This window comes from Nyctereutes procyonoides, unplaced genomic scaffold (genome assembly GCF_905146905.1).
Source record: "Nyctereutes procyonoides isolate TBG_1078 unplaced genomic scaffold, NYPRO_anot_genome, whole genome shotgun sequence".
NCBI lineage: Eukaryota > Metazoa > Chordata > Mammalia > Carnivora > Canidae > Nyctereutes > Nyctereutes procyonoides.
The window spans coordinates 984,139-1,922,275 of record NW_026575128.1 but is presented as its reverse complement, the minus strand read 5'-3'; the positions used below and the strand labels follow the sequence as shown (position 1 = coordinate 1,922,275).

Below are 938,137 nucleotides of genomic sequence, written 5' to 3'. Positions count from 1 at the left end.
GAATCAAACTTTTTGATTCTAAAGCCCATGTGCTTTAGATTTTTTCATGTCCTTTTCTTGTCTTATTTGCCTCTGTAACCTCAACTCTTAGAATAGGACCGGCCTTTGGTATACATCAATTATGGTTATTGAATGACAGTCCAATTCTATTCAATCAATCAGTGAAGATTTACTGGCGAGAGCAAAGGGCTAGGGGAACTATTGAGGAGAATGTAATTGGGTGGGGATCTAGCTTGCCTTTCCTTGACTTGCAGTGAGCTTCTGGAGACATCAACTTTGAAATAAATACTCTCATTAACCTTGGTGGTGTCTCAGCTCAGCAGGAGAGACTGTGGTAGTCTCTTGACAAGGCCAGCTGGCAGGATAGACTTGTTTAAACCAAATTAGTTTCATATCTTTCTAATAACCCTGCTCTAAGGTCCTAGTTTCACAGGAGAAACAGAACTCAAAAGCAACGATCACACATATGAAAAGGTATATACAGCAGACTGAATGAAATCCCAGGACAGCAGATTGGAGGGGGTGATTAGTTCTGCCTATAAGAATTAAGGAGGGTTTCACCCGGTGAAATGGTGGCATTTGAGCTGGGACTCAAAGGATCAGTGGGTTTATTTGTTGCTTTGTTTTTTTATTTTCCAGGCATAGAAAGAGAAAAACATTCCTGGTGGGAAAGTGCACATAGTTCTCTGATGGAACATACCAGGGGGAGATAGTAAAACCTAAGACAAGAAAGCTTGGTTGGACCAGACAGTCAAAGGGCCTTGAATGTCATGCTAAGAATTTGGATTTATCCTGTAGATATTCCAAGACATTCCAATATCCACTGAGCTAGAATCTTCAAAGTGTCACCTAAATTTTTGTTTGTCTGTTGGCTCCAAAGTCCTAACAATAAGCGGGGAGAGAAGCAGTAGAGTGGAAATTGGCGGGGTGGGGGGTGTCCTAGATTCCAGTCTGATTCTGCCATCTACTTACCGGTGACTCAGTCTCTCTGGGCTTCTGTTTTCTCCTCTGGAAAGTGAAACGGTTATAGGGTATCCCTCAGACCTCTACTGTCTCCCAGATCTGTCTGCCAACTTTACAAGGAAGATCCTTCATGAGTTTCATCTGAGTTCCTGCGGTGGACAGACCTGCTGGCATTCATGGCTTTGTGCAATTCCGCCCACTTGAGCATAGGCAGGATCTGGGACTTGCCGCTAACTGGTAAGAATATAACAGTTAATCCAATATGGATTGGACGGGATATGCATTATTACATAAGTGGTTACCTGGTTACATGACTTAAAATTGTAGGACTCATCTTGCTGGCATCTCTCTCTAAGCCCCTGGCTGGCTTTGAAGAAACAAGCTGCCGTCTATGGGATGCCTATGTTGGGAGGCGTATGTGGCAAGGAGTTGCAGCAACTCTAGTTGCTGAGGGCAGCCTCTGACTCATTGCCAACAAGAAAGTGAAGTGCTCAGTCTTATGGCTGCAAGGAACTGAATTCTGTTAATTGCCCTGAGTACAGAAACAGACCCTTCCCTAGTCGAGCCTCAGATGACACCGGAGCCCTGGCTAACTCCTTGGCTGTCTATTTGTGAGGCTCTAGGCAGAGGGCTCAATTAAGCTACACTGGATTCCTGCTCCACAGAATCTGTGAGATCATAAATGTGTGTTGTTTTAAGCCTCTAAGTTTGTGATAATTTATTACATAGGCGGTAGATTCAGCTTCCTACCCTACTACTTGAAACTCCTGCCCCCAAGCCCTGTGCTCTATTTACAATTTCATGTCACCTCTCTGTGAGTAATCCCATGCCAGTATCTGTGTGCATCTATGTGTGGGAGGCTTTATCTGTCTATATCCACATGTAGGCCATACATTCATATTCAATCACAGATCTTTAGGAAATACTTATTATGTGTGGGACACACACAGAAATAGGCAAGCCCAGAGCCCTCTCTGAGGTGCTCATAGCCTGGAGAGGGAGCCGGTTCCATGGTGCTAGAGCTGGGGAGGGCCCACCCCACAAAGAAGAGGATGCCAAGGAGGTAAATGCGTGTCTAGCATTGTATAAACGAGTCTGCCTTCCCCGGGTTATTTCATTTAAATCTTATAAACCCCTGGGGAGGATGCTAAACCCCAGAGAAGTTGAGGGACTTGCCTTAGATCACACACCTAGGGGAGACCATATCCAGGACTCTAACTTGATCCTTCTGCTTCAAATTATTTGGACCATTGAAACTCAGCTATACGTTTTCTAGATTCTACTAGAACTTTCCAGCAGGCAAACTTACACGGAACTCTCTGGGAGGTGACATAGGTGGAATTTTGCCCAATTCTAGTGTCACTGTATCCCTGAACTCTCTACATCACCTCAGAGACAGGGGAAAGCAGCTAGAAGCAGACTTTCATCCACCCTCAGCTAACACATGGCGAACATTCAAGAATGGAGGCTGAATTGAATATTTTTGTGGGCCTAAACTCTGCCCTCTGTGTCTGAGCACTGTGTAGTATGGCAGTGAGGATGTACAGCTGTGATACTCAAACTCAGGAACCAAGAAAAATTCACCTGAGGAGACCTATTGAAATGCAGATTCCAGAGCCCCACCTGCAGAGCGTCTGATTCAGTGGGGCCCAGGAGACATTTTCATCAAGACCCTCTGATTATTCTGACACAAATAAATCACCAAGCATATGGCTATTAGTGACAAAATCACAGCCACGCCAGGCTGAGGTTCAGTTTGCCTGTACTCTGGCGGGAACTGTTTTCAAACACATCCCCGCTACTGTTCACAATTCCTTTTCCTTATGGGAGGGAGGAAGCCAGGGCTGTGCTAGTGAATGTTTTAACTGGCTCTCTTCAGAAGGAATAAAAACAAACAAGCAAAAACTCTGATTTATAGCATTTGCCAATATCCATGGTGTAAATGCTCATACCACGGCTGGTAGCAAGCTACCAAAGGGACATCGCTGAACACTGAGTTGGGATATGTGGCATGGCCCCTTGCAAGCTAGTAGGAATCAGCTCTGGCAGCTGTTGGAGGAAGCCCCGGTAGGGGAGGGCACTTACTTCCCTGGGCCTCAGTTTCCCCACTTATAAAATGAGAATGCACAAAGGGCTTCTGATCTCTGATAGAGTATGCTTTACTCATTTCTAATTAGTAGGCCTTACCCAGGTCTGTAGGTTTAGAGAAGCCAGATTTAGGGGGTCTGGTGTGCCAGGGCACTCAGGGACAGGGACACGGACTGGTCGCAGTTCTGCTCATCCTTTCATCCTTAGGAGGGCAGAGGAGCTCACAGGCTGGATGGAAGGAGCATGGGCTTCAAACCCTGGCCAAACACTTACCAAGCTTCTATAAGCCTCAGTTTCCCTATCTGTAAACTACAGGAAATAACACTGTACCTACCCCCACAGAATGGCCTTAAGGACTAAATAAGATAAAGTCTGGCACATGGTAAGATTTCCATAAATATAAATCTCTCTCCTTGTCTCTGTTTCTCCCCCTTACCTGTGATGGTTATTTTCCAGATTTTACTAGAGCCTGGTTAGACCAAATAGCCAATTTCATTTATAAGCAAAATAGTGAGTCACCCACGCTGTATGATTTGAGGTGAAGATCCTTCAGACAAAAGCTTAAGATATATATAATGTATATGCATTTGGATATACACACATAGGGTGTGTGTGTGTGTATGTGTGTGTGTGTCCCTCCACTACTCTAACACGGGGGCTGAACTCCCGACACTTAAGTCTTTGTAAATGACTTACAAAGCAAAAGACCACTAGGAACACACCTGTAGTGAAACAAACTTGGGGTCGTTACTTGCTGCGTGAAGGACACGGCACTCCGTGTGGCCACTTGGGCTTTGTCAGGGGGTCTAGGAGGGGCTGGTTGTAAGCAGGAGTTTGCTCTGCGTTGGATGTTGTCCGAAGGCAGAGGGAACCAAGTGAGTAGGCATCTTTTTATCTAAGACACAGAAGAATGGAGAATTAAGTCTATAATTGGTAAAGAAACCACCACCATCCCTTGTGTGCCTGAGAGGGGGACGTTGGTCATTTTTACGATTTTTCACAGTGCTCTTGCTTCTGTCTGCACCAGATGTGGCTATGGAGTGGTATGTTTTTGCCTTGCCATGTCACGATTACAGTGACCTTGTCTGGTGTTGGGATTCTGTGAACTTGTTTATATTCTGCAGGAGAATGCCATGGCCTAGCTGTGAGTGCCAGGCCAGCAGACCCCTTACAGGGCCGCTATTTTCCTTCTCATTTTATTTATTCACAGAACCTTTATTGATGTCTTTTAGGCACCACTGCACCTACCATCTCATTTAAACCTCATAACATAATCCTGTGAGTGACAATTGTCTCCATTTTATAGAAGAGGAAACTGATTCTGCAAGATGAGTGACTTTCTACATTCATCCAGAAAGGAAAAAGAAAGAAAGAAAGAAAGAAAGAAAGAAAGAAAGAAAGAAAGAAAGAAAGAAAAGATAGTCCCTAGGGACTTGAATTCAGAACCTTCTGGCTCCAAGTCCAAGGCTCCTCCAATCAAGCCACTCCCTAAGGAGTGAGGCCCGGAGGAGGCCAAGGACCACCCTGAAAGAGATGGCTGGTCCTGGGAGGACTGATGGGCACTCCAGGTCCCTCATGAAGACGACAGCTCAAAGGGAGTCCTGGGCAGGCCAGTGAGGTGCACAACTGGCTGTTAGGCATGCAGTGGTTTGCTGTAGCTGAAGAGGCAGGCACCTGGGCTGTGTGTCCCACACTTGCCAGTAATTCCCCATGTGACCTGGAGTTCAGTAATTTCCTGGCCTTGGGCACTCAGCTTCTTTGTCTAAAAATGATCTAAGAACTCCTGAGCTCAGGAAATCTATGAATAAATACTGAGTGAATGTGTGAAATGGAGGAAAGAAGGAAGAAAGGAAAGGAAGGAAGAAAGAAGGAGGAAGGGAAGGAAGATGGAAGGGAGGAGGAGGGAAGGAGGAAGGAAGGAAGGAAGGAAGGAAGGAAGGAAGGAAGGAAAGAAGGAGGGAGGGAGGGGAGACTGACCAGAAACAGATTTCCTACAGTCAGTATTCTGTTTTGTTCCCTCTTTCTCCTCTATCTGGCGTGGACGGTTCCAACCTCTGCTGCGGCCCCGTCCTGCGGCCCCCTGTCCAGCCCAGTGGCCCAGCAGCAGCTGCTGATGTGGTGGCTTCTCCTTTCTCCTGGCACCCCACCCCCCTTTCCCGCAGCCCCCTCCAGCTCCGCCCTGGTTCCTGAGCCCAGGGTCCTTCAGATTCAGACCTTAGAGGGGGCGGACTCCTGTCCTGGAGATGACCCAGTCCTACCCCGTCAGGCCCAGAGAGGGGCCACGATGGACCCATGGTCACCTAGCAACTGAGCATGAGCCACGATCAGAGCCCAGGCATCCCAATTCCCAGCTCCACCTGCTTATGTCTGGGGGAAGGCCTGTTTTTATTTGGAGGCTGCCAGTTGTAGTTCATTCGGTATGTTGATCCCACACGTGTTTGTTGACCAGTCTCCTGCGCTGGATTCTGGAGACAGAGAGAAGAATAAAACACCGCCTGTGCCTCTAAGGAATTCTAGTCAAGTAGGGAGGCAAATAAATAGGTAATTACATCATGAGTGCTCTGGGAGCTAAGACAAAATGCTGCCCGAAGATGAGGAGGGAGCTGGAACTGCCAGAAATGGAGAGAAAGTCAGGATGCTTGAATTGGATCTTGAAGAATGGGTAGGAGTTGGCCATGGGGAGAGAGGATGTGAGGCAGGTAGGCCTGGCAGTCCTGGGTGGCCACTTGACCTGTGGGAAGATGTTGGAGCCATTGAAAAGCATGGCAGAAGTCTCCAAGACTCCACCATGGTGGTGGTGACGCAGGAAAAAATGGTCTTGGAATAAGAAAAAACCGTAGGTTCTGGTTTCAGTTCTCCCAGGAAGTTACAGGATGCCTTTAAGCAAATCACTCAGTCTCTTTGTGTCTCAATTACCACCTCTTCTCTCCATGAAGATGTCCATAGACCTCAGCTGTACAGCTGCTCTATCCAATAAGGTGGCCACTAGGCCCAAGGCACTACTTACATTTAAAATCATTAACATTAAATTAATTTAAAATTCAGTTCCACGTTTCAAATACACAAAAGGCCCTGGTGGCTAGTGGCCACCAGATGGGACAGCACAGATACTGAATGTGATCACGTCGGAAAGTTCTATGGGCAGCGCTGTACCAGAGGCCTGTGGTTCTGAGAAGGGAAGAGATATGTCCCATCACAGAGCAGCCTCTCCAGCCTCCCCACTTGCCTGTTCAGAAGGAGATCCCCCAAAAGAGGGTAGAGTGGACACACCATTCTACTGCCCAGCCCCTGGTTCCTGTCACACGATGACCCGGCCCAAGAAGACAGGGGTTCTCTGTCCCTTCGTCAGTACACGCTACATTCTGACTTCACCAGATGGAGACCTCTCACGGCACCTTGCCCATAATAGGGGACTTCATAAATGTTCAGCTAGTCCCCCCTACCCTGCCTCAGTTTCCTCCTGAGGAAACCAAAGTCCAGAGTAGCCTTGTTCAGGATTCAGACCTCCAGATTTCCGAGCTATCTAGAAGGATGGGATTTTGGGTACTTTAATGGTCTTAGGCCATTAATGGTCTCATTTTATCTTAGGCATTTCGGGTTTTATTTAAGTCGTAATCCAAGTGATGCCACTTGTATGTCAATCGTGTGACCTTTAGTGTTGCTTTATCTGGGGCTACAGGTGTGACGGTGCGCTGGAGCTCGCAGGAATCGAACAACGGAAAACGTTGTTTGCGCTGCACAAGACTCGTACAGGATGTGGCTCAATGGCTTAACAAAAAGAATTAAGTAGCAAGTAGAATCCATATTTTGTTAAAAGGACGGGAACTTACCACCTACTCTGTCTGAGAGGGCCTAACAGATAAGTCAGCACCTTGTAAGAGAGGGAGCAAGCGGCCTCATCGTCCTGCCTCCACAGACAAGGGCACAGAGGCTGGGGTACGCGACCTGCCCAAGACCTCACAACTACCAGGTGGTGGAGCTCGGTCTCACACACGCAGTGGCCTCAGCACCCAGAACATTCATCTGGACCAAGAACCCTCTTGACTCTGCAGGTGTTGAATATCAGGACTTGAGGGAGGTTCCAGATCATCTAGTCCAACCCATTTCCTTAATCACATGGATGCTGAAGACCATGGAGGGGGGCATCCTTCTGCCCAAGGTTACTCAGCACGCTTTTCAGGGCAGACTTTAAACCTGAGCGTGGGTCTCCCGACTCCCATTTGGTCTTCCTTTTGCTTCACTACTTGCAAAGAGCCTAATAACTAAAATGACCCCTGAGCATCTTCTGGTTGCCCAACTTGTGCTGGATGCTTTTGTGGGAAAACCAAACCCAAACCTTGGACTGGCAGAGAGAAGCCCTGGCATCAAATCTTACCTCAGTTGCTTACCCAGGGACCTTAAGGGACTCGATTTACATCTCAGCCTCAATTTCTCCAGATAAAGAATAGAGATCTGATTACCGAAGCAGAGTGCTTGGCACAAAGTAATTGCTCAAGAAATAGGAACGGGTTCTGAAGATGCAGGGCCTGCCCTTCAGGGTATGGAGGCAAGAGTCACAACATGCAAGGAGGGATTGGGGGACCTCAGGCTCGCTTGTCAGGTCAGACAATGAATGTTAGGATGATCAGGGGGCGATGGGGGTTGGCTCTGTCTGGCACAGGAGCCTTTAACCTTGAGCTGATGGGTTCTGGAGAAATCCTATGGAAAAGGCTGGCCTGCAGGAAGCAGATAGGACACTAGGTGGCACTGGTGGCCCACCTGGGAACGGGAGAACTCAGCAGGCCGCCCCGGAGCCGGGTGACCAGCGCTTCCATTACGGCTTCAAGGAGCAGAGGGATCCGGGGGTCTACAGAGGGAGGGACCCCGGGTGCTGTGCCCCGGGAAAGGATAAACAGGAATTTCACACTCCCTACCAGCCACTCTGTCAGGTATTAATTATCTCAGTGTTCCACATAAGGCGCTGTGACTCAGAGACATTAATTTTCCCCAAGGGATACTATGAAGAAGTGGATTCGGGATTTGAATCCGGGCCCTCTGCTTGCAAAGCCCACCGTCTTTCCAGGAAAATAGGTTGCTACCAGCCAGTGGAAATCCCTCTATTGAAAGAGGCCACCCAGGATGTTACGGGAGGTAAGACCAGGAATTAGGAGGCAGAATTAAAACCGCCTCCTCTCCTGTGATCTTTCTGCACCAATTCCCAGCCCCTTTCACCTGGGCTGCTGCAATAGCTTCCTAATCTACTTCCCTGCTTCTGTTCTTACACCCCTAACGGTCTGTTCTCTAAGTGATTGTATTAAAATGAGACCACATTATTCCCCAGTTCGAAACCCTCCAATGGCTTCTTATCCCAATTAGAACAAATTCCTTACCAACCCTACAGGCAGTGGCGTGCTGGTAAATGCTTAATAATGGGCTCTCAGGGGTGGGGAGCCCCGATTTGTAGCATTTGCTAATTGTAGAATGCCTTCTCCCTCCAAGGCCAGTTTCAAGCTTCCAGTATGACATCACTGGACAATGAGTGCTCCAGAGCCCGTCTGAGTTGGCTCCAGCACAGTGCTTCACCAAGGCCCCATGTGTAGGAACTGGTCCCAGACTACTTCTCCAGAGGAACTTCTTATCCTACTCCCTCTGTTCCCTCTGCTGGATGCCTGGGTTTCTTAATGTTTCTTGGATATAGCAAGCACACTTCTACCTCAGGGCCTTTGCACTTGCTCTTCTCTGTGTTTGGGATGCTCTTGCCCCAGATCTGTGCGCGACTTGCTGGACTTCATCCAGTTCTCTGCTCAGATGTTGCTGAGAGGCCTTCCCTGAACAACTCACCTAATATATATATATATATGAACCCCTGCCCTCTGTCACTAACTCTGCTTTATGTTTCTGTAAGGGCACCAATCAGTGGTGATAAATGTTAGACTTTTTTATACTTAGTTGTCTAGGTCATTATTGTATTCCCATGCCTAGAACAGGCCAGACTCAAAGAATGCACTCAATAAATATTTATTGGATTAATAAATGAGTAACTGTCTTTCCTCTACATGGAAGGGGACCCACTTGCAGCTTGGGCCAAACCCCACTCAGGCTTAGTGACTAGACATCTGAGACCCCACTAGCATCACAGCGTGGGAGTCTTGAGTCATTGGCATTAAATGTGGTATGGATGAGGCCCCAGAGGCCTGAGGAGAAACCATCAAACCACAAGACAGGGTGATTATGTAGAGAAAAATTAATCTCGCTTACAAAAAGACTACATACTAAAATTCCAAAACACACGAGGAAAGCTAAAGCTGATAATGCCAACAAAATCAGTAACTGGTAGAATGACTCCACTACAGACAAAAACAAGTAAAAGAATTATCTAAAAACAACTTCAAAATCGATGTTGAAGCTCTTCAAATAACATCCACCCATAAAAAGAGAAACAAATTATAATATTAAAGCAGGAAGAAATGAAAACCATTTCTAAACTCTGGGGATGAGAAATACAGTCATGGAAATTAACTGGGGAGACAAAATAAATCTGGCTTGGACACACTAGAAGATAGGATTCATTATTTGGAAGAGAGAATTGGGGATCTCACCTAAGATGCAACAGGGATAAAGGGCAGTGGAGAAGTCGGAGGGGCTCTATGGGCCGCAGAGAGGTTGCAGCCCGGGTTGATGGGTGCCCCTGTTCCCTTGGCTGATCCTTGCACTCACCTGAAGACCGCTCTGTACAGGACCACACCCTTGGCCTTTCCACCTGGGAGCATTGTCTGGCTGCAGGAGCCTGCTCAGCTTGCACAAAGGGTGGGCAGAGTTGCTGGGGCATTGGCCCCAGGAAAGACCCTCAAGCAATAGGGGACATTAACTAATGTTAATGGATAAATGCTTCACCTTCCTTGCCCCTTAGTGGGACAATTATGCAGCCTATTTCACACAATCTCCCATAGCCCCCCCCCCCCAATAGGACCTCAGTGACTCCCAACAGGAACCTGCTCATGTCAAATCCTATATCTCTCCTCTGTCTCATTTCCCCACTTATTCACTGCGCTTCCTGGCCTCATTTCCCAAATAAATGACTTGCATCCCAATCCTTGTCTTGGGATCCATTTTGGGGAAACCCAAACTAAGGACAGGAAAATAACTGTGGCTTACACAAGATACAAATCCATTTCTCGCTCATGGAGTAGTGGCCCAACATTAGGAAGTTTAGGGCAACCTCATAACGTCATGGAGACACCTTCTATCTCAATTCTACTTTAAGGTCTAAGATGACTCCACCAAGCTCCAGCCATCTCGTGCATTTTCCAGATGGCAGGAGGAAGGGCAGGTCAGAGGGTAGCACACACGCCTTTGCTTTAAAGACATTCCAAGGAAGTTCCCTGAGACTCATGCTTTTACCCATTGGGCAGAACCCAGTTATTTATCCATTAAGTAGATAAAAGGAAGAAGTATAGTCATTATTCCAAGTGGCCGTGGGCCTAGTTACAAGTCAGAGATTCTATTTCTAAGGAAAAGGGGGAAAATAGATACTGGGGAACAACTTGCATTGTATGCCCCCAAGCAGTGAAGAAGTTTAGGTCTACAGAATGCCATACAGGAGTTCCAGGAGGGCACGGGGAGTGCAGAAGAAGCAAGATTAAAAAAAATAAGGCTGAGAATTTTCCAGAATTAAAGACAGACACGAGAGCTCAGTGCTGAACGGAGCAAGGAGAAGTAAATTCACACCCAGACGTGCTGTAGTGAACCTACAACATAGCAAGGATAAAGAGAAAGCACGAAAGCCACAGCAAAGACACCTCGGCCTCCTGGGGCCCCTCATCCAGAACCAGGCCTCATGCCGAGGGGTCACACGTCCGGTCACGGAACCTGAGTGGAGCCTGGCCCCGGCCCCACCTGGGGGTCCTTCAGCCCCTCAGCCCCCCAAGGGAGTTGAATTTCTGGCTGCTCCCCCGGCTTCTGCACCCTCATCTCTAGCTTCCATGTTACCTAGCCCCTTGGGTGTCTCTTACATTTCTGGGCCTTAAAAATGTTTATCTTGGATTTGAGCACGACTTTTCCTGTTTTGAATTTATCTTTTTTTTTTCTTTAATCATTGCTCTAAGTTTAATGCATGGAGGTGGGATTCAGAACATGAACGTATAGTACCATCTTGACCAGAGGTCTCTGGATCCTTTGGATCTCCCCAGAGTGGAGACCCTCTGCCTATGAAGAGGACTGTTTCCAGCAGCCAGGCAGGCAGATAGGGGGAACGAAGGAACCTGCCCTTCTGGAAGCTTCTATTTTCTTCTCCAAGGAGACACAGGCTCTGGAGGACAAGAGAGCCCCCCTGAATAAGGCTTCTTTGGGCCTCCTGGCCTCCCAGTCTCCCGGTTCATTGCCCCCTGACTGTCCCAAGTCATTCTGTCACAGGGCTCCCTGCCAACATTCCACCTCAAAGGTCCTCACTGATGCGGGGCTTTAGGTGTTCATGGCCATATTTGAATTTCAACAAGGGACTCACAAAGATGTTTTCATCTTTAAAATGTACAGGAATGGAATTCAAATGGTGGAATGACAGGCTGTGTGTGGGGTCGATTGGCTGGGTCAGAGACATCACACCTGGCTGGCGGGGAGAGCTTTCTGACGACAGGAGCTGTCCAACAAGGCGTGGGCTGCTGTCACTGGAGGAACTCAAGCGGTGGACGGCTGACCTTCCACTGGGCGCCAGGCGGGGCCCTGGATGGAAGGATCTGGAGGCAAGATGGAGGGTTCTGGGAGAAGCAAAAGAAGCAGCTGAAAAGTGTCACTAAGATGTTCTTACTGCTCTGAAGCCAGCCTCGGTCCCCACGCTGATACGTTTCCAAAAGCGTATCCTACGCTGCTACCCTGAGAATGGGGCACCTAGGTCACCTTTTGGGGGTCTGGCCCCTGAATGATAGGGTTGGACTCAAGCACAGGGGTTCTCAGAGTCTCCGCCAGCAGATCTTAGGGTCCAGGCCACGAGGAGCTTCCCCTCTGCTCCCCAGAACTCAGCCCCCTCAGTCTACCCCACGCATGCTCACCCACCTGCGTGACCCGTTCAGAAGAGGTGACCCCACCTGCCAGTGCGGCTGTGCTTCAAAGCCTGTGTTATCTTTCATGTTTCACAGTTACCATAGCAGTCAGATTTATCTTCATCTTTTACAATTCAAAAATACTAATGGAATTACTGGTTTTGTCTGTGTTTTAAAGCCATAGCATCTTTTTCTTTCACTGCTATCCCTTAAAATGTCCTCAAAGGGATAAATGTAATCCCAGAAAGACCTTCTCAGGGAAAAAAATGGGTATTTTCCCCCCAACTTTAGTGGGGTTTATAGCATGACTGGCAGCACAAAAGAGTTTCTATAGCATGATTGGTGTCATACAAGGGGGTCTCCTAAGGGCCCTTTCACTGTCCACCTCTCTTCCGGGTCCCGGCAGGTGAAGGCAGGGTCCCTGCCAGCCATTGCACTTGTCATTGCTGGTGGCTTCTTGGAGGAAGGAATTGTGTGCTTCGTCTTTACAGTGCAGTCCCGTTCTTCCCATTTTACAGATGAGGAATCAGAGCTGAGAGAGGTGAAGTGACTTGCCCAAGGTCACACAGCCAGGAAGAGGCTGAGTGCCCTACTCTCTCTCAACCATATTCTCTCTACATCCTCTAATTGGTCTCTGTTTGGCCTTTTCTCAGAGAGGGTTTCTGCCTTTTTTTTTTAAAATAGTCTCCGTAGAGACTGTCAAATATTGCCAGTGCTGACCGTATTTCAAGTCCTCACCGCAGGGTATTGGGGAAAGTTTTCAAATAGCAATGATTGCACCTGGGAGAAACCGCATTTGCTGCAATCCTGCCACTGTGCAAAGCTTGGGAGGATTTTTGTTCTGCTTACGCAAGAATTTCTATGTGGATTTTTTTTTTTTTTAGGATTGTATTTATTTATTCACGAAAGACACAGAGAGAGAGGCAGAGACACAGGCAGAGGGAGAAGCAGGCTCCATGCAGGGAGCGTGATGCAGGACTCGATCCCAGGACCCCGGGATCAGGACCTGAGCCGAAGGCAGACGCTCAACCACTGAGCCACCCAGGCACCCCTTCTATGTGGATTAGAGCCCTTAGGTCACGACACAGTGTCTTCAATTTTAGCTTTCAGCTGTGTGGCACTTTGCATTTTGAGATACCTTTTCTGATTATCAGTATAATATGCGATCTGTTCTTTGCTAACTTTTGGAGGGTAACTCTTTATTATAAAATAATTATAGATACGTAGGAAGTTGCCAAAAATAGTGCACAGAGGTCACATGACCCTTCCTCCAGGTTCTCCCCCCCAAAAGGGTACCTATCAAATCAAACCCAGGAAATCCGCACTGGTACAATGCGTGGGTACAGTTCTGTGTCATTTTGTCACACGTATAGATTTATGTCACCACCATTGTAACTGAGATACAGAACATCCCATCACCACAAAGTTCCCTCATGCTGCCCTTGACTCTTACATCACGGACTTTCCTCCCACTCTCTCGAAGCCCTGGCCATCGCGAATCTTCTCCGTTCCCGTCATTGTTTTCATGTCTAGAATGTCATATAAATGGAATCCCACAGTCTGTAACCTTTTGAGATTGCCTTTTTTCACTCAGCATAATGCCCTTGCCCTCTGTCTGGGTTGTTGTCTCTATCCACAGCTGGTTCCTTTTTATTGTTAAGTAGTACTCCACAGGGCCGGGGGTGGGTACAGTTTTGTTTTGTTTTTTTTTTTAAGAACTTGGACGTCCAGAAAATATACAAAAAATATAGGGAAAACAATCCCAAGCCCCCAGATTGGAGGGGGGAGTCTCCTGGTCTCCCTCTGGCCCAGGTGAGGACTGGCATAGGGAGAAGACAAAGCCGCGTGGCTGCTCCCTCTCCTCCCCTCCGTGGAACTCCAGCTGGCTGTGAGGACTCTCTCTCTCTGCATCTCTCTTTTCTTTTTTCCCCTCTCTTTCTCCTCACCCCGTGTGTCTCCATCTGCCTCTCTGAGTCAGTCTCTCTCTTTTTCTCAAACCACAAAACATGGCTAAATGCAATTTCCATTGAGTGCAAAATCTTGTGTCTGTGCTTCATTATTCTGTCTGGATTCGTACATGTTTTCAATTGCATAATTCCCCTCCTTCCTCATTTTCTCCCCAAGACTTTCTCCCACATAATATGAGCATTTGGGGGCCAGCTTTTGACAGTTCTGCCTTTGAATGTTGTGAAAAGTGGAGCGAGTGCCTCTTTCAGCCCTGCACCACCAGGGAAGCTTGGTTGGCAAGTTCCCCGGGGCTGCTGCAGTGCTTTGTCCCTTAGGCCAGGCCCGGGTGGCGGGAGTGCCCCTTTACCAGCCCGCAGGAAGGCCAAGGTTGCAGCACCTGCCTTAGAAGAGTCCAAACAACATTCTGACGGCCAACTCCTGACCCTCCACCCCACTGGCGACCACAGCGTCAGGGCCAAAATCCCCTCCCTGGCTACTCAAGAGTCTTAAGCATCTGGACCGACCCTCTTCGTTCGTTTAAGCCTTTGATCCTTTATGACTGGAAAGTATAGTCTTTTGCTCCAATAGCCACTGCAGCTTTGAAATGGAGTGTCTCAGAAATAACCTAGACATCCAAGAAGTGAATAGTTAAATACATCGTGAGACGTCCTATATAGGATCAAACATTAGAAAGTCACTAAAAATCATGGTTTGGTAACTCAACAGTTGAGCATCTGCCTTCAGCTCAGATGGTGATCCCTGGGGTCCTGGGATCGAGTCTCTCATGAGACTCTCCCTGCAGGAAGCCTGCTTCTCCCTCTGCCTGCATCTCTGCCTCTCTGTGTGTGTGTCTCTCGTAAATAAATAAAATCTTTAAAAAAAATCATGGTTTGGAAAGTTCTCAGAATGGGAAAGTATGCACAAGATACCGTTAAAATCCCAATGATGTAAAAATACTTAAGTATGGAAGAATGGCTTAGAGAAAAAGCACCAAAGTGTTAAAGGTTCTTACTTCTGGATCGAGGGATTATAGATGATTTTTCAATTTTCTCTTAATGTTGGCAATAAACACGTTTTATCTTTACAATCAGAAACAAATATGCGTTATTAAAACTAGATGAAGCCTGCTGGATACAAAGTCACTTCCCTAGCCCTCCAGTCAAGTGGTGTTGGAGAGCATCTCCTCCCCATGGGGAGGGCAGACCCTTGTCCAGGCATCTTTCCTGGAGCTTAGGCACCTGCTGCTGGGCCAGGCAGGTGGAGAGCAAGTGCTGGCTGCCCTGTCCCCACCCTCCCCACCACTTGTATTTTTAAATGGACTTTGCAGCAGAGTGGGCAGGTCCTGCCTGGCATCTGCATTTCCACATGGCACTTCTGGAGCCAGGGACTGTCCCACACTCCTGATGCAGTGTCCTCGGTTGTCCTCATGGCCTCCAAGTGGATTAGATGATCCCCTTCACTCAGGGCAGCCATGTAGTCTGGCCTCCTGGGAGCTGGCATAGGCATTGACCTTCCAGACGTATGCATAGAACCCAGAGCTCCCTGGTTCCAGCTTGATGTCCTAGAAAGAGCATGGAGTTCTAGAAGCCTGGACCCTGCCATTAAGTCCTGCCTGAGAGAAGGGAACCTGAGAGAGGACAATCAGTCCCATTTGCAGTAGGAAAGTTACATCTAGTGTCTGGGGACCATTTTCTTGACCCAGGGATTTTTAAGCCAGTTCTAAGTGCAAGCGACAGTCTGTAGTCTGGCTGCTGTGGTAATGACTTAGGGCTGGGCTCTGGGGCCAGCCTGCCTCAGCTCTAATCCCAGCTCCACCACCTTGGGCAAGTTTTCTTCCCCTCTCTGTCCCTCAGGTCCCTCAACTGCAAATCGGGGGTACCTACTTCATAGAATCATGGCAAGGAGTAATGAAGTTGATTCGTGTAGAGTCCTGAGAGCTGAGCAGCGTAGCCCACAGCGAATGTTAGCTATTATTCTTATTATCCCACCATGCGGTCATGGGAATGGGAAAGCAGGATATTCGACATTGGGGCTCTCCCAGAAAAGCCCAGATGTAAGACTCTGTGATGAATGCCAAATGAGGATTACCAATTAAAAGCCCTGCCTCAAATCTGCTCCAGAGTAGGGCGGGGGGTGGTATGAAGAAATACAGGCCTTGGTGTGGGTCTGGGGGGGGTCCTGAGCAGGGGGGAGGCAAGGGGGCACAGCCGGCTGGGCCTCAAAGGGGGCTGGGGGCAGATAAAGGGGCTTGGCCAGGACGACGGGTAGGCAGGCGCCTCTGCCAGCAGAGCAGGGGGGACATACCAGGTGCCTTCAGAGAGGATAGAATTCCAGCTGGGGCCGGTCCCCATGGGGCAGGGACAAAGCCTCTGCTTGGGACACCCGGCCCTTTGCAGCTGCTGTCTCGTCGCAAGGGCCCTGCGGGGTAGATTCACATACAGAGGAGGACATCAGGAGATGGGACCACGACTGGCTGGGGACCCTGAGACTGGGAGGGAGGGAACTGAGATTTGAATCCAAGGTTGCCTACCTTCCCCCTGGGGGTGGTGTGTGTGTTTGCGGGGGAATGAGGCCAGAAGGCTTCGGCTCTCTGGTGGGGGTAAGGAGGGCTGGGGCCTTGCGAGTAGCCTGCTGCAGGGATGGGGAGTGGCTGAGGGAAACCCAGCCCCAGGTGTGGGGAGCCCCCACCTGCTGGGCAGCCACGTGGGGGAAGAGCAAAAAGTAGGTCAGTCACACGGGAGACAGAGCGTGAAATTAATGAGCACCCAGGAGCTGGAGTAGTCACCTTCCAGGAGGGCCCCGGAGGAGGAATGTGATCCCCCGGGAAAGGTAGTGGGGTCTGGGATGGGGGTCTGGGGTGGGTGGGGGAAGGAGGCCTGCCCTAGCACTGCTTTCTCTCCTGGCCCCTCTGCCCTGGGGGAGCTTCGTGGGGCAGGATGGGAAACGATGGCAGAGTTCAAGGGGTAGAGACCTCTTAGGCAGGAGGGGTCTACCCGTAGAAGCCCCGTGAGGGTAGAACCATGACGGCTTCGTTTGCAGCGGGCTGACCTCTGCTGCCTAGGACAGTGTCAGGTAACTGCCCCACCTGAGTGAAGACGTGATTAGAGAGACGGCTTTGCTGTGTACGTTGTGGGTGACCCAAGGAAGGGAGGCCTTTGTTCCTCACTGGCATTCGGGGAGCTTTAACCGAATTTGGTAACATTTGCCAAGTACCCGCCGTATCCTGGGCCCTTCCCTTATGAAGCTCACCATCTAATGGAAAGACAGGTTAGCACGTGATTATAATACCATATGCTAAGCAAGGAAATGGATAGAGACACAGAGAAGAGACAGTTCTGTTGGGGGTGGGCTCTTGGTATGACTTCTTAGGAGAAATGACTCAATAGCTGGGCTTGGAAGTCAAGGACAGGGCTACATTGTGATTTTTGTGGTCTGAACTTGGCCTCTGTGGACCATTCCTTATGCACGTGCACGCACACACACACACACGTGCACACATGCAAATAAATATACATTATTCAAACTAAATGATGCAATTATACACACAGAATTTAAAAGTATATTAAAAACAGAAAATATACATGAAAAAGGATATTTTACAACCGTACTAGTGTAAAGGCAATTAATGTTACATCTTAAAACATATTCTTTGACCTGAAAGTTTATTTTTTTTCTTCTGATTTTAAAATAAATCAAAACAGGGACACCTGGGTGGCTCAGAGGTTGGGCACCTGCCTTTGGTTCAGGTCATGATCCTGGAGTCCCGGGATTGAGTCCCACGTTGGGCTCCCTGCATGGAGCCTGTTTCTCCCTCTGCCTGTGTCTCTGCCTCTCTCTCCCAGTCTGTGTCTCTCATGAATAAATAAATAAATCTTTAAAAATAAAAAAAGGAAATGAAAACATTTTCATGGGTTGCTAGAAGTGTTTTAGGCCCGAAGCACGATGCCTGTTAGGCCTAATGGATAAGCCAGCCCAGGTTAAGAAGAATTGGCTCAGCCAACAGGACAGGGAAAGGCATTCATTCCCAGGTAGAGAAAACAGGATGCGGAAAGACGGGGAGGAGTGAGGGTGCCAGCAGGTTCTAGCAAGAGCATGTGGTCCTGGGAGGTGGAACGGTAGGTGTTTAAAGAGACTGGCAGGCAATGGATAGGAGACTTCAGGTGGAGGTGCCCAGCCTCGAATGCCTTGTTATGTGCATCCCCAGAGGTTCTGGAATAGGAGCCAGAGGTTGCCTGTGAGAAGGTCCAGTTCCTGGACCTCGATTCCAGAGGCTGTGCCAGGAATGGTGCTAGGTGCTTGCTGAAGTCTCTCCCAGCTCCAGGGACTCCCCCATGCTGGCTGGGACTGGGTGTGGGGGGTGGAAGAGAGAGGATCCTAGCTGGCTCCTGGTTTCTTTCCATAGGACAACATGGAGTCCCTTGGGGCTGGAGGGGCTTTCTCCTAGAACTGCTTCTCAAAGGCACTTCTGACCCCTGGCTGGAGGGCATGTAGGGTGGTTCGGTGGGAAGGTGGTGGGCTTTGGTAAAAGACCTGAGCTCAAATCCTGGAGATGCCACCTATGAGCTCTGTGACCCTGGGCCTAATGCTTCACCTGTGAACCTCAGCTCCTTTGTGAATGTGGGATGTAGCTGTTCTTGGCAGGGCTGTTAAGAGGATTAAATGGGATTGCATACAAGGCCAGGACAGGGACCAGATACAGTCTGGAGCAACAGAAATATGCATTTGTTTTACCAGGTTCCAGATATTATATGATGGTGAGCACCAGGGATGTGCCCTTGATCCCTGTAGACATGGTCCTGTTCTCAAGGGGCTCCTTCCTCACCTCCACATCACCTCCAGTCGTCATGTTGGGGCCAGCTTGTTGTTGATTTGGGCCGGATCCTGCCTCGGAGGCGACCCAGACGCTCAAAGCTTGACTGTGGCCAAGGTAAGTGGAGATTCTCCAGGAAGCGTCCTTTCCAGCTGGGAAACTGACTCTAAAGCCTATTGCTGGCTCTGAAACAGGGAAGACGTGGGCAGAGCTGGGGAACTCTGAGCCTGTGAACTGGCTGATTCGAGCCCCCTTCTCCTGGGAACTCCTCCTCACCTCCAAGCCCAGTTCTATCAGCCCTGCCAATGAGAAGGCAGGCGGGCCTGCAGGGTAGAGTCACGGGGACCCAGAGTTTTCTGGCCCTCAGCAGTCAGCAAACAGGAGGCCTTACACATGCCATGGTAGGCACTGGGTGTGCAGAGAAGAACCTGACACTTCTTACCCTTCTGGGAACTCACAGTCTAGAGCAAGCTTTCTTACCTTGGCTCTCTTGACACTTGGGGCTGGATAATTCTCGAGGGAGGAGGCTGTGTATTACAGGATGTGTAGCAGCATCCGTGGCCTCTACCTGCTAGTTGCCAGTAACAGCCCCCCTCCAGTTGTGACAACCGAAGATGTCTCCAGATGTTGCCAAATGTCCCCTGGGAGACAAACTCTCCCCACTAGTTGAGAACTGCTGGCTTAGAGAGGGAAGGAGGCTGACCCATCAGTACAGTGTGCACTGTGGTGAGCATGGGTGCCTCGTGGTCCAGAACCCAAGAGAGGCTTTTGGGAAACTGGATCTGAGTGATGGCAAGGCCTCAGGTTGTACAGAGCTGGGATTCCAGCCCAGGATCCCTGTGCCCTGCTCTAGTGTTTCCCTCCTGGACACCTGACTTCTCTCCAGATCCATCCACTCTCCTGGACTACCGCCGCAGGAGCAGCTTCTGTCTAGAGAGCTAGCCACACTGGTTTGAGCAGTCTGGCTGTCTCTGCCCTGGGGTTGGTCTCATGGCCCTGCCATAGAGCTGGTGCCCAATAAGCTTTCACGCATGTTAAGAAAGGCTCTGCTTGTCCCTTGGGATAGCCCTCTGAAAGCTGGCTGGGTGGCCACTTAAGTACTGTGCTTATGCTAAGAACAATACTTCAACCAAGTACTTCAGTGTAAGCATTTCCAGGTTCTCTGCTCCACAGAAGCTGCTGGAACGTGGGAAGCAGAAAGCTCTGGAGCCTCTGAGCCTGAAGACTGGATCCTCCTGGCTCTGCCTGGCACCAGGGGTGTGACCCAGACACAAGCCCTCCATCCTGCAGGGCTTCTGCTCCCTGACCTTCAGAGTAGGCACGGCCACTGTGCTCTTCACAGTTTCCTGGGGATAATGCTCAACACTTTATAGGAAACCAGTTTTTATAAACAGAAGTCTTATACGTGTTCATTATTTTCTGAGTTTCCAAGAGGCATTGAGGGTTGATGTTCTGATTTTTCTCTTTCTTTCTCTTTCTTTTCAAAATTATTATTTGAATATTTGAATTGTCACCCACACATTTAACAAATATTTATTGAGCCCCGCCTATATGCCAAGAGCTCAGCAGTGAACACATGGAACAGGAGAGAGAATAAATAAGAGAAGTGAGTTACATATAGATAATGTGTTAGATGGTAACAAATGTGAAAGGAGACAAACCCAAATCCTGTGGGTTGGTGGGGGCATGTGTTGAAATTTTAGGCAGGGAAGGGCCCTCTGGAGGCTGACATTTGAGTAAAAACCCAAAGGAGGTGAGGGAGCAGCTTATACCAATGTCATTCCAAACAGAGGAACAGTAAACGACATACCCAGATGTTTAGGGATGGTGAGGAGGCCAGGGTAGGGCGTTGAGGGTGGGCTGGGCAAGTGAGGTTGGCAGGATAGAGGAGGAGCATGGTGAGGGAGGTGAGGGAGGCAGCTCCCAAGTGGCCTCAAGGCCGCCAGAGGGACTTTGGCTCTTACTCTGGGTCAGGAGGCCAGGGTAAGGTTCTGGGTGCAGAGGGTCGGGGTGGCTCTGACTAACTTGCTGAGGCTGGTCATGTGTCCCCTGTTTCTCATACTTGGCTGCTAATCCTTCCAAGAACCCAGCAAAAAAGTCAAACCTGCTTTGCAGGTTGTTCCGAGACTTCTCTCAGGTGGGGGATCAGGATAGCTCAGCTGAGCCCTTGCTAAGGGCCAAGACTTGACCCCTAGTCTATCCCCCAGGTCCTGGTGTTTCCACAGCCGAGAGCAAGGCCCCACTCCGCCCCAAGTGCTTGTCACAACGAACAAAATACATTTCACAGCGATTTAAGATGATTTCTGCCCCACTAGAGGGTGGTTGTTGAAGACTTACTCATCACTTATGTGTTAGCTATCACTCCACCAAGAGATACCCTTGGAACAGGGGGAGGAAGGAAAGGCAGAAAGAGCTTGCTAGAATCTGGAGGCCTGGGCTCTGGTTTGGACCCTGCCACATGGTGGCAGCTTGACCTCCTCAGTGTCCTCATCTTCAGAATCCCTGACCGGCCCTTCTAGAGGCTGTAGTGAGGACCCTGAAGACAAACAAGGGTCAGGAGCGCGCTCTGGTAGAGGAAGGAACCCCCACATCCCTTCCTCCTTCCTACCAAGCTGCAGTGGGGGCCAACTGCCCCTAGGTGGCGCAGTTTTCCCAGGCTGAACCTAGCAGCTGCCTCCCAAGGGGGTCGGAAGATTTGGGGGACGTTGCAGGATACAGATAATACTGGAAACCAAGGAAGTGAGCATCTGAGGTCAAAATCTGAAGCCGATGATCCCTGCTGCTCCTCCACCGGGCGCCACGGGAGTTAGTGGAGCAGGGCACGCATTGCCACTCTGGCCATCAGACTCTGCACCTTAGGGGCCACAGTCCTTGGGGTCATGGGATGAGCGGCCAGGATGTATGCAGGGCAGCATCCATTCTCTTCTGGATGAGGAAGCTGAAGACTGGAGAGGAGGAGGCTTGCCTCATCACCCTTGACTCAGGTGCCCAGCTGGTCCCTCTGCTGACTGAATACAGGACACCTGATGAAAGCATGAAGTGCCACCCCCTTGGGCGGCCATCCTGCCTCTTGAACTTCTTCCCGGGCTGGCCTTCCTTCCTTAGCCTCTGTGGATGTTCTCAGAAGAGGCTGGGAGAGCCGTCTTTTGCTCCTCATATAAAGAATGGGTTTCTGGGCAGTGGAAGAACACAGGCTGAGGGACAGGAGGCTTGGGGGTACCAGCCGCCTTGTCACTACCTTGGGAGCATGTGCCTTTAGCACATGGCTCTTTTCTTCCTGCCTCCTGTGTCCTTATCTGTAAAGTGCAGCGGGAAAGAAAGAGAGGGTTGGGCTGGACATTCTGGGTTGCACTTGAAGCTCTGGGTTGCACTTGAAGCATTGCTTCTGTCCATCAGGAAACAGGTAGGGGAGGGAAGGGCTTTGGTTCTCTCATTTAAAAACAGGGGGAGTGGACTAGATGATGTGTCATTCTGGCTCTGACATCTGCTTGACAAGGATGAGAGGCAGTCACAGAGCCAAAGAAACCCCTCTGGGCTGCCAACACATGACGACCGCCCTGGAAGGTGCAGACCTGCTTCCTACGAAGGCCTCCAGGAGAGGCCCTGCAAAGTGGAACTGCAGGCCCCAGCAAGACTGGCCTCCTTCCGGAGGCTCCCTCCGGAGGAGAAGCTCTTCCTCCCCCTTGTAGAGCTGAAACCCATTGGCACCTCCAAAGGGTGTTCCTTCCTGGGCTTGATTACTAACTGTCTGCCTCCCTGGCCAGACGACCTTGGGATCTTTCCAAAATCAAATCTTCCTTTGGAGGAAGCAAGAGATTGGTCACCACTGAAGAAATTCAGAGATTGACAGCTGGCGAAGATCTGCGGGGGTGGGGGGGGGGGGGGGGTGGGGGGGGGAAGCAGCGCTCACTGTCAGCAGCCTGGTGCTAGGCTCTGCAGAGGCCCCTTCCTGTCTATTAACTCGGTTAATCCCGTCACCCACAGATCAAGTATTAAAATGCCTTGTTTTCAGATGAAGGACCATTGCACAGCTAGTGAACAAAGGAGTTGGGCTTTGACCCAGGTCTCCGAATCCACAGCTCACCCTTGTGCCACTTGAACATCCTACTGCGGGGAGAATAATAGAACATGGATCTGGAAGCCTGGCTCCTGGCTCCAGTCTGGGAGCCAAAGGGTCATGTGATGGCTAACGCTTGACAGCATTTTGTAGTTTCCAAGTGCCGAACTACTTAGTGTCTTGATTGGTTCTCAGATCAGTCCATTGTACAGATGAGGAAACCGAGGCTCACTTGGGTCTACTGACTTGCCCATCTGTGCCCATGCAGTGGCTGGGCTGGCTTTAACCAGATCTTTTGACCCTAGAGCCTGTGCAGCTCACAAATAATTTTTTGACAAGTCAAGCCTTCTTGTCTCTTGGATTCATTTTCCCAGTCTGAAAAATAAGGGGCTGGATTAGATCAGTAGGCAATCGGTAGTTCCAGACCCCTTTATTAAAAAAAAAAAAATCGAGGAACTCATAGAATTTGGCAACTTAAAATTGTGTTGAGTAAGGACACTTAAAACAACATTTTACCTTCAAAAAGCTAGAAGGATATAATCACAGTGTAGCAGGTAGGAAAAAAAATAACAACAGAGAACAGAATTCCTCTTAGGAATTAAGTACGTTGTGTTTAGCATAACACCTTGATGAGCCATTGTATTCATACCTAATAGCTCCCTGGGTCTGGCTGGAGTAGGCCAGAGGGGAAATGGAACTTCTAGAAGAATTCTTTGCAAAAGGATCACTCTGCAGCTGAGGGCTTGGAAGGATGACCAAGCGAGTGACTTGAAGCGAAGAGGCTGAAAGGAGTCTAGACATAGAGCAGCGGTTAGACATGGGGTGTCTGGGTGGCTCAGCGGTTGAGTGTCTGCCTTCGGCTCACGGGATCCAGGATTGAGTCCTGCGGGCCTGCTTCTCCCTCTGTCTGTGTCTCTGCCTCTCTCTGTGTGTCTCTCATGCATAAATAAATAAAATCTTAAAAAAACAAAAAAGAGACCCAGAGACAACAACCCTGCAAGCTCTCAGTGGAAGGCAGAGAATGACCAGAGGACCCTTAGGAGAAGGGTGTCTGGTATGCAGTTCCAACTAGCAGGTGTCTGCTCTCCTGCACCAGTCACCCGGCTGATAGCCTCCCATCCGGTCCAGGGGTCCTTGCTTGGTGTGTGCGGGGTGAGCAAGGAGGGTGGCCCCTCGGTGGGAATGCTTGGGGTCTGAATGCTTGGGGTCTGGCCGTCCCAGCTCCATCATTGGAAGTTACACAAGCTCTCTGAGCTTTAGCTTCCTTCTCTGTGCAATGGAAATAATATTCCCTGCCTGAGAGGCTGATCCGAGGAATAAGTGGGACGGTGAACTTAGCATAGTACTTGGTACTCAAGCCCTCAGTAGTAGCCACTTAGCTGCCTTTTATTATTAACCACGGTTGTTTGGATATTCACAATTTAACTCACTGAGGTTGAGCTTGTGGGAGGTTTTTGTTTGTCATGTTTGGGGAAGGGGGTAACTTTTGCTGCTCTTAGATCCAGCCAGGATTCCGCAGGAGCCTCTTCTGGAAGGAGAGGGAGGTGGGTGGGGTATTAAACTTGACACTGCACGCCTCCCCCCCCCAACCCCCCCCACCCTCCTTGCTTTTTCAAGGCTGAGTGCTGTCTGTGTCTGAGAATCTGCTCCCTTGGAAATGACAGCATCTCCTTCCAGGGCTGAGCCCAGAGGGCAGGGCTCCTGCCAAGGACAAGGCTGAGGTTTGGGGGAGAGGGGGAGAGACAGAGCAAAGGGGGAGTGAGCAGGACAAGATGTGACGAAGAAGGGAAGGCGCTTCCAGGACTGACAAGCAGTCGCAGAGGCAGAGAGAGGATGCATGTTTGCACGCGTGCTGGAATATGTGACCACACGCGTGCATCAGGTCGCAGGTGCGTGTGGTCTGCGTGTGTGGGTGTGACTGTGTATGAATGAGTGTGCACGAGAACCCATCAACCTATGAGCGTATCAGTGCGTGACTGCAGGTGAGTGGTGTGTGTGTGTGTGTGTGTGTGTAAGGAGTTCATGTGCACGCGTGCCTGGGGTCAGTGTGAGCTGGGCTAGTCAGTGGGGTCCACTCTGGGTGAGAGAGGAACCTCAGCTCTGTCCTGTAAGAGCACCTGGGCGGGGGCCCTCATATGTGGGGGGTCTAAAAGGAGGGACCATCTGTAGCTTCCTTTGGGATCCCCTGACTCCCCGCCTCACCCCACTGCCACCAACTGACAGTCTCCCTTCGGAGTCTAGGCCAGCCCCCCCATCGGCCCCCCTGCTGGCGGCTGGCCTCCACACTGGGTGGGGAGCGGGAAGGAAGGGAGGGAGGAGGGGAGGAGTGACCAGCCTCCTAGCCCCAACCCGCCTTGCTGCCAGGGAAACATCCTCCTCCCACCCCCCACCCCCAATCACCGTGATTCCTGCTGTGAGGGAGAGAGGAACCCTCTGTTTCCATGGCAACCTAGCAGCCCTGCTTCTCAGCCTGAGCCCAGGCTCCTCTGAGCCATGGAAGGAGTGGGAAGAAAGCCCCTCCTCGGGCTGTGCAGCCCCCACCCAGCACCTCCCCTCTATCTCCAGACCCCCTTGCTCCTCTGGCGCCCACAGCCCCGCTGGGACGGTGGTGTGCATGCCCCAGCAGCACCCCTGGGGCCTGGGGACCTGTCTTGTCTGCACAGGACCCGAGCTGAGCTGAGCGGGAGCTCTGCAGAGTGACAGGATGGGCTGAATTCCAGTCCTCGCCTGTGAAATGGTACTGATGTCACTACCTTGCAGGGCTCTTGTGAGGAGAAATAAAATAGTGCTTGTGGAAGTGCTTCGTGAAATCAGAGCGCAGGGTCAGGTGTGGGCCGCGTGGTGGGCAGGGCGGCCCAGGCCCTTTGGAGGGGGGCAGCCTCTCCCCTGCAACCCCCCCCCTCCATCCCGGCCTCCCTGCCTCCCTCCCTCCTGCAGAAATGTGTGCTCAGGGCAGCACCCACGGGGCTGCTGGGGCAGGGCACCCTCCGATAGTGCAAAACTGGAAACAACCCCAACGTCCATCAAGAGAGAAGTGGTTAAATAAATCATGGCCCAGCCACGGCTGTGCAGTCTTCAAAAGGGAGTCGGTGCTGACAGGGCACAATCACTGAGACATACTGCTAATTCAAAAACTCAGGTTGAAGGAGAGGTACAGCATGATCCCGTCTACTGGGGTGTGGGCGAGGGTAGGTGTGCAAATGCCTGGAGGGGCCTGAGCGGTCAGGCCAGACTGCTGGCAGGGGCACCCCGCAGAGGAACGAGCCTGGACAAGGGCCAGCGAAGGGGAACTTCGACTTTTCCCTCTATAGCTCTCTGATCTGTTTGGCTTCGCAGCAAACGTAATTTAAAAATTAGGTGTCACTGTTGTTATGGTTGAAGAGGGAAAACACCCTAGAGACACTCCAAGAACGGCACAGGGGAGTGCAGAATGCAGTAAGTGGGAAGCTTGGAGGAGAGAGGGAAAGTCAGGCCGGCTTCCAGGAGGAGGAGGAAGGCGTGGAGGAAGGCCAGCTGGTTCTCAGAGCAAGAGTAGGGCCTGGAATCAGAGCAGAGCTGAGGGCGATCCAGGCACAAGGAGAGGTCGGAGGTGAGGGTGTGGTCAACACTGACCTCAGTTTGGGGCAAAATGTGAAGAATCAGATAGATGTGAGTTTGTGGTTAGTTTCTTTGGGGGCCCAGGGAGAAGCAGGCTGGGTTGCACCTTGGCCTTGGCCAACCCTCCCCCAGCACGATCTGGTCAAGGCCCACACTCACTCGAGGCAGTAGGACATGCGGAGCCAGCAGGAATTCTTAAGCATGGGAAGGAAGGGAAGATTCCCAAAATGACAAAAATCTTCACTGAGGATCCACGTTAGGCCAATCATGAGCTAGGCAGGTCGTTTACCTATTTTTTTCAATCTGCACAGGCACTTCTTGGGGCCAGGATGCCCATTTTTACAGGCGGGGAAACAGAAGTTCAGAGAAATTCATTCATTCAGCAAACACTGATTGAGCGGCTCCCATCTGGACCCCGTTCTGGTTGCTGAGCGAATAGGAAGTCCCTGTCCTCATGGAGCATACAGCCTGGTAGGAGAGGTGGACATGAAAACAAACGTCTGTGATGTGACATCAGGTGACAATGAGTGCTGTGCGGAAAACAAAGCTGAGTGAGCATCGGGGGTGGGAGGTGGGACAGGTTGCTTTGACTTTAAGAAGAGAACTGATGGGAATCCCTGGGTGGCTCAGCAGTTCAGCACCTACCTTCAGCCCAGGGCGTGATCCTGGAGTCCTGGGATCGAGTCCCGCATTGGGCTCCCTGCATAGAGCCTGCTCCTCCCTCTGCCTGTGTCTCTGCCTCTCTCTGTGTCTCCCATGAATAAATAAATAAAATCCTAAAAAAAAAAAAAAAAAAGGAAAAGAACTGAATGAAGCAATTAGAAGAACACCAGAGCAGAGGGAGTAGCTGGTGCAAAGGCCCTGAGGTGGGGGCATGCTCATGGCAATCTAGGTGGTTAAGAAGCAGGTGTGGTTGTGGTGTGGGGGAGCAGGTGTAGTGAGAGAGAGTGGATGAGGTTGGAGGGGACTGAGGGATGTAGGGGTACAGATTGTACAAGACTTTGGAGGTCAAGCAAGGACTACGGATTTAATACTATACATGTTGAGAACTAGAGGGGTTTCTACCAGGAAGGTGACATATCTCAGCTTTATGTCTTAAAAAGATCGCTCTGGCCACTGAGAGTAGATAAGACTGTAGGAGCCTGCGTGTGAGTTCAGGGGTCATTTGGGATGTGAACATATGTGTCCTGGTGAGAAGAGAAAGATGGTTTGGACCATAGCGGCAAATGCAGAGGTGGTAAAAGGAGTCAGATTTGAAATATATTTTAAAAATAGAACCAACGGGTGTTCCTGTTGGCGTAGACGTGAGCGACGAGATAAGGAGGGGTGTAAAGGGTGACTCTAAGACTTGGGCCTGAGCAAGTTTTAGAGCGTTGGTGCCACTTTCTGAGAAGGGGGAGATGGGGGAGGAGCAGGATTGGGGATAATCAGGATGCACTTTAATTTTGAGATCCTGGAGACGGCTACATGGGGATGTCAGGCAGGTAGCTGGATGTATGTGATGGGAGTTCACGGGGGATGTCAGGACTGAAGATATAAATTGGGAAGTTGTCAGCATATAAATGTTTAAAGCCAGGGGACGGGATGAAATCACCCGGAGAGACAGAGAGTGTAGACAGGGAGAAGGGTCCCTGGGTGCATCAGCATTTGCAGGCCTGGAAGAGTGGGGCCTCAGAAGGTTCATTGCATCCCGGGAATCATTCGTGCCCGCCAGCACCCCTGGGGCCGCTCCCCCAGGTCCAAGGTGGGGCCCAGGACTTGCCGGGTGATGCGGCCACTGTACCTGCTGCTGTGGAGACTGCCCCTTGGGGCCCACTGCTTGGTAGAGGGGCAGGAAGCGTTGCCGTGAGACCGTAGATTTTGAAGCCGTGCGGCGCCGATTTCCAACCTTGGCTCTGCCACGATCTTGCTCTGTGATCGTGGGCAGGACGCTGCCCGTTACTCGGGGTTATGGTGAGGGCCAAGCCCATGAGCTTGTTCTCAGCTTCGAGCTTGGGGCCTAGACAAGCGAGGGTTCAGGAAATGTTATCTCTCCCACACACACAGGAAACACCGGGGATCTGTTCATCCACGAGGCTCCGGGAGGTCAGCTGGAACCCGGGGAGAGGCAGCCTGGAGAGCCCGAGGTCGCCCAGGGTGCGCCTGATGTCTGGGCCCCCCGAAAGATGTGCAGTGCACTGCAGGGTCACCTGGACCCGGACTCCGCTGTCCTCCAGGAAGGACCCTCTGCCGTCCAGTCTCTCTCTCCCCTGCCCAGGGCCCTTCCTGCCCTGACCCTTGGAGGGCTTTGTGTCCTCCGGCCTCCAGTGGCCAGTGGCTGCTTCTCCTCACCCTCCGCCCCCACTGGCCCCGGACCTGGGCACTCAGGCTCCCCAGGGAGGGAGCGTGGCCCAGCCTGGAGTCAGGCTGAGGAGGCCAGAGACAGCAGCGAGGGTCGAGGGTCGGGGCCAGCTGGCTCTCCCAGTGCCGGGGAGGTGGGGGGTGGGAGGGTGGGAGGGGTGGGGGTAGGTGGGGGTGGAGGTGGGGGTGGGGGGGCTAGGGCTACGTGGCCAGCGGCCGAGGGCCTGTGAAGGGTGCCAGCCTCACGGTAGTCAGCGTGGGGCCTGGGCTCCCCACCCCCCCCACTTCCCCACCGCTCCCCACCACCCCCAGCAGGCCAGGCCTTCCTCCCTGCTGTCTGCGGGGGCAGCCAGCGGGCCTGGGTGTGCTGAGAGGAGCCTGCCTCCCCATCCCCCATCGCTATTTAATGCCGTTAACAATGGATTCATTAACTGGGATTAATCTCATATACCAGCTCTCTATCCCCTTGGCTATTAATCACTCACTTCATTAACAGGACAGCATTAGCCAACCTGGGAGCGAGACACGGCGCCCATACCAAGTACCTGTGTCTGCACCTTCTCGCCTTCCCTCCTCCCTGGTTCACCTGCTTGGTACCTTTCTGCGTCTGGACCGGTTTCCGTCTCGGTCAAGCAGGATGTATGCATCGCTCTCCCCACGTGTCCCGCAGTGGCCTTGTCTCTGCCCCCCTGATTCATCCAAAGAGGGTCCATTTCTCTCTTTTTCCTCCCAGTCCGAGGCCTCACAGGTCGTCGTGGGGACTCACGGCAGGTTGGCCGAAGGAAGCGTGGGGAGGTACAAACAAGGGGGCGCGGGAGGCTCATTTTTCTTAAACTGCTTTTGCTGTTTACAAAGATAATATCTGCCCACTGTACAAAATCCAAACGACACAAGATAGGGAGAAAGGAGAACATCAAGGTTCCCTGAAATTCCCACCATCTCGAGACAATAACCTTTAGCGTTCGGTGAGCATCCTCTTGGATCTTGAGTGATATATATATAATTTTACCTAAATGGGATCATACGATGCATGCTGTTTTGCAACCTGCTTTTCCACTCAACAATATGTTGTTGAGCTCTTTCCATATCAGCGAATATAAATATACTCATACTTTTTTAATGGTTGCGTAGCATTTCTGCTTCACGGACACAAGACAATTCAGTCAATGGATCTCCTATTGATGGATATTGATACCGTTCCCAGTTTTTCTCTGATACATTTGACATGGGGAGCCACATCCCTGTATATATATCTCTGTGCGCTTGCCTAATTAACTCCTTAAGATTGATTCCCAGGAGTGGAATTTCTAGGACAAAGGGTTTGCACAATTAACATTTTGGTATAATGTGGCATAGCAGAGCCAGATGCCGGTACCAGTTCTGTCGTCATCTAGCAAAGGGACGGTGGGCAAATTACTTAACCTCTCTGGGCTTCGGTTTCCTCATCTGTAAAATGGGGATAATAATAGGATTTATCCTGTGGGATTACTGTTAGGATGATGACGTGCTGGGCACTTAGAACGATGCCTGGTGCACGGTAAGGGCTGTATCTGTTAGCAGCTGCTATGGGGACACGGGCCCGCCAGCCTCTGGAGCCCCGGGACCCGGGCTCATGTCTCCCTGCATCAGTGTGGGAGGTACCCCCTGTCTTTAAACCACTGCCACAGGTGGACACCCTGGTCAGGTTTGGTTTCTTTCTTTTTTAGCTTTTCTCCCTCAATTTTTTTTAAAAAAGATTTTATCTATCTATTTGAGAGAGAGCAAGAGAGCATGATAGAGTGAGGAGCAGAGGAAGAGGGAGAGAAGCAGACTCCCCACTGAGCAGGGAGCCTGATGTGGGGCTTGATCCCAGGACCCTGGGACCATGTCCCGAGCTGAACGCAGACGCCTGACTGACTGAGCCACCCAGGCACCCCTCATTTTTTTTTTATTGTGGTAAAATACATACAACACAAAATTTACCATATTAACCATTTTTAAGTGTATAGTTCTGTGGCGGTTAGTACGTTCTTGCACAACCACCCTCATCATTCAACCCCAGAATGCTTCTCATCCTATAAAACTCAAACTCTGTATCCATTAACCACTAGCTCCCATTCCCCACCCCACCCACCAGGCCCTGCAACCACCATTCTAATTCCTGCCTCTGTGATTTTGACGATTCTCAAGGCCTCATCTCAGCCGAATCATATATTTGTCTTTTTCTCGCTGGCTCTTTGCACTCATCATAATGCCCTACAGGTTCATCCACGTCGTAGCCTGGGCCAGAATTTCTTTCCTTTTAAAGCTGAATAATATCTCATCATATGTATATACCACATTTTGTTTATCTATTTATCTGTCAGGGGACACTGTGTTGCTTTCACATTATTCACATTTGAATAATGCTACCATGAACATATTTTTTTGAGACCTTACTTTCAACTCTTTTGGATATATACCCCAAAATGGAGTTGCTGCATCATATGATGATTCTATTTTTAACTTTCTGAGAGAACAATTCAGTGTTTTCTGCAGTGGCTGCGCCATTTTATGTTTCCTCAACAGTGCACCAGGGGTCCAATTTCTCCATATCCTTGCCAACACTTGTTGTTTTCTGTTTTGTTTTGTTTTGTTTTTAGTAGCCTTTCTAAAGGGTGTGAAGTGGTATCTGATCGTGGTTTTGCATTTTCCTGATGACGAGTGATGAACATCTTTTCATGTGCTTATTGGCCATCTGTATATATTCTTTTTTTAAAAAAAGATTTTATTTATTTATTCATATGAGAGAGAGAGAGAGAGAGAGAGAGAGACACAGGCAGAGGAAGAAGCAGGCTCCTCGCAGGGAGCCCGATGCAGGACTTGATCCCGGGTCTCCAGGATCACACCCTGGGCTGGCGGTGCTAAACCGCTGGGCCACCGGGGCTGCCCCCATCTGTATATATTCTTTGAAGACTTGTCTTTTCAAGTCTTTTGCCCATTTTTAAATCTGGTTGTTTTATTGTTGTTATTGTTGAGCTGTGGGAGTTCTTTATATATTCCAGACATTAACCCCTTATCAGATATAAAATTTGTAAATATTTGTCCTAGTCTGTGGATTGCTTTATTTTTTTTACTCTCTTTATAGTATCTTTTGATGCACAAAATGTCTAAATTTTCATGAAGTCCAATTTCTCTTTTTTTCTTTTTCCACCTGTGCCTTTGGTGTCCTATACAAAAAAATCATTGCCAGATCCAGTGTCGTGAAGTTTTTGCCTTGTGTTTTCTTCTAAGAATTTTATAGTTTTAAGTCTTACATTGAGGTCCTTGATCCACTTTGAGGTAACTTTTGAGGACATAATGGTAAGTAAGGGCCCAACTTCATTCTTTTGCATATAAATATCCAGTTTTCCCAGCACCTTTTATTGAAAAGACTGTCCTTTCCACATTGAGTGGTCTTGACACTTCTGTTAAGAATCGTTGGACTGTCTATATCTGGGCTCTCTTCTATTCCATTGGTCTATATGTCTGTCTCTATGCCCCTACCACACTGTTTTGACTATTGCAGCTTTGAAATAAGTTTTGAAATCAGGAGGTGCAAGTGAGTCCTCTAGCTTTGTTCTTTTTCATGATAGTTTTGGCTTTTCAGGGTCTCTTGAGATTCCAGATGCAGTTTAGGATGGCTTTTCCCTTTCCTGCAAAAAAAAAAAAAATGTCATTGCAATTTTGGTGGGGATTGTACTGACTCTGTAGATTGCTTTGGGTAGAATTGACATTTTAACAAAAGTGAATCTTCCAGTCCATGAACACAGCGTGGGAGAGAGCTCCTTTCCTTACTCGGTTGCCAATGACAGACCCCCTTGTCAGATTTTTTTTATTTATTTGAGAGAGAGAGTACAAGTGTGGGGAGCAGCAGAGGGAGAAGGAGAAGCAGATTCTCCGCTGAGCAGGGAGCCCAGGGCAGGGGGGCAGGGCTTAATCTCAGGACCCTGCGATTATGACCTGAGCCGAAGGCAGATGCTTAACCGACTGAACCACCCAGGTGTCCCTACCCTTGTCAGTTTTTTAAAAAACTTTTGCCCACCTGCTAGGTCACAGCTGATAACATTTTTAAATTTGCATTTCTTTGATCACTATTGAACTGGAACGAATACTCAGTTCTTAATGGGCAATCACATTTCACTTCTGAATTGTCTGATCATGTTCTTTGTCCATTTCTCTACTGGAATATTTATCCTTTTTTTAAAAAAAAAATTGTATTTGCAGGACCTCTTTTACGTATTAGAGAGAATAGTCCTAATGTTTTCTACTTTGTCCTGACTTTCAATCTTATTTATTTTTTGTCTTTCATAAATACTTGATTCTTTTGTGGTCTAGTCTGCCAAGCTTTTCCTTTAGAACTCTTGTATTTTGTGTCATGCTTAGAAAAGCCACCCTTCCTTTAAACAATACAAATATTTACACTTTGCTTTAGTACTTGTGTGGCTTCACTTTTTTACGCTTGATGTTTTCACCCTTTTGAAATTATTTTTTGTGTAAAGACTCCAGCTGTATTGTTTTCCAAATGGTTGGTCAATTATCTCCACAACATTCGATTATTCGATCTTTCCCCCAGTGAGGACAGAGAGGGAAAAAGGGTAAATAAACAAGGTTCCAAGACGGAAAGGGATGCCAGTAGGTCAAAAGAGCAGTTCAGACAGGATTCCCCAGACCACTAGCAGCCAATCCCTGTGGAATCTCTCTTCACTGTGGACTCGCTCACTCTTAATGGGCAGAGGCAGGATGTTACAGGGTTTGAGGCAGACCCTCATTACTATCAGAGCCCTTTCCAGAAAGCTCTACATGTGCAGCCTTATTCCCAGCTCTCAGCAATTAAGGAGAAAATCCGACCTTCTTGTTTTGGGCTTAACAGTAGATTGCCATGTAACGTTGGATCTCTGTTAGACTGTCACCTCCTCCATCACCTCCCACCTTCATCTGCTCCAGCCACCACCCAGATCCTCCACACCACCACATGAACATATAAGGAAGTTGTGCCATCTTACTCATCCACCCTGCCACTGCCCTCCCAGTGAGCATTAGGCCCAGGGATGGCTCAGGAGCTGCCTGTCCTCCGGCAGGCCACAGCCAGGGAATTCTGTGTGTGTGTTTGGAGGTGGGGAAAAGGGACGGCAGAGTGATGGGAGCAGTGGCTTCCAGGTTGCTCAAGCAGTAAGAAGTGTGGGTTCTCACCACTGGGGCTTACAGCCAGGTTCTGGCTGCCGGCATCCTCTTTGCAAATTTGTTTAAGGCAGCTTGGATGTCGACTGTGGTCTGGGTCTGGGCACAGAGAGGAATTTGTCCTGGAGTTCCTGGATAAGTAGGGGATTCTGGAAGATGTTGGGGTGATAGACACATCTTGTGGTCCTCTGTCCTGGGAAACAGAGCCTTATGTGACCTCTATCCCCTGCTCTTAGCCCTAGCTTTATTGACACAGCTTGGATCTGGGGCCAGGAGGACAGGCACAGCCAACCTGGAGCTTAAGGCAGGCATATCGCCAGGCTGGACAGTCATCTTGTGGGCACTGAGGGTGAATTATGGCACCAGGGTCCACGGAGCAGGCACAAATCACGGCTGTCAGGAGCAGGGGAAAGTGACGCCTGCCCTCCTCCCCCAGTAGGATTTATGGGTTCAGGGCCTGGGTCTGGGTTCAAGATGATTGGACTTCACCATGTTTCATTTCCCCAGAACGTTCCTGGTGAAAGGCTTGTCGCCTAGGACCGTGTATGTGTGAGTATGTACGTGTATTTATCATTATGCATGACTTGCTATGATGACGCAGGAGGGTGAGTTTCTTTTCTGCATAGCTCTCTGTGTGCTTCTGATTTTATTTTTGTGCGGCTGGACATGCATGAGTTTTGTAGGAGTGTGAGTTTTGTATCATGTGGCCAAATCAGCTGTTCACGGGGTGAAGATCTTGTGGACCTGGGGCGTCAGTGAATTCCATATGCGTGTCTATTGGGGAATGGGTCGGGGAGCTTGAGTTGGGGTGTCTAGGTAGCCGGTGTGGCTACAACCAAGAATAGGGAATTGAGGGGGAAAGCAGGTTGGGAAGGACAGTTTGGGGTGTGATGAGTCTGAGGTCTTGGTAGAACATCAAAGGGACACATCTAGAAAAGCAGGGACTGGGGCTTAGGGGAGAGCGAAGGACAGGAGGGCCCTGGCTTGGGCTGCCTTCCAAATACGTTCAGATGACAATGCATGATGTGGCTTTGGCTAGAATGAGGCAAACACGGACACACACACACACACACACACACCTGAAGGCTGAAAGGATACGTGCTGTGTTCATCCTAGCTGGACAGCATTCAATAGGAAATTTCCAAGGGTGTTGGAATGGCATAAATTGTGCCCAATAGTGACAGTCAGGGAAAACTTCCTGGCAGAGGTGGATATTCAGTGGAATCAGAAGGAAAAGAGGATGCAGAGGGAAGAGGAATAGTGCTGTGGCATTAGGGCTAGGGGGATAGGGACAGGTTCTAGAACACGAGCGGTGGGGGTAGCCAACAATTCTGATGACAGTGAGCCCCTAGACCAAAGGGGCCATGGTGTCCTCATCACAGCATTTCCAGCACCTTTCCCAGGAGCAGGTGGTCTGTATATTGAGTTGACTTGAGTCAACATCTGAACCACTTTAACTCAAGAGAATCCAGGTAGTTTTCTGAAGGGGAACTTTGAAATTGACACAAGACACTGGGTAGGGACTGATGGGGTGGGGCTGGGATGTTAGCTCCACACGGGGGCTATTCGGCCCTGCTCAACTCCTTCAACCTGGCCGAGCTGCCCCATCACCGACCAGTTTTTAATCCAGATAGGCCTCTATACACTCGCTTCCTCACTGACTTGCCTCCAGAGCTCTTGTTCCTAAACCACCATCTTGCATTCCCCTTCCTTGTTGCTTCTTGATCTTCCCAAGCTCTGACCTTGACTCAGTTTCCTGTTACAGCCTTAGCCAAGCTGTACATGTGGAGCAGCTTCTGTCTGAGCGCTTGCTGAATATGCCAGGGAACCAAAGAGCAGTTCAGCTAGAGAGCACCTGGGACTTGGGAAGGTTGTGTTTATTCTCAGTTATAAGGGCATGGATGCAAAAGGTACAAGTTATGTTTGAGGGATCCAAGGCCCAAGGTGTGGTAAGAGGTCTCAAACAGGCCTGCTGGGGGCTAGAGGGAAAGCGGCCTATGGTGCCAAAACTGGATCATCAACAAGGTGGGTGGTCCTGACAGATAAAAGGGGAGCTGCCACAGGGACCCTGAAAGCCTGGGGTCTGCATAGGTGTATATAGACAGAGGTGGGGGGTGGGGGTAAGGGTGGGGGTGCACGTGGTGGGGGGTGGGTAGGTGCCTGAGACCAGAAGTAATAACAGAAGACCTCTAACTTGGGCAGCCCAGGTGGCTCAGTGGTTTAGCGCCGCCTTCAGCCCAGGGCCTGATCCTGGAGACCCCGGGATCGAGTCCCACGTCGGGCTCCCTGCATGGAGCCTGCTTCTCCCTCTGCCTGTGTCTCTGCCTCTTTCTCTGACTCTGTGTCTCTCATGAATAAATAAATAAAATCTTAAAAAAAAAAAAAAGAAGACCTCAAACTCAGCAGCCTTAGATACTGAGAAAGAATGCATCCTCTCACACAACAGGACCTCCTCCTGCAGAGGGAGGGTAGGCTCCCATGTGGTGGCTCAGTGATGTCATCAAAGACCCAGGTTCTTTCTGTCCTTTGCAGCTTTCTTGAGTGTGTTGATTTTGTCCTCAGAATGGCTCCTCTCATGGTCACCAAAGGGCTGCCCCAGATTCAGCCCCCCTATCCTGACTCCACAGTGTCCAGTGGAAGGAAAAGACCCTCTTCCTCTGGGTGCGTTTGAGTGAGAATCCTTTCCTAGAAGCCCCGGCTTGGGCTCCTCCTTGCATGCCTGTGCCCAAGCTGGTCTCTGGCCGGGGTTGGGGATTGCCAATACTGACTCCTCGTGCCAGTTAGGATTCTCCCTGGGGCTGGGGCTGGGGCTGGGGCTGGGGCTGGGGCTGCTGCTCTGAAGCACAGGTCCAATAGGAAGGAGGACCCCTCAACACAATCAGGCTTCTGTGAGGAATAAGGGGCGGATGTTGGATAGACAACAAATGATCTCAGTTCCACCAGGCCTCCACCAGTGCCGGAGAGATGGGTGCAAGGCAGATGTGCAGGAAGTTTTTGAGGCAGGAGCTCCACACTTTGGAACACCCAATCTAGGAACGAGTTATTTGAGATGAGACCCCGAGTCCAGGTGGACTCAGCAGACAGGTCAAGCTACTAATCACAAACCTATTATCACTGTTTCTGCTCCAACATATCCCATGCCCACTTCAAGAACCAGAATCCCTCCCAAAGTCTACAAAGCCCTACATGATCTAGTCTACTTTTTAAGTTCCGTTTGGAGTTCTTCTCCTTTCCTTTCATATGCTGTGTTCCTTTCTACCTCAGGGTCTATGCACATACTGCTCTCCCTCAACTTTCCCCATTTCATTCACCTTCTTCTTCCCTTCACTCCTCAGTTAGGTCACTCCTCTTCAACATATTCCCATAGTTCTCTACAAATCCCTTTGGTGCCCTTAGGAAACTTGTCTATTTACCCTACTAGATTACAGGCTCCTTATAGTCAAGGAAGGTGTCTCCTCTCTAACCCAGGGCTTGGCACTTAGTAGACATTTGATAAATATTTTTTGAATAAATGAATAAATGAATCCCTACAACTAGGAACAGACATGGACCTACCTTTGGGCCAGGACAATGGGTAGGGGATTGATGAGGACCCTGGTCTACTGGCAGCCCTTGATGGTTTCTAAGCACAGAAATGGCATGTCCACCTTGGGCTCAAGGGCAGTGAGGACACCAATGTGCACAGTGGAGGCAGGACCCTGTGCTCATCATCAACCGGGTACAAGGTTCTAGTTACAGAACCATGTCTTGTGAACTGGCAATGATATTATAGAAACAAGAGGAGTCCCTGGTGCAAAATAAGAATGGTATTTTAAAAAAGATTTTATTTATTTATTTGAGAGAGAGAGAGAGAGCATGAGTGGCAGAGGGCAGGAGCAGAGGGAGAGAAAGAGGCAGACTGTCCCTTGAATGGGGAGCCCAACATGGAGCTCTAGCCCAGGACTCTGAGACCATGATGCCCAACCAACTAAGCCACCCAGGCACCCCTGAGAATGGTAATTTTATTTACCAGCAAGAAGAGTAAATGAGATGAGGCATGTCAAGAACTTAGTCTACTGTCAGTAGGTGCTCAGCAAATAACTAAGCCTTGACTTTGCCCTTACCAACTTCTAATGCTAAATGGTTTCTTGCCCCCGTTCCTCATCCCAAGCCAGTTCTGAATTAGTCCTGGTTCTGTTTCTCATCCCAACAAGGACTCTCTACCAGCATGGCTGCACCAGGGCTGTACTCTCTACCATGCTTAACCTTTCTTTTTTTAAAAAAAAATAAATTTTATTTATTTATTCATTCATGAGAGACACACACACAGAGAGAGAGGCAGAGACACAGGCAGAGGGAGAAACAGGCTCCATGTAGGGAGCCCGACATGGGACTGGATCCCTGGTCCCCAGGATCATGCCCTAGGCTGAAGGTGGCGCTAAACCGCTGAGCCACCGGGGCTGCCCACACTTAACCTTTCTGAGCTTCTGTTTCTTCTCCCAGTTTAACGGGAGTAAGTGCCCCCCTCACCCAGCTGGCATGAGGGTCAAATAAGATAACACATTTTAAAGAGTGCTTTAGAAGCTGTAAAGGACTGTAAGGAATCACTGTTCTTATTATTTCGTTGGAGTTGGGCTCATTCCTGGGCCTGGCATCTGCTCCGACTTTCCCAGTTCCTGTTTCTTGCTCAGTCTCCGTTTTCTTGTAGCCACCCACGTTTCTGGCACTGACAGCATAAGGATATAAGATGACATACAGGGAATGAGAATGTAGAAGAAAAAGGAAGGAACGTGACAACAACCAGCAGCCCTCTCTCTTGTTCCCCTACTTGAGGATGACCCCACCACCTTCCCCAGACCCCAAACCTGGGCATCGTTCATGTTCTGGTTCGCTGTTGCTGTATAACAAACCACTCCAATACTTAGTGACTTAAAATAGCAATGTATTGGGGTGCCTGGGTGGCTCAATCAGTTAAGTGACTAACTCTTGACTTCGGCTCAGGTCATGATCTCAGAGTCGTGGGATCAAGCCCCACATCAGGCTCTGTGCTGGGCATGGAGCCTGCTTAAGATTCTCTCCCCCCATCTCCAAATAATAATTTTTTTAAAAAGAGAGTAGCAATATGTTGTCATCTTCCATGGTTCTGAGCGTTGACTTGGGTAGGTAGTCCCAACTCATGGACTCTGGTAGGGTTGTAGTCAGAGGGCGGCTGCAGCAGGAGTCACCCAAAGGCTTGCCTGGACAAAACATCTGAAATGGCTTCTTTACTAGTGTGTCTGGTGCCTGGATTGGAGCGGCTGAAATAGCTGGGGGCTGGCCGGGCATCTCTCTCTCCATGCAGTCTCTCTGCATGGCTACCTTGGGCTTTCTCATAGTGCAGGGGTTTGGGTGTATTTAGCCATCTTACATGGCAGCTGGCTTCTCCCAGAGTAAGTATTCTAAAGGACCGAGGGGGGAGCTTTATGGCTTCCTCTCATCTAGCCAGAGAAGTCAGGAGGGATCACTTTTGTCACGTTTTGTTGGTTACAGGGCCGGCCCAGATTTGATGTGGAAGGGGAGTGCACAAGGCCCTGGCTGTTGGGAGGCCTGGCTTGTGTGGGAGCTGTCTTTGGAGACTAGCTAGCAAGATCCTAGTCTGGATTGGAACACTTCAATGTGTTCAGAGAAGCCCTCTCAAAGTTCAGAGTTTGGGAGAGACTGGGCAGCAGTGAAACTGCTGAAGCCCCCCAATTTTATTATTTAATATTTATTTATTAGTTAATATTTTGGACTTGCACAAAGAATGTAATGAAAATTAAAAGCTCTGAGGCTCACATCGCCAAAGAAGTGATACAGATGTCAAATAAGCATATGAAAATCCGATCAGCAACGTTAATCATTAGGAAAATGCACAAAAGTCACCTTCAGATATTACTATTCACCTGGCAGGATGGATAAAGTAATAATAATTCAAAAAAAAAAAACCCTGATAGTATCAAACTCTGGCACGAACGAGAAGAACTAGAATTCACACACATTGCTGGTGGGAATGCAAAACGCTACAGACACTTTGGCAGAGAATCTGGCAGTTTCTTATGAAGTTCAGACATTGCTATGAATCCAGCAGCTCCACTCTCAGGTATTTACTCTAGAGAAATAAAAAGATACCTCCACGCAGACCTGTGGAGGTCAATGTTCCTAGAAGATTTCTCCATAACGGCCAGGGAAACACACACACACACACACACACACACACCAAAAAAAAACCCAAACCCAAATATTCATCATTTAGTGATTGAATAAACTAATAGTGGCACATCCATACATTCAGTAATAAAACAGGCTGAATTGCTGATACACACAACGTCATGGATGCATCTCAACAGCATTATGCTGTGGGAAAGGCTATGCACTGGATGATTCCATTATGATAATGTGGAAAAGCAAAGCTATGGTGACAACGCAGATCGGTGCTTGCCAGAGGCTGGCAGGAGGGGAAGGGGTCGAGTCCAAAGGGGCACGAGGGATGCTTTGTGGAATGACAGACGTGATCTGACTTGACTGTGGTGGTGGTGACACCACTGGGTGTGTTTGTCAGAATCTGTCCAACTGTCCCTAAAAAGGGTAGATTTTCCTCAACACACATCACACAATCTTGAGGCTACCAGTTTGGAAAGGGAGAGACTCCTCTTTCTCCTGCATGCCCCCTGGGGTACCAGTCACCGAGCCCTGCTGGGGGCTGTTCTGGTTCCCAGTGCACCTGTGCCCTACACCCCCCCACCTCCCACCTCTGCGCCTCTTCTCTGGGGTCACCCTTCTCCCCACGCATCCCCTGGAGGGCTCTTACTTGCCCTTCAGGCTTCCAGCTAACTCTCAAGTCCTAAAGGGACTTTTCTCCTCCTCTCCCATCTAAATTCAGCATCGCCTTTTACTAGTTCTTCCTTCTTCGGTAGAAAATAAGCTCCACGAGGACAGGGGCGACGTTTTGTTCATCGCTGCATAATTAGCACTTGGTTCATTCCGTGAATTAATAAACATGGGGAAGACGTGCGCATCTCCCTCTAGAGTTCCGTACTGCACGAATGTGGTTTTTTTCCCCCTTTTTTTTTACATGCATGCGTCACTTTTTTCATTTTTGGGTATTTTTAAACTACTTGTTAAGAATTGAAATGATTTGAAAGTACACAGAGTACAAGGTAAAAAGTCTTACACACACAGATTTTAAAAGTAAAAATAAGGTTCCGCCTTGCCCTGTTGGGACACAGAAATCTCACTCATTCTTTTTAATAGCTATGTAATATTCCAGAGCATAGTCATACCATTTTTAACATTATTTAATCATTAATGGCCATTTAGGGATTCCCCCTCCCCCCATGTTTCCATGTTTCCTTATTTAAAAATGCTGCATTATACATAGGCACATATGTGTGAGTATTGCTGAAGGATGGATTTCTAGAAATTTGAGCTGTTGGGAAAGAAGTTATATGTATTTTAGATGTAGAGAATATCTACCCTATTCCAAAAAGATGTATGCAAATTCATACTGTCACCACACTCTGAGAGAGCCCATGTGTCCACACCCTCACCAATTCTGGATAGCATCAACCTTGCCAATTTTCACCACTCAGGCTAAAATGCTATCTCATCATTTAAATTTGCATTGCCTGCATTATTACTGAGGATGTGCATATTTTCATGTGATTATTAGCCATTTGTATCATGTCTTACACTGTGAATTCCTGGTTTATCCTTTGCCCATTTTTATGGGGTCGTATGTGTTTGTCTTAATTGATTTGTAGGAACTCCTTGAGTATGTATGATATGGAAATAATCAGTTCGGAAGTTATAAATAACTTTTGGGGGTGATGGATATGTTAATTCTTGATTGTGGTGATGGTTTCACAGGTGTATACTTATGTCAAAACTCATCAAATTGTACACTTTAAATATGTGCAGTTTATTGTATGTCAATCATACCTCGATAAAGCTGTTTAAAAGAGAAAGTTACACAGTTAGTAATATCTTTGCTCCCACTTGTCCTTTTTCTTTAAATTTCATTTGCTTTTTTGTCATATAGAAGTTTTACTTGTCTACTATTTTCGCTTCTGGAGTTATCTTAGCTGTGTGACTTGGGCAAGCTAACCTTTCTGTGCTTCAGTTTTAATATGTGAAAGGAGGCCAAGAGTACCTAGTACATAGGGTTGTCTATGTTGTGAGGCTTAAATGGATTAACACACATGAAAAGTTCTTAGAATGGTAACCACCACAGGGCATTGCACAATAAATATTAACTATTATCACTGCTTGGGATCTCAAGATCTTTTTTAGGAAAATCTCTATTGCAATATTATAATACTTTCCTTTAATTTCTTCTAATAATTTTATAGTTTTGGATGTTTAGGTCTTTTAATCCACTTAAATGTTACTCTTATAGATGGTGTGAGGCAGGGGTAAAACGATTCTACTTTCCCAGTGGATAGACAATTGTCCTAACACTATTTATGGCATGACCTGTCCTTTGGCACTAATTTGAAATTATCATCTGATCTAAATAGTAAGCTCCCATGTACAAAGACCTCTGTTACTCAATTTTAATTGGGCCCTTTGTGTGGGCACTCTCTCTCTTTCTATCTATATATTGCTAATACTGGTGAAATTAGAATAGCTTCTCTCGGACAACAATCCCATCATAATTCTTGATGATGTCAACATTCAAATAGGTCACTTTCCCTTTACCTTGATCTCTCAGTTCCTTGATTTCTATTATGATCTAGTTTCTCATCCACTCATGGCCATGCTTGTGCCACATACCTAATCATGACAGATAACTATCTGACATCCCCATAACCCAGTCTAAGCAATTCATCTCTCTTTCTAACCTTTCCAGCTCATTCCTCTTGTTCTTCTGCTCCAAAAATTCTTCAGCCCTCAGGGCCTATACAATCTGTTGACCCTTCTATATTCTCACTGACCTTATTCTGCCCCCTGCCCAGTCCAGAGCCCATGGTTCATCTCTGTAAGAACTCCCTCAACTTCCTGTCCCTTACTCACCTGGGCAGCTATTCACTCTGACTTGGTCCCATTCTCCATATGCTCCTGGGTCTGGAAAAATGTGACATGCTGACTGATCTCATTTTAGTTTCATGGCCACTAAACTCAAGTGGACTCTTGGTGTTGCAGGTGAAGGCAAGTATTCTAAACCATTTGTTCTCCTACTCTCATTTAACACTTTCTCATCCCTCCTCAAAAGACCTGAACAGCCACTTCATAAAAGAAAATATCCAAATGGGCATGGAATATATGAAAAGGTACTCAGCCTTATCAGTCATCAAGAGAATGGAAATTAAAAGCTTGGTGGGGCACGATGACACATGCATCAGAATGGCTCACATGGACAAGACCTATGCCGGTGCCAGGTATCGACAAAGATGCAGAACTACTGATTGCCTTGCTGCTGGTGGTGTAGATTGGTACAACCACTTTGGAAAGCTACTGGATAATGTCTACTAAAACTGAAGATAGGCCTACCCTAGTATCCAGCAGTTCCACACCTACTGTATATGCCAAACATAAATGCATATGCTTGTGCACCAAAAGACATGCTCAAGCATATTTATGGTAACATGAAATATAATAGCACAAGCAGTAAACAATCTAAAAGCCTGTCCACAAGAACAGAATGGATAAGAATTTGTGGACTAGCCTTAAAGGGCATCCTGTACGTCAATGAAAAAGAATAGACTGTCACTACAGTCAACATCTCACAAGTGACGTTGAGTCAAAGAAGTCATACTATGATTCTACATATGGGTTTCACAACTAGCAGAATTAATTTATGGTTTAGAATAGTGGCTTCCCTGTGGAGGAAGAAGCAGGTAATGACTGGGCGCAAGGGACCTTCTAGGGCAGTGTTCTCTTTCCTGTTCTAGGTGGGAGTTACCTGGATAAATGAACTTGTGAAAACCTACTGAATGAGCACTGGGTGTTATGCTATATGTTGGCAAATCGAACTCCAATAAAAAATATACTAAATCAATAAAAAAATATACTAAATAAATAAATAAATAAATAAAGGCAAATCAATCAACCAATTAAAATGGAATAAGTACAAAATAGAAATATCTCAAAAGAGGTCATTGAAATGGCCAACAGGTATATGAAAGGTGCTCAACATCACTTGCTAATCATCAGAGAAATGTAAACCAAAGCCACAATGAGATATCACCCTGATATCTGTTAATCTGTTAGAAAGACTATTATGAAATAAAATTTTGAAAAGCAAAAGAAAGAAAGAAAGAAAGAAAGAAAGAAAGAAAGAAAGAAAGAAAATCTACTGAGTTTAAGCTCTTGATTTGTGCACTCCTTTCCATGTATGTTATACTTTAATGGAAAGTTATTACATACGTATGTGTGTGTGTGTACATACGTACGTGTAGGTAAATACATATAAATACATATATTGGTATTCCTCTCTTGACCTGACTTTCATTTTCAGCTGTACACCATTTCTCTTCTTCATTTCACAACAAACTAAAAAAAAGAAAGTTTATCGTTATGATCTCAAAGTTTTTCCATCCTCAACATTCTGCAATTGCTCTTGTTAGCGTCACCAGTGATATTCATATTGCAAAATCCTGTGGTCCATCTCAGACCTCATTGTATTTGATCTGTCAGCTGAATTTGACACGTACAACCCTCCTCGTAGGCACAATGTCTTCAGCTGACTCCTGGGATACCACTCTTCCAGTTCTCTGACCTCTCTGCTCACTCATCTCAGACACCTTTGCCAGCCCCTCTTCTCCCTGTAAGCACTGAGGTGCTCCAGGGTTTAGTTCAAGTATGGTATGAACTCCACTGGTATGCAGACGAGTTTCTCAGTTTTTTTCTTCTATACATTCATGACTCCCAAATTTATCTGCATCCTCCATCTCTCTCCTGAGAGGCCCCATCCAGCCAACTGCCAACTCGATATATTCACTTGGATGTTTAATGGGAGTCTCAAACTTAACATGTCTCCTCGCCTCCCCCATCAATCTGCACCTCCTCACCAAGGGATGGCCTATTCTTCCAAGTGCTCGGGCCCCATATCTTGCAGCAATCATTGATTTCTCTCCTCTCACTTCCCCCAATCTGTCGATAAGCAAATCACTCATCTCCATCACTTTTCATTACCTCCAGAGCTAAGAGTCCGGAGCCAGCTACCTTCATTCCTCATGTGGGGATCCACAAGCCCCCTAACAGGCCTCCTTGTTTCCTTCTTTACCTCTTTCTTTTAGGCAGGCTCTGCCCAGGACAACAGAAACCATTCCATGAAGGAAGATAATACTAGAAACTGGTTATACAGGTGACAAAGAACTGAGAAGGCAAGTAGGACCAGGAAGCAGCCCTGAGATTACCAGCAGCAGGGAGCTGTGACCATCTGGAGACTGTAGGGGCAACAGGAAAAGATGGTGGTCCCCACACCAGGGGCCAGAGGTACCTTGAAAGAAGCTGCAAGCGAGGCAGGCCTGTTTGGCAGGAGCTGGGAACACAGAGCAGAGGTTAGTGATGCCTCCAAAGGGAGGAGGAAGGGGCTGGCTTCTCCCTCCTTCCAGGCCTCTCATCTCCCCCTGAGCCTTCTCATTGACTGGGTCCTCCGGGGAGGCAGCTGACGCAGGATCCCTGGAAGCAGCCTGCAGGGTCACTCCCCTGCAGCAGAGCAGGGGGCAGCGGAAAAATGGGTCTGCGGCAAAGATGCCAAGAACTAGCTCACTCCCGCCCCCATTGTCCATTCACCCCCAGGACAGACCCAGGTCCTGTGGGGCCTAAGGCATATGCAATTTAAGGGACCCTTGTTAGAAAAAGAAAAAATTAAAAGATGAGAAATACTGAATTAGGAATGAAATGAAATATTTAGATGAAAAAATAAATCGTAGCAAATCACAAATTTTTAACAGGCCAATATGTACCACAAACATATGACACCAATCAGAAAAACGAAACAATCTTATTTTGTTTTTTAATCAATTGCCTGCCGTACCTGTACGTTACTTTCTCCCCTATATTTTTTGGCTTCATATCCTTTGTCATACCTTCTCACATGACAAAGGCGTTTTGCAGAAAGAATGCAGAAGTCTTCTTTGCTGCACTTGATTAATTTTTTTAATTAGTAGTTTAAAAAAGCTTCCTCCATTTACACAACTTGTTATGGTAAATTTTTAGAACTGTCAAGTTTGGGGAAGCTCTGTCAAGTTTCTTTTATATGTGAACTGTAAGATTTCTGGGCCTTTCAAATTTTCTTGTGAAGTGACTAATTTTTAAAAATTCTGTCAGCTGACAGCACTCAGTTAAAACTCTCTCATCACAGTCCTGGGCAACCACACAGTGGGTGGTAGGCGGATTCCTAAAAGCATTCTTGCTCCGGGACAGCTGGCGGTAACTTCTAAAAACATAGAAAGAACCGTGAACTGCACAAATATATCCTACTGAACTCAAACGAGGGGTATCGCAGCTCAATTGTCCCCAGCTGGACTCCCCAAAATGCCTGTGGCCATTGATATGGGAGAAAAATCAAGAAAGAGATCAGGGGGTCCTAACCCATTGTGATTACAATATCTGACTTTTGTAAGTTTTTATGAAGTGTGTGACTGCGTGAGTGCACGGCTGGGGTTTGGAAGGGGCCCAGGCAAGTGCAGGCTTCTTTATGATAGAGCTGGTGGTCACCCACAGCCTGCAGAATGGTCCTTATAAAGTATAGGGTGAATTGTGGTCCCCTCTGTTCTAGGTGCTCAGAGGCTCTGTCTCATTTGGCCCAAGAAACCAAATCCTTACAATTGCTTCCAGGGCCCCACCACTCCTCCCTGACCCCATCTGCCGGCCCCTCCCTCTGGGGCTTACTACTCAACACAGCCTGGCTTTTTTGCTCCTACTCCGGTGTTCCTACCACAGGGCCTTTGCTCTGGCTTTCTGTTCTATCCAAAACCCAATTCTCCCAGGCACATGCTTGTTTTACAGCCTCTCTTTCCCTCAGGTTATTATTCGGGTATGACCTTCTATATGCACGACCTATTGCGACTGTAACAAGTGACCACAAACGTACTGGCTTAAAACAACACAGATTTATTATCCTACGCTTCCGCAGATCAGAATTCCAGAACGGGTTGGCAGGGCTGCATTCCTTCTGAAGGCAGACAATCTGTTTGCCTGGCCTTTTCCTGTTTCCAGGGGCCACCCATGTGCTCTGGCTCATGGCTGCATCACTCACCTCTCCTCGGACTCTGAATCTGCCCATAAAGCCCCCTGTGATTCATCAGACCCGCATGGAATCATTTCCTCCCTCAAGACTCTGAACTTCAGCACACCAGCTCAGTCCCTTTTGCCCTATAACCTAACACCTTCACAGGTTCTGGGATTAGGATGCCGATATCTTTAGGGAGAAGGGGCATTCTTCCCCCTACTGTATCTACCTGGTAACACCCTCCCCTAACATCCTTTTATTTTTATTTTTTTAATAATAAATTTATTTTTTATTGGTGTTCAATTTGCCAACATACAGAATAACATCCTTTTAAAATGTTGGCGTAGTGGGCATCTTGTCTTGTCCCTGCCTGGGGGGGGGGGGGAGATGCTTCGTGTGACTCACAGGTATGTGTGATGTTTGCTGCAGTTAGAGACCTGTATCAGTCAAGGCTCTACCATTGAAGTGGGACTGCTAGGAAGTATATAGGAACAGATATATGGCGATTGTAGGGCTTGGCCAGGCAGGTCCCAAATCCACAGGGCAGGCTCTCAGGAAGGGCCGGCTGGAACTCTCAGGCAGGAGCTGAAGCTGTGGCCCACAGGTGGAATTTCTTCTTCTGCAAAGTTCAGTCCTGTTCTTAAAGCCTTTCATCTCATTGAATCAGGGCACACCCAGATTATCTAGGATAATCTTCCTTAACTAAAGTCACCTGATTATGGACTTTAATCATACTACAAAATACGGTCACGGCGACGCCTAGATTAGTGTTTGGCTGCTTAACTGGGGACTGGAGCCTCACCAGGGAGACACATAAAACTGACCAGTGCAGGACTCTTTATCGGGTTAAGGAAGTGTATTACAAATTCTTGTCATTTTATTAGAGATAGTCATTTAGTTTTCTTTCTTTAATGTGTCACTGTAGTGAGTCTAGAAATAAAGATTCATTTGGAATGTTAGCATCTAGGCTGGATTCCTGGGATAAGACCTATTTGCTCATGATTTATTGGTCTTATAATATATGGCTAGATTAAATTTGCTACCATTTTATTTATGAGTTTTGCATCTGTGTAAGTATGATTGGGCCACGTTCTTGCGTGTGTTGTCCTCGTTCGGCATTGGTATGCTGGGGTCAGTGGCTTCGGTTGAAAATGACAGCAACTTCAGGCTTTGCTGATTCAAACAGTGGTTCAGGGAGCTGAAGGGTCTGGAGGGGAGGGTGTACCTGGAGGCATGGTTGCATTCAGGGCTCAGATGCTGTAATCGATGCTCATTTTCTCTCCATCCCCTTTTTTCCCCTCCTGTCTGCTTCCTTCTTGGGCTCCACATGGCAGGCAAGTGGCTGCTCCAGGGTCTATAGCCCAAAAGTCACTGAAAAATCTCTTGCATTTCATTGTTCATGACAGGATCACATGCCTATCCCCCAACCATCGCAGTGGTTGGGAGAGAGCAAAGCTGGTGTGTAGGCCCAGCCTGGAACCTTCCCTAGAAGTATACAGACACGGAGTAGGGTGGAGAGGGTCCCTCTGAGGATAATCGGGGTGCGGTTACTGGAAGGATGAATGAACACCAAGGAGCAAAAACAGCAGATGCTTCTTCGAGTGCTAGCCTAACAGAATGGATTGGGAAGTTTTCCATCTTTGTTTTCTAACCATTTAAATAGCACAAGTTATTTGTTCTTGAAGGTTTGCTATAACTCACTGTTAAATCTGTTCTGGGCCTGATGCTGTTTTTAGAAGTGTCTCTTTGATCATCTAATTTCTTCTACGTATATTAATTAGCATTTTTTAACCTCTTCTTGAGCCATTAAGGGAATAAATAAATTAAAGAAGCAGCATTTGGTTTTATTTACCAAGTCTACATTTGTTTCTCATTTCATTAATTTCTGCTTTTATCTCTATTAATTCCGTATTTTTATAGAGTTCCCCACCCCCCGTGTTCTTTTTCCCAACTGCTTGCATTCAATTCTCTTTCCGATTTTCTTATAAATGTGTTCAAGGCTATACATTTTTCCGTAAATACTGCATTGGCCTTAACAATTGATTTCATTATATGGTGTGCCATTAATTTATAAATAATTTCAATTTTGAGTTTGTCTCTAACCTGAGAGTTACACAGAATAGTGTTTTAAAGTTTCCAAGTTGCTGAGCTTTTATTACATTGTTTTGGTACTCTTTTGTCTTTGATGCTAATTTTTTTTTTTTAACATTGTAGTCAGAAAATGTAGCCTATATGATTTCCGTTTTTTGGAATTAAGATTTTTCTTCTTGCCAACTTTAATGGATAGCCAATTTTTGTGTGTACCACAGATATTAAAAAAGAACATGTAAAAGTTTATTCTCAGTTTGGCAAATTTCTTATATAAATCTCAAATCAAACTTTTAAATTATATTATTCCAATTCTCCTATAGCTTTACTTTTTTTGTTTACCGGATCTATCAGCTTTTGAAGAGGCATGTAAAAATCAAATATCCTTACAAGTTCGACAATTTCTCTTTGTAGTTTTAACTTTTCTTTCTAAATTTCAGTACTCAGTTGTTTAAGTACAAAATTTATTTGATTGTCATAACTTCTTGGTAGGTTGTACCTTTTATAGCTGTTTTATTTTGAATTCTATTAAATCTAATACTAATATTTTATGCTTTTGTTTTGTTTTGTTAGCATATATTCATTTTCATTCTACTTTTAATCTTTTTGTATTGCATTGTTTTAAATGCAATTCTTTAAAATAATTGTATGATGTGTGGATATGTGTGTATATACATTTATGTGTGTTATGTTGTTGAGATTTCTTTCACCCATTCTGAAAGTCTCTGTCATTAAATAAGATAGTTTAGCCCATTCACAATTATTGTGATTTTGGTATGTTTGGATGTCTCCCCACTTTCTGTTTGTTTGATTAAGTTTTCTTATTTCTATTTCTATTTTTTGGAAAGTTATATGTACTATTTCTATTTTTTTGTCCTCTTAATTTTTTATAAACTTATTTAAGTGCTTTTTCATTCAAGTCTCTTAGACCTCCTCCTATCTTTCATATTTTGTTGAAACTTTAGCTCCAGCTATTATTATTTTACTTTATTTTGACACTTTTAAAATAAATCATTTCTTTAAAATTGAAGTTTTATAGATTTGTTTTCATTAATTTTTTAGCTTCTTAGGCATTTACTGGTTTCCTTTCTCTAAAACATTTAAAAATCCACGACATTCTCCTTTTTGAATTCCTTGTCTTTCTGTAGTACATCATTATTTCTTCATAAGGAGTGAATGAATAGTACATTTTCTTTGTTCTTTTATTATCAGAAAATATCTTGGATTTATTTTCATGCTTGATAATTTGGCTGGTATGGAATTTTAGGTTCAAGATAATCCAGAAACTGAGTATTTTGTTTTCATTTTGTGATTTAGAAATGCCACCAGGATGTGTATCTTTTTAGTGTTTTCTGCTTACTACTTGGTGAGTCTTTTTCTAGTTTGAGGACTCAGCTCTTTCTGTAGCTCTAGAAAATATTTTAAAATTACATCTTTAATTATTTCAACACCTCCAGTCTCTGTTATCTTGGTCTAGAAAGTTTATAAGTACTAGGTCATTTATTTTCTCATATTTTGTATGTCTTCATGTTTTCATTCCATTTTCTAGGGGATTTCCTTGATTTTATTTTCATATTTTTAACTTTCTTTTTTTAAAAGATTTTATTTATTTATTCATGAGACACACACAGAGAGAGGCAGAGACACAGGCAGAGGGAGAAGCAGGGTCCATGCAGGGAGCCCAGTGTGGGACTTGATCCCAGGAGCCTGGGATCACGACTTGAGCCACCCAAGCAGCCCATGTTTTTAATTTTCAAGGATAATGTCCTTTTATTTGATTGCTTCTTTTCCATAGAAATATTCTCTATTTAATTTCTTTTTTTTATTTAAATGCAGTTAGCCAACATATAGTACAGCATTAGTTTCAGATGTGGAGTTCAGTTATTTATCAGCTGCATATAACACCCAGTGCTCATCACATCACATGCCCTCCTGAATGCCCATCACCCAGTTACCCTATCCTCCCACCCACTTCCCCTCCAGTGACCCTCAGTTTGTTCCTAGTAATCTTATTTTATAAGAGCAAATTTCTTTTGGATCTCTCTGAAGATGCAACCTAGAATTCTTTTAAAGTTCCTCTCTGTTCCTACATTATCTCTATTTCCTCTAGGATGAATTATTTTGGTTTTTCATCTTGTTCTTTCTCATTCTCTTGGTTTGCTTCAAAGATGATCCAAGATGATCATTTCAGATTTATAAATTTAAAATTAGGTTGACTAATGTATTCAGGACTCTGCTATGAGTTTCTTTCATGGCTGTGTAGGCATGCTCTCAGGACAGACTTTCTCCCGGAAAAGAGGCTGTCTGCAGCTTTGTGTCAATGAAAGAGCAGGAGGGGCTGCTCACTGTAGGAGTCCTGTTAGAAAGAATGAGGGAACCACACATAGGCAGGCTGGGGGACTGTCATGATTACTGAAGCAAGAAAGACTTTATTGTGTGTGTGAAGTACTTTAATATATTTCTTTGCTGAGCAGGACTGCTGCATTGGCTTTTCCTTCTTTTCCCTTTACTACGTCCAGTGCAAACATTTGGTTCTGTTCTCCACTGGTCTCAAAACGTACATAGTCATTTCTCCTGTATCAGTTATTTAGTGCTGCCTAACAAAACACTCCATGACTTAATGTCTTAAAAGAATAATTTGTTATTTCTTGTGATTGTATGGGTTTCCTGGGCTCGTTCTTTTAGTCCATATGGCATTGGTTAGACCACTCATGTTGCATTCAGCAGGCTGCTGGGCTGTGTTGGAAGGCCCAAGAAGGCTTCACTTTCATGTCTGGAGTCTTGGTGCTGGCTGTCTGCTAAAACACCTAGTTTCTCTACCAGGTGGGCTCTGTCTCCACATGGATTTTTATTCCCCTTTCTCCAGAATAGAGTGAACTTCCTTACAGAATGGTGGTGCCATTCCAACAGGGGAGTATTCTAAGCAGACAAGCCCCAGTGATTGCAGTGGGCTTGCTAATGTCCCATAGACCAAAGCAGGTTACATTGCCAAGTCGAAAGCCAATGTGTAGGGAACTCCACAAGGATGTGAATACCAAGAGGCGTGGTTCATGGACACCAATGTGTCAGCTTATCATACCTCCTAAGGTAGATCTTTCATTTTGTTTAGGAGGCAATCCACCAGAAGCAAAAGCCATAGCCAATCATTCTGTATAAACTGAGAGAGAAAGGAGCTGCTGGTTGTTTGTTTACTCAACAGCTCTTTGCCTGTTGCTTGCACTGTTGCTTACCCCCCACTCCCTATGCTAGGAGTCTTCCTAAGGTTCTGTTGGAAAGAACAGCTTACATCTTTTTAGTCATTCCTTCTGTGTTGATTTAACCATGCTAGTTTTTTCTTTCTTTCTTAAGATTTTATTTATTAATTTGAGAGAGAACAAGAGAGTACAAGCAGGGGGAGGGGTAGAGGGAGAGGGTGAAGCAGGCTCCCCAATGAGCAGGGAGCCCAACGTGGACCCTGGGATCACAACCTGAGCTGAAGGCAGCCACTTAACTGACTAGGCCATCAACACACCCCTAACCACTCTGGTTTTCTCCATAAATTGGATTCTATCTGCTTTTTGTCTTCTAGAAGGTCTTCAAATTTTTCTGTTCTACTGGAGGCATAATTTCTCATTTTCTTCAGCAGATATGAATGTGTTCTTTTTATGTGTTTTTCTATTATTTCAGTGAAATTTGATGAAGGGAAGGGTTCATATGTACTTCAAACATTGTCTTGAACTACACAAAAAAGCCAGAGTTGAAAGTATGTTCATTTAATAAAAAGAAAAAGAAAGTAGTGGGATTCTTATCCCGTAGGTGTGCACTCACATGGCGGGAATGTGGAAGAGAAGTGGTGGTTGGACCAGACGATCGTTTTGCTGTTTGCCATTTCTGAGATGGTGCCGGTGCTGGCGCTCTTCTTCCTCAGGAATCCAGGTTGATGAGTTAATGCTGACCGTTTTTGTTCAAGCACCAGCTGAGTCTAGGATGGAGACCTTTGAAACTGGCTTTTTAGATGATCTAGTTCAGACTTCTCACTTTGCAGCTTCAGAAACAAGGCACGGAAAAAAAAATTAAAAAAAAAAAAAGAAACAAGGCACGGAGATGGGAACAAAGGTCATCCTGCAAATCAGCAGCACTACTGGGGTTTGACCCTATACCTCCTGACACCGAATCCCACGATCCTCCCATCATGCGCTTCCCTGCATCTTGCCCCAGTCTGTACCACAACCACGGGGCATCCCTCAGAGAAGCCCAGGGTCTTACTGTGTGCCAGGGCCCCAGGCATACCCCCACCCCAGGATACCCGGAGATGAAGGATTTGAGGCTACGGTTGCCCCAAATGAGACAATGTCTGTCTGGCCCTTCCTCCCAGAAGACAATTATTTGAGCTGGAGATGACAGCCGTGTTTGGATCATAGATTCTCCTTCTCCCTCCAGCGCCCTCTCTCCCCTACTCAGTTATCTATTTACCTATCTATTTACGTGAGCCTTTTTTTTTTCTCCCAATGAATTACGTCTGCAAGGCAGTAAAATGTTATGTATTTGCAAGGCCCATAATCTTTAAAAGCCCAGTGATGCCAGCTCCAGACAGCAGCGAGCTCCCTCCAGTATGTTAATAGATAGTATTAGGGCAATAATGAAAACACTTGAGACAAGTAAGCTCCTATCAAAAGCTGAGTAATAGGGCTTCGCCGAGTGAATCACAATGCAGAAGAGATTAAGACGTCTGCCGTTGTGCAGTGTCTATTCAGACTAACAGCTGCTCCGTTTCTGATTAAAATGGGGTTGGGGAGACCTTTTCGAGCAAGTCCCCTTTTTATCCTGCATTGTCCTCACCCTTTCCACCTCCACCTCCACACGCAGGCACCTTCATTTATACTTAGCCACAGCCATTCACACACACACACACACACACACACACACACACACACAGAATACAGTCACAAACACACATTGCATCACACACAGAGCCACAGCCACACACAGCCATCAACGCTGACACACAGCCACACTGGTGCATCCAAGCATGCAAACACAACCACATCCTCAGGCACAGTTACACAGGCACCCGGGGAACCACTTCTTGCACACTCACAGCCTTGGCCTGTCTCTTACAATAAATTACAATCTGTCACAAATACAGTCTCGTGTATGCCTGAGATCACGACCTGTCACACACATGCTCTTCAGTCACAACCAGATACTCAGAAACAACCTAACCAGAGTAACAGGACCTACACATTCCTGGCGGGTCACATCCACGTACAGTCCTAGCAAGCCCTTCATGTGCAGATTCACACTTGTGATCACAGTTAGTCACATACACGCAGCCTTCACTGACAGACCATCGGGAGCACTCCTACCCACACGCAACCACAGTCAGAGACACGCATGCACGGTCATGTGCTTACCCGTGGCCATAGCCCGGGCATGGAGGAAGGGATGCTTTTCCTCACACACAGACACAGAGCTGGTCTGCATCCCTGCAAACCCTCAGCCACAAGTGTGCATGCAGTACAATTCACAAGAGCATCTGGGCACAGGCACTGCCACAGACATGGCTCTGTACATCCCTCCAGAGAGTGACCCAAGAAGCAGGACTCTACTGCAAGCCCAAGGGATGGCCCCGGAGTTGGTTCAGAGACCTCTTGAGAAAGAAAGTCCTCAGGAGGCAGGCATTGGGCTCTCCATTTTCCAATTGCTGCAATGCTGTCTCACAAAGGGGGAAATGGAGCTGTTTCTGTGGAGTCTCAGAGTGTGGAACTTGACCTTGAGTGGAACTGCAGAAGACTTAGGAAAACTCAGAGCTGTGCCAGGATGAATGGCTACCTTAGGAAGGAGTGAGAGCTCCATCAGAGGAGGTGCCCACATGGAGGCTGGACAGCCCCTGGGCAAGGGTGATGAGGAGGGCCTCCTGCCTTGCACAGCGGTGGACTAGGTGCCAGGAAGGTCCATCCCAATCCCGATTCTGTGACCCATAGTCCTTTGTGTCCTTTCCCCTCAAGTCCGGGCCCATTAATGACTCCCCTTCCTCACTTCAGTCTTCAGACAGGAGAATCCAGGAGTCTTGACTTCCTACTTCTCCCTCTACACGACTTTTCTTCCAAGATCATCTTTAAGATGATGCTTTCAATCTCTTTCTTTAAACCTCTGAGACCCCAACTCTACGCTCAGGGGCAGATGCTGGCATGGTAAGTTAGCAGTTATTCAGAGACTCAACTTCCACTCTGATTCCAAGAGACCTGGCAGGGCCTTTGGAGACTGACCTGGGTGTCTTCTGGATGTAAGGTGCTAGGTCATCAGAGCTGAGCAGCTAGCAGGATGTTTAGGAGGCATTTGATCAGTCCCAGGGCAGGCTTTGGAAGCATCTGAGGACTCCCACCAGACTGGAGCTGGTGTGATAACCCACTGCTCTTCTAGCCTCCTCTCCCTGGGCACCCATCTCCACTATGGGGGGCATCTCATTATATCTTTTCCCCCAAGTGGACCATTCCCTCAGATCTTGTGCTTTTGCCCATGCTAACCCCTCCATGTGCTTTTTGCCCATGCAGACCCCTCCATCTGGCTTCCCCTTGTCCCCAGTGATACCCACATTTGTCCAAAACCCACCCACAAAACCTGCCTGAACCATGTGGCCTCAGAGGCCCTGGGCTAGAATCAATCCTTCCCCCATTCTTCCTCCCACTGTTATTGTTTTTCCCCTATTAGAACAAGTACCATCTGTCTTCTGCTCGAGGGGTGGGGTTCAGCAGAGTGCTCATGCCGCTCAAGGGGTGGGGACAGGAGGGCCCCAGAACTGAGAGGACAGGCCTAGCAGCCAAGAGGGAAACTAGCTCCTCATCAAGTAGAGCCAAGGGCGTAGTTGGGAAAACGACTCTCAGATTCAACTATGGTGTGATTTGGAGCCTGGGGACGGAGTCTGAAGGGGCTGGCTACACTGGGGTCTGTTGGATAAAGTTGTTTAAAGTAGAGGAGTTTGTTATGTGGCCCAGACAGACCTCAAACAAAGGAATAAGGAGTAGAACAGGACTGGCTGGGAGCAGGTTCAGAACAAGGCAGAGGTGTCTGGGATCCTGCCCAGGAGCTCCATGGGAGTCTGCAGCCCCCCTGTAGGAACCTGTATGGATGGCTGCCTTGAAGAGTCAGTTTAAGCAGACCTCAAGGGTCATATCCACAGGGTGATACCCAAAACAAGAGAATTAAGACGTGAGGTCAGAAACCAGAAACTCAAAACCCAGATGGCCCAGAGGAGCCTTTCAGAAGTAAGGAGATCTTCTTTTCATGGGGTCTAATAGAACCTGGGTTCCACCTGCAGTGGGTCTCCTTCCAGTTCCCAGGACCATCCCACCTGGCCTTTTGATGCTTGACCCCAATTATGCTGGCTGGGCTTAGCTGGTATCGTCTCATTTGCTGTTCACGAGGTCAGGTCCCATTCCAGAACCCGTTGGACTTCATGGTTCTATTGATGGAATTTTGGCTTATTCCCTGTTTATTCATCCAACAAACATTCCCTCTACATTGCCATTGGCCACTCCTGGGTCTTCATCTCCCTGGAGCTGACGCCAATGATCACATACTCCTTCTAAGACACTTTCTTCATTCATCTTCTTGGGCACCATCCTGGTTTGGCTTTTCCCTCCCCTTCCTGACCTCCCCTGCTCTGTCTCCAGTGTTGGTTTCCCCCATCTCCCCAGCTTCTTCGTGTTGCAGTGCTCGGGGCTTCATCCTTATACCTCTTCTTTTCGCCCAACCTCATTTCCCAAGAGACCTCCTCCAAGCTCCAGGCATTAGATGCCACTTACTTGCTGACCACTCTCAAGTCTCAAATCTTTTTTTTTCCTTTTTAAGATTTTATTTATTTATTCACGAGACACACAGAGAGAGGCAGAGACACAGGTAGAGGGAGAAGCAGGCTCCCTGCGGGAAGCCCGATGTGGGACTCAATCCCAGGACCCCAGGATCATGACCTGAGCCAAAGGCAGATGCTGAACCACTGAGCCACCCAGGTGTCCCCCAAGCCTCAAATCCTTGGTCAGAATCTTTGCCCTGAACTCCAGATAGGCGTATCCACCTGCTTGCTCAACATTTCCACTGGGATGTCAGTTATGGCTTTAAACAAACTCCTGATTATCACCTCCACCCTTCTGCCCCCGTCGTCTACTCAAACTTGGTCCATGGGGAAGATCTCCACCAGTGGTAACTCTTCCAGTTGCTCAGCCCCAAGATTTTGGAATCACCCTTCAACTCCTGCTCAGACTAGGTAGAGCCACCCTCATGTCTTGCCCAGATCACTGCAGTGACCTCACACTGGTCTCCCTGCTTCTACCCTTGCCCCTACCCAAGGCTTCAGCCCCTTGCTTGGTTCTTACCTACCCTTCTCCCGACGTGCCAACCGTCAAGTGATGGCCTCCATCCCTCCACACCTCTCACTCTCCCTCTCCCTTGTGTCATCCCCGACCCTCTGTTTCCAAGAACCTGGCTCCTGTTCCAACTTCCAGATGTGATGTCATCTGAGAAGCAACAGAGCTGGCGCCTGTGATCCCCCTCCATCACCTCAAGCCCCATATTCTTTGCGCCCATGCTTTGGGGTCCAAAGCAAAGAAGACCAGGCTCCAATCCAGTTCCTTCACCAATGCCTTGGACCTAAGAGCACAGAAAGAGGTCACTGAGAGGTTGGAACATCTTTAATCCTCACTGTAACTTCCAGAGGCAGGAATACTTTCCCCTTCCTCCAGGGGAGGGCCAGGAGAGGTGAGAACTCACTTGACCGCAGCTCCACCGCTAGTCAAGATTCAGGCCTATCAGTCTTCTGACCCCAGTGCTCCTGCTGCTTCTGCTCCTGTGGGTCCTCAGAGGTTGAGTCCCCATCCTCCCTTCCCTCTGTCGCCCGCCCCACATCCCATTCGTAGAAGGGAGCACTGAAATGCAGAAGTGGGAGCACTATTCCCAAGATCGCAGGTGCAGAGGCTGGGCTGGAAGTAGCCCCAGCCCACGCAGAGGCAGGAAGGGCACGCACCCCAAGGCCAGGCCCTCCTCCCCTGTGGCTCAGCCTCCTCCCCTGCGGCTCAGTCCAGAGCCCTAACTCTCACAAGCAATGCTGGCTCCCTTCTCGGGGAGGGGAAGGCAGCTGTGGCAGTTGTGGCGGGTGGAGAGAAATTTCCCCTTTCTGTAGATTGGATCAGTCACTCTCAGAATTGATGGCAACGGCTTCATCACGAAGATCTAATGCTTTAATTATGTTGTGACATGACCTGACACGGGGGTGGCATTTGATGGATTCTCTGGTGTCATCAGCATGGCCCTGACATAGGAAAGTAGCAGAAGGCGGGGGGTGGGGGAAGAGGAAGGGCTCCCAGTGGGAGATGAGTCCTCTTAGGTCCCTCCACCTTTCCCTGCTTGTCTTCCAGGGCAGCGCCAGCAGCGATGGGAGAGGAGGGCAGCAGCTTCTGTGGGGGTGAGGGTTGGTATGCCCTTCAGGGATGGCCTGGGTCCTGGGAGGGGGCCCGGTGTGAGTGCGTGCGTGTGTGCACACAGGTGAGCATGTGCCTAGATGCACAGGGATGTGTCTGAGCAGGTGAGGAGACTCGGGTCCAGGCTGTAGAAGCAACAGCTGAGTGGCTGTGTGGCCTGTAAAGAAGCTCTAGGAGGTGGAGGCTGTGGGGAGGCAGGGGGTAGGTAGATCCGTGGGTCCTGGAGCTGTCAGGAAGCAGAAGGAGCAGGTGCCAAGGGGGACCCGGGGAGGGGATCTCCTGGGAGGCGGGCTTAGCTCAGCTCAGGCTGCCCTGGGAGGCGGTGGGCAGCTCGTACCTGCCAAGGCCTCCAGGGCTGAACAGGGGGCACCCCTTCCCCTGGTGCGCCCACTGCATGACTAAGGGCCTTTGGGGCCCCGAGGCCCTGTATCGGTGGGCAAGCCACTGAGTGGGTTTCTCTCCTTGCTCTCCCCACCCTCTGCTCCCCCCACCGAGACGGCTGCAGGCTCAGGGCTTTGCGGTGCCCTGGAGGTGGCCAGTGAGACCAAGAAGCAAGCTCTCAGCCCAGAGTTCTCTGGTGCTCTCCCTGTCCTGCTCTTGCGGCCCGTCCTTCCTCTCCAAGCTGGGCAGTACCACGCCCCAGTGAGGGGAAGAGGGTGGGCTGCCCTTGCCGGACCCTCCTGGGGCCAGGGGCTGGGCCAGGCCCTCCTCGCAGCCTCACAGGGTCCTCGAGCCCACTGTGACCAGGTTGTCCCCGCCTCACAGGAGAGGACATGGAAGCTCAGAGAAGTCTACCTGCCTGGGAAGGAGGAGGGAGTGCATTGGTGTGGCTTTAGCAGATGCTTGTTACGTGACCTGTGTGGCCCACTTGGAGAAGAAGCTGCAGATCCAAATTGCAAGCTCTGTCCTCAAGAAGCACAACGGCTGCCCACACCTCCCTCTCCTTCAGAGGGCCCTGCTCTTTCCACAGCCTTTGCTCTGCCCTTGCTGGGGGCCTGGGGGTGGCAGCCGGGAGCGGGGGAGAAAGGCTAGAGCAGGTGTCTGGGGCCCAGTGCAGGGTGCCTTAGTCACCAGCCCTGGTTTGGGAAAAGCAGAGAACAAGAAGTATGGGACTGGAGGGGCCTTTCGAGCTCACTTCAATATTATGCTCCCCATCCTACCCCGCCCCTTTCCTTCATGGTGCAGAAGGAGAAACCGAGGCCTTGAGAGAAGAGACAGGCCCAGGAGTCAAGATTGTGAACATGGGCTCCTGGGTCAATGCCTGACCGTGTCTGCACCCAGTGGGGGACCTACTGCCAGGACCGGCCATGAAAGGCTTCAGGGGGAGTCTTGAGCTTCTTCTAGAAAGGTGTGTTGAAGAAAGGCTGACAGCAGAGGAGATTCCCAAAGCCTGAGAGGATTTTTGCATCCTGGAGAAAGCTCTGGAAGTCCATGCCCAGCCCTAAACCCACCCATCCCAGCCTCTGCGAAGGATGCAGAAGGCCTGACTAGCTCAGTCTGAGGTGGGCTGGGCTGTGTCTCAGAGATGTCTAGGTGGAGAAAAGGTAGGAGCTATGGTTTGGCTGTTCTCTAAAATCCCGGATGCCCCGGATGCTCTGAAATGATGCTTGAGGAAGATGTAAGAACAGAAGGACCTCACAGGTGTGAGTGGAGCCGCAGTGCATGTGTCTCGGCAGGGACAAAAGCAGGTACTCGCGCATGCTGCCCAGAACCTGCTGTCGGGGGGTCGTGGTAAGACTCCTCAGGAGCCCTGCAAATGTGGAATCCGGGATCTGCACAGGGGAGGGCTGACTAACAGGAGCTGGGTCAGAGGGAAGGCACGTGTTCTCCCAGAGGGGTCCGTGTCTGGATGTCACTGGTACTCTAGTGTGGCTGTGGTGCCACCAAATGTCTTGGTGCGGCCTGCTAGGTGACCACTACCCAGGGCTTAGTTATGGTCTGTGCGAAGGTGTGACCAGGTGCAGCCATATCCGGCCAGGCCGGGGTGGACACCTGTTCCTGTCTGAGCATCAGGTGGGTGCAGGTGTGTGTGCTAGCCTGGGTGTGTACTTGGATGCAGCTGTGTGTTTAGTGGACGTAGCTCTGGGCATGGCCATGGCCCCTAACAGAGCTCTGTGCCCCCTCGGAGCCACATTTGTGGGGGATTATGTGGCCCCATTTGACTGTCTCTGGGGTAACCTTGGCCCTATGGTCTGGGGCTCTGAGCTGCCGGGGCTCTGTACCTAAGCAGCTCCTCCAAAACAAGGGGCACCCTCTGTCTTCCTAAACCATCATCATCAGTTTGTTTCCAGTGTGCGGGCAGGTAGTCTGGGACCTGGCACCAAGACCCCCTGGGCAGGCCCAGATACTCTGCCTCTAGGTCCCTGGGCACTCCCAGGGCTTCTCTCAGATGGAGGGAAGGGCAAAGATGTCACTAAAACCCTCCCTACTAGGTCTCATGCAGGGGGGCTTCATGAAGCATCTCCTCCAATGGCCTCACTGGACAAATGGAGACACTGAAATTCAGACAGGAAGTCACCTGCTCCAGATCAAAGCCCAGGGGTATATTCCAACCCTGAGAAAAAGCAAATGATACCAAATGTGCAAACTACATTTGACGGTTTCCAACACAGGCCTTAAAAGTGCCCATTTGACAGCTGGGTATTCAGAGGAGGTATTGGAGCTGCCCTGGCCTGGAACTCTGGTCCTGACTCCATCACTCGCCTGATATGTGACCTTGGATCCTTCCACCCTTCTCTGAGCCTTTTCTCACCTGTAAACCGAGAGAACTGATGTGTTTCCTTTTTAAGTGCCCTGTTCCAGCGTGGACCTTCTCAGTCCTAGACATGGGAGGTCAGTACAATGTGTGTGTGGGGGGGGTGTGTGTGCACCTGTTGGGTGATCATTATTTCAGGGCTTAATTATGGCTGAGTATGAAGCAAAGCCCAAGGGGACAGTTGTGAACTTGGGGTCACACAGTGAATTGCTGGCAGTATTAGGAGGATAGGAAGCCAGGCCTCCTGATTCCTCACCAGTGCCCCCCCATGCCACCCCAGAGCTGCTCTCACCCTCTCTCTGGGTCTTGTAGGTACCAGGGACTTACTGATACAACCCCACGGGCCTCCCTGAAGCTATCTTGCCACTTCCTGAAGGCCTGTGCCTCCCATGTCCATGCCAGGCAGGTATCACAGCTTGTTCTCTCCATTCCCTTACTTAGTCCCAGCAGGAGCCCATTTTACAGATGAGAAAACTGAGGCTCCAAGGAGTTAAGAGATAATAATTGCTCGTATTTTTTGAGCCTTCCTTGGCTTCTTTGGCAAGACCCTGAGCTGGGCACCCACAGCAATGAGCGGAGGGGGACAGTCCAGCCTCCAAAATATCCCCCCGGAATAGCGCCGAGACCTGCATGGGATCTGCCAACCTGATTTAGACAGCAATTTGCATACAATTTACCCAGAAAGCTGCACTGTGAAAAATATAATTACTTTTTTAATATTCTTGCTCTGATGTGAATGCTTACCGCCCGGTAATGAATTACTTGCTTAATGAAGATAAACCTGAATTGGAGATGCACTTTGGAGAGCCGCTGGGGCAGCCGACTTGAAGCCATCATTTGCAGCTGTTAATCTCTGAAATTGATGCCCTCGTTGGTAGGATCATAAATCGAGGGCAAAATCTATGAGTTCCAGCGTCTCCACTAACTTACTCTGTGACACTGGTGGAGTCATTTCGCGTCTCTGTGTCTCAGTTTCCTCATCTGTAACAACGGTATGGGGGTAAGATCGAACCGTAGAAACGGAGGGATGGAATGGACCCTCATTCAGGAACGATTGAGCATCTGCGGTGCGTCAGGTGAGAGGCAGAGGAAAGTCGTTTTTCTCCAAGACACATATAGACGGAGGGACTTGTGAACCAAAACTATGTAGCGTAGCCACGTCTTTGCTCCCAGGGGCTATACCTGGATCCTTTCTCCTAAATGGACTCTAAGCTGCCTCGTGGCTGCTGTGATGGAGGAGACCAACCAGGCTGGAGTCAGATCCTCGTAGGAGAAACCAAACCTGTGGCCAGGTGTGGACACTGGAAACTATTCTTGAACCTGATGCTGGCCATTTTCAGGGACCAATCAGAACAGAGGCCAAGACTCTTCAAGCCCTCTTCCCAGCATTTTCTCAACACATACGCCAGGTCAGGACTGGAGATTCCAGGACGACAAGTCACCAGTTTAGTAAATATGTATTTATCACCCTCTATGACAAGGTATACACAGGCTCTAGGGACACAACTGTGAATAAGACCAACAAGGGGATTCCTGGGTGGCTCCACAGTTTGGCTCCTGGAGCATGGTCCTGGAGTCCCAGGATCGAGTCCCGCATCGGGCTCCCTGCATGGAGCTGCTTCTCCCTCTGCCTGTGTCTCTGCCTCTCTCTCTCTCTGTGTGTGTCTGTCATGAATAAATAAATAAAATCTTAAAAAAAAAAAAAAGATCCTGCCACAAAGATCTGGAATTCTAGAGAAGTGTGGCAACCATCTAGAAATAATGAGTCAACTAAACAATAATGTCAGAGAGTGATAAATGCTATAAAATTTTTTAGTGGATAATAGGATATAGAGCAATTGAGATGATTTTGACTCTTTAGACAAAAAGACCTTGTAAGAAAGGTGGTACTTGGGCTAAAATCCAAATGACATTAAGAAATCATCCTTGTGGGTCGCCTGGCTGGCTCAGTCCAAGGAGTGTGAAACTCTTGATTTCAGGGTTGTGACTTCGAGCCCCACATTGGGTGCAGGGATTACTTTAAACAAACAAACAAATACAATTGGAAAGAAAGAAATCCTTCTTGTAAACATCAGGAATGTGGTTCCAGGTAAGATCTGAAAAGTAGGCAGGAGCCAAATCACAAAAAGCCTTATACGTTATGGAGGAGACTTTGGATTTTATTCTTAGTGCAAGGAGCAGCCATTGGATATGTTCATAAGGGAAATGATATGATTTATTGACATTTTAATAGATCACTCTGTAAGAAAAAATAGAAAATCTGGATAGCTCTATATCTATTAAAGAAATTGAATTTATAATATAAAAATTTCCCACCCAGATGGTTTCGCTGGTAAATTCTATCAAATATTTAAGAAATAAATAATACTAATTGTACACAAACTCTTTCAGAAACTAGAAGGAAAAGGAACATACCCTGATTCTTCTACTGTTATTTATTTTTGTACAACTATCCCAAAATGTAGTGGCTTAAAACAATAATCTATTATTTTGATAAGTCATGATTTAGGCCACAGTGGGGTTGGCTTACCTGTGCTCTGTAATATCCGGGGCCTCAGCTGGGCTGGGGTGACTCAAATGCCTGGGGGCTTTAACAATTGGAAGCCGGCTGAGCAATCTTTCTCTCCCTCTCCACATGGCCTCTTGGTTGTTGTAGGTTCCCTCACAACACAGTGGCCTCATTTCCTGCATGCCAGATTGGGGCTCTAAGTGTGAGCAGTCCAAGAGGCCTGGGAAGAAGCTCAAAGCTTCTTACGATCTAGCTTTGGAAGGCACATCTGTTGGTCAAATAAGTCATTAAGGCAGCACAAATTCAAAAAGAAGCAAATGAGACTCTACTTCTCAATGGAAAGTAGCAAAGAATTTGTGGCTGTCTTTAATCTAACACACCTCTGAGGCCAAAACCTGACAAAGACATTACAAGAGAAGGAAATTATAGTTTAATATCACTAATAAACAAAGATGTCAAACTCCTTAAGATAATATTATCAAATCAAGTGCAACAACATATAAAAAAGTGAAAAAAAACATCATTACCAAGTATGGTTTATTCTAGAAATGCAAATTTTAACATTAAAAAAACAATCATTTTAATTAATCACATTAACAGAATCAAGAAAAATAATAACATAATCTGAATAGATGCAGTAAAGGTACATTTGAAAAATCCAACACCTATTTATGATTTTTTTTAAAAAATGCCTCAGCAAACTAGGAACAGAAGGGATAGAGGACATCTGTGATGGACCTACAGTTAATACTATACTTACTAGCTGAAAAAGAATGAATGTTTTTCTCCACTTCAGGAATAAGGCAAAGATACTTGCTTTCATCTCTTCTATTCAACATTGTACTGGAAATCCTAGCCAGTGCAATAAGGCAAGAAAAGAAATAAAAACTGGGAAGGAAGAAGTAAAACTGCTTTTATTTGTGGACCTTAAGGAATCCTTAAAACAGCCACCAAACTAATGAGAGAATTTGACACATTTGCTGGATATAAGGAAATTAATTGTATTTCTGTATATTAACAGTAAGCAATTGGAAAATGGAAATTTTGAAAACTTTATAATAGCATAAAAAGCGCAAAACACTTAAAAATATTTAGGAAAAAAAGCAAAAATCTTTCTACTTAATAATATAAATCAGGGATCCCTGGGTGGCGCAGTGGTTTGGCGCCTGCCTTAGGCCCAGGGCGCGATCCTGAAGACCCGGGATCAAATCCCACATTGGGCTCCCGGTGCATGGAGCCTGCTTCTCCCTCAGCCTGTGTCTCTGCCTCTCTCTCTCTCTCTCTGTGTGACTATCATAAATAAATAAAAAAATTAAAAAAATATATAAATCAGTGTTGAAAATGAATGGACTGATAGACTATGTTTATAGATTGGAAAACTCAAGATTGTTAAGATGTCTGTTGTACCTAAATTGATCTTTAGATTCAAAGCAATCACAATCAAAGCCCATAAAGGTTTTTTTGTGTGTTGTTGCTGTTACAATAGCAAGATCATTCTAAAACTTATGGGAATATTCAAAGGAATTAAATAGCCAAGATAATTTTGAAAAATAACCAAGTTTAAGGACTCACCCTAGCTGATCTAAAGAAATACTTTATTTTTAAAAATATTTTATTTATTTATTTATTTATTTATTTATTTATTTATTTATTTATTTATGAGAGACACAGAGAGAGAGAGGCACAGACACAGGCAGAGGGAGAAGCAGGCTCCATGCAGGGAGCCCGATGCGGGACTTGATCCCGGGACCCCAGGATCACACCCTGAGCCAATGTCAGGCACTAAACTGCCAAGTCACCCAGGGGTCCCCTAAAGAAGTACTTTAAACGCAGTCCTTTAAAGGAACAGAAGAGACTGGATGGTGTGTTCTCTCTGCACCCACTTTTGGTTATTGGTGTGAACCAGATGAGAAAAGATGGGAAATCAGACTCTGGTGAGAATAAAGGAGATGGAGAGAAATGAAAATTTGAGTGATAGTTTGGAGATCAAGGCAGTGATATTTGTAGATGATTAGAGGTGAGGGGTGACAGGGAAGAACCAAATGTGATTTTTGACTTGAGCAACTGGGAACTATTGGCGTGACTCAATGAGATGGGAAAATTGGTGGAGAAATGGATTAGGAGAAGTGTCAAGTCTCTGTTCCATACGTATTAAGTCTAAGAGACCCAGGAGGCCCCTATGGCTCTTAAATATGTAGGTTTAGATTCCGAGGAAGAGATCGAGGACTTGAAGTACAAATTCTGGAGTCACCATAGAGATGATACACAAAGCCATGGGACTGGATGAGATCACCTAGCCTAGGGAAGTAGATAGGAGGAAGAGGAGGGAGGGCCAAAGGTTATTGCCTGGAGCACTCTCACCTGTAGAGGGAAGAAAAGCAGTAGGGCGAAGTGGGAGGGGAGTAACTCACACTCCTGGTGTCTTCCATGTGCCAGGCGCTGTCTTGGGACCTTCACGTGCACAGTCTCAGGACATTGTGAAGTGGGTATCACTGTTCATGAGGCTCGGATTGATGAAGTGACTTGCCCCAGTCATGACCAGGGAGCCGAGAGCCTGGATTTTCAGCCGGACCCAGCTTGGCATTTCTTTCCAAAACCCCATGCTGCTACCTTCTGCCAATGCCCCCAGCAGGGGGTGTAGGACTGGGGGCAGCACTTCATTGTTTCTCATCTGTAGATACTCACCTTTCAGGGTTATGAGGATAAAATGAGATAATCTGTGTTAAGCACCTGGTTGCACTTGACCGAGTAGTGCCCTTGATAACCAACCTTGACTGTGGAGTCCCCGGGGCAGCGAGGCCACTGCTGGGGGAGGCTGTGGGGGGCTCGACAGGGTTCCTGGAGGACATGCAGCGAGAGCCCAGACCTCTGCGATTCCAAACACTGGTCTGTGATGAAGTTTCCAGTGGCTCATGGGTGAAATGAGAAACAGGACCCTGCAGTGGGGTTTACGTAGCCAGATGCGTTCAACATAAAGGATGACCCCTCCTCCTGAGACTGTGTCCTCCCCACGTTGTGGGTATCACAGCATTCTTCTTATGAAGCAGTGGTGGAGACAGGCTGGCAGTGATGTTTTAGATATCCTTACTAACGAAGTGAAAACTTGGCAACCTTCCGTCATTCTCCAAACTGCCTTTTGAAGTTTTTAACTGGTTAATGAAATTTGAAAAAAAAAAAAAAATGAGAATCTCAGGGATCCCTGGGTGGCTCAGCAGTTTAGCGCCTGCCTTTGGCCCAGGGCATGATCCTGGAGACCCGGGATCGAGTCCCGCATCGGGCTCCCTGCATGGAGCCTGCTTCTCCCTCTTCCTGTGTCTCCTGCCTCTCTCTCTCTCTCTATCATGAATGAATGAATGAATGAATGAATAAATAAATAAATAAGTAAATAAATAAATAAATAAATAAATAAATCTAGTTCATTAAAAAAAAACAAACGAGAATCTCTGACAGCTGGGAGTGCAGAGGGCCTTCTTGGCGGGGGGGGGGGGGCGTGCAAGCACAAAGGTGCAGGGAAAAGTGCAGTGTGCTCTGGAACCGCAGACAAGCAGCAAGAGTAGCTGGGGGGGCGGACACACCTGAACAAGGAACCAGGAGGCCAAGTCCTGGGATCGGGATGGGGTGGTCGTCCTGCTGAAATTCCTACCCTCGGCCCTTCAGGTGTCCTGGTGACAGCAGAAGTCCCTCCTGCCTGAGACCGCTCCCCAGGGCATCCCAGGGCCCTGCCCAGGAGGGGGGATGGGGGTGTGCATGCATCCAGGGCACGTGGGCAGGAATCCTAGGTGGAGAAAGGAGGCCTGGAAGAGGGGAGCATTAAGGACTGAAGGGTCCCGGCCTAATGAGCCTTGAGGAGACTCGCAGGGCAGAGAGGGAAACCGGGGAGGGCAGCGGGGAGAGAAAAGGAAGAAGCCCAGGACCATCCGGGAGGGCAGCGTCCGCACATCTGGGCACCAATGTGTATGTGCGCGTGTGTCCCTGAGATCGTGTGTGTCTCCGTGCTTGCACACTTGCACCCTACATAGTGTGAGCCTATTTCTTGCACACAACACTTGCAGGTGGAGCTGGGGGAGGGCAAATTCTTGACCCAGTGCCCTCTCCTCTCCTATAGAGACCGGGCTAGAGGCCTGGTCATGACCATGCGTGGGCCCATGGGTCAGGAGTGGCCCTTCCTGAGCCCTGCTCCCAGCCTGGTCCAGTCCGTTTGCTTCTCTGCAACCTCGTCTGTCCCCCCACCTCAGTGTCTCCCTCAGGGACAGTGGTCGTGGGCTCCAGACTGCTCACCTGTGAGCCAATGGAGGTGGCCCTGGCTGCCCTTCTCGTGGTAGCCACTACCCTCCCTTCCCCCTCCCCCTCCTCTCCTCCTCCTCCTCCTCTCTCCCCCATCCTCCCTCCCCTCTCCCTCCTCTCTCCTGCCTCAGGGCCCTCCTCCAGGCTTCTCCAGAGTCAGGCCTCTGCGGAGGAGCTGGGTCAGGGGGAGCCAGCTTCCCCCGTGGTGCCTTGCAGGGGTCACTTGGCCTCTGGGCCCAGGTCCAGGAACCTGCCAGGGGGAGTTCAGCACAGGAAAAAGTGGGTAGGGTGAGAGGGGGTGTCTGAGGGCACCCTGAGAGCCCCCGTCCATGTGTCTGTGTGAGGTGAGGGATGGCAGGTGCATCTGTGAGCAAATGGCATGTCCACCGGCAGTGCTGACATGAGATGTGTGCAAGACAGACGGTGTGTGAAAGTGCCCCGGGGGGGCGGGTGCGAGTACAAGCTCACATTTATCAAGCGCCCACTGTGAGCCAGACAGGACTCTAAGTGCTCCGCTCAGATTATCTCATTTAATAAGTGTGACAGCTTGTGAGAGGGTGGGGGGGGGGTGGCTGGCCGGGAGCACTCCCACACCGCACCCCAGGGCCCCAGCACCCCAGCAGGGCCGCCTCAGGCACCTCGGAACTGGGCCTGGGTGGGGGAGTGACCTCTCAGCCCCTCCCGCATGGACACTGGCAGAGGAGGGAAGAGGCCACTCCCCGGGGTCCAGCCCCGCTCCCTGCCCTGCTGGGCCCCCCAATCCCCACTCTCACTCCCACCCCCCGGGGAGGGCCTGACTCCCTCCTGGGACAAGACTTCTCTCCCACCCTATTAGCACGGGGCCCAACTCAGCAGGGGCTTAACTGCATGTTCTTTAGCAGACAGTGAGGTGGACCCTGGGAAGGTCCCTACGTTGGTCCGGCCTGGCCCTCGCTCTGTAGATGTCACATGAGGGAAGGAGAACCCCCTGGGTCAGAAGCCAGGCCCCAGAAATGAGGGAGCCATGGCTGAAGCTGTCTGAGCTGAGGCCAAGGGCTAACGGGGAGCCCGCACCCCATCCGAGGCCTCAGGGGCCCACTCCAGATGCCCGTTTGCTGCTGGGGTTTAGGTAAGAGAAGGTGCTTGCAGGTGAGGACTGCGGTCACTTGGCACCCAGGTGGTAACCCTGCGGGGACGCAGGGCAAGAACGCCAGGGATTTCTAGAGGAAAAGTGACAAGGAAGGAGGAGGGATGGAGGAGGAAGGGAAGAGGGAGGGAAACCATGCAGGTAATGGAGTGTCCCTGCCCCCTGCATCAACCACCCCATGGGGGCAGGGCAGTTACTCAGAGGTGAGTTAGAGCCGGTTCAAAGGACCCCAAGCAGGGAGGGCTTCCGGGAGGAAGGAGGAAGCAGGTGAGCTCCAAAGCACAGTAGGGAGGAGCTCTGGGAAGGGCCAGCAAGCATGTCTGGAGGTCAGATGCAACCAAAAGAGCCAGCAACTCCCACCCCTTCCCTGGGGTTGTGATGATTGTGCTTTCCAGAAAAATACTAATATTTGCTATCGTTTGTTGGGTTATTTTCAGAGAAATACATTATTATTCCTGCGCGAGGAGATCTAGGTTTAAAAAGGCAAAGGAAGGCCTTTGCCCGAGGCCACATGGAGAAGCAGCGCTGGGATTTGAACTCAGGTTTTGGCTTCAAGACTCAGGTACTGACCGGCTCCTGGCTACTGCTGCCCGAGTCCCAGGCCCGCCCCTGCCGGGTCCCTGAAGCTGTGGACCAGGCCGTGCCCAGCCCTCGGGCTCAGAGCCTCATTGTCACCCCTCCAGCACCACCTCCAGCAGGTGTCAGATTCGGAGTACGCTTCCTCCTCAGGTCCGGAGTCAGGCAGGCCTGGCTTCAGTCGTGCTCCCTCACTTGGCAGCTGTGTGGTCTTGGGGAAGTCACTCAACCACTCTGTGCCTCAGTTTCCTTTACTGAGGGAATGAAGGTGGCCCTGAGAGGATTGTGGTGAGACTCTAAGCGGTGAAAGCACCACGTTTGGCAGAACAGGGAACAGGAACTATTTTTATTTCTGCTCAACCACATGCTGTGCTGATACCCCAACCGGTCACTCCTGCCTCATACCTTGCAGAGGAGCAAAAGGCAGACTGGCCAGAAATTCCAGAACACCGAGCTCCCTGCACCTGTCGCTCTCTAGGGCTGCCAGAGCCAAGGCCACAGGCCGGGGGGCTTAAACAATGGGAGTTTATTTCTTTACAGTTCTGGAGGCCTGGAAGGCCGAGATCAATAAATCGTGCTGGCAGATTTGGTTTCTCTGAGGCCTGTCCCCTCAGTACGCTCCCTGTCTCTCTCAGGGTGGGGGTGGGGGTGGTGGTGTCCAAATTCCTTCTTCTTACAGAGGAACCAGTCAGATTGGCTGAGCTCCTCCCATAGGACCTCCTCCAACCTTACTAACCTCTTCAGATGCCCTGTCTCCAAATAAGGCCACTTTCCAAGGGGTCGGGGCTTAGAGGTCTCACATACAAATTTCACAGGGGACACAAGTCACCTAATAATAATACTGCCTTCCTTCCCTGGGTGTTGGCTCATGTTTCTCTCTGCCTGGAACACTGTCCACCTTCTCTCCTCCCCCTCCCCAGCGCCACCACCCCAAGAAGCCTTCCTGGCTAGACTGCTGCCTCTGCTGGTCTCCCACAGCACACCGTGCCTACCCATACTATGTCATGCACCATGTCATGCTCTCGAAGAATTGTCTTTTCTTTTTTTTAGAAAAAAAATTTGTTTATTTTATTTATTTATTTATTTATTTATTTATTTATTTATTTATTTATGTAGAGAGGGACTTGGGGGAGGGGGTGAGGGAGAAGAAGAGAGAATCTCAAGCAGACTCCCCACTGAACATGAAACCTGATACAAGGCTTGATCTCATGACCATGAGACCATGACCGGAGTGGAAATCAAGAGTCGGTCGCTCAACTGACTGCGCCACCTAGGCGCCCCTAAGACTCGACTTCTCATATTTCCGGTCTCCCCTGCTCACGTAGCCTGTTGTTTTGATCTGCACACCATCCCTTGTCCCTCTGATAGTAACATATTCCTCACAGTGAAGAAAGAACGGTCCACTCTACCTCCCCACCCTTATGACCTCATTTAACCTTTTACCTCCTCGCAGGGCCCATCTCCAAATACATCACACGGGGAGTTAGGGCTTCAAGGTATGAATGGGCGTGAGGGAGACACAAACATTCAGTCTGTGATGGTCGGTGAGAATGTGGAGAAATTGGGCCTCTCCTAGGTTGGTGGTGGGAATGCAAAATGGGGCATCAGATCGTGGTTCCCACTTCTTGCCACCAGGATGAGCATATGACTCCAATGGGAGTCCTTCCTGGGGCTTTTCATCCATGAGTGCTGGGTGAGAAGACTCTTCTGTTTCCTCGGGGAATCCAGAATGATGTAAGTCTGGAGCTTCGTGTGGCCTTGCCTCCCTCAACTCCCACTGTGAAGGGCCTCCATTCTGCAGGGGCAGAGGGAGGCTTAGGTCCAGAGAAAACACCTACTATGGGCCAGATTCTTTACTGAAATTTTTGACTTTTCATATTTCAATTTCTAGTGTTTTGGATAGGTAACCCAGTTAAATCGTGCAAAAATCAAAATAATGTATAAAGGGTGCCTGGGTGGCTCCGTGGGTTAAGCATCTGCCTTCGGCTCAGAACATGATCCTGGAGTCCCGGGACCAAGCCCTGCATTAGGCTCCCTGCTCAGCGGGGAGTCTGCTTCTCCTTCTCTCACTGCCTCTCTGCCTCTTCTCTCTCCTCTGCTCATGCTTTCTCTCTCAGATAAATAATAAATAAAATCTTAACATATTATATATAAAGCACACAATAAGAAGGCTCAGTTTTATACCTGCTCCTGTCAAGCCCATTACCCACCTCTCACCACATGGATAATCACTTTGTTTGTTTTAGAGAAGGAGAGATGGAGGGAGGGGCAGAGAGAGAGAGAGAGAGAGAGAGAGAGAGAAATTTCAGCAGGCGCTGCACTGGGCAGGGCCTGAGGTCGGGCTTCATCTCACAACCCTGAGATCATGACCTGAGATGAAATCAAGAGTCAGACGTTTAACTGACTAAGCCACCCAGGTGCCCCTGGATAATCACTTTAAAATATTTCCTGTGGATCCTTCCAATGGTTCTTTATGGCAATATAAGCAAATAACAATAATATATATATATTATTATTCCCCCCTTTCTTAAAAAAAATACTATACACACACACAATATTATATAGTGTTATAATAGATATAGTTCTATGCCTTGTCTATTTTCCTTTAACAATATATTTCTGGTGTACTTTCCATAAAATGCCCTGGCTTTTGTCTTTCTTTTTTTACAGCTACCTAATATTCCAATGTGGTCATGAACTACCCAGTTCGTATTGACATACCCTGGGCTTATTTCCTTTTTTTTTCCCCCTAGGCTTATTTCCAATCTGTTGCACTAAATAGGCTTTGTATGTATCATTTTATGTGAGTACAAGAGTATGCGTAGGCTTAATAATAAAATGATAATCGAAAAAACTGGGCAAAATAGTTGAATAAAAGGTATACAAATGGCTGATGAACATGAAAAGATACTCACTGTCATCAGCTATTAGGGAAATGCAAATCCAAAGCATATGGAGATACCACTTCACAGCCACCAGGATGGCTATAATCAAAAAGACAGACAATAAGAAGTGTCCGTGTCTTAGTCTGCTCAGGTTACTATAACAAAAATACCATAGATGGGTTGGTTTCAACAATGGAAATTTATTTCTCATAGTCTGAATGCTGAGAAATAAGTTTCTGGTGTTGAAACCTACCCGTCTATGGTCTAAGATCAAGGTGTTGGCCAATTTAGTTTCTCGTGAGACTTCTCTTTCTGGCTTGTAGGTGGCTTCCCCGTCACCGTGTACTCAATGGTTTTGTGCAAGTGCAGAGAGCTCTGAGGTCTCTTCTTCCTAGGAGGGCAGTGATCAGATTAGAGCTCCACCCTTATGACTTCATTTAACCTTTCACCTCCTCACAGGGCCATCTCCAAATATAGTCACACTGGGGGTGAGGGCTTCAACATAGGAATTTGGGAGGCACAAGAACGTTCAGTCCACAACAGTTGGTAAGAACGTGGAGAAATTGGAACTCTCCTACCTTGTCGGTGGGAATGCAAAATAGTGCAACCACTTTGGAAAACAGTTTGGAAGTTAATTCAAAATGCTAAACATGAAACTATCATTTGACCCAGAAATTCTGTTCCTAGGTACACACCCAAGAGAAATGAAAACATACGTTCACACAAAAACTGGCAAGTGTGTGTTCAGAGCAGTATTATTCATAATAGCATTATTCAAAATATCTTTTTGATTTTTCTATCAAAAAGAAACAATCTACATGTCCCTCAATTGATGAATGGGTAAACATGTAGTACGTCCATATAATGGAATATTATTCAGCCATAAAAGCAATGAAGTACTGGTCCATGCTACAATATACATGAAACTTGGAAGTATTATGCTACGTGAAGGAAGCCAGTCACAAAGGATCACATATTATATGAATTCCATTTAAACAAAATTTCCAGAAAAGGCAAATCTGTGGAGACAGAAATTAGATTCATTGATTTCTGGGGCTGAAGGAGTTGGTAGGAAAGGAGAGGGACTGCTAATAGATTTGGAGTTTCTTTTGGGGAAAATGGAAATCTTTTAAAATAGATTGTACCATTCTGTGAATAAACTGAAGTCATTATATTTTACAGGTTAAATGGGTGAATTGTGCAGCATCAGAATTATATCTCAATAGAACTGTTGGCATAATAGAGCCTTAGGACTGCAACTGTTGTGCAAAGGGTAAATGCATTTAAAATTTGATAAATATTGACATATTTGGCTATGGCAAATATAACATATTTGAAAAATATGACATATTTCTCACATTTTTCACTCCTGCTAGTGATATATGAAGCATATCTTCATATATATAGGCAGGTACTATATACCTGCAAGGCAGGTACTATTATCTCTATTTTTTACAGAAAACTGAGGCATGGGGGCCCCTGGGTGGCTCAGTTGGTTAAGCATCTGCCTTTGGCTTAGTTCATGATCCTGGGGTCCTGGGATTGAGCCCCAAATCAGGCTTCCGGTTCAGTGGGGAGCCTGCTTCTCCCTCTCCTGTTCCACCTGCTCGTGCTCTCTCTGTGTGTGTCAAATAACTAACTAAAATCTTAAAAAAAAAAGAAAGAAAGAAAGAAAACAGGCATGGACAGTCCAATATCACAGAATAAATAATATCCAAGATGCAACTGAAATCAGGACTGTCAGGCTCCAAAGCTCGCGCTTTGCTGCATCCTATTCATCTGGTATTTTTCCAACTATTGGAAAAATAGATCATTTGATCTATTAAAAAAGATCTTTTGATCTTCTTAAAAAAAGATCTTCTTAAAAGAAGATCATTTGATCTTCTAAAAACAGCAACAGGAAATTTGTTGCATTGATTTTCCCTCTTATTTTTCTGTTTTCTATGTCATTGGTTTATACTTTCATCTTTGTTATGTCTTCTTTTCTGCTGACTTGGGCTTAATTTACTCTTCTTTCTCTAGTTCTTAAGGTAGAAGCTAATGACACTGATTTGAGACCTTTCTTCCTTTCTTTTATTTTTTTTTCTTTCTTCCTTTCTAATTTATTTATTTAGCCCTATAAATTTTTTCCTAAGTATGTTTTTAGTGTCATTCCACAAACTCTGATATATCGTATTTTCATTTTCATTCAGTTCAAGATACTTTTTAACATTCTTTAGAATTTCTTCTTTAACCAATGGGATATTTAGGAGTATCTTAATGAGTTTCCAAATTATTTAGGGGATTGTCTAGATATCTTTTTATTATTGATTTTGAATTTAATTTCATTATACTCAGAGGACATACTTTATCTAATACTACGTTTATTAAAACTTGTTTTATGGTCTTGGTAAATGTTTTATGTGGATATTAATAATGTGTACTCCGCTGTTATTGGGTGAGGTGTTTTATAAATGTCAATTAGGCCAAGTTGGTTGATAGTGTTTAAGTCTACCATATTCTTGCTGATTTTTCTGCCTGCTTGTTCTATCTACTATTAAGAAAGGGATATTGAAATATCCCCAACTATAATTGTGGATTTTCTCATGTATCCTTGCAATTTTATCAGTTTTTGATAGTATTTAAATTTATATTTAAAGTGGGTTTCTTGTAGGCAACGTGTAGTCAGATCTTGCCTTGGATAAACAATCTGACAATCTTGGCCTTCAAATTGTGGTTTTTAGACCATTTACGGTTAATGTGATATTAATATGAATGAGTTTAAATCTACCTTCTTGCTATTTGTTTTTTCTTTGTTCCATGTGCTCTTTGCTCCCTTTTTCCTATTTTTCTGATTGGGTTTTTTCCAATTTCATTTTATCTCCTTTATTATTTTAATTAGCTATATATATTTTTTAGTGGTTACTTCGGGGTTTATAGTATACATCTCTAATTTAACCCCATCTGTCTTCATGTAATATTATACTATTTCATGTATGGAATAAGAATCTTACAATAAATTAAATGCTTTCATTTCCCCTTCCCCCAGCCTTTACACTGTTGTTGTCACACATTTTACTTCTATGTGTGTTATGAACCCAGAATACTTGTTATCTTTTTATTTGCTTTAACCAATAAATTATCTTTTAAATATATTTTGTGCCACATGGTATGTTCTGATGAGAGATGAAATGATTACTCAGAGTCCAGTACCTTAGAACAAAGAGAGGCCCGAAGGGGCTACACCATCAAGCATCACCAAGCAGTGCAGGTGCTGAGGTGAAGCCGAGTCTGGGTTGGTTCTTGGTTTCATTATCATAGAATGTAAAGTATGCGGAAACAAGGAAGGAAAAACAACTCAAGAAACCGATCTTGAGAGGGCCAGCAGGGAACTGCGTACATGACTATCCGCATGGGTCTTGGATGAGCATTAACTAGGGGGCTGCGGGGATGGGAGATCTGACCTCAGCAGGCCTGACTATCCAACATCATTGCTGTTTTCAGCACGTACTGTTTTCAGTAGGGACTGATGGCAGGAATAATTGGGTTTTGCCACACTCATAAAGCTGTTGCCATTTATGTGTGTCTTTGTTCTTGTTTCTTTTCTCTGCTCAGGTCCTGCTCTCCCACAATTTTTAAATAAGAAAAAAAGTATTCAATATTTTTCCACATAACTGTGGAAGGAGCCTCGGTGTCCATTGAAAGATGAATGGATAAAGAAGATGTGGTTTATGTATACAATGGAATATTCCTCAGCCATTAGAAATGACAAATACCCACCATTTGCTTCAACGTGGATGGAACTAGAGGGTATTATGCTGAGTGAAGTAAGTCAATCGGAGAAGGACAAACATTGTATGTTCTCATTCATTTGGGGAATATAAATAATAGTGAAAGGGAATGTAAGGGAAGGGAGAAGAAATGTGTGGGAAATATCAGAAAGGGAGACAGAACATAAAGACTCCTAACTCTGGGAAATGAACTAGGGTGGTGGAAGGGGAGGAGGGCGGGGGGTGGGGGTGAATGGGTGACGGGCACTGAGGGGGACACTTGACGGGATGAGCACTGGGTGTTATTCTGTATGTTGGTAAATTGAACACCAATAAAAAATTAATTTATTAAAAAATATTTTTCCACATAGTTACCATTTGTTTGTGTGTAGATCCAGATTGCTATCTGGTATAATTTTCCTTCTGTCTCAAGGACTTTTGTAGCATTTCTTATAGTGCAAGTTTTTAAAAAGATTTTTTTAAATTTATTTGACAGAGAGAGAGAGAGAGAGAGGGAGAGAGCACAAGCAGGGGGGAGAGGCAGAAGGAGAGGGAGAGGCAAGTTCCCTGTTGAGCAGGGAGCCTGACATGGGACTCTGTCCTAGGATTCTGGGTTCATGACCTGAGCCGAAGACAGGTGCTTAACTGACTGAGCCTCCTAGGTTCCCCTCTTATAGTGCAGTTTTGGTAGTGATTAGTTACTTTAGCTTTTTAAAAAAAATTATCTTGGAAGAGGTCTTTATTTCACCCTGTTTTGAAATATATTTTCAGTGGGTATAGAATTCTAGATTGATGGGGGTTTTTTGTCTTATTTTTTATAGTCTGTACTTTAAAGGTGTTGTTCCACTGTCTTCTGACTTGAATTGTTTCTGATGAGAAGCCTGCTGTAATTCTTACTTTATTTCTTTGTATGTCATGTGTCTCTTATTCTCTGGCTGTTTTTCTGATTTTTTCTCTATTACTGGTTTTAAGCAATTTTGTTATTATGAGCTTATAATAATAAACTTGCCTTGGTGAAGTTTTATTCATGTTTCTTGTGCTTGATGTTCTTTGAGATTTTTGAACCCCTGGTTTAATTTTTGTCAAGTTTGGAAATTTTTGGCTATTTCTTCAAATATTTCTGCTCCCCTCAAATGTAATTGGATTTTGAGGACTCCAGTTACATATATATTAGGCCTCTTAGAGTTGTCCCACAGCTCATTGATGATCTGTCCATATTTTTTAAAAAAAGTTTACTATTTCATTTGAGATCTTTCTATTGCTATGTCTTCAAATTTATGAATCCTTTCTCTTTTTTTGAATCCTTTCTTCTGTATCATCAAATCCATCGTTAATCCCATTCAGTGTATTTTTCATCTCAGATGCTGTATTTTTTCATCTCTAGAAGTTAAATTTGGCCTCCCCCTTCCCCATTCTCCACTTAACATGATCAGTCTTTACGTTAGCTTCTTGAGCATATAGAATATAGCTATATTGTTTTAATATTCTTATATACTAAGCCTATCGTCTGTGTTATTTTGGGGTCTGTTTCTATTGATGAACTTTTCTCCTTATCATCAGAGTTTTATTTTCCTGCTTTTTTTTCATGCACGTTGGTTTTTGGTTGGATTCCAGACATTGTGAACTTTACCATGTGTGCTGATCATTTTAATATTCCTATAAATATTCTTGAGCTTTGTACTAGGATGCAGTCGAGGTACTTGAAAAAGAGTTTGATTCTGTTGAGATTTGCTTTTCAACTTTATTAGGCAGGACCGTGACCTTTTTTCCCCACTGCTGAAGCAATACCCTTCTAAGGAATCAATTTGATGCCCCATGGCTTATGAGGTTTTTCACTCTGATTGGCAGGGATGCAAAGCATTCTAGGTCTTATGTGTGCTTTGCAGATTGTCTCCTCTGCTCCTTTGGGATGTTCTTCCCTCAAACCCAGATAGTTTCCTCACATACAAGTGCTGTTCAATATTCAGTTGAAGGCTTGAGGTGAACTCTCTGTAGATCTTTGAAGCTCTCTCTCTGTAAGGCTCTCTTCTCTGCAGTGCTCTGCCCTGTGAACTCTAGTTGCTTTGGCCTCCCTAGACTCCCTGCTCCGTGTTCTCTATGCAGAGAGGCAGCTGGGACCCTGCTCCCTGTGCTGCAGCCTGGAAACTCTCCCCAGGCAGAAGCTAGCAATCAGAGGGCTCACCTCATTAGTTTCTCCTCTCTCAGGGGTTGCTATTTTGTGCTGCCTGATGTTCAATGTCTGAAAACTGTTGTTTCGTGTATTTTATGTGGGTTTTCAGTTGCTCAGAACAGAGGGCAAATTGACTCCCTGTTATTTTCCTCTTCCCAGAAGCCTTATAGCTGCATTTTTGTATTTAATCATAATTATAATCTTATATATTAGGAATGATTATCCCCATTTTAGAGATGAGGAAGATTGAGGCTTAAAGAGTGAGTTACAGTAGCATTGGAAGGCAGAAGAATGTAACAGATTAAAAAGATGGATTGTGTAGCCAGACCTCTGGGTTTGACTCTCAGATTCCCCATTCATTAGCTGTGTGACCTTGGACAAATTGTTTAACCTCTCTGTGCCTCAGTTTCCTCACCTGTACAAATGGAATAAGAAGAAGAAGAACAGCTGATGGGATTATGAGAATTAAATGACTTACTATGTAACTGGCATGCAGTCACTGTGTAAGTATTAGTTGTTATTATCAAGGTAGAGTAGTTAGACCCAGAGCTGAGTGGCGGGCAAACTCATTTGGGATTCCAGCTCCATCATGAACTTCTTACCAAGTTACACAAGATACACTGCGTGTATCAGTCAAGGTTCAGCTAGAGACACGGAACAACTAGGAGATTCTGACCAGAACTGTGCAGGAAAGGGAATTCTGGGAAATGTAGTGCAGTGGAACCGAGGTGCCAACATCACGGAGCCATCACACCACATCAATTATCTGCTCTGGGAATGTAGTTCCTCATCTGTGAGAAGGGATAATAATACCCTTCATTGGATGAAATAATACCCATGAAGCACTTGGCATGCTGTCTAGCACAGGGTCCAAGAGATGGTTCTTACTGCCCAGGGTCCCGCTGCTAATAATGGCCGGAGGCATGATCTGTCCCCGAAATCTGTTGCTCTGTCCCCCCTTCACCATGCAGCCTCCCCATGCAGGGCCTGGAAGTATGGAAATGAGTAAGCTGGTTCCTCCCCCCAGTGGAGGGGTAAGCCAGGGGCACCAACAAGTGTAAGAGAGGACCAGAGAAGGAAAGCAGTTGCCGTTCATGGCAGCGTCTACAGGCCTGGCTGGACCCTCTATGGGGAGAGGCAGAGGAAGGGGCCCAGGATACACCCCTACTGGGTGCCAGGCGCTGCGCAGGACCATCCCGTTGAATCCTCACAACCGAAGCATGAGCTACATGTGCTTCTTCTCCCTGTGATACAGACAAGGGGACTGAGACCCAGAGAATTTAAGTCACTCGCTCTGGGTCACAGAGTGACCCCATGACAGACCCCCGCACCCCAGTCCCAGGAGATGGCTAGAACGGTGGAGGGAGCGGCATGGAGGGGTCATCCCCGGGGGTGGCGGCGGCCCCCCCAGCTGGCAGGCAGCCGGGGCTGGCTCTGAGCCCCCGGGCCCGGCCCCTGCGCCTGTGTCTGCCCGTGGGCGGCAGGCGCGCTCGTGGCTGCAGTGCCGGTGGCGGTGGCGGTGGTGGCGGTGGTGGCAGCGGCGGGCGGCAGCAGGGAGACAGTCACACCTCGCTGTTTTGTAAACTGTTTCTCACAGCTTGTTTGTTCCGGGTTAGGGCTGGAGCGGCACCGTATGGAAGTGTGACTCATTGTTTAATGTGGCAGCTCATTAGCAGAGCTTGTTGCTGCCTCTGATTTGTCTGCTCCCGCTAATTGGAGAGCCCAGTGGGGCCCTGGCTTCCCGGGAAGAACAAGCCAGTCCCCAGGGCTCCAGCTGGCCCTTGCCCCTCCGGCTCCCCGAGGAGGCCACCCCACGCCTGTGGCCACTGGTATCAGCCCGGCTGGGTTCAAATCCCAGCCCGTCCTGGCTGTGGAGCCTTGGACAAGGCTCCTCGTCCACTCTGCCTTTCCGAGCCTCAGTTTCCCCGCCCAGCCCACAGAGGAAATAGTAGAGACCTCATCAGAGTGGGTGGGAGGAAGAGTAGTAATGTGTCTCAAGTCCCCTGGTGTACAATAGATGCTCAGTAAGTGGGTATTGTAGTGTGGTTATGAGGCTGGAACCCAAGGGAACCCCTCTGTCCTGACCCCCCTGGGGCAGCCACCCAGCCCAAAGGAGGTCCCTAGGCTCCGGGAGTGAGGACACGCTCCCCTGCAGATAATCTAACAACACTTCTTCCTTCCCGGCCACCCCTTCTAAGGCGGATCTGGCTCCGTCCAACTTCTGCGCCCCCAGAGGGGACAGACAGAGCGGGCCTGCCCTTGAGTGGGCACCTGCCTCCCCGGAGCTCTCCCTCAGGCCACCCAGAACGCGTCTGCTCCCTGGCCTCTGGGGCTGGACTGCCCCCTTGCTCTTTGGAGACAGTGACCATGCCTCTCTCCAGGTGGAACCAGTCTGTGTCCTTTGCAGGTCCCTTCCGTGACATAGTTTGTGGGGTCAGCGGATGCAGCTCAGGTGGCCTGTGATGGCAGTGGTGCCCCTGGAATTGTGCAAGGCGATGGCCTGCCTCCGAGTCCCCTCCCTACTGTCCCCTCTCTCTCTAGATATGCTCCTCCCTGCCCTACCCCCTACATCTGAGACCTGCCCTAATAGCAGTATAATGCCAGCCCTGTGTGTGTTTACATTGCCTTTTATTCACAAAAACAGAAAAGCAGGCAACATTAACTTAAGGCTATATTGTCTTTGACCCGATATATCTGAAATAGGATCATTTCAACACATAATATAAAAATCATTAATCAGTAACCCTAAACTTTTTTTTTTCATACAATATCTTGGCCAGGGGGACGTACTCCTAGACTCCAGCTCTACTAATGTGGTCGGAATTGGCTTGGGTGTTGCGGCTGACACATCACTCTGATTCAGGAGGAAAGAGGAATCCAGGCCTGGGAGTTAGGGCATCTGGGAGGTCCGGGCCCCAGTGTGGGTTCTGTGACCAGCTCAGTCTGTATGTGACCGTGGATAAGTCACTGCTCTTCTCCAGACTCCAGATTCCTCATTTGACAAATATGAGGAACTCGCTGACGTGCTCCTTATATGTGCTCGTATGTATTTCTCAGGAAAGCCCCACAATGTGGGTTTTCTTGTCTCTGTTTACCAAGTGGGGAAATGGGAGCTCAGGGAGATGTGACCTCTTCCTCCCGTTAGGGGCTGTGGATTCACCCAGCTGCTGGGCTGGTTGCGTCTGCCTCGCTGCCACCATGGATACCACTGGGGCTGTATCGGGCAGGCAGCCCTCAGTCCTGTCCCCTTCCTTATTGTGATTCCTCCCCTAAGGACCAGACAAAGGGCAGGTGATGGCACCATATGCAGGTGTATACAGCGTGTGAGGGTAAAGATCTGCTGGAAGACAACGCCTCCATCTGCTCAGGTATCTGCTGACTCTCCATAGCTGTCCTGCCACAGCGGGGGCCTGAGGTCAGGTCCTGGCCCTTCCCTGTTTGTTTCTTTTCTTTTTTTTTTTTAAATTTTTTATTTATTTATGATAGTCACAGAGAGAGAGAGAGAGAGAGAGAGAGAGAGAAAGAGAGGCAAAGACATAGGCAGAGGGAGAAGCAGGCTCCATGCACCGGGAGCCCGATGTTGGACTTGATCCCGGGTCTCCAGGATCGCGCCCTGGGCCAAAGGCAGGCGCCAAACCGCTGTGCCACCCAGGGATCCCCCCCTGTTTGTTTCTGTTCCACCAGGATGTATCAGAGTAAAACCCAGACATCATCTCACTCAAGGCTCCCTCCTTCCATCTGCTTCTTCCCCTCTTTCTTGAGTCCAGCTGACTCCTCCTTCCTGACCACAGCCTTGTCTTCCGATTCCAGAGCCGTCACCTGTCACCTATGTGACTTCAAGTGAATCACCTTACTGGACAGACTCTTTTCACTTCCACCTCTGAGATAGGCAAGAATCTCCCTTCTTCACAAGGTTGATGAGAGAGGCAACCAAGTCAACATATGTGAACGTGCCTCGCTGGGTACTTTACATAAATGTTAGTTGTGACTGAATATTGACTTGTCATTTTAAGAGCGACTTAGCTGTACTCTTCCAAACTGGACCTTGCAGGCTCTACTCTACAGTGCTCTGCACAGCTTTGTTCCCTTTCCCTAGCCAGTCAGCCTTCTTCGCCTGGCAGGAAGGTTCCCCACCGTCCTCTGAGTGGAGTGATCACCCACAGATGACCACTCTCTTTGGTGAGAGCATGGGATGATGGAGATGGGGGGGTCTTGGTGGTCATACCTGGGGCACCTCATCACCAAGACCAACCATCTTCAAAAATAAGACAGATGTGACTTTTTTTTTTTTAAGTAGACTTCATGCCCAGCTTGCATCCCAACTCTGCACTCAAACCCACAACCATGAGATCAAGACCTGAGCCAAGATACAAGAGTCAGACGCTTAACCAACTGAGCTGCCCAGGAGCCCCAAGATGTGACTTCTGTTGTGAAACTTTCTAACATATATTGCACCCTTCCCTGTGTCCCCCAAAAGAGGATAATTGATGTGAATGTAAGTTTTTCTTGATTCAGGATGATCATCACAGGGAGATGTTTTTCTATTACAATAGGAGTAAGAGCACCCACTCCCATTGAGCGTTCTCTGCACACCAATCCCTTGCAATGGCACCATCCAGTTCTTACATGACCCCGATGTAGAGGTTGGATATCACGGCTTCTCACGGGGGGAAGAAGCTGAGGCCCAGAGCTGTGTAGACACTTGGCAGGGCATCCCTGCAGAGGGACCCAGTCCTACCCCACTTCCTGAGCGTGGCCTCTCAATGGCCTTCAGGCTCTTCTTCTAGGACTCCTGACTGACTAGGAGTCCTTACGTGAGCCTTAGAGGTTGGCCTTGCTGGGGGCTGGGGGCATATACCGGGGGCCTTGCTGCTGCCTTGCTTGTGGGCCCCGCTGGGCTGAGAAAGGCAATACTGTGGCACAGGCTTCAAGCCTTTCCTTGACCTGGCTGAGCCACCTGCACTGTCCCCCAGTTCCTGCTTCTGTCACATGCTCTTCTCTTGGCTTTCACGAACCCCTGTTTCTTTCTCAGCTCTTGGGCTGTTTTTCCCAGATTCCTTTGCAGTTGACCTGGCTCTGCTCCCCTTCATGTGCCGGCACCCTTCAGCACCCACTTTAGCTCTCTGCTTTCCCCACATCTTGCTCCACATCACCCCCAGGGTCTTAGCTGGGGCTAACACCATGGCTTCACTGTCTCTGTGCTGCGGATTCCCAGATTCACAGGTCCTGTGCAGCCCTCTTCCCAGAGCGCCAGGATGTACACGGGATGCATGTCTTCCCTGGCACCTCCAACTCTGCATCCCAGACCGAGTCCATCCCCCTACCTGAGGCTCCCACCTCCTTCCGTGACCCCCTCTCGACTCTCCCAGCCTTTATGATAATATGGCTGCTATTTCTCAAGGGCTTGTAGAGACTCATGCTAAGTGCTTCCATGGCTCTCACTTGCTCTTAACCCAGGAAGTTGCGAGTATTTTATCATCATCCCCCTTTCCCAGATGCAGATGAGATCTGGAGAAGGTAGCAGAAGTTCCTGGCACATAGTGGGCACTTGACAAGGGCTGGTTCATTCTTCTGGCGTCTGGTTTTTCAACAGTCTAAACTCCTAGATGAAACCAGCTGAGCTCACGCCAAGCCAAGGCTCACAGCGGTCGTGGCCACCTGGACATCCGCAGGGGTCCAGCCCGTTCGGTGACGCCAGCTTGGCAAACTGGACACCCAGGCTGGTTCCTTGTCCTGAGGTATCCCATCCCTGGCTCCCTCCTGCTGAGCTCCTTGCCCCAAGAGGCAGCTGCTGTGCAAAGAGAGTCATCCAGGAAGCTGTCCCCTCCCCAGGTAAAGCCACAGGACACGTGATGGCAGCGTTTCTAGGTGTGTCTGCAGGTGGTGATCCGTGAGGGGTCTCCTCTATCTGCCGAGGCATTTGCCTTTCCAGAACTGTCCCACCATGGCGAGGGGGCATGAGGCCGGGTACTGGCCCCCTGCATGTCGGTTGTCCTTGTTACAGTTATAATAATGATTCCTGTCATCACCATCATCATCCCCACAATAGCCCGTGAAGCAGGTACTAGCAGCGCCCCTATGTAGCTAACATAGTTGGGGCCCCGGAGCTGAAGTGACCTGCCCAAGTCCACACAGCTAGGCCAGGACCCACGCTGGGCCTGCGGGACTTGGTGTGTGTCTTCTATGTGTGGTTTCAAGGTGATTGTTCCCATTAGGAGAGGAAGGCTAAATTCTTCTCGAAATAACCTGTAAGATGTAGGGATCCCCCTAGAAAAAGGCTGAAGTTTGGGCCCAGGGAGTATTTACTCAAAGTCCTGGGTGAGGCACATGCACCTGTATTGTTTCAGTTGTGGCTCCCACCGACCTTGTGAGGAAGGCGGGGGTGTCCTCCGATCCCAGACACGGAAACAGGGATTCCACCAAAGCAGTACCTGGGTTTGCTCCACGTCACCCGGGTCACAGGCCATGGTGCTCTGGGATGGAAAGGCGAGCCTCTGAGACTCCAAGCCCAGTGCTCCATTCCCCATGAGACGGTGGCCAGGAACAGGTGCTGGGGAAGAAGCAGGAGGGAGCCTTGGGTGACCAGGCACAACAATCCATTTTTCTGGGCAGGGAGGGAATCTGAGGCTACAGAAGCGTCGTACTTTGTTTGGAGTTCCATGGCCCGGCATTCTGCTCACCCTGCCTAGCTCTGCACCACTCGCTCCGTGGTGTGCTTGCCGGGACCACACGCCTTCCCCTCTGCACAGCCTCCCAGCCACAGCCTAAGGCCCTAACCTAGGAACCCCTGGTCCCTGTCTCTCAGGGTGGAAGGACTCAAGGCCTTCTGTCTTATCACCCCTGATTGTGCCAGCCACTGCACTAAGCACACTTTACATGCCTTACTTTGTTCAATCCTCGTAACAAGCCTGAGAGGCAGGAGCCATGATCATCCCCATTTTAACGATGAAGGCTCGGAGCCCCATACAGGTCGCGTGATTAGAAGCGAGGAAGCTGGACACTGGAATTTACATCAGGGACTGACTCTGGACCTGAGTTTCCAACTACTACCCTGGGTTGCGTAGACTTCCCCCTCTGAGGGGTACCAGGCCGTGAGCCCCGAGCACCAGACTCCCTACCTCCAGCTCCTCTCGCCCTCATTCTTAACTCCCTCCTCTTCGTAAAGCCATCACCACCCTACCCAGCACCATGGGTCTGGTCTCGCTCTCACTCTTTGGCCATTTCTGTACTTTGTCACAATTCTCACAATTGCCCTCAGGGTAGGCAGCGTGGTCTCCATTTCCCGGAGGATTTGAGTCTCTAGGGTGCCACAGGGTGGGCAGCAAGGTCCAAAAGCAGACCCATGTCCTCTCTACTCACCACACCCTTCCCACCTGGAGGTCTCGAGGGAGCCCAGAAAATCCCCCACTTAGAATCATGATGCCCAAATTCTGGCTACCCACTCTACCCCTACCTGGGCGCCTCATACCATCCAAGGGACTCAGCTCCCATTTCGGCAACGGGCTTGGTGATTTCTAAGTCTCCTCCTAGATCTGAGAGCACGGGGTCCTGTCCTCATGGCTCTGCCTCGAGTTCCACGGCGGGGGGGAACAGGGCCGAGCCCTGGCAGGAGACCAGCCTCCTGACCTCATGGCCAATACCCAGGCAGCTGGGGCCACCCCTGTGTCTCCAGCCTCAACCCTCCTCAGTGGAGGCCAACTCACCTAACTGTGGTTCCTCTGCGTTCCTGGAACCTTCCCCAAGGTCCTCCCCATCAGCCTCCCACCATCTGCACTCATCAAACCTGTCTCTTCGGAGGCAATGGAGGCAAAGTGATGAGGCTGCTGGAGCCACTAAGCCAAGTCACTGGGCTTTGCCGCTGGACTCTTTTTGGGGTACTGATCCATTAAAGTATGTACCCAAGGACAGGAATTCTAACAACTCTCTTCTTTCTTCTTTCATTATTCTTAATTTGTTGAAAAAAAAAATCCAACAATACAAAACGATATAAAGGAAGACAGAAGTCTCTCGCTAACCCCCCCACATCACTCTTGATTGATCTAACTGTTCTTGGGACACCAGGGTGGCTCAGTGGTGAAGCATCTGCCTTTGGCCCAGGGCAGGATCCTGGAGACCTGGGATCAAGTCCCACGTTGGGCTCCCTGCATGGAGCCTGCTTCTCCCTCTGCCTGTGTCTCTGTCTCCCTCTCTGTGTCTCTCATGAATAAATAAATAAAATCTTATTTTTTTTTTACTTTTTTTAAAAAGATTTATTTATTTATGATAGACAGAGAGAGAGAGAGAGAGGCAGAGACACAGGCAGAGGGAGGAGCAGGCTCCATGCCTGGAACCCGATGCGGGACTTGATCCTGGGACTCCAGGATCTCGTCCTGGGCCAAAGGCAGGTGCCAAACCGCTGAGCCACCCAGGGATCCCAAATAAATAAAATCTTAAAAAAAAAAAAGAAGAACTAACTGTTCTTAACAGTTTGGGACAATCCTTCGTGTATGTATATATAACTTTCCGTATATGTACGTATATACATATTCAGTGTGTAGTATTGACAGAAAGGGAATAATATTACACAGGGCCGGGCATGGAGTCGGTGCCTACTACTTTTCTGTGACTTTGTCTTTCCCTTAATGCTACATCACGGCCAGCTTCCTGTGTTAGCACAAGGAGGTCTATTTTTTTTTTTTTTTAGTATTTATTTATTTATTAAAGTTGTTTTTCTTGGGGTGCCTGGGTGGCTCAGTTGGTGAAGCATCTGCCTTGGACTCACGTCATGATCTCAGGGTCCTGGGATGGAGCCCCATGGGGAGCCTGCTCCCCCCTCTCCCTCTGCCACTCCCCCTGCTTGTGCTCTCTCTCTCTCTTTCTCTGTGTCAAATAAATAAATAAAATATTTTTTAAGTTGTTTTTCTTCGTTTTGTTTTTTAGTAATCTCTGTACCCCATGTGGGGTGTGAACCCACGACCCAGAGATCAAGTATTGAACGCTCTTCCCACTGAGCCAGCCAGGCGCCCCAGGTCCATTTATTTGTCAAGAGCTTCATAGTCGTCCTCTGTGTGGTTGTGTCCTCACATAATGGCCTCCAGATGGCCTCCAGTGTTTTCCTGCTACGACGGCACTGTCACTTCTGGGACGCCTAGCTCGTGCCTGTCACTGCAGCAGGCCCATTACATACGCATTTTTACAGACACATTTTTATGGTACGTCATTCTCATTCTTGTATACCTTGCCTGGCATCTACTAGGTGCTCGAGAAACTATCAGAAGACCTCCCCTGCCTGCTGCGAACCCCCTCAGGTCCTGTGCTGGGCCCCAGAAATGAGCAAGACTCAGACTCGGTGCCAGGGGACCTCACAGACTAGCAGCCAGACGTGGAGAGAAGGACAGAAGAGGAAGGACTGGTGTCCCTGCAGGTTTGGGCGGCAGGGGCAGGAGGCAGGGACGCTCTTGGAGGAGGGGACAGCTGAGCCTGGGAAGGGGTGTGGCAGGTATGCAGGGCCCTGCCTTGGTTCTGTCTACCTTCCATGGGACTGGCTTCCTGCATCTGTGCTTCTCGCCTTCATCACCACTCATGCTTCATCTGCTTCCGAAAAATAAAAAAAAAAAAAAGGATTGAGATGGATTCTGATTTTTATAAAATCATATACATAATAACAATAGGACCACTGAGTGAGGAAAAGGAGTAAGAGTTTTGTAATAAACCGGGAGAATGACCCTCATCCTAGACTGAGGCTAGTTCCTGCGATGGAACACAAAGCGGACCTCTCCGTTCCCCGCGGCCAGAAAGGGCCACAGCCGTTGCACTCTGGGGACAAAGGCCCATCCAGTCCCACCCGCAGAGTCATGTCCCCTCCACCCCACACTTGACCCCTGGTTTATTCCCTGTGCTTATGGCTCCCTTGGGTTCTGGGCAGGTATTTGGAATGGATCGTTAATTCTGACCCGTTCACATGACTGAGCGGAATGGATGAGCTGTGCATCCCACAGCCCCGGAGCACCTACTATGTGCCACTCCTTGATGACCACTTCACTCCGAGACACAGATGGAGAAGAAGCTTAGGCTCAGAGGAGTTAGGGGAAAGGTGGGCCAGGCTGTCCCTGGGACCCCATCTCCTGACCCCAGCGCCCCCTCATTACCAGCTCAGCAGGAGGGAGCCGGGGATGGGAACCAGCCTGGGCGTCCAGTTTGCCAAGCTGGCGTCACCGAACGGGCTGGACCCCTGCGGATGTCCGGGTGGCCACGACCGTTGTGCGCCTTGGCTTGGCGTGAGCTCAGCTGGTTTCATCTAGGAGTTTAGACTGTTGAAAAACCAGACGCCAGAAGAATGAACCAGCCCTTGTCAAGTGCCCACTATGTGCCAGGAACTTCTGCTACCTTCTCCAGATCTCATCTGCATCTGGGAAAGGGGGTAAAATACTGGCAGCCTCCTGGGTAGATTAAGGATCAAGTGAGAGCCATGGAAGCACTTGGCATAGAGCTAGCTAAGTGTATCGATAAGTATTCTTGTTATTATGTTTGTCATTAAGATGATCAACCTCACAACAGTCCCGTGAGGTAGGGATTGCCAATGCTGTCTTATGACTGAGAAACTGAGGCTCCGGGAAGGGAAGTGCCCAAGGTCACAGAGCTGGAGCAGGAAGCCTGTTGGGCTCAATTTCCGTGCTGTCTCCACGCTGAGAGATGAGCCCAGGAGGTAAAATAAAGGCCCAGGACAGCCATGCGGAAGGCAGCCAGGCTTGGGTGAGTGCTTAACGGTGTCAGGCCCCACTTGGGTGAGGGGGCCTCCAAAGGGCAGCTGCAGGGAGAGCTCTGGCACGGGTGGCTGGCCTGAGCCCAGCAACTGGAGCTGCCGTCACTGTGGTGGGGCCATGCCTGGGCCACACACAGTCCCCAGAGGAGCAGTAGAGAAGCGGCTGCAAAGTAGGCTGGGCCCACGTCCCAGGGCACTTGAAAGGGCCCGGCCACCTAAAAAGGGGCCATCTCTTGACATTGGGGTGCTGAGAGCTTAGGAGGGTGGGATGGTGTCATTTGCATGGACCGCATTTTTGGCCTGTCCTCACTTAGTCTGGCCTAGCTATTAAACTGCAAGGATTGAAATTGGAGTTTAAGGTGTGGGCTGAGCAGGTTTCACAAAACGTGGAGGGGAGAGGAGGGCACGCCCCACCCCTGCTCTCCAGTCAGCTGCACTTGGCTGGTGCGCTCCGTGTCTTCCCCACCCCACCCTTGCTTGGCCTCACCCACCTGTGCAGGCAGCACCCAGGTGTGATAAAGCAGTTGCAGTGTGAAGGCACCGGCTTTGGGGTCAGAAAACCCTGGAGCTCAGTGACTTGGGGAAGTTAGTTGACTTCTGTGAGCCTCTGCTGCCCCCTCTAAAGTAACGCCAACCTCTCACAGTCAGTTAAGGATCATGGAGGACCATGGAATCATCTAGCATAAGGGCTGCACTTAGGAGCCACTCCATGAGTATTATTATTGTATTTATTATTGTCATCGTTCTCACCGCAGCCCTGTGAGCCTTCCTCAGCAGATCCTGCCTCAGTTTCCTTGGCAGATGCCTTGTTTCCTCACCTGCAGAATGGGACTATGTTGAGATTCTGAGGGTGCCTTTGGGGATGGAACAAGCGCCGGTGCAGGACAGGCCCCCCATCACGGAGAGCCTCCTCACCCCTCCCCAGATGCTCCAATGGTCCTCATTGGCCAGAAGCCCACTGCCCCTCCTACCCCAGGCCCTCAGGCTGTGGGGTCCTGAGACCAAGAGCAGACACGGGCAGGCGAAGCTGTGAGCCTTGGAGAAAGCACGCCCTGAGAAATTCCTTGGAGGCTGTACCACTCCTTCTCCCCACCTTCTCTTCCTTCATTGTCCTGCCTGCTCTGGGGTTAGGTGTGGAGATCTCCATTTTGCACATGGGGAAACTGAGGTTGGTGACCAGTCCCAGGTCACAGAGCATGTCCTTGATGGGGCTGGTATTGGCTGCCTCCCTCACCAGTACTGGGGCTGGGACTGCCGAGGGGAGAAGCAGCAACCCCTGGGCGTTGGGTCCTCACAGATCCAGGCTCACCAGCTCGGGATAGCCTGCTGCCTCTGGGGCCTGCTGGGCCGTAGGGTGGGGAGCGCTGGGGGTGGGGGACTGGAAGAGGCAGCCTTCTCCTAGACACCTCACTCAATTTGCAGGACTCCTTCCCCTAAGAGTCATGGCTCTGGAATTCCAAACAACTTTAGTATTTTGCAAGGAGGTCTCAGGGCTCTGTGAACGTCAGCCTCAGACTGAATCTTCGAGATCATCTGCTCCAAGCCTCCCATCCATTTGCCTAATCAGCAGACGGAGCCCCTGAGGAATGGAGAAGTGACTTAGCTGAGAGCAGGGCCAGTGGCAGAAGCTTGCCGCCCAACATTCTGAGAGCGTCACTGGATCGGGGAGATGACAGGCCGGGGTCAGGACATTCCAGAGGAGAGGTCACATGGGCAGGACAGGGCAGGACAGGACCGGGCAGGGCCGGGCTGGGCAGGGCACAAGGCCACAGTGAGACGCTAGGTATTCCTCTGCTGGGCTCTGCTGTCAAGTCCTCACTGTGTCATTTCCTTTGCACATCTCTGGGAGGTCAGGGCTGTTGTCCTCACTTCACAGGCTAAGAAACAAGACGCAGAGAAGTCCAAAGTCAAACAGCTTCTTAGTGAAGGAGGCAGAACTCAAACCTGGTGCCGCCTGTCTCCAACTCCTACGGCTTTTCCATTACGCCTCTGTACTAGGTTGAAACACGCCCCCCAGGGCACCCCCTAAAAAGTCATTCTCTTTTTAGAGCCTCAAAAATGTGACCTGCTTTAAAAACAAAGGCGTTGCCAATGCAGTTCGTTAAGATTAGGTCATAGTGGAGAAGGGTGGACCCTCAATCCAGGGTGGCTGGCTTTAGGACAAGAGAGGTGCCGAGAGAGTGCCCCACGGAGACCTGGGGAAGAGACAGGCGAGAGCTCCACTTGGAGAAGGAGGCAGACACTGGAGCGATGTGTCCACAAGGCCAGGAACCCCAGGCTGGCGGGTGATGACCTGAAATGGGAAGAGGTGACCAGGGATTTTCCTCTAGAGCCTTCAGAGAGCTTGGCCCTGCCGACACCTTGATTTCAGACCGTCCTTTGAAGCCCCAGAGGTGCTCTGTTGCAGCAGCCCCCTGCAAACACATATGCCTCCTTCCTGTTGTGCAGAAAGAGGGGTGACGTACAGGCCTCACGGCCCCCGGGCGTGGTTTTGTTGAGATGTTAAGAATATCAGGCCAAACGTATGGTGGAGAAGGACGGAGAGGGGCATGCGTCGGTCTGACCTGTGCTCTGGGCCAGGCGCCTTACCCATGTGATCCCGCCCGGCCTGGGGGTCAGTGCAGCTGCCCCGTGAGGGTGGTTGGGAGAACAAAACGGGCTCACTCTGTCATTCAGCAAACGTGCTGAAGGTCCCTGGGTGGGCCCTTACTCTAGGTCCTAGGGACACAGCAGTGACCAGGACGGGCAAAGATCTTGCTCCCAAGGAGGCAGATTCTTCTGGATCATGGCTGCAGGTGCCCTGCAGGGGCTGACCGGAAGCGCCCCGGGAAACGTACAGGGGTATGAATGGGATGGTGTGCAGGGTTGGCCTGGAGAGCCGCTGCGGCAGGGCCCCCGGGCCCAGGGGAACGCCTGGGCACCCAGCAGTCCCTATCTGCGCTGCTTGCCCAGAGCCAGCAGAACTCTCTGCCCCGGGCAGGGACTGTGGAGGCAGCTCAAAGGAGGCTTGGGTCGTCAGGAGGGCCCCCCTCCTTGCCGCTCGGTCCCCCTCCGCCACCACACAGCCTCAGCTCAGCCCCACCCACTCCCTGACACTGTCCCTGGGCCAGGCCTGAGCCTGCTCTGGAGGCTCTCCCAGCTGTCCTGATGTCCCCTCTGGCTTCTGCAGACGCTCCCCATTTCCACCCCTGGAGGCCTCGTCTGGGCACCAGCCCCTCCCCTCCAGAGGCGTCCCCAGACATCACTCCTGTGCTATTCTTTTTTCCTGACAACTGTGGCATCAAATGTCAACCAGGCTCTGCTCAGCACCAGAAGGTGTGGGCAGGGGGGCTGGTTCTTGATAACTGTGTGGTTTAGGGGAGGGTCCTCTTGAGCCCCTGCTCCCCCCCTTCCCCGTGAGGGGTTAGGAATGGCTGGCCCTGGTCTGGCTCTGCTCCCAGATCACTGTGCTGCCTCCTCAGTCCTCGGTTTGTCTGAGCCACGAAGGGGAGGCAGGCTTCTCTGCCCTCACCTGGTGGTATGAGAATCAGGGGACACAGGCAGTACCCTGTAGGGCTCAGAGAGCACTGGGCAAGTGGCAGTGGACTCCCCCGAGAGCTGACTTCCTTCTAGGTGAGCTCTGGAAGAGGGTTCTTGGGGTGCGGAGTGGCTATGCCCAGCAAACCTTAGAGAAGCCAGTCTTCCTGTCCTCACTTGCCCCGAGTGAGCTGGGACAGCTGGCACCAAGCACTGGGGACGCGGGCTCTGGAGGGCCCTGACAGCTCAGCAGTGGCAGCGCGGAGGTGGCAGTGGCCGCGGTGGCAGGGGCTATTCTGAGAGTTGGGCCGGGCTGGGGAGCTGACACGGGAGGAGGGGAGAGCCCAGGAGAGGACAGTCCTGTGAGGGTGAGGGGAGTGTCCCTAGGGCCCGGCGAGGGGGTGTCCGCCAAGGGCCGTGTCCGCATTCATGGCAGGGAGAGCTGTGTAACGTGCACTGGTCACGGGGAGGGGACAGGACCACTGGGGTAGCGAGGCACGCACTGGGATTGCTTGGGTGTCCAGGTATGAGCTTTGTGATCCAAATTCGAGTTGAGTGGGTAAAGCCCGCAACTGTAGGTGCACGAGCCAGCGAGTTGTGCGGGCATTGGAATGCGAGCGTGTTCGAGTGCATGGGAAGGTGTGAGCAGAAGCAAACGAGCGAGCCTGTGTGTAGAACGGGGAGGCACGCAAGGGTAAGCAAGTGGGGGCTTGTTTGTGCAGGAATGAACGTGGGAGAGGTGAGGAGGGCATACAGGGGAGAGCAAGCATGGGGGAGGGGGGCGGGGTGTGAGAGACCCCGGGGCCAAGGGAACCCTCGGGAGGGTGTGCTTTGGGGACACAAGTCAAGGGACGTAGGCAGGTGCATGTGTGTGTGAGCGAACCAGTGTGCACTGGTGGAGGCCAGTATGTGCGTGGTGAGAGCAGGGGGGACGGTGTGAAGCGGAGCAAGGAGGAAGGGAAGATGTGTAGGAGCCCCAGTAACCTTAATAAAAACAGCTAGCATTTACTGAGCACTTACTCTGAGCCTGGTGCTGGCATTTGTGATCTTGTTGAATTTTTTACATATCCTACGAAGTTAGTGCTGTGATGATATTCATTTGTAGATCAGGAAACAGTGGCTTTGCACAGCTAAGTACCTCGCCCATACTCTTCATCACTGTGTTATCCTGCCTCGTAATGAATGTGTGAGCAGGGGCCAAGTAGTGAGTAAAGAATGAGCGTCTGTATTTGTGGTAGGTGTGAGTTTGAGTGTGTGTGTGGGAGGCTGAGTGTGCCACACGTGGGTCCCAGAGGAGAGTCCCAGCAGCAGCTGTGGACACTGGGCGGGGCAGGGGCCCGAGCAGAGCCTGAGTCAGCCTCCACGGCATTGCTGCCAATCTGACTTCCCAGCCCTGCAGTGGCAGCCTGTGCCAGGGCCCCCAGCTAAGGGATCCTCCCAGCTCTGGTATGGCCCCCAGCAGGCCCCCGTCTCACACAGCGGGCTGGGCCAACGCTGGAGACTGGCAAGAGGCCTGCGTGGCCCCCAGGGTACCCCGGGGGGCTGCCCCCAGTGTGGGCTCCCCAGGCAGGCAGGGCATAGGAGAAAGTGTGGGAGGGGGTCCAGCAGTGATTTCAGGCCCCTCGTGACTCTAAACAGAACCACCTGGAGGGTGTGTGTGTGTGTGTGTGTGTGTGTGTGTGTGTGCAGAGTGGGGGCAGCCAACAGTTCCCATGCCCACCCCTGCCTTCGGGATGTGACTCAGGCAGATGCCATGCCAGGCATTTGCAAGCTGGGCCTACTTCCACGGGGGGTGGGGGGAGAGCAAGGAGGGGCCCCTCCAGCCCTGCCCCCACCATCACCCTTGGCCCTACTCCTCAAGGCTTAAGCTGGAAGGAAGGAATTTTTGAGAGCTGGCTGTCTCCCGTGGTGGAGTCTGGCCCCCGAATGCCCAGAGAAAGAGGTAAGCGGCGGCCTCCAGGCTGGTCTCCAGCCTCTCCAGATGCAGTACCACCCTGGCTGGAGAGCCTGGGATCCTGGTCCTGGCCCCTTACCTCCCACTCTAGGCTTCTGTATCCTGGCGGGCAAAAGAGAAATGATATACTTAAGGGCTGTAAGGTGTTGCTGGCAGAGCCACAAGTGGAGGGGGGTGGGCAAGCAGGTAACAGAGCTAGTGGTGGGAGCTGGGGCTAGAGAAGGTGTCAGGATGAACTGACGCTTGAGCTGAGCTTAGAGGAATGGGACCATCTCCGATGAGGGCGCTGAGGAGGGGAAAGGGTGTCCCAGGCGGGGGAGGGGGGGGCAGAGGCTGGCAGGTGGAGCGGTGGCTGGAAACGTAGCCCAGGACCCTGTGGGATGATGATCCAGTCAACCTCGGACTCCTCCGCTAGCCTGTGCAGTGGGGACCTCATCTGTGTCTGTCACCTGCCACTCTGGCCGGAGTGGCCCGAACAGTGCCTGGTGCATTAAAGGTGCTCAATAAATAAAAGTCTGTTAAATCAATGAGAAGTTTCTCCCCAAACAGGATGAACTTTGGGGCAAGTATGTGTTCAACAGCCCCCGCAGGAGCCTCCCAGAGGCTACGAAACAGCGGTTTGTGAACTGCGATCCGGGTGCATCACCGGGGAACTTGGAGAAACGCAAAGTCTCGAGCCCCGACGCAGGCCTATGGGCTGGGGCCCAGCAGTGTTTTAACGAGCTTTCCAGGGTGAGGGTGATTCTGCTGATTCTGCTGCAGGTCAAACTTTGAGAAGCGGGGCTCTTAAACTCCGTGCGCGGGTCCCCTAAGAAAGAGCCCGTGACGACGCCGTGTGCAGATGCGGAAGCTGCAACTGCGGCCCGGTGTGGCCCCAAACTCAGGTATTCTGGATCCCCCTCCCCTGTCCCCAGCGCAGCCCAGGGCACAAAGGACAGCTCCATCCGGCGCCCGATCGGGTTTCCAAGACTGGAAACGCGGGGTCGGGAGCCGGGGGGGCGGGGCACTCCCCGCGGGAGTAGGAGGCGGAGCCAAGCGCCCCGAGCCCCGCCCCTTCCCCGTTGCCCGGGAAACCCCGGGTTGTAACAATAACCCGCTGACGCGCCGCCGGGAGGGATCCCGCCGAGCCCGTGGGCGGGGCGGCTCGGCCGCGGACCAACGAGAGGGCTCGGGCCCCGCCCCCGCGCGCCCCCCCGGCGCCGAGCGGGGGGCGGGGTCGCTCCCGCCGCGGCTCCCCGGCTCCGTAGGCGGCGCTGTCGCGTGCGGGGGCCGCGGCGGGGTCGCCCCGAGCCGGCAGCCCCGCGCCCCCACCCCCGGGCCGCGGGCGGGGCGCCCGGGCGGGCGGAGGGCCGGGGCGGCGGGCGGGCACGCCCCGCCCCCTCCCGCGCCGGGCCCGCCCCCTCCCGGCCCCCGCCCGTCCCGAGGTGCAGCCGGCGCTGAGCGCGGCGGGCGCGGGAGCTGGCGCTGGAGCCGGAGCGGCGGCGGCGTTCGCGGGGCGGCGGCGGCGGCGGCGGCGGCGGCGGCGGCGGCGGCGCGGGCTCCGGCATGGTGCAATCCGGCCTCGTCCCGGGAGAGCGGGGCCCGCGCGCGGGGCGGGCGCCGGGGGGGCGGCGGCAGCGACGGTGGCGGTGGTGGCTGCAGGCGCAAGCAGGCGGCAGGTGCTAGGAGCGGAGCGGGGCGAGCTGTGTGCCCGCCGGGCCCCGGGGCCGCCGCTGCCTCGCCGCGCGCACCCTCCCCTCGCCTCGGGCTTCCCAGCGCGCGCAGCGCCCCGTCTCGGCGTCCCGGCCCATGGCGCCCCGCGGCTGAGCCGGCGCCGCCAGGGACCCCTCCCGCGGGCCTCCCCGGGGCGCGCCGCTCCCGGAGCCGCCCGCCCTCCGCGGAGTCTCCCTCCCCTCCTCGCCCGAGCCGGGCGGGACCATGGCTGCGAAGCTGCGAGCGCATCAGGTGGACGTGGACCCGGACTTCGCGCCGCAGAGCCGGCCGCGCTCGTGCACCTGGCCGCTGCCGCAGCCCGACCTGGCGGGCGCCGAGGACGGAGCGCTGGGCGCGGGGGGCGCGGGGGGCGCGGGGGGCGCCGAGGGCGCCGAGGACTGCGGGCCGGAGCGCAGGGCGACGGCCCCGGCCATGGCCCCGGCGGCGCCGCTGGGCGCGGAGGTCGGGCCGCTGCGGAAAGCCAAGAGCTCGCGGCGGAACGCGTGGGGGAACCTGTCCTACGCCGACCTCATCACCAAAGCCATCGAGAGCGCCCCGGACAAGCGACTCACGCTCTCGCAGATCTACGACTGGATGGTCCGCTACGTGCCCTACTTCAAGGATAAAGGCGACAGCAACAGCTCGGCCGGCTGGAAGGTGGGAGCGTCCGGCCGGGGAGGGGGGCCGGGGCGCCGCCGGGGCCTCCGGGGGCGCCGAGGGGAGGGAGGCCCTGGGGCACCCCTCGGGGTCACGGAGTGTGCGCCGGGGAGGAAGGGGCCGGCCGGCCGGCGGGCGGGCGGGGGCGCGCTGCGAGCAGCCGTGTGCGTGCCCTGGGTGCAGGGCGGGAGGTCTGGCGAGGTGACCGGGGACCGCCACTTTGAGGCCCAGCCCCCCAGGGACGCCGCCACCCCGTGCGTGGCTGCAGAGCAGAGGAACCCATTCCCAGGCCTCTGATGTGTGGGGGCCCCCACTTAAGCCCCCCGCGAGTTTGCTTTGTGCGTTACTCTTGTTTTACCCTCTCCGCCAGGGCACCCTCCTTAAAGAGCTGGAATAATGGCCTGGGGCCAGTGTCTGCTTTCTCCCCAGATCTCTCCCACTGCCCTCCCTGGAGCTGGCCCCAGGGTAAGGACTGAGCCCCCAGCCCCCGCAGCTCTGCCTGTGGTGCCAAGAGTTCACCCCAGGGCACCAGCCAGCCTGGGGTGGGGAACCGGTCAGGTGACCTGGAATCTGAGTTCTCCGTGGGGCAGCTGCTGTCTCCCCCCTGCCTGGATCAGCACGGTGGGTGGGTGATGACCCCTGCTGGTGTGAGGGCAGGGTGCTGAGGGCTGGGGACCTGTCCCTGCCCACCCCAGGCTGGCTTCCTGAGCCCAGATGCATTGGCGGGGGGGAGGGGAGGGGAGGGGCAGGGGCAGGGGCACCCTAGGGAGGCCTCAGTGCCATCCAGTGGAAAGGGGGGAGCCATCTTGGGAGAGTGCAAGGGCCTGACTGGATTGTGGCCTCCAGACCCTCCTCTGGCCATCTTGTTGGGGGAGTGGGGATAGTCGATGCCTTTGCAGGAGAAGGAGGAGGAGGTTTGGGGGGGGTGCTGTGCCTTGGGCCTGTGAGCTGGTAGGCTTCCTATGGGGGGGGGTCTCTGCGAGGGAGGCAGGCCTGGAGGGGGGGGGGTCTGTGCCTGGTAGTGGCTGCGGCCAGGGTCAGAGGAAGGTGTGCCTGGGAGGAGGCGAGCCTTGTGACCGAGCTCGGTCGCCCGGGGGCTGCGTTGTAGGGGCCACGGTGCTCCGCCAGGTCCCGTGGCTCTCAGGCTTCATGCTGGCATATTCTGTGTCTCTCTCTGGCCACCATGGGGTGGAGGCACAGGTTGGAGGCGGCCCCATGAGTTTCCTCCCACATCCTCTCTCCAGCCTCCTTGGGCTCAGCCCCCACGAGAACACTTACTCCTCCTAAGTGGGTACTGCCCTTGGGATTTGGTGCCCCCCTGCTTCCCTGTCCCCAAGCACTGTCCCACCTTTCAGTTGCTCTTGTCCTCAGGAGCACAGAGTTCCGATGCCTCTTCCAGGAAGCCTTCCTTGGCCCTCTTGAGCTGGCTAAGGACTTCCCTCTTCCCTGGCCCTCTCCCTGCCTGTCATAAGGCTCAGTCTTTTGTGTCCTGTTACATTTCCCCTCCCCACCCACCCGTCAGAAGACAGTGGCAGTGGCGGAGCAATCTCTGTGCCCACAGCACCCAGCATAGAGCCTGGCACTAAGGAGCCGTGGTGCCTGTCTGGTGAGAGTGTGGAGAAACGGGTGGCTGGTGCAGAGGATGCCGAGGCTGGGGAGGGTGCCGTGGGCCAGAGTAATCCAGGGAGGGCTTCCTGCAGGAGGTGGAGCCCCACCTGAGCTTGAGGGATCAGGAATGGTGGGGGGAGGATGGCAGGAGGAGACATGAGCTGGAGTTCACTGAGGGTCTCAGGGCCAAGGCAGGGCTTCCAGGGGCTGCTGGGTGGCAGGTGCCAGGCACCTTCAGGCGTCGGTGCCAGGTGTCTCCTTAACACTCTCAGCAGTCCCCGAGGTGGCTGTCACTGTCACCATTTACAGAGCTGGGCGCTGAGGGGCAGAGTGGAGGAGTGAACTGCCCAAGGTCACACAGTCAGTGGATGGGAAGGCTGGACTCCAGTCCAGGTGTGTCTCCTTCCGAGGCCCCACGGAGCCTCTGCCATAGTGTCCTGCTGGCACTGGGTGTGGGAGGGGGACACAGATGGCTTTAGAACGGGCTGGGGGGTGCAGATCTAAATCCTAGAAGGTGGCTGGGAATGTGCTGGGAGATAATTTGGTCCCTTGAGTTCATTTCTGGGACGATGAGACTGAGGCCCCGAAGGGGAGGGAACTTCTCAGGTTGTTGGTGAGCGGCAGGTGCTGGACGATGGCCCAGGTCTCCTGCCTGCGTGTTGGCAGTGCTTCCCACGGCCCCACGCTGCTGGGGACACACTGGTTCTCCCTGCACCTGGCTCAAGAAGGAAGACGCCCTGGTGGGCTGGGGCATGGGAGAGGGAGCCTGAGGCTCCTGACCGGGCCCTGGGCCGAGACCACCCAGGCACTGGATGAGGGCTGTTGGAGGGGGGCCCTGGCCTTCCCCATCTCATGTGGTCAGTGGCTGTCCTCCTTCTACCCCACCCCCCATCCTTTTTCTCCTCTCATTCCTACCTCCCCCTCCCCCCCCCCCCCCCCCCCCCCGCCCACGCCACCCCACTGTATTCCCATTCAGCATTCAGTCCCTCTGGGGAACCTGGTGGAGGGACCATCCCCAACTCCCAGCCAGCCTGTGCTTTAGCAGAGGCTGTGGTACAGCTCAGGTGCCAGGGCGGGGGCTGGGGCCCATTGTTCCTTCCTCCCTCCCCTCCCCCACACAAGTGTTGCACCCAAATCCCTGGGGCTTAGCAAACCCTGTGTCAGATGGAGGGTGGAGGACCAAAGGGGAAAGCATGGGGCCTGCCTTCAGGATGCATCAGGGCTCCACACCCAGGCTGTGTATTCTACAGGCGGGAAGGGCGGGAGGTGGGGGCCGGGGGGGGCAAGGAAGGCGGGTTACCCCCCCCCCCCCCCGGGAGCCCGGGCAAACGCTCACAGAGAAGGTGGCACTTGATCTGGGCTGTCTTCGCTGGGGGGTAGAATTTGGGAGAAAGTCTCTCAAGGGATATTGACTGCAGACGCAAAGGCAAGGAGGTAGAGGGCTGGGCGGCCAGGCCGGAAGCAGCAGCTTCAAGGGACGGCAGGGAGGTGGCATGGGGAGGGCAGAGCCGGCCGGGCCCCGGAAGGGCCCGTGTGCTTGGCTTTTGCCCTGTGGTCCCACTCGTGACCTGGGGAGGTAGAGGTGCGGTGGGTAGGATGGCCGCAGGTGCAGGGCCCCCAAGAGGCTGCAGCCTGCAGAGAGGCCCGCCAAGGGCGTGGGGGGGGGGCGCTCCACCAAAGGGGCTGGCGGTGCTTCCCTCAGGACACAGGGTCTCCAGGCCCCGGGTGAGGGCTTGGACAGGAGACTTGTCCTCACTCGCCAGTGTCCTCAAAGTGCATCCAGGTGGAGCCTCCCGGCTCCTCCCTGAGGCTCCAGCCCCACCTTCCCTAGCACAGGACTCCTCCAGGAAGCCTTCCGGGCTGCTCTGGGTCCTGGTGCTCCTTCCACTTAGCGCCCCTGGAGTTGTTCTGTCTGCTTTTGTGTTTCCTGGCTGCCAGCTCCCCTGAGAGCTCCCAGGCCAGGCCTGGACACCTCCCATTCCTGTCCCCAGGCCTGATGGGGGAGGAGCACAGTGGATGGGGACTTCCCTTCTCCCTCCGGGCCTGGAGCTGCCCTGCGGTTGGGGGATGGGGTGGGGAGGGCTGGTGCTACCCCCATGTGGCCCGGGCTGGCCGGTGGGTCTTAGGTAGGGTGGAGGGGGGCCCCCGGGCCCCCCCCATCCATAGGCCAGGAGGAGGGTCCTGTTACAGGCAGGAGGAGCAGTGGCTGCCGGTGCAGAGGGCTCCCCCTTCCCTCCTCCCTCCAGCTTGCTCCAGCAGGGCTCCCTCCTCCTCCTTTGTCCTCCGGGGATCCCCAGCCCCAAGGGCTGGTGGGGGTGCGGGAGGAGGCGGTGTGAGCCCCGGTTGGGGGGTGTCCTCACCCCCCGCACTGCACGAGCGGGGGGCTGGCAGCTGCCCGCCTCCTGGGCACGAGCCCGTGCCAGCCGCTCCTGGCACAGTTGCTGGCACGCCCGGCAGACTCCCACGGCCACCTGCTCACACCCACCCACGAGCGCTGGCGCGCTGCGGGCCCTTCCGGCTTCCCGGGCCTCCCGGCGCCCCTCCCCCTCCCCCTCCCCTTCCCCGCAGCCCGCTCGGGAGCCCCCACCCCGTCCCCTGCTCCCCGGGGCGCCCCCCCCACCCCGGGCCCCCTCGCTGCAGCCAGGCCGGCCCCCTCCCTGCGCAACTTGGGGGGCTCGGGAGTCTGGGCCGCGGAAGAGGCCCCTGGGGTAGCTGCGGGAGAAGGAGGGCCCGGAGGCAGACAGACAGACGGACAGACAGGGTGAGGGCCCCGCCTGCCACCTGGCGCCGCTCCAGCGGGACGATGGCGGGCAGCGCCGTGCCAGGCGGTAATTGCAGACAGACTAATTTAAAGAGATGAGACGGTTATTTTTAACTCGTGTTAAGGTAATGAACGGCGCGGGGGGGGGTTTGCGGGTTCGAAAGTTCAGCGCCCCCCAACCCCCACTTTCTGCGGGTTGGGGCCCCCCTCTCTGCACACCCGGAGGTCTCCAGCTCCAGGACCCCCTGGAGTTGGGGGCCTCTGCCAGGGACCCGGAGGGCTGAGAGGGTCAGGAGAGGGGCGCCCCCTGGCCCCCCGCAGATCCCTTCACATCTTGGCCACCAGCTCTCTGGGGGGTGTAGGAGCATCCCTGTCCCCCGGTTGGAGAAGTGACTCGCCCCGAGGTCCCATCCCTAGGAAGGGTCTGGCCTGGGAACTGAACACCTTTCTGACCCCTTGACTCCCACTGTTTCCGCACCACCGGGGCTGGAGGAGAGGGCTTGTGTTTGGATTTTGAGAGGGCACAGGCCTGTTCCTGGCAGCCCAGGGTCTTGTCTTTGAGTGGCAGCTGGTGGTGGCCGCAACACGGGATCTCGGGGGGCCGTGGAAGCCTCTCTGTCCCCGTCGTCTGAGGGGCAAAGGGGTGTGGGTACAAGCTTCTGGGGTATGGACCTACTGGGTATATAGCAGGGTGAGCCCCCTCCTCACCTCACTGCCTCCCTTACCTGGTGGGAGGCTCACCAGCAGCCCCTCCCAATTTGCAGCCTAGAAGCCTGCCTCCCAGCTTGGGGGTGGGTACCTGGGAAACAGGTTACATACTGCCCCCTCCCTTTCCACCTGCGGATCAGGCTTTGGAGGGCTCTACGGTGGGGAGTCATGGGACCATGCATGACCTTCCGGGCCCAGTTCCCGGCTCACACACCCCTGGTGACTGAGTGCTGCTGCGGCAGGAGTGCCCTTTCTATTAGGCCTCAAAGTTGTGAGCACTTCCTTCCTTCTCCCTGGCAGCGGCCCAGCTCCCCGGGGCATCGCTTCTGTCCCGGTGTATTAGTTCAGGGTTTGGGTCAGCCAGAGGGGTGGGATCCGGAGCGGTGGAGGGGTGCACAGAGCACCCACAGAGCGCCCATCAGGGTTCTGATCCAGTGTGTGAGCTGGAGCAAGGCTCTCTCCCATTCTGATCCTCGAGGTCCTCATCAGCACCCAAAGGGCCTTCGCGGGATCCCTGGTTCTTTCAGGCCTCAGGCTGACAAGCCCTCTGGTTCGAGGAGCCATGGGGGGTCGGTTAGTTGGGACCTAGGCACGAAGTACTGATAGGACTTCTCAGGAGTGCGGGCCTGTGAATACAGGTGTGGATGGACCAGAACTTGGGTCCTGCTTGGGGAGGCCTACCCTGACCCTGGCAATACCCTGGTGCAAACATACTTTGGACACAATGAAGGGTGTGCTCTTGGCAGTCTCTGGGGTGGGCCCCCAGAGCAGACAGATGGGGGTGCAGGGTGTTGGGTGGGCATTGACTAAGGCTCTGGGGCCTGGGTAGGGCGCTCAGGGGGACAGCTGGATCTGGAGTGCCCCCCCTTCCTCCTGGCACCCTGGTTACCATGGAAACCAACTCCTGTTTGGGAGGGTTTGGCTGTTTGCTGCCTCTCCCCACCCCCCAACCCATATGTGGAGGTGGGAGGGGGGCCAGGTGGCGTGTGGGGGAGGGGCCTCCCACACCCTCCCCCCTCCCCCCCGCCCTCACTCTTTGCAGAGAAACCTTTCTGGTCTGGGGGGCGGGTGCCTGTTGTGGGAAGGGGAACAGGAATTAAGAGAATTAACGTCTGGGTGCTAGGCTGTTGGGCACTTCACATGTGTACGTTCTTGTTTTACATCCTCCCTGGACCCTGCCAGGTATGTGTTAATAGCCCCATTTTTCAGTTAAGGAAATGGAGGCCAAGAAAGGTGAAGTCACTTGGCCGGGGCAGCATGGCTGGGACGAGGCTGAGGCTGGATTTAGACACCGACCGGTCTTTCCCATGTTTCTCCCAGCACTGTGCAGTCTCAGCCCCAAGCACCCCAGCCCGCCTGCCCCAAGGATCCCTCATGCTCCAGAACCCTCTGGGGCTCCTCAGTTCCCCCTGGGAGCCAGCCGAGCTTGAACTGCCCTCCTTCCTGCTTTCCCTGCTGCCTGTAACCTCAGGACCCCCTCGCACCACCACCTTTCCACCCCATACCCCCTGCCGTTGACAGATGCTCATCAAGGTGGCTCCTGACTCCTGGACTGAGCCCTTGGGCCACCCGTCAGAAACTAGGCTGGGGAGACTGAATACAGGCCCACCTCCCAGGTGATTCTGGAACCTACTACATCTCTCTGAGAATTCCTGCCTTAAATCCTTCGTTGTTGGCAAACCTGGTTGATGCTCAGAGTCACCTAGAAGCTTTTAAATAATACAGGTTTCCAGTTTCCATATCAGATCCTCTGAGGGTCTGATTTTAATAGGACTGTGTACCGATGGACCAGATTCTGAGCCAATGACTCAGATGGCAGTGTCCCGGGCTCCTGTGTGTCCCTCCCTTCTGCTCCCAGTGTAGACCAGCTTCTTCTCTAAGCAGGCTGTCCAGGTGGAGCCCCTCCCCTCCCTCTCACTCTTTTTTGGGCCCTCCAGAGAATTGAGGGCCAAGGGACGGACTCCCCAGCCCCAACACCTTCACCCTCCTGTCTTAGGTATGAACACAGCTGGAGGGGCTAGCGCCAGCAGCCAGGGCTGATGCCCCCTGCCACTGGGAGCCTGTGGCTGCAGGAGGACGCGTGCTGGTGTAAATACTCAGTGAGCCTCTGGACCAGGAAGGGCCTGCAAGTCACAGCCCCTGTTCTCTGATGTGCACAGTGTGGCGTGTACAGTGTGTGTACAGTGTTGTGCTGTCCCAACAGGGCCCCCTCCAGGGACCTTAGCATGACACTCAAGCGCTTGGCCCCCTGGTCCCAGCCGATCACTCCACTCCTTGCTCTTCTGACCCTCGAATTAGCCACCCTGAACTGTTCTAGCTCAGGATTCAGCCGCCACGTGCCGTTACACACATGCTTTCATCGAACTCTCGCGGCACCCTGTGAGGCTGCTACTGTGATTCCCTTGTTTTAGGAAGAAATAAGGCTGGAGAAAGTGGCTTTCGTTGTATCCTGCTGTAAGTGACAGAAATAAAACTCCCCGGGCTACTCCTCCCTAGCCCAGTGTTCAGGCCAAGCCAATCCAAGCTCTCTCTCTCTCTCTCACACACACACACACACACACCCCTCACCCCCTCTACACCATGTCCCCCCCACCCCATCCCACCATCCCCATCATTGTCTCTCTCTGCTCCCTCTTAGAATGTGGCCCTGAGGCTTCCAGCCTGGGGGATGCTCCAGGGGTACCTGGCTCAGACCGGCATGCCCGGGTGCTATGCCGTGGTGTTCTGTGGTGTACTCCTCTCTCTTCTGCACCCCCCTCTGCAGGCCCAAGGCTGATGACAACTTCCCCCATGCACTTCAATCCAGGCTTACACCTGTTAACCCCCCACTGCGGTGCTGCTCAGAGGAACCAGTCTGGCTCCCTGACCTCTCGAGTGACCCACAGGTCAAGCGGGGGAGATAAGATGAGGCCTTGTGAATTTGATTCGGGATAAAGATTGCTCAGGGTCACGAGGGGAGGCCAAATAATGAGCTCTGGGTATGTGGAGGTGGGGAGGGGAACCAGACAAAGGAGGTCAGAGCCTCAGGACTCTTTAGGAGCCCCTTGGGGTCTGGTTCTGTTGGTCAGAGCACAGCAGGACCTGAGGCTGGGGCCAGAGGGGAATAATGGTCTTGAATATCCAGCCAGGGGAGTGGCACTCCTAGCTGGGGAATGACAGAGGCAGACAGATCATTCAGGCCTGGTGTGGACAAGGGGGAAAGAGTGGCTTTGGGCACCCAGATGCTGGGGACCAGGGGAGAAGGTGGGTCTGAGGGGGTAGGGGCCCAAAGAGTCCAAGAAGCAGGCCTGAGGTGCCCTGCGGGAACCTTTGGTACCTGGGGGATCTCAGAGGTGAGACGGTGGTGTGGTGAGGAGTCCTGGAGGCAGCAGGGAGGAGCAAACCTAGCTCTGCTGCTCACCGTCTACGTGGCCTTCGGCCACTGAGCCTGTCTTCTCCTCTACAAAATGGGATAATAATAGTTCTCATGCCCAGGCTTTGTTGTGAGAGTAACAGGAGAGATCCGTGTAATAAGGTCCCCAAGAAATCCTAGCAGACACCCTTAGGGCTATACGTTGCTCTGGGAAAGGAAAGGAATCCCTTCCCCTTTGCGGTGTAGGGTGGGGATCCTGGGTCCTGATCCTTGAGAGACACAGGTGTGTGTGTGTGTGTGTGTGTGTGTGTGTGTGTGTGTGTGTGTGTGTGTGTTGGGGGAGGGTGTCCTTCCTCTGATGCTTCCCTTACCCTCCCCAAGGTGGCGGCTCTTCAGGATGTCCAAGCTTCCACCTGCCTCTAGCTTGGCCCACTGTTTTCTGGCCTCCAGAGCCTTCCTTGTGGCCTTGGGAGGCCAGCAGGCAGGTTTAAGACTCACTATTTTCACAGATGAAGGCAGTGGTTTGCTCAAGGTCACCCTTGAACTCAGGGCCACCTGCCCCTGGACGCGGGCGTCTCTTTGCCCACGAGGAGGCTGTGTGACCTTGGACATGGCCCTTCCCTCTCTGGCTCTGAGTCCCATCTAGAGATCCGAATTCCCCTCCCCCAACACTCTGGGAAGCAGTGTTGCCTCCTCCACCCCGTCTGTCCCCTCCCCCTGTCCTCTGCTGGCCTTGCCGGCTCTGTAACCTGAGCTGGGGCTGTGGGGGAGGGGGGCTTGCCCTCTGCCAGAGGCACCTGCCAGCTGAGCAGATGTGAGGGGATGGAGGCCCCCCTCCCCCCAGGGGATCTCAGGCTGTTAGCGCAGCTAGGCTGGGGCTTGGGCATGCAGGGCTCCGCACACCCAGCCCTGGCCTCTGGCCTCTACACCCAGAGCTTACCCTGAGCACTTGTTCATTTTTCAGTGGACGTTCACGCTCCAACATGTCCTGCAAGGACCTCTCAGTATCCAGAGACAGATGGCAGATGAGGGCTGGTGCCCCGGTCTGGGTGGGCTGCCTTGGGCTCCTGGAGCCCCTTGGCATGGGGATAGAGGGCCAAGGGCAGCCCCTGGGGGTGAGGCCAGTGTCTGTGCGGGTGGCCATGCCCCCGGGAGAGCAGATGGTTCTCTTGGCGCTGTGCCCACTCTTCCTCTTTCCCCCAGGACCCAGCCTACAGGGCTGGGGCACAGCTGCTGGGCCCTCCCCAGAGCTGGGCCCAAGGCAGGGCTGGGTGAGGTCACCGCAGCTGCTCCCAGGGCCTGGGGCAGGGGTGTTAGGGAGGTGCTGCATGCGGAGGGAAGGACGGGGTTCACACTGAGGAGAGATAGGGAGAGGCCAGAATGGCTTTGCATTTAGGGATCCCCTTTAATCTTGGATGAGGGAGGAAAGAATCTTTGGAGGACTCCATGAGCCAGGGTGGACAGCCTCACCCCCCTCCCACCCCCTCGAGCTGCTTTCCGGCCTGGCTCCTCCTCAGAGGCATCTCCGGGTGGGAGGCAGAGGAAAGGCCTTGGGTGTGACTCCCTTTCCCCACCACTAACTTACATCATGCAGCCTGGGGCAGCTCCATCTGTCTCCTGGACCCTCAGTTTCCCAGCAGTGAAATAGGCACACTAAGCCAACTCAGAGGATTGTTAAAAAGACGGTAAGATTTGAAGTGTCGTCGTGCCAGCGCGGCGCATAGCACGTAGGGAGTGTTCAGTAAATGGTAGTTGGTACCTTTCCTTTACTGAATTCTCCTCGGGAGCCTGGAAGTGCTGAGGAGCAGCAGGGAGGTGGCGGAGGCAGCAGGATCGGGAGCCCGAGGCAGGAGGCGAGGCCCAGAGCTTTGGCCTGAGGTTTTGGGGACCAGGAACGGCACCAGGCCCACGTGGCTTAGGGCTTCCCGGAGCCCCAGCCTGTGCTCCAAGGGCTGCCCCGCCGAGTTCAAGTGTGGAGGCCCACTCGTACCCAGTGTCGCACCCAGTGTCATACCCAGTGTCGCACCCGGTGTCGCGCTGGGTCGTGGTTATGTTCCTGCAGCAGCGCTGAGGTGGGAGCCACCACCTTTGGGACTTGGAGAGGGAAGTAGAGAGACATCACAGAGTTTGCCTTGGTGGAGCAGCAGGAACGGGTCAAGCAGAGAAGTGGGGGGCAGCGGGAGCAGAGTGCTGAAGGCAGGCAGTGTAAGACCCCCCGGGTGGCTGGAGCCCGGGGAGGGGGCTGAAGGGCATGGGGCTGATGAGGCCGTAGAGCCTCAGGGCTCCTCTGTGTCAGTCTGGAGTTGGACCCGAGCCCCCAGGAGACGAGGAGCCGTGGGGTTTGAGTAGAGGTGAGCTTCGACTTCTGCCGCTGCTTTGCCTGTACCCAGCCGAGGTGTGCGGGCTCTGCTATCTCTGGGGTGGCGGTGGGGGATGTTAGGGCCTGTCCTTGACCTCATGCTTTGCTTTGGACATTTGGTTCCTCTTGGCCCCTGGCTGCCTGCTTCTGTTCCACTGCTGACCCCAAGCCCAGTCACCTATGGACACCTGTTGCCCTGATGCCCCTGCCTGCCCTTCTGCTCCTCCTCCACTACACACACTGGTGCCAAGGATTTGCACATGGCCTCAGGCCTCTCCAGGTCACCCCCTTCTGCCAGGAAGCCTGCCTGGACTGAGCATCCCAGCTTTAGCCCAGGTGGCAGAGCAAGGGACCCTCAGAGTGTCTGTCTGGCCAGCCTGGGACTCCAGAGTGGGTGTGGGGTACAGGGTGGGACAGGGGCTGCTCCCAGGGCTCTGAGTCAGGGAGAGGATGAGATTCGTGACATGCAGGATCCCATCTGGGTCCCAGCCCTCCCCATGAATATTGTTACCCTCTTTTACAGGGGAGGCCCAAGGTCACATGAATGAAGTTGGGATTCCAGCCCAGCTCTCAACCTTTCTTCATGCAGGGAGAGAGGAACAGAGGGAGGGAGAGGGCAAACAGGAGCCATGGAGGAGATCAGAGAACTTGCATAGGCCCAGGGGTGGTCTCTGACCAGGGATCATCACCACCCTTGGGTAGGCAAGGTCAGCTTCCTAGGGGAGGGGCTGAGCCAAACCTCAGATAATGATGGAACCTGGAGAGGTTCCCATACCCAGCTCTGGGCTTGGATGGGTGCAAGTCCTAGGACTGAACTGGGAAGGTCCTGGGATTCCCCGGATGTCAGGAAGGCCAGGAGGTAGCATAGGACTCGTGGTGGGTGGGGGACACAAGACTTGGGTCTCCTGTCTCTGCTGAAAGCCAGGAAGCTTGGGCTTGAGAACCAAGGCAAGGATGGCTGCTGAGGTGGGCGGGATTGGGTCCCCTGCCACCCAGGTGGAGCGGGTGGGGAGAGCCCTGGCTTTGGAACCCGACAGCTTGGAGACCCCGACCTGCCTCCAGGACTTCCCAGCTTCATCACCTGGGTAGTCCTTCTACCCTCCCAAGCCCACTTCCCCACTTTGTCAAATAGCAGCGCCGCTTTGCAGGGTGGTTATCGGGACTGAAAGAAGAAATGTGTCTGAAGGACCCAGCCGGGGCCTGGCGTGTGGTAGGTGGTGCCCTTCTCCTGCCTTGGTATTTGAAGCCCGTGCCCGCGGTGTGCTAGAGCTGGCAGCCTTGGCTCGGAAGAGCCGGTCCTGCACACTTCTTCCCAGTTCTGTACTCGGTGACGTCATGCTGGCAGCTAAAAATTGGCTGCGATGGGAGTATCCATGCCGCAGAAATCAGCAAAAGCTACAGATCAAATCAGGTGGGATCTTTTCCCTCCTGGAGAGCTGGAGGAAATCAGTCCTGTGGGCCCTTCTGAGCCTTAGAGGGGACAGAATGGAAAGTGGAGTAATGGTGGGGCACTGGCTGGGCTGAACGACCTAGGACTCGGGGTCCCTGGGCCCTTGCAGGACTAGAACTCGGGGTCCCTGGGCCCTTGCGGGGGCAGGCGAAGATCAGATACAGTCTTAGCGCCAGGCAGCCCTCTGTAGGCAGGGGAAAGGAGCGGTGAGACCACTCTTCTCTCTAGGTCTTCCCTCCCCGCCTCCCCCCTGCACCCCCCCCTCAGCCCCTGGGACTCTGGCGGGCTCTGGCCTGGAGGAGGGCGAGCTATCAGGGAATGGAGCTGTGCGAGGAGGAGAAATGAGGTTGTAGTGGAAGATAAACGAGGTTGTACTGTCAGGGAATGAGGTGGTACTTGGAGGCAAGGTGAGGCTGCATTATTAGATAGATGAGGTTGTCCTGTCAGGGGATGAAGAGTACTTGTAGGAGAGATGACGTCCTGCCGGACCGGCCGGGTTACACCGTCAGAGAACACAGCCCACCACCGGCAGAAGGCGAGACTCCGACTTGGAGGATAAATGAGGGTGTCCTGCTGGATAGATGAGGGGGCCCGTCAGGTGAATGGAGTGCTGTTAGCAAATGAGGTTGTACTTGCTGGATAAATGGGACTGGGGTGCTGGATAAATGGGGTTGTGCTGTCAGATGAATGCATTACTGCTCGTGGGCGAAGGGTGTCCTGGGAATAAATGAGAGCGTCCTGCTGGATAGATGAGCTGCCACCACCAAATGGATCAGACCCTGTCCGTGAGGGAGGCACCGTCAGCAAGGAGGAGGTGGCTGTCTCCCCGCCGGGGCTCCCCCCTGGCCCCGGCGGGACAGGCTCTCTCGGAAACCTTGGCCCCAGCGAGCCCTGGATCGCCCAAGCCTATCTGGGCAGCGGGAGGAGCCGGGCGGGGTGCGCAGGTGTGCAGGTGCACGTTCCCCCCGTGAGGCCTTGCTCACCTCTCACGGAACCCCGGAGCCTCCTCTGCGCTGCCGTCTGTGGATCGGGCTGCTCCCCACTTCCTTCCACCCCATGCCCGGCTCTCATTCTGTGTTCGCTTCTCTCAGCCCAGTGTGGGGAAGCTAGTCGGCCTAGTTTTCTTTAATTGTCCCTGCAACCCAGTCTCACCCCCCTTCTCTCTCTGTTTCAGTCAATCAGTGAACATTTATTAGATGCCTCGTGTGTATCGAACACCTGGGGTACAGTCAAAAGTGGACAAAAATCCCTCACAAAACTATCTAAATAAAATTACATATTTATATATAACTTCTATATTAATTTCTTTATATATATATATATATATATATATATATATATATATATATATATATATACAAATGATCTATTAATTAAGAAAGTGATCATTGCTTTAGAAAAGTGGAGAGCAAGTAAGGGGGCCAAGAAATGGCAGGGAGGAGGAGAAAATGGTGAGAGCGGTCGGGTTGGGTAAAAGATCCCATCTGAACACAGCCTGGAGAGTGATGAGAGATTGATTGGGTATCTGGGTGAACAGTGTTCCCCTGAGGCAGAGGCCCCAGGGTGGGACCGCGCCCAGCAGGTTCAAGGAACTAGAGGGAGGAATCAAGCAGATCAAACGGGACAGCGTTAGGGGAGGAGTCTGAGAGGTCGTGGAGGGGCTTGTGGGTTAGGGCAAGGCCTGCCTTCTTTACTCTGAGATAGGGGGCATCAGAGGGGTCCGGCAAGACTAGACACGATCCAAGTTATTTAAAGGGCCACTCTGCTGGGTGGTGGAGGGCTGTGGGGACCAAGAGTGGAAGCAGGTAGCTGTTTGAGGAAATAGAGGTTCAAAGCATCCCGCCCCAGAGTTGAGCTGCTCATGGGGTACTGGAGCCAAAACCGGAATCCAGATCCAACCCAGAGCCCATGCACTTTACCCTGCACCAGCCTCCTCTCCCCCGGTGGCTGAGCCCCAGGGGCCCAGCCTCCCTAGCCCCAGGTTCTGAGCGAGAGCGGGGTGGGCACGGATGTCCTCTGCTGTGCCTTCCCTCTGCTCCGTGATGGCCCCCCTCCCAAATCAGCGAGGTCCATCCCCCCCCTGCTGTTAACCTGCTCCAGGCCTTCGGGGAGGTGTGGGAGGTGTGAGGCTCCAGAAGCCAGGCCCAGCTCTGGGCACAGGGGAGCCCGGGCATGCCGGGGCTGTGGCTGTGGTGGCGGGTTGCTAGGCGACTCTAAGAGGGAGCCCTGGTTACTGCTGCCTGGCAGAGGCGGCTCCCTCCTCTGCCTCCCTCACCTCCTCCGTGGCCTCTGGCCTCCCAGGAGGCCTCGTGGGTGAGTTGTGATCTGTGCTTGCCACTGGGTCTTGGCTGGGAGCTCTGATTGGTACCAGGTGGCTGGGCCCCAAGGAGCCTGACTGGGCTGCAGGACCAGGGCTTCCCCTCAGGGGCCACAGCCCTGGTGCACACCTGGTGCTCAGCCTGGGCTCCGCAAGGGGCCTAGGTCTTTATCCAGCTCTGGGCTCCCTCCCTGGGTGATGGCAGCCTTCTAGGCCTTGACTGCCCATCCATCTGGCCTGCAGCCTTCCTCCACGGGGGCCTGGTTTCCTGTGAGAGCGCCAGGGGTGCCGAGCCAGCCCAGCTCCAGGCACCCCGCCCCTGCTCCCTGATGGCTTGAGTGTGACACTCCATTTTGCATTAGATTCCATTTGTGAACAGACTTCCACTACCTAAAAAAAAAAAAAAAAAAAAAAAGTTTGGGGGTCTGGATGGCTCAGTCCGTTAAGCTTCTACCTTTGTTTGGCTCAGGTCATGATTCCAGGGTCCTGGGATTGAGCCTGGGCAGGAGGCATCCGGCTCCCTACTCAGTGGGGAGTCTGCTTGTCCTTCTCTTTCTCTGCCCCTCCCTGACCCCCCCAAGTCATGCTCTCTCCCTCTCTCTCTCTCAAATAAAAATCTTTACACTTGATCTTACCCAAAAGGCCGAGAAGCAATCAAATAAAAATCTTAAAAAAAAAAAGTTTGAAAACCTGTGGACTGAATGAGTCCACAGAACTTTCAGTGTCATGTTTGAAAAGGTCACAGAGTACAGTTGGCACATCTCATCAGTGTCCAGGTGAGGAAACAGGCTCAGGTGAGGCTTGGTGGGGTGAGAAGAGCACCACACCAGGGGTCCGGTGGCCCGTGCTCAAATCCCTGCTCTGCTTCCAGGTCCTGGGCAACCTTGGGGGAGTCCTTTCTTCTCTCTGAGTGACCTGCCGTGGTTCCAGGCTGGGGCTCCAGCTCCCAGGGGTACCCGACCAGGCAGGAACACAGTGGGGAAGAGTGCAAACCCTCATAGGTCCAGAGCATGCACTCTTGGTACAAATCATCTAAAACAGTATTTGTATATTCAGAAAGCTTAGATGCGCTAAGAAGTACAATGCGAAATCCCCCTGAATGCTAAAAATGAAGCCCAAGACTTAATAGGAAATTTTGACCTTGCACCATGCCCCTGGTCTTCTCATGCTGCCAACTTCTAGGGATAGTTTACATGGAAAGTTTGAGAAGCACTAGGGTACTGGCTTCCTAAGATTCTTTGGAAATTCCCGGACTCGTTTCTCTCTCCTGTGGCGGTATGTGACGTCCTGTAGACTTGGGTGAGAATCACCTGAAATCAGTACCTGGCCCTGCCATTTGAACTGTGGGACTGGCAGCTTGCTTAACCTCTCTGAGCCTTACTCTCCTCATCTTGAGATGGGGATCCCAATCCCTGACTTGTATGGAGTTTGATAGAATGCGGGAGATAAAGTACTTCTAACACCTAGGGCCGAACAAGCAGGTACTGAGTGGGTGCTGGCACTTGGCGATGTCCTTCCCTCTCTCTCCCCCCCCTCGCCCCCGCGCCCCCCAGCACTCAGAACCAGGCTGGCACATAGTGACACTGATGAAGAGGTGTTGCCTGCCCGACCTCCAGCGGGAGAAGCTGGGAGGTGGAGCCTCTGTGAAGCCAGACAGTCCCATGAGGAGAACGGAGGCCCCCAAGGCCTCTGAACACAGGTGTGCAGGAGGGGCTAGGGAGCCAGGTGCAAGGGCAGGAGTGGGAAGGGGGTATCCACTGGAGGGAGCACCACTCCCCGGGGCTTCCTCTCCCCCTCTTCACAGGGTCCCAGGAGAAGCCAGGCAGGGCAATGCTGGGAGGGGCCTTGGAGCTGTCACCTCCCAAGACCAGAAAGTGCCAGCGATAGGGAGGGAGGGAGTGGTGCCTGAAGAATCAGGTCCCAGGAGCTGGGAGCGTGAGTGGGGAAGGAGCCCTCCTTCTGGAGACTTGGTGGAAGGAGGCAGGAGGGAGGGCCCTCACTGGTCAGTGGTTTATGGGGCTTGGTGGACAAACAGGTTAAGAATAGGTCCGAGAGCTGGGTGGATCTGGAGTGGTACCTGGCATCGCTGCCTGTGGGACCCTGGGCGAATTACATCATGCCTCTGGGCCTCTGTTCCCCGGTACAGTGAGATGGGGTGATGCCAGCTTCCCAGACTTGCTGGTGCCTAGCACAGTTATACTCAGGTCACGACATTAAGGAGGTAGAGACAGAGCAGGTCTGCTGGGTGATCTAACAGTGTGGTCTTCTGGCCAGAGTGAGGCCTTTAACCGGTGTTTATGAGCACCTGGTGCATCCACCTAACAGGTGCCCACACACATCACCCCAGGCAGTGATCTAACAGCCTTCTGAGGCGGTTACTGAATGGTGCCCATTTTGGTCAGCGTCGTTCACTGAGGCACAGGCTCACGGAGGTGGAGTCAATGGCCATGGTCACATAGCTGGGTGGCTGCAAAGAGCCAGGCATCCCGCCCAGCCCTTCCGATAGCCCAGCCCATGCTCCTTCCACAGCAGTGCCTGAGTCGGGAGGTCAAGGCCCCCAGGCGGCAGGCCCCAGAGGTGGGGCAGGGCAGGTGCAGCCCCCAAGTCCTCCTTGAGGTGCTTGTGGGGAGCCAGGTCGCAGGAGCTATGGCCCCCACCCCCCTGTTCCCCCAACCCCGCCTTCTTGCAAAAGCAGGCTTCGACAGGGGGAGCATTAGAGACTGGAGCAGCAGAAATTTAGAAAGCGTGGACAGGACTGGGAGAGGTGGGGCCCAGGGAGGGACAAGCAGAAGGGGCCCTGCGTGTAGCCCTGGGCAAGCCGCTTCACCCCTCTGAGCCTTAGTCTTCTGGTTGTAAATGGGGGTTATGCCACCTGATGGGGACTTTGTGAAGCTTCTATCAGAAGGAGGCTTTGGGGGCAAAGCTCCTTCGCTTCAGGTGGTTGGCGGGAGCGCAGGCTGGGAGCTGGGCCGGCCTGAAGGTGGGCACTGAGCAGAGGTGGGGCCTGAGGTCCCCATGGCTGATGGATGTGCTTGGAGGGGCTTGCTGGGAATCTAGGCTTCTATAGTTCTGACAGGCGCTCACAAGACTTGGGGGAAATTTCAGAAGAGTTTCGGGCCTGTCCCCACCTTGGGGACCCCCAGCCTTTTCTGCTTTCCCTGGCCAGGCCCTCCCAGCAAAGGGTTAACAGTCTTCTCTACCTGCAGTTGCATTTTAAAGACACGAAATTAAAGCAGGTAATTTATTCTCCCCACACACGAAAGAGCAATTAGTTCTAAACAGGGCTTAATCAGTCACCGCGAGATTGATTTCTGGAGCCCTGGGTTTTCGGGCTCCTGGCGCCATGCCAGGCTGGGGAGGGAGGGGGGCAGACAAATGAGCCGCGGCGGCAGGAGCCCTTACATAATCTGCTGGGGGGCCCTGGCAGCCTGGCTAGCCCCAGGCGGGGCTGGGCTGGGGAGAGGGGGCCCTGCTGCAGCTCCTGGGGAGTAGCCCTCCGGTTGTGCCACGCCTTCTGGGGACAGGCCAGGCCCAAAGCTGCAGCCCCACCCTCTGGGCCACACGCGCGCGAGTGTGTGTGTGTGTGTGTGTGTGTTGGGGAAGAGTGGAGCGGTGCGTGCTGGGGTAGAAGGTGGGTATTCCCGTCCAACCTTTACTTACACCTGTCTTCCCCCTCTTCACCCCATTCACCCTCCATCACGTTTCTTCCCATTGCCCCTTCTCCTTCCTCTTCTCTCTCTTTTTTTCCTCTGTTTTCTGCCCCTCGTCCTTCCATCGCTTCCTCCTCTTTTCCTCCTGGCCTCCTCGCCCCCCCCCCTTGTCTCTGGCCACAGAACTCCATCCGGCACAACCTGTCGCTGCACACCCGGTTCATCCGCGTGCAGAACGAGGGCACGGGCAAGAGCTCCTGGTGGATGCTGAACCCCGAGGGCGGAAAGACGGGCAAGACCCCGCGCCGGCGGGCCGTGTCCATGGACAACGGGGCCAAGTTCCTGCGCATCAAGGGCAAGGCGAGCAAGAAGAAGCAGCTGCAGGCGCCCGAGAGGAGCCCCGAGGACAGCCCCCCGGGCGCGCCGGCCCCGGGGCCCGTGCCCGCCGCCGCCAAGTGGGCCACCAGCCCGGCCTCGCACGCCAGCGACGACTACGAGGCGTGGGCGGACTTCCGCGGCGGCGGGAGGCCCCTGCTCGGGGAGGCGGCCGAGCTGGAGGACGACGAGGCCCTGGAGGCCCTGGCGCCGTCGTCGCCGCTCATGTACCCGAGCCCGGCGAGCGCGCTGTCGCCCGCGCTGGGGGCGCGCTGCCCCGGGGAGCTGCCGCGCCTGGCCGAGCTGGGGGGCGCGCTGGGGCTGCACGGCGGGGGCGGCGGCGGGGGCGGCGGCGGCGGGGGCGGCGGCGCGGGGCTGCCCGAGGCCCTGCTGGACGGCGCGCAGGACGCGTACGGGCCGCGGGCCCGGGCCGGGACGCCCGCCTACTTCGGCGGCTGCAAGGGCGGCGCCTACGGGGGCGCGGGCGGGGGCGCGGGCGCGGCCTTCGGGCCGCCGGCGCTGGGCGCGCTGCGCCGCCTGCCCATGCAGACCATCCAGGAGAACAAGCAGGCCAGCTTCGCGCCCGCCGCCGCGCCCTTCCGCCCGGGGGCGCTGCCCGCGCTGCTGCCGCCGCCGCCCGCGCCCAGGCCCGGCCCCGTGCTCGGCGCGCCCGGGGAGCTGGCGCTGGCGGGCGCGGCCGCCTACCCCGGCCCCGGCAAGGGCGCCGCCCCGTACGCGCCGCCGGCGCCCTCGCGCAGTGCCTTAGCCCACCCCATCAGCCTTATGACGCTGCCCGGCGAGGCGGGCGCCGCGGGCCTGGCGCCCCCGAGCCACGCCGCCGCCTTCGGGGCCCCGCCCGCCGGCCTCCTGCTGGACGCGCTGCCCGGGCCGTACGCGGCGGCCGCCGCCGGGCCGCTGGGGGCCGCGCCCGACCGCTTCCCGGCCGACCTGGACCTCGACATGTTCAGCGGGAGCCTCGAGTGCGACGTCGAGTCCATCATCCTCAACGACTTCATGGACAGCGACGAGATGGACTTCAACTTCGACTCGGCCCTGCCCCCGCCGCCGCCCGGCCTGGCGGGGGCCCCGCCCCCCAACCAGAGCTGGGTGCCGGGCTGAGCGGCCTCCGCGCCCCCCGGGCGCCCCCCCCCCGCCCCGCCCCGGCGAGGGCTCGTCTTCCCGTCCTGACCCCCTGGGCCCCACCCCGACCTCGGCCCCGCGGGAGGACCCTGGGGGGGGCGGCGCTGGAGGAGGGCGCTGGGGCACCTGCCGCTCCCGCCCGCTCCTGAGACCCGGGCCCCGCGGGGCCCCGCGGGCTTGGGGCCGGTGGCGGTGGCGGTGGGGACGAGCCAGGTGGGCGCCGACCAGGAGGGGCGGCACGGGGCTGGGGGCGCCTCCGAGCCCCCAGGCTTCATCTGCGGGCCCTCGCCGCGGCCCACCGCCCGCCCATCCCCAGCTGACCCCTTCCCGCCCTCCCAGCCTCACCCACCCGGAGCCAGGAACCGCCTCACCGCCCCCGTCCCTGGAAGCACTCACACCTACCTGTTGGCTGTTCACCCCCAGCTGTTTCCCTTCAGCCCTTAAACCACCCTTAGGGGCCCCACTCCCAGGGCTCACCCCCCCCAGCCCCGCAGGCCCCAGCTACCCCTCTCCTCTCAGGTTGGAGGCAATCCCCCTGCCCATCCCCGCCCCCCCCACCCCCCAGTACTGGTCTCAGCCTCTCCAGCAGGCCTCAGCTCCGGATCCCCCCCAGCGACACCCCTGTCTCCGCCCCAGTCCTGCCTCCTCCCCCGTATTTATAAGTGTCCGGTCGGGGCGGGCTGTGGGCGCGGCGTCCCCGGCGCATGTCGTAGGCAGTGTACCGTGGCCGTGCCGTCAGCGTGTGCGTGTGCGTGTGTGCCGTGTCGAGGCCGTGTAGAGTGCATTGTACAGCATATTTTCATGAATAAAATTGTTTTAAATATTTCCCGCGCCTTGGGCTGGGGGCCGGGGGGGCCGGTGGTTGGCAGAGGAGGGGCATTGGCAGGGAAGCGGGGTGGGAGGGTGGGTGTTCCCTGGGCCTGAGCCCCTCTTGTGGCTTTTGTGTCTGAGTATACGTCAGCGTTCCCTGATGCCTGTCTGCTCAACACACGCTGGTTAAGCGCCCACCGAGTTCTGGCCGCTGGCGATGTGCCTGTGTGGAGCTCTGCACCTGTTTCTGGGAACATATGCATGCAGGAAGTTTCTGGTTTGGGGGAAATTCTGTCCTGAATACATAAGCCTCAGGTTGGGAGAGGAGGCACAGATACTCACTGGGAACCCGCTAGCGGCAGGGCCTGCGTTAGGTGTGAGTTTTGTTCCCGCGGTACAGATGAGAAAACAGGGTCAGAGACAGAAAATGGCTTGGGAAGGTGGGATGGTGGTGGTGGTAAGGGAAGGGAGGCCTCCGAAGGCACACAGACTTCTCTTTGACTCCATTCCCTGCCATTTGCTAGCTCTGTGACCATGGGCAAGTTTTCAAGCTCTTCACTTTCCTGGTCTAGACCACAGGATAGTAGCGCCCATTGCATGGACCTCTGCTGAGGAGTAACTGAACAGAAGTGTGCAAAGTGCTCACCCCTGCACTCATGCATTCATTCATTCATTCATTCATTCATCCAGGATAGGTTTAGTGGGCACCTTTAAGTGCCAAGGTCTTGTACCAAGCATGGGGCTGCCAGAGAGAACATCAGAGGCACGATCTCTGCCTCAAGGAACTTAGAGGCTCGAGGGGGACACAGGTGAGTAAACCGGTGATGATGGATCAGAGCTGTCACGGAGGAGACAGGCTGCTGTGGGAATGAATGACATGCCGCGCCCATTCCAGGCTCCAGGAGTCAGGGAAGGTACCTGGAGGGGGTGCTGTCTTAGCTCTGAAGGGTGAGTTGGGTTTGGGAAGGGGAGGGATTCAGACAGAGAGGGAATGGCATGTTGAGAGGCTCAGGGTGGAGATCCTGTGGGTTCCAAGAACCAAAAGCAGTTTAGTGTGGCCAGAGCAAAGAGCTGGAGAGATTACTGATGACAGGGAGGCAAATGGGCCGGAAGCAGGAGAGGGTCAGCGGCCAGGCCAGAGGTGTCGGTGGTGACTCAAACCAGCAGGGGTTGGGGAGGGCGGTGGGGCAGGAGGGGAAAGGATGAGTTCCCATAGATTTTGGATACAGAATCACTGGGACTGCTTTGGGGTTAGACATAGGGTGAGGGACAGGGAAGAATGAAGTGATGCCTTGTTTCTAGTTGGGCGCCTGGATGGACAGGGCCATTCCCTGAGAAGGGAGGAGAACATCGAGGCAGGAGGAGCCCTGGGGACAATGGGACGGGACTCTCAGCCTCAGACAGGCTCCATTTGAGTTAGATTTTATGGAACCCTTGGGATTTCGGAGGGATGCTCAGCGGTATGTCTACTGTGTGGATGGCAGTCCCTGGCACTCGGCAGCGCGGTGGCCTGGAGAAGCCCAGCCAGATCACGCAGTCAGAAGCCCTGGAGAGGGAAGTTCAAGAATTCGGGGCACAGAGGTTGTCATGGAGGTGTTAGGAGTGGCTTAGGGAGCGTGCTGAGTGGGAAGAGCAGGGCGACCTGGGTCTGCTCCGGTGAACACCTAAGAACACGTTGGCACAGGAAGAGGAACCCACTGGCTGAGAAGGAGCAGCCGAAGGGTGAGGAGGAGGAAAACCAGAACACTGAGCTCTAAAGAGTTTGTGAAAAGAACGCGGTCCTAGAAGTAACACCTAGTGCTTTTACCTTTCGGAGCCTCCCTTTCTTGGGCTGGAAGTTGGGGGCAGTAGCACCTGTCTCAGATCTGTTTTGGGGAGTGAACGGGATCGGAATTATTCTCGGAGGTCACACTTCTGGCAAGGGGCGGAGCCGAGGTTCTTGCCCAGACTGTGTACCTCCAATGCCCAGGCTCTCCCGTGGGCCCCGCTGCCTCTGGGGACGTGGCTGTGAGCAGGGCAGCAAAGGAGTCCGGAGCCAGCAGGACCCACACAGGTCCTGGGCTCAGCGGTGGGAGGGAGGACCTCACTGTGGGGTGTGGTAGCTGTCCGTGCTGGGCGGGGAGCATATAGAGGCTGATGGACTATCCCCTGGGACAGATGCCCCAGCTCCACCCCACAGCCAGACTCCAGGACAGCCCAGCTGGGTCTGGGCTCCATATGGGCTGCAAAGCTGCCCCCACCCTGAGCTGATGGAGGGTGGGCTGTCGGCATGCGTGTGCAGGTCTGTGTGTGTCCATGTAGCCCCATATGCATCTGTCTGTGTGGGCCCGTGTGCATGAGCACTGGGAAGGGGGCCTGCTGGATGATGGTTGGGGTCTCCCTGTCTGTGCACATGCCTGAATGAGCATGTGTGTGTGTGTGTGTGTGTGTGTTGGGAATAACAGCGTATCCACCTCCGAGTATGCCCACATGTGCGCCCAGGGCTGGGGAGTCTGTGCCTGTGTGAGTTGTGTGCACTGCATGCTTCCTCTCTGGGTGTGTCTGCTGTCTTGGCGCACACCTCTCTCTGGGTGCACCAGAGCTGGTGTTCCCCTGCCAGGAGCGGCTGCTGGGCCGTTCTGCGGGGGGAGGGGGGGCAGGGAAGCAGAGGGACACTCCCAGCCCTGGGACCGGGCCAGGCTCCGAGCGGGGAGCAGTGAGACCACCTCAGCGCAGAGACAGCTCTGCTAGGCTCAGGCCAGTGGTAGTTCCAGAGACGGCGTCTGTCTCGCTGGACCCCATCAGGAGAAAGGGGACAACACCCCTACAGCTGGGGGGCTGCAGCTGGCCCTTCCCTGCCAGCCTTGGAGCCCAGCAGACGCGCCCCCCTCCATGCCCACTCCCTGGGAGGCGGCTGACACATGATTTATTCATAAAAAGCCATTATTTGTGCCAAAGAACCGAGCCGCTGCTTTTTAAGTGGTGATAATGCTCTGGGCCTCCTTGCCTCTCCGCCCCCCACCTCCTGTCTCTCTCCTCCTCTCTCACCTTCTTGGGACTTCCCATCCTCTCTCCCCGCTTCCCTCAGCTCCCTTCCTATCCCTTTATTGTTCTGCTCAACTCTGCTCCCAGTTCTTCCTTCTGCCTCCACCCCACTCACCTGCTCCACAATCAGGGGAGCCGGGCAGGGCTAAGGAGCCTCAGAACCAGTTGTCCCAGGTTGGGGGAGCCGGCCTGGAGCCCAGGGCTCCCCTCCCTCCACCTGAGCCTTCACCTCTTCAGGACTAGGGCAAGGTGGGGAGGAGAGAGAGCAGGCTGGGATAGTTCAGAGGCTGTCCCAGCCAGCTCCCCCATGCTAAAGGCTGAGTCGCCCCAGCCCCCCCCCCAAGAAACCTTCGGTCTAAAAGGCAGTGCACTTGCTGTGCCAATGCAGATTCTTGGCAAACTCCGGAGGCCCTGTCCCCCTCCCCCACTAAGTGCCACCTATAGAAATTCTGGAGCCACCACCTTTCGGGGGGTGCCAGGAGACGCTGGCATCAAGGGAGGCACTTGGGGTCCCGTCGCAGAGTACCCTCTGTCCAGACAGGAGGCAGCAGGATGAGTATCACAGATGTGAGCGTGGATGCAGACACATGCAAGTTTCTTGGAAGCAGACATCACAGATCCACGTGTGTGCGTGTGTGTGTGTGTGTGTGTGTGTGTGGTGCCCCCATACTCGCACGTGCACACGCACAGGCATGCACACAGCTACGCACCTACTCATGCAGATGGAGAGTCATTCCTCCCCTGAGCACCTGCAGCGGGGGCTGGAAACTCTTTCCCCATTCAGGTACCTGTTTGCTCATTCATTTGTTCGTTCATTCATTCATTCACCCTTTAAACCTTACCACTCTTTAAATGAAGGCCTGGGCACTGGGGTGGCCGAGATGAACAGGATCGGGCCATAGGGAGGGGCACGGGGCAGAGAGGGGAGTGCAGGCCCCTCCAGCAGCCCGGGGCTGGGGGTTAGGCGCCCAGCAGGCAAGGGGTTAAGTCATTTGGCATCCAGAGCTGGAGCCATTAGGCCTCCTAATTATGAAATTATCGAGGTCCTCAGGTGACTGCTAATTTCACACACACTGTTCCTCTCACGGCTAATGAACGCCCGCAGAACCCACGCCTTGTCTTTCCTGCTGAACGGTGACCTGCAGTTAATGAGCTCAGGAAGGCAGACAGGCCGCCGGCTGGGTGGGTGGGGTGCCAGGCCTGAGGAGGGGGCCTAGGAGGGCCTCGGGCCCAGCCCAGCGGGGCGTCGCAGAGCTGGCTAGGCTGGGAGGGCTCCAGAAGCAGGGAGAGGTGCAGATGGGGGGGGGGCTTCGGGTCACAGGGTCCTGGCAGGAGCCTGTTGCAGCAGGGGGGGGGCAGAGGGGGTAGGAAAAATGGAAAGCAGATGATGGGAGAGAGGACTGGCCCGGCCTGGGTGGGTGGGTGGGGGGACCAGGGCAGGAGAAATGGAACGTAAATGCTGGGTCGGGGAGGAGAGCATTTCTGCAGGGTCCAGGCCTTAGGAGTTTGAGGGCTGGGAGTCACATCAGCAGAGCTTAAGGGGTGGGGATTGGTGGCGGTGGGGGGCACAGTCATCATTCGCGATGCTGGAGATAGACGGTGAGGACCCTGGGGGCTGGCAGTGCTAATGGCGAGGTGGCGACGCTGCTGGTGATGATTTCGAAAGTTTTGATTTTTTTTTTTTAAATTAAAAAAGGAACATAAAATACCACCTGCGAAATAGGAAGAAAAAAAAAGTGACGCGGGCAGCTTGCAGTCCTAAGCAAGGACCGTTCAGGAACTCAGGCCTCTTCCCCCTGGGGACACCACGGGCCCTTCAGGCTCCAAAGCAGGTGGGTTGGAAGGGCCCTGTGACCTGCCCGCCGGGGGGTGCCCCGCCCGGGTTCCCCGGCCAGGTCAGTGCCAACCGAGCAGCGCAAATGAGGAGAGCAAGCGAGGTGACCCGGGGTGGTCTGGATCCACCTGTTGTAGCTTTTTCCTGGCCCGTGGCTTTGAGCAAGCCCCTTTCTCTGGGCCTCACTTTCTCGGGGAGTAAATGACAGGGTTGGACTGAGGCTGTGTGTACAGAAGGGGTCAGGTGGGGCTCCCCAGAGTTGTCCTCAGCCTGAGCCCCAGCAGGGACCCTCTCCCGAGGGCAGGCAGCCCAGGCCCGGGGACAGGTGAGGAATCCCCTCTGTACGTGCATATTTATGCTCGAGGTGCACCAAGATGTGCATTGCTCTGGCCTCTTGAAGCTGCTCCCCCTCCCTCAGGAATAAGAGGGACATCCTGGCTTCCCACGGCCCTGACAGGTCCTGACAGCGGGTTCCCGCGCTGCCACCGACTCCCTCCCGTCTACTGCATCGAGGTTTCCCACCTGTCAAAGGTAGGTAATAGAAGTGTGAACTCACTTTGGATGTGACAAAGATCTCGGAGGTTGTTGCTGCTACTCTGTGACCCGGGCCTGGCCAGGTCTCCCCTCAGGTGGCCACAGGGTCTCTTCCAGGCAGCGAGCTCCATGCTGGGGCGGGTGTGGGGTGCGGGGAGTGTGTGCACCAGGGGTGTTCCCAGGGAGGAGCGAAGGATCGGGAGGGTGGGAAGGGCCTCTCTGTCTGCACATAGGCACACACCCCTGCATCTCGCACGTTCCTGCTCGCCCTTTGAGTGTATTTTCCCATTTGCCCCGCACGACAGCAGTATGAGGTCAATGCTTTTATCGCCTCCATTTTACTGATGAGAAAACTGATGGTTGGAGCAGTTAAGTGATTATCCCAAAGTCACAGAGCTAGAAAGGGCAGCGCCAGGCCTCAAACCCAGGCCTGTGGTCCCTTCACTGCTGTGTCGCACCTTGCCTCCACAGATCAGACACAAACGCCCAAGTGCATGCATGTCACCTGCACATCTAGAGCCCACCCAGGGGGTCCATCTCCACCCCATTCCTGCACGCACACCAACACACATAACTGCCCATGTCAGGCCTCCTCCGGGCTTAGGCGTACAGACCGGCACACCCACAGCTGGGATGAGACACATATATGGACTTTATTGGTAGATTTGCAAAAATTCACCTGTCCGTGCCTGCCTGCAAAGAGATGTGCACATGCAAACATGCAAAGCACATGAATGCATGCATAAACACACACAAGCTCTGTCGCATATGCATGCAGACACACCCGCCCAGGAAGGTGTGCCCGCACACCGATGCACGCCCCCGTGTGCACACTTGGTGGTATTTACCCGTGCACACGCACCGACGTACAAACACACGGGTACGCAATAAATATCCTCAAGGGAACGCTTATACAGACACGTGGGCCCGTGCAGACGTGTCCTCCACGTACGAAACAGGGCACGCGGGTCCTCTCACATGTGCACACAGGAACAGAAGCACAGGCCGGGCACTCCGGTGCAGCGAGGTGAGCAGCCTCCCGTACCGCGGGTGTGATGGACGGACCCACGTCCTAAGTGACTATCAAAGTGTCGTGGTGTGTGAGGCGCAAACACCAATTAGTGGGGCCTTTGAAAGCATCAGCTCGTTAGAGGGGAAGCAGAAGAGGCTGGAATTGGCATAAAACACGGAGCTATTTAACTACCGTGGGGTGGGGGGGGGTGAGCCGTGGAAAGGCCTTTGGGCAGAGCTCCCCCTCCACTCTGTACTTGTTAGTGGAGAAGGACCCTCACGAGGGGCCTTGGCAGGCGGCTCTGACGCTCCTTGAAAGCGGGGGGTGGGGGGCAGCCTCCTGCCAGTGCTGGGCTGGCACGGAGTGCGCGGGGGCTGCGCCAACTGGCGATCAATTTCATGCACATCGTAAACCTAAGTGCTTTCTGGAAAGTCGGGCAGATTGCACATAAAGTCCCCCTTCTGTCCCTAGCACACGGGTGGGCGGGTGAGGCAGAGGCTCACCCTGGTAGAGGGACCTCTGCTATGCTGCGGGGTTGGTGGGGGGCTGTGTAACCTGGTTCCTGGTAGGAGGTCTCCCTGGGGACGCGGGGACTTCCCCCCGGAAGGCTGGCACTTCTGGGGGCAGCTGGATATGGGGACGGGGCCTGGGCTCTGGGCCGGGCCACACTCTGCTACCTCCCTCCTGGCTGAACGACTTTGGGCCATCAGCTTCCCCGGCCCTCGGTGTTGTCATCTGTAAAGTGGGTTGATGTAAGAATTGGATGAGTCCCTGGCTGTGGCATGATGTGTCACCGAGCTGAGGAGCCTATGAGCCGAGCCCAAGTGAGGTCACATTTGCACTTATTGTGAGGCCCAAGGGATTCAGGCTCTGAGTCCCCATGTGCTCACGGCAGGGGCTCAGACTCCTCCTCGTTGTCCCCACCGTTTCTGGGAGGCTCCGGAGGTGGGGTCTCCCAGGGACCCACACACCTGTCTTTCATGAGAGAGGCCTACCTCTTATTCCGCCCTGGTTCTGCCCAAAAGTCCTGTTGATGCCCATCTGCCCGCCTTAAACATGTTGAGGGAATCCTCCCCACGTCCCTCCCGCCATGCGGTGTCAACGCCAGACCAGGGGGGTGTCCTCCGGATGTGCTCCAAGTCCCCTTGGATGCCAGAGCAGTTCTGGCTCTGCATCAAAGCCAAGGTGGCGGGTGGGGGTGGGAGTGGGGGGTGGAAGGGGTGAAGGGGTGAGGGGGTGAAGGGCAGAGGTGGCCGTGTTCTGTTCTGCCCTGTGCTTCTGTCCCCTGCGCCCCAAAGAGCCGTGCGTGTGCATATCACCTCTCAGACACTCTCACAAAATCGGCCTCTTTGGCCTCTGCCCTCACCCTAATCCCGGAAGCTCCGCTCTAGGCCGGGCGTGGGGCTGGGGATGGGCCCACACTGCCCTCCTCCCACAGCCCCTATGGGTAGCACAGGGCCGAGGGGCAATTCTGAGGCCAGACTGCTCAGATTCAAATTCTGGCTTTGCCGTTTCTAAGCCGCATGATGTTGGGTAACGTACCTACCTATCTCTGCCTCAGTTTCTCATCTGTAAAATGGAGTTGATGACATTTACCTCCTAGGGCTGGTGTGAAAGATAAACGAATAAATGTAAGTGAGGTGCCTGGAGCGATACCCAGCGTATGTGCAGCACAATGTGAATGTTTCCTGATATCATTTTGATCATATTATGATAGTATAGCCATCATTCTGCTTTCTCCTGTGCCTTTTCTAGACACTCCTCCCTTCTTCCTCTTGTAGCAACAGAGGCAGTCTCCATATGTATCAGTGGGTTCAAAACAGAACTGACAGCGGAACTATGACAGGTTACTACAGCTCACAACTCCGGGGGGTGACGTCCAATTCCAAGTGTTGCCAGTGCCCCAGTTGTTCAGTACCCAACCTGAGCAACTGAACATAACATACAGGGATCCCTGCTGTCTTAGTCTGCTCAGGCTGCTATGACAAAATACGATAGACGAGGTGGCTTAACCAACACTCATTTCTCACAGATCTGAAGGTTAGGAGGCCTAAGATCAAAGTGCTGGTAGATTTGGCTCCCGGTGAGACCCCTCCCGGCTCACACATGGCCACTGTCTCACTGTTTCCTTCCATGGCAGAAAAGAGCGGGAGAGGGAGCTCTGTTTCTTCCTCACACCGTGAGGGCACTGATCCCATCACGGGGGCTCCATCCTATGACCTCATCTAATCCTAAGGCCCCCAGAGGCCCCCCACCTCCAAACACCAACCCACTGGAGCCAAAGTATGGATTTGGGGTTGACAAAAACGTCTCTGTCCCAACCCCTGCCCCACCAGGCCGTCTCACACAGTCAGGCACTTCACAGTGGGCCTGGTGGTACGCAGGAGGCGCTCAGGAACTGACGGTGGACCCCCCTGCAGTAATCAACCCTCACGGTCACCCGGTGAGGAGCAGATGGTGGCCTCCGGACTAGGGATGGAGAAACTGAGCCTAGAGAGGCCTGCCTCGTCAGGCTGGGAGAGGCCAGGCCGTGGTGACCGGCAGCCCTGGAATCTCAGTGGGTGAGATTCCCAACCCAACAGAGGCCTCTTGTTGGCTGCTGCTAAGTGCGCTGCAGGTCCTGGCATCTCTCACGGCTGTCGTCCTCACCGGGTGACTCAGCTCGGCACTGCTTTCATCTGGAGGATCCATCATTTTGAAGAAAGGCTTTCTTGGTGGCCACAGCGGCTAGCAGGTCAGGCATGAGCTCTTGGCCAGGGAGTGACCCTTTCACCTCTGTCCCCAGCTCACTGGCCGGGAGCAGTCCTGGGACCCACTTACAGTCAGGAGCCCGGGAGACGCAGGAGGCCGGGTGTGCGGGAGGAGAAGGGCTCAGGTGGTTCCTTGTGTCCAGGCGTGGACCAGGCAAGAAGGGCCCAGGAGCTTCGGGCAGGAGGACATCCGGCCAGCCGGGGCAGATGGGGCAGAGAGGAGAGGCTTCCTTGGAGGGGGCTGGAGGCTTTGAGGAAGAGAGGCAAGGCGGGGTGGGAAGGCAAAGAGGGGAAAGAGGACGTGTGCCATGTGGGCCCAGAGAACGAGCAGACGCCTGCAGGTAGGAGAGCAGAAGATGCCTCTGGGGAAAAAGAAGAACATTCTGGCTTGAGCAGGTCTGTCTCGGGAGGGTGACGAAGCAAAGGGTGGCCTTTCAGGCCTTAGAGAGAGAAATATTTGGGAGGCAGAGCTGATGAATCAGGAGCCCATCACCAGCCCCTGTGTGGGTGTGGGGGGAGAAGGCGATACTGGTTTGACTTCCAGTTTTTTGGCTTGGGAAACTGGGAGGTGAAGGTGCCATTGTCATCGAGTCAGAGACCCCGAGAGAAGGAGTCTGGTGTGGGGTCGGAGAGAAAGCTTGGTTAGGGCCATGTGGGGTTTGAGATGGGCACCCCCTCCAGGGAGGGGGTCAGGAGGCAGGGGACGGTTGGGTTCTGAGCTCAGGAGGAGCTGGGCCTGAGTGAAGGGCAGAGGGGTAGGCACACAGACGGCATCACGGGAAGGGCAAAAGAAGGGGGGCCCAGACAGAGTTCTGGGGAGCAGCCTTGAAAGTGAGGCCAGAGGAGGAGTCCAAGGAGGTGCAAGCCGGAGGGATGGGGGCAAAGCCAGGAGATGTCGTGGGAGCAGGGGAGAGCCAAGAAGAGAGGAGCTGTTTGTCGTGTCTGACGTCGTCCCGGCGTCCAGATGAGGAATGACCAGGGGACTTAGTGACAAGACGGTGGCTGGTGACCTTGGCAGGGATTGTTGCTGGGGCATGATGGGTAGAGAAGCCAGATTGGAGTGGTCAAGTGTGGACAACTGTCTCAGAAGCTTCCCTGGAGGGTAAGGAGAGAGACAGCCTGTCAAGGGAGGCTATTCCTGAAAAAGTATTTTATTACTATTATTTTTCTTTTAAGAAGGGAGAGATTTTTTTTTTTAAAGATTTTATTTCTGGGCAGCCCGGGTGGCTCAGTGGTTTAGCACTGCCTTTGGCCCAGGGCACGATCCTGGAGACCCAGGATCAAGTCCCACGCTGGGCTCCCTGCATGGAGCCTGCTTCTACCTCTGCCTGTGTGTCTCTGCCTCTCTCTCTCTCTCTCTCTCTCTCTCTCTCTCTCTGTGTGTCTCTCATGAATAAATAAATAAAATCTTAAAAAAAATAAAGATTTTATTTCTTTATTTGAGAGAATGAGAGGGCACAAGCAGGGGGAGGGCCAGAGGAAGAGGGAGAAGCAGGCTCCCCCCTGAGCAGGGTGGGCAGGGGAGGGGGCTCGATCCCAGGACCCTGGGATCATGACCTGACCCAAAGGCTGTGCTTCACCACTGAGCCACCCTGGCAACAAGGGAGAGATTTGAGTATGTTGATAGCTGAGGGGAAGGAGCTGGTAGGGAGGAAGATGTTGGATTCAGGGGGCTCCTTGAGGAGTTGGGGGCGGTGGGAGGAATCCAGGGCTGGGCTGGGAGATGGGGATTCACCTGGAAGGTCTGCTGTGAGGAAGCCGTGGAGAATCACAGAGGCTCCGGGGAGGCCGGGGAGGCCGGGGAGGGGGAGGGGGTGTGGTGGGGGGGGGGAGGGGGGATGATGCGGGTGTAAGACACCGGGAAAGTGGGTGCAGAGACAGGAAGCTGAAAATAGCAGTGAGAGGTAAGAGACGCACACACAAAGGTAATCAGAGAAATAAAGAGAAGAGAAGAAGAGCGCCAGGGAGGGGAGGATAAAAGGCTGAGCTGAGGCTCAGGAGAGGCCCCTCAGGAGGGACTGGAGGGCAGGCAGGGCGGGGAGGGCCTGTGGAAGGGGTGTGCGCTCTTCTCAGGCCCCCTGGGCCAGCCCAGAGTTCAGACCCTCTCCCAGGACCTACTGGGGCCCAATCCAGAAATCCACCTGACCGGAGCCCCCCAGAGCCAGGGCCCTTGCTTCCATGGTGGGGGTGGAGGTGGGGGTGTAGGGGGGTGGGGGACCTGCCAAGCCTTTCCTCTGTCACGGGAGCACCGGAGCACCGGCCAGGCCCCTCGGTGCTGCGGATCCTGGGCAGAGGGGGGCCGGGTCTTCACAGAAGGCGGTGCGGTCCGGGCCTCTGGCCCCCCAACAGGCATTGGGCCCCACATATGGTACTGTCAGGCCCGGAGGGAGAGGACAGTGGCCGCCAGCCCCCTGCCTTTCACCCCTCATGGCCCCAGGCCCAGGTCCAGGGGGCCTAGGCCACCCTGACATTCACCTAATTGTCTTCCCGCTTTGATGAGTGGCTCCGCAGAGGCGCCGCCACGGATCAAATTAAATGTGAGCCAAGCAGGCAGCCCCGCTGATGAGATGGGAAATACCACATTTACATAGCCCCACACCGCCGGGGACCCAGGGCCGGGGGACCCAGGGCAGGGGGAACGCAGGGCTGGGGGACCCAGGGCCGGAGACAGAGATCCAGGGACCCAGGCAGAGACAGAGGGAGTCAGAGACACAGAGACAGAGAGACGGGGAACAAGAAAGAGAGGGGCAGGGAGGTGGGGGAAGGTGCGCAGAGGCACCATATCCAGGGTCCAGGTCGCTGTCGCTGAACTGAGCCAAGGGCAGTGGGGGAGGGGAGAGAGCGACCCAGGTGGACCCCGCCAGGCCCAGCCCGCCGGCCCCAGAGGTCAGAAGGTGGCCTGGCGCCCACGATGCAGCTGAGGCCCCCTCGGCCTGCTCCCAGCTGGGTCCCCGGGCAGCTCCTCTGTTCCACCCAGACCTCACAGCTGGGCTGCAGCTGCCTCTCCCTCAGCACAGCCGGGCGGTGGGTGTGGCTGTGAGCTTCCCCTCAGTTCACTTGGGGACATTCTGGCGGCCCCGGAAGGGTGTGTGTGTGTGTGTGTGTGTGTGTGTGTGATGTGTGTGCAAAAGGGACAGAGAGAACGCGACCACGTGTGGCACCTGCATGGGATGTCCTGTGCCAGAGGGGCTGGCCGTCACCAGGCCTGACGCTCGGGGACGGCAGTGGATGGGTCCTCCCTCCCACCTGAAGGGCTGGGGTGGCCTGGAGGCTGCCACCAGCGGACTCGAGCCCGTGTGCAGGGCGCACGGTGGGGCCCCGGGGTTCCCGTCAGAGCCATCGCGCCACCAGCCCCTCCGGGCCCCAGCAGCCTGTCCAGGGTGCCAAGCATTGTGACAGCCTCAGAGCGACTCCGGGGGGAAGGCTGCTGCCATTCTTTCCTCTTTATAGAGAAGCAAACTGAAGTTTGGGGGGAGAGGTGTGCCAGCCGGAGGGGACACAGCCCGGACATGAGCCCAGGACTGTCCCCGGCCGCCCTCCTCTGCCTGGTGTTCTGCTGGTGGCTCCGGGTGTCCGGGGCTCCCGACGAAGGCACGGAGTCCTGCGGTTAGTCGGGGCTGGAAAGAACTCACTCATCCCTTCCTTCCGTTTTCTAAATGGGTTCCTTCCAGAAACACCCCCCTCGGCTCCCCCTTCGACCTCCCAGGCCTGGGCTGGACACAGTATCGTACTGCCACCGTTGGCGGCGGTCGCCGGGCACGAGCCACGTGTGTCACTGAACCCTCACTTGGAGCCCAGGCAGGAGGCACCATCGTCAGCCTCGTGTGACAGCTGTGGAAACTGAGGCTCACTCGGATCCGGGAGAGGCGTCTCGTTGAGAGTCCAGGTGGGGCCAGTCCCCCCTCCCTCTGTCGCTGACCCAGTCCCAGCCATCCGGGGAGGCGGAGGGACGCGGAGGGACGCGGAGGGACGGGCCTTGCGCACACACTCATGTGCTCACTCATGTGTGTGGGCTCACATGTCCCTGCAGGCGTGTGTGAGCTCGGGGCTGGGCCCCGGCGGGACGCCCCACCCTGGGCTAGAGTCTGGGGTTTCTTCTTTACCCCCTTGACTCCTCACGATGACTCTGCTCCCTGGGAATGGTTTTACCCTCATTTTGGGGTGAGCACTCAGTCTCAAAAATGAGAAGTGACAGCAAGTTAGCTCCAAGGCTAGTTCTGGGACCCAAGCGCCCAGATTCCCGGCTCTTTCGGGGGCCCCCTCGAGGCTCAACAAGCTTCCCCCCCACCCCCTTGGGAACTCCTACTGGGGTGGGGGGCCCTGCCCAGGGAAGCTGGCCCCCGGAAGTGCCTGTTGGCTCCACCGAAAAGCCCTTCCCCCTCGCCCATGGGGGCCAGGGCGGCTTTTACTGGGGAAATAATTAGAAATCTAATTCTTATTTCTCCCTCTCCGCTAATTGTCTGTGGACAATTTGATTGTAACAGTCGTCACTGAAGCAGAAAAACCACCTTATTTCTGCCAGACATCCTCCCTGCAATTAACACCAGCAACTGCCTGGCTCCCCTCTCACCTGCAGAGCCCCAGGGCCCCAGGGGCCCTCACCTCTCTGCCTCCCAGCTCTGGTGAGGGCACATCTGGGGGCCAGGCCTGACCGCAAGGGGGACGGGGCAGGTGCAGGTGCCCCAGGAAGCACCTACAGGACAAGGTGTGGTGGGGGGAGGGGGGTGGAGAGAATACGAATACGAATGCTTGGGCATTTGGGGGAAAGAAGAAGGGGCCAGATGGAGACCCCCGTTCCAGGGTCCAGGGAGCTGCAGGGGGCACTGGGGTCAGTACAACACAGACCCAAGGCAGAGAGAGATGGGGGACAAGGGAACGCCCGGTGGGGGTCAGGCCGAGGAAGCAGCAGCCAGCCTCCCCCACCCCCCGCCCCCAGCCCAGACTATCTCTCTGCCAAGGCAGGGGACACACCTCCGAGACAAAACCAGACAGTGTTTTTAGGAGCGGGCTGCTGAGGGCTCCCCAGAGAGCCAGCATCCGTGGGTGGGATGTGGCTGATGAAGAAAGGAAGGTGGTGGAGGAGGGGATGGGGCATGGGTGGGGAGGGGGCTGGGAAAGGTGAAGAATCCTGAAACTAGATGAGCAAGCAGATGGGGACAGACTGGACTGGTGGGACGGGACTGAGCGTGGCACAGACACAGTGCGGGGCTGACCTGTTGCCCACGGCTCTTCCACCAGCGGCCCACCCACCCCTCCCTGGCAGCGCAGCCCTCAGGGGGTCAGACAGGCGCCAGTCCTGCTGCGGTCTCCCTCCAGATCATATCTCTGGAGCCTCCCACCCCGTCCCCCTCTCTCTCCTCGGGGCCAGGCCAATGGCAGTGGGTGGCGGTGGGTGGCGGTGGGAGCCCTGATCCCATACAAGCAGAGGCCCTACCTTGGGGTGCAGGCCGAAGAGCTCACAGTGGCCCCTTGTGCCATGGAAGCTGGCAGGGAGGGACTCCGGACTGGTGGCACTAACCTGCTTCTGGGTGCACGTCCGTCCCAGGGCATCCACCCCTGGGGTAGGAGGGTGCTCCGTGTAGGGGCAGGGGGTGGCAGCCCCGTGCTGACGCCTAGGGAACCCTGAGCAGCCTCCCCCAAGGGAGGGAACCCCTGCCTGCCCCCCGGGGCTCTGGCCTGGCCCTGCTCCCTTAGCTAGGCCAGAGGGCAAGTGCCAGGGACGGAGGGGCGGCCTGCCCCCCGCTTGGGTGGGAGGGAGGGGGGAGCCCAGCCCAGAGCCGCCTCCACCTCCTCTTCCCTCTGCGGGTTCTCAGCCCTCCCCTCTCCCCTCCCAGGCTTGTCAGGGGAGGATGTGGGGGGGCGCCGGGGGCTCCTGTCAGTCTCGAGCTGGAGAGCTCCCCGAGCTTCATTAACATGCAAATTAGCAAGTTCTGACTGGCTATGGCAGCAACGGGCAGCCACCCTCCCAGCCTCCCGCCCCTGTGTGTGTGTGTGTGTGTGTGTGTGTGTGTGTGTGTGCAGAGAGATCTGCAGCAGGGTCTGGAAGGGGGGAGAGCAGCTCTCCAGGCCCTGGACTCACAGCAGTACATGTGTGCATCACACACACTTCTATCCACACACCTACACAAAGACACATAACACCCATAGCGCACAAATATGATCAGTGTATACAAGTGCACGCCAGGCGGACCGGCACTCCGGGTCACAGCCCGTCAGCCACATTTTACAGCCTAGGGACACCCATGGACAATCAATCACCGACACCCAACTTTCCCCACAGTGGGTCACACCGCAAGCTGTCCTAGGCAGGCACACCTGGCTCCAGCTCCCCGCTCCTTCCAGACTATGCATAGTCCCACCCGGGGACTAAGCCCATAGCCACACTGTCCCCCCCAACCCCCCCCTCCACACACACACACAGCCACAGGCACAGCTTGGCCGTCACCCCAGGTCACACCCAGGCCAGGTGCAGTGGGAGGCAGGTAGGAGGCCGCACCCTGCCTGGACGCCCGGGCCACCCCCACTGGCATTGACAGAGACCCGCCCCAGTCTCCTGGCCCTGCCCTCATGCTTGCCTTTCCCAGGCCTTCGTCCCCTCTGCCTGGACCCCTCACCCCAGTCTCCTTCATTCCACCCACTTGCACCCCCATCCTGCCCCAGCAGCCTGCCCTTGGCCTGCCCTTTGTGGGGCTGGGCTTCCCCGGGAGTGGCCCTGGTCACACTGCACTGTGACTGGCCTGCTCACCCCGACCCACCCGTGCCGTTTCTGCAACAGGCTGGAGCAGGAGCCGGCAGGGCTAATAATGCGAACGGCTAATACCCGGTACTTGCTGTGTGCTGGGCCACACACAGCGACCCCATGGTGGGGGGCCTGTTATTACCAACCCCCTTGTTAGATGAGGAAACCGGGGCGCAGAGTGATTAAGGAGTCTGGTGGCGATCGTCCTGCCTCTAAGTGACAAGCCAAGCTGGCACCTGAACTCTGCGTGTCTGGCACTGGACAGCCCTGCATGGGCTCTTCCCCAGGACCACTCGGAGGGTGGGGGGCAGTCAGCTGCAGTGGGAAGACAGAAGTAGGGGAGGGGAAGAGCCGTGGGAGGAGTTTCTGAGCCCTGAGGAATAGAAGGGGGCTCAACTTCTAAGGGGGGGCCTTGCTTGCTTACACCTGTCATGGAAGTTGGGGCCGTGAGGACCCAGGGCGTCAAGGGTGGGGGGATAACCAGGAAGGGCACTCCCCCTGCCATTATAGGGAGGGGGTGCCTGAGGCCAGAGAGGTCCCAAGTCAAACTGACCCCCATGTCTTTAAGACCCGCTGTGTGCCAAGCCCTCACCTGACTGATCCCCTTTATTCTTCAGGCTCGCCCACTTTCTAGCTTCATCTGACAGGTCAGAAAAGTGAGGCTTAGTGTATCTCCTCACGGTGGGGGGCAGTGGGGTGGACACCTGTGGTTTGGTCTGTGGGGAACCATGCTGCCCCTGCTTCTGGGATGGGAGGTGCCATTTCTTAGGGTCCCACCCTTCTGTGCAAGGTTGATGGGGGGGGGTGGTCAGTGACAGACACGTGATTCAAAGTGAGCCAATCTGGTGCCCTCACTTGAGAGTTTTGACCTTGGGGCCTGTGGTCCAGGCTTTGGAGTTTGCAGCAGGGCGGACCCCCTTGTGCAATGAGAGGAGGGAAGCTGCAAGTGCACTGAAGGGAAGGGAGGAGGTGTGGCCACCACCTCCTGGAATGGGGCCAGTCGGTGTGCCCTCAGTGTGCCCTCAGCTCACTGGGCGGCCGCCAGTTGGTTCCACCTTGTCCGAGTCTCCCTTCCACCCCTCACTACCCCTCTGCTCGTCTAGCACCCACCATCATCACCCAGGGGGCTCCTGGGGACTGGAGCCAGGCACGAAGTGGCTGTGCCCCTTGGAGGGCCCAGCGGAGGGCTGGGGCAAGGCTCAGGGCACAGGACTGCCTCACTCCTGCCGACAGTTTGTGGCTGAGTGGCTGCCTGGGGTCACTGAGGGGTCCTCACCCCCACACTGCCCGAAGCCAGGGCCCCGGTCCCGTGTTCGCTGTGCCCCCAAAACCGTGTCTGGCACACAGAAGGCCTCCGCTGTCTATTTGTGAAATGAATGAATAGCTGGGTCAATTGACATATGTCTCGGGCCTTGGCTGGGCACAGACTTCATTCACCAGTGCGGGGCTCCGCAGGTGGTCCTCCCTGCTGACCAGCCAGTCCCCTCCGGTCTCTTTTGCCGCCCCCCTTCCCAGGCTTTGAGTCTTTCATCTAGTCCAGGGGAGTGGGGCTGGAGGAAAGCAGCAGCCAGTTGTTTTTGGTCTTAACTTAGAAGAGTATCTTTTGAATGTAAAAGCTGAGACTATACACCTTTGTTTCTTGCTTCTGGTGCAGGAGCCACCCCAGTGTCACTCCATATGGTGAGGCAGGCTCTGAGGGCCACCCCAACCCCCTGTGGTGGAATGTGGTGGCTCAGGACTGAAGCTCACTGTGGGGGCCGGGAGGAAAGACCCTCGGAGAACAAGTTGAGACCTTTGGTGAGAGTGGGTGGGGGAAAGAGTGGCCTATTTTTTTAAAATTTATTTATTCATGAGAGATACACAGAGAGAGGCAGAGACAGAGGCAGAGGGAGAAGCAGGCCCCATGCAGGGAGCCCGACTACGTGGCACTCCATCCCACGTCTCCAGGTAGTGCTAAACCGCTGAGCCACCAGGCTGCCCAAGAGTGGCCTATCGATTAATCATGCAAAATGTCATCAGGTCCCCTCAGCTGTTGAGCTGGGCCTCAAACCCAGGGCTCCCTGCAACCCAGGCCTTCACAGCCCCCAGTGTGGCTTTCTGAACTCCTCATAGAGATTTTCTGGCACTGGCCATTTGCTTCTGAAGTTGGAGTTGTCGGGACTCACTGAATGTGGCCTGGTGAATCCTGTCTTGACCCACGTGGGCCCCAGGTGGGGCTTGCCAGGGAACCACCCTCCCAGTTTGAAGGCCACTGGGAGGCCTGGGGCTTCTGTTCAGGGCCTTTTGGTCCAGAAAAGGGCCTCAGGTCCCTGGAGAGAGAGAGGGGCCCAGCGCCCCTGAGGATCCTTTGAGACTGTCCCCAAATTCTGCCGAGGTGGAACAGAGGTGTCCACGTCTCTGGCTCCGGTTCCTCAGCTTGGCAGCTGCCACCGGCATTTGGCACAGACGAGGCAGGAGCTCGGCATCCAGCTGGGGGCTCCGGGGGGCCTAGCGTTGGTGGGCAAGCCAGGGCGGCCCTGCCCAGCCCCGGAAGCAAAGGGTTAACCGGCTGGGGAAGGCGGGAGCAGCAGTCATTTGGCTAAGGAGCCTTGTTAATTGATTCCCTCATTCCCATTTGTTCCTGCTAAAGAGAGACAGATGAGAGCGAGCCCGCCAGGCCCGTCTTGGCACCCGGCAGCTTGGCTGGGCACAGCTGTGCTCCTGGCGCTGGTGTCTCGGTGGGGGGAGGGCCGGTCACCGCCGAGGTGAGGAGGTGGGGCGCTCCCGGCCGGCCCGGCGCCCTCCTCTGCGCACCCCTGGACTGCAGAGATGATCGCCCAGTGCTTTCCAGAGGACAGAGCTTTCCTTTCGCCTTGTGACACCTCTTTGATCTTTTTGGCCTGCGCTGTCGCCACCCGTGGTCTGGGAGCTCAGTAGCTGAAATCAGAGGCCGCCTCTCAGCACGGGCTCACCGTGGGCTCCTGCCAGCCGGGGGCCCAGGCGAGGTTTCTGCCTGGAAGAGGCTCCGCTCTGATCCATCCAGTTGAGTTCTGCGGCTTTGTGAGGCAGGCTGAAGCCTGTGTCACAGAACTGGCAGCCTTGTTGGGGCTGCAGGCCCCATCTGTGTCCCCTGGTCCTGACCCGTCTCAGACTCAACATTTTATCTGAGCCTGCCCCACTGTAATCTCAGCCACGCTCCCTGGTGCCTATTAGATTGGGCTGCTTGGGATCCCTGGATGGCTCAGTGGTTTAGCGCCTGCCTTTGGCCCAGGGCGTGATTCTGGAGTCCCGGGATCAAGTCCCGCGACGGGCTCCCCGAGGGGAGCCTGCTTCTCCCTCTGCCTGTGTCTCTGCCCACCCCCCTCTCTCTGTGTCTATCATGAATAAATAAATAAAATCTTAAAAAAAAAAAGATTGGGCTGCTTGGGGTGTGCCAGATGAGGGCCCTGCGAGCATCCCCTGAGAGGATGGCGCTTGGACCCCAATGCAATGGAGTATGGAGACCTCTGAGTTCCAGTCCTGGCTCTTCGGCTTCCTCGTGGCCTCATTTGGACAAGATCAGTCTCAAGGTTCTCAGGTACAAATGGCAGTTATATCAGTATCTACCGCCGTGGGTGGTAAAAGTGGCCACAACCCTCCCCTCCTTTCCGAGCCCCCATGGCAATATAACTCTGCAGCTTCTCACATCCCTTTAAATCTGGGCTGGTCCTGAGACTTTGGCCAAAAGAATGTGCTGGAAGTGCCAGCGTGGCTTCTGAGCCCAAGCCTCAAGAGGCCTTGCACGCTTTCACTTGTTCCCTTGGCACCCTGCCCAACTGCTGTGTGAAAAAACCTGGGCTCTCCTGCTGGATGAAGAGAGACACATGGCTCAGTCACCCCTGTCACCCAGATGACAGCCGGGCAACTCCCAGAAGCGGAACCATCAAACTGACAGGGAGCTGACCGCACACGCATGAGTCCAGCCAAGGCCAGAGTAATGGCCTGGCTGCATTTCCAAACCGTGAATTCGTGAGCTTCATAAGCAGTGGTTGTTTTCAGCCCTAAATGGGAGGTTGGGTGGGTTTCCTTATTACGCAGCAAAAGCTAACTGGTACACTATCTCGAATCATTGCTGTGTGGATAAAACTGAGCTAACGGGGCAGCCGGGGTGGCTCAGCGGTTTAGCGCTGCCTTCAGCCCAGGGCCTGATCCTGGAGACCAGGTATGGAGTCTCACATCAGGCTCCCTGCATGGGGCTTGCTTCTCCCTCTGCCTATGTCTCTCCCTCTCTCTGTCTGTCTCTCATGAATAAATAAATAAAATCTTTTAAAAAATTAAAAAAAAAACTGAGCTAACGTATGTCAAATGCGTGGTGGAACGCTCAGCACGTCGGGTGATCAGAAAGTAGAGCTTTTATTATTGTGGCTGGGGGTGCGGTGGCAGGAGTCATGGACCAGGAAGCAGAGCCTTTTGCATTTCATACTATTCTCTCATAGACACTCAAGTTAAGGGAGCCCTCCTGGACCTACCCCTCTCCCCCCTTTTAAAAAGATTTTATTTATTCACGAGAGACACACAGAGAGAGGCAGAGACACAGGCAGAGGGAGAAGCAGGCTCCGTGCAGGGAGCCCGATGTGGGACTCGATCCCCAGAGCCTAGGATCACACCCTAGGCCGAAGGTAGATGCTCAACCACTGAGCCACCCGGGCGCCCCGACCTACCCCTTCCACCCACCTCCTCTGTACTCGAAATGGAAAGAACACATAACAGTATTGAGGGTTTGCCCGTCTTGCGCTCCAGGTGCCCGAGCAGCTGTCGGACATGCATTATCTCATCGAATCTTCGATAGACCTCACAACAGAGGCACTCCCATTTGTGCATTATTTCTATTTACACACTCACCAGTTTATCTTTTTTTTTTAAAAAAATATTTTATTTATTTACTCCTGAGAGACACAGAGTGGGGGAGAGAGAGAGAGAGAGACGCAGAGACACAGGCAGAGGGAGAAGCAGGCTCCACGCATGGAGCCTGACATGGGACTCGATCCCGGGTCTCCAGGATCAGGCCCTGGGCTGAAGGCACTAAACCACTGAGCCACCGGGGCCACCCCACATTCACCAGTTTAAATCCACGCAAACTGAGGCTTGGAGATGTGAAATCTAATAAATCTAATTTACGAGGGTGGGGTGGGGCGCACAGCCTGTGAGTGGCTTGAGAGAAATCAATTGACCACCCTCCACTTTTGTCTGCTCAGCCAGTTCAGCTCCCATCTGCTGGCCCTTTCTGGGCAGCCCTGGTGTCTGGGGGGATAAAAAGATCTTTCTGGGACCTTCGCCAGATTTAACGGTTAGGCTCAGGTAGCCGCTCATCCGGCTGCTGCAGGAGCGTGGACGCTGCTCCCCTGGCCTCTCTCACGTGTGGACAGATGCTGTCGGAAGCCTATCCTTTTCCCTGTCCGGATAATGCTTTGTTATCCTCTGTTCTCAGTGGGTGGCTTTTAGGGCCACAGGCTCCCCACCTCCCCCCACCCCCACTGCCCTCCTGGGCCTCCTAATGACTGCTCCATTTTCTAAACTTTGGCCAAGTTTTCTTTGTTCTCACAGTTGCTTTCCATCTCTCTGGTCAGGAATTCAGCAGACGTTCACACCACGGAAGAGATACTGGGAGCCTATTGGCCCAGCACCTTCCCCCTCTCTGGGGAGTCACAGCCCCTACCCGGCCCCACCAGCCCCGCACCCAGAGTGGGGGGGCCTCCTGGTTCTTGCAGGAACCATCCTCTGGCTGTGGCGTAGGACTCAAGTCTCGCCAGGTAAAGTTCTCCAACTTTTTCAACTGCAAGTGAAAGAGTTAGTCCTTGGAAGTTACAGGATGTAAAAATGGAAACGATGATAGTGTGTATTTTCCATATTTTATTTGTCGTATTTTAAACAACATTGCTTTCATATGGGAATGCTTTTTAGAATAGTGATTTTTTATTTTTTTAAAATATTTTATTTATTTATTTATTCATGAGAGAGAGAGAGGCAGAGACACAGGCAGAGGGAGAAGCAGGCTCCATGCAGGGAGCCCAATGTGGGACTTGATCCCGGGACCCCAGGATCACACCCTGGGCTGAAGGCAGGCATTAAACCGCTGAGCCACCCAGGGATCCCCAGAATAGTGATTTTTAAAAAGATTTTATTTATTTATTCATGAGAGACACAGAGAGGGAGGCAGAGACACAGGCAGACGGAGAAGCAGGCTCCTCGCAAGGAGCCCAATGTGGGACTCCATCTCAGGACCCTGGGATCACACCCTGAGCCAAAGGCAGACGCTCAACGGCTGAGCCACTCAGGCGACCCATTTTTTTTTTTTTATTATAGGTGCTTTTATTTTATTTTTTTTTTCTCTATAGGTGCTTTTAGAGTAATCTTTTCCCTCCTCACAAACTTCATAATCACGTTTCTTCCTATTTTAGGTAAAAGGTAGCTAAGCGGGTCCTATCGAAGAGAAGAAAAATTAAAAATAAAGCTTGATTCTTTCTTTTCTTTTTTTTTTTAAATCATCAAAGATCCAGTGTTTCCTGCCTTGGGGAAGAAGTGGCTCTTGTGGCTGATGGAGTGGATGAGCTGGCCCTGGGACAAGCGGAGAGCAGAGCAGATCCACTGCTCCAGGCCATTCCTGTGGGTTAATTCCTTGGATTCCTCAAGCCACTAAATCCTTCTTTGTGCTTTTGGGAGTTGGAGTTACGTTTCTGTTACTTAAAAAGCTTAAAAAGCGAGAGTTCTGACTTGGGCTTCTGGCCGCACAGCCCCTCGAAACGCCTCTTCCAGGCCCTGGGGGACGGGGGAAGGGGAGGCGGCGTGGCCTGAGGGTTGCTCTGTTTCAAGTGTGATTTCTTCCCTGGAGGAATAACCGGTGCCATGGACTTAAGTCTCATCTTCGTAGGTGACTCACAAGTGAATGGGTTTTCCCGAGTTTCAAAATTGGCATCACCAATCCCCTATATGCCAGACCCGAGACCCAGACGTTACCTTTCTTTCTTCCCTTTCCCTTAACCCCCCTATCTAGACCATGAAAGGGTTCTCACAGTTCTCGCTCCCCGAATGGTACCAAATCTTTTTTTTTTTTAAGATTTTATTTATTTATTCATGAGAGATATATAGAGAGAGGCAGAGACACAGGCAGAGGGAGAAGCAGGCTCCTCACAGGGAGCTCGATGTGGGACTCGATCCCAGGACCCCAGGATCACACTCTGAGCTGAAGGCAGATGCTCAACCTCTGAGCCACCCCGGTGCCCCAAAGATCCCAAATCTGACCCCTTCTCGCCATCACCATGGCTACATCCGGGGTCGCAGCATCCTTCTTTCTGCTCTGGATCTCTGCGACTGACTACCTGAGCTGGCCCCAGAAGGCCATTCTCTACGTGGCAGCAAAAACATTCTTAGCATGTGCATGGTTATCAAATCCCATGGCTTCTGTAAAGCTCCCTGGCTTTCCATTGCTCATTGCATTTGGAATAAAATCACCGGCTCACCCGTACCTGTTTGCCCTGCTGCTGCCACAGTGGTCCTGTCCTGCTGACTCGCCTCGGGATGCTTGCTCTGTGGCTCCCGGGACCTGGAGCTCTCAGGGTCACTTAAGAGCCCAGCTCTTTCTCAGCTGAGATGTCACTTCAGTCCATCCCGATCACCTTCCTAAAATCAGCCCTTGGCCAGGTACTCTCCATCCCCGTCCCTTGCTTGTGTTCTTCACAGGACCGTGGCAACCTGAGACATTTTGTTCCTCTGCATCTCTCTCTCTCTTTTTTTTTTTAAGATTTTATTTATTTATTCATGAGAGACACAGAGAGAGGCAGAGACAGGCAGAGGGAGAAGCAGGCCCCCTGCAGGGAGCCTGACACGGGACTCGATCCAGGGTCTCCAGGATCAGGCCCTGGGCTGAAGGTGGCACTAAACTGCTAGGCCCCCCGGGCTGCCCTCCTCTGAATCTTTATTTGGGGTCTGCCTCTCCCTAGGATGTCAGCTCAGAGGGGGCAGGAAATGCGCCCGCCTCTTGCCTGCTTGTGTCCCTGGGATCTAACATAGTGCTTGGTGCACAGATGGGTTTGGTGAGTATTAACTAAATGAGCGAAAAGTTGAATCCAGTGAGGGCGGCGGTATCAGCCCATTCTACAGAGCAGCAAGCTGGGGCTGGCGCGGAGCCAGGGAGTGGCAGGATGGGGGCTGAAGGCCAAGTCTGTGAGGATGGAGGCTTCGAGCTTTCCCAAACAGCCAACATTTGTGTCATGATTGAATTTACAAAGCAAGCCCATGCTGATTATTTTCATTTGATCTTTACAACCCAGTCCATTCTCTCAATTTGATAAACGAGAGGATGGGGGCTTGGAGATGGGCTCACGGCTGGTCCAAGGAGCGTTACCTGCAGTAGGGACCCCCAGGGTTTCCCCGGGCTCGGGCCCCTACACGCGCCACGACCGGCCGGACCCAGCCTGAGCGCCCCCTGCCCACGGGGGCACCACCTCCCTCCGCCCTTGTGCAGGCTGCCCGCCTGTGTCTGTCACATCAAGTTCAAGTGATTCATGTGGCAGCAGCTCCTGGTCTGCCTGTCGGCACGTCAGCTAGTCCTGGTTACCATGACAACAGGATGCAAGGCACCAGGGCATCAGTGGGCTGTGGCTCCTGGAGGGGCAGTGCCACGGGCAAGGAGGGGCCTTGCTTCCTCCTCCTGGGGGGGAGCTTGGCAAGGGCTGCAGCCTCCGGGGGCTGGGCGGCCCCTCCCTGCCTCTGTGCCTTGGCATTTCCTTCCTGCCATCTGTGCTGGGAGCTGGGGGAGGGGCTAGAGTGCCATCCCCGGTAGGAGGGGTCTGGGAGCAGATGGGCGGGAGGAACAGCCCTTCCCATCTGGGCTCTACCTCCACCACCCCCAGGTTCCAAAGACTCTTTTCCAGGGTGCCCTCCTGAGCCCCGCAGGCCACCGCCGTCTGCTCAGCAACACCGTGGCCTTCCCTCCTCTCCTGGGCCCAGATGCCAAATTCAAGACCCAGTTCAGCCAGAAAAATTGGTCTCAGGGCTTGGAGGAGAACCCCGGGGCCTGGTTGCAAGGGAGGGGTCCTGAGGGACCTGGCTGGCTTTGTGCCAGCACCTGGCTAGGCCCTCACCTCAACCACTCTTCCCACGGCCCCTGTGAGCTTCCTATTATGCCCATCTTACAGAGAGGAGAACTGAGGTTCAGAAACGTGAGGCGACTTGCCACAAATGGGCCAGCTGGAAAGTGGGAGCCCCAGGCTTCAAACCTAGATCCTTCTGGCTCCCAGCCTGGCTCTTGCAGGAACCCCTGCTGCAGCCTCTGAGTGGGCGTGGCAGGATCTCCCCTGCCCCAGCTCTCCAGCAGGCAGAGAGGTGATGGCTGGCCCTGAGCCGGTGGAGGGAGCACCAACAGGTGAGTTGTTGCCTGGCTCTGGGGCCTGGCTCTGCGGGCCGGCCCCCTCGGGGCCACAGTCCCTGTGTCCGAGGCCCTACAGAATGGCTGGAGTAAAGGCGCTGCTCTACGGCAGACCCACGGAGAGGGATGGGGCCCAGACTGGGATTGGTGACAAGGAGGGGGATGTGGCCAAAGGACTCAGACCTCGTTGGAGGAGCAGGGGCTGGCTTTCCATATGGGACATGCTGACTCAGAATGCCTCTGAGGGTCACTGGCACCAAGAACCCCCATGTTCTAGATAGAAATGTTCATTTCTTCAGGCCTTACAAGGTTGGTGACCTCCAGCTGCTTCTGGGACCCATGGTCCCCACCTCTGTGCTGCACAAAGGAAGGAGAGAGAATGATGTGGGCGAGGCAGGGGGAGATGGGCCCTAAGGATTCCTTTGCAGGGATGAGGGGTGCCCCCCTACTCTCACCTTAGTTGGGTGAAGGGGTGATGCTTCAGGAGAAACATATGAACAAGTTGACATGCGTCCCCTAGGATTTGGGGGGGGCACAGTGGCCAAGGGCTGACCCTGGCTTGAAAAGAGTCTAGAGTGACTCAGAACCATCCGTGGTAGTGGAGGAGAGTCCAGCGAGCCCGGTTTCTCCTGTGAGTCTGAGTGGCCATAGCAGGGCACACGGCACAAAGGGTCTGCCTGCCAAGAGTAGGTGACCTCTTGGAGTCTGAGTAGGGTGAAGCCCGAGAAATGAGCTGGGGACCGTCATGAGATTCAGCTGCGGGCACCAGCTAGTTGAAGGTTGCCAGCGAGGGGGGACTCCAAAGACCCACGAGAAATCTCTGCGGAGAGGACCTGTAAGCCCTACTCCCCCTGGAGGACCGGGCCTCCCTTCCTTAGGTTTCTTAGCCTGGGTCAGGCTTGAGCTAGGAAACGTAAGGAAGAAATGTTTAGATTGAATGAGAAATTGAAGTTTTGATGCTAGGTTAGATTGGAAATTTTAACTCCTAAAAATGAGACCAGTAGTGCCCGAGAGGATCCAGAAAAATTAATGGGATATTCTCCAGATACGGTCCAGGGTCACGGAAATACCAGAGCAAGCTCTGGAAAAGAATGTCAGTAGTGCTGAGAAAGAATTAAGCTTCCGCTTTAAGCCGGAGCAGCCCGGCCATTCCAGTCAACTGGATGGACCTTGGATTTTTCTTCGGAGGTGGGGGTGGCATCTGCCTTCCAAGGCCTCCTCCTTCCTCCCGCCAACACAGCCCTCCACTGCTGGCCTGGCCTCAACAGACCCTGGGAGGGATACCCTGAGGTTGTCTCTTCCCAGTCCCTATCCCGGTAGGGTTCCTTGCTCCTGTCAGCCCGGCCCCCAGAGCAAGAACCCGCTGCTCATTCCTCCCCTCTCCCTGCCCACCCTAGAGCCCATTTTGGCTCCTTAGAACGGAGTTCACCATTGTACCTGGGGCGGGGCTGGGTCCCTATCCTCAAGTGGACCAATATATCCGCTGGTCCGATAGCCGCTGTTACAGATAGAGAAACTGAGGCCTGGGAAAGCAGGTGAACATGCCGCAGGCCATACAGCAATCCTTGACAGAGTCAGCTTTAGAATCTAGGAGTCAGCTCCCTAGTTCTGGGCGCAGTGGAGCACCCAGGGTTCCCAGGGACAGGTGGCTCGCCAGGGCCATGCCAGGTCCCGCTTGCCACCCCTCTCTGGCCTGCAAACCAGAAGGATCAGAGAGGATGGAAGGCTAGAAAGGTTCATTTCCAGAGGATCACAGGCCCAGTTCAGACTGGCAGAGACGTCAACACCTGCTCATCCCCCCCCCACCCAGCCCTGAGGTTGTGTGGGCCACCAGACCCTCAGGGAGCTAGGGTCAGAGCGGCTTCTGCATCAGCCGTGCCTCCTGCGCAGTGCTGAGACTCAGCAGGTGGGTGGGACAGGACAGGTTCTGGAGTCCGACCCGAGTTCAAGTCCCGTCTCCATTGATTACTAGTTGTGCATCCTTGGGCAAATCACAGGACTTCTCTGCACCTCATCCTCTCATTTGTGAAAAGGGAATAAGGCACGGACACTCGGTACGAGGACAATGAGCTAATGCATCCAAGGCACGCATCCAGTGTCTGGCCTGCCAGGCTGCTTCCTGGGCCCGCGGCGCCCTGGTACCTCCGGCTTCCCCCTTGAACAGTACGGTGAAGGCCAGGACAGCAGTCTCCCCTGCTCCCCTGCTCCCCCGCTCACCCTGCGAGGAGCCCCGGGGTCACTCCATCCATGTTTCCACTCCCTGTCCTCCCTCTGTCCCACCATTTCCATCCTTTTCATCCCCCTCCTCCCTTTTTTAGAAATGACATAATTAGAGGGATTTAATGTTCTGCTGCTGAAATCTTCATTTTCTTGGGTAATTTCCACTATTTCATCAAGGAATAATTAATTGCATTGTCTTTAATCAATTGTTTTACAAATCCAGCAGCGGGAGGAACTCCCCCACCATCTCCGCAGCTGCTTTCCCCTCCTGGGTGAGGTGCCAGCTCCTGCCAGAGAGAGGGAGCTTGGCAGCCAGAGCTAGGGTGGGGGGCGACTGTAGGGGAGGGACCAGCAGTCTCCTCAGCCCCAGGGGAAGGGGGACTGGAGAGCGCAGGCGGCTAGGAATCCACCTGGTGGCCAAGCAGGGAGCACCCACCTGCAGGGGGCCGGCTCAGGGAGAGGCTGTGCTCACCTGGGAGTTCAGGTGCCCTGCAGCCTAGACAGGTGGGGAGGACTGGTCCCACTTAGCAGAGGCCGAAGCCCAGAGGAGGAGAGGGGGGCTCTGGGGCTTTAGAGAGGGGTGATCCGGAAATGAAGTCTCAGGGAGGGGTCTGGTGGTGACAGGGAGGAGGACAGGAGTGCAGGGGAGGGACCTCCCTGGCAGTGACAGCTGGTGCTTCTGTGGTGCCTACGGAATGCCAGGTGCTGTTCTAAGTACCTCGTCATCATAGTAACCCTGAGAGCTAGGCCCTCTTATTACCCCTAGCTGGGGCTCCGAGAGGTCAAGCGATTTGCCCAAGGTCATATGGCCAGTAGGAGGTACAGTTGGGCCTTGGCCTCAGACATTCTGGCTCTAGGGACTGCAAGTGTTGATTCACTTGCCCACAGCCACCCTGTGAAAATGTCCCGTCTCACTCGGGAGAGGCCAAGCCCTGCCGTGGCCAACAGTGTCCATATGGTCCCCTTCTCTCCCCCTACTCTGCCTCTGGCTCATTGCTCCAGCCCACTGGTCTTGCTGCCCCAGGGCATTTGCTCCTCCCTCCTGAGCATGTGCTCTCCCTCCAGGATTGCTCTCAGGCTTCACCCCTCCTCAGAAGGCCTTCCCCTTTCTCTCTTACCCACTCACTCCATCTCCTTGCAAACACTGTATTTTTCTTCACGATGCTTACCCAGGAATCTATCCATGGCGGGCATCAGTGCTTTCCACCAAGGACTCCCCATTTCCATCATCTGGGTCAGAGGCGGGCCTGTACATCCCTGCCCCTGAGAGAAGATGAACGTAGCCATGCGACTTGCTGGTGGGAAGTGAAATAGGACAAAACTGTCATGTATCACCCCCAGGGCTGCGGCTGGGGGCTTTGTACGTACTGCACTCTTGGCCACGTTCTCCGCTGTGAAAGTTGGAGAGGGCGCCTCCTTCAGCCTGGGCCCCTGATGAGGAGAGCACGGAGCAGAGCCCCTTGGAGGGACCTCCAAGAACATACGGTATGGGTGAGAAAGAATTCTTAGTGGCTTTAAGCCGCCGGTGGTGACAGGACCTTGCCTATTGTGGTTGACGTCTCTTTGGATACATCATTGCTCTTCTATGGGTCTCTGTCCCTAGAGTGTCAGCATCATGGGAACAAGGGCTTCGTGTCACATTCACTGCCCCTATTCCCAGCTCCTAGGACATTACCTAGGATCACGTAGTAGGTGATCACTAAGTATTTGATGAATGAACTAAGATCATGTTCCTTTAGAACTCACTAAGCTCCTACACGCGCGCACACACATTTATCTCACCGTAGCCCCACGATGTAGTCAGAATCCCCATTTTACAGATTCTGGAAATGACACCTGGAGAGGTTGGTTGAGTTGCCTCTTGACACGCAGCCCATTAGTACTGGAGCCGGGACTAGAACCCACGTCTTTTGTTCACTTCCCCATCCAGTCCCCTGACCATTTGCTCCTAGGATAAAGCAGCCAGAGCTATCGCCGTCCCCAGGCTGTGGGAAGGGGGATTTCCTTCAGGTGGAGCCCACGGTTCCAGGTTCTGCTTCTTCCTCCTCCCCCATGGAGTTAACCTGGCCACTGGGGGAGTCACCTGCAGGATCTCTCTGTGACAAGGACATTTCAGCCAGCCAGAGCCATCCCAGGCTTTTCAGTGTCTTATCTCTCGGTAACCGTCGTCGTATCTGGAGCACGGCAGAGACAGGAGGGCATCGCAAAGCACCTGCACGGAGCTCCCGCCACGCTCTCTGGGGCCAAGGGGCTCCCAGGTCTCCGTCAGGGATGGGAGCTCTTCCTTTCCGCGTGGCTCCACCAAGCTTGGCAACCTGATTTTCCCGCCTCCGGTGGATCTGGTGTAGCAAATTAGAGGGGTAAGGTAGGGAATGGGTACACTGCCATGTAACATGCTGGGAAGGGAAGATATGAAAACGTGCAAAACTCCAAGGGCACAGACTTTGGGGTCATTTATTGCAGGGTGAGGGCTGTAAGTCGTCCTATAAAGTGGGAAGGTCACCATCCTGCAGCGCAGACATTAATTAATGTTTATCACACAAGCTGCTTGATGTGGGCAAGTTGCATGATCTCTCCAGACCTGAGGTTCCTCATCTACTGATGATCTCCAAGGTTCTTGCTGAAAAACTCTGCACCTGCACGGGCACAAATCATACAGCCCCTCAAGCAAGGTTCGGTCAGGCCCCATTTACCATTTTATTTTTTTTTAATTTATTTATTCATGAGAGACAGAGAGAGAGAGGGGCAGAGACACAGGCAGAGGGAGAAGCAGGCTCCCTGCGGGGAGCCCAATACAGGACTCGACTCCTGGACCCTGGGATCATGACCTGAGCCAAAGGCAGACACTCAACCACTGAGCCACCCAGGCACCCCCCACTTACCATTTTAAAAGACAGAGAGGTCCGTAACACCTTGTAGAGATATTTCCATCCAAAGTGGGTGTTAGGGGATCCCTGGGGGGCTCAGCGGTTTAGCACCTGCCTTTGGCCCAGGGCGTGATCCTGAAGACCCGCGATCGAGTCCCATATCAGGCTCCTGGCGGGGAGCCTGCTTCTCCCTCCGCCTGTGTCGCTGCCTCTCTTTCTCTCTCTCCCTCTCTCTCTCTGTGTTTCTCATGAATAAATAAATAAAATCTTTAAAAAAAATAAAAAACAAAAGCCTTAAATGGCAGCCTAAGGAGTTTGGACCTTATCCTGTGAGCAGCAGGGAAGCCAGAGAAGGTTACAGGGCAGGTGAGCAGCATGGTCGGATGGACATCTTAGAAGGTCTCCCCTTCCAGCAGCCAGTGTGGGGTGTGGAGGGGAGGCAGGCGCCAAAAGGTGGGGGCAAAGGGTGGGGGCCAGGAAGGCCTGGGGGTGGGGGTGGGAGGCTGCAGAACAGAGAGGGGATGGCCCAAGCGGGGACAGGGCCAGCAGGGGAGGGTTCCGGGTCCCCGGAAGGCGCTGGAGAGAAAATGGACCGGTTCTGGTTCTGCCAGTGACTGGGTGCTGGGGAGGAGGGTGGCGTGGAGGCCCACCCACGTGTCTATCTTTGGCTCTGAAGGCTGCAGGGTGGCCACGGCTCAGGGTGGAAGGGGGCACGTGGGGGGATCATGATGAGCTCCTCGCTGAATCTGGTTGAACTCGACTTTGGGGTTGAGCTCGACTTTGGAGACTTAAGCTTCAGGGGATCAGGAATCGGGACTGGCTTTGCTGGGTGGTTCTGGCCCAGGGTTCCTGTGCTGCCAAGATCTCGGCCAGGGCTGGGGTTGCTTGCAGGCTCACCCGGTGCTGAAGGGTCTGCTTCTAAGGTGACTTTGCTCACACACCTGGCTAGTGGGTGCTGGTTGTTGGCAGGAAGCCCCAGGGCCTCTCCATCGGGCTGTCTGTGTCTCACACCAACTCCCGGGGGTGGGGGTGGGGAGCGCCGGGATTCAGGAACACACAGGGCAGAAGCCTCATTGTCTTTCTGTGACCTGGCTTCAGGAGCCAGGTCATCTCCGTGACCTCCTATGGTTTACACACATCGGGCCTCTTCAATCATTGCAAAGGGGGTGGGGGGCGCCTGGCTGGCTCAGTCAGTAGGGCATGCGACTCTCCATCTCAGGGTTTTGAGTTCAAGTCTCACATTTCGGGTAGCATTCACTTGAAAAAAATAACTTTTAAAAAATGTCATGTCCATGCCAGGACATGACACCTGGGAGCTCTTGGAAGCTGGCTAGCAGAGAGAGAGAGGCCACCCTTTTCCACTCCCTTGTTCTGTGGGGGAGAAAGTGGAGGCAGACACAGGCAGGGACTTGCCCAGGACCACACAGCAAGTTTGGGCGAGGGCCTGGGCTGGAAGCCTCGTCTACATAGGCCCAGTGTCCCCTGGGAGGCCTGAGGTGGGCAGAGAGGCCCTCAAGAGGCAGGTGCCAGGCACCCAGCACCAGCAGGGGGTGGGGAGAGGAGGCTGAAGGACTGGCCAACCTCTCCAAGAGCTGGCTGGAGGGGGGAACCTCCCTCCTCAACCTCCCCTGGAGCGGGAGCCATAAAGCAGGGCTGCTCCTGCCGGACCTGGGCAGGCTCTCCCCACCTCCTACCCCACCCCCACCCTGCTCCATTCATGCAGGTGTGTGGGGGGGGCACGTGTGCTTGTTCCTCCCTCTACCTTTCATTTATTCAGCCAACAAAGATTTGTCAAAACCCTGCCATGCGCCTGGCATTTCTATGACCCACGTTGAACATACGTGGCCATATGGGTTCCCCTGACCTTGTGCGTGAAGCTTATGGTCTAGTGGGGGAGACAGATGTAAAGCAAATAAAGACATAAAGGGAGTTATTCATACAGATTGTGAAACCTGTCTTGGAGGAGATTAGCAGGACACCTAGTTTGAATGAGGTTGTCAGGAAAGATTCTCCGAGGAAGGGACATTTAGGTCTAGAACAAGGGGTCAAGGCAGGCAAAGAGTCTAAGGTGTGGGGACCAAAGCCTGCCAGGAGGGGAAACTGTGGGCATGCTGAGAATTCAGGGGGCCTGAGTGCCACCCGTGAGGAGAAGGGAGAGGGTGCGGAGGGGGTGAGAGGGCAGGGCAGGCGGGGCTGGCGGTCCGGGCTCTCCCTGTGACCGCAACCGCGAGATGGCTGTGGTTGCTGTGTGACAAACGAGCCAGTGTGGCTCTGGAGATGCAAAACGTGGGGACTGGCAGGAAGGCTGGACTGTCACCAAGGTGGTCCTGAGCAGGACCCGTGGCCCCAGAAGACGGACAGGCCAAGCTGTGGAGGAGGGAGGCAAGGCCACCTGCCAGGAGGCTCCAGGGGGGTGCGGAGGCCAGAGCAAGGAGGGCAGCCTGCTGGGGGCCCTTGGGGACCTGAGAGCTAAACAGAGCTCCGGCAGGGAGGAGACCCCCCCTGGAGGCCAGAGCCCGGGGTTTCAGGGGCTCCCTGGGGGAGTGCCTCCGGGTGGCCTTGCCGGGGGAGCACGGTGAGCTGGGCGGGTTCTGTCCCTCACCTGCTCAAGAGGACTCGTCACTCTGTCCAGGAGGCGAGCCCATCCCCGTGGGATTGTGGTGACAATCCCCCTCCCTCCAGGACACAGCTGAGATCAGAAGGATCATGGGTAAGAAAGGGTCTTATTGACTGAGAAACATCCCTCTCAACCCCCAGTGAGGATTTGGGGTTCGTTGTTCGCAAGGAAGCCGGTAAGGGCTGGCCTGGGCGCCCGTGCCCCCAGGCCAGCTGAGTGTGGGCAGGGGGTGCTTCCGCGGGGGGTTGTGGGGTTAAGTGGGAGCTAAGAGGATTAGAGGGTCCTCGTGAGCAGCACAGAGTGATCAGTGGCGGAGACACACACACACACACACACACACACACACACACACACACACACACGGCTGCTCCCGGCCCAGGCTGTCTGGGTAGAAAGGAAGCAGACAGTGCCAGAGGCTGAAGAAGGGGAGCAGAGAGGGGAGGAGGCAAGGAGTCAGGGGGAGGGGCTCAGAAGAGCCAGGGAGACCCACCTGCTGCACCCCTACCTTAGTGCATGCAGGCGCGCGCACACACACACACACACACACACACAGTGCACATAGCACATGTGGGTGTACCCGTGCACACACATGCACTGTGCGTGCACACGGACACAAAGCACATACGGTGTGCACATGAGCATGCACACACACGTGAGTGCACAGCACGCACAGAGGAGTGTATACACTACACACGTGCGTGCACACGTGACATAAGCACACAGCGTGTGCACACAGATACACATGAGCACACATGCACATGGAGACGTACTCAAGTCCCCCCAGTCATGCCCTCCCGTGGTCCCCCACAGTCAGTACCTCATGCACAGGCTCCCCCGAAGGCCCACAGGCCTCCCTCTGTCCCACCTCAGTCACACAGACAGCCTGTGACTTGCAGTGTCGCATAGCTCGACAGAGCCGGGGCCAGGATTTGAACTCCTTTTAGTGTGTGCGTGTGCTTCTAAAGGGTGCAGGGAGACCAAGTAGTGGGGGCGGATCTAGGAGCCCCTCAAGGGCCATGCCCCTGCACTCCGGGAGGGGGAGGATGGGTGACAGACCGCACACCCTCTGGGGAACTGCCCAGACACACTTCCCGGGTGCCCCCTGCCCCATCCTGCCTGATGTCCCCTCTGGTTTTCCTTTTAACTCCCTGGGCCCATCTCCTGAGGCCCAGGCAGGGTGCTTCTGGCCCGGTGCACCTGGAAAATTATCCAGAAGGCTCTGGCCAGCCTGACTCTGTGCCGAGTGTCCACAGGCCAGATAAAGGGGGGTGGAAAGGGGCTGGCGCCTGTGGAGGGGTGGCTGCTGGGTGCCTGTGGGATGCCGGCCTCTTTCATCTCATCACATTTTAAAGGTCAGGGGGCGGTCAGGGTTCAAGGGGCCAGGGTGGGAGAGGGCGAGCCCCCAATCTGCGCACTGTCTCTGGCTGCCCCCGCCGAGGCCCGAGGCCACGAGAAGGCTACGCATGAGCGGCCGGGGGTAAGGCTTCGGGCTGGCGGTCTCGGGCATGGCCAGGGTCCTTGCACCCAGAGGATCCAGGGGATGCCAGGCCTTAGCTGGGAGTCCGGTTGGTTCTTAGATCTCCCCCCAGAGGCAGCTCCGGGGCAGGCTGGGAAGGGCTGGCACGCTGGCAGGCTCTGGAGCTCCCTGGAGCTGCCCCCTGCAGCCTGCCCGGGGCCCCCAGGCTGGCCAGCACCGCAGCCAGGGGTTCGCGGGGAGGGGAGCACCAGCCTGCGAGAAGGCGGGTGAGTCAAAGCTGCGAGGCCCGAGCCGCGGCCTCTCAGGCTGGGCCTCCACTCGGGCTTCACGCCTCCTCACGCGTGCTGCCCAGGCCAAGCCGGAGCATGGCGAGGGCACCAGCGAGCAGCACCAGCCCTCCGCCCTCCACCTCCCCGGGGCCAGTCTGGTTACTGACACTGAGGCTGGACGTGAAGAGCTGGGCTCTGGAAGAGCCTTATGTGGGTCCCCACACCAGTGTCCCCATGCCTGGGGTGGGAGCTGGGGCCAAGGCACAGCTCTGGGCCTCCCTTTCTTCAGCTGTAAAATGGGGATAATGCTCATACCTGCTCCTGGGCCCTTGTGAGGGTTCAGTGGGTTTGCTAAAGTGCTAAGAACAGGGCCTGAGAAGTAAGTCGCTCTGGCCTGAGGCCCCAGGGCCAAATCTGGCTTGGCCTGTGACCCCGGGCTTCTGCCTCAGGTGTCTGTGGGCCTGGGAGGGCTGAGGGCAGCCCTTCCGAGAGGCTGCTGTGCATCCGAGGGGTGCTTGCTCAGCAGCCTCAAAGTGGGGCCGGGCCAGGGCCCCCTGGGAGGCGCTCCCAGCTGCAGCTCCTGCGGGCACAGGCTTCCAAGCAGCCTCCCATCCCTTCTCTGTGACCCCTTTAGGGCTCCAGCACAGGACTTGCCCAAGGGCGCACAGCTGGTAAAAGGCCGGGTGGATCCTGGGAGCTCCGTGCTCCTCACATGGGTCCCCACCCGCTGGGGCAGGAGCCCTGGCCTACAGTAGGTGCTCACCGGGCGCGAGTTCCCTGTCTTCATTGCCTCTCACTCCCCCGGGGGCCCACAGGAGGCCGTGCAGAAACCAGGGCTAGGGGCTGGCGGGAGCTGGGGGGACCCGGGGGGATCCGGACCTGAGCCCCCAGGTGACCCCCAGGTGAGCCCCCCGGTGAGCCCCAAGCCCTGCCCAGGAGAGGCTCGGGAGATAGGCTGGGGCCCTGGGTGGATCTCCTAGCAACCTGGCCCTGGAGGGGGCCCCTGCCCATCTGCCTTAGGCACCCCAGGGAGCCCCGCTCAACCACCACCCCCAGGAGGGGCCGTCTGGCTGGCAAGCCTGCTGGGTGGAGGGGGTATGGGGGGGCTTGGGGGGCACCAGGGGGGCAAAGCTGCTGTAGGGTGGCCTTGGGGGGTGGGCTGCCCTTCTCCCCAGCTCTTTGTATGTTTGTACCCAGGTCTCCCTGTCTCCCTCCAGGTGTCCCTGTCACCTGCACCAGGCTCTTGGGGAGCAGTCTCCCTTCTCCCTCCACCTCCATCCTCCCTCTGTGCCTGTGCCCCACCTGCCTCCCTCCCTCCCTCCCTCCACTTTCCCTCCCTCCCTTCCTCCACTCTCCCTCCCTCCCTCCCTCCTCCTCCCTTCTCTCTCCCTCTCTCCCATGCACTTTCTCCCTGCCTTTGTCTCCTCCAAATGTCTCTCCCACATCTCCATCCCTCCCAGGCCCCCCATCTTGCTGTCCCCCACGTTTGTTTTGTCTCCCTGTCTCTCTCCATGCAGCCCACCGCTCTCTCCACCGGACCCCTCTCCCTGAGGTCTCCCCTCCAACGCACATACGCTTCTTCCCCAGCCATCTCTGGCCAAGGAGTGTCAGACATGGGCACCAGCTGGGGGTGTGTGTGCTAGCTCCCCAGACTTGGTTGAGAGGAGGGTCACCCCATGGGATGTTTAATGGGATGTGCAGGAAGGTCCATCTGAGCAAGGAGGCCAGACTTCACCTCATGGCCGGGACCCGGCCTCTCCCGCTCTCCGGCCTCAGCTTTCCCTTCTGTGAAATGGGTCTAAGGGCGCTGGTGGGAAGGTCTAGATGCTTTTGGATTCTTGTTGGTCCCAGCCTGCGATAGACACCGACCGAATATCAGACCAAGGTGGTGGGGAGCGTCTCGTGGAGAAGGACGCATGGCTATGGGGCCTCTGCCCTGGCACCCCAAGCCGCTGGCCTCTGGCTGGCGTTGCCTTCCTCTCCCCAGCTCCTGCCCCAGGGGAGCAGCCCCGGAGGGCACCGCACACCTGGGCAGCTTTGGCTGCGTCGTGGCGCCCTCTGGTGGCAGCAGGTAGACACTTGCTGCCGCCGTCACAGCCGGCTTAGCCGTCTTCCAGATGCTTCTGTGCACTATCTGCCTTTATCCTCTCCCTGCCCTGGGATTCGGGATTCGCTCCATCTTGCAGATGAGAAAGTGGAGATGAGCGTTTCGAAGCCAGGCAGTGTGACCGCGGGCTTGACCACCTCACTCGGAACCCTGCCTCTGAAGGGTCTGCAGCCGATGCCTAAAATTCCACCATCGGTGATGACTTCGTTCTTTGGGGTCACCTTTTTTAAAAAAATTCTTTTTAAATATTTTCTTTATTTGAGAGAGAGACAGCAAGGGGAGGGACAGAGGGAGAGGGAGCAGCAGACGCCCCAGCTGAGCAGCGAGCCCGACACCCCATTGCCCGGGCTCGAACCCAGGATCCCGGGGTCAGGACCTGAGCCGTGGGCAGACACCTAACTGGCTGAGCCACCCAGGCGCCCCTCTTCGGGCTACTTACTTGCCTGACAAATGTCTATGTATACCTCCCATGGGCAGTGCCCTGCGGGAAGCGTCAGGGCCAGAGGCGCCCATAGAATCCACGGAGTCTGACTACACCATTTCTCAGATGGGAAAACAGGCCCAGAGAGGGACAGTGACCGTCCCCAGGCCACACGGGTGAGTGTGTGTTTGTGGGCGAGCTGGCCTTCCATGCTCAGTTCAGTGCTCAGCCACCACGTGGGCTGAGGCAGCGTGCAACAGGCAGAGAAGACAGGGCAGCCTTTGGGGACAAACAAGTCCCCAGTGGGTGAGCCCGGAGGCCCTGCAGAGGAAGGGGCAGCTCCCGGACCCCAGGTGAGTCTCGAATTCCCGGAGCCAGTGTCCGGGGGTAGGAGACAGGTGTCGGAGCATGGATACGGGCCTGGTGGGGGCGGGTGGGGTGCTTGCACCTGCGGGCCCGTGTGGCAGGTGTCCTGCGGGTCAGCCCCCAGAGCCAGCCAGGGGCCCGGCCTGGTCAGGGCGGTGGCTGTAGTGGGGGCGCCACCCCAGCCTTCTCGGCTTGCTCCTGCCAGCTTCCCTGGGCTCCCGCTCTGCCTGTGCCCCGTGTTGCCAGGGGACCCTGAGAGCCAGCCGGCTGAGCACAATTGAAGGGGCCCCTGACACATCGTCTGTGGCAGTGGGGTGGGGGCTTGCCCGGAGCTCCCCGGGTGAGGGACATCCCGGTGCCAACAGGGCGGTGGGCACCCACAGTGCACATGGCGAGCGGAGCCTTGAGCTGCACACCTAGAAAAAGCCAACTTTTCGTAAACTTCAGAACGAGAAGACAGAAATTAGACTTCTGCCCTGGATGTGGGAAGGCTGGAAGGGCCTGGATGGAGAATTCTATGGGGGGGTTGTGAATGCTGGGACCCCGCTCTGGGCAGGCAGCCTGGGCAGGGGGTGAAGCTTCAATGATTTTGGGAAGCTCAGGGATCCCCTGCCCTCCCCCACCCCCCAGAAGTTAGAGGGGGCAGGAAGCCCACGGAGAGCATGGAGCGAGGACACTGGTTAAATCTACCCAGGTCCCCATCCCCTCGTCTGCTAGGGGTGCAAGGGAGCCCCCACACCTATGTGCTCACAGGCTCCGCAGGTGACCCTGACTCTGACAGGCTGCAGACCAGTACTGGGAGCTCACAGCCTGAGGGACTCTCCAGCCCTCGGCGTCTGTGATTCTAGACCCTGAGATTCCCTGGGTAGGAAGGTCCTTCGGGCTGTGGCTCAGGCCTCGTGTCGCCTGGAGAAGCTGAGTCCCAGCGATGGCCTCACAGGCACCCCCCAGCCAGAGCCCTAACCTCACTGCATCTGGCCTGCCAGGCCAGGTTCCTGGGGCCAGAGAGGCTGACTTGGTCAGGCGACAGGAACTCCCAGCCTCAGGGGCCTCCGGGACCGATGGGTGAGGCCCAAGGGTGGGTGCCCGGGGCCTGCCAGCCGTAGGGGACCTCACCCAGCCTGCAGGGGCCCGGGTCTCAGAGGTCATCTTGGGCCATCAGGCACTCAGGGCTTAGGCCCACCTGCTGCCCCTGTGGCCCAGGGGGGTGTTGGTGGCCACCAGGGGAGGGGGCGGCAGCCTGGCTCCGGCCTAGTGATGGAGGCTCTGTTGAGCGCCATCCCTGAAGCCCTGCCTACGGGCCTCAAGAGGACGTCAGTGGCACAGGCTGAGCCACCAAGGTCACCCCTGGTGGGAGAAGAGTGAGAGTGAGGGCACCCACCCCTAGCCTGGGCGCCGCCCCCACTCACTCCTCCTGGGGCAACTGCCTGCCCCTGGCCTCCCCCCCCCCCCCCGGGCTCCTGAGCTCTGTGAGCCTGGACACGATGGTAAACCTCTCTGAGTCTCAGCTTACTTACCTGCAAAGGTGGATGGATCCCATCTCACGAAAGGGGGGTGAAGGCCTTCAGACCATCTACCGTGGGTTGAGCACCTCCTCTGTGCCAGGCCCAGCGCGAGGGCTTTATCGTCTTTATTGTCATCGGCCCTAACATACAGACAGGGCGCTGAGGCTCGGGGGGGGAGGCCTGGTCCTGGTTGTCCAGCTGCAAGTGTAGAGCTGGGCTCTGGGGCTCCGAGAGGTGTGCTCTGCCAGGCAGCAGCGCCCGGAGCAGGGCCGTGGGCAGGGGGGTGGGCGAGGCTGGGACCTGTGTATGGAAGTTAAGATCCCGGGTTTGGGAGTCAGGCCTCGGTTTCCTCATCTGTAGGAAGAGGCCAGCGACAAGCATCCCTAGGGGGCGTGGTGAGTGGCGACAGACTAGGTAAGAGGGACAGAGTGTGGGGCTGAATCTGGCCTTGCACACACTCCCCTGCCCAAAGCAGGGAGGACTCTGGGGTTGAGGTAGAGCATGACTCCGCCTTGTGGAGACCCTCATGCAGCAAATATGGGGGACGTCAACCCTAAATTGGTGTGAATTTTTCCTGCAGTCGCTATTACAGATCCTGAGATCTGTGCCCGAGGGATGCCAATGGCTGCACACATCACTGAAGTCCCCACCCAAGGCCTTGAACTTAGTCTCCTAAGTGCATAGTAACCCCACGCCCCCCCCCCCACAGCTGCGGGGCCGGGGTGGGGGTGCAGCTCAGCCCGAATCACACCGAGGTCCTGCCCCTCCGAGGTCCTGCCCCTCCTCACCCCACCGGCTTTCCCTCCCCAGGGCCTCTGGCTCCCCACTCCTCAGGGGCCTGCATTAGCCCTGCAGAGCGCACCCACCTCGGCTGCCATTATGTGGTTGGGGGAGATTCCCACCCGCAGGTTCTAATTCACCCTAATTGACCCTGCAGGGAACCTTTCACACTCCTGGGCTTTTACAGCTTCTTGGAGTTTTATTTTGGCTTTTTGAAAAATTGTGCCTTTATGCCAAACATGCAGGATTATAAATGCATGCCGTTCTGATTAAGTGCAGGAAGGCCAGCACGCTGCGTGGCCGAGGCCCTGGACGCCCCCCAACACCCCCGCCTTGTACAGGAGGCTGCCGTGGTGACACAGCAGCTCCCCTTTCCGGGGCCACTTACTGAGCGCCAACGGTGGGTGGGAGGAAATACCCGGGTGGTGAGGACAGTGTCCTGGGGCGGGGGGGCGGGGGGTGGATGGCTGAGAGTGCAGAGGGCCGGGAGGGCTGTTGCTGATCAGGGACCCCAGAACTGGGAATAGCAGGTGGCAGACAGCCAGACCCCTCGGGTGGGGGTGGAGGCGGTGACAGCGACGGGCCCGGGAGCCTCGGGGAGGGAGAGTTGGGATCCAAAGTGGTCTTGGGGCCACTTACCCAACCTGTGGCACCTTCCCGCCCCCCCCAGGCCCCCCAGGCCCCCTTTGTGCCCCACCCAGGGGATGCTGGTGCAGGGAAGTGGCTGTCTTGGTTCAAGTCCCGCCTCCAGCAACTCATGAGGTGCCCCAGGGAGGCCAGGATCGCAGGACAGGGGCGGGAGGAGCCCTGGGGCCCCCACTAGGGGCAAAGGCTCCTCTCAGATCCGCAAGGTGTCTGGCCACCTCGGCTGCACCACCCCGCTCTGCCTCAGGGCCTTTGCACACGCGGGTTCCCCTCAGGGTGGCCACTGCTCCTTCCTTCTCCTCTGCCTTTTCCTTCGAGACTCAGCTCAGGAGTCACCTCCCTTCTTCTGAATTATTATTGTGAATTGATGCCGCCCAGGGAAGGGCCGGGTCTCTGTGGTAGAGGGGGGGCCTACGAGATGCCAGGACCGGAGTTCATCCCTGTCCTGAGGGCTTGAGTGCTGGCCACCCCCAAGGGGGTGGATTCTAGCACTTTCTGCAAAACTCTGCCAGCAGCCGGAGTTAGGGGAAATAACCTGCTCCGTGCTGTGTGACCCAGGCAAATCCCTGAACCTCTGGGCCATTCTGTGAAGTCCCTTACAAAGACTAACACCTCGGTCATTTAATTTATTCATGTGCTTCTTCAGCAAACTTTTGCTGGGCCGGGGCTGTGTGGCCGTTGGATGAAAAGCACGGGTAAAGGCCTTGCCTGGGGGGGACACAGGGACCCCCCCCCCAGGATCCAGCTCCCGCTGGGAGGTCCCCTGGGGCAGCACCACACCCCAGGCCGCACTGCTCCGGCGGGTGAAGCGCGGGCGCCCTCCTGTGGCTCCAGCACACCCCGCACCGCCCCTCCCCGGGACCGAATCTGGGGGGGGGTCCACGTGCAGGGGACCCTGGGAGCTCCCTCCCCTCGTCCTGCAACCCTGGGAGCCCCCTCCCCTTGCCCCAGAGCCCTGGGAGCCCCCTCGCCTCACCCCGAGTCCCTCAAGCCCCACCTCGCCCCAAGTCCCTCAATCAAGACCCCCCCCCACTTGCCTTGCAGAGGAGGCACCCGAGGCCCTTAGAGCACTGTGACTTGACCCAGGCCACCCTGCAAGTTGAGGGTGGCCCTGGCCTCTGGCCTCAAGTCCTCACTTTGGGAGCCTTGGAGGGGGTTGGGGAGACAGAGGTGGAGGATGCGAGGTGCCCCTCCCTGCCCTCTGTCTGCTGCCACCCTCCTGGCAGGACACTCTAGGGTCACGGGGCCCAGCAGGTCCGCTAGCTCCTGGGGAGGCCCTGGAAATTAAGGATCGATGCAGGTGGGTGTTTGGGGGCACCGGGGGCCCCCAGGCACAAGGCAGCTGGCAGCCTGTGACTGCACCCCCCATTTAGGTGCCCCAGTCTCGGCCTGGGGTGGGGGGTGCTGGGCTGCCCGCTGTAGGCCCGAGGGTCTTAGGCCCGGGGGCTGTGTGATCCTGGCAGGAGGCACACTCTCTGGGCATCTTGGAAAACAGGTCCTGACCTTTCTTGTTAGGCTCAGGCTCAGTTGGGCTACGCTCAGGGGGTGTGGACAAAGCTCCCAGGTGAAGATGGCCCGACCCAGGGGCTCCCTTCTGCCCCTTAGCCAACCTGGGTCGTAGATGGCAAAGAGGGTGCCATGCGTCTGTGTGTGCTTCTCCATGTGACCGTGTCCATCTCAAGGGATCCATATTTTTCCATCCATCCATCCATCCATCCATCCATCCATCCATCCATCAGACATAACTGGAATCTGTCCCAGGCCCTGGTCCTGCTCAGGGGAAGAGATGCTCACAGGTAGAGAGGCCAGATGTAGAGGGGCACCGGGTGCTGCTGGGGTCCTTGGAGCCTGGAGGACGGAGCAGCCACAAGGTCGGAGAGGCTGGGGGCATCTCAGGTGGGTGGTGAGGCCGGTGGGGGTTAGCCAGGCCACCTGGGCTCCTGCTACAGCCCCACCCCGTGCTTCATTAGTCCTCGGGGTGAAGCAGCCTTGTTTCCGGGTGAGGAAAGAGCTCCGAGAGGTGGCTTGAAATGTCCTAGACCACAGTCCCCGAACGGCCCACCTGGGAGTCAGACCCCCGTCCAGCTGGTCCAGAACTTGTGTTTTAAGTTGCTCTGCAACTCAGGCCTCCGTGAGGGGGGCAGGCAGTCCTGGTAGCCTCAGGGCCAGGCTATGAGGGCAGTGGAAGCCGGGGACTTGGTCAGATTGGGGTTCTGGGGAGAGCCCCTTGACAGCCGATGGGGCTTTGAGTGTGTGTGTGTGTGTGTGTGTGTGCGTGTGCATGTGGTGGCGGCGGCAGGGGTGTGCAGGGCAGGGAAACCGGTGACAAGGATTAGCAGCAATCCAGAGGGGTGATGTTGGTGGCCTGGAATCCGTGCGACGGGGGGCACGAGGCAGAGATGGGAGGATGCAGGAAGGGCTCAGATAGGACCTGCTGGGAGACTGGACGTGAGTGGGGAGCAGGAGGGGTGAGGGCCCGGTTTGGGAACTGGGTGACGGTGGGGGTGTTCTCGGGGCTGGGACAGAGGAGCAGACGGGGGTGGGGTGAGCTCGGCCTCGGACCGACGCGGGGGTAGAGCTCCTGCTCACCGGGTGTCCTGTGGGCCTCTCTGAGCTGTCACAGACACGCATGCACACACACACGCGCACACACGTCTTCCCCCAGGGTCCCAGGCCAGCACCCAGCCCGGCACTGACGGAGAACAGTCTGGAGGCCGGTGTGCGTCTGCCCAGGCCCAGATCAGCTCCAGGCCTGGGCTCCCAGCGTCCCTGTGGGCTGTGGGGGAGAGGGTTCTAGACGCCATCCTACCAGACACTTGGCTCGGGCCAGGCTCCCTGAGGGGCCGGGGTGTCTGGCGCTGGGCCTGGTGGTCTGAACCTCCTGGAGGCGATGGGTGCCCACCTCCCCTAGACCTCGTGCCACCCGCTTTCTCCTTCTGGCCTTTGGCTCAGGTCCTTTCCGGCAGCCGAAAGCCCCTCCTGCTGCTAACCTGAGCCCCTCTGGCTGTTGGGTCCTCAGTTTCTCCCCCTGTGAGACCCTTGCCGGCTTTTCCGGAGGCTGAGCACCCTCCCCGCCACTTTCCAAGTGGGTGTCCCTTGCGAGTACCGCAGAGCCGGTCCCATCTGCAGCTGGGCTGCCCCTGTGAGCCTCAGTTTCCTCAGCTGTCCAATGGGGTCAGATCGCTGGGACCTGCAGAGCCGTGGCCGGGCAGGTCCCTAGAACGGGGAGAGGGCACATTCCTCAGAGTGTGTGTGCAGGGGGGGCGTCGTGAAGGGCCCCTCCCTGCAGTGTGGGGGGCCGCTCCTCAGGAGGCTGTGGGCCCCTCCCTGGCTGCCTGCCAGCGGCTTTTCCAGGCTAATTAAGTTATTTTGGAGAGACTGTGGAGGGCAGACTCCCGAGCGACTGGCCGTGGGCTGTGATAGGTGCCAGGCCCCAGCCCCCGCCCAGCGCCCGCAGCCCTGGAAGCTCCAGGGGGCCGGGCCTCTCCCTCGGCACCAGGCTGCGGGCTGCCTTGGCCGGGCACCTGCTGGTAGGTCCCTACCCTGGTCGGGAAGGGGCAGGGGTCACGGCTTGGGGTCACGGCTGAGACTCCCCAGTGCGGACCCCGGGCCTCTCCCAGGCCACCCCAGCTCTCCGCGCAGGGGGCGGTGGGGAGGGGACACGGGTGACTTTTCCCACATTCCTGCGAATCTGGAACAGCAGTGGGAGCGCTGGGGCCCCGCCTGCCGGAGCCGGCTCCGCTGGGGAAGGATGTGCGCCTGGAGTCTTGCTCCTGGTTACGCTGCCAGACCCACCAGCAAGCAGGGGAGGGGGGGCGCCCCTCAATGCCCCCTGTGTGCTGCAGCCCCTGCGAGCCACGTCCCAGGTCTGACGGGCCGGTGCTTGGAGGAACAGCTTCCGTGGCTTCTCTGGGCCTCGGCTTCCTCATCTGCAGATGGGTGGCGAGGATCCCACTTGGGAGGGTGCCGTGAGGCCTCACTGGGGGGCTGCCGGGCCGGGCGGTGCGGTGAGTAGCACCACCCAGCTGCCGGTGTCCCACAGCTTCGGGCGTGCCCACCTGCTTGGACCTCACCTGGGGTCTCCCCGTGGCCCCTGGCTGCGAGTGGGGGCGCTCTAGGCCCTGCCTGGGCTCGGGGCGGGGGTACTGGTGGCCGCAGGAGGTGAGGCAGGAGCCGGCCAATGCCGCATGTGCCCCCCGTGAGGGGATCCCCAGGCAGTGCCACCTGCTGCGACTGTGATGGAGGAGGCCTCCCCTGCAGGTCTCTAGCTCCGGGTGGGGGCCGCGCGGCCACGACCAAGGGGGAGGTCGGTGGTGGGCCTCTCAGGGCTCAGAAAGGCACAGGTGCTCACAGCGCCCCGGCAGCACCCTCCTGAGCACAGCCCTGCCTTCCCACCCTGCTCCTCAGAGGCTCCTGCCTGCACCTGTCACAGGGCCCCCCCCACCCCTAAACACTCTCGCTGCACACGGCTTTGCAATCATGCACACGAGCACTCACGTAGGCACAGTGCATACGTACACACACACTTGCACATCCCTGGCAGCCCTGTGCGCGCACACACGTGCACGCACACACCCCACCGTCCCCCAGGAGAGCACTCGTAGCACAGCAGAGACCCGGGCATCTGAGCCGGCCTGCTCCCGGGGCCAGGGCAGGGGGCACGAGGGGCCGGCGGTGCTCTGCTCTACCTTGACCCTGGGTGGGCACCGCACGCGGGCACACAGCTGGGTCCCCCACCTGCTCTTCCCTCCCCAGGGGCCCCCAAGTCTCTCACCCTCACAGCCTGCCTAGGGGCCCTTGGGAAGCAGCAAATGTGTGGGCTGTGTGACCTCTGGCAAGTGACCGCCTCTCTGAGCCCCTCTCACTTGTCAAGCGTGAGTCGCAGTCGTATCCCCCCAGGGGGAAAGTAAGAAAGGAGGTTGTGGGTGAAGCATGTAGTGGGTGCTTACTGAATGTGGGCGCACCTCTGCCTCCCTCTGCAGGGAGAAGCTCAAGCCCAGGGAGGCACCAGGACGCCGCTTGCCCACAGCGACAAGGCACAGCAGGCACACAGTAGGTGGTCAGCACGCATCCTTTCGCTTCCGTTCCTCCTCGGGACGCAAACCCAGGACTCCTGACTCTCTGTCCAGTGCTCCTGGGCCAACTCTGTGCTGCAATGAGGAAGCTCCTACTGTATACAGGATGCAGCCCCTGGCTTGGCGCGTGGACAGATGCCAGCCTCCCCCTGCCTTTGTCCCTTTAGGCCCCAGCCTCCTCTGACCCCTCACTCCGCACCCCCCCCAATGGGTACACCTGCAAACACCCCAGGAGGCAGTTCTCCAAACCCTTCAAAGAGCCCCTCTCATTTGCGGTGGGTTAGTGCCCATTCGATGGATGGGTCATCTGAGACTGAGGGTCAGTGACTTACTCGGAGTCATTTCACACCCCTGACTTCCCTTCGACTGGACTCCCCCACTCATCACCCCCCACAACCTTGCTCTCCAAGGACGGGGGCCACCGCATGAAGTCTCCTGACATCCAGCTGCGTCCCCCTCCTGTGGGACCTGCGTCCCAGGCTGGCACGTTCACGCCTCCCCACTGCGGCCTCTGCTCACCCACCTGCTCCCTGGGGGGGTCACACACGTCTCTCTGCTTCTAGCTCCCTCCTTCCCCCAAGCACATGGCAGTGACTCCTCTGGCTCAGGGTGGGGTCTCGGGGAACCCGGCCAGCTTCCCTTCACCCCTCCACCCTCTGCTCGCAGCACTCCCAACCCCGATCACAGACCACGTGTTCCCGCCTCTAGGCCCGTGCTGCCTGCGTGGCAGCCACGAGCCACGCCTGGTGCTTTAAATCTCATTAAAATGAAATAAAGCTAGAAATTCCACCTTCGGTGTGTGCTGGCTGTGGCACCGGACAGTGCGCATGTAGAGCTTCCTCGTCGGGTAAGGTTCCTGGTCCTGCCCTTCTTTCTGCCTGGTTCCCCCGAGACCCTGATGTCAGTCCTTCCTCCCTGCCCTCGAGGCGCTTCCACCCGTGAAGCCCTCCTCCCCGTATAGCCACAAGTCTCCCTCCCCCCCCCTCTGCTGACCTCACCATTTCTCTGTCCTCCCCACTCTGTTCACGCACCTGGGGACATACCTGCGCGAGAGCAGTGCCCACGGCAGACTCAGCCACCCCCGCACCCAGCTCAGGGCTGGTCGCAGAGGCACCCGTGACTGCCCACTTCCACTAAGTGGCTGAATGAAGGTCTACACATCGATACAACCCGAACCACCCTTTCAAGCCATCTGCACCCCCCCACTTGCATGCCTCCTGCCACGGGAGGCTCACTCCCTTATGAAGGCTCCACTTCATCTTCAGATGGCTCTACTGGTCCAGAACTCTGCCCTGATGGTAAAGAAGGAGCCGCCTCTCTGCAGCTGCCCCTGGAGGGGCCATCTCGGTCCCCCTGAGCCGCACAGAATAGATCTGCTGTCCTTCCCCTTCGAGGAATGCAGAGTGCAACATCCATTCCTTGAAACCCCCGCTGCTCCAGGCTGAGGATGGGGAGGGGGCTCCACCCACCTGCCTGGGTTGCCATAGCTCCGCCCCGCTTGTTGTTCCCCTGGGGTATCCTGTTCCACCCCACTCTCTGCTATTTGCCCCCAGGCCCCAGGGCGCCTTCTCAGCCCTCAGATATCCACACAACGGTCTCCGGTCTCGGCTTCAGCTGCACCCAGCCGCCCTGCCCTATTCAGTCAAGCCCCCTCAGCCCGCTGGACTCCTTAACTCGTAGTCTTTATTCCCAAATCCCCCTGGAACGCAGGCCCTTGGGTGAAGGACTCCATCCTCCACCCTGGAGGCTCTCCTGGGGCCTGGTCCTCAGGAGGCTCAATGACAGGGTCCTGTCCCGTCACCGCAGCACTGTGCCTGGCCTCTGGGGTGGCATGTGACTCCGGGTCTGGCCTCTGAGATGGAAGGAAATAAGCAGGGCAGTGGAGACAGATCCACCAGAGCCCAGACCCAGTTCCCAGGGTCCCCCAGAATTGAGGCTCTTTCTTGCACTCTCATGAGGATAGACTCTCCGTCATCCATGGTGCCCACCAGGGGCTGCCGGGACCAGGACATTCGCAGACCATGAGCATCACCTGTGTGCCCAGTGAGCTCCCAGCATTTCTAACAACTCCCGGGTGGGGGCATGATCGGAGCCCCCACTATACTGATAAGGAGCCTGCAGTTCAGAGAAGCCAGTGTCCAGACACACAGCTGGGAAAGGTGAGTCTGGCCTGATGTCAGTGCTCTGCGAGCCCAGATCCTGGGCGTGAGAACTGGACGGGTTCTGGGGAAGTTGGAGCTAGTTGTGTAGAGCCGGCCCCCTTGAGAGGCAGCTCTAGAGAGAAAGGCTTTGGCTTCCTGGAGGAAGAGGCTCTCTCACCCAGAGCTGCCCCCGAGGCCTAATCCAAAGGTGGCGAGCTCCCCGCTGGGAGGATGCCAACGACATTCAGAGGAAAGCAGTTCTCACCTTCTGGCAGGAATCGGGGTCAGTCTCATTCACCCCCGAAGAAATGAACAATCAGAGAAGTCGAGGAAGCCTTTCAAGGACCCCACGGGATATGCCTGTCACGACGGTTCTAGTGTCCCGGCTGCTTGCCGAGCCGCGGCCACCGCTGGGCTAAGGGCCATTTGGACGTCATTTCACACAATGTTTACAGCCCCCGGGGACAGCAGGTGCCATGACCATCTCCATTCTCCAGGGGAGGAAGCCGACTCAGAGAGGTGAAGTCACTTGCCCAGAGTCACCCAGGTAGTCGGTAACAGAGACAGCACGACACTGCGAGAGACCTCCAGCCGGTGGGCTGCTGCTTTGTGGATGAGACAAACGTGAATCTCCGTATTCTCAGGGGCACCGGTCCTCCTTCCAGGGCCACCGAAGGGCCACTCGCATCCTGTAGGCCGTGAGCGGAAGAGGGTGTCTCCCCAGGGCTATCCTCTGGCCATTTTGAGGACAGAGAATGTGCTGGGCTCCTAGGCCAAGGGCACGGACTCCGGCTCCCGGACACCAAGAATCCGTCTGTAGGATGGGCCTGGGGATGCAGACCTTCCACACTTTTGTGCTCTCTGACCGGCCACCTGCTCCAACACTCATCCCAGGTTGCTGTTCCAGACTCTGGGGAAAGTTCTGGCACACACCTGCGCAGCACGGCTTGTTCAGGAGAGCAGTGCCTGCGAACAGCCTGAAGGGAGCCAGGGGCCGCCTCTGGGCAGAGGACAGACTCAGAACAGGGACACGTGCAGGAGGTCTTACCTGAGCCAAGGGGACAGCACCCCCCAGGGACAAAAGGAAGTCACCGGAATGCCAAGCGGGCTCGTGGTGAGACGGGCAGTGTGGTTTTGCTCCTGTGCGCTTTCTGCTTGTTGTATTTTCCAGACTGATTTAATGAGTGCTTATTGTCTAGCGGGCGGCGGGGGATATGTTCTCACAGAGACCTTCCCTTCGTACAACTAGATTGCTTCTGGACGCCAGATCCAGGGAGGGCACAGATGCCCAGATCCAGGGAGGGCCCCGGTGCCCAGGTCCAGGGAGGGCCCCAGGTGCCCAGGTCCAGGAGGGGCCCAGGTTCCCAGGTCCAGGGAGGGCCCAGATGCCCAGGTCCAGGGAGGGCCCCAGGTGCCCAGATCCAGGGAGGGCATGGATGCCCAGGTCCAGGAGGGCACAGGTTCCCCCGCTGCCAGGGCCCACCAGGCAGTGAGGTCCAGTCCCTTCCCTGAGGAACCCTGGGAGCCTTGGTTAAACATGAGGTGCCAGTCTTGCCCGAAACCCATTCCTATGATCCCTGCTGTCTTAGCTCGCAATGGCCGGGAGGCGTCTTGGCCATTCCCTCCACCTGTGACTCTTCCTCGTTCCCTCCAAAGCGCACAACCCTCCTCCATGGCCCTGCATTCCCCTCGCAGGGTCTCCCTTGTGGGCCGGGGGCGGGGGGCCATGGATGCGGCGTCCTAGCTGGCTGAGGTCCATGCTCGTGTGCAGACGATACAGTCTGTTTGATGGCCTGGCTGCGGGATTTATAATTTGGGCACCCCCAGGTCCGGGGTTCCCTTCTGAGTCAGGCAGGGCCTCCACCATCCCCTCCAGCCAGGAGAACCCAGAAGTGCCAGAGGCCCAGGCAGGAGTGCAGAGCAGGCCAGGGCAGGCCCCCAACCCCTGACCCCGGCCTGCTCCTGGGTCTCTAGTGCCCCCAGGTGCAGACTCCTCAGCTGGGCTGTGTGCTCCACGGTCCTGCGGGAGATCTTCAGGGAAAACCCGGTGCACCAGGAGGGCATCTGAGCTGGGCCCCTGCAGCCCCAACCCCAGAGGGGACCATGCTTCCAAGAAGCTGGAGCACTCTTCAGTGGGCTAATCCTGGGGTTCCCTGTGGAGGAGAGCTTGGGGATGGGTTTCTGGCATACAGTAGGTGGAGATGAGAAGCGAAGAAGGGCACAGAAGACCCTGTTCCTACACTTAGGTAACTCCTGCCCCCATTTTAAGGAGGGGGGAGACTGAGGTTTGAGGTAAGAGACTTATCCAAGGCCATCTAGTCTCAGCAGAGCCAGGATTATTACCCAAGATATTAGGCTTCCCATGGAAGGGGCCAGGACCCCCAGAATGGCCCCTCACCACTGAGAGCTCCCTGTGAACTGTTCTTACTGACTCGTTTAGTCTCAGATGGGCCCATTGCGCAGTAGGAACAGTCAATTCGTTCTCAGTGGTCTGTGCTCTAAAAAAAAGCATAGAATCAGATAGACCTGGCTTATGCTGTGTGACCCTGGGCAAGTCGCTTAACCTCTCTGAGTCTTTCCTTTGCTGGGTACTAACAGTTGGTAGCAGGGGAGCTTTTGTCACGAAAAAGAAAGGGGAATCATATAACAAATTATTAAAAGTATTCCTGGCATTCTCCTAACCGGCCGAGGAGGTCCGTTGTGTGAGGGTAGGAAAGACCCGGGGTCTCCGGGTACCAAGTCGCAAATTCCGGATGTGAACCCAAGTGTTATATGAGCTCCAGAATCTCTGAGAGCAGAGGCCTTTGCGGGGGAGACAGCGTGACAGCGGGGGCTGGCCTGGCTCGGCCACCAGCGCACGCCCGGACCTCGGGCCCTCCATAGCCTGCGCTTGCTGAGTCACAGTTGACCTTACCTGTGGCCGTCATGGGGCCTTGCCAGGCTGAGCACTGGAATGGGCCCTGGGAGGAGCGCAACCAGTGTTACCTCGGGACAGGCCGCACCTGGGCCCGGCAGGAGGTGTCCCCTGCCCGAGCATGGAGGGCAGGACAAGTGTGTGCCTGACGCACAGCCCGACAGGTGGCAGGTGCTTGAAACATCTGCTGGGCAAGTGAAGCAAACCTGGCAAGTGACTGAGGTCCCAGCCCCATCCCTGCTGCTTTTTTGGGCTCCTTGTCTCTGCAGCCCTTCTCTCCCTGGGCCGGGAGAAGGCTCCACGCTGGCCTCCGTTGAGGGGCTGCCCAAGGAAGGTGAAGGACCCCGGGCCAGTGGCTCCAGGGCGTGGGGACATCTGCCAAGCTGGTCCTTATGTCTGAACACGTTCTTTGTTCCTTGTAAGGACTTTGTCCGTTTATTGAGCATTTACTACTCGCCAAGTGCCCTGCCCCACCTGCATTCTCTCATTTATGCCCCGCGACGTCAACACCATGGAGGAAGTGCCATGAGCATCTTCATTTTTATAGTGTGAAGATCAGAAGAGAAAAGCCTTGGCCAAGGTCACACAGGGCGTAACAAGCAGGGCTCCAATGAGTCTGTCCCTGTGGACCGTGAAGCCTGCGTGCTTATTCCTGACACCGTCCCGGGTCTCCTGTGTCCGGGTTGTGTCTCAACCACCAGGTCTGACAGGCAGGTGCCTCCCCCATCCCCTCGCTCCCTGTGCCTGGGTCCTGTTTTAGCCTAGGTAGCCTCCAGACCTATGTCAGGGCGACCCACTCCCTCCAGGTCACCCGGCTTGATTTCTTCTGCGCCAGCACCCCCTTGCTGGCCATGACCGCTGTCACTGGGTCCCTGTCCCCAGCACCCTCCCGCCCCCAGCCCCCAGTTGGGCCCTCCCAGCCCTGCCGCCTCCCTGCCTCCCCTTGGCTTGCGCACAGCCAGACCTTCCCGCTGCACCTGCAAGTCCAAGGAGTCACAGGACAGCGCGGGCCCTCTCCTGAGCTTGGCGTCCTCAAGCTGGGGTCGCAGGGGTCCCTGTTCCCTCCCTACCTGACGAGGCTGCCGCTCCTGCTTGGACTGCCTCCAGTGGGCCCGACTGAAGAAGTGAGGAGACAGGGGCAGGAGGTTCCCGTAAGCCTTGGCTTACCTCCCATAAGCCTCCACTGCCTGGGCCCCGGGGCCCCGGGTGCACTGAGGGGGTGATAGGGAGGGAGATGGGGCATCAGGTGGCCTCTGAGCCCAGGGCCTCTTCTTGGCTGCCCCAACCAGCCACTCAGTGAGCCCCCCCGAGCTCTTGGAAAGCGTGAGCTGGAGTCAGCTATGCCTGGGCCCTTTTTGCAGGCTGCCACTAACTCGCCTTGTGACTGTCCTCTCTCCGCACCTCTTTTCCTCAACTGCAGCCGGGGTGGGGGCAGTAGCACCTCTTCTTGGATGTAGGGGGCCCAGAGGAGGGCTTAGCACAAAGCTGGTGTCTGTACGTGTCTGTGCAGTGCGTGGAGGGCTGGCTCAGCGGCCATGGCTGCGAGGGGCCGGAGCCCTGCAGGTCCCCAGGCGGTCCTCCTCGCCCTCATCTCCTCTGCAGGGTACCCCTGCGGGGCTGGGTCCCACCAAGTGCCCATCTGATCGATGCAGACCCTCTCCCTGCAGCCCCCTCTGCATGCACGTGTGGGTGGCTCTGTTTCTGGGGGCCAAGCTCAAGCCAGGGAGGCTTCCTGGAGGCAGCCTGAAGTGGGAAGAGCTCAGGGAGGGCAGATAGGGTTCCAACCCTGGTCCCGCCAAGGCCTCACGGTGGAACTCCAGGGAAGCTGTCTTCCCCGCCAGAGCCCTGGTTTCCTCATCTGGAAGATGAGAGCGGTGACACCTGCCATCCAAGGGAGCTGCAGGGAAGGGGTGGCTCACGCCAGGCGCCCGAGGCCCGACCCAGCCCAGAGGCTGCCTCGCTTCTGGGTCTCCACTCCTCTGAGCTGCCGCTGTCTCTCACCAGCCCCTGGAGCTCAGCCTCTTCCGCACGGGGGAGCCCCCCTCTCTGCAGCGGCCCTGTCCCCCTGCCCGGCCCCTGCAAACCAGAATCCTGGACCCGGACTCCTCCCTCACCCTCACCCCTCTTCCCCAGCCTGTCCTTGCTGCCCTCTCGCGGCCCCCCTACCCTACCCCGGCTCCGGAGCACCCCCCCCCCAGTAGCTCCCACTTTCCCAGGCTCCCATCCCACCCTTTCCCCTTGCACAGCTGAAGAGCCTGCAGTGGCTTCTCCGGTGCTTTTAGGATAAGGGTCAAGTGTCCAGCTGGAGGCTCTGCATTGTCTGGGCCTCCCCGGCCCTCCCTGCTGGACCTCGGCTGCTCTGCGCTCCCTCTGAGCTCCAGCCACCCTGGGCAACCTCCTCTGGCCTTGGCACGTGCCATTCCCCCTTTTTGGAAAGCTCTTCCCTGGCCCACCATCGCCCTCCCGCCGCCCAGATCACAGCCCAGACGCGGAGATGCCTGCCCCGGGCCCCGGGTGGGCTTAAATGCCTCTGCTTCAAGCTCTCACCAGCCTGCGGCCTCTTCTTTGGGCCTTTTCTTGGTTTAACACTGAGCATACGTCTGGGTGACCCTGGGCAGAGCCCTCCGCCCCAACAGCCCGCCAGCCCCCTGCGGGCAGGGCTGGGTCTGTGTCTGCTTTGCCACGGCCCCCTGGTCCCCACTACAGAACCCAGAATGAAGCAGATGCTGGATAAACACGACAGTGGATCCTTGAACCCTCTGTGGCTCTTGGTCCACGCCCCAGGTTTTGGACATCGGCTGTCACTGAGTTCAGTGTGCTGGGGAGAGACTTACATGGGAAAGGAGGGGAACTGAGTGGGAAAAATCAGAGGGAGACAAACCATGAGAGGCTCCTGACTCTGGGAAACACCAGAGGGGCGCGGAAGGGGAGGAGGCTGGGCGGAGGGGGTAACTGGGTGACGGGCACTGAGGGGATGAGCACTGGGAGGCACACTCTATGTTGGCAAATTGAATGGCTCAGCGGTTTAGCGCCGCCTTCAGCCCAGGGCCTGATCCTGGAGACCCAGGATCGAGTCCCACATCGGGCTCCCTGCATGGAGCCTGCTTCTCTGCCTGTGTCTCTGCCTCTCTCTCTCTCTCTCTCTCTCTCTCTCTCTGTCTCTCATGAATAAACAAAATCTTTAAAAAATGTAAAAATGTAAAAAAAAAAGGAAGAGACTTAGGTACTTAGCCCAAGAATTAAGAATCTCAAGCTCTAGGCCTGGTTCTGCTGTGTAGCACGGGGCAGATGGTTGTCCTCTCAGTGTTTCCTTCCCCCAAACCCGAAGAGGCTGTGTTCACAGAGGCCGGATGGTACCTTCCTACGGGGCTGGTCCAGGAGGAGCCGGATGGGGGAGCGGGATGGGGGAGGAGGAGCCCAGCAGGAAGGCATTCCAGGTGGGAGGGAGCCGGCCCTGAATCACAGGTGGGGCTGGACAGAGGGTGGGGGTGGGGCCAGGGCGCCAGGAGGGAGCAGAAAGGAGAGGAGGAAAAGGCAGCGTGGGGAGCAGGGACTGATCCCGCCCCTCAAAGTCGTCTGGGGCCCCCACCGAGTAGGGTCTTTGGTCCCTTCCATGAGAGCTGGGGTCCAGCTGCCTGACCCTAATTGCGCCTCCGCCTGGGGTTTGGGTGGGTGCGTTTCCTGGTCCCCGGAGCTGTCCTGTTAACAGTCCTGCCTCCCTGGAACCTCTGGCATCCTCAGCGGCGAGTCCCCTGGGGGATTCGGAGGCTCCTGCCTGCCGCCCTCCAGGCCGGGGCGATGGCATCACCGCTCAGGAACGTGGTGCCCGGACCCCCCCTGTTCCCAGCAGCCCTATCTAGTCTGGGATCTTGTGTCTGGCTCTGCCATCTCCTGCCCTGTGCCTCCCTGCCCTACCCCACCCCGGCCACCCTTGGCCCCACACACTGCCCCCTGCCCCCCAGCTGGCTCCTCAGGCTGTTCGGGTCTAAAGGGCCGGGACTAGAGCTGAGGTTTGGGTGGGTGCTGGGCTCTGGGCTGGGGGATGGGCTGAGAGGCCGGGGTGCATGTGCAGGATGCAGCGGCTGTTTGCAGAGCTAAGAGTCAGATGAGCTGGAACTCGCTGCCAGAAAGAACTAGGATCCTCCAAGCAGTGGAGTCTGGGGAGTAGGGAGTGAGGGTCTCCCCTTGAACACTCTCCCTGCCCAGGAGGCCCAGCTTCCAGGCAAAGACTGAGGCAGGTAAGACCAGCCAAGAAGGGGGCACTGTCCCCCTTCCTTCCCACACTTGAGCCACCTGGGCCTCCATTTGGTTTCTGCATGATCCCCTTGCCTCAGGGCCTTTGCACTTGCTGTTCTCTCTACCTATTTACCCTGCTCTTTGAATGACTGGGTTCTTCGTTTCAGATTTGAGCTCACACCCCATTTCCTCAGAGAGACCTTCACCGACCACCCCACCCCGGTCATTCTGCACCATGAGACCCGGTTTTATTCTTTACAGCACCCGTGGGGGTCTGAAATGATTGCCCTCACTTCGTTAGCTGTTTCTTATTTGTCTCCCCCACAGATTACAAATTCTATGAGAGCAGAGACTGTGTGTGCCATGTCTTCCCAGGCTCTAGCCTAGTATCTGGCACACGGTCTGTGCTCAATAAATATTGGGGCCCTCATGTCCTGGGCCTTAAATTCAAGGCAATTTGCCTTTTTTTTTTTTTTTTTTCCAAATCTCAGCTTTTCCCTGAGAAAATGACTTCAATGCCCAGCCCACGTGGACAGGGAGGAGGCTCCCCTGGGCTCCCCCATGGTGTGCGAGCATCATGATGACGAGCCTCTCGCCAAGTCTGTGTGCAGATCCCCCGCCAGGGAGTTTCTTACCTGCTGCGCCAGGCTGTCCTGTTATTAGACGGTCGCCATCAGAAGCTCTTTCTTCATTGGTGAGTGGCCCCCTCTTTTGTAAGCGTGTCTCCCGACTGCCATCTCTGCAGAGTCACAGCCCCCTGAGATGGGGACCCGTGGAGAGGAGCAGGGGGTCATGGGAGCTGAGTGGACACCCGGCGGCTGGTAACGGTGGTGACCGGCCCAGCAGGGAAGGCGCTCCCTGCCCGGGCAGGCCCGCTCCCCTGACCACCTCACTCCTGCTCAGCTTCTCTGTAGGAAGAGAAGCTTACCTGCCTCTCCGCTCTGCCCCTGGGTGGTCATAGCACAGTCAGCGCTGAGACCCTTGTGCAGGTGCCGCGGTGGCGCTGGGGGCTCACAGGTGACACTGAGTGACTTCCCCTGAGTTGGACCCGGAAGGAGAGGGAGGACACTGAACACACAGAGTTGGGAGAGAGAAAGAGAAAGCAGAGACAAACAGAGAGAGAGGAGAGTGCTGTATTTATTGCACTAAAGATTAGTTCAGGTCATCGGAGTGTATGTAACTCAGGGGACACGGCAATGAAAACCGGGTCTCATGGTGCAGAATGACCGGGGTGGCGTGGTCAGGGAAGACCTTTCTGAGGAAATGGGGTGTGAGCTCAAATCTGAAACGAAGAACCCAGTCATTCAAAGAGCAGGGTAAATAGGTAGAGGGAACAGCAAGTGCAAAGGCCCTGAGCCAGGGGGATTACGCAGAAACCAAATGGAGGCCCAGGTGGCTCAAGTGTGGGAAGGAAGGGGGACAGCGCCCCCTTCTTGGCTGGTCTTACCTGCATTACTAGTAATGGCGATAGTTACTGTTTACTGGGTGTACACTCTACACACAATGCTTTCTGTGTCTCCATCTTAATTTTACAGGAGGGGAAACTGAGGCCCAGAGAAGGGAAAGAGCTGCCCGGGTCACAAGCCTGTTGGGGCCCCTGTGTGCCCGGCTCCCGTGAGGGCTAGACCCTCCTCTGTGGCCGTCAGGCATGAGGCCGAGAGTCTGATGGCAGGCTCTGCTGTCCCTGTCATTGAGCACAAGCAGACACAAGAGCCTCGTTTTTGGAGGACGCTTAGCAGAGGCATTTGAGAGACCCCAACATCTGTCCTGGGAGGAACCTCATGATCACTGGCCATGCCCTCCCTCCCAGAGAGGAGAGGGCTGAGCTGGCACCAGAGTCCAGTCTCCTGGCTGCCCCCCATGCTGCCTCCATACCCCAGGGCCTTACACCCACTGTCTCACTGAAGCCTCACCACAGCCCCTCACCGCAGGGGACAGTGGCACCCCGGTCACAGACACAGAAACCAAGGTCTTTAGCCAGGCGCTGGCCCAGCAAGAAAGACAGTGGGATGGAACGGAGGTCTCTCTGGCTTCAAAGCACCAGCACTTAGATGTACACAGCGCTTAGAGTTTACACAGCCCTTTCTTTCTTTCTTTCTTTCTTTCTTTCTTTCTTTCTTTCTTTCTTTCTTTCTTTCTTCTTTCTTTCTTTCTTTCTTTCTTTCTTTCTTTCTTTCTTTCTCTTTCTTTCTTTCTTTCTTTCTTTCTTTCTTTCTTCTTTCTTTCCTTTCTTCTCTCTCTCTCTCTCTCTCTCTTTCTCTTTCTTTCTTTCTTTCTTTCTCTCTCTCTCTCTCTCTTTCTTTCTTTCTTTCTCTCTCTCTCTTTCTCTTTCTCTTTCTTTCTTTCTTTCAAGATTTTTTCCATTTATTCATGAGAGACACAGGTAGAAGGAGGAGCAGGCTCCATGCAGGGAACCCGATGCGGGACTCGATCCCAGGACTCCGGGATCACGCCCTGAGCCAAAGGCAGGTGCTCAACCACTGAGCCACCCACGCGTCCCTACAAAGCCCTCCTTAATCCCTTAGCTCGTTCATTCTTCCATTCAACAAATATTTGTCGGGCCCAGAGCATATAGTTCCTCCACTGTTTCAGGGTACTAGGGAAACAGCACTGAGCAGCTCGATGAAGTCCTGACAGCACAGAGCTTGTGGTCAGCTGGCGGAGCAGAGCCCGTTGGTGCCACTCACACATTCACGTCTCCTGACACGTTGGGCTAGGTCCTATCCGGGAAGGGGAGGGCGCCATGGGAGCGCCACACCCCAGTGAGGCCGGAAGAATGGATATTGTCTGGAAAACCGGATGATGAACCTGAGCCCCACTCGGAGGATTTCAGTGACTCGCTCAAGGTCACACAGCTGGCTGAAGTCAGGTGGGGCTACAGCCGGGGAAGGTCACGTCTAACTCAGAGCTGGTGCCATTACCCTGCAACAGCCGTAAGAGCGCTACTCACCGGACTTCCCTTGCCTCGTCCCTGCACACACATCCACACATGCACAGATGGGCTTCATGGCAGAGTGACCCAAGGCACAGGGTCAGCAAGGGCTGCTGTGGTGGACCAGGAAGGCTGGTGGCAGTAGCACGGGAGCAGGTCCCGAGCCTGTCATCCTGCGATAGGGGCTCGCCTGTGTCTCCCTGGCCCCCGGCTCATCCTCTGGCTTCCATACAAAGTCTATGAACTGCTGGATGCCTGTCCGATAAATTTATTTTCAGCATGAGTCAACCAGAGTTTATTTCTGTTGTTTGCAAACCAGAACCCTGATGAGTACAGCTATCGGTGCCATAATTGGGGTGCAGGCAGAGACCCTGAGGGAATCTCGGGAATCTGGGATTGGTTACTGCCCTAGTTAGGGCTGAAGGCAGGGAAATAACAGCTAGTGTTAAGGGGTGGGGTCTGGAAGCTCATGGACTCCAGTGCTGAAACAGCTAATTAAAGTGTCCCTTGGGTTATTGAAAATGAAGTACCCACTGAAGCCAAGATGTTAGAGGCCTGCCATAGAGCCGCATGAAGGGCAGGAGGGATTCAAGGACTGGGGGCTGGAATGTCTGCTCTTAATGGCACTGGATAGCTTAAAGAAAGAAAATAATGAACAGAAATCCCTAGAGCCTTAGTGCAAGGCATGGACAAAACTCAGGAACTCTCTGACTGGAGAAAAAGGACTTCATCTCTCACCGACGCAGGGCTGAAACAACCCAACGCCAGATGCCGGATCCGTTCTGGTGGGTTGCTGAATTAGAGTATTTGTTGAATTCTCAACCTTCGCAGGGTTCTTACACACAATTTAAGGAATTCGCCCAGAGAAGCAGAATGCGGATGACAGACGCAGGCCCCCAAGCCCCGCTGGAGCGTACCCTGTTGGCCAAACTGGCCCTGCTCCCCTCCTAGACGGGGCTGCCCTGCTTTCGCTAAATTCTCCTTGCCTAAGAGTGCTATCTCATGAAGGGAAACCAGCATTTCTCAATGTCCCTCCAGGCTGATGGCTAGATCAGATTCCAGCAGGTTCCTGGGGACCAATTATAAAGTCAAACCTTGGAGGAGAAAGTTTATTCATTGACAGAATTACAAGACTCTGCTAATGTATCTTGGCAAAATTCTAGGGAATATGTGTGGGGGTGAATTCTCGAAAGGAGTATCATTTTAAATCTGGAGGAATTTCTCGATGTTGATGAACCTGTCTGAGCTCTGGATTCAATGCTCTGGTTTGAGGGGCTGAAAGAATTTTCTTGATGTGAAAATTCAGAAGAAAGGAGAGTCCTCGCATCTCAAACTCTGGCCCCTACGAGAGCGCAGAAGAGACTCCTTTCCCCAAGACCTTGGAAAAGAATCTCCAATGGGGGGAAGTGCCAACCTCTTTGAGAAACCCTTCAGTGGCTGCTCTGTGGGCTAGGAATGCTGGTGGAAGTTGCCATGGTTAAGTGGACCCTTGATTTTCATGGAAATAGGAAGATCCTGGTGTGACAGAGACCATGGGTGGCACTCAAAGGTCAGAGGTTGGGTGGACAAGGTGACCATTATAAGGACCAGAGCCTCATGGTAATCAGAAAGGTCTGAACTTAAAGTTGTTGTTGCTTTTTTAACGTGGTTAATGATCATGCATTTAAGGCTGAAAGAGATGGGGAGCCCACTATGGTCCGTATTGATTCATACAATAAAAAAGATGTATATCCCATGGATGGAAAATGACTTGAGCCATTATAATAAAAAATTTTCAGAGCCTAACCCAGTCAATATATAAAACCAGAGTCTGTTGAACAGAGTGCCCCCCCCACCCCCGAGGAAATACTCGGCAATAATAATAAAGGTAATAATAGTTTAATTCCTTAAAGCTTCTCTTGTCCTTCCCCAAAGCAATCTATGGCCATATTTCAGGGTAGCAGAGTACTGGCAAAGATCCTAGATCTTTCAGGAGTTATAGACACTGGCCCTAAACTAATGCTAATTCCTAAAGACTCAGATTACCCCTGAGACTTGCTGATTAGGGCCTGGGTTTATTGCTCTAATGGATTATCTAATGGGTTATCTGATGATAAACGGAATGTTGATTTGAGACTGCCCCTTGGCAGACAGCAGTTCTATCTATGGCTGCTTACCCATGCTCGAAGTGTATCGTTAGAATAGATAACCTCACAATTGGCAGATCTACTACACTGGCTCCCTGACCATGGAGCATGGACAGGCCAAGCGAAAGTTACCATAGGTTCCCAAACCACATCAAAAGAGTAAGTCAGAGCAATAATACTTCTTTGGTGAAATCACACAGATTAAAGCTACTGTCAGTGAAAGACGCAGGGGTAGTGATGCCATTTACCCTCCTAGTTTGCATAAGGTGGATGAATCTTAAAAAATGCCTAAGATGGATGAGTCTTAAAAAAATCAAAATGGATTATTATAATTAATCAGGTGGTGATTCCAATTACAGTTCCACGACGTTCCAAATGTGGTCCCTGACTGGAACAAATGAACGCAAATCTGATATTGAGAGATTTTCCCTCTCTGTCTTTGTTATGGGGACAGGAGAAGTACTTTGATTTCTCGTGGCAGGGACAGCATCTTGCCTTAGTGCAAGCGGTCTGACTTTATGTCTAATCAACACATTAGTTCACAGTTAGTTCACACTTCATCCTTCTGCAGGGTACCCCACTAGTCTAGCACGTTGGTGATACTGTACTGATAGGACCAAGAGATCATAACATGGCAAGTATCTTGGAATACAGTTGTGTCTTGGAGGGTGGGAGGGGGGAAGAACTGCCTGAGAAAAAAATAAATGGAACCCAGCTAAGCTGCTGGGAAAATTGTAATCTGGGAAATTCAGAATATCCACTTCAAAACGAAGGCTAGGTTGTGAAACTTTGCGTCCCTGATGGTTAAGAAAGAGGCACATCATCTGGTGGGCTACTTTGAATTTTAGAGGCAGCACGTACTGCATTTGTGTATACTACTACTTCAAGCCATTCCCTGAGTGATCAAAAAAGCTTCTGGCTATAAATGGGGTCAGAGATGGTTAAGACTTCTAGCCAAGTCCTTCTGATACATTTGATTCAGTGGTGCTTGAAGTGTCTGTGGCTGACTGCAATGCTCTGTGGAGTCTTTGGCAAGACCAGATAGGAGAATCACAGTTAATGGGAGACTCTTCATTTTTGGAGTGAGGCCATGCCTTCTCTGGCAAATAACGATCCACCTTTTGAGAAACAGCTCTTGGCTTGCCCCTTGGCGTGGAGGCTAAACACCTGACCGTAAACTATGAAGCAATCGTCAGTCCAAAAAACCCTGCCGTGTCATCTGGTCCACCTAGCCATTAAATTGCTCCTTCATTGGGGCATTGATATAAATGGGGGAATGGTATAAATGGGTCTGGACCCGAGCAGGTCCTGAAAACACTAGTACATTGCATAAGCTGGGGGCTCCACCTTGCAGCACGCTGTCTTTCTCGGCCTGCACTTCTATTCTCATAGGAATTCCCTATGGCAGCTTATTGAGGAGAAAACGTTCTGAACTTGTTAACACATGGCTCTGCATGGTCTGCTGGCACCAGCTGGAAGTGGGATGCTGCGATATTACAGCCTGTTTAGAGGTGTCCCAGAAGGACAGAAGAGGGAGATCCTTCTAGGGCAGCACTTTGGTCTATCTCTTGGACCGGAAGAACAGAAGACCTACGTTCTACAATGATTCATGGTAAGTGGTAATGATTCTTCCAGATGGACTGGGACCTGGAGGAGAGAAGGCTGAAGGATCAGTGAAAGGGGAGCTTGGGAAAGAGGCAGGTGATTGGACTCTCGGAATGGGCCCGGCACCATACGCATATTTATGTCCTCTGAGGACAACTCACCAGAGGTTCCTGAAGACCCTGGAAGGGAGGGCCTTCATAAGCAGGTGGACAAGATGATCTCCTTGTGGTGCCAGTTAGTCTCTTTCCCTGGTCACCCCAGTGCTTGCTCAATGGGTTCAGTGACAAAAGCCATGGATGTCACCTGGTGGTGGTAGACAACATTGAATTTCTTTCTTCATGGGAGGGAACAGCAATTTTCCGTCATTGGAATAGCCATTTATTCTGGATTCAGATTTGCTTTCCCTGCCTGCCATAATTCTACCAGCAGCACCATCTGCAGACCCACTGAACACCTCATCCACTGTATGGTATCCCATACATCATCACTATGGACCAAGGACTTCATTTTATAGAGAGGAGTAAGTCAATGGACCAAAGCTAATTGGATCCATTGCCCAGAAGCAGATGGACCTATAGAATTATGGGATGATCTAATGAAAATTTAGGTCTAGAGCCAAATGGAATTAAAAAAGATGATGATGCCAGGGGGTCATGCTATAGGATGCCATATACACTCTTAACCAGCCATCTCTACATGGTGTTATTTCTCTGAAAGCCAGAATGCATGGCTTTCCAGGACCAAGGAACAGAGCAGGGGTGGCATGGCTCATAGTTCCACCTAATGACCTTCGCCCCAAACTTGAGGTTTAAAACTGTTAGTACCCCCCAAAAAAGGAATGCTTCCAGTAGAGGATGTAAGAATATTCGCACTCGAGTGGGAGTTGAGAATGCCAGCTGGCCATCGGAAACTCCTTATGTCACTGGGCAAACAAGCAGAAAAGGGAATTATGGTTTGATTGGGGTTAATGATTCTATCACAAGGAAATTAGCTTTCTGATACTCAGGGGCAGCAGGGGTGGAAATTATCCTAGGCTAAAAGTTGACTGAAGTCAACTTTTTGTCCCAGGCTAAAAGGCCAACCCTGGGTGGCCTTTCAAGGTCTTAGCTCCATGGGAATGACTGTTGGGGTGACCTTACTGGGTCCTCCCAAGGCAGGAGGAAACCGACACACACCAAGTAGTGGCTAATGCTGAGAAGTAGAGGGAAATGTGGAGTGTTTGTCTATATTTCCCCTTTCCCCTTCTTGTCGTATATGTGCTAATATATTTTTAATTTACTGGTTCCTCATCTCTAACGCACCTGCAGTTGTCTGGAGAATCTTGTTAAAATGCAGATTCTGAATGAGGAGATCCAGGTGGAGGCCCGAGACTCTGCATTTCTAAGCAGCCTTTCCTGACCTCTTTATATAAAGTGATTCTTCCCAAGTCACCATCTTTGTCATCATCTTGCTTTTTTCCCCTGAGCGGCAGTGATCGTTACCGGAGGTTATTTATTCATTTATTTGCACACTCATTTGCTACCTGTCTCTTAACGCTGTGCGAATCGCATGAAGAAAGAGACCTCGAATTTCTTGTTCGTCTCTGTATTCACAGCCCAGAGGACGACGTGTGGCACATGTTAGGCGCTCCACCAACGAACCTAACTCAGGCACACTCCCAGGTGTACCTCGAAGCATGCACGCGTGCACACACACAAGGATGTAAGTAGGCGCATACAAGGTGTAATTAGAGTGGGAACACACAGGCAAGCGGATGTAGAGATTCTCGTGCAATACGTGACCCACGTGTGTGTGCATGCAGACACAAGCGCATGACACAAATGCACATGCACACACATTTCCTCCAGGAAACTCAGGCAGTCGGCAGAATGACAGGTGTCACCCGGTAGTCCCGCAGCGCTTCAGGCTAAAGCTCTTTCCCGCCACTTTCCTGTCCCCTCCAGGCGGTCAGTGTCACCCCAACCAGGGCAGAGAAAGAGCTTGGAGCTTGGATCCCCTCGCCTTAACTGGGAGGGTCCCTGCTGGTCTCCCTCCCTGCTGCCTGGATATGTTGGTGCATATCCATCAGTGCCCTGGGGACAGAGTAGGTGCTCCCTCCCTGCTGCCTGGAAGGCAGTGTCTCTGGCTCCTCTCCCCGGGGCTGGCCAGGCACGATGCGTGTGCCCAGTGGGTTGCCAGCCTGCCGAGGGGAAACCTGTCACCAGAGAGAGGCAGGGCCTCGTCCACTGTCACGCAGAGACGTTCCAAGGCCAGAATCGTAGCTGCTCCGAACCTGTGGGTTCTCCCTATGACTCAGGGCCCCGGTGCCTGCCCCTGCGTGCCCCGTCCCAGGCCCCTCTGGAGAAAGGGCTTGTAGGGCTGCCCAGGCCCCAATCTATTCGGTTTGCAATTATCTGGCCAGGAAGCCCAGAACCTGCTGTGAGCAAGTTTCGGCAGACAAACCCATGTCTCTGCCTAGAGATCGCTGCTCCTGATAATTCCCCAGGAAACCCTGCAACCTCACCTCCTCCTTGGAGCCCCCTTACCTGCTTTGCTTGGAGTCCCTGAGCAGCCGTGACTCAGGCCTGACAGGCCTCTTGTACCTATGGCCGGAGTCCTCTCTGCACCTTCCTAGGGAGGATTAGGGAAGGGTCGTCAGGGCCTGCTTGTACCTCCAGGGGGCGGGGAGCTCACCACCTCCCAAGGGTCCCCGTTGCCCTGACCATGGAGGGTCCTGCTTTCAGGTGACTCCCTCCCCACCTGTCCCTGTTGTTCCAGGACAGCCCTTTGGAATTCCAAGACAGGGCCTGTCCGTCCCTGAATCTTCCCATTTCCCTGTGAACGGGACTTTCACTTCATCCAAAGATGAATGAATTCCAAAGTGAATGCTTCCAAGTTCCCATTATTCATCCAACAATTTTTGATCTGACCAGTAGCGCCTGGCCTCCTACTATTGGGCCTCTGGCGAGCATAGCACATAGTGTGCTGCCTCGTGGGGCCTATGCTCTCCTGACACAGACAGACCATGGGGGATTTTAAAATACGAATGAAAAAATGATGTTGTGATCATTATGATTATATTCTAAGAAAGAAACAATGTCCTGGTGTGTAGGAAATGGTGAGGGGGACCCCACGGTATGTCCTGCGGCTCAGAGGCCTCTGATAAAGGGGACCTTGCGGCTGCGGTCAGAAGGATAAAGAAGAGCTGCTCTGAGAAGAGCTGACCTTGTGTAGCCTCAGGCCTCTGCTCTCCTCTCTTGCAGCCCCCAAAAGAGAAATTTCTGGTTCTGGGTCCAGCCCTTACCAGCCGGGCGAATGTGCACACGGCTTGGACATCTTGGAGGCTCCGTGTCCTCCTCCTATATTTATGTGCCCAGTTATGCCTACTCAGAGGGCTGCTAGAAGGAACCTACGAGATAGTTTAAATTCCCTGCTGTGACCAGAATCACCCACCTCCCCGGTTTGGAGAGATTATTCACAAGTTTCTTAATTTTCTGGCTAATTGCTCAAATTCCTGCTTGTACAACTTAGCAGGAGTCTTGTATCTCCTGATTGAAGCCTTTGCTTGCCCTTCTCTGTCCAAATGAACCCACAAATTGTCCCTGTCCAAAGAGGGGACTCCTGAGACACCTGGGTGGCTCAGTGGTTGAGCGTCTGTCTTTGGCCCAGGGGTCCTGGGATCAAATCTCGCATCAGGCTCCCTGCAAGGAGCCTGCTTCTCCCTCTGCCTGTGTCTCTGCATCTCTCTGTGGCTCTCATGAATAAATAAAAACAAAATCTACCCCCCCCCCCCGAAATCAACCAACCAAACAAAAAACAATCAAAAAGAGGGAACTTCTGCTTCCAAGGCCAGGGAGAAGCCAGTTCCCATCAGGCCGCTGGTGTTATGGCTTCGGTGGCTACCACCTGGGGCCGCTGTCAAAGATGCGTCCTGCCAGCCTCATGGACCCATGTCCCCCTTGTGATGGAGCCTGTGATTCTGTGATCACCACAGACTGGCCCCAGGGTTGTAGCTTTCTTAGGCTCACATCCACACGCTCAGCCGTTGGCCCCAAAGCAAGCCACCTGCCAGGTGAGGAAGGGCTTCTAGCCTCGGCCTCATGGGAACCCAGCACCAGCCGTCCTACCAGTCCCCCACACCCTGTGGCGACCAGGTCATCATTTCAGGCGCTCCCCTTACTCATGGAGAGTGGGGCTGGTCCTGGGGGTCTTTCCTGGGCCGTGGGTTATCCCCATCTTTTGGATGTAACACTGAACGCGGAGGATTCCTGGGCTCTATGCGGACTTGCCCACCAGCGTCTCTGACACCAGATCCGCAAGGGGATCTGGAGCGGGAGATCCCTTTGTCAGGCCCCAGGGAGCCCTGCCCCACCCTCTCCAGGACGCGCCCGGACACCCCCACCCCTGGCTCTGTGTTTGAAGAGCTTCCTCTACCCTGGCCGGCGACACTTGCCTGTTCAAGGGGCACGTGTGTGTGTACTTCCACAGACAACTAGGGGCACAACCCGAGGGAACTGCCTCTTCCCAGGTGCCCTGGTACCGACGCATCCCCCCCACTTCATCCTCCCAAACCAGCCGGTGCAGAAGGTGCTGCTGTGAGGATCGAAGGGAACGGTGTATGGTTTGGGCCAAGAAGAGAGTGGCTGCCTAAGGAAGGACAGGTGCTGTTATTACAGGTGCTGAGTCCAGTCTGGGTTTCCCTTCAGCAATGAAAACACATCTTAGGCCCCTCCCTCACTTAAAGATTGCTTGGGACCTGCCTTCTGGACCCAGTGCAGCCCTCTCCACGGCATGAGGAAAGAGCTGCCTCAGCACCTCCCTGAGCCGAGGTTCAGAGGCCCTGGCCCCTGCCCCCTGCCCAGTGCTCGCCTGGACCTTTCCAGATGGACCAGCCAGGTCTTCTGCAGCATCAGGGAGAAGGAAGGGCAGCAGGGAAGGTGCACCTAGGGGGAGAAGCAGGCGTTCCATCTGGCAGGCAGGTGGGCTGCCAGATTGCCGAGCCCAGCAGAGGAAGGGGGAGAGGAGGTACCTTGCCGACCTGGCATTAAGGTCCCCATCTCTGCAAGGTCCAGGCGGTGTCCAGGGCACACCGAGCCACAGCCCCGCCTCTCAGATGGACGGCAAGTGAAGGCCATGCTGTACCTTCCAGCCATGGCGTCAGCGGCGGGCAGGGCTACTCCCCCCTTAACTATAGGGGGCTCACCCATGAACACATGGGCTCCTGATAACTAGTCCGATGTTGGCATGGACAGCCCTGCACATGCTCCTTTAAGAACCCCAAATCTGAGCTCCTTGCATCCAGGTGGGGAACCTCTGAATCCAGGGGGTAGGTGAGCAAAGTCCTCTTGGGTCTCTGAAAGGCGTCCTGAGCAGCCGTAGAGACAAAACAAGTGCTTCCTGTGTGTTCTAGCAGAGCTGGGCCACCCCTGTGGGCTGCAGGGCCCTCTCCTCCCAAATGACCTTTGAACTCCCTTCCAGATCTGACATCGGATGACATCGATGTATAGTAATAATAACAGCCAAGCTTTTTTTTTTAATATGTGGTTTTCTTTCTTTCTTTTTTTTAAGATTCTATTTATTTATTCATGAGAGACACACACAGAGAGAGAGAGAGAGAGGCAGAGACACAGGCAGAGGGAGAAGCAGGCTCCAAGCAGGGAGCCCAGCGTGGGACTTGATCCTGGGTCTCCAGGATAATGTCCTGGGCTGAAGGCAGGTGCTAAACCACTGAGCCACCCCGGCTGCCCAACAGCCAAGCTTTTGAGTACTTATCTAATTAAATCATCCTGAGCTGGTACTAACATCATCCCTCCTTTACAGATAAAGAAACTGAACCTTAGAGTAAGTAAATAGCCCAAGGTCACTCACGGGTTAGGGGCAAAGCCTGGATTCAAACCCGGGACTCTCCGAGTGCAGAGGTCGACACACTTAACCCATCTGCTAAGCCATCTAGGTCTGCCTTTTGGGTAGTGTCACATTATCTAGCCAGTGCTCCTTTATCACTGGTCTTTTGCTGATGAGGGTTGCCCCATCCCTGGTTCTTGTTTTGTGCTTTGTGGCTTTAAGAAACCTTTTGTTTTTTTCTCTTCCTGCTGTAGTTTCTGAAGAAACTGGCCAAGCTGGCTCAGAACCGCCAGCCAAAAGAACTCCACGTAAGTCAAGCAGGCTCTTGCCTAAGAAAGCAGATGTGTGTGTGGAGGGGAGGGCCCACGGAGTAATTAGGGCGATATCTCCAAGGGGGAAGCATGCCTTCTTCTTGGGGGAAGATGGTGGGCCCATCTGTCAACAAGGCCGCCTTGACTCTTCTCTCTGGGCTGGGCACCGTGGGGGGTACAGGATGTCAGGAGCTCAGCGAGCCCTCCCAGGTCTGAATGCTCTGACATGAAGACACCCCAGCTCTTCTTCCCCCCTGCCTCGCTCCCCCTCCTCCTCCACGCCCTGGAGCTCAAATTGTGTTAGGAGAGATAAGATTTATACACACCAAAGTGAAGTAATAATAAGATGGTTTGTGCCAAGTGTGTGGTCTATCTACTCATTAATAAGCATTTATTGAGTCTTCTTGGGACCAGGCACTGGGCCGAGCAAGGAGGATACATAGAAGAAAGGGACCCAGCCTCCCTTCTTAGCACAGCACCAGTGGGGAGGACAGGGTCCTTAACCACCCATGGCCACAACAGAGGCAAGAAGCGCAGGGCCTCATGGTAGCACACAGTAGGTGCCAAGCTAAATCCTTGGGCTCAACCTTTCCTGTTGAGTTCCTAATAGGGACCAGTTCCTATTACTGGTCCCATTTCATGGGTGAGAGAACAGAGGCTTAGCAAAGGTCAGCAATTTGTCCAAGGTCCTGAAGCTTGTAAGAGAAGGAGGCAGGACATGAGTCCAGGAAGCGTGGCTTGAAGGGCCAGGTCTCCTTGTGCTGGACTCCAGGCTGCTGGGCCCCGTGCATGGGGGAGAGCTGAGAGTGAAGCCCGGGCTGGATCGTGAGGGGCCCCGAGTGCCTCATGGTTTCATCCCGGAGTGAGTGAGGGACACCTCCCAAGCCAGAGGGCCATGGGCTGTGTGGTCAGGGAACAAAAGCATCCTGGGGATGGAAAGCGTCACTGGGGATGGTGGGCTTGAGCTGGCCATTGTGGGACCTGGGGGAAATAGTGGGAGCAAGGCGAGGAGGGGAAGAGAAGGCTCCCCGGCATGGGTGGGGAAGGTACCTGTGCAGGGTTAAGGACAGTGAGCATTGGGAAGGCGAGTCCTTGAATTCCAGACTCGCATTTATCTCTGGGGTCATCAGCGCTGACTGTGTAGACAGGGATGGCCCAGGCAGGTGGGGCTCCGGGATGCTCTGTGCCAGGCACAGTGTGGCTGTAGGATGAGCAAGACATACATGGCCCCTGGCCTCATGGAATTTTCAGGGCAGGAGCCGAGACAGACATGAATCAAGCAACCACAGGCACCTATGGGTGAGTGCAAACAACCTGGCGGCGGATGAACCCCAGGGGCCCCGGGCGGGATTGTGGGCTGGTGGGAAATGTGAGAAGCAGCCCTTGGCCTGATCTCTTGGGGATGGGTCAACGGGAGACGGAAAAGCATTCTGGGAAGAGAAGACAGCAAGGGCAAAGCCTCGGAGGGAAGGAGAAGTGTGGTGAATTGAAGGAAAGCAAAAGGGCCAGGGAGGCTGGTGCTCAGAGAGCTGGGGGGTGGACGGCCCAGGGTGCCACATCTTCGGGGGTGTCACTGGAGAACAGTTGGGAGATGGTGATCAATGTTAAGCAGGCAAATGACACAAACAGATGTGTGTTCTAGAAGGATCCCTCTGGCTGCTGTAAGGAAAGCGCCTCACCGGGGCAGAGGTGGGGAGCCCTGGGTTTAGGTGGCAGTAACTGGATCAGGAGCTCTGGATAAAGTGCACAGGCATTTGGAAGGTGGACTCTACAAGGCCTGGTGACCGTGTGTGGGGTGAGCCAGGGAAGGGTCAGGGACTCCCGGGTCTTCTGCTTGAACAACAGGGTGGGCAATGGGGCTGTTTATGGTCATGGGGTCTTGGGAGGGGAGGCAGGTTTGAGGGATGGAGTCATGAGATGGTTCTGAGGTGCGAGGTTCGAGTTGCCCTGGGGTTGCCCAGTGGAGGCATTTGGGTGCCCAGGCCCAGAGCTCAGGTGACAGGTGCGGGCTGGGATGTGGTCCTGGGACTCATTGACTAGAGCTGGCAGTTCAATCCATGGGAGCACCAAGGGAGAGAGCTCAGAAAGAAGAGGGGCCTCAAGACAGAACAGCAATGCTTGGGATGAGGAGGCACCGACAAAGGGATTGAGAAGTTGTTGGCAGAGCAGAGGGGGGTGAGGGGAGAGAAGGGCGACAGCCAGCCCCCAGCAGTGCGTGGTTGGCTGGGGCACTGGTGTGGGAAGGTCAGGCAGGTGGAGGACCACACAGAGCCTGCTGGGTTTGGGGAACGGAGTCACCGGTGCCTTGAGCAGAAGCAGTCTGTGTGGAGGGTAGAGGGGCGAGGGGCAGCCCCATGGGGTGGGGAGCAGGGGTGGAGCCAAGAAGCGGTGCCCCGGAGATAGCAGGTCACCACCAGGACAGGGGCCGCAGCAGAAGAGGGCAGAAGAAGGTTGGCTTTGTCTGCTTGGTGGTTGGTTTTTAGGATGGGAGGAGCTGGGGAGGTTTGAGGGCTGGGGGGAGGAAGGCTCTGGTTTCCTTCACAGAGTAGACCCTCGAGGCTAAGAACGGCAACAACAGCATCCAGAAGGGCCCTGGGAGAAATGGAATTAGGTTTTAGCTGAGTCGCAAAAAGGCAAGCCAGCAATTGCCCTATGGCTCTGCCAGGGAAGGTCAGAGAAAGGCCTCCCCGGGGACGGAGAGGGGAAGGAAGTGAGGGGGAGAAAAAGCAGCTGGAGAAGTGAGCTTTGCCCGGGAAGGGGGGGGCATTCTCTAGAGGCACCCACGAGCACTAAACTGGGGAAAGTTAAAAGTGTGGACAAGTAATAAAGATCCTTATATGCGGCTGAGGCTTTCTCCGGGTACTTTGAGATCATGTTTAAGGTTCAGTGTTTGAACTCGACTCGTAGCAGCAGCAGCTTGTAGCGGAAGGGTTCCGGCTGGGGAAACAGGGCCTGGCTTCCCGTCCAGCCCTGCCACCGACTGGCTGTGGGGCCCCGGGACTCGGTCTCCCATATTTAAGTCGAGCTGGTGGTGCCTCTGATATTTTCACGTGGAGGGCTTTGAGGGCCTCGCTACCTGCGGGTGGCTTGGTGCTCGATACGTTTAGGGCATCAAATGCTAACGGCACTGATCGTGGGAGTCTTGGCTGAGGTGTATTTCATCTGTGGGATCGGCACTGCTGAGGGCTCTGGAGCCTGTGGAGGGATCATTGTGCCCATTTTATGGATGAGAAAACCGAAGCTCACTTGTCCCGGGTCGTACGTCTCGAAAGTGGTGGGGTTGGAATTCCCCTCTGCCACGGCTCCTCTGACGTGGGAGCAAGCACACAGGCCGCTTGTTCTTCCGAGGAAAGCACGCCCACGAGCTGGGGTCCCCCCTTCGGCCATAAGGCCGTGCAAGGGGCAAGGGCCAAACGAGGCCTAATAGGCCAGATCTGGAATTGGGGTGAGCAGGCCACGTGGAGGCAGCATCCCAAGACTGAGGGTCATTGTTGGGGCGCAGGGGGCGGTAGTGGGGACCGAGGCCAGAGACCTGATCATGGAGATGCTGAGGCCAAGTCAAGGGTCCGAGCTGGAGCCTGTAGACATGGGGAGCCATGGAAGGAGCAGGATCCACACGAGACAGGTGGGGACGAAGCTGGGGTCCAGCAGGGAAGGAGGGCGAGCAATAATCCCGAGGGGACTTGCGGGATCTGAGTGGGGAGAGAGCAGAAGAGCTGGCCGCTCGGGGCCCAGGGCTGGCGGCCCACTCCCGGGAGGGGTGGGGAGTCTGAGCCCAGTGCTGAGGTGGTTGCAACACGTCTGAGGGTGTTTTCTCTGTGGGATTTTGTTGTCTGTGTATAAACCGATCTCCCGCCTTTGGCTGCAGCTGGGCGTTTGCGAAAGCCCTAACCCGCAGCTGGCCTGGCCTCACTGCGCCCCTCGTCCCGCTGCCCTCGGGTGCCCTGATGGGTCACCGGCCTCCCCTCCGCGTGTTGCTGAGCCTCGGCTCTGAGGCCCTGCGGTCCCTGCCCCACGTCGGGGCCTGGGTTCAGCCTCCGGGCACCTCCCGTGCGCCCCCCACGTTACAGCACTGCCGGCCCGGCCACCGCCCTCACCCACCCCGCAGTCAGAGCATCACTGGGGCCCGCCCCGCGCCCCACCCTTCTACTGCTTTTCTTCCCAAGCACTTTACCTCTGTTACGGGACCTCCTCCTCCAGCTGAGCCGGGTCTCCGGGTGGTTGGAAAGCGGGAAACGGGCCCAGAGCTCCTGCGGCCACCACTCGGGGCCGAGGGACCCTGCAGCATCCGGCTGGACAGAGGCCTGAGCCGCCGTCGTCCTTGACCTCGAGCACACCCCTCCCCTCGTCGGGCTGGCAGGGGTCAGGGCAGGCCGGTGCGGCCCACACCCCCTCAACTCTGAGAGCCTCTCCTGGGGTGCACAGCCCTGGCCCCCCGCGTGGCCAGCCTGTGCTGGGGCTGGGGCCACCGTGGCAGGCGTCCTCGGGGCCGGTGTGGCCGGTCCCCAGGCCCCAACAGGCAGCGTCCAAAAGGCCACGCGGGCTAGCGAGGGGCCTTGCGTCTATGGCAGGCCCACGTCCCACCCCCCATCACCCCACCTGGGGTTTGCTCTCTCGCGGGCTCCTGACCCTTCCTGCTGTCCTCATGCACATCGCTCGGCTTGCCCTCCTCTGCTGCCTCTTCTCAGAGGCTCAGGATCTCCTCTGAGGGCGGCCGAGGCACTGTCCATGACCCAGGGTGTGGAAGGAGCCAGAACACCTCTCTGAGGTAAGCCCCAGGCCACGAGCCGTGGGCTGTGCTGGTGGACCGGCGCAGGGCCCCCGGCTCACCCCTGCTGACCTTGCCCACGGGCCTCCCGTCCTCCGGGGTGTGTCCTCAGCACCCTCAGGCCCAGACCCACGTTGTGCCCCCAGCCCAGCCTGTGACAAGGACAGGCCGGCAGTGCCCCAGGTTAGGGGTGCACAGGATTCCCTGCTTCAGAGACCAGAGGAGTGGGAAATATCTTCAGCACCTTTCCCCCATTTGATAGGACAAAACTGAGGCCTAGAGAGGCCAGGGCCATGTTCTGAATGATTCACCCGCGGTTTCTGGGTCAGTTGGGGGCAGCGTGGGGGGCTGTGCTCCCAGACCACTGGGTCGAACCCCAGTTCCCTGCTCCTCAGCTGTGGGGCTTTGAAGGGTTGGCTTCCTTCCTTTCTTGCGGAACAGAGCTACCCTTTCCTCCCCTGGGGTGGCTGTGGACAGGCCTGCACACCACGAGGGCCTGCACCGCCACTGGCTGTGTGTCCTCAGCAAGTCCCTCATCCTCTGAACTTCGAGGCCTTGTCCAGGGGTGAGGCAGGCAGCACCCTCATCACAGGGTTGGGGTGGGGGTTAGGGTGTGTACCAGAGCTGCCTGGTTTCTAACGTGAGCAGGGCTCTGCCGCGGGCCCTCAGTTGGCTTCCAATTACCCGCCATATTGCAAGCACGGTTGCCTGAGTATCTCTTGGCTCTCAAGGATTACTTCCTACCGGTAAAGGCCTGGGGACCCATTGTTGTTTGGGTCAAGGTGCAAAGACATGCAAGTGCGTAGCTTTTTGTGATGAGCGGAGTTCTGGAGTCAGATGGACCTGCGTGTGGATCCCCACTGGGTCGTTTCCCAGCATGCAGCCTTGGGCGAGTGACCTCCCGTCTCTCGGCCTCAGGTCTCCTATCTGTAAATCTGTAACATTACCTGTCTCAAGGGATTGCTGCCCGACAGGAAGGAAGTGCCCAGAAACCCTATCTTTTACTACACTACCGACTTGTTCGGATCACCCTTCTTCCATTGACCAAGGGGAAAACTCAAGCCGAGGAAGGAGAATGGCTGCATGACCAAGGTCACACGGTCTGTACAGTTGGTGGCTTGGACGTGTTTGGGACCTGTCCCAGCCCCTCCTCTGGGAGGGGGCCCACGCCAGGGCTGGAACGAGAAGGGGCAGGAGCAGTGGTGACCTGAGTCCTTATGCGGGTCGCAGGCCTTGGGAACAGGAGGACAGGAGGGAGGCATTGGATACAAGTTCCAGATGGCTCCCTGTGCCCTAAGTGATGCCTGCTGACCCTTGGCTATCTTGCTGTCCACCTCCTGCTTTTGCTGCGCACTCACTCCGCCCGGAGTGCTCTTCCCAGCCAAGCTGCCTTGGGCCGCCCGGCCCCTGTCTCTGTCATAAGACTGTGATGGCCGGGAGGCTCCTGCCTCTCCGTCTCCCTGGGGCAGAGCGTTCCTCAAGGAACGATGATGGAGTAGAATGAACATGGGCATCTCAGAGCTGGTCTGGCCCAACTTCATGTTTTTTTTTAATGGAGAAATGGAAGCCCCAGAGGGAGATGAGCTTTGCCCCAGGCCCCACAAGGTGTCCATCACTCTGTGTCCTACAGGCCTCCTGGGTGCTCCGCACAGGCCGAGGGCTTGGCCAAGAGGTAGGTGTGGCGGACGGAACAGAGGTTTGGGGATCAAAAGACTCCAGTTGACACCCCCTCTCTGTTCCTGCCTCGCTGCACCTTGGGAGGCCCACCTGCCCCCCGAGGCTGGTGGCCGGAGGGATCGGAGACACTGTGCCCATGACACGTACCAGTGCGCTGGTGGTGACGGCCCGGCGGGGAGGGGCTGCGAGGGGACAGGAGCCTGGGTCAGGTGTGGAGGCGGGCAGGCCCCAGCTCCTCCACTCACTGGCTGTGTGGCCTGCGACAAGTCCCCTCTCCTCCCGGCACCTCAGGTCCTCCTCTGCTGCCTCCTCAGAGAGACCTTCCCTGACCCTTGGTCCCATGGGCCCCTCCCCAATCTACCTCCCACCTGCACCCTCGGATAAGCTGAGGCGCTGAGCTCGGCAGTTGCAGGTCCCTTGCAGTTACCTTGTTCTTTCCTTCTCTGTTGTCTCTCTCCCCTCCCTGGGTGTCAAGGACCTTGTCCTGTTTGGTTCCTCGCTGTTGCTCCCGGCTCGAGCTCAGTGCTGGCGCATAGTAGGCACTCAATAAATATTTGGTGAATTGGGGGGGGGACAGGTAAGTGAATGCAACGGAGTCAATCATTCCAACCCCAAGTGTGTTCGGAGGTGAAAGGACACTAGAGGCGACATGCTTCCGGCCCGCAGCGGTGGGTCTTCCCCAGCAGGGAGGGAGGGAGCCGCTGTGGCCATCCCGAAGGTGGACTCTGCAAAGGCCTCCCAGGGAGCCCGGCCCCTGGCGGGGGGCAGGCAGCTCAGCCCCCCTTTCCCGGCTGGAGCTCGGCCCTGTAATTGTTCCCGGCTCCTTGGCAGCCACGGCCGCCGGCTAATGAGTTTGCACCCGACTGGCCCCTGGGCCGGGCCGCACAGCCCAGGCCTGCCTGCCCATCTGCAGGCAGACAAAGGCCCTCTGTCCTTGGGCTCTGCCTCCTGCCCGCCCACCGCCTCCCCGACACACCGAGGCCCCGGCTGCCAAGCGGCCCTCCTGTAGCGGAGGAGCCCGGGACCCTGGCGTGGAGCACAGCGGAAGGAGCATTTGTCCTGGAGGGTGGGGCCCTGGCACCAGCTCTGTCCCAACTCCTGCGTGACATGGAAGACCATGAGATGTCAAGACAGGGAGCATGGCCTCTGGGGCCAGCCTGCCCGGGTGGGCGCCCTGCCTCCAGCACCCACCTCCTCAGTCCCCGAAGCAGGAATAGGTCCCATGAACCTATAGGGGGTGGGTCCCAGGTGCAGCTCCTGGCGCATGTGAGGAGCGACTGTCATTATTGGGGACCCCCCTATTGACCCAGCATCCTCAGCCCTCTCAGGCTCGCTTAGCCTTGGCATGACTGACGATTAGAACTGGGACGTTCTTTGTTGCAGAAGGCCATCTGGTGCCCCGTAGGATGTTTGTTCAGCAGCTTCCCCGGCTTCCGCTGGCCCAGTGTCGAGGTTCCCTGTCAAACACTGAAATTCTGTGATGTGCCTTGGGATCCCCAGAACCTCCCCCATGCTGGGAACCATTGCGATACAACCCTGACTTAGGAACACCAGCTTGGAAGTCTTACTCCGCCCCCGGCCCCGGTCCAAAAAAAAACCAAACCCCTCCACAGTCTGGGATCCCCTAAGTGCCTCGTGCTGCTGGTGGGGAGTCTCAGGGCTGGGAGGGGGATGGCTACTTGTTCATGGAGAGAAACCACCAGCCACATCGTGCAAAACCTGCAGCAGGCCCGAGCCCCGAGCACCTGGAAACTCCTTGGTGTTGGCTGTGGCCTCTCCCCCACCCTCCTTCTGGATCTGCTATGTCCCCATCCCAAGCTGGGCTCCAGCTTGTCCAGAGCTCCTGTCCTGCCAGGCCCACCCCTTGGTCTTCCCCAGTGCTCTCCGGCCTCCAGACGTTCTGCCTTCGTTGGCGCTGTCCCTCCGGCCTCGAGTGCCCTTTCTGGACCCTTCCTTGTCCCTCCAGGGGCAGCTCCGAGGTCCCTCCCCTGGAGGCTCTCCCAAATCCCTCCGTCAGGCTCTGCTCCGCTCCAGGCTCCAGAGCCAGCTCTGAGCTCACCACTCTGCAGGAACACATGTCTGCCCAGCATGGCATTGGGTTTATTTATGAGGCTGTCTGTCTGCCCCCGGTCCCAGGAGCCCCAGGGCAGGGCCCTGTCTGATTCATGGCCCAGCCAGGGTCTGGCCAGCATCAGGGAGCGTGTGCTAAGCAGCACTGACGTGAGCTGGCTCAGGGAGGAGGCATCGTGAGGTCTGGTTGGCACAGAGCTCAGGCCCAGGGGTGGTGGGGACTTTCTGATGCCAGGGCCTCCGGAGAAGGCTGGAAACCGCCTGGGCTCACTCTCCTTCACCATTCCCTCCCCTCCTTCCCGCAGTCCCTGACTCATTCACCCCATAACTCCTTGTCTCGTTCATTCATGCATGTGCCTGCTTCTTCAAGCACTCATTCACTAACGGGGGCTCACCCATTCACTTCTTCACCCTCTGTCGTATGAGCAACCTCTCCCGAGCTCTGTGCTATACCCGGTCCTGCTCTCTGGGGAACTGCGGACACCCTGCCCAGCTCGGGAGACCGTGCACTCAGGAGGAGTGGTGGGGCCGGGGTGTCCAAGGGGCCCCAGGGTGCCCCCAAACCCGCTCGTCCTCTCTATGGCTCACTCCTTCTCAAATAAATGAATAAAATGAAAGAGGCAGAGGGAGAGGGAGAGGGAGAAGCAGGGAGCCCGATGTGGGGCTCGATGTGGGGCTCGATCCCAGGACCTCAGAGTCATGACCTGAGCTGAAGGCAGACGCTTAACCGACGGAGCCACCCAGGGCCCCCTCAACGTAAAATCTTTAAAAGAAATGCCAAGGGAGGCTGGGAGGTGGGACTTAGAGTTTTGGGGAGGGGGAGAGGCAAGGTGACAGAGCAAGGGACGAGGTCCTCTCTGTAGCAGTCGGGAACTGGGAACCGTGTGCAAGGTGACTGGTGAGGGAGAGGGAGGGACGAGAACTGCACCCAACCGCCACCCTCCATCCAGATACTGAACCTGTGCACACAGTCAGTGCCTGCTGGATGCAGGCAGCGCCCCCGGGGCTGGGGACACAAGGACCACACAGACACCCTGCCCTCAAAGAGCTTACACTGCAGCGTGGGGAAGGCAGGCAACCGAAAAGCAAGGCAATATGTGCTTCCAAGAGCCCGGACCAGGGGCCTGAGCCTCTGGTGAGGGTGTCCCCACAGATCCCAGCTGGGAACCCGAGCCACCTGTCGAGGTCAGGGACTGACTTCACTTCTGCATCACAGCCCAGCCGGGCTTCTCGGGGTGTTGCTTGGTCCAGATGCACCCCCTGCATAATTGGCAGCTGAGCCTTAACAGGCACCTAAGGGAACTCTGGGTGCCTTGGATTACTTTAAATCATCAGGATTTTAATTTATAGATGTAATTTATCCTTACTCTAAGATTCAAACATCACAGTAACCCCAACCTAGAAGGGGAGGTCCCCTTCCCTCAAATCCCCATCCCTAGAGACGACCACTGTTAACAGTTTAGGGGGTCCTCCCCCAGATTTTTGTGCGAATGTCCGTGTAATGTGGATAATTCCTTTGAAATCCAATCATGTGTATTTTTTGCCTCATACTTCCCTTTGTGACATTCTCCTGCTATTCAGCCGGAGGCATCCATTCCCCTCAGGGAGGGTTAAATACAATAGTCAGGCAAAATGGAACAAAGAACAATGCTTAGTTAGCTTTCAACTCCCCAAAATAGGATCTCAATAGTCTTTGGTGAGTGACAGGTTGGTTAGGGTGCTTTGGGCTGCAGATAACAGGAAGTGCAACACAAATGGCTTCAACAATGAGATGTACCAGCTCAGGCAGCCAGACTCCAGAGACTGGGTGTGCTTCAGGTCTGGCTTAATCCAGCAGCTCTGAACCATCTCTCTGCAGTCCCTTGGCTGGGCTTTCCTCTATCTGATGGCTTCATCCATGGGCTGGCGTCCCTCAAAAAGCCAAATGGCTAGGCTACCCATTCATCACCATGATCCTTAGGGAAAGGGACAGCATGTCTCTTCTGCTAGATCCTTCTTAAGAGCAAGGATGCACCTCTCTCAGAAGCTCCCAGAAGTCTCCCCTTGCATCGTGGCTAGAGTCACATACTGATGCCTACGGCTGGGGGGTGGACCCCTGCACTGGTACTTAGGCCTTAGGGTTTCTGGACCATCTCCCTGGCAAATGGGATGGGATTCCATGACACCGGTTAGAACCATCCCTGGAGCCGAGGTTGGGGGGATAGCACAAAGGTCATGAGAAGGCAAGATGGGTTTCAGAACGAAAACGGATGGTTTCAAGAAGAGGAGCAGGGAAATAGAAGATGGGCAGAGGATCACCACCATCGACTATGAGAGAGAAAGCAGATTTCTCCACTCCTATGTCCCTTCTGCAGACATCAAGAGTCAGTCTTGGCGGACTCGCGTGCAGTCCTGTGCAGGCACAGGTAGAGAGATGTAGGGAAATTCCTGTCCAGCTTGAGAGGAAGTGGGCAGTGTTTCCACTTTGCAGAAGAGCCACTAGAGAGTCAGAAAAGCAGATTTGGGGGAGGCAAGAGTGAGCTGAAGAGCTGCCCGAGGGATCCAGGGCCCCAGCTTTCTCTCTGAGCCCCAGCCTGGCGAGGGGCTGTGGCGAAGCTAGAAGCCTCAGACGGAGGCCTCTGACACTTCGAGAACTCCAGAACTCTGCTGGAGCTGTCATGAAGGATGTTTGGTCCACACCCACAGTGGAACAGAAAGGGCAGTAAGGCGTGGATATTAGTTTCTTGGACAAATGACCATAAACTTGGTGTCTTAAAACAATAGAAATTTATTCTTTGATAGTTCTGGAGGCCAGATGTCTGAAATCATGGTAGCAGTAGGGCTCTATCTAGTCGGTTCCTTGCCTCTTCCAGCTTCAGGTGGCTGCCGGCATTCCTGTGGCTGGGTCACCCCAGTCCCTGCCTCTGCCTTCAACAGCTTTTTCTTTTCTCTGTTTCTGTGAGACTTCTTTCTGTGTCAAATCGCCCTCTAACTTTTTTTTTTAATAAAGTCACATGTCATTGGATTTAGGGCCAACCAGATAATCCAGGGTGATCTTATCTTGAGATCCTTAATTGTGTCTGCAAAGATCTTTTCTTCCTCCTTCCCTTCCTTTTCTTTTCTTTTCTTTTCTTTCTTTCTTTTTTCTTTCTTTCCGGGTGTTATTGTAATATGTTGGCAAATTGAACACCAACAAAAAATAAATTTACAAAAAAATTTTTTCTTTTTTCTTTCTTTCTTTCTTTCTTTTTTCTTTCTTTCTTTCTTTCTTTCTTTCTTTCTTTCTTTCTTTCTTCTTTCTTTCTTTCTTTCTTTCTTTCTTTCTTTCTTTCTTTCTTTCTTTCTTTCTTTCTTTCTTTCTTCTTTCTTTCCCTTGGTCAAATCACACTCACAAGCTTTGAGGGTTAGGATGTGGACATGTCTTTCTGGGGGCCAGCATTTTGCCCACTACAATGTGTTCACACAGAGAGAAGACCGTGGATAGTGCCTCCCCACCTTGCCATGATGCTCATCTCCTGTGTGGTGCAGAAGGGATGCCCCAACTTCCCAGCACCCTGATAAAGGGAGGACGCAGAAGGCCACTGAGAGCTCTGGCCAGTCACTTGCCAGTCAGGACCCTGGACAGGGATGCAATGACCCTCCACTTCCAGCCAGACCTCAAGGGATTCACTGTTATGGATCTTGGTCAGCCTCGCTTCTCTGGAGCTTCCAAACCAATCCTTGCCCAAGTCAGAATGACCCTGGTTCCACCGGCTGCATAGGTAAGGGGACAGAAACTGAGGCTCGGAACCATCAGAACGAGACACTCCAACAGAGGGGGGGGGGGTGACATGAGGCCAAGAGAGGCCTTTCCCTGATGCTGTGAGTACACCGAAGCTTCCAGCCCTCAGACCCCACCTTAGGAGGGAGACCCTATGTGATGAGGAGATAGCTCTGACAGGGAGCTCAATTTTGCAGCGACTGAATCCCCCAAAGAGAATGAGTTACCTTTAATTGCGAACAGTTTATTTTTCTTTTTTCTCCACCTCTAAGTATATCCATTATAAGCCTCCTGCAAATGATGGGATTGCCAGTTTTTTTAATGTGCATATGCTACACATCTTGTTCTGCAAATTGCTTTTTTTAAATACTACTTTATTGAAGTACAGTTGTGCAAATTGCTTTTAATACCTCATACATTTTAGACATATTTCTATGACAGTCTATTTCAGAACTACCTGACTTCTTTCTAAATCTACACACTATCATTTATTTAACCAGACCCCTACGGGTGGCCATTCGGGTGGTTTGTTGAATTTATTGGAATTAACAAGTGAACCAGTTGAGCAATGTGCAGCAATGCCCCTTCATGTTGGGGTTGCAAAAATGGCAATATTTTCTTCCCTTTCTCCAAAAGCAGTGTAGCTCTGACCCTCACATTTCAGCAGATGAAAGAGTAATGACATGGCCCCAGGACCCGTTGGTCAGAAAAGTGCACCACAGCCATGGCCACCTTCCAGAGCACTCTGGGAAGTCAGGTGCAAGGCAGCTTGCCAAGACACGTCCCTTCCAGTGTGAGTAACACTCTGAACTCTTGAACATAACCTGCTGGCAGCATTTGCTCTACCTTGTTAGTCAATTGTCATTTCTCAAAGAAGGGCAGCAGGACACGGATCTTTGCCTCATTGCAACATTCTAATTGCAACGGCCTTTAAAAAAAACACACACGCACAAAACCTAACAACAACAGCAACAAACTCCCTGCATATCTCTGTGTATTCCTGGGATATAAAGGTGCAGAAAGGGCTTGGCTGTTTTCTCACCTGGTGTTTTAATCAGAACCCTTTAGACTCCAAGTGACAGAAACCCTGATGAAATGTAAGCAGAGCAGGAAATGTGTTGTCTCATGCAAATGACAAGTCTGAGGAACTTCAGACATGCTGCATCCAGGTGTTTAATTGATGCCATTAAGACTATCTCTCCATCTCTCAGGCTTGCCCGCCTTTGTTTTTTTCCAGGCAGATTTTCGCTATGTGATGCAAGATGTCCACCAGCTGCTACTGCCTCATCTTTATAGTTCATGGCCTCAGAAGAGAGAGTTTCCAGAGAGTTCTGGCAAAAGTCTCAGGGAAGACTCCTATTGGCCTGGCTTGGATCATGAGTTTATCCTCGAGCCAAGTGCCGTGCCTGCGGGGTGGATGCTCTGGTTGGCCAGGCCCGGTTCTGGAGCTGCCCTGCCTGGGCCTGTGGGGAGAGCACCCCGCCTGAGCCACACGGACGGGGTAGGATTAATGGGGGGAGACGGTGTCTGCCAAAAGCAGTCTGGCCTGACAGACAGGTGTCCCCAACGCCTGGCCTTCATCAGGGTTGCACCTCCGTCTGTAGAGAAGATGCTTGCTATTTGAATACAGAATTGGCTACGGCTGGACTACAAACTGATAGCCACGCAGGGCGGTTGGGCCCTGCTCGGGCCTGTGTGAGGCTCCTACCGTCTAGTCACCCTCAGGCTAAGGTGGTGGCGAGTGGGCGGTTGCCATCCAAGCCTGCACCCGGGGCCCAGGCTTTCCCCGACTGTTGTGCAGTGCAAACAAACAGCCCTGACCTGGGAGGAGACCCCAGTGGAGCAGCCCTTTCCCAGTGCAGGTGGCTTGAGATTAAATACTAAGTGGCCCTTGTCAGCATTTCGGGATGCCCTCAACGTCCTTTTTTCGGGCCATCCTTGCACAGCCCCCGACTCCCCTAATTCCCATATAGTGGCCTGGGCCTCTACCGCCCTGGGAAAAGCGTAGTTCCTTTGTCCTCACTCTCTGGCCAGGTCCCAGGCCTGGCTTGCAGCCTCTCTGCTGAGAGTGGCGTCTCTTGGCTACGGGGGGCATGCTTGCGATTTGGGGGTGCTTGCTGTGCTGAGGGCTGGATCAGAGAGAGTCAGAGGACAGGGGTGTGCTGGAAGGCAGCATTTGGGGACGATCTTATCCCAGATTGGGTTTCTGGGCAGATAGGCAGAGAGATGGGGAGTCTGTCCTTCCCAAAGCCTCCAAGGAGGCAACCCTCCCATCTGACCTGCGTGGTGGGGCCTCTGCTGGAGCCCACCTCGATCTCACCTGCCTTCCCTTCCCTCATGGCCCCAGGCTGGACAATACTGTTCCTTCCTCTGGGCCTTTGTCTATGCTGTTCCCCCTCCTGGCATGCCCTCTCCTGCCCACCGATCAGTAGGCATCCTTCGAAATCCCACTCACTCAAGTAGCCACTGCACACAAGTGGGAATTTGACCTACGGCCGTTCCTAGTATGTGAAGATGCGTCGCAGCATGTGCTCCTTCCAGCAGCCAGCGCCGCTGGCTCGAGCCGCAGGGCTTCTGTGCAGCCTGGAGAGGCTGTGCTGTACAAGCTCCAGAGAGTCAACGTCCTCCCACACCCGAACCAGCCCTCAGCCAATGACCTACTGGCCCAGCGCCCTCGCTCCCTGAGTGGGATAACTCCGAGGTGTGGTTTACACAGTTTCCCAGAGTCTCCCTGCGGGATGAAAGTCCAGGTGCCCTGGGTGGTAGCTTGCTTGTTGACATACACTTCAGTGGCCTCCTCCTTGGCCTCTCTGGCTTCTGAACTCCCACATGAGTTTTCTAGCATCATCCGCCAGTATGGGATAAAGTATGGCACTAAATTGTGCCCCCCAGCTCCCCCTGTAACTGTATTTGGAGACAAGGCCTCTAGGGAGATAATTAAGGTTAAGTGAGGCCATAAGAGTGAGACCATAAGGACGCCTGGGGGGCTCAGTGGTTGAGCGCCTGCCTTCGGCTCAGGGCTTGATCCTGGGGTCCCGGGATCGAGTCCCACGTCGGGCTCCCTGCATGGAGCCTGCTTCTCCCTCTGCCTGTGTCTCTGCCTCTCTCTCTCTGTATCTCTCATGAATAAATAAATAAAATCTTTAAAAAAATAAAAAGAGTGAGGTCACAATATGATAGAATTGGTATCTCCTTATAAGAAGAGGAAGAGACACAGCAGAGATCTCTTTCCACGCACGCAGAGAAGAGGCCATGTGAGGACACAGCACAAGGGCTCCTGTAAGACAGAAAGAGAGGCCTTGCCAGAAATGCACCCTGATGGCCCCTCGATCCTGAGCTTCTAGCTTCCAGAACCGAGAGAAAATAAATGTTCCTTGGGCCACACGGTGTGTGATGTTCTATTATGGCAACCCGAGGAGAGGCATACATTTGCCAGCTAACCAACTTGCTCGAATCCGTGTCTCAGGCTCGACTCCCAGGGAAAGCAAACTCAGGCATGTGATCCACTTCATCAGGTATTGGGGAAATGCAAAATAAAACCACAGTGTGACACCATTCCATGGCTGTAGGAATGACTAAAAGGGGAACATTTGGCCCTACCAGAGAACGTGAAGCAGTCACGTAACAGCTGATGGAAGCGTGAAGTGGTAAACCATTTTGGGACACTGTCTGCTGGAATCCGAGAAAGCTAAAAGACGTGGGTATCCCATGACTCAGCAATCCCACACCTGGGTGCCCCAGAAATTCTGCTACCCCAGCAGAAACACATACAGATGTTCACCAGAAGTGAGGTGCCAAAGGGCTCAAAGCCACACTATTTGTAATGGTTTGCAAACTGGAAACTGCCCACCTTCCACCAACGGTCGAATGAATAAACAAATGGGGTCGAGTCACGCAACGGGATACTACAGAGCACTGAAAAAGGAGAAATTTTGTCACACGTGACAGCACTGATGAATGTCAGAAACCCAACGTCGTCCAAAAGAGGTCAAGTGCAGAAGTACCTTCTGTCATATTTAACTTACATGAAGTTCAAGAGCATAACATTCACACAGAAAAGTGTTCAAGTCACAGATGCACCACTACATGAATAATTCGGTGAACTTTTTTTAGGGTATACACCTATTAGTGGAATTATTTTGCTTTCATTTCTTCTGCTGCCCTGACTCACTTAGGGTAACCAAAGAGGCCTCTGATTTCCCCTGCTGGCTGAAGTCACAGGGCCTCAGTTTCCCTCTGTGGCTGGAGCATGCTTGCCTCCCCCAGGTGCCATGAGGCTCTAAGAGCTTCTCCAGGGAGTAGGATCAGGTCATGGGCCCTTGGACCTACTGGCCCAGCTCCTGGCATTCCTGAGGCCAAAGGTATCCCAGGGGAGGGCGGATGCTGCGGGCCTAGCCTTAGCAGCTCCACCGGCCAGGTGCAGGAATAGGGCAGTGGGTGAGCGTCAGGTCAGGGCTGGGTCAGGGCCGGGTCAGACAGCGGAAGCTGGAATGGACAGGGCACAGCCCAGGCCTGGTGGCTGCCAGGTAGAGGGGCAAGCAGATCCCAGACCGTTCTGTGCACCCCTGAGCAGGGCCTGGACCTCCTTAGTGCCTGCCTCCTCTTCTCTGGGCCTCTCTTCCCTCTTGTGTCAGCTTCTGCTCAGAGTTGCCTCCTCGGCAGCTCAAGGATGAAAGGAGATTGAAGACGCTTCCCTAGGGCCCCTGGGACATTGTCGGCCCATTTCACAGCCGCAGAAGCTGAGGCTCCGAGAGGTTAGAGGGCTTCTCTGAGTCACACAGGATTTGAGCCCAAGTCTGTTTTTTTTTTAAATTAATACATATTTTAAAGAGTTCTTGGTTTTCTTCTTTTAATATTTATTTACTTATTCGTGAGAGACACAGGGGGAGGGCGGGGGCAGAGGCATAGGCAGAGGGAGAAAGAAGCAGGCTCCTCGCAGGAGCCCGACGCAGGACTCAATCCTGGATCCCAGGATCACGACCTGAGCCGAAGGCAGACACCCAACCGCTGAGCACCCCAGGCATCCCTGTTTGGTTTTAAAGCCTGTACTTTCCTGACCTGATGTGGCTGCCTGCCTGGGGGGCTGACATGGTGTGATCTGGGGGGCCTACACCCCCAAAGTCAGGCTACGCCTCGCCCAGGGCTTGAGTTTCCATCGTTAGAACGGGATTCCTCTGGGTAAAGCAATTCTGAAAGCTCGTAGGGATGAGGGGTGAGACTTGCCGCATCTAATGGTTCGAGTGTAAACAATTGCCTGGCAAGATGGGAGACCAGGGTCCCCCGAAGTGGTGCGCTATGATCCCCTCTCTCACTTCCTCGCTCCCACCATTTGATGACCGGAAAGCTGAGCCCCAGGGAGGGCACTGGGTTGTTGGGACTCACACCCAGGGCCTAGCCACCCCCAGCCAAGGGGGCTGAATGGGAAAGGGCTGGTTGGGGGCCCTGGGGCTTTTCACAGGGGCCACCCCGAGGCCTACAGTCCTGGGTGTCCGAGGTGTGCTTCCACGGATGGGTAGAAGGACTGGGTGCTATCTCAGGCCCCGAGATTAGTCAGTCTCTGAGCTCACACACACACCCTCTGTCCCCCAGAACACACGGAGCCCCACGCCCCCACCTGACACTGCACACAGCCCTGACCTGCCGCTGGGCTGGGCTCCTGCCTGCTGGGCCTCCTCAGATCGCCTGGGACCTCCCCTGAGCTGCTGTGGACCCACACAAGCCTCACGGCCTCTGAGACAGGAGCCCCTTGGGGGGCAGGCCCTCTGGCCGCCCAGCCCCTCACAGCCGCACAGCTCCTGCCCCTCTGTTCTGGGCCGGGGACTCGGGGCAGACCCGAACTAGGATTTGAGGGCCTAGAGTTGACTTGCAAGGTGATTCTGGGAAGCCATTAAGGGTGCAGGAAATGGGAACAGGGAGGGAAGCCAACATATGGGCAAGTTACCAAGCAGCATTTGGGGCTGGGGCTCAGCCCCCGTGGGACCTCCAGCAGTGGGTGGAGAGCCAGGCTCAGAGTTGTCCCCCCTGAGGCACCAGGGAGTGGGGGGCAGCTGTCCACCGACCCTGTTCTTGCTCAGAGCCTGCTCCTGAGGGCGTGAGCTGCGGGCACCTTGGGCACCCCCCCCACCCTGCCCCCGGGGACCCACAGATGCTTTGTCAAGCCTGTGGACAGGCGGGGAAGGAGCTTGCAGGGGAGAGAAGGGACGTGGGTGGAAAGAGCCCCAAGGTCCCAGGGTCAGGAGGGCCTGAGTCCCAGCACTGTGGCTGCTGCTGAGTCATCTCTGAGGGTCAGTCGTTGCATCTATGAAATGGGAATAAAAACACTGCTTACCTCCCAGGTGTGTGGTGGGGAATCCAATGCGATAAGCTCTGTAAGTGGCCGGGAGTGGTGCTGGCACCGGGTGGGGAGTGATAAACGATGCTTTTTCATCCCTCCTCCAGGGCAAAGATCAGATGACTCACCCGCGGTGCCCGGCACCAGGACCTGCCGCCGCGTGCAGGAAACACTGCTACTCCTAGCACCTGTCCTCTCCCTCCCCTTTGCTCTTTATCTTCTATTTTTGAAGTCAAATAGTGACTGTTATCTAAGCCATGCCGTGTTGGGGTAGGCTCTGGGGACCCAGGAATGCCCTGAGCCTGTCCTTGCCCTGGGAGTTCACAGTCCAGTCGGCGAGACACAATATGTGGCCAGGAGGTGACCTGGGTGGGGGCTTTGACAGGGAGGTAGAAGTTTGTGGGTCAGGCCAGAGGTGAGGAGGGACTGCAGGCAGAGGGTGGAGCCAGAGGTGCTGGGGTGGAGGCGCAGAGATTGTTCTAGGGCCAGGAGGGAGGTGAACCAAGAAAGGCAGGCAGGTACAGCGGCTTGTAATTCGAGGTACCCTTGGTTACAGAGGAGGACATGGGGGCCGAGGGGGCTGTGTCAGAGCAGGGGCTGGCCAGGGTCCCCACCCCCACCTGAACCACAGCTGGAGGCCCCTGGGTCCGGGAAGCTGAGCTTTCTGGTGTGGGATGGGGATGGAGCTCAGGGCTGGCCAGCCTTGGAACCTGAGGCAGGGGCCTCTGTTGTGTGCACTTCCCCAGCCCGGCTAGCCCAGACCCCGCAACAGCTCCCTGGAGATTGGGGGTGAGAAACCCTCCACTTCCATGCTTTTTGTTCAAATTCTGTATTTACATCTCTGATATATCTATGTTTGTTCTTAAAATCAATACAGCTTATAATGACTTACTAGTGAGGGGGGCCGGGAGGTCCCGGCAAGGTGGGGTGGGTCCCAGAGGAGTCCCGTTTCCACACCTAGTTATGCCCACACGCGTACTGAGATACGCCTAGATCCACACTCATGTGTGCACACTCAGGCACACACTCAGTCAACACTTATGGATACTTCATGCGTGCGTTCTTACACGTACCCAGATATAGACACATGCACCTGGGTGTGTGCTTATGTCACTCTGGCGCCCACATACCCATGACCTATCCTTGTGGATTTGTACCCACATCATGCAGGCGCACTCACATCCTCCCTCAGGCACGCAGATGTAGCACACATGTGCACCGACTTAGACACTCAGGGGCACTCGTAGTCACGTAGACTTGTCCATGTCAGCATGCACGGGAATGTGTGCACGTGTGAATCGTGCACAAATACCTGTCTTGTGAGACACAAACCCGAGTGCCTGTAGATATGCAGCAGTACGGCCAGCTCTGCACACGAGAGGACATTTCACACGCAGATGCACCCTCGTGGGCATGTGCTCAGGCACGGTCTTGTAGTAGCTGGGCGGGACTCCACTGTGCCAGGCTCGCAACATGCTGCTTCAAAGTCACAAGGAGGGAGCCTTGGGGGCCTGGCCCTGAGGGGGTGTGGGCAGCTCCCCTCCTCTGCTCTCCCTGCCGGTCCCTTGTCTCCCGGCTGCCACCTCCCAGGAGCTCTCCTTCCACCTTGGAGGTAATCGATGCACATGGCCAGCGTGGAGCCTCTGCAGGGAGCAGATTCTGCACCTCCTCCCTGGGAGGCACCTGAGAGCTGGGAGCCTGGTGCCCAGAAGGGTCAGTGGCCCGCCTGGGTCCGCACAGCAAGGCCTGATAGAGGCCAGAGCAGGACCCAGTCTTTTCAAAGAGACCACTTTGGCTCACAGTCTGAGAGCGAACTAGGGTGCCCCAGGCTCCCCCTCTTCAAAAGACCCTGCAGGTTCAGGTGCCTGAAGTCTCCAATTGCACAGATTTTCTGGTGAAGATGTCCCCGGAGTATGTCTCCAAGGTACACTTACCAGGGGACAGTGGGGTCAGCAGAGGAAGGAGCCTGGCTAGCCTCCGCTCCACCCCCAAGCTCCCTGGGGTACCAGCTGGGACTTACAGGGGGACAGGCTTACAGCCAAATGCGATCCTAGATACCAGCCCTGGGAGATGCTGACGGGCCCTCTGTATCCGCTGGGAGGGGTGGGCCATCAGGGCACCACCAGGCCCCTCACCCTCCTCAACCCAGGGGGCGAGAGGCATGGCTCTTGGATGTCAGATTCCGGGTGAAGAAGCGGTTTCTGCATCAGAGTCGTCAGTGCTGGAAGGGATGTTAGGGAAGGGACGCTCGTGCCCGGCGAGTGCATCGTTCTTGGCACAATACTTCAAATGTGCATGTCCTTTGACCCGTCTATTTCCATGTCTAAAAATCTGTTCTTCGTGGACAAATCATATAAATAAGCTGTTCACTGCAGCATGTTTATAAAAATGATAAATGGAGGCCGCCCAAAGGTGTCAGCAGGTGAATGGTTAAACAGACAGCAGTCTGTCTGGCTGTCCCAGGGGCCACCGTGGAGCTGTGAAAATTAAGACTGGGATGGATCCATGTGTGGTCTGGAAAGATGCCTCTGGAGTGAGGAAGGCAGGCTGTGGAATGGGGAGACTTAGGTCTCCGCTCGTTATTTTAAATACATCTAAGGGCAGCCCGGGTGGCTCAGCGGTTTAGAGCTGCCTTCGGCCCAGGGCGTGATCCCGGAGACCCGGGATCGAGTCCCGCGTCGGGCTCCCTGCATGGAGCCTGCTTCTCCCTCTGCCTGGGTCTCTGCCTCTCTCTCTCTCTCATGAATAAATAAATAAAATCTTAAAAAAATACTTCTAAGAAGGTAGATATAAAGTCTGTATCTGAATCCGTAGGAAAAGGCTTCATACCTCATTCTCAGAGTGGTTACCTTGGGGTAAGAATCAGGGAGGAGACTTACTTCTTTTTTTTTTAATAAATTTATTTTTTATTGGTGTTCAATTTGCCAACATACAGAATAACACCCAGTGCTCATCCCGTCAAGTGCCCACCTCAGTGCCCGTCACCCAGTCACCCCTGCCCCCCACCCACCTCCCCTTCCACCACCCCTAGTTTGTTTCCCAGAGTTAGGGGAGACTTGCTTCTTATTCTAAATGCTCCCCTATTCTCATTCTCTCTCTCTCTGTGTATATGTGTCTATAGCCACCAGCTGTTATCTATGTATTGTCTTACTTTGTAACGAAAAAAATATAAAAGAAAGCATTAAGGTTTCTTGTCCTGTGACTTAATAGGAGGAAGCCTGGCAGAGTCAGAGACCCACCCAAGGTCACCTATGGCCTTGGCTGTACTTGTGACCTTGACCTCCTTCCTGTGCTGCCCAGGGGCTGGGGAACCATGGCTTCCGAGGTGGGGATGGGTGGAGAAACGGGTTCGGGGCTACAGATCAGAGATGCTCAGCAGGGAGCAGGCCCCCTCGGGCGAGAAGAGATGTCCCGATTCCTAAAAGAAACATCTGTGTGCCAAGATGGCAATTCTTTATCCCTGGGTGTTCTGATGTCCCCCCTGTTCTAGCTTGGGGCCTTGCTTGGCAGCCCCTGGCTCTGCTGCCTTCAGAAACACTGCTGAGAAATGCCACCCTTTGCTAAAGGCCCAGGGGGTGCCACGTCCAGTACAGTTTACAGTGGGCACCGACCTACACTATCTTATTTGCCTGAGGAGGCGACATTGCCCAATGGCCAAAGCCATCGCCTATGGACTCAGACTCCTGAGACAAAGCACAACCCCCCCCCCCCACCGGGTTCTGCTCACTTGCTAAGTGACCTGGGAAGGGACACTCCGTTGTCTCTTTGTCTATGAGGACATATTAGTGCCTCCCCATAGGGGTCATGAAGGCTAAACAGGGCTTAGGCCAAAAAGTGGAAGCAACCCAAATGTCCATCAGAGAATGAACAGATAAACCCAAAGTAATACATTCCCTACGACATGGAAAGGAATGAAGTACGGACATGCGCCAGGCCATGGATGAGCCTTGAAAACCTAGTGCTAAGTGAAAGAAGACACAAAAGGCCACGTAGTGTTTGATTTCATTTATATGAGATGTCCAGAGTAGGAGAAGTCGTAGGGACAGAGAGTAGATCAATCATTTCCAGAAGCTGCCCCCCCCCGGGATGTAGGGAATGACTGCCAAAGGCTATTCCTTTGTGGGGTGATAAAAATGTTCTGGAACTAGATGGTGGTGATGGGTTGTATAACTTTGTGAATATACTAAAACCCAGTGAAGTATACCCTTTAAAAGAGTGAATTTTATGGTGTGTGAATTATGCCTCAATAAAAAAATATGTAGCAAAAAAAGAATTAGGAATGAATATCAAATTTATGTACGAACGTGGCACACAGGACTATTTTATTGGTGGGAGATTGGACAAACCTAAATGCACACCTATGAGTTGGCAAATATGTTATGGTACAGCCTTATGATGATATATCATGTAGTTAGGAATAAAGTCTTATTTTGGAAAAAGATTTTTTTTTTAAGCTTCTATCCATTCATTTGAGGGAGAGACAGAGACAGAGACAGAGAGAGAGCATGAGCAGGGGGGAGGAGGCAGAGGGAGAGGCAGACTTCCGGCGGAACAGGGAGCCTGATGTGGGCCTCGATCCCTGGACCTTGGGATCATGACCTGAGCCGAAGGCAGATGCTTACCTGAGCCACCCAGGCACCCCTGGAAAAAATTTTAAAATTAAATAAAACATTTAGGATGGTGCCTGACACACGGAATGCTGTTGGTGTGGGCTGTTACTCAGGTTCCCCAGGACAAGCCTATGCAGCCGCCCCCTCCTCCCTGCCTGGCAGCTGGGGAAGCAGGGGCTCGGAGGAGGGATGCGACATGGCCACACCGCCCTCCTTCTGCTCTGCTTCAGGCCAGTGTGGGTGCCTGTTCCACCTCTGCCACTTTTTAGCCACAAGGCCCTGGTCCAGCCCCTCCCTGACCCCTTCGAACCCCCCTTGGCCTCAGTGTCTCCCCTGTGTTGGGGCATAGGGTCACTGGGAGGGGTCTCAGGGTGCGGGCCCAGCTGGCGGTGCTGTGACAGGGCCTCTGGGACAGGCCCAGGCGGCAGACCTGGCACCAAATGGCTGGAGACTCTAGGGGAGCAGGATCACTTCTGCGCCCCCCCCACCTGCCTGGAGTAGTGAGCCGCGCATCCCTGGGGGTCACTGGTGGGCATGGGAGGAGGAGCCCCATGGGAAACCTGTGGAGGAGTCACCTGAAGCAGAGGCCAGGGGCACGGCCTCGCCTGCTCGAGGTTCTTACTGCATTTTCTATCCTGGGGCCCTTCGGAGGCAGCTGTCCTTGGGAACAGAATCCTACCTCCCTGGGCCTGGTTTCCCCTGCTGAGCCGCCCAGCGTGGTGGCTATGACAACGCGCTCTGGGGACCCTGACTGCCTTAGTCCAAATCCCAGTTTCCCTGCTTATGCTTTCTGAATGCATGATCCGGGCAGGAAAGTTTACTCTCCCAGCCTCCGTGAGCTCGTCAGCAGGCTGCAGATAACAGCCCCCACTTCACGGGGCCTCGTGATGCGTAGACGAGAGTGCTTGCAACATGCTTAGCTCAGGGGCTGCCCCCCCCCCCCCCCCCGTGAGCCCTGGAGGCCTGTTGGCTACTACCACGGTATTTTTAGCTGGGAAGGGGTCGGAGGACACGTGTGTGCCCGGAGGCAAGGGGCTAGCCCCCTGAGCCCCTGGCTCCCGCCTCCCTGCCTGCTGTCCCCCTCACTCTCTCCAGCACTGAGTGATCGACAGGCCGGGCCAGTGGCGGCCTGGCAGGCCTGTCCTGGCAGCTGCTCCCACAAGGCGAGGCCCTCTGAGCTTCGGAGAATTAATTAGGCCACATTCCTCTTCCAGGGCTCCTGGGGCGGGCCTGCACACGGCCCCCTTCCGAGCTGCTGAGGGCTCTTGGCTCAGGTCCCTGGCAGGCCGAGGCGAGGCCCATCCTCTGCTCTCCCCTGAGAGGGGCTGGGAGGGCCCCGGTGAGCGGCATCAGTGGCTAGGGAGGGGACAACGACAAGCCAGCAGCCCCAGGCCCGCTCCTGCCCTGGCTTTCCCCTGCTTAGCCCCCTTCTCTGGTTCCCATCACTCAAACTCAGATTCCTGGCCTTGGATGCCATTCCCCGCCTGGCCCCTGCTGCGCAGGCTGGCTGCCTCTCTCCAGATTCTTCCAAGCTCTGGTCAGACGTACCTCACATCGCCCCCCTAGCGGCGATGCCCTTTCCCTCACTCCAGCTTGTGCAAATCCTAGCCTTTCTCCAAACTCTCCCGACCACCGCACCAGCTGGAAGGGCAATCTGGAACATGTCCCACCTCCTGTCGCTTCACTTTGCCTTGACTGTCTTCCCTGCCAGCCTGGGAGACCCTTGAGTGGAGCGAGTGTGGGTTGATTCAAAGGCATGAAGCGCGAGTGGAGAGCCTTTCAGGCCCGGAAATATACTCCTGGGAGACACTGTCCGAGGCCGTGACGGGGGAGTCACAGCTGCTGCAGCCCTGCGTGGAGCCCCTTCTCCCACGCCAGGTGCTCCGGCTTGACCTGGGGCTCAGGAGGGCCCTGCCCATTGCTGTCTCCCCGTCTCCAGCCTTCCCCGGGCTCCCTTCTTCTCTGGCTCCCTGAAAGGGGCTGAGAATAGCTCCCTTCCCCACTGGGCCTATACCTCTGCTGGCTCATCTGCCTAGAACACTTTTTTTTTTTAAGATTTTATTTATTTATTTATGAGACACAGAGACAGAGAGAGAGAGAGGCAGAGACACAGGCAGAGGGAGACGCAGCCTTCGTGCAGGGAGTCCAACGTGGGACTCGATCCCGGGTCTCCAGGATCAGGCCTGGGCCGAAGGCGTTGAGCCACCCAGGCTGCCCTGCCTGGAACACTCTTGTCTACTCTCCTCCTTCACTTGATTGATTCCCTTGAGCTTGGCCTAGCTGTCACCTCTTTCGGGAAGCCACCCCGGGCTCCCCCACCCCGTGGACTCCATCACCGAGCTGATGTCCTATCAGAGAGGCAGGTCTTAATCCCGGCTCGGCCACACACACTAGCTGTGTGACTTTGAGCGAGTGACTCAACCTCACAGTTACCTCTTCTACTGCAATGGGAACACTAATGCTAGAACCTGCTGCAGGGGCTGCTTTGCTGAATCATGTGCAAAGAGCGCTTAATGCATGCTCTGTAAGTGCTAGCTGATTATTATTATTATTATTATTATTATCTTAATATTTAGCAGGGTTTTTCTGGAGGGTGAGAACCTTGGCCTGTGAGGCCAGGAGCTGTGTCTGTCTTGCTCACTAGAGTCTCCTGAGAGGTGATTATTCATAAGCAGATGACTCTTCTGACCTGTGCGGGGAGGGCAGCCCGAGGACCCGCCGGGCCTGGCTGTGTAGTCCTGGATGGGGGACCACGCTCCCATCCGTCTGCCTTGGCTTCCATCTGTACATGCAACCTGAGCAAATCTGGGTCATCCTGTGCCCCCTTCTGGCCTAACCCTGCCTGGTCTTCCAGCCCAAAGGAACATAAATTTGACTCAAAGCCTTGACAAAACCAGTTAAGTATTTATGGCAAAGGCAGAAAGAGGCAGGAAAAGGGGAGATTTCTGTCCTACGAACTCCAGACAAGCTTCCTAAAGGGCTGACATCTTGGCTTCCTGGGGTTTGCTTTGACTTGGCAGCTGCTCCCCTCAGATCTTCCCCTGCTCCTTCCCTACGTGGTCCCCCTTCTGGCCTATTTCTGGGGCCCCAGCTAGCTGCGGTGTGGTCCAGTAGCAGGCGCAGACTTGGGGCACACGCGACCCCTCGGCCTTGCAAACTTCTCATCCTATGGAGACAGAGGTGACCCAGGAAGGCCAGAGGGGCCCCCCTAAAGGGCAGGGTCCAAGCCGGAGGTCCCTGTTTCCCGGGAATAAGGATCCAAGAGACTGCACCGTCACCCTCCTGGGCCTCCTCCCCTCCCTTTAATCATCTCCATGACTTAATTGTTTAGGTCTCTGATCTCTGAACTCTGGCCAGGGCCACAGGGGCCTGTGCCAAGGGCACTGAATGCCTGCTTCCCTGGGCCTCTGACACACCCTCAGCCAGGATCTCGTCCTCCCTCCGCCAGGCCTCCATCACACCTGCTATCCTGGGGTTGCCCTACTCAGCTGCCCACCCCACTGGCCACTGGTTATTGATTTGGGGCGTCCCAGGGGGCAGGGCCGTCTTGCATGCAATGCTGGGCTGCCAGGGAGTGAGACTCCCCTGGCATCAGGCTCTGCTGAGATTTGAGAGGTGGGCCCCACCCCTGGGCCCCCTAACCCCAGCCCTCACCCCCCAGGATGCACTGTGGCCTGCTGAGGGCCGAGGGTGAGCTTGCTTCCCTGTTTACTCTTGCTTCTGGTGGCATAGTTCCAAAGCCCAGCTCTGACCAGGTCCCCTGCGACTCACAGACCCTCTGCGGCCCGTGAGAGAAGGCCCAGCCTCCTGGCCTTGGCCTCGAGGTCTCTCTGGCATCATCTGCTGTGTTTCCCTTCCCATGCTCCAGCTGCACAGGGTCCTCCCTGGGGCGTCCTTTGTCACTCCCGCTGCCACGCCTTCACCCTCCCTCTTCCCTCTGCCTGGAATTCCCTCTCAAATTTCTTCCTAACTCATCTTTGGAGGCTACGGGAGCAGCCCCTTTTGTCCAGAGTCTTTTTCTGACCTTTCCTCTTTACCCCGGCTGCCCTGCCGCAGGTCCAGCGATGGGGCCGTTCTGCTCATCACAGGATCCCTCTTGGTGGCCTGACGAGCAGCCTCTGCCTCTTATCAGGCCCAGGGCCGAGCCCAGCAGTCTGTTGCGAGTTCATACCTGCCCTACAAGCTGGAGACTATTGTTTCCCATTGTGTAGATTAAAAGAAACTGAGGCCCAGAAAGAGAAAGACATGAATCCAGGTCATGTGGCAGTGGTGATCCATGCATTCAGTCCATAATATTTATTAAATACATCCATATATACATACATATCTACTCTAGACTCTGGGTTCAAATCCTGATGCCACCACTTACTGTGTGGCCTTGGGCGAGTAAATTGCCTTCCCTGTGCACTTAATTTCCTCATCTATAAAACAGAGGTAATAAAACTCCCTCTGTCACAGGGTGGCTGATTGAGGTGGAGAAAATGAGTTGACATCGCTGAAGTGCCAGTAGACAGCAGGGTTTCCCCATGTGTGGCATGACATTCTTCGGTGAGGGGGTCAGGGCTGGCTTCATGGACAAGGCAGGATTAGAGCAGTGTGTAAATAATTATTTTTCAATGCCAGCTCAGGCCGCCTGCCACTCCCAGCACAGGGAGGCCAGGGGCAAAGGGGACAGCTTGTCGCGGGAGGATTTGGCAGAAATGGAGGCTGTGGGTGCAGGCAGCTGCCGACAGGGGTGACTGCGACTTGCCGGCTATCCCTGGAACTCAGGGGGTCTGCTTCTTGGGCCTTGGCAGGATTGGGCGACCCAGTCCCGGAGCCCTGGGCTTCTTCGGCCAAAGCTTACTTCTGGTTCATTCGCAAGGTCCAGGGCAAGGGACGAGCCGGGGCCAGGTGGCAGCTCCACAAAGCACCCGTCACTGGCCCCTAGGGCTGCACACAGTTGTGGGATCCATCTGGCCCCAGCCCTCACTGGACAGATGGACTGTGGGCCTCACGGACAGTTCCCGGGCTGCTGGCGTAGAAGCAGGTCTTGACTCCTTCCAGACATGCTCTTGGGAAGGCCTGGCCATAGGTGACTGGCCTGATGGGGACACAGGTCCTGGAATCCCGGGTGTCAAAGCTGCAAATGGCTGTCCAGGTACACGACAGGCAAAAGCCTAGAGAGGCTGGGTCAGCAGCTAGAGGTGCCCAGCAGGGGCCCAGGGGTGGGACACAGGGCTCCGGCCACCTGCCCCGGACCCTTGCTCTCTCCTTCCTGTGTCCCCCTAACTTCCAAGCAGCCCCGCTCCTGAGAGGTGTCTCCTCCCTCTGCTTCAGCCAAGACACCATACCAGCAGCGCACCATTTCACTGTTTATTACAAACACAAGTTTGCAGGTAAATAACTGAGTCTAAAAAAAATACATTAAAATAAATAACTGGGATTCTCAAAGTTCTTAGAGCAAATAAGTTATATACAGACAGAGCAGGCCCTTCTCACCCGGAGTGTCCCCAGGGCAGGAGGGTAGGAGGACTCTGGGGAGGGGACAGACGGGGGCCACCCGGGACCCCAGGGCCGTCCGGGCCCCAGGGCCGGCTTCGGTCTGCGTGTCCACCACTGCTCGTCGATCCTGGTTTGTAGCCAACAGACAGGAAACCTCTCCGGATGTGGCCTCCAGGTGAGCACACTCCTCATGCGGTTCCTTCCAGCGGGGCGGTGGGGCTGGGGCCGGCCGGGGAGCCCATTCTGCAGCCTGGGGGCTGAAGGTTTTCCTGGGCAGCATGAGGTCGCCCTGCAGGGAGGCCAGAGCTTGTGCCACCCCGGCGGGCAGGGTTCCTGGCCCGGGGCTGCTCCTCTGCTCGCGGCTCCACACAGGTTCCTTGCCAGCGGTCCCTGGCAACCGGCGCTATCTCTTCCTCCACCTTGGGTGTGTGGGCCTCAGCTGCCTCCCTGCCTCCTGGGGTCGCCTAGGAAAGCGGATCTTGGCGGCAGAAATGTTCCTGGAATCCAGAAGGGTCAATTCAGCATCCCGGGAGAGGCAGGCTGCCCAAGAGCTCCCTAGGAGAGGCCGAGCTATAGGACCTGGCCTCCTTGACCATAGCCACCCTGGGCCCAGGGGGCAGCTGCAGCTGATCCCACAAACACAGTCTGCACTGCATGGATGGGCCTCACCAGGCCCAGAAGCTTCTCTGCCCACAGGGACTTTGGAGAAGCTGATGCTTGACATCGAATGCTGCCGGAATGACCAGAGTGTCTCCCGTGACCTGCCTTCCCACCTCCACACCTTTGCTCCTGCCGTTCCTTCTAGGCTCTTTACCTCCCCTCACCCAAATTCCATTGACTAAAATTCCCATTCTTCACAGTCCAGCTCCAGGTGGCTCAGCCCAGACGAATATGGGGTCCCAGTTGCTCTCTGAACTGGGATGAGACCCTGGCGGGGACTCCAGCATCACCCAAGTGGCCTCGTCCTGGCTCCAAGTGCTCTAGCCTGGAGCTAGGAGGCTGGCTTCTGTTCCTAGCCATGGGACCCGAGGCAAGTGTGGGAATCTCTCTGAGCCCCTTTCTTAGTCTGCAAAATAAACGCAGGCCTAGCTGGCGTGACGATGAGGACAAGTCAGCAGAGCAAGCTCTTCGCCCATCATGAGGTGCCATATACTTAAAAGTCTTAATCTTGACTTTTTCTCATCCTCAGATAGTTCCTAAGTATATACTGGGTCTTCCCTAGCCCCACCATCCTGCCCTGTCTCCTGTGTTTCAGTCTCTCCCCAGACAGGGGAGTCCCTGGGGGCTGCAGCTGGTTTGTAGCCAACAGACAGGAAACCTCTCAGGAGGTCAGCTCTGAGGAGCCTCGGGGAGGGAGGTCTGAATGGTTAACACCTCCAGACTTCCCACAGGGTGCCAGGCCGTGCTTGAGGCGCTCCACATGCATCAGCTCATCCAACCTCACGACCCTCCCAGAGATGGACTGCGCTGATGGGCCTGGTTCAAATTGGACCCCGAAGCACAGAGAAGTTAAGTGACAAGTCCGAGGTCACAAAGGCTTGTTTGTGGCAGATCTGGGGTTCACACAGGACAGCCCTGGCTTAGAAGCTGCCCCTTTAGCCACTTGGCTGCACAACCATGATGTGGGCTCTCTAATCTCAAGCCAGTTTGGTTGGACAAACGTTCATGGGCATGTCCTGTATGCCAAGCCTCGAGCTGAGTCATGCTGAGGCTGCCGGGAAGGGGATCCTATCTGGGCCAGGGAGGAGGGGACAGGATAGACAGCTGACCCCTCTGGACCTAGCACGTAGGAGATGCTCACAACCGACGGCCTTCCACAGTCACAATCCCAATCTCTGGAGCCAGCCGGATGCCTGCCACCGACAGCTGTGATCTCGGGCAAGTGCCTTTACCTCTCTGAGCCTCAGTCCCTGTGGCTGCCCAGTAAGGACCCAGTCCGGCCTCGTATAGAGACTGAGGGCAATGTGCAAGGCATACAGCAGGTGCTCAGTCAGTGCAAGCACCGCTTACCGCAGCTGCCGGAGGAGCTCTCCTGCGGATTTCCACGTCTTGCCAGCCTGGAACACGTCTGCGGGGGACCTGCTGCCTGGGACAACCACAGCTTCGGCCCTGAATGAACAGTATTAGGACCCAAGTGAGGGGCTGCCCAGGGCGCTGAGAACACCTGGCTGTGGGCCCAGTGCCCCCTCCTGCCCCAAGCAGATCCATTTCCACCCCTGTGCACCTGGCATCCTTCCTTTCCCAGGCGGGGTGGGAGCTGAGGAAAACTGAGCTGCCGGGAATGCGTTCTTAGCCTCAGTAAGACGCAGCTGGGTGCCCGGCCTTCCCAGAATCCAGCCACCTGCAGCTGAGCATGGCCCTTTGCAGGGGAAACTGAGGCAGGGGTAAAGCCACCGCCTGAGTCTCAGAGGAGGAGTTTCGCATAAACCATCACCACGGGAATGGCAGGTTTGGGACTGGCAGGCCAGTTTCTGCTTTCCCCGAATGCTCCGAGTGGCCAAGCGAAGGAACAAAGTCTCCCACCTGCTCCTTTTACAGATGGGAAACTGAGACCCAGAGAGTTAAGATATTTGGCCGAACTCCCCCCCACACACACACCCTCCCACCCCCAACAGCTCTGTGACAACCTTGGGATAGTGCCACAGCCTCCTAACCCCAGATGTTACTTCTCCACCAGAAAGCTCCGAAGCCCTGCGTGTCATGGTCAGAAGCCACAGCCCAGTGCGCTTGGTCAGACCCAGGCTGAAGGCCCAGCTCTCCCTCTGACCTGCTGGGCGGCCCCACAGGACAAGTCCTATCCCCTCTCTGGGCCTTGGCTACTTCAGCTGTCACCTGGGGAGACTCCCTCCTTCCCAGGAGTGAGGGTGGCATGTTCTCAGAAGCCCCCAGAGCTGGAAAGTGGGAGGCACTCGGGGTGACTGGTTCCCCACAGAAACGGTCACTGCCCGTGGGCCCCAGGCAGCCTGTGGGCCCCCAGGAGACTTGCCCGCCCCCACCGTTAGCCACTCTGCTCCTCCGCTGGTCTTCCAGACACCCTGCTTCCCCGGCCCCTGCAGGCTGGGTGCCCACTTACCAGGGCCGTCGATGGCAGAAGGTGGCACAGGCGGGGTCCCCGCCACTGGAGCATTCGCAGCGCTTTGGCAGGGAGCGGCGCCGGCGTCTTGGCGGGTTTCCCAGGCCGTAAGGAGCTGTCTGTCTGTGGGCAGGCAGCCAGCAAGGTAGTGGTGTAGGGTGGAGGGAGAGGAGGGGAGAGGGAGAGGGAGAGAGGATTAGATAAACTACGACCACTGGCAAGCAGACACTGTCCACGGCGCACGCTGGAATGGCCACCCATGCCGCCAGGGTGGAAGCAAAGGGTTACTAGCCCCTGACCTCCAGAAGCCCCAGCACAGGCTCCTCCCTGGGTGCCAGGTGGTCCTGCACAAGGGCCCTCCCCCTTCTGGGCCTCTGCTTGCTCCCACACCCCCGGCCCCCGCTCTGTCAGACTCCCAGAGTGGAGAAGGAGGGGGCGGACCCGTGCTCCCTCCCTAAGTCAGGAAGTGGGGAGTCCTCCCAGCTCCTCCCCTCCCTCCCAGACAGGAACTTGAGCTGATGGACAGAGCCAGGCTGGTCCCCCTGGAGGAGGGGAGGAAATGCCATCTCACAGAAGTAAACATACAGGCTCCCGGCTAAGCTGCCCTCACCTGGTCACCCCTTGCCTGGAGGGGTGATAAATGTGTCTTGGAGCTTTGACTTAAAAAATGGTGTGTGCAAGTGCCTGTGTGTGTGTGCGCGCGCGCGTGTGTGAGATCAGGTGGGATTGATTTCAGACTCAAAATCTGGCCAAGGCAGGCTGGGGGCCGGGCAGGGGCCTGTGGCCGGTTAGACCAGCACCTTCGGGTGCCAGAGCTAATTTTAGACAATGTGGTTGAAGTTGTAATGACTCCAGGTAGACCCAGCACGCAGGGACTGGCAGGGTTCCCGCCCTGAGCGAGTGTTTGGATGCGGATTAGCTCCACACACGCTTACGTGCAGGGCTTCTCTTGCCTTTTGCAATTTGGGGAAGGGAGGAAAAAAAAAACACACACAAACACAGAGAAACTTCAACTTGAAGTATGCAGTGGCCCGGAGGCAGTGCGGGTGCAGACAGAACCGACGGCACTGGGCTCCCACCCTCACCCTGCCAGGTGACACGGGGCAGGCTTCTCATCTTGTCACTGGGGACGACAGCGGTGCCTGGCTCGTGGGGAGGATGGGGGATGCGTGAGCCGATAACCTGCAAGCAGGGCTTGGCGTAGAGCCTGGCACAGTCAAGACATGGGTGCTGTCATTAATCGTATTATTCTTGGAAGATCATGCAGAGGCAGCATGGAGAGTGGGTGTGAGCTCTGGCATCCAGGGGCCTGGGATGAAGCCTCCACCTACTGCTCGCTTACTCCTTCCTGTGCGATCCTGGGGGACGCCCCCAGCCTCTCCCGGCCTCAGTACCCTGATCTGGAAAATGGGGCCGACACCAGGCTGTCGTGAGAGTTCTCAGGAGCCGGCCCGGGGTTACCGAGGCAGCCCCCACGTGGGAGTAGGGACAACACCCAGCCGCTCTTCATATCAGCTCAGCGATCCCGACTGGAGGGCCAGGGAGAGCTGTGCTAGCTACAGGTTCCCCACCCCCTGCCCCGCCTCTAGCAGCCCGCCTGGGTCCCCGCGGGAGCTCACCCCGGAGTGTTCACCCAGATGATGTCCAGGTGGCAGAAGTAGACGCACTCCTTGTCGAGCCAGGAGCTGCAGGAGCAACGCCGAGGCCGCAGGTGGGAGCCTCGGGCCCGGGCTGAGGGTGCTGGATGCTCCGGGGCAGCGGCCACCTGGCCCTTGCCTGCGTGCGCAAAGGGGGACAGAGGCGGAGAGGTGGGTCGGGGTGCCTGGCACCGCAGGCAGAGGGGGACCCGCGGGGCTCCTCCTCTTGCATAATCGAGGAAGTTGGCATCGTTCCGGCCCCCGAGCTCCGGGCCAGCCTGGGGAAGCCCCAGCAGCCGCGCGGGGAAGGGCCTCCGGACCTGCAGAGCTCCTCGCAGCCGCCCCCGCTGCGGGCGCCCCCCCAGCAGCCCCCCGGCGGACCTGCGAGGACCGAGCCCTGGGGAGGGAGACCCCCCCAAGCAGACCTGGGGGTGGGGAGCCGCTGTAGCAGGTGAGGCTAGGGCAGCTCACCTTCGTGCAGAGCCAGGAGCAGGGCCAGCGCCACGGAGCACCAGGCAGAGGGCAGGGCGACCATAGCGGCGGGGCCAGGGCTGGGCCGAGGACGGAGCGGGCCTGTTTGCCGGCGTCCTGCTGCCAAGCCGAGCCCACAGCTCACTGCCTCAGTGCCCTGGCCGCTTCTTATAACCCCAGCCGCGGCCCCGCCCCTGCCCGCCGGCCCTGCCCGCCAGGACGCCGCCTCCTCCCGGGGTGCCGCCCGCCCCAGCCTCCCCGTGGCGGGGACAGGGGAGGGTGGAGGCGGGAGGGGAGGCCCCGCTCCGCCCTCTGTGCCTGGAGCACCTCCTGGAGTACCGGAGCTCCCCTGCGGCCCCGGGGGCCCCTCCCAGCTCTGCTGGCCTTCCTCCAGTCATCCCCAGGGCGCCCCGTCCCCCTTCCCCACTCTCCGTGTGCACGGCTGCTCCACGGGGCGTGCCCGGGGCTAAGAGTGGGAAGAGGGGGATCCATGAGCAAAACCCTTCCTTTCCTTGGGGGGACACCTGGTCATCCCGCCTGCCCACTGCCACCCAGGCTGAGGACGCCCCTTCTCTGCTGTGTGGGAGGGGAATGGGGGTGCTCAAGGCTGTGTGGCTTGGGCAAATCAGAGCCGTCTCTGGGCCTGCCTCCCTCCGTGAAGGACACAGCTCACCCCTGACCTCGGACGGGCCTGGAGTTGCCCCCATCCCCAGGGCGTTGGGACAGGAGCTCTGGTCCCTTCCAGAACCTATGGCCTTCGTGGGAACCACACAAAGCACCGCTCGAAAGGTCTCCCGCCTTGGACGTGACAGGGTGCTTGGCTCACCTGCAGCCACTGTCTTCAGGAAAGGCGAGGCAATGTTGGGGGGGGGTGCACCCCGGGGGCCGGCATTCTTCTCCTGCCTCCTGCCAGCTCAGAAGCCGGGCTTTTCTGGGCACAGTGTGGGGTTGCACCGGTGCTGAGCTAAGCAGCCTGCACAACCGGCAGTCGCCCTCTGTTCCTGCCCAGGCCTGGATCAGAGTCCACCTCCCACGACGTCTTCGGGGACCCTGTCTCCGGGTACACCTGGAAAGCCCTCTCATTTCTTGGAACTCCCAGAGCCTGGCTCTCCAGCCTGCCTGACTCATGACGCCGGGCTTATCTCCCCTGCAATCTCGAGGCCCAGAACTCCAGAGAGCGCCAGGCCTGGAGCCTGCCCCGCACACAGTAGGCGCCCTCTGAGTGCACGCTCGCAGAGGGAGGAGGGACTGCATGAACACACGCCTGGCTCTGAACTGTGGAGATCAGGTCCCCCAGGAACCTGGCTGTTCAACTGTCAGCTCCTGTGTTCAGCAGCGATTTTGTCATCGGACGTTTCCCAAGGGGGAAACATGACCACGGAGACGGGCAAGCTTGCTCCTTCCTAGGGCGTGACTAGAGCGTGCATGTGTGTGTGTGTGCATGTGAGCATGTGCGTGTGCGTGTGTGCCATCCCGGGACAGAAGGGCAGCCTTCTCTTCCTTCCCCGGGGCTGGGTCGGGCTGCAGTGGAAGCAGGAACAAACACGTCTGAGCACCTACTGTGTGCTCAGAGCATTTTCAGCCGCTCTGTCGTGGTCCTGGGATGCAAGGCAGCTGTCACAGTACGGGGATTGGCACCACTACTGCCTGGGACGCTCAGAGAGGAGCCTGGCCTGGCCAAGGTCACACAGCTGTTAGATGCCCCCGAGCTGGCACTGGGACTCGGATCTCCGTCCCTCCTGCAAAAAAACAAAACAAAACAAAAAACCCAAAAACCAAAAAACCCAGACTCCCCACGTAGTGCTCACTGCCCTCCCCCGAGAGGCACCTCTCTAAGAATTTAGAAGAGTATTTCTGGAATGAGGTGAGCAATACCCCTAGTCATTTCTATTAGCCTCGCAGAGAATATAAATACGGAATGAAGCAGGGTCAGGGTGGGGGAAGGGGCGGAGAGAGAATTCAAACTACTGAACCATGAAGAGAAGAGAGAAGAACAAGCAGGTCAGCCGGGAGCAGGAGGGGGTCCGGGTGGGGAGGAACCCAAACAGGGAGGCAGATAAAGACAGGTAGGGAGAGAGGGAGGACAAGGAAGCAGAGCCCAGCGCCAGAGAAAGAACTCGGATTTGAGAAAGTAAAAGAGAAAGACCATTTGGAAGGAGAGCGAAGGTTCTACTGCGTCTAATCTTTACACAAATGCAAAGTGCTGCTGAGGACAATAGGGAACCAGAGGCTCTGAGTCTGGGAAACATAATAGAAGAATTAAACAGACCAGGAGACAGGATCCCTCTCTGGTGTGAAAAGAGGATGACGACAGGGCAGGGGCCGCTGCCCGGGCCCCGCAGGGTCAGTGTGGGGAGCCGTGCCCGGCTCCAGTGTCCCTCCTTCCCCGCGCGCCACAAACAGGGCTCCTGTGAAATGGAGAGGCCTGGGCCCGGAACCTGAGCGAGCCCAGGTCCTAGGGGGTGAGAGCCTTCCCGGAACACGGCTACCCCACTGGCAACAGTTGGTTTCCAGGTAGAGAAAATTAAGCTGATTTAAAAAAAAAAAAAAGCCAGCCCCGGCCCCACAGCTCCCCAGCCGGGCCCTGACCGGCTGCCCCTCCTGGCTGGCCTGGCGACATGGCCCCGACCCTACTGTTCTGGCTCCCATCGAAGGCCCCCGCCAGCTGCCCCAACCCGACCTGGCCCTGTTACCAGCCTGGGCTGCTAAAGGCTGCAGGGATTCATCGAAATAGCCCCCCACTGTCGGGATGTGGAGGGAGTTGTTTGGCACACATGATGTGCTCCACTCACGGTTGGCCCCGGCCCGACCCAAGGAGAGGTTTGTGGGGAGGGCAGGTTGGCCGAAGAGTGAGGTTGAGGCATATTCTGGGTGGGACATGGCACCAGAAACTGCCCTCCAGAGGCTGCCCTCCAGCCTCTGCTCCCATTTGCCGGATGGGATAACCAAGGTCCAAGAGGAGGAGCAACTTGCTCAAGACGGTGATGGGGCCAGACATGTCCTCTTGGCTATTGATCCAGCCCCACTCTTTCCAGTACACCCAGGAAGCGGCCAGGGGTCCAAGGTGAGCCCCTGGGTCTGTGTGGGAAGGGCCACCAGGAAAGACCCGGTGGCAGGAAGGCCAGGGCACTGGCACGGGGCTGGGCCGTCTTCCCTGCTCCCTCTCCACCCTCTGCACCAAGAGTAAATATCTTAGGCCGTCCAGCAGCCGAAGCCGCAGTGTGGGACTGAGAGCGCACAGCAGGGATGATTAAATGTCCAACCCGGCAGCCAGGGGCGGGAGCAGCGGCCTGGTCTGGTTGCAGGACCAACCAGCTCCGGCCCAGCTCGGCTGTGCACACTGTGTGGCCTTGGACAAGTCCTGCCCCTTCCCCGGCTTCCCCGAAAAGCTCGTGAGCTTTCGCACTGACGGAGCGGGGTGCTCTCGGCTCTGACGGCCTATGGCATTCCGAACCAACCTGACCAGAGTTTAGAGCTCCCCGGGCAGCCCTGCAACCTCTTGCTCTCAGCCTGGGACCTTCTGCAACCTCACTTCTGGAAAACCGGTTGCTTCCCTGTTGCCGCCACCCTGGCCCCGCTAGGTTTCAGAAAGTTCTGTTTGCAGCCCCAGTGGAAGGGACACAGCGTCTTGGGTGCAAGCACATACCGTGCAGGCGGCTTAGCGGAGCGAGCAGCTGGGAAGATGGGGCTGGCCAGGGGGTGATGTCTGGAGTCTGCAGGGCATGAGGGGTTGGGGAGGGTTTGGCCCTGGAGCCAGTCCGGGCTGGGGATTTAGGGACTGAGGAGGTTCAGACATTCCCATCATCATCTGTCCCCAAGGCTGCAGGTCGGGGCTGCCCCCGTCCAGGCCTGGGGCCACTCAGCCTCATGGCCTCTTTCTGGTGGGTGGTCTGGGCCTCCTGCCATCAGCCACAGCTCACCCTGAGCCAGCAGGGCCTGCCACCACCCACACCATCGTCCCCACGCTGGGTCTCCGCAAGGGCAGGCTCAGCGCTGCAGGACCAGCTCCCCCGGTGTCCATGGCTTCCCTGGGAGGACAACCCATTGCCAGTTCTCCTCCTCCCTCTGCCTCAGCCCATTTGGAGAGATTTATATCTCCCATATAAACTGTGCTTTTAAAGGAATAATTCATGTGCCCTGCTTGTTATTAATCAGGCCAGGGTCAGCGAGGCCCACGGAACTGCTGGAATTTCAGCCGAAAGTATATTTTGTTCAGTCAAGGCACCCTTGTCGAGAGGCTGTGTAAGTCCTGCTGGACTTGCCAAAATAAGGAAACCAACTCAGGACTCAGCAGCATCCAGGATGGAAATCTCTGGATGCAAAGCTTTTGAGTTACCTCCCAAGTGCTAAGGGCCCAGCCCCCCCGACCCCCGCAGCCTTTCAGGTGTGGGGCAAACACACACGTACTGAATATGTAATGTATTCTTAGCATCGTGCTAACCGATTCACAGGCCTCAGCTCCGTTAACGGACACGATATACCTAAGAGGTGGGACTGTAATTAGTCCCTATTTGAGGAAATCGTATAAAAGCCTCACTACTGGCCCAATGTCTGACGGCTGGCAAGTGGCAGAGCCAAGATTACAGAGTGGGGCTGTGTGACTTCCAAGCCCTAACCCTGAACTCTGTGTGCCCTCGGTGCACTTTCCTGGCTCTGCAGCCCACAGGGGGCTCTCCCTCAGCAACTCTCCTCCAGGGGTTGTCCTCCCTGATGAGGCAGGGAACCCTACGCAGGCTGGGAGAGTGGGGTCCCTGAGAGCCGAAGGAGCCTCCCACCTGTGTCCACTGTGGGGGGGGGCTCACCCCATAGTAAAAACACAGCACCCAGCCCATGTGTACAAGGTCGGTGTCCGAGGCCTCGTCACAGCTGTTAGGTAGACACGGACGGTCCATTCTTATTTCACAGGATACCCACAATAGACCCAGGAGGCAAGCTCGGCTCGTAATTCTCACTTTACAGATGAGGTCTTTCCAGATAAGATTCTCATTTTATAGATAAGTGAATAACTTACTCAGGGTCACACACTGAATAAAAGGCAAGGTTGGAGCTTTGGCTCAACAACCTATAACATGTATATCCAATGCTCCTTTCACCCATCCATCCACTCATCCATCCATCCACTCACCCATCCATCATCTAACCTTTCACCTTCCTTCTATCCATACGTCTACACAACCAGTCTCCCATTCATCCACCTCTTGTGTAAGAGATGTGGTTAGAGAGATTAGAAGGGTCAAACCTTGAGAAGCTTGGAATAGCACATACCTGTCCTGAAACTATCTGGTTATTTCCTGGGGAGTGGTGTGTCTCCTCACTGAGCCCATGAGCTCACCGAGACGTGGTCTTCCCTGAAATCACCAACCCCAGGGCTTACCACAGGCCAGGGCACTGTTGGTTTATGATGCCCGACACTACAGTGAAATGCAACAAGATGGCCTTGCCCCACCAGACAAAGCCTGGCTTTGCACACACATCTTCCTGATGAGGGAGATCTAGGCCCCTTTCCCTGCCCGGTACCATCTTCAAAATCTTCCAATGATGAAGACTTGAGATAATATGTAGGAAAAAAAAATCAGACAAGCATCCAAAGACGGAAGGGCTCTTGGCCTATACCTAGATGAGGAAGCCAAGGTCCGGGTAGAGGAGCAGCCCGCCAGAGGTCACCCTGCCAGGCCTGGATGAGGAAACCCAGAATGCCTGGACTCTTTCCTGAGACCTATGCTCTTGTACTTGGAGGGGCTAGAGCCCCCACCTTCTCCCCCATCCCACTGCTACCACCAGCCAGGACATGCAGCTGGTGGTTTTTCAGAGTCACACCCACTCTGTTGCCTAGAACCCAGGTTTTCCAAGGCGCACCCAGTGCCCCACCAGGAGGACGCCTTTCCCCTCAGGGAAGGGGTGAGCCACCAGGAGGTCGGGCCACCAGAAATACAGTACGTGGTTCTAGAATTAAGCGTCAGCTAAAAATAAGTGCCTGGTGCCTATATCATCAGGGTAGCTTGGTGCCCAGCAGGCAGGCAAAGCTTGGGTTCCCCCTGTGATTCCAGGCTGAAATTCCTGAGCAGAGGTGTGCCCGGGATACTTCCTTGCCTGAAGGCCTTGGCTTCCCTGCCCAGCTCCTGGGAATCCTGAGCCATGAATGACCCAGGAGAGGCATAGCTGGGCTCTGGCAGGAAAGAGGGCGGTCAGGAGCTGAAGCCTCTGCCTGGGGCTGGCTCCGGGTGTGGGGGTGAGTCAGGAGCCAGCCCACCCCTGGAACCTCTGTGGCTTGGCAGATCGAGCTGTCAACTTCAAAGCCCTGTGACTCAGGCTTGAACCCCCTTCCTCTCCGCCCCCCACTCCGCCCCCAGACCCCTATGGACAAGTGCTCAGCGCTGTGCCAGGATATGGGTAGTGTAGGGCAGGGGCTCCGTGGTTTGCAGCTGGTTCTCTTGCTCACTGGCCATGTGACCCAGGGCACACCACAGTTTCACCTTCTGGAGTGTCAGAGGCCGCATCCGTCAAAGGCATCCAAAAAGGAAAATCCTACCCCACAGCTACTGGGAGGCTTTGTGGCAGAGCCAATGGCAGGTCTAGCCCGTTGCCGGGCACAGGAGGGCTCTGAGCCAGCCTCCATCCTCCCTTTTGTCCCCCTGGCCTGTTAGGTGCATGTGGGCTTCTCAGTATAGACCTGCTCCTAAGGAGGAGCGGTGTGTGTGTGTGTGTGTGTGTGTGCGCGCGCGCGCGCGCGTGCTGGGTACTAGACATTGCATGATCTGCATGCCATGGGCGAGCTCCCCCATGAGTTGCCCCTCTGTTACTCCAGGTCACATAGTCCCTCCAAGAGCACTTGGCCACCTGGCTCGCTCCACTCACTCACCTCTGCTTTGGCACACCATACAACGCCACGCCAGACAAGGAGTGTTTGCACACCTGGGCCAATGCTGCCTTATGAAAACAGGCTGCTGCTGGAAGCCTGCAGCCGGGACCCAGCCTGGTGTCAGGGTGCAGCCACTCGCCAAGCCCACATGCCCACCCTGGCATCCGGCCTGCTTGGGGTCTGACCCTGAACTATCTCCATCCCGTCAACGCTGACCTGGGTGCCCAAAGCTTTAGCCCACCAGACCACAGGGCTTGTCATTCCCTGGATACACCACAGACTTTCATGCCTCCTGGCCCTCTGTGCAGGCTGGGCCTCTGGCCTCTTTCCATTCTTACCTGACTTATGCTGGCCACCCTTAAAGCTCACCGCGAATGTCACCTCCTCCAGGAAGCCTTCTGAATTCCATCCAACATAGGAGAGCTAACCATCGCTGAATGCCCGTGTGGTTCTCATTTACAGCTTTGCTAGGCTCCGTAGTCTCTGGCGAGGCCTTACCTCTTGTCTCCGAGGCTGCGCTCAGGGCTCTGCCTCTGGGGTCAGGCCGAGCCGGGTTTGCATCAGAGGCCCACCTCTCATTACCTGTGCCCCCCTTCCCTCTTTCTCGGAGCCCGTCTCCTCCTCTATAAATGGGCATCATCACAGCATGGTGGCTGTGGGAAGGGTTAGGTGAGAAAGGGCCCCACCGGTGGTTGCTGTGGATCACACCTAATCCCAGAGCAGAGTCAAGCTCTAGCTCTCACACAATCTTCACAACATAACCCTCTGAGCGGTGCCAGTGCTTCGATCTTCAGATGAGACCTCACACTCCGGGAGCGTGGGTAGCTTGCCCTGCTACGGTCAGGGGTTCAAGCCCAGGTCTGCGGACCCCGGGGCTGGTGACATTTCTCTTCCCTCTGCTCTTCTCTGCCCACGCGACCTCCCCGGCCTCTGTCCCCTTGTCCAGACCAGATACTCAGTAAGGACTTGTTGAATCCGAAGTGGGGGAGTCAGGGATGTCTCTCCTGGGCCCACTCTTCCTCCACTGGCCTCAGCCCAGGCTCTCTGGGTCCCCATGTGGGAACCCTAGCTTGGGGAGCTGCCTTTTGAGCATCATGGGACAAGACAAAGACAAAGGCCTCTTGGGTTGATGCGGCCTAGCCCAGCGTTTCCTATAGGATGTTCCAAGGAAAGATGCAGGTAGCCGGTGGGACTCCATTGCCAAAGGAGTTTGGGAAACTGGGTTTCCAGCAGGGCTCCCGAGAGCTTCCAGTGGGCAGATGAGCTCCGTGACTCCCCCAGGGGCTGTCTCTGACCCTGGCAGGTGAGGGTGTCCTGGGTCCAGGGAGGTGTCTGGGGAGGGGGGCACGTAGGAGTGGCAGGCTCGGGTGGCTGGGTGGCTGGGTGGCTGGGTGGCTGCAGGCAATCCCCTTCTTCTGGCTGAATGAGGTGCTCCCTGAGTACCCGGGGGCTGTAGAGCGTGTAGACTTCTTCAGAGAGCTTTCTGGAACCCTCCTTGGGAATTATGGTGCCCAGCCTGCAAAGGGTACTCTGGAGCTTCAGCGTCCGGGGAGCCCTTCCCTGGAGTAACATCGGGGACCGTGTACTCTCCATCTCCCCATCATTCACCCTGAAACCAGCCTGGGCTTATTAAGTGGCTGGCACTTTAATTAAAATCATCGCCACCGTTTGCCCCTGTAGGCATTTACCCACATCTGGTTCCAGGGGTCAGACCACGCACAGACCTTTTGCGCGTGTTGGCACAGTTATCACCACAGCAGGGGATATTCTCTTCATTACTCCCATTTTACAGATGAAGAGACTGAGGCTCAGAGCTGTGAGGAAGTGGTTCGCACGAGGTCACACAGCCATTTAAATTGAGGCGTGCCTGCCTCAGGCCCGCACCCTGAAGGGCTACACTGGTATATGCGATGCCATACAGAATCCTCATGGGATTGCAGCTGATTATCAGCACCCTCCTTTTCCAGATAGGGAACCTGAGGTATCTGGTCCAAGGTCACCCATTCTAGCACAGAAGGAGCCGAGATCTGAACCCAGGTCAGCCTGACCCTTGGTCTGAGCTCCGATGCTCAATTCCAGATTTTCCTATCAGTCCCCAAAAGCTGGTCCTGGGGGTGAGCCTTGGGGTCTGAGCCTGAGGGCAGTGGGAAGAGTCCCCCATCGGTCAGCCTGGCTGTTTGGGTGTCAGCAGTGGGAACTCTGGGAGCTTGGAGGGGGGAGGAGGAGGCTGTTTATGCAGTAAGCCGCGTGCTGGGTGGTTGAGGTGAGCGGTGACTCAGGGTGGGAGGCCCCGAGTGGGCGGGCAGGGAGCGGGGGCAGCCCAGGCCAGGCCAGGCCATTGCTGGGGTCCCCTGGAGGAAGAGGTCTGGGTATGGCAGGGCTGAGTCACGGCAGCGAGATGGGACAGGGAGCTGGGATGGCCAATGACCTCACGCTTTCATGTGAGCCTGGCAAGGAGCCTCGGGCCCAGGCAGGCCTGGTGGGCCCACCCTGGCAGGCTGGGCACACACCCTCTCTGGCCACCCATTGCCAGGGGGTGTCTGTGAGGCCAGAGGGTCTCTGCAGGCTCCCTGAGGCCTGGTGCTGGCAGAGCCCTGAAACCCCAACAGATTGGGGAGGTAGCTGGTGGAGGGCACACAACAGGCAGGGGGTTGGGGGACAGCTTCTCCCTCTACGTCTTCTGCTGCATGACCTGGGCCAAGCCATCCCGGGTCTCTGAGCTTTAACCACCTCCTCTGTCCCACGGATTCAGGTGAGGACCTCAGAAGCTGATTCTGGTCCAAGCCCTGGCACGCAGCTGGTGTCCTAGGGGTGGAGAGAGGGAGGCTGCTGCCACCAGCCATGAACCCATAGAAAATGGGGGGCTCGAGCAAATGGGCTCTGACTGTGCTGGTTGACGCCCACACCAGTGTCCCGGCGGTTGGCTGTGTGGCTTGGGGTGAAGGCCTTCTGAGCTCTGCGCCTCAGTTTCCCTAAGTGTCACATAAAAATAATAGCCGCAGGCTCTCAGAAGGATGATGTCACAGGGTTGCTGGAATCTCCTAATAGCCCCTCAGGGCGGATACTGAGGAGCAAGAGAGCAGGACCTTCTCCCCAGGGGCCCAGAAGCGGTGAGGGAGTCCCTCTGCCCCCAACCATGCCCCCATGGAAGGCATGCCGGGGAGGTTTGTGAAGTCACTGCCTGTCCCCCCACCCCAGGCGCTCCCCAAGGCTGGTCCAGAGAGGGTGAGGGGTGCCAAGGTCACACGGAAGCCAGCTGAATAGATCTATCATTCAGGGGCAGGGGGCCTTTATCTCCCCAGATAAGAGGCCCCGGAATGGCCTCGGGTTTGGGCGAGTCCGGTGGGGAGGGGGGGCCGGAGCCCGGCTGGCTCGGGCTGACCGCTGCTCCCGGTGCCTTCTCCGCCTGAGTCAGCCCGGGGCCGGGGCTGCCGCTGAGTTCATCGGCTGCCCGCCGCCCAGGCTCGGCACCCAGGCCCGGGGCGCAAGGCAGGTCCGTCATAATGACCCGGTGATGATGACAGCCGTGCGGGGAGCTGTGCCCATGCTCCAAGCACTCTCTCCACTTTCCTTCAAACGATCTTCCCAGCGGGCCTAGGAGGCCGGTGGGACAGGCCTGCATGGGCTGCCCAGGGTCACGCAGCCCGGGCCAGAAGAGAAGGGTCCCCAGGGCCCAGGGCCGTGCCTTCCGCTGCCCTGCAGCAAGCTTGCTGAGCCTGTTCTGTGTCAGCCCCGGGCTGGGTCTTTGGGTCTCTGGCCCAAATGAGATCTGGGGAGACCCCGTACCTGCCTGGGAGGGGGACCTAGGAGCGTGGAGGCCCTGGGATAAAGGCTCTGGGCCTAAGGACCAGAGTGCCCTGTGCCCAGCTCAGGGCTGCTCGAAAAGGAAGGATAGACACGGTGCCCAAGGACCCCGGAGGAGTGAGTGCTGCCTCTGCCTGCAGGGTCAGGAGAGCTGGTGAAGCGTCAGGAGAGCTTTCCAGCAGAAGACACGGGAACGGGGCTCTGAAGGCGGATAAAGCATTCCAGGTAGTTGGGGAAGCCGCGTGGGTGCAGGCTGGTGGGCCTGAAAAGGCCCGGCTTGTCCTAAAGGAGCTGCAGCGAACAGTGGGAGGGACCCGGTGATGGGACAGCAGTTTGGAGGCCTGTCCACAGGCCTTGAAGGTCCGGCCAGGAGCTGACCTTCCTCTGGGGTCAAAGTGGAGTCAGCTCACATCTGTGCCGTGGAAGTCCACGCCGTGGGACCCCAACCAGTGCCGGCTGGGGTTGGAATTTCCTTCCAGGGCCTTCTGTGACTCTCAGATGAGCCCCAGGTGGGTGACACTTTAGCCTGGGAAGAGCAAGGCAGGCCACCTGCTGGCCATCTCAGTCCCGTAAACTCAGGGCAGGCCTCCGACCGGGGCACCTCACAGTTACACAGAGCCCCACCTGCCCTGACATCAGACTGCAATGGGGGAAAGAGGCCAGGCTGGCAGAGCCAGGGGGCAAGGACCCTCCCGCCACCTCAATATTTTCTCAAGGGGCGGCTCAGTGCTCTCCAGCCTCCTGGTTGCCCTTTGGAGGCTCACGCCAGCCTGGCCTTGCCTGGCAGGTGGCCACGGGCTTAGCTTGGCTCCTGTCTGTACTCTGGTGTTGGCACCGCGGAGGAGCACCTGGGACAATCCAACCGGCCTCGTCGCCCCCAGTCACACTGGGCTCCCCACTTGTCATTTTCCGGACCGCCCCCGGAGGGCGCCCTTCGGCAGGCATCCACTTTGCAGGTGAGGGACCTGAGGGTTAGTGAAGTGAGGCGGGGCCTGGCTGCAACACCTAGAGGGGCGGGAGATGGGGGGGGCAGGGACGACACCCCCCCACTCCACCCACCGTGGCCCAGACGCTGCTCTGCCTACTTCAGCCTATGGGGAGGGGGGAATCATTGCAGACCCCAACCTGGGTTCGAATCCCAGCCCTGCCACTCACTAGTAGGGGACCTCACGCCAATCAGTGCCCGTGCCTCAGTTTCCCTATTTGTAAAATGGTGCTGATCCTACACGTTTCTCGTCGGGTTGGTGTAAGAATTCGTTGAGCCAGCTCATACCGGAGCGCTTACGACCGTGCCCTGCGCATGCATCCCCATTTGGCAGACGGGGAAACTGAGGCTCAGAGACAGGCAGTGCTCGCGGGGCGGCTGCACCCCCTCCCAGCCGCACGCGGTGCCCCCCCCCCCCCGCCTGACCCGCGGGCATCCCCGCCGCCCGGTCGCTGCCCCCTCTCTTGCCTGTTTTGGGAAATCCTGGGGGGGGTCCCCGCCCCGCGCTCCCGCCCCGCGCTCCCCGCCGCGCAGCGCTCGGCCCGCCCTCGCTCGCGACCAATTTTGGGCAAAGCGGCGGCGGCGGCGCTACGTGCGGGCGGTGAGTCAGCGCGCAGGAATGCGCAGGACGCTTTGTTCCCGCTGCTCTGGGCCGAACGTGCTGGGACCGGGGCGCGGCGGGGCCTGACATCACCGCGGGCAGCGCCCCACGTGCGCCCCCCGCCGCGCCGGCTGTGCGCGCGCCTCCGGGACTCGGGGACACCCCACGGGGCCCGGCCTACGGGGGTCCTGGCAGCCCGCGCCCCCTGCGTGGGTCCCAGGGAAACAGCACCTGCACGGTGGGGGGTGCCCAGAAGGAGGAAGGCCTGTGCTCTGGAAGCGCCGCGGTGGCGCCTCGAGGGCGCAGAGAGCTGCCCTCGGACCCTGCGGGAGCCCGCGCTCTTGCCCACATGGCGCGGGGCACCCACGAGCCCTCCAAGCCCTGCCTGTGTGTTTCCCGGAGTCACTCCCTGCCCCCCCGGCCGTGTCTGGGCCTGGGAAGCCCAAGAGTGGGGTGACATTGTCTTGCTCTTCTCCGGAGTCCCGTGCTGGGTAATGTGTCAAGCCTGGGAGTGCAAGGGCCTCGAGGTCATTGGGAACCACGCGTGGTGAACGGTGAGACCTTTTGCGTGCAAGCCTCCGCCTGGATCTTTCTAGACGTGGTGCCGTCTAATGATGAGAACCACCCTGAGTGGTGGGCACTGATGCTGCTGCTGCTGGCGGAGATTGAGGCTCAGAGAGGAGGAGTCATCGGCCTGGACCACACTCTGGTCCCCGGGGGAGCGAGTGGGAGCCAGTGGGAGCCTGGCGCAGTGAGGCGGGGCCCCTTCTTCAAGGGGATGGGCCCTCCTCCTGGGCTGGAGGGGCAGGCTGGGCACCCCAGGCTGCCGAGGGCTGCGGCCGTGACCAGGCCCGAGGCTCTACTTCAGGCTCTCCTCAGGAGCAGCGCTGGTGGCTGGAGTTAGAATCCTTCCTGCCCTGGATGGCTTTGGGCTTGTCACCGGCCTGCTGGGTCCTACCCTGACCCCACTGGCATTTTAGCTTCCCTAGGAGCTGAGTGGCCAAGCCTGTGGGTAGAGCCTGCAGGGGGGCACGCAGGGTGGCCAGTCTAGCGGGGGTTCTCTGGATGGGATTTTGGTCATGTACTCCCTCCTTCCCCCTTCCTTCCTCCACAGGCTCCTACACACCAGGGCGGAGTGCATGTTGTCCCCCCCGGGGCTGGAACATGGGGGACCCAGTTGGCTTGGGGACCTTTCCCAGGGGTCTGCGGGCATCAGCTCTGGTCTCAGGGACTCTGCAACTGGGTAGGACCTCACTGGGGTCCTCACCAGCCCCTGTCCCTGCTCAGTCTGTTCTGGAATTTGTTGGCTTCTGTTCCACTGAGGCCATGTGTTCTTTATGGGGGAGATAGGGGATGACCTCCCCCACCCCGGGGCCAACAATGCAGAGGCCTTGTCCCCATCTTAGTGCCTGCCCTCTCTGGGTACACCAGCATGGTGTACTGGTCCACCACCCAGCCTCAGCTAGTCCCCCATGCTGGGTGCTGGCAAAAGAGGCCGAAGCCCCCAGGTGGCCCTGTCCCCCCCCCCCGGCCCCCGCTCAGCAGGTAGCACAGCTGTGACCTGGAGAAGGGAGATGTGGTGAGGGTCTTGGCAGGCCTTGGTGCCACCTGGGGCCAGGGATCCCTGCATCTGGGTCAGTACTTCTTATGCTGCCCACCGTGTTTGGGCCTCACCTGCAGACCTGTTCACCTGCTGCGTGAAATGTGCCCGGTGGCGGAGGCCACACACGTGCACCGTGCTGGGCTGGGACCTGGGTAGGTCCCACCTGGGTAGGTCACGGCGCCTCGGATTCCGCATCTGTAAATGGAAACAGGGCCTGTTTTGCGAACACTCGGAGACTTGGTAGACACAAGTGCCTCCGCACACAGTGGCTGCTGGGTCAACGTGAGCCCTACCCAAGGAGTTCTGGTGCCTTCCACATGGTGTCCATCACCTCCCTTGAGTTGAGTCAGTGACTACACTTCTCCTGTAGATCTCTGTGGTCATAGGTCCCCTTGGGGCCCCCGTGAGGAAAACCTCCTGGTGTAGCCCCTCACAGCTCAGACCAGCCACTGCAACCCGGGGAGTGACGGGGCCCTGCCACACAGCAGGGCTGGGTGGGGAGCACCTGCTTGCCATGTCGAGGGGAGGACGATGGTATGTGAGACCCCTTGGCCTGTAGGTCCCAGAGACTCCGAGGACACTGGGGGGCAGGAGAGATGGGAGTGAGCAGATATCTGCACATGCGCCCCCACCCCAGCACAGTTCCTGGCACCCGAGGGCCCCGCCTCAGCCTGGCATGCCTGCCTGGATTCCTGCCCGTGTGGTTTCCCCTGGGCCTCTCCCTCACGTCCGCTGGCAGAGTATCCCCAGCTGTCTGCATTCCTCTGCTGTGAAGACGGCCACCTTAGGGCCGGGCCTGGCTGGGACACCCCTGAGTGTGAGAGCGTGCGTGCTGGGGAGGATGGGCAGGGACGCACCTGCAGGCACCTGCTTCTCTGTGCCCATACATGGGTGTGCATATGTGTGCACGGCTGTGCCCTGGGAGCCCATGCGTTCACGGACGTGTGTGTGTGCAGGTGCGCACGGGGGAGAGCACGGACACCCGTGCGGACGCTCATGAGTGCATGAAGGGTGCAGGAGGGAACTTAAGGATCCCTGGGGGTCCCGCAGGCCTGTGGGCAGGGGCCCGTGCACAGTGTCAGAGGTGGTGCGTGTTTCCCATACCTGAGCGCCCTTGCATGCGTGAGGGTCATGTAGCTAGGTACCCCTTCTCTCAGGCTGGGCAGGTGGCCTGGAGGCAGCTGGGGGACGCAAGAGAAAGGGGGTTGGGATGGATCAGGTGTGGAGAGCCCATTTGCCTGGCTGAGCTCCACGTTTCCCACACATTTCCCTAGGTAAGCCTCCCACCAATCCCGGGGCGGACGGAGCAGGATTTGAGGCCTGGAGGGGGCCGCACACGGGCCCAGATTCACCCCTCGTCTGCCTGACTCTAGAAGCTGCAGGCAGGGCCGGGAGGGAGGGGGCTGCTGCAGGGGCCACAGCACAGCAGAGGCCTAGGCGCTGTACAGCCCTGGCCTTGGCAGGCAGGAGCCTCGGAGCCACCCTCCAGGGCCCCTGTGTCACAGCCCCCACCTGCCTCTGTGGGGTGATCGTAGCAAACCTGCATGGAGCAGTTGCTCTGCGCCGAGGCCTGGTGTAAGTGCTTTGCATCTAAACCTCCCTGACACTCCAGAAGGCTGGTGCCGTTATTGGGCTATTACTATTATTACACCGCATGTACACAATATTAACATTTAATAAATATAAATTTATTTATACATTTATACCACTTTATAAATATAGTAGATCATAATATATAATAATAGCTATTCTTATTATTCTCATTTTAGAGGCGAGGAAACTGAGGCACAAATATGTTAAGTAACTTGACCGAAGTCCCACCGCTGACAAATGGACAGCCGGGATTTGAGCCCATGCAGTCTGGCTCCAGTATCCGAGCGCCCACATCCCGCTCAGGCCCGCACCAGGCCCCTTCCTGCTGGCTGGTGTCCAGCTCCATCGGATGTGCAGGCCCAAGGCAATTGAGGGCTGGGTGTGCCAGGCCCCTGTCTCTCAGCTGGGGAGACTGGGGAGACTGAGTCCGGGTGGATGTAGTGCCTGGGCCCGAAAAGATGACCTCGAATGCCAGGTGCGGGCCTAGCTTTGCCTGCTCCTGACCTGCTGGGGGACTTGAGGCAAGCGCCCTGCTCTCTCTGGGCCTCGGTTTCTGTCCCGCCCCCAGAGAGCAGGTAGGAAGGGCTGTCCCAGAGTTTCCAGGTGGGGAGTCCTGGGAGGAGGCGCGGCAGGCCTGGCAGCAGGCATGGAGTGGGCAGGCAGGTAAAGGTGAGACTGGTCCAGGGCTGAAGTCAAGGTGTGGAGCCGGTTTTCCCAGGCCGTGTCTGAGTAATCCTGTGTCTATATTTATCTCCTCCTTTCTTGGGTGAGCAAACAGAGCCCAATGCCAGCCTGGCCCGCCCCCCCCCATGCCAGCACGTTTCCCTCACCTGCCGGGTGGCCCTGGAGAGTACCACAGTCTTGGCTCTAAGCTCACCTTGGTCCATGTAGGACACATGGGGATGCTCAAACCCGGTGGCTTCCATGAGGAATCTAGTTGCCAGTGGTGGTCAAGGAGGCCCCACCCGGGCGTCTGAACATCTGGGCGGCCACAGCCATGGCCTGGGGAACGGTAGTGCCTCCCGGGTCTGGAAAACCCTGTCCCACACAGGATCAAAAGGTCCCCTTGTCTCAGAAAGTCATCTTCATCCCTCCATATGCACTTTGGTCCAAGTGGTAGCCCCTGTCCCTCCAAGATCTGAAATTCCCAGAGGAGGAACTCTATGTATCCAGTGATTTAGAGTCAGACTGCTCTGGGGTTGAACCCTGGCACCCTGACCTTGGACAAAGGACCTCTCTGTGACTCAGTTTTCTCATTTGCCAAATGGGGCCAAGACGTTGTATTTGCCAGGGATCTCGTGAGCATTAGGTTGAAGCCACTAGGGGCTGACGGATGGGCTGAGCTCTGCTGGGTGAGGGGGATGGCTTCCTGTCCCTACCTGCTTCCACCCTCCCAGGCCCAGACCCATCGCAGTGACCGGGAGCCACACAAGGTCCACAAGGGGACGTACAGGTACGTGACTCTCACAACATGCACACACCATCGGACACCCCCACTTCTGAGAGGCTTACACTCAGGATAGATTAGGTAACTTAGGGCCTGGACCCTGGGAAGACCCTGGAAAGAACCAGATACTAACTTTGCTGAGATGCTTCCCAGACAGGGAAGGCCAGTCAGGCCAAAGGGTTGACGGGGACAGAAGGGCATCTTGTCCAGAGATGGCTCAGCCTGGGCCAGGTCGGACTCCATCCTCCTGACCCCAGCTGGGATCCCTACTGCCAGCTAGGCCCTTGCCCCACTCCTGGCCTCTGCCCTCATGGTGCCACCTTCCTGACCCTGGGGAGCCCTGGGCCTGGTGCACGTGCACCCTAGCCTTGCCTACTCCCAGGCTGGATTAGACGGAGTCCGAGGACGTGCTGGGCTGGCAGGCTCGCGGGCGGGGCGGGTGCCGGCGCTGGGGCTGCCCTATGCTGGCTTGAGACTGGGCCGCAGCAAGGCCTTGTATGGCTCTGGCAGGGTAGCTCAGCTGGCGGCACCCATTGGCTGGGCTGGCACTCCCAGCCCGGGCTGCCGGGGCCCCAAACCACGGTAACCAGAGCCGCCGGGAGCTGATGGATTAGCGTGGCCACCTGCCCACTGGCCTGCCTGCCACCGGGGCTGCTCTTTTCCTTTCCTAAAAAGGCAGAGCTGGGCAGGAGAGCCAGGCAGGTGAACCTGGGCCTGGGGTAGAGGAGGGGTGGGCAGGGTGGGCAGGCTGTGCAGGTGGCTGTGCTGAGGGTTCGGGAATCCTAGCCCTGGCCCCGGGCCAAGCCCTCCTTGGCTCTGGACGTCAATTTTCTCATGAATAAAAGGGTCTCCCTAAAGCAGCCGAGGCTTTGATGGGATCAGGGGAAATGTGTGCGAGGGTCCCCCAAACCCAACCCAGATTCGAGGGCTGCTCAGTAGCAAAGAGGCGGATCCCCCTTCCATAGGAAGCCAACCACTTCCTGAATATAAGGGCCTGGTTTTCAATCCTGGCTCTGCCGCTGGCCACTATGACCTCGGAAGGCAGCAGCACCTGTCCGAGCCCCAGTCTTCCTCCTCTATGAATGGGATGGGGTACGAGCCCTCCACCTTGTGATGAGCCCATGGGGTCAGCCCCCACCTGCTCTTTCTCAGCTGCCCTCTGTCCTCCCCTGACCCTACTTCTTCCTGGTTCTCTGCATTCATGCCCATCTCAGGCTGGCCTGCCTTCTGAAGCTGTCCGGCCTGCAGTGGCCTGGCCCCAGGGGTCTCCAGGTCCTGAGCCCAGAGACCATCCAGGCTTTGGGGTGAGGGCAGGATCAGCCCAACCCTGGATGGGGAGCCAGGCACAGCTTGGCTAAGACCTCCATGGCCACAGACGGCAGCCTAAGCCCTCCTGAGGCTCTGGGTCAGGTCTTACTAGATCAGCGGCCCTGCCATGGGCCAGGGTGTGATTTGGGGCTCGACCCTTCATGTGGGGAATGGGGGCGTGGGCCCCATCCTGCCTTACTTCAAAAGGGAACGTGCTTTGTGACCTCTAGAGAGCAGCTGTAGGAGGCCTGGTGGCAGGGTGGGCGAGGGCAGGTGGCCGGTCCTGCAGAGAATTCGCATGCAGTGTTCATGCTCTGGAGGATGGGAAGCCAGACCTGGGCACCTGCCGGTTGATCCCGGGGCCTGTGGCCTCAGGCACGGGGAAGCCAAGTGATTACCAGGTGGCACTGCTGACAAGCCGGGAAGCTGCTGGGAAGAAGCCCCAGCCTGGGTGGGCCTGCCTGGTCCCACTGCTTCCTGGGCGGAGGAGGGGAGCTGTCTGAGACCCAGGGCTCCCCTCGGGTCACAGATCAGGTTGGAGAGAAGGAAGGAACCTGGACTTCCATGAGGAGCTGCCTCTGACTAGCGGTGCACCTGCGGCAGGTAGGGGTCCTTTCTCCTCTAAAAACGGGGACAGTAACTCGTCCCCAGAATGCTGGGTTGTCGGAAGGACTACAAATCAGGTTTGCAAAATGCTAGGCACATGCTAATGCCGTTCTTTCTTTGGGGCTGTTTGGGACTTTTCCCAGTCGCCTAGGTTGAGGCCCAGGGTCTTCACAAGGACTCGCTCTCACGCACACCCCCACGATTCTAATGCCAGCTGCCATCTTCACTCTCTGGGGTCTCTTTTATTTTTTTTTTTTTAATTTTTTTTTTAAATTTTTTTATTTATTTATGATAGTCACAGAGAGAGAGAGAGAGAGAGAGAGAGAGAGAGAGAGAGGCAGAGACACAGGCAGAGGGAGAAGCAGGCTCCATGCACCGGGAGCCCGATGTGGGATTCGATCCCGGGTCTCCAGGATCGCGCCCTGGGCCAAAGGCAGGCGCCAAACCGCTGCTCCACCCAGGGATCCCTCTGGGGTCTCTTTTAGACCTTTGTTTTTTTCATCACCTGGAAAAATCCAGCATCTTTGAGGCCGATGTCATCAGGCCCTGCCCTGCCCTGCCCCATGCCAGCCCCGACAGCTGCTCATCTCCTGGGCACTTCTGATTCCGGGAAGTCCTAGCTGTGTGACCGTCATGAGGGCTGCTTCCAGGTAATCTTGGTCTCTTCCCTTAGGCCTGGCCGCGTGACTTGCTTTGGCCACTGAAATGTGAGGGGAGGGAGGCTTGTTTCCAGCTGGACACATTTATGGGCAAGGGAACGCAGTGCTCTTTTCATCTGCCTCTGAGGTCATGGGGTCGTGGAGATGCCCTCCATCAGCCTGGGTCTCTAAGTGTGTGTGTGGGGGGTCAGTAGCATTCCCCTGCTGACCCCCACTGAGAGTGTGGCCAAGGGAAAAAATAAGCTTTTGCTGAGTCAGCCCCTGAGTTTCAGGGGTGCTTGTCTCTCCCTCTCCTGACTGCTACTTACTCCCTGATCTCCCCCCGAGCCCTGCAGTGACCAGAGGTGACCTCCACACTTTGGCCAGTCGTCTCCTGGCCTGTTCCTCTGCAGCGGCCTCCTCCCTCCCTGCGCCTCAGCAGCCACGTCAGAGGCTGACCGTCCTCTGCCCACATGGCTCGCCTCTGAAATAATGAGCTGGGACAGCTCACAGCCTTTTCTGTCTTCGTCCAGATGCCCTGTCCCTTGACCACTGGCCTCTCTCTGTATCAGCCACCCATCTGCTTCCCTGCCCTGGCAAACTCACCTCTTTGTTTGCCAATACTCTCACTTCCTGCACCCCACTGTCCCTCTGTCCCTGGGCTGGACATCAGCCTGGCTGCCCGCACTGCACCACGGCTGCTGAGCGCCTCGGGAGAAACCATGCAGTGCAGCACCCCGGGCCTCAGCGGGCCTGGTCCCCCGGCCAGCTTTCTCCTCCCCACCTCCGAGGTCGTTCACCCCTTCTCAAGTCTGTAATCTTTAGGTGGCTTCACTTCATTCTCTGCAGGGCCGCCCCCAACTTCCTCTCCCCCAGCAGACACACTGATGTCCCCTGCACCTCTTCACAGGGTCACAGTGCAGGGCGGTGGGTGGGGGACAGATGTCGGCTTCGTTCTTACCATCTCCTTCCCATCAGCACCCCCCTACCCCGCCCTCTGCAGCACTTGCAAGTCTTCCCTGGGCTGCATGCCCCCTGGAGCCCCAATCTCCCCTGGGAAAGTGTCGCATCTGTCATCCCTGCTTCCTGTCCGTTATTCGACACGCAGCAGTACCTGCAAAGGGCTCGCTATGCACCGGGCCCCGTACTAGGCCAGGCTTTCCCTAAGTCCGCAGTGATCCCCTCAGTGCTGAAACAGCTTCTTAGCTTCTCAGTGCTGAACTTCCGGGCTGCTCCTTCTCATGGCTTCTTCTTCCTCCTCTGACTCTTAGGTGTTTTCCAAGAAAGGTCTCCAGGACGACTCAGACCCAGTCTGGATGAGAGCTTTTGTTCTCTCCTGTCACAGCAATTATGGCCACGTGATTGGGTCATTAATGACGTCACCAGGAGATAATGTACACGCAATGATGTCATGAGGAGCCAATGTACGTGCAGTGACATCACAAGGAGGTAATATACACACAATGATGTCATGGGAGGCAATTTGCAGGCAATGATGTCACGAGGAGGTAATGTACGTGCAGTGACATCACAAGGAGGTAATATACACACAATGATGTCATGGGAGGCAATTTGCAGGCAATGACATCATGAAGAGGCAATGTATAGGCAATGACATCACAAGGAGGCAATTTACAGGCAATAACGTCACGAGGAGGTAATGTACATGCAATGACGTGTTAGAATGTAAGCTCTTCGAGGGTGGGACTGTCTGGTCACTGCTGTATCCAACCTTCACCCCTCACTGGCACTCAGCAAATTATGATGGAATGCAAAAGGTGGGGGGATCCATGCCTGCCTTTTCTCCCTGGTGTCCCCAGCAGCCCCCACAGCCACCTGCTCAGAGATGTTTGAAGGCTTACTATGTTCGAGGCTCCATTAGCCACCCTGAGTACGCCACCTCACTTAATCCCCACAACCACCCTCCACATTACGGTTGGGCAATGGAGGAGGCCCAGAGAGGTTGTGTACTTTGCCCAAGGTCACACGGGCAGTGAGAGGCTGTGTCATGGTCCGATTCCAGGTCTTACTCTGTAGTGAGTTGGATGATGGCCCTCCAAAGTGCAGCCCGTGTCCCAGTCCCCAGAACCAGAGCGTGACGTTAAGTTGGGAAAAGGATCTTTGCAGATGTATTCGTGAAGGATCAGGAGATAAGATCACCTTGGATTAGGGTAGGCCCCAAATCCCATGACCAGTGTCTTTAGAAGAGAAGGCTGAGGGGTGGGGGGACCTACAGAGAAGGCGGGAAGAAGAGATCTGGTGACATGGCTACACACCAAGGCACACCAAGGCTCGCTTGCAACCACAGAAGCTGGGAGAGAGGCGTGGGGACAGACTCTCCCTCAGAGCCTCCAGAAGGAGCCAACCTTGCCAACACCCAGACTCCAGACTTCTGGTATCCAGAACTGTGACAGAATAGATTTCTTTGTTTCTAGCCACCTATTCTGCAGTAAGTTGTTACGGCAGCCCCGGGAAACCCAGACCGCAGACCACACCGTGCGCTCTCTGGTGCTCCTCGCCAGGCCCGGAAGCGAGGGGCACAAGGGTCACCCGCTGTGTCCTGCTGGCCTGGTCACCTGCCTCCCCTGGGCCTGATGTCTCTGTAGTGAAAGCAGCACTCGATACACCGAGTGTCCCTCCAACCCTGACATTCTACAGCGTTCAAGAAAAACCACGAGCCAGGCGACAGGGCTATGTTGGGATTTTCAAATTTATTCCAACGTGCTGTGTCTTTTTTTTAAAAAATATCCTCAGGCTGAACACCCAGCCAGAGCTGTAATAAAGGCAATTATTATACTTGTAAAAACCTCTCATTCACAGTACAGATGTAATTTACAACAAAGGTCACACACATCAATACTGAGCATTTTTTTCCTTTTGTATATCAGACTCTGTGCTTTAGACCTGCATGGATTTTTTGTTTTGTTTTGTTTCTTTTTCACTGATATATACCATACCGACATTGCAAGATGCAAGTGTAGAAACTGGAGTTTAAATAAAATTACAGGCAAAACTACCCCATCCCAGTGTGGCTGCTGTACATATCTACAGGACGATTTTTGGAATGTATTGCCATTTAAGAACATAGAAATTCTCTACAGACGATTTCACATACGGAATACATACACCTTTTAGAAAAAAAAGGCAAATATTTATCTTACAGAGAGCGTATATCTTACATTTGCCTACACGTTTCTTTTCTCTCTTCTCTCTCTCTCTCTCTCTCTCTCTCTCTTTCTTTTTTAACACTAGGCTTAGTAAAGTGATCATAAGTGCCGAAGCGGTTTTCTAATGGAAAGCAGACTGGAGCCACAACACGGAAGCAGAATTTGTAGGACAGGCCTTCGGGAACTTTCTTCCCCTGGTCAATGCTGCAGATCTGTCTCCAAGGCAGGACTTTTCCTTTCAGGAGGATTTTTTTTTTTTTTTTCTTTCTGGAGAAAGGACTAGAGAGCATGTTCAGCTCAGATATATTGCTGGTTCCTATTCAGAAGTGCAGGGTGAGAATGAAATGGGGCTACAGGAATTGGGGAGTTGATTCTTTCAGACTTTTTCCGAAAGAGGGAAGCAGAGGGACCTCTGGGTTTGCAAGTTGGAGGTGATGGGAAAGGGAATGAGGGGCAGCTTGTTGCTGTCAGGGTCCTGGAGGGTGTCCGTGGGTGGGCAGAGTGTAAGCCCTGGCTGGGGGTCTGGGGCTGAGCCTGGGGAATGGTGACTTGGAGAAGAACGGGGTCAGTATCCAGAACCCCCACGAGTGTGCTGACAGTGAGGGCATCCTGGAGGGCCGGCCTGGGGGCTAAGTGTCTCAGGATCCCCAACAGAAGGCGAGGGCTGGCTGTGAGCCCTCTGTAATCTGGCTTCTGCCACACTGCCAACACCCAAGGACCCGAGTGAGCCTGGGCTGAGGAGCCACCGGCCCGCACACTTCGACGGAGCACCAGCAGGTGTCTATGGCGAAACCCAGCACCGTTTCGGCCCTGTCCCCCTTAACAGGGACAGTAGCGAGCATCACAAACTGCAAAGGTGGGAGTGGTTGAGAGTGGGACGGGGGCTCCGGGAGGGCATGCAGTGAAGTCCTTTCCGCATTATGGAGAGGTGTGTGTGGGCTGGGGCCCTGTGGTCGGGGGAGCAGGGGGAGAGTCTGGCAAAAGGGGTTAGCACTGGGCCCAGGGACATACGTCCCAGGCTGGTGGCATCGATTCCATGCCTCTGGGGATCGGTGTGGAGCAACAGCCCTTTGGCCAGATTCTATTTGTGCATCGTGTCCTTGTCATTGAGAAATGGGTCTCTGGTGACTCCCGGTGCCTGTCCTCTCTGCCCGTGCCTGTGGGCCGGAGTGGCTGCGAGGACTGTCCCCTGCTGGCCACGTTGTCCATGACTGGGTCTCCCAGGAAGGAAAGCTCAATGGCCAGGCTCTTCAACAGGGAAATGACACGGAGGAGAGTTGGGGGGGGGGGTGTGCATGGCTGGGGGGAGGGGCGTGGCCACCCCCAAAGGTTGGGGCTGGGCTCGGCTAGCAGAAACCCCTCCTGGGCTGGAAGATCTTGCCCAAGAGAGTTTCAAACCTGGGCTGGAGCGATGCCCTTTATCCAGCTCCCAGGCTCCAGTGTTACAAGTGTCCACTGGTAGGGCTGAGAGGTGAGGGTGAGGGAAGCCGGGGCCGGAACCGGGGCTGGGCACCTTCCCACTTCCTGTGAGGCCCAAACAGTCAAGGCTGGGCTTGCTGGCCTTGTCCCAGGGCACACAGGAGCCCAGGACTCCGGGCCGGGCAGCTGAGAACTCCGGCTAACCTCACCCCCAGCACCCTGGAGCCCAGCACATCCCCAGGGAGGCCCTTCCCTATTGTCTGGTTTGTGTCTTAGCTGAACCTGGGGCTGGCCCATCTGCTCAGCAGAGGCCAGGCAGGGAAAGGCCCTGAACTGGCACAGGAGGGAATTAGGGCCTCAACCGGTGTCCTGTCTACACGGCTCGGGAGGCCCCAGGCACAGGATTCACATGGCCTGGCTGAGGACTGGGGATGGTCAGGGAGTCTCTGCTCTGTAAGGTGGCTTCAGCACCTGGCCCCGGTGGGCCATGGTCCCTGTGCTTTCTCCTCCTTGTAGAAACTAAAGAAAATAAATTCTAGAAGGTTGGGAGAAAACTCGCCTCTCCCAGGGCAGGGCAAACATGAGTTCTACATTTCAACTTGGGATTTTAATTTCTGGTCATATTATTTTTCTTACAAAGCAGGTTTTTGCCTCAGGGGGTCCAGGGCAGCTTCTTGAGGGAGAGGATGGGGATGAGGAAGGAGACACTGGCTAGTACTGATTACTTGGGAGAATTATTCAATTGACTCAGGGACAATTCTTCTAGGTCAAGAGAATCTGAGGAGGCTGGGAGATTCCAAACACCATCCTCTCTTTTTACGCGCGCGCCTGTGTGTGTGTGTGTGTGTGTGTGTGTGTGTGTGTGTGTGTAATTTTTAAAAGAGATTTAAGCCAACACAACAAACAGGCCTGGGCACTTCCCACCAGTCATGGTTTTGGGTACTTCCTGGGGGTAGTGGAGGCCTGACGGTGCGTGGGGTGGGGATGGCGGTGGGGGGCGGGTTTCCCATCTCGCCAAAAAGAGGCCCAGAAACAGGTCCCTATAAATGTTTGGGGCTCAGCCCTGGAAAAGCCCCGCCATGGAAGAAATAGGGCCCTTTGAACCCCAGGGACCAAACATACAATGAAACCCAAGCCCCAGCCTCAGGAACGGTGAGGCAGTGCACCTTGGATCTTGACCCCTATGGGTTGGGCCCTGTCACTTCGGCCTCGTGGGTAGTTTCTAGAACAAGGGAGGCAGCCTGTTAGCTCAGCCCTGAAGCCAGGCCTTCGTCAGGTGCTCAGGAACCAGGAGGTGGACATTCAGGGCTCCTTTCGCAGCTGAGGGGCTAGGGGTGGGGGGTGGAGGGGAGCGGTTGAGGGTGGGGAGTTGAGGGAGTTTGTCAGGATACGAGGATGGGCCCACAGCTCACACCACCTGGGTATCAGGGAGCCCGGGGGGACCAGCAAGCTCCTACCTTCTCTCGCCTCCTCCTATTTGTGTTGAAATCCTAGAAAAGGTGGCATTTTCTTTTCCTCGGGGGAAAAAAGCAAGCTGGGGTTTTCTGGGCCTGCCCGTGGAGGCTGAGTGGGGTCCCCCTGCCCGTGTCCCTCTGCCTCGGGCCGCTGGCCCTTCTCCCGGCAGCGAGGGTGGCCACTGGCTGGGGTGGAATAAAGCGGCAATAAATAGGAACCATAAACACCTGTACATAGGAGGGCTTGCTTTTACATTTAATTATATGTTTTTCAAAGCTTCTTGCTTTTGCTTTTTTCTCCTTCAGTGCATCCCCCTGTCCCTCAGCCAATGGTTACCTCTGGCCAGCCTTGGGGGAATGGAGGGGGCGGGTGGCCGGCAGACCGCAGTGGCCCAGGGTGAGGCCCCACCTACACTCTTTCTCACAAAAGCACAAAATATTCACAGCCTCAAACTCCTCATGGGTTGTTGTTGGTTGTGTGTGTGTGTGTGTGTTTTAATGTGTGCGTGTGTTTTGTTTCTTTTCAAGCAACAAAGGGTATAGAAAAAGGCACAGGTAACTGCATACGTGGGAAGATAGAACAGGTGGGGGCGGAGCAGAAGCTTCTTGGACAGACGGACAGATGGGAGACGGAGCCCATGAGAGCGAGATGACTTCAAGGAGGCGGCCTGGAAACGTCTGCCGTTGCCGAACACCAGAAGCCAGATGCTGAAGCAGCCGGAGAGAGGCTAAGCGCTCGGGGGGCCCCTGTCCTCTGGCTGGCGTGGAAGTGCCCCGGGCCCCCCACTTCCTGAGGGCTCGGGGGAGCCCCGACTGGTCCTGGGCTCCCCGGACAGGTGCCTCCTCCGGCCCGGGAAGCGAGTGGAGGCCTCGGCCAGGCAGCCCACGGAGCTGCTGCGGTCCAGGGCCGGGGCGCAGGCTGCGGGGGGGGCGGGCTCCCCGCAGGGGCTCCAGGGCTCGGGCCTGCGGGCAGGGGGCGGCCGGGCCTCGGGCGGGGCGCAGGGGCTGGGCTGTGCGGGCACCTGGGCGGCGCGGGGCTCCCGGTCAGGGGGCCGGCCCGGGCCCCCGCTCGTCCTCCCCGGGTCCTCGGGGCGCTCCCTGCCCTCCAGCTCCGACGACAGCGTGAACTTGGATACCTTAGCCACGGGGGACACGGAGGCCGGCGAGCTCTCGGAGGGACTCCAGCGGCCTCGCTCCTGGGCCTCCCGGGCCCCCGTCAGGTCGCTGCCGCCGCCCGAGAAGCCGCCGACCCAGGCGCCCGGCCGGGCCTGCACCATCTGGATCCCGCCGATGGGGATCAGGGGGCACGGGGCCCGGGGCAGGTGCTGGGAGTGCAGGGGGAGGTGGCTGAAGATGTTCTCCTCTGTCCGCGCTGGGGTGTGGCCGTGGAAGTCGTGGGGGGCCGAGAAGGGTCGGGAGGAGGGCGGGGGAGCGGGGCCGGGCGAGCAGGAGGGACTCCGGGGTGCGGCCTTCTGCTGGGGTCAGAAAACAAGACGGGGTCAGGCGAGGGCTCCGCGCTGGCTCCTGGACACCCCCGAGGCCTAGACATGAGGCGGGGGCTGGCCCGGCAAGTCCTGGGGGGGCTGGGGTGGGGGCTGAGCTCCGACTCCCTGCCCGGGGTGCTGCCCTGTGCTGGTGCACTGAGGCAGGCAGCCCACGAGGCCCTCGGTCCTCGCCCCGCACCCCCCCACGTGCCTGTGTGCCGTGGGCCTCCCCCGCTATCTTGGTTCTGCTGCCTCTCCTGTTCCTAGACTCGGGCCTGACCCTGTTCTCCCCTTGGATGTGAGCTCCCGTTCTAGGCTCTTTACCTCCTCCCACCACCAGGAATTTTCATGTGACCCCAAAATTAAAAACCAAGATTCCCAGTCCGTGCCCCAGCAGGAGCTTGAGGAGCTTGAGTCTCTGAGTGACATCATCTGTCCTGCTGGTAGTGGATGGGCGGGGGGGGGGGGGGGGTTGGTTCGTGACAATACGGTGACAGGGGAGGCACTGGGAGGTAAAGGTAGGTTGACAGTGATGGTGCAGCATGGTGGTGGTGGGGACAGGATGCTACTGGGCTGCTGATGTGGCGACACCGGGGCAGCTGACCGGTGGTGGCAGGGGCTTGCTAGTGCAGTGACGGTGGACATGGCGTGGAGGACGGGGCAGGGACGGTTCTGGTGGTTTGGCAGGGAAGGTGTTGGAGGTGGTATCTCTGAGGCCGCTGGTGACAGTGGTGCTGGAGGTGTGGGGCTGGGGGCCTGGGAGGGGAAGGGCGCGAGCATTTAGGCCTGCATCCAAGGCCAGCCCCAGTGTCCACGCTCCGCTGCTTCTGAGTCTGTACTGGCTGCCTCCAGGGCACCCCGCCTGGTGCCTGGCACTGGGTGCACCCCACAAACACTTGCTATGTTATCAGCAATCGCCGGGCTGGCCGGGCTGTGAAGCTACAGGTCTGACACCTCGGGGACGAGTGCACGGTGTCCCCCCCATCAGGAGCACCCCGGCCTCTCAGGGGCAGGAACTCACCCACGTGGAGGCGCAGGTCTCGGGGCTTCTGCCGAGAAGCTTGTGAGGTAGAGGCGCGGGCGGGTGGAGAGCCCGCGGGGCCGGCCCCGAGCCTGGGCCGCGTTCGCCTGCTGAGGGGCTGCCCGGCCCAGCCCAGGCCCACTTCCCCGGCAGCGCTGACCGTGGCGGTGACTCGGCCTGGCCCGGGGACCGTCTCCTGGTGGGGGAGTGTCTGGGGGGGCCTGGGTCTGGGGCCCCCTTGTGTTCAGGGGGCGGATGCGCTCGGGAGGGCAGTTCCCTCCCCAGGGGGCGGGGGGTGAGAGGAGAGAGCTCGAGTCTTGGAGACCCACAGGGGAGAGGGCCCGTCCGGGGGCCCGGCGGGCTTGGGGCTGAGGCCTGTGGCTCTCGGGCCGGTGAGTGTCGCTGGGGAGACGAGTCGCTTTTGGTTAGTGAGTGTTTGTGGGTCGGTGGTGGGCGGCTGCCTGCTTCTCTGCTGGGGGACCACGGCCTTCTCGGGGACACAGCCTTGGCGCTCGGGGCTGAGCCTGTGTCCTTCTCCATGGGGCCCGAGGGGGCTGGTCCCAGCGGGGGGAGGCACAGTGCGCTTTGGCTGGACGTGGAGCAGCTGCCGGCTGCCAGGCGCTCGGCGTCCAGGACCGAGCTGCCCCGTGTGGCCTGGCTGCCGGAGGTGGCATCTGGGGGCTGAGGGCCCGGACTTGGTGAGGAGTCTGCCGGCAGCGAGGCCGGTGGGCCGGGCGGGGGTGCCTCCGAGGCCGGTCCCGATGGCTCGTCCTGGCTCTCCTCTTCGTCCTCATCCTCGTCTTCGTCCAGGTCCGAGTCCGAGTCCGAGTCCTCCAGGTCCGAAAACTGGTGCTCCGCCACCGCCTCCGAGCCCTCTCGCCCTTCTGAGTCCTGGAACAGGTCATCACTGGTTCCTGAGAGGTGGACACAGGAGACCCTGGGGTCACTGCCGGCCCCGACCCCGCCACCCTCTGCGCCCCTGTCCTTGTTTGCAGGCTGGGCCTGAGAGTGGGCTGAGAGGATGGGGGCCGTGACAGGTGCGGGAACATTTGGTAAATAATCACGGTAAGCAAGAGGGGCCTTGCGTCTACCCCGGGCCAGGGTCAGTTCTAGGACCTTCGTGTTGTTAATGCATCTAGTCCTCAAGTGATCCCGTGAGGTCGCCACTGTTCTTATCTTCACGTTACAGACCAGGGAACCAAGGTAAGCAAGATTAAGTAGCTTGCTCGGGAAAGATAAGTGGTAGGGCTGGGATTGAACCCCAGCAAACGAGACAGGCCTTTTTTCTTAGTTCGTCTTCCCTTCCCTTCACTAGGATTTCAGTGCTGGCTCCCCCAGGAGCCCAGGAAGTCACCTTGCTGTGCTGCCCCCCCACTTTGTCAGACGAGCGAGTGTGTGATAGTCTCACCTCCTTCACGGGGTGCACTGGGAGGAGGAAATGCACACCTGGCACAGAGAAATGGCTCAAGTAACTATGGCCACTCCGTACGTTCAAGAAGAAATCTATCCTATTCTGGGACGCAGCAGCCATGCAGGCCGGTCCAGCGGCACTGGCTGTGGTCAGTCTAAACATGCATCTGCCATCGTGGCCAGGCTGCTGCCGGCTGGTGCAAGAGCATCTGGCAGGTGGCAGGTCCTGGTCTCTGAGGGGCGGGGTGGGGGGAGGACTAAGGTGGCCTTAGATTGCAGAGCAGTGTCCTGGCCCAGCTGCTCCTGTCCAGAGGACGTGCTCCCCTTGCAGAGCTCCTGCTGCTCCCAGCCAGCGCGGAGTAGGGCTCTGCAGCACCTCCCGGTCTGGCTTCTGGCGGGGGCAGCCCCAAGCATCTGGGCAACTTTTAACCTGACAGCAGTCTAGTTTGGGCACCCCTGAAAATGGGCGGCAATCAGGACTCTTGAGAGAGCCCTGCTAACGTCTGGCCCACCGATCAGGCTCCTGAGGATTTGGGTCCTGCCGGCCCCTCTCTGGGCTCATCACCCAGCACTTCCCTCGGACACACCAGCACCCATTCCACCGCCAACCAAGAGAGCTAGACACACGAGCTGACTCGGACGGCGGGTGCAGCCGGGCTTCCAAACTCCACCAGGCCCAGCAGCCCTGGGGCTGGAGAGCCTAAGCCTTCATGCTTCCACATAGCTCAGCAGGCAGCCGTGAGATGCATGAAGTGGACAACAGTGGGTCAAAAACCATGGGGTGGAACTGGGGTTGGCAGGTGAAGGGTGGGCCAAAGGACCAAGGGGCCAAGGTCTCCTGGCAGCTGGGAGCACAGGGGAAGGCAGGAGGGATGTGGGGGTGAATATGCAAAACACACAGCGCCCAGGCTTTGCCTTAGACCTATTTCAGACCCAGCAGGTCACCGGGCCTCACCCCTCATTTACATATGGGGAAATCCAGGCCCAGAGGGGGCAAGGGCTTCCTCTCCAAGATCACCAGGGAGTAGTGGCTGAGTCAGGACTCAGGTTTACAACTCTTGCGTTATTACACTGCCAGCATAAAAATGATGTTATATGCCAAGAAGCAGGAAATGGTCTGGGTTTGGATCCCAGCATTATTACCCTTCTTTGCTTTTTCTCTCCTTCAGTTTTCTCATCTGTAAAATGGGGGTAAGAGCAATAAAAGCCACTTCCTGAAGCTGTTAGGAGGATCGTGAGGGTCTGACACCTAGTTAGGCCCCAGTAACACTTAGCAAGTATCTCAAGTGCCCCAGCACCGTTGCAAGCATCTCACAGTTGACGGTCAGAGGGGTAGTACTACCGGTGAGGGAGTCAAGACAGCCCTCCTAAACAGCCTCTTTAGGGATGAGGACGCAGAGGCCCAGAGTGGCCTGCCCTAGGCTCCCAGGGCAGGGCTGATGGGAGCCAAGGGGCTCCTGCCTGAACAGGGTGCTCCAGGCCCCCCACAGCTGGGCTCCTGCCTTGCCGGGGCGGCCCATTCCCCACGCCCCTCAAGGCGCTGCTGGTCCACTGCTGGGATCACCGCCCAGGTCCACCCACCAAGGGACTGAGGAGACGCAGAAGGAAGCCTGCGACGGCGCCGAGGGGGCTGGACACACGGTGGCGCTGCTGCCCAACCTCCTCAACCTCCTCGCTGCCGCAGGGGCCTGGCCACCGGGAGGCAGTCGTTCCCAGGCCAGGCGTGTCCCCAGCGCCACTTGGTGTCTAGCAGACTCGCTCCTCCTCCCTGAATCTTCCTCATCATCACGGGAAGTGGCAATTCCGTCCTTCCAGTGTCTTAGGCCATAAACCTGGGCCTCATCCTTGGCTCCTTTTTTCCCTCACGCCATCATCTATCCTTATCACCACCCCCACCCCGCCCCGTGTGGTAGCCAAACCTGTGGGCTCCAGCTACAGAACGTTCCCAGGGCCCTACGGCTTCTCCCCACCTCCACCCCATCTGGGCCAACATGCCCTGGGCCTGATAACTGCCTCCGGCTGCACCCCTTCTCCACTGTCCTGCACCCCTTCTCCACCGTCCTCCGCACACAGTCACTGAGAGTTGCGGGACATCACTCCAGGGCCCTGCCAAGCCCACCCCTTGACCTTCATGGCTTCTGTTCCCTGAGCTCATCTCCCCCCACTCTGGTCCTCGGGAGCTCTGTACCTTCTGCTCCCTCTGCAGGGAGAGCCCTTCTCCAGACCCCATCTGGCTTCCCGGCTTTCCCTTCCCATTCTCTGCTCACACCTCGCAGACTGAACCTCCGCCCCTACCCTATCCCACATTTGTTCATTGCCCTGCTCCCTTGCAGGATGTAAGCTTCCAGGGGACAGGAACTATGTTTTATTCACTGTGGAATCTCCAGCATCTAGAAGAGGGCCTGGAATAGGGCTGGTGCTCAGTAATTATTTCTAGAAGAAATGCACCACTCATCTCCGCAGACGAGGTGGGTATGGTTATCCTTTTATGTTTCATTGGGAAAAAGAGATTGAGAGAGGGGCAGGGAGCAGCCCAGGGTCCCTCAGCAGGTCCTCAGTGTGGGGTGAGCCACCTCTTGACTCTGACCCAGGGAGGGCTCTGGGCTCGGGTTCGGGCTCCAGGTGCCACAGGTCCAGCCCACCAGGCACCGGGGTGGTGTGTGGCCAGCATTTCTGTGTGACCTTGAGCAACTGCCTTTACCTGTCTGAGCTTTACTTTCCTCAACTTAAAATGGGCAACACAAGTTTCTGGCCCTAGTTATGAGGACGTGGTGAGACAACGAGTGTGAATGGCCTAAGGGACACTAACCCCACATTCTCATCTTGGGGGAACAGCCCCAACTTCTTTGTGTTGAGTGCAGTAAAGGGGATTTATTCCACCTAAAAGGAAATGTGTTTTAATTCTTTTGTAAGACTGCAAATAGATCCTGAAATCAGAAAAACGCAGACGCACACACACACATACACCTTTCTTTGTCACACTCTAAATCCTGATTCTGATTTTAGGAATCTGGTCAAAGGGTTGCTGGGTACAAGGGGAATGCCTCTGGCTGCCCTGACCTCCCTTTGCTGGGGTGGCTGGCTGGATGGGGGGGACACTGCCTATGCACCTGCCAGAGTCCCTCTGGCCTCCTCCCTGGATGCTGCAGCTGGCCGGGGCCTTTGACTCACCTTCTGCTCTGCTGGGCTGTCTCAGGAGTAGGCTCTCATGCGCCTTTTGCTGATGGAGGGCTTTGGCCAGGGTGCGGTGCTGGGATGTGGGATGAGATCGGCAGGTGGCAAGGGGCTGTCAGGTCTGACTCTGGCTCTCTTGAAAGCCTCCCAAATTCTAAAAAGTGTCATGCTCCTGCCCAGAGTATGTAGGTGTGAGAGTGTGGGTGTGGAGTGTGTAAGAGAACATCCCTCGCAGCATCACCATGAGGATTTAGGAGACAACTCACAGCGTGTGTTTAGAACACGCCTGACCCGTAGTGGGTGATCAGTCAATGTTGACTCCAATTACTCCTGTGTTAGTTTATTCAGCACAGATTCACTGAGCACCTGCAAGGTGCCAGGCACCCCACCTCCCTGGTAGACGGTAATGCGAACTCTCTGGCTGCACAGCACGTACTGTAAGTGTATGGAGGGGAGGGGGCCATCTCTCTGTGAATTTAACCTTTATCTCCCAGTAGGTGGGAGAACTGGCAGGAAGGGCTTGGGAGGGGGAGAGGAGGTGGGGGGGACACGGAAGGGGAGGCAGGGCGAGGGGGACAGGTGCAGGAGCGGGGCAGAGGAAGAGGGGGAGATGGTGAGGAGGGAAGAGTGGGAGGGGGGCGTTGGCGGTTCCTTACCTTCTTCGGCCTCCAGCTCCTCCAGCACCCCTGTCTCTTGGCACTTTTTGCTGTGAGCCTTCGACTTCATGTGCTTAGTCAGATTCCCTAGAAAGAAACGAGAAGAGACTCAGGCGGGGCCGCAGGGCGGGGGGGCCTGGGCACGCCCGGGGCTCGCAGAGGCAATGGGCTTCGAAGACCAGTCAGGGCCCTGCCAGCTGCTGCTGCTGCAGAGGGGCTGGGCATTCAGGACGGTACTCAGGAGCTGGGGGAGGAGGTTGGGGGGTGGGTGGGGGAGGGCAGAGGGTATAATGAGGAAGTGAGATGCTGGTTAAAAAAACAAACAAAAAAAGAAATTAAAAAGACAACTCATGTGCAATAGGTTTCTCCTGCATTTGATTTAACTCCGGGGCCCAGTTGCCAGGGACGCTCATGGAGCAGGATTTGTGGCCTTCTCAGATGCTGGGATGCCCAGAGGGCTCCTGTTCACCGATGCGGTGGGTGGGTACTGACGATGCCCTTCCAGGTGAGGCCATGTGTGGGGCAGCCCAGTGGGTTTGGGAAGAGGAACCAGGACAAAGTTACTGTTAGAAATGGAGAAGGGGCTGAAGGATTAGGGAAGTCTGCCGGACAGGGAGCTGCGAGCCTTCCTTAGAGAAGTCACGTCCTGGGCCTCAGTATCCCCCAGGTCACCATGCGGTGCAGACACAGGTAGGGTATGCGCAGGGAGGGCTGGGCAAAGGCTCCGCCCACTCCATCCCTGCCCCTGCCCTAAGCGGCCATCCCAGCCCCACGGCTCATGAGTAGGGGCAGCAGGTCTTCGCAATCGGGGGGGAAAAGGTAACGATGCCTTTAGTCTCTCCCATGCGTGCACAGCATGTCCCAGGCCGGGAGCCTCTATGGGCAGGAACACTCTGGGAAGGGGAGGCAGAGACCCCAGCTTGCCCCAGGAGGATGCAGGCCAGGTGCCTCAGGATGCTCCTTCCGGCTCAGCGGCCACCTCCAAGTTGTGATGTTCTCACTGTGGCCCTGCAGGTTGCTACACTTCCACATGATCGTTCACATAATAATCCTCAGTGCCCCGAGTTAGGTGCTCTGTCTCACTGAGCGTGGTCCTCGGCAAGTCTGAGTAGATGGACGGAAGAGGGAAGAATGGACACTTGAGCAGATATATAGAGAGACTGGTGGGTGAATGGATGGATGGATGGACTGATGGGTAGATGGGTAGGGGGGTAAGGGCAAAAATGGGGTGACAGTATAACAGGGAGAATAGGGACAGATGGATGGGACACTGGATGGTTAGATAAGCAGACGGATAGACAGAGGCTGGAGGAGATGGTTAGATGAAAACAGTAAATGGCAGGCTAGTTGGAAAACGGGCTAATACACAGATGGGGAGCTGGAGAGGAGGAGAGAGACAGGGGCGACTGGGGCAGCGGCCGGTTGGGTTGCACATCAACTTGCAGCGGGGCAGACTGGGCAGGTGGATGGAAGGACGGGATGGTGGGAGGACAGATGTGAGAAGAGGAGGAACAGGACGAGAAAATAAATGGAAAGGGAGATGGCCAGGAAGACCACCAGTAGATGGGAGAAATGGATAGATGGGTGGATAGATGATGGGTGGATGGTGGGCAAGTAGGAGAGAGCCCGTGGGTGCACCAAAGGGTGCTTCCCAATCATTCTGAGAATTTTAAGGAATTTGCAGGGTTTTGCTGAGAGGGTGATGGGAACCTTAACCTGGGATTCCCTGAGGTACACAGGTCAAGGGCAGCAGGGGTGGAAGGTGACTTGTTTCTTTCCTCTTCCTTCTCTTTGCTCCTAGTCTGTGACTATATCCTATAACTCAGATTTTCCTATCACCAGACAGAAACCTGGATCTTTTGCTGGCCCAAGGGAAAGCAGAGCCATACCTGAGGCCAGAGGGTCCCCAAAGGTCCCTACCTAATATTGGGGGCTTCTGCCCTCATTGCCATGAGCCAGTAGAGCTTGAGTGGGACGTCAAGGGGTGGGACAGACCGCTGGGGCCTTCCATGGGCCAGACAGATCAACGGTCCCCTGAGGTTCTGGGATCAGCCGACTGTCCCCTGAGCCCCTGACCACAGAGGACTGTGAACACCGCTCATTCTGGCTTTGACATTATTTGTTGTATGTGTCCTGCCAGGAAGGTTTAGGTCCCTTTTCAACCAAGTTAGGTGCCGAGCACACAGTAGGTGCACAATAACCACACATGGGCAACGCTGTCCTCATCGCAGAAGCAAAGCGTTGGAAGGAGCCTCACAGACCCTGTAATCCAAGCGCCACCAGGCCCGGGGTGGCGGGTGTGTGGGGTTCTTGCTTCTGCTCTAACTCTGGGCCCTGGAGCTGGTGATGCCATTAGATCCGATTACTGACTGTCTCAGCTGCTGGGCACGGGCGGGCTCCCGTTGACCAGCACGCTGAACCAGCCAAGGCCCCTTATTAGCACAGAGCCCCATTGAGACCCAGGTTTTGGGGCTCCAGGGGTCTTGCTCGCTCCACGCTTGCCTGCAGAATGCACCCAGGCTGCTCTAGGAGCTCGCTGGCTTCGGGTTTGGGTTTGGCCTCTGCTGCCTGCTAGCTGTGTGCTCTGGGGCGAGTTTCTTAACCTTCTGAGCCCCAATTTCTGCAACTCTGAAGTGATACCTACCTCTCGGGGGCACTGGGAGAAGCTGAGGAGGGAGCGCAGGCGAGTGGCAGCCTGGCAGAGAGCGGATGCTCACCACATTGGGATGTTCCTCCTTCCCCTGCTGGGACCCCACCCTCAGCCCCGTGACCACCACTCGTCACCGAGTGCCGAGACCCTGCCACGCGCCGATGTGCTGGGTGTGGAGGACAGAGGCATGGCTTCCCCTCCGGTGTGGGCTCGGGGGCTCCCAGGAGAAGGCGCCCGTGGGCCCTGGAGGCTGCAGGGGGGCACTCAGGGTGTCTGAGGGGCTCTGCTGGGACAGGCCGGGTGGCTCTCAGGAGGCCAGGCTGGCTGAGCCGCCCTGGGGCCTATGGGGTACCCTCCCTGGCTTGCCCTCCCCGGGCCTCTTCTGTGAATCGAGGGAGGGGGACCAAAGGGCGCAGGCATCTCTTTCGGCTCAGAAGCCACTTCTCTGGCAAGGGACAGAGGCTCGGAGGCCTGCGGGGCAGCCGGCAGCTTCTCACAGCCTTGCCGGCCCCCACCCGAAGCCCCACAGTCCTGGGATGCAGGAGGAAAGGCAGGCGGATGGAAGAGGAGGAGTGTCTGGAGGAGAGGTGGGGCCTCTGCTGAGAGCACCGGCCCAGGACTCTGCCTCGGTTTCCCCGGCCAGCCGCCCTCTTCCCGCCCGCCCCTGCAGGCCCTGCCACCTGAGGCCTGCCCGCTGCTCTCGTCGCTGACCCCGCGGCAACCAGTGCAGGGGCCCCTACGCGGCACAGCCACCCCGCTGGCCTCTGGGGACCATCTGGGAAGAGGAAAGAGGACCCCCCAGACCGCTCGCCACAGGGCCGTCCTGGCGGCCTTCCCTGCAAGGCCCCCGAGATGCCTCGGCTAGCGCCCCGGGGCCCCAGCTGTGCCACAATGTCTAACACGGAGACGGAGACACAGACGAGCAGACAGAGACGGACAGGAAGGGCTCCCCGGGCCTGGGCGCAGTCAGGGGGTGCAGATGGAGGGTCCTGAGGACCGCCAGGCCCAGCCTGAGCCCCAGCGGGAGAGGGCAGGGCAGGGATGAGGAGGCGCCGGAGGTTCCTGAGGGACGGCTGAAGGCCCACCCCTCCGGGAAGACGCGGGCACCCCGAGAAACAGGAGCCTCAGTGTCCCGCTGCTTCCCTCATGCCCAGCGTGCAAGCCTCTTCTGCTGCCACTTGCTGCCACCCACCCCCGACCGGCCCCTCTCCGCAGTCACAAAGGTCCAGGTTCCATCATTTCAGATTCGCTCACTGCTTCGGCTTTGAAGATGTTGTCTTCTGGAAGCTTCTATGAGCTTTTGAAGGGAGCTCAGCACGCTCCTTGATCACTGGCTGGGAACAGGCTGCTGGGCCTGGCCTCGGGGCAGGGTGGGCAGGCCTGCACAGCCGGGACTCAGTCCCTCTGCTCCCGTAATGCCCTCTGGGCACCCCCCCGGGGCTCCATGCGGGCTCAGAGACACCCCAGAGGCACTGCGGGCAGGCCTGGCGTGGCTTCCATGAAACAATGACAAGAGCTCTGGAAACGAGGCGTTCCTTCCTGGGACCAGGCCCTTTCTCGCCAGAAAGACAAGGGGAACTGAATAGGGCCCCCTCTTTGGAGAGGATGCTCTGGCTGGGAACTTAGCCAGATGGGTTTTTCTAGTCTCCCCAAGATGGTTCTCTGTGTGCCGGGCACGGGTGTGCTCCAGATGGCCCTGGGCTGGGACGTACTCTCAGGACTGGGCTCCTCACGCTGAGAGCAGAACGGGGTGGTATCCTGATGCCGCCTGGAAACAGGGACAGCGGTTGTGACCCGCTCTGGAGGCCCCCCGATCGGCCACCTGATTTAGCCAGTCCTTCCAGGGAAAGGGAGATCTGCTCACAGCGAGGGAGGTGATGGGGGAGATGCCCTGATGGATGGAGGGGTCCTGGGTTCTAGGTACAGCTCGAGCACTAACAGTCACTTGGCTTTGGGGGACCCACTTTCTTTACCTTCAAGGATGTTGGACAAGAGGTTTTTTCTTTTTCTCTCTCTCTCTTTTTTTTTTTTTTTTACTCTGTTATTTAAGACATAAGTCAATCATTCCCATCTCTCTTCTTCCATAAAGTTCCGCTGGCCAGAGGGAGTGGGGTTGTAGGGGACAGAGTAGGGACGGGGCCCACATCTGGGGCCAAGGCAGAGCCCTGGGGCTGGATGCACCTGTGACACAGGGGGCTGAGCTCCAGGCCTGTCTGTCCTCTTTGGGGATCCTCCAGAACACTGTTTATGAGATGCCAAGAGAGAAGAAGCGCCTCTATGCTACCCAAAACCTAGGTGGGAAAGGACCAGCGAGAACGATGGCCAGAGGACAGAGGAGGGCAGGGGTCGGTGAACGGGGTTAGGACGGCCGAGATGGAACTTGGTCAGACAGGGGCCGGAAGCCCAGGGGACATGGTAAACTGCCCCCCAGACCCGGTACAGAGAGCACGGAGGTGGGGTGGGGGGGCAAGAGGAGGAGAAAGTGAGGAAGGCTGGCGAACTCCACAGGGTTCGGCCCAGCCTCTCTGGCTGGGAGCAGCTTCCCCACCAGAAGGAAGGTCAACAAGAGGCAAAACCGAACCTGCTCTCAGGCTCTGTCCGCGGAAACAGCACATGGCCCCAGCGGGGTCCAGCGTGGAGGCCCCCCACTTGCTCAAAGGAGAAGGCGGGACCCTCACGTCCAAACCCTGACCGAAGAACCTGCAGAGCACAAGAGGCTGAAGCTGTCAGGGGCGCTGAGAGCCCCGAGCCTTCCTCTGCTTCACCTCCGTCCCCCTGTCCCTCCGCTCAGCTACCAGGAAGCAATGCGCGAGTGCCCACGTCCTCCCCACCCGGCCTGCAGGAGCAGTCCACGCAGTGTGCAGGGAGCAGCGTGCTCCAAGTCTCACGGACTCGGCCCCACTTGCTCACACGGGGGGCCTGCAGCAGGCCAGGCCACGCCAGCCCCTACCGGCTGCCCTTCCTCCTCGCTCAGGTGGCCGCCAGAGCCTGTGCTGCCCCTGCCTTGGGGCCGGACTGTCGGGGCTGCCAGCCTGGGCAGGGCGGGGGGCAAGCGGGCTGTGCCGAGAGCTGCAGAGGAGCCGGGTGGGCAGGAACATGGTCTGAGTGGTGAGGCGGGTGGAGGCAGGGCGAGTCTGCCATGAGGAGTGACCATGCGAGTGTGCCGAGTGGCTCGGAGTGGAATGGATTTCCAAACGCAAGAGTGGTGGTGACAGGTGCGGATGCTGGAGCTCACCAGATCAGTGGGCAAGGGGCCGAGGAGACATGCAGAAGGACGGGGTGGAGGAGAGAAAAATCAAAACTGGGAACGGTGTGCAAGAGCGCCTCCGGGCGGCGGGGCAGGCGCGCAGGTGGAGGAGCTGTGTGGGATCCAAGAGGACAGGCTGGGCAGCCAGGGGGTGCCACTGCCCAGTCTGGAGGCGCTGCTCTGCCACTGGGGAGCCCAGGCCGTGGGGGTGGCCCAGGCCCCAGGCGGAGAGGTCCGGGCCCCTGCGCTCTGTGCTAGGGCTCCCAGAGGGGAGCTCCCTACGGTGGGCAGGGGCAGCGCCCCAGCTGACTGTCTCTTACCTTTGGTTTTAAAAGCAAAGTGACAGTGCTTGCACACATAGGGCCGGACGTCAGTGTGGGTGCGGATGTGTTTCTTCAGCATGCTGGGCTTCTTGCAGCGAATTCCACACTCCTCACAAACATATTTCCCTCGGCCGCGGCCTCGCACATATACATACTCTTCGTTTGATTTGTACCTATGAGCAACAGGCGTCATGGTAAAGGAAAAAAAGGAGGAGAAGAGGCTGGTTCCCACCTCAGAAGATGCACAGGCTTCCTGGCCGCATCCAGCCCTTGGTGTGTTGGGCGAGGAGGACGCGACCCAGAGAGAACCACGTGGGGCAGGGGTGGGGGAGTCGCCCTGGGGATCCACCAGGGACCCCTTGCACCTGCCCTGCCCTCGACCAGGCACGGCTGCCCCCTCTCTTCCATCCGGCCGCAGCAGACCCCGCGCCTCCTGCCGGGAAGTGAAGCCATGCAGGGCCTGGGCTCCAGAGCCAGCCTGTCCCCACACAGGACAGCCACGCTGGGCCACCAGAGCAGCAACGCGAGTGAGAGAAGGGAATGACCACGCTCTAGCGGCTACCATTTGCCAGATGCTCACTCTGCGCCGGGCACTTTACACAAATTAAATTATGATTCTGAGCACGAGTCCTTAAGAGCCAGCCTGAGGCTCAAACTCCCGCAGCCAGAAAGATCTAGAACTAAGATCCATCCGAACCTGCCTGCTCCAAAGCCTGTCCACCTCCCGGGAAGGGTAACGATCGCTAAAACGGTCGGCTAGGAAGCCACCTGGACACTGCTGGGGGAGGTCTGAGGTACAGCCATCATTTCCCTGTTCTCAGAGTCAGAAACCAGGAGCCCTGTGCTCTCTCCCCGACTGCATCTCCGGATGAGCCGTGAAGCCCTGGGGACCCAGGTTCTAGCCACCTTGCTCCCAGGGATCACCTGGGCTCAGAGCACCAGGGCCAAGACCTTTCCTAGGGTAGCCAGCCCACCTGCCGGGCATCAGGGCCACCAATGCTCTTGGACCCGAACCAGAAGGCTGTGATTTCCACCTAGAAGGAAGCCCACGAGCCTCACTCCATACGATCCTTATCAAAATGCCTTGTTGGCCTAATGCCATAGATGCGCACGTCTCCCCCCTGAAAAGTCTATGATGGGGCCAGGGAGGGGTTCCTGGTATGGTTCCAGGGGAAGTGCCTTCTGACTCACGAGGCCAGGGGCATCTGAGGGCACGGGTGCCTCAGGGGCGGTGTGGCCTCTCGGCCAGCTGAGCGTGCCCCCAACACCCAGCAGGAGGCCTGCCTGTACCCCACACTCATGCTGTACAACATGTCCCAGCCCAGGTGCCTGGCACTCAAACTCGGAGCAGGTGCAGAGGGGCAGGGAGGTGGCTGGGAGCAGGTGGGACAGCAGCTGGGGCTCAGTCCTACTCTGCATGGCCATCAGCTTATGGCTGAGAGGATGTCACAGGATGACTTGAAAGAGGGGACTCTAAGAGAGGGGGCCAGCTGGTGGTGACAGAGTGATCACATCACACACTCACACACACACCACCTCCCCACTCTTACACTCAAGCACACACTCACACCCGTATACACACACTCATACACGCACGTTCTCTCACACATGGGGCTGCTGTCCACAAGTCCCTACGGGTCCTGGTTTTTGTCACCTCAGTTTTGGCCTCGTGTTGTCTAAAACCACCTTTCTTCTCCTTAAGAGGCCCCGACCGGCCAGTTGCAGGCACCCTGTTCTCAGGTTAGGAGCCAACTTCCACCTGAACCGGGGCAAAGTGACATCTTGTGTTCAAGGGGAGGAAGTGAAGGCTGTGGGGCTGGTAGGAAGAAGTGACTCTTGTCGCGCTTATGAAGAGCACCCTATGGGCAAACTGGGGATGTCTGTCTCCCGGTGACAGGAGTTCACCCTCATGCAGCGGGACTCCTGGACCCAAACCAGCGACCCACACCCGGATGTTAATTCCTGTGTCCCTCTGTGGCCCCCAGGACCCACTCTGAGATGGAGCACCCTTTTCCCAGCCAGAGAAGAAAGAAGCGAGAATGCCTTGGTCTCTTCTTTGCACAAGGCTCGGCCTCCACCTGGACAGGGGCCTCCACTCGGCCCTGCTCGGCGGGTCCGTTGACACTCCCTCCCCTCCAACTTCCAATGACAAAGGTATCCCTCAGCATTCCTTCCCCTTCCCTCCACCCCGCTGGGGTGGCCACTGCGAGCGAGGCCCACCGCCACTCTGACCGCCCCTGTATTTGGGCTCCACCCTATGCTCAAGCCAACTCAGAGTCAGGTGCTAGAGTCGGTCTCCTGGGGCTGCTCTCAGATCCCTCATTTCCTCCTCCATAGCAAGCTCAGATGACAAGTGGTCTTCCCAGGCTCACACTTATGTGCAGAAAACACAGAAAAAACATTTGAACCTTCAAGGGTTGTGCCTTGAGTTGGGTGTCTTGACCATGGAAGGTGTGTGGAACCTGCCAGGGAGCACAAGGCTTGGGAGGGCGGTGAGAGATGGAGGCAGGATACTCCAGGCAGGGACCAGGAGCAAAGGCAAGAGGTGTTAAGAGGCTGGACGGATTTGGTGGGTGAAAGCAGATGAGGTGGGATGGGCAGCTCGGACTGGATCACCATCCCCATCAGCCTTCGATGCGTGCTAAGAAGTTTAGACTTGGTCAAAGTTGTCCTAAAGATAAAGTCTCAGAGAGAAGATGCTTCCCTGGCACCATGGGGGAATGGTCTGGAGGATGAGAGACCTGGGGTCCCTGCCAGAGGTGCGTGTTCTAGGACAGGCGGTCGTCTGGACGGGGCGGGGGTCACAAGGAGGCAGAAACAAAGACCAACGTTTTCAAGTTGGCTGGCTCAAGCGATTCCATCTGTGGGCTTGGAGGGAAGCGATGCAGGCCCCTAGGGCTTTGCTGAGTGTGAGATGCCTGAGAGGAAGCCGTGAAGAGATGCCCAGGACACGGCCAGAAGTCCTCGGGACTCACGATGGGACAGGCGGATTTGTGAGGAGGAAGGCGACCGCCCAGGAGAGGATTGAAAACAAGAAGGGGGCAGTGTGAGGGTGACCAGAAAGCCGGCCCCAACACCTACCCCTGAGCAGCGACTTCCTGGGAGCTCAGGAGGTTTGGAAGCAGAGAGAACGGGGCTGGGGTGGGCAGCAGCCAGCTGGTCCCACGTCATGGAGGACGCTGGCTCCTGGGGGGCCCCAGGACTTGAAGAGAGAGCAGTCCTGGTGGAGCAGCCCAGAGCCTGTGAGTCCTTTGCCCCTTGAAGGCCGAGACTGGGATTCATACAGCTCGACGGCTTTGTGGTCCCCAAAGGGCCCAGCCCAAGGACAGGCATGGGCCAGCCGTCCAGTGTGGGCTGGGTCGTCCTCCTGCGTGGGGCCATCCCCCCCACACCGGCTCAGGATCAGCCTCTCCTTCCCCAGCAGCTCCACAGCCTCTGCCTTCTGAAACATTCCGCCATCACGGGCCACACGCTCAGTTCAAGCTTGTCACCAGTCAACCAGCCAACCTCAAAGGCTCGCTGGACCCCAACCCACTCCAGCTCCTGCTCACTCTGCTTCCTTTCTCAGCCCAAGCCAGGAAAGGGCAGCCCACACCTGCTGTCCATGCCTCCTTACCACCCCCACTCCTGAGCCCCTCAACTCAGCTTCCCTGGCCATCTGTCCTTGCCAAGGTCACACGTTGCTAAATCCAAAGGACGGCTGTCTTTTCCTGTCTGCCCTCTAGCCCACCTTCCAGGGGCTCTTGCTTGGCTTGGTGACCCTTCTCTGCAGGCTCCTTCCTTGCCCCTGTCCCATGCTGTCAGTCCCCAGGCCCCAGCCTGTGCTCTCCTCCCCTCACCCCTCCCAGTCCTGACCTTCCACCTGGATGCCAATGGGTCTCCTATTCTCTCCAGGTCTGACCTCCCTGCTGAACCTCCAAATGCCCCCTCGGTACCCCTCCTGGTGGTTCTCAGGCACCTCACAGCCCGCACGCCCAGAACCACGTTTCCGGTCCCCCCTACAGTACCACATCCCCCTGGGTACCCGTCTCCATAAATGGAACACGCCGGGGCTTCCTCCTAGTGCCTCCACTGCCGTCCCTCTCCGTGCTCAGCCCGTCGCCATGGCCTGTCCATGCTGTCCCCCCACCACCCAAGTGTGGCCAAGGAGGCAGCCGGGGCCACCATCCTCCCTGTAGCCTTTCTTCACAGAACAGCCAGAGGGAGCGATCCCTACCACATGCAGCCAGGCTGCTCCTCCCAGCCTGGGGGCAATGCTCCCTCACCCCCTGCAGGATAAGGCCCTGTCTCTGCACTCGGGGGACAGGATGGCACAGAGGCCAAGGACCCCACCCGGCCCAGCGACCTCTCCAGGGCCTCACCCCCTGTGCCAAACATCCCTGGGGGCCTCAGAGTTCCTTCCTCCAGCCTTCCAGCCTCCCCAGCACCACCCCCCTCCCCCTGACCAGCTCCTCTGCTCCTTCAGGGCTTCGCTGCAAGGTCCCTTCCCTTGGATCCCTGAGCCCACCGAGCCTGGGGTCCCACGTGCTCCCCTTCACAGCACTAAGTTGTATGTGCGGTGACAGTCTTCTCAACCAGCGGAGTCCCCATTATCTCCACGAAGGAGGGGCCAGGTGGGCCTCAGCTGTTGGTATATCCCCAGGGCCTAGCACAGTGCCTGCCACCCAGCAAGCGCTCACGCTCCTCGGCTGCACAGAGACAAACCGAGGCCTTCTTTCCGGGTCTGCTATAATCTGACTCTCGGCCTGGACATCCCAACATGACGCTGTGGCCTCCCCCTGGGCATGGCACAGAGCCAGGCCCTCCTAGCCAGGAGGGACTGGCCGGCCGAACGCTCCCCACTCCCTGGTAGGAACTATTTGGCTCGTAGGTCAGCATGAGACCTGGGGCCCAGTTCTGGCTCCTGCTTGACCTTGCTCGGTGACCTTGGGTAAGTGACTTCCTGTCCCTTGCAAACAGTTGTTGCCCCGAGGCACAGCAAGCACCATCACATGCCTGACCTCCACCGGTCTGCCCATCCCCCTTTTACCACCATCCTCATTTTACAGAAAAGAGAACTAAGGCCCGAGGAGTTTGAGTGACGTGGCCAAGACCAGCCAGGCAGCGATCTTTCCACCCAGCTTCCCATCCCTGCACAGACTTGCTGCACAAATACTTTCAGATGATGTGGACCAAGGTTTCCTTAGCACTTTCCTTCTCCAGGATTCCCAGGGGCCTGTAACACTGCAGACAAACAAGAACAGCATCATTCTCCACCCAGCCCTTCCTGAAAGGGCCGCCAGCTCTGGGTGGGACCCGCAGGTGTTGACAGCTACAGAAAAATGCCCTGCAGAAAGCCAGAGCAGGAAACCAGAAAACCATGGTGGGGCCCCTAGGGGCACAGTGCTGCCTCCCAGGTCTGCTGGCTCCTCCCTATCCCCCCCAGGCTACTCTCCCCGGGGGAGAAGTGACCGACCCCCTCTCAGTTCTGAGGCCACAAGACAGTCCCCACTGGCAGGCTGGGGTGCTGCTGACTCACACTCCCAGAACAGGGAGCCATTGCTCTGAGCCCCATCACCTGCCTGCCTTCTGCTGCCCTGACAAGCCAGAGGTGTCAGCCAGTCTGGGAAATGTTTAGTTTTGTTCTTAAAGAAAAAATAGAAAAAATGTTTCTGTGGATTCCGGAATGTCTTAGAGGGACCTTGAGACCCGGCAGCCCGACGACCCGAGGCCCAGACTCAGGTTGGCCATGCAGCAAGGGGGCAGGCTGGTCTGACCCTGGCCGCAGCTCCAGGGGTCCCAGCCCCCTGCCTGGATGCGGCTTTCGGTTCTGCGGCCTCAGGTGGAGCCAAGAGCAAGGCTGCCAGGAGGGGTGCGGAGCCCCCAGAATCCTCCAGGTCTGTTTTTTTTTTTTCTAAGATTTTATTTATTTATTCATGAGAGACAGAGAGAGAGACAGAGAGAGAGAAAGAGAGAGGCAGAGACCCAGGCAGAGGGAGAAGCAGGCTCCATGCACCGGGAGCCCGACGTGGGACTCGATCCCGGGTCTCCAGGATCCCACCCTGGGCTGAAGGCAGGCACGAAACCGCTGAGCCACCTGGGCTGCCCTGTTTTTGTTCTTATGCTGCAGCAGTTAAGATTCGAGGACTCAAAGGAAAAGAGGAAGAGTCTCAAGCAACCCCTTCCTCGATCGAGGGGGTCTTCTAATACTCCCCTGATACAGAAGAAAACCGAAACAGAGAGGTCGGCTGGCTCGCCAACGTTACAAGACAACTACGAAGTGGTGAAGCAGAACCCGGAGCCCGGTCCTGACCCCAGGGGTCCCACATCTGACATCAGCCGCTTCTCCTCCAGTCCTGCAACCCGGGGATGCCGAGCCGCCGGACGGTGAGCAATCAGCACGTGACACCTTGGGTTGTGGTTCTAGACTCTTCAGAGGCCTCTCTGAAGCCCACAGCTTCCACCAAACACGGTGGAACATGGTGTGCACGGCGCCCCCCGCTCCGCTCCAGACGCCGGAAGAGGGAAGGGGTCGAGAATAGATGGCATTTCAGTCATGGTGATGGGGGACTTGTCCTTGGCTCCACGTCTGACAAAGATTCAGCAGTGAAGCTGCTCTGTGAAGTAGTGAGCTCCCTGTCACTGGCACTGTGACACCCTCAGAGGCCAGAGGAGCAGGCTGGGAGAGCCTGCAGCAGGAGGAAATTCCTGGTCCCCGCACAGGGACAGAAGGGGGATGGCTGGCCCACTCCTGTGACAGTGCTGTAAAATGGACACATTTATCCATTAAGTGGTTCAGATTTAGTCCCACAAAAAGAAATAGATATACCCATTCCTGGCTAAACGGAGGCCCAGGGTGCTCTATGGGGAGGGTGCCAACACGACGCAAGTGGAAGAGGCATGGGGGGGGCACTGAGGTAGGCGGGGAGGACACAGTCCCTCTCTAAAGGGACAGTGGCTACACCTTTCCAGCCCGTGTTGCATGATGTCAGATCTTCCAGGTTTTCAAGAAAACCACAAATACAGATTTTCAAAAAACTGACAATATTAGTCTACTCTTCCATAGCCCTTCCTGGGTGCTGAGCACCATTTTTATTTTTATTTTTATTAGTATTTTTTTTTATGGAGTTCAATTTGCCAACATACAGCATAACACCTGGTACTCATCCTGTCAGGTGCCCCCCTCAGACCGAGCACTATTTTAAATGCTTCCTACGCATTCCCTCATTTAAACCTCATGGCAGGGGCTCTCTAATCATCCTTATTTACACATGAGAAAATAGAGTCCCAGAGAGGTTGAGTAACCTGCTCAAGGCCACACAGCCAGTAAGTCAACAGAGCCAGAATTTGATCCCAGGCCACATGTTATAAAGTTCAGGTGCTTAGAGGCCAAGCCGTTCTGACTAACACTTGAAATCCCTGTTTTAAAAGACACACTTCAAGGCAAATAAAATAGGAGAGGCAGATCCAGCCCAGAGCTAAACTTCTGGCTCAAAGGAACTTCCCCAAGGTCATGAAGCCAGTAGGGGCCTGTCTGACCTTCAAGCCCATGACTTTTCTCTCCACCAAGCTGCATTTTTCTCTTTAATGAGGGGGTAAACTCTGTGGCCTCCCAGTTACCTCCTTAATCAGAGCTCCTATGAGGCTATTCTGCAGATATGTTACTGACTTTTCCCTATACTATTAATATTTTATCATTAAATTCTCAGCAATCCTCCAAATTTGCATATAATCATGCCAAGCAAGAGGAAGATGTGATCGGAGAGGCACACACTGTCGCTCTGAGTTCCACTTTTGCAGGAAGCCTGTGTCCCTGGAAGTGAGGTTAGAGCCAGTTCCCAGAGGTCACAGTTCCCTGGAAGGTCCAGCCACAACGAGCCCATCATCTTGTCCGCAGCGGGCCATTGCTCTCCCAGTGAAACCCAAAGGGAAAGGATGTGGGAAGAGGGGCAAGTGCCAGGTGGCACAGCCTACTGAGCTGTGTATCTGTTACAAATGCTCAGCTGCCAAGAGGTAGGGGACACACCCTTCGGTGAAAAATAAACAAGGGAGGCTGAGCTGTGGGCCATGGGATGGGGCTAGTGGGGGGGGGGCATTCCTACAGGGTTCTGGGTACATCCTAGATTGTCCTTTTGCAGGGTTCTGCAGAGAGGACATGACATCACAACATCTGGGGTGGGGGGCACTTAGTGCGAGGTCCAGGGACAGGCCTGCTGGGCCAGGAATTCCACAGCACGTCTGTAATACAAGCGCAGGTGCAGAGCCCACCTGCGGGGTGTCTATTTTAAGCAGTACTCCGTGTATTTACTCAACAATACCTGAGCCTGGTATTGATGGCCTGGTCTGAGCCCGAGGCTGGGCCAGGACCAGAAATACAAAGCTAAATAAGACTTTGTCCTTGGTCTCAAGTGTGAATAACAGGTACTTACAAGATCATAAAATAAAGACAAACAGCAACCCAGACAATGCGTAAAGTGCTATGGATGATCAGAGGAGGACCAGCGGGGTGGGTCTTAGGTGGTTTTCTCAGACGAAACGCTTTTCATCTGCTGACTATACGGAGTACAAGCCAGGGCAGAGGCAAGAGGAAAGAAGATGCAGATTCCAGAGGCAGGAGGGAAACAGGTCAAAGACCCTTCTTTTCCACCTTCTAGAAGGACGCGCACCACTAGAGCAAGTCCTTGTCCATTTTGCCGGCTTGCATTTGTGCCTTTGGGCCGTTGCCCTGGTTTTGCCGGAATGATTTTCCATTTTAGGGGCACATCAGCAGACAGCACCAGGTGCCCAGGAGACAGCAGCAGCTCCGGGCACTGACTGGGCACACCTCTAAGAACAGGAGGTGCCTTTTATTCTAAGGACATCGGTACCATTAGTGGAGATGCTGTGGAGTGAACCACCAAGCGCAGACACCCAGAACCACGGAGGAGGCACCACGCCTGGGCTGATGCCAGCTGGGGTCAAAAGAATGCAGCCAAAGGCCCTGTTTCCGACCAGACAGGGAGATTAGGGAGAGAGGCAGGAAGCCAGAAGCCGGGCCTCTCGCGTTCAGAGAAGTGAAACTGCCAAAGAGGCGCGCACTCCCTAGACGTGCACATTATGTGGAGCTGCTCCAGCTTTCAGCAGGCCCTGACCCGCAGGGTTCTAGAACAATGGCTTTCAAACCATGCCCGGGACTCCGGAGGTGGGGAGGCTGAGGAGCAGTGGGGTTCTGCATCCCCTCCTCCCCCACCACATCGGGCTGTTTTTCAGAGTAGGCATCTGTGTAAACTGAACCCTGTAGCAAAGGGTTCTGTGAATTTGAAAACAATTGGAACATTACTGTTAAGGAACATCCAAGCTTGGGAGGACCTTAAAACCCCTGACTTCCAGGGAGGAGAGGCCTTGTGCATCTTCTGACGTGGTCATCGTCAGGTGGATCCCATTCTGCACCCTCCCGGGCATGCACACGCCTGGGCACCTGGGGTCTCATGGTTTCTGGGCAGCACCTCCCACCTCTGGGCAGCTCTTCTCTGAAGTTGAAGGGGTCAACCTGTGCTCCCACCTGTGGTCTGAGCTCTGGCTCCTGCCACTCTTCTTCCACGGGTCAGTCTCCTAAAAGGTGGCACTGCACTCAAGACTGCTTCCCTCCAGGCTTATCACTTCCAAGCCCCAGCTACTCCACTCAGGATGGATGCCGGATGCCTCCCTGGACTGTGCCAGGCCCCTCCAGGTTGTCCTTAGTAAGACCAAATGGCTCACGGCACCCAGGGCCCTCTGGTGGGGCTGGACGCAGCCCAACTGAAGCCAGGCTGTGGTCTCTTAGTCTTTCCAGCCTCACTTCCTTGTTCTCCAGACAGGAAGTAGGTCCAGAATGGGGACAGGACCAGATCCTGGAGATTGAATACCTGCCTTATTCTTTACCAAAGAGCACCAGAATAAAGTCAGCCAGGGTCAGAAGGGTAATCTTTTATCACAGAAAAAGAAAGGGCTGTCATTTGTTGAGCGCTCACTCTGTGATAGGCGCCTTTTCCAGGAATTCTGCTGTGGAAGCCACGGCACAATTCTGTATGACCAGTGGCAGGAACTGCGGTGGGAAGGTCGTGTTGAGGCTGGCTTGGAAAGGTCTCAGATGCCAGCACAAAGGCTGGGACTGTGTCTCGCGGGCGTGGGGAGCTGCGTTCTGGAAGCACACGCTGGGGCTGTAGGCTGCTGCAGCTAGGAGGGACACCGACCAAGGCCGTCTTACCGTAGCAGCTGCTGAACTACGTGTATACACTAAGTGTCCCACCAATGCCTGTGAGCCAGCGGCGATGAACTGCCGTGCCACCGTGATCTGTGCAGCGTCAGTGTTTCAGGCAGCGCAGAGATACATATGCATCGAGGTGCAAATAAGATAAAAAGCGGTGATGTGTATTCAAATGTCACCATGACTGCAAGGCCTCATCCTAGTCCTGTCCCTGGTAATAGCTTTCCTAGGGGCAGAGAAGTGCAGCAGTCAAGAGGATCGGGCTTAGGAGCCAGAATTGCCAAGGCCGAAACCAGGCTCTGATCCTAATTAGCTGTGTAACTGTGGGCAGGTTATATAACCTCTCTGTGCCTCAGTTTCTTCATCTGTAAAGCCGAGGTCATGTCCTGTTTCTTGACCTGTAGAGAACTGAGCATAGTTACATGGGTGTATTCCCTGCGGAAGTGCTCGTGGCCTGTGTACTTGTGACTTGGGTTGCTTTTTGTATGTATGATAGGTTTCCATTTAAACATTTCTGAACAATAATATTACGCACTCACAGAGTTACTGTGAGGTGAACTTCGTTAATACAAGTTACATGCTTAGAGCAGCATGTACCAAGGGCTCGGTCAGTACTTGCCCCGTCTCTCTAGCCCTTGGCCTTGATAGCACTCATTACAGTTGAATTTATTCTTCCACAATGGAAGGAAAACCAAAAGGCCCCATTGTCCATAGACTGCGAAGCCTGGAGATGAGAAGCTGCTCACCCAGATGAGAAAGGAAGCCAATGGCTTGGTGCTAGGACGCCAGTAGAACCGTCCATCGGTGACCACACATGGACCAGCTGATAGAGCCATAAGCAGTTATGCCAGACCCCTGCCATCGCCATCTCCTCTTCCTTCCTCGCCATGGCCAGTTTTGCAAAGGAATCCAAAACACGCTGACGGGGATGCTGGTGCCCTGGGAAGCCCCCCAAGACCACCGCCAAGGTGATGGTGGTGAGAGACAAGTTCAAGTGTTGAACGGAACAGCTGGCTTGGAATGTGAAGCATTCCAGCATCCGAACTTTGATGTTGACTAATACAGGGCACGCGATCTGTGTGACGGGGAGCTTGACCAGTCTCAGACCCCAGTGGTCCACCCACGGGAGACTACTTTTGAAATGGAAATCAGTAGGACAAGGATCAAGGTCCAGATAAAGAGAATGCAGCGTCCGTCCATCCGGCCTAGGAGCCTCAGTGAAGTCAACCAAACTATACTAGGGTAATACAGGTGCAAAACGGGCAACCGCTTTCAAAGGAATTCCAAGCTTCAGAATACAGGGATTTGCTTATTTGCATTTGAAAACCGCAAACCTGTGACTCCCCTAGTACATGGGACCAGACAGGCTTTGACTGTACATGCAGCCTTTCTCCAATGCTTCACCTTAACCCTGTGGCCATTCAACACTGCGGCCTAATTAGTGTCCTCACTAGGGGAGTGTGAGGAGGACGGGGTAGTGGCACAGCTATGAGCAGGATGGTCCTGTCACAGACAATCTGCATCTCATCTTCCCTTCAGTTAAAATTTCCAATGCTTTGGACAGTCCTTAGCATGATAGAAGAGACACTGCATAGAGGTGGGGAGGGTGGGACACGTGGTAATCCAGAGCTCATCCATTATGATCAGCCTGGGAACTACTGCCACTGGCTCAGGTGGCCTTCAAAAATGCTGTTTCTATGAAACCTCATCAGACCCTAAAAAGCGCATGGACCAGTTAGTAGAGGACACTACATCTGTCCCCAGCGCAGTGAAGCTGAGCATGACCAGGTGCTGGATGTGAGAAAGCAGACCCAGGGTACGAAATAAGGCGGAGGCTGCGACGGACTCGGTTCTTTTGAAATCCTCAAATGTACATGAAAGGGATGTAGAAGCTTCTTAACCCCCCGGAGAAGTTTCTCACTGGCTGAGCTCTGCACCTCAGACAAAGCTGTGGCCATGCTCCCTTCTCCTGACAGCTCACAGCCTTCCTCTCCTGGAGCCGGGACCCCCCAGTCTCACCCTGGCTCTGCAAGCCTCAACAGATCCCAGCTTCTGACACAGCCTCACCTTCCGGTGGGGAAGCCTTAGGTCACCCTTGTGGTTGAGGTGAAGGGGAAGGCCTCCAGTCTGACGGAGTCGCCGAGGATGGCTTTGTCTGTGGCTACTGGACTCAACACAACTCTTGAGTCATTTCCTGCATCGGATGGGCCACAACAGCTACAATAATACAGACCGAGTATCTGTGATCCTTTAGCACCAACAAGACACCTGCCTCATTCCGGGGGCTCATTTATTCCTTCCTAGAGATCAGGGAGGTGTAGCATGTTGTGCCTCTTTTCAGATATGGCGGTGGAGGTTCAGAGAGGTAACATGACTTGCCCGAGGTTGCACAACCAGTGAGCAGCAGAGGGAGAGCATCCAACCCTCAACGCTCCTCTCTGGCTCCCACACCCTTCTAGTTCTCAGGGCTGGAGGAGATGCTGCTGATGGGGCGGCCGTTCTCCAGAGCGTGGAAGGATGGAGGGAATGGGGAGAGATGTCCAGCCCTCACCATGAGCCCTAGGGGAGCAGCACCAACAGCAGCATCTCTGTGCATAAGCATTTGCAGGGGGTCCCCTCGGGGCCTGGCCCTGGGCACATGGAGGGGCAGCCACAGAGTCTCACCCCGAGCTTGCCATGCAGGTGACCGAGAGTTAGAGGACGCAGAAAGTAGGGCGCCCCAGTGCGGGGGGCTGTGCGGGAAAGAACGCAGATTTGGAGCGAATAGGGCTGGCTTTGAATCCTGGCTATGCTCCTCCCACCTGAGCTGTAGGTAAGTCCCTTTGCTGCTCTGAGCCTTGACCCCCTCATCTGCAGAATGGTCATGGGTGTGCATGTGTGTACGTATATAAACACACCTTAGTGGGTAGTGATAAGGGTTAGGGATTATGTGTGTGAAGTGCTTAGTGCTCAGTTCCGTACGGGGGCACGGCAGGCCGTCAACAGACAGGGGCCCCTGTTACGGCAGGGGAAGGGTGGGCAACAGGGCAGGTGACTGGGACAGGGCACCGCGCGCTGAACCTCAACCGGTGGCCACCAGAGCTTAAGTCAGCTACCTGGGGTCCGTCCTGAGTGTGCACAGTGAGGGCTGCTGGGGACCAGGCGGCTGGAGCTGAAGCCACCTCTCCGTGGGAGAACCTGGCTGAGGAACGGTAAATCCCAGGCACGAAAAAGCAACGAGTGTTCTTCTCAGCAGGCCAGGAGACGACAGAGAAGAGTTCCAGCGACAGAACAGGAGCTCTCAAGAGGGTCTAGCGATACTCCCAGAATAGATACACCAGACAGGTCTTAAGTAAGGAGACCCCAGGCATATGAGGGCCTGGGCCTCACCCAAGCTCGCATAGACACTGCCAACAGAGCCAGGACCGCAATGGACCAGAGACTCCGGCCTCCCGAGGCAGGGCCAATGGGACTGGGTGTGCCCTCGTCACAGATGACCGGTCGCTCCCCACACGCTTCCCTGCACTAGGCCCGGTGCCCAGTAGAGAACTGAGTCAACACACAGTGTCTCCAGAAAGCCCCGGGCAGCCGTCCAGCAGCACTGGCCTGGCCTGGACCAAGTGTCACTTACGCCTGCTATTTACGGCCCGGGGTGCTTTTCAGAGTGACCCTGTGGCCAGAACTAAGTCCAGAGGAGATGCAGAGTCACCTCGGAATGGTTGAAAGAGAGTAGATCCCGCTAACGATTCCTGCAGACCCAGATTTCACAAGAGCCTGCGAACTAGGGGTAGCAGGGACAGCGAGACGGAGCTCAGAGAGGCATGGGGACCTGCCCTCGGCCACACAGCAACTCGGTGGCACCATGTCACACCAAAGGTCATCCTTACTGTGCCCGATGCCTACACAGATATAAACTCACAGGTTTAAACCATACATGGAGTTCATTTAAGGGATTGCCCCTGCCTGTGGGCTTTAAGGCTGGCCATCAGGGGAAACGTCCTTTGTCTGGCGCAAGCAGGAGATAGAAACGTTGAGCGAAGGTAAGATAACAGGTCCTGGGGGTTCGGAGGGGGAGACGGGATGTGGCAGGGGGAGGTCAGGGAGGCGCTGTGGGGGGGAGGTACTCGACCTGGGCTCGGGAGGACAGCTGTGAGGACGTGGAGATGCAGCCGGGGGGAGGGCCTCCAAGCGGAGGGAACAGCACGAGGGAACAGGCACAGAGGCTGAGATGCAGGGGCCACACAGAGGCCGGGGACGGGGACCGGAGACTGAGGAGGTGGTGCTTGGGAGGGGACTGGGGCGCCGGCAGAGACTTTCTGAGCCAGGCTTTAGGGCCAACGGTGTGGTCGAGTCACATAAATACCAAGCTTTGGGGATTTAAAAACAGCTCCGAATGCACCATGCGCTTACAACCCACGTAAGTCCCATTTGCTTGTCCCCACTCTCCTCTCACAAAAATGAGGTGAATGAAAAGGCACAGGCCCCAGCCACGACCCTCACCTGGGCCAGGATCCCGGCCCCTGCCCGCAGCCCCACCCGTCCTGTCCTGTCCTGTCCTGTCCTGTCACCTCCAACTCGCGGCCACTACCGGCCTCATTCCACCCTCGCCCGAGCCCTGTTCCTGCAGCCCCAGGCCTCTGCCTCTGCCCCTTGGTTCCTCTGAAACAATTCTCCCTCCGCCGCCCCTCCCCTCACACCTTTGCCAACTGCCGCTAGTCCTCAGAGGTGCTTCCAGAGCGCTGCCCAGGCCTCCCGCTCAACGGCTGCCAGCGCTGGGCCGTCCGTCCAGGGGTCCTGCAAGCTGACACTCGGTGCGTGCATGTGTGGTCACATGCTCAGTCCTAGGACAGCCCTTGAGGGGTCACGAGGACTCTCCAGGGGACACAGGGAGGCACAGAGAGGTTAATGCCCAGCAGGTGACGGAGCCAGGACTCAAACTCGAGGCCCTGCTCCCCGAGACCTCCCAATCCTGCCTTTGCCCTGCCCAGGGATGCTCCCCTTGGCAAACAGGATGCTGCAGAGCTTTGGGGGAATGGGGTGGGGGTGTTTCCTTATTTAATCTTATTATCTGTTTATTTAATCCTCACCTCAGCCCAGGATGCAGCCTGTCACCCTCTGGATGAGGAACCACTGGCGCAGATGGCCTAACAGCTTGCCCCAAATCACATGGCCCATCAGGGCCCAGCCAAGGCCACCCCCAGGTCTCCCGCGCTCTGGAGGCAGTGATTTCCCCCGAAATCATAGAACGGCCCAGAGCGGAGGGTCCAAGCTCCAGCCAGGGTGCTGCCTCCCTCCCACTATTGCCACTGCCTGACCCACCGGAAGGGCTCTTCCGTGGCCGTGGTAAAGGCCAGCGGCGACGCTCCTGGGGGCTGGTCCTAAGGCCCCACAGCTCGGGCTCGGGCATCCGAGCTGGGATACAGGCCTCCTGACCACCTGCTTCTGGGCCCACCCCACCGCAGCTTCATCCTAGGGACTCACAGTCACGGACCCGCAGGCCTCACGTGTTGCTTACATTTTTCCAACACACGTTAAAATAAGACGTGACGGTTGAAAGAAGGAGCATTTGTCCTGGTGCCACCTAAAATCCCCCGGACGGTTCCCATCAGGGTCTGCAGGGGCCTCTTGCCCAGGCAGCCGTGAACACAAAGAACCTGCTAGGAAGGAGCCGACACTGGCAGGAGCCAGGTGCCCAGGCGTCCAGGGAGGGGACGTGGCGGGTGAGCAGTTCCTGGAAGGATGGGAGCAGCGCTCCGAGTGTGGTGCGCTTGCACCACGATTCTTCGGAGGGAGAGCGACAGTGTGGCCTCCGTGCAGCCGGCAGCTGGGTGTGGAGAGCGTGCCCGGGGCCCCGTGGCGGACGGCCTGGCCTGTCTATAGAACTGCCAGGACCCCGACTGCTTCCTTGGGCCTCCCTGCAGAGACCAGCGCGTGACCCCCATCCCATCACCGTGCTGGGGATGCAGGGGACCGTCAGGACCCCAGAGAGAGCCTTGCTACACTCACAGCAGCCCCTCCCCTGCCCCGGGTGAGGGCTGACCTTCAGAGACCCTTTAGAGGAGGGGGCAGGTGAAGGGCCCTACAAAGGGGAAGGGAGGGATCCCAGATCAGTGTGGGGACACCCAAGGGTGCTTGCTCTGCTCCTCCCCGCAGCAGCCAGACCCCGGACGTCCTGCTGGAGTCTGGGCAGGGCATGTCCCTCTGCCTGGCGGGGGCCGCAGCTGGGCCCTAGTCCTGCCTCCGCTGCCTCCTTCCATCCCTGGTGGGAGCTCCTGGGGCGCTGCTCAGCCTGTGGCTGGCTCCTCAGGGAACACTGGGCTCCCCAGGTCCCAGACCCGTTCAGGCCACCGTGTCCTGCTGGGCCCCGAGGGGGCTCCCTCATCACGGCTGATCACAGAGGAGGATGCCAGTCTGCAGCTGCCTTCCTCACTGGAAGGGCCTGCCACTCCCTGCGACGCTGGAAACCCAGAGTCCACACAATGCCACTGCCAGTGGGTTACGAACCTCAGGAAAATCTTGGTTCCTGGAGTCTGCTCCCGAGCTCGCAAGCTAAGCAGTCCCAGAACCTTCCGAGAGACGGATCTGAGGCGGCCCAGCTGCTAGATCTGCTGACGTTTTGAAAGTCTGGCTTCCTCCTCTTTGTGAGGGGATGGCTCTCCTTCCTTCTGAATCAGCCTGCGGCCCGCCTGGCCCCACTGGGTGAACACGCTTTTCTGCTGACCCCTAGACACCCTGCTCTAGGCCGAGGGGCACAGGCTGCGGACAAGCCTCCCTGGCCCTCTGGACCCTGCCAGCTGCCTCCACTCATTGCCACCGTCCCTGGGGAGGTGCCCTCCCTGCTCCTGGCTCCAGTCCCCGGAAGCCTGGCCCGGGCCCTGGCTGGCCGCCTCCTGGCCCCAGTCTGCTGGCTGCACTTGCCAAAGGGTCATAAGGCCTCGCTCACAGCCTGGCTTCTCCCTGGCTGCCTTAGGCTCATTTTGGCTCCTGTGTCCTGCCCGGTCTGTTGCCACCATGTTCCTGGGAACCTGCCTGCCTGGCACACCCACCCCCTGCTGCCCTGCTCTGGCCCGATCTGTCTCCTGCTGGCTGCTGCACCCCAGGACACACTTCCCTCAACCCTCCTGCCAGCTGGGCTGTCCCTCTTTGGTCTGTAAGCCACCCACGGTGACAGATGACACCTGTCTACAGCACAGGTCCAAAATTCTGCCTGGAGTTGGGGCCCCATTGGTCTGATGCCTTTAGCTCCCCCTCTTGGCCTTGGTTGACTCCACACGTCCAGGAATCTGCCGGACAGCCCCTTTCAACCCTTTCCTTGATTTCTGGCTTCCTCAGTCTCCTTTTTTCTGAGCCAAAATGGTTCTCTTCCTTTATGCTTTTATTCTGAAACTATTGAAAACACACAAAAAAGTTAGAAGTATCATGAGAAAAACCACTTTCTCCCCAAAGCAGTGGAGAGCAAACTGCCAAGTCCCATCCTCCCTGAGTTCTTTAGTGCACGTTTCCTCCATCTAAGGCCATGCCGCTGGGCCTCACCAGCCTGGTCAGGCTCCGTCTCTCCAGCCACGGCCTATCCCCTTGGGTGGCGGGCAATGCCATCCTCAACCTGTGTGGGTCAGGCTCCCTCTCCCAACCAGGCCACCCTCTGTTCTCTCTAGAACCAAACGAATCTTCTGGGATTGATCATCTCTCTTCATGGGAGCTGAAGGCACTGCAGATTTCCAACTCAGTAGCACACAAGAACTGCCTCCCCGCCATCAGTGCAGTGACAGCAAGATGGCCCCCATCCTCCTACACATGGACCACAACATCCTTCCTCCCTTCCTCCCTTCCTCCCATTGGCTCCTTTGGAGTGGGGCTCAACAGGACGGCCTCTGCCACTAACATGCTGTATTAATGTCTCCCTGGGCCATAGTTTCCTCATTGGCAAAGTGAGGAATCTGGGTGAAATGATTTCTGGGGGCTCTTCCATAATATGAAACATAGTAGACTTTCACCGAGTACTTATTACACACCAAGCACTGGACATTCTTTTACATGGAGCATCTTTTTTTTTTTTTTTACATGGAGCATCTTAATCCTCATGCAAACCCTTTCAGATGGAATTATTGTTATCATTTTCATCTTATAGATGGGGAAACCGAGGCACAGAGGCATTACCTAGCTTACTTAACATCAGAAGGACACCCTGATAGAACCAGGATTCCCACGCAGGGCATTCGGCTTCCGTACATTTTACCACAAAGTGCTTGCAGGAGGCAGAAGGTACCAGGAATTTACCCTTTACCTGAAGAGGCAGTCGTATAAAGTAAATATTGATAAATTCACGGCAGACTGAGAGGCCAACTTACCGGGTGCGAGGCACTGTGCCAGGTACTTACAAACATTGTTTCCCTTTACTCTTAATAACTGATAAATAGGGACTATTACGATTCTCACTTTTCCAGCTGAGGGGGCTGAGCCGTGGAGAGGTTAGGTCTTTCCAACCAGTGGCAGAGCCAGGATTTGAACCCGGGTCTAGCCGGTGCCAAAGCCGTGCTGTTGCCTCCGTGGTCTACTGCCGACCTGAGATGGGTGCTCTGCGCAGAGCATGGGGAGTGAAGGATGCCCCCCATTCCCTCTGATTGGCAGTGAGCTCAGGAGGAGGGTGCCAAGCTTCGGGCAAGAGTTTCCCAACAGCCTCCAGAGTGGAGAAAGGCATCCCAGGAGCACCACAGACTGAAGTAGGCAAACGTCGGGCAGCAGCGTGTGGCTGGCAGGAGCCATCAGTGTCTCCTGGGGCTGGGCCTCCACCCCGAGGACAGCAAGGGGCCGTTGACGCTGGAGGGGGAGACCCTGCAGCTGGAACCCTGCTCCAAGAGACTCCAGACCATGGAGAAAGAGCAACTCCCTTCCCATTGTTCTAAGCTGTGGGGCCAGAGAACCCTGGAGATTTAGCCTCTCTTTTGCCCTCCTCGTCCCTTTACCCATGTGTGCCCAGGCAAGCAATACCCAGCACCCAGCTCTGGGCTCCAAAAGAAATTCTTCCTGACAGATGTCTCGTCTCAGGCTGGGGCGTACAGCCAGAGGCCCCTGTCCAGGAAGGGGCACCCCGCAGATGAGCTGGGATTCGACTCTCTGACAGCTCGAAAAGGCCAGACTCCCCTCAGGAAGAGACTAGGGTTCGCAGTAGCCGGCACAGCTCCCTGGGCCAGGCCTCTCCCTGAAGACTGTATCTGAGCAACAGCTACTCTCAGCATCGAGTGCGGAGCTCAATGAGCTCATCCTCTGACAAGAGCTGGAAAGATCTTACACGTCGCATCATGACAGCCAGAGATCGTTCACCCAGGCCAGGTGGCAGTCATTCGTTCTACGGATAAGAACTGAGGTTTGAAAGAGCAAAGGCACCGAGCAGGATCTCAGAGCCAGTGACCGCAGAGCCAGCACTCGAACCCCAGCCCGACTCCAAGACTCAAGCCCCCTCCCACATCGTCCAACTAATTACCAATGAGGAAGCTGCGATCCAGAGAGGTGGACAGACTGACCCCAACGTGCCATGGCTGGGCTCACACCGTGTTACCTCCTTCCTGTAGGGACCTCGTTTCCAACAGCGCCCAAAGGTGGAAAAGGTAAGTCTCCTGTGATTTGCAGCGAATAAAATCCAGGTGGGCCTATGCTCAACCCGAGTCACACACTCCATCTCCCCCACAGCCATTGTGTCATTTAAAAATTTTTTTCAAAAAATAAAAAAATAAATAAAATAAAAATTTTTTTCATTTTTACCATCTGGATCGACCAGACACAGAACTGGAGCAGACCTCCCACCCTCACCCTTCTGCTGTGCGGTCCACACACGGCCCGGCTAGCAAAGACACCCTGGCTTATGGGCCTCAGCGGCTCTACCCACTGGGCAGAGAGAGGACCTCAGCCTGGGGAAGATCAGAGTCATGCTGGGGGAGAGGAAGGCGGGAAGGAAGAGAGGAAGATGGGAGGGAGGAAAGAACAACAAAGAAGGAAGAAAGAAGGAAGGAAGGGGCGCCTTTGTCGAGCACTTCCTGGGTGCCAGGCCGGCGGGGAGCAGCCCGCACTATCTGGCCATTCATTTCTCATAAGCAGCCTGTGAGGCAGATGCTCCTGACCCTATTTTTAGGGACTGGCTCGTAACTGCTGGAGGTGGGGCTTGAATCTGATTCTGTCTCAGTCCAGAGCCCAAAGACTCTCTAGACTTCCTGGAAGTGGCACTTTGCCCCGTGCTCCTCTGACTCCTGGAAGTTGAGGGAGGTGCCAGAGGGGCTCCTGGGGCCTACAGGGGAGCCTGAGAGGGTGGTTTTCCCTGGGATTCTTCAGAAGAATGAGTTCCATGGCTAAGACATTTTTAAAAACAACCCTACTAGGAGTCTGATATTAAAGAGGTGGGGAAAGCATTCTTTCCTTTCTGCTTTTCTGTCTCCCCCACCACTCCCCACACCCGCTTTGCCTCCTCTCTCTCTTTGCCCTTTTCTCTTTCTCTCTCTCTCTTTTTCCTTTGGCATAATAAACCCACAAAGAACAGAAAGATAGGAGAGGACGCTGCCAATAAGCTTGCAGAAGCTGGACAGAAATGAATGGGTGGAAAAGACTATGTAGACTCAAGAAAACAGAATCCTGCATTGACAGTGGGGAATACGAGAACCGTCCCCACTTCCACCATAGGCTCCGTCAAGGAAGCTAGAGACAGGGTGAAGGGAATCAAGGGAAGGACGACTGCTAACTATTCATTCAGGGACAGCAATGAAGACTGACAGGAACTGGTGATTGATTGATTGATTGATTGATTGTAAACTCTACTCCAAACATGGGACTCGAACTCACAAGCCTGAGATCAAGAGCCAGGCACCCCCAGGATGACTGCTTTTATTTTCACTTATTCTTAACTTTTTAAATTTTAAGGTAATGTCTACATCCAACACGGGGCTTGAACTCAAAACACCGAGATCAAGAGTCACATACTCCACCAGCTGAGCCTGCCAAGCTCCCCCCAGATGATTGCTTTTAGACCCCCCATCCCTTCCTCAACTCCAGCAGCCAGGAGACTACCCCTCCTCTGCCCCAGAGAAAGTCTGGAAGTTTCTCGGCAAGGGATGAAATGGGAGGCCTTTGAGGAAGGCATCAGGCAAGCTGAGGGCAGGCAGGGGCACCCTAAGGAAATGAGGGTTGAAGCGGATGCATAACTGGGTGCCAGCGCTCCTCGCCCCTCCCCCTCCCACCTTTTCCCTTTCTGTGGCTCCCAAAATTGAAACCCTACACCCTTCTGTCAAGAAACTGGAGTCTTCATAGGGGTTCTGGATGAGCAGAAAGACCTGGAGACACTGCCACGGCAGGGACCTCAGAGGAAGGACACGCACCATCGATGCGTCTCTATCACACCAGGAGCTGCCAATCACCTGTGGGCCTCCCACTCTTAAACAAGTGAAGACACCAGAGGTCAGCAGACACCTGAGAAAAGGGACCAATCAAGGATCCAAGGGAGATAGAAACCAGGTAGAAAAGAAAACTAAAACCAAAAGTGACCTCTGAGAGCTAAGAGAGGGTGCTGGGATCTACCAGATAAGAGCAGGATACTGTTAAAAAGAAACATCCAGGAGAAGAAAGGAGCTCTTGAAAATTAAAGACTGGATGGCAGAGAAAGGAACAAAACAGCTGGAAGACAAAATGGGAAGAAGTACGCAGAAGGTAGAGCAAAAGGACGACAAGATGGGAAACGTGACAGAGAGGCCGGAAAATCGGAGAAGCAAGCCGAGAGGTCCAAGGCCTGGAACACAGGACGTCCAGAGGGAAGGGAGACACGTCGCCAAGGAAGCACTGGGAGACCATCTCCTAGAGCCCGAGTCCCCGTGTCATCAGACTGGAAGAGGCACTGCCAGGGGCGGAGAATCCTGCACCAGGAGCCACGCCAGGGACATCCCACAGCTCTGACAGGGAGGGGACGATCCAGAGACTGTCGCAGAGAACGCAATCGGAGCCAGCTCGGACTGGGAGCTCTTTTTTTTAAGATTTTATTTATTCATGAGAGACACACAGAGAGAGGCTGAGACACAGGCAGAGGGAGAAGCAGGCTCCATACAGGGAGCCCGACGTGGGACTCGATCCCGGGACTCTGGGATCACACCCTGGGCTGAAGGCAGGTGCTAAACAACTGAACCACCCACGGGTCCCCAGATTTGGAACTCTTCATAGCAACAAGGCAACTGGACAGCGCCTTTAGGACTCCGAAGGTTCTGGAAACATGATTTCCAACCTGGAGTTCTGCACTTCAGCAACCAAGAAACAGAAGAAAGACATCCCATCACTTCAGGTCAAGGGCTAAAACACTTCGCCCAGCAGAGACCCCTTCTCTCCGGAAGACCATTCTGAAGGATGGTCTCTGGGAAAATGAGGAAGCAAATGAAGAAAAGGAAGAAGATTATAAGTTTGCAGAGAGAGGACATCCAATAGGGGAGGAAGAGAATCCCCGGGCGTAGAGGGTGAAGGGAGGCCTTGGGGTGGCAGCTGGGCACCGGGCCGAGGGAGCCGCTGTGTGACCTGGGGAGGGGCCTGTGTCAGCACACAGAGTTCCAATAGGAGCCTGGGTAGCCAAGGGTCTGGAACGGCTTCGGGTGAGGTCAGAATTTGAGGGTTGAATCAACCCTCAAAATAAGTGAACACACACACATCCATTTTTATGCACAGAAAAGATAGAAAAGTCGTACAGGAAAGAAATAGGAACCACAAGTCATTATATGACTTGGCTGTGAAGTATGTGAGCGCCACTCTGATGAGAGGACAGGGACCCGGGGACCCGGGGGGCATGTGGGGTGGCTCTCGGCCCACTAGTTCAATGCCTACGGTGGTAGCCGCCAGGCCCACCTGTCAGAGGTAGAAGGGTAAACAGAGAGGAAGGGTGCTGCTCTTTCCCATAACACAATTTACAGAAATATTTCATTCTTTAAACTCTGCGCCTGTGCGACTTCGATAAAATTACAGCCAGAAAGAATGAGAGAGGGTGTGCACCTGCCACCGTGTCCCTGAGAAGCCTCGGCTCCCACAGAAGAGATGGGGAGAAGCCAGCATCATCCGAGGCGCTGGGCCAGATCCCCCGGGACAGGAGCAGCCTGGACCCGGGCAGACACGGTCCAGGCCTCGCAGGTGCAGAGTCCTCAGCTCTGAGGAGCCGCAGTGCGTTGGGGTGAGGATCCCACTTCCCACATCCCTCTCCCCCTCAGGCTGAGCTCCGTGCCTCCTCAGATCCCCTGCTGGAACCTGGGGTTGGGGGTGGGGGGTGCAGCGGCTGCTTGAGAAATGGATTCTCCTTTAAATTTTAATAGGATGCATTTAGGTCTTCTCTGACAGTGCTCCGGGCCCCGGGGACTGGCCCCAGCCCACTCAGACACTCAGTCTGCCCCATGATCAATATGGCTTTTCTCTTTTCCATTTTGCTTTCATGCTGGTTTTTTTTTTTTTTTTTTTTTTTCCTGTCCGTGACTTGGGTTTCGTAGTGACATGATCGGCTCTCTCTAATGCCTGGAGTGAGTGTTCCCTGGGAAGCCCTGTGAGGACTTAGGAGAAAGACGCCAGGCCAGTACCTGAGCGTCGACCTCCCTCGGAGCCATAGCCAGGCACACCTCGGAGATACCCCAGGTTCACTTCTAGACCTTGCAATAAAGCAAGACAGACGGATTTTGGGGTTTCCAAATGTTGACCCTACGCAGTGCGGAGTCTAGTAAGTGCGTAATAGCGTTAGGTCTGGAAGGTGCACAGACCTTAGTTTACAAACACTGTATTGCTACAGAAACGCAAACCATCATCTGAGCTTTCAGTGACTCATCATCCTTCTCATCAGTGCTGGTGGCTGCTGGCCAGTCAGGGTGGTGGGGGCTGAAGGCTGCGCTGTGGCGATTTCGTAAAAGAAGACAGTAATGAAGGTTGCTGCCTCCATGGACTCTTCCTTTCATGATTTCCCCGTAGCACGTGACACTTTGACAGCAAGTCACCCACAGGAGGACTTCTTCCCAAATCGGAGTCAGTCCTCCCAGACTCTGCTGCTGCTTTATCAACTCGGTGCATGGAATGTCCTAAATTCTTCGCTGTCATTGCCACAATCTTCACGGCATCCTCCCCGGGGGAGGAGATCCGATCTCAGGAAACCACTTTCTTTGTCCACCCATAGCAGCAGCTCCTCGCCCGTTCAGGTTTGGTCACGAGACCGCAGCGACTCAGCCACAACTTCAGGCTCCCCTTGTCATTCTAGTTCTCTTGCTCTTTCCACCTCGTCTGCAGCTACGTCCTCCACTCAAGTCGTGAACCTCTAACGTCTAAAAAAACGACTCTCCACAAGTGAAACGAGGTGTGCCCGTATTTTTCTTGGAGGGGATAATCTTCACAAAGGAATAGCCTTCCCGGGAACCTCAGCGGTTTCCTGGGAACAGAAATTTCCCACCCTTGTTTTCAGAATAGCCATTCTGATTGTTGGCCAAGACCCAGAGCCGGGATTGGGTCCCTCCCTGCTCCCCAGCCCAACCATCAATCCTGCTCCCACGCCAGCCAGCATCTTCCCTCCTGCTGCCCCAGAGGAAGTGTCCCCTTCTCAACACTGCTTTGGCCCCACCTGCTCGAACCTTCTCCTGCACCCTGCCCCTTGCCAGAAGTCATGCCTCGAAGCACCAGGACTCCTCGTTTTAAACACTCACCTTCCACTCTTTCTAGTCCCTCCTCCCATTTTCTCTGCTTCCCTCCACAGCCAACCTCTTGGGATGGAGGTTTCCCTACTCCTGATGCCTCCACTCTTCATCTCAGCCCATGCCACTGGGATTCGGCCCTGACCCAAACAGCTCCCATCAAGGCCACCAGAGACCCCCCCCCCGGGTGGCCACCTCCCAGGGACACTGCCTGTCCTCACCTTCCCGGGCCTCTGAGCAGCACTCAGCACAGCTGACCACCCCCTCCTTAAACACCGTCTCCTCTTGGCTTCTAGGACCTCTTACTCTGCTGGGTGTCCTGCTCCTCTGGCTTTTCCTTCTCAAACTCATTGCACCTTTGTCTTGATCAGCCTCCAACTGCTGGTGGATCCCGGGCTGGGTCCTGGATGTCTTTTCCTTTTCTCTCATTCTATCTCCCCAGGGGACCTTCTTAGGGGACCCACTCCCTAAGTAGCATCCATGCATTGACAAACACATATCCCAGTGTGTGTTTCCAGCTCGGGCCTGGCCTCTGAATGCCAGGCTCACCTGTCGGGACTGCCAAACACCCCCCTGAACACCCGGATGTGTGACTGGCGTCTCGAAATTACCATGTCTACCAAGTCTTGATCTCCCTCCCCCAAACCTCCTTCTCACTCCTCAGCCCTCCCTGCGCATCTCAGTCAATGATACCACCATCCATCCACTGTCCCTCGAGCCGGAGCAGGGTGGTCTTTTTTGATTCCAAGCTTCTCTTTCTCACCCTCCATACTCAATGCACCGGAATGCCTACAGCCACATTCCCCATCGCAGCCACTGGATGTCTCACGTGGACTCTGCAGTAGCCTGCCCTTCTGTGCCCCACTCCTACCCCCTCCCAAAGTCCAGGTCACATTCCTTAGGAGAGATGGGGCAACAGGATTTGGGGAGGAGGAGAAAGAGAACAAAGCCCAGTGTGGGCACATGTGATGAGGCTCGACATTTGACTCCCCAGCCCTCTGGGGCCACACTCAGAGCTGCCCATCCACACTTATTATTTGAGAGAGAAGTCTGAGAATGAGGAGAGTCTAGGAAGAAGGCAGGGCCCCAGCAGCCTGGACTCATCTGGGCCCCCCAGGGTCCCCCAGGGCCACTTCTCTCCAGCCCCTAAGACACAGGGGGTCTGCTCAGCCTGGGAGCTGGCATCCAAGAGCCAGCCCTTTTTGGCATCACATGTTTCATCTTGACCTTTAATGGTTGCAGGACAGGTGAGCAAGCAAATGACCTTGGCTGCCCACCCCAGACGCTGGCCCCATCACTGACACCATCTGACTTTCCCTGCCCCGGATCAAGCCTGACTCCAGGTGCCCAGACCGGTTCAGCCCTGACTCTTGTCCTTGCTCCTTCCTGAGACCCAGAGCCTTGATCCTACTCACAGGTTCAAAGAGCTGCTGAGACCACCAGTGAGCTGCACTCTCACCTACAGTCTCCTGACCAGGCTGGAGGGAGATTCCTTCATTTAATAAACATGCTCTAGCACTGCCGTATGTGCCAGGCAACTTTCTCAGCGTCAGGGATACGGCAATGACCAAAATACAATTCTTGCCTTCTCACAGAGCTTGCATTCTGGTGGAGGAAATAGAAACAAACTAGTAGATACATGGAAAAAAAAAAATAAAACAGGGAAGGGGAATAAGAAATGCCAGAAAAGGGTACAAGTGGGTAGGTAGTCTGGGGAGGCTTCACTGAAGGGTAACTAAAAGAAGTGAGGGAGCCATGAGACTCCTGGGAAAAGTGCTCCAGGCACAGGGCACAGCAAGTGCAAAGGCCCTGAGGCAGAAGCATGTCCGACAAACAACCAAAGAGGCCACTAGCTGTAGGTGAGAGAGCAGGGGTAGAGTGGCAGCCAGTGGCCAAGGAGGAGCTGAGGCCAGCACACACAGGCCACTCGAGGGCTGTGGAGGGTGCAGGACAGCAGTGACAGGGTCTGTTGACATTAAACAGGAAACAAGATCCCTATGGTTGCTGGGTTGAGAACACAGTGTGGTGGGTAAGGGGGGAAGCAGGCGATTATAGGAGGACACTGTAATAATCCAGGTGAGAAATGGCAGTGGCTTGACCCAGGAGGTGAGGGAAACAAATAGGAAGATTCTGGATATGGTTTCAAAGGCTGAGTTGACAAGATTCACTAATGGACACGAGACACAGCAGTCTGGGGCTGAACATCTGGAAAAATACGGTTGCCTGTGCAGAATCTGAACAAGTGACTTTGCTTCTCTCTTTCAAAAGACACTCCTTCCACCTCTGGTCACTTACACGACTTCCAGAAGGACATTCAGCAAGTGTGCAGTGACGGACATAGTTTCTCTACCCATACACCACAACCTGCACATTACCAACTCTGGAGTGGTATGCATTTTTCATTACATTGTGGATTTTTAGAGTGGTTTACTGGATGAGATTTTGCTTACACCTATCCCCAAAGCTCCAACTTATCACTATTTATTTGATTCATAATTTAATCAATTTGTTCCTCAACACATATTACAGAGATAACAAATATTATTATTTTTTTAGAGATAAAAAATATTGCCAAAGACATAATTCAACATCGTCCTTAATCTGGAGTTCACAGGACGTTGGGGCTAGGCAAGGCAGAAATTCGGAACTTTAGGATGAAAAATAATGATACACTTGTAGGCCCCAAAGTCCAAGAAGAAATGGGTTTCTGAAAAATTACTGAGAAAGAGGATCACCTTTAATTTTTTTTAAATGAAAACATATTCTCTCCAAGCGACTATTTCATAAGCACACACACACATGCACACACACACACACAAGCTTTAAAAAATAGGAGTGCACCATAAAATGTGTTGTGTACGCCGCATGATCTCTCAGACTTGAATAAAATAAATTCAGCTATTAGAAATGAAAATACATGAGATAGAAAAGCACATCTGTTCAAAATAAAACTCCCTCAAACGGAGCAACATTGAATTAAGTCGACTTTTAAAATGGATTCTTTGACAATTGTACCAAGAACCCAATGAGTAACCGTGGTTCTCAGCATCTGCGTGTGTTGTTCTAAGGATGAGTTCACTGAGCGCAGTGGGCATTACACAGATGGCCGGAGACCTGACACGACGCCCTGGCGAGAGGTCCAGCTGGACATACGAGTCTGGGAGTCATCAGCCTTCAGACAATATATCGAGTCACCTTGGGAGTTTAGAGAGAGAAAAGGGGTGTCCTGGAGACCAAGCCCTAGGAACCCTAATGTTTAGAAATAAGGAGATGATGGGAAATCACCAAAGACGATGAGAAAGCACCACTGGCAAAGGAAGAAGACCAACAAAGATGGTGCTCTGGAAACCAAAGGGTTACAAGGAAGGGGGAAGGAGGAGGGATCCACTGTGTCGAATGCTGCCAGCAGGTTAGGGAGGAGCAGAAGTGAGAACTGACCACAGAATTCTACAGGGTGGACGGCACCATTGAGCTTGATAAGAGTAGTTCTGAGGCGTGAGGAGCCCAAAGGCCCACCTGGAATGGACTCGGAGAGAATGGGAGGAAAGACAGGAAGGTGAGCGAGGGTAGTTAACAGCTTCCAGAGTTTTTCCTTAAAGGGCAGCAGAAAAATCTGGAGATGTAGGCCCTTCAATCAAAGGAGTGTTTTTAGGGTGGGAAACTTTGAATTTGGATATGCTGAACTGAATGGGCCAGGAGGGGGGTAACGGCAACAGTGATGGGTTGGGGTACACTGGGTAGGTGAGGATGGACGGGACCCAGCACCGTCCGACAGGAGCCCAGCTGCTTTTAGCTCAGCAGCTGAGTGATGCAGTTGGCAGGGTCTGGGACAGAGTCCTGCTGAAAGCCTGAAGGGCTCAGGGGGCAGCCCTGGGGAACCCCGTGTCCATGAGTCACCCGATGGACCTCACGGGCCCACCCATAGCGGAGCTGCTGTTCCCCTGCCCTGGATTCCAGTTCCGAGCTGAGGCTGGGCTCCCCTCTAAACACTGCCCCCTCCCCCAATCCCTTGCTCCCTGCCCACGGCCAGCTGTCTGCATCCCCACCCTGGCTGGGCCTGGCCTCCCTGGCTCTTGTGTCTGAGCTCATCATTCCCTGCAGACCTGAGCACCAACCTCCCCAACCCTCAAGGCTCGAATGACCACTTTCCGCAGCCGGGTGGTTCTTACTCATTCCAGTCTCTCCTTCTTCCACACCAGCCCTTGGGGCTAAGCTCCCAGCTTTCCTTGCAACAAGTGAACTTGAGTTAGGACAATATAGGCATTACCCTCAATGAACAATATAACTTTGTATGTGTGAAAACAACATTCCCTAACAAAGGAGCCCTTCTAAAACAACCAAGGCAAATGCATAGGTGCTGGGTGAGAGCGCCAACACATTCCTGATGGGCACTCCCAGAGCCCGGCTGGAAAATGCAGGCTTTGTTTGGGTGTGGAAGTGATGGGGAATGAAGGGAGGGGGCTGTGTGCCAGGAAATGAATGCAATAAATGGGGACTGATGCAGAGTGTGCACAAAGCAAGGGCCCAGGACCCAAGTCAAGAGGGGTCCTGGAATGAACTTTAGGGCCAATGTTATTCCAGAAGTAACACGGAGAACTAGGGAGTGTGGGGGCAGCTGGGAGGTTAGTTAAAAGAGAGGGTTGAGTACCGCCTCTGAAGGCCGGAGAGGACTTGGCAGTGGGCAGAGCTCAGCCGGGCACAGAGGGTGACGTACAGCAGGGGCAGGTCAGACTGCAGGTCCAGGAAGATCAGCCTGTGTTTTAACTGGATTCTGGGGCTCAGGCCACCATAGGAGGCCCTGGGGCTGAAGAACCACAATTAAAGACACTCAATGGCTCCCACATGGGAGTCTGGAGAGAGGGAGACCAGAGACAGGGCACAGGGAGTAAGGGAGATCACACCCGAGCCATGAACCACTTCGTGTGGACACCAGAATTTGTGGGCTCACTGGAAGGTGGGGATCAGGAGCAAAGGCACCCAAAATGATGCTAAGGTTTTGAGCGTGAAGGTCTGGGTACACCATCTGCGGTCTGGACATAGAAGAAGATTCTGTTGGCCGCTTGGTTAGCACGATGCTGAAATCGAGGGGACCAGGAAGCCTCAGAAGCAAGGGGATATAGATGGAGACCCAGATTTAGCGTTGCTGGCTCAGGGACAAGGTTTGAAGAAGAGAGAGGTGATGTTGATGAGAGAGAACTCTCAAGGCCAAAAGAAATCAGTCCGACTGACCAGGTACGTGTGTCACCATTACATCCAGCGACCGAGCTACTGTCCCTCTCCACCTGCCCCAGTGTCACCCATCTTTGCAGGCCGAGCCCCACCTTGTCCGGGAAGCCCCTTGTGGCTGTCCAGCCCCAGAGGTCCTCACCCGCTGGGAGCATCTCAACACTAGCAGCCCAACCTCAGCACCGGGCCTCTGACGCCACGTGAACCAATCTCCAAGCACCTTGAGGGCAGACCTGCGGCTTACCCCCTTGACTCTTGGTGTCTTCTGGCACAGAGCACCCAGAAGGCATTGAATAAATGGCTCCTGCTTGATGGATTGATTACTTGATTGATTGCTGGGTTGGAGGTCAGGACGAAAGGTAGGGAGACTAGTGAGTAGCTTGACTAGTGACAAAAAGACTCACGAGCGTGGGGCTCATGGCATCTACTGCTTGTGTCTGGCTTCTCGATTTATGGCTATGAATGAGATCTACATGGATCAACAAGGGGACATCTCAACAATACTGTTGAGTAAAAACAAGTTGCAGACATATGTTAAATCCACCAGAATAGTCAGCGCTGTCTACAAAATATCTCTGCCCTCCGCCCATGTGCACCTCTCAACCCAAATATCTGGCCCCCCATGTGCACAGTAGGACCAGTAGGCCTGCAGTCCTCCACTCTCACTGGGGTTGGGTGAGGCTGCAGGGCTTGCCCTGGCCAGTATAATGGAAGTAGAAACTTCTGGGTGGAAGCTATATGAGCCGTTGCACAACTGACAAATTTTCATCTTTCTCAGTCTCTGTCGCCTTAGATCTCTTAGTGACTCCTAGGAACAGGAGCCGACTGCAGACCCTTGTCAAACATGTCCTGGAGTGCTATGCCTGCTTGCTGTGTTAAAAAAAGAAGAAAGAAAAAAGGAGTAAATGAGTCTAAGACAAAGAGGCCTCAGATGGGTGTGCTTGAAGGGCATATTCAGTTTCTGGGTGGGGGATACCCTCAGCGGTTTGAGGGGGATAAGGGGTTTCGTGGTTGGTTGACTGGATGGTCGCATCCTTGGCCCCATCCATGAAAGGCTGGCGGTGCCTCTAGTTACGTGACAACCAAACACAATTCTCCTCCAAGTTTCCAAGCACTCCTGGTGACAGATACCAGCCCCCAGGTAACCACAACTAGAGAGGGGTCATCAAAAGCAGGGGTGGGAGGTGCAGCAGGAGCCCAGATGGGACAGCTGGGCTGCAGGAGAAGAGAATCTGATGGGTGACATTACATGGCCCTGAAGTATTCCAACTGGCCGTGGCAAGCAGAGATTCTGGAACAGAGCAGGTGGGACTGACTAAGCGGCAACCTGGGCGGGACAGTGGGGCGGGAGGTGTGTGTGTGTGTGTGTGTGTGTGTGTGTGTGTGTGTGTATGTGCGTGTGCACAACGCCCAGGCTGTAGGAAGAGAAGGGGACTCAGGTGTAACCTTTGGCATTGCAGCTGAAGGCAGACCATGAGGCAGAGCTTCTAGCAGGTGCCTGGAGCTGTGAACTCTCTGGGGGGGGGGGGCGGGTAGAGGCTCCTGCCAGCTGCCCTGCCCCCGCTCAGGCCTCCCAGGGAAACCAGGGCAGCAGAGGGCCGCCTGGAGGACCCGATCTCAGTCTGCAGGCAGCGGCTTCTCAGGGAAGAAGCAAACCTCTTCCTGCACACCAGCTATCTCTCAGCAGCCCCTCGGGGCCTCACAGACAGTTCTGGAAGCACGAGGAGAAGACGCAAGTCGCCGTGACCAGACGCATCAATCCTTGGACGAAGTCTTAGGGGGCCTCTTACGTAGCCAGTGATGTGAGAACACGGAGACACAAGAGGGCGCTCCGTTCAAATAGCAGGAGACAAACTGGTCCTTCTCCAGTTGGAAAGAGGGTTCTATTTTGAAAAACCTTTGGTCTAGTGGTTCTCAATGGAGCCGCTACTGGAACTCCCCTGTAGGGGATGCTTCTCCCCTAGACGGTGGTATCCCCACCATTGCATTTTTTTTTGCCATTCTGACTCCCTCCCACGTCACTGTGACAACCCAACTCCCCAAGTTTTGTTGCCAAACGCCCCTGCTCCTGAGAGCCCAAGCTCCTCACTGCCCCCAGAAGATGCCCTCTGGTGGCTCTGGGGAGCTTGGCCGCCTCTGCTGTCCCCAACTAACAGAGGAATTCGGCACCTCCCGCTTTGACCTTGTGAGTCAGGCACCCGCAGGCGCTGGAGGATGGCAGGCCCCCCCAGTGACACCCCATGTTGGCTGGTGCTCACGAGGACTATCCTCCGCAGGAGGGAGGTTTCCCCTCGTGCTATCGCCCCTTGGGACTGGGTAGGACGAGGGCTGCATTGATCACACTGGGGACACAGACACAGGACCCTGAGACAGACACCACAGGCTCTGCTTACAGACACCCACATCCCAGGGAGCAAACACGTGGTCACACAGAACACAGCTTGCACAAAACTTCCACAAAGCAAGTCCGAAACAAGGCACCCTGCTGAAGCCCAGAGGGCCCCCCAGAGTGAGGTGTCAGATGTTCAGATCATTAGGTTTCCAAAGATAAGCGCCAACGGTAAAAATCCAGGGATGATATTCCAAATAGTTACCGACCAACGAGCCTGGGACCGGTGTAGACTGCTGGAGTGGGCAGCACATTCATCATGAGCCCTGCAGACAGCCTGAGGGCAGGGCCCGAGTCCCCTGTGGGCCACCAGGTACGTCCATGCAGCCGCTTGGGCAGGACAGAGGTGATTCTTTGGGAAACGTGCACCAAGGTAGGTGGCAGTCCGGACAGGACCGAGGGGGCACACTATCCGCCCCAATGCAGCGACTAGAAACCCGCGGCCAACGTCTGAGGCAAGGAGAGGCTGAAGAAAGACCCAGACTGCTGCAGGCCTCAGCTTCCCATCCCCCGCCAGGGAGCCCGGTGCTCCGAACACAGATGGCCTGCGAGTCCCACGAAGGTGGCATCTGCCGGAAAGCACCTGCGGGCCCTGCCCGGGGAGGCGCTGCCCACCTCGGCGCAGACGGAACCGGCTCTCACTCCACAGGAAGCAGAAGCAAACATTGCAAACCAAACATGATTCTTACCCTCCTTCGAAGATTTTGATCCTCGCTGGCTCCCCTCTTTTGGAGGCAGGAGCGTCCTCCTCCGGCTTGCCTCGCTTCTCTTCTTCCTTCTGCACTCTAGCTAGATCTTTCTGGCCTTCCGAGGAAACCAGCGAAGGGAGGTGAACCTGGCCCACCGCAGGAACAACAAAATCACTGCTGTTAAACGGAAGCAATGGGACGGCGCCCTTGATGGCACTGCACGCTTACTCTCCGCTGTGCCTGGCTCACGTACTCTTCCCTCTACCCTGTGAAGAGGGGCTAGAAGCTGCGGTTTGCGGAAGGAAGGAAACGGACCCCCGGACAGGTGAAGACCCTCCTGCAAGGTCACCTGGTTAGCTGGTGTCGAACGGGGGCTCCCACCAGGACTTTCTCCTGGGAGGACCAGGCCTTCCCACAAAAGCTTGGTTTGCTTTCCCTTTCACACTAGCCTAGAACCTTCTGGGGACAGGTCCTCATCTTGGGTGTCCTTGGTCACACCAGCACCCAAAGCAGAGCCTGCCTCAGAGAAGCTAGTGTGAGTGATGTTGCACACATAAATGAAGACTCCACCCCGGAGATTAACTGCTCCAATTCTGTCTTATAGATCAAGAAATCAAGGTCACTCTGCAAGTGAAGGGCACTGCTGGGAGCAGAGTGCGGGTCTCCTGAGGGCCCTGACCAAGGCTGTGCGTCTCACTGATGGCCACGCACCTGGACGGGGGTGTGCAGGCTCTGGCCGGTAGTCTAAGGGAACCCATGCTCTACAGAGCTATGGGCCTCAGTGGTGAGAGCTGGCTCAGGAGAGCTAGCTCATGCTGCCATCTAGACCCTCTGATGGCAGCAGCAAGTGGGCCCACCTTGAATAGGGAGCTGTGATGCAGGGCTGGGGGCTGGGGCCAACAGTGCCCAGAGTGAGATTCTCATCCTACTTCATACCACTGCCAATTAAGGTCACGTTTACAGCCAGTGGGAGAAAGCAACCATGTCTCCCGGTGCAGAGATAATCTAAACCACCTGTTCCTGTGCCAGCCGTCATGCCTGTCCCTATGCAGGTGGGTTGGGCTGAGCAGAAAGGTAGCTGGTTGGGAATCAGGGGATCTGATTCTTAGCACCACATAGGCCACTACTGCATGCTGAGCCACCCTTGTGTGGATTGTTTCTCTCTCTGGGATTAGTTCATCTCTGAGGGGATTTAGATCATCTTGAAGATACATTCCAGGGCCAACATCTATGACTCAGTGCCCTCCCACCCCACTCACACAGTTTCTTCAGAATTGGAGATGAGGAGTGCAAACCAAGTGAGGCCACGGATTGCTGCCTTGGCAGGAGGCAATGGACTTTGTGCAATGCCCATGGATTTCCAGAGCATGCTGTTTTTACTATCTCATCTGGGCCATCTGTGGAATGACCAAGGGGCCTTCCATAGGCTGATGGATGACTTCTCTCTCACCACCAGTTGTGATGTCTGGGCGAAGCTAGATGAGGCTGGTTTGGGCAGCAACACACTACTCTATCAGGAAACGCTGTTGGAACTGAGCGGGGGGCGGGGTGGGGGACCAGGAATCCATGTTGGCTTTTAAAGACAATAATACGATTGTCTTTGAACTGTAAAAATGATTATTGAGTGCCAGCGTGCCAAGCACTATTCTAAACACACTTTGTATATTTTAACTCAGTTATCTTCACAGCCCTGTGAGCTATTTTTAATATCTCTAGTTTATAGATGAGGAAACCAAGGCACAGATGGAAGAGGTAACTGGCCCAAGGTCACACTGCTAGTAAGTGAGGTAGTGGGATTCAAATCGGGGTAATTTGGCACTGGAGTCCTGGTTTTCAATCTGTTTGCAGTATGTGGTTGTCAAAAATGATCCCCAAGGAGAAAAAAAAGCAGGAGAAATTGAGGAATGGAATGTGGCTTCAAAGTGATGTTTGTAATAAGCTTCGGTTTCTTCAGGCCTTATATATATTTTTAAAGATTTTATTTATTTATTCATAGACACACACACACACACACACACAGAGAGAGAGAGAGAGAGAGAGAGAGAGGGGCAGAGACACAGGCAGAGGGAGAAGCAGGCTCCATGCAACAAGCCTGATGTGGGACTCGATCCCGGGTCTCCAGGATCACACCCCGGGCTGCAGGCAGCGCTAAACCGCTGCGCCACCAGGGCTGCCCTCTGCAGGCCTTATATACGGGAAAAAACTACCTGTGACCCAACTCAATCCTGATAGAGTGGCCTAGAACTACATGAAGACAGTTTGGAAGATTTTTAAAATGCTAAGATAGCCTAAAGGGCCTTTTCAGAGCTACTAACAAACAATGGAAGCAAGATGACAAACTCAGTAAAGAACTTTTTAAAGGCACTGCCCAAAGATGGGTTGTGTTGTACCAAGAGGTAGTGAGCTGGAGATATGCAAGCAGAGGCCAGAGATAGAGGCATGTATGTGGGAAGGCATAAAGCCATGGGCCATGCAGTTACATTAAGGCACTGGATTGGTGCACTTCTGGTAGGAAACAGGCCAGTGAATCGAATGAATTATTCCAAGGAAAAGTTTGTAGTTTCAGCTCATTTTATGAAAGCAGTATTTTATTTTATTTTGAAAGCAGTATTTTAAACAAAAGATTCCCCAACTCGATTAAGCTAAATTAACTCTTCCTTTTTTTAAAATGGCCTTTTAGTGTATAGTCATTAAAACAGAGAGGCAGTCCAGATCATTTGAAAGGGCTTCAAGGCGAGGTCTAGGTTTGAATCCGGGCTCTGCCATTTATTAACTGTGCACCCGTGTACAGGCTACCTAACATCTCTGTGAATTGGCCTTCTCCTCCATAAAATGGTGATATAGTACCCTTTCAAGGTGGTTGTGAGGATGAAAGTAAAGTTCCACATTACTTGGCCCACAGCAGGGGCACAAGAAGTCATAAGTGTGAATATAATTACAACAGCATCTTGGGCATAGTTGTCGTCAGTAGGACACAATGGAGAGCACATTGGTCATGATGTTTACAGCAAAAGTGGACATCTCGTCTAGGGATGCCTGTAGACTGACAAGGATATTCAGAGAACATATCTGGGAAACGATCCTGTGAAGAGTCAGCTGAGCTAAGGACAAATTCTGAGCACAAAAGGCACTTGGTGATAAAAGGGAGGAAACGAATATAGGAGGTGCCCCTGAACACAGCTTTGTTCATGTATCTGGGATATGAATTTAGTTTAGTGGATTTATGCCTGATTTGATCAAAGTGTCTGGTCTGAAAACACATTGTTGAACATTTTAAAATCTGCAGTCACTTTTACGGTTTTCTTTCCTCAAATAATTGCAAGAAGAAAAATCAATCATCTGGAGTCAGACAGGTCTAAGTTCAAATTCTGGGTGTGCCCATTACCTGCTGTGTGACCTTGACATCTCTCACCCTCTGACCCTTGGGTCTCTCCTCTATAAATGGGAGATGGTACTGCTGCCTCGCAGGTAGGGACAAGCACTTAATGGATTTGGCACAGTACTTGGCACACTGAGGCTACTCAAGCAACAAGCTCAACTCTTACTCCACAAACACCAAGTCGGCATAACATCGCATGACCTGGATGCCCAGGCCAGCCTTCTCAGGGTACGGGGGTGTCATGTACCTGAAGCAAAGCTGGAATGATCAAATTTCAAACTTCCTGAACTTGCAGGGGTCAGTTACTCTATGGCTCCTGGAGGCCTCAGGTCAGAGGCCCTGGAGGGTGCATGTGACAAGCCCTCACTCAGGGCCAGGTGCTCCCACACAGCACAGATGGGTCAGGCTGTGAGTGCTCTTACCCCTACTGGTGATGAAGAACATGGTGGTCGAGCTCTGTGGGCTGTCCCACTCATAGGAGGGAAAGAGTGGGTATTTTGGGAGCTTCTTGTGTCACATTCTAGAAATTCGGGTACGAGAAGATTTTGAGTGGTACCAGAGAATGGAAATAGCAGGTGTGGAGAATAAGAAAAGCAAGAAAAGGCTAACAGAACTTGTGGGGTGGCATAAAATTTTGAAATTGCTGCAGGCTTTCCTATCAGCCAAATTTTCCTACTCAGTCTTTTGGAGAGGTTTTTTTTTTTTTTCATGGCTCAGATGGCATCTTTGATTTTATGATAGCAGCTAAAGGGGATGCAGGATCACCTCAAAGCTCACTTTACTGAGATGTATCTAGTCTAGTGATGTGAGGAACACACTGACAAAGAAACCCAATAAATACATTTTTCCTTCTGAGGTGGCCAGTCACAGTGGACGGAGAGGAAATCTGCCCAGTCATCTGGCTCTAGTTACATAAACGGACCCTGAGGGGGACGTGGCCTTAAAAGCTCAGCAGAGGCTTGCCAACTCAGCGGGAAAAACAAGGCTGACTTACCTCTGTCATGCGGGGCTTGCGGGAGCTGGATGGCACAAGCCTTCCTGTCTCAGGATGCGGAGCTGTGGCCATGGTGTATGTTTCTTTGCTCACCTTCTGCTTAGACCTCAGGAGGGACAAAGCAGCTTTAGTGGAAACCCCTGGAAGGTTGGGGTTGTACAAACTTATGCACCAACCAGCGTAAACAGAGGACCTCCTATCTGCATGCTGGATGTGATTTGGCTTAATGTAGTTTAAATAGCACCAACTGACATTAGTGGTCGTGTGAAGGCTGGGGAACTGCAGTACCTTCTTTGAGTCCGTACCTTCTTGCGGCTTGGCTGGTCTTGGGGACGTTTCTGACAGAGGCAGCGAGCTGGAAGGTGCCAGTGGAGGGAGGTCAGGTTGTTCCTTGGAATCTTCTTTCTTCACACTCAATGGGGGCAGCCCTCTCCGGTGAGGCTTACCAGATGGCTGGGCGTATTCCTTCAAAGCCTCTGAGCCTGGGGCCGTCACATGGGGCAGTGAGGAATGAGGAAGGGGAGTCATTTCCTTGGGGTCCGATGGATCTGAGGATAGGCTGGACACCGTTTCCAGCTCCCTCCTGCCCTGGCCCTGGCTGCCCAAGTGGGATTTCTCTGGCCTCTTGCCATCCTCCGTGCTGGTCAGCACCACGCTGCACGGCTTTACCAGCTCAAGCTTTTCATCTGCCTTGGAAGCCTCCTCTTCCTTCACCCTTTTTTGCTGCTGGGTCTCCATGGTGAGTTCAAGGCTGCCAGCTGGTGAAAGGACGCGTTTGCTCCCCCCCACTGTTGAAGAGCTCCCCTCCAGGCTCAAGACACTCTCTGATGACAGGGAAGTGCCTTTTCTTTCAGGAAATGTCACAGGCACTCTCAAGTATGGAGTCGGGAAACCTCTGTTCTGCTCTTCACTTACCCTGGCCAATCCAGGCCCAACCTCGTACACATCTGTCCCACACACAGTCGTCCCTTTGCATGGGGGCTCCTCGTACTTAGGAAGAGTCACAGTTGCTGAGCTGCCTTGGGACTGGGTGACCAGGATCTGGGAGAGGGTGGTGTACATGGCACTCCCATAGGATGGCATGTTGGTCTGAATGCGGACGGGCACAACCAGGGACACCATGGTGTCTGGACAGGCAGGCAGGGTCAGCGGAGGGGCTGAGGTGGGTGCCGAGCAGCTGGCTGGGGGAGCCACGGGGGGAAGCGGGACGTCACTGCTGTACTCTGTGCTGGGGGAGAGGCCGGTGGTTCCTGTTCCCAGTGGGGCCAGGCTGGTTTTGGTCTGGGGCAGATGGCTTTCCACATCGCCAGGGAGCGGAAGCGGGAACTGGGATTGCAGAGGCAGGAAAAATCCAGAAGAGAGTGCCGACGAGGCAGGGTACGGCACAGGGAGAAACGAAGGGGGCTGCCGAAAGGGGATGCTGGCTGGGTGAGGCATGAGCTGGGGGAGGTGGAGCTGGCCTGGGTGCAGAACAGTAGGCTGGAGAGGAAGTGGCGGGGCTTGAAATAGGGTAGGGGGAAGCGGGGGCATGGAGTACGGTGCAGAGAGGAGGCTGGGCATGGCTTGGGTGGAGAAGAATTCTGAAGACTGTCCTGGCTCATGCTGCAAGAGGTGCTGGAAGGAGAAAAGAGAGACGGGCGGGGGCAGGTACGGCTTCTCGTGCAAGGGGAGCTGGGCGATGGGGTGATGGAACACCTGCAGGGCTTCTGTGTAGGGTGGAGTGGACCCCAGCGGGGGTCTGTCCTGCACCTGGCTCTTGCCTCCCGGGTGCCCGCTGTGCGAGGTGGCCACTGAGGAAATCTGGGGCAACGAGCTCTTGGTGGAAGGCTTACTGCATGAGGGCTTTGGTTCCTCGCTCTCCTGTCTTCCCTTGGGGGTGCCCTCCGGCTCAGTCTCCGGAGGCCTGCTCAGAGAGGCCTGTCTCACCAAAAAGCACTTCCTTCTCTCTGGCAGGGCGGCCGGGGTGGCCGGGGCTGCTGGAGCCACCGGGGCTGGCCCAGAAGGGCCTGTCAAGGACAAGCTGCCATAGTCGAATGATTTGCTGCGTGTCTCAGTCATATGGGCAGAATGGGAAATGTTGGGGCTCTGCTCTGAGGCTGACCTCCGCATCTCTCGGGCGTGTGGGTGGTGGCTGGGGACGGTCAGCATGTGGGTGCCCAAGGGTTTGGGGCGTGGGTCGGACGAGAGCCCGGGGGCCTCAGCTTTTCCGTGGTCATCCCTCTCGAAGGAGGCGGAGCGGCTGGACCCGCTCAGAGAGACACTGCTCTCCTGGCTGGGGCTGCGAGACAGGGGTGCGGAGGACTCAAAGCTGGACTCCCCCGATGACTGGGCCATCTCCGCCAGGCGCAGCCTCTTCTTCTTGGGTGGCAGCTTCTCGGCCGGGAGCTGGGCAAGTGTCTGGCTGCGCTGGGGCCACTGGAATTCCTCCGTCTTCTCAGGTTCCTTAGGGGGCGGCTCGGGCTCCGTGTCTGGCTGGTCGGGCTCCTCGGTCACCAGGATCTCGGGGACCTGAATGTTGGGCTGGCGGACCAGCCTGGGCTGCAGGGAGTGGGCTGAGCGTCCATGCGGGGCAGGCGGGGGAGAGGAGAATGGGGCTGGGGGCTTGTCTTCCCCTTCCAAGCCACTGGGCTGCTCCAGAGAGTCGGACTTCTCGAAGGAGCTGGTGTGCTGGATGACAGAAATTTCTTTGGATATGGTTCTCCTCTCCTTCCCTGATTCTAGACCAGACCCTGGCTTGGGAGTCCTTGGCTGGAAGCCCGTGGGTCCCTCCAGGGAGGGCACTGACTTACTCGGTTCTGCTGGTGACTTGGTGGACTCCAGGGGAAGGTTCCGAACAGCCTCGGACGGTCCGGGGCCGCCAAACTGACTTTTCGTGGACTCAAAGGCAGGTGGCTCCTCCTCGTCCCCAAGGCTCTTCTCTTTCCTCCTCTTCCTCAGCGGAGTGAGCTCCAATGTGGTCCCCAGTTTATAATGCATCATCTGGGGCCAGGGCTCGTGCTCGGCCTGACTCTTTTCGGCTTCTGGGGACGCGTGAGCACCCGCAGGGACGGGCTTCGTGATCTGAAGCTCCGAGCAGTAGTACTTCCTATGGGCCTCGTAGTTGTCCCTTTTCTTGTACCGAGCACCACATATGTTACATTCATAGATCACCCCTTTCGTTTTCAGACCCTTCTTGGTCTTTTTGGTGAGTTCGCTTTCCTTGGTTTCTGGCTCGTCTGAGGCTTTGGAGGCCGCGTCTTTGCTACTGGACCCCGGCTCCTCGGAACTGTACTCCCCTCCCAAAGGTAGTTCGATGGCCGGCTGGCGCTTGAGCATCCGGGGGTGGGAGGTAAACACGTGACTACTGCGGCTCAGGGCTTCAGAGTCGGTGATGTGGTCGTCGAAGGAGTAGCTACCTCGGAAGGTGTGGTGAGGGGTACTGAGGGTGCAGGTGGCAGAAGGCATTGAGTGGCTTCTCAGCAGAGGCACAGGGGGGGTGGTGCTGGGCGGGTGCTGGAGGCTCAGCAGTGATTGTTCGGGCTTGCTTGTCTTGTCGCCGTGGGACGACAGGGGCTCCCGGTAGAGGCTGGATTTGGGGGACTCCATGCTGCTGCGCCTGGACAGCGAGCTCCTCCTCGGCTTCACGCTGTCGATCTCGCTGGTGTCCACCACGGCCTCGTTGATGGTGATGAGCTTGGTGATGTGCTCGATGACCTGCGTCCGGGGCACAGACAAAGGCACCAGGCTGGGCTTGTCTTCGGAGGACAGGGGCAGGAGGGGCTGGGTGGAGGTGGCCGTCAGCATGGCCGTCCGCTGCCCGATCCGCCCGCACTTGCCAAAGATGATCTCGGCGTAGGACCTGGCATTCGTGTTCGGGGGGCTGACCTGCTGCTCGGCGCTCTCAGAGCGGGAGAAATACCCAGATTCTGTGCTCCCTTTGCTGCCTGGGCTCAGAAACGCCTGCTCGTCCATCACCTTCTTCCTCTCACTCAGGCGGAGGGCCAGCTTCTGCTTTATGGTGTGGGTGTCTTCGGGTTTCTGGCTCAGGGGGTGTTCGGATGAGGGTTCCGTGAACGGAGCAGGGTCCTCGAGCGACGGGGCCGAGCTGGACTGGGACAGGGAGCAGCGATCGTGGCTGGAGCCCTGGCTCCCGGAGCTGTACAATCCGCTGGACAGGAGCGGGTGCTTGGGCCTGGGGGAGAGCTCTGCGGGGTGGGTGGACGTGGTGCCTGTTTCGTCCTCCGAATCTGTGCTTTCCCCCTCGGTGGGCTCCTCGAACTCCTCCCCGGGGATCCTCTCCATCTCCAGCCCCGGGGGGTACATCTCGCCACCCACTCCCGAGGCCAGGCCGGCCTTGATGCGGTGGGCATGGGACTTCCTGTGCTTGTACAGGTTACTCTTGGTCTTGAATGAGAAGCCACAGGGGCCGCAGGGGTAGGGCCGCTCGCCCGTGTGCGAGCGGATATGCTTCTGGAGCACGCTGGGCTTGGCGCAGGGCCGGCTGCAGTACTGACATATGTACTTGCCTGGCTTCTGCGGTTTCCTCTCCTTCTTGTGCACCTCTTCTGGGGGCTTCAGGGACACCTGGGAGGGACGGGGCACGAAGACTTTGGGGATGCCAGGCAGGTCCTCGGGGGGGATGATGGAAGCATGGGAGGGGAGGAGCTGGCTTGGCGGATGGAGCCCAGGGGTCACGAAGGAGCTTGAGGGTCCGGGTCTCATGGGGTCGACCAGCTGCCACGTGGACCCCTCCAGGAGATGCTCCGGTTTGCCAGGCGACATGAATGCTGGTGTCAGAGGGTGCTGCGGAAGCTGGGAGATGGGGACGGAGGTGTCAATGGAGGACCTCTTGGAGGGCTTCTGCTGCTGGCCGGTTTTCTCCTGAGAGCCTTCCCTAAGAACCGACGGGGGGCCCGGGAAGGGCTGCGGGGCTAGGAGCTCTTGGAGGGGGCCCTCTTGGGTGGCGGCCGTGCTGCCACCTGGGTACGGGGTGCTGGACGCAATGCTGGCCTGCACGGCCTCTCCTTTGGTCAGCCGCTTCCGGGGACTTCCCTCAGCCTTCTTGGTGCCCTTGACACTTTGTTCAGGATCCATGACCTCCACAGAGACTTCAGATGCTATTCAGGGAGGGTTGGGGCAGGCTGCATTTATGAATAATCCAAGTGTCCCAAGGAGGCGTCTGGCTTTGGCCACATTGGTCAAGAGTTACGGAAACCAAACCCAAGATGGGCTTTGGGAGGTGGTTTTTTTTTTTTTTTTTTTTTTTGCAAGTGTCACTGGCTGCGAGTGGACTCAGAGCAGGTCATCGGGGCCCAAACTATTCACATTGGTGAGGCATGGCCCTCTACTTTGAAGACAGAAAACACACCGGCACTTTCTGCCTGAATGTCTGTCGTGGAAACGTCATGAAGGACGTTGATGTCGCCATCATACTGTTTCAGTTGGCAGTGGCAAGTGGCCACCCACGAGTCCCCTGTGTGCTATGCGAACGGTCGGAGGCTAGAGACATCTGTATGCACGGCCCAATCATCCCCGGTCCCGGCTCTCGAGAAGCCACGCTGGAGCCTCGGGCAGCTCTGTCGGGTCCCTTCTCCCCTTTGGTCCCGGGATGGAGAACAGCGGCCGCTGAGGGAAATTCACGCTCTTCTACTTGATGAAAGCACACACGCGCACACACACACACACACACACACACACACACACAAGAGAAGAGAGAGTTACTGCGATTTGTCCATGACCCGTGCAACTCAGTCTCTGTGACACACAGTGATGTCCCTGAAAGATTAACCAGGGAGACTCAACCCAAAGTCACAGCCCCCCACTCTCTGCACCTGATCATGGCCTGAACCTCCCTCACCTGCATTCACAGGGGTGTTGGGTGCCCAGAGTGCCACCTGCGGTTCTGAGGACTGTGGCTGTGTGGGGTGGTAGGAGTGGAAGGGGAGGGAAGGCTCTGGGAACTGCAGGACACTTGGGGATGGGAGACCTCAGCTCTGCCCTGAGGCAGGTCAGCTCCCGAAGGCTCGGTTGCCCAATCCATACAATGGGGTAACATCAAGTCCTGCCTCAACTGTGCCTTGGGGCTTCAATGGAGTCCAGCAGGACAATGGCCATGGATGTCACTGGACAGATGTGGGCTCGTCCTACAGCTGGTGCAGGAGGAGGTGCGGAGGTGTTATTCAGGGATGAGCTTTCCAAGGGATAGATTATTTTCAGGTGACTCTTCTTCTTTCTCTGACCCTGGGCTCTGAAGGTAGCCATGAGGGGCACCATTCATGGTTTTATCCTCCTTGCTAACCCAAGCCCATGTTTCATGGAAAAGCTAAAATCACCACCCCAGCCTGTGCAAACTCACAGTCTAACACAGCCGTAGCTACTCTGCCAAACAAGAGCTGGGAGGATCATTCTGGAAGGTTCCTCCAGCTTTTCCTGGCAGCCAAGGAGGAGAGGGAGATGTGGTCCATCACAGAGCCCTTAGAGCCAGAGAGGAGGAAATATCTAAGTTCTTTTCAGGAAGCAAAGTCTTGCTTGCAGAGAACCTTTTCATGTGGCACTTCACACGGGGCAGTCAATGGTGCACGAGGTCACCCACGTCTTCAAATGACAGCCCTCCAGCAAATGCAGCGACTGACTTTTGTCGACAGAAGGTCAGAACTCGGCTATTCTTTGAGCAAGTCAAAGGCCTCCTTTAACGCAGGCAGAGAAGGCATCCTCACAAAGCAGGCCAAGGGTGGGGAAGGCTAAGGAATCTCATTCCCCATATTCCTGTCCGTAGGGTGGATACCAGATCATATCATCCGAACCGGGGCACTTTTGAGGGTGAAAGAGGCAGTACTAATAATTATGGAAGAGCAAAAGGAATAAACCAGGGCTGTCCCAGGCAAGCTGGAACAAATGGTTTCCTTACAATGAATATTTACCTTGTGACCCAAACCAGGCACAAGTGCTGTCTCTGGGCATCTGGTGAAAACTTTTCATCTTTGCTCTGGGAACTGAAATTACACCCCGGCCTCCTAGGGGATTCTTAGAGATGGAGTGTCTCATCTAATCCCCTCACTTGACAGATGAGGAGGTTGAGGCTAGAAGGATGATGTGATTTTCCCTCAAACTTCCACTGTGATGGTGGCAGGGTCAGACCACCCACTGCGTCCCAACCCCTGGCCAGGGCGCATCTCCTGCCTCAATGAAGAGATGTCCTCTAGGACTTCTGTGGCTCAATGGGTGCTGCAGTCTGCAGCTCCATGTTCTACCAAAGCACTGGCTTGGCCCCAAGGGGCATGGCCGTATCCCTGGAAAGCATCTGCAGGTGTCTAGAGGCGTGACAGCAAAGGAGGCCTTTCAACTTACATTCTAGACTTGCTGTGGCTTCTGGACAGGAGAAATGGGGGTCCCAGCTAAGGTTGAGGAGACCATGATGGTGGCATCACCCCCAGGCCTTGCTAAGCTAAGGTGGGACAAGGCAGGGGTCATTCGCAGTGCAGGGAGAGAACTGTTCTCTGGGCTGGTCCAGAACTTCTGGTGGGGGCCCTTGGGTGCCATGTATGAATAATAAGGGGTTTACTGTACTTACAATTTCTATTGACCCTTTCATTCAAGGATCTCAAAGCACCCCCCAAATACTAGCTAGTGGTAAGCTCTGCTCCTTCCAATGGACGGATGGGACCCTGAGACATGACTGAATCTGAGTAGGGGTCAGTTGGCCAACCCTACGTTGTTGGGTCCTGTGGTTGTCCCTTTACCCAGCCACAGGCTCTCCAGGGGCAGGTGGGGAAGCACCCAGTGGCTGAGGTTTGGAGCAGTTCACAGACCAGGAAGGAGGGGTGGGGTGGATGAGGAAGACAGGTAACTGTTGTGTCATCAGGTGACTCACTGGGCCAGCACCACGTGCCTAGGGTCAGCATCTGGCCTTCCCCTCCGTGGGCTGGGCCTGGTGCTTTTATAGGGAGGGCCCTCCTTCCTGAACCCTCTGAGGGAGGAGCAACCAGGATCCGTCCACACCATGGAGTCAGTGAGGCCTGTGAGCCGGAAGGCCCACGCCCTCGTTCTGCACAGAAGGCACCTGAGCCATGGCGGGCAATGACTAGTCCAGGGCCATACTCGTCCTCAGATTCCTGGGACAGTACTCTCTTCTGTCCTGCTCTACACCTCGTGACTGGGCCGAGGTTCTTAATACAAGAGGCAGCCAGAACTGTGGGTGCAGACATGGGGCAAACCTATGAGAACAATGAAGGCCTCAGCCTCGGAATGGATTGCGGTGCACACTGGTATAAATGCTTTCTTACTTTTTAACTCCTTTAGAAGGACGATTTCTAATCACTGTGACCAAGTGACACCCAGAGAGTGGTTTTTTTCTACCTTCTGTGCTTCTGAGGGTACGGGTATGATTTTCATATAAACTTGAAGTCACGGAGGACAAAGCTGCTTCTCCAGAAACTTGGTAAGGGCACCTGTAAAAGTCGCCAGGGACATGAGGTCAGAGGTAGAGGGTCTCCCTGACAGGGCCCAGGAGCCGGACCAACGGGGGCCTGAGCCTCAGGCCAGAGGGAGGACGGACACCATCTGCTGATGGTGGGAGAATGACCCCAGGCTCCATGTTGTGTGCCACTCAGGCCACAGCCTTCAGAAGCTCTGGCTTAGAAACCAGCTTAGAACAACAAGGAGAAACTGAGCTTCAAGAGCCAGTTGGTTAACACATCAGACAACTCAGCTTCTACTTCTGGAAGCTTCATAGGTCTAGCTGTCAGGATAGCCCAACAGGGAAGGGGGCAGGGTGCTGGGGCCAGAGACCCACAGAGTGTTAGAGTACCCTCTGCATGCTCGTGTGAGTGTAACAACAGGATCAATTCCTAGAAGGAGAGATACTTGGCTAAAGGGAAGGCACCTTGAAGCTTCTGATGGGTCTTGACAAAGAGCTCTCCAAGAAGCACCAATCTGCAGACCCCCCGGTTACGTGTGAGGACTATTTCTCCACACTCCTTCCTACCTAGAATATAACCGATCTCTTTCATATTTACTAAAATAAGAGGCAAAATGGCTGAATTAGTTTCCACCTGCCACTGTCACAAGCTGTCACAGACAGGGGCTTAAAACAACACAACTTACCATTGTACAGTTCTAGAGGTCAGAAACCCGAAGTGGGTCCCACTAGGCTAAAAGCAAGGTAGGGCTAGGTCCCCAACCTTCTTTCAGGAGCCTCTAGGGAAGAATCTATTTTCTTGTCTTTTCCTACTTTTAATTAATTATTTATTTTTTTATAAATTTATTTTTTTATTGGTGTTCAATTTGCCAACATACAGAATAACACCCAGTGCTCATGCCGTCAAGTGCCCCCCTCAGTGCCCGTCACCCAGTCACCCCCACCCCCTGCCCTCCTCCCCTTCCACCACCCCTAGTTCGTTTCCCAGAGTTAGGAGTCTTTATGTTCTGTCTCCCTTTCTGATATTTCCTACCCATTTCTTCTCCCTTCCCCTCTATTCCCTTTCACTATTATTTATATTCCCGAAATGAATGGGACCATATAATGTTTGTCCTCCTCCGATTGACTTATTTCACTCAGCATAATACCCTCCAGTTTTTTCTACTTTTTAGAGGCTGCCGGCCTCCTTGGCACATGGCCCCCTCCTTCTTCAAAACCAATGGCCAGCCACATCCTTCTCACATTGAATCATGAACACCGACTGCCCTGCCTCCCTTTTTCTCTTGTAAGGACTCTTGTAATGACATTGGGCCCACCTGGATAATCCAGGATCATCTCCTACCACCAGATTCTTAATTCAACCACATATGCAAAATTCAGTTTCCCACAAGAGGCAACGTACTCACAGGTTCCAGGGATTAAGACGTGTAGGGGCCATTATTCTGCACAGTGATATCTTATTTTTTATTAAATCTGTGTTTCTTGATCTCTAGGGAGGCTTATAACTCTGGAACAACTATTAATCCATTATTTCATTCAGGGAATTATGTTTCATATCCTTTGTTTATGTTTCTAGTAAATTATATTTTTCTTATTGGTTTCTTGTTGGTTTTCTTTTGATTTTGGGCATATTAATCCTTTTTGTATAATCTTTACCTTTTCTAACAGAAAAATTTTGTTTTTCTGAACAGAAAAACTTTGTTTTTATGTGGTCAAATGCATCATCAGTCTTTCCCTTTTGGACTTTTAGATTTCATGTCCAAGATAATTTTCTAGAATGTCACCCAATTTCTCCTAGTTCCTTTATGAATTAATTTTTTCCCTTCCTCCCTCTGCTCCTCCACCCCTTTGTTCATCCATTCTTTACTTCCTCCATCCTTCCCTCTCCTGCTTCTTTCCTTTCCATTGGATCTTGGCTCCATTTGGCATTTATTTTTGTGTAAGGAATGAAGTAGGGATAAAGCTTAATTTTTTCCAATGCACTTATCCAGTTTTCCTAACATCATTATTGAGACCACCTCCACTCTCCTGAAATGCCCTGGGACATTTTCTGAAAGCAAAGGCTCTAGCCCCATTCCAGATCCACCAAAAAAGAATCACTGAGGCAAGGGCCACAGGAGCCATATTTTTTACAAATTTCTCCATGTAAATCTAACATATAATTTTCTTTTCCACAGCCTGGCATTTGGGAAAACTTATGAAACTCTTTTAAGTGCTTTCTCTAACTAATCACCTTGTCCCTAGGTTCCCAACATTTCCCATCCCACCCACCATCCATTGTGGAAAGAGAAATCTCTTCAATTGTGAACCTCACCCAGCCTCTCCCTCTGTCAAGAACGCTCAGGAGCGCCCCACTGCAGGGAGATTCAGCCAATGACATTTCAGCTCTCATAACAAGCCCTGCCCAGCCTTCCCAGCTTCCTCTCTCCACTCTGCACTTTCACCATGCATTGCCCTCTAACTGGCATGCTCTTGACCTCTCTCTGTTTACACACTGCTGTTGCCAAGGGAACAAGCAGCGAAAGGAATCTGAAGACTGATCCCACAGAGGAGTTAGGGAATGCTTTGCAGAAAGAAGGTGTGTTTGAGCTAGGCCTTGAAAGATGGGGAAAATACTGATGGTGAGATTTGGAAGGAAGGGATTCTAGTCTAGGTGGGAGGTACAGCATATGCAGAGCACAGGAGGCTGGAATGTGGCCACAGGGAATGAGTTTGTGGCCTCTACCCTAGCCAAGGCTTTGGGGCTCCTGAGCCCAGAGTGTCTGGGCAAGGATCCCACACTGTGCTGGGGTGAGTTCAGGGCACAGGCAGGAGCTTCTGCACATTCCCTCCTAGGCCCTAGAATAACAAAGCAAAACAAAACAAAAGAAAAAGCCCCAAACTGTGAAGGATCAGTTGTACCACACATCTTCTAACTGAGCTGGGTTCGTATTGCCCCTTGGAAAGCAGGTGGAAGGCAGAGTCTATCCCATGAGATACTCAGGGGCAGACTGCTGGCTGGATAATGTTTTCAGGGCAACTAGACCCACACACGGTCTGGCCTGGATTCACTCATGGAAAATAGGCACTACCAGGGTCTGCTGGATTACCTGTGCCAAGATGAAGTTTTCCACTAATCCAATGGGTCAAATAGGGGTGTTTCCTTAAGAAGCTCAACATGTCAGGTCTGTGGCTTAACCAATTCATCAGCATCTTCCCAGCAAACCTATGTCTCCCTGGACTGGACAGAGACTGGGATTTATCTTCACATTTCCAGTCCCTGGCACTGGACCCAGTGCTAAGTAAAATATTGAAAATATTTTCAAAATACTTAAATGAGCACCTATCATGTCCCCAAACTATACTAAAGATTAACATGTTGATTCTCACACAGGTTCCCTTTTTGTAGAGGAGAAAACCAAGGCTCAGTGAAGTGACGCCAATTGCTTCAGATGACACAAGAAAGGGCAGAGGTAGAATTTGAACCCCAAGAGCAGATTGCCACCTAACAAACCCCCAAGAGCACTGACCTTGATCACAAAGGCCCAGGTGGATTTTCTCTTCCTTCCCAGTACCCCAGATCCTCCAGGAAGTCTTCCTGGTTAACTACAGCCACCTCCACTTGCACCAAATTCTCCTCCCTACGTGTAAATCCCTTTTCATGACCCTACTAACCTCAGGACTGAGTTTCTTGATAAATGTTTCCCTCCCTGCAGTGAGTAGTAGATTATTCACTGTCTGGGAGGTTCCCAAGTCATTTCCCTTGGATGACTGTGGTCTCTGCATTTCTAGTTTTCCTTCTCCTCCTTCCTAACCCCAAGACCCAGACAGGGCTCGGAATTTCTGCACAGTGGTCAAAAATCCAAGTTTCTTCATAACAAAGGGGAAACTAGACAATCCTGGGTGAGTTACACCAGGCTGGTGTTTGTCTTCCTGTCAGAGAGCACAGGGACAAAGGTGGAATTGACACTGCAGGGCAGACCAGGTCTCCAGCAACAGCCCCAAGGAATGCAGGAACCTGTTTCACAGTCAAGATCAAGAAATAATGCAGACAGAACTGTACTCTGCCAAACCCATGGAAGCCCAGACTTGGTCCTGAGTACATGTGGTTGTGACAGCTCAGGCAAAGAAAGTCCTAACCTATGTCTTTTGTCTAGATTGACAACCTAACTCTTAACACGTGCTGGAGCTGTTCCTAGTGTTCTATACAACAGCTGTCAGGCTGGCACTACCTTCATCCTCATGTTGTGGATGAGGAAGTTGGGGCACAGAATCACGAAGCTGGTAATGGCACAGCCACAACCTGCAGTAGAGACCCTTAAGGCAGTAGAATCCTGGCAGACAGAACTCAGGTTCGAGTCACAGTCCTAACACTTGGGGAATTAAACCCCATTCCTAGTAGTTGGGCTGGCCTTATTAAGAGCTTTGTTGCCCCCCTCCATGTAGAAAAGTACAATTTTTAAGTCTTGTTTCCATTGAGATTGAAAATGAACTGCAGTCAGGGACTGTGGTCTCGCCTCAGCAAGGGCTTGGTGAACCCCAGATGCTTGTAGTTGATTAATTTACTAAGTTCTCCATTGTTATAAATCTAGTTATCAAAAAAAATCTAGTTATCTATTCACCTATCTCATCATTTATATATATCCACCTTGTTTAGTCAAGATTAAAGGAGGCTTCTGGATGTTCAGAACTGGTGAGCTTCTGAATTTAACTCAACCTGCTTATCTAAGTGGTTCAGGAAGTACTTGCAGGTCAAAAGGCTTAGGGAAGAACAAAGTCTGAAGTGAGCTGGGCCAGGGTGGGTATAGTTGTTGGCCATTTCATTCTTCCAGTCTCTCATCAACACTGCCTAAGAAAGACCCACACATTTGATGCCATGGCCTGTTCTCTTGGTTTCCAGCAGGTCTCTAGCTGTTCCTTTGATGGCTTTTGTTTTTATGCAAATGACTGTGGTATAAAAGGCACACCTAGGGCAGCCCGAGTGGCTCAGGGGTTTAGCGCCTCCTTCAGCCCAGGGCCTGATCCTGGGGACCCAGGATTGAATCCCATGTCAGGCTCCCTGCATGGAGCCTGCTTCTCCCTCTGCCTGTGTCTCTGCCTCTCTCTCTCTGTCTCTCATGAATAAATAAATAAAATCTTTCAAAAAAAAAAAAAAAAGACACACCGATCTACAAACCTCCTGGGTAGCTAAGGTTCTTAGGTCTACTAAAAAGGGCAATATACACAATATACTATAACACACACACACACACATTATAGAATAAACCACATAAAGAAGAATGACTAGGGCGACTGGGTGACATTATATAGTTTGTTCCAAAGTTGGACAATGACAAAAGTAGGTATTACCTGTGGTCTCCACCATTCTTGCCCATGTGGCAGGATGCATAGAAGTATACTGGTAATGAGATGGCAGTTATAATGATTACTTGACAACTCATTTGTTCATTTATTCACTCAGTCTGCAAGCATTACATGGGCCTTTTCAATGCCAGGCCAGTAATGTGAAAACAGATATAAATTATAGCTCTTACTATAAAGCTACAGTAATCAAGACAGTGTGGCACCAAAAAAAAAAAAAAATCATCAATGGAAACAACAGACTAATGAAACAGATCCCCTCATACAAAATTACCTGATTTGTAACTAAGGTGCTATTGTACTTGGTGAAGGAAATGATAATCTTTTCAATAAATGGTGCTAAAGCAACTGAGTATCCATGTGGATAAAAAATAAACCTTGGGCCCTACCCCTACCACATACACAAATTAATGTGAAGCCTGGATGCAAAAGATTAAATAACAAAGCTTATAGAAGAAAATATGAATTTGGGGCCAGCAAAGATTTCTTACACAGTTTACAAAACGCACAATCACATCATCATAAAGGAAAGGACTGATAAACTGGGCTTCATTAAAATGGAAAACTTTCTAAAGATTGGCAAAATCTTCAAAGCCAGACACACAACTTCTGTTCATCAGAAGATACCAACAATAGAATAAAAATACAAGCCACAGACTGGGAGAAGATATTTGTGATACATATTCAACAAAGGACTCATCCAAAATATAGAAAAGTCCTAAAAATGAATGCAAAAAGGCAGACAACCCAATTGAAAATGGCCCAAATTAACTCAAAATGGATCAAAGATCTAAGATAAAAGCTAAAACTGTAAAACTCTTAGAAGGAAACATAGAGGGAAAACTTCATGGTATTGGATTTAGTGATGATTTCCTGGATATGCCACTAAAAGCACAGGCACCCAAAGCAAAAATAGATAAACTGGACTTAATCAAAATTTAAAACTTCTGTGCACCACAGAACATAATCAACAGAATAAAAAGGCAACCTACAGAATGGGAGAGACCATTTGCAAATCATATATATGAGAAGGGGTTAATATCCAGAATATGTAAATAACTCCTACAACTCAAAAACAAAAACCAAACAACCAGATTAAAAAATGAACAAAGGAGACATACAAATGGCCAACAAGCATGTGAAAAGATGTTCAATATCACCGATCATTAGGGAAATGCAAATCAAAACCATGAGATATCACTTCACAGACACTGGGATGCCTATTATTTTTATAAAACCCCAGAAAAAATATATACAACTATTTATATATAATATATAATATAATACATTATATATATATATAAATAGCAACAGTAACAAGTGTTGGCGAAAATGTGGAAAAATTAGAACCATTGTGCACTGCTGATGGGAATGCAAAATAGTAAAGCCTCTGTAAAACAGTGTGGTGATTCCTCAAAAAAATTAAAAATTGAATTACCATATGATCTAGAAATGCTACTTCTGGGTATAAACTCCAAAAAATTGAAACCAGAGTCTCAAAGAGACACCTGTCCACTCATGTTCATAGTGGCATTATTCATAACACGCGAAAATTGGAAGTAACCCAAGTATCCATCAATGGATGAATGGACAAACAAAATGTGGTGTATACATGCAATGGAATATTAGCCTGTCTGCCTTAAAATGGAAGGAAATTCTGACACAGTCTACAACACAGATGAACCTTGAAAATATTATACTAAGTGAAATAAGTCAGCCACAAAAAACCAAATACTGTATGATTCCACTTACGTGAGATACCTACAACAGTCAAGCTCACAAAGATAGAAAGAATGGTGGCTGACAGGGGCTGAGGGGCGGGGAGGGTTAAAAACTGTTGCTTAATGAGTATAGGGTTTCAGTTTTGCAAGCTGGAGATGCATTCACATTGCACAACAATGCGAAAATACTTAACACTACTGAACATCAAAACAGTTAAGATGGTAAATTTTATATGTATTTTACCATAATTTTTTTAAAAATGGCAAAATATTCGAAGAGGTATTTTAAATAACGGATTGCCTAAATGATCCATAAATGTATGAAAAGGTGTCAGCACCATTTCCCATTAGGGAAATATAAATTAAATCTACCACCCATTCACCAGAATGACTAACGTGAAACAAACAAAATGTTACCAATATTGGCAAGGACGTAGAGCAACTGGAACTCTTCTTGTACACTGTTGGTGGGAAGGTAAATAGACACAACCTTGGGACAACTAACTGGCAAAAATCTTCCGAGCCGAACACACACCTACCCTATGACCCCCAAATTCAACTTCTAAGAAGACATCTCACGTAAGTGCACACATCTGTCTGTCACAAAACACAAACAAGAACGTTCACATTAGCCTTATCCAGGATAGCAAAAAAACTGAAAGAAACCTAAATGCCAACAACGAATAGAACAGATAAATAAATTGCTATATATTCATACAAGAATTATTACATAATAATAAAAAAGTACAAGTACTGCTATAGAAAGAATATGGATGGATCTGACAGCTATAATAATAAGCAAGGAATTCAGACACAATAGACTATATACTGTATAATCCCACTTAACTGAAGTTTAAGAATAGGCAAGACTAATTTTATGGTATTAGACATTAGAATAATGGGGATGCCTGGGTGGCTCAGTGGTTGAGCATCTGCCTTTGGCTCAGGGTGTGATCCTGGAGTCCCAGGATCGAGTCCCACATCGGGCTCCCTGCATGGAGCCTGCTTCTCCCTCTTCCTGTGTCTCTGCCTCTCTCTGTGTGTGTTTCTCATGAATAAATAAAATAAAATAAAATAAAATAAAATAAAATAAAATAAAATAAAATAAATTGGAATAGTGAATAGCATTGGTGGGGCAGGTGGATATTGACTAGAAGATTATGATAGAAAACGTTCTATATATGGATCTGGTTACATATGTGTCACATATTTGTATATATGTAAAAACTCTGTGCTGTATACTTATGATATGTGTACGTAACTGTATGTATGTTACGTCTCAATTTAAAAAAAAGACATAGGGGATCCCTGGGTGGCGCAGCGGTTTGGCGCCTGCCTTTGGCCCAGGGCGTGATCCTGGAGACCTGGGATTGAGTCCCACGTCGGGCTCCCGGTGCATGGAGCCTGCTTCTCCCTTTGCCTCTCTCTCTCTCTCTCTCTCTCTCTCTCTCTCTCTCTCTCTTTCTCTCTCTCTCTGTGTGACTATCATAAATAAATAAAAATTAGTAAAAATAAAAATAAAAAAAGACATAGTCTTTGCACTTGAAAGATACAAAGCCTTTAAGGAAAGAGACACAAACAAAACCAGGTAATAAGGTATAGTAGACACCATGATGGCGATAGGTTCTGAGTACAGGTTGGCGGGGGAGAGACAGATCATGAGGGTAGGCTATAGAGAAGGTACACTGGGCTCTGAAGGACAAAGGGATTTCATCAGGCAGGAAAGGGAATTAGCGTGGGGAAAGACAGGATGATGCTAGGGTAACCCTGAGTGTGGGAGGTGGTGGCCAGTCCAGCATTAGAAGATCAGGTAGGTGTACAGTGCACAGTAGGGGGGAGAAGCAGCCAAGGACATGAATTGAACAGGCTTCTGATATGTATATTTCAATGAGTTCCCCATAAACATTCGTTGAATGAATGAATGAATGAATGAGCCTTCCCACAGTCATGACACATCAGATGCCTGGAGTTGCAGAGCAGGTGTGTTGGTGTGGCAGCAAGTACTGATGAGATGCAGTGCTGGTGTGGTTGTGGAGTCCCTTTCTTCTAAAGTTATTAATTTCTCCAAAGTCTGATGTCTTCCAGGCCCCAGATTTTAAAACCATCCTCACTCAGTTATGGGACTGACCCTCTGCTCTGAAACCTGAGTAATTTTCTGTATTGCCCTCTCCCCACCTTCCTTCCAACCATCTTGCCATTTTTGATAGTTACATATTGGTTGTCGTGGCAGTTGCCTCTGACATCTTCAAATAATATACTTTAATTGCTGTTTCCTTGTCCATCAACTTTAGACACTATCCACTTTCTGTTATGAACAATGAAGAAATGTGCACATACTCTTCTTTCCACCTCCTTTCTTCCATCCACCTTCAAATTTTTGTGAGTTATATATTATTACTCCTACATTTCCTAAGTTTCATAACACATTTCTAGTCTATAGACTTAGGTTGATTTTTAAAACTGAAGCTAATCAACAATATGCTTGTGAAGATCTCACTCCCTGGGGAACCACTTAGCATGAATAGACTTGAGAAAAAGAAATTTAATTCCATAGGACTGAATCTTCATCACAAGAAAAGTCTACCATAATTTAAGAGCCAACACATATTCCTATAAAGTATTTATGGCTTCCTTCACTTCTTGAATCCCACATCATCACCTTTTTGGATTCCATTTTTGATTGACAGAAATAACTCCAGGAGGTTTTCATTATTGTTCCTGTTTTTTTTTTTCTCAGAAAAATATAGACGACTGAGTAATAAACTTCCTGAGCTCTTACAAACAAACAAAAATCTTTATTTTGATTTCAAAATCAGGATAGAATTTTTAGTTCGAAATCAATGTCTTCCACACTTTTGAGAGCACTGCTCCACTGTCCTTGGGCATCTTGTTTAACTGATGAGAAATGCTGATGTAAGATTTTATTCTCTCTGGAAGCATTTTGTTTTTCACCATTGTTCTGACATTTCAGCAAGATGGGTCTACATGTTCTTTCCACTAATTCCTATCCCGAATTCAGTGTGCTGTTTTAATTTTAAACTCTCTCTGTGTTTCTTCAACTTGGAAAATTTCTCTTGTTATATCTTTGACTATTTCTACCCCTCCCTCTCCCTCGGCCATTGTCTGTGGTCTCTGCTTCTAGATTTCCTCTTTGATGGATTCTGAACCTCCTAGATATGGCCTCTGTGGATCTGAATTCTTTCTCCTTGATGTTTTGCTCTGCATTCTTGGATATTAGTTTTAACTTCTAGATCACCAACTTGGTCTTCATCCATATCAATTATGTCATTCAGTTCACCCACTGATTTTTTTTCAGGAGTTATATTTTAAATTTTCAATAATTGTTTCCTTTTCTCTGGTTCCTCCTTTGTAGCCACTGGTTCCTCCTTTATAGCCACTGGTTCCTTTCTAGTAAATGAAATATAATCTCAATTATTGCCAAAGATACTAATGATTATTGATTCTAGGGTTCTCTTATATTTGAACTATTTCTCTTGGAGTGAGCTCTCCTTTTTTCTTTTTCTTTTTCTTTTATTTTCATTTCAGGCCTTCTCTTTCTGCTATTGGCTCTCTTCTAACATCTGATCCTATTTGTGAATGTAGGACTGCATTGTGAATTTGGTATATGTGCTAGGATATAGGTTCCAGTTCCTGCTACAAGGACCCAACTGAAGAGTGGCTTAGACAAGACAGGGGTTTGCTTCCATCTCATGTAACAGTCTAAGTGGCCATGGGTTGATATGTGGCTTCCCAGTGTGGGTATCTTTGAACTTGCTCTTCTTCCACCCACGGCATTTGGCTGCCATTATCCACCATCGTGTCCACACTCTGGTCAGCAGGAAAGGGAAAAAGGGGATGGCAAGACTGGAAATTGTACATGTTATTTCAGGTCACACTACCAAAGCCTTGGTAACATAGTCTCTAGCTGGGTGGCCATGTACCCTGATCAAATATCCTTCACCACAGAAGGAGAGGAAGAGGCTATTGATGAAATAATTAACTGCATAGGGCTTCTTGTGAAGTTTCTGGTCTCTTTCCTGACAGGTTTGTCCTTGAATATGAGGGTAGAATCATGAGCCCATCCTACTGGGGGAAAGGCGCTCTATATAAGAGGGAAGAGGATTATGATGGCAAGTCTAGCAATCACTGAAAGAAGGGGTTGACTTTGCAGTGGGCATGGAGGTAGACTTCACTGGAGGCAGGGTGCCTATGTCCCCTGTGTGCTCCCTGCCCCCACACCAGGTTGGTAGGGAGTCTGGATTCTTTCAGCTGGGCTTCTGTTAGACCCTGGCCCCATCACTTTCCTTAGAGAGTATCTCTTGGGCTTGGCCTACCACTGGCCACCTGCCTCCACACATAGAAAGTGAGAGGGGTTGAGCTGTACTTGCTCTTCTAAAAAGTTTTTTAAGGGACTCTTCAACTCTGGCAGCCCATTCCTATTCTTCATTTTGTTGGCTTCTGGCTTGAACAACGCTTGGCTTTTCTGGAGTAAAAAAAATATCACTCAGTCCTCTGGGGTCTTATCTGTAGTATCTTCTGCTCTGATTTCTCTGTTTATGCAATCTTGTGGGTTTCTTATCTTCCTAAGAGCTATCAACATTTTGGTCCATGAATGGCATTCTATCTTGTTTTCTAATATTAAGATGTCCTCCTCTCAAAAATGGCTTTATCTTCTGATAATTCCAGGATCTGGAGCTGGACACTTGTGTGCTGGTGGTTAGGAAACTATGCATTGTGGTTCACTGAGTCACCGATGCCTTTTCCAGGATCCTGTTGCATTAGGAGGAATGTCGGTCCATCAGCTTAGAACCCCACAGTGTCCACCTCCATAGAGAATGCACTTGATGGTCCCAACACCGAGGCAGCAAAGCCTACCTACTTCCACGAAGGGCAGGAACAGCTCGTCCTGCTTGCCTGGGCAGCCTGTGGTCCACCAGGCAGTAGTAGTCAGTGACTGGACTGCCAAAGAGGCCTGAAAGCCATGATATGGGCACCTGGCTTGCTGGTTTTGTCCTCTTTCAGCTTCTGGGAAGAGCCTTTGGAGGTAGCTGATCACCAACCCTCTGTACCTTGCCATCCGCAGAGCTGAGAGTCATGTAGTTGTCTGCATCAACTGTTGGGAGGAAGGGGCTCCATCCCATTCCCTGGGGGCTTCCCAGAGGCTGTCTCTGGTTCATAACAGCTCTCCTTCCTAAGACCCCTTGGCCTTCTTCCCACATAGTACAGGCTCCATCACATGGTTCCGAAGGTCTCTTGAGGGGCTCCTGCTTGCATCTCCAGACTCATCTCACCCCTTCTTCCATCCTGTGTGTTCTCACCACAGGGAGCTGTAGACTTCTCGGAATGCCCATGGTTCCCACTGCCCAAAATGCTCTGTCCTTCCTAGACATGTGGCAAACTCCTCAGTGTCCTTCAAACCCACTTGCGATGGTCAATATTATGTGCCTACTTGGCTGGGCAATGGTACCTAGACCTTTGGTCAAACATTATTTGGGATGCCTCCAGATAGGTATTTTGTAGATGAGATTAACATATATAAAAAAAAAACCCACAGAAGACTTTGAGTAAAGCAAACGCTTTCCAGAATAGGGGTGAACCCCATTCAACAAGTGGAAGGCCTGAGTAGAACAAAGACTGACCTCCCCTGAGCAGGAAGGAGTTTTGCCAGCAGATGTACAGCCTTTGGACTTGAACTGTGATTCCCCTGGGTCTGCAGCCTGCCGGCCCACCCTGCAGATTTGGGACTTGTTAAGCTTCTATAGTCGTGTGAGTCAATTCCTTAAAATAAATCTAACTATATGTATTTACATCCTGTTGGTTCTGCTTCTCCGGAGAGCCCTGAGTGTACACCACCCCAGACATCCAGTCCTTCAGCTAGCTTTGGGTGCCCCTCTAACATTCAAATATCTCTGTATGTCTCACACTGTGTTGTAATTTGTTTACAGGCTTTCCTCCTCCAGAGAGACAGGCTTTTAGGCCAAGGAGCCTCCCATTCACCATGAAATCCCTCGCACCTAGCGCAGCATTAGACACACAGATAAATGGTGCTTCATAACTAATGCTTGCCCAAGGGTAGGCGAATTACTGAGAACAAGAGAAGACTAAAGCAGGTGGTCTGGGGTGGGGGGTGGTTCTCACTGGCTAGAGGGAGCCAGGTCAAACTTTTGAAAGGGATCCTGTAAGGTGGGCCAGAGGGGGACAAGATAACTAGTTCCCAGAAATCAGACTCATAGAGCTGTTTGGAAATACAAGTTAGCAAAGGGCTGTTCAATCTAGGGGAGGACCCCAAGGGTCAGCCTGTCACCAGTACAGCTTCTTGGGCTCCACCCAGGAGCTCAGTTTAATTCAATACCTAGTGGATCCCGGCCACAGTTTGTTGTCAGGAATTCTCACTTTGGGTCTTCCTTTTTTGATGACACCTAAGCTCCAGAAACACTTGAGGAATGCACTGTCTGTGACCTTGAAGGGAGCAGTTTTCTGTGTTTTTGGACTTGTCGACTGTTCTCCAAATCTCTCTAGTTCAGTCTTCATCAAGCAAGAAGATGTCGTCAAGTCTAATTTTTCTGATGCTGAATTGAAAAAAAAAAAAAAAAAGGCTCTTTGCAATCCACACAGATCCTTTTCTCCATCTCAACTGAAACCAGACCAGGTGATTTTGAAACTCCCACCCTGGCAGAAGGCATGGCCTTGGGGGGATGCAGGGCGAGAGGTGGACCCTTTTTATTTCCCAGAGCTCCAAGCACAGGTCTCTGGTTGCCCAGTGCACTGTGAGCAAATAAGGGAGTGAACAGACAAATGTTAAACTGGACGGGTTATAACACATCCTAAGTTCTTCCTTGCAGAACTAGGACCAACTGCCTTTAATTCAGGAAAAAGGAAAAGAGTCAGAGGAAAAGATAAGCTACAGACAGACAAAGGGACTGGCAGTTTAAGAAAGATGAATCACATCTTGTGACAAGAGGACAAACTGAGAATCAACTAGGATAATTATGGGGCGTAGTGGGGGTGGGGGGCTAGCATTACTGAGTGTTACGTGCCAAGTGCTCCACTGAGTACCTGAAATGCATCGAGCCCCCAAAGCAGCCCCATGAGGCAGGGAGTATCTTTAAGTCCATTTTACAGATGAGGCAAGTCAGGTGAAGAAAATCACATGACCTGCCCAGGGGCACTCATTCAATACAGGGTTGGGCTGGGAGTCAAGGCTGGCAGGTGGCTCCGGAGTATGGGCTCCTAACCACCTCCCCTTATAACCTCCACCTGTGGCACTGGCAGCATGTGGTCAAGGAAACAAGGAAAAACGTGAATTTGGCTGAAGGTATAGGGGATGGAGCCAGGTCTAGGGACCTAGACACTTGGCTCTGCCCCTACCCTCTGTGCCTCTGAGGCTACTCATCCCTGATCTGTGTTGCCTGCTTCCATATTTGAAAAAAAAAAAAAACAAAGGGGTATTGACCTTAGTTGGGTTCTGGGGACTTTATCCACCCTGGTACTCTGCATGCTCTCTGCTGGGCCTACCAGTTGCCCCAAGGCCCAATCACCCCAGAAGGCCTCGTACTAGCCTGGTATAGATTCCCATTCCTTGCCATTCCTGGAGGACTTCGTCTTGCCCTCCTACTTGGTTGTGATGTTCATTCTCCATGCCCCACACCTCCCCAGCCTCCCAATCTCTCCCTTCCCCTTCACCCAGAGTACACCACCCTTTCTGCCTCCTGGCCTTAGCGCTGACAGTATAGTGTCCTGAACTCAAGAACAAGGAGGGGTTCATTGACATGAAAAATGAATTCACCAGAGCCTAGAATCACCCAAGTGCCTCCCTCCAGAATCCAACAATTCCAGGCCCTGCCCCCACCTTTCATCTTTACACCTGAGAAGATGGGCAGAGACCACGGAGCCCTGGTGTCTTTTTCCTTTCCAGAACCTCAGAAGACCCAATAGCGTTTCTTGTTTATCCTGCAGAAGTGGGGCAGCCTCTACCAGTTACAGGCCAGCACTAGTCTGACGGGGTTAATGCAGCAGGACACGGCCTTGGAGGCTCGGGGGCATCTAGAAGGGGGGCTGAGGTGGCCTGGGGAGGGAGTAGTGGAAGGCAGCCAGGACTGCTGGGTGTTGAGTCATGTCCCCGAAGTGCCAGCCCTGCTTACTCACCTGTAGGGACTGCCCACTCCCTTCCCAGAACTCCCAATCCCTCTAACACAGGACAGTCCTCTTCAAACAGGTTTCCCAGTAAGTTTGACCCCAGTGAGTGTTTCTCTTTCCCAAACAGGATCACAGCCCTGCCCTCCTACACTGGGCATACACAACTCCCCTCTCCTGTGGCCCCTTCTCGATTGCTTACTACATGCGGGGGGCTGGGCTCGAGTGGATTTATATCGTGTCCCCTCACTGAGCTAAGAGTCTCATGCGTCATATCTTTAGCGACAGATTTTAGAAGCAGAGACTGTGTTTAATCACCTTTATGTCCATTGCGCCCACCCCACAGGGACACACAGGTGCTTGTGAATGAACCAACGAATGAACGAATGAATGAATGAATGAATGAGTAGAATTATAATTGTGGGGAAAATTCTAGCCAGTGAGTAGTTCACAGAAATTATCTTAATTCCTTTCTGGTGAAAAGGGGTATTTTCATCTCTGAAACTGGAGAGTAGATCAATCTGTTAATGAACAGAATTTTCTAAATGTTGAGTGTTGCTCTCATAAACATAACTTTTGCAACCTGCTGTATTACATGGTGTCTAGTATAATTCACATACTACAAATTACACCCTTTTAAATGTACCATGATGTGGGTTTTAGGGTATTCATAAGATTGTGCAACTATCATCACTATCTAATTCCAGAACATTTCATCACTCCAAAAAGAAACCCTGTACCCACTAGCCACATTCCTCTCCCTGCTGCCCCCTGCCCTGGTCTCTGGCAACCATTAATTTATCTATCTCTAGGAATTTGCCTATTCTGGACATTTTATATAAATGGAATCATACAATCTTTGATCTTCGGTATCTGGCTCCTTTCACTTAGCCTAATGTTTTTAGTCATTCGTTTTAACATTATCACTATTTCATGGTGTTTCTCAGCACTCTGGGCCTCAGGGGTTCTAAGACCATAATGCCTATGTGACATGCAGGTCAAAAGTAGCCACCGTGAGCCTCAGGATGGCATGGGGTCTGGTAGCGGATGTATGGGACCAGGTGGTGTGGGAGTTGGATGGTTGTCACAGCACAGTCTGGGGCTGGCAACAGAACCAGTGGTTAGGAACCAGTCAGGCAGGGGGAATGTTCCTTGGGGGTAGGGTGGGACCCCCTCTGGTGTACTCAGGGGAGCCCAAGGGAATAGCTGCCTGCAAATCCCACTCTCTGGTGGGGAGGGCAATGTGTCAATGCCACCAGTCCTGGGCCTGCTATTCTGAGTTTGAAGGGAGAGTCCCATTTCTAAGATGGCCTCAGAGCTCAACGGCAGGTGTGGGTCCCCAGGGCTTGTCGGTTCAGATCTTGAGGTGCAGAATGGACAGTGGCCATCCTAACTGCTTTACCACCCTCTCTAACCTGGGCATTCTTTTAGCTGGGAAGTCAGTCCTGGCAGGAAATCCCAATAGGCTGGGTGGAGCCAAGAACACTTTGGTAGTTTGTCCATGAACTGATGACTTAATTAACCGTTAATTCCCTTTTTGTGTTTTTGTTTGTTTGCAATCTTAACTTGCTTTATTCCACAGGACATCTGATGTGGTTTACGAAAACAAAATAGGCGCGTGAATTAAAAATGATGAATCAATGCAGGGAAAATGGAAGATACAAGGTCTAGATCAGAGGGATAGAAGAACATGGATAAGTAGAGTAGAAGACCCCACAGAGTGGCTGTGTCTGGGCCCCAGACTCGGGGTGCAGCTTCCTGGCAGTAAGAAGAAAGGACAACACAGCTGTTCATTCTCAGTGTCATGATGGTAAAAACACCAGTTGCTCAGAAAAAACTCGGCTCTTCTTGGTGCTAAGATCTGAAGGGAATTTGTCTCATGCTGTTTTCAACAGGGAGCCATCCATGAAGTTATTCCTCCAGAACTACTTGGGCTCCCATGGGCCAGGACTGGGCTGGGTCACCTGGCATCTAAGATGCCAGGTGGGCCCCACCCTTTACATCATTAGCTCTTGTTTGGGAAACACTGTGCCTCTTGGTGACCATCATTTCAAGTTTTGCCAGAAACAATTGCCATCTGTTCTATTATTTATGTGATATTTTCATTTACATTGACTTGAATTTTGACTTGTTAAAACACAGGCTCCCCCTAAGCAATAGGGATCACAGGTATAACTCCAGGATTTTAATGAACTAACAGAATTACTCTGAACATAGAGAATTTCACCCTTGTTCCCTGAAAATCGCCTCATGTTCTACTTGTGGTCTGTGTCCTGCACTTGAGAAATACACCCCCACTCCTCACTCTTGATACCCTGGGGCACACCTCCCTTCATGGACAGCAACGCTCTCCCTCACACCCTCCACCTGATGGAGTGATGGAGACGGTCCATGTGCCAGCCCTGGTTTAGGATGTCTCATCAAACTCTAGCAAGGGATAGATGAAGATGCTCAGGGATCAGGCAGCAGAAGGGACTTGTCTCAAGTCACAAGACCAATGACAGTGTTGGTGTCAGGAGCCTCCCGGTCCTGCCTTCACTACTGCTCCCATGGATGGGCAAACAATTACATAAACTGATGACTGGGACTCCCTGAAGGAGGCTGGCTAATAGAGGGATGGGATCTCACTTGACTCCATGGCAACCCCCGTGAGGGTAGGAAACATTTCTATTTTTTTTTCACCAGGATAAATCCAGCACCCAGAACTCACCCTGCCATACAGCAGGTGCTCAGAAAACACGAGTGGGCCGTTACTGCCAGGTTCAGGATGACGATCACTTGTGGAGGGAGGGAGGGCCCTGGATTGTGCACTGGCTTCCAACTGTATCTGCTCAAGTCTTTTTCAAGCGGGCGGCAGATTTTCTGCTGTTGGCTACGCTATTGCCTATTTTGTTATTACTATTTGGTTGAAATATTTTTAAAAATTTAAATATATTTGTTAAATACAGGAATGAATCTAGTATCACTTTAATAAGTGTGTGTGTGTGTGTGTGTGTGTTTTCTCTGCTCATGTAACACTTGAGCTGCAGCTCAAGTGGCTTTAACCAAAGTGGAAGAAATGACTCAGATTTCCACGGAGACCCTTGCGGATCTCCCCAGCTGGTTGCCTCTCCTTCCACTTCCAAAGCCTATCCTGCTTGGGCGGTGAACCTGAGCATGAATGAGGCCAACCAAGGCAGAGGTTGCATCGCAAACCTGGCCATGGTGTCACTGGTATGGCTCACACAAACCCAAGTGATCTGAGAAGACACCTGGAGAACCCTCAGGGCTCCATGGATGAGGGCCCCATCGGGGCAACGACTGTTTCTGTAAAACCAAGCCACCAACCAGCATCTTTCTCCCCTGGCTGCAAAAGGACGAGTCTTGGCATATATATATTTTGTGAACAATGGACTATTTTGGGGGTCAAATGCCAGACAAGGACATACTTTGAGATTGCCAAAGTGGACCCGCAAAGTCTCAGAGTGTGGAGGTTGGAAGGGACTTTCTAGGGCATTGGGACTAGCCCCCATACAAGCTGCAAGCCTCCCTTAGGGGCTGCTCTAAGGAGACCACTCATGACCGGAGGCAACAGTAATTGTCCTTTTTTTTTTTTTTGTCCTGTTTGTTTGTTTGTAAAAATGGAATCACCCTGTGCATATTTCCCTGCATCTAGCTTTTCTCATGGACAATCTTTCTAGGTCAAAGGCCAACATTTTTTGAGTACTTAGTATACACCAGGCACAGTTATAAGCACCTCACATGCATCAACCCTATAGGGCAAGCACTATTATAATCCCTACTCTGCCGAAGAGGAGACTGATGGTCAGAGGGGTCGTGTAACAGTCTGTAAGTAGTGGGATCCAGATTCGAACCCTGGCAATCTGTCTCTAGACCCTGGGTTCCCAGTCACTACTCTTTACTACCTTCCTAAATAGATTCAGGGTCTGTCTCATTCTTTTTAATAGCTGTATGACAGGCCACGGTTTGGATATAACACCTTCAGACTTCCCTACAATTCACTTTTCATATGTTTTTTCTGATTTTTTTTTTTTGCCAGTGGGATTTCGTAATAAACATCCTCTGTACACATATCTTTATAGATGGTGCTATTGTTCCAGAGGCCGGGTTCCCAGAAATGGGACCACAGGTCAAAGGGTATGTGTGTTTTGTATGGGAACAGTTATGGGGCCTATTGTTTGCTGCATCTTCCTAAGAACGAGCCATGTGATTTTCACTCACTGGTTTTGACTCTGTCCTGAAGACACACCTCGGACCTCTCGTCTCCAGGACAATCCCTGGGATGGTTGAGGACAGTCTTCTCTTCCCTCGTTTCCTCAAACGTTCCTGATAACACGGTTGTGTGTCCCCTGTGGCTGATCCAGACACTTCTTTAAGTCGAGTGCCCTCTGGGGTGACCTCGTCCCCCTTGAAGGACACGTGGAGAGGGCCAGAATCTTTTCTGATGTCAGTGGTGCAGGGGTCCAAGCAGGTAGGGCTCTGAGTCCTTATCTTCAGCTCCCTGCCAGCCACATGCATGCCTTGCTGAGAAAAAGACCAACCACCCAACAGATGCGACCCCCACCCAACAGACTGGAGCTCATTCTTCGATTGGGGCAATCACTGATGACTTGAGAGCCGGACAGACCTTCAAGCATCTTCTAGCTCAATGCCTTATTTTACAAACCGAGCCCTGGAGGGCCACGACCAGGCCAGGTTCACACATGGGGTGTGGGAGCCGGGAGCAGGGTCACCGGGGGGTGCTTTGCTCCAGCTCCCTCGGCCTGCTGGTCCCTAGGAACCGTTTTACTAGAAAGGCACAGTGTAAATATTTTGCTAAGGAGCCAAGAGGGGAAACTTACCCAGGCTGAGCGGCCCTGTGCTGGGCGCTGGCCATGGACACAATGCTCAATGAGGGCCATTATCTGGGAAGGGAGGGCTGTTTGTTCCGCTTCGGGACGGTGCCAGAGCCCGGAGCCACCAGGCTTGCCACTCCGGCTGCCACACAGAAGAGTCTCCTTGCACTCAGCAGACTCTGTGGTTATGCAATGCTGGGCCGGAAGGTTAACTCTCCCCAGACGAGAGCCAGGCCTTGCTTCTTCCTGCCTGAGTGTGGCCATCCAGAAACGCTCACCATCGAGGGCCTCCGTGTTTGCAAAAAACGCTCGGGCCCTGAAACTGCTGGTTTCTTCCAAAGGGCGTCTCGAATCCATCTGGCACCTTCCTACCGAGGCCCGGGGCCCTGGCCACTGCCCCTCAGGCACCGCTCACGGGCCCCAGGGCCTGTCCCAGTAGCCGGCACCCCTGTCACCCTCCCTCCTCCGCCAGGGGTGCTGGTGGAGCCCCCCTCGTCCTCAAGCACACGTTCTTCCCCATGTCCACAAAGCCTCCGCTGACCACCCCAGCCGTCGATCCCAGAGCTCAGGGACTTAGTTTTCAAAACAAAGGAGATCTTGGATGTCATCTATCCAAATGCTCCATTTTCCAGATGAGGAAACCGAGGCTGAGGGGGGCTGACGGGCCTGAGCGCAGACGGAGTGGGCCGGAGTGCCATGTCAGCAGGGTGCTCCTGCCCGGACTCCCTCACACCTCACATCCCATCTGTCAGCAGCTCACATTGGCTCGGCCTTCAGACCGTTCCCAGAACACGACCACTTCCCACCGCCTCTGCCGCCGGCCTGGTCTGCGACACCATCACCTCCAGATGGCGACAGGCCTCCCGTCTGCACTGGCCTCCCACAGCGCGCTGTCCACACACAGCCACAGTGGGCCTCTCCTCCTAGGCCTCCTCCTCCTGCTTCTCCCTCTGCCTGTGTCTTTGCCTCTCCCTCTGTGTCTCTCATGAATAAATAAATAAAATCTTTTAAAAAGATAATATCTGCATACTTATTTTACAGATAACATAAGATAAATAGTCTGTGGCAAGGTAACTATGCAGGTGCCTATTTCCTCTACTACAATGCAACTCTAAGAGGTAGGATGCTGCTCTTTGTCACCTAGAAGGGTATGTGGCACCTTCTATTTAGGCATGGCTGATTTTTTTTAAAGGTTTTAAGAGGAGAGAGAGGCACACACAGAGGCAGAGACACAGGCAGAGGGAGAAGCAGGCTCCATGCAGGGAGCCCGACGGGCGACTTGATCCCGGGTCTCCAGGATCACGCCCTGGGCTGAAGGTGGCGCTAAACTGCTGAGCCACCCAGGCTGCCTGGCATGGCTGATTTTTAAGGAAGGTCCCCCTCTAAGGATGGATGACAGTGATGGTGCTCCTCACATCACTGTGCCATTGTGCACGTGAGTTAGTAGTGGGCACAGGGGACAGGTTTGGTGGCACAGGCAGGATCGACGGAAGGACAAGCTCTGAAAGCTCCAGAGAGGCCAAGAGGCTGTATGTTTAGGACATGATGGGGAGACACCAGACCCCGGCGCCAGTGCTTCCTGCCGAACGGCCAATTCCCAGAGGCAGCCACAGAGAGGTGCCACTGAGGCACGCCTCGCCCCTCCCTGTTTTCAGGTATCTTGAACCTACAAGTCCAAAAATCTCTCTATCACTTTAAAAGTTCTCCAGTGGGAGCCTCACAGGCCCTGCCAGGCCGGGGGGACCTCAGCTGAGCAGCTCTGCACAGAGCTTTATTCCCAGTAATAAATATCTGCTGAGTGAATCAAGAGAGAGACGGAAGGGAAGGGGAAGAGGCTAAGACAGACCCAGGAGAGGAGACGAAGGCTCAGAGCAACACAACGATCGCAAGGCAGCCTGCCAGCCAGAGCCCCAGCAGAGACAGAATGGCCTGTCCGGACAGGTGGGACAGGCAGCTGCGGCTCCCACTTGCTCTCCCACACCTGCAGCTACGCTGGTCGGAAGCACAAATCTCAAGCAAACAGAAACTTGTGATTTCAGTTTTATTTTGATTGACCTTTTTATTTACCCGTGGCACAATTTCTTTGAGGTTGGCTGGTTTTATCCTAAAGAAGGGCCCCAACTACGTTCCCGGGTGACTAGCTGTTGACACCTCTTTTTCTCAGCCGGCCCCAGCCCATCCTGACTCTGCTCTCCACACACTTCTCAGGCTCTTTCACTTGAGCCTTCTCTTCTAGAGGCCTGTGTGCATCCCTCAGGCTCTGGTCCTTAATCCCCTGCATGTGTCTCTCGCATTTTCCCACCTTGTCTGATGAGCAGCTTCGGCAGCTGCACATGTCACCTGCCCTGTCCCTGGAACTCCCCAGGCCTGCATTTCCAGTGGTGACGGCTCGGCTTGGACAACCCGCTGGCTTCTTAAATTCCATATGCTTACCACCCACCTCATGGCTTCCCCTCTTGCTCTCCCCTACACTTCTGGGCTTGCAGCATCAGAAGCATCCCAGAACCCCACTCTTCTGCCCCCATATCAGCCATTCACCCGTCCACCCCACCCACTCTCTCACTGGTTCAACACTTAAGACCATGCACCCTGCATACCAGGCTGTCCTGGGGTCGGGGGACCTTCACCATGCCTGTCCCTCTTCCCTCCGTGGAACCTCCAGGACCACCCCAGGCCCTGAAATTGTGAGAAGAAGCCTATTCCAAACTAGCCAGTCCCGCATCTGCAAGTGAGTCACAGAGTGATATTGGCCAAGTCACTTGCCACGTTCTGAGCTTGGGTGTCCTTATCTGCTCTTGGAAAAGATCATCGGTTCCTGCTTCTCTCCCTAGCCTGGCGCTGACATCCCCAGGTGGTGTCAATCTAAGGAACGCTTATGATCATCGCCTTCAACCAGACTGCGGACTTCTTCCTCCTCCAGACCATGGCCTTAACCCCCTTCACCCTCCCAGGCCCCAGAGATTGGGCTGTAGACTCTGCATGTTAAAGAAACATCCCAGGCGATTCTGTAGTAGGAGACGGGTGGTTGGTGAACCACACCTGGAGAAATTCTGGTTCACGAGACAGAGTTCAAACTCCCTCTCCATCCCCCCAGCCCCCCGAGCAGACCCCACCCTGCTTTCCGGGCACAGGTCCCAGTCTCTCGCGGGACGGCTCTCCGAGGTCACCAAGCTGGTCCATCCACTCATTGGCCTGAACCCAGAATCCTTCTCTTGCCATTTCCCCAGCACGGAAAACCTTCTTGACCTCCCTCCCTCTGGAAGTCTCTTTCCTCACCCTGCGAGGTCCAACTTAAATGACTTCTCCTTCCTCCATGAAGGTCAGAAGCACCTCGTCATGGGGACCCCGGTGGACACATTCACTGTCAGTTCCCTCCTGAGATGCTGGCTGGCTTCTCACCAGCTCACATCTGAGCTTCCTATCCAGACTGTGAGCTCCCTGAGGGCAGCCGGCCTGCCTTACAGACCTCCGTGTTCACTAGCAACGCCTACTGAGCATCTACAAGCGCTTAAACACACACCCAGCGGCACACAAAGGAGGAAGGGCAGGATTCCTGCGTAGGGGTCCCTCTGCAAAGCAAAGACAGAGGACACTTGCAGACCTGCCTGGAGTAGACATGCAGAGGGGGTACCACAGGGTCCCAGAGCAGAGGTTCCTAACGTCATGGGGGTGGAGGGGGGTGATGAGGGGGGAGGCCTGGAGAAGGAGACTCCAGAAGGAAGGGACTCAGGGGAAAGGATTAAAGTGGGAGGAACCCCTTTGGCCCCGCAGGTGGGGAGGAGGAGGAGGGAGAGGCAGAGGGATGGAGAACAGGGAGTGGGCTGGGCCCGGGAAGCTGAGCGGAGGCGACGGGCCACCCTGCAGGTCAGGGGTTGGCAGATCCAGCCCGCTGCCTGTTTGTGTACATCACATTTTACAGCCACACGCATCCCTTTACACACCTCGGTAGAGGTGAGCAGGTGCAAGAGAGACCGTGGGGCTCGCAAAGCTTAAAATAGTTACTATGTGGCCGTTTCGAGGAAAAAAAAAAGGTGATGCTGCTCCCTGCCAGGCATGTGGGAAGATGCTGGTGGATTTTAGGCAGGGGACAGCACGGTCAGATTTGTGTTTTCTAATCACTCGGGGACAATGTAGGGATGGGCTGGAGTTAGACAACCAGTGGGAAGGGAGGGGAAGGAAGCTGGGAGGTTAGTATACAGGCGTCCAGGTGGGGGGTGGGCAGGACCCCCCCGCTGCTGTTTATCAAGAGATCGGTAAAGAGTCCCTGTGTGCCTGCCCTGGGCTGAGGCCTCCTCTCCCCTGCACAGCCACCCAGCTAGTGTGGTTCTCGCCAGGTCACAGAGAAGGCACAGAGAGGTGAAGCCACTTGCCCAAGGCCACACAGCAGGGACGCAGCGGAGCCAGGACGCACACCCAGCGCCAAGCCCGAGGTCTTCGGGGTCAAGTGTGTCTGCTTGTTGACAGAGCCCTTGGAGCTTCCCTGAGAATTCACAGAACATAAGTCCGCTGCAGGAGAAAATCTTCTCCCAGGCGAGTCAGGCAGGAAGTGGGAGGCAGGAGCATGGCTATTTTGGAAAAGCGACACGAGAAACCACGAAACTTCCTACCTGTCCCGTTTTGCTCCCATCTGTCTTCAGAAACAAGGCTGCCCCTCTCTCAGATACGAAGGTGTCTCTCCCCACCCGGTGGCTCTGCCGCTGGTGGTCGGAGAGAGCACTAAGCTTAGCACACGTTCGCTATTTTTAAAGGACTATATAAACAAACAGGGCTATGTAAATAAGAAAAAAAATGAGGTCATCTTTTTAAAATCTAAAAATGTTCTTCTCCTATGGGGTGAGCAGCAAAACCTCAGAAAGAACTGGCACTTTTTTATCCCTGAGAAGCCGTCTCCGGCCCACGGTCTCCCAAGACACCAGGCCTGCCCCTCCCTTCCTCACACCCACCGGGGGAGGCAGGCAGCCTGCAAGTCGGGGCTCCTGGGTTTTATTCCTGCCTCTGTGGGCTTCGCCTTGGATGCCCAAACCTACTGCCCAACCCTGGCCACCATCTCCCGCGGGCATCGGTCCCCATCCCAGGCACCTATAAGACCCTTCTCCCACACAGACCTGCTTGGCATGCCAACCCACCTGCTCCCTCTACCCTGGCCCACACCTGGATCTGCTGAGCGGCTGCAAGGGGCTCTGCACACTGCTTAGAAGCCATCTGTGTCCTCCCCACTCCATCTCCCTCGGCCCCATGTCTCGGATTTACTCTCCCCACATTTTTCCAGACCTCTTCTTCCAAAGCTGATGGCCAGAAGTCATTAGAGCGGTCCTGGGAGCTGCATCTAGGTCATCAACAATCCTTAGGAGACACCCTTGTTTCAGCAGGAGCCCAGGAGGCTTCACGGTTTCCCAAGAACTTCTTCTACCACTGACCCCCCCTGTGACCCTCTCCTGCCATCAACAGCATCACTCCAGGGACGCCTGGGTGGCTCAGTGGTTGAGCATCTGCCTTTGGCTCAGGTTGTGATCTCGGGGTCCTGGGATTGAGCCTCACATTGGGCTCCCCACAGGGAGCCTGCTTCTCCCTCTGCCTGTGTCTCTACCCCTCTCTCTGTGTCTCTCATTAAAAAAAAAAAAATTTAAAAAAAGCAAAAAATTAGCATCACTCCATCCCCATCCTCCACGACTTGCCCCTCTGCCTTTCAGCCCCAGCATCCCTGGCTCTGTAAAGCACAGAAATGAGAACCACCAATATTTGCTGACGGGGTGCCTTTCAAATCATGTTCCACAGAGGTATTCCAGAGTTTCTTCAAATGTCACTCGAGAGATTTATTTCAAAAATATAGTATGACTCTTTTTACCTAAAACTGGCATGGAAATTGGGCCTGCACATTCAAACACATTCTATGGCACATCTCAGTGACACACCAACGACACACAATAGACGTGGCCACCTTAACCTGGTTTGTGCAGAACTCAGACTTAAGCCTGGGTAGATCTTGAACTTCAGTGTTAAAATATATCTTCGGGACACCAGGTGGCTCAGCGGGTGAGCATCTGCCTTCAGCTCAGGTGTGATCCCACGGTCCCAGGATCAAGTCCCACATCGGGCTCCCTCTGCCTCTCCCTCTGCCTGTGTCTCTGCCCCCCCCCCATAAATAAATAAAGAAAATCTTTAAAAAAATAAAAATAAAAAATAAAATATATCTTCAACTGGAAATATCAGAGCTCTTTACTGGGCATCTTTATGTTGTTGCTTCCCAAATTCAGGACTACATACGCTTCCATAAAACCACACAAACAAGTACACTCTAAAACTTCCCACGATCTGAGAACATAGTATGTGGATTATCCCAAAAACGTCATCACTGATTGTGGGCTTCCTGTCTGAGTGTGTTGTAATAAGAAGGGATTCAAGCAGCGTCTTGATAGTGTCAGGGATGCAAACCAGAAGTCCCTTCTGCTCCTTCCCCAAAGTACATATAAAACTGAATGGAAAATCATTCCGGGTTGAAGGTAAGTTGTTAGAAGTCTGTTGCCATTCACGTCACTGGATAGATATGATCGAGGGTTTTCTTAATACTGCACAACCAACCCAAAGCAAAAATAAAAAAGCAATAGTAGATGCTATAGTTGGTAAGCGATAAAATGATTATCTAGCACAGAAGCCAGCAAAATCTATAGAGGACCAAATACTAAATATCTTCGGCTTTGTGGGAGAGGATGTCTGTCATAATTAACTCCACCCTTGCAGTAGGACAGCAGCCATAAATAATGTATAAATGGATAGCATGACCGTGTCCCAATAAAATTTTATTTACAAAAACCAGGCAAAGGCCTGGATTAGACCCGTGGGCAGTAGTTTGTCAATCTCTGACCTAGACTCTGAGGTCTCAGTGTGGTTATCGATGGGCTTTCGTTATGAGATGTCAAAATTTTGAATTGAAATGAGAAATGTTTATTAATAAACTACCACTGGAATCTGTTTCATATTATTGGTGTCCTATGCAGGATCTGACTTTTAAAAACGGCTTCTAAGGCCACAGAAGTTTGCAGACAACTGGCAGAGACCTTTGCTGCTGAGAAAATGCTTTAGTGCCTGTTTTCAAATTAGGCTCATCCTGATTTATTCAGAAATCACTGAACTCTGGAGAGAGCCCCAGTCCAGGTCATTAGTAACAGGGGTGGGGTGTGGGGGGGCCTGACCCTACATCTCCCTGCCCTCAAATAATCTCAAACATAGCCATTCCCAACTCACAGGGTGCGAATGGGCCTCCCCAGCAAAGGAGAGTCTGCAGAGTCCCCGAAGGCCCACAGGCAGCTGGCTCCTACCTGGGCACACCCACCTGCCCAGGTCCAAGCCCTCTACCTTCCTCAGGTGTCATATATAACAGCCTCCTCCATGGTGGCTGGGGTGGGGGGGGCTGTGCCAGCAGTGGGGCCATGAGCACCTGGACACTCCAGAAGCCCTGAGTCAGCACCCCATTAATCACAGAGGCTTTTATTCCCCAGGGAGAGCACAGGAAGGGGCGGGGACCAGATCTCTTGCTGGAACTGACGGCTCATTTCCTTCTAGGCCAGTCCCATCCTTTATGGATTCTTCTACACAGCTGGCACAGCCCACATGGACAAGAAGAGAATTTAGCAGTGAAGGAGGAGAGGGCACATGCCAGGTCTGGAGAGGATCCCCCCCTGCACCCTCCCTCATGGTCCTCTCGTATCTCTCCTTGCATCCCTTCGAGGTTTCTGTTTCCAGCTCAGTTCCAGGATTTCTGCACACCTAGCTGAATAAACCCAGTTACTGCCCTGAGGCCGCTGGTGGAGGAGACCCACACAGGCAGAAGGAAACAAGCGTTAAACGGAGGCATGAGATGCCCCAGGATGCCAGGGAAAGGGACCCATTCATTATGGTGCTGATTCCTACTAAAATGGGGATATTCCCGGGAAAGTCTCATTCTTGAAGCTGTTGCTGCTTTTCTTCAGGAACCATCCTGGTGGAGAAGACAGGGCCAGGCCAATTTTGCAGCCAGAGGCTCTTCTCCTGCTTGCGGTGTGACCGTCTTTAAGTTGCTGAGCCTCTCTGTCCTCAGTTTCCTTATCTCTACATGAAGGGTGATAGAACCAAGACTCCTGGGGTCTGTGCGGCACTCAGGTTCGTCTATAAAGTGCCAGGCCCCGTGTGCAGTGTTGGTCGCTTTACTTCACTCTGATGCTTGGGGACCAGATGGCAGCGCATGGCAGACATGGCACAGTGCAGCAGCCAGGAAGGCAGAGAGGTGGCCAACCTGCCCGCATGGGTCAGGAGGGCTGCCTCGTGTATGGGGAGCCCTTACTATGTGTCCAGCAACATTTAGGGGCCTTCCCTGAATCTGCACAGTGACCTGTGAGGTAGGTACCATGACTTTCCCATTTTACAAGCGAGAAAGATGAGGCAAGGTGACCAAGCAACTTGCCTCCTCAACAGTGAATGCCTCACAAAACCGGTAAGTACTAGAGCTGGGATTTGAACTCCGAAAGATCCAGAGTCTCCAATAGGAAGCACTGCATCAAACCTCTTCTCTCAGAAGGAGGCACAAATGCTCAATCCTTCTCCCTCAGAGTCCAGGTCCAGAGTCCAGCTGCGCTGGAAAACCCTGGTCACGGCCTGTGTCTCACACACCCACGTCTGACCTGTGGGCAGAGGCCCGGGCCCAGCCACTCCATGGTTCAGGTGGCCACAGGGATGCCATCTTTGAGGGCTGCCGAGGCCCCATCCTCTTCTCTGTAAGTGAGAGAGCACTTGGAGGAAGGGGATGGGGCACCACTCTCGGCACTCAGGCTGGCATGCCCCCCTGGCACTGGAAGCCCACAAACTCAAACACAGGGTGAGCATCACCAGAGTCCCACGGAAGAGGCCCTGGAGCACCCAAACATTGGCTGGATCTGAATCAAAATGTAGATTCCTATAGCCCGGATCCCAAGAGTCTGATTCAGGGAACATGGGTGGGCCAGGGTATCTACTTTTTTTTTTTTTTAAACCAGGCACCCCCCACAACCTACTTAGGTGATTCTAATATACCCCCAAAGCCGGACAAAACCTCCATATTTCCAGCCCGAAGAGCTCTAACACCACACACCTTGCCTGAACCTAACCTGGAACCACAGCACATACCTGAAGGGCTAAATATATACACACAGATACCTATACCGATGCTAGGCCCCTCCCCGGGCTAACTGGATCAGCATCTCTGCAGGCCGGGCCCTGCTACTGGAATTCTTAAAAACTTTCTGGATGATTCTAATGTGTAGCCAGGGCTGAGAACTCAACATCCTTTCAATTCTTCAGCACAGGGAGGGCCCTGAAGAGATGCAGCTCAGTCTTCAACAGCCACTGTGCTCCTCTGAGTAGGGAGGGGGTGGCCAGGAGTTCCTGAGGCAAGAGCCATCGCAGGGGCAGGTGGAGAGGGGAGCAGAGAAACTGGTGGAGCTCTGGCGTGTGGGGAGGCTGTGATCCTTTGAGAGGAGTTGTTGCCAGGGACAGAATGGAAACTGAGGAATTGGGAAGACAACTGCATTTTGGGGGAGATGAGGTGGGGGGCAGGGAAAGAGTGGTGGCCCTTAAGGTCTCTACTCCTGGTCAAGGAAGTCCTGAGGACTTCCGGTTTCCACAGAGGTTCAAGGAAGGCAATAGTAATAGTAATAATGATGATGATGATGATGATGATACACTTGAAAGAGGAAGAAGAGTCACAAGCTCATGCAAGAAAGACCAAAATGGTGCCCCCAGCAAGCAAACTCAACGATGGCCCGTTTCTCACCTGTGCTGAAGACACCACTTTCGATGACCAAAACTAAAACACTGTTCTCTTTGGAAAACAGCGTTCATGTCCACTTCTGCTGCGTGGCCTTCCTCTCACGCTCTGCTCTTCCCTCCGGAAGGGAGAGCCTTCCTGGCCAGTATTTCTTGAAGCTCCACCATGAACTAGTTAGAGGCTGCTGGGTTCGTGCCTTGAATCCTGCAGGGGACGATCGGAAAGCACAGTCAAGGGGTTTGCTTGGTCCACTTCTTCAGACACAGAACGATCTCTGCCTGGTGCCAGGAGGCCCAGGTCCCCAAGCTGCTTGCCTGGGGCTGGGTCCCCATGTGCCCTGGGGAGACAGTGCAGTGTGGTGGCCCAGGTGCCCCGTTGTACCTTGCACCTAACTTCTCAGAGCCCCTATTTCTCCACCAGAAGTAAGTAGAATTCCAAGGTCTCCCATCCCCCTGGAGCACACACGCTGCCTGAGCCCCAGGACTGTGAATATGATGGACTCCACTCTTGTGATTAGCTTATGTTACAGGGCACGGCTGATCTCAAAATAGATTGCTCCACGGGCTTGACCTAACCAAGAAAGTCCTTTAAAAGCAGAATTTTTCTCTGGCTGGTGGCAGAGGAGAAAGTCATGGAGATTAGAATGAGGAGAATTTGACTCTCAAGTCTGCTGCCTTGAAGATGGAGGGAGAGGTGGAAATGATTGAGGACTGCCTTTAGGGGATGAGAGCAGCCCCCTACCCCACTGACAACCAGCAGGAAAACAGGACCTGAGTCCTATAACCAACGGATCGTGCCTGGATTCCAACAACAAGCAAAGGAGGCTGGAAATGCAGAGCCTTCCCCAGAGCCTCAGGACAAGAGCTCAGGCCGCAGGTACCTTGATTTCATCTCTGAGCAGAAAATCCAGCCTTTCTATAACCAGACTTCTGACCCCCAGAACCATGAGCTAACAAATGAGTGCCACTCAGTTTGAGATGCTTTGTTACATGGCAGGGGGTGGGGGACAAATACAACAGCACAAGTGATTTAGATTCAGGCCTGGGTGAAAATTAAATCCAACGATGAGACCTAAGAGCATACTGTACTCCCCAACCCACTAACCAAAAGAGCACATTCAAGGCCAAAGGAGGTCTGGTTCAGGGCAGGGGCTCAACAGTGATTCCAGGTCAGCGGATGAATGGAGTGAGCACCAGTTTTTATTAATCAGCTTGCTAAGAACGGCAAGTACCTCCCAGGGGTTTTAATGATTCGGCTACACCGGTGGCTAGCTCTGCTCTGGGCGTTCCTTGGGCCACAGAGTGCCCGGGGATCTCGGTCTGGAGCAGCCTGCACACAGGCCTGGGGTACTATCACCTTCCCTGTCTTGGGCACCGTGCTGTTGTACTGGCACAGCCTTGGAAGAGTCTGTGTTCTGGCAACTACACCCTTCTGCTGATTGCCACGGAGCGTGCAGGTAACCAAAGCCACTGTGCGGTCCCCTCGCTGCTTCAGAGTCCAGCCACACCACACCCCAGGGCAGCATCACACCACCACACAGTGGCCTCCATCTATCATTTCATGATGCTGTTGTCCAAACCACCCAAGCTGGTCACCACTCCTCGGTTTTTATCGGCCCCAGATCTGACCCCAGGCCCTTTGGCAGATCTCAGTTATTAATACAAACAGCTGTGCTCCAACCCTCCCAGTGTGGAAACACTGATTTCTTAGAATACGCTATCCTATGAACACAGTCCACAATTCCCCACCTCTGAGCCTTGGCTCAAATGCTGCTGCCCTCCCCGTCACAAGCGTGCCTACCTGGCCAAATCCTGCCCATCTTCCCTCAAAAGGCTCAGCCTGCCCCCCGAAAACCAGACATAAGTCCTGCCTCCCCAGAATACCCCAAGCACATTTGTTGTGCCTCTTAAGATAAATAACAGAGCCCACTGCACAGAGACTCTCGGAGTCTTGCAGGCCTTGACTGCACACACCTGGTCAGGGCCAGCCTGACCCACTCCCCACCCGAGGGACTGGGACAGGGTCTCTCACACAGTTGGTATAGAATAATTCTCTGTAGAACTTAACTGGGTGGCTCATTCATTGAACAGATACGCATTCAACAGCTATTTGGGGTCAAGCCCAACGGTAACTGCTTGGCATGCAGTAAAGATTCAGTCTCTGCCTTCAAGGGGATCACAGTTGTGGGGGGCGAGGAAGGAAGGAATGCAGGAACACAGAGAGTCACCGGTTCAAAGTTACTACACCTTGAAGGTGTAAAGAAAAGAGTGGTCCAAATGACAGCGTCTGGGGTCCCTGGGTGGCTCAATGGTTGAGCGTCTGCCTTCCACTCAGGGAGTGATCCCGGGGTCCTGGGATTGAATCCCACATTGAGCTCCCTGCAGGGAGCCTGCTTCTCCCTCTGCCTGTGTCTCTGCCTCCCTCTCTGTGTCACTCATGAATAAATAAATAAAATCTTTAAAAAAATGACAGTGTCCGAATGGATGAGAGAGAAAGAAATAGCATTTATTTTTTAAGATTTTATTCATTCATTCATGAGAGACACAGAGATAGAGAGAAGCAGAGACACAGGCAGAAGGAGAAGCAGGCTCCATGCAGGGAGCCCGATGTGGGACTTGATCCCGGGACTCCAGGATCAGGCCCTGGGTTGAAGGCAGGCACTAAACTGCTGAGCCACCCAGGGATCCCAAGAGACAGTGTTTCAAACGGTAAGAAGTGTTCACAGACAGGAGAGCCCACACTGGCCGAATGTTCGACACGTTGCATGCTGTCCATGTGGCTGGGGATGAGGGGCAGTGAGAGCTCACGAGGTGAGAGCTGGGCAGGGGGAGAAGCTGGCATATGGAACAGTCTGGACTTGATCTTGCGGTGGAGTGAGGTCACTGAATCATTCTCATCAGTGAGGTAATGCGGTCAGGACCAGAAGGTGTGACTGGAGGGGGGAAGATGGGATCAAGTGGAGGAAGCGAGCCACTGCGCTCCCACCCACCAGTGGGGCCGGAACCACTCGAGCACCACTCCTGGCCTCTGGCAGCAGGTGGGGGAGCTGGGCAGACACACCTGCATCCGGGTCACCAGGAAATGTCACACACACCTGAGGTGCTACATGGCAAACGGAGCCCATGAGCTCACCTCTTCCCCCCTAAACACCAGTGAAATAAAAAGAGAAATGTGCAAGTGAGAACAGCTCCACGGTAGCACCAGCTGGCCAGCAAGTCTGAGGGAAAGCAGACAAGGAGGAATGACAGAAAAGTCAAATCAAAGCTACGCCAGCCTCGCCCACCAGGGGCAGGGGAAGGCCCACCTGCCAAATCCCCAGGGGATCCTGTCGGAGACAGTGGGAGCTGCGCCAGGGCCGGCTGGCTGGAATTTCTGAAAACCAAGGATAATGAGTGAAATTTTTTGGGTTTCCAAAGAGACTAGAGCAGGAAGGAGAGGCGAACAAATACCACCTGCCCTACCCCTTCCTGTCTTCATTAGCATGACTCTTCTTCCAGGAGACGCTAGCCCTGACAGGTGGCTTGATTGCTCATGACAGAAACTCCTGAAGGATCCTTCAGCTCTTCCATCAACAGTGTGTGCCTGAAGATTCTTTGAGTCCCTTGCCTTGCCTCAAAATTCCCCCTATTTCCCTCGGTCCCAGACTGCTGTATTGTTTTCTTTGCATCATCCTGATGAAGCCCCACATCGGTGTATCCATTTCATTTTATTTTATTAAAGATTTTATTTATTTACTCAAGAGAGAGGCAGAGACACAGGCAGAGGGAGAAGCAGGCTCAGGCAGGGAGCCCAGTTTGGGACTCGATCCCAGGACCCTGGGATCATGACCTGAGCCGAAGGCAGATGCTCAACCACTGAGCCACCCAGTCATCTCTGGTGTATCTATTTTATAGGAGACTTTCAATCCTCAGCAAATCCCGACCTTGCCTGCCTTCTCTGGAGATGCCAAAGCTCCATGGGGGTGCTGTTACTCCTTAGCCAGGTGAGCAGCTTTGTCTCTGCCTGTCCCCAAATCCTGAGAATCAAATTGACATTGGACTTGACATCCCCACCATTAATTGCCAGAGGGCAACAGAGACTGCGGAGCTCTGAAAAAAATGGGTTAAAAGATTCGTTACTCCGTCCCCTCTCAAAGCCAAAGAGAGAAGTACTAAAAATAGTCTGCTACCCACTTATCTTTTCTTAAAACAATTACTCAAGGAATTTACTACAACAAAATAAAAACTGTATCAGAATAAGTAATTTGAGAAAGGGCAAGACTGGGTACACAAGAAACACTGATGAATAATAAAGTAGAAAAATGTACAGTCAGATCTAAGCCCATGTGGATAACAATGGTCTCATCTCATTGGGAATCAGATACCATTTAATTCTGGACGTTAAGAGAGAAGCATGGGTTTTAGGTTTTTAATTTAAGGGTAACCATTTCTAGAAAAAAAATGAGATGCGGACCTTTTTTTTAATTTTAATTTTTATTTATTTATGATAGTCACAGAGAGAGAGAGAGAGAGAGAGAGAGAGAGAGAGAGAGAGAGAGAGAGAGGCAGAGACACAGGCAGAGGGAGAAGCAGGCTCCATGCCGGGAGCCCGACGCGGGACTCGATCCCGGGACTCCAGGATCGCACCCTGGGCCAAAGGCAGGTGCCAAACCGCTGAGCCACCCAGGGATCCCTGAGATGCGGACCTTTTAATCACTATGTGTGAGAGGGAGGAACAAACAAAAAGTTCCATGAATTAATTCAATTAATTAAGCATCAGGAAAGGGACAGCTAGACAGGAGAGGAAAAAGTATCTTAACCCGAAGACATAAAATAAGCCCAAACATATCAATAAATGTAAGAATGTGACTAAATTAAATTACTCTATTTTAAGATAAGACATTAGGTTGAGTGAAAAAAAAAACAACAAAAATCCAGCCATATGCTGTTTGGAAGTGATACACTTAGAACAAATTGACAAAAGTTGAACTCAAAAGAAATGGCAAGGAGACATAACAAGCAAAATGGTAATGAAAACAATGTAGGAAAGTTAATATTAAAATCAGAAAGGGACACCTGGGTGGCTCAGCAGTTGAGCGTCTGCCTTTGGCTCAGGGCGTGATCCCGGGATCTGGGATCAAGTTCCACGTCGGGCTCCCTGCATGGAGCCTGCTTCTCCCTCTGCCTGTGTCTCTGCTTCTCACTCTCATTGTCTCTCATGAATAAATAAATAAAATCTTTTTTAAAAAATCAGACAAAATGCAAAAATGTTAAATAGGATAAAAAGGGGCATTTTCGATGGCTAACAGATCTGCTTCTCCAAGAAGACACAAGAATCATGAACCTTGCCTTCGCCCTGAACTACAGAACCATAAAATACATAAAATAATATAGTTTTTTTGTGTTTTTTATTGGAGTTCGATTTGCCAACATATAGTATAACACCCAGTGCTCATCCCGTCAAGTGCCCCCCTCAGTGCCCATCACCCAGTTTTAGAACCACAAGAAGACAAATGCAGAACAGTATAGATCTTGAACACATTACTCTTAGTCTGATGGTATAAATAACTGCCAAAGAAAGGAATGGAAGATTTGAAGATACAGTTCATGAGCTTAACTTCATCTATATGCAAGAAGCAGAGAAAACATATTTTTCTCGAATGTCCTCGTACTAGACTAAAAGAAAATCTCAAATTCCTTTTTTTTTTTAAATCTCAAATTCCAACATGTATACCACAGTCTCCGTTCCCAACGCAACAGAATTAGAAATCAACAAACGGCAAAATATATATAATATAAAAAAATGTAAACTACGCACATGGCAATTTAAAAACGCTTTTCTAAATAACTGGAGTCAAAGAGGCACAAGATTACAATTGCAGCATATTTATAAACGTGCAACACCGAGAACCCTGCTTTTAAAAAGCTGGGGAACGTAACCGAACAGCATTAGGGGGGAGATTCAGACTTTAAATGCTTTGATGATAAAATAAGAAAGCTCAAAACCAATCGATGAAGCATCTAACCCAAGAAAGTGAGAAAGGGGTAAAATAGGCAAAACGATCCATCAGTACGAGAACGAGAAGCGTGCAGCAACCACCACAAGAGACATGGTTCTCCGAGACCAACGACAGGGATAAATCAACCGCTGGCTAATCTGAGCGGCAGCCAAGAGCGAGATGACACCACCAAGAAGGGCGACGGCAACACGTATCTGAACACTTTTAAAAATCGAGAGAAATTAATACGTCACTTGATGTCAGTGAACTTGAAAACTGATCATTTTCTAGAAAATTATAAATTGTAAAAGTGAAGAAAGGGGAGAAAACCTGACATCACAGGAATGTTAGGAGAGACAGAAGCATCTGTCAAAGGTGGAATGACAGTGGAGGAGGGATGCATCCCTTAAATGAGAAAGCTGGGACAACTGGCTGCCTCTCCCTTCAACAAGCAATGGCGAAGTGTCCACGACGACGTGGTGGCCGCTGTTCCGGGCCCTGGAGATCCAGCGGCGAACAAAGCAGAAAAGGCCTTTCTGGAGTTGAGGCTGTTGCCAGGGAAGACAGTCCCTAAAACTTCAACAGGTCAAATCAACGGTATGACAACAAAATGGGATGATTCCAAGTGAGGGAGGGTGGAGGATCCTATTTTAAATAGGGTACGGGCACCATACCCACACACATGTATTTGGATTAAAGAAATAAAACACAGCAGTGAATCCACAAAATACCAGAAGTATTACGGTATTTGTGTGACGTAGTGTCGGAAAATGACTTTCAGAGCCTGAACTGGACCCCAGCGTCCTTAAAGGAGGAGATGAATGCAACTACATAAAAATATTAAGCACCATATATAGCAAAAGGCCCCAGCAACAGTTACAAAGCAAATAACAGCCTACCTATAAATATTTGTAACATACCAAAAAAAAAGATTAATATTTATGATAAGTACTCACTAAATAATACGAGAGGCTAATAAAAAGATAATAAAGCACTGGGCATGGAGCCTGCTTAAGATTCTCTCTCTCCCTCTTCTTTTGCCCCTCTTCCCACCCCTCTCTAAAAAAAAGAAGAAAAATGGAAATGCCCACTAAAGATCTGCAAAGATGCTTGGCCTCACTAATAATTAAAGGGCTTTATAGGGATCCCTGGGTTTAGCTATATAGGGATCCTCAGTGATTTAGCACCTGCCTTCGGCCCAGGGCTTGATCCTGGAGTCCCCAGATTGAGTCCCGCATCGGGCTCCCTGCATGGAGCCTGCTTCTCCCTCTGCCTGTGTGTCTCTCATGAATAAACAAATAAATCTTTTTTTTTTTAAGGGGTATATAAGTTAAAGTCCATATCGACTCTCCATTTGGTTGGCAAAGGGGGAAACGACTGCCACCATCAGTGCTGGCGAGAAGTGGCCAAAATTTGTCAACCCAGCAGCTAGCTTCCCAAGCGCGCACACAAATGCACGTCATCTTACACAAACGTGCACACAGACACACGCGTGTGTGTGATCACCGCAGCATTTTTACCAGTGAACGCAGAAACCTGAATACCCATCACCAGGGAAGTGATTTAAGAAGTAAGTGATGGTCACTCCACCCAATGGAATAGTAGTGGGACAATAACTTTTTTCTTGATTAAAAATAATCAGACACTCCTACCCATAACAGAGATTCTTCATGGCTTTACCTGTGTGTTGAAGGTGGGGTTCAGCCCTTCTCCCCCCAACAGCCTGTGGGATGGAAGGCAGGACCGGGACCCCGTTTTTTCACACGAGGTTTAGCAAGGCTAAGAGACCCGACAAGAGGTGGACTCCGGGGTGTCTGACCCAGGAACCTCCACTCTTAGCTACCGCACAAGCTTCCTGTCAGTGTGTGGAAGGGTGTGAGAAACGGGGAAGGGCAGCGTCACAGACACACACCCGTCTGCGTAGCTGTGAGTGCTGTGGGCGGGACTGGGGAGTGATGGGCTTTGGAGCACACGTTTTCTTCCTTACCCGTTCCTATTTTCTTTCTTATATTTCTTCCTTACGTTTCTATATGTTCATTAAAAAAAAAAACAAGCATGTTATCACTTCTAGGATTTAAAGATTGTAATTTTAAAATGATTTCAGAATGTCTTCTTTTTAGAAAAGAGCTGAACAGGGAAGCCCTATTAGGGCAAGAGGTGCAGGCCCCACCCAAAACGTCAGGGAGGGAGGGAGGGCTGTCCTCCCCACTCCCCACCCTCCCTGAGGAACCAAAGCAGCGCAGCACGGCCTCTGCTGGCAGGTGGAAGGCGCCCCACATCCGGTGTGGGCACTGAGGTTGGCATCGCTGTAGGGGAAGTTCAGCGGTGAAAGAGTTAAAGAAAACCCCCAGATGCCTGCAGGGGCCAGCCACCCTGCCGCAAGAGAGGAGGGCTGGCGAGGCAGCCAGGGGGCTAGGACTCCAGGACTGGACCTCACACCCTGACCCCAGGGAAGGCCCTGGCTGCCCTCCGGACATCCCACCTGTCCCTCCACCATGAGCGGGACATCTGCAGATGGGGCTGGCACGTGGCTACGCGGAGTTTGATGTGCTTGGGGTGGGGAACTGTGGGACCAATCTTTCTATTTTTATTTTCATTTCTGCTATCCTGTTCTGAGGGTCAATAAGAAAACAGGCACATCCAGGACCCCGGGACACACATGGCAGGATCACCCGGAATAATCTTGGTGGGTCATGCTGTCTACTTAGCAACTGGGAGGGGGGACGAGGATAACCGCTGGCATGCCTCATGTACCCGACCCCATAGAGCATGCGCAGTGCAGAGTATTGTCCCAGACATCAGCAGGCCCTGGCTTCAGACCCTGGTTTTACCCATTACTAGCTGTGTGGCCTCAGCTGAATTACTTAACTTCTCTGAGCTTCACTTTCTTCGTTGAGTAAAAAAGGAAAAACATCACCCTTCCTTGGGTTTGTGGTGCAGATCAGATGAGACAACACATATGAGATGTGGCACAGCCTTGGCGTACTTGGGGCACTCAACCAATACCCACGCCCTTCTCGTTACGGTGGGAAAACTTGCCCTTCTTCAGCCCATCTCTCCGCCTGTAGCTCCTGTTTGAGGACTGTCTCTGCAAGGTTCCCTGCCACCTTCCCCGTGGCCAGGCTTGGGGCTCTCACTTTCCTGGGGTGCTCACCTTGGCTCCTTCCTGGCTCCTGGTTGCGTTCCCCAGACCAGAGGCTGCTCCCTCCCGTGGAGTAGTGAGGTGGCCCAGACAAGGGAAGAGGGCGAGGAGAAAGGCAGGGGCTCTCAGAGCCTTTGACATAGATAAGACGTACTCTGAGAATACTTGGGGAATGTTTTCCAGTAAAAAAAAGCAGGGTTTTTAAAAATAGAGGATGACAGGACGCCTGGGTTGAGCATCTGCCTTCGGTCCAGGGCGTGATCCCGGGGTCCCAGGATCGAGTCCCACATTGGGCTCCCTGCATGGAGCCTGCTTCTCCCTCTGCCTGTTTCTCTGCCCCCCCCATCTCTCCCTGTCTCTCATGAATAAATAAATTAAATTTTTAAAAAGTGTTTAAAAAAATAGAGGACGGGGATGCATTTCCATTTGTACTGAGGATAGAGAAAGAGGAACGTCAAGTGCAGGATAACAGATTCTGTTTCATGATAGGCAGGCATATGGGGGCCCATTGCCTGTATTGGGGCCTGATATTCCGTTTTCAGGCACTCAGGGAAGGGCAGGTAGAGTCCCGGAGACCAGAGAGGCAGGAAGATGCGAGCTGCCAGGGCCCAGGCGCAGGGCACAGGAGTTGTTTCCTGCCATACCGGGCCACGCCTCGGGGGGGGGGGGCCCTCTTGCACTGGAAGTCCCCTCGCTGGTACAGTAGAAAGCCCACTGGACTGGCTCACGCGTGGGGTCCCGCTGCATCCAGCAGAGTGACCCTCTGCAAGGTACTCCCTGTCCCTGTGCTAGGCCGCAAGGTGCCAAGGCGAAGAGGCCTGGCCCCTGCCTCAGGTGTCATGGATCGGGTGGGGAAGGTGGGCCAGAAAATCAGTGATCATGGCTCTTTCTCCCAAAGAACCCCGAACTTGGGTGGCTTCCTCCCCAAAAAGGCTCATAATTACCTTCCCCTGTTTGTAGAGACAGAAGGGAGGGGTCAGGAAGGAAACCAACGTTTGTTGAGAGCCTGCCGTGCGCCCAAGCTGCCCCTGCACTCCCACTGTCGCACTGATGCCACAGGCAGGCTCCCCTCTCCACCGTGCGACAGCCCAGGGTGCGGAGTTTTAGAAACCAGAGAGATATGGGTGGGCAGCCTTGCACAGTAGGACAGCCCCAGGCTTTGGGTGCAGACAAAACCGGGCACCCCCGATCTCTGCCACCGCGTGGCCTCAGGTGGCACTTAACCCTTCGGGTCTTAGTTTCCCCATCACTAAAACGGACCGTGTGAGACTTCAAGGATACGGAGCTGACTTTCCAGAACATGACCTCTTCTGGTTATTTCTGATCAGTTTAGCTTACTTACACTTATGAGGATTTTGTTTGCTAAAAGAAGTTTCCAGATCCCATCACAGGAGGCACACAGAGAAATGAGCAGGTGGCGATCCCGGGAGACCCCCACGGAAAGCGGAACCTCAACCGCCAGGCCACCTTCGGGAGGAGGTTAGTGATCGAGGCCCGCTGGGAGGAAGGAAGCAGGGTGTGTGTGTTTGGAGGGACAATTGCCTTGTGTCCCCACAGTGACTGCCTCCCTAGCCAAGAGGGGAAGCCTGGTGACCCAGGACCCCCCAGGGGCCCAGCCAAGCTTCTGGTCCCAACCTGCCCCCGCACCTGCCCACTGCCGGCCCTCCCCCACCGCCCCCAGGTCGAGGGCTCAGTCAGGCAGAAGAGGTGGTGCCAAAGGAAACTGTTTGCTACAGAGCTCTCTGGGTCTGCTCTGCTCTTCTTCCTTTTTTTGGACCCTGCGGCTGATTGAGTGGGTACCTTTTTCCATAGAGAGTTTCCACTCCATCAGTTATCGACATCGCCACCACGTCTATGTAGGTTGTCAGGGCTGGTGAACCGGATCAGGCCCGTGGGGCCCTTCACCATTTACTGGTGTGGGGGGGAGTTGGAGGGCCTGGATCGGCCCTCAGAGCCACTATAGTGGGGTGAACGGCGGGTGGGAGGGACGGCCCCTCCCCTGGCAGGGCCACCTCTCGTCTGCTCCGTCCCTTTGCGAAGACATTTCCACGGTGGGATTTAAGGGCACGAGCTCCTGGGTTTGAATCCTTCCCCTACCTCTGCTTCCCAGGGTCAGATCTCTGGGCCTCGGTGAACCAGTCTGTAAAATGGAACTAAAAGGAGCACCTACCTGGCTGGATGGTGGGGAGCCTCAACCAGGTAACGCACTTAGAAGGCTTAGAAGAGTGCCCGGCCTACAGCCTCAAGAAGTGTCAATAGCGTGGGTGCGGTTCTTTCTCATGGCACCCTTGCTAAGACCCAGTGCCCGTCTCCCGATCTGGGCCGAGACGTAACAGGGTCTGAGCTGCCCTCCTAAGCTCACCCTCTCTATAAGGCCCACGAAACCACCCTGATATCCAGCTCTCTCCCTGCCCTCTCCTGTCCCAAATCCTCCGGTGGTTCCTGCTGGAGAGTACAGGCTACACTTGGGATCAGCTTCACAAAAATGCCAAGACGCCCCTGACGTCAACGTTCCCATACCAAACCCTGCCCCTGGAGCCACAACGTCTGCTCCGAGTGTTCATGTTCCCCTTCCAAGCACATCTCTGTCCCTAATGCTTTTCTCCATTCCCCCGTGGCCTAATCCAACCACATCCGCCCGTGTGAGCCCAGCTCACATGCCACCTCCTCCACGAAGCCCTCCCTGACCTACCCTCTCGGGCCAGAAACGATCTCTTATTTACAGCATTTGGTCTCTTTATTGTGGCATTTACCTCCTCTACCCCTGCGTGTGCAATAAAATACACACACATTCTTGTCGGCATCACAGACAAACCACACGAGCTTTGAGGACAGGACTGGGATGTGTGTGATTCATCTCTGTATCACTCACAAAGCCTTGAACATAATTGGTGACAATAAATGAGTGAATAAACACTGAGTTATCTCAATTTACTACCCCTGGGTAACAGGGGAAAATATCTGTAGGTGGGTTGGTGAAGATGAATCAACATCCCGACAGCATCCACATACTTTTTTTTGGTTCGTCTTGAGGGAACCAGCAGATGGGGGTGTCATCCAGGCACTAGGACCACAAGGGGCTCACAGCCCCACCCTAACCCGGTCTCCAATGCTGAGTCCCAGGCCAGCAGCCCCAAGCCTGGGGTCAGATTCTAAGCCTCAGCACGGAGGTCTTGAAGGTCAGCCAAGCACCCTAAAGTCCAGGGGCCATCATGACCCTCTCCCTCACCCCCCACATCCCATGTGCCACCGGGTTCTCAGAGAACTGGCTCCTGAAGCGCCTCCAGTCTGTCAGCTCCTCTCCACCGCACTGGCCCAGGGCCACCCTCCACGCGGTGCGGGGTGGTATCTCTGCATCACAGAAGAGGCACACGCCACGGTGCCCCCTGACCATTCCTGAGGCCTGCTGACTGCTGTCAGGAATCCAGATCCCTCTGGAAGGGGTCAGAGCCTCTTCCCCACAGGAACGACCATGAGCACCCAGCCTCCCCCTTCCCCTGCCATGCTCTCCCACCCCTGGCCTCTCAGCCATCTGAAAACACCTGAGCCTCCTCCCCAGCCTTTGAACCCTTGTTTGCATCATCCCCACTCTCAGGAGGGTCCCCCCACCCTTAAGAGGGCCCTCCCCCTCCCCTTCTCCACAAGGAGGCTCCCACCCATCCCCTGAAGGTTTGGCTCTGGCGAAGCCTCCTTCTGCACCAGCCCCACTGCTGTCTGGGAACCTTCTAGAAGCCCCGTCTCTCATGCTCTGGCTCTCCATCTGGGGCTCTGCTGCAACACACCAACCATGCCGCCCCGTGCAGGCTGCCCTCCCCCGTCTGCCGCCCCGCAGACAGCAGGCTCAAGGGCAGGAAGAGCGTGAGGACCAAGCACACCTGCACCGGCCTGCCCCCTCCTCCGCGTTGCCCCTGACATCACCACACCCAGAAGCTCACCTTCCAGGACCAGCCACAGGTGATGCTGCCAACCTGGCAGGTCCACGGCCCACCTGAACGACCCCGGGGACCTCCCCGGGGAATCTGCCATCTCTCTGTGCTGCGGCCCCCGGGCCCCTAGCAGCCCTCCCCTTGCCTTGGTCTCTCTCCGGGACTCCACGTCCCCTTCTGTCAAACCAAAGACCGAACATGCCCATCTCTACAGAACCCCTTCTGTTCTACCTCCCTGCTGAGGAGTTGGTATCATTTACCAGCCCGAATAACTCTCCCCAATCAAAGGAAAACAAACAGAGAGAACCAGGCCTCCTCCTCTGCTCCTCCAGAAAGCCCAGATGCATCTCTAGCTCTGCAAATATGCTAGGTGCCCTATGGATCCTCGATGGGAGGCTCTCCGTAGGAGGCAACGTCTATGTCCTCGTGAGCCCAGGATGTAAAACACTGATGCATATCTGTGCTCTTTCTTTCTTTCTTTCTTTCTTTCTTTCTTTCTTTCTTTCTTTCTTTCTTTTTTTTTTCAATTTTCACAACTGGGTGAGATCGGCCTTTCTCACTTTCATTTCACAGATGCAGTGAGGCTCGGGGAGGGGAGCGGCCCCCAGGTCATCACCCCACAGCTGCCTGGGGCCTCACCCGACAGACAGGCAGGGACTTCGACAAAACAACAGCACACGCCTCCCTCTATGCTGTTCCGTGAGCTTTCTTCGCGCAGGCAGAAACACCCCGAGAGGTGAGGGCACAAAGCCCCACAGTGAGCTGCTGGCCGGGAGACGCCTAGGTCCCAGGAGCCAGGCTCCTTCCAGGCCCAACATTCCAGACAGTAGGCAATGCTGAGAACCCGACATTGTCTCAGCCGAGAGGCCTGGATTCCGGCGCCCTTTGCCATCGCAGGCGCCCAATCCAGGACAACAGAAACTGCACCCGTGACACAGGGCAATGCCTTGCTCTTCCTGCTGGTCTCCCAGGCCCTTCTGGCTCCCTCCTCTAGCACCCCCAGTGAGGGCTGACTGCATGTGAGAGACAGAGGGTAAGGATTTAGGGCTGTGATTCTGGGCCCTTCTTCTGGGTCTGGCTCTCTCACTTGTTACCCATGGCCTTGCGCCATTCCTTTGAGGACATACGGGTCCCGACTTCCAAATTATACTACAAATGCTTAAATGGGGGCTCGCTTAAGGCCCTCTGCATGGACTCGCTCAGTGTATAACCCGCACGACCGTGCACAGCCCGTGACGTCTCACCATCCCCGCACAGCACTCATCGCCACTGTAATTAAGGAGCTAATGCATGATTACTCACTCTCTCCTTAAAGAATATAAGTTCTCAGGGAAGAACCAGGCCATTTTTCTCATTCCCAAGCCGTAGCCCAGCCCCTAGCATAGTATTAACCAGAATAGGCACTCAAGAAATACGTGCTGGCATGATAAACTCATTGAGCCACTCACTCAGGCATTGACTTGGAGGAGGAAGGGACTCGCCTGGGCTGAAGGTGACAGGCGGGCTGTGCCGGTCCCAGCTCTGCCCCGAGCTTCCCCCGTGCCCTTGAGCAAAGCATTTCCACTCTCCAGCCCACTTCCCTCATCTATCACATGGACTACGGGGTCACACCTTCTGTGCCACATTCGTGTGATGCTAAGGAGCGTACCGCCTTGACTCTGGTCCTGGGCACCTCACCGGCCTCACCCACGTCCCGACCCTGGTGTCCCATGGTTTCTCTAGGTTTTGTCCACATCCAGGCATATGGGAGGGGCCCAGGAAAGCAAGGAGAGAAGGACTCCCAGGCAGCGGGTGGCATATGCCCCAGTTGGGAGAGTACTTGGTGGGGATCCCTGGGTGGCTCAGCAGTTGAGTGCTGCCTTTGGCCCAGGGCCTGATCCTGGGGTCCAGGGATCGAGTCCCACGTCGGGCTCCCTGCATGGAGCCTGCTTCTCCCTCTGCCTGTGTCTCTGTGTGTCTCTCATGAATAAATAAATAAAACCTTTTTTTAAAAAAAGGTCACTCCTGGGCCACATGTTGGGGACAAGAAAAATGACACCGACAGTGACCTGACCCAGGACCACGGTGTGCTCAAGGGCCTTCACGTCAATCTTGCTCACCTCCAGCCTTGGCATGAGGAAGGAGGGAAGTGATCTCCCCGAGGTCAGAGTTAGCCAGTGCTGCAGCCAGGACTGACCCTGAGCGTCCTGTGGGCAAGTCTAGACCCTCGACACAGCATGGCTCCTCCCAGCCTGGGCACAACCGGTTCCAACCAGCAGAATCCACTCAGCCTTCTGGGCTGTGGCAATTCCCTGGGGTGTGGCTGGTGGGTGGGTGGGTGTCTGGGTGTGTGGGGAGGGGCAGCAGCACGCTGTTGGTTAAAATCCAGACAACACAAGTCACCAGAGTGACAGGTTCCCTAGGGGTGGCACCAGGCGTCAGAGGAAGAAGTTATATAGAAGGGACAGGACAGGGGGGCTTGAGGACCTGAGGGCTGATGGAGGGGATGGGGCTGGCATCATGGGCTGGGGAGACAACATCTGCACGGTGTGGTTGCAGGGGACCCTGCACAGGGGTCTAAAGAGCTGCACGCCCCCTGAGGGGAAGTCACTTCCCCACCCAGACAGCGAGCTGGCCGGCGGGCACCTGTGATCAGACCCTGGGGAAACAGAGGAGCACGTTCCCCTCTGAGGAACTCCCACCAGTCCAGCCTCAGTCTCCCCCGTGTATGACCTGCTGTCATGCCAGCAAACTGCCACCAAACTCAGTGGCTTCAAAGAACACCAATCTATTATCTTAGAGTCTGGAGGTCAGAAATCCATGGGTTTCACCGGGCTACATCCAAGGGGCTCACAGGGCTCCGTTTCTTCTGGAAGCCCTTGTGTGTTGATGTTTCCAGGTTCTGGAAGCTGCCTGAATGCCTTGGTTGCTGGCCCCCTCCATCTTCAGGGCCAGCCCTGGCTGGCGGAGCCTTCCTCACATCTGACATGGATTCTCCTCTTCCTCTTCCACATGTAAAGGGCCTGGTGACAGCACATCATCCAGGAGCATCCCCCTATTCTACAGTCAGCTGGTGTGCAGCCATCCTCCTCTCTGCTGCCTTCATTCCTCTTCGTCATGCAAAGTAACTTAGTGACAGGTTCTGGGATTCAGGACGTGGACACCTTTTGGAGGCCTTGATTCCGCCTATCATGCTGCACGGACGGAACTCATCTCCCCCAAATTTAGCTGCAGGAGACAGAAGCGCAGGCAGAGAGAGGGAGGGAAAGACGAGAGGAGGTGGTGTGTGCGGGGGGGGGGGGGGGGGGGATGCAGGGCAGGCCTACACGCACTCACATCCTACCAGCAGCTGCCGTGGCAGCTTCCTGGTCGCCTGCTTGGTGCACATTGCCCTTAGAAAACTCGTCATGTTTCCACACCGAACCAGGCATGTGCAGTTTCCACAGTGACTGCAGGAGCAGAGCCAGAAATAACCTCGCTGAGGTGGAAAACATCCCTTCCTTGGTGCTCCACTGGCTCTCAGACACTCACTCTCCCTTGTCGCTGTGGTCCTGCAGGCGCAAGAGGCCCTTCCAGGGTTTGGTGGCCACTTGGGGGGATGGGCGCAGTGTGGACTCGCCCCCAGGGATCTGAGTGCGCCCTGAGGCTGGGTTGGCACCCTCGCCTCCTCATGCGCCCTGGAGAGCTGTCTCCCCACCTTCTTGGGCTCACCACCTCTGAGCTGGAGGGCCCTACAGCATTGCAGCCCTTCCTTCTCTGACGTCTGGCCACCAAACTCTGGGATGCGCTGGGCACGCCCTTGGCCCCAACACACGTGCTGCTCAGCCCTTGCCTCTCCTCGGGCTTCCAGGATGTGACTGGATCCTGCCTGGGATGCGGGCCCAAACAGGGAAGCGACCACTCTCACCAGCCCAGGTGGTCCCCTGCTCTGCCGTTGGGGGAAGGGTGGCAAGCCCACCCGCCTTTTACATGTCTGCCCTGGGAGACCCATAAGGGAGCTGGCTCCAAACTCTATCACCTCCCAAGGTTCCCCTCTCCCTCTAGGGAGGTTTCCTCTAAGAACAAGATCTCATCCCCTGTGGGGGCTAAAAGATGTGCTGAAGTATAGAGGAGGCCGACAAATACCTAGGCCGCGCTGTCCACACGACACGTATGACATGGTGTCCTTGGGACCCTGGGAAATACTCGCCATGGCCTTCTCATGTTTTACCCAGAGAGGTAAACAAGAGTGAGCACAACTTCTATGTGCTGGGTCGTGGGCTGAGCATTTTGCATTCACTTAGTTCACTGGCTCCTCACCTGGACTCAACCCTTATCAGTCCCATTTTACGGAGAAGCGGAGACTCCAAGAAAGCAAACAACTTGCTCAAGGTCACACAGCCAGACAGTGCTAGAGCCCAGACTGGACCCCCATGTCCCAGATCCCAAAGCTGAGGCTACTATAGCTACTGTGTCACTTTGGGGGGTGGGGGAGGGGGTTGGGGGGTGGAGGGAGGAGGCTCACACTAAATGCTAAATGCTGTGTTTCCAAATTGCCTCCTAAAAAAGCCCAGAGCCATGCAAGTGCCTTCAGTTTTGTGTCTTTGTATATACTACGATTCCTTGTAAGATTTTGAGCGAAAAAGAAGTGAGGAGAGGGGGAGGTTCCACTATTTAAAAGGTTCGGCAGTCACCAACCCCATCCTTGCGCTGGGGACAAGGCCAAGACCCAGAAGCAGACGTGTCTTGCTCAAAGGCAAGGCCTTCGCTGCCGAAGCTAGAGAGCTTTGCTTGTTTCTCCTGCTCCTTGAAGGAGCCTCCGCTTATTCTCCATTCAAGCCCTCCGCACCGCTTGGCACAGAATTTAGAATCAGACGTGGTGTGGGTCCTGGCTTGCTTTCGCCATGCTGAATGCCGGGCGGCCTGGCAGTGAGGGCAGCAGAGTCTCCGTTTCCTCGCCTGTACCGTAGGGCCCGTGTGGGTTAGGCGAGAGCAGGCACAGACAGGCCGTGTGTCAGGCCTGAGCCGTGTGTCATGATCGTGAGTCCTGAGCGCGGTGACAGGGTGAGGGAAAGAGCCCTATACTTAGAATCAAAAGCCTCTAGCAAAGCCCCAGCTTTGATACTCACCACTACGTGCCTTCAGCCACCCACTTGACTGCTGGGAGTCTTACTCTTGGAGATAAAATTGTCTCCATGAGGGATCGGGATGAATTTGAAATGAAGAAAGGCAGGGAAATGCTGGAGGCTCAAGCAGCCCCTGGATGAGGGAATCCCAGCCTCCACCCTACACACCATCTGACTCCATAGCTGAGGGGCAGGGCCTAGGAATCCTGCATTTTCCCAAGCCCCTCTTCCCCCACCATCACACTATCCCAGGTAGTCAACGGACCACACGGAGAAATCACTCCAGAAAGCCCTCAATATGTGTTTGTTCAACAGAAGAGACGAATCTTTGAACATCTGTTGAGCTGCACATGGCTGCTGGAAGGCATGGGCTGGAGGAAATAAGCAATTTTCTCCAAATACACTTCCTGTGAAGTCCAAATGATGGGAATTGGGTTGGGGCTTCTAGGAAGGGGAGGATGATGCAAGCCCTCCCCTCCCCGAGGAGCAGAACCCATGAGCTCTTCCTGCCCAACGACGACTACGGGGAGACACCTGGCGGGAGGGTCAGTGCCCAGCAGCTCGGGGTCAAACCCAGGGAGGGATATTCCAGGGAGCCCCCTGGGGGACCCGTTCCAAACCCTGCTCCCTTCAGCATCTTCACGCCGACAGGAAAGAAAGAAAGAGCTGAAAAATGCTCATTAAATCTGCATCTGGCACTCAATTTGGCAGGGTTGCCAAAATTCTGTAAGACTTAGAATTAAATTAGCAAATTGGAAGTAAAGTGATTTTAAGCAGACATGATGGCATTCATGAGGGCCAGGTGGAAGCCAGTGGGGGGAAGGGACCCAGGAAAGCCCACATGCCCGGGGGTGGGAAGGCCTGGCCGCGGACGGACACTGGAGAGAACCAAAGTGGTGAGCGGACCTGACCCAAGCAAGAAGATTCGCCCTCAGAATGAGCAGGTGCCAAAGGTGGCCCCATGCTGCAAGGTGAGGAGGGGCACCTGCAGGGAGACAGGAGGTGTGGGGGCCAAGAAGAGAGACCCCGGGGGACTGCTGGAAAGGAGACAGGGTGGGCTCCCCAGCCCGGGCTCTCCTGGAGGGCAGGCACTCAGTGTGGCAGCAGGGCTGTAACCACTTATGAGCTTGTGGTCGGGGGGGGGGGGGGGACTCAGGGATGGATGGGGGGTCGGGGGGTGCCACGGGGTCTAGGCAGGAAGGGAGAAGGGACATGTACTAAGCTCAGGCACAGTATTGCATGTTCGTCAAGCATCACCTCTCAATGATCCTGTACTGCAGACATTAGCCTTTGCTCTTCTTTCTCTCTCTCTTTTTTCTTCTGGGCTTCCTTTTTTGTGTTCTTTGTTGAACAATTAAAATTTTTTTAAAATTTCTAAAATTTTAAATTAAATTTTTAAAATTAAAAATGTTTTAAATTAAATTTTTTAAATTAAAATTTTTTTTTTAATTTAAAAAAAATTTTTTAAACCCCACAGACGTATTTAATGTAAACTACTTAATGCAAAAAGGGGACAAACGCCCCTTGTGCTGCCCAGATGAAGCGACCACTCACACGGCTTCCCTGATATATGTTCCCACTCTGCTTCCACGAGCACAGAAATGTATTTCAACGTGCAGACACACACAGAATTATTTCACCTTCTCTGTATAAGAATGGGACTGCATTTAATACATCACACAGAAACCTTTTCCTGGTTAAGAGCACGTTGGAAATGTCTCCCCGGGTTGGGACTTAGATGTTCACTTCTTTCTTTTTAAGTGGCCACGACATAGTCCACGGTACAAAGTCGCCGTAGCCTTTCTAAGCATCGCCACTGCTGGACGTTGAGGTCATTTCCAGTTTGTCCAAAAGGCAAGCAAGGCCGAAGGGCACGTCCTCGTAGGTAACACAGCTTTGTGCGTCTGCATTTTCCTACAGCTGGGGAATTGCCGGACTGAAGCAGGCACAGGACCAATGCTCTAACTACCATTAGAGGCATTTATCATTTTCATTGATACCAATTTAGACTCGCAAGTTCCCTTTGACCCTTGCCAGCACCACGTCTCTATCTGTTTTCTCACTGTTGCCATCTGTACGCCTTCTAATTTATAATCTTTTGGGTGTTGGTGGCTAGAGCATTGGTCCTGTGTTTAATGGCCTTTCGGAGAACTACCTGTTTATATCTTTTGCACACTTTTGAAAACTTGCCTTTTTTTTTTTTAAGGTGATGGATTGCTCATTAAGAGTGATGACGAAAAAAAAAAAAAAAAGGAGTGATGACGACTAACAGGTAGCTTTCTGAGTACCAGGAACTGCTCTAGGTTCCCCACAAGCTCACAGCATTGACTCAAAACCCTAAGACAGAGGTGACAGCATCAGCCCACATTTACAGCCAAAGGAAGAGAGGCTTCCTCCTCCTTTGGAGTCCATATGGAGTCCATAGACTCCATATGACGTCTCTGGTCACACATTTCAGATGCAGGACAGGCCAGAGTCTGAGAGATGAGCTGAACCAACCATGCCATCCTCAAATGAGATGTTTGCAAAGCTTCCCACCCCCCACCCCCGCTCTACCCCATCTAAGGCATCGAGAAAGAAACCTTCCCCCGCCCCCCCCCCCCCCGGCTTAAATTTTCCCTCTTTCTGTTATTTCTCCTTGATTGTATTTGTGGAGTCTTTTAAGAGCGTATTGTTCTCATAATACCAGGTTAGGAAACTGAAGTTCAGTTTCTGACAGAGGCAATCACAAAATGGAATTGGACCCTGCAGGTTAGACGGGACACGGCCATCCTCAGGGATATGCCTGGAGGAGCCTGAGTAGGCTTTGGTGGGGGCAGGATTGGTGTGTGGGGACAGGAGTCAGGGAACACGGCAGCTGAGGCCTAGCAGTTAGGGCTTGACAAGGCAGGCAGGTGGTCTACGGGACCCTCCCCTGTGGGCCACATGGACCTGGGAAAGGCTGGGACCCAGGAGTGCTGTGAAGATCAGCCTCACTGGAAATCATCATCGAATCAAAGGGTGTCCTCACCTCCCCGGGCATGTCCACTGACGGGCACACGGACCCTAACAATGCCCTCCTTTTGGTGTGAAAAACACACCTGGGTACGTGCAAGCGCAGATCCTATTTGCAAAAAGCCATACTCGACAAACACCCGATTTGGGTCTTTAGTGGCATTTTTTTAATGTGGTTCTTTTTCAGCTCCCCAAAGAGCCATGTCACAAGTGGGTTTCTGGGTTAGAGACCCACCACATGGGCTCGGTTACCCTCATCTCAGTGACATTACTGCTGTCTCCCATGAACACAGCACACGGCGGGGCGGGGGGTGGGGTGGGAGGAAGGATCATTTGCATGCCATTTGCCACTTTTCTTCTGAGAAGAAAGAAATTAAGTTAACAAAATCGGAAAAATGTGTGAAACTGACATGCTGAAACTAATATGCAGAACCAACTTTTAGAGCTACAGTTTAACATTCGTGTTGTTTTTTTCAGCTTTGACCTCAGATAACTTTAGCATTTCCCCACATTTTCGCGTGGAACTCCAGTCCCGCCACTCCTTTGACATATACACACATTCCCGACGCATACCCTCGTGTGTGTGTGTATCCCAGGTCTTAACACGTACATCCACATGAGACATATATGAGTTCTCTGATCCACCAAGCATGCAAAACCGCACATAATACCTATCTACCTCCACACATGTGCACCCCATTCTCCTACACACACTTTTTTGGAGATTTCCAATGCACATCTTCCCTGATAAAGACCCCCAACTCCTACAGGATATGGCCCTTTTGGTACATGGCTGTAGCACATTTATTTCCTCCCTGCAACACATCTTTCCATCTCTCTGCCCCGTGTTCTCTGGCACATACCTTGGGAAGTGCTAGACTTCTTTATTTCACAAGATCAGAGCCAAGTGAAATAAAAGGGCCCATCTTGGGGGCCCCTGGGTGGCTCAGCGGTTGAGCGTCTGTCTTTGGATCAGGGTGTGATCCCAAGATCCTGGGATCGAGCCTGCTTCTCCTTCTGCCTATGTCTCTGCCTCTCTCTGTGTGTGTCTCTCATGAATACATAAATAAAATCTAAAAAAAAAAAAAAAAAAAAGGAGCCCATCTTGGAGGGCCAACCTGCTCTCATAAACATTAAATGCTTTCTAACAGACTCGTGATGATGGTTTCCTATCTGCCTGAACATCTCTGGCTCCTCCTCTATTTCAGGGTAACACCAAATGCTCACATGCCAAGGCGACATGTGGAGTGACTTGAGCCTTCTGGAAACCCCGAGGAGACCATGTGGCCCAGGCAGGCGAAGTTATGTCGCTCTGCAGTTGCGCGGTGAGCCTGGACCAGTCACCTGCTCTGGGCTCAGAGGTTCTCAGCCAGGGGGGCCACCGGAGACCCACCTGAACTAGCTCACTTGTTTTGTGAATGGGGAATCCCAGCCAGAAGGGAGCAAACCTCAGAATCCCTTGGCCCCAGGCTCTTTCCTTCAATCCAGAAGACACCCTTCCCTGGCCGTAAATGTTTTCCACCCTAAAAGGAAACCAGATTCGCAATAATAGGCCCTTCCCGTTCTCTGATTCTGTTCTCACTACCTGGCACCACTTCTTCCCAGCCATTACTCACTACGATTCATACAGTCACATGATACAGCTCTACAGATAAAACTAGGTTTCCATCTGTCTGCTATAGCATCAAGTGAAAATGAGCCGGTGAACTTTCATCACGTGTAAAGGGCACACTTGGTAGAGCCTAAAATATAGGTCATACTGTGTAGTAGAAACTCATTTGGGGGCAGTCTCCAGCGGAGATGCCTCCAAGAGAACATTCCTCCTCCACTATGATGCCACACCTCGGGTTATACTTTCGCCTCTTCTCGCACAGGTCACTCTAGGTAGCACACCTGGGGTACGAATAACAGCAGGGACTCAATTACTTAATGACCTTTGAGGTTTTTCCTCAACAACCTTGAGGAGGCCAGCTAGCCGGAACATATGTGGATTTATTCATTTATTTTTGCTTTGGAATAATGTCATATTGACAGAAGAGTTGCAAAGATAGGGGAGAGTTCGCATATACCCTTCACCCACTGTTCTTTAATGTTGACATCTTACAGAACCGAGGCACATCTGTCAAAGCGCAGACCGTGCTATCAGCACACCACCATTAACTAAACTAGAGGCTTTATTCAGCTTTCACCAGCTCTTCCACTGATGTCCATTTTCTGTTCCAGGATCCAACCCAGGATCCCATACTGCATTTTAGCCATCTACGTCTTCTCCGTCTCTGGATTTATTTAGTTTGCAAGAAACAGTGTCCCCTACTGCATGCAAGGTGGGATGCTGAGTGCCAAGCTGCCCTGTAAGGAGACCCACGGCGTCTGATGGGCAGTGGAGTCCGGGTTTGGGTGTCCACTCTACCCCTCACTTGGAATATGGTCCTGGGTTTATCACTTCATATACAAGAGTCTTCCGAGGCCCCATCTGCAACACGGAAGTGATTCCTTCTACCTTGAAGGAAGGCATTCTGAGGCAGTCTATGCGGACAGGCATTTCGAAGGCCTAAAGCCCAATTCACTGAGAGCCCCAGCCGGCTCACTGTTATTATTAGCGTTGCTATAACGACAATCACAAATTAAATTCGGTATCCTGTATCTAAAGGGGGATAGCTCTGAGTCTGAGCTGCCTGGCTGAGCTGACCACCTGAGCTTCAAAGAAGATCTTTCCATAAGGCCCCCACGTATACCACCGAGAAACAAAATTCTTCTTTAATTAGTCTGTTCAGTTCCACATTTCCTGCGTGGCTTTGCTCACGTGTCACCTTCTCAGTGATAATTTCCCTGAGCCTCCTACAAAGAGAGTCCCCTGATCCCTCTCCCTGGCATTCTCTGGCTTCTAACCCTACCTTGTTTTCCTCTATGGCACTTACCCCATTTGGCATTATTACACATTTATGTGCTCCTTTGTTCACTGTATGCCTCCCTCTGCTGGTTTATAAGCTCCAGGAGAGCACTGGCTGCTATCTGTTTTGGCCACTGCTGTATCTTTGGGCCTAGAACAGTGCCTGATACTTGGAAAGTGTTCAACAGATATTTGGTACATGAACAACTGGATGCTCAGTTTTACGCTGCATCTCTTGCATCCATCCTGATAACCTGAAAACAAACTCTTCTCATCCAAATGTACCATTTCGTTCAAATAAGAGAAAAGCCACTTGGGAAGCAGATGGCTTTGAGGCTTCTAAGCCTTCTTTAAAAAAAGGTGGGGGGGATAATGCCTTTCTTTTTAACTTAATTTAATGCCATTAATACCCCTCACTTGCCTCCTGTCCCATGAGCAGCTCTGGCAGTTAGAACCCACAGTCTCCTCCTCATCCAGAGTCAGTCTGCTGGCTTTTCTGCACAATCAGTTCCAGCAGAGCCCAGGCTGGAAAAAGTTGGTGAGATCCTCACACCCAGCCAACCTACTCCATTACTGCGGCCACTCAGCACTTGTACATCAAAGGCCTGCAGACCTCTCAGAGCAGGAAGAAAGCCAGGGGATCCTGCAGACTGGCCTTGGGGAGGACACTGAGGTCCAGAGAAGGGAGACGGAACTGGCAAATGACACACGGTGGCCTAGCGGCGGGTCCCGGACAGAACCCAGGATTGCCGGCTCTGCCCCCTGGTTCCCGATTCTTCTTGGGCTGGACCCACTCTCCCATGCCCAGTTTCACCAAGGAGCATGCACTTATTTCCTTGAGTTCCTATCTGGCTGTCTGCCCACCTGTGCCCAATCTTGGGTACCTGATGAGTTTGGGTGGCAATGGGTAGAGGTGAATCTTCAAAAGCAGCAACACAGAGGACAGTAGAGCCAAATGGAGAGGAAATGGGGGTCACATTTGTTGAGAGCCAGATACTCTTTCATCATTTCACCTAACACTCATAGTGCCCTGCAACAAAGGTGTCATAAACACATTATACAGCGAGGGAAAGGAAACAGAGGAGTTTAAAAATACAGCAAATCACACAAGTGCGTAGCAGAGCCAGTGGCAGAGTGGAGTTCCTCCTGGTTCCCAAGCCTTTGCGCTCTCCCCAGCGGTTCTAGTAGAGACCCTCACACTTAGCACTCCAGAGACAGGTAGGTCCTTAAAACAACAGACTATTCTTCTGGAAAAGTAGCCAGAATAATCCCGTTCTGGAGATGTGGAAAACGGTATCTAGAGAGGAAATGCAACTTGTCTGTGGCCACATGGCTAGTGAGCGGTGGGATCCACCAGGCTCCGAGATTCTTGAGGAAGCAGCCTCTCTCCTAGTGCTCTGCCCAGAGCTGAGCCCACAGAAGGACACAATCCACTGGTGGTGAACAAACGCGTGAATGATAGAGTAGGTTAGAAGTGCACCTCCTGCATCTCCCACAAGCCAGGTGTTTCCCCCCAGCTGCCCCGTACACCGGCGTCGGGAATGGGAGGTCCCGCTGATGTGGGGGGAGCACAAACCTCACTCCCCCTCTCTGAGCCAATGGATCTGTCAGAGGCATGGAAAGTGCTGCTGTCCCTTGGTCCCCACTCGGCCCTCAGCTCTCCCCCAGAGCTGGAGCTCTGCAATGCAGAGGAGCGGAAAGAGGGCCTAGCCGGGGATGCTTCAGCCCAAGGACTGGTGTTTACGACCTGGAGTGTACCCTCTTTTCAAAAGTCTGCTGTTTGGAGCAAACTGGCCCATTTTTTTATTGAGCCCTGTGATAGCCAACTCACAAATACTGTAGCTGTTTTATCATTATCATGCATGTTTTATATTAACCACCGACACTACTGGTTGCTGTGCACCTGCTACATGCCAGACACACACATCTCCTAAGATGCCTGACGCAGGTGGATTCCTATCCTCCATGTGCCCACCCTGTAGGTGTTAGTGTTCTCATATTACAGACTAGAAGCTGAGGCTTAGAAGAGGTAAAGGGACTTGGCTGAAGAACATGCCAGGTAGGAGGAGACACAGACTTGGGTCTGTCACCCTCCCACCATGCAGCTGGTGTGGGCCTGGGACAGGGAGGTTAGAGTCACAGCTAAGGACGTAGGAACTAGAGGCTGTGCCTGCCAGACTTCCGGGGCATTCAGCTGGCTGGGCTCCTCATCCCCAGGCTGACCTTCGAGCACCAGGGCGCTTCTCCACATGCCCACATGCCATCCTGAGATGCTCTGAATCATTTGGGGTGGGACCTGGAAGTCTTCCTTTAAAAACTGTCAGGTGACAGCAAAGGATGCCCTTGGTGAAGAACCATGTTCTCAGTCCTTGGGGGGCGGCGGGGGGTGAGCGGAGCATTTTCTCACATCTGTACCCTCTTCCAGAGGGTTCCAAAAGGTTTCTTATGAAATCCAAAGAGTTTCATGGTTTACAAAGAGTAGCGCAGAAGCTGAGACCTTACAATTCTCGGATTTTCAAGAGAGCGACAATAATTCTGATCATCCACAAGTGAGGTGTAAAGGTGTGTCTTTATTCACCATGACAACTGCTCCCAAACAGTGTGCTGTTTATGAAAAGGACTTTGGAGCCCAAAGTCCTGAATTTGAGTCTTAGGTCTGCCCTTTACTAGCTGTGCAACTCTAGGCAAATGCATTCAACAAAATAGTCATGCAGCCATCAGCTCTGGGCCGGGAAGAGTGAAGATTCAAGTGGACCAGAAAAGCCACCACAATCTCTCTTAGCTCGCAGTTCCCCATCTGTAAAAATGGGAACCAACAGGTACTAAGTGCCTATGACAACATGTGAGGCCCTGGACCCGCTGGTTCTCTCTTCACTCTCCCAAGGGCCTCAGGAGGCAGGGTCTCCTATATTCTGCTTTGCAGCAGAGGAAGCAGGGATTCAGGGGCCGGGTCAGCGGCTTGAATGAACCTGCAGTGGCCGTGTGGCGGTGACAGAGCTTTCTCCCCACCCTAGCACACCCCCCTCGGCTGGCCCTCCCCCCCTTGGCAGATTAGCCCACAGAGTGCGCGGGATAATAGGAGAGAGTGCTCTGCAGCCGATCAGGAACTGCACAGATGTATGACATCATGGTTATTAATAATGGAAGCGGCGCAACTAATTCACGATCCCTCCAGATGGACCACCTGAATTGTTGTGAACCTCCTGCAAACAGAGCATCAAATTTTATCACGGTAGAGCTGGCAGGGGCCTTAGGAGTCCAACCCTTTCCTCATTTATAGGGGTTAGGGGTAGACAAGAAGGGAGGGCAGCTCCCCGAGAGCCCAGAGGCAGCCCTGCCCCCATAGCCCAGGACTCGCCAAGTTTGGCTTTAGTGATGGAGCCACCGAAATCAGGCACCAGCCACCACCCTCTCCAAGGGGTGTCGGTAAGGGACACAGCATGAGCTGCAAGTGCGGCCTCCCCATGGGCCCTGAGCCCAGCTCCTTCATGCTGCAGGGCCTTGAACCTGCTGTTCTTCTGCTCCGAATACTTCTTCCCCAAATCTCTGCATGGCTGTCACCTTTTCATCATTCAGATCTTGGCATAAATGTCAACTCCTCACCAGCGGACTCCCTGGGCCCCATCTTTAGCTTCACCCATTGCTCCCTAACCATCACACTTCCATGGTGTGTGTCACTGTTTAGCCTTCTCTTGTCCATTACTATTCATTCTCTCCCCCCCACCCCCCCCCGCCGGAATGTGGGCTCCAGGAACAGAGGATTCAGAGGTTTTCCGTGCTGTAATCCCTAGAAAGGTGCCTGAGACCCAGCAGGCACTTAGCAAACATGCTCATGAGTCCCCCCAGGATGTTGGTCTGGGTCACAGCCACCCTAGCAGCCAGCAGTCCCTTGCCCGCTCCCTCATTCAATAAATGCTTATTGAATCCCCTCCTCGGTGCCAGGCATTCTGCTAGGAGCTGGGGATTCCAATCAAACAAATGACACAAAATCCTTGCCCTAACAGAGCTGTGATGGTTGATTAAAACAAACAAGACAGAAGCCAGAGCTGTCAGTCATGTCACATGTGACCAAACGATAGCTGACCAGAAAAAAGAGAAAAAAGGTGGGGGGATCAGTATGGCAAAGATGGGAGAAATGAAACAACTCTGGGGAAATGCAAACATCAGATGGGCTCTGCAAGGGCTTCCTATATGCTCAGTACTCCTCCCGGGGAGCTGGTGCCAGGCACTCCCACCAGCTCTGGGGAGGTGGGGACCAGGGGACATGCCCATTGCTACGGGTGCCTCTGAGCTGCAGCCTGGAGCACCACAGGATGGATGTGTGTGAAAGTGTGTATAAGGGTGGAGGTGTGTGTGTACAGAAGCAGGTGAGTGAGAGTGTGCATATGGAGGAGCATGTGTGTAGGTGTGGGATATGAGTGTGAATGAGCACACCGGGTCGAGTGTGAGCACATTTGTGCACAGGGAGAGAGGGATTTGTGTTTATAAATTGATATGTGAGTGTGTAGGAGTGTGTGTGTGTATGTGTGTGTGTGTGTCTACGAGGTCTCTGCTTCCATGACTCTTTACCGAAGGTTCTACACCTTTACACACTAAAGTCCCCAAAACAAATGACACACAGTAGCGACCCAATGACCATTTGACTCATTCAACAATAAATCTTTTAAATCTTTATGTTTGTCAAGTACATCCTGCAGAGTGTCCACACAAAGCAACAAAACTGGCTCCAGAAGAGAATGATCAACTTCTGGATATAACTGAAGGGGGGTGAGAGCACTGGATGAGGAGTCTGGGTTCTGGTCCCTGTTTTACCACTATCTTGGGATGCTGTTTAAGTTGTGTGACCTCAGAGGGGCCACTGAACTTCTCTGAGCTTCTATCTGCTCTTCATTCAAGAAGGCAATTACAACTTAGCTCTCGAAGTTTGGTTGCAGGTCTACAGCACCACAGCATCACCGCTGGTAGCCCCAGAAGCACTGTTTCCTAGGACAGGAAGCACGTGGAACTTGAAAGGGCTCTGGGGTCAACAGGGGAAATGCTGGCCTTGACGATGTCAACCAGGTTCTTTTATTGCAGTACTTCTCAGAACCTTTAATTTGCCAATATGTATGATAATTGGCCAGCGGGGTGACCAAGAGCTTGCAGAATCTGCCAGACTTGTTAGAACACAGAAACCTTTACTCACCACACAGCTTTCAGAACTAATGCTCCACAGAACATGCTTTGGGGGCTCTGATAGCAGGCACACAGGACACTTATTAGAGCCCCCTTTCTTGCAGATGACTGAACAGAAATGGCACTCCATCTCCCTAAATCACAGAGCAGAGCCATGGCAAATGCCAGCCCAGAATCATCCAAACCATGGCAAGCGGCATGTGCACAGGGCTTTTAGATCTACGAAACATTTTTATTTACATGATCTCAGTTCTCCCCGACAATATTCACGTGTGGACCTTCCTACCCCTCCCCATTTTGCAAACGATAAAATGCAGCTGAAAGAAATGAAAGAACCTGCCCAGAGCCACTAAGTGATGGGCTCAGAACTTGACTTGACCTGTTTGCACTGTGTCCTTGATCAAAAACCATCAATGAAGACATTATGGGTTTTTTTTTTTTTTTTTTTTTTTTTTTTTTTTTTTTTAATAGATAAGCCATTGTAGCCACTGAGCGGAGCCCCCTGCAAGATGCAGCGGCTGACCCCACCTGCACCTGTTCTGCAGCCGCCGCCGCCGCCGCCGGCACCTGGGCACCCTGCACTGGCGGCGAGAGGGGAGGGGAGGGTGCTCAGAGAGATGCCCGGGGAGCAGGAGCTGCCCTGGAAACACCCCGGCTGTGAGGCTGGGAGTAGCTCCCTGCCAGTCACCACACCCTCCCCACCATGCCAGGGACACCCCCGCCCCCCCGGCTGTACCCCTTGTGCCAGGTGCCATCTGCAGGGTGAAGGGAGCGGGGGGGGGGAGCCAGAGCTACGTTGTTTAACTCACTCCCCAGGAGCCCGGGAGCCCCCGGCTGAAAGTGCCACCGCCTCCGGGGAGGGCGGCCGGGCTGCCCAAGCCCCTCCGCAGGCCCCCTCCCCGGGCGCCGGGTCCCCCGGGAGCGCCTGGCCCGAGAGGCGAGGGGGGTGAGGGGCTGCCCCGGGCTGGGGGGGCTGTGCCAGGCGCGGGTGTGCGAGGGACGCGGGAGCGCGGGAACGCCTGTGTCACCCAGGGCGGTCGGGGAAGTAGCGTCCGGGAGGCGCAGGCGGGAGCGCGTGCGTGCAGCCGCGCTCGGAGGAGTCCCCGCGGTCCCCGAGGCGCCCGCCCCGCGCCCAGCCCCGTGCCAGCGGCGCCCGGGGAGGGTGCCCGGGGAGGGTGCCCGGGGATGCGCCCGGGGACGCGCCCGGGGAGGGGGCTCGCTGCTTACCTGCCGGGCGGGGGCCGCCCTCCGCTGCTCCGGGCTGGGCTGCGCGGGGCTGCGCCCGGCCTCCGCGGCTCGGCAGCGCCCGCTCGCTCGGCTCCGCCCGGCTCGGCTCCGCCCGGCGGTGCCCCGGGCGCTCGCAGGCGGCCCACGCGGCGCGGGGTGGGCGCGGGGCGGGCTGGCGGGCGGGCGCGGCTCCGGGCCGCCCCGCGGCCGCTTGGAAGCTCCTTATTTGGGCAGTGATGTCAGGGGAAGTCGCAGCGCCCGGACCACCCACTTCTTTCCATTCACTCCCCAGAGTTTCCTGCCGCCCGGCCCGGGGGACCCCGGCGCCCGCCCTCGGGGCGCCCCGCCGCCCGGTGCCGCGCCGCTCGGGGTCCCGCGGGGCCGGGGGGGGGGGGTCTGCGCGGGGAATCCCCGGCCCGCGGCGGCCGCGGGGTCTGCGGACCGGCCGTGCCCTCGGGCGCCGCCCCTCCCTCCGCGCCCGCCCCGGCCCGCGCTGTCATTTCCTCCCGGGCCCTCCGGGGAGGGCGGCCAGGGAAGCCCCGGCGGCCGCCGCCACCCCGCGGACCCTCGGCCGCACCCCGCCCGGCGGGCGCCCATCGCCGTCCCCGAGGTGCGCGCTCCCCGCCCGGCGCCCCGGGGCCGCCCGCTGCCCTCCCGAGGCGGGAACAGGCGCGCGGGGCGCGGGGCGGGGCGCGGGGCGCGGGGCGGGGCGCGCGGGGCTCCAGCCCTGCGGAGCGGGTGCGGGGCACCCCGGGCTCCCCGACCCTGACTTTGCCCTCAGTCACTCGGATCCAGGCTCTGGCCAGCCCCACTCGGCCCCCCCACCCCCCAGGGAGCACACTGGCTGGAGGAGGGGGGCGCCTGGACACCCCTCGGGAGCCGCGTTTGCCGCAAGCGCCCCCTGAGGCTCAGCCGAGTCAGGTGATCTGCCCGCGGCGCCCGCCGACCCCTGGTCTGGCTGCCTCTAGCCAAGCTGCTGCCGGCCAGGAACAGCCTCAGGAGGGCCCGGGGACTGGGGCCAAAGCCAGGACTACAGCAGGGCGACCTCAGTGCCCAGGGTGCCACCTGAGGGAGGCATCCTCAGGTCCCGACAGCTCAAGGACCCACAAGGTGACGGGCCATTACCCTGACCAGGGAGGCCTGCAAGAAGGCCCCAGGAGGCCCTGCCCATCAAAGGCAGTGGGTTCCCCCTGCCCAGAGGCCACCTGGGTCCAGGGGACCTAGTGACCCCGGGGCATTTCTGTGCCTTCTGCATACAACAGCACCCAGCAGAGGTTCCACCCTCCTTCCAAAGGCAGCTTGAGCAAGCAGACCCCTTCCAGATGACCAGCTTCAGTGGAGGGAGCCCCGACTCCCAAAGGGGCACCACACTCCTAGGTTCTGGCAGGGGTGGGGGAGCTGGGGGGCAGTGGGGAAGCCATAGCTCCAGGGCTCGCAGGGCGAGAAGGGAGGGGGGATGGCTGCTGGACACAGTCACATGCACAACTGCACACCTGCCGGCCAGTCGCCAAGCCTCCCAGCTGTTCGGTGTGCGCCACCACCCCAGTGTTCCCCATCTTCCATCAGCTCCCAGAGCCTGATCTCAGCTGTAATTGGGTTCTCCCCTCTTCCCACAGGGAAGGACCGCACTCCCCAACCTGGAATGTAAGACCCAGCAGCTCAGCGCGCCGTGACTTGCCCAGTGCCCCCCGCTCTCCAACCTTGCACCAGTTTTCAGTCCTTGGGGTCTGCACAGACTTTCCTTCTGCCCGAGATGCGGTCTCCCCTCCTCCTGCTGCCCTTCACATTCTGAACCGAGTCTGCGCTCCATACAGGTCCCTCCCTCCTCCCCTGATTAGGGCAACAGGGACACGGTGCCCCCTGGGTCAGGTCCCTGTCCATCACTCCACTCCCACCCAGTCTCCACTGTCCTGCTTTTCACTCCTGCATTTCTGGTGGGAACAACTCCAGGTGGGAGAAAGTGGATGTCCTGTCATGATTCATATGCCCCGAGGGGTGACTTTTCGTCACTTGTGCAAAGGCTCAGATGACAGCCTTGCTCCTGCGCCTTGATGAGCGCCCTCCCCCGGCTCTGAGGAGTGGCCCTGCCCCACTGGAACCTCCCAGTGGATTCAGTCACCTTCCTGTGCGGCCACAGGCAGCTCAATGCTTCCTGCCTCTAGAGATGCACCCATCTCCCCGAACAGCAGTCCGCTGGGAGCGCTCTCTCCTCTCTCCAGCTTGGGAACAACAAAGAACTTCCATCTTGGTTCTTCTGTCCTGCCAAGACTGACAAGTTTACAAATGTTTGTTAAGTGAATGAAAGGTCTTCGGGGGCAGATTGAAAGACAAAAATATGAGAAGGGGCAGGATGATCCAACAAAGAATTGTGGCTGAGGTGCAGGGGTGCAGGCTAGGGGCTGGGGTAGAGGGTGGGCTTCGCAGCCAGACTGGACTGGCTGCTCTGGAGGCTGAGCCAGGGTGCCATCAATAGAGTGGCTGCCCTGCTGGAGCTCTTTCCTTGGATTGCTCCTTTGTTCCAACTTTCTGTGGCTTGGGATTTGTCTTCCCCCTCCAGACTCATTCCTGTGCAGCCCCATCCAGGCAGCCTGGGATGTCCCTACCCCAGTCCCCCAACATGCCGTCCTGAGCTGGCCTTAGCAAGGTGGAGAAGGGAGGCAGGAAGGTGTCATGTAAGGAGCACTTTCACGGTGCCAGACATAGTCACACTGGCTCCATCCATCTGTGGCCATTCTCCAGCCTGGAAATCCTCATCCAGCTTCTCCCACAACTAAAGCCCCCTACCCCCACCTGGAGACTCAGCTCCCACCCCAGTTCTGGTAAATTCTCACCAGAGACCAGAAGGTGTTCAGGCCTCTAGCCACAGGGCTCAGGATGCAGGATGGGGGCACACAGCCCTGCTTCAAAGCTAGCAACTGAGCCCAACTCCTCTCTGTGAGCCACCACACCTCCCCTGGGGCCTGGGGCACCTTTCCCATCCTGTAGCTGGATGAATCCCAGGTTAGAAGGCAGGTGGTACCAGGTGCCAGTTTCTTCCAATCAGCCTATCCCCAGCATCTAACTGGGCCAGGTCTTGAGAAATTTCCAGAGCTTGGCCCTGGGGGCCTTCTCACATTCCTTCATTCCTCACACATGAATCAGGCCCCTTCCCTGTTATGGGAACATACGACTCACAAACCTGTGCTGTAGGTGCTCCATCCAAGGATGGAGACTGGCGGGTAGATGGATCGTCCCCATAAGAACTTGCTAAATGCTACATTGCTATTTGCCAAGCCGGGGCCGAGGTGGGGGGCACACAAGGTGGGAGATAAGATTCATTCCACGTCTGGGGCTATAATTCAGGGAGGCTGTGGCCCAGGTATCCCAGGTTAGATCGCTGACTGCTTGTTTCCATGGAAGTGCTACACACACACACACACACACACACACACACACACACACACCCTGGGCTTGGTTCTGCTGTAAAGTCAACATCACTCTGTAGAGACTTCACAAGCTAGAAGAGATTATAGCAGAGGGCAGGCTTGGCATCTGATCTGTCATCCAGGAGGCTGTCTCTCTGCGAAAGGCCGTTTCCAGCTCCTAACAACCAAATTACAGACACGGTTTGAGAGCACCTGTCATTGCTAAGGAGCCGGGGACTGCCATGGTGTTCTTGGGAAAGCTTTCCAAGTGGGGTTGAGCAATCCGCCCTGTGGGCCCTCCAGGTGACTGATGCTTAAGTCTTATACCTACTTACCAGCCATCCCCTCTCCGACACCCTGTCCCCTGTGGCTACACTCTTCTGGACTCGGATGCTTTGAGTCATTCTACTGTTTGTGTGTGCACAGTGTGCACAGGCGGCGGGTGCTCTCTCCATAGATCAGTTGTACACACGAAACATCAGTCCTCACTTCTCACGGAGGCAGCCATCTCTCCTAGTAAAGAGACCTACGGACTCTTACAGTTTACAAAGATCACCCCCTGGGGTCCCAGGCTGAGGTCCCAGCCTCCACCTCTCTCCCCAGCCTGGGGGCTGTGTTTCCAGCTTCCTGCCTCAGTGGGGGCACTCACGTCGTCCCTGACCTGATGCTGTGGGTAACAGAGGGGTCCTCAGAGCTACGCGGACCTGGGTTCAGATCCCGGCCCTATGCTTCCTCTGTGACCTTGGGCATAGTACATATGTCACTGACCTTGACTTCTTCATCTCAAAGGGCTGCAGTAAAGCTTTGAAAAGCGACTGCGGTAGAGCCCTTGATGGAGTATCCAGCACCCAGTAGGTGCTCAATACACAACAGTAATAGTTATTCTGTTTGCACACTGTGACCTAGAATCCTGCTCCTCCCATACTGTTTGCCTTCACCAACAGGGGCACCCAGCACCCCAAGATGGAAGCCAGAATCCCTTCCCCATGCCTACTGTCCACGCCAGGTCACCACCATCTCCCGGTTACGGCAGCCTTCTCCCTGGTGCCCTGCCCACCCCTCCCACCAGTCCACTCTCCACACAGGTGGAACTCCCTAGGACAAAGTCAGGTGGGTCCCTGCCCAGCCGAACTACCCTGTGTATTAATGCCTTTTATAACCGCACCTCAGTTTGCCTGTCCCAGCCTCCCGCCCTCTGTACCATCCCTGTCTGCCCTCTGCTCCCACCATACAGAATTGCTCATTGCTTCTGAACCTGCCAAGTGCATTTTGCACATGCAGTTCCCTGTGCTATTCCCGTCACTCCTATCTGCTTGGCTGGCTCCCATTCAGCCTTCCAGGTCAGCTCAGAGGCCACTTCCCTTACGGAGGCCTCTCTGTTCTCCAGGTGGCAGTGGCTACTTCCCTCTCAGTGAACCTCCAGCACTTGGTACACACTGTCTGGCACGTGCCCCATGACATGCAGTCATCTTGTTGCTCTCTCTGTCGCCCCTTTTATGTTCTGCAGCTCTGTCCCCAACCACATTTTACTCAGGGCCAGGAATGTCACGGGTATTCAGGGCAGGCCAAGGACCCCTCTGGCCATCCTATCCAGTAAATGACTATAGAGGGCAGCCACCCTCAAGCCCACCGACTTCGTGTTCCCCAAATGACAAAAGCATCCTCTTTTCCTACACTTCAGACTGACTCTTTGGCCCAGCCTGAGCCCTGCGTCTGCCTCATTCTGGCTTTTCACCAGCATTTCGGGGGACTCCGTGGGGCCCAGGTGGGGAGGGCGGGGCCCTTGGTTCCAGGAAATCAGATTAGTCAAGTCACACACTCTCCTGGCAGCTATGAGAACAGGTTTTCCCCAAGCCAAGGGACTGACTTGCAAGATGATCAATAACAATAAATATTTACTCTGCACATGGCTTTGCACTTGCCAACGGGAGGTGCCGCAGTAGTGCATCAACTTCTAAGGCCTGGATAGAGACAGTCTGGGTGCAGGTCCTGACTCTGACGCTGACTAGCCACTGAACCCCGCTTAGCCTCAGTTTTCACAGCTATAAAATGGGAGGAGAACAGCTCTCAGGGAAGGATTGCAAAGATGAAATGGGAGCTGATGAAATTACAGGAGAAAATACATTTTAAGTATCAAGAGCAGAGGCTGGCAGTAGACGCTCAGTGAAGGAAGCCCCCCTTCCACTCAGGCTCTTTGGGGGATACTTTGATGCATAAAACTTAGTCTTTGGCAGTAGCTCATAAAGTTGGGGGAGAGAATTTCATCATAGCCCCATAAACACAAAGACAAGGTAAACAGTAACCGGTAAGACAAGAGAGAGTTTTGGGAGCAGCGAGGGGGAGAGGGGAATTCTGGGACGGCCTGAAAGCCCTCTCCCCTTGTGTGACTTGTATCCAACAGTGACTGCGGCCGCCCCTGAGGCCAGCCTGGTGCAAGGGGTAGCGGGGCGGGCAGTGGGCAGTCAGGAAGAGATCCCAAAGCCGGACCGGTGAGGCACGATGGAGCCTGTGCCCCTCACAGTCTGGTTCCAGAGAGGATCCGAACCCTTGGGAGATAACTACAATAACACACAGCACAGAACGTACCACAAGGGGACATGAATGTGGGACGGGGTGGAAGGCCTTTTAAAGCCTCCATCATCCAACACCAACAAAGAAATCTGGAAATGGTCTTGCTTCAGCCCTCGGAAGCAAGGCTCACTACTTTAGGTTCACTACCCCCCGCCCCCCTCCCCCACAGCCTTTCTGACCTCCCAGGGCCCTAGGTGAGGCCTCCAACCTCCATCCTTCAGCCTTGATGTCCTCCTGCAGGGTGGGCCCGGCCTGAGTGATGGCCACCAAGTTCCCTACACACAGTATGAATTTTCACGTTCCACGCCTTTGCTCATGCTGCACCCTCTACCTTCTGTGCTCTCGCGTCTCCTCTTCCTGCACCCACCCTTCCCTTCAGCTCCCCTATTAACTCTCCTTGACTATGTCGTGAACTCACCCTGCAAGCTCTCCTTCAAATGCCTTGTTTTTCTTACTTTTTCCCATCCAACCCACCCTCTCAGTAGAATTAAAAGCTCCCTTTCCAATGTTCCTTGCTTTGCATACATCACTAGAGCCCTTAGCATGGTATAGTAGGGTATCCGTGTCTGATGCCCCCACTAGGTTGGGAGAGCACCGAGGCTCTGTGCCTGGCACCTAGTAGTTGCTCCACATCCAGGGCACCTGGAAGGCCTTCTCCAGTATTTCCCACAGCTGAGGAGTATAGCAGCCTCTGTCACTCTGCCTAGAATTGCAGATAAAGTCCCCAGTGATCCCTTCAGAGCTCCAGGCACTTAACATTGTCATGCTCCCTCCATCCTGGAAACCTGCCCCCAAGCCTTCCTGCTGATTTCCAACCTGCCCCTCAACCCTACCCTGAATCTGATGAGACGAGAATCCCGGCTATGTCCTGGGGCACCTGGTGGGCACCACTTAGAGAGGGCTGGGTCAGAGGAGCTAGGGATAAGTGGCCGTGTCCTCTAGGGTGGTGGGCTGAAAGAGCCCCAGGGACCTGGGGAGGGAAAGGGGCACATGGATTCAGTAGCTGGCTCTGAGCTTGGAGGTGAAGGATCAACAGCAGTCTGGGGGTGGGGAGGAGGGTGTGATGGTTAATTTTATGTGTCAGATTGGCTGGGGCACAGGAGGCTCAGATATTTGGCCACACATTTTTCTGGGTGTGTCTCTGAGGGTATTTCTGGATGAGATTAGCATTCAAATCTGTAGACTGAGTCAAGCAGTGATGGGCCTCACCCAATCCATAGAAGACCTGAATAGAACAAAAAGGCAAAGTAAGAGGTAACTCCTTAGCCTGACAATGCTGAGACACTGGTTTTCTCCCAGCCTTTGGTCTCAGACTGAAACACCAACTGTCTTTGAGTTGCAAGGCCGCTGGCTTCCAGCCTGGAACTTGTACCATTGGCTCCACTGGTTCTCAGCCCTTTTTCCCACTGGTTCTGTTCCTCTAGAGAACCCTGCCTCGTTACAGACAACTGGCGTACAAATTCCATGGACCTCAGGAGGGGCCCACAGTCCTTATTCGGAGGCCTACTGGTGCAGCGGCTCTCCAGAATGGGTAGGCATTCCCCATCTCCTGGCATCTGGAGTTGGCCGCACTCACCTGGAGAAGCTCACTGCAGATAGACGCTACCTGTCACCCCTCCATGGGCCCCCAGCACCCAACAGGTGCTCAGTAATGCTGACTGAACAAATAAATACCGCATACTTATCTGGGTAGCCCTTTATAGTATGGGGCACAATCTCAGCCTCATTTCCAAGGCTCTGAGATAGGCAGGACAGGGCCAGCAGCCCCGGTGCCACATGAGCAGGTGGTCCAAAGAGGACCTAGAGCCAGTCCTGACAGCAGGGACCCTCCTCTGGAAGGGCTGAGGAAGGATGCCGCCCTGGGTCCAGGGGCCTCTGCCTTGCCCAAATCCATACATTCTCACATGAACGTTCAGTGAGCACCTACTACAGGCCAGGTCCTGTTCTGGGGACTTGGAGTAAGTACATTAGTGAACAAAATGGACAAGAACGCCTGCTCCCCTGGACCTTACACTCTAGAGGGAAAAGACACACAATAAACCAGACATGGAATAAATAAGTGAATTATATAACATGTCAGCCGGAAGTATATGCTTGCAGAAAGCACAGAAAGAACAGAAGAGGGAAATCAGGAACCAGGGGTGGGAGGCAGGTCACAAATTTAAACAGGGGAGTTAGAGGAAGCTGTGTGGAGAAGGTGGCACTTGAGCGATGGCTTGGAGCAGGTGAAGTACTGAGTCGTGCAGCTACTGCGGTGGGGGGACCTTCACAGGCAAAAGGAACAGTCATAGCAAAGGCCCTGGGGTGAGACTGCTTGGGGCATTTTAATTACTCAGGGCCTCACCGGCCATTGTGAGCAGTGCAGCCCAGGAGAACTAAATGAAGGTGAGGGCCGTGGGCCTGGCCCCCGCAGCAGGCCTCCGAGGCATGCCCTCCCTCTTCTCGGAGAGCAGGCCCCAGCTTGGGCAAGCGACGAGAAGGGCAGAGGATCCCCGGCGCAGGAGAGGGCAGCAGACAGAGAAGAGGCAGCGAGAGATTTTCCTTGATTACCACCCTCCTCAGCTTCTGCTGGACACCCCGAAACTCCCACCTGTATCATTCCCGGGGACCAGCCTCCTTGCTGCCTGACTTCGGAGGTGGGCTGCACACCTGCTGGGGTGCTCGCTGCTGGGGATGATGCTGGACGGGTTGTTTAACCTTCCACGGGAAGCCTTCAATGCCGACAGACCCAGCTCTTGAGGGCTGGGTGGAGGCGGGAGTTGGGTGGGGTGGGGGCTCTCGGGGGATTTGCAGGAATGAATCAGAGAAGGAGCTGGAAAGCGCTACAGGTAGACCGTGGAGGAGGGCGGGCACCTCGGCTGGGCCTCTGCGGGGAGGCAAGGGCCCCCTCTGCCTCTGCCACACAATGGCAGGTGTAAGAAGCAGATCCGTTCCGCAGCCTAGATGAAGTTGCAGTCAGCAGCCTAATTTTAGACTGGGCATCTGCTCTTCCGTCCCAGAGACTCGGCTCTGTCTGGGATTCACTCCGTCTGCAACTGCCAGAGAAACCAATCCTGTTCCACGGGTGCAGGCCCTGGCGGTACCCACAACAGAGCTGGCCCCGGGGCCCCCGCCACGGGGAGGCCCCTAGGAGCTGGGCTACAGCAGGACGTCTGCCTCCTCCTCACGGGGCTCCTGTCTCACATCCAACGGCCGTGGGTTCCTGGCGGTGCCAGCTTTGGTTTCCATTCTGCTTCCCCCAAAGCTGGGGGAGCAAATGTGGGTCTGCCTCCACCAGCACGGGAGGGCCCATTGGATGGGAATGGCTCTTGGCCATCCCCGCGCGCCCAGCTCTCAGCACGGTCCTGAAGATCACCCCAGAGGAGTAGAGCCCAGGAGGACCAGGCCTAGGAAGGCACCCAGGAAGGCTCTGCTGTCCCCAAGTCTCCCCAGTGCAGGTGACTTTTGAGTTGGACTTTGAAGGCTGGGTAGGTGTTTATTAGTGGGAAGGGCCACTGGCGTGGAGGAAACCTGAAAGAACAAAAGCCCGCAAGAGCTCTGGATGTTTGGGAATGCCTGAAGGCAAGCGGGGGAGGAGGTGCAAGGGGGCGAGCCACCTGTGTGTCAGGGTTGTTGGGCCCTAACTCTGAGCCAGACTTGGGCTTATGCCCCCAGTGGGAGAGCCTGTGAGGGGCTTTGGAGCGCACTCCCCCTATGGGTAAGTATGGGGGCTCCCAGGTACAAAATCCAGGCCCCTCAAATCCGGGGGAACCATCTTCCTTGTCCCCTTCGTCCGTGTCCCATCTGGCCCCGTGGGGCCCGCCTCCACTTCCCTGGCACACGCAGGGCAGTACCAACCACAGGGCCCCCTCCCAGACCCCCACCTGAGCGCCGGGCCACGCGTCTCCTGACGTCACACCCACCCTCCTGGCCACTGGGGTCACTGCTCCATCCTTGCCTCAGTTCCCAGTCCAACGGGCAGGATCCTTCAGTACTCTGGACTCAACCTTTCCAGCTGGTGCCGCCATCTCAAGAGCCCTTGAGAATGACCCCATGGTCCACCTTGGCCTCCTCTTCCTCCCTCGGCACCGCCTGTGGTGACCAGGAAGGTTCCCGCTTGTGGAAGGCGAGCTCTTGGGGTTATGGGCTTTCTGCATCCCCTTGCTTGGGTCCTCCAGCGCCCCTTTGCGATGTTTATCATTTATCCCTTTCTACAGGTGACGGATCAGGAGTTTGCTGAGGTTAACTGGAGGCTGGTCACCCAGCCAGGAAGTGGTGGAGCTGGGGGATGGACCCCCATCTGTCTGTCTTTCTTCCTCTCCCCCCACCCCTGAGGGCGGGGCCTGAATAGCTGGTCCAGAGCAGAGGCAGGTGGTCAAGCCCTCTGGCCAGTTTTGGTGGGTCGGGGAGACCTGGAGGGCGAGAGAGCCCTCACCCGGGATCCCTACCTTGAAGCCCTTGAGAAAGAAGGAGTTAAAAGCTTATGTAAAGAGATTTGCAAATAGATCCTACAAAACAACATTTGGATGATTTAAGTGTTAAGGAATCAGAACCATATGGATTAAATGTCCCTGACGTTACGTATGGTTTTAAAAATTAGAAGGAAATGTACTGGGAACACATACACGTATAAAATATGTAAGGCCAGACCGCATTTCTAGCTTTGTGGACATGGAGTTATTTGAAAAACACGACACAGCATTCACCCAGCTTCTCCCAGGCTGGCCCCCCTTTCCCCTCCCCTCCCCAGGCCCTGTCTTCTCCCCACACCAAACAGGGCTCAGCTCCCTCCCCAGGGACCCAGCCTGAGAAAGAGACTTCCCAGAACAGCAGGCCTGATGCTCTAACCACAGGACCACTGGAGCCAAACAGCTGGGTCGGGAATGGCTGGGGTTCCCCCGGAGGCCAGACGGGGTGGTGGTCGCAGGTGGAGGGAGCCACTGGGAATGTCCCAGAGGCCTGGAAGGGCTCTAAGAGGAGACGCTGAGACACTGTGGGGAGGCAGGCGTTCCAGGTGTAGTGCTTTCGGTTCCTAATTGCTTCTGTACCTCGCTCAATTCTTCCGGCAACCGTGGTGGGAAAGAGTCATCACCCCCACTTCACAGGAGGGGAAACCGAGGTTCAGGGCGGGGGGGCCTGGGAGCCCTGGATGGCTAGCAGACAAGGCACCAGACCACAGCCTGGGCTCCCTGTCACTCACTCACCTGGGGCTGCTCACACTGTACCTCCGTGCTTTGAAGCAAACCAAAACTGTGAGCCCACATCCAGTTTAACTGAGCATTAAAAAAAAAAAAAAAAAAAGGCTGGGTTAGCTCCTCAAAGCTGGTGTATCTGGCACAGTGTTTTTGAGGACTCCCTACATCCCAGTAAATCGGGTTTGGTCACGACTGCAAATTGCATGTGGCGCTGGGTCGGAGGGGAGGGTATATAGTGGTTGGTTCTGGAAAAGGTAAACTATCAGAAGCCGCCTGGTCAAATCCTGGCGCGGAGGAGAGGAGACAGGAACATGGGGGGGGGGCAGGGGCATGGCACCTCCCCGACCCTCACCTGGCCCCTGCAGAAGGTGGCTTTGCTTCTCCTCTGCAGAGAAGGACACCCAGGGGTGGGCAGCAGATGCAACATCCCCACGGGCACACGGCTGCATCCCGATCCAGGCCCCTCCGACACCGGGACCCCCCAGACGTTCCCCAAAGCTGGCCCTGGCTTAAGCAGAAGCAGGCCCTCTAGGAGCACTGAAGGCCCCCCAGGTATAGGCCCAGCTCGGCATCAGGGGGGCGGCCACCGTGTCTGTCCCCTGCGGCCAGTGCAGGGTCAGACGTGGGTTCAACGATCGGTAAACAGATGGGCTGGTGGAGGAAGGGGGCACCCCGCCCCCGAGCTCCGTTCCTCACGCAGGACACAAGGATGCAGGACACAAGGGGAGGCCTTGAGGCTGACGCGTCTGAGGGGAACATGCTCACATCCCGTGCAGACTCCGGGGAGGCTGAGTTTGAGGCCGGGGTATCCCAAGGACACGGAACTCCCAGGGCAGGAAAGGAAAACCGGTATCAGGCGGGGGGGGGGGGGGGGTGCAGAGAGGGCGGGAACCTCCTCCCTGAGCTGGACCCACGCCCCCTCCAAAAGGTGGCAGCAGATCCGATGCTGACCGGCTTCTCGAGACAGCCTCTTGACGTCCTGCAGTCGGGGCCGGGGTAGAGACCTGCCCCTGGGCCCAGCCCCAGCCCCGCCGAGCAGTGCCCTCGCCCGCGGCCTCCCTCAGGGTCGGACCGCCCGGAGCTTGGCACGGGGGCCCCCCGGCGCCCCTGCTCCCTCATGAGCACCCCAAGTGATCCCTAGTCTCGGCTTTCGTCCACGTGCCCATGAGCCTCAGGCTGTCCCACTTAAGTCTTCTCAATGGCTTCCTTCTGCTCTTGAGACAGAGACCTTGAGTGGTCCCCATGGCCACAGTGCCCCCCGCACCGCGCCCCATCTCATGTCCACACCACTCCACCTGGGGCACAAGGGTATACTTTCAGCCTTCTTTGCCCCAGGGCCTTTGCACACGCCGTGTCCTTTGCTGGGAATTCTTTTTCTGGACAACTCCTCCTTTTCTAGTTAACTCCTCTCCAAACTTTCATTTCATTTTGCATGTCGCCTCCTCAAGGAAGCTCTCCCTGGCCCCTGGTTAAACCTGAACACACTCTGCATACTCTCTGTACACCTGTATACACTGTCTCTGCACACTGTACACTCACTGCACATTCTCTGTACACACTCTGTATACCCTCTTATACCTGTATACACTCTCTGTATATGCTCTGTACACCTGTACACACTCTCCCTGTACACTCTCCAAATACCTGTACACTCCCTCTGCACACTCTCTGTATGCCCGTGCACTCTGTATACATGTGCATATACTCTCTTTGCATATATATGTACGTACTCTGCATACTTTCTGTATACCTGTGCATACAGTCTCTGCATACCTGTGTACACTCTCTGCATGCTGTGCACACTCCCTCTGCACACTCTCTGTATACCTGCGGACACTGTCTCTATACCACATACTTCATCTTTAGGGCCCCCAAAGTATCAACATTTGTAAGTTCTTTTCATTTGTGTGCTGTTTTTGTCTGAGGACTAGCTTCCTCACTGAAATAGAAACCCCATGATTAGGGTGACCTGTATGTCTCCCTCACCACTGAATCCCCAGATCCTGCCGCAGTGGCTGCTGGCCCCCAGGCTTTTCTCTGCACTCCCCAGGATACCTGGAGTGAGGCAGAAGATGGCTGGGGGGGTCACTGTGATCTCAATCTCTTCCCCCACCAGGGTGAGGTGGAAAAACACGGGACTCAGACTCCAGGCTCAGGTGTCTCTGGAATTCATTGTAAGAGCATGACAAGGTCACATAATGCTGCTGAGCCTCAGTTTCTGAATCTGTAAGATTGAAAGGATGTGCCAATATAGAATGACTTACATTTTGTTTTATTATAGACCAGACTATTTCTTCTAGTCCTAGAGTCTGGGCAGAACTGCTTTCTATCTATCCAGGATCCTCTCTTCCCTTTCTTCTGGTAAGAGTTCCTTGGGGACTGTCTTCCCCAGCTCCAATCATGATTATGGCACAGGTTTCCATCATAGGACCCCCTTTAACCTGCCTGTGGCCGCCTGTTTGGCCAAGCACTGTAGTCCACTGGGCCAGGAGCCATCATGGGACCTATGATGGGCTCATCGGAGAACCTCCCTGGGCTTCTGCTCACTTTAACAGCTGAAAGGAAAGGTTGCTTTACTAGCCGGGATGGTGAAGGCCAGGAGCCATCAGGGGCCCATGACCTTTCTCCACTCCCTACAGCTACTGTGTCACATTGTATGGCAGAAAAAGCCCAAAAGAGCCCAGGGGCTCTTTTGCCTGTATCTGTTCTGTCCCAGTCTTGTGAGACCAAGGTCAACAAGAAAGTGTAAAAATAAAACACGTACGGAAAGTAAGAGTCTGATGACTTGATGACATTGTATCACTTCCTGGATTTAGCCATGCCTGAAGTCCACCCACTCATCCATCCCAGTAAAACGAGGCCATAAGACAAAGCTCAATCGCTCCTCCTCGCCCTCACCCTCTCTTTTCTCAAACCAGATAGAATTCAGTTTCTGTCCCCTGATTTGAAGGAATGCTGTCCACTCCATCCAGGTCCAAAGTTATCCCATAGTACTACATAGACAATCTCTTGGAAGGGAGTAGTAAGAAAAACAAGCATCCATGGGGATCCCTCCTTACTCAAACATGCCTCACGGTGTGTCCTGCTAATCCTCGTGACAAGAGTAGCCAATGATAGAGAAAGACATTGGAGTGATGGAAGATAAGGAACACTACGGTAGGGTGTTAATGACCTGGGTTCGAATCCAGGCTCGGCCATACACTAGCTGTGTGATGTTGAGCTGGTTTCTTAGCTTCTCTGGGCTTACCCTCCTCTATAAAATGGGCTGGCGATGTCTACCTCAAAGGTTGCCATGAGGAATCATGAGACGAACCAAGCAAAAGAGCCTAGACTGCTGTTCCGGGCTACGAAAGCCTTGATAATCATCTGCTGAGCCTGTCAGATCTAGAAGTCCTTTCTAGATAGTCTATAGGTCTTATTTCTAAGAATGGGTGCTGCCCATGGGTACAAAAGGAGAGAAATGTGTGAGAACCTCTGGGCACGTGACATTGGCTATTGGTTCCAGGTCAGCAGTGACGTGAGGTTGGCTGATGGGTTCGCTTCCCCACATGTTGGCAGTCAGGTGCGTCCCCAGGGATGGGAGCTCCATCTGAGTGGTGACAGGTCACCGAGCGAGGAGCCTGTTTAGGGTTCCCAGAAGGGCCTAAGACGCTTCTACTCTCCCCTAGACTGTGATGAAAGGATGGGCCAGGACTCCCCAAAGGCTGAACTTGACCCGAGTCCCCGTCTAATGGGTTCTCGGCTTCGCCGGGGTGAGGGCAGGGTGTGCCCCTCTGCGCTGGCCGGCCTGGGAAGTCGGACAGACTATGTTGCCTTCCAAAGAGCAATTCTGAAAACTGCTACTCAGAATAAATATTTTGGTTGCATTTTGCGATGTGGCTGTGGGGGAGATTTCCATTGAGTGTGGTTTGCAAGGCGATTCTCCTCTGTTGTTTACTCCCTGCGATCCCCACAGCCTGTTCCTGGCAGGCATCTGTGTCTGCTGCACTCCTGGGCCACTGGGACCTGGATGCTCTGCTCTGGAGAGGCTGGGCCGGCGGCCCTTCATGGGGGCCTGATGGTGACGATGCATTAGGCAGCTGGCCACCGGAGCCCTCACTCCCCAGCTCAACGTTGCCCTCCTTCGCCAGTCCCCGCCAAGCCTGGCACTCTCTTAGGAACCTCATTCCCACCAACTAGGGGAAACTGTAATTAGCTGAGCTGCTCTAGGCCAGGGGCTTGGAATTCCTGTGGGCCTAGAGATGTGGCCTTGTCCATTTCCTCTTCCCAGGGTGGCCCCCTGCTCCTGCTCCTTTCCACCCACTCACCTCTCCCTGAAGCCACAACCACACAGCAGGCCCTGTGCAGTTGGAGCCAGACCACTGTCTCCCACCCATCCGCACCCCCCCCCACCCCATCCATGCACCCTCTGGAGAGAAACCCTAGCCCCAGGGGCCTGAGCATAGCATGTCTCTTGGTTACAGTGACTGTGACTGCTGCCCCACCCCTTCGAGGCCAGGTTCCGAGGGCTGCCAAGTCTCTGGATGCCAGGCTTTGTGCTTGCTCAGATTGTGACAACCCGCCAGCCAAGAGCCCATCCTTAATCTCAAAGATGAGGTAGGTAGAGGTGGGGGCATCACGCTTCCGAGCCAGCTCGCCCGAGAGCCTTCCCTGCTCCCAGCTCCCCACTGCTATGGCCAGATTTCCAGGGAAATATGGATTCATACGATCAGGGTCTGGCAATCAAGACAGAGAAAGGATCGGAAGGAGTGGTGTTTCCAGGCATGGGGGCAGGTGTTTGCAGCGTGGGACCCGTGGCCCAGGGAGGAGACGGCCTGCCAGGGATGGACCACAGGGATCCTGGCCAGGGGACCTCACATTGTGCCTGAGCATCTGGAATGTTAAAGACCCTTGTCGTGGAGGGGGGCCTCGTGGTGGTGTGATTATTGTTCTTTCTTCTATTTTTTTCACCTCCCCAAAGCCACCCCCCCACTCGCTGGACATGCATCCGATTCTGGTGGGTTAGGACCCACCAGTTACCATGATGAGGGCCTTCCGGGACCCCGCCCCACTTTGTGGAATGAGGGAACAGAAGCTTCTGGAGGCCAAGGTCCATGCCCAGGGTCACGGAGCAGGGTGAGGCAGAGCCTGATTTGGACTCATTTGTCAGGACCCAAGTCCCACACTCCTTCCATAGCACCACGACTGCTGCTGAACACAGAAAGTGCCCAGGGGCTTTCGCCTGGGAGCTACCTGTTGTGGAAGCAGCCAGTCTGTCCCCACGCTGTGGTCCAGAGACCAGCTGCACGCATTTGGGAAGGGGCCAAGGAGGACAGTCTGCACCCTAAGACGGAAGGGAACTGACCACCCAGAGGCAGTGACGTGCGGCTGTGGTTCCACCGCTGTTGGGCAGACCAGGTGAGCCAGTCCTTACCCCCAGCTCCACTCAGCTCCGCGCTCTGGGCTCAGCACCCGAGGGTTTAGCCCTGCTCATCACTGAGCTCAACTTGCACAGGCCTGGGAGGATGTGGGAAACCCAGGTCCATCTAGGGCTAGAATCAATCTCACCATAAACCACATGCAGTATGGGTGCCCTGGGCTTGCCCAGGCTCACCCACCATGATGTTATTGTAGTGCCCTAGGGGGGTCAGGGCATCTCTCTGGGGGTTTGACCTGAGGCCGGTCTTGCTGTCCTCATCAGAACTTCAGGCCCAGCTCACTTCACTGAGAGTCTGGTGCATGCCTGATTTCACAGCCACTCTCTGCACGGGCTGGGCCCTATGCCTCACACGCACGGCTACTATGTCTGGACCATGCCACGAAGGAAGATGGGCCAGGACCACTGAGCCGCCCCCCCCCCCGCCCCATCTAAGAGACACTGGCTGTCACAGGCAGGCCACACACAGAGGTCCCGACAGCCACAGCTAGGACACCGCGCTAGCCATTTCTCTGGGGGCCAGCTGGGGGGCAGGCCTGAGGCTGGGCCACTTCTCTCAGGCCAAGCTGCTGAGACCCCCAGGGAGTCACTCCACAAAGGGGTCACTCTGGCCTTGGCTGCATATACTCAGATTCCCTCCCGCCAAGCTCCACCTCCAGCAGGGTGTCACTCGAAGTGCCAGGACAGTGGGGAGGGCTGGTGGCACTAAGCTACACGCAGGCATGCAATTTCCAGGTTCCCAGCCCAGTCACAGAGCCCAGCGCGGCCTGGCTCCCCATACAGACACAACGCTATAGTCCATCCGCTTCTCCTTGAGCTAACTGCTGGGCCGTCTCTGTCCCAACCTGGGCAAAGGGGTGTCTTCTCTGCTGGTGTTGCAGCCACCACTAACCTCCTGCCCAGAAATGGCTCCGTGCCACCCTGTTCCCATGTGGGCTACTTACCCCAGGCAGGGCGCCCCAAACCTTTTAAAACAGCACGTGGAGTGTCAAGTCAAAGAGGACAAACTCCTCGTGGAAGTTCACCTCTTACGGAAATAATCATAACTACCCATTAGCCAGCATTTAACGAATGCTTCACGTTTCAGGTGTAGGTAATCCTCACAATAAAATCCAAGGCGTGGTGCAAATATTACCCCCATTTCACAGATGAGGAAAACAAGGCTCAAGGTCTGACTCTCTCAGAAGCCCTGCTCATCCCCCAGAAGCTGAGAACTGTCGTGTGTCTTGTCAATGGGCTTCCAGGGCTGTTTTTTGGGGGCCCAGGGACAATTCACAGCTGAACTAAAATGTCCTGTGCTGTGTCCCCAGCTGGCAGCACAAAAGTGCTGAGCACGGCTTCAGGGCCCCTGCCTGGCTGACTCTGGGGTCGGTTTAGGGGCCACGGGACACAAGGCCCCCCGTGCTGTAATCTTCCACGGACACAGTGGGCCCGGCGCACGTCCTCTGCGCCAGCGCCGTGTGGAGCTGGCCTGTCCCCATCCACCCAGCCCCAGACACCTCCCTCACGGAGGTCCTGGCTGGTGGGACCCGAGGGAGGGAGGAGCCAGGAGGCCTTGGGTCCCCTTGCACGTGGATCCACTGCCACAGCTTGGGGACCATGGTGCTGGCTCCTCCTGATGCGGACTGGCTGCTCCGGCTCCGATGTTCCTTCTGCCTGCAAATTGGTTCATTTACAAATCTGCTCCCGGCTCACCTCTGGGAATGGAGCACGGCTCAGACACATCTGTCCTCCCTCTGAGGCTCTCCCAGATGACACTTCCTGTCTATTACATAATCAAGGAAGCCCAGCCCCCAGCACCCAGGACTTTAATTGGAGAGCTCTCTCCCAAGGGCCTTGGGGACCTGGCTATGTCGGCCGAGGCCCTTTTACCTCTCGGCCCCTCTGGTCTCTCTGCCTTTCACACACAGACACGCCCCGGCACACATATTTGCACACCCCAGCCCAGTGGGGCAGCCGAGGACACATCTTCTGTTCACGCCATTGGCCATGTCCAGGGGCTTACATGCTTTGTGCTCACTGTGAATTATGCTGCCCTGGGGTCTGCCCCCACCAGGATGTCCCTCCGGGCACCACCACAGCTGGCTTAGGGCTGCCTCTTTCAGGCTCCCAGAGCCCTCTGTGTTTACCATGCTGCTGGGGATGCGTCTGGCTGCTTAACTGGGCTAGGACCCCTCCAAGGAAAGGGCTGCGTCCGATTGCCCCCTGTGCCTTCAGCACCCAGCTCGGCTGGCCCTGAGTGGACACTGGGAGGGCTCATGAAACGGGCCAGTGAATTAAAGGAAAGATTTTTTTTAATTTTTTTTATTTATTTATGATAGTCACAGAGAGAGAGAGAGAGGCAGAGACACAGGCAGAGAGAGAAGCAGGCTCCATGCACCGGGAGCCCGATGTGGGATTCGATCCCGGGTCTTCAGGATCGCGCCCTGGGCCAAAGGCAGGCGCCAAACCGCTGCGCCACCCAGGGATCCCTAAAGGAAAGATCTTAGTGAAAGCCCTGTGGTTGGTGACCTGGGCAGGTCTGCAAAGGCAGCCTTATGTGCAGATTAACCAGAAACACCACAAAAAGTCAGCTCCTGAAAGACCGAGAAATGAATCCAATGTTCAGAGGGGAAACTGAAACCCAGCTGGGGACAAGTGGCAGAGCCAGGGACTCAACCGAGCTTGCACAGGCCTCTCTCTGTTCTCTTGCTGCCCCTGAACCTTGGTAACCCACTCTGGGGTATTCTTTTCCCCAGAAATGAATCCATCACCTTCTGAGCCTTGGGCCCAGCCTGAGACAAATGCCACCAAGACCCAGTCCTGGTGCTCAAGGAGCCGTGCAGACATGTACCCCGAGAGCTGTAAGGTGGGGTGACAAGTCACAGACGTGACACCCAGGGCGATGGAAGAGGTCAGAGGAGGCATCTTGGAAGAAGTGATATCAAATGGGGTCTCTGAGGAGAGCCGGTGAGAAGGATGAAGCTGGAGGGGGCGAGGGGGTGAGACGAGAGGAAGTGGTAGTCCCATTAAAGGACACAGAAATGTGGAGCAATCCAGCAAGATGGGGCATTGCCCAGGCCCAGCGGTGAGGCTGAAGCCCGGAGGACAGGAGGGGACCCGCACTTTGAGGCTGGCCTGGGAGGCCCCGGCCACGCCAGGATGAGCTTGAGAGCCATGCTAACCCCACGGGACTCCCGCTCGTGGGTAAAGAACCTTATAGTTGGAGTCCATGCCCCTTCCTCTGTCCTCCCACCGTCCCCAGAGCGGCAGGACACTCAGACAGATGCCATACCCGATCTCTCACCTACCAAGGCAGTCGGTAGAGGAGTTACACGCCCTTCCCGGCTCCTCCTAGCCACAGATGTCCTTATATCCTAGAGCTGGGGCTGTGATATGTTAGGAACTGACACTTGCACAAACCGAGTCCACGTTGACGTCAGGACATGCTGTCCCGAGGGAGAAGTCTTGTAAACAGCTTTGGAACTCTGGATAGCCAAGGCAGCTTCTCCTGGGCCTGGTGCGCGGAAGGGCTCATGCACGCCCAGGGCTGCAGCTGGACGCTGCAGGGAGCTGAGAGAGGCCCGTGTTGGCTGGGCGTTTGCCCACAAGACTGTATGTACCTGCGCTGAGAATCCTGGAGCATCTACTCGGACCCTTGCCGGGGCCCAGGACACAGTAAAAAGTCAGAAACAGGAATCACAGGAGGCTGGCAGAGGACAGAGCCAACTTAGAAGAACTGTAGGGCCTGGAGTCAGGCCCCTTGTGACCATCATCATCATCCCAGAATTTGGAGGCCCTGCCCTGTGCTGCCCTCCTGGTCCCACCACCTGGTGGTGACACTCGCGGCTCACGGAGAGGCCCAGCAAGTTGTGGGGATGCGGGGGTGCTTCTGCGGGGCCCCGGGCCCATTAAATCCCTAACTGATGACCAGCTGAGAGGTCCTCTGTCCTAGACTGTCTTCTAGGAGGTGCTTCCCTCTGCTAAGGCCCTCTGACTGACCTCGGAGATCTCGCCAGGCCTCTTGTATGACAGATGTGGAAACTGAGCCCCAGCAAGGGGAAGTGGTTGGTGGAGGGTCACGCGGCGAGGGGAGGGGGAGGGGGAGGGAGGACCCAGGGCTCCTCACTCTCCACCTCACCACCCCCACTTCCTGGAGGTGACTCAGCGAGACAGTCGCACAGGAAGGAAGTGGGAAGGGAAACCCAGCCCGCTGGATTCCAGGTCACCACTTTGCTCGTCCAAAGCCACCAACCACCTTGGCCATGTGGCTCTGCCTCATGCCCGTGACCTTGCAGCCCTTCCTTCCCAAAGCCCCAGCTGCTGACCGTTTCCTCCAGGGTCAAGCTCCCTCGGCCTGTCCAGCGTCTCCAGGGACTCCCTGCCGCACCATCCCCTGGTGCTTCCCTCCTGCTGGGTCAGGGGGTCACCTCCACAAGCTTGGTGAGGGGCCAAGCCCGTGTGGGCCAAAGGTTCCTAAAAGAAACGAGACGAGGCACGAACCGGCAGCGTCGTGTTTAATGACCGGGACTCTCGAGCCAGTGTTCAGTTTCCCTCACCGGCTGGCAGGGGAGCTTTGGTGAACTCGGTGTCTTTGTAAGTCCATAAAATGAGGTGAGAGGACCCAGTCTGTGGGCTGCATGGAGAATGGGATGGAATAATTCACGGAAAGCCCGCCACAAACTGAGCTGTGCATGGCTCTAGCCCTTGCTTGCTTCGCTGGGTGGACGTACAGAGCTCACCTCATTTAATTCTTATGACAAACCCGCAGAGGAGATATAATTATTCTCATTTAACTGGCGAGACGCCCAAAGCTCAGGGAGGCGAGGGCACACAGCCTGTGGCTGGGAGAGGCAGGCTCTGCACCTGGTCCAACCTGATGGCGAAGCCCAGGCCATTTCCCACCAGTTCTTGCTGCTGGGTGGTCCTCTGCCCGTGTCTGTGCGGGCAGGGCTCCTGTCCCCTCCACCTGCGTTCCAGAACTGTCCCTGCCACTTCCTGGGAGGGAGGCTTGGAGTCTCTGTGCCTCTCTGGTCCCATCCACACACTGGAGAATGCCCCCGCCCCCGGCCTTCCTGGGAGCAGAACGAAGGGGGTGAGGGGTGCACTGCAGCTCTGCAAACGGGACTGTGCTGTCTGGAAGCCAGGCGCTGCCAGGTGTTGCTCCTGTGACCCCAACGACTATGGATCGTGATCTGTGCAGCCAGATGTGGGGGTCAAGCCCCAAGCAGCGTCTCCCTCAGCCACCACAGGAAATGTCACAGGCCCCGTTAGCCTGGGGCTTTCCATATGCTGAGCACAAGCCTCTGAGAGTGAGGAGAGAGGGGCTGTAGGTACGAGGCTCTGCTTCACTGGCCTGGAAGTTCCTCAAGGGGCAGGACCCGCTCCCAGCACCTGGGGATGGTTGTGCGCCCCCGACTCCAGCCCTGGGGCCTCCTGCTGGGTCACCAAGCAGGCCAGCTGCCTCCCCTCCTCCCAGCACCAGCACCACCACCTCGGAGACCCTGACTCCCCAGGAAGAAGAGACCATTCCCCCTTCGGGAGCCCGTGTCCCCACCTCAACCACAGAATATCACCATATCATCGTCCCCAAATCTCTCTTGAAGCCTTGTCGGAATAGGGTGAGGGTTTGCATAAATGAATACACTTCAACTTAACTGTTTTCCATCTGTTTCTCTCGCTGGACAGTAAGTTCCCTAAAGATACATGCTGTGTGTATCCATCTTCATAATTCTCAGTGACCGGACCACCTGTGGGGGGCGGTGGTTGTAGCGCATTTCTCTCCCCATCCCGTCTCACCAACTTCTCACACCCCTAGCGTGTGTTACAATTGTGTGTAACAGTGAAGGACAGGGGCAGAGGACCACCCGATGGATTCTACTCCGGACAAAGGACCCGGCTGATGTATGTTGGGGCTATCGGATGCATTCTGGGCTTCCGTCTGGGTTCCGGCCTCTATTTTCAAAGAGCAAAGTCCTCATTTCTGTTATCTCTTCCAGAAAAGTGAGCGGCTGTTTAAGATACTTTGTGGGGTGGCACCGAGGACTAGGAATCCATCAAAAGCTCCATGAGCTTATCTTCTTTTCACCTTTACTTTGCTTCTGATGAGTGCATGCGGCTCACACTTCCAGGACATATCAAACACCATGTGACCCGGACATGGCTGGACCATGTACACACCCAGCCTGTTGCCTGGTGCAAGGAGCCTTGGTAAAGGCAGCGTCAAAGGCTTGTAGGACAGGGATGTGCAAACAAAAAACAGCAGAAGGGGGCAGCCTGGGTGGCTCAGTGGTTTAGCGCCTGCCTTCAGCCCAGGGCCTGATCCTGGAGTCCGGGGATCTAGTCCCACGTCGGGCTCCCTGCATGGAGCCTGCTTCTCCCTCTGCCTGTGTCTCTGCCTCTGTGTGTGTGTGTGTGTATGTGTGTGTGTGTGTCTCATGAATAAGTAAATAAAATCTTTTTAAAAACCCAAAACACGGGCAGCCCGGGTGGCTCAGTGGTTTAAGCACCTGACTTCAGCCCAGGGCCTGATCCTGGAGTCCGGGGATCGAGTCCCACATCGGGTTTCCTGCATGGAGCCTGCTTCTCCCTCTGCCTCTCTTTCTGTTTCTCATGAATAAATAAATAAAATCTTAAAAAAAAAAAAAAAAAGACAGCGGAAGGGATGCCTGGGTGGCTCAGTTAAGCAACTGCCTTTAGCTAGGGTCCAGACTCTAGGGTCCTGGGATCGGGCCCTACGTCAGCCGGGAGTCTCCTCCTCCTTCTCCTTCTACCCCACCCCTACTCTCTCTCTCTCTCTCTCTCTCTCTCTCTCTCTCGCTTGCTCGCTCTCTCATAAATAAATAAAATCTTAAAAAAAAAAAAAGACAGCTGGAGTATCTGAGCCCCTAGAACCCAGGAAGTGGTTCTAGCTGCTGAGTCTCTGGTTCTCATCTGAGAAAGGGAGAATAAAACTTGCCCTGCAGAGTTACTACAGGATCGGCAGATTAGAGTTTGTTACAACAGCCAACTCAGAGCATGAAGAGAGGCGATTCATTCATTCCACAAATATTAATTTAGCACCAACCGTGGGCCAAGCATGGTCTCAGGCACCGGGAACAGTACTTGACAATATCATGTTACATGGTGATCAAGAAGAGCAAAGCAGGAGATGGCGTAGTGGCAGGAGGAGGTTTTGCCATTTTAAATAGGGCCCAGAGAAGGTTTTCATCAAGGAGGAGGCATTTAAAGGAAGGCCTGAAGGAAGTAAGAGAGGGAACTATGTTTACTATATTTTTCCTCACAGGGGAAAAGCACATGCAAAGGCCCTGAGGCCAGAGTTTGAGGAACAGTATGAAGGCCAGAGGATGGGGGATAGATAAGACGTCATTGGCAGCCACTTCACGGGGGCTGTGAAGGCATTTATAAGACCTCTGGCTTTTACTCAGACACAGAGAGCCACTGGAGGCTTTCCAGATAGGGTCTGACACAACCTGACTTTTATTACACTGATCAATAAGCTTCAGCTTCTCCTTCCCTTCAAAGCCTTTATTCAATACCCAGGCCTCTGCACCTCCAGCTCAGATGCTTTCTCCTTCCTCAGCTTTTTTCCAGCTTTCTAATTCTATCCAAACCAGAAGGGCCTCCTCACGTTCTGTCAAGTACAGGCTGGAAAGAGGCCTTGCAGAGAGACCGTGGTCGGGAGGGGAGACAAACAGAGAGGAGCCTTAGGTGGAGGATCCTGGCCTCCCCCGATGCCCAGAAGGCCTCGGCGTCCAGCTCGGCTGCCGGGTGCACACATGCTAGGTGTACGGCAATGCCCGGGACCCCGGCAGCATCCCCAGTCATGCTTCGTCATCTGGGACAGCTCGACCAGAAGCAGAGATTTCACCCAGCTTGCTTGCCTATCAAAAGGCAAAGCCGTTCGTTTTCAAATAAAACAATTCTTGGGGCACCTGTGTGGCTCCGCAGTTGAGCATCTGCCTTTGGCCTGGGGCGTGATCCTGGGTCCTGGGATCGAGTCCCACATCAGGCCCCCTGCATGGAGCCTGCTTCTCCCTCTGCCTGTGTCTCTGCCTCTCTCTCTGTGTGTCTCATGAATATAAGAATAAATGAATAAATAAATCTTTAAAAAAATGAATAAAACCATTCCTATCCCCATCAGTGGTTCATAACCACTCTAGGGGGTCATCGGGCCCTTTGAGAATCTGTTAAAAGCCATGCACTGCCTCTCCAGATGATGAACACAGGAGATGCATTCATTCTCTTATAATTTCAGGGATATCACGGATCCCTGAACGTTCAGCGAAGAAGCCGTCACCTGTGCCACAACTTCCTGGTCTGTTGTTCCAACTGAAGGAATGAATGAGCGAGCGAACAAATGAATGAACGGAGGGTAAAGAAGCCGCATGCGGGTAGGGGAATGGCAGGGGATGGACAGGACAGCCAGAGACCACCACCTCTGGGCACCAGGCCGCTTGCCGATCATTCCTGAAGCCTTCGCGGAAGCCCCCCAGGAGCAACGCGTGGCCCCGCTGGCCCAGTGTCCTGGGCAGAGCCGGAGCTCCCCTCCTTGAGCTCCATGGGTGCCTCTCACCCAAACCCTCTGGGTGCCCAGCCTCCTGGAAGGCATCATGCACTTTCCTGCCTGTCTCAGGGTGCCCTGAACAACACCAAACAGAACCTTTCCTGGGTGACCACGGGGCGACCGCGGGAGTGTAGGCCCAGCCGTGTAGAAGCAAGCCGGCTCTTCCACGGACACGGGGCTGAGCGGCCGCTCCCGGGTCATCCCCCTGGCTCTCGGCCCTGCTGGGACCCAGGCTTGGGTCACTTCCTTGTCCCATGGCTCATCACCACATCTTTCACTGGGAAGCTTTTTTTTTTTTTTTTTTTTTACCCAATCTCATTTTCTTCCAATCGTTGTTCAACGTTGCGATGCAGGGAGACCTGCAGAGGTGACCGGGGGGTTTGGGGCTTCTGACCACACGCGAAGTGATAGAGCAGAGTCCCCACAGCCCCAGGGACCTGGCTGCTCGGCCTCTGCTGCCCCTTCTCAGCATGTCACCTCCTCCTTGGTGCCACGCTCCAGCCACCTGGGCTGGGCCTTCCCCGGGCCGACCCCTCCTTCCTCCTCTGCACCTCTGGTGTGTGCAGAGCCTGCCACCAGGAACAGGGGCCACCCTGCTTGTCCTACAAGGAAGCTCCCACGGCTCTGCCCACATCTCACCCCACACCTCACCAGACCCGCTTCCTTCCTCGGCGAATCCCGTGTCCTCACCTCAACGGTGCCACCTACTATGTTATATTCCCAGCTTCTCCTCTGAACCTTATTTTTGGGGTGAGGGGTGGGCGGAAACAGTCAAAGCTTGGATAAATACACACAGAATTGTTTATGTACATGTCCATCTCCTGACCTGTGGCTTATTTACCTTTATTTCCCCAGCAAGCAGCACCGGGTACCCTGATGCTCCAGTACACCCTTCTTAATAAATATTGCCTTTGTGGAGCTGTTCTCTTTTCACCCCTATGGCTGGATTATGTGTTGTAACCTCAACCCGCTGAGGTCGGGTCCCACCTCTCCCCACCCGGCCTCCACCTCCAACCTGCTGGAACCTGTTCGAATCGTGCATAAAGCAGGAGGAAATGGGCAGCGAGGAGCTCTCTCCTGAGGCCGCGACCTGACTTCCCTCATGGACTCCTCTCACCTCCTACCCAGGCTTCGAGTTACCCTGCTGCCCCCCATGCGGCTGAGCTTTCTGGGAGTCGGGTTGGTGAGGTCACTGGATGGGAAAAGTCCTCTAGGGAGTTGTCATAGTAACCATGACTTTCAATTTCATGCAAGAGAGTCCCTGAGAAGAAAACACCGAGGGGTGGGGGAGGAGGGGTCGGAATCCGTCAAAGGCCTCCCAACATTGTCCTCTCGTACCCTTTTCTTTGCTTCTTACTGGTTTACATGCTCAAGGTAGATGCCATTATGTGTGGGCATCTGAGTAGAAGCTGCTTAAAATAGCCACTCGACTATTTCAGGGAGCAGTTGAATATGCATGAAGCTATTTTAGAAAAGATGTCCGTGGCCCAGCCAATCCAAACCCCATCCTTTCCCTTGGAAATGCCAAAAGAAGCTGAATGGGACCTTTCTTAGTCTTTCCCACTGGGGTGGGGGTTTTTCAGAAGCCACAGAAACGACACCGTAGCTAATGTTGGCCTCGCAGCCCTGTCAGCGCTGGCTCTTGAGTCTGTGGTCACAGAGGCTCCTGGTCACACAGCTCAGGCCTCCAGAACCCTCCAGAGCCTTGGCGGCCTTTAACGACAACCACATTACAACTCAGCTTGCCTAGATCTTTGTGGGGAGGGTCTTGGGCATTTCCATCTGCTTGTTTACCTGTTCACTCAACACACTCGTAGGGATAGATGAAATGCACGAGTATACTAGGTACGGGGCGCCCAAAGATCTCCGGGACAAGTTCACAAGAGACTGGTAGATGGTTGGGTGAGTAGAGATAAGGGCCATATAGGTCAAAAATAGATGAGCGGCTGGGAGAAGGAGCCCTCGCTTCTTCCTGATGGCTTGAGAAAGATGATGTGTGAGCTGAGCCTTAGGGGATGGGCAGATGGCCCACTAGTGTGAGAAGGCACAGCAGGCTCGAGGACAGGGAGATGGCTGGGTGTGTCTGCTGGTGGAATGCTCCAGTGGGAGGGAGGGCATGCCTGTAAGGAGCTGAGAAAGGAAAGGGAGCCAGACTGTGAAGTGCTGGCCAGTGTCACCTTCTCTAAGCCCTCAGGCTGGGCTGGGAAGGCCTCCCCCTCCATGAACCCGCAATGCCTGATGTGCCCCCATCACTGCCCACAATCTAGACTGGAGGTCTCTTGGGACAAGGACCTGGTCAGAGGCTCCGGGGGATCTCTGCAACCCAGCACCAGTCAGAATTCTGGTTGAAAATACGGCTTCTGGAGCCAGACTGCCTGGGTCCCAATCTAGACTCTGCCTCTTATGAAGTGAGATCTTGGGCAAGTTAACGGACCTCTCTTTGCCTCCATTTTTACACCTGCAAAGTGAAGATATTTGTAGCACCTGCCCCTTCTGGTGAGAAGTACACGATTAATAGACGTAAAGGGCTTAGAAGTGTGTGTGGCCCGTCAGAAGCAATAGATAAAAGTAATAGCTGTGTTCGTTATCCTAACAATTCTGGCTTTTGTCTTGACAGTGGAATACCACTGATGACAATGTTTCCCCCCCCCAAAAAAATAGAAAAAGAAAAAGAAAACTTACTGCTTTGACAGATACTCATACATGGCCACTATCTAAAGTTTTAAGCACAAGGAAGAAGGGGGAAAATGCTGGCCCTCGGATAACAACCACATTTCTAGATACGGTCAAACCTCATTATTCACAGAGTCTGTATCTGCAAATTCACCTACGTGCTAAAACTTACTTGTAACCCCCAAAATCAATGTTCAGGGTACTTCATGGTCATTTGCAGACCTGAGCAGGACGGTGAAAAACATGAGCCACCCTACACGCATCTTTCTAGCTGAGGTCGAGAAACACAATGCCACCTCCTCATTTCAGCTCTCCTATGTCAACGACTGTCCCTTTAACAATCTCTTCAGTGTCAATTTTTTTTTCATTTTTATGCTTTTTGTCAGTGATTTTGCTGTGACGTGCCTTCCAGAGAAAGTACGTGTGTTAGATAAGCCGCCTTCAGGTATGAGTTACATTACTGATGGCCACGAACTCAACGTTAATGAACCAACAATATCTATTACATGAGGTGTTTTTGACAGAAACACACGTAAAATAACATTATACATTGATCCATTGATAAGAATGTTGTGACCTGAGGCTCGCAGGAACCGAATACTGTATTCCCCGTAGGAACAACGGCTCAGTGTTCACTAATTCAGGGTTTGTGGGCACCTCATAGAACATTAACTACTGGGAATGACAGGAATCGACGGTGCTTTTCTAGATACACAGATGCATACTTTTATGCTTCTTGGAACACATCCTCCATATGCTTTTGATAACTTTTTAAAAACAAAAGTCACGCATGAATATGTCAAAGGTACCTGTCTATGTCCATAAATACAGGTCTCCAGACAGCTGCCTCTCTGTGAGCATTTCTTCAATTATTAACCAGTAGTTCCCTACTGATGGCCAATTTGGTCATTTCCTGTTACTCACTGTTATAAGCAACACTATGATGAACATCCTCATTGGCAGTAATAAAGTAGCTAATGTTGACCTTACCGGGGGCGCAGCCTTCATTTTAAGTTTTATAAGTATTATCTTGGATGAGGTGCACTACAAGCCTATGGTGGTGATGTCATGATGATCCCACTTTACAGAAGAGGGCTCTGGTGCTCAGGGAGGTTAAGTAACTCCTCCAGGCTTAAAGTTAGGTCTCTCTGACCTCTGATGCTTCACTCTTAACCATCGTGCTCTGGCTGTCTTCCTCCATATGCCATTGCAGGCACTTTTTTTTTTTTTGCAGGCACTTTTTTTAAAAAAATTATTATTATTTTTTTATAAATTTATTTTTTATTGGTGTTCAATTTGACAACACATAGAATAACACCCAGTGCTCATCCCATCAAGTGCCTCCCTCAGTGCAGGCACTTTTTGATGGTTTCCTTGGAACTCCTGTTCAGAAGTGGACTGCCAAGGGGAAGGTATATACATTTGAAAATGTGGGTACACACTGTTAAATCCACCACCCACCCCAGAAAACGTATATCAATTCACAGCCCATGAGGAGTGCCCAAGTATCCCTGGGACCCCCTTCCTCATCTCTCCAAGGATTCTTACTCTTTGAAATAGGCCCCCAGAAGTACATCTCAATTCTTTAATGTGCTTTGACTCCTGGGGACTACACTTTTCCTATGCTTACTATACCCTGTATTTTGTCTCATGCAAATTGCCTATTTGCAAGGTGCCTGCCTGTTTTTCTACTGACGATCTGCCTTCACTTAATTTATGAGCTCTTCCGATACTGGTGGTAGTAACCTTGTACCCATCATATGTATCTTGAGACATTTCCCTTAATTGGTTATCACCCTTTGACCTCGATTATTGTGGTTTTGATTCACGGAGTCTTTAATTATTTCCTTCCATTACTTCTGGATTTGTTTTACAGTTCAGGACGCACTCTCCATCTCAATACAATACAGAAATTCCCTCACTGTTTTTCTTCTAATAGCTTTATGGCTTCATACCTTTTTTTTTTTTTCTAATCACCCAGAAATTTATTTTCGCACCAGGACTGAGGTATGGATCCAGCTTTGTTTTGTTTCTCTTCTGCAAGTAGCTTGCAGGTTGTCTTGAGAGTTTGTTAGGAATCTTCTCGCTTTTTTGTCTCTAATGCTAAGTGCTGCGCTCACGGCTACTTCTAGGTGTTCGGTTCTGTCCATTGAGCCAAAGGCTTACTCTTTTACCAACACTGACTTTTTTCTTTTTCTTTTTCTTTTTTTTTAATTATGATAACACTGACTTTTTTCTAAGCTATTCAGTCATGTTTTTTTTTTTCCAGAGGTATTTTCTAATAATTTTATGAAATAAAATTTTGGGGATTTTATTTAATTTACAGACCAATCCACAGTACTTTCTTAAGTTTATTCTTGGGTCTTTTATGCTTCTATTTCTTTTGCTGCCACAATCTTCAATGGAAACGTTTCTAACCAGCCCTGCAGGAAATGACCACTCCCTCACCCAACACTGTGCCTTTCCTATGTCACTTGTCACCCCAAATTACAATGGTCAGTTACACGCTGGGCTCTCTAAAGGCAGGGTCCCCATGCCACCTATTAGCACATCCCTTGCCCACATATGGCATGTGGTCGGGGCCATGGAGATATCTGTAGGATGAATGAATAAACCAACAGACAAATGAATGAAAGACACTTTTCTAGAAAGCTAAAAGGAAAGTGAAAGGACTCTATTACAAAAACTCGCTTGTCCACAGACTTCCATCAGAAAACAAGAGGGGCTTTTCTTCCTCTTTCTTGTCTTTGGCTAAACCCCGAAGACCATGTCAGAATCAAAGAAATGGTCACAGCTAGCCCACGGTGCCACATGCAGCCCTTCACACCACTTCTCCCTGAGGCCACCACCATTGCCGAGCAGCCTGGGCACTTTTCAGGGGAGGCTCTCGAGCTCTTGAGAGCCCTCCAGAAGAAGGAATGCAGGCATTCATGGTGTGCTTGCTGTTCTGCTACACTTTTTGAAAAGCACTTTCCTATAAAATACAACAACCCTGAAAGGCTGCTATCACCAGCCTCATTTTGCAGAAGGAGAGACTCAAGTCCATTGAAGTGGAGCCCAGAACTCCTAAGTGGTAGGACTAGCTGGAGCTGAGGCCTTGGGACTCAGGACGGCCCTGCCTCTCCCATAACCACATCTAGAGCACCCAGATCTGGGGGGCTGAGGGCCCATGGCCCAGAGAAGAGTGCCATGGCCCAGAGAAGAAGAGGGCCATGGCCAGAGAAGATGCTCAGAGAGCAAAGGTCCTGCCCTGATGAAGCCAGCATAGTCCCTAGAATACTTTTCTTCCCCCAGAGCAGCATGTGATGCCTGTGGATCATTCCTGAAGAGCATCAGACTTGGTCAAAGAGCCACTGTCCAGGCTGAGGACCACATGACACAGGCTGTATTGTTGCCAGGGGACGGGGGAGTGGAGGGATGGGGGAGGTAGAGGATCTGCCACGGGGACAGTGGTTGGTCTCCAGCACACATCTGGGGACACCCTTCTGTCTTCTTCTCCCCAGCCTGCACAGGGCTGGGGCTATGTGGCCCTGCAGGTCCCCCTGGGAGCCCAGCCAACAGCCACTTCCTTATTGGGCTGGCAGGTGCTGGGCAGGCCTCGGCTCATTTCTAAGCCTGGATAAAGATCCGGTTTCTCATGAAAGCCTGTGTGTTGGGGGCCAATACATTTACTGGGCTTGACAGGTTGGCCCAGTGCAGACCCCAGGGACATGCAGATGAGCAGCTTGTGGGTTTCCTGCCCAGGGAGCTCCATTCTGGCCGGGAACCAGATCATAAGGAAAATTTCCCAACTCTACCCAGGTGCCCCGAGAGAGATATCTAAGTGCTGCAGGAGCCCAGATTCAGGGGGTCCAGCGGGGAGCAACCAGTGGAGGTGGGGTGTCAGGCGAAGGCATGGGGGCCAAAGAGAGACATCCTGCATTTTGAAGCAAGAGTCTTCCATGATCAGATCTGTGCCGTGGAAACAGATACAGACCAGCTAGGTATGGGTATTTTCAATAAACAGGTATGACTTTTAAGGCGAAAAACGAAAAGATCTCATTGCGATAAACAACACCAAACCTAAGGAAATACGGAGCAGATGGATATGGACTTCGTTGAGCGGCTCACCTAGATGGTGTGGATGAGTGGAAAGAGCCCCAGACTTGGAACAGGGGAGACCCACACTCATGCTCAAGTCTCTGCCACAGACTTGCTGGGTGACCTTGAGCGAATGACCTCCTCATCCCAACCGCAGCTCCCTTGCCTGTAACAGGGAGCACTGGCACCCAAGACCCACATCATCAGGGTCAAACAGGATGTCAAAGGACACTGTACATTTGTTCATACTTGATAAAGTTACAGCATCAAGGTGAGGCTCCAGAAGGCTCTACCTACACACCCAGGGCCATTTCAGACACGCTGCTGCCCTGCTGCAAACACACCACCCAGCAATTTCTCGGGAAGTCTCTCAGCTGTTCCAGCTCAAATCAAAGCCCGTCCTATAAAAACACGGCCCCGTCCACAGAAGCAATCACCCATGGGTTTGGTGGGCCACCTGCCCGCCAGGTCCAGCCTGCTGGGCCATGAACATCAACAAGGCCCCTTCCTGGTGGGAGAAGGAACAGGGAGCCGGCTTGTTCTCCGAGAGCAGAGGACTGGCTGGGGACAGGGAACATTTTAAGGTGGGACGCTCCTTCCTGCACCGTTGGCAGCTGTCTACATAAGGCGTCCATTATGTGCAGGCCCCCAGGCCAGCAGGCCTAAGAGGCTAAGCTAAAATTAGTGTAGAATGTGCCCCCGCCAGAGACACAGAACATCCGAGGGTCAGATGCCTCCAGCGGGCCGCCGGGTGGGGTTGGGGGGGCCCCGGCCCAGATCAGCTGTGGCAGCTGCCGCCTGCGGCTCCTTCGCTCGGCTCGGGGGTGCAGCCCTGCCCAGGGACCTGCTCCAGCAGCTCGGCTTGAGTTAAAAAATAGAACAGACTAGAATCCCAAATAGATTTTTAAGAAATCTGTGCATAGAACACATGCGCGAGAGGAGTTCACTAAACCCCTAAGAGGCCGCATCTCAGTCTTCAACGTGAAATAGCAGGTGCATTTTTTTTTTCCTCTTATACTTTCCAAAATGTTCTCGAACTTTCCAAAACGTTCTCGATAAACTACCCATTACTATGCATTACTCTCGTAACCAGAAGAAAGCATGAGAAAAGACACGATAAGTAGTGTATTCACGCTAGATGTAACTTAATATATATTTTAAATTTATAAAAAATAATTACATGGTCTAGGCCCAAGGCAGATAGTGTCTGTGTGTGTGTAAATGTGTTTATGTATCTAGTCGACTGGTGTTTGGCAACTTGGAAGCCTAGGATGTCAGAGCTAGCCGGATGTCTTCCCGTCTTCATTTTACATTTTACGGAGGACCAAGGCCCTTGGCAACAGGGCAGGAAGCTGAGAAACTTCATGGAGTCCGGTCCTGTATAGGAGTTATGCCCCCACCTTGCCCCCCTCTAATTCTGCAGTTGTTTCTATCCCCGCTTTATGGAGCTGGACACTGGGGTACAGAGAAGCAAACTCATCACCCGAGGGTGCCCAGCTAGGAAGCCAGAGAGCACGGTCCCAAGCCTGGGTTTCCATTCGAGGCCCCCAGAGCTTGAAGAAAGGGGTCTTTGAAAATCACCTGCTCTTTGAAATCTTAGTGCGGAAGCAACTTCTTACAGGAACAAGTTTTGAGCTGTCTCTCCTGGGCCCCTCTTGGGTGGTGTATGCCTCCCCTGCCTGGGGGTGTGTGGGGGGCAGCTTGGGGTCCTGTCCCCGGGAGCCCTGGAGTCTGGGTGACAGAGAGTGGTGCAGGGACATGAAGAGCACAGCGCCTGCCCTTCCCCGATGTGGGTCGGGGCGGGCGGGGAGGCTTCAGGGGAAGGTGCCAGGTCTTCTGGGCAGGGACGGTCGGCCAGGGAGGCTGCCATTCAAATTCTCTTGTATCTGGCCCCGTGCTCCAGACCTGGCAGTGACTGGAGGCAGCCCCAGCTGGGACCCGAGGCCCTTGCTCTAGCTGCAACCTCTGCCCGCAGTGCCTGTCCCCAACCCCGTTTTCCACCCCATCTCTCCCAGGGCCATTTCATCCGTGCGTTTGTGCGTTCTTGTCAGTGAGCACGTTTTTACGGAGTACCTACTATGTGCTGGAGGACAGCAGAGTCCCAGGCCTGTCGGCGCCTGGAGTTCTCAGAGAGGGCTTAGTGTTTAGGCTGCCCTGGGTCATTCCAGCATGGACTCTGAGACCAGCCCGCTGGGATTCAGCCCGGCTAGGCTACTTCCCAGCTGTGAGTGCTTGGGACACTTACTCAGCCTCTCTGTGCATGAGTCATCCTCATCCGTACAAGAGGATAATAACAGCGCCTGCTTTGTGGACTTGAGCAAGTCAAGTGTAAAGCCGTATAAAGCTCTAAGAACAGTGCCGGGCATGTAGTAAGGGCTAAGTAATTGTTAATTATCAGAACTGTTTTTATTCACTACCATCTGGCTAAGATTCCCTCCTTAGCATGCCCCCTGCTCCTGCCCTCTGGCTTCCCCTCCCCTGTGGTCCCATAGCTCTTTGAATGCCCCCCATGAGAGCATCAGTAGCTATGTAGCGTGGGCTTATGCAGGCTGCTCCACCTCCCTCTCTGCACTTGGGGCAGGGACCAAGTGTCACTCATCTCTGACCTGCTCCCAGCGCAGACGCAGCAACAGCATCCCCAGGACCCCTTCAGAGTTGTAGGTAACGTACGCCCTCAACGCTAGCCAAGGAGAGCCTCAGAAGCTCCTCGCTGCTGGGCACTGGGGTTGCATATCTGGCCTTCTTGTGGAGCTTGTTGATGCTAATATTAAACCGTGGAGACTGGCCCTGGATGTGACCCGCCGGAGCTGACAAGGGGGCAGGGTGCTAGGCTCCCATGAATGCTTCTCTGTGACGGGGAGCTCTGTAGGGCAGGTGATCATAAACACCAACACCGATGCCCCACCCCACCGAGATGTTTCCTATGGGCTCTGTGTGGCACACACTGGTCCCTCTGCCTGGAACCCCCTCCGTCCCTTCCCATCTCCTGATCCCTCTGGCCGACTCACATGCCCCTCCTCCACAGTGCTTTCCCTTTCTTACAGTGAAGGAAGAAGGGGACCATCTTATCCCTGTCTGGATCCCCAGTGTCCACCAGAGCCTGGAACGGAAGGGGTGTCAGGGAAGTTCTGCTGCATGAACTTTTTAAAGGAAAATCACGTTAACTGACCTGCCTGCCTGTTAAGGCACAGGTGCTACCGCTTATGTCACCTTTTGAGCCCCAAATCCCCAGGCCTGTCTATGTCCCCCTGCCTGTAAGACCCGCTCCATTGCAGGCATGTGAGCTGATGGAGAAACATGGGATGGATGCAGAGTGGACAGGGAGCCAGACTTTCACCTGCTTGGGCAGGAGGTTTTGGAACCACCTGAGGCAGTAGGTGTTTCAGAGATGCAGATCCTGAGGCTCAGACCGGTCACACCGCTCCCCGAGGGGGTGACATGGCAGGGCTGGAATCCAGCACTGCTGGGCCCCAGAGCCTACTCTTTCTACTCTCCCAGGGGATGACAGATGTGAGAGCATTCTGAGTTCTGCCAAGAGAGGAAACTGTAAAAGTACAAAATTGTGCAGTATTACCCACCACACAGAAAATGACTCTGGGGCAGGGCCACCTGTTATTCATGGACAGCAGAGGGCTGGAAAGGGCCTAAATAACAGCATTGGGTCCTTAAAGGGGTGAGGTGGGGGGGCGGCGTGGTCTTCAGGGATGGGGGCGGGGGGCAGGGAGAGCTAGTGGGGGGGCTAGGGCGTTCCAATGGCAATCCCAGCAGCCCCCGACCAGAGAGGCCTCCACCACGGGACCGGGGGCTGATGCCCTGCATGGGGAGACCTGAAGGGCCCCAGCGGGACCCCAGGCACTTCAGCAAGGGGTGACCTGCCCTGGCCCCCATTGGTCGGGTTTAGTGAGTTCTAACAGAGCACCTCCTCTTAGCTCAGCCTCTCCCTGGGGCCCAGAGGCCTCTCCTGGACCCACGGAGCCGAATTACCTCCTTTCCTTGATCATACAGGGCCCAACCCAAGCCCCTTGGCATAGCAGCCAAAAGCCGACCCCCTCCTGCCCTGTGCCTACATCTCAGCCGCTGCTCCTTTGCACTTGCTGTCTCCTCAGCCCACAATGCCCTTCTTCCAGTTTTTTTTTTAACCTGGTGAACTTCTGTTCATCCTTCAAAGCCCAGTTCAAGTGTTACCTTCAAATGGTCTTATGTAAACCACCCCTACCACCAAACCCAGACAGAATGGAACCCTCCTGCCTTTCCTGGGTTCCCCACACTGTCACTATTTGCACAGCATCTCCCCCTTAGGATGCAACACTTTTTGAGGCTGGTGACGCGCCTTATTCATCTCTGGCTCTCAGTACCCTGCCGGCCTCGTCTTCCAAGCAGCCGTCCCAGCCTGCCCTGCAGTTCTGCCCATGAGCTTTGGCCCTGTCCTCACCCCTGTTCCGTCCAGGTCTGAGTGTGAGTTCCAGCAGAGTGTGCTAGACGGGACACGGGTCCCGCCCCCATATGCATACATGCACGCACACAGCACACACACAGCCCAGCCCAGGTTTTCTGTGGCTGCGAGGTCCAGAGAGCAATCAAGCAGGGAAGTGGTGGACAGCTACAGTGGCATCTCCACTGCCTCTCTCTGCCACCCCATGGCCTTGGTTGGGGCCTAGAGCAGCTGGCTTATGGCCTGCCCAGTTCACTGAGTCTCATTCTCTCATTTTTCAGACAGAGAATGGAGACCCACAAAGGGAGGTGCTTCCTTGAGATTTTTCTGAGCCATAAAGGCAGACCTGGGGTCAGAACCGGTTCCCCGGCTTTCATCCCAGGATACGTTCCCACCACCATATGCTGCCATTTGCAGAAATGCCAGCTGCGGGACTCTGGACATTTGGTAGCTTTTTGCCTACGTCTCCGTAGAGTGTGGGGCTCCATCCTCCTGCCAAGGCTGAAGTCATTCCCACCTATCTCCTGGCCACAAGCACAGCCCAGCGGCGTTTGGGCTGTGCTGAAATTGCTGTGTCCTGGGGTGCAGGGGAGAGATGGAGGGAGCTTACCTGCCAAAAGCCAGCCGTGGTCTCATGGTGGAGATGTGTCAGAGATTTCTAAGAGCTTGGAGGACTGTGTTGGAGGGAGGCCTGTGGGAAGTAGAGAAAGTGAGAATATTATTCTACTACCATCTGTCAGCTTACACTTGAGTTGGAAAAATGCATCCAAAAATGGTGAGCACAGCCCTGCTGAGAATGGCCTCAGAGCCAAGTTCCAGTCACCTCCACTCCTCCAACATGGTCAGCACAGGGTCAAGGTCAGACTCCCCCAGGGACGCAGCCTGGCCTGATGACCCCACTCACAGAGCTGCAAGTCCAGCCAGCAGCCCTGCATTCTGTTTCTGCTCTCAGGCTAAGAAAGTCTCACTTTCAAGCACTCCTTGGGGGAAACATCCCCTCACGGGCTCCCTGAACACTGTTCGTTGTAATTCACTCATTCTTGCTTTCATTATTCATTCATTCATGTGAGAATCTGATAGCCATTTGGGAAAGCTATTAGATGCTGGTGTCAGCTCTTATATAGAGAGAGCCACTGAGAATGACAGCTCAGGTCTTAGACATGCAGGACAAATGCCACAGGCTCCCAATCCCCTTCCTAGTGGATTTCCTCCCTCCTCTGAGGGATCTCTGTGCCAGACAGCAGGCAAAGCATTCTGCACGTGCCATGTAGGGCGGCATGATGCTTCCCACCATTTTCAGCACTAGGACTCCTTTTTCTATGAAAACATTTCTCAAAACTCCCCGTAACTATTCACTTAGCATCTTTTCACTGGGCAAAAAAAAAAAAAAAAAAAAAAAAAAAAAAAAAGAAGAATACAAAAGCCACAATGAACATAATGCTTTATAATTAACTTGTATGTTAGTCATCACAGCATTACCACGTGTATTTAAATAATGGTTACACATGCTCATTCAAGACATGGTATTTATGCCTTCTGGGTTTAAGGTGTTATGCCTTCTGGGTTTAAGGTGTTGATCCTTTAAGAATCCATACAGTCAATATCTGTTCAACAGATATTCATGGAACACCTCTGAGATGGCTGGACCCATGGCCCATAGGTTAAGGACCCTAGTATGGCAGAGAGTGATGGCTCTACAATGAGGCATGCTCAAGTTTGAGTCCAGCTGACTGGATGTCTGCCTGTGGGCAACCCAATCAGCCTTTCTCCAGCTCAGAGTCCTCATGAGTAAAATAGAGATGAGATCCTGACACTGTAAAGTTGTTATGAGGATGAAATGCAACAGTAGAAAGCAACCGGGTCAGGGCCTGGTGTAAAGCAGAAGCTCAATAACTGGACACCAGAGGATTATCATCATTGTTGCCATCATCCTCATCTCCATAATTCCCATCGCCACTACTGCCACCATCATCATAAATATGGCCATCACTACCATCAATAGCAACAGCAGCACCATCACATCATTACCATCATCACCATCATCATAAATATCATTACACAGCATCATCATCATCATCACCATCACCATCACCATCATCATCACCATCATCATCACCATCACGATCATCACCATCATCATCATCATAAGTTTCGTCACCATTACCACTAACAGCACCCATCACCATCTCACCATCATCACCGCCACCATCATCATCATAAATATCATCATTACCATCTACAGCAGCAGCAACACCACCATGATCACCACCACCATGATCACCACCACCATGATCACCACCTCATCATCATCACTACCATCATCATAAATGCCATCATCATTACCATCAACCATAGCAGTATCATCATCACCGTCACCACCATCACCATCACTATCATCATCATAAATATCATCATTACCATCAATAGCAGCAGCATCACCACCACCATGATCATCACCACCATGATCATCACTACCATCATCATCATCATCATAAATGCCATCTTCATTACCATCAACCATAGCAGTATCATCATCACCATCACCACCATCATCACTATCACCATCATCATCATAAATATCATCATCATTACCATCTACAGCAGCAGCAAACCATCGTCATCATCATAACCATCACCGCCACATAAATATCATTGTTACCATCAACAGCAGCAGCATCACCATCACCACCAACCACCACCACCGTCATCCTTCTTCCTTCTCCTTCTGATCCCTGAGAGGCTTGTCCTTGCCCCTTTAGTAGGATACACAGTGGTTTCTATATTATAATAGATTACTTGCATTCACATCTTTCTCGGGTTCATGCCCACCTCTATAACCTGAGTTGTGTGGACTTACATGTAAAGTGGGACAGTAATTTCAGCAAATTCATGGAACTGTTATAGTGATTAGATGAAATAATGTATATAAAAACCCAGCACAATATCCAGCATGTGGTCATTGCTTGATAATTGTTGGTCATCATTGCTTGTGGTGGTATTAGTAGTAGTAGTTAATAGGATTATCATTTCTCTTCCTAGCCTGTGAGTGCCTGAGGGCAGAGACCATTCCAAATCCATCTTGGTCTCCCCATAGAGTCTAGCACAAGGTCTGTCTCCCAACAGATATTAATAAGTGTTTGCTAAAGGCTCACAAAAAATCAGACACAAAAGAACTCAAGGGACAGGAGCCTGGGACATGGCCAAGGACAGAGGCCTGATGGGATCCTTAAAAACTTCAACAGATCTCCTGAAGAGAGCCATCTGTCACCCAAGCCAATCTGTAAGCCTGTCAGGAACATATCATTCATTCATTCATTCATTCATCAAACTGATCACATTTTCACTGTGGTCTAATGACAAATCCTTGCCTGGTGCTTTTCTTTTTCTTTTTCTTTTCTTTTTTTTTCTATTATGAAATCTTGTTTCCATCTGCCATGTCATCTAATCTTCAGAAAAGTACTTGGAAGCATGTAGAATTGATATTAACAATTAAGAAATGGAGGCTCGGAGAGGTGACAAAACTTGCCAAAGGCACATGGCAGTCAAAGCCATGGTGGGGAGTGGGACAAGGTCCCTCTCATGACCTTGACTTCTCCCCAGTGGCCGTGGGATGTCAAGTACTTTACACACCCAGGATCATTTATTCTCATTATCCAGTACACTTCTTGACAAGTAAAACTGAATTAAATTATTTTGGAGCTATCATGCCTGCTGGAAAAGAAGGACTCTAAGTTCGATGAAGGCAGGAAGTACAAGAGCCACAACAGTATGGGGGCAGTCACACATTTTGATGCTGACCCCAGACTGCCTAGGTTCCAATCTTGCCTCTGACACTCATTAGCTGTGCGATCTTGAACAAATTACTCAACCTCTCTGTACTTCAGTTTCTTCGTCTGTCAAGAAAGGTAAGAGCTATCTATGAGTTCTTGTGAGTATTAAATGAGCTAATCCAGGCACAGTGTCTAGAGTAGTACCTGTACATAGTAAGGACTGGCTATAATTATTGTTCATGATGCATCCCTGTACCTAGAACAAGGCTTGGCACATGGAAGATCCCCAATAACCGTTTGTTGGACCATTGAACGGATGAAATACTCCCTGGAAAGAAGTCAAGTGCGGATGAGCGAGTCAAAAGAGTAGCTGGAGCTCTGACCCCAAGGCATCTAGGGTGCCCCAGTTCCTGGGTCACAGCCAAATCCAGGAGGAAGGAGATTGGTTGTTCTAAGACTCAAAAGCCCTTCTACTTCTCCAAGAGGTTTTATGCCCAATGAAGGGCAGTAAATATGAATGGTGCTAAAGAACATGGGCTCTCGAGTCAGATAATTAAATTCAAGTTCTCACTTGTCACCCTGTCACTCACTAGTTATGTGCTTACCTCCCTGTACCTGCCTCAGTTTCCTTATCTGTAAAGTGGGGATACTCATACCTATCCTGAAGGGATGCTGGGTGGATGAAATGTCATATGGAGGAGGTAAAGCCTCCTGTACCTGGTCCCAGTCCATAGTGACAGTGATAAAGAGCCTCACAAGGTCAACAGCAGGTAACTGTGACGGGGCTCTTCCTAGGGACTGTCCTGTGCCAGGTGTTGCTTCCACCACACTCTCCTCCATGTGGGCTTTGGATGCCTCTGCCGGGAGATGGCTTGTCAGAGCAGCCTGGGCTCCACTCTTGAGGCCAAAACACTGCTGCAAAAAGGCACATTCTCTACTTGGCCCCAGTGCAGGTGGGCCCTGCAGAGGCGAGACAGCTGCTTGGGAAGTGGCCCCCTGGGAAGGGTGGTCTCCAGAGAACCCTCTTGGAGAGTCCCTCCTAATGCAACAGTGCCAGCAACCCACAGCCGGCGTGCAGCTGCCTCCAAGGCAGTCCCCGTTCCCATGGGGGCTGCAAAGCCTCGTGCTCAGTTTCCTCTGGCCAAGACCCGAGGCTGGCAGCGCATCCTGTTTATGGAAAGGAACAAACATTTACTGAATCAGAAACTTTCCATTCCTTGTTTCATTCACCCTTGCAGCAGCCTGCGGGTGGGCACCCTGGTCTCTCCATGTGGCAGCTGTAGCTCTAGCCACCCCATGGCTCAGTTTCCTCATCTGTGAACACTACATAAATATCTCTATCTATTAAACCCATTCCGCAGCAAAGGAAGCAGAGGCATAGAAGGGGAGATGCACCATCCAGGATCGTGCAACCAAGTGACAAAGCTGGAGCTGTTTGGCTTCAAAGCTCCATTCATTCATTCACCCAACGATTACATCTCGAAGGCCCACCATGTGGTAGGCACTGGAGCCATACTCTCCCTCTTTTTAAAAATACATTCATATAACCTATGAATATAGGTTCATATAACATATTCATATAACCATCACTCCTAAGACCCAACCGTCAAGTCGATTCCACGTTAGCCAAGACACCCGCAGCCCTTCCTACGTGCCCGGCACCGTGCAAGGTTCTGCTATTGAGGATCATGTGGAATTCTCATGACAACCCTGCGCAGTTGACTGTTTTAACCCCTTGACAGATGACAACATGAGCAATTCAGGGAGGCAAAGAACCTGCCCACACTCACAAACGTGGAGCCTGAGGGAAGCCTGAATCATCTGCCCTGCAAATCCACTCTCTTTCCTTCCCAGCATGTTACTCCTTTCTCTCCCAACCCCCACCTGGCCCACAGGCTCTGCAAGCTCCTGTCCTCATGTCCCTCCCCTGTACAGAAGGGCAGCTATCAGCCCTATTGGCCAGTGCCACCCACACTGGGCCTTCTGTGCCTACCTGGTGTCCCCTGGTTGCTTATATCTTGCCTACTTCAAAAAAAATGAGTAAGCTTAAAGAATAAAAGTATAGACTAGGGCTATATATCAGATGAAAGCAGAGTCCACTTGCAAAGGGGCAGGGCCGGGTGGAAGTAAGCGCCTTGAAGGATGATGCCCGATGCACACAGGGTTTAGGGAAACGGGCACTTTCACATCATTGCTGGTAGTGGAAGTCAGCAGAGTTGTTTTGGGAAGCGATTTCACAGCTTGCACCAAGAGCTCTGCCTCACAAACATCCATAGTTTGGGGCAGAGTCATCCCAGCTTCCAGGAGTATAGTCTAAGGAAAAAAAAATTTCTGCAAATTCCTCGTAGCCTCATATCTGAGACCGAAACACTGACTACTGGAAGCAAACCTAAGTGCTGACACGTGAAAATGGCTAACAGTCTCTGAAAACCAGAGTACATCTATAGTGGAGGCTAAATCCCATCGGCAGCCTGTTTTATAAATAAAGTTTTATTGGAACATGACCACACCCACTCAGGCACACGATGCCCATGGCTGCCTTTGTGCCACAGTGATGGAATGGAAGAGTGGGGACCAAAATACTATGGCTCAAAACCCTCGAATATTTACTCTCCAGGCCTCTACAGAACGAGCTTGCTGACCTCTGATCTCCTTGGTGGAATATTATGCATCCTTTAAGAAGATGACGTGAGGTTGAGAAAAGCAAGCTACAAAGTTTTCTAGACTGGCTGATTTCCCTTACATAAAAAGAAAAAAAAAACCAGTAACCCTGCAAACAAAATCACAGGAAACTGTACATAAACAGAACAATAACAAGAACATAAGAAGTAGAAAGAAATAGATGAAACTATTTACGGGGTGTTTTGTTTTTTAGTAGATTCACAATGATTAAAAAAATTTTTTTTTTGCTTCCTTGTACTTGTTTTTATTTTTTAATTCTTATGAAATATGCAAATACTATATAATGGAAAAATATACACATGTTTTGAAAAGACAGCTGCCTGGCTGAGGATCTTAGCTCTGGGCATCCTCGTAGCCAAGCAGAGTCAAACAAGCAGGGTTCTATTATCATTAGTAGGACGGTGCCAGGGGACGAGGAAGGTCAAACTCTCCCAGGCCAGATTTCTGCAAGGGCTTGGTGACCACCGTCTTTGTTTCAAGACAGCCAAGCAAAAACAGTGAACAACTTTCTCTATTTTTTTTACCAATATGCTTAACTGTTTCCTGCATACATGGCTATTCCTGGTTATTGGCCCTCAAATGGTGCCCAAGAGAGAACATTAAGCTATGGTTCTGTAGAGGAACCTGTCCCAGGGGCCCCAGTGATAGGAATTTGCATGCAAGAAACCTCGTGGAATCTTGTGGAAGAAAAGCATCCACGTCTCCAATGGACCCATGAGTTTTTGACAGACAGTCTTAAGAGAATAAAACTGACATTGAAGACTATGATGAGAAACAGAGAAAGACGAGGTGCTCTGGCAGCAACTGAGTGGTGCAGCCTCTGAAGGGGTTCTGCAGAGCTTCCAGGGCTTTCTGAAGCCCAGCTGGCAAACAGCTCCATTGGACCCATCTGCCTGGGGACCTGTCTCTGGTCTTTCACCAGGTTGAGGGCACTGACAAGAGCAGCAGAAAGGATGTTCTGCACTCACACAAGGCAGAGCCATATGCTCCAGAGACACACCTCTGAGGACAAAGACAAGGTTTCAAGATCAAAAAGTGGACCTTGGGGATCCCTGGGTGGCTCAGCAGTTTGGCACCTGCCTTTGGCCCAGGGTGCGATCCTGGAGTCCCAGGATCGAGTCCTGCATCGGGCTCCTGGCATGGAGCCTGCTTCTCCCTCTGCCTGTGTCTCTGCCTCTCTCTCTCTCTGTGTCTATCATAAATAAATAAATCTTAAAAAAAAAAGTGGACCTCATGATCATGCTTGCATGGCCTTCCATGGCCCTGGGTGACGTAAGGAAGGGCTTGACCTCTCCAGGACTGCAGTTCTAGCACAGTCTGAAGGCTCTGACAGGTGGTAGGTTGAAGTCCAAGGTGAAGAGGGTCTCTGGTGGGGACAAATGTGTGAACTAAGGTCCTATCCCATTTCTAGTCGAAGCAGGAAGAAAAGAGGCCTGCTAGCCATGGGGTGTGGAACACTGTAGGGAAGTGACTGAAACAGGGGCTCCAGATCAGATTTGAATCCTGCTGTGTCACTTCCTGGCTGTGCCCATGGGAAAGTCGATTCTTTCCAGGCCTCAGTTTCTGTTACCTGCTGCCCAAAGCATCCTGATACCCAGCCAGAGTTCCAGACATGGGAACGTGTGCCCCAACAGCAGGCGGGGGCTGCAGCATCAAGGGCCAGTGGCAGGAGGAAGCCCGGAGAGGGGAGCACCCGGGGGTGGGGGGCAAGCCTGCGAGGCAGCCCAGCAGGGCCGTTCATGGTGGGACACAGGCAGCTTCTAGCAGTGGCAAGCTTTAAAGCTCAAAGAATGGCAGAGGCAATGTGTTTAAGTCAAGAACACAGCCAGCAGCTTGAGGATCATGGGAAACAGAATCTAGCCCGAAGTGGGGTCTGGGTGGAATGGTAATAGCCAGTCGGGATCTCAGGGTCTGGGGTTCACGTGCAGCTCTGACCCTTGTAGAGAACTGGAGTCTAAGGCAGGGAAACAGGCAGAAAGAAGCAAACCAGTTCCGCAGAGTCACCAACACAGTGGGGTTTAAGGGAGGCTACAGCTCAGCAGGCAGTACCCCCACACACACACCCCCACCCCCCATTGACTGCCAGCAACCACGGGAATGCCAGATGCACAGTTCAAGGCAACCAGGCCAACTCCAGCCCCTGCCAGGCCTGGGCACGGATGAGCTTCTGACCACTGTGGCTCGGATGCTGGACAGCTGCACTGGAGGGACAGTGCCCGGAGCAGGGCAGGGCAGTCGGGGGCTAGCAGGCTTAGGTCAGGAAGCAATCTCCATCCGGAGTTGGGAGACCTCCAGCAAGATTTCCAGCTTCTGCTAATTTGAGTCCCATGGTGTGCAAATGACCCTAGTGCCTCAGAGAGACAGCCCTGCTTGAGACTAAAGGGACAGCAGCTGGACCAACGCTCCTCCCTCCATCCCACTCTTCATACATCAGTCAGGGAGGGTCAGGTTCCTCCTGCTACATTCACACCTGTTCAGAGTACCCATAAGCCCTTGCCTGACACTGAACATGCCCCAGAAATAATCCCTAGGGGTCATTTTCGGGGTTGGCAAGATCCTAAAAGGTCATCTAAGGTACCATTCTCATGTGATCAAAAGGGAAACAGGCATGGAGATGGGCAGGGGCGTGCCCCCCACCCTGCTGTGACCCTGGGCAGTCAGCATCATCTCTGAGGTCACACCACCTCTGACATTCCCTGGTTCTGCTTCAACAGGATGAACGTGCAAAATTGTAAATTGATGTTTCCGAGTCACACAGAATGGTGCTAGTCCTAAGCCCCCAGTGAGGGTCTGGCTCTCCTCGCCCTCATGTCTCCTCTTCCAACAGCTGGTCCCCTACCACTTGTTCTCGAACCAACTCTTCTCCCTCTTATGGTCATCACAAGCGTCTCAGGAATCTCTGGTTCAGACTTGCCTGCTCTAATATTGTGCCTGTTTCCGGAAACTGTGTCACTCTCCTGTTCCCAAGGCCTAGCACCCGCCTTACTGCTAGCTGTGGTCCAGTGCCCAGCTGTACCCCACAGCCCACGCCCTGGCCCCCCGAGCTGGGCCTGTGCAGCACGGTGGGGATAGGATGGTGGCCAACGGCAGCTTATGAAGCAGGTGCTTCCTGCTGGGTGAGACTTTTGTATGAATTCCTTGATCAAATCCCCAAAGAGGGCTATGTCAGGCAGCGACTATCACTACTCCCATTTTACAGATAAGGGAGGTCAAGGCCAGCTTGCCAGAGGTCACTGGCTAAGAAGTGGCAGTGCCGGGGTGTCCCCCTGACAGTCAGCTGGTTGGCTGGACTCTGTTTCCCTGGGCTTTGCTGCAGGCCTGGACTGGATTCCTCCCACTGCCACCCTCTGGCCTTGAGTGCCCACTCTGCTCTGTGGCCATGGTCGGTTCACCTCCTGGCCTATCTCTCTCTCTAGCTCTTCAGGCTTCTGCTACATCGTCCTCCAGGGAGGATGCGAGATTTAATGGCCCTAGAAGAACAAGCGGGGTGTAGGGGGGTGGACAAGAAGAAGCCAGAAATCAAGCCTGGTTATCTGCAAACATAGACCCCATAATAGCACCCATGAAGCTCGCTCCCTGTCTCACTCACCCACTGGGAGTCACTGGGCTGCAGCTTTAGGGGCTGGCGGCTGCCGACCATCACACCCACCCTCTGGGGGAAGCTGAGAAAGTTTGATGGTCCTGTGTTCGGATCCCAGCTCTGTCCCTCACAAATTCTACGAACTTGAGGCAGTTCCAGGTGAAGGGTAACTCTCCTGGCCTCTGACTCCCAGGCTGTGAAATGGGGCCGATGACACCCACGGTGGGTGGCCTTCATGAGGACATACGGAACACCCAGGTCACGTGCCTGGGCCCCAGTGAAGACTGGTTCCCATCCACACCTTTCCCTCCTTGTGTCCTGCACCGTGACCAGGGCGATGGCCTCTCAGGGCTGAGAAGCCTGAGCCGTCCCCACGATGCCCAGCATGTGGTTGGCAGGGACGCGAGCACACTCAGCACGCTGGAGATAAATACAGGGTCCAGGCACCTGACTCTAAACAATGGACTATTCTGAGGTTTTAATTGCTCATCAAGGGGAAGGCAGGCTCTGGGCAGTGATCAGCCCTGGAGAGTCAGGACAAGCACTGGGGCGGCAAACACACCAAGCTGCGGGTGCGGAAACGCCAGCAAACAGGTTCCAGATCCCAGAATGTTACCCAGGGCGGCTGCTTAACAAGGCTCTAGGGTGACCACACTTGGAGTGGACAAGTGGGGAAACTGAGGCTCAGGGCAGCGAGCGCTTTGACTCAAGGCTTTGACAAACGCTCATCAAGCACCTTCTCCAGGCTGGGCTCCGTGCTCAGCCTCAGGGATCTCACAGCGTGTGGGGACACAGATGGCACCCACGCAATCACGGGGCCTGGTGACAACTGCCAGAAGGAGCCAGGCCGGGGCTGCGGGAGCACGAAGGCACGCCACACGAATCACATGGGTCCTGAATCCACTCCTTCATTCGTTCACTCACCGATGTGCTCTGTGCTCGCGTGTGCCAGGCACGGCCTCGGTGCCATCGACGCAGCCCTCAGTAAGTTCCAGTCTCAGGGCGGAGGGAGGTGGTCACAGATGAATGAAGAGACATGTGACAAAACACAGGGGCGTGTGACGCTCTAGAAAAATACAGCAGCACAAGGGGACAGCAGGCACCTGCCGCCGACCGACGTTTTAGGTAGATGGGCAGGGGGATGCCAACGATGGCCAACTAATGTTAGCACATGAGGTGGGCAGGGCGACGGATGTTCTAGGCTCCAGTAAAGAGGGGAACCAAGGCCCAAGATGACCCACCTGGGGGGTCACAGAAAACCCGCAGCAGAGTCGGGAACCGCCCTGGGGCTCTTGCCTGGTAGGTTAGAGCCGATTCCCTGCACGGCATGACACTCCTCTGCGCCCCCCGAGCCTCCCCTTCCGCTCATCCTCCCCGGCTGGGTGGGGGCCGGAGCCAGGCCCTGCAGCTGCTCCCCGGGCCCTGCAGGTGCCGCAGGCCCCCCGCCCTCGCCGCCTCCCACGGACGTCGCTGGGGCCTGTGGTCCCCCCTTCTGAGCTCTGCGGCCTTGACGAGCATCTGTCAAGACTGGATGTGGTGCGGCTGCCACGGATCCACAAGAGGATTAAGCCAAGGAGGGTGCGAGAGGCCCCCGAGGGTCTGCGGCCCACGGCAGGCACCTCCCCTCCCCACGTCGTCCCCCCGCCTGGGTGCCAGCCCAGAGCATCACTCCCTCCCCTGGGTGCCTGGGCTCCGACGGCACCCGTGTCCTCTCGCGGCAACGGCCACTAGGCCCTGGATGAGGCTGCCAGCCCCCAGGGAGCCAGCCCTGGACGAGGAGAGTCCCCCCCAACCAGCGCTCCATGAACGTGCCCCTTCCTGCTCCCAGCCCGGAAAAGCTAAGCCTTGAAAAATCAGGCAAAACTGCAGGTTCCAAGTCAGCTTCTTTAACAGCCTAATGACCCCGACAAGTTAATTTTTTTTTTTTTTTGTAAATGAGGATAATAACCAGTGCCTAAGGTTCTTGCAAAATTATATGGTGATTTTAATATCATTGTTTCCGTGAAACAATCACAGGTTGAGGTGAGAGTATTCAATTTGTAACCTGGTTCTACGATCCTTCCCACAATGTCCTGCCCCACCGTGCCCTCCTCTCAGCGAACCTGCCGCTGACAGGGAGCTCACTACCTGCTGAGCAGCCATCCCATGTTTTGACTGCTTCTGAGCAGTTAGGAGCTGTCTGTGGCTCCAAGACCTGCCATGCTGAGCTCTGGGATGGAGAGAGTGGGTGGTGAGCCAGCCGGGGGCGGGGAGGGTCTGGGGAGAGGTGCAGGAGGGCGGAAGGGGGGTGCAGCTGAGAGGAGCGCCAGGGAGCACTCCGGATGGAGCCCCTCACGGGCTGTCAGCACCCCCTTCCCAGAGAAGCTCCCGCTCCAGGTGTGAGCTGTGCTGTAGCCCAGCCCTTCCAGAAGGCATCCTGCCTGGGCTGCCTCCTGCCCGGGGCTGCTCAGCGGTGGGACCACGGGGGCCTGGGTTCTCAAGGCCTGATGTATGATTAATGACTCTGATGAGCTCACCAGCCCGTGGAGGGAGGGCAATCCGAGGGGAGGCCAGAGGAAGGCTGGTTATGGATTTTAACCCTCTGATGTTACTGGCTGGGAATTTAACATCAATAATTCAAGGCAGTGGGGAGGAGGGGTTGAGAAAAAGGAGGAAGAGAGAGGGAGGTAAGGAAGGAGGGAGAGGCGCCGGGAGGGTGGGGGAGGGACAGAAGCACAGACAGGTTCGGGGAGTGCTCCCCATGTGCTACTTCTGCCTCCCTCGGCTCCTCCAAGCCCCTCTGCCATCTGCACAGCATCACCCCCATGAACAGCCACCCGTTACCGGGTTCAGAAACTGAGTCTCAGAGAAGAAAAGCCAGGGTTTCAGGGTGGTGGGGCAGGGCAGGGTGGGGCGGGAACAGACCCAGGCCCAGAGATTCCAGAAGCCAGGTTCGTCCTACTGCGCCCTGACTCTGGAGTGCAGCCAGGCCAGGGAACACGGAGGGTCCCGCCAGCGTCAGGACACCCAGCCTGGGCTCACACGCCAGGCCCCACGTGTGGCCAGCTGAGGTTGTGGGGCTTTGCCCGTGGGAGAGAAACCAGCCATTGGCCTTCTGGACAGCACCAGAACTTTGTTGCTGGAGCTGAAAAAATTAACTGCTATATTTAAAAGCATTGTTCCGTTGCTAAGGCAACAGAGGGCCTAAGAATAATATAAAAAGAAGATGATATGCCAGGTTGTCACTGGCAACCCAATTTTAAGGGTGTGTGTATGTGTTTTAAAAGAAGTGGGGGGGGTGAGGTTCAGACTGTCTTCCCCACTCCCTCTGGTACCATCTGCCCCAGGGACATATCCAAGATGTAGCCAGGCCTGGGATCTCACCGGGCTGCCCGGGTAGGGCGGACGGGCTGGCACGTCCTGGCCCCGAGCCTAAAGATAAAGGTGGCTCCCTCCTCTCCCTCCCTGTGGTCCCCTCCGGGCAGCCCCCCACTCCCCTCAGCTGTGGAACCCCAGCCAGGGGCACGTCTCCAACACACGGCCCCAAAATAACTTCTTCTTCCCGACCTGGGAGCTTGCAGCCAGCCTGGCAGGCTCCCCGGGGACCACCAGGGAACACAGATGGTTGGGAGACAAGAGCAGGAGGCGGATTTATTGATCTACAGCCTGGGTGTCAGGGCTGGGAGGTGGCTTGGGGCAGACATGGGCACAGGGTGGCCCGGGCTCTCGGAGAGGTCCTGGAGAGAAGCACAAGGTCTGACCTCAGTCTGGAGCCTGGGTCCCCGGGGCTCGGAGGGGACCCACCAGCAGGCCCCATGAGGGACGAGAAGGTGGATGGGGACCGTGGCCCCTTGGACACCAGCCGGCCACTTGTCGGGGCCGGGATGGAAGCTCTCGTGGGACACACAGAACTGGACAGCAACAACAGACAAACAGAGCCCCCCCCCCCCAGGGCAGCTCATGGACAGTCATGTTTCGGGAAGAGCTTTGTCATTGTCTTGTCATTGTTACCTTTGTCACAGTCAAACAACATGGAAGAAAGCTGTGAAATCAGCCCAACTGGGGGCCCAGGCCAGCTGTGCCACACGCTGCTGTGTGACCTCGAGCAAGGCCCTTAGCATCTCTGGGCCTGGTCCTATCATGGTGGTGGAAAGACAATGACTTTTTTTTTTTTTTTTTTTTTTACGGAGTGTGGCTTGGCCTTGATAAACTAATGTGTAATGTTCTCCACAGACGGCACCATCCACCAGGAGGAAGTTTTACCTTAGCATGTCTCTGTGTCAGGCCACCCCTGAAGGTCACAGAAGCACCTGGGGACTTTGCGAAGGAGAAATTAGCATAGCAGAAGGGAGAGTGGCCAGAGGAGATGTTTGAGTGGAGGTAATCTGGGAAGGCTTCTTTGAGGAGGTGACATTCTAAGAGGCTGACATTTCTGGGCAAATAAGTGAGGGAGGACACGCAGCTGGGGACCCAGAGTGGCCAAATGTTCTCGGGGGGGGGGGGTTGGGAATTCCAAAGGAAGAAGAAGATCTAATAGAATGAGGATGGGAGGGAGAGACATTCCAGGCAGAGGGAATGATGAAAGCAAAGGCAGGGAGGCGGGAAAGCCCAGGGAGGGTCTGAGAGCAGCGGTCAGGCTCGCCGGGCCAGAACCTCCAAGGAGGGGTCACTGCAGAAGGGAAGTGACCAGATCTGTGTCTCAGAAAGAGCTCTGTGGGTTCGCGAGCAGGAGGCAGGGCGGCCCATGGGGACGCTGGTGCAGGCGTGCAGGCCGGAAAGGAACCCGGGCTAAGGCGTGGCGAGGTTTTATGGTTCGTCAGGTGCATGCATGCCCATTACCTCCCTGGATGGACAGACGGTACTGCCCAACCCCAGCTCTCTCCCACTCTTGCTTCCAGGGCCTCCCAGAGGCAAGAGGTACCTCCCCTGTATAGATCGCCCACCCTCTAGAAGTGGTGGGTCCAGGAGAGCTGCAGGGGCAGCGACGGGTTGGTCTCACGGGGGGGTGTGGTCGTGGAGGGCTTCCTGGGAGAGGAGCAGCAGAGGGCACTTTGGGAAGACAGGTGCAGCACGAGTAGAGCCTGGTGGGGGACTGGTCGTAGTGCCCTGGGGACACAGCTCCTGGGCCCTGCCGCAGGGAGGCCCCATCGGAGAGGTGGAAGGGGGCAGTTTGGTGACCTGGGCAGGGCTGGGTCATGGAGAGCCTGGCGCTGCAGGCTGAGCGGCTGCAACTCCTGCGGGCAGTGAAGGCCTGTGGGGTACCAGGAGGGGCCAGGAGGGTGGGAGATGCGAGCTAGGCAGCTTGAGGAAGCCGAGTGGGGTCGGACACCAGCACCTCGCTCCTCTGCCCTCCTTTCCCCGCTGAGTGCTGGCACCAGACCTCCAGCGGCACGTCACGGAGAATGGGGATGTTCACTCAACCACTATTCTTATTTCAACAGAAGACACCAGCCCCCCCACCCCCAACACCAAGCCTCAGCCTTCCTGTTTCCCATTGCAGGGACAGCTAGGTGCCTGGGCTTCCTTTCCCATGAGGGAGGTACCCAGAGTGTGTTTGGGAGAGGGTCTGGGCCTCACGGAGTTCAGGCAGGGTCAGCACAGGGGTAGAGAGTGGCCCCAACGAGGCTCAGCATCTGGGGGACCAGAACCTGGGTAGAGGCTGCTGGGTCGGGGCCGCTCCATGAAGCTTGGCCCTTGCCGTTTCTCCTCCTTCGACAAATATTTATGGAGCATCTATTATGTGTCAGGCACTGTTCCAGGGGCATTGAACCAAACAAAGGTCCCTGGAATCTTGGAGCTTCAATTCTACTGGGGAAATAGTCAACAGTCAACAAATAAGCATCACGAGGTAGTAATGAGTCCTGTGAAAGAGCAACTTGGGGCAGCCCGGGTGGCTCAGCGGTTTAGCGCTGCCTTCGGCCCAGGGCATGATCCTGGAGACCCGGGATCGAGGCCCACGTCAGGCTCCCTGCATGGAGCCTGCTTCTCCCTCTGCCTGGGTCTCTGCCTCTCTCTGTGTGTCTCTTATGAATAAATAAATAAAATCTTTAAAAAAAAAAAAAAAAAGAACCACTTAAGGGGAGGGAAAGTGGCCAGAGGTGTTCGAGTGAAGGCGGGCCGGGAAGGCCTCCCTAAGGAGGTGGGATCCTAAGGGGGTGACATTTCAGCAGAGGCCTGAATGAAGCCAGGCAGCCATGGAAAGAGTATTTTAGGGGAAGAGGATTTCGGGCGGGAGAAATGGTACATGCAAACACTTGAGGCAGGAATGAATTTGGTGTGTTTCTCGGACTCCTCATCCAGGGCTCTTGGGGGGAAAAACAGACTCAGAGAGGTCAGGCATCTTGCCCAGAGTCATACTGTTGATTAGCGGCCAAGCAGGGTGAGGGGACAAGTTTGCTGCCTGTTGGTCCCATGGGCTCCAGCTGGAGTGTGGGTGCTGGCCACCAACTGTCGGCGAGAGGGCTCTGTGGGGTAAGACGGTCACTCAGTCAACAGACACTAACCGAGCACCTACCACCTGCCAGGCGCTGGCTGTGCGGGGCCCCGACATACAGCAGGGGACACACGACGGAAGCCTGGGCCATCGTGGAGCTGACGTCCCAATCACGGCTGCAGAACAGCCCAGAATCCGGGGGTCCCAGAATGAACGTGACCGCGTCGGAGCCTCAGAGGATTCAGAATCACTCAGGCACAGGTTCGCGGCCCGGGGCAGCTGGCAGGGCCCTTCTGCAGCACTTGGTCCATTTTAAAGACAGAGGGATTGAGGCCTGGTGTGCTGAAGGCCCCACGCGTGGCAGCCAGTGGCAGAGCCAGGACCTCACGCCCCCTCCAGGCTCCCAGCCGAGTGGGAGGCGTGTGGGCGATGGAGATGATGAGCAAGCGCTTGGGAGCCAGACAGACTGGCTGCGTGCCCGCGCCTCACGCCGGCTGTGGTGTGGAGTGCTCGTGAACCTCAGCTTCCTCATCTGAAAAATGGGACTAAGATGGCATCTGTCTCCAAAGTTCCTGTGAAAAATTACGAAAACATATGTACAGGGCTAGGCGTGGTAAATGCCCCAACTGCTCGCACTTTTTATTATAATTGTTAGTGAAACTTCAAGGACACTAGTATCTCTTTTTGAAGGTGACAGAGATGGGACTCTGGGGGGTTCTGAACAGCTGACGGGCCCCAGCTGGCAGGCTGAGTATCCCACAGAGGGTCTGCCCGGGTGTTAGCTGATGGAGAATGAGGGTCGTTTCACTCCCGCCTCGAAACAGAAACAGCATGTGTGCGGCCTGCCCTGTATCCTCGCCATTCCTCCCTCCCCTTCTTTCCTTTTTTTTTTTTTTTTAAGATTTTATTTATTTATTCATGAGAGACACACAGAGAGAGGCAGAGACACAGGCAGAGGGAGAAGCAGGCTCCACGCAGGGAGCCCAAGGCGGGACTCGATCCCAGGACCCTGGGGTCACGCCCTGAGCTGAAGGCAGGTGCTCAACCACTGAGCCACCCAGGCGACCCTCTCTCCTTTTTTCCACCCTCTTCTCTGTCTCTGTCTCTCTCTCACACACACAGAGGTACATGCTGCAATTAAGACCGCAAGACTTTAACCCACCGCAGGAAGTGGGAGCCAAGACCAAAGGGAAGCAGAGAAGTTTCTAGAAGAGTCTAGCTTGGAGTGGAGGCACATGTTTTAACCCACCCTCTTGGTGGGGCTGAGACTAACCCTGATAGGGGTTGGGCCGGTTCTGACATCAGGAGGCTAAGGGCCTGTGGTCAGGAGGGGCTGGTAAGAAATACAGCATTGATATGGCAGGAGCCCAGGGCCCAATGGCCAGAGCGGGGGCTCAGCGTGTGTGCCACAGCAGCCATGCACGGCAGGTGTGCAAAAGGCCCTCCAGAGGACTTTTGAGAGGAGGAGGAGGGAGAGGAGGGTTTCATTTGAGCTTCGAAGGACGAGGAGGATTTGGCCAAATGGACTTCGTTGCTCAGTACAAGAACAGCACTGCAGGCAGAAAACTAAACAAAGCACAAAAGCACACAGGTTGGGGCTTCTAGGGTGGAGAGCAACAGCAAGCTTCCAGCGGCCATGTGGGCTTCTTCTAAGTTGGAAGTGAGAAGGGAGGAAACAATAATTCTTCCATTCATGCAAATAACTCACTCACCTAAAAAGAGCCGGGGCAGCAGGACATCGTCCCTTCCTGCAACTGAATTGTCCTGTCTCCCAGACTGAGTGTGGCCCTGACGTCGGGGGGGAGACAGCTCCAGAACAGATATTCCTGACCAGCAGGTGGTCACTGGCTGTGCCCAACTGCTCAAGAGACCCAGGGCCCACCTCCCCGTGCCCATCAAGAAGCCCCAGGCTCCTCCAAAAGCCTCACATTTCCTGGGACACCCGTCCTGCTGGGGCAAAAGCCACGGTATCGGGTGGATGATGCAGTGACCGGGCTCAGGACAGGGACACAGCCAGAGCAGTTCCTCAGCCTCCCCTCAACCACGTGGCACCCCTGGTGGGATGATGGGCCGTGTGCACCACGGCGGGGAACCGAACCTCGGAACAGTGCGGTGCCTGGCCTGAGTCCTACACCTGGTTAAGTGGCAGAGCCAGGGTCTGGAACCAGGACGGTGGAGCTCCCTTCCATCGGGGAGGCTGTCTCTCACCCCTAAGTCACACAGGCCAAGAATGGAAGCCCAGATGGGGAGCGAGATCTGGTCCTACGAGGACTCAGACTGGAGGGTCACGGGGGCCCGGCCACACCTGCTACTCCAGGGGCCCAGCCTCTTGGAGACAGCAGGCTCTGGCTTTCCTTTCAGCCAAGGGTCCTTTCCAAGCCACCTTGGCCCTTCCTACGGCTCCCCTGCCCAGCCTTAAACATCCTCTCAGGCCTCCATCTGGGTCCCAGATATCGAACCATCCCCAGGGCAGCCAGGGAACCCCATGATCGGTACACTGAACCAGATGTGCTCACAACAGCACCTCCAAGCCGGCCCCGGGGCTGCTCTCAGGCCCCAGAGTGCGACTCTTGAAGAGACTAAGGGAGAAAAATGCTACCCCTTTCTCCACTTCCGGCAGTTGTGGGGCACACCCCACAAACAGAACGGCTCCTTCACAGGTTGATTCTGTTTGGACACCCCTGGAATAGCTCTGGGTTCCACTAGAGAAATGCGCTCATCTGGTCCTGGCTCCCCCGCCTCAGACACTAAATATCCCGCATCATCATCCCACCTTTTCCAACCCTATTATGTACAATTCCTAGGCAAGGTGTTGAAGGAGCTACAGGTAAAACAGGTAGGACCAGAGCCAGGCTCTGATGATCAAGAAGCAGAGAAACTGGAATCCTTGGGCACTGTTGGAGGGGATGTAAAATAGCACAGCCACTGGGGGAAACAGGATGGTAGATCATCGAAAAATTAAAAATAGAATCGCCATATGATCCAACAATTTCCCTTCTGGGTATTTATCCAAAAAAAAAAAAAAGAAATTAGAATCTTGAAGAGCTATCAGCACTCCCCTACCCCTGCAGCATTATTTACAATCCAAGATGGGCATACAACCCAAGTGTTCACTGCCGGGTGTGCGCAGAGAGAAAATGCCGCGTGTACGTACAAGTGGGATATTATTTCGCCTTAAAAAGGAAGGAAATCCTGCAGTATGCAGCAGCACGGGTGAACCTGGGAGACATTATGCTAAGTGAACGAAGCCAGTTGCAGAAGGGCAAATCTTGTTTGATTCCACCTAGATGGGGTAGGAAAAGAGTCAAGTTCACAGAGACAGAGAGTTGGGCTTCCAGGGGCTGGCGGAAGAGAGAATTGGGGAGGGTGCCGTTCAGCAGGTATGAAGTTTCAGGTACACGAGATGAAAAAGGTCTAGGGCTCCGCTGTACATCACGCCTGTAGTTAACAGACACTGTATCGCCCGCTTATGATTTTGTTGAAAGGGTACACTGCGTGCTAAATGTCATCACAATGATAAAAAAAAAATTAAAGCTCATAAGCTAGACCAAGAAATGGAGATGGGGCCCAGGTTAACTAATAATGCTAATAGCGAACATTTATAGGACTCCTATCCCGAGGTTTTGCGTATATCAATTCATTGAACACCGGCGACGATACTATGGAGGGTGTCCCATAATCATCTCCACCTGACAGAGGGGTAAACTGAGGTACAGAGAGGTTGAGTGACTTGCCCACCATGACTGCAATCGCTCTGCTCCTGAGGACAGAGCTGGAACTGCAATCCAGGCAGAGATTCATATGAATTTCCCATAGACGCCAGGGCTGGCCCTGATGGAACCATAAGATTGGCAAAATAAATTTGACCCACTCTTTCTTGCCCCCCCATCCCTCCCTCCCTCCCTCCCTCCCTCCCTCCTCCTCCTCTCCTCTCCTCTCTCCTTCCTTTCACTTTCAACAGCTATTCAGCAAGAATTCATTGTATGCAACAGCTGGGATATGACACATATGACAGGACAGCCCCTATCTTGCAGCCCAGAATAGGGGACAGAGATGAGCAAAAAGACAATTGCAGAGTGACAAGTCCCGGAGTGGGGGTGAGTCCACGGCGCAGAAGCACATTGGACGGACGGCTCAGGTGCGGAGGGGCAGTCAGGGAAGGCTTCCCAGAAGCGGCATCTAAACTGCACCCTGAGTACCGAGGAGGAATCAGTGTCACACGTATGTGTGCGTGTGCATGTGTGTGCGCGCGTGTGTGTACATGCCTATGCCTGCCAGCTACGGGGAGGCAGGTTAGGCCCAGAGCTTTCTAGGAAGAGGAAAGCACGTTTGCAAAGGCCCGGGGGCACAGAACTGCACCACAGTCCAGGACGCTGTGGCACAGACGTGCACGGGGTGGGGGCAGGAGAAGGAGCTGGGCGCGATCCCCAGGCCCCTTGCAAGCCACTCTGAAAGGAACTTGGCATTTAACACTGGAGGCCACAGGGAGCTATTAACGGATTTTATGCAAAGGATGATGTGACCTGATTTGTGTTTTTGAAAGCTCCCCCTGGTGCACCGTGGAGAAGAGACTGGAGGGGCGCATGGTGGGGGCCAAATCCAGCTACAGGCTTTGAGTAAGACAGTTACTGGCAGCGAGGTGGCGGGGGTGGGGGGGACACCTGACTTGATTGCTTGGCGGGGTGGTGTGGGGGGAGGGAGGCAGGTCCTAGAGGAAGCCTGGGCCTGGGGCATCCCAGTCCTTCCCGAGCCCCTCTTCTCTCCACACCATCTCCATCCTCATCCCACTGTCACAACTGGGAGCCACGGAATTTGGGGGCAGGGGTCGGGGTGGGTGACTCCATGAAATACTCTACTTCTGGCTCCATCCCATGACCTGGGAGCCATTTTACCAGCAGAAAATGTGTCCCCACCATAAAATCATAACCCACATGCATGCACATCCACCCCACAAAAAAAGATGCTGTGCGGCTCAGCAGAACTGGCCAATTCTGATCATTCCTGTCACTATTTGTTTCACCGTCCACGTGCACTCAGCAGCAGGCAAGCAGTACCGGGGCCAGGAGCTAAAGAAAGGCCAATGGGAGAAAAATGTAAAAGTGAGAAAATTCCTAAGTAATAATTTTGTTCTTGACTACAAACTGGGGGGAGGGAGGTATCAATATAGTTCAGCAGTGGAATGGAAAGCAGCACAGGTTTCAGACGAGGGGTGAAGCGCTCCTGAAGGTTTCTCCTGGTCGAGGCTGGAGAGCCATCTGATTAGCTTATTCATGCTAAAGAGTGAACGGCAACAGGGTACCCCGACCCCCCCCTAGAGCTGCTAGCAGCTTGGCTCGAGGAATGGAGGGCAAGGAGCTTTCCCCCACTGCCTCCCAATGTCATCGTCCGCCTGGACACCCAGAGAGCACAGCCTGGAGTGTCTCCAGGGATCACCACAGCCTCGGGGCTGCCTAAACGTGGCTCATCTTCTGCAAGTTTGCAGGGGCAAGCATCAGGTCGTGTCTCGGGATGAGCCTTCACGATCCCTCCTACCACCATCCATGTCACCTTCCAAAGCCACTCTAAATAAGCAAACCAGTTAAGTTCAGAAATCCACCGGCAAGGTGGCTCGAAAACAACGGGAAGTTATTTCCCACACTTCTGGATGCTGGGAAGCCCAAGATCCCAGATCCCAAGGCATCTGTGGTTTCAGTGTCTGGTGAGGATCTGCTTCCTCGTTCACAGACGGATCTTCTTGCTGTGTCCTCACATGGTGGAAGGGACCAGGGAACTCTCTGGATCTTTTCCAAGGGTGCTGATCCCAATCCCTCACCACCTAATTGTCTCCCAAAGGCCCCGCCTCCCGATACCATCACATTTGTGAGCTTCCAACATGTGCATCTGGGGGGCACACGCAGTCAGTCTGTAGCCCAAGCACAGAACCTAAGTAAAAAGTGTGCTGACTCTGCAAAGGCAGCTTTAAGATGAGTCTCCGGTACGCTCACCCCTGCCACAGTGCTGCCCGTGAACCCCTCCGAGAGCAGCTGGTGAGACTGGGTACCCCCGAGAGAAGAGGCCGCCTTCACATGTGACGCCTAGTACCGAACCAGCGCAGGATGGGCTTTGTTTCACAAGGCACTACTGCTGCCAAAGCACGTGGGTAAAAATGCTTATCCAAGAACACCATTCCGCAGATGGAAAAACTGAGGACCAGTGAAGAGACGCGGCTCAGATCACACACTCAAGAGGTTCCTGAACATCTGGCCACACCACCCTCCCAGATCCTTTGACACACACAACGGAGACTGGAAGCATCCAGCTCTGAGCTGATGTCAGTCTGGGAGCAGGTAATTGTGAAGGGGGCGGAGCCTCCGTAGTGAGGTGTGATGATGCTAAGGTGCAAGTCTGGTGCCCTGTAAAGAACTGGAGGTCTAAGCCCCAGCCCCAGCTCGCACACGCGCACACACACACACACACGCGCGCGCCCTGCACAAACTGGGGCAAGTCACTCATCATCCCTGGTTTCGGTCAGCAAATCTACACGGGCAACAAAGGCTGGGTTACGTGGGATCACTTCAAAGTCCGTCTCTGGTTTAACAAATCCCTGTCTTTGATTATGCGTATGTCCAGTGAGCGAGGAGGGGAAAGTAGAAATAACTATTTTTATCATATCTGCGAGATATATTTTTCATGCCTGGTGATTATTTGGTTTTGTTTTATTCTGCTTTTAAAATATAGCCGCTGCAGAGACAAGGGGGATGGTGTTGCATTTGTGAGTCATTGGTCTGCACTGAGGTCACCCGCTGGGTCTCGTCTGAGGCCTCAAGTTCCATCTCAGCCGGGACGGCACTGCCCCCAGGCCTGGGTCAGGCTAGGGCAGGAGTCAGGTGGGGGCCAGTAGAAGCCAGTGAAGGACTCCAGGAGGGTCCCCACACCCGGACAAGCAAGAGGACGGCCATCTCCCCCCTGCAGCTTCGAAATGACAGTCTTCAAGCCTTTGCCACCAACAATCCCGCATCCACCCAGTGAAAGGGTGGGCTGGCCGTTTGTTGCAGGAGGAAACAGGTTCAGAGCGATCAAGCCACTTGTCCAAAGTCCCTTGGCAAGTGGATGAGAAAGGCAGAACCCACACCCAGGACTTGATATTTTTCTACCCAATTTGTAAGAAACAGACCACTCTAGGCAGGATGCACCCCCATCCAGAGGCACCTCCAGGCTATGAGTAGCATCCCCCGACTAAGACCATTTCAGGAGGGCCAGAAATGCAGCTGTGCCTCTGACCTGGCCCCACCTGGGCCACAAGCCTCCCCCAGTTACAGAACAAAGGGATGATGGTTCCTTACAAGGAAAAGCTGTGGAGAGGCAAGAGCGCAAAGCCCTCTTTTCCTGATGAATTCTGCTCCAGCTGGGGAGGGACAGGGCTTGCAGGGCTGTTGTGGGACCGCCGGAGGCAGCAGCAAAGGGATCACTGAGACTCCCCTAGAACCACCCAGAGCCCAACTATTACCTGCTGCTGATGGTCCTGCTTCCTCCCAAACAGGATGCTTGGTGGCCTGGACCAAAGATCCGTAGGATCCGTAAATCAAGCTATTAAGCCAGTGTCTGTATGGAAACTGCACAGGGAGCCAGGGTCCTCCATCCTCTGTCCCTTCTCCCCACCGGTCCCCAAAAGACACCACCAGAGATCCAGGCGAGGCTCAGCCACTCCGGGAAGCAGGTGTATGTCCCCGTGTTGCCGGTGAGGAGCTAGTGACTCAGAGGCAAAGCAACCCGTCCCAGGGCCAATTTAAGACCCAGGTGCTATTGCTTTTGGAGGCCTCACCCACATCATACAAGACACATCTCATTCTGCATGTTTTCTTTGGCTGACAAAAAAAAAAAGAAAAGAAAAAAAGAAAAGAAAGAAAAGAAAAGAAAAGAAAGAAAGAAAAAACAACACTGATTTTTAAAAATAATTTTGCTTTTGAAATTATTTGCAGGCAGTAACTAATAAGATTAACGATCAGCTCTGCCTTCTTAGCAATCATCTATAATCAGGCACCTTGGCAAAGGCGAGGCACAGCCGCGAAAGAGAGGGCTGTTTTTATAAAACCAAAACCAAACAATTAATCATGTTTGAATACATTAACTAAACATTCATTCTGATCAGTCGTTATCATATCTTGGGACCCCAACTTTTTTTTTTTTTCATGTCTCAAATGATTTTGTAAGCCCTGGAGGAGCACAGAGGCCCATGATGCTATCTGGGTAAATCGGGTGCCAGTGGGGAGCTGGGATGTGAGCACAGGCGTCATCCCAAAACCAGGTTCTTGGGCAGCCCGGGTGGCTCAGCGGTTTAGCGCTGCCTTCAGCCCAGAGCATGATCCTGGAGACCCGGGATCGAATCCCACGTCGGGCTCCCGGTGCATGGAGCCTGCTTCTCCCTCTGTCTGTGTCTCTGCCTCTCTCTCTCCTCTCTGTGTGTCTCTCATAAATAATAAATAAATAAAACCTTTGGAAAAAAAAAAAAAAACAGGTTCTTTCCTGACCTGGGAGCTGCACCCAGGGGTCAAGGCTCCTCCTCTAGGTTATAGGAGGGAAACTGCCAGGTGGACACCAGCAGACTACGTGGCGCAGAGAGGGGCTATGAATGATGTCCTCTGAGTGGCAGCTAGGAATTGTAGGGGGTGGGCAGTGGGGGGAATGGGTGAAGGGAGTCAAAAGGTACAAAACTCCAGTTAAAAAATAAGTAGGACCTAAAATCAATCAATCAGTCAGTCCTGGGGGTGTAAATGTACAGCCCGGTGACCATAGTTGACAGTACGGTATTGTATATTTGAAAGCCACTGAGAGACTAGACCCTAAAAGTTCTCATCACCAAAAAAAATTTTTTAAACTAGGTGTAATGACAGATGCTATCTAGACTTATTGCAGTCAGTGGTCATTTCACAACATATATAAATACTGAATCATTATGGTGTACATCTAAAATTAATACAATGTTATGTCGATTATTATTAATTTTTAAAGATTTTATTAATTTATTCATGAGAGACACAGAGAGAGAGGCAGAGACAGACAGAGGGAGAAGCAGGCTCCATGCAGGGAGCCCGATGCCAGACTCGACCCCGGGACTCCGGGATCACAACCTGAGCCGAGGGCAGATGCTCAACCCCTGAGCCACCCAGGCGCCCCATACATAGACTATTTTTTTTAAAAAAGAACCTTATTTAAATAAGATTGTAAATTAATAATCATTTTAATCATTATTTTATTTAGATTTAAATCTTTAATTAAAAAGAATCGTGGATGTTTGGTATTGAACAAGCAGAGTGGTGGGAGGTGAGGTCACTGGGCACTCACAGTACGCCGGCATGTTACACATCTGCTCATGGGAGCCCCAGAGTTACCCAATTTGGGGCCTAGAGGGCACAAGGTCACCTCAGGCAGCAAGAGGTGGCGTCAGCAGGTGAAGTGGGAAGTCGGGCCTTGGAGTCCAAGGTCCTAACCACTGTGGAGCAGCGCGTCTCTCACGGCGCAGAGGGATCCTGGCGGCCCGGAGTGGCCGAGCAGCAATACTCCAACATCTGGAACAACGCAGGGGAGCAGAGCGGTCCCTCTGCGGGTGGCCCCAGGGGGGGAGGTGGCAGCGAAGGCAGGCAGTCTCAGCTCACCAGAGGGAAGAACCCTGCACCGAGCAGAGCTGGCCGCCGGTGCCTGGGCCGCCCTGGGGAGCACAGCGGGCGGTGGGTGTGCAAGGCGGAGGCCGGGCGCCGGGCACGCTGGCCGGGATTCCCGCTCTGGCCGGGGAGCTGTGTGAACGTGGAAGGCACCAGTGGTGATGCTCTCTTCCTTCCTCAGGCCTAGCCCGTGCAGGCCTCGGTGGCTCGGGAGCAATTCCTGCCTCTGGCCAGATGTGGGTCCAGACGGGCTGGAGGGGGGCAGATGACCACAGATGTAGGAGGCTGAACTGAGAGGCATTTCCTGGCGACACAGAACTGGTATTTATTGAGTTTTTCTAAATACTAGTTATTTGAGCTTTACATGTGTCATCTCATTTTCTCCTCACATCCTCTGGGGTTGGTGTTCTTACTCTCATTGCACAGATGAGGAGCCTGAGGCCCAGAGCAGCTCAGCTGAGAGCCTGGGGATGGGTAACCGCTGCCTGGCCTCTCGGGGCAATCTGAGAGCCACCTTCCCTGTCATGCTGTGGGGGAAGGGACGGGGTGACGGCCTCTCCCCATCCCTGACACCCCCAGCCGGGACTCCGAGGCTTAGACAGCCCGGCCCCTGGGGATCTCAAGGTTGTAGGAGGGAAATGGGGGCACAGAAAGGACAGGCGGGGGTGCGATGGGGGAGACAGTGAGAGATGGAAATGAAAGTGACCTTGAAAAAAAGGAACAAGGGAAGAAAAGCAGAAACTAAAACAAGTGACAAAGAAAACGAGAGTATCCAGAGGAAGTGGCCAAGGGGCGCGGCGCCACCAAAGGAATCCCCCGCAGCCTGGTATTTCCTTTCTTCTCAGAGACTGGGGGTGGGGGACCAGCTGACCATCTGCGCCACTCGTTGCCATTCGTCACTTCTCGTCACTTCGGGGCCAGAGGCAGCCGAGTGGCTTTGGTTTGGGAGGCTTCCTCCTGTGGCCCAGGGAAGGAGCGCGACACAGAGCTCGGAGCCCGGGACCGGAGGCTGGCATGACACCTACCTGCCGGGTGCCTCGGCCACCTTGACTAGATCTCCCTGGGCCTCAGTTTCCAATTTCCGCCCTACAAGATGGGTCTAACCATCCCGAGCCCACAGTACCAGTGGGAGGACCTCCTGGGAAGCCCTCGCCCGTGCCGGGGGGAAGCAGGCAGGAAGTGAAGGGTAGTGCCCAGAGCTGCAGGACGCACCCTGGACAGGCCTGGGGGTGCACACCTGGCAGGAGGTTCCAGTCTCATCACTTAAAACATTTATCTGAGGCTTAGTGGTCCTTAATCCCTCTGTGCCCAGTTGGCCCAAGGCTGAAGAAGTTTCGGTCTTATTTTTAATTACAGGCTTTGCAGACAGATTCCCAGCTCCTTATCCCACCTCTCCCACCTGGTGGCTGCGTTACCTCGGGCAAGTGCCCTGACCCCTCTGAGCACCCTTCTTCATCTGTAAAGCAAGAATGAGAGGCATGCCTGCCCTCTCAGTTGTGAGGGTTCAGGGGGACTGTGTGCACAAAACGCCCCATCCAGGGCCAGGCGCACACATCCACCGGCCTCAGCCCAGGCAGCACCCAGCCTGACAGGGAGCTGGACGCAGCAATGGTCTGAGCGGCACTGTACCAGCAGGGAGCACAAGGGACCGGGGCAGGGATGTGGGACTGGCTCTGCCACCGTGTCAGACCGGGCGGAGAGGACAAGGCATGAAGCACAATCCCAAGGGAACAGCAGGAGCAAAGGCACAGAGGCAGGGAGGAGGGGGATGAGTTCGGGCACTGGGGGATAGAGGAGGCCAGACTTGTCCTTATAGGTTGAGGAGCATTCTGATCCACATGGTCACACTGGCCCTGGAAGTGACATGGGCATGTCACCGGGGATGCTCCGTCAACCTCTGGCTGCAGGGCTGGCTCCCTTGGCCAACTTGCTCGGGCCGTGACCGCCTCCAGATGGGCTCCAGGAACTCCCCCGGGGGATGGGCATGTGAACTGGCCTGGCCTGGGACCCACAGCTGGAGTGAGGCAGCTGCAGTGGTGAAGGTGTCACAAGGCACAGGCTGGGGGCACAAGGAGGGGAAGGAGGGGGTTTCTCCACCATGTGTTTGCTCGGAGCTCGGCCTCGTTTGCATAGAGGGCAGCTGCTGCTCCTGCACATCACCTGCCTCCGCGTGGCTGCAGACCAGTCAGTCCCAGCCACCTCCCACACTGACTGGGGGTTACCCAGGCTGCCACAGCCACTTGGCCCCCACTAGGCCATCCAGGGGCAAGCAGAAGTCAGGCCACTGGCGCCATCACCGCAGGGCTCCTGCTCACTTGCCCAAGCATCAGGATCTCCATCTGCAAAATGGAGACACTACCCACACCCACCTCCCAGGAGCTTGTGGGGATGAAATGAGACCCCGGACGGGATGCACTTTGCAGCAAATCCACTGAGGTGATCCATCACTGGCAGCGCCTCTCCTTTCCTTGCTAATTGGTCCACTACAGGGGCCAGGGCAGACCCAGGCCTGCTTTATCCTGCGCTCTGGCTCTATGACTTGAGACAACTCACTCCTTTCTCTATATATCAGCTCACTCATCTGCAAAATGGGGAAGAAATCGAGTGAGTGTGTGTCCTTTGGGGGAAAAAAAGGCAGTTGGCAACACTCATCCGCACTACCGTCATCCACACCCTTTTACCTCTAGGTACCATGGGCTTCCCAGGACTCTGAACCCCCTTCCCAAACCTGCTGTTAGAAAAGGACCTGAGTTATTGAAAGCCAGCCCTTGACACAAGGGTTTGTAACAAAAAAAAAAAAAAAAAAGAAGAAGAAGAAGAAGAAGAAGAAGAAGAAGAAGAAGAAGAAAAGAAAAAAGAAAAGAAAAGGACCTGAATGGGGCACAGGGTGGCTCAGTCAGTTAAGTTCTGCCATTGGATCCCGGGATCCTGGGATGGAGCCCCACATTGGGCTCCCTACTCTGCAGGGAGTCTGCTTCTCCCTCAGGCCCTTCCCTCACTGTGCGCTCTCTTTCTCTCTCAAATAAATAAATAAAATCTTTTTTAAAAAAGACGACCTGAAATAAGTCATTTATCTTTTAGTCTGAATGAGCCCCCACTGACTTTAGAGCTGGAATGTTCTCTACGAGGTTCAGATCGCTTCCCTCCCAACTCCCTACCCATATTACAGAAAGAAAAAGCAAGAAGAAGAGCAGGAGACGAAGGGGTCCTGATGAGGCCATTAGCTCATAAGTAGCAGGGCTGGGCTTGAGATCAGGGCCTCCTGAATTACTTATGGTCATTGGGGCCTCACAGCCACTGTCCCATTCCTCTGATTATTTCAACTTAACCCAATGTCAGCCGGCCCAGTATTTGGTCCTGCGTTGAAAGGTGCAAAGTTCTAGAGTCCAGGAAGGGGAAGACGTGTGCCTGCATTTCCCATGTAATCTTACATTCCGTGAGTTTCTCTCATTTCTCTCATCCACTACCTCTCTTGAGCCTCACTAGCCTGGGGAGGGAGGCAGGGAGGCAGAAGGCAGAGATTACTGTGCCTGTTTTCCAGATGAGGACAGTAAGGCCAAGAGAGGACAAGTGACGAGGCCCGGCTCCCACACTCAATCGGAGCTGAGCATTTTTAACCCGAGGCAACGCAGCTGGGGGCTTTCATCTGACTTTCTCACGGGAGCGGGAGACGAAGAAGACCCTCATCTGCCCAGAATTCTCCTCTGTCCCCTTGGGGAGGCCTGTCTAAGCTGACAAGACTCAGTTCAAGGGAGTTCTCAGTGGGTGGGTGGTGGTGGTTGCAGCACCGCCTGGGCCCCACCTCGCCCTGACCTTGAACAGGCTGCTACCCTCCTCCAGCTCTGGCCGCCTGCTCAGCGGAGGTGAGGAGTAGATGAGCTGACCCCTCACCTCCTCTCCACCCCCACCCCAATGTGCCAGGCCTGCCCAGCCCAGCGTCCCTGGGGCCGGCGCTGCCAGGTGCCCTCTGCCGCATGTGCGCGGTACCCGGGGAGCCAGCAACCCCATCAGTGCTGACTCCCGGGGCAGACCTTAGGGGGACATCACCGAGCCACCAGAGGGCTACTCCGACTGCTGCAAACTAATGCACGGGGGACGCCGGGGTGTAATACATCTGAGCACTTCTCTCATGCTCTCTGTGCGTTAATAATGCATGGGGAGCCGGCGCACGGCCCATCACAGGCCTGAGGTCAGGTGGCATTAGGAGGCCTCTAATGGGCCTGATGATCTGGGGAAGGCTCCCAATGGGATGTGGGCAGCGTGGCGGGAAGCCAGGATTCCGGGCACTTAGACCCTACAGTGGGAGGCTGGGGGCGGGGGGCAAGAGGACAGCTTCCACAGACCGGAGCCCCGTTCAGGGGATCGTATGGGGCGAGCTGAGGCCTCCTGCAGGGGGCTGGTGTGTCTGTGAGGAGGAGCAAGGGCCAAGCCCCTGCGGACAGGTCATAAAGTGGGGGAGTCTTAGAAATGCAGGGCTGAGGGGAGGCCGATCAGAATCTCGCCCCCTGGGGCCATGCAGCCGGTGCCCGCACACCCCTAGGGCCAGGATACTACGACCCCTTAGAATGACACACAGCCTGTCTCTACGCAGGTGGGACACTGGGGAGCAGATGCGGCTGTAGCAGCGGCCCAGGGAGGAGAGCCACTGAGCGTGGGGGGAGGAAGCCGGGGAAAGAAGCTGATGTGGGAGACGAGGGTGCTGAGGGTCCCCTTTGTCCTCCAGCAGCTCCAGGCCGCCCACCTGGCCAGCTCTCCCATCTCCCACGGGGGCAAAACCCCGCCCAGGCCCCGGGAGCCCCCGGGAGCCCCCGGGAGCCAGCTCCAGCGTCCCCCCTGTGGTCCTCGTCCCCCCGCACCGGGCGCAGCTGACCCGCAGAACCGATCGGATGGCCGGGAACAGCCGTGTGCCCTCCGAGGCCCCGTCCTAGACATGCGCTTCCCCCTTGCTCTCTCCTGGACCACTGTCCCTCAGGGGAGCCAACTGCCACACCACGAGGATGCTCGAGCGGCCCGGGGAGATGCCCAGCTCAGGAGGAATCGAGGGCCCGGCCCACACTGGCACGCCAGGCCTCGGGGGCGCCGCCGCAGATGTGGGGCCCGGGCCCCGGGGCGGAAGGGAGCCGAGCAAAGCAGCCTTGCATGCGGTAGGTAAGGAAAGGCCACACTGGGAATCGGGGACCGCGTGGCTTTGTCCTCACGCACGCCCTGGCCCCTGCCTGAGCCCTGCGTCTCCACAAGCCACTCACTGCTCACCATTTGCCCCCGCTGAGATGCTTGTCTGGCTGAACAATTCTCTCCGGCAGCTCTGCCCACGTGCCATCATCACACGGCACCGGGGACACGGAGCGCCACCCCCGGGCCTAGCCCCCCTGCTCAGGCCTGGCTGCCCCTCCACACGACTCCCAGCACGGCAAGCTACCCAGTCCAGAGAGCCCCTGCTGGGACGAGACGGGGCCTGGGGCGGGCAGGAGGGCACAGGGCACCCGGGGCCCAGCCCCCACAGGAGGCAAGAGCACCCCCGGCCCGCCTGGCCCCCAGGGTCACCGCAGGCTGCCCCGGGCCTGGTGCAGAGCGTGTGTGCAAGACATGTTCGCAGAATAAATGAACTGGCAGAGGCGAAGCTCCATCCTGCAGACCCAAAGCCATTCGGGGCATTCTGGGAGATCACGCAGAGGAAATGTGGCAATGAATTTTCATGTGGGTCCCGGATAATCCCAGTCTTTTCTGTCATCGCCCCCAGGGACTACTCGTATCTTCCTGGCTGCACCGGGCACCGGGCCACACGGAGCTGGGCTGAGACACTGTGGTGCGGGCGGGGCTGAGGACGAGGACACAAGCGAGGGACGGCCAAGGGCTGGGATGTCCTTGGATTCCGAAAACCCCAGTGTTGACAACTGCCCAACGCCCAAGTACTAAGTGGTAATTACTATAAAAAGCCAAGAGCCTGACAGTGAGGAGTGGCGATTCTGTCCCAGGCCTTCCTTCCTCTGTGTCCCCCACAGACATCATAGGCCTCGCTGTCTGTGGGCGGCGCCCTCAGTGGCCATCCAGCCCTCTCAGTACCCAAGAGGAAACTGAGGCCCAGCGGGGGGCAGAGGTTCCCAAAGGTCAGCGAGAGTTGGTGTGGAGTGAGCACTGGAAGCCGGAGTTCCCATCTGCTCTTCCTTCAAGTCTCAGCTAATGTGGATCGTGCTAGGACTCGGGGACCCCTCCTCGGCCCCTGCGCTGGGGACAGGCCTGTGCCCAGAGAGTCTGGGCACCCTGGGGCACCAGCGATGCCTGCGGAGATAAAGGTGCAGCAGCACAGTGCCAGCGGGAGGATGGGTGGCAAGGGTTGAGGCAGGCCTCCCTGGTTCCTCACTTTGTCCCCTGATGTCCTCTTGACCTCCTACGCCCCCTCCAGGGTCTTGGCCCTTGCAGGCCACTGCCCCGTTCCCTGCCCCCAGTCTCCTCCTGATGCCCCCTCCATCCTGCCCCCGGCCCTCTCTCCATCAGCTTAGCAGGGCCTAGGGCTCTCAGGGCCTGCAGGACTTACCCCACAGCACCCCCCGGTCACACTCCGGCCCTGGCCCCGTGCTTCCCTGCCTCGCAGCTGGCTGAGCCACGCTGCCACCTGCTCCGAGCTATCTTCTTCACGTCCCAGCCCTGCCACAGCTGCCGCGTCACCCCTTATTCCCTTTATAGACGGGGAGCAGAGGCTGTGGCTGCCAGGCCCGCTGGGTCTCCGTGGCTCACCCGTGTTGCCCGCGGGAGAGGGGGGACAGCGCCTTTGGCCGCAGAGACCGTGGCGTCAGAATCGAGGCCCCATCACACGTGCTTGCTGGTGGCCCTGGCCAGCCGGCGAACCTCTCCAGGCTTTAGTCGGAGCACTGACCCCTCCTTCACAGGCAGGACTGACGAGCTGCCTGGCGTGTGCAGGGCACAACACTTGGCCCAGAGAAGGTGCAGGACAAACGTTCACTCGGTGGACATACCAAGAGCGGGTTCTTGGCAGAGGTTCCCGGCCGTCCCCCCCTGTGCTCGGGGCCCACGCTGGTGTGGAACAGGGACACAAGCGACGGCCACCAAACACTCCAATGACTGACCACCTCTTGCCACAGCAGGGTGCTCAGGAGTGGAGTAAGGGCCACGTCTGGGACCCGGAAAGGCTCCTTGGGCTGGTGGGGGGAGGGCACCCTGGGGAACGAGCCAGAAACCAAGGGACCGGGCAGGAGGCAGCAGCATCCTTTCGCAGAAGAAGAGAGCAGGCCCGGCGCGTGGTGGGCAGGGGGCTGGGCAGCAGGGAGCCTAGTGAGAGACACAGAAGTGGTGGCGTCTGGTCCCCCCAGACTGGGAGGAGCATGGAGAATGCGGAGAAGAACAGAGGGTACCAGCCACTGACGAGGTGCCTGCTGCTGCCACAGGTGAGATGCAGAGACCAAGCCACTCGAGGGCCGTGGACAATAAAGATGATAAAATGATGCAACTGGTCGTTGGAGCGTTGAGGGGGTGTCTACAGGGCATTGGGGGCAAGTCACTGTGGGTGCAGCATTTGTGACACCGAATGCATCCTTACCCATCCCTTACCAAGATGCTGCCCCGGTGCCACTCAGAAATCAGCCAGCACCGGGACCCCTTCCTTGCACCCTCGGTGCCCCAGCACCCCTAAACCTCCAAGAACCCTTTGCAGAAAGAGCTACCGCTATCTCCGTGTCACAGGTCGGAAGCCTGAGGCCCAGAGGGTGACGCCACCTTGCCCAAGAAGTTATCGACAAAGCAGAAACAGGAGTCAGCGGCAAGTCACCTCCACGGGCCAGCTGGCGCACGGGGCGGCCCTCCTACCTACAGGCACCTGGTGTCGCCCTGTGTGATGCGTAAATGCCCGCCGTGAGGCAGCGAGGATGAAGGTGAGGAAGAGGGCAGAGCCCATGGGGCTGGGGCTGAAGATTTGGTTCTCCAATTTGTTTCATCCATTTGGCCACGTGGGGAGGAGGGGGCGGGGGTCCCCTCGCCCCGGGGACGCCGGCGGGGGGGGGGGTGTCCCGAGATGCCGAGCCGGGTCCCACGGGCCAGCCTCATCGGGCTCCCTGGCTGCCCTCGAGTGGGAGCTTGCAGCCCCACTCACACCCCTGCCCGCACCAAGCAACCTGCCACGGCTCTGGCCTCCTCCTACCAGGGGCTGGCAGCCTGGGGCTCTCTCTCCAAACCCATCATTTGGAAGCCAGGCGTTGCCAGAGGACTGAACCCAGCTCCCCTCCTCCGACACTAGGCGAGCTCCGTGACAGGCGGATGGAGGAAGTCTGTGTGCTCCCCGCCACCCACCTGCCATCCAAATTCACCGCCAGACAAAGCCTTCTCTTTGTCTGGGCGCCTCCCTCCCTCCCTGCCATTCAAGCGCTGAGAGATTTCATTTCCAGTAAGTGGAGGCTAGAGAGAGAAGCAAGCAAGCCGCGGGGGGGGGGGGGGGTGCATAGAAGGAGGGGGCGCGGGTGGGGAGAAGGCAAGAGCACTGAATCAGGGCCAAGACTTAGCCCCATTGTCCAAGTGACAACTCATTAAAACAATGATTTGTCGGCTGTGCGGGGGAGACAGCTGCCTCTGAAGAGCCACCTTTCCCGTTCAATGAGGCAGCATCCGCAGCCGGTGCCCGCCCAGGGTGTCTGGGAGGCCCTGGTTTTCACAACAGCCCGGCTGCTCCCACTTAAGGGGGCACACTGGGTGTTCCAGAACTCTGGTGCCGCCAGGCTCAGAAGCAAGCAGTGGTCAGGCTTAGGGCCTCCGCCGCAGCCGTTTCAGGGAACCAAATGAGAGTCTGCTCTCCATCTGCAGCTGGGTGCCCCCCCTTCCCCCCCTCCGTGGTGTCCCCAGAGCCTCTCCCTCTTGTGCAACCTCAGAGGGTGCGTCTCCTGTGGATGAGATTACAGGCTGAGCTCTTCTGGCAAACAGCAGAGGCTCGGAACCCCCTAGAAGGGGAGGACGGGCCAAGCAAGGGTAGGATCCTGGGGATGGCAAGGCTCCCTGGCTTCAGGACGAGGGAGGCGGGCCCACTGCTCACCAACTCCTTCTCTGCCAGAGAAACAGGCTATCCAGGGGACGCCGTGTAGTTTCTGAGGCCTGGAGAAAATCCGTTTCTCCGGACCCCGGCTTTCTCCAGGCTGAACCGCACGCCACCCTTGCACGCCCCAGACACACTGGCAGCATTTACTATGGGCAGAGGCAGGACTTGGGCCCAGGGCGTGGGTTTTTGGCTCCCTTCCAGCAAACATTCATTGACTCTGCTGGATGCCCAGAGGGTAAGACGCAGAGAAGACCACACGTGTGGCCTCAGCGACTCGGAGTCTGAAGGGAGGAACAAACAGAAAGCAACGGCCCTGTGCAGGATTAGGGTGCTGGATGGGCCCGTCAGAAAGGTGGGGCCTTGGAGGAGGCGCCCACGGAGCAGAGGGAGTCTGGCTCCTTCAACAGGACACTCTACAGAGAAGTGGTGTGGTGGCTGAGGCCCTCTGTCCCCAGGGCTGACTCCCCCAGGCTCCAGCCCCAGAGCAAGGCCGCCTCCGCCCTTTCCTTTATCCACTGGGAAACGTGGCCCCTGGTTCTCACTCACCAGTGCGGGGCGGGGGGGGGGGCACCTAGGAAGACAGACTCTGGGTCTGTTTGAAGCCTGGCTGAGCCACTAAAGGCCAGGTGGCCTCTCACGCAAGCTGCTTGACGTGCTCAGCCCAGTTTCCTCATCTGTGAAGTGGGGTGAGCTGCAACGCCTGGAGGGTAGCCTGGAGTACACTGTCTGCGTGGGGCACCGGGGGCCCAGGACGGGGCCTTGGCCTACACTCCTGCCATCTTCACTGCCTGCGAGGAGCCCACAGCCTCATTTTTCTTGGGTGATTCCAGTATCTTTCATATCTCAGATGAGACCCTGATCTCTGCCATGAAGGGTCCCTGACTGTCCGAGCCTGGCACCTCTGTGTCCCCAGATGGCCTGTGACCTAGCCTGTGTTGGACCTGATGTCTCAGGCTACAGCGGGCCCACTGAGTCATCTGTTGTTGTCTCACTAGCCTCTGAGTACCGTAAAAATCTCTTGTTTACAGCAACTCACTTGCTTTAGCATCTTTGGCTTGCAGATGAAGAAACAGAGGCTCAGGGAAGATAAATGACTTGCCAAGGTCACATGGCCAATTAAACAGAAAGTGGGGTGTGGAATTGAGCCCAGCATTTCTGTGTAACAACTGCATTTTATTTTTTTATTTTTATTTATTTTTTTTTTTAACAACTGCATTTTAATAAGGGCTGACCGACCACGCCTTAACTCAAAGCCTCAGTGACCATGAGGACCTCAGGCTGGAAACAATACTGGGGAGGGAGATATTTTTGGAAAAGGAGCCTTTTATTGCAAAATGGATTACAGATTTTTGTGGCTCTGGGGTCCTAAGATACAGCAGGTATCTTTTATCTGTCCTGGCACGTCCCTCCTGCCACTGGGCCCCATGCTGGGAATCTCTCCTACCCCTGCTCTCTTCTGTGTCACCGTAATCCTGTGATGAAGGCTCCAGGTCCACACCCGTGTCCATAAAGAACCAGAAAGCTCAGGCATGTGATTTGCCCAGGGCCACAGCTGGTAATACAGAGACTCAAATTTAGCCCTGGCCAGCTGTTGGGAGAGCAGGGGTCCTCTTCCACCTTGCTCTGGCCCTGGCCTGCGTCATCGGCTGCCAATGGAAGGATGACCAATTTGGAGCAGGCCTGGCCCCAGGCCTTTGCCCCAGCAAGGAAGGCAGGTGTAGGGCGGGAGGAGGGCCTTCCAACACTGTCACGGTGTCCCCAGAGGCACACAAACGCACTGTGTGACCTCGCAGACCTCGGCCACGCATCAGGTACACAGAATTCACAGCCCTCAGGAATCATTCATGCCCCAGGTTTCAGCCCAGGTGGGGACCTTTGGCATTGCACCTGGGATACACAGCACATCTCAGAGCATCACGTCGACTGGGAGACTTTAGGGGAGAAAAAAAAATTTTTTTAAAGTTTAAAACAAACACTGATAAAAATCATGGAGCAGAATATAAAATGCCATGAGAATGTTTAAGGAAAAACAAAACTCCCAAGAAATTCATTTACTCTTTTCTGGGGAAATGCTTGAGAAATACTGAGCTAGCCTCCCCCTCTCACAAAGCAGAGGGAGAAACCGGAGCCTGAGACATCAGGTGACTGGCTCAAGGTCACACAGCCTGGCACTTGGCTCAGAAGAGAAGCACCAAAAAGCCCAGACTGAGAGCAGCCTGGGTCAGAGGATCCTGGGTTCCAGGGAAAGTTTGCCGCCCATGCACCGTCCTGCCCGGGGTTGGTCAACTCACTTCCCTAGGACTCAGTTTCCTTACTAATAAAATGGGGCAGCCCCGTCTTGGCAGAATGTGAGCTGATGCTGCAAGCGCCGCAGGCACATCACCCTGCGTCTGTCCTGACGCACAGCCAGCCCCCCTGCCCCTCCGGCCCCAGAAACAGTGTCAAGAGACCTGTGAGCGGAAAACCTGCGCGTCGGCACCCGCACACCCGAGACGGTGGATTCCAGCATCTTGTCTCCGTTTGTAGTGGACCGTGGTGTCACTAAACCACAGCATTTCACACGGTTCCCCAAACACACCGTCCCTATGATGATATGGGGCTTGGAATCATCTCCAAGCACCAGAAGCCCAAATTCCCTCGACGGCCCACTGCTCCTTAGAGAGGAAACGGGGACGACTGCAAACAGAGCCCAAATAGCTGCCCCATGGGGCGCTAGCCAAGGAGCCCCCCTGCCGCTGCAGCCAGCCGGGGCTTTCCGGGCAGCCCAGAGCAGGATTTCGACATCTGGAGCTGGAGATCACATGCCCGGAGCAGCCGGCGGCAAGTGGGGCGCCCCGGCAAGCCAGGCAGTTTCGGAGAAGCACTTGGAGCCGGGGGAGCACTTTGGCAGGAGCCAAGTGAGGTCAGAGAGTCTCTGTTGTCCTGGGGGGGGGTGGCCCAGAGAGGGAGGCCCAGTCCCCACAGACCATTCGGAGGCAACCGCATGACAGTGCTGTCCTAGTGACTGTCCCCTGAACTCTGGGTACGGGAGCTCTTCAGATGAGAATGGTGAGGCCCAGGAGGGTGAGTAACAAGTCCTCAGTAGTCACCCACCTCACAGGAGACTTGGGGCTCCCCCCACCCCAATCTGCCTCTCTTGGAAGGAAGTCTGGGCTTCTTTATACCTTCCCCGACTCTACCCAACTGCCCCCAAATCCACCTATGTACATGGCTCCTCTCAACCACAGGCTCCTAGTCTTGTCAGAGGTGCTCACAGATGACCCCGGAGAGGCAGACAGGCTAGTCCTGCCCACTCTGCAGATGGGAAAACCCGAGAAGGTTATCACAGACCATGGGACTTGCTTAAGGCCAAGGTCAAGTCCAGGCTCTCTCATCCATCTCCCCAGGTTCCTTCAGAAGAGGGGGCCCTGGCCATGACGCAGTGGCAGAGACAGGTGTTCCCACAGACCGTGGCTCGAATGCTTCCAGAGTGTTCTCCCAGCCACCCAGCCTCCAGCCATCAACAGCCCTTCCCCACCCAAACCACGGTGTGAGCCTATCCTCATTCTAGAGATGACAAAGGGGGACCAGGGAATTGGCATAACCTGCCTAAGGTCATGCAGCTAAGAAGTGGCAGGTCCATGACTCACTGAGGTCCTCCGCCTCCCCGGGGCTCTGTCCATCGAACCATATGGCCACCCAGTAGACGGGATGAAGACACGGGCACCGGGATGCTGCAGCCCCACGGCCCTGAGCCCTTGCGTCCGAGGCCATCCAGAAAGCAGCCACCGCAAGGGCTACAGGGACAGGCAGCCAGGGATCAGAGGGGTGCACTTGGTGGGACAGGCCTTGGGGCGCTCAGTAAGGTTCTGGAACGGCACCACCCGCTTCTCTCTCAGGTCCCGATAGGGTGAGCCCAGGACGGTATCCTTGGGTGAGAGACGTGGTGGAGAAGAGTCAGAAAACGAACACGCACAGAGAGCCTGGCTCCGAGGGAAGTGTTCTTATTCATTTGTTGGTTTTACAAGGATGAATGCACACCCCCTCGTCACACGGGCCTGGGCTGGGAGCGCTCGCATCTCCTCCGTCATTGAGTCCTACAGCCAACACTTGGGAAGCCCACGCCCTGTGCCCCACACCCAAGACGCCGAGGAGGCGGAGAGGCAGGGGACCCGGGACCTGAGCACTGCACAAGGAGGCCACAGTCCCGGGCAGCAGTCCTGGCTGTGCCATTTGTTTCCAGCTGGGTGACCAGCTAACCCTTGTGGCCACATGGGGCCCTGGTCCCCACCTCTCTGAAGCATCTGGTGGGTCCACTTTGAGGCCCCTCTGAGATGCCACCTGGCATGATTGTGGTGTGACTTGAAGTAGCACCCCTGCTGAGGCGGCCAGGTCCCCGGGGAAGCAGAAAGGGGTGGGAGCAGCAGGCGAAGGCTCTGTCCCCCTGTGCCTGCCTGGCCGGAGGCTGGCTCTTTGCTCTGCTCTCATCAGACTCACCCAGGGAGGGGACGAGGGGGTAGGGAGGAGCCAATTCCCAGGCACCTACCCCTGGCCCCGGCCACACCTATTCACATATGGTTTCCTGTCTAATTCCTAAGATAACCCCGTGATATAAAAACTGAGGCTTGGAGAGGGCAGGTGGCCCGGCCCAGATCACACGCTGGGACACGAGGAGCTGCTGCAGCAGGGACGAAGGTCTGTTTGCCTGTAAAGAAAGCGAGGGAGCCATCTCTTCTCTCTCCTTCCTTGCTGCCCCCCCTCCCCGCAGCATCCTCCCCCTCCACCTCCCCACAGCTAAAATGTGGTAGACAGAAGTGGAGGAGAAGGGGAACAGACCTGTTTCCCCACCCCTGCATTCCCCAGCAGATCCCAGGTCCCGAGCTACCTTTCCACACCACACCCTCAACCCACCCTCACGCTCCTCTCCGTTCTCAGTGACTAACAGGCCCCGCTGCTGACCACGCCGCCCTCCCTGGGCTCCCCACTGGAAACAAACCCGGGCTCCTTTCTCTTTAGTCCTCACTCCCGTCTCTTTGACCTGGGGACTCTTGCCAAACCCTTTGTCGTACCTCAAGATAACCCACAACTTATGTGAGTCACACTGAGGGTACAGCCACTCAGAACTGCATTCCAGTGGGGGTGGGGGGGGGCCCAGAGAAATGACAGTCCTGGTTTTGATTTTTTTGCTCGACCACCAACTGCACTGCTCTGCCTCCTTGACTTGTGCAGGGCTAGTTTGAAAACTAAAAGTCATAATGTCTGTTGAAGGGCAGACTCATAGTAGGTGCCCAACTATCTAGGATGTACTGTGAAGACTGAGCGTCAGGGCACTTGTGTACAGTAGTAGGCCAAGAAAAATGACAGAAAATCCCCTCCTTATTCTTGACTCGATTTGAGTACAGATGAACAAGTGCTTCCTGGAATTGATCTTGACTGGTAATTTAGCCCTTAAGTCTACACCATTTTAGTTTGGTCCCGGAATATGTCTGGCCTCTGCAACCAGAAGTTCCATGTGGGGCTGGCACCAAATCCTATCTGTCCATCCATCCATCCATCCATCCATCCATCCATCCATCCACCTACCCATCCATCCATCCACCTACCCATCCATCCATCCACCTACCCATCCATCCATCCATCTACCAATCCACCCATCCACCCATCCATCTACCCATCCATCCATCCATCCATCCATCCATCCATCCATCCACCCATCCATCCACCTATCCATCCATTCATCCATCCATCCACCCATCCATCTACCCATCCATCCATCCATCCATCCATCCACCTACCCATCCATCCAACCATCCATCCATCTACCAATCCACCCATCCACCCAACCATCCACCCATCCACCCATCTATCCATCCATCCACTCATCCAATGTTTGAATATCTACTGTATGCCAAACAAGTGAGGATCTAAATGTCGGTTTCAAAGTTCCACATACCCTACTGCTGTCAGCTCAGACCCACACCACAGGCAACTAACAGTTACTTTTCCACTGGTTGGACATGAGAGAGAAAAAGGGCTGCCTTCCTTCCCAGAGTCTGGCTTGCTTGACTTTGCCTTTCCTCTGTTGCATGCTAGTGGCTTTCACAACATCATGGCGGAGGGTTTCACTAAAGTCCACTTCACTTATGTGCACACACACGTACTGCCCTCCCCGTTTTAATATTGCGTACAGACTGCTTGTGTGCCAAACACCAGGGGCTGGGGGGAGGGTGCCCTGCAGTTGATTCTTGTTACGCTCTCTTTTCTCCCTGTTGGGTCAGTAGGATGTTTTACGCAGAGGAAACATTTCCTCCCTCTATCATATCATCTTGATTTATTTTCAGCACAGCATCTCTCGCTGCCTAGAGTTTCCAGTTAACTGTGTTTGCCTGAGAGGCTGCAGGGTAGAAGAGTGAAGAGTGCAGTCCCTGAAGCCAGGCTCCTGGGGTTCAAATCCATCAGTCCGACTGTGCGACCTTGAAGAAGTTGCCCAACACCTCTGTGGCTCACCTTCACTATCTGTAAAATGGGGATGAGGAGCAGAGCCAATTTCATGAGTTGTTGTGAGGATTAAATCAGATCATGGCATGTTTCTAATGGGGAGGGCAGTGCCGCAGCCTGATGGGACATTTTTGACTGTGAGTGGGTATTTGAGGGTGTTCTGGTGCCTGGAAGAGGCCACGGGGAAGGGTGCCACGACCGTAGGGTGCAGGAACCAGAGATACTACATCTTGCAACATGCTATCCATCCTGCACGGCAGAGAAGTGCCCCTGAAAATGCACCCCTAAGCCGGTTCTCTGCATGGAAAGGGCCATATCATGGCCTGGCACATGGGCAGTGTCCACCATATATGAACTGTGATTTGTTTGCCGTCCCGGCATGTAAGCTCCACAAGAGCAGGGAGGGACCAAGCCTGTCTTGTTCAGCGCTGCCAAGTCTCCAGCACCTAGGACAGGGCCCAACACGTGGCAGGCACTGGATGAACGGACCAGAGAGTGAATCAATGCTATGCGTTCAGTCCATGATTGGTGAGGAGGCATTTGGTAAAAACACCAATTGCAATTACAACCAGTGTTTCCTGAGCAGCTCCATACCAAGGATAAGGGGAGATGCTGCAAGCACAGCTGCCCCTCTCTGCAGGTCCCGCTCCGTCCTTCCTGAGCCCGATGGAGACGACCCCTGGGGGCTCATAGCTGTCCTTCACTGGTGAACACTATCTGTTCACAAAGGCTTTTCTCTGCTCCCTTACCACAATGTGGGGAGGGTCCTCCTCCTGTCTCGTTCTGTTCCTGGAAACACGGGGTTCGGGCCCTCAGCAGGGCCTGGCAGATATCGGAGTGCATTCCACACCTTTCTTTGCATGGATGCAGTCAGGCATCTTCATGTTTATTGAGGACACACCTGATCAAGCGGAGTGTTTGGGAAATGAAAAGGGAAACAGGTGAAGGGAGGGACTTCCTGAATGCTCCAAGCAAGAATGAATTAACCAGAATACTCTATTCCGACTCTTAGCCAATGTTTTCCCCTCCTTGGTTTCCTCTCCTCCGTGGTAACACAGAATCCTTCTGGCTCAGAGCTTTGAAATTATGTCACTAAACCTTTGCTAAGTGCCTACAGCATGCAGGGGAAGAATAAATCCAATCAGGTCCCTGATGCTGGAGGCTCCAGTCTTTGGGGAGATAGCCATATACCAAGTAAGACCATGATCCGGGGGTGCTGGCCAGAAGGGCAGGATGTAGAAACTTTAGGAGATTATGTCAAATGTAGCTGAGTTACCGACACTCTTCAGAAGCTGTTTTGAGGGTTAAATCCCCAGTAGGAGCTTATGGTCTTGAATTTAGCTGGGTCTTCCTGTTTGTTTGATTTTTTTTTTAATTTGTTTTCCTGCAAATTCTGTTCCATAGGTGGTACTGGTCAGGAAGATTCTGGTTAAGCCTGGTTTCATAGGGTGTGTTCCTTCGAGAAACAAGGAGAAGTAGAGTTTACCTTCTAACACATACATATCTAACCTGTCAGGTGTTGCCAAGTGCTTGAAGCCAAGCTTTGTTTGAGGATAATGGGGTAAAAGGCAGGGTGCAGGGGGGAGAGGGGTCTCTCCAATCAGGTGCCATGCGAGCAGAGGCCTAAAGGAAGGAGCCTGCAGGGTGGCTCTCAGAAGAGCTTCAACATCAGCCAGAGATGCGTAAATCATGATTCTGGAAAGTGCTGGGTTCTGGACAAAAGCTAGGGCCCCAGCACCACCAAAAGAGGAAGATGGTTCCTTTTCCTTAGTTTCTCCTGTCTGTGGACTTCCAGCCCGAATGACCCACACACAGTGATTTGATCCTCTCACAACCTCATGAGTAAAAAATAACCTCCCATAAGTCTGACTTATGTCTGGCATGAGGCCATTCAGTCCCTCTCCATACTCCCTCCACTGGGGAGGTAAAGCACAGGGCGATGCCATCCTCTGGATATCATTGTGGTAAAGTTCTTGAACTTTTCCACTAAGGCAGCCCCAAGGGGGAGGACACTGAAAGGTCTCCCTCAGGGAGGTCCAGGGACATCACCCAAAGCCGTCCCCACAAGCCGTCCCCACAAGTCCCCCTAAGGGGGACTAAAGCCCCCCTTAGTCTCCTGTTGTATCTTTAAAACCCATGCACATGTAAAATTCTGCTCCGCGATCTCTGCATGTATCCATCCATGGGATAAAATAGACATGTGTTCAATTCTTCAGCTGAAAGACGAGTCAAACCTATGCTGTGATGCCCTAGGCCTCTGGCACTCTACATGGACATGGGCACCACATTCGAGAAGCAAAGGAAACCCCTGGCCCAGGGTTCCAATCTACAACTAGCTGTGGACAGGCCACGTGTCTTTCCTCAAACACAGGGAGGGGCCCCTGTGGTTCTTGGTCCCACCATGCTGGGCGGCTCAGGTCTCTGAAGACACTAGTGAAGGGCAGGACGATGCGGGTAGCTAAAAGCCAGAACTGGGCTGGGTGTGCAGGCATGGGGATGTGGGAAGAATGTTCTAGCCAGAGGCTCTCCCCTCTTCACTGGAAAGAATACAACAAACTCCCCGAGAAGGAGGATGTGGCAACGCAGGCCTCCACGCCAGAGTTTTAATAAGTGCCAGTAGCTTCCAGGGTCTCAGGTGCCTAGTACAGTGCCTGGCACATAATAATCCTCAATCACAATTTGTTGAAGGCATAAAAGAATGAATGGTGAATAAACGGATGGATAAGTCACCAAGAACTACTGAGAGCTCCCTTCCCTCCGCCTAGATGATTCTAAGGCCCTTTCTGGCCCTAAGTAGCATATTTGAGGTGGCTACACCACCCATTCTGTTCCCATTCTAAATAAATAACTTGATGTACTGCCTTCTGGCTCCATGGTTTCTCTCTGTGGCGAATGCAGTAAAAAGAGCCATAGATTATAAACCACTAATTGTATTTAGACAAAAATTATCTCCCATAAAAACAACAGTAATAATGAGTACCAAATGCCTGGGCCTCTACTAATCACCTCACATCCATTATCCATTTACTTCTCACGCCAACTTTCCATCAACCCTGTGTTCAGATTAGAAACCAAGGACTTCTCATGGTGACATATTTGCTGAGGAAATGGGCCCCGGATAGTGGCTCTGAAGTCCTCATTCTGTTCTCTGCTTGGCAGTGGGAGGCAAGGGCAATGGGACTCGCTCCCCTACCCATCCCGACCTCCCCGTCACACTCCTCCCAATAAAAAGAGTCGAAGGGACTTAGTGTGATTTATGACCATGTACATGGTGGTAGGTCCCAAATGGTCTGCGGTGGCTCCTGACTCAGGGCATCTGTCCCTAGGTTGCTGTGACTCACGAATGGTCTGTTGTGGGGAGCCACATCCCCTGGGGGGTGATGGCACTTAGCTAAGCCAAGTCAGCCGGGTCGGCAACAGACGCTGTCTGTGCCCTGCACACCCACCCATCCTCTTGTCATAGCAGGCCAGCCTGACCGCCAGAGCCAGCACTGCGTCTAAGCCCCTGGAGCTTATGGTCTGAGTACAGAGACAGCCAGAGGTGCCTGGGAATCATGTGTCCCCACCCACGGACCAATCCTAAAGAACATTATTCATACCCTGCCTCCATCACAGACACCCAGACCAGGAAATGAGAAAGTCAGGCAGGGCCAGCACGCAGGGGCCAGGGGAGCCATGGGTCAAGGAGCATGTTAAATACTAAATTACACCTTGACTCTACAAAATAGGCACTATGACTCCCATTTTACAGATGAGGAAACTGAGGACTGTGGCTATAACAAGATGTGAGCTCAGGTCTGTCTGATTTAAAGGCCCAGCACTGGCCATGGAAGAAGAGAAGGGAAAGAAATAAGAGAAGTAGCTCAACTGTGATGTGCAGACCACAGGGTTAGGAAGAGGAGAGAGGGTGGAGATGACAGATGAGGAAGCTCCTCTCTCCATCCTGAGCTGCCAGGCCTGCTCATGAGAACCAGGGCCAAAGAGGGGGGTGGGGGGCAGGCCAGCAAGACTTCTGATCCTAAGAACGTGCTGGGCCAACCAGATCCAGAGGCGTGCCCCCACCCCAGACCTGGGCCCACCAGTCTTCACCATGCATCACATGGGTGCCGGTGCCCAGGACCTAGTCTGGCAGCTGCCTACCTCCAAGGCTACTGGCAACCCCCACCCACATTTCCGGCAGGGGGATGAGGAAGGCATTGATTTTTTTTTCTGATTATTAAGATAGTAGCTATTGTGAATATTTCAGAATGTATAAAAAGAAAGTAAAAATGACTTATAACCCCACCCCAGAAATTTCCATTGCTCACACTTGTTGTCCTTCCTGGTAGACCCTTTTCTATGCACATACATAATTTGGTTTCATATTAAATGTCTATTAGATGTGCAGTATTTTTCATTTATCCATATATTATCAGAGGCTTTTCAAGTCTTTGGATGTCCACATATGTCACCACCTTTAATAGCCACATGGTATTGCATTCTGTAGATTGAACACATTTTATATAAACCGTCCCTTACTGATAGACCAGTTGGGTATACAGTAAACAATGCTGGAGTGAACATCTTTAAAGAGGCATCTTTCCTTTTTTTTTTTTTTTAAGATTTACTTATTTATTTTAAAGATAGAGACTGTGAGCAGAGACAGGGTCACAGGGAGAGAAAGAATCCTCAAGCAGACGTCTCACTAAATGGAGAACTGACATGGGCCTCGATCCCAAGACCCTGAGATCATGACTTGAGCTGAAATCAAGAGCCAGCCACCTAACCAACTGAGCCACCCAGGTGCCCCTAAGATGACATCTTTCTAAGGGCCAACTAATATCATGAACCAAGAGTCTTAGAAAGGTACCATTTCCTCTGACCCAGAGGTTCCACCCCAAAGCATTCGTTCATCTTAAGGCAGTAATCAGATTAAAAAAAAAAAAAGAAAAGAAAAGGCCACTGGTGAGGAGGACACAGAGGAGGGGCAGGACCCGGAGGACCAAGCATGTTATCAACACAAAGACTAAGGCAGCAATGGAAAGACATTCCATTGTTGAGGTTGGGGTCAGGGCAGGAGCATGTAAATGTTACTTATCTTTTTGTCCTGAGTGCCTGGCACGGAGTTGGCACTTAACAAATGCAGAATGAAAGGTGAGATTGGTCTCAAATGCAAGGTGGGAATCTGGTTAGAAGTCAGAATCTTTGCAAAAGCTGGCTGGAGGCTAAGACCCCAGCATACTGGTCTTGGATTCCTCTGGGTGAGGCCAAGGGGCCTTCAGTGTCAGGGAGAGCAAATGAAGGTACCAGGGCCAGGTAGGTGGCCAGAAGGCCTGGTTTTATGGAAAAACAACACACCAGAGCTGAACGTATCCTTGCTTTGTCCCTGATCATGACCATCCCCCCTTCTCTCTGTCTCATTTCCTTCAGCTGTTGAATGGGAAACGGTGGTCCACACGCTGCAAAAACCCATCAGGAAGGTAACATTTGAATATAGACTTTAAAGAGACACCAGCAGGAGAAGCAGCCCCACAGCAACTGTGAGAAAGGTAGTTAACATTCACTGAGCATTTGTTACCGGCCAGGTCCTATCCTAAGTGCTTCAGTTATGTTCACCTTCATACTGGCTCTATGGCATTGATGCCATCACAATCACGACCATATGACAGAGATGAGAAGCTGAGAGATCATGCAGCTGGCCCCACAGCTGGTCTGCTACATTGTTGGGGTCCAGTAGCCTCCTACTGAACCAGGGCTCCTGATCCAAACGCCACATGGCCTCTGCCCCAACTGCTGGGTCCTTTGAGCTGTTTGTTTAGCCTCTCTGAGACTTGCGTTTCCTAAGCTGTAAAATGGAGATACTGACTGTCAAGCAATCTCTATAGCCTGATGCACACAGGGGCATCTGAGAGCATGGTGCCTAGCCCCGCAACCCAGCTCAGAGCACGGCAGTTCTTCTCTGGGCAGAGAACCAGAGGCAGGAGCAATCAATGAGGGCTGATGCTGCTTGCAAGGTGATGTGCCCTCAGCCAACACACACGCTTGCCCTTCTCTTCCCTCCTCAGGCCGCCGGCAGAATGAGGAGTCTCCTCCTACCTTCCTGCCTTCCAGCAAGTTCTGGACAGGGACTATCCCCCACTGGAAAGGTGTGGGTGTAAAGAGAGGTTTGTTGAAATATGTGACTTCCCATTCCACCCTTCCAGTCATGGTGGGTCATCCATGGATGGCCATTCACCCAACCCCCGTCTGAGCCCTTCTCTCTTCCACCTGGTATGTTTCAGCAAAGGTGAAAACCCGTAAAAGGATTCCCACCCAAGGGTTTCAGGTTTCTGCTGGGCTCCAGGGGCTTTCTATGAAACCTTATGACACACATGTGTGTCTGTGTGTGTGTGAGAGAGAGACAGAGACAGAGATAAATGGGAATAATTTTGGAAAGAGCAGCTGTAGCTGTCAATCCAATGCTACGATGCAGTGATTTCCCCCATGGAACGTCATTATAGAAGTCAGTTGCGTGCTCTCTGGGATGGGATGGCCCGCATGGAACACAGCTCCCCTCTGTCCCACACAGCCGTAGCCCACTTTAGCTACGTGACCTTGGACAAGGCATTTCATCTCTCCGGCTCCTGTTCCCCATCTACGAAATGAAGAAGTTTGTGAGTGGCTTTCAGCCTGTGCCCATGGAGCTCCAGAGGGCAGGAAAGAGTGGTGGTTTGGGACGGGGCAAGGGCGACATTCCTGTCCAACCAGAGTAGCCTTGGCTCTCATAGAGCCTCCAAGAGGTGTTATTTGAGTCAATGTCTCTGCAGCTTAAAGCCAAAATTAAACCGAAGTCCTGGCACAACTGAATGATCCAGTCCTTTCTAGCTTGGAGCCTGGGGTCTGTCCTGAACCAAGCTGCTCTGGCTTGTCTTTAATCCTTAGAGGTGGTAAAGCCTTCTGGTTAAGTACCAGGTGTCTGGGTGGATACTGGCTCTGCCACTTACTAAGCACCATGACCTTAAGTATGTTGCCTAAAGTCTGCTTTGCCATCTATAAACTACACACACCTACCTCATCAGATCATTGCAATCACTGGACAAACTGATACAAGAAATATCAAGCGTTGGTGTGGATGTGGCTAAAGGGAGCCCTAGTGCACTATAGGTGGGAATGTAAGTTGGGGCAGCCACTATGGAAAACAGTATGGAGGTCCCCCAAAAAACTAAAAATAGAATTTTCATATGATCTAGCAATTCTACTCTTGTGTGTTTATCTGCAAAAAAATGAAAACACTAGCTCAAAAAGATAGACGCATCCTGATGCTTGGTGCAGGATTATTTACAAAAATCAAGACATGGAACCAACCTAAGTGTCCATCAGTGGATGAATGGATAAAGACGTGTGGTATGGTTATATGGTGAAATATTATTTAGCCATTTAAAAAGAAGGAAATTTTGCTATTTCAATGAAACGGGTGAACCTTGAGGGCATTGTGATAAGTAAAATCTGACTGAGAAAGACAAATACCATATGATCTCACTTATACGTGGAATCTAAACAAAACACAAAAACTGAACTCAGATACAGAGATCAGAGGCAGGGGATGGACAGAATGGGTGGGGGTGGTCAAAAGGTAGAAACTTCTAGTTATAAAATAAATAAATCCTGGGAGTGTGATGTATGGCATGGGGACTATAGTTACTAAGACCAGGTTGCGTATTTGAAAGTTGCGAAGAGAATAGATCTCATAGATCCCCACAGATCTCATCATAAGAAAAGAAATGTGTAGCCATATGCAGTGACGAATGTTAACTAGACTCACTGTGGTGATCACTTCACCATGCACACAAATAGTGAATCATTACGTGGCATACCCCAAACTAACATAATGCTATATGTCAATTATATCTCAATGAAAAATAAACCAATAAATCTAAGTCATCTTGCTAGACACACAGAAAGTGCTTATAAATGTGAGCAACCATTTTCTGCCTCAGATTCAAGCACGAGGCCTCAAATGTGGAAGCCAATCGATAAATGGCAGTTGAATAAATGAGGGGGTGAAGAAACAAATTTCCAGAGACCAAAATTCCATGAATTGACTCTTTAAGTGAGCACCACTCACAATACTAGTCCGGTGCTTTGTAAGCTTAAATTTGCACACGAGTCACCTGGGAACCTTATTATAAGCAGAATCTGATTCAGCAGGTCTCAGAGGGCGCTGGGCCTCAGCATTCCCAGGTTCCCAGATGAGGCCCCAGTGCTAACAGGGCTGCGGCCACTCTGAGGTGCAAGCCTTGGGTCCATTGGCAGTCAGTCTTTCGAGTGCAGGCTTTCTGTCTGTCTGCAGTTCACAATTTGCTCAGTACCCAAGGTAGACTGGGCTATTTATCAGCTGCCGGGCTCCCAAGCCCAGAGCACTGTTGGCTGAGTTCTCAGGAACTGGTATGGAGTTAGTGAGAAACCCTGAGCTTATGTCTAGGCTCTACCCCGAGATGATGGTGGGCAAGTCCCTCAGCCTCTCTGGGGCTCAGCATCTTCATTTTTAAAGTGAGTCCAGCAACACCCTCCATGGCGGCTCTCAGAACAGCTGAAGGGGTCAAAAAGTGACAACCGATGGGACTGTCCAGGGGTGAGGGGCTATGATTACCTGGAGGGGGATGGCTTCATTTCCAAGTTCTCTGTACCCCCTGAAGTTTTCTTCAGAGAGAAACAGACAAGCACTGTTGTTTGCATAATGGCATGTAAGGGGACAGGAGAGGAAGTAAGGTGGCTAAATTTAGCAGGTGCTTACGCCCCCTCACCCAAGGCTCAGCCCACGCATTTCACCATGAGTAGGTGCCTTTCTATATTTAACTGCAGCCTGCACCTTCCACTAGAGTTCTGACCCTGAAAACCCCAGGAGGATGTGGTGAGGAGAGAAGGGAAGTTCACAAAATGTGATCAGGGGCTGACATCACATGAGGTACCATCTGCGCCTTCAGGTGTGGGCTCTTCCTGGAAGACTCAGAAAGGTTCTTCAGCTTCTCGCCCTTTCTTCCTCTGGGAGTAGAAGACTCATCTGGCCAGAGTGTGCCCTTTGGAATGACAGCCCTGACTGCAGAGGGGGTCAGGGACCCCTGGGAAGTCCAGCAGAAGTCACAAAAGTCAGGGAATGACAAAGGCCCTTCATGCGCCAGGCACTGTGCTAAGCCCCTTCCCACAGGTCACCTGGTTCAACTCATACAACAGCATGGCTCCATGACTTCCTACTCAGGCTACAGGTGGAGGGGGGTGCTGGAAGCCTGACAGTGGAGAACCCAGGCTGGTTGCCAGGTCCCTGCCCTGAGCCCACACTATACCCATCTTGTCCCTGTATGTCCTGTACAAGAGGCTGTCAGGAGCCCAGGAGTTCAAGTCTCACCCGCAGCATCAGTCAAGGGTGTGATCTTGAGTTAGTCACTCCTCTTCCTGGGGCCTCAATTCCTTGCCTGTAAAACAAACCTACTGGTCTGGATTGGTCTCATTCCCGAATGTCTGCTTGATGACATCAGAAGGCCAGAATCTGAGGGCCAGAGGAAGTGAGAGCAAAACCTGGGATAATTCTCCAACTTTCAAGCCATGGGGTGACCTCTACCCTTTGCTTCTGTGCTAGTCAGCACACATGAGTCTGATGCAGGCCCCAGGGGGGCGGGAAGGGGGCGCTCACTGCTCCTCATTCTTCTGGGGAACTTTCATGGAAGGCCTCTGTGCCAAGCAGTTCAACACACCCTAAAGGGATTAAGATAAAATGTGGCCCCACACCAGAGTCCACCTCCAAATAGGGGTGCAAACCCCAGGAAAAGATTGCATAGTGTTGTTATGGGGTCCAGTGCAGTAAGGGAGCCCCCACAGGGCACAGAGGCTTGGGCCTGACCCAGGCTAAAGGGGTTGGAGGAAAGGACCAGTAGGAAAAAGACAAAATAAACATCCATAATCTAGGCCAGCAGTTCTCAAAGTATGGTTCCCACATCAGCATCATCTGGTAACTTGTTAAAAATGCAAATTTGGGGGCCCCACCATCCCAGACATACTGAATCAGCAGTGCATGCACAAGCCCTGCAGGTGATCCTGAGACTCTCTGAGTTTGAGAGCCATCGGCTTAGGGGGGACCTTTGGAAGATAGCAAAACCTTGAACTCTTGGCTCCCTGGGTCCTACTCAGAGCTTGGCCAGGAAAAGTAACAATTCAGGAAAGTAGTCTAAAAAATCTGTCCCCCATTCTCTCCACCAGACAACCTAACTGCCCCCTTTACAGGAGGTTGCATTAGACTTCTGGAAAGCTCTGTGTCCGGACATCTTGCCATGTCACTGTTGGTTACATATCTGGGCTCTGCCTGGGGCTGTTATGGAGGATGGTGACAAGAAACAAGCATAGGAAGACTGTGTCTGGGCTGCTATAGAACGATTGGTTTTGATCCAGTTACATAAAGCTCCTTCTATAAAACTCACATGGAGTACACAGTGGCAAGTAACGTCTTGGCCAAGGCTTTCTAAAAATGACAACACCCATAGTGTTGGTGAGTGTGTGGGGAAAAGACACACTCACACGTTTCTGGTAAGCATGGAAATTGATACTGCCTTTCTGGAGAAATAACTGCCAAAAGCTTTTAAAAATGTACATCCCCTGACCCAGCAATTCAAATTTAGAAATTAATCCTAAGGAAACATTCATAACTGTGCTTAAGCATTTCACTTCAAGGATAGTCACGTTAGTATTGTTTGGTACAAAAACTGGAAATAACCTAAATGTTTAAAATAAAGAGTTGATTGCAAGGTGGTCACTCATTCATTCATTCATTCATTCATCAGCTATTTACTGAGCACTCCACTATATGCCCGGCAGTGTATCAATCCTGGTGACAGAACAATAGGAACAAAATCTTTGTCCTTCTAGGAAGGAAGGCAATCAATTAACAAAAAGGCAAGTATAATACACACAATGTGTCAGTGGCTGATGGGCACCATGAGGAAACAGGGCAGTGAAGGCAATGCTGGGGCGGGTGCTCCAATTTGGGACAAGAGGTGAGGGAGCCAGCTGTCTGGATGTCTGGGGACCCACTGCTGGCAGAGGGAACTTTCATCAGACTGATGGAAACAGCAAAAGAGACCAAGGTCGTGTCACTTTCTGGATGTGTTTGAGGAAGGGCAGGGATGCCACATGGCTAAAGCAGAGACTGTGGGGACGTGGGCCTGAGGACAGTAGAGGCCACTTAGCAACTCTGGCTTTGACTCTGGGTGAGAAGGGAGGATTTGGAGCATAGAAGAGACTCTGACTTGTGTGTCAGACAACCCTCTGGCTTCGGGCTTGAGAACAGATCCCAGGGGACCAGCATGGAAGCCAAGACTCCGTTAGAAGGCTACTGTGATAATCCACGCGAGAGACAGCAGCATGCGAACCAGCGCACAGTGACAATGGAGGTGACGCGTAGTCAACTTCTGAATGTGTTTTGAAGGTACATCTGGGCTTTCCTGTGGAGGGATGTCTGCCTGGAGATGAACACGTGTGGCTGGCTGAACAGATGATCTCATCTCTAGAAGCTGAGAACAAGAACCAGCAAGGAAGAGGGTGTGCAATGTGTGCAGTGTGGTTGGTGGAGGAACAGGAGTCATCATTGGATGCCACACAGACCTGTCTGCTGTCTCTGTTGGACATTTCTGAAATCTGAAACCTGAAGCTTCATGTCACCTACCCAACTTTTATACCTATCATCTGAGAGCCCTGGCTGCCTGCCTGCCTAGATTTTAAGGCAACCAAAGGATGCCTTAATTTAGGCAATTCAGAATAAGGATGTGATATAACTTTTCAGTTATCAGATAGGCAAAGATTTAACAAGAATGATAAGAGCCAGTGCTGGTGTGGGAGTGTGGAAACAGCACTCCCCTACACTGCTAGCGGAAGTGTACGTTAGTCCCACCTTTGGGGGGCACTTGGGTAACATATCATCAAAGGCCTCTCAAAAGTTCTTGCCAAAGGAGCTAGAACAGCTAAGTTGATGTTGAAAAGGAAAAACAAAGTGAGAGTAGCCACGCTAACTGATTTTGAGGCTGATTATATAATTAGAGTAATTAAAACTTGGGAGTATTGGCAGAAGGATACATACGTACGTTACTGGAACAGAACAGCAGACCCAGTCGTGGCTCTGCACAAGAAAAGACCTGACAAAAGAGCAAAACCAATTCCACAAAGTAAAGATCGTCTTTTCGACAAGTCAGGATGGAATAACTGACTACCCACAGGCAAAAGCAACGAGGCTCTGCCCAAACCATATATAGTACTTCATATGGGATTTAGCTCCAAATGGGTCAGAGATTTACACATAAAATGTAAGACCATAAACTTTTAGAAATAACATGGAAGAAAATATTCTAGACCCTGAGCTCAGCGAAAAGTTCCCAGACATGACATCAAAAGTATCATCCAGAAAAGAAAAAAAATCAATAAATGGGACCTCATCACAGTGAGAACCTTTTCCTCTGCAAAAGACCCTAAGATGGGATGAAAAGACTAGCTATAGCCTGGGAGGAAATATTTGCAAACTACCTTATCTGACAAACCATTAGTATCAAGAATATATAAAGACCTCTCAAAACGGAACAGTGAAAACGGTAATCCAATTAGAAAATGGGCAAAAGACATGAACAAACACTTCACCAATGAGGATATGCAGAAGAAAAATAAGCACATCGAGAAGTATTCAGTCTCATTAGCCACTAGCCAGATGCAAAGTAAAACAATACATCAAAATCATGACAGGGGTATTAAAAACAACTAAAGTTAAAAGTAGTGACAATATCAAATGCTGGCAAGGATGTAGAGAAACTGGTCTTTCATATATGGCTGGTGGGAATGTAAAATGGTCACACACACTCTAAAAGGCAGTTGGGCAGCTTCTTAAAAACCTGAATGCACACTTAGCATATGATCCAACAAAAGATACAAACTTTGACCCACATACCCACATACCTGTTAGGATTCACAGCAGGCTAACCAGTAAAAACAAAACAAAACAAAAAAAAAAAACAGTACTACTCTTCAAAAGGTGAACAGTTAAACCATGGTTACATAAAATACCATTCAGCAATTTTAAAAAAGGAATAGACTATCAATGCCCACAACCACCTGGATGGATCTCAAGGGTAATATGCTGAGTAAAAACATTCACAAAAGTCATATAATGTATAATTCGGTTTATGTAACATTCTCAAAATGACTGAATTGTAGAGATGGAGAACAGATTGGTGGTTGCCAGCAATTGGAAATGTTTGGAGGGGAGGATGCCTATGACTAGGAAGAGTTAGCCAGACGGAGATCTTTGGGGTGATGGAATAGCTCTGTATCTTAATTTGGGTGGCTGTTCCATGAATCTACACGTCCGACAAAATGACATAGAACCATAGGCACACGTTGTAATAATGTCAATTCCTGGTTACGTAAGATGCAACCATTGGGGAAAACTGGATGCAGGGTATGTGGGACCTCTAGATACTATCTTTGCACCTTCCAATGAACCTGTATTTATATTTCAAAATCCTTAAAAAAAGAAATAGGAACTATCCTAAAAACAGAAAAGGAAGCACATGTCCTTTGACTTCAAAACTCTACTTTTACGGATTTATCCTAATTTACCTTTATCCTAAGGTAATATCAAAAAGGCATCAAAGACCACTGGATAAAGATGCTCATCTCAACCTCGTTTATAACAGTGAAAAATCAGACCAAAAACACTTTGTGCCAGAGTTGGTTAAACAGATTATTATAAACATGCCCAATGGAATAGCACCCAACCTTTAAAATCATGATGTAGATCTACATTCATTGATTTGGAGAGACGTTCACAATATATTATTATTAAGAGGAAAAGACTGCTTAAAAGAAGAACATGGTTTTTGAGGGTTTTTCCCCCCAAAGTTTATGCAACTTTATCAGGTTCAATCTCCATAAGGGCAGGGATTTTTGTCTGCATCATGAACTTCAGGGTTCCTAGCTCCCAGGAAAGCACATGACAGAGAGTAGGCACTCAATAATATTTGTTGAATAAACACATAACACACACATATTTGCACAGGAAAAAGTCTAGAGAGTTCTAAAACATGATATTAGTAAAGGTTATCTTGAGTGTAGAGGGATTTGGGTTAATTAGTCACATTCCCTTCAGCTGATTAGTATTTTCTACTCTTTAGTGATGATAATTATGTGTCATTCATAGAATCTATTTTTTTAAAAGGCAACAGTCACAAACAAAGTGTAGGATGTTTTGTGGTGCCCTCCAGTCCGAACTGGACAAATCTGGAGTCGATATGGTTGGGTCATGCCCAACCAAGGCTGTCTACCCCAGAATGGACAGGTTTTGTGAGGTCCCTCCCAGGCTCCCAAGGACTCAGGTTCCCAGACTTTGGTCTGAGGGACACCATGTTGAAAAGAACTCTTGCAAGAGATCTGGGCAACAGTGAGGCCCCAAAAGAACCAGAGAGTTGACGGGCTGACATTCAGAGCAGAAGCAGTGCTGGATGTGGGGTCCACGGGGAACGGGAGGGCACATATCAACCCTGGGGTCAACCCCGGGGCAAAATCTGCCCTAGACTCAAGCTGAGGGCAGGTGCAGGATGGAAATCTGCAAGCGCGTCTCTATCCACCAGAGTCTCACGTGTGGCTTTCAACACTGCAGTGGGCTAGAGCTCACAGCTCCTACAGACCGGTCTGAAGAGAGGCCACATCACAATTTCCAGGAAGCTTCGTAAAATATAGGGTTCCTGACCTCAGCCCAGGGAACCTGAATCTCTGGGGATGAGGCCCAGGGATGCGTCATTTCACAAAACTTCCGGAGCGATGGTGTTGTATGGAAAAGTTGGGAAACTCCACGCTGGAGGCAGAAATCCAAAACAGTATCATGCTGGACGAACAAATTAGTTGTTTTGCCGTTTGTGATGAAGTGATGTAAGACCTGATGATTACTGCTTTGTGAGAAGCCTTTTCTGCAGAGTTCAGGGAATTTTAAGGACGTTCCTAGAATCTTAGACACATCTCCTTTAAGAGAACCAGGGGAATGGTCCCCGATGCTTCTCATTAGAGTACTGTGACCCTCTGCTTTACCAAAAAGAAGTCATTTTCCCAGGGACCCCTCATCCCTGTGTATTTATTGTGGTACAGTACGTGTGACATAAAAGTTTTAACCATTTCAGTGTATAATTCAGTGCTGTTAAGTACATTCACAGTATCTTGCAACCATCGCCACTGTGTAGTTCCAGAACTTTTTCATCACCCCCAAATGGAAACGCTGTAATCATTAGCAGTAACTCCCTATCTTCCCCTTCCCCCCAGCCCCTGGCATCCAGCATCTGCTTTCTATCTCCATGGATCTATCTATTCTGGGTGTTCTGTGTAACTGGAATCATACAACCCAGGATCCTGTGTCTTTCTGGCTTCTTCCACTCAGCATGTCTTCAAGGTTCATCCATGCTGTCGATTGGGAAGAATTTCACCCCTTTGGTGGCTGAATAATGTGCCATTGGATGGATATGTCACATTTTGTTTATCTGCTCATCTGCTGATGGATATTTTGGGGTGTTTCCACCTTTTGGCTACTGTAAATAGTGCTGCTATGAACACTGGTGCGCAAGCTTTGGCTTGAACACCCGCTTTTCAATCTTGGGGGTATACACCCAGGAGGTCACACAGTAACTCCAGGTTGAACTTACGCAGGATCCTCCAAACTTTTCCACCGTCCCTCACTCTTATGAGGCACTCGTCATCCCAGCCTGTGCCCTGGTATCTTGGGAGATTATGCCCGAGTTAAGAGATCTGGGGGTCAGGAGACTTGGTCACAGGTGTGACTGTGACCCCTCCAAGCTGTGAGGCCATGCTTTGGTCACCCACAGCATAGTACCTTGGCTTCCTTGTAAGGATCTCAAAGGGTGTCCTGAATCTTGAGCCAGACATTAACCGAGACTAAGGATGAGAGTAGCAGAGCAGTGGGGGGGGGGGGGAGGGGTCAGGGCGCGGCCGGGCCCCATAACTCAGTGATCACAAACTCTGGGCAGTTACAAAGCCTCTCGGAGCTTCAGTCTCATCATCTATGCAATGGGGCGATTACGAGCACCTGTCCCAGGGGACCACTATATTACATCAGTCAATCAGTCACTGCAAAGCCATGGTGACTTAGCTACTGCCATGAAATGCTGCTGCCTCTTAGCAATCCTGGTGGCAAGGGGCACGTGCTTGCTTACAGCTTGCACCCCGTTCATGCTGCCCCTCCTCACTTTCTCTGCTTCTCTCTCTAGGCTTCTCTGATGAGACCCTTCTCTCTCATATGGACAGGTCGATGCACGACTGACCTCTGGATTAATCCTTCCTCTGCGCTCCATGCCCCTTTATGCAAACTTTATTACCTTCGACTTGAGTATAGCCTCCAGCTTTTTTTGTGTGTGTGTGTGCATCTTCTCCAGGGCCTATTATACAGTAGATACTCAATAAATGCTTGTTGACTGAATAAATGAAAGAATGAATTTCTTTTCCACCGGGGCACTGGCCCTGGAGCTGATCGTGGCATAGGGACCTGGGCCTTTGGGGTCCCTTCGCATCACTGGAGCAGGAATATGCTGAAATCCTACCACAATACCTCTCCCCAGCCCTGCAATCTGGCAAGCAGTAGTCAGAGGCCATGTCAGGATCCAGGAGCAAGCCGAGCAGAGCAGTGACAAGGCCCAGCCACCTGGTCCCTCCAACCTTCCTCGGCACTCTTGTGTTTCAGAAGGTGGTGAGAGCAGACACGGGTCCTCCTGCGCTGGCCTTCAACCCTGCCCCATCTGTGCCCTGCTTCATCTCTCCCCTCAAGCGCAGGCCATGTTCTCCTTTGAAAATCAAAGATGCCCCGGGACAAAGTGTGTGTGGCCAGACATGGAGGCACCGGGGCTACCACTCTGGTTGTGCAGGTGATCGGGACCCTTGGCAAAAACACTTCTGGTGAAGGGATCCTAACAGAGAGGGGTCCTGCCTGGTATGTGTATGCACACGTGCATGTGCGTGAGTGTGTGTGTGTGTGCACGTGTGTGGTGGAAGCTGCCCCTCTCTCCCAGAGCCCAGCCAGCTCAATCGTGCAGAAGCAGCCTAGTCTGGGCAGCAGGGGCTGCACGCCTGCCGATGGTGACAGGGTGCCTGAGAATGTGAACGCTGACACGCTAACTAGAGACCAAGTTCAAGGGGAGTTCACACATCAACGGTGCCACAGTCACCTTGGGCACCTTCCCTTGGGCTTCAGCTTCCTGCCCATCAAATCCCCTGGGAGTCAGGGGCCCTCTCTTCACACTTCTTTATCATCTCTGCTCTGAGCTGCCACTGGGGACTGAGATGCATGCTCAGGGGATGCACTGCTGACAGCTTGCCCCATCCCGAGGCGTCTGTTCCCCAAGGACACGGCCTGGAACCCTGGCGCAGCCGTCCTGCCCAGCTGCCGCTCCCCTCCTGCTTGGGGCTCCGGGAATCTGTCCCCCAACCGCCACACTCAATCTGGCTTGCTGGGCCCCTTCCAGGCAGCGCTCCTCCTCTCCCACACCTGCTCAGCCCTGTCACCTGCCTCCATTGCCAGCTGGGTGCCCCACCCCACAATCAGCCCCAGTTCTGTGTCCCCTGCAGCCTGAGCACCCTTCACTCGTTAGACCCGTGGTCTCCCAAGTGAGGCACACGTGACCGTTCTCACGGGAACAGGAATAAACACCAGAGCTGCTATTCTCATTGTTTTCATCACATCCTTCTCTAGTTCCTAGTTTTAACATGTTTTAGTGTGCACAAGATACATTAGCGCGGCAGTTCAATTCATAAGTAAATAAAAAATGTAAATGCTGGTGTGTGTTGTCAAAAACACTTTTCTAGAGGTGTATGAAACCAATAAAGTTTGGAAACCACTCTAGGGGAGGTAAGACACATAGAGTGATAAATGTAATTCTATGTTGGGTGACAAATGCCAAGATAAAGATGAAGGTTCAATGCAGCCCAAGATCAGAAAGCATGTGATTATCACCAAGAGAAGGAGGGAGGAGAGTCAGGGACGTCTCCCTAGAAGGGGTGGCTTTGGGGCTGAGCGTTGAAGGACAGGATGTAGCCTGTGACCCCGGGAGGGGAGGACTAAAAGGGCCAAGGTGCCGGGGCTGGGAAGCCCAGGGCAGGCACCAGGCCCGGGGACCCCAGGTCGGGCTTACATGCTGGAAGAGCAGTAGGGGATGAGATGGGAAGGGCGAGCTGGGAGCAGATGATAGAGAAGGAGCTCTGAACATGCAAGGGACATTCAGGGAATGCACAGGAGAAAGGGAAAACAAAGTGAGCAAGCTCCTTGGAGGAGGGAAGAGGAGCAGCCCACCTGGGTTTGGGAATCTGAACATGGGAGGGGAGTGTGAGACTGGTTGGGCAACTGGCTGGCCAGTTGGGAAGATCCAAGGTGACCGTCACATCCAGCTCAGGAACACCAGAGAGGCTACGTCACCTGAAAGCTATAGCTGACGGAAAGGCAGGGACAAGCTGAGGACAGGAGGGGCAAGGGAGGCTCACCCTTCACTGCCCAGCCCCCTAGGGGGGGCAGCAGGAGGGGCCCCGGGAAAGGGAATGCCATTGTCTAGAACAAAGATCTGAAGCTTAGAGGGTCTGGGTTGCTGGGTTAGTGGTTTGTAGAAAAAGATGAATTCTCCAAGGGCTAAAGCTTTTGGTTGGAACCTTTTTGATGGAAATAGGTCTCCATGTTCATTCTACTACTATTTTTGCATGCCTTCTATGGGAAAAGCATCATGCCAGACACTGGCGACCTAGGGAGGGAAGAAAATTCTGTCCCTGTCCTCAGGGGTCTCCGGTCCAACAGGGAGACAGCACCATGGAGAAGGTTTTGACAATCTGTCAGCTGAGGGCTCCAACGGGAGCCCAGAAGAGGCTTCACAGAGGTGACCTTTTACACTTGCCCCTGGCTCAGTAGATAGGAGTGTCCCGAGAGCAAAGCCAACCTCTCTTCATGACTCAAGGTCATCGTAATAATCAGCTTTTAGCCATCATCGCGGCGTGGGTGGCATGGAACAGTGACTAGCTTGGCATGGGCGCTGGGTGCCTGTGACCTTGCATTTTTGGAGAAGGCACGGCATCCATTGTGTCACCCTCTGCCAAGCCAGCCAACCTCAGAATGTGCAGCACGTGGCTTTTGGATTTTGCAACCCTTCCCACTCTTATCTTTCAGGCTTCTTGCATGTCCTTTCATGTATTTCTGGATTTGGGGAGCTCCCATAAATTTGTAGGGAGAAGGGTTCCAGCCTTTGGAGTGCTAGAAAAGCCTAACTGAGCAGTCTGACTAACTTTAATTAATTCTTTCCCTCCCTGGTCCTGTCAGCCTTGTTCCTTTTTCCGCCTTCCTCCTCCCCCCAACTATTTATAAACCCTTCTTCCCCCAGTCTACAACCCTGTTCCTTTCTCACTCTTAGTTCTCCTTTGTAAGGTCTTCCCCAGGGAGGGAGGTTCCCCACCATCCAGCCCCAGACTCATCTCCTGTTGCTTAACCATGACACGTCCTGAGACTGAGCCCTGTGGAAATGGCACAAGCCTTCCAGTCAGCCAGATGTCAGTTAGTGCTTGGCTCCTACACCTACTAGCTGAGTATTTCTGGGAAGGTCTCTCCGAGCCTTGTACTCTTACGAGCAATATGGTTCGCCACCATATTCTTTGCTGGCAGGTTGACCTTTAGTTGATTCATTTTATAATCTGTGTCACAAATAATATGTTGGTAAAATTGGAGCAAGAAGCAAACTCTAATCAGACTCTTAGCTCTAGACCAGAGCAAGCCTCTTGCTGGACACTCTGTGCACAATTATGACCCCACACCTTCCCAGTCCCCTTGTCCACCTTCCCCATGGCATTTACCATGCATGACAAGCTATACATCAATCTCATTGTTTTCTGTGTACTGTCTCAGTCTATCCCCCTAGAATGTAAGCTCCATGAGGGCAGGGATTTGTCTGTTTTGTTCCCCGCTACAGACTCAGAACCTTGGACAGTTCTTTACACATCACAGACACTCAGAAAGCATTTACTGGTGACTGAATAAATGAATGACCACCATAGGGTTACTTGGAAAGCCAGTGAGATAATACTTGTAAAATGCCTGTTACAAAGCCTGGTATGTAGTAGGTGCTAAATAATGGCAATCCCCTTCCTCCTTCCCATCCCTTTGCTTTTCTCCATTTGTTTGGCAGTGAAGGCTTCATGACATGGCATTTCCTTTGGGGGAGTGCCTTTGCCTAGACAATATACTTTGCTCCTTCTCTCTTCCCAAGTGTCCCTCTGAGCCTGCACAGCCCACATTGGCTGAGATACACCTTTTGGACTGGTGACAGTTTGCTCCTGCCCTCACCTCTAGCTGGGCTTGGTCTGGTGTATGTCAGGAATCCAAGAATAACCAAGAGCACAGATTCTCAGCTGGCAACATTTTTGATCATCCGGCCTTAACTTTTCCATTCTCGGTGGCATCTCTTCCCATTAGATTGCATTTGTCAGGTGAAGAACACGAAATTTTAGGCTGAGTTTGCTCAGGATTCATTGTTACCTTATTCTTCTTAGCCTAGAGTTTATCCTTTCATCTCATTTGGAGTAGAAAATAGCAAACATCATTCACTCTCACTTTAAAGATGGAGAAACTGAGGTTAAAAAAAAAAAAACTTGCCTCCCAAGCTTGGCTCTGAGCCATGCTGCTCCTTGTTCCCTCAGGCTAACTTGTAAACTCTCATGCAAACCTCCCATGGAAACCAATCAGGCGCTTCTACCAATTTGCAAATTTGCAGAATTATAAACCATTGGTGCTGGAATTGATCTTAACACGCAAAGCATCCAGCTCCTTGGATGTACTAACCCTTGTTAGCCAGCTTCCCTTCTTGCAAAGTGAAAGCTGCCTTCTTGGGGATGAGAGGAACTCCTTTGGGGGGCCAGGAGGAAACCCACCAGTCCAGAAGAAGGAACTGCCTTTGTCTCATCCACACTGAAGAGTTGCTGCTTCTGGGAGTTGGCAGAGAGGAAGCTGCAGGGTTTTGACCTAGGCTATTCCAAATGTAACTTCAATAGTTCACTAGAAGTCTAAAACCTGCCCTGTTGGCTTTTCTGGGCCCAACCAGAAAGGTTCCAGTGAAATCTGATCTCTGAGCTCAGGGCTTCTCCTCAGGGCCTTGGGCCAGCGGCATGCTCAGGCATCCAGCTGGTCTCCCCACAGACTCCTCGTTGCAGCCGTTACAGGAAAGAACGGCCTTGTGATGTTCGGAAGTCCCATTGACCTCATGTCCATTCTGCTGCGGAAGCACTTGGCCAAGGTGTTGCAATGCCAAGTCCTTTCTGACCAGTCTCTCTCACCATCACGGCCCTGGGAGGCTGAAAAATCACACACTAAATGGTTCTTTCTTGCAGCAACAATCATTTCTTCCACAACTGACTTTCAGGGACCTCTGGCCCTGAAACAACAGAGTATCCAAAGCCGGCCACAGGAATCAGCCTTTGCACATGGAAAGCAGGATCCACTTCCCAAAGCATTTCACATGCCTCAGCCTATCTGGTCAACCCTATGAGGGGGCAGTGACTTGGGGTTACCATCAAATTGAGCAAGGTGCCACACAGCAGACAGTCAAAAAGCAACTTCATTTTTGTCTGCCCCTGGCCCATTAAGCCTGTGCTGAAGAGCTGGTTCTCCTCTGCCCTTTGGAAGAATTCAGTGCACATCCCATGACCATCCTGGTTCCTGGTTGCTCTCAGGTAATTAAAAGTTTCTAAGAACCTTGGAGAAATGGCTGAATCTAGCACTGGGGTGCAGAAAGTTACAAGTTGAGCCTAGAGCATCTTGCACTACCAGAAAGTAAGAAAGCGTTTTAAAAAGAAAGGAAGAAGGAAGGATGGAAGGAAAGGAAGGAGGGAGGGAAGGACGGGGGCATGTCAGAAGAACTCAAAAGCCAACCAGAAAAAGCTCCCAATGACCAAAAGTGGGACCGTGTGAGGAACAAAACAAATAACAGTAGTATTGTATCATAATGCAAGGAATAAAATAAACCCACAAGTCCCTACTAATACAAATAACTTACTGAATAAAGAAATCAATGGAGGGAAGGGATAACTCTTTCAGAAGAATTCCAAACAGCAAATAGGCAAGCGAGGAGAGTACAAAATCACTATCAGACACCACAGTAACAGTTGCTACAAGCAATATCCGCTGGTGCGTGCTGAAACTGGGGGGTAAAACTTCAAGGACAAACAGGATATTTGCATAGCCTCAAAGTATCTCTCCCCAAATTGTAATTATTGTGATTTAAAAATTTTTTTAAAGATTTTATTTATTATTTATTTGAGAGAGAGAGTCATTGGGGGAAGGGAGAGGGAGAAGCAGACTCCCCACTGAACAGCGAGCCCATTGCGGGGTCCAATCCCAGGACCCCAAGATCATAACCTAGTCAAAGGCAGACGCTTCACTGACTGAGCCACCCAGGCACCCCTATTGTGGTGATTTTAACAAGAGTTCCACAAAGTCCCTGCTATTCCTCCCTCCCGGAGGGGGGCTTAGTGTCCTCCCCTCCCAGCACGTGGGCCGGATGTGACTGGCTCCTAACTCACAGTGTATGGAAAGGGGAAGACAGTAACTGCACCGTGGGGACAGCTGGCAGGCACCACCTGACCGAGGGATCAGAGCAATAAGCTATGCTGAGATGTGCACCCCCGAAATGATGCAATGAGAGGGGGACAGCACCTCTACAGTATTTTCCCCTAAAATTCACATTCTCAGTCTAGTGCCAAGAAGACTTCGGACAAACCCCAAGTGAGAAACATCCTACAATATACCAGATGGACATGCTTCCAAAGTGTTGGGGTCACAAAGAACAAGAAAAGCCTGAGAAAGTGTCACGGAATGGAGGCACCCAGGAAGGCACGACAAGTAAACGCAGTCTGGGACCCTGGACAGGACACTGGCATGAGGAAAGGATGTTGGTGGGAAGAATAAGAAGAAGAAGAGAAGCCAAAACACATGGTCTGTGTGCCAATGTTCATTTCTTAGGTTTGACGAACGTGCCACGGTTGGGCAGGATGCTAACATCGGGGGAGTCTGGGTGTGGGGTGACCAGAACTCTCTAGAGCACGCGCTGTCAATGAGATGTTACCCCCAAGGGGCAAGAGTTGGTAGTTGGGTGGAAAAAAGTTGTAGCTATGATGATGGTTCGTGGCCGTGGGACATAAATACAGACATAGCATATCTGTGGTATTAAGATTTCGGGGAGGGGGGATCAGTGATACAAACGAAAAGCCTAAAAAGGCTCCTGACATGGGGGTGGGGCAATAATGAAAAAGGAGGTTGAGAAATGCTGTTCTATAGGGGGCCCAGCCCTGTGCAGCACTTCTGTCAATAATGCAAGAGTATTTTTTTAAAGATGTTATTTATTTATTCATGAGACACACACACACACACACAGAGAGAGAGAGAGAGAGAGAGAGGGAGAGGGAGGCAGAGGGAGAAGCAGGCCCCATGCAGGGAGCCCCATGTGGGACTCATCCCAGGTCTCCAGGATCACACCCTGGGCTGAAGGTGGCACTACACCACTGAGCCACCCAGGCTGCCCAATGCAGAAGTATTTAAATAAAACAATAAAATCCTCTGGTCACTTGTCTTCATAAAATAGTTTCACTTAAGTAATTAGTAAGGCCAGCCTGGCATAATAATAATAGGGGGGGAAAGTTAAGCTTTAACCAAATTAGAGCATTTCCCCCTTTGCAGCTGGGGCTGGCACCGGCCCTGCGAGAGCATTTTGGGTGTCATCTTGTCTCCTTGCTGTCCAAGTGTCTACCCATCCCTGCTGGACTGTCCCTGGCTCCTTCATGGTTTGGGGGGGGTGTGACTGGACAAGGGAAGGGGCAGGAGAGGTTGTGTCTGTCTGATGTTCTTGGGGGCTCATGGTGTCTTTCTCTGAGCTTGGCAGACATTCAAGCTGATTCTTCCTGTCTTGGGCCAGTTTGGGTTCTTCAGAGACCCCCACCGGTCACTGGGGGACTCTTGCCAATGCTCCCTGCATGAGTGATGCCATCTCAGGCAGGTCATGTGACCTCACAGTTCTCAGTGCCCCCGCCTCCAGACTGCGCTCTTGGGGGAAGGTATTAAAAATTGCCCGGGCGTGTGGCATTCCCTCTCTGCCAGTATCTCTCCACCCCTGGGCACGAACAAGAAAACATTTAGCCCCAGTTGCTAAATGGCATCCTCTTGCTTCTAATTACAAGGGCAATCCCGCTGGCAGGAGGCGAGAGAGGCGATGGAACCGGGTCTGCACGGCTGGTTGGGCCCTAAAGCTCCGCACCACTCCACCTCCTTCTGTGACAGCGGCTAAGCCAGCGCAACAGGGCTTTCTGTTACTTGCAGCCAAACGCATCAGAGCTCTCAAATCCAAGCCCCTCATGTGGGGATGGGGGGAGTTGAAAGGGAGGAAACAAATGAAGGACAGAAAATAAAGGAAATGAAGAAGAGCCACGAAGATGACAGCCATCAGAAGAGACAGAGAAGGAGGGTAGGAGCAACAGCAGCAAACCAGTACCGAGATCAGTGACAACGGAGTCCAAATAAGATTTCATCGTTCTCACGACATACAAGCACTGCTCTGAACAGTGCAGCGCATCTATCCACTCCTCTTATTTGTCCCACAGATCAACCCATTTTAGGAAGTTTCTAGGAAACATGTTCACGGAATTAGAGGGTGATAGAACTGGGACCCAAACTCAGGCCAAGATATGACCAGGTTTGGATGTGGATTCAGGAAACAGCTACCAGTAAGCCAGACACTGGGCAGGGGGCTTTCTTCCCATCACCCCATTATCTCTGTATGCCAGCTCTGTAGGATGGAGGCCATTTCCTGCATCCCATGGATACAGAAACGGGCACATAGGGGTTTTGTAACTTGCAAAGTGACCAGTAGCACTAAGTCTAGAACTCATGTTTTGGGATTTCTACTTTAATACTCTTTCTGCTTGGCAACTCTGCCTTTTTCAACTGCAGGAATAAGGGAAAAAATATCACACAGGACCGATACGTAGCTGGGATACACTGAAATGACTATATGGGTCGCTAAGATGCTGAACTACCTCTGTGCCAGTCGGTACCCAGCCACGGCCCTGGGCATCCTCAAATGCCACCCTGCCTCCTCCTGTCCAGACACCCCTAGCAATCCAGCACCTAAAGAGGGACCTGGGGCCTCCAGAGTGCTGCTCTGGTGCCACGGCCTGCATCGGCCTTGGCCAATTGTCCAACTCTTAGAACGCAGTCTCTAACGAACATGTTTCTTTAGTGCTTCCTCCTTCCTAAATACTCATGTGGCCATTACCTCTGACAAGCACAGATGAGAAAGTGAGGCCCCGAGAAGACTGCACGGCTAGTTAAGATCTGCACCGGGCCTGAGCCTAAGCCCTCGGACTTTCATTCAGTTCCTCCCACTGTATATGGCCTTTAATCACTCAAATAGAAAATGTTATATGTTGGCAACTGGAACTCCAACTTAAAAAATACCAAATAAAATAAAGAACTGTATTTATGTAATAATGCTAATTATATGGAAATGAAAACCTACTACATATGTAGGTATGTGTGCAAGTATGTGTATCCATATACACATGTACTATATTTTATATAAATATACATTTATGCACATATTGCACATTACAATAAACTCAATTGCTTAGTAGAAAAAGAAAAGAAAAGAAAAAAAGAAAGAAAGAAAGAAAGAAGATTTTACACCATGCAGTGCTAAGATCTTTAAGGCAGGTTAAATTAGAGAAGATTACAGAGCAAGGATGAGCATTCACAAAAGAGACTTGCTAGTTAAAAACAAATTTGACGCTATTTGCAAAGATTCAGTAGATCTGAGATTTAACCAAAAGATCCATGAACGTATTAGATGTGTGGTGGATTGAATTCCTCGCTATTTACTCTCTCCTTGCAGTTGGGTTCAACAGCCCTACTCCGTGTCATGTCACCTGCCTGAGTGTCCTGGGATCACATGTTTCTGCCTTGTTGTCTTTAGGCTTGGTCTTGGGATGCTTTCTCAATGAGATGCGTGGGGATGACGTTTGCCACGTCTGAGCAGAAGTTCTTTTTGATTGTCAGGTCCACCTCGGCCTCTCTTGAGCCTGCCCTCCGCAGCAAGAAAACAGCGTGTTCTAGATTCCACTGCTCCTTCAGCTCGGGGCCCAGAATAACAAGACATGTGGAAGCCTTTAGGGCTCAGAGATGCCATGGTCCTCATGTAAAAGGAGCATGAAATAAATGTTTAATCTCATAAGTCATTAGTACATTGGGTTATTTGTCCCTCCAGCATAAGGGGACTGATACACTGGGAGCAAATGATGCTTTGAAAATTTTAAGAATAAAAATGAATTAGGTTTTAGGTATTTTAAAGGTCTGCTACTTTTTTTAAGCTTTTATTTATTTATTAAGACAGACAGAAGGGGGGGCAGAGACACAGGCAGAGGGAGAAGCAGGCTCCACGCAGGGAACCCGACGTGGGACTCGATCCCGGATCTTCAGGATCACACCCCAGGCTGCAGGCGGCACCAAACCACTGCGCCACCGGGGCTGCCCAGGTCTGCTACTTCTATGTAAATATCTTTTTTGAGACAGAACCTGGGTACCGAATGAGCATGTACTTAGTAGATATTTGGATTTTTCAGAAATACTTTGACACAAACTTTTCAAAAAGGCTTGCAATCAATAACCCATGGACTGTATGTATAATGGAACTCCCAGGGTTTCTGGATAGGTTATTCAGAAATGGAAAAAAAAATCACATCTTGCCCAATACAAGGAGCTACTTCAGAGGATGATTAAATAATGCATTTAAAGGATGGACTCTCAGGGCAGCCCTGGTGGTTCAGCGGTTTAGTGCCACCTTCGGCCCAGGGCGTGATCCTGGGGTCCCGGGATCGAGTCCCACATTGGGCTCCCTGCATGGAGCCTGCTTCTCCTTCTGCCTCTCTGTCTGTCTCTCTGCCTCTCTCTCTCTCTCTCTCTGGTCTCTCATGAATAAATAAATAAAATCTTTTAAAAAAAATAAAGCATGGACTCTTAGGAGCATCACATCCAACTCAGATCTTAAGTGGATTTTCACTTAAGATTTCACAACTACTATTTTTGGTCCTAGAATATCTGAATCAAATTCTGTTTTGGGGATTGAAGCATGAAAACTTTGAAACAAACTTGCTCATATACTCATTCCATTTCTCTCTTTCTACTCTTCTACCCATCCACCCACCCATCCATCCACTCATCTATTCATCCATCCACCCATCCATGTACCTATCTATCCACCCATCCATCCATCCACTCATCTATTTGTCCATCCATCCATCTATCCATCATCCATCCATCCATCCATCCTTCATGTTCTTGATACACGTCTCTCTTTTGACAAACGTCAAGTCTCCCTTTTAGTAGTCATTATGGGAGAAGAAATTACTGTGGAGCATGTAAACTTGAATCAAAATAGATTTCCTTAAGAGGAGCTTCAGACATACTGGCTTCAGAATCTAAAATGAAAGACTCAGTTTACCCAAACAACTCTGGTATCTTCCAGATCACCTCATGGCTCTAGGAGGATGGTAGGTAGGAGTGGTTTCGATACTTGAGTTTCCGACATGGAGACTCTATGATTTTATGGATTCACTGTGTGGCAAAATAAGCCACGTTGCTCCTGACATTAAGCCACCAGAAGGGTCAGCAGGTTACTCTGGCGGATAACCCGATGTCCCAGGGCTCTGCTTGCTCAGCTATGGAGAGTTCCTGGAACTGTCCCAGAAGTTAAATCTGGACACAGTCATATGCCTCTGCACCCAATTTCTATGTGTTCACTGTCAGTGATGAATAGATCACAGAAGATCTAGCGCAAGGGGAAATCTACAAATGTTTGGGCTTCCTGCCACTGAAATAACAATAATGATAAAAGAATGAGCTCCTTGGCATTTAAACAAAGCCCTCAGTCAGAATGTGGACAAAAGGAAAGAGGCTGCTTGCTCAGGCCCTGCCCATGTAGTCCACAAAAGAAAATCTAATGGACTCCAGAGTTTTACAAAAGCAAGAAACCTGTTCTCTTGGTTGAGAACCAGGAGGGGCCCCAGAACACCGGCCATGTATCCTTGGAGAAATATGAGCGAGCCTTTTCTTGGAAGAGGTTGTGAGCTCAGTAGCACAGACATCTCCTGAGCACAACCTAGTGTCAAGCACCGCCAGGCCATGTCCACACTTGAGCCCGTCTTTAGGTCAATGGCATACGGTGTGGGTGTGTGAGCGTGTGACCATGCTCCAGGGGACATGGTCAGCCTGACCTGGCACCTGAGGGAGCCTCCTTCCACTGCCGGCCCTGGGGACCCTGGGTCTGTCTGTGGGTCACTCTGCCCGTCTGTTGACAAGAGGTGGCCCTGTCCTTAAGCGGGTGAAGATGACCTTGCCGATGAGGCTGTGATGCACTTCGGGGGGTGGGGGTGCTGGCTCTTAGGTGAGCCCTCTGCTTCACCCAGATCCCATTGCTTGGTGACAGTCTTCAGGGTTGGGGCATGAGGTTGTGGCTACCGGCTGCTTCCAGTAAGGAGCGTGTTCCCTTCTTCATTTGGGGACTCTTGCTTGTTAAGAGGGCTTCAGAGAAGGGAGTTCTGGGAACACGCACCCACTGCTGCCTTTCTGGAAACCCCTTTGGCCTCCTTAAAGACTCAAGGAATGGGAATGCCTGGGTGGCTCAACGGTTAAGCACCTGCCTTTGGCTCAAGTCATGATCCTGGAGTCCCCGCATCGGGCTCCCTGCATGGAGCCTGCTTCTCCCTCTGCCTGTGTCTCTGCCTCTCTCTCTGTGTCTCTTGTGAATAAATAAAGTCTTTAAAAAAAAAAAATAAAGGGAGATCCCTGGATGGTTCAGCGGTTTAGTGCCTGCCTTTGGCCCAAGGCACGATCCTAGAGTCCCGGGATCGAGTCCCACATCGGGCTCCCTGCATGGAGCCTGTTTCTCCCTCCTCCTGTGTCTCTGCCTCTCTCTATATATATCTATCATAAATAAATAAATAAATAAATCTTTTTAAAAAACAAGACTCGGGGAATACCTGAGTATTGCACCCCCCCTCCTTTCTTGCACCCTTGACTGTGTGCGGCACATACACTAGGTGGCCGGCAGAGAACTAAGTCTTCGTCTGAGCTCCCAGGCAATTGTGAGGAAGAGAGGCCAGGAGGAAGGTGACCTGCCCAAGGCCACACAGGCATGGTGTGGCAGCACTGGGGCCAGTCGGGACACGGGCTCCTGGTTCGGGCTCTGGGTCCCCAGGCGGCGCCTGGAGTGAGCGGAGGGCTGTGGGAGCCGAGAGGCCCCAGAACACCCCGGAACACAGCCCTGGGTGCTGGTGGCCTGCCAGCGTCGGCGCGGAGGCCCACCCAGGGCTCTCCCCGTGGCTCTCCTTGGCCGGCAAGCAGGAAGCTCTGAGCCTGGGCTGTGGCCCAGAGGAAAGGAAAGGGGCTTCTCTGTGTTTCTGACTGACCCCGTGACCATCCAGGAACAAAGCAGGGCCTCTTGCTACCTCCTGCCACCAGCCTCCACCCAGCTGTTCTGGCCGCGCGGCCCCATCTCCCCGGCCTGTCTGCGGGAACACTGGGCGTCTGTCAGCCTCCAGGACCGCGGCTGTGTGCCCGGGGCTCCAGGCCGCGCGGGGTGGGCCGTGGAGCCTCGGGCCCTCCTGCAGATCCCAAACCCATCAGCCCTTGAAGCCAAATCCATGCTCCCCGATATTTATCTAGGATGAGGCCTAACACCCCACCGGGGAGGTGTGCTCCCTCCCTCGATCTGATCGAGTGAGTTCAAACAAGAGATTATAGTTCTGACGCATGCCCTTGCTGGCCGTGCGGGGGACACAGCTCCAGGCTAAAGGTCAAGGTAGGTCATTGGCTAGACCTCACGGTGGCTCGGTGTCATCATGTGCCACACGGGAACAGGTGCGATTCACCATAAGCGCTGATGTCTGCTGGGGGCCCCTTGAGATCAGGCACTGTCCCGTGTACTGCATGCGTTGCGTGGGTGACCCTCATGACAGACCCCTGCCGGGGCTGGGCCCGAAAACATGCGGGGACAATGGGCGTGGAATCACCAGGAAGGGCATAACATGCAGCGGGTACAGACATCCGACAAGCCCAGTCATCCAACAGGTGGCTCTGGATCGGCCACCTGCGCCCGTCACTGTGCACAACTGACAAAATCCCTGTCCACCCGGAACTTCCATTCTAGTACATTCAGCAAGGGTGCAAAGACCGCAGGTGACGCTGTTAGTCAGGCGCTGACACAATAGTTGACTTTTCCCCACCGTCAGTAACCAGGGCAGGTAGAGGAGACAAGCCAAGGGAGGTGCTTGTCATTCCTGGGAGTTGGGGTGAACTGGGTCTGCTCTGTCCCGCCTCCCACCCTGGGCCCCTGGAGTGCCCCTTCTCAGCCCTACAGACAGGGGGACTCGCTTCCCTGGCCCAGTGGTCCGGGCACTCAGGGTGGTGCTGGGGACACGCAGACCTCAGAAGCAGAGACCCGGACATCCCCACCCTGCCCCAGGAGCACACCCTGCCCTCTGATGAGGGTACCTGAAATGACAATGAATCTCTGAATATGCAGTGGGGACCCTGTAGTCCCCAGCTATGGGCTCAGCCCTGCCCCAGGCAGCCAGCCAATCACACTGGTGGGGGAAGGGCCGGTCAGTGTGATGGATGGTCCTGCCCTGACACTGGATCTCTGTTCTAGGGCCTGGGCTCTTGCCTCCTCATTCATTCATTCATTCATTCATGCATTCATTCATTCACTTGTACAAGCAACGCTGATTGAGCAGGAGAGGACTACGAGACAGGCACTGTCCTAGGGGCTGGGTATGTACCCCAGAGAGTAAAACAGGCCACATCCCTGCTCTTACAGACTTTATATTCTAGTGGAGGAGACATGTTAATACATATGCCAACTGCTGGTAAGTGGTAAGAAGAAAAGCAAAATAGGGCAAGGGGATGGGACCTGACAGGGGTGCTATGTTAAATAGGGTGGTAGGGAGAGCTATTGGAGAAGGAGACAACTGAGCAGACAGGGGAAGGAAGGGTGAGAGAGCCAAGCCAGGTGTAGGTCAGCGGGAAGAGCATCACAGGCAGACGGAATAGACTATGCATATAGCCGTGAGGCACGAGTATGCTGGATGTGTAGGAGGGATGGTGAGGAGGACGTCCCAGTCAGTCATCTCTGTTGCCTGGACAAGCCTTGTGACTCAGTTTCTTCAACTGGAAAATGGAAGTCTGGGGGCTGTAGTGAGAGCAAATGCATGACGCATGCAAAGTGCATAGGGAACGATGCTCAGCAAACATTAGTGGGAAAATACGAAGGCATCAGAAGTCCTTTCTCCTACCCTTCTCGCCAGGTAAAGGCGGCCAGGGATGGGTGTGAGCTGCACGGGGAGAGAGTAAAAGGGCACAGGCTTTGAGTCAGACAGATGCGGATTTGAGCCCCAGCTGGGCGCTCTCACACAAATGAGCTACCCTTTCTAAACCTCACTTTCCTCACCTTCATACAGAGATGGTGTCCATCTCTCACTGGGTTTGGGAAAGAGTCGATGAAATGATGTAAGGGGACCCAGAGGTGGCGCAGGAGAAGCAGTTTCCCTGACGAGTGGGATCAGCCCTTCCGTGGAGCCGGGGATGAGGTTTGAGATGGATGATCAGGACCAGAGGGAGCACACGGGAGAGACAAGAAGACCCAGACGCAGAGGCCCAGGGTCTCGGAGGAGGGGCCGAAGGAGAGGGCAACCAGAGAGGCCCACCCCACGGCACCGCTGACACAGCTGGGGCTCTCCCAGGACCTGGAGTGGCACTCGGGTAAAGGGGCCTGGCCAGGTCACCACGGGCCAGCTGGGGGGCCTCTGCCAAAGCGGGTACCAGGTGCCGGTGCCAAGGGGGGACCACCAGCCCTTGAGCATGCCGGGGAGGAGAGTAAGGGCACCTATGGAGGAATCCCGCAAGCCAGACCTGAGCCAGGTCGAGGCCGAGCAGGTGAGGGGCAGGAGGCAGGGACAGTACTGCGACTGGCTCTGAGGCTGCTCCACATCTGTCTTTACAGTGGCTGTGGTCCTGTGGTCAGGGGCCACCTCCTGATCCTCCTGAACAGGGCAGGTCCCTTTGACACCCCAGCAGGAAGCTCCGGAGCAAGACGGGGGAGCCCTTCCTCCCCCACATGGAGCTCAAACCAGAGCAGAGACTCAAAGCAGACACAGAAAGGGCCTGGAGGCCCCACCTAACCCCAGGGAGGCTGATCGACTGTGTCTGGGGCGCCAGCAGTGGGAGCAGCCCAGATCAGCAACCAGGGCAGTCCCACAAACGTGCATGGAGTGGAGGGGGCCTTCCGAGTGAGAAGGGGCCCAGTGGTGAGCCAGGCGAGGAAGGCCGCGTGGGGCTGATGCAGGAGGCAGGAGCAGCAGCGCGCTCCCCAGAGACGCCCCAGCCAAGCGTCTCAGAAAGAAAAGTTTGCCGGCTGGCTTGGCTCCACCAACATCTGAATGAAGAGCAAGGACAAAACTGAGAATTTTAATTACAAGTTCTTGCTTCCCATTGTTCGTGATTTGGTTAACGTCTCTGGATCTCCCAGTGGTGACTGAGAATAAAAATCTCCTAAAGTGACGCAGGGCAGGAGAGAAAATTTCCTTCGGTTTTACAGCCAACCTGTGGAAGGAGAGGAGCTGGCTGTGTGCCTTTGGGTAGACTGAGCCCCTCTCTGAGCTTCTCTTCCTCTTTCTGTTCAAATCAGGCCTTTGAAGCAGACCGTCTAAGGGCCCTGAGAGCTGGTGAGTCTGCGCCACCAGGCAGGGAAAGTACTATCAGGAAAGTTACTCTGCGACACTGTCCAAGTTAGAAACCCCAGGAAATATAAGGGAAGGGAGAAGAAGTGTGTGGGAAATATCAGAAAGGGAGACAGAACGTAAAGACTCCTGACTCTGGGAAACGAACTAGGGGTGGTGGAAGGGGAGGAGGGTGGGGGGCGGGGGTGACTGGGTGACGGGCACTGAGGGGGGCACTTGACGGGATGAGCACTGGGTGTTATTCTGTAAGTTGGCAAATTGAACACCAATAAAAAATAAATTTATTATCAAAAAAAAAAAAAGAAACACCAAGGACGCTTGTAATTCCTCCCTCCGGCTCACTCCACACTAAACCAGAAATGCCTTTAAAAAAAAAAAAAGAAAGAAAGAAAAAGAAAGGCTTATTTATTTATTTTAGACAGACAGACAGAGAGAGAGAGAGCACAAGGACACACACACACACACATATATGTGTGAGCAGGGGCACGGGGGAGGGGGGGAGGACCCTGGAGCAGACTCCCTGCTGAGCGCAGAGCCCAACGCGGGGCTCCATCCCAGGACCCTGAGATCACAACCTGAGCCGAAATCAAGAGTCGGCTGCTTAACCCATGGAGACACCCAGGTGGCCCTCCCTTTTTTTTTTTTTTAAGATTTTATGTATTTATTTATGAGAGACACAGAGAGAGAGGCAGAGACACAGGCAGAGGGAGAAGCAGGCTCCCTGCGGGGCTCGATCCCAGGAGGCCGGGATCACAACCTGAGCCGAAGGCAGACACTCAACCCCTCTGAGCCACCCAGGTGTCCCAGTAAATGGCATTTCTTAATGATCTCCTTACCCCGCTCAATAAATGGTGGTTGGAACGACATGAACCTGCCAAATCCAAATGGTCCCTCCGTCTGTCTTCTCTACCCTCCTAAAGAGCTCTGGAAGCTGCTGCCTCTTTTCCACACAACGGGCTCAGTTCATAGGCGTGTCCCACTAGGACCACGGAGGCCATCGCCTCTCCAGCCTCCCCTGTCTTGCCTCCAGCCTGCTAGTGTCACCCTCACTCTGAGACCGTCGCCCCCACCCCCACCCCCAGGGTGAGCTTTTCCACCTTGCAAGGGCTCCTTAAAACCCCTGTGTGCTCCCCAGGGTCAGTGGGCTAGAGAAGTGGTGCCAGCCCTAAGGCCGGGCCCTGCTCCTACCCGACCTGCCTCTGCTGCACCCCAACACTCCTCCTCGCCTGAAGCCAGGCCCCGGCACTGGCATGTTTGGAGGGGGGAACTGAGATGCTCTGGCCTCTGAGTATGGCACGTGCTGTTCCTTTTGCTGCAACGTCCATCTGTCCCTTGTCATCCATCAGAGGTCGGCTCTGTTGTCCCTTCCTGATGCTTTCAGGCCTCCTGTGCTGGTATCTCGGGGTGGGGGGAGCTATGTACCTCCTCTGGTCCACGGTGACCTGTATTGTAGGCTCTTGCTGGGCCAGAATTTTCCAACCCAGACCTCCCGGCACCAAGCCAAATCTTTGGGGCTACAGCTGGCTCCGAGTCAGCGTTAGCCCCACCACCACCTCCCCCACTCCCCAGCCGGGGTCCTACATCTTTTCCTGGGAACCAGGTAGAGAATCAGCCCCTGGACAGAACCCCAGGAGTAAAAGTGAAGCCTCAGCCGAGGAGGCTGCCGGGGACGAGGCGCGGGTCAGGTGTGGGTGTGGGGAGCAGCCCGGGGGGGTGTGGGGAGGGGGCAGGGGAACAGGCCAGCAGAAAGGGCTCACGCTCCAGGTTCATTCCCCCCCAAGTGAGCCACACTTCGGAAGTCTCGCATCAAAGAGAGGAATCACACACTGACTCAAAGGGAGGAGGTTGCAGGGTCGTAAATCATCCGAATGGTTTCTGTTTGTCAGAGTGCTACAATAGATACCATCTCCGTGCCACTTAACGAAGGGAGGGCAGGAAGGAGGGAAGCTGGGCGACACCCGCGGAGGGGCTCGCAGAGCCTTGGCGAGGGGATGGGGTGCTCTCGGGACGCTCCCCAGTCACGGGGGTACTCTCCTCTTCAATGCAAAAAAAAAAAAAAGAAAAGGACCACCAAGATCATCTTTCCCCCCCACCTCCCGAAAGCGCTGAGTCATGAGGGTGACAGCAGAAGGATAGTTAGAGCTGCAGAAAGGGCTTCAAGGTCATCCGCCTCACCCCTCGTGGGTAAGAGTAGCAGGCTGCCTTGCTGGAGAGGACATCTGTGCGTGTTTTTCAGAACGAAGAGGCCAGAAAGTCACCCACAGCCCACAGAGGGCAGAGTCCCTCAGAAAGGGAAAACATAAGGCCCCTCAGGGCTGATGAAAGGCACTGTCCTTGCAACGGGAGTCAGGGCGGGTGACCGAGGTCAGAACTGTGGCAGGAGGTTCTTTCTGAAAGAGGCGTGGGGCTGGGCAAGTAGCCCGTTCCCGGGGAAGGATATAGAATCTGATCCTTTGGGCTTCCAGAGCTTCAAAGTGAAGCTGCCTGGCCCTGCGGGGACCACGCAGAAAGGAGGGGATTCTGGGTCTGCAGGGAGGCAGATGGACACGGACCAAACCAGGCTGAGTTAGTCCAGGAAACCTGCTGCCTCTGGAGGGGGCCCTGTTTGCCGAGAGCATCTTTCCTGGGACAGCCCAGGCCCTGCCTACCCTGCCCTCCTGCCCCCGGGGTGCTCCTGGGGAAGGGGGGCTCCAGGCTCAGGGCTGTGTCCCCGGGGTGCTCCTGGGAGAGGTGGGCTCCAGGCTCAGGGCTGTGCCCCCGGGGTGCTCCTGGGAGAGGTGGGCTCCAGGCTCAGGGCTGTGTCCCCGGGGTGCTCCTGGGAGAGGTGGGCTCTAGGCTCAGGGCTGTGCCCCCGGGGTGCTCCTGGGGGAGGTGGGCTCCAGGCTCAGGGCTGTGCCCCCGGGGTGCTCCTGGGGGAGGTGAGCTCCAGGCTCAGGGCTGTGCCCCCGGGTGTCCCTGGGGGAGGTGGGCTCCAGGCTCAGGGCTGTGCCCCCGGGTGTCCCTGGGGGAGGTGGGCTCCAGGCTCAGGGCTGTGCCCCCCGGGGTGCTCCTGGGGGAGGTGGGCTCCAGGCTCAGGGCTGTGCCCCCGGGGTGCTCCTGGGAGAGGTGGGCTCCAGGCTCAGGGCTGTGTCCCCGGGGTGCTTCTGGGAGAGGTGGGCTCTAGGCTCAGGGCTGTGCCCCCGGGGTGCTCCTGGGGGAGGTGGGCTCCAGGCTCAGGGCTGTGCCCCCGGGGTGCTCCTGGGGGAGGTGGGCTCCAGGCTCAGGGCTGTGCCCCCGGGTGTCCCTGGGGGAGGTGGGCTCCAGGCTCAGGGCTGTGCCCCCGGGTGTCCCTGGGGGAGGTGGGCTCCAGGCTCAGGGCTGTGCCCCCCGGGGTGCTCCTGGGGGAGGTGGGCTCCAGGCTCAGGGCTGTGCCCCCGGGGTGCTCCTGGGGGAGGTGGGCTCCAGGCTCAGGGCTGTGCCCCCGGGTGTCCCTGGGGGAGGTGGGCTCCAGGCTCAGGGCCATGCCTGGCTGGGAGATGGGAGGCAGCAGCCACCTGCGGCTGCTGAAATGTGGCTCGTCCACCTTGAGATATGCTGTAAGGGTGAAATACACTGGATTTTGAAGACACAGTGTGAAAAAAAATCACATCTGCTATCAACTTTTTTATATCGATTACATGTTGAAAATACAACATTTTGGATATGTCGTGTTATGGAAAACGTATCATTACTATTCATTTCAATTGTTTCTTCTCATCTTTTTTTAAATGTGACTACCCAGAAAATTTTGAAGACACACATGATTCACATTTGTGGTTCGCATCATATTTCTATGGGAAGGCGCTGCTCAGGGGGGGAAGCCCTGCACTGGGAACAGGAAAAGCCTTTGCTCCTGACTTATGTGCCCTTACGTCTACGGGTGGGGGTATGGAGAGTATGGGGGGGAGGCTTCCACTCACACATTCCGGGATGTTCTGAGGGACGGCAGCAAAAACCCCAGACGGAGAGGGGAAGGGTCAGGCCCGCTGGTTACATAAATAACAGGACGGGGAGACCTGAGTGTTTCTACAACTTGCTCAAGCCAGTGAATAAGATCTTGGCTTAGACTCAAGCCTCATGAATTCTAGCCTGATCTTCCGAGCATCACATCCCAGCAAAACCCTCTTTTGAAACTGTGAGTCATTTTAGTGAGAGAGCCACAAAATAGGGTCCTGGTTAGAGCGTAAGTTTTTACGATTTCTTTTTCTAGCAGGTGATTTAGTGATCCCCATTTAATAATCTCAAAATCCTGTAGCCCAGACGAAACTGGGCCTTGATGCCTGTCCCGATGTGGTGACACATCCAAAGAAACCCAAATGGAGTTTCCCCTGAGTTTTGAGAAACACTATGAATTCTCGAGTAAGGTCTCCCGAGGAGGCAGCCAAGGAGACGACCTGGCACGCGCCAGAGCCGAGCTTCCTTACTACCCTTGGCCATAATTCTCTCTCTAACACGTGTTGTGCGAGGCCAGCTGTTCCCATCCTCCTCCTTTCCCCTTTCTCAAACCTGCCCTGCCACCCACCTTCAGACTCCTCTCCCCCCTGGCCAAGCTCTTCTCAGCCCATCTCCCTGTGGCTGCCTTCCCTTCCCCCCATCCCTCCAGAACCTTCTGATAAGATCACTTCAGCTCCTCTCCCTGCCTTCCGTCCTCCCGTCTGCCCACCCAGGTGGTCAGACCAACCCGAGAAGCCCGAAACTGACTGCGTGGGTAAGGAGTAGGGGAAGGGAGCATCTACACCCAGACTTTCACAGTCTTCGAGCACCGAAGTCCGCTGCTAGGAATCTAGAATACATCAGTAGAGCAAGAGACCAGAGATTTACCTACACAGATGTTTTATCAGAGCACTGTTTGCAACAGCAGATAAATTGGACACAACCTAAACATCCAACCGACAAGGATTGATGATGAAATAAATCATGATGCTATAAAATGGAATGTGGGCAAGGAACAAAAATTTCTGTTTCTGGAAATACTTATTAATGGGGGAAATTGCCCATGATAACATTAAGGGAAACAACAAGGAAAACAGAACACAAAGCTGTACACAGACTATGATGCCAATGTTGTTCCAAGTTGCATATGTACATAGAAAAGTGCTTCTCTGATGTCCCCACTCCAGGCTTTTTCCAGCCTCCTTGCATCACTAAGAACCCAGGAGAAGGCACCTAGTGAGCACAAAGTCACGGAACTTTCTCAAGGTGCCTCCTCCTTTTCTGTGGCCTGCGATGAGGAGAGGACACAGCATGGAATCTGGCCCAGCTCAGTCCCCAACTCCCTGGGGCTGCAGCCGCCGGCACATCCAGGAGGAGCCGAGAGCACCTGGGCCCATGCCAAAAGGCATGGCCTCTGTCACACGTGCCAGGGACTCAACACAGGGAGGCCATCGAGACCCGGGCTGGCACACAAGAGCGTCCCTTGCAAGAAAGGGAACACGCACAGTAGAAAGAGAAGGCGCCTGTGGGGCGGGTGACCTGAGCTGAAGGGCAAGCTCAGGTAGGGGATGTAGGCTCGGGCAAGCTCCTGTCCCTGGTGCCCAGGGTGCCCCCCTGGGAGATTAGGTTACTACCACCCACCTCATTCGAGGGGAGGGAGAGGCAGAGAGAAAAGCAGGCAGCAGGGAGAGGCAGCAGAGCGTGCAGGCTCTGGGCCCGCCTGCCTGGGCGGGAATCCCGGCTCCTCATCTAGAAACCAGGGTTAATCACTTGGGTCACATGCTCAACAAGTTGTTGAGAGGATTCAAGGAGTCAGCACAAGTGAAATACGTGAAAAATGCCGGGCACATGCTAGGCACTGGGGCAGCGTGAACTTCCTCTGTCCCAGCTACCTCTCTGGAACACCTTCCTTCCTCCATCATCTGCCCAGCGCCCGGGGCTGCTCATCCCATCCTCATCTGCTTCCTGCGACCTGCTGTTCCTCCAGACCAGGAGCCTGCACAGCGACTCACAGGGTGAGTCTCGTCCGCCACCCGCTTTTGTAAATAAAGTTTCATTGGCACACGGATCCGCACAGTCATTTCTGCACTATTCGTGGCTGCTTTGGCTTTACGCTGAGTGGCCGTGACACAGACCGTACGATCCACGCGGCCTAAAATATTTGCTATCTGGTCCTCTTAACAGGAAAAGGTCTCTGACTTCTGCTCTAGACCAACACTGTCCCGTAAGATAGAATACGAGCAGTATTTATAATTTTCTAGTAGCCTTGTTAAAAAAAAAAAAAAACAGGAAAAAGAAAAACACGGTGAGCTTAATTTATAGTAAAGTAGCTCATTTAACTCCATATAGCCAAAATACCATCATTGCATTGAGCAACAAATATCAAAAAAAAATTTTGAGTGAGTTACTGGAAACGATGCCAGCAACCGCCACCTGCACGATGATACTCCGGTAGTAGTGTCTTAGGGGATGCAAGGTTAAGGTGAGCTGCAGTAGGAACTAAGCCATAAAGTGGGGTTCCTGGGAAAACGTTCCATAGTGCTTTCGTTTTTAAATCCACCTTTAAATGAAAATTGCAAATCCAGTTTCTCTGTCACACTGGTTACATTTCAAGTGACCACCACATTGGACGGTGCAGACCTAGGCCATCACCCCGTCCCTACATATACTATGCCATTTCTCCTACACACACACACACACACACACACACACACACAGGGCAGGCCACCTTGTGGCTTCTTTCACATGCAAGGTGATTTTCAAGCTGGGAGAGAAGAATTTTTGGTGAGGAGCGGGGCAGAGGTAGTGAGGGAAACAAGGAAAGAGAGGGGGTGGCAGATGTCCCTAGGACACTGATGGTTCTGAGCCCCAGCAGAGAGAGAGAGAGAGCAGAGATAGATGCTCAAGGGACCATTCAAGAAGCGGTTCAAGAGACTTTGGGCCCAAGCGAAGCTGATCTGGGGCTCCAGTGACAAAGTGCCAGCCATCTCTGTTCAGAGTCCAGACTCTCCTGTGTGTGAGTCCTGGGGGGCTCGGGACCATCTAGACACAGTCTCCAGTCCCCGGAGGGGTGGAGGCAGGAACAGGGCCTCGCCAAGCAGCTTCTGAGACAGCAGATGTGCACAAGCAGGAGCCAGAGCAGGAAGGGAGGGAGGCGACTGCAGCTGGCATGTGGGGCTGGATACCGGGGACCCCTTGGAGGATTCCTCGAAGTCACCAGGAGACAGTTTGGGCTTCATCGAGATGAGCACAGACCCAGACGGGGCCCCAGACAGGCTAAGTGGCCGCCCAAGGCTGCCCAGCCAGTAACCCCTAACCGAAGGTCAGGAGCCAGCACCCTGTCGGGGAGGAGGGGAGAGAGAGAGGCCCAGGCAAGAAGGGACAGGGCTGTTCCCCTTCCCAGGAGGGAACGAAGCACAGTGGATCCTCTGTTCTGATGTGTCCCAGGCCCTGCCAAGTCCATTTGTCACAGGGAAGTGCAGGTGAGTCTGCAGGTGGCCCGGGATGCGGTCCAGGTAATTAGTGCCCTGGGCACGAGTTTCTCGATCCTGTGTCCCATGCCCAGGAGGGAAATCTGCGGAAGCCGGGAAGGGTGCAACCAGCCTGCTAGAGGTGAACGCTGAATGGAGTAAGGAAAACTCTAAACAGGTGTCTGTAAACTCGCCCTTGGACAAGAGGGCACGCCGGCCAGCGGCCCTTCCTCCCTCCCGGCCTTCTTCCCTCTCACGCAGCCCCCCACGTCCCCTCCCAACCTCCCAACTCCCAGGTCTCCTGCTCGCTGTCCCTCCAGGTACTCGGTGAGCCAGCCCCAGCCTGGTGGCCCCTGCAGGCGCCCTCCCCAAAAACCCCAGGGTGCCACACCTGCGGCCGTGAAGCCAGTCGTGGAACTGCGGCACCTTGGACGGGGACTTGCCCCGACCTTCCCAAAGCTGGCGGATCGTAAGTCTACTTCTAGGTGGACCTAGCTGTGTGATCTTGGGTGTGTTACTGAACCACTATGTGCCTCGATTTCCCCATCTGCAAAAACGGGGACAGCCAGGTACCTACCACGTGAGGCTACTGGGAAGGCGGAGGAGCCCACACCTGCACGCAGCTCAGGGAAGTGCTCAGCTCGACGGCTGTTCTGTTCGACATCGACATCGTTGTTAGGAACACAAATGGGAGTCTTTTATTTGGAGCTACCGGTTTATTTTAACGCGAGTCAGAGAAAGTCAGGGCAAATCAAATCCGTGACCTCTGTGGAGGTTATTGCTTATGTCAAAGCGGAGTTAAACAAAACAAAACAAACCTGACGTGAATATATTTAGAAGAATGTAAATAAGCTTCAGGACGAAGGATGGGCCAGCGTGGCAGGCGCTGTGAAGGTGGAGCCCACAGGCTGGAAACACGGATCCAGTCCCAACCCTCTGGGTCACTGGGGAGGGAACTCTGAACAGGACACAAAGGGCTGGCCCATGGGCCACCTGCGCAGTTAGCAGGGCTGGGAGCAGACCACCCAGGGCTCACAGCCCCAGCCTGCAGTCTCCCCTCCTGTCAGGCTGCCTCATGGGAGACTCAGGGCTTCATTTGAATAAGTACATTTAAAAGATGTTAGGAACCTGGGTGGCTCAGCCATTGAGCATCCGCTTCGGCCCAGGGTGTGATCCTGGGGTCCTGGGATCGAGTCCCGCATCAGGCTCCCCGGAGGGAGCCTGCTTCTCCCTCTGCCTGTGTCTCTGCCTCTCTCTCTGTGTCTCTCATGAATAAATAAATAAAATTAAAAAAAAATAAAAGGTCTTAGGAACACTTGACTTGTCATTGGACAGTTTGACATATGACACCCGGGTCAAATCCGAGGTAACATAAGGCCAATAATTTTTTTTTTTAAATCCCTTGGAATGAAAACAAGCCTTCGGTGAAACAGGGTCAGGTGCTGTCTTCTGCCTCCAGTGTCAGACATGACTGGTGGAACTGGTTTCACTGGATCTGCACTTCCTAGCTGTGTGACTGGGGACATGTAGCCTAACCTCTCTGTGCTTCTGTCTTCCGATCTGCAAAATGAGATACGAAGTATGTGGAAGTACTCTGTAAAAGGAGTTTCCTTTTTTTTTTCCCCTCCTCCAAAAAGCAAGACCGAGCTCCCTTGTGGGAAACCGGCACCCACCGGACATGGAAAAATCCGTATTTGGGAAGCCTGGCTACAAAATCTTCGGGACTCCCTGTTTCTTACCATGGCACGTCTCCAGGCCCCTCCGCACCAAGGCAGCTTCATCCCCCTGGTCCCCACGCCCACCCCAGGGTGCCGCATGCTCCCTCCCTACCCCGCCAACGAGATGCACCCATGCCAACCCCAGCGCTCCCAGCCCACGGTCTCGGTCAGCAGCATTCAGACGCATCTGCCAAAAACCCGTATCTGATGGACTTACTGCCTGAACGTCTGCATGAGTCACTCTTCCCTGCAGAACGCAATCCAAACTCCATGTGTTCCAGTCCCTAGGGTCCAGCCCCATCCTCCCTCCCAGAACCCAGCCCAACCCCCTCCCCATCACCCAGCCAGGTATCCGTGCACATGCACACACACACACACACACACATACACACACAGGCTACACTTGAGCCACTCAGATCCACTCTCTGTTCCCCCAACAGCCCATGGTCCTTCCTAGCCGCTCACCTTTGCACCTGCTGCTTTTCCCTGGAACGCCCTAGTCCCTTTCTGTGACAGAAAAAATCCCTTTTGACCTTTGAAAGAAAGCCTTGCTGAAATGAGGCATTTTGTTTTGTAAGCTTTGTAAGCTCCCACCTCCCCTCTTTCCTTGCAGCTAGGGAGCTGTGCCTTGGCCCATGAGACGTAGGTGCAAATCCCTGGGGTGGAACCACCAAGGAGGCTCTTTGAAAGAGGCACAGAGGGCTGCATGCCCTTCTGCCTTTCTCTTGTCCCTTTACGTAAAACAGATGTGATGGCTGGCACCCTAGTAGCTATCTTGGAACATGAGGTGACTTTGAGGTGACTTTGCCATGCCCTGTGGATGGAGGGACTGGAGGGGAGGAGTTTGGGATATTGCTTATATGGTGGGAATCACCATTTACCAAGTCTAGGCTGGCTACTTTGGGTTCTCTATGACGAAAGAAAATAAATCCTTATGAGTCTAAGCCACTGTATATTTTATTTTATTATTTTATTTTATTTATTTTATTTCATTTTATGCCACTGTTATTCTAATTTGTTGTTATATGCAGAAAATCGAATGCTGTCCAACACAGCAGACATACAAGCCATCTCCTAATTTGTCTCCTGCTCATCTCCCCCCACACACATTTCCCTTCCCCACTCCCAAACCCTGCCTCCAAACCTGCTTATTTATTTTCAATTTCCTCAAGCATCATGCTTTTCTCAGACATCACACCCTCTGTCCTCTCCTCAGCGCCGCTCCGCAGACTGCCTGGGAATACCTCTCTGCTTTCCAGACCCTGCTCGAAAGACACCTCCTCCAGGAAGCCTTTCCAGACACACTCTCCACTCCCCTCACCAGGAAAAAGTGACCATTCTTCGGTACTGTGTGCTCCCAAATATCTACAAGGGCACTTCCATCATGTCATCATTTACTTGTCCGCCTGCACCTCCTAGGTCCTGGGTGGCTGGAGGCAGGAGCCATGTCATTCATCTCGGTCTCTGGCATCTGGGCATAAAAGTTGTCCAGGGAACCTCCCCTGAGACAGCTTCATCTCCCATGTCCTTGGGAAAGGATGAGGGTTCCCGCAAAGCAACGGGGCTGCTCTTGGGCACACTATCTCCTCAATACATGTCCCAGGAAATGTCTTCTGAGTGCATGAATGAATGTGCAATCCCACCTCCCTTCCAGCCTCCCTAGTGCTCATGGAAACCTTCTCTAGGGCTGTAACTTCCGCCCACCATGGCCCTGCCTGTGGCCACCTACCCCTCCCCAGCTCCCTTCCAGGCTGTAGGAGCAGGTGCTCACGCCCCAAGACAGGAGGCTCATAAGAAGCAAAGAGGAAAACACCCAGCCGCTGCCGTCCTGAAACCTATCCTTCTGGTGGCCACCAAGTGCCGAGAGCAGGGAAACAGCTGTTGCAAGGACACCAGGGAGCTGGGGGGAGGTGGGCAGCCTTGCAGAAGTCAGGCCTAGGTCTTCCCTTCCACCATAACTCTGATGTAGAGAGAGGACAGCTTCCAGGTGATTCAGATGTACACCACGGCAGCTCAGCTCCAGCTCCGTGCAGGTGCCGAAGACAGCCGGACGGACAACGGAAGAGTGGACTAGCAGGAGAACTAGCAGCACCATTCCAGGAAGTGCCAGGTAGCCTGAGTGCATTTACTGCCACCCCCAGCACGCTGCGGTGACAGAGTGTGTCCCTAGAGGACAGGGAGATGACCCGCAGGAGAGGAGAAGGTTCAGGGACTCTGCATTCTGTTCTTCCGGACGTGGATGGCCACCATATATGGCAGGATGGCTGGACAATCCCCCGAGGTTACAGGGAGGAGAATCTCAGTTCAACCTAAGGAAGAACTTCCCCAGCCTCAGTACTGGCCCACACAGGAGTGGGCGGCCCGCACGGCTCCTGCCCTGTGTGCCATGAAGCCAGCGGGCATACTCCGAATCACGGGCCACCACAGAGAGCTCGGGTTCTGGGAACGTGGGCCCTGTCACCCCCCTCCCCGGGCCTTCCTAGCACATCCGTGCAGTCTGTTCCCAGGAATGCTCATCCCTCCTGACACCTTGACCAGTTTTCTGGGCTTCCTCTGCTTCATCTAGGAGGCTCTCTATTTGCAGAGTAACCCTACTCATGGATTGAGTCTGAGGCTCAGATAGCTCTTTATTTTATTTTTTTTTTATTTTTTAAAGATTTTATTTATTTATTCATGAGAGACACAGAGAGAGAGGCAGAGACACAGGCAGAGGGAGAAGCAGGCTCCATGCAGGGAGTCCAACTTGGGACTCGATCCTGGGACCCCAGGATCACACCCTGGGCTGAAGGCAGGTGCTAAAAGGCTGGGCCACCGGGGCTGCCCTGCTCGGTCGGTTCTGAAGGTCCTTTCCTTAAATGTGGCCACTGCCCTGGCCCTTCCCGTCTCTGCCCGTGGCTTGGTCTCAGTGTCCCATGACTGATCTCCGCAGGTCATGCACAGAGAGGCAGAGAAGCTGCCCCCTGGAGAGGCCACTAGAGCAGGTGGGAGGACGATGCGCTGTGCATCTCCCATCAGTGAAAAGCATATATTCACTCATTTATTCTCAAAACATATAATGGACACCAACTACGTGCTAGGCCCAGGTCTGGGAATAAAGCCATGAGAAAAATTAACGTGATCAAATAAATCCATGGAAGACTGAGCTACTGAAGCGGGAAGACTTCTGTCCCGTAGGACTCAGAACCTTTCCTATGGTAACAGGGGCACTGTGACCACCCCCCCCCCAAGAGGGGCTCAGCATGCAGGCCCTTTGAGGCGCAAAAAAATTTGAAAACATAGAAAACTGCAACGAAGAAAATAGAAACCACTGGTAATCCCACCCCTCAGAAATTGCTCTTACAAGCATTTTGATATTTTTAAATATTTTTACACACACGTAATATACTTTTCCCCTAAATTTCTATCATCCTGCATATGCCTTCTTTTCTCACTTATCATATCATGACTATCTTCCCATTTGTTCAACGGTATTATACGATACCATTTTTACTTGCTACATTGGCAGGTCACTGTCTATGCATCGGAATGTACAGGACCAATTCCCACCTTCTTGTATGTTTGGATTGTTTTACTGTTGCAAACAATGGTGTGGAGAGCATCTTTCTAGGCAATTCTATCCATCTCAGTGATTATTTTAGTAGCATAAATTCCCGAGAGGCGAAATTAACAGGTAAACAAGCACAATTATTACCTATAAACCTCCATACTGCTTCCAGGATATTTGTAGGAACGTTTACTTTTAAAAGGGGTTGTTAAAAAAATAATAATAAAATAAAATAAAAGGGGTTGTTTAGAGTGTTTGAGTCCCCATGCCCGGCACAACTGTACGAGTATTAGGACTTATAGCCAAAAGCTTGGCAAGTTGACGGGTCAAAATGGCATCTCAGTATTGTGACTTGCCCCTTTTTTATGGTTAGGCAAGCTGAACCTTTCCCACGTTCACTGGGGTTTTGTATTTCTTTGGCGCATTGCCTATTTGCAAAATCTTACTTTGGAATAATTTTACATTCACAGGAAAATGGCAAAAATAGTATAGAGAGTTCCCGTAGACCCTTTGCCCAGCTTCCATCCACGTCACCATCTCCCCTAACCAGGGTACGTTTGCCAAAACTAAAACGATGAACTATTAACTGACATCTAGACTTCGTTTGGCTTTCACTGGTTCTTCCACTAGCGTCCTTCTTCAGTTCCGGGATCTAAACCAGGATCCCACATCGCACTTGGCTGTCACGTCTCCTCCCTAACCTCTAATCTGTGAGTCTTCATTCATCCTTTGCTTCTCACCCACGATATTTTTGGAGAGTACAGGTTGAGTCTGTTGCAGGCTGTCTCTCAATTTGGGTCTGTCTGATGTTTTCTCATGATTAGTCTTGGGTGATAGGCTTTCGGGAAGAACACCACAGGGCTGAAGTGCTCTTCCCCTTGCCCTATTTCTGGGGTCACATGAGAGCACCATGCGTAAGAACTGGTGATGTCAACTTTGATCACTTAGGATGGTTTCTGCTAGGTTAACTATGACGATGCTGTTCTTCCCACCGCCCTCTCCACTTCTGAAGCATGTCACTGAGTCTAGCTGCCCTCCGCCCCACCGCCCCATCCCCATCAAGCGAAGGAGATTTAAGCTCCATCTGCTGGGTGCAGCACACATGAGATGCAATTCTGTAAAGGAGATCTGAGCCTTCTTCCATATTTACTCACTCATTCGATTATTCATGATAAATGTATTCATGCATCCTTTGGATTATAATCCCAAACAATCATGATGTACTTTTGCTGCTTTCATGATTCCGGCTTTGGCCAATCCAATTTTTGGCCCTTGTGTCCTTGTGTCCTTTAGGCAAATCTTGATCTTCTGCTTTGTGTTTGTTTCTGTTCTGAAGCACTTCCCTACCTTCTGGAACTACATACAAGGTGTTTCAGGCTCATTTTGTATATTCCCTGCCCAGCCCCAGAATCAGCCATTTCTCCAAGCAGTTCTGGTTCCTTTTACTGGAAAATGGTGCTTGGAAACTACAATCTGACACTGGGTGCGCTCATTTCTACCAGAGTGTCACTGCTGGTGGGTACGGCTAGGAAATCCATGTGTGCATCCTCACCCTCGTGTAAACACCCATCTGTACGCACGTCCGCACCTCTCTGTAAGTATATTGGAAATACAGCCCAGTCCTGCCACTAAGCTTGCCTCCTGATAGATTCTTTCCCCGGAAAATTAAATCAGCTGATGTAGTCGATGATGTACAGAAAGCGCTCCCCAGTGCTGGCCGAGTGAGTGAATGCCGGCTGAGGACGGAGGGCCAGCACGCGCCGGGACCCTTCTCCGGCTCAAATATACACACCACAACTTACTAGCCTGGCCCTTACCAGGTCTCTCCTCCACACTTTCTATATTTTCTAAATTTTCTAAAATAAACATGTTATTGCATCATTAATAAAATGAAACGAGTTTTTAAAACAGCAGTATGTACTGTATACACTCCTCCCTAAAATTAGCAAGTACTTCATAGGCTCACACGGAGGCCCCGTGTGGATCAAAACACACGCACACTGCAAGTTTTTGGCATAAAGTAGGTACCTAATAGGTGTTGGCCTCCATCCTCCTACTTTTCTCTCTGATCCTTCCAGAAGCTATGTTGTGGAATTGATGGGGGGGGGGGGAGTCTTCCTCTCCGTTTCTCTCCCCTAGTGGGAGCCGGGGTGGCCATGACAAAAAAGTCATCATCAAATGAGACCCTTCTTTGTCACCCAGAGTCCTCCCTACCTAGGCTCCTCCTGAGGTGGAGGTGTCTTTGCCGGAACATTCTTGAGGAACACGGGGCACCCAGTACCAAAGCCCACACCTGGGCAAGGCTGTCCCCAAGAGCGGGAGGCCCCAGCTGAGGCTCCAGACTCCTCTGCTCATTTCTAACCAGAGCTTGGCTGCAGTCACTCCCCAGAACTTTCAGGACCGGCTCGTGAAGCCCACAGGTGACAGGCTTTGCAGCTTCACGGCGAGCAGAGCCAAACACCCTCTCTCCAGGCCCCAAGTCTCCATCTCAGCGGCCCCAGCCTACACTCTGTGTTTCTATCCAAGATGAATTCCTCTGGGAGACTTTCCCCTTTCCCTTCTAGGAGCAGAAAGAGAGAGAAGTTTTCATTGAGACATTTCATTTCATTTAAAAGAATTAAAGAGAACCAGTGAGGAGGAGGGGGATTATTTTGCCCTTCTAGAACTAAGAGTGCAAGCATGTTCAATCATGGCAGCAAAAGTCACATTCTGGAAAAACTGATTATTTTCAGCAAAAGCCAAAGGGAACTAAGGGCTCTGGAAATACTGAGTTTATTTTTTAAAAATTAGCATTTTGTCAGAGAGCTTACTTGCTATACAAGCTACATTCCTTTCTAGTGTCTTTACAACCAAGCCCCTCTCTTTGGAGTATGCCCTTTTCACAAGTATCAAAGTGCTTTATTCTTGGAATACCCTGTAGGGCTGGCTAGGTTATGTCTGCTCTGGGGTTGGTATGGGGAAAATCCTCCCTTTCTAGCCCATGGACAGAGAGCACTGGGCATTTCTCACCTGGAGCATCATTTCACCTACCCAATTGGTCTACTTCCTTGTTTTCTTACTGCAGAACTTCTCAGAGCCTTTAATGTCCTGATGATCTTCCAAGAGACAACTATATGATGATAGATAGATGATAGATACATAGATGGATAGATTATAGATTTCCCAAACTTATGTGGTCATGGAATCCTTTACTTAAAAGACATCTATCAACATCTCCCAGGCCACTGGGTTCCGGGAACCCAGTTTGGAAAACACTGATTTATAAGCTCTTATATATATATTTATTTTTTATTGGTGTTCAATTTGCCAACATATAGGATAACACCCAGTGCTCATCCCATCAAGTGCCCCCCTCAGTGCCCATCACCCAGTCACCCCCACCCCCCGCCCACCTCCCTTTCTACCACCCCTAGTTTGTTTCCCAGAGTTAGGAGTCTCTCATGTTCTGTCTCCCTTTCTGATATTTCCCACTCATTTTTTCTCCAGCTCTAACCCCAACTCCTCAGATGCACTCAGGGCCTTCCATTGTCTGGTATATGGCTCCCTTTCCAGGCTCATTTTCTGCTTCTCTCCTTCCCTTTCTTCTCCTGCCACTCATATTTGAACTTCTTGCAGGCCCCTAAACAAAATTGTCTTATTTCCCAATTAATACATTTCTTCTTTTTAAAAAAAATTAGCAAGGATTTGTTTCTATTGTTTATGAATCAAAACAATACTAATTTCTACACCTAAAACAAAATTCCTACTTTCTACACCCAAAACCTAAAACAGAAAATGCTTTAGAACATTTCTGACTCAGGACACCTGGGTGGCTCAGCGGTTTGTTTAGCATCTGCCTTGGGCCCAGGGTGTTATCCTGGAGACCCAGGATCGAGTTCTGCATCGGGCTCTCTGCATGGAGCCTGCTTCTCCCTCTGCCTCTCTCTCTGTGTCTCTCATGAATAAATAAAATCTTAAAACAACAACAACCACCACCAAAAGAACATTTCTGGCTCAAGAAACACAGGTTGAAAATGAAAAAAAAAAAATCAGATCTGTTTTCATAGGGGGATTAATGCTCAGAAAACTCCAGGAAAAAAAATCAGCAAGATCTGAGTGGTGTCTGAGGCTTTGCACGCACATTGGGACTTGGATGCTAAGAAAGACCTTTGTGAAATTCAAGGACTGTGTCCCCCCCTGAGATGTTCACGTTAATCAAGAAGGTGGGTGTCCACAGTCCTTGGAAGCAGCCATCAGCAGCCCCACTCTGCAAACAGCCTCTCCCAGAGCTTTGGTCTGGTTGGGACCAGGGCGCCAATCCCTAAACCCCTTGACCGTGCCCTGGGCAGGATACTTCCTCAGAAGCCATTTCACAAAGGTCTCCAAAAAGAGTATTTTATCCTCCAAAGCAAATGAAGAAGGGGGTAGTGGGTCATTTCTAAAGAGGCCTAAGCCCTTTGCAGTGTGACTTTGTCATTCCTTTCATCAAGGCGTGGGGTCCACCTCCCCTCCCCTTGAATCTGGCTGCCTTTCATTTTTGCTTTAGCCCAAAGGATGTGGCAAATGTGATGCCGTGCCAGAGCTGGCCCAGGCCTTGGGAGACCCGGCAGCTTCACCTTCACGCTCTCGGGACCCAGAGAAGGCTGTGCTGTGCCCTAGCTGGGTCGGGCCTACTGGAGAATCACCAGGATCCAGAGCTGAGGCGTGGGACCCCGCTCCCCTGGGGCTCCCAGCTCAGCCTAAGCTCAGAGCAGCTACAGGAGCGAGCCCAGCCACACCACACACGCAAAGAGCCACCCAGACAGAACTAGGAGGAAGAGGGGCACCTGGATGGCTCAGTTGGCTAAGTGTCTGCCTCTGGCTCAGGTCGTGATCCCAGAGTCCCGGGATTGAGCCCCAGGTGGGGCTCTCTGCTCAGTGGGGAGCCTGCCCCTCCCTCCCCCTTGTGCTCACTCTCTTTCTAATAAAAAAATAAAATAAAATATTTTAGAAATTAAAAAAAAAGAAAAAATATCACTGGTTATCACTGGTTGAAGCTACTAAGTTTTGGGGTAGTTTACTATGCAGCAGCAGGAGGCAAAAACAGACGGAAAGGCTCAGAGCTAAGGCAGGAGGCCCAGTGTGGCCAGGGAAGGGGGAGAAGATGCCAAAGCAGGGCCAGAGCCCCCTTCACAAAATCTGCAAAGTATCGAGGAATCAGGAACCCAGGTGACGAGGAGGCTCCTGCGTGGGGAGCTCACAGGCCCAGGGTGACAGGGCGGGCCTGGGTGGGGGCACCTTCCCTGCCCCTCCCGCTGTGCTCCTGCCGGGACCCAGCCCGAGACCAGGGAAGGAATGGGCACCTGCCTAACCTCCGCCACCCGTCCTTCTACGCAGGCAGGCCCCGGTGGGCGGGACAGACTATAACTCATGCTGTGTTCATGCACAAGGGGCTACAAGGAACACGTCGAGTTAAATCAATCACAAGTGGCAGGATGAAGGCGGCTCAGAAGACAAGCAGAAGCCAAGGCCCAGTAGAGACTGGAGGGAGGAGGCAGATCTTGGCGGAGGGCCATCTGATCCGAGGGCGGGAGGCCTCAGCAGGAAGGGGGGCAGGAAATGGGAAGGAGGCAACAAGGGACGGGACACTCAGAGAGCAAAAGCCCCCCCACCCCCCACCCCTCCCCAGGTCCCTCGGGGCTTGCCATCTAGGCTCAGGGCTTTTCCTATCCCTCTCCCCGACCCTGTGCCCAGCCCTGGGTTGGCTTGCTCTGGGAAATTAATCCTTTGAGAAGACCTACTAAGACCCGAGGGTGCCCCCAGGTCATGGTTTGGGCCTTGGGAATTTAAGGACTCCTGCAAGAAATTAGTAACAACTTTTAGTATCTGTTGATTGAGAAAATCCACGTGGGAAAATAGATTTGGGGGGGGGGAGGGGCTCAGAGGTTGAGCGTCTGCCTTCCACCCAGGGCATGATCCCAGGTCCCAGGATCAAGTCCCATGTCGGGCTCCCTGCATGGAGCCTGCTTCTCCCTCTGCCTGTGTCTCTGCCTCTCTGTGTCTCTCAAGAATAAATAAATAAAATCTTAAAAAAAAAAAAGGAAAAAAATAAACTTTGGTCCTCCTTACCATGAGGCCCACAGGGGTAGCCCACTAATAAATGAGACCGACTCTTCAGAAAGGCCTTCACAGTCTGAACCCCAAACGACTTTGGCGGAGGTGAGAGTGGGGTTGTAGGTTCTAGAATGGTGTGGGAAGGAGAGCAAGGAAGGGGTGGGGAGGTCACAGAGCTCTGTGACCCAGAGGCCACCACCAGGCAGGGGGACCGAGAGAGGCCTCACGGCTGGCTGGGCCAGCTGGGCCAGGCCAGGGGTTCTGACTCTGTCCTTGGCCTCACAGGCCTCATCTCCCTGCCAGTTCAGAAGGCACCCAAGGCCGTCTGGAAAGCCAGGAGCCCAGAAACCACTAGTTACCTAACTTTTTGGTCCTGCTGCTAACTAGCTGTGTGAGCTTCTGAAGCCCTTTTGCCTCTTGAAGCCTCGATAAGGAGCTAGTGGGGGGAGGGGAGGGGACGAGGAGCGGCGAGAAGCATCATCAAAGCCCCAAGGTCCTGGGGCGAGTGACTCTAGGGGACAGTTTCCGAGCCTCGGGCTCCTCCTCTGTGAAATGGGAGCACTCTGCAACAAACGAGGTGACAGTTGTGAAAGTGGCAGCCACACAGCAAGTGCCAATTACCCTTAGCTCTCCTCTCTTCTCACCCTTCCAGCAACAGGTGGCTCTTCCTCCCGAGTCCCGCCTTCCTACCGAGCCTCTAATTGGACCCTTGGGGACGACGCATCCCCTCTCTGCGAAGGGTGGGGGGGGGGGCTGGCCTTCCCGGAGTGGCCCTGCAGAAGCAAGTGTTCCTCGAACATGCAGGCACCCTGGGAGGCGGCTGGCAGGGCGCCCCTGCTCCTTGCCCGGTGCTCCCGGGTTCCTCTCTGGCCCCTGCACAGCAGAGAGCTGGCCCGAGGCACAACAACAGGCCTCAGCTGGCGAGGCCACCTCCCTTCAGGCCGGGCACAGACAGCGACAACCACCCATTTTGCAACAAACAGGAAACCAGTTTACCAGCCTCAAAAATAGAACAGACAAAAACCCCAAAATATGAGGCTCTGACATTGGGCAGCTCAGGTTTCTCACATTGCTTCCTGACAGCCTGCAGAGTATGAGGGGTTTTTTGGTTGTTGTTTTTTTTTTTTTGGTTTTTTGTTTGTGTGTGTGTGTGTGTGTGTGTGTGTGCTGTTGTTGTTTTTGTTTTCTTTTCTGAATTTCACCCGAGAACATGTCTTGCAAGTGTTTACAAAAGTGATCAGCCTCTGGGGGCCAGGGCCAGGAGGCAGTGCGGCCAATGAGGCTCCTGGGGCTCCCGAGGGTCCGCCTTCTCAGTCTCCCACCAGCTACAAACGGCCACAGAAGCCCTGACCTCTGTCTCACCTCAACTCTCAACAGGTCTCCCACACCCCAGCGTCTCCCTCCTCGTGGATCCCCACCCTGCACAGCGCCAGTCGCCCCGACTGCTTCCACAGGAGCCCAGAAGCCCCCGTGGGTCACCCTCATCCAAGGGCCCTGCTGCAGACATTTCCCGCACTGAACCCCTGATACAGACTGGGAGCTGGGCTCATGCTGTTCCCTCTGCCAAGAACACTGTTCCCTGCCTGGCTTAATGGCCAACATGTTCATCCCCTGCATCAGCTTTATTTGAGTTTCTTCCCCTTATTTGCCTTATGCCTCATGTCTTCCTTTGCTTTCTCTCACCTTCATGCAGAACCTGTAAACCATTTCAAATCTTTAATGGAGTCCAGTGGGGTGTACGTGAAGAGTAGAGCAGACGACTCTCACTCAAGTCTGCAAAACCTACTCTGAACGTGCCCACCTGTCTCTCCCGGAGCCTCCGTGGGGGCGGCCTTTCCCTCCCCGGTGGTCCCACAGGCCGGTGCCCACTGCCCTGGAGGAGCACTTACCCACAACACCGTACTTGGCGTGTTTTCATGGTTCTTTCCACCATCACGTTACAAAGTTCTTGGGTGAAGCCAAAGAGCCCACCCTCTGCCGAGATTCGTACCCACTGCCCCACACACATCAGCCTGTTTCATCCTCAAGACAGACACACCTACCAGGTAAGGATGACTCTGCCCATTTTACAGCTGAACAAACTAAGGGTTAGCAACATTAGATGCTTATCCAAGGTCATGGGCCATTAAGTAGCAGGACCGACACCAAAGCCTCGGGTCCTAACCTACCCTTGGCCTCGTTTCCCTAAGATGACCCAACATATGAGAAAGAGTTTTTTTATGTGAAAGAGACAGAGAGAAAAGGAGAAAGGGGGAAGAAAGTTAGGTTTCCTTAGATTATTAAATAATGTACTGTGGACGTCAGACTCATCCACACCATTTGAAGCATTTATCATATGGCTTGATTTATAAAAATCCATTCTCCACAACTGTCTTAAAAAGTTGACATGCATTTAACCGGGGTTCTCTCATGCTTACCCTCCCCTTAGAGAATTTAACTAATCACTTAGAGCGCTCCCGTTCTCCCCCCACCACACACACACACACACACACACACACACACACACACACATTTTTAAATCTTGGGAAGTGGTTACAGCATAAAATGCAACAGAAGACAAGAGCTAATTCTGCAAGAAGCTTCCAGAACAAAGTGAACCCAACTTTCCAATTTCCTGGTGAGCAAGTGCACATGAACCATGAGGCCATTCATCCCCCAGCCCTGTAACGCCCAGACCACGAAACTACATGAAAGGATTTTAAATATTTAATGTTCCATTTGGGAACCTAACTGGTCTGATGCCTTTAAATTAAAATGCCTTCTGGACACACACCAGTGCATTTCCATTCAACGAGGGAGGCAGAAAGACAGAGGGCCACCTGGGTCTGGGACCAAGTGATCTTGGGCAAGTCTGGGCCACTCCCCCGTGCCTCAGTTTACCCCCTGTGTACCTAGGGGATGACTCTAGGATGGCAGTGAGGACAGGCTGGTCCAGGACAATGCTCATTCAATCACCACATTCCAAGCAAGAGCCAAGCCCCCCTTTCTAGACCTTGTGCTCCCTCACTTTAAAATGAAAGCAAGAGTTGAGGAGATAAGGGAAGAAGGCATAAGATGTTAGTAGAAGGGAAGGAAAATGTTTTCTTTCTTTCTTTCTTTCTTTCTTTCTTTCTTTCTTTCTTTCTTTCTTTCTTCTTTCTTTCCTTTTGTTTTTTTTTTCTTTTCTTTCCTTTTATTTTTTATAGGAAAAGGTTTTCTGAGCCACTTTTCCATAGAGCAACAGAGATCATCCTGTCAGAGGGTCTGGTTTCCCTCTCGGGGGGCTGTGTTCTGGGAGTGTGTGTGTGTGTGTGTCCCCTCTGCAGCATTGCACATTCCCTGCACCGACCTGCTATGCCTAATGCACCCCAGGGCTCCCCCCTGGGTGTGATATGTGTGGCTGAGATTGGTGTTTGTTGGATGAGTAAACGAGGGCAGGAGCAGCAGCTATCTCAGAGCTGGTGAAAATGAGCCTGTGGGAGTCCAAGACCCTGGCCCCTCATGGCCGTGGGCAGACCCACGGAGCAATTCCAGCTCAGCCGTCCACCAGCCACATCACCCGGGTAACTGGCTTATTGCCAGCGAGCTCCCATTTTTCCATCTCAAGTTTGAGCACGAGACATGTGTCTGGAAGGCACAGCACCTGGCCTAGGGTCTGGCACGGGACAGTCACGCGACAGATTCCATCCTGTGTCTCCCTGTCCCTGCCTCTGTCCGCAGGCCCCTGGCCCGTGCTGCTTCTCCCCTTCCCAGGGATGGAGAGGATGCTTCTCCCACCTGCTCACTCCGGCTTCCCAGATTTGGTGTGGCAGCTGGGCTTCAGCTGTGGCTGTTAACAGGACTCTCCACACGCACCCTCCTGGCACCATGTCCCAGACTCCTTAGCCCCACGCCCACCTTGTCCCTCTTCCTTGCTGGCTGCGGACTCACTTAGATGAATACGGATCTAAGTACCTAGCTCACTCTCGGCCTCACCTCCCGGTGGTCCAGAAGCCCCTGGCCAAACCCCAGAGAGCTTCTCGACCAGACCCTGCCTACCCCTCCAGCTGCTTCTTCCAGAGGCTGGCCCATCTGTCTTCCCCGTCCCTGCGTCGGCCTGTGGCGCTGACCCAGCCCCCTAGCACGCTTGTCCACACTGCCTCCCTCGGGCTGCCTGGTGAACGATGGCTCACCACTCAAGAGTCAGCCCAAATGGGCATCCTTGTGCTAACCACCCCCACGTACTCTTGAGTCCATAGCCACTGCCTGGTCCACCAGAGCACCGGACACGTCCATCTCCAGCAGCAGGACGGCATCATACGGCCAATGCGGCTCCGTTCACCTGCCTGCCCCCACTGCCCTGGGCTTCCTCCAGGCAGAAATTCAGACTTATCCTCATCTGGGCCCCCTAGTTCCTAGCATAAGGCTTGGCACACGGTAGATATTCCTAAGATACCAGTCCTCTCCGTCCTCCTTGCCTGATAAGGCCTCTGGAGCCTGCCCTCTGCCTCCATTCCTGAAGGTTCTAGGGCCTCCGGCTGCTTTCCTCTGTTCTCTGGGCCAACACCTGTACTGTCCCACCAGGGCTCCTTTCAGCCTAGACCAGCTGCATCCCCCAGAGCTGCCCCCTCACGTCTCCTCTCCCCTTGTTGGCAGCAATGGTGCCATAACCTCGGGACACTCAGCCAAGGGTGACCAAGTTGACCACATAGAGGGGAACAGATGATCCAAAGATCTTGGCATTGTCTTTTGCTCTGCTCCCTACACCCCCTGAGAGAATGTCATGGTAACTGACTGCGTTGGGGGCCCACAGATTGGGAGTGGGTCCCCACTATGCCACTCACATTCTTTCAGACCTTGGGCACACAACTCTACCTCTGCGAACCCCTCTCCTTGTAATGGGGTGAGAGCAGCACGTGTCTCTGAAGGTCATGGTGAGAGGGCGAAGGGCCCATCCCTTGCCTGCACGGAGCCAGGGGCCAGCGAGGGTGGTTTCTGTCACAGTGGCCTTATGACTAAATGCTGGGCTGGAAGAACCACCTATGTGCTTTCCTTCCACGGCACTTCAGTGAAGGTGGCAGCTGGGAAGAGACTCACTCAGACACCAGGGGGCGGGGGGCTGGGGAGGGCATCTCAGGAGGACTTCAGTTAGCTGGGGGACTCCCAGCCTCACTGCCTTTCCTGCTTTTCCAAAGAAAGGTCAACCCAATAGGACCCAGATGTGACGTGCGCACCACCTCCACCCTCACCCCCACCTACCCACACACACCCTACAGCCCTCAGGAGGGTAGGGTGACTCATCCTCAGGTCATTCAGTCACTGAGCCAGCAGCTGGGGCTGCCGGGGGCCTAATTTCCTCTCTTCCTCTAGACTTATCCCACCCCCACGTCCCTCCCACTCTCGACCCCTGCCCCTTTCCTGTGCTCTGATGTGGGAGGGAGAGTGCCATTGATACATTTCCAAATTAAAAGTAGAGCACATTTAGTCTCTCCTGCGGCAGAGTAAGGCTGAGCCAAGCAGCGGGCCCTGGGCCCAGCCCCAGAAACTTCTCCCATGCTGCTTTGAGCCCAATTTACTCCTGCTCCGCGGCTCATCCTGAGGGGCCCTCCCCACTATCAGACAGCCCTGTGCTAGAGCACGGAGATAGGAAATGAGGAGGGGAGATGGGAGAAAGGGAGATTCAGACAGACGTTGACTCTCATCATGCGTTAGGCCTTGTGGTAGATCCTGGGAACCCAAAGGACAGGAGAGGAAGGGCACTCAGAACCTAGCACATGTGACCTCTCTGGAGTGCCAGACCTCATGCCAGGTCAAGGAGACGGAGGAGAGAAGAGAGGGCAGAAGGGAACACTGTGACCTGCATAGAGACTCACTCTCTGATGGGCCAGGTATACAGTCTCCACACAGCACTGCCAGATGGATGTGCCCATTTGTAAGGACAAGAAGTAAGGGGAGGCTATTTCCCCAGGGTTTCACCTCTAGAGAGCTGGGAGCCAGAATGCACACCCAGATCTGCCTGTCTCCCATATGGCAGATGATGGAGACACACAAGAAGCCAAATCACTGGGGCACCGGGTGAAAATGGCCAATGTTACCAGGCAAAAGATGCTCTGGGAAGTCAAGAGACAGTCTGACCTGGGGGTGCTGAGGGCCAGGAAGGATTTAGTGATGGTCATGATGCTTGGCCTGTATCTCAAATGGTGAGTGTGTGGGAATAGGTCAGGAGGTCAAGAGAGCAAAGAGGAAAGGCACAGAGGTGTCCAGCACTGGGGGAGTGGGGTGGGGGCAGAGGGCATGAGTCAGGAGGCTCCAGCCGAGGTTGGAATTGTGGAGGAGGCACCCAATGGCCCCTGCTACCTTTCCGGATAACTTAGGTCTCAGAAGTCATTCTGTTCCCAGAAAAGTAGTCATAACCCCATAAATACCAGACACTAAGACATTGTCCTAAGCACTCAATAAACATTAACCTGTTTAATCCTCACAGCAACCCTAGAAGGTAAGTCCTCTGATTATCCCCATTTATACACGAGGAAACTGGCCCAAAGAGGTTAAGTAACTTGTCCAAGGCACACAGCAATGTAAGTGCTGGGGCTGGATCCAAACCTGGCAGCCGGGCTCCGGGGGGAATGCTCCACCGACCGCTCCACTCTGCTGTCTCTGCAGACCTGCCTTCCTCCCCCTAAAAGGTCCATCTCTGCTCACCTCACCCACCAGACTGCAGGCACCTCCAAGCAGGCACTGGGCCTTATCCTCCCCCTGGGCGTCCGCCTGCCACACCTCACCAAGTAAAAGGACTTGACTGGCACATGAAGACCTGAAGGGAAAAGTCCTAGTCGCTATCCAGTTTGGGCTGGGAACCAACAATTTGTTGACTTAATCAGGCCAATGCAGAAAGGTGTTGTCATGGCGGTGAGGATTCTATTCCAGGCGGCCGGGCTGTAATTAAATGTCCTGACCCGCACACCTCCAATTACTGCACAAGAGCTGGTTTCCCGGGCCTGTTAACCAGCAATTATAGAACCTTCCACTGAAATTCCAAATCACTTAGTAAAGGTCACTTCCTTTATTTATTTTTCGGATTTGGGAGTAGAAGTGGGGTGGAATATTGCCCAAAGTACAAATGACATCCACTATTTAAAATAGATGTATTCAAATAGCCAACCTGGAGCAAGCAACACCATCCTCAGTCCTTATAAATTGTTACAAGGGCTCCCACCTATGGATTACCTCCGTGTGTGCCAGGCACCAATACAGGTGCTTTAAACGTGTTATGCAATTTGATCCTTATAATAATAAGCCTGAGGAGCAGGTATTATTATTTCCGTTTTATAAAGGAACAAGCTGAGAACCAGAGTAGTTAAGTGACCTGTCCAGGGTCAGGTCACACAGTACACCTAGAACATTCAGGATGTATAGCCAAGTCTCTCTGGGTTCTTCCTGTCAAACTAAGTGGTCTCAAGCCAAGAAACGTAGTTTGAGAACTGGAACAGGGCTTGCTACATGCCGTGCAAGGAGTACTGAAAAGTCCCCACATATTCCTTTTCCCTGGCCTATCCCTGAAGGCCCAGTTGAGGAATGGGTCTCTTCCAGTCTCTGGGATGATCATCACATCAGAATAATAATCCTTCACCATCGATGACTGAGGCAGCTTTTTATGTTGACAAGAGAGACATGAACAGCATGAGGACGGTAGGACCTTGGAACAGAATTGGCTGGTGCCAAAGGCAGGCCACACGCCACCACTGGCCCCATGATGCTCATGGCAGACATCACGAATCACTCGGGACCCTCTTTCCCACAGAATCCAGTACAGCCTCAGGCTCCTTCTCAACACAGCTGACTCCTCCAATGGATTGAACCGGCCCAGGAGATGGAAATGATTTCCTCTCTCGGTCTTTGACATACGGTGACCATATTTCCTACATGCAAATCAAATCACACCCGAGTCCACCCCTGGCTGGGGCCTTTCCTAAACCTACCAATTATTTTTTTTAAATGCCCTGTTCCAGAAGAGACATAGCCAAACCATATGCCCCATGTGATGGGAGAGAACAGCGTACACGCACACACCAGATGCATGTGGGTGCATCTCCCCAAAGTGCAGTCAGTCAGGTTTTACACCAAACTTCATCAGGCTCTGCTGTTCAGGGCCAAAAGCCAACCACAAACATTTCAAATCCTGGGCTCACCCTATGTCTCCTAGAGAGCCCCCTGGCAACCCAAAAGTGCTGGATGGATTGGGTCATCGGAGAAATCCGCACATCCGTGAGGCCGAAACAGCACAACTGCCGCTCAGCTTGTCCCAATTTTTTGCTTCTGCCTTCGGGCAGCAACAACCCCTTCAATTTCTTATCTCAAACAACCAAGTCACCTCCACGAGAAGACAAATGTCACCAACCACCGTTAAGGCAGCAACACTCCACAGGCTGCCCAGTGGTAGGGCCTGGCTGACCCTCAAGCGGCGCAATGATCTCTCCTGGGTGTGGGGAAGAGTGCATCCAGGCAGAGGGCAGATGTCCCGTCTCCATCCCGGGCTCTTGCTCCCCATCTGCCACCACCACCTCCCTGGGCCTCCGGCTCAAAGAAGCACCAGCCCTTGCAAGGTTGCCCACAGCAGATGGGGGCTGGCACCTGCTGGTCCCAGAGCCGCCTCGGCTACTTGGAACCCCCTGGGAGCTCTCCAAGGTACTGACCCTCATTCCCCGCTGGGCCCCTAAAAAAGTGAGGTGGTGAGCAGGGCTTATTCAGAGGTTAAATATAGGACTACAATCCTTAAAAGAGGAATCGAGTCAGAATACATTAAGCTTCATTGTACTATTTGTGTCTCATAGAAACATACCTATATCTATATTCCTATCACTTAGAGAAGTGGCTTTCTGACTTTTTACCCCTCATTTATAATGGGGGTGCTTTTGAGAAGCCAGGAGACCTAGGTGGCGCATGGGCCATGAGTTTGTCTACGATGGCCCTGAACCTTTGATTTTACCAGGTTCTCACTTGCTTGGATCTCGCCTGTTCTGCATCTTGACCTCGGGTACGTCCCAACCCCTCCCCAGCAGGTCCAGACTCCTAGGATGCTCCCTGTCAGTCTCTACAGGGCAATCCAACTGTTTGTTGACCGGTCTATGTCTCCCACTTATCTCAGTCTTCCAATGACTGGATCCTTTTTATGCCTGCTGCAATGTGTGGCCCTCAGGGGCCTCAGTTAGTCTTTACTGCCTACTGGATACATAATAAATAATCCCCTGGCTACAATCCCATCTCTTAAACCCTTGGCCTGACCTGCTCTCTATGGCCCATTCTGCTGGCCGGCAAGCTGGGGTCTCCTCCGGATGCTGGGGTGGGGGGAAGTGGCTAGTGGCCTGTGCCAGTCTCCAGAACAGATATCACTGGAAACTTCAAGATCCATGTCTACTGTTTGCTTGCTCACTTGTTTGCTGTATTTCCTAGAGGAAACAAGTCTGGTGGTGACTCTGGGTTACATTTGCCACCTCACCCCATCAAAACACAACAGTAACAAAGAATGTTTGTTTTGTTTTTGTTTTTGTTTTTTTGTACACTATTTTGCACTATTCTAAGCATTTTACTTGCATTTGTCTGTAACACAGGTGCTGGCATTGTCCCCTTTTTACAGACAACATAGCAGACACAGAGCCATTATGTGACTCCCCAAGGTCACCTGTCTGGTCAGTGAAGACCCCAGGCCACACACCCAGGCTGGGCCCCTCCAGAGACATTGCCGTTAACCACTGTGTGATGCCGTTTCCTGCTGAACTCACAGTGTCTTCAGGGGGTGAGGAATAGCAAAACATCAGGAGAATGTTGATGCTTCAGGAAGAAACAGGAAGGTGAGGCATAAAACTAGGAAAAGGGTGAGTTCTTTTATTTAGGGCCTCAATAGATTCCACAAAGAGCAGCAATACTCACAAAAATAGCAGCTATCCCTGCTGTCATTGTAAGGACAGGTCCTACCTCCCAAAGAATCACATAATTCAGAGCTAGAAAAATCGCCTTATTTTAAAGATGAGCAAGCAGAGGCCTCGAGAAGCCCCCAAGTGCCCAAGTTATAAACAAGAGTGCCCAGAGGCACCTGCTTAAAAAGACAGATAGGCACTTGGTCAAATATTTTGTACAAGGGTATAAAGAACCCCCAAGATGATATTTTACTAAACAGAACAACTGTGGTCATTCAATATCTGCTGCCCTGAGACAGACCCAGTAGCACGCAGCCACCCGGGTACGCGAGGTGCCTAATCACAGCGAGCTGTCCTCAAGGGGGAGCCAGAGTCAGTCCTTGTCTTGCTTCACACCCACAAACACAACACAAGCGTACAACTCTATCTTGGCTTGAGATGCACAGACGTCTAACAGGATGCCATAGATTTGGAACAGAGGATAAGGCCAGCTGGGGAAATGGCTGAGTTCTAGATACTGCTCAGCAGCTTTCGAGCACCCCCTCTGCAACAGCTAGGTTACCTCTGTGTCATGCTCCCAAATGCACACACCATTTTACCAATGACAGCGACAAGTCTGTCCTGGGAAGGGAAACTAGCAAATACTGAGATTGTGGGGGAGGACCTGGGGGTCCCGGGCCCAGAGAAGCGAGACCACGGCTGCTGAGAACCCCACCACTCAGTTTCTCCATCTGTAAAGTGAGAAGCACCCCCCCCCCAGCCCCCGCCCCAAGACAGATGAGACACAGCCGTGAAGGTTCTCTGTCCTACAGATGCTGCCTGTTAGGATGGGCCAGGGCTCCACTCCACCTGGCTCAGAGCACAGCAATTTTCTGGACCTGGGTGAACCCAGCCGGGCCCCACGAGCCTGTGCTCTTGAGGCCTCGGAGGCCTCTTAGGGCAAGCAGGAGTCCTGGCTGTCTCCAGGTTCTCGTGCAATGCCTTTGTTGCAGAGATTAGCACTTTGCCGTCCCAGATCCCCAGGCCGAAGTCATCTGGGTCCCCATCTAGCACTCTTTCCACTTGGCCTGCAACCTCTACCAGCAGACGGCGCCACTGCCATCAGACACGCCATGTCTCTCTGGTGACCCAGAGGCAGCACTGGCATGACAGCCTCCAAACAGTGACACACACATCTGCCAAGCAATTATCACCAGCTGTTCTTCCTCCCACACACACTGGGTAAGACCCAGTGACATAAGGGAGACTGAGAGACTATGAGACCACATGCTGTTTTCCGGTTGTCTCTTCCTGGCTCTTTCTCTCTCCAGGACCACAGTTGAGCAGACACTGCTGTGGAAATCTACCACCGGCCAAAGGGACTGTATCTTAGAGCCCAAGAGTAGAAGCCTTAGAGTCAGGGAGCCAGCAAACAGGAAGGGCTACCAGAGGTCATTGAGTGACTAGGTGCCCTCTGACCCTGTGTATGATGCTCAGTTGTTCAAAATGTAATTCTAACACATACAAGAGATTGTTAAAACAGGAGAGCTGAGGCATCCCAGCCATGCCCCACAACCCCTTTCCTTTAATTCCAGATCAGAGAAGCGGGACCTGAATGCTGGGTCCTTCCCAGTCAGTCCCTCCCACAAAAGTCCCTCCATGACACTATGTGCCTCACAGACTCAGCACACCTCGTCACGGAGGCAGCAGATTCCTCCCCAACCATTCAGCCTGGCGGCCTGGTCCTCCCCACTTATGGGCCGCCTTCCTGCAATTTCCCACAGTGAAAGCCCCCCGCTGACCCCTGCACAGCCCAGCCCCCAAGAAGGAAGCTCGACCTCCTTGACCTTGGGCGCTATTAATTCTGCTATCTGAAGGAAATCACCAGAAGACACTTTAATAGGAAGATCCAAGAAGACAGGGGCTTTTTTGGGTCATGGATGAAATTCAAGCCCCAGGACGTCATGTCTGTGAGGCTTGTGGAAAGCTGGCTTCTGACCACAGAGGTTGGAGAAGGGTGTATGTCCCTCAGCCAGCGCTCAGCAGACATTTATCTGCATGACCTCTGAGCCTGCGCTGGCAGGGCTGGAGCCGCCTAGAGAGTAGCGGGGTCACAGGCTGGCCATCCCCACTCCCTCCCCATCCCACATCAAGCCAGTGATTGTTTCACGCGTACTGCATCCATCACCTCAGTTAGTCTTCACAGCTCTTAGGGCAGTTAGTGCTCTTCACTTCGCAGACGAGGAAACACAGGCCCAAAACGATCCAGGGAGATGCCCAAAGTCACACAGCCGAGAGGATGCAGAACCAGAACTTGGACGCAGGCCTTGCTTCTCCAAGGCCTGTACCTGCCCCCTGCATTAAAGCCACTGAGCTTATATAACCTGGGTGGAAACTTTTCCAAACTCTATTTCAGAATCAAGACTTGGCCTAAAATACGCTAGGCTCAATCCCCGGTGCCTCCCACAGCATGCTAATCTTGTAATTATTACTCACTTATGATCACTCTCCATGGTGCTCTCAACCAAAAGCTTTATTATGCATTAATATGTTTTAGTTCCACAAATATTTATGTTTCAATTCCACTGGTATTTATAGGAACCAAAGAAGTTAGTTTCCCTCTTTAAGTGGAGAATTGCTTCTTATTTCAGTAAATCCATTTATTCAATTGCCCACTGACTAACACATTTATTGAGTGTATATTGTATACACAGCCCTGTTGTAGGGTCTGGGGATACAACAGTGGTCATGACAGATAAGGCCCCAACGAAGACGGAGCTTACATTTTTAGTAGAGGAGACAGACAGTGAAGTAGTAAATAAATAAGATAATTTCAGGTAATAAGTGTTATAAAGAAAATAGAACAGGTGACTAACTGCTGGAGCACTGAGAGGCAACATGTGAACTGATACCTGATAAGTCAGAAGGAGCCAGTCATGTGAAAATCAGGCGGAAGAAACAGCAAGTGCAAAGGCCCTGAGGTGGCAATGATCTTGGCTAGCATCAACGAGACTTCAAGAGCTCCATGAATATAGCGGAAGACGAGATGGGCTGATTCACACAAGACCTCCCAGGCCAAGCAGAGAGGTTTGGGTGTTATTTGAGTTATATGTCAAACGTGCCCCAGAACTGAGGACTCAAATCGCCTGCAGAATTAAACCACTACACCCCACACATTGTTGATGTAACTAGCCTCCTTTTGGTTCCCAGAGTGAGTACCCAAGAACCTTGAAGCACCCCAGACTAACTGAGGTGGTCTCAGAGGCAGAGCCAGAATTCGCAAGTAGAAGGTGGCAGACCGAGCATCTGAACCAAGATCAGCCTGATTCCACAATCCTGAGTCTTTCTCCACTCCAGCCTCTCAGGAGCTCCCATGTAAAGCTCAGGCACAGAACCTACATAAAGGTAGCAAGGAAGAAAGATGAATCCCAACATTTAGTAGAAAGCATAGTCTTGGGCAGTGCTTCCCTTGTGCGCAACCGTGGTTGGGTACCTGGAAGAGAGTCCCAGGAGGAGACCACTCAAACCTACTGAGACAGGAAGCCCGGCATTTCTCTTATTTCAGAACAAATCCAGAAGACAAATTTTAAAACAGCTAATAGCATCTGTACAGCACCTGTTGGCAAGTCACAATCTGTGGTTTCACATGCGGGTCTCATCGCCCCATGAGAAGGATGCGAGAGAATTCCCTTTAAAAACAAATATTTTACTTATTTATTTGAGACAGAGAGAGACAGAGAGTACAGTGAAAGAGTGAGAGGGAGAAGCAGACTCTCCACTGAGCAGGGAGCCCGATGCAGGACTTGATCCCAGGACCCCGGGAACATGCCCTGAGCCGAAGGGAGATGCTCAACCACTGAGCCACCCAGGCGTCCCCCAACTTGTTTCATCTTGAGGTGCTGCTGCCGACCTGGAAAGTCCACCCCCAACCTTTGGGTCAAGTGCCAGCTCCTCCAGCAGGTCTGCCCTGAACATCTCCATCTCCTTGGAGGCCTAATTAATCATCACGCTCACCAGACATACACCGCATGTATCCGATGGCTTATTATGTCCACCCCCTTCACGCTGTGAACATATTGAGGCCAAGGATTATGTTGAGCTGCTGGTGCCCATCACAGCACTGAACACAGAGTCGACGTTTGTGGAATGCCTGTCGATGAGTCTGCTGCTGGCCGAGGAAGGTTTTCCAGGCGATGCTGATGAACGGCCAAGCTGAGACCCACGTCCAGGTGTCAGACCACATTTCAGCCGTGAGAAGTACCCCCCCGTACCAGGAGGTCTGGACAGAGGCGATGGAGACATGAAAGAGACCGTGGAGGAAGTGATGCTAGAGAGAGGAGGCTGGATCAGAGGAACAGTAAAGAAGCTCAGAGCAACGAGGAGGCAAGGATGGGCAGGGAGGGGCGGGATTTGGAGAAAAGAGGGCAGACCTGAATCAGAGGTGAATTACGGTTCCACGGGAAAGGAGGACACGGCCTGCTGGGATGTGAGGCCGAGCAGGGGACATGGGGAGTCTGGGAAAGCTCTGCATATTCAGCTTGTCCTGTCCATGTGACCCTACACCACCGAGAGGACCTGTGGTTCGAGGCTGCATTTAGACATATGCTTAGTACTTGATAATGACAGCCAGGAAGGTGCCGGTTATGCTAAGGCAGGCAAAGACCATGAAGAGCTCCCAGCAGGGGCAGAAAGGCCTTTTTAAAACCATGCAACCTCGGGCCACTCTCTTGCACCATACACAAAGATCAACTCAAAATGGATGAAAGATCTAAATGTGAGACAAGATTCCATCAAAATCCTAGAGGAGAACACAGGCAACGCCCTTTTTGAACTCGGCCACAGTAACTTCTTGCAAGATACATCCACGAAGGCAAAAGAAACAAAAGCGAAAATGAACTATTGGGACTTCATCAAGATAAGAAGCTTTTGCACAGCAAAGGATACAGTCAACAAAACTAAAGACAACCTACACAATGGGAGAAGATATTTGCAAATGACGTATCAGATAAAGGGCTAGTTTCCAAGATCTATAAAGAACTTATTCAACTCAACAGCAAAGAAACAAACAATCCAATCATGAAATGGGCAAAAGACATGAAGAGAAATCTCACAGAGGAAGACATAGACATGGCCAACATGCACATGAGAACATGCTCTGCATCACTTGCCATCAGGGAAATACAAATCAAAACCACCATGAGATACCACCTCACACCAGTGAGAATGGGGAAAATTAACAAGGCAGGAAATCACAAATGTTGGAGAGGATGCAGAGAAAAGGGCACCCTCTTACACTGTTGGTGGGAATGCGAACTGGTGCAGCCACTCTGGAAAACTGTGTGGAGGTTCCTCAAAGAATTAAAAATAGATCTGCCCTATGACCCAGCAATTGCACTGTTAGGGATTTACCCCGAAGATTCAGATGCAATGAAACACCGGGACACCTGCACCCCGATGTTTCTAGCAGCCATGTCCACAGTAGCCAAACTGTGGAAGGAGCCTTGGAGTCCATCGAAAGATGAATGGATAAAGAAGATGTAGCTTATGTATACAATGGAATATTCCTCAGCCATTAGAAACGACAAATACCCACCATTTGCTTCGACGTGCATGGAACTGGAGGGTATTATGCTGAGTGAAGTAAGTCAATCGGAAAAGGACAAACATTATATGGTCTCATTCATTTGGGGAATATAAAAAATAGTGAAAGGGAATAAAGGGGAAAGGAGAGAAAATGAGTGAAAATATCAGAAAGGGAGACAGAACATGAGAGACTCCTAACTCTGGGAAACGAACAAGGGGTGGTGGAAGGGGATGTGGGCGGGGGGTGGGGGTGACTGGGTGGCGGGCACTGAGGGGGGTACTTGATGGGATGAGCACTGGGTGTTATGCGATATGTTGGCAAATTGAACATCAATAAAAAAAATGGGGAAAAAAAACCCATGCAACCTCATCTTTTAAACATCAACAGGGCTTCTGCAGCATTAGTGGCATTCTGGGAGGAACTACCACCTTCCTTTCTAGACACCCAAATGCCACCTTGGTGGCCAAGTGTAGAAATGTTCTCTCTGGGGAGAGCAGTGTGGGGGAGAGGGCTTTGGAAAGTACAGACTCTGGAGGGAGACAGATCTGGCTTCCAAGCCTGACTCTGCTCTCCTAAGCTGAGTGACTATAGGCCAGCTCTTCCGTCCAAGGAAGGATACCAGGGCAAAGTTGCAGACACATGGAGGGACCAGGAGAAGGTATCTGTGATGTCTAAATTCTACATAAGGTAAATTTCTAGAATATACAGGAACTCCTGAGAACCCATTAGAAAAAAAGGCAAGAAATTCAATAGAAAAAAATGGCAAAGCATAGGAGACCATAGGGGAAACCCACAGAAAGGGAAATCCAAATGGACAACAGTGTTTTAAGAGGCCTCCAAACCTATAAATAAGAAAAAATGCCCAAATAAATGCAATACTATTAAGCTGTTATGTTGTCAATATTGGTAATATCTGTGTTGGTTAAGTATAGAGGGTAATGGGAATCTTCAAGCCCTCTTGGAAGGCGTGCAAATAGGTGCAGCCATTCTGGAAAACAACCTGGCATCAGGATTTAGTTAAAATAAAAAGATGTTTATCTTCCCTGTGACCCAGAAAGTCTATCCTCAGCGATAAATCTCAGAGAGATGTCCACCGGGTTGTGTAAGGGACCACTTGTGAACACATTCTGAAGTCCTGTTTCTTGTGACCAGGGACTGAAAGCAATGCCAGCGTCCAAGACTAGGGGAAAGGCTGAGGTTTCGGCCAGACTCGGTGCACCACTCAATACCTCCACCCACTAGGAGCCAAGATGTATCACAGCCCGGAGCTACCCTGACACGGAACACCGAGTGAAAACAGCCGGGGGTGGGTGACATGCTTATCACCTTCCATGGGAGGACACAGGTGTTCACATGTCATGCCCTCGCTGATGCACTCTGGGGAGTTAATAAATCTTGGTTCTTTTTCCTCGTGTCCTTCCAGCTCCATCCCTCTTTCTATACCTTTCCCTGACTGTCCCACGGGGGCATTTTAGAGCATCCAGGGAGTTTCCCACGGTCCCCAGGGTAGTTTCAATCTTCCTTTCCAAAGGTAATGGAGATGGTTTACATGATTCTGGGGCAAGCTGAAGTCTGGAGAAAGAGTTTTAAGCATCAGTGTCAGTGAAACCTTGGCCTGAAACCCCAGTGTCTGGTGAAGGAGGGAGCGTGGAGCCAAGGAGCCGGATGCTCTTATTATTATTTCCATCGTACCGAAAGGACCAGAAGCAGAGAATCTAAGTAACTCGCCTCGGGGCACTCACTAATAAATTGGAAAACTGGTCTTAAAACTCAGGCCGTTTGAATCCAGAGCCCACGCTCTTTTTTGTTTATTTGCACATTTTATTGCACGTGCATGTGTATGCATGTGAGGGGCTCTTTCAAACATACAGAAATGTACACAGAGGAAGAAAAAAGAATACATTGTGCCCATCACCCGCTCTATCCAGCCCTTTGCCATTTAACCACAAAGCAGTTTCATTGTCAATAATGTTTATTTGTTCCCTTTGTCTTTTTTTTTTTTTTTCTTGCTGTGTCTTGCCAAAGGATTCTCTGTCTCTTCTGTGTTCTGGGCTAGTGGGTCTTTTCTATTGGTTGTTTATTTCCTATTTCATTAATTCAGTCTTTAGCGTTTCCTTCTCCTTTCTTTGAGTCTACTCTTTGGTTCTTTTTCTTACTTTTGCCTTGGATTCTTCTTTTCCAGTTTAAGCTCTTCCAGTTTAAGCTCCATTTGCTGCTCGACATTTTCCTCTGAGTTGTTCTAAGCCATCAAGATTTCTCCTTTGAGTCATTATTTAAGAAGGTTTGTTTTTTTTTTTTTTTTGATGATTTTATTTATTTAACGAAGAGGGAAAGAAAGAGGGAGCACAAGCAGGAGGAGAAGCAGAGGGAGAGGGAGAAGCAGGCTTTCCACCGATCAGGGGCTCCTGGGATCATGACCTGAGCTGAAGGCAGACACAATTGAATGAGCCACCCAGGTGTCCCAAAGCTTTTTTTTTTTTTTTTTTCCTAATTTCTACCTTATGGATGGATTGGTTGGTTATCTTTCAATTACTGATTTCTGTTTTAATTGCTTTGTGGTCAGAAATAGACAGGATACTGTTTTTCTTTCTGTGGTTAGAGATGGATATTGGTTACTTTTATTAGTTGAGATATGCTACATTATCAGGTTTTACAAATGTTCATGGTCATGCGATTGTTAGAGGAAGGCTTTGCATAAATGCTTTATTTTTTATTTTAATTTTTATTATTATTATTTTTTTTTTGCATAAATGCTTTACATCACTGGTCAGCCAATGGTCTATAAAGGCCAGATGGTAAATTTTTGCAACTTTACAGATACAGTCTGACACAGCTATTCAATGCTACCTTTGCAGCACAAAAGCAGCCATAGACTATACTAAATAAATTAATATGTCTGTGTTCCAATAAAACTTTATTTACAGGAAGAGGCTGTGGGTTAGAAACAGCCCACGGCTCATAGTTTGCCGATTTGTACCTTAGATTAAACTTGTTAATTGTGCTGTTAAAATAGTCTATATCCTGAATTTTTTTTTGTTCATCAGTTGTCGAGAGAGTTATGTTTCTCCCTTTATAATAATAGACCTGTCCATTTCTCCTTGTCATTTTGCCAATCTTTGCTTTATGTATTTTGGAGTTCTGTTATTAGGTAAAAATTAGTTCCAAAGTATTACGGCTTCATGAACCCTTTTTTAAAAATCCTTAATGTTCTTTGTTAACAGGCTGTTTTCTGATAATAAAGTTATGTCAGCTTTCTTTTGTTAGTATTTGCCTGGCAAAAAGCCATCTATTAAAATGCAAATGTTTGCAATATTTATTTTATATTTACTTATCCCCTCAATCTTCTATTCTTTTTTTTTTTTTTTTTTTTTTTTTTAGGTAACAGTCCTGTGGTCACTTAAGACACAACATAAAATATCAATTTAAAAATGTCTACTTCTAGATATTAATCCATTAAAATGTTAGCTCCACAAGGGAAGATATTCTTACGCTTTTTGTTCACTGCTAAATCCCCAATGTGGAGCGATGCATGGCATAGAACAGACACTCAAAACATCCTTATCGCGTGAATGAACACTTGACCCTTCAAGGTAAGACATCTTCTGTCCCTAAAGAGGCAGGATGTGAGTGGTGTCTCTCCTCCCCAGCTAGGGCCTGTGGCAGGTGCAACTTGAGGTGAGGGAAGGGAGGTATGGTGAGCTGCTTTTTCCTTTCACCCTTTGGTCCCTAGTTTATTGAGCAGAGCTTTGAGCTCTTCTGAGGGAGGTAGAGTACAGAGGGAGGAGAAGCAAGGACAGTAAAGAACTTTCTGGGCTACTGGCTAATTCTACTGGCTTTGCATTCTCTGGGCCAAGCAGAAGTTATGGTTGATTCTAGCCTCAGAGAATTCCCCAGTGGACTCCTCTGGCTGCATATCTCTTAAGGTGAAGACAGCATCCTATCTTTCTAGCTGCCTCACTCTTTAGCTCCAGGCCTCCAGAGGTCCAAATCACAGAGAATTGTCCTATCTTCCCAGGCAAGTGCACGATATTAAGGCTCCCATGTGACCCTGTCTGCATGATCCCCATCTGGTCCACGGAAACCAGTCATGTATTCTTTGCCCTGCTGCAGGGGGAATGTAGCTACTTCCCAAATGCAATCTTGTACTCTCTCTTCCCTGCCAAAGGCCACTTTAGCATCTCAGTCCCATGCCAAACATCAGAGCAGATGCTGGAAACAAAATCAGGCTTTCTGATCAGTCCAGTTGCAGAGTTCCCCCCATACACCACAGCACTGTTCACACTTAGGGGGAATTAAGAAGGTAGGCACCCTCACCTCTCCTTCCTGAGGGGACCTGACTTCAGGGACTCTCCCAAAGTCCTACCACAAAATCCTTTCTTCAAAATCCTCACCCGGATCCCTTTTTAACATACTGGATATTGCTGATGAGTCTGAGTCATGTAAGAAAATGGAGTCATGGTCAAATATTTCCTATGGAAGTTCTGCATTTTGATCGAGCACCTATTTTGAAAGTAGTGTATAATTACCTCTAGGTGCCCCTGTCAAAGCTTCCACTTAACAACTTGTTTTAGTTGTACATCCTAATGCTTCCCTTTGTGGTTTACAGTTAAAATTTCTAAACACACACAAAGTCTGAAGTTAGCTCTATTCATCTGCTGAATCTTACAGAACTTTAGAATGTTTAAATGTCCCTGAAAAGCTGTTTGCCTTAAAATTATTATTGTTCAATATTTTAGTTCTAGCTGGCTTTTATACCCTCTAATTTGTGGTTATTGTTGTTTTAAAAAGTGAATGCTTATTTCTATGAATTCACATGTTTACCAGTTTCTGCACCCAATGTTATTCTCTTTTCCTCCCACCTAGATTCAGCTTCTATCTTCCCAAGGTTTATTCTGTAGTAGGTCTTCTGTTATCCTAATCTTGAATGATAGGTTAGCAAGGTATAATATTCTCCCCTAGTTCTTTTCTCTCAGAAATTGAAGTATCATTCCATGGGAGTGGTGGGATGGGGCTTCCATTGTTATTGTGTTATCTAAATCAAATCATTTTTTCTTTTGTAGAGGATGTGTTCTTCTCCAGTTATTTTGCAATCTCGTTTTGTCACTGGTGTTCTACAGCTCCACCACAATATGCACAGGATAGTATTAGTTTCATTTTTCCTGCTGAGAAATCATTGTGATTCCTTTAGCTACAGATTTACATCTTCAGTTACTAAAAGTTCTCACCATTATTCATTTGTTTATTGCTTCTTCTCCATTCTCACTAATCTCTCCTTTTAGAATTCTTCTGAGACATACTTTGGACTTTCTCCCCTCCTTCATAACTTTCATATTTTCATCTCTCTGTGCTACATTTTGAAAATGTGGTTATTCCCTGGGTCCCCCTTCTAGTTTCCTAATACATTTTTCTTCTGTGTCATATGAGATGCTTAACCCATCTACTGATGTTTAAAATCAGTAACTATACCCAGATGTAAAAGCACTAACTAAGCTTCTGGTATAGCTGAGTAAGTCCCTGTTAGACTGACTCTCCTTTAGATAGCAATTATATATTCAAAACAACAACAAACAGTGACCCAAAAGCATTGGAGAGTGAAAACCCAAAAGAGACAAAGTCTGGAGGGGAATTGACCCTGTCAGGGGTAAGTTTTACACTTTTGTAGCTTTTAGACTCATGGCAGGCCATACCACCTTGGAGGTGGCTAAAACACCCATACTGGCAATAATAGGAAGTGATTGGAGGATCCAAGAAAAGAGAGATCCAGAAATGTAGTCTCAAATTAAAATTTCCACCCAAATCTCTGGATCCATTAACCATGCATGTGCATATTAGACTCTGAGAAGTCTTGGCAAGGACAAAGAAATAGACTGACTTTTAAATTGTTAGCCAAGAGTTTGAGTTTTCAACTTGGATCCAACCAAGTTAATTGCCTGCTAAAATAAGTGAGCAAACAAATAAAGTCAACAGGCTTTTTGGAAGAATATATAAGAATCCAGAGTCTGTATTACAAAACATTAGCAACGTCCAGGATTCTTCACATACTTGTCCAAAATTGCTTGATACAGGGAAAGAGGAAAACATGATCTATTTACCAGAAAAAAAGATAATCAACAGAGATCAACACCAAGATAACCCAGATATTAAATTTAGCAGACAAGAATTTTAAAGCCATTGTCATCACTACACTTAATGATGTAAAAGAAAATATACTTACAATGAATGTGAAAATAGGAAACACCACCAGAGAAACACGAATTATAAAAGAAAGACCAAAAGAAAATTCTAAAACTATAAAATACAATACCTGCAATAAAAATTTGCTGGACAAGTTTGAAAGCATAATGGAGATGACAGAAGAAAGAGACAGTGAACTCAAAGACAGATCAATAGACATTGTCCAAAATTCAGAACAGAGAGAAAAAAGATTTTTTTAAAAAAATGTTATTTATTTATTTGAGAGAGAGTGTGTGTGTGCATGGGGGTGGAGAGACAAAGGGAGAGAGAGAGAATCTCAAGCAGACACTGTACTGAGCAGGAAGCCCAATGCAGAGCTCGATCCCAGAACCCTGAAATCATGACCTGAGCCAAAATGCTCAACCAAAAAGAGTTGGACGCTCAACGACTGAGCCACCCACATGCCCTGAGAAAAAAGATTTTTAAGAATGAAAAGAAACTCAGGAATAGAGGGACAATTCAAAAAGATTTAGCATACACAGTTGGGAGTCCAGGAAGGAGAGGAGAGAGAAAAATGGGGGTAGAAAAAACATTTGAAGAAATCATGGCTCCAATTTTCCCAAATTTTGTAAAAGACATAAATTATAGATTCAGGAATCTCCGTGACCTTCAGACAAATATGTAGAAAACGCTGCCTAGATATCTCACAGAACAACTACTGGAAACTAAAGATAGAAAATCTTGAAAATAGTCAAAGAACATTGACACCTCACATACAGAGCATCAAATTTCAAGTAACTGCTCATTAGAAAAAAAAATGTAATGGCAGCCAGAAGACAGTGGAACAATATCCTTAAAGTGCTGAAAGGAAAAAAATTAAATCCAGAACTCTATATTGAGTGAAAATATTCTTCAAGAATGAAGATGACCCAAAATCATTATGCTAAGTAAAAGAATTCAGACATGAGACCACATACTATATGGGCCCATTGAAATAAAATGTCCAAAAAAAGATAAATGTATAGAGGAAGAAAGTAGACTAGGGGTTGTCCGGGGCTGGAGGCAAGAACAGAGATTGACTGCAGATGGACAAGAGGGTTGTTATGGGCGGGGGGGGGGGGGGGATGAAATGTCCCCTGACCTGGAGATGTGGCTAGTGGCCCCCAAATCCCTCCCACAGTGGTTCTCAGAGCATACTTTTCATTTCCCATAATAACACTCAGTGGTTATCGTAATTCTGTGCTTAATATCAGTCTTCTCCAGTAATCGTGAATTTTATCAAGATAGGCTTTATTTCTAAATTGTGTTTCTTGGTATCCCTAGTCCCTAGCACAGGGCCTGAAAATGAAATCAGAGCTCAAATAAAAGTCTGTTGAATGGAATGTAACTTCTCATTCCCTGCTGGTGAGCCCTTTCTGCAAACTGATTTCAGATACATTTTCCTATAACATGTGTTTTAGTAATTTTTCTCTTTCATTTGTTCCATTGTCTATACGAAAATCACAAACAATAGTACTTTGCATTTTGCCTCCTCTCTACAACTATTTTGTTCGCACATTTTGCCCTTCGCCCTTTCCTTCTTTCTTTTATGCAATTTTGCCAAGCCAGGTCACTAATTTTTTGCAGTGATGGTTCTACTTGCTATTTCCAAAGTTCTGCAGTGGTACTATTATCATCAACTTCCTGCCTTAATTGTGCCAGTTCTCTATTTACCTCCCTGTTGACTGTCTCTTATTTTTCCTCTTGTTTCATAAAGTCCATTTCTTGTGATTTCCACAAGAGCGATTGGCTAAGACAATCCTTTTCTGTTTATTGGAGTGAACTTTCTTCCAAAACGAGCTCTTCCTTCATCATTCTTTCTGCCATGTTCTATTTCTTCCTTTTAGAGAAGACAAAGATGAGGAAGCAGAATTTTTGCTTAGGTCTCATTTTTCTCCTTGGTTCCTTACCTTTGGTTCATCTCATTTCTGTCTGGGCCTGTTATTCTCCAAATGATATTGGTAGATTCACCTTAGGCTCCGCTTTCCTATTTCCAGGGCACTGGTTGATTCCTCTCCTTGGAACAGGAACTAGAGAGATGAGTGCCATGATTTGCTTAGTCCTTTGGTTGCCTAAGGAAGATGGAGAAGAGGAGGGTGGGGTTGGGCCTCAGGCAGTCTCAGTCCACACCACTGCCTCTGGGCACTCACTCACTTTAACTCTGTTCCTAGTTCCATACCAGGGCATTCCCTTGGGTCAGGTGCACCTCCAGCCTCTGGGAGGAGCTGGCTTCAAGTACACAGGCCATTCTGATGGGAAAGTCCCCCTATTGCCACCTAACAAGTGATTCCAAAATGGAGTGGCTTCAAATAACCACCATTTTACTGCTCCCAGTTTTGTGGGTCAGAGATCCGTGTAGGGCTCAGTAACTGGGCAGCTTGACTGGCGATGAAGGGCCCGAGATGGCCTCCCTCAGTCTGTTGGCCTAGGTTCTCCTCCATGTGGCCTCTCACTTTCTTCACGTGGTCTTTTGTCCTCCACGGTTTCTCTCTCCAGCAAGATCGCCTAGATTTCTTTGCGTTGCATTTGGGTTCTGAGGGAACAAAAGTGGAAGCTCCCAGGTCTCCAAAGGTCCAGGGCTGGAGCTGACCAGTGTCACTGTCACCACATCATATTGAACAAAGCGAGTCACAAGTCATAAGGCCAATCAGATTCAAGGGACCCGCTTCTGGGTGGGAGGAGCAGTGGGTGTATCGAGGGGTGGGAGGAATTGTTGACAGCCATCTAGAAGCACTACCACTGTCCTTCTTTGTTCTGCTTGTATTCCATGCTAATTCCTGAGAGATCGTGCCCCATCCTTTTCATGGGGACAAAGAAAGAATAGCTGAGCAGTTAGAGGTTCGTGTGGCCTCCATCTCTGGAGCTAGTACTTACCAGGAGAGGGAGGGGAGGAGCTCCGAGGAGGCTGCTCTGCATCTCTCCCAGTCCAACGACACCCCTGAAGTCTCCAGACTGGGGCGTATCCGTGTGGTTCCTCAAAACTCCCTGCAGTCTCTTTCTACCACACAATACATCTTTATCCAAAAAAAAGGGGAGCTCTCCATCAACCCCAAACATCTGCCTGCCGTTTGGTCTGTGTTGCTCTGAATCTGGAAGAGACCTACTAATGCCTGTAGGATGTGGCTAAGACCTGTCCCTACTTTAAGCATCCAGGTCCTATTCTTTGGCATTTTTACTTCCTTTTGATGATTTTGTACAGTTCTACTCTCCCCAATCCTAAGGACCGAACTGTGTCTCCCAAAATTCATATGTTGAAACCCTAACCCGTCTTTGGTTAGAGTAACCTGACCAAGGTCACACCGCGAGCGACAGATTGGAGCCCAGTGGGCCTGGCGGCAAGGCCCATGCTCTACGTCCCGTGCTGCGAGGCCTCTGGTTCCTTCCTTCTTGATTTGTAGTTTCAGAGAGGAGGCACCATCCCGGACTCCTTCGCAGCTGGTGGCTGGGTGCTCCTGGCTCTGCCCTCCACCCCATTCAACACCCTCCTTAGGCACCAGCCACCCCAGAGTGGTGACCTCGGGGTGGGGTGGGGGGGACAGACAGAAGAGGAATTCTGCATCAGTTGCACATTCCTTCCCAGGCTTTGGGGAGGGCAACAAAGAAACCCAATGAACACCCAGTGTGTAGGTGGGTGGGGAGACAGCAGCTTTTGTCTGTCCTTCTGGTGTCCCTGGGAGTACACACAACTCTGCCTCTAGGCCCTGGTCATTCCCCAAGGGCGCTGGGACACCAGCAAACTCCTGCCAGTAGCTCAAAGGCACTGAGACAAAATATTTTAAAAATCCATTTATTTCTCTCTTGGCACATAAAAGTCTGGTTACTTGCTATTTCCAAGGAGGCAACAGAAGCAAAGAAGCTGGTTTGTGGACTCAAGTAACAGATTTAATCTGCACAGGACTTTTCAGCGTTCAGAGCACGTTTATACCAATCTAGCTTTGTCTTCACGTCAGGCCTAAGCAACTAGAAAGATATTTTTGGTGTCTGGGCTATGCTGTTTGTGACAAGCTAGTCCTTCCCACGAACACAAGGAACATTAACTCACATGAATAAGAATCAGAGTTAACCTTTGGTAGTGATCACCGATTCCAAGCCCTGTTCTAAATGTCCTTTATATGCAATAACTACATTCACCTCTCACTACATTTGACCTTGACCTCCAGAGACCCTTGGTCCCATAAACAGCTCCACCTCCCCACAGTCCTGAGTGACAAGCCATCCTGTGAATGACATGCACCCAAAATTGTGCAGTGCGTGACCTGTACAATCAGACATGGCAGCCCTGCTTGGCTAAGCCATCATTACTTCCTTGTGCTGGTATAGGACTTACTTGAGGTCTTCTCTCTCCCAAATGGGGCTGCCCCTTTCTTTTCCAGAATCTGTGAGCTCACTGCATATGTCATCACTCATTAATCAACATTTTGTAAAAGGTTTACTTCTCTTTCCTACAGTTGCTTCCCCAGGTCACTGTCACAGAGGTGAGGGACTGAGAACTGTCCTGCTGCTGGGGGAAGCTGTGTGAGGGATGGAGGCATTCTAGGAGCTGGGAGATTCTAAACAGGGTGCGTGGGCTTGGATTGGTAGTGGCAGTAACTCAGGGTTTTAAATATGTGTGCTTGGGTGTGAGGTGCCCGAGGCTTTTAAGGATCAGGTAATGACAATGTGGTTTATCTCATAAAACAATTAGGCTGAACAACAGAAACAATAAAGGAAGAAGGGCACCAGACACTAGGTCAGGGGCTTTACTCCATGTACACAACCCCATTCAACACTAAGAACACTGCCAAGTTCAAACTAATATCTACATTTTACAGGAGAGGAAATGTAACCTCACTCAGACATCGTCCCTCTTTCCAAAACCCAGCTCGGGGGGTGTAAACTGATACATCCTTTCTGTTTAGCAATAAATGTCAGGACCCAGTAACATATTCCTAGGAATTTAACCCAATGAAATGATCAGGCCGGAAGAATGTGTAGACGGACGTTCGACATTGCTAATCGATATTCTTCATTATAATTAAGACTAGCAAAAACTGGGAAGACCTTAAATGATCACGGGGGAAATGAATACATAAGTTATGATGGATCCAAATGATAGAACATCATGCAGCTAATAATCAGGTTCTGATTCCTCAGTCTTCTGATGACAGAAGACTGATTACAGAATAACTGTAAATAACTGTAAATTATTAAATAGGAAAATGCTCGTGAAAGGTCCGAGAAAAATAAGAGAATACAAAATTACATGTATAGTAAAAACCATTTGTGAGAATATGTGTATATACACACAGAAAAAAAAGACGAAGGAAATATATCAAAACATTAGCAGGATATTGATTTAATGTATGGTTACATTATACACATTAAAACATTAAAGTCACCAGGTGGTGGGATAATGGGTGATTTCCTTTTCTTCTATATACTTTGGTGTCCTTTTCGAATATTCTATAATGAACACATATTACTTTAATGGGAAGAAGCGTCGGTGACTCTGAAATCTGTTCACAGCAGCAGAGTTGATGACCAGTGCTGCCGAGCCTCCACGCACCTGGCACCAGCGGCCCGTATCACCCCATTCCTTCTTCGGTGGAGAACTTGAGACCTCCGTACCACAGGAGAAAGTGGAGCTCAGAGAGGTGTGGTTTCTTCCCAGGTCACACGGAACCCACATGTGTCTGCCTCCAAGGTCCCAGCTCTTTCCTCTTCCTGAAGCCACTCCCTACCTGGGCCAACAGCTGCCCAGAGAAGGTGGTGACCAGGCTGCCCCAAAGCTCTGGGCACTGCTGACACAAGGATCAGGGATTTCTTCCTGAAACAGTCAAGGGACCTGGGCCTGGATGGAGGGAGAGGTGCCTTCTGGTTGTGCCACAAATCCACGCTACATTCTCTTCTTCCTCTGATCGCCAAGAGAATCTGCTCAATGTCCCCAGTGGCAACACTTAAAACCTCAAAACACTTCATTTTTGTTCCCGCATCAGTTTCCACCCTTCACACTATTGGTTGACTTTGTGACACCTCTTCCCAGATGCTACTTGCCAGCTTTGCCAATTCACCATCACCTACAAACTACTGCCCCTCTTATGCCTCCTTCTAGATGAGCTAGCTGACTTTACATCATTTCTGGGGACTATAGAGGCTTCAGGTAAGACCTTCGAGGTGCTACTGGCAACAGGTGGGCAGGGGACAGTGAGCACTGGGCCAGGCCAGGCCTACACCCTCCCTCCCCTGCCCCTTTCAACCACAGCAGCTCTTTTCATCTTTGGGTTAATACCAGGCTCTGTTTGAAGAAGAGACCCAAGTGATTGGAGGCCACAGATCTAGATCATTAATAAACACATTAAACACTCCAGTAAATAAACTATTCCTGTAGAACCAAGCCACAGTGTAGAACATGAGGATGGCTCTTTTTAAGGCTGAACTTACATCTCATTGATTCTAATTCACTGGGCCATTTCAGCAGGGCCTGCTTTTTCTAGAGGCTTACTGAGAGAGAGTGTAGGGGGACAGGAAGGGAGACAGAGGTGCTGGAGGGGGAGGGACAGGGGGGAAAGAGAGGAAAAGAGGGAGAAGGTGGGCAGGGGAGGCACCGGCCTAGGACCCCTAAGACACCTCTGTGGCTCCTTCAAACATTGGCATCAAAGAACACCTTTGAGAAGTATCTGTGATTTTACATCTTGTTTGCCAACAAGCCAAGACTCTGGTCTCTCCACCTTTGCAAGTGTTACTTCCTTGGCCCTAAAAGCCCTTCCTGTACTTGTACAACCAGCAAACTCCCCAAGTGTCACCCGCGATCCCGCAACTCCCTCTGGGAGCCACAGGCAGTACCGGCGCTCCTGAGATAATGCCCAGCTCCCTGTGCAAACCCCAGTGGAAGCGGTCACAGTCATGAGTAGCTGGATGCCCCCTCCTTGTCCTTTCCCATCCCGAGCTGAATGCTACCTGAGGACATGAGACCCCCTTGTCACCTCTGCACTCCGGTCCCAACTCTGGGCCTGACATTGACTGTAAGTCCTTTTCACGGAGTCAGGTAGCCCTGGGTTTAAGGCTGGACTCCATCACTCAAGCTGCAGGACCTTGGAAAGTTACTTAACCCCCTCCAGAGCCTCACATAAAATGGGTATAATGCCACCCCTCCAAGAGTGGTTGAAAAAACTGGCTGTCCTCCTCCCTCCTTGCCTTTGTCTCCACAATACCCATAACTATCTGAAAAATTATACATTAACTTGTTTCTTTATTGCCTGCCTTCCCTCACAAGAATGTAAGCTCCCTTTTTAACTCTTTGAGGAACCTCAAAGAGGGGGCACTTGATGGGATGAGCACTGGGTGTTATGCTATATGTTGGCAAATTGAACTCCAGTTTAAAAAAAAAAAAAAGAATGCAAGCTCTCCAAACGCGAGAGGTCATGGGACAAGGACTGCCACCTGGTACACTCTCCGTAAATATCGTGGCATGAATGAATTGACTGAATAGATATGTGGACAGCCCCTCAAGCAGCGCCTGACCCAGTGGCTGTATTCACAAAGGACAGAGAGTTCTAGCCAGTGACCCTGGGCCTCCCCCACAGAGGCTGTCATCAAAAGACTGAGGAGGAAGTCAGCAGAACAATTAAAAGTGACCCACGTGAAAGTGGACCCTTGTATACTGTTGGAAGGGTTGTGAATTGGTGCAGCCACCATGCATGGGAGTCCCTACCATATGACCCAGTAATCCCACTTCTGGGTATTTACCCAAAAGGATTGGAGAGGACCTTGAAGAAACATCAACACTCTGTGCTTACTGCAGTATTATTCATAATGGCCAAGATGTGGAAACAACTGAAGTGTCCATCCATAGATGAACTGATAAAAAAAAATCTGATAAATACATACAATGGAATATTATTCAACTGTAAAAAAAAAAAAAGGGAAGTCTTGCCAAATGCAACAATGTGGATGAACCTTGAGAATATTGTGCTAAGAGAAATAAACCAGTCATGGATGGGCAACTACTGCATGATTTTACCATTCGAGCTATCTGAAATAGTCCAATTCATTGAGTCAAAGAGATTCATCATCAAAGAATGGTAGTTTCCAGGGGCTGAGTGTGAGGAAGGGAAATGGGGAGTTGCTGTTCAATGGGCACAAATCTTCAGTTAAGGAAGATGAATAAGGCCTGCTATACATTTTGCCTACAGTTAACAATACATATCGTACACTGAAAAAATTGTTAAAAGGGTAGATCTTAGGGTGCCTGGGTGGTGCAGTTGGTTCAGCATCTGACTCTTGGTTTCAGCTCAGGTCGTGATCTCAGGGTCGTAAGACGAGCCCCATATCACAGCTCCACACTCAGTGTGGAGTCTGCTTGAGACTCAGTTTCCCTCTCCCTCCGCCCCTTCTGCTCATTCTCTCTCTCTCTCTCTCTCTCTCTCTCTCTCTCTCTCTCTCGTAAAGAAATAAATCTTTTTTTTTAAGGGTAGATCTCATGCCATGTTCTTACTAAAATAAAATAAAATAAAATAATAAAATAAAATAAAATAAAATAAAATAAAATAAAATAAAATAAAATAAGTGATCCTCATGAGTAGCATTCTTCAGTCTCACAATTTCCTCAACTACCATCACCTGGCCAATTCCTGCATCTACTGGGCTATGTGTGGCCTCATAGCAGTTGTGTTAACCAGAGAAGCAGGGGGAAGATGGGCAGCCCTTACCAGAAGATGGATCTGGCACATCCCAACCATCTTGCAAGACTGATCAGGCCTGGAGAGACAAAGGTCCAGGGCTATAAAGCTGGTGAGAAATAATGGGAAGGGGATGGAGCAACACAAAGGGGGCAATCCCTACCCAAAATTCATGCTGTGCACACAATACACTACTTGAGATCACAGGTTCCCTTTTCATAAAGTTCTTTCTACATCACAAAATATGTCTAAATCCAGACCTCAAATCCAGCTGTGTATTATAGGAAATAATGATTTTAATTCTTTCAAGCGCACCCTGGACTCGGGCATGTTTTGGAGCTCAGAGGGTCCTCTGGAGGTCATGACATTGGGTAGTCATTATCAGCATCTCCTCTAGACTTCAAGCGCCAATTCCTAACCACATCATGGGTTTAACCTCCTTATTTACTTTTTGAAACAATCCAAATGGCATTGCTGGATTTGATTTGATGGACTTTTGTTTTTCAATTATTTCCGAAGGGTGACCCCTCCTTAAACAATGAAGACTGATCCTTCTTGGGGAACTCTAGGAATGGACCAAATGTCTCTCTGAAGACATTTCTGAGATATATTAAGGCAATGGTTCTCCACCTTGGCCAGCATTGGAACCCACTGGGAGGACTGAAAACAAAATACAGACTCAGATCTCACTCTCAGAGATTCTGGTGTGAGAAGTCTAAAGTGTAGCCTGATGGGGATATTTTTGCTGCCCAGGTGATTCTACTGTCCCTCTAAGGTGGAGCACCCCTGCTAACTGCTGATGGAATCACTGGGACCATAAACACATGCAGTGGGCACCGCACTCCAGTAGTGGTAGGTGCGTACATGAACATGGTCAATTTTGTAAATCTGCAAAGGCTTCATTGTATAGTTGAAGAACTTGATGCTGACCAAGAACACATGGCTTGCCCAAGATCTTAGAGCTCAAAGTACCAACTCAAGCTCCTTTAATGAGATTTGTTGAGCATCATGTGGCCTCGTCAACCTAATTACCCACCCAGAATCTCTCCCACTGTGCCAGAGCTTGTATCTAGTGCAGCCCTTCAATCTCGTCTGTGGGTATGTTTTCCTCTGGCATACATGGTCTTTTATAAAATTCTGAGTTAGTTGGCGAAGAATTAGAAACTTTACATTAAAGACCTGTATTTCTGGCTAATGCTGTGCGACACTCCCACAGGCAGGGCTCACCTGAAGTTGGCTCAGCCCATGCCCTCCCTTGGACCTGTAGGCTCTCTAGGGGCCACCCCTTCCCAACTGCATGGGTTGTTGACTTGGCCTGCCTGGCCATGTCACACCTGTTTTTGTGACCCCTGCGTTACACCATGAATAGAAGTAAAGTCTTACTAAATGGGAATGCCATCTATCAGGCTTGCAGGAAACACCAGTCTTTGCTTTTATCTAAAGAAACTGGAGTCAGATACATAATTACAGAAATCCAAATGATAATGACAGAACAAAAATATCACGTTGACGCAGTGTTTTATCACTCTCAAATGTTTTCATGCACTTTAATCCAAAGGCTTTTCTTCTCTGTTCCTACTCTAACCCTGCTGCTTGTCCCAGGTCCTGAACATGACCTGGATATAAGTCCAGATCAGTGGCCAGAGGCCAATCCAAACAGAAAACTCTGAGCACAGGAAGCCATTTTTCCTATTGCTTTCCAAAATGATCCTTATAGATGCAGGATTAAGAGGAAAAATGTGATCCCAACATGTAATAAAACTACAAAGGGACAATGCAATCTAGTATATTTGGAATAGATAGAAACTATGAAATATATTTTATACATTCAACAAAGGTCAGAAGGAAATCTGGGGGGTCTGCCTAATTTTAGTTTTATTAATTGGCTTACTTTTTTAAGTGTTGCCTTTATATTCCTAATTTTTAAAAAATTACTCAAGAATCCTTAAATTTCTTGCAATTTCCTCATCTATAAAATGAAGTGACAATAATATACATCTTACCGAGAAGTCAGGAGGACCGAGAGAGCCAATTTACATGTGGGGCTCAGAGCAGCACCCGGCACAGCGTAAGGAACTCAACAAATATTTGCTATATTTATTATTATTCAGTTGTACAGGGCTATTTATCTCTCCCTTCCCTCCTTCCTTCTCCCGAAAGAAGCTAATCAAATGGGTTTATGAAATCCCCGTGACCTCTGTCCATTAAATAAGGATGAACTTATTCAGATGTGACACATTACATAAAGCTCTCGTTGACGGATTTGAATGTTTAAGTGACTGCAGGATCTATTACAGAAGTATTTTTGTGCAATTCACGGATTGGAAGAGCTACATGGAGATACTTAACTGTCTCTCTGTCAACTTTTCTCTCTACCCAAAGACCTGTAAAGTCCAGGATGGGAACTGTGCCCAACTCGTTACTGCCCCTTTGGCCCCTTAGTTTGGAAGGCAGTTAAACATCATCAACAAATGTGATAAATAAATGAATATTCAGACATAGGAAAAATAAATCAAGATAAAGATGTCCTCCTATCTCCTTCAGTGGTACCTACCAGCAAAAATTCTTTGGTGTCCTAGTGACAGGCTGTGGTGGATGCTCTGATGCTGCCCAGAATGCGGCCCTCATTGTCCCAGCTGCTGGGAATGTTGCTGGCTCACAGTTGGATCCCTCCCTAGCACTGCCTTCAACAAAGGGCACTTACCCAAACTGCATTACCAAAAGGAGCCACACACGCTCCCTAAAAGCAGCCTGCACCAATGAGTGATCAGTGGCATGGAGACAAAGGACTGGCCCCTTTGCCTCCATGTGGGACAACGCCCTCCCCGGCAAGCCCCCTGCACACAGGTCTCCACTCCAGGGGACACCTAGAGGAACCTGACCTGTGATAGGTCGTGCCAGGATTAAGAACCACCACGTAGGAACAGGTTGGCTCCTCCTGAGAGTTTCTCATCCTCATACCTGCACAACTCACCCCTCGTTTTATTCAGAGTTCACCTCAAATGCATCTCAGAGAGGACTTCTCTGACAGTCCCAATGCCTCCCCGTACAAAACAATTGCTAGCATGTTACCCCCACTGGACCTCCTTCGGTGCAGTCATCAACATCTGAAATTGTCTTGTTCTTTGCTTCCTTACCTGTTCGTGGTCTTTCCCCCCACCCCCCTCCTACCAGGATGTAAGCTCCAGGGAACAGATACATGCTACGCTGCTCACTGCCTATATGCCCAGCTTCTAAGCATCACCCTACACAATGCAAGCCCGTAAGGAATATTCTTAAGGGGAAAGCACTGGGCTGAGGGTGGGAAGCCCTCATCTTGCTCTGTTTCTGCTACTGACCACCTGTGTGACCTCAGGCAAGTCCCTTGACCTTTCTGAGCCTCCCTTTTCTCATCTGCAGAATGAGGTGGCCAGTGTGGTGACTGCTAGGGGTTTTGACATCCCTAGCATGCTATCATTTTACATGGTTGGGCAGCTCAGAGCTAGTCTATCAACTACATGGGTATCATAGAATTTCTAGGCTGGAAAGGAGCTTCTTGGAGCATTTTGCAGCGTCTGACGGGTATGGACATTCAGATGCCGATTTCATGGTTATGTGAGTGCTAGAAAAACTTTGTATCTAGGGATTTGTTTAGCATGGGGGGTCAGCCAAGCCTTAGGGCACTATGAAATAACCATTCTTCTCTGTCCATAAATACTATGCCATGTGTTAAGCCTCTTTCTCAAGTCCTATGAGGTCATGATAAAACCAAACACTGGTTGGGGCCGCCCAAGTGGCCCATGGGACTTGCCTGACCTGAGCAAGCCCTCAAGGAACGTTGACAACTTTTAATGCAAACAACAGCCATTTTGAGGTATTATGCGCCTTGGGGTTGTAGAGTGAAGCCTGGAGAGATGACACAAGGTACCATGGAGTCAAAGAGCTGACAAGCGGTAGAGGCAGAGTTTGAAGGAACAGGTCCAAAGCTTGGCCACACAGCTATGACACTATGCGGCCACCCAACAGTTATATGCTCCTGTTTAGAGCTTGCGGACAAGTCATTATTTGACTCTCAACTAGAAGCGATGTGCCTGACCCGCAGCCAAGCTTCTCAAACTATATTGTGCGTACACCTGAGCCATCTTCTTAAAATGCAGATTCTGATTCCGAAGATCCAGGGTCGGGCCTGAGATCTGCATTTCTAATGTTTTCATGTGCTGCCGGCCCCTGGATTAGGCTTTGAGAGGCAAAGGTACAGGGGAAGGAACTCCTGCTAAAAGTCATGACCAGCCTCTGGTCTAACCCTGGCGAACCCTGGTGACGAAGCCACAGCCAGGTTCCTTCTCACCTCTCTGGACGCGGTGTCTTTTCCATAATATGGAGATGGCCCCACCTTTATACCCACCGCCTAGGATGATCATGGTGGTTAAATCACAGGGTGTGTGTGAAAGTACCTCATTAACCAGAAAACTCATTAGGGAGGGGGCAGGAATTTGCTCGTCCACTGGTCTGGGGCCCTCCAGGGTAGGGGTAAGGGTCTTGCAGGGGTCTCCAGTGCCTTGCCTAGCACATAGCAGGTAACTAGTTAGGTGTTCAAAGTTCCAAGCACTTCAAATATTATTTGCTTTAATCTTCAAAGCAATCTCTGCTTCCCATTTTACAGATAAGGAAACTGAGACATTACCTACCACACCCCAGACCACCCAAGCAGTAAATGCTGGGACCTGGATTCAAACCAAGATCTGTCTGGTTTGCACCCTTTATCCGCATTGTTCCTCCAGCTGACAGGCCTGGACACAGGTTGTGCTTCTGTGCCTGTCACATGGACGCTGGGCGTCCAACCCCTCTTTTGAATAAATGGGGCCTCTGAACTGTGGGCTCCGGTCTGGGGATGGATCCTACAAATGCAAGCTGAGGCTTGTCATTTCAGGGGCAGGAGGAAGTGCAGAAACAATAATCCGGCTCAAATAAACTCTTCGAGTGTTCTGCAATGAGAACCAAGGTCAGGGGCATCCTTTCAGGGGCCCCAAAGCCAGCAAGCATCCAGACTGTCAAAAGGAGCGTGTTAACCATCCTGGAATGAAAATTAAAAACTTAATACCTAAAAAATAAATAAAGTTAGTTGATTTCCTTCCAAAAGAAGGAAAAAAAGAAACAAATGAAGAGCAATGGTTCCCAAGGTGGGGTCCAGCAGGGTCTCCAGAGGGCCCTGCGGACCACGATGCTTTGTCCTCGACACGGCTTTACAGCTGCAGCCGCCGGCTTCCCACGCGGTGCAGGGCCACCTGCGGAGGCTGGTGTGTGGGGTCTTCTGTCCACGGACCAATTCCATTTGAGGCCCAATGGCTCAGACAAGGGAAGACGAAGGAAAGAAACTGAAGTGAGAGCATGGCATCATCTCTAGCTTAGACAGCGGGAGGTGAGGCCTAGAGGGGCTCAGGAGTTTTGTCCGAAGCACAGAGGTACGAATGAATGGGAGAGGCAAGGCTTGAACCCAGGGCCACCTGACTCTGAAATCTGCACCCTTCCCTCCACCTCTCGTATTCGTAATCACCACTCCTGCAAAGAGAGACAGGACCCTGCGCCGCAGGAACGAGCGGAGAGGTGCTCCGGAGCCTCTGCTGAGCATGGCTGGTGTCAAGCATCACAGTGGACACGAGCACCTCACCTGAGGCCACAGCAGAGAGGGGCCTCCCCTTCACGAGCCCTGCTGCGGGTGGCATCCAGCTCATCTGGACACTCCTGGACACAAGCCGGCCATGGGGGAAAGCCAAGCCCTGATGAACTCTCATAGGAGGCTGCCCCTGAGGAGATGCAGCCCGGCGCCCCCAGCATGGGAGCCTCAGCTTGTGGACCAGCAGGGCCCCCCGGATGGGGAGGCAACGGCAGGAGAGGGGAGCGGTGCTGTGACCCCAGAAAGGACCTCCCTCTCCAGGGTCTGCTCTCCTGTGTGTCACAGCGCAGCCAGGAGGCTCCAGCTGAGCCACAGAATGAGAAGGGCCCAGAGCTGGAAGGGCCTCCTGGGACCAGCTGGCCCCGCTCCCTCTGGGCCTGTGGCTGGACCTCGCGTACCATGCCCTCATTCGACTCTCCTCACAGCTGGGCTGGAGAAGCACGAAGACATGGAGAACAGGCTGGCTTGTGGCTGCACAGGCACCCCCATGGGGATTTTAGGTACTATCAGAACCTCCCCTTCCACCCAGAGCCAATCGCCCCCTGTTCCGTTCTCCGCAGACACAGGGACACCTTCGCTGAGACCGCCACTGTCCTGCTCCCCGGAGACAGCCTCCTGTCCAGCTGACACTTGTCTTTCTAGATGACATGACTTTTATGTGCAGGAGCATCCCTGAACCAGTGAGTCCACGAACCCTGGTGCCTGCCGTGACCGTGGGGGCCACGGCCAGGCCTCAGTACCTGAGTTTCCACAGCCTTCTAGCCATGACGAGGTCAACAACAGATGCACAAGCCAGAGACAGTGACCTTCAGGAGAGACATGAAGGACTCCAGCTGCCTGAGCCTGGGCCGGGCCTGAGGCCTCTGCCCCACGGACACGCCCTGTGGAGGACCAGCCAATCTGGGCAAAGTCTCCTTGCTGGGAGCTGGACGCGTGAGCTCCACAGAGCAGAACGCAAGGCCAGGGTGGCTTCTGGAGAACAAAAACAGCTGGGCCAGGCCCACGGACAAGTCACCAGTGTCCAGAGATGCCCTGGCCTTGAGGGCTGCCTGTGGCCCCCAGATGGTGAGGGACACACTGCAGTTCTCCTTGCGGTGCAAGGGGCAGCTGCCAGGGTGGTTTCTGGAACTTTCTCACAAAGCTGATGTGCTGATATCAACAACACAATCTGAGCACGTTCTTTGCTTCCCGAAGCCAGAATGAGCCTAAGACCCCAGGTGAGTGAAAACGGCAGCAGAAACTCCCGTGCCACCCAAGTTCCTGGGTCCCAGCCAATCCGCACGTATCCCCAGTGTCACAAGGACCCAGAACAGTATGACCAGTGCCCTGTGGTAAGACATGACCGACAAACGTAAGGGCCACCCTGGCTTTTGTTCTTTCTGCCAACCTATGTTCTGACTACCGCTGGCTCTACTTCCAGAGTCTCCCAAGTGCAACAACCTTTCCATCTCCACCACCAAAGTCCTAGCCACCATTTTGCCTGGACTGCTGCAATAACACAGCATGCCCTCTACATTTCCACTCTTGCCCCTCTGAAGTTCATCTCCCACACAGAAGATTATGTCCCTCCCCCACTTAGAACTTTCCATGGGCTTCTCAATACCAACTCCTTAGCAAAGCCTCCAAGAGCCTATAGGATCTGGCCCTTGGCCATCTCTCCCGCCTCCCCTCTGCCCCTCTACTCCAACCCCACTCCTCACATGCGATGGCTTTCATGTTGCCTCAAACACAAGAAGCTCATTCTGTCTCAGAGACTTTGGGGATTTTTTTAAGATTTTATTTATTTATTCATGAGAGAGACACAGAGAGAGAGGCAGAGGCACAGGCAGAGGGAGAAGCAGGCTCCATGCAGGGAGCCCGACGTGGGACTCGATCCCGGGTCTCCAGGATCACGCCCTGGGCTGAAGGCAGGTGCTCAACCGCTGAGCCACCCGGAGGCCCCGTCTCAAAGACTCTGTACCTGCTCTTCCTACACAGCTCTCTCCTCCTCGTCATTCAGGGCTTCCTCAAATGTCACCTCCTCAGAGAAGCCTCCCCTGACCACTCCAGCAAAAGCAGCCCTGCTCAGCCCCTCTGTCCCACTTTGAGCTTTGGTCTTCTCCATAGCACCCGTCAGCATCCAACATGCCCCCTTCACCTTCTTGTCCCGTGTTTATTGTCTGGCTCCCACTGTACAGCACAAGAATTCGGGATAGGCAAGTGGTTTTCTTCCCCGTGTCCCCAGCCCTGGAAGGATGCCTGGTACCCAGCATACCTTGCTGCCTGCCCGACCAGCATCTATCACACATCACCCCCTCTGGGGATCCTGACTGGCCTCTGTTCTCTCTGTCTCTCGTACTGTCGTCCAGCACAGTGGCTCCCAGGCAGGGGCGGCCTTGAGGCCTCTGCATGAACGTCCCTGGAGCGGACGTGATATACCTGGGCTGCAGGGGACAATGCTCGAATACTCCATGCGGAGCATGAAAGGAACCAAATTCCACCTCTTTGACTCAAATGACCCCCAACTCCCCCTTTCTTCGTTCCCCCCCCTAGGGTTTATGTACATATATAGTGTATATATATATATATGTATACACTTTAATAAAGTGTAAATATGTGTTAATAAATTAATTAATAGGGATCCCTGGGTGGCGCAGCGGTTTGGCGCCTGCCTTTGGCCCAGGGCGCGATCCTGGAGACCCGGGATCGAATCTCACGTCGGGCTCCCAGTGCATGGGGCCTGCTTCTCCCTCTGCCTGTGTCTCTGCCTCTCTCTCTCTCTCCGTGTGACTATCATAAATAAATTTTTTTTAAAAATTAATTAATTAATTAATTAATATATAAATATATAATAAAATATAAATAAATATATATTTACACTTTATTAAATGTGTTGGGATCATGGTAGGTTAACACAGAGTTGTACGAAATAATACAGAGAGACCCCATGAACCTTCCTCTCGGTTTCCCCCAGTGATAACATCCCACAAAACTATGTTATAATGTGAGAGCATCGAACCCCGGCGTTGGCATCGATACAGAACATTTGCATGAGCACAAGGAGCCCTCCCGGTGCCCTGGACCGGCCACCCTGCCCTCCCTAACACTGACAACCGCAAGCTCTTCTCCCTTTCCACAATTCGGTCCTTTTGCCCCTTGCTTTCCTTCCACACTTTCAAACCCCACAGCGTGGCCATCAGGTGCTTGCTTCCCTCGCATCTGCTTGCGCTCGGCCTCCACGCTGGCCTCCCCTTCCCTGTGGAGGCGCATCATCTGATCATTGCCCTGTCACTTCATGACACTCTGATTTTTTTAGGCCCTTCTGATTCATGCAGGGTATTTACATTTATTCCCCGCTTCCTAAGGGGGTGGCGTCTCCCTGTGCAAAGAGCATGGGCTTGGACTCTTGTCTCACTTCTCTGGGCCTCAGTTTTCTCGTCTATAGAAGGGGTCAGTAAGCCCCAGCCCAAGCCGAGGAGATTAAGTGACACAGTGAGGTGACTCTTCCTGGGTACCTGGCACAGGGTGGGTATTTGATGCACACCAGCAGGGAGGGGGAACCGTGCATAACTTAGGATCACCTATAAACCTCGGCCAGTGTGCAAAATAAAAATAGCAACAAACAAAACACCATTTCCTAGTGGGATTAAAGTCAGAAAGGGCATCTGATCCTAGAACAGAAATCCCACAGTTTGCTCGTAACAGCTGATAACCGAATCAAACTATTGTCTGTCAAAAAAAGGCGTCAGGGATTTGGGGAGGGCTCAGGAAATCTGCCAATCAGTGGCATTCATCACACAACTGGCTGCGTGCCCTTGTCAGATTTCTCTACCTTTCTGGACCTCTTCCTCTCGGTCAGAGGGGAGGCAGCCCTGGCCTGTGGTTTCCTCACCCTGTGCTCCGTTTGTGTGGATGCCCTTGGGTGAGGACGGGCGCTGACTCAGCCCTAACTCATGGGCACCCCCTGGAGGTGCGAGGACCCCAAGTGGCTTGCAGCATGGCTCACTTCGCGAAGCACAGTTAGTTAACAGCAGAGGATTTCATGTGACATCCTTCTCCTGGTCAAGGAGGGAAAATGGAGCAACGGTCGACCTTGCTCAGGTTTGTAAACACCTGATAACCACCCTGGATGCAAATGAACGGGCTCAAACTCTGAAAATATTCACATCCCCTCTTCTCTTAATCCAGTGTCCGGAGGGTGTGGGACTACATTGGCCAATATGGTAGCCACTTGTCACACCTGAGTATTGAAACTGAATTTCAATCCAATTTAAAATCTAGTTCCACCGTGGCACTAACCACATTTCAGGTGGCTAGTGTAGTGGGCAGCACGGCTCCAGGACATTTCCAGCATCACAGAAAGTTCGACTGGACTGTGCCGCCCAGAACTGTCTGGGACACCTGAGCCCAGCTCTCTCCACACCTCCTTCCGAGAATCAGCTCCCCATGCTCCCCATATCTTCTTCACTTGTTCCCAAAGGGCCCAGGCTGGAGTGAATCATGACCCCCTGCCAACTTGGGTGTCCATCCAGACCTCAGACTATGACCTTATTGGAAATAGGATCATTGCACAGGTAATTAGTTAAGATGAGGCCATCCTGGATTAGGGTGGCCCCCAAGTCCAACATGATTGGTGTCCTTTAAGACAAGAAGAAGACACAAAGACTCACTTATGGAGAATACCATATAATGACAGAGGCAGAGATCGGGATGACACATCTACGTGCCAAGGAACACTAGGCTTTGCCAGCAACCGCCAGCAGCTAGGAAGAGGCAAGGATGGGTTCTTAGTGCCTTTGATGGAAGCATGGCCCTACTGACACCTTGGCCTTGGGCTTTCGGCCTCCAGAACTGGAGCAGAATAACTTGTCATTTTAAGCCACCCAGTTCATGGCAATTTGTTAAAGCAGTTCTAGAAGACAAATATAGGGCCCCACCTGGAGACCCCCACATTCTCATACAACCCCCTCTCTCCCTCCCTCCCAGGCATCTCAAAAAGTAAACCCCTAGACATGACACCCAAGAGCCAATCAGATCCCCGGCCGTGCCAGCCAGCCAGTCACTGGACGAGGTAACAGTGAGGAGGCCTGGCATGGGAGGGGTGCTTGCACACTCGGCTGGTGGGGCTGCCCAGGAAGGAGTGGGAGGCCTGCAGGGAGCCTGCAAATCCCACACTTTCTCTCTCTTCAATTCTAAAACAATATCAGAAGCTTCCCAGAAAGCAACAAGCCCCAGGCGATCCAGTCAGTAGTTAAACAGTGGAGCCTGATAGCTTACTTTATTAACTAGCTAAATCAAAGGGCTGTTATAGTCTCCGTCCGGTAATAAAATGCAGGAAGGAGCTGAATCACCCACCTATTAGGGTGGTGCTGGTGCAGTGAATGGTCGTGGCCTGGCTGGGCCCAGGCTGGACCACAACAAAGCCAGCCGGCCTGTCCACCTACAGACCCTACCACCTCTTCCGCCCATCCGGGCTCCACACAGCCCACCTGCCCATAGCCACCTGCCAGTGGATGACGGCTGCATCAGAACCTGTTTGTGGTGGCTTGCTTTTTAAGTACGCCCAGAATTATCCCTCTCACATACAGTCCTACTCAACTCCAGGATCCCGCCACAACGTCAAACAAAAACAAATAAACCAAACCAGTCAGAAATCCAAGGTTTACTAAACCAGTTCTTTAAGGAAGCGGCCAGCATCGAGTTTTTATAGTGTATCCTCAACACGTGCAAAGCCCCTAGAACCAAACGCTGCACAGCACCGATAAACCCCGTCCAGAGCCAGCATCATCATCCCACCACACAGAGCCAGGAAACACCCTATTTTTTTGACATTTACCCCACTTTCTTGGGGCTGTTCTTCTAGGTACTGTCTCTTCTGCTGCTTTAAAATGGGAAAGAAGGGGCACCTGGGTGGCTCAGTGGTTGAGGACCTGCCTTCAGCCCAGGGTCCCAGGATCGAGTCCCACATCGGGCTCCCCCAGGGAGCCTGCTTCTCCCTCTGCCTATGTCTCTGCCTCTATGTGCCTTTCATGAATAAATAAATGAAAATCTTCAAAATGGGAAAGAAGAACACTGCTGTGGCAAGACAGGCCTAAAACTGCTGCCTTCCCTCATGCAGCTTCCCGGCAGAGCCACTTAGCACAGCTTAGCTAGCGCTCTGAGCCTCAGTTTCTTCCCATGCAAATGACGACTCCAGTGGGAGCTTTCTCCTCCACCTGCGAGGTGAGTCTCTAAAGGGCTTGAGAGTTTGGTGCATCATAAACTCTCCATTAATGTTCCTCGTTAATGTAGCTTGTTGATGAATTAGGCGCCTAGCACATAGTAAGTACTCAATAAATAATAATCACGGTTATCATTTCTGGAGGGACATCTAGCAAACCAGGCTCCAAATGCAATAAAAACTTTTTATAAAAAGCTCATTAGAACAGATTCAACTCTGCAGCCGCCCAAAGTACCTCCCTCAGCACGCTCCCAGGATACCCAGAAACGACTGAGCCCCCATCTCCCACCACAGCTACAAGCAAGGCCCCACAGAGATCCATAAAGCCGCCTGGAGCCAGGGTTGGCAGGTGCTTAGGGGCTGAGCCATCGCTAGCCCCTCCTGCAGGCCACCTGACTTCTTACTGCACCAGGACAGGGGCTGTGGGTCCAGGAGCTCGACTCCATCCCCCTCTGTTCCTCTGCCCCCACCCCCAGGATGTAATCCCATGCTCCCCAGGCTCAAACCCACTGAGCATCCCGAAGAGGGAACTCGCACAGGTTCATTCCCCTTCCCAGGAGAAAAGAGAGCAGGGAGAAATGGGCAGGGCATTTTCTTGTCTCCTGGGGAGATGCTGAAGTTCCTCTGTGTTTGCTTCTCAGGTGTGCCGATCCCACCTGGAGCCCTGCCCTTCTTGCCAGCATCAGGAAGGCACGAAGGCCAGCGGCCTCTTCTTTGCCTGTGATTAGATCTCTCTGGAATCGGTCCACCTGGCGTGGGCCAGGGGGACCTCAGATCCCGTCTCTGCAGCTTTCCAGAACCGGGCTTCGCTGTGCCACCCAGTTTTGTTTCGCATGAAGGGTTTTCTGACACTCAAAAGCGATCAAGCCTGGAAGTCCTTGCTACGAGGGCAGGACTGAATGCATGCAGGATGCGTGCCTTCAGCTGCAACGTCAGTCCTCCCTTCTCCCCTACAAAGCACCTCTACTTCCTCCCGGAGCAAAGATCTGGTGAAACACTAAGAGTGGGCACACACAGTACACAGCAAATCCCAAATTTCGTGGCATATGTGCCTTTCCAGATGACTGCATGGATACACTCCATAACACATTGTTAAAGTGATAATTAGCGATAGACTTGTTATGAATATTCCAAATAAAATTTCTCTCCCCAACAGTTGATGGAGACAAAGGGCATCACATGAGATGTAGAAAGTAATAGAAGGGGGTTTTGTATACAGTATGCATCTATTAAAAGGGGATTGGGACGATCACGTCACTCAGAAGTCGAGCTCAGCAAATTAAGCCTCTCAGAATCCATTTTCGGCTGCAGGTGCCCGAGGATGGCTACGTCCCCCTCCGTGCTGAGGGGACACAACGCCCCCAACAGAAAACCTAAGCAACAGAACTCCGGGAAGGGGAGAAGCCTCCAGGCCTCCAGGGCCCTGCTGAGTGAAGGATGCTAGAGATGGGTGGGTGAGGACGAACCAGGGGCAACGCTGAGCAATGGGCCAGCCTGTCGCTACCACCAAGGTGCCTCGCACTGAGAGTTAAAGAGAAAAAGCCTTTTACTGTATTTAGCGGTTGGCTCCTCCAGGGACTTGCTCAAGGCCCCAGCTCTGCCCCCACAACCTCATACGCGCAATCTGATTTTTAAATTCACAGTGATTTTGCTCCACGTGGAGCACCGGTGATGCCAATGGCCCGCTCCCCCTCCTCCCCACTGCCTAGCTCACCAGGGCAGACGAAAGACTCCAGACACATGCACGGATGGAGGCAACGAGGGGAGGGACACACTGAGGCAAAAAAAAAAAAAAAAGAACAAAGGAAGGAGCCCCAGATGCCAGCACCGACCGCCCTGTCCACACAGGCTGGTGGCTCGGGGACAGGGAGGAAACCAGCCCTTCAAGAGCTCAAAGGAACCAGGGAGAGGAATGCAATTAGCAGTGCGGCCGTGTCTCCTCTGCTACCATCAGGGACCGGGGACTCACTCAGATGGAATATTCTATTTTAAGGGCCAAGCTGAGCTCCTAGTCCAAGAGGGAAAATCAGGTGGCGGCAGTATCAGCATGTGCGCAGTCGTGTGCAGGGAGAATCGCCCCTGCCCCCCTCGCAGGGCTCCTCGACATCCCCCGACACCACTTCTTATCTTGGCTGGTGACACAGTCCGAGAACAGCCCTAAAGCCACCTGAGTACACACACCCCCCCTTCAATTTCTAAGTAAGGAAACCGAGGACCAGAGAGGATGAATAATGTGCCCAATACAAAAGGCCAGAACTCAAAGGGGGCAGGACTGGTTTCAGATTGAGGACCCCTTGAGCTCCTCAATCTTGCTTTTTGCTATTACAGCCATGCTACCTCTCCACCCCACAGACACGGCTTTCCTAAGTTGGGCTAAATGAATATCCAAACCACAGAATCATCCTTGGAAGGAGCAAAATAAAACATTAGGGTCAAAATTCAGAGAAAGGAAAAACACTATAATGTTAGTGTAGAATAATCTCAACGCAACATCATCCCCCACACCAGCTTCTTCAGGCCCCAAGGGAAGCCAGCCTTAGTGAAGGGGTCACCAGGAGTAGCCCAAGCGGCGGTGAGGGGCAGAGGGGTGGCCGCTGGCGGCCTTCAGGCCTCACACTTCTGCCACAGGGCCTTTGCACTGCCTTCTTCCTCTGCGGATGCTCCTTCCCCAGATATCCACAGGGTGCGCTCTCTCATCCCCTCCAAGTCTTTCCTCATATGCCCCCTTCTCAATGAAGCCTACCCTGGCCACTCACTTTAAAATTATTTCCTGAAACTCCCTATCTCCTATATTCTACCTCCTTGTTTCCATAGTACTTACCACATTCTAACAGACTATAGTTTACTTATTACTATTATGTTTATGTTTATGTTCATGGTCTACCACCTTCTATTTTTAAATAATATCCATGACGACAAGGAATTTTAACGTGGTTCGCTCCTGAGTCTCCAGGGTCTGGAACAGTAACCTGGCACATAGTAGATGCTCACTAAATACTGCTTGGAGACATGAATGGACGGTAGCTCTCTTCCTTTGTTTCTCATCCTCCCTGCACTACCTCCGCTAGCAACAACCACCTACTCCCCTTCACGCATGCTTGCACACGCACACCCACACACACCATTCTGCCCTTTTGTCTCTTCTCTATCTGTACCCCAGGCCTGCCGCTAACATCAAGGATAGTTTAGGCTAAACTTAGAACATTCAGTAATAATACTGCCAAGATCTCCATTAAAAATTCATATTTTACATACATACATGGCTTTATACGTATGAAAAACTCTAGAAGGGCTCACAAGAAGCTGATGCCACTGGGTATCTCCAGGGAACTAGAAGGCTGAGCCGTAGAGACTTCCAGTCTCTACGCTTTCGTACTATTTAAATTTGGAACAAAGTGAGTATAATTAAACATTAAACGCATTTAATTAAAAATAAAAATTGGGGAAAAAAAACCCTCCCATATGCCTCTGCTCTTGTCCTCAACACCATCTTAATACAGATTTTTCTGGGTGAAGGTCTATAATGCTACCAGCTCTGGGGTAGGATGCTGAAATGGGAGGATAGTTCTCCTTTTTCTCTGGTTCCCATATTTTCTTAAACGAGATCGTTACTTTCATAATGAAATATTTGAAAACGTTTCCATCAAGCAGAAGGACATGAATTAATGCAAGTTTCCCTACATACATAAAACATTGAGATTTTGTTTAAGTCATGAATCCCTTTACCTTTAATTTTGTTTCCTCCCATTTGGATTTCAGACTTAACAGATTTCAGAATACGTCGGGTAAGCGGTGCCAGGGTCTCCGGAGGCACACAGACAATGCCTTCAAGGAGGTGCTATCCAGTGAGGATGACCACAAGCACGTGTCACCGCCTAAAGGACACACTCAAAGATGACAGCTGTCATGAATGGGCCAGTGGATCAGGTGTGGTTTCATGTTTTTTCCTTTGAGACTTTTGGATTGTTCCAGATTTTTCTGCCCTGAGGTATACAATCAAGTTTCTCCTCTTACTATGCTATGGCGTATAAGTGTGTGTGATTAGTCATTGGCCTCTCTAGGTGCTGGATCTTCCAGAGGATGGAGCCCCTGTTTCATTCACCCTTGCCTTCTCACCCTCAGCTTGGCGCCTTGCAACAGTGACTGCTGCATAAATGGGTCAGGAAGGAATGACTACTTCGCAGCATCCAGTGAGGAACCATGAGATATACCCCAATACGAAACCCGGAGAGACGCCACTCCCTCATCCGTCATCTGCTTAGCTTAGCTGTCATTCATGGGTATGCTCTGTTGTGGCCAAGGGAAAGGAGGCCAGAGCTACCCAAGGGTGGATATATAAAGTCATCAAAGAAAGGACACATGCAGCTTTCCCAGTGGCCCAGGCCCTAATGCGCTTAGGTGCCAAGCAATTAATGCAGGCTCCATACTCCAAGGTCTTTGTAACCTTCATCAATTGTCCTTTGATCTCCTTCTTGGGATTTACCTTAAGGAAATAATTGTATGAAAATTAACTAGAACCATGTTCATTATTATTAATGCTGCCTAAAACAGAGGAAAATCGGAAACCACCTAAACTTCAAGCCATATGAAATTAGGTAAATAAATGATGGTCTCCATAATTGAATACTTTAACATTACCATTGCTATAGACTCCTGTAATTCATGGCAAAAACAAAAGCCATGAGACGTGTATTCTTTGAGTTGTATCTGCTTGGCTTTGTTCCCTCATACTAAATGACTTAGCGCCCTCATATTTTGAAAATTACTCTATATTTCTGGTCTCAGTTGTCTCTTCTGTAATTAAAGGCATTACTTAATCATTAAAAAAAAAGCTTGATCTAGAAAGCTAATGCTCATAAGGCGTTAAATGACAATGTATGTTATCAAAGGACATACGTGGCATCGTGACATTGCAGTTGCATTTATATATATAATTATACGCATGAGTGTATGTATATCTGTATACACACACGTATGTGCAGGCATGTGTGTGGCATCACATCTATGCAAAGCTCTTCGACAGAATCGCCATGGCTGTCTCTGGGGTAAGCGGGATTTGGGGCTCGTATTTTTTCTTTCTTTTTTGTCTACATGTCTGATGTTTTTATAATAAGGACGTGCTGCTTTTCAATAAAAAAACAAAACAAAACAAAAAAACACCCAACGTTACTTTTAACTGAATAAAGACAAGAACACTGTCCTGGAGAAGGTGAGAGTAAGAGCGTGAGGCTGGAAGAGGAACGGCTGAGGTGAAGGCATGGCCTCCTCGAAAGCTACCAGGGATGGAGCCCTGTCCCCATCTCCCCTCAAACTTACAAAGACATTGGTTCCACCAGACCAGACTTTCTTTCACACATTGGGCCACAGCATATCCACTACAGACACGGTCCTCACCAGGAGAGGCAGGGCCCCCCTGATGGGTGGGTCTCCCCTGGGACAGGATGGGGTGGGGCGGGGAGGACAGGGCAGCAAAGCACCAAGGAGCCTACCAGGAGGCATGCTGACCAGGCCAGAAGAGGACCCCCGCTCACATATGACACAAGTGTGCCATCAACTTGGCAACTTCTGAGAAACAGCAACGTTTAGAGGTGCTTCTAGCCTAAAATGAGCCAGTTTCGGGTGAGACAGTTTAATCCAGGACTCAGAGAGAAACAAAGTTCACACTTCCTCCTGGAGAAGGTCACCCAGGACTACCAGAGCTGAAACGAGAGCAACCTGCTTAGAAAGGCAGAGGTGAGATCTTCACGGTCCATGAGGAATGGCATCCGGGCACGATGGGACCCAGCGGGGCCTTCTTCTCACAACATTTGTTGGCAAAACTGGCTGTAATTCGGGAGATGGTTTTCTCAGGGCTATTCTGAAAATTGTGGACCCCCGCTGCTTCTTCGGCCTCTGTGGCCTCCGTTCCAGCTTTGGCCATTGCAAAGTGAGAGCGAGCCGCTGTGCGTCCTCCCCGCGCTGGCCCTGGGTGGACTGCTCGGGAACTGCTGGGGGTGGCTCGTGGTCACGGCTGGCATCTGTGAACAGGGAGAGCACTTATCACGATTGGACTCTACCATTCTCCTGCTGTCATCATGTCAACAACGGACAGAAACGAGGCAAGCAGGACGGAGTGGACAGCGGGCGGGACACAGCAGGGGCTTGGGCAGGGGTTAACAAGGGAGGTGGGGCCGAGAGAATGCCAGGAAGGACCAGGGACGAGCAGAGATTAAAGAGTTCGGGAAGGGGGCAGGAGGCGTGAGCAGAGAGGCCAGGCCAGCTTGGGCTGAAGCACTTATGTTCCTCGCCGTGCCCTTGTCACCTCCTGCGTGGCCCATCTGCCTCCCAGCCTTCGCCATCCCAGCCCCACCTCCCGACCCCCACCTACTACTAACCCTCCTCTAAGCCCTGCCAGAGAAACAGACTTACTTCTCCCCTTCTTGGGCCTGCACGCCTCCAGCGCCGGCTCTCCTCGGGGCTCCTGGGGGTGTGGGAGCGTTCCCTTCCGGCGTCCGCTTCCTCGGCCTCCGGCCCGGCGGCTCACTCTGTGCTTCCAGAATCTCCTTTCTTCCCATTCTTCAGGAAGGTGCCAGGATGTTTATGTCCCTCGACTGGACAAGATCCAGCAGGAGTGGGCAACGCAGAGCCAAATCCGAGACACCAGACTGAGAGGGACAGGAAGGGGAAACACGGGACAGTCCTGGGTGATTTGGACCATCTGGTCACCTCATCCTAGATTTATAAGTGGACATTTAGGCAAGAGACCAAACTGGATCCGAAGTCTAAGTTCACCATACAGCACGGTCACCAGATTACTTTTCATTTGGGACCCAAGACCTTTCGGCACCACTGATCTTCACGAACACAGGTGCACGCAGATCTACCTGCCCAACACGTCTACCATCAGGACAGCTCCGTATTCTCAAAAAGTGTGAACGCTAATCATAATCAACAACCTGCTCTGATCAAGCCAGACTCCGCGGAAGCGCATGCAGGGGTGCCCTCACTCGAGGCTTCCTCTAGGATGAGCACACCCCCTTGCTAAGGCTCTCCTCCAAGCTGCTCCCCTGGGGTAGTGGCTGGGGACATGATGCCAACCCAAAGATCCCAGCACGGGCCGGGAGCTTTCCTTCTGCTTTACGGCCACAGGAGTGCTCACCGAGCCAAGCTGGATAAACATCTTACAAATAGAACCATTTCTTGTGACCACAAGAATGACTGAAATATAAGAGCCCATCACTGGTAGTCCCCGAATCCTAAAGCACCTACTCTACACCAGTGGTTCCCAAACTTCAGTGTGTAGAAAGTCTTCCAGATGAAACACAGATTTTCTTGGTGACATCCCCAAGGTTTCTGGGGTAGAGGCTGTGAATTTGCATTTCTAACAAGTTCCCAGGTGCTGCTGCTAGTGCCCGTCTGGAGACTATAGTTTGGGAACAGCTGGTCTACGCCAAGAGAGGTTCATAGTAGCACCTATCATGTTAAGGATCCGCTACCATTACGAATGACTCACTTTCACTTAGCATTCAAACCTCACCCACAGCAGAGGCTCAGAAAAGGCTACAACACAAAGAAAACTCACTGCTGATCATCAGTGCAGGCATCTGAAGGCATTAACAGAAAAAGAATAAGAAGCCCCCTAGAATCCATCTGATGATCTAACCCGCTCACTTCATGCAGTCTCACCAAGTTTAGGGAGGTTGACTCGTTCCAAGAGACCATGAAACACAGATAATCAATAGCAGAACCCGGACTAGAAACCTCAACAGCACTATTTCAGATCATGCATATGGGATCTTACAAAACCTCCTGACTTTTGCCATTACGAGAGTCACAAGGGTCAGGAGTTTCTGCAATTGGTGGTGAATTTAGGCTTTTTCTTCCTGTCTGTCCTTCACGCCAGAGCACTCATCCTATGCCACGGTCAGTTCTTAGCAAGCCTGTGATGGAAGCCGTTCCTGATTCTCCAAGTTCAACTGTGAATCTGCTGCCTAGAAGTCAGAACTGGTTTTCTTGCAGAAATCCCATTCCGCGTATGTAGGGTCCCAGGGTAAGTCCTCCCACCAGGCACAGTGTCGCCGGACCACAGTGATGACCGTCCACGAAATCAAACACCATCGTGCATATTATTTCCTTAAAATCTCCTTCTGGGTTTCCACTTGGTCCTCTGCCCTTCCCGGTCCCTCTTCCTGGAAAACTGCTGTCTCCACTTTTCTCGTGTCAGGCTCCTTCTGTCACCCACACCTTAGCTTGGGTGTGTCCTCCTCAAGAGTCTCTCGTGAGCACCAACCCAAGCAGATCCCACTCCCCACGTATGCCGGTGACTTTCTATCCCATCACCCTTCTGCATTTTCTGTACAGCCCCCAACACCACCTGAAACATTTTGTTTCATCATTGCCTTGCTTATCACCACCTGGCATTAGGATGTGAGCTCCAAGAGGACAGGACTTAGCCTGTCTTGTTCACCACTGTGACTCCTGCATCTAGCACAGTGCCTAGCACGTAGCAGGCTCTCTACACACACCTGGTGGACGAAGAAATGAGTGTACAGAGGAATCAAACAGAGCATCTTCTTCCAACGTGGCTCCCAAAGTTGAAATTTGAGACTTTGCTTCGAATTTCTCACCCTCCCAACAGTAGGAGTTGGACTCCTTGTGCTTTAACACGATGTGGAAAGAGGAAATGAAGCCTTAGGCTGGCGTCCTCAATGACAGGAGAGAGCAGACAGGAAGTTCCAGGGATTGGGGGTACTGCTGAATCTGTCCCCAGCTCTGGTGCCCTTTCACACAGAGAGGGTGCTGTTGGGTCGGGTCTACCTGGTTGCAGGGTGCGAGAGGCAAACCCTACAGTGAGATGACGAGACGTTTTAGAGTCAAGATTTGGTTTCAAACCCTAGACAAGTCATTTAAGTCTCTCTGAGCCTCAGTTTCCTCATCTGTAAAATGGGGATGGCAAAATGCTCCAGGCTCAGGGTACTTGGTAAAAGACTATAACTTGCTATTGAATTATTAGTAATCAGACCATGCAGTCTCTGGAGGGATCCAAATCTGCAAAATTTCTCAGGGTGTGCATCTCCACCCAGTCCTGCGTGGCCACCTCTCTTAGTTCTACCCGCTGAGGGCAACTCCCAGGCTGCTGTGCGGAGGCCCCCAGGCCCGTGACTGCGGCCCTGGAGCCCTGGCACGGGCCACTTGGAGCTGCCCGCGGTGTCGCAGCCAGAGCGACAGCCACAGATGGTGCGGGCAGAAGGAGGCCCAGGAGAAGACCACTGTGGGAAGCCGCAGAAGAGCACGGGGAAAACCGTCAGTGGAACTGAACCAGGGCAAGTGGCAGAAAACTGGCTGACGTCCCTCAACTTCTGGCCAAAATTCTCTGGATAACCCAGAGTCCCAGAGATGGGGACTTCAGAGAAGCCAAATTTCCGTCTCATCACCAGGCTCTGGCTTCTTGAGGTCCCAGCAGGGGCTGGGGGTAGGGGTGCACTCCTTCCTTTCCCGAAGGTCTCCTCACCACCCCAGCAGCAATCAGGTTCCCATTAATCAAATTTTAATGCTCCAGGCAAAGAGGCCCTTGGCCATAGGGTGCCTTGACATTACAGATGTCACCTCCTCTGATCCAGTCACTCCAGTCTCCACTGGGCACTGTCTCTACTCTTCATTAAGTGATAACCGTAATGGCAAATCTGCGTGCAAAGAGTAACCCCTCATCCCTTTTACAAGAGTTCGATTCAGTCGGGTAACTGGCTACTAACCACATACAAGTGGGCATAGGCTTTACGCAGCGGCCCATTTGGGGAAAGACAAGCACAGCAGCCAGTTCCCACCCTTGAGAGTCTGGCGGGGGCGGGGGCACAGAATTCATCACAACCACCGACAAGTCCTTGGTCCTGCCAGACACACAGGGTGCGGTATGTGGGGACCAAGGTTAGGGGCTGCACTAAGGTCGCCTTCAGTAGCTAAGTTCTCTTCTGGTTCCTCAATGCTGCACCCATCAGGGTGTCTGGGTCACAGGCAAGTGCTTTCATTTCTGGCAGTGTTATGATGTGATGGGTGCTGGTAGCTGCTTGAATCTGAAAAGCGTCAGGGGCTACGTCATGCATCAAGGGGCTTCACGAATGGAAGGATATCAAGGTGCAGAAAGGGCAAGAAAGGAGTTCCTGGGATGAAAGGGATGGAGGCTGGTAGTGTTTGAGGTACGGATGAACTCTCCAGGGAGAATCATCCAGAAGCTACAAGATCCCTCCCCCACCCCCGCCGCAACCCCTCAGCTCTGGGTTGGCTGACGATGCCAGTTGGGGAGATACCAGCCTATAAAAAATAATGAAAGCGTGAGCGTGCCAGGGAGAGGACCAGGGGAATTCATGTGCTGAGGACTGCTGGCTTTCAAGGAATGCAGAGAGAAAGATGCTAGGAGAGGGAGGAGGACCACGGAGACTTCTTCAGCCTGTCCACTCACTGCGTTTGTGTTGAGGGCCACCCATTGCCCTCTGAGGGTGGACACAGACCCGCTTTATCCTCCCCATCTCCTTCTGTCCTCCCACTCTCCCTGGGTTCTGGGTTAGGGTGGGGAGGGACAGCAGGACTCTGCTATTCAAGGTAAATCCTGGCAGACAGGTCTGGGACTTGCTCACGGGCCCACCCTGCCATCGGGGCAGACACTGGAGGAGGGGCCTCCACCAGCTGGAAGTGGGTGTGAAGGGCCCCATGGTCTCTGGTTTGGGGTTGGGCAGAGCTGGCCATGCAGCATCCCACCGAAGAGAGAAGAGACTCACTCCCAACCCGTTCAGGTTTGCTCACCGTGTCCCACTGCACTCTCCTGCCCGTTCACCGCTCTGAGCTCCTACATGAGCTCTTTGTCTGGGGTGCCCTTCCCAGCTTCATCTTGGCATTTCTCACTGCCTTCTCAACACCTGGTTCCAAACACCCCCATCAACACCTGACTCTTTTCAATATCAATCTTCTCCTCCTCGTGCTCCCAAAGTATACTGCTCTCATAGCAGTCTCCTTAGGGACTAACATCACCTGTCTGTCTCTCCCACTGGACCATAAAATCCCTCAGATTAGGGTCTGCACCAGGGGTCACCGATTCAAACGCACATAGGATCACACAGGTCACATAAATGGGTGAAACAGCTCATGTACAGGACCTAGATGGTAGCTGTCTTGGTGGTGATCAGACAATTGGGAGCCTCGGGATCTGTGCTGAATCAGATGGGCTGGCCTTACCCAAAGGAGGCAGCTGCCCTTATGGAAAATACTACCACGTGGAAATGTGAGCCCATACTGCCAGAACTTCAGATTTGGGGTGGGGGAGGAGAAGCCTGGTATCAGCATTCTCATGTGCAATCACCCCATCGTCATGTGTCAGCAGCAAATTCAAATTTAAGACACCACGCTGCGAGCCAAATCAAATGCATCTGCAGGCCAGACTGGCTCAAGTGCCACCAGTTTGTAGTCTCTGGATTTATTTCTGCATCGTAGATACTCAGCAAATGCTTGCTGGTTGAAAAGCAACTGAACGAGTGAATGAATGAAGAGAAAAGAAGGAGCAGATGGGTGAGAGAGGGAAAGCAGGATGGTGCCCAAGCGTCAAGATGCCAAGTGGCAGGTCGGGCAGCTCACAGTGACCCCACTGCCAAGCTGTCAGCGTGAACATCATATCATGGTGGTCTTGCTTGCTGGCTGAGCGGGGATGAAAACCTGGGGGCCTCGTGAACTCCGAGCCGGCAGCCAGCTTCTCGGAAGGCACTCTACGAAAGAAGCTCTTGCTGCAGCCCAAACACAGACGCCGAAAACCAGCTGATGTGCACACACTCGCGTGAACGAGGCGTGCGAAAGTGGAGGCGCAGCGTGCCACGGATTCCACATTCCCAGCAAGGCCCACCTTCTGCTGCATGTTACAGACGTGTTGAGGGAGGAAAGAAAGGATGGTTTTGCAATTTGGGGGTGCAGGGGGAAAAGAAAGGAATCATCCAGCCAGAACTCTTTGTTTCTGGCCAGAAACACTCTCTCTCTCTCTCTCTCTCTCTCTCTCTCTCTCTCTCTCTGCTGCCTCGTTGAGTGCTCTGAAGCTTCAGGGAAGGCACAAGCAAGCCTGGCGCGGACCCTTGGCCTCCAGGAACACTATGAGGAGGGAGTAGTGTGCAAGCAGCCTGTGTGGAATGCCTGGGGTTGCAAAAGAAAAGTTATTTCAGGTTCAACTGAGTTATAATTTATTTTTTCTAACTGATCATTACTGCTGCCGGCTCTATAAATAACCACCTAGGGAGTCTGCTTTTCTGCTCCCAAATCCTCAAAAAGCATTGCCAGGTTCTCTGTGGTTTCTGGCCTGCCAAGCACACAGCACATTTCTCTTCTGTGCAGCCCTTCAGGGAATCCTTCTGCAGTGCATGCCAAGGAGTCTGCTGTGCTCTGCCTTCCCCATCCAATTCCTCTCCCTCAGACAGGCCACCCGCCCCTCCTCCCCCACTCCACAAGAGGCCTCACTCCCAGGACACAGGAGGTTCCCAGGCCAAGGTCCTGGCTTCTCTCTGTTTACTCTGCTTCAACCCAACTGCAACCCTCAGTGCTCCGAAGACAAGAGTTATTTGTAGAGCAGAAATCCAGCTGCAGCATCGTTCCAGCTCGAGCCCAGAAGGGAAAGGAGGGTTCCATCCAGCCTGATAGTATCGCCAGCAAAATGTCGAGGGTCAAGACAAGCCCAGGAAGGATGGCTGTGGTCTACGTGAAATCAATTTCAATGACTTAAAGAAGAATTTGTCGGAGCATGACTCCGTTTAATCAAGTACATAAAAGAGAAAGCATGTCTTGATGGTATTCTGATGGATGTATGCTTACGTGCTTTCTGACCACATGGAGTTTTCTCTCTAAACAGAGGACTTCGGGAGGGTCTGACATTGGGAAAGACCCACCAGGCGCCAAGAGCTGGGCCTTTCACGCTCATTGCTCTGTTTCATCTTCACAACATCACGGCCCTGAAGCAGGTCTGCCCATTCTGTAGATGAGGGAGCCAAGAAAAGGGACTTGCTCAAAGTCATGCAGAAAGAGGCAAGAAGGAGACTCAAGCCAAAATTCACCAGACTCTAGAGTCCAAGTTCTTCCACTGCAATGCCTTATGGCCTCTCTAGCTAGAAGACCGAGTCTAAAGACATGTTTATTTTTCTATTTTTCAGATTAATTTTGCAGCTCAGAAAGCAAGGGCAAGTTGGATATTTAACCACAGGTCATAAATAGTCCGATTTGAACTCTTCAGAAATTAACCTCTCTAACCAGTCAACTGTGAAATCTGAAGCGCTCTCTCTTTCACCATTTATTAAGAAAATTCCCATAAAGGCTACGGTCACTTACATGGCTTTAATGGCCTAAAAATAAAACCTTGTAAAAAAAATTAAAAAAAATAAAACCTTGTGTATTTCTGGATAGTTTTAAAAACAATAATTAGTAATATTAACAAAACAGTAAGAAACAGATGTTAAGTTTTCACAATTTTTCAACCCCCTAAAGCAGGTTAGATAACCCTCTATATGCTTCGATGGCATTCTGTGCTCACTCTGTCGAGAGCATTTATGATACCACATGGGAATGGCCTATTTCCTCATATGTCTTTCCTCCTAGGCCAATGGTCCCCCAAGTTTTTTGGTAATGTGCCCTAGCAGCAAACATTTGAGTATATCTGCATATGGGTTATATTTATTTGTAAATTATATTCATACTTCATTCAACGATTTATGAAATTATTCATAAAAATAGAAAGAATGATATATGCATGTGTGCCTACCTATGTATCTATGTGTCCATCTGTCTGTCATTATTTTCTTCCTTCCCCACAGTGGATCATCTCACCTTCCATGGCTTCCAATATGCATGTCTCACTTTAGAGACCACCATTCTAGGGGAGGTGCTCATCACACCTTTACTGATTCATTTTCCCCATCTCCAGTAGCACCCATTAGGTGCTGGGGATGGTGTTAGGTACTGGGGATAGCAGAGCGAACAAAAGGACAAGGAACACATTTTCCATGGAGCCTACAATCTAGCAGGTGAAACAACGTCAAATAATACCAGATAGTGAAAACTGCACAAAGAAAAAAAAAACAAGGTGATGTGATAGAAGTGATGAAGAATGCCTACAAGGTGACGAGACAAGCCACCCTAGACAGGGAGCTCAGTGAAGGCCTCTCTGAGCTGCATGATGAGGAGGCCACCATGCACAGATCTAATGGGAGAGAGAGAATGTCAAGTGCAAAGGCCCTGAAGCAAGGAGGGCCTCTGTGGCTGGACTTTAATGAGTTAGGAGGAGAAGCTGGAAAAGAAAGAAGCTTAGGCTAGGGAGTCCCTGCCAGAGGTGAATCCAGGCCCCACTGCCTATGGACTGGGTGACCTTGAGGATTAAACCACATGCTGCCCAGGGTTACAAAAGGAACCATGTAAAGGACTACATATATGAGATATCAATCTCATTTGGAAGGATGCCTAGCATACAGCTGGCATCAATAAGTGGCAGCCCTTGATGGCTGTTCACTTGTTTCTCACTGGTCTCCCCCCTGGCACACAAGTTCTATACCAGCTAGGCCTGGCCAGTTTTCGACCTTGCTGATCTAGAACAGCTGTCACCATGCCTGGCTTATTGGAAGAGCTCAATGAAAATTTGGTAAATGAATGAGATGGGTAAAGGCTACAGAAAATCCGAGTTTGGCTAAATATAAAAAAAAATAGATTCTTTTTAAGCAAAATGTTTCCAGTTACCAAATTAATGCCATGTATCTTCGGGTCTTTGGTATTTTAAACAGAAATGGGAGAGTACCCACATTCCACTTAGTATAGATTTTCTGCTTCACGTGTCTGTTACGAGAGGAAGCAGGGCGCACGCGTTAAGGATGTATGGGCTCTGGAGAGAGCGACCACCCTGGTGGACATCCTGCCACCACTAGTAGCCATCCAGATCATCTTGCTGAAGTTACCTGCCTTCTTCACAGCTGTTATTTTATCTGTAAAATTGCCAAAATAACAGGCCTACTTCGTAGTGGTATCGTGAGGCTTAAGTGAGTTAATGAATACAAAATGCCCAAGAAATGCTTAGGATGTGGCACTACTGACTTAACCAAGCCCCAATTGTTAGAGACTTGGCTACTCCTCAGGTCTTATTAGAAGCATCACCACTAGGCGCATCCTTACAGCCAAACCCCAGCCCCACAAACAGGATTATTTTCCTTTAGAGAAAGCACTAGAAAGGGCGTTGCCAAATCGAAGGATGTGCGGATTTTAAGGCTTTTAACACATACCAAGTGTTGACCCATTTCCTTAAATCTTCGTCTACACCGAGAACAAACCTTTGAGAAAATCTTTGCCAATTTGTTAGGGGAAAGAACATCTCATTGTTTTAACTTGCCTTTCTTTAATTACCAGGGATATTGAACAGTTTTTCATTTGTATTGCCTCTCCTGTGAACTGCCCTTTCTTATTTAAAAAAGGAAGTCCCTTTTAGTAATTAGAAGCAGCAACACAGACAGCTTGAAGCAAAACCCCCACTGCTGAGAAAGGTCAAACAGGGCTCGATGGACACATGTTGTGGAACTGGGCATCTTTTTACCTTGTGGAAAGTGGATTTATGTGAGCTCTGAGGTTCTTTCTAACACTGGGATTATTTAACTCTGGTCCAGACCAGCAAAGGAAGCAAGCAAATCTGATAGAAAAGAAGGCCTGCAGATCAACAGCTGGTCTCTGGGGACCCACCACATCAGTGACCTCCATGTTTTCCCAAGATGAAATTCGTATCTCGACATCCCTCCTGAGCCTCTGCATAAGGACACCTGGGTTGTTTAAGAAAGAGAAGTCAAAGGCTAGGCCTCTAGTAGATAATTCTAGTAGATGAGAGCAGGGAATTCCTTAAGTCTTCCCTTGACAAGATGAGAAACTTTTGGAGGGGGCCACAGACTAAAAATCCTGTTACACCAACACCTTCCCACTCAAAGACAATGTAGCACAAAGACTTACAAGGTGTGGCCAGCAGCCTGTTTACGCAGCCACATTTGTAGGACTTTCTTCCTTGCTCTGCATTCAGCTTTGGTACCGTCACTGGACAGGGAACGTTCCCCTCACCCCACTCATCCACAAGTATTCACACTGCAGTTTTCTCCCGAGCTGGTCGAAAGCCTGTGAGGACTTGGAGAATGCCCACTGTGCACTACTGTGTTCGTGTAAGCAGACACCTGGCTTCAGACTTGCTGGCTGTCCGCTCTTACGGAGCTGTGCTTGGATTAGAAATCGGTCTGAATGTATCCGCATCCTTAGGCAGAATGCTGCAGTGTCGTCAGAGGACCTTCTACATTTTCACTGAGGGTTCTTTTCCCCCCTCCCTAAAATCTGCCCTGCTTTGGCGGTCACAGCTGAAGCTTCTTGCAGGGTTTGGCCCTGCAGGCATAACGGCAGTGGCAAACACAACGCTCACATCTCTTAAATTACTAGTCTGGGGAAGAAGTCACATGTGGGGTGAGAACCTGGCAGATTTTCCCGTGGGCACACCTTCAACATACAAACCTGAAGCAGCAGAACAGTAAAGCCGGCAGCCAAAATAAAGCCCAAAGCAGAACATCCTCCAGGAGGGAGGCGGAATCAGATTGAGGCAGAGCCAGGACTAGGTTCTTGGCAACACGAGTGAAACTCCAAACTAAGAGGGAAGGGAGTCCTTACTGCCAGCCCCCAGGCCCACCCCTCGGATGGGGAGTGGGTGTGGGGAGGCCTCCGAGCCCTGGAGCTCGGCATGCGACCCTCAATCGAGGACTGATTGGCTCCTGATGTCAAACAAAAGTCTCTCTCCATCCTCGTCTGGGGATCCTGCTGCAGCCTAGTGTAGAGTCACTCTGAACCTTGCTTGAGCACTACACCTCCCTCCTTCCAAAAGAACCTGTGAGCATGCTGCACCGGGCCAAGAGCTGGGGCGGATCAATGCCAAACCTCGTTGCTCCCACCGAGGGCTCGTGATTCAGCCGAGGAGATGAGAGTCACATTAGCAGCTGGCAATACAGGACATCAGGAGACCGCAGCCCGAGCCACTAGAAGCCCCAGAGGGCAGCTGGCATAGTCAGGGGGAGACAAGCCCGCCTTGATAGGAAAAGGGGTTGTGTCCAATGCTGCAGGGCAGGGAAAGTTTGGGCAGGTGGAGAAGAAGGGAGCTGGCAGGCGGGGGCAGGGGAGACTGTGACAGCAGCCTCGGAGGCTCTGAGGGCAGCCCACGCTGCCTGCGCTGTCGGCCCCCCGGGGTGGGGGGTGCTATAAGGGAGGCAGAGATGAAGAGAATTTGATAGGGAGGAAGGAGGCCAGATTTCAGAGAGGTGTGATCCCACACAGAGAAGTCTGGGCTTTATCCAATAAGCAGTAGGGAGCAGTTGGAGTGGAGACGTGTGAACAGCAGATTAGCATAATTAAAGGAGAATCTTAAAGACTTGAGCTTTTTGTGGGGACACCACGTAGGCTAGAGGTGACAAGAACATTAGACAGCTTCTATAATGGCCCAGGCTGGCAGCGGCCAGGTGTTGGCCATAGGAAAGAAAGACACCGGAAAGATGCCGTGGAGCAAAGGTCTAAGGGGCACGGGGAGGGATGCAGTAAGAGAGCTTATGGATGAATCTGGCAATGCACAGCTCGGTGGCTGGTGGCGGGAGGTGGAGGTGGCTTTGTCAAGCGTAAAGAGGCAGGCTGGAGCTGAGGGGGTAAGGAATGTTCAGACAGTTTTGCAAGAACCTGAAAGGGCCCAAACATCCAAAAGGCGGGGCATCAACTAGGAACAGGAGGCCACGGACGAGGCCCCGTAATTCCGTGAAAGGGAATTACAGACACAGCTGAACTTCTAGCCAGCGGTGCCAAAACAGCTGGCCGTCCAAACAGCCAGTCGGTCCCCACCTCTTCCGCTCTTGATTCTCCCCTGCCAGTCTGACAGACCCCAGGTTGCCATCAGCCATAGAGAACAGGAACAGGGACACTCAGGAGCCCAGGTTTCAAATTCTCTCTTCTGCTGAAGCACAGAAGGACTTAGTGATTCTCACGCTTAAGCACATGCTCATAGCTTGGTGCTCAAGTACTGAGTCATTTCTTTCCCCTTCCCCTCCCTTGTCCCTCATCCTCTCCTATCCCCTCCTCCTCCCAGCAGCTCCTCCTCCTCCTCCTCCACCCCCTTAACCCCTGCCAACATCCCGGCCTGCATTTTCTCCATCACATTACTGTGCAACTCTCCACATTTCCTCTTCCCTCCAGGCCTGCCTCCTACCTCTTTAGAAATGCTGGGAGTCCAAGGAGGTGACCTACAGATGCATGGGGACAGAGGACCACAGATTTCAACAAAGACAGGCAGCTAGTTGTGAAAGGAGCACTGAAGGCTAGTCAGGAGCCTTGGATTTTCAGAGTCAGGCAAGGGAATCAGATAGAGATCCTTAGAGACAAGGGGTCTCATGATTCCCCAGCTTTGCTGACGTAGACACAAGTGTTCTCACTCCACAGATACAGATGGCAGATAAGCAGTTCCCTTTCAGAGAGGTAACCCCAAGTGCATGCTCACAGCTGCAGTTACTCTGAATGACAGTGGGAGGGAGGGAAGGAAACAATGAGTGCAAAAAAAAAAAAAAAAGGCAAATGCTTAAGGTGGAATGGACTTGAACAGTGTGAAACACACACCTCCTCCAGTTCCTGGAAGACAAAGATGAGTCAAACAGAAGCTTAATTTCAGAGGCATTCCTCCTCCACTTGTCACACACATTCCCAGACACAGAATCATCCGTCCCTGTGTCACCCAGCATCTAGAGCTACCAGCCACCGCCTCCTTGTAAGTTAAGCTGCAGGCTCAGCTCTGCTCCAGCAAGGGAGCTGAAGGCAAATGGGGCCATGTAGGGATGCTTCCAGTGACCTGAGGGCAGGAGAGTGTAGGGGAAAGGCAGAGAAGGTCGGTATCATGGGGCTCTAATGCAGTAGCTGAAGATCACCCGACCCGCACAGCCCGGAATCTGCAGTTATTTCTAGTTTCCTAGACAACCCTGTCTAAAACAGGTAGAAATCTGAAGTCCATCTCGAAGAATAACACAGGCCCTGGGAATGGGACAAAAGAGGAGAGGCAAGGGGTCAATGCCGTGTGCCACTTCAGGGAACGGGGCCAGCAGGAGACACGAAGGTCTTCTTAATGGGAGCCGAAATCCCATCAAGCTCTGCGCTTCCCATAATCTCGCATTTGTGGCCAAGAGAATGACTCTAATTCTGGGTCACTGGATGGGGATGTGGGTTATACAGCTGCAAGAATTTGTCAAAACGGATCCATGCATTTCCCTGTATATAAATTAGATGCCAGTAATTCTGGCTCTCCCAATCAATCGATTGTGGGATCTTGGACGAGTCCCTGGGCATTTGGTAGCCCAGGGTTCCCTGTCTGCCAAGCTGAAACCAGAATTTACAATTGTAAGGGCTGATTGTGGTTGGAAATGGGCAGTACGTCCAGGTTAAGAAGGGCCATGATCGAAGCGAAGAAGAATTTCTGAACGGGATTAGCTGTCTGCAGAAACCGCCCCCCCTCAAATCATCCATCCTGGAAAAACAAAATTTTGGAAAGAAGTGAAGATGCCATCCTCTACATCACAGTGGAAAATAACTGTTCCCTTTGCAGTACTGCCTGCCCTGTCAAGTCCCCCGAGCTCTTCCGCCTGAGATCCCCCAGTGGCCTCAAGATGGGGGCATGCAGCTTTCTTTCCTTCCTTCCAAACTCCCCTCGCATCTTTGGCATCAGGGTCCTGCAGCAGGAGCAGGACTCCTCTCAGAGGGGCGGGTGAGGGGAGAAATGGTTCACACAGAGGGCCTGCCGTGTGCAGACAGCTGGATGGCTGCAAAGACTCAGAGGCCCACAGTCATCACCCCCAGCCCATTTCTTATGGATGAGAAAAAAATGAAGATCCAGAAAAGTGGTGGAACTTCTCACTATTTCTGAAGCTCCCCCACTCCCACCCCCAAAAGAACAATGAAGCTGCCCATGCCTATCTCTAGGCTGGTCCTCTCGCACTGAAGCGCACCTGCTTGTTCTACAGAAGGCCTCTGATGGGTGACTTTGGGACAGAAGGACTGGATCTACCACAACCAGGCCCCGAAGCATACCTGGTAATTGGTCTGGCTCACCTGCTTCTCTTCTCAGAGGGGCCCTGAGCCATGGGGAGGACCTCCGGTTAGACAGAACGGAGCGACTGCCGCTGCCAGGACAGAAGGGAACTCACAGAAGATGTCTTGATGGCAGCTACCCAGTGACACAGCTGAGTGGTGGCTGGCCCAGGGAAAAACTCTGGATAAGGAAGACTCTCAAAGGAACATCAGATCCAGACTGCAAATTGCTTTAGCAGCTAAAACAGGCATAAAGATTGAACGACTCGCTCTAATCCAAGGGGTTTATGCTTCGGCACTGGCTGCCTCTGGCTCTCACCCTTGACCCAGCCTATTCATCAGTATTTTGATAAGCAGATTCCCTTCACAGAGCTACTTAATCTGGGTTTCCAGAGAAGTCTTGCAGAGATTAATGAGAGCACTGCACTTCCTGCCGGTGTTTGAGGCTGGAGCAGTTCAACTGCAAAAGTGAAGGGACCTGTCATAAGGCGTACCAACTTTCGCATCACTGGCCTTGACCCCACTAGGGGTTAACTCAGGTATCTTTTCCATTTTGATACTCGGATCTCTCTCTCTCTCTCTCTCTCTCTCTCTCTCTCTTTTTAAATCCACTTTCTCCTCAGTATCCAGGAAATTTAAAGCCCTTGCCTATATCCTCCTTGATGCCAGCTTTTAGTCAGAGCCTGAACAGCATCTGGAGCTAAACACAGATTAGGGGCACAGGGCTAGGAATTACAGGCACAGACAGGAGGCCTGGCACTGCCAAGGGGCACCACCAGTGAGCCAGACCTGCATGCAGCACTCCTGTTAAATGCCCTCTGCCTATAAGCCTTTAGGTGGTGGTGGGAGGGGAGGCTGGGGACTGGGCTCTCCAATCCTGAGGCTCATGGAGGCACAACCAGCACCTGCCACCCGGCCCCTGCCCTCAGAGGATGCTCCACAGAGTTGCCACCTCCCTCACTGCAGGGATGAGCTCTGGTCTCAGCCTTGTCTTCTCTTCCAACTGTTGTTAAAGAGGGGCAGCTCTGCATGTTGCCGCCCCTGTTAGGAATGACCTGGGCGGGGGGGGGGGGGGGGGCAACCCGGGTGGCTCAGCGGTTTGGTGCGGCCTTCAGCCCAGGGCGTGATCCTGGGGTCCCACATTGGGCTCCCTGCATGCAGCCTGCTTCTCCCTCTCCCTGTGTCTCTGCCTCTCTCTGTGTGTCTCTTATGAACAAATAAATAAATAAATCTTAAAAAAAAAAAAAAAAGGAATGACCTGGGGAAACTGTTTGCATTATACCCTGGAGAGATGGGAATTATCTTATAGCAAAGTAAGACATGACCAGGGCACTTGGGATTTGAATTCAGTTTGTCAATTATTGGTTAGGAGTAAAATCAGGTTTAGTTAGTTGGTAGGACCCGTACATTTGCTGTAAGAAAAAGCCACAAGAATTAAAATGTACAGCAATGGCAAGAAGGAGGATGAGCAGTGGCAGCAGTTTCATCTATGGCTAGTACCCAGGTTAACACCATCTGTCTCTTACAGGTAGTTCAGGATTTGGAAACAAAACAAAACAAAAAACAATCTAAAAACCAAAAAACATAACATGGAGCTTCGAGTTCCCAAACAGGCCCAAAGGGGTTGACCAGTCAACTAACAAGGCTCTTATGATGGAAAAGAATCGGAGCCCCTCCGTCCCTTATCTCCCCTCCTGTGACTGCAACTGGTGTCCTAGCCCTGGCTGTCCAAGGACAGAGAGGGATAACCACCCCACCGAGCTGAAGTTCACCACTGGAGGCAGATCCCGGCTGACATTCTAGGAATCTTCAGTGCCCTTGACACAGGCAGTTCTCAAAGTGTGGGGTGCAGGGGCCCTCAGTATGTGGGCTCAGCACTGGGGGATGGACATGTCTGTAGGGTGGGGGCCGGGCCCAACCCCTCTGCCCCACTGCTCCCAGAGCCTGGGTCTTCACTTAGCCCCAGGGATGGGGACAGAGTGGAAACCCCTGGTGCCACCACACTGGCAAAAGTAGATGCCAAGGCCCTTGTCCTTCAGCCAGAGCTGGGAGCCAAAGAGGTCAGGCTGACCTGCAGCTCGGAGTCAACCCCAGGCTGGCCACTGCCTGGCCTGCCTCCTGGCCTCCCTCTGGAGCCAACCTACTCTCCGTGGCAGGCTACTTGCCAAGGATTCACAGTGAACTTGGCTGCTCCCTGTGGGATTTCCTGGATCTGGACCCAGAACCGGCCTGGCGAGCCTGGACCAGAAGGTCAAACATGTTTGACAAGGTGACCCCTGCCCGCTACCTCTTCACCTCTTCCTTCTTGCCCTCCTCCTTGGCTACCCTCCCTTCTCCAACTCAGTCTTCTCCTGGATCAGTTTCTCTCTGACCTTGGCTGATCTCTGGCATACTGGGTGTTTTTCCAAGGAGCACAGCTGGCCCATCAGGCCTTCAGAGGACATGAGGCTAGTCTGTTCCCCCAGCAAACCACCCCGTTCAGTCAGCAGTGTCAGAGCACGGTCCCTGAGACGCTAAGGCTGTTCACAGGTCACTGAAGAGCTAGACAAGACTCTCAATGTCCCAACTCACCATACACAGCCTGCCTTAAACCCAGACTCTGTTTCAAGGGTGCTCGATGCCAGGGCACCCATAACAGAAAGGGCAACCTCTGAGTATTTCAGGCACAACAGGCAAAACCATCATCTTTGAAGTGTATAAAATCCATGATTCTCTCATCCTCCAGGACCCTCCCCCTGGGCACCATGATGGGGAGCCAGGGCAGGCCCTTCCAATCATCCAGGCAGTAACTGGCTACGGAGGACCGTCCCTCCTAGACAGGGGTGCTCGGCAGGGACTCCAGGAAGTGTGCTGTCCCCCACCAGGTATCCACCTGGGGCACAATCTTCCAGAGAGTGGCACGAAGTGGGGTGGATGGGGTGGCCTCGTCTTGGTCCCAGTTTCTCTAAGCCATCATCTGCCTACTGCAAGCTTTCCCTATAAAGAGCCAGAGAGGAACTATTTTAGGCTCTGGAAGGTCACATATGTCTCTGTTGTATATTCTATTTTGCTTTGACCTTTTATTTTTTCTCTTTTACAAACATTTGGAAACATAAGAACCATTCTTAACTTGAAGGGTTGGGCAAAAACAGGTGGCAGGCAGATCTGGCTCACAGGCTGGCTGCAGTTTCAGACTCTCCAGCATAAAGAAAGAAACTGCAGCATTTTTTATTGCCCCCCACCCACCCAAGCAGCCCCTTGCCACCTCCCTCCCTGCCCTGACTCCTTCATAGCCTCCCCCAGGCCCAAGGACTGCCCCTGACAGGCTCTAGCTGCACTCAGCCCCAGGGCAGGGCCCTGCTTCCCTTGGGATGGCCCATCTACACCATGCATTTCATTTCTTTCAGCGTGTATGCGCATGGTGAGCCATTCTGTCTTCCTTGTGCCTAACGTGAAATGCCCAAGGTCCAGATGGCCCCACTCCCACCATGACGTCTCACCTGACCGTACTCATGCAGCCATACCACCCATGTCCCCGCGAGGGGCACACCAATTGGTCAGTGGCCTACCTTGGGTTCCTCCCACCCTGTCACCTATGCAGTACAGGGCAGGCCGACCAAGGCCATGGCAAATCCCATCAGTCTCACCTCGAAGCACAGCCAGGACCCAGTCACCTCCCACCCCTCCACTGCTGTCACCCAGGCCACACGTCTCCGTGGACCGCTGCCACAGCCCCTCATCAAGCCTCCCTGCTTCCATCTCTGCCTTCTCCCTCTCCTTTGCCCAAAGGCCCCAGAGGCTGCCCAGCGCATACAAAGTGGAAGCCAATGTCTCTAAACAGTAAAACAAATCCAGCATCAAGATGCTTCCTTTGGCCCAGTAAACCCCACCCCCCGCCCCCAGGGTCTGCGCTGGCCACTTGCCAGGCTCGCCTCCCACCTCTCTGTCCTGGCTGATGCTCTATCTCTAGCCACACTGGCCTCTTTCCTTTGCCCAGCTCTCTTTGTCCCCTTAGCCCTGATCACCAATAGTTGATGCGATTTTTCATGGGTTCTTTTTTTTCTTTTGGTCTTGTTTTTGGTTTTTCTCACTAGAATATAATAAGCTCCATCAGATGGTGGTTTGACTTCTCCAATGTTCAGCACAGAGTAAGTGCCCTGCAGATGCACAGATATCTAGAATACGCAGGGAGAGGGTCCCCTGCTGACTGGTAAGAGATGGCAGCATTGCAGGGACAGGCTGTCCATTGGCACTGGGATACCTTTATGCAAAGAAACATCTCGCTCTTAAGCCCCCTCGGGTGGCTAGATGGACTAGCAAACAATGAAAAAAGATATACCCCTGAAGCCAACAGTCTCAAGTTGTTTATACTCAACCCTAAAGCATCCTCAGATTTCAGCCAAACTAACCAATTATCGATGGGGAGGTGGGGGGCGGGGGGAAAGGGATTGCTCTAAAGGTTTAGACCATCCCTGCTCATGGCTCTTTGGCGCTCACCCCAAGCCCCTCCACAGGCACAGAGGGAGGGAAAGAGGGAAAAAGCTTGGTCTTCAGCAGTAGGTCTGGGTTTCAAATCCTAGTGCTGCCTTTACAAGCAGACTGATTCTGGGCACGGTACCAAGTGCTCTACACTTCAGCTTCCTCGTCTGTCAAATGGAGATGCTAATACTTATTTTCTAAGGTTAATGAAAGGCCTATGTGAATTATTAAAAAAAAAAAAAAGAAAAAGAAAAACAGCTCTCAGCCTAATGACTCCATAAACACTAACATCTCACCTTTAGTAAAGAGGAAGCTAAAATTCAGAATATCAGGTGACTTGCCTGAGGCCCGAGGGCTTGCTCCACAGACAGATGGGGCTCAAACCGGTGGTGTACGTTTTTCCTAGCATCCAGCCTCCCGTCTGTTTACATTCCACACGTTCCACGCTGCTTACGTCGGGAGGATGGAAGCAAGTGTTGGCCCTCCATCAACCTGCTTGTTGAAGACCTTGGAACAGGGCCTTCTGGCTTCACTACATGACATCACATTGGGGGGGGGGGGTGACATCTCAACATTGAGAAATCTGATTGTCCCAAGGGATCAAAAAGCTAAAAGAACTCAGCTGCCCCAGTTGCTAATTGTCCCTAAGTTATACAAATGGAAGGGGACTGCTTCCCTTTTTCCAACAGAGGAAGAGAAACCACCCTCAGTATGAGTGGGGTGAGCCAGGGAACCCCAAGACCAGCATCCCCCACGCAAACAGCAGAACCCAACCCAAGCATCCCCGAGATCCAATGCCAAAGCACAAAAGCCACATTCAACCCAAAAGCTTCCACAGAAGGGATCAGTCTTTCATGCACAAGTAATGTTCTTTATGCAGCTCATGCATTCAGTAATCCTATCCAAGGAGCAAGTTTTTGTACAAAGTGCTCTCTCCATTAGCTTTCATCATCAAGTCGAAAATGTGTTCCTCCTGGAGGAAAAAAAAAAAAACAGACCTCAGACATTATAAAAATGTAAATTATTAAGGAACAAACCTTTTAGGTGACACATTTAGAGGACAAATAACGAGGAGACAGCCCAAACAGTGTCTAAACAGATTTGAAAAGAAACAGAATGCGAATGTGTGTGGCCGCAAGAGGAAAAAGCTTCTCTCGGAATGTGAGTCCAAGTCAAGGACTTGAGGTCATTGGTGGCCCAAACTCAGAGCCCCTGCTGCTCGGAGAAGGGGGGTGCTGCAGTCCTGATGATCACTGGCCATCCTGCCACCCTCACCTGGCTGAGCCTGCTCTCACCTCAGACCTCAGCCAAAATGTCCCTTCTTCAAAGAATGACTGGGCCGGCCTGCCTGCCTTCCTTCCTTCCTTCCTTCTCTGACTCATTCACTCAACAATGATTACTGAGCTCCCACAATGGGTCAATGTCTCCTTATTACTGTCTATTTTCACTTTTTAACTAAATATTTACATGTACAAGACTCTGAGTTACTTTCCCTCTCCCTCCTGAGTTCCATAAAGACAGAGATCATATCTGATTCATTTGTTCGTTCATCCCCAGCACCCGACACAGTCCCTGGGACACCTCAGGTGTTCTGTAAGTATCTGCCGAACGGATGTACAAACGTGTCAGTCAAAGCATTTAAAAACTCCACTCACATTCCAAAATTTCAAAATATACCCTGCTGTCTACCTCACACAGCTGTAATATGATGTCACAATCAACAAGACTTCTAAATTTCATAAAGGAGACTTATTGGGCAGCTGGGTGGCTCAGTGGTTGAGCATCTGCCTTTGGCTCAGGTTGTGATCCCAGGGTCCTGGGATCGAGTCCCACATCGGGCTCACCACAGGGAGCCTGCTTCTCCCTCTGCCTGTGTCTCTGCCTCTCATGAATAAATAAATAAAATATTTTTAAAACAATTAAAATAGGGACATGTGGGTGGCTCAGCGGTTAAGCATTTGCCTTTGGCTCAGGTTGTGATCTTGGAGTCCTGGGATCAAGTCCCACATCAGGCTCCCTGCATGGAGCCTGCTTCTCCCTCTGCCTGTGTCTCTGCCTCTCTCTCCGTGTCTCTCATGAGTAAATAAATAAAATCTTTAAAAAATAAACATAAAGGAGGTTTATTAATTCATTTATAAATTTATTAGTAAAGGAAAACACTAAGATGTCAGGCAAAAAGCCAAAAGTTCCTTTCCCCAGAGGCAGCTCTATTGTACAGATAGAGAACAGGCCTGTGGGTGTGTTCTCCTGGGATCGGCAGAAGGGGTAAAGAGTACTGGTTAAGAGCCAGGCGGACGAAGACAGATTGCCTGGCTTAGGGTCTTGACCCCACCAGGAGTCAGTGCGAGCTGTGCGACTCTGGGCAAGCTACTTAACCTCTCTGTCCTCCAGTTTTCAAAGCTGCAAACTGGGAATAATAAGAATAGTAACTAGGGGAGGTGGCTGGGGCAGAGGGGAGGGGATGGGGGAAACAGGGACAGAGATTAAGGATGCATCTGTCACAATGAGCACCGGGTGATGCACGGAAGTGGAATCACTATATCATAATATTACACTGGATGTTAACTGGGATAGGAATAAAAACTTGAAAAAAAAGAATATTAACTTCAGATGATCGCATGTATAATTAAATGAGTTTGTACATATGAACAACTCAGAACAGGGCCTTGCACACGCTCAGGATGATTTGCCCACCTCAAGTATCTGTACGTGTGTTGCCGTACGTGTGTCAGCACTCCCATAACCGAATTCCACAGACTGGAGGCTTACACAGCAGACACTGATTTTCTCACAGTTCTAGAGGCTGCCACTCCGATATCGAGGTGCAGGCAGGTTCGGTTTCTCCTGAGACCTCCCTCCTCGGCTTTGCAGATGGCCACAGCTCACGGCGTCTGTCCTCACATGGCCTTTCCTCTGTGCATGCGTCCCGGGTACTGCCTCCCTTTCTCACAAACACACCAACCCTCTGGCATGAGGGCTCCACCTTTATGACCTCATTTGACTTCGGCTACCTCTTCCAAGGCCCAACCTCTGCATCCAGCCACAGTGGAGGGTAGGGTACCAACCTCCGCCTTGGAGGTGGAGGAGGGACAAGGATGCTTTAACCACAAAGGAGTGACGGTTACCTTACCCACCTGCAATTAAGAGCTGGACCAAATGACCCGTTGAGGCTTCCCTGGGCCTAGAGTCTAAGATTTGATTTCACACATCCCACGGTGCCCAATGTGGTGACAAGCACACATTTAAAGCCTAGAAAATGCTCACTTGATTACTCTATAAGAAATAAGGCCGAGCAAAGTGTCTACATTCCAAAGTCTACACATCTTACTGTTCAGCATAGGTACCAAGCCCCAGGAGAACAGATGGCAAAGTGAGGAGTCGCTTGATGACACGGAAAGTGACAATTACCGCTGAGACCCCCTCACATTAAGTGGACAATGAAAAAGTGGACGCAGAGTCCTCCCGATAACGAATCAGATGATGAATGCGCTTACCCGGAGGCCAGGGGCAGGCCGATCTGCAAATGCCCAGAGAGCGGGGCCAATGCACTGTCTCTGCGACCCGCTATTCCAGAGCGTGTATTTGTATCTGACAACGAAATCAATAAAATGATGGTCTTATCAACAACTTCGCAGAGAGCCTTCAGCGGGCTGCTGGTAACAGACAAGGGGACTACTTCAAGGAGCCCAGAACCCTCTACGGCAAATAAGCCAAAAACTGGCAAATCGAGGAGTCCAGGCTGTCCACAAGCAAATCCCTCTGTGCTACCTTTTTTAGAGAAAATTTTTATGTTCCATTTATTAGGTTCCTCCATAAAAATCGACTTTCCTGAGGTGTAAGTTATATGTATTAACACGCACACATTTCAGAGGAACAGTTGGGTATTGTATATACCCAGGTAACCATTACCCCCGAATCAAGACAGAAATTTCTATAACGCCAGAATGTTCCCTCATACCTCCTCCTCCTGGTGCATCCCTGGTCCTATATCCCCCGACCCTATCACAGGGCAGTAGGTTAGTCTTGACGATTCTAGGATTTCATATAAGCATGCAGTGTGCACTTCTACATCTGGCTTCTCTCCACGTAACACGCAGAGAACTCACACCCACCCACCACTGCCTGTATCCGCCACATGCTCCTTTTTATTATTACTGAGTTGTATTCCGGAATGCAAGTGGGCCGCAAGTCGTTTATACGTGCCCTAGTTGATGGGTACTTGGGTTTGCATTCATTCCAGTTTGGGACTATTACAAATAAAGCTGTTGTGAATATCCGTGTACCCACCAATCTTTTTGCCAGTATAAATGTTCATTTCTCTCGGTAAACTTTTAGAAGTAAATTTGCTGCATCATGTGCATGTATGTTTAGCTTCGTAAGAAAATACCAAACTTATCCTAGGTAATAGAAGTCATCAATATAGACTCCCTCTCAAAGTGCTTATTAGAGAGATTTTTAAAATAAGAAAGGAGGGCAGCCCAGGTGGCTCAGTGGTTTAGCACCTGCCTTCGGCCCAGGGCATGATCCTGGAGTCCCGGGATCGAGTCCCACATCGGGCTCCCCGCATGGAGCCTGCTCCTCCCTCTGCCTGTGTCTCTGCCTCTCTCTCTGTGTCTCTCATGAATAAATAAATAAAATCTTTAAAAAGAAAATAAGAAAGGAAAGCAGAGTAGGGAAGGAGGCACATGTATCCAGAAACACGTTGGGGCTGCTTTGCTGAGGGAGCCAGCAGGTGCTCCCCGGCCCAGGGTCCTATCAGGACAGGTCCAGCTGGCTACCTCCCCTGTGTCCACGTCACCCGGGGAAAAGGTCACCTTTGTCCCACCTCAGAGGACGTGTGTCCTCCCCTCAGTGGTACTCTGCTCACTCTGTCTTTGGGTGCAATGCTGATTGGCCCATCACCCGCAGACTTCTCTAGAAGAGCCTAGACTTGGAGGGGCCTCAGATCCAGGGGACGCGTATCCAGCTGCCTAGGAACTCATTACCAGGCTCCACTGCTATGGCAGCATCAGGGCCATGGAGCCCTTCCCTTGGCCTATGGGGTGGGGGGGCATCTCCCTCTCTCCCCTCTGAGAAGAGCCAGGCAAGGCTCATGGTAGAGACTCCAGCACACCCCTCTGCCTGTCGGGGGGGGGGGGCAGGGGCGTGGGCCACACGTTAGCCAGCCCTGCCCAGAACTCAGCACCTCTCCTCAGAACATGGTGGGGGGGTCCTCACATCCTGTCCTCACCTAGGCCGCGAAACGCCTCATGCGATGTTGTGTTATAAAAACACTACCAGGATGACAAAAACGGGTATGTTTACAGCCACACACCTACATTGTTTCAGGGCTGTTCATTCTTTTATACAAGATAACTTCCTAAGACATCAAATTGAAATTTTATGAATTTCGATTTTCTGTATTCTCACTGACATATATTTCACAAGGGCCTTATCTTGTTTTCTGAAAGGCAATAAACTCCCCTGAAAATCCTTCCAGAATTCCCCATCACCTTCAGAACGGAAGAAGGGAGGGGAAGAGGACAAAGAGAAGGGGGACTGTGATTTCTCAAAGACAGGGAATCTCAGGGCTCAGAAGCCTTAACAGGGGTTCAGGAGTCTGGTGCCAAGCGATAAGAGACCAAACTGTGGGGTGCACAGGAAACGAGGAGTCCTCAGAACACGGGGAAACTTCCCAGAGCTTCCAGCCCCAAGCCTTTGGTGGGCCTCACCCCGGGGTCGGGAACCCCATCCCCTCCTCCCCGCCCCTCCACACCTGCCCGGACAGCGATCACCCTATGACCCAGCGCTGCCAGCCTGAGCTCGTGGTGACTCAGGGGACAGCCGACTTTCCTTGGCTTCCCTGAAACCATCCTTTCTTGCCTGCAAGAACGATCTGGAATATAGGTACTATGCCTCAAAGTTTCCTTATCACAGATATGAGCAGATCACACAAGTCTATTTGTATTTTTTTTTTTATTCTCATCCAACTGGGTTTTTAAAGGGTAGTCAAGAGAGGGAAGAGGGAACATATTTATTTGCTGGGATTTCACTTGGGATGTTCATCTGGAGGGGAGAATAAAGGCCTGAAGATTGCCCACCCGTTCCCTTCCACTTAGAGGGTTCGGCCGCTGTTGGGCTTGGCCGGCGAGAACACACGTCCGTCCGTCCGTCCGTCCATAAAGAGAAGAGCATGCCCCTTGCTCCCCGGGGTGCGTCTGCGAGCCGGGCCTCCTCCGCTGCACGCAGGGCAACGCACACCCGAGATGGGGCGCCCCGGCCGCGATCGCTCCCCTGGGCCTCTGTCTCGGCATCCAGGCAGTGGCAAGGAGGCCAGCGTTCTAGAAGACTCGGTCAGGGCCCTCCAGAGGATCCTCTAAGGAAACCAGCTGCAAGGAATCGCAGAGGCCATTCCCTCCAACTGCTGATTTTACCCATGAAAACTCAGAGCCCCGGACGGATTCAGTCAGTGGTTCCCAAATGTGGGTCCACGGGAACAGGAAACTCCTGACCCTCTTCCCCAGCCACCTTTTCCTCTGTCTCTGTCTGTCTCTGTCTCTGTCTCTCTCTGTCTGTCTCTCTGTCTCTCTCTGTCTCTCTCTCTCAGCCTTTCCACCTCCACCCAGCTGCTCACACCCAGATCTGGGGATCGCCCTGGTGCAGCCCACTGTGTCCTGTTCCCCACCACATCTGCCCCCCACCCCCTGCACCACCCTCTGCGCAGCAGCTGACCTGGAAGGCCCACATCAATGGGCACCCTGTGTGCCGTGTCCAGCCAGCAGGGCAGCAGGGCAGCAGATCACAGGAGCGAGGAGGGAGGTGGAGAGGTCAGGGATTTGTGCCCCAGCCCCAGCTCCCCGCCTCCCCGCAGGGGAAAGAGCCTGAATACCAGCCCGGCTTGACCCTCAATGGAGGTTCCCCCTCCCTTCATGGGTTTCATAACGTCCTCCCACCCTCAGCTCCACTGCCCTGAGCCCCAGCTCCACCCCTGCCTGTGTAAACGGCCCCTCCCGAGTTGTCCTAATATGAGATTGACTTTCCTGTTCTGACCCTGACTGGGGTAAGCACTGACTCCTGCTACCACTGCCCATCCGCGTCCCCGTCTACCTGCATCCTACCCTCAGCCCCTCTGGTCCCCCCACAGTTGCAAAAGCATCCAGACTGGGCCCTGGCTTTCCTTCTGGCCCCTTCTCATCTGCTCTCCCTGGCTGCAGACAGAGCTAGGCCATGAAATGTAAATCCCATCACGTCACGCCTCTGCTTAAGACCGTGCAATGGTTTCCACTGCACCCCAGTAAAATCAGAGCTCCTTTTCCAGGAACCTCCATACCATCCTCAGAGTGGCTGCCCCAGCTGGCCTTCCCACCAACAGTGCACAAGGGCTCCCCTTTCTCCACATCCTCACCGACACCTGCTGTTTCCAGCATTGTTGACTTTAACCATTTTGAACATGTGAGGTGGGATCTCCTTGTGGTTTTGATTTGCATTCCCCGGATGATGAGTGATGTTGAGCCTTTGTTCGTGTGTCTGTTGGCCATCTGTAGGTCTTCTTTGGAAAAACGTTTCTTCATGTCTTCTGCCCATTTTTTAATTGGATTATTCATTTTGGGGGTGTTGAGCTTTTTAAGTTCTTTATGTATTTTGGATGCTAACCCTTTATCAGATATGTCATGTGCAAATATCTTCTCTCATTCCGTAGGTTGCCCTTTAGTTCTGTCGACTGTTTCGTTTGCTGTGCAGAAGCTTTTTATCTTTTTTTTTTCTTTTAGAAGCTTTTTATCGGGATCCCTGGGTGGCGCAGCGGTTTGGCGCCTGCCTCTGGCCCAGGGCGCGATCCTGGAGACCCGGGATCGAATCCCACGTCGGGCTCCCGGTGCATGGAGCCTGCTTCTCCCTCTGCCTATGTTTCTGCCTCTCTCTCTCTCTCTGTGTGACTATCATAAATAAATTAAAAAAAAATTAAAAAAAAAAGAAGCTTTTTATCTTGATGAAGTCCCAATAGTTTATCTTTGCTTTTGTTTCCCTGGCCTCAGGAGACATATCTAGAAAAATGCCGCTACTGCCAAAGTCAAAGAAGCGATTGCCTGTGCTCTCTTCTAGGATGTTTATGGTTTCAGGTCTCACATTTAGATCTTCCATCCATTTTGAAATTATTTCTGGGTCTGGTATAAGAAAGTGGTCCAGGGATGCCCGGGTGGCTCAGCAGTTTAGCGCCTGCCTTCAGCCCAGGGCATAATCCTGGAGTCCCGGGATTGAGTCCCACAAGGGGCTCCCTACAGGGAGCCTGCTTCTCTCTACCTATGTCTGCCCCACCCCCATCTCTCATAAATAAATAAATAAAATCTTTAAGAAAAAAAAAAGTGGTCCAGCTTCATTCTTCTGCATATTGCCGCCCAGTTTTCCCACATGTTAAATCACTACATTATACACCTGAAACTAATATTACACTGTCGATCAACTGGAATTTACATAAAGACTTTTTTATTTTTTATTTATTTATTTATTTTTTTTTTTACATAAAAACTTTAAAGAATCAAAACTCCTAACCTGGCTCTTGAGAGGGCACCAGAGCTGGGCTGTTCTTTGTAGCCCCCTCTTGGGCCCTGAGCTAGCTGGGGCAGCCACCTGGCCCCCTGCCTTCCTCCTGCCCCCCACCCTTCCTAGTCCTGTGCTGACCTCATGCGCACTGGCTGGTTCCTTTGCATCCCCCCCCAACATACACACACACACACACACACACACACACACACACACACACCCGCTGTCTCCTGGCCTCCTGGGAGAGGCCTTCCTGAGCAGCGCACCTGCTCCCTCCCATTTTTATTCTCTACCCCTGAGCTGAGCTCATATCCTTAACAAATTTGCTATTATACAATTTTGTGTTTGCTTTTTTAAATTATCGTCTCCCCCACTGGAATGCCAGTTCCAACCTAAGTGGGAACTCGGTCTATTTTGTAAACCTGTCCCTCAGCACAGGAGGCACGCTCAAGGCACATTTGCCAAATGAATGACTAGGTGTTTGTTCAAATAACGTTGACAACTTTCCTTTCTCAGGAAGGACCATTCTTTAATCTGAAATTGTGTCCTTCTTCCTTTGTTGGGGGGCGGGTATTCATATTCTCCTTCCTTTCATGAAATTACAGTAAGAGTAAATGGGAGCTGCCAAAATTTTTAGACGGCAACCTTTGGCAGCTCTCCAAACTGTTTTTGAAACTTTGAGTCTATGACAGATATCCCTCGATGCAGCACTTGTTTCCAGGGTCACAGTGTGGAGCCCAAGGGAAACGAACTGAGTCACGGAGCAGGGGCAGGCTCTGTGGTCAGACGGGAGTTCCAGCCCCAGCTCCGCTGCTTGGTAGCTGTGAAACTCCCAGCAAATGACTTAACCGCTGTGCCTCAGTTTCCCTATCTGTAAAATAAGGATAATGCCAGGTTCTACATCAGGGGGGTTTTGTGAGAACTAAATGAACGAATACTGTTAGGTTCTTGGAACAGGGTGCAGCACACATGTTACGCTGAACAAAGGTTAGGGTTCTTACTCCTGTTAGTCCTACCAAACCCAGGTCTCCTAAATCCCTGCCCAGGACTCCTTTCTCTTTCAAATGTTATCTCCCAGCATCACCTGGTCACCCCTCCCCCCAAACTTCACTTTGAAGAGTTTCAGCACTTGAAAACTCTCCCCCTCCAGCCAACAGCATTTCCTCATAGCCAGGCACCCACCCTGATAAAAGGGATTCATGCTGGATACAAATGTTAGGAAAATATGTCCTTTCCTGATTCTCAACCAACTCTGATTGGGGGGGTGGGGGTTGTTATCAGATGGTGCTGTGGAGCCTGGAAAATCCTGCAGGTCTAAGGCTCTCCTGGGCTGGAGCCTCTCTGCTCTGTCCTGCAAGGCGCTCAACACCCTCACCCCAGCTCTGCCTTCCTCCTCTGCAGAGAAGATAAGGGGGAAGGTCAGAGACAGGTTCATTTGGTCCTAATGAGCCAAGTGCACACACCGTGCTTGCTTCCTAATGCTTCCTGTCCTTCTTTTTTGGGTTAATAATAATTCACTCAGGAGTCTGCCGTAACTTAGGTTCCAGGTAGACTTCCCCCTTCCCCAATGCAGCCAAAACCCCAAGCCCCCACCCAGAAGACAGTGGGGTTAACACCTCAGGGACTCTGATGGGGGGAGCTCCTTCCTGGGGGCGTTCATGTGGCCAACAGAGCAACTGACCCCTCAGGCTGCTCCTGAGGCAGGACAGGCTTTGAAGTCGTGGTATTTCTGTTGGGCCTTGGACAAAGACACCATTCTTCCTCACAGCCCTTCACACCCTGATTCAAGCAATTGTAACTGAACCCTAGTTCCCTTCAACAGAAGCCTTTCCGAAGATGCAGACATTGGACGTATGAACAAATTCTAGCATTTTACTTGGAAAGCCAATTCCACTAAATTCCGTGCTCTAACCCAAGTGGGTGTCACCTTTCTGAGGCTAGAACCATTCTCCCCACACCAGCAACATCATACACCCACACCCCAAAACACCAAGGGATATGGGTCATATAGCACATGGTCCATGTGAAAGGCGATTCATGTTACATTACAGTATTCATTTATTTTTATTTTTTTGCACTTCCTTACGCATTGTGAGATGCACCAGGCTCATCTTAACTTTTTTTCTGCCCCAGCCTTAGAGAGTCTTGGACTGGAGGATGGTATTAGGCAACCTGGTTTTTGTAACTATCGCTTTGACCTGTTTATTCCATTTAGTAGATGACAATGATTGATCCAGCCATTCTGAATTTTACATTTAGGAATAATGATTTTTTGTGTTAATAAATCATTTTGCAAATTTTCCCTGGGAAAATAAAGTGGATTTTTCTGGGGAGTAGAGTAAGTTTCCAGGAGAAGAATTAATAGGGAAGGCTGGCTCAGTGGTCAAGCGTGCATCTCTTGATCTCAGGGTTGTGGATTTGAGCCCCACGTTGGGTGTAGAGATTACATAAAAATAAAATCTTTTGGGACACCTGCGTGGCTCAGTGGTTGAGCCCTCGTGATCCCGAGGTCCTGGGATCGAGTCCTGCATCGGGCTCCCCACAGGGAGCCTGCTTCTCCCCCTGCCTGTGTCTCTGCCTCTCTCTCTCTCACTGTCTCATGAATAAATAAATAAGATCTTTAAAAAATAATAACAGTATTAAGTTGATGTTAATAAGGCTAAGAATGAAAGATGGCGAAATATTCAAAGAAATTCTTATCTTTCTGATGTTGCTCACTATCTAGAACCCAGAAACCAAAGCCAATGCATTTTCTGACTCTAGGGTCTACAAAATTATCTGATTCCTAAACTGGTCCTGGAGTCTATTCACAAATAAAGAGCTCTGCTCTAGATGTAGAGAAAGGATGAAAGCATACATTAAAGACAAGAAGCAAAACTAGATTCAGGAACATTCTTGCATTTGAGGTTTAAAGAAATATACATACATATATAATTTTACAATTCCCACAAAGCCTAATTTCATTTGTAAAGAACACCAGGGAATCCTAGCAAGTTTCCGTGGAACCGTCCAGCTAAGAGTGGTTTTTAATTAACGGCACATCTAGAAATCCATAAATAGCAATTAAGTACCCCCGAGTTAGCCGGCCCTGTGGAGGATTCAGGTCTCTGCAGCCACAGCTCAGGCAATCTGGAAGGCTTCCTCTAAGACCCACGAGGACCCTGCCCCTCCCTACCGATTTTAAGGATGCCCTATTCTGCAGGGCCTCCTCTTCACCCTCTGCAAAACGGTCCTGCTGTGCTTCAATGGAACCAAACCCCTTAAGGCTCAGAAGGAAATAATTTCACAGGGAAAAGGGGTGAGACTATCTCTTAACAATCACTTCATTAGCATCAATCTGGATGTGTGATATTTGGTCATTTTGTGTTCGTTTACAGCCACTTTCACAAGTGATAGCATTTAAATTGATGTTGGGGAGAGGGTGGGAAAGGAAACCAACACACACGCGCGCGCGCGCGCGCACACACACACACACACACACACACACACATCACAGGACCCAAGTTCACCAAGCAGAGGTGAAAGCAGAACTGGTCTAAGCTGGATACAAAAAAAGACTTGCTCTCCCCCCTCCTTCCCTCTCTCCCTTCCTTCCTCTTTCCTTCCTTCCCTCCATCTCCTCCTTGCCCTACCTTCCCTATTCCATCAACAAAGCCAAGTGCCCGCAGGAACACCTCACACTCTCACCTTGCGTCAAAGAACAAGGGGTGGTTTGTGAGAGAAAGCAAGGACGTGGCCCTGCCAAGCTTGGGCCTGTCTCCTTCAGCACCTGCCCAATTTTAATTTTAACTTTTTTAAGATTTTGTTTATTTATTCATGAGAGACACACAGAGAGAGGCAGAGACATAGGCAGAGGGAGAAGCAGGCTCCATGCAGGGAGCCCAATATGGGACTTGATCCCAGGACCCCAGGATCATGACCTGAGCAAAGGCAGATGCTCAACTGCTGAGCCACCCAGGTGTTCCCACTTGCTCAATTTTAAAATTTTACTTCCTAAGTTACCCAGATCTGTAATCCACGAATACAGGCATCTAAGCATTTCTTGAGCCTTTCCTGGAAACCTGGAGATGCAAAAGGCCCAGCCCGTTTGCCCTCACGTTCTCAAGGAGAAGGCAGCCCAGTGGGACAGAAAGCGTTCCTGGACTCCCCTGGGATCCCAGCTGGCCCACACGACATGTGCCTCGTGTCTGGAGCCGCCTAGAGGAGCCCCCCCTCCCAGCACAGTCACCCCCACACCAAGGGCTGCCTCTCCTAAGAGAACAGGATGTGCGACTCGCCACAGGAATCCCAAGCATCCCTTCCCATCACTGGGGCAGATCTCAAGGAAGACACTCCAGCCCTGCAAGACTTGGCCTCCCCTCCACACGTCACACATGCAGATCCCAACTTTCCAAGTTGGGATTACCCTGTTTGTTTCAAGCCGCCTTCTCTTCCCCTCTTCCCAAAGATACCATGAGCTTCTTGAGCGAAGTAGAATGAAACCAGTTCTGCGTTGACATGTTCTGGAACATTCCACAGCACCTCTGAGTCTCAGGATCACAGCATTTCAGGCCAACTTCCCCTGGTTCCTGGAACCCCAATACCCGGCCCCCTCCCCAGGCTCCCCAGCCTCCCTACACCTGCTCCAATTCTGGTTTCCTTCACCTGGGAAAGTATATACCCGACTTCACATACTTCAGACCCAGGGGCACCGCACTATGAAACCTCTGCTTCTATTTCTTGTACTTGAGGAACATCTGAGCTTTTCATTCATTTTGCAGAAAAGTGAGGGAACTTCGTGGCCCAGGAAGTGACTCGATAAAGGTAAAAGGCAAAGCTAACTCCAGCAGTAAACTGCCCTGCAGCTCTGATTGTACACCGGGTACAGTTTCAAACGCTTTATACCAAACCCCACCACAGCTCTAGGCTGTAGGTATTATTACCCTCATTTTACAGATAATAAAAGTGAGGCCCGAAGAGGCCCATTAAACTTGCCCAGGGTCGTGACATGAATAAGTGGTAGGGCCGGGGTTTGAACCTAAGTCCTCGGACTCAGTGGAACTGCCCACCAGGAGGGGGACGCTCTCAGCAGGACAACTGAGGCACCTCTGTGCCCCCTTCAATGCAGCACTCACTCTGCGGACCCCCACAAGCCCTGCAGATACACCACACGTGTATAGCCACGTTCAAGCCCATGTTCACCTGTCACCTTCAGAAAGAAGGTTTGCGGGGACAAGGAGAAGGAGGGGGAGAGGAGACTTCTGCCCTTGAGAGATTCTATTTTAATTTCTAAAAAAAAAAGAGAGAGAGAGAGAAGAGACTAAACCCTGGATTTCAAGATCAGTTTTCAAGGTCTCCAGACATGAGGAAGTCATCTGAACGGGTAGGCATGACAGGAGTCTGACCTCTGTGCGGCCTCCTAGCTCTCATGGTGCTGGTTGCGGGGTTGCCAGCAAACAGGACAGTGGTGTCCCAGGAGCCAAAATCTCCGTCATCTTGGATCAGGTATTGGTACCAACAGGCTTAATCGGGTTGTGTAAGCAGATTCTCTAGTGCTAACACAGTGGCATTCACCTAATTTTATTGATAACCAAATTAAAACATAAAAGGTCATTACTTCTAGACGTTCCAATGTAAAACTCAAGAACTTCCTTTGTGATCCTGGACTAACTTCCCAGAAACACTGAATCACAGCATCCCACGATTTCAGGTCCTCAAACTCAAGGCCCTTTGCAGTAGAGAGCTGACTGCAGCAAGGGCCCTGCCAGGGAGGGGCCGGCCCCTAAGGTGGTGACCACGATGCAGGTGGAGAGGCCAACGGCAGCTCGTGCACCATCTACTACGGGTCAGGGACCCTGTGGGGTGCTCTGCATGCTCCATCTTATCTAATCTCCACACCTGCTGTGACAGGTCGGGGCCATCTCAACACCCACTTTAATGAAGAGGAATCCGGTGAGAGAGGCCAAGTACCCGGGTCAAGGCATCCCGGTTCAGATCCGATATGAACCTGGGCCACTCTGATTCCACAACTTCACACTCTTCACCCAGTGCCTGTCTCTTCTTACAAACAAATCTTACAGAAAGCTCTAGAAACAAGGTGTGCTGATCACTCAAAATTCCTGGTAAGTACATATGCAGTCATTTCCAAATCCTCATCTGAAAATTGTCCTAATGTTTGTGGTCCTCTTTCCTGTCTTAGTAAGTATAGTTTACTAAATATGTCCTAGCTATGTGCCATGCCCATGAGGTCTGATCGTACAGTATTTCAGATATAGATACAGAAATTGAAGATGACCGTATTAATACAGAAAAGCCCACTGTGTCTGTGTATACATAGCATATTTAAGATATATGTAATATATTATATATAACATACATAGGTGACATGTCTTCTTTATAATTTACATTACAATTTAATCTTTTATATATTTATATCCTATTTATACTGTAATATTTATATTCTTACAATTTATATTACATCTTATTTTTTATAATTTACATATTTTTTAATACTCCACTTTCAGAACACACCCTGGTTAGGGGTATTTAAAAAATAAGAGCTGAGAAAATTTATTATTTGTCTTTTTCTTGTACAGCGTCAGTTAAACTATTTTGGTTGACAGGTAGACATTTCACTGGAGTGAACCAGACCCGTTACGGCCCACCCACGATGTATTTAGAGAGATGTATAAGGGATATGCTAAGAAACAGGAAGAGGAGCAAATGAAAACTTAAAAGCAAGAAAACTGAGCACAGACACTAAAATGACTAGCCCCTAACCCTAAGGAAAGTCCAGTTTCCCATAAGGGGCACTCAATATATTTTTACCTTGTGGCTCAATGTTTTTGCAGACATGTTAAATCATAAAAATCCAAGAAACCAGATCTCACCCCCAAACCACACAATATATTTTAAGGAATATGTCCCTTTTCTAAGAAACTGCTTGACTTGCAGGAAGTGGCAAAGTGGCAGGTGTGTTCCCATGATCGGCCAAAGAAACCAAATAAACGTCCCACTGGGCAAACCTGTTTCTCTCAGATAAACAGCTGCCTGCTGCACTAAGGAGGAAAAAGGAACCAAAGGACTGTCCCTATGCTTGGCTGGCACTTCTGTTTTTCTGTTCAATTTGAAAAGGAAGATGGCAGTCCACACCTATACACACTACTCTGTATGTAGCCGGGCCAACCCCAGGCCCTATATGGGCTGGAGGTTTCTAAGCCCCAGCTCTGGACAGAGGCCTCGGCAGATCTGTCTTCCAGGTAGGCACAGAAAAGGATGGCTGAACTAAGAGCTTTGGGAGAAGCAGATTTCACATAAAAAAGAGATCATTATGCAGTTGGCTGTATGATGCAATAGGTAGGCTCAGGAGTGGGGGGTGGGGTGTCCATCTTTACTTGCTCCCAAGGCTCACCGTACCTTCCCTCTCACATCACTCATCACACTGTAAATAACCACCTGCCCGTCTGTATCCCCAGTAGACTGGGAGCTCCTGAAGTCAGGGACTAAGGGACTAACCACCCCGGGCACATCATGAGCACCCAACACAGGAGAATTGTTGTTGCCACCACATGTGCTCAAGAAAAATCCATTGAATGAATGGAAGAGTGGAAAGAATGGAAAAATATGACTTTCACTTGGAAAGTCTCTTGCTAAATGCTTGGCGTTAGAGTTCAGTGGCTGGGATAGGATCCACTCACTATATTACAGCTTTGGTTTGTTGTGTTGTAAGCAGGGCTAAAGAGGAGATTAAAATATATATATATATATATATATATGTATATATATATAGATCTCAAAAGGAGCAAGACTGAACTGTCTGCTGGACATTCCAGATTAAAATGAGGGACCATCTAGGAGAAGAGAGCCAGCTGGCTGCTTAGGGAGCATGAAGGTTAAAGCAAAGTCCTAATGGACAGAGTCTGAGGGACATAATCCGAGGACTCACAGACGCAGGCTGGCTACAATGGGGCTGGAAGGAAGCAGTGGGTCAGGCTGGGCCAGTTCCTTGGAGGTCCCAGCAGTAAACATCCTCCAGGAAAACTGTGCCTTGCAGGGAAGAAGCTGCTGTGAAAACGACCTAGGCAGCAATCAAACTGCAGTGCTGTGAGCCGGGGTGTCCTTCCCCTCAGCTAAGGTCTCTCAGGCTGCCTTCTCCGAAGCGGCAGAGGAGTGAGAAGCGGTCAAGGACTGCTCTCGACCTCCTGCCATGGACCACCTCATTTGCCACGAAATGTGTATGAGTCTGGTGACATCGTTTGCGTTACCCAAAACTGTACCTGAGAGCTCTAACTCAACCTATAATCACACAATGGTAAGAAGTAGAACCAGAACTTGAATTTGGGGCCCAAAGACCCAGAACTCTGGCCCCACAGGACCCAGCCCGCCCTCCTGTGCCTGTCCCAGGCAGCCTGGTGGGCCAGAGAATCTGACAGCAAGCTGCTGTTGGCACAGCTTGATCTTCTGAGAGCTTTGCGGGTTACTTCGCACAACTCACTGCCTGCTGGCTTCACCCTGCCTCTCCCCGACCTCTGTCCCAGAGCCACCTCCATCTGGAGACATCTTGTCAGAGCCTCACCTTGCCCTGCCGGATGTTCATCTCACCTGCCTCCTTCATGCTAGACCTATCTCTCCTGCCACTCCTGTTAGCCCAGCTCCAGACAAAGAAAGAGTCCCCAGGCCAGTGTTCCCAAGAAGGTGGTCAACGAGACGTGTGTGCAAACCAGCAGATTCCAGGCCCCACCCCAGATCCACAGGGTCAGGATCTCTGGAGTGGGGCCCAGGAGCCTACAGTTTTAACAAGTTCCCTGCATGATCATTATGCCAGCTAATCTCCCAGGGAGACAGGGGCTCCCAAACCCCTCCCTATGAACACCACCATCCCTCCCCCAGCTCCAAAATGGAAAGAGCCCATACTTAAGAAAGAAAATTTGGGAGGGGGTTTAAAAGAATTAAGAATTAAGAAAAAAACTTTTTTTTTCTTAAGAAAAGAATTTAAAGAATTTTTTTAAAAATTAAGTGACCTGCGGTTTTACCAAGTAGAGAGAAACACTGTTCACATTTTGGATTAATTCCTTCCAGTATTTTTCTATGAACACAGACACAGATACAGTTTTTCTGTTTTTTTAAAAAAAATGGTATTATGCCAGACTGTTTAGAGGCCTGCTTCTCCCGCTCGGCTGAGCATGAACACATGCAACCCTGCCGTCTGGAAGGATGCACGGGCGTGCCTGCAGCGCCATCGACGGACAGTTCTCTGTGGCCATACTGACCACGCGTGGGGCTAAGGCCAAGTGGTGCCGATGTAGAAGGGTGGGGAACTGAAATCGGGACACCGAGGGTTTGAAAACTTGTGTCTCTGCTGACACTACCCATCTCCCCACCCTCAGAAGGTTACTACCTGGAGGTCTCGATTCCAACCTGGCCCATAGTTCTCAATCCTAAAAGGTTAGGAATGGAAGGAATTGTAAAAGTGACCAGGGCCAGTGCCCCTACTTGTAAATGACAAAAGCAGAGTTGAGACAGATTTGGCCTTTGCTGGAGTTTCAAGGTGTTTCCACAGCAGGCCCAGAGCCCTTGGGGTTTGTGGTCTGTGCCCCAACTCTGCTCACCGGGCCCCCGGCCCCCAGCGACCTGCTGTGTTTGAAAGAAGGCAGCAGCCACATAGGACAGGCCCAGGCAGGGCCCAGGGACTCAGGACACATGCTCCAAATCCCAGGGATCACTCACCACCATCACCATCACAGCTCTTGGCCCAACAACCCATTTTCAGATCCAGGGCATCTCAGTCTGGCTGTGGAATTTGGGGGGGGAGGTGTCCAAAGGCATCGCTCCCCTACACTCCCCACAGAGCAGCCTCTGTTAGGGGGGAAGCCTTGAAGCAGCTGAGAACCGTGTTCCAGTTTTACACCACCCAAGAATCAACTCTGGCCTTAATGTAATTCAGTCCCCCTGAATCAGAGCATGGGAAAGAGTCGTGAGCAGCAGGACTGGGTGGAGGAAAATTTAACAAATGCTGTCCAGAGTCTTCCCACTCCTGAGAGCGGGGTTTCAGTTTCTGGCTTTCGGCTCCCCTTTCTGACCTGCGGAGGGAGCCTCCCTTGGGGCTCCTCAGCCGCCTGGGACACACTGCAAGGTCAGAGCAGGCCACTGGACGTGAGCAGATGGCTGGCAAACATAAATTCTATCACTGATCTGTTCATTCATTTGTTCATTCTTTTAAAAAAAATTATTTAGAGAGAGAGAGAGAGAGAGAGAGAGAAACAGTGGGTGGGGGTGGGGGGCAAAGGGAGAGAGAATCTCAAGCAGATTCTATGGAGTCTGACTCGGGGCTCGATCCCAGGACCCTGAGATCATGACCTGAGCCAAAATTAAGAATCCAGTGCTAGAAAGAAAGAAAAGAAGGAAAAGAAAGAAAGGAAAAGAAAAAAAGAAAGAAAAGACAAGACAAGAGAAGAGAGAAGAGAAGAGAAGAGAAGAGAAGAGAAGAGAAGAGAAGAGAAGAGAAGAGAAGAGAAGAGAAGAGAAGAGAAGAGAAGAGAAGAGAAGAGAAGAGAAGAGAAGAGAAGAGAAGAGAAGAGAATCCGGGGCTCACCCAACCAAGCCACCCAGGCATCCCTTATTATTCCCATTTTACAGATGAAGATCCTGAGGTTCCAAGCAAAGAACAGGTGAAGACTGACCATGAAACTAATGAAGAAAGCTTCAAGGCCTTTGCATGGGTCCCTTTCGAGGCTCTAGCAATGTATTTACAGAATCATATAATTTTGGGGGGGGGGGATGTACAAAATCAAGCTATTTTAGTTGCAATTGGTTAGAAACAGTGTCTCTTTCCACTCTTCCATCTCTTCTTGTTGCATCTCCCTTTGTGTCAAATGCACTTAGAGTCGCTACAGGCATTTGGGGAGCCAGCTAAGGGGAAGCTGACTTGCAGATAAATTTAGTTTAGGTGTAGTGAGATCTCTCTGTATGGCTCTGGCCCCTTCCATCCAGAGCACGACTATTGCTCGCTGCCTCCTCAGCTATCCCCCCGGCTTCCAGGAACAAGCCTACCGCCCACTGGGCCAGCTCACTGTCATTGAGACTCAAAGGTGCAACATCTGGCACCTCAGATATGTGGGCAGAGGAGGAAAAACAAGGTTTAAAATACCCGGAGCCAGAAGCTCGTCTTTGAACATTTCTTCCAGTCACGAGCCATGTGGAATTGTAGGAGGGTCATTTCGTTCACAATAATAGCTACTCCAAAAGGGAAGTTTTCTCCCGTCAGAAATGCATTTGATGAAACATTGAACACAGCCCCACCAATCCTCTTCCCCTTTTTGGATGGGAATTATGCAAAATAGAAGATTCCTGCACAGCAGGACCCAAACCTGTAGCCATACAGCAAAAAGTGGATGTCTGTTGATGAAGTCATATTTTATGCATTGCGACTATCAATAATAAAAAACAAGTTTCGTCAACCATGCTAGGAGAAAAACTAAATGATCTTTTCAATCTCCCTTTACAAAAAGTACAAAGTCATTATCATATGAAGAGGTGATCAAAGAGTATTCAGCCAAAGGATGCGAAGGGAAAGAAGTATAGAGGTTTGGTAGGCAAATAATTCATAAAAAAAACATGTGGTGGTTTTTCTGGATTTTGTGAAGTTTGTGATACATGTCGGGCTTTTAAAACTTATGTTGGATGTGATTTCTTTTATCATTCTAAGTAAATTTTCACAATTGGACCTCATTCTGTATTTGTGATTTTATATATATATTTTTTTCTCTTAAACAGGTGCCCAAAATTTGCATAAGCTTCAAGCCCTACCAAAATCTCCATCCATCCCTGAAGGTGAAATAGTGCTCCAGCCAGGAAGTAGCAGACCCCAGACTGCAAGACTTGGCGCCCTGAGTTCAGGATTCCCTGCAACTCACCCCACGTGCACCCGGTCATTGGGCGCTCTGGGTTGGAACACAGAAGGGTGAAGGGTCATAAATTAGCCACAGGCTCTATCACCACAGCCAATGCATTAATTTGTCTTCTACCTCACCTGGGTAGGCAGGCAAGAGGCATTTTGAGGACCTGACACTGACAAAACTTGACCCTATTAATAATCAAGTGCCCAGATTAAGGACAGATCATCCCACATCCCCACACAACGTAACTGACCCTGATTTGATGCTTCCAGGTGGCATATTCCCTAGACTTGCCCTGTCTAACGAGGCAGGCACTAGCCGTATGTGGCTATTTATACTCAATTTAAATGACACAGAATTGGGATCCCTGGGTGGCGCAGCGGTTTGGCGCCTGCCTTTGGCCCAGGGCGCGATCCTGGAGACCCGGGATCGAATCCCACGTCTGGCTCCCTGTGCATGGAGCCTGCTTCTCCCTCTGCCTGTGTCTCTGCCTCTCTCTCCCTCTCTGTGTGACTATCATAAATAAATAAAAAATTTAAAAAAAATGACACAGAATTAAAAAAAATGCAGTTCCTTATTTGCACTAGTGACATTTCAAGTATGCAACAGCCTCGTGTGGCTGGTGGTTACTGCCCCGGACAGTGCAAATATAGAATGTTTCCATCATCCCCAGAAGTTCTATTGCTCAGCTCAACTGGTTTAAATATTCATTAATAAGTCATATCTACGCTCTTCTCCCCCAAACAGGGCATTTTCAGGTGAATATGGCAGACATGTGAGGACGGGAGGAGAAGTAGCAGAAAGACAGGCCTGTCCAGAAAGAAAAGCAAAGTGGAGCATCGTGGTGACACAGAAGAGCCAAGGGAACACCAAAGAGGAAGTACAACCCCAGCTGGCTGACGTGGGGAGCCTCAGAGAAAACAAGGACATTGTTAGACACATAAGCCAAGGAAATGATTCAAATCACACCCGAGGGGGGTGCCTGGGTAGCTCAGTCAGTTAGGCATCCGACTTGATTTCGGCTCAGGTTGCAATCTCAGGGTCCTGGGATGGGCTCTGCACTCAACAAGGAGTCTGCTTAAGGACTCCCTCTCTTCCTCTGCTCCCACCCCAAATAAATAAATCTTTAAAAAAAAATCACATCCAGGAAAGAATAAGGAGTAGAAATATTAGCTCCAGAATCCTGATTATTTGTGTCTTTACACACTTTCTCTCTCTCTCTCTCTCTCTCTCTCCTCTCTCTCTCTCTCTCTCTCTCTAACATGTGCTTTGCTTGGGAGCCTTAGTCACAGCTGTGCACAGCAGGGTGTCTACAGACACCAAGTGCAGAGTTCCCGCTGCATCATGCCTCTCCCTCCACTGCCACCCCACTCCCCAAAGTGCCACTGCCAAGTCCAGACCCTGCAGAGATGTCAAGGGTGGCACCCCCCTTCTCTGGGGGGGGGGCTGAAGGGACCCTTGGCCTCCGCTCTCCTTCTGGCTTCAGGAATAGATCATATCCCCAACCTCCCATGTTCTGAGATTAAAGGGTAGAGTGGACGTTTCTAGCTCCTTTCAGGGGCTGCCAAGGGCACACGTTCCATGAGTCCTAGAAGAAGAAGGCCCGGCAGAGTGAGAGACCCACGTTTCTCCTACATTTTGGTACCCAAAGGTGGGAAGGTGGGGAGCCCCAGAGAAAGGAGGGTACAGAAGTGCACAGCCCACAGCCACTCTCACATGGAGCTCCAGGAGGAAGAAAGGACTATGACGATGGGGACCCTGCTGACACTGCAGCGCCCTCCACATTCATTACTCCCATCTCACCCTCCTAAGAACCCTGACCTACACTCACTACTAACAAAGTAACAGCCCTAGTAGAGATAAGCGACTTGCCCAGCATTAACTGCTAATAATAACACTGCCCGATCCATTCACCACCCCCTCGAACAACTCCTAGGAGACAGCCTGCGGAGCTGGCAAGAGCCCAGGTTCTGGAGCAGCCTCGCTGGGCTTGAATCCTGGCTCTGCCAATTACTAGCTCTGTGCCTCGGGCCATGTTACTCAGGCACTCCATGCCTCAGTTTCCTTGTCTGTAAAATGGGGATAATAAGAGTGCACCTACCCATGGGTCACTGTGTGCATTAAATACATTTATACACGTGAAGTACTCAGAACTGAGCCTGGAGTGTGGCAAGCATTCTGTGTTGACTGCCTTGTTCCAGGCACCGGGTCCATAAAGAAAACTAAACCCAGCCCCTGCCTTCAAGAAACTTCCAGCTTAATGGGAGAACAGAAAAGTGAACAAGTTGTAGAGCATGCTTGGGGCACACAGGGGGGACCCTGAAGCCAGAAAGGGCCTGGGCAAGTGACAACTAATGTCTTGAAGAACCATAGGACAGGCACTGCTATGGGCCCCTTAAAAATATATATATTTATTTTGAGAGAGAGGAAAAGAGCAGGGAGAGGAGCAGAGGGAGAGAATCTCCAGCCGACTCTGTGCTGAGAGTGGAGCTTGATGGGGGCTCCCTCTCACGACCCTGAGATCATGACTCCAGCCGAAATCAAGAGTCAGATGCTTAACTGACTGAGCCACCCAGGGAACCCCATATAGACCCTTAATGAGTTTCTCATTTAATCTTTGGCCATCTTACAAATGGGGAGCCTGAGGTTCAGAGAATTGAAGGAACACCACCCCCTCACCCATCACCTGACTGGTAAGTGATAGAGCCAGACTTCAAGCCCTCATGTGCCTGATTCCAGCATCCTGACTCCAAGTCCGAGCAAGGTGTGTGCTGGCCAGGCACCTGCCTGGAACACAACCCTCTAAGAGGCTGTAGACCAGCTCAGGGGAATGAGAAATGTAAGGCAGTTAACTCTGGTCTCTGTACAAGGTTCCTTACATAACCCTGCAAAAAGTCAATGGGCCTGACCTGGGCCCAAGAGGATAGTGCCCTCACCTGGAAATAAATACCTGGCGCAGGCACCACTCGTGGGCCTCCCCATATAAATGATCAGATAATCTGTAAAGAAGAGGTCTGGATCGTTAGCCTGCCTGGGAGGCCTACTGCTTCCCGGCAGTCCCGCTCTCACCACATGGGAGCCCTGAAGTGAGCAGGCAAGCTGGGCTGACCTGTACGCTGTCTTGACCCAGGGGCCCCAGGGGCCCCGGACTGCCACCGCCATCTGATTGCACTGAAGCTCTCAGCTGGAGGGAGTACCTCTGCCTTAGACACAACCTGGTCCTTTCTGGGGACCTTGTCTGCTGTCGGATTTATGTGTCCAAACTTGCTGGTCTTCCCCTTCGACCCCGGGGTTAGAGGGGCAAGCGTTCCAGTAGAGGTGCGGGATCACAGACAAGACCATGGGAACAGTAGGCAGATCACACAAAAGCCCCAAACCTACCTCCCCACCTTGGGTCTCACATTTATTTTTACTTGCAGAAGACAGCTGGTATCCAAATGGAGGGATTCGGAGATTTCATTTAACTTGGCCAAAAACACAAACTCATTTCCCCTCAGTGTGCTTCCCCACCGTAAGGCGGTGGCATCGGGGCAGTGGCAGGGATGACAGCATGCATTACTGCACCGAGGGCCATGCTCACTGAGGGGTCACCCCCTCCTGCTCTGGGTATCCAGTCGACTTGGGCCCGCTGGACCAGGACCTCCCCGGGCATCGCTGGATCCCTGGCACAGTGCCCGGCTAGCATCCATAAATAGTAGCTGAACAAATGAGGCTTCCTCACTGCACGGTCCCAAGTCCTTGGCAATCCCCTTCCTCTCTCTGTTCTGAGTGGCCATTCGGGCTGCTTTAGGGCCCAAGCTCACTTGAGACGCAGCCCTCAGAGGGGACCAGGGCTCAACTGTGTTCACTGAGGAGCTGTCTTCCACCACATACCCTACAAACCCGTCTTCCCGCATCCTGACTTTACAGTTTATAAAAAGCCAAGGCCTTCCAACGAAAAGAAGGGAGAGTTGAACTCACGAAAGAGAAATTCTGCGAGGGATTTTCACGTGAATGGCACCTTCAGACCTGTTCGCACTGGAGAACTGTCTGTTCCGCAGCCTCAATTCAACATGAGGCCAAATACCACCTTTCCGTTGGACAGGAATCGAGCATGTTGGGAAAAGAGCTTGCACCAGAACGTGGGAGGAGCAAGATCTGGACCAGAACCAAACATCTGGGACACCCAAGCGGTAAGCACTGATTTAAAACCATTAACCGGGCAGCCCGGGTGGCTGAGCAGTTAGCGTCGCCTTCAGCCCAGGGCGTGATCCTGGAGACCCTGGATCGAGTCCCACGTTGGGCTCCCTGCATGGAGTCTGCTTCTCCCTCTGCCTGTGTCTCTCATGAATAAATAAATAAAATCTTAATAAAATAAAATAAAATAAAATAAAATAAAAATAAAATAAAATAAAAACCATTGACCTACAAAAAACAATTATCTGCATAGGACCCTCTTTACATTGGCCCAAACACTACAGCTTTACCTTAGAGAAAAGAAAACTATCCTCTGCCCGCTACCTCCCCTACCCCCCCCAACCCCCATCCAGAGCAACAGGTGCTGCTAACTCAGTTTTCTGACCACCTGGGCAGACACCGAGTGGCTGGCCAGCATAGTTCCTGCAAAGGGAGCGTGCCTCAGCTCGGCTGGATGCTCTACTCACATCCCACATCTGCCCAACACTGAGGCACAGCCCGTCACAGTCAGGAGGCAGCCTCTGCACCGCTGAAAGCACAGGAAAGTCCACAAGGTGAACACCAGCCCGGGAAATAGGCCCATGAGAGAGGAGGTGCTCGGTGAGGCGGCACCGTGACACAGCAGCCACGGGCATGAGTCGTCCTGGTGTCTGCGGACGGTGTCTGTCTCCCTCTCCTCTGCTCTGGGACCTTCACGACCCACCTCCAGTGAAAGCCAGCAGCTGTGCTTCCAGGGAAAGCCAGCCCCGTGGGTCTGGCTGCAACACCACCAGCGCTGCCTGCTGCGGCCAGAAACTCTGAGCAGCCCAGGTTGGGCCTACCTCCCTGATGGGCTCCCTCGTGCCTCCCCAGAGGAGGAAAAGAAAAGATGTCACAACTGTGGCTGAGCAGCCGCCGGCCTGGGCCCTGATGCAGAGACTTCTCGGCTGCTGCGTGTGTAGACAGCAGCCACCCGGGGCCCAGCCTTCTCCGAGGGCTGGTCTATAAAGAAGAAAGGTGATAACTGGAAATTGAGCTTTTTGCCTTAGAACTGAAAAATGAGCCCGTTTGTTACACCCTCCCAGGAGGAGTCCTTGCAGCCCAGTGGTTCTCGACCAGGAGTGGTTTTGCACCCAGGGGCCATCTGGGGATGTCTGGAGATGTTTGGGTTGCCATAACTGGAGCTGGGCTGTCGCTCCCAGCACCTAGTGGGCACAGGCCAGAGATGCTGCTACACACCCTACAAGGCACAGGACGCCCCCCACAACAGAGAATCATCTGGCCCAAGATGCCAGCAGTGGCCAATGTTGAGAAACCTCACTCCAGAGAGCACTGGGTTCAAATCCCAACCTACTACCTACTAGCTCAGGGGCCTCATACAAGTGACTTACTCCTCAGAGCCACACATACCTTGCACATCTTTAACAAAACTGACATAGCAGCTCCTAAGTGCCAGGCACTATTCAAATCACTGTGTACTGGGACACCTGGGTGGCTCAGCGGTTGGGCATCTACCTTCGGCTCAGGTCATGATCCTGGGGGTCCTGGGATCAAGTCCCACATCAGGTTCCATGCAAGGAGCCTGCTTCTACCTCTCCCTGTGTCTCTACCTCTCTCTGTGTGTCTCTCATGAATTAATAAATAAAATCTTTTTTTAAAAAATACCTAACTTAGCCCCTGCTATAAAGGTGTGCAGCGAATGTGGCTTCTTGGCCTTCATTTGGCATTAACCCTACATTATCTGCACAAACCTTGAACCCTGAGATGAAGGATCATGCCACCAGCTTTTTCTCTTTCCCCTCCAACACCCAGAAAATGGCAAATGTTCAAACACCTCCATTCTCAAAACATGCGACAATACCAAGACATTCAGAAATTTAAAATTATCAGGGTTTTTGCTGAAATTGGACAACACAGAAGCTTAGAAGTTGAATCCCAGTAGAAAAAGGGCTCGGAAGAGTCTCTCTAGGGTTTGGTCTTGGAGAGATACTTTGTTGGGCCCAACCTCTGGGACAGCACATTTGAGGGTGACGCCCAAACTCTTCAGGTAAGGTGGTTCCTTGAATGACCTACTTCTTCTGTGCTGGGGGGAGGACAGGGAGGCCAAAAAAAGGGGCAGAGAGAGAGAGGGAAGGAGGTGCAGGGAGGAGGACAGAAGCCTAAGTGCTCACTCCCTTGGGTAACCAATGACATCTTTGTCTTACAGCCTCAGCCTCTCTACGTAGTAACGCAGCCCTGGTCATTCCTAAAACATTGGTTTCACCTGTCTTGTTTATTTGTCGCTCAATGTCTGGGTACAAAACTTGGAACCCAAGTTCTTCCCGCATCAATATCAAACTAAGTCCAGCTCTTTCTATCCACCTAAGAAAGAAAAACTTAGTTTCCAGTAAACAACCGTTCCTGGGCACAAAGCCAAGACGACAGAAGGGGAGGCCTGTCCTTCCCAGCCATTCTTTCTCGGAGGTGGGATGGGGTGAGAGAGAGGAAGGAAGTCATCTGGGGTCCAACCCCAGAAGAAGTGCCAACGCCACACGGTGAAAAAGCATTGTCCTAGAGCAGGCTTGACTTCGCGCTCTCCCACAGCCCAGGAGGAAGGGCCCAGAACTCCTGTCTGCAGAGCTTCTGCGCCTCCAGCCCACATCCCTGCCCTGGCTCAGAGGAGGGCTCTCTCAGGGCCTCGGGACTGAGCTGCATCTTCAGGTCAGCCTGCCCGCAGGTGATGGGCCACACACACGCATGTGTGGCACACATGTGCACATGCACACACCCACAGCCTTGCACGCTGGAGAGACAACGGGAGATAGAAAGGTTTCCTCTCTCAGAATTTGAGGGCAGGGGAGCACAGGGCCGCATCTAAGCCAGACTTTCTGAAAGCAACAACGTCTCTACAGGTAGGAAGAGAGACAAATCAAGCTTCCTTCCAGCTGAAGCAAACAGAGGCTTTATTTTCTCACTGGAGTGTTGTAAGAATTGATTGTTTGGGGGAAATAACATAAAATCTAAGCGCTCTGGTTCCCAGGCTAGAAGACAGAGCAGATCTATTCATTCAGCAAGCATTAAAAACCCACTGCTTAATTAATACACCAACCACTCCACCGGCTCTTTGCAAAGAGGAAGTGCAGCGCCTGCACTCCCATGGGCTGGCATCCTTGCCACAGAGGCACCGACCAGATGCTGAAGGGGAAACGCACAGCTACCACCATTGTGCACGTTCCCTTGTAGCCTCAATGAGCCAATACAAATAAAACTGTTAAAAATCAAACATCTGCTGTGATGTCTCGAATTATATCAATACGTTTCTCTTGGAACAAGGTGTTATGTCAAGGGAAAATATCCATTTTACTGATTGTAAAAAAAAAAGGAGGGGGGGACCCTGGCACCACCAGGAAATGGCTTCAACCAGAAATTTGGTTTCCCATATAACGTGGTTTCCGTGTTGGTCAGGAGCTTTCAGCACCCTCTTGTCTGTTCCATGGACCCCACAGAAGAGTGGGGTGTGCCCCGAAAACTACTGATGTTGACACTGCTCCTGAGGACCTCCATGTGGAAGAAAACGTTTGTCACATGCCTATTACACATCATTTCCTCTTCCATGAGCTCACCATCCACTGTAGGGTCTGATGCTTAATGCGAATGAGCACAATTATGGTGGCATCACAGCCCTCCAATCACGACGCCCTCCCAAGGGCTCTCTCAAGTCAGTTTCTACCAAAATCCCATTTTTACAATGAAGAAATGGGCTCCCTGACAATAAGATTCCCAAGGTCACATAAGTGGTGGGTCTAGGATTCAAATCCAGCCCGACTTTTCTCCAAATCTACATTCTAGTCTCTGCACCGACCGCTTGCAGGCCCTAGTCTCCTCCCCTATCGGCAGGACCTTGGCACTCTGGTGAGGCCAGACCTTGTCAGGAGTGTTTGGGGGTTAGATTTGAATTCCAAAGGCCTCTCCTAAAGCGAAGTGTTTGGAAGCACAGGCCTCGTGAGGGAAAAACAGAACCAGATCACAAAGCTCGCTTTGCGCCAGGCCAAACACCGCCACCTGCTTCAGGACCAGCTGCCCACGTTCAGGGCTTCCCCACCAGCAGTTCAGGATGTGGACTGCCTTTGTCTCTTTGGTATCCTTAAAGTTAAAGTTAAAGTTTCCTAACCTTTAAAATGGGTACAATCCTGCCTGTCCTTTAGGACTACTATGAGTTCACGTGATTAGAATCCTAATGCATCTAACAAGCACCTGGCACATGGTGGTCAGTAAGCCAGGGTTCCTGCTACTATTTCTCGGTGGACTCCAGGAGTTACTCCTAGACCCAGGGAAGAGGAGGAAAACAGTCTTCCTCTGTGGGAAAAATTATCTCATCATCAGTATTTTTAAAAAATTTCTCATCCATGGTGACAGTAAAAAGCAGACAGACTTTTCACTGGTTTTATTATTGCATTTAAATTCTCTATAGACAATGGACCCCCTTCTTGCCTGCACCTGTGTTAGACATCACCCACTCCCTCCTCCCTACCCCCAGCATGCCACAGCCTCCTTGATCTCTACCAAATTTCCCAAAAGAGAGGGAAAAGAGAGATGGCAGTGGTCTCTCCCACCATCTCACCCCACCCCATCCCCATCGTGACTGCAACACTTCAAGGAAAAAGCAAGGAGCTCCTTCACAAACAACGTGGGCCTGGCCACAGACGCTTTCCAGGGAAAAGGAGATGCGCAAGCAAAGCTCATACCTGGGAAAGAACATGCTGTTCAGGAGCGGGGGAGGGGGAGGGCGAGTGGCAGAGAAGAGGCAGGGAGGTGAACAGGCTGTGTTAAGACGGTTCAGTTCTTTCATTCAGCCTCTGACATGATCGGGGCCAGCACAAAGAATAGCCTGGAAGGGTCAAGGCAGGTGTGTAGGGGAGCAGCACCTGGACAAGAGGAGTGGAAGTGAGAATGGACAAGTGGGCGCACTCAGAACCATGTCCTTGGGAAGAGGAATGGATGGCCCTTGGTGATAGAAAGCTCAGGTGTGATGGGCAATGGGAAGGAGGGAGGGTAAAGTCTATTTTCTGGCTTAAGCACCTGGGGGGGACAGGGGTGCCCCTTACTGAGACAGAGGATATCTGAAGAGGAGAGACTCAAAGGCAGGAGGCAGCGGCTGGGTGAGGGGGGTGGGGGGTGAGCAGACACTGAGCCAAGCTGTACCTGTGTGTGTTAAGTCATCCAGGTGGAGATGCTGAGAAGATGGTTGAATTGAAAGTCAGGTGTTCCAAAGAGTGGTCCAGACGGGATGCATGAAACTGAAACCGTGGAGATGAAGTGTGCCCCCTGGGGAGAGGCCCCAGGAAGAAGAGTTTTCGGGGGGGGGGGTACTCCCACTCTTAATGGCCAATCAGGGGGTGGAGGAAAGGTGGCCACACAGGACCAGTCAGAAAAGGAGGAAGAAAATCAGCAGAGGGTCATGCCTCTGAAGCCAAGAGAAGAAAAGAAGATTTTTAGAGTTTTAATTAAACTTCATAAAATGCTACTTGGAGGGCAAGGAATATGTAGCCTGAATGAGGTCATCCACACCGAGAGCCGCAGGTCACAGGTGTTCTCACTAGGAGCAGGTGTGGCTGGGAACCAACACGCGAGGCCTGAAGAGTAAGCGGGAGGTGCGACGTGGGCCTGGATCTCGCTGGCTGCCCCCAAGCCTGTCCTCTGGCACATCTCCCGGCATATGTCCTGCCCAGCCGTCACCTCAACGTACGATCACCCTGCTTATTCATCTGTTTGCTGATTTACTGTCTTCCTCCCTCCCTGGCAGTGTAAGGGCCACCAGGGCAAGCACCTCGCCTCCGCGATGCACACGGTACGTCCCGTACTCAGCAGAACTCGCCTGGCACAGAACAGAGACTCAAGAAATACCTGTCGAATACTGAGCGAATGAAACAGAATCAGAGGGTAGAAACAAGCTGGGTTACTATGGGGGGGGGGCGCAGGGAAGGGGCTGGGCTGCCAGCAGAAGCTATGGATGGGGATGTGCCGGGGGTGAGAATGGATGCCCCAAGAAGAGAGAACGTTGGGGCAGGTGTGGGACGCTGGCACAAAAGCTTAAAAGAGAGACTGAGGGGGTATTTTCTGTTTGTTTTTTTTTAAGATTTTATTTATTTATTCATGAGAGACACAGAGAGAGAGAGGGGCAGAGACACAGGCAGACAGAGAAGCAGGCTCCACGCAGGGAGCCGACATGGGACTGGATCCCGGGTCTCCAGGATCACACCTCGGGCTGAAGGTGGCGCTAAACTGCTGAGCCACCCAGGCTGCCCAATATTTTCTGGTTTAAATGACATCCAACCCACCTGTCCAGAACTTAGGGCACACGCCCCCAAAGCAAGCCCTGAGACAGGGATCCCAGGGCAGGGGATTCATCAAAGAAATGTCCCCAGGAAGTGGGGAAAGGAATGGGGAGAGCCCTACAGAGAAGGGGAGAGGCCAGGCTGGGGTCTGAACCCAGGTGAAGTCCCAGCCTCTGCCCTGATCCCAGGAGACTTCTGGAGTATACATTGTGCCTCATCCAGAGTTTGGCATCTCCTCCCCACAGCAAGGCAGCTGAGCTTTCATAGTCCCGCACCGGTTAATACTGGCCACCGATGCTCCAGCTCGCTTGGCAGGAGGACAGTGCTTTGGAGAAGGGGATAGAGGCAAAAGCCACAGAAGCTGTGGGGGACCCAGAGATGCACAGAACCTGTCAACGGGATCCAACGGTGTCTGGGCAGAGCGCCAATGATGTTTGCCACTCAATCGGGACAGAGTTTTGAGCGGATTGTCCTGGAAGAGCCCAACATACAAACGACTTCATTCCCGGGGCCTGGATGGTGGAGGGACCGTTACTATTTAGAATCCTTTCTGTTCTGGAAAAGAATCCTTCAAAGGCAGATCTGCTCCTAAAGTGCACAAAAGTGTTCCTCTCGGAAAACCGATATGGGTGAGAATTTAGGGCAGCTACTAATACTGAATGCAATGCGCACCTCTGAAAAGGTACTTGGAGTATTTAGAAATACTTACAAGTCAAGAAGTAGAAAAATGGAGTAACCTGTACTACGCTCCTGGAACACGCTCACGATGATCACAGTCTTGGGATATAGTGGACTCTTCCGAAACAAAATCAATTTAAATAAAATAGAATCCATCAACCAGCTAATATTTGCTGAATACCTGCTATGAATCCAGCTCTGTGCCAGAGACGGTGAGATGGAGAGATGCCCCTGTGCTAAAAGTTAATCTATCACCAGATGACAGTCCTGGAACAATTAAAACACAAGGCAAAATAGGATCCCTGGGAGGCAGTTTAGTTTGATGGATTAAGAGTGAGCCCCAGACTCCGACCACCTGGGATTGTGCCCATTTTTGCCACCGGACTCTCAGTGCTTCACATTCCCCGTCTGAAAAATGGAATAATAATAATAGCACTTACTGCACAGGACTCCTGTGAGGATAAAAGGAGTTAATTTGTGTCAGGCCCTTAGAGCAGTGCCTGGTGCATACAGCAAGCACCGAGCTCCTGGGAGTCCCATTGCTGCAGTTATTATGGGAGGCAGGGGATGGCAAAGATCACTACTCACCGACCTTGTCTCCCCCATCCTGCCCTGCTCAGGAAGGACCAAGACCCCATGTCTGGCTATGGAGTCACACTAGGAAAAAATTTTTAAAACTTAAAAAATAAAATAAAATAAAAACAAGAAAATCCACCCTTGCTTTCTTGGATCCAGATGTGACCAACCAAGGATGGACCAAGAGTTGCGGGCAGATGGCATGTTGCTCTCCCGAGTGGGCCAGGAGCCGAGGCCAGTGACTTTCTGTCCTGGAAACCTTTCAGGCTCAGAGCACGCATGTGCTCAGTCTCTAAAGAGTGTTGGGTCAGCAAGGAAGCACTAGGAAAGCCATCAGCATCTTTGTGTCCCTGTGGACCATTTCCTGCCCAGCACCAGGGGCAGATGCTGACACCTTTCGGATCAGCACACAGAATGGGGCGCCCTGTCCAAGCGCTGCCGTCAAGCAGGCCTGCGGTCCTATCCTCCACCTCCACTCACAGATGTATGACCTTGAGCCAGTGACTTTGACCTCTGAAGGCTCAATTCTTTTTGTCTCGAAAATAGTTCCTGGTCTTGGTTATATGTTAAAATCGCTGGAGCAGTGTTTAGAATTCCAGGTGCCCAGGACTCACCCCAGACCAATAAAATCAGAGCACCCCAAGGTGGGAACCACTGCTCTAAGAGCACATGGCTGCTATCTTCTAACTCACTGGAGTGCATTAACTGAGATTAACCACGGAAACCGGGGGAGGGGAGGGTTGTTGTGTTTTTCTTTTAAAAAAAAAAAGATTTTTATTTATGTATTCATGAGAAACACAGAGAAAGAGAGGCAGAGACACAGGCAGAGGGAGAAGCAGGCTCCATGCAGGGAGCCTGACGCGGAACTCGATCCCATGACCCCAGGATCACATCTGGGCTGAAGGTAGGCGCTAAACCACTGAGCCACCCAGGGATTTCCCCCCATGGAAACCGTTTAATGCCATGCTTTACCCAGAGTGCCCAGAGTGGTCACCACCTTGTCTTGCTCAGAGCTCCCAGCCTCCCCACAGACCCACAGAACACTGTACTTTGGATGCATTATTCTCGCTTTGGCAAATATCAAAGATCAATCCCACATTCTGATTTCTCTAGTTCTTTTCATCATCCTGGCCCAGAATCATCTTATTCTTGGAGAGAAAAAGGTCACACCCACAGAGTGTTTCCTGGAATGTAGGGCTGTTAGGCTAAGTCCTCGTTTCCAATTATGTACTCAGTGGGCCCCATATCCCTCACTCCACTAAGAGAGTCACCCCCCAAGGAGAGCTTCAGTTGTTACCTTGCAGAGGTGACAGGGTCAGGGATGGGCATCCACAACCCTGGCTACGATCAAGGCCCTGACAGTTACATCCTTGATGGAACTATAGGAAAATCTACCTGGGCCTGTGCCCCCCTTGCCATATCTCTAATCAACCTAGGCCTTCAAGCCCTGTGATATGTGAAGATTCACGCAAACCAGGGTGTGAGGACCCCAGAGTGTGGGAGCGACCTTTCCAGGCCTTGCTTCCTCTATGATTGATGTGTGTGGACCCAGAACTGAGGGAAGGATCTGGGACAAAGCAAACAAGTGGGATTCCCTTGCAACTTGCAGTTATGGGTTTCAAAGCATAATAACCACACAAGAGAGCCAAGACAGAATTTTAATTTAAGAATTAAAAGGAAGCAGCTAGAGCCCAAGTGAGAAGAGCTGATAGAGACAAGAGGGGAAAAAAAAGTGTTGTCTGCCCAGTGTGAAGGCAGTGCCTGTTACCCCATGGGAGCTCCAGTGTGGGGGTGCCAGGCAACACAGCAGTCGATGGGAACTGCTCTGGTCCCATCATGAGCCGCTAAGAAGAGCTCTGACCATGTGTGTTCCAGACCCTGATATCCCTACCCGGCAACAGCATAGTATTTATCATGGGTTAAGCATATCTATTATCAAGATTTCACAACCTCATTCAGTAGGTACTCTTTTTATCCCCATTTTGCAGATAAAGAAACTGAGGCACCTGGAAGTTAAGGAGCTTGTCCATAGTCACACAGTTAGCATGTGACAGAGTTGGAATATGAATTCTGGGAGTCTGGCTCCAATGCCAGTGCTCTCTATCCCTGTGCCGTGTTGTCTCTAGCCTAGCGAGGGTATCAAGCAGGTGGACAAACAGAACGCAATGTCTGAGGGATACACTAGGTGCTGGTACCAGTGGTGGTGTCCACATCCCTTCATTATTTCCATGCTCATCCATAAGAAGGGAAATAGAAGGCACCCCCGGGGGACAGGCTGATAGGCCCACAGAGAGATAAAATGGCCTTTCCAATTGCTGGAGCGACAAATAAGAAAAGAAACTTGACTAAGTATTTACCCAAGAGGAAGGAAAAGATAGGTACCCACAAGAGCCCATATGTGGATGTGCATGGTAGCTTTATTTATGGCAGCCCGAAACAGAAAAGAACCCAAATGTCTATCAACAGGTGAGCGGATACACTACATCCAAGTGAGGGAATGTACCGGGGCCATGTGGGAATGAGCTGTTGATGCTCACGACACAAGGGAGTCGCCAAAGCACTGTCCTGAGTAAAAGAAGTTCAGGAGCCATAAAAGCCCTTGTTTTAAGATTCCATCTATACGGAGTTCTGGAAGAGGCAGGACTCTGGCTTCAGGAAACCGAGCGGTGATGGACTGGGAAGGGAAGGGGGTGGAAGGAAAGATTCGACTACAAAGAGGCACAAGGGAACTTCTGGGGGATGATGGAAATGTCCTGTATCTTGAGAGTGGTGTGGCTACATGGGTGGAGATGTTTGTCAAGACTCACTGAACTGTATACTTACAGGGGTGAATTTTGTTATACGTCCATTGTGCACAATTTCAAAAAGAGACTTGATGTCATACAGTCCCACCTGGGAGGTTCTGGGCTCAGGAGTGAGTTATATACATTCTGCTTCCTTTGCTTCTTTCTTTTTTTTTTTTTTCCTTTTCTTTCTCTCCCTCTTTCCTTCCCCCTTTCCTTTTTTCCTCCCATCCTTCCCTCCTTCCTTGCTCCCTCCTACCTTCCTTTCTCCCTCCCTCTTTCCATCCCTCTCTCCACTCTCTCCTGAAAGTCTACTCTCTCCCTGTCCTTGCCAAGCTAGTGGCAGGCCCCTGAGCCCCAAGCATTTCCAGCACTGCCATTACAAATTAGTGGAAATGCTCAGACATCCAGGGAGACTGATTCTCAGCCTACTTCAGAGGGGCAGATGTTCAGCAAAACTGGCCAGTGACCCACAGAGAAGGCTGGCAAGCCCATGAGGCTCTCTCATTGGGCTCCTCTGTGGCTTCTGCCTCCCAGATACAAAGTATGCATGTATTAGATTAAAAAGAGGAAACATCTTTCCAAGAATCACTTGGCCTTGGGAAGAAGGGCGGTCATTTGTCCAAGAAAAATATCATTCACCCTTGAATTGTTCTCTCCAAACCCTTTGGCAATGGGGTGAGGGGCTGCAGCAGGGGAGAAAAGAGGTGGAGAGAACAAGGAAAGCAACTGCCACACTGCTCTGGGGTAGCAGCAAGAGGAGCCCCTATCATCATAAACCCTGGAAAGGATGGAGAGAGAGAGGAAGCCTTCACCCAACTACTTTCTGCCTGGCTCTCTAACACCTGGGGCGTCCCTGCCCTAGCCGGATGAGAGGTGAGCAGAGAAGTTAACAGGGCAGGCAGGCAGTAGGAATGGGGACAGAACAGGAGACTGGCACGGTTCCCTTCACTGGGCCTGCAGGGGGCCCGTGGCAGCCGGAATGTCCATCTGCTATGCCCCACCACTAGTAGGCTCACAGGAAGGGAAGGGGACAATGACAACCCAGCAGCCCCTCACTCAGAAATACACCAGGAAGTGAGCAGCAGGGCCCACCTGCCCAGGAGTAAACCACATGAGACTCACCAGTCAGGACTCTCTTGGACAAACCCCTCCTAGCAACAGCGAGTTATAAAGTCCCTTGGCCAAAAAGAATGCAAGTTGAGTTCAGCCAAGCGCAACCCAGCCACATGGGCAGTGGGAGGGTCTGGGGATGCCAGCTGTCCCCATGTCCTGCTTGCTGAAAGTTGAGAGAGCCAGTCTTAGAGAACTGGATACTTGCACTCCTTTATTTTTACCCCCAAAAGAGAGTTGGTCCCTAGGTGGGAAGGCCTATCATTCAATAACAAAGAATGAAGAGATAACGGTAACATGAAGGTGGGACTCTGGACCAAAACAGGGAAAAACAAAACAAAACCAAAAAACCAGCTATCCACAAGAGAAAAGAATTAGCAATTCTGAGAATTTAGCCTTTAGTGAGCAGAAAAGCAAAAAGACTATCTCTAATCCTAATTACCTCTTATTCCAGGTTTGGGAAAAAAAAGCTACATCCAGAAGAAATGCCTTGTCAAAACAGGACAGCCAATGTGTGGAGCTGAAGATCAGCTAAAAATCCATCAGTTGTCCCAATTTACCAAAAAAGAAGAATTAACCCCCTAGCAGTGGATGAACTCCATTTAAAGACTAAGCTGTTGAGGCCACCTCAGTGGCTCAGTGGTTGAGCATCTGCCTTCGACTCAGGTTGTGATCTGGGGGTCCTGGGATTGAGTCTCACATCAGTCTCCCCAGAGGGAGCCTGCTTCTCCCTCTTCCTATGTCTCTTGCCTCTCTCTGTGTGTCTCTCATGAATAAATAAATAAAATCTTTAAAAACGTTAAAAAAAAACAAAGGCTAAACTGTTAACCACTCAATGTCACTCATTTCTATTCTGGTAAGACTCTTACTGACAGGTTTAAAACATACATATTCCAACCATTAGCACCAGTTAGTCTTCTATCTTAGCCTGGAAGAAACCTGTGCGAGTTACATTGCTAAGAACAACCATGAATGAACTGTATGAAATATAAATATGTATAAATATATATAAATATGTATGTTCATTCAAACTGAATGAACCATGGAATGGACCAACCATTGAAATAAATGTGTATAAATACATATATCCTGTCAGTAGACTCAGCATAGTCTTTCATGTTTAACAAGTATTAAGGCTTATTGTGGTATTGAAGAAAACTATGTAGACTTTTACTTATAAGCCCCGTGGACTAGATATGTAGGCAATTCTGCTGAAAACAACAAAGAAAACTGGATACTAAAGAAAAACATTCTGAATGACTACTGAGCTCGGGAGTTTATAAGATATATTCAAGTGAAAAGCAAGTAAAAGCTAGAACTCAGAATGGGAGCCAAGCCCTAAAGCCAGTTTGAGGATACCTGCCAAACAAAGTGACCTTGAGGTTCATCTTTTGTGGCCTGAGGAGACAGGCTGAGAATTTCCCATAAATGATACTCTCACATGGATTATAGAAGTCTAAAGTACGAAGTTTAAGAAATTAAAAGAAATATGCACCCAGGTGCATCTTTGTGAAAATACTGAACACCAAAGACAAAAAAAATGAACATCCAAAAGTAGTCAGAGAAAAAAGAAAGATTATTCTCATAGGAAACACAAGACTGATGGCAGATTTCAAAGATGATGGTGGAAAACAGTAGATGTTTGAATACTATTTTCATTGTATTGGAGAGAAAATAACTGTCAACCTAGAATTCTACCCTGAAAAGAGAGCTCTCAAAAACAAGGGAAAATTTATTGTATTTTCTAGCAAAGAACAACAGAGAGCTTGTCACCAGCAGACCCTCACATAAGAAAATTCTAAAGAATGTGTTTCAGACACCTCAGATAATATTAAACAAAGCAAAATAGGTAGAGCTCTATTAATATCAGTCAGAATAGACTTTAAGCCTAAAAGAATCACTAAAGATACAAATACCACCCCATTATAAAAGATCCAGTTCACCAGAAAGATAAAACAATTCTAAACTTGTAGGTACATATCAACAAAGACCCAAAATATATAAAACAAAAAACTGGCAGAACCATAAAAAGAAAGAAAAATCCACAATCACAGTGGGAGATTATAATGCACTTCCCTCAATGATCAAACAAAAATCAGTGATGACAGAAAAGATTTGAACAGTACAGTTAAGAAGCTTCACCCAATAGAGTTACACCGAACACTATATTTAACAATGACAGAATCCATTCAACACTGTGAAAACTGACCACATACTAACTCTCACACAATAAACCTCAACAAATGTAAATACAAAAGGTTGAGTAAAAAAAAATTTTTAAGATTTTATTTATTCATGAGAGACACACACAGAGAGAGAGAGAAGCAGAGACACAGGCAGAGGGAGAAGCAGGCTCCATGCACTGGGAGCCCGACGCGGGACTCGATCCCGGGACTCCAGGATCACGCCCTGGGCCAAAGGCAGGCGCTAAACCGCTGAGCCACCCAAGGATCCCTTGAGTAAAATTTATAAACAACATTTACCAACCATGATACAATTAAGTTAGAAATCAGTATCAAAAAGGTAATAACAAAGAAAAACAAAGAGAGATCTGGACATGAAGAAACACAGGTACACATAACTTATGAGTCAAAGAATAAATAACAGTGGAAATCTTAAAATACTTAGAACCAAATGACACAAAAATATTACATATCAAAAAATGTGCAATGAAGTTAAAATGGAAATACACAACCTGTAATGTTCATAATAGGAAAAAGGTCAAACATTCAACTTAAGAAGTTCAGAAAGAACAACAGGCCAGATCTAAATAAGTTAAAGAGAGAAGATAATAAAAATTAATGTAGAAATTAACAGACTAGAAAACAAAATAAATGACAGGTTCACAAAGTTAATAACTGGTTCTTTAAAAGATTGATAAGACAGACAAAATTCTGAAAAGGGTATTCAACAAAGGTTCATAGAAGGCACAACAGTATTATAAATGAAAAGGAGATATTATCGCCATAAATGCTACAGAGCTTAAAAGCATACAAAAGCATATCATAAATAACTTTATGGCAAAAATTTTGAAAACTCAGACAAATGGATAAATTCTTTTTTAAAAATCTAACTTACAAAGACAGTTCCAGAAAAAAAAAAATTAAACCTGAAAATAGGCCAATAACTCCTGAATAAACTGAATCAGAGGTTAATAATCTTGAGGGAAAAAAGAATCCCAGCCCCACATAACTCGTTTTGAGAAGAGATAAGGAGAAAACATTCTACAGCTCACACTTCACAAGTCTAGCAGAACTGGATACAAAAGCCTGACAAGGATAATATGAGAAATGAAAATCACAGTCCAATACACTCATGAAGGAACACACATGCACAACTCTTAAACAAAATAAAAGTAAAACAGGGATCCCTGGGTGGCGCAGCAGTTTAGCGCCTGCCTTTGGCCCAGGGTGCGATCCTGGAGACCCGGGATCGAATCCCACGTCGGGCTGCCGGTGCATGGAGCCTGCTTCTCCCTCTGCCTGTGTCTCTGCCTCTCTCTCTCTCTCTCTCTCTCTCTCTGACTATCATAAATAAATAAAAATTAAAAAAAGATTTAAAAAAATAAAAAATAAAAAAAATAAAAGTAAAACAAATCTAGCAACACATAACAAAATGAATCCATCATGACCAAATCAGGTTTATTCTAGGAAAACAAAATTAATTTTACATTAGAAAATAGTTGACCAGACATTAACAAATTAAAGGAAGAAAAAAATTACATAAATTCTCTCCAAAAATACAAGAAAAGTATTTTATAAATATCCATTTATGAATTTAAAAAAAAACTTTGCAAACTATTGAAGAATGGTAATTCCTTATCCTGATAAAGAATATCAAATCCATAGAGAAAATCATTCTCAAGGGAAAATAACTAAATATGAAAGGCAAAACTAAAACTTTTAAAAGGCAATACAACAGACTATGACTTTGCTGTAGGGAAAGCATCATTAAAAGGACACAAAAAGTTCGGTTTTAAAAGAAAGATAGATAAAATTTTATTATGTTAAAATTCAGAATTTCCGCCACTCTAAAAATACTAAAAAAGGATCCAGCAATATTCCACAAATTAGAACGTATTTTCAACACTAAGAAATAGTTTCCAGCATACATAAATAACCTCTACAAATAAATAAGAAAAACACAAACTATCCAATTTTTAAATAAATAGACAAGAGATCTGAAAAGGCACCTCTCTCTCTCTCTCTCTCTCTCTCTCTCTCTCACACACACACACACACACACACACAGAAGGTCAACAAGCATATGAAGAGATGCTGAAACTCTTTAGTAATCAAATGTATATAAATTAAAAGCAGGTATGATACTATTATACACCCACAAGACTGGCAAAAATTTCTGACAATATCCAACAATACATAAAGTACTAGCAAGGATACTGAGCAAAAGGAACAATTATACACTGCAGCTGGGTATAGAAACTGGCCAAACACAATGGAAATTAGCTTTTTTCTTCTTTTTTTTTACTGAGGTGAGATTCACATAACACAATGGAAATTGATTTTTTTTAAATTGATTTTGAACCAGTCTAGTAGCCCTGAAAATGTCCACAGTCTCTGACCTGTAATTCTACTCCTATATATGTTCCCTAAGAAAACCTACATACGTGTTCACCCGAGGGGACAGCGGTGGCTTGAACAAGAATATTCCCAGCAGCAATATTTAAAATAGCAAAAAAAAAAAACTGGAAATAACTTTAGTGTTTCTAGTAGAACATCACAGTTCAGCAAAGTGAAAAAATTTCAGCTACACTCAACAGCACGAACAAATCCAAGAATGAAACATTGAACAACTAGTCACCACAGTCAGACAGAAGGGATTCTCAGCATAGTGGGCCCAAGGCTCCCTTGCCATGCCAGGTGTGATCCCTTCGAAGGTGAAGGGACTTGAAGAGGGGTCAGGAGAGCACCCGGGGAGGGGGTGGGGGGTTGCAGAGGGATGGCCAGGTCATTGGCAACTTACCACCAACAGATTTGGAAATATCCCACTTGTTTGCCAACCAGTACAGCGTTCTGGCCTGCATGGGCTAACGGGAACATGAGAACAAGGAATACCAAGAGTACGATTCCATTTATATAAAGTTCACAGACATACACAGCTAGACGTGCTGTTTAGAGACGTGAAACAGAAGAGGGTAAGACAATAAAGAAAAGCGTGGGGGAAAAGAGAAATGTCCAGAAAATGGTGATCCCAAAAGTAAAGAGATGGGACAGGATGGATAGGGGTACCGTTCTTCACAGGTAAGAGTAACATTTCTTGTAAGAGGACTGGTAAGTAACTTTACACCATTATATACAGTTTGTAAGCGTTGTTTTGAATTTAGGCTATTTTATTAATGTTATTTAAAAAGAAGTTCATAAAAAAATAATAAAAATAAAAAGAAGTTCATAGAGAAACATTTAATAAGACACTCTTAAAACAAATTGCTGTTTCTAGTTGCTTGGCAAAGAAGATCTCCTCAGTTGTAATCGGCAGAGCTCTTAAACTCACTTAAAATTCTAGGAGCTTCCACCCAAATCACTCCAGAAACATCCTTGCAAGAACCTCTCAGGTAAGGTGCAGCAAGGCCCGGCCTCCAGAGTCCATTTGCTCTGACTCTTTTATTTAATGTAATCACAATCACAATGCTGGCTGTTTTTTAAATCTCCTGGAATCTTCTCAAATTTTGAAATCTTTTAAAATGAGGGCATGGAACAAACGACTAGGTCCTGTCTCTCTTGCCTAGATTTCGGTGGTGATGCTCTCATTTTTAAGTCCTTTACCATATGCTTCAGCTGTGTGATGCCCCAATTCTCTTCACAGAGATTTGCTGCCAGTCAGGGGAAGTCTCTAAGAGTGTATTAAGTATATATTGAGCACCAGGGAGTGCAGGGAGGTTGCACACGTGTGATTTTTTTTTTTTTTTTTTTTTAGCAACTCCAGCCATGCCTGGTGTTGGCAGCTTCAACTTTCACTTTTTCAGCTATTATTGAACAACCCCTGATGGCAATCTTCCTCCTCCCGAAGCACACGTGTTAACGATGCATCATAAAGCTACAGGGCAAGAGCAAGTCTCTTAGCTAGAGAGGGAGCCTCGTCAAAGCTCCCGGCCAGGGAAACAGAAACCCTCTGGAAGTGAGAGAAACTTTATTTCCTTGAGGGCACATTGAAAAGGCCCTCATCATCGGTGGGCTGTGAATAATCATGGGGACCACTCCTCTCCGGCCAGAAATCTGATTCAGAAGCAAATCGAGAGCCTATGCAAATACTTCTGCATTTGCAAATCTGGGGATTTGCCAACAGGTTGAGATCTATCCAAAGAAAACGTCAAGGGAAAAAAAAAAAAAGTCAAGGGTCTGCTGTATTGACTCTTGATGGAGAGGGTTTTCAGAATTCTTCCTCTATCAAAACTAAATCAGTTCCTTTTTATCAGGGCTCCTCTGATCTCAAGATAGCTTCAGCCTCTAATGCCAAGCCTGAAACTCCCATGAATGGCTGAACAGACTCACATTGGTGACAGAGGGTCAGCAGAGGGTGTCATGTATTTATGACACTACTTTTATTTTTCTTCGTGGCTATTATTTGCTTACCAGGCACGCACACATTCCTCACTTTTTTTAAAAGATGGCCCTGAACCCCAATCCAAGGACCCATGTGCGTTCAGAGAGTTTCCAAGATGCCTGAGACAAACTTCCCTGTGCTTCTACCCTGACTTCCCTCCCCAGATCTGAGGGGCGTTCTCAGTTCATCTCCACTGCATCTCTGTGCAGATATAAAGCCCCACTCTTGGCCTTTTTCTCACAAGAATGCCAGTCACACCTGATATTTTGTAACACTTAGTAATGAGGGCAAGTATCACCTCACTACTACCATGCATGGCTTTCATCAACAAGCTGGATCTATGGCCCAAGCACATATTCCCAAGTGTAACCCCTGAGTGGGGTTCTGTCACGCCCCCCCCTCACATTACTTCCTCTGCCTTCCAAGCCCCCTGATTTTGGAGAACACCCTTTTCTCTACCTTATTACATCAGTAACCCTTTGGCTTATACATATGGAACTTCTGGACAGTTCTGAACACTTCTGATCATATTCAATGGCCTGTTATTGACAGCTATTGTTGTCGTTTTTTTTTAGTGAGTTCAAAAATGTCTTCAAATGATCTACCGAAACGATGAATTTATGTGCATCTAGAAATTGAGCAAATACTCTTCTGCTACTTTAAATTAGTGTCTTCACATTTCTGATATATGCGTCAGATTCAAAAATACTCTTTAAGAAGTGTCAGCATTCAATTCACTGTCCTCTGCTTTTGTTTTCGCTATCTGCATTTGGTTTTGGAATAAATTGTTAACTAAGAACACCGGCACTGGGTCAGGCAAAGTGTAGCACTGCTGGGGTAACTCAGATACCCTTCCAGTTTCGAGCACGGTGTCGGAATTGCATAAACACCACAGTGCAGCATGAGAGTGTTGCCATGACAGCCTGGATTCATTTTTCTGATTAGCTTTTCAACAGCACACTAGTAGTGGGGAGTCCACATTGCCCACCCCGACGTTAGAGACACACGCCACTAGGGTTGTCCTCTCCTGCTTCGTCTTTTCTATCATGGGGTCTCTTCCAATTAATTCCAGCACTAAAGTCACCAAGCAGGAAGGCTCTTAAGTGTGTCTCCGGTCACAAGAAGACAGGCTGAGGTTCCTGTGTTTCCCTCTTAGTATCTTCTGTAGCATCAAATGTTAGAACATAAGCAGTACTAATACCAGCGTGATAGTTCTCTGCTAAATTTCAGCAAAAGGTCAGAAAATTCTTAATTAATTTCAACCGGAGTACTTTACAGTTATAATTTTGATCAGAAAGCCCCTGGTTGTCACGAAACTTCAAGGATTCTGTTATCCTTCACAAATGCACTTTTTCCTTTAAACATCATGCTAAAAAAAGAAAAAAAAAAATCCTTTGAGGGACACCTGGGTGGCTCAGCGATTGGGCGTCTGCCTGCAGCCCAGGGCGTGATCCCAGAGTGCCGGGATTGAGTCCCACATCAGGCTCCCTGCAAGGAGCCTGCTTCTCCCCCTGCCTGGGTCTCTGCCCCTCTCTGTGTGTGTGTGTCTCTCATGAATAAATAAATAAAATCTTTTTAAAAAAATCCTTTGGGGTTTACTGCAAAATCTCATGCCTTCTTACATTGGACACACAAAATGTCATTCAAACTGTTCTTGATGGGGGATCCCTGGGTGGCGCAGGGGTTTGGCGCCTGCCTTTGGCCCAGCGTGCGATCCTGGAGACCCGGGATTGAATCCCATGTCGGGCTCCCGGTGCATGGAGCCTGCCTGTGTCTCTGCCACTCTCTCTCTCTCTCTCTCTCTCTCTCTCTCTGTCTCTCTCTGTGACTATCATAAATAAATAATAATTTTTAAAAAAACTGTTCTTGATGCATAAAGGTCACCAATAAGCATCAGTTACTTGGCTACAAAACAGAGTTCTGAGGACCTATCAAAATACATAAAATTTCACTGTATTGCTTACATTAAGTACTTTTATTAGATGCCCTAAAACTCTATGCTTTTAATTCCCGTGCCTTTTAAATTTCATTTAATCTGTTTTCTTTTTCCCGTTTCTTACATTACTAGTACTTCTTACTGGCACTTACCAAAAAGAACTTTGATAACCCCTGTACAGTACTATGTCAATCTCTTCCAATCTGTTAGGGGTACTTGGCAAATTAAAACCAAGCCCCTTAGAGCTTTACATAAACGAAGACGCCTGAAAGAAAGTATGAAATGTTCTGCAGTGGTCGAAATACACGAACTGTAGCTCATGGACCTTAGGACATCTCTCTTGGTTTATACCACGAAGGTCCCAATGGGGTAAGTGAGATTGCGTAAATGTGAGCTTCAGATCCTTGGGGTGTTATCCTCATGCCGGCTAGCTACAGAGCCCATGTTCACGTCATTTTCTGCTCAAGACATTTCGGTGGGCTCGGTAAGGCTATGCTCATGATACCTACTTCACAGATGAAACACAACATCGGTCAACATGTGGCCAAGCCTGGCCTGAAACACCAGCTGCCTCTTCACCCAGCCAGTGTGCCCTGCCCTGCCTTCCCTGTGCGTCTGTAGCTTTGCAAACATGCTGTGATCCCACCAGAAATGGAACGAAGGACAGCATGTCAGGATCTCCCGGGTGGACAGTGTGGAGACAGAAAGAACCTGAGAGACATCAGGAACTCACAGAGCAGGAAGTGAGAGACAAGTTTAAGGCCATCCAGTTGTCACACAGCTTTCCCCACATCATCTCCCCGTCAAGCTGGGGCCTGGAACCTGCCAGGACTTCAGACTAAATGCATCTTCTACTTGCTGGTCCCTTTGACACACTCAACGCCTCAAAGGCCCACTTGGCAAGGACCCTGAAGGCAGCACACCCTTCTCCACTCCGAGGAGGGTGGCTGCCTCTGAAACACAATCGGCGGAGACAAGCCAACAACGGTGCCAGCTGAACACATCTTGCTCTGCTGCACTGTGTACACTTTAGTAGCTGGCTCTTAAAGGAGACCCACCAGGGTGCTGGGGGGAGAAGAAAACAATTTTAGCCTGAAGAGGCCAGACTTTCCCATCAAATTTAACAAGTCTACCCAGTGGCCCTGGACTGAGGTGCTAAGGGGTGTGATAAAGGAGCCCCATGTGACAATCCTGTGTCTTCTGGGTGCCTTCACCAAACAGAATGGGGAGGAAGAATGGAGAGTAAAGTGTCATATACACCTTCCTCTCCTGCCTGCAGATGCTGCTGCAGGACGGCTCCTCTCCTACTTCCCCCTCCCACCCCCCCAAAAAAAACCCCACAACATTTTAATGCAAGAATGCCCAAGGTCTCCGGCCTCTGCAAAAGTCATCACAGTTTTAAAGAGCAAATGCCAAACATCTCAGCTGGCCTCAGGTTTTCTCAGGCCCCACAGGGCAGCCTAACCCCAGAGCAAAACTGAAACCTTAGCAGGGCAGGAGCTCTTCCCCTCCGGGAGGCATGACAAACAGCTGGGACCTAAAGCAAGTGAGCCTGGGCGTCACCCTGTACTCGGGACCACCCCCCCCCTTCAGTTAGGATCCTAGGGGCTCCGCGGGAGTGGTTCACACCTTGTACAGGGTTCAACAGGGGTGGGAGGACCGAAGGGAAAATTCAGACAAGCAATGACTAGCGGAAAGGGCTGTGGGAGGGTCTTCAGATCAACAGCAACCCCAAGTCCATCCCAGAGAGTACACACGTGCTCTCTGCCCCTGTTTTTCACAGAAGTCGCTCCAATCCTTCCACGTCTCCCCACACTCTCCCTGCCCCCCTCCCCCAGCAGACACAGAGTTACATAAAAACATCTTAAACACGGGACCCAGCTCCCTGGTCCGGGGAGGACCCGGGGACCATGGGGCGCCGCTGGGGCGCACGGGCTGATCATTCGTGGGGGTTACATAATCACCCAGACGAGCGCTGGAGAAGGTTCCATGGAGACCGGCCCAGCGCACACCCCATTCTCCGCCACCCCAAGGCCCAGAGCGCGAGCCCGTTTTACCCCCACCGACGCGCGCGCACACGACGTGGCTCAGGCGGCGGCGGGGAGCGGGGAGCGGGGAGCGGGGAGCGGGGAGCGGGAGCCGGGGCGCACCTGGCTGCTGCTGCCAGAAACCCAAAGACCGCTGCACCCCGCCCCCAAAGTTCAAGGGCGGGCCGAGCCACGGAAGTTGCCGCACCGAGCGAGGGGGCCGGCTGCCAGGACGGCCAGGCCTCGCGGCCACCTGCGTCCCGTCCCGGCCCGGCCCCGCGCTGCCTACGGACCGGTGCCAGGTGGCTCCACCAGGGTCTCTAATGTGAAGAGACGGTAACGAGTGGGGCCCGGCGTGGAGAGCGAGTGCGGGCGGGGGCGGGGGACGGCTCCCCAGCGCGGCGGGAGTTGGGTCTCCGTGCGGTTCTGTCGCGGCGGAGGCAGCGCGCGGTGCCGCTTCAGGGACGCGCGGGGGGTGGGGGCCCGGGGGAGGGCGGGGGCCGCCCGCGGGCAGCAAGGGGCGTCCCGGGGCGCTCCAGGCGCTCGAGGCCCCCGCCCCCGGCCCCGCGGAGCAGCCGCTCAGCCCCCGGACGCGCTGCCCGAGAAAGGCAACGACAAGATGGAAACGCGGCGCGCCGCTCGCCGTGGCGGCCGCAGGCAAAAAAGCACAATCAATGAGCCCAGGCGCCAGGGATCCATCCGCCGCGCAGAAACCCCGAGTCCCCTACCTTCGGCCTCGGGATGCCGCGCTGGTCCCGCGTCCTCGGACCCACGGATCCAGCAGCCCCTTCCTCATGGAATATTCCGGCCAGTCGGGGCTTGGGGCGTTTCTTCCATGAACACCTGTTTCAAGTAAGGGGTAGAGACCTCATTGAGAGAACTGTGCTCACAAAACAACGCGTGCGTGCATCTGTCCACCCAGGCATGCACGCGTGTCTGCGCACACACACATGCACGCGGAGTGTTCACGGACATTGGAGCCCCAAACTAGGCGGCCGGATAATGGGGGAGTCGGCTGCTTGTGAGCATGCTCGCGCCGGGAACAGATCCACCCTCTGTTATTCCTCTGAATAAATATAAATCACGATCAGAAACCCAAACAGTAGCATCCCTCTTGGATCCCTGCTGCTGAAAGGCACGGAATAAATTCAGCCCGCAGACACAGAATCTAATCAGCAGCTGTTTGCTGAAGCCGGAGCCAGCCCCTGCCTCGCTCGCCTTTGCCACTGTGAGTCCAGACCTCCTTTGAAAGGGGTTTTAACCTTTTAAAGACACAGTGCACCGATTATCACTTCTGAATAGCTACTCCTCCGAGCGAGCGCAGGCAGCTTAGTCCCACGCCTACAGCCACAGGGCCGGCTGTGAAATCCTGACAGAGTGGTCGTGATTTCATTTATCTGTGGCTTTTTAACAACAACAACAACAACTATATATATATATATATATATATATATATATATATATATATATATATAGAGAGAGAGAGAGAGAGAGAGAGAGAGAGAGAGAATGCAAATGCAAGGTGTAAAGCTAGAGACACACATCTATTGCAGTGATGGGCTTCTCAGTGACTAATCAGCATGTTATGTAAACGCTATGATCCTTCACTTCTGAACACACATATTCACAGGGTCAGACAATGCAGGGAGACGACTGTCAGCACAGAGGGCGCCCCTCGCAAGCCCCAACTGCTGTCATAGGACCAGGAAGCCTGCCAAAGGGGCTGGAGGAAGTGTGGGCTTTGCCACCTTAACAGTTAACCCCAGGGTGCTCTTTCCAAATCTTGCCCCACGGCTTCAGGTGCCATGTCCTCAAACTAAAGAATCATGCTGGCACTATTTCAAGAGTATAATGTAATCTAGGACCAGATCTTATTCCAAGACATTTTCTTCCTCCAACCAGAGTCTAGGAATCAAAACTACCACCGGAACCTTTAGAGTCTCTAAGATTCAGACTTAGGCCCTTCTTCAAAATTGTGTTAACGACACTTTTTTTCTTTTTCTGGGCAAGGCTGAGCATCGAGGTAGCAAAATGCAGTGGGGGAGGGGGAGATAACCCCTAGCCCAAATTTTAAAAAAAAATTATTCATTAAGTATTTCAGCCACCCAGGTGGTATTTGTTCCAGTTTTGTTTTAGCTTTTAAAGAGGTAAAAAAATAAAAATAGAAATTAAAAAAAATAAAGAGGTTAGCACCGAAAAGGAACCAAAACTCCTAACCTCACTTATGCCTGAAAGGAAGGAAACTGCTCCTTATAGTTTCTTTTTCACCCTGGGAGCCCCAGAGCTCCAGAATGGCACTGGCTGCTTCTCTCTCTGGTTCCCACCCAGCAGCAGCAGCAGCAGCAGCCAGCAGCTTACCTGAAGAGCAACCCTGGTGTTCCTACAGCCACTCCCTGGGGCATGTCCCTCTAGCCCTAGTATCAGAGCCCATTCCTTCCTTTGGCAAACCACTAAAACCAATGAGCTGTCCCCTCCCACCTCATGGCAGGCACTGCCTATGCTGAGCTCTCCCAGCCACACACACACTCTCTTCTCTCCTCTCTTCCAGGGCTCCTTAGCAGAAAATTATCATATTTCATGTGTCATCGCTCTAGCTAGCTGGGCCCGTCACCGATTGGCTGGGCACTGGCAGCCGGAAATGTCACCAGCCACACAGGTTGCAACTGGCTCTCCCACGGCCACCAGCGACCTGAGCCCAGGAGGCAATGTGACAAGGCTCAGACCTACCACAGGGGGGCCGGCACTCCTCTCCCTGGCCTGGCCCGGTGCCCTCTCCCAGCTTCTCTATGTACCCAGCCCTGGGGGGAGGGGACTGCCAGGGGATGTGGATGGAATCTCCAGCAGTGCTGGGAGCCAGGGCTGCCTCCAGCTGCTGGGAGAGGGAGCTGCTCAAATTCCTGTTCTTCCCAGCATGTTGGGGAAGAAACTGAAGATTTCTCCACTCGGTTTTAAAGATTTGGAAAAAGTGTTCCCGACAAAAACAGTCTCTCACATTTAAAAAAAAAAAAATACAATGATCAGTAGGGCTGGGGTGAAGACAAGATTTTTTTTTTTTAAGATTTTATTTTTTTACCCTTGGGAGTTTATCTGCTGCCGTTCTTCATTCCACATCCAACATCACATGCACCAAGGTGTCATAATCATGATATCCCAAGGCTGTCAGGGAACCCAGGAGGTGGCTCAGTCCATCCTCTTCCCTTGCACAGAACAGCCCTGACCCTCCAGAAAACAACCAGAGAAGGAAGGAAGGAAGCATCTTCACTTGGCTTGGCAATGCCTCGTGATACCCCACAAGTTTTTAAGAGTTAAATGGTCTTCGCAGTGACCAACTCGCATCACCGTGGCTGTAATGTAAGCTTGGTCCCTCTTGTCCTGTCTTCAGCAGGTTTAATGTGTCTTGCCAATTGTCTCACCTTATTTTGTTCTCCTTGACCAAATTAAACCCTACCTCTCTGGACCTTTTTGTGAAAGTTGATTCTCAAACCTTTAATTATGCTGCTTTATTCTTTAGTCTTTAAAGAAAAGCCTCCTAGAGCTAGGCCGAAAGGTCATTTGGTCCAGAAACCAAATGATGCTCCCCTCTATTTCCACTCTGGGGCTTTTTGTCTCTGGGATAATAAATTGGACACATACATTTATTCCCACTCCTCTGGGAAAAAAATTATATAACCAATATATGAGTGGCAGTGCTGGGAGCCAGAGAAAGATGCCATCAATAAGGCCAGCATTTTGGAGAATATGAGGAAGATGTAAAGGAGATGGAATGTGGGTTAGCAAGAGCTGATTAGTGCTGAAAAAAGTCACGGTTCTGCATAGACCTCCTAAGAAGAAAGTGCACAGGTTTCCAGAAAAAAGTCCGGGAAAATCCCAAGCTCAGAGGATCAGAGAATCAACGAGGGTCATGGGCATTGGTTCAGAAGCAAATTACAGGACACTGGGAACTAAGCTGATTCTGTCCACACAGAACGGCAGTCAGTTCACAGCATCTTTGGAAAATGGGAAGTTTGTCCCTAATATGGGTAGAAGTCAAAGGCTGGATTGGGGCAAGACCCCAGCTCATTAGGGAATGAGGAGGAGGAGGAGGAGGTTATTTAAGTCATCCGATGAGAGACAAGATGTAACAGAGAGATCCCAAACATCCAAAGTTAGCCTGACAGGAGTTCCAGAAAGAGACAACATTGTTTATGAAGGAGAAAGCAATAATCAAAGAAGAAAAAGAAGAGGGATGTCTGGGTGGCTCAGTGGTTGGGCACCTGCCTTCAGCCCAGGTTGTGATCCCAGGATCCAGGATCAAGTCCCGCATCGGGCTCCCTGCAGTGAGCCTGCTTCTCCCTCTGCCTGTGTCTCTGCCTCTGTGTGTGTGTGTGTGTGTGTGTGTGTGTGTGTCTCATGAATAAATAAATAAATCTTTTTAAAAAAAGACTATTTCTTTGAGTTGAAGAAAGACTTTAGGCCTTAGAGCATATAAGTGTGAGTGCTATGCAGGGATATGCCTGAAAGAATACACAGTTCTAGGGCCCCTGGGTGGTTCAGTCGGTTGAGCATCTGCCTTCAGCTCGGGTCATGATCCTAGGGTTCTAGGATCGAGTCCCACATCGGGGTCCCTCAGAGAGGAGCCTGCTTCTCCCTCTCCTACCTGTTCATACTCTCTTGCTTGCTATCTCTGTCTGTCTCTCTCTCTCTCTGTGTCTCTCAAATAAATAAAAAAAATCTTTTTAAAAAATACACAATTCTAGATGTAGGCCAATACTCCAAGAACAAAGAGAAACAACTACAAGCTTCCTGATAAGGGATAAAAATCAGGCTGCTTAAAAGAAAAGAAAATCAGACTGATATCATATTTCTCATCTTCAATGTTCTGCTAGAAGACAGTGGCACGATTTTTCAGACTTCTAAGAGAGTATTATTGTAACTCAAGAATTCTCTCAGCTGCCAAACTACAATTTCTCTCATATGTGATGACAAAAGAAAGACATGTTCAAAGACACAAACTATATCACCCCAATACCCTTTACTACATTTTTAAAAAATTACTTGAAGGTCTATTCTGGCCAAGAAAAAAAAATAAGCCAGAATAATGGACTCAAGAAAGGAGAAGATATGTTATATAAGAAATGTAATGAGGAATAAAGTCAATAAAAGGTATGGTTACATATAAAAACAATTAATAATGCAGTTCTAAAGTTTAATTGCTAGAAGTTTTGAAATATGAGGCAGAAAGAGAGATATTTGGAATTAAACATTCATATGATCTCAACAACAACAACAAAAGGAAAATCTCAATAGAGATGAGTAAGTAAAATCACTAGAATAAAAAATAGGAGGAGAAGATCATTATGGGAGGCAATTAGAATTCCATCTCTCTTCCCTCTTCCCACAGCCATATTAAAATGATAATAAGGAAGTTTTTTCAAGTCGAAATACACAATAATACAGAAAACAGGAGAAGAGCCATTAGTCAAGAAAATTGAAAAAGAAGGGATCCTTGGGTGGCTCAGCGGTTTAGCGTGGCCTTCGGCCCAGGGCGTGGTCCTGGAGTCCCTGGATGGAGTCCCGCATCGGGCTCCCTGCATGGAGCCTGCTTATCCCTCTGCCTGTGTCTCTGCCCCTCTCTCTCTCTCTCTCTCTGTGTGTCTCCCACGAATAAATAAAATCTTAAAAAAAAAAAGAAAAGAAAATTGAAAAATAAGAATTGGGGTGGGGGGACTCATTTTACCAACTATAAATATACACTCTAATGATATAGTAAATAAAACAGTATATAGTGCAGATCTGGAAACCTACAAAATGGATTAATAGAAATGAATAAAGTCAAGTAACAGATTCAAGTGTAACATTTGCTGAAAACTGCATTTTAAATCAATAGGGCAAAGAACATATTACCCAATAAATGTCAGACTGTGCCTATTTAAAAAAAATATTACTTTTCAATCATACCTTATACAAAATATATTCTATCTTCACAAAAAAAAACACAAGAAAAAGTAGATGTTATGACTGATCAATAAATCATAGAGTGTTATAAAGTTGGGTTTTGTTTTCCTAATAGTGTTAAGAAAATAATGTAGCTATCCACTCTCTGCTTAACTACCATATGGTAGGGCCCCAAGGATATCTATACTTCTTCATCTCTGGAAAACCTGACTATTATCTTACATGGCAAAAAAAAGTGTGGTTAATTTAAGGATTTTGAGACAGGGAGATTATCCGGAATTATCAGGGAGGGCCCTAAGTGTAATCAAAGTATCCTTGTAAGAGGGAGGCAGAGGGCAGAGAGGAGGAGGCAATGTGAGCAGAGAGGCTAAGACTGGAGCGATGTGGCCACCAGCCAAGGAAACTGGGAAGCCACCATAAACCCAGAAGAGGCAAGGGACAGAGTCTTCTCCTAGAGGCTCTGGAAGGAGCATAGCCCTTCTGATCTCTTGAGTTTAGCCAGTGAAACTGATTTCAGATTTCTGGCCTCCAGAACACTAAGCAAATAAATACCTTGTGTTAAGCTACCAAGTTTGTGGTCATCTGGTACAGTGGCCATAAGAAACCAATACGGGCACCATGATGAGACAGAGTACTTCCTATGGGATCTATAGTGATTAGGGCCTGCAAGAACATTCACTCTGTGTCTGGTGCTGCTAAATTATATACATACCTAATTTCATTTAATTTGCATGGGAGAGTTGTAGTTACCATGACCCTAGCACTTAGTAGCACGCATGCCCGGGCAAGTTATCAAACCTTCTAATGCTGCTGTATATCACCTGGAAGGTCAAGGTAAGAATGACACCTACCTGATGTGATTGTTGAAAACAAAGTACAATCATCTAAGTAAAGTGCTCAGTACAGTGCCTGGTGATAGGATCTCCATAAATAGTCCTTTATGCTGGGCTACAGCCCGTCTCTAGTAATCCTCTCCCTGATTCTAGTTCTTCCCTTTGGATACACACTACCTAACATTCAAATCTCTGAAGACAATGCCATCAAGAATGTGAGCTTCTCCAAACTAAAAGTAACCAATTCCTTCAATAACCACTCCTGAAAATTCATCCAGAGTCCGCTTCCATCCTGATCACCAACCCTAAACATGTTCTGTACATCTTAGGGTTTGGTCCCAGACTCATCACCATCATTGTTTTGGAATAGGAGTTGGCAAACAATAGCCCTTCGTGCAGGCTTTTTGTTTATAATCTGTGAGCTAAGAATGGTTTTAACATGCTGAATGGATTATTAAAAAAAAAAAAAAAGCAGGGGCGCCTGAGTGGTTCAGTCAGTTGAGCATCTGCCTTTAAGTTCTGGTCATGATCCCAGGGTCCTGGGATCGCCCAGCAACGACAATAATGATAATGAGCGGAGAGCCTGCTTCTCCCTCTCCCTCTGTCCCTCCCCTCGCTTGTGCTCTCTCTCTTTCTCAAATAAATAAAATCTTAGAAAAAAAAAATAAAAAACAATTTGCAACCATACATGACCTGCAGCGTCTAAAATATTTACTATTTGGCTCTTTTTAGAAAAAGTTTGCCAACTCCAGTTCTAGAAGATACTATACTTCTATCAACACAATGTAACATTGCCCAAGGCTTTTTTTTTTGACAAACAGATTGCATTATTGTATCATATGATTTAATTATAAGACTCCAAATTGTTAGTATCCATTCTCCTCTCCTTACCTAGCAATAGTGTTTTAGCTAGGTCCATGGCTACTAGTTAAAGACTATGTTTCCTACCCTTGCCTTGTAGGAAGGTATGGCCAGGAGGCTAGGTTCTAGCCAGTGGGATATAAGCAGAGGTAAACTGTAAAATTTCCTACTCCTGCTCTTAAAGGGAAGGATCGTGCCCTCTCTTCTCTCTTGCCTTTCCCAGTGACTGGAAACTTGAACCTGATAGCCTTGTGTACAAAGGGTAGCAGAGCAACAAGAGAGAAGGAGCCTGGGTTTCTGGTCCTGTCATCATTCCACCCTATACTGCTTATTCTCAGTTTATCAGAGACAAATACACTTTTCATTTATTTATACCATTGTTATTTTAGGTCTATGATAGCAACTGAGTCTGTGCCCTAACCAATACAACTATCAATTTCATCTCCCAGGTATTTTTCACATTTGTGGCTGCCAACCACACATCTCTCCCATTCTGCACTCATGCAGTTCATTTTCTAGGCCCCATCACAAGACCTTACATTTAGCTCCATTATATTTCATAGCGTGAGAATCAGTCCATCATTTTACCCTGACATCTGGGACCCAATTCCATCATCCCAAGTACCTTCCATCCTTTCTCATCTCACATCACTCTTCAAAAGGCACTTTAGTTGTAGCACCCTAAAGCCAGTGCTCATCAACACCTGATCAAGATTAAGAATGTTGTAAGGAAAAGGAGAGTGACCTCAGTTCATGGGGAAAGAAATAACAGATTAAGCTAAATTCAAATGAAGGAGGAAAAGAAGAAGATGGAGATAAGCAGTTATGAAGCGCTTACTACATTCCAGGCACTCTGTTGGGAATTCCTCCATTATTATGTCATTTGTTAAATATCCCATTCACTCATTCATTCATTCATTTTGAAAGTTGTAATTTCGGGACGCCTGGGTGGCTCAGCGGTTAAGTACCTGCCTTTGGCCCAAGGCGTGATCCCTCAGTCCCGGGATCGAGTCCCACATCAGGCTCCCTGCATGGAGCCTGCTTCTCCCTCTGCCCGTGTCTCTGTCTCTCTCTGTGTCTCTATGAATGAATAAATAAAACCTTTAAAAAAAAAAAGAAAGTTGTAATTTTAATTTTCTGAAGTGGTAACTACAAACACCTCCTGCTGGGGCAGAAAACCACAGCTCATTCAAATCCCTCTTAGCCTGAGTCCATGTGCACACCCACCCTCCTTTGGCTACCAGCATTCCTTGCCAGGTTCACAGCCAAAGATGAAAATACTCCAAGCACTTGTCTAAGAATTGTCCAATGTAGAACACTAGACAGTATTTCCATAAACCTCTACTACACTGGGTCATCTTGAGACAGAAAAGAAGTTCATGTTGGCCCTCTGTAGAACTGCACAGCAGGACGGAGCAGGTGGCTTCTGAGTGGTGTCAGACCATCTGGGTTCAGATGAACCAGCTCAACTGACTGAACCACTCAGGCGCCCCGTGGACCTTGAGTCAATTGTCTAATCCTTTCTTGCTTAATTTCCTTATTTGAAAATTAGGGTTATATTAGCCTTACCACAACCATCTAAGCTAGATTTCCCACCTAGCTTGCAGATGATGAATGTGAGGCTTTTGTTCTTTGTCTGAGGGCAGACACAGTGACCATCAGATGAGGATTCAACCCTAGGTTCATTTGATTCCCACCTCATGCTCTTTCCTCTTCCAAAAATAAAGAAGGAAGATATGATGATGAAGGCAGAAAATAAGTTACCGTATCATGCCAAAAATGGTGATCTGCCCACCAGAGAGGTAAGGTCAGATGACTCTTCATGTGAAGCCTAAGATGACAGTGAAATGAAGTTAATGGTGGTTTTCTTTCAAATTCCTTAGAGAAGATGTCACTGGTTAGAGTGGAACAATACCCCAGGATGGCTCAAGTCCTTCTTTCCACATGCTTCAGCTTGTCTGGAGGCCTTGGTGGGGTGGTTTCCAATGCCAGAAAAAAACCAGCCAAGGCCAAGATGTATCCCCCTTCTTGCTTTTGCTTACCTAAAAGTAAATAATTTGGTATCTAAAGTCACACACACACACGTACACACAAGCACACACACTCACAATAAAACCTTGGAGGACTTAAACCTTAATATGTGAGGAAGTCCATGGCAGGGACCCATGGCAGATGTTAAGTATCACCAGGAAATACACAGATTCTCCAGCAGGAGTGTTTTTATGACTGGAAATTTTTTTTAAAGTATATTAAGATAAATTAAGAAAATATGTGAGCTAAAGTTCCTGGCAGCCTGAGGATCCTGTTTGTGACTGTATATCAAGATTCCTGTAGACTTTTGGAAAAATATAGGTTCTCCCAAGTTTCTACAGGGGGGTCTTGGTAAATGTACATCTTTAAAGTTCCATAGGTAATTCCAAAAATCCTAGTGAAGAATTACTGCTGGCTTCTGCTATAGAAATCTATGGTCTTGGGACTCCTAGGTGGCTCAGTGGTTGAGCATCTGCCTTTGGCTCAGGTCATGATCCTGGGGTCCTGGGATTGAGTCCCACATCAGGCTCCCCACAGGGAGCCTGCTTCTCCCTCTGCCTGTGTCTCTGCCTCTCTCTGTGTGTCTCTCATGAATAAATAATTAAAATATTTAAAAAAAAGAAAGAAAGAAAGAAAGAAAGCTATGGTCTTATCAAATTTTGCCAAGTCCAGATACCAATAGAATAAATGTGATATAGAGACATTCTAACAGATGAAGGAGTCTAAAAATCACATCCATAGACTCAGTCTATTAACAGTATTACATAAATACCATTGGCTAAAGTCAGGATAAGAAATGGAGTTGGAAGGTATAGGGACAAGGGCTTTCTGATATGCCAGAAAGTTGGAGGCAGAGACTGCTCAGATAACCAGCTCCTGAAGTCTGATTCTACATTTTCTCCCAGATGATGATATGGCCTTGCCAGATTGAGTTTGAATTCAAGAACCAGGAGAACCCAATGATGATAAGAATTCTCTTCTAAGGAAGCATTAAACCATGTGATTGGAGAAGTTCCTCCTGTGTTGGAAGCTTCTGGAGCAAAAGGAGTATGATGTAGCACAAAACAAGCTTCTCAGACCTTGTAAAATCTTACATTGGGTAGCCAGTGACATGGCGGTCATGTGTCCTAAATGGAGACTCTGGGTGCCTACCAGTTCCTGTACGGACCAGCCACATGAATCCCACTCCATATGACCACCTGGCTTCTGGGCAGTTTGCAGATCCATGCTAAATAAACTCCATGTGTGTTTGATGTTTGGGAAGGGGGAAGTTTCCCTTCTGGCAACTCACAGCCCACCCAAAAATGCTGCAAGGATAAACATGGGGAAGTCATAATAAAAAGCAGATTTAAGGCCACAAATCCAGAGAGGAATCTTAAAAAATGATAGGAGCAGGATCAGAAATCTCAGTCAGACTGGAAAAGGGCTCTGACTAGTAAAGATCATGAATAAACACCACAAATTATATGTAATTTATTACATTCACCTGGGATCAAAAACTCACATGCCTTTGGGGACCATACAAATAACATAAGAGTATGAAACCGCATGGTATATGCAGAAGAGAGCTATAGCGATCATGCTTCCTTGCAAATCTAATAAACAAACAAACAAACAAACAAAAGCTGTGTTGGCTAGAAACAGTTTAAATCAGAAGATGAACTGCCAATTTGTACCCCCTGGCCCCAGTGATTAATCCATAAGAGTAGAGGAAAAAAACTTTCATCCTTTCTTAGATAAAGATAATTAACTTTAAAAAAGTATTTTAAAGTCATCATCACCTCCAAGACCTAGTTGAGACAGGATAAAAAGCCAAAGTAAGATCTAGAAAGAGTTAAGGAATGCCTCTAAAAAGAGGATGTCTTCAGATAAATTGGTCAGATGGTCCCATCAGTAATTCTCAGGCTGGAGTTCCAAGAGCACAGTGAATCACAGGGGGCCGAGGTAGTGTGCAGGATGCTCTTCTAAACAAGTCTCATTTACAGTCTAAGGGTGTCCATACTACTCCCTGATAGTACAAAAGAGCTTTTATTTCTTTCCTTGGAGCTATTTTATCAAAAGTTCTCCCAATTTTTTGTTTTCTTTTTATTTTTAAATAATTTTAGACTAATAAAAGGGTTGTAAAGATTACACAAAGAACTCCCACATATCTTTCACCCAGCTTTCCCTGAGGGTAATTAATATCTCATATAACCATAGTACAATTATCAAAACCAGGAAACTGACATTGGTACAATGCTATTAACTATAAATTTTCCTCTAATTTTGTCAGTTTTTCCACTAATGTTCTTTTTCCGTTCTAGGTTTCAATCCAGGATTGCACATTGCATTGAGTTGTCTTTTCTCTTGGGTCTCCTCTGATCTGTGGCTATTCCTCAGTCTTTCCTTGTTTTTTATGCCCTTGACACTTTAACAGAGCATTGGTCAGGTATTTTGTAGACTGTCCCTTAATTTGGGTTTGACTGATATTCCCTCGTGATTAGAATGGAATTATAGTTTTCGGCAACAATACCACAGAAATGATGTGCCTTCATACATCCAATCAGGGCGGGGGTCATAAGGTCAGTATGTGTGGTGATATGAACCTTGATCCCTTGGTTAAGGTAATGTCTTCGAGATTTCTCCACTATAAAGCTACTATTTTTCCCTTTGCAGTTGACAAAAATTGGAGGAGAATACTTTGAATCCATGCAAATGTCTGTTTCTCTTCAGACTTTCACTCACTAATTTTAGGATTCATTATGTGAACTGTCAGCAATTATGGCTGTGGTATTCCAATGGTGACTTTCTATTTCCCTTATTCTCTACATTTGTTAACTGGAATTCTTCTATGAGAAGAATTATCCTTTCTCCCTATTAAATAACCAGATTATTCTACTTTGGTTTTTACCAGTATGAACTCATGGATATTTATTTTGTTTTTTGAGTTATAGCCTAATATATTGGGTTGTTGTTGTTGCTATTGTTGTTTGGCTAAAATTGCTCCAGCTTTGACCATTGAGACCTCTTTCACCAGAGCTCCTGTATTTCACATAATCCTGTTGTTTTAGTTGTTGTTTTGTTGTTGTTGTTGATTAGCACTTCCTTATTTGTGGCACCACAGATGCTCCAGGATCATCTTGTATTTCCCCTTCTCAGTCTCAAAGTCTCTGGTTCCTGTAATTGGCTTTTTGAAACTGAGATCTGGGCACTGAATGTACTCATTACTACTAGGGTGCAGTTTCTAGGCAATCCCAGTGGTTGGTCCGTCTGGCTGGAGGTTTATTAATTTCATTGATCTTTTCAAAGAACCAGCTTTTGGTTTGATACTTCCTTTTTTTTAAATTTTTTTAAAGATTTTATTTATTTGTTCATAGAGACAGAGAGAGGCAGAGACACAGGCAGAGGGAGAAGCAGGCATCATACAGAGAGCCCGACATGGGACTCGATCCAGGGTCTCCAGGATCAGGCCCTGGGCTGCAGGCGGTGCTAAACCGCTGCACCACTGGGGCTGCCCCTGGTTTGATACTTCCGAATTGCTTTTCTGTTTCTAATTCATTGACTTTTGCTCTTATTTTAATTATTTCCTTCCTTCTGTTTTTTTAGTTTTAATTTACTCTTCTTTCTCTAGTTATTTTTAAGGTTGATGCTTCTATTAGTGGCTGGAGACCTTTCTTCTTTTCTTTTTTTTAAGATTTTATTTATTTATTCATGAGAGACACAGAGAGAGGCAGAGACACAGGCAGAGAGAGAAGTAGGCTTCCTGCAGGGAGCCTGATGCAGGACTCGATCCCAGTACCCTGGGATCACAACCTGAGCCAAAGGCAGACACTTAACCTTCAATTTTCCCCCTGAGCACTGCTTTGGCTGCATCTCACAAATTTGACATGTTGCTTCCTTTTCATTCAGTTAAAAATATTTTCAAATTCTTTCTCTTTGACATATAGGTTATTTAGATGTATGTTGTATATTTTCCATATATTTGGGAGTTTTCTGGGTATATTTCTGTACTGATTTCTGGTTTAATCCCATTGTGGTTCATAAACATACTCTGTATAATTTGTATTCTTTTAAAGTTAGGATTTGTTTTATGGCAAAAATATAGCATCTTGTGGTGAATGTTTCACATGCACTACAGAAGGATATGTTGTAAAGAGGAGTATTCTATAAATATAAATTAGGTGAAGTTGGTTGACATCATTGTTCAGGTCATTATATTCTTAACATTCTTCCTACTTAACACTTATAGAGAAAAAAACATTGATGTTTTCAACTCTAATTATGAAGTTGTCTATTTCACTTTTTAATACTAACAGTTTTTGCATTATGTATTTCAGAACGTGGTTGTTAAGTACACACCTACTTGGGATTGTTACTTCTTGGAGAATTGAGCTTTTTATAATTATTTAATCACTCTTTATCCCTGAGAAAGCCTTTGCTCTAAAGTCTATTTTGTCTGATATTAATATAAAGACTCCAGTTTTATTTTGATTAGTGTTTGCATAGGTATCTTTTTCTATCCTCTTACTTTTAACCCATCTATCTTTATATCTGAAGTGGGTTTTGTATAGTTTGGTCTCGCTTTTTTTTAATCCAATCTGACAATCTCTATCTTTTAATTGGTGTGGTTAGACCATTCACATTTAATGTGGTTATTGAGATGACTGAATTAAAATCTACTATCTTGCTAGCTGTTTTCATATTTGTTCCATCTTTTCTTTCTTTTTTTTTTAATTTTTATTTATTTATGATAGTCACACACAGAGAGAGAGAGGCAGAGACACAGGCAGAGGGAGAAGCAGGCTCCATGCACCGGGAGCCCGACGTGGGACTCGATCCCGGGTCTCCAGGATCGCGCCCTGGGCCAAAGGCAGGCGCCAAACCGCTGCGCCACCCAGGGATCCCTCATCTTTTCTTTCTTTTTTAAATTTAATTTGTTGTTGTTGTTAACCTGGTTTGGGAATGGAGAGAAGGAAGCTCTGTTGTTCTGATTAAGCCTCAGTCTTAGACAAGCACTGCATCACTGAGTCCTGGAGGTGTAGTCTTCTCAGTAATTTTACCCCACCTCTGGGTTACTTCTGAATCTAGTACATGTACCTTCATTTCCCTAGGACTTAAGAGTTTTTTCCTGTTCCCTTTCTCTAGGTATAGTAGGATTTCACCAGTATCCTAAGGATGATAGTGCTCATCCTTACACACATACTACACAAATTAAGGCTTTTATTCATAGGGAAAAAAGGGTCCTAGTGGAATTTCTTACCCCTCCCACAGCAACTTCTGTTCTTCTTCAGCAATGTACCACAAGGGAGACTTTCTGCAGTCTCTCCCAACCATTTCTGTGAGCTCATGGTGGGTTCATGGAGAAATGCCTGCCAGAAGGAATGGATTTTATTTGTGGACCCTAGTTTCACCCTCTTTTGCTAGTGTGCACTCAGCCAGACTCCACCTATTCATCAATCACCCTGGCTGAATTTTTACAGGTGTCTAGCTGCCTCCTGCCCAGGTAAGTAAGTGCTTATGTCTCATTTCTCCCTGCAGATCCTGTCTCTTCCTATATTCTGACACTGCTAGTTTCCCAAGAACCTCAGTACTCCAGTGGGCTCAAGAAAAGTTGTGAATTTGCTGTTTGTCAAGACTTCTTTCACTGTAAGTTCAGGAGTAATTCTCTTTCAAGCTCTCTACATCTGTGAGTAGAAACCAGAACCCTACTTCTTTTAATGTGGCACTTATGCATCTTTTGCAATAGCAATCAGGAGAAGATATGGCAGGTGGTCAGAATAATCATTGCCTTCTTGGAAATTTCTCTAAGGGCCTTAGCAATGACAGATGTCCCAGAAACACCTCTATCTGTTGTTTTTTGAGAAATATAAGATATGGGGGAAAGTCCCAAAGGAGTTTAAGTAAAATATAAATGATGTACACCAATTTGTCATAAAGTAGAAGGTGGAACCTATATGAACTATCAGTCAGCTATAATCCAGGACAATTGTCTGCCTGAAAGTACCTACCAGTCTGCAATTGCCTGGCAAAGGATATGATGCTACACAGCAAACATTATGGCTAGCTAAGAATAAATTAACTCTAGAGAATTTCTAGCCCATTTAAGTCAATTTCAGAATTTTCATACATGTCACTATTTAGTGAGAAATACAACAGGTGACTGACTACTCAAAATTAGGCCAATGAGAAAAATGTCATACTTATGTTTTACTATTTATGATGTTTTTTCCAAAGGTAAGTCTTGCCATTAACCAGTAACTACTTCATTTATCATCATCATCATCATCATCATCAATAATGAAAATGGAACAATACCATTTAGTGATGGCTTACTACAAGCCAGAGACAATACAAATATTTTCTCATTTTTTTTTTTTATTCATGATAGGCACACACAGTGAGAGAGAGAGGCAGAGACATAGGCAGAGGGAGAGGGAGAAGCAGGCTCCATGCACCGGGAGCCTGATGTGGGATTCGATCCCAGGTCTCCAGGATTGCGCCCTGGGCCAAAGGCAGGCGCTAAACCACTGCGCCACCCAGGGATCCCTATTTTCTCATTTCATCAGATAAAAACTCAGTGAGAAAACTGGGACTCAGAGGGATTACAAAACTTGTCCAATATACAGAGCTAGTATGTGGTACAACCAGAATTAAACCCCAGGTTAGACTACTAAGATCTTACTTTTAACTGCTGACCTTGAATGCCCCAGAATAATGTTAATTAAGATTTGTGTTGCCCATTGAGTATTTCCTTCTGTCATTTACAATGCTGGAAGAGGTCCACCCTTGCATAAGAACACAAAAGCATCAGAAATGCCTTATTGGCTAACACCAGTTGTCTGACCAGAAAGACATTTGGTTTCAGAATGGTAACAAGAGACCATTTGTTGAGAGAGCATGACAACTGACCTTTATGAGGTTGGTTTGAAAAAAGGGTATAACTGCCCTCCATATTTTCTGAATTTCTCCCTCTCTCTCTGTATACATATATGTGTACATACCAAATATTCTTTTCTTCCTTAAAACACTACATTATGATGCTGTCATCCAGTAATTTATTTGTAGTCTGCCTGAAATTACATATGTAATTTGTACATATATATCACAATTCTTAAGAATAGGGAACTCAAATTCAAATACAAATAAACGATAAAATTTTTTCAACTTAAAATTAATTTAAAAATAAAAATAAATAATAAAGAACTCTGTAACGTATCTACTATCTCTGATAAAGAGACTCATAACATGACCTTCTAAGCTTATCTTAAATATATGGTGTTTAGTCACTACTAAATCTACAGGTGGGAGAGACAAGCTACACTCAAGCATAGTTCACCTTACCTAAACAACTGTGTAAAATAAGATAGCAAAAGCAGGGCACCCCGGGTGGCTCAGCGGTTTAGCGCCTGCCTTCGGCCCAAGGTGTGATCCTGGAGTCCTGGGATCGAGTCCCACATTCAGGCTTCCTGGATGGAGCCTGTTTCTCCCTCTGCCTGTGTCTCTGCCTCTTTCTCTGTGTCTCTCCTGAATAAATAAATAAAATATCAAAAGAAAAAAAAAAAGAACGGATAGCTTTAAAAAAAAAAAAAAAGACAGCAAAAACAATAAGAAGCAATGGCAATGCCAGCAAGTAAAGATTGCCACAAAGAGCAAAGGGCAGTAGTCATCTGGAGAAATTCAGTTCAAGGGTGAATGTAAAGCACCCTTGAAATCACCCCCAAGATGGAGTACCACCCCAGGTGACCCTGCCAGGATCTCAAATTTTAACCCAAAGCAGTAACTAGCGCTTCCCTACCTTTTCCAAGTCAAGATATACATAGAAAATGATTCCATTTACATGAGACACTGGGGAAGATAGAGGCAATTACCTGACCCAGGGGCCTCTGTCACCCCAAGCCCCTCCTGGCTTCCATAAGAGGTGGATCATATTTCCACACACCTGAAATCCATTCACAACACACCAGTGAGTGGCTGCCCACCAGGTGGAAAACTGCAATAGCCTGTGTCCAAAAGTAGTTCAATTATGTTTGATTTACTCTACTTAAGAAGTTGGGAAAATATGCAATACATCAGAGCAATATGTTCATCAGAAGTGGTTAATGTTAAAACATTTTGATGGTTAAAGGGTAAGCTTCAGTTATTAGAAAAATTAACTCTTGGAATGCCTTGCTTCCTGAGGATACAGAAATACAAAACGTGAATGCTCTGCAATTCATTGGGCTTCAAAGTTTCCATCAAATTGCCCAATTACTCTTAAGATATTGTTTTAAACTCTGAATTAACCTTATCAATATACATAATGCTTTAAATCCACGACTTTCTCAGCCAAAGCAAAACATTTGGTTACCTTAGTATTATACTATCCCCCCCCATTTGTTCTTAACCAATTTTTAAAAGACCTTTATTTATTTCCTTGAGAGAGATAGAGAAAGAACACGAGTGGGGGGGTGGGAGAGGCAGAGGGAGAGGGAGAAGCAAACTCCCTGCTGAGCAGGGAGCTGGACATGGGGCTCAATTCCAGGACCCCAAGGTCATAACCTGAGCCAAAAGCAGATGCTTAACTGACTGAGCTACCAGGCCCCTGGTACTAACCATTTTAGAACAAGAAAACCTTAGTTACCTATCCTCTTCTTTAAAAACAAAAATAAAAATAAAACAGTACATGCTAGTATCGAGAAACTAAAACCTGAAATATATAAAACAGAAAAAGAAAAGTAGTTCTCTTTGCAACCCTAGGAATCTCATTTCTTAGAAATAATTTCTACTAACAATCAGCTTTTCAGTCCTCCATATAGGGAGGACAGACTCCCCAAACACTATTACCCAAAACTAGGTAACTGAATACCAAGTGACCAAAATAACAAATATCTATCCCATACATGGAGGTCAGGTGAGGTTTACCCCTTTCCTGCACTCCTGAGTTACAGCATATGATTTGGGCCTAAATCATGGAGTAAATCACTTTCTTCCTAGTCACAATGCTAATTCAACATAGTCACCTGATTTTTTAAAGCACCAGTGAGATGCAAAGAAGCTTCCAAAGAAGCTTCTGGAAGGTCAGCCTTCCAGAAGACAATCTGGTTCACTCTCAAGTGTATTGAAATTGAGAGGATCTAAGGCCTTGACAGCATTGTCCAAGATGGTAGCCACTAACCACATGTAGCTGTTGAGTATTTGAAATGTGACTAGTACAAATTGAGACACGATGTAAAATTCACCCCGGATTCCAAAACTTAAGAAAAAGGAATGTAAAATATCTCACTCAAAATTTCTGTACTGATTACATGTTGAAGTGATGATGCATGTGTCTCATATCCTACCTCTACTGGACAGCACTGGTCTAGAACATTTGAACATTTGAAACCTTGATAAAGCCAGACCTGATTTTAGCCCTACCCGTGGATTTTTCAGGTATCTGAACTAATAAATGCCTATTTTACTAAAACAAATTCTGACTGGGCTTCCTAGGACCTGCACCTGAAAGTCCTAATTAACATAATGTATAGTCAAATGTAGAATGATACTACATATTCAAGATACTACTCTTTTCACTGAACAACAGATCATGGGCATTTATCCATGAAGATACCCTTAAAAGTAGTGAGGCCAGATCTGCACAAAGAATTCCATATGTGGACAAATCACATACTTCTTTTCTGTTTATACTGCTGTGTCCAGGATATGGCACCAGCTTGCTTTCAGGACCTCTGGTATCAACACTCTTTTTTGTCTCAAGCCTTTGTACACACTTACTTCTGCTGGAAATTTGTCTTCTCTTTGCATTTGTCTGATCCCTCACATCACAACTTAAATGCCACATCCTCAAAGCTGAGTTCTCTTATTACTCAGTTTAGAGTAGGTATTCCTATTATTGCCTCTCATAGCACCTCATCTACTCTATATGTGTGAACCAAAATATATCATTGATCCTTGAACAACATGAGGCTGTGGGCACCAACCCTCTGAGAAGTTGAAAATCCATGTTTAACTTCTGACTCCCCAGAAACTTAACTACTTAATAGCTTACTGTTGAATGGAAGCCTTACCAATAACACAGTGGATTAGCACCTATTTTGTAGGTTATATGTACTACATATTTATTCTTATTATAAAATAAGCTAGAGATAAGAAAATCATTAGAAACAGAAAATACCTTTACAGTACTATGCTGTATTTGTCCAGAAAAAAAAACACATATAAGTGGACCCACACAGTTCAAATTCATGTTTTTAAGGGTCAACTTTATATCAATTTCTCTAGACGTCTGTTTAATGTCTATCTTACTCCTTCCCACTACACTATAAACAGCATTAGTGTAGACCATGGGTATGTGGTTCAGCCTTTTATTCTCAGCATGTGGCATAGTACCCTACATAAGTGCTCCATAACATCTGCTGAATGCCAAGAATGAATGTAAAAGGGGACAAGAGAAAGAGGAAGGCCCAGAAGGTGAAGTAGTGTGGTAAGGGAACCCAGATAATCCATGTAACCAAGCCACAGAAAGGGGTTGGTTAATGCTGTTTATCAGAACCATAAGGAAAGTAAGGGTGAGAACTGACAAATGAACAGCAGGTCTTGAAGGATTTGAAAGTCAGTGGTTCCCTGGATTTTCCCCTAGGCATAAAATAAATGATCAGAGACACAAATGGTGAAGTCCACAGTTCAAGAATTCCTGAACTTCACACAATAAACACTCTGCCTCAGATTTTGTTTTCTGTTAGTGACAACATGGTTCTTAGACTCATTCTTATAACCTTAACACAATAATATGGGAGGACCTGGGCTCTGACTCTGCTCTAAGACAAGATCACACTCTTGACTTCTACTTTATAGAACTTCTCATGAACCTGGTTCGCCCCAGTTATAAGCCAGCCAGCCTTTGTGGACTCCTTCAAAGCAAAGAATAGCTGTTATTTCCTTATATACATTCTTATTCTCACATGGGGTCTACCATGCTGGCTTTACTCTTTTTACTTTATACTTTGAGGAAGGAAATTTTATGACTGAAACTCTTTAGGACTGATATATATAGTCTCTTAATTATTCCTCTGGATGTGAAGCCTCTCTTTAAATGAGAATGTCTCTCTGTTTTGGTTAAATGTGATACATATGGGGCGCCTGGGTAGCTCAACCACTTAAGTGTCTGACTTCAGCTCAGGACATGATCCCAGGGTCCTGAGATCAAGCCATGAGTCAGGCTCCCTGCTCAGCAGGGGAGTCTGCTTTTCGCTCTCCCTCTGCCCCTCCCCCGTTCGTGCTCTCTCTCTTGCTCACACTCTCTCTCAAATAAACAAATAAAGTCTTTTAAAAAATAAATGTGGTACATCTTTTTAGCTCATTAATTTTATCACGGAGACGTTGATAGATATAAAAGAATTCATACTGTGTTTATTATGATATAAAGAACAAAATAAAAAATGACATCCTTGAACCAAGCTCCAACTTAAGATCTAGAATATTATCCTTGAAGCCTTCTGTGTGGCCCTCTCTGGTTTCATGGCTTGTTTATTTTTTTATTTTTATTTATTTTTTTTAAAGAATGCAAACCACTTGATTAGTGAACTCCAGCAACCTGGGTTTAGAGGGGCGTGAACCTTAGAGGAACTGTGGTGCTGTCCACCGGGCAGGTGCTGACGAGTCTTGAGAAAGGTGGACAGCCTCTCTCTCTCTCTCTCTCTCTCTCTCTCTCACTCACTCTCTAAATTGTCAACATTTCCTCTCTTTCTCTTAGAAGGACTGGGGAAGATTACCTATACAGAAAGCCAGAAAGCAGGTACAGAGCCCTGAAATTCTGTCTCCTGCCTTTTCTAACAGATGGTTTCCATTAGGGCTTACTAGGTATTTTTCCTTAACAGAATCAGGCATGCACTGGAAAAGCAAACATTGGGATCATAGAACTGGCAACCACTGATGTATTATAGAAATACAGAAATTTGATAGCTGGAAAATACCTCAGTGATAATTAAATCCAATCTCCTTGTTTTAGAGCTCAGAAAACCATGGCATAGTATTTATACAAGATCATTCGGCTAAATACATGCTTCAGTCTCCAAATCATTATTTTTGTTTCCTATTATTCAATTCCCATTATTGATAGATTTTCATTATTGATAATTAAATCACACTATTGATCATATTTTACTTTAGTCTGAAGCACCTGGCCTGACCTAGAGTATTAATTAGTATTTTCATTTAGCAATATTAACAAAAATGATTTTTGAGCCACACATAAAAAGAAAATACATTTTCATCTCAATAAAAAACACTATTTTATTCATAACAGCATTTCTGCTTTCAATCAAGTCATTAAATAATCTATCACACTTTTCTGATACCCTGAGATTCTTTGCCTCTTATTTCTACTTCTAATAAAGTATATAATTGAGCTGAATCTTTAAAAATATAAATGCTTCAGCATAATTCTAAATGGTGGAAGTGATACTCATTAAGTTCTCTGTCATATCAGCAACCCATAGGTTGCTACTATTCAATTGGTTAACCAAAAACCCTGAATGCCCATTATTAGGTGACCAATACTGTTGGTATTGGTCAGAAATGTGTCTTATTCAAGATAAAAAAGAGTTTTCAATTTTATATTTTCAAGAATACTTGTATTTGTTTGCTTGTTTATTTTATTCAATTGATTATATTTCTGTTATTCTCAGAGCACTTTGCTACGTACCGTTGGGAATAAAGCAGATGCAGACCCATCCCTTAGAGAATATACAATGAAGAAATAAAGGAAAATGTTTGTATAAACAACTACAATATATGACCTATGAGAGTGATCACGAACTCAAATGTCCACAGAGGCCAGGCAGATGATATCATGCATGAAACAAGGTGAGTGTTAGGCAACAGGAAATGCAAAGCTATAAAACAAATGGTCCCTCTAAAAGAATTTTATTCTTTGTTTTAAGAGAAAGGATGGACAAAGAGAAGTTAGAAGCTGTGAGAAGGGCAGGGAGAAAAAAGTAAAAGAGAAAACACAAGAGAGGAGAGCATGAAGAACGAGGAGAAAGCAAGAAGGGATAAAGATACAGTAGAGAGAAAGGGAATAAGAGGAGATGGTGAAAAGGGAGGAGGGAGAGGAAGGAGAAAGGAAGATAAGAGAAGGCTGGAGAGAGAAGAAAAAGGAGAGAGGAGAAAGAGGGAGAAAGGTTGGGGGCGGAGGAGAAAGATGAGGAAGGGGAGAGTACAGAGGGAGGGAAGAAGAGGAAGGGGAAGGGAGGGGAGAGAAGGGGAAAGTACCAGGACTGAGCCTTGAGGAACTCCAGGACTTCCACACTGAGAGGTCAGGTAGAGACCAGGGTGATAAAAGAAAACCCAGGAGAGCACAGTGTCCCAAGACTCACAAGGAGTAAATGTTTCAAGATAGAGAAGATGGTCAACAGTGTCAAATTTTGCTGAAACTATCTATTGGATTTGACAAAACTGAGGTCACTGACTGGTAGCCTCAACAAGAGCAGTTTCAGCAGTGTAGTGGAGTCAGAGGCCAGGCTGCAGTATACTGAAAAGTGGATGGAAGGCAGAGAAAGAGACATTGCTTGAAGACAACCCTTTCAATAAGTTTTACTCTGAAGGAAACAAAGAAATTGGACAGTAGTAAGAGTGGGGGAAAAAAAAGAGTGGAACAAGCAGTCATGGAAGAGGTGGTTTTTTTGAAAGGCAGTTGGTACCAACAAATGCCAATAAGCACATAAAAAGATGTTCAACATCACTAATCATAAGGGAAATTGAAATCAAAACTACATTGAAATACCACCTTTAGGATAGCTGCTATTTAAAAAAAAACAGAAAGTAAATTTTGGCAAATATGTGGAGAAATTGAGACTCTTGTGCACTGTTAGTGCACTGTGGGAAACAGTATTGTGGTTCTTCAAAAAATTAAAAATACAATTATCATCTGATCTAGTCATTTCACTTCTGGGGATACACCCAAAAGAATTGAAAGCAGGGTCTCAAAGAGCTGTCTGTACACTCGTTCTTCGCAGCATTATTTACAATAGCCAAAACACAGAAGCAACCCAAGTGCCCACTGATGAATGAATAAGCAAAATATGGTATATACATACAATAAAATACTATTCATCCTTAAAAACTTAGGACACTGACATATGCCACAACATGGATGAACCTAGAGCACTTTATGATAAGTGAAAAATACAAATACTATACAATTCCACTTATATGAGATATTTAAAGTAGTCAACACATAGAGACATAAAGTAGGATGGCAGTTGCCAGGGACGGGAGGGAAGGGGGAATGGTGAGTTATTGTTTAATGGGTATGAGTTTCAGTTTTACCAAATGAAAAGACTTACGGAGATGGATGGTGGTGATGGTTGTACAACATTATAAATGTATACTGTATACTTAAAGGTAGTTATGATCAATTACATGTTATGTATATTTTGTCACAATTTAAAAATTGAAAAAAAATCCACCGATATCAATTCAAGTTTGTCTACTAAAGGGAATGATCCATTGATTGTGTTAAAGAAAGATGGCCAAAGGAGTCAAATCCTAGAGGAGGGGAATGGGATACACAAGAAGAGCAGTCTCTGATTGAAGGAGGGACACTTCTGCTATCACACTGCAGAGAGGTAGGAAAAGATGGATGTACCAGCATGGTGATAAATTTGGTGGTGAAAATGTGAGGGAATTATCATCACCTGGATTTTTTTTCTACATATAATGTAAGGGAGGATGTCATCTGAGAATAAGGAAGGAGGGTAAGAGATTTGCAGAGAAGAGAGAAGGGAGACAATAAGCAAAATATGTCAGTCTAAAAAGGACAAATACGGTATGATTACACTATATGAGATTCCTAAAGAGAGTCAAATTCATAGAAACAGAAAGTAAAATGGTAGTTTCCAGGGGCCAAAGGTAGGGAGGAGTAGGGAGTTATTGTTTAGTGGGTACAGAGTTACAGTTCTCCAAGATGAGAAAAGTTCTGCAGATGGATGGTAGTGATGGTTGTATAACAATGTGAACGTGCTTACTGCCACTGAACTGTAATCTTAAAAATGGTAGAAATGGGTTGCCTGGGTGGCTCAGTCAGTTAAGTGTCTGACTTTTGGTTTCAGCTCAGATCATGATCTTATGGGTCATGGGACTGAGCCCCACATTGGGCTCTGCACTCAGCAGGGAGTCTGCTTAAAGATTCTGTCCCTCTGTCCCTTCCCCAACTCTCTCTTCTCTCTCTCTCTCTCTCTCTCTCAAATAAATAAGTCTTGGGGCATCTGGGTGACTCCGTTGGTTAAGCATCTGCCTTCTGCTCACATCATGATCCCAGGGTTCTGGGATCAAGCCTCACATTGGGCTCCCTGATCAGCAGGGAGTCTGCTTTTCCCTCTCTTTCTCTGCTACTCCCCCTACTAGTGCTCTCTTGTGCTCTCTCTCTCACAATAAATAAAATCTTTTAAAAATTAAATAAGAAATGCATCTTTAAAAAATGGTTAAGATGGCAAATTTTATGTTATGTATATTTTACTACAATTTGAAAAAAAATTAAGCAAAAAAATTAGCCATAGGAATATCTTTTAATGCTGGATGTTTTAATATCTTTTATTAATATGAACACAGTTTTAACCAGGGCTATCTTCTCCAAGGCCATTAGGGATCACTTAGGAAAGAGAGATTTGACTTTTTGCTTAAAATATGGTACTGCACTCTCCCCAAAAGAGTATTTCTAACAAAAACTGTCTACCCTAGGATTACTTTGTCCCTTGGGGTTTGTATAACCAGGAGTTACACATAGCAGATTAATTTAAAAGATTTTTCTAAGATTCTGATGGTTGTTTCTAATCAGAGCTTTGTATGGGCACTGATCCATAATATCTGCTTTTATGCTTCTGACCAAAATGCCCCTGAGTGGAAAGTTCTATCCTTCCCCTCCATTCCCACAGGAAAAATTGCTGCACTGTGAGCTACTACTGAGGTTGAGAAGCCACTTGGGAAGGATTTACCTTCCCAAGGTAAAACTCTGCATCTTGTCCAACATTAATACAAGATGTAAATAACAGGAGAAACTGTGCAGGAAGGAGAGGAGAGAGAGTATATGGGAACTCTCTGTACTCTTGACTGATCTGCTATAAACCTAAAACTGCTAAAAATAATAATAAAGTCTATTAATTAAAAAATTAAAACTCTGCATCTTAAATTCTTTGAGTTGTTGGTGTAGCAATCAGTCTTATTGTTCTATTTGTATTGATTTACTTGTTTATTGTAAGTATAAATGATGCTTTCTTATTAAGGAAATATAGTCTCATTTAAGCATGCAATAAATCTGGCCAGAAATTTAAGTATATTTTGTGAGCTAGTCACCATTCCAACCATACTTGAACATTGGGGAAGGAAAAAGGAAACATCATTAGATGCAATCTGTATGTATTATAAGCCCCTAGTTTCTGCTCCTGGTTACATGGAAAACCCCACATTTTTAACACATGGCTTTCCTTCTCTTGTACCACTGAGACAAGCACACATAGACACACTAAGGCCCTTGTCCATAAAAACAGTTAAATATTGGAAAAAGGAGGAGATTTTTTGAAACGTTCTTCTCAACATTACTTAAAATGGAAATAACAAGCTTGTACCTCAAGCTATGATGGAGTAGCTGGTATCAGACTAATTCTGCTGCTAAAAACATCTACAAAAGCTGGCCAAAACAATATACACATACACATACATACACACACACACACACACACACACACATACACACACATACTCACCAGCTGCTTGATGACATTGGAGAACAACCGAAACAACTTGAGGAACTAAGATCCCAAAGAACATAAGTGTTTTCTGAAGCAAGCCCTCTGGCAGGATCACATTTTCCCCTGGGGACATTTATTGATATACAATGCAGAGCCAAATAGTAATCAGCAGTCTCAGTGGGCTGGAGATATAAAAACTGAGATTCAAGGACCACTAGGAGGAGGGGTTCACTAAACACCAGGCTTTCAACTGAGACTCTGGAAGATACATGACCTGTGATTAAGAAGAAACTAGAAACAGGATTCAGAAACAGGGGTGCCTGGGTGGCACAGTTGGTTAAGTGTCTGACTTTTGTTTGTTTGTTTGTTTGTTTTTAATAAATTAATTTTTATTGGTGTTCAATTTACCAACATACAGAATAACACCCAGTGCTCATCCCGTCAAGTGTCCCCCTCAGTGCCCGTCACCCATTCACCCCCACCCCCCACCCTCCTCCCCCTCCACCACCCCTAGTTTGTTTCCCAGAGTTAGGAGTCTTTATGTTCTGTCTCCCTTTCTGATATTTCTCACACATTTCTTCTCCCTTCCCTTATATTCCTTTCACTATTATTTATATTCCCCAAATAAATGAGAACATACACTGTTTGTCCTTCTCCGATTGACTTACTTCACTCAGCATAATACCCTCCAGGTCCATCCACGTTGAAGCAAATGGTGGGTATTTGTCGTTTCTAATGGCTGAGGAATACTCCATTGTATACATAAACCACATCTTCTTTATCCATTCATCTTTCGATGGGCACCGAGGCTCCTTCCACAGTTTGGCTATTGTGGACATGGCTGCTAGAAACATCGGGGTGCAGGTGTCCCGGCGTTTCATTGCATCTGAATCTTTGGGGTAAATCCCTAACAGTGCAATTGCTGGGTCATAGGGCAGGTCTATTTTTAACTCTTTGAGGAACCTCCACACAGTTTTCCAGAGTGGCTGCACCAGGTCACATTCCCACCAACAGTGTAAGAGGGTTCCCTTTTCTCCGCATCCTCTCCAACATTTGTTGTTTCCTGCCTTGTTAATTTTCTCCATTCTCACTGGTGTGAAGTGTCTGACTTTTGGTTCCAGCTCAGGTCATGATCTCATGGTCATGGGATCAGGCCCCAAATCAGGCTCTACACTCAGCTGGGAGTCTGCTTGGGATTTTCTCTCTCCCTCTGCCCCTCCCTGCTTCTCAAAAAAAACAAATATATCTTTAAATTAACAAAGAAAGAACAAACTAGAAATAGATCTGCCTAACCTGGATCAAAGTGATCTCTCCTTGCTCTATCTGGGAAAGTTAAATCCTCTCTGAAGGGAAATATCATCCATATGAGCCCATATGAGCCCATATTATAGAGGCTCTCTAATTTTTCAAATATAATGTTCAGCATTTAATGGAAAATGCCAAACAGTCCAGAAAACAGAACCAAATAATAGAAAACCAAGAGAAAAACAGACAGTAGAAACAGATCCACAAATGATCTGGAGTTAACACACATGGACTTTCAACTTAACAGCTGACAAAATACTTAAACCAACAACACTTCACAAGAAAAGAAGAATAACTAAGTGGCCAAGAAGTATATGAAAAAAACTCCAAGTCATTAATCATCAGAAATGCAGGGATGCCTGGGTGGCTCAGTGGTTGAGCGTCTGCCTTTGGCTCAGGGAGTGATCCTGGGATCCAGGATCAAGTCCCTCATCAGGCTCCCTACAAGGAGACTGCTTCTCCCTCTGCCTGTGTCTCTGCCTCTTTCTCTGTGTTTCTCATGAATAAATAAATAAAATATTTATTTTAAAAAGGAATGAAAATTAAAGCCACAATGAGGTAACACTACAAATCTTCCAGAATGGTTAAAAAAATTAAAATATTAAATGTTGGTAAAGAGATAGAACAATTTGTACTTTATAAATTGCTGGTATAAATGTAAATAGATGCAAACATGTTGGAAAACTATTTTGTGTAAATTACAAAAATTAAACATACATATACCTTATGACTCTGTAGTTCCACTCCAGGGTATGTACATAATGAAAACGAACATTTATGTCAGCCAAAAGATAAAAGCCAAGAAGATTCATAAAAATTGTATTTATAACAGCGCAAATTATAAGTAGCCCAAATGTCCATTAACAATGGTATATCCCAAGGTAGCATATTCATCCAATAATATGAAACAATGAACAAGAACAAACTTCATCCACATGACCCATAATCATAAAGGTCATAAACATAATACTGGGGGAAGAAAAGAAAGAAAAAGAGAGAACATGCTGAATGATTCTACTTATGTAATGATAAAAACTAAGTAAAAGTAGCCTATGGCAATAGAGCAGATAATGATCAAGGGAGGCACAAGTCAGACTTCTGATGTGCTGCTAATGTTCTATTCTAGTTCTGAGTGGAGATTAGAAAAGTGTGTTCATTTTGCGAAAATTCTACAAACTCTATACTTAAGATTTGTGCATTTTGGTGTATATGTGATATACTCAAATAAAAAGTAACCAAAACATGGAGTCAGAAATACATGTTAGTTTGGGCAACTAAACATTCCCTGTCAGTGGAGGCAGAGGGAACCTGAACTGGAAGGTTCCGAAGACAGCTTTTACCTGTGACGCACTGGTCCTTGCACCGAGCAGCAGCTGACCTTCAGGGCTGTCTCCCCACTCTCTCATTAGCCCATCCACCTTCTACAACCAATGTGGATTTTACAGCAAGTGATTACAGTTGTTTTATCAATTTAATCCCCAAGTCAACACATCCAAGATCAAACTCTTCACCATCTCTTGCTTCTCCCTTCAGGCATTTCTTCCCGGGTTCCCTATCAGAGGTAAGAGGATGCTCAGCTTCCTGCTGCTTAAGGTGAGACCTCACCCCTGAGCCACCACTGTGTAGCTAGTGCCTGGAGCTTCCATCTCAGAACTCTTCAAGTCCAAGCCCTCTTCTCCAGCCACGTTGCTTTCATTTGTCCTCTTTTACTCACTCATTCGTTCTTGCATTAATCTAATGTGTATTTGTGCAGTGGTTAGTGCCTGCTAGGTCCTATGAGAGGGGCTGAGGAGGGTGGAGGCAATTCAGATAGGGTCTCTGACAACCAAAGCCCTAGACTTTCACCTCCAAGTGCTTCCTATGCAGATGAGACTTCTTGCACTGTCTCACCAAGTTTCCCTCCCCACTTTGCTCCCCATTCCACCCTGTCACCAACTCACAACTCCTTTCTCCAACACACATGCCCTTTACACTTAATCTAAGCAAGCAAGACAAGCTCATTAAAGGAAATTTTGGAAACGATGTAAAATAATAAAAATAGACCCTATCATTCATATTCTTAACACTCAAAGATTTTTAATCACATGACTATTTTCTTTATCATTTTTAAATGATGGCTGTCTTTTTAGTGTACAAGTCTGATCACTACCCTCTCTTCCCAGGAGGAACCGAATTAGTCTGCTGCCTGTGAGACAGTGGTCACGGGCTGCAGATGTCAGGTGTCCTGTGGCATCCCGTCTCTGCTTGCACCATTCCCTATGCCTACAGTGCTCTTCCTTCACCTCTCCAGCCTCAAAAACTCCCACTCACCTGCCGTGGCCAGTTTCAAACTTTACTTCTGCTAGGCCATACTCTGACACCTGTCACAAGGTACTGTGGTTGTGGGGAAGGTAGCAGAGCTGTCAAGAATATTGACCCTGGAATGAAAGCACCTGGGTTCAAGTCAGATCTGTGACTCACTAGCCGTGTGACTTGGGCCACTTATTTCACCTGTCTTTGCCTCATTCTCATGTGTAATAGGGGGGAAAATGCTAGAATTCCCCACATAATATTTGTGTGAAGATTAAATAAGATGACCCTATCAAAGGTCAAAGAATCTAGCACAATGCCAGGCACATAGTAAGTTCGGGGAACGTGTGGCTTATTATGATTGTCAGATGTCTGTCTCTTCCCCCTGGACTCTGCACGTCCCCCAGGACAGATTCCTTTTTTTATCTGTGTACCCCTGACCCCATGCTCAGTTTAAAGTGCTTTATGAATGTTTGAAGGATGAATGAATGACCTGCCAAGTCTTGACATGTTCTCTTGCTATACATATACCTTCATAGTGAGAAATCAAAAAAAGGACGAGGAAGATGGGGAGAAAGAGAAGAATAAAGGAGATATAAGAGAAGGAGGAGGAAGGAAGAGGAAGCAGAGGAGGAAGAAGAAGAAAATAGTAATGGACTGCCATTGTTAATAATGGTTATTTGACACTTGTGTGCCCAGAAAACAGGCATCAATCACAGCACCCCAGCCTGCGATGGCCTCTCCTGCTGCTGACGCTTTGGAGTCCAGGAAGATGTTGGTCCTTACACTTGATGCAAAGTTCAACATTACATTTGGGCTCCTGGGACAACTGATTTGTCATCTGCTCTGTGCAAGGGCCACTGCTCAGAGACAGTCCCAGACAGGTCCCTGATAGAGCACCCCCAAGTAGACCCCCGAAGGTGACCTTAGGAGACAAGGACTGTACAGGGCCAACCCAGGTCATCTGAGGAGGAAGATAGGCATCGTCTCATCCTCAAATTCTCCAGGACAGATGTAGCCCTGCATGAGTGGAGTATTTCAAGGTTCCCTTGTAGCCGAGGCATCTTGGCAAAACCTGTCTACTGACTCTAGATATACTGGCTTCTACTTCTATTCTAGAGTCAGTGATAAATCCCCAAGAACTCATTAGTGGTTCCTAGCACACATAAAAGTACAGAAAGCCTTTGTTTTGCTGATTAGGGAAGCTACATAAATTTTTAACTGATTATTAAGAAATAAATGCCAACCTTTGCAGAAAAACACATTTTTCTCTGTCTCTGAATACGAAGGAGGCCTCTGGGGCCTTCACCTCGGGAAAGGCCTGGTGGTTTCACCCCAGCCGTGGGGGCCAGCTCCACCCCCACAGCTGTTTCCAAGGGCAGTTCACTCATCAGCAGAGGCCCCAAGTCTCGGAGTGGAGGATCATGGCCCTAGTGAGTCAAATCCCACACAGAGAACACACGCCTTCCTAGTGGCTGGCAGCATCACGGGCCTGCAGATTTTTGCAAAGTGATTAAATCATGAACTGGGAAATCAGGCCTGAGTTTGAATTCCAGCTGCAGCACTTACTAGCTATGTGGCCAAGGGCAAGTTGCTCATTCCTCTAAATCAGACTTTCCTCATTTGTGAAGTGGGAATAATAATAGCATCTACCCTTCAGGGCTGTGGGGGGCCATTAAATACCCAAAGGGTAAAAAACGGAAAATGTGCAGATAATGCACAAAAAGGAGTCAGGATAGTACTTGGTACACAAGTCATGCTCAGTCTGTGATAGCTTATTATTACCATTATTTAGGGATCACTTTCTCTGCTTCCCGATTTTGTTCTGCAGCATTTCCACTGAGAGAAAGTCAAAGCTGAGGCTGAGGATGCTGCACAAAATTTAGAATAACAGCTAACCTTTAGGATGTTGCAGGCACTGTATGGGTGGTATTTACGGATTTTATCCAGTTAATCCTCTCAACATACGTACACTACCATGAACCTCGTTTTAGAGAGGGGTGTACAAGGCCCAAAGAAGTAAAACAACTTACCTTGGGGAAGGGGTGAGGAAGAAAAGAAATAGCCTGGTGGGCTGGGGAGCAAGGGGCGGTGGGGGCAGGGGGAGACAGGGGAGGGGAGGAGGGGGTCTTGGAAAAACTGAGGAGGAAAGGACAGGAAAGAGTAGGCGTCTCTGTGGGTTATGAATTGGTTCCCTCTAATGTTCTCTCAGAGACAAAAGTTACAATTGGAATTCCTTTTTAATTAGTAGCTCCATTGTTGTTAGGAGACCACCGAAGTTCACAGGGCACAGGAGGGAAGCGTTTTCACCAGAATTGGAAGCCGGTCTGCCCCAACAGCAGAAACTCCTGTGAAAGCCCAGGTGAAGGCCCTCTCGGCAGAAAGCATGGCGGCCTGCACCACAGGGCACATCTCTAGTGAGGGGAAGAGCTAACTGAGGCCTGCAGAGATCCAGCTCCTCTTAACCACAGTGATCCACCCCCAGGTTCCTCCCAGGGCACAGCTCCTTCTCGCTCTTTCCCTTTTTTCCCTCTCTTTAATAATGAACGTGTGACTCAGAGGTTTAATGAGTTACCAGGAGAAGTTAACCAGAAGGGAAGCCCATTGAGTAAGCGCATAATTAAAACTGTGAATGGACAGAGGAATACAATCACTGTGGGGGGGGGGGGGAGCACACAGGAATGACTCAGGGCTCCGGGTGCTTAGGAAAGGGCCTCTGGGACTTAAATTATTTCTGGAGGTGATCTGGAACTTGAAGGAAAATTCTGGAATCCTTTCACAGTCAGAAGAGGTAGGCTGCCTGGACCTCTCCCTCTCCCTCCCTGAGTGATCTAGACTGGTGGCCAGGACTCACTCCCAGCAGAAGCTGAACAACAGCTAAGGCTGAAGTCATCAAGGGACTCATTACCCTTCCAATGCTAACACCACAAGGCTTTAATGTCAATAACCTCCCTGGTGGAGATAAATCTCCTGCAGATTATAACAGGAGAAGGTGAAAAAAAGGTAGCATCACGCTGGATTTTCACTCTTTAGCCCAAACCCAGGAAATATTTTGCTTGGCTGGGGAGAGGCAGTAAGGAAGACAAGCGTGTGCGGCCTTCAGGGGAGGAAGGCTGGGCTGTTATGGTTCACAGAAGTCCACACGCCAACTGCAGCCGATTACCCATTTGTGTGTGGTCAGAATTAGAAATGAAACCGTCCAGGGGGCTGTGAGTTCTTAGGAGAAATGCAGGCTGATCCTAATCAAGAAATACAATACTCCCTGGGTCGGGATCTCTGTAAAACAACAGCAAGAGTAAGGACACTCTGCCAATGATTCCATTCTGGGAGTTTCCATAAGTACAGCCACTCCGGGTCAGCCATGCTAATGGACCAGCGGTACAAATTTATGCCAAATATCAACTGTCTTGTTTCCATACAAGTGTGCTTTCTGCTTCGAGAGGGCCAAGGCTATCTTATCTCTACCCTCAGAATACAGAGGCAATTGCTTTGGCAACGTGGAGAGACACGAACAACCCCGAAGTATTTCCGCCAATGGAAGCAGAAAGAGGTGTGGGCCCAAACATTATGTATGGAGTTTGAATTCATTTTCGGGTTTTGTTGACTATAGGAATATATAATATGTAGGTTTTGAACAGCACTGGAAAAAATCATGGAAGTGACGATATGAACCATGAAGAAGAGGGAACTGAAGCTGCTTCTGCTTTGGGGTCTTATTCACAGACATAAATTTTCCCAACTCCTTTCTCCACGCTCCAGGCTGATGAGGAGTGAATCACTTGGGTGGCCTAAGCAGTCTTACAAGCGGTGGAGAAGGCACCTAAAACTTTCTTCTAGTCAAAACTGTATGCTTAATTTTATAAAAGAAACACACACACGTACAACTTAAAAGGAAAATTCATATACGAAATTAATGATATTAGCGTAAAAGAATTCAATGATTTATTTTTCATCTTTACTCAACAAAACGAGAATTATTTATGTTTTTTACCATACTTGCTAAAAATCTACCTCCCACTAATCTGTAAGCCACTATAAACAAAAGTTCAAAGAACCACCCTGTGCCCGAAGAAGACTTAGTTTTGCCAGGATAATCTTTATGCAAATGAGTAGAAGTACATTTTGTCAAATAAAGTGGAATACAATCTAAAATTGTGACTATGTTAGTCCTGACCCAGTCCCCCAACACTGCTAAATACGTAGGTATGAGTTTCTCATCACGAGTTGTCAATAAATAGAAACAAATTCAGCCTTAGTCAGAGACAGCCGAACAGAGTGTGGGCTCTGGGGCCAAGCCACTTAGGTTCAGGTCCTGGCTCCCACATATAGAGCTTAGGCAAGTGAATTAACTTCTCGAGCTAACTGCGTCCTTGATGTCCCACTCAACGCAAAGGCATCTGGGAGAGCTCCATCATCCAAGGACAAATTGGGCAGAGGAGAGCAAAAGTTCAAAATGCAATGATCCCTATTGTCCAGGTTGGACACAAAAAGAAAACTTAGAACTCCAGTGGAGGAGGATGACTTCAGAAGGGTTTGTTCATGGTCCAGATCTATTCTTAGCTAAGGAATAAGATGAATACCTAAAAGGTTATAATGCAATGCAAAAGCCTTCCAGATTTTGCCAGCTGAGTGTGAATCACTCCCTGAGTCAGGACAGGACAACACACCGGCTCCTGTCCTTGAACGGTACGTTACCTGAGTCAGAGCCTATTTTGAAAAGCTAAAACCGATCTACATCTGGCATTTCAAGGGCAAGCCAATTCCCCCACATGCAATCGACCACAGGTGGATTTTTCTTCTATTCATAGATATCCTAGAAATAGGTCTGCAAACACAGAGGAGGCAACACGGTGCCACGGGAATGGCAGGTACAAACTCCACAACCACCACTTACTAGCTCTGAGCCCTTGAAAAAAATGTTAACCCCTGTGAACTTAACATCTCTCGTCTGGAGAATGGGTGGCATAGAAGGCTGCTGGCTTCGAGGGGGGCTCAGAGCAAGAATGCAGCTGGTTCATAAACGGAGCAGCCTAAATGGCAGGATGGAAGCCCCACAAGCTCTCGCATTCCACAGCTTCTCCAGCCTCTGCACCTGCTGGGCATTCAAGCTGCCGGCCCCAAAGGCCACTACTGAGCCCCTGGTACTTAGAGGAGACCGGCGAGCTAGCTGGGCATGAGTTGATTCCCTTCCACCGTATAAAGGGCAGTGTTTCATCTCGATTAGGACTGACAAATATTTTGGGTGTAGATCTGTCTGTCTTGCCTGTGGGCCTCGGCCACCAGGACTCACAAAGTCTTCGCTTGGCTGCTACTGCTGAAATTCCAATCAATTCACTTTGGACTAAGAAATCCATTTTGCAGCAAAGAAGGTGCACATGGGCAAGGACCGTGCAATCCACTGGTCCTACGACTTAGCAGACCACTCAGAAGCTGCTGGTTTCACCTTCAGACCAGGGCGTGATCCTGGAGACCGGGGATCGAGTCCCACATCGGGCTCCCTGCATGGAGCCTGCTTCTTCCTCTGCCTGTGTCTCTGCCTCCCCCCCACATCCCCCCCCCCCGTGTCTCTCACGAATAAATAAATAAAATCTAAAAAAAAAAAAGGAAGAAGAAGCTGCTGGCTTGACAAAACATTGCAAGGACCTTTTGAAAGCACGGCTAGGGAGTGAGTGTGGACAGAACACCTCGCACAGGTGCAATGCAGTCCTCTGAGTAGCAGCATAGACTCCTGATGTAAAATCGAGAGCTTTATATGAGGCTCATTCCCAATAAATAGAATACATAGGTCTGGGAACAAGCCGGCAGGGGGCCTGGGAGTGGCCTCACTCACTATTAATCCCAGTGTCACTGGAGAAATTTGTGTTTCTTACACTTGATACCTTAGGCTCTGTAGGTCTAGAGATGCTTCCAACTTAGGGCATAGATTTTGCTAAAATTAAAGATGTAGCTGCTGCCTGCCTAGTTACTGTAAGTTCCTCATCCTCATAGCAAGCAAAGAAGTAGAGCTGGTCTTCTGGGCAGGTGGGTTTGACCATGACCATCATGGGGAAGTGGGGGGTCCTGCCATATAACAGGCAGGAAAGAATACAGATGACATGTCACTGATTTGACAGGTGATCCTCTGGGGTGTGTCTTGGTATTTCAGTGCCCAGTTTTAACTGTAAATTGGCAAATGCAACAACCACAGCCTGGTAAGGACGTGGTAACCGGGGACGCAGACCCCTCAGGAATGCAAGTCTGACTCAGTCCTAACAGAAGTGAGAGCCAAGGAAGGAGATTCTAGAAACAGCAGCCAACAAGGGACATGATGAGTAGCAGTTATGGCCTCGGAACCAGCTGTAACAGTGGGACTGTAGTTTGTCCCATTAACACTGAAATCCTGACCAAGAAGAATCCTAAAGAAATTGTGGGAGGATGGAGGAAGTTTAAAGCAAGAAATAAGTGGATCTGAGAAGTACAGGGGGTGAACTGCAGCAGATGTTATTGGCATTCCACTCAGGTCCCCATTAACCGGGCAGGTGTACCCATCCTCCTCTTAACTGCTGCAGGTGTTGGCTGCTGTGGCTCACACCTGCACTCCTCTCTGGAGGATTCTTCTTAGCCTCCTAAGAGAGCAGTCTTATCTAGAGATGTGTCTCCACCTCCCCCCAGGGATACCTGTAACCTGCTAATGCAGGGGGATAAAAGGTCAACCCCCTTGCCTCCAGGCAAGAAAACCTTTGTGGTACAATCCCCCCTGTCCAGTTCCTTATGGGATTAAGTGGTCTTAATCTGCTCAGGCTGCTATAACAAAACACCATAGACCACACAGCCTATAAACAACAGAAGTTTATTGCTCCCAGTTCTGAAGTTTGAGAGCAGGGTGCCAGCATGGTTGAGTTCTGATGAGAGCTGTCTTCTGAGTCACAGAGGGCTGTCTTCTTGGACCCTTGCATGGTGAGAACGACTGCAGATCTCTCGGGCCTCTTTTATAAGGCCATTCGCATTCATGAGGGCTCCACCCTGATGATTTAATTACCTCCCAAAGGCCTCACCTCCTAATAGAATCACATTAAGGGTTAGAATTTCAAGGTACGAATTTTGAAGGGGAAACAAACATTCACTGGGTAACACTGGCTGAAGCCAGACTTCCAAGACCACATCTTTACCTAGTTTCTCCCTGTCCTGTGTTGTTGTTCTTACTCCATTAGGGGTTTTCCATAAAAGCAGTTCCTCAATGAATATTTTGCATATACTCACATCCGGGCCATGTTTCTAAATACCCAACTTAATCCACTTACCCAGGATACATTTTTATGCATCCACTGTGTTTACAACCCCATATAATATGCTAAAGGTATGAGAGCTTGAGTTTTTGTTCAGCAAATATCCACTCTCCTCCCCTTCCACTGTGAGCAGAAAATCCTTCCATGCCTCACTGCAACCAACTGTATTTTTCAAAAAGGGCTACCACACTATTTCCCATCCCTCATGCACTTCTCTCGAAGTGACCTTAACACCCCTCTCATACAGTGTTGGGATCTGTGTCTCTTCCCTTGAAAGTGGCTTTTGCGACTGCTTCAATCAAAAGAGTGGGAAAGTGATGCTATGTGATTTCCAAAGCTGGTCATAAAAGACAATGTAGCTTCCACTTGGTTCTCTGAAACAACTATACTAGAGTTCTCCACCACCTTGTATGCTGACAACCCTAGAGCCACCATGCTGAGTGAAAGCCCAAACCAGCCCACACAGAGTGACCACTGGAGAAGTGAGAGAACAGTGGGGAAGCCTGGAAACACTGGTCAGCCTCCTGCGATGCCAGCTCCAGTCCTCACCTGACTGTAACTTCACAAAAGACCTGATGCGATGCACGACTGCCCATCTGAGCCCTTCCTGAGCACCTGACCCAGAGAAACCGTGAAAGACCATAAAATAATTGTTATTGTTTTAAGCCACTAAGTTTCAGGAAAATTTTTGCCATGGCAATGGTAACCAGGACCTCTACTGTGATGTTGAGCTTTGCCAATGGAATTTGTATCCTGTACGTTTGCCATCATCATGAGAAGAGCACGTCTTAGGTATAAGCACACCACTCATGCAGGAAAAGTAAAAGACGTGTGTAGCAAGAAAACCTGCGGCCAGCCCAGATCAGCAAACCTTCGCCAAACTGACTTTCAAGATGCATGAATGAGAAATAAATGCTTATAGCTGCATGTCACCAAGATTTTGTGGGATTTTTGTTGTTGTTGTTGTTGTTATGTAGCATTATGGCAATAAGTGACCCAAGAGGAAAGATGAAAGCATTCCCTGTGCCCGAAGATAGGATATTTCATAATTTGTAATTAAGGAGGCTTTATGATTATTATCAATAAAAATAATGAAAATAGCAGCATTATCCAATAACATCTTTATCCTGAAATTTTAATATTCTTCTCTCTTCTTTCTTAAGCCCAATTAGTGATACTGTTCCTTTTTCTGAGGCCCTAAAGACATATGACAAATGACCTCATGGGCTTTAATTAATCAGCCTCTACAAAATGAAATGCTGTCACGTGCCTTGCATGACTCAAAAAGAAGACAATGGATAGATAGAAAATCTTCCCAGCAATTCTCAGCTAGAATGAGAAGCACCAGAAGCCAAGAATTAGTTTATAAGTCCCTTGAGATAAGAGATCGAGAAATCTTATCAAAAAGGGAATGCGTAGTAATCCATCCAAGCAGTGTATTAGGGTTATAAGTAAAAAGGCATCAAGAGATCCATTTAAGCCAGGAATACAGAAAATAAACTTTAATCCAAAAGAATAAAAACAATAGATATTTACCCACAGACACTCAGGACCACAGTGAGAAGCCATGAAAAAGACAGAGGAGCCAAGGCCCAGTTCTCCAGATCCAATCAAACTTCAAGGCCAGGCCTTATTGAGGGTTGCTCTTGGCCAAAAGGGCTGGGCTTTCCTGGGTCCAACGATCCAAAAGAATGTTTGAAAATAATTAACAGTATATGAGGAATAATTATTACCTAGTGCCTTTTAAAATTTGATTGGGAAAGGAAATTTCATACCAAACTACTCAATGAATCATCTTTTGATTTTAATGTTAATCTCACAAAACACTTGTCATTTGTGAAAACTGTCCTTACTAAGTACCCCCTGGGGCTTCACTAGACACTGAGTATATGAAAGTTATGCATCTTTCTCTGGGCCATAAGGTATTCCAGTATCCCAAATGGGATACTGGAATTCTTATTTAACTTTGAATGGCATTAGGGAGACTGATGAGTCTATATTCAAACTTATTTCATCACACTAACCAGACTGGCAAAGGTATTAAGAATATCAAAGCGTCTTAGAAAGACAACATTAAAAATCTCCTAAGAGAGGGGCACCTGGGTGGCTCAATGGTTGAGCATCTTCCTTTGGCTCCTGTAGTGATCCCGGAGTCCTCCTCTGCAGGGAGCCTGCTTCTCCCTCTGCCTAGGTCTCTGCCTCTCTCTGTGTGTCTCTCATAAATAAATAAAATCTTTTTTTTTTTTAAAGTCTACTCAGAGAAATATGAACTTGAGTTTGGTCTAACTCAAGTATTTTATTACTACCACCCTAGACATTGAAGCACACAAAACCCATTGTTGCAGGGTTTCCTAACAACAGCACAGTTGACATGTTGAGTCAGACAGCTCTTCATTGTGGGCACCTGTCCTGAGCACTACTAGATGTTTATTTAGCAGCATTCCTGGCATGTACCATCAAGATGCCAGGAAAATCCTGCCACCACCACCTCAGTTGTCATAACCAAAAACATCTCCAAACATTGCCAAATGTTCCCTGGGTGGCAAAATCACTCTTAGTTGACAACCATGCACTAACGCAGTCTAGTCTTAAAGGGCCAGCTCCTGAAGGATGAAAGAGAAACAAAGTCTTTGAGAAACAAAAGTCAATGTGACAAGGTTATATTACATCAAGGGTTCTCAGATTTTCCTTCTATCTGGTAGATTCAAGTTCATCAGCATGGCACTGCCATAAACATATTCAGATTCTGACATAATATGACTATAGGTTAAATGCAAAACTCCACCAGTTTATTCTGACCCAAGAAAGAATACTGAAGTGCACATGAGTGAAAATTATGGATTATTGTTACGGACTGAATGGTGGTCTCCTCTCCCCACCTAAAAAGAAAGATATGGTGAAGGCCTAACCTCTGGTACCTCATAATGCGACCTTATTTGGAAATAAAATCTTTGGGAATTTCATCAAGTTGAGATAAGATCATCAAGGTGGAGACTAATCCAATATGGCTGACATCTTTATAAAAAGAAGACATTGGGGGCACCTGGGTGGCTCAACTGGTTAAGTATCCAACTCTTTATTTCAGGTCAGGTCATAATCTCAGGGTCCTGAGATAGAGCCCTATGTCAGGTTCCACAGTGGGCATGGAACCTCTTAAGATTCTCTCTCTCCCTCTCACTCTGCCCCTCCCCTCCCCCCACTTGCATATTCTCTTGCTCTCTCTCACTCTTAAAAATTTTTTTTTAAAAAGGAGACATCTGGACATAGAGACATGCACCGAGGGAGGGCTGTGGGAAGATTGGAATGGTGCCTACCACAAGCCAAGTTAACATCTGGAACTACTAGAGGCTGAAAAAGGCAAGGTGTCCTCTTCTACAGACTTTAGAGGGAACATGGTCCTCTGGACTACTTGATTTTGAACTGTTAGCCCCCAGAACTATGAGACAATACATTTCTGTTGTTCTAGGCCACCTGGTTTGTGGTCCTTTACTACAGCAGCCCTAGGCAATTAATACAGATTTAATCTAGGAAAAATTACTAAATTTATTTTATTTTTAAAAACTAGTAAGTTCCAGGGCACCTACGTGGCTCAGTCAGTTAAGCATCCGACTCTTGGTTTTGACTCAGGTCGTGATCTCAGGGTCGTGAGAGTAAGCCCTGCATAGGGCTCTGTGTTGGGCATGGAGATTGCTTAAGATTTTCCCTCTCTCCTCCCTCTGCCTCTACCCTACTTCCCCAGTCAAGCTCGCTCTCTTTCTCTCTCTCTCCCACCCTCCCTCCCTCTCTCTCTCTCAAAAAAAAAAAAAAAAAAGAGAGAGACACCAACAAACTACCGAGTTCCATACAAAAATCTGCATACAGATGTTTATAGCTTTATTCATAACTGCCAAAACTTATGGAAGTCATCAAAATGTCCTTCAGTAAGTAAATGGATAAACTGTGGGACATCCAGACAACAGAATGCAATCAATTATTAAAAAGAAATGAAATAAAGGTTGCGGACAGGGAGGTGGGTGGGAGGATAGGGTAACTGGGTGACAGGCACTAAGGAGGGCACTTGATTGGATGAGCACTGGGTGTTCTACTATACGTTGGCAAATTGAATTTAAATAAAAAAATAAAAGGAAATAAATAAGAAATGAAATAAAAAGAAATGTTACAAAAAGACATAGAAGAACATTAAATGCATATTACTCGGTGAAAGAAGCCAATCTATAAAGGCCATACACTGTATGATTCCAACATTCTGGAAAAGGCAAAACTATGGAGACATCAAGAAGATCAGTGGTCACCTGGAGCGGAGAGAGGGGAGATGAACAGGTGGGGCACACAGGATTTTCAGAGCAGTGAAAATACTCTGTATGATACGATAATGATGAGTAGGTCATTGTACATTTGTCCAAACCCACAGAACTACAACACCGAGCGTGAGCCCAAAGGTAAACTACTGTAGTTTGGATGATTAAAACGTGTCAGTGTAGGTCCATCCTTGGTCACAAATGTACCACTCTAGTGAGGGATACTGATAATGGGGACAGGCATATATGGGAAATCTCCATACCTTCCTCTCAATTTTGTTGTAAACCTAAAAGTGCTCTTTAAAAAAAAAAAATAGTAATCTGAAAACATCCACATTCTACTAACTTGTAGTAAATTACCTATAATGTGATCACAACTGATCCAAGGCACCAATGAGTCACAACACAACAGTGAAAACTGCCACAGCACAGGATATTCCACATTGGATCTCTGAAAAATTAGAGGTAGAACTTATAAAAGTTATTCATTTGGACCACATTAATTCGGAATCAATAAAAATGTATATATATAAAGGTAGTCCAACTACAAATGGCTCATCACTTCCCACAGGGCGAAATCCAAAACCCTTAAGCAGAGCACAGAAGCCCTTTACAACCTGGTCACAGCCCTTCTCCCAGGCTCATCTTTGCCAAATCCTATCACACCTGTCCTGTTCCATGTGGAGCTGATCCAAGGCCTCCCAGGGATACGGAGAAAATGATCATGTTTGAGGCTTCACCAGGGTAAAGAGACAAAGATCAACAAATTGGCAAACCTGCACCTATTCAAGGCACCCCAGGACACCACAGCACCCTACTCCATTGGGAAGTTCTGCTCTAATTCACTATGATCCTTCCTGCCTTTGTTTTCACACCACAAAGCCCTGCCTCTCCAGTTCACCACTCCTCCACCTCCCAAGCTGCTATTTATCCTTCAAAACCCAGCTCACTCACCATGTCATCTGTGATTTCGTTCCCATCTCTCCTCTGCTATCGCGCTGCACTCAGTACAGCCCTGTGTCGTGGCCCTTGCCATCATGCTGGATTGCCATTGCAGCAGCTCCACCCACAATGCGATCTTCCCGCTTGGGGGGGGGGGGTGGTCCAGGGACTACTAGCGACAAAATAAGTCTACACTGATTCAACAGATATTTATCGGCCTCCTATTAGAGATAAAGCACTGGACCAGTTGTAAGAATCCAAGGGTGACCAAGGACAAGGGAGGGTCTTTGGCCTCCTGGAGCTCACAGGCCAGTGGGATTAATGGACATTCAACCACCACTCACACAATTCATTATTTAATTACAATGGTAGCACATGTCTCAAGAGAAAAGTACAGGCATCAATGAATGCATATAATAAGTGGATCTGATCTATTTTGAGAGTCAGGGAAAACTGCCTTCAAGGGATGACACATAACAGATAAGCCCTGAGATATACATGGGAATCAACTAAGTGAAGGGTTAAATGTGTGGGAAAGGAGCATTCCATGTTCCAAACCAAGTTCCAAACCAAGCATTCTGGTCTGACATCACATCCAAAGGATCTGTCATCCAGGGAGACCCTAAGTAAATGTTTATTGAATTAAATTATTTTTAAGTTTTGAGTACCTTAACCACTTAGTTCCTAAATGAATTCCTCCAAATAACAATAATTTAGAAATCCTTTTCAATAATTCAAATATATTTATTGAAACATAATTATATGCAAGTATCTAAGCACTCAAGACAAAAAGACAAACAAGACTTTCCCAGGTGAAGGAGACAGAAGAAAGTGTTGTGTTTTTTTTTTAAAGATTTTATTCATTTATTCATAAGAGACACACAGAGAAAGGCAGAGACACAGGCAGAGGGAGAAGCAGGCTCCATGCAGGGAGCCCGATGTGGGACTCTATCCCGAGACTCCAGGATCAGGCCCTGAAAGGTGGCGCTAAACCACTAGGCCACCCAGGGATCCCCCAGAAGAAAGTGTTATAAGCAAAGTAGAGACCCCAGGAAAATCATGGAGGCTAGAGAGCCCACAGTGTGGTCTGGAAAGAATGTGGAACTTAGTTCAAAAGAAGCAAGAGGCCTTAGTAAGGGATAAAGAGATTGGGGTATTTGTTATCAATTGCTGAATCGGAAATTATCCCCAAAGCTGAGAGGTTACAACAACACACATTTATTATGTTACAGGCTCTGTGGGTCAGGAATCTAGGCAAGGCTTATTAGCTGAGTCTTCTTCACTAGTTTCAGGGTCTCTCACAGACTGCAATCAAGGTATCTCCTGGGGTCATAGTCATCTCAAGGCTCAACTGAGACAGGAACTGCTTCCAAGATCATCCGCTGGTTTTCAGCACTCATAGGATTCATTTCCTCATGGACTGTTGGACTGAAAGACTCAGTTCCCTGCTGGCTGTTGGCTAGAGGCCACACTCAGTTCCTTGCCATGTGGGCCTCTGTAGTATGGCAGCTGGCTTCCTCAAAGGCTAAGAGAGAGAGAGAGAGAGAGAGAGAGAGAGAGAGAGGAGAGAGAGAGAGTTTGCAGGCAAAACAGAAGCCATAGTCTTTTGTAACCTAATAATGGAAGGGATATCCCATCACTTTTGCCCTATTCTATTCATTGGAAACGAGTCATTAGGTCCAGCCCATGCATAAGGAATAAGAGGGAGTGAAGGTCATTGGGGGTCATCTTAGAAGTATGTCGAACACAGAGCCATACTGTGTAGGGTCTTAAATGCAGTGAAGGGAACTTGTATTTTACCAGGTCGTAGGATGTCAGTGAAAGTTTAGGGGCACAGAAGTGACATGACCAGAGATTCTCCACAGGAAGATCATTTCCATAGATTACACAATGCTGTGGACGATGGATTGGAAGCAGAGAGTGTGACTGGAGTTGGGGAAACCAACTAGGAGGCCAACACTCTAGATAGTGAAGGCCTAAAGCACTACCTACCTTTAACATACATCATATGTTATAAATACAAAAACCTCGTGAGCTAATCAAGTCACCTACTGTCAACTGTCCCCATTTCATAGGTAAGGAAATTAAGGGTTTGAGGTTAAACAACTTGTTAACCAATATTGAAAAGAAGACCAGAATGCAAAGGAAGAGTCTGTTAATGCTTGGCAACTGTCAGGCTGTGGGGCAGGGTTGGGGTGCAGAGGGAGAAGAAAAAGAAGGGCTTGTCAAAGCTTCAAGTTTTCCAACAAGGATAAATAGGAAGAATGTGGTTCACCAAAATCAAAAGGCAGGAAGCAGCATCGGTATGGACACAGGAAGAAGGATAATGGAACTTGGGAGTCTGTAGCACTAAGGAAACAACCAGGTTGAGAAAGGTGCATCCCTTGGAAATGCCAATCTGGAGTTGGGGTGTGAGGGGGAATGTCCACATGGGAATGTCAACTGAAGCCATGGGAGTACACAGAATTTCTAGAAAAGAGAGAAAGAAGAGAGGGCAAGAGACAAAGTCACAGGACCTCCTACTTCTAGAGAAGTAAGAGTAGGAAGGACAGGAAGCAAAAGTGGGGAGATTAAGAAGAGAATCAAGAAGCCCCAGTTTCAGGAAACCCTGAAAAAGAAGACTCCAAGGGAAAAGTGGGCCACCAGAACGAAATGCTGTTGTGAGCCTGGAAGACAGTGACAAAGGAGGTCACTGAGAAAGTCATCCATGCCACCTGAAGGAACTTCCACAGAAGAGGGTGGAAACTAGATCACGGCTCAGGAATGAAGGCATATGAGGTGTGGACAGACCAAAAATGAGTGTCTTCAGGCAAATGGGCAGCAAAGGCAAGAGTGGCGTAGGGTAGCGGCTGGAGAAGGGGACAGAGGACAGCCCTGAGCAAGGCTACAGCAGGGGATGAGGATGGGGATGGGGCACTGGAAGAAAGTCCAAGTGAAAAGAAAGGATGATGCCCATTTGTAGTGTGAGATTCCCACGGGCTCAGGCAAACATAAACCTATTGACAGGATTTTAAACTAGAAGGAACAGAAACCATTGGGATTTCCTATTCCCGACTCCTCAGTTACTGCCACCTGCTCCTCTAAGTCCATCCCATGAGCGCTGGCTCCACTTCATCCCTCCTCTTCCCTTCCTTTTCTAAACCCCCTCTAGGCCAGCTTGCACGCTCCATTTCAGGGTGCTGTCACACCTGAGCCCACCCCACCCCACCTCACCCCTACACGTCCTGTACCCTCTGGCCATTCTGAACCTTGTTCTTTCTTCAAGGATATGATGCTCTCCCCTCTGGCCCTTGGGGTGTCCTGTATGCTGTGTTCTCTGCTTGGAATACTCTTCTCACACCCCCTCTTAACATGACCAGCTCCTTATTCTTCAGATTTCAGCCGAGACGTGATTTCCTCCAGGAAGCCCTCGTGGCACCCATGTAATCCCATAGGACCATAAACTCTATACTGTAATCGCCTCCTTTCTCGTTGCCCTTCTACAGGATTGGCAGTCCTTCGAGAGCAGAGGCCATGCCTGTGTTATTTACCATGGCCTCAGTACTAGACACTCGGTATCACCGCCCTAAAGGGACAGTGGAAGCCCTAGGACATCTGTCATTATCTCCACACAGCCTGCCAAACAGGATTGAGGCCCACCTTCCCACCACTGCTGATGGCTCTCGGCTGACTCCACTTCTAGGCACTGCTCTGGACTGCAAGGGCTGCCTCCACCACATTCCCGGGGGCAGTCCTGGTGCCCACTGACTAGTAGATACAGGGGGATAAAGGCCCGTCCCCTTATCTCTACTCTGAGAGGCCATCCTGGTCCCCGAGCCTCCCGTGGGATCAGCCGCAGCCTCAGTTGGGACTCCATCCCAGCTCAGATTCCCCCTCCACCCAGTCCTGCCTCCCTCATTCTCCCACTGCGGTGGATCCAGAGAACATTTCTTTTTCTTTTTTTTAAAGATAATATTTATTTATTCATGAGAGACACAGGCAGAGGGAGAAGCAGGCTCCCTGTAAGGAGCCCAATGTGAGACTCGATCCCAGGACCCCGGGATCACAACCTGAGCCAAAGGCAGATGCTCAACCGCTGAGACACCCAGGCGTCCCCCAGAAAACATTCCTAAATAAGCTTTATGCCTGCGAATCTCCCTGAGACAAGTGGATAAACAGAAATGAATTTTGGCCGAACCACTCCCCAACACAAGTCTCCCACTACAGTATTTCTAGGCCTCTCCGGTGGCACATACTGGGCCACAGGCAGACACCGACTGAATGAATCAATGTGGTCGTTTGGTCCTTGAATTCTTCTGGTGACCCTCCCCACACCCCTGGTGAGTGATTCCCATGACTATATTTCTTTGGAAGTGAGAAAAATCAATTTAAAGAATTTTCATCATTTTTCCAGCTGGTCCATTACAACGCGTCCATCCGAGCCAGCATAAGTGAACTCCGCGGCTAGCTACTGCTAGAAGGGAAAGCGGATTGCCAGGGCTTGTTTTCCCACAATGTGTCTTTAGACCAAGTGAGTCCAAACTGGAGGCCAAGAGTCCCCAAGCAGCGAGCATGCACACCAGGACCTGCTGCCAACACAGACGCTCTGTGATGCCAAATGTCCAGTGAGAATCATGCTTCGGCAAGAACTGACCTGTTGGAAGTGGATGAACCCACAAGACCGTGTTCGGAGAGGAAGGGGCCCTACTGCAGGCTTCCAAAGTGGCAAAGGGTTCAGAGTCCATCAGAAGCCCAGGAGGACCTGGCCAGCCCTCACCAGAGGGTGACCTGTCCTCCTGCTGGAATCAGCAGGTGCCACCCTCGGAATTCTAGGTCAAGAGCAGTGAATTCAGCCACCTGGTTGATCCTCTCTTTGAGCTGCCTTCTAGGTCAGCCATGCTCACTCACCTCCGTATCAATAATGCTCTCGCCTCTACCCCTGTGATCGCAGCTATGACCCATGGAGAGAAATGGAAAAGGAAGGGGAAGGTCATGTTTTGTGTGTGTCCAGACCAAGTGGTGACTGAAAGCACACCTTTCATCTGAGGATCTCTGAACGTTTACAGCATAATTCATTCATGCCCACCACTCCCCTCTAAGGCACGACTGTTCACCCTCCCCAGATGGAGAAACCTAAGGCCCAAGAAGGCAAGTCACTGGCTTCAGTGAAGCCACCGGATGCCAGAAACCCAACTGGGCAATCCCACCTGGCAGGGCCTGCCGGTTCCAGAATGCTACCCCCAAACCAGGCAGCCAAAGGCCCGCTAAACCTCTGGTTTGTTCTCGTTCTAAGAATTCTCACCTGTGCATGTTACTACCCCTTTCCTTGCATCCTCCCACAAATGCCATTTCCACCTCTTGCTCTCTTGCAGGTAAGCAAGGTCATCAAAATGTACGGGGAAAGTATTTGTTTACAAGCATTTCTTAGAAACTCCAATTCAGACTATATCTTAAGTTATTTCTCACCGTAATGCAAAACTACTGGTAGGGACAGAGGCTTACTTAAGACGTAATTAGTAAAATTAAGATGAGATTATGCCGGCAGAGGGTGGGCCCCGGAGCCCGTATGACTGGTGTCCCTACAAAAGGGGGAAATCTGAACACAGATGGTCGCACAGGGACAAGGCCACGTGAAGACAGGAGCTTGTTGCCACAGCCAAGGAACTGCCGGAAGTAGGAGGGAGGCCTAGTGCCTTTGGAGGAGGCATTGACCCTACAAACTCCTCGACTTTGGACTTCTGACCCCAGAACCGAGAGCAAACTCCTCGACTTTGGACTTCTGACCCCAGAACCGAGAGACAAGGTCTTGTCGTCCTTGTTCTAAGCTGAGCCACCCACATTGTGGCGCTCTGTTACAGCAGCCCTAGCAAACGAATAGCGCCCAAGTTCATGGCTTCCAAACCCTTATTGCTCACAGCCCATCTGCTCACAACCACAGGGGACAGGGGATAGGGGAGCTGAGCAGTGGGAAGAAGGAGATGGGCACAGGGTGTGTTAAACTAGGCAGCATGAGGGGGGAGAGGGGAGAGGGAGAGAGCACGAAAATGAGACAGGGAGCTCAGGGCAGGACCAGGCAGGGACAGAGTGAGAAGGAGCCCCTCCCAGGGGACTCCACAAGGCAGAGGCTACAGCTGGGTCTTCCCAGCTTTGTGTGAGCTGCCACCTACTGTGACCACCCAGTGGGGGAACACAGCCACCCCAGGACAGGGATGTGACTCCCCGCCAAGCCACCATCCCTTGGGCTGCCTTCCCGCCTTCCTCTCTCAGCCTCAGGTGGTCCCTGCCTGCCAGCAGGGGGAGGAAGCAGGCGCAGGCCAGGCGGTGAGCACAGCTCTCCTGCAGCTCCCAGGCTGAGCAGGAACAGAGGAGTCAGACCAGGCAGTTCAGGACACCAAGTGATACCCAACCCACTCATCATACCATGTGCAAATAAAAGACAGGTCTCTGGGGTCATGTATTTGTTAAGAACCTACAATGTCCAGAGACTGCATCGTGGGGGGGATCAGATGCTGTCAGTCTCAAAGCATAAGGGACAAATTCCATAATTCCTCCCACCAGTGAGGGAAAACAGCGGGACACCCTGCTGTGCCTGTCCCATTGTCTGCTTCCTCCAGCAATCCGGCTTTCCTGACCCCATTCTGGGCCGGACATCTCACGCAGATGCTTTAGCTCTAGAGTCAAATTTTAGAAGCATGGGAAGATTTGGGGTTATGAGCAACATGTAACTGAGGGATAATCGCACTCAGTAGCACACCAGGGACTCAAGAAAAAAAAAAAACACCTCATTGTACCATCAGTAGAAATGGCTCTGTAGTAAAGGAGATGAACAGCTCCTTCTCAACACTGTGTCTGATGCATTTCTCCTAAGAAGACCTACACATGGCCAACAAGCACATGAAAAATGCTCTGCATCACTCGCCTTCAGGAAAATACAAATCAAAACCACCATGAGATACCACCTCACACCAGTGAGAATGGGGAAAATTAACAAGGCAGGAAACCACAAATGTTGGAGAGGATGTGGAGGAAGGAGAACCCTTCTGCACTGTTGGTGGGAATGTGAACTGGTGCAGCCACTCTGGAAAACTGTGTGGAGGTTCCTCAAAGAGTTAAAAATAGACCTGCCCTACAACCCAGCATTTGCACTGCTGGGGATTTACCCCAAAGATACGGATGCAGTGAAACAAAGAGGCACCTGCACCCCAATGTTCACAGCAGCAATGTCCACAATAGCCAAGCTGTGGAAGGAGCCAAGATGTCCTTCGACAGATGATGGATAAAGAAGATGTGGTCTCTGTATACAATGGGATATGGCTCAGCCATCAGAAGAGACAGAAGAGATGAATCCCCACCATTTGCTTCGACGTGGATGAAACTGGAGGGTATTATGCTGAGTGAAATAAGTCAATTGGAGAAGGACAATCATCATATGGTTTTGCTCACATGTAGAATATAAGAAAAAGTAAAGGATTATAAGGGAAAGGAGAGGAACTGAGTGGGAAAAACTAGAGAGGGAGACAAACCATGAGACTCCTGACTCTGGGAAACAGACAAAAGGTTGTGGAAGGGGAGGCAGGCAGGGGGGTTGGGGTGACTGGGTGGCAGGCACTGAGGAGGGCACTTGAGGGATGAGCACTGGGTGTTATACTATATGTTGGCAAATTGAATTTAAATTAAAAAAAATTAATTAAAAAAAACTGGTGATATTTTAATTCCATTTTTTTTTCCCATTACGACTCATGCTATGTCTTGACTCAGCCTTTCAGTAAGGCACAAAGGAGTCTATTAGATGGGGGGTTCTCAACCTTTATGGCATCCCAAGCTGAGAAATATGACCCGCCCCCCTCCCCGGTCAGCAGCCAGGATACATCCCAGTGGTGTTATGGGCTAAACTGTATTCCCCCAAAACTCATATGCTGATGTCCTAGCCCTTAATGTGATTGTATTAGAAGACAGTGCTTTGAAAGAGATACCTAAGGTTAAATGAAGTCACAGGGACCGGGGCCCTAATCCAATAGGAGCGACATCCCTAGAAGAAATGGGTAGGGAATATCAGAAAGGGAGACAGAACATGAAGACTCCTAACTCTGGGAAACGAACTAGGGGTGGTGGAAGGGGAGGAGGGCGGGGGTGGGGGTGAATGGGTGACGGGCACTGAGGGGGGCACTTGACGGGATGAGCACTGGGTGTTATTCTGTATGTTGGCAAATTGAACACCAATAAAAAATAAATTTATTATTAAAAAAAAAAAGATGACGAACAGACACCGGGGATGCATGTGTGCAGAGGGAAGGCCGCGTGACGACACAGCCAGAAGGTGGCTGACTGCAAGCCGAGGAGACTGGCCTCAGGAGAGTCCAAACTTACTAGCACCTTGCTCTTAGAGGAAGCTTTCAGCTTCCAGAGCTGAAAGAAAATACACTTGTTGTTTATGCCACCCAGTCTGTGATACTTGACTGTGGCAGCCCTAGCAAATGAACAGAAATGCTAAGTCTCAGCTTTTACGCAGTCAGCAAATATTTATTGAGCACCTACTCTGTGCCAGGCACTCTCTGGTCACCCAGAATAGATCAATAAATAAAAGGTACAAAACCATGGGGAGGGGAGGCGGGGAGCCCTCACAAAATTTTAGAAGCATGGGACACTGGCCCCTGTGCCCTCCCCAGCAGTTCCTCCCTCCTATGTCTGCGGCTCTCAAAGTGGCACCAGGAACTTGTTAGAAATGCACATTCTCAGGCCCCACCCTGACCTCCTGGATCATAAATTCAGGGAGTACATAAATAAATAAAATCTTTCTTCTTTTTTTTGTTAATAAAATTTTTCTTTAAAAAAAAAGAAAAAGAGAAGAAAAGAAAAAGAAAGGGGCACCTGGGTGGCTCAGTGGTTGAGTGTCTGCCTTCGGCTCAAGGCATGATCCCAGGGTCCTGCCCATCACAGGATCCAGATACTGAAGGCCAGACTGCATGCTCTTCTTCAGACCCTCACTGTCTCCTTTTCTCTTCCAATTACTCTCCCTCTCTTTCTTTTTTTTTTTTTTTTTAGGCCCAGTCAGATCTCACCTGGCCTAACCAGGCTCAGTTCACCCTTCTACAGCTTAGCAGTATCTGCATTTTGACAGGCAGACAGACGCTCAACCACTGAACCATCAGGTGCCCCACTTCCCTTCTTTACAGGGAAAAAGTATCTACTATATAGAAAAAAAAAAAAAAACTTTTAGGGAAACCTGGGTGGCTCAGTGGTTTAGCACCACCTTCAGCCCAGGGTATGACCCCGGGGTCCCGGGATCGAGTCCCACGTCGGGCTCCCTGCCTAGAGCCTGCTTCTCCTTCTGCCTGTGTCTCTGCCTCTCTCTGTCTCTCATGAATAAATAAAATCTTTTTTAAAAAAGAGTATTTAAAAAAAATGTTTAAAAATCCACTACTAGTTAGGGAAGCAGGAGTCTGAGTGTTGTCAAATGAGATTTTCTATAACCATTTTAGACTTGCCTCTGGGAGCAGGAACACCTGAATGAATGGAGCTTTGGACCCACAAAGGCACAATCCCTGGGAAAGGAAGAGGCAGAGGGGTGGGACTCTCAGGACGTGCCTGCCCTAAGCCCACCGTTAACAGACAAGGGGACGTATTGGCGAGGACATGGAGAAACAGCAGCCGTCATACACCGCAGATGGTAAGGTAAATCGGAGCAACCACCTGGGGAAAGCATGCAGGAAAACAGACAAATATAAATGGGGGAAACAAGTGGGCAGTTTCTTAAAGAGTTAAAAATAATCTTATCATATGACCCTGCAATTCCCCCTCCTAAGTATCTACTCAAGAGAAATGAAAACACTTGTCCCGCAAATGTCCACAGCAGCATTATTCATAATAGCCCGAAGGTGGACACAGCCCAGATGTCCACCAATGTGTGAATGGATAAACAAAATGAGCGCTACCTACCCACAGCCCGGAATACTATTCAGCAAGTAACGGGAACCAACTATGGATCACCTGCTACCAAATGGATGGATTTCAAAAACTATGCGAGGTGAAAGCAGCCAGATGCCAAAGGTCACATATGGTATGATTCCATCTACACGAATGCCAAGAAAATGCAGCTCTGTAGAGACAGAACGTAGATTAGTGGTCATCTGGGGCTGGGGGTACCCCAGATCTTTCTGGGGGACGGAAATATTCTACAGCTGACTGCGGTGATAGCTGCACAGCTCTCAAGTCATCATACTGCACGTTCAATCTTGTTGAAGTTTATGATTCGCAAATTACACTCCAGTGAAGCTGTTTTTCAAAGTGGGGGTGCTGTGAACCAAAGGACTTAAGGTGCACAGGCACAAGCTGTCTGATTTGGTACAACCAATAAGGCTTCCTGACCCTAACACACAGGTGGGCCCCGGGGAGAAGACCAAATGCTCGCATTGTTTTCTTCTTGGATAAATGCCCTGAAAAACCACCCCGGGGGACAGATCCACTGGAGCAGAAGTTGCACCCCTGAGCAAATACTCCCCGAGGACCGCAAGGCAGAGACAGGCCTGCGGTGGCCCAGCCAGGGGCAGAGAACTTGAGATCGCGCTAGGGTGAGGTGTGCCCATGGGCCCAGGGGGTATGGGCACATGGCTGAGCGAGTGGGAAGGGGAGCCCAGGAGAAAGCACACTTGGGGCCACTGCCCTGCACGAGAGGGGCCTGGGTGGCTCGCAAGGTGCGGGTGGGCTCTCATGAGGCTGCCCCAGAACTGCCGAAAAGGGATCTGCTGCCTAAAAGATAAGGAGGGACAGGCAGGTGTTTCTGACATGTGTCATTAAAAATAAAGAAATGGGGGATCCCTGGGTGGTTCAGCGGTTTGGCGCCTGCCTTCAGCCCAGGGCATGATCCTGGAGTCCTGGGATCGAGTCCCACATCAGGCTCCCTGCATGGAGCCTGCTTCTCCCTCTGCCTGTGTCTCTGCCTCTCTCTCTCTCTCTCTCTCTCTCTCTCTGTCTCTGTCTCTCTCTCTCTGTCTCTCTTGAATGAATAAATAAAATCTTTAAAAAAATAAAGAAAATAAAGAAATGCTTTCTTCTTGAAAACAAGGATGAGGGCATGAAAGGATGAGGGGGTAGCAGTATCCTGACCCCGCCTATGAGTACCCCTATCCGTACGCTGAAGGATATGCTACTTTCAAAGTGGATTTCTTCACGATGGCATTTGATAGGTTTTCCTGGTTTGCTTCCTTTTCATTTAACAACAAACATACGGTATTGAAACTGGTGCCGTACCTGTCATTCAAGCAAAGGGACCAGGAAGGTCAGGATCTACTTGAGCGACAGCCACTTCTAGAGTTTCAGGAATGGACATACAAAAAGGAATTCGAAGATAACAAGATTCTTCTTACACTTTGCTTTTCTCCTACCTTACAAACAAAACAGCTAACAGCATTGATGGAGCAAAGTCCTCAACCTACCGTGGCGCTCAAAGTCTCTAGAAAACATGAAAGCCACCCTTGCTTATTTTAATAAACAAGCTACAGCCAGGGTAAAAATCAACATGGTTTTGATAAATCTGACGATTCTCATCCTTTAACAAGAGGAATTTACTTAACACTGCAGGTTTTATCTCGCATGACCTGCCCATCATGAGCCTGGGAAACCATAATTTATGTATCCAGTAAATGCAAAATTGATTAACAGGTCAGTATAAATGTCAGTTTGGGGGGTTCAATACATGTAGTTCCACCAGGGTCAGTTCTTGCCCAGTACGATTTAACATTTTCATTAATTACTTGCTCACAGAATAGGTGAGAGAATTAGTAGTGTATCATTAAAACTGCCAATTCAGAAAAAAAATAAAGTACAAACAAGTCTTGACAAACTGGAAGATGGAGAGAAACCATTTGGTATTTTCAGGGCTCTGCTTGGTTCAAAACAGGTGCTCAGTAAATGCTGGCTGGACCAAATAAATGGCAACAAGACAGAAGCTCAGCATATGTGATTCCCTGAAGAAGGAAAAGGTACCCATCAGCAAGTTTTCACTGATGTCTCCTATGAATTTTAAATGAATCTAAAATTTCTTGTAACAACATAGCCAAAACTCACCTAAAGCAAGATCAACATATCAATAATGCACATGAATCTAATTTAGCTGGCAAGAGCCAATGTTATAGAGGAAAAGCACAGTAGTTTAAACCATAGTACATGCTTTGCGATTCTTTTCCTTAATTACAGTCAGACAGAGAGAGAGAGTATTGGCGGATAATTCCCCTCACCCCCTCCCCTGCCCCAGTTGTGAATGAGAAGGTAGGAAAAGTATAGGAGAATAAGCACCAAACAGTAACATTCTTAGCAGAGAACAGCAACAGCAAACAAAGGTGCAGCTGGTGAAGAAAGACAGTCACACCTAAGCCAGCCCCTGGAGCCACAGGTTCTACACTCGAAAGTGGCTGGCTTACCCCCAGGCAGGACAGGACAGGACACCAAAGCCAGAAGGACTTCTTAGGACAGCAGACCCATCTTCCTCTGAGCAGCCAAGTAGCTCCTACAGGTTTTGTTTAGCTGCATTTTGAAGTAGAAAGAAAAAGAAAAGGAAAGAAAGTTTCCTGCTGATGGCTATCCTACTGAAAGCCTCAGTCCATGGCCCACCTTCTAGAAGGACTTAACAAAAGTACAGACTCTCAAAAAAAAAAAAAAAAAAAAAGTACAGACTCTTACGCACAAAGGGGAGGATTCAAGGGTAGCCAGATAAAGAAGTAGAGGAATCAAGAAAATTCTTTCTAATGCTCTTTTTATCAAATAATAGTCCTAGATGAGAAGTGTCCTTGGTTAAACAAAAAAAAAAAAAAAAAAAAGCAAGCAGACAACAAATAAGGACTCTTCAACAACGAGAAGGAAAAAATGCGCAGAAGAATTCAAACAGTTCTGTTCTCTTTGGGAAACTTAAAAAAATATCTATCACCTGTATGGAAAAGAAAAACAAAGAGATCGAAGTTGTCTGATCAAAGTCGATATAACAGAGCCAAGGGAGAAATGAGGAGAAAAGCAACACCAACTCAGAACTTGAAACCACCTGAGCAAAGTCCAGAAGCAAAATTAACATTCCAGAAAACATAAGCTATGATGGTAAGGAGTCCTGACTTAAGAGGAGAAGGAGAAGTCATCTAGGAGGCCAAAGGGAAGGATAAAGAGAAAGCATGGAGGACAGAGGGCAGAGAAGCTGAACGGGTACATTCACTTCTAACAGAAAGACCTGGTTTTGCTAATGGGTAGCTATTAGGTGGAAAGTCCACTGCAAGCCACAGGACAGAGAGCGCCAGGATAACAGAGACCCTATGCACCTGGCAGAAGGAAAAAAAAATCCTCTCTGGAGCAAAGCATGTTCATCTTGGGCCTCAAAGAATTCCCCACAAATTACAAAAAATAAATAAATAAATAAAAATACCCATGCATCCTAGGAAACAGCATGAGCAGAAGCAGACAAGATGTGCAGCATTAAAATTATGAAATGCAAATCATACAACAATCATGCTGACTTTGTTGAAAGAAATAAAGTACCAGCCTGACAATATTTGCCAGGAACAAGAATTTGAAAATAACATCAAAGATTTGAAAAAAAAATCACCAAAAAAAACCCCCCAGAATTAAAAAAAAAAAAAAAAAGCATAAGAGATCAGTAGCTATGTTTAACGACAGATTAGATATTGTTGAAGAGAGAATTAGTGAAAAGGTCCAAAGACATTACCCAAGATATTGCAAAGAAAGACAATACTAGGGAAAAAAATACAAAAGAGAAATTAAGATTCAGAGAAGATGACGTCTAACATACATTTATTCAGCCCCAGAACAAAAAGAGAATGGGACAGAAGTGATATTTTGTGCCTATGTGTATGTGTGATGATTTCTATTTTTTTTTAAGTTTTTAGTTTGATGCCAGTTAGTTAACACAGTGTTATATTAGTTTCGGGTGTACAGTATAGTGATTCAACACTTCCATACAACACCCAGTGCTCATCACAAGTGCACCCCTAACTCCCCATCACTGAGAGCTTTCCAGATGCCAATCGCAGATTCAAAAAGCCCAGTGAAACCCAATCACAAGAGAAAAGAAACCCACCTCCAGACACATTGTGCAGTAAAATTTCATAAAATTAAGACAAGGAAACATCTCGCAAGCAGCCGGGTGGGGGACAGAGGCTACAGATTACCTTCAAAGACTGGCAGCTGTCTTCCCAAAGGCAACAGTGAAAGCCAAAGACAATGGAATATCTTCACTGTAATAAAACAACTGCCAATCTAGAATTATAGTCTCCATGAAAACATCTTTTTTAAATGGGAGCAAAATAAAATCATTTTCAAACAAAAAACAGAGAATTTGCTATCAGGAGATACTCATTAAAAGCGAATCTAAAAGAATGTTCTTTGGGCAAAAGAAAGGTAATCCCAGATGAAAAATCTGAGATGCAAGAAAGAAAAAGAGCAGAGAAAGTAACCAACAGGTGAACAGAACCAAATTAACATGATTTGTATAAAACAGAAAAAATGCCTTGTGAGTTATTTTTTTATAAAGAAGGAATAAAATGCATGACAACAATAATTCATAACCTGGAGGAAGGTAAACAGAGTGAAAGTGTTCTGAGGTCACTGTACCATTAGGAGGGTAAAAATATTTATTAATTTTAGACTTTGATGAATAAACTATGCATGTTGTTATCTTCCAGAGTAACCACAAAAAGAACATAAATAGAATGTATAAATTCAGAACTAGGAAAGGGGAAATGATGGCAAGAGATAAATGCAAACAAGGCAAGAAAGGAAAGAAAACACAGACACCAGCAGAATGAATAACAAGCCCTAATAGGGATGCCTGGGTGGCTCAGCAGTTGAGTGTCTGCCTTCTGCCCACGACATGATCCTGGAGTCCAGGATCAAGTCCCACATCAGGCTCCTCACAGGGAGCCTGCTCTTCCTTCTGCCTATGTCTCTGTCTCCCTCTGTGTGTCTCTCATGAATAAATCAATAAAATCTTAAAAAAAAAAAAACCAAGCCCTAATAGGCAATGTAAACCCAAAGAGCTCAGAAGTTAACATTAAACATGAACTAAATATTTCAGCTAAAAGTCTGATCTTTGGACTTAATAGAAAACTCCATTCAGGGCAGTCCAGGTTGGCTCAGCGGTTTAGCACCGCCTTCAGCCCAGGGTGTGATCCTGGAGACCCGGATCGAGTCCCATGTCGGGCTCCCTGCATGGAGCCTACTTCTCCCTCTGCCTGTGTCTCTGCCTCTCTCTCTCTCTCTCTCTCTCTCTCTCTCTCTCTCTCTCTTATAAATAAATAAAATCTTTAAAAAAAAACCTCCATCCTGCTGTATGTATATGCAATTGGCAGAAGACCCGTGTAAAACAGAAAGCTACAGAAAACTGGGAAAGGTACATAACGCAAATGCCAAAAGAAAGTTGACAGAGGTGTCAGAACTGGACACAAATCTCTAACATGCATACTATATACACACTTACCTATATATCCTACAAAATATTTTCATTTTCATGAGTGCATCAAAGGTGCTAGTAAGGAGGGAGGTGAGCTCAAGGAAAGATGAAGAGAGACTACCATGGGAGAGAGGAGAGCATGTTCCCATGCTCAGGAGAATGATCCAGCAGGAGAAGTAAAACTAGGGATGCAGGATGGAAAGGACCTGATGTTCTGGAGCGGGTCAGAACATGGCCAGAGGTTGTCCGCAGTCGGGCAGGAAGGCGTGGCTGGGTGCTATGGGTGCTGGTGCCCTAAGATGTGGCGGTGAGAGGCTTCTCTTCTGACCACTTGCATGCTCTCAAAAAAAAAAAAAATAGGAAACAGGGTCATCATGGAGAATGAGGGCAGAGGGGTTCTGTGGAAATGTTCAAAGGGACAGGACTTGAGAAATGAGCACCGATGTAGGAGCTCCGTCACCGTTGGCCACGTGAGTGAATGAATGGTGAGTAAATGGGGCACACCTGCCAGGCAGCACAAGGGTCCACCTGAGCTTCGTGGTCATACATTTAAAGTGGCTCCATGTTCTTCTCCAGCCTTGTCCTTTGGGGCATATGGCCACACAGGAACAAGCCTGGGGACAAACCAACAAGCTGGGGATGGTAAAGGAGAAGAATCTTGTTAACCTGCTAAACCCACCCTCTCTTGGCTTCCTTACCCTCTTGACCTCTTGTGCGTGAACAGGAAACATCTTCATATTTTCAAAAGCTGGTGTCCAGGGTGTCCCCTGCTTGCTGCCAGGATCATCCTAACTGATGCCATGTGACTGAGTATCCCACCCCCTCAGTCTCAGCAAAAAGGCCTCACATCTGGGACACAAGGTCCATAATCGAACCACCTGAGGGTTCAGACTTCTTGGATTCATGTTTCTCCTTCAGCCCCATCACAGCATCAGGGCAACCCAGCATGTAACATTCACCTCTGACCACAGACCAACCCACGCTGGCATTCAGACAATAAATGAGATATTTTGCCTTGGTTCCCATATCCAGACCTCCTTCACCCCCAACACATCACCCCAAACTTACTGGTATAAATGAGAGCCATTTTATTAAACTCATGGATTCTGTGGGTCAGGAATTTGGGCAGAGGGCAACAGAGATAGCTTGTCTCTGGCCACTATGTCTGGGGTCTCTCCTGGAAAGATTCAAACTGCTGGGGGTAACCTGAAAGGCCGCAGGCTAGGACCATACGGAGATATCTTCACTTATAATCTGATGCCCGGGTTGGGATGACCCAAGGACTGGCCCCTCGCAGCTGCTGACCAGAGCACTCACACCTGGCTTCTCCATGCAGCTTGGGTTGCTCAGAGTGGCATGTCCTGCAAGGGAGCGTCAGGGCAGAGGATGTTCCAGGAGAAATCAGGCCTTCCTAGCCTTATGTATTAGATTCCCCCTGCTGCTATAACAAGTACCACAAACATAGTGCTTTCAAACAATACAAATTCATTATTTTACAGTGTGGAGGTCAGAAGCCCCAAACGGGTTTCCCTAGGCTAAAATTGAGGTGTTAGCAGGGTCACATTTCTTCTGGAGCCTCTAAAAGAGAATTTGTTCCCTTACCTTTTCCAATTTCTAGAGGCCACCCGCATTCCTTGGCCATGGCCCCTTCCCCCATCCTCGAAGCCAGCAGCACAGCATCTTCAAATCTCTTTTTTACTCTAACACCCTTGCCTACTTCCTATAAGGACCCTTGTGGTTCCACTGGGCCCACTGGATAATCTTTCCATCTCAAAATCCTTAACTTAATCACACCAGCAAAGTCCATTTTGCCATGGAAGGTAACATACTCACAGATTCTAGAGATTAGGATGTGGCCATCTATAGAGAAGTGAGGGGAGGACGTTATTCCACCTGCTATACTGTGAAAGTCATACAACATCACTTCCACCCCACACTATTGGCCAAAACAATCACGGCCAGCCCCGAGTCCAGAGGAAGGGGCACAGACCAATCTCCCAATGGAAGGAGTGTCAATGAATTTGTGATCATGTTGTTAAAACTGTCCCACCACCATCGCTGCATGGCTGCTATTCAGGGAGGGGCTCCACTCCCACTTTTGACTCAGCAGCACGCAGACACAAAGAGACAGTCTGATGATTCCACAGGCATGATTAAAGGCAAAAGATACATGGTGAAATCACATTTTTCTTGCCAATTTAAATTATGTCACATAGGGCACCTGGGAGGCTCAGTTGGTTAAGTGTCTGACTCTTGGATTTCAGCTCAGGTCATCATCTTAGGGTCATGAGATCAAGCCTTGCGTCAGGCTCCACACTCAGCACGGAGCCTGCTTAAGATTCTCTCTCTCTCCCTCTCCCTCCACCCTTCCCCCCACTCTCCAAAATAAATAAATAAAGTTGTATGAAATAATACGTCCTCTCACTAGGCACAGCTGAGTCAAGCAAATCCTACCTCTTACTTAGTTCTTGGGAAAAAGTAGACATGAACCGTATAAGTTTTGAATCATGTGAGTATTTCAGGAATGCATCCTTGCATAAACTGCGACCACCCTATACCTGGTTGAATTTTGTAAGGATCCAAAATACAACACAACACAAGGAAAGAAAGCAGGCAAGATGTGAAAATCACATTCAACTTTTAGCATAAGGATTAAAGAATCACCAGATGATTAACTTCCCTCAAAATACGAGTTTCCCATGCTGTTGGCATTGAAGGAATGTTTCTTCTGTTGAAATCAGGCATTATTAGTAAACAGCAGTTGTAAGAACTCGAAGTGGCTAAATTGTAGGCTTCGCTGGAAACAGGCCTGAATAGAACATATTAGCATAAATTGTATTTTTTATGGTTAAGCTGCAGTGTTAAATATCAAACTGTGCTAAACAATTGCTCTCCATACGGCAGCTCAATCGAACTACCTGTTATATCAGTTTAGTAAATTGTCAAAACTGGAGAAGTCAGCAATTTCAATAGATGTGTTGGTAAAATATCCCAAGGTCTCTGGCTTCACATCAATGAACAAAACCAGCCCTAGAGAATTAAGAGCTTGTCTGTTAAAAAGACAAGGAGTAGCAAGGGGGTAAATATAAGATTAATATCAAAAAGTAAAGCCAATCTATTGTAAAAAATGAACACTTCACATTTCATGTGAAAAAGAGTCTGTCTTCGGTCTTGATTTGCTCTGAATTAAGTTTTACATCAAACCATTTTTGTCTTACTGTCGTGCATTCGGGCAACTGGACATTGAATTTTGCCCAATTAAACTGACCATTGTTATTTGTTTCCACCCACCTCTGATCCTGGATATCTGGCACATTTTATTAAGTGGGGAAGGGGGTGGGGGCTTAAGCAATGTATACCCATACAATGTCATGGTTTTTGCTCAATTTTATATATTCTTTGAGAATACTGAGCATTTCAGACAGGCCTCTTTCTTCTATCTTCAATGGATGTTTGACACCACCAGCATATATTTAATATCCTGAGGGTTTGGGGATGGCTTAGTTCTGTCAAATGTAAAATTAAACATGTACACTAGACAGTTGTTGGATGCCCAAGCTAATTGTTGAAAATCTGACCATAAAATCTGAGTTGAGATCTGATTATTCAAAACTTAACCATTCGAAATCATGTGAAATGCTCAAGCATTAGTTAACAAATGGTCTGCTCGCCTCTTCGATGGTACAAGAAGATTGCTAGAGATAAAACTAGCTGGCTTAGCACTTCCCTCATCTGATTCTGCTACTTCTATTTTGAGCCCATCTATATAACCGGGAATCACTTTGTTTGTTTGTTTGTTTTAAAGATTTTATTTAAAATCACAAGCTTAGTGTGTATAGACCAATTCAGGTAAAGCTGGATCTAGGTGCTCAAAGGATGTGTTTGTTCCTGTCTCTGCTTCTCTTTCTCTAGTCTACTCATATCTGCTTCTCTTTGAATGTCAGCTTCATTCTTTCCTACAGTAGACAGATTCTTCTCATATCACGAGAAGACAGCTTCTGGTAGTCCCAGGCCAACATCCTTGCAACTCGCCAACATAAGTGAAGAATGCAGTTGTCCCCACAGGATCTAGTAGAAAACCCTCCAGGTAGCATCTCTGTGGTCTGGATTGGGTAAATGCCCATCTGTAAATCAACCACTGTGACTGGAAGGATGTAGTAGTCCTAGGGTTGGCCTGGCATTGGTCACAGGTCCACCTGAGGGCACAAGGTGGTACCAGTCACCACAACAGATAAACAGCAGCACCAAGACCACATGGAGAACAGCTTCCTGCAGGAAGAGGAGGAGGATGGGAGATTATGGTAACCATCACCATTTATCTTTCAGATATTTGGCGGGGGGGGGGGGGTCTTCTACACAGTGGGGATCCATTATCACAATTCTCCAGTCACCTGGGAAGGCCTGCAAGTGGATGACAATTCTCCTACAACACACACTGATGATAACTACACTAAAGACATTTAACTTAGCACCTAAAAGACCCTCTTGATGGTCAAAAGTCTTCACCAAATTCTATTTTGAATTCCCAGGACAGACAACCAGAAAATCCAATCACTCCCCCAACCACACACCCCAGAATAAGAGCCACCTAGTTCAGCTCTCGGGGCTTATGTCAGCATATCTGAAATCTGGCCATTGAAATCAAATTGTCTGCAGAGCAACCATTCATACAGCACTTAGGATTTGCCGGGTACTGTTCTAAGTACATCACATATAGTAATACTCGCAACAACCCCACGAGGCAGCACTTATTCTTATTTCTCCTATGGATGAGAAAGCCAAAGCACAGAGAGGTCACAACCCAGGTGGTCCAGCTCCAGAGCCATGCTCCTAGCCCCAAAGTTAGTGCCTCCACTCAAGATAGATCATAGTGTAAAAATGGAGAACAACAAAACAGGAAAAAAATTGACAGTGATGAACACCACACTGAAACAAAGTAATCTGCAAGAGAACACCAGAAAAAGCAGATATAACAACATAATCTAGACACTGAATGATCGGCTCAGAGGCACGTACCTGTCAGTATAGCCTCAACACTGGCGGGACACCAGAACACACTGGCTAACTAGGCTATGAGTGACCTAGTTTAACTAATCCAGGCTAAGGGCTCCTCACATGCTCATAGTAGGAAAACATCCTCTCCATCCTGAAGATGGTGGGCGCACAAAGGCATGGTGTCTGGGGATAACCCTTATACCCAGGACCTGATGCAGCATCAGCAATGGTGTTTCTTGAATTTTCAGGCAACTCTGGCTCCCTGTTCTTAGGAGACTCACAAAGTTTGAAAGACTAGGTTCAGTGATCAAGTATTTACTGAGCACCTTCTAGGTGGGTGGCTAGGCCCTGAAGACTTTCCCAACCAGACAGACACGACTCAGTGCTCATGGCTTGTCCACCCAGCCCTGGCTTGTCCCATACTCTGGTGGAAGTCAACCAGAATTTTTTACATCTTTTACAAGCAGATCTGGTATCTAGACGGTAAGCACCCCTACAGGCATATTGGTTGGTAAAATATGTTCAGTAAATAGCCACAGACTAAGTCTCCTGACTGTAGGTCATTGGACCTGTGACCAATGCCCACCTTGCCCTGGCCCCTCTCCTAGGACCCCTGGAATGTCCCCACATCCATCAGCTGGAGGGATAAGGCAGGTGCAGGAGGGGTCTCCAGGACCCCACATGGCCTGCATCTGTTCTGATGCTGGTTGCCTGTGCCCCTCTTCATATGCACTAAAAGCAGCCAAATTGTAAAAAGTGTCTTCCCTCTCTAAACAAGCTTTAGCCTCGCACTTTTCTGGTTGATTGCCAGTTCTCTTTAGAAACAGTAGGTCTTTATTTTATAAAAAAGGAAAAGCATCCGACACACAATGTGACAATCAGCAACTGTCTGAGCACTAACCGTTGACGCAGAGGACATCTTGCCAAGATGGGACCAAATTACCTTCTCCTCCCCTGCCACCCACTGCAGGGCCTTTCAACAGGCACCTTCAGAATAGAGGCCTCAGTGAGACAGACCCAGAGGGCCGGGCAGCCACGGTAACCAGAGGGACCTCTTGCAGGCCCAGGCTCCTGCTGGCTGTCACTTGGGAAGGAGTGGCAAATAACCACCATCAGAGTGTCACCCATCCACTCACATGACAGCCTTCCTCACTGGGAAATCTCTCTACCTGCCCAGGGGCTAGGAGAGATTAAGACTGGCTCAGATGTGCAAAAGCAGGCTCAGAGCAGCCGAGTTGCCTGTTAACACTGTGTTCTCAACTCCTGAGAATCACCCAAGGGTGCCTTTGTTTTTTTTTTAAGATTTTACTTATTTATTTGAGAGAGAGAGAGTGAGAGTGCACAAGCAGAGGGAGCTGCAGAGGGAGAGGGAGAAACAGGCTCCCCACTGAGCAGAGAGCCTCATGTGGGCCTCCATTCCAGGACCCACCTGGCTCGAAGGCAAATGCTTAACCAGTCAAGCTACCCAGGTGCCTCCCCCACCCACCAACAAGTGCTTTTAAATATAGATGCCAGGCCCTAGCCAGGCACCAGCAGTGCTGACCACTGATCCCATGGGGCCTGCCATGGTGTAGGGGGCTCCAGGTCTGTGAACCGCCTTCATGGACCAGTCAGACTGGAAGGTTCCACTTTCCTATATACAATCTATAGTCCAGAAGGAGAATGTCTGGATGTCATTCTGGCTCCAGGCATCCACCCACCCTGCCATGTGCTTCTACAGCAGACTGAGCCATGAGTGGTGTCCCGCTTCTGCCTAGGGCAAGGCCCAGAGGGTAAACTGTTCTAGCATTTTGCCTACACATGATAGCTAGACAGTGAGAACAAGGAAGACCTTGATTCAGACCCTCACATGAGGTTACAAATTTTAACAGTATCATTCATTATTGCCTTCCAGGGATTTCTGGGGTATTTTCTCACTGCTAATTTTTTTTTTCTTAAATATTAGTGACCTATGTAGAAATTACAATTTCAAAGCTGGCTTTTCAAAGATAACATACAAAAATACAATGAAAATGATTCCCTTTTGCCTTCTGAGCCCCTCTGCAAAGTACCCTGCCCTTAATTCAGCAAAGGGGTCCTGTCCATACACACTAATGTCAATGGGGCCACAGGGAGGGCAGGGATGACCAAAGACAAATTGCTTTAGGAAGCAAGTCCTTCAGGCACTCCTTCCTGGCACAGATCCTGAAATCTTGCGCCTCCCAGGTGGCTGCTCAGACTGGCAGGGAACCAAGCCTTCAAGCCCCAGAACCTCTAAATGTCTCCTTTCTAAAGAAGGATCACATTTCCTGCTCTGCTGACAAGGAAACTAAGGTGTGGGGAGGTGAAGGGACCAATTCAATGGGCAAATGTCTTTTTAGGGCAAAAAAAAAAATGTCACTTTCATCATCTCAAGGGTACAGTAAAGAGAAAAACCTCAGACATGCCTTTGGAGAGACATAAACTTGAGATACCAGTGACATGAAGCTGCCTGCTGTTAAACGTGTAGTTTTTTTTTTTCTTCTCACAAATCCTGCCACCAAAAAGGGATCAAGTCAATACAGATGTCGCGGGCTAGGTACTAACCCCTGGCAGAATGATGAGACACGTCGTGTTGGAGGCCCCTGCACACCGCCCCTCCTGGCAAGCCGCCCTCACAGACAGGAGGGCCGCCAGGTGAGGAGACAGGAGAGGAAAGCAAACCACAGCAGCACACCAGGGGCCTCAGGAAGAAATGAGGAGCACACTAGTTCAAGACAAGCAGAGCCCAATGGGCATTCCAGGCCTAAAAATGTAGCAAAGATATAAAGGGGTCTTGGGAGTTCTGATTCTCTTTTATTTTTTTGATATTTTTTTACTTTTTTTAAGGTTTTATTTATTTATTCATGAGAGACACACACAGAGAGAGAGAGAGAGAGAGAGAGAGGCAGAGACACAGACAGACAGAGAAGCAGGCTCCATGCAGGGAGCCCGACATGGGACTCCATCCCAGGTCTCCAGGATCACACCCTGGGCTGAAGGTGGCGTTGCGCTAAATTGCTGAGCCACCCGGGCTGCCCTCTAATTCTCTTTTAAAACTAAAATGGAAGCCCTTCCAATTAAAAAGTACAGATTTAAGTTTGTACATACAGCGGTTTGGAAACAAGGAAGCGGAGGAAGCTTTACTTGTATTACTTTTGCAATCCCAGTGTCTTTTCGAACCCTTAAGTATGTGACTTGGGCCAGCCACAGCCTCTTTGGGTGTCAATTTCTCATTAGTCAAAATGGGGCTAGAATGGTAAAAAGGTAAAGGGTTGGCCCAGATGGCCACTCGAGCCTCACAACATTCGACTGTATAAACTCCTGAGGAAGAGAAGTTATCTATGTTAAAGATACATTCCGAAACTAGTTGTCACTAAATTGTATCTAAAATGCACCACTGACTTCCCATCAGAGAAATCCTATTGTCGGGGCGCCTAGGTGGCTCAGTTGGTTAAGCAGCTGCCTTCAGCTTAGGTCATGATCCCAGTGTCCTGGGGTCCGGCTGCCTGCTCAGTGGGGAGCCTGCTCCTCCCTCCCACTTGTGCTCTCTCTCACTTTCTCTATCTCTCTCTCTCAAATAAATAAAATCTTTATTTAAAAAAAAGGGGGAGAGAGAGAAATCTCATTGTCTATGGAGCAGCAGTTCTCCAATAATGGTAATCAAAGAAGCGGCAACAGCATCACCTGGGAACTTGTTAGGAAGGCAAAATTCTCGAGCCCCAACCCAGATCTAGTGACTCAGAAACTCTGGGGGTGGGCACCGGCAATCTGGGTTCCCTGATGCACTGCCATAGTGACTCATTTCATAAACAAAATAGCTTCTAATGTATTTGTTCCAAATATCAGAAATCTCTGCATGCATGACTCTCCCGGGGTTCTAGAGCCCTGACTTCAAACGGTCAGTGTCTCCAGGAGAGAGGAAGGGAACCCTCCTCGCTGTCCTGGCCACCCTCTCCTTAGGGCCCTTGCCCTGACCTTCCATTCCTATCCCATTCAGGACCCAGCGCCAACGTCACCCTCTGAATGAGGCTTACCCTTTGCCCATGGTTCTTCTTACCCTGCTCTATTTTTCCCAAGGTTCTTATCTCCTACAATTTCCTTATTAATATATGGGGTTTCCCTGTGTGTCTCCCTGTAGGAGGAAGTATAAGGTGCCTGACAGTGAGCTGCTTTGCCTGTTAAGAGAGCCCGAAATAGCGCCCAGCACATAGTAGGCACTCGTATGTATTTGTTGAATGAATTAAAGGAATCAGACAAACTCCAGCACCAACGTCTGGGAGCAGGGGGTACAGCCTTCCTTTATCCTGTAAAGACGCCAACGAGGGCCTCCCTTGATGGACTCGAGAAGCTTCCATCTCCCACGGAAGGCCAGTGGACAACTGATCTAGCATGTACCTCGCCTAAACACCCCATGTCAGAGGCAGCCCAGGTGGCTCAGCCATTTAGCACCACCTTCAGCCCGGGGCGTGATCCTGGAGACCGGGATCGAGTCCCACATCGGGCTCCCTGCATGGAGCCTGCTTCTCCCTCTGCCTGTGTCTCTGCCTCTCTCTCTATCTCTGTGTGTCTCTCATGAATAAATAAAATCTTAAAAAAAAAAAAGACCCCATGTCGGTGCCCACAGCATAGGCTTCTGAAGATACGTGAGCGGCTGATAATGTTTTGCAACCAACACCAAGGAAAGAGAGCGTTGGTAGAACCACTCTAGGAACCAGCAGTGAAAGTGCCGAGCGTGGAAATCTTAGCCATCAATCGAATGTTCCACTCATCTGACAATATCTTTTCCTAAATAAACCCTAGGGGCGCCTGGGGGGCTCAGTCGGTTAAGCGTCTGCCTTCCACTCAGGTCATGATCTCAGGGTCCTGGGATTGAGCCCCACATTAGGCTCCCTGCAGTTGTGGAGGGGGTCTAGTTCTCCCTGTCCCTCCACTCCCCCTGCTTGTGCTCTTTCTCTCTTTCTCTCTCTCTCTCTCTCTGTCAAATAAATAAAATCCTTAAAAAATAAAAAAATAAAATGAAGTTAAGACTATAATTAAATTGCACAACCATCAGAGTCAACTCAGATTCAATGCTTCCACATCAAGTTTAAAGTGGGAAATGTGAAACTGCCAAATGCCTGTGATCTTTCAACAGGAATGATCTGGAAGGAGGCCGTCCAGTCTTTCATAACTAGCTTCTTTTTATGATATTCCTGGGAATTTCCAGTTTTAAATATTCTTTTTCTATAAAATGGCTCAAAGAGAGCTTTAAGGTCACCACAAGGTATGTGAAAGCTCGTCACTAGAAAAGATGATGTGCACAGTAGTTTCTGCCGAATCTGAGTTTTTCTGAGTAGTAAGTACACTTATAAAATATAGTGGCGTGGAGTCCATCAAGTATCCAACCTACATGGACATAGGTTCAGGCACCCCGCTCCTCACCATCCCCACAACAGAGAGAAGACAGATTTTTAGAGCCTGAGCCCCGGATGCTCCCTTTCCAAAAGCTTGTGCCCTCACAGGGTCATGAGGTAGGGATGTGAATCCCTGTTCCTCCTCCCAGCTCAGGTAGCACAGTTCTCTCCAAGTGTAATGCACTTCGTCACCTTGAGTGGGATTCCGGAGATTAATATACTTTGATTTGGTATGGTGTGGTACGGTGTGTGGTGAGGTGTGGTGTGAGGTGTGGCGGTGTCACGTGTGGAGAGGTGGTGTGTGCCATGGTGCGATGTGTAAGGTGGTATGGTGTAGTGTGTGATGTGGTGTGGTGTGGTATGGTGTATATGCTGTACAGTGTGTGGTGAAATGTGGTATGTGGTGAGGTATGATGTGATCTATGGTGTGGTATTGTGTGTGGAGAGGTGGTGCGTGGTGTGGTGTGGTGCGGCATGTAGTGTGGTATAGTGTGTGCTGAGTTGTGATGCGATATGTGGTATGGTGTGGTATATGGAGAAGTGGTGTGTGGTGTGGTGTGATACATGGTGTAATGTGTGGTGTGGTATGCTGTGATGTGTGTGTGGTGTGGTATGTGGCGAGATGTGGTGTGTATAGTGTGGTGTGGGGTGTATGGTGTGGTGTGGCGTGATATATGGTGTGTATGGTGTGGTGTGTGGCGTGGTGTGGTATATAACATGTGGTGTGGTATGTGGTATGACGTGTGGTGTGGTGTGTGGTATGTGGTATGCTGTGATGTGTGGTATGGTGTGATGTGTGGTGTGTAATGAGGCATGATATGAGGTGTGGTGTGGTCTGTGGTGTGGTGTGGTTTGGTAGAGTGTGGCTCATAAACACAATCCAAGAGCGTCTTTGAGTGCCTAGTCAAAAAACAGCACTTGTGTGGAGAAAAGGCAGTTTTATTGAAAAGCTTGAGAGAAAGCACAATCTCCAGCCCTGCAGGTAAATAGAGTATTTGATGGGCAATTCCAGGACTTTCTATGTGATACTGACCTTCTACCATCTCTGAAACTTCACCCTCACACAGTGGCAAGTCTCCTTACAGAGGAGCAACATCGTAGTGACCAGGATGCTTCCCGTGAGAGCAGAGGCCCGGGGGTGCCAGGAGAGCGGGAGCCAGTGGGCGTTGCTTACCAGACACTACACAGCACTGCCACACATTCCAGGGCTCTCAACTTTTCTAGTGCTGATGGCTACCAGAAGGCAGCCTCCTCCACAAGACGCCAGTACCTGTACTCTACTAAAATGTTTATTGTAAAAGCAATATGTGCACTTTAAAAAAAAAGGTAGCAAGAAAGAGTAGAAAATGCAAAGCAGAAAAGTATTTTTCCCACTCCAGACTCCACTGTAGCCCAGAGTTTCTAAAAAGAAGAAAGGGAAGACCATATGCCAGTTCCTAAAAGTTCTCAACTCTACAGTACAAGTAATGGAATCCACTCTCTTCTCGAAGATATTCTTGACTTTGATTGCTACTAGTTGCTTTCTAGATCTGCTTCCAGTTGTTACACTAGGATTTCTTTTCATTGCCCTACTGGGTTATTATGGTTTCTGGATCCAATTTTCTCATCATTTCTTGGTTTATTGTTTGGCTAGGAAATAGGCTCCAGTAATTGTTCTTTTTTTGGAGAGACTACGTGGAAGGCAAGTTTCCTGAGTCCCTACACATATGAAAATATTTCCTTGACTCTCACATTTAATTATTCATGTGGCTGGTAGAGCAGACACTGCTACATGTCATAACATTCATCTGCTCCCACCTCATTATGGGATCTTGTTTGGTGCAGGTATTTTTTCCTCTCCACATGTCCACACAGGCTAATTCCTGACCTGTCTAGATCAATACGGTCACCCTATTAACTTTCCAATGATTGGCTGAGGAATAAACATGTTATAAAAATGTTAGTGAACAAAACATGAAGAAAAGCAGGTTAGCTTCTGAATAAGAGACATTCTTGTCTTTCCTCTGGAGATTGTTGTTTCTGGATGTGGTGCCTGGAACTACAGTGGATACCTTGTCACCAGAGAAGAACCAGCCTGAGTACAAAGCCAAAATGCTGAGGATGATGCTGCAGAATGGCAGAAGAATCAGGAAAGGGTTTTTTTTTTTTTTTTGTCATTTTTCATTATTAAACCAGTGAATTCACCAACCCTTGAGATGCCCTACCTCTGAATTTCATACAATGTGAGATAATACATTTCCTTCTTATATGAGCCATTTGAGGTTGGCTTTCTGTTCCTTTCCATCAAGAGCACCCTAATTAATACAGGGTATTAATAGGCAGGGTATAGAATTCTTGGTTCATTGTCCTTTAGAACTTTGAAAGCATTATTCCATTGTCTGCTAGCATCTAATGTCGATTACTGAAGTGACGTGAATCTATTCCCCCATTTCCTTGTGAATAATCTGATTTTACCTCTTGCTGAGAGCTCTCATAGTATCTATCTTCATTTCCAGAATAGCAGGACTCCATAAGAGCTTACTTAGTTTGGGTCTTTTCTCACTTACTCTGCTTAACACACAATGGACTCCTTTTAATTCAAGAATTTGAAGCTTTGCCCCAGAGAAAGTTTATTCTATTTCTTTGATGATTTCCTTTGTATCTATTATACAGATACTGGACCTTCTCAAACCATTTTTATTGTCTTTTTACATATCTCTTATATACTATCTTCTTGTACTAGGTTCAGAAAGATTTCTTTCAACTTCACCTTCCTGTGTGATCATTTGTAATTTATCAGTGTCCTTTCTGTCCTCCCAACATCTTACATCATTTTTTTAAATTTCAACAATCATATTTTTTAATTTCTGGAGAACTTCTTTCTTCTAAAACTACATCTTTTTCATAGCAATGTGTCATTCTTTTGGTCAGGTGAAAATCTCTGAATTGCTTTTAATATTTCCAGAACCTTTCAGGTGACTTCTTGTTTGTTTACCTTGGTCTTTGTCTTTCATAATGTTGATTTCTCTCGGATGTCAGGTTCCCCTTAGTTGACCATTTATGTTTATTGATGAAGGACTTCATAGAAAGGATAGGCAGCTCAGTGCAAGTTTCCTTTGCAGTTAAGGAGGTCTATCTGCTCTGAATATGGAGGCAGGCTGTAGCATTTGTGGGAGAGATCCTTCTCTTTGAAATACCTGGGTGGAAAGCAGGCAAATGGATTTGGAACTCCCACCACTGTCAAGCAAAAGGGGGGGCACTTAAAAGTATTTTCCTCCTAGTCTGAGATTGCTTTCCTTTTCACCCTCTGGCTCAACTCCTAGGATTTCCATTTTACCCACTGGGCCTGCTTCAAATATTATTCTGTCTTGCTCTAACTTCACACCCTGAGCTTTCCTTCAGCAAATCTTTCAGAAGTTCACAAAAAACAATTCTTAGAATTCAAACTGCTCTATACACATCTAAGAAAGGAAGGAGTTACTTAATCCAAAATGTCCTGAGGACATCTTTCCACTGAACAACCCAGACTGCTGCCTTGGAGCTCACTTTGATCCTCTATATGTACCAATCCCAAGCTTAGAGCCTCTCTGAAGAAAGTTTCCCTCCTTGGAACCACCCCCCATTTGAGTTCTAGGCCATGGTTTCCTATTAAACATATTTCCAATTATATATTGAACTTGAAATAATAAAATTCAAGCCCATCTAATCTCCATCTTCCAAAAAGTTGATGAAATCTCTTGTCTACCCATAGCACTCCTTGTTTTCAGAGCTGTCATGGATTCGTTGTTTTCTACGTATCTTCAACTCTCATTTCAGTGGTTTCTAGGAAGGTTCAAGGAAGAATTCTTGAACCAGAATTCTTAATACATTTCTATTAACACAAACCTACTTTTAATTTCCATTTTTTGACAACATGAGGGGTTTTGGAGTGTCTGGGAATTCCCTGAAATTCAATGCCAAATTCGATATGTATGTGCATCCACATGCATATTTCTACAGAAACATAGTTTTCATCACATGCTCAAGTGGTCTGTAACCCAAAGCAGGTTAGGAAACTAAGGGGAAATGGATAAGACAAACAACTGAATATTCTTGGTGCAAGTGAAATCCATATAACATGGGGGGAGGGAAGTGGGCAACAGCTTAGAAGTAAAAAATTGGTGTACTAAGTAAAAAAAAAAAAGAAAAGAAAAACTGAATCAAGACAAAGGTACAAAGTCAGATTCATTTTTCTCATATTAACTTTAACCAGAATTAATTTCTGTCCTGACAGCCCCTGCCCCTAATTCCCTCCAAAGCCAGAAATTCAATCTTGGTTATTTCCAGGTAAACACAGTCACTTCTGACTGAAAGCAATAATTTCAAGTTAAAAATTGGTGAATTCAAAAATATCACACTACTATCATCCCTCTTGCCAAGGTTCTGTCAAACATGGCTCGGGCATTTGGGCACCTGGTGCCTACCCTGGCTTCTATCGCACTGCCCTTGTCCCACTCAATCTTTGGTCATTGGTCTCTACCCCCACCAAATCCTTCACTGAGGTCCTTGGTTCTCATTCTGGCCTTCAAGCATCAGATCTAGAAGGGTCATCTGCATCCTTTCAATCTCATCCACACACTCCTTTGGGTTCACTGGTTCACTCATTTTCAAAGTCTTCTCCCACTTTTCTTTTTTACTTCAAACCTAACTTGAAGACCAGGAGTTTGGGACACTATGCTGTGCTGCTCTCTAATGTCAATCTTAAACATGTCACCCTGACCTTTTGCACTTTTGCTGGTGCTGCACCATGATGACACAAAGAACTTCTCTACAAGGCTTCACCTGTGAAACAGCAGAAATAAGAGTGAGGTAATGATGCTGCTCTTGGATTCACCTCACCCCACCTGCAAGGATCAGCCCATGGCATAAAGATAGGACACTGGATCTCTTTCCATGAATCCATGGCCATAGAAGCTGCAGCACATCTCCTCTGGTTGTTCCGCATTCCTGCTTTATACCATGTTCAGTTGGTTTGCAGAACAAGATACTTTTGTTCCTCATCTACACTGCCATATTTATTGATTGATAGACATTTCCTTACGCATAGATATCTCTTAAATTGGAGTGTACCTTAAAACTCATAACATCTTAGATTTAAGGAAACATGATATTTCCAATCTGTGGTTTATGGCATAACCTTATCCTTTGTCTATTAGTTTACTAAGGCTGCTGTAAACTTTAAAAAACCCAGAAATTTATTGCCTACACGTCTGGAGGCGGAAGTTCTAGATCAAGGTATTGGCAAGGTCAGTTCCTTCTGAAGGCTTAGCAGAGGATCTATTCCTGGCCCCTCTTCTTGCACTATAGATCATGTAACCTTTCCCTTATGCATAGCTGTGTCCATTTTTCTTCTCTTTTACAAGGACGCCAGGCACACTGGACTAGACCCCATCCTAAAGACCTCATTTTAAGTTGACTACCTCTGTACTCCCTACCTCCAAACAAGGTCACATTCTCAGGTTTTGGGGATTTTCAACATACAAATCATGGGGAAAACACACTTCAACTCAGAGCACATTGATTCCTTCCAAAAGATTTACATTTGATGTTCATTAACCAACTTTGACAAGTCAGAAAGCTTGCTGGTCTCTGCTATGCACACACACACATACACACACACATACACATACACACACACAATCTCGATTGAATGTAAAATCTCGATAGAAACCCTGTTTTATTATCTTTACATTTCTGCTATTAACAATCCAAATGCTCCTCAGGCAATGAATTAATAGCAATAAGTAGGAGGACTGGGGAACTTTAAGGGATGGGAAGGAAAGAAATCTCTATGAATATTTCAAAGTTTTTTCCAACTTCATTAAATCAGCCCAAGGTGCTAAATTCACTGGGTCAAACTTGCAGCCATCTGCCACTTCCAGGGAATGCTTGATAGGCTTCTCAAAATTCTCCACTGAAGTACAGCAGAGCAGCAGAAAGACACCCCGGGAATTCTGAAGACATAACCCAAAGCAGCTTACTAGAAGCATGAAATTTTTATACCTCCTGTTTAATCTTTAAATGCCATGTGAATTTTATTCTTCAGCCCATATGTGGCAGCATTTTTGATGAGGAAGAAAAACTCAAAATGACTTTCCCCCAAAGTTCCAAGTCACATCCAGGAAGATGTGCCCAGTTTGTCCTATGATTTCATGTGCCCCTGGCATAACGCCCCACGTTTGAGAAGCACAGCTTTCACTGGAGGAAACAGGAAGTTCCACAGATAAAGGGGTTTTGTTTGTTTCCAGTAGAGAAAGATCTTCATTCTGGCACTGCCAGGAAACCGGTCCTTTTCCACCCAAAGGACAGCATTTCCTGAAGAGCAGATACATGTTCCTTCCCAGCTGGTGGAGAGTCCGCGAGGTGAAAAGAAAAAGGCATGCCACAAAGTTAACAATGGAGCCGTACTTGAGCAAGGATGTGCACATCACAGGAAAGAAAAAGGCCAGGGGCAAGTGGGGTCAGAGTTCAGGGAGAAGAAGAAAAACCAACAGCCAATGGCATAGAGCAAAGAAGTTAGCAGAGTGTGCAAAGCAGGAGCAGGAAGGCAGGAAGAGAAAGGGGGACAGAGGAGATGAGCACATTAGGATTTGTGGCAAAGATCAGCAAAGTCTGAAATAATGGGGAGACAGCAGAGCACAAATAAAACTGGGCCACAGAAAGGACCTACATCCTGAGCTTCACAGAATCCCTCAAGCAGCTCCAAAGAAACTTCCTCTCAAACAGCCCAGTGCTGTCCTCTCATTTTGTCCTCTCCTTGCCACTAGCTTGTTGTCTTGTGATGTCCACTGAAGCAAAGTTTCTGGCACCAATGGAGCTAAAGTTGCCAGGTGGTTTCCAGAACTAACTCCAAATTCTATGAACCACTGATAAACATAGGTCTGAAAATCACTTAACCCACCCTTGAATTAATGCAAGTCAGTGACAAGCATCTTCCCCTCACCCCCAAATTTAATGAGCTGAAAAACAATTCCTTGGGGTGCCCTGTTGGCTGAGTCATCAGAGCACACAACTCTTGATCTCTGTGCCATGAGTTGGAGCCCCATGGTGGGCACAGAGATTATGTTTAAAACAAACAAACAAACAAACAAACAAACAAATATGGTTCCTTGTTGGTTTTCATTTGCATCTCTTGGATTGTTGGGCATCAACTCTGAGGGCGCTGTATAGCCTTGTCCAGAAAGGTCCCTCTCTGCTGCTTTCATCCTTCCCTACTCTGCTCCCATACAGCTGCAAGGGCACCCACAGCTGTGGCTGCTGGACCTGCTGGTCCCCAAGGGCCCATGGCGACCCCCACCTGCCCCACCCCGAGCAGCCAAACAGGGGGGAAGGTAAGATGCCTCCTGCAGATCATACTTCAGGAAATCCCTGGGCTCCTGCCATCACACCAAGCCCCACGGCACCACAATCAGGGCAAAGAAATAAAAGCGAACCTCCTAAAAAAAATTTTTAATTAAAAAAAAAAATTTGGGGATCCCTGGGTGGCGCAGCGGTTTGGCGCCTGCCTTTGGCCCAGGGCGCGATCCTGGAGACCCGGGATCAAGTCCCACGTCGGGCTCCCGGTGCTTGGAGCCTGCTTCTCCCTCTGCCTGTGTCTCTGCCTCTCCCTCTCTCTCTGTATGACTATTGTAAATAAAAAAATAAAAAATAAAAAATAAAAAAAAATTTGAAAAAGCGAACCTCCTTTCCTGATTGTAATGGAGACAATCCTCAGTTCTCAAACTCAGGTGTGCAAAGCATGTGCCTTCATTGCTCTCTAATTGGCTAATATTTATTTAAACCCTCCATGTGGCAATTGCACCCAATTCCAAGTCTCTCCCCAGCCTCACCTCCACAGGGTTAGATCTAAATTCCTGGGCTTTACTCAGTGAGCGCCAAGGAGCCAGAGGCAGAGGGGCACCTGGTCCCCCAAGCGCCCCCATCCCCCCGGCCCCTGTCCACACCTCCTCTCTCCCCTTGGATCCCTGACTGGTCCACTCTGAGGACCGCAGGGCCCTCTCAAGCATAGGCCTCCTCAGCCTTCTCTAAGCCAACCTCCAAGGCCCTTGCACCTCCCAGGAGCACGTTCCCTGCCCCCTGCTGCTCAAGGACTCTGGGAAATGCTGGGGGTAGGGGGTGGGGGGCTTCTCTGCCTCCACAGAGGAAGAAGCCACCTCTGCATGGATGCTCCAGGCATTGGGAAGCAGGGTCACACCACAGTCCTGGGCTTTGCCTAAATACAGGAGCACAGCCTTCCTCCGATATCTGGATCCCCAGACTCATGAGGATTTATGGGTTTATGTGGTCACAGCCCCTGGGGATGCAGCCTAGACACAGGTGCAGCCAGCCTTGTCAGGGGCCACTGACCTGTGCCTGTCGCCCTCCTCCCATTCCCCCTCCAAGGGCACTATTACCGCCCTGGGAAAGGGGCAGGGAGATTGAGGGGGGCTAGAAAAGCCTTCTCTTGCTCAGCAGGCATCCTTCTAAATCTACTGTCTATGCACTGAGCCCTTTGGTGCCCCCCTCAGGACTGGGCTTTGGAAAATCAAAAGCCAGGCATTGATTTCTGGAATCTGCGATGGCACTTGTCTACCCCCAAGGCAACAAACGTGGAATGCCCTGGCTGCCTAGGCAGGGGGGTGTGCCATAAGTAAATGGAACCAGAGGGCCGAAAACCCAGTGAGCAACTGGAAACGGTGTCCTGCCACGCTGCCCATCGTCCTCCAGCTGCCTCATGGCTATGGTGATGTTGGCTTTCCTGTTGTGCTTTGTCCCTTTGGAACTGTCCCCTTCCAAAGCCCTTAGTGAAAACATCAAATGATCACATGCTGTAATTGCTGCTTGCCCAGGGACTGGAGGAAAGAGCAAAAGGGGCTTTGGGCACATAGGGGTGAAACCACATGAAAAGTCCAAGACAGCAGCCAGTAGAATGTGATAGGAAGTACCGGGCAAGCATTCCATTTGTGTTGAAAAAAAAAACTTTGTATCTGGATGTACATACATGAGCAAAATGTACAGGAAAAAAATAGTGGGTGGGTGGGGGGGCACCTGGGTGGCCCAGTGGTTAAGCATCTGCCTTCAGCTGAGGTCGTGACCCCGGAGTCCTGGGATCAAGTCCCACGTCGGGCTCCCCACAGGGAGCCTGCTTCTCCCTCTGCCTGTGTCTCTGCCTCTCTCTGTGTGTCTTTCATGAATAAATAAATAAAATCTTAAAAAAAAAAAAGGAAAGAAAGAAAGAAAAAGAAAGAAAGAAAGAACCGTGGGAGAGCAGTGAAGCAGGGAGAACTTCCCCCTTTTTCCCTCTATGCCCTATATTGTTTCAATTATTTCCAAAGTGAACGTATCTGTGTTCTATAGAAAAATGAAAGGTAGGGTGCCTGTGGAAAGAACCAGCAGATACAGGGAAATAGGCAAGAAGGATGGGAAAAAATGCCTTCGTTAGGGGTTTCATCCATGTCATGAAGCTGGTAAAATACAGACAGAATTTCATAGTCCTTATTAGTTATCTTTCAATTAATAAAGCAACACAAACTTGTAGGAAATTTGGAAAATGCAATGAAATATAAAAATGAAAATCATGAGTAATCTCATCCCCCGGAGACAGCCAGTGTTGACACTCTGGTCTACTTTCTACCAAACTTAACACATGTCCCATGAATATTTTCACTTATATGGGATCATTCTGTGCAAGAAATTTCATTTTGCTTTTGTGTAATTTTTGACACTTTTTTCTGCCTGCAAGAGTAATATGCCCATTGTTGTAAAAAAAAAAATTCAGACACCTCATGAAAGGGTATTTCTCATAATATCCATGGTTAATAGTTTGGTGTATATTTTCCAATAAAATGTATATTTCTTTAAAGGAGATAATAAATGCTCATCAACTTACTCTTTTTATTCAGCAGTCTCTCCTAGCCATCTGATTTTTTTCACTTGATACAGAGCAATATCATCCTTTCTATGGGACAGAGAATATTTTATTATATAGATCATACCTATCATACCTTTTAACTAGTGCTATATTAATAGACACTTAAGATATTTCCAGTTTTATCACAAAAACTCCTTTAATGAATATTTGATCCTGATATATATAATTTCACACACTTATACAAATATTTTCTGAGATAAAATTCCTGGAAATTGATTGTGAGGTCAAATAGGATGTATGTTTTAAATTTTAAAGGACATTGCCAAACACCTCTAAAAATGCTGTAGAAATAGTTCCAACAACAGGGTATGAGAGTACTCTTCTAAAAAACGTTAGCAACACCTGGTATTATCCAGTTTTTAATATTTGATGACATGACTGGCAGACATAATATGTTATTTTACAAATATTTCCCTTAGCTTGACATTTACCTTCGGTTTAATTATAATTTTAATTGTGCCTTTTGAATGAATTTTTCGTTTCATGCAGTACAATTTAGGGTACACCAAGACTTTCAAAATGTTGACCCATATCTAATTGTGGAACTTTCATCTTATATTTAAATATTGAATCTAGCTGTAACTTGTTTGGGTTTAAGAACAGAAGTAAAGATCCAATATTGGATCTTTAAAATTGGATCCAATCCAATTTTTTTAAATCAAAAATTTAATGAAGCATAAGATACATACAGAGAAGTGCACAGAGCATAAATGTCCAGGTCGCTGAATTTTCAAAAGTAAATTTCATGCGTTCCATGCACCACACCCCTGCATGCCACACCCTGAGCTACATCGTCCAGTGCAGAAAACTGAACATAACCCATATCCAAGAAACCCCGTAAATTTCCCCTTCCAGTCATTACCTCCCCTAGGCAAGCACTATCTTGATTTATATCACCAAAAAGTAATTCTGTCTGTTTTGGTATCTGGTTTCTTTTTTTCTCTGCATCATGTTGTAAAATTCATCCATGTCTCCGTATGTAGTTATGGATAACTTATTCTTACACAGGAATAAGAATTCATACAATGGAATGTATGAATACACTATGATTTATTTATCCATTCTACTGCCTTTGGACATTTGGGTTATTTCTACTTTGAGGCTATTAATAACATAATAGGAGTGCCATGAACATTCTTAAATGACTGTTTATAACCATATATACACATCTCTCGGGTACATACTGAGGCGTGTAATTTGGAGTATGGGGTATGTGTGTTCAGCTTCAGTAGATATTACCAGTTTTCCAAAGTAGTTGTACACTCCCACCAATAATATATGAGTCCAACTCTTCATGTTCTTGTCAATACTTGATTTTACCTTTTTCATTTTGTCCATTCGAATACGTATGTAGAGATACTTATTGTGGCTTTAATTTGCATTTCTCTGAGAACAAATGAAGTTGAGTACCTTTTTTTTTTAATATTTTATTTATTTATTAGAGACAGAGAGAGAGAGGCAGAGACACAGGCAGAGGGAGAAGCAGGCTCCACACAGGGAGCCTGACATGGGACTCGATCCCGGGTCTCCAGGATCACGCCCTGGGCTGAAGGCGGCGCTAAACCATTATGCCATTGGGGCTGCCCAGTTGAGTACCTTTTAATGTACTAATTGACCATATGAAAATCCTCTGTGCGAGCTGTTTACTTACTTACTTTGTCCTTTTTTATCTATTTTTGTACTGAGCTACTTGCTTTTCTCTTACTGGTTTTTAGTTCTTTACAACATTTCTGCCCTATGGATTGCCCTTTCACTTTCTTCACAGTGTCTTTTGATGATCAGAAGTTTTTTTGTTTTGTTTTGTTATGTGTTTTTTTAAAGATTTTATTTATTTATTCATGAGAGACACACACACAGAGAGGCAGAGACACAGGTAGAGGGAGAAGCAGGCTCCGTGCAGGGAGCCCGATGTGGGACTCGATCCCGGGTCTCCAGGATCACACCCGGGCCAAAGGCGGCACTAAACCGCTGAGCCACCCATGCTGCCCCTGATCATTAATTTTTTATTTCAATCTTATCTAGTTTATCAATATTTCCCTCTATAGTTAGTGCTTTTGTGTCTTCTTTAAAAGATGTTTGTTATCCCAAGGTTACAGAGATATTCTCTTATGTTTCCTCCTAAGACTTTTATTGTCCTACCTGTCATAGTTAGATCTACAATGCAGCTGGAATTAATTTTGTGAATGGTTTGAAGAAGAGATCAAGATTTGCTTTTTCCATATGGACATTAAATTGAACCAGCACCACTTATTGAAAAGACACTCTTTCTCTTCTACATTTCAGGATTACCTTTGTTGCAAATCAGGTGATCATATAAGGATCTCTTCCTAAATTTCCTAATATGTTCCATTGGGCCCTTTGTGTATTCTGGCACAAATACCACAGTTTTAATTACTGTAGCTTTATAATAAGTCTAGATGTCTTGGGCAGCCCGGGTGGCTCAGCGGTTTAGCACTGCCTTCAGTCCAGGGCCTGATCCTGGGGTCCCGGGATCGAGTCCCAGGTCGGGCTCCCTTCATGGAGCCTGCTTCTCCCTCTGCCTGTTTCCTCTGCCTCTCTCTCTCTCTGTGTGCCTCTCATGAGTAAATAAAGGAAATCTTAAAAAAAAAAATGTCTAGATGTCTGGTAGTGGAAGTTCTCTCAGCTTTGTTCTTATTCCTCATGATTGTCTTAGCTAATTTTGCTTCTTTTCCTTTCCATACAAATTTCACAGTTCAGATAATGTCCCTTTAAGTCTTTTATAATTTTGAATGGTTTACACAAATTTGGGGGAACTGACATCTTTACCACATTGAGTCATCCAGTCTATGAACATAGTATATCTCCCCATCTACTAAAATCTTATTTAATTTCTCTCAATATATATTCTTATTTTCAGTGTAGAGATATTGTACATCTCTATTATATTTATACCTATAAATTTGGTGTTTTTGAGGCTATTGTAAATGGTATCATTTTTAAAATTTTGTTTACTATTCTTTGTTACTAGTATACAGAAATACAACCAATTTTTATATATTGATCTTGTATCCATCAGCCTTGCTAAATTTTCTTATTAATTCCAAGAGTTTATCTAAAGATTCTTTTGGGTTTTCTGGATACACAATCATGTTACATCCGAATTGTGACAATTTTATTACTTTCTCTGCCCTTGCTGCCATGGCTAGAAGTTCTAATGCAATAATAAATAGAAGTCATGATAGCAGACATCCCAGAGAGAAAGAAGGCTTTCAACATTCCACCATTAAGTATGATGTTTACTTTAAGTTATTTGTAGGCACTCATTATCAGATAAGGAATTTCCCTTGCTAAGACTTATTCTTTTTATCATGAATCAATGCTGAATTTTATCTAATCTTTTTCCGCATTTATTGAGATTACTGTATGTATTTTCTCCTTATTCTGTTATTATGAATTATCCTCATTTTCAAATATTAAACTACTTGTAAATTCCTGAAACCTGTCCCATTGGTTATGGCATATTATCCTTTTTATACATTATTGAATTCATTTTGATCATATTTTGTTTAGGATTTCTGTATCAATGTCCATGAGAGGGTTCAGTCTTTAATTTCCTTTTCTTGTGATGTTTTCATCAGGTTTTGATACAAAGATTTTTCTTAAGAATGAGTGAGCACATGTTACATTTTTTTTTTCTATTCTCTGGGGAAATGTGTAAGATTGATGTTATTACTTCATTTAAACATTGGGAAGACTTTACCAGAAAGACCATATAGGCCTACAGAGCCTCTTTGGTTGGTTGGTTGGTTGGTTGGTTGGTTGGTAGTAATGTCTTTAATAACGAATTCAATTCTTTAATAGATCTAGCTCCATTCAGATTTTCAATTTCTTCTTGTGCTGGTTTTGATATGTCAGGCTTTAAAGAAATTTGTTTTTTCATCTAAATTGTCAAATATGTTCACATAAAATTGTTCATAACATCCCCTTATTAATAATCTATTTCAAGGGTGTCTGTCTGGCTCAGTTGGCAGAGCATGCATCTCTCGATCTCAAGATCATGAGTTCAAGCCCCATGTTGGTCATGGAGCCTACTTAAGAAAATAGTAATAACAATCTATTTTATCCTTAAATGCCTAACCACTTTCTCAAAACCACTTGTTAAATAATATGTCTCTTAGAAACTATGATATGCCACCTCTATCATTCATGAGTTTCATTTAATAAGCCATTCAAAAATATGTATCAGCTCAAATCATGACCCAGACATTATTCCAGTGCTGGGAATAAGCATTAAATAAGAGAACATTCCTACTATACAAAGTTTAAACTTAGTGAAGAAAACAGACAACAAACAAGATCATGACAAGTATTCTGAGGAACAGAGCAGGATAAGGTTGTGAGGAGGGGGAAGGCAAGGACTATTTACATGCAAGAATCAGAGGAGGTCTCTTTGAAGAGGTTATATCTGTCATAGACCTGAATGACGTGATGGAATGAGCCATAACAAGATCAGAAGGAAGAACGGCAAAGGCCCTATGGTAGTAATGTACTTGGGAAGGTCCAGAAAGAGCAAAGAGGCCAGTGTAACCGTAGCAGAGTAAGTGAGAGAGAAAGAAGCATAAGATAAATTTAGAAACCTAGGTAGGAGCCAGATTGTACACAGTCCTATAGACTCTGATAATGATTTGGGGTATTCTAAATGTAATGAGAAAACACTGGTTTTAAGCAGGCATGTAACGTGATATCTTTTATGTTTTAAAAGACTTCTCTAGGGGCGCCTAGGTGGCTCCATCAGTGAAAGATCCAGCTTTTAATTTCAGCCCAGATCATGACCTCAGGATTGTGAGATCCAGCCCCACACTGAGCTCCAGCACTGGGTGTAGAACATGCCTTAGATTATCTCTCTCCCTCCCCTTCTGCCCCTCTAAAAAAGGAGGAGGGAAAAAATTTATATAAAATTTATAAAATTTTATATAAATATACTTTATGTATAAAATTTAATTTTATTAAATTTTCTTAAAAGACTCCTCTAACCATGAGTGTAGAATAGAATGAGGGAGGCTATTGTAATAATCCAAGCAAAGGATGGTCATGACTTGGATGATGGTGGGAACAGCAGAGGCCAGGCTAAGTGCTCAGATCCAGTCTACGTTTTGAAGGCAGAGGCGACAGGACTTCCTATTGGCCTAAACGTGGGAGTTATAGGAAAGAGAAGATTCAAGGATAACTTCAAGGTTTTGGGTCTGAACAACTGGGTAGATGGCGATGCCCTTTTACAAGCCTGAGAATAAAGGAAAAGGTTCGGAATAAGGAGTTCAAAATCAGGACTCTGGTATAAGACATGTTAAGTTTCAGATCTTGTCAAATGCTCCAGTATAGAATCAAAGTGGGCAAATGAATACATGGGTCTAAACTTCAGAAGAATGATGAAAACCGGAGATATAAATTTAGGAGTCATGTACAAATAGATATTTGATACCACAAAACAGGATAAATTCATCTAAGAATGGAGAAGAGTCCAAGGCCTGAGCCTGCAATACTCCCAACTTTAAAAACTGAGAAGAGAAAAAAAAAAAAACTGGAAAGAGAGAATCTGCAGCAAAGATGACTGAGGAGCATCCAATCCAATGAGGTGAAATCTCCATATGTGTGTGTTTCTGAATTTAATACTCTTCTTTCCTGATCTTTCTGTCAATCCTTGTATCAGTTTTGAGTCCTTCAATTCCAACAAACAATCCAACTCCAATAAGCTTAGGCCATGAAAGAAAAACCGGGGATGGCTCTAATAGTGTCACTTGGATGCAGCTTCTCTGCTATGCTTTCCAACATGGTGGCTTTGTAGTTGGTTTCATGTAATAATGACAAGGCGGGGGTCCCACAACAAGAGGAGGGGTCACAATAGCAATCTGGAACCACCTCAAACCAAATTCATGGCGGCAATTCTGTAAAATCAAGGTGGTAAAAAAAAAAAAAAAAAACAGTCCTCAAAATCTATGCAAAGGCTGGCCAGTGATCACAACCCACCTCTTCCTTTTTGTCTTGCTCTTCTTTTTGTCTTGGGAAACCTCTGCTATCTCTAAGTAAAACCACTTAAGATGGTTTTACTTCTGGTTCACCTTTACCCTGAGTAGTTCCAGCTTTATATGGAAATAGTCTCCTATGAGACTCTCCACCTTGGGCAAGCTACAGACTTTGACTTCTAACCTCCTTGCCCTGCGAGGCTGCCAAAACCAAAGCCCTATTTTATTAGAATCAACAAACATTCTCAGGGCAAAAGTGACTGAAGCCTTCTAGTGACCTGCACATCCCTCTCGGTTCCCATCAGACCATAGATTTCCACTTGATTGCCCCTTTTTCTCTTCTCAGTTCTTTAGTGCTTTTAAGGAAATTTAATTTTTTCTAATTTAAAAAATATACCCAAATATTTTAATAGTTTTCAGTGGGAACTTTGGTCCACATAACCCTGCCTACCATTATCAGAAAAAAAAAAAAAAGGCTACCATTTCCTTCTTTGTTACCATTGAAGGAGTTATTTTCCTTGGCAGTTACAGTATTTGCATGAGGTTCCTCTAGCCAGGGGAGGGGAGGACAACCATGATACTCTTACAAATGAGCTATTTTTTTTTGCAATCCAAAGGCTGTCTTCCTCCCTGCCTCCCACAGAGACAGAACAGTCCCCATAAACATGGTAGCTCACGGGTGTGGTTCTCCAGGTAACCCCATTTCTTTGGCTTCTTTGACAAACTAGGAAGGTATATTCCTTCAGCTGCACACCCAGTTCCCAACAGTTGTTACAAGCAAGGGATATAGCTTTTTCACATCAGGTTGCACTTTTTACCTTAAAGAGCATGATTATCTAGAACTTTCTGATATCTGTAGCTACAGGGCTCTCTCACCATCTCCATGCTGCTTCTCTTCATTTCCTCCCACATGGCTTCCACCTGACCTCATCAATTCAGGATATTCTTTTTTTTTTTTTTTTAATTTTTATTTACTTAGGATAGTCACACAGAGAGAGAGAGAGAGAGGCAGAGACACAGGCAGAGGGAGAAGCAGGCTCCATGCACCGGGAGCCCGATGTGGGATTCGATCCCGGGTCTCCAGGATCGCGCCCTGGGCCAAAGGCAGGCGCCAAACCGCTGCGCCACCCAGGGATCCCAATTCAGGATATTCTTCACACACATTTTGAAGCCTATGGATTAAATTTCTCTCCTAATTTTGCCAAAAGTAGAATAGTTTGCAAGGTTTTCATTATTATTTTTTCACCTTCCTTTGTTGCTTTTGAATGTTTTTCAGGAAAAGAAGGGGAAATGCCAACTAACACAGCAATGTTTTTATTCAAAGGTTGGACTCATCTTGACTCCTCTCTTTCTCTCACATCTAATACCAAATATGTCCTCGAGTCCGGTCAATTCTACCGTCAAAATATATTCAGAACTTGTCCACTTCTCACCACCTCCACCTCCACCATTGTATTTTATCTGGACTATCGCACTGCCTCCTAATTAGTTGTCCTGGATTCACCTTAGCTGCCTTAGTGTCTATTGTCTATACAGTATTTACATTTTTCAAGACAGAAGCCAGATCATGCCACCTGTGCTCAAAAATCTTCCAATGGCTTCCTATCTCAGTAGAATAAAATCAGTCTTTAATAGAGATATGAGGCCCTACATTCTCTCCCAGTATGCATTGCATTCCAGACACAATATACGCTCCTTGCTGTTCTTCAAATAAGTCAAGCATACTCCTACCTCAGGGCCTTTGCACTTGCTGAACGCTCCGCAGGGAACGCAGCACCCCCGGGTCTCCTCGTGGCTTACACCTCTCCTCATTCACATCTCTGCTCAAATATCACTGCATCAAGAGGCCTTCCTTGAACAACCTCTCTACCATAACAGCATTACCTCCAACATCCACTCTGTTTCCCTACTCAGTTTATATTTCTTCCTTGCACTTATCCCCACCTTATATACTTTACGTTATTTCCTTTTTTGTTCAGAGTTGTTTTTTCCCCACACCCAAATATAAGCTCTATGAGAACAAGGCCATTGTCTGGTTTTATTCACTGATCTATCACAAGAATCTAGAATGGTGCCTGGCCCTATAGCAAACACTCAATAAATACCACTGAGTGAATGCAGTGGCTACAGAGGAACCCACTGCAACAAGGATAGGGAAAGTAGAGACCAGGCAACTCCGCCGCCCTCTCTGCTGCCAGGCGCTCTCTCACCTGCCTGCCATCCAGCCTCTTTGCTCACTCATCTCTTTCTGCTGTCACTGCTGTCAGCCCGAATCTAGAAGTCCTTCCTGCCTGAGGATCCTCAGCTCAACCGATTCAGTGTCCAAATCCCAGATATCTAATTGGTCCCCCTTAGTCCAAGAACCCATCCAGAATCCAATTAGCCATTGCTGGGGGGCAGAAGGAGAGGGTGGATGTGTCTGTTCACATGCCAAGTAGAGCCACCCTCTCTAGGCACCCTGCAAAGGGGAAAAATTGCTGGGGATCATTAATTTACATACAGAACAAGCCTCCACTAAAGCATCCCTGCCACCAGCAGAGAACATGTGCCTAACTTCCGTAAGGGTGCCTCTAACTCAAATGCCCTCCGAGTCCTGGCGAGCAACACAAATGAGTGAAGAGGGCAGGGTGGCAAGACGGCAAGCTGGGAGCAGCCGCTGTTCCTGACTATTGCCAGGGAGGAATGCAGGCCTGGTGGTGCCCCGTCTTCTGAGGGTTCCCGAGAAGCCAAGAAATTGGGGAATCTCAGTGTGAAATCTCCTACTACTTTCTAAAAAGTAGAAAAACTGTCTAAAACTGACAAATTAATTGTCTAAAACTGACAATTAATCCAGTTTTTAAAAAATAAAACACTGTGCAGACCAAATAAAACACATCTGCTGACCAAATCTGGCTCAGGGCTACCAGTGTGTGATTCTGTTTTATACAGTCAGCTCAAAAATAGGACACAAGTAATTTATCACACTCAAAAGCAATGTTTCCCAGGGGGGTTCAGAGTGAGGATTTCATTAGCTGGAGTAACCAGGCCTCTCAGCCCCCTTCACAGCACCTGCCCCGGCCTCTCCACCAACCCTCCTACAAACTCCCACCAACTTCTCACTGGGAGAGACAGGGTTTAGTGGAAACCACTCAGGCTTCAGAATCAAGCAAACCTGGATTCAAAGCCAGGGCTACCTCCTGACATTCCTTAACCTTGTCTGGCCTCAGTTTCTTCCTCTGCAAAGTGGGAATACTAAGTCCCACGTGGCAGGGTCCTAAGGAACAGAGTTAATGTAAGCAAAGTGCCTGCAACCTAACAGAGGCACAGAGTAAATGACCCCTGGTAACAGATAAGGAGCTGCTTTCCCCACAGAAAGGTGTGATACCTGAAAATCCACAACTGCAGGTACAGGATATTCATAATAAACTGATGCCACCTAAACTTCTATGTGGAATAAAAAAATGTATTTAGCAAAGCAAATAAGGATGGGAAATACAGCCCTTCAGGACTCCAGAAGCTCACACTAAAGTAGCTGCTTGTGAACCTCGTCCAGAGTATCTACATTTACAGAAGCCAGCACTAAATAAAATTCGTAGACATCAATTATCTGATTATCCAAGAACTCTCTCAACTTTTAAAGTCATTCTTTGTATGCATATTTCAACACAACACCCAAGTGAAGTAAACACAGGCCACTTCTCCAACGGCCTAAAAAGATTTTTTTTTAATATTTTTTTAATTTTTTATTTATTTATGATAGTCACAGAGAGAGAGAGAGAGGCAGAGACACAGGCAGAGGGAGAAGCAGGCTCCATGCACCGGGAGCCCGATGTGGGATTCGATCCCGGGTCTCCAGGATCGCGCCCTGGGCCAAAGGCAGGCGCCAAACCACTGCGCCACCCAGGGATTCCCAGATTTTTTTTAATTAAAAAATTAAAACTTTAATTCTATAGCTCTGGGAGACACAACTTAGAAAAGAAAGCCCTGTTTGCAAAGGGTAAACCTTAATGCCATCCCCATCTGGTGTGGACTGCCAGTGACTACACTGGGACAGCCCTCCATCTACCAACAAACACGGGGAAGCAGCCACTGCAAACAAGGATCTGCACCCACTGGCAATCCTGCCTCCTTCTCCCACCCCTACCCTGCCCTGTGCTTTCCAGGGAGGGGGCAGGCAGTGGAGACCACCCCCTGCCCCAGGCCAGAACCAGATGCCCACACAGAACACTTGACTTCATACCACACAGCACCCAGCAAGTGAGTCATGAAAGAAGGGGTCATCCTACGAGGAAGTGCCCTCCAGGAACCGAGGGGAGCCTCAACTGCGAAATCCAGAAATATTTCTACCAGCAGAGACTCAAAGCAGGCTTGTCCACCCATGAGGCTTAAAAAGAAACTTGTCCCTAATCGCCTGTACTCTCCCCGCAAGAGGAGCTGAGCTCCTCCACCCCAGATGCACCCAGGCCTATTCCTAGGTCCTGGGCCTTTGGGCTCTCAAAATCCTACATGTCCAGGATCCGCTGTACTCCAGGGAGACCCAAGCACCGGAAAATCACTTCCCTCCTTCACTGCCAAGCCTCTCCTAGGAGGCAGGTGATCAGGAATTACGTAAGCCATTTTCTAGATTAAAAAAAAAAAAAAAAAAAGGTGGGGGGGTTGGGAGTCTAAGACGGGTGGAGTAAAATTGAAGCTCTGCCAGGGGCTGACAATCCTTGAGGCCGGGCATCGGGTGAACAGGGGTCCATTATACTCTTTTCTCCATTTGCATCTATGTTTAAAATGTACCATAATAAACAAGTTGTTAAAGGGGTGTGGCGAGAGGACACTAGTTACAACCTGAAAACAAAACCAAGTGTCCTTTGCTCTCCACCCTGTGTTTGAACACAGAAAAATCTGGGAAGTCCTCAGCCTCTCAGATCCACAGGCCGGAGGGTTCATGCACTCCCAGGGCAGAGACAGCAACTTCTAAAGCACCACACATCACACTCGCTGTCCTCAACAAAATCACCTTTGAAAAACTCCCTAGAACTTTTCAAAATGATTCTGGCACGACCCAGCTTCCCTTCTTGGCCTGCAAACCTTCTGCCTCCAGAACTCACCCCTACAGCCTCATCCCACTACAAGGGCCTCTACTTCCTGTTCCAAACTAGTGTGTTGAGCAATCTAGCTATTGAAATAGCTCCTGGGTGGCAGACAAATGCCTGTGTTCCAGCAGCTCGTTTAGCTGATTCTCCTTCCTGGGGGCCAGAAGCCAGGGTACCATTATCACTTTCAGGAAGTCAAGGAACACTTCGTATGACCGTCTTCTTCTTCTTCTTCTTTTCCTGTAACTTCAACTTGCTCCTCATAAGAAATTGTTTTTATGATCTAAAGTGGATTTTGTCAATCTCAACCCTGTTGAGATTGGCATTTGGGGTTACTAATTCCCGGTCTGGGGAAGGGGTGGGCGTCCTGTGCATTGTAGGATGCTCAGCAGAATCCCTAGCCCCCACCCACTAAATGCCAGGAGCTCATACCCCAGTTGTGACAACCCAGAATGTCCCAGACATTGCCCCCACGTTCCCTAGGAAGCAAAACTGCCCCTGTTTGAGAATCACGGGTTTAAAAGATATTGAAAACCCAAGACCAATTATTGTCCTGGGGAAAAAAAATTGAGGTTATACAATTTATTTCCACAGGCACTATTAGATAATATATTTCAACATATAAATTGGTAAATATGAATATTCAAGACATGCTGCACCCTAAGCCGGAAACACATAAATTAACAAGAGAAAATTCAACTTATAATACTCCTGACTACTTTTCCTGTCTTTGTGGTTTCCTGCGTAAATCTTGGTTCCTCCAAATTATTCTGTTTGCCTGTCAACATGGTAATCATTTCACCCAGGCCTCCTCTGAAGTGCCCCATCATCTGCGTTAGAAGGAAAAATTTTTAATGACCCTGAGCACTCCCCAAGGTGGGCTGGCTCTCCAGCACTTATTTTACAGGTGTCATGGGAAAACAGAATCCCCCCAAAGAAGGTTTCCTAACGAAATGACAAAGAAAGCATCACCAACAGGTCAGGTACAACTCCAGATGACACCAGATTCCCACCGTGACCAAGGAGCACCAGACACCACTGGCGGGGCCCAAGGAGTCTGCAACCCCCACAGGGACTCCAACCCCCCACAGGGAAATACTGTTACATTTCTCCATTAGGCAGAGGGAGTTTCCCACTGTATTTAAATGGGACACTCCCTTCTAGAGAAGAAAGAAAATCTGTTTCCAGTCTACAGGGGCCTTCCCATTAAGCTCCAGTCTATTATCCAGCTTTGGGGAACAAAGGTAGCTGTCTCCCCTGCCCACCCCATCACACTCCCCAGCTCCATTCGGGGGTTCTCCAATGCCCCCACCCCACCCCAGGGAGACACTGACTTGTTCTTCCCCTCTGACGCTTGTGGACAGTCAAGCACTGGGAGGGAGAGGGGGTGGATTCTGTCTTTTGGGGTCCATTCCTCTGTTACCCCAAGTCACTGCCTGTCTCAGTCTGGACCACCCCAATCCTAGATTCTGACCAAGGCCTCCTACCTGTCTCCCTGGTTTCACACTTCCCCTCTAATCCAGGTTTTACGCCAATGATGATCCATCAAGAGCACAAGCCAGAAGGGCCCAGAATCCTTCTGTGGGTTCCCATTCCCTGTCACTGGATACAATTCCAACTTCTTTGGTGCACAGATTTGTGAAGCCCATCCAATGTCTGACCCACAAGGTGTCCGAGTAGGAGCAGAATGAGCACTGAGTGGGAGGGATTTACCCACTGGATTTATGGGCAGATGGAAGGAGAAAAGAGAGGAGGGAGGAGGGTGTCAAACTCAATGACCCTAAAGTTCCCTTTCAATCCTGACTTCTTGTGATTCTGAGAACTCCTGGGTCCACCACTCAGAGCCTCCCATCATCGGACCCCAAGCCTCCTGCAAAGTAATGCCACACTGTCCCCCACAAATGCCCCTCACACAGGACGGGACCTGGTTACCCCACTTCTACAGGATGACTTCTTTCCTGGTCGGCTTTCATTCTCCTCATTACAAAAGGAATGATGCTGGTGGCAACAGAATGAAATAACAGAGGAGTATTTAAGATGAAATCTCTCAACCATTACACTCCCATAATAGCCCCTGGCAGCCTAGAGTGCTGGGTATGCCCCTGTTCCTTCCCCATCACACACACACACACACACACACACACACACACACACACACTCGTTTGAAACTTGATCTTACACAGTGCCTTAGGGAGGAGGACATTTAATTCTGAGGTGCACTCACTCATCTCTCCAGCACCCCATGAGGTTAAGTCTAGTTAGTTCATCTGCTTCTACTGCTGCTGTTCCACCAATGAGGGAATACAAGGCAGGAGAGTGTACATCCTGCTGGAAATCACACATGAGCTGCAGCAGAGTTAAGACCACAGCAAGAAAAAAAAAAAGAAGACAAAAAAATAAAAATAAATAAAAATAAAAAAGACCACAAGAACCCATAACCCAGTGTCTGTTACTGCGCCATAAAGCACTCTTCACCCACGCTACAGAATGCAATGTCCTACAGACAGAAGGCAGAGATAAATACCTGTTGAAAGAATAATCTACGGAGGCAGGATAGCACAGTGGTTGGTTAAGTACTTGGACTCTGAACTCGGGCTGTCTAGGTTAGACTCCAGCTGTCATCTACCCCACTGTGCCACCTGAGTCCATCAACAGGACCTCAATTTCAGCATCTGAAACATGAGGTCATGACAGTACTTCCCTTACAAGGTCACTGTGAGAACGGGAAAGCACCCAAAACAGTGTCTGGTACGTGTGCTCATAAAATCACCATCAACAGCTCTCACAGAAGCCCCGAAACACAATAAATATCACCCTTCTTAAAATGTAGGCCGGCAAATCAAAACCACATCTTGTTAGCTCCATACCTTGTCCCAAAAGAAATCAGCATCGGGGAGAAACTCAGATGATACAACTCGAAAAAATATCTAAGTGACCCAGTGACTGCAACCACTACTCCAGGGAGGAATGACCTCAGAGATCAGTAACACCTACTGCACTGAAGAATTAAAAAAAAAAAAAAAAAAAAAAAAAAACCTTAACAGCCTTTAACAGCCATTATCCAAGTAAAGTGGGCTGCAAATCTGTTGGAGAACTGTTTTTGCCGTGATAATATTTCTGGTACCTTGCTGCTTCTATACTAAACGTACTGGTGTTGCAGAACTGGCATGCTAATAGAATGATCATTGTAGGAACACTATTAACATGAATTAGACATTATTAAAGATTCAACGCTAGGACAGTGCCTCATTACAGAAGTTTCGGGCTGTATTGCTTAATGGGCAGATAAAAGTGCTAATTCTTAAGCCCACTCGTGGAGGATGTCCCCAGGCAGGTGTGGAAACCACAGGGAGCAAGAGGTCTAGGGACTAAAGGAGGAGCCGCCTTGCCAACCCCGGTGGACACAGTCCTATACGGGGAAGATGGGGACGGGACAGGAAGAGCCAAGGTTCCCTGCACAGGAGGGGTCACCTGGTGAAGCAGACAAGTATCCAAACTTGCCTGAGTCTCAGGTTGGTTGGTTTCCCCCTGAGCCACTGCCTCGGCAACACTTCTGAAACCTCTTTTCCTGCGTGAAGACGATCGGGGACCCTCAACACACGGCGTGAGCGAGGAGAGGCACAGGAAAGAGACCCCTTCCCGGGCAACCAGAGGACCTGAGCAGCTCTCCCGGCTGCACCTCGGCCCAGAGCATGCCCCTGCCAGCAGCCTCAAGCTCTCAGGGCGGGGGGGGGGGGGGGGGGGGGCGGCTCTTGCAGAGTTGCTAGACCCGAGGCATTAGCCACGCGCTTCAGGATCTGTTTTGCAAAGCACCTGGCCAGGTATCAACTGTCGGGGAAACGCCAAGTCCGTTCGCCTACCTGGTCTGAATGTCAATGCTAAATTAGGAAAGGGAGCAGCGCCGAGCGGGAGGGGAGGCTGAGCCGCCCGGGCCGCTGCAGCCCCGGGGCCAGGCGCCGACCGCCAGGCGCACCGACCCGCGCGCCCCGCTGCAGCCCCGGGGCCGGGCTCCCGGCAGGACTGCGGGGAGGGCGACCCGGGCCGCAGCCACCCCGGGGAACGGCGACGCCGCGCGCCGGGCGCATCCTCGCGGCCCGGCCTCGGTCTCCGCGCAGCCCCGGGGGGATGTGCACGGACGCCGGCCGCAGAGTGAAACTTTGCCGGCCCCCGCTTGGCGCTGGGCGTCTGCCTCCGCCCGCGGGCGCGTCGCGGGGACAGGTGGGGACCCCGCCCGCCGCCCCTGCGATGGTGTAACCGGCCCGGGGGTAGCCGCACGCCCCCGCCCCGGCCCCCGCCCCCGCCCCACGCCCGGCTGCGGAGCGCGGCCCCGGCACCCGCTGCAGCGCGCAGCCCGGGCCGCGGGGGGGGGGGGGGGGGGCGTCGGACCGCCCCCCGGGACCGCCCCCGGGCGGCCGGGGAGCCGCGGCGCTGACACGGCCCGGAGGGGGCGCCCGCGCGGCGGGCCGAGCGGAGGAGGGGGCGCCGGGGCTCGGCAGGCGGCCGGCCTTACCTGCGCCCGGGCCGGCACGGCGGGACGCGGCTCGGGATGCCGGGGCGGCGGGCGGCGGGCGGCAGCGCGGGCGGCCACCGGGCCACGGCGGGGTCGGAACCGCGGCGGCGGCTGCGGCGGCGGCGGCGGCGGCGGCGGGCGCGGGACTGACAGCCCCAGGCCCCGCCCCCGGGCCCGGGCCCCGCCCCCTCCGCGGCCGCGCGGCTGGCCCCGCCCCCTCCGCCCTCCGCCGGGGTCAGGCTCGGTCCACCAGCCGGGAGGGCGGGGGCGCTCGCTTCCGATTGGCCCGAGGGACGCCCGCCCCGCCCACTCCCCGCCCCCTCCGCGGCCGGGAGCGGCGCATGCGCGGTGCTGGCGGGCTAGGTCCCCCGCGGCGGGAGCCGGGCGTCCTCGCGGGTCCGGGGCGGCTGGGAGCCCCGGGTGGCCCGGGGAGCCGGGAGTCAGGCCCACACTACGTGGTGCATGGTCCTCAGTCACCTGGAAACGAATCGACGGGAGGCAACCAGACCGGAGTGGGCCAGGCCCCACCCAGAGGAGCCCCCAAGATGTGACCTGCTGCGGAAAACCAGCCCCCAGCCCGGATGCACGTGCGACGAGTCCCAGGGGTGCTTTCTCCGCGCCGCGTTCGCCCCTGGGCAGCGGGAGGGATGTGCGTGCAGGGGGTCCAGTAGTGGAGAAGCGAGGTTAGGGCGTTAGGGTTGGCGAGTGATGCTGAAGGCGGTGGCCTTCCCCAGCACCTACCTCCTCCCCCCGCCTCCCCCCCGCGCCCCTCTGCGCCGATTCCTGCGCCCTCGGCCTGTAAACCAGACCGAGCCTCTCCCAGCCAGAATGGAGACCCAGCAATTTCCACTCCTGAGTATGTACTCCAGGAAATTGGAAACGCATCTATGCAAGACCTTGTACACAGGTGCCTATTCGTAATGGCCCAAAGTGGAGACGATTAGAAGGTCCATCATTTGATGAAAGGATACACTATGGCTTTTCCATACGGTGGAACATTACTGGGCCGTAAGAAGGAATGGGGTAATAGGGATGAAATTTTGGAAACTACATGAGGAAAGGCAGATATGAATGACCCCATAGCATAGGAGTTCCATTTTTATGACATGTCTGGGATCAGCACATCTACAGAAAGTAGATGAATGGTCGCCAGGGGCTGGGAGTAAGAGAAAATGGGGAGTGACTGCTAATGGGCATGGGGTTTCTTTCTGGAGTGATGAAAATGTTCTGGAACTAGAGACGAGTGATGATTGTACGACTTTTGTGAATACACCAAAACCACTGAATAATAAACTTTAGAAGAGTGGATTGTATGGCATGTGAATTATCTCTCTCTCTCCCTCTCTTTTTTAATCAACCTACGAAACACATGAAAACAAAGATCCACTAACTCCCTTGAGGCTATACGCTTTCCAGCAACTTCGCGTTTTCTCAGCCCTTCTTATCCAGGATTCTTGCAACATGTTTTCACCCCTCCCTCCTCATCTCCCATTTATATATTCGTTCCCTAGAATGTGGCTTCTGCTGGTACCAGAGCTGAAATCTCTTCTCTCCTTGGATCCTGAAGCTTTCTATGACCCTGAAAATTCCTGGTTTTCCTCTTCCTCTCCATTCTTTTGAGCTTTCCTATTTTAATTTTTTTTCCTATTTTAATATTGATGTTTCCTGTGGCTTCTTCCAAAATCTTTCCTAGGTTCTATTGTCCATGTCTATGAGTTCTGTTATGCTTCAGATTCCAGCATCCACCTGATGTGCCACGGGTTTCTCAAATGTAGTGTGTCCTAAGCAATTTGTCATCTTCTGTCCCCCTGCTCTAACTTCTCTCCAGGAGGGATATCTATTGCTGCATGCTGGGACCTGGGAGTTATCCTTGATGCTTCCTTCCTTCTGCTTCTAGACTCAGCCACCAATTTTTATCCCATAAGTATTCTTAAATCCCACAATCTTTCTCTATTGGTGGTACTACCCCAGCCCTAATCTACACTCCCATCATCTTTTGCCTTCTAATTCCCTTCATCTTTTGTCCCCTTCTGTCCCCTTCAAATCCAGCTTCCAAACAGCTGAGAAGGGGACACCCATTGCTTTAGCTGACATAGCTGGCATTCCTCTTTCTCATGATGGCAACACCCAGATCTTGCTTTGGGAAGCCACCCTCCCCCATGAGATATAGGCTTGGTGAGACTGTCCATCAAGATGCTGACCTTACGGGATCCCTGGATGGCTCAGCGATTTAGTGCCTGCCTTTGGCCCAGGGTGTGATCCTGGAGTCCCGGGATCCAGTCCCACGTCGGGCTCCCTGTGGGGAGCCTGCTTCTCCTTCTGCCTGTGTCTCTGCCTCTGTGTATGTGTGTGTGTCTCATGAATAAGTAGGTAAATAAAATCCTTAAAAAAAAAAAAAAAGATGCTGACCTTACTTGACCCAGGTTCAGTGTGCCCTCGAGCTGAAGCAATGAGACAGTCTCCAACAGAAATTTGAATCCCAGGCAGAGCCACATAAAAACAGAAAGTGGTTGGACCTGATTGTTCCCAACCAAGGAGACTCCCAGTCAATTCCTGCTACCTGTGCCCTGGGAGCTCCATTCAGAGCCTGGGTGCTGCAGTTTTTCCTTCCCGAATGACCCTATCTCTCTCCAGAGTATTCCTGCTTCGGAAATTAAGCAGAGTTGCCTGCAACCCTAGAACCTATTCGATAAAGAAATATGTCTAAGACACCAACCATGTCTTTACCTACTACAACTGTTTCGAAGCATCCCATCACCCATTGGAGAGCCTCCAAGCTGAGTCCCAGCTCCCACCTGCCTGTCCCATGCCTTTCCTCCCCACTGTCTGCCTTGTCTCCCCACTTTCTGCCCTTCTGAATTACTTGGGCATTCATGGCAAGGTCACACTAAGGTTTCACGCCTCTGTGTTCAGGAGTCCCCTCTGTGTAGAGTGCCCTTCCCTGTTCTCCCCAGCTAACTCCAACCATCGCTTAAGGACTTCTCCTGAAAACCCTTCCTGGCTCTCCCTGCTACCAACATTCTGTCCTCCTCTGTGTTCTTAAAGCACCCTGTTTTTCCACCTGTTACCACACTTACTGTTGTGGTATCTTACTTATCCATTTAATTATCTGCCTCTCCCACTAAACTTGGAGTTCCTCGGGGGCTTCCTTCCTATATCGTTAGAGCTTAACACCTGGCACATGGCAGGTGCTCAGAACCTTCCGTTCTTCTTCTTTGCTTGTATAATTACTGAATAAGAGAAAGAGATCTCACTGAGGAACATTAACAGGTCTTTTCCCCCAGAAGGATAAGAAGCAGAAATTCAGGCCTAAGGCATCTCATACAGGTCGTCCGAAACTGTATTCCAATTCCAAAAAATGTTCCAGAAGATGGCTAAACCCTCAGTAATACTGAGAGGCACTTATTTAAATGATGTGGCTCTCATCTTTAAAATCTACTCAATGTCTCCTGAAAACCTTCGTGGCTTAATGAGATGCAAAATTAAGTAACTCAGACAATTGTACTCATTATTGTGACTACCTGGCGAGGTATGTTTTTGTCTTTGCTTATAATCATAGCCACAGAATAAACTGCATGTAACAAGCAAACCCATAGTTTCATTTGGATGTCTATTGTGTAGCACGTACTACCTCCAGTGAACTTATGTAGCCAACCATATGCAAATGCTGAGGAGAGCTGGGTTCTAGTCCCACTCTGGCCATGACCAGTTGCTTGACCTTGGATGAGTCCCTGCCCTTGGATCCTTGCAGTCAGCCTCCCCAGTACCCACTCCTTTTTTGCACCATCATCTGAACCACAACATTTCTTTGGAAACTCAGTTTTATTCCACTCTAACCCAAGTTGTCTTTCTTTTTTTTTTTTTTTTATTTATTTATGATAGTCACAGAGAGAGAGAGGCAGAGACACAGGCAGAGGGAGAAGCAGGCTCCATGCACCGGAAGCCCGATGTGGGATTCGATCCCGGGTCTCCAGGATCGCGCCCTGGGCCAAAGGCAGGCGCCAAACCGCTGCACCACCCAGGGATCCCCCCAAGTTGTCTTTCTTAACCTGACTCCAAACTTTAGGAATTAGGCCTAGTTGGCTTAAAGCCATCATTCTATCGCATCTCTTTGGTTACAGAAATCGGTTCAAAGGAAGACATGGAGCCCAGTCAAGACAATGAGATCCAAGAAAACATTTTCTAGGACTTCTGACAAAGATTGCTGTCCCTGCCATAGCTCTTGTCAATGCTATAAAGTCTAGATTTAATACAGGTGCATGTGACCACAAGAATAGAGACCAGATTGCCAGACATTGTGTGAATCCTGAGGAAGGCAGAATGGGAAAATAGAAAATAAAACAGAACCCTGGTTACATCGCTGAGCAGTGAGCGACCAGATCAAGCCACACCTGAAACTGTTACTCCATACTTTCCAGTTACATGAGCCAATAAATTCCCTTCATGGTTAGAGTTTAGTTTTCTGTGTATAACATGTGTAGTCCTAATAATAATAACACTTCACAACCTACAAAACAAATGAAAATAAGCCTCTATCTTCTCATAAATAAAATAAAGATAATATGAATAATCTTTAAGAATCCTGCCAGCTTTCACACCCTATAAGTCTCTGAAGGGTAAATGTATTCATAAAAATGTGAGTGCATTATCATTTGCTAGTAAGCACCAAGGAAAATAAGACTCTCCAACATAACCCAACAAAAGATAGCTGAAACTAGAAATATAAACAGAAATCCTTAATATTTGCCTCTATCAGGAGTTACCCAGATTTCTACCCGCCCCCCTCATACTTCAGCCACTTGTTTCTAGGCTCTGAAAATAGTGAGAGAGGGAAGGGTGGTCTGGGAAGGAAGCATGTAAGCAAGCTCTGCTTTAGAAGACTGGATTCTTAGGATGGTGCCTGTGGCCTAGACTCTTTGTTCAGATTCTGATCTCTTCTACTGAACCCTTTGACCTGAGCCCCACTCCTCTGCACCTTCTCTCTCTCCTGGGATCTGATTTCTGATTCATACATTTTACTTGCTGGCAACCCCACTACCGCCCCCCACTCCCCACCTCACGTCTGCATTCCCAGCACTGACCAACTTCAATCAGTTGGAAGTGATGATGTATTATTAGCCAACAACTCTGGAGCACGGGTTCGTTTATCCATAGCAACAAGGCCTAGAGGAAGGAGACGGGGATGGTTACTTAGTAAGGAGAGTCACTTAATAAAAGAGATTAAGCACCTGTAGAAGCCTGAAGGGTCGAACAAACTGTCCGTTTTACTGCACGAGCAATTATGTGCAAAGGCTTCACGCAGGGATACGCAGCCCATTTAGAATAACGTATCTGGACATGCAGTTGTTACCAACATCCTGATGTGAAAAGGCACTGCCTGGGTCCCCGTCCGATATTGCACTGGGACACCAGGCGCTGGGAACATCAGGAAGAGGTGATGTGGACAGAACCGGCGCTGCTTTCCTGGAAATAGAAGTTAAAAACATGCTGCTGATTAAGTTTGTTCTTTGTTCTGGCTTCGCGAAATTCATGGGAAAAGACAGATCTTCAGCACAGCTTTGATTGATTCATTTAACATTTTATGACCAGATAACCTTTGCATACAGAGATGATGAAGACAATGTTCCTATTCTTCAAGAGCTCAGGACCCAGGGAGGAAACGGACACTGGATCAGTCAGGTCACAGCAGGAAACAGAGCTCGCCCCATATGGCTCAAGTGAAGACCTCAGTGAAAGGACTGTTTGGGGTGGGGGGGAGGCACCCAGATCCCAACAACAGCAGGAAACCATTACCAACCCTGAGAACGAAGAACAAGCAGAGGAAACAGGAGAGTGGGAATGTGGAGGAGAGGCTGCCTAGCAGGAGCTGTACAGTCGGGCAGAGATCCTGCCAGAGGAATGGCTTCAGAACAGAGCCAGAAGGGAAGAGGCAACTTGAACTCTTGCCTGCCTCTCATCCTCTAATCTGCAAGTGCCTGTCATCGGTTGACCTGAGCAGAAAACCCGCCAGCAAGGAAGGGGTTCCAGATGATGTCGTCCAGAGGGCACAGCTTCCCGGGGAAAGAATAGAGCTGAGAAGCGTGGAGAATGAATCCAGCAGCATCAACAGAGAATCGGTCCACTACACCCCATTGGGCCATCCAGCCTCTAGTTTCGCCCTTCAATTGAGTGATGAAAATCTCATCTCAAACACAAGGAGAAATGTGTCATAAGGCACTCTAGTATTACTGGTGACGTCATTTCAAGTGTCCTCCCTGGTGGGAGGTTAGCTACCTGGGTATTCTTCATTCAAGTAATAGGAAAGGGGTGGTGGGGGGGAATCAATTATGGGAAAAAAGAAGAATCCAGGGCAGCCCCAGTGGCTCAGTGGTTTAGCACCGCCTTCGGCCCAGGGCCTGATCCTGGAGACCCAGGATTGAGTCCCATGTCAGGCTCCCTGCATGGAGCCTGCTTCTCCCTCTGCCTGTGTCCCTGCCTCTCTTTCTGTGTTTCTCATGAATAAATAAATAAAATCTTAAAAAAAAAAAAGAATCCATAAAATACGTATGGCTGCTAGTTCCCCTTCTGTAGCCTGTCGTGGGGCCAAAGCTGATAACCACGGCTTCCTTCTTTCATTATCTAGTTTGTGTTTACCTTACCCTCTACAGCACCTCCACAGGTGGGGAGCACCTCCCACGTCTTCACATCAGGATAATTGAACCCTTACTCATCCTCTCTGTGTTGGGTTGCCAAGTCTTCCTCTGAACCTCATTATTAGAATGGAGGTTCTAAGTGGCTCCATGAATCCCCTGGTTCTGAAGACTCGGTAGTGCTGAGTGCTGAGTCTTCTCAGCACTACTGCACTGCAGCAACCCCATTTCTCTCTGACAGCCAGGACAGTGACCCCCTTCTCTTCCTGTCATTCAATGGCATGAGGAGTCCCAAAATGGACAGGGATGAGCTCAGCTTCCATTTCATCAAAACTATGGCCATGTTTCTCTGGGGGGGCGGAGAGGGGAGAGAACATTCTTCTTCAGGAATATCAACACCCCAAATCTGTCAGGCCCAAGATCATAGAGATGGACACAACACAGCATTAAGCCAAGTACTCATTGCAATAATTAGAAGGACCCCTCCCAAGGTTACCTTTGGTTCCTACCCACGTATTCTCACTATGGAGACATCATCAGATATTGACAGCCGGGGGCAGGGCGGGGGTGCCTGGGTGGCTCAGCGGTTTGGTGCCTGCCTTCAGCCCAGGGTGTGATCCTGGAAGCCCAGGGTCGAGTCCCACATCAGGCTCCCTGCATAGAGCCTGCTTCTCCCTCTGCCTGTGTCTCTGCCTCTGTCTCTCATGAATAAATAAATAAAATCTTAAAAAAAAAAAAGTTATTGACAGCTGGATGAGAGCACTATGCTCTGTCCCACGGGTGAGCTCAGGCCTCGCATGGTGTTGTAGCCCAGCTGGCCTACTGAGCCTTCATCGTAGACCTCTCAGAAGCCCCGTTGAACATCACAGAGACAATGTCTTTAGCCCTGGATGACAACACAGAGCAGAGCTTCCAGTAGATTTCAGAATTGTTATATATGAGAGAAATGCACACCTGTATTCTTTAAGCCATTCTCTAATGGGATCTCTTTGATTGTAAACATTACCCAAAGACCGCAATTGTGGCTCTTAGCACAACCATAAGTGATGCTCTGTCCAGTGAGGTTGCCGAGAGGGGGGTTGGGGTGGAGAACAGAGAGAGAAGAGAGCCTCTAGCCCTATCACTGGGGCTCAAAGATACCTATTTACTGCACCTGCCCCAGTGGACAAACCTGTGCCTCCGAAACCCACCCTGTATTTCAGTTGCAGGGACTGCTCTTGCTCAGGTGTTCTCCCTCGACGATGGATGGGAGAGTGGGGGAAGAGGGAACGCTCAGGCTGGTAGGACTGTTTGAACCTGCTTTGACCCACTCCCTGCCCCCATCGAGGCCATCACTGCCCTGCCATATGTCATCATCCCAGCCAGCATTGACGTAGCCCTGCTGTTTCTTTGCCTTGAAGAGATGAACCAGCCTAGGGAAAGAGAAAGACTTCGACTCAACTCAGCAGCTTTCGCCTGGCCTTACCCCCCAACCTCCTACCCAGCCCTCTTCTGTTCTGTGTCATCGTTCATCGTACAGAGACAGACAGCTATGCTCTGTCTCCCCAAAGGATTCTCACGATCTCTGTGATGGGTCCCGAGATGCATGGACTTTCCTCTCCCTTCTGTGGCTTCGTCAGGGAAGGGTTGAGTGGCCAGTGATGATTCCCCGTTACGTGCTGAGATGAGGTTTTGGAGGGAGGGAGGAGACAGAGAACCTGTAGCAGGATGAGGCGGAGGATTAATAGGAAGGCGGTTACCTAGCATATGATCCCATTTATATGACATTTCCAGAATAAGCCAATCTATAGAGACAGAATGCAGACTGATGGTTTCCAGGGACTCAGGGGAAGAAGGATGAGGAATGCCTGCTTAATGAGTAGGAGGTTTCCTTTCGGGGTGATGAAAATGTCCTGGAACTAGCTGCTGGTGATGGTTGCACACGCCTGTGAACGTACCCAATGCCACCAGATTGTATATTTTAAAAATGACTAAAATGGTGACTCTCATGTTATGAGAATTTTATCACAATAATAATAATTTTTAAAAAAGCCAGGTCATTGGGTTTTATGTTCATAGGAGACAAGATGCTCAAGGTGTCCAGCATGAGTCTGGCTGTGACCGAAGTAAACGAAGCTCTAGGAGAATCACGTGACCTTGAACTCCTTCTCGGAGCATCTGTTTCGTTCAGCCTGGGGAAGTGATGGGGTGAACAGGAGCAGGGAGAGAGCAGGCCAAGTGGAGGATGCTAGCTCCAGAGAAGGAGAAGGGCAGGCGTCTGGGCCACACATCTTTCCTGGATTTTTTTTTTTTTTTTTTGAGAACATGAATTTTCTGTTGTTTTTGTTCATTTGTTTGTGATTACTCAGCATTCGATCACCTTCTTATTGGGAGAATTCCAAGTGAGGGGGTGTCCTCCTTTGTAAACCTTGGTGATGAGGAGGGGCCTTCCTCCCAGGACTGAGTGTGGGAAGGCCAGAGGCTCTCCCCCGGCCCCACACCCCCAGCATCTGGCTCAGCTAGCAAAGTACTCCTTCTGGGACTTCGAGTCACAGAGAGTGATGCCAAGACAGAGGCAGCCAGAGAGTGCTCGGGAGAGTAGAGGCCCAGGATGAGTGTCCACTGGCGACAACAGAGGGTGGAGTGTGGGGCTTTGGCCTTGGTGCCTGGGAGCAGCTGCACCTGGCAGCATCTTCGCCACACTGACCCTGAGGGGTGACCTTGGCTGTGGCAGCCGTTGGGCCTCTTGCTCTGATCATCTTCTGAGCCCGATTGCCAGCCTCCCTTTGGGTCACAAGCTACCTGACAACCTCCCAATAAACTCATTGACTGTTCGAGCTACCCAGGACTTCTTTCTGTTGCTTATAACTAGAGCCCCTGGCACATTGATGCAGCCTCACCCTTCCTTCAAAACGGAAAACATGGTGCCTTCCTACTTAAGGCTGATGGCTCCTTGCAAAACTGAAGTGCTGTCTGCACCTTGATTCTTGTGTGTGTGTGTGTGTGTGTGTGTGTGTGTGTGTCACTTTAAACATTACAGATGTGAAAACAAACTGCATGTCCATGGACCGACCTACTGTAACTATGGTGACGGGCAGAAAGAGCACTGTTCTAGCAATTAGAAGACCGGGCCACGCTAGTTGTGCAACCTTGGGCAAGTCAGTGTCCTCTCCATTCCGGCTGAGATGAACTGTGAGCCCCTTCCCACCACTTAAGGTTCTGGGATTCGGGAAATGCAAAGGAAATCATTGATGTCAGCACTGAGCCTAGGAAAACCAGCTGTCCTCCCTCACAGAGAGGCTCCTTCTGATTCTGTCATGCCACTAAGACGACTTCAATTGTCTTTACTTCATCTATTAAATAATGCACAGCCTTGTAGACAAGCAACAAACGGTAATATCAGCATCCTCTCCCCTTGGGGTGGGCCATCTGCAATAACACTACTAATGAGAGCTCCTGCGTGGCGAGCACTTACTGCATTCCAGACCCTGCTCTGAGTGTTGCACATACTAGTTCATTGAATCCCAGTAAACAACCCCATGAAGTTCTACTGTTATCCCCTGTTACAAAGGACGAAGCAGAAGCACAGAGAGGTTAAGTAACTTGCCTAAGGTCACATAGCTAGTAGGGGACAGAGCCAGTATTCCATGGAGCACTCGTGTCTCCCGTCTACTCCCCCGAGCAAGGCAGTAGCAATGTAATTTCCCAGTGAGGATGATGGGATTGTGGTGCGATTCATGCTATTAAATAGCTGGAACAGTCCGCTCCTTGCCACCACAAAGGCTGCATTTAATCTTCACCAACCCAGAAAGGTGAGTGTCTATCACGTTTTAACACTTCCGTGGAGGATCTAACAAGGGCATCCCACTCCTCTCCTGAGGGCTGGTTCCACCGTTTCATGGGATCCCATTTCTCCAGAAAGTCCTGCCGTGCATCCTCTTTCACATAGGAGAGCTTGCAACTCTAACCCTTATTTTGGGAGCAGTGGGGAAGATGTCGAAAAAATATGGTCAGTGAGTCACCTGGGTGGCTCAGTCAGTTAAGTGCCTGCCTTCGGTTCAGGTCATGATCTCAGGGTCCTGGGATCAAGTCCTACATCCGGCTCCCTGCCCAGTGGGGAAGCTGCTTCTCCCTCTCCCTCTGCTCTTCACTCTTTCTCTCTCTCCCCCTCACTCTCTCTCAAATAAATAAATGAATAATCTTAAAAAAAAATACAGTCAATATTTCTTCTGCGATGGTCCTTTGTGTCAAGTGCCTGGACCACCAAGACTTCACTCTACATGGTCTTGGGCAAATGATTACCACTTCTGAATAGTCTCCTCTGCGACATCCATTTGTTCAGAAACCAATGGTGGCACCTGTTCTGTGGCAAACACAGAGCTGAGTCCTGGAAACAGGGAGGGTTGGAGGGGTGGCTGGGTGGATATGTGTTGGCCGGTGGTTCTCAGCCTGGTTAGGGGTCACCTGACGGAGCTTTTCAAAATAAATGCTCATGTCCACTGAATGCTGATATCCATGTAGAGGCTGGAGCAGCAGGTGGATCCGGGGGGGATGTGTCTCCAAAAAGTCTCTCCCATACATATCTCATCTTTTTAACCTCACCTCCCACCCACCACTGCCCAACCCCTCATCCCAAGTGCACTTATTCTTTCAGAGCCATTGAAATTAGTGATTTCTGAGACTACTTGGAGCTCAAAGTAAAATTCTGGGGTTCATTCATTAATATATTTCTCAATTCCACATTTATTGAAATTAGTGATTTCTGAGACTACTTGGAGCTCAAAGTAAAATTCTGGGGTTCATTCATTAATATATTTCTCAATTCCACATTTATGGAGTGCCTCCTCTGTGCCAAGACTGGAGATCCAGGGTGATAAGACAGGTAGACAGTCCCTGCCCCTCGAAGCTCTCGATCTGGTTTGGGGAGGCCAACAAGCAAACCACCAGTACCTATGTTACCATGGAGGGCCTGGGATGCAAGGGGGCATTTTATAAATTGAATGTCCCTTGGTGACAGTTCAACTTTCTCTTCCCCAGAAAAAAGTGATTCCTTCGCTTTTTTTTTCTTTCAAAGTTCCTATTTCCTAGTGAACTAATACAGCAGGATAAGAAACACCTGACAAGTTCTAACCCTAAAGCATCTACCTTCCTTCTGGTTTCAAATGCGAAGCACATTCTCCACGGCACCTGATACCAGTCACAAACCCTGCATGCTAAGGCCATGTTAATGAGGAACTTGGTTCAGGCATCAGCCGTAGAACATTAATATTCATGGTTAATATTTGTAAAAACCTTCATTTCAATCTTTTGTTTCTGTTGTGGGCACGGGGAGGGGGGAGTCTTAAAATGGCCAGAAATTCCCAATTCCTATTTATTCTATCTAGGCCTTTTCTTTTTGGCTTCCATTATTTCATCAGGGTTGGCAAGGAAAGTTGGTTCTGCTCCTGTCCAAGTGTTAAATGGATACTCATGTGTCTCTTTGCCACACTGGTATAATTAATTTTATTGCAAATAGGATTTTTCTTTCTTCCCCTTTGCATGCAAATGTGCTCCCCTTTCAGTGTTTGCATAATAGCAGTAATTCTTTCATTTGTACAAAAGGACATGCATTATTTTGGCAGATAGATGGAGCTTTGATGGAGAGATTATTACATTTCCAAAAGCAAAGAGAATAAATCAGAATTTAGCCAGACGCTGACTAAACACCCCCTTCCCCCAACTGCACTGATCACGGGCCAAGTGGCTAACACGCTGTGCTTTCCTCCTGGAGAATAAACCTTGCAGAACAGTAGGATCTTGCTGGCAACTCTCTATTCTTTGCCCTTCTCTGCCCTGCTCTGTGCACTCTCTCAACTGGGCTCCCTTGCTGTCTGGCTTCTGCTTGGGTTTGGCCAATGGGAGTCAGCAGCGTGGAATGGAGGTGAGAGTAGAGGCAGGCTGGGGTATTTACTTCCCTGCTCCCTCCCTGTTTGCCAAGGCTCAGAGGGTGGCTGTACTCCTCCTAGGCCACAGCTCCTCTATGGTCACCTTTTTCTGCAATTCCAGCTCCCACTGGCCTCTGGGAACCCCCTTCCTTCCTTTTGCGACTCCAGGCTAGGCCCTGCGAGCTTCGCTACCTGCTGTGGGCTAATCCTGCCCACATCGATATAAATAGGCCTTTATATTCAGCCTTTCTGAGTGTGCCTTTGCCTTCCAACACACTGACAGAACCACCATATTCCTAGGACGTCATTTGGTTCACTAGATACCTCCCCACACACACACGCGCGCGTGCACACACACGCACACGCTCCATAGCCCTGGGAAAGTGATAAGGAAACCCAAAACCACTGAAGTATAGAGGCGCCTTTATGTCTGTACAGAGTTTTTAGAAATTCCACCAAGCAGAAGAGGAGTTTTCCCTAGGCATGGCTAGTCTCATGGAAGTCATGGAGAGATTTTGCCTTAGTCACCTTCTTCTGGTCACCGCCTCCTGATTTCCCTTGAGGAGCCATCTCTTCCCTGCTATTGGTACATGTGGTTTAGGGAGGGCCATTCTCTCCCTCAGCTGTGAGGAAGCGTGAGACCCAACGCTGCCACTCAGGACACCACGTCCCCCAAACCACAGTGTTGGTTCAGGGATAAGCATGTGATATAAGCCAGGCCAATAAAAACCACTTGGGTAAAATTCTCAGACTTTGGCTAGGGCAGCTAGGAAAAAGGTGCTTTCCTTCCTCTGATGTTGCAGAGGACATAACCTGAAGTTTTGGTGCCCATCTGCCTTGAGGTACAGAGCCTGCTTGAGAAGTGATCAATCACGGTGGAAGCAGAGCTAAGAGAGGAAGAGGGAAAATCTGGGCTCCAATCATCTCACTTGAGCCCTGAACCAAGCCTTGTGTTGCCTTTGCACTTACGTGAGCAAATGTTCGTTTGTTACATTTACTTAAGCTGGGTTCCTGTCGCTTGCACCTTAAGCTTGTTCCAGTGCACAGAAGATGGAAGCTCCGTATAAACTATCATGGACTGGGGAGGGGGCAGACAGAGAAGAAAAAAGAATTTACTATTTCTGGAGCATCTGTTGTGTGATCCAGAATAGAGCACATATAAATGTAGGTTAATTTATTTAATCCTCAAAATAACTTTGCGCAGCTATGTTGAGGAACTTGCCAATTGCTACACAATTAGCAAATGGCAGGGTTAAGTTCAAACCAAGGACAGAAGGACAGCCTGCTTGCAAAGCTATATTTGTTCCACTATAATGTGCTGCCATCGTGATGCTCTTCTTCATCTTCCTCCTATCATCATCATCATCCTCATCCTCATTTTCTTCTTCTTCAGGAAGCTCAGTGAGGAACTAGACCACCAGATCAGGAAGCCGAGATTCTTGGTCTCCTGAAAACACAGACCCTGAAGCATATATATGCATCTATACAAATAACTAGGACATGAAGGAGAGAGTGATCAGTGCCAGTAAAGAGGAGCAGACATCATATTGAGAGGGATTACTTCCATTTGAGGCATTGGAAGAGTTCAGACCCAGATGGCGGAAGGGAATCCAAACATAAGGTAAGAGTCTGAGCAAAGACATCAAAATTAGGAATGCCAGACCACAGAGAGATTCAGTTTGCACATTTACAAACTTCTGTCGTTCTCCAAGGTTCTTTCCTTGGCTGCCTTCTCAATTTTCTTTTTCATTTTGTTTTAATGTAGTATGTTAGGAACATTTAACATGAGATTTACCCTCTTAAGTTTTTTTTTTTCTCCCTCTTAAGTTTTTAAGTGCACAATCAGTATTGCTGACTATGGGTACAATGTTGTACAGCAGGTCTCTAGGGCTGATTGATCTTGCTTAACTGGAACTTTATGTTCATTGATTAATGACTCCCCATATCCCCCTCCCCCGCCCAGCCCCTGGCAACCCCACTCCACTCTTTGATTCTATGAGTGAGCGGATTTGACTATTCTAGATACCTCACGTAAGGGGAATCATGCAGTAGTTGTTTTTCTGTGGACTGGTTTATTGCACTTGGCAGGATGTCCTCAAGGTTCATCCATGTTGTTACACGTTGCAGAATTTCCTGCTTTCTAAAGGCTGAATGGTATTTCATTGAATGCATGTGTGTATGACCGCATGTGTGCATGCATGTATATATATGTATGTATATAGGATGTATCACATTTTCCTTATCCATTCATCTGTCAGTGCACATTTTTTTTAAGATTTTATTTATTTATTCATGAGAGACACAGGGAGAGAGAGAGAGAGAGGCAGAGACACAGGCAGAGGGAGAAGCAGGCTCCATGCAGGGAGCCCGATGTGGGACTTGATCCCGGGGTCCCAGGATCATGCCCTGGGCCAAAGGCAGGCGCTAAACCGTTGAGCCACCCAGGGATCCCCTGTCAGTGTACATTTAGGTTCTTTCCACATCTTGGCCATTGAGAATCATGTTGCAATGAACACGGGCATGCTAATATCTCTGAGATTCTGATTTTTGTTTTGATAAATATCCAGAAGTGGTATTGCTGGATCATATAATGATTCTACGTTTAATTTTTTGAGGAATTTGTGTAGTGTTTTCCATAGCAGTTGCACCATCTTACAATCCCACCAGTAGTACACAAGGGTACCAAGTCCTCAACATACCCACCAACACTTGCTGTCTTTTTTTAATACGATAGCCATCCTGACATGTGTGAAGTGACTTCTTACGTGGTTTTGATGGTTTTGATTTACATTTCCCTGGTGACTAGTGATCTGCATTTTTTTCAAAAAAGAAACAACCAACAGTGTGAAAAGGTAACCTACAGAACAAGAGAAAATATTTGAAGATCGAAGAACCAGTAAGGGGCTAATTTCCAAAGTATATAAAGAACTCCTACAATTAGGTAGCAAAAACAATAACTTGATTTTTAAAACGGACCGAGGACTCGGATGGACATTTCTCCAAAAACAACATACAAATGCCAACAGGTATTTGAAAGCATAGTCTGTCTCTATTTCTCTCTTGATGTTCTTCCTTGGCAATAACAAGACCAGAACATGGATACCTCCAGTCTCCTGCTTACCATGGTGCCTGGTACAGTCCTTCTCCACTTGATGGCAGGGTGAGGCGAACTCCTCCGTCCTCCAGTACAAATATACCTATTCTTCAAAGGAGTTCACCTGGAAGACACAAGCAACAGTGAACTGGTAACCATGCTAGCTGGTGTGAAAGGTGAACCTACAAGCCTTTGAATGTGTCCTTGAAGCCCTAGCATGTCAAGGGTCCTATCCACCTTCCAAAGAAAAAGGTGTCATGTGTTCCAACATTGACACTTGTTCTAAATATGGTGTGAATTCAGCCCTAGAGACACTGCTTTTTCTCTGTTCAGCAGAAATCCTGCTTTGACCTCTCCTTTCTCCTACGGTTTGTCTCATTACTCTGTGAACAAGTGACAAGCTTTCGCACATGCCTCAATGCCTTGTTTTAGCACCCTTCCATCCCACATCCATTAACGAAAGGTGTTGCACTGATGTGAAACCAGGCAGACAGACCAACCCCCTACACCCACCGTCAGTGAGTCTGCTAAGTAAAACACACGAACACACAGTGCACTATTTTTAAAAGCAAGTTAAATCAGGTGCCTTTAAAGTTGAGTCCTCTGGGATTGTATTGAGTCCCTAAGTTCTTGGTTTTGTGATCCCAAAGGACCAAGCAGGTTAGCTTTAATTGTTTAACTAGGCCACTTAAGCCACTGAGCCCTTGTCTAATAGGACAATATTTATAGGCATTGCATCATTGCAGAGTTGAACTGTTCTTCTCAGCTTGAGATCATCCTTCAGTTTGTTGGGATTTTTTTTTTTAACTCAGGAGGGAAGAAATGAACTGTGATTTCATTAATAGAAACTACTGATAAAAACAGAAGAGTGGAAAGATGTCTAGATGCTAACTTGTGAGTGGTGAGAAAAGCAGATTCTCTCCTGGCAAGTTTTGACGGTGATATGGAAAATTTGAAGGTGATATTTTGACCAGTGGAGGCTGGGGCAAATTTTATTAAAATGACTAGTCTGGAAAACTCAATTTCACCAAATTTTCTTCATTGCTGTGGTTTGATATAACTTTATTGTTCTGTGGTAGAGGAGACTGATGTGTTCATCGTTTGGACCACACATGATACGTTGTAATTGAGTTTATTTTGCTATTATTTTTTTCAGATGAGCTTTCTAGCTCTGTCCTAACTTCATGGTTTGGTTGTTTTATCTATCAAGGCTAATTGACACATATACTCATGATTTAATCATGAAGATAACAATGCTTAACATTTATTGGGCACTTACCATGTGCCAGGTGCTGCATGTAAATACATCAGATGTATTATGTCTTTTTTTTAATTTTTATTTATTCATGATAGTCACAGAGAGAGAGAGAGGCAGAGACACAGGCAGAGGGAGAAGCAGGCTCCATGCACCGGGAGCCTGATGTGGGATTCGATCCCGGGTCTCCAGGATCGCGCCCTGGGCCAAAGGCAGGCGCCAAACCACTGCGCCACCCAGGGATCCCTGTATTATGTCTTTTGATCCTCAAGCAATCCTCTTTGTTTCTATTATTATCAACACATCAAAGATGAGGGAAATGATGCTTAAAAGGTGTGTACACTGCCCAGAGTCACACAACTAGTAATCAGTGGCTTCTGGGACTTTAAGCCAAGACTGAGGGATTCCCAGGGATTCCCAATCCTCTTAGCCACTACAGCAGGCTGACTTCTATCAACAAATCAATTGTGCACTTTTTTCATCCAGTCTTACAGTTGAATCATAGAATTTTTGAGTTGGCTTTGCTGGGGGCGGTACCATGCTTACATGAAGAGCACAAAAATCCCCATCAAAAACAACAGATCTTGGGGATGCCTGGGTGGCTTAGTGGTTGAGCATCTGCCTTCGGATCAAGGTGTGATCCCAGGGTCCCCGAATCGAGCCCCACATCAGGCTCCCTGTGCGGACCCTGCTTCTCCCTCTGCCTATGCCTCTGCCTCTCTCTCCATGTTTCTCATGAATAAATAAAATCTCTTTTAAAAAAAGACCAACAGAATTTTTTAAGTTGCCTTATTTTCATTAAAACCATAAAAACTCTTATAAATTTTGGGAATATCTTATAATAAACAAAAGTAAAAGTATTTAATAAAAATAGTATTTTCAATGTGTAATTATATGGCTATATATGCATGTGTATTATATGGCTATAATATGTAGCATTCAGAAACTAAAATTAAATGGATGTTTGAACAAAGTGGATATTTGTAAAGTCTATCTTTACAAGGTAGACTGGACTTCCAATCAAGAGGAAGCACTAAAGATGAATGCTTTGATCCACCCCCTTTGCTCCAAACACATGCAATGATTGATAAAATATAAGAAGTGCAGGAAAAAAGATAAACATCTCCACTGAGCAGAGCTGGCAGTGAATTACAAAGTGGTGAGTAGGTTTGAAGGCACAAGTCTGTTATGTTCCAAGTCTGCAAGTACATAGCGGCAGCTCAAATTTTGGCTTCTACCGCATAATGGGAACTAACAGTGCTTCCCGCGCAACAGCGGAACAGAGCTATGCTCACTGCTCGAAGCCAGAGGCTAGATTGGGCTCCTCCTTCTAAAGGAGTCTGTTAAGAAAAAGCAATTATCAACTTACTTCCTGAGACTACAATTTTATAGAGGATTCTTGGCTTAGAAAAGTGGGCTGTAGATACAACTTCCTGGCCAGGAACTGAGCCAGCCACCTGCTGCCCCATGACTGGATCTGTGATAGCCCCAACATCACTGCAGAGCAAATTCCACCTGGTGCTGTACTGGGGACATGCAGGAGGGTCAGATGGAGGCAACTGTAAATCTCAAAACCGCTAGACAAACAGGATGAGAGAAACACACAAACATTCTCTCTCTCTCAGACACACATTCAAAATGTGACTGTCATAGCAAATGAAGAAATCTAATACCAAAGAAGGAAGCCTGCAGAACCATCAAAATCATTCACTGAAACATGAAATGTCTAGAGATAAAATTACTTTTATGCAACAGTCTGACAAAAGCTTTAAGATAAGTATGTCTAAAAAATAAAATAAAATAAGTATGTCTAAAATGTTCAAAGCCATAAGCCAAGGTAATACATTCAATAGTAAGGAGTAAGAAATCTGAAGCACACAAGAGACATGAATGAAATAAATCCAAGCAGGCATTAAGAAACCACAAACATGTATTTGTGGAACTAAAAGAATGTGGTTACCAAAATTAAAAAAAAAATTCAAAAGAAAAGAGAAACTCTAGGTTAGATCCAGAGGGTACTGAATTGAGAAATAGCTGCGAACCACACCCACACAGAACTTCGTCCTGAGTGACAACAAGCTGATTTTTTATTATAGTAGTTAACAGATATGAACGATGCCTTGAGAGGCTCCGCCCTATATCTGAGAGATGTTCCAGGAGAAGAGGATGGAGAGAATGAGGGAAAGGTAATATTTGAAGAGATTGGACCTGAGAATTTTCATAACTGCAAAAGACATGTGTCCTTTGATGGGAAGGACACTCTGTGGACAGGGCATGACACATGACAGTGAAAGTGCAGATCACTGTTGCTAAGAAGAAAACCCTAAAAGCTACCAAAGAGAAAAGACCCCCCCCCAAAAAAATACCCAGAAGAAACCAAGAGGTTGACAGTGATTTATTTTCAGTAACAATTGTGGCCACAAGACAATACAGTTAACATCCTTAATATGCTAAAAGAAATTAGCTGTCAGCCTAAAATTTTATATGCAGCTAAATTATTATTTAAGACTAGAGACAAAAAAAAAGATGCTTCAAAAACATGAAGACTAAATGAGTCCTCCCACAGACAGCTCCACATCTACATACTTAGTGAAGGATGAATTTCAGTCAAAAGAAATGTGAAACTACAGCAGAAGTTGAAGATAGAAAGAACAATGAAATAACAGTGAGAAAAAATTCACAAAATATGTTTTTATGCCTAATTAAATATCGAATGTGCAAACACTATGGCTAGAAGGATAGAAATGCCAAAGAACAATGTGTTTGTTAGAATATTTTTTATTCAAATAATATATGTTAAAATTTTAGGAAAATTAAAAGATTAACAATCAACAGAGGAAAAATAAAAGGAACATTTAAAAATCAATTTGCCAACCTAATAAATAATCAAAAAGGAACAGAGAGGGGGTGAGGAGGAACACAAGGAAAATGCCAATAAAGAGAAAATACAAATAAGTTAAAGTATATCAGAAATCACCATAAATCCAACTGCACTAAATTCATTTAGTACAAAACAGAGGTCAACATATAGGATTGTATGAATTGAAAAAAAGAGATGGAAAAACTTATATATGTCTATCTCCAAATAAAGCTAGTAAGATGATGTTAATCTACTGCACAAAGTTAATGGGAATTAGGGGGGATTGCATAACAATAACAAGCAATCTACCAGGAAGATAGAAAAATTGTCAATTTACATGCATCTAAAACGTAGTTTCCAAATACATAAAGCAAAACAGACAGAATTACAGGGAAACGGACAAATCCATAATCAGAGTTCAAAATTTTTGAAACACTTCTATCAAACACACGTAGATCAAGCAGGCAAAAAATTAGTAAGACTATATATAGTAAATATGAAGAACAAAATGTAAAACCATGGTATAATATAGAATTTTCCAAATGTTTTTTATGTGGTCCCTTTAAGAAATATATTTTATAGCAAAACCTAGTATACAAATGGACACATACACAGAAAGATGATAGATGACAGATAAATAATTCTATAAACCATGTTCATCTTTAATACAAGTGATACATTCTGATACAATTTATTTCGTTCCATTCTATTTCATTTGTTAAAAAACGTGAGTTGCAACCAACTAAATTGATTTCACAACCCAAGAATGGATTGTGACCTTTAATTTACAAAACACAGATCTTATAAATATATTCAGCTGTACCTCCAACAAGTAACAAACCTTCTTTTCAAGTAAATAGTATCTACAATGGTGAGTCCACAGAAGCATACAAGCTGGAACAAGCAAGGATATTTGCTGTAAACACTTCTATTCTACATTGTACTGGAGATTAAAGTCAATTCACGATGGGGGGGGAAGGAATCAAGAGGATATGAATTTGAAAGATTGAGTAAGACAAATTGCAGCTGATTTTATTATCTGGTAGAAAACATAAGAGAATCTACAAACTTAGTAGTAATAAGAGAGGTCAACAAGGTTAACACAAGGATAACACAACAAGGTTAACACAAGAATAACAAACATTAATAATTTAATGCCCAGGGGCACCCAGGTGGCTCAGTCGGGTAAGCATCCAACTCTTGATTTTGGCTCAGGTCATGATCTCAGGGTCAGGAGACAGAGCCCCGCAATAGGGCTCCATGCTCAGTTGGGAGTCTGCTTAAGATTCTTTCCCCCTCTCTCTCTCCCTCTGGCCCTCCCCCTACTCTCTCTCTCTCTAAAATAAACAAATCTTTAAAAAAATAATTTTCTTAAATACCAGTAATGATCAATTATTAAATGTAATAGACAAAAGTTACCATTCATAATAGCAACAAAAACATAAATCACCAAGGAATGAATCTGGTGAAAGATGTGCATGGCCTTATAAAGAACACTATAAAATATTGTAAAAGATATAAAGGAAGACCAGAATAAATGGAGAGGCATACCATGTTTAAGGATGATGACGATTTCATATGGTGAAGGTGGCAGTTCTCTCTAAAATACTCTGATATTGAATATAATTCCAATCAAAATCACAACAGAAATATATCTACCCTGAAATTCATTTGGCAGAGTAAGAAGATCTGAGTAACTCAGATAATTTTGAAAAAGAAGAAGGTTGGGGAGCTTCTCTACCAGAAAGCTAGATTTATCTGAAGCCATAACAACTAAGACAAGTGGAATTGGCTCAAGAATGCACAGCCATATCAATGGAGCCAGAGAGAATGTAGGAACAGACTGGCACACATATGAAAACCACCTAGGGCAGAGGCAGCACTGTAATCAATGCAGAAAGGAAGGGTTGTTTGAGAATTTACACTGTGACACATCCAAAAGAAAAAATTAAGATGTAATCATCCATTCACATTCTATAAGATAAATTCCAGGTAAAGATTTAAAATTAAAACTTTAAAATTTCAGGGTCACCTGGGTGGCTCAGTGGCTGAGCATCTGCCTTTGGCTCAGGTTGTGATCCCAGGGTCCTGGGATCAAGTCCTGCAACAAGATCCTCGCAGAGAGCCTGCTTCTCCCACTGCCTATGTCTCTGCCTCTCTCTGTGTCTCTCATGAATAAATAAAAAATAAAATCTTTTTTTTAAAAGAACTTTAAATTTTCAAAAAATATATAGAATACATTTAAGGTTGTGAGGAAAGAAGTATTTAAAACAAGATTTCTTAAATGAGAAGCAAAAAGGACCAACCATAATGTGAAAGACTGGTATATTTGTCATTAAAATTAACTGTTGGGGGATCGCGGGGTGGCTCAGTGGTTTAGCACCTGCCTTCGGCCCAGGGTGTGATCCTGCAGTCCCGGGATCGAGTCCCACATCGGGCTCCCTGCATGGAGCCTGCTTCTCCCTCTGTCTGTGTCTCTGCCTCTGTGTGTGTGTGTGTGTCTCTCATGAATAAATAAAATCTTTAAAAAAAATAAAATCAAATTAAATTAACTTATCTCCAACAAAAGTGATCTTGAGTTAAAGATGCAAGATGAAATGAACTATTTGTGATGTGTACAATTGACAAAGGATATGTGTCCAAAAATCACATAGAATGTCTACAGTTTGATAACAAAATAACAAACAATACAATGAGAAAGTGAGAAAAGGGCCTAACAGAAAATTCAGAGAAGAGCAAACTTGAGTGGACCATAATGGATGAAAAAACTGGGAAACAGAAAGTTGCAAATTATGTAACATTTATAACACCAGATTGTGAAAATCAAAAATTTTATTGGCAATAAATATAAGTAGAAGGGGATTAAGAGTTATAAACTTCCAACTATAAAATAACTAAGTCATGGAGATGAAAAGTACAGTATAGGGAATCTAGTCCATTAATCTAGTCCATTAAAACTGTAATGACATTATGCGGTGATAGATGGTGGCTGCATGATGGTGGTGAGCATGGAGTAATGCATACAATTGTCAAATCACTATGTTGTACACCTGAAATTACTAGAACATTGTATGTCAACGATACTTCAATTAAAAAAAATTGTTAAGGGGCGCCTGGGTGGCTCAGTCAGTTAAACATCTGCCATTGGCTCAGGTCATGAGCCTGAGGTCCTGGGATTGAACCCTCAGCAGGGAGTCTGCTTCTCCCTTCCCTTCTGCCTGCTGCTCCCCCTGTTTGTGCTCTCTCTGCGTATCTCATAAATAAATAAAATCTTTTTAAAAATAAATTTAAAAATTGTTAACACTGATAAGTGGGAACTACTTATAGCTAGCTACAAGAACTGAACTCCCACCTACCATTTATGGAAGTGTAAACTGGTACAACCACTTTGGAGAATAATCTGACCTTATCTTGTAGAAGCTACTCTGCAACCCAGTGGTTTCACTCCTAGGTGCGTACTGCAGAGCAACTCACACATGTGTGTAAGCAGACAAGAATGTCCATTGCACGTCGGGCTCCCTGCTTGGAGCCTGCTTCTCCCTCTGCCTGGGTCTCTGCCTCTCTCTCTCTCTCTCTCTCTCTCTCATGAATAAATAAAGAAAATCTTTTTTTTTAAGAAATCTTATTTCTTTTTTTTTTAAGATTTTATTTATTTATCCATGAGAGAGACAGAGACAGAGAGAGAGAGAGAGGCAGAGGGAAAAGCAGGCTCCATGCAGGAAGCCTGACATGGGACTCGATCCCAGGTATCCAAGATCACACCTTGGGCCGAAGGTGGCGCTAAACCTCTGAGCTACCCGGGCTGCCCTAAATAAAGAAAATCTTAAAAAAAAAAAAGAATGTCAATTGCAGATAAAGATGTGACATATATATATATACATATAATAAAAATATATCTAATGTATAATACATATGATGTAACATATGTAATATATACTATTATATAACACACATAATGGAATATGCTCAGCCATAAAAAAGAACGAACTCTTGCCATTTGCAATGACATGCATGGCTCTAGAGAGTGTACTGCTTAGCGAAATTAGTCAGAGAAAGACAAATACCATATGATTTCACACATATGTGGGACTTAAGAAACAAAGCAAATGAACGAAGAGAAAAGGAGACAAACCAAAAACACTCTTAACTATAGAGAATAAGGTGATGGTTACCAGAGGATAGAGGAGCAGGCGGTTGGGGGTGACAGGGATTAAGAGCACACTTGTTGGGCAGCCCCGGTGGCTTAGTGGTTTAGCACAGGCTTAAGCCCAGGGTGTGATCCTGGAGGCTCAGGATCGAGTCCCACGTCGGCTCCCTCTGCTTCTCCCTCTGCCTGTGTCTCTGCCTCTCTTTCTCTGTATCTCATGAATAAATTAAAAAAAAAAAAAGAGTACACTTGCCATGATGAGCACGGGGTGTTGTATGAAACTGTCAAATCACTATGTTGTATACCTGAAACTACTATAACACTGTATGTTAACTATGCTGGAATTAAAATAATAATAGTAATAATAATAATAATAACCCCAATTTAAAAAAAGAATGTTCACTGCAGCATTGTAATGAAAGCATAAAATGGAAAGAACCTAAATGGCCATAAATAGAAGAAAGGACAAATGAATTGTGGCATGCTTCTTCAGTGGACGACTCCATAACAGGCAAATAGATCAACGAAAGCTACCTATGTCCATAAATATTAAGACATGACACTGAATCCAGAAGCAAGTTGCATAATAATATGCTTGGGACAATAATAGTGGCAATAAGTTTGGAAACTTGAAAATTATGCCATCCGTAATTTGCATACACACAAATGTAGTAATTATATTAAAACAGGCACAGGAATGATAAAACCAAAATAGTTGATTATCTCTGGGCAAGGAAAAGGAGAAATGGGATAAGGACAAGTTCTCAGTGGCTTCAGCTCAATCTTTAAATTTTTTTGTCATAAGAGAAAAAAGGGAAATACGAGGTCTTTCCAGAGCTGAGTGCAGGGTACACAGGTGTTTGCTGTCACTCTCCATGTTTTTCTGCATTTCATCACAATTTCTTCAGCACAGAGGAGCCTGGGTGGCTCAGTTGGTGAAGCATCTGCCTTCAGCCTCAGGTCATGATCCCAAGGTCCTGGGGTCAAACCCTACATCAGGCTTCCTGCTCAGCAGGGAGTCTGCTTCTCCCTCTTCCTCTGCCCCTCCACTCCACTTATGTTCTCTCTCCCTCAAATAAATAAATAAAATCTTTTTTTAAATGATCTTAGCTAGATCTTCTATAGAAGATCTATAGCTTCTATTTTTTTAAGATTTTATTTATTTATTCATGACAGACAGAGAAAGAGAGAGGCAGAGACACAGGCAGAGGGAGAAGCAGGCTCCATGCAGGGAGCCCGATGTGGGACTCGATCCCAGGACTCCAGGATCATGCCCTGAGTCTGAGCCGAAGGCAAATGCTCAACTGCTGAGCCACTCAAGTGTCCCAATAAATAAAATCTTTAAGAAAAAAAATAATTTCTTCAGCACAGTTAACCCCATCCTCTTCCACTTTCTGTTTATTTGTGGATTATGATACCATGTGATTGAATTACTTCTGTATTAATAAATTGAAAGACCTAAACAAAACAAGCAAAATCTTTCTTGTATTATTGGTTCTCAAATATTCTTTGTCTTCAATAGATGCTTTTGCTTTGAAAACCTGTATGGTTGCCTCATTTATGTCACTCCAGTCCAGATAATTCTCACTAGTTCATAAGGGTGAATTTGTAATCTCATCAGAAATCTATATTTTTAGATGGTTCTCTTTAAAAAAAAAAAGTATAGGGGCACCTGGGTGGTTCAGTCCATTCAGCATCCAACCCTCAATTTTAGCTCTGGTCATGGTCTCAGGGTCATGAGATCGAGTCCTGTGTCCTGACAAGCTCAGCATGGAGTCTGCTTGTCCCTCTCCCTCTGCTCCATCACTCTCTCGTGCTCTCTCTGTGTCTCTCAAATAAATAAATAAATGAATGAATAAATGAATGAATGAATGAATGAGTGAATAAATAAATAAATAAAATCTTAAAAAAAAAAGTACAGAAGTAGGTAAAAGATTTCCAGGAAAGATGGAAGAGTAGGAGGACCCTAGGCTCTCCTTGTCCCTTGGAAACAACTAGAGAACACTCACATCAGTGTAAATAATCCAGCAAACAACCCGAAGACTGGCGGGATAAACCCCATGACTAAATGTGGAGACGAAGCCACATCGAAGAGGGTCTGACCACTTACTGAGCTCTTCATAGATACTAATTGGCAAAACAGAGTATAGAAGTAATGTGTAACACAATCATAGAAAATTTGGGAAATAGCAATCGCTTAAAATTCTCCTCTCCCCAAAATGCTATTTACTCAACTATTCTATCCTCTCATGTTTGTGTATGGGTCAGTGCAGTTGTAACCAATTTGCACACTTAACTCTGTAGCCTGTGTTGTTTTGTTAAGTCAGTATTGCCCTGTGGTCTCCTTGATCTTCCTATTTTTTTTAAGATTATATTTATTTATTCATGAAAGACACACAGAGAGAGGCGGAGACACAGGCAGAGAGAGAGGCAGGCTCCTTGCAGGGAGCCCGATGTGGGACTTGATCCTGGGACCCTGGGGTCATGACCTGAGCCAAAGGCAGATGCTCAACCGCTGAGCCCCCCTGGTGCCCCCTCCCTGCTCTTCCTCATCTTTCTTATGTCTCTTTACTGTCTGTGTAATAGTCCAGCCCACCTTTCTACAATTATTTAATCTTTCTTCTATTATTGGACAGTGAGGTTTCTTTTTTTTTCATGAAGTTTGTTTTTATTTATTTTTATTCTTTTTTTTAATTTTTTTTATTGGAGTTCAATTTGCCAACTGGGTGTTATAGCATAACACCCAGTGCTCATCCCGCCAAGTGCCCCCTTCAGTGCCTGTCACCCAGTCACCCCAACCCCCCGCCCACCTCCCCTTCCACTACCCCTAGTTCATTTCCCAGAGTTAGGTGTCTCTCATGTTTTGTCACCCTCGACAGTGAGGTTTCTGTCAATCCACATTTATAGAAATAAAAATCCAAGACAAAAACTTCGTGAAAATATATTTTTTGTATTTTGAATGATTGGAGAGCTAGGATATCTACTTTCGGAACACGAATCTTTCCATGAATTGCTTCCCCAAACTGACCTTGCTGTTCCTTGCCCCCAGCGGTGTTTGACAGCACTGAGTGCCTCACTGTGGCTCTGGACTCCAAAGTTGCAATTCTGTAGCAATAATCACCAAATCCTACTTTTTTTCTAAAAGATTGTCTTTACAATCTTCATGACTGTTGCAAGAAGACAGTTGACACGTCCCCGTTCTGCACTGCTTATAAAACTTTCTAAAAGATGACCTGAGACTATAGCATCAGGAATATAGTCAATAGGGACACCTGGGGGGCTCAGCAGTTGAGCACCTGCCTTCAGCCCAGGTTGTGATCCCAGGGTCCCAGGATCAAGTCCCACATCAGACTTCCTGCAGGGAACTTGCTTCTCCCTCTGCCTGTGTCTCTGCCTCTCTCTGTGTGTATCTCTCATGAATAAATAAATAAATAAAATCTTTTAAAAAAAGGAATATAGTCGATAATATGGTAATAGTGTTGAATGGTGACGGATGGTGACCACACATCATGGTGAGCACTGAGTGATGTACAGAATTGTTCTATCAATACGCCATACACCTGAAACTAATATAATGCCAGCTGTGCTTTAATAAAGATAATAAAATAATAAATAAAATGATAAGCTGAGACAATGGCTTGTCAAATATATAATTTGTATATAATTAGAAATAACTTGTGCCAGTCCTACCCTTGAATTTGCACATCTTAAAACTCTGTTCAAAAATGGGGAGGGTAGGGCAAGGAGAAACATGTTATTTTTTTAATCTAAATTATTATAAATAAACTTCTTGAAAGTTGAGTTTTTAAAAACTCTGTGCTGGGGGGGGTCTGTATCTTTCCTTAAGTACAAGAAGAACATATTGAGAGATGCCAAAATATGAAAAATTAAATATAAATAAAGATATTGAAAGCTCAATCTGTTCTCAGGGTGATTAATTAAATGGTATTTAATTTAAAATCACAGCACATTTTGTTTTTTCTACCAAAGCAGGTTAATTGGGGCATATTTTGGAAGTAATTAAGTGGTGGTAAAACTTGCAGGGACATATGTACAAGGATGTTCTTTGCAGCACTGTGGAGGCAAAAAAATCTCAAAACAGAATGAAAGGCTGTCACTGGGAACTGGTTAAAGAAGTGTTGTCACATGCATGTTATGGAATGTGATGCAGAAAATAAAATGGAGCCTTCGTGTCTGCCCACATCATTGGAGAGATTTCCAGGCAGTATTACTAAGTGGGGGAAGCAAGATCTAGAGATTATATCACGGGACACCTGGGTGGTTCAGTGGTTGAGCGTCTGCCTTCCGCTCAGGTTGTGATCAGGGTCCTGGGATCAAGTCCCACATCGGGCTCCCCACAGGGAGCCTGCTTCTCCCTCTGCCTATGTCTCTGCCTCTCTCTGTGTGTCTCTCATAAATAAATAAAGTCTTTAAAAAAAATAAAGATTACATCATAAAAACAAAAATAGTATGTGGGTATGTACAACTGTATAGGATCATGTCATTAACATAGGGTATCTGTGCATAGGAGGGAGGAGGAAAGAGGGAAGAAGGAACAAGAAAAGAAAGACTCCTTTCCTACAGACAAAGGTGAGCAAGCATTTACGTGAAACTGTGAATGAGCAGTAAAAGAAGCAAGAAGAAGAAATGCCACTCAAACAAGTGTGAGCAGCTCAGTTCAAAACTTCCCCAGAGTGACTCCCGGCCTTACGTCCCTTACCGGCCGCTCCTGTTGGAGACTGACATCAAATTCCACTTTCTAGCCTCTTTCTCTCCTTGTACCTAAGATGGTACAGCAGACAGCACAGAGTTCTTCTTAAAGATACATAAATAAAAATAAAACCTTACAGGATAAAGGTAGACACGCGGTATGTAGGAGTCAAGAGCTCACTAAAAACAAAACAAAACAAAAAAAACAAAAAACAAACAAACAAACAAAAGAGCTCACTAAAGCAGAAGCAACAGGATAGAGACCGATCTTAAGGAACAGGGACTGACGAGTGGCAAGTGCAAACTCTGCAGAGTAAGCCAACAGGCTGGAGGCCAACGGAAGAGCAGATGCTGCAGCTTCAGTTTGGAAGCTGCCTGGAGATAGAGTTGCTTCTTCCTTGGGGGACCTCAGTCCTTTTCTCTAAAGGCCTTCAATTGATTGGAGGCCACATCACGGAGGGTCGCCTGCTTCACTCAAAGTCTACTGAGTGTTAATCTCTTTGAGTCTTAAGTAGACTCAAAGTCTACTTAAATGTTAATCTCACCTAGAAAATGTTCACAGAAAAAAAAAAAAAAAAAGAAAGAAAGAAAGAAAGAAAGAAAGAAAGAAAGAAAGAAAAAAGAAAGAAAAGAAAAAAGAAAAGAAAATGTTCACAGTACATCCAGACTGGTAGCGGACCAAACACCCGGATACCATGGGTAAGTAGGCAAGTTGACATACAAAATGAACCATCACGCTGACCAAACTTTCAGAAACATCAAGACCGTTTTCCTTACAATTTTCAAGTGAACTCCATGAGATGATCACACTTTCTCTCAAGTTACATTAGAAGATATAATCAGAGCACAAACAGTATTCAAGGTTCTTAAGGTCTGGCTTGGATCCTAATTTCCTTCACCGACTTGGCTGTGTGTGTGTGTGTGTGTGTGTGTGTGTGTGTGTGTGTACACTTGACAGTGTGTCTATTAGCAAATTTCCTGAGCATACGGGCTGGACTTACCTATGCTAAAAGCTACCTGCGTGTGCCTTTTTGTAGGGTTAGTCCCATTTCTCTAACTTACTCTCCAAGCCATTCTCTTCTCTCTCTTCAATGGCTCGGAAGTCCTCTGCTGTGGACTCAAGACTCAGTTCAGATATCCTTGCTTCCCAGAAACTGTCCCATAACCACTACCACCACCCCTCCGAGTCACATCCTTCAGCCCAAGTCTGATGTGGTGCCCCTCTGTGGTTCCCACAGTTCCCTTCCACCCTCCCCTACGCACACCCTTCTGTCCTGGCACCTGTCACACTGCATGCTAATAGCCTGTCTGTGCATCTGTTTTAGCCCCAATTGACTGTGTTCCTTTTTTAAATTTTTTTTATTTGTTTATGATAGTTACAGAGAGAGAGAGAGAGAGAGAGGCAGAGACATAGGCAGAGGGAGAAGCAGGCTCCATGCACCGGGAGCCCGACGTGGGATTCGATCCCGGTCTCCAGGATCGCGCCCCGGGCCAAAGGCAGGCGCCAAACCGCTGCGCCACCCAGGGATCCCTGACTGTGTTCCTTGATGGCAGGGATGATATTTTATCCATTATTGCATTCCCATGCTGCAGCAGTATTTATTAGAAGAATTAATAATTAAATTTTGCTTTCCTTAAGAAGTTATTCAAAGAACCTTGCCCAGCCCCTCCAGGCCACTACTGCTGAAGGCAGTTTCATCTTGCACTTTGAGGGATTGAAACAACCTCCTTTAAAGGCTGTCCAAGCATCTTGAAAAAAAAAAGAAAGAAAAGATTTATTTATTTATTTATTTATTTATTTATTTATTTATTTGAAAGCATGAGAGAGTACAAGCAGGGGGAGGGGAAGAGGCAATGGTAGAAGCAGGCTCCCCACTGAGCAGGAAGGCCCAACCCCACCCCACGCCCACCCCTGTGGGGCTCATCCCAGAACCCTGGGACCAGGACCTGAACCAAAGGCAGATGCTTAACCGATGAGCCCCCACCCACCTCTCCACCCCCACTCCACACACCTGTCCAAGCACTTTAAAGGTACAGCTGCCACCAATGCTATTCACACATCGTGAGTGTTTAGAAAGTGGTATAAGGACTGGGCAGTCTTCCAAGGGAGGATCCTGCTGTGCTATTTTGATGTCACTGAGGCAGACCTTGAGGAGGCCTTCAATGCTTTCATAAAATTACCACCTAAAATAAGCATTTTAGGGATGATTGGCCCAGCTCCTAATAACCCCTCCCCTTCTTCTTGGAACTGCCTCTGATCCCCCCAGAGCAGGCTGCCAGCAACCCCATTTGGACCGTTTGATGGCCTAAGATTGGACCTACGAGATCACCTGTCCCTGGGGCCCTCAGGTTCCCTCTGCCTGGCACAGAGGACCCCAGCGAATCAGTCCCTGCCTTAGCTACAAGTCAGAAGCCACGTTCTCTCCCATGAATGGAAGAGATAGAGAACATTTGTCACCAGTGATAAAGACCAAACCAGAGGTGAGGGATGGAGGGAAAGGTTTCCATCCTTCCCGAAACCACAGAGGGGCACATTCTACGTTCCCACTCTGGAGGGCCAGGAGACACCCCTAAGTCTTTACAGCAAAGTCCCCCTGCCCAGGTCATGTTTACACAACTGGATTTCTGTTCCTCACAACCAAAAGAGTGCCACTGACTTTTCCAGCCCGTGCAGAGCAAGAGCAGAAGGTTGCAGGCATCTTGACTTAACTGGACAAAATCGCTGGTTATACAACCAACCTCACTCTTTCTCTCCAGAGAAACTGAACAGGGAAGGGAAAAGAGGGCATGACTTGCCAGTCATGGAGCCTCTTTGGTATCTCAGCTTTGCTGTACAAGCCTGACATATATCCCTGTAAACCGCCTCATGCTTCAGTTTTCCCCACCCGTGCAACAAAAATAATGTTTGCTGAACCTTCTCCCCAGAAGAGATATGAGGCTTAAGTAATAAATGTTTGCTCTGCATGTTGAATTTCTCAGATAAAAAAAAAAAAAGACATGTGATATTCAGTATTACTTGGAAGTCTATCATCCAGGGAAATATATTTTCTAGCAATACCTTTCCTACGCACTCGGAAGGCTCGGCTGCATATTTTACCTAAATATTAAAGCGAAATCTGGGCCTATCTGTGTGACCCCTTGACCTACAATTCCCCCACTTGAGAAATCGAGATTTGACACTTGGAACAAGTTCTGAATCGCCCACTGTCATATCAGAGAGGGAGAAAAAAAGGAATTAAAACCATTTACATAGTTTCCACAGCCTTTGGTTTGGACTGAACCATAGAATTCCTCTTCAACAAATCCTAGTTTCAGTTTCCCTTCTTCTTCCAGGAAGAACAGGAAAGAAATAAGAGCCTCTGCTTTAAGAGAAGTTTAAGAGAAGTCCTGTAGTTTCACTACCTACAAGTGTTAACTGGGAGAAGGCTTCAAAGGGCTGGCGGTGAGAAAGCCCATCAGAAGCAAGAGTTCCCATGAAGCTACTGAGACTAGTATTTCAAGGCCCCTCAGGCAGGTAAATCCTTGTGTCCACTGGAGGTGCTGAGAGTGATGGAGGGTTCCAGAAGGAGAGGGGAATCCAGGTGGTAATCAGAAACAATGAACAGGCATTTCTGGTTGGTGGCTGAAAGAACTCCCAGAAGAAAGGGTCCTAGAGCTTCTAGACCTAGCAATTAGCTGTGATTTCCCTTTTTTTCCTTCTAAGAAAACGCATTAGTACCTAACTTTATATTCATAGTCATTTTTCTGAAAACAGGCACCCTGGATTGCACAATCTTGAGACCCACAAATCCTGGACATGCACTGATATTAGGACAGGATGTAAATGACGTTGAAAAGTCCTTCCTCCACCCTCCCCTCCCCTGCCCTGGCTTTTAACTCCCAGGCCTTGCCAAGGTCAAGCTCAACCCTGCCTCTTCAGCTATACCCCACCATCCTTTCCAACTCCCTCCTCAAAACCAATCCAAGGGGTGCTGGCTCAGTCGGTGGAGAGAGGGACTCCTTATCTCAGAATCGTGAGTTCAAGTCCTACATTGGGTGTAGAGATTACTTTACAAAAACAAACAAACACAGGGGGACCCGAGTGGCTCAGTCACTGAGTAACCAACTCTTGGTTTCAGCTCAGGTCATAATCTCAGGGTCATGAAATGGAGCCTCAAGGCCGGCTCCATGCTCAGTGGGGTGTCTGCTGGAGATTCTCTCTCTCTCTCTCTCTCTCTCTCTGCCCCTCCCCACTCTAAACAAACAAACAGAAAACAACCACCACAATCTGGCCTGTCTGGTTCTCTTAGGACCATGTTGCCCCACTCGCATCTTTCTGAAATAACAAATTAGTTGTCTAACAGACTAGAGCTCTACCAAGGGATCACAGCCTGAAAATGGGTTGGAATCATGGGTTACACTGAAGATACAGAATCTTAACCCAAATGAATGAACTTCAGTTGAAATAAATTTAAAAACAAAATTTTGTCGTTTATTTCATATTACAGATGTAGCGTATTTAATTGAGAAATTTTAGAAAATACAGAGAAGCCTAAAGAAGATTATAAATATCATCCTGTAAAAAAGCAAAACACAACACCAGTAATCCCATCACCCCTTACTAATCTCCCTAAACATGTTCTTCTGGACTGTTCATTTCTAAGCATATATACATAAACTATGAGTTCTACAAACCTGAAATCAGAATAATGTTTTGAAACCTAGTTTTTTCACTTAATAATATACTGTGAACATTTTTCCCTATCATTAAATATTGGTTTATAGGCTCATTTTAAATGGCTGAATAACACTAAGTTTTGGGATAATCCATATAAAATGGGCAAATTCCTAGAAAAACACAAACTACCAAAATCAACTTAAAAAGAAACAATATATCTGAGTAATTGTGTAACAAGTACTTAACAAGTAAAGATATGAAATTAGTAATAATATATTTTTTTCAAGTAAAGATATGAAATTAGTAATAATATATTTTTTAAAAAAGACAACTTCCCACAGAGAAAAGCACAGCCCCCAAAATAATTTACTGGTTAAATCCACCAAACATTTAAATACTTAATGCCATTCCTTCTCAAACTCTTTCAAAAAATTGAAGAGGAGGGAACACTTCCTAACTCATTCGATGAAGTGAGCATGACTCTGATACCAAAGCCAAAACATGAAAAAAAAAAAAAAAAGGAAGTTACAGACTGTTGCTACTTATGACTATGCAAAATCCTCGACACAAATTAGCAGATCCACTCCAACAACATTAAAAGGATTATTAACCGGGACCAAGAGGGTTTTATCCCAAGAAGGCAAGGATGGTGCAACCTAAGAAAATTAATCAATGTAACACATTGCATTAATAAAACAAAGAGGAAAAAACCCACACAATCATCTCAATTGACACAGAAAGGGCATTTGACAAAATCCAATGTTCTTTATGGTAAAAACTCTCAGAACGCAATAGATAGATAGACAATAGATAGATAGATAGACTATTACCAAGTATTGCCAAAGATGGGAATAAGCCAGAACCTTCATATCCTCCTGGTGGGTGTGTAAATTGGTATACTCACTTTAGAAAACTTTTCAGGGGCATCTAGTAAAGGTGGGTATATGCCTGTGCTGAGACCTGATAATTCCATTGCTAGGTATATACAATAGAAAATGAACATACGTGTACCCGAAAGATGGGCACAAGAACGTCTCTAGCATTTATTTGTCATAGCACCAGACTGGAAAAAATACGTTTATTGGTAGAATGGAAAAAATAAAGGGTGGTGAAGCCCTGCAGTGAGCTAACATACAGCAATGAAACCGAGCCGGCTGCAAGCGGCCGCAGCCGTGGATCTCAGAGATGCAGTGCTGAGCAAAGGAAGTCAGAGACACAAAAAATACGTTCTGCATGATTCCATTTGTTGGCATTTCAAAACCAGGGAGAGCTACCTATGCTTGGAAAGCAGCATAGTGGTTACCTTCGGGGGGATTAGTGGCTCCCGGGAGAAACAGGGGGTCCGGAGTGCTCATTCTGGTCTGTTTCTTGTCCTGGATGGTAGCCACGCTGGGGCACCCACCTTGCAATTGTAACTGAGCCATGCATTTATGATTTGTGCTTTCATGCGATGTGCTTGGCAAATAAAGGGAGGTATATTTAACTGCGATGGCATCTACAGCCCTAGTCGCTCCCAGCGGTGCGGCCCTGGTATCCGCTGGCATGCATTCTCAGGCCTGGAGAAACCCACCGGCCACTCCTCAAAATTTACAGAGAACCTAATACACCCTGGGCTTTAGCTCCTGTTCCTGAATCTACTGCCACCCAGCATGCCCCAGTGCCCACCTGCCAAGGCAGAGAAGGGGCTTGAGTGCCCGCACACCTTTCCTTTCCTTGGCCCCAAAGCACTCTGAATGCATACCCTCCTTCCTCTCAAAACCTGCCTCCTCCAATCCAAAAACCACACATGATTTCCCCCAAACCATCTGAACGTTTGGCCCTCATGCCTGAGAAAGCTTCCCACCCCATTAATAAGGAGAGGTTATCACAAAACCCACACCCCGTCCCCTAAAGAGAATCATCCTCTCCTTGAATCCCATCTTGGCAACTTCCTGGCCGGGGTTAGTGGCCTTGGGTAAGTCATTTAACCTTCCTGAGGTTAAGGATTAAAAAATAATACCTGCTTTTCGGGTTTGCTTCAAGGATAAGAGATAAGGTATCAACAGTGAACACAAAGATTTGCGCTTTGCTCGATAATTTCATTTTTGCTTAAAAAAGAAAAACACAGCAGAAACAAGAAAGCACACTGTCTCTAAGCCCCGGCCTTATCCTGGGTTTAGGTGTTAACTCCTTACTGGTAAAGTAAGGAAGCTGTGCCAGAGCTCAGGCCAGAAACCAGAATGTAGAAAGGGAATGGAGGCACCATCTGGCCTGTCTCCTGAACAAAGCAAGACCCCCCCACAGGGACCACCTGTTTCCATTCTGCTCATCCCCAGAAACCCACCCCTTCACGATGCAGCCCAATCGGCATTATTAATACTTAGAATTCATTTGGCAGATATTGATGGACTGGTATGTGGTCTATGCCAGACATTGTGTCATGGGGTTGAAGGTGCGGTGATGAGCAAGACAAAAGCCAACCCTACACGCTTGACACTTGGGACCTAGCGGGGTAGAGAGTTCTCACTTTTAGAAAGTTCGTTACATAACACTGTGTTGAACAAAGCAGGACTCATGGCCCAAAGCAACTGTATTCTTGTCTTCCACTGTCTCTTCAGGTTCTGGTCACTCTTGGGTAACACAGGATCACCTGTCCAGTCAGGAGGGCATCCAGTTATCAACACTTCCAAATCCATTCAACACCACTTGCTCCCCCTCTGCCCAGCTTAGGTCCCTGGTGGAAAGCCCCAGACAGGCTTCTTTCCTCTTTCTCCGCCCCCCACTTGCTAGCTGCTAGTACTGACTCCTCCTCCCCCCAAGATCTGCAGTGAGTGGGAAGGGAGGAGGTTAAGAAGAGACAGGAAAGTTCTTATTTGATGGGCAACTGTGCAAGCGGCCTCTGGGCTCTCTGGAGTAGCCAAGGGTTTACAGTTGACCCTTCCTCTTATGAGTGTTTCTGTCATTTCTTCCGGGATGGCCCCGACCCACCAAGGTGGGGCTAGCAGCTGCCATTCTCTTGGTCAAGCACCCCTGGTGTGTCTGTTCCTCCAGCAGCCCTATCAGATGGGACGTTATCACCACTCCATCTGCGGCCACTTGCACACGTGGCCCCAAGCTGGTGTGTATAAAACACTCAGCCGGGATCCCTGGGTGGCGCAGTGGTTTGGCGCCTGCCTTTGGCCCAGGGCGCGATCCTGGAGACCCGGGATCGAATCCCTCATCGGGCTCCCGGTGCATGGAGCCTGCTTCTCCCTCTGCCTATGTCTCCGCCTCTCTCTCTCTCTCTCTCTCTCTCTCTCGCTCTCTCTCTCTCTCGCTCTCTCTGTGACTATCATAAAAAAAATAAAAAATAAAAAAAAGCACTCAGCCATCCTTGGCCCTGAGCACCTCTCTCGTCCCATTGGGCCACCTACCCCTCCTCCTTCCCCGAAGACTTCTCCAATGGGAATCAGACCCCAGCTGACCACCCTCCCCAGACTGCAAGGGCATAAGTTAACTACCAGAATTGCCCTTTTCTCTTGATTTAAGGAAAATGGGGAATCGCCCCTCCCCACATAGCAGCACACGGAGGCGGAGGGGTAGTGGGAGCTTTCTTCACACCCTGGTCAACAAGGAGGTGCACTGATTACAGAGAATTTCAAAATCACAATAAAACCAACCAAAGGTTGGTCTGATTTTTATCACCAACATGATTTGGCAACGCTACACAATACTTGTAAATACTTCTCCCCACTGGGGCAGACCACTCCCCATACACCTCTTGGTACACCGCTACCCCCGCTTCTCCCTTTGGTGTTGGTGTTGGGGGGCCCCTTATGGCACACCTGCAGCTCTCCCTAAAAGCCCTCTCCACCGGTGGTTGCAGTCTGGCCTTTCAGTACACTTGACATGGGCGAGGGCATAAGAGTCATCAAGCCCGTTTTATTATATCACCTTTGATAATGAGCATCTGGGACGAACCCCTCACCATGAAACGTATTTTGGTGCATCCCTTTAAATTTCCAATTTACCAGGCTGTCACCCTCACATCAAGCTGGAATCCCCCCTCCTGCCTCTCCTACTCCCCTCCTGGAGGTAATGACCTCTTAGGGGCAGGAACATTCCGGGGGAGTTAAGAGGCAAATTACCTGGCTCAGAGTTTGGCACATGGCAGGTGCCCCCACCCCCACCCCCACCTGCTCCCAGGGACTCAGAGGAACCTGGCAAAGGGGTGTCTTCCTCACCTATGCTCTGGTTTCCCCCAAGCAGAGTTCCCCCCCCTCCTCCATCCATCTGGGCCAAGCACATGCTTCAACTGTCTCCTCTACCTGGAGGCTACATGGTTAACCTTGGCCACACCCTTCTTCAATAAAGCCTTTAATTGAATCATTAAACTCCACCCTAGGGCAGCCCGGGTGACTCAGCGGTTTAGCGCCCCCTTCAGCCCAGGGCGTGATCCTGGAGACCCGGGATCGAGCTCCATGTCGGGCTCCCTGCATGGAGCCTGCTTCTCCCTCTGCCTGTGTCTCTGCCTCCCTCTCTCTCTCTCTGTGTGTGTGTGTCTCTCATGAATAAATAAATAAAATCTTTAAAATAAAATAAAAAATAAACTCCACCCTATGTAAGGAAACAGAACCAGAGAGACCAGGTGACTTCCCAGAGCAGCAGAGCTTGTGCGGTGGAACGAGGCATGGAGGGGAGCTCTCCTGCCCCCCTGCTCACTGCCCATCTTGTGTCATCAAGCTGCCACCAGATAAGCATGCCTGTAGTGTCTTGGCAAAAAAGACTGTGCATTTGCCTTCTGCCTTTGTGCTCCCTGAAATCCTAACACACTTCAGCAAAATGATCCGCAGCAAAGTCCTTAGGTTCTAGGATGGAGGGCGTTCAAATAGCACACATTTCAATTCTGGTTTGATTGTATGTTGTTCTATGCTTACATAGAATAAAGAATGTGTGCGAATTCAGAGAAAATATGACAAAGACTTGACTGTGGGCAAATTGAGATTATGTGACATTGCATCAGAAGTGTGGCAGCGAGGGATGCCTGGGTGGCTCAATGGCCAAGTGCCTGCCTTTGGCTCAGGTCCTGATCCCAGGATCCAGGATTGAGTCCCCAGCATGGAGCCTACTTCTCCTTCTGCCTCTGCCTCTCTCTCTCTCAATGTCTCTCATGAATAAATAAAATAAAATCTTTTAAAAAAAATAATAAGTGTGGAAGCGAGTATAGACATTGCGGAGAAAAACTTTCAGAAATCAGATGTACCCAGGGGTGAACTGGTAAGCATTTAACAGATGGAGGGTGAGGAGGAGCAAAGGAGATCTGGCTCACGGCACTTGCTGCTTTCTGTGGTGTAAATACTGCCACCGTGGCCGATTCCTTGGCAGTTGTGACATCACAGGAGGTGGAGCTACGGAAAGACGTACACCCACGGCTCCACCACCAGGCCTGAGCCAGCTCCAGCCCAGCACTGGGTGTAGCACTGGTACCTCTGTGACTGTTCTTAGTCACTTATTCTTTCTTCTACCAAGAGTAAGCCAGGCATTGTGCTAAATATTGGAGATAAATGGGAGGGGAAAAGAGACCTGGTCTTCATCCTCTTGCAGATCAGTCTAGTGGTGAGATAGACATTCAATCAGAAAACCATGAAAAAAATGTAAAGTTGTAACTCTGAGAAGTGTTAAGGGGAGTTTATGGTGCTAGGAGGTCCTGGAGCAGGAGGACAGACAGCGTCAGCTTGCCTGGGGCAGTGATCGCTGCACTGAGATCTGAAGGAAGCTTTGGAGCATCATCATGCAGAGGGAGGAGAGAAGTGATCAAGCCAGAGGCTGGAACATGTGCAAAGGCCCTGTGGTAAGAACAAAGTTGTCTGGCACATGATAATGTATAGACATAACACCTGCACCCCGATGTTTCTAGCAGCCATGTCCACAATAGCCAGACTGTGGAAGGAGCCTTGGTGTCCATCGAAAGATGAATGGATAAAGAAGATGTGGTCTATGTATACAATGGAATATTCCTCAGCCATTAGAAATGACAAATACCCACCATTTGCTTCAACGTGGATGGACCTGGAGGGTATTATGCTGAGTGAAGTAAGTCAATCGGAGAAGGACAACAGTGTATGTTCTCATTCATTTGGGGAATATGAATAATAGTGAAAGGGAATATAAGGGAAGGGAGAAGAAATGTGTGGGAAATATCAGAAAGGGAGACAGAACATAAAGACTCCTAACTCTGGGAAACGAACTAGGGGTGGTGGAAGGGGAGGAGGACGGGGGGTGGGGGTGAATGGGTGACGGGCACTGAGGGGGACACTTGACGGGATGAGCACTGGGTGTTATTCTGTATGTTGGTAAATTGAACACCAATAAAAATTAATTTATTAAAAAAAAAGACATAACCACCTTGGTCCTTTTCTTTTCCATATCTCCTTACCTGGAAAGGTTTCAAAAACCCATCAGAGGCATCCTGGTTGCTGCAAAGATGATTAGGATTTTTATATCAAGAATGCAAAGACAAATATTTAATGCTCTATTTTTCAACTTCTTAAAATAAGTTTCTGTGTTGAGCCCCCAGTAAGAAACAACAGTTCTGGGAGCCAACTTTTTAAAATTTTTTTTCAAGAGTTGGGTTTTACTGAGAGAAAAAAAAAAAAAAGAGTCTCTCTTGAGACTTCAAAAGGAAAGGATGCAGAACTCAAACCTTAGCTGTGGGATGGAGAGAGGAGAGAAGAGATCGTCCACAGCTTCCCTGGGCACTGAGGCGGGGAGGGGAGCTGGAGGGGGAGCCCTCCTCCATAGATGACACTAGTGGGTCCTGGGCAAGGGCAAGGCAAGTGGGAGGCACGCTCTTAGACTGCCATCGAGCCAGCCCTGGGCCACACAAACAGTGCCATCACCACTCTCTGGAAAGGAACTTCCCCAGCCAGCTCCTGAAGGTCGCCCATGATGTACAGAAGTAGGACAGTCTTCTGGATCCCAAAGTTATGCTGAGGGTCATTGGAGCTGCCCCTTGGTCAACAACCCAGGTCATGCATAATCTCCAAACAGAAGGTGGTGTTCCTGGGATCCCTGGGTGGCGCAGCGGTTTGGCGCCTGCCTTTGGCCCAGGGCGCGATCCTGGAGACCCGGGATCGAATCCCACGTCGGGTTCCCGGTGCATGGAGCCTGCTTCTTCCTCTGCCTATGTCTCTGCCTTTCTCTCTCTCCCTCTCTGTGACTATCATAAATAAATAAAAAAAAAATTTTTTAAAAAAAAGAAGGTGGTGTTCCTGACTCACCAAGGGGTCTGGGGGACGAAGAGAAAGCAGGACCCTTTGCTGCACTGAGATGGGACTGGGAAGCAGTAAAACCTGCCCGGTGCACCCATCTGAGAAACAGAAATGTGGAACATGTGGCGGGATGTGGTGCACATTTAGGGTGGAGGGGCTGAGGCCACACCAGAGGGCCTTGTACACCTTGCTGAGGAAGGTGTCCTTAGAGACAGCGACAGGCCACTGGAGGGTCTCACCCAGGGGACAGCTGTGAGTTACCATGTGAGAAGAATCTAGAACTGGGATTCATTCTGCTGCCCACTAGATGATGGGCCGAGTTGGTGGTGTTTCTATCATCATTCTCTCTCCAGTGCTCTGTCCATGACCCCAGACTGATCCTGGGGTCCTGATTCTCTTCCCCCTGGAAAGAAATGATACTGAAACACATTGCTGGTGAGAAGGTGAGGAAATGGGCTCTGTCTATGTGTTGGTGAGGTCAGAAAATTGGGACCATACCTTGGAGGGCGGTTTAGAGAAATGTCCCAAAGATACAACCTAAATGTCCATTAGGAGGGGGTTAGTTACACAAAGCATATGGCACACGGGACATATTATGCCACAGTTAGAATGAAGTTGTACCATTTATTGACATGAAGAGATTCCCAGAAGATACCAGAAAGGGCAAACAGCAGGGTAGCAAATGATATACGTGGTGTGACTCGTGTCTGTGTGGGTCCGTGTGTGTCTAAAGCAAGAACTTGGGGGGGGGGTAATTTTAAGCCGATGGCGGTGGCTTTCTTTATTTTTTTATTTTATTTTTTTAAAGATTTATTTATTTATTTATTTTTTATTTATTTATTTATTTATTTATAATAGGCAGAGAGAGAGAGAGGCAGAGACACAGGAGGAGGGAGAAGCAGGCTTCATGCCAGGAGCCCGACGTGGGATTCGATCCCAGGTCTCCAGGATCATGCCCTGGGCCAAAGGCAGGCGCTAAACCACTGAAGGGACACTATGGGGAACTATCTTTAGAAGGGACGTTATGGGGAACTATCACTTTGGATGGAATACATTTCTGGCCTCCCTGGTAGTGTATTCTTGCGCTTAAAGGGATGAAAAGCAATAAACGTTAAGGCTGTTGTGGAAGTTGGAAGACAGAGAAGCCCTGCCAGATGGTGGAGAGGCTGCTGAGGACGGTGACCCCAGGGATGGGATCGCTGGGTTCGCTCTCTGCTCAGACCCTGGACAAGTCTTCCCTCCTCTCCAGGCCTCGGTTCTCTCGTCTGTACAAGCCTGGAAGTGAGTGTGAGACTCCTGGGAAAAGCTCAGGTCTGCATTCGAATTCTGACTCTTTCACATCTAGCGGATGACTTTGGCAGTGACCTCCTTTGAACTTTGTTTTTCCCATATGTCAAAGGGGAACCCCCCCCTCCTCCCCCAAACACCCACCTCCCCAAGCACCCACCTCAGAGGTGCTCAAGAAGACCACCGAAGGCCTGGCCCCAACCTGGAGCAGTCTGGGTGCTTTTGCAAACCTGGTTTCCTTGTCCTGCCCTCAGCCCACCTCTGAAGCTCAGTGATGCACACCACTGAGCCGTCTTGCCTCAAAGCACTGCCTCGGTCAACCCACCTCCCCACTGTGAGAAAGCTTGGACTTGCCACCATGTACCCAAGCTATGGCAATTTTTTTTTATGCCACTATGTGCCCGGCTTCAAGAATTCAAAAGAAATGCTAATTTTGTGATTCTTCTCTTAAAACAATTTGCAATCTATGCAGGACTGGAGAAGACAGGAAGAAGTCTTATTTCATCAACTTAAAAGTGTTTCTTTTTAACCTTTTTTAAATCTCACAAAATGTGATCCTTTTCTACTATTCAAGGTCTTGTCAAAAAGGAACACTATACCAAATGCTAAGAAACAGCTTTTAAAACTCTGGTTTTAACCAATTAATTGAAAATAATTTTATTTTAGGGCACCTGGGTGGCTCAGTCGGTTAAGCGCCTGCCTTCAGCTCAGGTCATGATGCCGGGGTCCTGGGACCGGGGGGAACCTGCTTCTCCTCTCCCCTCACTCCCTGCCTGTGCTTTTTCTCACTCAAATAAATAAATAAAATATTTTAAAAATTATATTTCAAAGATTTCTTGCCTGTCACAAAAGCTAACTAAGCTCAGTGAACTTCATTCATTTGTGCATTCAGTGAGTATTCTGAGTGCCTGCTATGTGCCTTGGTTTTGGAGATGATTATTTTTTTTGAGATGATTACTTTTAAAACATACAGGGATTTTGAAAATCTTGACCCTTGTGGAGCTTACATCCTAACAAGGATGGGCGTTGAGAGACATGGAAAAAAAAACAAATAATGCAGTAAAGGAAGACAGAAAGCATCCAGAAATGGAGTTCTAATTTTAAATACAGAGCTTAGGTAAAGCCTCACTGAGACCAAAACACAGCAAATGTACAAGAGCAAGTCGTGTGGGATAGTAAGTGCAAAGGCCCTGAGGTGGGAGTGAGCCTGGCATATTGAAGAAACAGCCACGAAGCACGCCAAGGCAGACGAGCAGAGGCTCAGGGAAGGGAGCGGAGTGATGAGTCAGAGGGCCAAGTCCCGAGAAGGAGCACCTCCAACACAGTCAAGAGCAGCAAGGAGGCCAGAGGCCATTGGAGGTGCTTTCCCTGGCCAGCAGCCAGCCCCTCACACCCTCCCAGGGGAAAGGAAAGAGGGGCAACGGTATCTACGGTGATCACAGAGGGAGGCTGGAGCTGCCCTTGGGCTCGGGCACCGGGAAGCGCGGAATGGAGACACACTCCTGGTCTTGGATGCTTCTGTCAAGCATCTGAGCATATGCTAGAGGCAGCCCAGCCTACTGAGAACACCTCTAAGGGCCTCCATGTAGCCACGTACCCAGGGGCCTGTTCTAGAAGTCTCTGTAGATGCAAGTGATGACTGCGAAGACTCAGGTGGCAGCTCACGATGCAGGATGAAGTGTGGACTTGGCCTTCCCCATATGATGGCAACCACCCAAACCATCAGCACGGCACCTTTTTTTTAAGTAGCAAAAAGAATAAAGCCACCATGTGATTCTCTTAAAAAAGAGAGAGAGAGAGAGAGAGAGAGAGAGAGAGAGAAAGGAAGGAAGGAAGGAGGGAGGAGGGAGGGAGGGAGGGAGGAAAGAAGGAAGAAAAAAGAAAGGAAGGGAGGAAGGAAGGAAGGAAGGAAGGAAGGAGGAAGGGAGGAAGGAAGGAAGGAAGGAAGGAAGGAAGGAAGGAAGGAAGGAAGGAAGGAAGGAAGAAAAAAGAAAGGAAGGGAGGAAGGAAGGAAGGAAGGAAGGAAGGAAGGAAGGAAGGAAGGAAGGGTGGGGTGCGGTCGGGCAGGGGATGAGGTCGGAGGGCAGCTGCTGGGGCGCAGGGCTGCAGAGGCCCCAAGGCCGGAGCAGAGGCCGTGAGGTCTGACTTGGGTCCCCCCAGACCCCACGCCCCTGGCCTAGGGAGCAAGGCTGGACGGAGGCTCACCCGGGAACCCGCCTGGGCCGTGAGGGGAGATCATGGGCTGGGGGGCTGGGGGTGCAGAGGGGCGGCCACGTCCAGGTGTGTGAAGGTAGAGACCATAGGATTGACCGAGGCACTGGGTGTGCAGCGTGGCTCGAGGGGACGGCCGAGCACCCACTCAGGTGGGGCAGGAGCATGAGCTCACTGGGGACTGGAGTTTACATCTGCGATGTCTAACAGCCAGCCCCGTGGAAACGTCTCGAAGGAAGCTGGACCCCTAAGGCAGAGTCCACAAGACAGACCCGGACGAGAGGCCAGAGCGTGTGCGGAAGGCATGTCAAACCTCACTGGGTGCGACCAGCAAGCAAGCGGGGAGGAAAGCAAAGCTCCAAGCCTGGGCCCTGGAACACCTCAGTGTTTAGAGGCTGGGAGCTGCAGAGGGCCCGAGAGGGAGGCTGCGGTGGGGGTGGGGGCCAAGTGTCCTGGACGGCAGGGGGAGAAGCACAGCCGAGAAGGGAGGGGGGTGCTTTAGCAACAACCGCCAAAGGGTCAAGCAGGGCAGTACTGAGCATTGACCTTTGCTGGGCAGAGGGGAGGTCACTGCCAACTTCGACCTCAGTGAGAGTAGTGCCCCTCGGGGCAAAAGCCTGATCAGAGAGGGTTTGAGAGCTCAGGGGAGAAAAGGGAGTAGAGACAACATCCTACTCTTTTTTTTCTTTAAGATTTTCTTTATGTGTTTATTTATTTGAGAGAAAGAGCGAGCAGCAGTGGGGGCAGGGCCCAAGGGAGAGAGGATCTCAAGCTGACTCACTTCCAAGTGTGGAGCCCTAGGCGGGGCTCAATCTCACAACCCTGAGATCATGACCTGAGCTGAAACCAAGAGTCAGATGCTTAACCAGGTGCCCCGACAACATCCTAGTCTTTATGGACTTCTACAATGGGGAGCAGAGAAGGGACACCTGCCCCTGTGGTCTGCTGGCCCCTGGGAATGATGCAGTGGGAAGAGGGGATGGATGCTGGACACAGGGGGATAAACCTAGGAGCCAGAAGTGGATGGGGAGGCTGGGCTCCATCCCCGCTGCAGAGCAAGCCTGAACGCCCAGAATGGGGAGCGAGGGAGAGAGCAGAGGCCAGAGCTGCAGGTGCTGGCGGGTGCTGGCGGCAGTGCAGGATGTCCCCAGAAGTTTCTTCTGGCGGTTTGTTTTCTCTGACAGTGGGTTTACCTACCAGTGCCGGGGCTGGAGGACAGAAGAAGAAGCATGGACAAGGAGCAGAGAAGTCACCAATCATCTCACTAACTGAAAACAGGAGGCTTAAGAAATGGTCCGAATTTGCCATTTCCAGTTTGCAAAAAAGAAGGGCCGAGTTGGATGCTCTTGGTGTGTGTGAACCCTGGTGTATGGTCCCGGGTGAGTCAAACAAGAGGGGCCCTAAGTATGATCCTTGTGGGTGGAGGGAGGATCTGAGTTGATGCTCTGAGTACCCAGAATTCAGATATGTCGTGAGAAATCAATAATAATGCCAAGCACTCTACATTAACCAGGTCATTTAATCCTAACAAAAACCCATTAAGACATAGCTATTTTTATCATTATCACCAAGCTCAGAATCATTAGCTGTAGGTCACATAGATTTAAGTGGTGAGGCTGGGATGCAACCTGCCATCTGTCTGGCTCCAGAGTCCTCGCTCCTGAGTGTGCCTCCGGCCTGTTAGTGGGGAACCGCACAGGGAGCAGGTGTCTTGGGACCAGCAATGGAGTCTTCGGCAGAATTTACGGGTAGGATGAGCCCCATGTGGACAAATCCGGGAGATCCACCCAGGTACACTTACCAAGGCTACGCAGAGGGATCGAAGGACACCAGCTTCTTAAGAACACTGGACCTTCCTGAAGACATTTACAGTCCAGGGATAGAACTGGTCCAGGCGGGAAGTCACCGAGCCCCATCCTAGGGTGAGGCCCATCTGTATTTAGAAACGTAAAACGGGGATCCCTGGGTGGCGCAGCAGGTTAGCGCCTGCCTTTGGCCCAGGGTGTGATCCTGGAGACCCGGGATTGAATCCCACATCGGGCTCCCGGTGCATGCAGCCTGCTTCTCCTTCTGCCTGTGTCTCTGCCTCTCTCTCTCTCTCTCTCTCTGTGTGTGTGTGTGACTATCATAAATAAATAAAAATTTAAAAAAAAGAAACATAAAACGTAAGGAGCCAGGATAGGAGAATCCAAAGGAAGAAATGTGTCCAGGAGCTTTTGAGAGAAACACTCCCTACTCCTTGAACTTTGCTTAATATCCAACTTATTGATCCATAATTCTGCAGAGCACTTAGTATAGTTTACTACATTAGCATTCCTCACACAGGACTTGCACAAGATACAAATCACAACAGATGGATTTGTCAAAATGAAGATTCCACAAACACGAAAAATCTGATTACTGACCCATTTCATCTTTCTTCTTTTGAAGATTGTAGCTCTCATATCAGATTTTCTTAAAGATCTTAAACCCCTCAAATTTAGCATGTGCATAATCTGCTTTATGCTGTTGTATTGAAATGCATTTTAAAATACCAAATTTAAATTTCATAATTAAATTTAAATTTTAATCATGTGCCCCTTTTTCTGGGGTTCCCTCCAATGACTATAAAAATGTTGCCAGGTATAGTATCTATACCTGCTTTGTCCAATATACTGGTCAGTAGCTGCATATGGTATTTAAATTTAAATTAATTTAATTTAAAATTCAGTTCTCATTAGCCACATGTCAAGTGTTCAGTCAGCAATGTAGCTGGTGGCTAGTATGTGGGGGGCATTGGTGTAGAATATTTCCACCACTGCAGATATTTCACTCGGATACAGCTGATCTATACCTTCTTTGGGTTGTAGTTATTGTTTATTAGACTCAAACGAAGAAACAAATACTGCCTCAGAAAGCTAAATTTGCACAATCTGGGGTGTCAAACTATTAGCTCTTGCTTGAAATAGGAGGCCTGGCTGCACGGCCCAAGGAGATTCAAACCCAAGTCCTCAGTCATTGGCCTGGGCTTCTTTCAGAATAAAATTTCACTCATTACATCAGTGGGAATTGATTTCATGAAAAATTCAGATTTGTGACATTTCCTCTTTCCCAGATGTGATGCACTCCTCAAGTTTGACAAATTCAGAATTACCTAATTAATTGATTATCATTGTGATCTATTGACCTAGTCTGTTAGGATTATTGAAATTTTTAAGTGGGCCTTGTCAGATTCTCATTATAATTAGCAAGAACATCTAAATGAGAGAGTCTGTCTGCGTAATCATTTCTCCTCTTTGGGAAACTTGGCCGATTTATCAGCCTAGAACTCTCTTCAGCCCTAACTGGAAATGACCGCTGATGCAGACTAATTGCTGACCCCTCATCAACTTGGTTCTTTTGATTGACCCATGATTGCAAACATTCCTTCGTGTCCTTGGTACCTTTCTGATTTTTTTCCAGGATTTTTGGCTCATTTGCATGTTTGTGTTCATTCGTTCTTGCTTACATAGATTAAAACACTAAATGTGTTGGTTTAATAGCCCAACATGTATTTAAAAAGCACCAAAAACTCTAAATATTAAGATCCCTATGCTCATTTAAAAGAATGAAAATTAAGCATATTTGATTACACCCATCCCTTCTGTTGTACTACAACTACTTTCTTGTACATTTTATATTAATTTTTCTCTTTTGAGTGTCATTAGGATCTTGCGGACTTCCAGGTACCGAATTTTTTCCAAATACAGTCATAATTACTTGTATTCTCTGTGCTCAGATTGTCACAACTTGTTGAGTAGGAGCCTCTGTAAGTCCTTTCAGAAATTATCCTTGCTTCTGGAAAACAATACAATTTTCCAGAATCACTCTGATCTTTCCCACTTAAGTGGAGAATGATGTTCATTTATCAAAATCTGGACCTAGGTTGAGATTTCTTTTGTCTGTCTGTTTTACTGAGGTATGATAAACATATACCAGCATGTCAGTGTCAGGTATGTGACATAATGACTGGGTATTTGGATATATGGCCAGATGATCACAATAAGTCTGGATCATACCCACCATTGCACATAGTTACAATTTTTTTCCTTAGGATGAGCACGTCTAAAATCTACTCTCTCAGCAGCTTTCAGCTATGCAAAACCATATTTCATGGCCCCTTGCTTCTGCTACTGGTGGGTCACTTTTAGTAACAGGGCTTGAAAGATATTTCTTTCTAAGGTCATAAATTCACATTGATTTTCTTTTCGGCATTCAACTTTGTGCACCCCTCTCCTATGGCCAGCATGTTTCATTTACCACTAAGACTTACTAATATAACTGGGGTGCCTGGGTGGCTCAGTCAGGTAAGTGTCTGCCTTCCACTTGGGTCATGATCTCGGGTCCCAGGATAGAGCCATAAGTCAGACTTCCTATTCAGTGGGTAATCTGCTTCTTCCTCTCCCTTTGCGCCTCCCCTGTCCCTCCTCTCTCTCTCTCTCTCTCCCTCTCTCTCCCTCTCTCTCTCTCTCTGTTTCTCTTTCTTTCTCTCTCATTCACTCTCTCTCTCCAATAAATAAAATCTTAAAAAAAAAGACTTACTAACATAACTGAATGAAACAAATTTAAACAGTCTCCTAGGTCACTTCTCACACAAAGAATATCTGATGTAATTTTTAGAAGAATTAAATTCTCTCATCCAACAATTCTGTTTCTATTATAGCAGGCTAGGTTATTAGACTGTCCTCCTGACTCCAAACAAAAACAAAAACAAAAACAAAACAAAAACAAAACAAAACAAAAAAACAGAAGTAATGTGTAAAATATTTCTAAAAATTTCCTTAAAGTATTATAGAGCCAGCAAGAAAACTGAGGAATTAGCAGGCCAAAACCAGAGCAAATGCAGGCACCCAGGAAAGTAATTAAGTCCCTCAAAGACTTTTTCAAATCCTGGCAAACTCCAACTTTGGTTTTGACGGCTTTGCAGGCAAGAGCTCAGAAACCAAAGCATATCTGGGGCAGGGTAATCTGATCCTCTTACATACCTGGCGAGACTCTCAAAGGACTACATCCTCAAGGTAAGACTGAGCCAAAGGAAACTGCCCTTGAAGGACCTAAATAGATGTTTCTCCAAAGAAGACCTGCAGATGGCCAACAGACACGTGAGAAGTTACTCAACGTCACTTATCATCAGGGAAATGCAAATCAAAACCTCAATGAGATATCACCTCACACCTGTCAGAATGACTTAAATAAAAAACACCAGAAACAAGTGTTGGTGAGGATGTGGAGAAAGGGGAACCCTCGTGCACTGTTAGTGGGAATGCAAGCTGGTGCTGCCATTCTGGAGAACAGTGTGGAGGTTCTTCAAAAAAATAAAAATAAAAAAATAAAAAATAAATAAAATAAAAAATAAAAATAGAACTACCATGTGATTCAGTAATTCCACTACTGGGTATTTGCGCAAAGAAAATGAAAACGCTAATTCAAAAAAATATATATATAATATATATATTATATAAAAATATAATAAGATACCCCTATCTTATTACAGCATTTTTACAATAACTAAGATATGGAAGGAGCCTAAGTTTCCATCCATAGATGAATGAATGAGGAAGATGTAGCATATATAGGACAGAATATTACTCAGCCGTAAAAAAGGGCAAGATCTTGCCATTTGCAACAACATGGATGGACCTAGAAAATATAATCTTAAGTGAAATAAGTCAGACAGAGAAAGATAACTATCAAATGATCTCACTCATATGTGGAATTTAAGAAACAAAACAACAAAGACGACAAAGCAGATTCTTAGATACAGAGAACAAACTGATGGTTACCAGATGGGAGGTGGGAGGATGAGTGAAATAGGAGATGGGGATTAAGAGTACACTTATCATGGGGCACCTGGGTGGCTCAGTTGGTTAAGCATCCAACTCTTGGTTTCAGCTCAGGTTATGATCTCAGGGTCCTGGGATCGAGGCCCACACTGGGCTCTGTGCTCAGTGCAGAGTCTGCTAGGATTCTCTCCCTCCCCCTCTGCTCCTCCTCCTGCTCACATTCTTTCTCTCTCTCTAAAATGAATAAATATAAATATATATATATATATAAATAAAATAAAATGAATAAATAAAATACACTTTAAAAAATAATTTAAAAAAGACTACACTTACTATGATGAGCACTGAGTAATGATCAGAATTGTAGAATCACTATATTTTACAACTAAAACTAATATAACACTGTACATTAACTATACTGGGGTTAAAAAAAAAAGGTAAACTGCCCTCATGTACTGGAAGCCCTTATTCATACCACCTAAGTGGTCCAATAAAAAAACAAGCCATACATTTAATTAAAGTAGTTCCAGACTGATAATAACCCTACACACTTGAAAGAAACACAAAACTCTTTGAAGAAAGACATCCTAGGCCAGATGTTAGCAAACTATAGCCCACAGGCCAATCTGAGCCGCAGCCTGTTTTTGTAAGACCCACAAGCTAACATTGTTTTCACATGTTTAAGGGTTGTCACAAGGAGAAGGAGGAGGAGGAGGAAGAGAAGGAAAAGGAGTGACAGAGACAGTATATGGCCTGCAAAGCCTAAAATAAATCTACTGTTCTTTACAGAAAAAAGTTTGCCAATCTCTGTCTGTGGCTTGGACATTGAGGAGTATATAATCACAGAAAAACAAGAGCACACACATAAAAAAATCAGTGAGTAAAACCAGCAGACACCACAGACGTCAGAACAAAACCCACAAATTAGAAAAAAACAAAACCCACAAATATTTCTGGAATTGAAGTGATCGGAAAACTCTTAAGAATTTTTGCCTCGTTCTATTGCTGAAGCAAATGCAGCGCTAGCTCCGATTGGAGGAAGGGGAAATCCTTCACCTGTAGGGAGGGCTGCAGACTCACAGCACAGAGGGGATGGATATAGGGAAGAACAGGACCTGGGTCCATTGTCTTCTTTTTTCTTTTTCAGTGTATTAAAACATACATAACAACATATGGGGCACCTGGGTGGCTCAGTCAGTTAAGCATCTGCCTTCAGCTCTGGTCATGATCTCAGGGTTCTGGGAGGGACCCCGTGTCGGGCTTCCTGCTCATTGGGGAGTCTACTTCTCTCTCTCCCTCCGCTCCTCCCCCAGCTCATTCTCTTTCTCTCCCTCAAATAAGTAAATAAAATCTTTTTTAAAAAAACCACATATAAATAAAATTTACCATCTTAACCATTTCTAACTGTATAGTTCAGTGGTATTGAATATATTCATATTGTTGTGGAACCATTGCTACCATCTGCCTCCATAACTCACTTCATTTTGTGAATCAGAAACCCTACGCCTGTTAAACAACACGTCCCCATTCTTCCGTCCTGCTGCCCCTGGCAACCACCCTTCTACCTTCTGTCTTTACTCTTTAGATGACTCTGAGCACCTCGTGTAAGTGATCATAAGGCGTTTGTCTTTTTGTGACTGCCTTATTTCACTCAGAAAAATGTCTTCGAGGTTCATCCCCATTGTAGCATGTTAGAGTTTCCTTCCTTTTTAAGGCTGAATAGTGTCCCACTTTAGGTACGTACCCCGTTTTGCTTATTTGTGGGTCAGTCGACGGACAGTTGGATTGCTTCCACATTTTAGCTACTGTGAGTAAAGCCGCTGGAACGTGGCTGTAGAAATATTGCCTTGAGATTTTGCTTTCAATTATTTGGGGTTTATCCCCAGAAGTAGAATTGCTGGGTCATATAGTATTTCTATTTTTAATTTTTTGAGCAGCCTCCATATGGTTTTCCATAGTAACCATATGCACCACTGTACATTCAAGACTGGACCCAGTTTTGCAATCAATCTACCACAGGGTGACTTATCTGAGTAATGTCTGTCTCCCCAAGGCGACTCTAAAGCCCTAGAAGGGTGGGAATTATGTTTTGTTTGCTCCCTATTTTATCCTCAGTGCCTAGCACAAAAGCCTCATATATAATACTTAAAAAATAGTACGCATTTACTTAGCACTGCATTTACTTAAAAACCATTTTCTTTTCTTTTAAAAAATTTTTCAGATTTATTTTTATTTATTTGAGAGAGGAGGGAGGCAGAAGGAGAGGGAGAGAGAGTCTCAAGCAGACTCTATGCGGAGCGCAGAGCTCAACAACCCCGAGGTCACACACAACCTGCATGGAAACCAAGGGTTGAATGCTTAACCGGCTGTGCCACCCAGGCGCCCCTCAAAAACTATTTTATTTGTGTCTGATCATTTTTATATATAAACTTCTGTATTTCTATTGTCTTTTTTTTTTTTTCTGACGGATGCCAGTCATGGCATCACGTTTACTCCACAATATGCCTGGTTTACTTTGATGCGAATGGTGGATGCTGCATTAGGAAAGTTGTTTGTAGGTGTAACCTGAGGCTTCAGATGATGATACCTTCCCCTGAAGAAGATGTATGTTTGCTGTTGCGGGGTGCCCAGCGGAGGGGCAGTTGGAGGGATGGGGACACCCGCAATCCAGGACCATCTTAATCCAGTTGCAAGAATTGAGATTTTCCAGGCCACCAAGGCGGTTTGAAGCTGGGCTGTGGCCTGGACAAGAGCTGGCTAAGCTCTCAATACAACAGACTATTTTTTGGTCCAGCTTGTCTCATTGTCTTTAGCGAGAAGATTGACCCTCTTTGACTAGAGGTGGAAATTCACCCTCAGTACGTGTTTGTTCACTGAGACATGAGATAAATCAAATGGTCTCCATTCTTGGCCTTTTTGAAATAATACTTAATATTATGGGAGGAACGAAAACATTGCAGTTTTCAGAGATGCCTGTGGCTGTTTTTGCATGGTAGGGGTGGCAGCAAAATTCATCTATGGGAGAGATTCTCGCTCTCCTGTTTGGGAAATGCTTTAATGAGCCCCTTGAGTATGCAGAGGTGAGGCGAAGAAATTAGTCTGGAAAGGGAGGTCAAAACAGTGAGGAGATACCTGCGTTGCCAGAAAATGTGCAGTGTTCCTGGGGTGCTGGGGTTATAATGATGCCAACCACATTTTTGCTTTCTTGGGTGGGAGGAAATGAGGACTTGGGGCCCCAAGACTTGGGGCAAAGAGGATCTGGGTTTAGCAGACTCTGCAATGGGAAGAGCTTCGACCCCCTGAGAGGACACAATGAATCCTGTGCTGTGATTCCTCTGCGTTGTATGTAGGTCTTTGTCTTTGCTCCTTTGTTAGTTCTGCAGCCTGGTGTCTGTGGTACTAAAGGGAGCTAACCAGTCCACACTGGGGCAGCCTGGGGAAGTAGGGGGAGGAAGGGTGCTGCCTGTTGATGGAGGCAGGGAATCCACACTGCAGCAGCCCAGAGAAGCAGCTCAGAGCCAGCAGCTGCAAATGGCACCCAAGCTATAGGCCTCAGTCTCTGACATCTCCTGTCACCCCCCCCCCCCGAGCCACTTGTTCCCCTAAGCTTGGCCATATTATTCCTCAAAAAGCTCTTAAGTGTTTCCCCTCCTCGCAGCCCACGGCTCCTGCCCTTCAGGTGTCACCGGGTCCAACCTGAACACCTGCAGCCACCTTAAGCCAACCCGCAGGTTCTTCTGCTCTAGGTCATCATCACAGACGCCAAGGGGATTTTTTCCAAAGCCCAGCTCTGGCTGCAAGCTCTCTTCCGCAGGATCCTTCTCTGCTACAGGGTAAAGTCTCAGCGCTGGCAAAAGGCAGACAACGCTCTCCGCCATCCAGCCCCGACACATGTGCCCATCTCATCTCCACGGCTTCCCTCCACCCCATGCCATGTGCGTGGGGCACATGGTGACAGTGTAGTGGGGAAGAGCACGAACACCAGAGCCAGCCTGCCGGGGTTGGAATCCCAGTCCGCCACTAATCAACTCTGATCATAGGCAAGTGGTCATAGGCAATCTCATCTGGGTAGAAGGATGAAGGGGGCCAGAGTACCCGAAATCAAAGAGCAGTGCCCGATGTTGGTGCTACATCAATGTTTGCTAGTATTATTACCATTTCTGCTATTTCTGGACAGTCCCACTTCCTATTTCTCCACACTTTCCCCTTCCAGAGACTTCTACCCCAATGTCCTTCCTATATCATGTGCCCGACAAATTCCTTTTCAACTTTCAAGGCTCCTGTCACCTCCTCCATGAAGCTATCTCTGATCTTTCATGTCCCCATCCATTTTCCCAAGAGCCCTTGGCATTCACTTCCCATCTGAGGTCAGAGATCCCTGTTCACATTTCTGTCTCCCTATAAGCAAGCAGGCCCCCATCTTATCCCTGTCTCCCCAGTCCTTGGCACACAGTAGATGTGCAATAAGTATTTCCTGAATGAACCTCCGTCTCCCATCCTAGACTACAGGGTCCCCCAAAATGGGACCACATCTCAATCACCTCTGTGCTCTGTTCTTAACTGAGCATGTTGATTTTTTTCTACCATCCACTGTCCTCACTCTTCAGCCAACCCTGCGAGAGTCCCAGATCTCTGGTCAGTCTCTGAAGAATTCTGATCTCAGACATTGGTTCTTGCCTGGTGAATGCTGGAAAGATCAGTATTTGACCTGTCGTCTACTCTTGCTATGTGCCAACCCTCACGCTCTTTTGTCAACAATTTATAGCCATGGGTAGAGAATTTAGAGAGTGTTTGGAAGATTGACACAAAAAACAAATGGACAGCTTTTCTTGTGGCCCCAGTGCCCGCAGAATGCCAATATGCATATGATTTATTGAAATAGGTCCTGGGTTAGCAAGAGTCTGGAGAACTTGATGGGGGCATGGAAATGGTCTTTGGAAACAAAATGTTTCGTTGCAAAGGAAAACATCCAGTTAACTAAAAGATAAAGCAAAGCAGCATGCCAACTTTATGACCTTGAATATTTATGTCACTAAACCTCGGAGTAAAGATACTATGTATGATTTCCAAAGGATGGTCAAGAATGTCCATTTCTAACATAGTCTGGGTCCTTTGGAAACTGAGGGAAGAGATTAATTCAGCAGACATTAGAAATAATTATCTTGTCCTGCCAAATGGCCCAACTCTGACACTACAGTCAACCCCTAGTAGTGAGCTTGTGGAATGCACGCTAGCACGCTCGCTCTCCAGAACACGGCCTATTCCTGGTGACCAGAATCGATCTGTTTCCTATTGTCAAAGATTCTGGCTGTTAAAACCAAGAGCTCAGTGTTTCCAATGTCTCTTACCTGCACAGGAACGGGAGAGGAGAGATTCAGGGTGTTTTGAAAAGTCATTTGAAAAGTCATCAGAGGGGCACCTGGGGGCTCAGGTCACGATCTCTGGGTCCTGGGGCCAGATCCTACGTCGGGCTCCCTGCTCTGCAGGGAGTCTGCTTCTCCCTCTCCCTTGGACCCTCCTCCTTGATTGTGCTCTCTCTCTCTCTCTGCCTCAAATAAAGAAATAACACCTTTGGGGAAAAAAAGAAAAAGAAAAGTCATTAGAGAGAAACAGGCACCGTGAGTAAGGGATAACCCACGGGTGCTGAGGGAACACGGTACGTTAGAGTGGCTGTTCCATTTCTAGGTCTTGTCCCTGCTATAGACACTCCTGTCTGAGGGACACTCCAGCCCCATGGTGGGCTCTCAGTAAACCAAATTACGAGACCCCAGGACTTGACCCAGAACACCAGGGTATTTGTCTCCTGTGGACACTCCTCTTTCCAATCACTAGCCTGGCTGCTCCCAGGTCCTGGAACACAGGCTTCTTGGAATAGAAGGTGACTCATGGAAAGGCTGGCCTCAGTCTGAATTGGGGAAGTATTTCAGGACCCATCACATTTTAGCAGGTCAGTGTTAGGCACCTCCGGCTAAACCTGGTCATCTTTCTTTATCTATTGAGCAGGGCCACCCAGTGATGCCTCCACTCCCTTGGTCTTCAAGTGTCCTCCACCCACGTACGTAAAGAACAAGGAAGTCCAGGAAGGGAAGCTGGGTGCTGAGGGGCAAGAGTGGCAGGGGCATCTTGCCATCATAGCCTTTTCCTTTTTACCTTGAATTTTGTGCCACTTGAATATATAACATATTCAAAGAATAATAAAATTATAAAAAGAGTACCCATACCCTTGGCCTTATGAGCAGTTAGTTTTTGGAAAGAGAACTATGCCCCAAGCCAGACACTTGTTGATTTTTGCCAGAGTCCAGGAGAGAGATACAACAGCCATCTCAGGATGGCCAGTTGCAGGGGCCACGCAAGCCTGGGGCCGCTGTGGGGAGCTCCTGCAGGAGAAGGAAGCTGACACCAAGGGGCAGAGCACCGAGGGGTGGCCTTGTAGCAATGCTGGAGCTCCTTAATCCCCGCTCCCTCACACTTTTCAGTGACATGAAACTTTTCTGCCTTAAAAATAAATTTAAAAAAAATTAAAAAATAAATTAAAAGAATCTGTTTTACAAGATACTGAAGAACTTCTGAGCTGGTTTAGAGGGTTGTCGACACAACCATTTGAGAGAGTCAATATGAAGGAAACAGCATGGCAGGGTGGTTAGGAGTTTTGGGACTCAGAGACTTCTGGAAATGAATCTGGCCTGATCACTTACCAGAAACAGAATTTAACTGGAACCTCCATTTTCTGGTTTTTATTTTTGTTTTTTATTTTTATTACAGTTTGGGGCTGGTATTGGTACCTCTCCACTGGAATGTGAGCTGCCTGGGGACAGACCGTTGTTTCCCTCACTTGCTGCTGTATCTCGGGGCCTGGACAACGCCTGCTACAGGTAGGTGTTCATTCCATAGCTTTCCAATCAATGATAAACACCTCACAGGGCTGTTCTCAAGATGAAACAAGAAAACACAGGCCAAGTGTTTCGCAGAGCATCTGGCCCTCGCCGAACACGAACTAAATGTTGTCTTTTACCATTATTGATTTGGGTAAAAACTTCTTGAGAGAATTGTCTTTTCCTTTTTCATTTTTTAACTTGTAACTGAAGTATGACAGGCATGCACAAAAGCACAACAATATTTGAATTATTTGACCACACCCCCAGCCCATCTCTCTTCGTCCAAGGACCCTTCCTCCAGATGATCCCCCCTACAACATATTGTTTCTGTCCATACATGCCAGGGGTCATCCTCAAGCTAATTGGGTCAGTTACTTGAAGGCCAGTTGGCTTCACCTCTTCCACTTAGGAAGTGACAGGGGAAAGTCTTCATTCCCTGCAGATACCAGCCACGGCTTACTGAAGAGTCCGGTAATGGGCATCTGTCAACGTAGACGCTTAAATGTCAAGAATGCATCTTCGCTCTAGGGCCCTCTGTGGTTTCTGAGTGCTGCCTCAAATGCGGCCCCTCAGCTAATGGTTTTGTCTTCTGCCCTTGTAAATGGGGATCCTGCCATCCTGGTGACAGTGCCAAGAGCTATTAGACGATAAAATACCAAACAGATAGGGATAAACTAAGGGGTGGTCTTTGCAGATAGTCATTCATTCATTGCACACCACTTCGGTGAGTGGTATCACTGAGTTCTGTGAAAAAGGATAAAGCCACAAACAAGTTACAGTGCCTGCTTGATAGGATAAAGGTCTGCTAGGCTTGTAAGTATATATCGGGGGAGCTAACTTCATGGAATGAGGAAGGCAGATCGGGCAAGGCCTTCCTGAAATGTCAAAGATGTCCAGAGACCAGAGTGTGTGGGACCAGGTGAGGCCCACCTTTCCAAGGGGTCTCCCCCAGCCACCTGCCTCCTCTGTCTCTAAGCCACCCTGGAGCCATGCCATGAAAATGCGAAAGAGTGCCTTGAAGTTTCCCGAGATACGTGCCCACGGACGTTTGGGAGTTCGGACTCGGAAGGTGAAGCCCAGACATTCACATCTAAAGCCCATCCTGGCTCACCTGCCTCAGCTCTAGAACATTCCCCAATCTTGTGTGGCCAAACTTCCCTGGAGATAGATTCTTGTCCCTCCTGCTGTGTGGGAAGTCTTCCAAGCTGTTGGATCTTGATAGGAAAGAGTCAGCTTTAGATGTTCCAGGAAAATGCCTCCTGTCTCCAAAGTCGGCCTTTCTAGACTAGGCTGACAAACGCATTTCCATAAAGGGCCAGATGGTAAATCTTCTAGGCTCTGCGGGCCATAGAGTCCCCAGTCCCGATGACACGACTCAACTCTGCTGTGGCAGTGCAAAAGCAGCATACACAATTTTTTAAAAATTTTTTTTATTTATTTATGATAGTCACACACACACACAGAGAGAGAGAGAGAGAGAGAGAGAGAGAGAGAGAGAGGAGAGAGGGGCAGAGACACAGGCAGAGGGAGAAGCAGGCTCCATGCACTGGGAGCCCGATGTGGGATTCGATCCCGGGTCTCCAGGATCGCGCCCTGGGCCAAAGGCAGGCGCCAAACTGCTGCGCCACCCAGGGATCCCAGCATACACAATTTGTAGGCAAATGAGCATAGCCGTGTTCCAATAAAACTTTATTACGAAACCAGCCACCAGATTTGACCCGCGTGCCATCGTTTGCTCTTATTCTAGACCATTGTCTTTCCGTGGATTTAGAAAGGCTAGTTTGGAACTTAGGGCGAGCAATGATTTCTTTGCTTTAGGTAGTAGCCTCTTTCCTCTTTCCTGGGCAATGAGCTTGGTCTCCTAGCCCAGTCTTAAGGGCTGTGAGAGAACGAAAAGTAAATTGCTAAGAAGGGAAAATCTATCAGGAGGTTCTTCAAAGCATTATCCTGCGATACAGTAAAGCCTTAACCAAAAGTATTTATAGCATAAGAATGAAATCCCATCTGACTTTATTCATTGTTATAAAAGCCTGGACAGCTTGGAACTAATCTCCCCGCTTCTGTTCTTGCCTCCTTTCAACTCATTCTCCACTCTCTTGCCCAAGTGTCTTTTAAAAACACAAATCTGATCATGTCATTCTGCTGCTTCAAGCCTTACAATGGCTCCCCGTTGCTCTTGGGACAAAGGCTCCACAGGACAATAAGTTCCTACCAGCATCCATTCTCCCCTTCTTCCTTGCCACCAGAGCCTGGCTGGCCCCAGGGCATGCATGGGTCGTGGCTGGTCCCACCCAGCACCTCAGTCCTATACCAGGATCGCTGTGGGTTATGCTGACGACACTGTTTTGACGCACAGACTCAAGAAGGGGGCTGCTGGGCACTTTAGGGAAAGTTCTTCTCTGATAAGAGAGAATATGTAAAAGAAAGCTGTTTTCTCCTGCTCTCAGAACACTCCCAACACCAGACCCATGGGCTTCTCTGCATCAAGCAATTCTCAGTGGGCATTGAGATGGGCATCCTACAATTTAACTCAAATCTGACACTTCCTAAAAAAAAAAAAAAAAATCTGACACTTCCTGCCTGGAGTTAGTGCAGACACCACAGGTTAGGAGCTCAGTCTCACAAGACTGCCCCCCACTCAGGCTCACTTGCAAGTCTCGGGTTGTCACCTGTTCTTTTGACTGACCAGCTATAAATGGAGAGTTCTAGAATCCCTCCTTGGGTGTGATGACTTGCTAGAATGGCTCACAGAATGCAGGGAAGCATTTATCCGTGTTTGCTGACCTATTCTGAAGAATATTACAATGGATACAGGAGATCAGCCAGCCCAAGAGACGCATAGGACAAGGTGTGGGGAGGGGGCACCAGTTTCCATTTGCTGTCCAGCCACACCGCCCTCCCTGCACCTCACCTGTTCCCCAGCCCAGGTGCTCTCTGAACTCCATAGGTCAGGGATTTTTATGGGTCCCTCAACACGTAGGCATAACCAATTATTAACTCAATCAGCAGCCCCTCGTCCCTCCCCGGAGGTTAGGGGTAGAACTGAAAATTCCCAGCTTCTAATCGGGCTTGATCTTTCTGGTGGCCAGCCCGCCTCCTGGTGCTATCTAGGGGCCCCCAGCCACCAGTCATCTCATTAGCATACAACAAGACACTCTTATCACCCCCAGAGATTCCGAGAATATTAGAAGCTCTTGTGTCAGGACCCAGGGTCAAAGACCTAGCACCCCTACCCCTCAGGAAATTCCAAGAGATTTAGGGAGTCTGTGACTGGGAGCAGAGACAAAGATAAAGATATTTATTGTATCACAGCATGCAAAGAGGCTTTTTCGCAGCCCCTTGCCTTCTGGTTGGGAAACTGTCATACAGGGAGGGCTATGCCTGGAGCTGCCCCAGCACACTGGATCATACAACCCCCCCACCCAGGCTATCCTTTAGATAGCATGAAGTTGATCCAGAATCCCTTGGGACCCCAAAGGCTTCAGCTCCCAAGGTCTATCCCAAGGAGAGCAGAGTTCCTAAGCAAGCCTAGACCAAATTTAGTCCTTGGTTGTATAGGAAGCAAGAAGATGAATGGACAAGTCCAGGTCTCCCTGGGTCGAGGCTGACAGGAGCCCCTCTTCCCTTGCCACTAGCACATCCAGCATGAACTTTATCCTCCCAGGAGACGAGTTTAATGGAGAGTTGCCCAAAACTGTCCACTTATGGCAAGTCAGGCTCACGGCTAAGCACTGCTAGGAAACTTCTGCTTGAATTAGCATGCAGAGCTGCAGAGGCACTGGGTTTTATTTACCCAGCTCAGTACCCAGATAGATTTTCAAGATTTTGAGCTCTTATGTATACATGCCATGCCACCAAAGTTGCTATAAACCCTTGAGCAATTTGCAACATATCCTAGACCGGTCTTGGCTCCCAGGGGTCACCCTCTGAGGAGGTACTGCTGGGTTCTTGGAATGTGGTCAAAGAACTTAACAATGAAGGAATTTTCCAAATATGTGCATGGAGTGGTGAAAGCTGTGCCTTCTCCCTGCCTTGGCCCAGTAGCCTGGGGCGCTACAGTGGGCAAGAGCCAAGGGAAACTCATTTTTCTTCTCCTTCCTGCTGGGGTGGCACCTCCTTCCTTATTCAGACTGGCTTTAAAAGGAAGCAGTGTCGGGAGGAACTGTAAGGAATCCCGCTCTGGGAGAGAACTTGGGATCACGGTCTTTGGTGGAGTTCTCTCCCTGTGTCCCGTGACTGCCCCCAACTCCTTCCTTTACGTTCTCCATGGAACAGAAGACAAAAATCCCAAAGGGGCTGGGACTTCCTCTTGGGAGAAGAAAAAATTTAATAGAAAAGAGAAACACATAAAAATATACTGCAGATTTGTATTACGCTCAGAATGAGGAAAGCCAAGACCTCTATGGTCGAGGGGTCCCCTGTCAGAAAGTTAATATCGAATGACAGCAAGCAGGTACGGTGGCCCGCCCACCCTGTTCCTTACTTTCTCCATCTAATAATCCATTTAAACATCCCAACAACCTTATGAAGTAAATGTTACCACTGTCATCCCCATCTTACAGATGTGGAAACTGAGGCACTTGGGGTTTAAGTCACTTGCCCAAGACTACAGAGGTAGCAAGCAATGGAGCTCAGATTTAGAGCAGCACTCTGATTCCAGAACCCTCTGCGACCTCTTAGGAGAGGAGATAAAACAGCAAACATAGAGTGTGTATTTAAAATGCAAATCCAAAAAAATAAAAATAAATAAATAAATTAAATTAAATGCAAATCAGGGGCACCTGGGTGGCTCAGCCGTTGAGCATCAGCCTTTGGCTGAGGGCGTGACCCCGGGGTCCTGGGATCGAGTCCCTCGTGGGGCTCCTTGCATGGAGCCTGCTTCACCCTCTGCCTGTGTCTCTGCCTTTCTCTCTCTCTCTCTGTCTCACATAAATAAATAAACAAAATCTTAAAAAAAAAAAGTAAAAAGGAGCCAGTGAAATTAATTTGAATAACAGCTTATTTTAACATGTCTCTAAAAGATCATTTCCACATGTAGGCAATATGAAAATTATCAATGAGATGTTTTGTATTATTTTTATCCTACTAAGTCTTCAAAATGCAGCCTGTGCTTTACACACACAGGACATCTCTGTCACACAAGCCGTGTTTCTTTTTTTTTTTTTTTTTTATTTACTTATGATAGTCACAGAGAGAGAGAGGCAGAGACACAGGCAGAGGGAGAAGCAGGCTCCACGCACCGGGAGCCCGATGTGGGACCCGATCCCGGGTCCCCAGGATTGCGCCCCGGGCCAAAGACAGGCGCCAAACCGCTGCGCCACCCAGGGATCCCACAAGCCGTGTTTCAAGTGCTCAATAGGCTCACGTGGCTCGCGGCTGCCGTACTGGACGTGAGGCCTAGTCCAGCCTCCTGCCCCCAGGGAGGTCCAGTGTGGCCATTTCGGGTGATGCAATTGAGGTCCAAAGTGGTTAGTCTGGTGGCTCTCAACCAGGGTGCTCTCTCCCCCAGGGGACATTTGGCAATGCCTGGGGACAGTTTTGCTTGTCATGACTTTGGAGGGGGCATTTAGGAAGGTGCTAAAAGTGCTACACTGCGCAGCACAGCCCCTGACGCGAGGTTGGCAGGGGTGCGCAGGGTTAGAGAAAGGACTCTGAGACTCACGCACACTCATTGCGTGCTCATTGTTCCCTCCTGCCTTCCGAGCCTGATCTTCTGCTGTCTATACCATGGGCTGTTCCACCTGGAGACTCACAACTCAGCTCCTGCTGAGCCCTCCTTTCTCCATCAGTCCAGCGGGGACTTCCGAGGACTGGCAAGCCGGGGCAGGGGGAAATGGCACAGCTGCCCCCGGAGGAGGGTAGGGAGCCAAGTAGCATCTGCCTTGGGTCTGTATCCTACACACACACATACCCCCCAAGAGGCTGGGGGTGGGATCCAGTGGTGATTTCCATTGCAAACCATTTCTGAGCATCATTAAAAATCTTCACTTGAGTTGGTGCAAGGGAGGCAGGAGCACCAGACCGTGAACAGACGCATTGTCTCAGCCGAGTCCGCCCTCCCAGCAGCCAGGCTGCCATACACCCGAGCCAGCCCCACATCCCCGAGGAGCTGGGAGATGAGAGCACGCGGAGCCAAGGCCCGGGGCCTGCCCCCCAGGACGCCCCTTCCCTGGCCGGCCGACCACCAGCCTCCCCGAAGCCCACCGATCCCTCACCTTCCCCCAGTGCCTGGCAGGGGCTTTGGGGAAACACTCCAGGGAACTCCCTTTCTGGAAAAGCCAGGACAACATATCTGAAAAACGGAAAGCCTCTCAGATCCCGAGAACACAAAGTGGACGTGCCTCGTCCAGGGCCTGGCCTCTATTGGAGACACAAGGTTTTTTTTTTTAAGATTTATTTTATTTATTTATGATAGACATAGAGAGAGAGAGAGAGGCAGAGACACAGGAGGAGGGAGAAGCAGGCTCCATGCAGGGAGCCCGACGCGGGACTCGATCCCGGGACTCCAGGATTGCACCATGGGCCAAAGGCAGGCACTAAACCACTGAGCCACCCAGGGATGGGATCCCCTGGAGATGCAAGTTTTAAAAATGGTTTTATGAACTAGGGGTGGTGGAAGGGGAGGTGGGCGGGGGGTGGGGGTGACTGGGTGACGGGCACTGAGGGGGGCACTTGATGGGATGAGCACTGGGTGTTATTCTATATGTTGGCAAATTGAACACCAATAAAAAATAAATTAAAAAAATAAAAAATAAAAAGTCGTTTTAATAAGCAGTAGTAAGCTAGAGGGAGCCAGCGCTGAACCACTCAGGGCCTCCAAGACTCTCAAACCCTCCACTCTTCACATGTGAATCTCATTTTTCCAGTTTTATTGAGGTATAACAGACAAAGCCAAAGATATCTGAAGCCTACGACTGGGTAAGTTTTGAGAAACGTATACACCTGTGAAGCCCCTGCCACGCCAGGTGGTAAACCTGCCCTAAAATGTCCCCATGTCCCCTTCTCTCCTTGCCCCTCGTCCCCCGGCCACCTGCTTCCCGTCCATTGGGGTTTGTTCGCATTTCCTATAATTGCATATATTTTATTTTTTATTTATTTATTTTTAAGATTTTATTTATTCATGAGAGACACACAGAGAGAGGCAGAGACATAGCAGAGGGAGAAGCAGGCGTCATGCAGGGGGCCCGATGTGGGACTCGATCCCGGGTCTCCAGGATCAGGCCCTGGGCTGAAGGCAGCGCTAAACTGCTGAGCCACCCGGGCTGCCATGCGTATATTTTAAATACCAGACGTTGCTCCCCCTTCACTGGTGGGCTGCCACGAAGAAAGCTGCTGTCGGCGTCCGGGTGCAAGTCCCCCCACGGGTGGATATGCGCTCAGCATCCTGTGTCTTCAAAAGACACTGTAAAGAGAATGACAAGGTTTCCCGTGGATAAACACGAGGAGCATCAGCCTGCTGACGGCTGGGATCACAAGGCAGCTGTAAGTTTGCCAGCCTGCCTTTCCCAGAAGGTTCCAGTGCTTGGCGTGGCGGGCAGCAGTGTGGGAGGGCTGAGTCCTCCGGAGCCTCGCCAGCACCTGTTGCGCTCAGTCTTTCGCATCACTTTGGCCCGTTTTTAAAAATCGAGTTAGTGGAACGCTTGGGTGGCTCAGTGGTTCAGCATCTGCCTTTGGCTGGATCCCCAGGATCGAGTCCCACGTCAGGCTTCCTGCATGGAGCCTGCTTCTCCCTCTGCCTGTGTCTCTGCCTCTGTGTCTCCCATGAATAAATAAAATTACAAATAAAATAAAATAAAATCGAGTTAGTTGGGGGGGGGCAGTGAGTTCTTTGTTTTCTTCGTTGTTGCCTGTTGAGAGTTGTTTATATAATCTGGATTCAAATCTTGTCTACATATGGAACTGGCAAATTTTTTCTCCCAGCCCGGTGCTCGCCTTTTCATTCTCTTAACAGTGTCTTTTGAAGGACAAGAGTTCTTTATGTTTAATTCCAAAAAAAAAAAGAAAAAAGACTCACCTTATTGTGAAGCGGTTTCATAGATGTTGGGGGACCCATTAGGACTGCTTTGTGGAATGTGGAGACTAAGCTCTCGTTGCAAGCCAAAGGACTCCCCTGATGAGCAGCCTGCAGCCACATGGGGTCCCTGAGAGGTTTCTGGGAATGACCTTTCTGTGCCTCTATTTTCTCATCTGCAAAATGAAGATGATAATACCCACATCTGATGGGAGCGGCTGTGGGCTGATGCGGGAATTAAATTAGCTAATATCTGTCGAGCTCTTACAACAGCGTGCAGCACGTCATAAGGGCTGGGTGCCTGGTCCTGGCATCATCACTCCACACTGAGGACGTCCATGCAGGCCAAATACACCGTCGTGGGGCAAAGTACCTGGACAATTGTTGTTGTGATAAACATTTATTTCTATGACGGTCCTGGGCTAAAAACTTTACTAATTTACCCACTGAAACAACCAAAAAGAGGAGGTACAATTACTAACCCCACTTTACATCTGAGGAAACTGAGATCCAGTGTGTTCGGGGAGTGGCTGAGCTAGAATTCAAATTTAGGTCTGTTTGGCCCCAAATCCATGCTATTTACTGCCAGTCCACACTTGCTTTCTTCCCCAAAAGGACTCCCTGCCACTGAGTAGAGGGGACCATTTCTAACACACAGGGGGTTTCTTCTTCTTCTTCTTTTTTTTTTTTTAAGATTTTATTTATTTATTCATGAGAGACACAGAGAGAGAGGCAGAGACACAGGCAGAGGGAGAAGCAGGCTCCATGCAGGGAGCCCAATACGGGACTCGATCCCAAGACCCCGGGGATCACACCCTGAGCCGAAGGCAGACGCTCAGCAGCTGAGCCACCCAGGCGTCCCACCATGGGGGTCTTCTGCACCTGGTCCTGCTTGTCCACCTGTCCTGGTGGGAGACCACAGGCCTGCCCAGGACCTTGTTGAGAGTTGACCCCCCCTCTAGACGCCACTCTCCGCTAGGACCAGAAATGGCACCGCTTCAAGGGCCGCTTGCATACAAGTGAGACATAGACTCACAGGCTCTTAAGAACAGAAATGAAGTTTCAGGGTCACTCAGTTCAGCCTTTTGCTAACACCAAACTCCCGGGATCACCCTTGGCCCCGCTCGGGGTGGGAGGGAGCAGAGGGAGTCGTGTCTCACCAGGCAGCTTTCCGCTTCTCCAGTGCTGGTTGTTGGACACCCTTCCCACCTCCCTGCGGCTTCCTGACACACAAGGGCCATCAGCAAACGTTTTGGAAACAATGGGCTGGGGACCCCTGGGTGGCTCAGTGGTTGAGCGTCTGCCTTTCACTCAGGGCATGATCCTGGAGTCCTGAGATCGAGTCCCGCATCGGGCTCCCTGCATGGAGCCTACTTCTCCCTCTGCCTGGGTCTCTGCCTTTCTCTGTGTGTGTCTCTCATGAATAAATAAATAAATAAATAAATAAATAAATAAATAAATAAATAAAATCTTAAAAAAAAAAAAAGGAAATAATGGGCTGCCATGGTGCAGGTCTTCCAAGGAGCGTCTGCCAAGCCATTGCAGCAGGACACCTGTGACCCACCGGGAGGCCCCACGCCTGTTCCCGCGTCAGGGATCCTGAATGTTCCAGCTCCTGGCTCTACCACCCTGGGCGCATAATCTCTCAGAGCCTCAGTTTCTGCAGCTCTGGGGGGGAGGCCTGCCTCCCACAGGGGGTGGTGGGGACTGAAGGAGTGAATGTAGGTAGAACACTGCCAGCCGTAGGCCCAAGGGAAGCGCTCGGTCGGTGGCTGCTGAGTGTTGATGTAGGAAGCTCACAACCTCCCAGTTTGCTGCCAAGTCTTGTCCCAAATCACGGTAGAAAGAAGAGGGACAAGTGAGAGATACATGGGCACCCAGAACACGATGGATTTTTGAAGAACAGGTGGGGACAAAGAGCAATGAATGGTGCCCGTTGGAACGCACCCCCTTGGGTGTTCAGCGATGCTCAAAGGCCCAAGTCACTGCCAGTCCCTGCACCACTTCTTCAGGAGCCCCTGGGGGTAGCAACTAATAAAGGAAAGAAGTTGGGGACCACTCTGGGGTGCCATTTGGGGTCCAAAGAAGATGCAGAAGAAATACCCTGAAATTTGCTTTCTCCGATGACTGACTGTTTCCAGCCCAGACTGAGCAACGGAAACGTGATGGAATCCGCGGGATGGGCGCCCAGTTGGGAGTTGAATAGCTGTTCAATATCTACATTCTGATCTTTTTCTTCTCAATATTCTTTCCATGGCTTTTCTGGATTCGCTCCCTCAAAAGGCACTCACTGCCTTTCGTTCGGAACCACTGCCTTCCCGTAATTCGCCAAAATGACAAACACAGAGGGAAAGGGGAGAGGCCATCTCTCGGGGTTCCACAGCCCCTTTAGGAAAACGAGGAGCTGTTCCATGCAAACCTGCAAAGAGGGTGCATTGGGGAGTCAAAGGAAGGGGGGCACTGTTCAGAAAGGGGGGGGGATGGCCTGTAAATGCCACTGGAGCAAAACTGGAAGAGTCCATGTTGCCCAGGCTGCTGCTGGCATTGCTGTAAACAAGTTGAAGGCAAGGTTCTTGCCAAGAGAGCTCATGTCTACACTGTGTTAAGCAGTCTCCCCACGAACCGAGTCGGCTTCCTGCAAGGCCTGAAGGAAAACCCTCAGAAGAAGGCTGTTCAACCGACGCCAGCCTCTCCACGCAGGGAAGCACGCCTGTGAGAGCCACTGCAAAGGAGCCCGAGTTTGTGGAGTAACAGGTGCAAAGAAAAGGAAGGAGGCGGAGGAGGGCAGTGAACGTACTTTGTGTGGTGTCACAGCGACGGATGTACGTCATTCTACGGTTGTCCAAACCCACAGAATATTCCACACCAAGGACGAATCCTAAGATAAGCTATGACTTTAACTTCGGGTGGCCAGAGGATGGGGTCACTGGGTGACGGGCACTGAGGGGGGATCGTGATGGGATGGGCACTGGGTGTTCCACTGTATGCTGGCAAATTGAATTTAAATGTAAAAAAAAGGGATCCCTGGGTGGCGCAGCGGTTTGGCGCCTGCCTTTGGCCCAGGGCACGATCCTGGAGACCCGGGATCGAATCCCACGTCGGGCTCCCGGTGCATAGAGCCTGCTTCTCCCTCTGCCTGTGTCTCTGCCTCTCTCTCTCTCTCTGTGACTATCATAAATAAATAAAATAAAATAAAAAGTTAAAAAAAATTTAAATGTAAGAAAAAATAATTTTTAAAAACTTTAACTTTGGGTGCTTATGATGTGTCATTATGAGTTCATCCTTGGTTTAAAAAAAAAAAGAAACTGTGCCCCAGTGTGAGTGGTATTGGTAACGGGAGGGACAGAGGTACGTGGGGAACCTCTCGGTTTTGTCGTGAACCTACAACTGCTCTTTAAAAAGCATCTGTACGTTTTTAAAGACCTCTGGGATGTTTTTTAGAAAGGCATTTATTTAAAAAAAAAAAAGGCATTTATTGAGCACATTCTTTCTGCCAGCAGTGGGTTAGGCACTGTGCCAGCACTTGGGAGGTACAAAAACGAATCGAATACAGTCCCTGACTTTGAATCACCGTTGCTTATGGTTTCATGACTTGCGCCATATGTGAGGCTCCGCAGAGGTGCTGGTGAATTCCTCAGAGCAATCCTATGAGAAGGGTACTCTCCTAATCCCCATTTTACAGATCAGGAAACTGAGGCAGCGAGGCGTTCGGAAGCCTGTTGGTGATGTCACAGTCGGTAAGGAGCGGAGCCAGGACTTGGACCCAGGCAAACCGGCAGCACAGCCCATCTGCCCCGCTGAATGACCCCCGGAGAGCTCAGCTGGGGAATAAGGTTGAGGGAAGTGGACATACACCTGGGTAATATGTGGAGACCAGGGCCCCTAATATGTCCTCATAAGCCAGAGTTGTCCTTTAAAAAAAAGAAAAAAACTTGGTGACCCTAATCTAGAGAATGTCACCTACATCATGCATATTTACTTTTTTTTCAAGTTTTAATTTATTTATTCATGAGACACACAGAGAGAGGCAGAGACACAGGTAGAGGGAGAAGCAGGCTCCATGCAGGGAGCCTGACACGGGACTCGATCCCAGGACCCCAGGATCAGGCCTTGGGCCAAAGGCAGCACTCAACCACTGAGCCACCCAGGTGCCCCTCGTGTCACCCATTTATTCAAGAAATATTCAGTAAGCATGTGCAACGTGTCAGGTACGTGCCCGTCGGAGGCCTGAGCAAACCACACAGGGCTCCCGCCTCGCGATGGAGAAGACACACCCAGGTGGGCTTGCAAAGGCACCGAGTGCCATGAGGATGCGCAGAGGCTTGGGACCACCTTCAGGGAGACCAGCCTCCTCAGAGAATAGGGACAAGCATGCCAGGAGGAGGCGCATAGTAGCCGAGAGTTATGCTCAGTCGGGAGGGGGGTGTTCTAAGCAGAGGAGAGAACATAAGATAAGGTCGTAATGTGAGAGACTGTCTGTCTGGAGCGTCGAGCTCCTGGGAGAAAGCCAGTACAGCTAGTGTAGAAGGAGAGAGCAGAGACGGGCTTGGTGGAGCTGGAGAGGCAGTCGGCGGCCAGATTTTTCTGGATCCTTCATCCTGAAGCAATGGGGAAGCCACAGAACTAGTGGGGCCTTTTAATCGGGGCAAGGCAAACTGCTTATCACAAGTCAGCCCCAGGGGCACCCGGGTGGCTCAGTGGTTGAACATCTGGCATGATCCCAGGGCCCCAGGATCGAGTCCCGCATCGGGCTCCCCGCATGGAGCCTGCTTCTCCCTCTGCCTCTTTCTCTCTGTGTCTCTCATGAATAAATAAACCTTTAAAAAAAAAAAAAACAAGTCAACCCCAAAATATATGACAGGAGTTTCTCACTCACACCACAGGCCAAGGCTAGATTCATTCCTAGTTGGCAGACTGCTGCATCCGTTACCTGTCATCGCCATGCCACAAAACAAACAGCCACAGACCCTCAGTGCCACACACACAACAGTAAACGCTTATGGCCCCGACATCTGGAGTCTGATGGGCCTAGATCGCTCTGCTCATCTGGCTGGGCTCATCCCACGTCAGGCATTGCTGGTGGAAGGCTGGCCTAGACTGGCCTTGGCTGCACAACTGGGGGACGAGGCTCAGTCCGTGCGAGCAGAGGCTGGGCTGTGCTGCCGACAGCCTGGGCCCAGGTCCCGGCTCTCCTCCTCACTGACTGCGACGCCCCCAACCAGCTTCCTAGGCTCATCTCTTCCCCTGTAGCAACTAGGCAGGAGTGTTCATGTGCAGGTGGCACAGGTGCAAGCAAACACACAGAAGCCTGAGCGATTTCATGAGGCTGGGGCTTGGATCGTTGCCTCGTTTGCCTGATTCCACCGATGTGAGAAAAATACTCCACCTTCACGGGAGGAACTGTGCATTCACATCACAGTAAGACAGACGCGCAGAGGAGAGAGAAGAGGAACTCTCTGATGCACTCTACGACGGCCCGTCCCGATCGTGTCCGTTGAAGGACCCTGGCCCCTTCCGTATTGTGACTCTGCCATCTTCCAGAGCCTTGTCATCATCGGCAACTGGTCAGCGAGAAGAGGAAAACGGGGATGGGGGTGGGAGGCCTGCTGCCTTGAACAACAAGCGGCCCCTATCACTTCCTCACACATCCCAGTGATGAGGGCTGGTTCTGTGACCAAGCCTAGCTGCGTGACCCCAGCTCGACAGGTGCTCTCCCGCCGTGGATGCGTAGTCCAGGAGGGGAGAGGGAATGGCAGCAGACAACCAGCCGTCTCTGACCCAGCCAGTGACTCACCGTCGTGCTACCCTAAATTCCTACGGGAATGGGAATGGGAGTAACAAAGTCCTGTATCCTCGCACTGTCCCAGGTAGAGGTGAAGACAAACCCACATCATCAAGCCAGATGTTTCAGGGGGCTCAGGGAGCAGTGTACGCACCAGGGCTCAGCCGGGCCTAGATGCTAGTCTCTGCAGACCTTAATGCAGCCGACAGAGAGCTAGGGACCAGACAGGGGACATTGTCCCTGGGCTACCCTCCTGAAGTTCATCCAAGCTGCCGGTGGGGCTTCTGGGAGGGGGTCCCCCTCCCTCCACACAGATGTCTTCCCCGACAAAGAGGATGCCACGTGACTGCTTGGGACACCCAGCCACCATCCAGTGCGACAGGCTCAAGCACAGGGCCGGAAGGAATCCCAGCACCCCCTGCCTGCCCCCTCTCCGAACCATGGCCCAGGAACACGCGCCTCTGGAAAGCAGTGGGTCGGCTCGTCAAGCCTCTCTCCAGAAAGCCGAGACATGCCTCGAATGCCAATGATCCCCCACACCCGAGAGGAGGGGAACGCAATTACAGCAAATTCTGCTTACGGCTCAGATTCAATATTTGGAAGGGATGATCGTGAAATAAGAGATTGCCTGATTTCTCTCCCAAGCCCGTGAATGGTTCATTAGCTCCTATTTGACATTTGATGGTTGAGTCTGATTGGCTTTATTGTGGAGTTGGACTTCAAGAAGTCCCCAAGACAGAGCAATCAAGTTTCACAATGATCCCCAACTGCAAATTTTGAAACATAGATGGCAGCTGCGCCTTGGACATCGATCCCATGAATGCTGCGGGGACTTTGCATCCCGTCCCCACTTAATGAGACGCCGTCCTGCTTGCCAAAGCTGGGCCCTGACTCAGCACTTAGGATTTCCTCCGCGCTTCAGCCCGGGGACCGCAAACAAAGAACCCCTAGACTCGGGCATCAGGAGGGACCAGTGCGTCCCAGCCTAGGCCACCTAGGCACGGGCGTCTGAGGAATGTGAAACTGAGCCTGTGGCCCTGGAGGGGACGCCGTCTAACTGGGGAGATGGGTCCCTTGCACTAAGAACAGGATCATAAAGGCTCCACGGTGGGGGCACAGGGGCTGCAGGGCAGGACAGGGGCAGGACAGGAGGGTAGGGGGGCCGTGGTCTGGGCTGGTGCCCTGGCAGGTGGGACAGGGCAGGGGGTACCCCGGGCATGAGATGCAAGCAAGGGGCTGGGGGAGCCTGACAGCTCCCCGACTCCACTTCCACACTGGAGGCAGGGGTGCCTCCTCGGGGCTCCTGCCTCTGCTCCCTGATTCTGACGCGTGGCCTTGTCCCCCTCTGTCCCGATGGACCGGGTGCCCTTTGCAGGCAGGGACTGTCTCACGCATTTCCAGACCCTGGCTTGTGCCTATTCAGTGTTCGTGGGTGTCCCGTGTCTGGTCCCTATCTCCCTGTCGACTGCAGAGCGGCGCCCAACCGCATTGTACACCCGCCCTGGGTGTGACTGTTACGTTGCCGGTGGTGTCATTACGTCCACCGACATCCAGGTCTCTTCAAAGCGACCAGAATTCCAAGAGTCCGGGGACTTCTGCAGCGAGGCAGTGCTCACAGGGGGCATGAGAGGTCGCGTTCCTCCCTCGATGGCTCCCTTTAAGCCCTAGGAGGGACAGGGAGCAGGAGGGGGACACTCACACAGACACAAAAATACACGCATGCACATGCGCCTGTGCACCGCTCGCACATGCCGGCTCACCCTCCCGCCGTGTGCACATGCCTACACATGCTTGTACACACACACTCATATACACCCATGCTCTCACCTCTAAAGATACAGACACATGAAGCACCCACATACCAACACACTATTCTCATATATGCAAGCGCACACACGCTCACATCACTCTCACCCACGCACGCAGATGCACACAAACCCACTCACATGTATGCACACACACATGTTCCCATACACATGCTTACAGGCATGTGGGTGTGTACACACATGCTCACACACACACACACACACACACACACACACACACCCCTTGCCACGCCTGCCTTTGACCTCAGGGGAAGCAAGTCAGAAATGCCAGCAGAAGTCAGGGTCGCAGGCACACACCACCTCCTCCTCCCAGAGCAGCTCTGGTCTCTGGAAGCCTACACGTGTCCTCCTCTGTTTCTCCTGCCGCCTCAGCTGCCCCTTGGCTGCCCCCAAGACCCAATTTCAGTGCCAGGCCCCCCCACCCCCATGGCCTGAACTTCCCCTTCTTCTCCTCCCCATTTCAACCTTCTCATTCACCTCAGCATCCGCTATCTGGAGAGCTCAGGCCCTGGGCATCAGCCAGCTAGCAGGAACTTTTCCGGAACAACCTCACACATTTTTCCCTTCTGGTACCTCCAAGGAGTATCACCAACGGTGACCCTCATGATCACGCTGGTGGGACCACCTCCCACCCAGGCGTAGACGTGGAGACAGAGGCTCCGGACTGTGGCTCAAATCAGGGACAGTAAATGAGCTCACCCACAACTCTTCAAGCACTGCCTCAGAAGGATGGAGTCTGAAGATTAAGGGCAATTTGGCTTTCTCTGCCTGCAGTGTCAGCTGCCCAACACCAGGGGGCAACCCTGATCCGCTTATTGGTGTTTAAACCCTTCTTCCTCAAGCCGGAGAGAATATGAACAAACCAGAAAGGGGGTGGAGGGAATAGAGGAGATATGAGGAGGGGGGTGGGGATGTGAGGCTGTGTGGGTGTCTGTGCGTAGGTGGGGTGGGGGAGTGGTGTGAGTGCGTGTGGGTGTGTGGGAGTGTGGGTATGTATGTGTGGGTGTGCGCATGGGTGTGGGTAGGTGGGAGGCCCTGGGGTGGGGCAGTGGGTGTGTGGGGGAGTGTGGGCCTGTATGTCTGGGTGTGGGAGGGCGGGGCGTGTATGTGGGGAGCCGGGGGCAGGGGGTTATGTGGGTGGAGGCTGGGCGTGGAGAGCACCATCAGTAGGATATGGCTAGGCTGGGAGGAGCCAAAGGGGAAGACAGAGATTGAATGAGATTCAGTGTGGTTGCTAATATTGGGGTACATATGTGGCTCTAAGTTTCCTGTTGGCCATAGCACACACAGAACCACCGCCCAGGTCACCCACTTCTCCAGAGACAGGCCAAAATTTCATTTGGGGGGCTGCTGGGAAATCCACCACACCTTGGTTCATACAGCTCCCGGTTCGGGGTCTTTGAGATCAACTCTGCCCACCCGTTGGACCCAGTATGCTGATCCTTCTTTAAATTTGTCATCTTCCGGGGAGCCCGGGTGGCTCAGTGGTTTAAGCACCACCTTTGGCCTAGGGTGTGACCCTGGAGACCCTGGATCGAGTCCCGCATCAGGCTCCCTGCATGGGGCCTGCTTCTCCCTCTGCCTGTGTCCCTGCTTCTCTCTGTGTGTCTCTCATGAATAAATAAATAAAATCTTTAAAAATAAATAATAAATTTGTCCTCTTTCCATTTTAGCCTTTAACTTTAAAGTGATAGCTAAAAACGCTAGCTCTAGAGCCATAGCGCACCCCACCAGGTCCACTCCCTGTCCTCCTTTCCCCATCCCACTCTGTTCAGCTTTACATCTGTTCCTTTCCCAGGATAGATCTTCTCAAGGTCACCAGCCACTTCCACGTTGCCAAACCCAGGAGCAGTTCTTGTCTTCATCTCGCCAGAGCTAACTACAGCCTTTGACCCAGAGAATCATGCGCTGGTTCCTGAAACTTCCTTCATTTGGCTTTGAAGACACAACACTCAGACTGGTCTCTAGGAGTGCTCCTTCTCCGTCTGCTTTGCTGGCTCCTGCCTCTGTGCCTTACCTCCCAATGTTGCAGTGCCCTATTACGGTTCTGTCGTGGGACCTCTCCTCTTTCCCAGACGCTCCCTCAATCCAGGGTCAGAGCTCACTGTATCATATACTCCTTGATGACGACAAGATATATGTCTGTGGCCCTCATCTTTACAGATGTCAAACAGGCATCTCAACACGTCCAATCAGAGCTCCTGATACCCTCACTAGACCTGCTCGCTTCTGTTCCCCATCTCGATGGCAGCACCACTTGACTTGGGACAAACTTAGAGTTGTTTTTGACTCCTCTCTTCATTCACCCCTGACATCCAAGGTAACAGAAAATAATCCTGTGGTTCCAACCTCAAAGAATGTCTAGATCCAACACCTGCTCACATCTTAATCCCAACTCCTCATCCAAGCAACCAGCATGGCTCGGTGCGCAGTGACTTTGTCCATTGTGTTGGTTGCTGTATCTCTTGTGCCTAGAATGGCGCTTGTCACATGGTAGGCCATCAGTAAGTATTTGTTGATTAAGTTTTTTTTGAAGATTTTATTTATTTATTCATGAGAGACACAGAGAAAGAGAGAGGCAGAGACACAGGCAGAGGGAGAAGCAGGCTCCATGCAGGGAGCCACATGTGGGACTCGATCCTGGGTCTCCAGGATCACGCCCTGGGCCAAAGGTGGTGCTAAACCACTGAGCCACTGGGGCTGCCCTATTTGATTAAGTTATTGGATGCCTTAGAGTTTGCTATGCCCTGAAGACACCGAAATGATCGTGTTTCCTGATAAACCAATCATTTCACAACGATGAGAATAATAATAACATTATTATTATTATAACATTATTATTATTATTAAATATATTATAATAATAACAATTCAGCATTTTCTGAATACACAGCATGGGCCAGGCCCCTTACATGTGTCAGGAAGGTGCTAGATGCGAGGAATGAGAGAAGTAGGAAACTGTCCAAGGCCAAACATCTCATGGTTCCTGGAGTAGGTACTTCAAACACGTTCATTTATTCAACTCATCAGCTCTTGGTTGGGCACCAGCTATTTGGCAGATATTGTTTTGGGAGAAGAAGATAGACAAATTTCTTACTCTAACAGAGCTTATAATCTAGTAGGGAGGGAACACAAGAGACAAAATGGACATGTAGGACCAGTGCTACAAGAAAGCAAGGAAACAAGGGGTGATGGGGGAAGCTCTCTAAGGTAGGATGGCCAGGAAAGAGATCTTTGGCGGGATCCCTGGGTGGCTCAGTGGTTTAGCACCTGCCTTCAGCCCAGGGCGTGATCCTGGAGACCTGGGATTGAGTCCCACGTTGGGCTCCCTGCATGGAGCCTGCTTCTCCCTCTGCCTGTGTCTCTGCCTCTCTCTCTCTCTCTCTCTCTCTCTCTCTCTCTTTCTGGGTCTCTCATGAATAGATAAATAAATTAAAAACATTTTTTTAAAAGAAAGAGCTCTTTGGGAAAATGGCATTTGAGCAGATACCTGGAATGAAGTGACAGATGAGCCATACAAATATGTGGGAAAAGAGCAAAGACCTCAAAATAAGCAACCTTTGGGATGTTTGGGTGGCAGCAAGGAAGCTAGTGTGGCCAGAACCCGGAAAGTAAAGGGCAGACTCTTTGGAGATTAGGTCAAAATCTTTGGAGGGGTGCCAAAGGGACCTTGAAGGACAGTGGAAGGCTTTGGCTTTACCCTAAGTAAAGTGGGAAGCTGTTAGCAGACTAGAGCAGAGGAAGGATATAGTCTGGCTTAGGCTGTGATAGGATCACTCTGGCTGATGTGTGGAGAAGGGCCTGGACAGGGGACAAGAGTGGACACAGAGAGATGAGGCTCAAAGTTTCTCTTGGCCAGGCAATGGCACCCCGTTGTTTAGTCTGGATGTTGCCATGAAGGTAGCTTTTCAGATGTGATTGACATTTACAATCAGCAGACTTTGGGTGAATCATGGGGATGGGCTTCATCCAGTTGGGTGAAGGCCTTAAGAGCAAAGACTGAGGTTTCCCAAGAAGGAGAAATCTGCCCAAAGATTGCAACATAGAGACCCTCTCTGCGTTTGCCACCTGCTGGCCTGTCCTTACCGGTCTCCGACTCAAGACTCCAACATCAACATCTGAAGTTCCAGACCAGCGGTCTGCAGTCTGCCCCACAGACTTCAGGCTTGCCAGCCCCACAATTAAATAAGCCAGTTTATTAAAATAAATCTAGATAGACAGACATAGATTAGATGATTGATAGCTAGATGATTGGCAGGTAGGTAGAAAGAAGGAAGAAAGGAAGGATGAGATATGAATCATATATACATAAAATAGGATAGGATATATATATATATATATATATGTATGTATGTATTCGATGTTGGTTCTGTTTCTCTGGAAAATCCTAATACACTATTGTAATAATTTGTGAGACTAATGATTAGTGATGAGAACTCGGACCTATAGGTAGCAGTGAAAATGATGAGTCATGGTTAGAGTCTAGAAATATTTTTAAGGTAGAGCCAATTGGATTTGCTGATGAATTGAATTTGGCAAATTAAAAAAAAAAAAGGCATCAAGGTTGACTCTCAGATTTTTGGCCTAAGCAACTGGGTGACTGGTAGTACCATTGACTGTAATGGGAGATACTGGGCTGGTGAATGGAGGAGTCTGGACCTGAGGAGACAGGTCAGGTTAAGGGGAGAATCGAGAACCAGTGGGCACTGAAGTCCCTGAGATGGAAAAAGATCTCTGGTGACCAGACCCAGGACTGAGCCCTGGAGGCCCTGGAGCATTCTGAAGTCTAGAGTTCAAAGAGGGAAGGAACAACCAACAAAGGAGCCTCAGGAGATGAGCCAATGAGATCGGGGAGCGTGGGTCCCAGAAGGCAAGTGGAGAAGATGCTTTGTTCCCAGAGAGACAGAGTGGTCAGCTGTGACAAATACTGCTAGGGAGGTGGTCCATTTAGGGGCAGGGAGGGTCACAGGTTCTGGGACACCAGCGGTGCGGGGGGAACCCAGTTTGGAGAGAGGAGCGCCCGAACACACACACACAGGTGAACTGTCACTCTGCCGTGGCGTTTGAAGCTTCTACACAGAGACCAGAGTCACTTCCCATGTCCCTGAAGAAGGAAGTGCCCTGAGAAATGTCAGGGGACCCCAGCTGAACGGGGGTGGCAGCATGGGTTTACGTCTGTGCCAGTTAGTTTTGATGGATGGTGGGTCATTCAGAGAGCGATTGGGAGGAGCTGGGCTGAAATATGAATTTGAGTCATGTTAGACAGGGAAGTCACAACTTGTTCCCAGGAAAAGAGTAACACATGGCTTCCTGGCTGGAAGAGCTGGAAGGGCCTCCAGATTTGTTCCTCACCCTTCCTGTGGGGCGAGTGGGGCTGAGCTCGCTCTGGTTGAAAGAGTGAGGATTTGGGAGCCAAAGATCAGAACTGATCCAGCTGTGGGTTCAGAGATGGGGCCTGTCACGGAGGAGAGGCAGAGGCACCACCACTGACTACGTGGCCGCCGTGGACCAGACGCCAGCTGGAAAGGGGTCAGCTTGGGGCCAGGGAGAGTCACAGGTGCCCCTGGGATGGGACTGGCCAGTCTCTCCTCACAACAGCCACTATGACAATGTTCATTATTTCCTCTACTTACTGATGAAACAGAAGCTCAGAGAAGCTGAGTAAGGAACCCAAAGTCACATGGTTGAGAAGCACTGAGATCTTCTTGCCTCCAGGGCCCATGTTCCTTTTTCTAGAACCCAGTCAGCTGAGCAGATGCAAGAATTCCAGAGATAAAGCCTGCTGCCCCCTCGTATGCACATAGCACTTGACCTTTTCAGGCCTTGGGTTTCTCATCCGGAAAATGGGAGACAATATAGGGTTAGATGGAATGACGCGCACAAACCAGCCCTGAGCCTGGCTCTTGGTGAATGTTCCCAAAATGAAAGCTATTATTGTTACTGATGAGTATTTTCAGTTTACAAATGAAAAACCCATGTAAGAGTCCATTGGTTCCTTCACATCCTAAAGAGTAAAGGCTGAAGTCTGGACCCCCAGCAAGACACAGGAGAGGCCAGAGCTCACCCAAGCCCTTTTCCATCCCAACCTAAGATACGGAAAAGGGGGAGATGGGCATGTCAGGCCGCTGGAATGCCCCAGCAAAAGCATGGGCAAAGAGGGCATCAGGGCGTGTGACAACATCACATTTTAGCGACAAATTGGAGACTGAGCCTTAAATAGTGGGCCTAGCTGAGCCACCTGGGCTTCAATCCGATGTCACACAGCATGCCCCCTGTCCGGCAGAGGTGAGCCCAGGCTCCAGCTCTGTTTACAGCTGCCTGGTGGCAGTGGTGAAACGCCCTTGTGGACTCTGCCCTCTTCTCTCCGACTAACTGACGCTCGGCCCCAAGGGGTAGGGGGGTTAAGGAGTGGCGGGAGCTCCTATTACCCAGGAACTAAAGTGGGCCCGGCCCCACCATCCCCACAGTGACCTCATTATGGGAGATGCTGTCATTGTGCCCATTTGATGGAAGAGCAAAACAGGCTCCATGAGAGTTGGTGTGACTTGTCCAGACTCACACAGCGGCGGCGGGACCAGGATTTGAGCCTCGGTCCATCTGTCCCCAAGGCTGGCATGCTTTCCTCTTCCTCCAAGCCGACAGCCTGCTGGGTTAGGTGACTGGCAGGTGAGATGGGGCAAACACAGCCTGAGGGTACCCAAGCACCATTTGGAAGTGGCAGAGAGGCAGGCTGAAGGCCTGGATAGGGCCCCGTCAGAAGGATGAGCTTTAAACTGGGAGGCGGAGGAGGAGACACAAGGGTCCAGAAACACAGAGAGCCCTGAGGTCAGCCCTGTGTCTGCCCACCGTGCCCCGGACCAGCCTGTCTGTCTACATCCTTCAGCCAGAGAAAGGACAGGGGCCGGCCTGAGTGAAACAGGGGCCAACACTTGGGTCCCGGCACTGCCACCGACTAGCCTGGTGACCGGGGCCAAGTTTCTTTACTTCTTGAGCCTCACTTTCCCTGTCTGAATGGTCTCTCCATCATCCCACTTGAATGGGTGTATTATGGAGCTAAGGGCAGTGGCGTGTCCAAGGCCCTCCCACAGAGCACCCCCGACAGGTGCCTGCCACACAGTGTCCCATCCCTAGGTGCGCTGGGCCTCCCTGCCCTTATCACCCCCAGCCCCTTTCCTGGGAATGGGCTCCTGGCTTGTCAGAAAGACAGTCAGCTATCAACCCCACCCCGGCTGGCCAGTTAATGAGTGACCAGGGCACTGGAGCCCGGCCTATAAAGAGCTCCTCACCAGGAAGGCAGATGGGAGCCCGTGGACGGTGGCTGTGGGATACAGACAGAGCAAGATGCGCAGCAGGATGGTGTCAGGGCTCCTGTCCCGGGTGGCTGTGGTCCACCTGCTGCTGCTGCTGCTGCTGCAGGACACACAGTCAGTCTACATTCAGGTGAGTCCCTCTGGCCACTGAGCCCTTTGCCTGAAGTGAGAGGCTGGGGTGGAGAGGGGATGCTAGGAAATTCATGGGCTACGGGGGAGCCCAGGGCTCACCCCAACACCGAATCACCCCAGGGACCAAGACAGCGGGTGGGTGGGGGCGGCCAGAGTGCCGATGGTGATGACGATGGTGATGATAGTGATAATAAACCACCGCTAGTCAGCATTGCTCTCTCAGAAGGCAGGTCCTGGTCAGAGGTCAGAAGGTGGAACAAGATGCAGTCCCTGCCCTTGAGGAGCCCGAAGGAGAGGGGTCTCCCCACAGCTCTCTATATTCACCCCATGTACGGGTGGATGGGGGATAGTCACCAGAAAGTTTCCCTGGCGGGTAACCGAGCTGACGTTGCAGGATGAGCAGGAGAGCCAGCCTCCGAGGACGTGGGCTGCTCCAGGCAGAGGGCACAGCGTGTACCGAGGCTCCTTCCAAGACGATGTGAAGCTGGAAGGAGTCACGGAAGCGGGGCCTGCCTGCAGGGTGGCAGGATGCCCCTGGGCAGCGAGGATGGGGAAGTCTGTGGCCCTGGGTGTCCGTCCCATTCCTGACTCTGGGTGAAGCCTCCCTGTGGGGGGTGGAGGAGAGTCAGCTTCCCCTGCAGCCCCGGCCTGGGAACCGGCCAGCTTGGGGTTGGGCATTTTGTCATGTCAGTTCAGGGGGGATCACCCAGTTACTGAGTGTAGACCGACTGTGTGCCCTGCAGCAGCAGCAGCAGGAGGACCACAGCCATCCCGGGCAGGAGCCCTGGCACCCAGTTACCCAGTGGCGATCATCCAGTGTGGCCTGGGTGCCAGGCGCTAGGGAGGCGTCATTTGTCAGATGAGACTCAGAGTGTGGGACATACAGGTGCCAGCTGGGAAGAGCTGGGATGTGAACCGGGGTTCCACGGGTCTCCAAAGCCCATACCTTGACCCACTCTCCGCAGCGTCGCTGCGACCTCGTTTACAGGCGGGGGCCTGTGGTGCGCTGGGGTGCGAGGTGCCAGGCACCAGCTCCCACCTGTCCTTTGAGTGTGGCCTGGACCCTCCGTAAGAAGAGGGAAGGCTCTGTGGGGTGCGCGGCGTCCTGGCCCGGGTCTGGATGCCATCTCATCTCCTCCCCCCTCCGGCCCCCTAGCACCAAGGCTTCCAGGTCCAGCTGGAATCAGTGAAGAGGTTGAGTGACCTGCAGGGGACGTGGGTGCCCAGCCCCCGCCTCCAGACCCAGAACCTCGTGCCCCCCGAGTGTCACCACCCGGCCCTGCCAACGGACCTCCAGCCCATCTGCACGACCAGGGAAGCTGCCAGCATCTTCAAGGCCTTGAGTGAGTATCCCCACCCCTACCAGCGTCCTGGCCCTCGCTCTCTGTCCTCCCCGCACTCCAGCTCCTCCACTTCTCGTGCTCTCTAGTAAGGCCCCAGGGGACAGGAGGGTCACGAAGCTCAGCCCGTGGCCTGCCCTGTTTGGGCACCGCACCCCACCCCAGCCCCCAGCGCCCCAGACCCTTGGTGGTCCTGGCGGACTTCCCAGATGGGAGGGAAGGGGACGCCGGACAACGGACCTGTAAGCAGGGACTACACTACAGTGGGGGGCAGGGGGGCACGGAGTCTGGGAGGCTCCCAAGAGGAGGTGACATCTGAGCTGAAACATGAGGGAGGGAGCAGAGCCGGCCAGCGAATGTGGCCACTGACTGAGCACCCCCAGGTGCCTCCTCTCCTCACCACCCGTCAGCTGATACCGTCCATAGAACCCTCGGGAAAACTCGGGCCTGCCCGCCCCAGGAAGGAGAGGCCCGGGACCTGAACCCCTGCCTGTTGAGAAGACGCCTCCCCTCAGGCCCCCCTTCCTGACGGCTCCTCTCTCCCGCCCAGAGGCCATCGCCAGCGACGACTGTGAGCTGTGCGTGAACGTTGCCTGCACCGGCTGCCTCTGAGGGGGCCGCTGCCCCGAGCACCCCGTGGCCCCGGGGCTCCCGGGGTCATCGTCACCCAGCCGAGGCCCGAGCTGCCGGATGCGGAGCCGTGGGACACGTGGCTGGAGGGGCGTCTGGCCCCTGAGGAGGCCCTGCTGCCCAATAAAGATCCCCCACCTACCTACGCCCCGAGTCTGGCATCTGTTTGTCCGCCCGGCGGCCGTGGGCACAGCTGCCTGGGAGGCCCAGGTGCCTGGGAGAAAGGTTGATCCCCTCAGGCTGCCGGGAGTTTCCCAGGCTATTTCCTAGAGGAGGGGGGAGCTGGGCATGGAATGAGCCCCCCCAAATCCCAGGGCGCAGGGAGGGCGGGGAGCTGCCCCGGGGGTGGGGCCGCAGGGCTGGGTGGGTGCAGGGAAGAACCGGCCGCGCCCTCTCCCCAGGGTGGGTGCCTGCTGCCTCTGCCCTGGGGCTCCCGGGGGCCTGGGCCTTCACCCTTTACCTTCATCAGCTCCCCCTTCTCAGGCCCCCCAGGACCGTCTGTCCAGCTCCAGATGGGAGCCCCCGCCCCCCAGCCTGGAGGCCCGAGCATCATAATAGAGCCGCGTCTAGGGAGCATTGGCTACAGCTGAGGCACTGTTCTAAACTCACAGAGTCCTGGAAACAGGCTGGTGAAGTGGGACTAGTTACTAGTTACTAGTTACTAGTAACTAGTTACATTAGAAGTGTTGTTAATAGGGCAGCCCCCCGGGGGGGGGGCCTCAGCGGCTTAGCACCGCCTTCAGCCCAGGGCCTGATCCTGGAGTCTGGGGACCCAGTCCCACGTCAGGCTCCCCGCATGGGGCCTGCTTCTCCCTCTGCCTGTGTCTCTGCCTCTGTCTCTCTCCTCTGTGTATTCTCATGAATAAGTAAATAAAATCTTAAAAAAAGAAGTGTTGCTAATAAGCACTCCACAAACAAACAAGGAGACCCAGGGAGAGCGAGAGGACGGACTAGACCAGGACCACGGGCTCAGCCACAGCAGGCTTCCTCCCAGGCAGGGCCCCCCACGCTCCGAACCACCAGCCCCATGGAGGACACCTAGCAGAGGGGGCTCCGGGTTCTCGAAGCTGCGGCCAGCTCCTGGGCCTGTCCGCGGGGTGGGCTCGTCCACAGCCCCTGTCCCGGGCAGCCAGAGAAGAGAGCCAGGCGCAAAGGGGCTGTGCTCCCCGAACTCAGCTCACCAGGGCCAAGGCCATAGTGAACCCCCCCAGGCCAGCTGCCCCCCTACAACTGCCCAGCTCTGCTGGTGAGCCCTGCAGCCTCCCCCTCCCACAGGCCACAAGCCCCAGAGCTCTAGATCCTTCCTCTCCCTCACCCCACAGGCAAGGCTGGCTGAGGCCTTTGCAGTCCCTCCTGCGTCTCTCAGGCCCAACATGCCGGACAAAGACCGCAGCGCTGCTCTGACGGGGGCCCCTTACCCTGCTGTGGCTCCCCAGTGCCCCTCTCTCAAGTAGAAACTGAGCCCATGCACCATTGAGCCCCAGCTCCCACTGCCCCCTTCAGCTGCGCTGGGTCTCCACCTGCCTGGGGAGGAGGCGGTGAAGGGAACTGCCTCTGACCAGCACCTGCTCGGTGCCAGACTCAGGGTGAGCAGGGGCACAGGACCCATAAGAGCAGCACCAGCAGAGCACCCGCTACGGGGCCCCAGGAGCTTCTCCTGTTTTACCTTGGCTCAATCCTGCAAAGTGGGGATTCTTGTCATCCCTGTTTTACAGACGAGGAGGCTGAGGACTGGCTGCAGCCGGTGACAGGCTGTGCGGAGCCAGGATCCACACCCAGACTCCAGCCCCAGAGTGCGAGCAGTAAAGGACCCTGCCCCACCTGCGTCTCCCCAAACCCCCTGCAGCCCAGGGCGCTGCTGGGCTCTGTCAGGATCCCCATTGTCAGATGAAACCAAGTGGCACAGAGGGCTTCACAACTTGTGAGTGACATGGCCACGTGCAAACCCAGCCCTGTGTGCCTCCCGGGACCACCCTGTCCAGACCGGACCCCCCAGGGCCTCAGGCCTTCCCGCCTCTGTGTCTGCACCTACTCCACCTTCCAGAAAGCCCTCTGCCTCCTGCCCTCCAGACTGGCTTGTGATGTCCATGCCAGGCCCACAGCAATGGTGCAAAGGCCGGCCTCCCCTCCCACCTGCAAAGCCTCCCTGACCTGACCCTAAAGAGCCTCACCCGGCACTTCCCTGCCACCCAACTCCCTGAGGAATGCCTCTTTCCCGGTCCCCCTAACTTTGCTCACAGGCAGCCCTCTTAACGGCCTCGGCTTGAGCCTGGTTCCCAGCTTTGTTGGTTTTCACCATTTATTGAACTCCGTTCAGCCCCGGCCTGACCTCCTCCCGCACAGCATCCCCTATCGCGGGTTACCCCACCCCTCCGCGGGGCAGGTGCTATTGAACTCCCGAGTTTGGGGGGGGGGGCGGGGAGACTGAGGCACAGAGAGGGCAAGTGGCTTTCCCAGCACCGCACGGGATGCGGGAGCACTGAGGCTGGCCTGCGGAGCTGCAGCTTTCCCCGCGTGGGTGAGGGCCTCCCGCACCCACGGGCCCCGTTTCCCCACGACAGGCTTGCCCAGGCCCCGAAGCCCCCGTAGGGCAGAGGGCAGAGGCCTGCGGGGCCACGGCGGGTCAGGGTGCCCTCCCAGCACCCCGGACAGGGCGGGAGCGAGAAGACCCCTCCTGGGAGGGGAGGGGCATGTGATGAGGCCAAGGGAGCCCAGCCTTGGGGCCTCGGGAGGGGCTGACCTGCTGACCTGGGCGGGGGGCGGGCAGCCCTGGGACATGCAAAAGTGAAGCCGAGGTCTGCAGGCTGGGGGCCTCTGGGCCTGCGCGGGGTGGCAGCCCCCTCCCGGGGCGGGGTGCAGGGGCCTCCCGGGGCAGGGCAGGCACCCACCACGCCGGCGCCCAGCCCACCGGCGGAGGAGGAAGGAAGCGACACCAGGAGGACTCTGGGAACTGGTTTATTGGCGGCGGGTTGGAGGGATCCTCGGGGGACACCGGCAGCTCCTCGGATGGGCCAGGGCCCGGGGTCCCCAGGGCGCCCCAGGGCGCTCCCCCGGGCCCGGTGCTCCGAGCCGGCCGTCCTAGCACCCGGCGCAGGCGGCGAAGGCACAGATCTCGCACGACCTCGGGTCCTGGGCGATGGACGCTGCGCAGGAGACACGCGGCGCCGAGGGGGTCAGAGCCCCGCTCCCCCCGCGCCGGGGCCTGGACGGCCGCCGCCGGGACCCCTCCCGCCCCGCGGAGCGCTGAGGCCGCGCAGTGCCGGCCAATCACCGGGCGCAGCGAGGAGCGCAAAAGTAAGCTCCGCCAATCACAACCCGGACGGACTCCGGCAGGTCCGTCGGGCCCGCCAATCAGAGCACGCCTCCGCTCAGGGCGGCCAATCAGGGAGCTCCGCCCCGCCCCCTGCCCGGGGCTCACCCAGCCTGCCGAGGATCTCCGGGGCGTTGGGCTCCTTGCAGAGCGGCCTGAGCTCTTCGGGAAACTTCCGGTGGCTGCAGGCTGTGGGGAGCGCGGGGCCGCCACGCTTGCTGCTGCTCCGCATGCTGCGCTCCTGGAGCTCCCCGAGGGCCTTGAGCTTCTTCACTGACTCCAGAGGGAAGGAGAAGTCTCCGTCCTGAGAGACACGTGTCGGCGCGTGGGGCCGGGCTGCAGCCTGCCAGCCTGCCCCAGGGCTCCGCACCCTGCCCGACGACGCCCAACACCCAGGCCGCTGCTCTGGCCGAGAACGGGGCTGGGGAGTAAGGGCTAGAATGGGTTCTAGCTCCTTCACCTCCCAGCCGTGTGCCGAGGGAGGGCCTTCTCTGAGGCTCAGTTTTCCTCCTCCGAAAAATGGGACTGAGCATCCCCATTTTCCCAGGGTGACCATCAGGCTTCACGTGAGCAGCCTGGCTCGTGGCAGCCGCTCAAGAAATTGGCTAATCACGCCCCCCCCCCTTCTTTCCTAAATGGTTATTCCTCCTCTCTCCTCCAAGTGTGAAAGGGGAAAGGGGTGTGGACGGGACAGGTTCCTGAGAAAGAGCCACACTTGAGACATACCCTCTGCTCCATCCCCAAGGGGACAGGCCCTGGGCCTGGGCGCAGAGAGCCATCAGGGCCCAGGGAGGGACAGAGGATGTACCTGCACGGTGACTCCCTCTGCCAGGACAGCCCAGGCCCCAAGGAGGCACAGTGCAGAGAGCAGGAAGGTGTTCATGGCAGCAGTGGCCAAGAGGGAGGAGCAGTTGGTTCTGGATGCCAGAGGGAAACAGTGGGGCTTTTAACGAGGGCTGGGTTACTGAGTAACCTGGGAGCCTCGTCAGCACCTCATCGGCTTTCCCATCAACTGGGGCCTGATCAGATAAGGCTAAGACAGCCTTGCAGATAAGAGATCAGTCCCTGAGGCCGACAGAGTCCCAGCCCCGCCCTGGGCTCCCACTTTTCCCCACAGCCAGGCGAGGTCCCACACTCGTTTGCCAAGCACACACACTCACTGACCCCCGCTCCCGGGGTCCAGGCCCCGCACTGGGTAGGCCTGCACTGGGGTGGGCCTGCAGCCCCAGGCCAGCCCTTAAGGAGGGAGAGGGGTCCACACAGTGGCGATGCAGGGTGATCAGGTGAGAGGGGGGTGGTGGTGGGTGCGGGAGCCGCCTCATCCAGCCCAGGGCTTGGGAAGTTCAGGATGATTTCCCAAAGGAGGTTGTGTCAGCACTGAGTTCTGGAGAGTGGGTGGCATTTTCTTAGAAAAGGGGCGGGGGATAGGCCATTTCTTGCAGAGGATGCTCCACGTAGGACACCCAGGAGGGAAACAGGTCTGGAATATTCAGGAAAATGTGAGTAGTTCAGCCTTGGGAGGAGAGGGGGTTACAAGAGGGTTTCACATGATGAGAGATGAGCTGTAGGCCAAGGTAGGTACCAGGTTGGGCCACTATGACTTCGAGGAAGGGCTCAGCTCTGCTGTCCCGTGGGCCTGGGTTCAAGTCCTACCTGCTGCATGATTTTTTTTAGATTTTATTTATTTAGGGATGCCTGGGTGGCTCAGCGGTTGGGCGGCTGCCTTCGGCTCAGGTCGTGATCCCAGAATCCAGGATCGAGTCCCGCATGAGACTCCTGCAAACAGAAACAGCCTTCAGGACTCGATCCCGGGACTCTGGGATCACACCCAGAGCGGAAGGCAGATGCTCAACCACTGAGCCACCCAGGCGTCCCCCGTAGCATGATTTTAATGTGTGTGCACTTGGGCAAATTGTTTCTCCTCTCTGAGCCCCCGCACCCCTTGGGGGTATTAGTCAATTATTATTAGTCAATAATACTAATAACACCTACCTTGTGGCCTTATTCTGAAGATCAGATGATGTAAAAATGCTTCACTCAGTCCCTGGCACACAGAAAGCACTCAGTAAACGGTCATCCCGTTATTATTATTTTTATCACTAGCAGCAGCAGCTCCTGGCTGATGACCACCTGCCCATCTGAGCCACAGCCTGTCCTCATCCTGTGCTGACCCTGCCGGCCCGTCAGCCTCAGATTGTCCTAGAAAGAACTCTTCCCTCTCCCTCCCGATACCCTTGCCCCTGCTCCCCTAACCTCCCCTGTTTCTGTCTTCCGACTACCCGTCCCATGTGTGCTCCCCCTTCTGCTCCCCTTCTTCCCCTACTAGAGCAGCGTAATCCCCCAACCCTGACCTTTCTTACCAGGCTCACCTCGCCCACCCTTCCTGAACATGCCTCCCTGCCTTTGAACAGGCGGTCTTATCTGCCTGGAAGGCCTTTCCACCCTCGTTCACTAGGTGAACTCCTACTCAAACTTTAAGGCCCAGGCCAAATAACCCCCACTGCATGCCCAGCTAAATAACATGTCTTCGTTCCCGAAGAACCAGATACATTCCCCCACTGGGGATCTTGTTGCGTAGGATTACCCAGCTGTGTATTTCTGCCCCTCTAGACTCTGACCCTCGGGCTCAGTGTGTGTTCCTTGTGTTTGTTGTGAGCAAGGTCCCCAGGATACAGAAGAAGGAAATCCCTGGGAGCTCCAGTGTCCTGAAGGGCAAACAAACCAGGCCAGAAGCCTGGCCAGCTTGAAGGAGGGGGACGGGGCAGGGTGGAGGGAGTCAGTACTGAAGAAGGGGCTGGAGGAGCGGAGGCTGATAAATGGGGTCGCATCCAAGGGAGGGGCAGGAAACACCTGCTCTATCTGCCCTCCTAGGCCAGTGCTCAGAGCGAGGGGGCACTCCCCCCCCCCCGCGTGTGTGTGTGCGTGCACCCTGAAGTGGGGGGCGGGGGTGCAGCCACGTGGTGGCCTCTGCTAGCCGAGCGCTGGGTGGGGGCACGCAGCAGGGGAGGGGGGAATGGCATGGGCTCTGTTAGGGTTATGGATGGGGCCCGGTGGAAGGTGAGACTAGACACTGCCACAAGGGTGGAGTTTGCTGTCATTGGGGTGGACGTGAACCCTATGTAGAGATCTGGGGGACAGCCGAGGTTGGCCCTGGGACTGAGCTGGGGTGGCTGGAGTCCAGCCGGGTTAGGGTGAGAGGTGGGGAGGGTCAGCCTGAGGTCCTGGGCCGGGGTTGGGGCTCGGCCGGGGCAGCATGGAAGAGCAGTTAGTGGGAGGCGTTCAAATCAGGACTCCAAGTGGGGTTTGAGTCCAGGGCAGAGGAGCCGAGGGCCAGTGGGTGTCGGGGTTCGGTTTGGAATTGGGGAGCTGCTGGGGTTGGGTTGATGTCGGGATTGCAGGCGCTGTGGAGGCTGGTCAGGGTCAGGTTTGGGGTCAGGGTTGGGTCGGTGTGGGGCTCAGGCGAACTGAAACATAACTGACATTAAGGATGGGGCTTGGCGGCTGCTGAGGGCTGGAAGGGGCCTGCCCGGGCTTCCAGTCCCTCCCCTCCCCGGAGACAGAGGGGCTGAGGGGGCTTGGGCTCCTAACGCCTGCCCCCGCAGCCCCCGAGCCAGGCCTACCTGGAGCCAGGCCTACCTGGAGCTGGAGCCTGGGGGAGGGGTTGGGGAGTGACGTGGTTCACGCTGTGGGAAAGAGGAAACGGCTCCTAGGACTCGCACCTTTGGGCCCTGCCCTACTAACTCCACCTCCGAGGTCGGCCTGGGAAATGGGAACCAGCTCCCCTTCCCGTACCAGCCCCGGCCCAGGTGTGAGTTTGGGCGGCCTCCCCGCGCTCCTGGGTGCTGGATCTTGGGGCCCTTCCAGAACTCCGTGTCCACACCTGAGCCCCGAGGCATTGGCCCAGCACCTCCACACCCCTCTTCATTCCCTGTGGGCAGCAGGTGGGGTGGGGGTGCTGGGCCTCCCACATCCACGGCCACCTCTTCCGGCAAACTCGCTCCTCTGTAGCCTTGCAGGCGGGGCCGCCTCCGGCCCGGCCGCCCCAGACCTTCAGGAGAAAGCGCAGGCTCCCTGGCCTGGCCTGGCCTTCAAGGCCCTTCAGGGTCAGGCCGCTCACTCCTTCACCAGGATCCCCGGAAGCGCCCCGAGGAGCGGCCCGGGGAAGGAGGGCCCCCCTGTTGTCGGTGACAGTCCCAGCCCCTCCAGGGAACGGCTGCGTGACCTTTCCCACACTCCGTCTCTACTGTCTGAAAAATGTAGACAAGGAGTGGCTCTCCGGCCATCAGGGAGCGTCCCCTCCGGCCCCAGCGCCAGCAGGGTGGCTGGAGACCACCCCGCCTCCTCTGGCTGCAGCACCTCCCAACCTCTGTCTCCCCACTTGCCTCTGAGCTCCTGAAAGCAGAGCCCCGGGGGCTCACGGTGGGCACGACCCCAACTCCGGGCCTGGCACCTGCAGTAGGTGCTGCTGGTCCATCGCAGGTGGCCCAGTGGCCCGGGCCCAGCTCGGCTTCCTGGCGGGCCAGAGGCCCCGAGTGACCGCAGGACAAAAGGCCCAGGACGGAGCCCACGCAGGCACGAGTCTAGAGACTTCCATGCTGATCTGCGTGACCTTGAAGAGGGAGGGTGCGGCTCACAGGTCACAGCCTCCCCATCCTACTTGTAAACACGTCCTGGAGGGTGTGTGACATGCTCTGGTTCCTCCAAGAGCCCAGAACTGTCCGGGGAAGACTTGCAAGCTAGCTGGGGATCTGTGAGGAGTAACTGCGAGCTCCATTTTATCGATGGCTAAACGGAAGCTCACAGAAGCCAGGACTTTCCCAACGGCGCATGCGCGGGCGCCGGGTACGGTTGTCCTGGTAGCACACGGCGCGGGGCGCCCAGACAGCAGAGAGGTGGCTGGCTACCCGGGCCTCGGGGAAGACACAACTTTCCCCATTCATGGCCGGGTGCACTTGGCAGTAGCTGAAAATCCCAGAGCAGAACCAGGTCTCATCTCACGGGACGCCTGGGGGGCTCAGCGGTTGAGCGCCTGCCTTCCGCTCGGGGCGTGACCCCGGGGTCCTGGGATCGAGGCCCGCATCGGGCTCTCCCCGGGGAGCCTGCTTCTCCCTCAGCCTGTGGCTCTGCCTCTCTCTGTCTCTCATAAATAAATGAATAAAATCCTTAAAAAAAAAAAAAAAGAAGCAGCAGCAGCAGCCAGTTCTCACGAACTCCAAAGACACATTTCCTCGGTCCACACCTCCTACATCTCCTCCCGGCCCCAGCGCCGCATCTTGAAGGGAAGGAAGAAGACGGGAGCAGCTGCTGAGTCGCACCCCATGAAGTAGCTCCGTGGTGCCCACTTTACAGAAGAGGAAACAGGTTCTCGGAGGAGAGGGCCCAGCGCTACCCAGAAGAGGATGGAGTTGGACCTCGAAGGCCACTGGCCTGACCCGTCGGGGCTGGGCTGGCGGCCGGTGGGCGGGCTTTCCCCTGCGGCCCGGGGCAGGTGGCCAGAGCTCCCTCCGGCAGCCCTAGGCGCTCCGGGCCTTGGCCTCACCCCAGAGGCCCCAGGCCCGGGGAGGCCGCGGCGGGACGCCCACCGGGAGCGGCCAGAAGGTCCGCTGGGGCCAGGTCTGAGGATGCCTGCTGGATGCGGGGCGCCGACGGGGCCTCGAGTGGGGCCTCGATGGAGGGACACGGTCTGGACCCACAGGGATGGGGGCCAAGGCCGCAGGTGCACCGGTGGGGGGGGGGGCTCCCCGGGGGGCGGGCCAGGTAGAGGCAGATATGGGACCGGCTGAGAGCAGCAGGGAGAAGTGGCCAGGGGCCGGGCCAGATGAGAAGGGGGAGGAATTCCTTGGTGTCCACGCAGGCCCGACCCCGACGGGGGCCCGGAAGCCCACTGTCTCCCAGGCAAGTGACCCCAGGTTGTGGGCCCCTGGGGTGGGGGGGCCCAGAAGGCTCGGGAAGGGGAGGGAGGCTGAGTTGGAGCCGGAGCCACCTGCCCGCACACAGCCAGCTGCAGGCCCCTAGTCCTGGCAGGGACGGTTCCCACAGGAGGGCTGGGAGGCGCCCTGGGGCGGCAGGAAGTTGCTGCTCCGACCTTTGGGGGCCCTCTGGGGGCCAGGGCAGAGAGGGGCATCGCCCCGCCCTGTGACGTCAGCCCAGGCCGGCTCGGGGCCGGGTGGGGCGGGCGTGGTGGCCCCACGGAGGCCAAGGGCACTGGGCGGGTCGTCCGGCCTCACTCGCTGGCTGTGACCTGCTGGCTGTGACCCGGGCAGGGGCCCTCACGCCTCTCCACGGCACTGTTGGCGATGAACGGGACAATGACGCGACCTGCAGGGCAGCGGGGGCTTAGGTCAGATAACCCACGGGCACCCGCACCGGGCAGGGGCCTGGCGAGTGACGGCAAGGGTCACTCTACGAGAGGGGGGTGTGCGGGTCACCAAGGCCTGCTGAGGCGATGCGGGGCTGGGGCCTCCGGGGGAGGTGGGCGGCCTTGGGAGCTCGGAGGGGTTGGGGTCGGTGTTGGTGGGGTGACCTCTGCCATCCTGCCCTGGGAAGGGGGGGCAGCGGCTCAGAGGCAGCTCCGGAGCGGGCCCCGTCGGGAGGCTTACTGACGACACCCAGGGGGCTCCTTGGCTCCCCCTAGCATGCTCTGATTGGAGAGAAGATTCTGGGGCCTGGCCGCTGGGCTCCCTAAGGCCCGGTGGGGAAGGCCCTTCAGAAACTGGAAAGGCACACAGCTGGCGGCCGCGCGCCCTCTGCCGGCCTCTGCCGCTCATTGCAGCCTCGCTGCTCTGCAGAGTGACCAGGGCGGGCGGGCGGGCTGGGCGGCCTCCGTTTGAAATCCCAGCTCTGCTGTGGCTCCTGCTATCATCATCACCACCATCACCACCCCCACCGCCACCGCCACCGCCGCCACCGCCGCCACCGCCACCACCACCACCATCACCATCATTCCTACTACTTACAAGCTGGGAGGATCACTGGGCAAGTGTACGGCTCAGATTCTTCATTTACAACCGGAGCTTGAGAATACCATCTACCACGTAGCTGTTTTGAAGAGTAAATACGACCTACAAGGCGCAGCTGGGAGAAGTAATATTCATAGAGGGTAGCTGTGTTCTGTACTTCTGGGGTCAGCGTCACGTAGGGGCGCTGCTCTGAGTGGGAGGCTGGAGAGGGCCCTGCGGCCGCTGCCCGCCAGGTGTGTGCTCTGCACGTGCCGACTAGTCACCATCAATGGGAGGGAGACACACAGGGAGGTCGGTTCAGAATCACTCTTGAAAACCCTTTAGGAAGGAACCACGCTGGGGACAAAGACCCCGTGTCTCAATAAGGCCAACACGGCCAGTTTTTCCAAATGTGGGTTACAGTCTGCCTTTGAAGTAGCTGACTTGCAGCCAAAGGCCATGTTATGTAGAACACGGGTGTCTTCATCCACTGGGGTCGCCCAGTGACACAGGTGCTCACGCACACGGCACAGGGTGGCAGCCCCCAGTGACATCCGGCCTCAGGTGGCTATTCAGTACCTCCGTCCTCCCTCTTTGGCCACGTGTGTACGACTGCCCCGGAGGGCTCTTCTGAATGCACGCCGGATGCAGCTGTGATGTGCCCGCCTCTCTTCTGTAAAACGGTACAGTGACAGTACTGCAGCAAGGTTCCTGCGCAGGTCAAGTAAGACAACGTGTGAAGGAATTTTAAATTCCCGTTAAATGTATGACGCTCTCTACGACTCCCTTTCCCCAAATCTTCCCCTAGACATGTGACTGAACAAGTCACTTCCCTCTCTGGGTCTGTGTTCTCTACAGGAAGATGCAGGGGCTGTATGAGAGGATTTCAAAGAGCCCTTTTGGCCCGAAGCCCTCGAGATAGTCATGATTCTAGGCAGTTTAGATGCAGTTGACCCTTCGACAGCCCTTCAGAGGCACTGCTAATGACCAAAATTTACCTGTAATGTGTGTGTGTGTGGGGGGGACAGTTCCTCACTGCAAGAGACACACGTGCTGGTGGGTAGGCATTACCTCTGGCTTTGGGAAAATTTCCTTTTGGAAGGCAATAGGGTAAAAATGAAATGAGCTTTGGAGTCAGGCCCAGACTGAATCATCCCAGATCCTCTATTAGCTATTACAACTCAGGCAAGTTAACCTTTCTGAGCCTCAGTTTCCCCAACTGTAAAGTTGCAACAAATAGCTTTTTCTGGCAGTGATGTATGGGTTCAGTTAGAAATAGCAAGAGGCCCTGGGCAGGATTATGGGATTGGTAGGAAACCCTCCTCTGCTTGAGTTAGGCAGGGTGAAGCTTCAGGTCCACTTCCACCAGTACCGTTGATCTGCCCAGGAGTTAGCCTCTGAACCTGTTTCCATGTCAATCAAGTGGGGAACTCACCACTTATCTCATATGATTGCCCTGCTCATATGAGAGGTATGCTCTCATTATGGTGATGAGACCATAATGGTAAAAATGGTAATTTTTGGCAATGGTAAAAAAATTTTTACCAGCAAACCGTCCCTTCTTCAGCTTCCATTCCCCCCATGGTAGTCTAGCATCCATGCCTGGCTCAGAGCAGTGGTATAAATGGAAAAACCTTCTCCTGTCTGTTCAGGACCCTCTGAGGACTCAACTCCAGTAGCCCATGCTAGGCTGAGGCCTTCCTGGACCGCTGCCTCAGCCCTCAGCATAACCTAACTCCTCACCACCAGAATCTTGCCTTGCCAGGGCGCACCTTTGGAGCAGCTTCCCCGGGCCGTTCCCCTGGGCTGGTGTCCGTTGCCTGTCCCGGGTTAAGTCTGCACCCACTAAAGGCAGGAGTCATGGCCCTGCTGTCACGGGAAGGGTTGACAGAGTGTGTGTGCTCAGCCAATGTTAAGCTCCACTTTCACCTTTGGGTGGTAGCCCTCTGGGAAGGCACATCTGGGGGCAGGAACGGGGTCAAGGACATGGGGAGTAGGGGAATTTCTTGAAAGTAAGAGGATGGTGTAAAAGAATCAAGTGACCCGGATTCAAATCCAGCTCATATCACTTCCAATAAAGGATCTGGGTAAGCCACTGTACTTCTGAGTCAGAACCATCCTGGGAGATGAGGAGAACAGTATCTACTTAGCACAGCACTTGGCACATGCTGAGTGCTTTTTCATGGCCCAGGTACTGTTTGAAATGTTGAAATGCATTAATTTAATCCCACTACAACTCTAGAAGAAAGGTATTACTATCCCCTCATTTTGAAGGCATTCCAAATGAGGAAAATGAGGCTCAGAAAAACTAAGTCAGTCCCCCAAATTCACAGAGCTAGTGAGATATTCCTAAAGGCAGCAACGCATGGGACACAATCTCTAAGGCCGTAAGGACTGTCTGCAAGTTTCTGCATCGGGACTGGCTCCAGTCTTGCTCCCTCGATTATAGCTAATGACACAGGCCAACTGGTGTTGTGAATAGAGTTAACATAATATATTTATTTTAAGTGCCATTCATGCATATCAGTTCTGGCAGCCAACAATCCTAATGACACTTGGGGTATTTCTTTACAGCACTAAACAGTTACAAAGAATGGGTGCCGTTCATCATAGAGGCAAAATATGAAATCGTGCAATAGCAAAACTGTAGAAACATTAAAACACTGACTGTCCAACAGCAGTACAGAGAGCAGATTGTGTTTGCACAAAAAGCCAATGCATTTTCATCACATATATACAATATAGATATGTACACATCACCCTCTGAATGAACAATATCAAAATACTCTATTCCATTTGAAATAATCCCCGGATTGATTCCCTCCCACTTCAAAGGACATCTGAGAGACATGTATTTACAAGAACACACATGAATACATTTACATTTCAAAAACTGCCACAAATGCCAGTCGGATTATTCTCCTGGACAGAGTACCCCCCCCATTTGATTATATGCATTTATTATACTTTTCCCCAAAAGTCTTCAGTCAATTTAAGCCCAAGACAGAACTTGCTCTGTATTAACAACTACCAACTGAAACAGCCACTAGAGGGGATGCTCTGCACCTCACCAGGTGGCTCTGGCTGGCTGGAGCCCGCTGCAAAGGCCTGTCCTGGGCTCCTGGGCCACCTGAATCACAAGAGTGCAATGGGACTGAGTGGAGGCTCTGCCTCCAGGGCCATTTGTATTAAGTTTAAATTCTCATAAAAATATTGATCACTGCAAATCAGTAAATGATTGCCAAATGGGAAATTAGCTTCACAGAATTTGTAAAACCTTCATCAGTGGTTTCTACTCAAATCATTCAATGTAAGACTGCATTCTAATACCCAAATTGTTTAAAGTGCACATTGCTACCCAAGCAATTTAAAGTTTCAAGACAGCTATTTTGGTATCTAGAAAACAGTGACTTGAGCAGACTACTGAACCCCCCCCACCCCATTTTTTCAAGTTTTTTTTCTCTGCAGGCTGCTATCTCATCTGGCCTCTAATCCATGTAAGAGGGGCCTGTTGGTGGTCTTGCCAGAATCCTCCGATTTTCACTGATCCAAGGGGCTGGAACTGAGCTTCCATTTTCATGCCAAGCAGGGTCCAAACAACAGGAACATAAAGCCCTTCCTTTTTCCCCAACCTCACCAGCCTTTACTATGGCTGGCTTCCCAGTGATTCATTAAAGGCAACACTCCATTAAAAAAAAAAAAAAATACCCACACACACGTTGACAAACACTCTCACATACACACATACAAAAACAAAGATGTCTGTTTCGTTCAAGTAGAGAACACTCAACCACATTATCACTAAGGCTAATTAAAGTGATTTAAGCATGGCTGATAAAGAGACTAGAGATGCTAAAAAGCAACCAGTGAGCAGTTATTACTCCTTGATTTGATGGAACGTATCATTCCATTATAAATGAAAGAAATTCTGCCTTTTTTTATGGTCTAAAAAACCAATTCAAAACCTACTCATTTAAAAAAAAATCTCATTTCTGTTACTTTTATAAAACTGATTATAAAACTAAGACAATCCATGCAAAGTAACTATGATACAATATGAAACAAAACAAAAAACTAATAAAAACCCCAATGAGGCACACTGCATTTCAAAGAAAGTAACCCAATGTCATGCATACACAGACACACGGGACAAGAGAAACAGCAGACCACTTAAGGGTTTCTGCACTGAAGACTGAGGCAAATAAAATCTGTGTGTGGCTCTATCCTCCTTTCAGTGCTTCCTAAACAGAAAATGAGGAAACTTGCATTATACACAGTGCCCTGCTGTTCTATTGCCCAAATGAACTCTGATTTGAATTCCAGAAAAATCTATTTAGCTAATATGTCTCAATCAGCAGGAATGCTAAGATAGAGAAATATACTCACATGGTAAAATGAGCGATGATAAAGAGAATGACACAATCTGATTGTCTTGTCTGTAAACTCTTAAGAAAAACAATTCTGTGCTTTCAGACACCACACTTCTCCTTAATGAACCCAATATGAGCTGAGCATTCACAGAAGGTAGCAATAAATATTAAAATAACACTTTTGAAATAATAAATACATGGGTGACTATGGAGGCAATGATTTTGTTAAAGAGCCAAGCAATGCTCAGCTGCTAACTGATCAAATACATTTTAGAACTGTTCTAATGCAGATTTAAGAAAACAGACATTGACAAGGTACAACATAAACTCTGTAATCCCCCAACCATCAAAACAAATTTGGTCAGTTCTTTATGCTGCTCAGGAACAACATGCCCCTCTGGATTGTTTGGAGAGTATCAAACTCTGGGTTCTTTGACTTGCTGAGTTCAACTCAATACCCACATCTCTGAAAAAAGATTAAATAAGGGGAATTGGGTTTTGAAAAAATCTATTTCCTTTCAGTTGCCTACATCAGTTAAAAGCATCCTGCAGAAAATAGCCTAATGAGGAAATAAAAACTCACAGTAACTTTCTTTTCAAGACGTAATAATCCAATTAGAAAAATTGAAGCCTTTCAGTAATTTTTGTACATATATTTACACATATGTATCTATAAACTGCTTGCAGCAAAATAGGCTCTGTCTGAAAAATCAGTCTGGCACTTGTGGTCAACATCAAACTGACACAAATATGCAAAAGCTGTTCAAATCACACAACAGTTAGGAGCTACATAGGGCAGCTGGCAGGGAGACAAACATGTAGTACTTGTTTGGGTCAGATAAAAGCAGTAAGTTATCCAGCCAAAATCTTTTTGATTGTCTTCAAAAGAAATTTTGATAACATCGGTAAAGTGATTAACAACTTTGTTTTCTCAACTGGATTCTCTTAAACCTTTCCCTTCACTGCACAGAAAGGTGACGCTGGGGTCTGGTGCCTTGCAGAAACAAGCTCTACACAATTGAATCCCAATCAAAGTCATCCTGGATGTCATCTGGAGGCAGAGAACGTCGCATCTGGAAGGCTTGGGAAGGCATCATGTGCTGCTGGTTCATGGCTCCGTGATGGCCTGCAAGGAAGGAGGCAACGTTAGTAGTGACTTGGGTAGAGATAAAAGGAATTAATGAATGTCAGCTGAGCGCTTCTTTTGTGCCAGGCACTTGGTGCACATTAACTCCCTAGTCCACTCAGAAGCTCTCACTGAGGTGGCTCTTATGATCATTTTATAGATAGCAAGGCTTGGATTTAAAAGAATGGAACAAGTTACCCAAGGTCATACAACTAGGAAGGCGAATAGATTTGAACTTTGTTCACTTGACCTCCAAATACATATGCCTGTTTGGTTACTCCAGGAGGTAGCAAGGAGGGCATAAAAAGAATACTAGAGTGTCCAAATGCTGATACAACCCTCTCTCTTAGTCTGTCCTGCATCAATATATGTTCCAGTAACATGAACCGGCTCCCATGAGAATGGTAAAAGGGGAATGATGTCAGCATACCAGTGATGTCACACTGGGTCATCCTGAATTCTCAGCAAGTTAACTTTTGTGCCACCAAGTAACAGTGGGTGAACATAGAGGATATCAACACAGCTGAATCCAAGAAGCCATGGTGGACCAGAGTGAAGAAATAGAATGCCCACCCTCTCCACACTCAGTCTTCTTAGATTAGTGTGGCTGTGTGCAGCTTGTCCTCTCCCAATTTTGGTGCATTCTGCCCTTGTCTCCACAGCTTTGTCAAGCCCGATTCCAAGCCAGACTTTTTCTCTTAAGTGATAATTTCTATTTACTTGCAGAATTCATTATTTTATTAGGAATTAAACATATGCTGTTAGTGTTGTGGAATTTTTACTGGATTGTTGCAGTTTTTGTTTGATTTTGCTTGATCTGATTACAAAGTTTCAAGCAGTCTGCTGCTAATCTTATTTTACTTATAAGCCCTGTATATTTTAATGCACCATTTTATAAAATGTTAAGGCTTTCAATATATCACAGTGTAGCAGAAATGCCTGTATTTATTTTTTGACTTACTAATTTCTTACTATGTGCCAGGCACTAATTTAAGTGATTTATGTATAATCCTCGTTTAATTCTCTTAACAACCCTAGGAGTTAGACAGTGTTATGAGCTCCCTTTTAACAGACCAGGAGGTTGAACTAGGAGGATTAGGCAGCTACCAAGCAGCAAAGCATCAGAACACAAACTCTGGGAAACTAGTTCCAGAGTCTTAACTACAGTATCATGCCACCTACAGGTTCCTGGTGAGCGCTGAGGAGAGAGAACACTTATTCCTGCACATTCATCAAAGTACAGGTCACTTGGCCCCAACTCCTCCTTCACTACTGCCTGGCACACGCTTGTTGGGGGTTTTATTTTTTTAGGTGAGGGGGTTTTAAATTCACACCTGCACATGACCTTTCTGTTCCTCAAGCAGCCTAAGTGGAGAAAACAATGAACTCTAAATCCAATTATCAAGACTCGAGTCCTGGTTTGTTCCTTTAGCAAAACTGGTGGCTCTGGGTAAGTTATCTCCACTCCTGAGCCTGAATTTCCTCATCTAGATCCTCCTTAAGCTCCCTTCCACCTCTACCCGCATGCCTGCCTTTGCTGCCCTGATAAATGTAACTTATCCAGCATTCAGGAACCCAGGGGGACACTTATGAACTAGTGACTCTTGCAACTTACCTCCTCTGTAAGAGACATCCTTAGAAACTAGAGCTGGGGGGGGGGGGGAGGATATGAGGAGAATGAATGGAGCAGAATATACAGGAGCTAATCAAACAAGTTCTTGAAGCCTGTTCAAGTCCTGTCGAAGTCAAAAAGTCTCAAAGATGCCTAAGACCCCAGGACAAGCCCTATGCCCCTGGACCTCTTTAGAAAGGCAAGACAATTATTAAAATCATAACATCAAAGAGACTTCAGGTCATATGGTCCAAATACCAAATGTCACTTAATTCCCCTCACCCAGCACTAAAACCAAGTAACTGTGCACTGTCACCCCATCCTCCCTTACCAGGGAGTTCACTCCCTCCTGAACAGCCTCACACTGGGACAGCTAAGGTCTTTTTTCATACTACACTCTGAGTACCAAGTGCAACACAACGCACCCCAAATTACCTGCAATTGTCGTTCCTGGAGTGCTGAGTGCCTGTGGGATGTGAGGGTAGCCAGGGGGCGGCATCACTGAAGGAGGGAGATTTTGCCTGGAGTCTATGTACAAATTTCCTAATCAGATTGAAAGGCAGAATGAAGGAAAACAGACTTACATAAATAAAACAAGTCAAGCATTAAGATCTTAATAAAATTGTTACCTAAAACTAAACTAAGCAGGTAAGGCAAGGAAGAAGAAAGAAAAATTACTTCTTTCAGATGCTAATACCAAAGGTGGTGCCAGGCTGAGTGTTAGTACACTAATGCTAATTATGGCATTGCCTCTTTGTGTCTGAAAGCCTGCAGGCAAGTCATCTCTACTGCTGCTGTTACACTTCATAATAGTTCAAAAGCATTTTCACATCTACGTTATCATCTGAATCTGAGGCTTCCATTCAGTCCAAAATGAGGGCAAGACAGGGCATATCCCCATTTTATGGATGAGGCAACTGAGGCACAGAAAGAAAGACTAAGCTGACATGCCCAAAGGCACATCAGTTTGACAGGGCTAGCGTGAGCATCCAGTTCTCCTGGATCATGGGCTCTAAGAACCACTGTCCCTCTCTCTTCCTTACTTTTTCACTTGCAAAGAAGACCTATATGTGTGCCCTAGCTGATTAACAAAATGAATGAGTAGAGGCACAGAGTGACAGGAAAGGCTTGCACAAGTTTAAAAGAGCTACATCAAGTAAAGCTGATGAAAAATGTATTATTTAGAAGTGTGAAGGTGGGAAACAGAGATCTCATTTGAATGGCATTTCTGAAGGCTCTTAATATATTTTTGTCGACAGGAGCCATTAAGTGTAACAGCTCTAAAATGTCATTTATGCTGCATCCTAATGCAAAGTAGAAAGGGAAGGGAGCAAATATCATATGCTACCCCCAGCCCCCCATTACTCCTGGGGAAGAAGAACCATAACACTGGCTCACACTGTATGGAACATCTGGAATTCTGGAAAGGCTATTTCTCCCTTAGGTATTCTACTGTGTCTAGAATTACATATTACAACTGCATTCTAGCAATGCTGTAATCAAACTAGAAAACAGCAACCATTTCCCAGAGGCAAGTAAAAAGATACTCAAGGTAGGAACACTCTATTTGGCTGCTCACAAGTTTTTACCTGTCAGTGGAATTTCAGACTGTCCAGGCTTAAAATAGCCTCTGAGACAGCCTAATTCAGGCCTCCCTCTATTCATGCAGATGAGGACATTAAGACCTACAGAGAAAATGCGACAGAACCAGGAACAGAAAACCCTGCACTTCTGAATTCTAGCCACTGCCTCCCAAGATGACATGCCTTTTTATAGTAAAGTTTACAGTCAGAACTAAGCTCTTTGATCAATTTACGTAAGATTTAGGAAGAAAAGAGAGAAAAGTTATACTAAATTGTAGCTCTAGTATATTCTTAGAGGAAAAATAAAAAATAAAAAAATTTTAAAAATCTTAAAAACAAAAACAAAAACAAAAGTAACCTATGATATCTCAGTCTAGAAAGAATCCAGAAGAGGTGCTTGGCCACACGCACACGGGACAGCAGATGGTTAGTGCTTTTTCCATGACCACAAATTCCAAGTTCCAAAACCAAAAGGTACACTGGAACTTACTTAAAAATTTAGGTCAAAAAATTGAAGAAAAGCATTACAATTCCAGAAAGGGGAAGCCACTGGCTAACATATACCATGGCCCTTGAAATAATCTTCTCTTAAGACTGACCCACACATCCTTCTATCGGTCTTCCTAGAACTTCCTGATCTGCTGGAGGCAATAATCTGTAAGCAACATAGGTACCCACCCCCCACCATTAGCATTTTAAGGCTGGCTGAGATGATCTGAGATGATCGGCAGAGAACATGGCAGCACTTAGAAGAACTAACTTCATTATTTTGGTTGAACAGGGAAAGAAAAGAGGAAAGGAAAAACAACCAAGGGACAAAGGACAGAAGGGACAGTACACCTCTGGGATTTAATACAAGTTGGAAAAGTGAAAGTATCCTGAAAGGGAAAACTATAGGTTTGAAACCTATCAGATGATCAAAAGAAGATAAGCCATCTCTGTACAAGAAGAGATAAAAAGATGAAATGGAAGAAAGCAAATCAGTGAAAATATACGGCAAGTTATACAGATCTTGATATTTAAAAACAAATATAGGGAGGATTCTGAGAAGACAGTAGAGTAGGTAGCACCAGGAACCTCTCTTCCAACCTAGACAAAGCTACACTGGTAGACTTTGTCCAGTACAACAGAAAACCCTAGAGCCTTTGGAACTTTGGAACCCTGGAAGTCTGCTGACAGTTTACAATTTGTAGAGGATGGCTTAGAGGATAAATTGCAGTTCGTTTTGGTCAATTTCAACTCTTAGCCCAACAGCCATCACCTATCCATCCATCTCTACTGCATGGTAGGCAGCTGTGTACATGTTCCTGGAACAACTAACACAGCTTACAGGAGGAGCCAATGTGGGCTAAAAGGCCATTGTGCTTCAACTACTGGGGACCTGTGCTCTGATCACAGAGATGCAGACACAAAGGAGGGTGGCCACTGTTGCACCTTCCACCAATGCTGCAAGCTTGTCCCCTCCAACTGAACTGATTTCCAGAGGCTTTAAAGGGGAGCTACTGCCTCCTCTCCCCCTTCTTTTATTTTTCCTTTTTACCCTTCCAGGAGGCAGAGAGTAAAAGCTAGGACACTGAAAAACAACTGCATATACTGAGAAAATTAAAAAGTGACCACCTATGCCAAGAAAAAAAGCAGACTCAGAGAAGACCTGAGAAGACGTTAGAGCAAACCTTAGCACAAGGATACCTTGCAGCCATCAAGAAAACAAAAACTGGAGACAAAATAATTAAAAAACAGCAAACCCCAGGGAAGGGATAGAATTTGGTTTCTATAGGTACCACTTTATTAGATTCAAGTGTCTAGTTTTCTTTTCTTTTTTTTTTTTTTTAAAGATTTTATTTCTTTATTCATGAGAGACACAGAGAGACAGACACAGGCGGAGGGAGAAGCAGGCTCCATGCAGGGAGCCTGAGGTGGGATTCGATCCCGGGCCCCAGGATCATGCCCTGGGCCAAAGGGGGCGCTAAACTGCTGAACCACTGCGGCTGCCCAAGTATCTAGTTTTCAACAACAAACTCACAAAGCATACAAGTAAACAGAAAAGTATGCCCTATTCGAAGCAAAAACAAATCAACAGAAAAAGATCTTGAAAAAGATCTGATGGCAGATCCACTACACAAAGACTTTAAAACAAGTGTCTTTAAGATGCTCAAAGACTAAAGGAGATGTAGAAAAAGTCATCATTACAATGCATGAATAAACTGAAAATATCAATAAATAGAAAACCTAAAAAGAAATAAGAAAGAAATTCTAGAACTGAAAAATACAATAATTGAAATGGGAAAGAAAAAAAAAACAGGATTCAAAGGAAAATATGAACAGGCAGAAGATAGAATCAGTGAACTTGAAGATACGACAATGAAAATTATCAAGACTAAGTAATAGAAAAAAATTAAACAAGAGACTAAGGGACCTGTGGGACACTATCAAGCAGATCAACTATGCATTGTGGGAGTCCCAGAAGGAGGGATGGGACACAAAGAATATCTGAAAAACTAATGGCTGAAAACTTCCCAGATTTGATGGAAGAAGAATGGCAATATCCAAGAAGCTCAATAAACTCTAAATAAGATGAAGTCAAGGGACCCACACCAAGGAACACAGTGTAATCAAATTTTCAAAGCCAAAGATAAAGAGCCAATCTTGAAAGGAACAAGAGAGAAGTGACTTGTCACACACAAGGGAACCTCAGTAAGATTACCAACAGATTTCTCATGAAAAACAAGGAGTTGGAAGGCAGTGGGACAATCTAGTCAAAGTGCTGAAAGAAAGTGTCAACCAAGAACTGCTATACCCAACAAAATTTTCCTTTTCAAAAGTGAGAGAGAAATTAAGACAGTTGCAGATAAAAGCTAAAGGAGTATGTTACCATTAGATCTACCCTCCCAAGAAATGCTCAAGGGAGTCCAATAGAGTGAAATAAAATAGACAGTAATTCAAAGCTGTATGGAGAAATAACTCAATAAAGGTAAACACACAAGCAATCCAAAGAGCTAGTATTACTGTAGCAACAATTTAGAACTCCACATTTTCTTTTGTACATGACTGAAGAGACTAATATATTTTCTAAAAGTGGTTAGTCTGGGCAGACCGGGTGGCTCAGTGGTTTAGCGCCACCTTCAGCCCAGGACGTGATCCTGGAGACCCGGGATCAAGTCCCACATCGGGCTCCCTGCATGGAGCCTGCTCTTCCCTCTGCCTGTGTCTCTGCCTGCCTTGCTCTCTCTCAAATAAATAAAATCTTTAATAAATAAATAAATAAAAGTGGTTACTCTAGAAAGTAGTATTATTAAAACTTTCATTTGTTAACTCCACATGTTTTTTATATAATTTAAGAGACTAATGGATTTAAAGGAATTATTAATACAGGTTTTGGGGCACACTATGTAAAATATGTGACTTTGTGACATCAACAACCAAAAGGGATGGAGATGGAGCTAATAAAGGAGCTGAGTTTTTTATGTTATAAAAGTTACACTGATATAAATTCGAATTAGAGTGTTATGACTTTAGGATGGTAAACCCAATCCCCATGGTAACTACAAAGAGCTATATACAATAAACACAAAAGGAATACGAAAAAATTCAAACATTTCACTACAAAAAATAAGCAAAACACAGAGGACTACAGTAGTGCAAAAATTAAGGGACAAGAAAGACTATACACACACACACACACACACACACACAGAGCAAAATGACAAATCACTCCTTATTGGTAACTATTTTAAACATAAATGGGTTAAATTCTCCAATCAAGAGAAATTGGCAGAATGAGTAAGAATAAGAGCCTCATTTTAGGACCAAAGACACAAATAGAATGAAAAGTGAAAGGATGGAAAAGGCAACCAAAAGGAAGTAGAGACTAATATCAGACAAAATAAGACTTTTTTTTTTTTAAGACTTTGTTTATTCATTTGAGAGAGACAGAGTGAGTGAGAGAGAGCACAAGTCAGGGGGAAAGGCAGAGGCAGAAGGAGAAGCAGACTCCCCACCAAGCCTGATGTGGGGCTCGATCCCAGGACTTTATGACCTGAGCCGAAGGCAGACACTTAACCAAATGAGCTACCAGGAGCCCCCGAAATAGGCTTTAAATCAAAAAGGTGACAAAGAAGGACATTATGTATCAATGAAAGGTTCAGTACAGAAAAATTATAAACACTTACACACCTAATAACAGACTGCAGCAAAACAAATGAAACAAAAACTGACAAAACTGAAAGAAGAAATTAACTACTCTACAATGATAACTGGTGATATAAATACCCCACACTCAAATGAAAGAACAACCAGAGAGAAGAAAATAAGGAAACAGAGGACGTAACACAATGAACCAACTAGATCTAACAAGTACAGAACATTCTACCCAACAATATGCACATTCTTCTCAAGTGCACATGGGACATATCCCAGGATAGACTATATGTCAGGCTGCAAATTAGGTCTCAGTAGTTTATAAATGATAGATATACTAAGCATCTTCTCTGACAAGAGGATGAATAGCAAAAGTAGTGAAGGGGGAAAATTGTAACTACAAACACATTAAAAAACAAGAAAGATCTCAATCAACAACCTAACTTTACAACTTAAGGACCTACAGAAAGAAGAACAGAATAAACCCAAAGCTAGCAGAAAGGAGGAAATAATAAAGATTAGAACAGAGATAAATGAAACAGTAACTAAAATTAGATATGAAAGTGGGGACACTACAACTGATTATAAAAAGAACAGGATCCAGAAAAGGGGGAAGGAAATAGCATCATTTGCTATTGTATACCAGCATACTGGATAACCTAGAAGAAATGAACAAATTCCTAGAAACATAAAAACCACCAAGACTAAATTACAACAAAATAGAAAATCTGAATACACCTAAAACTAGTAACACTGAATCAGTAATCAAAAATATCCCAATAAAGAAAAAAGCCCAGGACCTGACGGCTTTGCTGGTGAATTGTACCAAACATTTAAATAACACCAATCCTTCTCAAACTTCAAACTTTTCCCCAAAGCTGAAAGACAGAGAGCACTTCCTAACTCACCCTATAAGGCCAAAATTAGCCTGATACCAAAGTGAGACAAAGACATCTATAAGGAAACCACAGACTAATATCCCTTATGAACACTGATCCAAAAATCGTAAACAAAGTACTAGCAAAATTAATTCAATAGCATATTAAAAGGAAAACATGATGACCAAGTGAGATTTATTCCTGGAATAGAAAAGGATAGTTCAACATATGAAAAGTGATCAATGTAATATGCTGCATTAACAGAATGAAAGGGAAAAAACCTACATGCTCATCTCAACTGATATAGAAAAAGTAACTGACAAAAGTCATCACCCTTTCATAATAAACACTTAACAAACTAAGAATAGAATAAAACTAGTTAAACATAATAAAAGCCATCTATGAATATCCCATGGCAAACATCATGTTCAAAGGTCAAAGACTTGAAAGCTTACTTCTAAGATCATGAACAAAGCAAGGATGTCCACTTCTAGTCAACATACTACTAGAAGTTCTAGCCAGAGCAACTAGGCAAGAAAGAAATAAAAGGCATCCAAATCGGAAAGGAAAATGTTTATCTCTGTTCACAAATATGATCTTATATGTAGAAACCTCCAAAGATCTTATATGTAGAAACTATCCAAAAATAAATTGAGCATAGTAGGACAAAGTCAACATGCAAAAATCAGTTCCATTTTTACACAATGAACAACCTGAAAAGGAAATTTTCAGAACAATTCCATCTACAATGGCAATAAAAAATACTTAGGAATTAATCACAGAGGTGAAAGACTTGTACAATTAAAACTACAACAGTAGGGGCACCCGAGTGGCTCAGTGGTTGAGCGTCTCTGCCTTTGGCTCAGGGCATGATCCCAGGTCCTGAGATCAAGTTCCGCATCTGGCTCCCCACAGGGAGCCTGTTTCTCCCTCTGCCTGTGTCTCTGCCTCACTGTGTCTCTCATGAATAAATAAATAAAATCTTAAAAAAAAAAAACCCTACAAAAATATCATTGAAAGAAATTTAAGACGACATAAGTAAACGGAAACACTTTTCATGTTCATGGACTGGAAAACAATATTGTTGAGATGTCAATGCTATCCAAAGCTATCTATAGAGTCAATGTAACCCATATCAAAAACTCCGTTTTTTCTTTTTTTTTTTGACAAAAACATAAAATCCCATCCTAAAACATTATAGGGAATTTCAAGAGACACTGAATAGCCAAAACTATCTTGAACAAAAATAAAAAAGCAGGGGGACTCATACTTTCGGATTTTAAAACCTGCTACAAAAATATAGTTGAAAACAGTGTGGTTATGGCACAAAGGCAAATATACTACAAACACCGGAATCAAACAGAGAACCCAGGAATGAACTAATGATCAATTGCATATATGGTCAAATTATTTTTTAAAAGGGTGTCAAGACCATTCTATGGGGGAAAGGACCATCTTTTCAGCAAATGGTGCTGGGAAAACTGGATATCCATATGCAAAAGCACGAAATTGGATCTGAATCTAATGTCATATGCAAAAAATAACTCAAGATGGGTCAAAGACTTACATTTAAGACCTAAACCATAAAATTCTTAGACAAAAACATAGGGCAAGAGCTTCATGACACTGGATTTGGTGATGATTTCTTATATAAGATATCAAACTCATAGACAACAAAAGAAAAAAAAGATGAGTTGGACTTCCTGAAAAATTTTAAAATTGTGCATTGAAAGACACTATCAACACAGTAAAAAAGAAAACAAAATAATGAAAGAAAATATTCATGGGACACGTGGGTGGCTCAGTGGTTGAGCATCTGCCTTCGGCTCAGGGCATGATCCTGGAGTTACGGAATCGAGTCCCACATTGGGCTTCCTGCATGGAGCCTGCTTTTCCTCCCTCTGCCTATGTTTCTGCCTCTCTCTATATATATCTCTTGCAAATAAATAAATAAAATCTTTTAAAAAAAATAATCACAAATCATGCATTTGATAAAGGGTTAATTCTCTATTCCAAAAGAATAGAGAATTCCTAAAACTCAGCAATAAACCAAACCAGATTTTAAAATGGGCAAAGGACCTGAACAGATACTTCTCCAAAGAAGATACAAAAATGGCCAATAAGCAGATAAAAAGATATTCAATAATCATCAAGGAATGCAAACCAAAACTACAATGAGATACCATCTCACACCCAGTAAAATAGCTACTATTTTTTTAAAAAGAGATTAAAAAAAATAACAAATGTTGGCAAGGATGTAGAAAAGCTGGAACCCTTGTCCACTGTTAGGAGGGTGTAAAATGGTATAGCCCCCATAAAAAACAGTATGGTGGTTCCTCAAAGAATGAAATAATTACCATATGATCCAGCAATTCCATTTCTGAGTATATACCCAAAAGAACTGAAAGCAGGGCCTTGAAATAATATTGGTACACTCCTGTTCATAGCAATATTATTCACAATAGCTAAAATATGAAAGCATCCCAAGTGTTCGACAAGTGAACAAATGTGGTATATACATACAATGGACTAGTAATCCAGCCATAAAAAAGGAAGGAAATCCTAATATATGCCACAACATGGATGAAGAAATGCTAAGTGAAATAAGTCAGTCACAAAAAGATAAATACTATAGGATTTCATTTACCTTAGATACTTAGAAATAGTAAAAAATCAGAAACAGAAAGAATGGTGGCTGCCAGGGGCTTGGTGGAGGGTCAGAGGGACAGGGGTTAAAATGGGGGCCTGTATTATTTAATGAGTACAGAATATGCACTTTACAAGATGAAAATTTATGGAGATGGATTGTGATGCCAACTGCACACTATGAGTATATTTAATGCCACTGAACTATACACTTAAGGATGATTGGGATGGTGATTTTATGTTATATTTTACAATAAAAATTTTTTTTCAAAGAGTATTTATACATCCAAAAGATACCAAATAGGAAGTGACAAAAAGAGAGGGGAGAGGGAGGGAGAAAGAGAAGGAGAAAGGAGATAAATGAGCCATCAAAAAATACAGTTTAGTTGTCAGGCACATTGGAGGGCACTCAACAAGTTCAGGTAATATTAAGTACCTTGTATATGCCAAACACTGAATGAGGCTCATGGGTGGATGTAATTTACGAAATGAATGAGCCACAAAAATCAGTCACTGAGAGTTTCAAGTTAGGTAAACTATTCAAATGGAAGAAGCAAAGATGATGGAAGATTTCTATCAAAAGACACAGAGAGCTGCCTAGGTACCTTCGTCAGTTCAATGCCCGACTCTTGATTTCGGCTCAGGGCATGATCTCAGGGTTGTGGGATCGAGGCCCAGATTGGGCTCCATGCTCAGCAGAGAGTCTGCTTCAGATTCTCCCTCTTCTTCTGCTCCCACCCCCCACCCCCAAATGCACTCTTGCTTTCTCTAGAATAAATCTTAAAAAAAAAAGACACAGAAATAAAGATTTCACATGAAAAGAAAGCTATAGCATGGCTGGGGATCTTGAGAATATGGAAAGACCAAGTATGTGAAATAAGCTAGGATAATGGTTGAAGAAAGCCACAGGATAGAAAAGAGACTTAAAAATGCATCAAAAGTAAAACCAAAATAATGAACAGAAAAGAAGTCAACTTGGAGATAAAAGGTTGCAAGAAAATAAACAAAGAAAGCACTTGAATATTAAACATCTACAGAATGAAAAGGTGCTGCAATTAGAGTAAAATAGATGGCTACAAGGGTAAAGAGAAAAAGAAGAAAGTTAGGTGAAAAACACAAAGCATGAATTTCAAGTACAGAGTAAAACACCGAGACAATTTACCATTACTGTACTCTTTACTTGAAGCTTTGAATTTTAATCTTAACATTCTTAGAAGATATATAAAATAAGACATGCTGATTTTCATTGCAAGTCTCCACAAGTTTAATAGATATAACTTCATGACTATGTTCTTATAAAATTGTATATAAAACACTTAATTCTTGTTTGAACTTAAAAGGTTAAAGATCACAGTCAACTGTAAACAATAATCATATAGATCATGACAAAAGTCACCTTATCTCAACTTTTTAAACATATCTTTAATATATAAATTATTTTATTTCATTGCATTTCTTAGAAATGAAAAGATGTAAACGGATCACTATCACACTAACAACATACCAAGCTGTCTCACTAAATTTCACACAAATGAGAAAGACAATCAGGAAGATAATTAAACCCATACCTGTTCCAATGTGTTGGGAAGGTTTTGTTGGATGCATGGCACCGTGACAGACATTTTGCTGAACATTACTTTGTGAGTGGATAAGGCCAGTTTGTGTAAAGAATTGATTAAGAGAAGAACAGAGATCAGCAAATTGAACCTGATCCAAAGACCAGTTCTTGAGATCTGCCTGTCTCATACTCTCCATCAAACCTATGAGAAAAGTATTAGAAATAGCACAGTTTGTTCTGCAAGCATTGCAAGGAATATAACAAGACACAATTTTTTTTTTCCAGCCCTCAAAATTTCCACTGGTAATGATTGTGCAATGAAGAATGACATTTAAAAATTATTCAAAGCTTAATTACTTCTAAATGTGGCCAAACTTCTTTCAGAACTCTTACCTCTGATCCTCTGCTACATCTACTGACTGACTTAATCATGAATTTTGCAGTGTTGTTTTTTAAGCATACTATCAACTGCAAAAGAAACACTATATAAGGAGATACTTTACTACAAAGAACCATCCCTATGAGAGTAAACAGTATCATGTATTTTTGGTTCTATGTCAGAAAGAACCCATACTTACCTTGGAACTGTGAAAGGTCTACATCTGACCAATTAACACTGCTGGCAATTCGACAACTTTCTTTTAGCATGTCAAGTGTTGCATACCAGTCATTTGAAACACCTGTAAAAATAATATTGACAATACTACATAAATCTTGGGTAGTGAAAGTCTGAAGTATATGGTAGGGGGAAGACAATGAGCTGGGCTTATTCCATCCAGTTTTATGAATGATTCACATCCATCATATCATGTGTTGATGTCCTATGTTGGGGCAATTGTCTCTGTGAAACAGGCAGAGGAGTCTTATTTCTCTTTATTTTATAAATAAAAAGAAACTGAACCAAGAGAGGTGGCATAACTTAGCAAGGTTACTATGATGAATCTAAACCTTGAACCTGGTGCTTCTAAGCCCCAGTCTGACAGCTTACAAACTGCCCTATCACCTTATAATGTCAAACTTGATTACTGCTCTTTACATTTGTACAGTACAAATGAATGATAGGCAGGGCAAGTCGGGAAAATCAATATATCCTCCCTCCTTACTATATGAAGTCCATTTTCCTGTCTTGTTATGACATTAAGAAATATGTTCTTTGTAACTCAGAGGCAAGTTCACATTTAGAAGTAACACACAGTATCTTAAAGCACTGACTTAAGAGAGGCGAATTAGATTGTACACCAAGAGGACAAATTTCTTATAAGGCAACCCTGACAGAGAGAAATGCCTTAGCACAGTCTTCCTGGCAAAGTAGCAAAGAAAGGACTGAGACATCTGTAAGAAATGTTGATGAATCCAAACCAAGGCTAGTCAGGAATAGTATCCTCTGATTGTAGTATCATCAGCAGGGTTAAGACTCCACAGTCTATATGTCAGCAAAGTGGTCACCACTCCGGGGCACGGGGCTAGAGCTGCACTCAGTGAACAGTGCTGAGTAGATGAAGAAAATCCTCCATTTAGTCACTGCATCAGAAATTATTCTGTTATCAGAATCACCACTGGATGGATAAAGGTAAGAACTAATAAAAAGGATTTTTTGCTACATCACAGATAACTCTGTATCAACTACTGGTTATTTGGTTTACAAAATAACCAATTATGGATTTTTTTTTCAAATAAACAATGAACCAGAGACAACATGACTCTGCCCCCAGGCAACTCATAACTAGAACTTTGTTGGGGAAAAATAAGTAATGCCACATTCAAGTCTATGAGACTTTCATGTCCATGACCTATTATAAATGCTAACTTGGCAACACAAAGCAATCTCAGCAAGACCCACTCAGTAAATGTTTACTGATTTAGTCCTTTTGGAATTACTGGTGTTATAGTCTTTGAAGTCCTGATAGGCCAAGATATAAATTCCAATTCTAATGCTATTAGCTCTGATCTTAAGGCAAGCTGTTAAACTTCTTTGAGTTACACTTTTCTTATCTATTAAATGTGGTAATTTATAGTTGCTTTGAGAGGACAATAGGAGATAATGTATCTGAATTGCCTATCACACAATGGGAACTCAAACAACTGTTAGTTTCTTCCATTCCTTCCCTATTAAAGACAATTCCTAACTCCTCCAGGTGAAAGGCTATTTTCCTTCTCTGGCAAGCTACCTCTGGTAAAGCAACAGGCCACTAAGAACACATGATGGATTGTTTTCAGTGGTAATAGTACTTTTTTCTCCCCTGGCAATCAGTAGACTTAATAGAAGCCATGACCAGAGCATTACAGACTTCTACTGACACCAAATCTCTACAATCATTAGTCAATCCTTAAAATCATATTAAGAACAAACTTAACTTTTTGAAGAGTGTACTGACATTAAAAAGGGAGGCAGTAGTATAATTGAAATAAATCAGAAAAAGCCAAGTATCATATGATCTCATTTACATGTAGAATCTGAAAACACAACAAAAGAAACAGCTCCATTTTTAAATACATAGAACATGTGGATGGGGGGTGGGGGGGATGAGCAAAATGGGTGAAATGGAGTGGAACGTACAGGATTCCAGCGACGGAATGAGTAAGTCATAGATGTGGAAGGTACAGCAAAAGAAATAAAGTCAGTGGTATTTTAATAGTATTGTATGGTGACAGATAGTAGCTACACTTGTGAACACAGCATAACATACAGAGTTGCCGAATCACTATGCTGTACATCTGAAACTAACCTAACATTGTGCATTAACTATACTTCAGTAAAAAAAAAAAAAAAATTTTAAGTCAACAATAGTGACTAACACTAAGAAAAGAGGGCACTACTTATACTTTTCTCTATGCATAGACCTATAATAATTTCAAGACGTTTTTGGGGACTCATCATTATCAAGAATTATACCCAATTTTCAACTTTATTCTAGAACCTTCTTAGAATTATTATTTTTCTCCCTTAGAATTATTAACTGGGAAAACAAAATAAATTATGAAAAGGAATTTACTAAATTTGAAGTACCCTGATACGCATTTTTTGAACCTTATATGATTTTCCTCAAAATATTATTTTCCACTTTGTAAAAAAAAAAAAAAAAAAAGGGCAACAGTTTCAGAAAAACTTAAGCTTTATAGCAAAGTCAGAATATAAGAGACAGTGTGCCCTATCTAAAGATCATTTCCCTGACAGTTTAATTGCCTGAAATAATGATCGATTTTTAATTGTTAAGAAGTAGCACTACCTAGCATATAGAAATTGTTCCTCCAAGATAAAAATCTCATCAGTGATTTGGTTGCTAAATGGATAGCCAGGCAAGCTATGGGAAGGATCTGTACTCTGTACAACTCCAAAGGGCCCCATTCACCTTGTAGTCTATGTCGGGGGCATCCCTGGGAGTTCTGCAGTGCAGATGCGTGGGCTGTGAGCAATGTGAATTCAGCATCTCACCAGAAACCATCAAGACCTATCTTAGGAGCAATAGAATTTTTAAAAACCAGGATATGAAGAATATTTTCTTCCTTTGCAATCTCTCTCTCTAAAATGAAATACTTGGCAGCAATAAGCAAAGAAAGGAAGAGTGGGAACATTCTCTGAATACTTAAAGGCAAGGTACCAGCAGAGGCATTTCCTATTTGTATTCTCAATGCAATCCTCATAACACTGTATACCATGGTATTTTAGTTCCATTTTTATAGATGAGGAAATAATGAGACTAAAAGAAGTAATGCACGAAAGGTCATAAGAGTCATAATGAGAATTTAGATATAAGTTTTTTCTGACATAACCTATATACTTTCTTCTATACCACACCGAATCATACTAGATTGCAGATAGACTGTGTATCCCATTCTTTGAAATGCTCACTAAAACACTGGTTTTCCAGAAGGACAAATGAGAGTCTAAACCAAAACCTACAAGGGTTGGTGAGTTTGCCTATGTTGTCACGGTAAATTTTAATCAAGAAAATCTCCAGATCAATGTAAGGATTGAATGAGTTACAACTATAGGGTTACAACAAGGAAGCACAAAAGAAGACAGATGAGAAGGGTTTCAGGAGTAAATATACATAAGCCTCAGATAACAAAGAACAGACATGAGTCAGGAGACACCAACTTACCAGAATTACAGGATACCTGTTGTGGGGTTGGGGGTGCCTGATGTGTTAACGTCTGATGCTGATGGTTCGGATGGTGCTGTATGTGTTGATGTGGAGAGGGGTGCTGGGGGTGAGGGGGCTGGAGCTGGCTGTGCTGCTGCGGGTGCGATGCTGGGTGCTGGGGACGCTGTGGATGCTGTGGTAAACCATGCGGTCGATGGGACGGATGTGGAGACGGCTGTGTGTGCATCTGGGAGTGGGGCAGTGAGACTTGTGCAACCGAATTACTGCCCGTGGTGCTGAGGCCACCGCCATGATTGTTGGACAGGCTGCTTTGGTTGCTGTGTGGGTGAGAGCTCACTGTGCTGCTAGGAGAGTGCTGATACGAACACGAGGTGTGGGACTGCTGGGAAGATTCAGAAGGGATGGTCATCAAACCTAGACATAGTGAGAGAAAGCAAGAACATTCTGAGTCAGACTTCAGTTACATTTTATGGCAGACATTTACAAAATTATTTACAGAGCAAAGGTATACATATCAGGAAGCAATGCTGGCTCAGCTTAAGAAGTGTCGACACTCTCCCCTCTTTCTCCCTCTCAGAAAGAAGAGGAAAAAGAAAAAGAAATAGAAAAAAAAAAAAGAAAGAAGAGATAGAAAAGAAAGGAAGAAAGCAAAGGCAGTATGTGAACTGAAATCTTGAAAGACTAAGTAAATTTGGGGGGAAAGTGGGAAAGGTGTTGGGTCACATTCAGGATAGTTCTCTACAGGCGTGAAGACCAAGAATTTGAGAGAGGTAGAGGAGAGAAATAAGGCTCAGTTATTTCTGAACTCTTTCTTAGACAACTCCAAAAACTTTTAAGTCAAAGGTGGCCAGAATTCTTAAGACTAAGCAAAACAAAACAGCCATCTTCAGTGCTTTTTCATTCAGCTCATGGAATATTCTTTAGACCATACAGTTTAGGAGTTAAGAATGCATAATTTATAACACCAGAAAGTAAGGATTAAAGTCTTTGTACTGCCATCTGCACACCTGGTAATGCTGGAAAGTTATTAACCTCTGCAAGTCACAATTACCTTAATTATAGATGGGTATGGATATATCTATTTCACAGAATTATTGTGAGGATTAAATGCCATGGTGCAAGTGGAAGGTGAGGATTAGTTCAGTAAATGTTAGCTGTTAGGATGATACTGATGATTAGGCCAGAAGAGACTAATGTTAAAAATGTACTTTTGGTTTGCAGGTGGACACTCATTTTAATAAATCTTATTAGAATATTTGATCCAACATAACTAGGCTATTTTCAAATCCCAAAGGATGTCACATACAATGTTTTACTGAATCAAAACACAATGGATTTTATTAAATGAAAAAGAAAATCCTATAGCACAGTTATCATTAATAAAAGAATCAAATCTTTTAAATGAAAATATTATTCTCACATTGCCCATTAACAGTAAAGTTATATTGAAGTATACTGTAAGATAATCTTAACTAATAAGTTAAGGTTTTATACGTAGAAGAGTTAATAAAAGTTCTTGTCTTGGCCCTGGAAAACTATCATTTGAAGGGAATTTATAGGGTTCTTACAAGTCAGATGAAAGAAAGCAGTTATTTCATTATCCATGTCTAATAAAGTCCTAGCATTGTAAAAAGGAACTCAGAAATGACCTAAACCAACATTTTCAATACCAATTTTTTCTTTTTTTAAAGTTGGCTCCATGCTGGACATGGAGCCAATACAGGGCCTGCATTCATAACCCTGAGAATTAAGGCCTGAGCCAAAATAAGAGTCACATAACTCACTGACTGAGCCATTCAGCTACCCCTCCAAACTGTTTTTAAAATAAAATTTAAGGATGTTGTATAAAATAGTGACCCACAGCTTACCACTAATCAGTATGTTCACTTGTAAGTGCCATACATGAAATTGCAAATCTGGTGCTACCACATACCACCAGCTATCTCTGTGCTAATAACAGTAAAGACAGGAAAAGCACATCTATTCCTGTGGTGCAACATTTACCACTCAAACACTTCACATGCTAGACATCACTAATTAACCATGGCAGTCTTTCCAGGCTAACTAATCTAACCATGGTACAGATGCAGTGTCAGAATTCTTCAACATGCGCTATTCCAGGATACCACTAGTAAGTGAAGTAAGTGTATGCATTTTTGTGCTATTATACAAATATATACAGGATATAGTAAAGGCACAAAGAATATTCAATTGTGACTATGATGATACTGTTCATGATTCAAGAAATTTAACAGCTGCTATGTGAAAATAATTCTTAACATTTTTCAATAAAAATATACTTTACAAAGTAGTATTTTAAAAACTCCACTTGAAATTAATAGGTTATGTATGTCAATTATACATTAGTAAAACAAAAACCCCCATCCCCAAGAAAACAAACTCACCTTGCTGACTAAGTGACTGCTCAAAAACTGACTTATAAAGGCTCCGAAATGAGGCACTGAGATCTTCAAAATTATATTCTGAGAAAAGTAGTTGTTTGTCTCGTTCTGGAAGGTTGTACTGTGGTTGCTGTTGAGGAGTTAATGACTGAGAGACTGGTTCTGGATGGTTTGTCACCTAACATTAAAAGAAAATACTACTAATTTAGTAGCTCTATATATCAGAATTGGTCCGTTACATAAAATAAATAACTGAAAATATCAGAATAGATTCTAGAATCAAAAGGAAATAATGTCCCTATCTTTGACTTTCCCATCCTCTGTTAAGCTGGGTATACATGACAAGGGTATATACAAGGACAAGACCACAAAATCGTTACCCTGGATTTTGAAGATCCACAGAAACCTAATCCAACCCCCACATTTCAGAGAAGAAAGGAAAGAGTTCAAAGAATTTAAATGACCTTCCCAACACCATACAACTAAATAATAGGCTAGGCCTGGAACCCTTCCAGCTTCTGTACAATCTATATCTTCATTTCTACTGAAGCAATTTCATCTCAAACTCTACTATGATATTACTAACATTTTCATTCATTTATTCAAGTAATCTTTAGTATTTAAGCTCAAATACTGTTACTACTGTGAGTCAGGTAGTATGGTGCTGCCCAAAGCAGTAAGGAGCTTCAACACACCTTTCATTTCTAGAGAAAAACATTTTTTAAATGAAATTAAAGGGAAATGAAAAATGTAACAGGTAAAGAGAAATGTAACATATAAAGAAGATTCTAAGAAAAACAATATAGCATGGCTTTGAGCTATGCAAAGAAAAAAAAAACCATCATTAACAACTAAAAAATAAGAATTATCACCAAAGGCAGCACAACTAAAAATAAAAAACGATCAGCTATATCTCTTAAAGATTTTATCAAGGGGTGGTAAACTGCCTTTTTTGTTTGTTTGTTTTAGTGCTTTGAGAAATTAAAATCTGAACAGTCACTGTAAATTTATGCAGCCATTCAAAATGATGCTCATAAGAAGTCTGCAATAACAGAAAAAATATGAATTTTGTGTAGGGGAATGACTCCACCACTGGCATTCTGGTGACCTTACACGTCTCCACAGAGGCGACTGGAAGCAACGCTCAAATGGCAGGATGACCTAAGCCTTGGTGATTATCCTGGAACACGGAATGTGAGTGGTCTTATGAGGAGCGAATTCCTATTAAGGACAGTTTCTCATCTGCCTCCCTATTTCCAGTGAGGCAGGGGACTTTCTACTTTACTTCTTAGGTACAGCTGTGAGTCATACAACTGCTTAGCGGCAGTTTGGAATCCGTTCCTCCTTTACAGGGACCCACCACTTGTGGAGTTTGTCATCTGGTTCCTCCAGTTTGGTGTCATCTTGTGGGATGTGGGGAGACGGCACCATAAAAATCTGGTTTATACATAAGTAGTAACACTGTCTCTGTGCACTTGGGCTCACTATGTCCTCACTGGATCAATCTATAAACATGTGGCAAGCCCAACCAGCAGCTGGCACTGTCCTGTTGCTTACAGAGCGTTTGATGACTACTTGATGTCTTTGTTAAAGGAAAATGCACAGTATATGATGCCTAGCTTTGCACAGGAAAGTTTAACCTTCCTATGTGTACTGGCATAATAGACCTGTTCTTTCTTGTGTCACTTCGTTCTACAAATATAATTTTTTCCTTTCATTATATTTTGTAATACTGGACACTCTTGGTGTCAAGATTCTCCACATTTATATTATTTAAAAAACATTTTAAAAATTATTAAATCTTTGCTTAGTTTGCTTCAATGCTCCAACTAGTCCTCTGATATTATGATTTCATCATTACTGACTGTTTTAATTTAGTTTACCTTCTGATCAGCAATGTTTTTCAGGAAGGGCACATGAAAGCAAAGGTAGGAAGCTTTTTAAGCTCTGCATATCAAAGAATATCTCTCTTCATATATGAATGCAAATTTGGCTGGACATAATATTTATAAATCCAAACCTATTCCCTCAAAATTCTACGTAAAGTATTATTCCATTATCCTCCGGTACTTAGCATCATAGAAGCATGATTTGTTTCCCTGAATGTATCTAACTTATATCTGAGTATTTATATGGGTGATAATTTTTGAAATTTTAAAATTTATCATGATGTGTCCAGGGACAGGTTTTCCTCCATTAACTTTTCCTACAACTCAGTAACCCTTTTATAACTCTATTTCTTCTGAAAACTGCTTCTGCGCCAACTATTCTAGCTAGCTTCTTCTTCAGGGACACCTATAATTCTCAATTCTCCAGATCTATTATCTTCCTGTACATAACTGTTATTCCTTTACCTGTAACTTCTACATTCTGAATACTTTCAGAATGTAGAATATTTTAGTATTTTTTTCCTCCAGAGCACTGATAACAGTTTTGCTGAGCCACCTTTTCTTTTCATACATTCAATGTGAATTTTAATTCTCCCCTCTCATTTTTTGGTTTCCCTTGTGTTACTTTCTTATTTAAGGTTCCCGTCCCCTATAATCTTTGTCCTGTGTAAGGTTTTATCTATTTACTCATCCGGGAACAGGGAGTGAACTGGTGAGATCAAACTGAAACCAATGAACAATGCAGTGTATGGCTCCTGAGCTCTGTTCTATCTTCTAGGGAGGACAGTTGCCAGATGATTTGAAAAGAGGTATCAGATAACACAAGGGTCATGTTCTTATAATAGGTAACAAAATCAGCACACACAGATCCCTTTATAGTATAGCTTTGTTTTCCAGACCAAAATTAAAAATATACGGCTGGTTAACAATGGAGTACCAAGTTGTCCTAGCCTCTGAAGTTTGTAGAATTCCCTTCTCACATCTACAACTGGAAAACATGGTAATATAAACATTCTCTAATTTCTTTTACCAAGGACTATGAAGTATCATCAAATATAGCTTTGTTAGACTAAAGTACAACTTTTCTCCTATTCCAATTACTTTTCCCAGAACACTGTGTTTCACTCACAGAACAGATAAAGTAGACCAAAATGATAAAACAAAAACATAATATAACCACATATTTGTATCTAATCTGGTAAAATATAAGTACAATTAAAATATTATCAAGGTAGGAATCTACTTTACTTATCCAAGCTAAATAAACTGATTAGCGAAAAATACACACATCTTCACTTTTTCATTTATACTTCAATGACATTTGGCTTATTTTTAAGCACTAAAGGAGTTCTCAGCAAAGAAGTCATTAACTTCACCAACACTTACCGGTGTATAACTATGCACACTGCCAACACTGTTCAAATTAACAGATGCCAAACTCTGGTCTGAGAGACTGTTGTTAAGGCTACTGCGTGGGCTATCACTACCATCCTGATCGGTGTTGTACAAAGTTACCTAGAAAAGAAAAACATTTGCGTAAGTAGTTCTCACTGTATAGAGTTCTTTCTAAGCAACTCCACAAAAAAAACCCAACTAGGATGGTATATGGCAAGAAGACAAAACGTTAGTGGTCTTTCCTTTGGTGCTTACCTACTGCAACTCCATGCCCTTCACTGCTAATGCCACGTTCACCATGAAATAATTACTCTCAAACTGAAAAATATCTTATCCAGAAGCACGTAAACTCAATATACCACCAGGTGTAATTAGTTCATCAACATTTAATGAAGGGATTAAAGGTTTTCACTGTTAAATATTTCTACAATGTACAAACTTATTTTTACTCAGGTGTTAAGCAGAACTGTTATTCTCTTTTATTAAAATATTTAGGCATCGAGGGATGCCTGGGTGGCTCAGTGGTTGAGCATCTGCCTTCAGCTCAGGGTGTGGTCCCAGGGTCCTGGGATGGAGTCCTGCATCAGGCTCCATGCAGAGAGCCTGCTTCTCCCTCTGCCTTGTCTCTACCCCTCTTTGTGTCTTATGAATAAATACAATCTTAAAAAAAAAAAAAGGCATTGACAAAAGAACACAAAAAAGGCATTTTTAAGAATCATAGGCATTATAGTTATATTACTGAAAACTGGACACTCAACTGTCCAACATACCTGCAAAACCATAGATAGATAATAATAATGTGGCTCCATCGGCTAAGCATCTGACTTGGTTTTGGCTCAGCTCATGATCTCAGGGTTGTGGGATTGAGCACCATGTCAGGCTCCATACTCAGTGCAGAGTCTACTTGAGATTCTCTCTCTTCCTCTCCCTTTGCCCCTCCCCCCCTCATGCTCCCACTCTAAAATAAACCTTAAAAAAAAATTCTAACATACATATCAGATGCCAAGAACTATAAATCAAACTGTTAACAATGGTTAACCAGAAGCAGGCTGGGCATTCCTGAAGACTTTTATCAGTATTAACATTAGAATCTTAAATTAGAAACAAACAAAAGTTTAGAACAGATAGCCTATTTATCCTTCAAGGTTCTATTCAGATGGTACAACCAACTTTCCTTTCTATGTTCCTATTTCCGTGGGTACAATATATTTAGCTTTATGGTATAACTAATTTTTATCCACTACTAGACTGTTAGCTCCTTGAGTCCCCAGTAAGTAATCATAACCAACACAGTGCTTTCTATTCAGTATACAATAAATAAATATTTACTGACTTAACCAACACCATTGGTTATCACCGTTTGTGCTACAAATGGAGTCACATTTGCCAAAAGAGACCAACTATGTAGAAAACTAGGCATGTATCCCGCTATACTGAAGGCAAAACCAAACTGTCCCCCATTCACATCAGCTAGAATAACATGCCTACAAACTAATTAGGGAAAAGAATATTTAAAAAAAAAAATCAAGCTTATGGGCTCCTAGCTCAAAAAATTACAAGCACCCTATGGTAATTTTCTTAGCCACTCACACTCTCTCCTATCCATGCTTAGTTATCTACCACTCAAGTAAGAAATCTTGGACAAAATCTTAATAGCTTATTTTTTATCTGCAAAGAGGATAAACATCTTTATTAAAATTTAACATGTACATAATAAAGTGCACAAATGACTAATTTATTACAAAATGGGCATACTTGTACAATCACCATCTAGAACAAAGCATGGAACAGTTCTCAAACTTCGATTCCAGAACATTTTTGCAGTCTTAAAAATTGAAGTCAAGGAGCTTTTGTTTGTGCTGTTACATCTATTAATAATTGGCATATTATATACCCCCCAAAATAATAACTGGCACATTATATATTAAAACATATTTTTAATTTATTAATTAAAAATAACAATTATAAATCCAACTAAATGTTAACATGAGAAATATTTTCTGGGGTGCCTGGGTGACTCACAGTCAGTTGAGCTTTGGCTCAGATCATGGTCCCAGAGTCCTGGGATCAAGCCCCACATCAGACTCCCTGCTCAGTGGGGAATCTGGTTCCCTCTGTCCCCGTGGTCGTGTTTTCTCTCTCTCTCTCAAATAAATAAATAAATAAATAAATAAATAAATAAATAAATAAATAAAATCTTACAAAAAAAGAGAAAAGAAAGAAATATTTTCTCTCAAACAATATTAGAGTTTCCTTGTTTTACATTTTTTGTAAATCTCAATGCCTGGCTTTTAACAGGACCAGCTAGATTCTCTTATCCACTTTGTATTCCATTTGCTGCAATGAGCTGTTTAGGTGGAACTATACAAAGAAAAACCAGTATCACACATATATATATTTGGAAAAGGAAAGAATATTTTAACAGGCTTTCAGATTATTGTGAATGGTCTTCACCAAAATATGCCAAGTCACAATTTTTTAAAGATTAGTTACAATGTGGATCTGAAAACGCATCAATTTTTCCTACTGTTACATTAAAATCATCTGTTCTACATTGTACTTTGAATGGATCATTCATCCAAGCATGATTTTATAACATTATGCACTGGCCATTTGGAAAATACTGGTTCACCAAGTTATATAGATCTTCCGAATCCTGACATGTTTCATTATACAACATTAAAACAACACACTTGCTAACATGACCAGTGATTTCTTTAAAAAAAGAAGTCTTTAAAGTCTGCTATCAGACTCATTATGATGGATAAAAGTTTTCTAAACTTCCATTTTTTGCTTAAAAGCTCAAATTTTATCATTGCCAAAGGATACTGTCAATTATTTTCCTTGAGGCAACAAATTCACTTTGTTTATTATCAAAAAAAATCTGCCAAATACCGGAATCTGAATAATCAGTGTCTATTATTCTTTCACATACAATGATCCATGAACAAAAGCAGCTAGCTCCACATTCGACTCAAACAACCACACAAGAAGGTTGCTCTTCCTTGAAGCAACCACTGTACTTCAGCATGTGTTTTATGAATACTTTCCACTTCATCATACAGAATATTAAGACATGTACTCAAAGGTCACAACTTAAACTATTTTTCCTGCTTCACCAAGGAAATCACTGTTAAACTAGTAACTTGTTTAAATCATTTATTAATTCTAAGAGTTTATCTGTAGATTCTTTTGAATTTCCCATATAAACAATCATGTCATCTGTGAATGACAGCTTTGTTCCTGCTTTTTCAAAGTTTATTTAATATTTGTTTCAGGGGCAGCCTGGGTGGCTCAGCGGTTTAGTGCCGCCTTCAGCCCAGGGCATGATCCTGGAGACCCGGGATCGAGTCCCACATCGGGCTCCCCACATGGAGCCTGCTTCTTCCTCTGCCTGTGTCTCTGCCTTTCTCTCTCTCTCGGTGTCTCTCATAAATAAACAAATTTTTAAAAAAAGTATTTGTTTCATAACACTTCCCTTCTCCTCTACCTGCCTGAATACTATTGTCCTATATTTTACTTCTACATGTTTTACACCCACAATGTAATTTTTGTATTTTTGCTTTAAATAGTTTATTGTCTTTTATGAAGAGATTTTAAATTAAAAACAAACAAACAAAAAAACACCCAAAGCTTTATATTTACCCACAGTTACCATTTCTGGTCCTTAATTCCTTTCTGTAGATCCAGATTTCTTAGTTGTTAGCCCAGCATACTAATATTCTATATACTTTCTAGTCTTTTCATATGTTTTATTTTGTCTAACTTTTGTTGCTCTAATCTTCAATAATCTTTCCTTCTACAATGTCTAATCTGTTGTTAATTCCATCCAGTTCATTTTTCAAATCAGACATAATTTTTATCTCCAAGAAGTCTGATTTGGATTTAAAAAAAATATATCTTCCAAATGTCTATACACATGTTCAACCTACTATTTTACTCTTCCATGGAACACAATTATTTATAATAACTGGGCTTTTTCCAGCTTTACGAGATATAATTAACATATAAGTTTAAGGTATACAATGTGTTCGTTTGATACACTTATATTCTGCAAAATAAATACCACCATAGCTTTAACACCTCCATCACCTCACATAATTGCCATTTCCTTTTTATGATGAGAACATTTAAGATCTACTCACCCATTCATTCATTGATAGGTTATTTCTAGATCTTGGTTTGTAATTGTTTGCTGTTTTATACTAATTCTATCATCTGTGTTATTCCTGGGTCAGTTTTGATGTTCTCATTATATATTTTTTTAACTGCTTTTTTGCCAGCCTGGTAATTCTTTATTGGATGCCAGAACACTGGGAATTTTACATTGCTTAGCACTGGATATTTCTGTGTTCCTATAGACATTCTTGAGCTTTTTTTTTTTTTTTTTAAGGCGTAAATTTATTTGACAGAGCATAAGCAGAGTGTAGTGGCTGAGGGAAAGGGAGAAGCAGACTCCATGCTGAGCAGGGAGCCCAGTGTGGGGCTTGATCTGATCATGACCTGGGCCGAAGGCAGATGCTTAAGCAACTGAGATACCCAGTCACCCCACATTCTTGACCTTTATTCTGGAACACAGTTAAACTATCTGACCACAGGAATAAAGTATTGATACATGCTATAATACGGCTGAACCTGGAAAATGTGTTTAGTGAAAGAAGATGTAACAAATTATGTAAATTATTCCATTTATATGAAATATCCAGATTAGGCAAATTCACAAAGTTAGAAAGTAAATTAATAGTCACAGGAAATGGAGAGAAAAGGAAATCAATAATGGTAATGGGTACAGGCTTCTCTTTCTGGGGTGATGAAAATGTTCTGGAATTATATGCTGGTTAATGGTTGCACACCCTGGTGAATATACCCAAAACCACTAATTATAAACTTTAAAAGGGTATTTTTTAAAATGGTCTCTAAATTACATCTAAAAAATTAAAATCAAAATTTAAAAGTAGAATTACCTAAAAACAGATCTTTCTGGGTTTTGCTTTGAAGGTACATAGATAGGACCAGAGCAGCATTTTAATCTAGGGCTAATTTTATGCTACTACTGAAGCAAAATCTTTGAATACTTTACTTAATGACCTGTGAATTATGAAGCATTTCACTCCTGTGTGAACAGTCACTATACCTGGCCCTATAGGAGTAGCAGTAATTTTCCCCACTAATACTTGCAGGTGATTCTTTCTCTAGTCTTCCTTACTCTTGCACTGATAAATACCCAAATGAAGAATCGGATGGCACCCTCAGTCTATCACTGCAATTTTCTTTTGGTACAGCTTTCTCCTCTCTAATATCCTCCTGCCCTGGGAACTTTAGCCACCTTGGGGATGCCATGATCTCCCAGCTCCACTTGTTCCACTCAGGGAAACCTCTGAGCCTTGGAAACTTTGTCCGGACAGGAAGCTAGGACAATTTTAGGGTTGACCTTGTTTGTTTACAATTTCTCACAGATCACTGTCCTATGGCCCAATCTCTTAAAATCCACTGCTTCATATACTTTGTCAGTTGTTTCAAGTAGTGGAGTAAATTTAGGCCCTTGTTATTCCACTTTGGCCAGAAACTTTATTAATCTTTACAAAGAACCAACTTCTTGTTTGTTGACTTATTTTTTATTATCTTTGTCTTCCTCAGATTTGTTTTGCTCTTTAACTAGATGCTTAAATCATTAGTATTCAATCTTTCTTCTCTTCTGGTACACAAATTTAAGGCTAATACTTTTGATTGCATTCCTTCCACAGGGTTTCATATTTCTGTTGGTCATCAAAGTATTCACTAATTTCTATTAGGATTCTTTCTTTGTCCTTGGGTTATTTATAAACTATACTGCTTAATTTTGTAAACTTTGGAGTATTTTCTGATCATCTATTTGCTATTATTTCTACCTTAATTACACGCTGCTGAAAAATATGCACTATAAGGTGTTGGTCTTCTGAAACTTGCTGAGACTGCTTTTGCGTTCTAGCATAAATCAGTATTACATGATCAATTTTGGTATATATTCTATGTGCACAAAAAAATGTATATTCTGGGGGCAGTAGCTGAGTGTCTGACTCTCGGTTTTGGCTAAGGTCATGATCTCAGGATTGTAAGATCAAGCCAAGTCAGGCTCCACCCTCAGCACAGAGTATGCTTGAGACTCTCTCTCCTCTGTCCCTCCCCTCCACACTTTCTTGCTCTTTCTCTAAAATAAATAAATTTAAGAAAAAGTATATTCTGCAATTGTTAAGTGTAAAATTGTGTGTGTGTGTGTGTGTGTGTGTGTGTGTGTGTGACTCACCAAATGAGTCAAACTTCCTAATTTCCTGGTTCAAATCTTCTATATCTTTAGTGGAATTTGTTTATGTTTTAATTTTGATCTGCTTCTTCTACGAGTTATAGAGACATATGTTAAAATCTTCCTCTTTGGTCAATGACTTATCCATTTCTCCTTTTAGTTTTGTCAGCTTTTGAGGCATATATAAATTTAGTATTCATATTGAAATGATCCTTTTTCATAATAAAGTATCTTTGTTTTCAGGAGTGTATCTTGTCCTTTAAAAGATGTATCTCGGGCAGCCCCGGTGGCTCAGTGGTTTAGTGCCGCCTTCAGCCCAGGGCGTGATCCTGGAGACCTGGGATCGAGTCCCACATCGGGCTCCCTGCATGGAGCCTGCTTCTCCCTCTGCCTGTGTCTCTGCCTCTCTCACTCTCTATCTTTCATGAATAAATAAATCTTTAAAAAAAAAAAAAAGATGTATCTCTTGCAGGGCACCTGGGTAGCTCTGTCAGTTAAGTGTCTAACTCTTGGTTTCCACTCAAGTCGTGTTCCAGGTTTGTGAGACTGAGACCCATGTCAGGCTCTGTGCCCAGTGTGGAGTCTGCCTGAAATTCTTTCCAGCTCCCTCTCCCAACTCACACTCTCTTTCTAAAATAAATAAATAAAATCTTGCTCGTGCGCTCTCTCTCTCTCTCTCTCTATATATATATATATATATATAAACACATACAAACACACACATATATATATACAGTGTGCCAATCTTTGAATTTTAAGTGGAATATTTCATACATTTACATTTATTTCCTAACATAATTCAATCTAAATACATATTTATTTTCCTGTTTTCTTATCTCTTCTTTGTTCTTTTCTTTCTTGTCTCCTTTTGGATTTATTATTTTCCTTATATTCTCTGACTATTCTTGTAGCAAACAATAACATGACGAATATCTGAGTATTGTTAGAAATTCACATTTTCAGGGGTACCTGGCTGGATTAAGTGGTAAAGCATGTGACTCCTGATCTCAGGGTTGTGAATTCTAGCCCCATGTTGGATGCATAGACTACTTAAGAAAATAAAATCTTTGGGGCACCTGGATGGCTTCGTTAGTGGAACATAATCTCAGGGTTGGGAGTTCAAGCCCCATACAGGGTGTGGAGATTACTTTAAATAAAATCTTAAAAAAAAAAAAAAAAAACGAAATAAATTCAAATTTTCAGACTCCAATCCAATGTACTAAACCAAAAATTCTCAGGTGAGGCTCAACAATCTGGGTTTTAACAAGCCCTCCTAGTTATTGTGACATATGTTGATGAACCACTGCCCTAAATATTACAACATGCTCTTGCCTTAATACTTTTACTACTTCCCATGCAATGCAAAGACTTTAACTGTAAATACAGTTGATCCTTAACAACATGGATGTAAACCACATGGGTCCATGTATATACAGAATGTTTTCAATAAATATAGTACAGAGGAACCTGGGTGGCTCAGATGGTTAAGTGCCTGAGTCTTAATTTCAGTTCAGGTCATGATCTCAAGGTTGGACATGCTTAAGACTCTTTCTCAAAAAAAAAAAAAAAAAAAAAAAACTCTTTCTCCCTCTCCCCCTGCTCCTCCCTGCCTTAAAAATATATATAAAATAAACAGCACAATTACTGGGGCACCTGGCTGGCTCAGTAGGTAGACCACGTGACTCTTGATCTTGGGGTTGTGAGTTCAAGCCACATGTTGAGTGAAGACTTTGATTTAAAAATATAAATAAATAGGGGTACCTGTGTGGCTCAGTCAGTTGAGTATCTGACTTTGGCTTGGGTCATGATTGGGATCCTGGAGTTGGGATCCTGGTGCTGTCTCTCTCTCAAATGAATAAATTAAAATCTTTAAAAATAAATAAATAAATAAACAGGACAGTACTGCAAAAATGTTTTTCTCTTAAGATTTTCTTAACACTTTCTTTAGCTTTATTGTAAGAATAACAGTATATAACATACAAAACAGGTATTAATCAACTATTTTGTTATTAGTAAGGCTTCTGGTCAACAGTAGGCTATTTATTAGTTAAGTTTTGGGGAAGTCAAAAGCTTTATGAAGATGTTCAACTGTGCAGGAGGTGTGGGGGGGGGGGCCCTGGCATCCTTCAACTCTACACTGTTCAAGGGTTGATCATATATTTCTTCCTGCCTTACCTGAATACTGTCATGTATTTTAACTTCTACAGTTATTTTAGACTCAAAGGTATTGTACTATGTAACAGAACTGCTATTGTAAACAGTCAATACATACTTAGCTTTATAAACAGACATACTTTTTTGGTGTCCTTCATTCTTTCAGCACAGGATAATTTCCATCTATCTGAAAAATTAATTCCCTTTAGCTGTTTAATACTAGTGTACTAATAATGTTATTTTCTCTGATTTTGTTTTTGTAAAAATCTATTTAACCTTAATTTTTCACAGAAATTTTAATTGTAGAAACTTGGGTTAGCAGTATTTTCTTTCAGCACTATACAGATTTCATTCTCATGTCTGGTGTTTAATCATTTCTATTCAGAAATCAGTGCCTGGCTTACTGTTGTTTGAAGTTGCCTGGTTTGCCTCTAATTTTAAGACTTTTTTTAATCTCTGTTTTTCAGCAACTTGATTTTCTTTGATAAGCTTTTCTTTTGATTAATCCTTCTTTAGGTTCTCAGAAGTTCTAGAATCTGTACTGTGTTATCTTTCATCAGTTTAAAAATTTTAATATATTGTTTCTTCATTCCTTTTTCCTCTCCATTGAACCTAATAACAAGTTTGTTAGACCTTTTCCCCTCTCTCCTACTGATCTCTTAAGCTTTCCTGTATTTACATTGCTTTTCTTTGTGTTTCAATCTACATATTTTCTACTGACAGCTCTTCCAGTTTACTATTCTCTCCTCTGGTGTACCTAATCTGATTAGACCCATGTATCAAATTCTTAATTTCAATTATTATCGTTTTCAGTTCTAGAGTTTCCTCTTGATTCTTCCATACAGATTCCAATTCGCTGATAAATTTTCCATGATTCAACTATTTTCTTACAGTTATTTCAAAATCAGTATCTAGTAGATCACTTGTAATATGTTTATACTGTCTTTCCTTACCCATTCCCTTGTTATTTATTTGGTCCTGTTTTCTATTATGTCTACAATTTTTTACTGAAAGGGAAATCTTACTTATGAAAATTTGTAACAACTCAGGATGATGTTATTTTTCCATAAAGGATTTAGTTTTCTTTTGGCAAGTTGAAAAATATTAGCCACCACCCTAGTAACAATTTGAAGCTGGTCTGTTTTGGTTTACTCTTACTCACAGAAGCCTTCTGAGGTACTGACTTGAAAGCCTGGAGGGTTTACCATAGATCCCCTCCTCCTTGAAGATCATGAACAATAATTTTGTTCCCTCCTTCTGAGACTGTTTAAATCTGAGTAGTGAAAAATCCACTTCATTTTTCTATGCCTGAGCCCAAATACATGAGTTAGAATTAGTAAATGCCTTAAGTCAATATTACTTGCAAGAAGCTGAACTCACTACTGAGATTCATGAGGATCTTAGTCCTCGAGTCATGGCTGTTTGATAGCTTCAAACTCCAGTTTTCATCTTCCTAGCCCAATGACTGGTCTAGGTGTCTGCTTTCTGTTCAGCCTCTATGCCATGCATTGAGAACTGAGAAATGTCTCAAGGGAAATATGCATGGCTTATCTCAATGTATTTCCCTTTTTCCTGGGATCTTCGCCCCTGAAGTCCTGGCTTTTCTGTTCTCCAGTGTCTTTCCACTCTTTTTTATTGGTAGTGGGGATGGTGGTATTTTATGTAGATAGAAAGTAGGATTAATCTAATCTAATAGTAGCTATTCCATCATATCTAGAAGCAGAAGTCTAAAAACTCCACCTCCTTTGACCCCCATATTATTTCATAATGAAGTCCGAGCTTTACTATTTCCTGATTGTTTCCTAATAACCACACTATCTACGTTTAGGCCTCATTATCTCCTACCTGTACTACTGCAAAGAATAGTATTGGATATTTCTGATTCTAACCCATGTGCTCCACCAGAAATTCTCAAGTTTAGTTGGCACCATTAGGGATGATTTCTTAAAGTACAGATATCTAAACCCTATCCGTAAGTATAAAATAAATGAGTTGGCAGGCCTTCAGTAAAACCTTAGAATTACCACCAGCCCCACCAAACACACACATACACACGCCTTCCCAAAGTGATTCTGATAGAATCATTCCATGAATTGGTATTTGGAAAAAATCAATACTCTATACCTCAGCTGCCAATTTCCTTTCTGAATTGTAAATCCGATCAGCCACTAAGATGATAATCTGCTTGTATTGGTTTATTATACTTCTACAAATAAAAAGAATCTATGTATACTGTATCAGTATAGTTATGTATATACATAGGTGTATGTTTATGTGTGTGCATGATAAAGTGGAAGAGATAAACCAAAAACCAGTGTAAGTAAGGGGGAAAGGAAGGGAGGGTAAAAGCAAGGTATGAAAGTGAGAAGGAGCATGACTGTGAGACATATATGGCTTCAAGATGCTCATGGTTTAGTAAGGGAGGAAATACATGCATAAAACTTAGCTACTTCATGAACCTCCCAGAGACTTTTTAGGTTTTAAAAGATGAGCCTAAGAAATTACTTTGTAAGGAAGAGATATTTGTATCCCACTAGGTATATAATGACTTGCATGAAATTTTGAAGTTCTGACTCTTGCTTCAAAAGGACAGGGAAGGAGAGGGGAGAGGAGGGGAGGAAAGGAGAAGGAAGGAGAGGGAAAGGGAGAAAGAGAAAAAAAGAGAAGGAAAGGAAGGAAGGAAAAAACTGCAGACTACTACATACCCTCTCTGGATATGCACCTACACTTGAATGAGTATCATGAAACAGGTTGACCACCATTCAAAGAACTCTATGAGTTTGTCTAAATTATTCATTTTACTGGATTCTGTTAACTCCTTGGGAATCTGAAAATCTTTTCTTCAAGCACATATTTAGAGGGGTAATTAACGGTTTTTGAAACAAATTGATTCAACAAATTACTGACTAAAAAATTCTATCAATAGGAACTGGCAGTGGCAAGAATTTAAATTAAATAGAGCTTCACAATAAGCATCCTCCAACTTCTTTAGAGAAGTATTTTCTTCTAACTGCGTATACCTCAAAACATTGTGGATTCAAGCTTTCAAGCTCCCATGTATAGGATAGCCAAATTTGTAACATCTTTAAACACAATCATACAGAACTCTATTGTTGTTATAAAAGCAAATTAAATGTATTATTCAATGACATTTCAAAAATGTTTAAAAAAAACAGAATTACTTTGTTAGTCACAGTGTTGATTGCCAGAGTTGGAGAGGCACTTCCCGAAATAATACACTCCATTCCCAAAGAATCTGAATCTATGCTATATGGAGTTGAGGCCTAAAATACAAGAACAAAATAAATAATCATTAGCTTATATATTCAGCAACTTTAACACAATTTGAAGGTATTTCATCAAATTCTCCAACATCCAGTTTTGTGCTGTTTCTGAAAACATGAATTTAAATCCTTACTGAAATCTCCTGTACTATATTTTAATATGGTACTGACTTGATATCACAAAGTCCATTGGTTTGGCTACTTTGAACCAGCTCTTTTAACTGACTGTAGAACAGCTGAGCAAAAATCCTAAACTTCTGTATTAGAGATTGCTAGAGGTCATCTAATATCCATTTTCCGTCTTCTCCCTTTTAGTAATAAAACCCTATTGCCTTATGGCGGCTCTGCTACTACCACCTTTCCAGGCCTCATTTGCAACCAGTTGTGGCCATGTGACTAAGGTGTATAAGTGGCCAGGTAACTAACTTGTGTAAAGCAGATGTGAGCAACAGTGATATGTGCAACTTCTGTCTACCTTTTTGAAGAACCTGCTTGTCTTCCACTCTGCCTTTCCCTCTTATATCCCTCTTATGTCCCAGCCTTATATATGTAGGCTGGGACACAGACATGGGGTGGTAAACTTGCTTAATCAAAAAGCCAAGGGTAATACCCTAGGAAACATCGAAAAGATGAGAAGAAACAAAAACATCTGAATGAACTTGTAGAACACAGCTGGTTGGTTATCTGTCTAATCTATAAGTTCTAATTATGTGAAAGAAATAAATCTCTGATTTAAGGTTCTCAGTTGCTTAATTGTTCTTCCTTTATCTGTTAGTGCAATAGAACAGATCTGAGTAACACAACTTCATACACATTGTTTATAGAGCTAACATGGAGGTCAAAATTCTACATTTAGAATCCAGGATATAAATGGTGATAACATCTTTTTTTCGTAAGAGATGATTTATGGCTTTGGTGAGTACTCAAGAGTGTTCAACTTCAATGCCAAAGCTGAAGAAGGATAGACATAAACAATTTGTGGCTATGATGCTAGTTCCATGTATATTCCTCTTCTGCTCCCGCCCCCAAAAAAAGCCATATATGGTCCCAAGTGAGGATGCATTTCTAAAACACCACACTGAATGAAAAAGAGGGCAGTTTCACCAAGACATATTTCTAAGATTAATCTACTTATCACTTAATCCCTCATCATGAATTTTTTTCTTCAGACAACTTACAAAAGGTAGGGACACGCAGTTTGATTGAAATGAAAAAAAGAAAAGGCAAGCCCCCGACCCCACCCCACGCGAAGATAGAATCTAGCATTTTTGTGCTGGGTACATGGGTACACATTGAGAGTGAGGCAAAAGTGGCAAAGGGCTTCAGAAATACAAGTGAAGAAGTACAAAGATGATTTTGTCTATGCCTCAATCTAGTGCCAGTCAACTTAGCTAAACCTGAATTAACATATAAGATTACTTTAAAACACTGTATCTCATGTTCCTCTAACTTAACTGAGTCATCTCCAATCCAACTATTGGTTCACTATTTCTCACTCCTCCCCACTGGTAGGAAGAAGCAAGCATGTGTCTGTATGATGGCATGCAAATTATTCAACCTTTATGCTCTTTCACCCATCTATAAAAAGGAGGATTATGTCATTTCCTTCAGAAGTCTGTTAAGAGCATTAATGAAATAATTTATGCAAAGCTCTCAGCATGATACCTGAAACACAGTAAGGGCCAGCCTGTTGACTACCAGAACATATCTGCTATTGATGCTGAGGATCGTTGAAACGCGATATTTAATAGTGATTAATGAGAAAAGGGACAGATTTGCTATGAGACACTGTTTTCCTACAAAGCTAGATTCATAGCTTCAGCTATTATAAATCAGATGGTAAATTTTAAAAATCTTTTAATTAAATATTTATGGACACTTCAGTCTGGTTCAATCAGGAGAATAAACAACACTCTCTTTACAACATGCTTTGATATGCTCAATAGTGTGGTGTATATTTTTACTTACAGGCACACTGACAATTAACAGTCTGATTAATAAAGCCAGGGGATCTAGGTATCCCAAAATGTATCTTGATAACTGTTGTTATTGCAGCCAAAACTCAAATTCTGGACAAAGAAAGTATCAATGAGTCTAATCTGGGGGAACCAGTCAGTTTATGAAAGATCCTTTCTGGCGTTTTCTCTTACTCCCTGTCAAAATCAAAATCTTACCCATTCAAGTTCTACTTCCAGTATGGTGGTGTGATATCCCACAGAACAACCTTCTGCTGGTAACAACTACAAACTGGGGGGGTGAGGGAAGGAGGCACAGAGCATAAGATGACAACAAGCAGAGGATTCCAAGAAGTAAATATATTAGGCAGATATAGAAAGAAGTCAAAACTTGGAGACACTAGCCTCAGTTTCCTGGTTTCTTGCAGCTTTGCCCCAAGGCTGGGCAGTAGATGTGGAGGTAGGTAGCTAAAGTTGTCTTTCTGTCAGGTGGAACTAGGGAAAAGAACCCAGGTAAACACTGCCAGATATCAAAGAGAGAACAGAATCTGAACAGGGTAGAATGTCAAAAGGGATACTCTAATACTATGTATGAAACACCACACAAGTCACAAAAGGCTGACCTGTGACTATGCAAATGCAGACTAGAATAAAGCAGACAGACTTACAGAATCAGATCGAAATTGGAACCACTGTCCATAGAAAAGAGAACGTAACAGTTTGAGACTAACATGGTTAACCACCAGCTAAAACAGAAATACCAATATTCTATGGAAGATTGTAACAGAATCCAGAATCTATAAAACATTATTACTTATAATGTCCAAGATACAATCCAAAATTACAAGACATACAAGCAACAGGAAAAGACAACCCACTGTCAAGAGAAGAGATGATCTATGGTAGCCTACCACAAGAAGACTGAGATATTGAAATTATGAGACACAGACTTTAGAGTAGCTAATTCTAATCATGCTCAATGAGATAAAGTAAAAAACAAAAACGAAGCACACTTGAATGAAAACATAATAAAGCAAATCTTAGTGGAGAAAATAAAAATATAAAAAGGAACAGAATCAAAATTTACAAAAGAAAACTACATTATCTGTATTTTGACAGAGGATAGGCTTAATATTAGAATGGAGATAAAACAGTAAAGAATCTGTGAACTCAAAGGCAGAGCAACAAAAATTAAAGGACAAAAAGAAAAAAGATTGATTAAAAAAATTAGAGCATCAGAAAGCTATAGGATAATCTCAATGGTGTAACATACTTAGAGATCAGGAAGGAGAGGAAAGAGAAAAAAATATGCAAGGATTGATGACTGAACACTTCAGAAATTCATTTAAAGACAAATGTATATATTTGAGAATCTCATAGTAAACCTCCATAAGACCTATTTTTTAAAAAAAATCCCACTTGGATATATATCATGATTGAACTACTGAAAATTAAACACAGAAAGCAGCAAAAGAAAAATCGTGTATCACATATAGAAGAACACTGATTGGAAATGATCAGATTTCTCATTAAAATGATGGAGGTCAGGGCACTTGGGTGGCTCAGTCAGTTAAGTGGCTGGCTATTTCAGCTCAGGTCATTATCTCAGAGTCCTAGGAAGGAGCCCCAAGTTGGGCTCAGCACTCAGTAGGGAGTATGCTTGTGGATTTCCTCTCCCACTGCCCCTTGCCCTGCTCATTCTCTCTCAAATAAATCTTTTTTTATTTAAAAATGATGGAGATCATTAGAAAGTAAACATCTTTAAAGTACTGAAAGAAAAAACCTTTCAATCTAGACTGTATATCATAGGAAAATATTCTTTAGGAAAGAAGGCACAAGAAAGACATTTTCAGAAAAACAAAAACTAAGAGAATCTGGTGCCAAGAGACCTGCATATATTGCAAGATAGTTCATTAGGCTAAAGGTAAATTACAGCATAGGGAAATGTGAACCTTGAGAAAAGCTTGTTTTCCTCTTAGGTTTTAAAAACAGTATGATTATTTAAGGCAAAATTTGTAACACTGTCTTACAAGACTTCCAATATATGCAGATGTCATACATATTACAACTAGAAGGAATGATGAGAAAAGGGGCAAAAAGGACCCATGTGGTTGGAAGAGATTTCTGCATTTTATATGAAATGGTAAATTATTATGTCTGAGTAGACTACAAAAGGTTAGGAACATATACTGGAATTCAAATATATAAGTCCCAATCTATAGCTAAAAAGCCAATAGATAAATTTAAATAGAAACCTAAAATACATCTAAGTAATCTAAAAGAAGGCAGGAAAGGGGGAAAGAAAGGAACTAAAAACATAGAGGTCAAACAGAAAACAAAATGAAGACCTAAATCTAACAATATCAATAATTACATTTAAGTTAATAATCTAAACCTCCACTAAAAAGATTATCAAAGATACTAAAAAAGAATCTGCTAACTGCAGCCTACAATAGTCACAACTTCAAACATACAGACACAGAGGAGATGAAAGTAATACATGAAAAAATATATACACTGTAAACAGTAAACATAAGGATAAAATGACTATATTAATAGCAGATAAAACAGACTTTATGACAGAGTATATCAAACGATTAAAAAACATTTGAGAGGGATGCCTGGGTGGCTCAGCAGTTGAGCGCGCCTGCCTTTGGTTCAGGGTGTGGTGCAGGGGTCCTGGGATGGATTCCCACTTAGGTCTTCCTGCATGGAGCCTGCTTCTCCCTCTGCCTATGTCTCTGCCTCTCTCTCTCTCTCTGTGTTCTCTCATGAATAAGTAAAATAAAATAAAATGTAAATGTGACTAATAAAAGAGCTTCAAATTACATGAAGCAAAAACCAATTAAAATCAGTAAGAAAAACACTGGCATGCATTAGCAAAATGCCTTGATCTAATTGATATTAGAGAACACTATATCCAACTGTAGAATACATATTCTTTTCAAGTGCACACAGATATTTCATTATAACACATGCTGAGCCACAAAATAAGTCTTAATAAATATGTAAAAGCTGAAATGAAAAAAAAAAACTTTATTATAAAGCAGTAAGATATCTAGGAATATACAAATATTTGGAATACTTGGAAATAACACAGTTATATAAGTAATTCATGAGTCAGGTAAGACTCACCAGAGAATTTTTTTAAATACTTTGAACTAAATGATAAAAAAAGATGCCATATACCAAAATTTGTGAGATGCAATTAAAGCAATCTTAAAGGTAAACCTAAGCTGGACACAGCTAGAAATATCAGTAAATAGAAGGACGTAAATGATAAAAATAAATACAGAAATAAAATAGAAAACAGACAACAACAAAATTTAACAAAGACAAAATCTGGTTCTTTGAAAAGACTAACAAAATTGAGAAACACTGAGCTATCCTGGAAAAAAAAGAGAAAATACATATCCTCAAATTCAGGAATGAAAGAAGAGTTATTACTACAGATTCTATATTAAAATAAAATATCATAAACCACTTTATACCAACAAATTCAACAACTTAGATAAAAGGAACAAATGCCTTTAAGAATGTAACTTACCAAAAGCGGCATTAAAAAGAAAAATATTAATAGTCTCATATCAAATAAATTAAACATCAAAAACCTACCCACAAGAAACCCTGCAGGGCCAGATGGTTTCCACTAACGAATTTTCTCCAATATTCAAGAAAGATATACCAATCTACAGAAACTTTTTTTTAGAAAATAAAGAAAGAATATTCCCAATATAAGGCCAATATAATCCTAACATCAAAACCTGAAAGACATTACAAAAGAAAATTATAAATCCAAATCCTTCATGAACACAGATGCAAAATTCTTTAACAACGTAGAGAAAACTGAACCCAACAATATATGAAAGGAATAATATATCATGACTCAGTAGGCTTTATCCAAGGAACACAAGGTTTAACACATCCAAAATGCAACCAGTGTAGCAAAATGAAGAAAAGCCGTATGATCTATACCATTTCAATTCGTATAGAAAAAATCTGATGAAATCCTACACCCATTCATGATTAAAAACTCTCTGAAACTAGGCTTACTGGAGACCTTCCTCAATTTAATAAAGGGTATCTACAAAATCCCAACAGATATGTCACACATGGGGGTGAAATACTGAACACTTTCCCCAAAAAAATTGAAATAAGGAAAGGATGCCCACTTTCATCACTTCTATTCAACACTGTACTGGAGGTTCTAGTCACTATAATAAGGTGGGAAGGAACAAGAGTAAGAAGAAGGACAGGAAACTGTTTAAGTGGAAAATCCCAAGGCACTATAAAAATAACTACTAAAACTATCAAGGTCATAGGATGCAAAGTTAATATATAAAAATTAATTTTATGGGCAGTCTGTGTGGCTCAGCGGGTTAGCGCCACCTTCAGCCCAGGGCGTGATCCTGGAGACCAGGGATTGAGTCCAACATCCGGCTCCCTGCATGGAGCCTGCTTCTCCCTCTGCCTGTGTCTCTGCCTCCCTCCCTCCCTCTCTCTCTCTCTCTCTGCCTCTCATTAAAAAAATGAACAAAATATTTTTTAAAAATTAATTTTATATACTAGCAGCAAGCAACTGGAAAACTGATTCTAAAAAAATATATAGCTTTCAAAACCAAAATATTCAGGATTAAATCTAACTGGAAATATCCAGGTCCCCTACACTGAAAAATTAAAAAACATTCCTGATAGAGAACTAATGAATGAAGAAACAGAACACTTGGATAATTAATATCCTTAAGATTTCAATTCCCAGGGTACCCCTACCCCACGCCCGCCACCATCAGGACTGCCTGGCAAGGAAAATGGAAGAAGGCATGAATGACAAAGAGGAATGAGGAAATTTTTGGTGGTGACTAAAATGTTCTTTTGACACTGGTGATAATTTCGCATGTGCAAATTCCTTAAACTATAAACTTTATTTGATGAATTGTATATAAACAATCTCTCAATAGTATTGTAAAATAGCAGAAAACTACATCCTACCCATTCATCCAAATGAACTAATGAAAACACTTCTAGCCTATAATCTCTAACTGGACAGGATTTCTTGGCTTTATAACCCCCAGGAACTTTTATTCACACCTACCTTTTAGAGGCAACATGTAGTTCCTCCCACATGATGTATACTCAGTACATGTTTACCCAATTGAAATAAAAAAAATTTTTTTTCAGTTCTAGGAGTTCTAAAAGTAGGAATGTAGATTGCATTCCTTCTGCTCACTTATACCTTTAACCGAATCCCCCCTTACTTAGACTCAGGCTCAGAGATAAAAGGCACACAGAAGTGGATCACCTAACCAACAAAACCACTCTAACAATGACAGAAACTAAGTCACAAAATGACAACAATCTCAGATATGCAGCAAATGTAGAATATCCTGCCTAGAAGAATGTCCTCTTTTCTATTTATCCATCCATCTTCCAGTCATCTTTTTTTTTTAAGATTTTATTTATTCATGAGAGGCAGAGAGAGGCAGAGACATAGGCAGAAGGAGAAGCAGGCTTCCCGTGGGGAGCCCAACGCGGGACTCAATCCCAGGACCCCGAGACCTGAGCCAAAGGCAGACATTCAACCACTGAGCCACCCAGGTGTCCCATTCCAGTCATCTTTTTGATTAAACTTGTAATCGCCTTTGAACTGTCACACACAATTTAAGAATAAGTAATGTGTATGCCCCCATCTTTGTTCCAATAAAAGCTAGATAATTGCAGACTGTATGGTTTTTTTTCCCCCAGAGGCCAACACGTTTAAGATAGTGAGTTTATAGAATACTTCTATATATCTGGCCTTTACTCCCTCAAGTAATTTCCGCAACAATGCATTGTAAGATTTTAGCAGAACTATCCACAGCAATTTCCTCCTTGTCTTCCTGCTTCTACCACTGTTCTCCTAGAGCAGCTAACAGTGTTCATGTTACAATGTAAGTCACATTATATCACTACTTTGCTTATAGCTCTCCAGTGGCTTTCTACCCTACCCCTCCCTTGGCCTAAAACCCAACTCTTTACAAAGGCATACAAGGCCCTGCAACAATCTTCCTCCTACTCCCATTTATTTCTTTGATGTCAAGTTCTACTACTCTTCCCTCTTCCACAAGCAAGAATAGCCACAGTGACGATCTCGTTGTTTCTCAAGATTCCAGGTATGTTTCTACCTTGGAGTCTCTGCACTTGTGGGATTTCCAGGGCCCAAAGAGCTTATCGGCTCTGACAGCTGACAAGCTTGTCATTTACATTTATATATAAAGAAACTATGGCCAGAAAAATTAAACCTCTAAATTATAATACAGTAACTTTAAAACTAGGTTTCCTAACCTTCTAGCTAAGTTCTATTTCCCCTAAATCTTGTAATCCATGACTTTGTAACATGACTTGATTTTACTTATAATTTTATTATGTTTTTACACAGAACAACTCTGGATGATTAAATGCTGCCAAAATGTAACACAATCTATGGGGGGTGGGGGGTGGGAGGGGGATGTTTTTGTCTTTAGAATGTCTATTTCCTACCACTGGCAGCACCCCAGGGGCATTATCTCCTATTTAGAACTCTCAAAGCACCTTACCAGTGCCAAACATACAACAGAAATACAGTAAACATGTGCCCTCGTTATCCATAAGGAAGTTACATACAACCATTTCAGCTTCTTCTATGACATTAAGTTTGCCCACTTATTTTAAACCCTGAATGAGGCACTCAGGCAAACACTAACCAGTGACCAGGAAGAGTCTCTTTCAATTACAAGAAACAACATACTCAAAAAAATGTACCCTCAGTCTACTAATTTAACAGTTGTGCCCAAATACACCTTGAAGAGACAAAAGATTTTTAAAAGATTTTTTGGATTAGATCCAATTTAAGAAATAAGTCAAAGGCTGTGAAAATAAAAGAGGCTGTGAAAAACAAAAGTGCACATAGATCTGAAAACACACACATATATTCAACCAATAGAAAAGAAGACATGTAGCAACCACATTCTCCTCTGTGTTCATCTCTAGCCTGTTTACTACAAACACCTATACCTCTCTACCTGAGCATATTTTTTCCAATTGGGGAACATGATTTGGCTTTGTGCAGGGCAGGCCAGAAGTACAAAAAAGGTAATGTCTCTAGTAACATCATCACTCAATGAAGGGGAAGAGCTGACAGCTCACTGTCCAGAACTCCCAGTGTTTCCCAGTTGGACTGACCTCTAAGTGTTCACGGTGATAACTGACTTGCTAATCACCCCACCTTCCTATTATCACCCCTCAAACTACCTGTACTGAATTCCTTGTCTACTCACAGTAGAACTCAAATCTTGACAGGGATCTTCTTTTCTCAAAAGGAATGTCTCCTGGGAGAGACAGGAAATCTTCCTTTAGCACAACAGTCCTCAAATTTTTTTATCTCAGGACTCCTTTGCACTATTACAAGTTACTGAAGTTCCCAAAGAGCTTTTATTTATGTGACTTATACCCATTTGTACTTACCTATTAGAAATTTAAACTGAAACAAAATTTATTAATTTATTTAAAACAGTGATACACTGCGTGTTAACATAAATATTTTGTATGAAAAATATAGTGAGAAAATAAAAAACTTAGAAAAATGGCATTACCTTACATTTTTAAACAAGCTGCTTTAATGCTTTGGTTAACAGAAGTCTTCTGCATTCAATCTATTACAAAATCACAGGTCATATAGCCTCTGAAAAATTCTAAGTAAAAAAAGCAAAGAGCATCTAATATTATGAACACAGCTTTGACCCCCTGGGTCCCCTGAATGTGCCTCACACAGCTTTAGTATAACAGATTCCTATAAGCAAAGAATAATACTACAAAATGACCAAGACACATGATTTAAATTTGAGGAGGGGGGAAGGCAATCAAAGAATGAACAGAGAATATGTTTCTGTGATTATCAACATGATAAGAGATGAACTATACTCATCTGAAGCACTCATTCTCTCTCTCTCTCTCTCTCTTTTTTTTTTTTTTAAACAAAGAACTGCTTAGAACAGGAGTTCCCGGGATCCCTGGGTGGCGCAGTGGTTTGGCGCCTGCCTTTGGCCCAGGGCGCGATCCTGGAGACCCGGGATAGAATCCCACATCGGGCTCCCGGTGCATGGAGCCTGCTTCTCCCTCTGCCTGTGTCTCTGCCTCTCTCTCTCTCTCTGTGACTATCATAAATAAATAAAAATTAAAAAAAAAAAAAAAAGAACAGGAGTTCCCTTTTCTGTTCCTTAACATTCAGTTCCCTTGGAACAGTATCAGTTTTCCAGTCTTCAAGAAAATCTCCATAGGTAATATCCAGCTAATTCTGCTTTTTCTACCCTAAAGCAGCTTCTAGTAGGCAGGGCACTTTTCATCAATATATCCATTGGTTGAACAGAATAAGCAAAACCAAATTAAAAAAACAAAATAAATGCAAATGCTTAAAGAGAATATTTGTTAATCAATATAAAAACTAATAGGACAGGAAAAAATGAAAGATATTACTATCGTTGGACTCTATGCTCCAGCCATACAGACTAGCCAGTTCCTTAAAACTCTGGGCACTTTTTTTATTGAAGTTATTTATTGGGGGGTGCGGGGGAGGGGCACAAAGAGGGAGGGAGGGAGGGGTATAAGCTGATTCCACCCTGGGCAGAAGGCGGGTCTTGATCTCAGGAATCATGAGATCATGACCTGAGATGAAACTAAGAGTTGGATGCTCAACTGCCTGAGCTACCCAGGTGCCCCTTTGAGCACTTTTTTTTTTTAAACAACTAGGCTTGTACATGTAATTCCCCTTGCTCTTTCACATTGCCAATCACCCTCATCTGCCTTATTTCTGTCCATTTACCAGGCCTCATGGAAACACCAGTTCTCTGCTTTATAGGTCCAAAGTTCTCAAGACCCTTATCTTTTATAGTGACCACACAATTTATCATCTAAATGCAATTCTGAGAATGAATAGGGAACTATTAATTATGCTGAGACAAGCAATATTATGAATTATCAGTTTAGATTTCCTGCTTAACTAAGAGTTTCAAAGGAAAGTCTGTCTTGCTTACCACTATTCCCCCAACACTTAGCTCTATGCTTACAATGTAAAAGGTGTGCTCTCTCAATAAATGGCAAAAATAATGCAAATTAATTTATTTTTAAACATTTTTTATTCATTTATTCATGACAGACAGAGAGAGGGGGAGAGAGGCAGAGACACAGGCAGAAGGAGAAGCAGGCTCCATGCTGGGAGCCTGACACGGGACTCAATCCCCGGACTCCAGGATCACGCTGGGCCAAAGGCAGGTAATGAGCCACCCAGGGATCCCCAATGCAAATAAATTTAAAAGAGGAAAACCTCATCCAGATAAAATGAATTGCTCTGTTCCCTCGCAAACCTGATACTATTCCACCCCTATATCTTATCTTCTTTGATCATGGGTCTCTTATCTCCCTATCTGCACCCTCTCCAATCAGAATATAAACTTCAGGAATGCAGAAAATGTCTGTTTTGTTAAATAATGTTTCTCCAGCACCTAAATACAGTGCCTGGTCAGAGCAGACACTCAACACTCAAGAACTGTGTGCTAGTGAATGCTCCTTTACCCTGCCTTGCTGCAATCTCCACCTGAAAACCAAGCCACGTAAGAAGCCATCCCAGAGAGTCCCAATAAAAAAAAATGTCTCCTTCCTCTGCATATAGCAATGTGTTGTATTTTCTCCTAATATTTTTTATACATACTTTGTTCTTGTGCTAGAATTGTGTCTTATCATGTCTCATTGTTCTTGGGATACCACATAACATTTTAGCACAATGCCTGACACACAGTATCTAGAAAACAAAGTTGTATCAAATGAAACTGGTAAAAAGGCAGCATTTCACTCAATTATGAATACCTAGTAAGAGACTGGATACTATGCTGCTCTTCTAGAGAACTTACTAATTCATGCATATATCCCTAGCCCAGACCATTGTCATTTTACAATGATATCTACTCAGCATTGAAGGGGTTCAGAACAAGCCATCTCAGAACAAGCCATTTCAGAATGTGGATTATTTTGAGTTGAAGGCAAACCAGACCTCAGAGACTCAGGAAAAACTTTTTTACTTCCTCCTCCTTAACTGCCCAAAAGAAATTAGAAAGGGGCCTGTATCAGGAAGAAAGTCACTACCACAGATAAGTTTTCAGACTTATCTGCATGACAGGGCAAACATTTATTTACTAAACATTTGCTCTTCTCCCATCTTCCTGTGAATTGCCTTCTTCTGTGAAGGCCCACACCCCTATGTCTTTCCGTAACTCAGGATGGTTTATAAACCTCAAATGCCTGGCTGCCCGGAGTCTCATATCTTTGTGGGACTCCCATAAGTACTTATGTAATTAAGTTTGTTTTTCTATAAGGAAGAGGGGGGCCAGGAACCTAGAAGGGCAGTGGAAAAAACAGCATCTTCCTCTTACAAAGAGTATTTTATAAAGAGATATATCTTTCTTAAGTGTTTTGATTGATTTCTCAACACTACAGGCTATCAAATCAAAGTAACTTCCTTAATCCCAAGGCTTTAGGCTTTCTACTCCTTATCTAAATGTCCACACCCTAGCCTAAACTTTACATGATAGTTAAAAAGGTTCTCAATTATGCCCACCTGCACTTCTTGCCCATCAATCATGCACACTGTTTTCTCCAAGTGGAACAACATCCTTTACTATTTCTATGCAAAAAAAGTTACATGCTAAGCTTCAATCCTCTTCCCAGAGGCCTTTCCAGGGCAGCACTATCTATTTTGAGTCACTTCAGCTATCCTTGCCTGGTCTAATAGATTTATTAGTTAATACTTGTTCGTCACTTATAATCATATTTAAGCCCCTAATCGTATATGTGTGTCTCTGTATGTATGTACATAATATAAATTTTATATATACGTACGTTAAAGGTGGGGATTCTCTTTTAAAATCATGGACCATTAGCTCACAAGACATGCATATATAAAAAGAAATCTGAAATTTGATTCACTGTTGTAGTCTTCAACATAGCAAACACTAACGCCAGGAAAGGACAGTTGTAAACAGCATAAACTCTAAAGGCAGACTACCCAGGTTCATAATCCTGGCCTTGGTACTTACTGGCCTTAGTATCTTTTGATAACTTACTTAATATCCATACCTATCAGTTTCATTATTTGAAGTTACTATAAAAATTACAAGAGTTAGGGCAGCCCAGGTGGCTCAAGAGGTTTAGCGCCGCCTTCAGCCCAGGGTGTGATCCTGGAGACCTGGGGTTGAGTCCCAGGTCAGGCTCCCTGCATGGAGCCTGCTTCTTCCTCTGCCTATGTCTCTGCCTCTCTTTCTTTGTGTCTCTCATGAATAAATAAATAAAATATTTTTTAAAAAATTACAAGAGTTAATATATTTAAAATTCTTTAAAAAGCATCTGGGGGGTGTCTGGGTGATTCAGTCGGTTAAGTGTCTGATTTTGGCTCAGGTCACGATCTCAGAGCCCTGGGATCAAGTCCCGGGTTCAAATCCATGTCAGGGTCTATGCTCAGCAGGGAGTCTGCTTGTCCCTCTGCCCACTCATGTGCGTACGTACTCTCTAATAAATAAAATCTTTAAAAAAATAAAAAGCATCTGGCACATAAACTCAATATAATTATCTATTATTTTACAATGTTGTCTTAGCACAGGTTGCTAGAAAAAATAACTATAAGCTTGGTGGCTTATCAACAACTGAACTGTATTTCTCACAGTTCCAGAAGCAGAAAATTCAAGATCATGGTGCCAACACGGTCAGGTTCTGGTGAGAGCCCTGTTAGTAGGTATCCTCGCTGGTTTCTCACATGGTGCAAAGAAAGCTAGCTAGCTTTGTGGTCCATTTTTATAAAGCCACTAATCCCATTCATGAAGGCTACATCCTTCTGACCTAATCCCAAAGGGCCCACCTCCAAATACTATCACAATAAAATTAAGGTTTCAAACATGAATTCTGGGGGAACACAAACATTCAGTTCAAAGCTTTTGAGACTTCCATCTTATTTTATAAATGGAAGTACCGAAACTCAAAAACAAAACAAAACAAAACAAAAACCAATTTGCCAAAAGTCACAAGAACAAGTAAACTATAAAGCCAGAAGAGAAACAAAGGACTCCTTCTAAAGGAGTCTATTCATGTCACCAAACTAAATTTTATTCAATAATATTTTTAAGGTCTCTAGGTCCATTTTAAGGTAAAGAAAAAGTGGCAAGAAGTTAGAAGAAAAAAAAAAAGAAAAAAAAGGAAAAAAAAAGAAGAAGAAAAAGGAAAATGAGAGACATTTATATATGAAAGGATTAAGAAAAAAAGAAAGGAATCATGTAATGATTAAGACAGAACATGGGCTTATGTTCATGTAAATGGAAGGGACAAGGAGGTGGTCCAGAGAACTGAATTACAAATACTAGGTTGGAGATAACTATCATTCTTTATTTTTCATTTAGGACATAAAGATATGGTTACTTGCATTTTTAAAAATCCTTTCTCTTTAGCAGTTTAGAAGGCCAATTCTGTCCCACTAAAAGCTCATCTCTCTTCAAAAATGTGTAAAATATTTTGATTTTTCACATAGAATTCTGAGAAAAATATTTCAGAAACTTAATAAACTTTCAATGATGTCAACATACTTACCATCTGCATTTTTAAAACTTTTAAAAGTTTGTGGGTGTCTGACTGGTTAAGAGAGCTTGTAACTCTTGATCTCAGGGTTGTGAGTCTGAGCAGCACGCTGGGTACAGAAATTACTTAAAACAATAAAAATAGGGGTACCTGTGTGGCTCAGCTAATTAAATGTCTGACTCTTGATTTCAGCTCAGGTCATAATCTCAGAGTCCTGAATCAAGCGCCCTCAGGCTCACACCTGCCTAAGATTAAGGACCCTGCTTAAGATTCTCTCTCTGCCTCTCCCTCCTTGCTCACTTGCTCTTTCTAAAACAAACACAATTTTTTTTTAAGTTTCAACTTATGGGGTGTCTGGGTGACTCGGTTAAGCGTCTGACTTTGGCTCAGGTCATGATCCCAGGATCTGACAGAGTCCTACATCAGGCTCTCGGCTCAGTGGGGAGTCTGCTTCTCCCTCTACTCCTCCCCCCACCCCGCCTGGCTTGTGATGGCTCTTACACACTCTCTCAAATAAAATCTTTTTTTAAAAAGTTTCAATTGATGGCTCATGTTTAGTTTTTAAGAAGACTTTAAACTTATAAATATATTCAGAACCATCATTATTTGACTATCATATGCATTTCCTTAGATAAATCCCAATGGTCATTTAAAATACAATCTCTGTTCTAATAAAACTACTACCTTCCTTCAACTCCCCCCCCAAAAAAAACCCTCTAAATGAAAAATACAAACGTAACTAGTTTGTCAGAGCAAGAAATGATATTTTGTAAAAAGACTGCCTTTCAGAATATTTATTAAACAATATCTGTCTGCCTGATTATATGTAGTTTGTTTACAGCTAGAATCTTTCAATATAGTTCCTCTCCTACAGTAGCAACCAATACAGAGCTCAGGCCAAAATAATTATCGATAGTACTAACCAAAAGACTGGCTATCTTATGAGACTACACTACAAAGGTAAGTTGTTGAAACTTTTACATGCTTTTCAATTCAAAATGAGGATAAAAAGATAAACAGTAGAAAATACAGGTCCAAAATATACATTCAAGAATACATGCTTTGTATATAAAACATACTTCTGAAATCTGAATCCTTTATTTCTATGAATTTCCACTGGAAAACGGGTAATTAGGTCTTCGGGGAAAAAAAATTACTCTCAAAAGTAAAGAGTGGTTGCTCTAAGAACTATGAAACAAGGTAATAATATTCAGAGTTGATATCCAAAGGAATGCACAGTTGTCAATCCGCCTACCAATTCAAATTTCCAAAAATAATTCAAGTTCCAGGAACTTCAAAAGAAGAGAACAAATGGGAGAAGACCATGATTCCTCAGCTTTCCAAGATATACATGCTGTTGATGCCGTGGGTTGACAACGTGGATAGTTCTCCTCTTCCTTCAAATTCTTGCAATAGATGCTAAATGTTTTCTACCCCATGTCCTCACACAATTAAAGTCCACGTGCTAAGTCTCTTTTAAAAGGCAGAATTTGGAGGACAGGAATTAAGGTTCATTCCTTCTCAAACCATTACATACATGGTTCATCAACATCTCAGTCTTAAAACTTACCAGAAGACCATCTCACCAATACTAAACTTTAATTTCTTAAACTGGTATGTATAAAACCAAAAACCATTCTGGCCTAAGAGTTCACCTCTAATTCAATATAGATTAGTAGTGGAATACTGAATTCCCACCACCGGCTCCATAAATCTGCCTTACCAAATATCCCACGGCTGCTATACTTCACGAGCTTACCTGATCCCAACTTACACCCAGCGTAAGGTCCTTATCTTTGAGATTGGGAAGTTCTCTCTACCAGGAGTGGGGCTAAAACAAATTTATCTGACCAATTATTACCCAGTTTCCTTCATCTTATTCCCTTTGCCCCGATTTATTCTGCAAACATTACGATCTTATTATGAGCTGTGAAAAATACTAACACCGGAGATACAAATACATTTTCTCTGCTCTTAAGGGATCACAGTCCAGTGAAGGAGACAAATATAGAGACAAATAATTTCTACAAAGTGTGGGAAATTCTATTAAAAAAAACTGTAAAAATTCTACAAGAACACAAAGAAGTGAGGAAAAGTTTCACAAGATAGTTAACATCTGAAATGAGTCTTAAGGAATAGTAAGGTAGAATGGTGCATATATGTGTTTTAGTTGAGATGATGAAAATACAGATTGGTGAAAGCTGAAAGGTAAAGTTAATATCTGATGACAGCCAAACTGGACTAAAAGTATATTGCAACAAATAACTTAGGATATCAACTAGAGCTCCTTTTCTCTTCCACTCTTACAAATTAATTTTAACCACAAATTTACAAGAATGATCTTATACAAACAACCACCACAAATTTACAAGAATGATCTTATACAAACAACACATACAAACAGGATTTGGTACACAAAATTACTACTACATGGTTGGAAGCAGGAAAAAGCATTTTGAAGACAATCAGGAAAATTCAATATAATCAGACTGATTGCCTGCAGTGAAAGGCAGTAACTTTGTTACATAAAACCAGTCTACAATGTTGTAGATACGGAGGAAAGGACACCAAATTAAAATTCAAGAGACCTGGATTCAAGTCTCACATTAGCTGTGCCCTAATTACAAAACAAACTTTTTATGTAATTCCTAAACTGCCTACCTCAGTCAAGGGGCTGTTAAAAGCAAATAAAATGAGTCTGAAAGTGCTTTCAAACAACAGAAATGCTATACAAATAACATATTACCTTCATTAAGGTTGTACTTGTTATACTGGAAATGAATTTAAAAACCTGTATTACTGACATAAACCCTACCATACTAAATTTGTGATGAAGAGCTTTTTACCCGTTCTACAGATCGTGCTCTCTTCTTTGGCCGAGTAGGCAGCGCATCTTCCTTCGGATTGGTGTCTATTGCCCAGTAGGACCCCTAAAGGTAAAGACAGAAATCACATTAACAGTATATTACAGCAACCCCATACCATTAAAAATGGATTTTTATAATCCTCTGCTCCAAAAGCAAACATTCTGCAGATACAACAGTGGAAAAGTAGCATAAGAAGATAAACTAGCTTCGAGAAAAGTAAAGTTTATATGAAGAAAAAAAAGTCCATTTACAACTAGATTATTACAGGAGAAAAAAATCGTAATCTGAAGTATCAAGGTCTGAGAACTTCTGGCACAGCCAAAGTGCAGTGCAATGAACACACTTTTAAAATATATTCGATTCTTAATTGGACACAAATATGGTAACTACAACATATGACATTCAAGTCTAATAGAGTTTTATGTATAAAGAGACTACACTCTGGGACCTCACAAATCCAAATGGTAAGTTAAACAACTTACAAGGACAAACTGCCTGAACACATTTTATATAATAAATGCATCCTGGGAAGCAATGGTCTGTACATAAATCTTTTATTGCTTATTCTATGACAACTTTTTAAATATTTATCCTCTCTTAGAAACAACTTCTTAGACTACTCATTTGAAAATACATATTTAGCACCGTGTTCTAGGCACTCAGAAACTGTGATTCCTTTAAAAAAATATTTGAAAAGTATACCATTTGCACATTATTTTTTTTAAAGATTTTATTTTATTTATGAGAGAGGGGGGGGGGGGGCAGGCACAGAGACACAGGCAGAGGGAGAAGCAGGCTCCATACAGGGAGCCTGATGTAGGACTTGATCCTGGGACTCCAGGGTCATGTCCTGGGCCGAAGGCAGGCACCAAACCGCTGAGCCACCCAGGGATCCCAGCATTTGCACATTATTATACAGATGAAGAAACCAAAGCTCAAAAAAAGAAATGGTCTGTTCAACCAAGGGTATTGAGAACCAGGACCAGAATCAAGGTCTTAACTTCCTTTCTTGCTCAGTTACTTGTTTACACACACACACAAACACACACACACTCACTCTTGAGGGAGGAGGGCAAGGAATGAAGGAGAGAGTAAGAAAAGGAAAGAAGGGAGAGATGCATTTCAGCTTCCCAGGCTCCTTTTACAGGCAGTATTTGACAATGAGGGGAAATAAAGCGCTCATCTACCAATCCTCAAACTTTGTGCCCAATATCAATTAGCTGCTTAGAGTTTTTTAAGCATACCATGTCCTTTCACACAGCTCTGCCTGCCCTACATGCTGATCTCACGGCCTATAATATCTACCCTACCACTGACAACCTCACATTATACCTTCAAAATTTAGCTCAGATCTTATCTAAAGGAATCCTTCCTCTGATCCTCCTACTATCCTTAAAAACTCATGACTCTCTCCCTCTGTAAGATCTCCATACCATTTAGACAACTGATTGCAATTAACATTTATAAACTTATTTATAGGTTTATATCCTTTCCGGGCTGAGTTCCTGATGGTGGAAACTCATTTCTATGTCTACTGTGCCAGGCACAATGTCAGACAATAGTAAGTACTCAATAAACAGCTGAAATGGGAAGAAAAAAATGTGAACAAACTGTGTCAACAATTTTAAGAGTACAGGGCATCATACCATGCCTTCCCAGATCCTAGTGTAAGCTGGTACCTGAACTTAGCACTCATTTCATCACCCAGCCATTACCAGAAGATTTCTTCCATATCTTTTCAAAGTAGTCACTGCAGTTTCAGCTAATGAGTCTACCAGACCTGACATAAGCCTGCTAACAACCATGTAATAAAATGTACATGTTACAGAAATTAAGCACCAAAAATGAAAACAATTTTAAGTTCAGCTAGCAAGTTTCCAAATAAACAAAGGAGGAAAAAAGTTTTATACTCAGTTGTTACATAAGTTGATAAATAAACAGGAAGAAAAATAACCAATGCTCATCGGACAATAGTTTAAAATCCACTATTCATGGAAATGACAAATTTCCAGTGTTTAGTATTGTTTTTCATGGGATTTATGTATTAACCTGGGGAAACCACTCAGTGTTCATACACCAGACTGACTTATTGTTAAACATTTTAATAAAACCATAAAAAAGTATACTTCCACACAAAATATGATTGGCTATAATTTATCACAAATATATCAAGAGGGCAGCCCCGGTGGCACAGCGGTTTCGCGCCGCCTGCAGCTCAGGGCGTGATCCTGGAGACCCGGGATCGAGTCCCACATCAGGCTCCCTGCATGGAGCCTGCTCTTCCCTCTGCCTGTGTCTCTGCCTCTCTCTCTAGCTGTGTCTCTATGAATAAATAAAATCTTAAAAAATATATATATATCAAGAAAAAATTGTTCATAATCTGAACTATTCAGGATATACTAAAAAACCCTAAATGCCCAAATGCAAACACAAACAGTTGAAATTATCCACAAAAGAAACTGTACAATCTGGACACCTGCTTAGCTCAGTCGGTTGAGGTTTGCATTAAATTTGCATTAAATAACCTCAACATCTCCCTTCACAGATCAAAACCACAAGATACCACTTCACACCCATTAGAAGGCCTATTAGGAAAAAAAGACAAAAAACAGAAAACAGCAAGTGTTGGCAAGGATGTGGACACCCTGGACCCCTTACACATCACTAACGGAATGTAAAATGGTGCAGCCACAGTGGAAAATAAGTGGCAGCTCATCAAAAAATTAGTATGATCCATCAAGTCTACTTCTAGGTAGATACCTAAAAGAACCAGAAGGACCTGAACAGATATTTGTATCCTCATGTTCATAGTAGCAGTATTCATAATACCTAAAATGTAAAGCAATTCAAAGGTCCATCAATAGATGGATAAATAAAATGTGATATATATTTTTTTTTCAATGGGAAATTATTCAGTCTTTAAAAGGAAGGAAATTCTGGGGCACCTGAGTGTCTCAATAGGGAAAGCGCCCAACTCTTGGTTTCAGCTCAAGTCATGATTTCATGTGTTGTGAGGTCAAGCCCCATGTGGAGCTCTGCACTCAGAGAGGAGTCTGCTTGAAGATTCTCCCCCTCTGCCTCTCCTAATTGACTCTAAATCCTTTGATTCTCTAAAATAAGTCTTTTAAATAAATAAAAAGAAAGTCTGATATATGTATGCTGTAACATGAGTGAACGATGAAGACATCATGCAAGCTAAGTGAAGTCAATCACAAAGAGAGAAATATTGTATAATTTCACTTAAAATAGACAAAGTCACAGACACAGACAGTAGAATGGTGGCTGCCATAAGGTGGGGGATGAGAAGATGAGGAATTACCACTTAATGGTTATAGTTTCAGTTTGGAAAGATGAAAATGTTTTAGAGATGGATGGTGGTGATGATTGTACAACAATGGTAGTGTATTTAATTCCACTGTACTATATATACTTAAAAAATAGTTAAAATGGGGCAGCCCTGGTTGCGCAGCAGTTTAGCGCCGCCTGCAGCCCAGGGCGTGATCCGGGAGACCCTGGATCGAGTCCCACGTCAGGCTCTCGGCATGGAGCCTGCTTGTCCCTCTGCCTGTGTCTCTGCCTCTCTGTCTCTATGAATAAATAAATAAAATCTTTAAAAAAAAAAAAAAGGTTAAAATGGTAAATTTTATGTTCTGCCAAGCCACACAAAGGTTACCTTTGTTCTTCCTTATTAAATATTTCTCACAGAAACTGAACTGCCCAGATACAGGCTATCAACAAACACATTCCACTCAATTTCTTCTCAGAGTAAGGCCTGCACTCAGCAAGTTGCACTCTAGACCCATATATGACAAGAAGGAAACAACAGTTTTTTCATGTGGTTTTATTTTTAAAAACGACTTCAATGGAGCATGTATTCTTTTAAATAAAGCACACCTATTTTAAGTATACAGTTCAAGGAGTTCTGGCAAATGTACACATTCATGCAACACCAAAACCAAGATGCAGAACATTCCCATCACCCTAAAAGGCACCTTTGTGTGGCTTGGCGAGCAATTCTCTTTCCTTTGCCCCCACCTCCATCCCATACAACCACTGACCTGTTTTCTAATATTATAAATTAGTTTTGCCTTTTCTAAAATTTCACATAAATGAAATTAGCCTGTCAAACTGTTTTCAATGCCCACTAGCAATATATGAGGTCAGCTGCTCTATGTCCTTGCCCACACTTGGCATTTTAAGTCTTTTACAATTATAACCTATCTAGTGAATATTATAATTGTACCTCACTGATTTTCATGTTATTTCCCTAATAAACGATAGTAGGCAGCATCTTTGCATGTGCTTGCCATCCATTTTTCATCCAAATTTTGCCCATATTTTATTTGGGTTTTAAGACTGGATTATTTGCATTATAAGAGTTTTTAAAATGCTTTTTGATTAACAAAAGATATAATATATTCTATCTAATATTTTTTCCCAGTCCGTGGTTGTCTCCTCGTTTTTGAAATAGCATCATCTGAGGAACAAAAATCTCAAGTTCGAAAGTACAATTTATCGGGGCACCTGGGTGGCTCAGCCTTTGGCTCAGGTCCCGATCCCAGGGTCCAGGGATCGAATCCCACATCAGGCTCCCTGTAGGGAGCCTGCTTCTCCCTCTGCTTATCTCTCTGCCTCCCTGTGTCTCTCACGAATAAATAAATAAAATCTTAAAAATAAAGAAGTCCAATTTATCAATTTTCATTTTGTGGTTTGCACTGTTTCTTTTTTTTTTTTTTTAATTTTTATTTATTTACGATAGTCACAGAGAGACAGAGAGAGAGGCAGAGACACAGGCAGAGGGAGAAGCAGGCTCCATGCACCGGGAGCCCGACGTGGGATTCGATCCAGGGTCTCCAAGATCGCGCCCTGGGCCAAAGGCAGGCGCTAAACCGCTGTGCCACCCAGGGATCCCTGATTGTTTCTTTTAAAAAAATATACTTGGTTACTAAAACATACAAATATTTGCACCCATGTCTTTTTTTTTTTTAAAAAAAAAATAAAGGTTATCTATTTGAAAGAGTTAGCAAGAGAGCACTGAAGCAGTGGCAGAGGGAATGGGAGCAGCAGACTTCCCCGCTGAGCAGAGAGCCTGGAGTAAGGTTCGATCTCAGGACCCTGGGATCATGACCTGAGTGGAAGGCAGATGTCCAACCGACTGAGCCACCCAGGCACCCCTATTTTCACCCATGTTTTCATCTACATGTTTCATAAGATAATTTTAACCTTTATGTTAAGGTCTCTGATCCACTGAGGGTTAACTCTGTATGAGGCAAGGATCAATATAAAGTTTCCTTCCACCCACACCACTCCTTGGAAAGACTACATCCTTTTCCCACTGAATTACATTGGCACCTCTATCAAAAATCAGCTGAATACATACATGGGTCTATTTCTGAATTCTATCCTGTTCCACTGATCTACATGTCTATCCTTATACCAATACCTCTGTGTCTTAATTATTGTAGCTGTACAAAAAATCTTGAAATCTGGCACTACAAGTCCTAAAGTTTCCATTTTTCCAAAATTGTTTTTGCCTATTCTAGGTCCTTTGCATTTCCACATAACTATGAGAACCAGTTTGTCAGTTTAAAAAAAAAAAAATTCCATTAGGATTTTTATTGGGATTGCATAAACTCTATAAACCAATGGGGGAAGACTGACATCTAACAAGTCCTCTATTCCACAAACTCATAAACATGTTATAGCTCTCCATTTACCTAGGTTTTCTTTTATTCCTCTTGATAATGTTTTACAGGGTTTAGTGAACAGGTCTGCATTTATTTTGTTAAAATGTATCCCTAAAGTATTTCATGATTTTACAGGCTACTATAAACCGAATTGCTTTTGTTAACTTGCCGTTGTTCCTTGGTAATCTAAAAAAATTATATTGACCTTGTATCTTGTGACTTTGCTAAATTCACTTATTAGTTCTAGCAGTTTTTCCATAGCTTCTTTAGGATTTTCTACATATGCAATAATGTTGCTTGCAAATAAAGACACTTTCACTTAGTATTTTACAATTTGGATGTCTTTTTCTTGCCTTACTCCACTGGCTTGGACTTTTTTAAGATTTTATTTATTTATTTATTTATTCATGAGAGACACAGAGAGAGAGACAGAGAGGCAGAAACACAGGCAGAGGGAGAAGCAGGCTCCATGCAGGGAGCCCGATGTGGGACTCGATCCCAGGTCTCCAGGATCACGCCCTGGGCTGAAGGCAGGCACTAAACTGTTGAAGCCACCCAGGCTGCCCACTGGCTCGGACTTCTAATAGAATGTTGCATAACAGTGAACGCAAACATCCTTGTTTGTTCTCAATCTCAGAAGGAAAGCATTCAGTTTCTTATCATTAAATATGATATAAATTGTAAATTTTTGATAGATGCCTTCTTAATCAAATTAAGGAAATTCCTTTTTATTCCTAGTTTGCTGAATGAGTCTCAAAATTTTTTTTCTACATTTGAGATACAATTTTTCTGTTTTCTTCTACTATGTAGTGAGTTATATGTATTAACTGGCTTTCTAATTTTAACCTGCAACACATCCCTGGGACAAATTCCACTTGATCATGACATATTCTCCTTTTTATGTATCAATGAATTTAATTCGCTAATATTTTGTGAAGATTTTGGGTCTGTGTTCACAAAGGATATTGGTCTGTAGTTTTATTTCTTTGCCTGACTTTGGTATCACAGTAATGTTAAACTCGTGAAATGAGTTGTAAACTGCTCCTTCACTCACTATTTTTTTTAAAGTTTCTGGAAGATTGGCATTGGTTTTTCCTTAAATATTTTAGCTTCTGGTTTCATTGCTTTTATTTGTTCATTTTCCATTTTCTTGATTTCTAATTTTCCTGTTTCCTTCCACTTACTTTTCGAATTTGCTCTTATTTTTCTACCTTTTTAAGGTAAACTTGCGTAACTGATTTCACACCCTCCTGATTTTTCTAATTTAAAGCTATAAACTTCTTCCTTAACACTGCACTGGCTGCATGTCACAATTTTTTTTTTATTCTGCTCTCATTATCATTCGTTCAAAATACTTCTAACATTCTTATAATTTTTTTCTTTAACCCAGAGGTACTTTAGAAATGTACCATTTCATTTCTAGACATTTGCGGTTTTTTAAACATATTTTTGTTACAGATTTCTAATTTAATTCTACCAGTCAGAAAACATACTCCAAAATTTCACCCCTTAGTAATCTACTAAAACTTGTTTTCTGGCCCAGCCTATGGTCTATCTTGGTGAATACTTACTGTGCCTTTGAAAAGAATATACTGCCTTTTTTTTTCAAGATTTTTATTTATTCATGGGGGGGGGAGGGGAGGGAGGGAGGGAGGGAGGGAGAGAGAGAGAGAGAGAGAGAGAGGCAGAGACACAGGCAGAGGGAGAAGCAGGCTCCCCACAGGGATCCCGATGTGGGATTCTAACCTGAGGCCCCAGGATCATGCCCTGGGCAGAAGACAGGTGTTAAACAGCTGAGCCACCCAGGCTTCCTTCCCTATAATCTGCTTTTGATGAATATAGTATTTAGAGCCTTAAATACTTGTCTAATTGTTCTATTATTTGCTGAGAGAAAGATGTTAAAATATCGTCCTATAATTGTGGATTTGTCTGTTTCTCTTTTTAGTTCTGTTTTTTTGTTTTCTCTTTTTAGTTCTGACAGGTTTTTTTTGTTTTTGTTTTGTTTTTGGAAGCTCTAGCTTGTTGTTTTATCCAAGATATTATCTTTAAGTAATCTCCAACCAGTGCAGCAGGGCTTGAACTCACAACCTAGAGAGTAAGAGCCCATGCTCCATCGATGGACCCAGCCAGGAGCCCCAAGCAGCTGTTTTTTGGGGCACACACATTTATAATTCTTATATATTCCTGATGCAGAGGTCTTATTTTCTGCTACCTATATAATATGCTGTTAGGGTCACTCAATGACTTATCCATTTAGTTATAGTTCTTTTCAGCTCTACATTCTCATTGGTTCTTTTCATAGTTTCCATCTCTGTAATGAAATTCCCTATCTGTTCACTCATTCATTATTTGAATATACATTATTTTTATTCTTTCAACATGTTTATAGTATCTGTTTTGAAATTTGTGTCTACTAAATCCATATTCTGGGCCACTTGTTTACCTGATTCAGGAGCTGAGATAACTCCCAACACTTTCTGGTGCCATACTGACACCAATCTCTTTCATATCCTACCCTTTTAGGCTTTCTATGAATTTTTCCCTGAATAATCAATGCATCATGCTGGATTCCAACATAAGTACTACAATATTTAGAAGGTCATATGATATCCTGAAGAGAACATCTATCAATCCACATACGTGGATTTAAACCCCAGATATGGTTCAAGAATTTTGAACAAGATGGCAAACCTTTGATCTACTTTTATCTATTTCATAGAGTTATCATGACAATTAGCCCAAAGTATATACTAGGAAAACTAGTTATTACTATTTAACTATGAACAAGAAGTGTCCATGGGACAGAGAGGTTAGGTCATTTTAGAAATAACTTCTAGGATAAATAACAAGGAGAGTGGGAAACAAATTTATGAGATTTTTTTTTTAATTTATTTATTTACTATGGTCACATACAGAGAGAGAGAGAAGAGGCAGAGACACAGGCAGAGGGGAGAAGCAGGCTTCACGCACCCGGAGCCCGACGTGGGACTTGATCCCGGGTCTCCAGGATCGCGCTCTGAGCCAAAGGCAGACACTTAACCACTGGGCAACCCAGGTGTCCCTAAATCCAGATTTTCTGTAACATATAATACTATATTTATTATATCCAAGTTTTTCTGGTTTTGGAAATATATATACCAAAATACTCCTGAATATAACTAATTGTTCATCAACTGTCGTGCATAAAACTAAAACATCTACCCAAAAATACTCATTCCAAATTTCCAATCTCTATATATACGCTCTACTTTTTATTACTTCTGGTTCTTTAACTTATATTTTACTATCAAAAGGCAATACTGATTTCAGATTTCAAATATATTGAATAGATTTAACATATTATTACTTCTGGTTGTTCTTATATTTTCAAAATGCAGTACTTTTGAGATTTTTGATGGCCCAGGATTTTGGTGAAGGATAGCCATCTGTCCCGAAATTACAAAAAGCATTCTCATATTTGGTTTATAAACACCAAAAAGATTGAGGACTCTAACATTTTTTCCTGTATCATAGATTTCCTCCCAAGCACTTTTGTATACACATCTGACTTTAGGATTTGTCCTCTTACGAATTATCGAGTTTTGGTGCAGAAATATCATAAAAGATGAAAAATCTGTCACATTGCTTTATAGAAAAAAAACAGGATGATTTTGATTCTAGTCACAAAATACAACATGAAGATTTTCCTGTTGAATGACTAAAGGGATGAGAATATTACATTGTTTTTGTCCTCAGAAATCTATCAATAACTCAGTATCTTTTGAGAGTTTGGGAAGATATATCTAAGATATTATTAGATGGTGATTATAAACATGACAATTAGAGTCTGAAGTGTTGCTCTCTTTGTATTCATTTTTTTCATTCTACAGATAAAAATAAACCATCCTCCTTTGTCAATTTTCATCTTTGTCCTTACAGGCAGAAAAAAAAACCCCTAACTCTCACAATATATATTCAATGAAAGTTAAAAGGGGGAAAAATAAACTTAAAATGGCACCTATAGACTTTTATTATACATTCTTGAAAGTGTTTGGGCAACTCAATAAGAAAACTGAAGTATAACTGATGATTTCATTATTACATCATCCTTCTAGGTCATTCAATCATTCTTTTGTATTCTTCTGATTTTAATGTTTGGGCATATGGATAAAAACTGATGGGCAATGATGAAATAATAAAGGTGATGGAACCATTTCAAGATTTAGGAAAATTAAGATCAATAAAATTCTACAGAGACACCTGGGTAGCTGAGTGGTTGAGCGCCTGCCTTCAGCCCAGGGCATGATCCCAGTCCTGGGACAGAGTCCCCCATCGGGCTCCTCACAGGGACCCTGTTTTTCCCTCTGCCCATGTTTCTGCCTCTCTGTCTCTCATGAATAAATAAATAAAATCATAAATAAATAAATAAATAAATCTATGATGCATGTTATATTTATAAAAGAATCACATGGTAATTGCAAGATAGCATAAGTTCTATTCTTTAGAACCTAAAAAAAGGTTTTATTTGCAAGAGAGAGCACAAATGTGGGGGCGGGGTGGTGGTGGTGGGCAGAGGGAGGGAGAGAAGCAGATCCCCTACTGAGCAGGGAGCCTGAAGTGGGGCTGGATCCCAGAACCCCAGGATCATGACTTGAGCTGAGGGCAGATGCCCAATGGACTGAGCCACCCAGATGCCCCTCTTTTTAAAAAATACATAAATTTCCTATTTGTTCTTCAGAAGATTTCTAAGAAAGAATAAAAGTCATAAAATAATCATCTTTACAAATTAAAATTGCTCAAAACAGATACCTGAAAACTGAATTGGGTCCAATGGACCCTGATGATATACAAAGAGTTAAATATATATGAAACATTTACTCCTCTAGTATTTGATCACATATAGTTTTGCACTAATCAGTTAGTACTTTTTCTCATCTCCTACAATTTCTAAGGTAGAAGCATAAAAATATTTGCCAAATCTTACATTTTAAGGGCTGAAAAGGACCTATTACAACTATTACAACTTTCATTTGATTGCCAAAGAGACTTGTGCCTACAAAGGTTAAATGATTCTAAAAATTTATCTTTTCTTTTTTAAAAAAGACTTTATTTGAGAGAGAGCACACGCTTGTGCACACACACACAAGCAAGGGGAGGGAGACAGAAAAGCAGATTCCCACTGAGCTCAAAGCCTGACCTGGGGTTTGATCTTCTCACAACCCTGAAATCATAACCCGAGCTGAAATCAAGAGTGGATGCTCAGTGTACTGAGCCACCACCGGGGTGCCCCTCATCTTTTTTCATTTAACATTTGTTTTATTCCTACTTTGCACAAGAAAAAACAGATTAATAATAACAGTCAAAATATATTTAGTGAAGCTTAATATCAGAAAGTAAATGTAAGAACAAGCCATACCTGTACAAAACCTAAATATTTATCTAATCCACTACTGGGAAAATGACACATGCTGAATCACCCAAACTGGATAAACTTCTCCAACTATGGGCAGATATCAGAAAGGTAAACAACCTTTCTGTTAATGACAGTTCATGAAGGGTTGATCATGTGCTAGTCACAATGCTAGCACTAGGAATATAATACAGAGAAAGTCTCAGTCCTCAACTGTGGTGAAAGGGACAGAAAAGATACCTGGGTAATTAACTCTCACCACTTTCATGTCCCTGTTCAAAAGTCACTTTCTCAATAGGCTTAGCTTGCTTATTACTCTCTTGAAAATGGCAATCCACACTGAATCCACTTTATCCTACATATTTTTCTACAGCATTTTTTAAAAGATTTTATTTACTTATTTGAGGGGGAGAATAAGAGAGAGCATGAGCACAGAGGGAGAAGCAGACTCCCTATTGAGCAGAGAGAATGATGGAGGATTCAAACCCAGGACCCTGAAATGACCTAAGCAGATGCTTAACCAACTGAGCCAGCCAGGTGCCCATCTACAGCACCTTTATTATCTAACATTCTGTATCATTCTATATAATTTATGTATTTGTTTATTGTTACTCTCCCATAAGGCTGTAAGTTCCTCATGGGCATGGATTTTTTGTCTGTTCTGTTTCCTTATGTATTCAAAATACCTAAAATAATGACTAGCACACAGCAGGCAAATAAATAATCAGCAAGTGCTAAATGAGACAACTGAGCTAAATCTCAGGATGATCAAAAGCTCAAATGTGGAAGAAGGAAAAGGGAATAAAAACAATTTTAGAGGAAAGAGCTCAATTAGCATTTTTAACCTGGCATTCATGAACTCTCAGTCTATGCACAGGATTCAGGGACTACATGAAACTGGGTAAGGAGAAAACTCGGCATTTTCTTCCACTATGAATGTAAGAAACAAACAACAATATTAGAAATACCTAAAAATCAGTTTAATTCCTGTCACATTAATAGTTTCTATTTCAAAATGTCAGTCATTACTACTCATTACTCATTTCTACTTGTTATTTAATGCTATATTCCAAAAATAACAATGTGCTACCACATTCAATTTCATTATTTAATGTTTCTAAGGGAGCATATAGATTACTGTATCATAATGTTATAATATTTTTATAACTATTTTAATGTAACTGTTTATCTTTTCAATCCCGTATTCTAGTTTAAGCATTTAAAAATACTCTGAGAGGGGGTTCCAAGGCTTCAAAAGAACTGCCAAATGAAGCCATGGAATAAACTGTACAGAGAATCCTGGTACTAAAGTCAAAGATCTATGAGAGAGAATAAGAAAGAATCTGTACATTTGACTAGGTTAAAATAATTATTAAGACATGGTAAGAGAGGAGTCCAGACAGCTGAATTCTTTTTTTAATTTTTCTTTTGCTCCATTTGAATACTATTTATTTCCTTCAATATTTATGTGGCATGTTGATTTTAAGTTTTCTTGTAATTACTAATTCATAAACACCAAAAATTCATTTAAAATGTATTATATTAACCCATCCAAAATTCTAAGTCTTAATAGTCTTTAAAGTACTTACTTTTTAAATTCTCCATAAGCTGTCACAACAGGCAACACTAAAAAGTTATGCTAATATACAATTTATACTCACTCTTTTATATAGTGAAAGCTTTACACAGTAAAGACTAGCCAACAACTTCAAGAAATCTTTATCTCTAGGGGCACCTGGGTGGCTCAGTGGTTAAGTGTCTGCCTTTGGCTCAGGTTGTGATCCTGGGGTCCTGGGATTGAGTCCCACATCAGGCTCCCCATAGGGAGCCTGCTTCTCCCTCTGCCTGTGTCTCTGCCTCTCTCTCTGTCTCTCATGAATAAATAAATAAAATCTTTAAAAAAAATCTTTATCTCTAAATCTAATATACTGTATGAAATTCTGTTTATAAGTGATTTTCCTACCAGAAATTTTACCAGACCAGAAATTTTAATGGTAGTGATCTTATTCATCCTTAGATCTCCAGAGCCAAACAATAACTAGCAAAAGCTGTAACTTAGTAAGTGACTGCCAAACTTAACTCCAAAAAATGTCTTATTTATAAAATAATTAAAACATTCAGAACATCCCAGAGCTAAACAGGGCTTATTACATTCTGTAGCTCTACTTTTATATATAGCCAGCATTTTACTCAAGTTAAGAGGAATAAAAGATGCTCACAGACTGAAAGATTTAATATTGTTAAGATGGCAATATGCCCCAAAGTGATCTCTAATTCAACACAATCCGTATCAAAATTGCAGTCAGTTTATTTGCAGAAACTGACAAGCTGATCCAAAAATAAATAGGTATGTGACCCAAAACAGGCAAAACAATCTTGGGGAAAAAAAACAAAGTTGGGAAGATTCATATCTCCTAATTTTAAGACTTACTATGAAACTATAGTAATTTGAATTAAGAGTCTAGGAAAAAAAATAAATGTATTTTATGGTCAAATGGTTTTCCACAGAATGAGATAAAACAACAGGGAAAGAATAGTCTTTTCAACAAATGGTCCTGGGAACACTGGGTATCAACATGCAAAAGCATGAATTTGGGCCTCTTACCATCATGCATAAAAATTATTCCAAAATGGATCAGAGATCTAAATGTAAGGGCTAAAACTATAAAACTCTGGGGAAAGAAGTGCAAATCCTCATGATTTTGGATTAATGACTTCTTAGATATGACACCAAAAGTATAAGCAACCAAAGAAAAATTGATAAATTTATCAACAGACACTATCAAGAAAGTGAAAACACAGCCTGCACAATGGAAGGAAATCCACAAAACATATAATACAGGATTTGTATCTAAAATATATAATGAACATGTAAAATTCACTAATAAAAAGACATCCTGTTTTAAAAATAGCCAAAGGACCTAAAGAGACATTTCTCCAAAAGAGATATACAAATAGCAAATACACATATGAAAAAACAAGCATTATCATGTCCCATTATAGAGCAATGAAAATCAAACTTGTCACAGAATGAGATACCACTTCACACCCACTGGGATGGCTATAATTAAAAAGATGTAATAAAAAGGGTTGGTAAGGGTATGAAAAAACTAGAAGCCTCATAATTGTGAGAATAATTGTGAGAATATAAAATAGTGTAGCTCCTGTGGAAAATTTTATATGGCAGTTCCTCAAAAGATTAAACATATGATCTCAGCAATTCCACTCCTACAAAAATGAAAATATTATACAAAAGCTTGTACAAAACTGATCACAACAGAATTCTCATAATAGCCAAAATAGAAACAACCCAAATGTCCATCAAATGAACAGATAAACAATTGTGATATATCCATACGGTGGAGTATCATTCAGTCACAAAAAATGGATGAAATACTGATACATGCTACAACATAGGTGGCCCTGAAAAACTTAGGCTGACTGAAAGACGACACAAAAGGCCACAAATTACATGACTCCATTTATACAAAATGTCCAAAATAAATCCATAGAAATGGAGAATGAAGTGGGAATGACTATTAATGATGACAAGGTTTCTTTTGGGGTAATAAAGTAAAAATGTCCTGAAATTAGATAGTGGTGATGGTCCCACAACTTTGCAAATATGCTAAAAACCACTGAATCATATGATGTTTTTAAAGGGTGAATTTTATGGTATGTGAATTTTAAAAGTACTTTAATTAAGGAAAACAGGAGTCATGGAGCTCTGATTTAATACAGTGGTATGCCCAACACAGTCAAATGCCACTTTTCACAAAACAAAGTCAGTGGTATTGCCCAAAAAGAACTCAACTCCCTTGATTTGTAGCTGTTTCCTGGCTTTCCTTTGGACCATGTCAATCTTTGATAAATATTCTAAACAGTCATTAATGTCAGAAAAAGCCAAGTAGTTCATCCACTTTAAGAATTCCAGATTCTCTTGGATTCAAAGTATAAGTGAATTAGTGTAAAATGGAATAGTCTTGACCCTGCCTTCCTGACCAAAAGAGTAAAAAAGATGCAAAGTGACAATTTCTAAACATCTAAAAACCAGCCTTAATTGAAAATAACTAAAGAATTAATGTATAATTAGAAAAGTTTCCTTAAGAAGAACCCAACACTGGGGGAACTGAGTGATTCAGTCAGCTAAATGTCCAACTCTTAATTTTTGGCTCAGGTCAATCTCAGGGCTGTGTGATTAAGCCCCACTACTAGGCTCTGCATCAGTGGAGAATCTGCTTGAGATTCTTTCCCTCTGCCCCTCCCCCTGCTCAAATACACTCTCAATCTCTCTTTGTAAAAGTAAGTAAATCTTTAAAAAAAAAAAAAAAAAACCACAAAACCAGCTACTACTTAACTAGGAAAAGACAAACATCATTCTTACAATAAATGTTTAAGCATCTGTTATGTACAGATACTATGCTAGGTGCTATGGGGATATGAAGATGTCAAAGACCCAATCTTTATTTTTTTTAAGTTTTATTTAAAGCAATCTCCACACCCAATGTGGGGCTTGAACTCATAAGCCTGAAATCAAAAGTCACATGCTCCTCCAACTGAGCCAGCCAGATGCCCCTCAAAAATCCAATCCTGGTCAACAAAAAAACACAACAGATTAGAACAGGTCAAAACACAGATGCCTACATCATTTAAGAACTATAAAAGTTGTATGCTCAAAAGGCTATGGTAATAAAAAGAAAAGACGTGAAAACAGGGAAAAAGCAAGAAAAAAAAAGGTGAAACAGAGAAAAAGAACTGTTACTGTCTTTCAGAGTAATGCTGACATTTGAACTGACCACCAAAGGATGAATAAGACGGAAAGAAAGACTATCTTAAATAGTCTAAGATACAATATTTGAGATATGAAGATATCCTCAAAAATAAGAAGATATAAAACTGCGTCATAAATGCAAGAAAAATAATGCAGTACAACTTAAATATACAGTTTAGGGCATGAAGCTGCGGGCCAGAAATGAAAATGTGGCAAGAGAGACAGGTTTGGGGTTCTGTTTATCATACCTAAAGGCAACACTAAAGTAGATCGAGCAAAGGGAAAGAGAAATTAGAGGAAAGAGACCAGTTAGAGATGACAAGTAATCTAACTTGTCTTAATTAAAATCAACTTATTTCTTAAAAATCTCATTTCTTCTAATAACTTTGTTTTAAATGTAAAAACGCAGGATCTCAAAACATCAGTGATGATATAAGGAATCAGATGAAAGAGTGAATTAGGTTTGGGGCACCTGGGTGGCTCAGTCAGTTGAGCATTTGCCTTTGGCTCAGGTCATGATCCCAGGGTCCTTAGCAGGGAGCCTGCTTCTCCCTCTCACTTCTCCTCTCCCCATCCCACTCGTTCTCATGCTCTCTTTCTCATGCTCACATTCTCTCAATAAATAAATAAAATCTTAAAAAAAAAAAAAATGAAGGGCACCTGGGTGGCTCAGTGGTTGAGCATCTGCCTTTGGCTCAGGTCCTGATCCCAGGGTCCTGGGTTCGAGTTCCGTGCATCAGGCTTCCTGAGGGGAACCTGCTTCTCCCTCTGCCTATGTGCCTGCCTCTGTGTGTCTCTCATCAATAAATAAATGAAATTTTTAAAACATTAAAAATTAAAATTAAATAATGTTCATGAGCTTCCAAAACCTTATATGGATCAGGGACAATACTATATACCTTATTATACATCCTAACGTTCCAGCATCAGAGCACTTTGTTGAACTCATTTCACCAATTATCTCTTAATATACAGAAAAAAAGACCAATGGAAATTCTACAAATAAAATATCCAATAGATGGAATAAAAAGTTCATCTCATGTGCTTAATGACAAGACAGAGAGAAAGAGAAATCCTGGAGACAGATCAGTAAAAATTACCTAATATGAAGGAAAAAGAAAAAAAAAAAAGACAAGAGAAAATAAAGCCTCAATGACCTGTGAAACAATGTCAAACAGTCTGTATATTTTAAATGGACACTAAAAAGAGAGAAAATGAAGCCCTAATGTGTTTTTAAAAGAACTAAAGACCAAAATATCCCAAATTTGGATGAAAGCCTCTTCTGTAGATTCTAGATTAGCAAATCCCAAGCAGAATGATTAGGAAAACTACACTGAGGTACAAACACCTTCAATCTAAAAATTGAGAGAAAAATCTTGGAAACCAAAAGAGACAAGGATTAAGAGGCACATTACAGTAGTCCTCCTAATCTACTAGATATACATTCTAAGACCCCACAGTGGATGCCTGAAACTGTGAGTAGTATCAAACCCTATACATACTACTTTTTCCCTATATACACATACCTTTGATAAAGCTTAATTTAAAAGGCATGGGGTGCCTGGGTGGCTCAGTCATTAAGCATCTGGTTTTGGCTCATATCATGATTACAGGGTTCCTGGATCAAGCCCTGCATCGAGCTCCCTGCTCAGTGAGGAGTCTGTTTCTCCCTCTCCCTCCGACTCATGCTTGCTCCTCCTCTCCCTCTCCCAAATAAATAAAATCTTAAAAAAAAGAAAAAAATTATGTTTAATAAGAGTTAATGACTAATAATAAAACAGAACAATTGTAACATACTATAAAAAATTATACGAATGTGGTCTCTCTCAAAATATCTTATTTTACTCACCCTTCTTCCTGTAATGATGTGAGATAATAAAAACGCTTGTGAGATCATAAAATGCCTATGTGATGAAATGAAGTGAGGTAAATGACGTAAGCATTGTGACACAATATGAGGTTATTATGACTGACCTTCTGACAGTATGTTAGAAGGAGGATCATCTGCTTTGCAACCACAGTTGACCACTGGTAACTGAAACTGCTGAAAATAAATCCACAGATAAGACAGGTTCTACTCTAAGGCGGGGGGGAGACACAACAGGACACACCACCACATATAAATGACAGCTGACTTTTCACCAGAAATAATGGAGGCCAAGGAAAAGAACATCTTCAAAATTCTGAAAGGTAGGGAAAACCCTGCAAACTCAAGATTCCACATCCAGAAAAAGTACTCAAGAGGAGGAAATAAAGACCTTTTCAGATAAATAAGAGCCAACAAAATTTGTTGCCTGCAGACCTACACTGTAAGAAATGCCAAAGAAAACATCCTTAAGGGGCTAAAGGATCAGTCTGAAATTAGGATTTATAGAAAAGGAAGGTACACTGGAAGGTAAATAATTAGGAAAACACTTTCTCCAACATAATTTCCTTAAAACACAACTGTCTAAAGCAAATAAAACAATCCTAAAGTGAGATTTGTGATACAAGTAGAAGATATGACAACAGCACAAAGAAAGGGATGCACAGATAAATAAAACTGTACTGTTGTAAGATTACTGGATTTGTGAAATGGGTGGGAAAAGGTAAGCAGTAGAAAGTATGAAATATGAAGTGAAAAGGTGGTATATTACTTCTAAATAAACTTTTAAGTTAATATTACATATTAAGCTCTAGCATGACTACTAAAAAATAAAAGGAGCACAGCTAAGAAGTCAAAAGAGAAAAAAGAAGAGAGTACTTTAAACTATTTGAGGGGGACACCTGGGTGGCTCAGCGGTTCAGTGTCTGCCTTTGGCCAGGGTGTGATCCTGGAGACCCAGGATCCAGTCCCATGTCAGGCTCCCTGCATGGAGCCTGCTTCTTTCTCTGCCTACGTCTCTGCTTATGTCTCTGCTTCTCTGTGTCTCTCGTGAATAAATAAAAATCTTTATTAAATAAACAAACAAACAATTTGAGGGATGCCTGGGTGGCTCAGAGGTTGAGCGTCTGCCTTTGGCTCAGGGTGTAATCCTAGAGTCCCGGGATCAAGTACCACATCAGGCTCCCTGCGTGAACCTGTTTCTCCCTCTGCCTGTGTCTCTGCCTCTTTCTCTGTGTCTCTCATGAATAAATTAAAAATAATAAACTATTTGATTAATCCCAAAACTTGCAGAAATGAAGCAACAAAGAAACAAAAAAAAACAAATTGTAATCATATGATCATTTTAAATATGGACTAAGCACCCTAAGAAGGCAGAAACTGTTAGATTGAATTTAAAAAGCATGAGCCAATGGCTATATACTGTTTATAAAATACAAGAGCATATATAGACTAAAAGCAAAATACTAGAAGATATATGCTGTGAAGCTACTTAAGAAAGCTGTAGTGGCTATATTAGAAGAAAAAAGTAAGTTTTAAAGAATATTTTAAGAGTATTTCATAAATATAAAAACAGGAAAATTAAACATCACACACAAATATTAATTTTATTTAAGTTTTTTTTATTTATATTTATTCATGAGAGAGAGGCAGAGACAGAGGCAGAGACAGAGGCAGAGACAGAGGCAGAGGGAGACGCAGGTTCCACGCAGGGAGCCCGACGTGGGACTCAATCCCGGGTCTCTAGGATCACACCTGGGCCAAAGGTGGTGCTAAACCGCTGAGCCACCTAGGCTGCCCCAAATATTGATTTTAAATGAGTCACAGACCTAAATGTGAAATTTAAAACTATAAAATCTGTGGCACCTGGCTGGCTCAGTCAGTAGATCATGCAACTCTTGATCTTAGGGTCCAGAGTTCAAGTCCCAAAATGGACACAGAGATTACTTTAAAATATTTTTTTAAATAATAAATAAAATTGGGATCCCTGGGTGGCGCAGCGGTTTGGCGCCTGCCTTTGGCCCAGGGCGCGATCCTGGAGACCCGGGATCGAATCCCACGTCAGGCTCCCGGTGCATGGAGCCTGCTTGTCCCTCTGCCTGTGTCTCTGCCTCTCTCTCTCTCTCTCTCTCTGTATGACTATCGTAAATAAATAAATAAATAAATAAATAAATAAATAAATAAATAAATAAATAAATAATAATTAATTAATAAAATTATAAGATCTACAGAAGAAATCATTGGAGAAACATCATTATGACCTTGGTTGATTTCCTGGACAGGACACAAAAGTCACTAATCATTAAACTAAAAATTGGTAAATTAGACTTCATCAAAATCCAAAATGTCTACTCTTTTTAAGACACCATTTTATCAAAACCACAATGAGATACCACCTCACAACAGTCAGAATGGCTAAAATTAACAACTCAGGAAACAATAGATGTTGGTGAGGATACGGAGAAAGGGGAACCTTCTTACACTGATGGGAATGCAAACTGGTCCAGTCACTCTGGAAGACAGAATGGAGGTTCCTCAAAAAGTTAAAATAGAACTACTCTACAACCCAGCAACTGCACTACTAGATATTTACCCAAAGGATATAAACAGTGATTTGATGGGGTACATGCAGCCCAATGTTTATAGCAGCAATGTCCACAAGAGCCAAAATATGGAAAGAGCCCAGATGTCCAACAACAGATGCATGGATAAAGATAATGTGTGATATATATATAAAATATGTATATTACCTATATGTTACATTTATATATTACATATATTATATATATGTATACTGGAATATTAATCAGCCATCAGAAAGAATGAAATCTTGCCACTTGCAATGACGTGGATGGAACTAAAGGGTATTTTGCTAAGCAAATTAAGTCAGAGAAAGACAAATACCATATGATTTCACTCATCTGTAGAATGTAAGAAACAAAACAGATGAACTAAGGGAAAGAAAGAAAATTAAAATAAGATGAAACCTGACAAGGAGACAAACCATAACAGACGCTGAACTCTAGGAAACAAACGGAGTGTTGCTGGAGGGAAAGGATAATTGGGGGATGGGCACTAAGGAGGGCCTGTGAATAATGAGCACCCACTGGCTGTTACATGCAACTGATGAATCACTAAATTCTACTTCTGAAACTAAAAAAAAAACAAAACAAAACAGAATACCTATTAATAGAAATCATTACATTCAGCAACAAAGATATAAAAATATGAAAGACACTATTATAATAAGAAAAAGGCAAACTGGTCTGAAAAAAATATTTATATAGAATAAATCTAGGAAAAAACATATCCAGAATATATTTTTGAAAAACCTACAGAGTGCATGGATGGCTTGGTCAGTTTAAATGTCAGACTTTTTGACTTTGGCTCAGGTCATGATCTCAGGGTCATGAGATCGAGCCACATAGGTTCCACATTGAATGTTGAGCCTGCTTAAGATTCTCTCCCTCTCCCTCAACCTCTCTCTCTCTCTCTCTCTCTCTCTCTCTCACTCTCAAAAAAAGAAAAAAAAAAGCCTGTTGGGTTCATTAAAATAAAAAAAAATTACAACTCAATGACAACCAAATTTTAAAAAGAAAAAAAGGCCAAAAGACTTTAAAAGAACCCCCAGAAAAGAGAATATACTACATATGACCAGTAAGTACATGGAAGATGCTCAATGTGGAAAATTCTATATTAAAACACAATGAGATACCACTCGATGTCCACTAAAATGACTTAGTCAAAGATAGATACATGATACCACCTGCTGACCAGGATGTAGAGCAACTGGAATTCTCATGCACTGCTATTGGAAATTTAAAATACACAACTACTCTGGGAAAAGATTTGGCAGTTTCTTATAAAGTTAATCTCCCACCTACCCTTTGACACAGTAAACACTATGTTAGAGAAATGAAGGATATATGTATGAGAATTTCTTAGTAGCTTGTTCCTAATAGTCCCAAAATGAAAACAACCCAAACGTCCGCCAACAGATCAATGAATAAATGGAATACTACTTAGCAATAATAAAAAACAAACAACTGACATGTGCAATAGCATCACAGACATCCTGCTGAAAGAAGTCAGACATAAACAGAGGGTACAGGTAATCCAAGAACATGCTTGGGGGCACTAACAGCCCCCCACCTCTGGTTAAAAATCCACATGTTACCTTTGAGTCCCGCACACCTTAACTACTAATAGCCTACTGTTGACCAGAAGCCTGACTGATTAACAATTAACACATACTTTCTTTTATATGTATTATTCACTGTATTCTTACAATAGAGTAAGCTAGAGGAAAAAAGTGCTTAAAAAATTATAAAATACATTTAAAGTACTGTATTTATCGAAAAATTCCATGTATAAGTGCACCTGTGCAGTAGAAACCTTGTATTCAAGGGTCAATTGTATGCTGAATGATTCCATTTATGTGAAGTTACATCATGTGAGTTTTACACAAACTAACCTACTATGGAAAACTCTACTGTGGACTTAAATATCACAATCTGAAACTGGGGTTTGTTGTAAAGATTGAGATAATACCTATAAAATAACTTCCTAATCTGTAATGCAGTATACAAATGTAGACATTAATTCATATCAACAATTCTGGTACAGCACACTAATGTTCTCCTGAAGGAGAGACTCCAACAGCCTACCTAGTGTGCAAAACCCCAAAGATCACAAATTAGAACTGTATAGCTTTGGGGGTGCCTGGGTAGCTCAGCGGTTGAGCATCTGCCTTTGGCTCAGGGCGTGATCCCAGGGGTCCAGGCTGGAGTCCCACATCGGACTCCTTTCAGGGAGCCTGCTGCTCCCCCTGCCTGTGTCTCGGCCTCTCTATGTGTGTGTCACTCATGAATAAATAAAATCTTTAAAAAAAAAAAAAAAAGAACTGTACAGCTTTGAACACACCTTCTAAAAACAAATCAACTGCCAACTTCGAGATATCCTAAAATATGGTGCCTCTATCTGGCTTATCTGGCTCTGTTAGAAGAGCATGCAACTCCTGATCTTGGGGTCATGAATTCAAGCCCCATGTTGGGTGTTGAGATTACTGAAGAATAATACTAACAATTAAAAAAAATTATATATATCCATCCTAAAACAAAGATTAATTTTAGAGGGGGGAAAAATAGCACCCAACTGATTTTAGAGGGGGAAGAAAGTGGCACCCAATTAAAAACCAGGTAGGAATCCTAAACTGAAGTGATCAAACAATAGTGATAATTCATCAATTTCAGGAAAATTAAGGTAATCAAAATCTAGAAAATGCATCAGAAATTAAAATGTGCCAAAGACCAACAATGGACTTAAATACCTTTAACTTCATCATTACAAAATATTTATCACTTAAAATAACGTATAATTATCCTAATAATTTATTTCTGATTGAAATTTTATGTCAATAAGAAGTACCCTGCTCTATCACACATTAATTTGACCTTTCTTTAACAGCCTTCAGATTAAAAACAGCCTAATAAAAATGCCATTATCTGGTACACTTTGCTAACTCAGTTGCTGGAGCATGTGATTTTTTTTAAAGATTTTATTCATTCATTCATTCATGAAAGACACATAGAGGGAGACAGAGAGAGGCAGAGACACAGGCAGAATGAGAAGCAGGCTCCATGCAGGGAGCCCGGCCTGGGACTCGATCCCGGGTCTCCTGGATCATGTGGGCTAACGGTGGCATTAAACCGCTGAGCTACCCAGGCTGCCCAAGCATGAGTTTTTTAATCTCAGGGTTGTAATTCGAGCCCCACGTTGGGTACACATACTACTTAAAAAAAAAATCTCTAAAAAATAAAGCCATTATCTGATTAAATATAAATAGAAGTTGTTACTATTTATTTCATATTCCTGGGGAAAGTAGTCCCTATCATAAATTACTAACCATTCCAAATGGCTAAATCTGTGAATTTTATGTTTTTGGTTTCAACTAACCCTATTGACAAGTTACACTTTCACTGATAAAGTGAATCACCAGAGACTATTCTGTGTTCATCCTTAACTCTCAATGCCCATCATCAGGGCCTCTGACACATACTGAATCCCTTCTGTCCCTGACTTTTTCTTTGGCTTCATACCATGTCTCAATGTTTTATTTTTCTTCCAGTTTAAATTTGCCAATCCTGTTTTAAAAGTCTGTTTTCCCTCCAACATCTTAAGATGCTGGTAAATGCCCAGAGCTCCATGGTACAGCATTTGCATGTACTATATAGAGTAAACATACTTCCCAATTTTTGTCTTGATTTACACCTATTGCCTAAGCATAATTAAGAAACACCCCCTTTCATTCTTAGAAGTTTCTAGTTTGGACTAGAAGTTAAATAGTCACTCTACTCAGACCACAAAAATAGACTGAAAATAGTCAAATATACTCAAAGGCAGGCAGCTTGGTTGGCTAGCTGGCTGAATGAATGTTTGGACAAAAACTATCTTAATGATAGCTCAGGTCCTTGGAACATTTTTCTTGAACAAATACAGGCTTTTATTACTTTTACTTTTAAATATATTGATTACCAAATTAAGCTAAGTGGTTTTTTTGTTTTTTGTTTTTGTATATAAGCTAAGTGTTATTCAGGAAAGAAGACTGTTAAGGAATTTACTCATCATCACTGGATTAAAAATAATACATAATAAACATATTGATTATAGTAAACAGTTCCTTAAATGTTAAAGATACTTAAAAACAGTATGTCCGATTAAGTGATCAATAGTTGGTCGTATCTTGTTTTTAAATCACCATTGCCTTAGCTTAGTCCTTTTAGAAATTTTTTTTAAGTTGGAGAAAAATAAAGTTTTAATGTATCACAACTGATTTCCAAGAGACAGAATTCTCACCTATGTTTAACATAACCCACAAAGCAGTTTAGTATGGCTACTATGTTATTAGGTTAGGTTAATTCAACACTGTCTTGTACCGTAGTATTTTGTCAAACTAATTATTGACCCAAAGACCAAAAGAATTTGATAGCCAAATGAAATTATAACTGACAACAATCCACATATTCTTCAAATGGTGATTAAATGTGGTAAATCCATACAACAGAATATATAAAACAAAAACAATGAACTGCTAAAACAACAACATAGATAGAATCTCAAATACATTATACTAACTGAAAGAAGCCGCCAAAAGGCCACCCACTGTATGAGTCCCACTTACATGAACTTCTGGAAAAAGCAAAAATATAGATTGAAAACAGATCGGTAGTGGCCTGGGGGTGGAGGAAGAGGCTGACTACCAACGGATAATAATGTTCCATATCTTGGGGATCCCGGGGTGGCTCAGTGGTTGAGTGCCTGCCTTCAGCCCAGGGCATGATCCTGGAGTCTCGGGATCGAGTCCCACATCCAGCTCCCTGCATGGAGCCTGCTTCTCCCTCTGCCTGTGTCTCTGCTCTCTCTCTCTCTCTCTCTCTCTCAATAATGAATAAATAAAATCTTTAAAAAATATATGTTCCATATCTTGATCACAGTGTTGGTTACACTGTATGCTTTTGTCAAAACAACTAGAATCAGGGGATCCCTGGGTGGCTCAGCGGTTTAGTGCCTGCCTTTGGTCCAGGGCGCGATCCTGGAGTCCCAGGATTGAGTCCCGCGTCAGGCTCCCGGCATGAAGCCTGCTTCTCCCTCCTCCTGTGTCTCTGCCTCTCTCTCTCTCTCTCTCTCTCTGTCATAAATAAATAAATCTTAAAAAAAAAATAGAATGATAACACCAGTGAATTTTACCATATATAGTTTTTTAAATTAATTTGTTGACAAGGCACGCCTGGGTGGCTCAGCGGTTCAAGCGTCTGCCTTCAGCTCAGGGCATGATATCGGTCACAGGATCGAGTCCCACGTCGGGCTCCCTGTGAGCATCCTGCTTCTCCCTCTGCCTGTGTCTCTGCCTCTGTCTCTCATGGATAAATAAATAAAATAAAAATCTTTTTTTTAATTAATTTTTATTGGTATTCAATTTACCAACATACAGAACACCCAGTGCTCATCCCGTCAAGTGTCCCCCTCAGTGCCCGTCACCCATTCACCCCCACCCCCCGCCCTCCTCCCCTTCCGCCACCCCTAGTTCATTTCCCAGAGTTAGAAGTCTTTAATAAAATAAAAATCTTAAAAAAAATTGTTGACAAAATATATATATATATATATATATATATATATTATTTTTTTTTTACAAAATACTTTTTTTAAAAGTAGTTTAGAGATGGGGAAAAAAATAGAGGAGGCCAACAAGAACAAACTGTGACTTCCCTTAAAAGATAATGGAGAATATGGCATGTGGAAATAAAAGGCCACTCTAACTCAACTGCCATTCCTGAGTATATTGTTAGGGCTCTGTGCAACACATTTATTTCTGCAATGTTCTCTCTGAATAGGATCCTCATCTCATTCAACTCAGTCTTTCAAATCTCTTCAAATGCCAGTGCTTATTTACTTTTAGGCTTTCTAACCTTGCTTTGTCTACTGAACTGTCTCACATTCAAAATCCACCTTTGCCTTAACATGTATTCCCTGGTACTCAGCCTTTTCTTCACTCTTAGATCTCATGTGAGTACAGTGGCCCCCTCTTTAACCCCAGTTTCACATCCTGCAGTTGTCACAAACTATGGTCCTTCTAACATATCATCAGGTCAAGAGTAGCCTAATGAGCCATCACAATCCTCAATCACTCACCTCACTTCATCTCATCACACAGGTACTTTATCATCTCATATCATCATAAGTGGGAATAGAGTATAATGTATTTCGGGGGGATGACATTCACATTTTTCCTACAGAATAACATTAACACTGTTCTATTTTATACTAAGTTATTATCTCTTACACTATGCCTAACTTCTGAATTAAATTTTATCATAGGTACATATGTATAGGAAAAAGACATGCGTAGGGTTTGGTACTTTCCAAGGTTTTGGGCATCCACTGGGGTTCTTGCAATGTATCCTCTGCAGATAAGGGCAGACTACTGTACTTACATTAATTCCCTTAATTCCTGATTCTATCTCAACTTTATTCTCACTGGTCCCTTAGCTCAATTTGATCATGTCCTCTTCTCAGCCTTCGAGTGGGGCTCTTACCTACCAGGAATTAAAGCCACAAAGGTTATTAATCTGATCTATCCCTAAAGTGCTTCAGAAGTGGCAAACTCTAAAATATCCCTGGGAACCCTACCAGTGTTTTTTCAATCAAATAAATAACATGTCCTTATTTTTGTCTAACCAAACTCTTGCTTTTATCGTTAAATCCCACTTCCTATTTGGTTTTATACAAAGAAGTCAAATTCTTCACAAAAATCATGCATCTACTTTAAGACTAGTATTAAAATTACACTCTTATCTTCTTTCCTCAGAGTAAATACCACATACCTGTGATTTCTACAACACTGTTAATCACTTAATGTTATATCTTACATACTTTCAAACCTCTCTAGTTCTTCTACATCTTTTAACAAATCAAGTGACCAAAATAGGATACTTATGAATAAGAAATAATTTATAAATAAATGCAACACAATACTAACATGGCCAAAAAAGAAAACTCTTTGTAAAAAAGAGATCAGTCAACTATGCTATGGTCCCCATACTATGACAGTGGACAAGAATAGAAAAAAATTAGTCTCAGAATTTCAGAAAGTTCTCTAGCAGTTGTTTCCTCACAAACCACTCTGATTTTCACAGCCACCAAGCCTTTATGACATTCCTATTTCCAGGCAAGAAAAGCATGCCCCACCCTGCCCTTAAAAGCTCTTCTTAGCATGAATCCACTAAAGTTAGTCTCTCTCAGAACAGGCAGGTGGCCCTCATAGTGTCTTCTTAGCTACTACCTCAGTTTTTTGTGTTTTTTTTTTTTAATTTTTATTTATTTATGATAGTCACAGAGAGAGAGAGAGGCAGAGACACAGGCAGAGGGAGAAGCAGGCTCCATGCCGGGAGCCCGACATGGGATTCGATCCCGAGTCTCCAGGATCGCGCCCTGGGCCAAAGGCAGGCGCTAAACCGCTGCGCCACCCAGGGATCCCTACTACCTCAGTTCTATTAGAACTCATTGCCACTAACTATACAACTGTTGAAACCACTTCCTGTAATCTTTTATTTCCTTTAAAATCAAAGATTCATTTTTCTGAGCTGGAGAAGAGGAAAAAAGGTTGAGAAAAGATGAAGGCAGAAAGCAAAGAAAGAGATAGGATTTGTTTTCCCATAATGTGAAAACATTTACCTTCCTTTAAGATAATTAAGAGGCATGTGTAAGTAAAAGGCAGGATAAGAAGACTTTAAAGACAATTAGATCATAAAACAAACAAAATAAAACTAATAAAAATAAAAAAGATAAAAATAATTTAAAATGGAGATGGACTATAAGATGCAGAAACAGGATTGTAATGAAGATAAAAAAAATAGACATCTGTCTTAAAACAGGCAGCAGAGTTACTGGTGCAAAACATAATTTCATTTTGTGTTTCTTTTTTAAAGAAAGCAATATTGTGGCTATTTGAAATTAGTTTCAGGGAACATAAGAAGACTGATTTCAGCCCATTAATGTATATGGGAGAGATTCAAATATTAAGGGATTTCACGGCAAAGACTTCTAGAAAATGAAGGATTGAGTCAGGAATAAATAGCCATATAAAAACATCTGTAATTCAACAATACTCTTCTAGGTTTAGGCTGGCCTTCATATTTCTCTGGTGATACACTGAACAGGAAGCTATACAGATAAAAATACAAGAAGAAGATACTGGATGTGCTACTTCTACCTCTACCTCTTGGACCCTTATGAGTCATGGCAGCTACTAGTAAAATCCTAAGGGGTTAAAGTCCACCCCATACCCAAGATCAAAAACTACTCCCACCCCACCTTGGCTCAATGGTTTCTCCCACTGTGGTGAGGGTGGTTTTGGAAAAGCTCCTCAAATGCCAGGCAACACTGTAATACAAAAAGAAAAAACAATTCATAAGTACCAAAACTTAACTAGCATTTTGGCCTCCCTCTTAAGGAAGATTGGTGTAGTAGAAAAAGCTTTAGTCTAGGAACCAAGGAAACCAAGGGTATTCTGCTTGTGCAGCCTTCATTCTAAGATGTTTGTTACATTCCAGGTAGGGGAGGACACCAAAACTCCCACCTGCTAAAGGTTAGTAAACTAGTGGAATGTAAATCAGAAGCTGCGGATGGTCATCATTGCCATTAACTGGGCTGATAAAAGCAGCCATGGGAGAAGCCGGTAGAACTAAGGGACTTTAGTAGACTAAAGTGACACAATTTAAGAACCAGGCTCCAGTTCCTCCTATATAAATTTTCTCCCTTAGTTGGTCTGTAATGGGTTTCTGTGACTACAGGTAAGTCTGGCCAATACACTTGAGTTCTAATTCCACACTGAATCTGGACAAGTCATTCCTCATATATTAGCCTTAGCCTTAGTTTCCTTTTCTATGAAATGGGTTAGATCTGAGGTTTTTCAAAAATGTTTTTTAGGCAATAGTATTTTAAAATAAAAAATCGTATTTTGGTACCAAAAATTAAAATGACTTTATTCCTATAAACGCATTTTATTAAGATCCAATTGACATGTACTTCTGATCAAAGAAAGAACAATGGATATTTAAATCTCACCTTGAGACTGAAAATAAAAATGTCTTTATTAATATAATGTACTTTATAAGATTAAATGTATGATATTCACTGCTATGACCAAAATTAATTATAGCAATGACGTGCTTTGATTAAAACAAGACTTTAAAACTGGAAACTAATGGGAAAGGTTGAAATTTGTTAAATTCTCAGGATTCTGAGAAAACATGTTTTCCACATACGCCTTATCCCATGATACTATTTAATTAAAGGTGGAGAAAGTTTTAGGTTCTGCACAAAAGAAAATCTGACAGCACAAGTTCTTTTTAAATAGATCGCCAATTGGTTAAGACTTAGTACATAACATAGTAAAGCAATCAGGTGTATTGGGCTTTTTTAATGATTTAAACGTCATGTAAAAATTATATCTGAACCAACTATTTATAGTATTAAATCAGTGCTCTCAAAGAACTCTACTAAAATAATCTCTAAACTCTTGTAGGAACATTTTCAGTCAGATTCATATATACTCACTGCCCATCAGAAATTGTAATGAAGCAAATATAACATTTCTTTTTTTATAATAAGCCTGCTTTAAAGAAAAGAAACACAACCTTAGAGAATTATAAACACAGCAAATAACGGAGTCAAATAAGACTATAATAATAATCTATTCGATCTTACTGAGAACCAACTTGATGGGGCACATCACAGAAGGTACTATAAAATACACATTAAGAGTACATTCTTTATAGTAGAAATGATTAACTTTTTATCTCTAACCTCTAGAAGTTATCTATCTAGCAGAGGATATCATTCATTCATTCATTCAACAAGAGTGTCTCATCCGTGACACCAGCCACTGTGCAAGCAAGTGGAGCTAAAAAGTATGTGTGTGTGTGTGTGTGTGTGTATCCACACACACACACACACACACACGATCCCTACCCTCTTAAAGTTTAGACTTCAACCTAAGGACAGCAGATAATCCATGAAGATTTTAAATAAAGAAAATAAAAATTAAACAAAGAAAATATAACAGGATAACATTTTTGAAAGATAGCATTGGCTACTATGTAAAAGTTACTATAAAGAAGTAGTAAACCCAAGGATAGACTGACTGGTTAGGAGCTACTACAGTGATGACCAAGTAACAGAAAATCAAGAGGGAATCACAGACTCAGATGAAGTATACAGAAACAAAAAAGCTTCAGAGAAGAAATGCTGTAGCTCATCAACCTTAAAAGACCCAAAGAGTAGGCCACACAAGTAGAGATAGGGAGTTTGTGTCGTAGGAGATAATCATACGAAAAGCATGTTTGGGAAACTTCAAGCAGTTCCTCACAGTCAGTTTGAATATGAATCATAGCTAGAAAGGTAGATCAAGGAAAAGCATAAAGGGTATTTAATAACACAAGGAAACATCTCCAAGACACTGACCGGGCAGTACTTTTAAGTAGGGGTGGTAACATAGCCAGGTTTACATTTTAGAAAGACTCTTCCAGGGATAGTTAACTTAAAAAGACTGTTTGGCTGGTTAGACTTTTTAACCAGCCAAACAATAGTGCATTTACCAATAGATAAATACACTGTCTCAAAATCATCTAATAATGCATCCTGACAACCAAATTATGGCCCAAGAAAGTACTCTGAGCTTTAGAAACCAAGTAACTAGTACCAAGTTCAGGTCACACTGCAGTTGATATGGCTATTAAAACCAAAAAGAAGGGAAGTCCCTGTAGATAAAATACTAGAAGTATAATGGTGGCAGGAGATAAATAGAATGAAAAGGAAAAAAACATCAACTAAGAAATTAGGGAAACAGAGAATTTTATTTCAGGGTAAGAATTATTGGCACTTCTGTCAAGATCTACCAAATATACCTCTTATAAGCAAAAAATAATGAATTGTGGTTCCTGACAAGCAATTCAAAAACCAAATAGACACTACTTAAAATAAACAAAACTAGATTAGAAGCAGCAACCTATTACAGAGGACCAGCTCTACACTAGAAGTTACTTCCCACTGCTTAAAGAGAAAGCTCTCTCTGCCTGGTTGGTCCTTGAAGATTACGAACTAAATGGGGATGAAGTAGGGTAAAGTGAAGGAGCATCAGGAAGGTTCCTGACCAATGAATTAGACAGGTTCTTCAGTGCTCTCATTCCAATTCTCTTTCTCTATGTGTAACAGATTATTACTCAGATACAAACATGACAACAGATAAATAATGAAGAATCCAATTATTTTATCTTAAGATAATGAATCCTACCTTTCCGGGATCATCCTTTGATCGAGGCACTTTAAGGAAACACTTGTTCAGTGACAAATTATGTCGTATGGAATTCTGAAATTAAAGAAAAGCCACAGGGTCATTGGAATCCAAGAGACAAAATCTACTCTTAAAAACAGAATCAGAAGCCTAAATACCTCTGTGCACTAGAATACAATTCCAAGCTTCAAATGTAAACCTTTCCAATTTTTAAATTAGTGCTGCAAAGTAACTACTGGGAAAGACAGCTTCTAGTAAACTTTATAAAACTCCAAATGATGTATCCCATTTTATTTTTTATTTTTTTTAATTTTTTTTAATTTTTATTTATTTATGATAGTCACAGAGAGAGAGAGAGAGAGAGAGAGAGAGAGAGAGGCAGAGACACAGGCAGAGGGAGAAGCAGGCTCCATGCACCGGGAGCCCGACGTGGGATTTGATCCCAGGTCTCCAGGACCGCGCCCTGGGCCAAAGGCAGGCGTCAAACCGCTGCACCACCCAGGGATCCCTATGTATCCCATTTTAAACGTTTATTAAGACCTTTTAGGAAGATCTAATCATAGGAAGATGTGCCTATGATTAATGTTAAATATTAAATACGAAATATAAAATTGTATATTACATCATGACTATGACTTTTTTTTTTTAAGATTTTATTTATTCATGAGAGACTGAGAGAGAGAGAGGCGCAGAGACACAGGCAGAGGGAGAAGCAGGCTCCATGCAGGGAGCCTGATGTGGGACTCGATCCTGGGTCTCCAGGATCACGGCCTGGGCTGAAGGCAGCGCTAAACTGCTGAGCCACCCGGGCTGCCCCGTGACTATGACTTTACCTGTGGTATTCATTCATTCATTCATTTTTTTTTAAAAGTAGGCTCCATGCCCAACATGCAGCTAGAACCATGACCCTGAAATCAAGAGCTGCATGTTCTACCAACTGAGCCAATCAGGCAACCCCCATTCACTCATTCTTAGAATTACCCAGAATTGCAAAATGCTAAGTTATTCTACCTGAATTATAGGAGATAATTTTTTTCTTTCCTGCAATGTTCAAATAAGCTATAATGCACAAGTATTATCATTTTTCTAATGAGTCAAAAAAATGTTTAAGCAAAAACAATTCCACTGTTCCATTACAAGAATGTATAGAAGCTAATTAGGTTCTTACTTCAATTTGTAAGAAAAAACATAAAACAGGGTAGCCCTGGTGGCATAGCAGTTTAGCGCTGTCTACAGCCCAGGGTGTGATCCTGGAGCCCCGGGATCGAGTCCCACGTCAGGCTCCCTGCATGAAGCCTGCTTCTCCCTCTGCCTATGTCTCTTGCCTCTCTGTGTATCTCTCATGAATAAATAAATAAAATCTTAAAAAAAAAAATAAATAAAACAGTGGCTAGAGGGCTAGCAAGAACATCTAGCTTCGTCGATGCAGCAAGAAAGAATAACTATCTTGGATGGCAAGAAAATGCACTCAGCGACCTGAAGAATCTGTGAAACAGAAAATCTTCTCTTGAATAAGGACTGTGTCACATTTTTTACAAAAAATACCCAAAGGCCATTTCTTTTTAATACAATGTTCCAAAATCCATTCCATAATTTCTGTGCCAACATGGTCAGGTATTTGGTAGAGAGGGGGCTCCAAAAGCATTTAGCCAATTTTAGGGGAGCATTTAGGGCATATTTTAAACATAAAATCCAGAACTCTAACAACAATGCCTATATGAAAACTTTCCTCTCAGGACACCTGAGTGGCTCAGTGGTTGAGCACATACCTTCAGCTCAGGTTGTGATACCAGGATCCTGGGATTGAGTCCCACATCGGGCTTCCCATAGGGAGTCTGCTTCTCCCTCTGCTATGTCTCTGCCTCTCTCTCTGTGTCTCTCATGAATAAATAAAATCTTTAAAAAAGAGAGAAAAACTTTCCCCTCGTAGAGGAATATCAGGATTACCAAAGTCTTTTAAAAATGACCACCGAATATAAATTCAAGCCTATCTTATTACCAAACATCAATTTCAAACTTAAGAATGGGAGTTCCACCTCTGCTTGGGATATAAACAGCTACAGAGAGTAATGATGGCTCCCAAACAATGAAAAAACGTTTAATGGTAAAGCCAAAAAACAAAACCAAAAAAAATCCTATTTTTGAGGCACATTAGAGAGATGAAGCTGCAAGGCAGCACAACAAATTAAATTCCTAAGAAGGACAAGCCCATTCAAGGAGAAAGCAGACAAACTGTCTCATCTTTTGGCAGAGTATGGGAGAAAGAAGTGGCCACCATCCAAGCATCCAAGAAACTAGCTAAAATTTGTAAGATAAAGCATAGGCTGGTGTGTCAGTTTATTTTTTTTTTCAAGATTTTATTTATTTATTCATGAGACACACAGAGAGAGGCAGAGACACAGGAAGAGGGAGAAACAGGTTCCCCAAAATGAGCCTGATGTGGAACTTGACCCCAGAACCCAGGATTACTCCCTGAGCCAAATACAGAGACTCAACCGCTGAGCCACCCAGGCGTCCCCGATGTGTCAGTTTAAAGTAGCAAGGGCCCCAACCATAAGGGAAGTTCCTACTCACTCTTAAAGCTCTTTCCCCATGAGCCTTTATCACATGTTCACAAGAAAGAATGGGAATAAGAAAGGAGAACAAAGAACGTTTCCCTTGTAGTTCATAAGCAGGAAGGAGGTAATAGACAGTTGTAGTGGGAAATAAGGCCATACCACCTTCAAGAGATCTCACAAAGCAACTTTAACTGTGAGGCAGGAGCAGCAAAACTCACCGACAGGACTCTGGCAAAGATGATTCTGAGGGAAGAATGGAAATGAAAACCCTCTCCAAGCAAAGATCTACTGATGGCTGGGAAGGAAGAGTAGAAAGCAAACCCCCTTTACCTCTGGGAAAACTGTCAGAAAGTACCTTGGACCCGGACCCTACATTAAAACAAACTACAGATACCCTAGTATGGCTCACGGGAAGAAACACTGAAAGGCCATACCTCAAGTCCAAGGGCCTAAGTATGACTGAGGCTGAATCAAGAAAACAGAGGGACACCTGGTTCGTTCAGTGGGTAGAGCATGTGACTCTTGATCTTGGAGTCATAGTAGGGGCCTCAAGTTGGGCATAGTTATTTTAAAAAGGAAAGGAAAAGGAAAAGGAGGAAGGAAAGAAAGCAGAGAAAACTCAAAGGCCCTATCCCAAGCCCAGCAGTGACTAACAAGTGAGAACAGCCTATTGGCAGAGGACAGGCAGGAACATGGAGAGATCCGCAATTGTAGCAAGGTAGGCAGAGACAACAAAAATCTAAAGAGAAAACAGGAAAATTGAGAAAATTCTATAGTACCCAGGCACCTCATTCCAAGCACAGGTAATAAAAGCCTATTGCTACAGCAATGTAAAGTCTGTGGTATACTGAAGGTAAAGATACCAACAACAAAACCCAAATCCAACTCAATTATTGACAAATTGATTCAACTCCCAAAACAAGTGGCCTGGGGAGAAAGACACTTGTCCATCTACAGGTATAAACATTATTTACCTTGGGTTGCCTGGGTGGCTTGGCTGATTAAGCTTTGACTCTTGATTCTGGCTCAGGTCATGATCTCAGAGTCATGAAATCCACGCTGGGTGTGGAGCCTGCTTAAGATCCCCTCTCTCCCTTCTTCCTCTGCCTCTCTCCTCAGCCCCCACCAACCACACTGGCTTGCTCTCGATACCATTTATCTCAATCTTGACCATTCTTCTATACATATTATCTGGCACTCAGTCAAATTGCAAGACATGTAAGAAATGCAAGGGAAGAAACTCCACTGTCAAGACATAAAACTATCAACAATATTCAAATGAAAGGTGTTAGAACTATCAGACTAGAACTTTAAAATAACTAACTGATATGTTCAAGGACCAAGTAGAAAAGGTGGTAACTTGCATAAAGAGATAGGGAATTTCAAGGACGCCTGGGTGGCTCAGCGGTTGAGCACATGCCTTTGGCCCAAGGCATGATCCTGAGTCCCAGGATTGAGTCCCACATCATGTTTCCTGCATGGAGCCTGCCTCTCTCTCTGTGTGTCTCTCATGAATAAATAAAATCTTTTAAAAAAAAAAAAAAAGAGATATGGGTAATTTCAACAGAGATGTGGAAACTGTAAGAGTGAAATGTAAATAATAAAATTAAAGGACATAATCAAAGATAAAGAACTCCCTAGATAGATTCATCAGCAGACTGGACACAACCAGGGAAAAGCTCAGATATTTGAGGCTAGATCAACAGAAATTATCCAAATTGACACACATGTGTACAAACTTTAAACACACACACACACAAGATCGTTCAAAAACTGTGGAACAATATATGTAATGGGAGTCCCAAAGGAGGAAAAAAAAAGTATGGAGAAGAAAAATGTGAAGAACAGCCAAGACTCTTCTGAAAATAATTCAAGACATCAAATCACAGATGCAGAATTTCAGAGAATGCCAAACGGAAGAAATTAAAAATTCACACACCTATTTTCATTAGAGGTCAAAATGGTGAAAATCAAAATGAAGAGAATATTGTGAAGGCAGCAAGAGGGGGAAAATTATGTACAGAGGAATAAAGATAAAAATTATAACATCTCAAAACTGTGCAAAGTTTTTGAGACATCTCAAAAACTGTGCAAATTAGAAGGCAACAGAGTGACATCTCCAAAATACTAAAAGAAAAAAAAAAACCTATTCTGTATGCACTGAAAATGTCTCTCAAAAATGAAGACAAGATAAAGACTTTGAGAAAAGCAAAAGCTAAAAGATTTTATTTTTTATAGTGCCAGTTGGCTGGTAATGCTATATGGAAGTTCTTCAGGCAAAAATGTAACAAATAGGAACTTGGATCTACAAAAAGAAATAAGAGTTCCAGGGGTACCTGGATGGCTCAGTTTGTTAAGCAGCTGCCTTTGGCTCTCAGGTCATGATCCCAGGGTCCTAGAATCAAGTGCCATATTAGGCTCCCTGCTCACCCAGGAGACTGCTTCTCCCTCTCCCTCTGCCACTCCCTCTGCTTGTGTGCTCTCCCATGTGCACTGTCAAATCAATAAAATCTTAAAAAAAAAAAAGTTCCAGAAATTGTAAAAATGAAGGTAAATTTTAAAAACACTTTTCTTGGGATCCCTGGGTGGCGCAGCGGTTTGGCGGCTGCCTTTGGCCCAGGGCGCGATCCTGGAGACCCGGGATCAAATCCCACGTCGGGCTCCCGGTGCATGGGGCCTGCTTCTCCCTCTGCCTGTGTCTCTGCCTCTCTCTCTCTCTCTGTGACTATCATAAATAAATAAAATTTAAAAAAAAAAAAAAAAAAAACACTTTTCTTATTTATAACACTTTAAAAATATTAACTATCCAAGGACTCCTGGATGGCTCATCGGTTTAGCATCTGCCTTCGGCTCAGGGTGTGGTCCCGAAGTCCCAGGATGGAGTCCTACATTGGGCTCCCTGCAGGGAGTCCTTTTCTCCCTCTCTGCCCGTCTCTCATAAATAAATAAAATCTTTAAAAAATAATAAATAAAATAGAACTATCTCGAGAAAATATAACAAATATGAAGTTTATAATATAAAAGTAAATAAAATGTATAACAATAGCACAAAGGATGGGTCAAAAGAATTAGAAATATAAGGTTTATAATGTTCTTACACTATACATAAAATGGTATAGTTGAAGGCAAACCTTCATAAAGATGCATATAGTAAAACTAGAACAGTCACTAAAATTTAGAAGGGGTATAACTGATAATAGCAGAAATAAAATGGAATCATAAAAAATAGCCCAAATCTAAAAAAAGACAAGAAAAAAAAAAGGAATTAATTTAAACAAACTGGAGTTCATCTAGCCACCTTAAAAGTTTAAGATGGGGGTGAAAAAATTTTTCTAAATGGCCTCAGGGGAAGGACACATCTCTACTTAGGGCTTCCTCCTCTACAAAAAGCTAAGATGTATGTTGGAAATCATCAAGACTCCCCCCCAAGTCCTTTTTTCATTTCTACATTTGCTGCCTACGTAAATCTCATCTACAGCCATGTCTTCAATGACCATCTGTGATGATCTATCTGGACCTCCAAACTACACCTGTCTCCTGAGTTCCTAACATATATTTTCAACAATCTACCAGACATCTCCAGAAACACCTTAAACTCAGTATGATTAAAATTAAACTCAATCTTTATCCCCACTGTGATCTTCCATTTTTCTCTTCTTAAAGACAGTTAGTTATTCACATAACAGCTCTAATCAGAAAGCATTAAGATGGGCACTTAGATGGATCAGCTGGTTAAGCATCTGCCTTCAAGCTCAGGTCATGATCTGAGTCCCACATCAGACTCCCTGTTCAGTGGGAAGTCTGCTTCTCCCTCTGCCCCTCCCCTCAGCTCATGTTCATTCTCTCTCAAAAATAAAATCTTTGAAAAAAATTTTAAAAGAAAGCTTTAGGGATCCCTGGGTGGCGCAGCGGTTTAGCGCCTGCCTTTGGCCCGGGGCGCGATCCTGGAGACCCTGGATCGAATCCCACGTCGGGTTCCCGGTGCATGGAGCCTGCTTCTCCCTCTGCCTGTGTCTCTGCCTCTCTCTCTCTATCTGTGTGACTGTCATAAATAAATAAAAAATTTAAAAAAAATTATAAAAAAAATAAATAAATAAAAATAAAAGAAAGCTTTAAGACATATTTAAAATTAAAACCCTTCTCTCTTCTTCACCATCTAAAATAAATGTTACCAGATCTTTTTTTCTTTTTTAAAGATTTTATTTATTTACTCATGAGAGAGACAGAGAAGCAGAGACATAGGCAAAGAGAGAAGAAGGCTCCCCGCAAGGAGCCTGATATGGGACCCCAGGGTCATGCCCTGAGTCAAAGGCAGTCATTCAACCACTGAGCCGTGCAGGCATCCCAATCTGTTACCAGATCTTAAGTCTACCTTTGATCCATCTACTTTATTCCATCTCCCATCACTATCTCAATCCAGGACACCATTCTCACCAAAAATAGTACAAAGTTTTCCTAAGTGGTGTCATCCTCCACCTTCCCCTCTTTGTCTCTCCCCCACCATGCTCTATTCTGCAGGCAGTTCTCCACAAGGTATTCAGTATTATTCCTTCACTTAAAACTTTTCAATGACTTCCCACTGCACTTAGGATAAAATCCAATAACCTTATAGCCTCCAAACTCCTTCATCTGACACTACCCTCCTTACCCTACTGTCTATATTCATCCCCTCTAATGTTCCTTCTCACCTCTAGGCTTTCCATTTGCTGCTCCCTCAAAGAGGACTGCCCCCAGCATTACTCACTCTATCCCTTTCACCTGAGTCTATTCAACTTCAATTCATTCTTGGCTTAAACATCAGTTGTTTGCTTTTTTAAAGATTGATTTATTCATGAGAGACAGAGAGGGAAGGGGGGGGGGCGGGCAAAGACACAGGCACAAGCAGGAGACTCCCTGCAGGGAGCCTGATGTACGGGACTCAATCCCAAACCCTAGGATCATGCCCTGAGCCAAAGGCAGATGCTCAACCACTGAGCCACCCAGAAGTCCCTAGACATCAGTTCTTTAGGGAAGTCTTCTCTGAATTTTTTCAATAGTTTAGGCCTCACTGTAATAAACTTATCACCCTGGATTTCTCATCACACTTGTAATTATTTGTTTAATAGTCTTCTTCACACATACTGCATCCTATACCAAAATGTACGTAGGCTCCATGATGGTAAGGACCTTGTCTATCAACTCATAACCTAGAATATAATGCTTTTCATACGGTAATCACAAATCAGTTGAAAAAAAAAAAATACCAAAAGCATATTTAGAAAGTTAAAATACCCAGAGAAAGGGGCGCCTGAGTGGCACAGTTAAGCATCTGACTCGTGGTTTCAGCTCAGATCATCATGTCAGGGTTGTGGAGTCAAGGCCCAAGTTGGGCTCCGAGTGGAGCCTGCTTAAGACTCTCTTTCCCTCTCCCCTTCCCCCGGCATGTGCATGCCCCACCCCCTCTCAAATAAATAAATCCTTAAAAAAATTTTAAAAATACCCAGAGAGATACGAAAGTCAAGACATGAATATACATATATATACACACACGCGCGCGCACACACACACACGCCCTCGCACAATGAAGAAGATCCTCACATCTTGGCCGGACTGTAACTATAATAATTCCAAGAAAAGAAGTTAGGAGAATAGAGGTAGATAGAATTTAAATGGTCTAGGTTAACCTGGAGAAAAATGGCCCAGGTTAAATAATTAATCAAAGCATATTGCTTGGCCTTAAAAATCTCAGCCCCAAAAGTGATTTCTCAAAAGTAAAATTTATCTGGACTAAAATCACTTATAATGGTTTTTAATGCCGATTCCTAGGCTCTATTCAAGATGACTAATTCAAAATCTCTGGAGTTGTGGCCGAGGAATCTAAATTTTAAAAACATTCTAAGTGATTTTTATTTTAAACAAGTTTAAACTGGTTCCTCTAATTCAAATTAACCACCACATTCCTACCTGTATCTCGTTTTCCCCCTCATGAGAGCCCTAGTTTCCCAACATCAAATACATGTACTCATGTATTCTATCATACCATGCATATTATATAGTTTTAGAATTGCTCCCAACTTCTCTTCTTGGGGTTACTGGAGGTAGAGACTGCCTGCCTCTAGTGAAAAACCACTAAACAGAGCTATTAAGTAAACGTCACGGTTTCTTTGCAATTCTTTTCAATCTTAGTATATATCCCATGGAAATAATACTCTTTTCAAAAGTTCCTTGAATTTTTTTTGTGTGTGATTGTGTTATTCATTTGGTAAGATGTATGGCTTGTCTGTTTCTGCTTATATTCAGTTCTAAAGTTTCCTTTTTCCATGCTTTTTGGTTCTCTCTCTCTCTCTCTCTCTCTCTCTCTATATATATATATATATATATATATATGTAGTGTAAAAACACATGGTTTAGAACTAAATAAAAAGTGTACTCAAAATCTTATTTTCTTCTATACTCCTTCCAGCTAGGTTCCACCCAACCCCTTATAAGTAACTATATTCACTACATTTCTAGTTTATTATTCCTGTTTCTTTTTTACAATAAACAAATATAGATTTTTCTTTCTCTGCCCACATAAAAAGTAGAATACACTCCACATACACATAACATTTTTTTGTATTTTTCTTTTTATTACCCTAAACTCCAGTAAGCTAAAAGGTTTTCTTTAATAAAATGAATAGCACAAAAATTTAAATTCTTTTTCCTCTAGTTCAGATTACAAAATCATTCCATCATAGAAATTAAAATAGTGTTTTTTAAACTCTTCTGGAATATTCAAAGAGTTATTTTCAGTATATAACCTCCCTTCAATGCGCTAGCACAGAAATGAAAGGGAATTCTAACTAAATATTAAAGTTCTATCTGAATCCTTTCAAATGACCATGGCAATATTTTCTCCTCTGGGTGACAAGAAATACTGAGCAGCAGACTGTAGGAGTGTGCAAAACAAATCTAAGGAGAGCAAATTGTAAAATGTGAAAATAAGAGTTAAGACCTAAGCAAAGGAGGTGGTAAACCAGTTTCCATTTGTCTCCATTTGCAATGTTTATTTTAAACTATTTCTCTGTCTACAGAAATAAAATTGGCAACAATCCTGGCAAGTTCTAAGCACCCTAAAATTGGGGGAAGAGACTTTTTTAAAAGAAAAATTATAAGATAGCAATCCCTGGAAATATTAAAGATCTGCCTAAAGCAAGAGATTGGACCAATCTCTTTGGTTCTATGAGCAACATACTCCTCCACCTACTCCCATTTCTTCCCTTTCCCCTTCTTTCCTCACTATAACTAAGCCATTATCTTGCAGCTAAAACTATCAGTTACTTCCAAACCAGTGTCAGGGCATGAGTTGGGCTGGCCAGCAGCACAAAATTCAGAATGGATGTGGCACTCTCATGTGGACTTACACTTGAGCCAAGCTGAGGTCAGACAGTAAATGAGGTACATAATTGATCTTCATGTACTATTCACTTCGAAATTTGGACCAAGCTCTTCAGCTTGGCATTCATATATTCAGGAATCTCTGCATTCTGGCTCTATCCCAACTCTTACTGCTTTCTCTCAAGAACCCCTATAAGCAACTGTTTCCTGAATGTTTTATATATATATATATTTTTTTAAGATTTTTATTTATTCATTCATGAGAGACACAGAGAGAGAGAGGCAGAGACACAGAGAGAGGGAGAAGCAGGCTCCATGCAGGGAGCCCGATGCAGAACTCGATCCCGGGACTCCAGGACCACGCCCTGGGCCGTAGGCAGGCACCAAACTGCTGAGCCATCCAGGGATCCCCCTTTTATATATTTTTTAAATAAAAACCCAAATCTTCCTTGTCTTCAAAATAGTGCTCAATTACACTTCCTCAATAGTTTTCTACTGATTCACCCTTCCTGTGTGCTCCTAGCACTTAGTCTTTTTGCCACTCAAGAACCTCATCACACTTGCCATAAGCTCTTCTAAATTCTCACAGCACTTATTAACTTCAATCTTCATTTAGCACTCTTTACTAAGTCACACATATACTGGATAGTATTACACACAGTAGGTGTGCCCAATTAGTCAATTCATCACAGCACAGTATTCTGTAGTTCTCTATTACAGAACTGTTTACATAACATCATACTTACTTGTTTATAGATTATCCCCCTTATCCAATAAAGATTATAAGCTTCCTTAGGGGGCCTGTGTTAATAAGTTTCTTAGTACTGCCAAACTCAACATACTCACAAGAGTATACAGTAAGTAAATCCTTTTCAAATTAAAGACTAAAGTAGCTGAAAACAAGAGGATATGATCTAGGCCAGAGTCCACAGAATGAACTCAGCCAACAGACTTATGTTTGGCCTGCACTGTATTAAAGAGAATTGGAATTAAAATTTAAAAATTGGGAAACAGGGCAGCCCAGGTGGCTCAGTGGCTTAGCGCCTCCTTCAGTCCCGGGTGTGGTCCTGAAGACCAGGGATGGAGTCCCAAGTCAGGCTCCCTGCATGGGAATGGAGCCTGCTTCTCCCTTTGCCTGTGTCTGTGCCCCACCTACCCCCCGTGTGTGTGTGTCTCTCTCTCATGAATAAATAAATAAAATTAAAAAAAATAAATTGGGAAACAACACACAAAATCCAGATTTCTGAATTTTCAGGGGGTTGGGGGGATGTAAGATCTGTCATATTCTCTAAAATGCAACAAGTGCCTAGAGCACAGCTGCCTTACATTAGACATGCACTCTTCTGTTAGGCATCTTTTTTGCGTTACTCATTTATGTCACCTGCCTGGTTTCTGCAAATATTTAAGTTTACAACCAGTTATAGTGACCCATGAATCCCTGATGGGCTTTCTAAGCCACTTATTCAAATTTGGGGCATGTCTATTCCCTAGCCACCATGTTTTTCCAATATTAAACAGGTTTATCAAAATCTGCCTTCCCTCATCCGAAATCTTGACAGAAGGACTCTACTGAATAGTGCCTAAAGCCAGAGCACACAGTTTACATGGATCACTACTACTTGGTTAAAATGATGTTTTTTTTTTATTCATGGATCAAATACTTTTATGTATTTCCTCCAATGAAATATTGTTAAGAGTAGACTTTTATTCATATTATACTGTTAATAATTGCTGCTCATACTGAGTTGGCCAGTTAAGAGACAGACCATCTTGGAAAATTAAATTCAATAAATATTTATACAGTGTTTACAAAATTAGAGGCCTTGTGTAATGGTTAAGGCATGAGATTTGAAATCTCCAAATCTCCAAGTCTGTTACTAAATCTTGGGTTCCTGCATTCTTTGAGAAACTGTAAAGTTAGTTCTCTAAGCCTCAGTTTTCTTACTTTGCAAATTTGGACAGTAACAATACTTACTTCCTAAAACTATTGTGTGACTTAAAAAGACAAAGATGTAAGAAGGCACTTGGAAATAAAGCACCTGACACAGAAATAAAAGCAACTATCACTTAAGTATTTGAGTACAGAACAAAAACTAAAGAAACAAGATATTTGAGCAAAAATCTAAAAGTCTATGATGCTGTTATTAATCAAGCATACAGAAACAGAAAAGATTAGTTCTATAGGGAGGAGAGAGGTAACACACAATCTGAAAGACAAAATAGGATAATGCCAACTAGAAGAAAAGGCAGAAAGTCCAAGGACAAATAAGAGAAAATTGAAAGCAAGGGAAAAAAAAAATCACAGTTTTTATTTCCAGGGACAGCTAGCAGGCTGGAATAGGCAAAAGAAAAAAGATGCATGAGAAAGAACTAGAAAAAAGTAAAGCTATGAAAGAAGGCTGGGACCAAGATTCAAGGTTTCATTTGAACCACATTTCCTAGGCTTACTAAATGGAAGCACCGTACTAGGACATGGAATAGAAGTGGATATATTAAAAATCCCTTCCCTTGAGACACCTGATTATCTGACATGGTGCATAGCACATCATCAATGCATAATAAATCAGTAAATATCTTTAATAAATCTAGTCAAACAAAAAAGACAAAAGTGTTGAGACAGGAAGGCTTAAAAGAAACAAGAGTAATTACCATCTAAGACTCTAAACTCCCTTTTTCCACATGCATATACACATACCCTACATAGCATACAACTGGGTAATTCTCATATGGGAATATAAACAATATGTGCAGACACAAAAGAAAGTTAAGTTGAATTATTTGTTGTAGAACATAAATTAGGTAGGAAACCAATTTGACAGTTCATCAAAAAGCTTAGATGAGGAACGAGGGCTTCTTAAAGATCTGGTTAATTCTACGAGTGGAAAGGAATAATACAAGATGAGCCTGGAACATCTTGTTGTGCCAGAAAGTTAAAAAGTGCTAAACAAACAAAATAACAGGGCCAAATCAAAAGGGCACAGGAGCCAACTTCTAAGAGCTCTTTATGGCCAAAGCTTCAACTATCTGACTGACAAATAATGACAGCACAAATAAATGTCCATGAATGCATACTATGGAAAATAAAAGACTGAATAAGTAAATAAAACGAGAAAGTAGAAGTCTTGAATACAAAAGAATCCCAATTAATAGAGAAGGAATAAAGGAAAAGGAAAAACTTGAAAGTACTGAACTAACATCAATTTCTCAGTTTTTATCACTGTACTATGATTACATAAGATGTTAACATAGAGGAAGTGATTGAAGGACACAGGGGAACCCTCTGGACTATTTATGTAACTCTTCGATAAATCTAAAACTCTTTCAAAATGAAAGTTAAAAAAAATCTTAGATGAGGAAAACAATACTAGTTACAATACCTTTTTTTTTTAAACTAAAGACCCACTATCCACTTACCTGAGCTGTAGGTATTGTTTTCCAGTGAATGCTAATTATCTCTGTTCTTACTTTATGTTCTCTCAGTCATGCAACATAATAAAGTTTTAACGAATTGGTATTCCATCAAAGGCAAAATTAATCACTTAATAAAAAAATTTTACTTGTCTGACATCTTAAAAATGACTAATCATCAGAATTTCACTTTTTAATTATATAAGCCCCTACAAAGCTTTATCTTCAATAGAGCCATTTTTATGTTTATAGCATAAAAATAATAATTTAAATAAAATCCTTACCTTCCAACCACTGCCAGCCTCTCTATAATATGGGAAGTTATCACAGATCCACTGGTAAATCTCACTTAGAGTCATTTTCTTTTTGGGTGAGCTATTAATTGCAAATGTAATGAGGCTGGCATAACTGTATGGAGGTTTCCCATCTTTGTGCTGTTGGACTTCTTCTTGGTCCAGTGTTGTATTTGGGTCAAGGAGTGCATTCTTCTTGGAAATTCCTGTTCCATGTGCATTTTGTGTAGCATCAGATTTTTGGATGGCTGCTCTCATGGTGAGCTGTGGTAACCAGTCCATAGATGTTAGGCTGCTCTCCAGTTCAGATGTCATCCTGAAGGTAAATAGACTCCTTAGTCAATATCAAGGAAAGAACCCCTGCTTCTCAAAATATCCAATATTCACAAATCTAGGAGTTCCAAAGTGAGGGAAAGCCTGAGTTAAATCTGGAGGAAAAAGATTGAGTATGTTAATGACCAAAACAAATATTTAAGGGCTCAACATTTCCAATCTTTTTAAATTTTTTCCTCTCCAAAATACAATAAATTTGGTTTTAAAATGTTTAAGATTCAGAACAATACCTACACACAAAGTGATCCCAATGCCAATGTTTCTAAAAAAGACTGTCACTTTAAATAGGGCAACAGGATCATAGTATGAAAAATAAGTCTGCAGTCCAGCTCTTTACTCACCAATACCACAGGCCCTTTAAAATCTTAAGATTGTACACTTGGCATTTCTTTTATTATACAAATTTTAGGGAAGTCATACAAACAAAAGACTATCCAAAGTAAAGAAGCCAGAAAAGTGACTGAGAAACAAGCACAGGAATTTGCAAGGAGAAAAGAAGGTAGAGCTGAGCGGGTGGGAGGTAGGAAAAGCAAGAAGGGTAGACAAGAATAGTAAGCAGACAAGCTAGCTGGGGGAGCTGACCGAAAAGAGGAATGCAAACTCAAGGACACTGATGAACAAGAGAAGAGGAGGATAGGCAGTACTAAGGCAGCTAAAAAAATAAATAAGTAAAACACCACAAAATCAATGAACAAGCTTAAGAAAACTAAAGATCTGGGAGTGTAGGATAGATGAGATAAAATCATATAAATGGATAGCAAGAAGCATTAAAAACTCAGGGCGGTCTAATGCAAACATCTAATGATCTGGATTCTGTAATGTATTTCTCTCCAAGGCTGAAAAATTCAGGCCATCACAACCCAAAGAAAGAAAAGAAAAACAAAATCTGCCAGGTTAACACATATTCCGGAGAAGGGAAAAGGCTGCTTGTAGAATTGAGGATAAAAACATAGAAACAAAGCTTGACACTTCACACTGGAATTGCTAACTTTCAGCAGAAGATACAAAACCTGTCTACCATGGGATTAAAGAAACAGGAATAATGACTGTGGTGATAGAGAAGAATCAGACTTCTAAATGATATCAAAGTAACACGAAAAAACAAAGTACCTCACTGAAAGGAAAAATTTTGTGGCAAATAAAATCCAATACGGGCCCTCATCCCAAATGGCTACAAAAGGGACTCTGGCATACGTGCTTGGGATATGCACTTCTGGGAGCAAATACAGAACTGATAAAGAATGCGGGCTCTCAAGTCCAAGAGATCGGAGTTCATACTAATTCTACTAGCTACTAGGTCCAGGAAATGGAAATTAACATCTCTAAACTCCAGCTTTCTCATCTGTAAAATGGAACAGTAATAGTTCCTACAGTTAAAATATTACTTTGAGGGGGCACCTGCATGGCTCAGTCAGTTAAGCATGGACTTCCAACTCAGGTCATCATCTCAGAGTCTTGTGATGGAGTCCTGCATCAGGGCTCTCTGCTCAGTGGGGAGTCTGCTGCTCCCTCTTCTTCTCCCCTGTCACACACCCCTGTCCCCTACCCTGGCCCCAGCCGGAGCACGCTCACCTGCACTTTCTCTCTCTCTCTCTCAAATCTTTAAAAAATTAAAATATTACTTTGAGAATTAAATGTGGTAGCATATATACAAAGAAGAAACATCCGTTAAGCATTAGTTAATAATATTACTCTAGGATTATCTGGCGAGGGTACTACTGCACTATAAAGTAAACCAGATTAGGCAACAATAATTATAAATCAAGAGACAGCCATGAGGAGCCTATCTGTACTGCCAGTAGAGACCTATTATCTTGCTCTTTGGATATTTTCATCCACAGTTTTACCTTTTTCACTTTCTCAAATTTCCTCCATCTCTACTCTGTATATTCCTCTGAAATGTGAACTTTAAATTCTCTACACAGCACCTTCAGAGATTAAAAATAAAAACAAAATCCTGCTCTATAATCTCAGCATTATATGACATGCTCGTTGCCAGGATGAAATAAGTTATAGGAACTTAGGGAATAAAGAAAACGCAAGGGCACCTGGGCGGTTCAGTCAGTTAAGCGACTGCCTTCAGCCCAGGTCATGATCCCAGGGTCCTGAGACTAAGCCATGTGTTTGGCTCCTTGCTCAGCTGGGAGCTTTCTCCCTCTCCCTCTACCCCTCCCCCAACTCATGTTCTCTCTCTCTCTCTCAAATAAAATCATTTCCTAAAAATTAAGAAATAGGGCAGCCTGGGTAGCTCAGTGGTTTAGCACCGCCTTCGGCCCAGGGCGTGATCCTGGAGTCCCAGGATAGAGTCCCACGTCGGGCTCCCTGCATGGAGCCTGCTTCTCCCTCTGCCTGTGTCTCTACCTCTCTGTTTCTCATGAATAAATAAATAAAATCTTTAAAAAAATTAATTAAAAAATAAAAATTAAGAAATAAAGAAAACAAGATAATTTAGAAAGTGGGGCTTCTGTTTGCAAATTATTAAATTTTTTAAAAGATTTTATTTATTTATTTGACAGAGAGAGAGTGCACGCGCGCACGCACAAGCAGGGGGAGCAGCAGGTAGATGGGAGAGGGACAAACAGGCTCCCCGCCAAACAGGAAGGCTGACATGGGGCTCAATCCCAGAACCCTAGGATCACAACCTGAGTGGAAGGCAGGTGCTCAACCAACTGAGCCACCCAGGCGCCCACAAATTTTTAAATTTTATATATTCTTAGTAGTAAGGTAAAAAGTGCTTCCACTGCTGTGTGTCACTTGGTTGCCGCAATGGTTCTCCATTAAGCATGAAGAACACAAAAAATGACCATTAGATTTGGCCAGATCATCAGTAACTTTAGAAAGAAACCTCTTAATGGAATGGTGATGACAGAAGTCCACTTGTATAAGAGAACAGATGGTGGTAAATTTAAAAACAGCATGAGAGGCTCTGAGGAATCTAGTTATGGAAATCTGGTTAAGAAATGTCAGGCCCTCATTACCTCACCTCATTCCAAAAGCTTCCTAGCTGGCCTCCCTGACTGATTTCTTACCACTCCTCTCTGCTAATCACCTCCAGAGTCCATGCATACACTCCAAGAGAAATCTGGCAATACTATTTTACGCCCTTGTGCCCCAAAACTTTTAATGGTTCCCTTTCTCCTATTATACTAAATCTAAACTCATTTTCAACTACCTTAGTTTTTATTAATCTTTCATTAATGTGGGATCCCTGGGTGGCACAGCGGTTTGGCGCCTGCCTTTGGCCCAGGGCGCGATCCTGGAGACCCGGGATCGAATCCCACGTCAGGCTCTTGGTGCATGGAGCCTGCTTCTCCCTCTGCCTGTGTCTCTGCCTCTCTCTCTCTCTCTCTCTCTCTCTCTCTGTGACTATCATAAATAAATAAAAATTTATAAAAAAAAAATCTTTCATTAATCCTTCTCTAAATTCCCGGAGCAATCATAACCTCAATATGGCATTTACCATGCTGTTTCATACATATAATTGCGTCATACACCTAAGCTTACTACCCTCATTCCCTCTTCCCTTACCTCCCCACTGAGAAGAGTACCCATATAACTAATACTTCAGATGCTAACTAACCCATGCCAGGTACATGTTATCTGAAAAATAACACAGTATTTGGACTAAAAACATTCCTTTCTGGAATGTCTTTTCCTTCTAACACTGCCTAGCTGGTTTCTACTTCTTTTCAAGTCTCAGATTAAACACCCCCCCTCCCCGCCCTAAAAAGCCTGGTCAATCCACTCTTCCATCCTAAACTGAACTAGATCCTACTCTCATAGTAGCATATCAACACCTCCATCCCAGGATTTACATAGAATTATAACTATCTTTATCTATCTCCCCAGAGACCATGAGCTCCTTGGAAGAAGAAACTTTCTTATTCTTCTCTCTAATGCCTAAAAACATAATAAGTGAAGGGTTAATGAATGCTTAAACGATTGAACCAGTGACTAGCCAATGAAGGTATGAGTGTGATCCTTCCCAAAAAAAGTGAAATCATACACAATGACAAGCTAAAAGGAAGTAGTGAACAAAAAAAGGACTCAGTAGCATGAGGTAAGGATAATCACAGGATTCAAGAACTTTATGAATTGGAAAAAAGTATGACTCAGACTGACAAGTAGCACCACACAGGAACAGAGACAGTTCTGGAATAGCAGAGAAAAATAGGAAGATGGAAGCAAAGATAAAAAGATAATGTTACTTATAGGAGAAAACAGGGCATGGAAAATTGAAGTCTTAAATTCTTAACTCTGTAACGATATTTATTGCTAAAAAAAAGTTTCATGAGGAATCTTTTTCTGCATAAAATGAGACTGTAAACAACACTGAGATATAACAACAGCAACATTAAGTCATGAGATGGGGGAGAGGAGGGGATTCTAATCCCACTTTATGAAACACTGCCATTGATATCCCAAATAAGCTTTCTGCGTACTTTAACACATTGCTTGGTCTCCCTCTGCAACCTCCCTAACTACCAAGGAGTAACCAATAATTACTCAGGAAGTTTTCAAGCTCTCAACAGTATCAAAAAGGAGGGGGGGAAAAGGTAGAGATATTGCTGGCTTCCTAAATAAAGGTAAGACAACAAGGAAAATAATAATAATAATGATAATGATGTCATGACCTAGATATTCTTGAATCCTCCTACTCTATTCCTAGCACTTGGCATTTCATCTTGAAAGACTTAAGAAAGGAACGCCTGGGTGGCTCAGCAGTTGAGCATCTGCCTTTTGGTTCAAGGCATGATCCCGGAGTCCCAGGATTGAGTCCCACATTGGGCTTCCTGCATGGAGCCTGCTTCTCCCTCTGCCTATGTCTCTGCCTCTCTCTCTGTGTGTCTCTCATGAATAAATAAAATCTTAAAAAAAAGAGAGAGACTTAAGAACAATCACAAGAACTATTCATCATAAAACTTCTAAGAAAAACTAAGCAACTGAAAACTCAAAAAAAATTTCTGTAATTACCACAGCAATAATTCTGATCACATGCATCTCAAGGAATATATATATTTTCTTTTTTCTTTCTTTTTTTTTTTTTTTTAGAGGGAAGAGGGGAAGGAGCGAGGGAGAGAATCAAGTAGGCACCATGCCCAGCACCACGATGGACTCAGGCTTGATCTCACATGACATGTGTCAAAACAAAGCGACACTTAACCGACTGACTCATCAAGGTATGTGTGCATACACACACACACACACACACACACACACACACACACACACACACCTTAAAATATATGACTCCTATTACAGAACCTAGCACTCAAGGCAACAAGATCAATGGCAGAAACCATCAACTGCCAACTAATATCTGTTTTTATGTTCTTCCTTAGGAATATAATCTCAATTTCATTCTGGATGGCATTGCACCTCTTGCCATGCCTGCTCTCTGCAATGTGAACACAACAGCTATTGCTCCAGCAGTCATCTTAGATCATAAGGTGATCTTTGAAAATGGAAGCCAAACACTCAGGATATGGGAACAGAGAGAAGGAATCCGGGTCCCTGAGTTTTTTGAGAAACAATTGTGAAGCTGCCATCCGAGCCCTGAACTGCCTGCCTTCCAGATTTCTTAAGTGTCTAATTACTATAAAAAGATATCTACCAGCAGATGAATTCAATTCTTAACAAATATGAAATTTGGGACATGGAAGTGGGGTGATACAAGTAACAGAGACTAAAATAAGGCACTCTTAAGGGAGTTGATGAAGCAAACATTAATTCTGATATTGCTAGCTGGAAAACCGGTGACCTTATTAAAAGAGAGTGAAGGATTTGGTCAACTGTGGTCATCTACAGAAATTAGAACAAGCCATATGTCAACTAATGCTATAGCAAGGAGAGAAATATAGAAAAAAAAAAATCAGAATGTTGGCATGTGCTGGCTTCTTATCACTTAAAGTCCTGAGAGAGAAATAAACTTCAGAGTTGCAAGCAGAGATGGAGAAAATGCAGATTTCCTAAGGGAGGGTAACTCCCTGCCAATGGCCTGCAATTTAAGCTAATAGTCCTATAATTCAAAGTCTTGCATAGCTGAAAAAACACCAACTGCTTCTGAAGTAGCAAACTGAAGTAACTGAATGGTAGCTACAAAACTGCAGCCTTGGCGGTAGGAAAGACTGGTACCTTACCACACAAAACTAAGGTCGTAAGGGTGTTGTCTTTCCACCCATGATTTCCACCACTGTTTCAAATGGCCTCATCAGAATCATCATTCCCTCAGAAGCCAGAAGAGGCCAATGAACTTGGATGGGGAAAAAATACTCTATTTCCACCAACTTGTAAGTGAAATTTAGCATTTCTTTTAATTATGAAATTAGACAAATCATAGTACTTATGACTGTGCTACCAATAAAAATCACAATATATTCTTCTCACGTGCAAATGTTGCGGAATCTCAACTTTTAATTTAAACTTAATTACTTAAAAATTGTGCTATTATATTAGACTTGCCAATAGATCTTTTATTTAGTAAGTTAAAAGCACATATTACTATGTTTCAAAGTTAATATTTTGCTAACCGTCTTTCAATATAATTGGTTCCCTTTGTAATCCTAAGTATTTTATCTTGTGAATTTTGAGACATCATTCTGAGACGGATCCACAGGTTTCACCAGACTGTTGAAGGGGTTCCACAGCACCAAAACAAGACTGGAAATTCCTGGGTAAACAGAGCACAAAGGGCACAATCTTCACACTGAAAAATTCTGTCTGGGCAGGCACTTTGGATCAAAGCAGCAAAAAATCTAGAAACTAAGTGTTTTAAGATAATTGTATGGGAGGTGGGGAGAGATATAGAGACTAGACTGCAAAAGCCTCTTAAGTTTCCAAAATAATAACCAAATTCATCAACAAGAAGTGACCTATAAAAGCTGTACATTTCCCAGAAAGGGCATCTTCACTAATACCCATCTCAGATGTGGTCATGGAAGACACTGGACAAGATTACGACCTTTCAGAAGGCATAGGAGACAATGGAGGCCCTATCAAAGAACAAAATCAAGAATTTATTATACTATCAGGGAGTCACTGTCACTCCTAACCAGTAAGATTTTATAATGCACTTAATAATCCCCTTTTCTGAATAATAGCTTCAATCACCGTTATCCTAATTCCTTCCCTACCACTAGTATTAGGTAGAATGTCAATAACTCATCTTTGGTTTACAGAACTTTGAACCACAAAAACCCACACTACGATCTAATGAAAAAGACTGTGTACCAAAAAAAAAAAAAAAAAAAAGACTGTGTACCTAAAGAGCTTAGATTTTAAGTTATTTATAATAGCTGGATGAAACTCTGGGTTGTTCCCCTTTGGAAAGAACAAATAAGTTCACTATATAGGAGAAAGTACACGTGAATATTTGTGTACCCACAGGGGCAGCTTATGGCAGAAATCTAAAAAGAAATAAAATAATCTACAGATTGACTTTATGTTTTATAGTCACGACAAAAAATAAAATTTTATCTTATAAATGAGGTAAAAATTTAAAGCTAATTTTACCTAATTTAAAGGTAAAAATTTAAGCCATTTCCAAGCAAAAGTAGCTGGTGTTACTTTAGTTTTCATATACCAGCAAACTCAAAGTTTCCTAGTTTAATTTCAACAAAGTAACAGCGTCCTACATTAGATATGACTTAGTAATGAAGAACACAGACTCTTGAGCAAGTCTGCCTGGATTAGAACCCAAACTCTTTGGCTTTAAGCTATGTGACCTTACACAAGTAAATGTCTCAGTTCCCTCATTTGTTAAGATGAGGATAAAAATAGCATCCAACCCAAAGGATTGCTGTGAGAATTAAATGAGGACTAAATGAGTTAATACATACAAAGTACTAAGAATAGCTTCTAACATACAGTCAATTTTATTATCAGATTCATACTCTTCAAAATTTCCTAAATTTTATTTCATTTTTTTAAATAAGATTTTAAGTAATCTCTATACCCAATGTGGGGCTCAAACTGACAACCCCAAGAATAAGAGTCGCACACTCTACCGAACTCTACCACACCAGTCAGGTGCCCCAGAATTTTCTAAATTTTAAATGATTGTCATTCTTACTCAGTGGTTTTAGACTTACATGCCTAACTGACAAAATAATCATTTAACCACCTCAATGGAAATGAGCCCCTCATTCAATTATTTACACTAAAGTGACCCAGAAAGGATAAGGTTTTAAATTTTTGTTTGTGGACTACATATGAGAATTGAGAACATACTCTTCCCCATAGAAATTAGATGATGTGCGATGATTTCTGAAGCAGACCACAAAATCCTATTTATTCCATAAAGGAATTCTAACTCAACAGTTCTTAGAGTATAAAAGCCCCTGTTGGATATCTTGGAGCAGAGAGACAAAGGAGTAATGTGGAGGGGGAAAAAAAAAGAAAGAAGCTTTTCCATTTTCCTGGTGCAAGATCAGCTTGTTCTTGACAAAATTTCAATATGGTTTATATCTGGCATACTTCTAATTACCCTCTATACCTTGGCTCTCTCATCTCACATGCCCTAAGCCTCTAATATTGGCCACCATGTTGGTATCATGTAATGCATAATTACTCGATCTTCTCTTTTGGTAAAAACTCGCACCTCTTCAAGACCGTTGGTCTCTGCTCCATTAAGGAAAAAAATGGACAGCATCAAACTAATCCCCACCAAGGTATGAATAACTGAGCCTTTAAACTTCCTATAAGCAATGACCTTTTAAAAAAAATAAGCTGAAAAATCCTCACTGGTTTGAAGTGAAAATAGAGGTGGAGGACTCAATTTAGGAGAAGGAATCCAATACACAAATAGTAGAAGGTCACTCTTCAAACCTCATGACTTTCACAACTTCTATTTTCCCTCCTAAAATTCCAAGAATATTCACAACACAGCTCACGCAAAAATCTGGGAGATTTAGTCAGGCAACTGTCATTTGTAAAACTACTATGATTTCAGAGCTATTATCATAAAATCAGAGATGAAAAAGAATCTCAGGGATCCCTGGGTGGCACAGTGGTTTGGCGCCTGCCTTTGGGCCCAGGGTGTGATCCTGGAGACCCGGGATCGAATTCCACGTCGGGCTCCCGGTGCATGGAGCCTGCTCTTCTCCCTCTGCCTGTGTCTCTGCCTCTCTCTCTCTCTGTATGACTATCGTAAATTTCTTTTAAGATCCTCAAGGGAAGAAAAGTTCACAACTTAACTCAGTCTGTTCTAAGGTATGTAACTCAATGAGTGTTTTGTTTTTTTTTTTTTTAATTTTTTACTGGCTCAGGGCACCTGCTGGCTCAGTTGATAAGAGCACGCATTTCTTGATCTTGGGGTCATGAGTTGACCCCACACTTGGCATAAAGACTACTTTAAAAATAAATTCCTTTAAAAATTAAAATTATTAGCTGGCTAATATATATCCCCTTTGCTATGGGAAGTAAAATTCTTTAAATTCTCTCTTGGGGGATCCCCGGGTGGCGCAGCAGTTTGGTGCCTGCCTTTGGCCCGGGGCGCGATCCTGGAGACCCAGGATCGAATCCCACGTCGGGCTCCCGGTGCATGGAGCCTGCTTCTCCCTCTGCCTGTGTCTCTGCCTCTCTCTCTCTCTGTGACTATCATAAATAAATAAAAATTCAAAAAAAAAAATAAATAAATAAATAAATAAATAAATAAATAAGTAAATAAATAAATAAATAAATAAATTCTCTCTTGGAAAATGAGAACTGGTCAGAATTCTATTCACGATACTTCACGTATTGTACAACATTAACACAACTTGAGTTCCTTTTTCTGTAAATTTAAAGTCCAGAATTACTCCAATAGTATCTGAATTTGGAATCCTGATATATTTATTGCTCTTTTCCAGATTCTCTCCAAGTTACCCCACATATGATATTAGATTCAAAAAACTGCATTCTGAATTCATACAAGCCATACTCTTAGAACTCCATTTAAGGTACAAACTTAGGGATCATGTGGTCAAAAGATATTTTCACACTGTATGTATAATTATCATTTAAGGTATCTTTTGTTTCACAATGTGAGAAGGAAAAATAAACATTTTTGGACATTAACCACTCAACTACATTGTCATCAAATAAATACTGTATTTTACATTTAAATCTCACTCGCCTACTAGAAACTCTGAGTAGTTTGGAAAGACTGATGAACACTAGTCCCTTTAATACAAGAATACTCGAAGTCACCTTTCTAGCTGTTATTTAAAAACCCACACAGGAGCACCTGGGTGGCTTAGTAAGTTAAGTGTCCAATTCTTGATTTTGGTTCATGGTCCTGGGACAGAGCCTCATGTAGGGCTCAGTGCTGAGCTTGGCGCCTGGCTTAGGATTCTCTCTCCCCCTCTCCCCCACTCGTGAGCTTGTGCATAGGAGCTCTCTAAAAAAAAAAGTTAAAAATCCATACAGAATCTGCTATTAATACTCCTTATACTTACTTTAAAATACGTGTGTGTATATACATATACACACATATATATGTAGTATATATAATAAAAGTCCTCTGAGTGACACATATCCTGTCTCATTAAAGTGTTTATCCTAACCTCTTACAACCATACTGTTCCAATTCACCATACATTATACCAGTAGTTTGGCATCAGTGCTGGCAGAGGTTGACATCGTGGAAGGTAATCCCATCTTACCTTTTAGGGTTAAATATGTTGCACAGAAAATGTTAAGAAACAGCTTCAACTTCTACATGTCATGTCTCTGATTCAGTGATCCTAAAAGTGTAGTCCAGACACCCTTTCAGGGGATCTGAAGGATCAAAACAATTTTCATAATGAGATGTTATTTGTCTTTTCCACTCTCATCTCTCGTAAGTGTACAATGGAGCTTTTCAGATGCTATGTGATGGGTGATATCACATCAGAATGAACGCAAAGGCAGAGATGAGAATCCAGCTGTCTCTATTAAAACAGTTTCTAAATTTGCAAAAATGTAAAGCAATGCCAATCTTATTCATTTTTTTTTGTTTTGTAAAATACAGTTAATGTTTCATAAAACATGTTGTCTATGTTAGCATATCGTGGGTTTACTGTTATTTTATGTAAATTAATAAGTATTTTCATTTTTTCCTAGTTTTTTTTTAATTTTTTTTTAATTTTTATTTTTATTTATGATAGTCACACACAGAGAGAGAGAGAGAGAGAGGCAGAGACATAGGCAGAGGGAGAAGCAGGCTCCATGCACCGGGAGCCCGACGTGGGATTCAATCCCGGGTCTCCAGGATCGCACCCTGGGCCAAAGGCAGGCGCCAAACCGCTGCGCCACCCAGGGATCCCTCATTTTTTCCTAGTTTTAAGCCCTAATATAATAAATTTTGATAGATAATAACACATAAACAAAAGCTCTTTGGATGCTAAATAATTTTTGAGAGACCAAAAAATTTAAGAACCATGTTATATGGCTAATATAACCTTAATTTTATAAATCATGAAAATCAGTTTCCAATATAGTACAATGTAATGAAAACAGCATGGGGCTTTTTTTTTTTTTTTTAAGATTTTACTTATTTATTCATGAGAGATGCAGAGAGAGAGCGCTAGAGACATAGGCAAAAGGAGAAGCAGAGAGCCCAGTGTGGGACTTGATCCCCGGAACTCTAGGATCAGGCGCTGAGCCGAAGGCAGACGCTCAACCACTGACCCAAATAGGCGCCTCCAGTATAGGCTTTCCAGTCACTCAAAAAGCTTGAATTCTCACTCTCCCACTTATTAACTGCATCCTTAGATAAGTCAAACAAACCTGTAAGTCTCATAGATTTCCTGTGAGTAGTAAATGACAAAATATATATGGAACACGCGAATACAGTTAATGCCTGGCACACAGTAGACACTCAACAAATGACAACTATTAGACACCTTTAAAAAAAAAAAAGAAAAGAAGGAAAGAAAGAAAGTTAACTGCAAAGAAAGGGGTCCCTCAGCTTAAAATCTCCAAACTACAAAGAAAGGGATCCCTCAGCTTAAAATCTCCAATCAGCACCATAACCTTTAACAAGGACCTGTCCATAAGCACCTATCCCTCAGATTCTCAAGTAAGCATCAGTATGAGGCAAAATAATCTTTCTGTTGTCCTTTTCTTTTATTGTTTCTATGAGAATCTTGAATGATAGTAAGCACATAATGAGTATGTATTCAATACGTATCTGTCAAAGTCAACAGAACTGGAACAAGATTCCAGTTCCAAATGCACAATTCCAAAAGGAAGGTGGCAAACTAGTCTCCCATTCACTACCCATATGACTACAAGAAAAGGGTGTCTGAATCCTAAAAAAAAAAATCCTCTCTTGAAATCCTAACTCTTCTCACCCAACACTGGATATGTGCTGCTTTGTATCAGATATTTCCTGCAGTAGTTTGCTTAGCTCACCATGCCCTTTCTCAGAGTTATCTGCATCCCCAGGGCCCTGAAAGTCATATCTATACCAACAAATTAAAGGAGGAGAACCAGGGTTGACACCTGACCTAAGTTGTTCACCTGAATTTTCCTCCTTAGGAACTCAGAATTAGGACTGAAATTAGGTTTGAGATGGCCTCCTGAATGAAGAAGCTATGAACTTGAGAGGTATGGGATGGCCATGTGCCAAAAAAGGCAAAGAAAGTTGGTTTGTAGAAATGAGGAAACAAATCAGTCTGAGAAAAGCAAGAGAGAAGAGAGTATACTGCCTAGGTTCTTAAGAACCTAAGTTCTAGCCCCTCAAGAGATCCAACTATCCCCTTGGTTCTGTGAAATACTCCCATATTCTCCACAAATAAATTTCTTTTCTTTTGTTTAACATATCCAGTGCCAGTTTCCTTTACTTGCAGCCAAGCAAAGTTTTACTAAACTAAGCTTACTAAATCAAATCATAACACTTTTTTATTTTTCAGTACTATTTTATATCTTATACACTGTTGACAGGCACAGATTTTATACTTAACTCTTTTACTTTGCCAACATACCCAGTGATGCTTTTTATTCCATTACCTCTGATATCATTTCCCCCACATACATGAATTCGTGACAACTCAAATTTCTCCATCTCCCTATAAAAAAAGCTGCTGCCTTTCATAACAAGTTTTTTTTTCAATTTTAGAGAACGTAAATTCACTAGTTTTCTATCACTTTTCTCTCCAGTTTCCTGAATTGATATTTCCTTTTTATTTTAAAGATTTTATTTATTTATTCATGAGAGACACAGAGAGAAAAAGAGAGGCAGAGACATAGGCAGAGGGAGAAGTAGGCTCCACGCAGGGAGCCTGACATGGGACTCAATCCTGGGTCTCCAGGATCACGCTCTGGGCTGAAGGTGGTGCTAAACTGCTGAGCCACCCGGGCTGCCCTATTTCCCTTTTATAATTTTTTCTAGTATCCTCAATTAAGTAGAATATTTTTGACATCCCTCATCTTAAGAAAAAGCCTCAAATTATTGATGAATACTGACAGCCAAGAGGTAGAATTTCATGATTAAGAGGATGGGCACTGGAGCAAAGCCTACATATGAATCCCAGCTCTGTCCCTTCATTCCCTGCATATCCTTCAATTTAGCTTAACTTTTATATCTCTATTTCCTCACTTAGGAAATGAAAACAACAATGGTATCAGCCTTATAATAGAGCTGTTGGAGGGATTTAATTAATATATTTTAAAATGCTTAAATAATGCCTGGTCTAGTAGTGAGAACACCATACATGCTAGATATCAAAGTCAATATTTAGTCGCAAAAGTCAACTTTTAATAATATGTCCTTAAGTCAATGACTAGTCAAGTGATACTCTTCAATACCTAATAATCAGAAATGGAAGCCCTGGGGCATTCTGTCATCTAAGATCAAAGATAAAATTACATTTAGGATGCTCAAGGCCAGAACTGTCCAATAGAACTTTCTGCAACAGGGCAGCCCCGGTGGAGCAGCGGTTTAGCACGGCCTACAGCCCGGGGTGTGATCCTGGAAACACGGGATCAAGTCCCACGTCGGGCTCCCTGCATGGAGCCTGCTTCTCCCTCTGCCTGTGTCTCCCCCCCCACAATAAATAAATAAATCTTAAAAAAAAAAAAAAAAAGAACTTTCTGCAACAATGAAAATGTATGTGTGCTATCCAGTATGATAGCCACTAGCCATGTGTAGCTACTGGGTAATTAAAATGTAGTGTAACTAAAAAACTGATTTTTTGTTTTTATTTTTATTTAATTTAAATAGTCACATGAGGCTAATGACTACTGTATCAGACAATAAAGCTTTACAATATAAGCCAGAAAAATTCAAAATATGATTTAGAAAAGTCTCTATAATTGTCAAAATTGAGAGGGTTTCTCATTACTCTTTATTTAATTGGAATATGCCACACCTAAACACGCAAATTAATAGATTCTATCAATTCCCCCAAAAAGCTTGATAAACATGGTAACAAGGATAAACAATGGCTATTTTTGCCACTGTGTGGGAGAGACCTAATAGCGTAAAATTATAAATATAATAAACATATAATATTCAATGTCAGCAACATCCTTAGCCTCAAGGCCTGCTGCAAACTTGAACACTACTGGCAGTTACTTTAGAATCTAAGAATTCAGAGCAAATAGAGGAAATCTCCCATGTTCTTGAGCTAACAGCAAAGGATACAAATCTGTCCTCTTTTATTCTAAAAATAATGATCCCTTTTGCTTTCTACTATTGAAAAAGAGAAAAGAAAAAATACGCCAGGTGACTTATGTATATATTTAATCCCATGAATCTAACAGACCAGTGAGATAAGCATTAACAACCCAGTTACCGCAAAATTGGGAAAACTGAAATAACTTTCCAAGATCATATGGGTTATTTGTGGCAGAAACTTAAGCCTATATTTACCTAATTCTAAGACGATATACCAGAGCTGCCTTATTAATACCAAGCCTGTTACTAGAAATAAGGCAATAAGAGGTCTTAAAATAAATCCACCCTTTTCTGGTCATTCTAAATAGTAAGGTCATCAATATCAAGAGAAGAGAAATGAGGAAACAGATGGACAGGAAATTTATCTGGGACACTAACACATGAGGTTCTCCTGTGCTAAAATATCCGTATGTGTTTCCTAGTATATCCTAAACAGACAGATTGGATCAATAATAAAAGGCATCTTTAAGGGAGAAGCATAAAAGGGTACCCTGGGTGGCTCAGTCAATTCAACGGCCAACTCTTGATTTTGACAGGGTCATGATCTCAGGGTCGTGGGATGGAGCCCAATGTTGGGCTCTGTGTTCAGTGGAGAGTCTGCCTGAGGATTCCCTCCCCCTCTCTGCCCCTCCCCCAGGTCACAAAGGCAAGTACGCACACACTCTCTAAAATAAATAATTTTTAAGGGAGAAGCCTAACAAAAAGGAAAAAGTGCAAAAATTCAGGTAAAAATATGAAAAAAAAAAAAGAAAAAACGAGATCTCAGGTAGAAGGTGGTGTCACCAGAAACTACTTATAGTGCTACTGATAACCACCAGCGTCCCAGGATTTATATACATGGGAACTGTAAAATCAATCCTCTATGCAGAAATACATAAAGGGCCTCAACTAAACAAGTCTAAAGAAACATCAAATTTTATTTTGCTTTAATCAAACCAAATTATAATAATCTATTGTTACAACGTGCAAAAGAAGTAGGTTATATACACATATGTGTTTACTTGTCTACATAAAGCAAATGTCAAGGAAAGTTTCTACTTTTTTGGTAAGCTTTTGTTCTTACTCTGTACTTAGAAATAAAATATACAGGTACATCTCAGGACTCAAATCTATACTTTTTTTTCAAAAGATTTTATTTATTTATTAATGAGACACAGAGAGAGAGAGAGAGGCAGAGACACAGGCAGAGGGAGAAGCAGGCTCCATGCAGAGGGCCCGACGTGGGACTCGATCCAGGGTCTCCAGATCACGCCCTGGGCTGCAGGCGGCGCTAAACCACTGCGCCACCGGGGCTGCCCATTCCTTCCAATTCTATAATTCTACCAAGCACAGAAGCTGGATATACATTATTCCTAACCCAATGTCACATATAGGCTTAAACCTACACATAAATACTCAAAGAGGTTTAAAATCTCAATGACTTTAGTATAGGATTATTTCAGCATATCTCACAACTAAAATATCTTTAAGAAAGTCTAATCAGTAGATCAAAGTCTCCAAAATATCCCAAAATAACCATATTCAAAGTTTTAAATATTAAAAAGGGGATGGGGGTAAAATGACTCCTCCCATCATTCTGAGCACTATTAAGTCAATTAGTCCCAAAGCAGCTTTGGAAATCAAAGAAATGATGATAGGGGCACCTGGGTGGCTCAGTGGTTGAGTGTCTGCCTTTGGCTCAGGGCATGACACCAGGGTCCTGGGATCGAGTCCCACTTTGGGTTCCCTGCGAGGAGCCTGCTTCTCCCTCTGCCATGACTCTGCCTCTCTTTATGTCTCTTATGAATAAAGAAATTTTAAAATCTTAAAAAAAAAAAAAAAAGAAATGATGATAGTCTTTTTTTAAAAGGTTCTTTTCAGAGCTATATAGGTGTCCCTCATTTGGAGGTACGGACAGAGGACACATACACTCTAGCAAAGTAGAAAAGCAACCTCTCCATCTATTTCCATGATAAGCTGGAGATGCATTCTCAAGGAAAGAAGTGCCATAATGGCAGAGTAAAGCTTTTCTACTGAAGCAAAGGATAGCCAGCGTTGGCCTGCTGAAAGTTCAAGTACATAAAAATGCAAATTCAGGGGCACCTAAGTGGCTGAGTAGGCTAAGCGGTTAAGTGTCAGCCTTCAGCTCAGGTCATGATCCCAGGGTCCTGGGATTAAGCCCCGTGTCAGGCTCCCTGCTCAGTGGGGAGCCTGCTTCTCCCACTCCCTTTGCCCCGGCCCCTGCTCTCTCACTTGCTCTGCCAAATATACAGGAAATCTTTTTTAAAAATGCAAATTCATTTTTCTTCTGTGGCATTCTAGACCACCAGAATTGCTTTCAAGCCTTAGGATTCCCTAACTTCACATTCATAGCTCTAACAGCTTTTTATCTCTCCTCTCTCTCCTTCTGCCCTCCAAAACTGGGCATTCCCAACTCTCTTCATCACTTACTCTGTTCTAGCCATGCTGACTTCATCAGTCTTCCAAAACACAAGGCAAGTCTCAAGCCTATCAGTTCCTGGATTCCCTCTGCCTGGAATGCTCATATTCCATATACCCCAAATGGAAGAATCCATCACTCTTTCAGGTTTTCAAACATCACATTTTCAGTAAAGCTTTCCTTGACTAAAATGACACACAACCCTAATACTTCCTATTCCCCTTCACTATTTTTTCACTTAGCCCTCATCACTGTCACTAACATGCTTCTTGTGCTTGCTCTGGCACTATATATACTAACAGATATTTCTTGTTTATTAATTATCCCCTCACCAGAATGCAGCTCCATGATTATAGGATTTTTATCTGTTATGTTCACTGCTATAGTCAGCATTTAGAATAGTGCCCAACGACATACCCAGGTGCTCAATATACCAAATGAATACATGATACTGCTCTAGCAGTTACTTGTAACCAGGACATGCTACCATTAACAATTCACATTCTAGTCTGAAAGATTTCAATTAACAGATTTAGGTTATTTTTTCAAACTGTGCTCTGGGAACTGCAACAATACCTCAGGGGCAATTGTGAGGGTAGAACATGAAAACCTAATACAAGCAAAAAGTCCTGTATGCTTTTATTCACAGGATTTCACATAAGATTTAATTTGTAAAAAGGATTTAGCAACTTCAAAAAACCTAAGACTACTGGATTATATACAATTTAGTTTCTACTTAAGCTTTACTTATTTACTATAAGTAAGGATAATCTCGGTATATTTATATCATGATTTAGAAAGAGATAAAAATAGATAAAACTAGTCTTATTTAATCTGCTACAAAAGCAATCAAACTCTACTGTGTACTTTCTAATTAAAACAAGTAGAGGGGATCCCTGGGTGGCGCAGCGGTTTAGCGCCTGCCTTTGGCCCAGGGCGCGATCCTGGAGACCCGGGATCGAATCCCACGTCAGGCTCCCGGTGCATGGAGCCTGCTTCTCCCTCTGCCTGTGTCTCTGCCTCTCTCTCTCTATCTGTGTGACTGTCATAAATAAATAAAAATAAAAAATATAAAAAAAAAATATTAACAAAAACAAGTAGAAAGCAGAATAGTTTTTTAAAAAAGAAGTATAAAAATTTTGTTATTCCATGTTTAAGAACATACGTAAATTAAGTAGTTGGAAATTAAAATCCAAATCCCATTACTACAAATATCTCCATACACAAAAATATCTCCCAACCCATCAAATAGCACTGTCTGACAAAACAATATTTTATCACGAACCTTACCTTGAAATTCATTCTAATATGACCTGACCAGTTGAACTTTTAAAATGTTACACATTCCAGTAAGGAAAAGAAGAGCACTCACCTTAATGAAGTTACAGATGGACAAGCCTGTCCATACAAACCCATCTGGCCACAAAGAGAATCTGAAAAGTAAAGAAAAGTTAGTTATCAGAAGCTCCAAAGTATATTAAACTATAAATAAGATTCATTTCTAATTAAAACACTCTGAAAACAAATAGAAGGCTAAAATGTTCAACTCTACCTGAACATATACCTTTATGAATCAAAAATGCTATTAAACAATGAGAGGAATTATACTGAAGAGAGACATACCAGGAAGCATAAGAAAAACACACTATAATTGTAACATCCAAAGGAGCTGAAAACATAAAATTCAACAACTTGTTATGCTAAATATTATACGGAGAGTATAATAATGAGTATGCAGGTTCCCATCCTCACATAATTGTCCCCTATGCCATCTACTCTTCAATCAAAACAGTGTTATCTTTATTGATTTCTTTTATACTGGACTTAAGACTTCACCTGAAGAAAGAACAGTTCCATCACTTAAAGTTAAAAATAGCACTCTAACAGGAGTTTTGAATAAGAAACTCTAGGTTCAAAATCAACTATGGGGGTCCCTGGGTGGCTCAGCGGTTTAGCGCCTGCCTTTGGCCCAAGGAGTGATCCTGGAGTCCCAGGATCAAGTCCCGCATCGGGCTCCCTGCATGGAGCATGCTTCTCCCTCTGCCTCCCTCTCCTGTGTCTCTGTCTCTGTCTCTGTGTCTCTCTCTCTCTCATGAATAAATAAAGTCTTAAAAAAAAATTAACTATGACACTAAAAGACCTTAAAGAATTTATGTAACCTCACTGAACCTAAGATTCTTCATCTGCAACTTGGGAATAAATACTGCCTATATAATTCTATTTACTCATCAGGGATAAATTCCAGGTTTGTTGTTAGAATTAAAATCAATGAACAAATGTAAAATTGTCTATTAGTACTACTACCGGGCACAAGGATGATCCACAAATGTCTACAGGTAACATGAATGAGAGAACCTGGAATGGACATAAACATATGTATACACTGCACAAATAGTGCAGATTGTGTAAAACTAAAGAGAACATGTTCACACTGAAGGAGATGGATCAGCTGCTATTCCCAGTTCCAGCCAATTGCTGCTAAGGAGAATTAATTGCAAACCCAATATTCTAAGAACTAATTTTTCAAGATAAGATATCCAAAATTTTATTTGCATTCTCCTGATTTTTCTTTTCTAAATACAATGTGGACCAAACAAAACATTAGATTCTGTCCCAAGGTTATAACCTTTAAGCTAGAGGCTGAATGAATTCCTTGCATCTAATTGTTCCTGCATGCACTAGAGAGAGACAAGGCACTTCTATTCCTGCCAAAATGACAGAATAGATAGCTTAACCAACATGTCACCGAAAATTACAAACATTGGATAAAATCTTCCAAAATCTTTAAAAATTAATCAATAATCCTGAAGGAAAATAACATCTGATCAAGGCCTAAAAACTAAATAGAGAAACTAAAGAAGTATGCAGGGAACTGAAACCAGCTTTCATTCACCTTCAAGGCATTTTGCCAAACCCTATGAATTTCAGCTTGCACTTAGAAGGCCTAATGGGGCCCAAGGTACAAGAGGCAAAGTCCAGGTATTACCCAAGAGATAGCAAGGAAAACTTGCTTGCTTAACCTTGGCACTGAGTGCCAGCCAGGGGATGGGGGCCTATGATTGCAGTAAAACAGTATCTCCCCTGATACTGATAATCATAAGCTGACTCTCACCTAAGCTGACTCTCCCCTCTCACAGTTTAAAAAGCTTCATACTTAGAATTTTGTTTACAGTAGTCCTAGAATGGTATTATTCCCCACCTGTCCTTGAGAAAAACAAATGCAAATCCTCTCTGGGGAATCTGCCTTTGATCTAGGCCTAGAATTCCCAGATAAGGTACCAAAATAAATAAATTCACAATCAAAAATCACAAAACCCAGAAGGAAGGGGGGGATCACAAAACCCAGGAGGGACACCTGGATGGCTCAGCAGTTGAGCATCTGTCTTCGGTTTAGGGTGTGATCCCAGAGTCTGGGATAAAGTCCTGCATCAGGCTCTTCCAGGGAGCCTGCTTATCCCTGTCTATGTCTCTCACGAATAAATAAATTAAAAAAAAAAAAAAACACACACACACACAAAAGGAAACAAGCCACCTTAGAGTAAGATAAAGCTGAAGTATCAGTTTGCAGAACCAAAACCTCAAAGATCTCCAGATATGGTAATTACTAGACCCTTAAAAAAAAAAAAAAGATTTTATTTACTTATTCAATGAGAGAGGCAGAGACAAAGGCACAGGAAGAAGGATCCCTTCAGGGAGCCTGATGCGGACTCGATCCTAGGACCCCGGGTTCACAACCTGAGCTAAAGGCAGACACTCAACCACTAAGACAAGACACCCAGGCAACCCTACTAAAGCCTTTTTTTTTTTTTCTGTTTTACTTTATGAGTGATTAACTAACTCCTCTGTTTCAATTACCTGTATGACTCTCAAATCTGTTTCTCTAACAGGGATCAATCTCCAAACATAAATATCTAACAACATTCCATCCTGGAAAAAACAAATCTGTCATTCCAAAACAAAAATGATCATCTTTCTTTAATAAAGTTCCTATCATAAAATGACATAAGTCCTTTTACTTAAGAATGGCCTTTTAGCCTAACTCCTTTCTTTGCCTTTGTTAAAACAGAACACTTTCCATTTTTTGATTTCTATGAGAAATGACTTCTCTAAACACTCCTGAGCTCTTAACCCACTCCCCACCGAAGAGGTAAGTAACTTGATTACTGGGTAGAGCTAACTCGGGACTCTACATCAGGACTCCACAGGCAGTGATCTGGATGCACTGCTCTGTTGACCCTAACAATCTACGTATCAGATGGGCTGTCCCATGGTCTAGATTCGTAGGTAGGGATAAAAGAATGGAGAGTGAGCCAGCCCACTTGACTTTAAAATCTAAATCACATTCTGTAATATTCTACAACATCAGCTTTAGCAAAAACAAAGGTAACTCCTCCAAAAGTTACCATATGACCCAGCAATTCAATCCTATACACATATGTATGTATGTATGTGTTTATAGAAAAGAAATCCTCTTGGGGATGGATAGATGGACACACTCACACAGGTACATGTGTGTGCATGCCCAACAGAATTTAAAACATATATGTGCAAAAACTTGCATAGAAAAGTTCATAGCAGTTATTACTTAATATGGCCAAAAAGTGGAAATAAACCAAATGTTCAACATTATGAATGGACAAATGAAATGTGGTATACCACAAATGATATATTGTGGTATACAATATTCATATAATATACAATATTATTCAGTCATAAAAAGGAATGAAGACCTGTTACAAGATACAACATGGATGACCTTGAGAGCCTTATGCTAAGTGAAAGAAGTCAGACACAATAGATCACATATTTGGAAAACAGATTAGTAGTGACCAGAAGATGAGGGAACAGGGAGGGACTTCTATCAGGCTTTTTTTGGAAAGATGAAAGTGTTCTGGCACTCGATAGCAGTGACAGTTGTACAAATTTGTGAATAAAACCTTTAGTATAGAGGCACCTGGGTGCTCAGTCAACTGAGTGTCTGACCCTTAGTTTCAGCTCAGTCATGATCTCAGAGTCATGGGATCAAGCCCCACATTGGGCTCCATGCTCAGTGGCAGTCTGCTTGTCCCTCTCCCACTGCTCCTCCCTCCACTAGTGCTAATTCTCTCCCTCTTTTCTCTCTCAAATAAATATAAAAATCTCTAAAAAAAAAAAAAAAACCTTCAGTATAAAACCACCCAATTATATGCCTTAAAATGGAAACTTTATGGTATGTGAGTTTGTATCTCAATAAAAAACTATATTTAAAAACAGTAATTTTGGGATCCCTGGGTGGCTCAGTGGTTTAGCACCTGCCTTCGGCACAGGGCATGATCCTGGAGTCCCGGGATCGAGTCCCACATCAGGCTCCCTGCATGGAGCCTGCTTCTCCCTCTGCCTGTGTCTCTGCCTCTCTGTCTCTGTCTCTCATGAATAAATAAAATCTTAAAAAATAATTAAAAAATAAAAACTAATTTTTTTCATCTGTTGGTTCTCGTTAAACTCCTCAGTTCAAAATTCCCTCCTCAGGCCAGGGAAAAGGATCTTATATTTTGAGTTCCCCAAACATCAACAACCTTAGGACCCCCAATTAGTTACCATTTACTACCAACTCTAGCTCCCAGGTATCTTTCTGATTTGCTTTAGCCTCAATGCCTTAGTTTCAGTTTTTAATCTGAATTTTAATTCATTTTTAATCTAGATTACTCCTCCTAAATGGTGAACTCTAGGCTGGTTAACTGAAAGAACAAACATCTGCCAATCTTCTCTCTACCCAGCAAATGACCAGCAACATGGAAAGAAAAGAAGGCTAAAGTTTACAGTTCGGTCAGGAAAGCCCCAGTGTCCTCTGAATTACAAACTCACATTTCTGAAGCCAGCTATAGTTGAATATATTAATTCATTAATTTATATCCATAATTTATACAGTTTGAGCTAGTGTCAAAAGCACCTAGTAGAATTTTCTCCAAACCCTTTAAAAACCAACATACAAGTAGGTTTGTATAGAATGGCAACCGGAAAATGAGTGGTAAAGATGAATCATTCACTGATGAGTATGCTCCAATAGAAGCAACTGTACTCTATACCGTCACCAACACAAGATTAGGGAATTCCTTTTAAGATAAGCAGTCTTCAAGTGTATATTAAATTGAGTTACAGGGGCACATGGCTAACTCAGTAGAGCATGCAACCTTGATCTTAGAGTTGTGAGTTTGAGCCCCACAGTAGGCACAGAGATTACTTAAAATTTTTTAATAAAATATATGAGTTATAAAGTATTTACATTTAGGAAAATGTTTATCAGACTAACAGTAGTATAATAACGCATTATTTAGGAGCAGGAGGTGAAATGGGATGAAGTATTTTTAAAAAGCTCCCTAATTCTTATCTAATTTTCCCTCTCCCACTGACACAGAGATGTAATGCTTTATAAATTTACAAAGAACTCAACATTCACGACCTTGAGTCAAGACATAGATTGGAATACCAATAGTGACCTTAGGTATACTATTAATTTCTCTAAGGCTTAAATTCCTACTCTACAAAAAAGAAGATTCATGCCTCAGTTTCTCTGTGACTACAGCTTGAATGAAAGCATCAGCGTAACCTTAGAAAAAAGAACTACAAGTTTGTTTAAAATAAATGCTACAGCACTAGAGGTTAAGAGACTATTCCTTTTTTTTTTCCTACTTCTGAACTTAGACCTGTCTTATAAAAGACTTGAAAGTATAAAATTCACTAGCATCCATGAAGGAATAACCCCTTTGACTCATATTACTTAACTGAGCATTGTGACTTGTTATACCATTAGTCACAGGTAATTATTAAAGCAGTCAAAGAAATTGCCTATCTTAATCAGCCTGAACAAAAGAAATCTGCCAGAGGAAGGAGTAAAGAGAAAAGAATCCTGCTGAGTAGCCATAAGCTGCCCATCTCACCTCCACCTGAAGGTCTCTTGGAGCAGCTTGAGATAAAAAGTGAGATCTCAGAGTCCTATGCTCCAGAAAGCAATTAAAATCATGTGAGAATTGGGACGCCTGGGTGGCTCAGGAGTTGAGCGTCTGCCTTCATCTCAGGGCGTGATCCCAGGTCCAGGGATTGAGTCCCACATCAGGCTCCCTGCAAGGAGCCTGCCTTCTCCCTCTGCCTGTGTCTCTGCCTCCCTCTCTCTCTCTCTCTCTCTCATGAATAAATAAAATCTTAAAAAAAAAAATCATGTGAGAATGATCAATTCACCACGGGAGTATTAAAGGAAAACAAGAGGCCAAACATAACTTTGGAGAGCTCTGATAATTAAGAAAAGAGGAACTAGTTTAAAAAAAAAAATTTTTTTTTAAGAAAATTGTACCAGAGATGGCTGCAAGTGATTTAATGTGCAGAAAAAGCAATAATGCTACATGTTAAGATGGACACATACTGAAAACAGAATATTGGCTTTTATTAAAAGAGAATTAATAGTAAGAGGGTGGGTTTTGTGTTCTAGTGAAAACAAAAAAAATAGACTGCAAAAGGGTTAAGAATTAGGACTGGGTTTGAAGCTAAAATACAGGTTTAGCTACAAATTGAACAAAATGAAAATAAATGGGAAATGCAGTAAGGTCAAGCAGTCAGAGAGGAACAGATTAAGGAATCAGAGAAGGTGAATATATTACAACATTCATCACACTGCATCCCCCATTACCGTTTTCTTTACAGCTGATCACCAACAGATATGACCTGTTTTACTGTGTTTCTCTCCCAATGGAAAGCAGAGAAAAAGTTTGTTTCATTCTGTTACATCCCCAGAACCTGGTATATAGTTAACTGTCATGTTTGTTCAATAAATGAATAGAACAGGTTCCACAAGCAGTGAAAAAAGAGTACAGGTAAACTAAGAACAAAATCTGACTGAAAACTCACTAGACCTTTTAAATAAAATCTGTATCCATCAACTACGTCTCGCTACTTCAAGGCAAATAATTTAGGATCAATCTGCAGTTAAAAAAACAAGTATCCAGAATATATGAAAAACCCTTAAAACACAATAATAAAAAAAGTAACACAATTTAAAGTGGGCAAAAATTTGGAGATACAGCTCATGGGTAGAGCATCTGACTACAAAAATAAAAGGGCAAAGATAAAAGTTACTAAGATCTGTAAGTGTCCATTAAGCACATGAAAAGATTAATCATCAGGGAAATGCAAATCAAAACCACAATGAGATACCACTTCATACTCACCAGGATAACTATAATAAAAAAAAATAGACAATAACAAGTGTTGCAAAGGTGTAGAGAAACTGAAACTTATATATTGCTAGTGGAAATGCAAAAGAGCGCAGCCACTTCACAAACAGTTGAGCAGTTTACTAAAAAGTTAAACAGTTACCATATGACACAGCCACTCCACTCCTAGGGTATATACCAAAGAAATGAAAACATTCATGCATAGAAAAATCTATACACAAATGTTCATAACAGCATTAAATCTTAACAGCAAAAAAGTAAAAATCCAAATGCCCATTAGTTGATGAATGGATAAGTAAGATATGCCATATCCATACAGTGGAATAGTAATTGGTAATAAAAAGGAATGATACATGCTACAACATGATCCTGGAAAACATGCTACGTGAAAGAAAGCAGTCACAAGACTTCATGATTCCATTTACATCAAATGTCCAAAACAGGCAAATTTATATTAGTAGTTAGACTGTATATCACTGGTTACATTTAATAAGATTAGTAGTTTCTTAGGGTCTGAGGAGTAGGGGACTAAAGGGGACTGACTGGGTATGGAGTTTCTTTCAGAGAGAGGAAGATGTTCTAAAATTAGACTGCAGTGATGCTTACACAACCCTGTGAATACATTAAAAACACTGAATTTCACACTTTAAATAGGTGAACTGTATATGAATTCTATCTCAATAAAGCTTCAAAAAATGAGAGAAGTTTAGAACTCCATCACACAAATGTTCTTAAGTTCCTGCTTCCCTCGCTAGTGCCACAGGAGCCACCCCCCCCCCAAACTGGAACAGGAAAGGTAGAGTAAAAAAGTAATGACTTCACCAGAAAGCAATGCTACCACAGCAATATTTTCAAATATATAACCCCTGAATCATTAGTGGTTCAGGAAAGTTTGTTTTCTGGTGAGTTCCACTATTTCCAAACTGTATCATCTATTAATTAAACATGTTTAATGAAGATACCCTTACGGTTCACAAAAAAAAGTTTTATACAAAATTCTACAGAAAATTCTACTAGTATCTACAAATCAACTACTTAGGTTAACTGCCACTCTCCTCCTAAAACAAGGACAGGTCTTGTTGTTCTCTAATAACGGAAGATTTAAAAAAAAAAAAAAAGTGCATGCCAAGCAACAATCAGCTTTTAGCTTTTTAAGACTAAGGAGTCTGAACTAACTGCCTCTTTCCTGAACTCCACAGTTTAGGTCTGGTGTCAATCAAACAGGTGGTAAATGTGAGGGAGAGAGGAGCTTCTTGGCCAAACAACACAGAGCTATATAGCTTTTTACAAACCCCAAACCTTACTTCCTGCAATTTATGTAAACAGATCACAGGCCACCCTCTTCAAACTAAATCATAACCCAAGTAAATAACACAGGATTCTATTTCTGGGTCTGTCATTAACTCACTGGGTAATCCTGAAGCTTCAGTCTCTCTACTCTGCTCAATAACTTAAACCACAATTTCCAGTCCTAAAATCCTATTATGTGGTCTAATAAAGAACTTGTTCCCAATTTATAGATTTGTTTTTAATGGAAAATCTGACAAAAGTATATGAAATTAAATATTATGTTCAAGTCGCTTTTATTGAATGTACTGAAATATGAAAAATTCAAAAGATTGTTTACTTAATCAAAAATATTGAACTCTTCCACTTTAAACTTTTAAAGGTATTCACTAAACAGAGAGAATAGGGTTTCAGAAGGCTGAAGGGTTTTGAGGCTTTAAATTTAAACTCAGTTATATTTAGAAAGCCAAGATGCCACCTCTCTGGATCCTGTATCTTTATCTTGGGCATTTGATTCATGTGCTTTGCCTGGTGTAATTCAAAGCAAGAGATCCTACCATATCCCTGAAAAATAAACTGAACACATCAAAATGTACTGATCACCAGAGGAATGTCATACTGTACTGCAACCAAAAAGATAGGAAGCTACAGTCTCCCACTGCTAGAGCTGTTTAACAAAATAAAAATTACCTGTCTGGTCCAAAGGCAGTCCACAAACCACTGCCAACACTGTAAGAACAAATTTTATCCCATCACTAAAAACCCTGACTCAAGTCTAGGGTGAAACCTAGGGAATTTGTTAAATAAAAGTATATCAGCTGATTCTGATGTACAGGAACTACTGGTTTACAACATGGCTAGCAGAAAGGCTTCATATCATTTACCAATTATGTTCAATAGGTAATAGCTACCTGAAGTGCTACACTGAGGAGGTCATGTCTAAAAACAACCAGTAATTAGTAGTTTGCCATGGACAAAGTGATGGGGAAATGGCCACATGCAAACCACGTGTCTATCATCTGTGATTCAGAACCCTGAAAGGGCTTTTTTCTTTTTTTAAGGAGGCTTCTGGGGTAAGAGAAGAGACTAAGATCTGGATTATTTACTTTTAACTAGCAAAACCTTTGGCTGACTCTTGACGGGGGTAAGAGGAAGCAAGAATAGGACCACTAGCATGGGTACCCATACTCTCCATAAATACTTATTAATATAAGCTTCCCAATATTACACAGAAAATAACAAGGTTTCTGCTCTCAAAATGTCAATAATCTTGTTTGAAAAATGAAAATTCTGCACAAGTGTATAAATTTCGTTTAAAAGAAAAAAAAAAGGAGGTTGTGCCTTGAGTTCCACATCTGTTAAAGGTGGGAGCTAGTGGGAACACTGAGTACCAAGCAAAAACAGTATAATTTAGATGGATTCAAGAGGGAATCACCTGGGGGTTCCTCATCAATACATGACTAAAGTAATGGTTAAGATTCCACTGGCAGCATTTTCCAGGAAAAAAACAAAAATATAAAAACAACGCATGACACTGGAAGGCAAATAATCTGTTTTGTATTGTTTTGTATCCATCTATCTCTAACATTGGATTGCTGGCTCCTAGTGGTCCAGGTACATGTCAAATTAACCTTTCTGGGGGCACCTGGGTGGCTCAGTCAGTTAAGTGTCTGCCTGTGGCTCAGACCATGATCCCAGGGTCCTGGGATCAAGCACGGAGTGGGGCTCCCTGCTCAGCAGAGAACCTGTCTGTCCCTCTCCCTCTACCCTTCCCCCAGGCTCATTCTCTCAAAATATTTTTAAGACTTAAAATAATAAATAAAATAAGCAAAAAAGAAAAAGAAAAAAAGGCTGTTGAGGCATATGTGGCAAATAGCTTAATGACAGACCTGTGATGGGTATATGAGGATTCATTATACTTTACCTACTTTTGCAAATACTCAGCAATGCATTTGCGGACCTTCCTGTTACTTGGTCAACTCCAGCACTGTACAATTAATTCTTTTTTTTTTCTTTCTCAGATTTCAGGAAGCTTAAGAATGACTGATACTTCTGAAGAAAACAGCCTAGACTCAATCAGAAGAAAACCGGCATTCATTTGTTAGCTCTACTAATAGGAAATCTCTCTGAATCTACTCAAAGAACTTTTTGTAAATTAATATGAGAACTGAATATGAGCCAAGAGAGTGACTCAGCTGCTAAAAAGAAACAAAATACAATCTTAAACTTCATTAAAAGAATAGTATCCAGATCAAGGAAGGGCCCTGATCCCAAGCACTCTTCCCTGGTTGGTTCACAACTGGAGTATTATGCTCCGTTTTGAGCGCCACATTTTAAGAACACTTACAAGCTAGAACGCTTGCAGGGAGAGATATCAACCTAGTGAGGAGTTTAGAAGCCAAATTTAAGTGCAGAATGTCCAAAAAAACTGGGTGTGTTTAATGTGGAGAAGAAAACATTTCCCTGCTTTCCTTGTCACCTCAACCATAGAGACCCTCAGCATATTATTTTCCAGAGGATTTCAAGAGTTGTTAATAAGGATTCCACTGTCAGGTAAGTAAGTTTGAGATGAACTTTTTTTTCTCTAACAGACTTACCATAGTGTTCAACATCCTCAAGTGCTTTATGATTCTTCAGGAAGGATGTTCATTCAGTATTTCCAAATGGAACCATTTGTTCATGCAACAGAAATTCACCAAGCCCCAAATATTTGCCAAACATTTCTCTAAGTGCTAGGGATACAATGAACACTTTTAATATTCTGGATGATACTTTGTGAAAGGACAAGTGATCCTCTTGCTACTCCTCTAACTTGCATCGTGCTCCCATATCTCTAGGTTTTTTATTATGCTATCAGCCTAGAACATCCATCACTAATCTTAATTCAAATATCATCTCCTCCACAAAGCTTTTCTGATCATAAGCAAAAACTCACTTTTCAACAAGCCAATGGCTTTTTCTCTGTATTACCTTCAGATCTCTCATAATGCCCAAGAGTGTCTTGCATGCACAGGTGTTCAAGAAATATTTGTGGAATAATCACTGAAATACTTGAAGGATTATCTTGTTAAAGAACGCAAACTAGGTCTCTACTGTTCCACAGAGGACTTAGAGATGAAGTTAAAGGAAATGCTGCCTCAATTAGAACTAATGCAGCCTACCTTACAGGTGTTCAGTGACTTCAGGTGTTCTAAGGGTAGCCAAGTAAGTATGTATCAAGAGCTTTAGAGGGAAATCTCACTGGCCTAAATGAAGGATTAACTCTTAAAATTTAAGAACTACTTCTATTTTAGACAAAAGAAAACTTTTAATAGATTTGTATCAATTTTAAAATTCCAGGGGCATCTGGGTGGCTCAGTCAAAGGGTCAGACCCTTGGTTTTGACTCGGGTCACAATCTCATAGAGGTTGTGGGATCAAGCCCCAAGTTAGCTCCCCGCTCAGTGCAGAGTCTGCTTCAGATTCTTTTTCCCTTGCTTTCTCTCCTCCCGCTCACTCACTCTCTTTCTAATAAAATCCTTCCAAAAAAAAAATCTTAAAATTAAACTTAAACATTAAGTACCCTTTCACTTACAACTATAGTGAAAATATAATAATGCCTGTTAATGTCATTTACAGTGCTAAGTATAGAGACACAGTCTCTATTCTAAGAGTCTAAAAGCAAAACATTGCTCCCAAAGCTAATCTGAAAGCATAGATCATTTACCTTAATAAAAACTGTTCCTTAGGGGGGAAAAAAAATACTCCTTAGATGAGGAAATTCCTTAGATGACTTTGAATATTTTGCAGGCAGAGGAATAACTATGAAGCCATTCGCTCCTCTTAAAGATCTCTACAAACACCACTAAATACATTAAGTTTCTTCAAAAACCAAAGGTAGCCATTCTGGCTTTTTAGTTAAAAACTAGAGAAAAAAAAATAAAAAACTAGAGAAGAAGATACCTCCACATAACAAAGGTTTTCTCTGCAGTCTCTCTCTCAAACTAAAAGCTGTAGTCTTTGCTGGCAAGAACCCTGTCTTCTACTTGTTTCCCCAGCATTTAGTAGAATGCCCAGGACATAGCACAAACAGTGAATAAATGAGCAACAAGTTCGAGAAATTAATGAGTCCAGTGTCCCTGAATGAAAACAGCACCTTATGGGGCACCTGGATGGCTTAGTTGGTTAAGAGCCTGCCTTCAGCTCAGGTCATGATCCCGGAGTCATGGGATTGAGCCCCACATCAGGCTTCTTGCTCAGCAGAGAGCCAGCTTCTCCCTCTCCCTCTGCCCTGATCCCCCCTCCCCCATGCTTGTGCTCTCATTCACTCTCTCTCTTAAATAAATAAAATCTTAAAAAAGAAAAAAAAAGAAAGAAAACAGTACCTTAAAGAAGCACTAACAAGCGGTTTTTCTTATTAGAAACATGCCAGTAATATGGTAGCATACAAGCAGATCTTAAGTCTAGTTTTCATTATAAACCACAGTGCTATTTTCAGATCACTTATTGATAAGTAATTACTGTAAGTAAACCTAAAGTCTTGGTTGCTTCTAGGGAACTAAAATTAATTCCTTAATCAGCAAAGCTAAATGGCCAAATTCTAATGTGAAGAAAACCCAAAACACTTATTACCCCTACAACTTAACCAATAGATTATAATGAAATAATTTATTATCAAACTGATTTATGAACATAACTGTCTAGAAAGCAAAATACTGTGATAGCACCAAGTGTTTAAACTGCTTTTCAAAAGTGTTATGATTCACATTTCTCTGAATCCTCTAAATTCTCATACATGTTTAATTTTTCTGATTATAAAAATGATATAAGCTCACAGTAGAGAACTCAGAAAATATAAACAGGTTAAAGGAGAAAATAAAGACTACTCATTGTGATGCTTTCTTTCAAAATTTTTTTTTCTATGCAGTTGTAACTTCTTTATATACTATTACTCTTCCTACCCACTAGGCAAGAGACAATAGACTCACATTATGACAGTAACCTAAGTTCCCTCCGCAGATTCATGTTCCAGGAACATTTTCTTAATGTCTACATGTTATAGATATGTACTTCCATAAGACCAAATCTGCTATTTTGTAATTCTTGAAAGTGTCCCTTTTGATTCTATCTCCTCCTTGCCTCCAAAATTCTACAAAGACAAAGAAAGCACACTCAAGTAAAAATATATCCAACAACTGGAAATAGACCCAAATTTAACAAGGGAAGAAGTTGTTCTCAATAGTTTTATGTCCCTAGTCTGATATTATCACAAGACAAATTCTGCTCTACATAGCCCAGGTCCTTTGGGGTCCATAACCTCTAATTTCTACCTCAAAAATCCAAAGTATGTTCTTTATAAAAATTTTGCCAGTTTTCTATGAAGAGTACAAGACCAGAAACAGAATGCAAGATCTTTGTTCCTGTCTCTGCTCTATTAAACGACTTGAGTAACACTAAGTCTTAACTTGTATCATTTTCTCCATTTGTCAATAATAGGTGTATTACTTGCCCTACCACTATTACTGGGCTGTTGGAAGGTTCCAAAATCCAACAGATCAGAGAAAATGCTTTTCAGAAAGTATTATTCAAATGTAAGATGGATATTTTTCCAAAACACATATCCCCTATAATAAAGATTATAAAACAGTACTTCCCCAAATATGCAAAATGCCTTTTCCGATGGTGATACTAACTATATATATATATATATATATATATATATACATATATATATATACACACACACACACGGCGAGACACCATTAAGAACTCCTTACACACAGGGTAGACAGGTAAAGCATGTTATAAATTCACAGACCCAACCACACTAGCAGAAAATGATGCCATATATTATTCATCTCCTGCTAGGACAGTCAACTTGCTCCTGATTACAGCATATTTGACTGTTGTGTGTCTGTACTTCCCAAGGCACAAAACCTTTAGTCATTTTTAACAATTTAATAAGCATCCATGTGGCCACCAACCAAAATCTAGGATCTCAACAATAACTTGTTTTACCATATTGTACTCCCATCTCTCTGTAAGCAAACAGAATTTGAAATTATTAGCGAGTTCTAGTAGTCTGACCCCTCATCCATTCCCCTCACAAATCTGTGTATCAACATACAATAAGGACAGGTCTCAACTTTAAGAAAAATTCTAATCCTAATTTCTGAGATCTTTAAATAGGATAACATCAGCACTCTAACAATCAGATCAATCTTATTTCCTTGATATCATTGTACCACTGGGCAGGATGCAGTAGGTGAATTCAGTTACAGCTTTTAGCTTTGTACTCCAGGTGAAAAGTTTAGCTGAAAGTTTACTGGGTAGTATCCTTCAAATATAGGGTCATCCTGGAATAATGGATCAACTCTTCAGTAACCCTCTCCCATATGTGACCCAATTCTTCATGACCCTCTCTCTACAGATGAAGATAATGAAAAAATAGTTAATGCTATGCTACAGTTTGAATGTTTCTGTCCTCCCTAAAATTCACATGTTGAAATCCTCACCCCCCAAAATGATATTAAGTAGGTCTTTGGGAGGTGCTTAGGTCTTAAGAGTAGAGCCTTCATGAATGAGATTAGTAACCTGTAAGGGACTCCAGAGGGATCCCTTGGAGTTCCACTATGTTAAGGTGCCAGCTATGAACCAGGAAGGGGGCCTTCACCAAAAGACAACAATGCTGGTGCTTTGATCTTAGACTTTATAGCCTCCAGAACCTTAAGCAATAAACTTCTGTTACTTACAAGCTACTTAGGCTGTGGTATTTTGTTGTAGTAGCCCAAATGGACTAAGAAAGCCAACATGTAAAGTTTATAGAGACTCTAAAAACTCCCACACAAGGACTTTGCCCACTCCTAAACTATTAGCATTCAACTCAAAAGAGAGTCCTCTAAGATTATGTTCCAACAACAGTTCCTCTTATTACATTCCATAAGTGGGAGTCCATTACCCATCGATGATGGGAAATAAGTCAGGCAGGACAGTGGCAATGTAGGTCTGATTATACCAAAACAAAATCACTTCACATTTATGCTAAAATTTTTAAGAAACCAGAATGGTTTAGTAATTATTAGATTCTATGCTTTATTAAATGTGTCAAAGTAAGAGTTCTTGGGGATCCCTGGGTTGCTCAGCGGTTTAGCGCCTGCCTTCAGTCCAGGGTGTGATCCTGAAGTCCTGGGATCGAGTCCCACATCAGGCTCCCTGCATGGAGCCTGCTTTTCCCTCTGCCTGTGTCTCTGCCTCTCTCTTTCTCTCTCTGTCTCTCTCTCTCTCTCTCTGGTCTCTCATGAATAAATAAGAGTTCTTGAATACGGTCCTAATAAAATCATATTCTTATTTGTCCTATATTTTATCTTGTCACAGTACAAAAGTCTGACATGTATAAGTTTCATTTGCTTTCTGTTTCAGTTGCTTTGTCTCAATTCTATAAAAAAGTAATAACCAGTTTGAAAGACATCACATTCTCAGGTTATCAGTTAGTAGGTCATGTAGAATAGAAGCCGAAGCTACCTAACTACAAAGGTTACTTAAAATAAGTAGAATGCCATTGTTATAAATATAAATACAACATCTGGTTCCATATAACAAAGCTATTTCCATATCCCAACAGATGGCCCACAGTAATAATGCTTTGCTGATCTGGTTATAACAAATTCTATTAAATCCAAAATCCTGTATAGCAGATGCCTTTTCCAATTTCAGTGTAAGTCAATCTCTTTAACCAAAACACTGTGCTTTGGTTCTTGTTATTTGTGCACTAAAATCCAATTATGCCAATTAAGATGATCAAATTTTTTGACAGTTGTTATAAAATGCCACCGCGATGTTTTCTGAGTTTTCAAGTGAAGGAGGGTAGAGTACCTCTATCTAGGACTGAAACACTAACTGCTGAAAATGGAAAACGAAAATTCAGTTATAGAAAGGCTGAGGAGAGGTAAAAGTAAGCTTTAGCTGTCCCAAACCAAGGTTTCTGAACAGCTGCAACGTGAAAAGCTAAGTGATTAACAAAGCCAATGGTGAAGAGCACTGAAAATAATGCAATTTCTGAGTTGAAAGGCTGTTAGGAAGGACAAACAAAAAAGGTGCCTGTAAGCATAAACAACATGTATCTCTGTACACTAGAATCAGGTTCGTAGTTTTAAAAAAATGTGGACACAATGTCAGCTTTAATTTTGCTGTTTGCTTCCCCAACATACTCAATCCAATCTTCATACTCTCCTCATGCCCTTACTTGAAATATTACCCTCTATTAACTCATAAAACAGTAAGCAGTACAATATAGTGATTAACAGCCACTAAGTTCTGAAAATAGACTGCAGGCGTTCAAATCCTGCCTCTTTCCATCCCTGGCTATAGAACCTCAGACAAGCTACTTAATCTCTCTGTGCCTGTTTCCTCTCTGTGCCTATAAAATTGATAAAAATAAAACCTACCTTTTAGAGTTGTTATAAGGATTGTATGAATAATAAACATAAAGTACTCAGAGTAAGTTTTGGACCCATAGTAAGGCTTCAGAAAATGTTCTCTACTATTATTATCATCACGTAAATACCCACTTGTGATCTGAAGAAAATACAGGAATATGAAATGACTTCTCTAAATCACACAGCAAACAAGTGACAGAATCTGGTTTTAAAACACACACACACACACACACACACACACACACACACAGATTTCTTCATTTTAAGTCCTGAAGATTAATCATTAAAAATTACTGATTTACTAAGAAGATTTCCCAGCCCCTGTAATTATCCAGAAATTCACATAGGAATCCTTTAACTTAGACAATAGCACAGAGTAGCAGAAATGGCAATGAACATGGACTAAGAAGATCCCACAGCTCCATTGCAGATTTACATGTACAATCCTGAGCAAGTCACCTAATCTAAACTTCGAATCACTCATCTTAAAAAAATGCTTTGCCTACATCACAGGACTGTTGTGATATGAAATGAGATGATGCATGAGAAAATATATGTTAAGTGTTCAAGGGCCATGTCTTACTCATTTTTATATCCCCAATTCCTATTAGAATGCATAGCAGAGGTTACAATCTAAAAGAAAAGCCACTGGAGGAATGAGATTGACAAGTAAGGGCTAAGATGAAGAAAGGGAAAGGTTTTTACAAGAATAAGAAACCCAAATGTCCAACTAATGAAGGGATAAATAAAAGGTAGTATAGCCATACAATGGAGTATTATTCAGCAATAAAAAGGAATGAGATACTGATACAAACCTCAAGATGGTTAACCCTTGAAACCTTATGCTAAGTCAAAGAACCCAGATACCTTATGCTGTTATGATTCCATTTATATGCAATGTCCAGAACAGAATACTGACTTTCTTTTATGGGTTGATGAAATGACTAAAGAGGACTGTGGTGATGGACGTACAACTTAAATATAATATACTAAAAACCACTGAACTGTATAATTTGGATGAGCAAACTATATACTATGTAAATTATACCTCAATAAAACTTTAAAAAAAAGAGTAAGAAAAGTTTGTGAGAACCATTCAAGTATAAAGTCACTGGCTTTAGAATACATTAGTTTCTTTTTAAGGAAAAAAAAAAGTGAATTTTCTGATATTTGAGTAGCTCTGACATGTGGACAAGAATGAGACCGGTGGAAGCATTAGGAAAAAATCCTTAAAATTACAACACCCGGGCCCCCTGGGTGGTACATTAGCTTAAGAGTCTGACTCTTGGTTTCGGCTCAGGTTGTGATCTCAGGCTTGTAAGAAGAGCCCTGCGTCAGGCTCCACACACAGCACGAAGTCGGCTTTATACTCTCCCTCTCTCTCCCCACCCCCTAAAATAAATAAATCTTTTTAAAAAAATTACCACACCAGGGATCCCTGGGTGGCGCAGCGGTTTGGCGCCTGCCTTTGGCCCAGGGCGCGATCCTGGAGACCCGGGATCGAATCCCACGTCGGGCTCCCGGTGCATGGAGCCTGCTTCTCCCTCTGCCTGTGTCTCTGCCCCTCTCTCTCTCTGTATGTGTGTGACTATCATAAATAAATAAAAATTAAAAAAAAAAAATTACCACACCAGACCATAATGTCTCTACAAATCCTTCCGTGGAAAACAAATCAAACACCTATTCTTTCCTTTCAAAATTCTAAGGTTAAAATTTACTTCCCAGGCCTACTTGAATAGTAGTCTTCACCATGCTGATTGTTTTTGAACTTTCAGACTATCTCTAACACTTATCAACCATACTACTTCTCCTATCCTTGGCTTCCATATAGCACTGATGTACTTACTTCCTGGTTCTCCTCAGAATGTTTACCTGTTAGTCTATAACGTCACCCAAAATTCCAAACCTCAAAGGTCTTTCACCATCATACTACTAACTTCCTATCACTCATCTACTCACCTGTTTTTTACTACCATCTACAGCCCTGGTCAGTGAACAATCAATATTTTTATCTCTATTAATCCTATAGTAATGTGCTACAAATATTTCAATCTTACTCTAGTCAATTCTTTATGGTCTTTTCTAAGGCTGGGAAGCAGTACTGAGGCTCAACCAAAATAATTTCTATCCTATTTCTATGTGACTTTACAATGTGGAGTACATTTTTTTCTTCCAAATAGATATCTGTTCTTCAGGGTGCTAGGGTGGCTCAGTCGGTAAAGCAGCTGCCATTGGCCCAGGTCATGATTCCAGAGTCCTGGACTCCTCACTGGATGGGCAGCCTGCTTCTCTCTCTCCAATACTTGTACTCTCCTACTCTCTCCCTCTCACAAATAAATAAATAAAAATCTTAAAAAAAAAAAAAAAAGATCTTTTTCTAATTGTTTTGCTTAAACTAGTCTTCATTTCCAGAGTCAGACCAGCAAGGAGAAAAGACTATCAGGACTGGCAAGAAATTAGCCTGCTACTGAAAAACTGATTTTACCCCAACTAATGTTGCCCCACAGTGATACTTTCCTAATTTCCTATTATCAATCATCCTCCCAGGACTCTAGGCTTTTATCTTTTAATGTTTTATTTGCTATCTTCCCTTCGTCCACAATCATCACTAAGTTCAAATTAATTTTTACTCACACATACATCTTCTTACATATCCTAAGTTTCTTTCTTAGGACAGTTTCATTTAACAATTAAGTGCAAAAGCTCAAAGATGAGACTGCCGGGGTTCAAATCCTGGCTCTGCAAGGATTTGGGACAGGTTACTTAACCTCTCTGTAACTCAATTTCTTCATAAGAATAGTAAGACCTTGGGATGCCTGGGTGGCTAAGTGGTCTAGCACTGTGTGTGATCCTGGAGTCCCGTGTCAGGCTTCCCGCATGGAGCCTGCTTCTCCCTCTGCCTGTGTCTCTGCCTCTCTCTCTCATGAATAAATAAAATCTTAAAAAAAAAAAAAAAAAAAAGAATAGTGAGACCTTTAAGAAGATTCTGAGATAAATACATGTAATGAGCTTAGAACAAGGCCTGGCATACAGGAAAATAATGTTAGGTATTATCTTATTTCCATAATCATTACCTTGTATATCAGACCCTCATCTTATTCCCCAAATTCTCCAAGACCATTCTTGTCGGTCTCCTCACTCCAGAACACTCCGATAATACAAAACCTTCCTCAGGAACAATATGCACTATCTTACTTCTAGTCTAGAATCCAATATGGTACCCCAAAACAAACTAAACATTACATTCTTGATAGATCCTCCACCAATACTCACTCACTAATCCTGAATTCATTTATTACTACTTACCAATCCAGACTCTTTGTGCAGGTCTACCCGCTTGCTGTATCTTTTATATACACTGTCACTTCTCTATCTCTGTAAATACTCCTTCACTCTCCTAGAATACATCTCCTCCCCTCTGAAAATTCCTATCTTTTGCAAATCTCACTTATACTTTTGAGGTTGGGCATTGTTATCCCAATCGTATTGTTATCCCAACCGCATTGTTATCCCAACCAGGCATCTGATGTTGCTTGGTGGTTTATGAACACGTATGTTACGTGTTGTTTCCCCATAGAAGTTGAAGCATTTATAGATAGAGACATATTTTATTCCCGTGTCTCTTCACACAGACTACTTCACACACAGCACAGTATTTTGCAGGACACAAATGCTGACTTGCTAAAAAAAAAAATATGCTTCAGAATACATCAGAAAAACAGTCTCTATTTTCCACTGCCCCACCCATACTTAGCATAATGAAAGCAGATAGAATCTGTATTTAAATATTTTTATTTTGCATAGAATACACTAACAATTGTACCACATAAAAGGAAAAATATATATACACTCAAAAAGAATGCACAACGCAAAAAAAAAAAAAAAAATCAAGAAAGAGAATGCCAGCCAACTTGGAATCTAAAAAGTGACTTCGTGATATTAAAGATTTTTTTATTTGGCCCAAACTAATGAACCAAAGAGAGCCAAAATAAACATGTCCTGACCCCATCCAACAAACACCTCATAAATACATGAAAAGTTCCCAGTATCACAAATATCGGTAACGAGATTCACCTCAACTCCGAGACACTAAAAGAAAACAAAAATCCTCAGGTGTCTCATAAAAACGAAAAACTTTAAGAATTCAATCCCACCTCATGAATATATGCCATCCAAACAGAGAAGTGAAGGGAGCTGCTGCTTTTGTATAAATATTTGCTCTGGTCTAGGAGGAATAAGGCTTCTCCCACTGCGAGTGCAGCCTGCGCCCTGTTAAGGGAGCAATCTGTGGTCACACCGGAGCGAGACACGGGAAGATGCAAGGCGCCCTCAACCTGGGACGCGGACATTAAAGGAAAACAAACCACCCCCAAAACGCGTTTCAAAACCAGTTTCAGAAAACAGAGGAGCGCAAAGATACTCAACAGAAAAAAAAAAAAAAAAAAAAACCAGGAAAAGTGAAATAAAGGAGCTCCCACGACCTCTGGGACTCAGGGACACTACGGAGCGCCGCGTTCCAAGAGCCATACAGGTAAGCAGGTAAGTACTTCCACTAACACGCACTCGTCTCGCTGGGAAGCAAAAAGGAAAACATAAAAAATAAAAATAAATGAACAAATGAGTGAATGAATGAATGAATGAATGAATGAGGGTCTGGAAAAGACAAAACAGATGCCCACCGATCGCTCGGTCCCTGGCCAGCCCGACTCCGCTCATTCGGGAATCCGCTTAGAGACGGAGACGTAAACTGGCGCGACACAGGAGGAAAAAAAAGAGAAAAAAGAAAAGAAAAAGAAAAAAAAGGGAAAAAGAAAAGAAAAAAAGGGGAAAAAGAAAAACCTCTGCCAACCAGACACACAGAAAGTAGAACGGAGAAGTGCAAACTGCACACCTCGGTGCATCAGCAGCGAGAGCACACTCTGGTGGAGTCGCAGGCAACGGATGGGGGGGGGAAAAAAGAACGAAAACAGCTAAAAGCGGAGAAGGGAAGAGGTCTGGGAAAGTAAGCCCTGCCGCGTCCCCCGCGGCTCCCAGTTTCCGAGAGTACGACGCCGGCTTCTCCCGCCGCCCCCCAACCTAAGGTCGGCCTGGGCGGCGCGCACTGACCCTAGACCAGCCTCCCGGAGGGCGCAGCACCGCGCGGACCTCCCTCCTCGCCAGCTGCAAAAAATGGAGGGGGGAGGGGGGAGGGGGGAGACACCCTACCACGTGGGCAGGATGCAACACACACCGGACAGCAACACGCCCGCACGGAGCGGCCGCTCGCCCCGGTGCCCGCGGAGGACGCGGCGTCGGGGTGCGCGGGCCGCACCCGCAGGGCACCCCCGGCGGCCGGCCGACCCGGCCGACCCCCCCGCCCCGCCCCGCCCCGCCCCGGGGCTGGAGGGGAAGCAGCTGCCTCGCGCCGAGGTGGGGGGCCGGCGGGGCGGCGGGCAGGCCCCGGGGAGGGCGGACGGCCGCTGTCCGCGCGCTCGGCGCCCCCGGGAAGCCCGTCCGGCGCCCCCGGGGCCCCGCTGGGGGAGGGGCGGCAGGCGCGGAGCCGCCGCTTCCCGGCTGAGGGGCAGCAGCAGCTGAGGACGAGCGCCGCGGGGGAGGGAGGGAGGGAGGGACGCAGCGCTCGCCGCCCGCCAGCCGCCGCCGCCGCCGCCCCGCCGCACGGCCGCGGCCGAGAGGGGAGCCGCCGTCTCGCGGAGGGCAGCCCCCGCCTCCGTCCCGGGAGATGCCCCAGCCCCGCCTCCTCGCCCGCCGCCTCGGCCCAGCCGCCCGGGCGGCGGGCACTCACCTCAGGCTGCGCAGGCCGGGACGGCCCGGCCGAGCCCCCGGCCGCTGCGTGCGTCTCCGCCCCCCGGGAAAGGCCCCAACGGCGCCTGGTGCGAGCGGCCGAGGCCCCGAGCAGCGCCGAGAGCGGCGGCGGCGGCGACAGCGGCGGCGGGCGGGAGCAGCCAACATCCGGGGCCGCGCACCCGGAACTACTTCCCGGCCCGCTCCCCTCCCGCCCCGCCCCCCGCGACGTCGCTGCGTCAGCGCGTCACCGGCCCGGCGTCGGCGGCGTCCCCTCCCCCCCGCGGGATCGGCGCGCGCCGGATCCCTCCGCGGGGACAAGTAGTGCCCCGGGGTGCCGGGGGCCCGGCGGCGGCGGCGGCGCCGCCCGCGTCTGGCGGTTCCGAGCGCTTCCGGGGGTCCCTGCGCCTCCGAGCGGCGTCTGGGGACTGGGGGCGGCCCCGTAGTGGGGGACGGCAGGGACCCGAGGCTCCCGGACTCCTCGGGCCCGGAGCCACGGCGCCCTGTGACCTTGTCCGCCCCCTCCCCGCCCCCTCGCGGTGGCGACGTGCGCCTCCGCCTCCGCCTCCGCCTCCGCCTCCGCCTCCGCCTCCGCGGGGAAACCGGACCCCGTTCCCACCTTTGCACGGCGCGGGCACCTGGCGCCGTCGAGCCCAGGCTTCTAGACCCGTCCCCTGAGCCCATCCCCGGTCGAGCCTTAGCTTCCTGCTTAGAGCACAGCACCGAGGCCCTTCTGATGCTACACCGGTTGTCCCGGTTACGGTCCTTGCTCCCAACAGGTGGAACCTGCAGAAGGGTAGCTCGGAAGACGTGAACCTCGGAATCTCCTTCTACGTCAATCTTCACGGTTTCTTTCTCTAGATTATTAGCCCTGCGGATCTGCCCTGTAATTTCATGCTTGATTACGTTCAGACCTCTAATCTGCTGTTGTTCATCATTGGATCAGTCACGTCTCTAAAAAGCGAGCACCAAGCATGCATCTGAGCTCGCAGTAGGTGCTCAGTGTTCGATGCTCAGGTATTCGTCAGATGGATACACTAAGGGCAGCCCCGGTGGCTCAGGGGTTTGGCACCGCCCTCGGCTCAGGGCGTGACCCTGGAGACCCTGGATCGAGTCCCACATCAGGCTCCCTGCATAGAGCCTGCTGCTCCCTCTGCCTGTGTCTCTGCCTCTCTCTCTCTCCTCTCTGTGTATGCTCATGAATAAATAAATAAAATCTTAAAAAAAAAAAGATGCATACATTAGGTTGATTGGAGGAAGGAAAAAGGAGAGGCCTGAGCGAATTGGCCCTAGGAGCCTTTTTTTGACAATGGTCTGGTAGGGAATCGGATAAAGACCTCAGGTAGTTAAGGAGCTGAGTACCCAGCTCCTTCAGCAAACACTGAACACCCGCCATTGGCCAAACATTTCTAGGCGCTGGGCATTCAAAGTACTCCTGTATTCCATTTTAATTAATTAATTAATTAATTTTTTATTCATGAGAGCACACAGAGAGGTAGAGAGAGAGGCAGAGGGAGAAGCAGGCTCCACGCAGGGAGCCCGACGTGGGACTCGATCCCGAGTCCCCAGGAT

At 49.4% G+C, this 938,137-nt stretch overlaps 6 protein-coding genes, 1 long non-coding RNA gene and 1 other non-coding gene across 15 annotated transcripts; 3 read left to right on the top strand and 5 right to left on the bottom strand.

The window, feature by feature from the left end:
- Positions 1-12,749: 12,749 nt before the first annotated feature.
- Positions 12,750-12,890, bottom strand: LOC129520945 (U4 spliceosomal RNA). The gene has a single exon (XR_008666712.1). It is a non-coding gene; the product is annotated as a U4 spliceosomal RNA (small nuclear RNA).
- Positions 12,891-96,784: 83,894 nt separating this feature from the next.
- On the top strand, positions 96,785-117,105 carry FOXO6 (forkhead box O6). Its single transcript, XM_055341803.1, has 2 exons — positions 96,785-97,322; positions 115,711-117,105. Exons 1-2 carry the CDS (start codon positions 96,891-96,893, stop codon positions 117,019-117,021), a joined length of 1,743 nt encoding a protein of 580 aa, XP_055197778.1. The 5' UTR covers positions 96,785-96,890; the 3' UTR covers positions 117,022-117,105.
- A 63,977-nt stretch (positions 117,106-181,082) lies between these two features.
- Positions 181,083-200,964, top strand: LOC129520723 (uncharacterized). Of its 2 annotated transcripts, XR_008666656.1 has the most exons (4): positions 181,083-181,131; positions 185,508-185,561; positions 197,525-197,819; positions 199,056-200,964. It is a non-coding gene; the product is annotated as an uncharacterized LOC129520723 (long non-coding RNA). The 2 variants fall into 2 exon arrangements; XR_008666657.1 differs by lacking the exons at positions 181,083-181,131; positions 185,508-185,561 and adding an exon at positions 186,592-186,863.
- Positions 200,965-214,100: 13,136 nt separating this feature from the next.
- On the bottom strand, positions 214,101-219,551 carry EDN2 (endothelin 2). Its single transcript, XM_055341842.1, has 5 exons — positions 219,425-219,551; positions 218,936-219,092; positions 217,317-217,439; positions 216,254-216,352; positions 214,101-214,740 (listed from the first exon to the last, which is right to left on the bottom strand). The coding sequence occupies exons 1-5, from the start codon at positions 219,486-219,488 to the stop codon at positions 214,647-214,649; spliced, it is 537 nt and encodes a 178-aa protein (XP_055197817.1). The 5' UTR covers positions 219,489-219,551; the 3' UTR covers positions 214,101-214,646.
- Positions 219,552-241,594: 22,043 nt separating this feature from the next.
- HIVEP3 (HIVEP zinc finger 3) lies at positions 241,595-701,612 on the bottom strand. 2 transcript variants are annotated; one of them, XM_055341678.1, is made up of 10 exons: positions 701,510-701,612; positions 608,483-608,597; positions 401,922-402,002; positions 334,608-334,805; positions 296,403-302,027; positions 292,030-292,175; positions 258,871-259,046; positions 252,654-252,740; positions 247,414-248,327; positions 241,595-246,383 (listed from the first exon to the last, which is right to left on the bottom strand). In XM_055341678.1, the coding sequence occupies exons 5-10, from the start codon at positions 301,473-301,475 to the stop codon at positions 245,637-245,639; spliced, it is 7,143 nt and encodes a 2,380-aa protein (XP_055197653.1). In that variant the 5' UTR covers positions 301,476-302,027; positions 334,608-334,805; positions 401,922-402,002; positions 608,483-608,597; positions 701,510-701,612; the 3' UTR covers positions 241,595-245,636. The 2 variants fall into 2 exon arrangements, with proteins under 2 accessions (XP_055197653.1, XP_055197654.1); XM_055341679.1 differs by lacking the exons at positions 401,922-402,002; positions 608,483-608,597; positions 701,510-701,612 and adding an exon at positions 365,017-365,080.
- A 79,515-nt stretch (positions 701,613-781,127) lies between these two features.
- On the top strand, positions 781,128-783,180 carry GUCA2B (guanylate cyclase activator 2B). Its single transcript, XM_055341462.1, has 3 exons — positions 781,128-781,226; positions 782,385-782,571; positions 783,119-783,180. Exons 1-3 carry the CDS (start codon positions 781,128-781,130, stop codon positions 783,178-783,180), a joined length of 348 nt encoding a protein of 115 aa, XP_055197437.1.
- A 2,976-nt stretch (positions 783,181-786,156) lies between these two features.
- GUCA2A (guanylate cyclase activator 2A) lies at positions 786,157-787,391 on the bottom strand. The gene is made up of 3 exons (XM_055342173.1): positions 787,317-787,391; positions 786,617-786,812; positions 786,157-786,341 (listed from the first exon to the last, which is right to left on the bottom strand). Exons 1-3 carry the CDS (start codon positions 787,389-787,391, stop codon positions 786,277-786,279), a joined length of 336 nt encoding a protein of 111 aa, XP_055198148.1. The 3' UTR covers positions 786,157-786,276.
- An 8,534-nt stretch (positions 787,392-795,925) lies between these two features.
- FOXJ3 (forkhead box J3) lies at positions 795,926-937,216 on the bottom strand. Of its 6 annotated transcripts, none has more exons than XM_055341645.1 (13): positions 937,185-937,216; positions 914,253-914,313; positions 895,479-895,803; positions 881,873-881,947; positions 850,292-850,375; positions 832,765-832,866; positions 821,140-821,268; positions 817,868-818,042; positions 815,460-815,876; positions 811,935-812,036; positions 811,367-811,558; positions 800,990-801,097; positions 795,926-798,942 (listed from the first exon to the last, which is right to left on the bottom strand). In XM_055341645.1, the coding sequence occupies exons 2-13, from the start codon at positions 914,294-914,296 to the stop codon at positions 798,827-798,829; spliced, it is 1,869 nt and encodes a 622-aa protein (XP_055197620.1). In that variant the 5' UTR covers positions 914,297-914,313; positions 937,185-937,216; the 3' UTR covers positions 795,926-798,826. The 6 variants fall into 6 exon arrangements, with proteins under 6 accessions (XP_055197620.1, XP_055197617.1, XP_055197621.1 ...); XM_055341642.1 differs by lacking the exon at positions 937,185-937,216 and adding an exon at positions 936,567-936,756; XM_055341646.1 differs by lacking the exon at positions 937,185-937,216 and adding an exon at positions 924,969-924,973.
- Positions 937,217-938,137: the final 921 nt, after the last annotated feature.

What these genes read in the sequence shown, in the direction of transcription:
- GUCA2A (XM_055342173.1), bottom strand. Translation starts at nt 787,391, where the DNA reads ATGAACACCTTCCTGCTCTCTGCACTGTGCCTCCTTGGGGCCTGGGCT. An exon ending in CAGAGGGAGTCACCGTGCAG is followed by an intron (nt 786,813 to 787,316) that starts GTACATCCTCTG and finishes CGTGTCTCTCAG; the next exon opens with GACGGAGACTTCTCCTTCCC. An exon ending in GGAGATCCTCGGCAGGCTGG is followed by an intron (nt 786,342 to 786,616) that starts GTGAGCCCCGGG and finishes TCTCCTGCGCAG; the next exon opens with CGTCCATCGCCCAGGACCCG.
- EDN2 (XM_055341842.1), bottom strand. Translation starts at nt 219,488, where the DNA reads ATGGTCGCCCTGCCCTCTGCCTGGTGCTCCGTGGCGCTGGCCCTGCTC. An exon ending in GCTCCTGGCTCTGCACGAAG is followed by an intron (nt 219,093 to 219,424) that starts GTGAGCTGCCCT and finishes TTGCGCACGCAG; the next exon opens with GCAAGGGCCAGGTGGCCGCT. An exon ending in ATCTGGGTGAACACTCCGGG is followed by an intron (nt 217,440 to 218,935) that starts GTGAGCTCCCGC and finishes GCCTGCCCACAG; the next exon opens with ACAGACAGCTCCTTACGGCC.
- FOXJ3 (XM_055341645.1), bottom strand. Translation starts at nt 914,296, where the DNA reads ATGGGTTTGTATGGACAGGCTTGTCCATCTGTAACTTCATTAAG. An exon ending in CCATCTGTAACTTCATTAAG is followed by an intron (nt 895,804 to 914,252) that starts GTGAGTGCTCTT and finishes ATTTACCTTCAG; the next exon opens with GATGACATCTGAACTGGAGA. An exon ending in GAGCACGATCTGTAGAACGG is followed by an intron (nt 832,867 to 850,291) that starts GTAAAAAGCTCT and finishes CTTGTATTTTAG; the next exon opens with GCCTCAACTCCATATAGCAT.
- GUCA2B (XM_055341462.1), top strand. Translation starts at nt 781,128, where the DNA reads ATGCGCAGCAGGATGGTGTCAGGGCTCCTGTCCCGGGTGGCTGTGGTC. An exon ending in CACAGTCAGTCTACATTCAG is followed by an intron (nt 781,227 to 782,384) that starts GTGAGTCCCTCT and finishes CCGGCCCCCTAG; the next exon opens with CACCAAGGCTTCCAGGTCCA. An exon ending in CAGCATCTTCAAGGCCTTGA is followed by an intron (nt 782,572 to 783,118) that starts GTGAGTATCCCC and finishes TCTCCCGCCCAG; the next exon opens with AGGCCATCGCCAGCGACGAC.
- HIVEP3 (XM_055341678.1), bottom strand. Translation starts at nt 301,475, where the DNA reads ATGGATCCTGAACAAAGTGTCAAGGGCACCAAGAAGGCTGAGGGAAGT. An exon ending in GCAAGCCCCGCATGACAGAG is followed by an intron (nt 292,176 to 296,402) that starts GTAAGTCAGCCT and finishes GCGGTGGGCCAG; the next exon opens with GTTCACCTCCCTTCGCTGGT. An exon ending in GGAGCTGGAGGCCGAAGAAG is followed by an intron (nt 248,328 to 252,653) that starts GTAAGGAACCGC and finishes TCCACCTCTCAG; the next exon opens with GAACCAGTGATGACCTGTTC.
- FOXO6 (XM_055341803.1), top strand. Translation starts at nt 96,891, where the DNA reads ATGGCTGCGAAGCTGCGAGCGCATCAGGTGGACGTGGACCCGGACTTC. An exon ending in ACAGCTCGGCCGGCTGGAAG is followed by an intron (nt 97,323 to 115,710) that starts GTGGGAGCGTCC and finishes CTCTGGCCACAG; the next exon opens with AACTCCATCCGGCACAACCT.